Here is a 1,153,433-nt window from a genome sequence, read left to right on the forward strand (position 1 = left end):
CCGAATCCTCTGCAGAGAACACGCCGCTGGATCGCGAATGGACCGGGTAAGTAAATCTGCCCCAATATGTGCCTTGCCAAGGTTGCTAAGGATGCGACAATGTCCATTTGTGTTTATTTTTACCTTGACCTTATCGCGTTTTGCCGATAGGTTATCCGAAAATTTCCGTTTTATGTGTGAACAGGAGGCCAGGTTCTCTATGTAAGTCTGGGAAACTCACATTGAGAATCACATTGACTTACTGTCCACACATAAGATACCATGCCAATTGGAACATTTGATTCATGGTCACATGACACAGTTAAGGCCCAGAAGTAAGTAAGTAGCTCACCTACAAAACTACTGGTAAAAGATAACCTTCACTAAAAATTCCTCAAGTACAGAATAACATTTTTGTGAAAGTATTAACATCAGCAGTCTGATCACATGCTTATACCTATTTGTTTAGACCTGTCAATGGACAATTGACATAAGATTAAAATAACACTAAGTTCGGGGACCAGTCTTTAACTGCACCTTCTTTTAGCTTCTTTAATTTACACTATAAAGATATGCTGCATGTTTTAGCAAAAGTGTCTAAGAAACAATGTAAAACCCTTGATAAAAGTGGCACAAGGCATATAAGACAGGTTTTGGGTGATTTCCTTAATAAACACGCTCATTTCCCATTGTTTTTAACATTAGATGATGTTGTTAATGATGACTTTAATTCATAACTTTAATTATTTTGATTCTTTGAGACTTTATACAGACTTAAATGTATAAATATATCTTCTGATATTTTTAAGCTTATTTGAATGCCTCCTCTTAAATGTAATTTATGTGTCTAAAGTATGAGGACATCAATGAAGTAAAGGAAAATTCTATACATATTTATCTTACTATTGATTATTCATCAGGGGTGAGAATAATAAAGCATTCTCACCTTCAATGTAAGGTGGAACAGAAGCAAAAACTCTCTGAAGACTTATTACCATATCTCAAATTCATAAATGTAATAGGGGTTTCAGTGTTATAAAGAATCATAGGTTAAAATCATTTCACAAAAATCTTCCAGATATTCCTATGAACATTCAGTAGAAAACATAAATACTGTATACACAAAAAGTACAAAGTTTATAAGCAATGAGTTGTTAAGTGCTTAATGTATTGAACACTGTAATGTAATAATAAGAAGGTGAATAAAGTTGTTATTAATCCATCTTAAATCCATTGCAAAAACAAACAAACTTTAGGTTATACAGCTGGTATTTTAAAGACCAATGAGCAGTAGTGTGGACCGAACCAGATTATAAAGTTCAGCAAAGTTCCCAAGGCCCCGACCTCAAAATTCATTAGAAGTTCTAAAATTGTAAAACACTGGTTCACATTTATCAAAAACTGTGCAAACTGCACTAAGTGCAGTTTGCCTGTGTGGTGTGCAAACTGTTGGACACTGCATGATAAATGTGGTGCACGGTCCGACTGCTTACTGGAACGCCCATTTCAGTGCAGATGTTTGTGTCGCAGATACTTTGTAATACATGTGCAAGCAGTTTGCCCGGAAAAGAATGTGAAAAGTCAGCCAGAAAACTGGTTCGGTGGCTGTAATAAATCTGGGCAACTGTTCTTACAAAAATTCCATCACATGTTGATGGCATTATATCTGAAAAGATCAACTGTACATATATTGTTCTCTAATTTTGATCTCCAGTGTATATACCGTATATTCCGGCGTATAAGACGATCTGGTGTATAAGATGACCCCCCTACTTTCCTGTTAAAATATAGAGTTTAAGATATATTCGCCATATAAGACTACCCCTTTTCCAACGCATACAAAACACCGGTAAAAATAAAAAAAAAACAGATTTGAATTTAACATGGTCCTTTTTTTAATTTAAATTCTTATGACATGCAGGTATATAGCAGGAAAACTGTCGCTCATAAACATAAGGCATACAACAACAACATTACCATTGTGCATTTTACTCTAATTATTACCATACTGTACCTTAAATTTTTATTTTATTAAATATTCCATGCCATGTACTCATAAGCGGGAAAAAAATTCCAAATGCAATGAAAATGGTGAAAAAACGCATTTGCGCCATTTTCTTGTGGGCTTGGATATTACGTATTTCACTGAGCGCCCCAAATGACATGTCTACTTTATTCTATGAGTCGGTACGATTAAGGGGATACCAAATTTGTATAGGTTTTATAATGTTTTCATACATTTACAAAAATGAAAACCTCCTGTACAAAAATTATTTTTTTGATTTTGCCAACTTCTGGCGCTAATAACTTTTTTATACTTTGGTGTACAGAGTGTGGGTGGTGTCATTTTTTGCGAAATTTAATAATATTTTCAATGATATCATTTTTAGGACTGTACAACCTTTTGATCACTTTTTATAGATTTTTTTTATAGTTTTCAAAATGGCAAAAAAGTGCCATTTACGACTTTGGGCGCTATTTTCCGTTACGGGATTAAACGCAGTGAAAAACCATTATCATATTTTGATCGGGCATTTTCGGACGCGTCAATACCTGATGTGTTTATGATTTTTACTGTTTATTTATATTTATGTCAGTTCTAGGGAAAGGGGGGTGATTTGAAATTTTAGGTTTTTTTTATTATAATTTTTTTTTTTAACTTTTTAAAATTTTTATTTATACTATTTTTCAGACTCCCTAGGGTACTTTAACTACAGTATGGCAGTATATGGGGATTTTCCTCCTCATTCATTACAATGTGCTATCCCCTAAAACACACAATATTCACAGGGAATGATTTTTAGCCCAAATAAAACAGGGCAAGAATTTCAAGAAATTTTTGCGACTTTTGGAGTATTTTGACCTCCCACATGGGCTGTTTTACAGGTTTTGTCAAAGGATGCATGTCTAAGAGAAATGGACATTGGATACTGCTGTGGATGTCAAGACTCATCAATTAGTGTTGGAGGATGCAGCATCGGAGGTAGAAAGTAAGGTGGTTATATACTAAATTCATCAATAGTTGCTAAACCCCTTTCTTCAAAAACACTTATGGACATAAAAGTCAGGGGATTATGGTTTTGGAGGGGTTCCCACACTGTCTCCTTCTTCTATACTTTCTATGCACGATATATAATACTCTCAAAGCAATTCATAAAATTGGTATTCAACTGGACTCTTTTTTGCTTACCCATGTTTGCTCTCCTATTTTATATATTTATCTTATTTTATATATTTACCTTACCTTAAATTATTAATAAAAATTATCTGATTTAAAAAAATTAACCCTAGCCTTCAAAATATTTTTCATGTAGTATCACAGTAGATAAGGTTGGAAAAATACATAGGTCCATCAAGTCCAAGAGTTTCATAGCTCTTATAGAAAAGAATCCCTGTCTATGGGGATGGTAGAACCACCTCACCTCTCCTGCCCCCTTGTCTTACCCTTTGGTCTAGGTATTAATAGATCTTTGGAGAGATCTGTGTACTGTCCACTCAGGTATTTGTAAATTGTACTGAGGCCTCCCGTTAGTCGTCTTTATGTTTGTTTAATCTAGTCACCCTATTCCCTTAATAAGCTTTATTGCTCCCCTATGTACCCGTTCCAGTTTGAATATGTCATTTTTATACAATGGTGCCGAAAACTGTACTTCTCATGAGCATTTATGCCTCTCTTGATACATCCCATAATTTATCTTTATTAGCAGCTGCCTAGATCAGATTACTAAAATTGAGTTTACCATCCATCCAATACCCCTAAGTCTTTATTTGCTGCAGTTTTACCAAGTAATTTTTTTAATTAAAGACATAATTGTCTTTTCCATAGCCCAAGTACATAACCTTACATTTATCTGCATTAAACCTCTTTAGTCAGCTCAGACCATTTGTCAGCCCAGGCCTCCAGTATCCACAAATCCCTCTGCAATATTATAGTATCCTCCTCTGTATTAATCTATTTACAGAGTTTAGTATCATCTGCAAATATTGCAAATATTACTTTACTTTGTAAACCCTCTATGAGATCATTTATAAAAAAAATAAATACCCGCCAGGACTCCTTACTAGTGACTTAAACCCAATCGGAGAATGTACCATTAATGACAACCCTCACTAAGCCAATTGCCAACCCAAATACACAGATTTGCCCCTAATCAGATTAATCAAACAGGACCAGTCCCTCATAAACCCATGCTGATGATGTGCCATAAGGTTAAGTGCATTGAGATACTCCAGGATAGCATCATTACTCAAGAAACCCCCTAAAATATTTTCCTCACAATCAAAGTTTAATCCACAATCCACTGGTCTGTACAGTTTCACATCGGATGTGACTGTAACTGGGCCCACAATGAGAGGGGGACCCCCGGCTGTCACAATCCTACGTATTCTGTAGTATGTCAGTATATTATAGGATCGATCAGACAACCTAGGGTTAAAGTACCCTATGGAGTCTTAAAAATCGTAAAAATAAAAAAAGTAAAAAAAAATTATAATAAAAAAACCTAAAAATTCAAATCACCCCCCTTTCCCTAGAACTGATAGAAAAATTTTAAAAACAGTAAAAATCATAAACACATTAGCTATCGCCATGTTTGAAAATGCCCGATCGATCAAAATATAATAACGTTTTTTCACTGCATTTGACTCCGTAACGGAAAATAGCGCCAAAGGTCGAAAATGGCATAATAAAAAGTGATCAAACGGTCGTACAGTCTTTAAAATGATATATATGTAAACGTCATCAAAAGTCGCTAGAAGGTGGCAAAATAATTTTTTTTTTCTACAAAAGGCTTTCATTTTTGCAAATGTATAAAAACATTATAAAACCTATACAAATTTGGTATCCCTACTGTAAAACAATGAGGAACACTACCGCCATACAGTGAGGAACACTACCGCCACACAGTGAGGAATACAGCCATACAGTGTGGGACACTACTCCCATACAGTGAGAAATACTGCCGCCATACAGTGAGGGACACTACCGCCATACAGTGAGGAACACTACTGCCCTACAGTGAGGGACACTACCGCCATACAGTGAGGAACACTACCGCCACACAGTGAGGAATACAGCCATACAGTGAGGAACACTACTCCTATACAGTGAGGAACACTACCGCCATACAGTGAGGGACACTACCACCATACAGTGAGGGACACTACCGCCACATAGTGAGGGACACTACCGCCATGCAGTGTGGAAAACTACGGCCATACAGCGAGGGACACTACCAACACACAGGGACACTACTGCCAAACAGTGAGGAACACTACAGTATAGAATACAGATATACAGTGAGGAACACTACCGCCATACAGTGAGGGACAGTACCACCACACAGTTAGGGACACTTCAGCAATACAGTGAGGAACACTACCTCCATACAGTGAATAATACAGCCATATAGTGAGGAACACTACCGCCATACAGTGAGGAGCACGACCTCCATACAGTGAGGAATACTGCCGCCATACAGTGAGGGACACTACCGCCATACAGTGAGGGACACTACCGCCATACAGTGAGGAACACTACTGCCATACAGTGAGGAACATTACCGCTATACAGTGAAGAATACAGCCATACAGTGAGGAACACTACCACCATACAGTGAGGAACACTACCGCCATACAGTGAGGAACACTACCGCCATACAGTGAGGAACACTACCGCCACGTAGTGAGGGACACTACCGCCATGCAGTATGGAAAACTACGGCCATACAGCGAGGGACACTACCACCACACAGGGACACTACTGCCAAACAGTGAGGAACACTACAGTATAGAATACAGACATACAGTGAGGAACACTACCGCCATACAGTGAGGGACAGTACCACCACACAGTGAGGGACACTTCAGCAATACAGTGAGGAACACTACCTCCATACAGTGAATAATACAGCCATATAGTGAGGAACACTACCGCCATACAGTGAGGAGCAAGACCTCCATACAGTGAGGAACACTACCGCCATACAGTGAGGAATCCTGCCGCCATACAGTGAGGGACACTACTGCCATACAGTGAGGAACATTACCGCTATACAGTGAAGAATACAGCCATACAGTGAGGAACACTACCACCATACAGTGAGGAACACTACCGCCATACAGTGAGGAACACTACCCCCATACAGTGAGGAACACTACCCCCATGCAGTGAGGAACACTACCACCATAGAGTGAAGCACACTACCGCCATACACTGAGGGACACTGTGCCCATACAGTGAGTAATACTACCCCCATACAGTGAGGAACACTACCTCCATACAGTGAAGAATACAGCAATACAGTGAGAGACACAACCCCCATACAGTGATGAACACTATCCCCATACAGTGAAGAATAAAGCCATATAGTGAGGAACACTACCCCCATACAGTGAGGAACACTACCCCTATACAGTGAGGAACACTAACGCCATACAGTGAGGAACACTACCGCCATACAGTGAAGAACACTACCGACATACAGTGAGGAACACTACCATCATACAGTGAGGAACATTAACGCTATACAGTGAAGAATACAGCCATACAGTGAGGAACACTACCACCATACAGTGAGGAACACTACCGCCATACAGTGAGGAACACTACCGCCATACAGTGAGGAACACTACCGCCATACAGTGAGGAACACTACCGCCATACAGTGAAGAACACTACCGCCATACAGTGAGGAACACTACGCCCATACAGTGAGAAATACTACCCCCATACAGTGAGGAACACTACCTCCATACAGTGGAGAACATTACCCCCATACAGGTAGAAACACTGCAGCCATACAGTGTGGGACACTACCGCCACATAGTGAGGGACACTACTGCCACACAGTGAGAAATACAGCCGCACCATAACTCTATCTTCTTGACACATACCGGACTACCTTCACAAAGTAATTGGTGAACCTGCCGCGCGACGAGTCTCCACTTGACAACAAAGTTCACTGTCAGGAAATTCTTAAGGATTTTGTTCTTCCAATTTACTGGACAATGTGAACTCAGTTCAATACTTACCCCGACTGAGAAAATGATGCCTCCTGTTGAATATTCAATCAAACACTGGATGTGACGTACAGGCATAGGGGCGGGTGCTAACTCGCCGGCGGGGCTTTTAAATGTTTGCATGTTTTGTATTTCATATTATATTTGTCATGACTAAGGGTGGGTGTACCACTTGAAACGCGTTGACTACAAAGAATTGTTTAATGGAGTGGTTATGATGTAACCAAATAAAAGTTCTATGCTGTCAGGAACCTGGCTGGACCTTGATTATATTTCCACATTGTTATATGCCCTAGCAGGAGGGTGGCCCGTGCTGGATCCGACACTGGAGGCAACCTATGGAGTGGTGAGCTGGCATCTACATTCTCTATTCGTTTATCTCTTTTTCCGTGCACACTTTCCCCATTGCGAACTGAAAAATATACTCCAACTTGATCAGGTCGTAATTTGACCAGAAACATCATCCAGGATTCTGGAACAGACTTACTGTTTTATCAACTAACGCAAAAAACCTGAAAATGAACAGAGAAGCTAGAGCCGCAATGGTTTTTTCGCAAACGTTTGCACTAGTCTCAACCAACACCCAGGTGGATGTGTATAAAAATCTGGAGGCTTTAATGGAGCAAAAGACACGCATTTGGTGGGATCACACCACCTTGAAAGCATACCTGGACAAAGGATTAATACCACACGGTCTCAGAATTAAGAAGATCCCTTCAAATGTTACAGGGTCTTAAATAACGTCATTACAACAAAAGTTACGACTACAACAACACATCAATTGTATAGAAGAAAAAATTGCAGAAACTAAGAGAACCAAATGGCAACGGGATGAATATGATTATGTGAATCAACAAGTTTACGAATGGGGGAGGTGGGAAAAACCTCCTCATACACCAAGATCTATATTAAGAAGATCACGTTATAAGAAATCTCAGCATTATAAAGCACCTAAAGTGAACTTCCTTTCTTCATACCAAGAATCATCAGACTGTCTGACACAGGATTCTGAGAATGAACACATTCAAAGTACTCCGAAGAATCCATCCTATTATAAAAAGAAAAGAAACCCTAAAGCAGCAAAAGACGGAGAGGGGGCGCAAGCACCGGAAAAGCAGACGGTATCCCCTCATGGACATTGAGGAGCAACAACAAGAAACAATAGGTAATCTAGATGTAGTTAATTTGTAGTCAAACTGCGGCACGTGGGCCACTTGAGGCCCGGAGACCGTTTCTATCCAGCCCCCGTGCCATCCAGCGCTTGGAGCGCCAATAGAGTCAATGATAAGGTCATCCTAATCATTGATCCTAATCATCGGCCGCAGCCTTTGGCAGTCGGCAGGGCGTTCCGTCCGTCCAGACAGGAAGCTCCTGCCCGTCACTGAATAGTGCTCGATGCGCACTATTATTGCCAGTGGAGTGATATGGCTGGAAGACAACCACGGCACATACAGTGAGTAATACTACCCCCATACAGTGAGGAACACTACCTCCATACAGTGAAGAATACAGCAATACAGTGAGAGACACAACCCCCATACAGTGATGAACACTATCCCCATACAGTGAAGAATTAATGGTGGGGGGCAGCATAGGAAATAATTAATGGTGGGGGGCAGCATAGGAAATAATTAATTATGAGGGGCAGTCTAGTAATTAATGGGGGGGAGGGCAGCATATTTAATAATTAATTGAACAAATAGTTCACAAAGGGGTGCAGTATATTAAATAATTAATTGAGGGGGGCCCATTGTATTACGGATGGGGTCACATGTACCGCTAGTGTTTTCACAGGAATTTCTTATATTTTTTTATTTTTAAACTTCAGTCTGGCCCTCCAACGGTCTGTGAGGGACAGTGAATGGCCCCCTATGTAAAAAGTTTGGGGACCCCTGGTCTAGATGGAACGCTAGTGCTGTTAGTGCAATGTGATGTGGGATCAACGGATAGAGGGAAACCACGTCACACGTTAGCCAGAGAAAGTCCGGTCTCCAGATCATATTTTCCATTGAGACCAGAACGTCTCTGGAATCTTGGAGGTACCCGGGGGTTCGTTTGGCTAGAGGCTGGAGGATTTGATCCAACCAGCTACATAAATGTTCATTAAAGGATCCTATACCTGACACAATGGGTCTCATGGGGGGGAGGTAGGATTCCTTTGTAGGTTTTAAGAAGGGCGTGCATTATGGGTGTGATAGGGTTATCCACTAAGATTTGTTCCGCTTGTGTCTTAGTTATGACACCCAATGACACTCCCTCCGTTAAAACCCGTGACAATTCCACTTTGAAATAAGGGGTGGGATTCTCATCAAGCTTACGATAGGTGTCAGTGTAGTTGAGAATGGACAAGATCTGATCCCGATATAAATCCTTATTCATAACAACAACTGAACCTCCTTTGTCCGACATGCGTATGACAACATCATCCCAAGCTATCTTTTAGTGATTCTCTAAGGTAATTGGAGAGATTGTGATGTGCCTTAGTTTGTTGTTGTTGTAGGGATTTAAGATCCTTCTCAACCCTGTTTTGAAAGGTGTCCATACAGTCAACCCTAGAAGGAGATGTTGTCATTCTGCATTTTGGTAGAAGGGTGTTCCATATCTGTAGAAAAAATGTTCATCAAAGTGACTTGATCTGCAAATAACAAATAGTTAAATAGATTTGTGGTCTTATTTTCTATACATCTCATATCATCAGGGATTTTTTTTATCTCATTAAAGAAATGCCTTCTAACCATTAAGTCTCTAACAAACTTATTTATATCACAGATTGTGGAATATCAAAGTCCTTTGTGGGGACAAAATTAAGACCTAATGAAATCAGTTCTTCCTGAGAAGCAGTTAACTCATGTGACTACAAATTAACTACATCTAGATTACCTATTGTTTCTTGTTGTTGCTCCTCAGTGTCCATGAGGGGATACCGTCTGCTTTTCCGGTGCTTGTGCCCCCTCTCCATCCGCGCTGGATGGCACGGGGGCCGGATAGAAACGGTCTCCGGGCCGCAAGTGGCCCGCGTGCCGCAGTTTGAGGACCCCTGATCTAGACCATTACTCAAATTTCACAGCAGATTTCAAAGAATATGTCATGGAGGTGTGTTTTTATCTCCTCACACATAACTACTTCATGTTCGATAATGCTTTCTACTTACAACTCAAAGGGGTCAGTATGGGGGCTAAATTTTCCCCATCACTGTCCAATTTAACTATGGCATGGTGGGAGGAACAGACTATTTATAACCAGAATAACCCATTTGTGGACAGCATTCATTGGTATGGCAGGTAAATAGATGACATGCTCATTATTTGGAGGGGGTCATTACCTGCCATACCAATGTTTGTGGATTATGTTAATAATCCATATGCTAATAAATTACCACCCAAAGCAGTTTTACAATACAGTCTCCAGTTCATGAAACCCCTAGTTCCCGAAACATATTCCTCTTTTAAAAACAGATCCCACCTTAGAGAATATCTTGTCATCTGGATGTAGAGTAGTGTCCTGAAGGGGACAGACCTGGGAAATTTGCTATCCCCATCATTGTTTAATTATAACAAACCCAAAAAAAGATCTTGGCTGTCTACACAAGGTTTCTTTAAATACGGGTGAAAAAATGTATAACATGCAAATATGCCGTCAATAACAAAAAATCTTTTTTTGGTAGTATGGGCAACAAGAGAATACCCAATGCGGGGTTTTGTTAATTGTAACTCCCATAATATGGTCTATGTTATCACGTGCACAATATGCAACCTTATATATATAGGCCAGACAACAAGGAAATTCAAAACCCGATTTTTAGAACATCTCTATGATATTCCACATCTGGAGGGACGCAAAACACTTCCTGATAGAGGACAGAGCTAACACTCATTGCTTAAAAACATTTATTATTGAACAAATATCAAAACCGATTAGAGATGGCAATACAACAGATACATTAAATAATTGAGAGGCGTTCTGGATTTTTAATCTAGATACATGTCACCCACAGGGATTGAATATGAAAAAGGAAATCATGTATTATTATAAGAACAGATAAACTGTAGTGGTTATGTGGGGAAGAAGTATTCATGAGATTAACCTGGTTTGCCAACATTTTTGTATCAATTTGATGGATGTGTTTATCAATTTCTTCTTCAATATTTTCTCTGCAAGATAATATTTCCTATCATTGTTTTTAACAGCTTCTCATATCTTTGTTTTTAGAGATTGTCGAGAGAGGAGATCGCCCCGCGGCACGGGATTTTGCCGCACCGTAACTCTGTCTTTTTGACACACAGACAAAGTTTTCACGTCTGCATACCGGACTACCTTCACAAAGTAATTGGTGCCCCGGCCGTGTGACGAGTCTCCACTTGACAACGAAGATCCTTGTCAGGAGAGTCTTAAGGATTTTGTTCTTCCAATTTACTGGACAATGTGAACTCAGTTCAATACTTACCCCGACCGAGAAAATGACACCTCCTGTTGAATATTCAATCAAACACCGGATGTGATGTACAGGCTTAGGGGCGGGTGCTAACTCGCCGGCGGGGCTTTTAAATGTTTGTATGTTTTGCATTTCATATTATATTTGTCATGAGTAAGGACAGGCGTACCGCTCGAAACGCGTTGACTACAAAGAATTGTTCCATGGAGTGGTTATGGTGTAACCAAATAAAAGTTCTATGCTGTCGGGAACCTGGCTGGACCGTGATTATATTTCCGCATTGCTACATGCCCTAGCAGGAGGGTGGCCTCTGCTGGATCCGACACTGGAGGCTACCTACGGGGTGGTGAGCTGGCATCTACATTCTCTATTCAGAAATACAGCCATACAGTAAGGGACACTACCATCATACAGTGAGAAACACTACTGGCATACAGTGAGGAACACTACTTCCATACTGAAGGACACTATCGCCATACAGTGAGGAACACTATCGCCATACAGTGAGGAACACTACTGCCATACAGTGAGGAACACTACCCCATACAGTGACTGACACTACCCCCATACAGTGAGGGATACTACCTCCATACAGTGAGGAACACTACCGCCATACAGTGAGGAACATTCCCGCCATGAAGTGAGGAACACTACCCCCATACAGTGACTGACACTACCCCTATACAGTGAGGAACACTACTGCCATACAGTGAGGAACACTACCGCCATACAGTGAGGAACACTACCCCATACAGTGACTGACACTACCCCTATACAGTGAGGCACACTACTGCCATACAGTGAGGAACACTACCGCCATACAGTGAGGAACACTACCCCATACAGTGACTGACACTACCCCTATACAGTGAGGAACACTACCCCCATACAGTGAGGAACATTGCCGCCATGAAGTGAGGAACACTACCCCCATACAGTGAGGAACACCACCGCCATACAGTAAGGAACACTTCCGCCATACAGTGAGGGACACTACCGGCATACAGTGAGGGACACTACTTCCATACTGAAGGACACTATCGCCATACAGTGAGGAACACTATCGCCATACAGTGAGGAACAGTACCGCCATACAGTGAGGAGCACTACCGCCATACAGTGAGGAACACTACCCCATACAGTGACTGACACTACCCCTATACAGTGAGGAACACTACCCCCATACAGTGAGGAACACTATCGCCATACAGTGAGGATCATTCCCGCCATGAAGTGAGGAACACTACCCCCATACAGTGAGGAACACCACTGCCATACAGTGAGGAACATTACTCCCACACAGTGAAAAAAACAGCCATACAGTGAGGAACACTACCCACATATATTGAGGAACACAACCGCCACACAGTGAGGAACATTCCCACCATACAGTGAGGGACACTACCGCCATAGAGTGAGGAACATTATCCCTATACAGTGAAGAATACAGCCATACAGTGAGGAACACTACCCCATACAGTGAGGAACACTACCGCCATACAGTGAGGAACACTACCCCCATACAGTGAGGAACACTACCCCCATACAGTGAGGAACAATACCAAGTTCCTTTCTTCTTCCCAGAGTTCTCTGCCTCATGTAACACGTTGTGCTTGTGCCCATTTTGCTAATAATGGGGGGGGGGGGTTTCAAAATTTGTTCCCACGAATCACTGTATACTTTCGGATTCCTGATGAACTAAAGTTTTCCTGAAATTCTAAATGAATTTAGAATCGTTAGAATAGATTCGCCCATCTCTATGGATTACACATCAGCTTTAACTTTTTTTAACAATATATGTTTCCAAAAGTCTAAAATGAAAAAAGTCCCTATACTACAGTATGGCTGTAGAACTAAAATCACATAACTCATCCAATAGTGTTAGCTTTAATATTAGAACTGTGTGTCAAACTGTGTGACAACAGGATTTTATTATACATTTGAATTTAAAAGGAAACGATTACTTTTAAAGAATTTACAACAAAGTTGTCAGTCAAGAGATTAAGTATTTAAAAAAAAACTATAGCCTGGGAAAGCTTGTCCTTTTATTCTTTTTGAATGTTGCTGACTGATTTTAGCCAAGCTAACCTTAACAAAAATATATCCCAAGGCTGTGTCATAATTGTCACTTTGGATATGTTATTGTAAACAAGTTTCTTTTTTCCCAGGAACTGAATATTTCAAGTGTTGTGGATTTAGCTGCTTTCAGTATTTCTAAAGAGAACTGGAAACATGTGTCGCCAGAAACAAAGAAAAGGCGTTTAAAGTAGATAAATATTACACAAAACACTGAACATCAGTTATAGCCTCAGTTGCCACATTTCAGTGGCTGAACGGGAGTTATTATTAACTAAGCAGCTACCTAAATAATACAAGGCTGAGTAGTGGATAGAATGACAAAAAGCAAAAGCACAAAAAAAGAAGTAAATACACTGGTCTTTATCAATGTATTTTGCTCTTTATCTCTTAGCCTTAGCGTAGTTTCACATTGGTGTGTGTATTACGCATCCGTTGCATTTTGTCTCTGTGTTGCATCCAGTTTGTCTCCGTGTCTGCAACAATAAACTGAAGGTTTGACATTGGTTAGAAAACATAACATCTGTCCAGTCATCAGTTTTTTTGTGGACCCATAGACTTCTATTGCTTTACTTGATCCACAACACTGAAAAACAACGGACAGATTTCAAATTTTACCCACGGACAATGGATCACCCATAAAAAACCATGGCTCAGTAAGATGTCCATGAAAATCACAGAACCACAGATGTGAAAAACATTGGCAGTGTGAAAGAGCCCTTAGGCTACCTGCAGAAGGAAATGAGGACATGCACTAGCCATATTTTCTACAGCTAGTACACGTCCTCATTCGCTTTCATGGGTTCATGCACGTGGCCATGGGTTTTACACCCCCGTGCACAACGGTAGGTTCTATTCCTGCTTGTTTTTACATCTCTGACAGTTATTTTCAACAGTTATTGGCTCATGAGCGGAGCTAGGTCATGGATGACTAATGTGATTCAAACAAAGTGCACAGGAGCCTTGTCTGCATACCCCAATAATCGCAGATGTTGTGTATAGGAAGCCTAACTGCACACACAGAAGTCTGTGCATGGGTTCTTGCTGCAGGTGCTCTGAGCTTGTAAACCACATCCATGGCTTTTCTGCTTGAGGCTGTGATTGACAACTTGCTCAACAGAGCTGGGCTGAGCTGGGTGTATGTTCTAGGGAAAGCTGGGTGGTTTCAGGTGTGGTTTAAATTATGGCCGAATCTATTAGCGGCTGAGGCAATATCCAGGTACTTCACATATAAATGCTCCTTGCCTGACTCAGGTGCTGGTTATCTTTTCTTACTACATGCTTTATCGTGCTATTGCTTGTATTTGAATCCTTGCTTCATTTTTTGACTACTATTTGCCTCACAATTCTATACCTCAATTCTAACCATATTGTCCAGAAATCTGTAATCTTTATTCATCCCTTCACGTGATACTTTTCTTGTTTAGTATAGAGAAAGCATCGACTCATGTGACACATTATATACAATATTTTAAAAATAAGATATCAGTCTGCTTAGCTCCTCCTGCTCTACAACATCCTGCCTTCAGATCATGCTTCACTGTGACAGGTTAATTTTCATATATTTTAGAAAGTTATGGTTTTGACAAGTAAATGCTAAGATTGCATAATCAATTATTTTATAGAGTTATTCAGTTATATGGCACTAACTGTAGCACGAAAGAGTTAAATGACAAAATCCATCTCTTCTACATCAGTGTATTTCTAATTTATATATTTGACTTCCATGAGACTGTAATACTGAAACTCTCAATTTCTTTGTGGATTGACAGCTAGAACATCATCATTACTACTAAAATGGATCTTCAGCAGTCAGCAAGGAGTAGAGAAAGAGCGCAAACTAAACATCAGTAACAAAAATCAGGAGAGGATTCAAGCCCGCATTGAACTTTCGGTTGTCTTTTGGTGCACTGTGGGGCACATGTATCATGGTATTTCTGCTACCTTTATTCAAAGTTGTCTGGTGTCGGGACACTTGTGTGTTTTTATGTATCTCAGTCTAAAATACATAAGAACACGTGTTTTTTTTTGTGCATACACATTTTTCTTTTTGTGAGTTTTAGGCAGATATATCGTATATACTCGTGTATAAGCCGGGTTTTTCAGCACAAAAAATGTGCTGAAAAACGTCCCCTCGGCTTATACACGAGTCAATACTTGCAAAAAATAATTAAAAATGGACTAAAAAAAAATAAACTTATATACTCACCCTCCGGTGGCCCCGATGCGCAGCGCTGCTCCCCCGATGTCATTGCGGCTCCTCTTCTGGCTTCCCGGCTCCAGTCCTGAGCAAGTATAGGCAGGAGGTTGCTTCAACATACAGAGATGAAGGTAAGTATTACTAGCACCTCAGTTTATTTTCCACCACCTTCAGTCGACAGCAACTGAAGCCAGCGACTTTTCACATGTAAAAGTCACTGGGGCTCATTAACTAATGGTCCGCAGACTGCACTATCGTCGGAATAACGGTTGATTTCCGATGTGCGCCGCATTTAGAAGGGCTTTTTGTCACAGACGAACGCATTTTGGCGCATCGGCGCCGGCTTTCACGTGACACAAATCAGGGGGGGGGGGGGCGGCTGTCGGACGATCCAACGGATTCGGACAACTCGCAGGATTTAACATTCAAAATTGTGTAGCAAGCCAAGCACTTACATGCACCGGGAAGAAGAAGGTGAACTCCAGCGGACCTCAGCGGGGAAGCGACACATGCAGGAAATTGGATGCACATTCTTAGTGAATCGTGGCAGCTCCGAATCCTCGTCGGACAACGCACCTCGAGGATCGTGACAGGACGGGTAACTAAATGTGCCCCACTATATTCACTTGTTTTGCATTGCTTACATGGAAATACTGTTTGCTGGTTACCGATCTCGGATGCGATGGGGCCAAGCCCCAGGTGCTTACATTGCTTTTTTAAACACACTTTTGCAAAATTTGTGTAAATTCTTATCTCCCAAACATGGAACTAAATTATTAAAGTCCAAACTGAATGAACTATTACACAGAATTAAAGACTATTCTGATGATCTAGATCTAGAAGAATAAACACTAATTCACGCCTAAAAAATCAGAAGCAAAACAACCTGCTATTAAATATTACAAGTACCATCTGGCCTCTTAGTTATGCTCTGCTGCTACAGATGAGGGAGACAGGGGACTGAAACATTCAAACATTACTGCATTTTGAAGTGACGAACACTATTTATGTGAAAAGCAAGCAAATCAGCCTAGAGTTTGCCATCAATCTCACATTTGCAAACACCTCTGTAAAACCCAGTGGGGACTTAACCAGCATTTTCATGCAGAGAGGAGAGAAAAAGCAGAGAGATGATAATCCCACCCTTGCCTGCTGATTCTGAATCACAGACGGCTATGGATTCGCCAGGCTGCACTCTCAAACACTTCCTGCAGACAGCTATTTTTGGAACTTTCACATGAATATTTTGGTAGCTGATTCAAAGGATATCAGTGCTTGGGAAGAAGCTAATGAACCCAAACAACCCTAGAGCAACATCTAGTGAGACAGAACAGCATTGATTGCGCACATGGGAACAAAATGAAATCTGTCTTCATGTCTCCTTGGATGTTAATCCAAAAGTGTTTCTCTGCTGTATCAAGTTACATTCTCAGGCTGTGGCTTTCAACATATCTCAGTTACAAAGACTCATATTGTCCTGACAGTATACAAACCAGGAACTTACTTCCAGCAAAGAGCTGCCAGTGAGATCCATCATTGCCAGCTGAGACTTCTTTTTCACACCTGCGTAGGTTTTACCTCAAACACAAATGTACGTCAAGCTAGTCATTGAGATGCTGCTGGTTAATACATAAAAACATTTTATGTTTAATTTGTAGTCTTCTAGATGTAACACATTTCAGCTACTCCATGGAACTAGCTAGGTAAAATATAGCTCTGTTGGCATGAGAAACCGCTTTAGTCAATAGTATGATAAACTATATAATAAACTCCAAAATCACAGATTATGCAGCGCTGCACAGAGCTTTCCAAATCAGTCCCTGTCCCCATGGGGCTCTCAATACGAGCCATTTCAGGAAGTTTGAAGGTCCTCCAAAGGTCCTGAAACCACAGAATGAAAGGAGAAAGAAGGGACATATCCTCCTTTCCCTAAGGTATTCTAGTACCATATGTAGGAAGTGAATTCCAGACGTGTAAGGGCTATAATAGTCATACAGCCCAGGTTCCACAGCAGTGTAAAACCATGCGTTTTTGACACATTTGGACAGGCGCTCCTGTTCATGTTCCATTTAAATGTATGTGGTTGTGGCCTCCTTTCTTTACGTTGCGTTTTTGTCTTTGAATTGCGTTTTTAAAAATCAACTTCGCATTGCGTTATGTTGTATTGCGTTTTTGCTTTTGCGTTTTGCTCGGAAGCAGTTTCAACTTTTATGCGTTTTTCAAGGGTGTAGAAGGCAATTGATTTCGTCTGATTAGGATTATAAAACGCATTTGCAAACTGGTCTTTTGCTTTGTAAAAAACGCAACGCATCGTGTGAACGCGCCCTTAATCTTCCCCTTTATGTCTGTTTGCTTGAGGTGTCATGCACATGCAGCATTTGTATTGCACTCGCAATGCAATCTGGCTGGTGCCATGTAAAGGCGGAATAAGTGACACCAAAGAATTTTGATACAGCAGTCATTAACCCCTTGTTGTTATGTATTTGGTATATCCTCTGTTATTATTTTGGGGCCCACCCTTAACCCCATAATGACCAGGACCGTTTTTGTTTTTGTGTTTTCATTTTTCACTACCCATCATCAAAAATTATTTTTTTTATTCTTTGGGTTGGTAAAATCACAGGGATAACAAATTTATACCGTTTTTATAGTATTTTAATACTATAATACGATCTTCGTCAGCTAGAGATTGATGTCCAGCAGTCTTCTATTATACGGTCCGCCCCTCCCCCTTATAATATACTGTCCAGAAGCCCGCCCCCCCCCCCCCTATCAAATGCTGTCCAGGAGCCACCCTCCTTATAATAAACTGTCCTGGAAGCCCCCATATAATATACTGTCCAGGAGCCCCCAACCTTACTATAATGTACTGTCTAGGAGCTAATATTTACTTTCCCCTCATAATATACTGCCCAAGAGTCATCCCCCCTCCTTTTAACATACTTCCCAGGCACAATTTTTCTTTCCGCCTTGTAATATACTGGTAAAGAAAAAAACCTCTATACTTACCTCCTGTGCACAGTGGGGCACATTTACTTACCTGGTCCTTACGCGCTCCTCCCGATTTGTGTCACGTGAATGCCGGAGTAGATGCGCCAAAATCCGATCACGTGCGCCAAAAACCCTTTCTAAATGTGGCGCACATCGGAAATCACCGGGTATTCCGATGATAGTACGGAATGCGGACCCTTAGTAAATGAGCTCCAGTGTGTATAATGCGGCATACAGGGCACACAGTTAGAGCACAGGGATGTGTCTCTGCTCGATCACTCTGATAATCAATTCTATGTGTGTCTCAATGATCTAGATCGATCTAGAATTAAACATCCAAATGATAATGATTCTTTTTGGTTTCACTCTGCATAGATTGCATGACCACAGCATCTATTTGTATATTGTGTTTCATAGTAAAAATATATAAGAACAGTATTTCCTTGTAAGATTATATTTCACTTCTCAATAGTCTTTTAACAGACGCCAAAATCAACACTGCATATGACTAAGGTGTGCGGAGGTTTGTGTTTTCTGTTCTTAAGTTTTCACTTATAACAGCCTGGAGTAATTTCCCACCATTGTAAATTCCTGCTTTCACAATATTGCTTTTCTGTAGCCAAACTTTGGTTGTGTGTCAAGATTCCCAAAGTAAGATGTGGATATGGATTTTAATTGATATCATATTGGTACACTAGGATTGGTGATAATAACTTTCATTTTATGTTCTGGTTTTGTAAGCAGCTGCATTTTGTATTGTTTGTTTAAATATCAGAAAGTTCTTTGAAGTTTTCTGTTGCAACTTTGTATGTCCTTTATTTCTCTGCCAAATCTTATCTCAATTTCTCCATTAACCATTTTGTTGCCAAGAATGGAAAACACATCTGGCAATGACTTCAGTAGCTACCACAAAGTTTACATCAAACACTTGCACTGTCTACGTATACAAGCACCAGTAAGGTTCACATTTTACCCTTTTCCTTTACTGTCTATAGCAGATCTATAGCATAAACTATCCTTACTGCAGCTGTTACATATTGAAATTAAAAAAACGTAATTATCAATAGAAATTAATTGCTAATAAATTTCTAGATAATAGAAGATTCTTATCAACCAAAAAAGACTTTTCTGCTCACTGTCTCTATAAATGACAGGCCAACATCATCTTCAGCAGTACTCAAAGTATTTATTCTACAGTCTGATTAGTTTGAAAGAGCTTTGATCACATTTAATCATCTTCCCACTGGGACTTGTCCACTGACATGAGGTAATGGTTTCCACAGTTTGCTCTCCCCATTTGCCATGGACCACTGCATCAGGTGAGAACCACTGGGATCATAGATGACAGGAGAAACCAACCTGTTTCTGTTTTGTTCTGCATCTTAAAAGAAACCCTTTTTATTCTTATGCTAAACCTCATGTTCCTCTAGTTTGTGGCAAGGTAAATCTATTTTTCAGATTTTTGTTAGACTTGACCTCAAATTGGTGGGTATTAGAAACAATTTGCCTCTCCTCTTCTGTCAAGATACATTTTCAACTCAGAGTTGAATGCTTAGGGCTTGGGCCTTCTCAACAAATTCCTCACAAAGGACACCATTGAGCACTTGACCCATCATGTTCTTCTACTCCAACATATTTTTCAATTTTTCAGTAAATAAGAAAATGGATGATTCCACAGTAAGAATCTAAAAGAGCTTAACAAAATAATTTAAAGAAATCTTGATGCTTTGAGATAAGTAACAGTGACTGTTTGGCCCGAAAATTTCATGGCCAAGCGAGATCTATAAGATGGATACCCACAGATTACCAAAAGCCAAAATCACAGCAGGTTTCTAATAGTCCCCATCAGAAACAGTTATATCTGTCACCTTTGGTTCTGAATGCTGTATTTTGGGATTTTCATTACCCATTTGTACATTAATCAAATTATATTTCTGGCTACTATAGACAATTTGTTCAACAAAGCTATCAACAGCCTGACTCTTCTTTAACACATTGAGATCATTATCCAGATACGGATACAATATTAGTTTTATTGTTGGAAAATGGTATGAAAGTAGCCTTTCAAACAGTATTGAGTAAAACTAATTGAGATCTGTATTATACTAATACTGTATACAAAAAGTTAAAATAATCCCATTTCCAGAATACATAAAAACTAAAGAGAAGGTAATTTTACAATCCTCTAGCATGCTGTAGCAATACTCAAAATGTATATATAAAGATTACAGTATAAAGTATCTATAAATAACAAATGTCCCATCCCCAAAGACATGTAAATTAAGTAAATGTCCAGGTAATCCTAAAAAATGATAATAGTAATAGAAAAAAAAAGAATGCCAACCCACTTACATGTCTAGACAAATACCTAGGCATATAAATACCTTAGGCATGGAGACATATATTTAATAATATCAAATACACACAACATACCTTAGTGAGGATGACCCAGTAATACTGTCCAGTACCCTAACATGGAATTTGCCCCCAAAACTCTCCACCCCCCTAATATATATGAATAATTGGCTTGGCCAAATTAGCATTTATTATGAATGTAGATGGCAGAAGCATATCTCATCAGGAGACATTACCTTGGGTAGTTGGTGGAGAATCGGGAGACCTCACACACATCACATGGTCAGTAAAACCAGAAAACCAGTCAGTGTTTGGAAGAAGCTACTCTCTGGCCTGGAGAATAGTGAGGATGGTAAAATGGAAAAAAATGAACAATACCCAAAATTATCAGAATGCAATTTATAAACTGATATACAGCATGTCAATCCTGAACATATATATGCAGAAACTTCCTCTAATTTATTTAAAAGTGTTTTTCATTACATAAAAATTATATCAAAGGGCATTTATCACTCCATGTTCTCCTGCCACTCCAAGAAAAAGAATACATAAAATACTCTCTCGTCAGAATGGTTACCCACCTTAGGTGCAGAATGTCCCTTTAAAAGTGTTAGTGCTCTCTTAGAGTTCCCTTTTAAATATATTTTTATTCATTAGAAATCTTGTTTAAGGTAAATCAACAATGGATCTAGCAGAAGAGAGGATGAGGGTAATGATATTTAACAACTTTTCATACATATCCATTCAAATATGAAAATAAAAAATAACCCTCAATATTGCATGTGGCAAAATGTAACAATGTGTCTAATTTTTTTTTGTTTCTCATATTATGATTTTCTTTTTTTTAATCATTTCTGTACTTTTTAGAGCTTAAAATAGAATTCTTATCTTCCTCTAGCAGCTTCTGTAAAGGTATAATTTCCCTGATTTTAATTAAACACATAATACAGTTCCATGTTTCATCCTAAATTATGTTTAGAACCATATAAGCACAGATTTAATATTATTATTGTTAATGTTGATATTGTGTTTGTTTAAAGGAAACCTACCACTTAGTATGGCAGGGGTAAGCTGTAAGTACCGAGCACCAGCTCAGGGTGAGCTGGTGCCGGTACTTACTTTCGTTAGTGTTAAAACCGCGGTATCGCGGTTTTAACACTTTTTAAACTTTAGGGCAGAAGGGGCTTCGGCGCTGCGCGCGACCGTGCGCGCGCAACATCTCCGCTATTTCCTATGGAGGCGCGCGCACGATCGTGCGCACGCAGCGCCGAAGTGTCTTCTGCCCTAAAGTTTAAAAAGTGTTAAAACCGCGATACCGCGGTTTTAACACTAACGAAAGTAAGTACCGGCACCAGCTCACCCTGAGCTGGTGCTCGGTACTTACAGCTTACCCCTGCCATACTAAGTGGTAGGTTTCCTTTAAAAAAAAAATGTTCTTCTGGGTACAATTACCATACCCATTTTTGTCTATATTTTAATCTTATCTATATTTTTATTAATAGTTGGGGACACTTAAATTTTTGTTCCTGAAAAATAAACACTTGATGCTTGATAAATTTGCCCAGAGGAAATAAAAGTTTACCTGCCAACAAATTGTGGCTTTTATCATGATTGTAACTATCAGGGTACCAAACATAGTGGAAACTACAAAGTCCGAAAATGAAAGGGAATCAACATACACAGTTGTGGTAAACCTATATTAAGTATTGCAAATGGAGGATGATAGGGGGCAAGCAGAAATTGACTATAGTTCACATGTAGATCAAGGACCAGAAAAACACTAAAACTCCTAAGGGAGTTGCCGACGTGCGGAGACATCTACCAGGAAATCTACTATTTGCTTTTATGCATTATGAACCAAACATACCTTGAGGATGTTGTAGCTACACTGATGCAGAAACATATCTTGTTCAATCCCTGAACTGTGTAGTTTTGCTGAAAAAACAATTATAAAATTATGATAATGAGGCTCTGTCGCTCCTGTGGCTGCTCCAGCACTCTCCTCACCCTAATAATGCACTACTTTAGAGAACACTGTATTCACTGTGTTGTCCCTGGCAGGCATAAGTAATCAATCACTGCACCATCTCCCAGCTGCTGTGTATGAGTCATCCAGCTCAGGCTGATTAGTCCTGTTTGGACAGTTCAGGAAGCTCTGTGAAACACAGCAGCCAGTATGCAGCTTTCCCAAGTCTGGAATTTTATAATAGTATTTTCAGCAAAACCCCTCAGATCAGAGATTAAAAAGATATGTTTCTGCATCAGTGTAGCTACAGCATTCTCAAGGAATGTCTGGTTCATAATGCATAAAAACAAATGGCAGATATCCTTTAAAGATCATGCATGCTGCAATGAGTATCTGGAAAGGGGATACATTTTTAAGGTGGGGTGAGGAAAACTTTGCCTCAGTGCTACCTTGAAAAGTCAATGCATGATGTACAAGAAGTCTAAAGACATGATGAGGGTTAATAGCCAAACCAGTATGTATTTTCCAAAAGGAGCTCCAAAATACACTAAACTGTGGACTGGCCTACTTTATTGTTTTTGCATGTCATCAGCAGTGTATGGAAGTTGTTTGGCTAGATGAGATGTTGGTCAGGAAGAGACTATACTCCTAAAGACTGTGGAGCTTTTTCCCCCTACTGGCGACACGTAGGGGCAGGATGGGAGGGGGGAGGTCTTGTGATAAATATGTGTATGGTATATTACTCATCTAATGCACATAAAATATTGTAATACTTGGTTTTAATATAATATTGATGTTTTGTATTTTGAAAAATTTAACAAAGAAGAGTTTTGCCGTAGCAGGCCACCTCTGCAGACATACAGAGATGTGACACCCCTGCATGCTCTTCTGAGAATTCTGGTGAGGAAATATGCAAATACGTTTTCCAAGGTTTTCGTCTTGTTCATTGTCAATACAGCTGCAAAATGGGCATGTTGTCTAATCCTCAAAAAGGGTATTTGTCCACTACATACTTTTATGTTTCCCATAAATAAAAGTCTAAATAAGAAATCATAGGAGGCCCTTGTGAAGTCTATTAATATCATAGTGCCAAAGGTGCCCTTGCTTTAAGTTAAAAAATGAGTTCAGAAAATATCATGGAAATCCATAACAGGGCAGAAGCTCTAGAACAATGATTAGTGCCATTGCCTACAATGTGTAACACTGTATCAACAATACTGTGAGTCATTATGTAAGCCAGTTCCTGAGATGTTTATCTAGAAACATGCACAATGTGTCAATTATCTAATCTGGATAAACTGCTTTTTTATTTATAATCTGAATACAGTTTTAAGTTTCCCCTGACATTAAACTATATAATATATAAAATAATAAAAAAGTTTTATGAGCAACTAAACTGATATTTCATCCAAGATTTACACCACAGACATTTCATTTATTACTGCTGGGAGGGAGCAATGCTGGGCGCCTTTTAGAACAATCATGGTTTATAAGCTATCCAGAGAGCCAGGAACGCTTTAGGCAACAAGTAACACAATATCTTCTCTCGGCTTGCGTAGACTTTAATTTTAAGTATAGATTTACCATTTTCAAGACGCTGTTTTGGTTCTGCCGCTTCAAACATGATTACTTACACAAATGAAACATGACAACATAAATAAAATCATCATAATTTAGAACTGGCTCTGATACAGAATGCATTTTAATGAGTTGATATTGCTTTGAATTTCAATCTAAACCTTATAAAACAATTTTCTTTATCTTAAACACCATATACAGAAAAATCCCTATGCGTACAGCTACTCACTAAAATTCCAGGTTATGTGCATTAATTGGTTTTTAGCTGAAAATTGATGTGGAAACAAACCAAGTTATTCTATTATTATAATTATCATAATTATTAATAACACAGTTACTTGCCCAAGGTTAAGAACTGCTGGTGTTCAACCTGTGTAAAGCAAGAACTGAGAATGGCTCCTTACCCAAAAGACCATAACATGCACAGAGTAATAAAAAAGGCCAGCTGTTCATGTTCATTACTGCACAACAGTATTTTTTAGAGTTTGGGCCCAGAGGCACAACAGCAGGTAGAGTTTAAGAAATCTCTGCTTGAATACACCTTAATAATAGAAAGTTAAGAAATGTTACATATACTTCTAATTGTTTCCGGATATACTAAATCATGGCTTGTTGTAGAATTAAGACATATTACACTAAGATTTATAACAATACCATGTATAACAGCGTCAGCTGGTTTAACCCCTTAAGGATGCAGCCTTTTATTATTAACTTTTTACTTCTCATATTCAAAAATATATAACTTTTTAAAATGTTTCTGTGCACAGAGCTCTATGTGTGCTTATTTTTATCTTACAAATTGCACTGTGATGGTATTTATTTTTCCATGCCATGCACTGGAAAGTGGGAAAAAAATTCTAAATTTATTTGCTGACAGAATCAACTTTACAATCAAGGTATGATTGCTTATGATTTATGTTTTTTATGGAGCTGAATAGTGTATAGAGACTGGGTCTTCAATGCCTTTAAAATAATTTTTACAATTTAGTTATACTCAGCAACTTTTATGCATGATCCCCATGATGCAACTGTGAAAAAAGGGCACTAGTTAATGCAGTAAATGCTAATATTCCTAACTAGTCTTTCCAAATATTGCTGTATAATCCTCAATAATCAATAAGAATACCCCTGCACTATAGCAGCCCATGAATAGCCTAATGCAGATCTTTAGAGTGCCCTAAGATGGACAATTATTTCAGATTTCCACCTCTCCCTAATAACAGCAGCCTTCTCTATGCTCCTAAGTGCCCTGAAAAGGGCAATTACATGTTTTTCAGAAGGCCATGTGATGATAAGCAATCTCTCCCTAGCTGTCTCTTGTGTGTAATAGCGTATAAACAAATTACCCTGCTCTTATGGTACAGAGTCAAATGTCCAACCCAATCACAGGCATGCCTACAGAGGATATGCCTGTGGTCATGAAGGGGCTGTAAGTTGCTTCAGCATTCAATCAAGCAGCTAGGCACTTTTTCAGAAAAAAGACCTGGATCCCAAACAGATTTTCATTCTTTGGGTTCATGGGTGCCAGAGCCACCAAATATGGTATGGGCCCGAATTGTGCAGTTCAGGTTTGCTGAACACTAATTCTTAGTTTTACTATTACATTTTTATCTATCTTATTGTCTAGATTTTGCCCAATTTTGATATTTACAGTAAAGTAGTAGTGAGCCAGTCTGTTGCAATCAGTAGTGATTTTTCAGGAGTATTATTTTAAGGGGCACTCCCATTCATCTTCATTCTGAGAATGATGTCTGGGAGAATTTTTATTATTGTATTGGGCTGGAGACTCCAGTTTTCAGGCTTTCTTTGGTGGTCCCAGATGGAATAAGGGGTTACCACAGAGTAAAAAAGCTACCCACCTCTGAAAGCCGAGAGACCAATAATATACCTGGCAACTCAATTACAGAGTCTTAATAAAAAAAAAGTGAAGCAAATGGGGATGTATATGAAAATCAATATACCAAACATAAAGACCGTAGGTATCTTCCGGCTTCAAATGGTGTTTACAAACAAAGTATACTCACCCAAGAGCATTATAGGGGTTGGTCAGTGGGCAGTCCTGGAGGTGGGGGGGGCAATACATAAAACCCCCCTATAGCCCCCCTCCCCCTTAGGACTGCCCACTTTTGCTTCACTTTTTTTTTATTAAGACTCTGTAATTGAGTTGCCAGGTATATTGTTGGTCTCTGGGCTTTCAGAGGAGGGTGGCTTTTGTACTCTGCGGTAGCCCCTGATTCCATCTGGGTCCACTTGTTTTCCCCTTCTTTTTATTATTGCAACTGGATGTTATGTTGTTTACATTTTTGAATTGATACTTTAATAAAGCATACTTTATATATTTTTCATGTGTTCTGGCAGCTCTCTTTTGTTCTTTTTGCTGGTGGATTGTTTAAGGGCTGTATATGATATATTTGAGATTATAGGGGTTTTTGTGTTTGGTTGTGTTGTTTTCTTTGGTGGTCCTCTAATTTATGTACATATATATGCTGTGTTGGCAATCACCGTTAGTATTTCTTGAATAAGTTCCTTTATTTCATCCTTACAAAAAGAAAGGTGACAGCATAGGGGAGAGGGAATGCATTGCAGGAGCAAGCTTTGGAACAATTTATTTTGTGCTTAAAGTGCTTCTTCTTGCCATAATGTTGCAATCAGTAGTCTTGCAATATATAACTTTTGATGAATCGTTTTCTTTTGTTTGTTGGTAGATTTATATTATAATCATATACCTGGACTACAAGCTAGATTGCCATACATAGAAAGAAAGCCAATGGTAGACTGTATTTCTAATGATTGTTATGAACCTCTAATATTTGCAATCGTTTGCTGAAATGTTTTCATCAAACTGTTATCGCCGGTGCCCTTTTTTTTCGCAGTAGTGTCATAGGGATCATGGTTCAAAGTTTCTGAGTATAACAAAATGGTAAAAATAATTAAAAAGGCTGGGTCTATAGTTCAGCTAAAATTAGAAAACTGGGATGAGAATGTTCAGAAGAGGATGAGAAAAGTTTAATAAAATTGTAAGTAACAAAAATCATCCCTTACATGAGATAATCACAAAACACAACAATGTGTTCAGCAATAGGTATATACAGTTATAATATAAAACAGACAGACTCAGGCAATCCTTTTTTCCTTCTTCAGATATATAGTAGATATATAATAAATAAGTATAAGTATTATTATGTAATATAAAAAGTGTGATAGTAGAGTGAATGCATTCCTGTATTTTCTCTAGTGGGAATATTTAATAAAACTGAAGTTTTAGACTGATGTTTGCGTTCAGTATTGTTTTGTTTTGTATATACATTTCAATTGCTATTGTTATGTAATTTGGCACATTTTCCTGCGGTTGTGTGCTAATAATAATTATTTTGTTGGATATTTGGTTACCCATTCTCTTTTGTCTAATCACTTCCCTATTTTCTATTTATTGCTAGGTTGTGAGGGCCATATGCTCATTATTAAAAGTAGTGCTGGCCCTTTTTCTTTTAATTTTTTTTTTATGTTCAGTGAAGTATGTTAAATCTACTTCAAAATCATATTTGGGCGTTTTCCCCCAAAGTACTAGATGAGGTGTGTATGGTTATCATATATTGAGGCCCTACCTGGAGAGCTGAAAGCGAGATTGCATTCTCACAGCAAAGAAGTTTATTTCACTTGAAAAAGGGGATCTTTATTCCCCGAAACGCGTTGTGATGTTTTGTGACCCTTTTTATATCTTCTAATAAACCCGTTTTGGAGAAATCCCACATCCGGTCCGTTTGTGCGCCATTCGCTTCTATCTTCCCCAACCTGGTTATCATATTATACATAGTAATATTCATCCCCAATATCCTATATATGATCTTATAGCCTAACTGTAAAGCTATAGTGATTCCCCCTTTTAAAAAAAAAAAACAGTGCCTTCTTTGTGCTGCTCGTCCTTTTCTTTCCAAAGGTATGGCATTTTCTGTTCTGAAAGTGTTTGAGAAAAATCTTTCTCACTTGAGGTGAAGTGGGTGGAGACTAATATCTGTCAGTTTATGCCCTCAAGCTGAGGCCAGTTAAAAAGGCTGGGTTTATAGTTCAGCTAAAATTAGAAAACTGGGATAAGAATGTTCAGAAGAGGATGAGAAAAGTTTAATAAAATTGTAAGTAACAAAAATCATCCCTTACATGAGATAATCACAAAACACAACAATGTGTTCAGCAATAGGTATTGCCCTCAGATCCCATTATGCCTTGTGTTCTTTCTCAAAGAAATGTAGCATTAAATCCATTTAGTTTCCCACAAGTAAATCCACTGAACACAGCACAGTGCACATGTAGGATGTATATGACAAAAAAGAGAGAAGGCCACAGCATCCAATATGATGAAAAAAGGTTAAACCTTTATTCACACAGGCATAGAAAAAAGTGCAATGTTTTTTGTCAAACAAATGCTTGACAAAGATTCATTGTGAATCAAAACATTGCACTTTTTTCTATGCCTGTGTGAATAAAGGTTTAACCTTTTTTCATCATATTGGATGCTGTGGCCTTCTCTCCTCTTTTTGTCTTGGACTATGGATCCTGCACACTAGGACCCTGGGCTGCGTGCATCAAACAAACAGCGTTTGGTAAATACATTGGTTGCTGTATTTTTTCTTTTTTTGTAGGATGTATATGGTGACCAGCCTTGCAGCTTCTACCACATGGGGCAGCAGGGAGCATGTACAGTGCACATACAGAATATATATGGTGACAGCCTGGCAGCTCTCATCACATGGAGGAGCAGTGAACATGTACAAAGTGGCAGAAATCATTAGTAACCTAGTTACATGCAGTCTATAGCCTGTGCTGTGTGAGCACTAAGGGTTAATAGCTTATCTGGGCAGAGATGATGCTGCTGATGACAAGGTGGGGGTAGAATCACAGCCTGGGATGGAGGGACTAATAGGGAATGGGGAGATCTTGTACCTCACTATTCTGTGCAGGATACATCTGCATACACATCCATCTCTGCTGCATTCACTGATGACCTCTTCCCCTATGAGCAAGGAGCAGCAACTGGAAACAAAGTGTAAACAGCATATTAATTCATAAGGCTTACCAGCACATGGAGAGGAGGCAGCCATTGCAGCAATACGGTAATCTGAGGGCTATAGCAAAGAAACTATTGAATATAGGTAATAAAGATTATAGGCAGAACTCTGATGGGTTTGTTGTACTTGTTTTTGTGCCTAAAAAGTTGCATGTCAGTAAGCATGTCACAAGTTTCTGCACCAGAAATGCCACAATAATGGATATACACCATTTTGGCAGAGAAAATTGCGCAATTATCGACATGCAACATTTTAGGTGCAAAAACAAACACAGCAAACCTGTCAGTGTTGTGAAAAATACTCCTCAAGGTCTACAAAAGCCCCAAAGAGATAATTGTGTGTCTCTTCTTCCAGGAGGGTGTTAAAAATGTAGAGGTTAAGCCATCTTCATAAAAAGAAAAATGAAAAAGAAAATAATATTATGGTTTCCATAGTCTGTGTCATTGTTGATCCAATGCGTGTTAGAATGTAAAACCCCTGAATCTGCCCACCTAACCAACTATGGAAACAATTTTTGCCTGTACATCCCTAGCCACTTGACTCTCTGTAAACATTTAAAGGGAACCTGTCACCAGGAGACTAATTTTTAGCACTCCCCCAGTCCCCACGGAGCATAGTACATATGCTGCCAAAGTGTTTTTGTATAAAAAATAGGTTTTACAGAAAAAATGTTATATTGTACCTTTCATTAGCATCTGCTGTGTGACTAGGCAGTTGCCTAATGGGAGGGGCTGGAAAGGAGCAGTTCCCCCCCACCCTTGGGAAACATGTGACCTTTTCAAATATATGAATAACTCCCCTCACTCGGGATTGGCTGTAGAGGAGCAGGGGGAGTTGCTAAGCCAAGTAATCGGTGTTTTCATATATTTGAAAAGGTCACATGGAGTAGCTGTTCCCCAAGGTTGGGGGTGAACTGCTCCTTTCTAGACCCTCCCGTTTGGCAACTGCCTAGTCACACAGCACATGCTAATGAAAGGTACAATATAACATATCTTTTTTTCTGTAAAACCAATTTTTAATACAAAAACACTTTGGCAGTGTATGTACTATGCTCTGTGGGAACTGGGGGAGTGCTAAAAATGGGTCTCCTGGTGACAGGTTCCCTTTAAGTGACAGTGGGCACCTCTATATATTGGGTGAAATCCTAAATGTGTTCTCTGCCAGAGAATAGGCAGGTGGTTGATGGAAAAGGAGTAAACATGTGGCTCACCACATTTTCCGGCAGAGGCTATAGCAAAAAAACTCCTCCAGATCTACAGATTGGAAATGGCAAAGTTTCTCAGTGAACCATTTAGTGAATGCAGTCTTCGGACTACAAGAGGGGGGAATTTTAAGACTGGCATTTGAAATGCCTGTCATAATGAATTCCCCCTACTATGTCTACATCTGAGAATTCTGAAATACACCATAGATAAAGATATATGTGTTAATAACATCTAGTTTCTATTTTTCTGGTTTCCTAGATGCCGTGTGAATACTGATACAATACAAAACACATTTTTGTGTTATAATTTGCTTGTTGTAGCATATTATGCATAAATCTAGTGTATGGTCTATTTTTACTTCACATGCAGAATAAATAGCTTCTGAATATTTCTAGCTCTCCCAAATAATGAGATATAAAGATAAATGAGCCATAAACATTCTAGCCTTTCTTCTGAAAAGCTATCAGCATTTTCTTTGCCTGATCACGGCAACATAAAGCAATTTCAACAAGATCAAATAAGGCCTGTAAGTTATAGGGATTAAATATAGACTAGAAATATAACTGGGAAGTGTAAATAATTTAGCGGCACTATTAATCTAACGGTGCTTGAGAAGTTTAGCTTTAAATTGAGGTCATGGTGGGGTCTAATTGGGAGAAAATAGGCAAGTGAACAGAATGAGTGGATAATCGTGACACCTTAATTATAATACAGATAGAAAATGTCAGAGTAATCACTTATCTTGTATTAATCAACACTGCCTTAGAAGACGGGCTTCATTTGCAAACAATGAGTACAAAGATTTATATTACAGCACCAAGACCTGTCAATTCAAAGAATAATGTGCCATGATTGGAAGGTGGTCTCATATCTTTCAGATTATTACGTTGGTAAGTGGTTTCCACTCAACTCAGGGTTAATCTTGGAAGGAATATACTGTACAACGTATTGATGATTGCATTAGATATAACTTTTATATTGTACTACAAAAGTAGTAGCCTTAGCATAAAGAATACTAGGATGCTAGGGTTCTGTTAAGGTATCCTGATTCCTGCTGACTCTTTGACTCCTGTTTATCTGAAACTGGGTTGTTCTATCACTTGCTCTGAAACCCATTGCTGACCTGTTGCTTTTCAATGATGACCCCCAGCTCCTATTTATTAAACTGCGCTGCCTGCCCTGACCTTTGGTCTATCATTACCTATTATTGAGCTCCATCCACCCTTGAAAACTATTTTCATGACCCCTGAGGCATACTAGAGAATTATAGGGGCTTTGGAGATGTCAATACCCCTGCAACTACTTAACTTGACTCATCTCATGTGAAAATAATATTTGCCTGATATTGTGGGAGATTTTTTATAGGTAAACGGGTGAGATTTCACATGAAAGAGAGAACTCTAGAAAAGACATTTCATACCCTGCCTGAATGGGGAATAGTAATTTAGTGGGGTAAAACTTGGTTACAGGTTTGTTGTAAGCCATACTGGTTAGTTGGCACACTGGGTTCTCAGTGGGTGCTACAGTATGTACAATAGTTGGCATCTCTAACTTTTTAGTTTCCAGTAAAGTGACATGCACACATTGGAAAAATCAAATTTTTTTCATGGCATTTCTGCCTCAGTTTGTAGTTCTGAGCTTCCACCAGTCCACACTCTGATTATACCCTTTAAAAATAAGGTTTATTCATATCACCTAAAATAATGGTGGCCAGTGAAAATGCTTTCAGCATCGTTCATGGCAAAAAAGGTTTTGCTGCTTCCAATTTCCCAGAGGCAGAAATACAGTTGTGAATCCAAAAGTATCTGGAATTATAAAGGATAAACAAATATTTCTTCAACCTGCTGAATACAGTCCACAGCGGCAAAGGTATATATTATATAACCCCGTGTGGGGAGAATTTCCCCTAAATGAACATCAGAAGGATCATAAAATGTCCCTCCCATGCTATGAGTTTTAACATGATAGATCCTAACAATGAGAACAACTTCTTATTAATGAAAAAGAATGGAGAGGATTGGAGCAAAGAAAAGAACACATTTTTTTAATGGAAGGCCGTTTTATCACTCTTTTAAAACTCAAATGATCCCTTTAAATGCAGAACTTTAGAGAATATTTTTTATTACTGCTACCATGGCTTGAGGGAAATATTTAAGTATGCTAATGTTTTTACTTTCTGCAAAATGTCTAAAGATGTCTGCTGTGTCTTTGTGTATATCATGTCATACTTACATACATTAACCCCTTAACGCTCTGCGCCGTAGCTCTACGGCGCAGAGGTATAAGGGATGTATGAAGAGGGCTCACGGGCTGAGTCCTCTTCATACAAAGGTGGGGGTTTTTGCATTTTGCACAAAACCCCCACCGCTAATAACCGCGGTCGGTGCTTGCACCGATCGCGGCTATTAACCTCTCAACGCCTCCGGCAAAGTCGCCGGCGGTGTTTAAAAGACGGCGGCGTGCGGGCGCCACCATCTTTTTTCTGATCGCCGCGCCCCCGAACGTCATCGGGGGGTGGCGATCGGTTACCATGGTAGCCTCGGGTCTTCTTTTGACACGAGGCTACATAACTTATGCAGGCTCGTTACAATGAGCCAGTGGCTCATTGTAATGTATGACCTGCAAAAATGCCATATATTGCAATACAGAAGTATTGCAGTATATGGTAGGAGCGATCTGACCATCTAGGGTTAATGTACCCTAGATGGTCTAAAAAATAGTGAAAAAAAAAAAGAAAAAAAAAAGTTTAAAAATAAAAAAAATTAATAAAATATTAAAAGTTCAAATCACCCCCCTTTCCCTAGAACGGATGCAAAACATAATAAACAGTAAAAATCACAAACATATTAGGTATCGCCGTGTCCCAAAATGCGACTTTTACACCTTTTTACATAACATAAAAAATTAAATAAAAAATGATCAAAATGTTGCACAGACCTCAAAATGGTAGCAATGAAAACATCGCCTCATTTCGCAAAAAATGACCCCTCACACATCTCCGTGCGCCAAAGTATGAAAAAGTTATTAGCATCAGAAGATGGCAAACAATTTTTTTTCTTTTTTGTACACATTCGTTTAATTTTTGAAAATGTATTAAAACACAATAAAACCTATATAAATTTGGTATCACCGCGATCGCACCGAACCAAAGAATAAAGTAGGTGTGTTATTTGGAGCGAAGAGGGAAAGTCGTAAAAACTGAGCCCACAAGAACGTGCGGTTTTTTTTCAATTTTTCCACATTTGGAATTTTTTTTCAGCTTCGCAGTACATGGCATGTTAAAATAAATAACATCACAGGAAAGTAAAATTTGTTACGCACAAAATAAGCCCTCACACAGGTCTGTAGACGTAAAAATGAAAAAGTTATGGATTTTTGAAGTTGGAGAGCGAGAAATGAGCCGAAAAACCCTGCGTCCTTAAGGGGTTAAAGGCGTATTCCCATTGCAGCCAATAATTGATAATGTAATGAAAAGTTATACAAATTTCCAATATACTTTTTGTATCAATTCCTCACTGTTTCCTAGATCTCTGCCAGTGGCGTAACTACCACCGTAGCAGCCGTAGCAGCTGCTACGGGGCCCTTGAGGTTCAGGGGCCCGGGGATGCACGGACCCTGTGTGCAGTGCTTTGCCAAGTGGTCCGTGAATACACTGCTGGGTGCCTGGCAGATGTGTCCCCGGGCCCCTCCTCTCGGTCCCGCCTTCGGCCCACCTGTCTCCTGGCCCACCAACCTCTCATGGATCGCTCAGTACCTTAAACTCCCATTTGCCACCTCCCTGACCCGCCCGCCTGCGGCCCACCAGCCGCCTCCCACCTCCCTTACCCGTCCGCCGGCACACGTGACTGCGGCCCGCCTACCCCCTGCATAGCGGCACAGCTGGTCGATTACACACGGCACAATTGACAACCACCCGACCACGCCCCCCATCCTCCCGCCCGGGAAACGAACCCCCCTCTATCGCCCCCCCCCCCCCCCCCCCGGCCCGAGCGCAAACCCCCCCCCTCCTGCCCGAACACCCGCCCGCACAACCACCGGAACACCCACCTGACGCCACAGCCGGGTGATCACCCAAACATCCTAAAAGGTAAGTATACACGTATGTATTTATCTGTGTATATGTATATATTGTATATATTGTGTATATATGTATATACTGTGTATATTGTGTATATATGTATATACTGTGTATATATGTATATATGTGTATACTGTGTATATATGTATATACTGTGTATATATGTATATACTGTGTATATTGTGTATATATGTATATTGTGTATATATGTATATACTGTGTATACTGTGTATATATGTATATACTGTGTATATTGTGTATATATGTGTATACTGTGTATATATGTATATACTGTGTATATTGTGTATATATGTATATACTGTGTATATATGTATATATGTATATACTGTGTATATTGTGTATATATGTATATACTGTGTATATATGTAAATACTGTGTATATATGTATATACTGTGTATATATGTATATATGTGTATATTGTGTATATATGTACCGTATATACTGTGTATATATGTATATACTGTGTATATTGTGCATATATGTATATACTGTGTATATATGTATATATGTATATACTGTGTATATTGTGTATATATGTATATTGTGTATATATGTATATACTGTGTATATATGTATATTGTGTATATATGTATATACTGTGTATATTGTGTATATATGTATATACTGTGTATATTGTGTATATATGTATATAATGTGTATATATGTATATACTGTGTATATATGTATATATGTGTATACTGTGTATATATGTGTATACTGTGTATATATGTATATACTGTGTATATTGTGTATATATGTATATATGTATATACTGTGTATATTGGGTATATATGTATATACTGTGTATATATGTATATACTGTGTATATTGTGTATATACTGTGTATACTGTGTATATATGTGTATACTGTGTATATATGTATATACTGTGTATATTGTGTATATATGTATATACTGTGTATATATGTATATACTGTGTATATTGTGTATATATGTATATGTGTATATTGTGTATATATGTATATACTGTGTATATATGTATATATGTGTATATTGTGTATATATGTATATATGTGTATATATGTATATACTGTGTATATATGTATATATGTGTATACTGTGTATATATGTATATACTGTGTATATTGTGTATATTGTGTATATATGTATATGCTGTGTATATATGTATATACTGTGTATATTGTGTATATATGTATATACTGTGTATATTGTGTATATATATATACTATGTGTTTGTTTTTGTATACGCTGTGCTTATAGTATGTATGTATATGCTCTATATACTGAATATAGTATACGAGTGTAGAACTTTATGTGTATATAAGTATATAAAGGTGTGTATATATCAGTGTATAAATTTGTGTAATTGTATAAACATGTCTGTATTAGGGTACATTCACAAGAACATATGGGGGACGTATATCTGACTGCAAATTTGCTGCCGGATATACTTCCACCATAGGCATCTATACGCCGGGGCTCGGTACGGTGAGCACAACGAGTACTCACTGTTTCGAGCCGTGGCCGCAAAAGAGAGAGAGCGTGCTCTATCTATGGCCATAAGAACGACCATGCAGCTCTATTCTCTATGGAGAGGGGAGGGGTGAGCTGCGCTCACCTCTCCTCCTCTCCAGCGCGCCAGACTTGTGCCTGCCAGGCTATAGCCGTGCGGGCACACGTTTATGTGAATGCAGCCTACATATGTATATTTTTTTAAGGGGAAGGGGGGCCCCATGCAGAAATCTGCTATGGGGCCCAGCCTCTCCTAGTTACGCCACTGATCTCTGCTCTGATTACTCCTCGTTACTTTATATGATACAAACGAGTTGTGCACCTGTGTGACCATGGTCAGATTTCTGTCCAATTGTAGTAAACAATTAAGCGTTCTATAAAATAACAGCAAGCAGAGATGGGTCCTTTCTACCTGCTTTCAATCTGTGGTTTGAGGACCTTCAAAAATCCTGAATTGGCTCTAGTGTACATGTGTATTGAGAGCAGGAATAAAATTTGGTAGGGGGTTCAGGTGGCTATGAGCTAAATGGGAAAGCTTGGGCATCAGGGTACCGCCTAAACCACCTATATTATAATCCATAAACAGCGGATGTTGGCTGTGTAATATAGCTGACAGCCGTCTGTTACTGCCATGGTTGGTGCTGGCACCGATTAAGGCAGTCAACCTGTTAAGTGCCCTAACTAACCATTTCATGGGTGCTGCCATCTTGGATGGCCGATGGCCGAACCGTAAATTGGAGTCTCATTGAGACTTATAGGTGTGCCATGTGTAATGATCTCTCTAAAATTCATCAGTAAAATTGCTGTATACTGCAATACAGTAGTATTACAGTATTACAGTATACAGTATATATATTACAGTATATATATTACAGTATATAGTGTGAGCAATCAGACCCTGCAGGATTAAAGTACCTGGAGGGTCTGAAGTAATGGTAAAAAAAAAATTACATTTTTTTTTTAAATTCATTCCATCAAATGGTCATCCCAAATTGATATAAATTAATATGCCAGAATGTACCACAAAAAATAACACCTTACATAGGTCTGTGCACCGAAGTGTGAAAAAGCTATTGGCCTCAGAATTTGGCAAAATGGCAAATATTTTTTATGTACCAAAGATATTATTTTTTAAAAGAATCTATTGAAACGTAATAAAACTTATATAAAAGTGTCATTTGGAGCGCAGAATAAAATCAAGGCCCACTAGAAAACAGCACAAATGTAATTTTTTGTCAATTTCACAGCACTTTTTTCCAGCTTTCCAGTACATTGTATTGAATAATAAATTGTACCACTAAAAAGTACAATTTGTCCTGCAGATAACAAGCCCTCACACATCTCTTTAAACTTAAAAATAAAAAAGTTATTGATTTTTTAATGATGGGAGTAAAAAACAGAAGAGCAAAAATGAAAAAGGGCTGTAAGGGTTAATATAAAAACTCAACATAATGTCCATAGTATTAGACATCTTAACATGGCTGGATTGGTATTTTCTGTGTAACCCCTATATCAAAGCAACATGCAATTTTATTGTCAGTATTGTACTTCTTGGGGCAGAGCTGACATTAGGGGCTGGCAAAGAGGAGAAATCTCTTCTTTCAAATGAATCTGAAATTGCATTTCTAGATGTCAGGAAACCGGAGATATTCCCATTTAAAGTGAGAATATCAGGTGACATTTTTATATATAAAAGTCAATCCCAATGGCACTTTAACAGTTAATATGTCCGTTTTCCTAACACCTAGAAACACAAATTAAGGCTACATTCACACTACAGTATGGGGGACGTTTATACGGCCGACGTATATGCGGCCGATATACGTCCCCCATACACTCCTATGGGCTCACGGCCCTGTACGGGAGCGGTACGGTGCAGCACACGTGCGGCACCGTACCGCTCCGTAGCCCGGGGAAAGATAGGACCTGTCCTATCTTTCCCCGTATTACGGCGCCATGCGCCATTAGTTTCTATGGAGAGGGGCGGGGGTGAGCTGCGCTCACCTCCTCCTCCTCTCCCCGCGCTGCCGTGAGCCCGCCGTACTACGGTGCGGCGGGCTCACGGCAGTGTGAATTTAGCCTTAGATTCATATAAAAGAGGAGACTCTCCTCTATCATAGGAAAAAAGAAGTGGTATCACGGAGCCAAAGATATAGCCCCCTGAGGTGTACCCCCCCCCCTCCAGATTCTTAGCCAACAGGCTGCAGAGAGAATTTGGAAGAGGATGCATGCAGGAGCTGCCTGCACCTCACAGATAATGGAAAAATTTACTTTACATGTTACTAGATTTTTATATGGGATAATATCAACTAATGTTCATGTTTTTGACCCTCTCCTATCCAGAACAATTTAAGAACACACTTGCTTTCTGAGCGCCCTTTATTTCATGTCCATAAAGTTATTTGTAAAATCAAAAACACACGCACATGTTCATGAATGAAGTTTTTATCTTTTTATCTCATTGGCTTTTTTTGCATATATAGATATTTATTTGGGGGACCATTGTGTAAGGGAGCATACAATGATAGATCTGTGTGACGCTCAGGGCAATTGTCTGCAAAATAAAGGTTTGGTGCCCCCTGTGGATTTAACGTTCCCTTTGCTGCATATTTTGGGGAATATACACATGTATATACACTCACCGGCCACTTTATTAGGTACACCTGTCCAACTGCTCGTTAACACTTAATTTCTAATAAGCCAATCACATGGCGGCAATTCAGTGCATTTAGGAATGTAGACATGGTCAAGACAATCTCCTGCAATTCAAACCGAGCATCAGTATGGGGAAGAAAGGTGATTTGAGTGCCTTTGAACGTGGCATGGTTGTTGGTGCCAGAAGGGCTGGTCTGAGTATTTCAGAAACTGCTGATCTACTGGGATTTTCACGCACAACCATCTATAGGGTTTACAGAGAATGGTCCGAAAAAGAAAAAAACATCAAGTGAGCGGCAGTTCTGTGGGCGGAAATGCCTTGTTGATGCCAGAGGTCAGAGGAGAATGGGCAGACTGGTTCGAGCTGATAGAAAGGCAACAGTGACTCAAATCGCCACCCATTACAACCAAGGTAGGCAGAAGAGCATCTCTGAACGCACAGTACGTCGAACTTTGAGGCAGATGGGCTACAGCAGCAGAAGACCACAACGGGTGCCACTCCTTTCAGCTAAGAACAGGAAACTGAGGCTACAATTTGCACAAGCTCATCGAAATTGGACAGTAGAAGATTGGAAAAACGTTGCCTGGTCTGATGAGTCTCGATTTCTGCTGCGACATTCGGATGGTAGGGTCAGAATTTGGCGTCAACAAGATGAAAGCATGGATCCATCCTGCCTTGTATCTTGTATCAGCGGTTCAGGCTGGTGGTGGTGGTGTCATGGTGTGGGGAATATTTTCTTGGCACTCTTTGGGCCCCTTGGTACCAATTGAGCATCGTTGCAACGCCACAGCCTACCTGAGTAATGTTGCTGACCATGTCCATCCCTTTATAACCACAATGTACCCTACATCTGATGGCTACTTTCAGCAGGATAATGCGCCATGTCATAAAGCTGGAATCATCTCAGACTGGTTTCTTGAACATGACTATGAGTTCACTATACTCAAATGGCCTCCACAGTCACCAGATCTCAATCCAATAGAGCATCTTTGGGATGTGGTGGAACGGGAGATTCGCATCATGGATGTGCAGCCGACAAATCTGTGGCAACTGTGTGATGCCATCATGTCAATATGGACCAAAATCTCTGAGGAATGCTTCCAGCACCTTGTTGAATCTATGCCATGAAGAATTGAGGCAGTTCTGAAGGCAAAAGGGGGTCCAACCCATTACTAGCATGGTGTACCTAATAAAGTGGCCGGTGAGTGTATATATATATATATATATATATATATATATATATATATATATATATATAGAACAGCAAAAAAAGGCAGCACTCCGAGATTTGTGGAAATCAGAAAAACATACTCATTTATTCACACATGTGTCAAGGCTACGTTTCGGCTCCTTGCATCTGGAGCCTTTCTCAAGCTCCTGATGCAAGGAGCCGAAACGTAGCCTTGACACATGTGTGAATAAATGAGTATGTTTTTCTGATTTCCACAAATCTCGGAGTGCTGCCTTTTTTTGCTGTTCTATGGTTTGATGGACCTTGGTTTTCCCGAGTGCTGCCTCACCTCTTTGTATATCTATATATATATATATATATATATATACACATATGTATGAACATGTGTCACTAGGTGCTCCCGCGATCCCTGTCACCCGTGCGTCCCCGGGGTCTGGTGGCCGATATCTCTTACCTTCCCCGGCTCCCGCGACATCCTCTGCTGCTCCCGTGGCTCGGCGCGCGCATCCCCGTCTCCTAGGGCTCGCACGTGTCGGCTCGCTAAGATTTAAAGGGCCAGTGCGCCATTAATTGGCACTGGCAATTTAGCTAATTCTATATAAGCCTGCCTCTTCCTGTAAGCTCTTGCCGGATCTTTGTGCCTTACAGCCTGAGAAAAAGCTATTCTGTGATTTGCCTGCGATTCCTGCGTTCCTGTGTCTCCTGTGTACCTGACCTCCTCTGTGTTCCAGTGTTACCTGACCTCCTCCGTGTTCCAGTGTTACCTGACCTCCTCCATGTTCCAGTGTTACCTGACCTCCTCCGTGTTCCCGTGTACCAGTGTTCCTCCGTGCTGCTGTCATGTGTGCTGTGTTCCCGTACCCTCCTGCTTGGACCTCCTGTTGCTGACTCTGGACCCGACTCTGACGTTGCACCTCTGCCGCTGCTCTGACCTTGTGCCTGGACTTCGACCACGAGATTGTCTGCTGTCTCTGTACTTCTACCTTGGCCGCCACTGCAAACAAGTCACGCCTGAAGAACGACCTGGTGGTACCACGCCGCAGCATGTCTAACCCGCCTTGCGGCGGGCTCTGGTGAAAACCGGGTACCACTTAGACTCCGGTCCCAGGTAGTGGCTTACGTCATCGTCTGCAGTGGTCCAGAGGATCCACACCTGCAAGCCTGACAACATGTATGTATGTATCACATCTCACATCTTACATCTTACTATTTTAGGAAAGTATATTTTCTTTATGCAATTTTTGCATTTTTTTTACTGTTTGCTGTAAAGTGGCATGAAGGTGGTAGTGTGTATGAATTAAAAAGTAATTCTTGTTTACATGGTGATTTCTGGAAAATGGCATGGTTTTTGTTTTAGCATTTTTAGGAGTGTAAATTCTTGATGTTGTGTATTGTGGTATATATAAATCTGCTCACTTTGTGTTATTATTTTTAAATCCCTATTTGTGTGTACCTGCCAAAGTGTGTACCTGTCACAAAGTTACATGAGGGTGGTACAGATGGTCAACTGTTAATCAAGGCAAAAATCATCTGCTTGTCTTCTTTCAACAATATATAGGGTTTACGGGTGCCTTTACTTTTTTAATGTTTTATTCCTATGTCTTGCAGGTTGTGTGTCTTGAAATTTCTAGCTGAAAAGCATGTATTTGGTTATTTCAGTTTCAGTTATATTATGATGATTTATGATTCATTTATGATTTATAATTTTAATTTATAATTATTATGATTGATTCATGTGAACATATCACTATGACGTATCTGTGAACTCTACATATGTCCATCTATTACATTTGGGAGATGTGAAGGTAAATATTTTCGGTAAATATATTCAGAGCACAAAATTGCATAAAGGTGCCTATGTTTATAAACTCTTTAATGCAATTTTGAAAATGGGGCAAGTGTCTGCTTTCAGAAAATATATGGTTTGTTGGGGTTTACTATAATGTTTTTAGCTGTAATTACTGTTTTATTTGTAAACAGCAAATTGTATGTCACGGGTGGTCCCGCGACTCATATCGCGGGTCGCGGGCTCACCCGTGCTCCCCGGGGCTCGCTGGCGCAGCGCCGGCGCAGCTCACCTCTCCCCGTTCCTGTGTCTCCGTCTGGCTCCGTGCGCGCGCCCCCGTCTCCTAGGGCGCGCGCGCGGCACCTTCAGAAGATTTAAAGGGCCAGCGCACCGGTGCACCGGCGCAGCGGTGCGCTGGCTGAACACTTCACCTTTAAAAGGCAAGTACCTCCCTTATTACCTTGCCGGATCTTTGTGCCTCACAGCCTTAGAGAAAGCTCTGTTGCGATTTGCCTGCGTTCCAGTGTCTTCTGCGTTCCTGTGTTTTCCGCGTGCCTGACTCCTTCCGTGTTCCTGTGTTACCTGACTACCTTCGTGTTCCCGTGTACCAGTGTCCCCCCGTATTGCTGTCGTGAATTCTGTGTTCCCGTACCCTTCTGCTTGGACCTCCTGTTGCTGACCCCGGTTTGGACCCTGACGTTGCATCTCTGCCGCCTGCCCTGACCCTGTGCCTGGACTGTGACCTCGAGCTTGACTGCTGTTTCTGTACCTCAACCTTGGCCGCCACTGCAGACAAGTCACGCCTGAGGAACGACCTGGTGGTACCACGCCGCAGCTTGTCTAACCCGCTTTGCGGCGGGCTCTGGTGAAAACCGGGTACCACTTAGACTCCGGTCCCAGGTAGTGGCTTGAGCCATCGTCTGCAGTGGTCCAGCGGATCCACATCCCGCAAGCCTGACAGTAAGATCCGGCCATGGATCCCGCCGAGGTTTCGCCTCCCAGCAAGCCAGACCTTGCCACTATTGTAATCCACCAATCCCGGCAGATTGCTGCACAGCGTGATCAATTGGAGCAAGTCCCCGCCATGCTGCAACAACTGCTAGCTAACCAGCAACAGGTTCCTGAGGCTGCTATTGTGACTCCTTCTGCACCGACTGCTCTACCTGCTGTTGAACCCAGAATGCAGCTGTCCATGCCCACCAAGTATGATGGCGATTCCAAGATGTGCAGGAGCTTTATAACTCAGTGCTCTCTGCACATAGAACTTATGCCAAGCCAATTTATCACGGAGCGTGCCAAGGTGGCGTTTATAATCAGCCTTCTCTCTGGGAAAGCCCTGGCCTGGGCTACTCCCCTTTGGGACCGGAACGACCCAGTCACGGCTTCCCTTGCGGCCTTTCTGTTTGAATTCCGGTCTGTATTCGAGGAACCGGCTCGGGCCTCCTCCGCTGAGTCTGCCTTGCTGAATTTACGTCAGGGGACTTCCTCCATCGGAGAGTACGCCGTTCAGTTCCGCACCTTGGCGTCAGAACTCTCCTGGAACGACGTGGCTTTGTCGGCAGCTTTTAAGAAGGGTCTATCTTCTCAGGTTAAGGACGCACTGGCCGCTCGTGATCTGCCATCCTCTCTGAGTGACCTCATCTCTCTGGCCACCCGAATTGATGTGCGGTTCAGAGAGCGTGCTGAAGAGTCACGTTTTGAACAACTTCCACTCCGTCCACGACGCCCCCCTCGCCTAGCTCCTACCTTCCAAAGACCATTCCAGCCTCCGGTCACACTACCTGCAGAGGAGTCTATGGAAGTGGACAGAGCCAAATTGTCACCGCAGGAGCGTACCAGAAGACGCCAAGGAAACCTCTGCCTCTGCTGCGCTAGTCCTGAGCATTTCCTTGGGTCTTGTCCCATTCGACCCCAATGTCCGGGAAATGCCAGCACCTAGGGTTCTTGGGAGAAGCGTAACTATGCAGTGCTTCTCCACGCTTGTTGATTCCGGTGCTTCTCAGTGTTGGTACCGGCAACCAGACCCAAGTTTCTGCCTTCCTGGACTCCGGCTCCGCGGGGAACTTCATGGATGCCGCACTGGTTTCCCGGTATCACTTTCCAGTGGTCCTACTTGACAAGCCACTGGTTATTTCCTCAGTTAGCGGACAAGTCCTCTCTGATCCGGTGCGATATCGCACTAAGCCTTTAACTATGCAAGTCGGTGCTCTACACAAGGAAAAGTTGTCCTTCCTGGTGCTACCTCGCTCTACTTCGTCTCTTCTGCTAGGTCTTCCATGGTTGCAGAGCAACCAGAGCAACGCACCAGTTCTTGATTGGAGGACGGGAGAAGTTCTTCGTTGGGGCCCGGATTGTCGGTCTCGTTGCTTAGAAGTTCCTCACCCTGTACCTGACTTGCCAACTACCTTGGGCGACAAGTCTCTGAAGAACCTTCCTGCGTGCTACCGAGACTATGCCGACGTTTTTTCTGAGAAGCAAGCGGAGGTTCTGCCTCCACACCGTGCCTATGACTGCCCCATCGACTTGCTACCGGGTACGTCTCCTCCTCGAGGACGAGTGTATCCGTTATCAGTGCCTGAGACTGAAGCCATGTCTGCCTACATAAAGGAAAATTTGGAGAAAGTCTTCTTCCCCCGCTGGAGCTGGTTTCTTCTTTGTATCCAAGAAGGATGGGTCCCTCCGTCCGTGCATTGATTACCGCGGCCTCAATAAAGTCACGATAAAAAAACGCTATCCCTTGCCTCTCATCACCGAACTCTTTGACCGCCTACGGGGTGCCAAGGTTTTCACCAAGCTGGATCTGCGAGGGGCATACAACCTCATTCGTATTCGGGAAGGCGACGAATGGAAGACAGCTTTCAATACCCGTGATGGCCATTTTGAATATTTGGTGATGCCCTTTGGACTCTGCAATGCTCCAGCGGTTTTTCAAGAATTTGTTAACGACATTTTCAGAGACTTGCTCTACTTTTGTGTCATAGTCTACTTGGATGACATTTTGGTGTTCTCCCCAGATCTTCAGTCTCATCAGACCCACGTCCGACAGGTTCTCCGACGCTTGAGGACCAACCGTTTATATGCCAAACTCGAGAAATGCCTATTTCACCAGAGTAGGCTTCCGTTTCTGGGATACATCATTTCGGATAAAGGACTTCAGATGGACCCTTCCAAGTTGGCAGCTGTACTTCAGTGGCCTCGCCCAGTCGGGTTACGTGCCACAGAAAGATTTCTGGGCTTCGCCAATTATTATCGACAATTCGTTCCTCACTTCTCCTCCCTGGTGGCTCCCATCGTGGCATTGACTAAGAAGGATGCCAACCCGAGACTATGGCCTCCTGCTGCTGAAGAGGCCTTCACTAGGTTGAAGTCTGCCTTTGCTTCTGCGCCAGTACTCACAAGGCCTGACACGGAGAGGTCTTTCCAATTAGAGGTTGACGCCTCATCCGTGGGTGCTGGGGCCGTCCTCACTCAGAAGGGGCCCAAGGGTCGTACCATCACCTGCGGTTTTTTCTCAAAGACTTTCACACCTGCCGAAAGAAATTATTCCATTGGTGATCGGGAACTCTTGGCCATAAAGTTAGCTTTGGAGGAATGGCGCTATCTACTGGAGGGAGCTCGTCATCCGGTTCATATTTATACCGACCACAAGAACCTCCTGTATCTCCAGACCGCTCAGCGTCTTAATCCTCGACAGGCTCGTTGGTCTCTCTTCTTCTCCCGATTTGATTATTTAATACATTTCCGTCCTGCAGAGAAGAACGTTAAAGCCGATGCCCTCTCTCGTGCTTCAGATGTGGTTGGAGAAGATCCCGTTCCTAGTCATATTGTTCCTCCGGAACGACTGGTTCAGGCTGCTCCAGTGGATCTCCGGCAGCTTCCACCAGGCAAGACGTATGTCCGACCTGCTCTTCGGAAGAGAATTTTAACTTGGGAACATTGCTCTCGTGTGGCTGGGCACCCTGGAGTGCAGCGTTCTATAGCCTTCATTTCCCGTTACTATTGGTGGCCAGACCTGGCCAAGGATGTGCGGGATTTTGTGGGTTCCTGCATTTCCTGTGCTCGTAATAAGCCCTCTCGCCTTAAGCCTGCTGGTCTCCTGATGCCGTTGCCGATACCCAGCCACCCGTGCACACACATAGCCATGGACTTCATCACAGACCTTCCTTTGTCCTCTGGGAATACTGTCATCTGGGTGGTAACTGACCGGTTCTCTAAAATGTTCCATTTTATCCCGTTGCCTGGACTGCCATCTGCACCACGCCTAGCCAGTTTATTCTTCAGTCACATCTTTCGACTGCATGGATTGCCATTACACATTGTTTCGGATCGAGGGGTTCAGTTTGTCTCCCGCTTCTGGAGATCTCTGTGTAGCCAATTACAGGTGAAACTGGACTTTTCCTCTGCATACCATCCACAGTCTAATGGACAAGTAGAGAGAGTCAACCAAACTCTAGGCTGCTATCTTCGCCATTTCGTTTCGGCCCGCCAGGACGACTGGTCCGCTTTATTGCCATGGGCGGAGTTCTCATACAATTCCTTGAACTCTGAGACTTCTGGTTCTTCTCCCTTCTTCATCGTGTATGGACAGCATCCACATCGTCATCTTCCTCTACCTGTGCCCACTGATGTTCCTGCTGCTGATGTGCTGATACGAGATCTGAAGACCATCTGGGAGCAGACTCGCCTTTCTTTGCTGCGGGCCTCTACTCGCACTAAACTCCAGGCCGACAAAAAACGCAGGCCTTCTCCAGTCTTTTCTCCTGGTGACAAGGTCTGGTTATCCGTTAGATACATCCGCTTGAAGATTCCTGGGTACAAGCTTGGTCCTCGATTCTTGGGTCCTTTTGTGGTTCTTTCCCACATAAATCCAGTCTCCTACAAACTGCGCCTTCCCTCCACCATGCGCATCCCAAACTCCTTCCATGTCTCCCTACTTAAGCCTGTCATCCTGAACCGCTTCTCCCGGCAGGTACCTCCTCCTGCTCCGGTGGCTGACTCCTCGGACGTCTATGAGGTGAAGGAGATCCTCGACATGAAGATGGTGAGAGGGAAGCGGTTCTTCTTGGTTGACTGGAAGGGGTTCGGGCCAGAAGAGAGATCCTGGGAGCCCGAAGACAACATCCTGGACCATGACCTCCTACAGAAGTTTCTACAGCCCAAGAGGAGGGGGAGGCCAAAGGGGGGGGGTACTGTCACGGGTGGTCCCGCGACTCATATCGCGGGTCGCGGGCTCACCCGTGCTCCCCGGGGCTCGCCGGTGCAGCTCACCTCTCCCCGTTCCTGTGTCTCTGTCTGGCTCTGTGCGCGCGCCCCCGTCTCCTAGGGCGCGCGCGCGGCACCTTCAGAAGATTTAAAGGGCCAGCGCACCGCTGATTGGTGCGCTGGCTGAACACTTCACCTTTAAAAGGCAAGTACCTCCCTTATTACCTTGCCGGATCTTTGTGCCTCACAGCCTTAGAGAAAGCTCTGTTGCGATTTGCCTGCGTTCCAGTGTCTTCTGCGTTCCTGTGTTTTCCGCGTGCCTGACTCCTTCCGTGTTCCTGTGTTACCTGACTACCTTCGTGTTCCCGTGTACCAGTGTCCCCCCGTATTGCTGTCGTGAATTCTGTGTTCCCGTACCCTTCTGCTTGGACCTCCTGTTGCTGACCCCGGTTTGGACCCTGACGTTGCATCTCTGCCGCCTGCCCTGACCCTGTGCCTGGACTGTGACCTCGAGCTTGACTGCTGTTTCTGTACCTCAACCTTGGCCGCCACTGCAGACAAGTCACGCCTGAGGAACGACCTGGTGGTACCACGCCGCAGCTTGTCTAACCCGCTTTGCGGCGGGCTCTGGTGAAAACCGGGTACCACTTAGACTCCGGTCCCAGGTAGTGGCTTGAGCCATCGTCTGCAGTGGTCCAGCGGATCCACATCCCGCAAGCCTGACATTGTAAAAATTGCTCTAGCCAATAACGAGATAAAATTGACATAAATATCTGGCAGTGAAAGGGTTAATACCCCTTGGTTGAATGTCCGGGTGAAGATCCTTATCATCTATCTCCTGTCCATATATCTATCATCTACCTGTCTAGTTATCTATCTCCTATAATCTGTCTATGTAGTTATCTATATATCTATCTCCTATCTTTTATCTATCCATCAATCAATCAATCAATCTTCTATCTGTCTTCTACTCTATATATCTATCTATCTGATATCATCTATCCAATGTATATATAATCTACTTTATAGTTCTGCATCTATAAATCATCATCTTTCATATTTATCTTCTATCATCAATCTACCTGTCATCTGCCTCTCCTATAAAATTCTCCTAATGCTTGTAAACTACAAAATGTTAGTATTGTGCAGGGCAAAAAAAGCCTCTTACTGACTGTGACTGTTCATAAAATAGTTTTATTTTGGGACCCCACTTTTAGTTTTGCCCAGGGCCCTACTTTGTCTAAAACCAGTCTTGTATTGGGGTTACACGTCATGTAGAGCTAGTGGTCACACCAAGGACTTGATGCCTAAGAAAGTTAGAGTATTTTATTTGAAGCAAAATAGAGTTAACATCTTCTTACTAATAACTACTATAAAAATACAAGCTGGCAAATTCTAATTTTCACAAATAGGTGGCAATGCAACATACCATGTAAAACCAACTCTTGTCCCATGGTCCCTTGACCTTCCTATATCTTCCAACATATCATCAGGTCTCCTTCTTTCCCACCCTGTTTTTGTCTGTGTGTCTACTAGTGCTGTCATCAGTATGCAAAAACACTGCATTTGCATGTCATTCACACTTGCCTTGTTCCATCTGTTCTATTGACTTTAACCAGTTAATACTGAGCTCAAGTGTTGAGCCTATACATTCTAGATGGTGGTTAGAAAGCAATATATTCACTCAAATTTAAATCTAAAGTGGTTTATGGATCTTCAAATTGGGGTTGCAGTAGTGAAAACAAACTTGCCAAAGTCTTCTCCTATACCCAATCCTACTCCATTACTCCATTACCTAATTACTTACCTTCAGCTCCTGCTTAATATTGCTTATAGATTGCTCATAGCTGCTCTTTCCCCAGTGCAATTATATTCTACAGGCAAGATGACTGTAGCCTCATTTTCTATGTGCTTCTGTGTACACTGGCTGCTTCTAACAATTGCTTATTGGATAATTCTATACTGCTTTGTTTCAATATTAGCTGGTTTTCCTATGCTAATATTTAAATGTAAGGCTGGTGCAATGCAGCAATTCTGGCACATTGTTACCTTATGACTCTGGAAGTAATATAAGTTAAAGAAAATAAAATGCTTTGGTTGGATATCAAGGTTCAAAGGTATTCTATACTTTTTGGGTTACTTATAAATTGTATAAACATTCCCCAATGTTTGTTTCAGAGTAAAGTTTAGCAAGAGTTTGAAGCAAACATTTTATACTATACACTTTCCACACATATCTTTAATGTGGATCACCTAGCGACTCCTAAATAATCAGTAAATTGATCGAATCCAGTGATATTTATCTTCCAGAGAAAGCCAGGGGGAAAATAATTCCCACTGAAAGTAATTGAGCAGGCAGTGTTTATCTCTAATAGAATGTCAGTGAGTAAATGTTATCACTGAAAGGGAGATAATTTTAGCAATCTATATTGCTTGCCATATTTACCGTCTGACAGTTTATGATGTTTAACACTGAATTTAATTGATATTTCCATACAGCTTATTTCATTTACTAAAATTCATAGTCATAGTGAAAATATTCAACAAATACAGTTGAAATTATTAAACGTCACTCAAACATTTTATCAAGCAATGGAATGTTAAGCATGCGTAATGTGTGATCCGTTTTCCTAGACTGTCACTGAAAGATAGCAGTATTGCTAGATAAAAAAGAAATTACACTGTGATGTGGGGCGGATAGATAACAGTTCTTGCAAATAGTTATAAGGTAGCAAGTAGGTAAATGTTAAAAATGACCAAGCAGGTTTAGTAAACCTTTGAGCTTATCCTAGAGGCGCTTTTAGTACTATTGATCTATAGTCTATGTCAGCATGTTCTGCTCATTCAGGTGCCTTCCTGGCTTATCTAGTAATAGTAATAAGTATGTGAGTCTGTGATCTAAGCACTTAGTTATCTGTTTGGTTCAGGATCTTAACTCAAGTGTCCATTCTGGGGTTTACATCAGGGTTGTATGGCTCTGGGGTATGAATTAATGTAGAGTTTTGTTCTGGGGTCTGAATGTATTTACATTGGCTGAATTGAGACCAAACCTTAAAAAAACACAGAATTTCTTGTCCATACACTCAGATATTCAAGGAAACATTCATGCTGACGTTTTACCTTTCAGAATTGTCTTCTACCATGAAAGACCAGTGCTCCAGTCTGCAAATATGGAATTAAATATAATTAGAAACTAAGATATTGTGTCATGTGTGAGATTTAAATTACCTTTATTATGAAAAGGGATTGTCCGTTAATAACAAACTTTTTATATATGTCTGGGGGGACTGTAAAAATAGTAAAGCACTTATACTCAACACTCTCTGTGGTCCTGTTCAGCTGCAGCGTTGCCCATTTCTGCTGAAACTCTGCAATGATACAATAACTCCTGCTGAAATCTAGTCTTATCAGACTAAAGTGCCTGAAATCTCTGCCTAATACTATCTTGCTAACAAGATTACATAGCAGTTCTATGAGGAAGATAGGAGGTGCTAGAAATTGTAGAACAAAAACTAGTTAATGCTAGTGTTAATGCTCATTTAACATACTATACTGTTATCACCAGGGGCATAACTACAGCGGTAGCAGCCGCTATGGGGCCTGCAGTGTCAGGGGGCCTGACACAATAAAGAATGGAGGATGTGCATCATTATATCTATATTGTACTGCACATTGTCCAGCATAATATGTATATAACGTATACTGTGATGTATATATGCAGTATCTGTGATGTGTATAAAGCAGGGATGGCAAACCTTTTAGAGATCGAGTGCCCAAAATGAGACCCGAAAAAAACTAGCTTTTCCCAAAGTGCCAACACAGCAATTTAGGCAGTAACAAAGTTATTGCTACCAGAATTTTTGAGCTGAAATCCGACCCCGTCCACACCTTTTCACTCTTGGGACAGGACCAAGCAGCACACTTTAAAATAGCAGGGCACTACTTGGACTGCTTGAGACTGCAGGAAGATGCCACGTCTGGTAAACTCTGTGCCTGGGAGACAGCCGTGTGCCCACAGAGAGGCCCCTGAGTGCCATCTCTGGCACCAGTGCCATAGGTTCGCCACCACTGGTATAAGGTGTCTGTATAAATTGTATGTGAGTATATTGCATATTGCACTGTATGTGTGTGTATATGCTGTGTGTGTATACTAAAAGTATAATAATATGTTTATTTTTAAGTGGGAAGGGGGGCCCCATGCAGTAGCCTGCTAGGGGGCCCTGTCTCTCCTAGTTATCATCAAAGTTTAGATTAGTGTGATTTAGGAGATTTGGCCTAGGTCATTGTCTATCAATGTTGTATCCTGGGGTCTAGATGAGTTTCAGATTGTAGTCTTCTGAAATAATATAAATAAATAAAAAGTCTTTTTCATGTTATGGATTAATTGTAGATTGCACAATAGCAGGAAATCTAGGCCATCTTTTCGAAGCCGTCGGGAGCTTTGCCGGTGGCAATGTGAGGGTTAGCTCTCACAATCGGTGATATGCAGCAAAGACTTACCGGCTATGGAGCCCTCCAAAATTCAGCCGTGGCCGACCCGTGACGGGTTGTGAAAGGGTTAAGAGTCTGGTCAGGGTATTTATTTATTTTAGAGTATAACACAGATTCTGAATCAGTTAATAAGTCTGGAATTCAAATTTATTCAGGGATTTGATCTGGTATCTAAAATAATTTAGAATAGAATAAAACTTTGTTAATCCCATTAGGGAATTGTTTTGTGCATCACTATTACTCAAGGATAGTCCTTAAACAGTATATTACATAACAAACAATGCAGAATAACATTACAACATTACTTTGAACGTGGGGAGTGTTTTTCTTAGTCCTTCGTTTTCGCCAATATTTGGTTATTCAGTTTACCGCAATTGCAAAAAATTTTCCTAAGTATCTGCTGTGCCAGACTTCTTCTAATGACATCTTCTTTAGCGCTTCCCCAATAGTGCTCTGGGCACTCCAGATGACATTGTTAAGTGGGTTTCTTTATTGTTTAAGTCACCTCCCCAACAGACGACCGCGAAGAACAGTATGCTCGCCATCATTGTTTCGTAAAAAAATTTTAATATTACTGTGGAGATTTGAAATTACTTTAGCAAATGCAGCCTGGTCATCACTTTGCTACACACCCAATTGTTGTTGGTCCTCCATTTCAGTCTGTCATTAACGTACACTCACGGGTACGTGTAGATGTTGACCCGTTCTATTGCACACCTATATATCCTAATTGATTCTGCGGCTGTTCTCTTCAGATCCATAACCATCTCCTTCTTTTTTCCCATGTTGATATCCCGGTTTTTACTTTCACTCTACCTAACAAAGTCACCAATGATATTTCTGTATTCCACGTCGTCACCCTCATTGCAACCCACAATTGCAGAGTCATCCAAAAAGTTTTGTAGGTGGCAGGAGTCTGAGTTGCATCTGAAGTCCGACATGTAGAGGGTGAAGAGAAAGGGGGATAACACAGTCACTTGTGGTGTTCCCTTGTTGCTGATGTAAACAGAACGAAAAAACAACAAGAGAGGACGGCGCCTCGTGTAATACTGTTGGGATCAATGGTTGGTGAGAGAAGAGAGTACTGCTCACCTGAAAGCACCTTGTTACAGTGCAGTTTGTAGCCCAACCTGGGGAAGGGTTCCGGATCGTATGGCTAGTTGAAGCCAATAGCAGGAGTAGATGGATGGTTTGTTCTAAGCAGCTCCCACAGCTCCAAAATACCCGGACCTCGAATAGAGGCCGGTGTAGACAGTGGAGTAAAAAAAGGAAAAAACAGGAGAAAGAAGCTATCATGGGGCGCTAGTAGGCCAAATCGTATCTACAACAGCGATAAATGGCTGGAAATAATCTGTATTGAAGATATTTTATATATATTTTATATTGAAAAAAAAATAAAAATAAAATCCTCCTCATATAAGGCAGAGGGCAGACAGCTGGCAGCCCATTCTTTCTATCTTCCAGGCAGCACACTACAGCCACCTAGCTGGACCGTGAGTATATCTCTACATTTGCCTAATCCTTGCCCCTTCTCTCTCCTAATACGTTGTGTATGAGTATATCTCTGTTTTTTGTTTTTTTCCCCCCTGTTTATCTCAACTCCTAGCCAGTTCCTTACTTCTAGATACATACTTCACTACAGATTATCTATATACTTCCTTTGTATCAGTTCCCATACTTAATCATATAGCGATCCATTCATTCCGTTTTGTGGCTTAGTTTTACTCCTTCATTACATTCCTATTTACCTAAGTCTACCTAGTTTATCTATTATTTATTTATTTATTTATTTATTTCATAATTTTTAATATTTTCAAAATGTATTATTTTGAGAGTTATAGAGTATTTGAGACAGTAATTTTATCATACACTAATTTTGTTTACATCTATATGTGATGCTACTCAATGTTTTTGCTTATTCCTTATATTGCATTATTCTTGCTTTCAAACTATTCATATAATGTAATTTCAGCTATTGTAAGTATCTATTTTTTATCTATCTACATACAGGTTATCTGCCGTTTGTATTATCTGTCTATTTTGGTCTGAAGAAGGTTTTTATAACCGAAACGCGTTACCTAGACTTTTATTTTTATCACTGTTTGTTGTTTTATATAATAAAATATCTTCAATACAGATTATTTCCAGCCATTTATCACTGTTGTAGATACGATTTGGCCTACTAGCGCCCCACGATAGCTTCTTTCTCCTGTTTTTTCCGTTTTTTACTCCCTTGTTGCTGATGACTGTGTTGGAGCGCATGTTCCCTATCAGGACATACTGCAGTTGGTTTCTCGAGTAGTCAAAGGTCCAGTCTATAGAATGTAAGCTCTTGCGAGCAGGACCCTCATATGGCTGTTTGTACTCTGAAAATCTACCTGTGCCTACCTTAAGCTTACATTGAAAAGTTCTTCCAGCACATTACACAGCTCCTCAGCTCATGCTTTGAGTAGGCGTGGACATATCTCATCAGGCCCGCTTGCTTTGTTCACTTTGAGGGCCATCAGCACGTTCAGTATCACCATCGTGCTCACCATTGGTACCTCGCCTTTGGGTTTACTTGAGGGAGGTTCTGTAGTAAATTTGCTTGTGGGGAGTCTTAGTTTGTCCTGGTGCCCTTCCAAAAACTGTGCTGTCTGCTTGCTTATGTCCGAGCACTGTTCTGTATTCTTACCAAGCCCCGTAGGAGTATGGTCTGAAGTACATTATTATTGTCTGGAATAAAATATTTGCTAATGTGGATTCTGTGTGGAATTTTTAGATATTCATTAAAAAAAGTTACTGCTATATAATAGTGTTAATAATAATAATTATGCATAAAATGTGTATGTAAATATCTATTTTTATATATGCCACAAATATTAAAGCGATGTTCCACTTTTAACTATGTTTTTAGAGTTGATCAGTGATTCATTGGTTGTCCTACAATCCCATGGGCTGCCCAATAATCCCATAATCCCTCACTAAATAAAGCCCTTCTGGGTCCTGCACACAAGTGCCTCGGTTTAAATTGAATAAGACACGGTTTACATCTGCCCTGGAGGCTCTGCTATGTGCCACCTTATTAAACACTAGATAAAAGAGTTCAGTTCTAGTCAAGGGGGTATTTAAGGTACCATAGGGTTTATGTGCATTGGGGTCGAAGATGTGATCATAGGCTAAGTAGTCTGAGGATTAAATTTAGTTTATTTTTTTATATATTTGTATATTTGTGCTACTATTGTGCTAGCATGCATTGATGATTTGTCAGGTAATGCCGGAAGTTTTACAGTTCAGCATAGGAAAGGACTTTTAGAGGTTTGTGTTGGGGCCCTGGTAATCTGGCAGCCAGTATTCAATCACTCTGCAGTGGATATTACATTTTATGCATTGCCAGTTGAAATCCATGGACTGTTAATGTAATAGATTCTACAAAGCTGTTAGTATCCAATCTTTGCTTATAAGAAAAAGATCAAATACACTTACTATTAACTCACTACACCTCCCCTTTAAGAGAAAACCAGCTGTTAGCTATAGTGACATTATCATGTAGACATTTGTTGGTAAGGTAGAAATCCTCCTTGTGCAACCTATAATCAAGTGGTAGACTGTAATTACTGCCTACAGGAACCACTGTGACTCATGGCAAAGCCTCGCTGATGCCTGATAATCTATTCTCTGTGTGCTTATAATTAGAATACTATACCTTAATATTAGCTTCAGAAGGAGGCATCCAACACGGTTTACAGTAAGCGTTTCCTAGAATCTAATCTATAAGCGATTCCATCATTTTAGAAACTGAGAGACTAGTAATTCCCCAGTGTATAGCTCAGATTGTGTAAAAAACAGCTTTAGATATCAAGTAAGCTCATCCAAAAGGAACCACATTTTTCTGAATATACCTATTTAAAGTTAACAATACACTTCTGCGCACAGTTATCCACATTTAGAAAGGATTTACTTTTAGATTTACAAGATTGCTAGACTGCTTCAAAAATGAAACAACTGAACTAAAAGCATTGATTGGAAATTTCTAATTAGTTTCTGTCTCCATCACCTGTATAACTATAGTTACTGACTACAAATAACCCTGTACTAAAACCCCTATTTTGTAAGACACTGGTGATCAAAAGTAGAGAACACACAATTTGCTTAATGTCAAGGTCATTGTGTAGTGCTATGTGAATATATCCTAACAAAGTAGGATATTAAGCTTGATTCATGACTTGTATATATTCTAAACCACAAAATAAAAATGTAAATTAGATAATTGTAAACGAAAACAAATACAAATTAGAGAACATCAGATAATTGCAAGTTATCGGTGTTAATCTGTCACCTGCTGCTAATTTCCTTAATTATCTAACAAACCTATTTAATGGACAGCTTAACTTTCCAGTTTTCAATGACTTTGCAAAAAAAATCGTGGGCTGTTCCATAGTGACTGAAAGCCTCCAGCAGCACGTTGTCCAGATTTAATGCTAAAGGGAAGACCCTCCTAGATTTAGATCCTAGCATCTAGAATCCTCATTCTAGCATCTTTACAAAAGCACAAACTTATTCAATTCCCCCAGGAAGGCTGGTTGCCCTTGAAGGACAAATGCAAGAGAGGACAGGATAATGTGGAAAATCTTCACTGGTAATTATTTCAACACTGCAGCTGGAATTGCTTGCTGAATAGGTTAAGGATCTGTCTCATCATAGTGTCACGACATTTAAAAGCATTTGGACTGAAAGCCCACTCTCATTAGCATAAATCATCAAAATTCTAGAATCACTTTTGCTGAGAAGCATGTTGTATGGATAGTGGAAAAGTGGTCCACAGTTCATTATAAGGAAGAAAACTATTTTAATTTATTTGGGTCTGACGGGAAACATTATGTCCATTGAAAAACTGGGGAAAGACTGAACCTAAAATTTGAAAAGAAGTTGGTGAAAGGAGGTTATGGAAGTGTCATAGTTTGGGTAATGTTTTCTGCAACAGGTGTTGGACCTTTCATACAGCTACATGCTGAGTGAACCATCTTCAACAACACCTGATTCCTTCCTTGCACTTTTAACTCAATCAACCAGCAGTTTTTATGCAGGATAATGCCCCCTATAACACACCAAAATGGGTAAAGAAGTTCCTGGAAACAGAGAACATTGAAATAATGAAATGGGTAGCCGAGAGTCCTGATTTAAACCCAGTAAAAAACCTTTGGAATATCCTTGGTGAAAAAATTATAGCAAAGAAACCTACAACAGTCATAGAACTATGGAAGAGACTGGAAGAAGAGTGGACCAAAATCAGACCAGAGAAGTGTCAGAGACTAGTGATCTCATGTGGCTGCAGATGTGCTGAAGTCATTCACAGCAAAGGCCTGTGCATTTCATCTGTGGTACAGTCATTGCTGATCTCTAAATTTGATCATCATGTTTTTTTTTTAAATATGGTTTTATGTGTATATTGTAATTTTGTAAAACAGTAGAACCTCTTACAAAATTCATTTTTCTCTTATTTTGATCTGCAGTGTAAATGCTGATACTATAGACCAGTGGTGGCGAACCTATGGCACTGGTGCCAGAGGCGGCACTCGGAGGCCTTTCTGTGGGCACCAAGGCCATCACCCCAGAATAAAGTTCACCAGACAGAACTCAAAGAATCTGCCTGCAGAATCTTCCTACAATGATAGATGAATTTGCCCTCCTCCTTTCAACTGCGTTGGTGTCCTTGGGAGGCTGAAGGATTGAAAGTTGTCAATGAACAAGGAGAAATACATTATTACTTAAATTGGTGTGCTGGCACTTTCCAATAAATAAGTGGCTTTTGGTTGAAGTTTGGGCACTCAGGCTCAAAAAGGTTCGCCATCACTGCTATAGACTGTCAGCTGCTGTAGAAATCAGCAAACTTGCTTCACTTTTAGAAGCCCTGGAGCCAAAAAATTGTTGAGATCGTGTTTATATCATCTTTATACTCTCATTTAAGATGCTTTTCAGCTCTTTCTACGCCCAGTAGATGTGTGGGACTTGCTTCCACAGAATACTATACTATTTCCAAGTCCATTTTAATTTCAGTTTAATTTCAATTTGAAACTTTTTGCAACACCAAAATTCATCTGAAGACATATCAGGCACAACAATGAAAATCTCAAGTCCAAGCGAATTTTGTTTGGCAGGTGGAAAAGTCACAAAAAGGCCCAAAACAAGCCACGCAAAATAAAGAAAAGAATATGATAAATCCCCCATTATTGTATTGTGTATTGTTGTGTTTACATGCAAGATCTCTTTTAAGTGAGATTTCCAATAACTCTGGGCAAGAGTTAGAAAAAGTGTGGACTTTCCCTACGGCAGCCCCTGGATTCAATTACACTTCTGCCACCCCTCACAAAAATTCCCCATTTTTTGCAATGACTTTCAGCAAAACTCTGTCCTTCATTTCAGTGGCATTTCTGCCCCATTTGTCCCAAGCCTGAAAATTAAAATATAAAATAATGAAAAATAACTACATTAATGCTACTAAAAATAAGGGTAATATTAGCAATGCTAAGTTTAACAGATATTTATGTCACGCATATTCAAGTAACATCTTAAACCAGTGAACAAAATAAAATTGCATGTCTTTGTGCGTCATTGTACAACTACATTTTTCAGAACTATGGACGAGATACAGATGAACTTTTAGCGCAGGTTCATTGCTGTCTCTTTTTGTAGATGTGCCGAGTATGTAAAGTGTTTTTTAGTACTGATTTACGACCCATCAAATGATATTTAAAGGATTCAGTGGCTCATTTAAAAGCCAAACATTCCTTTTAATTACTGAAGATTTTATCTCTTGGGGAAGGAGTTCTTGACTCACATAACAATGGAATGCCCTTGTATCTCTCAGCATTAGCATTGTTATCCTCAGAGGGCCTTGCACAATGATATGTCCTCTGCTTTTAGAATATGGGAGCTGCAACACTGCAGATAATCCTTGAGTTTAGCATATGATAAACCTTGACATATTTTTATTCTTTATACAGTATGTTAAGGTTTAATGCACTTTATTACTAAATTTAGAGTTCACTATATTGGATAAAGCTACTGATCAAAAAAATGAACAACAAATATAGAAAAGAATCCAAATAATTACACAAATGATCTTAATGAATGTGGTGCCTTACTATTATAATGATTCTAAAACAGATGGTAGAAAGAAGAAAAAACTTGTGGATTTATGTATACAGGGCATTTTTTATTGCAGGTAATAACAGTTTAATGAAAAGGATACATAGACTGAGACTGATTGAGATTACTGGAAATCCACTTTAAAAGTCAGTGCTGAATACTTGAAACTTAGGGGAAAACAGCTTTGCCATCTCTAGCAATCATCATTTTTCTATTTCCATGATATACATGTTCTGGCAACAAGGCGAGAGAGGCAATTCCATTAAGATTAACTTTCAATGTCTGCTGAGGCTATTATTTTGACATTTTGACAAAGCAAGACAATCCAGCTTCAATGACCCAATCAATATCAGCGTTCTCTGTCTTTAACAAGTGTCAGCTGTTCCAATTACCTGCCTGCACGTTAATGCATTTTCATCTTACTATACAATTAAAATCTGGTGAACGGACAATGCCATTTAGTCCGAGAGATTCAAAAACATGGGGGTCTATAATGTAATTCTGAGTACAAACAGATGTGTAAATAAACATTCACATAGGGGGATATTTATTACGAATGGAGTTTCATATACCATCTATAGACTTAAGTTAAAGTACCTGGTAGATCTAAATTCTGCCTGTATAATAGGACATTTAAAATCAATTTTTATTAAGGTATTTATTAAAAGTGCGGGCTACACGAGCTTATTGGACAAATGACTAAGCTCAGATACAGGCTGGGTATTGTTCACTCCAGGATGTATGGATATCAAGTGTAGATCGGGAAGGCAACGTTAGACTGTTTGATGTCCTGGCCTACCCCTTTAATTGCTGACACAAGATTCCAATGGAAATACTTTTAACTGGATGTGTAAATACCCAATAATTACTATAAACGGGCTTGCCGCTCTCGGTCCAAGTGTGAATTCAGGCCGAGAAGCAAGTGCCCTAGGTGTCACCACTTTGTCAGATATAACCTGACGCGATTCCCCGCTGGGGATTATGCCAGCGGTTTATCAAAGGTCCTGGATTGACAGTAGTAAGGTGTCAACACCACTAGGTACAGCGTGCTATGATGGCAAGCATGCCGACCACTTAGGGTGCCGACACTATTCCTGTTTAGTGGTAGAACAGAGCGTTGTATTGCTCACTAAGTTGGTGTTGCCTGTCATTTTCATCATAGCCAGCTAGCTGACTTCTAGTAAATGTCTACCCTGATATTCACAAGCAGACAGCTATCTCACTTAGCTCTAGAGTCCTTCTTTATTTACGCTAGCTGGCTAACTAAGCAGGCACACACACTCACATGGAGGCACATATCGGCATTTGTTTAGCCGCGTGTGCTCCAGATGTCTGAGATAATTTAAAGATTAAGCCCCTCCCCGGGGGTGGTGAACGGGGGCAGTCCTGCCAGGCGGTACGCGTCACTAGGCACTCCCCTCTGAGCTGAGAGATCCCTGATGTGTCATTACAACTGGGAGCCTATCACAACGAGGGGGCATGATCGCTGCGCCGCCCATGATTTCTAGGTCCATACCCCTGTTCATTCGCTAGTGTGGCAATATGATTATATTAAGGGCAACGTTCGCGGTTCTCAAGGGTAACACGCATTATCAATACTGTCTATATTATGGATGATGATGATTAAGGTATATACCTCAAGGGATCCATCCCTATATATTGTTCAGCTGAGTGCAGAAGTCCTCCTGCACTCTTCCCCAAACGGGGTATCGCGACATCCAACGGCAGATAGATGAAGGAAAAACATACCACGGTCCCACTAGGGTTAGTCTCACCTAGTCTATGGGCACAAAAGTCCATCCAGGAGAGGGGACCATGATGTATAAAGGATTATAGGAAACAGGAATACACTATATGTTCATTTAGTCCCTCTGGCTGTAATGTCCTCAAATCAAAAATCCATCTTGATTCTCATTGGGACAATTTTCTCTCATAGTCCCCTCCTCTAGGTGATGGTTCCACTACCTCGATTATTTGAAACCGTAGGGATCTATGGTCACCATGATGATGTTGCCAGACATGTCGGGACACCGATGTGTCATCCTTGTTCTTAATGTTGTTAATATGTTCCCTGAAGCATCTCCTGGCCTCTCTCGTTGTTTGTCCCACGTATTGGACCAAACAGGTACAGGTAAGTAGGTAAATTATTCCCGTGGTTTAGCAGTTCGCAAAGTTTTTAATATTAAAGACCCTCCCTGTGGTGGTGCTCTCAAAGGTCTTTCCAATGTTGATATAGGGACACGCTTTGCACCCCCCACATCTAAAGGTTCCTGTTGGTCTCTCCGGGAGCCAAGTACTTCGTCCAGTCTGTGGTTTCAAATGGCTGTGAACCAAATTATCACCTATATTTTGGCCTCTCCTGTACGTGATGGACGGGTATGTATCAATGGCATCCGCAATGTCTTTGTCCATTTTCAAGATGTTCAAGTTCTCCCTCAGGATTTTTTGTACCTCCAGATGGCCCCTATGAAAAGTCCCTATAACCCTTGTCTTATGTTCTTCTAACACAGAGTTCTTTTTAGGGACTAATAGTTCATATCTCCTCTGGTTCAGCGCATGTTGATATGCCCCCTTGAGGATCTCTGGTGGGTATCCTCTTTCCAGGAAACGACTCTGCTGGTCTTTGGATGCCTCGATGAAATCACCCATTGAGGAACAATTCCTCCGGACTCTCAGATATTGCCCCTTTGGGATGCCCCGCTTAAGGGGTTTGGGGTGCCAGCTTTGCCACCTCAAAAGGCTATTCGAGGCCGTCGGTTTCCTGAATAGCTGTGTCTCCAGATTCCCCACCTCTGTCAAGTGGATTTTAATATCCAAGAACGTTAGTTCTTTAGGATTTATCTCATGCGTAAAAAAGAGGCCCAGGTCGTTGGTATTTAAATGGGCTACAAATTTTACAAAAGAATCCGTAGACCCTGACCAGAGGATGAACACGTCATCTATGAACCTCAGCCATATTACTATGGCCGAGGTCCATTCTTCATATTGTTCCTGAAAAACGACTTCCCTCTCCCACCAGCCTAGGTAGAGAACATGGGAGCACAGGGGCTCCCCATCCCAACTCCCCTAAGGTGGTGGAAGAATTTTCCTTCAAAGAGGAAATAGTTTCTGGTTAGCACAAAATCCAGTAGATTCATAATGAATTCATTATGACCCCTACCAGGGGCGTTGCTAGGGTGGAAAAAGATCCAGGGCACGGGCCCCAATGCATGTGTATCAGACTTTTAGTAATGCCCCCCCTGTACATAACCCCCTCACATGTGGTTGTGCCAATAACAACCTGACAGTGTATACAGCTACAGAAACCACAGGAGAAACCCCTACTTTTTCCCTCCAGTGACTGCAGGTGACGCGTCCTCCATCTTCTCCATTAGACATCACCACATCTTATGTTCCCCATTGTCCCTACATCTTGGACAGTGTTATACTGCTGCTGCCCCCAACAATCTCCCCCAAATACTGTAAGGCTTGCATTTAAACACCAGGAGCTTGTTACCCATCACACTGGTCTCACTAGAAACGCAAATGAGATCAAACTGAGGCCTGTTCTAGTGCAACGTGTGAACACGCCCCAAGAAATGTCCCCCACACAGCCCCCCAGTAACGTGCCCCACACAGATACCCCCAGTATCATAGTATCATAGTATATAAGGCTGGAAGGAGACGCAAGTCCATCAAGTCCAACCTTCAAGAATTAAATAAATGTTTTATCCCCATAACCCGTGATATTTTTTCTCTCCAGAAAGGCATCCAGGCCTCTCTTGAACATGTACATAGAGTCCGCCATAACAACCTCATGCGGCAGAGAGTTCCACAGTCTCACTGCTCTTACAGTAAAGAACCTTTGTCTATGGTGATGGTAGAATCGCCTCTCCTCTAGGCGTAGAGGATGCCCCCTTGTCCTGGTCACAGGCCGAGGTATAAAAAGATCTTTGGAGAGATCCTTGTACTGTCTGTTCAGGTATTTGTACATTGTAATGAGGTCTCCCCTCAGTCGTCTTTTTTCTAAACTGAATAATCCCAAATTTTGTAATCTGTCATTGTATTCTAGTCCCCCCATTCCCCTAATAATCCTGGTTGCTCTCCTCTGCACCCGTTCCAGCTCTACTATATCCTTTTTATATACTGGTGCCCAAAACTGTCCACAATATTCCATGTGTGGTCTGACCAGGGATTTGTATAAGTAACGTGCTACACACAGCCCCCCAGTAACGTGCCCCACACAGATAACCCCAGTAACGTGCCCCACACAGATAACCCATACATCTACCACCAGTAATGTCCGCCATACAACCACCCCCAAAATGTCCCCCATACAAACCCCTGGAATTGTTCCCCACAGCCTCCCAGTAATGCCCCCACAGCCACCCCCAGTAGGTAATGTGCCCCCACACAGCTACCCTCAGTAGGTAATGTGCCCCCACACAGCTACCCTCAGTAGGTAATGTGCCCCCACACAGCTACCCTCAGTAGGTAATGTGCCCCCACACAGCTACCCTCAGTAGGTAATGTGCCCCCACACAGCTACTCTCAGTAGGTAATGTGCCCCCACACAGCTACCCTAAGTAGGTAATTTGCCCCCACACAGCTACCCTCAGTAGGTAATGTGCCCCCACACAGCTACCCCCAGTAGGTAATGTTCCCCACACAGCTACCCTCAGTAGGTAATGTTCCCCACACAGCTACCCTCAGTAGGTAATGTGCCCCCACACAGCTACCCTCAGTAGGTAATGTGCCCCCACACAGCTACCCTCAGTAGGTAATGTTCCCCACACAGCCCCCCCAGTAGGTAATGTTCCCCACACAACCCCCCCAGTAGGTAATGTTCCCCACACAGCCCCCCAGTAAGTTATGAGCCCACACACAGCCCCCCAGTAAGTAATGTCCCCCACAAAGCCCCCCAGTAAGTAATGTGCCCCCACACAGCCCCCCAGTAAGTAATGAGCCCACACACAGCCCCCCAGTAAGAAATGTGCCCCCACAAAGCCCCCCCAGTAAGTAATGTGCCCCCACACAGCCCCCCAGTAGCTAATGTGCCCCACACAGCCCCCCAGTAGGTAATGTCCCCCACACAGCCCCCCCAGTAGCTAATGTGCCCCAACACAGCCCCCCCAGTAGGTAATGTGCCCCAACACAGCCCCCCCAGTAGGTAATGTCCCCCACACAGCCCCCCCAGTAAGTAATGTGCCCACACACAGCCCCCCCCCCAGTAAGTAATGTCTCCCACACAGGACCCACAGTAGGTAATGTCCCCCACACTGCCCCCCCCAGTAAGTAATATCCCCCACACAGCCCCCCCCCCAGTAAGTAATGTCTCCCACACAGCCCCCACAGTAGCTAATGTGCCCCCACACAGCCCCCCCGGTAGGTAATGTCCCCCACACAGCCCCACTTACCTCAATGATGCAGGTCTATGTGTTCACTGTGTGAACATCATCACAGGTCCTTCAGAGTATTATTCCTCCAGAGGCTGCAGCCCCTGCTGGGGAAAGCAGTGACTGCCCTCCTTCTCATCACGATCTGGGGAGATCCGGGGCTCCAGCCAAAAGATCTCCATGCCCCGGATCTTTTGACCTAGCGACGCCCCTGACCCCTACAGTGTGTTCCTCTGGCCCTTAGAAAATCCCTTACAGCCTCACATCCTTTTTGATGAGGGATTGAGCTGTAAAGGGCCTCGACGTCCAGACTTGCCAATAGGGTACCTCCTCAATCTTTCTTAGGACATCCATGGTATCCCGCACGTATGACGGGAGGGACACTACGAAGGGACAAAGTATGGTGTCCAAGTAGACACTGGCATTCTGCGTCAAACTGTCGATGCCAGAGACGATTGGTCTCCCCTTCAACGGGGACGTCCCCTTATGGACCTTGGGTAGGGAGTAGAACGTGACCGTGCTGGACTGATGTGGACATATGAACTTGTATTCATTTTTAGAGATTAATCTATTCTCCAGTGCCCTATCAAGGATGTCGACCAACTCCTTCCTAAAGGTTTGAGTCGGGTTAGATGGTAATCTCCTGTAACAGTGTTGGTCATTTAAGGATTAAGTACCTGGTACATCTGCTTTAAAACATATGTTGGTAAAAATAATTCTTTATTTTATATAGCACTCACAGATTACCCCGCACTACACAGAGCTTGCCAAATCAGTCCATGTCCCCATGGGGCTCACAATCTAATCAACCTACAAATATGTTTTTGGAGTGTGTGAGGAAACCGGAGGACCCAGAGGAAAATTGATTTGCTAAACTTTTTGAGCTATATATTGTTTATATTGTGTTTAAATTATGAAAAAAAATCAGGTCTTTTATTTTGGTATCAAGTTTTATTTCGGATAAATTTGTTTGAACAGGTTCTTCATGCTGGTTTATATGACCGTCTTTAGGCGTAGTAGCCAAGAGGACAAGCATACAAACAGTGGTAATATTTAATATTTAATTAATTTAAATTTGGCATATATAAATATGATACATTTGATAGCTAAATGTCCATATTTTAAGTAATTCTATATCATTTAAATAGTAATAATAATAGGTTAATTCCAAAAATGACTTAAATCATGTCGCTTTCAATGTTTATTGAGTTCACAAAACAATTTTCTGCCTCCGGAGAATAATTCAAGCACCTCTAGCCAAGATGTTTAATTTTGTGCATCACTACATTCCAGTTTTTTAATCATCTCTTTTAGTACATTTCCCTCCTGTCTGTTATGTGCTTTGCAATTGGCAATGAGGTTGAAGGTTAGTCTAGTAGGCAGAGGAGCACTGTGAGAAGATAAGATGTCTCTTTTAATCATTATTTCTGAGGGCACTGAAGCCGGCCTGAAGAACTGTTAGATATGCCACTTACGAGCTATTTTGATTAGGAAGAAGGAAAACAGTTTAAAGTTGTTGTTTAATATTTAACAAAATCAATAGAACATATTAAACATGCTATATTTATGGGCATACAGACTGCAAAGTCTAGCTAACAGTATGCCTTATGGAACTTAGAGACCTTATCGTCCAATCCACTGCTGTTAACATTTTGCCAATATTAAATACTATAACATAATACATATAATAACATAATTTCTCTAGATTCCTAGTCCCTTACTTGCTGCTACGGTATGTATATTTGTCAATGAAGTATTAAATCTACTAAGAAAATATAGTTATCCAAAATGTAGTTTTATTCCTAGTTTAATGTTCACTGCTGTTCTATAACAGCCAGAGAAATAACAAATTTTTTTTTTTTAATTATTTTATTTTTTACACAATAAAATGAGAGGTTTTTTTTATCTTCATTTCAGTTTTTTACTGTCCCACTAGGGGACGTTTGCCAGAAATACCAGTAAGTGGCAACGTTTTAGCTCATCAATGGAGCTCCATAGACGAGCTGAAACGTTGCACCTTATTTGCCATGGGGGAATAAAAGGCCACATTGAATCAATTGGAGTGCTTCCTCATCACGTGTTTCTTGGATTTATGTTCAAGGTATTAATGGAAGCTATTTACGGTACTGACAGCAGCAACTTTATGCTATAAATATTACTGGACACTATTCATTGACAGCAGTACCTGTATGATCTAAGTATTACTGGACTCCATTCACTGACCAGAGAACCTTTACCATCAAGGTATTACTGCATGCTATTCACTGACAGCAGAAACTTTATGATCTAGATATTAGTGGTTGCTATTCATTGACCAGAGCAGCTTCATGATTTCGAAGCTTCAAGATCTTGTTGGATAATACCGTAAATGCTAATATTACTGTCTGGTCTTTCCAAGTATTGCTGTATAATCTTCTATAAGCAGTAACTCAATGCAGTTCTTGGGTGAGATACATAATTGAGAGATGCTTCACCTACTCTTTTTTTCACCCCACTCCTGTTTTAGACATCAAAAACATTAATTTGGGAATGCAGCATAAACTGAAGATGGATCTGAGCAACAGATTGAGAATTTGGGAACTGATAGCATAAGACAAAAGTATTTTCCTCTGGTAAAATATATTACAAAATGTCAAATATGAACCTGAAATACACAAAAAAGAATTTGAACAGCAATTTGTTAACCTCTTCACGCTCAGCGTCCGATATATCGGACGCTGAGCTCAATGACTTAGCGCTCAGCGTCCGATATATCGGACGCTGAGCCCATGCCGGTTCAGCTCAAGATCTGAGCTGAACCGGCATCGGGAAAGACGGGGTGCCGGCAGTGACTGATAGCCGGCACCCCAGTGTAACACCCGCGATCGGAGTTGTCTCCGATCGCGGGTGCTTAACCCGTTAAATGCCGCGGTCAGCGCGACCGCGGCATCTAACATGTATCTGGGGGGTCTTTCCCCCACGATCGCCCCCCCGAACCGTTTTCGGGGTGCGCCGATCGTTGCTATAGTAACTCTGGGGTCCGATCTGGACCCCAGAGTTACCTGCAAGAATTGCCAGTAAGATGGCGTCTGTGACGTCATCTTACTGGCACAGTGCCAGCCTATGCAACTGTATAGGCTGACACTGATAATACTCTGCAATACATGAGTATTGCAGAATATTATCATGAACAAGCAATGAGATGATTGCTTCTTCATGTCCCATGGTATAAAAGTGAAAAAGTAAAAAAAAAAGTTATTCAATAAAAAAATAACGTCATAAATCACTAAAAATGCCCCAAACCCCCAAAACATATAAAGAGACATATAACTCAAAAAAAAATCTAAATCATAAGACAAACCCCACATATATAGTATCACCGCGTCCGTAACAACCCGTAGAATAAAAGTAAATCATTATTGAACCCGCACGATAAATGCCGTAAAAAAAAACTGTTATAAACCCTCCTAAAATTATGATTTTTACCTTTTCAATCCCACAAAAAATGCTATAAAATGTGATCAAAAAACCATATGTACTGCGACATGATACTGGTGCAAAGTACAACATGTCCCGCAAAAAACAAGCCATCAACCAGATCCGTAGCCAAAAAAGTAACAATGTTATGCCACTTGGAAGACGGCAATACATAAATGATAGATTTTTCCCCACATTAGGGTTTTGTTTGACAAATTTAGTAAAACGTAAGAAAATATATTCATGTCTGGTATCCCCGTAATCGTATCGACCCATAGAATAAAGATAACAGGATTATTAGGCTATACGGTGAACACCAAAAAAAAAAAAGTAAAAAAACCAGTAGAGAATTGATGCTTTTCTACTCCTGTCCTCAAAAAAAGTTCCTAAATTTTCAACAATAGGTGATACAAACCCCAAAATGGTAACACTGGAAAAAGCATCTCATCCCGCAAAAAAAATGGCATCACATGGCCCCAATAACGAAAAAGCGAAAATTTTATAGCCTTCAAAAGGGGCCAATGAGGAAACTAAAATCCTGGCAGCTGCAGGGCCCTCCTTCCCTTCTGCGCCTCGCTGTGCCCCCATAACACAAGTCACAGCCACATGTGGGGGGTCTTTGTACTCGGGAGAAATTGTAGAACAAATTGTATGCTTGGTTTTCTCTTTTTATCTTTTGGAAATGTGTAAATTTTAGGGCTAAATGAACGTATAAGGGAACAATATGACCATTCTAAATTTCACCTCCATTTTGATTCAATTACTATGAAGATCTCAAGGGGTTAACAATCTTCGTAAAAGCTGTTTCTGATAGTTTGAGGGGTGCAGATTTGAAAATGGGTTGGTTATATAGGGGGTTTTGATGCTAAATATGTAAAATTTCATTCAAAACTGTATTTATCCCCAAAATAGTCAATTCTGAAAAGCGATATTCTATTTGCAAGCCGCGTGACATCAAAATAAATTATCCAAACATTTCAGAAATTATGGAAATGTAAAGTAGACAAATGGGAAATGTTATTCAGCAACTTATTTAGGTGGTAAATCGATCTGCCTGAAAACGCAATGATTTTGAATTTCGAAAATGGCAAATTTTTCCAAAAATTTATCATATTTTCTTTTTTTTTGTAAATAAACGCAAAACTTATCAGCCAAAATTTACCACTAAAATGAAGTACAACATGTGGGGAAAAAACAATCTCAGAATCGCTTTGATAAGTAACAGTTTTCAAAAGTTATAACCGTATAAAGAGACGCAAGTCAGAATCCACAAAATCGGGCTGAGCCTTAAGCTACAAAATGGCTGCGTCCTTAAGGGGTTAAGATGTGTTGATAAAATGTTTACAAACAAACAAAAGGAGAAGAGGTCATTTCTAAGATGGTCATATACCTTCTTTTAGAGTCCTGAGTGGAGATGAGTGGACCTGAAGTTTCCATGTGGGCTCAGAGTTCTAACACCTCTAGCAACCAGCCATGGCTGTCATTGGCCAAGGGTACACCCCTGGCCAATCACAGCCATGGCTAGTAGCTAGGGGCATTCATTTGCTGGATTGGCTGTTCAGCAGCCCATCGGGCAGTATGTCTGGGCTGTGCAGGGCGCACCCGAAATGGAAGTTTGGTTCCGCTCATCTCTAGTCATGAGCATGAAAATAGTGATATGGACTCTACAGATGTTAAAATGACAAAATCTAAATACCAGGAACTGCTGCTAACAGTTGTTACTTCTGTTGTAATGTTAAGTAGCTGCTAAACTAGGATTTATCTTTGTTTGCCCCTCTTTGTATAGTGTAATGCTAATGTATGAGGGGTAGCCAGAGGCGAAACGTCTGAAAACAGGGATATTTTGTGCCACATATCAGCAGAGCAGCAACTTATGCATGTTCTCTGCCTCTCTATATACTTCTATGAGACTGCTGGAAAATAGCCGAGTAGTTGCACATGGCTACTCCAGCAGCTCCAAAGAAATAAATGAATCAGCAAAATAAATGTGTTTTGAAGCCTCATTGAATAAGACACTTATTCCATCTCTTGTATTTAAGGGAAAAATATCTATAGTGGGACAACCCCTTTTATTATATTTACACCAGATTTTGCTGCAAATAGCTCATTTTAGAAAGAAATGTCAATTTTATTAAATACAGGTGTATATTATTCATAGTTAAACTAGTCTCTTTAAAAAGCAATGCTACCTGGCACACTTTATCTTCCAAAAACAGGCACCAATGCATCTCGGCTTTCTTTCTTGTGTATGCAAATATATCTGTTACCTGTACTAAAACACTAAAATTCCAAATGCTTTTCCCCTTAGTCTTAGTCACATAAATGAACTATTACTTTGAGAATAACATACTATGTTCAAGGTAGAAAAAGCAGCCAATGTATTTTAGTGAAGGACATAATAAATAATCCAGAGCTAGAGAAGACAGAGGTGAAGGCATATTATGTGGTCAGACTCTGTTGATAGCCTTGCACTGCTGATAATTCAGCTACAGTAATATATGCTATTTTTACCATAGTCAGAGAAGCCGCCTAACAATAAACTCCAGACTCTTGAGAGTGAGGTCAGGCCCAAGACTCCTAATATCTTCCGGCACTAGTCCTCCTGTGTGCTGCATTTGTCTTGTAGCCTCTTGAACTCGGAAAACTGTAGACAAAGTTCTGTGGCTCTAAAATCATCCATAAAATACCAGCGATAAGGAACCTGGGAGGTTGTTTGTACTACTCATTTCACCATTTGACAAAACCTACTCGATTCATTGCATAAGAGGGATTAAGTGTCATGTGTGATGCATAAATATGAACCTCAATACTCTTATATAAAACTGGAGGCTTCAACTTAACACAATATTGGTTTAGATGTAAAGTGTGAATTTTATTGTTTAACTTGTATTAGTCCTTGTAGTAGCCATTGTTTAGCTGCTTGTTGCCTATAATTGTCTGTATTAAGGGCCAGAAAAAAGTATTAATATACAATGGAATAATACACATGATTAATAATAATGTATAATATTATCCATATCAACAGATCAAAAGATTTACTTTGTCATTGTTACGGGTGCCCCTGTGCACCCATGTGCCTCCCTGTGCCCCTGCAGCTCAGCAGACTATCTTACCTTGTCGCGCTCTAGCGGCAGTCTCCTCGTTCACTGCATGCGTCCCCCTGTCTAAGATATATTGGTGCTGGCCTATCACCTTCCCACCTAAATTCCCAGCCTCTGCCTGTGCCCCCTGCCGGATCGCCGTGCCTTGTGCCTTAGAGACAGCTTGCTCCTGATGTGCCTTGTATTTATGGTAATTTCCCTTTGTAACCTCGGCTCCATTCCTGGCTTCACTCCTTTGCGGCCAGCCCTGACCTTCTGCTATGTACTCGACTCTGATCCCGTGCTGCCTGTCCTGACCTTCTGCCTGACCACGACTCTGTGTCTGTCTTCTGATTCTGTACTTCGCCTTGGCCACCACTGCTGACAAAGTCACGCCTGTGGAGTGACCTGGTGGTACCACAAGTCCTACCCACTTTGCGGCGGGCTCTAGTGAAAACCGGGTGCTACTTAGACTTCGCTCCCAGGTTTCGGCTTACGTCATCATCCGCGGTGGACTAGTGGTCCACTACCCCTGGTTCCTGAAAGTCATTACTTTAATTTGCTTTACTATTAATCCCATTTCAACAGCATTTAGCTTTAGGTTTTAGCTTTAGCTTTTAATTTTGTTTTTTGAGGGATAAGTGTAGGAAGCAAAAGTATTGAGACCCCTTAAACTTTTCAATAATTTCAAATGTCACAGTCACAAAACCAAATGTATCTTGCTGATATACTATGTGATAGAGTAACACAAAGTGTCAAGTATTTACAAATTGCACAAATCTACTATTCTAGACTGGAACAGTATAGCTTGAATACTCACTCACTTGTACTCTGGTATTCCTAAATAGCATCAATTATGTTCATTTGAGAAGTCACCTGATTAGTAAATAGAGAACATCCATTTGTAATTTATTCTAAATGAAGCTATTTTATGACAGCATAAGATGTAAGAGGACATTGATGAACAAATAGCATCATGAAAAACAAAGAACACACCATACAGCTCAGGGATAAAGTGAGCAAATTCATCACGCCAACTACCACCTGTAGCACACTACCTGCTCAGAAACAAGATGGAATCACCTGGCTTCCCACAGAACATACCCCCAACTCAGCCAAAGGAACTAAATCTGCAGAGCAAGCTGTCAAACAGAGCAGCCCTGGGTGTGTTTCACACTCCAGAAAGAACCCATTCAGAGTGTTCTGACAAGTTCACCCCAGATTGTCACTTTAAAGGGAAACTGTCACCAGGGACCTCATTTTCACTAAAGACAGGTTGCAGAAGCCCATTGCAGCTGCAGTGCAAATCTGCCTTTCTGCCTTTTCTAAGCATTTGCATTACAATATAATTGTGTGTTATAACTAACTTTTGCTCCATGACAAAATCCTGAGGTAGTCCCAGGGGCTGGATTTTGGTTTGGATGCATTTTAAAAAACAACATGTGCCTTGTCTGTGTTACTCACTCCTCAGAGCTTGGTCCCCACCTTTGTGCTCCTGTACAGCTCCACCTCCTGCTCCTTCTCAGAGGTCACAGCCTGGTCAGCCTGACATCAGTGGGGGTGGGACATGCTGTACAGGAGCACAAAGATGGAGACAGCCTGCAGCTTAGACAAGTCACATGGTGTTTTTTGAAATGCATCAGAACCAAAGTCCAACCCCTGTGACTCCCCCAGAATTTTGTCAGGGTGCAAGGGTAAGTTATAACACACAATTATATTGTAATGCAAATGCTTAGAAAAGGCAGAAAGGCATTTTTGCACTGCAGGTGTCATGGGCTTTTACAATCTATCTTTAGTGAAAATGAGGTCCCTGGTGACAGGTTCCCTTTAAGGTGACTGCACAGATAAATCTAACAGACTATTTTCTAAGCAGTGTATTTATTTTTCCCAAATGGAAACCAACTATTATCCAGAACTGTTTTCAATCTCTTCTGGCAAGGATATAGAAAGTACAGTATTTAGTGAGGAATCATTAAGAGCGTTCTTGAAAGACACTAGACAATAGTGAATACCTTGGATCATCAGAATTCAGGCCCCATGGTGTTTAATATAGTCCAATACTGAATTACACTTGTTATTTTATTCATATTTTTTCATCTTTTTGGAATATGGTAGTGTAATAAGCATTTGAAAGTTAATATACCATTCATTTACTTTCAATTCACCTTCTGTTAAAAAAGAGGAATTCTCTTAGACGTGTCATGGTATCTTTATTTCTCTTCCCTCTGTTTTACAGAAAGAACCCTGAAGTAGTTCATTGCAGGAAATGATCCAGAAAGTTCTTTTTTCCCCTGTAGCAATACTTCCTTGCGTTAAATAGAAAGTTTAAAAAGAAAAACATTTTACAGGGGTAGCGTTGATTTCTTCTGGTTAATCTCCCAGAAAACTGCCTGGCATTTTGTCTTCCAATCGCTATCAGTGTTCGACAGAGTAATCCAGCTGACTTTTGGTTTATAACTTGCTGGCTTTAAGTGTTCTCAGTTTGATTATTGGTGTGTGTAAATGCATTATTCTATTTCTTTATTCCTTTTATGCTGAGAAACATACAGTATTTTATCATTCACATAGCTTTTGGAAATACAGCATATCTTTATTGCCATAGTGATACCTGAAATTTACTTTTAGTAACTTATTGTGCAAAACTAAATTCTGTTTATTGGTTAATTCTGCAAAAAAGCTTTCTGTTATAAATATGTCCCTGTACAGTATATTGCAACAATAAATTTAACCTAGATTAACAGCAGTTCATAGGACTGTCGATTGTGTAATTGGGTACATATTTAGAAAAGGTCAATGATCTTCTGTACAGGGAACCTGTCAGCTGTTTTGGGACAAATACATTGCTAGTATGTACAGATCAGAGGATCCAAACTTTAATTTCGGTTGTCTCCAGAGAGACCCTGACATGTTGCTGGATTAGCAGCCGTGCAGCTAATCTGCCAAATTTACAACACTAGCTACTAGCCATAGCTGTGATTGGTCAAGGGTGCACAGCCATTGCAAGTAGCTAGGGGTGTCAATTTGTTGGGTTGGCGGCACTCCCGGCAACTGTAACCTGGATTATCTATAGTTTTTGCAAGGGTCAGCTGAAAAGCATGCTGTTGGTTAAAGTAGCCCAAGCCAGCGGAAAAGCACCCTTTAATGATGAAAGAAAACCCAGATCACCAACTTGACCCCTTAACTCCACATTAAAAGCAAAAATGTTAACTTTATAAAGACCAAAATGGAGAGGCACGTTCTTTCATAAGAGAAGAATTCATTATCCATTAGAAGCTGATTGTCAGGTGTCTCACTGCTGTGACACCAATTGATAAACTGTAATGTGTAGGAAATTCACTTGGCCACCACAAGGTGAAAGGGGAATCAAACGCTGACCATTTAAATTGAAATCAAAGCAAAGTTCATGTAATGAATGGATGTACCAGATCCTCCAGGGCATAACATAGACCCTACTCTCTGCCACAACCCTTGGTTAAGGATAAGGGAATTGTATTTCCGTAAATTATCATAGAACTGTATTTCAAATCATCTTAGGGAATCAGACAGCAGTTTCGACCCTGATAGCTATACGTATGTAACAGGACAGTGAAAATGAAGTCCAAGGTAGTACCTTTTAATTCTTTTAACTACTTTGAATTGAAGCTGAATGTTTGCCCTAGGAGTGAATGCTATGTGTATTCTATTCTGTCATCATTCTCAGCTTATCCTAACAATGTGTCCACTATATTGGGATGTCAGCTCTCACTGATGTGATGTCTCTGGAGTGCTGCTTATGTGAATTCTATTTCTATCATTTGACAGCGACAATGTTGACACTGATCTGTTCTCTCAAAATGCCTACCCTGTTACTGTTACTTCTTGCTGTTGGCAGTGTGGCTTGTAGATGTTATGTTCTTATGCTATTAAACATAACTTCAACTTTCAGACCTTATAAAGAAGCTTTCTCTATTCAGTGCAACTTAGAGAATGTATTAATGCATAGGACTGGCTATTTGTAGACCTTATGTACAGCATACGAGCCCTCAGTGTTTGTCTAAGTACAGAGTACACAGGGGTCAGAGGTGCCACTGGGCCTTACTGCAAAATCTGTAACAGTCCAGCTTTAATATACAGTTTATGGTAGTGGGTAAACCGTGACACCTGGCCCCTATGGCTCCTGAGGATGCACCCATGATTCAAGCAACGCCCCCTGGTAGGTGTCTGAATCCTTAGGTCTTGAATCTTCTGATAACAGATGGTAATGAGGTACAGTTTATCTAAGGGTGGGATATGCTGATATTTCTGTTCTTTTTATATACACATAGCAGAAGGGGTAGCTTTTGCTTCAGTCAGTGTTCATACAGTGTATTTCTACTATCTGCAAATCCAAAAAAGAAGGCAGTACTCCCAATAAAGGGAAAAAATGATGAGTGCTGCCTTTTTCAGATTACATTTAGTGCTTTCTCTGGGTAAGGCTTAAGGATTGCACCCTATCCCTTTGTTTTTTGATTGTGCTGCTGTTATTTATCTTTTTTTCTACTGTTCTCTTGGAAATATCATGGACAAAAAACTGCAGAGTTCATTAAAATGGTACAAAAAATTGCAAGGTAGTGCAAGTCAATGGCAAAATTCTTGAAGAGTTTAAGCATTGTAGCTTGTAACTTGTATCACATGGCCAAGAAATATTCAGCCTGTTGGGGTCTACAAGATGAAGCTTCCTATTCAGTGACAGTACAGTTTTTTATGGAAATCTACAATTAAAATCCATCATTATAAACCAGGGACACATACTAATAGATCCAGACACATTGACTGTGGTATTCTTCTTATATTTGTTATCCATGGCCTCCTTCCATCTAAAATCAACTTTTAAAATGATGCTAATGTGTCTGAAGTCTATGAGGCTACCCGTGCTGTAGCTTCACAGCTGTCTACACTGTTTCCCCCTGCCCCTTGCTCCCTCAGTACTTCAGCTCTCTCGCTTCCTGCTGTACTCTGACAGCAGCAGAGGAAATTTCAGCACAAAGTGGGGCACATTTACTTACCCGGTCCTGCCGCGATCCCCGATCCGGATGGTCCGACGAAGATGAAGTTCGGTGCAATTCATGTTGCTTGTGCACCCGAGATCCTGCATCTGTCGCTTCTCTGCTTAAGGTCCACCAGAGTTCACCTTATTGTTCCGGTGCACCTTATTGTTCCGGTGCAATGGCCTGAGACACCTGTAGTCCCTGGAATTATGACAGTTGCTGTGGCAGACAGACCCTGAGGTCTGGTTCTGTCTGCAGGCTGTAGCAAAAGACTGACTGACTGATTGCCCATGTGCTTCCGCCCAGCAATGGTTTATATACACCCCTGGTCAGGTGGGAGCACTTCTCCAATCACCTTCCAGCTTGTGCTACATAATTGGACAGTCACATATAACAATGTTAACTGTTGCCTTGTCAGGCAATAGCTACAGCTGCAATTATTCAGTTATCCAACACCTAGAAACTTGCTAGAGAGAAGATAAGTCCCCTAAGGCTGGTGGCAGTTTTTGGGCCTTTTTTAAGCAATCTGTTAAAAAAACACATGGGTTTTAAAAACGCATCCGTTTTTTTGAAAACGCATCCATTTTTTCTGTTTTTGTCTATTTTTACCAATCATCATAATTATCATAATTGGGGGAAAACAGACAAAAACAGAAAAAACTGCTGCGCTTTCCAAAAAACTGCTGCGTTTTCAAAAACGCGTGCTTTTTTAACGGACTGCTTAAAAACAGCCCAAAAACGGGTTTAAAACGCCATGAGTGTCACCACCCTAACAGCTCCTGACATTGAGAGGGCGCTATTCGCAACTACCACCTTGACATGCATTGGCAGGGGTGTTGCCTATGACTTTTCATTGTACAAAGAATAGAAATGAATGTTAAATGCATCCATTACTAAGAACTCTCAATTATTACTTCATACTAGAAAGGAAAGTGTTGACATAGCTGAAGAAGTTACATAGCTACATTAGCCCTATTTGTAGTACCTTCTGTATTACGATTCTGTAGTTCTAGAAAGGTATGCCTTATAGATTGGTTACTGATGCTATGAAGGTCTGTATCTTTTTCTGTATACAAAACTTTAAGACATTTATTCTATTCTCATTTCAATGTCTCATACAAGTATTTCTGTATGTTCAGGCAATCAAAGTGAGTAATTAACAGTAATGTTGTCTTTTTTGGAACAGTCTGCAGACGGAATTGGGGGGCGTGCCGTCGGAAGACGTGCACTTATATACACCGGGAAGAAGATAGTTCCCCTTCTTCTTCCGGATGTATGTGAGTGCATGTCTTGCGGCACAATTTGCGATCCCGCACATTGTCCGAATCCGTCGTATCGTCCAATGGCCCACCCCCCGATATGTGACGCATACGCCAAAAACCCCTGTTAAATATCTCTCTGTGGTCTTCTGCTGCTGTAGCCCATCTGCCTCAAAGTTCGACGTACTGTGCGTTCAGAGATGCTCTTCTGCCTACCTTGGTTGTAACGGGTGGCGATTTGAGTCACTGTTGCCTTTCTATCAGCTCAAACCAGTCTGCCCATTCTCCTCTGACCTCTGGCATCAACAAGGCATTTCCGCCCACAGAACTGACGCTCACTGGATGTTTTTTCTTTTTCGGACCATTCTCTATAAACTCTAAAGATGGTTGTGTATCCCAGTAGATCAGCAGTTTCTGAAATACTCAGACCAGCCCTTCTGGCACCAACAACCATGCCACGTTCAAAGGCACACAAATCACCTTTCTTCCCCATACTGATGCTCGGTTTGAACTGCAGGAGATTGTCTTGACCATGTCTACATGCCTAAATGCACTGAGTTGCCGCCATGTGATTGGCTGATTAGAAATTAAGTGTTAACGAGCAGTTGGACAGGTGTACCTAATAAAGTGGCCGGTGAGTGTACATATATATATGGAGAGATAGAGAGAGAGGGAGAGAGATTTGAGACACCTGTCATTGTAATCCTGTCAGTACTGATAATTAGGTGACTGCTGCAATGAACTCTTCTACTGTACAGAAAGTGTCACATTATTTTTAGACTTCGAGAGTATAAACTGTAGGTTTTTAAGATAATATATATAAATATATATATACAAATATACATATTTATATCAACCTCTGGCACACTTCCTTCTTACTTTAAATAAGCAACTATCATACCTGTCCTAAAACCATCTACTAACCCTTCCTGTCTGCTGAACCATCGCCCCATCGCATTAATAACATTTGCTTCAAAAATCATTGAACCACATGTACACCTTTCACCCTATTTCCCAATTTGCTCTTGGATAATCTAAAATCTTGTCTCCAATAACTCCATTGAGGCTGCTCTAAGCAAATTCTCTAATGACCTACTTTGCCAAGGTAAAAACAATACTACTGTCATTCTTCTACATCTGTCTTCTACTTTCTGCACTGTTGGCCAACCGCTATCATCCCTTGGCATCCATCACTGACCTGACTTTTTCCTGGAACACCTAATATATCTCACACCACATCCGATCCTTCATGAAATCTACTAAATTACCAGTCTATGCCCTCATCATCTCCAGTATGGGCAAGGTCCTCCTTTCACTTCAGTGTTCAGTTTATTTGCATTTGTTTTGTTTGAATGTACAGCACCATGGAATTAAAGGGGTTGGCCAACTCTCTATAAATATCTTCCGTTAGACATGTCTCTCCATCTATATGTACCTGTACTTATGCCTCCTGTTGCTCTATGCACATATACACAACTTCCTGTTTCTCAATCTTTCAGTCCGTCCTATTGCCAGCCTCCAGTGTGTTTTTTTTCTACCAGTCCATCTCAATGACACACACAGGGGAAAAGCAAAAGCACAATGAGTCATAATCTCCTGCTACAGGTCCCTCCTATTTATCAGATCTCAGACATGTAAACAAAGATCCTACAGAGTGCACAGAGAATCTGCACACAGCACTAAAGGAAACATCAAGAATGATGAATCAATTGGTGAACATTCAGGGAATATTATTAAGGCAGTAAAAGCACATTGGCTCCATAAATTAATAATAGGAAAGTCAATAATTACGGTCTTCTGTCATCTCTCCTTGACTTTCTTTTATGGCCCTTTTATCTACTATTATACCCACTGGCCAGCCATGCTGCCCCCTGAAAAAAGCTAATCAGAGAGATAAGATAAAGTGGCATACACCATTTCTTGTACCACTGTTACTTCACTTTACCAATTAGCAGTAATACGAGGCATATAATAAGTGCTACCTGCTCACAACAATTTCTTTCCTATCAGACTTTTTTCTTATTATAGGACTCACTATCACATTTTTTCTGTTTCATACTTCAATGCCATGACAATAATATTTCAATTTCTTTTTACATTTTTAAAATTATAATAAACTTGCTAATATAATGTTGTGCATGTGATTTCAGGTTTTCATTTGCAGTTTAAGCACGGGTTTGACTGCTTGTTATGTGGTTGCTTTTGGTGCAGCTGTGCCCTCTGGCACATGCATTGCGGAAGACTATTTTAAGTTAAGTGGGTTCTTATCTTTTTTCCATTACTTGGGCACATGCTGACAACATCTATTCCTGGAATTTGATTTCAAGTTCTATGTTTAAGATAACAGAATTATGACAGTATCCAGAAAAATAAGTCTGATTAAGAAGTACACTGAAACACACTTTTAAGGTTCCGAATGAACATGATGAACATGATACTTCCCTAATTTCTTACAATACTTTAATATGGTTGCATATCCCAGAGGTAATCCAGTAGCAATAAGGAATATTCCAACATATGCATAACTAAACCATTATGTAACTAAATATATGTGTAACTAAAACCAATGAAAAAAAATAAAAAAAAATCTATATGAGGACAGAAAAAGTCTGTTAAAATAGTTAATAAATAGTTTGCACTACTATTATTGTTGTACTACTACCGATACTATTTATACCTACTCTCTATATATAGTCTGGACACTGCTGATGACATCCAGCCAACAGGGAGCTCAATGATATCTAAAATAATAGCAACAAAAGAATGAGTTTCTATTTTTTGAGATGATGTTTATCCCAGAGCTATGACATCTATATAAAGCACTCTACAATTGGGGTCAATCTCCAATAGGCCTATTAATAGAAATTAACTGTTAAATAGCAAGGTCATATTTTGGCCAGAGTCATCTTGCAGAGTCTGAATAAACAGGTCAAAGTTATGAGAGGTCTGGTTATGAGAGTGGTTCCCATCTAAATATAAATGGGGATGGCATGCTGTAAAATACATTCCATAGTGGGGTGGTTCTTTCTCAACAGTACCAAAGGCAAATACTTGCCAGAAATTTTAGAAGAGCAGTTATGCAATGAGCTCATTCTGTCATGAGAGTATCAACAGATCTCTCAAAACACAGGCGTTTTGCCAGCCATGAGACATGTGACTTATGATGCACAGAGTTCCAAACTGGTAGATGTCAGTGTTAAGAAATTCACCAGCCGCCTGATGACATTCACGAACTTTCACTAAATAGAGTCATTTATACTTGATGTTGATAAATGTTTGATACGTTCAATGATTTATATCATATAATGATAAAATAGACTATTTACATGCATTACTTGCAGAACTCCAACATGTTTTTACAATATCTAAGCATTCAGGTTGTGACAATATGCACATGTGAATAACCTTGCCACAATTTGGTCCATATAAATATCTTTTCTAAACTGTTAGAAGAAGTAGATGCAGTCATTTTTTATTTTAAAACCAAAGAAGAGATTGGTTCATAGATTTGTTTCATTTTGACAGGGGCCGGTGTATTCTAACCACTAGATATGTTTTAAGGCAGACACATTGGGGGTTCTTTAGCATGTCCTGATGCTCAGTGCAGGGTCTTGCGCAGCATTTATCTGTACGCCAGGGCCTGAGAATTTGTATGGATAAGCACTGCCCCACTACCCGCTGCCCCTTTCCCCACAGCCAGCCATGTCACTCCTTCACGTCACCCCTGGCATGAAGGTGACAGATAGGGGAAGTGCTAGCTATAAGCTCTGATATATATCCACCATTTAATCTATGTAAAGCAAACGGTATGTTTGCCATGTTTCCCAGACAGAACACTATATAGGGACTAGTGATGAGCAGGTTGGTCGAACGTGGATCATCTTGTCTTCACCATTAGTTCCAGCAACAAAGTGTGCTTGTACTCCCTCAGTTTAGTCTCTTCATTCTAGTATTGGAATGAAGGATGCTAATCTATCCCTGTAGTGTGGATTGTGCAGAAAGGCCATCCAGTATTCGGCACTGTTGAGTATCCAGAATGTCGGGTCTCAGTGCACTTGCTCTAGAGCATACAGTGTCTCATGTGTGCCAGGCTTTCCAGAGGCAAGGATGCTGGAAGTGTCTCCTACCCCTCCTCTGTATCTAACCAGCCACACTCTGGTGATGCCCGTGAGCTGCTCTGGGTTTAACCCAACTTCTCCTCCTCATCATCCTCCCTGGCTGGACAGTGCAGTAGCAGACCACTGGTCTGGGAACCCACCCTGCAAGCCTTGTGTGGACTGGCCTGGCACCTGTTCATCCTCTTTTTCCCCTCCTGCCACCATTTCAACCTCTATCATAGCCTGAAGAGCTTTTTCAAGCAGGCAAAAGATAAGGATGGTAGGGCTGATGATGGCCTAATTGGCACTGATCATATGGGTGGAATATTGGAAGCAGTACAGCACTGAACAAATGTCCCTCATGGAGGCCTAGTCATTGGTGCTGAAGTACTGCTGGTCACAACGTTGACTCAACTTGGCATTTTGGTACTTGAATTCCACAATTGCCTGTGACTGCTGACACACCCTTTCCAAATATGTGAATTGAAATTAAAGTGAAAGTTAGTACACAAATGAGGCGATGGGTGGTCAGGCCAAAGTTCCTCTGCAGTTCAGATAGGCGTGTGAAAGCATGTCTGTATTGTTGGCCAGGTACCACCAAGTTGATGCATATGCTCAATATATGAGACATGAGTCAACTTGGCTTGGCCAACAGCTGCTACTAGGTCCCAGCATATGACCTTGCTGGGCAAATATCATATCTAAACTGTTAGAAGAAGTAGATGCAGTAGTTGTTTAATTTTTTTTTAATTTTAAACCTGAAGAAGAGATTAGTTCATAGATTGGTTTAATTTTGACAGGTGCATTCTAACCACTAGATATGTTTTAGGCCTGACATATTGGGGGATATTTATCATACGCCGGCTCTCTATCATAGTCCGCTACTCTTGTCAGTGATTACTCCAGAAGTGGTGTTGAACACGCACTCTGACAGCACACTAGCCGCAGGGCATATTGGCAACTGCAAGGCATGGAGGGAAAGCACTTGGCTACAAAGTCCCAGCATATCAGCTTGCTGGGCAACCACTCAACTGTCTGTTTCTGGATCCCAGTCCACAGTTGCCAGACAGTGTCCGGTCTTTTGCCCAGACAAATGAGTTTCAACACAGCCTGTTTCATCATGGCTTTGATAAACCTGTGGTGGAGACCCTTCACTGACTGTTTGAAGAAGCAGGAGCAGAGGAAGCGGATAAGGAGGCATTTGGAAGCAAGGAGTAATGTCCAGCAATCCTGGCACGGGACCAGCTGCCGCTACTTTAACCCTGTGGGCAGTTAAGGGGTTGTAACAACCCTGCTGTACTTACTGGCGCACGTGACAGTTGTGAAGGACACCTCTGGACTAATATCTTTGCGCACATTTGATTTTGTCCTAAACCTGCTAGTGCCTGTCTGGAAACTGGCTGGGAACGTCATACTGTGGGACAGCCACCTCCATCATATCTTTAAAGCTGTCAGTCTCCACCAGCTTTAATGGGAGAATTTCAAGGGCCAACGATTTGAAAATGCTCCTACTTCTGTAGTCTGCAGTGCTCTCTGCCTCCTGCCCCTCCCAACTCGTATCACAAGACCAGCTCAGACACAGGCACTTCCTGAGAATGCAGAGCTGGCAGAGCTAAGAATGCCATTGTGTTTTATATCCATCTCATGGATTTCATCATCCGTCATCTCTGATTTCTCAGTGATAGCAGCTAAAACAGCAATAAAGAAAAATTATAAATGGGTTAAAAATTATCTTTATCATGTAAACATCACTAGGGGATTAAAATTCGATAACTTTCTTTCATGGGCAAACCCATTTAAAGACCAGAGCTTGTGCATGCTATGGGCCAATCCTACACTTTCTCTCCATGATTTGGGTGCTGCTTGCGGTGGTAGTTGTGTTTACATCACATCCTCCATTTGTGGTGAGATAGCTGGCCTTGTGATTAGGAAAGTGGTGTACCAAGCTGGGCAAACTGAAGCAGCATTGGGGGCCTTATATGTTTCCAGGCTTTGTTGGTGTGTCAGACACTGCAGCTCATATTTACTCTGCTGGTGCCTGGTCATACATGAACTGGCCATACTTTATTGACTGGTGGTACAGCATGCAAATGACCCATGTTCTGTCTTCTGCAAGTAAAAGTGGATTGCTGCAGATGCCCTGTGGGATGGCCTTTGTTTTCTGGATCCTTGGGGGCGGGCAGTAGAAGGCAACAACATGGCTAAGAGCTAATTGCTGCGCCTTGGGCCATTTTCACATACTCTGCCAGCTGCCTGGGTCTTCCTGACCACCACCTCTATACCTGGAGTATCACTGCCTTCCATCTAATTTTGGGCTAGGACCTCATCATCATCCCTTGCTTTTTCTACCACCAACCCCTCACTACTGTCCTCCTTCTTTGTCTGCGCATTGAAGAAAACCACAGCCATTGGCAGTTGTATTCATCATCCATTGTCCACACCTTCATCCTCCATTAAAATTTTTTAAGGGAAATCTACCACCAGGATGAAGGGTTGTAAACCAAGCACGCTGACATACTGGTGTGTGCCCCCTCTGCCAGGATTTGCTCTTAGTTTAACTGCTTATGCCCTGGTTTTTACTAAAAAAGGCTTTTAAAATTATGCAAATGAGTCAGAGGGGCTCTAGGTTCCATATATGTTAAAATCAAGGGCATATGAATCTTAAAGAAGAGCAGATCCTGCAAGAGGGAACACATACCAGTATGTCAGTGTTCTAGGTTTATAATCCTTCATCCTGGTGGTAGATTTCCTTTAAGGAATCTTGCAACTCTATTGGGCACATTTACTTACCCGTCCCTTGCGCAATCCCTGCTGTGCATTTACCGTCGATTATGGACTCCAGCGCAATCACTTAGATCGTGCGCCCGATTTCCTGCATGTGTCGCTCCCTGCTCAGGTCCGCCGGAGTTCACCATCTTCTGCCCGGTGCATGTAAGTGCATGGCTTGCAACACAAATTCAAATGTTAAATCCCGCGCTCAGTCCGAATCTGTCAAATCGTCTGACGGCCCGCCCCCCTGATTTGTGTCGCATGAAAGCCGGCGCCAAAATCTGATCGCGGGAGCCACTGTCCCCTTTTAAATGCGGCACAAAACGGTAATCGTCGGTATATTCAACATTTGTGCGGTCCTCAGACCCTTAGTAAATGAGCCCATATGTCTGCTACTGGGGAAGATGGATGTCATATAGCATGACTGACTGCTCCATGACTTATGGCTGAAACTGCTTTTCTACTTTGAAGGGGGAGTGAGGTAAAGGCACTTTCAACTGTGGATGCACTTGGAGGAGGAGCTGTCTGCCATCTAATTGACAAATTCCCCCAACTAGGCAGATCCCTCTACTCAGCTTATTTTTTAACAGGGTATTTAACAGAAATACCCAAGAATACCACCTGGGTTATAATACTATTTGATTATCATCTATGTTGGATGGATTAAGTGAGATTTGATTTGGTCATCTCCAGGTTTGTGTATTAGCTGCTATATGTAAGTTATTATTAATAAATGTGCATGCTTTTATACTATGATTTAGAGCTAGCATTAGTTTGAAACATGTATATTCATTTGTCTTTAAATTAATTTGAAAATGAGGGAATAAAGCTCAAAATTTTATCTGGCAATCAATGTGCTGGGAATCCTTCCTTTTTTTGTTTTTTATTTTAACAGAACCCAAGATTTCCAGACTTGTCCAGATCTGCAGACCCAAGACCAAGTACAAGTGCCATCAAAATGCTACTGTTTATGGAGAGGGCTAAGCATCTTACACCCTCCCCATAATAGCAGATCCTGTGTAGGAAGTTAAAGTATGGCAATAGTTGTAGGTGCAGAAAGGTCTTCCTTTAAAACCAGTCAATTTTCACCAACAGAACAGTTGTTTTTTGGATTATTGCTATTTCCATTGACAGAACACATTAATGGTGTTTGTATCAATGATTCCAGGCGGAAAGTACAACAGGATATGAACTACTTGCTGCTGCTGCTACCGCTCTGCACTATTACCCAAATGATTCCAATTAAGGAAGCAATTCAGATAATAGAAAGATATCTGATGGTATTTATCATCTTAGTGCATTCTTATGTAGAATTAAAGGAAAATAAATGGAAGATTTTAAGGATTGGGGGTCTTAAATGTATTTTCTGTCTGTTTCGTTTATTACTAAGTCAAACTTATGATAAAAATGTTTAATAATCTTCCCCACTGAAACGTCTACCACTAACATGGTTTAAGGATTGCATTGATATGTGGGAGGAAATGGAAATGATTTCAGCTATTGATATGCTGCTTTTCTGTCTTCACACTTCATTTACAAGCCTCAGTTGATTTTCCTAGCTCACTTCTCTTGTAAAAACCTTTTTAGCACTTCTACTATGCTCTGTTAAAATATTGATAGATATAAATGCACCGTGTAGGAGATCAAGGATTTGTCTTCAATTATTTCCAGAAAGCCTTTAAACTTTTTATTTTTTTACTAATGGAAACAAAGTTTAGTTCAGAAGAAATCACACTTTCAACTTAGATTTAACAAAAAAAAAGAACAATAACATATTAATATAAGAAAGGTTGTAGAGACTCATATATCCTATTTAATGCATTTGAGATGAAGCCTTTTACCACAGTGGGTGAGATATATTTAGACTGCTGTTAGGTCTAGATCCAGCACAGCCTAAACAGTGACAGATATCACTGCAACTGTGCCCCTTTTCACCTGTAACTGGTGCTGCAGAGCAATCCCAGTGACAGTGGAGAAGATAAATGTAAAAATAAAAAATTAAAGGAAATATAAAGTCTATTCTGTTATTGAGGGACATACAGTAAAAGTTAAAAAAAAATCATAAATACAAAAAAACACATTCAAAAATATAAAATATATACAGGCAGTCCCCGGGTTACGTACAAGATAGGGTCCGGAGTAGAGATGAGCGAACATACTCGTCCGAGCTTGATGCTCGTTCGAGCATTAGCGTACTCGTAACTGCTCGTTGCTCGGACGAGTATTTCGCCCGCTCGAGAAAATGGCATCTCCCGCCGTTTTGCCTTTTGGCGGCCAGAAACAGAGCCAATCACAAGCCAGGAGACTCTGCACTACACCCAGTATGACGTGGTACCCTTACACGTCGATAGCAGTGGTTGGCTGGCCAGATCAGGTGACCCTTGGATATACTAGCCCCTGCCCGCGCTGCTCGGATCATTCTCTGTGTGGATGCCGTTAGGGAGAGAGTTGCTGCTGCTGCTGCAGGGATAGCGTTAGGGTGTTCTATTAGCTTACTGTTAGGCAGGAGTGAGTCTACAAGAACCCAACAGCCCTTCTTAGGGCTACAATAGCGTTATATATTTCATTTTTTTTTTTTGCTTGTGGCTGGGCTTGCTGCCACTAGTAGTGCAGATAGTACCATATTGTGACGAATTTGCAGGGAGACTTGTGTTTAGCTCTTAGTGACACACATATCCACCTGAAACACCAAATTGGGACAATTTATTAGGGGTTTGATTTCAATTAGGCAGAGTCTGGCAGTTTCTGTTTATTTCAAGTTTATTTTTTGATAACTCAGCGTCATCTCATCTGCATTAGCAGTGTACTTGCATACTTGGCTATATAATAGCCATAGGAGAATCCAAACGGATTACTTAGGCCAACAATAGCGTGATATATTTTATTTCTGGTTGATTTGCTGGTGGCTGGCCTTGCTGTAGTGCATCTACTACCATATTGCGAGGAATTTGCAGTGAGACTTGCGGCCGTTGTGTTTAGCGCTTAATGACGCACATATCCACCTGAAACACCAAATTGGGACAATTTATTAGGGGTTTGATTTCAATTAGGCAGAGTCTGGCAGTTTCTGTTTATTTCAAGTTTATTTTTTGATAACTCAGCGTCATCTCATCTGCAATAGCAGTGTACTTGCATACTTGGCTATATAATAGCCATAGGAGAATCCAAACGGATTACTTAGGCCAACAATAGCGTGATATATTTTATTTCTGGTTGATTTGCTGGTGGCTGGCCTTGCTGTAGTGCATCTACTACCATATTGCGAGGAATTTGCAGTGAGACTTGCGGCCGTTGTGTTTAGCGCTTAGTGACGCACATATCCACCTGAAACACCAAATTGGGACAATTTATTAGGGGTTTGATTTCAATTAGGCAGAGTCTGGCAGTTTCTGTTTATTTCAAGTTTATTTTTTGATAACTCAGCGTCATCTCATCTGCAATAGCAGTGTACTTGCATACTTGGCTAGAGAATAGCCATAGCAATAGGATAGCATCGTTTGGTTTTAAAAACTAAAAAACACAAAAAAAACACAAAAAAAACCACAAATAAAAAGTAAAAAAAAAATAAAGTTATAACTTTCATTTTCAAAATGTTTAACCCGAGGGCTAGGGGTAGAGGACTAGGGCGGGGACGTGGGCGTCCAACTACTGCAGGGGTCAGAGGCCGTGGTCCTAGGCGGGGTGAGACACCACCTGCTGATGAGGGAGCAGGGGAACACCGCAGAGCTACACTCCCTAGGTTCATCATGTCTCAAGTTACTGGGACTCGTGGTAGAGCACTGTTGAGGCCAGAACAGTGTGAAGAGGTGATGTCGTGGATTGCCGACAATGCTTCGAGCAATTTGTCCACCAGTCAGTCTTCCACGCAGTCCACCCATGTCACCGAAATCGGCACTCCTCCAGCTCCTGCACCTCAGCCTCCTCCCCCCCAGTCTGCCCCCTCCCAGGAAAATTTGGCATTTGAACCGGCATACTCTGAGGAACTGTTTTCTGGACCCTTCCCAGAGTCACAAACCACTTGTCCGGTTGCTGCTGAGCTCTTGTCCGATGCCCAGGTTTTACACCGGTTGCAGTCTGTGGGTGATGATGACCTTCCTGACGTAGTGGAAGAAGTGTGTAAAGAGGTGTCGGACGATGAGGAGACACGGTTGTCAGACAGTGGTGAAGTTGTTGTCAGGGCAGGAAGTCCGAGGGGGGAGCAGACTGAGGGATCGGAGGATGATGAGGTGACAGACCCAAGCTGGGTTGAGAGGCCGGGTGAACACAGTGCTTCTGAGACGGAGGAGAGTCCTCGACCAGAACAGGTTGGAAGAGGCAGTGGTGGGGCCAGACGGAGAGGCAGGGCCAGAGCTGGTGCATCAGCGCCAAATGTGGCACGTAGTGAAGCTCCCGTGGCGAGGGCTCCTGCGGCGAGGGCTAGATTTTCAGAAGTCTGGAGGTTCTTTAAGGAAACAGCGGATGACCGACGGACTGTGGTGTGCAGCCTTTGCCAAACCAGGATCAGCAGGGGTTCCACCACTACTAGCTTAACTACCACCAGTATGCGCAGGCATATGAATGCTAAACACCCCACTCAGTGGCAACAAGCCCGTTCACCTCCGGCCGTGCACACCACTGCTCCTTCCCCTGTGTCAGCTGATAGTCAGCCCCCTGCCCAGGACCCTGGCCCAAAAACCCCATCGTCGCCTCCACGATCCTCCACAGCATCCACCAGCGTTCAGCTCTCCATACCCCAGACGCTGGAGCGGAAACGCAAATATAGTGCAACCCACCCACACGCCCAAGCCCTCAATGTCCACATCTCCAGATTGCTGAGCCTGGAGATGCTGCCCTATAGGCTGGTAGAGACCGAGGCCTTTCGCAACCTCATGGCGGCGGCCGCCCCTCGGTATTCGGTCCCCAGCCGCCACTACTTTTCCCGATGTGCCGTCCCAGCCCTGCACCAGCACGTGTCAGACAACATCATCCGTGCCCTGACCAACGCCGTTTCTGACAAGGTCCACCTGACCACGGACACGTGGACGAGTGCTGCCGGGCAGGGCCACTATATATCGCTGACGGCACATTGGGTTAACTTGGTGGGGGCTGGGACCGAGTCTGACCCTGCGGCTGGGCATATACTGCCGACGCCGAGGATTGCGGGGCCTACCTCGGTCCAGGTCTCAAAGGCCTACTATGCCTCCTCCTCCTCCCACCCCTCCTCCACCTCCTCCTCCTCCGAACTACCATCCGTGGGCATGGCGCCATCAGTCGCTAGCTCTAGGCACAGCAGCAGTGCCGTCGCAATCGACAGCAGGCGGTGCTCAAACTGCTGAGCCTAGGTGATAAAAGGCACACCGCCCAAGAACTATTACAGGGCATCACGGCGCAGACTGATCTGTGGCTGGCACCGCTGAACCTGAAGCCAGGCATGGTTGTGTGTGACAACGGCCGTAACCTGGTGGCGGCTCTGCAACTCGGCAGACTGACACATGTGCCATGCCTGGCCCATGTGTTAAATCTGATCGTTCAGCGGTTCCTCAAGACATACCCCAATCTGTCTGATTTGCTCACGAAGGTGCGCCGCATCTGTGCGCATTTCAGGAAGTCCAGCACAGATGCTGCCACTCTCAGGGCAGCGCAGCGCCGCCTCCAACTGCCTGCTCACCGACTGTTGTGCGACGTGCCCACGAGGTGGAATTCAACATTAACCATGTTATCCAGAGTTTACCAGCAGCGCAGAGCGATTGTAGACTGCCAGATGTCAACTTCCACCAGAACTGGTAGTCAGGTCAGTCAGCTTCCTCAAGTCTACAATGAAGAGTGGACATGGATGTCTGATATCTGTCAGGTGCTGAGTAACTTTGAGGAGTCAACACAGATGGTCAGTGGCGATGCCGCCATCATCAGCCTCACCATCCCGCTGCTTGGCCTGTTGAAAAACTCTCTGGTCAGCATGAAGTCGGAAGCTTTGCGCTCGTCACAAGAGATGGGGGAAGAAGATTCCCTTGTTGATAGCCAAAGCACCTTCAGGTCTGTTTCTCAGCGCATATCGGAGGAGGTGGAGGAGGATGAGGAGGAGAATGTTGGCGAGACAGAAGAGGGGACCATTGTTCAGTCCTTCACTGTTCAGCGTGTATGGGCAGAAGAAGAGGAGTTGGATGAGTTGGAGGAGTTGGAGGAGGAGGAAATGGGGAGTCAGGCCAGTGAGGGGAGTGAATTCTTGCGCGTTGGTACTCTGGCGCATATGGCAGATTTCATGCTAGGCTGCCTATCCCGTGACCCTCGCGTTCAAAGAATTTATTCCAGCACCGATTACTGGGTATTCACTCTCCTGGACCCACGGTACAAGCAAAATCTTTCCACTCTCATCCCTGGAGAGGAAAGGAGTGTGAGAATGCATGAATACCAGCAGGCCCTGGTGCACAAGCTGAAACAGTATTTCCCTTCCGACATCGCTAGCGGCAGAGTGCGTAGTTCTGCAGGACAAGTAGCGAGGGAGAGTAGGCGAGCAGGCAGATTGTCCAGCAGTGGCAAGGGTACGCTTTACCAGGCTTTTGCCAGCTTCATGTCACCCCAGCAAGACACTGTCACCTGTCCCCAGTCTCGGCAGAGTAGGGCTGATCTTTACAGAAAGATGGTGAGGGAGTACGTAGCTGACCATAGCATCGTCCTAAATGATCACACAGCTCCCTACAACTACTGGGTTTCAAAGCTGGACATGTGGCACGAACTGGCGCTGTACGCCTTGGAGGTTCTTGCCTGCCCTGCCGCTAGCGTGTTGTCCGAGCGGGTTTTCAGTGCAGCTGGTGGCATCATCACCGATAAGCGTACACGCCTGTCGACTGACAGCGCTGACAGGCTGACGCTTATTAAGATGAATAAAGCCTCGATTTCTCATAATTTCCAATCTCCACCAGGTGAAGGAAGCTCAACCTGAATAATTTATGCACTCCTCCTCCTCATTTTCCTCCTTCTCCTCCTCTTTGTACACTAAAGCAGAGGAAACTGGCTATTTTTTGACAGGGCCCACTGGCTCTAGCTATAGTACTCTATGCATTTAATTTTTCTGGAGGGCCACCTACCCGGTCCTCTGTTTTAAACAATTTTTGGGACTGCCACATACAGGCACTCAATCTATTCAATTTTTCTGGAGGGCCATCTACCTGCTCCTCTGGTTTGAAAACTTTTTTGGACTGCCACATACAGGCACTCAATCTATTTCATTTTTCTGGAGGGCCACCTACCTGCTCCTCTGGTTTGAAAACTTTTTTGGACTGCCACATACAGGCACTATCCAAATTAAATTGTCTCCATAGCAGCCTCCACATGTCGTCTTTTTAGCTGGCTCCACACGTTTTCTCCATTGCTACCTCCACACGTCATCGCCATAGCTGCCTCCATACATGGTCCCCTTATCAAACGAGGTGTGTCAGGCAGAATTTTGGGTTGTTTTCATGGCTTCCACATCAAACTTGTTAACTTTGTCGCCACCCTGCTGTGTAATCCACAAAATATACTGCCAAACTTTTACCATTTACCGCTATTATTTCAGCGCTTCTTGCGCATCTGTTGACATTCCCCTCACCCACCATATCCCAAACTTATAAGAACGCTACTGCACTTGATCTTAGACAAAAGGCTGTTAGAGGTGCTGTTTGGGGAGGAGCAGAGAGACAGGGGCTTGGACAGTCGAAAGCTGGCCTGGCAGCGGAGCGCCAGCTCCATCCCAAGATCCAACTAACATAGTTTTAACTGCAGCACCTTTAATCTACTACTAGTTCACTGCCTCCATACATGGTCCCCTTATCAAACGAGGCAGAATTTTCAGGTGTTTCACCAGATACATAGTGGAACTCGGCGCGTCTGTCGCCGCCATGCTGGAGACCTGAAGTTGCAATCATAGAAGCGCAATTAGGATGCCCCATACTGTCACTCTTAATCATGGAAGTCCTCTCCATGGCTGCCTCCAAATGTCGTCCCCTTATCAAACGAGCTGTGTCAGGCTCATTTTTCGGGTGTTTCACCAGATACGTTATGGAACTTGGTCACTATGTCGCCACCATGCTGTTTTATCGACTAAATATACCGTCAACCTTTTGTTGACAGAGGAAATCATTTCAGCGCTTCTTGCTCACCTCCTTTGGTTCCTCTCTGCCACCCATTGGTTTGAAGCCTGAGTCCATTTAGGGTATGTCGCCATGCCACTCTCTAGCCTGCCGCTGCTGCCGCTGCCTCTGCATGCCGTCCCCTATAGTGTCAGGGTCAATTATTGGATGTTTTAGATGCTATCTAGCTTCATTCTGTCACTCTGTCATGGCCATGCTGTTGCCCATAATTTTGGCATAATGGTGCGTTTAAGCAGCCTCAGAGGCATCCATGCATGCTGCCCCTGCTGTTTCCTGTCCATTTCCGTGGTGTTTCCATCCTTTTCTGAGGTTCCCAGGTGTTTGGCCAAGCTTCCCTGGGCAGAGCCTTGGTCCCCTTGAAAAATGCTCGAGTCTCCCATTGACTTCAATGGGGCTCGTTATTCGAGACGAGCACTCGAGCATCGGGAAAAGTTTGTCTCGAATAACGAGTACCCGAGCATTTTAGTGCTCGCTCATCTCTAGTCCGGAGGTTTGTTCTTAAGTTGAATTTGTATGTAAGTCGAAACTGTATATTTTATAATTGTAGATCCAGATCAAAAAATTTTGGCCCCAGTTACAATTGGAGTTTAAACATTTTTTGCCTAAGGGGACCAAGGATTATCAATAAAGCTTCTTTACAGACAGCTTACAGCTGATCATTGCAGCCTGGGACTATATTAAAGCATTCAGAAAGATTCACCAGAGGTCAGAGGGGTCTGTCTGTAACTATGGGTTGTCTGTAAGTCGGGTGTCCTTAAGTAGGGGACCGCCTGTACCCAAAAAATGTTTTTGCCTCTCTAGGTCACTAATATCACCCTGTACAACACCCAGTTATCCTTAAAACAGACATGTGCTTCATCAAATTTGTGGTATAACATTCCAAACAGTATTATAATGTCTGTTTTAGGGTAACACTGTATTACAGTCAGAAATAAAAGCTCCTCCTACTAGATACGGAAGGAATCTCCTCCAGGATGGAGCTGTTTAGACCAGATCTGATCTGGAAGAAATTTCAGCTGTAGTCTCTGCCAGTTTTATGTCGAAGACTATAGTAAATAATCAACTCCCACCCACACTCTGCCACCTCATACCCAAAGTGGTGTGCAAGGCAGAAAAGCACAAAAACTGGTAGAGAGGAGGCTGAATACATGCCTTTTCCTCCATTGTGTCTAGTCCTGTAGCCTCTAATTACCCTTGTCCTTAACTCGTTAAAAAAAAAACAGGTAGTTCAAAATGGAGGATGCTAAGATGCTATATAAACATATATTCACATATTTTGTTGATATAAGAGAACATAGAAATTTGCAATCTAGTCTAGATGCTGAGGCCACACGAATATGTACTCAGTCCTCCTGGGATAGAAAGGAAAACAGCAAGTACGGCATTGGTAAAAATCTAACCAACAACTAGTAAACCAAGACTCTTTGAACACTCTAAGCAACCCTCATAGCCCAACACTGGCATGATGACCTGCAGTGGGAAGTCAAAGGAAATCACTGACCAAAGGACCTTTTTTTAAACCATGCCTTTGCCATAAAATGGTATATTTTCATTTTTACACCTTTTTATGGATATTCAAGAATAACAGCTTTATGGTTAAATCTCAGAATAATAGTAATAGTCATAACCAAAAAGCATCATTAACAAGTTACAAATTCCTACATTTATTTGAAAAATACTTCTAAAATTAGAACTTTAGAATGTAAAAGTAAAAGCAGCAATTTCAACCAATAGCACCTCAAATACTTGATTTGTGAGTATAATTTTAACAAGCGCGTATAAAGACCATACAATACACACTTTAAGAAACAAAGTACCTAAACAATTTCAAAATCCTTACTTGTATTTTACAATCATGAATACCTTCATACAACCTTGTGAGCAAGCTCAGAATTGTGGTAAATGCAGATCAAAGCAGACTTACATACAAAATATACTCTCAAGGTAAGTGATCAGGACCTACAGGAGCTTTATAACATCATATTCTCAAGTCATAGGCATTAATAAGAAGTAGAGATGGGCGAATTTGTGAAAATTCAATTCGATCCGGTTCGCCGAATTTTCAAAGAAAATTTGAATCAAATTGAATCATAGCATGTGACGTAAATTATGTCACATGCCAGGTGCGGGTACATGGAGAGGGCTTGCCATCTGCCAGCGGATTTCAGAAAAATGGCGGTGCCGATGCGCATGGGCACCACCATCTTGCCGAGGATCATCGCCGTGACGGAGAGCGGCGTTCTGTCGCCATGACAGCCTCGGGTCTTCTGAAGACCCGAGGCTACCTCGGCTTAACCCCTTCATTACAATGTGCCATCAGCACATTGTAATGAATGAGGGAAATCCCCATATACTTCCATACTTATCCAGAAGAGGGCAGGTTTGCAATTTCCATTTTGTCAACCCAAAAACGTTTTCAATGCTGTTGATGTCAGTGTTCTTTTAGGATCAAGTTTCTTCATAACAGACTCAAACACACCTGTGGTGCATAAGTGTCACCATCATGTTATGATCTCTGCTCCAATGATGTCATTGTGGGGCCCCAATAAGTTACTTTGACAGCCAGGAGCCTCTGAGAGGCTCCTAGGTCTGTAAGACAACAATCAGTACAACAATCTGCCTCCAGCAAGTTGTTGTAGTGAGGTAGTGTATTAGTAACACATTGCAATACAACTGTATTGTAGCATATTGTATAAGCCCTTAAAACCCCTAGCATTCAGGTACCCTAGGGTGCCTTGATAAAAATAAAGAAAAAGGGTAAAAAAAAACTATACAATTTTTAATGTTTAATAAACAATATCATGTTAGGTTTCCCAGCATCCCAAAATGAGGGGTCTATTAGGGTAAAACATACAAATTATTGAATTGCTGCTTTTTTGCCATTTAACCACCCAGAAAAAAATCAATAGTAAGCAAACAAAGGTTGTATAAAAACTAATAACTTAACAAAATAACAAAAGTAAAAACATGTTTTAACCCTTACAGGACTCCCTTTTTTGTTTTTGTGTTTCTGTTTTTTACTCCCCTCATTCCAAAAGCAATAACTTTTTTATTTTTATGGTTACAGAGATGTGTGAGGGCTTGTTATCTGCAGAACAAATTGTACTTTTTAGTGGTGCTATTTAATATTCCTTGCAATGTAGAAAGCTGGAAAAAAATTGCAAAAAGTGCAATGAAATTTTCAGAAAACACATTTGTGGCGTTTGCTTGTGGATATTTGCTTGTTTTATTCTGCACTACAAATTACACTTTCTCTTTATTCTTTGGTTAGAACTATCACAGGGATACCACGTTTATATAGGTTTTATTAGGTTTTACTAGATTTAAAAAATGTATCTTTTGTGCATATAAAAAATATTTGCCACTGTGCCAAATTCTGAGGCCAATAACTTTTTCACACTTTGATTTGCGGACCTAAGTCAAATATTCATGGATGGAAAAATGGGGAAAAAGTGGCTATTCAGACATTTGGGCGCTATTTTACATTACGGTTTTCACGGCCAAGAATATTCTTCTTTATATTTTAATAGAACTGGCATTTTGGTGGTACCTATAATGTTTACCATTTTTAGTGTTTATTTATTTTTATATATGTTCTAGGGAAAGGGGGGTGATTTGAACTTTTATTTTCAATTTTGTTCATCTCTTATAGCCTGCCATCTGCTGGCTATTAGAGAACATTACAAAGAGACTGCAGGCTGCCATGAAAACCAATCAAAGCCCTCCAGTGAAGTCATGGGGGACAGTGATCGACCATCCAAGATGGCGGTGCCTATGGAAAGGTAAGTGAAGTGCCACGGTCGATGTTAGCACCGGCCGTGTAAATAACAGGCGGGTGTCAGCTGTATTATATAGAGAGAGCTGAGTCTGTGAGCTCTCTCCATACACCCCCTGCAGCACCAGGACGTTGTAGTATTGTCTGCTTTGAATGCAATGTTTGAATTCTGAAGTAGTGTTTGTTGCTGTATTGTGTTTATTATCTATTAATATTATAAGATTATATCTAATATTATATATTTGTGTAGTCAGGGTCAGTCCCTCATGACTCCACAGCCTGTGAGTTGGAGGAGGTTTCAGCATCGGGGTCCACACATCACTACTAGTAACCCATCATCAGCTACATGACAACATTGAGGATTTAGGTTAATAGCTACTCAAGCATTATAATAACTGCAATTAATGCCAATTTCTTGAAGGGAGAGGCGCTGAGACAGGCAGAAAGCAAAGAAATAGCAGACAAACCTCTGTAATAAGATAGTAAATGTATATTGTAAACATGTTAGTTTTCAGCTATTGCGGCTATAGAAAACATCAAACAATCAAAACATTTAAAACTTTAGAGTTATGCTATATTATTTGCTCTACTCTGAGAGACCAAGAACCTTATATGTGGCCATTAATGATTTCTTGTAGACTAGCCATTATGTTTTGAGTTTTTATTTAATTTATTTTTCTATTTTCATTTATGATCTCAAAGATGGTCAAAGACATTTTTAAGCAGAGTGACAAAAATATGTATAATGTCCATATGCTTCACTCCATAGAACAAAATGATTAGCTTTGCAACTGTTCACCATATGATTCTTATGTACAGCATATGAAGAATGTTTTTAATTAGGTCAAAATGTTGCTCCGACTATAGCTTTTTATTCTTTCTCTCATTGACTGTCTGCTAGAATATCCTAGCATCCTATAAATAAATGATGACAATAATAATCCACTAATAAAAATGCCATTGCACACAATAATATAGTTCTATTATATCCTACAGAGTAAAGTGATTTATCACTTTCCTTTGGATATTATCAGTTATTACACGTAGAAGCTACATATTCAATGAGGTCAAAGGCCAAGCTGAAAGATCTACTTTGCACGTGATTCTGCCAGAGTGTCGTATGTAAATTATTGTCAGTTACCGTTTTCTGCTTTCAGTAATTTAATTGTCTTTAATATATTTCATTACCATATTTTCCATGTAGCTGAAATGATATAAAAGAACCGGAGATATATAACTTATCTAGTAGAGAAGCAGTGCTTGGTGATTTGCATGTCATTTACACTGATATATGGTATGGCAAAGCCAAGTCTGAAGTCTAGCAGTGAATAGAGTAATCAATAAGTAATGGGAATAATAAAGAAATTTCTATTGGTTATTATTCTTTTCTAAAGAAGACTTTATTTACAGTTAACCATGGCTGCCATCAGGAATCTCAGGGCCCCATAAAGGCGAAAATTGTGGCCCCCTTCCATCTACAATGCACATTATAGTTTACCATCCTACATTATATCACATACATAATTGCTTTTTGACTATCAATCATGTTATTTTACATCACAAGATAAAACAGTACATTTCACTATTATGTATTATTAGACTACATGTATGGAAAACACAACACTTAAGTCTCATGCACATGGCCGTATTTGGGGGCTGACAGCTATATATACAAAAAGGTGGAGTTCTGCACCAAAAGTGATGTTATATTTAGGCCATAGACACTACAATAATACATATAGCGAGAAAGAAAGAGAGTGTCATACCAGCCCAGCAATTGTCAATAATAATAGCAATCTTTATTAGAACAAATACAACGACAGAAGACCTCAAAAACATAAAAACCCTTAAAAGGTGCAATAAAGCACACTGTACAAGACTCGGTGAGGTGAGTACAATATAGTCAACCTTACAAACCCCCTCTGGAAGTTAGAAATTTACATGGTGTTTATGTAAACAAATTTTGTAAACAAAAAAGACAACATGCAATACAAGAGTATAATAAACAAGTGAAGCAACCCTCACTGTATAGTCTGTCAAAAGCCTATGTCAAATTCTTATGTAAACAAACTTTGTAAACAAAAAAGTCAACATGCAATACAAGAGTATAATAAACAAGTGAAGCAACCCTCACTCTATAACCTGTCAAAAACCTATATTACAAGGTATGTAGGTCCAAGCACAGGCAGGGTGTAACAGGAGGGTAAGATACACCAAGTACAGCCAATGGGCCTAGGTAATCATGTCAGCTAGTCATACAAATTGAGGTCCTCGTTGCATGCGCCATTTTGCACCGTGAATGTGCTGGCATCCACGCACTGTTAGTGGACATCGGTGAAGTGAACAGCGCTTAATGGCTCTGGCACATGACCTATTGTTTTCAGCTCACCTGCTGTTCACAGTTGTGTGCATGAGGCCTCAAGATGCTGCAGAATAATAGACTGCTAGACTGCTGCTAAGTATACAGTGGCGGTGTAGGGGATCTGAATTTAATAAATCTAATCCAAAATTGCAGAAAAAAAATGGCAGCAGGCTTGAAATCCACACTACGAGAAAAACCCAGCTGGCTTATCTTGTGTGGCTTTGCCTTAAAGGGAACCTGTCACCAGGAGACCCATTTTTAGCACTCCCAGCAGTCCCCACAGAGCATAGTACATACACTGCGAAAGTGTTTTTGTATAAGAAATATGTGACCTTTTCAAATATATGAATAACTCCCCTCACTCAGGATTGACTGTAGAGGAGCAGGGGGCGTCGCTAAGCCAAGTGATGGGTGTTTTCATATATTTGAAAATGTCACATGGAGAAGCTGTTCCCCAAGGGTGGGGGGGGACTGCTCCTTTCCAGTCCCTCCCATTTGGCAACTGCCTAGTCACACAGCACATGCTAATGAAAGGTACAATATAACATATCTTTTTTTCTGTAAAACCTATTTCTTATACAAAAACACTTTGGCAGCGTATGTACTATGCTTTGTTGTGACTGGGGGAGTGCTAAAAATGGGTCTCCTGGTGACAGGTTCCCTTTAAACAGTCCCACAATAATGTTTCAGACATAGACATCACTTACTGTTTAACTCAAGTAATGTTGCTGCCTTTCTTTGTCTAGCAAATTCCTCACAAGTGACAATTCCTCTCCATCATCTATAGATCTTCATGATTCAGGCTCAAAGCCTCCTCATTTCAATAGTAATTGCAACATTAGATAATCCTTTCCAATTTTGTCCAATCCAATCTTACTTGATTTGGAACCTTTATTGGATTTGGAAGAACCGGACTAGAAAATATATCACTGTGCACTTCAAAATTTATCAGCAGCTTCTGTTTTCAGTCACATCATCAATAAAGTTTAGTGACCCAGTGCCATTGGGAGCCAAGTATGTCCATGCCCTCACACTGCCTCCACCGTGTGTTCTTTGTATTATGAACCATTCCAATCCTTCTGTATACTTTCTACTTGTCAATATCTGGTACGGGTTTCTCTTAGTTTCATTGATCTAAAGATTGTAGTTCCAGAACTGGCTTTGCTTCTTTGAATGTTGTAACAAAGTCTTACCTTTTCTTTTTTTAGACCACATTTACATGTACCTATGCCTGCCGGGCGATAGCCTCGTGGGCATATGTCTGTTGCGATGCAGAGGTGGAGGGGTGACCCCTCCACTCTCCATAGAGATGCATGGCCATGCATATGGGGAAAGATAGGACATGGCCTATCTTTTCCCCTTGTACGGACCAGTGTGGAATCATATTGTTCCATGCAGCCATTTGACATCTATGGGGGATGTATGTACATCTCCCATATGGTTGTGTGCATGCAGCCTTAGGTTGCTTAAAAGTTTGCCCCATGTGGCGAACCCTCTGTATTTGATCTCACAAAGTGTTCTCTTTATGGATCACTTAGATATGGATACAAAAGGATGGGAAATAAAATCCAATTAGAGTCTACATGAATGCACAAGCTGACCTGCTGATCATCAGGAATAAGCAAAATTGAACAAGGAAAAGTCTGGCATCCATAAATTGCTAAATAAACATGCTTTATTTCTTAATCCATCTTCATATAAAATACAAAAAGGCCATGTAGCACAGAGCGATATTAAGTGTTACATTTTATCCACAATCATTTGGGATTATGGCCTTTATGTATTTTTTATGAAGATGAATTAACAAATAACCATGAAGTTTTATAGATGCTGGATTTCTCCTTGTTCAGTTTTAAATACATATACACCTACGTCCTGAGTGTGAGTGTTATTCACTTAATTTGAAGTTGTGAAGGGGTTTCTCTTCACCATGGAAAGATTCTTTGATCATCTACCTTTGTTGTCTGCCCAAAATTTACCAAACTGTTGATTTGGCCACTCCTGACATTTCCACATTTTAGAGAATGGCTTTCTGTTTTTATTCAATCTGTTTCACATCCATTTAGATGTCCTTTAACTACATAATGTGGGATCCAAATGCAAATGCTAAACATATGCTGTATATACTCGAGTATAAGCTGATCCGAGTATAAGCCGAGACCAAGAAAACCTATTGACTCGAAAATAAGCCTAGTATATAGCATGACAACTGATACCACCAGTATATAGCCAGAATCCCCTTGATCCCAGTATATAGACAGCCAGCTCATACCCCCAGTATACAGCCAGATTTTTGCCCCCAGTATATAGCCTGCAGCCAGGGTCTAAAAAATAAAAGTTTAAAAAATAATTAAAAAATACAATAAAGCTAAAAATTCAAATCACCCCCTTTGCCCTTGAACTGATATAAAACATAATAAACAGTAAAATCACAAACATGTTAGGTATCACCACATCTCAAAATGCCTGATTTATCAAAATATTTGATATTTATATATTTGATATTTTGATATTTGATATTATGGTGAACCCCATAACGGAAAATAGCACCCAAATGCTCAAAACGCTACTTTTAAACTTTTTACATCACATAAAAATGTAATAGAAATCGATAAAAAGGTTTTACAGTCCCCAAAATAGTAGCAAAGAAATTGTCAGCTCATTTCACAAAAAAGTGACACCTCACACAGCTCCATAAACCATGGTATGAAAAAGTTATTAGCGTCAGAAAATGGCACAATGTTTTTTTTTTATTTACACATTCATTTAATTTTTGAAAATGTATAAAAAAAACTATTGAACCGATATTAATTTGGTATCACTGTGATCGTACCAAACCAAAGAATAAAGCAGAGGTGGTATTTGGAGCACACAAAGAAAGTCATAAAAACTGAGCCCACAAGAAAGTGCCGCAAATGCACTTTTTTGACAATTTCACCAAATTTGGAATATTTTTCCAGCTTCCCATGGAATGGAACATTACATAACATAACTGAGAAGTAAAATTTGTCATGCAGAAAAAAAACCCATAGACAGCTCTGTACGCAAAAAAGGAAAAAGTAATAGATTTTTGAAGGTGTAAAGCGAAAAATGAACGAAAAAAAACCTTGCATCCATGAGGGATGAAAACTAGTAGTGTGAGGTAACACTGATGCAAATAAGTTAAAATAGAAGTCGTAATCCCAACACTGATTGATGATGCAACTGTAAACTATAATGGGACAGCACCTTTCAGATTTTGATTGAATGGCAAAATATATTGGTTTTTGAGAAATCTTTGCTCTTTCTTTAATGGCATCTGGACATGTGACGCTGCTCTTATGCAGCAGAGTCACATGTCCCTCCTGGTCAATCACAGAAATGCCAACAGAGGACATGGCTGTGGTTGATAAGGGCATGCCAACTGGTTAATTTGCTGTGCAGCAGTCAATAAACCAGCTTGCTGCATTTTCCCTCAACACAAACCCAAAGCACAAACAGCAGCTGCTGTTCAGCTTCGAAGGATATGGGTGCAGAATCCACCAAATTTGGTCCGGACCCAAATTTCACTGTCCGGACATTATTATTGCTAATAACACCCACTCAATAAAGTGCACAAATAATACAAGCCCTCATATATTTATATCACTTTGTGTGGTCCACAAAGAGAATATATGCAGATTTTATAATATAACGTTTAGTTAAAAATCTGTCCCACTGATGAATTGTGCAATACATTCTTGGGAAATTAGTTTTCTCATTTAACATTTCAACAATTCTAGAGTATTTGCAATGTTGGTTGAGATAGCTGGGGCTTTGCAGAGCTCCTATTGTATATTTTATTACAGTAGGAGACAGCTCACTTTGAAAGTGCAAAACAATGGCAAACAAGTTTCTTATATAAGCATGACATCTTTCTGAAGTGGCACAGTAAGAAAATCATGGATGAAAACAAATAGCGTATAAAAGTGGGTGTTCAATATGTATATAACCTTGGTAGTGACTGGAGAGCTGGCAGGCATGATCTTGCACTGTAGTTCAAGGCTGTTTTTAAGCTTGGATGATTACACTATTCAGATGCTGAATTCATATGCAGATAAAAGACTACTGGAATTTCTTTAACATTTTTCTTAAATAGTTTTACAGTCAAAGCTCTTCTCTCATGGGAATTTTTGATTCCCAAAAGTTCTTTGCTAATATGCAAAAGCAAAGCATTACATGTCCGCGAAATAGGTGTTTTTGACCACAGAAGGTGATCATGCATTACAACTTTGAAAATTTCTTCAAATACACAGATACTGGCAAGAGGTGCTAGAACTTATTAATGCTGTATATTGAATTCATGTAGCTTGTTTAGGAATAATATGTATCCTTGGATATGTTTGTGTGGTGGAGAACCACAAATTGTTGATTTTGTGACTTTTATATCATGCTTGAAAATTGATAGCTTTTCATTGGAAAGATCACTTGCCTCCCACTATTCAAAAATTCAAGGACACTTGTCTTTACGACTGGAAAATGTATATACCAAAAAGTAATACTACTCCATTGGAGGCCATATGGGGTCCTTAATTGAACCACCCAGGTCTAGCCCTGTTGACGTTGGTGCACGGCAGAATTATCCCCAACCTTTTAGGATGAAGCTCATAGTGTTACATAATGCTTACATTTCTGGCCCCTCCAATAGCCTCACTCTGGCTCTTATGCTTTGATTGAGGGTTATTATATGTGGTTTTACTTGGAGTTTACTGTCCTTTGGACTAATACGGGATGATATAATCAACTACGCTGGCTGGCCGAGCTGTGATATTATCCCGATTTCTATGATGCTATCTGAGGTTATGGAATTTTTGCTCTTCAGGGGAAAGGGATGATTGTGTGTGTGGGGGGGGGGGGGGGAGGTTCGGCTGTATAAATTTATACAGGTATTATTTTTAAAAAACAGGAGTGGGCCAGCGCGACTGTCCCTCGCAGGCGCACTCGCTGCTGCCGGCGACTTTTCATATGTGAAAGTCTTTTGATGTATGCCGCTGCGAAAAAGTAGCGGAGGGGCATTTATTGCATTATTTGTGGGCATCACAAGCACACTAATGGTTTATATGAGATTTATTATTGTGCTTCTTGATCATGCATGCACCACACTTGTGTTTTTTTCCGTATGCACATGTGTCTATTTTACTACGCCGCTACTGTTGGTTCATCTTTTTTGAGACCTGGAATATGTTTTGCTGCTGTGCATGCCTCGTGTAGTATAGATCTGTGCTGACTTGCTAGTTGAACAGTGACACTGGAAGATATTAGGCTCACGCATGCGCAGCACCGTAGTATTGGCGCAGGGCGCAGCCATTTTTACATCACAGCATGATACAGCTGAGCCCGCTTATCTCGTCAGCAACAGGTATTTATATCAGGCATTTATTTATACCAGTCACCCCTGAGTAAGCCACATGAGGTGGCTATACGTGTGTCGCTCCATCAGCCCTTCCCGCACTGTCCCCTACATATGGTAATTATAGTAGTTAGCATAGTTATGATCATACTATTTAATCTATTGTTGGGCTTTAGCCTTTTTGGATGTCATGTAGTGGCTATTTGAGCTGATTATTGTATACATATATTGTTGGTTGTAGGCATCTGGATTGGTGGTTTTATCTTTGGCACCATATTATTATATTATCATTCTGTACATTGGGCACTTTGTTTGCCTTTGTTCTTTTCAGCCTGTGTTTCAGCGGTTTGTTTTTCCAAGTATACATTTTCCATGGTCGGACAGTGTTAGGGATAGGGCTGTGTGGGAGGGTTGCATGGTGGGCTTCACCCTATGCCTAAATCCTTCTACGGGTTATTTTTGAGGATTTTTTCCTTTAATTGTTTTTATCTCTGTCTTGTCTGGTGTATTTAAACATGTTTTTATGTGTATTGTTTCAATAAAGATTGTTCAGTTTTTGCTACATGACACATGGTTTCTCTCATTTTGCATATGCTCTTTTCATGTGTTTAGCACATTATACAACTTTGAATTGTATGTGATGTTCCTCTTTGACTATTGTGGTCTTTATTGTTCTTGTCACTTCTAAAAGCATGTAAGCTTGCAGCATAACCTTATTCCTTCATATGCATGAAGGGCACACACACAATAATTAAAATCATAATATACATAAACATATGTTAAGGTGTGGTACTATGTGGCACTCCTGGGTCAAAGAAGCATGATGCTTTCTTACATTAAATTATATTAATTGCAGAAGTTATAGAGTTATAGTACACAATTTATAGTAGTAAGCCATATGTCAGCAAATAGTTTCAAGAATGCAGCTTCTCCAGCTGTACACTGTCCTCACACTACTGTGCAGTAAGATCTCAACACTGATATTACTCTATATTACTGATAGTGAAAACTATTTCAGGCTTCTGGTTTGATACTACAGCATTTATTCTTATCAGAGAATAGCTGTGAAGCAGCTTTATGCAGAAAGCTAAGTTTAAAGCAGTTTGAGGGCTTTCACACTTCTTTTGCTTTCACTGCCCTAGCCACCATCGAGGTTGCCAGAATTTCTGGAAAACCCAGTTAAGATCTAAAATGATCTTAGCATTATGCTGGTCAGACTCCATGACACATCATTTGTAGTTGGTAGTTTTATGTTTCTACCACTGTGGGAGGTGTTTTTTTGACTACTGACGTCTGTCTAATTTAAGTTAATTAACATACAGATGTGATACCATTACTGTCTTTTGAGTAACGAAGTAACAGGAAAAATGGTAATCGAGTTATTTGTATAATACTGATATAATATATATATATTAAAACATATGTTTGAAAAATGATTATGCAATGGGTGCAAAACAAGTCAAGTATTAGAGTGAAAGATACCATCTCATTTCATGTGCTTACATCAGCCAAAAAATAAAATGTAGATTATTTATAAACAAGAAGCTACAATTTTCAGCCTATTTTTCTCATTTACTATAAAAAGAAAAAAAAACATCATGAATTATGCATGAATCCACATTCGCAGAGGTTACTTTCTCTATTAGTTTATTGGTTAACACAGCGGTAGAGCTGACAGCTTGCAGCGGGAATGCAGACACTCTTAAAGTTCATTTTCTTAATGTTCTCCCCATAGGGAAGGACAGCTTCATAAATTGACTATGCAGTAATTTCCCTCTCACATCTTAGCCAAACGGGTAGTCAATTGCACATATTAACAGATATCCAATCAATGTTTGAGCTGCTGAAGGATCTGCAATGTCAGCAGTAAAACTGTCTGATTGTCATCTTTCTGGGTACATAGGCTGAATTTTATTTATCGCCTGCTGCCATCTTTTTTTTTTTTTTGTTCTTTAGTGCTGAATGCACAATTGAATCCTCAGAAGAGAAATTATCAGAGAACAGTATTTGCAAGGTTAAACTCCTGCCTGTAAAAAAATAACATCCATCTTATACTGGCTAAATGAATTACACAATGTAGCTACAACCTAGCTGGCTTCCTCACAACTGTCATAGCTTTATGACAGACTATTTTATATGTTGTTCCACTTCCCTTGAAGGTAAAAATGACCTTGGCTATTGAAACTAAGTGATATATTTCAGAGGTTAGAATCAACCCTTCCATTTAGCCAGCATGAAAATGACATGATGGAGAAATACATATTGCATTTATTTAGCCATATATAGAATTATTTGAACTTTTATGGTAGCCACCCAGGAAATCTCCCCTTCTTTAATATAATCATATTGGTGCCATGTTAACACAATTGCCTTGACATTACTGAATTTGACTTAGTGAATCCCTACCGGCTTTAGAAATGAGGAATCTGTATGCCCTATTAGTGCAGTTCAAGAGATCGTAATCTTCTGAAACTGCTGCTGCATTCAGCGTTCTGATAAGCAATAACTGAATATTTCAAATTACAAATTATAATACAAAATGCTACATATTCATAGCACCATCTGCTCTTTATTGGTATGCAAGTGAAAAAAAATATATCATAGCAATTTACAAGCTCTCAGAGAAAGAAAAAATGCTGTGTGGTTTAAACTAGGCCATCCTAAATTGCTACCAATTAGCATATCCGCATCAACTGGAAATACCTAGCCTGGCACAGATTCTCACACGGATGTAAAGTATAACATCATTTTCTCCCATTTTGTAAAGGTAGAACATGTTCTATGATAGTGCTTTATTTGAAATAAAATACATCTCTAGCTTTAGAAATAAAACATCTTTGAGACCCGGCAGGATGATTCATAGCCAATTTATGCTAACCAACATGTCGTACAAAATTGCATAAGTACTCATAAAAATTATGCTTAGTTTGGAGTATGTGAAATGAGCCATAAAGTTGAAATTAATGTTTTTGGTCTGCAATGTAACAATGTTAGTATGAATATGGATATATAATAGTATAACTTTTATGTGAAACAAGTTAGGAAGGAAACGACAGACTCACTTAGACAATGTGATGTTTCTAAGGAATTTTAAAGGGAATTTATGCAAATAAGAATTTATACCTATTAAATTGGTTCTAGGTGAGTTTTTTACAATGCTGCATATATTGATGTTTTTGCTAGTAACATTAGACAGGACCCTTCCCTTTACTATTATTGTAGGTAAAGCTGTAATTAGGGGGTGCCCATGGGCCTCTCTGACACATAAGAGAAAAAAAAGTGTTAAAATCATGGCTGCTTTAAAAACAAGAAAAAAATTGTGTCTGTACTGCAGCTCATCTCATTTAAAGCTAATACCATATACACTGCTAACCAGAAGTTAGGGAAATTTGGATTGTCGGTAAAATTTCAAAAGGTGCCTAAACTGCATTCTAACCTTTAAAGGTAAACTTAATCTTAAACTTTGCATGCACGTATCCAACTGCTCAGTGTTTCATTACTTTTAACAACATGCTGTTCTCTAACAAGGAGCTTAAGAACAACTTTTAAAGGTGCTTGATTCATGAATCACTCAATAAAGAGAGACCAAGAGACTAAGAGACCAGAGAGACTGGAAGAGTTCCAGAAAGACATGAGCCAGGGACCATCAATGTTGGACAAGGAATCAGCAGCCTCCTTAGCTGTGCACCAATGAAAGTCTACTTATGCTGAACAGAAATGATGGCCTCCAAAGATCATAGAGCCCTATGCATCAGCCACTGTTGTCACAAGATTTTGATGGTGGTGTTGTTACAATGTGGAAATGAGTGTCTGATCAATAAAGAACTTCCTTATACTTTGTGAATGATACAGTTACAAACCCATACTTTTTGATTACCATCATCCTTCCAGTCATTGTGCCACTGCATTAACAACCTAGTTTCATCTTCATGAGTGACATAATGTATCAAGGTTGAATCAATCAGAGGTTGAGTACCAAATAAAAAAGGTAAAACATTTTTAGCCATCATCAGCTCCATATACATAAACATTGAATTATGCCCTTTGGAAGATGGGAAGTTACAATAATTGATTTGTTTCCCCCATATTGGGTTTTATTCAACAACATTTGTAAAACATAAGAATCTATTTGGCATACACCATGTACATGACAATATATTTACTTTTCATCTTTTTTGTTTTTGAAGCAATGATAGCAACACCTTTGAGTCAAATTGCTGTTAACACTCATTGGTTAATTTCTTGAGAGGTGTGGTTTACAAAGTGGGAGAACTTTTTGAGCATTGTCTTTCACTGACACCTCATAAGTCGTCCAAAAGTGTCATCAAAAAATGAAATTGTCTAAATCCTTGCTCCAAAATACAAATAGGGCGCCTTCCCTACTTTGCCCAGTTATGTGTGTAAATATAAATATTTGACAAAAACAGACTTAGGCCTCATTCAGTCAGCCGTCTGTGGGGATGTATTTGCGGCCACAGATTTGCGGCCGCATATATGTCCCCATAAACGTCAATGGCGGCAATGGCAGCAGTATGGTGCCACGCATGTGTGGCACCGATCCGCGCCGTACGCTGGGAAAAGATACAGCATCTTTCCCCGTGTCTGCGGCATACCGCCGTGTGAATGCACCCTTAACACCAAATATATCTCACACAAAAGGAAATAAACACTATTTGGCCTTTGAATTGTATTTTTATTTATAGATAAAAGATTCTGATGTGTTTAGACAAATATTATGCATTTATTTTAAAAGGCACCAGTGGGTTAAAATGCTCATTTCATTAAAGGAGTATTCCAGGAATAAGCATAGTTAATATTCAAATGCGTTATTAAAATATAAGCTAAAATGTAGTTATTGTTATTTAAAATTTTGCTCTTCTTAGGAGAAAAATGTTGTGGACATCACTATAATGGAGAATTAAAATAGTACTGGCCCTTTAATCAGTCCATTGATTTTATCCCAGTGGAGTGGACACAGGACTAACAATGTCTGCTGGTCATATGAACACATCACATGTCCTGTACCTGCCTGGACAGGTCATGTGATCATCACTATGTTTGGCTGTAGTCGGTTGCTCAGAGTGGGTTTGATGGGGGCAGCCATCATTAATGAGCAGAGAAGCCTCAGATACCTGTGCTGAGGGGTTAGTGCAGGTGGGTGAGGTAGGACAGGACTGGATATGCAGGGGAAATGTACAATAGTGATGTCATTTTTTGGGACTGAAGCACCAAGAGGGGTGTATTTACATGCGACAAGAGGGCTACATGTTAGGGGCTAGGGGGATGTGGTTACATGGGTCTGCAGTTAGAAAGCTGGAAGCACAGGAGGGATGTATTTATATGGGACTGCATGTAAGGAGGCTGGAGGACAGGAGAGATACATTTACACGGGGCTGCATGTTAGGAGAATGGTGGGGACAGGAGGGGTGCATTTACATGGGACTGTGTGTTAGGAGGCTGGGGGGCAGAAGGAAAGCATTTACATGGGACTGAATCTTAGGAGCCTGTGGGGACAGGATTGGAATACCTTAAATGCAGCATTGTATGTTGGGCAAGTAATTTTTTTTACTTTGTTTGTTGGAAAATTTAAAGGGGTTTGTCTCAGATTTAAACAAAATGTCTGCTTCCTTCCATAAGCAGGTAATGCATGTTATTGCAGCTCAGCTATATTAAATTTTAAAAAGGACAAACTGTAGCCAGATGTGACACTGTTTGTGGAAGAAATCAGTCAATTCAAATGTCAGACAGAACCTTAAAGGGAGTGTGTTACTTTGAGATGGTTTTTGCATGGAGGGGGCTGGATAATGATGTATAGTACATAGAGGCAATCAGCACATGACAGGTCAAATTTATATGAAGGGGGATTTATCACATGCTGGCAATAACTCACATCTCATTACTATGGTAACAGAGTAAGAGAGTCTGTTAGTTCATTACTGGGAGCAGAGCATGAGAGGGAGGAGCTGTTACTAAAAACTAAGGAATCATGGTAGTTGTAGTATCCTTTGTCAACCATGATGGAGATAACTGCCTACTTTAGAAAGCCAATAACATTTTATGAATCATGAAAACAAACTACTTAAGCTCTATTTTGTTATTAATGGCATTGAGTTATGTTGTATTCATTGATTTATAGCATCATGGGTTTTCGTATCAGACGTTCATGCTATGACTAAAAACTCTTCAGTCAGAAAGCATAAGAATTATGTTTTAGTATTAACGCTCCTTGTCTTTTTTAATATTCTTTCAATAAATATGGAAATTTTAACAGAACAAATTTGCCTGGATGCTTGACTTAACTTTTTCGATAGACAGTACTGGCCCCCACACAATTATAAATGTACCAAACCATAAACCAGAAGTCAAAGGTGAGCTGACATTACCTCTCTCTTTTTTGTGTAGTAGTGAAATCTGCAAGGGAAAGTCCTGCCGGGAAGAAGACATTGTACACTTCTGTACCTGGAACAGAGATGTCACTGTAAGTTGCTATATGCCACTTCTACCTTTGTCTGATCAGTACTGTAGTAACCGATTAACCTTTCAGTTTTCAAGACAGTGGGGGAATAAGCCATTTTAGTTACATCAATTTTCTAAGTACAAATGTCTCACAGTTGTCTCAACTGTTGATTTGCGCAAAAACATGTGACTTTTTTCAACATTTTCCATCCTTCTCCACTTTCACTTTAGACTACTTAAGGCATGTTTCAGGTGCAGTGAAGTGTGCTCATGTCTCTTATAACCTGTCACTATGAAATCACAGCCTGATGAAGAGGGAGAAGGTACAGGAAACATGCTCCAAACAGTGTTGCACTGCCTATAAAAAGGAAAATAAGTATAAGACCTACTTCACCTATAGGTATATAACATCCTATAAATGTGAGTATTCATTTATGCACTAATAAGAAAATAATTTTTCACCTGAAGACTGGTGAGTGCTGTCCATTCCTTATACTTTTTACCTCTATGGTCTGAACAGTGTGTTTTAGGAGTCCCAGCAGAGGGACATGCAGTAAAACAATGTGGAGAAAATGGTGAGCAGTGTGGAAGGGCGCTTCCTCCTCCTTGCAGCTATCCGTGCTCGTTTAGGAACAGAAGAAAAGATCTTGGTCAGTTTTCTGTTACTCCCTGGTTCTTATAGCAGTATGCATTTGCAGATCAGTTCTCATTATAGTTCTTTAGGAAAGTGCCTGGAATGACTTGTCATGTGCCTTTAACCAATTTAGAAATAATTAAATCTTGAATATTTTATTCCTGCTCATCTAAATACATTCCTCCTACTCCATATATCTCAATATAGAAATGACATAAGTGACTAATAGGTCAATACACATTTATAACAATCATTTACTGCTCTGCTTGGGAAGCAGGGAAGATAACAAGGTGAGAAGCCAGTTTCATTAACAAATTACATTTGCTTCCTTTCAACGGTGCATATGAAAATGCACTGAAAAATAACGTGCCTGGCATCAAAGTGTGCTTATTGAGGTTAATTATGTCCTATGAGGGAGCCATGGTGTCTATTGCACTTCAACAAATACTTATGGATGGACTGATAACAGGATGAATTCTACATGTCCCTATTGTTTTTGCAGTGATAAAGAAACTTCAATATTAAAGAATTCAGAGCCCTGTGCCAATGTTGATTAGCCCTCTAACCTAGTCTGAACAGTATAAGCTAAATTTCCTCATCATATTCTAGGTCTTATAACTATACAGTGCAATTTTTTTTAATTAAAGCTCTTTTATAATAAAAGATTTGCTAAGAATGGGCATATCCGCTTATGCAAATGTAGAATTAGTACAATTCATACTTGACAGCTGATGTTTCAGATTAATATACTTTTATTGTTTAGTTAGGAATACCACTTATTTGACCACAGATATATGTAAGGTTGAATACAAATAACTGCTACCAAAAGTCTGATTTATTTAAGTAGTTTGACTCCTGGACTGATCAGGCCTGATCTGTTAAGATCCCTTGGTAAAAAGTAACATGTTTCTTACGGGTGTTTAATCATTATTTGTACACACAAGGGAGAACATAGAGGAAAAGGACGGAACCTGGAGCATGTGGGTTCTGTTCCAGGGCTCCTCTGCATACAGGGATGTTTTGGCCGGTTAATTAATTTTGCTTAGCCTATGACCGACCTCCTCCTCTATATGTTTTTGCTCATTTTTTACTCCTCCTTTCCCTTCTATGTCTCAGATTACTACCTTATATGCAATTGCTTTACCGGATCTAGCTTCCTAATGCTTGCTAATGGTCCATCAACCTTTATTGTTTAATGATAAGTGATTTGGCGCTGTGTGCTGTTTCTATTGTCTTATGTTTGATGTTTAACAAACACACCATAAGTAAGAGTATTGCTGGGTCTGCCAAAAACCAAACATTTTATGTATTCTTTTTCGGAGGTTAAAAGGGATGTCATCACTTTTTAATATATCATTGAATATATTAAAACTTAATATACTGTAAATATACCTGTTATAACTACAAAGTTTAAGATTGTTTGGGGAGAGAGAGAGATAGAAGAGCAGAAGTTATTAACATTTTCTATGTTAGGATAATCCCCCAACCTCTTATCACAGTACAACCCCCGCTGACATCATTGTAGTACCTCGTCTTAACCTGTTAACACTAATGTAATCCAGTCATACTTGAAAATTGAACAATTTGTTTGCTTACACACTCAAAATCCAATTAAATAATCACATCAGAAATTATTTGCTTTTTTTCTAGTCGTTAAGCAAGCATTCCTACTATTCTAAAAGCAATGTAAAAAACAAAGTTTAATATTTTCCAAAAATGTAATTACAAAAGTTTTTGTGTTTGATGTATCATACAGCTCTGAGAGAATAAGAAAATTGATGTTAGGTGTCAGAAGACTCACAAAGTGCTGCATAAATCAATCTCGTGTTCCTTACAGCCAAGTAGTACGTTGACACTCTGACAAATTGACCTCCTGTGCAGTAGTTTCTGGAGTTAGGAACTACTGTAAATAACTCTGATGGAATTTTCTACAATGTTCAAACTTTAATACAGCCTTATTGATGAATCTAGTATCTTTACAATAGTTTTGAAAGACCGTTCCTCTTTGTGGTTATGCATATATACACTTGATGTTTGGAAATGCTGTAACTAAGTAAATAAATAATGTGAGAAAAGTCTACAAAAAGTCTACAATCTCTAGAAAACTTGCATAGAACTATGATAAATGTATAAAAAAAACAGGAAATAGAAAGGAAAATGCAAGAAAACCTAGCTCAAAACGCTGAAGAGAACACATCAGGATAATTGATAAATTTGCCTAAGTAAAAACTTAGATCCCCCATAAAATCAGAGTTAATGCACATATTTTCTCAGAACAAGAATATATAATTCCTTTGTTATTTCCCCTATAAATGTACAAATAAGTTGGATATTACAATAATAACTGCTTATAAAATGAACCTCTACAAACACTCAAACTGTTGTGTTAATAGAGAGTGAAGTGGCACACCCTATTGACAAAGGGAGTGGTAACATACAGTTTCGGAAAGAAACAAATCACATGGATTATCATTTAACCTTAGATGCAATCACTTACATTAAGGTAAAATTTTGCATTAATATATATGGACAATTTTATACTGAGCAAGCCTATTAGTTGATTCGTAGATTCAAACTTCAAATTCTAATATTTTTGATTTGTTTTGGCTGAATCTTGTATATATGATGTCTTTTATCCATGGATCTCTTAAAACGTTCACTGATTTTAATGGACCTTTGATGGTTCCCATTATTGGGAAAAAGCATCTTGAAAAACTCATGGACCTTTTTATAAGAAACACACAAACTGTGGTGTATACAGGCAACTCACACAAACACATGAATTGATATGCAGCACTTGATCAGGTAAATTTTTGATTGCATTCTTCTAAAAAGGTGCATTCAACAATGGGGTACATACGACACGCTTGTGCTTCAGTTTCATGACTTCCACATGGTCCCTCATGGAAATATGTATTTTCTAGTGGGCTATATACAAATTTTTAGGACATTTAACTCAAAATCATTTCAGAATAAATAGATTCAGATGCATATTGAATGTATGGGCACTTCAATAGCTATTTTTTGTATGGTTGAAATGCTCCATTAACCATCTGACCATCAACTTTTTATGTTAGTCAATTAGAAGATTGCAGGACATGGAGACCTTCTGGTGCAACCTGGAATCTATCATAGTATCATAGTTTATATGGTTAAAAAAAGACACTTGTCCATCAAGTTCAACCAATGTAGGGAAGGGATTGCATGAGGAAGGGATTTAGGGGAAACAATTCTATATAACATAACCATCACTGTTATTTAGGTGTAAAAAGGCATCTAGACCCTTCTTGAAGCTCTCTGCTGTCCCTGCTGTGACCAGCGCCTGAGGTAGGCTATTCCACAGATTGACAGTTCTAATAGTAAAAAAAAGCCCTGTCGCCTCTGGTGATTAAACCTTGATTTCTCCAAACTGAGACAGTTTTTTATTTGATTTAATCTGAAACAACTTACCACCATATTTTTTGTATGGACCTATTATATAGTTATATAAATTAATCATGTCACCTCATAGTCGTCTCTTTTCCAGACTAAATAAATCAAGTTATTTTAATCTTTCCTCATAACTAAGACCCTCCATGCCCCTTCTCATTTTTGTGGCTCTACGTTGAAACCCCTCCAGCTCCTGGGCATCCATTTTATGGACCGGTGCCCAGAAGTTGACAGCATATTCCAGGGAGGCCAAACCAATGCCTTGTACAGTGGTAATATTACATCCCTATCACGACAGTCCATACCACTTTTGTTACATGACAAGATCCTACTGGCTTAAGAGGCAGCTGACATTGCATGCTGTTATTCAATTTATGATCTACTAGTACCCCCAGGTCCTTCTCAACAAGGGACTCTCCCAGATTTACTCCCCCAAGGATATATTTTGCCTGTGGATTATTAGCCCCCAGGTGCATAACCTTACATTCATCCAAGTGGATGACCAAACACTCAGTTTGTCCAAGTCCCCCTGCAGCCTATGAACATCCTCCATAGAGTGTACACTACGCAGCTTGGTGTCATAAGCAAAAATAGACATAGTGCTATTAATTCCTACCTCTATATAATTAATAAATATATTAAATAGTAGTGGGCCAAGCACAGAACCCTGGGGTACACCACTCATTACTGGTGACCATTCCAAGTAGGAATCATTGACCACAACTCTCTGGATATGATCCTTCAGCCAGTTCTCAATCCAATTGAAAATGATTTCTGCCAAACCAATAGCCCTAATTTTACCCATCAGGCATCTATGTGGGACAGTGTCAAATGCCTTTTCAAAGTCCAAAAACACAATATCCACAGCAGCTCCTCCATTTAGGCATCTGCTCACCTCTTCAGAGGCAGATAAGGTAAGTTTGACAACTTCTATTCTTAGTAAACCTTAGTAAACCTAAACCTTTCCAATATTTTCTCCACAATGGAAGTTATGCTAAAGAACTGAGTTCTTTAAGAACTCTTGGGTGTAACCCATCTGGTCCAGGAGCTTTGTACACATTCATCTTATTGAGCTTAGATTGGATCATGTCTACATTCAGCCAGTCTAATATATTACAGGATGCATGACCTGCACTGGCAGAAGTTCTTTCTTTTATCGAGATAAACGGAGATAAAAAATCTATTAAGTATCTCCGCCTTCTCTTGGTCCTCAGTCACCAATGCCCCATTTTCAGAATAAAGGGGTCCAACCTGTTCTGACCCTTTTTCTTTTTTGCATTGATATACTTAAAAAATTTCTTGGGATTTGTTTTGCTATCTTTAGCTACCTATCTTTCATTTTGTATTTAAAATCATTTAGAATCTGATTAGGGAACACCTGGGAATAGATGCCTGTTAGGAGAGATATAATGCACTGCACTAGTGCACTACTACTATCTAATTTAAGTTTCCCCCTGTGGGACAAAGTGATATAAAAAAGTAAAAAATAGAAATGTTAGTTTTAATAAAGAATAAAGTCTTAAAAAAAAACCCTCAAAAATCACAAAAATAAAAGTAAAAACAAACAAATTTTGTACCTAAACACCCATACCAATGCAGACTACAAAACTATGGTAGTATTTAAGATATTAAAATATACACTCACCGCCCACTTTATTGGCTACACCATGCTAGTAAGGGGTTGGACCCCCTTTTGCCTTCAGAACTGCCTCAATTCTTCATGGCATAGATTCAACGAGGTGCTGGAAGCATTCCTCAGAGATTTTGGTCCATATTGACATGATGGCATCATACAGTTGCCGCAGATTTGTCAGCTGCACATCCATGATGCGAATCTCCCGTTCCACCACATCCCAAAGATGCTCTATTGGATTGAGATCTGGTGACTGTGGAGGCCATTTGAGTACAGTGAACTCATTGTCATGTTCACGAAACCAGTCTGAGATGATTCCAGCTTTATGACATGGTGCATTATCCTGCTGAAAGTAGCCATCAGATGTTGGGTACATTGTGGTCATAAAGGGATGGACATGGTCAGCAACAATACTCAGGTAGGCTGTGGCGTTGCAACGATGCTCAATTGGTACCAAGGAGCCCAAAGAGTGCCAAGAAAATATTCCCCACACCATGACACCACCACCACCAGCCTGAACCGTTGATACAAGGCAGGATGGATCCATGCTTTCATGTTGTTGACGCCAAATTCTGACCCTACCATCCGAATGTCACAGCAGGAATCGAGACTCATCAGACCAGGCAACGTTTTTCCAATCTTCTACTGTCCAATTTCGATGAGCTTGTGCAAATTGTAGCCTCAGTTTCCTGTTCTTAGCTGAAAGGAGTGGCTGTAGTGCTGTAGCCCATCTGCCTCAAAGTTCGACATACTGTGCGTTCAGAGATGTTCTTCTGCCTACCTTGGTTGTAACGGGTGGTGATTTGAGTCACTGTTGCCTTTCTATCAGCTCGAACCAGTCTGCCCATTCTCCTCTGACCTCTGGCATCAACAAGGCATTTCCGCCCACAGAACTGCCGCTCACTGGATGTTTTTTCTTTTACGGACCATTCTCTGTAAACCCTAGAGATGGTTGTGCGTGAAAATCCCAGTAGATCAGCAGTTTCTGAAATACTCAGACCAGCCCTTCTGACACCAACAAACATGCCACATTCAAAGGCACTCAAGTCACCTTTCTTCCCCATACTGATGCTCGGTTTGAACTGCAGGAGATTGTCTTGACCATGTCTACATTCCTAAATGCACTGAGTTGCCGCCATGTGATTGGCTGATTAGAAATTAAGTGTTAACGAGCAGTTGGACAGGTGTACCTAATAAAGTGGCCGGTGAGTGTATATGATATTTTATCATTTTTTTCATTTTTTATCATCCATCACACAAAAAAATGTATTAATTGCAATCAAAAAACTTTATGTATACAAAAAAATCACAGGTCTTTTCAAAAAACATAAGCTCTGACACAGATACTTGATTCTTGACAGATTGTTGACAAAAGAATTCAAAAGTTATGGTACTAGGAAGGTGGAAATGAAAACATTTTCCCCAAAAAGTATTACATTATACATAGGAAGGTCATAAAATAAACTATAAAATTGGTATTGCTGCATACGTATTGACCCAAAGAAAATTTTTTATTAGATAAAACAATGTCATATTTGAGTTCTTTTTTAAATATAATGCACAGAAAGGGTTAATATATGTTCACCAGTATGGCGCATGTAACCCATAATTGTGTCATTAAAAACTACATTTCACCCCCCAAAAAATCAAGACCCCATACAGATATAAGTTATAGCTTGCCAAAAGAATTGATGAAGAATTGACGAATTAATAAAAGTTATAGCTTGCCAAAAGAATTGATGAAAAAAAACTAAAAACATGTCCTGGGCATTGACATGGAAAACAGGTGCAGAGATAGGAGGTTAGGAAATCATCACACATACATATCTATCAAGAAACTGCAGTTAACAATATATGTTTTTAACTTTTATGCAAGCTCAAAGTGTCATAATTCATAAAGGCCAGATGTTCATCTATATCACATCTAAATAGTGTATACAAAGCAGGTTTAGGCATCAATAAAAAAAATCACTGCAGTTTTTGCAATGCATGTTTCTTAATGTGAATAAAATCCTTGTAAAATATCTAGACATCAGTGGCCTGGATAAGTGCCACTGGTTCTTGGCACATACTCCTAGTAGTAAATTACTTACAACAAAATGTCTTCTTGTTCTGCAAATGTCTCTGGTTTAAAAATGCCAGAAATGCAATACAAGGAATAAGTGGGAACACTGACTTTCTTTAACAGAGATAATGAGCCCTTTGAGTCATTTAGTCTGTCTACTCCTTGTATAACATATATCCAAACCTTTCTGCTAAATTGTGTTCCTATGTAGTTAGGGATAGTAAAACAAATGACCTGAGAAATGCTCAGAGGACAAGTCACTTGTTACAAAGCACAGCAGCTACTTCAATAAATATCTGAAGGTCCCAAGACCCTTCTCTTAAATTACAGGATAAATAGATCTTACTTCATGTGAAGTCAGCAAGTCTTGTAGTGCAGAATATTAAAATGACTTTTCCATTCTTCTAATGTTAATGAGTCTAGCCTTAAACATATAGCAAGCCAAAGAGCAAAGAATATCCTTGAAGTTTACAGATTGATGGCTATATTGCTATAGCAATGTATTTTATACAATATGCTCAGTGTTATTCAATGTAATGTACCGGTACTTTACTGACTGTTATAGTGTCGGAAAGGACACAAAAAAAGATTCACAATTTTAAAATGAAATTTCTTTACTGTGAAATTTGCCACAATAATATTCAGTTATATACTGAAAAGATAAGAAAGAAAGATTAGTCCTCTGTATCTTGATGAGGAGTGGCCATAACAGAGCATAAGACTGGGGCATCTGTCCCATACAGTGTCATCTTATCAAAAATGTTATAACAAAATAGAGCTACAAAACTGGTAATTATCTGTAACATGACAGCCACATGTTATTTTGTTTTGCATGAATCCTCAAACCAAAAAAAGAGTATGCCTCATAAGCCACCATATTGGAGGCTCTTCTAGTGGGATCCTAACAAAACAGGCCACCGATGTTTCAGTAGATCCTTTTTATGTGTGGCTTAGAATCTAGGGTCTTGTGAACATTATTATGCTGCGTATTTGGTAACTTAATGCGAACCTGTCATCAGGTTTTTACATTTTCACCTAATGACAAACTCCCTTAGCCTATTTAATAATAATTCCCAATCTGATTTTGTAATTAACATTACTGCTTCCGCTCCATTTTTATAGCTGATCCAATTTTACCTGGCTCCCTGCCAGCAAACCAGATTGAGTCACAGAGTCATCATCATTATCTGCAAACTGTTCTCACAAATTCTACTTCATCCTTCCTTCTTCCTTCATCCAGAAGTGAGCCGACATGGATTTGCTTGCAGTTGAGGGTCAGCTCTAGTTTGCATGAGGGAGGGCGGAGCTCGAAGTAGAATTGTAAGAGCAGTGTGCAGATAATGATGTTGATTGCAGATTTAGTTTGCTAGTGTAGAGAGCCATAGAGAGGATTTATCAACTTTTAACATACTATGGAACATATATTCCCTTTAATTCTTTAATACAGTCAGTATATAAATCAACTATGTCAAGTTCAAGGTGAAGTTAACAAAACTTCAACAATAAATTGAAATTTCATATTTCCTGAAAGATAGATTTACATTTGTTAAAATCCAAGAAGTTTTTATGCAAGCAATTTGTCAATAGCTGTCTGACTACTGAAAAAATAATGGCTTAAAAATTCTTGGATTTGGCCAAGAACTACAGAGCAACAAAATCAGAAAGAGTGTACAGTCCCATCGACAATAGCTAAGCTGCAATGACCCAGAGAGGGCATTACTAAATTGTTATAATTAATGTGATGCAGTGTGTGGATATGTAATGCAATAGTCAAGACAAATGTTTACCCCTAGTGGTTTTTAGCTATTACTACAGCCTGATGAGATCTGGGTGTATGGGTACCAACAGTGGCGGATTAAGTGTCCCATTTGCCCCGGGCTGTTAACACAACCAGGGCCCCCCACCAGCATCCAAACCAACATGTGTCCCATCAGGGCATTTACATTTAATTAAATTCATTTGCCATATTTTAACATTTCTTCAATATGTTGTTAATAAAAAAAATGTTCCTGTGTGAAGATAATTTCTCATAAATGTAGCCATGTTGTCCCTTAGAAACCAGATAGCTTCCTCGGATACAACCAAGTCACACTCTGGACTGATGAGGGACCTGCAGTAACTTCCGGACATTTCATATACAAAAACTTTTTGTTTTTTTGTGCACTCAATCCAGCAGAGGTGGCTGTATCTGAGGAAGCTATCTCGTTTCTAAGGGACAACATGGCTACATTTATGAGAAATTATCTTCACACAGGAACATTTTTTTTAATAACAATTGAAGAAATGTTTATTCATGGCAGATTAACCCCTTAACGCTGAAGCCACTTTTCACCTTCCTGACACGGCCCATTTTTTCAAATCTGCCCTGTGTCACTATAAGCGGTCATAACTTCGGAACGCTTTAACATATCCATGTGATTTTGAAATTGTTTTCTCGTGACACATTGTACTTCATGTTAGTTAAAAAATTTTGGTGGTATGTTGTGCATTTATTTATGAGAAAATCAGATATTTGGTGAAAATTTGGAAAAATTCGCAATTTTCGAAATTCAAAATGTTCTACTTTTTCCACACATAAGTCATAACCCCAAAAAACATAATAACTAACATTCACCGAATGTCTATTTTATGCCTCAGTGGTTTTTTATGCATACTCTTATTTTTGTAGGATGTTATGGGGCTTTGAACGTTAGGTGCGATTTTTCATATTTTCATTAAAAAAACTAAATCCTGCTATTGAGGGACCTTCTCAGGTTTGAAGTCACTTTGAGAGGCCTAAATAAAAGTAAAACCCCATAAATTACTCCATTATAGAAACTACACCCCTCAACGTACGTAAAACAACTTTTATGAAGTTTGTTAACCCTTTAGATGGTTTACAGGGGTCAAAACAAAATCGGATGCAATTTTGAAATTAAGTTTTTTTTGGGCTAAATGAATGTGTTTTTCATAAAATGTACAAATTCTCAGTGGATAAAATACCAAAATGCTCCACAAAATTTGATACCCAATCTCTCCCGTGTATAACAATCCCCCATATGTGGTGGTAACCTGCTGTATGGGCACACGCCAGAGCATCGAGGGGGGAGCTGCGCCATTCACAGCAGATTATGCATTGTCACTTTATAATGGCTATACAATCTTTATTTTTTTGGCAATTTGGACATATAAGGGCTTATTTTTTGCGACATGAGATGCACTTTACAAATACTTCATTTTAGTGGGTCTGTAGCTTTTTGATGAGGTTTTAATAACTCTTTAATGTATGGAGGAAAACAAAATTGTCAATTTTGGGTTTCTTTTTTTTTTGTATATTTTGGGGGGTGTACACCATACACTAAAAATACTATAATATTTTTATTCTATAGATCATTACGATTATGGTGATACCTCATTTATATAGTTTTTTTTATATATTTTACAATTTTACAGGAAAAAACGAATATAAAGAAAATCTCATTTGTTTTTGCATCGCCTTCATTTTCGGAGACGTAACTTTAATATTTTTGGGTTGACAAAGCTGGTTTATGGCTTATTTTTTACGTGTTGAGTTGTCCTTTTCAGTGGTACTATTTTGGTGCACATAACTTTTTTTGATCACTTTTTGGAACATTTTTGTTTAGGGATTTTATGAAAATTTACATTTTTGGCGAGTTTTTCAGGATTTGTTTTTACGGCGTTCACCGTACGGGTCCAATAATGTTTCTGACTTATTGTAAAGATTGTTACGGATGCGGCGATACCAAATATGTGGGGAGTTTTGGTGATTTCCTGGTTTTTTTTACTTTATTAGATGTGTATAGGGAATGTTTGTGTTTAGGGGACTTTAACTGTATTTAATTAATTATTTTTATTAAAAGGTGTGTTTATTTTGTGTTTTTAACTTTTTCTCTTTACTTTTACAGGTTAGCTTGCTGCGCATGCTCCCCGGAAGGAGATCGCGCAGCCCCGGGCACTGGCAGTCCCGGGGCTGCGATCGGAAACACTTACACCCCCCGGTAAGCGCCGCGGGGGGGGGGGGGTCCGATTACAGTCAAAAGCCCCTGACACGCCGCAGTCAGCGCGACTGCGGCGTGTTAAGGGTTAACACCTGCGATCGGAGAAATCTCCGATCGAGGGTGTTAGAGGCGGGTGTCGGCTACAATATATAGCCGACACCCGCAGCTTCTGGCGCAGGCTCCGTTCTGGAGCCGGCGCCAGAAGCATGACGTACTATTACTGCATTTTGCGGGAACACACCTCCCGCCATGCAGTAATAGTACGTCAAATGTCGGGAAGGGGTTAATGAAACTGAATGTGAGTGCCCAGACGAGAATACCCCTTTAAGTACTACTCTATATCCTTAATCTTGTACTGTTTATAAAAGTAATTTAATGATGATCTACAATCGTGCTCTTGTGAGGGTCAAGATAATGATCATATATGCTTCTAATGATTATATGCTTTATGATTGTATACATGTGCCCTTTGCCCTATATTTTGTACTTTGTCTGTTGAGAAATACAGAGCTTTTCCCTTACATCAGTTTTAACCAGACATGCAACTGTCAGCGGAACTTAAGTCTTGTGATGGAAAGCAGAAGATGGAAGAGCAGATGTTGCTCCAAAGATAGTACCAGGTTTTTGGAATAAAGGTTAACTTCCTAATCTTCAGGCTACAGAAGATGACGCCTGCATGGCAACCATAATCTAAGTTGGAAGACCAATCAGCAAGAGCCGGGGGGCCAGACATATATGCTTAGCTATAACCAATTATAATGATTTTAATGTATGTAACCACACCTTTTTCTATGGGTATAAGAAGCTATGTAATCAGGAAATAAACACAGTTCATTTCTCTTTTCAGTTCGGCAAGTTAAGAGCATGAACCTAAGATAAAACAGAACTTCAGTCTTCTGTCTTTTCTTATCCAAACGTGCACGCATGCTCAAATAATTTGGAGTGTCTGGGAGAAGAGTGTAAGGCGGGATTGACCCGACCCCATCAACTGGCGCCCAACGTGGGGCCATCCCCGCTGATACCGTGCACCCGAGGACCCGAGCCAGAGGACGGGGGACGAACGCTTGTCCACACCAATAGAGGACCGCGCGGCCTCACTGAGTCACGGTAAGTTGATGCATATTATATATGTGTTAGACTTCCCTGTGATCATTGGTGTGGAATAAGTTAGTAGCTTCTGATACTCTTCGGGTCTAAGGGCTAATTGTCTGAGTGGTGAGACTCATTTTCTTTACGGTGATCGCTGGGATGGTTCAGAACTGATACATAGTGACACTTCCCTATGGTGTGTCACTGAATCACCACGCCTCATTCTCTCAGACACTGAGTCAGACCTTTGGGTGGAAAGTGAAAGTAAAGGGCTTCATTGTGACATATAGAGTCTCTGCCCCCCTTCTGTAGAAGCTGGGGAGGAAGTTTGCGGACTGAGAATAGTACAGATTGACATCCTCTGTTCTGGGGATATTGGGCACTGGTTACGTGTCCGGATTGTTTTTATTGTTTTTATTATTTTATACGGGGGGAGGGAATTAAGGTGGTCTAGGGTTAGAGACCGGAAAGATAGCATTGGCTCACTAGGAGACCGGCTGATTAAGGTACCGAGGGAAGCACGGTTTATGAGCTCTAATAGCTCTAACGGGTGTGTGATCAGAGGTTTGGTAGGTTAGGGACTTTGTTATTTTGCTGACACACGACGGTGAGCCGGGGCCCCTGCGTTGAGTGAGTAGCTACACTAACGTGTACCTTGTTAGAACATGATGTTAGGTGTGTTCAAGAAAGTGCATACCCTCCCCGAGGGGGCAGAGACTGCAGTCAGGCTTGTTGAAAAAAGGGAAGGAAAAAAGTATGTTAATAATTGTGCGAGGTTGTACAAGTATGTTGATATGCCCTCAAAGGGAAGGCTACAGCCTTCAGTGTGGAAGCAAATTCTAACCACAAGTAGAGGTGTGTTAGAAGATAAGGGCATACTGGAAGCTGCTCAGGCTCACTACAGAGTGGCCAGGGCATTGCAAGTTGAAGGATGGTCAGAAGTGCAGGGAGATGGTGGTTCAACAAAAGCAGAAGTGCTATATGGATATGTGAAGCTTTTAGAAAGAGATGTGAAATGCGGAACCAAAATGGCGACAGTGCCATGTGCCCAGCCACAGCCCTATAATGGCGGCCAACCCGGTCCGGAAGGGTGGACCTGTAGAGTGTGTGGTTTACAAAACCTGGAATGGGCGGAGTCATGAGAAGAATTAGAATTAAAAGAACGTTCTCCTGGAGGGAGCCACTAGTGCAGATAAGGGAGAGATGTAAGTAGACAGAAGGTTGTTGAGTTAAGTAGGACTGATGGAAAAGTGCAAGTCGATATGATGGAACAGAAGGGCTGGTAGCATTGGTTTGAAAGTTTTGGGATGTGTTAAAGGATCCAATGAATGTACAAGTAAGAAAAAAAAAAACAAAAGAGAGCCTCTGACTTTGACAGACGGACACCAGGACAGAGTGACAGGAATCCTTCAGAGTACCCGTTGAGAAAGAGACAGGTGATAAGGGACATTTCAGAGATTTTGATGTGTACAGAATTTGAGAAAAAGAGATTTTATTCCTTGACGGCTAAATTTCTTCATAGCTGTTTGTAATTGGTGTCTGACAACTGGCCTTGAAGCGATCAATGTTTCACAGACCACACCAAAGTATGACTGACAAAAGTTTCGATTCCGGACGAGCCCAGTTCAAGGGGGCGTGCTTCCACTTGCTGGGAGGAGACTGAAGTGACTAAAGTGAGTGGCTATATTCTAATATAGGTAACTAACGAGGACGTCAGCAAGAACATCCCCCCAGACAGCTTCTCTTATTGTCAAACCCTCCCCTGCTAGCCCAGTGATGATTTTAACCCATTCACAGTCAAGAAAAAGACCCAGAAAGAACAACATACATGTAGGATGGTCCATGATCTCCAAGCTGCTAATGAGTGTCCCACACTGGCAGCAGTCCCCGAGAGTGACACATTATTCACTGTTATTGATTTGGCAAATGTTCTCCTCTCTGTGCCCCTGCATGAAAATTGCCAGTATCTATTTGCCTTTACCAGTTCAGTATTCCAGAACACCTGATGTAGACTCCCACAAGGGGGGTAAAACTCACCCAGCCAATACCCCACGGCCCTACAGGGAGTAGACTGGCAGACTAGCCCCTTACTGGATGTTCTCCTTATCAGTATGCGGAGGACCTACTGTTTTTGTTTCCCAGGATGCATTTATTGACCTTATGTGTTTTTTGTTCCAGAAGGGTTGTAAAGTTTCCGGAGACAAACTCCAGTACTGCCAGGAGAAGGTGGTCTTCCTAAGCCACTGCTTCTCAGCCACAGGCAAATACCTGACAGAGGAAAGAAAGCTGGTGGTCCAGAATGTGCCCCTGCCCTGAGGCCCTAAGCCTCTTCACATGACTCTAGGACTGACCAGCTCCTGCAGCCTGGGATAAGGTCTGCTGCCTCCAGCCTGATGTTGCCCCTTGATAAACTGAATTGCCTCTTCCCCATTTGCCCTTAGTCAGGAGGCAATTGATGCATTCCATAGCCCTAAGCTGGTAAATCCTGTCTGCCCCGGCCCTAGGCACATCCCACTGAACTAGATATTTTATTTTATTTCGCTTTGAGTATTCAGTCCATGCCATAGATGTTTTAGCCCAGGAATATGGTGGCCTCCCCAGTGGCCCACTATTAGGCCCGGTTAGACTCCGTTGTGAGGGGAGCCCCTCATGTGTCAGTAGCTGCAGCCAGCAATCTGCTCAGCAAGACCAGTGAGTTGATCCTAGACCCTAGACCACTCAGTTTCAGTGCAAACCCCACTTACCGTGCACAGTGTCCTCACCCAAGTACAGCCCAAACATCTGAGCAAAGGCCAGACAGCTCAGACTCCAGTGTGCACTCCTGATGCCCCAGGATACACTGATAAGGTGCACAGCTCTGAATCCTTCATTCTGTCGCCAGTCTTCCAGGATTCAGAGAGGGGGGGAGAAGGGTGATTAACCCAGATGTTGAGTTTTTTTCTCATAGATGGCTCCAGGTCTGCAGGAGAAGACAGACGGTTCTACACTGGATATACAGTGGTCAGTGGCGCACTTGAGGTAGTATAAGCAGAACCACTCCCTCCACACAGGTCAGCGCAGGAGGGGAAGTGATGGCACTCAGGGAAGCGCTACAGCTGGTGGAAGGTAAAAGGGCAAATATCTATACTCAAGGTATAGTTCTGGGGTCTAAACACGACTATGAACCCATATGGAAGGCTAGAGATTTCCTCACCTCTGCAGGGACCCCCTTTAAGCATGGCACACTGATTAAAGAGCTTATGGATGCTCTCTTACTTCCAAAAGAGGTGAGGATAGTAAAAGCAAAAGCACACACAATTTGGTAACTCTACAAGCCAAGGGCAAGGATGTGGCTGACGGGATGGCGAAGGCATCTGCACAGATGGAGCCCGGAGTCCGTCCTGAAGTCTCAGCGGTGAGTTCTGAGCTAAAAGTTTGATCCACAGGTGTTCCAGTCCCTGGTGGCCCGAGTGTCATCAGAAGTGAAGGAAGTGTGGAGGAAAGCTGGAGCCCAGATGACGATGGGACCAGGATGCTGGGAGAGAGGGTGTGCCTGCCCGGAGCCCTGCACCCGACAGTAAGTCAAGTAGCCCACGGAAACACACACATATACAAAATGGCCATGCTAGTGCTCATAAACCATAAGTGGTTTGCCCGGGCGTTACTACCCGTCACTAGACTAGTGAAAGCCTTTATAGTCTGTGCCCGCCACAACCCGGGTAAGGTGGTAAAGACCCCACAGAAGGTGACACCCAAGCTGCTGTATCCCTTCCAAAGACTGCAGATGGATTTTATCCAGCTACCAAAAAGTGGTACGTAGGAATACGTGCCTGTGTGCATTGATCTCTTTCCAGGGTGGCCAGAAGCTTCTGCCATGACCAAGGCTATTGCTGGAGCCGCAGCCAAGAAGTTGGTGAGTGAGATTTTTCTGCAGGTTTGGACTTCCAGAGACCATAGAGTCCGGTGGCAGAACCCACTTCACTGGACAGGTAAAGACTGAAGCCTTGTCCCTCCTGGGTGTAGAACAGGCGAGTGCTTTCTTGCTGCCCACCATTCAGTTAGGACCACCTCCAACAGAAAGATGGGATTGTCCCCCTTTGAAGTATTCTTTGGCTGTGCCCCTACTTCCCACAGACCCTATAGCTGATGGCAAGAAACAAGGTGGAATATGCCACACAGCTGAGCCAGGCCTTGGAAAAGGTCCGCAAAAGTGTTTCTGATTCCTTTTTCAGATCCAGACAGAGACCTCAGGATGCATACTCTGAAGCCTGGAGACTACGTGGTGGTAAAGAGACACTAGAGAGAGAGTCTGGAGCTTTGTTACGACGGTCCTTTCCAAGTCCTGCTGACCAATGCCACGTCTGTGAAGCAGGAGGGAAGCCAGCATGCTGCCACGTTTTTTATTGCAAACTTACTTATTCTTCCTGCTAGCTGGTCTCTTCTGACTGACTGTATGCTCAGGGACACCCCAACCATGACTATCACTGTAACAAGAATGCCCCCAGGGTAGGAGACTTTACCTACGATTGGTGCAACAAGACAATGACCTTTTTTAACATTGACAGCACAGGTAACCCTGTATTGGCAGTGTCTGATGTGTATTGGATTTGTGGGGATAGGAGAGTCAGGTCAGGCCTAGAGGCTGGGAAGGTGAGTGCACGGTGATAAAACTTGTGCATTCCTTCCTCGTGATCCCCAGGGATAAGGTTGATCAGACACATAAGAAAAGGTAGAGAATCCCAAAGGATTCTGAAGGTCTAAGAGAAGCACCTAGATGACAACGTTTATATAGATACACCAAGGGAGCCACACATCGGGGAAAGAACCAAGCCTATGCCTGCATCCAGAGAATCTATTACGCCCCAGGAATCACACCTGCCATTGCCGCATACAATCAGGCCTGTACCGTATGCACCACTTGCAATCCCGCCCCTACGACAAAGGTACCCCAGCAACACTTTGCCAAACCAGAATACCCATTTCAAAGGATCCAAGTGGACCACATCCAGCTACCCAAGGAGGGAAAACACGAATATGTACTCGTAGTAGTAGACATGTTCTCCGGATGGCCAGAGGCGTACCCGGTAGCTAACATGACATCAAAAACTACAGCAAAGAAACTGATCATTGAGACAGTTTGCAGATTTGGGGTGCCGCAAGTCATAGAGTCAGATCAGGGCCCTGCTTTTTCTTCTCAGATATTCAGAGAATTATGGAATATGTTGGGAGTAGATTTGGGCCTACACACACCATACCACCCACAGAGCTCAGGAAAGGTAGAGAGGATGAATGGTACCCTAAAGAACAAGTTACTCAAAATGTCCCAGGACAGTCCCCTCCCCTGGCCAGAATTACTCCCCATTGCTCTGTATCATGTCCGACATACTGCCCAGGCCAAGCATGGTCTCACCCCCTATGAGATTTTGTTTGGCAAACCACCAGTTTTTCCCGTGATAAGTAAACAGGAATTGTCTGAAAGTCATGATAAGACTGTACAATATGTAATTGAATTGTCCAAGGAATTAACTAATCTGCATGCTGCAGTTGTTGCTTCTCTTCCAGAGTCATCAGGTGACGTAGTTCACAACTTCCAACCAGGTGATCAAGTATATGTGAAGAAGCATATTAGGAAAGATTGCTTTCAACCCAGATTCGAGGGACCTTACACAGTGGTCCTGGTAACGCCTACAGCGGTGAAACTTGAAGGGAAACCCACCTGGATGCACGCGTCACACTGCAAAGGGAAGACAAAATGAAGCTCTATATCCTTTTCTGTTTAAGTTGTTTAATAATCACAGATAATTGCCAAATCACAACCTTTTGGGTACATACCACGGCCCCGTATGAAGAGTATTTCTTTGATTTTTGTGATATCGTAGATTGTCGAGGGACAGAGGACATTAGATGGGATCCATCATACCAGTACAAGGGCGAAGCACATTTTTATATTTGCGTAACCCGTCCCGGAAATGAGAACTGCAATTCATGGTCAGATGTAGGGTGGAACACAGGGAAAAAGTGGGGATATCAACCCAAAGAAGGGTTAGAAAGGAAAGACAAACATGGTAAATCCCTTCTTGATCGGATGACTCTGTATCTAGGGGGGTTCCCAACTAGATCATGTAAATACCCAGGCAACTGTCTTCTTTTGTTCATAAGAATTACAATGCCTTCCCCAGGAGATTTAGGGAAATATGTGTTAGGATGCCATAGGGGGACACTAAATGGGAAGCTCGGGATGTTTGAATTGGGGGACGCTAAATTGAGACCCACAAGTGCCCCAGTGAACTACATAGCAGGAGCAGATCAAGAACTACAGAAAGAAGTAAGCGAGGTAATACCAGTTCCCGGGTTAAAATGGGAAGAGGTTTTCTCTATGGAAACTCAAGTTGTCCCAAGAAAGAACTTATGGTTAGAATGGGTAAGGTATACTGTAAAGGCACACAACATATCAGTCGGATGCATAGCTTGTGCAGGGGCAAATCCTCATCTAACCACCCAACCCTATGTGATCCCACATATAGATAAACTGACCTGTTTGATGAAACTTTTAAAGGGCCAGAATACCTCTGATTGTTTGGAATATCTACCTTTAGTTCATGTTAAGTCTAAGGTAAGACCCCCAGGTGAAATCTGGGTTGAGCAGGGGAACTATACCTGTGTATCCTCTGACATCACTGATGCCAAAACTCCCCTGGGGGTGTTTGAAAAAGGTTTTTGCCAAGAGATTGTCACCATAGACTCAGGTTTGTGTCACTAAGTAACACTGATTACGGACAAGACCCTGATGTTTACGTAGATAGTATTGGTGTCCCAAGGGGGGTCCCAGACCGATACAAGGCTCAGGATCAGATTGCAGCCGGATTTGCTTCCATAATTCCCCAAGTGCAAATCAACAAAAATGTGGACTGGATAAATTACGTTTACTATAATGAACAGAGGTTTGTAAATTATAGTAGGGATGCTTTCACTAGAATTGTGGAAGAACTGGGCCCCAATACTAGAATGACTTTACAAAATAGAATGACCCTAGATATGATACTCGCAGAAAAAGGTGGAGTGTGTGGAATGATAGGAGAAGACTGTTGCACTTACATCCCTCAGAATTCAGGTGCTGGTGGTAAAACTCTGATAGCAATAAAGAAAATTACAGCATTGGCAACTGAGATGAAGGAAAATGCAGGGGTAGATACCTCCTGGGCAGCATGGTTTACTAGCTGGGCAGGGGGGTGGAAGGCCCTTTTCCAACAGATAGGATTGGTACTACTCGGGATGTTCATCCTGGCTCTATTTCTCTTATGTTGTTGTATACCATTATACAAGAGGTTGGCCAAGAAAATTGCGAATAACAAGGCTAAAGGAGTTTTTCCGAATATTGATAAACAGTCTGTTTGTTATATGTCCATGAGGAATAGAAATCTGCCCGATTTGCCTGAGATCTCAGTTCTGTCAGAACAGCCTGATGTTTCAGTTCTGGAACACCCAAATTCTTCCCCGATAGATGACCTACCTACCATTGTGATCTCGGAATACTTAGCCCCCTCCCCAATAGTGGAAGCTTTAGTGTAAGGGAAAGAAGGAGGACTCCATGTGTTAGTAAGGTTAGTGCTGGGAAATTGATCCAGGTGTCACAAGGGCACGTTGGGTCAATGACTCAGTGAAGCAATCCACTCCCCTCTCCCACCACATGGACAGCCTATAGGAAAAAACGAATCGCAGCGAAGTGTAGGGAAAAGCTCAGTATTTAGGGGGGAATTGTGAGGGTCAAGATAATGATTATATATGCTTCTAATGATTATATGCTTTATGATTGTATACATGTGCCCTTTGCCCTATATTTTGTACTTTGTCTGTTGAGAAATACAGAGCTTTTCCCTTACATCAGTTTTAACCAGACATGCAACTGTCAGCGGAACTTAAGTCTTGTGATGGAAAGCAGAAGATGGAAGAGCAGATGTTGCTCCAAAGATAGTACCAGGTTTTAGGAATAAAGGTTAACTTCCTAATCTTCAGGCTACAGAAGATGACGCCTGCATGGCAACCATAATCTAAGTTGGAAGACCAATCAGCAAGAGCCGGGGGGCCAGACATATATGCTTAGCTATAACCAATTATAATGATTTTAATGTATGTAACCACACCTTTTTCTATGGGTATAAGAAGCTATGTAATCAGGAAATAAACACAGTTCATTTCTCTTTTCAGTTCGGCAAGTTAAGAGCATGAACCTAAGATAAAACAGAACTTCAGTCTTCTGTCTTTTCTTATCCAAACGTGCACGCATGCTCAAATAATTTGGAGTGTCTGGGAGAAGAGTGTAAGGCGGGATTGACCCGACCCCATCACTCTTATAACCCATCTATTTAAAAAAGCTGAACATTCCCGAATGCATGAAGCCTCCACCCCGCCAGATCTTCCATACAGTGTCGGAGATGTGGATGCTACCCCCGGCTGCCTGCCTCTGTGCATCCTGCAGCTAAACTCCCCCTCATACTCTAAATACTCACGTATAACCCGAGGCTCCTAAACTGCCCCCCCCCCCCACAACATACTGGGAAAAGTTATTGACTGGAGGACAACCCCTAGCGTAGGAAATGCAGCCACTACTCATTAATAAAATGTCATTCAGCAGAATCCCCCTTTACTGAAATGTCCGCAATAGAGCCTGCTTTACTGAAATGTCCACAGAAGAGTCCCCATTTACTGAACTGTCGACCCCAGATGCCCCCAAGTAATGAAATGTCTGCTCCAGACCAGATCTTCCAGACAGATGTTCATATGCCAGGTTCATATGCCAGGACACGTTATGTCCATAGCCAGGCTCTCTTAAAAAAAAAATCAAAAAAGCTGTACTCACCTTCCGGCTTCTTCTCCCCCACCCTACAGCTTTGTCTTCTCCTCGCCCAGTGGCTCCGTCTTCTCCATCTTCTCCATCTTCTGGCCAGGGTGCATCACTATGACGCGCCACGCAGCCGCGACACTGCTGCTTCATAGTGATGCACCCAGGCCGCAAGACCTTCAAATAGGGCCTGGGTCCCAAGCCAAAGGCCCCGCGTGCCCGCCTATACCATCTATTTGAAGATCCGCCATTGGGTACCACATTCTTATTGGTTTGGTTCAGAAAGTGGGAGAAGTTTCCCATCCCTAAAACCAACTGTTAGATATAGTGGTAATGCAGTCTTATGTTGAGTTTGGAGTTAATAAGGAGTTTGGAGTGAGGTGAGGAGCAGTAGCGGGGTTATTGAGGGTTATTGTGTGAGGGCACTGCATAAGAAGACCTCATGGTTATTTCTGTTAGTAGTTATTGGGTTCGGCCCCTCTTCTGATACAAAAAGAGAGTAACCACAAGAGTTACTTATCTGCAGCTAGGGTGGCATTTAGTACGAGTATGTGTGTGGGCACCCAATGGTTGTGTTGTGCAATGCAGATGTGTACTGATTTTACTAGCATAGTTTAAAGGAATTCATCAATACTATATACCTGCTGAACTAATTATCTTTACCACAGAAGGAATAGCTGGAAAAGAAAAACAATGGTTAACTTTACAAACATACAAATGAGGCAGAATCTGGCTCTATAGCAATAATAATGCTACCCGCTACACTGTCACCGCCTTGAACCTTCTCTCATCCTGCATGTCACTCCTGCATTTCTGGTCCCTCCTGGAGACCTACATAACGTTGCAAATAGTTTGGGTTGGTAAATCATGGGGACGGATTCCTTTAAAATAGTTTTTATGAGACATAAAGATTTTTACATTTCATATAAAACTGAGAATACTTCTAAAAGAGGGAAACTGTAATGTAATCCATCCACAGTTTACAATGATAAGGTTGTATCTGTTTCCAGCATTGTAATTGGCTACAAAAGGGTTAATCTCATCCAAAATCGAACAAGTAGTGTATACTGCTTACGTGTAAAACAACTTTTAAAATCAAAGCTGTCTCATTTTACAGCACATTACTGTTCAGATACCAATGAAAAGCATGCAGCAGTTGGCATTGTAACAATCCAATCTAATTGCAAATACAATGAATGCTGCTTCAAGACATTAAAGTTATGTTCAGCCTTTCATTGTTACCCTTTTAACGATTGATTTTACTATAAAACTCGCCCTCGCTTGCTGATGCTGACCGCAACAACAGTACACAGGCCAAAATCTTGTACTGGAATTTAAGAAAAGCTGCTCTCAAACAATGATGGATGACCTTTTTCTCCACTTTGCTGGCATCTGTTTGCCAACCGAATTGTATGTTGTCACATTTTCCTTGTTATGAAGGAACTTTCATTAGACTAGGCACCACGCTTTTTTCTCCAATCTTTTTCCATTTCTGCTACATGTTGCTGCAGTTCTTGCTGTAATGATTTTCGCTACAAGGATGAAGAATAACAACACCCTATGGTTTCTACCGCCTATCACTAATAAGAAGCCATGCATGCCATGAGTAAACAGCATTAGATTTTATGGAAAATAAATTTACAATCGCATTCTTCATTTTACTGTCTATGAGTCTTTCAATTATTATTCTCCACTGTACAATAGGAGACATTTATTAGTGGCAATACAGCAGAAGCATGGCAGATTCATTGGCACGGACACTTTATGTGCCTTGTCCAACAAGAAAGTGGCTTTACCCTTATGCTGGGAACACGTGTAGCAAAAGCATCATGGAATCTCCGTAGGGACATTCCACAGCAGGATCTGCCACCAAAAAAACAGACAATTTTGAATATTCTCTCTGATTACATCCTTTGCAAAAAGAATCCTCAAAATCTGTACTATGAATTGAAATGCTGCGTTTTTACATAGCATATGGATGGGATATGCTTCAATCTGGCAACTGTAAACTAACGAGACAACGAGACCCTAGATCAAGTCACCTAAACAAATAAAGAAGGCAGACCAACCCTCTACATCCCAAAGAAAAACTGTTCTAGTTCTAAACAAATTAATTCTGGCCCCAGACTAAATATACTATATACTTATAACAGACCTCTACAAAAACTTAACTTAGACTTACCTCTCTTAATCCACCATTACCCTTCACTTCCCTGCATCAATATCAGACATCCTGATGCCTAAAAAGTAGGAAATAGAACTTCTTTTTATTTTTCTATGTAATGACCTGTATGAGAACTGATGACTTTTGGGACTATATGACCATTGGATGACTTTTAATTCAAAACGAAAATGTGTCGATTTGGCCATTTGGGCTCTATTTCTGTTACGGCTTCACCACCAGAAATTATCATTTTTATATTTTGATAGACTGGGTATTTTTCGACCTAACTTTTTAATGCTTTTATTTGATTTTACATATGAACGCTAAGGAAAGGGGGATGATTTTAGGGGATTGAGGTTGGTCTGATTGCTCTTACTATATACTGCAATACAGCTCTGGATTGGTCTGAAAGGGGAATATCGTTACAGATCTTACTGACAGGCCGTAGAGTCTCACAGAAACTCCAGGTCAGTGTTACAAATCTTCACAAAGATGTCAGTGGATATGAAGACAGCTCAGCCTATAAGCCCTCTCCACACACCTCTTACAGGTGCAGGAGGGGCTAACTCACACAAATGCATGCTCAGCCTGGCCGGGCATGCAGATATTTTGAGTGGGAAAAGGCTAGTAAGTTGCTGCAAGATAACTCTGGTGGTGGCTTATATCATCTCAAGAAAAATGATCCAGCCCTGAAACTCTAAATTTCTGACATTTACAGCAACATCCTCTATGATTAGAGTAGAGGCGGTACGTCCACAGAATAGACAGGATTTTGAAATTTGTAAATAGTTGAATAGTTGATCCAGGCAGTTATTTTGACCGTCATATTGGCATTAGCCCTTTAGAGGTTTTTTGCCATCGTACGGATTTATACGTTGGACTTGAAGGACTGATGTCTTTTGTCCATCTTATATTCTATGATACTATGATGATCTTGTGGGGGAGAATCGGCCAGCCAATGAAAATTAGTGGTGTAACAAATTTTAGATATAATGGGTAATAAAGGATAAAGGGGTAATTAGGTTAGCTAGGACTAATCTAATAGGCCACACACAAAGTCTCTATATGAAATGATGTGCTAGTGTTAAAGCAATTTCTAATATTCTTATACTGAATCCATCTGACTTTGGTCACAGAATGGGGTCTGCTCTGCTTTGTGTTTCTGCTTTCTAATCACATTCTAGGCATTTGTATATTAGTATTCTAGCGGCAGCACTGAATGCATGCTCAGCATGACTGTACACTTGCACATGAGTATTTAATTGCTTCTTCTGGAAAACTAGCTGATTCTGGCCATAGGCCCAGATAGTTGTGCCCGTATTCAAATAAAATACAATCAGAAGTAAATACAATACAATACTATGAGGCTCTTCTTGTTATCCCTATTCCAGTATACACATTTTCAGCAAATAGTATTCCCATAAAACATTGTCATTTTTCATACAAACACTTCTGCCGCATTTCTGGCTTCATTAAAGCTTTAAGCAATTGAATAAACATTGTTGGCCCTGAAATCTTATTTACACAGTTAGTTAGTTATGACAGCCAAAAGAAACATTTAGCTGTTTTTTGACACTATGTAAACTATGTCATGTAAACTGTAATAGTTAAGATAGACTGTCGAAAATGGAAGATAGACCACTGAGGGAATTGTATGTAGTCATAGAAATAAAAAATTATCTAGATGTTTCCAAGTGTCAGTTGATAGTAATGAGCCTTTGCCAAGTTTGTCCAAATACTAGGAAAAATTTCGGTTTGGGACCCAGACTTCAGCACAAACTTGAACATGACCCCCATTGACATAAATGGGAACCCCAATTTTAATACCTTAAAATGGTTGTAAAATGAGCGTAGTTGGGGTTAGAGGGCTGAAAAATGGTGCGAAGTGCAGGGCAGATGCAGTGACAAAAATGGGCTAGGTAAAGTTCTTAATATAATAACATAACATAAAAAATATATATACACAAAGAAATGATTAAAAACAGAATTTAAAAAATGCTGTTAATGTCATCTTACCAGATGACCAATACCAGGCATTGGTAAATTACATAGCAAACATTGCCTCAAGTTCCATCATCTTGTTTGTAAATCACTCCACCTCTTTTGTGCAAAGCCCTTAACCTCACTCATATTCAAAACTGCAAAGATGTCTCAGCCACAGGTCATGGAGCAGTGTGTTTCCTCTTTCCAAAAACATTTCCTTTTCTGTGAAACACAAGTGCGGTGCATGGGGAATAAAATGAATAAAAGTGGACCTACTGGAGACGTACACTTGCTGCCAAACGTGTTTCGGAGGTTCTTTCTCCTTCCTCAATGCCCATTTCTATGCCTGGTAAATATGATGGTGATCCCAAACTTTGCAAAGGTTTCATTCCACAGTGCTTGCTTCATATAGAACTAATGCCATCTCAGTTTGTCACCGAGCGCTCTAAGATGGCATTCATCCTCAGCCTCTTGTCTGGCAAGGCCTGGTCTGGGCTACTTCTCTGTGGGACAGGAACGATCCAGTTACGGCCACCCATACCACTTTCCTGTCTGAATTCCGGTCGTCGTTTGAGGAACCCACACAAGTTAGTGTCCAAACTCTCCTAAAATGACGCAACCTTATCTGCGACCTTTAAAAAAGGACTGTCCACTCGGGTCAAAGATGCACTGGCTGCCCATGATCTGCAGGCTACTCTGAGTGGTCTCATCACCCTGGCCACTAGGATAGATGTGCGGTTCTTGGAACGAGCTGAGAAGTTGCAGTGACCTCTAGTCCGGCTTCCACGTCTGTCTCAGTTGGCTACAGTTTTTCAAAAGCCACTCCAGCCTCCAGTCACACAGTCTGCAGTAGAAACTATGCAGATTGACAAATCCCAACTCACGCCTGGGGAACGTTCCAGACGTTCAAGAAAACCTCTGTCTGTACTGTGCCAGTTCCAAGAACCTCATCGGAACTTGTCCAGTCTGTCCCCAACGTCCGGGAAATGCCAGCACCTAGGGTTTCTGGGAGAAGAGTCCTTAGGTTTGAATTCAGCTTCTCCAAGCCTGATCGTTCCAGTGCTCCTCAGTGTCGGTACCGATGCTCCTGTGCAAGTCTCAGCATTCCTGGACCGGAACTTTGTGGGTGCCGCTCTGGTCTCCTGGCATAACTTTCCGGTGGTTCCCCTCAAGTCACCCCTAGTTCTTTCCTCAGTAAGTGGACAGTCTTAAAGTTGGAGTCCTACACCAAGAAAGCCTGGCCTTCTATGTCCTACCAACATGGGGAGAGAATTGCATGGCGTCCGCCACTTCTGTGGTGCGGTGCAGGTGGGAGCCCGGGGCCCGGAGCCATGGGGGCTATGCCTGCCAGTATGGGTGCTGGGGGGCAACCGGGTGGTGGACGCCAAGTGATGCCGCACATAATAGCGTAGGGACCCACCATAAAGAGGTCACCGTGAAGTGGTTGGTGGGCTTATACAATTTGATCAAAATGTAACTAAGAACCTCGAGTTCGTTATATAATGTAGCCTAGTGGCAGTAGATCATTGTGTGATGTGTGGATGTGCGATCCAGTTCTTTTTTTCTCTCCCCATGTTGGTTCCTTCTATGTCCTTCCTCGCTCCACATCAGCTCTTCTTCTTGGTCTTCCTTGGCTTCAACTCCATGCTCAGGTCCTCAATTGGAAGACTGGTGAGATCCTGCGTTGGGGCCCTGAATGCCAATGCATGGTAGCACCACTACTGGTCCTGACCTCTTCTGTGTCTTCCAAGTCTCTGACCCAATTCCCAAGAAGTGGACGATGCACCATTACCTGACAAGACTAGAGGTGACTGTCAGCCTCACCATCTCCCCTCCCCCACTAAATTAACTCCTAAAATAAAGAGGAAACCTCTAGTCGTGATAGTTCACCACCATATAGCTGAACCTATCAATATAAGACCTGACAGTACAGAAAGAAAGAAGATCAAGTATATAGTTATGTATCAACATATGTCAAAACCCTCCGAAGAGGCTGCTGGAGAACGCTCAGATGGGGATCCAGACCCCCGCAGGTGCCTCTTCTTCTGGCGCACCGGTTGCCAACCCGGGGATAGCGATGGAGACGGGAGTTCTACTTCCCAATCAGCTAGTTGGGGTAGATCTTTGAAGAATCACAGAATTGCTGAGGTCCCATCCTTCCTAACAGTCAGGGCAAATGGGTACCCCCATCTGTATGGTAAATGTGCTTCACAAAGGACTGCTAGGAGGGGGTGCAGGTGTCTCCTCTTCTGCAGTGTGATCCATGATAAGTCCTGGTATAATTGCACATGAGTTCCCTCAAACTCAAAATTTTTAGCCATCCTTGCTTTGGCCATTATTGCCTCTTTCAATGCAAAGTCATATATACAACATATGACATCGCTTGGTTGAGAGGAAAGTCCCTTAGGACGGAGTGCCCTGTTTGCTCGGTCCAGTTTAATTTTTTTTCGTCGCTGGAGTGCCCAGTAGTTTGTTGAAGATGTGCTCTAGAGCCTGCGGGACCTCTGGATCTAACACGGATTCGGGCAGGCCCCTGACTTGCACGTTATTACGCCTCCCTCGGTTGTCTAAATCCTCCAGGTGTCGCTCCATACTCCTCATAACCTCGGTTACTGTAGTTTGTATTTGGGATACATACTGTCTAGTAATATCATGGTCTCCTTCCAGAGTTTCGATTCTGGCACCAATGTGATATAAATCTTGTCGGACCTCAGATATCTCAGCGCGGCACGTTTCCACCACCTCCGAAATTAGTTGTTGAAAGTCCTTCTTTGTTGGAAGAGTATGCATAAACTGTATAATAGAAGCAATGAACTGATTGGCATTGTCAGCGGGTAGCACTAGTGGAGTTAATGCGGTGCCCCCCGTGTCTAAAATAAAATGTGCGAACTGGGACATAGATGGTGTTGCCCCTAGGTCTTCCTCTGAGTCCTCTTCCCCCCCATATCTTTGAGGGGCTCTGGGTATTGGGTGGGGGTTGTTCGCCCCTTGCCCGGGGGTGGTCCTGCACTTGCTCTGGCCCTCTGCATGTAGTGAGGCCCTGGGGAGACTTATCTGTGGCTACTGCGCCAATAGCTGCAGAGGCCCTCTCACCTGGCTTTCCCAGTTGCCGCTGGGGAAGGGGAGCTGAGGGGGCTGGGAGCGGCGGCCAATCTGCATCACGGTCTGTTAGGCCTTCCAGGGCCTTTGGCTCGGCAGCCGTTTTCTCCACCGGCCGGGTGTCCCGGGTCTGCGGGGGTGTATGTGCCTCCGTCGGCAGCAGCGGAGATTGCCGCTGTGCTGCTGGTGAGGATCAGGAGCGTACCTCTTCTCCCGTTGAGGATTCCAGCCTACCGCGGCTTGTCACGGGGAGTTGGAGGTCTGTGACACGTGGCGGGGAAGATGGCGCCGGCCCGCGCGCTGACTGCATGGCACGGGTCAGGAACTGCTCCTTGTTGCCTCCCGACACTGGTACTGGAGCTGCGGAGGGGGTGTTCTGCTGTTTTTTAGGTCTCTTCTGACCCATCAGGTAGTGGATGGTGGTGGTAGTCCGCAATGTGAGGGTAGGAAACGGAGCTGCAGGCTCACACGTCCACTCCCATCAGTGTCCAGGCCACGCCCCCCCCTATGTGATTGTTTTTATGATTAACCCTTATTAGTTTGTTATATGCTACAGTAGTTACTTTGCCCAGGATGGCATATTGGGGTTTCATCCTCGTTGTATTATGCTTTGACTCTTATCCCCAAATGAGCATATGATCTTTGTTGTTTCTGACCCTGCGTGGTCAGCTTTATTCTGCCATCACCTGTTTGTACTGCTTCTTGTTATGTTTTCCCCAATAAATGTTGATTATACATAAGTAATAGTCAAGCTTTTGACTTCCTGTTAAATTCTTAGTTTATCAGCTGCTGAGTAAAACAAGTTAGTGGGTCTAATATGATATGGAAGTCCTATCCTTACAATAGGTTATCAAAATTTTTAAACTGTTAAACCGATAAGAATGGCTAAAATTGTAACCTGGATGTAAAGGGAAGTGTCTGTTCATGTACATAGGTATTTGTACTAGTTATTCGTAGACACTTCATATCTCTATGTCTGGATAGGAATCCAGGTTCTTTTGTTACTCGCACCTGAGGCAGGCTGAATAGGTGACACATCCTGTATTGGATATGCAGGACAGAAAGGGTTAAACATTTGTTGCCCACCATTTTGGAGGAAAGGAACAAAGGAGAGACTTATAAGGGCATGGGTGTGGAGCATAGGGCAGAGAAGGAATCCCCCCTCTATACTAGGAGGATCACCACAGTGAAGACTCGATACCACCTTCCCGGAGTTGGCTGAGTACCTGTATGCCTTCCCATTTCCCTGTTAATCTATTCCCCTGTTAACCTATCTCTGTTCCTCTATTCTCCTTTTTACCTATCTCTGTTCCCCTGTTAATCTCCCTGTTCCCCTCCATTCTATGTAATAATAGGGATAGTTAGGTTTAAGGATTATATGTGTGTCGGTGTGTGTTTGCATGTATCGTTTTGGGGTGGATTCTGTGGGTTTTGTGGGTACTGTGTTTTAACATTGTATACTTTTAGTGTGTTAATAAATATGTTTAGTATTAACCCTGAGTGTGGTAAATTATAGTGTACAACACAGAGACTAGAAACACCTTCATATTGAATTTTTGTAAATATGCCCATTAAATTACAATAAAGTTGTCACTCCCCCCAGTCCCAGGTGATAAACCCACTAACCCACTCTCTTCTTCTGGTCCCGATCCTTTCCCCAGCTTCTCAATGTGTCCCTGACTGGGCGGGAATACCGGGTGCCATCTTCTTCAGTAGTGGTAGCTTGCCTCTGCTCACTGAACACAGGTGCAGAGGATGAACAATTAAAGCAGAGGATGAGCCGCAACGCGGGAATGTGCACAGGATGGGGGGAAGATCATGTGTTACTTCACTGAGTGAGCCAGAAATTATGTCCTGCTAGCATGAGAAGACAGGACAATTGGGAAAGTAAGGGAGAATTCCTTATGAAGGTAAGTAACGTAAGTGTTTGTTAACCTGACCAAAAGCCCAACCAAAAAACAGATTAAAGCACCCAAGCCCTTTAAGTTTCTGATATTCAGTTGTACTGCGGATTTATACAATGTTTGAAGGTGAAGGGCCCTAGTGCAAAGTCTGTGCCCCCCGACTATAATGTATGTTTTATAGTACTAGTCTTCTCATATTGAAAACGGGCACCTTATGGGCCTCTAAGCCTCCTGGGCCCGGTTGTGATCGCACTCTCTGCATCCCCTCAAGTTACGCCTCTGGTGACCATTTAAGTAAGCCAATAAAATTACTTGTTCTAAATCAGCAAAAGAGCTATAATTGTCCCCCCATAGGACGATAGGCATCATATATGTCACATTGCCCCTCAATATCCCAGTAGTCATTTCTAAAGATTTTGTAATTAAAACAAGCTTTCTCTGTGCATTTACAAATGACTTAATAAAAACTAGTAAACATTTCTCAAAGTAAATTAAAAATGCAGGAAAGCATTTTCAAACAGCTAAATGAGAACATGGAAACCTTGTTTGTACGTCTATGTAAATTAGACAAATCTCCATGCAATTTGCTGCAGGTAGGGGTTCGTGGTGATATCGCAGTTTGAAAAAGGAATATATGCATATGATAGAACTAACAAATTCTGCTGTGTCTTAATGGGTGTGGAAACACATCATTACACACTTAAGGCAGTGGGCCGTTTTCACTGCGCTGCTCACATTCATGCTGTAATGGTGCTATTTAATTCCTATCATGCCTTTTAATTGTGAATTTATGGGTGTAATTAAAATATGAACATATTGTCCCTGCCAGTTATGGGAATATGAAGCACTGATCAATCTGTATTTGTCAGCGTTGCAGAGCTCTGTAAGCCCAGCCAATTTTATTATGTGTTTGTAATGTCAGTAGATTAACTAGATGAGCTAGAAATCTACATCTATTTGTGTAAAATTTACAGCTATGTGAAGCATTCATATATGCAACATCAATATTGAGTAAAAACAAGGATACATTGTTACATCTCAGGAGGATCAACATGATTTATGATTTGGCATGTCATGCACATTAATCTAATACTATATTTTTTTACTTTTTAACTATACCTTACATTTATTACAATGTGCCACTCTTTCTTCCCAAAGTATAATTTCAGCAGACGTTAGGCATAGTCAGTGGTACCATGTCATCCATGAGGTACCATGTCACTTAAACTGAGTTTCTGGACAGCATCTTAAGCTCTCCCTTGCCTGAGGACAAATCACTTTACCCCCTCTTATCTGATAATATATTTGTATAAAAAAAACTACATAGAAAAAAACAATAAGGAATTGGGTTCAATTTGTTGATAGCTGTAATTTGTGACAAAACAGCTTCTTCTGAGTGACTGAGATGGTGTCTTCTGGATGACTGTATAGGAACTTGTAGATGATGTCAGATGGGAGTCCTGAGAGAGAGTCGCCCGAGTAAAATATTACAAAGTGAATTGGTTAGTTGGTTAGTGAAGTGTTAGTTGTAAAGTCATCTTTATCATGCATTGTTTAGGGAGAACCTGTCAGGGCGATTTGCGGCACTAAACAGGTCATTAGAGGCCAGTGGTTTATAGCCCTAAATCTCCCTGTATGAGGTTTCTACGTGGGCGCAATAAAAAAAAATAAAAATTAATAATAATAATAATAATATAAATTATACTCCCCTTCCCTCCAACGTGTCCTGCAGCAGCTCTCTGCTACAAGTACACCCAGGTCACACTGTGCATGCACCATAGGTACCTTGGGGATGCTACGGTCTTCACACTGCATCACTCAAATTGGAATGATAGGTTCTCTTTAGGGTACATGTCAAAGTCTTATATTGTGCCTTCAGCTACAGTGCTTGAGCTAGATTGTACAGCAGTATCATTGTATATTTGAAATTGCAAATAGCAAATTGTACACTCTGGAGCATTGCGGTCTTCCAACTAATTCAGAAGAAGTGCCAACTGCCTCAAATGTAGGTGCACAATTATAGCTCTGGAATAGAGATGAGCGAGTATACTCGTCCGAGCTTGATGCTCGTTCGAGTATTAAGGTACTCGAAACGGCTCGTTGCTCGGACGAGTATTTCCCCTGCTCGAGATCGAGCATTTAATTAAAAAAACACAGTGAAGAACAATGAAGAATAGAATAAAAACAGTGAACACAGTGAACACAGGATCATTTAAGTTAAAAACACAGTGAAGAACACAGTGAAGAATAGATTACAGATGTTCGGCACATCTGCTTACCTGTCGGAAGATATGCGCGGAACGGCAGCAGGGAGACAGACATCGGGCAGCACCACGGGGGACACAGACATCGGGCAGCACCACGGGGGACACAGACATCGGGCAGCACCACGGGGGACACAGACATCGGGCAGCACCACGGGGGACACAGACATCGGGCAGCACCACGGGGGACACAGACATCGGGCAGCACCACGGGGGACACAGACATCGGGCAGCACCACGGGGGACACAGACATCGGGCAGCACCACGGGGGACACAGACATCGGGCAGCACCAAGGGGGACACAGACATCGGGCAAGAAAATGCCAGGAAAGTAAAAGCTTGTATTTCATTGCCATTAGTATTCATTTTTGTAACCCCACCCCCCCCCACTAAAACATATGAAGACTTATGGTGAAGAAAGGGTTAAAATTCAGAACAGCATAAGAGAAAAAAAAATCAGACATCGGGCAGCCCGGGGGACACAGACATCGGGCAGCCCGGGGGACACAGACATCGGGCAGCCCGGGGGACACAGACATCGGGCAGCCCGGGGGACACAGACATCGGGCAGCCCGGGGGACACAGACATCGGGCAGCCCGGGGGACACAGACATCGGGCAGCCCGGGGGACACAGACATCGGGCAGCCCGGGGGACACAGACATCGGGCAGCCCGGGGGACACAGACATCGGGCAGCCCGGGGGACACAGACATCGGGCAGCCCGGGGGAGACTTCAGTGGAAGAAGAGGAGCGGATCCCGGGACAGCGTATCACCCCGACAAGTAAGCAGATGTGCAGAACATCTGTAATCTATTCTTCACTGCGTTTTTCACTTAAATGATCCTGTGTTCACTGTTTTTATTCTATTCTTCACTGTTCTTCACATCTGTTAACTTGTCGGGAGATAATATACGCGCGGAACAGTGAAGAATAGATTGCAGATGTTTGCATACATCTGCTAACTTATCAGAAGACATTCTTTCAGTTAATTAACACATTTTATTCCCGAACCATGGTCCCTTTGAAAAATGCTCGGGTCTCCCATTGACTTCAATGGGGCTCGTTATTCGAGACGAGCACTCGAGCATCTGGAAAAGTTCGTCTCGAATAACGAGCACCCGAGCATTTTAGTGCTCGCTCATCTCTACTCTGGAAGCATCTTTCACTTTGAAACCCAGTATCTTGCTTGGTGGGTAACTTAGAGATGTTGGACCATCAGTAAGGCTATATGGGTAAAAGGAGGCTGGTGCAAAAACCTTTGATATCTGTGAATGGGAGCTATAGCCATGACTAACAGAGTTCAAAGGGTGTTGTAGTGCAAGAGTAATCCAACAACAGAGAAGCAGCACTCCAAATTGAATAGTGATTGCTGCTTCCCTGTTGTTGGATTCCTGAACGAAAGGGTTTTTTTTGAGACAGATTCCCTGAAGCCTGCACCCACACGGATCTTATCACTGTGCCACTCTTTCAATTTCTATTTCTTTAGTGCAAGAGTAATGATATAGTCCACATCCATTTGGCTGCTAGGGGCTTGTGTCTGTGGTTTAAGTGCTAGGACATCAATGTATCTTTCAAAAGTTTCTTAGGTGTGCAACACCATGATGGGTGCTCTCCTCTCCTACAGTGAATGGAGAATGTATGCAATGGAGAATGCTGGTTCAGTGAAGTGGGTGCTAATACACCTACTTTAGAGTGTTTCTATCTCTAAATTCTTGCAGATATATGAAGATACCTGCTACAAACAGTATATCTACTCTGATTAATAATGGAATCTATATATGAGATAGTGTCAGGTGGAACCATATAATATCTTATGATTTTCAAGTTGAGTCAATGGGACAAAATAATTAGTGTGGTGCCTGTGCTAGTCATTGAGCACCCTGTAATGAATAAAATATTTTACATAACCTACACAGGTACCATTAGCAGATTCATAGGTGTATGAGCTACCTGACTTCTTTGTTTATATTATAATCCAAATGCATGTATATTTCATAATATGGAGCATTGTATAATTTGTTATGTAATTATCAGCACAGTATTTATAGTTTTACGGAAAATGTTTTTTTCTCCTGGGGATTTAGGCTAGATTAATTAGAAAATGTTAATGGTACAACATAACAGAAGTAGTCTGTGCCTCTTTTTTCTTTAAAGAAACCGTTCCAAGAAAACTGTTACTGTGAACTCCTGATAAAGTAGCAGTATGTATTGAGAAAAGTATGTAATGGTACAAAATCACACAAATATATGCTGTAATTGTATCATTGACCCCCATACTACCATTGTCCTTTTCTGTTTTTATAACTTTGTGTTACTTTACTCAAGAAAATAAAATAGCTTTGTTAGTAGATATTTAAATAAATCAATAGTCTTGAACTTGATTTTCAAATTTACAATTACAAAACGATACATGTCTGCCATAAAGAACTGCATAATTGACATGACTTAATTCTGTATGCAAATAGATAAAAGAAATAATTAGTGGTTCAGTTATGAGTCCAGATTTGTTAGTGTATGTGTGTGTGTATTGCAAACAATGGAATATGGAAACAAATTAGTCATGCATATATGAAGTTAACAGTTGGATAAGTGCCTCACTGCATACATCCCCAAAGAGTTCCTTAACACAGCAGCAGGCAGACAATCTGTCAGATTACCCAGCTCTAATAAACACCAGCAACTTCCATTTGTGGATTTTTTTCCAGCTGACTCCTACTTCACTCCCTCAGTTTCCTTTTGTTTTCTTAATAACATGTTCACTTCCTGCTGCAGGCATCTCGCTGAACATTACATACACAGCTTGGGTCAGCCAGGCCAAGACAGAAGCAAGATACAAAAAATCAGCGAGAATCTGCAGTGTAGCTGACAGCAAATTTAAAGAATGTTCTATTTTAGGAAGTGTCCCTGCAAGGTGCATTTTATACCAGATGTCGAGAAAGGCTTCAGGATGAAGTGATGTAATTCCAATCATTTGTTTCTGAAGGCGTTTTTGTTACACATGTACATGATATTTCAGTACTTGTCTACAGATGAATTTTAAAATAGTTTGTTCTCCAAGGACTGTGTACATTTAAAATGTTTAACATTTACAATAAAACAGAGACAAGCATTTTACCAAACTGAAAAATTATTGTTCACAAAGCATTGTTTCTTTATTCCAATTACTCTCTATATATGGAATTGTTGTTTTTATAGATTACTATATATCTTATCGGTGTAATAACAAAAACAATGGATAATGGGGAACTGCCATCTGTATCGTACAGACAAAAGTCTTTTTGAGATCCTTGAAATGCTATGCATGCCAACCACTGGACAAACCTTCAATACAATTAAAATACTTACCTTATGCACCAATCAACTTTATGTGTACTATAGCTTAACTGCTATTCAAATGAACTGCAGTTCTCTAGCTAATGGCTATGTCCGATGTGTAGTAGCAGGGATTGTCTGATGTGTGTGACCCATGTTAATCAGATATTTATGACCTGTCCAAGAAGTTTGTCATGAATATCAAAGTACTGAAAGCCTTCCTAAAATGTAACTCCAATTTCATAATGAGTCTTACCAAATTGTCATTGAAATTCCGCTTTTCAAGACAAACAAAATGATGCCCAGACTGCTGCTTGTTCTTTCTTTCCTTGTTAATTTCATGTTAGTTAAGGCATTTTCTGTTCTGAAGCTACTTGTTAAAAATCTTCCTCAACAGCAGTGAAATGGGTGGAGCCTAAACTCTTCCTGTCTTTGCCCTAAAGCTGTTTCTCATGAAGTAACTCCAGTAAATCTGACATAATTGAAGTAACTCTGTAAATCCAGTGAGATTTTTACAAGTAAATTCACTGAGCACTGCCCAGTGTGCACATAAACGGCTATATAGTGACTAGCCTGGCAGCCTCTATCATATAGAGTAAGTAGTTGAGTCAAGCAGTGAAATAGTTACATGATGTTTAAATTCATTGCTATGTGCTCACTAAGGGTTAACAGCTACCCTGGAGTGCATAGAACAGAAGGTGTAGGGGAGTCTATGATACAGGTTGAGGTGTAAAGAAAGAGAGAATTCTGCAGATTCACAAAGTAGGATTAATGAAATGATAGGGAACAGGGTAGATCTTGACCCTCAATATTCTCTGCAACAGGTTTTTGGACAAATAGATCTGCACAGATACTTCTCTCCTGCTATATACACAAAGAGAACATCACATGAGAGACAGCTACTATAGCAACAGGCAAATCTTAGGGAAACTAGTTGTCCTATATCCCAAGAGCTACTGATTTGTGAAAAAATGTATCAAAGTTGTGCTTTAAACTTAACCACAAATTTCAATAATGTAGAAACCAAACTTTTTGCTGGCCTTACAAAACAGCATGTGAAAAATATGCATTATATATAATAATAAATAATAATAATTCTTTATTTATATAGCGCATACAGGTTCAACAGTGCCGCACAAAGCATGTCAAATTGGTCCCTGTCCCTATGGGGATTACAATCTAAACAACCTACCAGTATGTTTTGGAGTGTGGGAGGAAACCAGAGTACCTGGAGGAAACCCAAGCAAACACAGAGAGAACATTTGCAGATGTTGACCTGGGTTGAATTCGAACCCAGGACCCCAGCGCTGCAAGGTAGAAGTGCTACTGTGCCGCCCTATATACCTTAAAATATTACTACATAAATACAATAGGGCATATTTATCAGGGTCTCTGCTTATTGCTAGCACTTGCAATTATTTTTCCCTCTCCGCCACCTTCACGCCAGTGGAGCATGAAGGGACGTGAAGGTGAGGCACGGCCACGCGGGGCGTTACTGTCCCTGCACCTGCACACTCGCTGCTGCCAGCATCTGTTCACATATGGAAAGTCGTTGGCTGTGTTTATTTCTACTCCAGGCAGTGCCTGGTGTAGAATAAGCGCTGTGCAGCACCCTGCTGGAGCCTCTTCATGTATCGTGCTGCAAAAATGCAGCGTGAACACCGGCATATGATAAATATCCCCCAATGAGTATGTATACCAACAAGAAATAGATGACAAGGCAGTCAATAAAAAATATAACAAAGTGAATAGATGTAGTCAAAAAAGCTGTTTCGATAACTTTTTATTCAAATATTCATGGTTGGAAAAATGGCAAAAAAGTGGCGATTAGGGCATTTGGACGCTATTTTCTTTTATGGTGTTCCTGGTTGGGATTTATCTTTTTATATTTTGATTGAACTGGCATTTTGGGAGGTGATCATACCTAACCTGTGTATGATTTATACTGTTTATTTTTATTTGTGATCTAGGGAAAGGGGTCATTTAAACGCTTACATTTTTTTAATTTTTTGAATATTTTTTTAGATTTTTTTTAGCTATTATTTCAGACCCCCATAGGGGATTATAACCCTACAGGGTCTAATTGCTCATACTATGTACTGCAATACTGTACTGTATTGCAGTATATAGTAAGTTTGATAATATCTAATAGCCTGCCATCTGCACAGGCTGCCATGGTAACGGATCACCCCCTTCCCAAAATAATGTCACAGGGGAGGCAGCAATCGGTCATCCAAGATGGTAGAGCCCATAGGAAGGCAAGTTAGGTGCCGCAGTTGGGTTCGACCGGTACCAGCACTGACCAAAGCAGTAACAGGCGGGTGTCAGCTGTAATATACAACTGACACCAGCCATGTCTGGAGAGAGCTCAGTCTGTGAGCTCTCTCTAAACATACCCGCAGCATGGTTTTGGCTTCAAAGACTGCATCAGAAAACCTGAACACGAGAACGTGTGACCACTGGGTCTATAGAGCCTGTGCAGTGCTGCTTTTCCTCCTCTCTGCATCTCAATGCTTCAGCGCGATGCTGTAAGGATCAGGGAAGGAAGGTGTAGTAATAAACCAGTGGGTGGTCAGTGGTGGTCATGGACAGGTTAAGGGCACAGCTCATTTATCACTTGGCAAACAGCATTATTTTCAAATCTACCGTGTGCATTATTACTTTACAACGCTTATAAGTGAAATGATTTGCAGACATGTTGTTTGTGACACGTTGTACTTAATGTATATTTTGGTTGAAATGTTTCACAATTCTTTATTTTAAAAAAAATTATAATTTGGGGGAAAAAAATTCATTTTTAAAAGTCAAAAAATTTGTCTAAGCACCCAAATTGGTTACTAATTAAAATTTACGATTTGTCTTCCTTAGATTGGCATAGTTTTTTATGTTATTTTATTAGGATGTTAAAATGCTTACAAATTGAACTGTGATTTTCCAAATATTGAAAGAAATGTCATATTCAATTATTTTTTAGGGCTACTGATTTTTATAGAGTTTTAAAAGTTCTAGATATTAGAAACTCCCGCAAATCACCCCTTTTTGAAACATGCACCCCTCAAACTATTAAGTTTGTTAAACCTTTAAGCATCTCATTTTTACAATAAAATGCTTATTTAACCCTAAAATGATAAAGGAGAAAAGGAGAAAAATCAACAAACAAATAAGTTAGGTACCAGTCTCATAAAGTAAAAAAAAATAAATATGAAAGAGAAAGAACTCTGGGTGCTACATACATTACAAAAAGAGCAAGCACCAAACAGATAAACAGAGCAATGTTTAAATTGTGCATATAAAACATACCAACAAAACCAAGCAGGGTGTACAAATGTAGAAAGCTTTATTGATAAATAACATACGCATACAATAGATGAGTATACTATTTGAAAAAGAAAAGACAAAGGAAAAAAAATGCAAAGGAAAAAATGAAAACCTTTAAATATCTGGTTGGCTTGTATGAGTGAAAGCAAACGTGGCTTGTATGAGTGAATTTTTTTTTTTAACAAAAAAATTGCTTTGGCCCCAACATTGTTACCTTTAAAAGGGGTTAAACAGCTCAAGGAATAAACTCTATTTTTGCAGGACGGGAGGCATATATTCTGTTTTGCCGTTTTGCATAGGTAACATGTTATTTATGTTCTATGGGTCAGTAGGATTATGGCAATATCCCATTAATATAGCTTTTTCACGCCGAGTGAGTTTTTTTGAAGAATAAAATACTAATTTAGAGTGTAAAATCACTTGTTTTTGCATTGTCGTCTTTTAGTGGCCCTAAAGCTAGCCACAGTTTACTAGACATTTACCTTGGTACCCTAGTCAGCATCACTCAACCCCGTGGCAGTTCTCCAAGTGTTAGCTCCTACATTATCCATGCCAAACACAACCATTTTGGAAACCAGGTTGTTTTGAGGTAAACTAAACCTTACATGCAAAAAAAACCTTTGTTCTCCAGTGTCTTATAAAAAGGGAACTATAGGAACAAAGATCTAATGATTCCCTAAACACAGCTACTGCATGACCTCAAGTAATTACAGTGCTTTACATGAGGGAATAACATAGTGCAATGCAGGACAGCCATGAATTTAGAAGCAGAGTTGAAAAACGTTTTAGTTTTTATTACCAAGAAAACACATTTGATTCAAGCATCTGCCTAAAGAGGAGCAGGACTATTATAAACAGTCTGAAGAGCCTAAGAAAATTATAATCTATCATTTTCAGGAGTTTGATGTGATGTTGGTGCTTTATATTACTAGACCTAAAATTGTTTACTGCCTCCTTGGAGAATAATAAGCTGCATTTACTTTTAATGTCTTATTAATAATTACCAAAAATTGCTGCTTAATAATGTTTCTCACTAATGATACCATTTATATTTAACTTTGTATATGCTCCCTGCTCTTGTATTCTAATAACCTCATTACGGTACAGCTTGAAAGTTTGACTTTATAGTTGTTAACATGCTACTTCTCTGCACAATAACCTGAGGGTAATTCCCTACAAAAATACAGACAATGTGGGCAGACGTAGACAGAAGAAAACATGAGAGAGATTGTTAGGACATCGTGAGGAACAATGTAGGACACTGCTCATATGCTCATTTGGATTAGTTAGTATAACTTAGACATTTGTTTTCAGAAATATACTATTTACACTGAATTTATCTATTTTTTCCATAATAAATTATATTAAATACAGCTACATACTTAGATAGAACATACTATTGAGCTCGGATGATTTTGACCTTGAGCGTTCTGTGTGCAAGTGGGACCAATTTACAATTTCTAAAACAGCGAATGCATGTTTAAGCACATAAGAATTCCTTTTGTGTTTTTAGATACCAGGAGTCACAATATTTTTAAAAATATTATAAAAAGGTTGAGGTGAGTTATTTTACTATTCAGGAGAATAGCAGCTGGTTCTTATTGAAATTAATGAGCAAATTTACACTTATGTAAATTCATAAAATGCAAGCTGCAGATAGAAGTTATTTTTCTCACTAAAATATAGTTTGAAAAAATCCCATTTAATATTTAAAATCAGGACCAAATTATGGGTAGGGATTCAGAGGCATGCCCCCCGGTGCCCCAACCACTTTACTCATAAGGTGCCACCAACTGCAATGTCCAACTGTCAGCTCAGAGCTGTGAGCTGACTTTCTTTAAGGCTATATTCACACTGCTGTTGCCCGCCCGTACCGTACCGTAGCGGGCAACGGCAGTGTACGGGGAGAGGAGCAACCTATGGCGCACGGCGCCGTATTACGGGAAAAGATAGGACAGGTCCTATCTTTTTCCCGGGTACGGAACGGTATACGGCCATATATACGGCCGATATACGTCCCCCATACACTTCTATGGGCGCACGGCACCCTACAGGAGCGGTACGGTGCAGCACACGTGCGGCACCGTACCGCTCCCGTAGGGTGCCGTGCGCCCATAGAAGTGTATGGGGGACGTATATCGGCCGTATATACGTCGGTCGTATATACGTCCCCCATACGTTAGTGTGAATGTAGCCTAAGAGCGACACACAGAGGCAATGCCACCGTGATGCATGTGTGCTTGTCTCCACGCTGTGGCAGTGACTCACTGGCGCAAACCACCTATACTCAATCTCATTCTGCGTGCAGCATGTTTCAGGAGCTAACCTTCATGCAAAATGAAACCTACCTCTCCCCCCTTAGTATCTAGCACTGGTTGGCTAAACTGGTTTCCAGCCAAGTCCTAATAAATACATGTTAGGTTTACTTTTTCACAGATCACTTGGCCCACCTTCCCGTGATTTGTGAGAGGAGAGAGAAGTCTCACAGAAGCAGTGACGCATGGAACTGGTGTGGCGACTGGAACTAGTAGTCAGTACTACTGCCACAGCCAGTGTGCCGGCTAGGCCAGCAGCTAGGCTTACACTACTGCCACTACACCAGCTGGGCAAGCAGCTAGGCTAACATGTACATCGGAAAAAGTTTAGTATATTCATGATAATTTAAAATAGTAATATGTACCAGTGTCTGGGCTACTTTCAGTTGTCCTCCCCCCCCCAGGGGCCTCCACCAACCTTATTTTGGCCCTGTTTAAGATTGATAGTAAAACCCCAACATTCTTGATGAAAAATTAAGATTTGTAGTGGACCTATCGGTCCAAAGCTGTTGAATATTGTGTAACGTTGATCGAAATCATGTTACCTGATGTGAGCGGGTTGAGGCCAGTACTTTAAAGGATTTGGTGTTGGACTGCCATTAATTTGATATTGATTGAATATCTTATGGATAGATAATCAATATTATAATCTTAGAAACTCATCAATATAGACAAACATTGTGCTATCGCACAAATACCTGCCTCAGTGAATAAAAAATTCTAAATCTATATTATTTGGTATTACTGCAATGGTATAGTGTATTACTAATTTAAGCTCAATACAGGGTTTAAGTTCCTGGGAAAATGTATTAAGAAGTAAAGCCTTATTGGTAATTTTAAAATAAATCTTTATTCAAGACCCCTCCCCCTTCCATAGAGAAAAGCGGCGCACACACAGGGACAGATACAGTATGCTCTGTCTTTTCTCCCATGTATGGCGCGGAACGGTGCCAGACATGCGTGGCACCGTATCGCCGCTGTACCGCCATTGCCGTCTAGGGGGACGTATATGCGGATGTATATACACCACCACCACCCCCCACCCCCGACGGCCGTCTGAATGTACCCTAAGAGATTGCACAATGAACAAGGTGGGTATCAAATCTGTGACCGGTGAGATTGTTCACCTATTGGAGCCCACTCCGACCACGGGTGTTACACTGGGGTGTTGGCTCTTAGTTATAGCCGACACCCCGTGTTTCCCGATGCCGGTTCGGCTCAGATTTGAGCTGAACTGGCATCGGCTCTGCGTCCGATATATCGGACTCTGAGCGCTAAGTCACTGCGCTCAGCGTCCGATTTATCAGACGCAGAGCGCAAAGTGGTTAAATGCACTGAAAACGCATGCATCTTTGTTCTCAGCTTCTTACACTTTCAGATTCAGACCAGCCAAAAGCATGGTAAACATGCATAAACGACTGCAAATCCAAGAACTGTCCACTGCACTGTGTGACAGCACCCTTAGAAGTTTCAGTTTCTTATCATTTGCCATCCTGTTTTCAACTCTGCTCAGACTGTCCGCTGACTTTAGACATCAGTGGGCGCAGGTCTGGAGTCTGCAGCGACGTCTTTAGACGTTTTCTACTGCTCCCACGCTAGCCGGGTACTCTGACACCTGGAGACCCTAGGGAGAAGGGAGATGCGGTTCGTTACCACTTCTCCCTTCTCTGCTCCTCACAGCATCGCGCTGTGATGCATAGAGGAGTGGAGCCAGTGCAGCTGCTAGCTCCATAGACTCAGCAGTCACATGACCGCCGAGTCTAAAGGGGTTAGACAGAGCTGCTGAGTCTAAATAGACCCAGTACAGCTCTGTTTAGAATCTCGGTCACATGTGAGGGTCCTATAGGTAATAAATAGAGTAAAATGAAAAAAAAAATGAAAATGTCTTTTATCCTCATGGGGGATATGTAAAGTAAAAACACACACACACACACACTAAATATTAATATATATATTCATAAAATACAATGACATTTCCCCATATAATAAAAAAAAATCCCCTGGTACTCTGCACTGCCCCATTTGCCTGAGATTATACATATTATATATCAAAACAACCAAAACAAAACATCAAAAATGTAAACGTATACGTTTTAGGCTTCTTGGGGAATGGAGAAGGCATCATTTTTGTCTGCTTTCAATCTGAAGCAGGACAAAGCCCTTCTTCAGGTTCTCCTTTACATAGGCCAATATGTCCGCAGTTTTGAGAAAAGATAGGTGGTACACCCCGTGGAGGAGATGCGCCCGGCATCAAGTCTATTGGACAGTCATAGGGTCGGTGTGGCGGCAGAGTCTCTGCTTGCTTCTCTGAAAAAACATCAGCAAAGTCAGCATATGGAGCAGGGAGACCCACCAGAGGCTTGGAGAACCTCAGAAGTGAAACTGCTGAGACGGGAAAAGGCAGTTCCAGACAACGTGACTGGCATTCTGGTCCCCAGCAGGGAACTTCATCAGTCTTCCAGTCGAACACTGGTGCATGGCGCTGCAACCACAGAAGGCCCAGAAGAACTGAAGATGGGTTAGCACGTAAAAGGAAAGTCTCTCCCTGTGCTAGACCCCCACTTGTAAGCATCGGACACCGGATCGGGTCTTGGAAAATTTGCCCACTGACTGACGAGATGACCAGCGGCTTCTCGAGACAGACCACAGGAAGACAGTACTGAGAGACCAAAGCAGCATCCATGAAGTTTCCTGCCGAACCGGAATCCAGGAAGGCAGAAGCTGCAAACGGATTACCCATCCCGAAGCTGAGTAAGAAAGGTATGTTCAGACATGGAGAAGCTTTGTTCTCACCTAGGGAGGCTTCTTCCAAGAAGCCTAGGTGTGTGGAGGGAGTGGACAGGTCTGAAGGAAGTGTTCCAGGCTGGCACAATACAGAGAGAGGTTCTCCTGAAATCGCCTGAAACGTTCCTGGGAAGACAACCGAGTTCTGTCCACCTACATTGGCTCCTCTACAGCTCTCAGGGTAGATGGCTGAAGCGGTCTTTGGAAGGCAGAAGCCAAGTGAGGCAAACGTTGGACTTGGACTTGTGCTTGTTGGAGACGTTGCTCCTGGGAGCGCTTCATAAACTGGATATCAACCCGAGTGGCCAGAGAGATGAGATCACTCAAAGTAGACGGCAGGTAACGTGCAGATGGCGCGTCTTTAAGTTGTCCCGAAAGTCCATTTTTAAAGGTCGCAATCAGGGCTGAATCGTTCCAGGCTAGCTCAGAGGCCAAAGTACGGAACAGAACGGCATAGTCAGCAACAGATGAGTCCCCTTAATGCAGGTTCAGCAGTGCAGTCTCAGCTGAAGACGTCTGTGCAGGTTCCTCAAAATTGGACCGGAACTCAGCAAAGAAGGAGGTGATGTCAGCTGTAACCGTGTCTTTTGTGTCCCAGAGGGGAGTAGCTCATGCCAGGGTCTTCCCGGAGAGGAGTCTGATGATGAATGCCACCTTAGACCGTTCCCTGATGAACTGTGTTGGCATAAGCTCAATGTACAGGAAGCACCAGGTGATAAAGTCCCTGCACAACTTGGGGTCTTCATCATACTTTGATGGCATGGAAAGTTTATTTAAAGGACATCTACCATCAGGTAACCTGATGTTTATACTTACCTCCTCCTCCCAACCCAAACAGCAATAAGGTTCTTTTAAGAATGACCTGGTTTCCTAGTAATATAGATTTATTAACTAAAGACCATGGCTTCACGATAATTAATGTATGCACCCCTCCCCCGAATGCTATGATCGGGAGAGCGCCTCAGGCTCATTTGCATAGTTTCTAGGAAACCGGTTCATTCTAAAACATGAAAAAAAGGTTATTACTGTATGAGATGGGATGGGGAGGTGAGTATGAACATCCACCATCAGGTTACCTGATACTAGATCTCATTTAATGTATGTAAAATATATTCTCGGTTGAGTTTACTCTATACTTTATTTACTTGCAGGACCTAAATCCTCCCCAATGACAAATCCCAGAAATAGTAATTCAGCACAGCATGTCAGTTTTGTACTTGCCAAGCATGCAATGCAACAAAAGAGTTCAATAGCGGTTATGACTTATCACAGACACGTGAGTCTTATTATAGAGATAAGTGGAAAATGTGTTTGTTTTGCTGCAGTAAAAAACACAAACAGTAACTGGTCTGCAGAACATACAATCTTTCTGGCATGTATTACTGTACTATCACCTCTTTGAACAGGCAGGGGAGCCTCCACACTTAGCCTGATGCTCACGAGTTATGCAGCTGGGAACTATTACGGAAATTTAACACAGCTGTTCTATAAACTGTAAAATGTAGTTTATTTAATGCATATTGTTCTCATTTCTACTAAGCCAAAGCCCTGTGTGACTCATATTTGTTATTTTCGAGTTTCCTACTGTACTGTACTATTAGTTAAAGGGAACCTGTCACCAGGGACCTAATCTTCACTTAAGACAGGTTGGAAAAGCCCATCACAACTGCATTGCAAATATGCCTTTCTGCTTTCACTAAGCATTTGCATTACAATATAATTGTGTGTTTTAACTTACCTGGCTTCTTGGCAAAAACCTCTGATCAGAGGTTTGCTTTGCATGCATTTCACAACACGTGACTTGTCTGTGCTGTTCACTCCTCAGCTCTCAGCCCCCATCTTTGTGCTTCTTCACAAGAACAGAGGTCACAGCCTGGTGAGTTGACATCAGTAGGGGAGAGAGGACCTGTACAGCAGCACAAAGGTGGTGGCTGAAAGCTGATGTGTTTGCAGCAGGGACAAGTCATGTGCTGATTTTTGAAATGCATGCAAACTATAGCCCAACCCCTAGGACTACACAGAGGATTTTGTTAGGAGGCCAGCTAAGTTAAAACACACAATTATATTGTAATGAAATGCTTAGTGAAGGAATAAAGGCATATTTTCAATGCAGGTGTGATGGGCTTCTGCAAACTGTGAAAATGAGGTCCCTTTTGACAGGTTCCCTAAAAGGAATGACCTCAACATTGATATTACCTAATGTTGAAAGGTTGCACTGGTATAAAATTTACTATGATAGAGTAGAAAGATACAGTAAACCATAACTTTTAAGGCTCTGCACAATCCTCTTGTGTTTTTTATGATTTAAGCAAATTTACATTCATAAAACAAATATTAAATTTTGCAAATATAATGTAGTAAATCTACCTATATAAAGTTCCTTTATGCAAACCATGTGTATACTGCTTTGCTGTAATGTGTAAAGCTGTCCTTTTACAATACTTGCCCCAACCACGTAAAAACAGAGAATAATCACATATTTTATACCTATTCGTAATGTAAAATATATGAAGTGACAAGCGTAGGTGTTGGTTGTGTGTGCATATTAGGGAAGGACACGGCCCAAAAGACTCCCTAAAATTTACACCAACAAGTGGCATACATTTTAGTTAGATCTCAAACACGGAAGGAGTACATTATATATTTTTTGACACACTAACAAAAATGATATTCCAGTTTCAACAATTATATTATTATATAATGTACAATTAAACAATTTTTTATCATACGGGGAGCGGCGATCGGTTGCAACGACAGCCTCAGATCTTTGCAAGACCCTTGCTGTATGGAATCTGCAGATTTGTTACAATGTGCCAGTGGCACATTGTATGGAATGCTGTGTAAAAATGCCATATACTGCAATACAGTACTATTGCAGTATATGGTAAGAACAATCAGACCATCTAGGGTTAAAGTATCCTAGAGGGTCTAAAAAAAAATTAAAAGTAAAGCTAAAAAAAAAATCAAATCACCCCCTTTCCCTAGAACTGATATAAAGCTAAATAAATAGTAAAAATCACAAACATGTTAGGTGTGAACCCAATAATGAAAAAAACGTTCCAAATGTCCAAAACACCAATTTTACAGCATTTTACATCACATAAAAAAATTGAGCAAAAAGTGATCAAAAGCTTGCAGAGTCCACAGAAGATGTCAAAATGAAAATATTTTTTTTCATACACATTGTTTTCATTTTTGAAAATGTATTAAAACGTAAAACGTATACAAATTTGGTATCAACGTGATCGTACCGAACCAAAGAATAAAGTAGACACGAAAAATGAAAAAGTTATAGATTTTTGAACGTGTGGAGCAAAAAATGAGCTAAAAAAAACTGCAACATGAAAGGGGTTAATTCATTAGGTACATCTTCTCTCCAGCAGAGATAAGTTTATGGCCAGCACAGTGCCGCGGCCTTGGTGAGCTGTCTCTATTGTTTTCCTCTGTGTGGCATACACCACTGCCATAGGGACAGAGGATTAGGTAAGTAGAAATCTAGTATATATGTTCAAAAATAGTCCAAATAAGAAAGAGTATACGTGGCACATCCCATAAAACTTCAAAACTTTATTCTTCTTACATTAAAAAGTGCAGAAAAAGTGGCATGTAGGCATGTAGGTAATCCACCTCCCACACCATGACTAAGGCTTGAGAGCAAGCTGAAACGCATAGGTGGATTACCTACATGCCACTTTTTCTAAAAAAAATAAAGTTTTGCAGTTTTATGGGATATGCCACGTATACTCTTTCTTACTTGGACTATTTTTGGACAAACAAGCCAGCAACACGTGGGCACTCCAAACAAGCCTCCGTTGTCCTCAAAGCAAGTTTCTGGATATAAGGGTACGTGAGATATTTTTTCCTATTTTTCTCTTCATCTAGTATATTTGTATTCTTGTTTCCCTTAGTGGCAAACTCCCTGACAAAGCCAAGGAGAAATCTAGGTTTGTATGGTTAGCTAAAGCCAAAATGACACCATATAATGATAATAATTCCTTTATTTATATAGTTCACACAGATCCGGCAGCACTGCACAGAGCTTGCCAATGCAGTCCCTGTCCCCAATGGGGCTCACAATCTAATCAACCTACCAGTATGTTTTTGGAATGTGGGAGGAAACCAGAGGACCCGGAGGAAACCCACGCAAACACCTGAATGGGACTTGAACCACTGTGCTGCATTTTCTCACACTCTAATGGAAGTGTTTCAAAACTAGTATCTCTAAATTTCTTTTAAAGGTAATGAGCTATGATAAATGCTGTTCTGGGTATATAAGCCCCAAGTAAAACACATGTCACATTTAAACTGATTATTTTGATCTTTCTACTCTCAAAATATCTGATTATGAGTGAAATAATCTCTACTAAGCTTTAGATTGCTTATGTGAACAAGGCAGATCTAAGGAATATAATGACTATAATGGCTATATTTTGGCATTAAACTAATGTGCTGTTTATGAAAGTGTCCCAAAAAAGATTCAGTGTAAAATCATCATGCAATTGGTAAACAGCATTGAGAGCTGTGTAATTGTACTGGTGGAATTGAAATAAAAGCCTACTAGATTTCATGCTAATCATGATAAAGAAAGCATTCATAGTATCATAGCATATAAGACTGGTAAAAGATGCAAGTCCATCAAGTCCAACCATTAAGAATTAAATAAATGTTTTTCCCCATAACCTGTGATAATTTTTCTCTCCAAAAAGGCATCCAGGCCTCTCTTGAACATGTACATAGAGTCCGCCATAACAACCTCCTGCGGCAAAGAGTTCCATAGTCTCACTGCTCTTACAGTAAAGAACCTTTGTCTATTTTGATGGTAGAACTTCCTCTCCTCTAGGCGTAGAGGATACCTCCTTGTTCTGGTCACAGGCCTAGGTATAAAAAGATCTTTGGATAGATCCTTGTACTATCCTTTCAGGTATTTGTACATTGTAATGAGGTCTCCCCTCAGTCGTCTTTTTTCAAAACTGAATAATCCCAAATTTTGTAATCTGTCATTGTATTCTAGTCCCCCCATTCCCCTAATAATCTTGGTTGCTCTCCTCTGCACCTGTTCCAGTTCTGCTATTTCATGTGTGACCAGGACAGACCAGTTTGTATAGGGCCTGCCTGGCTCTGGTCACTAAAATCTTTTTTAGCTCCAGTTTTACCAAGTTGTTGACTGTTTAGAACATAATTATACTTTTTGTTTCCATGGCCCAAGCCAATCAGATTAGTCTGGCAGGACCGATCTCTCATAAACCGATGCTGATACTGGGTTATAAGGTTGTAATAATTTAAAATGAGATATTCCAGGATAGCATCTCTAACAAACCCCTCAAATATATTCCCCACAACAGAAGTTAGGCTCACAGGTCTGTAGTTTCCAGAATCGCTTTTTGATCCTTTTTTGTATATTGGTATCACATTTCATATGCGCCAGTCCTGTGGAACATAACCAGTCCTCAGGGAATCTTCAAATATTAAAAATAACGGTCTCACATAAACAACATAGACTAGTTCAAAAGCTTTTAATGCAGCCCAGAGATAGAGGAGGCCTAGCAGTACCAGACCTGCTTAAATACTATTGGGTGGCACATTTACGCAGAATCCCAGCATGGCCAACGCTCCCAGCCTACTCCAGGTGGATGGAGATTGTGAAGCTTTGGAGCGCCCCAATACACCCCAATGCCTTTCTGTGGGCAACATCCCACGAATCACCTCCCTTCTCCTCTACTTGGCCCTACGTGGCATACAAGATCAATCTGGCTATGATGTGCTAAAAAGTTCCCACGGAGTTCAGAGCGCTCGCCGATGACATCCTTCTTATATAACCAGCCCTGCCCTCTAGTCTCATTGGACAAATGACAAGACCCTGGCACGCATTGAGCCTATTTAGATTTGCAGACGACTATATGCTAAAATGGGAATTCTTCTTAGCCAGAAAACTTCCACCCAGGGACTGTAAAACAATATGGGCTAGAGCAGCTAAGATATCACAATGCGTACCATATAAAGAAAACCAGTATAAACTGCTGATGTAGTGGTATCATAGCCCGGCCCTATTGCATAGAATCAACCCCGCCACAAGGGATGCATGCTGGCGCTGTGATTCCCACAAAGCCAATATACCCCACATTATTTGGACTTGCCCCCGCATCTGCAGTTACTGGAAAAAGGTGGGGTCAGTAATAGAAACCACGGTGGGTCAAGCGGTAGCTACAGACCCCAGCATTTATCTTTTGAATAATTCTCCCTGATAACTTAGGCAAGCACGCAGCTAGGCTACTATTGCACCTCTTTATGGCCGCAAAATGCCTAATTTCAACAAAATGAAAACAAGCAACCATCCCCCGTCTCGAATGGATTACTGCACTAGGATACATGACGTTCGCACAATGGAGCATCTGACAGCCTTATTAAATTAAAAATGGAGAATTTTAATTTAATGTGGGCCACTTGGGATGATTTGTGGAGAAGTAGGGAGGATCACTAACGCACTGATGCTCTATCATTGGTTAATGAACTTCTGGGCATACTGTATCAGGGATACCTGTCCTTGTCCCCACCACCTCCTTGTCCCCACCACCCCCTGTGTGTCATATCCTTTTCCTGCGTCAATATACTGTTTAGATAAAAATGTTCTTTTTCTTGGAAAGTAACTGTCTGGAGAAAATTGCCCTGACTGCGCTCAGGGTTGTTCTTATCACTATATTATACCATACTGATGTACTTGACATGTTTATGTTTTTTTTTTTAACCAATAAAAATACAGTTAAATAAAAAAAAAAAATAATGGTCTGTCTATCACAGGACATAGTTCATGCAGAACCCGGGGGTGTATGCAATCTGGCCCCGGTGATTTAGCTATCTTAGTGGTTGCGAGGCGGCGCAGTACTTCTTCCTGGGTTAAACTGTTGAAATTCCAAAGAGAATTTACTTCATTCCTCATCATGTCTTCCACCAGGGAATTTTCCTGAGTAAAGACAGTCGAAAAGACGACATTCAGTAGATTGGCCCTCATCTCCTTCCACCATGACCCCCATGTTATTCATCAGAGGGCCCTCACTGTTCATTTTTAGTTTCTTATCATTTATATGCAGTATTTTTCGGACTATAAGACCCTTCTTACTACAATAATTTGGGATTATCTACAATTACTCTACAATCCTGTAACGCCTCATCGCTACCTTCATGTTTTAGCACCTTAAACGCCTTATCATTCTTACTTATTGCTCTCCTTAGAAGACTAGTTAGCCACATGGGCTTTTTCTTGTTCCTCTTATGCTTTTCCCATATGCTATGTGTTTCTCACAGGACTTTTTTAGAATATTTTTGAAAAAGTCCCATTTTGGGGGGGCTTTTGTCTTTGAGATCATTGTACCAGTTCATGTGTATAAGGTCTTCCCTTAGTTGCTGAAAATTTGCCCTCCTGAAGTTTAGTGTTCGTTGCCCCTCCTCTAATGCTCTTTGTAAAGCATAATACAAAATCAATGATATTATGATAACTATTATCCCCCCAACCTGTAATTTTGATACCCAGTCAGGTCTGTTGATTAGGATAAGGTCCAGCAGCCCCTACCCCCCCCCCCCCCCCCCACCACCACCACCACCTCTTGTTGGCTCCAGGACTAGTTGCAACAGGTAATCGTCTTTTGTTGTAAAAAAAACCTGCTACCTTTGAAGGACCTGCATGTTTCGGCCCCCAGTCAATATCTGGGTAATTTATGTCCCCCTATGATAAGTACTTTACCATGCTTTAAAGCCGCATCCATTTGACTTATCAGCATTTCCTCTGCTGCCTCCATTATGTTTGGAGCCTTTTCACAAACCCCTAGAAATATTCTATTATTCTTTTTCCCTCCCCTTATATCCACCCATAGGGACTCCACATTTTCATTTGTATCACCGCAGGACAGGCTTGAGAAAAGATTTCACATATAAACAAACCCCTCCCCTTTTTTATTTATACGATCATTTCTAAAAAGACTATAACCATCTATAGTAACACCCAGTCATAGCTATTGTCCAGCCATGTCTCGCTGATACCCACTATATCATATTTGCGCTCCAACATCAAGAGTTCTAGTTCCTCCATTTTGTTTGTGAGGCTTCTGGCATTTGGGTAGATGCGCTTTATATGGTGTTTCCTATCCCTATTCCTTTTGTTCTTATTCCCCAATATTATTCCAGCCCCCCCCCCTTCCTCCCCATGGACTATGACTCTTCCCAGTTCCCTATCTACACTGTATGTTTCCCCTTCACAAGTGCAGTTGCCCTCCCCCCAAGTCTCTAGTTAAAACACTCCTCCAACCTTCTAGCTATTTTTCCCCCAAAACAGCTGCACCCTCCCCATTGAGGTGCAACCCATCCCTACTGTAGAGTCTGTAGCCGACAGCAAAGGCAGCCCAGTTCTCCATGAACCCAAAGCCCTCCATGATCCATTATTAACCTCCATGATCTCCCGCTGCCTTTCTGGTGTGGCACGTGGCACAGGTGGTATTTCGGAGAAAACAACCTTCGAGGTCCTTGCCCTGAGCTTATGGCCTAAATCCATGAAATCATTTTTAAGGACCTTCCTCCTACCTCTTACTTTGTCATTGCCAATTTGGACCATGACCACTGGTTCCTCACTAGCCCATCCCAGTAATCTGTCAACCTGAACCGTAACATGCCGAACCCGAGCATCTGGCAAACAACACAATGGGGCTAATTTTCGACAGACATCTCGATGATTTCCATTTTGCGCCACTGGGACAGGGATTTAAAAGGTTTTTTTTCGTACAAACCGCGGGATATAACTTCCAAATTGTGTCACAAGCCGAGCACTTACATGCACCGGGAAGAAGAAGGTGAACTCTGGCGGACCAGATTGGGGAATCGACACATGCAGGATATTGGGCACACGCTCTTCATGAATCGTGGCAGAGTTCATGCTCGTCAGACAGTCCAAATCGGGGATCGCGCAGGGAAGTAAATGTGCCCCACTGTTTGGTATGTATGGTCTTTGTGACAGACTTCCCTGTCTGTTCCCCTAATAATAGAATCTCCCACTACCAGCACCCGTCTGACCTTGCCTGTGCTCCCATTACCCTTCTTACTGGAGCAGACAGTTCCCTGGTTCCTAGAGGCCATGTCTTGCTGCAGCATTGCTGCCCCAGAGCTGATATCCCCCTCATCCGCCAGCCTGGCAAACTTTTTGTGGTGCAGCAGATCAGGACTAGACTCCCTGCAACTCTTCCCTCTATCCCACCTTCTGCATGTTACCCAACTAGTTGCCCCCTCACTCTACACCTCCATACTTCCATCCCCACACCCATCTTCCCAAGAATGTTTGTGCTCCAGGAGCAGCAAACGTCACTCCATATTGTCAATTGCCCGCAGCCTTGAAACTTGGTCATTTAGATCCAGAATCCGGGCTTCCACATGAGCAATTTTCATACATCGCACACAGCAGTATCCCCCTCAAATGGTTGTTCATCGTGCTAATGGGGAATACAAGAGAAATACAGAAGAAAAGAAGAATTCACAGTAAAAGTAACACAAAAACACAGCAGTTACCTCCTAAGGTCCCGCAAACTTAAGTCCCTTAATCCTAAATCCCACTTTGGACACTTCACACACTTAGGATCAATACACACTCGCCAAAAAGCTTGCACACTCGCTTTTCTGATTGCTCTTAAATAGGTTATGTGCCACACTAAGCCGCTGTGTTCACTGCAACAAGATCTGGCTACATTAAATGAACTTCTCAACTAGACGGAAGAATGAATTGAGACAAATTTTATTTTGTATATAATTTATCAATTGGGTCATATTGTTAAATGGGTTTGTGCAAAAATTGGCTGCATTCTAGGTGCCTGTGCCTGTCTCCTCTCCGCTCCTGCGGCTCCCTCACCCCTCTCTATTTCCTGTCAAGTTCATTGAAGCACGTTCATTAACCCCCAAATATACAATGTTACACATCATAGGGTTTACATTTTTACAATGTGTGTGATACAGTTACAGCAGCATTGTTAACCCTGTATGGTGAGCCGTAGATGGTAGATACGGATAGGTATACTGGTAGATGTCTGCAATGCACTGATCGTGGGTGTCAACATTTTAAAGTGCTACACCAACCCCCTCCCTCATCTCAGGGAAGGCAGTAAATTGTTGCCATAGCAGTGTGGGCCTCTTTAAGGGTCACGGGCCTGTGTTATAAGGTTCCCCGATGCAGGGTGTAAGAGGGTACCAGCTGAATTACAGTATGCTGAAATTATATTATGCTGAAGTACATCAGAAATTTGCATAATTTGTATAACATTTCATCATACTATCAGTTATATTTATTGGCTTAAACTGGACAAACCCTTTTAATATAGGTTAGTTGCAATAGTTTTGTGCACCCAGTAATTTTCTGTTTTTCCCCTGTTTTACAGAAACAAAAAGAAGATATCATTTTCTTGACTCAAATGTTTCCTGGCCAGGAAATGTGTTGGGGTGACAGCTCTTCTAGCAGCTGCTCTGCCGTACCTGCATACAGAAATAATCCTCCATTATATAATGTATAATAATGATAATACATTGGAACAGCATGATGCCATTGTGGCTGCATAATGGAGCCACTATATATGTGTCTTCCTCATGCTAATTGCCGTCTCCAAGACAGAGCTTTACCCAGAATGGGAGAATTGTTCAATGTCAGTAGGATGATAGAATGAAACCTAGATGGAAAGGAAGGGATTTATACCTGGTCACTTTACATTTTACAAGTTCTGTCATCATTGCCGTGCCGACCAGAGTTTAATTAGTTGATGACTGTAATATTTCTCCAAACCTATAGCCATATGATTGCATCAAACCATACATTTATAAGATAAGTTCCTAGGGAATATGCAAACATTAATTAATACTGGTAATTTTCACAGTATTCATTTAAAGGAAATCTACCACCAGGATGAAGGATTGTAAACCCAGCACACTGGCATACTGGTGTGTGTCCACTCTGGTAGAATCTGCTCTTCCCTGTTGCTAAGGGAAGAAGGCTTTAAAAATTATGCAAATGATCCCATGGGGCTCCAGGCTCAGGCTCATTTGGCATACTTTTAAAATACTTCTTTTGTAAAAACAAGGGCATAAGAAGCTAAAAGAAGAGCAGATTCCCTACCAGAAGGGACACACCTGCATGTTAGTGTGCTTAGCCTGACTGTATTTAACAAGCAGAAAATTAAACTTCATGAAAACTGCTTTGAGAAATGTGCTGTAGTACAGTTTGCCTCGGTAATGTGCACTTTGTGGCACAATACAGACAGTCCCCGGGTTACATACAAAATAGGTTCTGAAGGTTTGTTGCTAAGTCGAATTTGTATGTAAGTCGGAAATGTTTATTTTATAATTGTAACTCCAGCCCTAATTTTTTTTGGTCTCTGTGACATTGGATTTTAAAAGATTTGGGTTGTCATAGGAACCAGGATTAAAAATAAATCTTAATTGCAGACACCTATAATAATTCTTACAGCTGAAGGTTTTAGCCTGGGACTAAAGTACAGAAAATTACCAACATCCAGAGGGCTGTTTGTAATGAGGGGTCGTCTGTATGTCGGGTGCTCTTAAGTCGGGGACTACCTGTATTCAATAGTGACGAATGCTCTTAGTAAATGTGGTCTGATTTCAGGATGTGATACAGTTGCACAGGTGCTCTTTGCTTCATGCTGTCGTTGAATTCTGTACAATAGCAGTAAAAAATGTGCCGCAAACTAGAAACACACACTACCACATCCCCTGAGGTGCACAAAAGTTGCACAAACACTTAATAACTACAAGTGCAAGCACCAAATACACTTTTTTCATGCAAATGTAGACACAATGTAGACACAATAATATATCTAAGCCATTTTGTTTCTAAATAGGAAAAGCTAATACTTGGGACATATTTAACATAGGCAGTGAGGAAAATTTAATAGAGTTTTCAAGAAATTCTGGAAATCCTCAGGGGGGCTGGGGAAGTTGTAAGCAACATACCCTACACCAGCTGCTGGCCTAAACATTGCTTCTGATCTTCACTGGCTCACCTGGCCCACTGCAGGCATTCAGTGACCTCAGCAGAAAATGGTGACATATGTCTTTTTCTAACTATTGCCCCAGCTCTAAGAGTTTTTCCAGAATTTCTGATAAACCCCATTAAAATACTTGCTATGGGCTTAAAATAATTTTTGTTTACTCAGCTTTGGGTTCTAATCTCAGTCCAAAGAAACTGCATCTATGATAAATATCATTTCAGAAAGTCCTGAGTTCCAGCTTTCGTGACCCTTCACACTTATAACTACTTCCACTTTATATCCACAAAAAACAATAGTTAATACTGACAGTCAACCTTTAACACTGTTAATATTTATAGAAAAAAATCTACACAAAGTGTGGCATAACTTTATATTGTGCCATTTATCTTGTGTAAATAAGAATTTACAATCTATGTAAAGTACCCAACCTACAAAGAACTAATAAGGGTAGTGAAACTTAGCCATATGACATAAATATAATATAATATATAAAATATATATCTTTATTGAATTCATTTACAATCCAGAACTATTACACATTACAATCATTTAAAAATGTATAAAGGGATCAATCCACAATATTCAAACTGATCAGTAGCAGACCATAAATAATATCAATATAGGGTAAGGTGATATATGGTACAAGGTATATAATTATAAGGTGTAGAGCAAAAAACGGCTATGAGAAGGTTCACATACAAGTATACAGGCGGTCCCCTACTTAAGGACACCCGACTTACAGACAACCCATAGTTACAGACAGACCCCTCTGCCCACTGTGACCTCTGGTGAAGCTCTCTGGATGCTTTAAAATAGTCCCAGACTGCAATAATCAGCTTAAAATTGTCTGCAATGAAGCTTTATTGATAATTCTTGGTCCCATTACAGCAAAAAAATTTGAAACTCCAATTGTCACTGGGGCAAAAAAAAAATTGTCGGGAACTACAATGATAAAATATACAGTTTCGACTTACATACAAATTCAACTTAAGAACAAACCTACAGTCCCTATCTTGTATGTAACCCGGGGACTGCCTGTATACACAATGGTGATACAATGGGATGACCTTTCTGTACACGCCAATGACAATCAAAGTGTCTTAAATATTATCTAATGCTGTATAGTGCAAGTGCCACAATCACTTTACAAGTTGATAAAGTGCCATTTGCCAAAAACAAAGCTCAACACCTACCTATGATAAGCTAAGAGATCAATTGCACTCTGACGCATGTTTTAGCGTTTGAGTCTTTCTCATTCCCTTTGAAAAAGGCATAAAAGCTTAAATGCGCGCCAGGGAGGGACTTGTTTTTTTTTCATACAGTATATATTAAAATTTTCAGTGTACCCCACTCTCTTAATGTATCTGACATATTCTTATTCTCAAATTGAAGTGAATTTGCTCAAAAGTCAGTATAAGCATGCATTTTATAGGAGAATTAGGAGACATTTAGGGCTCATGCTCATTATTTTGAGTTCTTATGTGCCAACAGCCCCTGGGAATAGATACCAATATCCACTGAAGAATCTTCTGGTACTGTGATGCCCCTGGGTGGCACAATCCAGCTCTGTGTATTCATCCCTTGCCCCTGAAGTGTTCAATACTCCTGCATTTGAATTCAAACTACACAAGATTTTACAGTGTCTAAATGTAAGATAAGACTACACTTATACTTCTGCAACAGATTTATTAATGTGTCTGATACTGAATGAGAAATCTGACAGTTTAATACTGTAACAACAAAAGTGGAACAAATTCCTCTGATGGGGATGCATTTATACATCACATTGCTACTGCTGAAAAAATACTCCCACCATTTTTACGGACCTATTTTTACACTGGGTACCGTAAACTCAATCTACAAAGAAAAAAAGGGAAAACTACCAGTTTTGTCCAAGATAAATAATCAATAATCTTTAATAATAATTAAATAAATACACAGACATCACATCATATAGAAAGGTGGGAATGAGTACCGTATATACGCGAGTATAAGCCGACCCGAGTATAAGCCGAGACCCCTAATTTTACCATCAAAAACTGGGAAAACCTATTGACTCGAGTATAAGCCGAGGGTGGGAAATGCATTAGTCACAGACCCCCCCTGTATGTATACAGCCTGCCCCCAGTAGTATACAGCCTGCCCCCAGTAGTATACAGCACTGCCCCCAGTAGTATACAGCAGCCCCCAGTAATATACAGCCTGCCCCCAGTAATATACAGCCTGCCCCAGTAGTATACAGCCTGCCCCCAGTAGTATACAGTTTGACCCCAGTAGTATACAGCCTGCCCCCAGTAGTATACAGCACTGCCCCCAGTAGTATACAGCACTGCCCCCAGTAGTATACAGCATTGCCCCCAGTAGTATACAGCACTGCCCCCAGTAATATACAGCACTGCCCCCAGTAATATACAGCCAGCCCATCATTAAAAGAAAATAATAAACTTATATACTCACCCTCCGGTGGCCCTGACCTGCAACGCTGCTCCCCCGATGTCCGCGCGGGTCCTCTTCTGGCTTCGGCGCCCGTATTCTGTCTTCACTAACTTCGTTTCGGGCGCCGCCATTGCTTTCCCCTGGACGGCGCCTAGTATGACGCGCCGCTGCTGACGTCATACTAGGCGCCGCCTGGAGGAAAAACACGGCGGCGCCCGGCACGAAGTTAGTGAAGACAGATGACGGGTGCTGAAGCCAGAAGAGGACCCGCGCGGACATCGGGGGAGCAGCGCTGCAGGTCGGGGCCACAGGAGGGTGAGTATATAAGTTTATTATTTTTTAATGACTCGTGTATAAGCCGAGGGGACGTTTTTCAGCACATTTTTGTGCTGAAAAACTCGGCTTATACACGAGTGTATACAGTACTTTACATTGGGGGATCACAAACAAGATACCGTGGAGACACAGGTATATCAAGGGAGGCTATATATCAAATATACATATTAATCATCTTTTCTGAACCTGAGAGAACAAATCAGTGCATGCTCATCCAACCATTACATAAAGAGCCACAAATTATGTGATGCTATACACATAAAGTAGGTACCAAGTAGGTGGTTACTGGTGGTTGGAAATAGCAGTATAAAAATAATAAAACTTATCTATGAAATGGAGGTCAGGTGTTTACCCAGATGACACGCACCTCGATACGTATTTCGGCATGCTGCCTTCGTCACGGGCTAGGCTACAGGCATAGATTACACCAGTGGAGTTGCTAGGGTCATAAAAGATCCAGGTCGCAGGCCCTAATGCATTTTTATTGAATGATTAGTAGTGTCCATTTGTGTACACTCAAATGAGGTTCCAAAACCAACTGAAAACCCCGGAGAATCCCTACCTATTCCATCCAGTAGCTGTAGGTGACATGTCTTTGGACTATAGTTGTTTTCTATCTTCTCCATTAGGTCCTGTATCACCATGTCTCCACGGACACGTGTTATCGCTGTGGAGTTCCCCACACAGACATCTTATCTTCTTCATTATTCCTACATCGTGGTCCCCCAACACTGTCCACCAAATACTGTAATATGACTACACAAAAAATCCCTGAATGTTCCCTAAACATGGCCTAATATATAATAATGCACTTAATACCCGTGGCCTCTTCTAGTGCCCCTTCAATGTGACCCTACACTGTATAATGCCCACTTTAACGCCCCTACAGTTAATGACTCAAAATTGTGGTCCCTTTCTAATCATGTTCAGTGAAAGGACCCACCTAAATTCCAACACTAAATAATACCCCCTCCACTGACTAATTCTCCTATTTAAAACTTGTTTGGTTTTAATCCCGCATCATGTCATGTAGGTCATGCTTGATGTCAAGGGAGCTGCCTTGCAAGTTAGCTAAAAGAGGTTTTCCATATCCCATCCTGCAAAACTGCATATTTGCCCAGAATCCCCCTTGTGAAGAATCCATGGCTATAAGACTCCACATGCCTACATGGTGGTCTTAATTGGAGAATTCTTACTTCCTGACCCTAGTCTCAAGCCTCTCACTCAGCCAAACCAGTTCCCTACACTGTACAGAGGAGACCCAATACGATCAAAACAGTGCTGTCTACAGTTGGGAGTCTGTTCCTTCAGGAATAGGTAACTGGTTTAGATTTAATCCATGTCATTTGTAGGTCCTGCTTGATGTCATGGGAGCTGCCTTACAAGGTAACTTAAAGAGGCGTGGTTTTCCTTATCCCATCCTGGAAAACTTTGCATATATTCCCTAAACTAAATAAGCCTCATCAGTAAGTGATGTCCCCACAGACCCCAGTATATCATGTCCTCTCCAGCCTCCAGTATAAATGTCCCCCACGGCCCCCAGTATATTATGTCGCCACAGCCTCCAGTACAAAATGTACCCCACAGTCCCCAGTATATAAAGTCCCCCACAAACTACACTAATGTCCCCCTGGTCCCCTGTATATAATGTTCCCCACAGCCCCCAGTATATAATGTCCCCCACAGATCCCAGTATATAATGTCTCCCACAGACCTCAGTTAAAGGACATCTACCTACCACCAGTCTCACTGGTGGTAGATGTGTAGCACTTACATGCACGTTTATTTATGCAGTAAATGGAACCTTTTTAGTGCATAAAGAAATGGCACACTTACACTGAAAAAAAACGTTTAAAAAAATGTACATTAGCCGGAGGTGCTCAGACTTGAGTGCCTCTCGGCCGTTTTTAAAAATGTATTCTGTACTTCTTGCTCCTGTCCTAGGAGTTGGGAAAGAGTACACACTTTGTTTAATGCTCCACATAGCAATTAATGCAAAGCAAAACTGATATCCCCCAGAGGCCCTAAACAGAGAATTAAAATTAAAAAAAAATACTAGTTACCTGCTTTCCTTCCTGCATCTCCTCTTCTTGTTGCGACAAGACACGGTGACATCATTATACCGCGTCTCCGGCTCCCAGCACTATAGTCACCTCATCTCCTGCTCACTATAAATGGGACTTTTTCTCATATATTCTGAAAAAGTCCTGTGAGAAACACATACCTTATGGGAAAAAGCATAAAAGGAACAAGAAAAAGCCTATGTGGCTAACTAGTCTTGTAAGGAAAGCAATAAGCGAGAAAGATAAAGCGTTTAAGGTGCTAAAACGTGAAGGTAGCGATGAGGCATTACAAGATTATAGAGAGAAAAATAAATCCTGTAAAAAGCAGATAAAGGCCGCAAAAATAGAGACTGAGAGAAATATTGCCAGGGAGAGCAAAAATAATCCCAAATTATTTTTCAAGTATATAAATGATAAGAAATTAAAAACAGAGAGTGTGGGTCCCCTTAGAAATAACATGGGGGTCATGGTGGAAGGAGATGAGGAAAGGGCCAATCTACTGAATGTCGCCTTCTCAACTGTCTTTACCCAGGAAAATCCCCTGGTGGAAGACACAATGAGGAATAATGTAAATTCTTTTTATAATGTCAACAGTTTAACCCAGGAAGAGGTACGGCGCCGCCTCGCAACCACTAAGATAGATAAATCACCTGGGCCAGATGGCATACACCCCCGGGTTCTGCATGAATTATGTACGGTGATAGACAGACCGTTATTTTTAATATTTGAAGTATCACTGAGGACTGGTTATGTTCCACAGGAATGGCGCATAGCAAATGTGGTACCAATATACAAAAAAGGATCAAATAGCGATCCTGGAAACTACAGACCCGTAAGTCTAACTTCTGTGGTGGGGAAAATATTTGAGGGGTTTATTAGAGATGCTATCCTGGAGTATCTCACTGTGCACAACCTTATAACCCAGCGTCAGCATGGGTTTATGAGAGATCGGTCCTGTCAGACTAATCTGATTGGTTTCTACGAGGAGGTAAGTTCAAGACTGGATCTGGGGGACGCTGTGGATGTTGTATATCTGGACTTTTCAAAGGCATTTGACACCGTGCCACATAAAAGGTTGGTATATAAAATGAGACTGCTGGGAATAGGAGAAAATCTGTGTATCTGGGTAAGTAATTGGCTTAGTGATAGAAAACAGAGGGTAGTCATTAATGGCACATTCTCAGATTGGGTTGATGTTACCAGTGGAGTGCCACAGGGGTCAGTATTGGGGCCACTTCTTTTTAATATTTTTATTAATGACCTTGTAGTGGGTTTACACAGTCAAGTTTCAATATTTGCAGATGATACTAAGCTGTGTAAAGTAATAAATACTGAGGTCGATAGTTTAGCATTACAGAGGGATTTGTGGAAGCTTGAGGGATGGGCAGAGAAATGGTTGATGAGGTTTAATGTAGATAAATGTAAAGTTATGCACTTGGGCCATGGAAACAAAAAGTATAATTATGTTCTAACCGGTCAATTACTTAGTAAAACTGAAGCTGAAAAGGACTTCGGCGTATTGGTGGATGGTAAACTTAATTTTAGTGACCAGAGCCAGGCGGCTGCTGCTAAAGCAAATAAAATAATGGGATGTATCAAGAGAGGAATAGATTCTCATGATAAAGACATAGTTCTGCCCTTATACAAATCCCTGGTCAGACCACACATGGAATATTGTGTACAGTTTTGGGCACCAGTGTATAAAAAGGATATAGTAGAGCTGGAACGGGTGCAGAGGAGAGCAACCAGGATTATTAGGGGAATGGGGGGACTAGAATACAATGACAGATTACAAAATTTGGGATTATTCAGTTTAGAAAAAAGACGACTGAGGGGAGACCTCATTACAATGTACAAATACCTGAACGGACAGTACAAGGATCTCTCCAAAGATCTTTTTATACCTAGGCCTGTGACCAGGACAAGGGGGCATCCTCTACGCCTAGAGGAGAGGCGATTCTACCATCACCATAGACAAAGGTTCTTTACTGTAAGAGCAGTGAGACTATGGAACTCTCTGCCGCAGGAGGTTGTTATGGCCGACTCTATGTACATGTTCAAGAGAGGCCTGGATGACTTTCTGGAGAGAAAAAATATCACGGGTTATGGGGATAAAACATTTATTTAATTCTTGAAGGTTGGACTTGATGGACTTGAGTCTCCTTCCAGCCTTATATACTATGATACTATGATAGTGAAAGACGGAGCTGTCGGCTTCGTTCTCCACTATAGTACTCACCTGGATCTGTGTCTGGAGATCGGAGGTGATGTCCAGACAGTGGGATAAGTGTCCTGCTGATCCAGGGCATAGGCCAAAAGGCCTGTGCCCCAGATCTTTTGGCCTAGCAACGCCCCTGGGTTACACTGTCTAGCCTGACCATACACCTATTAGTTGGCTTAGTTTCTGCCAGAATAATGTATATCCCAATGTCAGAACAACCGTCACTTTCCTGTAGCTCCTTCTCATTAGATCACACACCTCTGATTACTTAGCAGGAAGCAGGAATGAGAATAAGACAAAGCTCCTTACACTGTAATATGGGAATTAAAGCATATATAAGGATATGCAATAAGAAATATTTGGCATTTGTGTATGGTTCATGACAAAAAGAATGATAGCTTATATATATATTTATTCGGTTACATGACTTTGTGCAGAGGAAAGCTGTATATGGTGAAAAAATTAGTGTGGTTTACATTGAGACACACGTACAGCTGATTACTGGACATAGGCTGTGTGATGTTACAAATGCCTGCACCCAGTGTGTGAGCCAGGAAGCACCATTGACTAAGCAGTGACATTGTCAGTGCTGACTGTGTCATACGGAGGATGCCGGGGGCAGTATCATCACACTGCCAATAGGCATGTGATGAGATAAATAAATATTGGGGGGATGTTTTGGCCTACTCATATACTGTGGCCATGTGCTGGCTTACATATATACAGGAGGCATATGATGAGATACATAAATATTGGAGGCATGTGTTGGTCTGTGCAGGGCCCAATAGTAACAGTGCCTCCAGTAGCCACTGCACAGGCGGCAATCTCTCCATGTCACAGGTTGGGGACTTACCGAGGCCAGTGAGATGAGAAAGCCACTGGCTCCTACGTTCTGTCAACACTGTGAAGGGGACCCCTACCCCAGGTGCACATGACGACACATGACATCATAGCATTGCATGTTGATCACTTGTATATTATGGTACACTTGGGGGGAAATACTGTGACTCTGGGAAGCAGGACCACCTTTTTGTCCAGGGCATTGACTGGAGTCCCAGTATTCCCTATCTGAGGATTTCCCTGATTCTTGCAAGAGACTTAACTACAGCTAAAACAACATGACTATGTACATGATGCCTTCACAGGATGCTTATTTTAATAAACATGATATCACTGCTCCAAAATGGGATTGTGTTTATAAAGTTAATTGATCCAGCTTTTACTCACATAAAAATAGAATATCCTACTACATCCAACTCCGTAGACAACTTCCATGGGGATTTGTACTTCCTCTGAATAACAATATGAAATAAATACAGTTTGAGAGACATTTTAAATATTTACATGAATAAGAGATCACTGCTTACACTAGTGGTGGCTAACCTGAGGCACAGGTGCCAGAGGTGGCACTCAGAGCCCTCACCGTTAGCACCTAGTCACCCTAGCACAGAGGTCGCCAAACAGGTCTGAAGACCAACTCCTGCAGTCTGAGGAAGGATTACTGGAGGAGCGGGAAAATGTGGACAGAGCTGGTTTACCATTGGAGCTTTCCCCCTAGACACAATACTTGCGGTTCAGGGGAGCCTAGAGGAGAGGTACAATGATACACCAAATTTCTCTACTTTTTTCCCACTGTTCTCAAGACGCCAATATGATTAAAAGCTATGGCAGAGCAGGAACCAATAAGTTCTACTTTAATTACCATGTTGGCACTTTGCAATAAATAAGTGGGGTTCAGTTGTAGTTTGGGCACTCAGTCTCTAAAAGGTTTGCCATAACTGGTTTAGACTATGGAGGTCTGATACCTAGAATAAAGAGGAAGCACAGTGGCAGCTAGCAACCTGCTGCTGGTTCCAAATTTAAAATACAAGGTGGCTCCTTTTCAGTCATGACCCTGTGATTAACGTTCTGTGCCCCTTCAGTCGTAGACAGTTTATAGCTTTAGGCTAAGCCCCATTTTATGTACCGTATATACTCGAGTATAAGCCGACCCAAGTATAAGCCGAGGCCCCTAATTTTACCACCTAAAACTGGGAAAACATATTGACTCGAGTATAAGCCGAGGGTGGGAAATGCATTGGTCACAGACCCCACCAGTATATAGCCAGCCAGCCCCCTATAGTATACAGCCTGCCCCCAGTAGTATAAAGCCAGCCCAGCCTGCCCCCAGTAGTATACAGCCATCCCAGCTTGCCCCCAGTAGTATACAGCCAGCCCAGCCTGCCCCCAGTAGTACACAGCCAGCCCAGCTTGCCCCCAGTAGTATACAGCCAGCCCAGCTTGCCCCCAGTAGTATACAGCCAGCCCAGCTTGCCCCCAGTAGTATACAGCCAGCCCATCTTGCCCCCAGTAGTAAACAGCCAGCCCATCTTGCCCCCAGTAGTATACAGCCAGCCCATCTTGCCCCCAGTAGTACACAGCCTGCCCCCAGTAGTACACAGCCTGCCCCCAGTAGTATACAGCCTGCTCCCAGTAGTATACAGCCTGCCCCCAGTAGTATATAGCCACCTCAGCCTGCCCCCAGTAGTATACAGCTTGCCCCCAGTAGTACACAGCCTGCCCCCAGTAGTATACAGCCAGCCTGCCCCCATGTAGTATACAGCCAGCCTAGCCCCATGTAGTATACAGCCAGACCTCAGTAGTATACAGCTTGCCCCCAGTAGTATACAGCTTGCCCCCAGTAGTATACAGCCAGTCCCCAGTAGTATACAGCCACCTCAGCCTGCCCCCAGTAGTATACAGCTTGCCCCCAGTAGTATATAGCCTGCCCCCAGTAGTATACAGCACCCCAGCCTGCCCCATGTAGTATACAGCCCAGCCTGCCCCCAGTAGTATACAGCCTGCCCCGTGTAGTATACAGCCACCCCAGCATTAAAAAAAAAAAACTTATATACTCACCCTCCGGTGGCCCCGATGTGCAGCGCTGCTCCCCCGATGTCCGCGCGGCTCGTCTTCAGGCTTCCGCGCCCGTCTTCTTTCTTCTGCCAGGCGCCGCCATTGCTCTCTCCCGGCCGGCGCCTAGTATGGCACGCCGTTGCTGACGTCATGCTAGAAAACAATGGGAGAAAAACAATGGCGGCGCCGAGCAGAAGAAAGAAGACGGGCACAGAAGCCTGAAGGCGAGCCGCGCAGACATCGGGGGAGCAGCGCTGTGCATCGGGGCCACCGGAGGGTGAGTATATAAGTTTATTTTTTTTAAAGTAATTTTTACTGACTGACTGAATGTATTGACTCGTGTATAAGCCGAGGGGACGTTTTCCAGCACATTTTTTTTTTCAGCACGTGTATATACGGTATATAAAAATGGAGTTGAAATTTAGATTTTGGATGTAATATGTTCATTTAGCCATGCAAGGGCTTATCTTTTGTGGGATGAGGTGCATTTTTAGTGGTACTATTTTTTGGGTGGTTATGCCCTATTGCTGAAAAAAAAAATTTTCTCACGGGAGGATTGTAGAAAAAACCTCAATGCTGTAACTTTGACTTTTTTTGTGTTCACCATATTTCCTAAGTAGTATGTTAATTTTATTCAACGGGTCAGTACGATTACCACAACACCTAATTTCTATATTTTTGCTTAGGTTTTACTAATAGCTGGATTATAGCTTGTTTTTTGAGGGACATGTTGTACTTTACAGTACTACAATTTTTGTATTGATACGATTTTTTGATCACTTTTTATTGCATTTTATATTGGACAAAATGGTAAAATCATAATTTTTGGTAGGCTTTTAAAAAAATGTTTTTTGGTGTTCATCGTGCTATTATATTTATGATTTTGTTTTATTGTACGGGTCATTGCGGACCTGGTGACAATGCTGCACTGATGAGTCACATGATGCTGTTGAAATATGTAGACAGGTTACAACTATGAGAAAAAGTTGTTCTTGGAGCTCAAATTGAACCTGGCCGCCAAAAATCAAAACGGCGGGAGATGCCATTTTCTCAAACTGGCGAAATATTCGTCCGAGCAACAAGCAGTTGCGAGTATGCTCGTATCTCTAATAATAAGGGATTGTCGTGCCGGGTAGGGAAACTAGACAAGCTCTATCAGTACTAAAAACAGGTGCTTGTCTGTAGGCTATATTCAACATCAACATCACAGGAGAGCTCCCTCAGCACACGATCAGCGGAGGCTCGAGGGATGCATTAAAAAATACAAATCTGAAATATTTTACAAATGTTTAGTCTGAATCCGAGCCTATTGGAGTTCTAGCTTAATCTATAACCTTAGGTGAGTCACTTATGACTAGTAAAAATTGGCATGGTGACGTTACAACTGTTGTCTTAAAGAACATGCTTCTAGATTAAAATCAGACATAGATCCAGTGCACAGAAACATGTTTTGACATGTGTGCTATCCATTGTATGGATGGATTACACACGGTATCATGTATTTCTATGGGCTCTTACATGCGTTTCAGAGGCCCCAACGGCCCTGTGAGTGAGCCGACTACCTGAGCCCCAAAACAAAGCTGATCCTATTCTTGCCCTTGTTTGCTGCTCTTTTCAGTACTGCATTATGGGACCTCACATGCCGATGACACAAAGGTCACAAACAGTGGACCACTGGTTCATTGTTTGTGGCCTGAGAATGTGCAAAGTTGTGTGCAGGTAGGTTTACAGGCTCTGTGAAGCAAAAGGTGAGATTTCTCTAGATTTTCTGACTGCAGTTGCAATATTTCATTGCTAAAGATTTTTGGTCTTTATACAGCATTCACTTCTTTAGATCTCAAGTGGATGTGTTATATTAAAAGCCGGCATCATCTTCATTTGCTTTCAGATTCTATGAGAGGTCCATCATATCACTTTCCAAGAACAGGGATGTAGCAACTGTTGAAGAAAAGAAGCAATCCTTCAATGAAATCTGTGGAACTTTATTATCAGTATGATTTATGTATTCAATCTCCAAGGGTCAGTAGTGATTACTATTGTAATACACACTCTAAAAATAGGTACCGTGATCATTTATCTTCGTTTCATTTAAATCTTATCTATTCTTTTTTAACTGGGAAATCCATCTGTATAAAAGCAGCAAAATAAATCATAAGCTGCATTCAGCTTAACTGAGAAATCCAGGTATGTGTAAAGGAGATTTTAGCTGTGAAGGAACTATTCATGTTTTCATTGACAGATAATGTGGCTATTTCAGTGCACAAACAAAATAAAAACATAAAACATAAAAACATTTCCAAGGGACCATATGACTACATTTATGAGAAATTATCTTCACACGGGTAAATTTTGAATTTGAAGAAATGAAATTGAAGAAATGTTTATATATGGCAGATTCATTAAACTGAATGTGAATGCCCAAACAAGAATACCCCTTTAATTCTATTTTATACTTTGTGCCATTTTAAATAAGTCCACAGCAAAAAAAAGGCTCAGTTTTAACAAATGCACTACATTTCAATCCATTCTTCATGAAGTCTTACAGTGAACACACTTCTTGTCAGTTATTGTTACATTTCCCTATTTACTCCTCACACAAGGAAAAGTGTAATTATACTTTAATTCTGCCAAACTGGAGAGCAAAGCAGTCCTTTCAATTAATTCCACCTTATTCCATAAACAAGTCTGTACATTCTCCTAAGGTGCATGTTTTATGTGTGTCTGATGAGATCTAGAGCTTCTGAGAATCTGTCTAATGCTATTGTAAAACCTCATCAAGCCATTGATTCTCAGATCCTCCTTTTTAAGTGTTTTGCTTGTTTGTTGTCGTCTGGGTTTTTCAACAGGCTTCTTTCATTATAATAGTGTGATGGGAGCAATATTCCACAAGACAAAGGAAACAAGAAGCTGGAAAATAGTTTTACATCTAATTCCTTCAAAAACAGAAACTAGTGGTATTAAACCTGCTTAGAAATAATGCTTTTATTGAAGATGAAACAGCCTTTATTTGTGGAGATTTTATTGTTGTTCTTTATTTGTGAAAATAACTACGAAATATAAAATTACAAGTCTGATATCAATGTATTTGAGTAGATGTATCTAATGTTGTTATTCTCTCTGGTCTACATGTGAATGTCAATATATGAGAATGGTCCATTTTATCTTCACCCTTTTGTCAATTTCACATATGTGTACATGTTTTCATGTTGAGAAATGAATTTAAAAACAAATACAACAGTACATTGAACTACAAAGAAATACAGAGAATAAAATAACCAGTTCATACATTAAATGAAATGAAAAATCAAATGAAATTAAAGGCAGGATGCATAGGTCCGCTAAAATGATAACAAGCACACAAATGTCAGGTGTAATCAGAAAGTATGGTAATCACATAACTGGAATCTTAAAACCACAAGAGGTTTAGGGACACAAACACCTGAGTTGTTCCGCTAGAAAATAATAATCATAATTGGATATGGACATGTATACCTTATCCACAGAATGACGATAATTTTCTGATGGATGGAAACTTCAGCCACCATGAGAATGTAGACTGGTAAGGACCCCCACATGCAGGGGTGCCGATGTACAGTTAGCCTTCTATCTACCTCTATAACGATGCTGCAAAAAGCTATACTGGCTATCCCATAGCTGTAAAAGGAAATCTCCAATGAAAGTATGAATAGCATGGATGAACCAGGGACACTTACTGACAGATCCAGGCACAGTGACTGTGGTAATCTTCCGATATTTGTAACCCATAGCCTCCTTCCTTATAAAATAGAATTTTAAAATGATGCCATGGTGCCTGAAGGGCTGTTGAAGGTGTTACCAGTGCCCCACCCCTCGTGCTGCAGATTCACAGGCTGGTACATAGCGGTACAAGGAATACTTCCCCCTTCCCAACATTTGCTGAAACTACCCTCTTGCTGCAGTGAGATTACATCACAAGGCCAGGTGCTTGCCCTGACCAGATCCCGGGCAAGCACAGGGCTGGGAGGAGGAGAGGGAAGCGCTCTTCACCCGCTCACCGGACGGTCACCGGGAGACACAGAAGTCTATGGGGGCCATGGTCTGGTCTCAAGTCATGTGACCAGATCACAGCAGTCTGAATAAGGTCTTATTGTCTTTGGTATATCCATGCTTGATTTTAACAGGAGATCTTTATTGTAGCAGGGGCACACCATTTCCATGGGGAACTAGAAAATTGTGGATATCTTGCATTAATAAATGTATTCTCCTTTAGAATATATATTCATTGGCAAAAAACATATTCAACTTCTTTTGTTAACCCCTTCGCGCACCAGAACTATTACATCCTGGTGCTGTGGGGGGGTGTATGGAGAGAGCTCACAGGCTGAGCTCTCTCCATACACAGCAGGTACTGCAGGGGGTGTATTTTTAAAAAATCTTTTATAAAATCTATATGAATTTGGTATCGCTGTGATTGTTTTGACCCAAAGAATAAAGAGGAGGCATCATTTGAAGCCTACTCCAAAGAAAAACGAGGCGGCACTCACTGATGTGAAGAACTTTCTTTATTCGGACAAGGTGCAGTACAAGGGAAGAGCGGGGCCAGGCGACGGGCCGTTTCGTGCTTACTCAAGCCGTTGACTCATTTGAAGCGTAGACTGAAAGCCTTAAAAATAGAGCCCACGAGAAAACCTAGCACTTGGAATTTTTTTTCCAGCTTTCTAGTATATTGCATGGAATATTAAATGGTGCCACTAAAAAGTCCAATTTGTTCCACAGGTAACAAGCCCTCCTACACCTTTGTAAACATAAAAGTATAAAAGTTATCACTTCTGCAGTGAGGGGAGTAAAAAACTGAAACGCAAAATTAGAAAAGGACTGAGTCCTGAAGGGGTTAATGTCTCCATTAAAACTTATATCAGTTTTTTTTATTTCCCTTGCTGTGCTTATTGCACCTTATTTATGAAGTTTCAACACCACAATATTGGTGCTTTTCGGACACTCACAATTTTTCTTTTTTTGAGCACATAAATTGGGCGCAGCTTGGGAATCCAACACTTTTCCCAATGCTGTTTTTGGCGCAATACTTGGTGGACACTTAAAGCTGCACAAAGCTGGTCGGTGGAGTTCTATTTCACCTTCATGAATGTGGAGACAGTTCTAACACTTCAAGCTCCTGTGACAATTCAATAACCCCTTGTGCTATATTCTAACATCCCAGTGAAAATTTTAGCACGATTTGTGCACCAATAACAAAGACCCTGATCCAAAATTGATAAATGAGACCAATAATGAGTCACCTCTTATGGTTGATAAGAGCACCATTAGAGACAATGCCATTTAAAAATCATGTTCAACAGTGAAACATTTCTTTACTTTATTTCTTCAACCATAATAAAGCAACTAATGACCTTAAACTGACCAGAAAATCAGAAAACACAAGGTTTGTTTTGGGCTGTTGTCATGGAGACAAAAAGGTCTACTAAAGTCCTAGAGACATTTTAGTAAAAGTCTTGAAATATTCTTCTAACCATTACCCCTAATGAAGTTGGTCTGACCTTATGATGTTGCTTGATGCAAGACAGAGTGGTAACATTTTAGTTCATATATCCCTTGTACTAGAGATAGATATAGATATTTCCTACCTAATCAGTTCCATTCCATTACTTTACTTTATGCTTCACAGCACAGTTTCATTTGATCTAGATTTTGATCATCTAAACACATTCAATTTAGATTGTATCATTCAATAATTTTTTTTACCCAGTTATTCTGTTTTTTTTTTTTTGGGGTCTTTTAACCCTTTGTGTCCATTTAATAGTTACCTTTTCCATGTTTCATTGTTGCATTTGATGGTGTTATTGTGTATGTACTAAGGACATTGCCTTCTAAAAAAAAGTAAGGAGTTACTCCCTTCAATTAATATTCAGAAGGTTCAGATGAACAACACACTCCACAAGGAAACTCTTCTGAGCAACTTATCACCCAGATTTCCACTTCTTTATCTACCTTGGTTATGGACTTTGCTCAATAGAACAATAGCATAGCATCATGGGAAAAAATAATTTAACAAAATCTATAAATTATATTAAACTATTATATTTCAAATAATTTTTACCATTATCTCTTTTTCTGCAAAAATTGTACCAACTAAAAACACTTTCAACAATGGTAGAGATATTAAATATCTTCTGTGCATTTACCTTTTTTAGCTGATGTCTCCACAGCCCTGAACTGTGTAGCTTATTCACCAATTTTAAGTAAGATTTAGAGAAGCAATCTTTTCTCTAATAAAACCATTGCCTTTCAGTTACATGGATTTATGTAAACCGATTTGCACAGTCATGGCTAGCACTATAATTGAAGTTATCATGGCTTTAGATCCTGATGGAAGACCTCACTGTACTGGGTCATGGGTTGTACTGAAGGATATTTGGAAAGAAAGTGTTGTGGAATGGAAATAATCAATACTATATATGGGGAATTAGGTAAGCAATATTGCATCCCTTCAAATGATGATTTATTCTTGTAAATTATATAGAGGGAAAATTGTACTTCTTGTAGCCTCCAATATACCCACAGGGCATGTGGATTGAACTCTCTTTGAAGCAGTCTTTGTCAAACACGCTAAGCACATTAGTGCTGGCTACTGAGAAAATATGTGTCTTCCAAAGTGCCTAAAAATAGCTAAATTCAGGCTAACATAAATATGAATGCAAGATATATGTGTGTGTATATATATATATATATATATATATATATATATATATATATATATTACACGTATACATCATATAATGTACTATAAACATTTTTATATGTTATGTGCCTCATACCTTTTAAATCTCAATATATCTAAGAATAATGGAAAAAGAGAGAGAGAGAGAGAGAGATGGAAACTAAACATCTAAAAACATTCTGTCATTGTTGACAATGTAACCTTGTTTTAAGAAAAAGAAAATATAGTTAAAAAGCAAGCGATGAATGAAAACTGTTTCTTATCTACATTATCACATTTGACAAAGCTCAGACTCCCCATCAATTGTAATTCATGGTTAGTAGATCCCGCATACACAGCACAGTATATACAGTACAGACCAAAAGTTTGGACACACCTTCTCATTTTAAAGATTTTTCTGTATTTTCATGACTATAAAAATTGTAGATTCACACTAAAGGTATCAAAACTATAAATTAACACATGTGGAATTATATACTTCACAAAAAGTGTGAAACAACTGTAAATATGTCTCATATTCTAGGTTCTTCAAAGTAGCCACCTTTTGCTTTGATTACTGCTTTGCATACTCTTGGCATTCTTTTGATGAGTTTCAAGGGGTAGTCACCAGAAAAGGCTTTCACATCACAGGTGTGCCCGGTCAGGTTTAATAAGTGGGATTTCTTATCTTATAGTTGTGTTGTGCAGAAGTCAGGTGGATACACAGCTGTTAGTCCTACTGTTAGAATTTGTATTATGGCTAGAAAAATGCAGCTAAATAAAGAAAACCGAGTGACCATCATTACTTTAAGAAATGAATGTCAGTCAGTCTGAAAATTTGGGACATTTTGGAGTGCAGTTGCACAAACCATCAAGCGCAACAAAGAAACTGTCTCACATGAGGACTGCCCCAGGAAAGAAAGACCAAGAGTCACCTCTGCTGCGGAGCATAAGTTTATCTGAGTCACCAGCCTCAGAAATTGTTTCTAAAGAACAAAAGGAATGGTCATTTAACCAGTGGAAATCTGTGCTTTGGTTTGATGAGTTTGAAATCTTTGGCTCCAACCACCGTGTCTTTGTGTGACACAGAAAAGGTAAAGGAATGGACTAACTCTACATGCCTGCTTTCTCTGTGAGGTATGGAGGAGGTGTGATGGTGTGGGGGTGCTTTGCTAGTGACACTGCTGGGGATTTATTTAAAATTGAAGGTATACTGAACCATGAAACTTTGGATTAAAAAAAAAACATCTATTATGGAGGGGGTCCTCTTACACACATATAAGTATATAGCGCACACAGATTACACAGAGCTTGCCAAATCAGTCTCTGTCCCTGTCTATACTCATACTGCGATGTTGCCATGTGTTTAGCCTTGTATTCCTATGTTGGTGTTTTGATCTGTTTTTGGACATGCTTTAATATATATTTTTCTTTCTAGTGTAGTAGATTGCTATATGATCATTTATTACTAATGATGCTGATATCTAGTGCTCTGTGCTTTCGGCTCTGTGTCTTACCTAGTTTGTTCTTCACTTGATCTCTGTACACGAAGTAAAGCTTATTCTGTGTCCTGATTGGCTGGGCTGCCTGTGCACGTTCATGTGAAAGTCCTCAATGTTCTGGCTTTACAGATAGGGCTGATAGATATTTCAAACATTTGTTTGAAATGTTGTCGAAGGCTCCCTCCAGCTGTGCTAAAAAAAATTTTGTCAAGTAAGTATACAATAACTCTTTAAGCTGTACTGTTATCCGCTATCCTTTACTGTTACTTTGATTGGTTAGAACAGCACTTCTTTTCACATGATTAATGTGGGCCCAAATGGTCAGAGATTTGAGCATTGTGCTCAGCAATTTCAGACATTAAATGGAGAGGCAAGAGGAATGCTTCACGTGCCATTCCATCAATTAGTGCGAACAAGACCACCACCGATCAGAATGATATCCACTTCCCCTTAATTCAACAGAAGCTACAGATGTGTATAAAAAAATTGAGAAATACTTTCTTAGATTGCTCCATCAAAAATATTTAACCAATCGAAACTTTTACAAAATCAAGTTTACCACATTTTAGCAGACAAATAGACAGTACGGAGTTGCTGCTTACTGTTAAAGCAACTTCACAAAAGGTGGACATACTACTTTACTGTAAAATTATGATAAAATCATAAAGTCACCCAAATTCATCCAAAATAGATTTTGGCGAGTCAATGCCTTATTTGGCTAAAGAGAAAGTATCACAGTTACATCTGTTTCAGTATCATCTGCTGTCCATAGAATGCGGCTTAGGAATGCGGCTTATGACCTTGCCTCTGTATTTTTGTGTGACATTTCTTAGTGTAAACTGTGTTTTAGGTTTCTCACTGCGTTTAGATTATTGCACCAAACTCAGTCCCTCTGCAGCTCTACTCTGGTCCAGCAGTAGTTAACTGCTGTGATTGACAGAGCCCTGCCCCAGTCATCTGCAGCTAAGTCTTTTTTAGTGCCTATATGTATTTTGCTCACAGCTAGTACTAAGCTGGTTATATATCTAGTATACTATTTACTATTGACTTGATATTCTTCTGATATTTCTGGTTTTCTGATTTTGGCTTTTGTATTTTTGCTCATTGTGACCCAGACCTTTGACCTCGCTTTTGTGTTGTTTGTTTCTGAGTCTTGTTTTATGTCTACACAGTAACCTAGCGAGGGATTGTCTTTATGGTTGTTCCGTATTACTTAGGATACACAACGGCAAGCAGACAGATGACAGTTTGAGGGGCTCAGTTTAGGGCTCACTGTCCTGTCTGTCTTCCAAGAGTCCCAGGCCCCATTACAGTCATATACATTGGATGCTGGGCAGGCAGGTTTCCTCATCACTTAGACTATAAGCTCTTGTGCAGTGGAACCTCATTCCTGTTTCATCTGACAATGTTATTGCTCGCTCATGTCCTATTTTATGTGTATATGTACCCTATGAACAGTGCTGCAGAATATGATGGTGCTATTGAAGTAAGCTTCTTTCTATTTACCTATATCCATATACGATGTTGTTGTTTTAACATTACTAAACTGTTTTTATGTTATCAGCTAGCCTGGTTTTGGATAAGATTTTCAAGCACCCCCTGTCATTATTTCCCCCTCACTTTTAAATAGCATAACTTTTACATTTTTCAGTCATCATAGCTCTATAAAGGCTTGATTTTTAATTCAATGGTTTCATTTTTAATAGCACCATGGGCTACTAAAATTATTGATGATGATTTTATTAAACCATAATAGTTTTTTTAATCATTTTAATGTATGGTGTTCCCTATGCATTATAAATAATAATTACAATATTCTCCAGGTCAGTACAATTCTGGAGACTCTAAATTTTTATAATTTTTTTTAATGTTTTTGACCTTTGCATGATGTAACAGACATGCCCAATATGTTTATGTTATATATATATTGTGATGAAACCCCCACTCTCAGGACCTGAGTCACTGGGTTCACTTGAAGTAGAGAGCCTCACAATTTAGTACATAAAACTCTCTACACCTACGCCTACAAGATGGTCTATTTATGCTAAATTCTACTCTCCTAGCACCCAGTACCCAAACCATTAGCTGCTACCACCTATACTTTATTTATTAACTTATAATAAGAAGGGAAATAGGTACATGTCTACTTAAATCCCTCAACAATTGGAAACCCAAAATAGAGATAACCTAATAAACTATGAGATAACTTAGCAATAAAACCAGAAGCAGTAGTAGAGACTTATTAATTTTTGAAAGATATAATACACAGATGTGAAGGGCATACATAAAAAATACAACTGTCCAAAAAAAATAAAGATGGTTATAAAGAAATATACATACACTTCAAATGCAAACAGTCATAAAATAAAAAGGAAAAAACCCTTAATACTAAGACAGAAGACTGTGAGGGAAGGCAGAGAAGATTTGGACAGCCTGTCCTGTTTATATGGATCCTCCAAAGACTGACTCTGATCATTTGCATAGCCTGATAATTTATGCTCCAATCAATTGGCTACCCCAAACATGGGGTGGTTACACCAAAAATTGGGTTTATGTTATCTAGTGGGGTTTTCAGAAGGATACAGACCCGAAATTCACAAGGAATGTGGGGTTTATAACTATGGGTTATACCCATGTTATTAGGAAATATACAATTTTCCTTTGTTTGACTCCTACCATCTTTATTCTACTTTTTGCAGGGAAGGACAGTGCCAAATCCCCATTTGCAGACCTGGATGAATGCCTTTGAATTCTGTGCCTTCCTGGGGTCACTAGGAACCATGAGGAGATTTCAAGACAGGTCTATTCATCTCTGCCCTGTCTCCTGTAATCAGGATTTGTAAATTTGGATAGGAGACAAATTACAAACAATAAAACAATGGGCATATTTTCGTACTGTTACTATATATCACTGAAAGTCTCATATATGATATATATCATAAATGCAATATTCTCTGACAACACTGTTCTGAAGCATGTTTGAATATGATAATACGATTTATGATTTTTCTGTGGCTGAATACAATACAGAGACAGGACCTTCAAGATCTTACTGGATGATGCAGTGAATTCTGATAATCAGGTAAAGTGTTTGCAAGTATTACTGTATAGTCCATAAGAATATCCCTGCACTCAATTCAATTCATCATAGTGCCCTTATAAGGGCAATTATTTCAGATTTCCACCTGTCCCTCATAATATGAGCCAGTCACATGTCCAGCCCACCCAATCACAGGCATGCCAATATAGGATATTCTAAGGGGCTGGAAGCTGCTTGACTTGCTGCTTCAACACTCAAGCAAGCAGCTTCTTTTTTTACCCCCGGGTCCGTGGGTGTTGAACCCATGAAATTTGGTATTAACCGGAACTATGCTCAACATCACTTGTGACATTGTTAAGCAGTACATCATAACTTGCAACAAACACCCAGCAGCAACAGGGCAGACAAAAACACGGAGAAACATGGGCACTGCCTTGTTGGCTTTGATTGCTGCTCCCAATGATGTCATCAGGGAGAGGCAATCAGATGCCATGATAGCCAGGAGTTTTTATAAGACACCAAAACCTGTTATTACAACATATCTATAACAGTATGGCAGTGGCACACTTTTACTGATCAATAGTGAATTCTCCATATACTGTAGTATTGCAGTATATAGTAGGAGCAATCAGACTTCCTACAGTTAAAGTACCCCAGGAGGGTCTAAAAATTGTAAAATAAAAAAACATTTAAAAAACCTAAAACAAATTAAATCATAAACATCACCGTGTTTCAAATGTCTTCAAATGGTAGCAATTAAAGCATCAGCTTTTGCAAAAAATTACACTAGTGTCACTAGTTACTATAGTCAGAAGATGATAAAATGAAGACATTTTTTTCATACAGAAGGTTTACATTTTTAAAATAGTCATACACACCCAAAATTTTTTGCCTGGAGCTACAATTATAAAGTTATACAATTATTTGTATACTTACATACAAATTCAACTTAAGAACAAACCTGCAGAACCTATTTTGTACGTAACCATCACTACAAAGTACAAGCAGAAAACAAGCCCTCACACAGATCTTTAGGTAGACGTTTCAAAAAATTATATATTTTTAAGGTGAGGAGGGAAAAATGGAAACACAAAAACAAAAAGGGCCAAGTCGTTAAGGTTAAGAAAGTAACTTGTGCTGTGACTACTGTTACTCCCCATTTCCCTGCTGATATGGTGCCATTTGATCCTGATTACTTATTTAAGTCTGCTTTTGTTTCAGTTTTACTTCTTTGTGCTTCTGTCTTCTTACTTATCCTATTGTCCTAACAAATATACAAAACATAATCTATTCTTTGTTTCTGTACTTGGAATCCATGATCCTTGCACCTATAACTACCGATTGTCTGTTCCCGATGCCCATGCTCCTGCTTCCTGCTACTTATACTTTCTTCTTGTCCATGTATCTGATCCATTGTTGACCTCTGCTTTACATGTTTCCTTGTTTGGCCCTGTTTCTGTTCTGTAATTACTGCTGTATTCAGCTGCCTACCTGTTATTCTTTCAGTTACTTCCCCACAGAAAAGGACGTATTTTAAGTATTCATTTTCAGGGTGTGCTGCCACACTATGAATAATCGTAGGTCCTTTCAAAATCTCACTGCAATTAAAGTGGCTAGAATTGTAATCCACGCACTCCTTTTAGATGCAAAACTTGTTTTATTAATATTAACACTGCACAATTAATGAATAAGTGAAAATTTTGTGACATTTCGTCCCAGTCCAGTCCTTTGTTAAACACAGGGCATCAATGTTTGGACATTGCATTTGAGTACAATTAAGAAAGAAAAAATCTTTGGTTAATCACATCTAAAAGTAAGATTAACCAAAGATTATTCTGTTAATTTGTCTAACCATTTTGGTAATAATGACATCAGAGATTTTGGGACCATTGAAGAGTTAAAAAAAACTACCATCAAAATCAAGAATTAGAAGGGACACTTACTCATAGATCCAGGTACTCTGAGTGTGGTAATCTTCTTGTATTTATTATCCATGGCTTCATTTTAAAACCATCTTTTTATGTTCAAAAGTTCAGGAGATCTGAAATACTGTAAGGGACATGTGTAGGTCAATATAGAAAAGGTAGATACCATCGGAGATGAGATTAATACTCTTCAACTTTATAGAGGACAATGAAACATCAACTACAGCTAGCACATACATGCCACTTCTGTTTCATGTGAAAATAGGGTGCCCCCCTGCAGTATGTAATTGGCTGTGTCAAAGCACTAATGCATCTGGAAAGGATAGAAACAGAAAGAAGTAAAAGGTTAAAAGCTAAGGGCTTTTTTTAAGAAGTGGAGGCAGTGGATAGTAAATACTCTATGAACCCCCAAGAGATATCACAGCTAGTGGGCCCATTTACATTAACAGTGTGGTATCTAACTGAAAATCTTCAAGGTAGTCTAGGTCCACTTGGCCTACCATAGTGAGTTAGGGTATGCAGATACAACATGTAGCCACCTATAGCACAGTAAAAGAGATAGATGGAAGCCAAGCATGAGATGGCTGCCACGTATTTGCCACCACAGACGGACGGATCTCTCAGAAAGCTGTCATCCAGGGCAGAAGGCGAACACTCTTCTAGTATTGTAATTTCTTTTTTCTTCTGGATGGGTAAATATATTTGTGGCAATGTATAGAGATGGGTCTCCGTACCCTCGTCCATGTTGCGGGATTTTTGAAGGAAGGAAGCCATTGATAACAAATATAAGAAGATTACACATAACCACAGTGCCTGGATCTGTGAGTAAGTGTCCCTGGTTTATCATGATGGATTTTGATAACAACAGTCTTTTGTTGTTAGACCTTTAAGACTGTATTCATATATTATTATTATACCATCATGTATGCCTGTATGACATCTAAAGCACCTATTGAATTTTAGTCCATTGACATTATAAAAAATAAAATAACACAGGTAAACCATAAAATGTAAAAACACAGATTATTTTAACTACAACTAGAGATGAGCGAGCACTAAAATGCTCGGGTACTCGTTATTCGAGACAAACTTTTCCCGATGCTCGAGTGCTCGTCTCGAATAACGAGCCCCATTGAAGTCAATGGAGACTCGAGCATTTTTCAAGGGGACCAAGGCTCTGCACAGGGAAGCTTGGCCAAACACCTGGGAACCTCAGAAAAGGATGGAAACACCACGGAAATGGACAGGAAACAGCAGGGGCAGCATGCATGGATGCCTCTGAGGCTGCTTAATCGCACCATTATGCCAAAATTATGGGCAACAGCATGGCCATGACAGAGTGACCGAATGAGGCTAGATAGCATCTAAAACATCCAATAATTGACCCTGACACTATAGGGGACGGCATGCAGAGACAGCGGCAGCAGTGGCAGGCTAGAGAGTCTCATGGCGACATACCCTAAATGGACTCAGGTTTCACCAAAGGAGGTGAAATGATTTCCTATGTGAACAAAAGGTTGACGGTATATTTAGTCGATAACACAGCATGGTGGCGACATAGTGACCAAGTTCCATAACATATCTGGTGAAACACCCGAAAAATGAGCCTGACACAGCTCTTTTGATAAGGGGACGACATGTGGAGGCAGCCATGGAGACGACTTCCATGATTAAGAGCGACAGTATGGGGCATTCATATTGCGCTGCTATGATTGCAACTTCAGGTCTCCAGCATGGCGGCGACAGATGGGCCGAGTTCCACTATGTATCTGGTGAAACACCTGAAAATTCTGCCTGACACAGCCCGTTTGATAAGGGGATGATGTGCTGCAAATCCTGCTCCAGCGTCTGGGGTATAGAGAGTTGAAATGAGACATTGGTGGACGCTGTGGAGGATCGTGGAGGCAAAATGGACAGGAAACAGCAGGGGCAGCATGCATGGATGCCTCTGAGGCTGCCTAATCTTGGGATGGAGCTGGCGGTCCACTGCCAGGCGAGCTTTCGCCTGTCCAAGCCCCTGTCTCTCGGCTCCTCCCCACCCAAAATGGGCCTGGGGGCCAGAAGCGAGCGTTTACTTTGAAAAAATTATAATTTTCAAATCAGGCCGGGTCGTTTGAATATTTCACCTAGGAATAATGGAATAGCATAGTGGTTCTATTTTTAATTGTTTTTACGGAAATGGTTCCATGATTAAGAGCGACAGTATGGGGCATCCATATTGCGCTGCTATGATTGCAACTTCAGGTCTCCAGCATGGCGGCGACAGATGGCCCGAGTTCCACTATGTATCTGGTGAAACACCTGAAAATTCTGCCTGACACAGCTCGTTTGATAAGGGGACGATGTATGGAGGCAGTGAACTAGTAGTAGATTAAAGGTGCTGCAGTTAAAACTATGTTAGTTGGATCTTGAGATGGAGCTGGCACTCCGCTGCCAGGCGAGCTTTCGCCAATCCAAGCCCCTGTCTCTAGGCTACTCCCCAAACAGCACTTCTAAGAACCTTTTGTATAAGATCAAGTGTAGTAGCGTTCTTATAAGTTTGGGATATGGCGGGTGAGGGGAATGTAAACAGATGCGCAAGAAGCGCTGAAATAAAATCGGTAAATGATAAAAGTTTGCCAGTATATTTTGTGGATTACACAGCAGGGTGGCGACAAAGTTAACAAGTTTGATGTGGAATCCATGAAAACAACCCAAAATTCTGCCTGACACAGTTCGTTTGATAAGGAGACAATGTATGGAGGCAGCTATATGGACGACTTTTGGAGGCAGCTATGGCGATGACGTGTGGAGGTAGCAATGGAGACAACGTGTGGAGCCAGCTAAAGAGACGACATGTGGAGGCTGCTATGGAGACAATTTAATTTGGATAGTGCCTGTATGTGGCAGTCCAAAAAAGTTTTCAAACCAGAGGAGCAGGTAGGTGGTCCTCCAGAAAAATTAAATAAATTGAGTGCCTGTATGTGGCAGTCCAAAAAAGTTTTCAAACAAGAGGAGCAGGTAGGTGGTCCTCCAGAAAAATTAAATAGATTGAGTGCCTGTATGTGGCACTCCCAAAAATTGCTTAAAACAGAGGACCGGGTAGGTGGCCCTCCAGAAAAATTAAATACATAGAGTACTATAGCTAGAGCCAGTTGGCCCTGGCAAAAAATAGCCAGTTTCCTATACTGTAGTGTACAAAGAGGAGGAGAAGGAGGACAATGAGGAGGAGGAGTGCATACATTATTCAGGTTGAGCTTCTTTCACCTGGTGGAGAATAAAAATCTGGAGAAATCCAGGCTTTATTCATCTTGATAAGCGTCAGCCTGTCAGCGCTGTCAGTCGACAGGCGTGTACGCTTATCGGTGATGATGCCACCAGCTGCACTGAAAACCCGCTCGGACAACACGCTAGCGGCAGGGCAGGCAAGAACCTCCAAGGCGTACAGCGCCAGATCGTGCCACATGTCCAGCTTTGAAACCCAGTAGTTTTAGGGAGCTGTGTGATCATTTAGGACGATGGTATGGTCAGCTACGTACTCCCTCACCATCTTTCTGTAAAGATCAGCCCTACTCTGCCGAGAGTGGGGACAGGTGACAGTGTCTTGCTGGGGTGACATAAAACTGGCAAAGGCCTTGTAAAGCGTACCCCTGCCAGTGCTGGAAAAGCTGCCTGCTCACCTACTCTCCCTCACTACTTGTCCCGCAGAAGTACGCCCTCTGCCGCTAGCGCTGTCAGAAGGGAAATACTGTTTCAGCTTGTGCACCAGGGCCTGCTGGTATTCATGTATTCTCACACTCCTTTCCTCTCCAGGGATGAGAGTGGAAAGATTTTGCTTGTACCGTGGGTCCAGGAGAGTGAATACCCAGTAATCGGTGCTGGAATAAATTCTTTGAACGCGAGGGTCACGGGATAGGCAGCCTAGCATGAAATCTGCCATATGTGCCAGAGTCCCAACGCGCAAGAATTCACTCCCCTCACTGGCCTGACCCATTTCCTCCTCCTCCAACTCCTCTTCTTCTGCCCATACACGCTGAACAGTGAAGGACTGAACAATGGTCCCCTCTTCTGTCTCGCCAACATTCTCCTCCTCTTCCTCCTCATCCTCCTCCACCTCCTCCGATATGCGCTGAGAAACAGACCTAAGCGTGCTTTGGCTATCAACAAGGGAATCTTCTTCCCCCGTCTCTTGTGACGAGCGCAAAGCTTCCGATTTCATGCTGACCAGAGAGTTTTTCAACAGGCCAAGCAGCGGGATGGTGAGGCTGATGATGGCCGCATCGCCACTGACCATCTGTGTTGACTCCTCAAAGTTACTCAGCACCTGACAGATATCAGACATCCACGTCCACTCCTCATTGTAGACTTGAGGAAGCTGACTGACCTGACTACCAGTTCTGGTGGAAGTTGACATCTGGCAGTCTACAATCGCTCTGCGCTGCTGGTAAACTCTGGATAACATGGTTAATGTTGAATTCCACCTCGTGGGCACGTCGCACAACAGTCGGTGAGCGGGCAGTTGGAGGCGGCGCTGCGCTGCCCTGAGAGTGGCAGCATCTGTGCTGGACTTCCTGAAATGCGCACAGATGCGGCGCACCTTCGTGAGCAAATCAGACAGATTGGGGTATGTCTTGAGGAAACGCTGAACTATGAGATTTAACACATGGGCCAGGCATGGCACATGTGTCAGTCTGCCGAGTTGCAGAGCCGCCACCAGGTTAGGGCCGTTGTCACACACAACCATGCCTGGCTTCAGGTTCAGCGGTGCCAGCCACAGATCAGTCTGCGCCGTGATGCCCTGTAATAGCTCTTGGGCGGTGTGCCTTTTATCGCCTAGGCTCAGCAGTTTGAGCACCGCCTGCTGTCGCTTAGCGATGGCACTGCTGCTGTGCCTAGAGCTACCGACTGATGGCGCCATGCCCACCGATGGTAATTCGGAGGAGGAGGAGGTGGAGGAGGGGTGGGAGGAGGAGGAGGCATAGTAGGCCTTTGAGACCTGGACCGAGGTAGGCCCCGCAATCCTCGGCGTCGGCAGTATATGAGCAGCCCCAGGGTCAGACTCGGTCCCAGCCTCCACCAAGTTAACCCAATGTGCCGTCAGCGATATATAGTGGCCCTGCCCGGCAGCACTCGTCCACATGTCCGTGGTCAGGTGGACCTTGTCAGAAATGGCGTTGGTCAGGGCACGGATGATGTTCTCTGACACGTGCTTGTGCAGGGCTGGGACAGCACATCGGGAAAAGTAGTGGCGGCTGGGGACCGAATACTGAGGGGCGGCCGCCGCCATGAGGTTTCGAAAGGCCTCGGTCTCTACCAGCCTATAGGGCAGCATCTCCAGGCTAAGCAACTTGGAGATGTGGACGTTGAGGGCTTGGGCATGTGGGTGGGTTGCGCTATACTTCCTTTTGCGCTCCGGCGTCTGGGGTATGGAGAGCTGAACGCTGGTGGATGCTGTGGAGGATCGTGGAGACGAAGATGGGGTTTTCGCACGGGAGGTGTTTGGGCCGTGGTCCTGGGCAGGGGGCTGACTAGCAGATGACACCGGGGAAGGAGCAGTGGTGTGCCCGGCCGGAGGTGAACGGGCTTGGTGCCATTGAGTGGGGTGTTTAGCATTCATATGCCTGCGCATACTGGTGGTAGTTAAGCTAGTAGTGGTGGAACCCCTGCTGATCCTGGTTTGGCAAAGGTTGCACACCACAGTCCGTCGGTCATCCGGTGTTTCTTTAAAGAACCTCCAGACTTCTGAAAATCTAGCCCTCGCCACGGGAGCTTGACTACGGGCAACATTTGGCGCTGATGCACCAGCTCTGGCCCTGCCTCTCCGTCTGGCCCCACCACTGCCTCTTCCAACCTGTTCTGCTATAGGACTCGCCTCTGTCTCAGAAGCACTGTGTTCACCCGGCCTATCAACCCAGCTTGGGTCTGTCACCTCATCATCCTCCGATCCCTCAGTCTGCTCCCCCCTCGGACTTCCTGCCCTGACAACAACTTCAAAACTGTCTGACAACCGTGTCTCCTCATCGTCCGACACCTATTTACACACTTCTTCCACTACGTCAATAATGTCATTATCACCCATAGACTGCGACTGGTGGAAAACCTGGGCATCGGAAAATTGCTCAGCAGCAACCGGACAAGTGGTTTGTGACTGTGGGAGGGGTCCAGAAAACAGCTCCTCAGAGTATGCCGGTTCAAATGCCAAATTTTGCTGGGAGGGGCCAGACTGGGGGGAAGGAGGCTGAGGTGGAGGAGCTGGAGGAGTGCTGATTTCGGTGACATGGGTGGACTGCGTGGAAGACTGACTGGTGGACAAATGGTTAGAAGCATTGTCCGCAATCCACGACATCACTTCTTCGCACTGTTCTGGCCTCAACAGTGCTCTACCACGAGTCCCAGTAACTTGAGACATGATGAACCTAGGGAGTGTAGCTCTGCGGCGTTCCCCTGCTCCCTCATCAGCAGGTGGTGTCTCACCCCGCCCAGGACCACGGCCTCTGACCCCTGCAGTAGTTGGACGCCCATGTCCACGCCCTCGTCCTCTACCCCTAGCCCTCGGGTTAAATATTTTCCAAATTAAAGTGTAAACTTAAATTTTTATTTTTTTTTGTGTTTATTTATTTTTTTTTTTTATTTTTTTTTTAACAAAACCATGCTATCCTATTGCTATGGCTAGTTTCTAACCTACACTGACAGCACACAACTGGATTTTGTGCTGTGCCTGATGACTTTGAGCTATAAAATGAAATAAAGGTAAAAAAAAAATAAATCAGCAGACTCTGCCTAATTCTAATCAAACCCCTAATAAATTGTCCCACTTCGGTGTTTGAGGTGGATATGCGTGTCACTAAGAGCTAAACACAACGGTCGCAGGTCTCCCAGCAAATTCCTCACAGTATGGTACTAGCTGCATTACTAATGCCAGCAAGCCCAGCCATAAGCAAACAAAAAAAAGGAAAATATAACGCTATTGTAGGCCTATGTAAGCCGTTGGGGTTCTCCTATGGCTATTTTGTAGCCTACACTGAAAGCACACTGCTTTGCAAGATGAGTTTGAGCTATAAAATGAAATAAAGGTAAAAAAAAAAATAAATCAGCAGACTCTGCCTAATTCTAATCAAACCCCTAATAAATTGTCCCACTTTGGTGTTTGAGGTGGATATGTGTGTCACTAAGAGCTAAACACAACGGTAGCAAGTCCCCCTGCAAATTCCTCACAATATTGTACTAGCTGCACTACTAGTGCCAGCAAGCCCAGCCACAAGCAAATTTAAAAAAAATGTATAACGTTATTGTAGCCCTAAGAAGGGCTGTTGGGTTCTTGTAGAATCACTCCTGCCTAACACTATTCTAATAGAACACCCTAACGCTTTCCCTGACCAGCAGCAGCTCTCTCCCTAGCGGCATCCAGAGACAGAATGATCCGAGCAGCGCGGGCAGGGGCTAGTCTATTCTAGGGTCACCTGATCTGGCCAGCCAACCACTGCTATCGACGTGTAAGGGTACCACGTCATGCTGGGTGGAGTGCAGAGTCTCTTGGCTTGTGATTGGCTCTGTTTCTGGCCGCCAAAAAGCAAAACGGCGGGAGATGCCATTTTCTCGAGCGGGCGAAGTATTCGTCCGAGCAACGAGCAGTTTCGAGTACGCTAATGCTCGAACGAGCATCAAGCTCGGACGCGTATGTTCGCTCATCTCTAACTACAACTCATTTTACAGCAATGGGAAGTTTCTATGTTTTTTCCACTGCAAAATTGCTATTTATTTCAATTTTTAATTGTAAAACCAGATTTTGTTTTCACGTAACAACAGGGCAAGAGGTATGAATGAAGCCAGATGAAGTTTTAGAGATCACTGTAAATGGAGGATCAACACTATAAGGGGTTGTCCATGTGAAGCAAATAATTTATATTGTTGGTGAAAGGAGAAGTTATACATTTTCCCATATACTTTTTGTATCAATTCTTCATGGTTTACTTGATCTCTGCTTGCTGTCAACAGGAAGCTTCATTGATTACTTCCAGTGTATTAAAATGGTCAATGGTGATGTGATGTCACACAGCAAACAAATATCTATAATACAGAAATTATATTGGAAAATTATATAACTTTTCCTTACACAATCCATATAAATTATTTGCTGAAAATGGAAAACCCTTAAAAAACAGATTATATTTTAATTATTCTCCCGTAAAACTTTACATTTGCTATTAAGTTGGTATTCATTGCCAGGCAAATTCTGGCACCTCTAATTATCTGACACCAAATTACCCCAAAGTCCCCAAATAACTGTTTTACATAATATTTCTTCTGTATTGGATTTTTCACGGCAGCAGCTTTCATTGCTTTTGTTAGCGAGTGGTGGTTTATAGAGGTTTATTTTTTACATTTAGGACAACTTGCAAACTCCAATCAGAAAACATAAACAGAACAAAATATCAAACAAAAAAGCGGATCACAGAGTTCTACACTAAACCGGGACATGTAAAATGACTTCTTTTGATAAATGGTGTGCCAGGGAAGTTGACATCTATTGATATTTTGTGATGAGTGGAACAATAAAATTACGTGACCAGGATAAAAACAATACAGGAGAGTGAGACTATGAAACTACACTGGAAGAAAGACTATAGACACATTCTTCTCAGTAGATTTCATTTCAGCTCCTGCACTTTTACTTAACTACTTTCTGAATTACGGCCTGTGGATTACATCCTAAAGGTCCAAAGACAAGTGATAAAATATCATAAAGCATGCCTATCGCTGCTTTGTTTGCTTAGCTTGTAATATAATAAAATTTTTGCTAATTACTACGCCTCTCATCCCATATATCATAACCTTTTTTAATATTGTTGTTTACAGACATGAATGAGGGCATGTTTTCACTGAGACAAATTGGGGCTTATTTACTAAGGGTCACACATTATTCAAGTATGTGCGCTGGGATTGTGGCACAGCTACCTAGCTTCCATGTGCCGTCAGACGGTCCGATTGATTCGGACTGAGTGCGCTATTTAATTTTCAAATTGTATCGCAAGCCCTAGCATAAAAGATGGTGAACTTTGTCGGACCTGAGTGGGCAAGCCACACATTCATCATATCAGGTGCACGATCTTAGTGAATCGCGGCATGTTGCATTGTAGTCGGACAATGCACTTTATATAAACTCCGGTGACCGGATAAGTTAATGTGCCTCATTGTGCATCCTGTAATGGGCATTCAGTATGCCATTTACTGGGATGCTAGAAAAAAATCCATGTGGTGAAATTGACAAAGAAATATAGTTGTACCATTTTCTTACAGCTCTGTTTTTATGACTTTCATTGTGCGGTCCAAAGGGAAAATGCCCTTTATTTTTTGGTCATTACGATGGATATTGGCATTTTTCTTTAGATTAGTTTGTGTTTTAATTACTTTGAAAGAATTTAACTATTTGGGGAAAAGTTTTGGTGTACGTATACTTTGGTGTACAGAGTGTCATGCTGTAATTGATACCAGTTTGGGACATGTTTAACATTTTGCTCCCTTTTTATTCAATATTTTATATATATATATATTTTTTATTGTTAACTATTTTCTTTTGTTATGTGGTTCACTGTTTGGTATGGTCATTTTTATTTATAATTAGAGATGAGCGAGCACTAAAATGCTCGAGTGCTCGTTATTCGAGACAAACTTTTCCTGATGCTCGAGTGCTCGTCTCGAATATCGAGCCCCATTGAAGTCAATGGGAGACTCGAGCATTTTTCAAAGGGACCATGGTTCGGGAATAAAATGTGTTATTTAATTGAAAAAAAATGTCTTCTCATCGTGTCTGCCCCGATGTCTCCGTGTTGCCCCGATGTCTCCGTGCTGCCCCGGTGTCTCCATTCTGCCACTGCCCCAGTGTCTCTGTGCTGCCCCGGTGTCTCCGTGCTGCCCCGGTGTCTCCATGCTGCCCCGATGTCTCCGTACTGCCCCGATGTCTCCGTGCTGCCCCGATGTCTCTGTGCTGCCCCGATGTCTCCGTGCTGTCCTGATGTCTCCGTGCTGCCCCAGTGTCTCCGTGCTGCCCCAATGTCTCCGTGCTGCCCCTGCCCCGATGTCTCCGTGCTGCCCCGATGTCTCTGTGCTGCTGTTCCCCCGATGTCTCCGTGCTGCTGTTCCCCCGATGTCTCCGTGCTGCTGCTCCCCGATGTCTCCGTGCTGCTGCTCCCCGGTGTCTCCGTGCTGCTGCTCCCCGGTGTCTCCGTGCTGCTGCTCCCCGGTGTCTCCGTGTTGCTGCTCCCCGGTGTCTCCGTGCTGCTGTTCCCCCGATGTCTCTGTGCTGCTGTTCCCCCGATGTCTCTGTGCTGCTCCCCGGTGTCTCCGTCCTGCTCACCGTGTTCTTCAATGTGTTCTTCACACATATATATTGTTCTTCACATACTATTTTGTTCGCACGGTTCCGCGCGTATCTCCCGACAAGTAAGCAGATGTGCCGAACATCTGTAATCTATTCTTCACTGTGTTTTTCACTGTGTTTTTCACTTAAATGATCCTGTGTTCACTGTGTTCACTGTTTTTATTCTATTCTTCATTGTTCTTCACTGTGTTTTTTTAATTAAATGCTCGATCTCAAGCAGGGGAAATACTCGTCCGAGCAACGAGCCGTTTCGAGTACCTTAATACTCGAATGAGCATCAAGCTCGGATGAGTATACTCGCTCATCTCTATTTATAATGTATATTATATTTTTGTAAGGTTATCTCACATAGAACCAGCAACAATAGATAAGTGTTAAGTGTCCATTGTAAAACACATGTATCAACTGGGGTAAAAAGAGGGAGTATATTAAAAGAAAATTACAGCTGATCTCTAGATATTCTAAAACATGCTGCATTGTTAAATAAAATACTGTAAAGAGATTAGTTGCATAAATAAAAATATTATTATATGTTTATAATATGTGTAAAAGCTAAATCTTAAGGCTCTATATAGGAATATTAATTTGGTTGTTTCTTTTGATAATTTTTATCTTTCTCACTGTTATATGTACTACCACCTGATGTGCCAATACTTAAAGGGATTTTCCCACAAACTAAAGTTAGGCCCTATCCCCAACATAGGGCTTAAGTTGCTGATCAGTAGGGGTCTTAGTGAGACTAATGGAGCAGATGGCCGCGCATGACCATTCTGCTCCATTAATCTCTATGGAGTTGACGGAGATCGGTGAGCGAGGCGCTCGGCAATTTCTGTCAGCTCAATATAGTTTCATGGAGCAGAACAGTCATGCACAGCCCTCTGCTCCATAAGTCTGACGGAGCAGCGAGGGGCCCGACGAACCCCTCCCTTTTCGCAAAATGTCTCAGCACTGAGACCCCCACTGATGAGCAACTTGTGGGAAAACCCCTTTAAGATGGTGCTACATACATAGATACAGGGCCGCTTCTGCCATGAGGCGAGGTGAAATCCCCGCCTCAGGCGGCAGATAGCGGACCGCATTTAAGAGCGGCATTTTGCCGCTGGTAGCACGGACTTGCCAATGGCTGGCAGGTCCGTGCCACCTGTAAAATAAATTAAATCGCCGCCTTTAAGGCGGCGACGTAATTTATAGGCAGAGCGGTGCAGCACATCCCGCCTGTGCGCACCGCTCTGCAGGACACAGGTCGGCGTGATGACGTCACCACGTGCCGACCTGTGTCCCTTCACAGAGCGGCTGCTGACTGGAGAAGACGAGGCAGCTGCGTGGGAGCACTGAATGGTGAGTGCAGTAGGGAGATCACTAGAACATCCTCTCATCATGTGTATCCTCAGGACACACATCGTGATGAGACCATGTGTAGTCACTGCTTTCCCCAGCAGTAGCTTCACCCTCCTGGAGTATAAGTCCCCCGACGGGCTGAAGGCTGAAGGACCTTTGGTGATGTCATGGTCACATGACCTGCTGGGGAAAGCAGTGACCACACAGCGAGAGCTGCATCTGTGAGGTGAGGGGGGAGACATGACAGGGGAGGGGGAAAACATGTGGGACTGTGTGTGGGCACATTACTTGCTGAGGGGCTGTGTGTGGGCACATTACTTACTGGGGGGCTGTGTGTGAGGCACATTACTTAGTGGGGGGCTGTGTGTGAGGCACATTACTTAGTGGGGGGCTGTGTGTGAGGCACATTACTTAGTGGGGGGCTGTGTGTGAGGCACATTACTTAGTGGGGGGGCTGTGTGTGAGGCACATTACTTAGTGGGGGCTGTGTGAGACACATTACTTAGTGGGGGGCTGTGTGAGTCACATTACTTAGTGGGGGGCTGTGTGAGGCACATTTCTTACTGGGGGGCTGTGTGTGAGGCACATTACTTAGTGGGGGGCTGTGTGAGGCACATTACTTAGTGGGGGGCTGTGTGAGGCACATTACTTAGTGGGGGGCTGTGTGAGTCACATTACTTAGTGGGGGGGCTGTGTGAGGCACATTACTTAGTGGGGGGGCTGTGTGTGAGGCACATTACTTAGTAGGGGGCTGTGTGAGCACATTACTTGCTGAGGGGCTGTGTGTGGGCACATTACTTAGTGGGGGGCTGTGTGTGAGGCACATTACTTAATGGGGGGGCTGAGTGTGAGGCACATTACTTAGTGGGGGGCTGTGTGTGAGGCACATTACTTACTGGGGGGCTGTGTGAGGCACATTACTTACTGGGGGCTGTGTGAGGCACATTACTTAGTGGGGGGCTGTGTGTGAGGCACATTACTTAGTGGGGATGGGGCTGGGGACGAGGCACATTACTTAGTGGGGGGCTGTGTGTGAGGCACATTACTTAGTGGGGGGGCTGTGTGAGGCACATTACTTAGTGGGGGGGCTGTGTGAGGCACATTACTTAGTGGGGGGCTGTGTGAGGCACATTACTTAGTGGGGGGCTGTGTGTGAGGCACATTACTTAGTGGGGGGCTGTGTGTGAGGCACATTACTTAGTGGGGGGGCTGTGTGTGAGGCACATTACTTAGTGGGGGGCTGTGAGAGGCACATTACTTAGTGGGGGGCTGTGAGAGGCACATTACTTAGTGGGGGGCTGTGTGAGGCACATTACTTAGTGGGGGGCTGTGAGAGGCACATTACTTAGTGGGGGGGCTGTGTGTGAGGCACATTACTTACTGGGGGGCTGTGTGAGGCACATTACTTAGTGGGGGGGCTGTGTGTGAGGCACATTACTTACTGGGGGGCTGTGTGTGAGGCACATTACTTAGTGGGGGGGGGCTGTGTGTGGGGCACATTACTAAGTGGGGGGCTGTGTGTGAGGCACATTACTTAGTGGGGGGCTGTGTGTGAGGCACATTACTTAGTGGGGGGCTGTGTGTGAGGCACATTACTTAGTGGGGGACTGTGTGTGAGGCACATTACTTAGTGGGGGGCTGTGTGTGAGGCACATTACTTAGTGGGGGGCTGTGTGTGAGGCACATTACTTAGTGGGGGGGCTGTGTGTGAGGCACATTACTTAGTGGGGGGGCTGTGTGTGAGGCACATTACTTAGTGGGGGGGCTGTGTGTGAGGCACATTACTTAGTGGGGGGGCTGTGTGTGAGGCACATTACTTAGTGGGGGGGCTGTGTGTGAGGCACATTACTTAGTGGGGGGGCTGTGTGTGAGGCACATTACTTAGTGGGGGGGCTGTGTGTGAGGCACATTACTTAGTGGGGGGGCTGTGTGTGAGGCACATTACTTAGTGGGGGGGGCTGGGGACGAGGCTGTGTATACAGGGGGGTGGCTGCTCAATATAGGGGGAGGCTAAATTAGGGCACCTAATTGAATTACTATATATGCTCTAATTTGGGTGACTAAAGGATGTTTTATGTTGGGAATAGTTTGTTCAGTCATGTTGTGAGGATAATATATATTGGAATCACAATCCATTGTACTGTAAGTGACTGTGGTATTTTTAGGGGCGCCATGGTGAGTTGTGCTGCATGGAGTTGAAGACATTTCTTTGTGAATTCAGAGGAAAACCAAGGCCAGAAGAAAGCGTAAAGAAATACCCTTCCGGATGGAGTAGATGGTCACCTGTAAGGTACTAGAGGTCACTAATATCTGTGTCTAATGACTACTAGTGTGTAAGGTAGCATCACCAGGGGCACGCACGTGCGCGCGTGCGGAGGGAGGGGGGGGGGCAGCATTTTCAAATTTCGCCTCAGGCAGCAAAAAGGCTAGAATCGGCCCTGCATAGATACATGCACAATAAGCTGCGGTGCTGCCTCTATGTGTAGTATGGACGTAATAATATATGTCACTTCTGTTGTTTCCATTTTTGGCTGCATATGCACGATATGCAACTCTAGTTATCAGAAACTACTGTATGTATCCTATTAGATTGGTGTGACTTCTAGAGTATTTAATTGTCTTTAAATTCTCGAAAGACGGCATACCATCGAGGAAGTGTGACAACACAAAGAATACATTTCGGGATCGGCTCCTTGTGGTCTGTATTATTGCTTTACTCTACACATTCCCTTCTGCTATGTTTGTATACACTATGGGGGACATGAATCACTCTTATTGCTTTCTTTTTATTTTTTTGTGCAACTTTTTGTGCAATTTTTTGCAGTTTGAGGCTTTTTAGGCGCAGAATCAAGCAGCGTACCAAAGTTAGCTGTCTCAAGGATTTAGTGCAGTGTGCCATATTTATCTTTGTAGCCCAGATGTTTGTTCAACTTGTAAGACTTTTGGACTCTGAAATAGTCCCATTGTCGCGCCTTATAATTATAATAATTCTTTATTTATGTAGCGCACACAGATTATGCAACGTTGCACACAAAATTGCCAGATCCGTAATAAGTTTCAAAACAGAGCATGCTAGACCCAGACTTACTTTTGCAGCTACTATTGGGACTAAAAAGTCACACACCACAAAAAGTCGCAATAGGGAGACTAAACAGGCAACATGTGATACATGTGCCCCTATGTCTTCCATATAACTTGAATAATGGTTGGTATATATCAATGCATCTGCTGTATATGGGTACAATATGGGTACAATACGGTACAGTGTTAACAACAGCAATATAAATGGATGGGTGTATTGTCCATTGAAATGAATGTGACCATATATAACCCATAAAAAAAATGGTACGGTACGGGTAGCATACAGCCATTTTCATACGGTCGTGTGAATGCAGCCTTAGGCTGCATTCACACGATCTTTTAAATTTTCACGTTCTGTATATTTCTGGCGTATTGTGCCGTATATACGTGCCGTTTTTACCCGTATGCGCACGTATTGCACCGTATCCGTACCGTGTCCGTACAAAATACGGTGGGCCAGCAAATAATGAGAAATGATGACAAAAGCTTGCCCAGCCCCAAATTTGGTCACCTGACCGGCCCAGACTCCATTTTGACTTTTGTGAGAGCAAGGTTTAGTCTCCATTGCTGCTTCTGGTTCTGGTTTCTGGCACTTCTTATCTTTTGCGATGGCGTACAATCCCACAGACGATCTGCTCCTGGACTGGGTTGTTCTGCGCTTTCTCCGAAGGTGTTCTGCAATGCGTGAGGAGGAGCGGCGCTCGACTAGGCGATTTTGGGTTCATCCCATTGTTGCCGAGCGGCCTAGGAGGGGTCACTTCATGAACTTGTACGCTGACCTGCGCCAGCATCCGGACAAGTTTCACAACTACGTTCGGATGACTGTGACTTCATTTGATCGTCTTTTGGCGGACCTGCGATCGGGGCTCCGGTTTCAGGATACCAACATGAGGCGGTCTGTGACACCAGAGGAACGGCTCATCGTGACACTGCGGTAAGTTTTCTCAAGTATATACATTTCATTATTTCAAGTTGGACAGTCTGTTTAAATATTAAATGTATTTTTTTTTTTTAGGTTTCTTGCCACTGGGAACTCGTTTGCTTCGCTGCATTATGAGTTCCTGCTGGGCGTTTCCACCATTTCAATGATCGTGAGATTGACCTGCGAAGTGATATGGAAGCGACTAAGACCTGCGGTCATGCCTGTGCCAACTGCTGAAGACTGGATCCGGATTTCTGATGGTTTCCTGGACTCAGCACAGTTTCCAAATTGCATCGGGGCGCTGGATGGGAAACACATACGTGTGAAGAAGCCAGCTCACTCAGGGTCCCAATTCTTCAATTATAAACAATATTTTTCTGTGGTTTTGTTGGCTTTGGCTGACAGTGACTACAAGTTTATAATTGTTGATATTGGGGCCTATGGAAGCTCTGCGGATGCAGCGGTCTTCAGGGCTTCCAGAATGGGTGAACGACTTCGCTCCAACCAGCTGACCCTGCCCGAGCCGAGATGTCTACCTGGATCTACTGGACCTCCTGCACCATTTGTTATCGTTGCTGATGAAGGCTTTGGACTTTCCCGTCATGTGCTGCGGCCATTCCCGCGGCGTGGTTTGGATGAACGGAGGCGCATTTTCAACTATCGGCTCACCCGAGCAAGACGGTATGTGGAGTGTGCCTTCGGGATTCTTTGCAGCAAGTGGCGGGTTCTACATAGCTCTATTCAGATGGACCCGGACAACGTTAAGAAGGTAGTGCAAGCCTGCGTTATTCTTCACAACTTCGTTCGGATCCACGATGGTGCTTCAGATGGTGACGTGGAGGGACAACATCCAACAGCATCTATCCCCCTGGACAACACTCTCCAAGGACGACCCGGAGTGGCTGGACTGTTTGTTCGTGAGCAGTTTGCCTCCTACTTTGTTTCTGCGGAGGGTGTCGTTCCCTGGCAGATGGATGCTATTAGTGGACGTTGAGGCTCTGGACTTTTAGATTAGTGGTTTTTTTTTATTTTGAACCTTTTTTGTTTTGGTAGTTTAGTGTAGGGACTCGCAAGTGATGGGGCCCCTTGACGTGGGTTGTGAGCTTACTACTTCTTTGACCCATATTCGAATAGTTGCTTTTTGGCTGACATTGGAAAATGAGTCAAAGGAGTAAACTAAGACCTCATCCAATCTTTTTTTTTTTTAATAAAATTATATACACAATACCTTGTCATGTGTTTTTTTTTCTAAGACATTAGCAATGTGGATGGATGGTTATGTGTGCATTTGAATTTGGATGTAATAATCTTCAAAAATTGTTTAAAAAATGTGGCCGTATCTGCTCTTCTTTTAGCTTCTTTGTTCCTAATATTTAGGATATAATTCAAATGTACATGTGGAGCTCCAGGTATCATAGTCGTTAATGGAGCTTGGAGTTCCTCAAGCACATTTGCAAATTTTAACAAAGGGGTAAGTAAAGGAGGTGTGAGTGAGATGGAGGTATTATAACAAATATAAGATTACCACATTCAAGGTGCTCGTATCTATGAGCAAGTGTACCTGGTTTATCCATGCTTGATTTGATGGTGATTTAAAAGTACGTCTGTAAGAAGAAGAGACAGAGGAGTGCAAGGCTACTTTGCTGTTTGATCCATGCACCCATCTGTCTCTTTTGCATGCATATACAGGATGTTAGTGGATGGAGTAAAGAATAATGAAAGAAGAAATTTTTTTTTAACGAATTTATAAACAAATATTAACAATATATACAATACAAAATGCTGTATTTAGAGTTCATACAGCTCTCTTGTGTATGGACCAGATGTTGCTTGGCCATGAGAAGCCATGGCTGAAGAGCCTTCGTAGGGCCCATGGAACACAGGGGCCATGGCAGGGTATCTGGTGGATGGAGGTGGGCTTGGAGGTAGCAGTCCACCCACATGCTGCCGCCGTCTTTCCAAAAAAAGAGCCACCTCGGACTTGTCCTTCGGTGTGCCCTTTTGAAAAATCTGCAGGACAGCCATCATGGCTACCCTGCAGTTCATTCTGTCATCCTCATGAACTCCTTGCAGGTCTTGCACCATGGAGCGCATGCAGATGTCCTCCGCCGATTCATCGCGCCTCCTCCTCAACTGATCCAAGACCTCCCTCTCAGCAGCAATACTGAGACTTGACACTCCCAGCTGCCTCCTTCTACGCGAACGCATCGGCGGTGGTGGTGGTGGTGGTGTAGATGGAGGTTGAGGTGTGGATAGATCCTCTGCCTGCTCCTCAAAGGACTCCTCCAACACATCTTCCCCAGTCTGCATAGAGGCAGATTCCTCTAAATTATCCGCAGTTCTAGAGAAAAATAAATAAATAAAATTTGTGCACATATTCTATAGTGCATTGATGCAACGACAATTCTGAGGACACAAGAACTTACAATTCTTTTATTAATAATGCTTTAAAGTAAAAATATGTTTTGATAACTTACTCTCCAACGTCCATCACCGGATCCAAAAACCGCATGAAACTTGTGTAAAGGTACGGTTTCTTGTGCAGTTTTCCACTGCCACTTCGCCCTTTCTCCGACTTTTCCCTCTTATATTGGTCTCTTGCTGAGACCCATCGTGTGGAGACCTTTTTTACTATAAAAAAAAAAAAATTTAATTAATTTGCGGTTTCAAGCAATATTACAGAAAAGTATTAAGAAGGTACAGGCCACATGGCTGCAGGGGTGATACAGGGCACATGGCTGCAGGGGTGACACAGGGCACATGGCTGCAGGGGTGATACAGGACACATGGCTGCAGGGGTGATACAGGGCACATGGCTGCAGGGGTGATACAGGGCACATGGCTGCAGGGGTGACACAGGGCACATGGCTGCAGGGGTGATACAGGGCACATGGCTGCAGGGGTGATACAGGGCACATGGCTGCAGGGGTGACACAGGGCACATGGCTGCAGGGGTGATACAGGACACATGGCTGCAGGGGTGATACAGGGCACATGGCTGCAGGGGTGATACAGGGCACATGGCTGCAGGGGTGATACAGGGCACATGGCTGCAGGGGTGATACAGGGCACATGGCTGCAGGGCTGATACAGGCCACATGGCTGCAGGGGTGATACAGGGCACATGGCTGCAGGGGTGATACAGGGCACATGGCTGCAGGGCTGATACAGGCCACATGGCTGCAGGGGTGACACAGGGCGCATGGCTGCAGGGATCCGCAGGGGTGGGGCATGCACATGGCTGCAGGGCAGGGTAATTAGCTTACCAAGAGATGCACGTTCCCGGGTACTGCTACTAGCCCATTCGTCCGGCAACAGTATTGCAGTTATCTCCTCCCACTTTTTGTGCTTGAGGGCACGGTTGTGGAAGTCTTCCAAACGCTTATCCCATAGGATAGGGTGCGCTTGCACCAGAGCCAGGAGCCTCTCCATCTGCACATAAGCCATGTTGCTTCTGACTCCCAGGAAAGTCCTCCCCTCCCCTCCCCTAGTTCCTGGTATTCCTAGATACAGAACGTATATACGGCAGCATACGGTGGCCACAACGTATGTCACCCGTATTTTATACGTTCCCATAGACTTCAATGGGGCATACGGCCGCAAGAACGTGAAAAAATAGGACATGCTCTATCTTTTTATACGGCTCACATACGGTACGGTACGGTACGGTGACAAATAGGGCAATTCTTTGTATCACCGTATCTCCCATAGGAATGAATGGTAGCGTATTCTGGACGAATATACGCCCGTATATACGGCCGTTTTTCAACGGTCGTGTGAATGCAGCCTTACTGTGACCTGTTTTGGGATGCTTTGTTTGTCCTTTATGTATGTCACTCCTCTCATTTTTAACCAGTTCCTTTCTGCTGTACGACTATGTACATCATACACCATTAAGGGCTATATGAAGGGGGTGTGTGTGCGGGCCCTTTCTATATGTGGTGGCTTTCAGTTGTATTACACAAGTGTTTCTGGATGGTACCTCACTATGAGTGTTTTTTCAATGTTTTAAAAAGCTATGTGAAATTATGAACAATTGAGACACACCACTAAATATGTCTCAGAAGCAAAAGACACCCTTTTATTGAAAGCTATTCTAGAGTGATTGAAAATAACTTTATTTAATCCTCATTCTAACAAAGATATCATTGATCATTTCCTGTTTTTTAATAAACCTCAATGTATAGAAGAAAAAGAGTTGCCAGCTCACCTCCCCGTCAGTATCGAGTCCGGCACGGGCCCCCCCTGCTGCTGGGGTACATCAAATAGCGAAAAAAAGGGAAATGCGGTCCAGCCAGGCTCCAGATACAAATCGATTCTTTATTCAGTGCAGAGTAAAATATGACAATCCACTCCTGGTAGGCGTATAGCCTACGCGTTTCGGACGCTTATCACGTCCTTAATCATGGCTATAGGGTACTAACACAGTAAGACTTATATAGCTTGGTACAAACAAGGGCACCTCCCCTCTCACGCCCTCATGAACATTTCCGTTTCCGCCCATCTCCGGTCCATTAAAACCTCTGAACTATTACAATTTCTGTATGTGAAAAATAGCAACATTCATCATTGACAAAAATAAGTATGATTCCTGTAAACAGCACATTGATCAGACCAATAATACGAGACCCAAGCAATATATATACAATAGTCCGTGCAAGATCGTATTACGTCACGTGACTTGGATCACGTGGTTGGTCACGTGATCCATCTGGGTCACATGGGTGTATAATGTGATTCATTGCCCGTTGCTTGGTAACCCGACAACAGGAGGAGGGATATAGACAGGGTAATGGAAATTCGTCAACGAAGAGAAAACCAGGGGTGAAGAAGAGTCCCGACGGCACCGCAGCGGGGACCCCCGACGGGAACCACAGAAACGACAGATCCGGGCATCGGCGAGGATCCTCGCGGCGCCACCGAACAAGGCTCTCCCCAACGACACGGTAGGTGCAACTTTGTCTAAATCCAAGGAAAGAGATATTAGACCAAAAAATGCGCTATAATACATTAAAAACAACAATGGATCAATTCTGTGAATATAGTACAGTAATTTGAATATTAAAAATAGGAAGGAAAGAAAGCGAAGTGGCAAAAATAAGCATGTATCAAATGATATAGTGGCATTAGTCATATATCAGATAGTGAAAAGGAAACTCGGATGGCACGCATGGTAAGGCTAATAATGGTACATAATTTCTCTTCTCATATTGAGACCTTGTGGGAGACGAGTACCCAAAGAAAAAATCCAATAAGCCTCCCTGCTAGCCAAACGAGCTGCCATATTGCCACCTCTAACATTCACATGGACTTTTTCTATAGCAAAGGTAGTCAAGTATTGTACATCTCCATTATGACATGTAACAAAGTGTTGTGATGCACCTGAAAGATTGCGACCCGTAGGGTTGGAAATATCCCGTAAGTGTTCTAGGAACCGTATCTTGAATCTGCGGGAAGTGTGCCCAACATACATAAGGTTACAAATGGTACATTGGATAATATACACTACATTATCCGTATTACAGTTTAAAAAATTTTTGATGACAAATCGTTTCATGCCATCACTTGACATAAAGTCCTTCTTTTTATTGGCTACAAATTTACAAGTTTGGCACCGGGTTGCTCCACACTTAAAAAAGCCCTGAGTAGAAAGCCACGTAGATTTAGATTGTGTAGAGAAAAGGGAAGGAGAAAGCAAGTTCCCTAAACTCTGGCCTCGTCTGGAAACTATACGGCATCCATTGCCAAGGATGTTTTCCAATATAGGATCTGTTTTTAGGAGGGGGACATGGCGATTTACGATGTCAGAAATGGCTTTAAACTGTGGGCTGTACTGGAGGACCAGAGTGGGGATTTTGGGGTGGTTTTTGGAAGCTTTAGATTGTTGCGGATATAGTAAATCTTGTCTGTTTTTGTTGGAGGCTCTGTTATAAGCTTTCTCCAGTATCCAATTCGGGTAACCTCTACTTCTAAGCCTACCGCAGACCTTAGATGCTTCTTCGTAAAAATCAGAAATGTTGGAACAGTTCCGCCTAGTTCTTATTAATTCCCCTACGGGGATAGCCTGGATCGTGTGACGTGGGTGTTGAGATTGAGCATGCATGATCGTATTACCTGCCGTTGGCTTACGGTAAGTTCTGGCATTAATATTCTCACCAGTGGCACCATGAAGAGATAAGTCGAGGAACGAAATATCGTGTGGATCAGCAATAAAAGTGAATTTGAGATTGAACAAATTATTATTCAGGTAATCAATAAAGAGTGGTATGGCAGGCACATCCCCCCGCCAGACGATCAAAATATCGTCTATGTACCTGCCATACCACTCAATGTCGCTCAAAAAAGGGTTGTCGGGGGAGTAAATAGTAAGTTCCTCCCACCAAGACATGGTGAGGTTGGCCAGGGATGGGGAGAACTTGGCCCCCATACTTACTCCTTTTGTCTGTAAATAAAAAATATTGTCAAACATAAAAAAATTATGTGTAATGAGAAAGTGACATGTCATGATTACAAACTCTTTGAACTCAGGTAAATAGTTGGTATACTTATCGAGATGAAATTGGAGTGCTTTAAGTGCAATATCATGGGGGATGGATGTATAAAGTGATACAATGTCACAGCTCAACCATGAAAAATTACTCTCCCAACAGATTTTATCAAGGGACCGGAGGACATCCCGTGAGTCCTGGAGAAAGCCCGGAACACGCCTCACGAGGGGCTGCAAGATCCAGTCCAGCCAACTACACAGATTCTCGCTCAAAGAACCAATGCCCGAAACTATTGGACGCATAGGGGGTGGTATAATTCCCTTATGGGTCTTCGGGAGACCATGGATTAAAGGTATCACCGGGTCTTCAACGAAAATCTGATCAACTTGGTTCTGGGTAAGTACACCTAGGCTTAGTCCCTCTCCCAATAGTTTTTTTTAAAGCCAGATTAAAGCATGCTGTAGGGTTTTCATCCAGTTTCCTGTATGTATTGGAATCATTTAGCAATGCTAAAATTTGGTCACTATACATTGACTTATCCATTAGGACAACTGAACCCCCCTTATCCGACATTTTTATTATGACATCCTGCCATCCCATAATATCCTTAAGAGCCTGCTTCAGGGGAGGGGAAAGATTCGCAACCCTGCGCTTATCAAAGGGTACAGTGTCTTTTAACAATTTGAGGTCGCGCTCCATCCTCTCCTGGAACAGGTCCATGCAGTCTGCACGGGAATTAACAGGATAAAATCTCGGATTCCCCACCCTGAAATCACCAGTATGTTTGTCACAGTCATAAGTCACATCATTATCAGAAAGGGATATCAAATTGTGCAATGTCAATTGGTCCCTAAAATTAAGAGGTACAAATGGGTTCTCACTTACTTGATTGACCATAGAATCAGTGCTATCACCTTCATTCAAGTTATAAAAGTGACGTTTCACAGTTAAGTCTCTCACAAACTTGTTGATGTCACATATTGTAGAGTAGACATCAAAATCCCTGTCAGGGACAAAATTGAGTCCTAGTGATAGAATCTCGACCTGGTCGGGGGAGAGGGTATGACTGGACAAATTGACTATATCCAGACTGTCTATTTGGGTTTCTTGCTTCTCAGTGTCCAAGAAGGGATGCCATTTGTTTCGGTGTTTACGCCCCCCTCTGCGTTTTTTGAGGGCCTCCGATTCCTCTTTTTCTTGTAATAGGGTGCAGGTCGCGAGATGTTGCTACTTTGCTCCGATTCAGACTCTTGGGTTAGATATTCCGAGGATTCTTGGTCAGATGATAAAAATCCCACTTTTTGCGTTTTGTCTTGGGGTTGTCGTCTATTGGATTTTTTAAGGATAGAACGAGGAGTATACGGTGGCCTCTCCCAACGTCCCCATTCATATACCTGTTGATTTTCGTAGTCAAATTCGTCCCTTTGGAACTTTGTTCTTTTAGTTGCAGCAATTTTTTCTTCCATGCCGTTTATATGTTGGGTCAGCTTCTGAATTTGTGCATCAAACCCCTGTTCGGTAAGGTTCTGCTTGAGACTGGTTTTAACTTTCTCAATATCGGCCTGTAGCTCTTTCAATTTAGCTTCTTCATTATCAATGATAAGTTTCATCAGTTTCAACGAACATTCTGATAAAATGTCATTCCAGTTCGTAGTGAATTCGTCTGAATAAATGATTGAAGGAATCTTCTTGAGTCGAAGGCCTCTAGGGATAAATTTTCTGTCAACATAGGCTTTGAGGGTGGTTTGATCCCACCAAACTCTGGTTTCATGTTCCATTAATTTCTCCAGTACTTTATAATTGTCATCAGGTCCACTCTGTGGGTCGCGTATAGCGCTCTGACTTGAAAACACCTCTGCCGCACGTTCGGCTCTATTCATATTCATGATGTGTATATAAAGGTCCAATGTCCTTCCATAAAGATTTAAAAATTAAAAACAACGCCGTCTACCAGTCAGCGTGGATAAGAGGAGGTGTGCACGGCTGCAGAAACATCAATGTATAGAAGAAAAAGAGTTGCCAGCTCACCTCCCCGTCAGTATCGAGTCCGGCACGGGCCCCCCCTGCTGCTGGGGTACATCAAATAGCGAAAAAAAGGGAAATGCGGTCCAGCCAGGCTCCAGATACGTGATAAGCGTCCGAAACGCGTAGGCTATACGCCTACCAGGAGTGGATTGTCATATTTTACTCTGCACTGAATAAAGAATCGATTTGTATCTGGAGCCTGGCTGGACCGCATTTCCCTTTTTTTCGCTATTTGATGTACCCCAGCAGCAGGGGGGGCCCGTGCCGGACTCGATACTGACGGGGAGGTGAGCTGGCAACTCTTTTTCTTCTATACATTGATGTTTCTGCAGCCGTGCACACCTCCTCTTATCCACGCTGACTGGTAGACGGCGTTGTTTTTAATTTTTAAATCTTTATGGAAGGACATTGGACCTTTATATACACATCATGAATATGAATAGAGCCGAACGTGCGGCAGAGGTGTTTTCAAGTCAGAGCGCTATACGCGACCCACAGAGTGGACCTGATGACAATTATAAAGTACTGGAGAAATTAATGGAACATGAAACCAGAGTTTGGTGGGATCAAACCACCCTCAAAGCCTATGTTGACAGAAAATTTATCCCTAGAGGCCTTCGACTCAAGAAGATTCCTTCAATCATTTATTCAGACGAATTCACTACGAACTGGAATGACATTTTATCAGAATGTTCGTTGAAACTGATGAAACTTATCATTGATAATGAAGAAGCTAAATTGAAAGAGCTACAGGCCGATATTGAGAAAGTTAAAACCAGTCTCAAGCAGAACCTTACCGAACAGGGGTTTGATGCACAAATTCAGAAGCTGACCCAACATATAAACGGCATGGAAGAAAAAATTGCTGCAACTAAAAGAACAAAGTTCCAAAGGGACGAATTTGACTACGAAAATCAACAGGTATATGAATGGGGACGTTGGGAGAAGCCACCGTATACTCCTCGTTCTATCCTTAAAAAAACCAATAGACGACAACCCCAAGACAAAACGCAAAAAGTGGGATTTTTATCATCTGACCAAGAATCCTCGGAATATCTAACCCAAGAGTCTGAATCGGAGCAAAGTAGCAACATCTCGCGACCTGCACCCTATTACAAGAAAAAGAGGAATCGGAGGCCCTCAAAAAACGCAGAGGGGGGCGTAAACACCGAAACAAATGGCATCCCTTCTTGGACACTGAGAAGCAAGAAACCCAAATAGACAGTCTGGATATAGTCAATTTGTCCAGTCATACCCTCTCCCCCGACCAGGTCGAGATTCTATCACTAGGACTCAATTTTGTCCCTGACAGGGATTTTGATGTCTACTCTACAATATGTGACATCAACAAGTTTGTGAGAGACTTAACTGTGAAACGTCACTTTTATAACTTGAATGAAGGTGATAGCACTGATTCTATGGTCAATCAAGTAAGTGAGAACCCATTTGTACCTCTTAATTTTAGGGACCAATTGACATTGCACAATTTGATATCCCTTTCTGATAATGATGTGACTTATGACTGTGACAAACATACTGGTGATTTCAGGGTGGGGAATCCGAGATTTTATCCTGTTAATTCCCGTGCAGACTGCATGGACCTGTTCCAGGAGAGGATGGAGCGCGACCTCAAATTGTTAAAAGACACTGTACCCTTTGATAAGCGCAGGGTTGCGAATCTTTCCCCTCCCCTGAAGCAGGCTCTTAAGGATATTATGGGATGGCAGGATGTCATAATAAAAATGTCGGATAAGGGGGGTTCAGTTGTCCTAATGGATAAGTCAATGTATAGTGACCAAATTTTAGCATTGCTAAATGATTCCAATACATACAGGAAACTGGATGAAAACCCTACAGCATGCTTTAATCTGGCTTTAAAAAAAACTATTGGGAGAGGGACTAAGCCTAGGTGTACTTACCCAGAACCAAGTTGATCAGATTTTCGTTGAAGACCCGGTGATACCTTTAATCCATGGTCTCCCGAAGACCCATAAGGGAATTATACCACCCCCTATGCGTCCAATAGTTTCGGGCATTGGTTCTTTGAGCGAGAATCTGTGTAGTTGGCTGGACTGGATCTTGCAGCCCCTCGTGAGGCGTGTTCCGGGCTTTCTCCAGGACTCACGGGATGTCCTCCGGTCCCTTGATAAAATCTGTTGGGAGAGTAATTTTTCATGGTTGAGCTGTGACATTGTATCACTTTATACATCCATCCCCCATGATATTGCACTTAAAGCACTCCAATTTCATCTCGATAAGTATACCAACTATTTACCTGAGTTCAAAGAGTTTGTAATCATGACATGTCACTTTCTCATTACACATAATTTTTTTATGTTTGACAATATTTTTTATTTACAGACAAAAGGAGTAAGTATGGGGGCCAAGTTCTCCCCATCCCTGGCCAACCTCACCATGTCTTGGTGGGAGGAACTTACTATTTACTCCCCCGACAACCCTTTTTTGAGCGACATTGAGTGGTATGGCAGGTACATAGACGATATTTTGATCGTCTGGCGGGGGGATGTGCCTGCCATACCACTCTTTATTGATTACCTGAATAATAATTTGTTCAATCTCAAATTCACTTTTATTGCTGATCCACACGATATTTCGTTCCTCGACTTATCTCTTCATGGTGCCACTGGTGAGAATATTAATGCCAGAACTTACCGTAAGCCAACGGCAGGTAATACGATCATGCATGCTCAATCTCAACACCCACGTCACACGATCCAGGCTATCCCCGTAGGGGAATTAATAAGAACTAGGCGGAACTGTTCCAACATTTCTGATTTTTACGAAGAAGCATCTAAGGTCTGCGGTAGGCTTAGAAGTAGAGGTTACCCGAATTGGATACTGGAGAAAGCTTATAACAGAGCCTCCAACAAAAACAGACAAGATTTACTATATCCGCAACAATCTAAAGCTTCCAAAAACCACCCCAAAATCCCCACTCTGGTCCTCCAGTACAGCCCACAGTTTAAAGCCATTTCTGACATCGTAAATCGCCATGTCCCCCTCCTAAAAACAGATCCTATATTGGAAAACATCCTTGGCAATGGATGCCGTATAGTTTCCAGACGAGGCCAGAGTTTAGGGAACTTGCTTTCTCCTTCCCTTTTCTCTACACAATCTAAATCTACGTGGCTTTCTACTCAGGGCTTTTTTAAGTGTGGAGCAACCCGGTGCCAAACTTGTAAATTTGTAGCCAATAAAAAGAAGGACTTTATGTCAAGTGATGGCATGAAACGATTTGTCATCAAAAAATTTTTAAACTGTAATACGGATAATGTAGTGTATATTATCCAATGTACCATTTGTAACCTTATGTATGTTGGGCACACTTCCCGCAGATTCAAGATACGGTTCCTAGAACACTTACGGGATATTTCCAACCCTACGGGTCGCAATCTTTCAGGTGCATCACAACACTTTGTTACATGTCATAATGGAGATGTACAATACTTGACTACCTTTGCTATAGAAAAAGTCCATGTGAATGTTAGAGGTGGCAATATGGCAGCTCGTTTGGCTAGCAGGGAGGCTTATTGGATTTTTTCTTTGGGTACTCGTCTCCCACAAGGTCTCAATATGAGAAGAGAAATTATGTACCATTATTAGCCTTACCATGCGTGCCATCCGAGTTTCCTTTTCACTATCTGATATATGACTAATGCCACTATATCATTTGATACATGCTTATTTTTGCCACTTCGCTTTCTTTCCTTCCTATTTTTAATATTCAAATTACTGTACTATATTCACAGAATTGATCCATTGTTGTTTTTAATGTATTATAGCGCATTTTTTGGTCTAATATCTCTTTCCTTGGATTTAGACAAAGTTGCACCTACCGTGTCGTTGGGGAGAGCCTTGTTCGGTGGCGCCGCGAGGATCCTCGCCGATGCCCGGATCTGTCGTTTCTGTGGTTCCCGTCGGGGGTCCCCGCTGCGGTGCCGTCGGGACTCTTCTTCACCCCTGGTTTTCTCTTCGTTGACGAATTTCCATTACCCTGTCTATATCCCTCCTCCTGTTGTCGGGTTACCAAGCAACGGGCAATGAATCACATTATACACCCATGTGACCCAGATGGATCACGTGACCAACCACGTGATCCAAGTCACGTGACGTAATACGATCTTGCACGGACTATTGTATATATATTGCTTGGGTCTCGTATTATTGGTCTGATCAATGTGCTGTTTACAGGAATCATACTTATTTTTGTCAATGATGAATGTTGCTATTTTTCACATACAGAAATTGTAATAGTTCAGAGGTTTTAATGGACCGGAGATGGGCGGAAACGGAAATGTTCATGAGGGCGTGAGAGGGGAGGTGCCCTTGTTTGTACCAAGCTATATAAGTCTTACTGTGTTAGTACCCTATAGCCATGATTAAGGACGTGATAAGCGTCCGAAACGCGTAGGCTATACGCCTACCAGGAGTGGATTGTCATATTTTACTCTGCACTGAATAAAGAATCGATTTGTATCTGGAGCCTGGCTGGACCGCATTTCCCTTTTTTTCGCTTTTTAATAAACCCCCTCATTCCTATGCTGTCCCTGTTTCCTATTCATGCCATTTTTTGTTCATTCTATGATTTAAGTTTTTATTTTATTGATTTATAATGATTTGTGTCATAGGATTGTTCAAAGGTTATCACTGTAGTTTATACACTGCAAATGTCAATGTATTGTTATGAACAGCAACTGTTGTTCTGCAATTAAAAAAAAGAGTTAAAAATGAGGAAGCTAGTGATAAGGGAATTAGTAGGAAAAGTCCAAAGCTGGAGGAAGGAGTGTGGCAGTAGTGGCATGTCTGGTCTGTCCACTGTGGGCAGGCTGTATACACATGGCAGCCCTGGATAAGGTCTATACCATACTAGATTATACTATGCTATGAAAACTGGTGTTGCAGATGTTTCTGCTTGGAGACAATCTGCTGAAATATATCCAAATAACCTTCATTATATACTCATTTTCTCACTGGTCCTCATAACCAGCACCACAGATCCAGGCCAGAGTCGTTGACCTGTGGGAATGAAAAGGTAAGTTTTGTCTGTCTTTTTGGTCTTGGTGGCTAAAGAGGACATACAGTACCAGATGCACTGTGTAAGGAGGGAACACAAAATAGCAGGTGCTTCATGTGGTGAGAGAGAAAATAAAAATGTTAGATGATAGAACTGTGAGGCCTTGTTCACACCACAATGTGACATGTCCTATATGGAGCACACAAAACCATATTTTTCTCAGAATCTAGGACATGCTGCTTCTCAACAACCAGTAAATGCAATTTACAGAGGGAAAGAAAGAAAATCTATATCAACATCTGTTGTGTGACAATAAGGGAGCAGTAGGCAACAAAATCACACGGTAACTAGGATTCTGAATGTGAGGGAAGGACAAAGAGACTAAGGGGGCAGTTGGGGGACTTAATTAGCAGGTGGCAGGAGCTCTCTGGGGTACAGCAGGGGAGACAGTAGGTGGCCTGGACTGAGGCGAGAAGTCAGAAGAAGAAGCAGGTCTGGAGAGTACTGTGTGGTATCACCTGTAAGTGTGTAGAGGTTATAATATAGTGGCTGAACAGGATATAAGGTTAAAGTTATTTCATTTAAGATGCTATCTATGTGATATGTACTTATCCAGGCAGCAGCTACACAGCTACCTGACCCTTTTCTCCCATATAGTGAGCAGACTCCTTATAAAACCTAAATCTTGCCTGCTTCTGCTCACATTTCTTTAGCCTGTTGTTGTTGTACTGTGGGAATAAACTTTTCCTCCTCTTCTATGCAGTGTGAGGAGGATGGGGGGTACAGGTGGTGTGCTTCCCGTGGCTAGAGAAGTATGTAACAGCTTCTATCATCCGCCAGTACAAGCTGCTGTGCTCTGGTTCCCTTACAATGCTGGGTTATCATATGGGCACTTTTGAGCAGCTTTGGGCCCCTAAAGGCCTATTACCCTGGGAGACCATCTAAAACGCCCATATGATTATCCACCATAGACCTCAAATAGTCTATAAAGCATCAAAAGGCTGAAGGCTGCTCTTGGAAAAAGAGTTTCCAGGGCATTAAATACCTGCACAAATAGGTACTGTTAGAGAGGAAACAGTATTTCCTCAGCAAGTAGAAATCTTGCCACTCTCTCAGATTTCATAGGTTACAGGAATGAATGTAACTTTTAAAGCAGCATTGACATGCATGGCACATTCGATGTTCATGTTCTTCCATGGTTTCAAATGGGGCCTTGAATAGACTCTGATAAAACAGCTATTTCAGGGTAATACAATGAAATAACTTTATTGCAAACATTATTTAACCCCATAACGACCTGGCCCTTTTTTTGTTTCATTTCCATTTTTCACTCCCCACCTTCAAAAATCTATACCTTTTTTATTTTTACACATAAAGAGCTCTGTGATGGCTTGTTTTCTGCATAACAAATTGCTCTTCATAGTGATGGTATTTAATATTCCATACCGTTTACTGAGAAGCGCAAAAAAAAAATTCCAAATGCAGTGAAAATGGTGAAAAAAAACGCATTTGCAGCGTTTTCTTGTTGGATTTTACTACTTTACTGTGTACCCCAAATGACATGTCTTGTTTATTCTTTGGGTCGGTACAATCACGGGGATACCAAATTTGTATAGGTTTTATAATGTTTTCATACATTTACAAAAATGAAAACTTCCTGTACAACAACCTCCTGTACAACCTCCTGATTGCACATTGTAATGAAAGGGTTAAAACGAGACAGCCTCGAGTCTTCTAAAGACCTGAGGCTATCATGGTGATGGATCGCTGCTCCCCGATGATGTCACAGGGAGCGACAATCCTCGACAAGATGGCTGGCATAAGCCGCCACCAGCTTTGCTGGCGATGATCATCGGGATAACAACCGCGATCGGTGCTAGCTATCCAACCAGTAAGTCTTTGTTGCACTATTATGGTGTGCGTCGGTAAGTGGTTAAATCACATGGTTTTAACATGTTTGTGCTTCCTGACGTACTTTTACAACATAGAGTGCAGCAGATCGCACTCCTTGGCGTTATAGTACTTCAAGGACCCCATGCTACTGCAGCTTTCCCCTCACCCGGGTTGAACCGCCATTGGGAAACATGGGGTGTCAGTGGTAATTTACCACTGACATCCCTGTGTAACACCCATGGTGGGAGCAAGATGTGTGGAACGTGGAATTTAAATGCCTGCAGGGAGATTCCCTACTCGATCAGCAAAGTATTTTAGGGTGCTATGGCAACCTTTGGGTCTGATCTAAGATCCCAGGGCTGTCCATAGGAAATGCCTGCAAGGTCCTATTACAGACAGGCCCTTAGAAGCAGTGAGTCAGCCTATGGATCAGCATAGGCTGACAATTCTAATACCCTGCAATACATCAGTATTGCAGTAAATTTAGTATCACTGTAATAACACTGACCCATAGAATAATGATAACATGTTACCTAGGGTATATGGTGAACACCTAAAAAAAAAGTAAAAAATCAATTATAGAATAAGTGTTTTTTTCTACAAACCCACCGCAAAAAAAAATGTATACATTTTTGGCAATAGGGCATAGCCACCACAAAAAAAGTATTGCTGAAAAATGTCTCTAATCCTACAATTAATAAGCCCTCAGATGGCAACATTAATGGGAAAACATATATTTCATAGTTCACAAACGTGCGCACAAGAATGAACTAAAAACCACTTAATTCTATGAAGCAAAAATGGCTAATGCATGGCCCTCCTTCCCTTCTGCGCTTTGCTGTGTCCATACAACATGTAACATCCACATGTGGGGTGTCTCCAAAAATTGCATAACAAATTTTAAGATGAGTTTTCACCTTTTATCTTTTGTGAATTTCACCTCCAGTATTAATTACTATAAAGATCTTAAAGGGTTAACAATCTTCCTAAAAGCCTTTTTTGATGGTTTGAGGGTTGCAGATCTGAAAATGGAGGGATTTATAGAGGATTTTTAATATTATTTCTTTCAAACCTAATTAAAACTTTAATGATCTCAAAAAAGTCAATTCTGAAATGTCCATGGAAATATGTTCGATTTGACATCAAGATAAAATATCCAGACATTTTAAAAATGATGAAAGCATAAACTAGATATTTAGAAAATTTCTCTACAGACACCATCTTGTTCACCCAGATGCCATCTTGTGCACTGTCACCCATTTCAAGATTCAGCCACCATCTTCTGTAATCTGTCTACTTGTCCTTGACTTCTGCTATAGAGTCTCAGCATCTCATCTTGTTTTGACGACTAGAGAACCTTCACAGTATATTTAAGGATAACACTTTGTTCCCTTGAGAATAGGCTTGTTACAAGAAACGATACTTGGAGATCATCAACATTGATTTGGGAAAAGTAGCCTAAGGGGAGGTGCTGAAAGTATATTCAAGCTAGCCTATAGTATTTCAGTATTCTATCAACTTTCCACACTCTTTGCTTAGAATTTCTGTTTTCTCTATACACGGCTGCACACCTTGAATAAAGTGCAATTTTGAGTACAGTTATGACTGGGGTGGAGTTGTGTCTGTTATACTCTGTCATCCCTGTACCAGTGGCCATCTTATCCTCTTTCTGTAACAATTAATTTGGAGATCAGCTTACAACTTAGAAGGGTTGTTCGAGCCCTGGATAAGCCCTCACATCTCGTACAGTCTCTCTCCCGAGTGGTCACTACTCATGTCACTAAAATCTTCAACCTCTCTCTCTCTCTTCTGGTGTCTATCTATCTGCTGTTGTCACCCCATTACTAAACAAAGCTTCCCTGGAGCCATCCAGTGCCGCTATCTACCTATATTTCCCTTTCATCTCCAAACTCCTGGAACGTCTGGTCTATTTTCGATTAATCTCTCAGCTTACTCCCTTCTTGATCCCCTACAATCTGTTTTCCACTCTACGCATTCCACTGAAACTCCTCTTTCTAAAGTCTCCAATGAGTTACTCACTACTAAATCTAAAGGTGACTATTCTTTCCTCGTTCCTCTGGATCTCTAGGCAGCATTTGTTACTGTGGAGCACCAGCTCCTCCTCAGGATGTTCCACTCCATTGGCTCCACTCTCTTTTCTTCCTATATCTCTGACCACACCTTCAGTGTCTCCTTCTCTGGATCTCTCTTCTTCTCTTCCTCTCATGTAAGCCCTTTTCTCTTTTCCCTCTATACTGTACCAATTGGACAAATTAGGTTAAAATGGCTTACACAGGTATTTAAGAAGTGTCTGCGCCACAATAACCTCTTCTGTCACCCCCTCATCCTCATAGTCTGTAAGCAGTGCCCTCACTCCTATTGTTCCATATAAACTGTTGTTACTCTGCAATGTAATATTATATTTGTATATGTCCACTATGTTTTGTAAAGCGCTATGGCATTTGATGGCATATATATAAATAAGGATTATTATTATTATGTAACAGAAGCATAAAATACAAGTACCAGTACCAAGGAAAAAAATTGTACGAAGGAAAAATTAAGACATAATATAGATAGAATTTTCTGTTTTTGCTGCCCAAAAATATTATCAGAAAAGGCTAGATGCCAAGGACATGCAGCAAAACACCTGTCCTCTCACTTTGTGTTTAAGTGTTTTTTTGCATTAGTATAAATGGACTCTAACAGTGTCAAAAGACACAGCGCAATGCTTCTTCATGGATCATTAACTATTAAAAAACAGGGCAGCCTTTGCAATCAATGAAATTTTCTTACTAGTACGATTCTCTCATATACTACAGGTGAAGTGACAAGTGACAATATATGCATAAGCAGTATGTCACCATAAAACCACACTCTCCAACAAACCATAATTATAATGATTATTTTAAAAAATAAAGATTTATTTCCATTAAATAGAATACTGTGGCTAAAACAATATGGGGCAAATGTAGCAATCTGTTTAAAAAAGGAAAATGTCTTAATTTGTACGTATAAAAAGTATAAACTATCTTGCAAAGCACGCATCACAAGTTATCCAAATGAATCAGAATTTTGGCACATTTTTCAGGAGAAATCTAAGTCCACTAATAGGCTAGACAGTTCTTCTGACCTATCTTTCAATTAGATTTATCATCCAACATAAGACATTTCCATAAATCTGTTCGTCCAACTTTGCACTAAATTTTAAACACTATTGATAAACTTGCAGCTACATTTTGAATCCATCAAACTTCCTTCCATTTACCTTTATTCAGATAGGTTTTTGTTTTATATTTGATGTTAATGTGGTTTTGTACAGTATATTAAATCGCAGATCAGTGTTAATAATACAGGGACAGATCTAAAGTCAGAGTAAAGCAAGGGAAATTCACTTATGTGAGGTTTAATACAATTTTGCAGGTGGACATTGCAGTTCTAGTGGATGGCTAGAACTTCAGGGTCTCCTGTCAACACTTGCAAGACAGCTTTGCTCATATTGTCACAGTTCAGTAGTTTTAATGCCAGTAAAACTTATGCCACAACAAAGGCAATCGGGCAAAATGTAATATTTTCTTCTCAAATTGTTTTTAGAAAATGTATTTTCATGAAAAATAAAAATACCTAAAAAGATCAAAGAGAAGCAAAATAAGGCAATATTAAAAACATGCCAATACTAAACAAAATAACAAGTTTAATGTTTTCAGAAACCTCAGAAATAAGTGGATTTATATAAGCATTTCTGCTCTGGAAAACAGAAAGAAATATATGCCAGATAGGTCTGGAAAAGAACATTTTTTTTCCATAGCTTTTCATAGGATGTAATCATGTTTTTAATTCAAATTTACTCTCCTGACAGTATAACAGGGGACTCCCGGAAGTTCTTAATATTCATAAATCACTAATATTTTGAAACCATTATTTAACCCCTTAAGGACGCAGGGTTTTTCTGCTCATTTCTCACTCTCCAACTTCAAAAATCCATAACTTTTTCATTTTTACGTGTACAGACCTGTGTGAGAGCTTATTTTGTGCGTAACAAATTTTACTTTCCCGTAATGTTATTTATTTTAACATGCCGTGTACTGCGAAGCTGAAAAAAAATTCCAAATGTGGAAAAACTGAAAAAAAACCGCGTCACGTTCTTGTGGGTTCAGTTTTTTCGACTTTGACTGTGCACTCAAAATAACACCTCAGCTTTATTCTTTGGTTCGGTGCGATCGCGGTGATACCAAATTTATACAGGTTTTATTGTGTTTTAATACATTTTCAAAAATTAAACGAATGTGTACAAAAAAGAAAAAAAAAATTTTGCCCATCTTCTGACGCTAATAACTTTTTCATACTTTAGTGCACGGAGATGTGTGAGGTGTCATTTTTTGCGAAATGAGGCGACGTTTTCATTGCTACCATTTTGAGGTCTGTGCGACATTTTGATCATTTTTTATTTCATTTTTTATGTGATGTAAAAAGGTGTAAAAGTCGCATTTTGGACATTTGGGCGCCATTTCCCGCCTCGGAGGTCACCGCCGTCCGTAACCGTTTTTATATTTTGATAGATCGGGCATTTTGAGACGCGGCGATACCTAAAATGTTTGTGATTTTTACTGTTTATTATGTTTTATATCCGTTCTAGGGAAAGGGGGATGATTTGAATTTTTAATATTTTATAAATGTATTTTTTTAATTTTTTTTTTCTTTTTTTTTCTTTTTTTTTCACTTTTTTTCACTTTTTAGACCATCTAGGGTACATTAACCCTAGATGGTCAGATCGCTCCTACCATATATTGCAATACTTCTGTATTGCAATATATGGCATTTTTGCAGCACATTCATTACAATGAGCCACTGGCTCATTGTAACGAATCTGCAGATGCCAGATAGTCTCGGGTCAAACGAAGACCCGAGGCTACCATGGCAACCGATCACCGCTCCCCGATGACGTTCGGGGGCGCGGCGGTCGTAATAAAGATGCGCTGCCGTCTTTAAAACGCAGTCGGTGACTTTGCCGGCAGCATTGAAAGGGTTAATAGCCGCGATCGGTGCAAGCACCGACCGCGGTTATTAGTGGTGGGGGTTTGCTGCAATATGCAACAACCCCCACCTCTGTATGAAGAGGACTCAGCCCGTGAGCCCTCTTCATACACTCCTTATACCTCTGCGCTGTAGAGCTACGGCGCAGAGCGTTAAGGGGTTAAAGTGTTACTATGACATTAACATCCATGTAAACAGGAGGGTGGAACAAATCTGTCTTGCCCTCAAGGAAATTCCAGGACAAAGCGCTCTGTGGAATGGCAAGATGCTGGTCAACACAGGACACACTATTTCTTCTGCTGAATGTTGGTTGCAAGTGGATTGTACCCTTTTCTCTCCTGTCATTCTACTGCCTGATGCAAGCAGTATGACTACACTCCCTGTAAGAAGGTCTCAAAGATTATATTTCTTAAGCATTGACCATACAAACCTGAGACAAAAGCATGAAAGAGCTATATGTATTTGTATAAATACACTGACATTTTTAAAGGGATGTCCTAAACAGTGATGGTGAAGCTTTTAGAGACCAAGAACCCAAACTTAAACAAAAACCCACCAATTTTCAAAATGCCAACACAGCAATTTAAGAAGTGACTTATTGCTCCCTGCCCTCTCACGGTTTTTAATCATATCAGCGTCCTGAAGACACCAATACAATACAAAGAAGGAGGAGACATTTGGAATATTATCGTAGCTTCCCTCTAAGGTCCCCTGAACAGGAAGAATTGCAAGATCCAGAGCAGGAGCTCCAATGAACATCCGACTCTGGCCGCACCTTCTTACTCCTCCTGTTTCTTAGACTCCTCCTGTTTCTTAGGACTCCTGTTTCTTAGGATTCTTAGGACTCTAAGAAGCCAAGGATATGTCACTTTAAAATAGCATTGAGCATGGCACGTCCTGGACTACCTCCGACTGCAGAAGGTGGCCTTGCATCCTATTTGATTAACTCTGTGCTGGGCTCATGGCCTGAGTGCCACCTCTGGCACCTATGCAATAGCTTCAACACTGCTGTCCTAAAGTATAAAATTTACTTCTATAATAACAGGTTTTGCACCTCAGCATTGTCCTTTTGTCATTACAAATATGTGGATCATGACACATACTAAAAATGATTGGTTTCCCCATATTTTGTATTTATAAATATCAACAGTATCTGTAATAAATACATGATAGGTATGTGTTGTATCTGTGCGTTCATGATCCTTTGTTTGTAAGGTACAGTTCAGGATGAGCTCATATGTGTGAGTTTGTTTCATGTCTTTTGTTTGTCTGAACACTGGAGTATTTCCTTTCCGAGGAGCCTTGATTTCCACCACACCCATCTGTCTTGTGCATACCAGGTTCATCAATAGTTAATCCACTGTCATAAACAGAATCTCTCCCCACTCTCATTGTTGGCCTGTATGATGTCAGATAAAGTCACCTTCCAAACCGGGTTTTGGCACAAGCTTTTGTTGACTGGTGCTCTTTATCTGCCATTTTCTTGTACTTCACTAGCTGTCTTTATTCTGCCTTCTGCATTCTGGGATATTTGATCCTTTTGCCTAATTCTTTGACTATCAATTTTCCATGATTGATCCATAATGATTTTGTACTGCATTGGCCTCTTGGTTTTGACCTGTCTTTTGTGATTATCCTTCTCTGTTTGTATTGTCTTGTCTTTGTCTCCATGTTTGCACTTTGGCACATGAAGGGAATGTTGAGCAGTTGTCTCCTACCATTAAAGGTAAGTAGAGAAATTAGTCAGGGACAGCTAGGTAGGGGGTTTAGTCTCAGGGCCTGACCTCTATGCTGTGACCAAAAGAACCAAAATGCTTTAATCTGCAGAGATTGCAATGTAAGTTACCCTGAAATAGGAGCTATTTCCAATGTGTGTGAGCTAAATGAAACTATATTTATGCTAAGTTAATATAGTTGTATATTTGTAATAGTTGCAATGAAGAGATCAAGGTTAGATTCCATTCAGAATTTTTTTTTTATTGTGGAACAAATAAGTGGCTTTTTCACCAGCAGGGTATTTATCAAACGCCCACTCCATGAAAAATAGAGAGTAACTATATAAATAATATATATAATATATATATAATATATTACAAAATTTATTACAAAAATAATTTTAAGTGCAAAATAAAATGTTTCAGTATAAATTTTATCTTTAGTTTTGGCATATTCTTATAACATCTACACTTAATAGAAATTGTTGGTGTATATTAATTCCACAGGTCTACCCTTTGTAAAAATTACTGTGAACAATATCTGCCAGCATAAGTTATTTTATAGTGTTTAATAATACAGCTAATTATGTTGAACCACTGAGATTTAATTGGTTTGTAACAAGTCTTCCAAGAAAAGCCAATTATCTTCCTGGCATAGAAAAAGGTGAGGAAAAAATGTAAAAAATAAGCAGGAAAGTCATTGTTTGCCACAGGAAAAACAATGTCTGCTGTGACAAAAGAAAAGGATATGAGATTAGTATAAAATGAATATACATTTAAGAAATATTATTGATTTTTTTTTTACCTGAATAAGCTAAATTGGTATAAAGTAAAAACGTTGGATTAACTAAATTGGAATTTCTTACAATTTTTATTTTATTCATAAATAATAAATATACACCCCTTATTACAGTAATACATCATCAAATAAAGAATCATGATGAAACAATTATAAAGCAAAAGCATTGCTCCCAACCAATCTTCCACAATTTGTCAACTTCCCCAGTAGAATATAAATAAATAAAAAATAACATAATTTTTTTTAAAAAGAGAGAGGGTGAAAAAATAATAAAAAGAAAACAAATGCAAGATCGTAACTTTTCATGTTTATATAACTAACCATTTTCACATATAAATTTCATATGATGTATTAGTTTGTATTTGTTACTAGATTTGCCCCAAATGTTTTTATTAGGGATTCTAGGAGACATATATATATTTTGGATTAAATTCCTTATCACAAACAACTTGAAAATTGCTATAATATTGGGTATAATAGTGCCCTTCACAGAGGATATCAAATTCTTACCAAACATATGTGTAATATATTGTAATATTTAAGACAAATACCATATATACCATGTATAAGCCAAGGCCCCTAATTTTACCACAAAAAACTGAAAAACTTATTGACTCGAGTATAAGCCATTACTTGGTCACCGACTCCCCAAGTAATGAAATGGCCAGCAGCCTTTCCTCAAGATTAAATGCCCACAGCCTCCCCCAGTAATGTAATATGCAGCAGCCGCCAGCAATGAAATGCCCAACAGCCTCCCCAGCAATGCAATGCCCAGCAGCCTCCCCCCAGTAATGAAATGTCCATTGAAGCCCTACCCCAGTAAAAAAATGCCCCATGCAGCTCCCCAAATACTGAAATTCCTCTAGCCCCCTGGATAATGAAATTCCTGCAGCCTCCACAAATAATGAAATGCCCTGCAGTCCCTCAAATAAAGAAATTTCCTGCTGCCCCCTAATGTAATGTAATGTAATGTAATGCACTGCAGCCTTCCTAATAATGTAATGCACTGCAGCCCCTCATTTTATAAAAAAAAATGTAATTACATACTCACCTTCCGATGCTCCCTGATGGTCAGGGCAGCTCATCTTGCTTCTCTTCTTCACTGGTAACAGAGTGTGCAGAGATGCATCCATGCGCTCTGCCCGCTGGCACACACTATGATGCGGTTGTGTTTCTGCTGACGTCATAGTATGCGAGGGCAGGCAGCGTGCATGGATGTGCGGAACATGAGAGAGCATCGAAAGGTGAGTATGTATGTTTATTTTTTATACACTCATGTATAAACTTGGTAAATATATCATTTGGGATAATGATGGGCCATACATATCCAATCTCCTAAATCCTATAAGCAGGCCCTTGAAAATTTCTACCTATACCTAAATGTTTATACCTGCATCCTTTTTGGGTTACGTGTTTAGACCTACTAGGCCTATTTGGATCTGTAGCTACATAATTATTCTTATCCCTGTTGTATTTAAAAAAAAAAAAAAAAGAAAAGTATTTTCAGCTCACCAGCCAATGTTCACACGATGCCGACTTAAATGTGCAACCGGTGCATGGACATGCTGTGCGGGGAACAGTCAGAAATTCCACAGTACCAAAGAAGTAGGGGTCCAGCATCCAGGCAAAAGTATAAAAATCCACTTTTATTCAAAAATTGGTTAAAAACTTATAGAGACGTCCGATAACATGAAAAACTGACGCGTTTCGGACCGTTCACGGTCCTTAGTCATAGCCTACAACTAAGGACCATGAACCGTCCGAAACGCGTCAGTTTTTCATGTTATAGGACGTCTCTATATGTTTTTAACCAATTCTCCAATAAAAAACTGTTCAATAAATCCCTGACATTTTTGGGAGGGTAATCACTCCTGACAGCATCACCAAGGAGAGGAGAACCTCCCATTTGCCAGCTTTGACGTGAAAAATTGTGCAATTACACACACACATGTCAGACCTTTAACAGTTATAATAATCCTCCCCCAAAGATGTTTTAGTATGTCCTCTGTTTTTCCTGTCTCAAGATATGTAACTTTTGTTAGTTTTTGAGCCAAATGCAGGCATATATTTAACAGAGAGGATGGACATAATGGTGCTCATTTACGAAGGGTCCGCGTTGCGAGCAAACACGGCAGTCTTTACATCGGACATCGGGTATTCCTAGCTACAATCTTCCTTGCCATCTGGGTCCATTTGACGTGTTGAAGCGCATCAATCCCGTGTCCTATAAGCTTCACCTTCCTCCCACCATGCGCATCGCAAATTCGTTCCACGTCTCCCTTCGGAAACCTGTCATCATGAACCGCTTCTCCCAGCAAGTACCACCTCCAGCTCCTGAGACAGATTCCACTATATAGGTAAAAGAGGTCCTGGGTATGAAGTTGGTCAGAGGGAAGAAGTTCTTTCTTGTTGAATGGAAAGGGTTTGAGCCAGAGGAGAGGTCTTGGGTCCCAGAAGACAACATTCTGGATCGTGGTGTTCTTCAGAGGTTCCTTCAGGCCAAGAAGAGGGGGAGGCCAAAGGGGTGGTACTGTCACAGGTGCCCCTGCGAACCATCTCTCTGGTCGCAGGCACACCCGTGTGCCACTGTGTGCCCCGCTGCGCCTGCTGCCTCACTCACCTCACCGGGTTCCAGCGGCGTCTCCCGCAGCTCGGTGCGCGCGTCCCCGTCACCAGTTAAATAGCCAGCGTCTTCCTATGACCTGTCGGATCTTTATGCCTTGTACCTTTGAGAAAGCTTTGTTCCTGATGTCCTGTGCTCATGTTCTGAATTCCCGTTGTGACCCCGGTTTCATACCTGACAACGCTCCTTTGCTGCCGGCCCTGACCTTCGGCTTCATCCCTGACTCTGATCCTGTGCTGCCGGTCCTGACCTCTAGCCTATTCCCGACTACAATTCTGCTCAACGTCACTTTACCTTGCCTTGGCAACCACCGCAGACAAAGTTGCGCCTGTGAAACAACCTGGTGGTACCACACCGCAACAAGTCCAACCTGCTTTGGGGTACCACTTACACTCAGGTCTCAGGTGTCGGCTTACGTCATCGTCCGCGGTTGTCCAGTGGGTCCACTACCCCTGGTTCCTGACACTATGTTCCTGTTCCTTCTATAAAAATTACAGACCTCTCCATTCTTTGTAGATGGGAAAACTTGCAAAATTGGCAGTGTATCAAATATGTTTTCTGACTGTATATGTTAATCTGCAGGCCGGCATAGGCTAATGTCTCTACCATTAAAATTTTTATGTGATCTTCTTTTCTTCTCTCAATTTTATTATTATTCTACAAGACTTCATCTGTCTTCTGTATGTGTTTTGGCAATGAAGAAAGAAGGTTTAAAAAGAGTTGGGTCACTATTGCTTTTATTTTAGAATATATACATTACTACCATTGAAAACTTTGTCAAGCAGCGACCTTTGTTCTTATATGTAAGCAACCTCCACTGTTTATGTAATGGTCTTCTCAATAATTCAATACTCAATGTTATCCATCCTGAAGAATAAGAGAAAAATACTGTTAAGCAGCAGCTTCCAGTTCTTTTTCTTCCTGAATTGCCTGATTCAGCAGCAGTAAAAGCAGTAAACACTAAATAAATAATGATAGCTTTTGATTGCATTGTATTAGGTGAAAAGCATCAATGAAGTTTGGTCAACCATAGGATATTCCAGCTCAAAATTATGGCCTCTGGGTCAAACATCATGTCAGTTATGATGCCAGTAATCAGAATTATGGGATTAGGTAGGCTTAATCAAGTAGTATATCATTTTCAAAGCTGTGACTAAATTGATGTGCTCTGTTATTTTTATTAACATTGGTCATCTTTGATTGCCCATTTTTTGTAGACCAAGTTGTATATTATTACAAACTGCAATGTTGAAATCCCCCTGGTTGGTTTATAGAACCTGCAAAAGTTTTAAACCTTGTGCTTTCAGTTTGGCGCTGCTGTTCTGCAGGGAAGCAGGCACTCTATTTATATGTCACTATTATGCAAGAAGTCTTCCTCTATACAATATGATCAATTTGGGAAACAGGACACTAAAAGGCCTGTGATTCACAGAACAACCAAGGTCATGTGAAGTAGCCCAAAATACTGCAGAAAAGTATCTTGTCCTACTAGCGGCTGTAGCAAAACTCACCAAAAACACTATGGGAGAAATTTATCAGAAGTATCTGAGAGTAGAACTGTTCTAGTTGACAAGAGGAATTAGATGGGATACATGAACTCCCATGTGATTGAACGACTTTGCAGATATGCTTGAATCTTTGTACCAGAAGCTCATATTAGGTTGGCACACCCCATCTAATATCACATTAGTCCCCGCTTCATCTTGATGCAGAGTTGAGTTGCAGATTTTCTCTCTCCCATAGACTACAATGTAAAGGAAAAGGTGCAAATTTCTGCAAGGAATTACATAGCAGGTGAGAATTGATAGACTAACTGTGAACTGTTAAAGGGGTTTTTTCACATTTCACTCCGCTAGTGATATTAACACAATAAAGATCATTTTAACCCCTTAATTTACAATGTTACTCAATATTATTGCTGTTTTAGCTCCTAACACTCTCTAGGCTGCTCAGTACAAAATCCCAGGGATGTGTCTCTCTTAGCAGACACATTATAATCCATCTAGTTCTGTAGGGTGACAGTGTGGTTACATTATCAGGGTACAAGGGTACAAGAAGCCACTTTACTTTGGCTTCTGACATTGTACGAACACACTGACACATCGAAAGTGAGATGAGACAGATTAGAAATGCATGATATGCATCAGATTACACAGGCTGACAGACTTTTACACTGTTACACTGTGAGATCTGCTACATCTCACAGATATGTGTCTGCTTCCCTCCTCCCCCGGATCACTTATCTACTTGTAGCTTGCAGTTTGCAGCTTCTCTCTCTACTTACGATCTCCTCGCCGGAAGTGATCAGTGAGTGTCTCTGAGCTCTATGCAGGGGGCAGGGCTACACGCACAGAGTAAAGAGAGACAGAAATCTCATCTGCATGATCTCACACAGAAATTCAAGATGGTGGCCCAACCCTAAGTCAGAAGTTACAGGGCCGTGTCTAGGGAACTGAAATTGTGTACACCAGTCCTTAAAAAGTTCCAACGGCACCACCTGGTGTTGAGTGTACCGCATACAATTCCTTGAGGTCAGCAGGCCATATGTGCGTAGGGACCAGTTCTGAGTCAGGTGGTGCTCAAGTCCTTAGGAAATAGTGCAAGCAATGAATAGAACAATAAGAAGTGGAAAAAAATGGACGTCACTCACCAATCTTCAATGCTGTTTAACTAATCTTCCATAATTAGCGATAAAGACTTGGACATACTCACAACAATAGACATACAAGGGAGGGAGGTGAAGCAGGAAGCCCAAAAGAGGCGACAGCCATTTCACGCCACATGGCGTTTCTTCTGGCCTCTGTGTAGTGTGACTAAAAACTGAACTCTTATATACCTATAGATACAGTGCAAAACACATGTAACGCCAATTAAGCCTTTACAGCTGTCGTCACACGTCGTCGCTCCACCTGTGAAACCAGGGACCACCTCCTAACGTGGGCGGGGCCATGCAAGCACAGCGCCGCTCCGCCTGGAAGTGGGGCTGCTGCAGCGCTTCCGCCCTCAGCCCCCACGTGGGGTAGGTCACATGAGCGGGTCCCCGTTCACTCCTCCCCAAGTGAATTAGAGAATGTGTCATTTTGTTATCATGGGTACATTCAAGAAACTTGTCTTCTTATTCCAATTGAATGTGTTTCAAATGGTGAAAAAGTGTAATTTAGGACATTTGGACATTATTTTACTTTATTGGGTTTATTGCCGGGAATATTGCCCTATATATATTTTGATAGGTCAGACATTTTGGGACATGTGGATACTTAACATTTTAATGTTTATTTATTTATGTTTAAGTTAATTTTTTTTATAGATCCTGCTGTATCATAGGCCTGGCTTTCAAAGCAACTGGTCAGTGTTGATGACCAGGGCTGGCGCCAACACTAGGCATACCTGGGCAAGTGCTGGGGCCCAGAGCAGCCTGGGGGGGGGGGGGGTCCACAAAAGGCTGAACATGCGAAATCTATGAGGGTGAGGGGGGCTGTATCTAATGAATCCATAAAGAGTGAGGGGGACTTTATATCAAATAACTACTTATCTTGTTGTTCTTGTTTTTTCTCCTTTGTTGTTAAACCTTTCTTCAATTTAACATCTATGCAATGTTGGAGGAGACTGTGGGTAACCATCTTCTTTCATTAATAACATGTGCTATTGTTAAATTGCTAAAACTCAATTAAAACATTTTTAAAAAATATTTTTTCTGCCTTTGTTTTTGCATCAACTAGTTGCTTCATTTTTAAAAGGTAATTAATTAATTGAGTTTGGAAAACCTATATAACCCACCTATTGCTCTAGATCAACAAGAATATACAGGTAGTCCCCGGGTTACGTACAAGATTGGTTCCTTCTTGGGTTTGTACTTAAGTTGAATTTGTATGTAAGTCGGAACTGTATATTTTATAATTGTAGCTCCAGACAAAAAATATTTCGGTCCCAATGACAATTTTTTTGCTGTAATGGGACCAGGGATTATCAATAAAACTTCATTACAGACACATAACAGCTGATCATTGCAGCCTGGGACTAAAGTAAACAATCCAGAGAGATTCATCAGAGGTCACAGAGGGGTCCATCTATAACTAGGGGTCATCTGTAAGTAGCTGTAAGAAAGCACCATCATGCCAATTATATGTTAATTATTATGGTTCTACATCAGGTCCTGTGCTACAACTGGCTCCCGAACCTGCCACTTTTCCTTCCCTACCCAAGTTAGGGGGATTAGTTGCAAATCTGTGCCAGGATATGCATCTAAGTCATCTGAGTATTCAGGTGTACAAACCTTGATAAATCCCCCCAAGAACTTTGTCATATATATTGTCAGGAAAACAAACATTAAAGGGGTATTCTCGTCTTGGCATTCACATTCAGTTTCATTAATCTGCCATATATAAATATTTCTTCAATTAGATGTTAAAAAAATGTTCCTGTGTGAAGAGAATTTCTCATAAATGTAGGTCATATGGTCCCTTAGAAACAAGAATGCATCCTTGGATACGACCACCTCAGCTGGAGGGAATGCACAAAGAAACAAAAGGTTTTTGTATAAGAAAATGTCCGGGAGTTACTGCATGTCCCACAGCTGTCCTGTGGTAATGATTGCTGAATCCAGGAGGTCAGACAGGACTCAAAAGCGCATGTCTGGCCACCGCTGCCAGAGTACGGGGTGGTTGTATCCGAGGAAGCCATCTCGTTTATGAGGGACCATATCACTACATTTATGAGAAATTATCTTCACACAGGAACATTTTTTTTTAATAACATTGAATTGAAGAAATGTTTGTATATGGCAGATTAATGAAACTGAATGTGAATGCCAAGATGAGAATACCCCTTTAATCTTTTCACTGTCCTAGACCACCAATGTTGTAGACAATACCTCACTCGAGCAGACCATTAACTCACTGCTTTTTAGCTATAAGGGCACGGTAAATTATTCTTTATTTGATACAATTCTTTACAGCCTGGTTTGGAGAGGTCCATACCTCCCCTGCCCAATTTAAAAATTGGGTAAAAATTCTCAATGCGACTTTCGACAAAAAGGCCAGAAGTGTATTTGTTCAATTAAATCCTTTTGTTACAATTTGTATATTGTTTATAAATATTACTATTTTGTTATGAATGAAATTAGCACCCATCTTTGTAATGGTTACTTCTGTTTGCTTAGTGTTCCTAAATGCATTTTCTATCATGATGAATGATTATTACCATTGAGGTGATTAAAATGGCTTAAATGCAATACATCCATTAGCTGCACTATCTTTCTGGGCTTTATTAGAGCTATAGAATAGCTTATTATGAAGTTAATTACAACCAACTGCTTTATGGTTTAGGTGTTTTAGCTGCTGACTGCCCTTCCGATGCAAACATTTGCAAACACTGTATAGTAACAAGGTAGGTGGGAGAAAAATTATCACTGTGCTCAAAATAAGAAGGGAAGAGGGTGAGAGCAAAGATGGAGGAGGATGAAAGAAAGAAAAACACATACACTTTACCTTACCTCAGCAAATGTTATCAGAAGGCCGAGGCAATATTTTCCCATGAGGAAATCCCAATCTGCTACTAACATTAGTTAGTAGGGAGAGATGCTATGAAACATTGTGATATACAAGTGTTACACAAGATAGTAAACCTGCATCATTAATTTAAAATGCAAATACTTGCTAATTATTAAGCTACATACCAGTAGATGTAAAGAATATTTCTACAGTATAGGTACTGTAATTAGGTCCACTAATTATAGGTCAAGCTCTGGTAAGGTATGCTTATATAAAAGCATTTTCATTATCTTCCTGTATTAAGCAGAATTTATAAGATTTAAAGGGAACCTGTCACCACATTATCACATATACAGCCAGTGACAGATTTCTATAAAGCCCTAATTACTGACTTCTAGCTAAAAATTGTTTCCCTCACATCACCATAAATCCCTTTTATCTTATATTCCCTGGCATTAGAGGGGGCATGTCCTTCTTGGCTGGCCCCGCCCATCTACTCCTCCCCATTATGCCTCCTTACTATTCAGCAGCTCATGTCATGTGACTAGGGTGACATCATCTCAGGTCATTTTGCCTCTAACCAATAGCAAACTGTACCCATACTGTACTGTATGTGATAACATGAAGTCACAGCAGCCTCCATGGACTTCTTCTCCTCTCCATCCTCCATGGAAGCTGCTTTGATTTCATGTGATCACATACATGGTGTATAATTTGCTATTGTAAGTATGCTAAAGGATCTGCGACTCTGGTGACATGTCATGAATGTAACATAAGGCACGGTGTCAAAAAAATTGACAAAATGTTTACCATATGTAAATAGAGTTGTATATGTCTTAAGTTGAATATTAGAAGATGTACAAGGAGTACAAGGAGGCAGAGAAGTGATTTGAAGAGACACAGAACTGTCAGTCAAAATAATGGGGTGTGGTACACTGGATAGAAAAAAGTGAAAACCAGAAGACATGAGTCAGAAAAGCAAATTCACAGAAAAAAAGGCTGTAATTAAGGTACAGTAGCTCACTGGCAGCTAATCTTAGGTGATATGGGTAGGACTTGTAACCCTTTATCAGCAGGCATTGTTAGGGTGATAAAATTCTGGTGACAAGTTGTTAAGTTTTGGTGCAGATTTTACTGCCGTTTTTTCGAGTGTAAGCCAGGTGTGTCAACCTTTTAAAGTACAACTGTAAAGTATAAAAACGTTTGCCTAGCTCTGCATTAAACCAAGATGAGCAATTCTGTAATTTACACTCATTAGCACTTTTAGCCATTTGTCAGCTTGTGGGTGGATGATTTTGGGTGGGGCAGAAGCATATGCAGGCTCATGATCAGTGCAAGAGAATATGTCCGGGAAGCATGAATAAAAGCTCCAGGACCTGCAGTGATGTCATAAGAATGTGACTAATCACATGCTTCAGGTCATCCAATTACATACCATGAATGGTATGTAGCAGATCCGTTTGTGTTTGAAAGTTTGAATACAGTAGAATTGTGTATATGTGAAAGTTTGAATGCCCAAATAAAGAGAGAGCTCGGGCTCCCCATCAGTTCTTATGAATGGCACCAGATCCTGCACACACAGCACAGTATATATACAGTGCAACATCTTTGAGCAGATCTCTTTTCACAGGAAAGTGGTGGCCTGCAGGTAGGGAGCAGCTTCAATAGAGTATAATGGCAATAAAATTAAAAAATGAGTGATTGAATTAAAAAAAACAGTCGTTTAGGGAGGTGGCCCTTTGGAGAGGTTACATTGTGTAATATTCATACCTCCCAACCGTCCCGATTTCAGCGTGACAGTCCCGGTTTTTAACCCCTGTCCCGCTGGAACGGGCGGCTAAAATAAAGTCCCGATTAGTCCCTCCCTTTCCGGCACTACCTGTGGTTGTCCCGGCTCCGTGTCCCGCCCCCAGTGCCGCCTCCGTCTTCCTGCTGTGTTCAGGTCCGTGCTATGTCCTGCACAGCCCGGCACCTCCCCCATCAAAGGCCACCAGCCCAGGGACCAATCAGAGCCCAGTCTCCTCCTCCCCCAGGGCTGTTCTATGCTCTCCATGCCGAGAGCTGCACTGTCTTTCTCCCAGGCAGCAGCCTCGGAGGATCCTCCTATCTAGCAGCAGCAGGTCCCTGCCCTCTCCCCCCCCCCCCTCTCCTCTCACAGCCCGGGAGGACAGATGATGAAGCAGAGCCGGGAGTGTGCTGGAGCAGCAGGTCCCTGCCCCCTCCTCCCCCCTCTCACAGCCCGGGAAGACAGCACATGAGCAGGGCCGGGAGTGTGCAGCAGCAGCAGCCATGATGTCAGGTATTTTGTAAAAATGGGGGAAACAGTCTGGGAGCCCCCTTTTAAGGGGGGACCCCACGCATATTTTTGCCAAAAATTGGAGGAAAAAACATCGCGGGGTGCACCCTATTTTTCAAATCAGCCATGTCCCCCATCCCCCCCCCCCATGGCTGCGTGCCCTTTTTTGTGTTGGGAGGTATGAATATTGCCCATAGGAAGTCCCACCCACTTCAGGAAAAGCTGAAGCATGACACATGACACAGCATGAAGGTATTGTTGGAATTATTGTCCAGCTGTGATAACTATTTTTTGTCAAGTAACTTTACAGTTACGCTTTAACCTCTTAACGCCGAAGCCACTTTTTACCTTCCTGACACGGCCCATTTTTTCAAATCTGCCCTGTGTCTCTTTAAATGGTTATAACTTTGAAACGCTTTAACATATCCAAGTGATTTTAAAATAGTTTTCTCGTGAAAATTTGTACTTCTAGTTAGTCGAAAAATTATGGTGGTATGTTTTCCATTTATTTATGAGAAAATCAGATATTTGGTGAAAATTTGGAAAAATTCTTGATTTTCAAAAATGTTCTACTTTTTCCTTTTAGTGATAACCGCAAAAATACTTAATAACTAAAATTCACTAAATGTCTTCTTTATGTGGACATGGTTTTTTATGCATAACTCATTTTTGTAGGATGTTATGGGGCTTTGAACGTTAGGTGTGATTTTTCACATTTTACAAAATACTGCTATTGAGGGTTTCAAATCACTTTGAGAGGCCTAAATAAAAGTAAAACCCCATAAATTACCCCATTATATAAACTATACCTCAACATACGTAAAACAACTTTTATGAAGTTTGTTAACCCTTTAATTGTTTTACAGGACTAGAAACAAAATCGGATGCAATTTTGAAAGTAAAATTTTTTTGGCTAAATTAATGTGTTTTTCAAAAAATGCACAAATCCCCAGTGGATAAAATACCAAAAAGCTCCACAAAATGTGATACCCAATCCCTCCTGCGTATAACAATACCCCATATGTGGTGGTAACCTGCTGTATGGGCACACACCAGGGCATTGAGGGGGGAGCTGCGCCGTTCAGAGCAGATTATGCATTGTCACTTTTTATTGGCTATGCAATCTTTATTTTTTTGGCAATTTGGACATATAAGGGCTTATTTTTTGCGACATGAGATGCACTTTACATATACTTCATTTTAGTGGGTCATTAGCTTATTGATGATATTTTATTAACTCTTGAATATATGGGTGAAAAGAAAATTGTCAATTTTGGTTTACTTTCATTTCATATTCTTTGTGGGTCGTACACCGTACACTAAAAATACTATATTATCTTTATTCTATAGGTCACTAAGGTTACGGCGATACCTCATTTATATAGTTTTTCATTTATTTTTACGGCATTCACCGAGCGGGTCCAATAATGTTTCAGAGTTATTGTATGGATTGTTAAGGACGCGGCGATACCAAATATGTGGGGGGTTTTGGCGATTTTGTGGTTTTTTTCACTTTATTGCATGTGTGTAGGGAATATGTGTTTAGGGGACTTTAACTTTATTTAATTAATTCTTTTTATCAAAAAATGTTTTTATTCAATGTTTTTAACTTTTTTAGTTTACTTTTACAGGTTAGCTTGAACAAGCGATCCACTGTTCAAGCTATTCTTCACCTTACACAGTGTAATACAGCCGGGTCCTGCCAGAAGATTTGCCAGTGACTTACAATTGAATGCATGTACAAATAAACACAAAGATGTTATGTATGCCCGTATTCCAAAGTGCACATGAATACATAAAAATTATCCCATACGTAAAAAGGGATAACTTTAGCTTGTAACACAAAAAATGACACCTTGCACAGCAAAGTACGAGAAAATATGAAAAAGCTACTTTTGTCAGAATTTTTTTTTTTTTTAAATCACATGTAAAAGTGTCACCATTGTGTTTTGCAATTGGAATTTTTTCCAAATTCCCTGCACATTTCATGTAATATTAAATTGTGCCACTAAAAGGTACAATGTGTTAAACAGAATACAAGGCTCATCTATGTAACCCAAAAAAGTAAACAGTTATGACTTTTGCAAGGTTGGGAGTACAAAATGGATATATAGGTAAATATTAAAACTTGACTTTTGCTTATTACTAGCTGTAGCTCCTGGCGTTGCCCGAGATAGTAAATAACTACTCTTAGCTTTAACAAAATAGAATGGGTTGACAAAATATATTTTATATGTATCTATAGACTGTCTCAGACTGTCTCTGACCGTCTCTGTCACAGACCCTCTCTGTCACTGAACATCCCATTTTTATAAACTTTTTTGAACTTCTCTGTCACTAACCGTCTCTGTCACTGACCGTCCCATTTTTATAAACACTCTTTCAGTGACTGTCCGTATCTGGCAGTCTCTTTCAGTGACTCCAAAAAATAGAGAAAATAAATGATTCACTCTAGCCGGAGCTCCCAGTTGTTATGCTGTTGCGTTTTCTCCAATGTATGGCATATACATAAGCAGATCCTTCTGATAAAAATATGTCTTTGTTCAGACTAATAACACCACCATTCACCACACTTCCTCTATCATCCTTATAGGAGAATATATCTGGAAGGAATATACAGACACATGGTGTAGTATGTTAGAAATTCTTTAAAAATGTATTGTGTTCATCGTACTCACAAAGATTCTTTAAAAATGTGCATATCTCAAACCGTTGTGGGAAGCTAGCTCACAGGTTCGCCCGACCCAGGGTTTCGCCGTTCAGGCTTGCAACACCCTGGAAGAAGCCTGTTACCCCCTGAAGACGCCATCTCATGGCGAAACATGTCGGGGGGGCTGTTTGAATGTGTGCCAATTTTAGATTGAATGGTGTTCAATTAAATGGATTAGATAGCTAGTAATGCCAGAAAACCGAGGCATTGAATAGTAGCAAGATTAGCAGCAATAGGAGTGTGAGTGAATTTGTGAGTGAATGAGCAATTGAAAAACATCCAAGGGAGTGAACTCTATGTGTGTCTGCAAATAGAAAGCCAGTACTTAGCGCTGACCCATTCTGCGGTCACCGCAGACCATTACGCATGGCTAAGACAATATCACTAACACTATACACACCCAGCAAGTGACTGCAGCCTAGTGAATTATATGGTCTAAACACCCCGAAGTGTGAGGGGGTAGCCTTTGAGTGTGGACATACACTCCTAACAGTCCATATTCACCCTAATGTTAATGTGGTCAAGACTTGCTATAAAATCCAACATTGTGTAGCCCCTAACTACCCTAAAAGGGTGTAATTAGCACAGTGAACCTTTCAATACCCACCTGTGTGCAACACAGAGAACTCTCCAATACCTACCTGTGGGTTCACAACTCCCTAACTCATACACATTCCTCTCCTTGCTCAAAAGAAAAAATCAACATCTTCTCCCACCATTCCTATTTTTAATAAAAAATTTTTTGTTTGTCTCTACACACTGGGAAAATATTCCCCATGGTTTAAATGAACGATTAATAAAAGTTATATTTTAACAAAATCATTACCAATATTGGTCGAACGACCTCCTTGTTTGCAGAAATGCAAAATTTGTAAATAAATAGTAATACTATAGGTCCAGACCACACACGTGGCCCTAAGTATATCTAATCCCTTTGTTTGTAGTCTGAACAAAGACATATTTTTGGCGTCAACAACATGAAAGCAGCTCTGGAAGAAATTCAAAGCAGCTCTGGAAGTGGTTTTCAAGCTCTAATACTGACACTTCAAACATGGTGACACTTAGGCTAAATTCACACTGCCGTGAGCCCGCCGCGGCGTAGTACGGCGGGCACATGGCAGCGCGGGGAGAGGAGGAGGAGGTGAGTGCAGCTCACCCCCGCCCCTCTCCATAGAAAGTAATGGCGCACAGCGCCGTAATACGGGGAAAGATAGGACATGTCCTATCTTTCCCCGGGCTACGGAGCGGTACGGTGCCGCACGTTTATTAGAATACCATCACAGTCCAAGAAGGCCTACATTCACTACTTAGAGAATTCCTAAAAAGGATCAGAATCCAATAAAACTATCATTGGAGTATTTTCAATCTACCCTTTACTTTATTTTCCAAATTAATGAAGTAGGAATTAAAATGTGTGAAATTGATGCATCTCTGCAATCATAAACTAAAAATATGCAAAGAAATCATCTTAGACAAGAATGTATCTTCTCTTCAAAAGAGATTTTCTTATGTTTAAGCCTGGATTGTGAAGTGGCAAATCAGGTTTCTTGAACATAAAAAAAGTTAGTAAGAATATTCATGTAAAGTATATACTTAATGGGATTTTGTTGGATAAACCCATGATGGAGAAGGATGGAGAAGGATTTTGGACTTATCGTAGAGACCACTAACTGTGTAATAAGAAAAAATGTCAATCAATGACAGCCAAAGCCATCATGCCGTTTTATGCCATAAAATTTACCTAAAAAAACAAACTATATTGACATGTCTATAATAGTCCTTAGTATGGCTTCATGCACACTTCTACAGTTAAACATTTTAAAACTTAAAACCTCATAAGAAATATAAGAGAAAAGTAAGTACTGTAACCATGTTATCCGGCACAATGGAAAGAATAGCACAAAATATATGCATATTGTACATAATAATCTCCTTCTTTATGACAAGGTGTAGGTATATCAGATGTATAGAGCTGTTGAAGCTGGTTTCATAAGCGATAAACAATAATGGATCAACTTGGATTGCAGGAGCATCTCAGGTCCCACTAAAGACAACGACATGTTTTTTATCTGTTTGTCACATGTCTGTTAAAAAGCATTATGCAGTTAATACCAACGCCTGACATCTGTGATCAGTGCCATCAAACGTGTCATCAAACGTAATGGTGCCACCATCTTCAATCCGACCAGAGCCACTACTGACATTATCGTGGGCATCGGCTGGTTGCTATGACAGTCAGGACCCTAATGTAGGGATCCATAGCAGGATCTGTAAAGGAGCCTGTTGTCAGCAGGCTCTTGTACAGATTGAGTGAATATACTACAATACTGTAGCATTGCAGTATACTGTATAAGTGATCAGACCCCTTAAGGTAAAAGTACCCTTATAAGGTCTAGAAATACAGTAAAACCTATATGAAGTTGTAGTAATCTCCATGATCATAGTGACCCAAAGAATAGCGGTGTCATTTGGATTGTACAGTGATAGTGGTAAAAAAAAAAGTCCACAAGAAAATGGCGCTCTTTTTTGTCAATTTTGAATTTTTCCAGGTTTCTGTTGCATAGCAAGGAATAAAATGGAACCACAAGGAAATACATTTTTTTATACAAAAAATAAACTCCCATACAGCTCTATATATGGAAAATAAAAAAATTGTATAGGATAGTGGGTAGTGAAAAACAGAAATGCAAAACAGAAGAAGACCATCGTTTGGAAGGGGTTAAGCTGATGGTATGATCACTGTCCGGCACAAATCAAATAAAAACCTGAACTTTACATATGAATGTACTGCTAGTACTGATTTGACTATGTCTAAGACACACCCCATTGACAATTAATAGGAATATGTACAGTTGTCATTTTATTTATACATTTCTAGAGGAGGGCAAATACCTGCTTCCCTCATAAAATAAGACATGATGGGAAAGCTGCCAGGCCATATTTAAGTTATTTTAGAATACCGTATATCGCTTTCAAAAAGAATTGGAATGTTAGTTTCTTTTCATCACCTCCAAGACCGCATTATAATGAATGTTTTTTATTTTATTGAAAGAAAATTCCCTCATTAAATAACCCAGAACAAAGCAAATTGCTACCCATTATATCCAATGAATGTGTTAAAAATGAGCCCGTTATGATCTTAGACCCCTGTCTGCCAGCTAGTTTTGGGTGACCTCCCTACTTTGTGAGTCACATATTAAAAGCTCAATTGCTGCAACAAAAAACAGACAAGTTCAGCTGGAGGAAAAACAAGATACATGGAGAAATAAGAAACAGTCTTTTAGAGTAAGTTAACTATGCCAGCCAGAAGAACATGTCTAATGAATTGAGAGATAATGATTTAATTGTATGTGGACATTTTATTCAGTTACCATAGAAACTGCCAGAATGCCCTAAGTACCAGAATGAGTTCGCCACACTAGACAGAAAATAGATGGAACCCATGTATTATATGCACAATTAGGCAAATATGTTTCATCATCTACACTTTTCCCTGTACATATATCAATATAGTATTTTATGCATTTAAACTGTATTTATAACCTATGGTGGTGAATTGACACAGGTTTTATGCTGAAATGGTTCTGATAAATAAATGGCAACTTCTGTTGTATTATTCTCAATTAGATTTGATAGTCTATTCTTATAAAGTTAATAGGTATATTGGGGAGGATTTAACACAATGTTTTCTCTTTTTTTTTACTTTTTACAACTTTTTTTAGGTGCATTCGTGGATTGGAGTTTCTCTTGCAATTTTTTTTCACCCGCCCTGCAAAGTTTGCCACAACATAGTTTTCCATTACCTTTCCCTTATCTTTTAGTTTGGCTTATTCATGCTTATTCAGACAATGCTCCTTCAATGTTGGTCAGAGACTTTGCTTTGAGGCCAGAGCATCAGTGACTATATATTTTTTAGTGGTCATACAGCTCTCTTGTGATGCCTGCCTCATGAAACTAACTACTATCAAATCTAACTATCTAACTATCGAACCTGTCTCATACTAGAGCAGGATGTTCCTCCTGCAAGTCTTCCCTAGACTGTGTTTTTTGTTTCAAAGAGGAGTGAAATTGATCCAGCACTCATATTAAGGATTTAATAACTTCATATTCTTTATTTTAATCCATGGTAATAAAAAAACTGCAAAAAAAGGAAAAATTTTTTCCAAATATATCACATGTAAGGAGCTAACATGCTCACTGTTAAAAAGTGTGTGCAGCAGACCTACGCGTTTCGTACATAATTTGGCATGTTGTCCTTAGTCATGGAATAAGGACATTTTGCCAGATAGGTGAGCGGAAGAATTACTTTATACCTCTGTCTCTTTTCTGTGTTTTTTGTTGTTGTGGCCAGTAAGTTGTATAACCCTCATTGATCTTATACACTTGGCTCACCGCTAAGGTCACTTTTCTACTGCTGCTATGACAAAAAGGAGACTGCAAGAATCTGAACCTCACATTTTGTAACCCATTGTCAGCTGACAAAAACCTACTGTTATTCCCAACATGGCAGACAACGTCATGTTTCAGCTACTGTTTTTCAGTAGGGGGTAGGTCGGAGGTACTGGTAGAGTTTGTACTGTTTGAATTCAAAAGTTTGATATCTTAAGTTTTTTTCACAATTATGTTCCCAGATTAAAAAAAAAACTCTATGCTTACCAAAGTATATGTTAAACCTATAGCTATACCTGCCCCAATTGTTTCCCCGGAATACGATTGGTCAATGTGCCGAAGAGATACTTCTTTTTGCGAAATTTGCCTTATGGGAACAAGTCATTTTATTCAATCTTCTTTGCTAAAGAGTATCAGCAGAAGATGTGTTTTCAATTTCATTTATCTACTTCATCATAATTAACTACTTGATAATAATTAAGAGAACGCCAAGGGTTATTTAATACATTACTGTCATGAGAGCATATCCCAGCTTCAAACATGAGGCAGAACAAGACATTTACACTAACACATCTAACATTATTGTTACTCCCACCATCAATTTACAATAGAGGATTCAACATAGGGCTCATATAGATATTAAATTTGGAGAGATGCCCCTCCAGTCTTACAGTTATTCAGCAACAATGTTGTGTAAAATAACACTGTCTCACATCTAATGTCTTTGGTTGTATACTAGTTCTTGATTTACATATTGTTATTATAGGTAGATTATATCTCAATGGATCAATTATTATCTTTCTTACAGTTATTCAGCTCTGGAGGGACCCTCCTGCAGTCACTGGTGTTAATAACAGGCTCAAGAGGCACAGTAAATGTTGACCCACATTGAGGCCAAATTACATCTCCTGACATACGTTATGTTGATTAACCTTGATGTAACATGTATAAAAACACAGAAAGGCAATGACATATAGAAGTTAAACGACTACCTGCATATATAAGTTTGCAGCGACCACTTCTATAAATGTATAGAGAAGACATTGTGAATATGACGTTATATGTATATTTGAAAGAAGGATGATGCTCTGTGGATCTCATTATACAAAGTATGCAATATTCATGTTTTGCCTACTTTCATACAAAGGAAGGAACATTGAATAATTTGTTCATATACTTAGTTAGTTGTAGCAAAATGTATATACAAGCAAAGTTATGAATGTTTATGACATGATCATCGGGGTTAAAAATACCACCATAAAATAATTAGAGTGCATGAAAATCTACAATTATCATTCTAAACAAATATGTTGCATATTATTCTGCTACTTGCCACTGGCTGTTTGACAACAGAGTGTACTACATACTACAGTCTTGGCTCTAATTTTAGATACAGGAGCCTGGAAAACAGAGCAGGAATTCTTGGAAACACTTTCTAAATTCTGCATGTATACCCAGAAATATTTTCTTAGGATAGCCAAATGAGATTTCCGGTAACGCCCCAGAACAAGCCTTTGTGAGGCGAAACCCTAGGTTGGGCATACTGTATATACTCGTGTATAAGCCCAGTTTTTCAGCACAAAAAATGTGCTGAAAAACCTCACCTCGGCTTATACATGAGTCAATATACTACAGGGGGTGGACTGGCTGTATACTACAAGGGGCAGGCTGGGCTCGCTGTATACTACAGGGGGCAGGCTGTGCTGGCTGTATACTACTGGGGGCAGGCTGAGTGTATACTGCTGGGAGCAGGCTGGCTGTATACTGCTGGGGGCAGAACTGCTTCAATTCTTCGTGGCATAGATTCAACAAGGTGCTGGAAGCATTCCTCAGAGATTTTGGTCCATATTGACATGATGGCATCACACAGTTGCCGCAGATTTGTCGGCTGCACATCCATGATGCGAATCTCCCGTCCCACCACATCCCAAAGATGCTCTATTGGATTGAGATCTGGTGACTGTGGAGGCCATTTGAGTACAGTGAACTCATTGCCATGTTCAAGAAACCAGTCTGAGATGATTCCAGCTTTATGACATGGCGCATTATCCTGCTGAAAGTAGCCATCAGATGTTGGGTACATTGTGGTCATAAAGGGATGGACATGGTCAGCAACAATACTCAGGTAGGCGGTGGCGTTGCAACGATGCTCAATTGGTACCAAGGGGCCCAAAGAGTGCCAAGAAAATATTCCCCACACCATTACACCACCACCACCAGCCTGAACCGTTGATACAAGGCAGGATGGATCCATGCTTTCATGTTGTTGATGTCAAATTCTGACCCTACCATTCGAATGTCGCAGCAGAAATCGAGACTCATCAGACCAGGCAACGTTTATCCAATCTTCTACCGTCCAATTTTGATGAGCTTGTGCAGATTGTAGCCTCAGTTTCCTGTTCTTAGCTGAAAGGAGTGGCACCCGGTGTGGTCTTCTGCTGCTGTAGCCCATCTGCCTCAAAGTTCGATGTACTGTGCGTTCAGAGGTACTCTTCTGCCTACCTTGGTTGTAACGGGTGGCGATTTGAGTCACTGTTGCCTTACTATCAGCTCGAACCAGTCTGCCCATTCTCCTCTGACCTCTGGCATCAACAAGGCATTTCCGCCCACAGAACTGCCGCTCACTGGATGTTTTTTCTTTTTCGGACCATTCTCTGTAAACCCTAGAGATGGTTGTGCATGAAAATCCCAGTAGATCAGCAGTTTCTGAAGTACTCAGACCAGCCCTTCTGGCACCAACAACCATGCCACGTTCAAAGGCACTCAAATCACTTTTCTTCCCCATACTGAGGCTCGGTTTGAACTGCAGGAGATTGTCTTGACAATGTCTACATGCCTAAATGCACTGAGTTGCCGCCATGTGATTGGCTGATAAGAAATTAAGTGTTAACGAGCAGTTGGACAGGTGTACCTAATAAAGTGGCCGGTGAGTGTATAATTAAAATGTTCACTACATCCCCCCACACCCAATGTAAAAAAAAATCATTCAAAAAATGAAGTTTACACTTTAAATAAACAGACAACTTTTAATTAAACAGACTGCACTGTGTTGTATATCATCTCTCTTAGAACAAGCCTTGTGAGGTGGAAAAACTTTGTGGAGCTGGTTCTGCTGTGGAGGTGGAAAAGGAAACATGCATAGTTGTTGCCTAGTCTGAATGGTGACTTAACTTCCTGTGAATAACCTGGAGACCAGAGAGAAATACAGGTAGAGCCACAGGATGATTATTCTATAGGTAGTGAGGACTGGTTCACATGGACCATCACTACAGAGACTGGTGCTTTATACAATATTTTTTTTTTCTCATTTTGTTAGGATAGTTATACAAAGAGCCAGTAACTGTCAGAATCGGTGGTGGTGAATCCACTGAACCGCCACAAGCGATGAAGTAAGCTGACACCTGGGAGTGAATTCTAAGTGGCGCCCGATATTCCAAAGAGCCCACCGTAAAGTGGGTTAGACTTGCTGATGCAGGGTACCACCAGGTTGCTCCACAGCTGAGGTACAGAGACGGCAAACAGAGTCAGAGTCGAAGTCAGGCAGGAGGTCGGGACCGGTGGCATAGAATCTGAGTGGGAATGTAGCAGAAGGTCAAGGGAGGCAGCAGAGAATAAAGGTCAGGAAACGAAGCAAAGGTCACAACGGATATATCACAAGAGTATCAATAATAACGCTTTCTCTAAGGCAACTGTGCACGAAGATCAGGCAGGAGACATAGGAAGGGGCAGGCTATATAACAGGACAGCGGCCATCCAGCACCAATTAGCTGCACGCTGGCCATTTACATTTCACAGAGCCGACTTGCGCACCGGACCACAGGTGCCGTTGCTGGAGCGTGGATGGGTGAATAAACCCGAGACATGGGTCACTGGAGCACCCGTGACAGTAACATATGTCTAAAGATATTCCTGATCTTGATTAAACCTAAAGATTTTTCTGATATTACCCATGACTAAGGTAATTTTCCTATCAACACAAAAGCAACCATAAACACAACAAAATCCAAAAATATTGTTTTAATCCGGTTATTCTGCCAGGTATGCAGTAGAGCAAAAAGTCTAGACAGTTATTTCCAGCCCCTTAGATAAGCCCTACCTTTGGTCTTCAGCAGAAGCACTGTCATCTGCAGCATTATGTTACATTTTTACTTCAAATTAAAAAACTGCAGTGAAGTGTCGTTTCCACTGAAATGTGTGTATGAGATTGTCATCAATCCCATACACTACAATGCTACTATATTATGCCGTGGATTAGCTGAGTGGAAATGTATTAAATCTACATGAAAAACGTAATGCGTGCATATATTCGAAAACTTTTATTCTCTTCAAGAATACTTGTGTCAAGATCATGGAAAATGGTGCAGATCAACATTTTTTCACAATGACTCGCTTGCTTATGTCATGTATTTCTAGGCTTAGTTTTTTCTTTAAAAAAACACTTAAATATTAACATTGTCATTGCAGTCCTTTTCCATTTTTGTTTTTCCATTTTTGGCTCCCCTGCTCCCAATGGGCAACCCCTTTTGTTTATCCATTTATTCCATCCAAAAAAAAAATCCAAATGTGTTTAAATTGATGAAAAAAATGCACCATTTTCTTCCAAGCTTTGTTTTTACAGATTTTATTGAATGGTTTAAATTACACATTCCATTTACTCATAGGGTCAGTATGATCATAAAGATACCAAATTTATATAGATTTTGTTATGTTTAATTTCTTTTTTACATAATTTTGGCCTTTTTTGCGAGATGAGCTGACTTTTTAATTCAGGGGATTGTGCAACTTTTTTATCATTTTTCACTTTATTTGGTCTTTTTTTCTGCTACGGCTTTCACTGCATGGCATAATAATTTTATATTTTGCTACTTAGGGGCATTTTGTGATGTGGTGATACCTAGCATGTTTATGAATATGTTTTTTTATTTATACAGGGGATTTTAACTTTTATATTTTTGTATTTTTTTAACCCCTTCTAATTTTTTTGTTCCTATTTTTTCTGTCCCCCTAGGGTGATTAACCTCTTGGTGGTCTGGTAAATTTATTGCAGTACATTATGAGTATACTACATCTGAATTAGGCCATTCTATTCTTCGATATTGTTTTATGCCAGTCATGGAAAACTCGGAGAGGCTACCAGCTGTCATGGCATTGGATCGCCACCCCGCAAGACACAAGGTTTCAGTCAATCCCAGTCCGAGGCAGTTAGCAGATATATAATATAATAGAACAGACACCTGTCCTGTATAAAAAGAGAGCCTAACCCATGAGCTCTCTCGATACATCCTTAATGACTATGGGTCATAATAGTGTTAATGAGATATTATCCTTAGGATAGGCTAGAAATGCTTTTACAAAGTACATCTTTATCTACATAATCATAAAAGCTTTTGGTAATCTGCCATTTGTGAATATTTTTGTCTATTATGTCTACCTTACAATGATTTGATTGGTCATTCTCCATGCACCATAGAATCCCCATGTGGTAACCGAGTTTTATCCTATATATACGATTTATCCTTTATTATGATCAATAATATCATAAGAAATATATTATGATCAATTGTGAAACAGATAACAGTCATTCTTCTAATGGTTGGGTAAGGAGATAATCCTTATACTGTTTATCTCTTTCAATTAAAAATAAAAAGTGCAAGAACTAAAGACAGAAAAAAAAGAATCAAAATGTGAACATGTGAAAACAATGAAAGTGGTCATCTATAACATGCTACAGGTATCTTTAAATACTCAATGTCCTATCCAGACAAATGGGTCCAAGTTTATAAAATTTCCTATCAATAAAGCTCCATTCACAGGTCTGTATATGGCGGCTAGCTCATGGCTACCATAGAGGTGCAGTATGCAAGAGCATGGTGCGGTGAGAAAACTGTGTCTCACCAGGGATTTGCAGCATGGCCGCTCCAAATGCTGTGACCTTCAGGCTCGCTGTAACATAGAAATGTTTGAAATGTTTGAAATCTTTACATTAGTATAAATCAACATTATACCATGTAGGTATAATGGTAACTTTATTTTTGTAATAAGACAGAAGCACAAGATCTAAGAGTCAAGGGATAACAGAAGTCTGCACTCACCAATGAAGAAATGCTGAAGGCTGATATACTCTTATTTCCTATAAATTCCTATTTAAGTTGCCCACACTTTCATACCCCAGCACTGCCATTTTTTGTGTCTACTCTACCTTCTTTCACCATACATCTGTTGTTTATAGATGCATATTCTTTCACATAAAATGTCTATAGATGCATTTTCTTTTACATTTTATTCATATGTGTGTTATTATCATATGTGAAAGAATATGCAGCTATAGAAATTTTACTGTATTCATATTTATTTTATTGTATGTAAAAGAATATGCATCTATAGGCATTTTATTCATATTTATGTTATTATCATTAGTTTGTATGTAGCTTATATATTCAGTGTATGCTAATGACGATTCATCAGTTTACCTTTCCAAATTTTTTACTTTTTTTTTCTCTTGCAGATGTATATGAATTTTAAAAGTTCTGAAATGCAGTTACAAAAAACAAGCTTTGGAATTTGACATGTGTTATGTTATGTGTATTTGTTTAGTGGAAAGCATTCTGTTTTATTGGACTATGTACACAATATCATAGGCTGTGTTCAATATTTTATATATACCTTTGTTACCTTATAATACACATCAGTAATTGATGTGTAAGACTCCATATGACACTGTCTTCATGCCATTGTATTAATTCATTGCATTTCTGTGTGCGTGTGTATATGTCAATACGTATATATATATTTTTTTTCAAAAGTAGATAATCCTTTTTATTCTTTTTGGCTTCTAAACAGCAGCAAGTATGGCAGGTGGAAATATGCTGCCCTATTGGTAATTAAACAAATGGTGTGGGGGTGACGAGGGGACTAAAAATGGTGCGATACTTGCAAACAATACATCAAGCAAAGATGGCGTGTGCAGAACTTGTGGAAGCAAAAAAAAAAACCATGAACAGCACAGTCTGTGGGGGTGTGAACATCCAATTTGGTGGAGGGAGGGGGAGCGAGATGGCGAAAATCATGCGTCTTTTCCAGCAAAATAATAAGGTAAATCGAAAAAAGGGCATACAAAGACTAGATTTTCTCATTGTCTGTAAAATATAAACAGAGATGAATTCTGTCTTCGGTTGGTTCATGCTTTTCACTCTGCACAGCGGGGACTCCCTTAAGAAGTTGCTCTGTGAGAAATTTCTCTAAATAGAAACCATGGACCTCTCATGATGTGATTATAATCACACCCTGCACACTCTTTTTCCTTTAAATATGCCTCACATAACACCGGATGTAACATTAGCTGAGAAAAACTGAAATATCTATCTATAGGCTGCATTAAATTACTGCTGTCCATCGGTTGTAAATTACCTAAAATGTATTTTAATCTATGAAAGTTTCTAATTTTTGGTAACGCACAAGTGTCATGTTAAATACGAACATTTAAAATGAGAAAACCAAGCCAGCTGCCTGCAGTCACTGCAATAGCTCACCATGTTGCCGGCAAACCAGATAACAAAAATATCGATTTCATGGCAATGCAGAGTGCTTAAGCCTCTCGAAAGACTCCTTTAACATTCACTCCATTAATTACCGGAATTTCAGAGGCATTTACCATATTTTCTGCTTCATGTATTAGTCACACTAATCATTTACAAGAATTTCATTGTTTTGATTTTTCTGCTTTTTAATGACAACAGCATAACAATTATTATTTTCTTCTCCGTTTGGATGACTTTTAGATATTTGCCGCAGTGTGCATCTGCAGTCCCACAATCCTCTGCTGTGATAATCCGTACTGTGAGGGAGCACGCCCCTAACCTGCTTGTGAATAACAAATGAGGAGCCATTTTGAAATATGTATAGACTTGTATGTCTACAAAGAGGAATGCAGGGTTCTGCTAGGGAAGAGAAGAAAACAGGATGTCATTCATGTCAATATAATAATTGTATAGCAATAATTCAGAAATGATTTATTTCCATTACGTGTAAATCCTATTTTTATTCAGTAACCAAAATACAATACCTAAATACAATACCTATATGAACATATTAGGACAAGACCCACCATTGCTGTCATTTACGTTCCTGCATGTTTATCATTTACTTTATTTACAGTGCTGAAAAGTTGGCACTGCAATGTAATGGGCTCCTTTGGAGGAACAAAGAATATAAAATAATAGATTATTTGATGACTGTATACTTGGTTTGCTATGTTGTATGGGGAGTCACAAGGAACAGCTGTCATTTAGGCAACAGTTGCTTAAGGTCTATTGCTAGCTTTAGTATCCAACATTGGATTTTGAATTAAAAAAAGTATATATATATAATTTTATAAAATAAATGTGTGCTTAATTAATTTATCCACCATACATGTTATTGTAGGTAACTGTATTATCACCAATGTAAACTCATAATGCTATGGTTGAGTTACTCCTGGAGGTAATACCTGTAGGTATTACCAGTGGAGGTAATATACCTGCTATACTACAGAAGGAGACATCTGGTTTTGGCCCTGTCTCCAAGGTAGCCATGTTAAAGGTGCCACTGCATCTCAATACTCACACCAAAGCTTCCACACACAATTATGCATGTGTTTGTAGGAAGGCTGGCACTGCGCATTCCTATAGGGTAATTAAGTGACACCTCTCGTGTATATCTAAACTCCCCTCTCCTAATGTGACTGCTTAGTAGGTATCTTTTGCATCCAAGTCAATTCTTATAATATAACCATAGTCATGTAAAACATGTAAGGGAAAATGCACTATAGGGTCATATAGGGCTACTTCTGCTAGAATGAGTTGTGGAACTATTTCCATGGATAGGGTGAGCACCTAGGGACCACTAGGGTTACCTTCTGCTGATGAAACATCCCCTCTGAAGTCTCCAATTAACCCTCTTATTTCCACTGTGCTAAGAAACAGGCTCTACTTACAAATAAAAGCATAAACTAGGAAGACTGCTCAGTTTTTTTTCCGTACATTGGTCAATAGCATTTGCTTTATGAGATCACTAATCTTATGTCAAGATGACTTTTCGATTGGACTGTTAAAAGTTAAGTTATATTTTAATAAATAACCCTTTGAAAGTTAACAACAGAAGTAAAGTAGAGTAAGACAAAAAAGTCCAAAATTGAGATGCACAAGATGCAAATATAAGGAAAAAGTGCATATCAAATAATAATACTGGAACTGTAGCCAAATATAAGGGGGGGGAAAGTTAGCAGGAACCAGCCTCCATAGATGAAGACTAGCAAGAGATAAAGAAAGACACAAAGGAGAGAAAGAGAGAGAAAAGGCAATATAATGGCAAGTTAATATTATCCCACAAAACTGGAATGGTCCCAAGAAAAAAGGGATAATAGTAAAATAACAAAGTAGATGGATCAGCTCTGGATCAGCAATTGTTAATACACTGTGATTGATGGAACTCTGATACAATCACCTGGGTCAATGTTATAGCTATCTATAAAGATTCTGTGTCCAGGTTCCTCTATGCCGATTAAATTTTTTTCCAGCTCTACTGTTGTGAATTCTACTCTGTTATCTGTACTTCTGGTTATTCGATTTTGACACTCGTTGTGTGACTATGCCTTTGTAGCTATGATTTTGTGCCTTATATGCTATCAGGGGCGTAACTAGGAGAGGCAGGGTCCCATTGCAGACTTCTGAATCGGCCCCCTACCCCCTCACAATATAGACATATCTGTATGTGTTATGTATTTCTGCACTATTCATACATTTATACACCTACACAGATCTGTCCCAGTAGCTGCTGATCACTTGGGGGAAGTAGAGATGAGAAATGTACACTGTTATTTACTATACATATTATGCTGCAAGATATGCAGAATAATATGTAGCCTCTATTTTTCACTGTGTCATGTCAGATGCCATTGCTTCCAGACACTGAGGGGCCCCATAGCAGCTGCTATGTCTGCTACTGCATTATTATTATTATTATTATTATTATTATTAGTTACGCCCATGTCTGCTATCTCTGCTTTAACCTGGACCACTACTGGCAGTCCCCTGGTTACATACAAGATAGGGTCTGTAGGTTTGTTCTTAAGTTGAGTTTGTATGTAAGTCGGCTCTATATAATTTATCATTGTAATCCCAGCCAGAACTTTTTTGGTCTCTGTGACAATTGGATTCTAAAAATGTTGGGTTGTCATAAGAACCAGGATTAACAATAAAGCTTAATTACAGACACCTGTGATAACTGTTACAGCTGTTTATTGTAGCCTAGGACTAAAGTACAAGAAATTACCAATATCGAGAGGTCCGCTTGTAACTAGGGGTCGTATGTAAGTCGGGTGTTCTTAAGTAGGGGACCGCCTGTAATTATTCTTTCCGTTTATTTGTCTGTTTGTCCTGTGTTACCTCTTTGGTGCAGGGAAAGAACAATACCCAGTTAGTGGCCACTAGTAAGGATGGACGCAGTAATAATTCAAGGACAGTTTTGGGGGGGCTCAGATTTAGGGCTCCTTGTCTTTGTCTGCCCAGCACTTTAGAAGGAAATAGAAGAGAATGGAGAGTAGAAAGAAAAAGACTGAGGAGGACAATAACTGAGACCACAGAAGACACAAAAAGCACACAGGATATAATATAAAAAATGGGTGCCTGGGGTCTATTTACATGTTGGATCCAAAGATCCAACATGGAGTTGAAGAGGGACATTTTATCATTCAAGATGCCCGAAAGTTTATAATTTACCATCATCATGTCAACTTAGCTTTTAAGGACTCAAAGTTGATTTGTAAGATTTCCAATGGTAAGCAATCGTTAAAGGTTAAGTTAATAGTTAATATCACTATTTGTTGCTACACCCTCACCAGTGTATTCAGCTAATCAGCAGAGGTAATGGGTGTTGAATTCCCACTGATCAATTACTTGGATAGGTCAATAATAGTTATAATCTGGAAAAGCCCATAGACCCCTTAAGACAGAAACCGTTTTCTGTTATTGAACTTTCATTTTACTCATATCCTCTCAAATGTCAAAATGTTTTTATTTTTGCATTTACAGAGCCATATGAGGGAATGTTTTCTCTGGGGACAAATTGTACTTCCTAGTGGTGCCATTTAATAACCCATGCTATGTGCTGGGAAGCTCAAAGAAAGTTTTAAATGTGGTCAAAAAAAGGCATCTATATAATTTTTCTTATGGGATCACTGTGTGTACGGTTTTCACTGTGTGGTCCAAATGACAAATCTTCATTATTATTTGGGTCAGTGCCATCATGTAGATACAAAATTTGTATATTCCAGCACTGCTACTTTTAATACTTTACTACTTAAATTAGAAATTTTGATTATAAATTTTGTGAGAGTTTTTTCCATTACAGCTTTAACTGTATGGGTTAATCACTTTTATGGTTTGATCATTTAGGATACAGGTATACCTGTTTATTATTATGTTTGTTTACTTCTATTTGTGCTCTAGGGAAAAGGGGGGCTATTTTTACTTTATTGGAGGTTTCTTGGATTTCTTTTGAACTTTTTTGTTCTTTTTTTTAGACTTCCCAGGATATTTATATTATAGAAACAGATCAATGAGGTCATGAGTAGAGATGAGCCAACGTTTGTGTTCAGGTTAACGGTTCGGTCATGCAACCTGGACATATTGCAGGGTTGGTGACCGAACAGGCAATCTGGCAAACTGACGCCTCTAGTTAGCTAACCCAAGCCCAAATCTGAACACAAACATTGGGGCAGATTTACTTACCCGGTCCATTCGCGATCCAGCGGCGCGTTCTCTATGGTGGATTCGGGTCTTCTGGCGATACACTAAGGCAGTTCCGACGTCCACAAGGTGTCGCTGCTGCGCCGAGGTCCGCCGAAGTTCACGATCCTATTCCGAGTGCAGGTAAGCGCGTGTCGAGCAACACTTTTATTTTTTTTAAATGCAGCGGTTTCTCCGACTCCGTCAGGTTTTTGTTCGGGCACCCCCCATTTCCGTCCTGTGCACGCTGGCGCCGATGCGCCACAATCCGATCGGGTGTCCCAAAAACCCGGGGAAAAATCGGAGCAAATCGGAAATATTCGGGTAACAAGTCGGGAAAACGCAAATCGGGCCCTTAGTAAATGACCCCCATTGTGTCCGCTCATTTCTAGTCATGTGGGGTGACCACCTCATCCAGTATGAGGAAACGCATGTCATCAACCTGAGTCCACGAGTCCCTAGTACAGCTCTTGTCCATCATGGTATGGAATAAAAATGAGTGATCAAGGACTTCCTTCTCAAACAAATCTATTAGAAATGTTTTGTATTCATAGAAAATGCTGCTGCATAGTTCGGAAAAATGTTCCACAATGAACCAATACTTTCAACTGCAAACCTCTGGAAGGGAGAGCTCACAAGTGCTCTGCTTAGACATCATTAACCACTTATAAGCAGCATGTGGGGTCCTAAATGTATCTCTGTATTCCTTCAATACACAGCGATACAAAGTTGTTCTGTAATTCTGCATTTCTTCTTTTTATATAATAAATATCCACTATCTGCAGCATCTATAGTTGCTGCAGTCCCTTTAGCACCAAAAAATTTTTTTTGGTGCCATATAATTCTCTGGTTAGAACATCCACAAAACAAAACAAGATCATTTTACAGTGAAAATTGTATTTTATATATGGTTTGATGGCAAGGAGGAGTGTAGGACATTATACTGAAATACAATTAGAATAAAACATCCTTTCCTGTTGAGATAACCCTAATTTCACCCTAAGAAGAATGGATCAGAAACTAATTTAAATATGTAATAACATAAAATGTTATTTTACATACACTTTTTATCTTTTCTGATTGCACTCATCACACTAGGAATATAGTTAATAGACATTGGTCAACTGCGAGTGGTCCTCCAGGGCCTGGGATTGGCCGCAGTCTGTGCATCATTAAAGGAAACCTGTCATCACTTAACTCAACAATAAACCCTAAACTGTACCATAAAGATGAATGTAACCGTTGCATAATTATGTCAGTGGGGCTCCTCTGCATTGATGCTTTGGCACGAAAATGACTTTTGTTCCCCAGCAGTATCTTCTCAGAGCCAGTCAAGGAGGAGCGTGGAGCTCCTGGACCCAGTCAAGCTCCCATTGCATTGTAAACACGCCCCTCTGCAGACCCCTTGTCACAGTCCCCAACTTCGAATCACCATAACTTAATTTGAATATTTCACGTATGTGCAGTGTGCCTGACATTTTACCTGGTTTCAGGGGCGCACATGCGCTGAATTTTCATATCATAATATAGTGGACCTGGGGGCTACGACAGGGTACATGCACATGGGCAGGTTTACAATGCACAATGGTTGTGAGTAGGTGAGGGGTGCTTGAGCTCTCCCACTGAGAAGAAACTGATGGGGAATAAAATTATTTTTCGAAGACCATGAGGGACAGGTTAAGGTTTATTTGGGGGATTTGTGGTGACAGGTTCCTTTTAAAGCTGGAATCCCTTCAAACTGAATCCACACTCCAATTTATTTCTCTACATACATATCTCCCTATACCAACATTATGTGCCGGTAATGAATATTGCTTTTACACTAAGTAAATCCACAATCTACAGGCTCACTAGAATATCAAAAGTCATGAGTTCACCTGAAATATATTTTAAAAATTACCATAATATTTATAGGCATTTTAAGAGTAGGGTGAGTTCTGATTGGAGAGGAGCTTCCTGTCAAAGTCATGGAAAATTAAAAAATTTCCATTAATAACACATGAGAAAAGTGTTAATTATTATCTACAAAAAATATTTTTTTCAAAAGACATGGGGGCAAAGTATGATTGGACACTCTCAAACTACACCAGAATCCTACAGCAGCAGACTTGTCTCGTCAAACACTTTTGATAAATCTGCCCCATAGGTTTTAAAACACTTTTCCAGATATATCACCAGATTAGGGGCTGAGCTAAAAAAAAACAGAAACATTGGGGCTTATTACTAAGGGTCGCGCACTACCGTCGGACTTTGAGCCGTTTTTGGGTTTTGCATTGCTTTGATAGGTACTTATCAGGCAACAAGCTGGGATAGTGTCACACGTGATTGGATTGTGCCGCGCTGGCTTTCATGCGGCAGAAATCGCGGGGCACAGGATTTAACATTCAAATTGTGTCACAAGCTCAAGCACTTACATACACCAGGAAGAAGAAGGTGAACTCCGGCAGACCTGAGCGGGAAAGTGACACATCCACGATATCAGGCGCACAATCATAGTGAATCGCGGCACAATGTATTATAGTCGTAACATGCACTTTCGGGGAACTCGCTGGACCAAGTAAGTAAATGTGCCCCACAGTGTTGCTTTTTCAATTTAAAAAAATCTGACTTTTTTCCTAATGTCAGATAAGCGAAATAAATTCAGGTTCATGCTAAAAACCAGCGAATCTGCTGTTGCAGAAATCAGGCAGAAAAGACACCCTTATTCACAGAAAGAAAAAAGAAGAAATGGAAATTAAAGTAATTCTTTCGATATGGATTATAATTAACAAAAAAAACATAAATAAATGCACAAATAAATAAATAAAATGAAGATTGAAGAGAAACAATATCATAAGCATAGGATACAAAACAGTGTATCCTATGAGTTAAATTTCTTTAAATGCCAAGGGCAACTTCTATTCATGTATTTCTTGTCCACTGGAAGTCAGGAGTTCACTGGTATGATTTCAGTTTTATGGGCTGTCATTAAGCTGTCAAAGAATTGCTTATTGATCGTTCCTTTAGCTTAGACAAATACTTCTAATACAGCCAAGCAATACATCCACAAACCAGTACATTCCAACACAGCAATCATATACATCATTAAAAAAAAACCCATACATTTCCAAGAAAAGATTTAACAAACTACGGTTGTAACTACAGTCAATAGATACTGATCTACTCCATTACTAAAGAAGAACTTAAAGATGTATTTAATTACTTTTCTTAGCCCAAGCACTACTTACAGAGTCTGGTATTTGGGCGACATGATGCATGTACAATCCAAGTGAGTCATACTAAAAAAAAGTATCAATAAACAATGCTGTGGATTTTGGATCATGTTCTTCTGACTTGGCAGGCCATTTCCAAAAGAAAGACTATATTGTCCAGAAGGAAATATGGGCAAGAAAGCATTCCACTTGTGGAAATTGTGTGCAAAGAAATGTTGAATTTACTAGTCTCTCATAAAGACTCATTTATTATTTCCTCAAGAGCAGTAAATACATAAAACATGCAATAGCCTTGCTGTAGACTATCACCTTGGGTGGCATTTTTCTCATATAAGCAAATGTTATGTAGGAAAAAACATTAGCTTACCTTCATACTGTTTATATGTAGTTATTTTGTACATATGATTGGTACATTTCATTGTGGAGCCTTATCAAATGTACACAAGGGTCTATATTTGCTTAACATGTCAATTGGTCTCATTTAGTACAGATGAAAAGAGCAAGATGACAGATTTCCACCATAAGGTTTGCATATTGTCCTATATTCCTAAAACCAAGATATGTGTCAGAACAATGATTTTTATGCTTTTCCCACCAACCCCCAAAGTCATCTGTAGTCAAAGCAGATTTTTTAAATCTGTCCTAGGTTTGTCTCTGAGTCCAGATTTCTTGAAAAGTGTTCTGCTGTGTAACTAAGTTTGAGATTTATTCACCAGTTGCTGCCAGCAGAGGGCGACAGTTCACCTGTACAATGGAGGACATATTTGTTGCAACAAAGAAACAAGAAACTACTGATGGCTTCTCTGTAAAGAGAACATTTAAAAGAAGACGTGGAAATGAAAGGGATTATTTCAATATAGATTACAATTGGGGAAAATTTACAAAGATTAATTTTGGTGGAGTATGATTGACCAAATGTCTTAAAAGGCACAGGGCATAGGTAAATGTGATGCATCTTATGGCTGGAGTTGCACCAGAAAGAGCACCTTTATAAATATACCAAAATTTACAGCTATTTGGGTTGCAAGTTATGGAAAAATGAGATCACTAGAAATCCCGGTTCTCATTCAAAATATCGCAACCCCATATTTTTCCATTTTTGAAAACTAGTGGTAAGTGCAGAAAGCAGCACATTTTATGAAGAAATGTAGCTAGAGCAATGATTTCCAACTTATTTACACCAGAAAACTGTTTAAGATACAAAATGTGTTATATATGGACAAAGCAAACCTCAACATGAGTACTTAATGTATAAACTATATTGTACTATATACTGGACTATATAGTCTTTTGGCTAATGGTAAACTGGTACTGAAAGAGTTCATTTAAACACAGAGCTTTTTATTTCGGATCTGCAAAGGAATATTTGCAACAATTGTAAATATAGGAAGGACAGGGGTTGCCAATTTAGATTTTTTTCAACATTTGGTAGATATGATGTCTTTGGTGCATGTTAAATGTTCGGACAGATATTTAGGAGATGATCACTGTGCAAATGACTTAACTTTACAAACATCTGCCTTTAAAGCTGTTAAAATACATTGATTAGAAATCTGTAAAGTAACTGCAGACACAAGAGCAGGTACAGACACATTCAACCTTCAGATAACATCTGAGAGTCTTCCTAGAAGCCCACTTAGTGAACAATTGGCTGAGTCACAAGGAAAACATTACTATGTGTACAAAGTTACTAGATATATTCAGGAAACACTCAGATACCTCCCTTTAAACTTATCAGATGAAAAGTCACTCCATGTATCCTTAGTGCAACATACATAAATCCTGTACCCATCTGATTGTGATTCACAAAATTTCAGCAGAACATCTGTTGGCAGCAAAAATCCAAGTTTACAACTATATATGAGTAACTAGTTGATACTTGGCCTGGGTTTAGTAGTGAATTATAATATAGGCAGTTTGGGTGGTAGCCAGGGCCCAAACCACCCACCAAATTTTAAACTCAGAAGAACCTTCACCCACGAAATGCTCATGCATCTGTTCCTGCTCTCAATACAGATGTACTCAAGAGCCATTTCAGGACCTTTGAAGGTCTTCCAAAGGTCCTGAAATTTAAATCAGGCAGAAGGAATACCTTCTTCATTCCCCAAAAAGCTTGATTTAAGAACCAACTGTACGAAGTCAACTTCAGACTTGTAGGGGCTACAATATTCATACAGCCCAGGTAGTCTTAATCTTCCCCTGTCTGGGTTAACACTGAGACAGAATTCTAGTTAATAAATCATCTTTTGTCATGAGAAGTTCTACATTTATATATTTTACTAGGATAGAAAAATAAAAATATACTTCTATTCTGGTAAATATAATGCAAATTCTGTAATTCAAATTTTCTCCCCATAACTACTGAAGGGTACCTTTTGCAAGGGGATAAATCCTGCAGCCATTACACTTTGGCAGAATGTACCCTAATTGTGATCAGTAGAATCTAAAAATGTATGTTCGTATTACTACAATTTAACTCTAAAGTTAAAAAAGTTAAATAGTGAAAATAAAATTAGTAAGTGGCCCTCAAAAACAAATCTTTAAACAGGGGCATAACTAGGAGAGCTTGGGTCCCATAGCGGATTTCTGCATGGGGCCCCCCTTAAAAAAATATATACATATTTGTACAGACATGATTATAAAATCACATGCATTTAGGCACTTATATATATGCACATTTATATATTATACACACACATAGGGGCACATTTACTAAGAACAGTGCAGTCTGTACTACTGTATGTCCAGTTGCCTGTGTAGTGTTCAGGGGGCGCCACTCCGACAGAGTGCACCACTTTTTTTGGTGCACCTTTAACATGGGGCGTGCAACACAATTCTTTCAGACTCTGCATGTTAAATCAGGCGCACAGTCCAGCGGAGCACCGGAACGCTCACTTCAGTGCAAAAATTTGTGTTGCAAGATGGTGCAGCCGCAACACGAAAGGGTTGTGTGTGACATATATTTGGTGCAGACACTTATTACATACCTGTGCAAGCAGTGTGCACCTAAAAGAACGTGCAAAGTCAGCCCTTGGTACATGTGCACCATAAAGTTCTACTTTCACTTTTATATACTCGTACACACACATACATGTATACACCTATACGCACACATTTATGTGTATACACATACATGCAGAATAAATACACCATATACACATACATATAGAAAATACACACATACATACAGTATATACAACATACAGATCAGATATATGTATAAATATATATATATATATACAGGCGGTCCCCTACTTAAGGACACCCTACTTACAGACAACCCATAGTTACAGACAGACCCCTCTGACCTCTGGTGAAGCTTTCTGAATGCTTTACTATAGTCCCAGACTGCAATAATCAGCTGTAAGGAGTCTGTAATGCAGCTTTATTGATAATCTTTGGTCCCACTACAGCAAAAAATGTTTAAACTCCAATTGTCACTGGGGCCAAATTTTTTGTTGTCTGGATCTACAATTATAAAATATACAGTTTCGACTTACATACAAATTCAACTTAAGAACAAACCTCCAGACCCTATCTTGTACGTAACCCGGGGACTGCCTGTATATATATATATATGCATATACAAAGATATACAAAAAGTTACTTGCTGTTTTGATTGCCTGGGCAAGGGATGATGCCATCGGGCAGCTGTGTTGGAGTAGTGGGGTATTCGGGTGGTTCTTTCATCAGGCAGGTGGGAGGGCGTTCCGCGGACGCTTGGGATTGGCGAAGGGCGCCGGGTGTGCCGTCAGCCGCAAGGGAGGGAAAGTTTCTGTTACAGAGGTGGAACTAGTCTGGGGGTGGGCGGCGGCCCGTACAGGAGGGCGGACTTGCTCAGCACAGCAGACAGGGGCCCTGTTACATCACAGGCAGCGGTGCCCCTGTTACAGCTGTGTTGTATCAGTCAGCAGGGAGAGAGGGTCCGGGATAACAGCACTGACTGATGAATTCTCCGCCGTCCATCCCGAGGCCATGAGACAGCGGTTGTTACGCCACTGTAATTAATATGTATCTATAATAGAAGGAGTTTTCCAGTGGGAAGCCGGCATAGAACCAAGAAAAATAAGTGTCTTTCTCTTTCTGTGCACAGCCTTTCGATGCCTCCGCTGGGCTAGAAGTGTGGGCGGTCAATGAATTGCTAAGACCAATCACTGGCCTCCATGATCACAGGAGGGAGAAAAGGAGGTCACTGCTGAAAATTAATTTGGCATTTACACCTGCAGATAAAGGCTAGGATTAGTGCAGAAAGACTGTAAGAATGGAACTCGGTTACGTTGGTATTTTTAAACAGGAAACAATTACCAGGCAGGGCGAGAATTTGGTATATTTTAAATCATGTTAAAGATGCAATAGGCTTGTAAAACAGCAAAATTAGACATGGAAATTATCGGCCACATGAAGATCACAGATCACTTTGCACCTCAAATCTCACAGGGTCCTTGAAAAGTTACTTTAGTTTTTGCCAGCTGTACACTTAACAGCTAAATGTAAAACAACCATCTCATTAATAATTTCTTACTACAACGTTCTTACAAATTATATCATAGTATCATAGTATATAAGGCTGGAAGGAGACGCAAGTCCATCAAGTCCAACCTTCAAGAATTAAATAAATGTTTTATCCCCATAACCCGTGATATTTTTCCTCTCCAGAAAGGCATCCAGGCCTCTCTTGAACATGTACATAGAGTCCGCCATAACAACCTCATGCGGCAGAGAGTTCCACAGTCTCACTGCTCTTACAGTAAAGAACCTTTGTCTATGGTGATGGTAGAATCGCCTCTCCTCTAGGCGTAGAGGACTGGTGCTTGTGTTAATATGGGATTTCTTACATGCCCTCTATTTTACTTGTCATACTTGTCATTTGTTTATATGTCATACTTTATGTTGTAGGGCAAAATTAATAGTTTACTTTCTTTTACAAAGTTACAATTGAAAGTGTTAATGCACAGGGTATGCAATAAATGCCTGATGGTCTTTGGGTTATTTGGGGTCTGGGACCCATAACCTATTTGTATGAAACGCAGCTTTTACATCTGCCTCATATATGAGTGGGGGCTTACCTATCTATGACAGCTTAATCCTCATATCTTCCAGATGTTGTCATCGGGTGTAGGTGTAGAGGCTCCATACACACCAGATAGTTGGCCAACATTAATCTATTGAATCACTCCAGCATTAAAGGGATTTATTGTCAGTAGCTTACATTGGTAGAGAAGCTGAAACCATCAATGATCACATCAAGGATAATTGCTATAATCATCAATGTGCTATAAAATGCTATTTACTCACACATGGATAACACACCTCTATGAAAAAAAAAAGAAATTGCTGACAGCAAATGAAGGAGCACAAAGCTCAACTCAGCATTTCTGCTGTAAATTCCTTAAACCGTTTAAGAAATTTGCCAATTTTTGTTTGTGTGTATTTTTTTAAAATCCTTTTAATTCCTGCCTCCCCAAACCCACAACTATACTAATTTTCAGTTTACGCAGTCACATGAGGGAACAAATTGTACTTCCTGGTGGAAATATTTAATATTTTGTGCAATGGAAAGCCAAAATAAAATTTCAAATGCAGTGGATTTGACTAAATATATTTTATACAGGCTTTGTTCATAAACTTTTTAATATGAAATCAAAACAATATATCCCCTTTATTCTTTGAGTCAGTATGACATTGAAAATTCAAAATGTATAAAGTTCTTGTTAGTTAAAAAAAATGTATGTTTGAGGGGGAAAAAATATAGACAGTGTACAGGCAGTCCCTGGGCTGCGTAGAAGATGGGTTCTGTAAGTTTGTTCTTAAGTTGAATTTGTATGTAAGTCGGAACTGTATATTTTATAATTGTCCAGACAATTTGTTTTTGTGACAATTGGATTTTAAAAATGTTGGATTGTCATAAGAACCAGAATTAATAGCAGTGGGCCCCTGGGCGATAGAGCCTCAGTGGGCCCCTTAACAGTGAACTTATGTAGTGACATTAAAAAACAGACATATATACAGATATACGCACAGATATACAGCATATATACACATGCATCCAGTATATACAACACATACACACAGATATACAGCATATATACACACATATCCAGTATATACAGCACATACGCACAGATATACAGCATATATACACACCCATCCAGTATATACATCATACACACAGATATACAACATATATACACACGCATCCAGTATATACAACACATACACACAGATATACAGCATATATACACACACATCCAGTATATACAGCACATACGCACAGATATACAACATATATACACACATATACAGTATATACAACACATACGCACAGACATACAGCATATATACACACACATCCAGTATATACAACACGTACGCACAGATATATAGCATTTCCTGGTCGTCCTACGGCAGCACTGAATGGGTTAAGTCTCACATCCTCCTATTGGACAGAAGATAACAATTAATTAGCAATAGAGATTGGCAGGCTGACTCCCTATAAAATACCCCTGAGCCAATGAACACACGTGTTTTTTTCTTCTGTGGAAGTGGATAACAAGAAGTTTGGTTGAACGTTGGCTCCCTGTCCCACGGTTTGAGTGTTCCATTCCCTCGGGACCGCTGCCCGATGGCAGCTTGTTGCATAACCCGAGTGTGTTACAGGGTCACTGCACAGCACAGGATGTCTGGCTTGCTGTATGCTGATATCAGCTGTTATCACCTCAGGCAAGTATCCCTGTGTTCCCCGCTGTATTCTGTTTCCCCTGCCTTACCACGCCTGCCAGGGGTGGAGTTGGGCTTGCCGGGTGTCATGGCGCTTGTTGCGTTGCCTCGGCGTCACGCAGGGCGGTCTGCGCGTGCGCGAGGGTGCGACAGAAATTCTGTCACGCCACTTTCTGGCACACGCGCGATCTGTTGCTCGGGCGCCGCGGCCATTGCGCATGCGTGGGTAGGAGGTCCGGTCTCGCGAGACTTTCTATTTAAACAGATATGGCGCGGTACGTGGGTAGCGCTCGCCAGGCAGCAGAGCCTACCCACGGGAATCGTAAGTTCTCACCTCCGGTGCCCTGCTGGTTCTGCTTTATGACAGTGTATTAGTGTTCCTAATGTTGTGTGTCTTCCAGATGCCCTCAGGAAGAAAAAGTGCCAGAAAGAGCAGGCATAGATGTTGTACTACCTGTCACCAGCCCTTACCAGAGGATTGGGAACCAGACCTGTGTGAAGGATGCACTCCACACCAGGAGGAGATGAGCTTACAGGCAGATTCCACCAGGTTTTTTTCTTGGCTTAAAACTACTATCGCTCAGGCGGTAGCTGAAACCTCTCTCTCCCAATGTACAAATAGGAAAAGATCATATCCTGTACCATCAGACTCCCCAGGGCCCTCTAGTCATGAGGAGTATAGGTCTGAGGGGGAGGTCAGCTCAGAGGAGGAGGCAGAAGCCTCTCCAGATGATTTCTATCTGTTTAATAAAGAAGGTGTTTCCAGGCTTATAAAAGCCGTGAAAGAAGCAGTGGAGTCAGATAAAGACACTGAAGATCTCTCTAAGAGAGAAGCTCTTTATTATTTCCCTAAGAAGAAAGCCAAATATTTGCTCAGCCATCCAGGTTTGAAGAATCTGATGGAGGCTGCTTGTAAAAAACCTGATAGAAACCCCAACCCTGGGGTTAGATTTAAGTCTGTGTACAGATTGGATCCTGCTTTATCCGCTGAATGGGAGTCTCTCCCTAAAGTGGATATGTGTCTGTCTAAGTTAGCGCTTAACTCCATCTTTCCAGCTGAGGAGGCGACCCTCCTGAAAGATCCTATTGATAGGAAGATGGACTTGTTCAAAAGGCGGGCTTATACCCATTCTGCAAATATATGTAAAACCTCTCTGGCTTCTGTTGCGGTGGCGAGGGCGTTGAGGATCTGGCTAAGCCAGCTTACCAATGATGTCAGAGATGGCGTATCAAGGAAGGATATTGTAGAGGATATTTCTCTTCTCAAATCAGCGGCAGAGTTTCTTTGCGACTCTCATGTGGATACAATCAAGCTGACATCAGCCAGCCTGGCCGCCATAAATTCTATAAGGCGTGCGCTCTGGATAAAGCTCTGGCCGGGAGATGTCCCCGCTAAAACCCATTTTTGTAATCTTCCATTTCAGCCGTCGAGTCTGTTTGGTCCACAGCTGGAAGAGATCCTGAAGGCCATTAATGATGACAAGGGCACTTCTTTCCCCAAGCCTAAGAAAAGAACAGCTTTTAAGTCCTTTCGTTCTAGGCAAAGATCTCCACAAGACAGAAGACAGTTTAGAAGAGATGACAAAAGGGGTTTCAGGAATCGGTTTGTCCAGAATAAAAAGCCTCATTCGGAGCCCTCCAAGAGGTCTGAATTATGACGCCAGGCCTGTCAAAGTCGGAGCAAGGCTTTCCCAGTTTTCCCACAAAACTTCTTCAGACCAGACGCATGGGTCAATTCTCTTGTGAGAAGAGGTTATTCTCTGGAACTAACCAGCTTTCCTCCAGACAGGTTCTTCATCAACCAACCTGGCGATCTGATTGTTCCTCGTCTTCTTCAGGAATTCATACAAAAGGGTGCTTTGGAGCCTGTCCCCTATCCCCAGAGAGGTTCAGGCGTGTATTCCAGAGTATTTCCGGTCCCAAAGCAAGGAGGATCTTGGAGGCTGGTGATAGATCTTACTTACCTCAACCAGTTTATTCTGAAGAAGAGATTCAGGATGGAATCAATCAGGACAACCATACCCTTAATCTCCAGGAACTGCTTCATGACGACAGTGGATCTGAAAGATGCGTATCTGCATATTCCAGTACTCCAGAGTCACAGGAAGTTTCTCCGGGTTGCTATACTACAGGACAAAACAGTACTGCATTACCAGTTCACGTGTCTACCCTTCGGTCTGAGTTCAGCGCCCAGAGTTTTTATGAAGGTCGCAGTGGTGTTATCAGCAGCCCTCAGGTTACAAGGCATCCAGGTGATACCCTATCTAGACGACTGGCTTCTGATAGCTCAAACGGAGCAATTGATGTACCACGATCTAGCAGTAGTCCTGAAGACTCTGGAGGTTCATGGGTTTGTGGTCAACAAAAAGAAGTCGTCTCTGGTTCCTGCAACATCTCAGAAATTTCTAGGGTTTATAGTAAACTCTTCCAACATGACGCTCTCTTTGTCATCAGCCAGAATTACCGCTCTGAAGAAAGCAATCAAGCATCTGATTCTGCACCCCAGGACAACAATCAGGAAAGCCATGGCAGTCCTAGGACGAATAACCTCGGCTATAGAAGCAGTCCCGTGGGCAAAAACCCATATGAGGGGTCTCCAGGCGTCCATTCTCTCCCAGTGGTCAAGGAGTCTGCGGTCCTTGGACAAACCAACGACGATCTCAGTCCAAGCTATCAAGGACTTAATCTGGTGGTTCCGAAACCCACTATTAGGCAGATCCATCCAATTCCTTCAGCCAGTGGTCCTTACGTCAGACGCATCCAATTGGGGCTGGGGCGCCCTTCTGGAAGGCCAGTGGGTTCAAAAAAGGTGGACACGGTCCGAGTCCAAATTGCCTTCGAACCTCAAAGAAATGAGAGCTGTACGTCTGGCACTTCTTCACTTCTCCAGTCTCCTACTCGGGCAAGAAGTTTTGGTCCGATCGGACAACCTGGCAGTTGTCTTCTATATCAACAAGCAGGGGGGCACGAAGAGCCGGTCCCTTGCCAGAGAGTGTTCCCTCCTGATGACCTGGGCCGAGCAGACGGTTCACAACATCTCAGCGATTCATATCAGGGGAGTATTGAATGTGGAGGCGGATTGGCTGAGCCGCAATCCAGTCAAACCTTCGGAGTGGTCTCTGAACAAACAAGTGTTCCAACAAATTGTCCGGAAAATGGGTCTTCCTCAGATAGACCTGATGGCGTCGAGGTCAAACTCTCAGCTTCCCCAGTTTTGCTCCCTGTACAAGCAGGAGAACCCAGTAGTGGTGGATGCACTCTCATTCGACTGGACAGACCAATTTCTTTACATATTCCCACCGTTCCCTCTCATTCTGAGAGTGTTACAGAAGATCAGGAGAGAGAAAACGACAGTTATAGCCGCGATTCCGTTTTGGCCGAGAAGGGCCTGGTTCCCTCTTCTCCTGTCATTGTCAAAAGGGGAATTCTGGTTTCTCCCTCCCCGGAAGGACTTGCTACTCCAGAACGGGTTCCTTCACCCCAACCCAGCACCTCTCCATCTGGTGGCCTGGAAGCTGAAAGGGGGTATCTAAGAAGGTCGGGGTTTTCGGATGAAGTTATTGACACATTGGCGGCCTCTAGGAAGCCGAAGACATTAAAAGTCTACAAACGTGTCTGGGGAATCTATAAGCAATGGTGCTTATCAAGAAGAGCTTCTTCTACTCATGTTCCTTCCCTCCTTCAATTTCTGCAGGACGGCTTAAAGAAGGGCCTGAAGTTTAATACACTGAAAGTCCATTTTACCGCCATTAATTCTTCCTTAGGCGGAATCTTCTCTGAGAACCTGTTGGTCAGGAGATTCTTCAGGGGTCTGAAGAAGTTAAAACCTACAGTTATGTCAACTCTACCGTCTTGGGATCTTTCCATTGTTTTAAAGCATTTATGTCAAGAACCATTTGAACTAATCTCAGATATCCCTCTGCATCTTCTCTCCTGGAAGACTGTCTTCCTGGTGGCCATTTGTTCTGCAAGGAGGATTAGTGAAATCCAAGCCTTCTCCTGTAAGGAACCGTATCTGAGAGTTATGGAAGACTGCATAATTCTTCGTACAATGCCGGGTTTTCTGCCGAAAATACCTTCTCAATCAGCTTTAAATCTAGAGATCTTCAGAGGGCAGAAGTTTTTAGGGAATCTGAAGCCCTGTTCTTACAGTTCAGAGGTCCTAATAAGGGAAAACGGGCTAGTAAGTCTACCCTAGCCAGATGGATTAAAGATACAATTTCCATGTGTTATGATCTAGAAGGCCTTCCATCTCCTCTTAATTTGAAAGCACATTCAACTAGGTCAATGGCTGCATCCTGGGCGGAAATATCCCATATATCATTGGACCAGATATGCAAGGCGGCAGTATGGTCTGGTCCTTCAACCTTCATCAGGCACTATAGGCTCAATGTGGGCCCCGGGGTAGGCTCGACCTTCGGCAAGAGTGTAATTTGTTCGGCTGCCTCGAAGTAACCCGCCCCTTATGTTCTACTGCTTTTCAAGTCCCATTCAGTGCTGCCGTAGGACGACCAGGAATATCGAAATTTGCTCACCGAAATTTTGGTTTCCTGTAGTCCGTAGGCAGCACAAAGATCCCCCCCAATAAAAAGTACTTATTGCTGCATAAAAAAACACGTGTGTTCATTGCCTCAGGGGTATTTTATAGGGAGTCAGCCTGCCAATCTCTATTGCTAATTAATTGTTATCTTCTGTCCAATAGGAGGATGTGAGACTTAACCCATTCAGTGCTGCCTACGGACTACAGGAAACCAAAATTTCGGTGAGCAAATTTCGATAATATACATACACATCCAGTATATACAACACATACGCACAGATATACAGAATATATACACACACATCCAGTATATACAACATGTACGCACAGATATACAGCATATATATACACACACATCCAGTATATACAACATGAACGCACAGATATACAGCATATATACACACACATCCAGTATATACAACACCTATGCAGATATACAACATATATACAACACATACGCACAGATATACAGCATATACACACACACATCCAGTATATACAGCATACATACACACACACACATATACATGCATTGACATATGTACAATCATACTCACCCCAGCTGGATGTCACTCGATCATGGTGGCAGGTGAAGTGGACCGCATAGGAGAGGGCGGTCGGGCTGGACATTCGGCCCGCAGGCCGGGCTGGATATTTGGTGTGCAGGCCGGGTCAGACGCGAGGCGCTCGGCCGGCTCAGACGGAAGGCGCGCGGGCGGGCCGGGGGAAATGGGTGGGCCAGGGAGTGGAGGGCTGGGCAACAACATGTGAGGTGGGTAGGGCAGGGCGGGGCTGCTACGGTCCTTTAGCAGCAGTCAGGGATGGGCCGGGAGTGGGATGCCGAATTATACTTTGCCCCCGAGCCCGTCCCACTACCTCTCCACCCATCTCCTTTGTGGCCTGCAATCAGCGGCAAACCTGGGCCCTGTAATACGGTGCTACATCGTCGTGCCACATCGCCCTTTGGAGCTCTGGGGCCCCGGCACTTGCCCAGGTCAGCCGGGTGCTGACGCTGGGCATGATTAGCAGTAAAGCTTAATTGCAGACACCTTTAGTAACTGTTATAACTGTTTATTGCAATCTAGGGCTAAAGTGCAGTAAATAACCAATTACCAGAGGTCCGTTTATAACTAGGGGTCGTCTTTAAGTCGGGTGTTCTTAAGTAGGGGATGTATAGTCTCACACACCTTTTTTATACTTCCATGGAAGGAGCTGTATAAGGGGTGTTCTAACGGTAATTTTTATTTATAACATTTTGGCTTTTGATAATCTACCATCAAAATCAAGCAAGCTATACCAGGACAGTTAGTCATAGATACAGGCATTATGACTGTGGTTATTTTTCTTATATTTGTCATTCATGGCCTCTTTTCTTCTAAATGGGGCAGAAGGGGGCGTTACCAGATCCCTTCCGTGCTGTTATTTCACAGATTGCTCACTATTTTCTATATGTGAAACTCAACATAAGGTTTCATACTCTGAATAGATCATGGTGTTTGAAAGAGTAATGGTCCATAATTGGAGTTGTTCTGGATCACGGACTTAAGCACAGGTTTCTTAAATGTCAGACCGTTGAATACCTGAAGCGCTCCAATGATAAAAGGTTTAAGTGTACACTGGCTTTCACTAAATGGTTAAGCGATTGATGGAGCTATTGGACATATATGTGTATTGTAAGTGGAAACTGGCTATTTTAGTTTATATATACATTTTCTTTAAAACTGTTAACTGTGCCCTTATGCCTACCAATGAGGCTTAGGCCAGTGTCACACGTAATTTATTTTTGCCAGTATTTTACATTAGTATGTTAACCCCTTTTTAGTTTTTTTCACTTCCATTTTTCACTCCCCACCTTCAAAAATCTATAACTTTTTTATTTTTCCATGTAAAGAGCTGTGTGATGGCTTGTTCTCTGCATAACAAATTGCACTTCATAGTGATGGTATTTATTTTTCCATTTCATGTACAGGCGGTCCCCTACTAAAGGACACCCGACTTACAGACAACCCATAGTTACAGACTGCAATAATTGCAATAATCAGCTGTAAGGCGTCTGTAATGAAGCTTTATTGATAATCCTTGGTCCCATTACAGCAAAAAATGTTTAGACTCCAATTGTCACTGGAGCCAAAATTTTTTTTGTCTGGATCTACAATTATAAAATATACAGTTTCGACTTACATACAAATTCAACTTAAGAACAAACCTCCGGACCCTATCTTGTACGTAACCCGGGGACTGCCTGTCCTGGGAAGCGGGAAAAATATTCCAAATACACTGAAAATGGTGGAAAAACGCATTTGCACCGTTTTCTTGTGGGCTTGGAATTTACGGCTTTCGCTGTGCGCCCAAAATGACATGTCTACTTTATTCTTTGGGTCAGTGCCATCACGGGGATATTAAACTTGTATAGGTTTTATAATGTTTTCATACATTTACAACCTCCTGTACAATTTTTTTTTATTTTGCCATGTTCTGGTGCTAATAACTTTTTCATACTTCGGTGTATGGAGCTGGTGTCATTTTTTGTGACTTTTGATGACGTTTTCATTTTTGACGTTTTTTGTTGATTTTTTTTTAATATTTTTCAAAATGGCACAAAATTGCCATTTTTTAATTTGGGTGCTATTTTCCGTTACGGGGTTAAACGCAGTGAAAACCGTTATTATATTTTGATAGAACGGGCATTTTCGGATGCGGTGATACCTAATGTGTTTATGATTTTTATTGTTTTTTAATATTTATATTAGTTCTAGGGAAAGGGGGTGATTTGAATTTTAGGGTTTTTTTATTATAGTTTTTTTTTATTTTTACTATTTTTCAGACTCCTTAGGGCAGTGATGGCGAAACCTTTTAGTGGCCGAGTGCCCAAACTGCAACCCAAAACCCTCCTTATTTATTGTGAGGTGCCAACCAAAAATAAAAGCAGTAACTTATTGCTCCTTGTTCTTCAACATCTTTTGATCATATTGGCCTCCTAAAGACAAGGTGGAAAATTTGCATCATTTAAGCTTCTTTCCAGTGTTCCTCTGTACACAGAGAATTGTAGGGCCAGCTGAAGGTCCTCCAAAGATAATTCCGCCCTGTCTACTCCTTCTCCCTCTTCCTAAAGTCCCAAGAAGCGAAGTAAGTATCGCTTTAATATATGACTGAAAGCAGCATCTTTTAATTTGCTTGAGTCCTGTGTCCTGTCTGAGTCCGGTCTGGTGTGCTGGGGCGATGGCCTGGGTGCCCACAGAAAGGGCTCTAGCACATAGCTGATAGCACATTGTAATGATAGGGTTAATATGAGTCAGCCTCGGGACTTCGGAAGCCTTGAGGCTGTCATGGCGGGGATTACCGCTCCCCCATGACGTCGGCAAGTTGGCGCCGGCAGCATTGGTAGCGGCGATTGGTGGGAAAACACCCGCGATTGGTGCTAGCACCGATCGCGGGTGTTACCGGTAAGTCTTTGCTGCAATATGCAGCAAATACTTAGCGGCTAGGGAGAGGGCTCAGCCCGGCGGCGCGTCAGTAAGGGGTTTAAGGATCCTAAACACAGAAGATGTACAAATCTTTCCATAACACTTGTTCTTTGTATGATCCATTATTGGTTTTAACTTTCAAATACTGAAGCCAAATACTGACCAAAATACTGCTGTGTGAAACGGACAGATTTAATACAGTGTTAACATGAAATATTTTAAAAAGTCATTTATCTTAACAATTAACATACCTCTCTCTGGTAAATCAACATCTTCATGTGGGAGAGGATGAACAAAATAAAAGAACATTAAATAGATAATGCTTCAGATTTCTCCACTAAAATCCAGCATCTGGATGATTGACCTGCATTCAATAATTGTGCTGACATTATAAAATTAAACATCTGTCTTCGTAATTCTATATAAAAAGTGAAATTAAGAAAAATAAAGCAATGTTTAGTTATTTATTTAAAGTAACACTTAATGGTATCAGCATATAATTATATTGATTATGTAAGCAGCCATGCAAATGGGAAGTAATAAGGTTACAGATGATAACTTTTTAATTATGCTAACTAAAATATTAGCATAATAATTAGTGAAAAGCCTGCCTGTTCAGAGCTCAGAATGCAGAGAACATATTTTGAAGGACAGCATTAAGTATAACATGACTATGTGAATGGCAAGCAGCAGAATTCCTGTGGGATTCCAGACCCCCTAGAACTGGCTGTTTAGACATAGTTAACACTGAAACATTTTTTTTAATCTAATAGCGAAATTGCAGCTTATCTCATTCCTCTAAGAGCTCATTCACACAAACGTGTGCAGCCCATGCATTGGACTGGAGTCCCTGCATTATGTAGAAACTGTAATATTTAAAGAGTAACTTTAAAGGATTTTTTTCCATAAATCAAAGCTCTTGGGATGTAAAACAACATTGCCTATTATCTTTGTTACCTATATGCAGTATTTTATTTGCTATCCTTCTCAGATTACCTCAGAGCTGCAATAGCTGATTCCTCTCCATGTGCTGACAAGCCATGTGAATCTGTACTTTGTTTATATTTTGTTTCTCAGATGGTTTCATGGAAGGGGAGGGGTTGCTGCTCCCTGCTCATAGAGGAGGAGGTCATGTGACAGTGTATATAGCAGGCTGGATGTGTTCAAGAATACAGTACAGAATAGTGAGGTACAAGTTCTCCCCTGTTCCCTATCAGACCCTCTATCCCAGTCTGTGATTATACAGAACTTTCTCTCTTTCTCTGCACCTCATGCTGCTCCCTTTCCCCACCTTGTCATCCACAGTATCAGCTTTGTGCAGATACACTATTAACCATTAGTGCTCACACAGCACAGGTATAGACTTCATGTACTAATGATTTCACTTATTACATGTTCCTGCTCCACTATTTGATGGAAGCTGACAGGCTAGTCACCATATACATCCTGTATGTGGACTATACAGTGTTCACTGGATTTAATTCAATAAAAATATATGGCATCATGGTATCTATGGGCAAGCTAACGTGCCTTAGCTTGAGGGCACAGACAGACATTAATCTCTTCCAACTTCACCTCTGGTGATAAAGATTGTCAAACACTTTAAAAACAGAAAATGCCATAACTTTGGAAAGAAAAGGGCGATCAGCACAAAGCAGGCATTGTTCTATTTGTTTTCAAAGGGGGAATCAAATAAAATTATTTGGTAAAATCACTATAACTCTACAGTTACGCTTTAATACAGATCCGATGTTCGGCCGGTAGAGCAGGACAACCTTGCTGTTTTGAGTCGCAGGCGCACCCGTGTGCCTCTGTGTGCCCCCTCCCACCCGCGCTGGCAGTCTCACTCACCTCCAGCGACAGACTTCTCGCTTCAGTGCGCTCGTCTCCGCATCCTAGGGCGCGTGCTGGCCATCTGAGATTTAAAGGGCTTGCGCACCGCTAATGGGCGTGGGCCATCTGACTACCTATAAATGTCCTACCTCTTCCTGTGACCCCTGCCGGATCTTTGAGCTTCCATGCCTAAGAGAAAGCTGTATTCCAAGTCCTCTGCGATTATCCTGACTTCCCGTTGTGACCTTGATTCCATTCCTGACTCCGATACAGTGCTACCTGTCCTGACCTATTGCTACATCCCCGACTCTGATTCTGTGCTGACTGTCCTGACCTCCTGCCCTGACTCCCTGACCACGAGTTTGCCTCACGATTCTGTACTACGCCTTGGCCACCACCGCGTCTGTGGAACGACCTGATGGTACCACAAGGCAACAAGTCCAACCTGCTTTGTGGCGGGCTCTGGTGAAAACCGGGTAACACTTAGACTCTGGTCCCAGGTGTCAGCTTACATCATCGTCCGCAGTTGTCCAGGGGATCCACTACCTCAGACTTTGACACTTGTCTTATATTTGTTTATAATGCAGGGACGCCCGTACACTGCAGTATGTGTAATCCATGAAATCGGGCCACCAAATGGCCCATTTCCACAGGCTGCACATATTTGTGTGCATGAGCCCTAAGAGTCAATAAAAGTTTTAAAGTGAATCAATGCCTTACGTGACCCCCAATATGAGGCATTTAAAACTACATCCTGACCCACAAAAAATAAGCCAAATTCAACCGTAACATAAAAAGTATGTCCGCACAGGAAAGGTGCACTGCTGATTTTCCTAATTTTTATCGATTGATAACATATTTAGAGGTTAACATTGAACAACTTTTTATATTGACAATAACCACTGACATGCATTCTAGGAATCAGTGGGGCTAAGAGGAATTGAACTGCAACCTAAAATATATCAACGGTAGATCCTATTGTCTCCCTTTAATATTCGTTGTTTGGAATATCCATGTAAACATATTCAAAATGCTTAAGATTTAGGATTTTAAATATCCGCTCTCTTCGATTTGCCAATGATATTGTGGTTTGCAGCCAGATCCTGTTGCAGTGAGCTCTGCAGATTTTTGTGGCAGATAACCTTTAAAAGAAGCATCACAAAAGCGAGTGTGTAAGCTTGGCGGCGAGTGTGCATTGATCTGAAGTGTGTGCACTTTAAGTGTGACTTAGGTTTAAGGGAAGGAGTACTTTTTGGATCCAGCAACAAATAGATAAGTGCATCTACATTTTTATTTCCTGATATTCATTGTATGATTTTTATTGCAACCAAGTAGATTTTTCTTGCATAATCTGTATATTGTGTGGGGGGTGTAGGGAGGCATTCACCTTGCTTATCTAGACAGTATAGTCACAGGTGCTGCCTGATTAATAGTGGGGTGTGGCTATCTAATTAGCAGCCTTTATATACTTCTGTGGTCAGTTTGTTTGGTGGTTTGCAGCCAGATCCTGTTGCAGTGAGCTCTGCAGATTTTTGTGGCAGATAACCTTTAAAAGAAGCATCAGAAAAGCGAGTGTGTGAGCTTGGCGGCGAGTGTGCATTGATCCCAAGTGTGTGCACTGTCTTAAGTGTGACTTAGGTTTAAGGGACTTAAATTTGAGGGGCTTTAACAGGTAACTGCTGTGTTTTGTGTTACTCTGACTGTAGATTCTTCTTTCTGTGCATATTTCTATTGTAATCCCCATTAGAATAATGGACTCCATAAGTGGCATTGCTACAAGGTGTACATCCTGTGCCATGTATGCTTTCCTTGAACAGCCGTTCGAGGGGGAATACTGCTGTGTGGGGTGTGTGAAAATTGCTCATCTGGAAGCCCAAATTCTGGATCTAAATGAGCAAGTTTCAAGTCTGCGGGCAATTGATAATATGGAACGAAGTTTGCTGCTCCTGGAGCACAAACTCTCTGGGGAAGATGGGTGTGGGGAGGGAAGTATGGAGGTGCAGAGTGAGGGGGCAGCCAGTTGGGTAACATGTAGAAGGCGGGGTAGAGGGAAGAGTTGTAGGGAGTCTAGTCCTGATCTGGTGCACCCCAATAAGTTTGCCAGGCTGGCGGATGAGGGGGATATCAGCTCTGGGGTAGCAATGCTGCAGAAAGACGTGGCCGCTAGCAACCAGGGGAATGTCTGCTCCGGTAAGAAGGGTAATGGAAGCACAGGCAAGGTCAGACAGGTGCTGGTAGTGGGAGATTCGATTATTAGGGGAACACACAGGGCAATCTGTCACAAAGACCGTGCATACCGAACAGTGTGTTGTTTGCCGGGTGCTCGGGTTCGGCATGTTGCGGATCGGGTTGACGGATTACTGGGAGGGGCTGGTGAGGAACCAGCGGTCATGGTCCACATTGGCACTAATGACAAAGTAACAGGTAGGTGGAAGGTCCTTAAAAATGATTTCAGAGATTTAGGCCATAAGCTCAGGGCAAGGACCTCAAAGGTAATTTTCTCCGAAATACTGCCTGTACCACGTGCCACACCAGAAAGGCAGCGGGAGATCAAGGAGGTAAATAAGTGGCTCAAAAGTTGGTGTAGGAAGGAGGGTTTTGGGTTCATGGAGAACTGGACTGACTTTTCTGTCGGCTACAGGCTCTACAGTAGGGATGGGCTGCACCTCAATGGGGAGGGGGCCGCTGTTTTAGGGGAAAAAATGGCTAGAAGGTTGGAGGAGTGTTTAAACTAGAGACCTGGGGGGAGGGCAACTACACTTGTGCAGGGCAAATAGACAGTGTACATAGAGAGCTGGGAAGAGTCATAGTCCATGGGGGAGGAAGGGGGGCTGGAATGAGATTGGGGAATAAGAACAAAAGGAATACGGACAGGGAAAACCATATAAAGTGCATGTACACAAATGCCAGAAGCCTCACAAACAAAATGGAGGAACTGGAACTCTTGATGTTGGAGCGGAAATATGATATAGTGGGTATCAGCGAGACATGGCTGGACAGTAGCTATGACTGGGCTGTTGCTATAGATGGTTATAGTCTTTTTAGAAAGGATCGTATAAATAAAAAAGGGGGAGGGGTTTGTTTATATGTGAATTCTTGCCTCAAGCCCGTCCTGCGAGATGACATCAGTAACGCAAATGTGGAGTCCCTATGGGTGGAGATAAGGGGAGGGAAAAAAAATAATAAAATATTACTAGGGGTTTGTTATAAGGCTCCAAATATAATGGAGGCAGCAGAGGAAATGCTGATAAGTGAAATGGATGCGGCTTCAAAGCATGGTGAAGTACTTATCATGGGGGACTTCAATTACCCAGATATTGACTGGGGGGCAGAAACATGCAGGTCCTTCAAAGGCAGCAGGTTCTTGTCAACAACAAAAGACAATTACCTGTCGCAACTAGTCCGGGAGCCAACAAGAGGGGGGGCACTGCTGGACCTTATCCTTACCAACAGACCTGATAGGGTATCAAAACTACAGGTTGGGGGGAACCTGGGGAATAGTGATCATAATATTATTGATTTTGTATTATTCTTTACTAAGAGCGTTAGTGAAGGGGCAACCAACACTCTAAACTTCAGGAGGGCAAATTTTCAGCAACTAAGGGAAGACCTTAAAGGCATAGACTGGGATAATGTTCTCAAAGACAAAAGTACACCCCAAAAATGGGACTTTTTCTTATATATTCTGAAAAAGTCCTGTGAGAAACACATACCTTATGGGAAAAAGCATAAAAGGAACAAGAAAAACCCTATGTGGCTAACTAGTCTTGTAAGGAAAGCAATAAGCGAGAAAGATAAAGCGTTTAAGGTGCTAAAACGTGAAGGTAGCGATGAGGCATTACAGGATTATAGAGAGAAAAATAAATCCTGTAAAAAGCAGATAAAGGCCGCAAAAATAGAGACTGAGAGAAATATTGCCAGGGAGAGCAAAAATAATCCCAAATTATTTTTCAAGTATATAAATGATAAGAAACTAAAAACAGAGAGTGTGGGTCCCCTTAGAAATAACATGGGGGTCATGGTGGAAGGAGATGAGGAAAGGGCCAATCTACTGAATGTCGCCTTCTCAACTGTCTTTACCCAGGAAAATCCCCTGGTGGAAGACACAATGAGGAATAATGTTAATTCTTTTTATAATGTCAACAGTTTAACCCAGGAAGAGGTACGGCGCCGCCTCGCAACCACTAAGATAGATAAATCACCTGGGCCAGATGGCATACACCCCCGGGTTCTGCATGAATTATGTACGGTGATAGACAAACCGTTATTTTTAATATTTGAAGATTCACTGAGGACTGGTTATGTTCCACAGGACTGGCGCATAGCAAATGTGGTACCAATATACAAAAAAGGATCAAATAGCGATCCTGGAAACTACAGACCCGTGAGTCTAACTGCTGTGGTGGGGAAAATATTTGAGGGGTTTATTAGAGATGCTATCCTGGAGTATCTCACTGTGCACAACCTTATAACCCAGCGTCAGCATGGGTTTATGAGAGATCGCTCCTGTCAGACTAATCTGATTGGTTTCTACGAGGAGGTAAGTTCAAGACTGGATCTGGGGGACGCTGTGGATGTTGTATATCTGGACTTTTCAAAGGCATTTGACACCGTGCCACATAAAAGGTTGGTATATAAAATGAGACTGCTGGGAATAGGAGAAAATCTGTGTATTTGGGTAAGTAATTGGCTTAGTGATAGAAAACAGAGGGTGGTCATTAATGGCACATTCTCAGATTGGGTTGATGTTACCAGTGGAGTGCCACAGGGGTCAGTATTGGGGCCACTTCTTTTTAATATTTTTATTAATGACCTTGTAGTGGGTTTACACAGTCAAGTTTCAATATTTGCAGATGATACTAAGCTGTGTAAAGTAATTAATACTGAGGTCGATAGTTTAGCATTACAGAGGGATTTGTGGAAGCTTGAGGGATGGGCAGAGAAATGGTTGATGAGGTTTAATGTAGATAAATGTAAAGTTATGCACTTGGGCCATGGAAACAAAAAGTATAATTATGTTCTAAACGGTCAATTACTTAGTAAAACTGAAGCTGAAAAGGACTTGGGGGTATTGGTGGATGGTAAACTTAATTTTAGTGACCAGAGCCAGGCGGCTGCTGCTAAAGCAAATAAAATAATGGGATGTATCAAGAGAGGAATAGATTCTCATGATAAAGACATAGTTTTGCCCTTATACAAATCCCTGGTCAGGCCACACATGGAATATTGTGTACAGTTTTGGGCACCAGTGTATAAAAAGGATATAGTAGAGCTGGAACGGGTGCAGAGGAGAGCAACCAGGATTATTAGGGGAATGGGGGAACTAGAATACACTGACAGATTAAAAAATTTGGGATTATTCAGTTTAGAAAAAAGACGACTGAGGGGAGACCTCATTACAATGTACAAATACCTGAACGGACAGTACAAGGATCTCTCCAAAGATCTTTTTATACCTCGGCCTGTGACCAGGACAAGGGGGCATCCTCTACGCTTAGAGGAGAGGCGATTTTACCATCAACATAGACAAAGGTTCTTTACTGTAAGAGCAGTGAGACTGTGGAACTCTCTGCCGCAGGAGGTTGTAATGGCGGACTCTATGTACATGTTCAAGAGAGGCCTGGATACCTTTCTGGAGAGAAAAAATATCACGGGTTACGGGGATAAAACATTTATTTAATTCTTAAAGGTTGGACTTGATGGACTTGCGTCTCCTTCCAGCCTTATATACTATGATACTATGATACTATGATATTACATTGATCTGTACCTTAATTGCAAACTCTCACTCACGTCTCCAGGACATCTCCCAAGCTGCACCAATTCTCTGGAATGCCCTTCCCTAGACGATCAGACTAATACCCAACCTCCAAAGTTTCAAATTTGCTCTTAAAACCCATCTTTTTAGGCAAGCCTATCACACTCGCTATCTGCATGAAATGTCAACTCTTTACAATACTTTATCGGTTTTATGGGAAAATCCTGTGTCCTCCTCCCGTCTCTTATCCGGCAAACACCTGATATATACTAAGCTCCAAGGTTCTCTGCAGTCACTTTCACCTAGGACTTTGTATATGAGATGGCGGCTGATGGCTGGTTCACCAGAAATTTTATTTATTAAATTATTTTAACCTGTTGTCTTGTGTCAACCCCTTCATCCTCTTAGACTGTAAGCTCCAGGGCCCTCACTCCTATTGTTCCATATGACTGCTTGTACTCTGTAATAAAATATTATATTTGTATATGTCCCCTATTATTTGTAAAGCGCTACAGAATTTGATGCCACTATATAAAGATTATTATTATTTCCAACTTTTTTTGGTTCTATGAGTAACATTTTGTGTTGTAACCTATTTCACTGGTGCTGTATTTATGTACAGTCTGGAATTCCTCCAATTTCCAAACCTGACATAAAGGTGAAAGAATTCCCACCTAACCATCCAGAGTGTAATAAATCTCTACTATGATACTCACCACTTGAACACTCATGTTTGTCTTTCAGATGACAAAAACGGGCGGTCCCATCTGTTCCCTTAAAAAAATGCAGCTTGTTACTGAGTCATACGGCCTGAGGAAACTTAACTAAATAGTGAAATGCTATGGCAGTTTCGAAATGTATGTTGTGAGTCATTGTCCTTAGAAAACTCACTGATATAATCAAGAGGTAGAGGGGAGTCACAGTTATTTACTAAAAGGCCTCCAGGATTGTAGCCCGGCCATAACAATGCATAAAATATTTTTCAACTATAATCACATGTCTAAAGTGACAGTCTATTACTAGACAGTTTCCTTTGAGGAAAAAAAGGGTTCAGGGGAGTTTAATTTTAAATAGGTTTTCCACTTTTTTCCAAAAAAATCTAGAACTACTTATCAAATCTAATTTGCTTTCACATGAACAGATCCAAATAGAAAAAAAATCTTCTGATCGCTCCCATCTCTTTCTATCCATTGCTAAATGTGTGACCATGTACTGTATGTATGTGACTTCCTAAAATTGTTTGGGGAAATGGAGTAAGGTATTGCACCGACATTTTATGAATGTGCATTTTTTCAATAAAGGAAATAAAACAATGTTAAATCAATACCACTGGCCTCAGGGTATCTTACTATTTACCCCTTCTTCGGGCTCTTTTATACATTCAATATATCTCCAGTATGTATGTGTGTGTAAAAGTTTGTGACTTGGCATCTTCGGGCCTCACATAGAACATAACAAAATAAAAAACTATTTACTGTACCTTCCCCAATAGTTGTTACAGTATCAGCATGGTGACTGGTGGAATGAATACAGGCACAACGTGAGAACCTCCTTCCACCCATGTTGCCAGTGACCATGCTGACACAAATGGTTCTCACAGCTGATAATTTTCCCATTGTGCTCTGTCACGCAGCTAGTAATTGTAACCAATAAAAACGGGTAGCATCAGGCATATTTTCTACTAGTAGGAGATATGGGATCTTTGTCTGCTCTCATGACATTAGGCACCCTGAGATGAAGTTCTCACCTAGTCACATGGAAACAATGGCCCTGGATGAAAGCAACAATATATTGAAGAAATCGTAGAGAGGTTTAAAGCAATGGAAAGGAAAACAAAAGAAACAATTTGTGTGATTCATTTTCTATTGCATTAGAAAAAAAATATTTGATATCAATATAAGTAATGGCAATGAACAAAAATAACCTCTTACTATTTTATTTGGCAGTAATCTGTCAATCAAGTTTTAGCTGATATTAGAATATACAGACATCTACTGACCATAAGGCCATGCGTTACAGAAACAACCTGTTCTAGATGTTTCCTATAAAACCGATAGAGGTTAATAGGTGTTTAAATAAACAATGTAGCATCATGAGCTTCATAGTTTTCATAACTTAGGCTACATGTACAGAAACGTATGGGGGACATATGTACGGCTGACATATATACGGCGTATATACGTACCCCATCGCAATGGCCTCACGGTTCCGTACGGGAACATGTCCTATCTTGTTATGGGGATAAAAAGAAAGCATGTTATGCAGATGAGGCTGAAGAGCACTAAGGAATATTGATGGAAAGAAGATGATGAAGGTAAAGGGGAAAGTAAATTAATATATATCCATTGGAGGTTAATTGGGTATTTTAGGAGCCCCAGCACAGTCGGAGTGTTGTTATGCTTCCTTGTACACTGGGAAAGACGGAGAAAGGTGGGTTGTCCTCCAGCAGTCTTTTACAGTTTCCTGAAGTAGCCGTATTTTTTAACAGTAAGTCCAGGAAAACCTGCATCCTCCAACTTATCTCAACCATCATGCTACACATCCGCGATGGAGGAGCACATTCTGAAATGTCTAGTTGATACACCTACTAACTCCAACTACACAGTCACAATTCTCAGCAATGCCATCATTTCTATCTAAGCAAACACCAAACTACTGATCCCTTTTATGATATATTTGTGATTTATAATAAAATTTATTTGAGAAATGTTAGGTTTATATTATGTATGGTGTTATATACTAGCTGCTTTTAGGTGAGCCCTTTGTTGACCTACAAATTTGACACAAAAGCAGGTTATAGGTTGCATAAAATGCCTTTTTTGTTATATAAGCTAAATTGGTAAAGAAAAAATATATATATTCAGTAACTGCAAACAACAACAGAGCTGCTTATAAGAATAAGAATCCCTTCTGATTGCTACCTGTCTTCTTTTGTGAAACCTGCATAAGGATTTATGGTGGTAGCATGGGAAGTAACAATTTCAAAAGAGAGTCATTGTTATTTGAACTTTTAGACTGTTGATACCAGGTGTCACAATGTTTTTCAAACATTCCTCTTAAAGGTGACAAAAACATGTCCAAAATTCACTGCTGTCTCAAGTTTACAATATTCATGCCAAATGCTAAACTGTATTTTTATACCTACCGCACAAAAGGAACTACAAAGAAGCTTAAAAGCCACATTTAAACTATTTTACAAATGTTTGTAAAATTCACTGCATAGTGTATGTGCAACAAAGCATCATGGTATATCTGTCATAAATTTATTTTGTCTTTATATTCCTCCCAAAATGCCCTTAAAAAGCCGAGTGTGTGACAATAGATGGTGTTGCTTTCTTAAATTAAGCTTGTTTATAGGTTATCCTTTAAAAGACTCCTAGAGTCTAAAACTTTTTGTGGATATAATTATCTTGATGGAATGATGCTTCTAGATATTTGGTGGAACCTTACAAACTAACCTACTACTTGTAATGCAATGCTTATGATTTCCAGATGCACTTTTTTGCGTATGTGTTTAATGGCCTGCGTGCCAGTCAACTGTTTGCATGTTTAACTAAATCAAAATCAAAATAAAATAATTATAAAAAAAAAAGCCAAGTGTACATTAGATTTCAACAGGTAGAGTTGAGTAGGCTGCATGTTCACGGTTTATCTATTTTGAGGACATAGAATGTTGGCATCAAACATTCCCAGCTCTTTTCTCTCTGATATCCACCTTCTGGGAAGACCTGGGACCTGATAGATGGCCATTTGGTCCCACTGAAATTTGTAGGTTTGGCAATTTTTAAAGCGAATGTTCAACAAATCAATTATTTAAATCAAGTTGTTCTCCTAAACATCTTTTCCTTTTTTTCTATGTCTTAACCATACTAACCATTAAAGAGGTCACCCACATTACATCAAGCTTTCTGTAATGTGTGGGGGGCTGGATATTAGGTAATTTACCAATATACAGTACATCTATTAATAGTAAAGTAAAGGCCTCTGGTTCAGAAATGTCTTTTACCTCATCAGCTGCCATTCCTATCCATAAAATGGACATGTTCAAGAGTGTGGTGCAGAACTTTAAAGGACATCTACCATCAGTTTACTGTTGTACCCTATTAAGAAGGTCACATTGTTCCTCAGAACTTCTTTTATTGTAATTCTCTTTACCGTGATTGTGGAAAAATAGAGTTATAAAAGTTACAAATTACCCTGGGGTGCTCAGGCTACATCACTGAGCACCTCAGGGAGCCTGGTATTTTAATTTATGCACTCCCCCATAGCGCTAGTGAGGGTTAAAATGTCATGCTCCAGGTTGTATGGTCAAAATTCTAGTTACCTACACATTAAAAAGGTGTCCATCTCGCTAAACATATCAATTCTATTCCTAAAAGAGACTAAGTTAACTAGTGGCCGGTCCATAGAGATCTTTACTTTCTGACAATGTAATTATAGATTATAATATGTAACAATTCCTGGAAATTACAAAGAGTTAATTATAGTATGGAATTTTATTGCAGGAGACATTAAAATTCCTGGACCCTCCAGGGTAAACAGTAGACCAATAATAATGTACCACTACCAACTATTTATTGCAGACCCCAATGAAATGAAGCATTAGTTATGGATTGTGGTTTAAAGATCTATGCATAAAATTGTATTTCAGTGCGTTCAATTGTATGAAATCAGAATTAGTTTTCTTTACACTCATGGCGTATTGTTTTAAAGCAAAAAGCTAAACGAAAAAAATGCATGTTGTAAACACACTTTTTTTCTGAAAAACCCTCTTTTATGTTGCACCAACATACAGTCATGAGAAAAAGGAAAAAAAAACTCTTTGATTTCTATGCCTTCAAATATTATGTACCATAATAATAATTGTAAGAAAGCTTTTATAAATCTGATATGTATGTCATTTTACTGATCCAAAGAATATAGGAGATATGTCATTTGGCCCTCAAAGTGAAAGCCATAAAAACAGCCCTTTGGAAAATAGAGCAATTGCATTTTGTCAATTACATTTAATTATTGCATTTTGAGTTTTTTCCAGGTCCCAGTGGGGGTCTCATCACTGAGACCCCCACTTATCGGCAAGTTAGCCCCTATCCTGTGGATAGGGTCTAACTTATGTTCATGGGAAACCCCTTCAACACCACAGAGCATGTATGGGGTATTGTCAAGAGGTAGATGAGAGACACCAGACCCAACAATGCAGATGAGCTAAAGGATACTTATCACGCAACCTGGGCTGCCATAACACCTCTGCAGCGCCCTCAGCTGATCAAAGGTGTACCAAAAAAAAAAGTTGCAGTGCAGGGAGTGCTAGATTCATGCAGAACGGGCGCCACAATTCTACACACTTCCCTGTTTTTGCCAAAAGTGACCAAATGACTGAAAAAACACTTGAAAAAGTTCACTCTGTTGGTGATGACTCTAACACACAAGTTTCACTTCTATGAATTGCTGATATTCTAATTCGTGAGCAATACTTATATATATATACAAAGAAGTTTGCAGAAGCATATTAGAAAATAATTTAGATTCTCATGAAGTAACTTCTTTAGTTTTTCTAGCATATTTGGGGCAGTGTGCAGACACCTCAGTTTCACTCCTTTCCACATTGCAGCTGCACAGACCAAGGCAGACGGCAGCTGGGAGAGCCCTGACATTCCTACAGCATAAAACACAGTTCAAACAAAGTCGTAGCCCACAGGCTGAAACCAGTAAATAGGATGTGTGTGTCTGCACAGTGGGCTCAGTGTGGCGTGCATCCCCCTCCTGAGAGGGCGGCCAGTCAGGGCGTGGTCACATGACTCACACGGCGCCCTTCCGTTCACTTCATGCTGCTGGCTGGGACTTCCAGTCAGGTCAACATGGTGTGTGACGTCACGGTTTCTCCAGAGAAGGGGGGAAGGGGCTCGAGTTCCAGTGACTTGTGACTTCGTCATTGTTACAGTCAGAGCTGTTATCTCCCCCTGACTAAATGCGGTCTGTCTGTAACAATTAGTAGAGTAGGTCAGGCTTAACCTCCATTTTATGAGGCTGGACTCCTGTGCAGCAGTTTGAAAGGACTTCATTTCTCATGTACTGCAGTGAATGGAGTGTGAGTTTACCCGGTGGGGGGTGGAACAGTAGTGACAGGGGTGTAGTAGTAGGAGTTTCTCGGACACACCTTAAATTATCTGCAGTCTATTGTGTTGCTGGGGTTTGTTTGTATTAAAACCTTCATTGTTAACTCTTTACCAGATGTGGAGACTGAACTCTAAATTACAAGTGCAATTGAAGTTAATGCACTTTGTTATCCAGATCTCCAGAACACCACTACCTTCACTAATGCTTAAAATTTTCTCATGAAATAACAACTTCCATCACTGTTTCTCATTGAAACAGAGAAGTAAAAGGTGCTGATGGTTAGGGTCTCATCACATGCCCCTCTATAGGTGGCTATAAGTGATTCCAACTTAAAAACATTTAGGCTGCATTCAAATGCTGCGCTTCAACTGCATGAAACACAATTGCAAACAAAATGTATCGCAACGTGAAAAAGTTTTTCCAATCACATATACGATTACACCAAAACACTTATGATCAGAAACAAGCAACACATGTTTTACATTGTTTCCAAAAAGTTATCCTAAACCATGATTTAAATTTGGGTTCATGGTGGGTGAGAATTTATCATGAGAAAGTTGCAATTTCCTGGCCAATATTTCCCCCCACCACCTACCTCCTGTCTCTCTTTTTGAAAAGTGGGTTTGTTAAGTGGGGATAAATTATCTATGGAATACTTGCACTGGTTATAGCTAAAATCTATTCCAGAGAGTACTTGGCATAGATTTCATTTTGGCGCATGGATTTATTAAGAGACCAGAACTTCTTAGTAATATTGACATAATATCGCAAGTATGATGCGTCTGTCCCCTCATTGAGGGAGATTTATCTTCCCTAATGTCTTTTAATTGCGTTTATTAACATTACTTGCCAGATAAGTCTGGACAATAGTTTTGGGGTTGGGTTGGATCGGTAGAAATGTTTTCTTTTCTAAAAGTATATGACACAGCATCCTTGTGGCAGTGTTTTGCTGAAGTCTTGCTGCAGTGACAAGTATCTCAGCAACTAGAGGAACTATTAATAGAGGAATTAAACACTGCCTCTTCCTCTATTACATTAAGTCACATTGATGATGTTATAAGATGGAAAGGAAAAAGCAGAAACAGTTAAAACAAGCAAACATTGTATACCTATTCTAAAGAGTGGCTGCCTCTGACCTGAGTCACTATTATCATCCCCTGTTTCACAAGAACATAGTGGTATGCTTCTGTAAAACAGTTCTGCATAGTATTCTACAATGAGTCATAGGTATTCTATCGGTATTGCATTTGTATTAGCAGTCAATAATGCTGTTGAACTTTTCTCTTTAGAGTAACATATTCACATAAAATATTTTTAGTCTTATTCCATTGTGAAAAACACATCATCATCAGCGGCAGAGTATAGCTGCAGAACCTGCATCCTTCAGGAGCCCACTCCCAAGTGCTCTCCTGCTGCTGAATCAGGATGTATGCCCTAGCATCAGGAACCAGCGGCGCCCAGAACATCAGAGCAAAGTGAGTACTTGTCAGTTGTCCGAAGTTGCGAGTCGTCTTATGCTGAGACCGCTCTGCTTTGGTACCCGCATCATTGAACTTCAAGTGTGATGCAAGGAGCATAAAAGGAGCAATGGGAGGTGAGTATTTAAAAAAAAAAATTGTCCACTTTGGTTTCCATTATTTTCTGCTCTGGATGGGTTTCCTGCTCCAGTATCTATGATTGGTTTGGACATTGTATTTATTGTCTGGTCTCTTCCACATGATCCAATTATTATTGCCTTATGATAAACGAGATAATAGTGAGAAAATATTAGTGCAGTAATCATCAACGTCCAAAGGCTTCGGTGACTGTTTACTAGTAGTAGTGCATGTTCTTGTCACACTTGAGGAGGGAAAGTGTGTAAAAGTCTCTTGGAAGAGTCTGTGGACCCTCTGGACCACCGCGGGAGGTGGTATGAGACCCGCGGTGGCAGCCAAGGTAGTACAGCAGGAAACAGTCCAAACCTGAGATGACAGCAGGAAACACGGAGGAATACTGGTAACGCTGGCACACAGAGGAACACTGGTGATGTTGGCACCGACAGTAGATTCCACTGGACTGGAACCCAGGAAAGCACAGCAGGACAGGAACCCTGGAAGGCACAGCAGGTCACAGCAATGGTAGCAACACAGAGGATCGCTGGTAACGCTGGAACACAGTGGAACACAGGAAACTCAGGAGGGCTTTCACTTAGCAGGAATGAAGCTGAAGATCCGGCAGGGAGTGAAGGGAGGTGCCGGATTATAAGGGCGAGCCGGATTAGCATGAGCCAATCAGGAGGACGCTGGCCAAGCAGGAGTACAGCCAGGAGCGTGGAAAGGTGAGTCCAGGCCGGAGAGTGGGACAGCGGCAGCGGGGACCGCGACACATAGAGGGGCACGGGTGTGCCCGCGATCCACAGAAAGGATCGCGGGTGCATCTGTGACAGTTCCCCCCCCTTTAAGGCCCCTCTTCTTCTTTGACCTCCTCTTCTTCTTCTTATCAGTCCCAGGACATCTCCGGAGGGAACTAAGAAGCTGTAAATTTGTCAGGCCAGGAGGTGGTGAAGCCAAGCAGTGAGAATGACAGTCTGGTCCCCAACTCAGGATCTCACCAGTCTTCCAGTTGAGGACCGGAGCATGGAGTTGTAGCCATGGAAGACCTAGAAGAAGAGATGATGTGGATTGTGGCAGAACATAGAAAACCAGAGTCTCTTTGTGATGAGCTCCAACCTGGAGAGAAATTGGCTCAGTGCAGTACCGGACCGGTTCGGACAGGACTTGACCATCCACGGAAGACAGGGATAGCGGATTCTTGAGTGGAACCACCGGAATGTGATGCCGGGAGATCAGGGTGGCATCCACAAAATTCCCATAGAACCAGAGTCCAGGAATGCTGGGATTCGCACAGGAGAGCGAGCACCGACATCTAGGAGCACAGGAACCGACAGACGTGGAGACACAGCATTGACACCTAGGGAAGTACCTCCCAGAAGTTCAGGGTGTTGGGGTTTGCTGGACGTGGAAGAACGGACAGGACAAGCCCCAATAGGGTGTTTGGGGCTAGCGCAGTACAGGCAAAGTTTCTCCTGGAGACGCCTGGAACGTTCCTGGACGGTGAGACGAACTCTGTCAACTTGCATTGGCTCCTGTTCAGACTGGAATACTGGTAATGCTGGCACACAGAGGAACACTGGTGATGTTGGCACCAACAGTAGATTCCACTGGACTGGAACCCAGGAAAGCACAGCAGGACAGGAACCCTGGAAGGCACAGCAGGTCACAGCAATGGTAGCAACACAGAGGATCGCTGGTAACGCTGGAACACAGTGGAACACAGGAAACTCAGGAGGGCTTTCACTTAGCAGGAATGATCCGGCAGGGAGTGAAGGGAGGTGCCGGATTATAAGGGCGAGCCGGATTAGCATGAGCCAATCAGGAGGACGCTGGCCCTTTAAGGAGTACAGCCAGGAGCGTGGAAAGGTGAGTCCAGGCCGGAGAGTGGGACAGCAGCAGCGGGGACCGCGACACATAGAGGGGCACGGGTGTGCCCGCGATCCACAGAAAGGATCGCGGGTGCATCTGTGACAGTTCTTTTATTCAATAAAGTAAACTGACTTATTATAAATAAGTTCTACTATGGATGAATATAACACTTGGGGGACGGGGGGCGGGATACTCTCTTATGTCTTGCTTATGTCTTTATGAAGCTGCTTGGGTGTGGGTTGTTAGTCACAGTATTTAGGAGACATTTATGACTGTCTATGGACAGAATTATGTTATACCTGATGTGCACCTCAGGTCTTTTTACACCAGTCTATTCACATTAGGCCAGCTTCACACACTAGTGTTTGGGTCAGATAAATGCAATGACAGGTAAATCTCCTGTGTTTAGGATCCATTTATGATATTTACTGAGCAAAATACTGCTTTGTGAAACTGTGAGCGTGGGCTCACACTGTATATACAGTGGTGTGGATCTTACTTCTGAGGTTCCATGTAGTGTAAGCTTTAAAGCAGAGCCATTGAAGTGGTAGGGTTTAAGGGTGCGTTCACATGTTGCGTTTTTCATATGCAGTTTTTTAAGACAAAAGCAAGTGTAGATGATAATGGGTTGAGACAAATAATTAAAAAGTGCTACTCCTCTTACTACTTTTACTCCATTCCTGGTTTGGGCATCAAAAACTGCATCTGAAAAACTGAACGTGTGGTCGCACCCTCAAGGTCACCATACCACCATACCACCCACCACAGACAGAGCTGATGTCCAGTACGACAATCTAGTTATTCTAATGCTAGGTACTTTTAACAGTTTCTGAGCCCCTCGAGTATCAAGAGAATGGCACTTTTTGCCAATTTCCCTGCCGATACAGGTTGTCATCAGATCATCTCAAGCAGCCTAATCATTTATCTATCCAGTTGAGGTTTAAGGCTGGGGTAACACCTTAATTTTTTTAATCCATTGTAAGGATACATTGCAAGGATTCCCCACGTACCCTTACAATGGGGGTCAAGAACATATCCCAATGAGTTTAGGAGTAAAGCAGGCGGAGTGAACATTTCCAACAACAAGTGATTGGCTGCTGACGGTCTTCAGAGTGTTTATCCAGTATTGTCACTGTCCTTATATTAGTAAAATCACTGGGGACCTTACTCCAGTTGCACTACGTATACACTCAGCAAAGGCCAGGGGAGGAATGCAATACCTTTATCTGTCCCCCATTCCCTCTTATGAATACTTCGCTCAGCAGGAGGGAGTAGGATAGAAATATGTAGCTTGCTGTGTCTTTCCATCCTGCGTTTTGCCCAGTATACAATATATACTGAGCAGACAGAGGCAAAAAATATACCAACGTTTGCCAGTATTCTTGTCAGGAACTCCACACCCCTCCCCGCCCATTTGGTGTGGAGGTGGCCTAAGGAATTGTGTCAGGAATTGCGACTTCTTAAGTTCCCCATTGTGCATTTGTGACTTATGTAAATGAAAAAGTATCCATACTATTCTACTTCTTGAATCTTGAATTACTTTAACCATGACCAATTGTGGCATCTACCTGCAGGAAGCAACTCCATTGGCTGCGTTCACAAGTGGCACTTATATTGCATTTGAAACACAATACAGCATCTGCGCAGAGATTTGCCTAATTATACTGTGTTAACATTTGAATTTACCAAACGCAATGTTAACACATAGGGGCACATTTACTTACCTGTCTTGTGCGATCCCTGAAAGTCAATTGTACGACCAGAATGCACATCTGCCGCAATTCAATAAGATTGTGCGCCCGCTATCCTGCATGTGTGGCTTCCCCCGCTCAGGTAAACAAAATATTAGCAGCATGTTAATGCAAATGTAAACCAATTAAATTACAAAAGTCTCCTCTCCGCAGCTGGTGTATTGTATTTCAAAACGTAACGTAAATGCCTCATGTGAATGCATCCAAAGACCATCACGCTTACTGGGGCTGTGCCTAAAAAATGCACAAGCGGTTCGTATATGCAACTTCATTTACTTTTCTCCTGTTTCTCATGTTTTTAACATTATTACCATATGCGCTCTCTCACCTTTTTTGCCTTTCTACATAGTTCAAGTCGAGTTCTTTGGGAGATCATTCACTGCCATATATGAATATATGTATTTCAAGGTTTAGACTGTACACGCATCTGTAACAGATGTGTATAAAAATGAATTTAGGTCACCAGGTGACTAAAGCAGAACTGTTGGAAATTGGGCAAGTGGTGCTTTTTTTTTAGCAGCTACCATTAGTCTCATGGAGACTGGAAAATTGGTAAAATTGACAGACAATCCCTATGGATTAATGAGACATCTTTATAAATGTTAAATTTCCTGCAGTGCATATATTCAGAAAACTCTGGATAAAAGTAGTATACAGGCAAACACCCTACTATTGGACTCTGTGATAAACTAGGTTCCCCAGATCCTACAAGACTTCCATGGTCGTGTACAGCTGTGTTGTCCGCTTGTTATGTCTATGAAGGTGTTGTTGAGTGTGATGTTCTGAGTCTTCATCTGCATCATCTGCATTTGAATGTCCTCCATGTGCAGAGATTGATCTGAATCCTGGACTCTGAAGACGTGCTAATGACACCTTTGTTTTCCAGCACACAACAGCTAAAGGGGGAAGGATATGGTTGTGTTTATTTAAACAACAAGCCTGTTGGGAATTTTACTATAAAAACTACTACATTTTTGATGATCCATCTGTCTGGTGGTACTCTTGAGGTAACATTTTTCAGGGATGACAAATCACGGATAATTCTGAATGAAAATAAATGTGAATATTTATCACTGCACATCCCCCCAAATGGTCTTTGAAGAGAAGTAAGGAGCATGTGTACAGCCCAATGTTGTCTGATTGCGTATCACTTCTATGGTAGGGAAGGAGAATAGTTTTTTTCTGGTAGGAGCTCTATTATATGCCAAACTATTCCATAAAACTTTAGCAATTCAGGCCCAAATTGATGCCTAGTGGAGGTCTTACAGGGCATTACATATGGTGCCCCACTCCACAGTGACCCGTTTAGACTACTCTTTGCAAATTGTGATGCCGTAGTGTGTGGCATCCATCCTTGTTGATAAAAATTTTTACTGGACCTACAGGAGAAGGCAGCGTCAGGGTGGACACAGAATCGACATTATCACCTCTGGTTTGTCCAAGAGCAAGGTTTGTGTCCAAAATTACTGCAAAACACTGGAGAGCCTGTAGGATGCTTTCACACAAGGCATTTTACATTGTGTTTTCTGAGTAGAGGAGGTTTGCCTCATTACATTGTGTTAACAAAACACTGTGTTAACACTATGTTAATTTAATTACATTATGCTAAAATTCTTTTAATACCATATTTTACATTTTACAGCAAAAACTGACATAATAAATATGATACATCTCCCCCACATGTATAGGGTTGGCTGAAATGCTAGAATTTTAGATGAAAACAGAGGGGACTGGGAAATGGAAACTCAGTGGTACAATGACTTAAGTTTATGTTAATGTTTAACTCTTCTTTTATCCCTAAGAGACCCCCATGCCCTTTTGCCAGGCAGAGCAGTTGCTTGGCTGTTTTGTGATAGCCAGATACCCCATCTTACAGTTTGCATCGAAGGGAGATCCAACCTGTAGCATGTGAGTAAAGCCTTTAAGACAATTTGCCATCTGAAAGATTTCTAAAATAATTTGGCATATGGTTACATATCAAACTACTCCTTCCTTCTATATATATTGTATATAGGAAGTCCTAGATCTATATTAAACATAATTTTTTATACATTCATTGTAGGTAATCTATTATTTTGCATTTGAGAAATGTGAATGCCAAAAGAGGAATTTCCAACCACTTGCTCCACCAAAGTGACTATGGGATGACCACTGTTTAACAAATAGCAAAATCGTGTGAGTTATTTTGACTGTAGCTGATGTACACTCACCGGCCACTTTATTAGGTACACCTGTCCAACTGCTCTTTAACACTTAATTTCTAATCAGCCAATCACATGGCGACAACTCAGTGCATTTAGGCATGTAGATATGGTCAAGACAATCTCCTGCAGTTCAAACCGAGCATCAGTATGGGAAAGAAAGGTGATTTGAGTGCCTTTGAACGTGGCATGGTTTTTGGTGCCAGAAGGGCTGGTCTGAGTACAACCATCTCTAGGGTTTACAGAGAATGGTCCGAAAAAGAAAAAACATCCAGTGAGTGGCAGTTCTGTGGGCGGAAATGCCTTGTTGATACCAGAGGTCAGAGGAGAATGGGAAGACTGGTTCGAGCTGATAGAAAGGCAACAGTGACTCAAATCGCCACCCGTTACAACCAAGGTAGACAGAAGAACATCTCTGAACGCACAGTACGTCGAACTTTGAGGCAGATGGGCTACAGCAGCAGAAAACCACACTGAGGCTACAATTTGCACAAGCTCATCGAAATTGGACAGTAGAAGATTGGAAAAACGTTGCCTGGTCTGACGAGTCTCGATTTCTGCTGCGACATTCGGATGGTAGGGTCAGAATTTGGCATCAACAACATGAAAGCATGGATCCATCCTGCCTTGTATCAACGGTTCAGGCTGGTGGTGGTGGTGTCATGGTGTGGGGAATATTTTCTTGGCACTCTTTGGGCCCCTTGGTACCAATTGAGCATCGTTGCAACGCCACAGCCTACCTGAGTATTGTTGCTGACCATGTCCATCCCTTTATGACCACAATGTACCCAACAACTGATGGCTACTTTCAGCAGGATAATGCGCCATGTCATAAAGCTGGAATCATCTCAGACTGGTTTCCTGAACATGACAATGAGTTCACTGTACTCAAATGGCCTCCACAGTCACCAGATCTCAATCCAATAGAGCATCTTTGGGATGTGGTGGAACGGGAGATTCGCATCATGGATGTGCAGCCGACAAATCTGCGGCAACTGTGTGATGCCATCATGTCAATATGGACCAAAATCTCTGAGGAATGCTTCCAGCACCTTGTTTAATCTATGCCACGAAGAATTGAGGCAGTTCTGAAGGCAAAAGGAGGTCCACCCCTTACTAGCATGGTGTACCTAATAAAGTGGCCGGTGAGTGTATAGCCTTGATGTGTTTCAGATGCAATGACCAGCTCTCACTGGTTTCGCCATCCATTGTGGAAGTCACCTTTGTAGAGCACTAAATCCATAGAATGTTCCAACTTTTCCCACCTGGTTCCCGCTCCAATTCACTAGAGCTGCAAAACAGGGACCAGGAGGTGGGCTCAGCTTGCTGCCTGCACCCATCTCTACTATGCTCTATTGCAGAGATGAGTGGAGGCAGCTTCTCCCCTGGAGATTCCGCCTTCCTCCTCAGTCATCTCATCTCATTTCCGGGGAGAGGAGGAAGCAGGACTACAGGGGAACTAGGAAAGGTGAGTAGCAAAGTTTATTTTTTCTTGTTTAATACCCAGGAACAGGGGAGGCCAGGGGTCTTCAATATAAGGGGAGATGGAAGACAAGAGGCCTCTATATGAAGAAAGATTGAGGAGGACAGGAAGCCACAAAAAAAGGAGGATAAAATTAAAGAAGGGTATTATATGTGGCTGAGTTGCACTAGGAGGTATTATATGGCTCCTTGGGGAGGGGGTTTGACCACAGGAAGGGGACATTATTGTTTTCTCTTGACACATTGTATTTCAATTTAGTTTTAAATTTTTTATGGCATCTTTTGTGTTAAGTTCTGAAAAAAATGGAAATTTGGCAAATATTTTGAAAACTTCTTCATTTTCAATGTTCTAATCTTTTGAACCAGAAAGTCATAGCACCGAAATTAATTCATAAATTACATTGCCCAAAATTCTGCTTTATGTTTTCATGTTTTTTTAAGATTCTAGGTATTTTAACCCCTTAGAATGTTATGAGGCTCAGAATTTTGGTGCCATCTTTAACATTTTTAGGAAAATGAGAAAAACACGTATTTAGAGGCACCTGCTCAACTTTTAATTGACTGTAAGAGGCCTAAATAATAGCAAGACTCTTCTGATTGTGGAAACTAGACCCCTCAATAACAATAACATTCATTTAGGGCGGAAAATTAGACATTCGCAATTGATTAAATGAAAAAAGCCTCCACAAAGTTTGATACCCAATTTCTCCCAAGCATGCCAATATCCCATATGTGCACTAGGAATTTTGGGTCCCCTGACTGGAGGATTTTTAAGGGCCCCCAACGGTGTCCATTCCCACACATTCCCATTGATACATAACATTATACACAATTATTTTTTTTTACCAAAACATTTTTGAGCCATTACAAGATAGACAGGACACTACTGTGCCCACTTAGTATATAGAGAGCCCCTGCACGTCCCCACTCAGTATATAGATAGCCTCTGCATGTGGCCTAACAGTATATAGATAGCCCCCGCATGTGCCTACTCAGTATATAGATAGCCCCTGCACTCAGCCCATTCAGCATATAGATAGCCCCACCAGTCCACAATAAACCACCCCAGTTCACAGCAGATGCCCTACTCTAATGAAATGTCCACATCCCATAATAGCACATCCCGTTTCTGGAAATATTTTCCAGGGGCGGGAATGGGTTAAGTCCATTATTCTACAGTAATCAAGAATACTTACATGTTTCATTCATGACAGTTGACAATCTCCGCAATGCTTCCCAATAAGCTACATCTTATAATGTATGGACACAAAATTATTTGAAAAATCAAGGAATCAAGGTGCTCCTCTTGCAAGACCTTAGACATAACAAAACGTATCACTCTTCTCTAATGTGTTTCCTATACTGTTTGTTGTCCTGGATTCTGGGGTTACCATCTTGCCTGATCTCTAGTAACAGCATTTACTGATATCCTTCACAGCAACCACTTGGCCGAAGGCAGTAATATTCTCACGATGTTTATGGAGAGTTTCTATAATAATAATCCATTTATTTATATAGTGCATTTCTAGGCATGATACAGGCAGATAAGTTGATATAAATAGGCTATGAATTCATGACAATGGAGACAATGATGGTTTTTTCTATATAGGTGTTATCTTCTATTGTAAACCTTTCTGTGATGCAAATGATGTAGTTAACTGCTGTAGTTAAAACTCCTCCAGAATTAGCAAATGTCACTAATATTAAAAGGACCTGTTATCAGAAATTGGCCTGATAAACCACTACCAGTATGTTGTCTAGAAGCCTTACTCCTTCCAGATCATGTTTCTTTCATGGCCAAGTGTGGTTCCATCATCTGAAAAATCAACTTAAAAGTGAAATGTAGATTGGTTGTACAAAATCAAGGAGGCAGAAAGTTTATCACTAAATCCAATCTCTCCTGGCCTCTGAATGCCTCCTTTGTTGTAACTGGCATTATGCACCAGACTTATGGAGATCAGGTTAGCGATGTCTCTGGGCGCAGGACCATCAATTACAGTGAAGGGGTGTTCTGAGGCAAGTAGAGCTTTTTTTTTAAACTTTTTAACTTTTTATTCAAACACTGTACATTACAAAATAATTGACATGTGTACATACAATAGCACATTCCATACAACAACTTTATACACAATAGACAATTAATTAACTCTATACAAAATATTTTCACCCACTCCCCCCACTTTCACCCCTACCCAACCCTTCTGGCGACCGGTGACCAATAACCAGTCCATACATATGAATACATTTGGAAGAGGAAGGATGATAACAAGAAACCGTATTATGAGAAGGAGGATTCCATAACCCTGCACCTAAGTCTACTTGGGCTATTATTCATTAAGTCTGTTAAGCCAATTGTCCCTTTCCTCCCAGGCCTTAACCCTAGGCGCATCCTTATCCTTCCAGTGTCTTAAAATTGCTAATCTAGCCATACAGAGTCCTTTTAATACACTCGAGATACAACGTGATGAACCAACAATACCTATTTTCGTGCCCAGGATGCAAATCTGAATATTTAAAGGAATAACACACTAGACCATGAAACACAATCTGTAGGGTGTTCAGCTGATTGATAAAATACTGCTAGTGGTTTATTAGGTCAATTTCTTCTGACAGGTTCCCTTAAAGCCTAATTGTCAAAGTAAAAATTGTAGGATACAGTACTATTTATTAAAAAAAATGTATTTTCTTTTCTATGACTATATGACACAGAATCTTTTCGAACCTCCCCATAAACAGTCAGGACACCCTCATACATGTCAGATTAAAGGTCTTTAAAGGAGTTGTGTCATAAATAATATTTATCCACCATCCACAGAATAAGGGTGTTGGTTGTTGAACCCCCATGCTAAGACTCAGGATTTCTAGGTTTTGGTCTTCTTGTTAGCCAATCTGGAAATCTTGTAAAGGTCAATAAGCAGAGATAACGAATGAGGCAGAAAAGTGCATGTAGCGAAGCATTTTTGACTACTGGTTCCAAAGATGACTTTTGCTCACCTGTCTGGGTTGTGAGGTTGTCACAATAATAGTATCAGCATTAAATCAAAGTCGGAAGCTGTCTGTGGAATACGGGTTTTTGTAGATGGTCCAGTTTATAAAATTCTGTTAGTCCCTAACTGGGGAGAATGGAAAAAATCCACTTGATGGCACTATACTGAACCGAAAAAAAGTTTTTTTTTATTTTTTTAAATAACAAAGCTACAAAAATAAAATAAATCTTTAAAATTACTCATCTTTAGGTTATCCCTAAGGATTTAACAAACCTTCCAACTATTAAACCCCTGGGGGGGGGGCGTGTTTCAAGGTCATGCAGAGCTTGTCATCAGCTATTCCATATTCTGTGGATAGGGGATAAATATTAGTAATGACATGACTCCTTCGTACTTCTTTTAAAATCCATAATAATTTTGACCATATACAGCTTACCTCATGATCTGCTTATATCAGCCATCTATGTGTACTGTACCATCTATGTGTACTGTAAATAGAATTGGCTTTTTTAGCTTCTTTTGTTACTATTGTGAATTATCTGTTTTAAATATTCTGAAACAATGAGGTATGTGATGTATTATGGAAGAGTCCAATGCAGAGAATCAGCACTCTGTGATCAAAAAGTGATATTTATTTCACCAGTGGTACATACAACGTTTCGGCTATCTCCATGTAGCCATTCTCAAGCATGGAGCATCTACATGGAGATAGCCGAAAAATTGTATGTACCACTGGTGAAATAACTTTCACTTTTTGATCACGGATTGCGCCTTCTCTGCATTGGATTTTGGAGTTATGGGACCTTGAGTCAGATCCCTTGAAGCTGTTGAATTTAATCCTGATTCCACAGTGCTGCTCCACAACTTTGGTTTTTCTCTGTATTATGAAAATCAGATTACTTTGGATCTGAAATCTAGAACTCCCACAGGTCTGTTTTACTCAGCAGCAGATAAAGAGAATGGAACAAGATGCAGACAGCTCCTTTGTCAGTGTAGTGGTCAGATCAGATTACTGCAGCACAGCTCCCAATCATTTCAATGTGAACAAAACTGCAGTCACTCTTTAGCCACCAATGAAAAACTGAGCTGTCTTCCTTTTCTAATTTTTGTGCATCAGCTGCTGAAAAACATCATTGTTTCTCTTCTGTTAATCATGGTTATCTCTAAAGAAACATGTGCAGTCATCATTGCACTGCACAAAACTGGCCTAACAGGGAAGAGTATCGCAGCTGGAAAGATTTAACCTCAGTCAACAATCTATCGCATCATCGAGGAATTCAAGAAGAGAGGTTCCATTGTTGCCAATAAGGCTCCAGGGCGCCCAAGAAGAACCAGCAAGCGCCAGGACCATCTCTTAAAAGTGTTTCAGCTTCGGGATCGGGCTCCTAGCAGTGCAGAGCTTGCTCAGGAATGGCAGCAGGCAGGTGTGAGTGCATCTGCACGAACTGTGAGGTACAGACTCTTGGAGCAAGGCCTGGTGTCAAGGAGGGCAGCAAAGAAGCCACTTCTCTCCAGAAAAAACATCAGGGACAGACTGATATTCTGCAAAAGGTACAGGGAGTGGACTGCTGAGGACTGGGGTAAAGTCATTTTCTCAGATGGATCCCCTTTCCGATTGTTTGGAACATCTGGAAAACAACTTGTTCGGAGAAGACAAGGTGAGCGATACCACCAGTCATGCCTCATGCCAACTGTAAAGCATCCTGCAACCATTCGTGTGTGGGGTTGCTTCTCAGCCAAGGGAATCGGCTCTCTCACAGTCTTGCCCAAAAACACATCCATAAATAAAGAATGGTACCAGAATGTCCTCCAAGAGCAACTTCTCCCAACCGTCCAAGAGCAGTTTGGTGATCAACAGTGCCTTTTCCAGCATGATGGAGCACCTTGGCATAAAGAAAAGGTGATAACTAAATGGCTCAGGGATTAAAACATAGAGATTTTGGGTCCATGGCCTGGAAACTCCCCAGATCTTAATCCCATTGAGAACTTGTGGTCAATCATCAAGAGACGGGTGGACAAACAAAAACCAAAAAATTGCAAAAATGCAAGCATTGATTGTGCAAGAATGGACGGCTATCAGTCAGGATTTGGTCCAGAAGTTGATTGAGAGCTTTACAGATGTCCTGAAGAAGGGTCAACACTGCAAATATGGACTTGCTGCATTAACCCCTTCTAACTGTGAATAAAAGCTTTTGTTACTCATAATATGATTACACTTGTAGTTCTGTACATGATACAAACATGTGACAAACACACATAAAACCAGAGGGCAACAGATCGTGTGAAAATATAATATTTGTGTCATTCTCAAAACTTTTAGCCATGACTGTAGACTCCAACCAATCTTAGTCTATTGGTATGTTATTAATATTTCTATCATGCAGAATAGTTGCCATAATAAAAAATATTGGCATGAATTATTGGGTTCTGCTTCTCATCAGTGTCCTTTCCATGTGTCCATGATCTGTCATTCATTTACCATCCATTAAAAAATGAAAGGAGGTGTAACCCATTGAAAAAGGTCACATGTATTCTTATAGCGTCTCTGAGCAGCGGTCTATGAAAATCAACATCACTGATTTCCATGCTCATATTTGTCAATATGATGGGCAAAAATAGATAATGCTTCCTTTTTCCACATAAAAAACAGTGCATGAAAAAAAATACTGACAGCACATAGATAAATATTACTGACACAATGGGGGGGATTTATTAATTCTGTCCCAACCAAAACGAGAACATACCCCTGACATAAGGACAAGCATGTAAATCTGTAGGGGGTTCCATGCCAAGAAGAAGGTATCTCTATGTGATGAGTTTAGGGTGTGGAGGGGTTTATTTAATAATAATAGGAGCTGATTTTGTTATCACTTGTGGCTATCTGATACATCTGTGTAGTTTTGAGAAGATAGCTAGCCTTCCTATATGAGATAGAGGGTCTTTATACCACTAGATATCTATATACTATGTATACTACCTTTTTATTTTAAATAGAGACTATCTTCATTCTGGAAGTGCAGTTGTGTTTCTATGCCGCTTCCATCAATGAACACAATTACACAGATTCTGCATGGTTGAACATGCACATAAAGATGTGTGTTTCTTTAAACTAATCCTGGAATCAGCTACCGTAGAGTAAGAAGTTGGCAGTTCTGGCAAGGATCACTGTCTTCCATTAATATGTGAAACAGAGAGCAAAACAAGTCTCTTCTTCTTCCTGTACAATAATATAGCAGGAAGTGGCTGCAGCCAGATGTCCTCAGTAAAACAGTGCTGGCATACAGGAATATAGGGATTTTGGGCATGTTGAAAACATATGTACAAACAGAGCTGTGTCCTTAAAATGTATTTTTTGTCCTATTATTGAAACCATAGTGACTGCTGCCATACAATCTTAGAAATGAGTACCTTCATACATCTAGCTATTGTACTGTATATGTATACATACCCACTTGTAAAACTTCTGGAGGGTCTTAAAATAAAAGGGGGCTGCCTCCAGGAAGAAATCTCCAAAGCTGACGGAATGATCCTGCATTTGCCAATATGGTTAAGCTACAAACCCATATAATCATGATAAATGTAAAATATACTACTTTTTTCCCCAAATAGGTACAAAACACACACAGTGCACAGCACTTATGCCATTTTGTTTAAAACAATTTGAGGCAAGATTAAGGTGCATTATGTTTAGTAAATTTCTCCTTTTTTCAATTCCATCTATGCATTATGCAGGAATTGGTCCGTACTTCTTCATCCCTCACAGCACAGGAAATGGCGCTCAGTCAATCACTGAGGCAAGTTACCAGTATCAAGAGAGGAATAGAGACCAGCATGAGGCCACTGAAGCTTTAGAATGGGAGAGATGGGGGGATCACTTTATTATTTTACAATGTAGTCAGCTGGATATTAGATGGATAACAAAAATGTTGCCCCGTGTAGATTGTTATCAATCTGACTGCTTATGAAAAGAGGGGGGCCTCTTCCACCTAATTCATTGGAACAGCAGGTTGAACCTGCATTTATTGTCTATGAGAGCACATTGCTTGGCTATCTCCAGGACTAAAGATAGCCGAGCGCTGTCAGCTAATTTGGCTGTTTCTGACACTCACATAGACAATGCATGGAGGGAGGTGCGCATGCTCGACTTTCCTTTCCATCACTTAGAGGGAGTATCGGTGTAGGTCCAAGTAGTTGAACCCCCACCAATCTCATATGCTTATTAGTTAGAATTTCATAATAATACATTGGAGCAAACCCTTCAGACAAAGCATTGCTTTGTGCTGCTATGTTTTATCAGGGTTGCTGAGACTGGATATATGGTAACACTCAACTGTCTCTGGATGGAAACAAGAAGGTTTTCATTCTCTCCCAGCATACAACAATTTTGGAAATGAAGAGGATTGAAACACATACTTTTCTTCCAAAATCATTCAGAATGATCTGTCATGAAATTCCCCTAGCTGATGAAAAACTGAGGACACTTTGGTCCCTATTTTTGGTTAAGAGGGGCGTTTAGTCTGTTTTGTTTTTAGTCAGGGGTATTTCGTTTTTTTTACAAATACAAAGTTAAATGCTATAATAATAGTTTTCTTGTAAAGTTTATAGGCAGTAGTCATCCTCCTGTGTCTGGATCAAGGAAACGTGCCAGTACATGTTTAGACTCAGCATGTGCAAACCTGGAGTGTCATGTAAACGGAGAGTAGACATTAGATTATTCTCATTGGAAACCTTATGCCCCCTCTCATTATTATTTCGCATTCATAATTCCCCCTCTCATTATTCTCCCATTTGTAATGCCACCTCTCATTATAGCTCAATATATAATGTCACCTCCATTTTGCTCCCTTTTTGCTCCCTCAAATAGGTCCCCTTTTATAATGCTCCTCTCATTGTGCGCCCTTTCACAATAATCCCTCCATTATGCCCCCCTTTATAATGCCCCCTTTTATAATGATCCCTCCATTATGCCCCACATTTCTATAGTCCCCCATCTCTTTATGCTCCCTCCATTATGCCCCCTTTTTTACACCCCATTCCATCCTTCCTTTTTATTGCAGTACAGGTTTTACTTTAAAAAAACACAATATTCACATTTCTTCTGATCTCTCCAGTCTTCTTTCTTGTAGTAAGGTGTCCAGTACCGGCGATGCAGTAAGGTCATTGTGCTGCCATTGCTGGGTGTAGTGCTGTGCATAGTGGAAGAACAGGGAGTGTTTTATTCCCTACTTTCCCGCTGCATGTGCAGTCAGCTGCTGCGCTCCCTGGTCTGCCAGCATGCCAGCTAAGTATCATTGACTGGCCAATGTGACCGCCTGTCACAATCTCGGTTGCGGAAGTTAAAAATTGCGATCTGGAGGGCGGTTACTCAGGCCGGTCAAAAATACTAAGCAGTCTCTGGATTAGACAATCTACAAGTATTTGAGACTACACAATCTTCTGTTACTGTATATACCAAAACAAGAAGGAATATATTTATTGGGGTAGCATTACACATTAAACCTCAAAGTAGGTTTATGACTGGTAGAACATACAAAAGGGAAAACATGTGACTGCCACAAAATATATAGGTGTTGGTGTACACACGGTATTCCCCACATAACATATGTTGAAAGAAAGGGCTCATAATAGAGGCACCTATCAAAGGGAACCGTCAAATATTCCACAGTACTAACAAGGTAGAGGTCCAGCATCCAGGCAAAATAGAAGTTTAAAAGTCCACTTTTTAGTCAAAAATACATTAAAAACGTCCCATAACAAAAAACAAAAAACTGAAGCGTTTTGGACCGTTTACGGTCCTCAGTTGTAGCTACGACTAAGGACCGCAAACGCGTCAGTTTTTTTTTGTTATGGGACATCTCTAAACGTTTTTAGAGACGAAAAAACGTTTTAGAGCTGAAAAAACTTTTCTTTTTTCTTTATCAAAGGGAACCACCAATGCCCACCCATGAACTCCACTAATATCACCCACCTAGTTGTAAGCTAAGAAGGAGAGGGAGCAAAAATACAAAAGTAAAGAGTATACAATGTAATAAATACCAACTATGGGCAGTACAACCTGCCAAATTTATTGTTTTAAGATATTGAATATTAAATAAATATGATGTGATTTATTTTTTCATAAAATGTGTGGATTCACTCTTTATTTGGTTTACAATCTTCTGCTAGTTAAAAGTTTTTAGAAAAAGACCAATAATGGTGTAAAAGTAATTCCAACCCCAATGATTACCATCACATCTGTTCTCCTGGATCTGTTGCTACCCATCATTTGAAGTATCCAGTGCTTCTATTTTAAGTTGTTCTTATCCTATAGGAGAGCAGAACAATAGAAAAGGCTTCTCCAAAGGTAAACCTAGCCTAGTTCATGTAATTCACATATATTATGTAATTAATAAGTTATCTGTCCATGGAGTCCCATCGAGAACGTCTATAAAAACAAAATTCTCTAAGATGTTATGTTGATCACTTATTTTGCTCTAAATATAGTAATACCAACCCCCTTCATGATGACAAGCAGCCTATTGTAGTTTAAATACTGAACCAGGCAGATATTTATGATGCAATGAAAGATGTCAAACTAGATAAGTTCCTACCCTGCATGTAATAAATGGCACACATAGCCCATCGGAATTGTATGGGACTCGCTGCTCCTGCCAGCCTGGAATGTTACTGCTGGAAATCTATTTCTGGCATTTTGGTCTGACAAATGTGCAGAAAAGAAAAACACAGATTGTGAAACTGTAAACCACAATGTGAGAGCCTGAATAAGCGAACATCACTAAGCTGCAGAACCAGTCACCAGCTTTTGTTTTAGAAGAATAGCACATTATATAAGATGCTACATCTCCGTGGTTTACATTTCATAAGATGGTCTCACATGTAAATATTCACAATTTCTTTGTCTGGATGTTTTACAGAGACATGTGAGCAGAGACCATTAGTGGAATTAAGTGACCTATAGCCTGTTCATTTTAAAGCCTGTTGCCTACAAGTTTGGTGTGATCACTCCGGTAAATCCAACACTGAGTGAGTTTGTTGACCATACTCACTTTGGGGCGATGGGCTTTAAAGCCAGGATTTATGGATCGGACATTCTAATGGACTCCTGCAAGATGGGCTCCACACACTTAGTATATGGGGCACACCATCGTGCGTCTGGATGAATTCTACGCCAGGTCCTACCCGCTGTTGAGTTCTGCTATAAACTGCGCCAGAAACCTTGTGTAGGCTTCAGGAAATGCACCGCGCCAGAGGCCCCCGGCCCGACCCATGCCGTACCTTGTACACCAGAAAGTGTAATAAAATGACCCAGTGAGTTGAGCACTATTTTTCAGAAAAGAAAATGAAAATCTTGTGAACTTAAAATTGAGGGCCACACGGTTGTGTGTATGAGCCCATATGAATTAATTAATCTCAATGGACAAAATTAATGTTCATGTACAGGAAGTTTGACGCTAAACGCGATGGGAACGCAATGTTACCTCAACATGTGATCACAGGAGAAGCCTTTGCCTTGTGTCTCAAAACACAGCGTGTGAACGCACCTTACTGACAGACCTAGAGACTGAAAGACTTAAATACACTTATTTGTTTGAGTCCACAAAAAGTAAAAAATAAACTATTTGTAGACTCAAAACAAATGTGTGTATGTGTGAATGTACATCACCTCCGCCATGACAGAAGAGCTGGATCTAGGACATCCATGGCAGACAGTATAGACTAGACTGTGGTGCATCCTTTTGCTGAGCAGCCTTGGCAGACCCCAGCACATGTGTGTTTATATACATTATGAGCTTTGTTATTACTGAGCTCTGGGCTCTATAGGTGCAGTGTAAGCTATAGCGACTGCACTGAACGGTCAGCTATGCCGCATAATTGCATTATCATTAGACTCCCCCCTCATTTGGGTAAAAGAAATAACTTTATTGTAAGTGTGAGCCGCATCTTGAGGAAAGTTGGAGCTGAGGGAAGGGTTAATGCTCCCCACCCCCTCCCCCTTTGTTTCTGGCTCTGCCTTCCTCCAGCTCCACATTCCAACCCCGGGGAAAAGGTGCGTGGGCCCCATCACCGGTCTAGTATCCCTCCGCCAGCCAGCTCTCCAATCCACACAATGAGCAGCAGCGGAGTAATCCTTCCCCGCCCTCCACCTGGGAGCGAAGCGCAGGGAAGCAGCGCCTTATAGGCTATTAGGTGTCCCCTATATGCTGGGTGTGAATAACATCCTAATCTGCTAATAAGGAGACGTATATAGCATTTGTTAAGGGGTAATGTCAATATTAGGACACGGGTAATATTTCCTCCTGAAGCTGTAACAGCCTTCGCGTCGGGTTATACAGTGGTATCCGTGTCTATAGCAATGCGTGTGGTGAAGTTTCTGGCTAGTGTACACGCCACACTATCTGCTCATGTGACCACCATAGCTCGCAGCTCCTACACCTCTCATAACACCAGCACAAACCGCGAGTAGGGGGAACTATTTTTCATATCACTCCGCCCCTTCTCCTCGCTCCCTCCTGCTGCGCGCCGAGTAGGCGGAAGGATACAGTAAGAGCCGGCGTAGCTCCCTAGTATAAAACTAGAGTGTGCGGCGCCATTTTAAGCCTCTGTGTCGCGTTGTGAGGAGGTTGGGATCGGATAGGTGGCAGCCGGGAAGCCACGGGAAATTTATTATAACGGGGACTCGTAAAAACATTACCTTGTGACCTACGTACCAGCCCGGTACAGAAGCATATGTAATCTTATTACTGAAGGGGGACGAGGAACCCGGGGCTGGTGGCGGAGGAGGAGGCCAACACCGGACGACATTGTTGTAAGTGCAGGCCCCTGGTCTGAGAGACTGAGCGGTATGTATGCGGTTATCGGCACGTGTGAATGCAGGTCTAGGTGCGGGTGTCGGGGCTGTGTTGTGTATGGGGCTGTAGGGCGGGGAGTGCCCTGTGATGGCAGAGCACTTCACCTCATAGGCCTGATGTGTGGTAGGTGCGGAGCTCGTACATGCACTGCATGTCCCCTGCAGGCTTCCTTACTCTAGTGTTGATGTGTAGTTGTGTCCTTGCTGTGGTGTCCAGGAAGGTGCAGTGTTTACCTCTGCAGCACTGGGCTACTGATCCCTATCTCTATACACTGCTCTTTGTCTCTGGGATTGTTTACTTTTGTCTGAGGTTTAGCTGTAACGTGAGATCCTCTCTAAACTGGAGTTTTCTTTTAAAATGTCTTTGTGTAGGGCGGAGGTGCAGAGCAGCCCATGCCTCCCCCTCCCCTGCCCTTATACAGAGTTCCTGCCTGCAGCCCATCTCCCCTGCCCCTAGTCTGGCTCCCACCTTATTTCCAGCAGCTTTATAATGGGAAATCTGCAGCTTCTGCACTAGATTAGTCCTGTGGATTGTGGATCCCTGGTTTCTTGGTATGTGGTTATGTATTTGGGCACTGTCCCTTTAACATGGTAGGGCTGGTCTTTCTCCCGATAGCTTCTCTCCTCCCAGTAACTGGGTAAGATGGTGTAGGAGTATTGTCCTCCCAGGAAATGGCTTTGGCTTTGAGGAAGCATAAGTCATGTGTCTATTATGCTTGTCTAGTAACAGTGTTCTGGTTATAGTGAGAGATTTTATGTAATGGGAGATCCTCCACCGTCTAATCTGGTGCGGTAGTGATCCTGTTTGCTTACTAAAAACTTCAGCAATGCTCACTAATGGCGGTTTTGGCTTTTGGGCTTCTTGAACACTCTTGGAATCTGATTTGCCAAATAGGATGCACTTGGAAAACAAAGCTGTTACTTCCTGATGCAGCAGCTCTGGGCTCTATACATTCACCCCATTGCATAGACCCAAACCTCATATGAATTTTTATGGTGCTGGATTTGGCAAACTGAATCGGTTGGCACTCTTGTATCTGTGCTGCTGCCCTTGCAAATCTGAAGGCATTTCTAAATTGTTGTCCTGGATCTTGAAAGCAGTGTTTAGTTTCTCCTCTGGCTATGTCTTGGATACACTTGTAGGTGTTGAAGGTCCTCTTCAGGGTGTCTGATGGCATGACTACTCTAGGTCTTCTCCTCTGCGTGGCATTAGTATGTTGCTCACATATGAAGTCTCCAGACAAGTGCATTTACTTCCAATAAAAATAACTCCCAGATGTCTAAAATGGGGTTATTTATTAATGTGAAGCACGGCTATGACTGTCTCTGCAAGATGCTATATGTTTGCACTTTATGAGCAACAGGAGGAGATACATTAAGAAATGTTTATTTTATAAAGCGGCATGATTAGGTTTTACACCTTGCTTGGCTTGTACATTGTCTAGCCATATTTTTCAATAGGTACTGTCTGATGTCCTTAAATCTGCAGTTTGTATTGGCTATACCCTATGGGGTGCTGACTTCTGTCACACATTATGAAGTAACCTAGTAAGCTTAGGAAGAGGCTACTTGTAAGGATGCAAGTTCTGTTTGACTACCTTGCTATCAGATTTGTGCTGGGCAGAGGTGGACAGTCTGCAGTTGAAGTAAATACCTTCACTAGAATAGTGACCATGGAAAAATAACTTCTATAAACTAATTCTGGCAGCAGAATTCTCTTAAACAAAGTATTTGCTGCATGAAAAACAAAATATAAATGCTGTCTGAATCTTTTTCTTTTGATGGATTATGTTCCACTGCTGTGTAATGGGCACTGCTTATGTCTGATCTTGAGTTGGTGTACAAGGCAGAGATGTTGGTTGCTTAGTAACTTCTCAGCATGGTAAGGAATGGCATCTTTGCAGCATTGCTAAAGAATGGTGTACACATGTAATTGACTCCTAATGTAAAGTAGTCTTAGCGGCATAGAGTAAGTTGGTGATGGAGCAGCCCCCAGCAACCGTAACTATCACAACTCTTAGGCAAGCTGTCTGAGCCCGTGCAATAATGCTTCCGGTCAGTGGCCTTTTTGTCTCGAGACTGGACACTTATGATGGAGTATCATTTAGTTTGTCTGGAAGCCAGGTAAAATGTAGATTTATCTGCTATAAGGTCATGCATTGGCCCACATTGATCAAAACCAATTAGACTATGTGGAGTGTCAGATTAATTGTGGCGCACTGTTTCCCTGAATCTGGCGCCCCTTGCAGTGCTCAGATGGTGCTGTGTACTGGATGAAGAAAAATAAAAGGAATTGTCCAATGTTCAAACATTTTAAGCAGCACAAACTAAAATGCCAAGTATGACATTGTGTAGCCAACACTTGCATAACCTACATTTATATTGACCCAGTGCTACCCCCACACCTCTGGAACAGCCTCATGTGGCAAGCTACATGGTAAAAGCAGCCACTTTATCAGTACCTGCACATAAACTGCAATATTGTAGGTCAGGTGACTTCTCTAAAATGCCCTTCATGGACCTCCCGTTTCCCCTAAACGCTGATATCTAGTTCTCAATGGTGCATGTGAAACTAGGCAATATGGCTTTCATGACAAGTGCTGGCTTGTAGGCGCTTTTTTTTTTTAACCAGGAAATAGTAAAATTTTGCACTTCAAAGATATTGCATCTGTTATAACCGTATTTCTACCATGGATGTGATTGAATTGGCCGTTCCCCCATAACGGGTAACCTGAGATGTGGTCTATAGCTGAACCACTTAACAATGTCTCTTCTGTGGTAATGATCTGAGCTATAATCTCATATTTATGGCGTGTCTTTAATCTTACACCAAATCTTGATGGCTTGTCCCCATTGGACTAGATTGAGTCTTTTCTCTGCCCCTTAAAATGTGTGAACCGGTTCAGCCTTGCTCTTTGGTCAGTAGCCCAGACGGCATTGAGTAACATTGATGTTAAGTGGGGTTTAAGCTAATTTTGCCATCAAACTGTAGTTTCTATCCAGAGTTAACACCTGTCTTTTTCACACTGATACTTTTATATGAAATACAAATTAAAATGGCTGCTTTTTGCTTTATAATGTATAGGTATTTGTAGTCTTGCTTCACCCTCCCTTATGTAATTCTCAAACTGGTTACCAGATTAAAACTTGAGCAACCCCATAGTAGTTATGTCTGCTCTTCAGTTACCATGGGTTCTAAATTCTATAGCAGTGGTGACGGACCTATGGCACGGGTGCCAGAGGTGGCACTTGGAACCTTTTGTTTGGGCACCCAAGCCATCAACATAGTACTAGATGAGCATTTCTTGCAGCCCACAACTGCAGGATGATTTGTGTGATTTTAAAGCAACACATTCTTGATTGCTTGGGACTGCAGGAAAAGGTAGAACAGGGCAGATTATCGTTAGAGCTCCTGCTGACTCCACATTTCTTCCTGTACAGGAGGACCGTGGCGAGATGCTACAATGATGGTCCAAATTTGCCCTTCTTTCAAATGTTTTGTTGTCTTTCAGAGGCCCATATTGAAAGTTGTGGTAGAACTAAATTACTATAATTGTTGGCACTTTGCAATAAGTGGGTTTTGGTTGTAGTTTGGGCACTCGGTCTCTAAAAGGTTTGCAATCACTGGTCTACAGGAAAAATGCAAGTTCATGGGCACCAATTTAAAAAAAAAAAAAAAAAAAAAAACTTTGTAATAGTGCAGAAAACCTAATCAATATCTATCCATCTATTATGTGTACTAGATTATTAATCTAAAGGGTTTTATTGGTTTTGCTTGCACCAGGTGCACCCACTGTTATAGCTTTGGTAGTGATTTGTGAGGATGGGCTGCCTGTATGGACATCCTGGTGTTGGCTCCTTATATAGAACTAGATGCTGATCTTTCTGGACAATGTGCCTTTCATTCCTCGGTCTGAATGTCTTGTGTTGTATAGAACCTCCTACTAAAAGGGTTCCTGCTCTGTGCACTTACTACCTAGTCACATTTTGTCCTTGTCTGAGGTAGTCTAGGTACATATCAGATTGTACTATATAGTACATAGTAAATCTTTGTCAAAACATGTCCTTTTTGTACAGGTTATTTTGGTTATTTTTATAAATAAATCTCCAAACCTGCACCACAATCTTATATTTTTTTTTTTCCCTGGAGAGTTGTGGATATGTGGTGTAATATCATTAGTAGTTTAACAAAATCTGTTACATGATGCTGAAACTGACATAACTAGGGGTAAAGCAATATTTTTGAGCAGTCCAGGTCTTTACTGCTTAATGTCTTGTGTCCATATCTGTTTGTAATGTGGGAGGGGGTTCTTTCACTAGAACCTGCATCATGCTTCCCATGCTACTGTCTGCTGAAACTAAGTGCTATGGGGCTAGGACTACCACAGACCTTAGAGCTTCCATTCAGCTTTTCTCAGCAGTTTCTGCAGCTTGCTAGTATGTTGTCCGACTAGTGAGCTGCTACTTGTAGTTCACAGGCCTCACCTCACATTTTGCTACACACCTTGTAACATTGGCTTGTGGGTAGTCAGGTGGATTCTGTTGGAAATCTATCATGAGACAGTTTTTCCTCCCGTTTAGGTGGAGGCATAATGATCTGATATTGAGTTCTGCTATGCAATGCTTGATATTTTTCTACCATTGAATGAGAGAATAACTCTGTTGTGGTTTTTTTTCTATGTAGTAAAAACTGTATGTTCTCTCTTTAGGCTACTACGGCACAGAAGACTTCTTGGACTGAAACATGGCAACTCAAGGTGACTACTGGTTTTGTTACCCTTTATTCCCTATATAACTTGTCTTGATGTTTGGATGCGTCAGGATAAGTATTGGTCAGTGATTTTTGATTTTTTTTGTGGGATATTTGTTCTAATTTTAGCTGACCTAATGGAGCTAGACATGGCGATGGAGCCCGATCGGAAAGCAGCAGTCAGTCACTGGCAGCAGCAGTCGTATCTGGATTCTGGAATTCATTCTGGAGCTACTACAACTGCCCCATCTCTCAGTGGGAAGGGAAATCCAGATGAGGAAGATGTTGATACATCCCAAGTACTGTATGAATGGGAACAGGGCTTCTCCCAGCCATTCACTCAAGATCAAGTGGCAGGTAGGCAAATCAACTTCTAACTTTTATTTACTGTTTATTTTGTGCAGTTCTAGGTTTTCTAATATTTTCTCTTCCCTTTCTGAAGATATTGATGGGCAATTTGCAATGACCCGAGCCCAGAGAGTGCGAGCTGCCATGTTTCCCGAAACACTAGACGAAGGCATGCAGATTCCCTCAACACAATTCGACTCTGCTCATCCTACAAATGTGCAGCGCTTGGCCGAACCTTCCCAGATGCTGAAACATGCTGTGGTCAACTTGATAAACTACCAAGATGATGCTGAATTGGCTACTCGTGCTATTCCTGAGCTGACAAAACTGCTTAATGATGAGGACCAGGTAAGCTCATCCTGTATAGTGGAACACTTAAGTACTATAAATAATTGTTGTTTTCCAAGCACGATAAGGCTGAGTAAGCTTTTATTTAACTTTTATTTTGCAGGTTGTGGTGAACAAAGCTGCAGTTATGGTTCATCAGTTGTCAAAGAAGGAGGCTTCTCGCCACGCCATAATGCGTTCTCCACAGATGGTTTCTGCAATTGTTCGTACCATGCAGAACACAAATGATGTTGAAACTGCACGCTGTACTGCTGGTACCCTTCACAACCTTTCTCACCATCGTGAAGGCTTGCTGGCCATCTTCAAATCTGGAGGCATTCCTGCTTTGGTCAAAATGCTAGGGTATGTGCCTAAATTAATGGCTTTGGGTAAAATTGAAACAAACAATAGCCAGAAATAGAACGCAACAAAACCGCTTTAGTTATTCTCAACACATTTTATATACCTTTTTCCTCAGGTCACCTGTGGACTCTGTGCTCTTCTACGCCATCACAACACTGCACAATCTTCTCTTGCATCAAGAAGGAGCAAAAATGGCTGTTAGGTTAGCTGGTGGATTACAGAAAATGGTTGCTTTACTGAATAAAACAAATGTCAAGTTCTTGGCCATCACTACAGATTGTCTTCAAATATTGGCCTATGGGAACCAGGAGAGCAAGGTATGACATGATTGTAATATGCTTATGCCACATATTGATCTCAAAATAAGTTGATGGCATTCTAATGTTCAATTACATCCCCACTCTCCCCTGTTTTCCCCCTTAGTTAATAATTCTTGCAAGTGGTGGACCTCAGGCGTTGGTCACAATAATGAGGACTTACAGTTATGAGAAACTTCTGTGGACCACAAGTCGTGTGCTGAAGGTGTTATCCGTTTGCTCCAGTAACAAGCCGGCTATTGTTGAAGCAGGTAAGATCAATAGATTTATTTGGTCACAATATGGTTGGTTGCCCACTTCTCATTGTACACTTGGGTTTTTCGGTCTTTAAATTACTGTGACCAATGTAGCCTGAGGACAAGTCTTGCGTCTGTTTAGGCTATGCCACATAAAATGGTCCTTTTTCCTTATAGGTGGCATGCAAGCTTTGGGACTGCACCTCACTGACCCAAGCCAGCGTCTGGTGCAGAATTGTCTCTGGACTCTAAGAAATCTCTCAGATGCTGCAACCAAACAGGTAAATTTTTATTAATCTTTCCTTTGTCTGTTTCTTGGCTTAGATTTTATGCTCTAATTCTTGGCTCTACTCATTATTTTACAGGAGGGAATGGAAGGTCTTCTAGGAACTCTTGTTCAACTACTTGGATCAGATGATATTAATGTTGTAACTTGTGCCGCTGGTATACTCTCCAATCTTACATGCAACAACTACAAGAACAAGATGATGGTCTGCCAAGTTGGAGGAATTGAGGCTCTAGTGCGTACAGTTCTCCGTGCTGGAGATAGAGAAGACATCACAGAACCTGCTATATGTGCCCTCCGTCATCTTACCAGCAGACACCAGGAAGCCGAGATGGCTCAAAATGCAGTCCGTCTCCACTATGGTCTCCCAGTAGTGGTGAAATTATTGCACCCACCTTCCCATTGGCCCCTCATCAAGGTACCTATGTGGGAATGGTCTGTAACGTTTGAAGTGGCTTCTCCTAAACTAATGAATAATCCTGAAATAAATGATGCCATAGGAGCAAGATTATGCCACCATGTACAACTGCAGTATTTGAAATGGTTTAGAATGTATATCGATAATTATGATTTTTATATTGGACCAAAGCAGTTGTTGGGGTGTTCTTTTTTTTTTTTTTTTTTTCCTCTTCAGTAAGCCCCCCTTTCTAAATGATCAGTTAATGATTAAGTGTCCTTATTTATTTTGTAGGCAACTGTTGGCTTGATCCGTAATCTTGCTTTGTGCCCTGCTAACCATGCACCATTACGTGAACAAGGTGCTATTCCAAGGCTGGTTCAGCTTCTGGTTCGTGCACACCAGGACACCCAACGTCGTACATCCATGGGAGGAACACAGCAGCAGTTTGTGGTACGTTAATGGAAAGGTTTTATAGTTGCCAAATAACAAGCGGTGTCTAAATTCGAATTGGGGGCAAAAAGTCTACTCTGTAGCCCATGTTGCATTTTTGCTTTTTAATGGATCGTAAGATGCATTGAATGTGCTCTTCATGGAGGTCAAATGGCTAGGATTTTGAGGCTTGTAAGCATCTACAAGGCCAGAACACACTAGGGTTTTCACCAGTGATCCTGTATGGCAGAATTTCACATATTCAGCTTAGTGGATCGGTTTTTAAATGTATACCCTCCGCATGCTGCATAAAGAACCCTAAAAGCAAGATGACATTGCCCTGGTGGTAGGGGTCAATAGCTGTTTTGAGTCTGTAATGCAAAGTTTGTAGTTATATGCAACTTTTTCTTTTATTGCAGTAAGGTCTCATTCACACTGCCATCTGTGGGCCGTACATGCGGCTGCAAATTTGCAACCACATGTACGTACCCATAGACGGCAATAGCGGCACGGCGGGCATACGGTGCCCGCAAATGGATAGAGCATGCTTTTTTGGTGAGTGTGGCTGTGTGCTGCTGTTTTCTATGGAGGGAGGAGGGGCCACCTCCTACTCCAGCACACGGCGGTATGGTCTCATGGTAGGCATACCGCGTGTGTATGTACCCGAAGTGTGTTTTTGTGGTTCTCAGCTTTGACACAACTGAATCAGACTGTATCATATCAGTTTTAGCTTTTCTTTGATTTCTATATTCATAACTTAAAACCAATTTTGCCTGTTTTTAGGAAGGTGTACGCATGGAAGAAATTGTTGAAGGGTGCACAGGGGCTCTTCATATTCTTGCTCGTGATGTGCACAACAGAATTGTTATCAGGGGCCTAAATACCATTCCACTTTTTGTACAGGTGAGTGTTGTGTATACAATCGTATTACAGCTTCCAGCTAAGGGTTAAAGCAAAATGGCCTTGGCACGTTTTATGTAAAATATAGAATTGTAGCAGCAAATGTGTTTGGAAATCTACAACATTTAAATTTTTTTTTTTTTTTTTAAATGTAGCTGTTATACTCTCCCATTGAAAACATCCAAAGGGTAGCAGCTGGTGTACTCTGCGAACTGGCTCAAGACAAAGAGGCAGCTGAAGCAATTGAGGCTGAAGGTGCTACTGCCCCCCTGACAGAACTGCTACATTCAAGGAATGAAGGAGTTGGTAAGTAATGTAATCCTTGTATAACATGCAGGTCCAGTTTGAGTTGCAATTCTACTGGGTTATATTCTGCACTGTGCAGAATAGTATTTTCTTAATTGCTTATATCATGTCAGTGTGCTGTAATTAATGCATGCTCACCAGCTATTTAAGCAGAATAAAAGTAGAAAGTTTCGTCTTTCTAGCCTGCTAAAGCCCTGTGTTTTTTTTTTTTTCCCCTTGCAACTTGACAGCAACATACGCAGCCGCTGTTCTATTCCGTATGTCTGAAGACAAGCCTCAGGACTACAAGAAGCGTTTGTCAGTTGAACTTACAAGCTCTCTGTTCAGAACTGAGCCAATGCCCTGGAATGAGGTAAAATTGCCAGACCTTAAACTTCAGCTGACATGTTCTTTCTTAAAGGGCTTGTAAACTTGGTGCTTCTGTCAAGAGCCAAACACAAGAACTGGTTTTAAGGCAACTTTGTGTTGCACACCTTTTTATATTTGGGAGAAATGGACAAAGTGTAAGATTCATTGAGGTTTTTAAGGCCTTCATTTCAGAGCCGTAGGGAGTTCTGAAATAAGCCAATGTTTCTGTTAAGAGTTCATGCTGCCCTAGTAAAGTGATCAGTTGTAGGTGTCAATGTTTGTTCATAACCCATTTATAAATGATTGGCATAACCAAATTTTTAATGCAACATTGCTGACTATTTCCCTATTTTCTCAGGCTGGAGACCTTGGTGTTGACATCTGTGCCCAGGGAGAACCACTTGCATATAGACAGGAAGGTGAGTTGCAATGTTCTATATTTTATTACTCAATGTCAAACTGTGCTGAATATGCCTGCACCTAACTCTGTTAAGCTGTCATAATTTTGGATACAAAATTTACAATAAATACAATTTCTGATTTTGAATCTGCACTAGCAAAACCAGCGCTTTGGCAGGAACATTCTGGCTTTGTTGTAGATAAATGGTTAGCACTTAATATTGGGTGTGCTACAGTCTCAGGATCCAACCCTTCAAACTTCTGTGAAAATAATCTGCATTTGAAAACAAGTTGTGCAGTCTAAGTTTTTATTGTAATAGTGTGGATGTTTCGGACCCCTGGGCCTTTGTCCTTCAGCCATCTTGTCTGACGTTGTATGTGTGGTGCAGTTTCACACTGGAATGTGTCACATAGTTTTGAACTAAAACCTGTTGTCCAGAATCTGACTTGTAAAGTGTTTCCTCAAATGCAGTCAAATTGATACTCTGCCTCATTAACTTGATTAAGATGGCGCTCCACAGATTTACATCGTATCCATGCTTTGGTTGTCAGATACTGGCTAATCTCAAATTTTATCCAGAGCCAGGCACTGTGATTGTGGTCATATTTTTGTTATCCATGGTCTCCCTTCTAAAATCAGCTTTTATTTATCTTGATAAGCCTTAAAGGCAGAGGGTGATGTTACCAGAGCCCCTCAGTGAGGTTTTTTTCTTTTTTCTGGTGGTTAAAATGAGCAGAAAATGTCTTCCCCTCTCCCTGCCTGTTTAATCTAGTAGCAGGAGTAGGGAGAGTTTTTGCTCTTTTCTGAATGTGATTTATAAAATGTGAAATCTGAAGAAATGGAAATTAACTTTAAACTTGCTTTGCAGATCCCAGCTACCGATCTTATCATCCCGGTGGATACGGGCAAGATGCAATGGGAATGGACCCAATGATGGACCATGAGATGGGAGGACATCATCCTGGTGCAGAATATCCAGTCGATGGCTTGCCAGACTTAGGCCACGCTCAGGATCTTATGGATGGCCTTCCCCCAGGTGACAGCAATCAGTTGGCCTGGTTTGACACTGATCTGTAAATATATCTATTTTTGGTAAGTAAAGCCACAAATCAATCACTGCTGAGTTTTGGCTTTGGGCTATCCTTGTAGATTAATATTTATTTATTTTTTTTTCCCCTCCAGTTATTGTCAGAATGAATTTGCATTGTGATTGGCCTGTAGAGTTGCTGAGAGGGCTCGAGGGGTGGACTGGTTATCTCAGAAAGTGCCTGACACACTAACCAAGCTGAGTTTCCTATGGGAACAATGGAAGCTAACTTTATGTTCTGGTCCTTTTTTTGGTCGGAGGAACAATACCAATGGATTTTGGAAGTGACTCGTACATCAAGAATGCACAAGAATTGTTCGCAAGCTGGAACTTCTCAAACACTAGCCTTGCTTGTTTAATAACTTTTTTTATTTTTATTTTTTTTATCTCTGTAATGGTACTGACCTAGCTTGCTTTTCTTAGTATTTAGATTTCTTTTCTTTTCTGCGGTAACATTTTAAGTCTCTGTAGTGTTCAGTTAGTGCATATTGCTAAAGCGGTTTCTAATTTTTAAGGATCAAGTAAGTGTAGAACACTAATTCATAATCACTCTAATTGTATCCTGAATAAAGTGGAACATTGTGTAGCCTTTTTGTATAAAACATAGACAAATAGAAATGGTCCAAATAGTTTACTTTTAATATGCTTAAAATAAGCAGGTGGATCGATTTTTGATCAAAGCTTTTATCTGGGATATGTCTGGGTAGGGGCCAGTAAGAGCTTATTTGGAACCTGTAATGGACAGTTTACCAGTTGCCTTTTATCCCAAAGTTATGTACTGAGGCCACAGATACTTAATGCCAACAGATCATGAAATGGCTCAGAAGAATTAAAGTGGACTTTTAATGCATTCTACTGTGTCAAGTTATTTTAAAGCAAGTCCATGTGAAATGGGTTTCTGTGGTCTTAAGGAACGAACCTATATGTTTGTAAATGGAATGAACAAAGTAAAGTTATTTTTAAATTCAGATGTGTCTAGCGTGAGCAGAAGTATTATTATTATTCTGAACAATGCTGTACATGTGGGGTCCCCATCCCCCCTTGGTCAATATGGATTACGCCTTTTTATGGCGTAAAAAGGTGGTAACCCCTTTGGTAGGATTTGAAAATAAAAAATAAAAAAATTCCCAAATTTAAGCAAATCAAACAAACCAGCCTGACGTGAGGATTTTTATTGGTAAAGATTTTTAAACTGGCACACATGACTTCTACCATTTCATCCACATTGTCACTTCAGTTTTCCCCTTTTCTCCGATGTGATAACACAAGTTCTCTACTTTTCAAAGCTCATTATGTTAATTGTCTATTTCTAGTGATACAATACAGCCACCAAGATGGTTGGATTCAACTTGTAGGAAAAGATAATGCCTTAATCTCCTTGAGATGGGGGTGTCTGAGGTGAATATGACATTTATCTCAAGTGGGAATTCCCAAAAATATTGCATGACCTACCTAAAGGTGCTGTTTAGTGGTGGCAAGCTGCCTCTTAGGAAACATGGTGCATGGTGGCCTCTCTTGAACATGTACATAGAGTCGGCCATAACAACCTCCTGCGGCACAGAGTTCCATAGTCTCACTGCTCTTACAGTAAAGAACCTTTGTCTATGGTGATGGTAGAATCGCCTCTCCTCTAGGCGTAGAGGATGCCCCCTTGTCCTGGTCATAGGCCTAGGTATAAAAAGATCTTTGGAGAGATCCTTGTACTGTCCGTTCAGGTATTTGTACATTGTAATGAGGTCTCCCCTCAGTCGTTTTTTTTTTTTTTTTTTCTAAACTGAATAATCCCAAATTTTGTAATCTGTCAGTGTATTCTAATCCCCCTCATTCCCCTAATAATCTTGCTATTCTCTGCTCCTATTCCAGTTCTAGGTTTTTTTTATATACACTGGTGCCCAAAACTGTACACAATATTCCATGTGTGGTCTGACCAGGGATTTGCTTTAGCAGCAGCCGCCTGGCTCTGGTCACTAAAATGAAGTTTACCATCCACCAATACCCCTTTCACCTCCAGTTCACATCTGGCCACGAACAATTTTTGAAGCTTATCTTTAGCAGCAAGGAGTCCATAGTCCTGGTGCCTGGGTTTAGAAATCTCCCTTATGTCTTATCATGCTTGGTGGTAGATTTTCTTGGCATTACTCTGTAGAGCTCTTATTTTATTTCATGCCCGCAGCCAGGGCATCTACGGAGCAGACTGCGTGTGCTGCAAATCCTAGAGCAGGACTTCCTGCCAGTCTCTGCGGTCCAGGCAGTCTATTCCTGCTAGGCTACATTCACACTGACATATGGAGGACGTATATACGTCCTCCATAGACGTCAATGGGCACACAGCACCCTACGGGAGCGGTACTGCTCCGTACCTGGAAAAAGATAGGACAGGTCCTATCTTTCTCCATAGTATGGCACCGTGCGCCATTAATTCCTATGGAGAGGGGCAGGGGTGAGCTGCCCTCACCTCCTCCTCTCCCCGTACACTGCCGTTGCCTGGTACGATGCAGGCAACGGCAGTGTGAATATAGCCTTATCAGTGGTGCTGATGCTGACAATAGGCTGCAAACATGGACCAAGTTCTCATGTTTGTAGTCTGCAAAGTGCACACATTCACATGTGTATAGTCTATCTGTGGTGGTGGAATAAGTGAATAGTAGAGAATGTGATGACTACAGAAAACTGATTCCTGTACCATTCTTTAATCATTCTCAGCAGTAGATGTGCTGCTTGGTTGTTATACCCCTAAACCCCCCCCCCCCCCAATGGTCTGATACTGAAGAATATTCAATGTTTAATATTCAATTATATTATCCAGGAAAGCCACTTGTCTTAATGTTTCTACTAATGGCCTGTGGGCCATACGATGCCCAGCACTCAACATCTGGCCCTCCATCTCTGACTGGCCTGCACGACAATGAGAAATTTGAGCTCTCCTTCAATAATGATGCAATTGGTTCCATATTTTCATTGCATTTTTGTAATGTTTTTTCTTTTTGTGTAAGGATAGTATGTATACTGAGTACAGTATGTGGCTATTGGGTAGAACTGAGTTAATATTCTGCCCCTCATAAAATCATTACAATTTTTATGTAGCCCTGTGGGGAAATTGTCCACCCCTGGAATAGATGATTTATTTGAGATCAAACTTCCTTTAATCTAGCACTCTAGGTGGCTCCAGTCCAATCCTGTACTGCATGGGTGTCCTGCGGCTTCATACCCTCTATGCTGTGTGCTAGGAGAGCAGCATAGAGAAGCTGCGTCATACAGCTCCACATCCATCACTGCAGGAAATCTTATTAAAATCTTCCTTCATGCAATCCATATACATATTATAGAAGTTCAGCTTAGACTGTTCTGGGAGCTGCAAAACCCAGTAATCATGAGGGAGCTTACCCTAAAAGGGCAGTTGTAAAGGTAATAGATAAATGGAACTACTAAACTGCTTGCCCAAACTCTAATGGAGTAACTAGTTATAGAGTAATAACATTACATTTGGCCATTCTGAGGGAACCATTAGGCTCATATGGCACCTGGTGAGTAGGACTGTTCTACTGTGTAACCCAACCACATTCTCTTGAAAGGGTATAGATGGCTGATTCTGTATATTCCCCTTAAGCAAAAAATAGTTCTGAGAGCTACAGAATTGGTGATACAGGCCGTGTCTCTGGTTCTGTAGCTCACAGAAACAGTTATGTATTTAAAGATGTTATTTTCATCTCAAAGTATACCACAAGCATTGCTCTGAGTACTCCAGCCTCTGTGTCACTCTCCAGCTCATGTGCATATGACTGAAGGTTATTTTATAGGTTTTAATGTTTTAACAAAGAATTATTTAAAGGGCATTTCATACTGTTGCCAAGGGTACTGCTAGCTTGGTGGTGTAAAAGCTGCTGACTTACAGATTCCCTATAAGCTATAGGCTGAAATCGTGGATGAGCATATACAAATTTCCTTTAAAGGAAATCTGCCACCATGATCAAGGATTGTTAGGCAAGAACACTTATGATTTGTAAAGTGCTATGGAATACAATGATGCTATATAAAGATTATTAAATGCTGATGTGTGTGTGGCCTCTGGCAGGATCTGCTTCTTGTGTCCTTTTTTATATTAATGGTTTAAAATATATGCATATGAGTCTGAGGGGCTCTGGGTGACATAGCTGTTAATTGAGCCTGAAGCTCCTCATTCACATAAGCATCCTTCATCCTGGTGGTAGATGTCCTTTTAACTATTCCTAGGATTATCCTTCATGGACATTGGCCTAATGTTGTGTGATGAGTAGACAAAGCTGCTTGACAAGTGAAGGTAAATTTGTATTTGCTGATACTGAGAAAATATGCAGTTAAGTTTTCCAAGATGGGATAAGGAAAACCACGCCTCTTTAAGCTACCTTGTAAGGCAGCTCCCTTGACATCAAGCATGACCTGCAGGAAGCCTAATGACATGATGCAGGATTAAAGCCAAACCAATATATCTATTCCAGAAGGAACTGATTCCCAACAGTATACAGCACTGTTTTATTGTGGTTGTGTCTCTTCAGTACAGTTTAGGGAACTGGTTTGGCTGAATGAGAGGCTTTTGTCTAGGTGAGGGTAGTAAGCGTTCTTACAGCAGTGTCTGTCAGGAGAGCTCTGGGCAAAAGCCTCTCAATCTTCATGTCACAAGTCTTCCTGATGATTATGCATGATGTCAAGGGAGCTGCCTTACAAGCTAAATTGGGCAATGTTTTTCTAATCACACCCTGGAAAACCTGTGTGCGTATTTTCTAGGAATCCCCTAGTGGAGCGTCAATGGCTATAAGTCACACCTACAATGCAGTCTATGTAAGGAGAACTCTAACTTCTTGACCCTATTTGATGATACAGACTTATAAAACCTTGGAACTAGACTTTGCAGCAACAGAGCAGTGATAATTTCTGTGGGGAATTTCTATATTTGTTACACTATATCCTTGAGTTTTCATTGACTACAAAACATAACAGACTTTCTTTGCAGCAGTCACCTGATTTGCATCTGACAAGAAAGCACAGAGAATGCCTAGAAAACGCTCCATGGAGGTCAATGAGTCTGTTTCTGGGTAATGCTACCTATGGCCATGAGGCTGATGGAAAACATATCATTAAAATGCTGTAGGCTCGATGGAATTCAACTGAGGCTTCTGTCATATTCTCATAGAGCCGTGCGCTGGAGAGTCTGCATAGCAAGTCATGGCATCTGGAAAAGATGGAGCATGCACGGTACAGTGGCACGTGTGTACGGTGAGTGGCCACAATACAAGGACGTATATCCAACCGGTATGTCCCCACAACAGTTGTGTGAGGAACATTGTGAGAAGAGACTGTAGGATGTATTAAAACCAAAATACACCAAATATTGTCCAATGAGACGAGGGTAACATCCCGATGTTTTAGTTATAACAAACATGTAGCTAATGGGAACATGTCAGCAGAAATTGACATTTACAAAAGAAAAACTACAAGTTTGTTGTCAAATAGGTTAACACCTTCTAGTTCATGTGTCTAATATGATGGCATTATCCAGACACTGAAGTGATATGTCACAACAATTACAGTGCTGGGGTCTTCTGAGGTGGAGGAGAGCTTGACTTCAGCGATAAACTCTCCACCTCCATGACGTTACATAACCAATATCCATCTCACTTCAAAGCTGATTTTCTGGATAATGCCACCACACTGGGCCTTATAAGAAACATGATTTGGAAGGTGTTCAGTGGCTTGACTTTCAGTTGACAGGTTCCCATTAACACCTATATACCAAATTACACCAAACTTTTACAAAAATAAGAATAAGCCAATAAACATACAGAAAAATAAAGCAGCAAATAAGCCAAGCCAAATGGCTATATCAAGGGTAAGTGAATCAGGGACAGATTAATGCTACCATTGCCTCTGGGCTGGCGAACCTTTAAGATACGAGTGCCCAAACTATACCCAAAATTCACTTGATTACGGCAAAGTACCAACATTGCATTTTAAGCAGTAACTTATTGCTGCCTGCTCTTCAACATCTATCAATTGTATCGGTCCCTTGAGGCCACTAATACAGTTGAAGGAAGGAGGGCAAATTCAGACTCTCATAGTAGCTTCTCACCAGGGTCTCTGTACAGTAAGAATGTAGGGTCCAGAAGGATGACCTACAAAGATACTGCAGTTCTATCAACACTTTCTCACTTTTACAGTAGTTCCCAACATCCAATGAAGTGTTTTAAAATAGTGCTGATTATAGCATCTCTTAAATTGCCTGGTTCTGCAGGAAGATCTGGTGGATTTGGTCTTGTTTGGTGAGCTCTGTCTTGGGATCAATGGCCTGAGTGTCCACAGAAAGGGCTCTGAGTGCCACCTCTGGTTTCAGGGCCTTTGGAGGACCTTGAAAGGTCCTTAAAGGACACCTGTCATCAGGTCTGTGTCACTTGCCCTGTAACTACTACCTGTTGGAGCAGCTCACAAGGATCCATCCCAGCCTTTATCTAGTTATTTCATACATTATTCATTGTAAAATCACATATTTTTATCATGTAAATGAGGCTGGTCACATGGTCAGAGGCAGTGATGTCACTCCTGTTACCCCTCCCCTCTCCTCCCCCTGCTCATGTCTGTGTAATGTAGTGTAATGTATAGTAAAGCATTGCTAGTGTGTGTGCTGCATCTGCTGACATGCTGCATCCTCCTAATATACAGGTGAGAGACACAGACATCAGCTACACATGAATATGACATGTTCTGCTGTAACATAGCTGCCTGGAGCTGCTGTATCTCTCCTAAACACACACACATGCACACACAGGCTGCAGGGGGCGTGGCCACCAGCACCAGGAAGCACATCATTATACAGCCTCGCATCATTATACAGGCTGTCAGTCATACACTGGGGGTGTGGCTGTGCCTCCCACTCATGAATAAGGTGGACAGCTTGAATATGCTAATGCTTCATTGGACATTTCACAGGTCATTTGCATACATATATATAAATAAAATAAATATATTTAGTTTAGGGGGGTTATTTTGCATGACGGTTCTCTTTAAATGGCTCTTGTGTACAAGTGTATTGAGAGCTGAAACTTATGTACAAGGTTTTCATGGGTGATGGTCCTTCTCAGTATAAAATTGGTAAGTGGTGTGGGTGGACCCCCTAGAAGGCTTGGGCCCTGGGCTACTGCCCAAACTGCCTATGTTATACACCACTACTGATGTAAATATATATGTAAGTGACCTGCAACCCAATGCTATGCAACTTCCAAAGTTTAGAGCAAAGAACTGAGAAGAAATCTAAGATGCAGCTTAGCTGCTTTATCCTCAACTCTGGGATGACATCTCCCAGCTCTCCAGCCAAAATGAGCATTGGGATCTGTCATCACAGGGTCCGCCCTACATAACCTTACAGCGAGATGTGAATGTAGCCTTATTCAGTGCCTTTGTACACAATGGGAAATGTTTGCTCTGTAAACTTGTAACCATATTTAGAAAAATATACTGGGAATATCCTTGAAAGTCTCATTCATTCTATTAAATTAAGAAAATATCTTTACTCGACCACATGTAAATTTCGTTCATTCCACTCCAGCAGGATCATTAATTATTCCCTATACTGCCCCTCCATCATTAATTATTCCCTATACTGCCCCTCCATCATTAATTATTCCCTATACTGCCCCTCCATCATTAATTATTCCCTATACTGCTCCTCCACAGTTAATTATTCCCTATACTGCTCCTCCATCATTAATTATTCCCTATACTGCTCCTCCATCATTAATTATTCCCTATACTGCCCCTCCACCATTAATTATTTCTTATGCTGCCCCTCCACCATTAATTATTTCCTATACTGCCCCTCCACCATTAATTATTCCCTATACTGCTCCTCCATCATTAATTATTCCCTATACTGCTCCTCCATCATTAATTATTCCCTATACTGCCCCTCCATCATTAATTATTCCCTATACTGCCCCCCCCCACCATTAATTATTCCCTATACTGCTCCTCCACCATTAATGATTTTATTTAATGCCCGCATAATTAATTATTTTTTTATATTAGGGCCCCCCGAGCGGCCGCGTCGAGCAATATTCAGTGACGGGCAGGAGCTTCCTGTCCGGACGGATGGAGGCTCCTGCCACAACCTGCCAGGGGCCTCAGCAGGAGCCGCTGGCGCTCCAAGCACTGGATGCGGCGGGGGCCGGATAAAAACGGTTTGGGGTCCACTACTTTTAAGGATGCAGCTCATTTGTGCCATTAGGACAGGATCCCATTTTTCAAATCTGACATGTGTTTCTTTATGTGGAAACCTGGAGAATGTTTTTTCATGGCACATTGTAGTTCATTTGAAGGTTTTGCATTTATTTATGAAACAGCTAATAGTAGGTTACAAATCTCCTGAGCTGCCATGGACACAATAAGAAAATGGTGGTTTTTTTCTTTGTAAATTCTATCAGTTGTAAGTTTATCTACAATCTCTTTGACCATACAAAGCTGCAGCCGGTGTTGGATATTGGCAATGGAGATGTGTGTAACCATACCCCCGTGTGGGTTGTTGGTAGCAGCTAGACTCTGAAAAATGCTAAAAAATTCTATTCCAGGACTTTAGCAGGGCTGGGATCACTCTAGTGCTCTGGTGTGTGAGGTCTCTTCCCTGACCACAGCACAGCCTGTTATGGGTCACTGGCGCAGCAGCTTCTGCTTGACTACACCAGCAGTTACGCAGGAATGGGGCTGTGATGCACTGGTGTGAGATCTCTTCACTGAACACAGCAGAGAGTCCAGCTACAATCCTGGATTGTTAATGCATTTTTCACAGTTACTAACAAGGCTGAGTTCACATCACGTAACGTGCCATAGATTGTAAGGACATGTCAGGGGATTTGGATGTTCATATAGAGAACATGGCACACACCAAAATTAATTTTTCATTATTTTATTTCAGTGAGTATATCACATAGCAAAGCCTTCACCGTACTGTATGAATACAAGAACAATATTTTACAACATTTTGGTCATCTTGACCTTTGTCAAGTGAGATCTGGCTTGAATAGCATGTCATGTGGATGAATGGTGAAGCAGGGGATTCGGATGTGTCCTTACAGCATATGGCACAGATGTATCCCACTGAATGCTTATAAAGTGGGATACGTCGCCCGGGGACTCCTCTGAATGCAGGAGGAAGAGTATACATCACTGGCTCCCCCTCCTTCCTGCTGAGCATCGTATCCACTCAGCAAGCCTGGAGGAGGGATGCAATAGGCTGCACCCACTCCCCATAGGCTCCTATTGCCTCTGCTGAGCACATATGTCGCTCAGCAGCATGGAAAAATGTCGTTTGCTGCGTCTTTCCATCCTGCCTTTTTCGCCAAATGGGACATATAGTGGTCAGATGGAGGCAAAAACCATCCCTCCGTTTGCCACTATATGTCAAAGTATCCGTCGGGAGCTTTCTCAACGTATACACTGAGCGTATACATAAGACGTGATGTGAACCCAGCCTCACACACATATAAGGTATGGTTACACAGATCTCCAGGGATACTACCCAACACTCTTTGCAGCTTTCTATGGTCAAAACTGATGTAAAATTCCCTTTTAGGTAACTAAACCTCTGGTGGCACACGTGGTTGGTAACATAAAATAGTGACAGCAGATGGTTAGGCCCCTGCACAAAGCGCTAGTAATGATTTATTCCCTATAAATGCTGCCAATACTCATGAGAATCTCCCAGATTCTTCCACCTTCCACAGTGTTTCACAGAATTTCCTTTGGGATTATGTAATTATACAACATGACCAAAATATTTATCAGGTGTTGCCTTACACCTGGAAAGTATGGAGGAAAATGGACGATTACTTTCTTGTCACAGTGCGACTGATTAACACCATGAAAACCATAAACTCTTGATGACATCATCTTCAATATTTATGAGAGATCAGAATTCTTTTTATTGCTTGACATTTGTATTCAGAAAGCTCAGCATATCTCTTCGCTCCGGTTACCTCCTCTTCCCTCTTCATGTCACTGAATGGCGTCTTTATGCTGACATTCTGTCACCGAAAATCATGTGTTAATTTAAGTAATGAAGATCCCGGAAAACTAAGAGCCTCTCAACATACATTTCATGAATATATGTATGTGTATAAATTAGATCCTAAACAAAGTCATCAATATTCAAGCATTATGGGAAAACTCGGTTTATTGAAATTTACTTAAAAAAAAAACATGAAAAAAGCAACTTATAAGAAAATAGAAAAATCGATGGTCCCAGAGCTCTCCTGCAGGGCAGGTCCACAGACCCTACCTGGTACATGTACACGAACACTAACTAATACTAAGGCAAAAGTTTTCAGTTTTCATCTTTTAACATCTGGATGGATTCTTGCGCCTCCGGAAGCTCTGACTATATAGAGAATATTCTCCGGGTGTTTATTGTCGTCCTACTGTGCTGAGGATCTCGGACGCCAGGGAAGTAACAGCAATATCCTTATTCAAGCTGAAATATAAAATCACACTATTTTAGACAGCAAATCAGGGCAGCATGTCATGCAGTCAGCAGATGTCACAGCCTCCATTCCCCATGCTCTGCAGAGGGCTGCATGGTCTATATATAATCTGTAGCACAATGTCATTTCTTTATACATTTTTCATGTGATTTTTTCATCGGATGCATACAGTAGGGCCCTATAGAGGTCTATGCCTGGTGAAGGGGTTTAGGATTGACAGATATGCGTAAACGTTAATATTCCTGGTAGTGCTACAAGTCTAGGGTAAGAAAAGTATTAATGATAACCGGATTGGTGATTTAGGAAGGTGCCTATTTCTTGTGGTAAAAATTATGCAAAGTATGAATGCTTCATGCTTGGGGTTCAGTAATAAACACTAGGCTGTGTAGCATTGTGGGATGGCTACTGTAGGCTGTGTAGCATTGTGGGATGGCTACTGTAGGCTGTGTAGCATTGTGAGATGGCTACTGTAGGCTGTGTAGCATTGTGGGATGGCTACTGTAGGCTGTGTAGCATTGTGGGATGGCTATGTAGGCTGTGTATCATAATGGGATGGCTACTGTAGGATGTGTATCATAATGGGATGGCTACTGTAGGCTGTGTATCATCATGGGATGGCTACTGTAGGCTGTGTATCATCATGGGATGGCTACTGTAGGCTGTGTATCATCATGGGATGGCTACTGTAGGCTGTGTAGCATTGTGGGATGACTTCTGTAGGCTGTGTATCATCATGGGATGGCTACTGTAGGCTGTGTAGCATTGTGGGAGGGCTACTGTAGGCTGTGTAGCATTGTGGGAGGGCTACTGTAGGCTGTGTAGCATTGTGGGATGGCTACTGTAGGCTGTGTAGCATTGTGGGATGGCTACTGTAGGCTGTGTAGCATTGTGGGAGGGCTACTGTAGGGTGTGTAGCATTGTGGGATGGCTACTGTAGGCTGTGTAGCATTGTGGGATGGCTACTGTAGGCTGTGTAGCATTGTGGGATGGCTACTGTAGGCTGTGTAGCATTGTGGGATGGCTACTGCATAGCTCCCAACCGTCCCGATTTTGCCGGGAAAGTCCCGTTTTTCTTACCTCTGCCCAGCGTCACGGGCAGCTATGAGATTGTCACGGATTTTCCCCCCAGGTCCCGGCGCTGTATCCGCATAGTAAATACTTTGAAAGCCAGAACTGATAGTACAGAATGGCTTCTACAGACATCGGGCAGGGAATCCTTTTCAGAGAAGTGTCGGCTTAGCGGAGAGAGCAGGGCCCACGTAATCAGGTCAGATCAGCATCTGTCCATATATGGTCTCCAGGGCTTCCCCAGACACAAGCTCTTAAATTACATAACGTTTTGCCCAGGCTGAGATTCAAACCTGGGACCCTCTGCACTGCAGACAGGAGCTTAGCTCTGTATCACTGGGCTTATAGCTCAGTAAGTTGAGATTTCTGGTAACTAAGAAGTGTTATCTGCCACTGTTACATTGTGACACAGACTAATGCACTGATATATAGAAAGGGATCTTCTCAGGGGTTATTATTGTAATTATTGAGACTATTATTATTATAAATTTTATTATTTTTATTATTATGGAGATGATTATTAATAATAGTAAAAATAATGATAATCTCAATAATAATAATAATCTCCATAATAATAATAATAGTCTCAATAATTACAATAATCTCTGAGAAGATCCCTCTCTATAACCCAAGGCATTAGATCTGTGTCACAGTGTAACAGTAGTTATAGTTCTTAGTTACCAAAATTCTAATCCTTGATAATCATAGAGGTTATAGCTCAGTTGGTTGAGGCGCTGTGTCATTATTGTACATGGACACTGCAGGTTCTGGGTTCAAATCCCATAGAGGATAATTATTATTTTTTTTTTTATTGAGATGATTTTTATTATTATAATATGGCTAAAATTTGGGGCTTTGCCAGGGAGTGATTGGGGGTGTGGCTTAGGGGGATCGCCTGGATGTTGGGAGGTATGCTACTGTAGGCTGTGTAGCATTGTGGGATGGCTACTGTAGGCTGTGAAGCATAGTGGGATGGCTACTGTAGACTGTATCATCATGGGATGGCTACTGTAGGATGTGTAACATTGTGGGATGGCTACTGTAGGATGTGTAACATTGTGGGATGGCTACTTTAGGCTGTGTAGCATAGTGGGATGGCTACTGTAGGCTGTGTAGCATTGTGGGATGGCTACTGTAGGATGTGTAGCATTGTGGGATGGCTACTGTAGGCTGTGTAGCACAGTGGGATGGCTACTGTAGGCTGTGTAGCATTGTGGGATGGCTACTATAGGCTGTTTAGCATAGTAGGATGGCTACTGTAGACTGTGTATCATCATGGGATGGCTACTGTAGGATGTGTAACATCGTGGGATGGCTACTGTAGGATGTGGGGCATTGTGGGATGGCTACTTTAGGCTGTGTAGCATAGTGGGATGGCTACTGTAGGCTGTGTAGCATTGTGGGATGGCTACTGTAGGCTGTGTAGCATTGTGGGATGGCTACTGTAGGCTGTGTAGCACAGTGGGATGGCTACTGTAGGCTGTGTAGCATTGTGGGATGGCTACTATAGGCTGTTTAGCATAGTAAGATGGCTACTGTAGGCTGTGTAGCATAGTTGAATGTCTACTGTAGGCTGTGTAGCATAGTTGAATGTCTACTGTAGGCTGTGTAGCATAGTTGAATGTCTACTGTAGGCTGTGTAGCATAGTTGAATGTCTACTGTAGGCTGTGTAGCATAGTTGAATGTCTACTGTAGACTGTGTATCATCATGGGATGGCTACTGTAGGACACCATTGCTGGGCACTGTACAGTATTGGAGAAAAAAATGGAACGCTCCTGGCCCAGGACTAAAAAAATATTCAATGCTTTATACAATTACATTAAAAAAAGTGACATTCTATGATTAAGGGCGTTTTTATCGCCCATAACAGGTCAGCTTTTTGTCTGTATGTAATCACTTTTTTTTAATGTAATTGAATAAAGCATTGAATATTTTTATTCCATGTTTTCCTCCAGTGTTTGCTTCATTGGCGTCCAGACAACCCATTCCGCTGCACGGACCTGAAATAAGATTGGCTCCATCTTAACAAGGATTCCCAGAGGTAGCTGTATTGAGTTTTCTTCAAACATTTGTTACTGTACAGTATTATTTTATCTTATTCAGACAAAAGAAAAACATGCAGGGGGAGAGGACTTTCCAACGTCCCTCCAGATATTTGGTGTAGCAAAGAAGGCTCTTAAAGGGAACCTGTGAAAAGAAATGGACCTAAAAAGAGTTTGTTGTAACAGTTTGTGTAAACTTTTTGGGCCTAGTCATACATGCCCTGCATGGGGTATTTACTCGATATGTAATTTCTATACTTTTAGGCACTTAGCGTGATCTTTGTACACATGGGATGATGTTTTGATCTGCTCGTTAGCTTAATGTTGGTACAGCTGCTTAATTTACTACGAGAAAAAAGTGAGGAAGTCGGGCAGCATGTTCCATTCCTGTGTGTAGTGAGGGTCAGGATGTGCTGGCATCCGGAAGCTTCCTCCTCATGTAATGGTCACACCCTGCAGCAAACCTGCTAATATTCCCAAATGTGAAAGTGAGTTTCTGCATAGGCTATGAATGTCATAAATAATACATCCAGTCAATGGCTAGTGTAAGGAATATAATATATGCTTTAATATACTTTGCTTATTTTTTTAAAAAATGGCCAGAGCCGAGTACTGTATATTAAAAACCCAGTGTAATAGTAATAATTTATTTATCGTTTTCCTATTTGCAGCATAGCTGCCTAGATTTCTGCTGACCACATGGTTTCTGCAACACAAAGAGGAAGATTTTTTTTACTGGCATTTGGAATATTTACCAATTCCCCATGCTCACAAGTCTTCACAAATCAATAGCACCGCACATAAGCCAAAGAAGCTGAAACTCCGAGCTCCTTCTGCTTTTCTAGCCATTCGCTGCTTCCTTGATGTAAATGTCTATGTGCTTGGTATATGGTGCTCAGGGTAGGCATAGTGCCTACCCATATATATTAGTATTCTACTAGTCAATAAAAATAGCCTTGTGCACACAGACATATTCTTACTGTTACAAATAATACAACCTATGTAGCAGACTCCATCAACTATTCATTGTTGCTTTGTACATTTGTGTGGCAGAGTATGGAGTCTATGTACTAGAACTGTATGGGGGGTAACTATGTGTGGGCCTTCCGTCATGATTCTTCACAACATAGTACAAAAAAGCACAAGGGAAACGCACAATGAATTCTATAATTTTGCGTCATTATTACAGCTAAACCAGTGCTTTTTCACCATGCTTTCTGCTAAGGAGCAGTATGCACTCAGTGGAGGCTAACTGAGGTATGGCATCCATCCCCAGCCTCCACTGTTTCATCATCATGTCACTAGGAACACACCCGGAACTGGCAACAGTATACCACTGGCTTCTGCCGATGTTCACCCCAACTGATTTAAGGGGGGAGGAGCCAAAATAGAGGAAGTATCCCATTGCAGGACCATACAGTGTTATATGCTGCTGCCCTCTGTTGTAAGGACAGGCCAGGAATCTTCCCAACATTATACTTAAAATGGACGGCAAAACCAAGGTTTAAGATGGTGTGCAACATAATCAAGAGGTTTATAAACCATGGAACAGTAGTTTATCTTCCTGGACATGGATGGAATAGAAACATTGATGAGGTTGCCACATAGATAGTGGATAAGCAGCTCCAATCATGTTCCAAAGAAATATAAGCTGTCCTGTAGGCTCAGGGTGCATCAGTCTCAAGGTAAACTATCTGCCGACATTTGAAACAAATAAAGCACTGTGGCAGGAGACCCAGGAGAACAACAGACAAAAGGCAGACACCAAGACACAAAAAAGAAGGACTGCTGTTTGCCGTAATGTATGTGGCTAAGCCAAAAATTGAAGTCCTGTATAGAAAATAGAGTACTTACATTAAAATATGGTGAAGGTGCTAAGATGTTTTGGGGTTGTATTGCTGCCTCTGTCACTGGGTGCTTTGACTGTGTGCAAACCATCACAAAATCTTATGGCACAGCATCAGAAAGAAGGGTTTGGGTCCTAGATTGTGGGTATAATGACCCCAAACATATTGCCTGAATCACCCAGAAATATATGGGAACAAAATGCTGGAGACTTTGGAAGTCTGCTGCGATGAGTCCAGATCTAAATCCGATAGAACACTATCTATATAGACTATATTATAGAGATCTACAAATTGCTGTTGGTAGAAAGCCACCCTTTAAATATGAGAGACCTGGGGAAGTTTCCCAGAAAAGTGATCCAAAATTTCATTTGAGAGGTGTAAGGAGCTTGATGGTGAGAGTTTTTCTAAAGGGTGTGCAACCAAATATCACATTTGTCCAATTCACATTATACAGCTGCCATACACTTGCCCTTGGGTGGTGCCCTGTACAAAAACTTAGGGACAACTCAGTCCCTTATCATATGTGTAAAAGTAAGTATGGAAGTAGCAGTAACCAGGTCTGTTACATTACGATATTACAGAAGAATAGAAATGATAGATATATTTCTTTACTGCAGCTTTACATTGATTTGGACAACCACTTTAGGGATTACAGTCATACCTTTAGCACTTTTGCCATACTTCCCGGCAGAGCTGTTGTATTTTATTGTCACCATATTGTTTTAGACTCCAAAATATGTCACTATGTAAATTTATCTATGCAGCATTAATGCTGAATATGAGAATAGAACCAAGAAATCTTAGACTGTTTATAACAAGGAGTAGTGCCGGCTCCTATGTCCTGCCATTCTGCCCTCTGACCTCCCAAGTAAAGTCCATCACCGCTGGGAGAAATGTCAAACTTTTTACCCTATATTCACATTGCACCTCCAGACTCAGCAGTGGTGCCTGTCGCTAGCACATGTGCCGTGTAATTGGCGGCCAGGATTGTGCTAAATATTAAAGCGTATCAGGCACAAACAGCAATGGATTCCGGTCTCCATGAAAGGATGAGAAATGTGAAAGCTTGCACTTCTGCTAACAGCGAGGACAATTAGCACATTTTCAGTTTTTTCCAAACATAATTGAAACATGCTGATTTTAGCAAATTGGAAACATGCTATTCTCTTTCTATTTTTACCTGCACTTCTCTGTCTCTGCTTCTATTTTTACCAGCATGCATTGCCCCAAATCCTTGTCCTTCCTGTGGTTTATTTCTGTTGCAACCTATACATTTTCTCTTCAGTCAGTGCTTTGACGCTTTCCTTTCACTGAGTAAGCAGTCAGTTTTCCCTCTGGTCTTATCTCACTCATGAGGTCTTTCAGCTACAACAACATCTTCAACCCATTTATTTGTGTCTTTTAAATTGACTGTAAAGCAACCCTGGCTGTTCTGTGTGCTGTTCTCAGACCACAAACAATGGATACGTGGTGCGTTTTTGTGGTCTGTATGTCATAAGTGAGTATGGGTTTCTGAGCCAATCCATGTGTCATTCGTTTGGCATCTGCCGCATAAGCCGAGGTACCTAATTTTACCTTAAAAAACTGTGAAAACCTATTGACTTGAGTATAAGCTTAGGGTGGGAAATGCATTGGTCACAATCTCTACCCACCTATATAGCTAGCAATCCCCCTGGCCACCATTATATAGCCAGCCCATGCCCCAGTATATAGCATGCCAGCCCATGCCAGTCTAAAGCCTGGTAGCCCACAGTATATAGCCTGCCAGTCTCCAGTGTACCGCCTGCCAGCCCATGCTATACAGTCCCCCAGCCCAAAGTATATATTGTGGGGAATTGCTCTGGTAGTTGACTGGTAGCAGTGCAGGAAGCAGTGACACACGCAGGTTTAAGTCCAACTTAAGTGTTTTATTCACACTTGCAAAACAGAACACAAATTCAGCCTTGGCTTAGGCACATGCAAAAACGCTACAAAAGTAATTCCTGGCCGGCTAGGCGCTGTCTAATACATTTGATGAACCCTAGCTATCCGGATACCAGGCTGCCTGGCACCCGCTCTTGGCCAGCAGTAGTACAGGAGACCCTCAGTTACCTTTGCTGTGAGAATGCAATCTCGCTTTCAGCTCTCCAGGTAGGGCCTCTCCTACTGCTTCTGGCCTGCAGACTAAATCAGGCCCTAACGAGGTCTGTGACCCGCACCTGTGGGCAATTCACAAACCCAGGACCGAAGCCCGGGTGGAGTAGGAGTCCCACTACCAGCCTAGCCCTACTCCATAATAAGCAGGCCCAGTACGGACATTACAAATGTGTCTGTGTTAGCTAGGCCAACACAGAAAAAACAGACTATTCCTGCTTATCATGTCTGCATTAACCCTTGGGTTACTGCAGACAAACCCAGGGCTTTTACCACATGCATTTCATCTGCCGGTAGGACAGATAGTGGTTTTCCCACACAATACCTCTTACTTTCTCACATACCCTCCCCCTCAGTTCAGACCCACCGGGGCGAACTCCTGACATTAAGCAATGTGTTCGGGACAAGGCATCCGCATTGCCCTGTAGTTTCCCGGCTCTGTGCTCCACCGTAAAGCCGAAATTTTGGAGGGACAAGAACCACCTAGTGACCCTGGCATTCTTCTCCTTGGTTTTACTCATCCACGTGAGAGGAGAGTGGTCAGTTATTAGACGGAACTGTCGTCCCAGCAAGTAGTACCGTAGGGACTCCAATGCCCACTTTATCGCCTGACATTCCTTCTCTACTATACTGTAATTTTTCTCTGCTGGCGTGAGCTTCCTGCTCAGGTAGGTAATGGGGTGTTCTCCATTCACCTCCTGAGACAGGACAGCTCCCAGCCCTACATCTGACGCATCCGTCTGCACAATAAACTCTCTCTTGAAGTTTGGCGTAATGAGGACGGGAGATCCACACAACGCAGACTTCAAGGCCTGAAAAGCACCTTCTGCTTGTTTATTCCATTGCACCATGACAGGCCTTTTACCCTTCAGCAGGTCTGTTAAGGGAGCGGACACGGTGGCAAAGTTCTGTATAAACTGTCTGTAGTACCCGACAATGCCCATGAATGCTCTGACTTGCTTTGTGGTCACTGGTTGAGGCCAACCCTGTATAGCGTCAATCTTGTTGACCTGAGGTTTAATTATACCTCGACCGATCACATACCCGAAATAGTGTGTCTCCTCCATTCCTAGCGCACACTTCTTGGGGTTTGCGGTCAGGCCTGCTACCCTTAGCGAGTTCACTACGGCCTGTACCTTGGCCAAGTGACTCTCCCAGTCTTGGCTGTAGATGATAATATCATCTAGATAGGCGGAGGCGTATCTCCTATGTGGCTTTAACACTATGTCCATTAACCGTTGAAAGGTAGCAGGGGCCCTATGAAGCCCAAACGGTAACACAACATAGTGAAAATGGCCCTCAGGGGTAACAAAGGCTGTCTTTTCTTTAGCCCTATCTGTCAGGGGTACCTGCCAATATCCTTTAGTTAGATCCAGGGTGGTGAAGTACCGAGCACCCCCTAGTCTCTCAATAAGCTCATCCACCCGGGGCATGGGATAGGCATCAAACTTAGACACCTCATTCAATTTTCTAAAATCGTTGCAAAATCGCAACGTCCCATCCTGTTTGGGAATTAGCACAATTGGACTGGCCCACTCACTTTTGGACTCCTCAATAACCCCTAGCTTCAGCATCTTCTGAACTTCTTCTGATATGGCTTGTCTACGAGCTTCAGGGACTCGGTACGGCCTTAATCTTACCTTTACCCCTGGCTCAGTGACAATGTCATGTTTAATTACAGATGTGTAGCCTGGCAACTCTGAGAACACATCTGTATTTCTTGCTACAAACTCTCGAGCCTCTCGCTGTTGCTCTTTGGTAAGGCTATCGGCTATTCGCACTTCTGCCTTCGGCACAGGCTTATCTGCAGCCTGTGAGGGTATCGCAGGAGGTGGACTAGCCAGAACCATCTCTGTATGCAGACTCTCTCCGTCTTTCCAGGCCTTTAACAGATTTACATGATAAGTCTGCTCGGGTTTTCTCCGTCCGGGCTGACGTATCCTGTAGTTCACCTCTCCTATTTTCTCTATAACCTCATACGGTCCTTGCCATTTAGCGAGAAACTTACTTTCTACAGTGGGGACTAGCACCAACACACGATCACCGGGATTAAAGGTCCTTACTTTTGCTGACCTGTTATAAACCCGGCTTTGAGTTCTTTGTGCCTCCTCCATATGCTCCTTGACAATGGGCATGACGGCTGCCACCCTGTCCTGCATATCTGAGATATGGTCTATTACACTTTTGTGGGGGGTGGGCTCTTGTTCCCATGTCTCCTTGGCTATGTCCAGGAGACCCCTGGGATGTCTGCCATACACTAACTCAAACGGCGAGAACCCAGTAGAGGCTTGTGGGACTTCTCGGATGACGAACATTAAATATGGCAACAGTACATCCCAGTCCTTCCCATCCTTGTTTACCACCTTTTTTAGCATACTCTTTAAAGTTTTGTTGAACCGTTCTACCAATCCATCCGTCTGAGAATGGTACACAGAGGTGCGTAACTGTTTAATATTAAAGAGCCGACATAGCTCCTTGGTGACTTTTGACATAAAAGGAGTCCCCTGGTCTGTGAGGATCTCCTTGGGAAGTCCCACCCGGCAGAACATGGCAAACAACTCTTTAGCAATTAGTTTCGCCGAGGTGTGCCGTAGTGGGATGGCCTCAGGATATCGGGTAGCATAGTCCATGACTACCAGGATATCCTGATGCCCCCGAGCAGATTTAACCAAAGGACCGACCAAATCCATGGCGACCCTTTCAAAGGGTACCTCAATAATGGGCAAAGGTACCAACGGACTTCGAAAGTGTACCATGGGAGCATGCAATTGACAATCAGGGCAAGTTTCACAATACCTTTTTACCCTATCGTACACTCCGGGCAAATAAAAACACTGCAAGATGCGTTCCAGAGTTTTTGTGGTACCTAGGTGCCCTCCCATCACATGCTTATGTGCAAGGTCTAACACCATCTGACGATATGGCTGAGGTACCATTAACTGCTCCCGGGTTTCACCGTGGACCTTATCAATGCGATACAATAACTCCTGATTTACCACCACTCGAGGGAACAACTTATCCGCACCTGGGTGCTGAGGTACACCATTAATCTCTGCCACATTTTCTCTGGCACGGACCAGAGTGGGGTCCTGGAGTTGTGCAGTACCAAAGTTGTCACGGGATACCTCCAAATCCGACAACTGTGGTCCTGTCACTACCTCCTCAGTTTCGCCTGCCATAACATCTAGGGGAAACATTACACTTCCATCTTCTGTGGCGGTCACCCCTACGGCAGGAACTCCAGAGTCTGGGTCATCAGGCTCGGGTTCAGAGATCTGACCACACAACACAGGAGAACAAACCCCCAACTCTTGGTTTCCCCGCCATAGAGTCCAGAACATGGGGAAGTCCCGTCCCAAAATAAGATCATGGGGCAAGTTCATGACAACCGCTGCCTCATGTAGAGTCTCTCCACAAGAGGTCTGGAAGTTAATAACTGTGGTGGAGTAGTCCTTTACGTCCCCATGGATGCACAGGACTCCAATTGTGCGCCCTGTGACTGTCTTGGGGTCTATGAGGGACCCATTAATCAAGGTCACCCGACTGCCTGAGTCCAGCAGGGCCAACGCTGGATGCCCTGCCACAGTCACCCGGCACAGGTGGAGCTCATCAGCAGAGTCGGGGCTAGTAGCTGTGTAGACAGGGGCAGCATAGAGAGAAACCCTTCTAGCGGAACTGCAGTCCATGGGCTCTGAGGAATTGGGGTAATGGGCTGCAATATGACCTGGCTCATGGCAGGTCCAACAGGTGAGAGCCTCCCCCCTCCTCCTCCCCTGGGGTACATCCCAGACATTGGGAGTTGTCTTGCCCCGGGAAAATGTGGGTGACACGACCTTCCGTGCCTTAGGGCCCGCCTGGGTATAAGGGGCTTTCTTTGTCAGGGCCTGAGTGGCAAAAAACCTCTCCACCAACCCCACCAGCGCCTCGGCATCAGACAGGTCCCCGTGTCCCACCCATTGTTGGATCTCACCCGGCAAGGCCCTCAGGAAGCGGTCCAAAACCGCTGGAGCAGCAATCTGTTTGTCTATTGCTGCTGCACATTGGACTGGACAAGCTGCTTGATTAACTCCTCCATGGCTGTGGCTTGCAGCTTCAGTGCTGTCGACTTCCAGGACATGCACTAGTGTATACTTCGCTGCACTTTGCCCGCTCCAATCCACCATGTGTGGGGAATTGCTCTGGTAGTTGACTGGTAGCAGTGCAGGAAGCAGTGACACACGCAGGTTTAAGTCCAACTTAAGTGTTTTATTCACATTTGCAAAACAGAACACAAATTCAGCCTTGGCTTAGGCACATGCAAAAATGCTACAAAAGTAATTCCTGCCCGGCTAGGCGCTGTCTAATACATTTGATGAACCCTAGCTATCCGGGTACCAGGCTGCCTGGCACCCGCTCTTGGCCAGCAGTAGTACAGGAGACCCTCAGTTACCTTTGCTGTGAGAATGCAATCTCGCTTTCAGCTCTCCAGGTAGGACCTCTCCTACTGCTTCTGGCCTGCAGACTAAATCAGGCCCTAACGAGGTCTGTGACCCGCACCTGTGGGCAATTCACAAACCCAGGACCGAAGCCCGGGTGGAGTAGGAGTCCCACTACCAGCCTACCCCTACTCCATGATAAACAGGCCCAGTATGGACATTACCAATGTGTCCATGTTAGCTAGGCCAACACAGAAAAAACAGACTATTCCTGCTTATCATGTCTGCATTAACCCTTGGGTTACTGCAGACAAACCCAGGGCTTTTACCAGCAGCAGGTCCGTGTGGGCTGGCGGCACACAGGCTATGATGTCAGCAGGCAGCCTGTGGTGCACATTTTGCAGTAAAAAGGCACATGGCGCCATAATAGGTGAAGGTGCGTTTTAATAGTAGTTACAACAGCATTACAGATAATTACTTCTCTACACCTAAAGGGCTATTTCACATTGGCGTAGTTTTTGGTGCAATGATTTCTATGGGTGTTCTCACATTGGCTTGTATTTTCACTGATCCATTGTCTGTGGAAAAAATTATGAAACCTCTCCTATTTTTTTCACTGATGTGGATCACGGAAGGCAAAAGAAGTCTATGGGTCTGCAAAAAAACTGATGAAACATCCATTTTTTTTACTGATGAGGCTGAAAAACCAGGTGTGATCTTTTCAAAGCAATGCTAAACCTTCACTTTCTTTGCAAACACAGAGACAAAACTGATGCATCAGGGAGACAAAGCAGAGACGCAACGGAGAGAAAACGCAATCGGTACGCAACTGAAGCTGAACACCAACGCCAATGTGAAAGAGCCCAAAGTCTATGATCAGTGGTTGGGCTCTTGTGCAGTACCAGCCTCTGGTTCAGTAATTGGTGGAGAGATGGTTTTGGGTACAGCTTTGTCACCTTGGTCAGTTCCCCTTATACAGAATCCAGCTTGGTCGTTGAATTAACCTGCCTTCCTGCCATCTTTGTTTCTGTAGATTATCATACAGACAAGGCGCGCAGTGTGAGGTTAAAGAAACGTGTGGCAGTACATGTCTCATATTGTGAAAATGATTTGATTATTGAGCTGAGCTTATACTCTATAACTTAATTTAAAAATGCAAATAACTCTTGATAGAATAATTCAGTGTAATATTGGCCCTTTTCTCATTAAATGCACAGGCTACTTAAGACATGGAAAAGCAATTATAAGTAAGTCAAGGAAATGAAAAAAAAAACCTTGAGAAAAGAATAGCAAATGTGAGTAGACTGAACTCATAATGAGATTCAGGGATGCATCTTGTTCTACAAAAACTTATTTTTTTCTGACAATACTCAGCAGAACTTAGTGATTAACCCAGCCAGTGCTGGAGGGCTGCTCAGAGCCACGTGTGTTACCAGCCTATATCTCCGTACTGGATGGCCATTTCCTAATACATAATGAACAATGTATATTTTACAATTCTGGTAGGAGATGTAAAATGTTCTTAGTCTCTTGACCTCTACAGGATTTAAATATAAGGTACAATTTCATTAAAAAAAAAGGATTATTATATAAAAATAGCTAGAGCTCTCTGTGTGTATACAGGTATATATGTCTGTATGTATGCTAATGTGTAGTCATGGTAGAATAACACAGAAGATATATATATCCTAGTATTAAGATGCTCATACACAGATGATGATTCTCTAAACAGGGGGAGGGGGGAAGGACTCGGAGAGGCAGGGCTCCATAGCAGGATTCTGAATAGGGCCCCATTCACGCTTATAAAATATACATATTTGTATACACTCATTTATACACACATACAGCGCTATATACAGATGCACATTATATACAAACACATACATAACATTCACCAAATACATGTATAGCATATACACATCACAGATACACACACATAAACAGCATATATACATAACATGTATGTTATACACATATTATACTGTGCAATACAGCATAATATCCTCCATTCTTTAGTGTGTTAGGTTGGATGATGGGGTCCCTGAGCAGCTGCTATAGCTGCTACCCCTGTAGTCACGCCTCTGTCTCTAAACTGTACATTCTTTTAGGAGTGCCGCCTTTTTTATTTTTTGTATTGTTTAATCCTTTGCTATGCACCCACCTTTCGACCTGGTGCAGCTGAATTATTTATGGGATATAAACTGTGGATATGTACAGCGCATTTATAGCTGTTGGGGGTAAACCAGGATCGGGCAAACGTGGGCTGCCACACCCTTCAATTCTGTGGGTCTGCTGGAGATAGATTACACAAAAAGGCCCTTTTAGGACTGCCAAGGCAAAGAGCTAATCTATTTACAAATCTGTCCTGAGACAGGATAGAGCCTTATCGGTCAGGCCTAAAACCTAACTTTTATTAAGTCTATAGAAATAAAAAGTAGTAGGTAATTGCTCACACTATATTTTAAAATCCGCAGGTATGAGGCTACTATTTACCCTAGTGTCATTAGCAGTGCTGAGTATTCGCTCAGCCTATACATGTCTGAGCGGGTCTCTGCAGTGACCCTCCGCTATAGTGGCCTCAAACAAGTCAAATTTAAAAACCAGACAGTAGCCCCCCCGACATGTTTCGCTGGAAAACCAGCGTCATCAGGGGATCGGGGCTAATGAGGTAGGTTTGAATGTAGCTTGAATTTGGATGTAAGTCAGAACTGTATATTTTATTATTGTAACCCCGGCCAAACTTTTTTTGGTCTCTGTGACGATTGTATTTTAAAAATGTTGGATTCTCATAAGAACCAGTATTAGCAATAAATCTAGCGGTTATAACTGTTTATTAGAACCTAAGGCTAAAGTACAGAAAGTTACCAACATGCAAAGGTCCGTTTGTAACTACGGGTTGACTGTAAGTCGGGTGTTTTTAAGTAGAGGACCGCCTGTACTCCTTTAATGATCTAAAAAAAAATACAGTTTACAACGTGGTCTAAATGCATAACTTCAAGGTGCATGGATTTTTTTTGTAATAGCACAGAATAGAAAGAAAGAAGCCTCTCTATAATATAGTTAGACCTCTAGCCCTTTTACATCTTTACAGTAGTCCTCAAAATTGTCCTCAAGATTATTTTAGTGGATATACAAGCAGTTTTGTTTCTCCCTCTGTATCTGTGTATTATATATAGTGTATGTTTTATTAGCCTTATATAGTTAAACATTTAGTTACAGTCATAACGGTGAATGGTGATAAAATACCAACTGAGTTCATGGAAAGTCATCCTGAGGAATTCTATTACTACAGAGATAAATGAGGTGGTAGAAGGCTGCTACACATTCTAGGGATGATAAATTGTCTAAGGAGACACAACCTGCTACAGTTTCACTGAGGTCTTTTGTCTTACAGTGAAAAATAACTAGAAGCTAGTAGCGGGTCAGATGGGAGCTCTGGTAGATTATAATTAGGTCAGATGTGGCGGCAGCCTTAGGCCTATCCAAATTGCTGTAATCTGCTACAAACTTCTACAAGATAAATCAACAAGGCTTAAACGACAAGAACTTTAAGCAGACATTGTAACCAGCCAAGTCCCACATGTACACTGACCATACACAACTAAACTAACTAAACAGTCACATACCAAGTACAGCAGCCATCTATAGGAGATATGTTTATACCTCTACTATTTACAGCAATGTGGCTTTGGAGCGGTAAGTCCTGCACTGGTTCTTGTGTATATAGGATCAGCCAGGCTTGGGCCCCTTAGCATTAGCATAGGTTACCACTATGCTATCTATAACCTTGTGCAGTATCCAGTCCTACTGATGGCAGGACCTGTGTTAGATAGGGATTTCCACTATTCATGATGATTGCATCTCACAGGCAGCACAAAGTGGTATGAAGAAAGTTATGTGTCTCACAGTCTTATCTGCAAGATAACAAAGGTAATCCTGTTCCATAAAGAACAGAACAGATGAGAGACTGGTACATGGAATAGCATATTGGAGCTTATGGGAAATCTTAGTTTTGGTTTGAATTCCCCCTTCAATATACAAAAGGTCAGTACAGACCTGGCTTCCATGATCATTGTATTTGTAGCCAAAATGGTAACTATATATAACATGGGGGCATCCTTTATAACAGAAAGAAACCTAGACATTGATTCTTTACTATAAAAACAGTGAGACAATGGAAGCTGTCAGGGTGAAATGGTTGAAACTAGGCCTGGATGCCTTTCATAAGAGTAATAATACTACACTATTACATGGGGGAAATTGGCCTCTTCCTAATATAGAATTCTGCCTTCCCCTCGATCAACACAATGTAATGGTTAAGCCTTTTAGAGTTGTTTTAAAGGACACCTGTCATCAGGTCTGTGTCACTTGTCCTGTCACCTCTACCTGTTGGAGCAGCTCACAAGGATCCCATCCCAGCCTTTATCTAGTTATTTCATACATTATTCATTGTAAAATCATCTATTCTTTATTATGTAAATGAGGCTGGTCACATGGTCAGAGGCAGTGATGTCACCCCTGTTCCCCCTCCCCTCTCCTCCCCCTGCTCATGTCTGTGTGTCATGTATAATAAAGCATTGCTAGTGTGTGTGCTGCATCTGCTGACATGCTGCATCCTCCTAATATAAGGGTGAGAGACACAGACATCAGCTACACATGAATCTGACATGTTCTGCTGTAACATGGCTGCCTGGAGCTGCTGTATCCCTCCTAAACACACACACATACACACACAGGCTGCAGGGGGCATGGCCACCAGCACCAGGAAGCACATCATTATACAGCCTCACATCATTATACAGGCTGTCAGTCATGCACTGGGGGTGTGGCCACCAGCACTAGGAAGCACATCATTATACAGCCTCACACCATTATACAGGCTGTCAGTCATGCACTGGGGGTGTGGCTGTACCTCCCACTCATGAATAGAGTGGACAGCTTGAATATGCTAATGCTTCATTGGACATTTCACAGGTCATTTGCATACAGCTTTAGGACCTCATTGCTTAGGTTTACAGGCATGTAGGGGGACAATAAAGGGATAGAGGCAATGCTCTCTAATGGCAGTTTATGAAAATATATTTAGTTTAGGGGGGTTATTTTGCATGACGGGTTCTCTTTAACATATTAAATGCCTTTTATTCAAATGGAAAAAAAAAAACATCATGTGGAGCAATGTAATAATCCCGGATGTTTTTAAGTGGATTTCAATATGTAAAATTTATTTTGCCATCAAAGCACCTAAGTAGTGGTAAAAATACCCAAATCACTCTCATGTAGATGGGATATTGATTACACAAAGCTTTAAAGGGCAGAAAGTCAATTCCACATTGAACCCTACATATTACAGGCCAGTAGTATAGTGTACAAGGCACTCACTTAATAAGTAGGATGGCCGTCGTCCTGACTGCTACATTGTGAAATCCCATAGGTCAACCTTCCCTGCTGCAAACTTTTATACATCTGATGTACCGTAATCAGATTTAGCATAGTGCATATTGCTTTCCTTGAACAGCTGTTGGAGGGAGAATACTGCTGTGTGGGATGTGTGAAAATTGCTCATCTGGAAGCCCAGGTTCTGGATCTAAATGAGCAAGTTTCAAGGCTGCGGGCAATTGACAATATGGAGCGAAGTTTGCTGCTCCTGGAGCACAAACTCTCTGGCGAAGATGGGTGTGGGGAGGGAAGTATGGAGGTGCAGAGTGAGGGGGCAGCTAGTTGGGTAACATGTAGAAGGCGGGGTAGAGGGAAGAGTTGTAGGGAGTCTAGTCCTGATCTGGTGCACCCCAATAAGTTTGCCAGGCTGGCGGATGAGGGGGATATCAGCTCTGGGGTAGCAATGCTGCAGCAAGACATGGCCTCTAGCAACCAGGGGACTGTCTGCTCCAGTAAGAAGGGTAATGGGAGCACAGGCAAGGTCAGACAGGTGCTAGTAGTGGGAGATTCGATTATTAGGGGAACACACAGGGTAATCTGTCACAAAGACCGTGCATACCGAACAGTGTGTTGGTTGCCGGTTGCTCGGGTTCGGCATGTTGCGGATCGGGTTGACAGATTACTGGGAGGGGCTGGTGAGGAACCAGCAGTCATGGTCCACATTGGCACTAATGACAAAGTAAGAGGTAGGTGGAAGGTCCTTAAAAATGATTTCAGGGATTTAGGCCATAAGCTTAGGGCAAGGACCTCAAAGGTAGTTTTCTCCGAAATACTACCTGTACCACGTGCCACAACAGAAAGGCAGCGGAAGATCAGGGAGGTAAATAAGTGGCTCAAAAGTTGGTGTAGGAAGGGGGGTTTTGGGTTCATGGAGAACTGGGCTGACTTTTCTGTCGGCTACAGGCTCTACAGTAGGGATGGGCTGCACCTCAATGGGGAGGGTGCAGCTGTTTTGGGGGAAAAATGGCTAGAAGGTTGGAGGAGTGTTTAAACTAGAGACCTGGGGGGAGGGCAACTACACTTGTGCAGGGCATAAAGACAGTGTAGATAGAGAGCTGGGAAGAGTCATAGTCCATGGGGGAGGAAGGGGGGCTGGAATAAGATTGGGGAATAAGAACAAAATAAATAGGGATAGGGAAAACCATATAAAGTGTATGTACACAAATGCCAGAAGCCTCACAAACAAAATGGAGAAACTGGAACTCTTGATGTTGGAGAGGAAATGATATAGTGGGTATCAGCGAGACATGGCTGGACAGTAGCTATGACTGGGCTGTTACTATAGATGGTTATAGTCTTTTTAGAAAGGATCGTATAAATAAAAAAAAGGGGGAGGGGTTTGTATATATGTGAATTCTTGCCTCAAGCGAGATGACATCAGTAAGGCAAATACAAATGTGGAGTCCCTATGGGTGGAGATAAGAGGAGGGAAAAATAAAATATTACTAGGGGTTTGTTATAAGGCTCCAAATATAATGGAGGCAGCAGAGGAAATGCTGATAAGTGAAATGGATGCGGCTTAAGCATGGTGAAGTACTTACCATGGGGGACTTCAATTACCCAGATATTGACTGGGGGGCAGAAACCTGCAGGTTCTTGTCAACAACAAAAGACAATTACCTGTCGCAACTAGTCCTGGAGCCAACAAGAGGGGGGGGCACTGCTGGACCTTATCCTTACCAACAGACCTGATAGGATATCAAAACTACAGGTTGGGGGGAACCTGGGGAATAGTGATCATAATATCATTGATTTTGTATTACGCTTTACTAAGAGCATTAGGGAAGGGGCAACCAACACTCTAAACTTCAGGAGGGCAAATTTTCAGCAACTAAGGGAAGACCTTGAAGGCATAGACTGGGATAATGTTCTCAAAGACAAAAGCCCCCCCAAAAATTGGACTTTTTCTCATATATTCTGAAAAAGTTCTGCGAGAAACACATACACAAACACATACAACTAGTCTTGTAAGGAAAGCAATAAGCGAGAAAGATAAGTCGTTTAAGGTGCTAAAACGTGAAGGTAGTGATGAGGCATTACAGGATTATAGAGAGAAAAATAAATCCTGTAAAAAGCAGATAAAGGCCGTAAAAATAGAGACTGAGAGAAATATTGCCAAGGAGAGCAAAAATAATCCCAAATTATTTTTCAAGTATATAAATGATAAGAAACTAAAAACAGAGAGTGTAGGTCCCCTTAGAAATAACATGGGGGTCATGGTGGAAGGAGATGAGGAAAGGGCCAATCTACTGAATGTCGCCTTCTCAACTGTCTTTACCCAGGAAAATCCCCTGGTGGAAGACACAATGAGGAATAATGTAAATTCTTTTTAGAATGACAACAGTTTAACCCAGGAAGAGGTACGGCGCCCCCTCACAACCACTAAGATAGATAAATCACCGGGGCCAGATGGCATGCACCCCCGGGTTCTGCATGAACTATGTACCGTGATAGACAGATCGTTATTTTTAATATTTGAAGATTCACTGAGGACTGGTTATGTTCCACAGGACTGGCGCATAGAAAATGTGGTACCAATATACAAAAAAGGATCAAAAAGCGATCCTGGAAACTACAGACCCGTGAGTCTAACTTCTGTGGTGGGGAAAATATTTGAGGGGTTTGTTAGAGATGCTATCCTGGAGTATCTCACTGTGTACAACCTTATAACCCAGCGTCAGCATGGGTTTATGAGAGATCGGTCCTGTCAGACTAATCTGATTGGTTTCTACGAGGAGGTAAGTTCAAATTGGACCTGGGGGACACTGTGGATGTTGTATATCTGGACTTTTCAAAGGCATTTGACACCATGCCACATAAAAGGTTGGTATATAAAATGAGACTGCTGGGAATAGGAGAAAATCTGTGTATATGGGTAAGTAATTGGCTTAATGATAGAAAACAGAGGGTCGTCATTAATGGCACATTCTCAGATTGGGTTGACGTTACCAGTGGAGTGCCACAGGGGTCAGTATTGGGGACACTTCTTTTTAATGTTTTTATTAATGACCTTGTAGTGGGTTTACACAGTCAAGTTTCAATATTTACAGATGATACTAAGCTGTGTAAAGTAATAAATACTGAGGTAGATAGTTTAGCATTACAGAGGGATTTGTGGAAGCTTGAGGAGTGGGCAGAGAAATGGTTGATGAGGTTTAATGTAGATAAATGTAAAGTTATGCACTTGGGTCAGGGAAACAAAAAGTATAATTATGTTCTAAACAGTCAATTACTTGGTAAAACTGGAGCTGAAAAGGACTTGGGGGTATTGGTGGATGGTAAACTTAATTTTAGTGACCAGAGCCAGGCGGCTGCTGCTAAAGCAAATAAAATTATGGGATGTATCAAGAGAGGAATAGATTCTCATGATAAAGACATAGTTTTGCTCTTATACAAATCCCTGATCAGACCACACATGGAATATTGTGTACAGTTTTGGGCACCAATGTATAAAAAGGATATAGTACAGCTGGAACGGGTGCAGAGGAGAGCAACCAGGATTATTAGGGGAATGGGGGGATTAGAATACACTGACAGATTACAAAATTTGGGATTATTCAGTTTAGAAAAAAAAACGACTAAGGTGAGACCTCATTACAATGTACAAATACCTGAATGGACAGTACAAGGATCTCTCGAAAGATCTCTTTATACCTAGGCCTGTGACCAGGACAAGGAGGCATCCTCTGCGCTTAGAGGAGAGGTGAATTTACCATCACCATAGCCAGGGATTCTTTACTGTAAGAGCAGTGAGACTATGGAACTCTCTGCTGCAGGAGGTTGTTATGGTGGACTCTATGTACATGTAAGAGAGGCCTGGATGCCTTTCTGGAGAGAAAAAATATCACGGGTTAAGGGGATAAAACATTTATTTAATTCTTAAAGGTTGGACTTGATGGACTTGTGTCTTTTTCCAGCCTTATATACTATGATAGTAGCTCTTTTCTAACAATTTTTTTTACAAAGAAATACCGTAATCAAAATTTTGAGTAGAAGCTCTTTCATTTTTTATAAGCAAAGTGTAGTTTTTCAGACACAAACAATACTTTGCATTATTACTACTAGAAATTTTAGAAGAAGTTTGGATAATGACCAAGATGTAACTGGAGTCAAGTCAATAAATTCAGGTACCAGGAGGTTCCGTTCTAAATGCCTCAAAGGAGTTGGACCAGATAAAAACAATATGGCTTCATTTTTCCAAATACTGTCTACATTGCAAGTGCTATATTGTAGCTAACCCTTATTTACTGATAAAACCCATGTCCTGTTAATTCTGATAAAACATTCTGTATACCATTATGTATAGGAGGAGATTTATGGATGCTTCTTCTCTACTTTTTTGGCATAGAAGCTGTGAAATAATTGCTGACGGAGCACACTTTCTAAAAACCAGTGAACATTGGATGATACACTACAATAGGTCAGACCTGGGGTAGTTTTGTCTAAGCCTCATGATGTATCTGCCATGGCTGCCGGAGGCAAGGTTTTATCATTTACCAGCGCATGGCGTGCCAGCGTATTGTAAACCTCCCCCATAGTACATCAGGATGTGGACAGTCAGGCACATAATATGCCACTTACCTGAAAAGAAAAAAGATGGCACCGAGAAGCTGGCGGATGCAGTGTGATACTCTGGGCAATGTTGAGCTTGGAATCCTTTTATAGTGCATGTTATGATGATAAATACCATATACCTAAAGACAGCTGCAGTTACGGTACACCCCTTCATGATACCAGTCTTCTATAATGGCAGTCACCACTTCAAAGAGTAATTATACCCCACTGAAATGTGAGGGGTCAGAGGATCTGAATATTGAGCATTATAAAACCTAAACAATCCCTGTTTCCTTAAAAGCACATTATGAGCCAAGGTTCAGACAACTTTATTCTACTGTGTGCGGCAAGATTTCTGGAATCCTAAACACAGACAATATACAAAAAAGTATTCCTTCCTCACATTTTATGATTGTTTTACAGTCATATAAAAATTCTACCCCTCTGCTCTATCTGATGTAAGGCAAAAAGATCATAAATCAAGATTCTGGCTATAGAGACGATCAGCAGAATTTTAACTGAGCTCTTTTCTGTAGGTTTTTTTTTAGAACACTGTTGCTTTAGGATTATACATAACAGGCTGCAGACTGCTAACTATTGTAGGAAACAATAGTTCTTGTTTGCTTAAGATTCAATTATTTTAGAGATCTTTTAGGTCTATTTTGAGTTTATGGGACAGGAATGGAAGCCAAAGTCAGAGCTTACAGATAATAGTAACTACTATATTTGGGATATGAACAGTTATGTCCTACTACTTACACTCTTCAACATACGGTGCAAGCAGTAATGTTATCTGCCACTTTTACCTGTAGGCTCTATTGTGCAAGGCTATCAAAATAGTTTTCTTTTGATAGCTCCTTGTCCTTTACTGCACAGTTTCACATTGATTTTCTACTTTAAGTGAAGCATCTGTTAAAACTGCACACAAGTTGTCTTGGTCTTCTTTAAACACTGACTTGCTTAAATGATAACTTTAAGTGATTTGGGTCGACAAACTGGGGAAAGACTGAACCCAAAGTGAGTAAAGAAGTCAGTGAAAAGTGATGGAAGAAGTGTTATGGTTTGGGGAATGTTTTCTGCAGAAGGAGTTGGACCTCTCATACAGCTACAGGACAACTGTGTGTAATTGTGAGTAAATGCAAGTGTGTAACATAACCTTCTTCGATAACACGTGGTTCCTTTTCTGCATTCATTATTCAATCAGCAAGAAATTTTCATGCTGTCAAAATAGGTAAAGCAGTTCCTTGAAACAGAAAACATTGAAAAAAAAATAAACGGCCAGCCAGTCCTAATCTAAAGTCAATAGAAAACCTCCGAAAACCCAAAACTGTGGAAGAGACTGGAAAAAGACTGGACAAAAATCACACCAGAGCACTGTGGGAGACTTGAGATGTCCTGTGGCCACACATTTACTGAAGTCATTCAAAGCAAACACCTGTACACTTCCTACTGCTTGGTGACTGTTTTTTATTATTTTTTTTATTTTTGCAAAAGAAAGGTTTTATGTTCATGTACTTTGTTTTTTTTTCTGTAAATCCCTGTGCTAGTGGTATGGACTACCTTTTATTTCTGAAAAAATCAAGAGATCATACATTGTTATCTAATTTCGATCTCTGGTGTATAAAGATCTATAAAATATATGTTTTTTGGAAAGTGTAAAAAAAAACGGTGAAGTAATAGGTGTTGACCATCAGAGTAGAAGCAGGAGATTTAACACTTGAATAATGACTTTTTTTTTCTAACATGAAAATTCCATAATTTTATGCTTATTCTGAAAATCCTTTCCTACTGCCAATGCCCATCTATTTTGTACTTCCATTTTTCACTCTTCAATCCATTATTTTTTTTGTGTATAGAGCTGTATAATGGCTGCTTTTCCGTGCAACAAAGTGTACACCCTAGTGGGAAAAAAACACCTTCTGGTGCTCCTCGTGGCTCCTCTAAGTATTTTTCTTCACTGGAGCAGTGTGCCCCTGGGGCCGTCGCCCGACCCGCTCGGTGGAAGAATAAGGCCTGGATATGGCAAGTTGCTTTATATCATGTCTCCAATACATAATAAAAAATTACATAAAGTGGCCAACCCCAAAATTCCCCCTGCCAAGTCCTTTTTGGAATAGAATTTAGCTATAACCTGTGACAAGCTTTATAATTCTTGTGCAGGTTATATTAAATTTGGCAAGCCGAGGCCACCATTATTTTTGTTTTTTGTATTTTTATTTGTAAAAGGTGTAGATACGTTTTACCTAGTGTCTGCCAAATACTCATATGACTCAGAAGAAAAAGATTTCTAAATCAATCTTCTAATTTTAGCTCTCTGATGTCATTTGAGAAAAATGTACTACTAAACCTTGCAGGACCATTTTGTCTGTACACCTAGCTTCCTTTATTGGCTTCTGCATTACACCACAATACATAAAGTATTCAGACCACTTTACATTTTTCACAGTTTCATTGCAGCCAATTGGTAAGATTAATAACGTTTTTTCTTTTTTGCTCTTTTATGTACAATCTGCACCCCATCTTAACAGACAAAAAACAAAAATGTAGATATTTTTGCTAATAATAATAACAATCTTTATTTCTATAGCATTATCATATTCTGTAGCGCTCATAGAGGACAAATAAAATTAAACAGTACACAGTAAAAACAGTCATATGGAACAATAGGAGTGAGGGCCCTGCTCGCAAGAGCTTGGATTCTATGAGGAGGAAGGGGGTGACACATAAAGTATAAGAACTTGTATGGTGTCCAGCCATTCTTTATAAGGTAACATAGTAAAAATTATTTATTTATTTATTTATTTATTTATTAAATAAAGATACTACTGCTTGAACAAGAAAAATGTAAATTCTTAGGGTGGCCAGTTCTGGAAGAGTTGTGGTCATTGCAAACTTATTCCATTTAAGGATTATGGAGGCTACTGAGCTCTGATGAGCCTTCATAGCTGCAGAAATTGTAACCTTCTCCAGATCTGTGCCAAAATTCTGAGCTCCTTAGGCAGTTCCTTAGACCTTGTGATTCTCATGTGCTCTAAGATGCAGTGTGAGCTGTGAGGTCTTAAATAGACAAGTTCCTTTCCTAATCAAGTCCAATCAGATTAATTAAACACAGCTTGACTATAACGAAGGAGAAACATCTCAAGAAGGATAAGAAGGAAATGGATAACATGCAAGTTAAAAATAAGCGCCACAGCAAGGGTCTGAATACATATGACCATGTGATATTTCAGTTTTTATTGTTTAATAAATTAACAAATATATCTACATTTCTTGTTTTTTCAAGATGGGGTGCAGAGTGTACATAAATGAGTAAAAAAATTACTTTTTTATCTTACCAATTGGCTGCAATGAAACAAAGAGTTAAAAATGTAAAGGGACCTGAATACTTTCCATAACCACTGTATTTATTGACCCCACTGAACTTGTTGAAAAGTAGAAATAAATATGTACTAATCAGAGTTCTTGGCATTGTAAATATGTTAAATCACTCCTATCTGTACCAAAATGGATACACTATTTTCTATACAGAACCATGAACTTATGGGCTAGCAGTGAACAAAAGGCCACTATGTGAGTCAAAGCATAGAGAAAATAAATAAGTTGTGTAATTCTGCAGCCTCCCACACCACAGTAAGGATCAAAGCAAAGCGGCAAGGTGGGGGAAGGGGGAAGCAGAGCCATCCAGGAAAAGGGTGGATAGAGGAGGAGGGGAGGCAATATGAGAAGCTTGTAGTGTGGATTGGACATTGATACACAAATCAAAAGGGAAGACAAAGAGATTATTTGAACTTGTAATAAGAGTTGTGAGGACTTATGGCTGGTATACCATATGTCACAGGCCATGCTGGCTGGATTATATTCAGTAATGGCTGTAAGATCTCAGGACTGCATATTTCGCTGTGCACAATACAGGGCTAGGATCAGACATGCTGCTTGTATTGCAGTTTTGCAGCTGCTGTATTTGCAGCACTAGGCAGTTGTGAAATGTTTTGTGAATGGGAATATTAAGAATTCCTCTTTGCTATGTTCTCCTGTGCAGTCAGTCTAAAGTAATTCAGTATTTTTAAGGTGTACCCATAAGGACCTCACTGCTGAATTTTCTACACAATAAGGGTCAGATTTTGCAACCAGAAGGAGCTTTACACAGGTTGCACATAAGCGAGTCTGAACCAACACATTCACTGGGCCGCATTTATTGAAGAGTTTTCTGTATAACGCTGCACTAGAAAAAACGTACTAAGTGCTTGTACATGTATTTAGAAAGTATCCCCGAAAGTAGGTCGCAGCTCCACTATACGGCACATTTGTTACCACAAATTGACAGAAGTGTGTCGCACGGTCTATATTAAAGGTGCACCCCCAAAAAGTTGGTGTATTCTGTCGGGACAGTGCAGGGGGCACCAGATTCATGAAGAACGTGCACATAGCGCAGTTTGCATTGTTTTTGATAAATGTGGGCCAGTGTGTGTTTGTCAATGGAGAGCTGAACTGACATACAGGGGCACATTTACTTACCCAGCCGCTGGAGTTCACTGAAAGTGCATTGTCCGACGATAATGCAGTGTGCTGCGATTCACTAAGATCGTGGGCCCGATATCCTTCCCCGCTCAGGTCCAAAAGACAGAGTTCACCATCTTTTAAGTAGTGCATGTAAGTGCTTGGGCTTGCGACACAAATTGAAAGTAAAATCCCACGTCCAGTCCGAATCAGTCCGGATCGTCTGACGGCACGCTCCCCAATTCGTGTCGCATGGAAGCCAGCGCAGCTGCACCAAAAAATTATCACGTGTGCCAAAATCCCAGCGCAGACACCTGTTAAATACCTGTACAAGTCGTGCAATCCCCGAAAAAGGTGCACAGTTCTACAAAAGTGAGCAGCGTGACCCTAAGTAAATGAGCCCAACTGAGTTCACTAGTGTTTTCCCCAGATAATCTGGAAGTCAAACACAGCAAATTTGTTGGATCAAACCTATGTGCAACCTGCCTGGATTTTTTTTAGATTCTGTCTCTCACAGTTGAAGTTTACCTACAATAAAAATTACAGACCTCTCCATTCTTTGTAGGTAGGGAAAACTTGTAAAATCGGCATGGGATCACTTATTTTCCCAACTGTATTTTAAGGACAATTAATGTCTATTAACCTCTTAATAACATATACCTGTGCATAAGAGCAGGTGTCTGCTGTGGTATACTGCAAATGCAAGCACTTAAAGTGGTTTTCCAGGAAGATGAACGTCTGACACAAAAACCCATAGTGCTATAAATAAATATTTATGGCTGTTTTAAAGTAGACACTGTTATCTCCAAGATGGCTGACACAGGACACTACAATTCCCATGAGAACTCAGTTCTCAATAACAGTTTCTCCCTCTCATGCACTGCTCCCACTGTTCTACCAGACTGTCCTATATCAGTATACCTGCCATGATCTGATTGCTTCCATGAACATCATATTCCAGTCCCCTCCATGTAAAAACCATCTCTCCCCTTCAACATACAGTCTGCTTTCTTCCACTAACAGTGTCATACCTGGCTACCTGTACACAACTTTATGTAGCTAAGCAGAAATACCATGCATTACCTGTTTATGGAAGAAAGCAGAAATGTTTTTCAAATGCAAGACAACCGCTTTAAATCCACAACCAAGCAAAGTAAGAAAAAAAATCACCTGCCAACATACACACCTTCACTTTTCTGACCTATCAGGACATATATCTGAGGCTTCTCAGCTCCTGACAATGGCTCAGCCCACTAATTGTGATAGGCCCTGCCCCCTCAGTGACATAAAACCCGCTGCAAGTAACCAAAGTCAGCCAAATATAGTGATAATCACATGACCTGCCTAGGCAGATGCAGGAAAGGTGTTGTGGACATGTGACAAGCAGCCATCTTCAGACATGTGTCTGTTCCAATGGGAGAAAATCAATGGACTGAGGGGAGCAACATTTTAAATAACAACAACTAGTTACATATTATCTTATATTTTAATGACCCATTTGAATATTAATTATGCTTATACCTGGAATACCATTCAACTACCAATTCCGATTATGGCACAGTTATCCTGGCACCTAAAGAGTCATGCTGTAAAAGATAAGCAGTATATGCACAATATACTGTAATACAATTGTATTGTATGCCTGTAGTAAAGCAAAAATACAATAAAAAAGTTCTAATTTCCCACTTTTCCCAGAACACATATATAAACAAATAAAATCATACATTTTAGGTATTTTAGGTTTCCATAATGGTATTAATAGTAATATCAGCAGAAATTATAACTTACACAGCTCCACATGCCAAAGTATAAAAAGTTATGGGTGTTAGAATATTTTATAAGATTTTTTTGAGCTACTATTTTTCAGTTACTAAGATGCAACACCCCTGCCAACATATAAGGAAGGGAGTAGTTGCGAATAAGACCCTCTACCTGTCAGGATCCATCTGGTGAGTTTGATCAACTCACCTAAGGGATAATGCAGGGAGATCTGAGGTAATTACCAGCTGTAGCCTCTGCCTTGACAGGTAATAGTTAAGTGGGTGTAAGTTATTAACCAATAATATGGCTGTATTGTAAACTGGAATGTGATTGGAGAGGTGCTACCAGGGAGATAAAACCCCTAGCCATCAAGAGCACAGGCCTCTTGAGCCTCATGCTCCTTCTCAGGAGCCTGCTCTTTAGAATCTACCAGCAGTCCAGACCACTTGGTCTGAGTGAAGAGAGAGACAGTGTTTAGGACACCTTCAGTACTGACACTTAACCTAATCCCAGGACCGGAGTCAGGAGACTGTAATCCAGAGCTGTAGCTTTCACAGTTTGGACACAGCTCCATCGAAAATTCTCCCAGCCTGCATCTACTACCAGGCTGGTGCACTATTCCTGAGGACCACTCTTCACGACCACTCCAGTACCAGAATCTACTGTGAACCGTTTAGGCCCATTGCCTGCGACTTGTTGTTCAATTAAGAACCGTGAGTTGATTTGCACAATATTGCCTTCGTCTGATCCCTTGATACAGCTGCTTACCATCACAGGCTTCCCCATCCATTATCCAGGGACCTATCTTAGCTAGCTGTAGGTCAGCCCCCCCCCCCGGTCCCACCAGCGTGCCCTAGGGCGCAATTGCCAGCCACTCTGGTATTCTGGGCCCGGCTCTCTCCAGGCCCCAAGAAAAGGCTGGGGACCAGTGGGGGATGTTGCAAAGGCATAGCAAAACTATATTTATTTGGTATCTTTGTAATTGCTGGGGGTTTTTTTTGTCATTTCTACCACACTATTTGATTTTTTTTCAGTACACTGAATTTTGTATTAAATGGTGCCACTAGTCGGAGCATCTTCTGTGTAGTGCATCAATGCAAGGCACAGAACACAGGTGATACAGAGGAGACTGTACAGTTTTCAGATCTTATCTGGTTGCTATGGATCAGTACAGGTACATTTAAGGCTGTTTTCACTTTGAGTTCTGTGAACACATTCAAAGTGTATGCCATGAAAGATCCTCCTGTACACACTGAAAGTGTCCATAGACATATAGTGGCAGGCGGAGGTTTCCTTATTTCTTCTGTCTGCTTGGTACACGTTACATCCAGCAGAAAAACTCAGTGGAAGCCATTAGCAGCTATGGGGGAGGGTGACACAGTATGGCATCCATCCTCGGCCTCTGCTCGGGGTAGACTGTCGATGTAGTGAAACCCTAAACAACTGCATTCAAAAGGTAGGAGCTTAATTTGAGGATATCTCCAACTTTATAAGCATGCAATGGGATACCCTGCCGCCCTCTGATCGCACTGACTCCTTACAATGGAAGGACAAAACGGGAAATGAATGTAGCCTAACGCTGCAGACAAACCTGTGTATGAGACACTTTATCAGCCATGACAGATATCTTGCTACCACCAAATCATGATGTCCTGCTCACTGTTTCTCATACGGACTGTAGTCTGTGTGCAATGACTTCCTAGATGAAGCTTTCTGTGGTGGCCAACAGTGGAAAATATTAAAAATGATACTATCATTATTAATATTTCCTAAAATGTGTAAAGCAACAATTTGCAACAAAAGTCAGCAAATTATTAAAACAATTCATAACAGCTCTGTTAATTAATTTAAGGATTTAAGTTTTTTTTTTCTTTTGTTCTGAAAAACTGTATCCTACAGTTTTGCCTTTACGCTTTTATGTCTACATCCTACAAATGCCAATACATTTGGTGGGTTAGCAAGAAGGAAACAAATGTCAATGTGAGGAAGTAGAACTGAAGGATCGTGTTACATACCATCTGTTGGTAGTCTGCAGCCATTAGAACTCATAGATGCAAACATTATTATTCTACAAAGTTTTTTTTGTCATTTGTATAAGGTGATTAGGAACAGTCAAAAATAGGATTCAAAGGTGGGTGTAAAAGGTGCTATACAGTTAAACTGGAGTCTATGAGCAATCTCATTATCGCATCTTCCCTTTCCTTAGATTACACATAAAAGTGAAAAAAAGTAAATGCATTAGATATTAACTGTTAAAATCTAAAAATAATCATGCCATATGTTAAAATGTATAGATTACACAGCTTTTATTAAAAAAATATCAATACTTATAGTGTCAAGATATAACAAAAAAAGTTTACTTTTTTAAATCACTTTCTTAACGTTAAAGCATTATAAAACTATCTCCATAATTGTACTAACTGGCAAAGAAAGGTAATTTTGACTGCACAAAGAACCCCAAAAAAGAACGTAATAAAAAACACCAGTTCTATTTTGTTTAAGAACATTTCGTATTCATTGCTTGAAATATTTAAAGGCACCAATAGGAAGTTCCCAAAAGTTATGACTTTTGGAAGGCACAAAGTAATAAATAATGAAGTTTTAACCCTCTATCCCTACACCAAATGTTCCAATAAGTGATCAGAAAAAGTTATGCGTGCCAAAATGGTACCACTGAAAAGGACAACTCAACATGTAAAAAATAAGTCCCAAAACAGCTCTGTCAACCAAAAAATATAAAAGTTGTGTCTCTGAAAAGATGGCGATTCGAAAAAAAAATTAGGTTTTCTCTATGTTAGTTTTTCTTCAGTAAAATTGTAAAAATATATAAAAAAATATATAAATTAGGTATCCCCGTAATCGTAGTGATCCATAAAATAAAGTTAACATAGTAATTTTAGTGTACCGTGGCAATGCATAATCTGCTCTGAATGGCTCAGCTTCCCTTCCATGCCCTGGCATGTGCCCATACAGCAGGTTACCACCACATATGGGGTATTGTTATACTCAGGAGAGATTGGGTATCAAACTTTGTGGAGCGTTTTAGTATTTTATCGACTTACAATGTGTAAATAGTTTGAAAAACACATTCATTTAACAAAAAAATGTTAAATTTCAAATTGCACACGTTTGCGATTTAGTTTCAACTCCTGTAAAACAATTAAAGTGTTAACAAACTTCATAAAAGTTCATACATTGAGGGGTGTAGTTTGTATATGGGGTTTTACTTTTATTTAGGCCTCTCAAAGTGACTTGAAACCTGAGCAGGTCCCTCAATAGCAGGATTTTGCGGTTTTTATGAAAATGTGCAAAATCGCAACTAACGTTCAAAGCCCCATAACATCCTACAAAAACAAGGCGATGCCTAAAAAAACATGTCAACATAAAGTAGACATTTGGTTAATGTTAGTTATCAAATATTTTTGCTGTTATGAGTCTGTGTTGAAAAAGTAGAACATTTTGAATTTCAAAAATTGTGAATTTTTTTCATAAATAAACGCAAAACATACCAGCAACATTTTTCAGCTAACATGAAGAACAAAGTGTCACGAAAAAACAATTTTAAAATCACTTTGATATGTTGAAGCGTTCCGAAGTTATAATCACTTATAGTGACACAGGGCAGATATGAAAAAATGGGCTGTATCAGGAAGGTGGAAAGTGGCTTCGGCGGTCAGGGGTTAAAGGTTTTAGTACTACACATAACCTAACAATAGGATAGACCAGATATCAAGCTTCTTTCTTTTTAGCTAAAATATATCTAGAAATGGCTAAAGACCATGTTAGAGAAGAGGACAACTCAAGGTCTTGCATATCCTGGTGATATTGTGATATCAGATTTCGCCTTCTGCTGCTATCTAGCAAATCTCTCCTAAATATCAATCAAAGATGAAAAGTAATAAAGTCCTTTCAATCATGGAAAACGTTCCGTTTCAAAGCAAGTTGCCTACATATGGTCTGTGAAGTCTAATACTGTTACAATGAAACCAATTACAAACCGAATTAATGTCTAAAATGGAGCAGTTTAAGACATGGAAACTCCTGTTTGCCTCAGGGAACTCACCTGGGATCCTGAGTGAGCCTCTCAAGGGTGCGGAGAAGGAGCTCCCCGTCATTCTTCATACTGTCTAAATGCTTCTCGTTTGATGTTACCTGGGATGGAATGAAACCAATATCAATGCACAAGATTTTGTGAAAACGGGCACAGCATATGATAGTTAATATCTGGAGGGATATTTAGGTTATACAGTAGCCGCCCTCCATAGTGTAAGGTCTTTTATTCATGAAATAGATAGAAAATAAAACACTTTCTAATAAAGTGAAACCTCCCCAAATGACCACAATTTACCGATGTAAAAATATCACTATAAATATGTAATAAACTTGGGGGCATTGTAGATGCATGTATATATAAATATTAATTAGGCAGAACTATATATTAATTAGTTGAATAGGGCACACTAGAGATTAATAATTTATAAATGGACATTCATTTGAAGAATTTATAAAGTGGATGAATAACATCATTTATCAAAGCACTGTGTAAAAATACATTTTTATTGGGGGCAATGTATAAAAAATGAATCTTTAGTGGGGGCACTGTAAAAAAATAGTTAATGATAAGGGCACTATATACAGTATAATTTTAATAGAGACACAATTATAGGGATATGAAATGTAATCTAAAGTATGGTGGGTACAGTATGTTTTATTTTCAGGGGGTATACCGTATATATTCTAGTATAAGCCGACCCGAGTATAAGCCGAGACCCCCAATTTTACCACCTGAAACTGGGAAAACCTATTGACTCAAGTATAAGCCGAGGGTGTTAATGCATTGATCACAACAGCCCCCCCCCCCGGTATATAGCCAGGAAGCCTCCAGTAGTATATAGCCAGCAAGTCCCCAGTAGTATACAGCCAGCCCAGCCTGCCCCCAGTAGTATACAGCCAGCCCAGCCTGCCCCCAGTAGTTTACAGGCAGCCCAGCCTGCCCCCAGTAGTATACAGCCAGCCCAGCCTGCCCCCTGTAGTATACAGCCAGCCCAGCCTGCCCCCAGTAGTATACAGCCAGCCCAGCCTGCCCCCTGTAGTATACAGCCAGCCCAGCCTGCCCCCTGTAGTATACAGCCAGCCCAGCCTGCCCCCTGTAGTATACAGCCAGCCCAGCCTACCCCCAGTAGTATACAGCCAGCCCAGCCTACCCCCAGTAGTATACAGCCAGCCCAGCCTGCCCCCTGGAGTATACAGCCAGCCCAGCCTGCCCCCTGGAGTATACAGCCAGCCCAGCCTGCCCCCTGGAGTATACAGCCAGCCCAGCCTGCCCCCTGTAGTATACAGCCAGCCCAGCCTGCCCCCAGTAGTATACAGCCAGCCCAGCCTGCCCCCAGTAGTATACAGCCAGCCCAGCCTGCCCCCAGTAGTATAAAGCCAGCCCAGCCTGCCCCCTGTAGTATACAGCCAGCCCAGCCTGCCCCCAGTAGTATACAGCACAGCCCAGCCTGCCCCGATGCGCAGCGCTGCTCCCCCGATGTCAGCGCAGGTCCTCTTTTGGATTCTGCGCCCGTCTTCTGTCTTCGTTAAGATCCTGCTGGGCACCGCTATGCCCTTTCCGGCCGGCAGGCACATAGTATGACGCGGCCACTGCTGACATCATACTATGCGCCCGCCGGGAGAAAAACATGGCGGCGCCCAGCAGGATGTTAACGAAGAAAGAAGACAGAAAAGGAGCCGCAATGACATCAGGGACACCGGAGGGTGAGTATATGTTTTTTTTTTAAGCATTGACTCATGTATATTGACTCATGTATAAGCCGAGTTGAGGATTTTCAGCACATTTTTTTGTGCTGAAAAACTCGGCTTATACATGAATATATACGGTAGCTTATGTATTGATATGTATTGATGGGTTTACAGTGTATAATTGAATTATGTGGAGGTCAGCTGTGCTGTTAGGGGTATTTCTAATATATGCAGGGGCATAGTTGTTTCAGACGACACTATAATTTAAGTCACTGTGTTATTTATTAGGTGGGGCAGTGTGGACATCTGCTGCAAGACATCTAGATTCTGCAGCTTTGGAAATCTGCATCAAAATCAATCATGATAAACAAGGGACACTTACTTATAGATCTACGCCCTGTGACAGTGGTAATTTACCTATATTTGTTATCTATGGCCTTCACCCTTCTAAAATCAACTTTTAGAATCATGTTTATGAGCCTAAAGGGTTTTTCTAGAGCCCCTCAGTGCTGCCACTTCACAGGTTGTTACAATGAGTAGGGGAGGTCTCCCCTTCCCCTGCAGTTCCTGCTGCTGTTAAATTACACAGGCAGAGGGAGAAAGCATGGTTTTGGGTGAGACATGCTCTGCATAATTTTAAAAGTTGTTTTATAAGGAAGGACGCCATGAATAATAAATATAAGGAAATTACCACAGTCACGGTGCCTGAAGCTATGAGTAAGTGGTATATCATGCTTGATTTTGATGGTAGATTTCCTTTAGTCAGGGCCAGAAGTATTCATGCGGTTCTGAACCCGCTGGAGATGAATCATCACCTGTGAGGTGTTAGATGACACTTTTGACTGTTTCTGAAGAGTCAGTTAGTCACTAACCATCTTCTAGAGAACTTTCAGCATGTAGTGTCATTCACCGAATGTCCGTAGTAGGGCAGCCCCCTGAGTGGTGATGGGGTTGTCATTTGTTATAATTTATGTTGTCAACATTTCTTGATCAGAGTGTATGTTCTTGTTAGACATTTGCCTGGTTGGTTTAGTGGTCATGATATAGCAGGAGGGAGGTAACTACTTCCATCCACGCCACTGAAATTTTAGCTACACAATGGGGTATACCGCTTCAGGAATCAAATATACACCCCTTGAATCTTTTTGACCTTTCGGTTGCAATTGTTTTCTTAAATAATGGATCCTATTTTAACTATTAGAGCAGGGGTGTCAAACTCCTTTTACCGGGGTGCACACAACAGCCTTGTTGTTGCCCTAAAGGGCTGATTATCATTTCATTACTGTATAAATGTATCTACTCAAGTTAAGTAGTTATGTTTATACAGTAGCCACAGAAAAGAGGGCAATATAATAACCCCTTTTTCTGGCTCCCTTACATATAATGATCCCATGTGTAGAATCTTCTGCCCCCAATGTATGTGCTGATGTACAGTATATGGGGAACACATTTACTCACTTTTCCCACTTCCCCAAAGCAGCAGAAGTCTTCTTTTCTTCTCCCATCATTACATGGCATCTACTGACTTCAGAGCCATGTACAGCAGCCACAGAGAGGAGTAGAAGAATGCTGCTGCTTCAGGGGATTGGGGAAAGGTGAGTATTCTAGACCCTATGTTGCTTTCTTGACTAGCACAGCACAGGGGCAGGGAGACTGGCCAGATAACACAATACATTAGAGATTAACCCCTTTGTACTCTTCAGAATGTCTACAAGATTGCTATATAAAAGGCCTTAGATACTAACAAATTCATTTATGTGCTCCTTTTCTTTTTTCAGATTTCTTTTAGTCTATACATGTTTATTATTTTTAGACTTTTTTTTTACGCTACATGTATATTTTTGTAGGACCATGTATATTCATGAAAAAACTGCCGCAGTAATGGCCCAGTCGCGGTTTGGTAGTTAAAAACGATATTCCATGTAAGGCACAGCACAATATTACAGACAGACAAATGGCTTATTCTAGAAATTTACTGCTGTTTATGAGGAGCAAACTGACCTCTGCAATCAAAGTTATCAATAGAATCTATTTAGCACTTATCTTAAGTCACTGTCACCTAGTTTTACCAAGATATTGGGCACTTAAAAGATTTTGTTCCTCACAGAAACACTTCTGAAAAGCTGGTGGAATATCAATGTTAACGGATATGTATACTCCAGCAGAGAAAAACCATTAAATGATAAATGCAGATTGGCACCAGTAATCCTTTGGATTCACCGCTGCCTGGTGTGGACACTAGACCAAAGTACAGTAGAGTTAGGAATTGCAAGCTGTGTTTATACCCGCCCTGAGCTTTGTCTGCTCTCCATTTATGACTGAGCTCTGCCCACCCTGCCCTGGCCTTTTTTCTGACTAGGTCTCTGCATGTTCCTTCTGTGTTATGCAAGGATATGTTTGGAACTGTCTGGGTCAGCATTAAACGAAGACCACTCTGGAGATATAAACCTGAGGGTTCCCTGAAACAATTGTATGCAAAAGTCCTGTGAAAGGAACAGATATGGCAGATGTGCTCCCCTGTTCTTTTTTTAGCCCCCCATATCCCAGTCTGCACCTTCCTCTTCTATGCTGTGCATTTCTCTGCAAGTATGTCCCAGTCCATTGAAAAAAAAAAAACTATTATAAAATTATGACAATGAGGCTCTGTCGCTCCTGTGGTTGCTCCAGCATTTCTCACCTTACTCTAATTATGCACTGCTTCAGATAACACTGAATTCACTGTGTTGTCCCTGACAGGCAGAAGTAATCAATTGCTGCACCATCCCCAGCTGCTGTGTATGAGTCATGTAGCTTAGGTTTATTAGCCCTGTCTGGATAGGTTAGGAAGCTCTATGTGTTAATGTAAGGCAGGCAGTCTGGGACCCTTCAAGATGAATAGTTGCTAGCTCACAGCGCAAATCTATGCAAGGCAGGGCCTAGTGTAGATTTGTACACTGTGCAGCCAGCCTGCAGATATATCAGGAGGCTAGATGTCCCCCAATGTATAATAATTAGGTACCCTACTATAGAGAATCCTTATGCTGGTTCTCCTTAGTTCTCCTCATCCCAAGGACTTTAGTGTAACAGTATAGTATACCAAGTGCATAGTTGGGGAGGTATGCAAAGAAAACAATATAAACAAATTAACAACAAGCAAGTCATCCATTTATTCTATAGTGCTGTAAAGATGTCAAGTGAGCCATTCTGGCATTCTTAAATGCAATAATAAATCCTGGCTGGTACTTTTCGCACACAGTATGCATAATATCTTGGCAATATCTTCCAGCAGTATGGGAAATCCATGGGCCATCTAGCTAAAGGTTGCACAGGAGAGATATGAGGGAAACATTGACAGAAAGTGGATTCTCTTTGCTCTGAGGGACTTGCTGGCCTTTGTTTGGATGGAAATGATGCACTGATGGCTGATTAATGCTGTGCCTGATACAGGATCATACAGTGAATCATCAGGTTTATTCAGAGGTAAATGCCAAATGGCACATTTCATCTTCCTTAATGTCTATTACTGCCACCCGACCTTTAACGAAAGATAGGAGAAGCTTTTCTCAGGTTGCAGTAAGGGTAGGCAATTTCACAATATTGATTTTTTTTTTTTGCAATAATCATTGTATTCCCCACATTTACTGTATGTTATTGATTACTTTGCTGACAACCCATTGCCATTATGAGGAGAAGCTGTATCTAACACCCAACATACAGTGTAAAGAAAAGAAACAATTACAAAATGTGACTGATTATAAAAAGGCAAATAGGCAGAGAGCCACTGATCAGCCACAGGAGTCCTGTGATTATCTGTCTGGCAAAAACTAGTCTCAGCAGTATTGACACTGAGGCCAGTGATTGTCAATGGCAGTCATGTGCCATTTACAGATAATCTACCACATGATACGCTTACGGACCAAATAGATCGATAGGGCATAGAAGAAGAATATCCCTAAAAAAAGGTTTTGAACAGCCAACAGGAGCCCATACTAAGGTTATTATAAGACTTCACTTTTAATAGTACATTATCTAAAAAAAGTGATATTTGTACCTAGCAGATTAAAAATACAGTGTTGTAAATTGATTGTGCAAAAAACTGTTGCCCTAATGAATAACTAGTGAATAACTTCACACTAATCCTGCATTGACAATGTACATTAAATATATCTAGTTGCCACCGTGAGTCACAGATAGGGAGACTCAAGAGTCAGTTTTAATAAGAAAAGAAGAGGAGGGGAATATAACAATAAATATGAATATAGTATCAGGATCCAGTGACGCTAAGCATCTAATGTGCCAGAATGATACATTATTTGGTTTGACACGAAGCAGAAGGAGACAGGCAGCCACAGTTATTGATGCTGCAGAAGACTCCTCTATTGTCCCAGTAAGTTTTGAATGCAGTGATCAGTAACAGGTATCACTCTGCAGAAATAGAGGGAGTGATTATATACCCAAAGTACTGCTTGTATCCTTTATTTTTTTGTGATCAATAAGAATAGCACATCCCCAAAAACGATATTCAGCTGCCGTCTGTTCGACTCCCTACATGGTCTCACTTCTTAACCCATTATCTAATTGTCTGTCTCTATCACAATAATATTGGTTACTGACTGACCACTGGATAGTATAGGTTGCATAGCTGTTAGTCTGCAGATTAAAACACACGATTCAGCCCCACAACATGTTTCACCGGGTAAACCGACTTTATCAGGGGGCTGGGCTGTACATTAGCTGAAGACGGACCAGAAGAAGCTTCTGTGACATAGACAGGAGCCCATGAGGCTCATTTGCATAATCTTAAACTAATGCTCAGTGACCAAGTGTAATAGACTCTTATGGGGAGCGTGATCAGGAGTCTGAAATACACAATCTGCTCAACTCCTAAGCCGCTGCATTCATAATGGAGTAACAGTATAGTAGATTACACAAAGTACCACCCCTGAAGGAATACTACAAAAATGACAAAACTCTGGGCTAAGATTGACGGGAAGCTGATCTATTGTTTGACACTACCTTTCCAAATACAGAAACTGACAAGTAATGAAAAAATTCAACTTTCCTGTGGTCAGCATCTGTCAAGCATGTTCATGTTACAAGATAAAAATGGACGGAACATAAAATAATTCAACTTTTTTCAGTTTATGATAAGGGCGTAACTACAGTGGGAGCAGTCATAGCAGCTGCTATGGGGCCCTGGCATCTGGGATATTTGGTGTGAATATGCTGTATGTGTGTATTTTTGAAGTGAATATGCTCTAAATGTGAATGCGTATGTGATGTGTATATGCTGTATGTCTGTGTATATGATGTGCATACACTATATTTTTTACGAGGTATGTGGGCCCCATTCAGAAGGTCACTATGGGGTCCTACTTCTCATAGTTACGACACTCTGTATGATGTTTGTTACGTCCACTATAGTTGTGACAGCTATTGCAGTATGTTTACAGGGATACTTTATGTAGATGAAATGTAGAGGCCTATTCCTTCTGAGGATACCTACTAAATCATGATGTGTCATTTATAGTAATAGTTTCCACAGTTGATACAAGGGCAAACTAAAGAGCCAGTTAGAAGAAAAACTTTGCACCTCTGGATAAATATCTCTGAACATTTTGATTTTCATCCTAAGAAAAAAAGTATAAGAACACGAAGAAGCAGGAGGAATGAAAGCAACATTAACATATTTTGAGAAGCTGTGAATATATAAACCAGGGCTAGCAGGTTGCTTTATCTGGCCAGTTGTAGAATGAGTTATCACATTTTGCCATCCTATCATCTGACCCTGGGTATAGAAGATAATGTGCGGATGTGCTTAATAGTGACTAAAATGGGTGTCAGATGAAAGTCATCAGTTCCTTGGGGTATAATAGTTACATTAACATGATTGCTGGATAAGCTACAAGATGATGATCTTAACTGTGTGCAGCCAGGCTCACTTCAGATACTTCCTGTGGATGGATTGAATCATGTGGAAACTGCAGAGGCCTCTTAGGCTCCATTTTACCATCATGTCACTCTAGGAACAGCTGCTTATATGTCTTCTAGGTCTCTCCTAGCTTTTATGTTAAGAGGAAAAGAATGAAAGTACATAATGGGTAAATGAAGAAGTTATATAATACATAAATAATCCATCATAATCAAAATAAAAAAATGTATTGTTTTGGTGTCAATCCCAATTGATGAATTTGTTGAATGGGTGGGCCTCCAAATGATTGAGTTCTGCTGAAACCATTATTGTCAAACCCGGCCCCTAGCAGGTCTTCAAAATACAAATCCTAGAACAAAACCACATGACAAATTATTCTGTGTCTGTTATGGGCAAAGCGCCCAGGCACAGGCACTGTTCCGGAGGGTGATGTCGGCCCATCACCAATATGTACAGAAAGCATTTACAGGTAGGCCTATAGTTATATTAGTTTGGGTCCAAATAACCAAATATAGCTCATGTTGGGTGTGAGGGTTCAAAATATGAGGACACAATCTGCCTAAAAGTCTTGCTCGACAATCAGTCCTAGAGACAATGATACAGGTCTGCATGGGGTGGGGCTCCTAAAGCAAGAGGAATAATAATAATAATAATAATCTTTATTTATATAGCGCCATCAAATTCCGTAGCGCTTTACAAATCATAGGGGACATATACAACTATATTACATTACAAAGAACAAACAGTCATATGGAACAATAGGAGTGATGGCCCTGCTCACAAGAGCTTACAGACTATGAGGATGAGGGGGTGACACAAGAGCTTACAGTCTATGAGGATGAGGGGGTGACACAAGAGGTTGTAAAATGGTCCAACCATTCTTTATAAGGGAACAATATAAAATAATTTAATAAATAATTTACTAAACAACGATGTTGCTGCTTGAACCAGCCATCAGCCGCCATCTTATTTACAGGGTCCAAGGTGAAAAAGACTGCAGAGAAGCCTGGAGCTTGGTATATATCAGTTGTTTGCCAGATAACAGATGGGAGATAGGATGGATTAGTAAAGGGAGAGTTGACATTTCATGCAGTTAGCGAGAGTGATAGGCTTGCCTAAAGAGATGGGTTTTAAGAATTAAAGAAAACTAGTTTATATCTATTAAAGGGAAGTCAATCCAATGAGGGAAGTGATTAATATTTAAAGGAAACCTACCACTTGTAGTGGCAGGTTTCCGATGGCAATACCGGGCACCAGCTCAGGGTGAGCTGGTGCCGGAGCTTATTTTAGTTAGTGTTTTAAACCGCGGTATCGCGGTTTAAAACACTTTTTAAACTTTATAGCCGGCGCAGGCAGGTACGCGCTCGGCGCTTACCGTGCGCGCGGCTACATAGGAAGTGAATGAGAGCCGCGTGCATGGTAAGCGCCGAGCGCGATACCGCGGTTTAAAACACTAACTAAAATAAGCTCCGGCACCAGCTCACCCTGAGCTGGTGCTCGGTATTGCCATCGGAAACCTGCCACTACAAGTGGTAGGTCTCCTTTAAGCACATTTTTCTTCGAGAAAAGCAGGATCTTAAGGGCTTGGTCTAGGGCAGTGATGGCGAACCTTTTAGCGACCGAGTGCCCAAACTGCAACCCAAACCCCCCTTATTTATTGCAAGGTGCCAACCAAAAATTAAAGTAGTAAGTTATTGCTCCCTGTTCTTCAACAACTTTCAATCAGATTGGCCTCCTGAGGACAGCAACACAGTAGAAAATTTGCATCAGTTTAGCTTCTTTCCAGTGTCCCACTGTACACAGAGAATCCTCCAAAGATAATTCGGCCCTGTCTACTCATTCTCCCTCTTCCTACAGTTTGAAGCAGAGAAGCAAGTATTAAAATATATCTTAAAACAGCATCTTTTAAGTGGCTTGCAACTGCAGGAAGATTCTTTGAGTTCTGTCTGGTGTGCTGGGGTGATGGCCCGGGTGCCCACAGAAAGGGCTCTGAGTGCCGCCTCTGGCACCCATGCCATAGGTTCGCCACCACTGGTCTAGGGTATTCAAAGGCATAGTGTGTGAATGGTTAGGAATGGCCTGCTGCCAACTCTTAAGTGATCTAACTGTGTTAGTGTAGTAATGGGAATGGAGAGTCTTGTATCTGAATGTTGGGGAAGAAAAGGAGTTTCAGGGTGAGTGTTGTTTACTGTGTCTGGATTTGTGCCATGTTTTACAAGAATTCATAAGTAAAGAGTTGTCCCTAGCCTCTAATAAAATAGCTGTCTATCTGGGGGTCAGTAGTGAAAAGAGCAATGAACCCAATCACACTTCACCCAAAGTTTAAATTAATATTTAAAGAGGACATGGGGTGAATTTTAGGTTTTATTTTTATCAGGGACAGCATATTAGGGGGCAATTCTATAAGTCATTGTTCTATATCACAGAAAAGCATTGTGGTTTTTACATAAAAGTTAATAAAATCTACAGTGAATTTATAGTTGAGTCAGTTGTTTTTATGAGACTCATCCGCCCAAGTTCCCCCTTTCCTTTTCCCATGTATAAAAGCAGATACATTAAGCCATGTCAATCATTGTGGTGATACAATGGCTTATGAATACAGCTCACTAACATTGAGTATTTTTCTTTTTTGATTTTATCAAAATGCTTTTGTTTGATATAATAAGGCTTCCCTTAAAGCAGTGGTCCCCAGTGGCTGTCATGGGTGGTTCCGGACCCATATCGCGGGCTCACCCGTGCCCCTCTGCCCCCACTAGCGCATCGCCCACGCGTCTCACCTCTCCCGGCTCCTGTTCCAACTCCCTCCGCTGTGCACACGCGTTCCCGACCCCTAGGGAACCGTGCGCGCACGTGACGGTTTCACTAAATTTAAAAGCCCAGCGCGCCATTATTTGACGCTGGCCATTTTCAGAAAATATATAAGCCTGCCTCTTCCGGACAGATCTTTGGGCCTACGCCATTGAGAAAGCTCCCCTGTGATATTCCTGAGTATTTCTGCATTCCTGCTCCTGAGTTCCCGTGTTCTTGTGTGTTCCTGCGTTCCGTTTCTCATGCTCCTGTGTGTTCCTTCGTTCCTGTTCCCGTGTTCCTACGTTCCTGCTTCCGTGCTCCTGTGTGTTCCTGTTCCCGTGCTCTTGTGTGGTCCAGTCCGTTCTTGTGCTCCCGTTCCCTTCTGCTTGGACCTCCCGTTGCTGAACCTGGATTGGACTTGACCTTACCGCCTGCCGTGACCCTGTGCCTGAATCTTACCATGAGACTGTCTTCTGCAAAAGTACCTCGACCATGGCTGCCATCTTGGGCTAGAGCATACCGCTTCGCGGCGGGCTCTGGTGAAGACCAGGTGCCACTTAGGTTCCGGTCCCAGGTGTCAGCTAGTACCACCTTCCGTGGTGGTCCAGAGAATCCACCGATCCCGCATCCTGACAATGGCCAGGCTGCAGGACTAAAGCCTTGGATAAAGGGAGTCTACGCTGCCACCGAACTGCGTCACATACAGCTGCAGTTCTTGTTCTGGTGTATTGTTGTCCTTGAAAACAGTCAGCAGTACATGGCAATATAACTGCTACCTGTGTGTGGAGAACTTTAAATGCTTATTGTCCTGCCCCCTCTTCCATCTGCATGGGTATAGGTTTCAGTCTAGTTGTTATAATACAAGGAGGTGGATTATAGGGCCGCAAGTCAGAATATTAGAGTGTGTAGCACAGAACTAACCCCATAAAAATATTTTAGCTGCAGTATGTTATCTAGATGCCCAACAATAACCGTGAGTCAGTCACATATGACCATTCTGCTCCATACATCTCAATGGAGCTGACGGAAATTGCCGTGGAGAAAGGATCCTGAATAGGATCTGAAATGTTGCACTTGGGTAAATTAAGCACCCACTTGTTTTTTACACTAATTTTTGGAATGAAGTTTCATTTTTCTGAGACATGCACCCACAATAATTTTTGCTATTTCTATGGTGCTGCTGGACTTGTGCCGATATGTCTTGACAGGGAGGGATAGATAGGTAGACAGACAGATTTCAGATAGATAGACAGATATATTTGAAAGAAGGATAGATCTACAGATATAGAAGCTATAGATCGATATCTTGAAAGTGAAAGTAAAGTTCAGTTGTATTACTATTCATTATCTTTTTGTAACGGAGGTAACTAAACAGATAATCTGACGGTAGTGTGAACTAAGCCTTGTACTATTTTGTATCATGTTTTGTTATATGTACCCTACCAGCGTGCTTCCCAAAAAGTGTTTACTTTCATCAATGTACCATTACAGCTGTAGTTTTTAAAACTACTTTCACTTTTTTTAAATGTCAGGTACATTTCTAAGTCTTGGCACATAGCCTCAATAACAATAAACAACAAAGCAGAAGCCTTGTATGCCCAGGTAATTATGTTTGTGGCATAGGCATTATCATCAAATTGAATGTCCCTAGCATTATCATTGCAACTGCTCTAATCAAGAAAATAATTGTGAAGAAAGCCTAAATCCTAAGTGTTGAACTACAGATTGCATCTCAATGACACCACTTACACGGCTCTTTCATTCTCAGCCATTGGTTGTCAAAGAAACTGTCTCCACTAAACAGATCTACAGATATTTCAGTGATAACCATCACTAGTAGAATTTAATAGAGTGCTTTAATACATATCTACATAAAACGTACGCAGGCCTATTAAAATCTAATGAGAAATATATACAATTAACAGGTATGCAGATATTTGATATGTGGATAGTACTTGAAGGGGCTGTGGTCCTGGTTATAAGTCTTATGGGATGTGTGGTGCTTCCTCTAAAGAGTCTTAAATGGGGAAAACTGCAAGTGAAATGTATTAATTATATTGAGGGGGATACATAAATCTCCAGATCAGATGATGAGTATAGATGAACAATTAATGAAGGGTGGTGTCTCCAGGAGCACCAGTGTGGTCACATTCATTCATCACCCGGCTGGTGTCTCTTCACTGAACTGATCATAGTCACAATTTTAAAGGGGACCTGTCACCAAGGACCTCATTTTCACTAAAGACAGGTTTCAAAATCTCATTACAGCTGCATTGCAAATATGCCTTTCTGCATTTTCTATACATTTGCAATACAAGAAAATTGTGTGTTATAACTTACCTTGCACCATGACAGAATCTTCTATTTACTCCCAGGAGTTAGCTTTGGTTTGCAGGCATTTCAAAAAACAACGCATGGCTTGTGTTGCTGCTCCTTCCTCAGCTCTTGGCCCCCACTTTTTGTGCTCCTGTACAGCTCACCCCTCCTGCTCCTTCACAGAGCACACAGCTTGGTGAGCTGACATCAGTGGGGAAGGAAGGAGTTGTACAGGAGCACAAAGGTGGGGGGCTGAAAGCTGAGGAGTGAGCATGTGTTGTTTTTTGAAATGCATCCAAACCAAAGCCAACCCCTGGAACTAAACAGAGGATTCTGTCAGGGTGCAAGGAAAGTTATATCACACAATTATATTGAAATAGAAATGTACAGAGAAGGCATATTTGCAAACAGCTGTAAATGGCTCCTTCAATTTGTCTTTAGTGAAAATGAGGTTCCTGGTGACAGGTTCCCTTTAAGATTATTGCCCACTTTTAGAAAACTTTGTGTACAAAAAGATTTTATAATACATTTCGTTAAAAAGTAACAGTTATCTATGAGCTTCCTGTCCTAGACATAATGGCGCCGACCTCTCTAGCAATATGAGCAGCGACAACTACAGTCGTGACTTCAGTCCGTTTGGCTTGGTTCGATGCTAAATTAGTAATTTAGTAAATGTGTGTTGGTTATCTGTTTAAAAGAAAAGAAAACTTGTAAAATTAAGTAGCTGTGCTTCTAATCTCCAGCAACACGTTTTATGGGAATGTATAGTGGTTGCCTTTGTTAAAACATACAATTATATCTCAGCTTAATTGCTAGTTTGTTGCTTTTTAATAGGAATTACTTGTCTTTATGTAGCTAATAAAGAACTAGGCATCTTCCTTTTATACCATCCTAATAGAAAAGATGAGACATAAAGAATAGTATAATTGATATGTAAATGCAGTTAATTTCCAAAATACAAAATATCTGCCCAGGTAATAAAGATGCATTAAATGTCCTCATTGTGTAGGAGAGAAATTAAAGGTGTCTGAATGGAAGTGGATGCTAAATAGAGAAAGGGAAACATAAAATCTAAAGAGGTTAGAATCTGCATATAGTGAGTGGGGACATACAGGATGCAATTAAAATGCAACAAATGGTTCATTATTGTCAAAAGACAAAATTTCCATTTTGTTAATGAATCACCTTGTAAACTGCTTGGGAGCACAAACTCCATTTTTCCTCCCTACCAAAGAAACTTGAGAGTAGGTTTGATTCTTTTCAGGAAATGATAATGAAATGCATCACTTTGCTTTTACATTTTTGTACTGATACAGTAACAACATGGCTTCAGTCTTCACTTTTTCAATGTTGCCTTCTTAAAGCCATCCATTTGGGATGAGTTATATTTTATTACCATCCTTTTTAGGGTTCATATAACTTGTGTGGATATGATTATAGAAAATTAATATAAAAGTACTTGTACTAGATTTTTTTAAGTTTAACAACTAAAAAACATAGGTTTCTGTGCCTCATGAGTCATACTTTGTTTTCCTTGTTTTTCATTTGTTGGGGGGGGGGGGGGGTTGAGAAAAGCCTAAGCCAGCAAAACTCTGTGATGAGCTTTTGATTTTGTACCCTGTGTTTGTTCTTAAATTGGATTTGTATGTAAGTTGGAACAGGTATATTTACAATAAAAAACAATACAATAAAGCTTTATTGATCCCTAAGGAAATGTACATAGCTCTCGATAAAACATGGGGGTTATTAAGTTTATTTGGCTGCTCCTTTATAACATTTATTGTACAGATCGATGGCTTTTGGTATAAAGGAGTTCTGAAACCTTGTTGTGGGGTAGCAGATCTGTCTATACCGGTCACTTCTTGTGCTAGTTGTTGGAGTAGTACGTGGTGCAATGGGTCTAATGCATTTTCTGCAATGGAAATCAACTTGCTGCGACTAATAACCTGCCAAATGCTGGTGATTGGGCTCAGGCTGTCGCCTACAATGATTTGAGACCTTTTGGTCATTTTGGCCAACCTGTAATATTCCTCTTTTTTTATTGAACCGCCCCAGCAGACAATGGTGCAGCATATAATGCCTGTGATGGTAGATTTGTAGAACATTTTTTAGATTTTGTTACAGGTGTTGATCGGCTTACGTGTCATCAGGATGTACATTCTGGAGGAAGATTTTTTGAGGGCTAATTCACTGTTTTCCATCCATTCTAGCTTATCATGGATCACAACACCAAGATACTTTTAGGTATGGTCCTGCTCGACGGCCCTACCTTTGATTAAGATAGGATAGTGGGTTTTTTTTTCTCCGTACGACTTTCATAAAGGTTTTTTCGTCACTCTCCCAGATGTTGCCAACAATGATTAAAACATCCAAAAATTTCTGAAGGTGACAGATATCAGCATATTTAGTAAGTGTAAATCCAGTCACATTCATTTTTGGTCCCTATAACAATTGGATTTTAAAAATTTTGGATTGACAAGGGAACAAGGATTAACAATAAATCTTCATTACAGTCTTCACTACAGTACAATAAATTACAGTACTTCACCAGAGGTCACAGTAGGCACAAAGGCCGTTTGTAACTAGGGGTTGTCTATAGGTCGGGTGTTCTACCTGTATATTTTTTTTTGTAAGTATATTGCAATAAATAAATATTTTATTCACAATGTATAAAGGGTTCATACTAAGTGTATTCCTTTGATCCTCTGATTTGATCTTGGATAGCAAGTGTCATGGATAAAGTTCTGGAGCTAATAAGGAAGTCCACAAATCAGTGGCAACATTCAGCAGACTTTAGGTTGGTAAGGAAAACACTTTTTCACTCTCAGCATTTACAATATGCTACATACTTGATGGTGTAGCCTGAGAGGGATTTGTCCGTTAATGAGATATAGTAATATAAAATTATGGGTATAATTAGGACTGGTTTCCTGTAGGGGTAAAAGAGGTACAAATGAATGATGGTGTTTTTATTTGATTTGTACAAAAACAGCAAAATTGTCACAGCATCTACCTAATAATTTAACGTAATCATGTAAAATTGGCGGAGAAGGCTTAATAAATCTCCCCCATCAAATGCAAGACTTTCACTTGAACAGAGGCAGCCACATCACTGGTACACCAAAATGCACACTTGCATATTATTAAAAATGATGGACGATTGCTTCTGAGGGAAGGGCACTTCACCTTCGAAGCTTTATACCTGTATATACTTGAGTATAAGTCGACCCGAGTATAAGCTGAGGTACCTAATTTTAACACAAAAAACGGACAAAAAATTATTGACTTGAATATAAGACGAGGGTAGGAAATGCATTGGTCCTAGCCTGCGCCCAGTACACAGCCAGCCAGTGCATGCCCCCCAGTATACAGCCTGCCAGTCCCTCTCCCCCAGTAAATAGCCTGTCAGCCCCTGCCCCCCAGAATACAGCCTGACAGCCACTGTCTCCCAGTATACAGCCTGCCAGCCCCTGTCCCCCGGTATACAGCCTGCCAGGCCCTGTCCCCCAGCATACAGTCTGCCAGCCCCTCTCCCCCAGTATACAGGCTGCCCGCCCCTGTCGCCCAGTATACAGCCTACCAGCCCATCCCCCAGTATACAGCCTGCCATCCCCTGCCCCACAGTGTACAGGCCGTGACCAGTCCATGTCCCCCAATATACAGGCCCTGCCCAGCACCTGTCCCACAGTATATAGCCCCTGCCCAGCTTATAAGAAAAAAAAACCCAGTCTACTCACTGCCTGACCCCCCCTCCCCTCCCACAGCAGTGCACGGATAGAGGGAGCCGGAACATAATTGGACAGAAGAGGACCTCCCGGGGTGGCGTCGGAAGGTGAGTACATTTTTTTTAAAATATATAGACTCGAGTATATGCCGAGTTACTGTTTTTCAACTTGGCTTGTACTCGAGTATATACGGTATTTAGTTTATGTATGACAAAGGAAATGACTCCATTTAACAGTAAAATAACTATATAAAAATAACAGGATAATAAGAGAGTTTCTATGGATAAGATATGCTGCATTTGGTAATGAGATCTAATGGTTTGTACAGCCCTTCAGAATATGACGGTGCAATATGAAAACAGATTTATTATTACTATTATTAATTAGGATAAGAAATATATAAATGATAAACTGTAGCTATGGAATACCTAAAGAATACATAAGAGAAAAAAAGATATAGTGACAGAAATGCATCCTTGAAATAGGTACCTTTTTAGTATTATTTTTATTTAACAAATATACAAACCATACATATAAATACAACCTCATCAAGTAAAACTCCCTCCCAATTTTTGATACCCACCAACAGAGAAAGAGAAACAAAATTAAAAACACACTACTCTATGGTACCTATATGGTATTTACTCGACTTCCATTTCCTTTTGAATCCCTTAACCCCTTAAGGACGGAGGGTTTTTCGGCTAATTTCTCGCTCTCCAACTTCAAAAATCCATAACTTTTTCATTTTTCCGTGTACAGACCTGTGTGAGGGCTTATTTTGTGCGTAACAAATTTTACTTTCCCATAATGTTATTTATTTTAACATGCCGTGTACTGCGAAGCTGAAAAAAAATTCGAAATGTGGAAAAATTGAAAAAAAACCGCACGTGCGTCACGTTCTTGTGGGCTCAGTTTTTACGACTTTCACTCTTCGCTTCAAATAACATGCCTAATTTATTCTTTGGTTCGGTGCGATCGCGGTGATACCAAATTTATATAGGTTTTATTGTGTTTTAATACATTTTCAAAAATTAAACGAATGTGTACAAAAACGAAAAAAAAATTTTTGCCATCTTCTGACGCTAATAACTTTTTCATACTTTGGCGCACGGAGATGTGTGAGAGGTCATTTTTTGCGAAATGAGGCGACGTTTTCATTGCTACCATTTTGAGGTCTGTGCGACATTTTGATCATTTTTTATTTCATTTTTTATGTTATGTAAAAAGGTGTAAAAGTCGCATTTCGGACATTTGGGCGCCATTTCCCGTTTCGGAGGTCACCGCCGCCTGTAACCGTTTTTATATTTTGATAGATCGGGCATTTTGGGACGCGGCGATACCTAATATGTTTGTGATTTTTACTGTTTATTATGTTTTATATCCGTTCTAGGGAAAGGGGGGTGATTTGAACTTTTAATATTTTATTAATTTTTTTTATTTTTTAAACTTTTTTTTTTCTTTTTTTTTTCACTATCTTTTAGCCCATCTAGGGTACATTAACCCTAGATGGTCAGATCGCTGCTACCATATACTGCAATACTTCTGTATTGCAATATATGGCATTTTTGCAGCACATTCATTACAATGAGCCACTGGCTCATTGTAACGAATCTGCAGCTGCCAGATAGCCTCGTGTCAAAAGAAGACACGAGGCTACCATGGCAACCGATCGCCGCCCCCCGATGATGTTCGGGGGCGTGGCGATCGAAAAAAAGATGGCGGCGCCCGCGCGCCGCCGTCTTTTAAATGCCGCCGGCGACTTTGCCGGAGGCAACGGGGGGGGGGGTTAATAGCCGCGATCGGTGCTAGCACCGACCGCGGTTATTAGCCGTGGGGGTTTTATGCATTATGCAAAAACCCCCACCTCTGTATGAAGAGGACTCAGCCCGTGAGCCCTCCTCATACATCCCTTATACCTCTGCGCCGTAGAGCTACGGCGCAGAGCGTTAAGGGGTTAAAGAGAACCTGCCATGCAAATTAACTCACCAAAATAAATACTTCATTAAAATCTATGATTAAAAAGCATTGCCCATATCCCTAAATGGTTTCCATGGCTGCAATGTTAAAAATCAGTTTGTAAACTTATATGCAACTCACCTGAGGTAAGTCCAATAAGTACAGAACTGCCATATAGAACTAGTACTTAGGGACCGTCTGCCTATGTTCAGCTACAGACATATACAGTTCCTTTTACTTTGACCTTCAGGGGCTGTAGGAAGTGGAACACAATCCCGTGCTGGAACATTGAGACACACAGATGGGGGGCTGTGATTCACCACTGCTACATCATAAACCACTCCCTCGGAAAGGTGGGGACTGAGAGACACCTGGTTGTGCAAAGAGAAATAAACTCACACTGCCCTAAGTAATTTGTGTTTAGAGAGTTATATGTCTCTCTCATTCATGAGGGGGGTCAGGTTATCAGTGTCACTGAAGAGGTGTGGTATACAGACTGTATACTGCAGCTCCCTGCCTCCTTGACTGGAACAGGACATCAATAAAAGCCATATTTAGAAGATTGGTGGCTCTAATCCCATGGATAGAGGCATCAGTGGAACATGCATTAAGGCATCTAGAACATACAATGTGTGGTTTGTGAGGTCTATTTAAAGGAAATCTACCATTTAAATCCTGCATGATAAACCAGGGGCACTTACTCATAGATACAAGAACTGTGATTGTGGAAATCTTCTTATATTTGTTGTACATGTCCTTATTCCTTCTCAAATCAAACTTTTAAACTTATACTAATGATCCAGTAGGGCTCTGGGGGGGCGTTAACAGATTGCTTACAATGGATCTCAAGGGATTTAATATTAATGCAGCTTTCTGTTTTCCCAAAAAGTCTATCTGCATCCCAAATTAGGAGGTTACTAATTACTCATTACTAATAATTTATAAATAAATGCATTCAGTATTTGTTATGGTTATTGCTAAAAAATGTACCGCCATGAAAAATAGGTCGCTGATTCAATTTAGGATTACTGAGCGAATATATCAGCTAATCCTGGGCTTGCGTGTGTGCGATAGGACAAAAACAATCCTTAGCTGGTTCCTGTGAACAGGCCCAGACAGAGCCAGCAGACTGTGAAAACCAGCTCAAAGCCACAATAGTCTGAGTCCCAGGTGTTTCTTGGCACATTTCCTTATGCACAGTGACTTTATCATCAAGGATTAGATACGCTTAGTGATGCTAAGATCTCATAAACACATGTATGAACAAGCAGATATCTATGGCAACTAATGTACTTCAAAGTTTGCAATCAGACTGTTTGTTATGTTATGTTACCACCTTCCATTACTGCATTGTTGACTCCCATAAGTCAGTGTTCCAGTGGGCTTTACTTGAAGCTTTTGAGAAGCAGTAACCATAACAATGGGTTTAATACAGCTAACAAAACCCTGCCAATGTAGCAAAAAAGATCAGAAGGTTGTACTGTGAAAACATTAAGACGCAGGCCACTCTCTTATTCACCAAAAAGAAAACTACTATAATAGTCAAACAAAGAGGAATATATAACACACAGGACATCTAGATACAGCACCAGTCATTTCTAGAGATTCACACAGTATTGCTATGCAAATGTAAGAAAACATAAGAAATTGTGGCCTTACTGTATTTCTAAATGTGACTTAAATATAAATCTAACCTAAAAAGGCACAAACAGCTGCACATCACTTGGGACTGACTTCCTAACACAATGCACCACAGCATCAAGAGGATGACACTGGTGACCAATCTGTTTATTTTTGGACAAAACGCTGTTGCGCCACACCTTTTCTATTAAGCTACTGTTCATAATTGTGAAGCATTTTCAATAGCAACTCTGCTCCATTGAGTTCAATTCCACACTGCAGGGAGAAAAACCTTGAACACAATAATCTGTAGATTTCAGTTTACTAGAAATCTCCTTCACCAAACAGTGATCTGTGGGCAGAGCTGGCGTTCCTCTGCAATCATGAAAATGTAACTGTACCTCCATTTGCAGACGTTTGAAAACTGTCACCAGCTTATCTTTATAATGACATCAGAACCATGGTTCTATCTGCTATAAAGCCCAAGATAGGGACTTCTGTAGAGATGTCCCCCTCAAGCCTCTAAAAGTCACCCCATACAGACAAAAAACGACTCTTTTCAGGTCACTTTTTATATGATGTTGGAGGCCTTTTTAGGGTGCTGGTTGTGTTAGGAGGTGGAGGGAGACATAGGTGCTGGCTGTATATGGTGGTGGATACCCTGCAACCCCCTCAAATAATGCAATGTCCTGCAACCTCTAAGTATGTAAAAAAATAAACTTACATACTCACCTTCTGATGCTCTGTGCGGCTCCTCTTCCTTCTTCATCGTGTGAACCAGAGTGGGCAGCACCCTGCCTGCCGGCCTGCTTCGAGTTACAATGTGCGGCATTGGGCAGAGCACATGGACGCGTATCTGCCCACTCTGTTACACATGTAGAGAAGGAAGAGGAGGAGCCGTGCAGAGCATCGGGAGGTGAGTATGCAAGTTTATTTTTTTATACACTTGTGTATAAGCCGATTTGGGGTTTTTCAGCACATATTCTGTAAATGGACAGTACATGACGGTTATGTTTTTAAGAGAAATAATCTGCAAACAACTATTTTTTAGACAGCTGTGAAACTTATCTTTATTGACTTGGAAGGACACAGTTATTACTGGAAGGTGAAATATATTTTCAATGTTGTTACACGGTTTACATTATCTTTGCCAGCTCTTAGGCAGATTATTTTTTTCACTTGATTCTTAATAATTAATGAGTGTACACTGCTGTGGGGATATTAGCACATGATTCTTATAAAAGTCATGGCGGGGGAGGGGGAGAGGGGGCTTACCTCTATACAGACAGTGGTTTGCAGTAAAGCTGCTAAGTACTTTTGAAATAATATTGTTGGTCGGATGATGAATGGAAATTTATCATCTTTTTAACTCCCCTTTTTTCTGGTTTTCTGGATCCCAGCAATTAAACTCTTATCTTTTTGATGTAAACTAAGCCAACTAATATGAGGTGCAAAGTTAAACGAGACAAGATTTACCCATTTCTGACTAAGCCTTAAAAGGCTTTGCTGAAAGGAGCGCTTCTAACGAATTTCATATTTCATAAGGGCCATAACTTTATTAGTGAAAAGTAGGGTGTCAGAACTTGCAAATTGTTCTAATGGGATCAGGTTTCAGGCTTCTGTGCCTGAAAACCACACCCAGAGCTGCATGCGATTGACAGCTTCTATTTCTGATCTTTGGGAAAGCTGGGTGTGTGTTAGAACTCTTTTAGTCTGCAGCTGCGGTTTGAGTGATGGACGGCTGAACCAGTCAGTGCTGGAGGTAGTGTCCATTACTTCCTTATATTCTGCCCAGCCCCTTGGTTCCCAGTCTCCTGCCCAGTCTCCTGTGTTCCCTAGGGCTCTTGCTATTGTGTTGTTTGCTATTTTGTGTATTGACTTCTGCTTTGCCTACTGACCATTTGCTATATAATTCTGTACCTTTGCCTCCATCTTGGTTTTGACCCAGTTTGTTCAACTCCGCTTGTTTGTCTGTTGTTTGTCCCTCAGTATCGTTTACCTCCTAGTGTTATCCCGCTTTCCCTGTCTGTCTTGTGTCGGTTTCTGTTACCAGTGTGAACACTGGTCTATCTCAGTATTCCGGTTACCTGTCCGCTCCACCATCCAGCAGCTGCCAGACTAAGTCAGTCTTCCTGGCACCTTGTAGGTAACTCAGGGACCCTTAGATTCCTGGCAGTGCCTTAGCCCGCAGGGATGTCGCAGGGTAAGTTCGCCACCACTTACCTACTCTTACAGCTAGTGCCAAGCCTGGTGGTACGGTTGCTGGACGGGTTCTGACATAGGGACAGTTAAAAATGTAAAAAAAAGTTAAGAGACCTTTCTTCATTTTTAGTTTTTGTAATGTATAGTACATATTTTTTCAGTTCAGTTTTCAAATGTACTCAAAATGACCTTTATATATTAATTCCCTAGTGTGTGCCTGTCGTTTTAATATATAATGGGCAGATTTATCAAGTGTCTGAAATTCAGAATATTTCCAATTGCAACCAATCACAACTCAGCTTTCATTTTACCAATGCTCATGAATATTTTAAAGGGGAGCTGTGATTGGTTGCCATGGGCAACTGGAAATATTCTGACTTTCAGACACTTGATAAATCTACCCCAATATGTATAGTCTGGGGCAAACGCAGTGGCTATGGAGATGTTTTTATAGTGTAGGTGTTTTTTTTTATTTAGTCAGGGAATATTAATGTGTATTTTTGAATATTTATTAATATGTAACGTGTTTTTTAACTTTAGATGTCCCTCATGAGGTCATAAAAGACCCCTGGGTGACATTTCCACATTTTTCTTTCTTTTTTAAATATTTTTTACATTTTTTGTTTTACTTCTGGTTTTCACCTGTAACTTGGTCATAAGAGCCCCAGATAGGCCTCTTTCACACTTGTGTTGCAGATCAAGTCAGAGTCTGATCAGGGTGTGCTCAGGGTTTGGTCAGTGAAAAACTGACATTTCATCAGAGTTCAATCAGTTTTCAGTCAGTTTGTTCAGTGTCTCAGTTTTTCACGCATGTTTTTTTTTGGTGTTTTCAATGCATTTTTAATAAACTCGGGACTGAGCTTTATCTTTTCTATGTCAATTGATCAGTGAAAAACGCATTGCACTTGCATGTGTTTTTGATGCATCTCCATAGACTTGTATGGTGCGTTTTTCACACGCATCACTTGCAAAAGTAGAGTATGCTGAGATTTAAACAAGCATTTCATGCACGTGTGCATGAAAAATATAGCAAGACTAAAAAACAAACATTGATTACAATGGGTCAGAGTGCAGTGCAAGTTTTTTGCATCAAAAGCACGTGCAGAACATGCACGTGTGAGACGCGAGTGTGAAAGGGGCCTTACAGGGGAAACGACCCCTGTGGGGGGCAGATGTTTTATCAGATCAGTACTGAGCAGCTCAGATTAACCCCTACAGACCCGGTGGACTGTAAAGCAAGCGGCAATGCCAACTAGTGGAAATGCCTCCAGAAAAGCAAATGAGGCTCAGTAGTGTATGTGGCCTCTATAGTCTCCCTACAATGCCTGGGCATGCCCCTGATGAGGTGGCTGAATTTCTCCTGAGGGATCTCCTTTCAGACCTTGATTATAGAAAAACAGTCAACTCCTGGACAGTCTGTGGTGCAATGTGGCATTTGTGGATGGTAGAGCTTCTTCTGGTTGGTTGTCACACTTTCTGGTGTACTGACTTCTCTCCTGGTATCTGCTCCATATTCTGGAAACTGTGGTGACTGACACAGCAAACCTTCTAGCCACAGGTCACATTGATGTGCCCTCCCAGATGAGCTGCACTACCTGAGCAATTTCTGCGAGCTGTAGACACCGGATGAGGACAGGGAAATGTTCTATGGTCACCACCTACAGAACCGCTCCTTTAAAGTGGTAGTCTTGTTAATTACATATCATTTCTATTCCATTTGCACAACAGCAAGAGAAACTATTCACAATCAGGGCTGATTCATGACTAGGCAGGTCCATTTCACAGAAGTGTGATTGACATGGAATCCCATTGTATATATAAACTACACACATACATACATTATGAACAAACTTACACAGGCTCATGAATCTTTAGGCCATATATATATGCATCAAGTCTTCATACGGATGCAGTCATGCACAAGTGATTTTGGTCGCTTAGCTTTCACACCCCAGGGTTGGTTTCCCATCATATATTTCTGTATATATGAACATAAATTTACAACACATTGCACTACTGTAAACATGAACCTTTCTGCACATAGCTGGTTAAGGCTGCGGTGCTGAAAGGGTTAACTCAGTTGTATTCAATATATATGAGTGTCAGGAAAATATCATCCCTGCTGTATATGTACAATCATACAGTAAATTTCATTAAACAACTCCAGTTCCAGAAATAAATCTCACCTTGACTATCCAGCAGGAGCATACAGCTGGTGAATTCTCACAGCTAGCTACCTCTGGATTCATTTCTACTATAGCTTGTATAAAGAGAAAATTCAGCTTGCCCCCGGGCCAAACATGTCAATCTACCCCCTGTGAGAACAATATATTGTGCCCTTGTGCTCTGCAAGACTAACACTGAATATGAAACATAATATTTAATAAATACTAAATAAAACCAACAGTAACATAAAGTATAGCAATGGGTCTGTTTCCAAAATGGCCAAAGATGTACCAGAATAGTAAACAGGATAGGGTTACTAAGTAGAGGTGCCAACCCTGCCCCCTAATTTTATCACTGCCCACCCTTAATGCTGGTAAATGTTTTATTTGTAAATTACTTTACCCCTAATTACACTGCAGCTTTTCTGAATCCAAGATTGAGTCTGGTGCAGTTTTACATGGAGGTGGGACTTTTACATGGAGACTGGCTCACTGGGGACTGGGGAGTATTGGGGACTTCAAATGGACAATCTCTGGCTCTTCACATTGTCCCCCTGTAATGCACACAGCACAGAACTTTATACCCCCGGAGGGGCTGACTTGTGACACATGAGTTGCCCGAGGGCTACAGAGAAAAACTGTATTGTACAGTAAGAGAATGATCTGCCCCTCTACCAACATGCCAATCACTCCATGAAAATCCATGGCTGAAAACAGGAATTACCAACATCTTGCTGGATGAGATGTATTCTTCCTGAAGCCTAGTATAGATAAAACAGAAATATTGGGAAAATATAGATATCCTCACATATGTCACATATATATATTTACATTGGAAATCAAAATTAGAGGCCACGTTCTAAAGTGTTGCTCTTCTGGTCTTTGGTACTAGATTTTTTATGGACTCCCTTTCATTTATCTAAGATTCATATACAGGCGGTCCCCTACTTAAGAACACCTGACTTACATACGACCCCTTGTTACAAACGGACCTCTGGATATTGGTAATTTATTGTACTTTAGTCCTAGGCTACAATGATCAGCTGTAACAGTTATCAAATGTGTCTGTAATGAAGCTTTAGTGTTAATATTGATTCTTATGACAACCCAACATTTTTAAAATCCAATTGTCACAGAGACCAAAAAAGTTCTGGCTGGGATTATAATGATAAAATATACAGTTCCGACTTACATACAAACTCAACTTAAGAACAAACCTACAGACCCTATCTTGTATGTAACAAGACTGCCTGTATATTCATTTATCTTCTACATATCTGCCCTTTATGTGCTCGGAAAATAGTTATTATGACATGGAAAAATACTGAGGTTCCCGCCTGTCCAGATGGATACAACTGATGAACAAATATGCCCCCAGTTCAGATCCTATACTTACACCACAAATTCCTAAATAAGTTTGAAAACATTTGTATGCATTATTTGGGGGAGGTTAGTGACGGTGACTGTGTGTATGTGACTGATGATGTCACTTTTTTTTCTCTGTGACGCATTATTGGATTTTTCAATCTATATGATTGATATTTTGTAAGTTTCTGTGCATATCACTGCCATTATTGATTGAAGTAATTGTGTAGTTTTTGTAATGCATAGTGTTACCTAGCATGTAAGTGCATGGCTTGCGTCACAATTTTAAAGTTAAAATTTCTGTTGCATGAAAGTCGGCGCCGATGCACCAAAATCCGATCGCATTCGACACAATCCTCTTCTAAGTCTGTGTCGTGGGAACCTGTCATCAGGTGAAAATGTGTGTCCTGGTGACAAGTTCCTTTTTTATCTTTACTTTTAATAAAACTGAATGAATCAGAAGTGCAGATAAAAATGGTAAGTCGTGTAATCTTTTGCAGGACTTAAAGACATTTACGTTGACATTTAAGGGACTATACAACCTTTTGATCCCCCTTGAATCTAAGACTTAATGAGATGTGTAGGATTGTGTAGACGAGATATGCGCTCTTAGAGATTAGGAAAACTATACCTAGGAGAAATTTGAAGTTTTAAGGAATACAGAAAGAAATTAGGAGAACTTTCCGGGGAAAATGGGCGGGTTTTAAGTGTAAACAGAGGAAGAGGGGGATGAGACCATGGGGGTCATTTACTAAGGGCCTGAATCGCGTTTTTACGGCGGGTTACCTGAATTTTTCCGTTTTGCACCGATTTTCCCTGAATTGCCATGGGTTTTTGGCGCACGTGATCGGATTGTGCCGCATCGGAGGAACTGCCTTAGTGAATCGCCGGAAGACCCGAATCCACTGTAGAGAACGCACAGCTGGATCGCGAATGGACCAGGTAAGTAAATCTGTCCCCATGTGTCCCTTCTGTGTTAACTGGGAATGTTAGATCTTTAAATAATAAAATGGATGAATTGCACTCCATGGTCATGGATGATAATGAAATATTGTGGTGCTGTATTATGTGCTTAATGGAGTCATGGCTACATCATAATTTATACGGTTGAAAAAAGACACTTGTCCATCAAGTTCAACCAAGGAAGGGATGGGATTGCATGAGGAAGGGATTTAGGGTAAACAATTCTATATAACATAACCATCAATGTTATTTAGGTATAAAAAGGCATCTAGACCCTTCTTAAAGCTCTCTGCTGTCCCTGCTGTGACCTGCGCCTGAAGCAGGCTATTCCACAGATTGACAGTTCTCATAGTAAAAAAGCCCTTGTGCCTCTGGTGGTTAAACCTTGATTTCTCCAGATGGAGACAGTGCCCCCTCGTCTTTTGATTTGATTTAATCTGAAACAACTTACCACCATATTTTTTGTATGGACCATTCATATATTTATATAAATTAATCATGTCCCCTCGTAGTCGTCTCTTTTCCAGACTAAATAAATCTAGTTGTTTTAATCTTTCCTCATAACTAAGACCCTCCATACCCCTTATCATTTTCGTGGCTCTACGTTGAACCCTGACATGATATGATCCCGGATAGTTTGATTAGTGTACCGTGCTTTTCCCTAGTTAGAGGCGACAGGGAGTGTGGTAGTAATGGAAAGAAAAAAGGAGAAGGGATTATTATTTATGTTAATCAGTGGTGGTGTTTAGCCGAACATATTACTGTGAGAATTAAGCACTGCTGTGGAAATATTGAGATTTTGGCTTTGGTGATGAGGCGTTTTACTTCCTGGGGGAGTTCTCAGCAGTAATTCTGGTTGGAATATATCCCCCCCCCCCCCCCCCATCAGCTAACTATGAGGCGGCAATTGAAGTGCTTCAAAAGGAGTTTGTTACTAGGCCGACTAGGGGTGACCATATACTTGATCTGTTTTATGCTAAAATTGCTGATGCCTATAAATCCATGATATTACCCCCCCCCCCCCCTGACAAACTCGGACCACAATCTGATTTTCCTCAAACCAAAGTATCGCCCAGTTTTTCCAGCAAAAGTGATAGTGGTACGTAAATGGTCTGAGGCAGTTGGAGAGGAATTACAATGCTGCTTTGCAACAACAGACTGGGAAGTGTTATATGAGGAAGCTCAGGGTGATGTAAATTTAAGTGTGAACCTGACTACATCAGGTTTTGTGTAGACAGCATAGTGCCGGTGGAAAGGGTCAAGATATCTGCGAATAACAAACCATGGATGACTGGAGAATCGAAGAGGTTGTTGTGTATGAAGAGACAGGCTTTTCAGGCTGGGGACAAGGATTCCTATAGAAGCATATTGAAGGAAGTTAAACAAAAAGTAAGAAAATGTAAGGAGGCATATAAGATTAGACAAGATGGAAAATGTTGGAACATAAACCAAATAAGGTTATAGCAAAGTGGAGGGAGCAAATATGAATGATGTAGTGCAATTTTACTATGGGGGAAACTATGGAAGTTGAGGATGTGGTTTTAGAATGGAAAAAGTTGAAATTTAAAAAAGCTTAGGACCTGGATGGGTCCTAAATTTTTGCAGTAATGAGCTTGGTGGGGTTTTTGCGAGATTATTCAATATGAGTCTAAGCTGTGGGATAGTGCCAACATTGTGGAAATCATCGGTTATAATCCCAGCTAAAAAGGTTTCACGACCAAAACTATTAAATGACTAAAGGCCAATATCAAAATGGTGGTATTTAAAGGGGTTATCCAAGTCTAGGAAAAATTTTGGGCCAGGCTGGGACAGGCTATTTAAAAATAATAAACGTATACTTACCTCCATGGCCAGGTTGTGGGTGCTTAGTCTGTAGAGGCTCAAGATCTGATGGTCTCTAAGGTCCGGTAGTTCCTCCAGGTACAGGGCCAGTCTGTAGTCTCTCTGTAGACTCTATCTCATAATATCTTTCTTAGTATCTATCTATCCATCTACGTCATCATATGTATTGCTCACAGCTATATAATTCATATATGTCTAATATAAATCTACATGCCTATCTATCTCTAACCACACTCCCAATGTTGTGCCACACAACTAATAAAATGTTGCTTAGCAAAAGATATTTAGCATTTAGAAAATATGATATTTTACTCTACAAGACACAATGTACCTGAAAAATGAAGTGTTTCTACAGCAACAGAGCTGGATGACATTTCAAAGCGCACATAACTCCAGCTCTCAGACTATCATGTTGTACCAAAACTGACCTCAATACTAAAAGCATTTTATAATTTACAGAAAATTATAAGTTTCTTTGTATGGAGGTCATGTAACACAGCAGCTCTTCTTAGTCCGTCTACATCAATCTAGCAGTGGATGTCATTGCAGCTTTCTTCTGCTCTGCAGTCAGTAATCTATTTGATACATGTTTAGTTTAGTTATATTGTTCTCTATATTTGTCATAGTCCTCTTTACATTAACTCTTTAAACTCACCAAATAACAGGGCACAGAGAGCGCTTAATAAGTAGGTGAAGAAACTACTTCTATGGGGACAACTGTTTATAGTGCCAGATCTTTTGTCAGCAGTTGAGCTCAGGTCACTCCATGTTTAGGCATGCCTTTTGTCACGTATATATGGCAGGATCCACAGCACATGTGCTAAAACATCATCTATCCTTTTCAACACATTTGAACCAATAAAAAAAGTAACGTAAATGCAATCCTTTTACCTTTGTTAATCCCTCCCTGTAAACCAAGATCTCCATCCAAGGTAAAACAAGGGACTACATTGCTCTAGCACACATTGTTTATCTCCCTCTTCAATTGGCTTCTCCCTTAAGCTGGCTATACAATTAGTATGTCTGAGGAAGAGTGCCAGACTGACATTTTAGTGGAACATAATTGGCCACATTGAAATTCAACGTGTCTGACCCTTCCTTTTTTACAAGACACATAGTCGGTGGAGTGTCAGGACCCAACCTAAAACTTAAGAGGGCCATTAATGGTAAATTATCCTAATTCATATTATAGGTGTGGTCAGGTTAAAAAGAAGCTGTCAGAAGTAATTATACCAATAACCATTTTAGGAACATATTCAATAACTTTTCAGATCATGTTCCTTTTACGGCCAGGGACATTACTACATCACTAGTTTCTTACCGAGATGTCAGAAAGAGTCAAGGGGTTTTCTAAAAGCTTTGGAGCCATGGACCACAGAGTTCTCCATCTCCATTATTAAAAACAGATCATTTGCATATTACTCTAAATGATGCTAACACCCTGGGGCATGAAAGAACACAATCTGGCACTGATTATTCTGTTTATTTCTGTTGACATGTGCAAGAATTCTTCCAGTAAGGCTGACCACTTATTACAATATTTTATTTTTTATTGCATTAAAATTTTATGTGAAGAAACTGAAATTTCAAAATGGAGACAAAGATACATAATGTTTGGGCTAGTAATAAGCCAGATAATATGTTCATGTTTATGAGTTGTGCTAGTACAGATAAAATTGAAAGAGCAAAACATATCCCTACTGGCCACAAAGTGTTCATTGATATTCCAGAGCCTACAGGAGGATAGGGGGGGGGGGGCGGCAAGCATCTCTATTGCCTATATTACTGTATACATTTTTTAAAAAATTTTTCAACCAAAGTAATTAATCAGTATTAACCTATTAGGCACTGGAAGTAAATAACATATATTGCGCTAGTTCAAACCTCAGTTTTTTGCTAATTATCTTTATTTGAGCTATGGACTGGCCCTTACTTATGTACTTGCCCTTTCTCTCACGTCAAAATATTATTTTAAGCCAAAAATAAGTTTTTCTCGGCTGCACACCCTTTTTAATTATCACAAAGAGTGAGGCAGATTCAGTATACATTTTTTTTTTTTAATACAACATATAAGAATTGAATGATAAGGGCGGTAGATGCTTTCCTTTCCACTTCCGGTAAAAAAGGGACATGCCATACCTTGCTGTTGTTTTAAAGTAGTGGAAGTCAACCTTTACTTTTACATTTTATTGATTGGATTTAGTGATGGACTTAAAATCCAGTGCAAAAATAACATAAAACCTAGCATAGCACTGCTTCAAAGAACAGATAAGCGGTTTAAATCCACCATGTAAAATATGGTTTCTTCCAATAGTCAATAGGGAGGTCATAATACATATTAGATTCACATCAGCAACACCAATTATCTACTGGCAATTTCCAAAGTTTCAGTAGGTTTTTACACTTTCTATAAGCTTTGTTCGATTGTCTGCAGGATAACCTAAAAATATCCTCTATGACTAAGTATACAGTAGATAGCTATTGCAGCACTGATTATGAACAGAAGTTTATGTTGTAATCAAAAAGTAATATCAGTTCAGCAGTTACATTTTACGAAAGAATCTGACTGGCCTCTTAGATACAGAGAAAATATGTTAATTACTCTGAATTTTCATATGAGTAATAGCGACATTAGGTTACAAATTAAGGAAACTAGCATTATTAGACAACAGAGCACATAGAAGAAAAATGAAGTATTTATTGGACATCAATATATTATTTTCCCTTCTGGAGGAAATGGAGCAATCATGCCTGATTTAAGTGAGAAAATGACCTCCATTTTATAAATGTCAGCTCTCACACACCAGAAAACCACTGCATCCGAAATAATGAGACAGCCAGTGAACTGAAACTGTAAGGAATCACTACAAAGATAAAAAGTCCTACGGTTCTGTACCAATAAATTACTCATATTTAGGTTAGCATTGTGAAGTCATTCAGAGGGTACATGCACAATTATGACAACAATTATGTTATTAGGGAATCTCTCCCCAATGATGGTGTTAGTATTAAAGGATCATTCTAGTAAGATGTCCACATGTGATTGTAAGTATTTCCTTGCTCCATTAAACACCTTAACGACACGTGACTGACCTATATGCCACAGTGTAATTAAGGGTGTATTAAGAAGTCTCGGGGTCTCTTCCTGCCTAGGGGGTGTTTGCTGCATTATGCCGCAAACACCTGCAATCGGTACCAGGCGTGTAACTACAAGGGTAGCAGCCATTACAGCTGCTACGAGGCCTGCAGTGTCAGAGGGGCACAGCATCTGGGCAATTGTGTATGTATATGCTGGATGTCCGTATATGGTGATGTATACAAGCTCTATATTTGTGTGCATGTGTGATGTATATATGCTGTATACGTGTGTTTGGTACTGTTCGTATGTATGTATATGCTATATATATATATGTCTATATATATGGTGGGTATATACTCTATGTATTTGTATGTTCATATGTATTTCTGTATGTGTGGTGTGTATATGTTGTATGTATATAAGTATATAAATGTGTGATTATAACTCATGTGTAAGTAGACAAATATATACAGTACAGACCAAAAGTTTGGACACACCTTTACACAGTTTTCTGCATTTTTATGACTATATAAAAATTGTAGATTCACACTGGAGGCATGAAACTATGAATTAACACATGTAGAATTATATACTTAACAAATAAGTAAGAAACAACTGAAAAATATGTTCTATATTCTAGGGTCTTCAAAGTAGCCACCTATTGCTTTGATAACTGCTTTGCACACTCTTGGCACTCTCTTGATGAGCTTCAAGAGGGAGTCACCAGAAAAGGTTCTCACATCACAGGTGTGCCCTGTCAGGTTTAATAAGTGGGATTTCATCCATCAGTTGTGTTGTGCAGAAGTCAGGTAGATATACAGCTGATAGTCCTTGTGAATAGACTGTTAGAATTTTTATTGTGGCTAGAAAAAAGCAGCTAAGTAAAGAAAAATGAGCGGCCATCGTTACTTTAAGAAATGAATGTCCCTCAGTCCGAAAAATTGGGAAAACTTTGAAAGTGTCCCCAAGTGCAGTTGCAAAAACCATCAAACACTACAAAGAAACTGGCTCACAAGACGTCCTCCCCAGCAAAGGAAGACCAAGAGTCAACTTTGCTGCGGGGGATAAGTTCGTCCGAGTCCCCAGCCTCAGAAATCGTAGGTTAACAGCAGCTCAGATTAGAGACCAGGTCAATGCCACACAGAGTTCTAGCAGCAGACACATCTCTACAACAACTGTTAAGAGGAGACTTCATGGTAAAATAGCTGCTAGGAAACCACTGCTAAGGACAGGGCAATAAGCAGAAGAGACTGGTTTGTGCTAAAGATCACAAGGAATGGACATTAGACCAGTAGAAATCTCTGCTTTGGTCTGGTGAGTTCAAATTTGAGATCCAACCACCGTGGTTTTGTTCCAACCACTGTGTCTTTATGTGACGCAGAAAAGGTGAACGAATGGGCTCTACCTGCCTGGTTCCCACAGTGAAGCATGGAGGAGGAGGTGTGATGCGGTGGGGTGCTTTTCTGGTGACACTGTTGGAGATTTATTCAAAATTGAAGGTGTACTGAACTAGCATGGTTACCATCCGGTTTAGAATTAGTTGGACCATCATTTATTTTTCAACAGGACAATGACCCCAAAATACACCTACAGGCTGACCAGGCTTAAACCCAGTCGAGTTAGCTGGACCGCATAGTGAAGGCAAAAGGGCCAACAAGTGCTGAGCATCTCTGGGAACTCCTTCAAGACTGTTGGAAGACCATTTCAGATGACTACCTCTTGAAGCTCATCAAGAGAATGCCAAGAGTGTGCAAAGCAGTAATCAATGCATAAGGTGGCTACTTTGAAGAACCGAGAATATAAGGCATATTTTCAGTTGTTTCACACTTTTTTGTATATTACATATATAATTCTACAATTTTTAGAATCATGAAAATACAGAAAACTCTTTGAATGAGAAAAAACCTTTGGTATTTACTGTATATATATTTTTTAAGGGTAAAGGAGGAAACTATTCAGAAGTCGGCTCTGAGGCCCTGCCTCTCCTAGTTACACCCCTGATTAGTACTTGCACCATTCACAGGTGTAAATCATTCAAATGCCAAGCGCAAAGCAGCCATCACATTAGCCTGACTCCCAGGCATCATTCAGGTGCATTTGTTACAGGGAACGACCCTATTGATATCTTCAGAAGAAGGGGATGACACAAAAACTCTTTTAAGGGAAGTGGTCATGAAAATAACAATAACTTGATTTTACAGTCTATAATATTATAAAAAAAATAATAAAAAGCTTAATTAAAGGATTATTCCGGGAATAAGCATAATGCATATTCAATTGGGTCATTAGCATAGAAATTAATATGTTAGTAGTTAGTTACTAGTAGCAAAAAAATGTTGTGGACATACACTATAATGGAGAATTAAAATGCTAATGGCCCTTTAATTAGTCCACTGATTTTGTCCCAGTGTAACAGACACATGACAGAAGATGGTCGCTGGTCACATGTCCACATCACATGTCCTGCTCCTGCCTGGAGAGGTCATGTGATCATCACTATGTTTGGCTATAGTCAGTTTTTTTTACAGTGCATCCAGTATGACCAGTCATCATCTCAGTGGGACAATGTGCAGTGATGGCAGTTACACGCAACATTACTATGATAACAGAGCAGGACAATCTGTTAGATCATCACTGGAATCAGAGAATAAGAGGGAGCAGCTATTACTGAGAATTAAGGGATCATGGGAGTTGTAGTTGTAGATGGTGGCCATTTGGGACATAACTCCGGCTACTTTAGAAAGCACATTAAATTTTATGAATTATAAAAGCAAACTATTTAAAATCCATTTTGTGATTAATGACTTTGAGTTTTGTTGTACTCATTTATTTATTGCATTATGGGTTTTTATATCAGAGGTTCATGTACCTCTAATACCCCTTTAACCTTGTGCCTTCAAAGATCTTTTTCCATTTTGCATTTCAGTTTTTTGCTCCCCTCCTTTGAAAAATGCATTTTATGCCATTGTGGGTTTATTTTCATGGCTTTTACTGTGTGCTCCAAAGTACACCTCACATTTATTCTTTGGGTCGGTACAAGCACGGAGATGCCAAATTTATGCTGTTTTCAGTGTTTTATTATGTTTTAACACATTTTAAAAACCTTTAGTACAATAATCAATTTCCGACACCAATAACGGTTTCATACTTTGGTTTATGGCTCTTTTGATTTTCAGATCATGGTGTACTTTTGATCCATATTTTTATGTGTTGCTTAAAACGTGTCGATTCGGACATTCAGACACACCAGAAATAATTGTTTTGGTAGGTGGGGCATTTGTTGTTTATTTTTATTTCAATTCTAGAGAAAGGGGAGTGATTTTAACTTTTTTTGAACTTTTTTTTAGGCCTCCTTTACTTGAACCCGATGGGGTCTGATCACTCATACTATATACTGTAGTACTACTGTATTGCAGAATATTGTAAATTTACAGCTCACCTGTTACAAACATGTAATGTCATAGACTGACCAAAATAAGAAAGCTCTAACATTAACATTGTTTTGCCTTTGAGAACAGTTAAATTTACAAGCTTTGCAGTAAAGTCTGTATTCTGTGAAATGAGACACTGCAGTGGATGATATTAGTATTAGTATAACAGTATACTAGCTGCTGTAGAGGCTTCTATTGCGCTTTAGGCCGGTAAAAGAAGCAAATACAATAATAACCACCTGAAGTATTGCAGAAAGCAATTCCCTGGTTTATTTAATGTTTTTTAAAAACGATTTCCAGTTTGGATCACAGTCAGCAAGTGGTTTATTGTGTCTTTTTGGTCGCTTGAGTATCTAATGCTTTAGCTTTTAACTATCCACTCATGGTCGTGTTCAAAATCCCATTAATAACCAGAAGCCAACTTGTACGCTGGGCTCTGCTCCACTAACAATATAGGGGGCACTAGTTCTAATTTGGTTGAAGCCAGCAGCTATGCATTGGTATAAATTGCAATGCTATCATTAACCCCTTAATGACACAGCTTATTTTCACCCTTAAGACACAGCCTGATTTTCAAATCGACCTGTGTCACGATATGCAATTATAACTTTGGAACACTTTATATCTTACGGAGTTTATTTTTAGAATGGTTTTTCAAGACATGTTGTACTTCACATTAATGCTATATTTTAGTTGAAATTTTTCGCACTTATTTATTTTTAAAAAAAATGGAAATCTGGTGGAAATCTAGTGATTTTCTGATTTCTAAATGCTATGCTTAACATACAGTTAGTCTAGCCGCCCAAATGTGGGCCATACACCTTATGTCTTCTTTATGATGTCTTAATTTTTTGTATGTTATTTTATTTTATTAGGACATTAGGAGGCTTACAGTTTGAACAGCGAATTTCCATAATTTTAAGTAAATTTCAGAATCAATTTCATTTTCAATTTTCAATTTCAGGACAATTCATTTTCATAGGGGTTTTCAAAGTTCTATTAATTAGAAACTCCTAGAAATCGCTTCCAATTTTAAAACTACACCCCTCAAAATATTCAAAACAGACAGAAAATACATCTCATATTTGTACAATGTAAACTACTTTAGGGGGCCACAACAGAGCGCAGAATGGAAGGAGCCAATGAGTTTTTAGAGGGGAGATTTTGATGATGTTGCTTTTAGGTGCTATTATGTATTTAAAAAGTTACTGAGTAACCAAAACAGTGAACTTCCCCCAGAGAATTTATCAAGGGGAATATTCTGTTTTTTACCACCTCAGATGTTTTATAGAAAGTATTTACATTAGCTCGAATAAGTGAAAATCTTTTTCCAAAAACATTGCTTTGGCCCCTAAATTTTTATTTTTAGAAGGAGTTAAAGATGATAACACACCCCATAGTTTGTTACCCAGTTTCTCATGAACGCAGTAATATCCCTCACGTGATCACAAACTGCTGTATGGGAGCAAAATGGGTCTAGCAAGGAAAGGAGCTTGGGTTATGGAGGGTGGATAGATTTCAGGTGCTGGGCTCCTAAGATAGCAGGGCAGTAAAAACCTCCAAAGAGTGGACCCATTAAAAAAACTAGACCCCTCAAGAAATGCAGTAACACTATATTTGGGGGTGCAGTACCATGTTGCTCAACCTTTATGAGATTTTTTTTTGGCACTCTGACAAGGCAGCCCTGAAGTCCTTCATTGGATCCCAGAGTTGTTGTGGAGATGATTGCCACCCCCATACACCCCCTGATCGGTGGGTGACCCCTTAAGGTGTTTAAAGGGTTAAACAGCCGTCATTGCAACTAGAGGATCAGCTGACAGGGGAATGGAAAGTGCTGAGGGAGCAGGGGGAAGGAGGAGACAGCACGTGAAGCTGCAGCACAGATGGGCCCTGCTAACACTCCCTGAATGGAAAGTGCTGAGGGAGCAGGGGGAAGGAGGAGACAGCACATGAAGCTGCAGTACAGAGGAGTCCTGCTAACACTCCCTGAGCCCATCTGGCTCCTTAGCATAATTATAAAAGTTGACTTTAGAAGTAAGGAGGCCATGGATAACAAATATAAGAAGATTACCACACTGGGCACATGTACTAAGAGAAGTGGACACTGCACTATATTTAGTTTGCATGTGTAGTGTGCAGGGTGCGGCAGATTCCGGAGTTCTTAATGAATCTCCCTACTCTGCTCCAACAAAATGCACCACTTTATTTTGGTGCACCTTTAACATAGGGCGTGTGACATATTTCTGTCGGACTTGGCATAATGAATCTTGAATGACCCTTCAGTGCAGAAATTTGAGTAGTGTGAAGGATAGTGCAGCTGCGCCCCAAAATGGTTGCGTGCGACACAAACGTGGTGCACGAACTTCTTAAATACCTGTGCATGCAGTTTGTACTCAAAAGAACGTGCAAAGTCGGACAGAAAACCGGCATTAGCAACTTGTTAATGTGCCCCTTTGTGTCTGGATTTATGAGTAAGTTGTTGGATTTTTATGGTAGATTTCCTTTAACAATAGTAAGTAAAGAGATAAATCCAGACACTGAATTTTTGAGGCAAAACCTGAAACAGATTTTATTGTAGCTACAAACAACATGTGTTTTAACTATAGCACTACTCCACAGCAGAGACATGCATGCTGCTTGTTGTGCTGTGAACATCTAGCTGACATTCTTACTATTCTTATTACTCTGACCAGAAGCCATTGTGTATGAAAAAGACAGCACGTGCTGACAGAACATCACATGTTGTTTGTAGCTGGCATAAAATCTGCTTTACGTTTTGCATAAAAAAATTGAGTGCCTGGATTCATCTCTTTACTACTATTTAGGTAGGATCCAGTCCAAGAGTACCCACCCATTTCAGAGGTGTGAAATAAGAACCTTACACCGATAACAATAGGAAGTGTTGGTGAGGCTTTTTTAACCCCTTAACGCTGAAGCCACTTTTCACCTTCCTGACACGGCCCATTTTTTAAAATCTGACATGTGTCTATTTAAGTGGTTATAACTTTGGAACGCTTTAACATATCCAGTTGATTTTGAGATTGTTTTTTCGTGACACATTGTACTTCATGTTGGTCGAGAAATTTAATCAATATGTTTAGTATTTATTTATGAAATAAATGGAAATTTGCCCAAAATTTTGAAAAAAACAATGTTTTCAAAATTCTAAATTTTCTACTTTTTGGAAAGTTAGTCATATCACTAAAATAACTTGATAACTAACATTTTCCATATGTCTGCTTTAACTTGGCATCATTTTTCAAACATCTTTTCCTTTTTTTAGGATGCTAGGAGGCTTATAACTTTAGGTGCAATTTTTCAGATTTTCACGAAAATCATCAAAACCTACTTTTGGAGGGTCAGTTTAGTTAGAAGTGACTTTATAAGGCCTACATGATAGAAAACCCCCACAAATGACACCATTTTAGAAACTACACCCCTCAAAATATTCATAACAACCTTTGGGAATTTTGTTAACCCTTTGAGCGTTTCATGAGGGTGAAAGATAAATGAAAGTGAAATTACAGAAATGTAATTTTATCTTACAATAGATTCATTGAACACTAAAATTTGCACCTTCACAATGGGTTAAAAAGGAAAATGCATTTTACAATGTTTAGGGCAATTCCTCCTGAGCATGCCAATGCCCATTTTGTCACTGTACCCTGCTGTACGGGCACAGGGGGGCACTTGGAATGGAAAGAGCGTTGTTTCGTTTTTGCAGGGCAAATATGGCTGAAAAAGTTTTCATGTGTCAGGATGAATTTGGAGAGCCATAATGGTACCAAAACAGAGGAAAGCCCCAACAAGAGACACCATTCTGGAAAGTACACCCCTTGGAGAGTTTAGCAACGTGTAATTTGTGTATTTGCCCAAACAGGTGTTTGATTCAATTAGGCCCCAAAAGGGAAAAAAGGTGAAAATATTCTCAAAAAAGTCACTTTTACCCCAAATTTTTGTAAGCCACAAGGGATAAAAGATGAAACAACTCCCATAAATGTGTAAAACTATTTCTCCTAAGCACAGAACTGCACCACTTTTGCATATAAAGTGTTGTATGGGTACACAGTAGGGCTCAGAAGGGAAGGAGGGGCTTTGGCCTTTTAGAAGCCAGATTTGACAATCATCCATTACATGTGTCAGGATGCATTTGGAGAGCCCTAGTGGTACCAAAAATGAGGGGAACCCCAACAAATGTCACCATTTTGGAAAGTGCACCCTTTGGAGAATTTAGCAAGGTGTAATATGTGTATTTTCCCCCACAGGTGTTTGCTTCAATTAGGTCCCTAAAAGGAAAAAGATGAACATTTTCCCAAAAAAGTCACTTTTACGGCTAATTTTTGTATCCCATAAGGCATTAAAGATAAAATAACCCCAAAAAATGTGTACTAGCATTTCTCCCGAGTATAAAATTGCCCCACACATGCAAATAAAATGTTGTATGGGTACGCAGTGAAGCTCAGAAGGGAAAGAGGGGCGTTGGCCTTTTAGAAGCCAAATTTGACAAACATCCTTTACATGTGTCAAGATGCATTTAGAGAGCCGTAGTGGTACCAAAACAGAGGGGAACCCCAACAAGTGTCACCATTTTGGAAAGCACACCCCTTAGAGAATTTAGTAAGGTGTAATATGAGTATTTGTCCATATAGGTGTTTGATTTAATTAGGGCTTAAATAGGACAAAGGTGAACATTTTCTTATAAAGGTCATTGTACCCCTAATTTTTTATAGCCACAAGGGATAAAAAAAATGTAATAACCCCTTAAAATGTGTAAACCTATTTCTCTCGAGTGTAGAAGTACCTCACATGTGTATATAAAATGTTGTATGGGCGCACAGTAAAAGGGAAGGGGAATGTTTGCCTTTTAGAAGCCAAATTTGACAGAAATGTTTGACATGCATTTGGAGAACCCTAGTGGTATAAATCAGATAAGAATCCGAAAAGTGACCCTAATTTTTGAACACACACCCCTCAGAGAATTTTGCAATGTGTAATATATGTATTTGACCCTACAGGTGAATGATCCAATTAGGCCCTAAACTTTAAAAAGGTGAAAATTTTCCTTTAAATGTCACTTTACTCCTAATTTTTGTAAGCCACAAGGGATAATATATTAACCCCTTATCACCGACACTAGTTTTCAGCTCAATGACCAGACTCGATTTTTCAAATCTGACATGTCTCACGATAATTGGTTATAACTTCGGAACGCTTTAACATATCCTGGTGATTTTGAGAATGTTTTCTCGTGACACATTATACTTCATGTTAGTTATAAAATTTAAGTGATAAGTTTTGCGTTTCGTTCTGAAAAAAAGTGAAAATTTGGCAAAAGTTTGTAAAAATTCTTCATTTTCCAAGTTTGAAATGTTCTGGTTTCCAGACAGGAAGTAAAACTACCCAAAAAGTTTGATAATTAACATTTACAGAATATCTGCTTTATGTTGGGATGATATTTTATGCTTCCGGTCATTTTTCTAGGATGTTATGAGGTGCAGAACTTTAGGTGCGATTTTTCTTATTTTCATGAAAATTGCCATAACTCACATTTTGAGGGACAACTCAGCTTTCAAGTGACTTTGAGAGGCCTAAATAATAGTAAAACCTCATAAATTACCCCACTATAAAAACGTGACCCCTCAACGTATGTAAAACAACTTCTATTAAGTCCATTAACCCTTTAAGTGTTTCACATGGGTTAAAAAATATGGACCTGCGATTTAGAAACTATAGAATTTTTTGGGAAATACATTCATTTAGGCCAAAACTGACATTTTCAGAATAAATTAAATGATGAAACGCACTGCAACGCTTGATGCCCAATTCCTCCCGAGTGTACTGATACCCCATATGTGGTGGTAAACTGCTGTACGGGCGCACGGCCGAGCATAGAATGAATGGAGGCGCCGTCCACAGCAGATTTGTATTGTCACATTGTACGACCTATAAATTTTTATTTTTTTTGGTAATGCGATCATATGAGGGCTTATTTTTTATGGGATGAGATACAATGTATAAATAATTTATTTTGGGAGTCTAAAGCTTATTAATGAGATTTTATTAACTATTTCAAGGGGGACACAAACAAAATCATCAATTTTTATTTTGGATTGTGAGCATTCACCCCCGCCCCCCCCCCCGCTCACCGTAACGTAAAAATAATATTTTATCTTTATTCTCTGGTTCACTACGATTGCGGTGATACCTCATTTATATAGTTTTTCTTATTTTGCTCAATTTTCCTGAGCAAAACCAATATTGGAGAAAATCGCATTGTTTTTACTATTGACAACTTTTCAGGGCCATAACTTCTGTATTTTTCTGTTGTCAGATCTGGTTGAGGGCTTATTTTTTGCGAAAACAGTTGTTCTTTTCAGTCGTATCATATTAGGTACCGTAACTTTTTTTGATCACTTTTTAGAACATTTTTTGTGATGGTGTTTGATGAAAAATTGTATATTATGGGAAGTTTTTCGAGTTTTTTTTTTTACGTAGTTCACCGAGCGGGTTCAATATTGATTTAGATTTATTGTACAGATTAATACGGACGCGGTGATACCTCATTTATATAGTTTTTCTTATTTTGCTCAATTTTCCTGAGCAAAACCAATATTGGAGAAAATCGCATTGTTTTTACTATTGACAACTTTTCAGGGCCATAAATTCTGTATTTTTCTGTTGTCAGATCTGGTTGAGGGCTTATTTTTTGCGAAAACAGTTGTTCTTTTCAGTCGTATCATATTAGGTACCGTAACTTTCTTTGATCACTTTTTAGAACATTTTTTGTGATGGTGTTTGATGAAAAATTGTATATTATGGGAAGTTTTTCGAGTTTTTTTTTTAGGTAGTTCACCGAGCGGGTTCAATATTGATTTAGATTTATTGTACAGATTAATACGGACGCGGTGATACCAAATATGTACGTGTTTTGTGTTTTATATACTTTATTTGCATTTTATGTGTTACTGGGGAGATTATGGGACTTTTATTTTATTTATTTATTTAATTATATTATAAAAAGATTTAATTTTTTTTTTTTTACTTTTTTACATTTTCTACTTCTTGGCTTGAATAAGCGATCATCCGATCACTTATTCAAGCCTTTACACTGCAATACACTTGTATTGCAGTGTATAGTGAAAGTAACTGAGCATGCTGCGCATGCTCAGTTACTTACAGCCGGGTCCTGCCAGGAAGGCAGGACCCGGTGAGAAGAGGAGCCGACAGCCCCGGGTCACTCGTCGGAACCCGGGGCAGCGGCAGGAGGGATCGGATCCCCCGGTAAGCACACCGGGGGGGTCCGATCCACGGGGGACACACTTGCACGCCGCGGTCATGCTTGACCGCGGCGTTCAAGGGGTTAAACACCCGGGATCTGAGTTTTTCCGATCCCGGGTGTTAGTGCCGGGTCTGGGCTGTGATATCACAGCCCGACACCGGCACCAGCGAGACCCGGTGTCCCGAAATCTTCTTCTGATGCGCCGCCGTAGAAAGGCGTCGCATCAGAAGAAGTACCCTTAATGACCGCCGTAGAATCCCGATAGGGCGGTCATTAAGGGGTTAAATAACCCCGAAAAAGGTGTAAAACTATTTCTCCTGAGTGTAGAAGTACCCCACATGTGCATATAAAATGCTTTATGGGCGCACAGTAGAGGAAAAGAGGGATGTTTGTCTTTTAGAGGCCAAATTTGCAAGAAATCCTTCACATGTGTCAGGATACATTTGGAGAGCCGTAGTGGTACCAAAACAGAGGAAAACCCGAAAAGTGACCCTAATTGTTGAATGTACACCCCTTGGGGAATTTAGCAAGGTGTAATATGTGGTGTAGTGTAATACACGTCGTGAAATGAGCATTTGAACATACAGGTGGTTTCCAAATACGATGTGCGATGGAGTCCAAGATGGAAATTGCAATTATTTCTGGAACGTTCAGTGCCAGTTATGTGGCGCCCCTTATGAAATAATGGAGGGGTATAGGGAGCAACGTGACCTACCAGTTGTTAAATTATTCATTTTACTGAATTCACAACAGGTTGGGCGTGAATTGTGAATGTGTTGCGTATAAGGAGGTAGAATAGACCAGGGGACCATCTAAACTTTTGTCACACTTGGAGTTGTCGCAGGTCTCTTAGTAGTATATAGTGTCCATCCTTAGTATATAGTGTCCATCCTTAGTATATAGTGTCCATCCTAACTCCTCTTTTGGAACAAACTCTTTTCTGAGTCCTTCCTTTAGAAGCAGCAGAATTTACCGTGAAAATGCTGCCCTGACAAAATACAGGAACATCTAAACCAGAGGTACAGGGGCCCCGTCCTTCTTGTCCCAATATTAGTTTCCTAATATCTTCCTCTTGAAAACGGAGAAATGATACGGCAGGGCGTGCACATTGGAACAGCACATAAGAGTTGTACAGCGTAATCTGTACAATGTGCACGGCCAGCGCTTTTGTACCATATCTTCGTTTTTCGTAGGGAAATTATCGCCAAGTGTTGCTCTTATTCACCCTAACAATGCCCATTGTGACGAATACTGCTGCTTTTAGCTGGACCAAATCGACCAGCCAATAGCGGCAAACATGGACAGAGGGGGGCAACAAAACCCCTCTGAACCACAAGGTAAAATTGGTGGCTGTCAGGAACAGCCACCACCCTGCCCCGATCACCGTGTCTACAGACATGGTGATCGGTATTACTGACGTCATAAGTAAATTCGCTGCTATTGGCTCGTCTGAATTGATGAGCCAATAGCAGCGATAATAAACTGGGGGTGTGTGGGGGGGACGTAACCCTTCTGGTCCATGGGGCAGGATGGATGGCTGTCAGGAACAGCCGCAGTCTTACCCCGATCACTGTGTCTGACCGGTGTTGGCAAGTCACTACCCGCCGCACCGTTCTATTACAACGCGCGTTGGGAATAGGCTATACAATCTTTATTTTTTAAGCAATTTAGACAAATAAGGGCTTATTTTTTGCGAGACGCGATGCACTGTAAAAAAAAACTTTATTTTAGAGGGTGTTTAGCTTATCAAAGCAATTTTATTAACTTTTTTCGTGTGGAGGAAAATAAAATCATCAATTCTTATTTTGGATTTTTAGCATTTTTTGGGGGGGTGTTCGCTGTAGCATAACAATAATATATTATCTTTATTCTACGGATCACTACGATTACGGTGATACCTCATTTATATAGTTTTATTTTTATTTGTCCAATTTTATTGAAGGAAAACTAGAATAGAAAAAATTGCATTTGTTTTAGTATTGCCATCTTTATAGTGGCATAACTATAGTATTTTTTGGTTGACGGAGCTGGTTGTGAGCTTATTTTTTGCGTGACAAGTTGTTCTTTTCAGTGGTATCATTTTGGCGCTTGTAACTTTTTCGGATCACTTTTTAGAACATTTTTTGTAAAGCAATTTGATAAAAAGTTTTAATTTTTGGCAAGTTTTTGGGGTTTTTTTTTTACCACGTTCACCTAGAGGGTCCAATTATGATTAGGATTTATTGTACAGATTGTTACGGACGCGGCGATACAAAATAAGTGGTTTTTTTTTGTGATTTAGTGTTTTTTATACTTTATTACTTGTGTAAAGGGAAATGTGGTGTTTGGGGGGACTTTCACTTTCTTTTATTATTTATTTTTATTTTAAAAAACCTTTATTTATTGTTTTAACTTTTTTTTACAGTTAATGACATCTAAGCTTGAACAAGTGATCTTCTGATCACTTGTTCAAGCTTTTTTACAGGTTACACAGTGCAATACAGATGTATTGCACTGTGTAATGTAAGACACTGAGCATGCTGCGCATGCTCAGTGTCTTACAGCCGGGTCCTGCCAGAAGGCAGGACCCGGCTTCCGGATGAAGATCTCGCAGCCCCGGGCACCGGCAGTCCCGAGGCTGCGATCGGAGCAGCGGACCCCCCCGGTAAGTGCCGCGGGGGGGTCCGATTCCCCTCACATTACATTTAAATGCCTCTGACACGCCGCGGTCAGCGCGACCGCGGCGTGTTAGGGGTTAACACCCGCGATAATATATAGCCGACACCCGCAGCTTCTGGCGCCGGCTCCGTTCAGGAGCCGGCGCCAGAAGCTTGACGTAATAATACTGCATTTTGCGGGAACGCACCTCCCGCCATGCAGTACTATTACGTCAAATGTCGGGAAGGGGTTAAACTCTGTGGCAAATATGTGGCAGCATTTTTTAGACATGTGTGGAAATGTGGCCAACACATGTGAATTGAATAGAATGATTTTAAAGCTGAAGTTTGGTGGTGGAGCACTTCTTCTTAAAGGAGTTCAACATCTTTAAAGGGAGCCTGTCACCAGAAATTGCTCTAATAAACCACTACCAGTATGTTGTCAAGCAGCCAAATACCAAGTCATGTTTATTTCATGACCTAGTGTGATGGAATAATTGAGAAAGTCTACTTTGAGGTAAGATGTAAATTATTTGTGTAAAGTCAAGGAGGCAGAGACTTTAACAATCGAGTCAAGCTCTCTCTATCACTCAGAAAACCCCCTTCAGTTTAATTGATGGTCCTGCCTCCACTAAACATCACTAAACAAATCTCCCAAAGTCTGATGCATGATTTCAGTCACAGAGGAGGAGGCTTTCAGTGCTCCCTAACCTCGTCTACAGTCCTCCTTGACTTTACACAACCAATTAACAGCTCACTTCAAAGTTGTTTTTATGGATGATGCTACCACACCGGACCATGAAAAAAAAAAAACTAGATGATAGTTACGCTGCTTGACAATATTCTGTTATGGGTTTATTAGGTCAATTGCTGATGACAGGTTCCCATTAAAGCCTGTTGTCCATGAGCAAGTTTGGTCTGACACACCTGCCTTATGCGCTCATGGCATTGGCTGGACCTTGAATTACTTACCTGTACTCACAGTACAGTGGATCAAGGTTCGGAATGGTAAGCCTACAAGTGCAAGGAACGAGTTTGTGCTCAAGTAAGAAACAAACCAATTCAGTTAATGACTCAACTTTTGTTGACCACTAGGTTGTGACAGACTTTATTTTGAGAGAATGCTACATCCTATTAATGTCCATATATAATCAACATTAAAAAAGGTCTGTGCTATGTATAGGGGATAAGTATTTATAGTTTGGATATACACCTTAGCTTTTCATACCCTAGGACTGAGATGGTTGTCAGAATATATTGGCATTAACGGAAAACAGATTCTGCCATAGGCATATAATGTTCATTATTTACATTTGTAAAGGTATTCAATAATTTCTTGAGAGAAATGGAGTGTTTGTGCTTGAGTATGATTATAATAATATATGATAAGGTTGGTTGATCCCAGGAATTCATATAATGAATCTATTAAACGCAAGTATTAATTTTACCTTGCCCTGTAGTGTTATTTTCTTCCCTTATTGTGGATTAATGCCAATTAATGCACAAAAATTGCAGAATGCTGAAAATCTGTGTTCCCTCGATTAACTATTAAAGGGGTGTTCCCATTTTAGCAAATAAATTTTGTTTGTATAATGAAAAGTTGTCCAATTTTCCAAAAAACTTTCTGAATCAATTCCTCATGGTTTTCTAGATCTCTGCTTGCTGCCTTTCTATAGAAAGATTCCATGTCACTTCCAATGGACAGAAATCTTTGGAATCTGATTATTCTCTGTGACACTACCGAGCCGTGTAACCATGGCCAGCTTCAGATATAGAAGCTTTGTGATAACAAGCAGAGATCTAGAAAACCATGAAGAAATTATACTGAAAATTTAGAGGAAAATTGTATAATTTTTCATCATACACACAATAATGTTAATTTGCCAAAATGAGAACAACCCTTTAAATCATGGTTACAGTTTGTTGCTTCTACAAAGAATGCAAAATTTCCAATTTAAAAATGTTTTCTCAACCATGGAAGAATTAGACCTCCTGACTGCAAATTTGGCATTATAAAGATTTTTTTTCTAAGATTTAGAATGGAGTTTAGTAAAATGGTAGTTAATGTAGAATCTCAAAAATAGGTGAATGTTCAATTAATACACAGAGGCAACTTAACTAGTTAATGGGAAGATCATTGAAAAGAGGCAACAAATATGATCACACTGTTGAGACCTTTATAAAATGATCACCAATATCTGGGTAAGTAAAACACAACTTTTTAGCTACTGGTAAATTGTGTGGCTTAGAGGTTATCGGATATCAGTGAAAATGAAGACAGCAACACTACAAACACCCCCCAAAAAACCTCCAATCGCCAGGAAATCCAAAGCAGCTGCAAGATTCAGCATCTTTACTGCACACATTTCGGAAAACAATGGCATCTTCGGGTTGGTATTGAAAAGCAATCCTACACAATGTAGTCAAGTCATAAAATATATGTAAGACAGAACATAGGTTCCTCAAACCAACCTATTATAAAACAAAATCCAATAATGGACAATACAGTGTAAATTCCTTGTACTAAGACCCCTGGTTTTCACACTAAACTACATCACGTCGGACCTGGTGTAGTTTTGCCCGAAGGTCTAAGCCTCTTGATGTCTCGGTGTGGCTGCAATCATACGCCGACATATGATAAATCTCCCTCACAGTGTGTAATTATATATCTAAACACACATTATTCCAAAACCATACCAGAAAAGGACAGTTTATTATTAAGGTTCAAATCATTCCAAAAATATGAAATTTGGGCAAAATCCAATAGTGAAAAGTGGTTAAAAAGAAAAAGCCTACTTTTAGCCTACACCAAATACATGTACATGTATAGGGGGTGCTCTCCGCGGAGGAGTAATACTAGTACTCTGATCTTGCATCATATGAATAAATATTCCCACTTTCTACAAGGGAAATAAAAGCACATCCCAAAATATTTCCCTCTGTTATTTCTATTTTCTGTCACTGTTTTTATTGTTCCACAGCTATTGCAAGAATTCATCTCAAAGCACAGACAAGGTCCATGAAGTCAAGGCTACTGAGTAACGCACAAGGCTTTTAGCAGGGTCTATTGTTTTGCTATGACGTAGATTCCACATTGTACTTATCTTTCTCAGGTCTGCTATTAAATGCCAGATGGACTTTTCCTGTAGCTATCATTCTAGTTATAGACTATAATGGCAATTTACAGAATGATCTTTCACTCTATTCTTTTTTATAAACACGTTTCAGTATGCTACTATTCAATGTGTAGATATAATGATCTAGGGCAAGTAAAAGGCTAGTTTTAGCTCCTACAATTATATCTGTGTTAGCCAAGAATAATATTGCAGTAAGACATTGGGGTGTTTTTTTGTATTATCTTACAACCTTTATTTGCACTTAACCTAAGTTTCGTGAAACAAACTTGTTGCTATGTATGGTTCAGCCAAACCAAAGTAAAGAGATGTAGTATTAAGACATGATAATGGCAACCTTGATAGCAAATGAATTTGGTGACAAAACTACATTGCTCCCTAAATCCTAAAAATTACTTACGGTAGTTTTGCTATCCACTCCTACTCCCCTAAGGATCAAAGTGGTGGTTTTATTCAATGACTGCCAAACGTAAGTCTCCTAGTACCACTACAAAAATATTTAATAGCGTATTTTTTGAACTATAAGACCCTCTTTTTGCAAGAAAAAATATTGCTAAAAAGTGCCTGCGCCTTATAGTCCGAAGGTCAGGATCCAGCACTGCCAGACCCTCCTGACCACTGTAAAGGAGATCGGGTGATAGCACTTCACATGATTTCCTAGAAAGCAGAGCCTGCTCTATCCTTCTCCTAGTGTCCTGACTGTAATAGGACCTGGAGTGATGTCAGAAGCATGTTACTGATTACATGCTTACTACATCACTCAAGGTGCTCATTATGCCAGTAATGGGGCAGAGAACTTAGAGGTCAAGGCCTGGGACAGAGTAAAAAGATGAGGTGTGTGCCCCTCTGTGTATTGCAGAGCCCAGTCAGTGATCCTATGCATGTGTGTATAGCAGTACCCAGTGTATATAGCAGTGCCCCGTGTGCATAGCATTGCCCATTATGTCCCTATGTGTGTATAGCAGTGCCAAGTGTGTTTCTATTTCTGTTTGTGTATAGCAGTGCTTTGTGTTTGTGTATATAGCAGAGCTGTGTGTGATGTGCATGCCATAGCTCGTGTGAGCACACGTCTGTCCGCTGCAGAGGAGGAGGGATGAGTGCTGCTTGCCCCTCCCCTCTGTATAAGAGACTGCACTCCATGGCTGATCTTATGGCCAAAGATAGAGCCCAAGTACCAAAGCTGTCTAAGGAGCTGTATATCGATATACGTGTCCCCGACAGTCGTGTGAATGTACCCTTACCCTTATCAGAAATAAATTCAATAAATATATGCAATAGATAAAACATACAAATGTTAAAAAACTGGAAGGGTAGACTACATTTCCTGAAATGCTATAACAGTTGTAACAGTTGTATGGAGCCAGGAAAAGCCAACTTTAGAGAGCAAATCAACATCGGAATGAAAAAAATACAAAGCCCAAGATACAACTATAGAAAGCACATCACCTCATAAAAGTAAGGGGCTACAAACAGAGAGCTACAATCAATACAGAATATGCTCAGGTAACATTTAGATAATTAGTTCATTAACTTTATTAAGGTCACAGGGGTTACCAACTTATAAATTTAAAAACATCTCCCAATGGCAGAGTTTTTGGAACCTATTAGGTCTAGCCACATCAATCTGATTACTCGGGGTAACACACAGTTGGTTTGACATGTCATATTTTATTTGGAAAGACTGATTTTACTTAAATTAAAATCTCATGCTCCAAGGTTAATGAGCTTACAACACAACAGCGTTTGTGGTAACATTTTTGGATCACATTTCCTTTGGCCAATTTATTCATGAATTTGGACTTAATTTGGTGCTATTTAAGAATTCCCAGTGCCAGAATATTATTTAGATTGAGCGTCCTAATAAAAGTTACCACAGCATGTTTAGTTCCAGTTCTTCCCAAAAGGGGTATGTCATTTCTTCATGTTCATTATTGAAGGTTTTTAGTTTGATTAAAAGCTCTGGAGATAAAGGAAATACCCCAATAATTAGAGTTTAGATGTTGAATAGAAAAAAAGTAAGGTATGAAAATGGAATCTATATTAGATATCTAGATATATACAGGAATTAAATGGATTTTAACCTGAATGTATATCCTTTCAAATAAATTCATAAAAAAGATTTCACCCAATGGGTGACTCGCATTCCCGTTGCAGTTCGGTGTTGCTGAAAAAAAGTTTTCCAAAGCTAAGATCAAACAATCTAAAAGAAGGAGTATTTTCCAAGACAGGTCAGAATTTTTGTGTCCTTCAAGTAACTTGGTAGTTGGACAATGTAGTCTTGAAGGATAAGGTCTAGGCAATAAGAACCTGTGCCAGACATTACAGACCTGCCCGGAGGATATCTGGGTAAAAAGTAAAAAAAAAGTCATGGAAGTGAGAGGACTATAAAGAAAAGATTCTTCCTCTTTCATAATAAATTGTTCTTTATTTGCCTGGTCTGCTATATACTTTTTTTCTGTGTATTGTGTTGATGGGATCTTCAGAAATAATAGTAAAATTTAGTAGATTCTTATTGTTCCTGAATTACAATTTTCATAGATAAAAATAAACATGCCTCCTCTCCTTTATCTGCTGAGAGAAATATTATTAAATAGATACCAATAAAGCAACTTGATTTTACTGCTAATACTTTACATCTACCACCAGGATTAAGGATTGCAAACCAAGCACACTGACATACTGGTGTGTGCCCCCTCTGGAAAGATCCGCTTTCCACTTTCCTTGTTTTTCAGAGTAAAAGGCATTAAAATGATGCCTGAGGGTTGCATTAAAACCTATGGGGCTAGGAGCCCTCAGGCTTATTTGCATAATTGTATAATCCTTTTTTAATAAAAAAAAAACTAAAAGAAGAGCAGATTCTGCCCAAGGGGCCACACACCAGTATGTTAGTGTGATTGGTTTACAATTCTTCATCCTAGTGGTAGATTTCCTTTACGAGTGTTGGATGTAATTGTTTGGACAACAATTTTGAGAGCCCCTTTGAGTGAGGAAGGGTTATGGGGATGAAGTTAGTTTAACATCAAAATATCACATTGTCATTACAAAATTTTCATATTAGGCTTATTATTAAAACCCTTAAGATCAGAGCAAGCAAGAAACATGTAAGCAATTTGTCGAGGATGAGCAATTGACTGCACCACAATCTTTCTCTTTTTTAATAAGCAGCTTTAAGAAACTGTATTTAGACTTGATTCTATATGAAACAATGATTTATAATTTTTGGATGTTTTCTTCCTTGTCGCATTTTTACTACCATTGTTTTTTAGGTGAAAACAAAAATAATATAACTTGTGGATTATAAACAAACTTTTAATATCAAGTGCACTGCTACACTAGAGTGTAATTTAGCAGCTGTTGTAATATACCGCAGTGGCTATAACCACATGAAGCCGGTTGTGTGAAGTGACAATGACAACATGTACTGTATAAATACATCTAGCATTCACTAGTGGTTGAAATGCATAGAGTTTTAATTAGCGGTACACAAGCACATAGAGTGATCACGTCCACTGAGGAGCTTGTTGATCTTGCCATTAATTAAAACCCAGAGCTCCTCAGAGAGGTGCACGGGTAGCTGGTCAAGTCATCCTCTGGAGCACACTGTTCAGCTAAGTCACTTAACGCGCTTCAGTACGGTGACAAGTGAAAGGCGTCTCTATATTTAAATTCTCATTAGCACAATTCACCTTCACAGAGAATATCAATTAAATGTACAGGAGTCAACAAATTACCTTAGTCAGATCCTATTCTATCAGAATACCAAAGAACTAGCATACAATTCATTTCACATATATCTTTTTCACAAGGAGACTTGGTGTATAATTGAATTTGAATTCCATAAGGAGTCTTAATCTGTTTATAATCATAAAGCAGCCTTATTTTGCTTCGGAATCTGAACAGAATTGAAGGAAATAGCCTAAAATCCTCCTTTCCTCTTCCTATCCTGAAGAACATTGTAATTGTCACTCTGCCCTGTTCGTTTACTTAAGATCCTGCCATGTCGACTGCATGAATTATTCATTGTGTCCCAGTCCTCTCCAGTGACTTTGAGAAGAATATGGTTGGCTACTGGAGGATTTCAGATATGCAACACTTTTGACAAGTACAAACAGACAAGCACTCCTTATCTGTAATGTAAAGGTTCCTAGAATAATGAATTAAAATTAAACAAATAAATTGAATTAAAATCAAATAGTGTTGTCTTTTCCAAAGGCTCTAAACGCATATTGAATTTTATATATCCTTATATATATTTTCTGAAACATTAGACCACCTGTATTTCTGACAAGTGTCTCAATTTCTATGGAAAAGAAACAAACACTGAATCCATAATAAAATATAGGTCTGTAAACGGTCCAGTCCATATAAGTATTCACTTAAAGTCTCTTAAGTATTCTGATCAAAACTATTACAGGCAGTCCCCGGGTTACGTACAAGATAGGTTCCATAGGTTTGTTCTTAAGTTGAATTTGTATGCAAGTCGAAACTGTATATTTTATAATTGTAGTTCTAGACTAATTTTTTTTTTTAGCCCCAGTGACAGTTTCAAATTTTTTTTCTGTAATGGGACCAAGGATTATCAATAAAGCTTCATTACACACACCTTACAGCTGATTATTGCAATCTAGGACTATAGCAAAGCATTCAGAGAGCTTTACCAGAGGTCATAGGAGGCAGAGGAGTTCATCTTTATCTATGGGTCATCTGTAAGTCAGGTGTCCTTAAGTAGGGGAGTGTGGGAGGAAACCGGAGGACCCAAAGGAAACCCTAGCAAACATGGAGAGAACGCACAAACTCTTTACAGATGTTGACATGGGTGGAAGTTGGACTCAGGACCCCAGCGGACTTGATACATACTTTAACCATAGTATAAAAACATGAAAGGGAGTTAAAAAGAAAATATTTCACCTGAACTTTTATGGAGATTTCATGGGGCTAGGGAGAAAAAATTGGATCACAGAGACAACACAGAAGACAGAGGCAAAGCAGAGTATGTGTATAGAATTAGAAACATGTGGTAATTCACCGAGAAGGTGGAGGTCAGGCAATACTGCTGTCCAAACCGCTGTTCCACGAAACTTATGATCCTTAGCTGATACAGCTGTGGTTTTTGCGGCTTGCTCACGGCTAAATGTATGTCTATGGGCTAATACAAACATCTGTTCTTTCCTTCTGACCCTAGTACCACTGAGAAAGAACTTAGAGCAGGTCCTATTCTTGGCCATGTTTGCATCTCTGCCAGTCCCATAGGAGTCAAAAAACATGTTCAACACATGGTTGTAATATATATGCAGCCTGTATTTGCATATCAGTTGTTGCAACACAATCATGTGACTCTCCAAAGGGTTAGGACAAATCAGTGACATAATTTGCCAGCCTCCTTTTTTTTGGTCTTTTTTGGAGGATCATAAAAAACAAGTGGCATATGGGTGACATGTAGTACGTTTTTGTGGCCATGCAGCACAGGATACTGTTGACACAAAGGTAGAATAAAATGGCAAAAAACCCTGCAGTTTGCAACAATAGGTTTGTTAGTAGGAGGCCTTAGTTTATATAGCTAGTAACATACAGATGTGGTCATATAGGTTTTAACATGGCAGGGGGACTGTTGGTTTGACAAGTTGGAGGGGAGCTTGACAAATGGAAAAGTAAGAATATAGTCTATGTTTCTTGTACACTAGAAGCATTGGGCAAAATGTGCATTTGAAGGTTACTTGTCAGCTGAAATTGAACTAATAAACCAGAAGCAGACAAGCAGATTAACATCTTCCAGATCATGTGTCTTTTCATGGTTCAGTGTGGTAGCATCACCTAGAAAATTGACTTTAAAATGAGATGTAAATTGGTTGTATAAAGTCATGGAGGAGTAGATTTCAGCACTGAAGTCAAGCTCTTACCACCTCAGAATATTCCCTCTGCTGTAATTGAGATTATGGCCCGTATTTCAGGACTGCCAGTTTTCATGTTCCTGGACACAGGATTGCAAATTATTGTGAAGGATGCATTCTGAGGTGGGGAGAGCTTGACTTCAGTGCTAAACTGTAAGCATCTGTAGCTTTATCCAATTAACACTTTACTTCAAAGTTTCTTGATAATGCCAGCACTCTGTGAAAGAAACATGGAAGGTGTTAAACTGCTAACGACATACTGGCAGTGGTATATTAGGTCAATTTATGCTGATATGCTGGTTCCCTACTTTTAATATTAGTCTTCCATAAAAAATCTTGACTTATTTTGCTGCTTTGGGTATGGCAGGATATGATGACAATTAACCCAAGAAAAACATGGACCATACTATATTCTGCATCCACAGTACATGGTTTTAAATGTCTCTTCAGACAAATTATTTGAAGACTATGACATATGACAAAACTCCTTTGACAACATTTTGCAATATTGTATGCCTCAGGCAAACTTGATCAACAAACTGTCTAGGACGAATGTTGAAGAATGCATGGAAACTGACAAGGACACGTCTATTATTGTTTGGAATGTAGTAAATTCTGAGATATCACTAGAAGCAGTATTAGAAGAAGACAAGTAAGAGAAAACCTAATAATTCTTATATCGAATCACGGTTCACAGATCCTTACCAAGACTGCGGTGTTACTGGATACCAATAGCTATTACATTTTAACGAAGCCATATCCTACATCCTAAAATAATGCAATCAGAATATTGCCTTTTGCAAGAGATTGTATTATGTACATATTCTTTTTACTCATAAGGCTACATAAATTTAGTTTCACAACTTCCCATTGTGGTGCTTTGCTTACATGTTGCAAACAGTGACAGTGTATTTGGTCACCTAATGATCCGCATATTGTTGTAACATTAAAGATAAAGAAATCCAGAAATTCTCAAATTTGGTTGACACTACCAGTGGATTGCCACAGGAGTAAGTATTGTGTCCCCTTCTTTTTAATATTTTTTATTAATGACCTTTTAGTGGGTTTACACAGTCAAATTTCAATATTTGCAGATGACACTAACCTATGTAAAATAATAAATACTGAGGATAAAAGAATATAATAAAGGAATTTGTGGAGGTGAGGGCAGAAAAAAATGGTTGATTAGGTTTAACCCCTTAATGACCACCCTATCGGCCTTTTACGGGGGTCATTAAGGGTACTTCTTCTGACGCGTACGCCTTTCTACGGCGCCGCCTCAGAAGAAGTTTTCGGGACACCGGGTTATTATAGTGCCGGTGTCGGGCTGTGATATCACAGCCCAGACCCGGCACTAACACCCGGGATCGGAAAAACTCCGATCCCGGGTATTTAACCCCATGACCGCGGCGTGCAAGTTTGTCCCCTGTGGATCGGACCCCCCCGGTGTGCTTACCGGGGGATCCGATCCCTCCTGCCGCTGCCCCGGGTTCCGACGAGTGACCCGGGGCTGTCGGCTCCTCTCTGTGCCGGGTTCCGCCTCCTGGCAGGACCCGGCTGTGTGTAACTGAGCATGCTCAGCATGCTCAGCATGCTCAGTTACTTACAGTATACACTGCAATACAAGTGTATTGCAGTGTAAAGGCTTGAATAAGCGATCGGATGATCGCTTATTCAAGCCAAGAAGTAGAAAGTGTAAAAAAAAGTTTAAAAAAAAAATTAAATCTTTTTATAATATAATTAAATAAATAAATAAAATAAAAGTCCCATAATCTCCCCAGTATCACATAAAATGCAAATAAAGTAAATAAAACACAAAAACACGTACATATTTGGTAACACCGCGTCCGTATTAATCTGTACAATAAATCTAAATCAATATTGAACCTGCTCGGTGAACTACGTAAAAAAAAAACTCGAAAAACTTCCCATAATATACAATTTTTCATCAAACACTATCACAAAAAATGTTCTAAAAAGTGATCAAAAAAAGTTACGTTCCCTAATATGATACGACTGAAAAGAACAACTGTTTTCGCAAAAAATAAGCCCTCAACCAGATCTGACAACAGAAAACTACAGAAGTTATGGCCCTGAAAAGTTGTCAATAGTAAAAACAATGCGATTTTCTCCAATATTGGTTTTGCTCAGGAAAATTGAGCAAAAATAAGAAAAACTATATAAATGAGGTATCACCGCAATCGTAGTGAACCAGAAAATAAAGATAAAATATTATTTTTACGTTACGGTGAGCGGGGGGAAAAAAATGCTAACAATCCAAAATAAAAATTGATGATTTTGTTTGTGTCCCCCTTGAAATAGTTAATAAAATCTCATGAATTAGCTTTAGACTCCCAAAATAAATTATCTATACATTGTATCTCATCCCGTACATAATCAGCCCTCATATGTTCGCATCACCAAAAAGAAAAAAATGTATAGGTCGCACAATGTGACAATACAAATCTGCTGTACATGGCGCCTCCATTCATTCTATACTTGGCCGTGCGCCCGTACAGCAGTTTACCACCACATATGGGGTATCAGTAAACTCGGGAGGAATTGGGCATCAAGCGTTGCAGTGCGTTTCATCATTTAATTTATTCTGAAAAGTCAGTTTTGGCCTAAATGAATGTATTTTCCAAAAAAAATTCTACAGTTTCTAAATCGCAGGTCCATATTTTTTAACCCATGTGAAACACTTAAAGGGTTAATGGACTTAATAGAAGTTGTTTTACATATGTTGAGGGGTGAAGTTTCTATAGTGGGGTAATTTATGGGGTTTTACTATTATTAAGGCCTCTCAAAGTCACCTGAAAGCTGAGTTTTCCCTCAAAATGTGAGTTTTGGCAATTTTCATGAAAATAAGAAAAATCGCACCTAAAGTTCTGCGCCTCATAACATCCTAGAAAAATGACTGGAAGCATAAAATATCATCCCAACATAAAGCAGATATTCTGTAAATGTTAATTATCAAACTTTTTGGGTAGTTTTACATCTTGTCTGGAAACCAGAACATTTCAAACTTGGAAAAAGAAGAATTTTTACAAACTTTTGCCAAATTTTCACTTTTTTTCAGAACGAAACGCAAAACGTATCACTTAAATTTTATAACTAACATGAAGTACAATGTGTCACGAGAAAACATTCTCAAAATCACCCGGATATGTTAAAGCGTTCCAAAGTTATAACCAATTATCGTGAGACATGTCAGATTTGAAAAATCGAGTCTGGTCATTGAGCTGAAAACTAGTGTCGGTGATAAGGGGTTAATGTAGATAGATGTAAGGTTTTGCACTTGGGGCCATGGAAATAAAAAGTATAATTATGTTCTAAAGAGTCAATTATTTGGTAAAACTGCAGCTGAAAAGGACTTATTGGTGGATGGTAAACTTAATTTTATAGTGACAAGAGCCAGGCAGCTGCTGCAAAAGCAAATAAAATCATGGGATGTATCAAGAGAGGAATAGATTCTCATGATAAAGACATAGTTTTGCCTTTATTTAAATCCCTGGACAGACCACTCATGGAATATTGTGTACAGTTTTGGGCACCAGTGTAAAAAAAAAGGACATAGTAGAACTGGAATGGGTGCAGAGGAGAGCAACCAGGATTATTAGGGGAATGGTGGGATTAGAATACACTGACAGATTACAAAATTTGGGATTATTCAGTTTAGAAAAAAGACAACTGAGGGGAGACCTCATTACAATGTACAAATACCTGAACGGACATTACAAGGATTTCTCCAAAGATCTTTTTATACCTAGGCCTGTGACCAGGACAAGGTGGAATCCTCGATACCTAGAGGAGAGGAGGTTCTACTGTTGCCATAGACAGGGATTCTTTACTGTAAGAGCAGTGAGACTATGGAATCCGCTACCGCAGGAGGTTGTTATGGCGGACTCTATGTACATGTTCAAGAGAGGCCTGGATGCCTTTCTGGAGAGAAAAAATATCACAGGTTGTGGGGAAAAAACATTTGTTTATTTCTTAAATAAACTTGGACTTGATGGACGCCTTTTTCTAGTCTCATATACTATGATATACTATATCATAACTGAGAGATGCTTACTGAGCATTTCTTTATCTGCAGACATGGCCTCAAGCCCACAACCAAATTTTTTACATGCAAAATAAACCACCACAATTTTTTTTTTGTGTCAGAAAAACGTCCCCATTGACTTTTATGGTCTCTCTATAGTCTATGGGGGATATTTATTGTGCTCCTGTGTATGATAGCCCCACCAATTCATTTTCACAGTGCGATACATCAGGAGGCTTCGACCTCTTGATGTATCGGGCAGGGTGCTGCGCCGAGTTTATTCTATGTCAGGCAGGCAGATATAAACGCAGCCGGCGACTTATCACATGTGAAAAGTCACCGGCTGCAGCAAGTGCACAGGCAATATTGGAGGTTGCCCACATACACTTAAACATGTCATGTAAAACTGCGTTTATAGTCTACGTTCTTTTTTGACCATGCAGCAGGTTCTGTATAGGCAAAACCATTACAAAACTTTGCATTAGATTAGAAGTTGTTTCCGTTCCCCCCAATGGAGGAGACAGACATAAGACCCTGTTAAGGCGAGAAGCCTCCTGGATAATCAAAACAAATGTGTTAGGCCCTTTAGGTCTGAACGACAAAAATGGAATGGGGGCCTTTTTGTAATACTGTCCAAATGGTATATATTGTCCTTCTCTCCTTGCTTTTTGTTATTCCTATTTCATTTTTACTATCGCTTCCTCTTTGTGGTCCTTCTGCTCTTCTTCCTCATTGTTCCGATCCTCATTTCTTATTTTCCCCTCTCCTTTTATCTAATTTTTTCTTTTCATCCCATCCTCCTTATTTTGATATTGTCTTATTGCTCAAATCATATGTTCTATGGTGTACCAGTATTTTTGGTTTCAGCTTCGCTATGCCTCGCATTGTTTACTATACTGTACTTGGGCTTAGGACACCTTGTATTGTCTAAACTGTAAAATTATCATTTTTGTACTTACCTCTGATGTTTAACATGCTAGTAAGCTTCTTCTGCTGGGCCCTCTGGTGCACCCGATATGTCATAGCATTAGGACTTCCTACTTTCAATAGTGAGCCAGTCACAGGTTTTGTTGACTTGGTTGCTTAGTTACTAGGTCCCGTGTCCGCAATCAAAGTACAGGTGAGGACGCCAGCTAGTCAGGCAGGATTAAGCGCATGTGAAGCGCAAAACAGACAACCGCCATCTGTGGGCTCCTGCTGTCTTTTTCCCTTCTTGCAACGTCTGTTTTTACACAAGTATGGAATAAAGATTTGACTTTTAACCCCTTAAGGACACAGACATTTTGTAGCTTAAGCCCCATTTTTTGGATTCTGACTTGTGTCGCGTCGCTTTATATGGTTATAACTTTTGAACACTGTTACTTATCAAAGTGATTCTGAGACAGTTTTTTCCCCACATGTTGTACTTAAGTTTTACGTTTATTTAAAAAAAAAAAATCATGAGTTTTTTTTAAAAAAATTGCCATTTTTGAAATTCGAAATCATTGCATTTTCAGGCAGATAGATTTACCACCTAAATATGTTGCTGAATAACATTTGCAATATGTCTACTTTATGCATTACATTTCATATTATGTCAGGGTTAATGCACATCATCTCCAGTGAATCAGCACCCAATGAAACTAAATGAGCACTACTGGTCAAGAAAAAAGAAAACACTTTTCATGAGTGCACAACACTCCCTTTGAAAGGTTTTTCATATGTGTTTCCTGTGATGAGACAAGTCATAGCATCTTGACGGATTGTTCTTGTTGCCCATGAAAGGCCCTGATTTTCTTTTCAAAGCACCACTGCTAAAACATACTTTCCCATATTCACAGTCCAGAGCTGAGGAGGAGGTGGTTTCCTGGGTCATTCTTTGGTAAGACTGGATCAAAGAGCCTTGACACTGTTATATGCTATGAAACAATGTTCCTTTAGATGTTACTGAGGTCATGGTTCATGGCTTTGTAGACCTGACATAACTTTTGCCTAGAATTGGCACAAATCCCAACCTTGAGAAACCCCTTGCTTTTTCAATAAAGCCATAATTAAATGTTTTGAAAATTATGTGTTTTGCTTTCAAATGTATTACATCAGCAATATCACTTCTGTTTAGACCACCAAAATGAAGAGGCACAGTCCTGCTCCCTCACATGCAATTGACACAAGTAGCAGATTTTAACATGTGAAAGACATGTGCAAAAATGAAACAATCTTTGATAGTAGTGAATTAAAAACAAGAATGTGTACAAAAACAAACCCGAGCAGATACAGATAACGAAGATAGAGCACATAAAGCATGTGTGCAGATGGGTTATATAAAACATGTAGGCAGCAGGGATACAGAGGCAGTAAACAATATATACTGTATGTAACACAAATTGTGATGAACACCTCGGGCATCTTGGCAATGATACATAACTTATGATACAGAAATACTATGAATATAGGGTGTATACTCCTAAGCAGATAATATGGAAGTGTAATACTAAATCATGCCCTATAGAGGTAACGGCTGAGAAGGAAATAAGTAGCAGATTTTTAATGATGGTTTTCTAGTGGTTGCTGTCTATCTGCCAGATCTGCACAGTCATAAGAAGCCACTGAAAAAAGCAAACAAGAAATATCAAAGAATTCTGGCACACAAAAGAGGTGTAAGCCTTCAACAGTTGCTAGAAACTGTAAATAAGCAGACCCATTCAGTTGGCCTCCAGTTGGCTTGTGGTGTCAGAAGGACGTAGGTCCATTCAGAATCGCCAAATAAGAAATGAGAAGAAACATCCCAATAGATGGGGTGTAGTCGTCTCTAACAGCAAGTTTCCCATTCGTGATAACCAAACTTCCCTTCATTGATAGCCACAAACCACATATGGTGTCCCTCAATCTGCTTAAAGAACAATTAAATGCCCCAAACTCTGCCTTTTCTCCTGCAGGGAATGACATGCAGTGCAGTATAGTGGCCTTTCAGTTAGCTGCCATTGTTTTTCATCCCAATTGAAAGCTACAACTGTGGGTCTTTCTGTCCTTCCATGTAGCTGTATAGATATGTATTTAGTAAACTTATTACAGCCATAATTGTATCACCTTAGGGAATCTGTCATTAGCTTCCACACCATTAATCGTATTACAAGCATCCGATAGTAGTGTGAAACAATTGCAAAGATACCTATATAAAAGGAGAGTGATCTAATAAATAATATGCAAAAGAGTATGTAAGTGAGCAGGAGGTGGTCCCAATCAAGGTAAGTGCTCATTCTATCCTCTGTACACCTTGCCACATTGATATCTCTCCAATATAGTCTAAGGTGGAGATGAGTGACTCTCATCTGTACTAAAGATGGTTGGAGATTTTAACACTTCCATGAAAGTGTGTGTGCAGAGATGAATGATAATGAACAATGCTGAAGATGTTTAACAAGGGGTTGGTACAGGGTAGGTTATACAGAGGATTTCTGGAACTTTTGCCATGTCCAACCATTGGGCACTTGCGAATTAGTTTGCACAAAGGTTGAAGTTCATATATTTGGTAATTCTACTTCAAGTTTATAAAGTTTGCAAATGTGTTTCAGACCACTACATGGCTCTAGAATAAGTTCAATGGTGAGAAATGCACAGATAGACCTTACCTTTTATGGCTCTTTGAAGGGCATAATATTTTGTTAATGTTATTACCGGCACTATTCTAGCAATACTTTATCAACAATTTGTATTGAAAACTACATTGCAACCAATGCATATAGTCGTAGGGGCATATTTATCGTGTGCCGGCGTATTATTGAACCTGCCGCAGCATTTTCGCTTCCTCTTGATGTATAGGATACACAATGAGAAAAAAAGAGAGAGAGCCGGGTGGGTGCGCTTGTAACCAAAAAAGAGAGTGAGTAAAATGAAATCTTCAAGGGTAGCAAAATTCACAATATTTATTGATAGCAAAAGATCCAATGGTTTACCATTGGATCTTTTGCTATCAATAAATATTGTGAATTTTGCTAGGGAGGATGGGGGGCAAGTGATAAATATGCCCCATAGAATAAATTTTTCCAGTGATATATACATAAAGCTCAATAGTCAACCAAGGAACTTTATAATAAGAAAATAAAAACATTTACATGGCTTGCAAAGTCTGCAAAATAATTCTTAAAAAAGGAGTAGAATGCTATAAGTACTATTTCTGTGCAACAATTTATACCATTTTATGGAAAACAAAGTCTAAGTTGTGTGAAGACAATGCTTAGCTTATGATTCACAAAAGTAGATTTCTCATCACGAACAAAAGTACAAATTTTAATCAGAAAATGAAATGTGTTGTCTACTTGATAATTAATGTGATAATAGGAATGAGATGCTGTCTGATTAATCAGTGGGCCATAAATTAGCATATGATGTCATCCAACTGAAATAATAGCTGCTTTGTTTTTATAGAAGACAATAAATTGTCTATTTCGAGCATCTGTTCTTTAATGACTGAGGCCTTGGAATATTTATGGACTTTCAATACCCCAAGGAGTTCTGAAGACACAAGTGGAGGTGTTAATTAAGTGCTAAATGGCATCTTTAAGAGTTTCAAAAAAGAAGTCATGCAATCAAGAATGGCCAACATTATGACAAATACATTTAACAATTTAATAGGAAAAAAACATTTCTGAAGGTATTCAACACTCCCATGATGGTAATGATGTGACTATATGCATTGCTTGTTATGTAGTTTTCAATATGAATTGTTGATAAAGTATAAAATATTGCTAGAATAGTGCCCCTAATAACATTATATACATACATTAACATTACACATACATACATTAATATTATAACATACATTCATATGTTATAGCATAATAACACACTCTAACCTGATATATAAAGTTTCTATAAAGTGCGAGTGCCTTATAAGTATACAGTATAGTTTGTATACAGGTGCGTACAGGGAGCGCTTACAACGCTAAGAGATAGGGACGGGTGGGAGGAGCCAGCCACATCGCGGACCGGAAGCTCCGTGTGCGCAGCTTCTGTGCCCCTGTAAACAAACAGGGGCACGGATCGAAGGGACCGCGACGCAGGACATTGGCAGCTCCGGAGGAGGTAAGTACTTGTTTATTATGTTTAACTAGCCCACCAAAGCCCGGCCCTAAGTAATTTTTAAAACCCGGATAACCCCTTTAAATAAATAGCACAAATCAGCAGTGAAATAGTTGCATGATGTTTATAGTCTGCACTGTGTAAGCACTTAGGTTTGATAACTTCTTGGTTGTGCAGAATGTGTCCTTAGAGCTGAAGGTAAAGGAAGGCGCTACATTGCAGAGAAGTGCATGACACGGCTTGAGGTGCAGAGAGCCAGAGACAGTCTATAGCAGCGGTGGCGAACCTATGGCACGCGTGCCAGAGAGGGCACGCAAAGCCGTCACTGCTGGCACGCCCCCCATCCTCCCAACCACTGCCAGGTGCGGACAACCACTGTCCACACCTGGTTGTCATGGCTGTTAGCAGTATTGGAGCTGAGCTCCGATACTGCTAACAGCCATGACAGAGCAGGGCGCTGACACTGCCTGCTGTCACTCTGATCACTGCAGCGCACAGGGCGGTAAGCATCCCCGCGCTGGCAGCGTAATGATGTCATTACGCTGCCAGCGCTGGGCAACCTTACTCCGTGTGCGCTGCAGTGATCAGCCAGAGGAACGAGTCTGAGGTGAGTGTATTTATTTATTTTTTTAATTCAGCGCATCCATCCTGCCCGCTCCCGCACCTCACATAAAACTCCACCCGCAATCGGGCCAAAACTCACGGCACAAACTGCGCCCGCTACCACATGACCCCCCCCCCCCTCCCGCGCGCGCCCGAACCCCAGCCTGTTATGCCCGCTACCGCAACCCGCCGCCCCCCCCCCCGCAAGAACTCCGGCCGCTCTCACTCCCCCCCGCTCAACTCCGGTCACTGCCCCCCATCACCCCCTCCCCTGGAACTCATGCCTCATAACCACACTGAACCGAACTCCAGATGCTGCACCCACCCCCCCCCCCTGGAACAACAGACACCTGAGCAAGAGTAAGTAACATATGTATTTTTATTTATGTATATGCATATTATATTATATATTTATATGTGCATTTATGTATTTATACCTGTGTGAGGGCTTATTATTTGCGTAACATATTTTACTTCTCATTTATTATTCCATGTCGTGTACTGGGAAGCTGGATTTTAATACTTTCGCTGTGTGCGCTCCAAATTATTTGTCTCCTTTATTCTTTGGTTCGGTCCTATCGCATTGATACCAGATTTGTAGATTTTATTGTGTTTTAATGCTTTTTCTATAATTAAAACAGTGTACGAAAAAGAAAATAGTTTCGCCATCTTGTGACGCTAATAACTTTAGTGCACGGAGCTGAGGAGGTGTGATTTTTTTGCTTAATGAGCTTAATTTGAGGACTGTGTGACCTTTTGATAACTTTTTATTACTCTTTTATGTGATGTAAAATGGTGTAAAAGTGGCATTTCAGTGTGTATAGGACTGCTGGAATCCGAGCTCAGACAGTCCTGTGATTGATTCTAAACTAAACCGTCAGTTTTCTGGTTAAATTGCCGTACTGGCACTTTGCGATAAGTAATTAGGTTTTGGGTTGCAGTTTGGGCACTCGGTCTCTAAAAGGTTCGCCATCACTGGTCTATAGAATCAATAGGCCCCGCAAACTTCCCTGTACCATGCACCGATAATAAAGGACTATTGCACGTTATGGTGAGTGCCGCTTCTCTTTTCTTCACTACAAGTTTTCATGGACTGTCTTACTGATACCTGAGCACCACCACGCTGTCCGATTACTGGGGCACTTTACCTCAGGACGCACCATTGGAAGGCAGATGACTACCAGTATTCCATAAGAACTGGATAGTGCCCAGCAACCTCCTCAGTTGTATTATGTCTATAGAATCAAAGAGTGGGGCGGAGGAATCAATAGGGAACAGTGTAAGAGACTTCTGCATCCACAAAACTGCATACACTCAGCAACACACAGAGAACAACATCACCTGACCTCATCTTATTCATCTGACCTCATCCTTCACAGTGAGAATGGAGCAGCAGCTACTCCCCTTTGTGAAAATGGTTTCCCAAGACTTGACAGCCCATCCAATTTTATCTGAGTTGCACTTTAAAGGGTAAAAAGCTACTCCTACCAGATTTTCTTAGTATTTCACAGCTTACATGTCAAATATATACAGGTTGAAAGTCAAAATAAAACAAAAAACTAACAGCACGCCTGGTCGCTGAAGCTGTAGCCAACACTTCTGCATCCCTCTTCGGTTTACAAACAACACAGTGGAAACCTGTATCCTCAGTTTGCTCACTTGTCAGAGTAAGGCTACATTCACCGTAGTACGGCGGGCCAATGGCAGCTCTGAAAAAAGGAGGAAGAGGTGAGCGCTGCTCATCCCCGCCCCTCTCCATAAAGGAATATGGCGCACGGCGCTGTATGCCAAGAAAAGCTAGGACTTGTCCTATTTTTTCACGGGGTACGGAGCGGTATGGTGCCGCACCGTACCCCCCTTGTAGGGCGCCGTGCACACATTGACGTCTATGGGGGACATATATAGGCCGTATATATACGTCCCCCGTATGGCTGTGTGAATGCAGTCTAAGGCCAAATTCACACGAACGTATGGCTACCCATTTACGGCTCGGCAGGCATATGTCAAGCGTTGGAGACGAGGAGGGGTGACCCTTTCCCTCTCCACAGAGATGCACACCATACGGCCGTGTACACAGGGAAGAAGATCGGAAATGTCCTATCTTTTCCCAGTGTACGGTGACACACGTGGCCATTGCTTACTATGGGGGACGTATGTACGGCCGCTAGCTTGCAGCCGCATATATGCCCTGAATGGGTAGCTGCTACTCTGGTATAAAGATAGTACATTTTGTAGGAATTTCATTTACATTTTATTATAAATATTTTGTAGCCTTATCAAAATATAAACAGTTACAATGTGTTCTAATCTCCATGTATTTAAAAGAAATCAGCTGAAAACTGACAATATTTAAGAAGCTGAAAAGAAATGTGCACCCTACAGAGGCATTCCTCAGGAACTTTATCACCGGCAATAGCAGACAAACAGCTTAATAGGCATTCAGTCAAATAACCTGCATTGAGATATAAAAGTGATCCATCTGTACTGTACATTCTAATAACATGATGATGAGATCACTAGTAACATGGCAATTTGGAATTTAAAGGTAACATTCAGAAAATCAGTAGCATTATAATGTATCGTATACTTTTATAATATTATTTTACATCAACAAGAAATATTACTTTTTACGCTCAGACCCCTGCTGATTGCCAGAAATGATCGATCTTAAGTTCTCCATACACTACATGGACATGTTGGCATTAAAGCAGAAGGCACGGTGGACTTGGCCTCTTTCGAAACTGTATATTTTATAATTGTAGCTCCAGAAAAAACTTTTTTTTGCCCCAGTGACAATTCGAGTTTCTAATTTTTTTGCTGTAATGGGACCAAAGATTATCAATAAAGCTTCATTAAAGACACCTTACAGCTGATCATTGCTAAAACATCCAGAATGTTTCACCAGAGGTCACAGTGGGCAGAGGGGTCTGTCTTTAACTAGGGGTCGTCTGTAAGTCGTGTGTCCTTAAGTAGGGGGCCGCCTTTATATAGAGAGAGGCAAAGGAAGTCATTTGTGTAAATTTGTTTGGTTAAGAAAGTAATATAAGTAACTATAACCGCATTTCTTCACACTAAAGACACAGAACTAGCAATCTACATAACCGGAATCGTTACACCATTCACATTCCTCCCATATATTCAAATTAGGTGTGTCAATATGTTTGCTAGACTCACAATATAAAAAACCAACATTTGGCTGTCAATCACACATTATATACACTAATTCTTCTTGTAATTATAGGGTGATTTCAGATGATTACATCTGCACAAATTTTTTCAGGGATTTCCTAATATAGTCTTAGATTGTCAAGATTAAACTGGGCAATTAAACTAAACTGTGCATTTCCAGTTATTAAACTGTCTTATTTGACATTTAAAGAGGACCTGTCACCCTAAAAAAAAAAAAGCTCTAGGAGCTAAAGTAAGCAGCTCCTAGCGCTACCACGGTGGGCTGAGAACGGCAGGTGAAGCTTACAGCGGTCTGGCATATTCATGAGGGGGCAGTGCGAGGAGGCCGTGACTGCCGCATGAAGCCTGGCAGTCACCACCAACCTATGGAGTGGGAGGGGTGGTCCGGGGAAGAAGCAGCGCCTTGGATCACCCCTCACTAATACGCTGGACCACTGTAAGCTTGGTCTAGCGGTCTCAGGGTAGGGCAGTGCAGTGTTCGCTAGCTTTTAGGGTGACAGGTTCTCTTTAAAGGGAACCTGTCACTCGCTTTTACACCACTAAACAGGTAAGATATGAAATATATTATATGAAAATTGCCTCCAAGTGTCACATTCATTAGATTGTTATTGTTCAATCTTTGTCAGGATCATGGTTCTGTAAAGAACTTTATCTGCAGTTTGCATTCCCAACTATAGAAATAAATACATAAATCTTTATATCTATAGCACCATCATATAGAAGCCCCATTCCCCATCAAGCCGGAAAAATCAGGACCTCCTTATTTACCCCAGGCACTGCCAAAGATGAACGTTTGCAGGCCAGAGTAAATGTGCAGCTCTGCAACAGCACACTCTGCTACAGGTGGTCCCCTACTTAAGAACACCCAACTTACGGACAACCCCTAGTTACTTCTGGTTATTTGTAATTTACTGTACTTTAGTCCTAGGCTAGTCCTAGGCAGAAATTAAGCTTTCTTGTTAATCCTGGATCTTATAACAACCCAACATTTTTAAAATCCAACTGTCACCAAAAAAAATTTGGCTGGGGTTACAATTATAAAGTATACAGTTCCGACTTACATACAAATTCAACTTAGGGACAAACCTACAGAACCTTTCTTGTACGTAACCCAGGGACTGTCTGTATTTAGATAGATATTTAGATAATTAATATAGAGCAGTAAATATCCTATTCTAGGATAGAGCCCGAACATCACAGAATCACCACAATGGTGGCAACTCTTGGTGCCAATAAGTTTACATTTCCACCACCATTCTTGAATGGCTTCAGTGTTAGAAAACAATGCATCTGGTGGATAAAATGATAAGGCTGGAGAAAAGCAGTTTTTTGACTACCGTACATACTTGAGTATAAGCCGACCCAAGTATAAGCCGAGACCCCTAATTTTAGCACCAAAAACTGGGAAAACATATTGACTTGAGTATAAGCCGAGGGTGGGAAATGCATTGGTCACAGTCTCCCAATAGTATACAGCCAGCCCCAGTAGTATACAGCGAGCCAGCCCCATGTAGTATATAGCCAGCCAGCCCCATGTAATATACTGCCAGCCAGCCCCATGTAATATACTGCCAGCCAGCCCCAAGTAGTGTACAGCTAGCCAGCCAGCCCCAAGTAGTATGTAGACAGCCCCACCCGCCGGCGCCCCAATGCTCGTCGCGCCTCCCGATCCTCGGCCTTCCTTCTACTGTTTTAGCTGGCATAGACGGCTTCCACGTCATCTGCCCGCTGGCTCACACTATGACGTCATGGGCGGCATCATACTGTGCGGCAGCCGGCAGATCACATGGAAGCGTCTCTGCGGGCTAATACAGCTAAAGGAAGACAGAAGAGGAGCATCGGGGGCCGCGACAAGCATCGGGACATCGGAGGGCGAGTATGTAAGTTTAATTTTTTAATTGACTCGTGTATAAGCTGAGGTGAGGTTTTTCAGCACATTTTTTGTGCTGAAAAACTTGGCTTATACACAAGTATACATGGTAATTTGGCAGAAAATTAAATGTAGCAGAAAGAATGGAATGCAAACAATTTCTACACATTATTTACCTTCCCACTCCGCAACCTATTTGGTTATCATTTCTACAAAGGCGAGTAATAGAAAATGTAGCTGCTGTAGAAAACTACTTTTATGTATTGCAGCATATCATGACAGGCTCTGACAGACTCCAGCATCACATTGTGAAATGCTAGGGCTCACTCCAGAGTTTCCTGAAAGCATCTTTATTTTCCTGTGACACTAAAAACCTCAAGTGCATTATGGAGAGAGTGGGAAGATTATATTAGTGTATTCTATTGGCAGAGCAGTATAACAGACTATCGGCAACTGGAAAATAAACAAGTGAGAAGGCTGGAAAATAAAACCTACAGCTCCCGTATTGTTTACTTTTATTCCTGGATACCTATGTTTATAGCGGAGATGTCATCAGGTCCCTGGCTACATTTATTTGCTTTACTATAGTGTACATTATGCACTGGGTAAAACGTAAGAATGTGTTTCAAGGGAGCATTTCAACCACTATTCTGCTCTCCCCAGGCAGGCAGCTGCTTCACGATTCACAGATAATGTCAGGAGGTCCTCTATTTTAGGAGGTAGGTGGGCATTCATTACATGTATAATAGGGATATGGAGAAAAATTGCTCTATCCTATGTAACAGTGTTCTGGTCAGTATCAGTAGTTATAAGCCAAAATACTTTTTATGTAGTATGCACTCTTGGTTTTTAGCTTCCGAATACTGATGCAAAATATTGACCAAAATAATGCAGTGTGAAACTGGCAACCATTATACTGTATATGAATACTAGTTCACAAACATACGTGAATGATGCTTGCATGGTGCTTCTATAAGCAGCTAATAGCATCAGCAACAGTTTTCTGGCGGAGAAGGAACATACAGTAAATCTCCCTTTCTTCACCTGCAAGGCACTTTGGGCGTGTAGAGGCAGGGCAGGCAGGAGTGTGAATAGAAATCCGGCGGAGACTTTAGCAAAATTCTCTCCAACATCAGACCTGGTCTTTGGTCCGACCTCCCGAGATTGATCCCGTATCCACGAAGAGCGCCGGCGGGGGGATTTTAAAACACGACTCTTAATGAATTTCCCCCCACTTAGTCTGGACACGGTTTTATTAAGGGCCCATTCATAATCTACCATTATCATTATTTGCAGGAAGGTCTTCAGGATAATTTAGGGAGTATTATATGTCAGCCATCTTAACAAATAGAGTGAAGGGGAATCTGACAGGTACGAGATGTTTCTGTCCTGTAAAGCTTTCAGGGAAGGCCTGAGGAGAGATCGCAGTAACAGAGTTCTCCTAGAAAGGCAATAGAGGCACCGTCAAAGTCAAATTCTGTTTTCACTTTGGCCTTTTGCATAATCTACTCTTTCAGAGTATAGAAATAAACCAGACAGATGATGTCACTGGGCCTGGCATGATTGGCATTGTGAGGTCGGAGAGTGCGGCGGCCCTATACATTTTAATTGGTTTCTCTACTGGGTGATTCTGAAGTGTGTTCAATATACCTGTGAGGGTAGCTAGGAGATCAGGAGTATATGTAGCATCAGGCAAGCTTCTCACCCTAGTGTTGTTTCACCTGTTCCGATTCTCCAGATCATCCATCTGGGAGGCCAACTGTCTCTAATGCATCTCAGATTAAGATTAAAGGTCTGCGAGAGACGTGGTGACCTCCATTATCCAAATGGTAAACCTGGTGAAGTATACTGAAGACATCCACCCACACCAGTGACAGATCTTGACGCCATTCTTGTTTAAAGAGAACCCGTCATGCAAAATAACCCCCTAAACTAAATATATTTTCATAAACTGCCATTCGAGAGCATTGTCTCTATCTCTTCATTGTCCCTCTACATGCCTGTAAACTTAAGCAATGAGGCCCTAAAGCTGTATGCAAATGACCTGTGAAATGTCCAATGAGTCATTAGCATATTCAAGCTGTCCAGCTTATTCATGAGTGGAAGGTACAGCCACACCCCCAGTGCTTGACTGACAGCTGCTCTATGTAATGGCTGCTCCATGTGCTTGCTGGTGGCCACGCCCCCTGAAGACTGTGTGTATGTGAAAGATACAACAGCTCCAGGCAGCCATGTTATAGCAGAACATGTCAGGTACTTGTGTAGCTGATGTCTGTGTCTCTGTGTATTAGGAGGATGCAGCATGTCAGCAGGTAAAGTACAGACAGTAACTATGCTTTACTATACATTACACACAGAAATGAGCAGGGGGAGGAGAGGGGAGGGGTAACAGGGGTGACACTGTTTCTGACCATGTGACCAGCCTCATTTACATAATAAAAAATAGATGATTTTATAATGATTAATGTATAAATTGACTAGAAAGAGGCTGTGATGGGATCCTTGTGAGCTGCTCCAACAGGTAGAGGTGACAGAACTAGTGACAGAGACCTGATGACAGGTGTCCTTTAAGGTCAGCAGCCAGGTGGTACATATCTGCTAGGAAATAGCACTAGCAACACCTGTAATTCTGGGTGCCCTTTAAGAATTACAGGACTGTGTGGCATCTAGCACCCCTGACATTTTGTTGTCATGGGTCCTCGGGTAGTAAAGAAGGGGGACGCCTCCACACTTGTGTCGTGACCACAGATGTATCTTAGTAGGCCGAGTTAGTCACAAGGGAAGCCTGGCTTATGGTGGACAAAGTGCACAGCTGCTTTTTTGGGGTGGCTTATGGCCTCTGGCTGGTCCAGGGTGGATGGATGGAGACAAGCACCCCGTAAAAGGGCAGGTGACTACTGGCTATCAGTTGGCATTGTAGGGTTAGGGCTCTGCATCAGCCAAGATTGCGGGAGAGGGGTAGCAGGAGGCTGTGCCCATGTTTGCAAGACAGGTGGGGGGGGAGAACACAGAGTTCTTTACAAGCGCAGGGCTAGGTCCAGCAGCAGCACTCAAGACAAGAGGGATCGGGCCATGTGCTCACCTGCCATATGTACTCCACTCTGCCTCAACTGATGCGCAGGAAGCTCCAACTCCCGGGATGCTATTGTCACCAAAAGCAGGGCTGCACAGGATGGGTAGTCACATGTTCTGCCATGTCTGAGGCACGATGAGTGCCCGATTAGGGCCTACAGATGATGGCGATTGGTGGTGCCGAGGCAGCATTGTCTTGTATTCAACGGGAGGCACGTTGCTGGCGCGTTTTTCCAATAGAAGGTGAGCGATATGGTCACCGATGCTGAGGCAACCAAATGAGCTTCCCCTAAGTTTGTCTCACCGCCATCTTGGCCAAGCCATACCCCATAAAGTATAATACTAGACTATGACCCCCACCACTTCAGTAGAATTGCCATTTGTGTTCCCAGCCCTCTATACTTATTTTATGCCTTTTACAATGACACCCCTGTGCCCACCAATAGACATTAACCACTCTGTCCACACAATAGATCAAGACTCCCCTATGTTCTTATACATTATAACATCCCTCTGCCACCCGAAGACTCTAAGGACTTATTGGACCAATTCTATAGTTTATAATAAACGTAGCAGTAATCTGGCCAAGTATAAAATAAATAAACAGAAAAATCATGCTTCTGAAGACACCCCGCCTTAACTGATCACCCTAGGCACAGGCCATTAAAGCCAAATGGCAAATACAGCCCTGATCCAACATTACAGTTTGATATCCCAGATTGTCCTGTATTACTATGTGAATTCATGAGCTTAACTATTCGTTGTTCATGGACAGACAGGTGCAGCACAGTTATTTTTATTATATGCAATAATGGAAATGCTACCATATGTTGCACCTTGTAACCTTGTAGAATAAACATACATAGGTTGCTATTGGAGATCCTCATAGCATCGAAAATTATTTAGAACAAAATATTTGCAAAATATCACAGACCTTAACACCTTATATGCCACATTTATCAAGCAGTCAAAGCTGCTATGATAAATTTGCACAGGAGCTCCTTAATCAGTCAAAAAAACAACATACGAATCCAGCTTAAAGGGAAATCTACCTTCAAAATAAAGCATGATAAACCTTGACTGTGGTAATCTTGTTATGCGCTAATGAGCCAGAGTGAGGGGGCAAGTGATGAGGGAGCAGGAGGAGGGGAGCCAGTATGACGGTAGGGGCCCTGTTATTGCCCCATCATAATTCTAAATGTTTATTTTCGTAGGAAGGAGACCATGGATAAAAACATATAAGAAGGACAGGGCCGGATTATAGGCGGGGCTCCCGGGGCTCGAGCCCCGGGGCCCCCACCATGTTGCCCCCCCTTGGGGCCCCCACCAGATCGCACCCCCTGCGCGCCCGCGTCCCCCCTCCTTCCTCCTGAGATGCCCGTTGCATCGCGCTGCATGGAGGAGCTGCCCGCCCCCATTGGCACAAGTGACAGTAACTCCGCCTCAACGCCCCCCTCACAGTTGACACCGCCTCCCTGCCCGCCCTGGCACAGGTGACACTGCGCTCGCCTCTCCGCCCGCCCTCCCAGCACAGGTGACCGCCTCCCGGCCCGCCCGTCCCCCCGCATGCAGCATGGCCGAGCTACCAACCCCCGCCCAAACAAGCAACCCCGCTCAACACCCACCTCCCCCCACCCCTTGCTAGAACAAGCACCCGCCGCGCCCCCCCCCCTCTGCTCCCGGCTAGAAAAAGCACCTGCCGCCCCCTTCCCCTCCCCCTCCCGACAAGCGACCCCCCCCCCTCCGCCCCGCGCTCGAACAAGAACCCCCCGACCGACCCCCTCCCCGGCCGAACAATCAACCGAAAGACCCACCCCCCGCACGAACAAGCACCCGTCTGAAGCCACGGCCGGTCACCTTAAAAGGTAAGTATATACATATCAATTTATCTGTGTGTATATATGGATATACAGTATATATGTGTATATACAGTGTATATGTGTATATACTGGGTATTTATACTGTTTTAGTGTATAAATGTATATGAGTGTATAAATGTGTGTGTATAAGTGTATACTTGTGTGTATATATGGGTGCAAGTATACGAGTGTAGAACTTTATTTGTGTGTATATAAGTATATAAAGGTGTGTATATATCAGTGTGTAATTGTATAAACATGTCAGTATAAGAACATGTATGGGGGGCGTATATCTGGCCGCAAATTTGCTACCGGATATACTTCCCTCATAGGCGTCTTTAGTGCTTCGGTACGGTGAGTACAACGAGTACTCACTGTTTCGTGCTGTGGCCGCAAAAGAAATAGAGCGTGTTCTATGTATGGCCGTAAGAACGACCATGCAGCTCTATTCTCTATGGAGAGGGGAGAGGTGAGCCGCGATCACCTCTCCTCCTCTCCAGCGCGCCAGATGTGTGTATGTAGCTGTGTTACTAGGGATGAGGCGGCTGTATGTAGTTGTGTTACTGGGGGGAAGCGAGGCTGTATGTAGCTGTGTTACTGGGGGCAAGGCGGCTGTATGTTGATGTGTTACTGGGGGTGAGGCGGCTGTATGTAGCAGTGTTACTGAGGGAGAGGTGGCTGTATGTAGCTGTGTTACTAGGAATGAGGCGGCTGTATGTAGATGTGTTACTGGGGGCGAAGCGGCTGTATGTAGCTGTGTTACTAGGGATGAGGCGGCTGTATGTAGTTGTGTTACTGGGGGGAAGCGAGGCTGTATGTAGCTGTGTTACTGGGGGCGAGACGGCTGTATGTTGATGTGTTACTGGTGGCGAGACGGCTGTATGTAGCTGTGTTACTGGGGGCAAGGCGGCTGTATGTAGCTGTGTTACTAGGGATGAGGCGGCTGTATGTAGTTGTGTTACTGGGGGGAAGCGAGGCTATATGTAGCTGTGTTACTGGGGGCGAGGCGGCTGTATGTAGCTGTGTTACTGGTGGCGAGACGGCTGTATGTAGCGGTGTTACTGGGGGCAAGGCGGCTGTATGTAGCTGTGTTACTGGGGGCGAGGTAGCTGTATGTAGCGGTGTTACTGGGGATGAGGCGGCTGTATGTAGCTGTGTTACTGGGGGCGAGGTAGCTGTATGTAGCTGTGTTACTGGGGGCGAGGTGGCTGTATGTAGCTGTGTTACTGGGGATGAGGCAGCTGTATGTAGCTGTGTTACTGGGGATGAGGCGGCTGTTTGTAGCTGTGTTACTGCGGATGAGGCGGCTGTATGTAGCTGTGTTACTGGGGTGAGGCGGCTGTATGTAGCTGTGTTACTGGGGATGAGGCGGCTGTGTGTAGCTGTGTTACTGCGGATGAGGCAGCTGTATGTAGCTGTGTTACTGGGGGCGAGGCGGCTGTATGTAGCTGTGTTACTGGGGGTGAGGCGGCTGTATGTAGCTGTGTTACTGGGGGGTGAGGCGGCTGTATGTAGCTGTGTTACTGGGGGCGAGACGGCTGTATGTAGCTGTGTTACTGGGGGCGAGACGGCTGTATGTAGCTGTGTTACTGGGGGCGAGACGGCTGTATGTAGCTGTGTTACTGGGGATGAGGCGGCTGTATGTAGCTGTGTTACTGGGGGCGAGACGGCTGTATGTAGCTGTGTTACTGGGGATGAGGCGGCTGTATGTAGCTGTGTTACTGGGGGCAAGACGGCTGTATGTAGCTGTGTTACTGGGGGCGAGACGGCTGTATGTAGCTGTGTTACTGCTAGCATATTGGAAAGGAAGCAGGAAGACGTTTGTACGCTACACTCAGTGGGGGCCTCCACCAGATTTTGCGCCCAGGGGCCCCCACCAACCTTAATCCGGCCCTGAAGAAGGATAACATGGATAGTCAGCAACAGTGCCTGGATCTACAGTAAGTGTCAATGGTTTATTATGCTTGATTTTAATGGTAGATTTCCTTTAATAATAACTACCCCCCTTCATTTGGACTGACACCAGTACCATATGTATAGCTTCCAAATCACAATCTGTGACAGCTCCTCTATAACTAGACTTTCAGTTTTATTCCTGGACCCCTTCTGTTTAACATGTTTTGGTCAGTAGATACTGAGAAGTCTCAGAATAACAGAACCTTAATTACTTTTCAGAGTACATTGATTGAGAGACACTAAACTCAATCATGTGAGAGACATTCATCTGTTTGACTGTACATAAATGCCCATGTGCCCTGAACCTCCACCCAGTGCCAACCAATTACCTGTATACAATCCAAGACAAAATACAGAGAAAAAAAAAAAAACATTATCTGCAGCCAGTAACATACTGTTACATTTATACACCAGGATATATGAGGTTTAGTTACATGAGAGATTAGGATTTAGACAGGAATTTTGTTCCCAAAGAAGTTTGTTAGAATCTCAATTTTCTTATTTTATACAACAATACATTAGTTTTAATCATTAAACCATGGCTAAATATCACATTATAAATCCCTTGTATGAATAAAATGCAACTTCTGACAATATTCTACATACCAATCATCTACTGTATTGTATGACAATGGACTTCCTAGCTTGTTTTTTTTAATTTCTTAATCAACATGTTTCCTATGGAGAAACTAATAAAATAAAAACAAAACTTGCATAGTGTAGTCATGACTGATACATAGATTTCTCACACAATTGCAAAGCGAAAGTTAAAAACATATAAAATATAACCTTGAGGCATCTGCACGAAGCATCACCACCCATACAGTACATCCAATAATCTCGTACCTGCTGGGTCCCTATAAGGCTGGCTTATTCTGTGGCTACATATATACCATATTTTTCAGTCTAGAAGACGCTTCTTACTATAGGACGCACCCCAGATTTGGGCTTCCAAAAAAAGGAAAAATATATTTTACACCAATTAAAATATACCTGTTGGTCGGACTAAAGCACAGCACACACAGATTTGCTACATCCATACATTTACACAGACAGCTCTGCTACATCCATACATTTTCACACACAGATAAGCTGTACACATATAAGGAACACTCTGGGAACTACTCTACACATGAATACATACAGAGCTCTACTATACACAAATAAGGAATACACTGGGAACTACTATAGACATGAATACACACACAGCTCTACTCTACACACACAGAACCCCTCCCCTTCCCTCTTCTACTAACCCTTTCCCAGCGCAGCATATCCCCATTCTCGGCAGTATGTGGTAATGTAAGAAGCATGTGATCAGTCACATGATTCTGACATCACCACAGGTCCTGGGAGAGAGCAGTGCGGAGGCTCTTCTCTCTGGGAGATCGGATGAAGTGCTATGTCAGGGCATCACCCGATCTCCATTACAGCGGTGAGGAAGGTCTGGCAGTGTTGGATCCTCCTGACCTTCGGTCTATAAGACGCAGGCACTTTTTATCAAGATTTTTTCTTGCTAAAAAGTACATCTAAAAAGTCCAAACAATATGGTATATCTATATATAATATGATAAAAAGCCATCTCCATCCCCACCTCCCAAAAAAGCACATTATGTTAAAATTATTATATAATACTTTATCATCAATGTGATTTTTTTTTTATTGATTTGGGACATCAAATTTTACATATGCTTAACCCATTTCAAATCCCAATTCCTACATCTTCTTCAGGCTACAGGACGTCACTTCTGTTTTCCAGGATACTTTACTTCCTATGTTGTCCCCAGGCTCAGCAAGACTACTCAATAGATGAAGCAAGCCCATAATCCCCTTGCACCCAAATAAAGAAAGTACCGAAGCAACACAGGAATTGGAACCAGTATTTATATGGGTTTTTTCTTACCTTGGCCTTATCCCCTAGTGCTTTTACATATTTCTGGAAACCACTTTAAGAATAAAAAACTATGCAATGTGCTCCATAGTTACATAAATTCAAGCAGTGACTAGCCTTTAATGATGGAGAAACGCACTGGTCAAGTATAACAATCATAACACATAACATCTAACTCTGTTGCTCCTGTTCCAACACTTCTGAGGTGTCCTGCTGGCCATTTACCGACCACTGTGGTAGTCTGCCTTAGTAGCATTTCTTGTGTGTCCAAAACAACCGGGAAACAGAAACCAATGAGGAACACAGATTCCAACCCCTTTAATATAATCAAGCTGAATACTGACCAATGGTGACCATGTAAAAGTAGTCAAAATTTTTATTTAACTTACTTACTTGATTTTGGGGGTCCGTGAGCTTGAGTGAAAATACATATGATTCATGACACAATCCAGTTAAGGCCAAATTTACTCTTTTTGAGTCTGTTTGCCCACAGCAGAGATGGTCACAGACTATTGTCTCTAGGACGTTATTGTCTGTAATGCAGAGCACTTTTTGAGGCTGTGGGGCCATGTGCAATGCAGCAGACACTACCATGCTTTTATAATAATCCTTTCTGTATTTGTCAAGTCAAAGGTAAGTGAATGTCTTTGCCAAGTGACACGGCCTGCCTATAGAAAATCTCACACACAGCAGTCTATTCCAAAATACCCCATGCTTCAAATCTGCACACCTGGCCGTATTTGAGCTCAGTAAATGTCACATTTCCCTCATCGTTCCACAGGTACAGGCTTCCATTTCCATTTTGTCACATAATTCTTTTGATGAGGATATCAATTTCACCTTGCTGTCTGGAAGATAGAGAGATGCCATCCTCTCCAGGAAATTGGATATTTCATGAAGGATTTATGTGAGCTAGAACACTGCAGGGCTTGTAGGTTACCATTATTATCTTGTGGAACGCTTGACCTCAAGAGGTTGCTGCACAAGCTCCTGTTTTTTTGTCTTTAGGCAGAACAGCAGAGGCTGGGGACGGACAGGCCCTCCAAACATATTCCTTTGTGAAGACCATACAGGGATTTAAAAATAAATCATATCCGTACTTTGTTTTCTGAGACACAAAGGAGCACTGCTTGTCCAAAAATAAATTCAGAACATGACCACTCACTCTTGTTTTCATGGCAGAAATCTCCACAATGAAGTGCAGGATCATCAGGTGCAAAAGCATGCAGTGCCAGGCTTTAATGAGGCTTTATTTGTGAAAAAGCTTTCAGATGGCACTCAAGTCCCCCTTAGTAGATTAAGATGTGGGGACATACGGAGACACTGAAACATCTATCTCATCTTCAGACTTCCATTGTATATACACTCCCATTATACAATACCACAGACTAATATTGAAATTGAAAGTAAAAACACAATAAGCTGTTTGTATACTAAAAAAAAAGGGGTTGTCTGACTTATATAAATTTACCTGACAAGCAGAGGGCTTTTTAAAAAAGAAAACTGTGTACTCACGGGGGCACATTTACTTACCCGGTCCTGTCGCGGTCCAGCGGCGTGTCGAGGACTCGGGTCTTCCGGCGATTCACTAAGGTAGTGCGCCCAATGTCCACCAGGTGTCGCTGCTGCGCTGAAGTCCGTCGGAGTTCACTATGCTGGGTGCAGGTAAGCTCGTGCCAAGCGACACTTTTTTTTTAAAAAAAAATACAGTGGTTTTTCCTAATCCATCGGGTTTTCCGACGGCCACGCCCCCCCTGATTTCCGTTGCGTGCAGGCTGGCGCTGATGTGGCACAATCCGATCGCGCGCGCCAAAAACCCGGGGCAATTCAGGGAAAAACTACGCAAATCGGAAAATAGGGGAAACCGGACAAAAAAAACATTCGGGCCCTTAGTAAATGACCCCCATGGTGTCCTGCGTTGTCCGTCAGAGCCATGCTGTGGTTTGTTTACAGGAACACGGAAGCTCCGCTCAAACAACTTCTGGGGCGGTCTGGCACACCCACTACTGTACCAGCGCTGTAGCAGATGCTGGTACATGAGACGGTGGGCCTGCCAGGTCGCCCGGAAGTTGTCAGACAGGAGCTTCCGTTCCCCTGTAAACAAACAGCAGCACAGCTCCAACAGACCGCAACACAGGACACCGGGTGGAGGAGGTGATTACTCATTTATTTTTTTAAAAATCCCTCCCAGCACGGCAGGTAAATTTTTATAGCATTAGGACAACCTCTTTAAAGGGAACCTACCACCACGAATCTACCTATAAAGGTAGATCGGGTGGTAGGTGGATGTAAGGGACGTGAGGATAGCTCTTTTTAGAGCTAATCCTCACGTCCCCGCTAACTTTTGGTACACTTTATTGAGCTAATATGTAAATTTCGTTATGCGGCTACTGGGGCGTGGAGTAGCCGAGCACGAGGCTACACAGCGTGGCTACTCCACGCCCCAGTAGCCACATTACTCCTCCTACCCTGTTGCGTGCGGCGCGCAGCTCCTCTTAGCTGCGCGCCCTCGTCCATCATGATGGCGTTCTGCGCATGCGCAGAACGCAGGCCGGCGGCTAAGCAGCCCCAGCTCCGAGGCCGGAGCTACTGCGCATGGGGCAGGGTACAGGGTAGGAGGAGTAATGTGGCTACTGGGGCGTGGAGTAGCCGCGCTGTGTAGCCTCGTGCTCGGATACTCCACTCCCCAGTAGCCGCATAACAAAATTTACATATTAGTTCAATAAAGTGTACCAAAAGTTAGCGGGGACGTGAGGATTAGCTCTAAAAAGAGCTATCCTCATGTCCCTTACATCCACCTTCCACCCGATCTACCTTTATAGGTAGAATCGTGGTGGTAGGTTCTCTTTAAAGGAAAAATCTATTCATATACAATAATTTACATTAAACAATCAAGAAATCTGCCAAATATTGTTTATACAATTGGTTCTAGTCTAATATTATAATTCCATGTCATTCTACCAGCTCAGAGGGTACATACAAAGGCACAGATCTGTTATATACAAAGATACAGCTGGTAGGTCTGACTGATAGTTGCAACAGCTTAAAGTAGTTTTACTTAAAGTTCCATAAGCCTAAGAATACAAAGAGCGGAAAAACAGCAAAAATGTGTTTTTTTTTAATCTACACATGTCATTAGTCTATGCATAAAATTTGAATTTTATTTAAAAGGGAAAGGTTTTGTCAACATAGTGATAAGAGTTTGTTTTTTCATAATCAGAGACACAAATGTCCATGGCCTTGTAAGGAAACACAACTCAGATCAAACCAAGCACTTGAGCTTCCATACTAGATACATCCAAACCTAGATACATCCAGACCAGTGATTGTTGTCACATGGCACATTGGCCAGTGCCGCATCTACCATGAGGCCAGCTGAGCTACTGGCCTCAGGCAGCAATGTGAGATAAAACAAGGAAGGGCGGCATTAACATGGTCCTGCTTATTTAGGTCTCCTGTACTTTTTAGTTTTTGTAACTTAGGCTGCCTTATATCTCTGTTCCTTTCACAGTATCCCCCTCCTACATGCCTCCCCTCATAATAGGAAGCTTTCAGACTGTGCTTGACTTAGCAGAGTTTAATACTGCTGTGGAACAGGTTCGGACCAGCTCTATGGCAGGGGTCCAAGTTCCCACAGTAGGTCCCGGACAGTGATAGTTCGAGGACAGAGAAAAGTTGAGTGGCACTATTCAATGGATTATCATCCGAATTTATATGTGAATTTTATGTCTTATGATGTCCAGTACGGTAATTCTTAGTGGTGAGTACCCCTGTTTTGGGATATTGGATTCTTCCCAATAACAGTGGTTCACTATTCCCCTGATGAACCAGAGATGAGGGAGAAACACACACACTAGGTAGTGGGGTCATTCAAAACTATACGCGCACACATTTTGGATTATTGTGATTAATAAGATGGTGGGCTCCAAACACAAGTTTAGCGATTGTGATGCCACAGGATCTCTATTGTTGTATATAAATGTCGTATAATCATGTTTTTCTTTAAGTAACTAGTAAAGGCTACGTTTTAAATGTCATGTTTTTCAATTATTTATTTCTATGGGACTGTAAGAGATGATCAACGCTCTGCTGCGTTATCTCCTGCGGTGCTCCTGCGTGACAGAGGTAGAAGAGGCCCTCATTCTCATGTTCGACATGTTGCATTTGTGCCTAATTCTTAAATTGTATGGACCTTGAGAAATACAAAACAAACCACAAATCCCTAAATGCTGGGCCCCCTTCATTTATTCCTTATAGGCCATTTTTTATAAAAGGTATATTAAGGTGCTTTATTCCTTTTGGATCCTGGAAACAAACTTATACTCATTCTATTCTAATTATTTAGTACCAGAGCTACGTGAATGCAAACATTACGTTAGGGAAGTAGAATAAACAGATAATTGGGAGTATAAAATGACGGCAATAACCTTTATCCTCTATGGAATAACTGGTTTATATATATTACGTAGTGCGTGTCATAAAAAAGGAACTTTGTCTTGTGCATTCTGCCTTCTAGAAGGTGCACAGTGATCACAAAGTTATGGAGATGCTTTTTACATTTAGATCCTAGGGACATACATTACTGCATTTCTGCTATCATCAGTGTTCATGTAGATGACAGGATTGTATAGAGCAATGGTCCTCAATGTGGATGATTTTTATGACTAGTAATGGACAAACACTGTTCTTCCTGTTTAGTGAATATGGAATTTCTGGACTAATAAAGATTGAGGTTCCCATTATGGGGCGCAAAACATAAAATTCCATTCATAATGATGGGGGTTATCAGATTTAAGGAACCCAGAGTTCAGTTATATTTTCCCTCTTGTATGAGAGTGAATCTGCCATGTTAACATCTACCACGGGCTGTAGAACTGAACATTAACACACTGATTACATTTGTTATAAACTTATGATGTAGTTTACTGGACCCATTACAATGTAATAGCTTCTTTTAACACCATTATAAAAATGTAATATACAGATGGCTCGCTAGCTGAGTTTTTGTTCTTCCGAGAACTCCAAGGTGGCTTAAAATCTTTCTTATTACAGTTGACTGTCTGCTGTGAGATTTAAGTCAGCTATGCGGCACACAATAATACATATTTGCAAAGCATTTTAAGATACCTACTTTCACTAGCTACCTTATCATGAGGACATTCCAAAAAAAAACCTATAAAATAACTCATTGCTATAAAATGTACAGCGGAACAATATTGGGCTTAGGAAACACTAGAACATTGGCCCACATTTACTAAGGGCAGTTTTCTGTCAGACTTTGCCGGGTATTTAAGAAGTGTCGGAGACACATTTCTGGCACATTCGACCCTTTTGTGGCGCAACTGCCCTAGGCATCATGCGACACAAATTAGGGGGCGTTCTGGAGCTCATTCTGACCATGCGCCAGATTTATCATGCAAATACAGACATAAGTATGTCGCAAGCCCTATTATAAAGGTGCACCACAAAGCAATTGGTGAACTACAGTATGTCACGTCAGTGCAGGGAAGCGCCACATTCCTTATTTCTGGTGCACATTCTTCATGAATATGGCGTGCCCTGCATTATACACAGGCAAACACACTTTTAGTGCAGTTTGCACTACTCTTAGTAAATGAGCCCCATTAACTATTAGTGAAGATTTTGCAATGTCTCATAATGTCATATATTACAAGCTACAAACCTGAGGACACTGGTACAAGGACAAGTTTGCGGTACTTACTTTTTCATGACAGGTCTTATTTTTGCCTGTTTTATATACACTTCTCAGATGAAACATATCAACAATTTTACAACTTGACATTCACTTTGCCAAAGAGGCGTGTTCTTGATGACAGTGTCAGACAGCTCACGGGCTCATGAATACTAACAGTATTACAGCATTGTGAATAAACTAAACCAGAAAATAATAGAGATCATCCTGGCAGTTCTGTCTGACAGGCTCCCAATCTGGCGGGGATAATACACTGACAATGTATAGGTAAAGTGGTTAGGTTCAGAGGCAGCACTTAACTGGTTAACAGCCAAGATTGGTGCCAGCACCCACAAAGGGTATTGACATAGGGTGTCTTTATGAGAAAGAAAATGCTCTGTATGAAAAGGGGTCAGTTCATAAGTCCAGTTCAGAGCTTTTAAGACTGTAATTCCCATTGTTAGCCACTAGAGGTAGCTTTAACTGTGTCAATGCACACATAACTAAGTCCATAGGGCAGTGATGGCAAACCTTTTAGATGCTGAGTGCCCAAACAACAACGCAAAGTGCCGATGCAACAATTTAAGCAGTAACTTATTACTCCCTCCTCTGTCACAGGTTTAAATTGTATAGGCATCTGGGGACACCAATACAGTAGAAAGAAGGAGAAGAAGTTTGGATTATCATTGTAGCTTCCTTCTAGGGTCCTGGGCTGCCTGGGACTGCAAGAGGCCATGAGTCCTGTCTGGTGAACTCTGCGCACGGGTGATGGTGCAGGTGCCCATAGAGAGGGCTCTGAGTGCCACCTCTGGCACCCGTGCCATAGGTTCGCCACCACCGCCATAGGGCAACAATAACAAGACAAAATAATATGACTGGGTAGGGGCAGTGTCCAGACTGATGCAGTGGCCCTCATCAATTCTGTCTGAGAACAGTAGTAGTTTCTAATGGCAACCAATCAATTTTATTTTCTAAACTGATTTGGAAAAGTGGGGTTGACAGGATGTTCAAATTATGAGATTAAAATATAACTTTTAATAATTACCTATAAAACATGTTCATAAGGAACCTAAAGTGCAATATCGAACATCTAGTCAGCAAGGGTGGAAAACAGATACTATAGATCACTGAGGTCCTAGACCCACAGGCAGTTCCCACTTCCGCAGCACCATCTACGGTCTCGCAGCAGCTATCACTCTACGGTAGTGAAATTATCACAATACATACATATAACCCCAGACATTAAATAACAAATGGGGGACAGAAAGGAATTTAACAGGTGGATCTCACCAGTCTTTAACATGCAGGTTCTTGATCCAGAGGATATCGATCCAAGTGCATAGGACCTATTGTTCCCTACGATAAGCTGTTGACCTGACCCCACATGTGCTCCCGCCCTGACAACGATGGTCCCGATACTGTCCCTCACTGTCACTGTTATTCCCTACTACTTGGAAAAGTGAAAGCTGAGCTCAGATTGGTTGTCATGAGTAACAATAATAGTCTTCCTTTCAGGCACCTTTGATACATTTACCCCAGTGTTTCATACACATCTTGCAAGTAATGTACTATTGCAAGTAACTGTACTGATCAGCAGCAAGCAGATCAAACTCCCATGTACAGCCTCCCCTGTTTCCTGTTTTCTCCACCTTTCAGGACAACAAGAGCAGGACATTACATTTATAGTATTTTTGGCAAAAAAGAATCTCTAAAGGAGAAAAATATACAAGAGGGAAGTGCTTATTCTCCTTAGAAAGGATGAAGGGCTTTCTGATATTTCTGTACTGCAGAAGGAACAATTTTTGTCTGTCCAAAAGTCTATTAAATGTTTTTTTACCCACGAAAGAAAATTCTCACATCTCCATACCCTAGAGATGGTAATACAATAAAGATCATTTTAACCCCTTACTTTACAATTATACTCAGTTGTATTGCTGTTTTAGCTCCTATCACTCCTGATCAGTGTAAAATACCAGGGTGTGGACGGGACCTCTCTCATTATGATCCCTCTAGTTCTGTGGGATGACAATGTGGTTACATTATTGGGGTACAGGTGTATATACACTTTCATGTGGCTTCTGACATTGTCCTAACAAAGTGACACATAGAAAGAGAGCTGAGACAGATCAGAGATGCATAAGATTACACAGAGGCTGACAGACTTTTACACTGCTACACTGTGAGCTCTTCTACATGTCACACATATATGTGTCTGGCTTCCCCTTCCCACGGATCACTTAGCTCCTTGTAGTTTGCAGCCTCTCTCTCTCTCTCCTCCTGGCAGGATGTGAGTGTCTATGAGCTCCGTGCAGGGGGCGTGGCTACAGGCTCACAGGTGAGAGAGACAGAAATCTCATCTCCACGCTGTCACACAGGAATCCAAGATTCACCCGACCCAATGTCAGAAGTTACAGGGTCGTGCCTAGGGGCAACTTAAATTGCGTACAGCAGGACAGATAGAGACAGATTGGACTTATATCTGTGAAACGCTGAATTATTGTTAATAACAGTGAATTAGAGAATGTGATATTTTATTATCCTGAGTGCATATAAGAAACTTGTCTTCATGGGAATACCCCTTTAATGACTAGCTCTAGTGGTCATACATTAGCTTTAAAGCAAGGAAAACTGTATCAATGTAATCAAATATAATGATTTTACAGACTCTGAAATTAAAGAAAACCTATGTTTGTTTCCTATTGCAGTTACAGCATACCTTTACCTTATTGTTAGTGCACTAAATAAAGATGTGCCCAGGCACCCTGCGGGGCTCAGAGCCGCTGCTGTAGGCATTTAGGAGGCTCTCCATAGAGCAAAGCATGCTTTTTTCACCAAGTGCTGCCCCCCTGAAGTTTTTTTTTCAGGAGCAAGGAAAATCTGCCTTTAACATTCTTAGGAAACTTAGCCTTTTCATTTTTACATTTTACCTTGTTGAATCCCAAAAGCAATAAGATTTTTATATCTTTTTGAATGTAGACATATTCTGGCTGTTTTTGTCTGTGAAGAGTTATGCAGTGAAAGAGGGAATGCTAGAATGGATAAACAGCAGGTACGGAAAATATTCAGACCCCTTTAAATGTTTCATTCTTTGTTTCATTGCAGCCAATTGGTAAGATCAAATAAGTTCTTTATTTTGCTCATCAATGCACACTCTGCAACGCAGAAATGTAGATATTTTTGCTAATTTATTAAAGAAGAAAAACGGAAACATCACATGGTCATAGGCATTCAGACCCTTTACTTTGGCACTCACATGCTGTCCATTTCCTCCTGATCCTCATTGAGATGGTTCTATTCCTTCATTGGAGTCCAGCTATGTTTAATTTAACTATTGGCTTAAAAAACGCACATGTCTTTAGAGCACATGAGAATTATAAGGTCTAAGGAACGGCTCAGAGACAGCATTGTGGCAAGGCAAACATCTGGCCAAGGTTACAAAACCAAAAGATTGAACTTTTTGGTGTTAATTCTCAGTGGTATGTGTGGAAAAAACAGGCACAGCTCATCACTTACCAAATACAATCCCAACAGTGAAACATGGGGGTGTTTCTCAGCTGTCGGGACAGGACGACTGGTTGCAATTGAAGGAAGGATGAATGCGGCCAAGTACAGAGATATCCTTGATGAACACCTCTTCCAGAGTCCTCTGGTCCTTAGACTGGGCTGAAGGTTCCCCTTCCAACAAGACAATTTGTCAGGATTTGACCGGCATCCTTTGGCCTTTCTGGTTGGTTCTCTACCACTGTGCTATGTGGCCTGATTATTTAATACCTGTCTCTTTGTTATTGGTGTGACTTCATTACCTGCTGGAGTTTTTTGGTGTTAATTTGTATTATCCTATCAGGAGTGGCCGGACTCCATTTAAGGCCGGTTTTGGCATTCAGTATTTGCTAGGTAGTTTTTCTATCTGCAGCGTATCCCTGGCTCTGTTCTGTTGGAACATCTATACTTGTTACTTTGTTTGTGTTGAGAGGTTCTGAAGTTTGTCTGTTCTATTGTATTCACTCACCAGTTTCCTGTCTCCTCCCCTTTGTCTGTGTTCATGTAATTGTACGTGCCTTGTGGACCTGCTATGTTTGTTACCCGTTATTCCTGTCCTCCCTATTGTTTTCCTTCCGGTATTCAGTGCGGTTGTGTGTTTGTGTGCAAGCTCTGTGAAGAGCTGCGGAATCTGTGTGCTATATAAATAAAATGTTAGGCTATAGGAGGAGAAAAAACTTAGGAGCTCTAGCGGGGTGCTAATACCGAATTATAGGAATAAGTCAAGAAAATTTATTATGTTTAAAATGGAAAATATTTATTAACAACAGTCATAGATGACACGTTTCGGGTCAATCAGACCTTTTCTCAAATATTGGACAGTTAAAATAGATCATTCACAGTTTTGGAGTGCTGGACAGCCAGCACACACTCCAAATTAGCTCGGTATTAGCGCCCCACTAGAGCTCCTAAGTTTTTTCTCCTTCTATACCCTAACACTATTCTCTACCAGCCCGAAACGGGTGTTTGGTGTCTTTGAGCCTAGGAGCTGCATGAATTCCGTGATATGGCACTATAGCCAAGAAAAGAGATTTCCTCCACCCACTTTAATCATTCGTGGTGACAAGCATTAAACAAAGAAGTCTCCAGGTGAGCACCCTCTAATCGTTTGCTCAAAAAAAAAATGTCTTACGTTATCACCCGAGGTGCCGCCCTCTGTTTGTTTTTTCTTTTTCTACTATCTTTTCCTACTTTCTACTATAAATAAAGGAATTATTATCATTATTTTTATTATTATTATTATGCAGGGATTGCTAGTTCACCAATTTAGTTGCAGCAATCCTTTTGTTAGAGGGGCCCAAATTTAGTACTCCAGACCCTAGTATGCTTTAGTCCTTTTCCCTACGTTCTGGATCGGCCTCTTTTTCAGAGAGAGAGAAGTTGTTGGGTCTGGAGCTAGTCCGGGGAAGCTGACCATCAACCGCAGGCAGGGACTAGCTTAGCCACAGAGTAAGGGACAGTTTTCCATATCCCTGTTCCCCTAGTTCCAGGGGACACAATCACCATAAGCACACAGCTAAAATAACACATCAGTGGCTTCCGATTAACTCTCGCTCAGTTTTGGCTTGTGATTCTAAGTGGCTAGTGAACTTAAGTGAGTTGAAAAAAGCGGAGTTTTGTGTGTGTTAAGAGTGAATCTGTTGTTTGGGTGATTGTGGACTGAGTATATAGGTAATAGCAAGGCACTTTTCTTAGTGTCACAATTTAAATAGATTTTTTTTTTTCCCCTTTCTTTGCCTGGTCTGCTAATTGGGAGGAGGGATTAATGTTCACACCTGATAAATTAAGGTCTAGCAACTCACTTTTGAGCTCGCTCAGTTTTGGCTTGTGATTTCAAGTGGCTAGTGAACTTAAGTGAGTTGAAAAAAAGCGGAGTTTTGTGTGTGTTAAGAGTGAATCTGTTGTTTGGGTGATTGTGGACTGAGTATATAGGTAATAGCAAGGCACTTTTCTTAGTGTCACAATTTAAATAGATTTTTTTTTTTTTTTCCCTTTCTTTGCCTGGTCTGCTAATTGGGAGGAGGGATTAGTGTTCACACCTGATAAATTAAGGTCTAGCAACTCACTTTTGAGCTCGCTCAGTTTTGGCTTGTGATTTCAAGTGGCTAGTGAACTTAAGTGAGTTGAAAAAAGCGGAGTTTTGTGTGTGTTAAGAGTGAATCTGTTGTTTGGGTGATTGTGGACTGAGTATATAGGTAATAGCAAGGCACTTTTCTTAGTGTCACAATTTAAATAGATTTTTTTTTTTTTTCCTTTCTTTGCCTGGTCTGCTAATTGGGAGGAGGGATTAGTGTTCACACCTGATAAATTAAGGTCTAGCAACTCACTTTTGAGCTCGCTCAGTTTTGGCTTGTGATTTCAAGTGGCTAGTGAACTTAAGTGAGTTGAAAAAAGCGGAGTTTTGTGTGTGTTAAGAGTGAATCTGTTGTTTGGGTGATTGTGGACTGAGTATATAGGTAATAGCAAGGCACTTTTCTTAGTGTCACAATTTAAATAGATTTTTTTTTTTTTTCCTTTCTTTGCCTGGTCTGCTAATTGGGAGGAGGGATTAGTGTTCACACCTGATAAATTAAGGTCTAGCAACTCACTTTTGAGCTCGCTCAGTTTTGGCTTGTGATTTCAAGTGGCTAGTGAACTTAAGTGAGTTGAAAAAAGCGGAGTTTTGTGTGTGTTAAGAGTGAATCTGTTGTTTGGGTGATTGTGGACTGAGTATATAGGTAATAGCAAGGCACTTTTCTTAGTGTCACAATTTAAATAGATTTTTTTTTTTTTTTCCCTTTCTTTGCCTGGTCTGCTAATTGGGAGGAGGGATTAGTGTTCACACCTGATAAATTAAGGTCTAGCAACTCACTTTTGAGCTCGCTCAGTTTTGGCTTGTGATTTCAAGTGGCTAGTGAACTTAAGTGAGTTGAAAAAAGCGGAGTTTTGTGTGTGTTAAGAGTGAATCTGTTGTTTGGGTGATTGTGGACTGAGTATATAGGTAATAGCAAGGCACTTTTCTTAGTGTCACAATTTAAATAGATTTTTTTTTTTTTTTTCCTTTCTTTGCCTGGTCTGCTAATTGGGAGGAGGGATTAGTGTTCACACCTGATAAATTAAGGTCTAGCAACTCACTTTTGAGCTCGCTCAGTTTTGGCTTGTGATTTCAAGTGGCTAGTGAACTTAAGTGAGTTGAAAAAAGCGGAGTTTTGTGTGTGTTAAGAGTGAATCTGTTGTTTGGGTGATTGTGGACTGAGTATATAGGTAATAGCAAGGCACTTTTCTTAGTGTCACAATTTAAATAGATTTTTTTTTTTTTTTCCTTTCTTTGCCTGGTCTGCTAATTGGGAGGAGGGATTAGTGTTCACACCTGATAAATTAAGGTCTAGCAACTCACTTTTGAGCTCGCTCAGTTTTGGCTTGTGATTTCAAGTGGCTAGTGAACTTAAGTGAGTTGAAAAAAGCGGAGTTTTGTGTGTGTTAAGAGTGAATCTGTTGTTTGGGTGATTGTGGACTGAGTATATAGGTAATAGCAAGGCACTTTTCTTAGTGTCACAATTTAAATAGATTTTTTTTTTTTTTTCCTTTCTTTGCCTGGTCTGCTAATTGGGAGGAGGGATTAGTGTTCACACCTGATAAATTAAGGTCTAGCAACTCACTTTTGAGCTCGCTCAGTTTTGGCTTGTGATTTCAAGTGGCTAGTGAACTTAAGTGAGTTGAAAAAAGCGGAGTTTTGTGTGTGTTAAGAGTGAATCTGTTGTTTGGGTGATTGTGGACTGAGTATATAGGTAATAGCAAGGCACTTTTCTTAGTGTCACAATTTAAATAGATTTTTTTTTTTTTTTCCTTTCTTTGCCTGGTCTGCTAATTGGGAGGAGGGATTAGTGTTCACACCTGATAAATTAAGGTCTAGCAACTCACTTTTGAGCTCGCTCAGTTTTGGCTTGTGATTTCAAGTGGCTAGTGAACTTAAGTGAGTTGAAAAAAGCGGAGTTTTGTGTGTGTTAAGAGTGAATCTGTTGTTTGGGTGATTGTGGACTGAGTATATAGGTAATAGCAAGGCACTTTTCTTAGTGTCACAATTTAAATAGATTTTTTTTTTTTTTTCCTTTCTTTGCCTGGTCTGCTAATTGGGAGGAGGGATTAGTGTTCACACCTGATAAATTAAGGTCTAGCAACTCACTTTTGAGCTCGCTCAGTTTTGGCTTGTGATTTCAAGTGGCTAGTGAACTTAAGTGAGTTGAAAAAAGCGGAGTTTTGTGTGTGTTAAGAGTGAATCTGTTGTTTGGGTGATTGTGGACTGAGTATATAGGTAATAGCAAGGCACTTTTCTTAGTGTCACAATTTAAATAGATTTTTTTTTTTTTTCCCTTTCTTTGCCTGGTCTGCTAATTGGGAGGAGGGATTAGTGTTCACACCTGATAAATTAAGGTCTAGCAACTCACTTTTGAGCTCGCTCAGTTTTGGCTTGTGATTTCAAGTGGCTAGTGAACTTAAGTGAGTTGAAAAAAGCGGAGTTTTGTGTGTGTTAAGAGTGAATCTGTTGTTTGGGTGATTGTGGACTGAGTATATAGGTAATAGCAAGGCACTTTTCTTAGTGTCACAATTTAAATAGATTTTTTTTTTTTTTTCCTTTCTTTGCCTGGTCTGCTAATTGGGAGGAGGGATTAGTGTTCACACCTGATAAATTAAGGTCTAGCAACTCACTTTTGAGCTCGCTCAGTTTTGGCTTGTGATTTCAAGTGGCTAGTGAACTTAAGTGAGTTGAAAAAAGCGGAGTTTTGTGTGTGTTAAGAGTGAATCTGTTGTTTGGGTGATTGTGGACTGAGTATATAGGTAATAGCAAGGCACTTTTCTTAGTGTCACAATTTAAATAGATTTTTTTTTTTTTTTCCTTTCTTTGCCTGGTCTGCTAATTGGGAGGAGGGATTAGTGTTCACACCTGATAAATTAAGGTCTAGCAACTCACTTTTGAGCTCGCTCAGTTTTGGCTTGTGATTTCAAGTGGCTAGTGAACTTAAGTGAGTTGAAAAAAGCGGAGTTTTGTGTGTGTTAAGAGTGAATCTGTTGTTTGAGTGATTGTGGACTGAGTATATAGGTAATAGCAAGGCACTTTTCTTAGTGTCACAATTTAAATAGATTTTTTTTTTTTTTTCCTTTCTTTGCCTGGTCTGCTAATTGGGAGGAGGGATTAGTGTTCACACCTGATAAATTAAGGTCTAGCAACTCACTTTTGAGCTCGCTCAGTTTTGGCTTGTGATTTCAAGTGGCTAGTGAACTTAAGTGAGTTGAAAAAAGCGGAGTTTTGTGTGTGTTAAGAGTGAATCTGTTGTTTGGGTGATTGTGGACTGAGTATATAGGTAATAGCAAGGCACTTTTCTTAGTGTCACAATTTAAATAGATTTTTTTTTTTTTTTTCCTTTCTTTGCCTGGTCTGCTAATTGGGAGGAGGGATTAGTGTTCACACCTGATAAATTAAGGTCTAGCAACTCACTTTTGAGCTCGCTCAGTTTTGGCTTGTGATTTCAAGTGGCTAGTGAACTTAAGTGAGTTGAAAAAAGCGGAGTTTTGTGTGTGTTAAGAGTGAATCTGTTGTTTGGGTGATTGTGGACTGAGTATATAGGTAATAGCAAGGCACTTTTCTTAGTGTCACAATTTAAATAGATTTTTTTTTTTTTTTTCCTTTCTTTGCCTGGTCTGCTAATTGGGAGGAGGGATTAGTGTTCACACCTGATAAATTAAGGTCTAGCAACTCACTTTTGAGCTCGCTCAGTTTTGGCTTGTGATTTCAAGTGGCTAGTGAACTTAAGTGAGTTGAAAAAAGCGGAGTTTTGTGTGTGTTAAGAGTGAATCTGTTGTTTGGGTGATTGTGGACTGAGTATATAGGTAATAGCAAGGCACTTTTCTTAGTGTCACAATTTAAATAGATTTTTTTTTTTTTTTCCTTTCTTTGCCTGGTCTGCTAATTGGGAGGAGGGATTAGTGTTCACACCTGATAAATTAAGGTCTAGCAACTCACTTTTGAGCTCGCTCAGTTTTGGCTTGTGATTTCAAGTGGCTAGTGAACTTAAGTGAGTTGAAAAAAGCGGAGTTTGAAAAAGAGAAGTCCACAGAACTGTAAGTAACCTACATTTTATATCTCTTGATTTATATACTCATCACAGTTTTGTTACTAGGATATGGCTAGCAAGATTGGTGGTATGCTCCAGTGCACACTCTGCCGCATGTATACACTGCTGGAGCAGGAGTTCGAGGGCGAATACCGCTGTGACAGATGTGCCCATATTTTTCTACTGGAAGCTCGTGTTAGAGATCTGGAGGAAGATATTGCACGGCTGCGAGCAATTGACAATCTTGAGAGGAGTATGCTGCTCACTGAGCAAGCAATAAGCGGGGTAGAAGTGGAGGGTGGAGAGGAAAGCCAGCAGGACCAGGTGGGTAGCTGGGTTACTGTAACTAGAGGGGGTAGGAAGGGGTCAAAGAAAAGGAAGGCCAACTCTGACTCTGAACATCCAAGCAAAATTGCAAAATTGTGCAGTGATGTAAGGACGTCAGTGTCAGAAATGGCAGCCCTAGCGGATCCTGCTCTCCCTCACAGCCGGGGGAGCAGACCAGCTAGTAGTAGGGTGGATGGGAGTGCAGGCAAGCCAAGGCAGCTAGTGGTTGTAGGGGACTCTATAATCAGGAAGACGGATAGAATAATTTGTCGCCAAGACCGCCTCAACCGAATGGTTTGCTGTCTCCCTGGTGCCAGGGTTCGGCATGTGGTGGAAAGGGTGGATAAATTACTGGGAGGGGCTGGGGATGACCCAGCTGTCGTGGTCCATGTTGGTACCAATGACAGAATAGATGGTAGGTGGAGGAGCCTGAAGAATAATTTTAAAGAACTAGGTTCAAAGCTTAAGGAAAGGACCTCCAAGGTAGTATTCTCCGGAATCCTACCTGTGCCATGCGCTACACAGAGCAGACAGCGGGAGCTCAGGGAGTTAAATGCATGGCTCAGATCCTGGTGTACAGCAGAGGGATTTGGGTTCCTAGAGCATTGGGCTGACTTTTCACTGGGGTACAAGCTGTTTTCTGCAGATAACTTGCACCTAAGTGGAAGGGGGGCTGCTGTGCTGGGGGAGAAGATCCTGGCAGGGGTGGCGGAGTATTTAAACTAGGTTCGGGGGAGGAGGAAAAGGAAGACACTGAAGGGGTAGACAGGTCAGAGAGGGGGCAGGTTATGTTGGTGGGTGGTGAGGTGGGCGGTGTATGGGGGCCTAAGGCAGTGGATAAGGAGATCCACAAGTTACAGAACAGTGGTGAGGATATATGTGCCAGTAAAATTACTTTAAATCAGATAAATAACTGTGGAAAATTAAAGTGTATGTTCACAAATGCCAGAAGTATCACAGGCAAAATGGGCGAGCTTGAGGCTCTGATATTAGAGGAACAGTTAGATGTTGTTGGTGTAGTAGAGACATGGCTTGATGCATCGCATGATTGGGTTGTTAATATTCAAGGTTTTACACTCTTTCGGAAAGACAGGGCAAATAGGAGGGGAGGTGGTGTATGTCTGTATGTCAGAAGAGACTTAAAAGCGATTGTGAATGAGTCAGTGGTCTCAGAGTGTGAGGAGGCTGAAACTTTGTGGGTTGAAATTCAAAGCCAAGAGAGCTTTGAAAAAATTATTTTTGGTGTAATTTATAGACCCCCTAACATCTCTGAGGAAATAGAGGGTCACCTACATAAACAGATGGAGCGGGCTGCACAGGAGGGGACCGTAGTGATAATGGGAGACTTTAACTTTCCAAATATAAATTGGGGTCAGGGCTCGTCTTCATCTATGAAGGGGAGACATTTTATGAACATTCTTCAGGATAATTTTATGGTGCAGATTGTAGAAGATCCCACAAGAGGTGACGCATTGTTGGACCTTGTGATTTCTAACAATGAGGAGATTGTCCAAAATGTCAGTATCCGGGAACCCCTTGGGAACAGCGATCATAATATAATTATTTTCCTCTTAAACTTTAAAAAGCAGAAACAGGTAGGAAAATCGAAAACTTTGAATTTTAAGAGGGCTAATTTCCAAGAATTCAGGGCTGCAATACAGGATATAGACTGGGATCAGATACTGTCACATGGTGATACTAATGTTAAATGGGAGAAATTCAAATCTATCCTGGGTTTTTATACTTCTAAATTCATTCCAATAGGCAACAAGTATAGACGGGCTAGATTATACCCCTTGTGGCTTACAGCTACAGTTAAAAGGGCAATTAATGAGAAAAAGAGGGCATTTAAAAAATACAAATCTGACGGGTCACCAGAGGCTTTCAATACTTACAAAAAACTTACCAAAATCTGTAAGAAGGAAATCAAATCAGCCAAAATACAAAATGAAAGACAGGTGGCTAAAGATAGCAAAACAAATCCCAAGAAATTTTTTAGGTATATCAATGCAAAAAAAATTGGGTCAGAACAGGTTGGACCCCTTTATTCTGAAAATGGGGCATCGGTGACTGGAGACCAAGAGAAGGCGGAGTTACTTAATAGGTTTTTTAGCTCCGTTTATACAATAGAAGAGAGCACTTCTGACTTGGGTGGTGCCAGTGCGGGTCATGCACCCTGTGATATACTAGACTGGCTAAATGTAGACATTATCCAATCTAAGCTCAATAAAATCAATATGTACAAAGCTCCTGGACCAGATGGGTTACACCCCAGAGTTCTTAAAGAACTCAGTTCTGTTATTGCTGTACCACTGTCTAACATCTTCAGGGATTCCGTAATGTCTGGTGTGGTGCCAAGTGACTGGCGCAAGGCAAATGTGGTGCCAATATATAAAAAGGGCTCTAGAACTTCGCCAGGCAATTACAGGCCTGTAAGCTTAACTTCCATTGTGGGGAAAGTATTGGAAGGGTTAGTAAAAGACTACATACTGGAGTATGTGACATCAAATAGAATAATAAGTGATAGCCAGCATGGGTTTACTAAGAATAGAAGTTGTCAAACTAACCTTATCTGCTTTTATGAAGAGGTGAGCAGATGTCTGGATGGAGGAGCAGCTGTGGATATTGTGTTCTTGGACTTTGCAAAGGCATTTGACACTGTCCCTCATAGACGCCTGATGGGTAAAATTAGGGCTATTGGTTTGGCAGAAATCATTTGCAATTGGATTGAAAACTGGCTGAAGGATCGTATCCAGAGAGTTGTGGTCAATGATTCATACTCGGAATGGTCACCAGTTATGAGTGGTGTACCTCAGGGTTCTGTGCTTGGTCCACTACTTTTTAATATACAGGCAGTCCCCGGGTTACATACAAGATAGGGACTGTAGGTTTGTTCTTAAGTTGAATTTGTATGTAAGTCGAAACTGTATATTTTATCATTGTAGTTCCCGACAATTTTTTTTTTTGCCCCAGTGACAATTGGAGTTTCAAATTTTTTTGCTGTAATAGGACCAATAATTATCAATAAAGCTTCATTGCAGACAATTTTAAGCTGATTATTGCAGTCTGGGACTATTTTAAAGCATCCAGAGAGCTTCACCAGAGGTCACAGTGGGCAGAGGGGTCTGTCTGTAACTATGGGTTGTCTGTAAGTCGGGTGTCCTTAAGTAGGGGACCGCCTGTATTTATTAATGATATAGAGGTAGGAATTAATAGCACCGTGTCTATTTTTGCAGATGACACCAAACTGTGTAGTGTAATACAGTCTATGGAGGATGCTCATAGGCTGCAGGGTGACTTGGACAGACTGAATGTTTGGTCATCCACTTGGCAAATGAGGTTTAATGTGGATAAATGTAAGGTTATGCACCTGGGGGCCAATAATCCAAAGGCAAAATATGTCCTTGGGGGAGTAAATCTGGGAGAGTCCCTTGTTGAGAGGGACCTGGGGGTACTAGTAGATCATAAATTGAATAACAGCATGCAATGTCAATCAGCTGCCTCTAAAGCTAGTAGGATCTTGTCATGTATCAAAAGTGGAATGGACTCTCGTGATAGGGATGTAATATTACCACTATACAAAGCATTGGTTCGGCCACACCTGGAATATGCTGTTCAGTTCTGGGCACCGGTCCATAAAAAGGATGCCCTGGAGCTCGAGAGGGTTCAACGTAGAGCCACAAAAATGATAAGGGGTATGGAGGGTCTTAGTTATGAGGAAAGATTAAAACAACTAGATTTATTTAGTCTGGAAAAGAGACGACTACGAGGGGACATGATTAATTTATTTAAATATATGAATGGTCCATACAAAAAATATGGTGGTAAGTTGTTTCAGATTAGATCAAATCAAAAGACGAGGGGGCACTGTCTCCGTTTGGAGAAAACAAGGTTTAATCACCAGAAGCGACAGGGCTTTTTTACTATGAGAACTGTCAATCTGTGGAATAGCCTGCCTCAGGCGCTGGCCACAGCAGGGACAGCAGAGAGCTTCAAGAAGGGTCTAGATGCCTTTTTACACCTAAATAACATTGATGGTTATGTTATATAGGATTGTTTCCCCTAAATCCCTTCCTCATCCAATCCCTTCCCTTCCTTGGTTGAACTTGATGGACAAGTGTCTTTTTTCAACCGTATAAACTATGAAACTATGAAACTCTGTCACCATTCTTGACAGGTCCAGCCAGAGTCCTGACCTAAACCCAATTGACAATCTCTGGAGAGACTTGAAAATGGCTTCCACCAGCGTTCATCATTCAACCTGAGAGAACTGGAGAGGATCTGCAAGGAAGAACGGCAGAGGATCCCCAAATCCCCAAGTGAAAAACTTGTTTCATCATTCCCAAGAAGACTCATGATGCTTCTACTCAATATCGAGCAAAGGGTCTGAAGACCATGTAATATTTCAGTTTTTCTTTTTTTAATAAATTAGCAAAATATTGGCAGCACTGAAACAAAGAGTAAAAATGTAAAGGGGGTTGGACACTTTCAGTAACAATTGTATCATTCCTTACCTCAGGGGGTGGTAGTTTAGTGGCATAAAAGTCCATTTAATTTATATAAGCCATTGACACAAGGTGCATGCGTCTATCTACTAACATTAAAAAGTCTCCTTTAAGATATCTTACAGTTTCTGCTAGTCCAGATGTTGCTAGGATCTATAGGGAAGATGTAAGAATAGACAGTTTATGGCCATTTAGCTTTTTGCTCAAGTTTTTGGTGACAAAAGAGATCATTAGAATTAATTATTCTGTTTCTATATATTCAAGGAATTCCTGTTTGTAAACCTTTAGATGCTGGAGTAAGTGAAAGTTATCATTTGTTTTCTACTATTTTCTCTAAAATATTTCTGTATTTCTATGAAGACAAGATATAAATCTTCTTTACATGTGTTTCTAGAATATGCTGTGCAAAGTAATACAAAGCCCTCTGAAAGGAACTGAATGTGCCTGGTATTGAATATTCTGTGTTACTGTGGACAAGTTTTCAAAGGTGTTATCATGGGTGACAATACCTGCTTTTCATGCAGAAGAAGCCGGTAGATAGTACATAGATGTTCCATTGACTCACCAGTCTCTTTATTACTCTCAGAAGGAGTTTCTGCTGTTTTGGTTCTCTCCGGGACACCAGAACTTGAGCAAAGCTTTCCATGTTATCTGGGGTCATGCTATCTTGGTTCTCTCCACCATAGAGTTGGACCATCAGTGACAGACATTGTGACGAGTTTTCATAGATTTCTGGATCTTCTGATGGCAGCTGAAATTTTAAAAAACCCAATTATTCTCTACAAGGAGGTGAAAGGTCTGTAATTTTAGGGTTAGTCTTGTAACCTATGAAAATGAGGTTGCCATGCATCTACATGGGGCTGGCTGAGGCCATATTATAGCAGAATTATAGGTATTCTTCCATTGTCTCTTATCACATATACGCATCCTGCATGGGAATATCATGCCTTGTACACAATGTGCCAACTCATGGTAAAATTCCCTAATGTGAGTGGTAGGTACAAGCAGGATTCTCACATATGGATATATTAATCATATGTATATATTAATGAGTTCCTCTCTTTCTCAAATTAGATTTTTGTACTAGGGGTATGCAAGTGCTAATTGGTGCTCTAGTTTTATTCTCTCTACAATCCCCTGCAATATCCCTTTATGCACTAACTTACCCCCCCCCCTCCCCCATGGAAAGAAGGAATGCAAAAAATGGGAATGCAGGCAGGCATGGCTTGGGCACCCATAGGCTCATCTGAGGCATATCTAGAATTCTTATAAAATGCCCTATACAGTCCTGTTTTTACTTGTAGCCATGTGCCATTCCATGCCCACTACAGCCTTCCGACATCCTTCAACTCTATACTATCTCACTTCCCCAATAAAAAACAAGTAAAGGTGGAATGTCATAAAACTACATGATTAATAAATGTATGAAAGGAACATTGTTCTACAACATTGTGCGGCACATGGGGGCTGCATATATAAAATGAGGCAATATATTGTACTGGATGATATCTGCAGGATCATACTGCATACACCTGAGAGAGTAAAGCTAGTAATTCTGCGGCGGCAGACTAGTGTATGACTGATGGCTGCACTTTCTAGAGCTGTCAATTTGTCATCTCTCACAAGCTATAATTCCACACTGAAGAAACAAGAGAAAAAATAGAAAAAATGCAATCTATTTCCAGAATGACTGCATCAAGCAGCTACTCTAAGCAACATGAAATAGCTTTTCTTTTCTGTGGATGTGAAAGCTAGGCTTTCACCCCACAAATCATAGCACGTAAGTAAATTGCATTGATTTACTTCCTCCACAAGGAACCTTTCTCTCTGAGGTATTCACTTAGGTAGAAACAACCTTGAAATACCAATCAGAAGATGCTAATAAAAAACAGATTTATGAGGTGTTTAGGGGCAACACACAAATTATAGAGCACAGCAGCCAAAGTACCCAGGACAGGACACACAAATCTACGTAATCCGGGAGACTGCCCACAAGGTGACTGAGCAGCTTTCAACAGACTCGAGAGAAGCAGAAAATGCAGGAAAAAAAGATAAAGGTGAAAATAGTTAGTAATAAAATCATTAAAATCAGAGCCTTTTTATTAAGGCATAGAAAATCAAAGCCTTACATTTTCCATTTTTGAACAAAGAAACATACACGAGTTGACATCTCCTCAATGACGGAGAGTCCAGCAACCTACAAATACTCTCCAGACGCAACCAAGTAATAGAACACATTGATCCCCTAGATGGAAAACCTTGCCCATGGTCCCTGCATTATTCATGTACAAGTGAAATCCACTACTTGTCACCATTTCATAATATGGCAAGGGAACCTATTGTATCTTTAGGACTTTACGCATATCACATGAAGGAGAAATATTCTCTGCAAAAAGCTACTATATAGTGGGTAACTATTCGAATGGTCGAAACAGTGCTGTCTACAGTTGCGAGTCTGTTCTTTCTGGAATAGATATAAAAGTTTGGCTCAATCCCACATCATGTTTTTAGACTTCTTTTAGGTCTTACTTGGTGTTAAGGTGTTACCTTGGACACCTTGGAAAAGATATTTGCATTCTTCCCGAACCTGGTAAGGGACCATCTTCAGGCTAAATTTGAGAGGACTCTGTTCAGATTGCAAATGTTCTATGGTAGGAAGGTTATTTTGCTGAATTGGAAGTCTCCCATGCTCCCCACTTCGGCCAAATGGATCTTGCTGATTTATGCGGTACTTTGAGTTTATAAACTAACTCAAACTACTAGAGGTACTCCGGACCTCCCCACTCGAAGCAGTCAGGGCTGCTTTAAGTGGGGAGGAGCAATATCTCCACTTGTATGTTGTCTGAATGGTTGTGTGAGCGTCTAAGGGAAGGGATGCCCTTTACTTGGACGAATTTCTCTCTGTTTTTGCATAACTGGCTAATGTAATTATCCAATTTTCATATTTTTGTGCTGATTGTCCATATTCTATGAGTGTACCGTGTACTTCCCTAAGGTGGATGTATTGCCTTTTTGTACAGTTATGTTCTTGAAAACTGAAAATAAAGTATTTTTAAAAAAATATGGCAGAGCATTGAAATCCATAAGAATTGACAGAAGTACAACAAAGAGGGGTGTTGTATACTATGGTCTGTAAAGTCACTTCACCTAAAATATGGATTTCACATCTTCTTGTATGCATTACCCTTTTCTGGTTGTATATGGGATTGATTTAGCTCTGTCCATTACAACTATTAGATCCCCCCACAGTAGTGGTGCTCAATGCCAGAGTTTAATCATCCGGCTGCAACAATGAAACACGTTGCCAACAAGCAACAGCTGTAGCCAGTCACAAGGAATGGGGCATTCAACTATTACTGATTCCTTTTTAATTTGGTGCAGTCTTTACTGTTGCAATTTTTTTTTTCCAAAATAAAACTCCTTTGAGCTGTTAAAGAGGTTGTCTGCATCTCCTTTGGCTGACTTGGCACCAGAGATTCAGAATTATTTTCTATGTCCTGGCATTCTGTAAGTAGAGGCTGAAAAACCTCCAATTTACAGGATTCAGCATAAGGCACGGCACAATATTGTCAGAATAATGCAATCAATATCATTTGTGAAAATGAAACTGTCAGATTGAGGGTAAAAGCAATGAGAAGTGTTATTTAATATGTGACCATTCATAATGCATGTATTTCGATAATTACTCCCATAGAAAGTTATATGTCCAGATGTTGGAGCTTCCAGAAACGTCTAATAGAACACTAGTGAGGAACTTATGAACACATCTTTCATGTTTTGGGTCCATTTTTCAACTCTCTTACTATCAAGTTGGATTGATTGAGGCTAATAGTAGGTGTAGACATTACATCATTTTCCATTCTCGCTCAGTGCTAACATTTCCACAGATTAATGAATAGAAAATGAATATATTTAGGGTATAATGAGCTCATCTGCATTTCATTAATACTAACTGCAGATACAATAAAGGCCACCATTTTTCATGAGTTAATGCAATGAAAGAAATCACTACAATTTCTTTGTTGCATAATGTATTGTGATTGGTGTCAGATATTCTAAATTAACCAGGGACTTTGCATTCATTCTTGCTCCCTTGTGTGATGAGATGTTATAGAGCATGCACAAGGTGGTTAGTAATAATGAGAATCTGCTTCCACGGACTAAAGCTGTTGTATTATATGAAGGCAACAGAGGATGAGGCCCTTATCAGTCGTTGGTTTATTGTACAACTATGTATAGCAGAACAAAATCTGGTTAAATCTCTTAGGGCTGTAAAAAATAGGCAACTCGACTTTTTAGAACTTAAAAATTACATAACATTTCTACATTGTGACATTCATTTAAGATGTATTTCCCCCTAAAATTAAAAATATGTACTCTGTGGAGTGTGTAGCCGCTGATACACTGCTGCTTCCACATCATCATATGAAAATCTTCCCTTCCCCATTCCTCCAAAGCTTCTTTGGGATGTCCAAAAGGATGGAATCTGATAAAATTTTGTTGCAATTTATAGTTTTCACAGCCACTTTTACTGCAGAGACACAACTATAAGGCTACTTTCACACTAATTGTAACTGCTCACCCCTCCCCTCTGTATAGCTATTCACTGCACCCGTCCTTAAACAAAGGGAAAGATAGATTATTCTCTATCTTTTCCCTATGCACGGTACGTTGCCATACATGAGCCGCCAGGCACTATAGGCGTCTATAGGGATGTATATCCAGCTACATCCCCAGAAAGCCCGTGTGAAAAAGGCCTACTGCAAGGTCAGTTGGGTTGCAAGACAGGGTAGTCACATGACACTCTCCTCCTGCCTTCACTCACTATAGTAGCGTAACCAAAATAAAATAAAGATATGTGATAAGTCCTGCTACTCCATCATCACTGCTCTAGTGACCTCTACCAATGATATCATTACTCTCATTAAGGGTCTTTTTCACATTGGCATTGTTTTTCACATCTGTGGTTCAGCAATTTCCACGGATGCCTCACAAAACCGTTGATTTCCATGGGTGTTCTCACATTGGCTTGTATTTTCACTGATCTGTTACCGTCGAAAAAATTATGAAACATGACTTTTTTTTCACTGATGCAGATCACAGAAGGCAATAGGAGTCTATGGGGGACATTTACTTACCCGTCCCGTCGCGATCCCCAAGGTGCATTGTCCGACGAGGATTCAGAGCTGCCACGATTCACTAAGATCGGGCGTCCAATTTCCTGCATGTGTTGCTTCCTCGCTCAGGTCCGCCGGAGTTCACCATCTTCTTCCTGGTGTATGTGAGTGCATGTCTTGCGACACAATTTGAATTTTAAATTCCGCGGTTTGTCCGAATCAGTCGGGTTGTCCGACGGCCATGGCACCCAATTTGTGTCACATGAAAGCTGATGCGCCAAAATCCGATTGCGTGTGCCAAAAACCTGTGTGCAATTCAGTATACATAGTACTTGACCGCTAAAGCAATGGTAATTTGAATACAGGACGCAAAGTATGTTATCACCACTAGGGATTATACTGGTGGGTATAAGTTATTCTTTGTTCAAACAATTTTTCCACGTATAGCTAAATATATAAAAATCTCTGTACCCTGAATGAATTAAACAGCCAATGTACAGTACGATGTTATGTGCAGTATTGTGGACACACTTAGACAAATCTTTCCTCTAGCTGAAAAAATAATTTGGAGACAGTGCCCCTTTTAATTCAGACATTGCATATCCACTAGATGGAAAATTAGTCCAAATATTATGGGCTGATCAGCAATATAAATATCATAGGAAAACATTGTCCCGATAATTAACCCATGTTCCCTATCCTTATCTCTTTTGTAGCAAATTGCCCTGTGTAATTGGACTTTTGGGGGGATTGTTATCCTCCTTGTAACTTGAATCGGCTGGAACAACTAGTGCTGTGTCTTATGGTCAACTGGTGCTAATCTGACCCCAACGTTGGGTCGTGTAACTGAGTGCTTATCCCTTTAATGACCACAATCATAGATCTTAGAGCAATGAATGAACGTAGGATTGGTTTCATTCCAAGGATCCTGGTCATAATTCTGCAGTAAATACTAGATGTAAAGTAACCAAAGAGAGGATGTAAACAGGGTAGAAATAAAAGGTTCCATGTGAGCAGGTGTTTCTATTTAGAGGAAGCTCGGATCATGTAACAGATCAAACCCAGAAGACATGAAGTATATTCCACAGATTAGGTGAACAAAACAATCCCTTCAGAACCAACAGAGTCAGTGTTCATGTAATAGAATCCAGTGCTAGAGCTGGATGTGATCTTTGAAGCAGAAGTGACATTTTTATCCCGCTGTAGTTTTTAGGGCATTCTAATTTTAGCACAACAATGAAGCTGTCTGAAATTATCCCCAGGGCACACTTGCTTCAGCACATTAATGAGGCTATATAAAAGCACATTTAATAGAAAATGACATCTTTGTTGGGGAGGTCTGCAACACTCTTGTATAGTTACAAGGGACAGAATTAGGTCTGAAACTATTTTGATGGAGTAGGAAGTTGTGATATAGGCACTTATTTTTATTTATGTGTTCGCTATAGCAAGCAGTGAGGGAAATGTCATGCCCAAGACAGTGGGGATGATCTAAAAAGTTCAAGAAGGCAGATTGCTTGTCATGCCACAGTAGCAGGGAGAATTAGATGCCAAGTAACTGTGGGCACATCACAACCGCTGTCATCAATGTTACAGCTTGTACCACTATTTCCTGCCGAAAACATGGATGACATCTAAACAGTTTGAAAGCAATTTCTATGGCATTTATTGTGGAATAATCATTTACACAAAATGGAAATCTCTAGATACAAACAATTAAAAATCAACAAAACAGCATAAATAAACATGCATTTCTTCATTATTTAAGCAGACAGTGGGAGGCTCTGGAAATACCTCAGGAGCCTTTTAGACTCATAAGCATAATTAAAAGTTGATTTTAGAAAGAAGGAGGTCATGGGTAACAAATATATAAGAAGATAACCACAGTCAGTGTCCCTGGTTTATCAAGTTGATTTTGATGGTAGATTTCTGTGAACACTAGGGCAGATTTTTCTGTGCGCCCAAATATTGCATTGAATTCGCTATGCAACTTTTCGGAGTAAAAGCAGTAACTTGTGTCTCACAAATTGCCCAAATCCAAATTTGCACAATTTTTGCTGACTATTTTTGCTGACTGCAGTAACTACACTGATTGGCTTTTAACACAGACAATATTCTTAGCTGCACTGCAAGCAGATACTGAGCCTGAATGGCTACCCTAGTCTCTTTGTGATCAGGCTTTACAGGCTGTCAGATAGCTGAGGAGGGGGTTAGAGGGATGAGACTGTAAAACCAGATCACAGAGAGGCTAGGGTTGCCAATCGGATTCATTAGCATAATTTTGATTTTAAAAGGAAGGTGGCCATGCATAACAAATATAAGAAGATTATCACAGTCATATATATATATCACTAGATAAAAATGTGAGAGGGCTCACAGAGAAAGCCTTCTTCTCAGAGACACGGGTTTGCTTCATATTGCAGCAAACACCCTCTGCTAGCACCAATCGCGGGTGTTAACCTTTTTTTAATCCACCATCTTTGTTTTCATTGGGGTGCGACAATCTGTATATGGTAGGATTATTCAGACAACCTAGGGTTAAAGTTAACAAATGAAATAAAAAAGTTTTAATAAAATGAATAAAACGAAAAAGTTCAAATCATCCCCTTTCCCTACAACTGATATAAAGATAAATAAACAAGTAAAATCACAAGCATGTTGGGTGTCACTGCGTCATAAAATGGCCAATCCTTCAAAAGTAATGAAAAGGTCCTACAGTCCTCAAAATCGTAGCAATGAAACATCATGTTGCTGTTCTTGCAAAAAATGACACCTAACACAACTCTGTACACCAAAGTATAAAAAGTTATTGGGGGAGATTTATCAGAAATGTCTGAGGTAGAACTGTTCTAGCTGCCAATGAAAACCAATCAGAGCTCAGCTTTAGTTTTATAAACAGCTGTGGGAAAATTCTGAGTTCTGATTGATTTCCATGGGCAACTAGAGCAGTTTTGCTCTCAAACACTTCTGATATATCTCACCCACTGTATTTACAATGTGGGTACTGTAGTGAAGCATGGAGCTGTAAGCACCGTGCCCCACTTCAGAGAGCTGAGAGAACATAACTGTGGGGGGCTGGGAGGACAAAACTGGGGGACTGTGGGGGGCTGGGAGGACATAAATGAGGAACTGTGGGGGAGGTAAGGAGACTAAGTGGGGCTGTGAGAACATAACTGGGGGATTGTGGGGGGCTGTGAGGACATAATTGGGGGACTGTTAGTACATAACTGGGGACTGTGGGGGAGGTGAAGAGAATATGTGGGGCTGTGAGTACATAACTGATGGATTGTGGGGGCTTTCAAGGAGAATGTTGGGGGGGGGGGCTGTGAGGACATAACTGGGGTTTTGGGGGGGGGGCTGTGAGGAGACTAAGGGTGGCTGTGCAGTATGAGGTTATAGTTTAGTGGTGAGGGCATTATTTAGTGTGGTGGCTCCTTTCAGTGGGCTTAGAAAGGGGCCACTATCAGGGCGCATTATTCAGTGCAGGTCACATTGAGGGGGAATTAGTAGAGGTCACAGGTGTTAAGTTTAGGTTGATTTATTACATTTGAGGCCACATTTGGGGAACATTATTGTGCCTGTGTTTTCTGTACCTAAAAAATAAGTACAGTTGTTTTTGGTGCAAGAACATGTGAGGGGGGTTATGTACAGGTTTCAAAATTTGGTACATATTCACTAAAACAAAAATATTAGAAGTGGTGTCAGGTCTTGCCTCATAGGTTCTTAATAGAGCTCAACTGCTACAAGACATAGCCCATGGACAAGGAATAACTATGTCAGGAACAGAACATGCCAGTAAACCAGGTGACTCCAGCTGTAGGTCCTGCCTGTGGTCCTTTTCTTACTACTTAATGCTACTGTGTTCCCGTCACTCACCCCTACATCTCATGGTTTGTATGTCCTTTGTTTGCTAACATTTCCCAGCACTATGTGTGAAAAGCAGTAATGAACACTTGCTGGATGCAGTAATGTATCAATTTCAAAGCTACTGAATGTAAGTGGATATCTGAAATGTGTAGATCAAAGTATGGCACTTCACAATGTATTGCAATTCATCTGATTTAACAGCAACTGTTCTGTGTATGGTTCTTCTCTAGCCTACACTTCCATCAAATACTACACAAATTTTGTACAAGGCGATCATATGTCTATGACAATAGATACATTTTGAAGAGTCAATATATTATCAGCTTTAATAATAAAATATATTGTGTGTCTGACCTGATTATAACTCGTTTCTCATAGCTTTCATTGAAAGTTGGGTTTAGAAATTTGGCTAAAAATGAAGCATGAGGTATAATAAGATTGTAAATTTTTATTAATCTCCTCCAAAGTTTGACCTATTACAGGAGTTATGTAGTGCCATTGATTACTGTCCTGTGAGGACTCAATGCACTTCTGGTTGTCTTTCTAAACTATGCACCGAGGAGGTAATGGAAACTATTTTCTTCTATGCTAAGTGTACATTTTAAATTTGTATTCCTACACAAAGCAAGGTTAAGGAATTTTTTTTAGAATGTACTCATATCCAGCAAACTTGTGCTACTTTCTGGGAAGTACATATCAGAGAAGTGCACTGCTCTATAGCCTTTATGACCAAAGTGGTAGCCATGGAGAGGGAAAAACAATACTGGAAACCTGTCACTATGGAGACCTGTCACCCCCAAAAGCCCCCTAGGAGCTGCTTACTAAAGTATGCTTTAACTTTACTTACTAAAGTAAGCAGCTCCCTAGCCCTAACACAGTATTAGCAGTATTACACCACTACCTTTATTGGAACATACCGATAAAACAAGCAAATAGAGCGGACCAGCATATTCATGAAGAGGCGGTCCAGGCTTCACGTGGCAGTTACCGCCTCGTCGGACCACCCCCTCATGAATACCCCAGACCGCTGTAAGCTTGGTCTGGCGTTTTGAGGGCTATGGCAGTGCAGTGTTTGCTATCTTTATCGGTATGTTCTAATTAAGCTAGCGTTGTAACACTGCAATTACTGGGATAGGGCTAGGGAGCTGCTTACTTTAGCTCCTAGGGGGATTTTGCAGATGACAGGTCCTCTTCAAAGGGAACCTGTTAGCGTGATTTGTGACATTAAACAACCCACAGGTCCTTATGGACCATTGTTTTTTTTTTCATCCTGGCCCACAAAAACAAAAAAAATGTGTGTGTGTGTGTGTGTGTATATATATATACTACATTCCAGAGCTTGTAGCACCTGCACAGTGATACAATGAAGCCACTGTAGTACACCACAGCTTCTCCGCACATGTGCTGTAGGTACAGTGTTTGCGCAGTGAAAACAGAGTGTGCTATTCCGGCTTCATTGAATCACTGCAGAGGCGCAGGGAGCTTCAGAGATGAGTCCGAAGTGCCTTATCTGACTCATCTCTAGTCACGTATAAAGGTTTTTTTTTTATAGCAGCTACAGAGAGAGCTGAAACTGTGCTGAGCTGTAACTGTGAAATATGCAAATGTTTTCCACAATGTTCCTCAGTGCTACTTTGGAAGGTAGCTACCTATACATAAATGTCTGACTGTGAGATAATGTAAGATAGCCAATAGTATGATTTTTCCCATAAAGGAACATAATGTCTCTAGGTCTCTCAAAAGTCATGCTTGAGGTGCCACTAATTTCTTCTACAGGCTTCTCCACTGGCCAAACCAGTCCCCTACAACGTTATGATGAGATCCAAAAACATTGAAACGAAGTTGGGAGTGTGTAACTTATGGAATAGATACAGTTGTTTGCTTATTATTCCTAAACATGTCACTAGGTGTCTTGAAAGTAAAGAGGCAAACTTTTCCTTATGCCACCTTGGATAACATATTTGCTTGTATCCCTCCTATATTCCACTATTGGTCCAAACCTGATATATGTCATTATACTATCCCCTATGATGTCTCTACAACATCACATAGTGTAATGAGGAGTCATGGAGAGGATATATACTATTGTTTTTATTTTTTTCATATATACAAGCAACATTTCCATCATAAAAGCTGAGAAACACTTTATGCAGTAAGTCCGATAAAAAATGCCTTCCAGACATAAGTACATGATGTGCAGAAGAAACTGCCATCGGGAGCGCTTCTATAAACTAATTAATGGCCGCACAGTCTAAAGCAGAAATCAATTCAAAGACAAATGAGGCAATCTTAAATATTAAATATCCTTGATGAGGCACCAAAACCCTATACTAATATGATTAAGCCAGTCTTCCCTATAACAAAAGGAATAGAAAAGTAGGCCTTGTCCAGTTAAATGGTAAAGCCCCCACACTCATTAAACTTTGTCCAGACTTTAAACTGAAAATGTAAGCTTCAACATGGAAAGCTTTTATGTGACTTTAGTGCTAATAATACAAGTCAGATGAAAGAGATCAGTGCTAATAGCTTTCATTAACAAATAACACTAAAAGTTCAGAGCTGTCAAGTCTCATGGTCTAATGAGTGAGACTTCAAGCCAATGTTGGAGCTCTATTTTCTTCTGCTAAGTATAAAAACTAGTGTTTTAATTATTGATAAATGACTTGAGGAAAACTATCAACAACTGGATAACTACCAGGTGGGGTGCGCCAAATGTTCCTGCTTTTCTCTGAAGATTTTGTGTACACAACCTATTTAACTTCACTGATCAAATTTTGGGATTTAAAGAAAACCTGTTTTATGACTCATTCCAGATAGAAATGGTTTTATACTATACTATGAAATGGCATGTGCCTAGTATCCCATCAATCTTCAGCGCAAAACTAGAGCAAAACTAGCATCCGCAGCATACACACTGGGGCAGATTTATGAAAAGTGTCATAATGTAAAACAGGGCACAGTTAGACTCAGGGCCGATGCCAGCACTGGGCATACTCAGGCAAGTGCCGGGGCCCAGGGCTGCTAAGAGGGCCCACATAAGGCTATACAAAAGGAAACCATGTATTAGTTTATGAATTTTTAATGCCACCACGTGAGTTCACTGCAAAGGGGCTCATTGATGCTCTGTTGCCCAGGGGCCTACTGAAACCTGGAGCTGGTTAGACTAGATGGTCTTATACTGCACAAGATTCATATAAGAGTCTGATGCTGGATGCTAAATCTGGTGCAGTATCTGACGGTCTAGTTGTACTTTGCACTTCCTAATAGTTAGCTTATTTTATGCTAGAAAAGTGACTTTTTGCTTCAAAGCTAGCCCCCTTTTCATAGACCACACCCTTTTGTCATATTAGTCATAGAAGTGCCAGAAAACTTTTTAAAAACTTGTGCATGCAGTTTTTTTAAATGTAAATCACAAAAGAAGTCGGTCATAGACAGATTAATAAATTCCATGCTACCCGTGGCTCCCTCTAGACCATAACCCCTCCCTCTGTCTGCTGTAATCTTATGACAGCAGAGGAAATTTCAGCATACAGTGGGATGGGGGAAATGCTCCTTCACAAAAGCTACAGTTCCCCCAGAGCCCTTCTGACTCATTGGCAAAATTCTGGCTTAAAATTATGTATTTATGGAGCCCCTTAGTGATGTCTTTTTCACAGGCTCTTTAGCCTGACTATTTAGCATAATTTAAAAAGTTTATTTTAAATAGAAGGAGGACATGGATTATAAATTTAAGAAGATTACCACAGTCACGGTGCCTGGATTTATGAGTTAGTGTCCCTGCTTTATCATTATCGATTTTGATGGCACATTTTCTTTAAGGTTCAGTTCACATCACAATTCAGCTGGAAGTGTCATGGAAGGCAACCTTCTGTACACTGAAGTCAAGGAGGATGGGGAAAGTGAATGGGAGACTTTGCGTTTACCATCCCTTTTTAGTTTCTTTTATACTCTCCTAAAACAGACAACCCTAATACAGGTGTGAACTTAGCCTTACTGTAAAATGCATCTTGTTTCACCTTGTAAAGGGACAGCTGTGTCCAACCAGCAAATTTTTTATGCCGTTGCCAGACAAAACTGATAACAAGCTGGTTCTCAAGGTGTCCTTAGGCAAAAAATAATCACCAATAAAAACACACATGCAGCATTTTTCTATCTGTAGAAAAGTAACATCCAATATGTTACTTCAATATGTTCTGTAGCACTTTACAAATCATATACAAATAAAATAAGACATTACTGTAAACACGTAGTCATATGAAGGCGCATGGGTGTTGCCATCTTGGTTGTGATTGTCGCTCCCCATGATGTTTTTGGGGAGAAACGATCCGTTGCCATAACATTTATAAAGATTTTTTACAATCTACCAGTGGCATGTTCATGAGCAAAATCCTGATGTACTACTATACAGTATCATACAAGATTCATTAGACAACATAGGGTTAAAATACCCAAGGGGGGTCCAAAAGTAGTAAAAACGTTTAAATCAAACCCTTTCGATAGAACTGATATAACAATAAACATTATAAACATGTGCTGAAAGTCCCAATTTATCAATATTTAAAAACTGTTATTCCTGTCGGTGAACCCTGTAACGGAAAATAGCGCCCAAATATCCTAAGTGCCACATTTGTGCCATTTTGCAAGACAACAAAATTTTAATTAAAAGCGATAAAGACGCATATGTGCTTTTTTGTCAATTTAACTGCATTTGGAATTTGTACAGCTTTGCATGCAGAAAAATATAAAAAGTTTTGCAATTTTGAAAGTGGGGAGTAAAAAATTAAAATGCAAAAATGGTTGTGTCCTTAAGGAGTTAAAGAAATATGTGGCATCATTCATATGTCGGCCACCGGCTTTTCCCTACCAACTCCATCCAGGTCTCTAAGGTTACTGTATCAAATACAACTGAATGCCACCCCAGCAGAAAGGAGAACTTAAATAATTCCCAAATTATTATGACAGTTTGCATCATGTTTAGTATGTACCGTATATACTCGAGTATAAGCCGACCCGAGTATAAGCCGAGGCCCCTAATTTTACCACAAAATACCGGGAAAACCTATTGACTCGAGTATAAGCCGAGGGTGGGAAATGCATTGGTCACAGCCTCCTCAGTATATAGCCAGCCAGGATCTGCCCCAGTGTATATAGCCAGCCAGCCCCTGCCCCAGTGTATATAGCCTGCCAGACCCTGCACCAGTGTATATAGCCTGCCAGACCCTGCCCCAGTGTATATAGCCTGCCAGACCCTGCCCCAGTGTATATAGCCTGCCAGACCCTGCCCCCCGGACAGATCGCACAGAAGATATACAGGGGTCATCGGAAAGGTGAGTTTAGATATATTTATTTTTTTGACTCGAGTATAAGCCGAGTTTGGGTTTTTCAGCACATTTTTTGTGCTGAAAAACTAGGCTTATACTCGAGTATATAAGGTATGTGTGTAGGACATTATGAGAGAAAAGGGGTAAAAGGCCAAGTTTGTAAAATGTCTGCATGTCAAGATATCTTCATAAATATATTTTGAGGCATAAAGGTCAAAACTCTCTGCTGCTGTAACGCTGTAAATTTCCCCACTGTGGGACTAATAAAGGATTATCTTATCTTATCTTATCTTATCTTAAAACCAGCCAAGTGTCGCTTTATCCGGTTAAAACTTTTGAGTTGGTTTTTTCCGTTACATTTTGTACTTCAAGGGAAATTTTGGTTGATATATTTAACATTTATTTATGAAAAAAGGTGAATTTGGTAAACATTTTGAAAAATAATTGCTATTTTCCAACTTCAAAATGTTCTGCTTTTCAAACTGACAGTTTTGCTACCCAAATTAGTTACTAACTAACATTTACCATATCTCAGCTTTGTGCTGCGTCATTTTAGAAGTGTCCTTTTGTTTTATTATGACGCTAAAAAACTGCATTCTCTCAAATTTTTAAGAAAATGTTACAATAAATTATTTTAGGGACCATTTCATTTCTATAGGGGTTTTGGATGTTTTGTTAATAGACACCCCCCACATATCACCGTGTTCTATTAACTCCACCCCTCAAACTATTCGTGTTCTATTAACTCCACCCCTCAAACTATTCAAAACAGGAGGTAGGAAGCTTGTTAATCCTTTATGTATTTTACAGAAATGCAAACAAAATGAAGGTTTAATTTGGAATTCACTAATATTTATCATTAAAGGGGTATTCCGGGAATCAGCATATTTCATATACAAATGGGTACTCAAAATATAAGCTAATGTGTAATTAGTTGTAATTTAAAAATGTGCCCCCCTTAGCAGAAAATGCTGGTGACATAGACTGTAATGAAGAATAAAAATGCTAATGGCCCTTTAATCAGTCCGTTAATTTCCCCCGCGCGGTCTGTTGCAGAGCAGACACAGGACAGAAGATGGCCGCTAGTCACATGTCCACATCACATGTCCTCCTCCTGCCTGGGCAGGTCATGTGATCACCACTATGTTTGGCTGTGCTCGGTTGGTTGAAGTGCAGCCAGTATGGCCAGTGTTGTGGTGATGGCAGTTACACATCATTACTATGGTAACAGAGCAAGAAAACCTGTTACATCATCACTGGGAGCAGAGCATAAGAGGGAGGAGTTACTGAGAACTAAAGGATCTTAGTTTCCAGTGGGGGCCATCTTGGTGATAACTCCACCTACTTTAGAGAAGCCATAAATATTCTAAATCATAAAATCAAACTATTTAAGTTCCATTTTGTGACTAATGACATTGAGTATTGTTGTACTCATTTATTTATAGCATCATGGGTTTTTGTGTCAGATGTTCATATTCCTGGAATACCCCTTTAATACATTAATTTAGTCACAAAATTTACCCACATATGTATAAAAGTAGAAAATGCATCTAGGAATGCATTGGGCAGTTTTTTCCAAGTAAGAGGTCACCCCATATGTGGATGTAAGCTACTGTGGCGGTGTGGAAGGAAAGGAGCCATTGAGCTTTTGTAGGGCAGGATAGTTTTCAGGTACCAGGACGTATTTGTAGAGGCTCTGGGGCTGTGTTCACATGTGGCATTTTGCTTGCGTTTGGAAACATAAAACAAAAAGGCTCCACCTGCAATCGCACATTGAGGTAAGATTGCATTTACTTCGCGATTAGTTAACGTGTTGGAAACACAACGGGGCTTATTTACTAAGGGTAACTTGTTAGGGTTATGTACGACTATAAGGGGTATTTAACAGGGGATTGTGTCACACGCGATGGGATTGTGGCGCAGCTGCGCCGGCTTTCATGCAACGGAAATTGACGTGAGGGGGTGGGGGGCGTAATGTTGCACGATCCGACGGATTCGGACTGAGCGCGGGATTTAACTTTCAAATTGTGTCACAAGATCATGCACTTACATGCACCAGGAAGAAGAAGGTGAACTGCGGAAGATCTGAGCGGGGAAGAGACACATGCAGGATATTGGGCGCACGATCTTAGAGAATCGCGGCACAGTGTATTATTGTCGGACAATGCACTTTCTGTGAACTCCTCCGGACCGGGTACGTAAATGTGCCTCAATGTTACCAACACGTGTGATCACGAGTGGAGCCTTTGGATTGTGTTTACAAACGTAACCAAAATGCCCCGCTTGAATGTGGCCTCAGGTACCACAAACCTTTATCCCAGAGAATTTGTAAACTTTTTATCATGTGGTATCGGGGCATATTAACCCCTTGCCACTGAGGTCATTTTCCATTTTACTTTCTGTTTATAGCTTCCTACTTTCAAAAATCAATATCTTTGTTGTGCGGGCTTATTTTCTGCGTAACAGTGACAGTATTTTATATTCCATGCCATGTACTGGGAAGTGGAAATACAATTCAAAATGCGGTAAAATTGACAAAAAAAAACACATTTGTGCCATTTTCTTCTGGGTTCTGTTTTAATGTCTTTCACTGTACATTCCAAATAGCATCTCTAATATATTAATTTTCATTTAAGGTGTCATTTTTTCTGGGATGAGCTGATGTTTTCATTGCTACCATTTTTGGGACTGTGCAACCTTTAGATCACTTTTTATTGTGCTTTTTATGTGTTGCGAAACAGCAAAAAAGTATAGATTCGGACATTTGAGCACATTTTTTCGCTACAAGTTTCACCGCCGGAAATAACCGTTTTTATATCTATAGATTGGACATTTTGGGACACGGTGATACCTAACATGTTGTGTTTTTTCTTACTTTTTTCCCACTTTTTTTCATTATTTATTGTTTTATATGTGTTATGTGTTTTTGGGACATTTTTTAGATTTTTTTCTTTTTTGTGTTTTTTTTAAACTTATTTTCACGTTACTAGTATATGAACTAGTAATCATGTATCACTAGTTCATACTAATGCACTGCAATAACCATGTATTGTAGTGCATTACAAGTGTCAACCTAGGCAGATGCCGCTGGCAGACCCGGGGATCTTCATTAGGTCCCTAGCTGCGCGGCTAAGAAGACGGCACCCTGCAATTGCATTGCGGGGTGCCGGGAGGAGAGGGAGCCCCCTCCCTCTACAGATATATTGATTCAACGGTCAAAGCATTGATCGCGGGATCCAACGGATTAACAGCCGTTCTCATCCGGACTGTTAGAGCAGGGTCCCAGCTGTCATATGACAGCCGGGACACTGCTCCTCCCTGCACGGGGGACCTGTGAAGTCCTTAGGTTGGGCCGATGGAGAAACCCCTCAGCCTAGCCTAAGGCCCCTTAGTGACCGACGGAGAAATCCGTATGGGCGGTCACTAAGGGGTTAAGTATTGAGTGTAATATTGTATTTAGACATAGTCTAATGCAAGGCTTTTGTGTGCCTTATATGACAAGTGGTGGCAACTAAAATCACTTTTGGATGGCTAAGAGCTTTCAGAAGACTGTCCATTGTGACCCGGCAGGCTCCCTTCCAGAAACTAAGCCTGTGATCCTGACGTTTGCCATAATAGTTCTTCTATTCAATAAACTTAAAGGGGTATTCCAAGAATCAGCATAATTCAGATACAAATGAGTCCTTAAAGTATAAAAATAAAAAATTAAATATAAAATATGTAATTAGTTGTTATTTAAAATTTAGCTCCCCAGAAAAATCAGAAAAGTGCTGTGGACATACATTATAACGAAGAATTAATATGCTACTGGCCCTTTAATCAGTCTGTTGATTTCCTCCGCGCGGAGCAGACACAGAACAGAAGATGGCCGCTGGTCACATGTTCACATCACATTTCCTGCACCTGCCTGGGCAGATGATGTGATCACCACTACATTTGGTTGTAGTCGGTTGGTTGAAGTCGGCCATCTTGGTGATAACTCCCCATACTTAAGAGAGGCAATAAAATCAAACTATTTTGTGACTAATGACACTAAGTATTGTTGCACTCATTTATTTATAGCATCATGGGTTTTCGTATCAGACGTTCATATTCCCAGATTATCCCTTTAAATACAAAAGAAATATACCAGTGTTTGCACATGAAGATTACAATAGTTTCAAGGTATTTTAAGACTTTAAGCCTGCATTTACACTACCATATGGGGGACGTATGTACGGCCGCAAGCTTGCGACCGTACATACGTCCACCTTAGATGGCAATGGCCACACAGAGAATGCAGTACCTCTTCGTACACGGGAAAAAGAAAGGACATGTCCTATATCTGCCTGTGTTATGGCCCATGCGAAGTGCATTACTATGGAGAGGGGAGGAGTCACCCCTCCTCCTCTCCATGGCGCTGAACGTATGTCCTCCTGGCTACGGTCCAGTGGGCATACTTTTGTATGAATGCAGCCTAAATCTTCATCTTTATGTAAGCTTCTGTCTTTAATCTGCAGTTGTCTTAGAGCTGCTGGGAGAGTCTCTCCTCTCCCTTGCCTATGCAGAACTTACAGGACTTAAAGGAACTGCTGGAAATATATTGTTGGCAAATAGCACAAGACGGCTACAGTTGTTTAGTGCAGTCTGTACTTTAATAGGTTAGAGTACGAGTTATATTTCCTTTAGTGGCAGTACTTCCATTTCATTTGCTTGCATTTTGAAAGCCTAGGCATTATGTATCACCTCAAATCTTCCCACTATCTCATCCATTTGTCATTTTGCTGGACCTTTGATTAATATAAACTAGAGATGGGAAGAGCTAAAGGTTTACAAATCCCTTGAGTTCTGATCTATTGTTACAGCTCTGTCTGCACTAGTACTGTGCCAAGTGATGATTTGTCTGATAAACAAGACTTCTGACCATAAATTACATATATCCAGTGATGTCAGGTTTTCCTGCCTTATCTATCCTTGATACAAGAAGTAAATCTAGGTCATCCACACAACAATCCTTCAGAAGAAAGTTACAGACAAACCCATTGTACATATAATGATGACATAATATGGGATGTATAGTTTAAACATAGAAGAATTAAGTTAAAATTTTACTAGTTCCATATTATTTGTAATTGATTCTGCTTTTCCGTTCCCCAAAATGTCAGATCCATCACCATAGACTATTACAGTGACTGATGGATTCCACTGATTTAGAATGTTTTCTGTTGGATTTTGTAATGGTGTCCAACATGTTTTCTAATCACAGTTTCTATTGCAGGTATACTCTCCCAATGAGTATAATAAATTAATCGTGTAACCGTAGGCAGCTCAATGACTGCCTACGTTTTATTAACGGGAATAAAAAACTGATGGTTAAATACTACAAACTTGCAGCCAGATCCTTGTCAGAAAAGACTTAAACAAGATGAAATGCGGTACTTTAAAAGCAAGCAATTAAGAATATGTTTATAATGCAAAATATACAGTTTTATCAATTCTTTTTTTCAAAATAAAAAGAAAAGTGGCAGAATATGATGCAAACAGGTGAAACTTTGAACTAATACTGTGAGGTAGAGGGTATAATATGCACTACATAAATACCATAGTCGATAGGCATTATTGCCTTTTTTACTCCAGTTTTATATTCAGACTGAAAAAGGTGAGAACCCCCAACTCAAAACTATCAACATTACCTAACCCAACTATAGATATAAACACAATTGCAGCATGAGGTCTTATTTATTGTATACACACTTACTGTACATACATCATGTACTATACAGAATGAAGACAGCTCACATATACAGTCTATGTATATATTTTTTTATTTAGACTGTCAACTCTGATAGCCGACATCATCCAGTCACACACTAGCGATCTGCCAGATGAGAGGAGAGTCGGACAGTGAGTCATCAGAGGTCACTGTGTGTCACAGTCAGAGGGAGACTTCAAATTTACTATGACATTTTATAGTAATTCTGTAATTTCCCTGTGACAAACAGTGATATCTGATGACTCACTGTTCGGCTCTCCTCTCTATCAGCAGATTGTTAGTGTGAAAAGAGAAGATGTCAGCTATCAGACCTGACAGTCTAAATAAACAAAGACAAATATTCTACTAATTGCAATGAAACTATTAGCTGTAGACGTTTACAGAGCAGGGCAGGGGAATCTTTCAAGGTAGATTTTAAATAAAAGCTCACAAAATCTCACAAGACACTATGTAAGAAAAATGTTTTAAAGCACAATCCATAAACATATAAGAAAAATAAGAGAATTGAGGGAAACTCTTTAAATGCTGTGCCATTTATATCAACACTTTGGCCACATAAAGAAATTAGAAAAAAAGGGAAGGGAAATGGGCAAACACTGTTACCTTAAACTCCTGAGTACCCATTTTTAACCCCTAAACATTTTCATGTCATGCAACAAGAATTCCAATATTAAAATATAATTGAGACAACAGATACCTGCCATTCCTTATGCCAAATTAAGAAGACAGTGTTACGTTGACTCTAATCAAGGAGGCCAAGGGGGTGGTGTATTAAGAGTGGATTCTTGTCCTCATAGATGGGTCTAGTCCTACATGCTATTGGAGCTGCAAACATAATGGGTCAGCTGACTTTATTGACAGCCTTCTCCTCGTCTGTGCACAGAATTTATGTGGGGGTTCCCCTTACTTTGGGCATAGTGTCTGGCATTTTGTGGTGCTATATCAGGCCTCATAAGCTAGAACAAAACTAACTTGGTCTTTAGAGACATAGAAGAGGGGGTGCTAGCTAGGAACCTAGAACCTTGGCAAACAATAACAGGTGCACATCTAATAATTAACCCTTACGGGACTCAGCCTCTTTTGGCCTTAAGGACGCGGCCCCATTCTTCAAATCTGACCTGTGTCACTATAAGTAGTTATAGCTTTGGAATGCTATGAGATATCCAGGGGATTTTGAGATTGTTTTCTCGTGACACATTGTACTTCAAATCAGTTTAAAAATTTGGATGAAATCTTTTGCGTTTAGTTATGAAAAAAAACAAAATTTGGCGAAAATTTGGAAAAATTATTTATTTTCAACGTTCTAAATTCTCTACTTTTGATGCAGATAGTCATAGCTCCCAAATAAATTCATAACTTACATTTCCCAAATGTCTGCTTTATGTTGGCATGGTTTTTTAAGATTCCACATATTTTACTAGAATGTTATGATGCTCATAATTTAGGTATCATTTTTCACATTTTTTGTAAAATCACCAAAACCTGTATTTAGATGGACCTGCTCAACTTCTAATTGACACTGAGAGGCCTAAATAATAGTGAGACTCGTAAATTACTCCATTGTGGAAACTACACACCTCAACGTATGAAAAACCACTTTTAAGAAGTTTGTTAACCCTTTACATGTTTTATAGGGGTTAAAACAAAATGGCGGTGCAGTCTGCAAATTGTAATATTTTTTCACAATATACTCATTTTGGGTGGAAAATTAAACATTTACAATGGAATAAATGAATAAAGGCTCCACAAAGTTTGTTACCCAATCTCTCCCGAGTACACGGATACTCTATATGTGGTGGTAACCTGCTGTATGGGCGCACGGCCGGGCATAGAAGGGAGGGAGGCGCCATCCAGATCAGATTTGCTATGTCACATTGTACAGGCTATAATTTTTTTTTCTTTTTTTTATTGAGGACCAGATGCACTTTTCTGGTACGTAATTTGGGGGAATCTATAGGCTAATTGGTGAGATTTTATTAACTCTTTGTTGGTGGAGGAAATGAAAATCATCACTTTTCAGAAAGATTTTTATGGGGTTTTTTTGGGCCGTTTACCATACCATAAAAATAGTATATTATTTTTATTCTATGGGTCGCCACGATTACAAAAAGACCTCATTTATATAGATTTTTTAATTTTTCCCATTTTTACTGAATAAAAAGTAATTTGGCAAAAATGTTGTTAATTTTATCATCACCGTCTTTCATATGCATAACTTTTTTATTTTTCGCCTCACAAATCTGTTTAATGGTTTATTTTTTGCTAGAAGGATTGTTCTTTTTAGTGGTCTTATTTTAGAGTGCATAACATTTTTTAAATCCCTTTTTAGAGCATTTTTTATAGGGTATTAATTGAAAATGATCTTTTTTCTGGAGCTTTTTTTTGTTTTTTTTACGGGGTTCACTTTGCGGATCTAATAACGATTCTGTTTTATTATGCAGATTGTTACGGACGCAGGGATACCAAATATGTGGGGGATTTGTGTATTTTATTCAATTGTACTGTGAGGGAATATAATCCATTTTTATATTCTGTTCTTTTATCATGTATCTATACAAAGATCTTTGGCTCTATTGATAGAAAAGACCCCTAAGCACCATCCCCCGCGTGTACACAGATCATCTTTCAGTTACATCCTCTTGAGGGCTATTGGAATGTGGGTATGGTCAGTAGGCTCCTTTGTCTCAAGAACCTATAAAGACTGTCTGCAACCTAAATAAATCGGGAATTCTCTCAAACATGTGAAGGTCTGAGTGATTCACCGAGCAGCTCGTACTATACAATGATTTGGAACCACATATCACATCGAGATAAAGGGATATTTCCCTGACAAAACATGGCGCCCGAACAGGGACATGGGTTTGCATGACGCCTACCGCAGAATTTAGGGATCATCCTTTCAGGACAGACAGACCATGCAGCTGCACAAAAAGGTAAGAAGCTTTTTCTTACAAAATTGCTCTGTCTCTCCTTGATTAGATTGTTCCACGTCCGGTGAGTTGCATGCCTATATTGCCCAGTCCAAAGAATCTTGTTAGTTTATTTGAAAACTCCATGTGATGTGTGGTAGTGTATATGGGTAATGTGTGAGTTTGAACATGTGTGTTTGATAGCGCTATTGTGATAATGTACTGTACTGGTTTTAAGAACGTTACATCCAGGAATCGCCCCTACCTAAAGAGTCTCCTAGACTAGCTGCTTTTTGGAACGTAATTCACTTGAGACAAAGTAGACTGAGTTTGGACAGTCGGACTTTATAAATTTATTTTGTGTGGTAGGTTCCAGAGCTGCTTCAAGGAAGGGGACTGCAGTCATTTCTTGACGGGCAAACGGTTTAAAAAAAAAAAAAAAAAAAGAAGAGTGGAAGAGTGAGTGACTGCGAGTGTGTGCCGGCACTAGAGATATATATAGAAAATTATGGGAAAAATTTGCTAGGTAGGATGAGAGGCAATTCAGAGGGAAAACCAGACGTACGGATCTTGAATGATAAAAAAAAGAGGCTGTAAAAGTATGTCAGAGAATGTTGGAAAAGGACAAGTATATCAAAAAGATGGTTGTTTGTATGTTGGCAAATGGAAAGGTTCTTAAAAGAACAAAGGCTGGTTGCATAATGATGATATGATGGAAATTGCAAGTGGATAGAAGAAAGTTGCAGAGGAAGTGACCAGAGGAGGTTATAAAGAAACAGCCATAGGAAATTGTGTGTTGTATGAGTGTTATGACGATGACGGACAAAAACGTTGGACAGACATAGACAACATTCAGGAAAAAGTTCTGCCTCCACCCTAAAATGGTGGATGAATTGATGTATGGAAACAAAGAAACAGACTGGTGGAGACATGTGAATGCAATGTGGCACCTAGACCCAACCCCCACACTGGAATATATCCGGTCAAGACTAGATTTGAAAAAGTGCGGGCTCTGCACAGAACAAAGACGTAGTGTTCAGATGTTTCTCCTGTAGGGGGCAGTAGACCAGTGGTATGGGGAATAATGCATTGCCTGAAGATCTTTGGATTTGCACCCACAGTCCGCTCAGCTGTATTGTTGTAACTTTAGAAGACAACTAAGATATAGTACCCAGGGAATTAATGTAGGAGACTGTGCCTGTTTATCTAAGAGTCACCTCTCAGAACTTCAAAGTCCAAAAACCCGGGTTGTAACGGATGCAGTCCCAATTGGATTCCCTGAGCTGACCCTTGCCAGATACTGTAGATGTTCTATGAGTTTATTCCATTATACAGTCCTGCAGATTATGGCAAAGATATAAATATGTGTTTTGCCTATATGACGTGTAGTGCTAATGGTATTAGAGTTACCAGATGTGAGGAAAGTCCAGCACACAATTGTGGACATTGTTCATTGCAGGCTTGCACCTGAGAAATCTTGTGATTTATGTTTAAAAACATCAGACATGTAGTGTAAAACTTTATAATACACCTTAAAGTTTTATGGTTGTGGTCAAAAGTTTTTGCAATTTGTGTAGGATGATACAGTGATCTTAGATGTTACAATGGTGTGTTAAGATTCTTTCTTTGTTCTCTTGGTATGCTGGGACACGTAGTACTACAGACACCACAGGGAGAAGGAGGGGGCTGCCTCCCCCCTTGTCTCAGTGAACACAGGGGGGGGGGAGCACATGTTGGAATGTTAAGAGAAGGAAGGAACAATGAGAATGTGTGTTCATGATAACCCTCATGGCCCATGGCAGATTTTGGGATTGATTCAGTGCAACATCTGTAATTTTAATGTTTTAACCAGGAGTAAAACCTCCCTATGATCCCTACACTATTAGTCCTATTCAGCAGCTATGACTGAGATTATTATTAGGAGCTTTTTAGGCAGAAGTTATAACATCCCTAGAAGCCTCCTACATCACTGGCTCTAGTGATGCTTCTGCTCAGTAACGCTGTCCCCCAGTATGTGCCCCCAGTATGTGCCCCCAGTATGTGCCACCAGTATATGTCCAAAGTATGTGCCACCAGTATATGTCCCAAGTATGTGCCACCAGTATGACTGTATAGGTTTATAATAAGATCTAAGGTATTTGTATGCTGTGTGTCTCCTATTATACAGCATTGATACATCGGCATTGGTCCCAATACTGTGTTTTTCTGGAATATATTGCTCATTTTCTATTGTTCTCATTTAAGTTTAAGCCAAGCACCTCAGAGGAGAGGACACAGGCCGGAAGCTGCTGATCGTGTGTCACATGACAACCTGGACCCTTCTTGGTTTTGTATCCTATTGCTGCCTACGTATAAAAAGCTTCTGCAGTAGTTTTGGACTATCCTGATAGTATTTCACCTCTTCATGACTAGAAACCTTGGTTATAATGTGCCCTCTTTATGATGTATTATATTGAATCCAGCTCCACTATTTTCGCTAGATTCAAAGGGGGGAGACATGAGGTAGACGGGTTGTATGGTTGTATTTAAAATTTTCTATATTAATGAACCAGTTACCTTTTTGTAATGTCTAACCTGAATATATCATTAATCTGCATTTTGAGTTTTTTGTAGATGGCTTTAGAAACCAGGAATGAGGTTAATTCTACATCAGATGTGCAGCGGTCACACAACATGAGGTAACAACACCCACTCCTGACCTACCTTCTGTACAGGAGGCGGAGGTGAAGGCACTGATGGAGGGGTGTAAAGTGGCAGAGGGGAAGAATGTGAGTCTTTTGGGATTCCTTATGATTCCTAACCTCATATAGTAAGTTTATCAACAACTATGAGACTTTGAAATAGCTGATAGAGGCCTTAGTGTTACATAAAGGTCCATCCTAGAAGGTAAAACCTCTAAAGCTCTAATACAGGAAGTGACCATACTGGTTACTATAAAGCCTAGGGGAAAGGAGCCTGGATCAGAACAGTCCGTGACCCTCGCTGGCCCAGTAGGGTTATCTATACTCCTGTCTTTATAGAAACCGGCTTCACAGGTGAGGAAGCAAGATTGGAGTAACACTGGGACCCCATGGATGGAGGGTGGACTATGACAAAAAGGTGACAAGCAATGTCTGCCAAGGGCCCTTTACCCTATGATGGTTCAGTGCACCCACAGGGTGAGACACCACTCTAAGACTCTATATGCTCCGTGGTGGATAAGTATGGAGTATCACTTAGATTCACTTTTGCTATTGTCCATTTACACAAGTTTATATATACTTAGTACAATGTAGGGAGAGTAGTGAAGACCCTCATATATACACTCCGAAGCCGCATTACCCCTTCCAGAGGCTGCAGATTGGCTAAGTACAGCTACCAAAGGTAAGTAGCTATGAACATGTGCTTGTGTGTGTGGACCTCTTTTCTGGGTAATCTAAACCCTATCCTGTAACTAAAGCTACTGTAAAGACCACAGCCAGGGATCGAGGAATATGTTAGTCCGCTTATTCTAGGGACTAAAGTAAAAATCCCTATTGGGGCAGTAATATAGTTGATGACAGCTCTAGGGATTAAAAAGTCTTTTCACCTACTGAGGTTGTTTCTAGAATTGCCCCATGGATGAACATATACTTCCCTAAGGTTGTCCAGAGGGGTCATAGAGAATTGGTGGGATGTCCAAAACCTGCAGATACATTTTATCTTAGGTGCATAACCAAGTATCTGTTTCAGTTCCAGAACCTAAAGTAGCTAGAGCAGAGGACCTGCACCCAGGTGATAAGATGGTCCTGATGTGACACCTGAGAGTCTTTTGAAGGGTCATCCCAAATACCTGTGACATATCCACGTGTAGAAACTACAACGAGACTGTGACAGCTGAAGAAGAATGGTGCAGGACCCAGAGACTACAGAATATGAATCTGTGTAGCTCGATGCTGCTATGGACATTATCACTCCTACCACTCCTACTACAGTGTGTGCGCAGTATACCATGTCTAATAGTACTCAGGGGTTGATAGGCTGACATGTATAAGGATATACACCAATAGGATGTAGAGATTCTACCCTTTACAATGGATTTACATGAATTGCGTTGTGATATAATGTTCAGGATGCTCAGGAGGGAAGCAGGTGAAGAGGTCAGATAAGTCCTGGATGTGTGACTAGCATATGTCAATGTACCACCTGAGCAGTACCTGAAATTATTCACAAAAGGGAGGAATTGTGAGGGAATATAATCCATTTTTATATTCTGTTCTTCTATCATGTATCTATACAAAGATCTTTGGCTCTATTGATAGAAAAGACCCCTAAGCACCATCCCCCGCGTGTACACAGATCATCTTTCAGTTTCATCCTGTTGGCTATTGGAATGTGGGCATGGTCAGTAGGCTCCTTTGTCTCAAGAACCTATAAAGACTGTCTGCAACCTAAATAAATCGGGAATTCTCTCAAACATGTGAAGGTCTGAGTGATTCACCGAGCAGCTCATACTATACAATGATTTGGAACCACATATCACATCGAGATAAAGGGATATTTCCCTGACAGTACTGAATAAAAACCAATTTGGAGAAAATCTTGTTCATTTTAGCATCACCATCTTTTCATGTGCATAACTTTTTTATTTTTCGGCTGACAAATCTGGTTAGGGGCTTATTTTTTGCGAGAAGAGTTGTTCTTTTTAGTGGGCTTATTTTGGAGTGCATAACATTTTTTAAATTACTTTTTAGAGCATTTATTTATAGGGTATTAATTAAATTTTTTGGAACGTTTTTGCGTTTTTTTTTTCTACGGCGTGTACCGTGCGGGTCCAGTAACGATTCTGTTTTATTATACAGATTGTTACGGATGCGGCAATACCAAATATGCGGGGTTTTTTGTGTTTTTTATACTTTATTAAGTGTTTTTATAGGAAAGTGACATTTTAGGGGCTTATATTTGAATGTATTTATTTTTTATTTATTCTAATGTATTAACTTTAGTGTTTTTGACTTTTTTTTAATTATACATACTTGAACTTGAACCAGTGATGCTCTGATCACTGGTTCAAGTTCAATACACTGCTCTACAATACTATTTTATTGTAGAGCAGTGTAATCTGTCTGGCATGCTAGCGCATGCTCAGACAGTTTGCAGTCAGACCCGGAAGGGGTCTGACTGCCAGGGAGACCGGGCAGCTCCGGGGCACATGCCAGTCCTCGGAGCTGCCCAGAAGTGGATCGGATCCCCCGGGAAGCGGCACGGGGGATCCGATCCACAGCACAAACACCCCTGTAAGGGGTTAACACCTGCGATCGGAGCCGGCTCCGATTGCGGGTGTTAGCGCAGGCTGTCAGCTGTACTAGACAGCTGACAGCCGCTGCTTCTGGTACCGGCTCCGTTCGTGAGCCGGTGCCAGAAGCAGGACGTTATAGAACGTCCCCGTACGCTAAGTATCTAGCCCCGGGGATGTACTATAACGTCCTGGTGCGCCTAGGGGTTAAATAGGGCAATAACTTGCACAAGAGAAGGGATTTTTACCCTCTGTGTAAATTAAACAATGTAGGGTGTATTCCTTGGCAACTGTGCTGCAGGCCTAAGTGAGGTGCTGGTAGGCCATTTGGTCCAAACACCGTGCTGGGTGGCTGAGACAAACAAGCCCTTTGTTCCCTCAACATTCTCACCAGTTTCTAAATACATTTACTCCTGTATTTTGCTGTGCAGCAGGATTTTGTCCACATGTTTAATTTAGGGGTTTACTAGTTTCTACCAGGGCAAAGAAAGTGGAGACGGCAAGAGTTTATCAAGTTCTTTTTCAGTCAAGCCCCATGTTTATAAAGGAACCTCATATATCTTTGGTCCACTATACCATCTACGTAGCAATCAAATACACAAATGGAGCAGCACAGCAGTGATTGTCGGTCTGTAGCCGAAGGAGAGGGTGCCAGCCTCAGTTCACTTGACTCACAGGTAAAATATAGGGAACCCCAAAACAAAATGATTGAGGCAGCACATCTGTATGAAAAAAGTTGTTTATTCACCCAAGCTACAGGTGAAACGTCGCACCTGCATCTTGGGTGAATAGACAACAATGATATTATTGCTAATAAATAAATTACAACTTGCTCTGGGAACAAAAATGCAAGAACTATTTAAGAAACAATTTGAGTTTTGAAATGCAGCTTTGTATAATAATGCAAAATTAGAATGAGGCTGACCAAAATTGAGGTTGAGATACTTTTTACATGTTTTTCTGCCAGATGTCTGGCATTAGTTGCTTAAAGGGGTTGGCCACTTTCAATAAATAATTGATATTATTTGTGTAATGAAATGTTATACAATTTTACAATGTACTTTCAGTATCAATTCCTCATGGTTTTCTAGATCTCTGCTTGCTGTGCTTCTATAGAAAGCTTCTTTATTTACTTCCAGTGGATAGAATCTGTCCATGGTGATGTGATACGCATGCAGGTGCACGAGCCGTTATTATCACTGGGAGTAGTAGGAGGTGTGTGATAATATCACATCACCATGGACATATTACACTCACCGGCCACTTTATTAGGTACACCTGTCCAACTGCTTGTTAACACTTAATTTCTAATCAGCCAATCACGTGGCGGCAACTCAAGACATGGTCAAGACAATCTCCTGCAGTTCAAACCGAGCATCAGTATGGGGAAGAAAGGTAATTTGAGTGCCTTTGAACGTGGCATGGTTGTTGGTGCCAGAAGGGCTGGTCTGAGTATTTCAGAAACTGCTGATCTACTGGGATTTTCACACACAACCATCTCTAGGGTTTACAGAGAATGGTCCGAAAAAGAAAAAACATCCAGTGAGTGGCAGTTCTGTGGGCGGAAATGCCTTGTTGATGCTAGAGGTCATAGGAGAATGGGCAGACTGGTTCGAGGTGATAGAAAGGCAACAGTGACTCAAATCGCCACCCGTTACAACCAAGGTAGGCAGAAGAGCATCTCTGAACGCACAGTACATCGAACTTTGAGGCAGATGGGCTACAGCAGCAGAAGACCACACCAGGTGCCACTCCTTTCAGCTAAGAACAGGAAACTGAGGCTACAATTTGCACAAGCTCATGGAAATTGGACAGTAGAAGATTGGAAAAACGTTGCCTGGTCTGATGAGTCTCGATGTCTGCTGCCACATTCGGATGGTAGGGTCAGAATTTAGCGTCAACAACATGAAAGCATGGATCCATCCTGCCTTGTATCAACGGTTCAGGCTGGTGGTGGTGGTGTCATGATGTGGGGAATATTTTCTTGGCACTCTTTGGGCCCCTTGGTACCAATTGAGCATCGTTACAACGCCACAGCCTACCTTAGTATTGTTGCTGACCATGTCCATCCCTTTATGACCACAATGTACCCAACATCTGATGGCTACTTTCAGCAGGATAATGTGCCATGTCATAAAGCTGGAATCATCTCAGACTGGTTTCTTGAACATGACAATGAGTTCACTGTACTCAAATGGCCTCCACAGTCACCAGATCTCAATCCAATAGAGCATCTTTGGGATGTGGTGGAACGGGAGATTCGCATCATGGATGTGCAGCCGACAAATCTGCGGCAACTGTGTGATGCCATCATGTCAATATTTACCAAAATCTCTGAGGAATGCTTCCAGCACCTTGTTGAATGTATGCCACGAAGAATTGAGGCAGTTCTGAAGGCAAAAGGGGGTCCAACCCGTTACTAGCATGGTGTACCTAATAAAGTGGCCGGTGAGTGTATATCAACCGGAAGTAAACTTAGAAGCTTTCTATAGAAGCACAGCAAGCAGAGAACTAGGTGAACAATGGTGAGGAATTGATACAGAAAGTACATTGAAAAATTGTATAACTTTTACTTACCCAAACAATTTCAATTATTTGCTGAGAGTAGACAGCCCCTTTAAGGTAAAACTAAGCTATTCTAAAATGTTTAATAAAATATATTAACTATTAAAGTAATGTTCACATAGCAAAACAGAGGCTGAAACTTGGAAATCACCTTTGTCCCAATCTGGGTTACAGTAGATTAAGCTGAAAGTCTATTTATGTCATCTCAAGTGGATGAAAAGCACTGAAATACAGCTACATCGCCCAAATCACAACAAAGCAAGGTGATTAAGAGTGACATTTTTAAAAGGTCACCTACACTGCATTTAAACCATCTATTTTCAAAAACTGTTAAATAAAAATAAGAAAATGAATATTTTAATGAGAGGTGACTTGACATGTGGGAAAAATGAGTAATACACATAATTAACTAAGGAGAGTTATGTATAATCACTTTGTTTTGGGAAACATTGAACAGGCTGCATCGAAAAAAGAAATTCTAATGAAAGCAGACATTTCATCAAAATGTGGTAAATGCATATTAGCAAAAAAAAAAGGAATCTAAAAATGTTTTTGAAACAAAAGGACTTAAAGGGAACCTGTCACCACATTTGCATATATACAGCCAGTGACATGTTCCTTATAGAGCCCTAATAACCAACTGACCCCTTCTTTTGGCTAAAAATTGTTTCGCTTACATCCAATCACCTTTTATCTTATATAGTGTATCCTGCTTGGCCGGCCCCTCCCATCTAATTCTCCCCATGCCTTATGCATCCTTACTGGTCACAGTTCATGGCATGTGACCTCTCAGGTACTTTAGCCCCTTAATAATAGCAAACAGCTAGATTTCATGCAATCACATACATGGTGTAATTTTAGGTGATATGGGGAGAACCCTTATCAGCAGGCATTGTTAGTCAGGGTGGTCAAAATATGGTGACAGGTCCTCTTTAAATCTGGTTAAATACCATCTCATATGAACAACATTATAACTGATTCTACTGGACGAGTCATTATTTATCAATTTTAAAAAAATGAAGCCAAAATGGAAAATTCATGTGTGAAAAACTAAATATACTCCATAAATCAATAGATAGTAGAACCAGTCTTATGCCACTTTCACACAAACACATATATGGTGGCCATATGCATGTACCCGGCATACAGTTCCGTGTCCTTGACGGAAAAAAAAAAAAAAGAAAGAGCTCCATCTTTTTTCATGTGTATGGCCTGGCAGCACAGGTTCCCGTGGACAGGGGAGGGTCGTGGAACGCTCTCCCCTCCACCTCTCCAGTCGAACAGGTGCTACATCCAGGTCCCAGGCATATGTGTGTTTGAAAGCAGCCTTACTGTAATAAATTGAAATAATCATTTGCTGTGTGACTTCACCATCCTTTCACCTGGTTCTAGAGTTAATCAAGATTTATATTAAGTGCAAAGTCCATTAGTTCTTTTAAGGGTTTAGACTAACGGCCTATCCACAGGGCTGTAGATCTGACACTCAGTTGTCAAACTAATCAGCTGTTCTCCAAGTGTACATACAGAACACTGAGCCAGAAAACGTTGGCTACACACTGTATTGGCCAGAAGACAGCTGCAGTTCCCTAAAAGAAAATGTGAACCAGCAGTTTCCTCTTTTTGGAGGTCTGAACAAGCTCCACACTGATCAGACATTGATGTGCTGACCATAGAGAAGCAAGTTTACATTTTATAAATCTTTATTACAAAGATGCATAAAATGTAATATTAACTACATTTAATTACATTTTAATTAGAAAATACTAGATTCAAGACATTTAGAGAATGGTATACAGTGGCAATAAGTGAATGTGGTGCCTTGTAAACTTTAATCCTGATGAAAACTTATAGATTATGTGACCAATTTCTGTTCAACCAGATGAATTTCAAGTTGCAAATTTGGTCAATAAATGCGACAAAAACTGATCTGCTCTGTCTAAAAATCTGTCCACCAATCACAATCTTTGTAGGGAGTAAATAGTGTCTGACCGTTAAACTGAAATACAATTCCATTATAAGATTAGAAACGGTTTGTGCAACTCCATTCACATGGTCCCCTGTTCACATGGTTACTGGGGGTGCGGTTATTCTATATTCTTTGGTATACAGTGTGTGTGTATACAATATACTATGTGGGCATTTATCATGCCTTGTACACCAGTTGTCTGTGTTATAAGGCCAGGCATGTATATCGCCTTTCTGTTGCCTAAGGCGAAAAATAAAATGGCACCACCCCTTAAAAAATAAGTAGGAAGTTTTACAATCCCCCCCTGCTATAAAGGCTTCTGTTTATGTGGTTGTCCAGGTTTTTAAAACATTTTATATAATGCTTGAGGGAAGGCAACAAAAACTATAAAAAAAAAAAAAAAAAAAAGATGTTATACTGTTTTCAGAGGCTGGCATTTCCGTCCTGACCACTGCCGCGCTCCTGCTACAGTATCAGTTTTAATGTGTAGCAGGTGCATGGCAGTGGTCGGGATGGGAGCACCAGCCTCCTTACACGAACTGGTTTTTTTTTCCGTGAGCTAGCCAAACTGCGGCCAGCTCATGGTCTCCATAGACTTAAACTGTGCACAGGCACAGTGCATTGTCACCGCATGCTCCTATTCCCGTCACCATTGAGGCATAGACGCTCACTTCCTATGCCCCCCACTGATATCCCCCGGCGGAAACTGGCCTCAAACAAGGCTTGTTTGTGGCCCCTTTAACACATACATGCTTGAGGCCTTACTGTTGGTTTTAAAAATTACAATAATACTTAATACTACGCCTTAAGGCCTTAAAGCTCAGAAATTTGTTTAGGGAAAAAAATTAAAAAGAGATGATGTAGGCTCAATGGGGTTGTCAACTTTCAGCAAATAATTAATATTGTTTGTGTACTGTAACAATTCCTCATGGTTACTTTTAGGTTTACTTCAAGTGGATAGAGATTTCTTTATGGTCATGTGATGGACATGCAGATGCATGAGCTGTTATTATCACAGGGCTCTGATTACTGTGTGATATAACGAGCTGTGCACCTGTGTGACATCACATGACCATGGACAGATTTTTATCCACTGGAAGTAAACATAGGAGCTTTCTATAGCAGGACAGCAAGCAGAGATCTAGAAAACCATGAGGAATTGATACAGAAAGTATATTATAAAATTGTATAACTTTTCTTTACACAAACCATATCAATTATATGCTGAAAGTAGATAACCTCTTTAATGAAACTCATAAATTAGACATAAATTAAAAAAATCTCCACTTCAAAGTGAGATATCGGCAGTTAAATCAGTTTGGTTCTTATATAATAAGATTAGCTGTATACATACCTAGCAGTATATAGCAGTTCTTATAAGCTTGCAACAATAGGGGTTCAGCTGCTGAATATATCACTATGAAATAATTCCGTAAAGGAGCCGATTCACAGATTACAGTAGATTCTGAAATTAAAACAACTTACCAGTTGCACAAGTAAGCTAATGAGATCTGTCAGAGGTTTATTCACAATCAGAAGTTCCTCGGCTTTGTGAGTGTCTGAGCCTTGCCCAGTCTTCTGAGCCTGGAATGTAAAGTGTATTTCTGAAATTACTGTTACATTTTCAGAATCCTGTGAACATTCGCACTGAATATTTAGAAAAGTGTAAGGCAAAATGTGTCATAAGTAATTTTCACCTGTATAGCAAAAATAATGAAAATAGGACAGCACATAAAGTAGGACTTTGACAAATTAAAAGAGTAAACTGAAACTATACATTAGTTTAATCCTAATTTATAACCATAATGGGCAAAGAATAATCTCTGATTTTACAAAAGTTAACCATGAAGATGACCCTGTGCATATTAGGACAGAACTATGTTGTGATCAATTCCTTTAGGTAATATGCATACAACAAAAGTTTCTGTGTACTTTAGAAAAGAATTGCAACAAAAGGAGATAATTAATCTTTCTTAAACATCCCATATAAAAATGTTATACCAAAGGGAGATTACTATATGTGAGGTCAATGTATTTCACTATGCAGTAATCTCCTAAACTCCCTTCTGTGGTGGCTGTAGGCAAAAGGGCATCTTTTAAATTCTTTGTCCGTAAATTGAAAAAATAAGACAATAAGATAACAACAAAAGTCCATACTTTAACCCCTTAACGCCGAAGCCACTTTTCACCTTCCTGACACGGTCCATTTTTTTCAATCTGCCCTGTATCACTACAAGTGATTATAACTTCAGAACGCTTTAACATATCCAAGTGATTTTGAAAATGTTTTCTTGTGACACTTTGTTCTTCATGTTAGTTTAAAAATTTTGGTGGTGTTATGTGTTGCGTTTATTTATAAAAAAAACCCTGATATTTGGTGAAAATTTGGAAAAAGTCTCGATTGAAAAAGTCCTACTTTTTCCATACGTAGTCATAACACCAAAAAAACTTGCTAACTAACATTAACCGAATGTCTGCTTTATGTATCAATGGGTTTTTATGCATTCTCTCATTTTTGTAAGATGTTATGGGGCTTTGAACTTTAGGTACGATTTAACTATTTTACAGGGGATAAAACAAGATCGGATGCAATTTTGACATTTTTCATTTTTTTGGCTAAATGAATGTGTTTTTCAAAAAATGTACAAATTCTGAGTGGATAAAATACCAAAACTGTCCACAAAGTTTGATACCCAATTTATCCTGAGTGTAACAATACCCCATATGTGGTGGTAACCTGCTTTATGGGCGCACTCCTGGACATTGAAGGGAAGCTGCGCCATTCAGAGCAGATTATGCCTTGTCCCATTTGATTGGCTATAAAATCTATATTTTGGGGGAAATTTGGGCAAATAAGGGCTTATTTTTTGCGACATTAGATACACTTTACAAATACTTAATTTAAGTGGGTCATTAGCGCATTGATGAGATTTTATTAACTCTTAAAGGTATGTAGGGAAAAAAATTTTTAATTTTGGTTTCCTTTCTTCTTGTATTATTTTGGGGTCATTCACTGTACCATAAAAATAACATATTGGGGCAGATTTACTTACCCGGTCCATTCGCGATCCAGGGGCACATTCTATGTGGAGGATTCGGGTTCTGCCAGGATTCACTAAGGTCGTTCCCCCGATGTCCACCAGGTGTCGCTGCTGCGCTGAATTCCATCGAAGTGCACTCAACTTCACCAAGCCAGGCCGGGTGCAGGTAAGCGCGTGTATGCGCCAAAATCTCAAGGCAATTCAGGGAAAAACAGCGCAAATCGGGAAAATTCGGGAAAATGCCGTAAAAACGCGATTCGGGCCATCTTTATGGAGATATAACGGTAATATTTTTGGTTGACAGAGCTGGTTTAGGGCTTATTTTTTGCGTGTTGAGTTGTTCTTTTCAGTGATACCATTTTGACGTACGCAACTTATTTTGATCACTTTTTAGAACAGTTTTGTGAAGCGATTTAATGAAAAATGTACATTTTTGGCGAGTTTTTCGGGTTTCGTTTTTACGGCCCTCACCAAGCGGGTCCAGTAATGTTACTGAGTTATTGTACAGATTGTTACGGACGCGGCAATACCAAATACGTGGGGTTTTTCTGGTGATTTTATGTTTTTTTTACTTTATTAGATATGTATAGGGAATCTTTGTGTTTAGGGGACTTTAACTTTATTTAATTGATTCTATTTATTAATAAATGTTTATATGAAGTGTTTTTAACATTTTTTTTACTTTAACAGGTTGGCTTGAACAAGCGATCCTCTGATCGCTTGTTCAAGCTCTTCTTCACCTAATACAGTGAAGCATGCTAAAGTACATATCTACTTTATATATATTACTAATGGTCTGTGTTGCACATGAATTATAAAGCTGGGTTGGATTCAGCCTGCACATATTACACAGAGCTTCCAGAATTGTCCACACAGGATTAATCCACCTGAGCTGGATGACTCATCCACAGCATTTGGGGGATGGTGCAGCGATTGATTACTTCTGCCTGTCAGGCACAACACACTGATTTACATCATTCTTTGAATAAGTGCAAGGGCAGAAGCCCCGAGTCCCAGCAGAGAAGCGACAGAGCCAAACCACTGAGCTCAGGAAGTAAACAAGATATGCTTCTGCATTAGTGTAGCTACAGCATTCTCAAGGTAGGTTAGGTTTATAAATGCATGAAATCAAATAATATACTTTCTTTAACTTTGCGATTTATTTCATAAACCCTTTGAGGACCAGTCCAAAAAATATTACACAGCTGACACCTTCTGGTAACGATCGCTGCAGTTAACCTGTTAGGTACCGCAGCTGAACCAGACCTCTCCTAATGCAGAGCTGTGTCCCGAGTCCCCATACCCTCGGGAAAGCACTCCGTCATCCATCAATTTCAATTTTTAAGAAACCTCCCATATCCCCCATATCTCCTCCCCCTCCCCATTGCTTCTCTCCTCAGGACATCATACATGTATGCCCCACTTCTTACTGGCCACGCCCATGGAACTAGGGACACTGCTCCCTTAACTAACTTATCTTTTTTAGGAAAATGCCAGTTTTACTATAAAAGCTTTTCAGCAATGTATACACTATTCTCTATCGGGACAAGGCGGAGCCAGAAAAAGGGCTCCTGGTGCCAGATTCCCTTTAACTCTATACATGCCTGGAGAATATTTTACCTTAATTCAGCTTTGTAAAGAGATAAGCTTTTCAAGTACCGTAATTGTCTAAAGGGAGTTAGGAGAAAGGAAGGTAAATTAAACTTCTTTTGAAGTCTTAGCAGGTCACCTTTATAGGAGTATAGTTTTAAAAGACTGTACATGCACCATTGAGAATTTTGGGCAATTCCATCCTTTTCCAGGAAGGAAATCTATGCCGCAGCTCCCTAAATGAGTCCAGCAGTTTGAGGTCTTTTCTTTATGGAAGAGACTTACTGATATTACCTAAATCTTGTCTCAAGGCTTTTTGAAAGTCAAACATTAATCTTCGGGGGCAGACTCTTTCCTTGCAAGAAGGGGAACATGGTGCATGCAGGACCCAGCACAACAAATAGTAATGAGGCGTGAGTTACCTGCCAAAAAATACCCCAAAAACAAAATGAAAATAACCTTTTGTGTGCATGAGGCCTAGAGGCGTACTTTTCCATTTCACATTCTGGTACACTTATAATTAAAGGGAACACATATTAAAAACTGAATGAGAAACAATGTAATATGAGTAACCTTTATTCATCTGAATTGTCACCATCCTACAGAATTCTAATTCAACCTACAGACTATTGGAACAGCAATTACATATTGTAAAAAACTAGGTACAGAATTGTATGTTTTTTCCCCATACCTGAATGACCACTCGTACTACACCAGATGTGTATTTCAGAATACAATGCAGGACATCAAGCAGAGACAGAAGCTGCGCATTGGCAGCTTTCAGCCGTATCTTGTCATCATCCAGATACAAAGCTGTGGTTTCCACAATCAAATTTGAGACATGATGGACCAACCCTAAAAATTTAAAAAATGTATATTTATTCAACAAATTTACAACCAAAAAAAGTTATAACGCAGTCATAATATAAAAACATAATTTAATATTATCAAACAATGGGACAGACTAATCCTAAACTAAGGAATCTAACTAATCAATCCTAAAATTTACACAGTGGATACACAACCAGAAATGCTCTAGAGTTCTAGATAATGTCATGAAATCTTAGACTGCCTAGTCCACATTCAAGTTTTGCAACAGATTTTTTTCTCCAATTTTGGTGTTTATCGTATATCAGCCACTTTAACCTATAGGGCATACCCTTAAACAAACCAAAAATCAAGGTTCATGTTTACAAATGTGAGTAGTATTGCAAGCAAAATGAGGGAACATAAAAAGTAGTGGATTTTAAAATGAGCAATTTGGCCACGTGTCTGGAGCCCATGGCTCCTGAGGGTCCCAATGCCACCCAAACCACTTATCACTTTGTTGTAGCGCTCTTATCCTGCATATATGTGCAATGAACAGAACCACGTGTATACTTCTATTTTTGTCCAACATTAGACCAATGGACACTGTACAGTACTACTACTCTTATCATGCGTTTATGGACAATGCACAGAACTACTAATTCTGTAAGCCTGTATATGTGGCGTAGCACAATACTTCTGTTCTTGTCCTACAGTATACCAATGGACTCAGTATTATGGTACTACTCTTATTATGCATTTATGGACGATGCACAGAACTACTACTACTGTAAACCTGCATATGAGACACAATACAGTTAGGTACCATAACTAGACAAAGAGTGCCAAACATTAGATGCCTTCTTACACCAATATAACACTGATGCTTTTGTAATTGTTGACAATTCTGTTAAATACCCTTTCAATTAGTATATTAGGTCTAACCTACGAATGAGGAAAAACCTGTTAGGGCCATAATATGAATATAAAATACAATCCAACTACTTAAAGGGGTTTTCCCACAAAAGAAAATTTTAATTCCCTAGTGATGTTTACACAATAAAGATCAGATTTTAACCCTTTACTTTACAATGATACTCAGTTTTATTGCTGTTTTAGCCCTTACACTCTCTAGGGCTGCTCAGTGTAAAATCCCAGGGTGTGGACGGGGCCTCTCTAAGCAGACACATTGGGGCAAATTTACTTACCCGGCCCATTCGCGATCCAGCGGCGCGTTCTCTGCTCTGGATTCGGGTCCGGCCGGGATTCATGAAGGCAGTTCCTCCGCCGTCCACCAGGTGGCGCTGCTGCGCTGAAAGTCATCTCCACGCGCCGGAATTCACCACCTCGGACCAAGTGAAGGTAAGCGGTCACCAAGCGACACTTTTTCGGGTTTTAAATGCGGCGGTTTTTCCGAATACGTTGGGTTTTCGTTCGGCCACGCCCCCCGATTTCCGTCGCGCGCATGCCGGCGCCGATGCGCCACAATCCGATCGCGTGCGACACAATCCCGGGGCAATTCAGGTACAATCGGCGCAAATCGGAAATATTCGGGTAACACGTCGGGAAAACGCGATTCGGGCCCTTAGTAAATGACCCCCATTATGATCCCTCTAGTTCTGTGGGGTGACAATGTGGTTATATTATCAGGGTACAAGGTGTATATACACTTTCATCTGGCTTCTAACATTGTACTTACACACTGACACATAGACAGAGAGAAGAGACGGATCAGAGATGATGAGATGTCTGTTGTACACACAGCCCTGCTACATCTCACAGAGCATGAGATCCATTAGATGTCTATTAGACACAGAGCTCTGCTACATCTCACTGACATGTGCCTGCCTCCCCCTTCCCCCGGATCACTTATATCTGTGTAGCTTGCAGTTTGCAGCTTCTCTCTCCTCACCATGCGATGACAGCATGTTATCAGTGAGTGTCTGTGAGATTCATGCAGAGGGCGTGGCTACAGAGCAGAGACAGACAGTAACACAGCCCCACGATCTCACACAGAAATCCAAGATGGCTTCCACCAGACTATAAGTGAGAAGTTACTGGGTCGTGTCTAGGGGAAACTGAAATTGTGTACAGCAGGATGGTTGGACTTATATCTGTGAAATGCTGTATTTTTGTTAATAACAGTGAATTAGAGAATGTGTTGTTTTATTATGCTAAGTACATATAAGAAACTTGTCTTCGTGGGAATACCCCTGTAACCACAGCTATCTGCAGTAAATAAGAGCACAGTAAGTGCAAACAGATAGTTACTGTGTGCCTATAACTAGGCCATCACAGCACTAAGGATTGTGAACACAACAAATTACTAGACACCAGACACTTAGAGGCAACAAAATGATGATAACCTGAGGCTGTAGGCACTGAACTATTAGATCATAAGTTACTGAGATCAACAAACCACTGTAAACCACCAGGAATATAATAAAAAAAATACGGATTAAAAAGTACTGGAATGATGCAGCCACCGGACTCTGAAGCCTCAAAGACTCTAGGATTATAAAGCGCTAGGTATACATAGAAAATCCAAGTTATGAACAGACCATAAAAGCAGCAGAATGCAATGTCTGTTGATAAAAAGTAGCTCAATGCTTGTTATTTCAACTTCAGAGAAGACATTTCTGACATAATAAAGACTTACATACACTGAGCGCCACCATGATGAAAACATGGTGGCAGAAAACGGTGCACAGGTATATGGATAGGAATGGATGACAAAACATAAGCTACTCAAATCTACATAGTTCATTCTCTGCATAATAAGCAATGTATTGTTAATAATTGATGGCAGCATAACTATAGTGCAGAGACATTTACATATAGTGTGGCTTGGTTGCAGCAAGTCGAGTGACTTTGGCAGTCTTGCACACAGGCAATTATTACATTTTATTTAGCAAAATGAGATACTTACACTACTGCTCGAAAGTTTGGGATCACCTAGACAGTTTTGTGTTTTCCATGAAAACTCATATTTTTTATTTTTCTAATGAGACTAGACATTTAACAAGGTTTGAAACAGTCATTTTCTCCTTCGAACTTTGCTTTCAAAGAATGATCCTTTTGTTACAATTCCAGCACTGCAGACCTTTGGCATTCTAGCTGTTAGTTTGCCACCCCATGCTTCTAGAAGCCTCTTCCACAAGTTGGATTGACTTGATGGGCACTTATTGCGTACCACAGGATCAAGCTGCTCCAACAACAGCTCAATGAGGTTGAGATGTGGTGACTGGGCAGCCACTCCATTACATATAGAATACCAGTCCTGCCATTATGGCGTTTCTGCCACTTCTGTGGGACTCTCTTCGCATGTTCTGCTTTCCAACCTACTTATTAGCTGGCGGCGAAAAATGAATTTTTCCACCTACCTAGACTCTGCTCTGAAAAGGGGCGTGGCTTTGGCAGAATGGAAACTCCGACACAATTAATATGTGTCGTAGTATTTTTTGGGTGCTGTGAACTGGAGGAAAGTAGACCAAAATAAAATCAGGAACACAAAACTGTACTACTGCACTCCTCTGCAATGGTTATCATAAATTTTCGATTGATTGTATGATGATCTATAAAATGTAGATGGCTGATGGGAAGCTGAAGGAAAAACACTCCCCAAATTAGGATGTGTGCTGCCTGTCCTTCTGGCGTCCAATTCCGACTGGACAAGCAGTTGGACGAGGTCAGCCACTTTAGCATCACTGCAGAGGCCATTGCACCACTCGAGGGCAGCACTCAGCTTCTTCTCCAAATGCTACACACATTTCTGGCACTCGGGAGAGATTTTGGTCCAAGGGACAAAAATTGGTCTTTGCGCCAGAAATATATCTGCACAGCACCACAATATTAAATATGTATCACCTTTCCGAATATGATATGCATATTTACATTGTGCTTAAACACAAATGTTTACTTGTTAACCTACATGTTAACATTAACTTTGGCTCACAATAACTGATGCAAATAACTGAAGACCTAACAGAGATGTATGTGAACTGGGCTTAAGCACGAAACTATCAGAATTCAAAAGTACTCATGTACTATGCACCATACACTGTAGATTTGATCATCAATCCCCTTGAAGCTTATTACTAAAGGTGAAATCATAAATATGTTGAGTTAATTTTTGGACATTTATTTTCATTTCATCTAATTAAGTCAAGGACGTTTCTTTACAGACATTTAGCTTTTTAGCCATTTAGTTAGATCTATTTAGTGAGATCTATAACAGTGTGCAAAAAATGATACTTAACACAGCTCCATGAAAAGTTATTAGCGTCAGAAAATGGCAAAATTAAGAATTTGTTTTGTTGTACAAAAGGTTTTAAATATATAAAATCTATTAAACAAAATAAAACCTATATAAATTTGCTATCCTGTGATCGAACTGACTCAAAAAAAAATTCATTTGCCACAAATTAAGCCACAGATCTGGCAGTTTTACTGGGTGTCGCTACCGAGCACATATCACAGAGAATGTATAGAAATCTCTCCTATAGATGTCCTTCTCCATATGGTCCAGCTGTAAAATTACCTTTAAATGCTGTTAAGAACAGTGTACTGAAATTATGTACAACAAATGACTAGAAATATCTATCAGAAAATAAAAGAAAATTAGAAAACAAATCGTTTTTACTATTTTGTTTAAATTAGTAAAAAAAGGGTTGAAAAATTCCCCCTGCACGCGAACGTGTTCAGTCCATTGAACTGATTCCGTGTGCTGGCTAGCTCCCACAGACATAGCAGAGTACTTGCATCATACAGAAATATGATGCAAGGAGTCCCTGCCTTCCAGCCAAACAGCAGCGCTGGCATTGCTAGAGCCAGTTCACATTTCTGTTAGGTCTTCAGTTATTTATTTCAGTTATTGTGAGAATAAAAACAGTAAGTGGTGGAACACACAGAACAGGTGAAAGCCCTTATAGAGGTAATATTTAATGGATAGATTTGCACCTCTTCTGTGTGTTCCACCACTCCTGGATTTGGTTCACAAAAAAATTAAGGAAAAAACTGAAGACCTAACGGAAATATGAGCAGGCCTTCACAGTTTTCTCTAAAAACATAAATTCTAAGGTTTCTTATTTTTGATACAACTTACTGGTTAAAGGAAACCCTTCACCATGAAAATGCAGTACAGTCTATTTTTAAAGCATGAGGAACTGAGCAGATTGATCAACTATAGTCTTTTATTGGCATCCTGGTATACTTTGTCACTTATTCACATCTCTTGTTATTTTGGACCAAGGAGTCAAGAGGGTGGTCTTATTCAGGAATGGACAACCTTCACTATATGAGTGCGATTACAACTACTGTCAAGTTTGAGCTTCACCCACCTAAGGCTACATTCACACGGACCTATGAAAACAGCCGTATCCGTACCGGTTTTTTACGGGTTACATATGGCCACATTCATTTCAATAGACAATACGTCTAACCATTTATATTGCCGTTTTTGACACTGTAGCGTACCGTACCGTCTACTAGCCGTATAAAAATATAGAGCACGTCCTATTTTCTCCCGTATTTCAGTGAAAAACGTCACGTATATACGGGCTCATAGGGCCCGTAAATACAGGACTAGAGAAATCATACGGTCGTGTGAATGTAGCCTAAATCTGAGAGATGTTAATTAATAATTGACAAGTTATACTGAATCTTATTTTATAACAAATCTCTTTTTATTAAACAGGGATAGGATAAGTTCTCATCTGGATACAGCCTTCAGTTTAGCGGTCTCTTTTTTTTAAAATAACGGATTGTAACTTAAACAGATGTAAAAACGAATACTAAATAAGCAAAGTATTACATTTTTAAATGAATACGTTTTAATAGGTTAGTTTAAAAAACAGATACTTTGCTTTCCGTTAGTATCAGTTAGCTTCCTTTTTTGGTTTTAAAGCCATATGTTATTTTTTAAAAATATATTACTTTCTGACCATAATCCTTCTAGCCAACCATTGCTTCAGTGCTGCAGTTCACTTCCAATAACAGAATTCTTAATGGAGTTGCAATATAAAGTAAAAAAAACTTTAAAAAAAATTAAAATTAGAGAAGCCTCCTTAGTTTAGGGTTACCTAGATGCAATACGTGCAATTTACTTTTGGCCACCAGATGGCACTGTGCTATGTTTGTGTTTTTATGGATAAAAGCTATTGAAGTGTTTAGTTTGTTTAGTAACCCAATGAACTGAGATATAATAGAGCTCAAGTGGCTTGTGATTATTTATTACTCCTGCACCATTTCAGATGATGCCATTCAAATCATATACAAAAAAAAAAACAACACAATCATGACAAAAACCCAACCACGTCACAAGAAACGGACAATATCACACAAACTTCACTGAAATGAAATACTGGTATACATCTCCATGGTGCATTAGTATGTAATTCCTAAGTGTACGTAATGTACAAGCATGGTTAATATTCATTTTGCACAAAAATAGAATTCATTATCTATCAGGGCAAAAGCCAGAATGAAAAAAAATGGCACCTTATAGATGGAGGTAGTGATTTTAATTTATCTATTTGCAGCATTCCCCTTACTGCTGTACATCTTTTCTGCAAGCAAGCAGCACACAGTGATAAAATGTAAGTCATAATGGAAAACACGTTCTAATTGAATCAAGTGAATGAAAATCGAATATTAATTTTGTACCAGGTCCGCGTGTCTGCTCTCATAATGTGATAGCACCATACTCCTTTCATTGCTCTATGACAGGTGTTGCCTCTGCTGCATTTTCCATCTGTAATGACTTTCAATGTCATTTCACCTCACTCGCTCTTAGTTGCCTCTTCAGAACTCCTCTTCTGTATCTGTCTGCTGATTGGATTTTCATTCTCTGCCCTCCAAACATATTGTTACAAGAAATTGCTGTCCTGCTATGTTCTAGCTTTTTCGAAAATAGTCCAATTCTAATGGTGTTTGTTTCCTATTAAGGCACAAGTGCACTTTCCACACTCTCTATACTTCCGCAACATTCATCTGAAATCCATCTATAATACAAAGTGTAAGCTCCACTTATTGTCTGTGTAGTCAAGATGAAGCTAATCCGGCACAGTTCTATTAAGTTACATATTCTCGTTTCGTTTTAAGGAAAATATTTTTGCTTTTCATTTTTGTATCTATTACCTGTTGTTAGCTATTATGATTGCCTTATATAAAAGTCTACATGAAATATTGAGGAACCCTATAAACAAATATCTTCTTTCTTCAGTTTTCTTCATTCATGACTAAAACTAAAAGAATCCCGCTGGTTTTCTGTAGTAGTAGCTCAGTAGACATTCAGCTCAGTCACAGAGCAAAACTTTTCGTAAAGATGCAATAAACTAATATCTTTTTCCAAAACCAATAATAGAATTTTGGAGATGAACAGAAATATGTTCAACCCCTTAAAGGGGTGTTCCAATTTCATCAAATTAATGTTGTTGTTTGTATTATAAAATGCTATACAATTTTCTAATATACTCTGTATTAAATCTTTATGGTTTTCTAGATCTCTGCTTGCTGTCCTTATATAAAAAAAAGCTTCTCTATTTAATTCCAGTGGATAGAAATCTGCCCATGGTCACAAAGTTGGAAAGCTTGTTAGTATAACAGAGAGTACCGTATATACTCGCGTATAAGCCGCAAAAAATGTGCTGAAAAAACTCACCTCGGCTTATACACGAGTCAAGTAAAAAATAAAAAACTTAATACTCACCCTCCGGTGTCCGGGCTGGCTGTATACTTCATGGGTGCTGGCTATATACTTCATGGGGCCTGGCTATATACTACATGGGGGCTGGCTGTATACTACATGGGGGCTGGCTGTATACTACAGGGGGCTGGCTGTATACTACAGGGGGCTGGCTGTATACTACATGGGGGCTGGCTGTATACTACAGGGGGCTGGCTGTATACCACAGGGGGCTGGCTGTATACTACATGAGGGCTGGATAGCTGTATACTACCCCCTCGGCTTATACTCGAGTCAATAGGTTTTCCCAGTTTTTGGTGGTAAAATTAGGGGTCCCGGCTTATATTCGGGTCGGCTTATACTTGAGTATATACGGTAATCAGAGCTGTGTGATATAAGGAGCCGCACCTGAGTGACCATGGACAGATTTCTGTCCACTGGAAGTAAACTTAAAAGCTTTCTATAGAGTGACAACAATCAGATCGAGAAAGCCGTGAGGAATCGATACAGAAAGTATATTGGAAAATTGTATAACTTTCCTTGTAAAAACATTAACTCTTATTTGCTGAAATGGGAATACCCTTTTAAGGAAGCAGAGTTTTTTTCGTTCATTTTTTGCTATCCGCCTTTTTCATAGAGTGTACAGTGCTGTATGAGGGCTTTTGCGTAACAAATTTTACTATTCATTGACGTTATCTATTGTTTCCCGCCGTGTACGGCAAAGCCGGAAAAAGAATTCCAAATCTGGTGAAATTGGCAAAAAAAAAAATCACATTTGTGTCAATTTCTTGTGGGCTCAGTTTTACGACTTTCACTGTACAGTCCAAATAACACCTCTGCTTTATTCTTTGGTCCGGAACAATCACAAGGATACCAAATTTATATAGTTTTTATTATGTTTTAATACATTTTCAAAAATTAAACGAATGTGTATGAAAAAAAACTTGCTTCACCAACTTCTGACACTAATAACTTTTTCATAGTTGGTGTATGGCTTTGTATGACTTCAATGCTACCATTTTGAGGACTGTACAACCTTTTGATCACTTTTTATTACATTTTTTCTGGGATGTAAAATAGTGTAAAAGCAGCATTTCTGACATTTGGGCACTATTTTCCATTATGGGATTCACTGCCAACAAACGTTTTTATAGTTTGACAGATCGGGCATTTTTATTATTTTTAAACTTTTTTTTTTACTATTTCTTAGACCCTCTAGGGTACTTCTCCTGCCATATACTGCAACACTAATGTATACTACTGCATTTTTACACCGGCTCGTTGTAAGGAAACTGTAAACAGAACTGCGAGACCCGAGGCTGTCAGGGCAACCACTCGACGCTCAAAAATGACGTCCCTGTCTTTTAATGGCCACCAGTGGCAACGGAAGGGTTAATACCTGCAATTGGTGCTAGCAATATGCAGAAAACTCCGCCTCTGTATGAATACATTAGCCCTATATAGGGAATAGGTGTCTCCTCAAGCAATGTGGAGGCATTGGGGCACATTTACTAAAGCTTTTAAATTGTGTCACAAGCCCTTACACATAGATGCACGACTAAAAAGATGACCTGAGCGGGGAAGCGCCAGAAATAGGAAATCGGGTGCACAATCTTAGTGAATCGCAGCACAATGGACTTTCTATGAACTCCGGTGACCGGGTAAGTAAATGTGCCCCACTGTTCCTAAATGTGAGCTGCTAGACAGTACTGAATTATTAAGTGCCTGCCATTATGGAGTAACACTGGTTTCTCCCCAATTCTCCTACAAAAAAATACAAAATAACAGTATAGAATGGTGTATGATTTGCTATTATACATTAGTACGTTATAAATCCCATGAGGGGCAAATTGTTTAGTACATAGTGTTCCGGCATTTGTTACAAACGGAGACAGACTTAATGATACATAAACTATGAGAGGCACGGTCTTGCATATCACTTGTTCCGTAGTTGCCAACAAACAGTTACAGGACAGTACAGGTTAACAAGAGCACATTACATTACATAAGGTGAAACAATTACAGTACAAAATACAATAGTGACAATAACAAATAGATACAAGCTAGACGGACATGCATAGGGGGTACTACAGATGGACTGACAGTGTGGAGCTAACAATGATTGGGGTGAAACAGTGGTGTTCTGCTATTGCTTTAGCAGAAGAGAAACTGCCCATAGCTCCAAGTACTGGAGTGGCAGTGCTCCTCCTGACTTGCGGTAAGACACTGGTTGTGATCATTAAAGGGGTATTCCCATTTCAGTAAATTAATGTTATTGTTTTTATTATAAAAAATTATACAAATTGCCAATATACTTTCTGTATCCATTCCTCATGGTTTTCTAGATCTCTGCTTGCTGTCATTCTAAAGAAAGTTTCTATGTTTACTTCCAGGGAACAGAAATCTGACCATGGTCACACAGGTGTACTGCTCGTTAGTATCACAGAGAGTAATCAGAGCTATGTGATATAACGAGCCATGCACCTGTGTGACCATGGTCAGATTTCTGTCCACTGGAAGTAAGCTTTCTATGGAACAACAGCAAGCAGAGATCTAGAAAACTGTGAGGAATTGATACAGAAAGTATATTGAAAAGTTGTATAACTTTTTATAAGACAAACAATATCATTAATTTGCTGAAATGGGAATACCCCTTTAACATTTGATGCCATAACTGGTGCTCTTGGCTGCCAGGTTATGAAAGCAGAAAAATCTTAGTGTATCATAATATTGATGCGGGAGGCTTATTTCCTCAAGCAGAGGCACCAAGATACATAATATCCACAGATTCTATGAAACATTTTGCCCTAGATTCTTGGAGAGAAAGTTATCATTTTAAGTAGGTCTTTGTTGGTCTGCTGGCCACCAGCTTTATCATTATGGCTTACTCACTTTAATAAATCTGGAAGCAGTGTTGTTCTTTTTTTTTTTTTTTTAAACTTTAATTTTTATTAAAATTTTATATTTTCAATCTTTACAACGAGGAATTCTTTTTTTTAATAATTTTGTTTTTATTGGTTACCGGAATAAAAGAAGAAAACAGGAACGATAATATGCATGAAACAAATAGAAAACAGTCAAACAGTAGGTGTACATGAATCATAAAAAGCAGTATTCTTCTATGAAGAGGATTTGCAACTTTTATGTAACTCTCTAAAAGTCAAATTTTTTTTTTTTTAAACGCATTGTGCTGGCTAGTGGTCGTTATGATAAACTGGCATAAAATGCCCCATGCAACTTGCTGGCGTGGAAAACTCTCAAAAACAGTGATGCTTTTTGACACCAAGGAGATGATGGAAAATGTATTGCAAATGTCCCCTTTTAAATATTTTAATCCCTTTATGATGTTTACACAATAAAGATAATTTTTTACCCCTTGATGCTGTTTTTGCTGCTATCACTCAGTGATGGTCACTGTAAGATTCAGCAGTGTGAGCTGGCATTAACTGAGCAGGCTCCACATGATTCCTCTGTGCTAGGAGCTGCCGTGTGCTTAGATTATCATGGTACAGGGTCTAGCTACACTTTCATTTAGCTTTGGAAGATTCTACTAATATCTGACAGATAGATAAGAGTCATGAGACAAACTGAGCTCTGCTACCTCACCTATAAATCACACAGTCAGCCTGCTATACCCCCTCCCCTCAAATGAAAGCTTAACTTTCATGTCATGTCTGTTTGTAGAGCTGGTGTCTTATAGAAGTGCCTTTGTAGCACACTTTGCCTGCTGCAGTACAAGAGATGCTATTTATGCCAGAGAAATCTTCCAGACCATAATGAGACAGGTTGGAATTATATCTGTGAAATGCCCCTTTAACTGGGTCATAACTTGGAGAATGCAGAGAATCCATTTGCACTTGGGCCCAGAAGCCATCCAGGGTTTACAAGGTCTATCTTCCCCATATGAAAGGTCTAGAACTATAAGTAAATTCATTATAGTTAGGAGTTTTGTAGATATTTCGCATAAGGACTTAGCAGCTTTATGTTCACTGAAATCACTCTGTTTACTGAAATCACTAGTTGTTTGAGTAGAGCTGTTCACACGGATTACATTTAATTGATATAGCATATTCATTAGCTCTGTACATAAAGTATATCAATCCTTGTCTTTTAACCTCTAACTTCAAGAAAAAGTAAGAATTCAGCAATAGGCCTGGCAAGTATAATTTATTTGATTGATGCTGTACTGGAGATCCTCCGTTATCCTCTATTAAGGTAGTTGTCTAAAGAAGACAATCCCTGCACAAAAGGCGGCAGCTGGGGAAGATTTCTGCTCTCCATGAATTATAAATCCATTCAGTTATTTATTTTTATGTCTGCCTGACCATAGCTTCTCCAGCTCCCAAATCAAACAAAAATAAAAAGACCATTGTTTAGGATACTATAAAAGCTTTCCAGACAAACCTTACCAATTTCGGGATCTTTCATTTTACAAATAAATGTTTTCTACAGTTTTCTACAAAGTGTGCATCTACTTTCTACGTCACCCAGCAAAATCCCTTTAAACAATGTCACAATGAATGACACCCAGAAAGTAAACAGAAATGTAGAAGAAAACAGGTGAAACAGCATATACAGTATATGAGGGGGGTGGAGGACAGTAGGCCAGAATATGAAGGGGATGTGATAGGAAGACAGAAAGCTAGGGCAATATAAGTGTGTGGTGCTATAGAAAGGTGGGATAAAATGAAGAGGGAGTATTATATGAGTACATGGGGGGGGGGGGGCATAAGAAGGGGCATTACACTATGTGGGGAGCCTTTAAGGTTAATTGTGCCGCAATTCACTAAGATCGTGCGCCCCATATCGTGGATGTCGCTTCCCCGCTCAGGTCCGCCGGAGTTCACCTCTTCTTCCTGGTGTATGTAAGTGCATTGTCTTACGACACAATTTGAAAGTTAATTCTTGTGCTCAGTCCGAATCAGTTGGATCGTCCAATGGCACGACCCCGATTTCTGTTGCATGAAAGCCAGCATAGCTGCACCAAAATCTGATCGCGTGCAACATAATCCCCTGTTAAATACCTGTCACAGCCGCGCAAAACTTTGGAAAGTTCGACGAAAGTGCATCCGCTGACCCCAAGTAAATAAGCCCCATTGTACCAAGAGGTGTGTGAGTGAATGGTTTTAGCAGAGCTGTGTGCCCTGTGCTTGCATGTGACAGGGACGTTTTTATTGGTGTAAAATATATTTTCTTGGATAACTAAATGTGGGGTCCAGCTTATAGTAAGATGCTTCTTAAAGTCTGAAAAGTATGGTATGCCTATTACATATATAGAAAGTTAGTTCGCCAACAAGAAGGGGGTTTTAAGAAACATCTATTGGGATTCAAGTATTTGATTTCGAGAGCATCAGGCATAGCTTACAAATCTAATCCGTGACCACCTTAGATCATGAGACTACTAAGTGGAACTGGAAACTGATGCATGTTAAGAATACTTTCTTAATTCCTGGATAACCCCGTTAAATGTTCAGTGTCCCGGATTTTACCCCATTAAAGTTATGTTTGCGTGGGTTTCCTCCGGGTCCACTGGTTTCCTCCCACACTTCAAAACATACTGGTAAATTGATTAGATTTTAAGCCCCATTGGGGACAAGGACAAATTTGGCAAGCTCTGTGTAACCTGAGTGCACTATATAAATAAAGAATTATTATTATTTACTAGCACCATGATTAATTGCTCAGGTTGGATTGCAATTTGAGTCCACAAACTTTGACTGTGAAATCTATATGTAATGCAATCATTTTCTATATAATACATACAGGCAGTCCCTGTACATACAAGGTAGTTTCTGTAGGATTGTTCTTAAGTTGAATTTGTATGTAAGTCAGAACTGTATATTTTATAATTGTAACCCAAGTCAAAATTATTTTTGCTCTCTGTGACAATTGTATTTTAAAAATGCTAGGTTGTCATAAGAACCAGGATTAACAATAAATCTTCATTACATACACCTTTTATAACTGTTAAAGGGATTGCTGTGGCCTAGGACTAATCTATAGTAAATCAGGTCTGTTTGTAACTAGGGGTCGTCTATAAGTTGGGTGTTCTTAAATAGGGGACCATCTGTATATGAAAACTGACAGAAAACCTTCTGAAAACTAAGACATTTCAAAAAGAACTCTCAAGAAATACAGTTTAGATACATAAGAAGCAGCTAGTGGAAAGTGGACAGAAAAATGTCCATACTTTTACAACATTTGACAATGGTTTATAAGCAAATAGGAAAAGTCGAGGTTTAACGCAGAGGTGATAGAAAAGTCCCATATCAAATCTTTAAGGGAATTTGTATGACGCATGGCAGGCTTCAGCTGCAGTTCTTTAGTTAGATAAGCTATATCTGCTAAGATGAAAAGCTTTAATGTAGGATTAAAATGTTGTAAATAAATGTTGATCTTAGATGTCCTAAACAAGCATGCAAACACAGCAGCAAAACAGCTAGTGAGCACAAAAATAGATGCTGTTTCAATATCGCCTCAGGGAACAGAATATATTAAATAACAATAATTTTCTAAAAAGCTGATGGAGTTAAAACAGCCCTGACAAACACATTGCTTCTAAAAGATTACTACAAATAAAATGATGATCCACTTATTTGTTAACCACTTGCTGAAAAAAAAAAATACAAAAAAACAACAACATTGCTCATTTGATATATATACATGACATGCATATGAAAATGCTCTGACCACCAAATTACCTTTACATCAGATGCAGTATATGGAATCTGATTTCAATAGCAATTTCATGCCAAATTCTAAAGCAAACCTGTAACCAGGAATGGCATTTTTAGCTGATCACAGGTTCCAATAGCCTGTGCTATGCTGATTTTAAAAAAGCATTTTTCAGCATTCTGAATCATTTCAAGTTTATGTGACATTACCTGGCTCACTACCAGCAGCGTGTCGAGAGTCCCAGGAGAGGGGCAGCTGCAGCCTGTGTCTACTCATGCATTCTTCCTCTACTCCATACAATCACACTCTGTCTCCTGCCTGCTCAATGCACATGACAGGGAGTGGAGAAGGAGCTCATAAGTGTGGAGAAGAGGAGACTCACACAGGCACACACAGGCTGCAGCTGCCCCCCTTTCTCCAGGGACTCACCACATGCTGCGAGGTAATATAAATTAAATTCATATAAACTGCTGAAATGATTTGGAATACTTTTTTTAAAATTAGATTGTATAGGCTATTGGAACTGGTAAGCAGCTAAAATAGTATGGTGATTACAAAGAAAGTAGGATTCAAAGACGCGCTTCTCAAACAGACAACTTCTTTATTTCAAAGGAGCGAGATAGGATAGGGTAACATCAACATCAGCAGCTAAAATGACATTCCTGGTGACACTTTGCTTTAACCCCTTACCGACATTGGATGTAGTACTACGTCACAGGCGGCAAGGACTTGCCTCATGTTGACGTAGTACTACGTCCAGCTTCTGGCACCATCTGCCATACGGCGCCGATGCCAGAAGCTGCGGGTGTCGGCTTTATATTATAGGCGGCACCCGCCGCTAACACCCATGATCGCAGTTTCCTCTGATCGCCGGCGTTAACCCCTTACAAGGAGTCTCTATGCTGCTTGATCAGTCCCCTCCCCCCCCCCACTGCGGCGCTTACCGGGGGGGGGGGGGGCTGATCAAGCCCTGGCTCCGTTTGCAGCCCCGGGGTCTGCCAGTGCACGATCCTTACCCGGGAGGCGGGTCCGTCTGTAACACACTGAACATGCGCAGTGAACACAGTAAAAACAAAACCTGAAAAACTTCCCAAAAATTTACATTTTTCATAAAATCCATTCACAACAATGATCCAAAAAGTGATTAAAAAAAGTTATGTCTCTGAAAACATGGCTATACGAAAAAAATTGAGATTTACTCTATAATAAGGTTTTCTTCAGTAAAATTATAAAAATATATAAAAAATCTATATAAATGAGCTATCAGCGTAATTGGATATAATATCGTAGATAATATGTTTTGTCCAAATTGCCAAAAAAATAGCCAACCGTACAGTAGTACACAACAGTTTACTACCACATACGGGGTATTGTTACACTCAAGAGAAATTGGATATCAAACTTTGTGGAGCGTTTTGGTATTTTATCCACTGAAAATTTGTACATTTTTTGAAAAACACATTCATTTAGCCAAAAAAATGTAAAATTGAAGACAACCCTGTAAAACAATTAAAGGGTTAACAAACCCTTGTGTTTTTTATGAAAATGTGAAAAATTTTACCTAAAGTTCAAAGCATTTTAATATCTTACTAAAATAAGAGTATGCAAAGAAAAAAAAAATGTCCACATTAACCAGACATTCGGTTAATAGTAGTTATCAAGTTTTTTTGCTGTTATGAATATTTGTGGAAAAAGTAGAACATTTTGAATTTCGAAAATCAAGAGTTTTTGTAAAAGGCCCACTGACTTCAATGTACGGAAGGTTACGTTCTATTACGCTTCTGCTGTTAAAAAAAAGCCAATAAAAGACGGAAGCACATTTTTTCTGCTATTGAATAACAGTAAGGGGAACAGAACCTGCTGAATGCAGATGTGAACTTAGATTTACAAAGTTGTGAAGTACAAGTCAAATGACTGCCAATTTGCTAAAAGTACATGATGACATATACAGAATTTGATAGTTTTGACTGGCATTTTGACATGGGAAATTAAGCATAACTCAATCAACACAGACATATGTCTATATGTGTTACAAATAAAATTTATATTTTATAGTTCACATGACTCAACATGTACAGCAGTGAGTGTAATGCCAGTTTGTGCACAATTGTTAACCTCAGCTGCATCACTGGTCCAAAAGTTATTTTTATTTTGACAGTGTATATAAGTCATGCTACATAGAGACAACTTTATTTCTTTTCTTGGCATGTTTTCAGAGGAAATTGTCCCTTTGTACACCTGGACAGGAATAGACCACACACATGCATATAAATCATTGTATATGACTAATAACATTAGCAATACTAGATAAAACAAAGAAAGATCAAACAATCAGTTTATCACTTCAAACAAACTATATACACTGCATCATCAATCCCCAGTCCACAAAACATTTTCTAAGCAGAGACTTTCATCTCTGTATTTACCTTTTAATGCCCATTGAATCTTTTGTAGTGAAGCCAAAGCGCGGAGAGTGGGTGTGGCTCGTTTAATTAGCGACACATAAAAAGTCAATGTACCTTCAACCAATTTGTTCAGAAGTCAAATAACCAAGTGTATTTTCAATACTGAATAAAACATTCCCATTATAGTAAAATGAAGACTATTAAAATATAATTGGCCTTTAAACCTGAGATTTCTGTTGTGCTATCTGCTCAATGTAAGGGAGTTTTATTTTCTTTTAATTCCTTGATTGATGTGCATTGCGCTGGCATCTATCCAAAGGAAAACACTTTTTGCATCTCCTGACCAAACCATATAGTAGATTGATGTTTATCAAATATGCAGATTTTGGTGAAAGCAGCCAACAATCTAGTGTGTAAAGGGGTATCTCTACTTTCCCCCAATATGAAGAATATGGCTGTTTTTAACTTTCATGATACTTTTGTCTGTTTTTATACTTTTGTGTCCGGCCATGCTTTAGCTCCCTTAGGGTGCGGGCGGCGCCTCTCACTCCTTCTGAAAGAACAGGGTGCTTCCCAGCTAGGCTGTCACTGTCTCTCAGTCTGCACCACCCATCATATAGTCCAGCATGCCCTACTCTCCGCGCAAAGGTTCCTAGCTTGCTAGTCCTGTTGCATGGTATTCTGTTTCTGTGTGCTACCGTGTGTGGCCCCTGGCTTCCAGATCTGATTTGACCTGCGCTCCCTGGTATACGACCCCGGCTTGTTTCTTGAACCTGTGCCGCCTGCCACGACCCTCTGCCTGTCCCTGGATTTTTATTGAACGCTGCCTGCCTTGACTACAGACTGTTACTGACTACCTGCCTTGGCTGACCCCTTGGTACCGCGTACCAGAGCCTCTGTGCCTGCTGGGCCAACTGCTATCTATACTGGGACCACCACAAGAAGTAGCGCCTTGTGATCTCTCCGCTGCAAAGTCCAGATGCCTGTATAAGTGTAAAAGGGTAAATACTGGAGAGGGCCAGGGATAACGCTCTTATAGTATTCCCTAAAGTGAAACCAGTTAGAAAGCACAGTGGGTTCACAACCTGCTGCTTGTTATAGTTTGCTCGGGCCATGGACCCTACTGGCCAAGCCAAGACACCTGTGCAAGCTTTTCTGGTGGACATGCATGAAATATTGTTACACACTTGGACTCTGCATCTACTCCTTTAGTACCACAGGTCCCAGCCAGCGTCTGTCAGTCCTGATGTCCAGCTTTCTCTCCCACCTAGTTATGATGGAAGTGCCAAAGCCTGTCATGGATTCCTGATCCAGTGTCTAATCCATTTTGAGCTGCATGCTCATCTGTTTCCTACTGTGCGTTCTAAGGTAGCATTCATTGTTTCTTTGCTTTCTAGAGAAGCTATATCCTGGGCTGCTCCTCTCTGGGAGCAAGGCAGTCCTGAAACAGCAAGGACAGTTTTTGAGGAACTAGGGAAATTTTCATCTGCACCGTGTGCCCTGCTTCGCCTTCACTAGGACAGACTGTTGGATAATAAGCCATTCAGTTCCGGATACTTGCTGCAGAAGTAACCTGGAATAATGATGTTGTTGTTGCTGCTTTCTGGGAAGGTCTTTCTTCACATATCAAAGATGATCTGGCAGGAAGAGATGTGTCAACCTTCTTGGCTGACCTTATTGCTTTGGCTACATGTATTGACATTTTAATTCACCACCATAGAAGACCATGCAACTTAAAAGGGCTAAACTTACTGAGCAGGAACGTCTACACAGACGCACCGAGAATTTGTGTCTGTACTGCGGAAAGAGTGCACACTATTCTGATTTATCACCTTAAAAAACAAGTATCCCTTGCCTCTTATCTCCTAACGCTAATAGGATCCATGGAGCTAAAGTCTTCTCTAAGTTGGATCTCCAAAGGCCCTACAACTTGATCTATATCTGTGAAGGTAAGGAGTGGAAGGCAGCAATCAACACCTGAAAGGGGCAATACGAGTTTGTGAACAACATCTCCCGAGACTTGTTGAATATCTGCGTGGTGGTGTATTTCGACGACATCCTAATCTACTCTCCTGATTTGATGATGCATCTGAGTTATGTTCCCCTAGTTGTGTCACAATAAATAATCTTTATGCCAAATTAGAGAAATGCCTGTTTGAGAAAACCTCACTGACATTTCTTGATTATATTGTGTCTGACAAGGGTCTTTTAATGGACTCAGAAAAAGTAAAAGCCGTTCTAGATTGGCCTGGTCCTATGGGTCTCTCTGCTATCCAAGGTTCTTTGGGATTTGAGAACTTCTATAGGCAATTTATCCCAAACCTCTACCTGCCCCTATTTCTGCTCTCACCAATGCAAGGTGAATGCAAAGAATTGGACTCCTGGAGCTGAGTCAGCATTTTCTGCGCTGTAAAGGTAATTTATCTCAACCTCTGTTCTTCATCATCCTGACGGGACACGCAAATGCTTCTTGGAGGTTGACGTCTCCTCCATCAGAGCTTGAGCTCTTCTGTACCAAAAGAATGCTAAGAGAAAATCCCTAACCTGTGGCTTCTTCTCCAAGCTCTTCTCCTCAGCACAAAAGAAACTATTCCATTGGAGATTGTGAACTTTTGACCACCAATTTGTCACTGGAAGAGTGGAGACATCTGTTGGCCCAATAATTATTTATACTGACCACAAAAATCTCATCTACTTACAGTCTGGACAGCGCTTGAATCTGCATCAAGCTAGATGGTCACTGTTTTTTGCCAGGTTTAATTTTGAGCTCCACATATGTCCTGCTGATAAAAACACCAAACCGGATGCGCTTTCTAGATCTTTTGAAACTAGTGACCCTCAGCATATCATCAATCATTGGGGACAGGGACTGATTTGGCAAGCTCTGTGTAATCTGTGTGCGCTATATAAAGGAATTATTGTTATTATTATTAATCCTTCTAGAATTGTCTTTGTAGCTCCTCTTCAGGTTAAAGAAATCCTATCTGGAAAGACTTATGTTCAGAAGAACCTTTCCTGGGGACATAATTCCAAGTTTCCTGGTCACTCTGGAATTCGTAATACTTTGGACTTCATTTCTCATCAGTAATAGTAGCCTACACTTCCGAAAGATGTGGGTGAAAATGTTTCTGCGTGTTCTACATGTGCCCACAACAAACCTGCTCATTCAAAACCCCAGTTCCCCCACCAGTTCCTGATAGGCCTTGGCAGCATATCTCCATGGATTTCATCACTGACCTGCCTTCTTCAGCTGGTTGTACTATTATCTGGATTGTTGTGGATCGCTTCTCCGAAATGGCACACTTTACTCTTCTGTCTGGCCTCCCCTCTGCTTCTTGGTTGGCAACTCTGTTCATTCAGCACATATTTCACCTGCACAGACTTCCCCTGACGTGCCATCCAGTTCACATCCAAATTCTGGAGAGCGCTGTGTAGACTTCTGGGAGTGAAATTAGATTTCTCCTCTGCACACCAACACCAATCCAACTTGAACGTGTCAATCAGATCCTTGACGGATATCTCCAACACTTTGTCTGTACTAGGAAACTCTGAAGTTCCTGTAGCTAGTGAGGCTTACGGTTCGTTCATACAGTTCTGACAGAAAACAAAGGTCATCTTAAAGGCGATTGCATAAATTGCATAAAGAAGTATGCTGACAGAAATCAAAGGCGACCGCTGTAACACTGGTGACAGGTTCATGCTAAATCCCTTCCCTTTCCACATTATAAAAGACCAGTGGGTTTAAGGGCAAGTTAATCTTCCAATGAGGATGGATGTGATTTCTGATCAAGTTCCAGAATGCTTGCAAGTGCTCACATTGGCAGAGGTAATGCCAGAGGTTAGTGCAAAGCATTTTGGGCATTCAATCGATCTGAGCATTTAGAGGGCGCCCTGGGAAGATTGAATCTGAAATAAGCGTAATGGAAAATCCTAAAATAAGTCTCCCTCCATTTTCCACTCAATACACATCTTCAGATTTTAGCCCACTCTTTCATAATTCTTCCTGTTTTGAAATTTACAGACCCAGAAACCCACTTTGACTGCAGTCCTTCAAGGAGTTGTGAAAGAGGTTTCAGTAGCCTCCCCAGTTATATCTCCTACTCTTATCCTAAGGAAGATATGCAATTGGCTGTATGTGAATGCAACCTGTCAGTGAATATTTATTTTGGAGCTCCTGCTCCATAAGCCACCTTGGTTAAAAATCAAACAAAAATCTGTAAAATTGGCAAAGATTAAAGTTCAGTAGGAGATGAGTGTGATAGGGATTTTTATGCAGGGCCCCAACAGCCCTCTTGACTTTTGTAAGGTGAGTCCTAATTAACCATTTCATGGTTGTCCTGGTACCAGGAACTTAACCCCTAGGCGCACCAGGACGTTATAGTACGTCCCCGGGGCTAGATGCTTAGCGCACGGGGACCTTCTATAACGTCCTGCTTCTGGCGCCGGCTCACGAACGGAGCCGGTACCAGAAGCAGCGGCTGTCAGCTGTCTAGTACAGCTGACAGCCTGCGCTAACACCCGCGATCGGAGCCGGCTCCGATCGCGGGTGTTAACCCCTTACACGCCGCGGTCAAACATGACCGCGGCGTGTAAGGGTGTTTGCGCTGTGGATCGGATCCCCCTTGCCGCTTACCGGGGGATCCGATCCACTTCTGGGCAGCTCCGAGGACTGGCATGTGCCCCGGAGCTGCCCGGTCTCCATGGCAGCCAGACCCCTTCCGGGTCTGACTGTAAACTGTCTGAGCATGCGCAAGCTTGCTCAGACAGTTTACACTGCTCTACAATAAAATAGTATTGTAGAGCAGTGTATTGAACTTAAACCAGTGATCAGAGCATCACTGGTTCAAGTTCAAGTATGTATAAGTAAAAATATGCAAAAACACTAAACACTACACATTATAATAAATAAAAAATAAATACATAAAAATATAAGCCCCTAAAATGTCACTTTCCCATAAAAACACTTAATAAAGTATAAAAAACACAAAAACACAAAAAACCCTGCATATTTGGTATTGCCACGTCCGTAACAATCTGTATAATAAAACAGAATCATTACTGGACCCGCACGGTACACGCCGTAGAAAAAAAAACGCAAAAACGTTCCAAAAAAAGATAATTTTTAATTAATATCCTATAAAAAAATGCTCTAAAAAGTCATTTAAAAAATGTTATGCACTCCAAAATAAGCCCACTAAAAAGAACAACTCTTCTCGCAAAAAATAAGCCCCTAACCAGATTTGTCAGCCGAAAAATAAAAAAGTTATGCATATGAAAAGATGGTGATGCTAAAATGAACAAGATATTCTCCAAATTGGTTTTTATTCAGTACAATTGAATAAAATACACAAAACCCCCACATATTTGGTATCCCTGCGTCCGTAACAATCTGTATAATAAAACAAAATCGTTATTAGATCCGCAAAGTGAACCCCGTAAAAAACAAAACAAAAAAAAGCTCCAGAAAAAAGATCATTTTCAATTAATACCCTATAAAAATGCTCTAAAAAGGGATTTAAAAAATGTTATGCACTCTAAAATAAGACCACTAAAAAGATCAATCCTTCTCGCAAAAAATAAGCCCTTAAACAGATTTGTGAGGCGAAAAATAAAAAAGTTATGCATATGAAAGACGGTGATGCTAAAATTAACAACATTTTTGCCAAATTACTTTTTATTCAGTAAAAATGGGAAAAAATAAAAAATCTATATAAATGAGGTCTTTTTGTAATCGTGGCGACCCATAGAATAAAAATAATATACTATTTTTATGGTATGGTAAACAGCCAAAAAAAAAAAACCCATAAAAATCTTCCTGAAAAGTGATGATTTTCATTTCCTCCACCAACAAAGAGTTAATAAAATCTCACCAATTAGCCTATAGATTCCCCCAAATTACGTACCAGAAAAGTGCATCTCATGTGGCAAAAGAAATAAGCCCCTATAGGTCCACAATAAAAAAAAGAAAAAAATTATAGCCTGTACAATGTGACATAGCAAATCTGATTTGGATGGCGCCTCCTTCCCTTCTATGCCCGGCCGTGCGCCCATACAGCAGGTTACCAGCACATATGGGGTATCCGTGTACTCGGGAGAGATTGGGTAACAAATTTTGTGGAGCCTTTATTCATTTAATCCATTGTAAATGTTTAATTTTCCACCCAAAATGGGTGTATTGTGAAAAAATATTACAATTTGGAGACTGCACCTCCATTTTGTTTTAACCCCTATAAAACACGTAAAGCGTTAACAAACTTCTTAAAAGTGGTTTTTCATACGTTGAGGTGTGTAGTTTCCACAATGGGGTAATTTACGAGTCTCACTATTATTTAGGCCTCTCAGTGTCAATTAGAAGTTGAGCAGGTCCATCTAAATACAGGTTTTGGTGATTTTACAAAAAATGTGAAAAATGATACCTAAATTCTGAGCCTCAGAGCATTCTAGTAAAATATGTGGAATCTTAAAAAACCATGCCAGCATAAAGCAGACACTTGGGAAATGTAAGTTATGAATTTATTTGGGAGCTATGACTATCTGCATCAAAAGTAGAGAATTTAGAACGTTGAAAATAAAGAATTTTTCCAAATTTTTTCCAAATTTTGTTTTTTTTCATAACTAAACACAAAAGATTTCATCCAAATTTTTAAACTAATTTGAAGTACAATGTGTCACGAGAAAACAATCTCAAAATCCCCTGGATATCTCATAGCGTTCCAAAACTATAACCACTTATAGTGACACAGGTCAGATTTGAAGAATGGGGCCGCGTCCTTAAGGCCAAAAGAGGCTGCGTCCCGTAGGGGTTAAACATAAAACCAAAACACGTCAGTCTCTTAGTGTATCTTCTCCCGTTTAATCTCAAATCAAATGCATAATATCACAGACAGAAGAGTAGGCATGAATAGTATACTGTAAAGTTATTGGTCATCAGCACATTCTGGGAAAAAAAATTAATTAATTGAGCTCAGTTCTCAGAGACCTTGTACACAGATATTGTTTATACTAATTTCCTGAAAAGAAGACGATAAGCGGACACCAGAATCATAATATAATGTAGCATCAAGGACAGACTGGCTTCTCATTAAATGTCAAAGGGTATTAGCTGACAGGCAAGCAAACAGGTTACATAAAATGAAGTTTGAATCATGACATTAACTTGACAATGGTCAGGGAACATGGCCGCTGTATCTAAGATGTCGGACAATAGTCAAGATGGCGTCCGAAACCAGTGCGAGCTCCTTAACAAGTGCAATCCGGGGGTGAATCAAGCACTGCCTTTTTACTTCCTTATAGGTTTGTGGCCACCTAAATAGCAAAAGGCAGTAGAGCCAGTTCCATTCACAAATTTATTGAAATTTAGCTGAGGCTCCAATTCATTGTGTAGATGTGGTCCACTCACCCCTCCTGCTGTTCCTAACGGTTTCAGTCATATAAAAAATATGTTTACAAAAATATATACTTTTAAAAAGGGCTCCATAGGAACAACAAAACCCCATTAAGTTCATAGAAAAACCCTCAGCATAAAACCGAATCCTAATGGGTCCGCTCATCACTAATCAGGACTATTTGAAGGATTCAGGGAAAACTTCCTGGGAACCAGGGCAATGGTTTGGGAAAATTAAAATTGCATACTTATTCCTGGTCCCAACCTGCCAATTCACTGACACTCTCAAGCTGGGCCCTTAATGGCCACAGCAAGTGTCTATGCTGTGAAACAGGTGTTGCCACTAGGCCCCACTCAAGGGCCACAGCTAGCCCCATAATTAGTGACACTGCCACCCCAACCAGGAGTATTGCCGAATAGAGTGGTATGATGCTGGCACCAGGAGCTAGAGCAAGGTGTCTATGGTATATTTTGTTTCTTACCCCTGCCTCAGCCCCAGGGAGTTGGTTTAGGTATGGGCAAAATAGGTCTTTAAGAGATTACGTAATCACTGACTAACGCAAGTGACATGTAACGTAGCTTCAACATGTTGTAGACAAGACAAGTCAAAGTATATGCAGGAAATGTTGGCTGCCCTCACACTGTGTCCCCATAAATTTCTAGAATAAAACCTTCAAAAGGATCCTTAGAATCCATCTAAATTCTGACACATTTCCAGCATGCGTAAGGCGAGAGTATCTGTTCCTGAATTGGCTATGTGAATCTATTAACTGTATTTTCTTTTTATCTATTCCTATCTATATATCCATACATCCGCATATCTATCAATCAATATCATAAATGGTATGAGTACTACTGAAAAAGCAAAATTTAAAGCAGAGTGTGAATTTATGGGAGCAAATGTTCCTCTTTATGAACCTACTGTGAATGGTTACAGTTGAGAAGTATTAAAAATGCAGTTTTACATCCCTATCATCATGTTTCAATTTCAAAGTCTACTGGGACATTAGGATTCTTACTGACATGGGAAAATACTATGTGCGTAGCCTGATAAGAACTGTCATTTTACATTTAAGTGAATGCAGTTTTTCCTTCCCAACATCTGAGTATTAATAAGTAGATTTGGTGTCCTGAGACACTACATTTATACAACAGGAATGCTAAAACTGGATTAATAGTAAAGAAGTACTATGCTCATAATTCAGTATTTTAAACCAAACAGTCAAAATTGCATGAAACAAAAGCTTACTTAATAAATTAAGTGGTACTGTTTTATATGGCTTTATTCTATGGAATAATGAAGAGCTGCCATGTTTTCCTATAAGTGTCAGAATTTACATTAGAAAAACAAAGCTATTTTCCTAACCGGGTCTATATCCTTAAACAAATTTTTGTTGAGCTTTCCAGAATACATTTCCAACGTTTAAACAAAACCAATTGATTGCATATAACCCATTAAGAAACCATTTGTATACTGATTTGAGGGGAAGAAGTGTTCGGGATCTTTTGGTCAGAGTATAGATGCCAAAGTTGTATTATTTTTGTTAGGTATTACTACAGAAAAAAACCCATCAAAGTCTTATACGGAAATTTTTTTTTCATATTTCCATTGTTAAAACCTTGACAATTGCTACCTATGAATAACACAGGAAAAAACAAAAATACAAGTTACAATTACAGCTCGCCAAGTAGTAGACTGCTTGTTGAAGGTGCACAGGAGAGGGAGAGGAAACCGGGTATCTTCCAGAGTGGCAAATCCAGAGAAAAAGGCATTTCTCCAGCACTCAAAAAATGAATAAAATCCAATAAACTTTTATACTCTATTAAAAGTACATGACAAACATGGGATACGTGTAAAAAGACCATTGCGTTTCAAACTACACAAATCTTAAGTTCTTCTCATCTGTCATGTGAAAAACCTGCCTTTAGGTAGGTGTCAGACTGGTGCAGGTCTACAATTTACCATCAACTGCTCTTTGGTCTTCACCATAGTGGAGTTTGCAGTGTGAGGGTGCGGTCAGACGTTGCAGTTAAAACTGCTTCGCAATTAGTTTTGAGGTGGTTTTGGTTGCAGTTTTGTCAATTTCACAGGTGAAAGACATGAACCTAATGGGTAAATTTAGTTTTGAAGGAGAAGACTAAATACTTAGTTTCCACCATAATTTGCAAATACATTTTTTAAAAATCAATTTGATTTTGTGGATTTGATTTTTACACATTAAAATGTGTGCAGTTTAGGGTGCAGCGGGCGACAGATTTATGAAATGTGTCGCATGGTCTTCATTAATCTGGCGCCCCCTGCACTGCTACGTGCACATTTTTTGGTGCACCTTTAACAAAGAGCGTCCAACACAATTATGATGGACACTGCATAAATGTGGCGCACAGAATTCAATGCAGAATTTTGTATTGCGCCGCGTATGGTGCAACCACAACAACAAATGTGTCTCAGACATTTCAGAAATACAAGTGCAAGCAGTTTGCTTAGAAAAGAACATGCAATGTCAGACAAAAAAAGGTGCAGGGGCTTTAATAAATGTGGATCTTTGTCTCTCACAGTTGAGGTCTACATATAATGTTAATTACAGCCCTCTCTCATCTTTTTAAGTTTGAGAGCTTGGCGGCTGACTAAATACATTTTACTCCCACTGTCACAAGCATGATCTAGGAAAAGGGTCCCATAGGACATACCTTCAAGTATCCACAGAAAAAAAATAAATTAAAAGTATTTGTTTACAGTTCTCCCAGAAAATGTCTACATTTCCAATAACTCATAAAACCATGTACACTGAAATGTATATGTACTTACCCTGCTGATATAGAAGCTTCATGTTTGTATCTTTTTGAGCAACCAAGTTGTATAATAAAGATATTGTGTTTTGAATGACATTTCCAAGCACGTTTTCTTGATGTGTCTGCAATACACAACGTGTACACAATGAGCAACCCACAACGTCTATGTCTTACTTCTTACTACGTCTACATTATATTAAATACTTCCCCACAACCATTATGAGATGTGGACCTGACTGTACAGAGTATAATCCCAGCAGCCACATATATCTGAAATCTGTCTCTTAATAAACAGCTACACTTTTCCAGATACGTTCTATACTTGAGGAAGATAAATGATTCTTTTACCGACTTCCACCAGTGGGTCTAATTATTTCTGAGACATGTAAGGAGAGAGATTTATTTACAAACACCAACGTGACAATATCCTTTATTCATGTCTGAGGACCACATAATAAGTAAAACAAAAAACGGTATTAACACCGGGCAACAGAAAAGGACAAATCTATCAAGACACACGCTATTACCTTGATAAATGATAGATGGCAATGTGTGCGCAAAGTGCCTTCAGACAGTGTCATTAATTTGTCACTCAAGACAAATGCATTGGCCAATTCATAAAGACGTTTATAACGTATATGCTAACGTGTAATTGTATTGTGCTAGCAGCCGGGCAGGGAATTCACATAATTGCAGCTTGTTTAAGCCAACATTCAACATCATACCCAGTAAAGTTTCCTTATTTCAGATATTTTTGGGTACCACTAAAGTTCCAAAGGTTTTTGTAAGTGTTGGATGTTTTTAATGTCCAAAATGCCAAATCCTTAAGAATCAAATCTGCAGGTGACATGCTACAGAGATGGAGGAGCAGAGAAGATTGATATCTAGTTCTCTACAGAAAAGGATTCAGTAGAACCAGATTCTGCTTATTCAGAGCTGTGGAGTCTAATGGGCAGTCACCAGTGATAGAAAGCGATCTCTGTATGCACAACAGTATACGAAAATCTAATCCTAAAAAACTAGCCACCAATCCGCTTTATAACATACTGGGGCACATTTACTTAGAAATTCGGAAAATGCACTAAAAGAGGTATTTTCCGAGTATAATGCTGAGTGTGCCGATTCACTAAGATCATGCGCCAGAAATCATAAGTGTGTCGCTTCCCCCGCACTGGTCTAATAGAGTTCACTATCTTTTTAGTGGTGCACCTTTAACATAAGGTGTGTGACGCAATTTGCAAGTTAAATACAGCGCTCAGTGCCATGACTGTCTGCTAGAGAAATTCTAGTAGAGAATTTCGAACTTTGAAAATAAAGAATTTTTCTTAATTTTTGCCAAATTTCCGTTTTTTCATAACTAAACACAAAAGATATCATCCAAATTTTTAAACTAATTTGAAGTACAATGTGTCACAAGAAAACAATCTCAAAACCCCCAGGATATCTTATAGCGTTCCAAAGCTATAACCACTTATAGTGACACAGGGCAGATTTGAAAAATGGGGCCGCGTACTAGAGGCCAAAAGAGTCCCAAAGGGGTTAAATGTAAAAATAAATATTTATACTTAAATAAGATGATTGCTAGAAATTAGGACGCTTTTACATGTAAATGTATGTGCCAAGGCTTTTAATTGACAGATACTGGATGGAAAACAAACCTCCTAAAATCACTGAATTAGAAAATTGGCAGAATCTAATTAAATTTATGCAACTATGGATTCCTTGAATAACTTATTAAAACAACTTTAATACATTTATGGACTTGAATATGTAAGAAACATGCAGCTTTGTGTTTTTATTCTTTCATTATTTGATCATATATTATTGTGAATCTTACAAATTCTCAGTAGATTATACGAGAAGGTTTTAATTATTCCTCAATGTAAAATAAATAATAGGAGGAAAATAACAAAAAGTGTAACAGAAAAATAGATAGCAGGAAACTGGTCTCACGAAAAGAGGTGACATTACAGGCAGTCCCCGGGTTACGTACAAGATAGGTTCCATGGGATTGTTCTTAAGTTGAATTTGTATGTAAGTTAAAACTGTATATTTTATAAATGTAGATAAAAAAAAAAAAAAAAATTCCCCAGTGACAATTGACAATTTGAGCTTTCACATTTTTTGCCTTAATGGGACCACGGATTATCAATAAAGCTTCATTACAGACATCTTATAGCCGATCATTTCAGTCCGGGACTTTAGTAAAGCATCTAGAGAGCTTTACCAGAGGTCACAGTGGGCAGAGGGGTCTGTCTTTAACTAGGGGTAGTCTGTAAGTCCTTAAGTAGGGGACCGCCTGTATATGGATTGTTAAATTACAGTTAATTATGCAGATTAAATTTAGGCTACTAAACAGTACTTAGAATTGTCGAAAGTTTCATCCAATAATTAGTGCTGCAGAGCATAAGAACTATTTTCTATGAGGGCAATGTTCTATACCACAGGTCACATAGCCTTGAGTCCTAGCCAGAGGTATTTATATTGAATTTTATAGAAATCACATGTGTGTACAAGAGCCCACGGAAGTCCATAGGGACGTGTGCTACCGATTGAAACAATGGCTAACAGACATCCACATTTCACAAGGCCTTATTGTGAGCCAAAACTAGTTTTGGAGACTACACATGCATAAGGGACTTGATCCCTTAAGGACGCAGGGTTTTTTCGCTCATTTCTCGCTCTCCACCTTCAAAAATCTATAACTTTTTCATTTTTTCCGTGTACAGAGCTGTGTGAGGGCTTATTTTGTGCGTAACAAATTTTACTTCTCAGCCACAAAAATTATTATGGAAATTTTTTTTTTTTAATACACGTTTGCGTCACGTTCTTGTGGGCTCGGTTTTTACGACTTTCACAGTGCGCTCCAAGTAACACCTCTGCTTTATTCTTTGGTTCGGTACGATCACAGTGATACCAAATTTATACAGGTTTTATTGTGTTTTAATACATTTTCAAAAATTAAACGAATGGGTACAAAAAAAGAGAAAAAAAAATTCGGAATCTTCTGACGCTAATAACTTTTTTCATACTTTGGTGGACGGAGCTGTGTGAGGTGTCATTTTTTGCAAAATGAGCCGAAGTTTTGAGGTCTGTGAGATATTTTGGTCACTTTTTATTTAATTTTTAATGTAATGTATGTTGTGTAAAAGCGTTCGGACACTTGGGCGCTATTTTCCATTATGTGGTTCACCGCCGGCAATAACTGCTGGTTTTGTTAGATCATTTTGGGACGCGGCGATGCCTATTGTGTCTGTGATTTTTACTGTTTATTACGTTTTATATCAGTTTTAGGGAAAGGGGGGTGATTTGAACTTCTAGGTTTTTTACTTTTATTATTATGTTTAAAGCTTTCTGGAAACTTTTCTTTACTACTTTTTAGACTAGGGTACATTAACCGTAGATGGTGGTCTGATCGTTCCTACCATATACTGCAATACAACTGTATTGCAGTATATGGCATTTTTGCACAGTATTCTTACAATGAGCCACTGGCTCATTGTAACAAATCTTCAGAAATATTCTGATGAAGACCCGTGGCTGTCATGGCAACCGATTGCCGCCCCCGATGACGTTCGCCCATGCACCGCCCTCTTTTAAATGGACGGGTTAATAGCTGTGTTTGGTGCGAGCACCAACAGCGATTATTAGTGGTGGTGGTTTGCTCCAATATACAACAAACTCCCCCCTGTGTATGAAGAGGGCTCAGCCCATGAGCCCTCTTCATACACCTTTGGCACCTCCACCGTACAGCTATATTATGTGCCCAATGATGTAAGCTCACTATAAACAGTGAGACCTGTCAATCAGGAACAAGGAGGGAGGGCAGTGGAAGTAAAATTTACTATGCAAGACCCATTTGTTATTGGAATCACATCAGGCGAGTTTACAGTTTACAAACTGATTTTTTTATTTGACATTTCAGACATGGAATGAAACCATTTAAAGATAAGAACAATGTTTTTAAACAGTTTTTAATTAAGAATTTATTTTGGGTGGCTAAATTTAAATGGCAGGTTCTCTTTAAGTCTTCCATCGCTATAGTTAACTTCTATAGTTCCCAAAGCATTAAAGTATATATAGATTTGTAAATTGTATAAGCTCCTTGAGATTGCCACAAACACACTTTGCTCACCACAAGGGGTCCAGCAGTGTGAGAACGTGTTATGACTTGTAAAATCGATTTGTCAAGATTAAGGAGGAAATATGTTCTTTCAATCCATCAGCAGAACAAGTTGATGTTATTTGTGGGAGAGATGCTGCAAATGTGGGCATTTAATGAACAGTACGTTTGACAGCTTTAATAAAACACAGCAATCGCCAACTGAGATAATTAGACTTGAAGCAGCAAAATTCTAGTGTTTGGCAACACAGATGAAACAACTTCATTAAAATGTGCAGCTTTTGCAAATGAAAGGCATGGAAGCACTGGACCCTGAAGAATCAGCCTTCTCAAAACTAATTGCTTCTGTGTTTAAGAAGGACAGCCATGAAACACCAAGGGCACTGCAAAGAAATATGAGGAAAGTAGCAAATCTGATTAGACGTAAAAATATACAACAGTTTATACGGTCATTCAGTCAACTCCGTTCACAAAGAGAGACAGACTAGGCCCTGTTTAAAGCCAAAGAAGAAAACAGTGGATTCTAAGAGTGTACAATTTAACTTTAGACTTGCCATACAAGTTTGGCTACTTTTATAGGTATTTTCATAATCTATCATAAATGTGATGTAAAGTTGAAATACACCATTCTGTAAAGTTAAGGGGTTCTGTGGTATAGGTGAATAGTCAGTTAATTGAAGACGGACATTCATAAGAATTTCATGTCCTAAGTTATAGTGGTTGTATAGGGACATAAAAAGTTGCTTGGAAGTTTTGCACCTAGAATATACCACAGATGAGACATAGTCACAGAATTCATAAAGGTCGTATTATTATTCCTGAAGTCTCCATTTTGGAATCCGTTGGTGTGGTGGCAAAGTAGCAAATCTGATTATACGTAAAAATCTTGTGTTTGTGGCTAGCTTCCGATGACAGAATATAAGCTCAAAGGATGTCCAAGTCCTTCAGTCTGGTTCTACTTGCCAAGTGTATCACAAAGTATCCAAACCAAAATGTACCAAACCAAAACTACAGTGGAGCAAAAATACTCCAGAAGATCCAAATAATGAAGTGCAAATGAACAGCTACCACACCCAACCCTCCCTCATAACCACTATATTCCATTCCCCATTGCTTTGCAACTAGCAACAGCATTAGCGCTCAATACACCCTTCCTGGCATTGGAACCAGCATATTTCCAAACCCTACCACACTGTCAGTAGCACACTCTCCAAATCATTCTCCTCCACTGGAAGCAGTGCTATCCATTGCCCTTATTCAAAGTCAACATGAAGTATCTAACTGTCAGGACTTGAACCAGCGGACTCCGCTGTCCCAAACTGCCGCTCTACCAACTGAGCTATGCAGTTCTCTGGACAGCTCCAGTGCTGATCTTTGGCCTAGATCTTCTTGACCTTCCAGTTCCTAGTTCCTGTTTCCTTGGCTTTGCTCCACCCCTTCCTTGATTGGACTTCCTATTTAAACCTAGCCTTGCTTACACCTCCTTGCAAGATTATTGTGCTTCTAGCCTGTAGTCTAGCTTGTTTCCTTCTTTCCTGAAACTGACTTCGCTATTGTGCAACGACCATCAGTTTCCTCCTGACTACAATACCTGCCTGCTTCCCCAAAACTGACACTGGGTTTCTGTGCTACTAACCCCGTCTTCCTCCTGACTACGCTACCTGCCTGCTCCTCTGTACTGCAAAGCTTCTCCAGTGTGCTAATCTCAGGCTTCACCGACTACAATTCCTGCCTGCAATACGCAAGTAAGTTGCAACACTTAAGACTCCAAAACCAGACCCAGATCATTAAACTAACTTTGCAAGCAACAGGAACAGCGCATCCTAGGATGTCAGCCCAATATCAAGGTTACTTTATTTGGCCTATCAAAAGCTTCAGGAATTTCTTTATCCGGCTAACATGGTACAAAACTTTTTTTTCTTGTGACGAAAAAACTGCACAGTAATGCCAAAGCATCCAAAGTATATTTTTATATATTTCTATATAAAAAGCTTCCATAAAGAAATGCTATAATAGACAATTGGTAAAGGATGCCACAATTTAGCATTTGTAAAAAATTCTTTTATATAATAGTTCTTTTATAAGATCTGTTAAAAAATGTAAGAATGTTGCACAAGGAATTAGAAGTAAAGGAGCAATAAAAGAAGAAAAAGACGAGAAAAAGGGAGGAAGGTGAAAGGGAATAATTCTTCCATAATGCAATGGTAAGATAACTCTTGTTCCTATTACAATGCAGGCTGCTGGTTTGTGCCCTAGAGAACTTATGGTGCTACCCACAGTTAAGCAAAAATGCAGCATTCCCTTCTTTTGGGCATGAATGGTGACAGGAGGATTTGAAAGGAGGGCATTTTTAGGGCTATTGTTTTTACAGTATATTGACTTAAAGGGAAGCGGTCATCCAGCACAGGCACTTAGTCCCCTTTGTTGAAAAGTGCAGTACATGCATCTCAGCTTAAATCTGCTTCTTGCCGGCAGTAAAATCACCCCCCCCCCCCCAGAAAAAAATTTCTGTCATTGTCTATGTTGCTTACTGCAGTGTGGCTCCAAAATTCACCATGCAGTGAGAGGAACAGCATTCTGAGGAGTAGGGAGAGGACTTCCTGTCTGCTCAGGCCAAGATTCGAAGAGTCACAGTGCTGGTGGGGTTTACTGGCAGCCTTGGAGAAAACTTGACTCTTCTCTTCATAAGTTGACTTATGTACTCATCTGCATATCAGAAAAATGGCTGCAATTAAAGTACACCATCTCTGTGACAAATAATTTTAGACGATATGGTGAGGACTTTTTAACCTTTTACTAGAAGGTGTAAGGGCTACAATTCTGCTGACAGGCCTTTTTAAAGTGTTAAAATACAAAGATTTTTACTTTTTTTTTTTTACTCAAAAGTATTTTTTTTTAATCTAAATCCTTTTATCAGAGTTTTAAGTTCTGCCAAAGGAAATGGAGGGACATCTGCAAGACTTGGACAATACAAAATATGTATAGGAGTTTCAGAAGAAACAATATTTTGAACTTTCCAAAAGCAGTTTTAATATATGCAAAGAAGTAGATATTAATTACCGGCATATAAGGGTAAGGCAAATGTCCAGATGGTCAAGGTATTCCAGTGACTTTTAAAAATAAAAAGCTAAATCGTAGCTGGCAGACCCAAAGATGTTTATTTTATTGCAATACCATCAAACATGGATCATAGTTGCCCTTTCTGTACTGCACCATCAGCAGGCATCAGGACCGTACGATTAATCACATGTATTGGACCTGGTGTCGCACCTTTAGTACTAAAATGTTCTTTCCCAAATGTAATAGCTAATTTCATGGGCTGTCCTTTAAAACTGCAGGTGAAAAATGAAGGCAATATCTTTTAATATAAAATATTGAAAAGCTTCATTGACTCGACTCACATGTGTCAGCATTAAAAACAACTTGAAAACTACACAATTTATGAGCCGATACTTATATCAAAGTGATGAGGTTAATCTAAAGTTTGATTTATCTAGAGGCTTTGTAATGGCATATCAAAAGAAGGAAGGACGGTGACAATGCCAAGATTAGTTATAGTAAAAGTGATGTGCGAGAGAAGAAAACGAGACAAGCTTATGTCACTAACGAAGGAAACTGTGGTTATCTTAAGTTCAAAAGACAAGGAACATAGGGCTCAAACTAATTTAGGTTTAATACATTAACTCAGAGGTGACCAAAAGACTTTGAAGAATTTTATTTTCCAAAAAAGGGCATAATTTTATGAACAAATTAAAGAAGATTTCATAAATTTTCAAACCATTGAGCTGCAAACTATCAATAAAAATTACTGTAGACATGGCCCAAATTACAGCATTCTTACTTTGCACTTGCACTGTTATCCTAACTACAATACATTAAAAGGATAAATTGAGCATAAAAACAAGAATATTTAATCTCTTCTTGACTGTCTATAGACTATATATGTATTGGGCGTCTAGACTTAATGGACATTTACCACTTGGGTAGCAAGCATTTTAACCAAACCCCTTACTGCTAGGTGCTGTTATACTGATAAGAGATCATAACTTGATTAGCTTCAAAAACTTTTACTTTTTCCAAATAAATATATATATTTAATTTTTTTTTAAAATCTTTTGAAAACAGGAGAGAAATTGTGAAAATGTACATTTTCTTTTTGCTTGATCTGCCATTTATGGGATGTTGGGACGCCTAATATGTTAAAGAGGACCTGTCATGGGTACCCCTGTGACCCATGTTCCCTGTGCCCTCGGAGCTTGGCAGCTTCTCTTACCTTGCCATGCTCCAGCAATGGTCTCCTCGCTCTAGCGTGCGTCACGGCTGTCTGAAATTTAAAGGGCCAGCGCACCAATGATTGGATTTTGTGCCTTGTGCCTCAGAGAAAGCTGTGTTCCCCACACCTAGTGCTAGTGTTGACAATTCCCGTTGTGACCCCGGTTTTGTCCCTGACTACGCTCCTTTGCTGCCTGCTCTGATCTCCTGCTCTGCCTATGACGTTGATCCTGTGCTGACTGTCTCGAACCTCCTGTCTGTCCCCGACCAGGGTTCTGCCTCACAACTCTGTATCTCACCTGTGGAGTGACCTGGTGGTACCACGCTGCAGCAAGTCCAACCTGCCTTGCGGTGGGCTCTAGTGAAAACCGGGTTCCACTTAGACTCCACTACCAGGTGTCAGCTTACGTCATTGTCCGTGGTGGTACAGTGGGTCCACTACCCCTGATCCTGACACAGGTCCTCTTTAATGATCATGTTTAATTATACAACTTTATTTCTGTATATTGTAAATATACTGCATTCCTACTACACCCTACCAGAGGCAGACAGGATCTGTTTACGGTTTTCAAAACATTTGACAAGAAAATCCCTGTACACAACAATATTTATGCTGCCAGAAATATAAGGAACTTGATTCCCACATTAAAGTCAAAAGGGTCACATCATGATTTGTCTGGATTTGTTTAGAAACAGAATCAATGTGATTGTCATGTCTCTGTAAAAACAGTAAGAACGCTATTATAGTAAGCATAATTATTTAAAAAATGGCAAATTCAACTGGCTGCAAATCTGAATAAGTCTTCAAATGTGAATCTAATCTAAATATATCAAACTGTTCTATTAAATGACACCTTAGCCATCAGCAAAATGCAATGTGTGTTATATATTAAATTGCATCATCGAAATGTGCACAGATCTATATCAAAGTACATGTTCATAGAGGACACAACATGAAATATGTGTTGTTATTCCATGTAGTTTCATTATTGTAATGTGCAGACTCCATTATATCTCTTCTACAGCTAAAGGCAACTTTGAAACCTCAGTGATGTTTAAAGCCACGGCCTAAATTAGTTTATCACTTTATCAACTGTACCCATGAGGCTGGCAATTTCTTATGGATGATGTTACAGTACCATGCCTTCAGGCAGATAATGTGGTGAGAAAATCAGCCGTGCATCGCTAGGATTCGCACGTCAGAAATGTAGAGGGATTGTGCAGCAAGGACAGAGGTCCCGGAGGATAGAGGGCATCTCTTTTGTGTGTTTGCCCACAGTCTAAGAAGACAAGCAATCTGTTTAGCGATGCTCTTATCTGTACTGCTAACCCAAAAATGACAACTCTGATTAAGGCAAACAATTTCTCAAAGACACAGCAAGTGAATACAAAATAAAATAGTGATGCTACCACAAGGGTATATAATAAGGTACTTTGGCATTTTCAAATATATATATTTACAACTGCACTTAAGACCGAGAACAGCATGTGGCCGCGTATCCTTAATCCATCTCACAGTGTACAAAAACATTAGGTCTCATAACCAGCAAAGCATTAACATCACTTAAGCCTGCACAACATTATGGTGGATAACCACCTTTCCTCAGCACTGAAACGTTGAGCATGGAATAAACTCATCACCTTTTTTTCGATTCAAAGGAATGGCATATGTGGTCTCAATTTTTCAATACATATCACTAGAACTCCCTGTCTGGAGTTTGAGACTTGCACCCCCCTACTTTTGAGACTTTTTAATATGGTGATGATGTGGACTATATATATATATATATATATATATATATATATATATATATATACAGCAGCACAGTCCTTAACAACAAGATATAGCGGGTGCTATCCTTCCACTCGCACCAGTCTGAGTGGGTTAGATATCCAAATAAGAAGAAAAAATGGCAGCACTCCAATGTTGTGAACAAACAAAAGTGTTTATTCCACCTCCAGCAACGATTGGAGTGCTGCCATTTTTTCTTCTTATTTGTATATATATATCTATATATACACATACACACAAACTATGGGGAATTGCTCTGGTAGATGCTTTGTAGCAGTGCAGGATGCAGGGACACATGCATAGTTAAAGTCCAAATCAAGTGTTTTATTCACACTTCTTTGTCAAAACACAAATTCAGCCTTGGCTTAGGCACATACAAACAAAATAAACCCTGCCGGGCTAGGCACTGCCTAATACAATAACAGCACCTAACTATACATGTACCTGGCTGCCTGGCACACGCTCTTGGCCAGCAGAATATCAGGAGGCACTCCTTTGCTGTGTGAACACGATCCAGCCTTCAGCTCTCCAGGTAGTGCCTCACCTACTGCTCTGGCCTGCAGTCTAAATCAGGCTCTAACGAAGTCTGTGACCCGCACATGTGGGCTATACAGAAACCCAGGACAAATCCAGGGCTTTTACCAAGTACTTTTTATCTGCCTGTAGGATAGATAGCGGTTCTCCCACACGACAACTCTCACTTTCTCACAACACACACACATATTAGTGAGTTTGTAACTTTATTACTGCCACATATGTGCCTAGATGATTGCATGACATGCTTAGGTATTTTTATATTTTGTATATGTATCCCAAAGACATGTGAGTCCTTTGGTTCCCACAACCTTTTACTCTGCCAACTTGTTGACCATGTCCTAAGTAACAAAGCGACAACTGGGCGATGGTCCCTACCTTGGTTAAGTGATCAGTACAGTGAGACAAACAGATAGACACAATTCAAGAAGGCAAAGTCAAACAATGGTACAAGAACCATGTCAGGTTCAAAACGCGACAGTTTATATGTACATGCTCATACCACTTATATTTTTTAATGAAATGGAATAAAGCAAAGTTTTAACTTATCCCTGCTTTTTGGCAGGCTGCTAATTTTTGAAATAAATTGTTTGCATTGCTATCGCGGCACAGAACTCCAAGCACTGGCCAGTGGTTGGCATGAATAAGCATGTGAGCTGAGACCAATACTCTTTTTTTATTTTTCAAAGTCAAATAAACAGTTTCAAAACACAGTGAGGTGGCAAGGTACAAAATCAGGGGTGAGCGCTCCTCAGCCTTACCTCTCCATAGGTAGTCGAGGCCACCCCGCTTGCTCATGGGGCAGTGTGTGACTAGGTGTGCTCACTGAACTGTGCCCATGCACCATAGGCAGGTTGCACACAGTTGTGTGCAGGATAACTAAGACTGTCTACTATAATTATACATTGCCTTACTTTGAAATACATTTTATAAACCTGCCCCTATATTTCTATGGGATATTTGCATTATCCTCATGGTGTCCATATTTGGGCAGCAATTGTTCTTTGTATGAATACTTGATTTAGTAATGTTTAGAAACAAAGGTCTAGAAAATAACTGAAATGAAAGTGGTGCTTTCACCACCTCTTATATACAGTGGGAACTTTTTTGATTTTACCAATTGCAGCCAATTGGTAAACTCAAAAAAGTTCTTTTTCTTGCTCATTAATTTACACTCTGCACCCCATCTTTACAGGAAAAAAAATGAAATGTAAATATTTTTGCTAATTTATTAAACAAGAAAAAACTAAAATTCCCCATGGTCATAAGTATTCAGATCCTTTGCTGCCCCTTTACCTCATGTGCTATCCATTTTACTCATCCTCCTTGAGATGGTTCTACTACTTCTCTGTAGTCCAGCTGTGTTTAACCCCGTAGCGCTCTGTGCCGTAGCTGTACTGCGCTGAGTCCCGCGAATAGGGGTCAGCGCAGTACAGATACTGCGCAGAGACGATGCCGCTTCAGCTCTGCACAGGAGCCGAACCGGCATCGGGGGTCGCAGGATGTCAGCACTAATCTACCGCTGACATCCCCGGCTAACACCCGCGGTCCGAGTGGGCTCCGATCGTGGGTGTTTAACCCGTTAAATGCCAAGGTCAACGCGACCATGGCATTTAAAATGCCTTCTGGGGGACTTTACCACACGATTGCCCCCCCCCCCCCCCCGGCGCCGTTTTCGGGGGCGCCGATCGCTGCTATGGCACCTCTGGGGTCCGATCGGCAGATGGCATCTGTGACATCATCTTAAAGGCAAAGTGTCAGCCTATGCATCTGCATAGGCTGACACTGCTAATACGCTGCCATACATCAGTATTGCAGAGTATTATCATGAACAAGCAATGAGATGATTGCTTGTCCATGTCCCATGGTGGATCAAGTAAAAAAAAAAAAAAAATGTTTTTCAATAAAAAATAACTTTATAAATCACTAAAAATGCCCATAAGCCCCAAAACATATAAAGAGACATATAATACTAAAAAAAGTTTAAATCATAACACAAACCCCACATATATAGTATCACCGCATCCGTAACAATCCATTGAATAAAACTAAATAACTATTGAACCCATATGATGAACACCGTAGAATGATACTGTTGCAAAGTACAACATGTCCGGCAAAAAACAAGCCATCAACCAGCTCTGTAGCCAAAAACTTAATGTTATGCCACTTGGAAGACGGCGATGCAAAAATGATAGATTTTTCCCCACATCAGGGTTTTATTTGGCAAATTTAGTAAAAAAAAATATTCATGTCTGGTATCCCCGTAATCGTATCGACCCAAAGAATAAAGATAACATGATGATTAGGCTATACGGTGAACACGAAAAAAAAAAGTTAAAAATCCAGTGTAGAATTGATGCTTTTCTACTCATGACCTCAAAAAAAGTTCCTAAATTTTCAACAATAGGTGATACCAACCCCAATATGGTAACACTGGAAAGAGCATTTCATCCCGCAAAAAAAATGCCGTCACATGGCCCCAATAACGGAAAAGCAAAAATTTTATAGCCTTCAAAAGGGGGCAACAAGAAAACTAAAATCCTGGCAGCTGCAGGGTGCTCCTTCCCTTCTGCGCCTCGCTGTGCCCCCATAACACAAGTAATGTCTACATGTGGGGGGTCACTGCACTCAGGAGAAATTGTAGAACAAATTTTATGGTGGGTTTTCTCTTTTTATCTTTTGGAAATGTGTAAATTTTAGGGCTATGTATATGAATGTATAACCGACAAAATTTTCTAAATTTCACCGCCATTTTGATTCAATTACTATGAAAATCTCAAGGGGTTAACAATCTTCGTAAATGCTGTTTCTGATAGCTTGAGGGGTGCAGATTTGAAAATGAGTGGGTTATATCGGGTGTTTTTAATGCTAAATATGTAAAATTTAATTTCAAACAGTATTTATCCCCAAAATAGTCAATTCTGAAAATACTGAAAATCGCTATTCGATTTGTAAGCCGCGTGACGTCAAAATAAATTATCCAAACATTTCAAAAATTATGAAAATGTAAAGTAGACATATGGGAGATGTTATTCGGCAAGTTATTTAGGTGGTAAATCTATCTGCCTGAAAACGCGGTGATTTCGAATTTCGAAAATGGCAAATTTTTCTAAAAATTCATCATTTTTTTTCTTTTTTTTGTAAATCAACGCAAAACTTTTAAGCCAAAATTTACCACCAAAATGAAGTACAACATGTGGGGAAAAAACAATCTCAGAATCGCTTTGATAAGTAAAAGTGTTCAAAAGTTATAACCATATAAAGAGATGCAGGTCAGAATCCAAAAAATGGGACTGAGTCTTAAAGCGGTATTCCGGGAATATGATCGTCTGACACAAAAACCCATGATGATATAAATAAATGAATACAACAATACTCAATGTCATTAGTCACAAAACGAAGCTTAAATAGTTTGATTTTATGATTTACAAAATGTATTGCCTCTCTAAAGTAGGTGGAGTTATCTCCAAGATGGCCACCACTGGAAACTACAAGTTCCATGATCCTTTAGTTCTCAGTAACTCCTCCCACCTCTTATGCTCTGCTCCCAGTGATGATGTAACAGGTTTTCTTGCACTGTTACTATAGTAATGATATGTAACTGCCATCACCAAAACACAGACCATACTGGATGCACTGCAACCAACCACCTACAGCCAAACGTAGTGGTGATCACAAGACCTGCCCAGGCAGGTGCAGGACATGTGATGTGGACATGTGACCAGCGGCCATCTTGTGTCCTGTGTATGCTCTGCAACGGACCGCGCGGAGGAAATTAACGGACTGATTAAAGGGCCAGTAGCATTTTAATTCTTCATTACAGTCTATGTCACCAGCATTTTCTGCTAAGGGGAGCAAAATTTTAAATAACTAATTACACATTAGCTTATATTTTGAGTACCCATTTGTATATGAATTATGCTGATTCCTGGAATAGCCCTTTAAGCTACAAAATGGCTGTGTCCTTAAGGGGTTAAATAAACTGATTTGACTTGATTAGGAAAGGCACACAATAGAGACTATAGACCTAATAGCTCACAGTGCTTGTCAGAGCACATGAGAATCATGAGGTCTAAGGAACTGTCCAAGGAGCTCAGAGAAACAATCGTGGCAAGGCACAGATCTTTACATGGTTGCTAAAGAATTTCTGCAGCATTCAAGGTTCACAAGAGCACAGTGGCCTCCATAATGCTTAAATGGAAGAAGTTTGGGATGACCACAACTCTTCCTTGATCTGGCCATCCAGCCAAACTAAGCAATCGTGGAAGAAGAGCCTTGATGAGAGAGGTAAAGAAGAACCCCAAGATCACTGTGGTTGCACTCAAGCGATGCAGTAGGGAGATGGGAAAAAATTCCACAAACTCTATTACTGTACCCCTCCACAAGTCCGGGCTTTAAGGCAGAACAGGCCGATGGAAGCCTCTCCTCAGTGCAAGACATATGAAAGCCCACATACAGTTTCCAAAAAACTACCAGACAATGAGAAATGAGATTCTCTGGTCTGATGAGACAAGGGTTAACCTTTCTGGTGTTCCGAGGGGTCTTCTACATATGCTAACTCCAATTGCAACGGAGCGAGTTCAGCCGTGGTCTCAGTGGCCAAACCAAAGTCTTAAAGGCATTCAGTAGTCCAGGATACAACCCTCCAGGCAGTGGTAGTTGAAGAATGAAGACCACTGCTCAAAGACGTATACAGGAGGGGGCAGGATAGTAAGCCAAAATGGGTTGGGACTCCAGGGAGGTTGGGGAGGATGTTTCCCCAGCGCTGCGTTACACACAACGGGGCATTGTCAGATATGGAATGGGAGAGATAAGAGGCCTCTCACTAATTAAGGGAAGATTTAGATAGTTAACAAGACACATATCTATGCCGCACACCAAATTATAAGATTAATTCCTCTGACATTCCAAGAGGCAATTGTTAGGTCTCTATTAGCCGTATCATATTAGTACAAAATGGTATATTGAGCAGTAGGGCCAAATAAGCACTTATGTTGTATTAGGCAAGCTTCAGTGGGGTAGGGGATTCCCACCCCCTGCTTAAAATAAACATCTAAAGGATACAGGCTGCCATGTGAAGCCATTAAAGGGCTACTGTGCAGTATGCAGCCAACCAGAACGGGATCAGTCTTCTTTGAGGGGAGTGCAGAGGGGAGCGGCCCCTGGTCCCAGCCACATTGAGACTTCTTCCGGGGTATCAAAGAACTGGGTTTGCTGCCCGTCCACAATACATATCCTAGCAGGGTAGAGTATGGCGTATTTCACTTTTTCTCATTTTTTATTGTGCACATACTGTGCCCACTTCTTCTGCACATCAAAAGAGTATCCTGGGAATACCATAACCTCTGCATTGTCCACTCTTAGATTACAATGGAGAATGGAATCTCGATCCCTATAGTTGAGGAGTTTAGCAATGAATGTGCATGGTGGAGCACTGGGTGGAGAAGGTTTAGGAAGAATGCGGTCCGCTAGTTCCACCACAAAGGAGGAGAAGAAGCTATCACGTCCGTAGGTACATATCAGCAGATTTTCCTGAAATGTGACTGGGTCTTGACCCTCTGAGCGCTCAGGCAGACCCACAAAACGGACGTTACATCTGCATAGGAGGTTTTCCTGTTCTTCGATGTGCTGAAGTATCCTCTCCAGTTGAGCAGTCGCCTCTTGCAGGGTATTCGCCAGTGGATTTGGTGGTCTTCAAAGTCTCCAACATGAGACTCCACATGAGTAACTCACTCCCTGGTACGTTGGGCATCCTGCAATGTCCACCTTAACCTCATCCTGCTCAATTACCAGGAGGACCTTTTGTGTTTCTATATTAGGAGCCAAGGTCTGTTTAAGCAATCCAAGCCGCCTGGAGGAGGAGGAGGCATATGCTTCACACCTTTTGAAGTGCTCCAGCTTCTCTGCAGCTTCAGATGTCCCCTCTGAAACAGTCTGTAAAGTTTAGAAATACAGCTTCAAAGCAATGTAAAACAAATAATGCAGGGCAGGGAGGGGAGGGGAGGGGAGAAGGGCTGGGCTAGGTGACCTGGGGTACCCGGAGCTGCAGATCTAGCAGCAGTTTCACAATGGGGATTGGGGGGTAGCAGCAGTTGCGTAATGCAGAATAGTCCCCAGATAGCGGAGCAGAGAGGGGTGCTGTCTGTGGGTCAGCACTCACCAGAACCACTTGGCAGTCAATGGAAAACTTCTGAGGATCAGTTGCAGGTAGCAGGGGTGACAGGAGGCGGTATGTGTGGAGAAAACCAGGCACAGCTCATCACTTGCCAAATATAATCCGTGAAACATGAAACAGTGAAACATGGTGGTGGCAGCATCATGCTATGCAGTGTTTTTCAGGGGCAGGAACAGGGTGACTGGTTGAAAAGAAGATGAATGCGGCCAAGTACGAGATATCTTGGATGAAAACCACTGCTCTAGACCTCAGACTGGGCTTCCAACTTCCAACAAGACAGTGACACTAAGCACACAGCTAAAATATCACAGCAGTGCCTTTAGAACAATTCTGTGACCATTCCCGACTGGCCTAGCCAGAGACCAGACCTAAGATGGCTGTTCACCAATGTTCACCATCCAACCGGAGGGAACTGGAGAGGATGCCCAAATCCAGGTATAAAGAACTTGTTTTATCATTCCCAAGAAGACTCATGTCTGCACTAGCTGAAAAGGTGATTCTACTCAATACTGAGCAAAGGGTCTGAATAATTATGAACATGTTATATTTCAGACATATTTACATTCCTATTTTTTTTGTCAAGATGAGGTGTAGAGTGTACATTATTGAGCAAAAAAAAAAACATTTTGATCCAACCAATTGGCTGCAATTAAACAAATTTTAAGGGGTCTGAATACATTCCATACCCACAGTAAGTCATAAGTGGAGTACAAGGTGTAACCTGATCTTCATTCATAGAATGGTAGCTAGAATTCCAGAGTATTTTTTCCCTCCAAACTGACAGGCAACATCTTTGAGAACATTAACTTAAGGCACAAGTAGTTGCTCCACTGTATACAATAAACATTCAATATTACACATTATCTATATTTTCAGAGCGTTCTATTAGTTGTCAGTTACACAATCTGTCTGCTTCTCTAGTCATTTTTATGTGGGTTTACAGAAAAGGTACATTTTTATTATTAGGTATCTAATGGACAATAAATAGAGCTTTATAGCAATTATTTAACATTTCGATCTGCAAAGTTGAGAACAAATAAATGGGACACGAAAGTTGGCAAAAATTATTAAGCGTTAGTATAATTTTGACTAAACATGAACTGTAATGACAGACTATTAATGCTTCAATGCATCTTCCAGGGAAGTGAGCTAACAAAACTCATTGGCAGAAGGCTTAAATTAGGTATCAGTGAGGATAATGCAGCCATAATGACTGAAATAGCCAGAAAATTAAATATAATCATGTGCCATTAAGCACACTCTGGCTCCATTTTCCTACATTATTTCCTATAATTTGCCTTATGTCTATTGAAGCAACCTACCGAAGCAATTTTACTCGCAATAATAAACAAGTCTAATTTTTCCACAATGAAATCCCGTGAGATTAATGGGTGGCCACAGGTCACTATCATCTAGCCAATCCCACAGTGACCTAGGTAATAATTTAAAAATGATGAAAACGCGGCTTCTGAGATTGTCACCAAGATCTTTAAGACATAATTAGAATTTCACTCACTGGAAACCAGGTGTCTGATATGGAGATGCTGTTCGTCCAGTAAGCATCCAGAGCACTAGGGGTCTTAATAAGAAGGGCAGCAGGTCTAATCTCGAGTCCATTCCCTAGAGAGCTTTGCATTAAATGGACTGCATTAGGCTCCCATTTTGTGCATCATTTTATTTGTGCTGTTGAAAGAAAGAGAATCTTATTCAGGCCTCCAGTGTTTTTCCAGGCTCTGTTGTTATCGATCAAAACTGCAAGCCTTTTTGCTTTTAGCATTATGCTGCTGCTATGCCATCCAGATGCGAGCAGCCAGGACAGCGTGTACTGAATTTAAAGGATAGCAACTAAATAAATAAATATAAAGAGGAATAAGAAACTGTCAAGAACAGGAAAGTAACAAGTGACTACCTTGCTCCAAAATTCTACCTTTTCTGCTATAAATGGAGCCATATTATTACAGAGTCACTGAATAAACATAATCTATTAGTATGCAGAATATATATTAGTGTCAAAGGCTAAACCCTACAAGAGTGATTAGCCAATCTAGACAGCATCCCTATAGTTTATAGATACATGAGTATAAAAAAACAGGATACATAAACATGGCATATACACCCATGGAAAAATGATACGAGGCACCCAAATGGAAATGACATCAGGTCTTGTTACAAAAGGGAGTAAAAAGGTTCTCAGAGGATGTTGCTTGCTAGTGTCTCTTGGTAAGAGATCATTGACTGCGAGAAGTGTATCTATCTGTGTGTGGGCAGGGGTGCATCATTACCATTAAGAGAAGCAGGTTAGTGGTTTTCATGAATTGCTCATTCTCGAGACTATTCTGACCTAGCTGGTGGAATAGGTATATACATAAGTGCATGAGCACAGTGCATACAGGTTTTCTACGACCCAGACACAAATAGTAGAGACGAAAGTTTGATCCAGTGACACAAACAGCTCCTAATTTTTCTTTTGTTCATGATCCAGACACAGTTGACACCACAATACACACAGACATCTCTGTTTGGACCATTTCCAAGCACTTAGCACAAAAAAGGAAGTGAGGGCACCCATACCATGTTATGCCACTGACAACCAGTTAATATTGCTACATCTTCACTACATTGCTACATCATCACTCTGATGGCAGGATAATATTTGCTCACAACACTCATTGGCCGGTATAGTCAGCAAATTTATTGGCACTCCACCATTTATGGGACCAACTCATAGAATGTAGAATTTGGTAATTTATAAGTGTATAGTACCAAAGCTTTAGGGGCAGCTGCAACATATGTCCTTCAGGGAACTAGATATGTCTCCATACTCAACCATAACTCATCATGTACCCAAGGCACAACCGGATATTAGAGCCTCCTTTCAATTGTACAGTTTTTCCCAATATATTTTTCCTTTCACTCCAATATTGTGGAAATATATAATATCTACATTGAGACAGAAACTTTTCATTTGATTCCAACAATCCCTTCTTAGTGTGTTATTTTCACGGAGAATTTTATCCTATTAGTTGAATGAATTAATATGACTGGTAAGATGTCTTAAGAAAGGTTTCCTTATAGGATATGTATATCTTAAACAACAGGACCATAAGCAGTACTAAATATTGTCAAATGACTAGCTTTTCACTGCATCTAGCAAATATGTCACCCTCATCTCTTCTGCTCCCAATGATATTACTGATTACCATAAATACGGATTGCCTAATTATATCCAGCCATGCTGGGACTTCTTGATTCACAACACCATCTGTCAGTATCAGGAGAATTTCTAGCAATCAGCATCATGGTCTAAGTTGAAGGATATGTCTTTCAACTTCTTGCTGCTTTTTATAGTTTAACTTTAAGGTCCTTTACATTGTTACTGGTACTATGTACCCACTTGACTTTATGCAACCAATTTATATCTCACTTCCAAGGTAATTTTCTGGATGTTGCTTCTGAGCTGGAAACATGATCAGGGTGGTGTTAAGCTACCTGACAAAATTATGGTAAAGGTTTATTTGGTCAGTTTAGGCTGACACTTTTCTTTTAAGGCAGCAGGCACAATACAGGCGGTCCCCTACTTAAGAACACCTGACTTACAGAGGACCCCTAGTTACAAACAGACCTCTGGATATGGGTAATTTACTATACTTTAGCCCTAGACTACAATGAGCAGCTGTTATAAAGATTTATTGTTAATCTTGGTTCTTATGACAACCCAATATTTTTAAAATCCAATTCCCACAGAGACCAAAAAAATTTTGACCGGAGTTACAATAATAAAGTATACAGTTCAACTTCAACTTAAGAACAAACTTACAGAACCTATCTTGTATGTAACCCGGGGACTGCATGTAGTGATACAACTGGATAAGAAAAATCTGGTGACCATGGATTGATATCAGTTAGATGGAAAAGAGAGTCAGTCAATGACTACCATTGCAGATTATGATACCTGCCAGTCACGGCAATTCTTTAAAAGGCTGTTACTCTGGCTATATCTGAACAGTATTTTCAGGCTAGTTACAGTAGGTGTTTTTTTGGGTTATTGTATGGGAGCTTTGTTCAGTCATTATATGACAGTATTATTTGGCCATGGTATGTAATAAACTATGTTAGGCTACATTCACACGATGTATGCCCGCAGTACCGTAGCACCGTACACTGGCGCTGCAGAGAGGAGCAGGGGATGAGTGCTGCTCACCCCCGCCCCCCTCCATAGGAAGATACAGCGCACGGCGCCGTATCACGGGAAAAGATAGGACATGTCCTCTCTTTTCCCGGGCTACGGAGCGGTATGGTGCCGCACGTGTGCTGCACCGTACTGCTCCCGTACAGGGCTGTGAGCCTATAGAAGTGTATGGGGGACGTATATCGGCCGTAGATATGTCCCCCATACATGTGTGTGAATGTAGCCTTAAAGTATAGCATGATCTTTGGTCACTTTCTGACTGAATTTGGGGCAATTGTCAGATGTCAATCCTACTAAGCAGGTAAATATTCATTATTTGGGCTGTACTGGTTCTAGATAGCCCCAGTAGTAGCATGTCATTATTGATACCACAACAATAACTTGTTCAGTCACGTGATTGCCAGAATCCAAAGAGGCTGCAGGCCTGATCAAATGATATATATTAGAAAAGAGGAATAATGATACAGCAAGTACCGCTTCTTTCTAATTTTTTACGCAGAAAATAAGCCATAACACAGCTCTGTACATGGAAAAATAAAAATGTGATTTTTGAAGGTGGGGAGTGAAAAATGAAAACGCAAAAACAAAAAAGGGCATCGGCGGGAAGGGGTTAAATTCCACGCACAGTCCGAATCAGTCGGATCATCGATCCGACGGCCCATCCCCCCATTTCTATTGCATGAAAGCCGGAGCCGCTGCGCCAAAATCCCCTTCTTAATATCTGTCACAGCCGCACAAATCCCGAGTACCAAAAGACCGACGGAAATGCGATCCGCGGACCCTTAGTAAATAAGCCCCCATATGTCACTGAGGCAAAAAAAATTTTGTTTGGAGTTACAATTATAAAATATACAGTTTCGACTTACATACAAATTCAAGTACAAACCTATGGAACCTATCTTGTACGTAACCTGGGGACTGCTTGTATTTACAATATTTCATTGATTAATAATTTTGTGTTCAATAAACTTTTATTGAAAATAGCAAATAACAACGTTCAAAGTAGATTTATTGGAACAGAAGCAAACTACATCAATATGCATATCTTAGTATATAAAGCAAATGTCATACATCCGGATGTACAACTAAGAAGAATATGAATAGCTGCTTCATGAAGCATAATATTATTACTGTAATAAAGGCCACCTCTATATTAAGATGTAGAGAAAGAAGTCGTAAAGGACCATAACTTGATTAACAGAACTAGAAGATTAACAACACTAAACACATAACGCGAACACATATCGGGAACCACATTAGGAGTGAGGGAAGGGAAAGAGGGAGGGAGCACAATAGGGGAAGAAAGAAAGAGAAAAGAAAAGGGGGGAGGGGGGGTAGGTAAGGGATGCGAGGAATCATCCACCTGGTCCTATAATATCTCCTATCCAAACTATATCCCCTCTATCCAAGAAGCAAATTCCGTTGAACTGCGGAAATCTATCCAAGGGGACCAAACCTTAGTATATTTATCGAACTGTGAGTCCGTCAGTCCCTCTATAGCTCTCATTTCTTCCATCCTCATTATATTATTCAGGGCCTCTGCCCACTGGGCTCTCGATGGGCACACACTGGACTTCCAGAGCCTGGGAATTATTTGACGAGTGGCAGCAATGCAGTGTCTCAGAAAGCCTTTCTTCGCCGCTGAAATTGAGCCAGGGATCATAGACAACAGCCCAAGCTCTGGAAGTGGTGTAATAGTATCTAACCATAGCTTGTTGTATAAAGTGAAAACCCCCTTCCACAGATCCTGGACCCCTGTAGAGATCAAATGCCTAGGAGCGGTTTTGTTTGTGAAAATACGCTCTATAAATGTCATTTCCCGCATAAGCGATTGTGTAGGTCCTAGTGACTGGATAAAACTACTCAACTGTTTAGCCATAAACCACCTACTACCCCTCATGTCTGTGGGGAACCATCCGTCCAGGGAGTGCACATCCCTATCTACCAAGGCATGTCTTATTTGCACCACCGTGTTTGGAGGGAGTCCAAACAATTCCGGGGTCATGTCCCTCAAGGGGCATCTAGGGTCTAAGAATATTGGTGACATAGCGCCAGGTATGGACGTCAAATAGTGACGTTTCCTCATTATATCCCAGATACCAATGAGCGTTTTATATAGGGGTGTGCGGATCAGGGGTGCACCACGATCTGTGGCAGGGAGCCATAAGGACACTCCCAGAGGTGTCGAATTCAAGGAGGCTTCTAACATCGCCCACAACTTAGAGGGTGAACTTAACACTGCGTCCACTACGCACGCTAGTATAGAGGCTTCATAGTATAAGCCCATGTCGGGCAAGCCTGCTCCACCAAGTTCTTTGGGTCTGGTGAGAATATTATGTGACATTCGAGGCCTGGAGGAGTCCCATACATTGATTAATAATTTTAAAGTATTACTTTAGTATTCCAATTTTCTAACAATTTCCACACATTGTTAATATTAGATAATACCGTACTTTGTTATCATAAAGGGCTAACACAGGGGCGTTACAGGTGTAGCAAAGAAGCTGCAACAGGGCCTGCAGTGTCATGGGGCCCAGCGACCAGACCACAGACATTAACACCTTCCCGACATTTGACGTAATAGTACTGCGGGAGGTGCGTTCCTGCATTTTGCAGTGCTATCACGTCAAGTTTCTGGCTCCTGAACGGAGCCAGTGCCAGAAGCTGTGGGGGTCGGCAGTATATTATAGCCGGCATCCGCCTCCAACACCCGCGATCGGAGATTCCTCCAATCGCAGGTGTTAACCCCTTACATGCCGCGGTCACACATGACCACGGCGTGTGCGGGATATTTAATGGGAATCGGATCCCCCTTACTGGGGGGGGGGGGTCCACTGCTCCGATCTCCTGCTAGGAGGCATGACCCGGCACCGAGAGACAGATCGCGCAGCCCCAGGGCACAGGCAGACTCCGGGGCTGCGCGATCTGTCTCTCGGTGCCGGGTCATGCCTCCTAGCAGGACCTGGCTGTAACACACTGAGAATGCGCAGCATGTATTACACTGTGTTATATGAACGAAGGCTTGAACAAGCGATCAGAGCATCGCTTGTTCAAGCCAATCTGTTAAAAGTAAAAAATAAAAGTTAAAAACACTTAATTATGTTTTTCTAATAAAAATAATTAATTAAAAAAAGTAAAAGTCCCCTGAACACAAACATTCCCAATACACGTCTAATAAAGTAAAAAAAAAAATTACATCACCAGAAAGCCCCACATATTTGGTATTGCCACGTCCGTAAAAATCCGTACTATAACTCAAAAACAAAACATTATTGGACCTGCTCAGTGAACGCCGTAAAAACAAAACCCGAAAAACCCGCCAAAAATGTTAATTATTCATAAAATCCCTTCACAAAAATGTTCCAAAAAGTGATTTAAAAAAATTATGTGCGCCAAAAGGGTACCACTGAAAAGGACAACTCAACACGTAAAAAATAAGACCTAAACCAGCTCTGTCAACCAAAAAATATCCAGTAAAATAGTAAAAATATATTTTAAAAACTATATAAATGAGATAATTTGGTATTTTTAGTGTATGGTGTGCGACCCCAAAAATATACAAAAAAAAGAAACCAAAATTGACAATTTTCTTTTCCTCTATACATTCAAGAGTTAATAAAATATCATCAATAAGCTAATGAACCACTAAAATGAAGTATTTGTAAAGTGCATCTCATGTCGCAAAAAATAAACCGTTATTTGTCCAAATTACAAAAAAAATTTAGATTGTATAGCCAATAAAAAGTGACAATGCATAATCTGCTCTGAATGGCGCAGCTTCCCTTCAGTGCCCTGGCGTGTGCCCATACAACAGGTTACCACCATATATGGGTTATTGTTATACTAAGGAGAGATTGGGGATCAAACTTTGTGGACCATTTTGATATTTTTTCCACTGAGAATTTGTACATTTTATGATAAACACATTCATTTAGCCAAAAAATGTTAATTTCAAAATTGCATCCGATTTTGTTTTAACCCCTGTAAAACAATTAAAAGGTTAACAAACTTCATAAAAAATTTTTTTACACAAGGTGAGGGGTGTAGTTTCTGTAATGGGATAATTTATGGGGTTTAACTTTTTTTTGGGCCTCTTAAAGTGACTGAGCAGGTCCCGCTATAGAAGGATTAGCGTTTTTTTTATAAAAATGTGAAAAATCGCACCCAACGTTCAAAGCCCCATAACATCTTACAAAAATGAGAGGATGCATAAAAAAACAAGTCCACATAGAGTAGTCATTCTGTGAATGTTAGTTTTTAAGTTTTTTTGTTGTTATGATTATGTAAGGAAAAAGTAGAACATTTAGAATTTTCGAAAATTGAGAATTTTTCAACATTTCTACCAAATATCAGTTTTTTTCATAAATAAACACAAAACATACCCCCAACTTTTTTCAATTAACATGAAGTACAAAGTGTCCCGAGAAAACAATTTCAAAACCACTTGGATATATTAAAGCTTTCCGAAGTAATAACCACTTATACATGTCATATTTGAAAAAATGGGACGTGTCAGGAAGGTGAAAAGTGGCTTCGGCGTTAAGGGGTTAAAGAATGGAGGAGGTGCAACATTATATACATATTATGCTGAACATTGTACAGAATAATATGTATACATCAGTGTACAGGCAGTCCCTGGGTTATATACAAAATAGGGTCTGTAGGTTTGTTCTTAAGTTGAATTTATATTCAATTTGAAACTGTATATTTTATCGTTGCAATCCCAGCCAGAACGTTTTTGGTCTCTGTGACAATTGGATTTTAAAAATGTTGGGTTGTCATAAGAATCAGGATTAACACTAAAGCTTTGTTACAGACACATTTGATAACTGTTCCTGCTCATCATTGTAGCCTAGGACTAAAGCACAATAAATTACCAATATCCAGTGGTCCGTTTGTAACTAGGGGTTGTATGTAAGTCGAGTGTTCTTAAGTAGGGGACCGCCTGTACTTATCTTCACAAAGCTGAGCCAGCAGCACAGACAACAAATGGAGGGGGAGAGGACAACTCTCATCTCTACTTCCTGCTGTCTACTTCCCCCATGTGTGGTCTACAGCTACTGGGCTGCATATATATGTGCATGTGTAAATGTATATTTGTGTATATGCTGTATGCATGTTATAGTCTGTATTTGCTAGAAATGTGTGTATATGCTGTGTGTATTTGCTGTATGTATGTGTGTATACGCTGAATGATGTTTTTTTAACCCCTTAGCGCTCCGCGCCGTAGCTGTACTGCGCAGCTTCCCACTATTGGCGCTCAGCGCAGTACAGCTACTGCGCGAGCGCATACTATTTTAGAATTGTCACCACGTCGCGAGACGTGGTGACATCGGGCTGAGATTTGGGTGACAGAGGCAGGAGGAGTTCCTGTCTCCGTCACCCGACCAATCAAATCGGTCCCGCCCGCCGATCGCCGTGATTGGCCAGTCAAACCTGACTGGCCAATTACAGCGATTTTAGGCTAAAAAACGTGCTTTTAGCACTTTCCTCTTCCTCCAGCGGCATCATTTTGGTTTGGTATCGCTGGAGAGAGGAAAGAGCGTTACTGTGTGCACCAAAATACACTTTTACACTATAAATAGTGTTCTGATCCTTATCTGATCCCTATTGTTCCCTACAAATTCCCATCCCTATCTGTTTTTTCCTGTGTCCTGTGTGTTCCCTGTGTGATCGCCTTGTGTGATCCCACGTGTCTTCCGTTTTTCCCTGTCTGTCCCTTCTGAACCCAAACGCACTTTTCAGTGCGCTGTGTTAGCGTTGTTCTGCACTGGACGCACTTTTCAGTGCGCCGTGTGAATAGCGCTGCACAGAATCTTTAGCAATCTTAGCGGTAGTTAGTTTGTCTTAGGGCAAGCTAGGTGCATTTGTAGCGCCTTTTTGCGCGGTGCACATAGGTTTTTTTTCGGTGCCTGGTAATATATTTTTCCAGAACGCCGTAGGTGTACCCGTACTTAGCTATTTTTTGTGTGTGCCATCTGTGCGGCTGGTCCGTGTGGCTTGGTGTGCATTATCTTTTTTTTTTGTGTGCTATCTGTGCGGCTTGTCCGTGTAGTTTAGTGCGCATTATTTTTTTTGTGTGCTATCTGTGCGGCTTGTCCGTGTAGTTTAGTGCGCATTATTTTTTGTGTGTGCCATCTGTGCGGCTTGTCCGTGTAGTTTGGTGTGCATTACCTTTTTTTTTGTGTGCTATCTGTGCGGCTTGTCCGTGTAGTTTAGTGCGCATTATTTTTTTTGTGTGCTATCTGTGCGGCTTGTCCGTGTAGTTTAGTGCGCATTATTTTTTGTGTGCCATCTGTGCGGCTGGTCCGTGTGGCTTGGTGTGCATTATCTTTTTTTTTTGTGTGCTATCTGTGCGGCTTGTCCGTGTAGGTTAGTGCACATTATTTTTTGTGTGTGCCATCTGTGCGGCTTGTCCGTGTAGTTTGGTGCGCATTATCTTTTTTTTTTTGTGTGCTATCTGTGCGGCTTGTCCGTGTAGTTTAGTGCACATTATTTTTTGTGTGTGCCATCTGTGCGGCTTGTCCGTGTAGTTTGGTGCGCATTATCTTTTTTTTTTTGTGTGCTATCTGTGCGGCTTGTCCGTGTAGTTTAGTGCACATTATTTTTTGTGTGTGCCATCTGTGCGGCTTGTCCGTGTAGTTTGGTGTGCATTATTTTTTTTTTTTGTGTGCCTGCTAGACGGTTTATCCGTGTAGTTTGGTGCACATTATCTAATTTTTCTTGTTCTCTATTTTTTTTTGTGTGCAATGTCTCAGAAGACGTACACCGTGTTGGAGGCATATAACATGCTTGCCTCTGACACCGAGTCAGCTAGTGGGGATGATGGTCCCTTTTACCTATCATCATCCTCCTGCTCATCTTCCAGTGACCTGGAAGGACCCCCAAGAAGGCGCCGTAGGGTTCCAGGGACTTCTGCAATTGAAGTGCCTGGGACTTCTGCAGGAGAAGTGCCTGGGACTTCTGCAGGAGAAGTGCCTGGGACTTCTGCAGGAGAAGTGCCTGGGACTTCTGCAGGAGAAGTGCCTGGGACTTCTGCAGGAGAAGTTTCTGGGACTTCTGCAGGAGAAGCGTCTGGGGCTTCCACTGACCCCACATGGGTAGCCCCAGATAATTATACCCCTCAGGTCCCTGACTTTTTGGGCCATCCTGGCATTAACTTTGACACGACAGGGCTCAGAGCTGTAGACTTTTTTAAGTTTTTTTTTGATGAGGAGCTGCTAAATATTATTATATTTCAGACAAATCTCTACGCTGCACAACATATTGCCCAAAACCCCACGTCCTTTTATGCACAACCCTACAGGTGGACCCCTGTCACTGCAGCAGAGATGCACAAGTATTGGGGCATAATACTCCTTATGGGGATAGTAAAGAAGCCTTCAATCAGGGACTACTGGAGCACAGACATACTGTACCACACCCCCATGTTCCGCATGGCAATGAGCAGGATGCGCTTTGAAGCCATCCATAAGTTTTTGCACTACACTGACAACACACAGTGCCCACCCAGAGGTGACCCCAGTTATGATCGGTTATTTAAGGTCAGGCCCATATTAGATCATTTTAGTGCCAAGTTTGCCCAGGCATATACTCCCGCCAAACATGTGAGCATAGACGAGTCCCTGGTACAATTCAAAGGGAGACTTCAATTCCGCCAGTACCTGCCCAATAAGAGGGCAAGATATGGTGTGAAAATGTATAAGCTGTGCGAAAGTTCATCAGGGTACACATACAAGTTCAGGGTATATGAAGGGAAGGACTCCACTATAGTGCCCCCAGAATGCCCCCCCTTCCTGGGTGTTACAGGGAAGATAGTGTGGGATTTAGTGCACCCACTGCTGGACCAGGGCTACCACCTCTACCTGGACAATTTCTACACCAGCACCACCCTGTTCAAGTGCCTCACTTCCAGAAATACTGCGGCATGCGGCACTGTACGCAGAAATCAGAGAGGTCTCCCTAAGTCGCTGCTTGGGCAAAAACTTAAAAGGCACGAAAGCAGGGCACTATGCAGCGACTCTGTATTGTGTGTTAAGTACAAGGACAAGAGAGAGGTCCTTGTATTAACCACAATACATGAGCACACCACCACCCCTGTCCCAGTACGAGGTGCCAGTACAGAAACCCCCAAGCCAGACTGTATTTTAGATTATAACAAATACATGGGAGGGGTGGACTTGTCTGACCAGGTGCTTCAGCCGTACAATGCCATGCGGAAGTCGAGGGTGTGGTACAAGAAGCTGGCCGTGCACATCATGCAGATGGCATTGTATAATGCTTATGTGCTGCATCGATATGCCGGCCAGAGGGGAACTTTCCTGGAATTTCAAGAGATGGTAATAAAGTACTTTCTTTTTGGAGACCAGGAAGGGGGGAGTGCTAGCACATCTGGAAGTGAGGCCACATCACGTATTGTACCAGGGCAGCACTTTCCAGGAGTAGTTCCCCAAACAGCCAGCAAGGGAAGGTCACAAAAGAGGTGCAGGGTGTGCTCCAAAAATGGCATTCGGAAGGACACCATTCATCACTGTGAGACATGCCCAGAAAAACCAGGGTTATGTATGAAAGATTGCTTCCGAATTTATCATACATCCCTGGATTTTTAGAGTACCCTGTTGTTACCCTGACGCACAGCTTATACATCATGCCGCACCTTCCCTTCTAAGCCCTGCCATGTGCCCAGCCTGTAGATTACTGTCCCGTATGCTTTACCCGGGAAAACATGCATCATGATTTTTAGGGTGTTTGTCTCCCATGGCAGCAGCTGGGCACAAAATGACATAATAGATATTTTTTACTATGCACTATCCATTTTGCACTTTTTCAGGGGTCCACCTGTGGGGTTAAAATGCTAACTATACCCCTAGATTAATTCATGGAGGGGTGTAGTTTCCAAAATAGGGTCAGTTCTTAGGGGTTTCTACTGTACTGGCCCCTATTGGCATCTACAAATCTTTCATGATGCCAAAAAGAAAAAAAAAAAGTACAATGTCTGTGCTCCAACAAGTTATTCCCTTTTGAGCCCTGCCGTGTCACCATCCTACAGATTATTGCCTCCTATGGGGTATTGCCCTAACCGGGGTAACCCGCAGAATGATTTTTGATGTGTTTTTCCCCAGTGGCATGAGTTGGGCAAAATACTTTTGTCACTTCAATGGCATATTTGATAAATTGCAATACAACTGTTTCTCTGCACTACTCACTTTGTATAACATTTGAGCCAGCACCTTAGGGGTTAAAATACTCATACAAGCCTACATACATTCTTTGAGGGGTGCCCTTTCCAAAATGGGTTCACTACTTGGCTTTCTATTGTACTGGTACCTCGGGGGTACCCCCCATTACCAATCTAGTGAAAACGAAGCTTGAAAACCTAAATTGTGCTTCTTTCTTCCTGACCCCTGCCGTGTGCCCAGCCTGTAAATTATTGGCACATGTGTGGTATTGCCGTACTCAGGACAACCCCCAGAATGATTTTTGGGGTGTTTGTCTAAAGTGGCATGGGTTGTGCACAGTATATGAGGCACAAAAATGACTTTTTTGAGATAAAAACACAATTTTTACTCTGCACCATTTACTTTGCATTCAATTTTGACCAGCGTGTTGGGGGTTAAAATGATCATACAAGCCTACATACATTCTTTGAGGGGTGCCCTTTCCAAAATGGGTTCACTACTTGGGAGTTTCTATTGTACTGGTACCTCGGGGGTACCCCCCATTACCAATCTAGTGAAAACAAAGCTTGAAAACCTAAATTGTGCTTCTTTCTTCCTGACCCCTGCCGTGTGCCCAGCCTGTAAATTATTGGCACATGTGTGGTATTGCCGTACTCAGGACAACCCCCAGAATGATTTTTGGGGTGTTTGTCTAAAGTGGCATGGGTTGGGCACAGTATATGAGGCACTAAAATGACATTTTTTAGATAAAAACGCAATTTTTACTCTGCACCATTTACTTTGCATTCAATTTTGACCAGCGTGTCGGGGGTTAAAATGCTCACCACAACCACCGATAAATTCTTTGAGGGGTCTAGTTTCCGTAATGGTATCATTTATTGGGGGTTTCTATTGCACTGGCACCTCACGGGCCCTGCCAACATGACATGGCACTCCAAATCCAAACGTGTGAAAACGGAGCTGGAAAATCAAAATTTCACTCCTTCCATTCTCATCCCTTCTGTGTGCCCAGCCTGTAAATTATTGGCACATGTGTGGTATTGCCGTACTCGGGACAACCCGCAGAATGATTTTTGGGGTGTTTGTCTGAAGTGGCATGGGTTGGGCACAGTATATGAGGCACTAAAATGGCATTTTTGAGATAAAAACGCAATTTTTACTCTGCACCATTTACTTTGCATTCAATTTTGACCAGCGTGTCGGGGGTTAAAATGCTCACCACAACCACCGATAAATTCTTTGAGGGGTCTAGTTTCCGTAATGGTATCATTTATTGGGGGTTTCTATTGCACTGGCACCTCACGGGCCCTGCCAACATGACATGGCACTCCAAATCCAAACGTGTGAAAGCGGAGCTGGAAAATCAAAATTTCACTCCTTCTGTTCTCATCCCTTCTGTGTGCCCAGTCTGTAAAGTATTGGCACATGTGTGGTATTGCTGTACTCAGGACAACCCGCAGAATGATTTTTGGGGTGTTTGTCTGAAGTGGCATGGGTTGGGCACAGTATATGAGGCACTAAAATGACATTTTTGAGATAAAAACGCAATTTTTACTCTGCACCATTTACTTTGCATTCAATTTTGACCAGCGTGTCGGGGGTTAAAATGCTCACCACAACCACCGATAAATTCTTTGAGGGGTCTAGTTTCCGTAATGGTATCATTTATTGGGGGTTTCTATTGCACTGGCACCTCACGGGCCCTGCCAACATGACATGGCACTCCAAATCCAAACGTGTGAAAACGGAGCTGGAAAATCAAAATTTCACTCCTTCCATTCTCATCCCTTCTGTGTGCCCAGCCTGTAAATTATTGGCACATGTGTGGTATTGCCGTACTCGGGACAACCCGCAGAATGATTTTTGGGGTGTTTGTCTGAAGTGGCATGGGTTGGGCACAGTATATGAGGCACTAAAATGACATTTTTGAGATAAAAACGCAATTTTTACTCTGCACCATTTACTTTGCATTCAATTTTGACCAGCGTGTCGGGGGTTAAAATGCTCACCACAACCACCGATAAATTCTTTGAGGGGTCAAGTTTCCGTAATGGTATCATTTATTGGGGGTTTCTATTGCACTGGCACCTCACGGGCCCTGCCAACATGACATGGCACTCCAAATCCAAACTTGTGAAAACGGAGATGGAAAATCAAAATTTCACTCCTTCTGTTCTCATCCCTTCTGTGTGCCCAGTCTGTAAAGTATTGGCACATGTGTGGTATTGCTGTACTCGGGACAACCCGCAGAATGATTTTTGGGGTGTTTGTCTAAAGTGGCATGGGTTGGGCACAGTATATGAGGCACTAAAATGACATTTTTGAGATAAAAACGCAATTTTTACTCTGCACCATTTACTTTGCATAAAATTTTGACCAGCGTGTCGGGGGTTAAAATGCTCACCACAACCACCGATAAATTCTTTGAGGGGTCTAGTTTCCGAAATGGTGACATTTTGGGGGGGGTTTCTATTGTACTTTTACTTCAGGGGCTCTTCAATTACACTGTGGCACCACAAAATATTTGCAGCCAAATTGGCTTTCCAAATTCCCAGTATCGCTAACTCTGTTCTGGACATCGCTGTGCGGGGAAACAGCAGCTGACATCCACATGTCTGGTATCGCCGTACTCGGAAGAAGCAGGGCAAGAAATTAGGAATATATATTTACCTCAAATTCCTTCTGAATGTATCCATTTTAGGGCTAAATTGGAAAGATTGAAATCCAAAATTGAAATTTCAAAATTTCCACTCCATTTTCATATGCTTCCGGAAAAATAATTAAAGGGTTAACAGACTTCTTAAATGCTGATTTGAATAGGTTGAGATGTTAGGTTCATAAAATGGTGTTACTTGTGGGGGTATATAGTACATAAGCCTTTATAGAGCACTTCCAAACTGAATTGATCACCAAAAAGTTCGCATTTTTCAAATTTCAAGAAAATCTGAGAAGTTGCTACTAAAACTTCAAACCTTCTCACATCCATAAAAAAAATGGAAACTTAAAACAAATAATGGATATAAAAAGAAGACCAATGGCAAAATGTTTCCATCAAAAAAAATTTGTGGTATCACTTTTTGTCTAAAAAGTATAACATTTGAAACTTTGAAAATAGTCATTTTTTTCAAATTTTTCCTAAATTTTTGAATTTTTACCCCCCAAAAAAGGAACGGATCACCGAAATGACACTACTAACATAAACTACAATGTCTCACGAGAAAACAATCTCAAAATAACAGAGATATCTTAAAGCGTTGAAAAGTTATTACCACAGGAAGAGACACTGGTCAAATTTCAAAAAAAAGTTGCGAGCCTTAACCTGCAAACAGGCTGCGTCCTTAAGGGGTTAATAGTGTATATGTGTGAATATGTCTGTCTACATACTTTATGTATGTGTGTATGTATTATATATGTATATATATGCAACATGTGTGTATGTGGTGTCTATACTGTATGTATGTGAATATACTCCATGTCTAAGAATATGATGTATATACACTATATGTGCGTATTTATAATGTTTATACACTATACCAGTGATGGTGAACCTTTTAGAGACCGAGTGCCCAAACTACAACCAAGACCCACTTATTTATCACAAAGTGCCAGCACAGAAATTTAATTTATGGTTTATACTCCCTGCTCTGTCATAGCTTTCATTCATTTCAGTACCCTGAGGAAACCAGGAAAGCAGAAAATAGAAGAAATTTGGATGATCATTGTAGCTTCCCTTTGGGTCCCATAAACAGGAAGAATTGTGAGAGCCAGAGCAGGAGCTACAATGATAATCCAGATCTGTCCACACCTTCCCACTCCTCCAGTAGACACAGGTAGAGCTGTCACTTTAAAATAGCGCTGTGCACAGCAAGTCCTGGGCTGTCTGGGACTGCAGGAAGATACCTGGAGTCATCTCTGGTGAAGGCCTGGGTGCCCACAGAAAGGGCTCTGAGTGCCAAAGCTGGCACCCGTGCCATAGGTTAGCCATCACTGCACTATACAGTAAAGCATGTGTGCATATCTAATGTATATATACAGAATGTATGTATAAATGTATGTGACCATACTGGCCCACATTTACTAAGGTGCTTGCGCCAGTTTTCTGTCAGACTTTAGTATTTATTTCTACAAGTATCACAAAACATTCCCAATTAGCACACTTAACTTTCGCAAAGTAGCACATGTATAAGCAATAATAAATACCAATATGCGTTGGCATTTTCCCCCTACCTGACTTCACAAGATGTTTAGCTCTTCACCCCAGGTTGTTTGAGACTATGCGGCCAAAAGGGAACACTAGTCAACACTTTGTGGGCCTGTCACAAAATCAAACCACTATGGCCAGCAGCATAGGGTCTGATCAACAGCTTGGGCATAACAAATGTGACGTTTTCAGCCACAAAAGCCTTACTGTTAAGGGACCTTAAAAATTCCTACCAAAAAAACATACCATATTTTAATGTCCACAAAACTGGTCATCACAAGATACTGGAAGGATGCCTGTTGCCTGAATATTAGAGAGGTAATCACCCAAATAAATACCACATATGCATATGAAAAAGCTATTGCCCTACAAAACAATAAATATGACTCCTTCAAGGCAAAATGGGACATATGGTTACAAAGTACCTAGTACGTGGAATAAGTTCCTGATACATAGTCAGCTCTAGGTCTTTTTATTGTTTTATTGTATTTTATTCATTTACTTTCTTTTATTATTAATATCCATTTCTACTCCCAAAATATTATTTGCTATTTAAGTGTTGTTCCTATCAGAGGACCTGATGTGGTATCCTCATGGCCTTTAGGCTTCTGATGGGTCCATACTCAAATATACAGAGCAGAAAGTGCATGGACATTGTTGTGATACGGGAAATGCTACGGATAATATCGACACTCTGTCATTTGACTAGATTTGTGAGGGTAATGGGTGCCTATGGCACAATATGTATGCCTGTTTCATTTATGTATTGTTAAAATAATAAAAACCGTTAAAAAAAACACCAAACATTCCCAATGAATAGTTTTGGTCCAAAGGTTAAGATCACAACAGCACAAAGGATGGTAAATATTCAACCTCTGGCTAGTAGTAATTATATAGAAGCACCACCGAGGTTATTATTTAGCTCCTTAAAAATACAACATTGCTTCTAGGGGCTCTCTTTCAATATTTGCTGTGGATAATATTTCATCATTTCTGTTTCCAGCTCCATATAAAAATCGATACTGACGCCCTGCTACAAGGACTTGACTATTAACCGCGGAGACATTTTAAGCTGTTATTTATACCAATGGTGCACTGTATGTATTTTTAACAATAAATTGATGCATACCTCAGGTACCAAATCCAACTAGGTAGGAATACTCTGTTCTTATGAGAGTCCTAAGCCACCGGCATGTTCATACAGACCAGCACTTCTTACCACCAAGGAAAAAAGTTGTCAAAAACAAAATGCTAAGTTCCTATAACATCTCAAGATTTTTTATGAAAGTTTTATTATTTATACCCATAGCCAATGCATGCAATGCATATAATTCACCAACATGCATGCAAAACAAACCAAATAATAAAGGTTTTCTCCTGCAAAAATAAGTATCCTGCTAATGATAGGTTTGGAGGAAAAAAAATGAACAGTGGAGGAAAAAAAAGTGCATAATGGAACTGAATAGACCTACATAAAGGAAGACGTTGAAAGGAGAAAGAGGATCACAGTGGTTGTCTTATTTTGCACAATTCAACATAACACATGATTTCATGTTAGTTTCTAGGCAATTCGTCCAACAGGGCAGGTTTCAAAAAGGTGCCCCCCCCACATACATATTGATAACGATAGCTACAAAACTTGCTGTAGAACATCCTAATAGACACCTTGGTTGCTGCTATGGAACAGTTCAAAGGTTGAGATCTACCACCCCTATGACAGCAAATACCCATCAGCCATTCTACATTATGTGCAGTTTACCTAATACTTCTTACTTCTACTTTTTAAAGAGAACCTGTCACCATGAGACCCATTTTAGCAATACCCACACATTTTTAGCAGTTACCACAGTGTACATACACTGCCAAAGAGTTTTTGTATAAAAACTTGTCACCTCTGAGTGGCTATAGTGGAACAGTTTCCCTCCCAGCCTTGGGAGTATGATGGGAGTTTTTCATATATTTGAAAAGGACACATGGAGGAGCAGTTTCCCAAGGGTGGGGGGAAACTGCTCCTCTATAGCCACTCCCAGGTGACAAGTGCCTAGTCACACAGCACATGGTATTGAAAGGTACTATATAACGTAACTTTTATTTTCTGTAAAACCTATTTTTTTTTTATACAAAAACTTTTTGGCAGTGTATGTACTATGCTCTGTGGGGACTGGGGGATTACAAAAAATGACAGGTTCCCTTTAAAGTGAGTCTTCTGCTGCCCTTTTCCTGTGTATGTGTGTACATATGTGTATATATGTGAATACACGACTGCTCAATCTAAACATATTCTCCTACTGACTTGTGTACAAACAACCACACTAACAATGATACTGCATATACAGTCATTTATCTCCGGTGGAGAAGTTTCATCAGCAAATCAAAAATCCAAGGTGCAATGAGCAGACGGTCTTGAGGCAGAAAAGCCTCGTGCAAACAAAGAAGAGGTGGCGGCTGGGCTCAGCTGAGACAGTTTCGTCATCCTGCTCTGTGTGATCCTTGCAGACTTCAGAGATGTGAGCCCCCTTCCTCACTGACCCGACTACTGCAGAAGAGGAAGAGAACAAGCTCTACCAGCATGTGTCTCTGTCCTGCGTCTCCCCCTGCTCCACCCAGTTGGAGAAACGGCCATACCAATGGACAGGTAAGCAATAAATTGGAAAACAGACGACTGGATCGAAATCAGAAGTAATGGAGTGAGTAGTAATACAGTTAGTAGGAAACCTGTCATTTGTACATGGTGACAGGTCCCAATAGCCTCTGGCATGTTGATTTAAAAAATGCCTTTGTCGTGTATCTGAAAAATTCCACTGCCTTTTAACAGTTTCTTCAACACTATCTGGCTCCCTACCAGCAGTGTGTGGTGAGTCTCAGGGGGAGGGGCTGTTCAAATGAGAACTGCTTGCGGCAATGAGCGGATATAAGCAAGAGGGGGGTGAGGAGAAAGCGGGAGGGAGGGCAATGAGTGAGGATGATCATTTGTGCCATATCAACTGCTCATCCTCCGCCTCCTTCCCCTGGACACACTGCTGGCAGAGAGGCAGTTAATGTTAAAGAAACAAAGTGCACTTAAATTATTCAGATGCACAACAAAAGCATATTTGAAATCAATATGGCAGAGGCTATTGAAACCCACCATAATGTAAATATTACCTTCCAGGTGACAGGTTCCCTTTAAAAAGACTCATTCTTTCCTATAAGCAAAATAACCACATCTGTGCTTCTATTACTGATTATTCGGTGTGCTATAGGAAAACAAAAAATAAAATAAAAGCACTGCCAGATCCATCATATGAGAATGCCAACAGTGTCCGATTGGCTCCGCTGACTATAATTCTGCCAATAGCCATTTTTTGGGAATTTGGCATTTTTACCTAAAATATGGAGCACTACATGTCTTTGCTCTTTGTTCCGCTCTCTGCAGCATGGCAGCAGGATCTCCTCACAACAGCAACAATATTTAGTCCTAACCTTATTACCTTTCCAACATACTGAAAAATTCATAATTTAGGGAACAATAGGATATAAAATCTGTCTTTAGGTGGATATCTAATAAAATGTGATTTATGTGTATATCACGCTATAAAAAATTACTTTTTTTAGTGTATGCTGCGTATTTGCCATATGCTTCGAGGGACATCAAAATATTCATGTGACAAAGTTTGAATAGAGTTTGAGGCTAAAGCAACACATGCAGGAAGATGTATAAAAAGTGTTGGTGAATAGACCAGTGCAGAATCAGACTCCACAGTCAAAGGCTACATTCAAATTAAAGTGTGCTCACCTACACATAGCCCGGAGGAGCACGCTGGAGAGGAGGAGGGATGAGCATTGCACAATCCTCCCCCCTCTCTATAGAAAAAAAGCGTGGCACGGCCACAAACACAGGGAAGGATAGAGCATGCTCTATCTTATCCCGGTGTATGGTATGGTGCCACATGTGTGTTGCACTGTACTGCTGGCGAGTCACCATTGGTGTTTATGGGGACGTATATTAGCCCTTATACGTCCCGACTAGGGCTGCACAAATACCAGAATTGAGTGCGATACCATACCTGGAAAATTATCACAATACTCACTACTCATACTTTAAAGAAAAGAAAAAAGTATTATCTGAATGTTTAGGGTGTTGTCACGTGACAAGTTTACATTGCATCTAGAAATGCAATGCAAACATCTGAGAGTCGAGGCTCAGCTCGTTTCCATTAAAACACAGGCAATCAGTAACGGTCAGACAGGGATTTGTCAGGAGAAGCTTTAGTGCTTTAGTGTATTATATGCATTGTAAAGGTTGTTCTGGTAATGGTAATATAAAATGTATAATTTAGGGCTCATTTAGACAGGCGTTTTTGATGACAGTATGCTATCCCTTTTTTTGCGGATGGCAAACAGACCCACTGTTTCCTATGGTTCTGTTTACCGATTAAATTTTTTAACGGATGTGTAGAGAGTGAGAAAAAAATTGCAGCATGCATTATTTTCTCACATGGGCACCATGTACATCCACAGAAGTCAATGGATCCGCAAAACAATGGACGTATGACATCCGTATGCACTGTTTTTTTCTCAAATGTTGCTAGGAAACAAGCTGGGCAGGGCAAGATATATATTAGACTTTTTGCATATGTGAAAAATATACGGACATGAAAAAAATGCATACAATATGGTCTGATCACAGACATCCGCTATTTTGTGCAGTTGACACTCCAGTCTGAATGAACCCTTATTTTTTTTCTTTAAGCATATACTGTATATACTTGTGTATAAGCCGAGATTTTCAGCACAAAAAATGTGCTGAAAAACCTCACCTTGGCTTATACACGAGTCAACTAAGAAAAAAAAAAAATAATACTCACCCTCCGGTGTCCGGATCCTCGGCGGCAGCTCACGATTCTCGGCAGCGGCTCCGCTCCTCTCTTCTTTCTTCACTGGCGGCTCCCAGGCTCTTTGCTTACTTCGCTAGCCAGCAGTCGCGTCCATGCGATCTGCCGACGGGCGCACACTAAGATGTGGCGCTGTCGCCGCTGATGACGTCATCGGCGGCGACACTGCCGCATCATAGTGTGCGCCAGCCCGCAGATCGCATGGACGCGACTGCCGGCTAGCGAAGTAAGCAAAGAGCCCGGGAGCCCCAAGTGAAGAAAGAAGAGAGGAGCTGCCACCGAGGTTCCGGAAGCCGCCGCCAGGACCAGGAGCCACCGCCGAGCATCAAAGGTGAGTATCGTCGGAGGGTGAGTATTAAGTTTGGTTTTTTTATTCACTTGGCATACTGGGGGCAGGCTGTATACTACTATTGGGGCAGGCTGTATACTACTATTGGGGCAGGCTGTATACTACTATTGGGGCAGGCTGTATACTACTATTGGGGCAGGCTGTATACTACTATTGGGGCAGGCTGTATACTACTATTGGGGCAGGCTGTATACTACTTGGGGGCAGGCTGTATACTACTTGGGGGGCAGGCTGTATACTACAGGGGGCAGGCTGGCTGTATACTACAGGGGGCAGGCTGGCTGTATACTACAGGGGGCAGGCTGGCTGTATACTACAGGGGGCAGGCTGGCTGTATACTACACCCTCGGCTTATACTCGAGTCAATAGGTTTTTCCAGTTTTTGGTGGTAAAATTAGGGGTCTCGGCTTATACTCGGGTCGGCTTATACTCGAGTATATACGGTAATACAGTTATTATTTATTAATAATAATAATTATAATAATGTGATGTTATAAAAAGAGAGAGAAGAAGGTCCAACCAGTAAGCCCATAGTCTAGTGAATAGTTGCTCTGTCCTGTATCTCTATGGCAAGTGGAGTAGAAGTTGTGAGTTCAAGTCCTGGGCTGGGCAAAAAATTATTCAATTGAATAAAATTGAGGCCTTGTGTCTTGGGAAGCCTTGGGAGTTGTAGAAATACCATATATGGACAGATGGTGATATTTCCCTGATGATGAGTTCCCTGCTCTGCTGCTAACCCGACACATCTACACAAATGATTCCCTGCCCGATGGGGAATCCATTGCAGACAGATACAGGGGGTATGTAGAACAGGAGAAGTCATTCAGTACCGCAAGTAACAGAAACTCAGTATTTAACGGTTCTGGCTTTGAAATTATTGCAACCCTGGTCCCGAAACGGCCCATGTGAATGGTGCCTTATTCAGCACCAGATAAATCATGCGGAGAGATTTATCTGGAGTCTGTCTGTAGAGTTTAACTTTATACCAGCTATTAGTTGGCCTACACTGAATTTTATTGTGCACGGACTGAATTTTTTGCCACCCAGGCTAGGCCAAGCCAAGCCAAGGCCATACTCCTTTTTAAAGTTGGAAAATTATCTAAAAATTGGTTTAAATGTGGCCCACAGCATTTCATGTGAAAATTACTCTTGAATTCACTTTTAAGTGTTGTCACTTTTAAGTGTTGTATTCAAGCTTTGATCAGAAAAACCTGAGAAAAGCTGTTTTAACAATGAACAAAATGCACCCCGATGCAGGCCTAAAAATATTATAGTACCCTTGTTAAATTGAAATAGTGCAACTGCTTTCCTTCATAAATTTCACTGTATTTAGAATTGCTTACCAGCTTCTCAATGCATTGCACAAAAGTGTAAAGGTTGCATCTAACAAAGATAATGGGGCAATTCTATCAAGTGTCTGAAAGTCAGAATATTTCTAGTTGCCCATGGCGACCAATCACAGTTCCCCTTTAGAAAATTCATGAGCATTGGTAAAATGAAAGCTGAGCTGTGATTGGTTGCCATGGGCAACTGGAAATATTCTGACTTTCAGACACTTGATAAATCTGCCCCAATTTGTCTCCCATGAAACAAGCCTTCATACAGTCCTGTAAATGTAAAAAATAAAAAGCTATGGGTTTCTAAAGGTGGGGAGTAATAAAAAATGTAAAAGCAAAAATGGAATTTATGTATTTGTAAAAAATTTGATTTCAATTGGTCTCAGCTTTGTGCCCCCACTGTTAAGTGAGGTTTTAGGGTTTACAAATTTAGAAGGGCTGATGACACAGGCAGTACCCAAACTCACTGAAGGGATATATCACACTGCATGGAAACTTCCTGTGCACAGTCATGTACTGGAAAGCGTGATGGTACTCTGCAAAAACCAGTAACTTCAAATAGAAGAAACGGGGTGGCACTAACCAATGAGATTCCCCGCCTTATTAAGTCAACAGGTGCAGAGTAAAGGACACCAACTTGTGGCTAGGTGACAGGCCGTTTCCTGCCAGAGAGTGCTTCCTCTAGCTGATATGGTTTAAGGGTTCGATCAGTTGTTGATTTTTTTGTTACAGTACAAGGTAAAAGTCCTACAAAGCCCAATGTAGGTGTTCCGGATTGAAACAGTTTATCAGAGCTTGATTCATGTTAATCAAATTTAAAACTTGGTTAAAAAAAAAAGCATAACGTTTACTAAAAATAAATTTAAAAAAATGCTGTATACCTGACTGGATTGAAAATGTAAAATGTGCTGGATACAATTTGTAGTCGAATAGTTTTAAAATTAAAGTTAACTCTGGAGACAACTGAACAATATAGTAATTTGTATTGTTTTATATATTAAGCAATTAAAGTAAAATTCAATTGACCGCTTGCAGAACAGGCAGGCACGGCACTGCATGGGGAATTTGGAATGAGTGCACAGAGATCAACCACTTCAGACCATAGAATTACTCTGGAGTGTGTTTGAATACTGAGCAACAGCTGGTTAAACAAAAGGAAATGAAATACTGTGGCAAACAGAAGAGTGCGTTTGCATAAAACTAAGGTAGACATTTTAAGTTTATTGGAAGGTTTTCTTTTCAAATATCTCATTGATTTTAAATGCATTTAATGCTCCAGAGACCTTGTAGCTACATGCACTTCAAGAGAAGCAGTAAAAATATTGAGAATGAATAAACGACTCAAGAAAAGACAAAAACATGATTATGTGCTGTTCCAAATGGATGTTTTTCATCTACTTTCATAGAGTAGCAATATTGAACAAAAATATAATGGAGATGAGCGGCTCATATATTAAAAAGACTACATATTTAATATGAGGTAGCAGAGAAAAGACTGCTATAATGAGACAGGGGAAGTTAGAAAGCATGAGATGTCTACAGCTATGAGCACTTCATTTATCACCACAATGTCCAAGGATATCTACAGCTATAAGCCCCCCAATTATGACCACATTGACCAAGGATATCTACAGCTATAAGCCCCCCATTTATGACCACACTGACCAAGGATATCTAAAGCTATAAGCCCCCCAATTATGACCACATTGACCAAGGATATCTACAGCTATAAGCACCACATTTATGACCACATTGAACATGGATATCTACAGCTATAAGCCCCCCAATTATGACCACATAGACCAAGGATATCTACAGCTAAAAGCACCCCATTTATGACCACATTGACCATGAATATCTACAGCTAAAAGTATGCCATTTACGACCACATTGAGCATGGATATCTACAGCTATAAGCACCCCATTTATGACCACAATGAAAAAGAATATCTACAGCTATAAGCCCCCCATTTACGACCAGACTGACCAAGGACATCCAAAGCTATAAGCCCCCCAATTATGCCCACATTGACCAAGGATATCTACAGCTATAAGCAGCCCATTTACTACCACATTGAGCATGAATATCTACAGTTATTAGCACTCCATTTATGACCTCATTGACAAAGGATATCTACACCTATAAGAACTCCATTTATGACCAGATTGACAAGTACAGGCAGTCCCCGGGTTACATACAAGATAGGATCTGCAGGTTTGTTCTTAAGTTGAGTTTGTATGTATATTTTATCATTGTAATCCCAGCCAGAACTTTTTTGGTCTGTGTGACAATTGGATTTTAAAAATGTTGGGTTGTCATAAGAATCAATATTAACACTAAAGCTTCATTACAGACACCTGTGATAACTGTTACAGCTGATCATTGTAGCCTAGGACTAAAGTACAAGAAATTACCAACATCCAGAGGTCCGTTTGTAACTATGGGTCGTATGTAAGTCGAGTGTTCTTAAGTAAGGGACCGCCTGTATATCTACAGCTATAAGAGGCCCATTAATGACCAGATTGGCCAAGGATGTCTACAGCTATAAAAGCTCGATTAAAGGTCACTGCTTTCGCCTTTAAAGTCATGCCATCAGTTATGACAACAGCTGGACCTACATGATTTAGCACATGAGCATAAGATACTGCACAAAGAAACATTGGCGAGAGCCAGATACTGACTTCATTAAACGTAGGTAAAATTTCCTAGTAACTACTGGTAACTGGTAAATCACAGTACAAAACATTTTGCTAAAGATAGTCATCCCCAACCCTAAATCCCCCAAACTGTCCTAGCTTACTAGATGGCCATGCTAAATGACTGCCTTCAACTTGGTGAGTTTTCCAACATTAGGCAAAGTGAAAGAGAAAAAAAGGGTTAGCAAGCCAAGGTTAACTGGGAAATTAAGTCAGATCTGGAAGGAATATATCTGGTCAGTAATCAGTTGGAAAAAAGTGCAATGCAGATCTCAGGATTTTAACCCCTGTCTGCCTCTCAGATGCATACTGCCAGCACAAGAAGTGACAATTCATTAAGAATGTGATTGTCCATCCAATCTCACTCTTAATGAATCAGCCTCTTTGAGTGCCATAAATTAGTGTCAATAGTAACTGAATGATGAGCCAGGAGAGACAGATGCCCTACTGTATTAGTAACAACCACCATAGCATAGCATATATGGAAATGGACACCATCGTGGTACCACGCTAGGTCAAGGTTAAAGAACCTTTCTGAAACACGTAGAACATGAGCTTTGGTTGTGCATTTTCTTTGTTTTGTATATCATGGATTTTTAAATGATTGAAATAAAGAAAACCGCTATGTTTTTCTGAAAACCATGGATTGTATTGTGAGCTCGATTGTTTCTGGTTTTTACTTATACCTGGACTTGGAACAATGGTTATTTGTGCTCCAATCTACCAGGATAAACTGCAAAGCCCTCAGGTGAGATGACTCTCCTTCCTATATTTATATTGCAGTATATTACAGAATTACATTTATGGGAGCCTTTAATAGGCTCCCAGTTGTCATATCGGAACCCTGCAGCATGCCTGTTAGGTGCCACAGTTGGGTTCGACCACGGCACTTGACCGTATAGCTGCAGCGATTGGTGCCAACACCAACCGCGGTAGTTCCCGTCAGTTGTCAGCTGCCGTATATGGAGAGGGATCCATCCGTGAACATTCTCCATAATCCCCCGCCCAACGTATATTTACGTGAAGGGGTTAATCAATTAAAACTGCTAGTTTTTAAAGACATTCACTGCAAAGGTGATATCCAGCACAAAAAGAAAAAACACAATTTTAATAAATTGGTAAAACTGCAATCACATTACTTTAGTATGGTTTCAAATAAGGCCAAGTTCACACCTTCATTAGGCCTGCAGTTATTTGGTTTGACCAATCGTAGTCAAACACACATAACGGGTCTTTCAAATGACTATACAGAGCTAGGGTATAGTGAAAATAACCATGTAAAAAAAAAAGCTCCAAAAGAAAAAACTCCCACAGCTCATCTACCAGTCTTTGCCTGCTGGGTTCTAATAAATGAACTTCCAATGCTCGGAGCTAATGCTGCCTGGATTGCAGCCGTTAAGACTTGTATGGGGGAAAAAATGGTTCCAGCAGGAACAAAAGTAAAAATAATGACTTATTAGTTACATCTTAGAATGAGTGACAAAGGGTACTGCCAGCCCAAGCTGCTGACCATGATTAGGGTAATACAATAAATTTTTTTTTGTCCGAAACGCGTCAGCAGGTTGGGGTGGCAGTACCCTTTGTCATTTTAAGATGGAACTAATAAAGGAAGTCATTATTTTTATTTTTTTTGGTGCTGGAATGAGTTTGAGTGCTTTTAGTTTGAATGTTTGCAGGCTCTACACTTAACCTGTAATCCTCCTGACCAACTGAAAATAGGGATGAGGGTGAAAAAGAGGGACTTAAAGGACATCTACCACCAGGATGAAAAACTGTATGCAAATGAGCCTGATTGACTCCTGGCTCCATTCCCATCTATGGAGCCTAGAGCCCCTTAGGCTTATTTGCATACAGTCCTTCATCCAAGGGGCTCTAGGCTCCATAGCTGGTAATGGAGCCAGGAGTCCCTCAGTCTCATTTGCATACAGTCTTTCATCCTGGTGGTAGATGTCCTTTAATTCTCTCCACCTCCCCATTCCTGGTCACGCTCCTCCAAAGCTTTGTTGACCCCTCTGTTTGGGTGACATGTGTGGACATAATTGCTGCCACCAATTTAATAGGGATAGAAGTGATGTAACCATTTTGCTTTCTGTGACCAACTCATGTACAGGTGGTCCCCTACTTAAGAACACCTGACTTACATACGACCCCTAGTTACAAACGGACCTCTGGATGTTGCTAATTTACTGTACTTTAGTTTTAGACTACAATAAACAGCTTTAACAGTCATCACTGGTGTCTACAATGAAGCTTTATTGTTAATCCTGGTTCTAATGACAATCCAACATTTTTAAAATCCAATTGTCACAGAGAACGAAAAAAAAATTGGCTGGGGTTACAATGATAAAGTATACAGTTCCGACTTACATACAAATTCAACTTAAGAACAAACCTACAGACCCTATCTTGTATGTAACCCGGGGAATGCCTGTACTTGTCAACAAGACACAGGAAGAGCACACCACAGCAATAAAAAAGCCAGGGAAGAAAGTACCGTATTTTCCGGGCCATTAGGCGCACCGGAATATAAGGCGCAACAGTCCGATGCGCCTTATATATGTAATAATTCCATATATAAGGCGCATCGGACTATAAGGCGCAGGGTCGGGGGCGTGGCGGAGGTCCGGGGGCGGAGTGGAGACCCGACGGGACGCGACGCCGAGAAGAGACGCGGCGACGCGGGGAAGGTGAGGGGGAGGTGGAGGAGGGCAGCGGACCATACTTACATAGGTCCCCGCTACCGGAGACAGCAGATCTCCAGCGGGAACTGCAGACCACGCGGCAGAAGTTGTTCGTGCCGCGTGGTCTGCAGTTCCCGCTGGAGATCTGCTGTCTCCGGTAGCGGGGACCTATGTAAGTAGGGTCCGCTGCCCTCATATAGGGCGCACCGGACTATAAGGCGCACTTTGGATTTCCAAGGAAATCCAAGGCTTTTAAGTGCGCCTTATAGTCCGGAAAATACGGTACCCTATTTTCCCCATCCTCCCTTCTAGGGCTTTGTCAAGTCAACTGGAAAACCCCTTTAAGATCGCCAGCCCTCTATATCCTCTTTCATCGTTTGTTCTGATTTTAATCCAGAAGGCCTGTAATTAAATGTACCACTACAGAAGGGGATGTTTGTTTTTTTGTGTTCAATTGCTTAGAAAACATTGGTCAGATGTCTCTGAAGGATAAGAGCCAGAGATGGGGAAACATAATTTTCATTCTAATCCATTAACTTGCCATGGAGAAAGAGAGATTAAATCAGCAATTGTTCTTTACCATGCTACACAAAAACCCTATCAACATGAAAACAATAGAATAATAATCTTGCATTACCTACTTTTAATGAAGAGCTGGAACATGAATTTTAATCTAATGAAACATCAAAGTAGAAGAGATATTTTTAAATGTACTGAAACTAAATTGGAGAAAGACAACCAGATTGCAGCCATTTGCCCATCACTTGCAATGCAAAATGTAATGGTACCAAATGCAGAAACTAAATGTGTTTTTCACTGCTGCTCGGGGGGATCTTTGATGATTCAGTATGAGAAAACTAATTAACGCCTTTCAGAGGAAATTTAGTTACAACGCAATTCTTTGCAATTTGGAAAGAACACACTCTCAACCTAGTTATTGGAATATAAAGACAGATGAGTAAAATATGGCATTAACAATTAGCTTAGAACAATGACTATATCTGATCTGAATATAGAGTACATTTAAAGGACACCTGTCATCAGGTCTCTGCCACTAGTCCTGTCACTACTACCTGCTGGAGCAGATCACAAGGATCCCATCCCAGCCTTTATCTAGTTATTTCATACATTATTCATTGTAAAATCATCTATTCTTTATCATGTAAATGAGGCTGGTCACATGGTCAGAGGCAGTGATGTCACCCCTGTTACCCCTCCCCTCTCCTCCCCCTGCTCATGTCTGTGTGTAATGTATAGTAAAGCATTGCTGGTGTGTCTGCTGCATCTGCTGACATGCTGCATCCTCCTAATATACAGGTGAGAGACACAGACATCAGCTACACATGAATCTGACATGTTCTGCTGTAACATGGCTGCAGCCTGGAGCTGCTGTATCTCTCCTAAACACACACACACGCACACACAGGCTGAAGGGGGCGCCAGCACCAGGAAGCACATCATTATACAGCCTCACATCATTATACAGGCTGTCAGTCAAGCACTGGGGGTGTGGCTGTGCCTCCCACTCATGAATAAGGTGGACAGCTTGAATATGCTAGTAACTCATTGGACATTTCACAGGTCATTTGCATACAGCTTTAGGACCTCATTGCTTAGGTTTACAGGCATGTAGAGGGACAATAAAGGGATAGAGGCAATGCTCTCTAATGGCAGTTTATGAAAATATATTTAGTTTAGGGGGGTTATTTTGCATGACGGGTTCTCTTTAACCCCTTCCCGACATTTGACGTAATAGTACTGCATTGCGGGAGGTGCGTTCCCGCAAAATGCAGTACTATTACGTCAAGCTTCTGGCCCCGGCTCCTAAACGGAGCCGGGGCCAGAAGCTGCGGGTGTCGGCTATATGTTATAGCTGACACCCGCCTCTAACACCCGCGATCGGAGATTTCTCCGATCGCGGGTGTTAACCCCTAACACGCCGCGGTCGCGCTGACCGCGGTGTGTTAGAGGCATTTAAAGTTACTTAAATGTGAATCGGACCCCCCCCGCGGCGCTTCCCGGGGGGGTCCGCTCCTCCGATCGCAGCCCCGGGACTGCCGGTGCCCGGGGCTGCGCGATCCTCCTCTCGGTGCCGGGTCCCTGCCTCCTGGCAGGACCCGGCTGTAAGACACTGGGCATGCGCAGCATGCTCAGTGTCTTATATTACACAGTGCAATACATCTGTATTGCACTGTGTAACCTGTAAAAAAGCTTGAACAAGTGATCAGAAGATCACTTGTTCAAGCTAAGATGTCAGTAAATGTAAAAACAGTAAAAATAAATAAAGGTTTTTTACAGTAAAAATAAATAATAAAAGAAAGTGAAAGTCCCCCCAAACACCACATTTCCCTTTACACAAGTAATAAAGTATAAAAAACACTAAATCACGAAAAAAAACCACTTATTTGGTATCGCCGCGTCTGTAACAATCTGTACAATAAATCCTAATCATAATTGGACCCGCTCGGTGAACGTGGTAAAAAAAAAAAAAAAAACTTGCCAAAAATTAAAACTTTTTATCAAATTGCTTTACAAAAAATGTTCTAAAAAGTGATCCGAAAAAGTTACAAGCACCAAAATGATACCAATAAAAAGAGCAACTTGTCACGCAAAAAATAAGCTTACAACCAGCTCCGTAAACCAAAAAATACTATAATTATGCTGCTATAAAAATGGCAATACTAAAACAAATGCAATTTTTTCTATTCTAGTTTTCCTTCAATAAAATTGGACAAATAAAAATAAAACTATATAAATGAGGTATCACCGTAATCGTAGTGATCCGTAGAATAAAGATAATATATTATTGTTATGCTACAGTGAACACCCCCCCAAAAAATGCTAAAAATCCAAAACAAGAATTGATGATTTTATTTCCTCCACACGTAAAAAGTTAATAAAATTTCTTCAATAAGCTAAAAACCCACTAAAATTAAGTTTTTTTTTACAGTGCATCTCGTCTCGCAAAAAATAAGCCCTTATTTGTCTAAATTGCTTAAAAAATAAATAAAGATTGTATAGCCTATTCCCAACGAGCGTTGTTATAGAACGGTGCGGCGGGTAGTGACTTTCCAAAACCGGTCAGGGTAAGACGGCGGTTGTTCACTGATCGGGGTAAGACGGTGGTTGTTCCTGACAGCCATCCATCCTGCCCCATGGACCAGAAGGGTTACATCCCCCCCACACACCCCCAGTTTATTATCGCTGCTACTGGCTCATCAATTCAGACGAGCCGATAGCAGCGAATTTACTTATGACGTCAGTAATACCGGTCACCATGTCTATAGACACGGTGATCGGGGCAGGGTGGCGGCTGTTCCTGACAGCCACCAATTTTGCCTTGCGGTCCAGAGGGGTTTTGTTGCCCCCCTCTGTCCATGTTTGCCGCTATTTGCTGGTCGATTTGGTCCAGCCAAAAGCAGCAATATTCGTCACAATGGGCATCGCTAGGGTGAATAAAAGCAACACTTGGTGATAATTTCCCTACTAAAACGAAGATTTGGTACAAAAGCGCTGGCCGTGCACACTGTACAGATTATGGTGTACAACTCTTACGAGCTGTTTCAATGTACAGGTCCTGCCGTATCATTTCTCCGTTTTCAAGAGGAAGATATTAGGAAACTAATATTGGGACAAGAAGGATGGGCCCCAGTACCTCTGGTTTAGATGTTCCTGTGTTTTGCCAGGACAGCATTTTCCCGGTGAATTCTGCTGCTTCTAATGGTAGGACTCAATAAAGAGTCTGTTCCAAAAGAGAAGTTAGGATGGACACTAAGTACTAAGAGACCTGCGACAACTCCAGAGTGACAAAAGTTTAGTTGGTCCCCTGGTATATTCTACCTCCTTATACACTAGACATTCACAATTCACGCCCAACCTATTGTGAATTAATTTCGGTAAAATGAATAATTGTAACAACTGTTATGTCCCGTTGCTCCCTATACCCCTCCATTATTTCATAAGGGGCGCCACATAACGGGCACTGAACTTTCCAGAAATAATTGCAATTTCCATCTTGGACTCCGTTGCACATCATATTTGGAAACCACCTATATGTTCAAAATGCTCATTTCACCACGTGTATTACACTACACCACATATTACACCTTGCTATATTCCCCAAGGGGTGTACATTCAACAATTAGAGTCACTTTTCGGGTTTTCCTCTGTTTTGGTACCACTACGGCTCTCCAAATGTATCCTGACACATGTGAAGGATTTCTTACAAATTTGGCCTCTAAAAGACAAACATCCCTCTTTTCCTCTACTGTGCGCCCATAAAGCATTTTATATGCACATGTGGGGTACTTCTACACTCGGGAGAAATAGTTTTACACCTTTTTTGGGGTTATTTAATATATTATCCCTTGTGGCTTACATAAATTAGGGGTAAAGTGACATTTATAGGAAAATTTTCACCTTTTTAATGATTCGGGCCTAATTGGATCATTCACCTGTAGGGGCAAATACATATATTACACATTGCAAAATTCTCTAAGGGGTGTGCATTCAAAGATTAGGGTCACTTTTCGGATTCTTATCTGTTTTATACCACTAGGGTTCTCCAAATGCATGTCAAACATTTCTGTCAAATTTGGCTTCTAAAAGGCAAACATTCCCCTTTCCTTTTACTGTGCGCCCATACAACATTTTATATACACATGTGGGGTACTTCTACACTCGAGAGAAATAGGTTTACACATTTTGAGGGGTTATTACATTTTTTTATCCCTTGTGGCTATATAAAATTAGGAGTAAAATGACCTTTATAAGAAAATGTTCACCTTTTATCTATTTAAGTCCTAATTAAATCAAACACCTTTACGGACAAATACACATATTACACCTTGCTAAATTGTCTAAGGGGTGTGCTTTCCAAAATGGTGATACTTGTTGGGGTTCCGCTCTGTTTTGGTACCACTACGGCTCTCTAAATGCATCCTGACACATGTAAAGGATGTCTGTCAAATTTGGCTTCTAAAAGGCCAACGCCCCTCTTTCCCTTCTGAGCTTCACTGCGTACCCATACAACATTTTATTTGCATGTGTGGGGCAATTTTATACTCGGGAGAAATGCTAGTACACATTTTTTGGGGTTGTTTCATCTTTAATACCTTATGGGATACAAAAATTAGCCATAAAAGTGACTTTTTTGGGAAAATGTTCACCTTTTTCCTTTTAGGGACCTAATTGAAGCAAACACCTGTAGGGGAAAATACACATATTACACCTTGCTAAATTCTCCAAAGGGTGCACTTTCCAAAATGGTGACACTTGTTGGGGTTCCCCTCTGTTTTGGTACCACTAGAGCTCTCCAAATGCATCCTGACACATGTAAAGGATGATTGTCAAATCTGGCTTCTAAAAGGCCAAAGCCCCACTTTCCCTTCTGAGCCCTACTGTGCACCCATACAACACTTTATATGCAAAAGTGGTGCAGTTCTGTGCTTAGGAGAAATAGTTTTACACATTTATGGGGTTGTTTCATCTTTTATCCCTTGTGGCTTACAAAAATTTGGGGTAAAAGTGACTTTTTTGAGAAAATTTTCACCTTTTTACCCTTTTGGGGCCTAATTGAATCAAACACCTATTGGGGAAAATACACAAATTACACGTTGCTAAACTCTCCAAGGAGGGTACTTTCCAAAATGGTGTCTCATGTTGGGGCTTTCCTCTGTTTTGGTACCACTATGGCTCTCCAAATGCATCCTGACACATGTAAACTTTTTCAGCCATATTTGCCCTGCAAAAACGAAACAACGCTCTTTCCATTCCAAGTGCCCCCCTGTGCCCGTACAGCAGGGTACAGTGACAAAATGGGTATTGGCATACTCAAGAGGAATTGCCCTCAACATTGTAAAATGCATTTTCCTTTTTAACCCATTGTGAAGGTGCAAATTTTAGTGTTAAATGAATCTATAGTAAGATAAAATTACATTTCTCTAATTTCACTTTCATTTATCTTTCACGCTCATGAAACGCTCAAAGGGTTAACAAAATTCCCAAAGGTTGTTTTGAATATTTTGAGGGGTGTAGTTTCTAAAATGGTGTCATTTGTGGGGGGTTTCTGTCATGTGGGCCTTATAAAGTCACTTCTAACTAAATTGACCCTCCAAAAGTAGGTTTTGATGATTTTTGTAAAAATCTGAAAAATTGCACCTAAAGTTATAAGCCTCCTAACATCCAAAATAAAGGAAAAGATGTTTGAAAAATGATGCCAAGTTAAAGCAGACATATGGAAAATGTTAGTTATCAAGTTATTTTAGTGCTATGACCAACTTTCCAAAAAGTAGAAAATTTTGAATTTGGAAAACATTGTTTTTTTCAAAATTTTTGCCAAATTTCCATTTATTTCATAAATAAATACTAAATATATTTATTAAATTTCTCAACCAGCATGAAGTACAATGTGTCATGAAAAAACAATCTCAAAATCAACTGGATATGTTAAAGCGTTCCAAAGTTATAACCACTTAAATAGACACATGTCAGATTTTAAAAAATGGTCCGTGTCAGGAAGGTGAAAAGTGGCTTCAGCGTTAAGGGGTTAAGAAGTCACATGTTTATTTTCCCCAATTGTGAAGTGGCAAACACTGATGTCATCAAAACTCAGTGAGCAGGATTTGGTTATAGTGATAAATAATTCACATTAATTTATTAACCCTTGCTCACAATAGACAATTTACATTTTGCAGCTTGAAACATGCTGGATATTATTCCCACCATAGAAAAAGAAATCAAATAAAATAAAAGGTATTCAAACATAACCTAACAATGGGCTTAGCACACATCATAGTCTCTACTAATAGTTCATTAATAGTCTCCAGCACAGTGGCTTATGGTGGGCAGCTCTAGGACTGTTGCCTTTCAGGTTTGGGGTCCTGTGTTTGAATCCAACCAAGGCAAGATCTGCATTATGTTTCTTTTCCCTGTGTTGTCATATGATCCCTGCCGGTCCACTGCTATTATGCCACAATTCGCGGATATACGCACAGGGAACATAGAGCCTTATTAGGGGTAGTAAGTAAAGATGGTGGGGCACATTTACTTACCCATCCCGTTGACGCTGCCGATCCGTAACGTCCGACGACAGCGTCCGAAGACATTGTTCGGAGCTGCCGCGATTCAATAAGATTGTGTGTCCAATTTCCTGCACGTGTCGCTTCCCCTGCTAAGGTCCACCGGAGTTCACTTTCTTATTCCCGATGCATGTAAGTGCTGATCTTGCGACACAATTTGCTTTTTAAATTCCGCAGTTTGTGCGACGTCCACGTCTCCCTCCCCCCCCCCCGATTTGTGTCGCATGCAAGCCGGAGCCGATGCGCCACACTCCGAACGCATGCCCCAATATGTTTATATTGTGGTAGCACTCCAGCACAAATATCCGAATTTATTCTGCAGATCTCAGTTAAAGCTTACATTTCAGCTAAAATTTGCATAAAGCAATGGTGCAGATGATAAAGTGTTTAACAAAATAAAATGTTCATGTGATCTTCTTTCCCCCCTGCCTTTCTGTGGGAATTTTACCATGGTGTCTAGATAAGCTTTCATTTCAGTAATACACTGACAGCTGATAAATAAAGATCCTGATAATGTTTCTAATGACTTTTAACCCTTCACAGAACGTTACTGGATAGACTTATTAGCCCCTTAAGGACGCAGCTTGTTTGTATGTTAAGGCCTTTTTTAAAATTTGACCAGTCTCTTTATGGGTAATAACTTTTAAACGCTTTAAGATATCCCTGTGATTTTGAGAATGTTTTCTCGTGAGACATTGTAGTTTATGTTAGTAGTGTCATGCGGGTAGTCAGTTTCTTTTTTGGGAAGCAACAATTCAATAATTTAGGTAAAATTCGAAAAAAATGACATATTTCAAAAAGCCATATTTTGGACAAAAAGGTAAACCACATTTTTTTTTTCTTAGAAACCTTTTGCCATTGGTCTTCTTTTTATTTCCATAATCTGTTTTACATTTCTATTTTTTTGTTTAAGGATGTGAGAAGGTTTCAAGTTTAAGTACAAACTTCTGCGGGTTTCCCCAGTTGGGTCAATACCACATAGGTGGCAATAATCTGCAGGATGGAGACATGGCACAGGAGGAAAAGAGGAAATTTAGGTTTTGCAGCTCCCTTTTCACTAGATTGGTGTTGGGGGTGGCCCCTGAGGTACCAGTACAATAGAAAGTCCCAAGTAGTGACCCCATTTTGGAAAGGACACCCCTCAAAGAATATATATAGGGTTGTATTAGCATTTTAAGATGCTGGCTCAAATGTAATACAAAGTTAGTAGTGCAGAGTAAAAATTTATCAAATATGCCACTGGAGAAAAACACATCAAAAATCATACTGCGGCTTACCCAGTTTAGGGCAATACCCCATTGGCGGCAATAATCTGCAGGCTGGAGACACGGCAGGGCTCAAAAGGGAATAATTTGCAATTGGATTACAGGCATTGTACATTATTTTTTCTTTTTGGCATCATGAAACATTTCTAGATGCCAATAAGGGCCAGTACAGTGGAAACCCCTAAGAACTGACCCTATTTTGTAAACTACACCCCTCCATTAATTAATCTAGGGTTATAGTTAGAATTTTAACCCCACAGGTGGACTCCCAAAAAATGCATAATGAATAGTGCATAGTAAAAAATATCCATTATGTCAACTTGCCATGGGAGACAAACACCCCAAAAATCATGATGCGTGTTTTCCCGGGTAGAGAAATACCCCATATGGGTCAGTAATCTACAGGTTGGGCACATGGCAGGGCTTAGAAGGGAAGGTGCGGCATGCGTCATGATGTATAATGCCGATCATTGCTTGTCTCTTTTTTGTCTTTTTATCCCCCTTTTCTTTTTGTTCATTTATCCCTAATATTATTGTTGTCATAGTTTGTACTTCACTCTCTGTACCCTCTCTGCTGCTGTAACGCTGTAAATTTCTCCACTGTGGGACTAATAAAGGATTATCTTATCTTATCAGGGTAAGAACATGGTAATCTAAAAATCAAGGGATGTATGATAAACTCAGAAGCAATCTTTCATTAGTCATGGTTTTTCTGGGCATGTCTGGACAATGATAAATAGTGTCCTTCCGAATGCCTTTTTTGGAGCACATCCTGCCACCTCTTCTGTGTCCTTCCCTTGCTAGCAGTCTGGGGAAATTCTCCTGGAAAGTGCTGCCCTGGTACAAAGCGTGATATGGCCTCGCTTCCAGAGGTGCTAGCACCCCCCCCCCCCCTTCCAATTCTCCAAAAAGAAAGTACTTTATTGCTACCTCTTGAAATTTCAGGAAAGTACATCTGTACATCTATGTAGCACATAAGCATTATATAGTGCTATCTGCATGATGTGCACGACCAGCTTCTTGTACCACACCATCGACTTCCACATTGCGTTGTATGGCTGAAGCACCTGGTCCAACAAGTCCACCCCTCCCATGTACTTGTTATAATCTAAAATACAGTGCGGTTTGGGGGTTTCTGTACTGGTACCTCGTACTGGGACAGGGGTGGTGGTGTGCCCATGTATTGTGGTTAATACAAAGACCTCTCTCTTGTCCTTGTACTTAACACAAAAAACAGAGTCGCTGCATAGTGCCCTGCAATCGTGTCTTTTAAGTCTTTGCTCTTTACTCTTTCTGCTCCATTGACAGGGGTCCACCTGTAGGGTTGTGCATAAAATGAAGAGGGGTTTTTGTCAATATGCTGTGCAGCGTAGAGATTGGTCTGGACTACAATTAAATTCAACAGCTCCTCATCAAAAAAAAAAAAAAAAACTTAAAGTAAAAAAAGCTCTGAGCACTGTCATGTCAAATTGAATTCCAGGTTGGCCCACAAAGTCAGGGACCTGAGGGGTACAATTATGTGGGGGTCAGTGGAAGACCTAGACACTTCAATAGCAGAAGGCCCAGGCACTTCAATAGCAGAAGCCCCAGGCACAGGAACCCTACAGCGCCTTCTCGGGGGTCCTTCCAGGTCACTGGAAGATGAGCAGGAGAATGATGATAGATAAAAGGGGACCTCACTTGCTGATTCAGTGTAAGAGGCAAGCATGTTGTATGCATCCAACATGGTGTACGTCTTCTGAGACATTGCACACACAAAAAAATTAGAATGTGCACCAGGAAAATTAGATGATATGCACCCAACTACCATCTAGTCGGCACACACAAGAAAAATGAAATAAAAAAAATGATAATGCACACCAAACTACATGGACAAACACAAGCACAGATGGCACGCAAAAAATAGAGAAGTATGGGTACACCTACAGCGCTCTGGAAAGAAATAATACCAGGCACCAAAAAAAAACCTATGTGTACTGCACAAGTGCACCTAGCTTGCCTTAAGACAACCTAACTACCGCTAAACCGCTAAAGATACTGTGCAGCGCTATTCACACGGCACACTAAAAAGTGCGGCCAGTGCAGAACAACCCTAAGACAGCGCACTGAAAAGTGTGTTTGGCTTCAGATGGGACAGACAGGAGATGGGGAAAAAACGGAAGATAGGTGTGATCACGCAAGGTGATTACAAAGGGAACACACAGGATGCAGGAGGGAACAGATAGGGATCAATAAGGATCAGACAGAAGAAAAGTGTTTTGATGCAAACAGTAACGCTCTGCTCCTCTCTCCAGCGATACCAAACCAAAATGGAGCCGCTGGAGGAAGGGGAGGGAGCTAAAAACAAGTTTTCAGCCTTTTAACACTGCAAATAGGCCAGTTAGGATTGACCGACCAATTGCAGCGATCAGTGGCGGGACTGATCCGATTTGTTGGGTGCCATCAGCAGGAGGTTCTCCTTCCTCTGTCACGTGCGTCCCACCGCGATGTTACCATGTCACGTGACGTGGTGGCACAGAAGAGCACTGAGCACTAATCTCAGGAGCCAGCGCCGTACTAGTATGGCACAGAGTGCTAAGGGGTTAATATGTTGTCTTTGTATGAAAGGAGTTAATATTTTCCCACTTGTTAATTAAAGGCTTTAAATACACTGCTCACTAAAGCAAAAAAATAACTGCATAATAAGGGCCTGGTAAGCTTTCCTTCCCCATTAAAAAGCTTAATATTGTCACCTGCATTATAAGTTTTTGCAGTAAAACACTATGGGGCTCATTCACTATGGGTCGCATTGCACACTTTTGTCAGGTTGTGCATCTTTTAGGGGCTAAAATTTGCAATAGGTATTTAAGAAGTGTGTGCGCTGGGATTGTGGCACACGTGACCCTTTTGTGGCGCAGCTGCTCTGGCTTCCATGTGACACAAATTAGGGGGCGTGCCGTTGGATGGTCCGACTGATTTGGACTGAGCGCAGTATTCTACTTTAAATTGTGTTGCACACCCTATGTTAAAGATGCACCACAAAAAAGATGGTGAACTCGGACCTGAGCTGGGAAGCAACACATTTATGAGTTCAGGCACACGATCTTAGTGAATCACAGCACAAAGCGTTATAGACGGACAATGCACTTTCAGTGAAATACAGTGACCGGGTAAGTAAATGTGCCCCAGTGCTTTAAGTGTCTGGCTATGCTTTAAGTTATACGATGTGGAAGAAATATCATTTTGCTGCTCTTTATATGTTTCAGAACAAACATTGACTTTGTTCACTAGAGAAAAAAAAGCCTACCAGCAACATGGTCTCCCAACCACTCATCATTAAAATTTAGCAAGGACTAAAATTCTTATAATTTAAAATAGCAAATATAGAAGCTTGGTATGGCGGTAGCAAAGAAATTCAATGTCAATACAATATTCTTTGAGGTATGAATGTGCACGATAGTGGATAGAATGTTAAAGGCCTAAACTGTCCACACAGGACTAATCAACCTGAGATGGATGACTCATACAGAGTAGCTGTGGGATGGTGCAGCGATTTATTACTTCTGCCTGTCAGGCACAACCAGGGCTGGGGCAAGGGGTAGACGGAGGAGGGCAACTGCTTAGGGCACTACCCTCGCCTCCCATCCTAGAGGCATTGTCCCGACCCTGAATGGCAATCAGCAGTGTGTGCATCTAAGATCATATACATATGCTGTACATTTGCATACTTAGGGTAAGAGAAGAGTGCTGGGGCAGCTACAGGAGAAACAGAGCCTCATTATTATAAAATTTTTTTTTCCAGCAAAACCACTCAGTTCAAGGATTAAACAAGATATATATCAGCATAGCTACAGCATTCTCAAGGTATGTTTGGTTTAGAAGGTATAAAAGTAAATGGAAGATTTCCTTTAGGGGACCCCCAAAGAAAATAAAGTTGAAAATTACTTCTATGAAGCCATCTATAAATGCCCAATTCCACTGCTTCCAATACTGGAAGAATAAAACACACACACAAAAAACATGTTGCTTTATCATGAGATGTTTTGCTTAGCTGTTAAAGAACAAGCAATAGTTAAGGTGATTTCATCGCTGTAGTTTTAGTAAATCTTGAAGTGCTTGATTGAAAACCAAAAGAGGCTACAAATCACAGATCCAATCTATTAAACAACAAATTACACTTTGAACATTCTTAAATATGCTCCAAGTTAGCAAGAAATACTACATTTAATCTTTATTGTTACGCAAGACCCTTTGAGGACTACCTCTGAATGAAATTGGCACTAGAAGAATTTTTGATGAAAAAAACAAGATCTTTATAAAAAAAAAAAAACTGAAACAGCTGATAGGTATTTTAGAAAGATCAAAAAGGAAGAATAAAATAATTTCTGAAAGATATCTTTAAAGGACTTAGATATCAAAGCAAAATTGTAGATATTGTATGAGCTTTGAAGTATCAGATTTCAAATATGCTTGATGATAAATGCAATTTAGAAGTGTTAAACAGAAAACATGCTATCTGTCAGAGTTTAATATGTGTACATTCATATTTAAACAAGTGTTTTAAAAGAAACAAATAGAAAAATCGGGGGAAATACAATCAATGAAGTGCCACCAATACAAAAAGTATCTCTGGACTCGTCTTTCTTCAGTATTTAATGACTATATTTGCTAAACTGATTACTTTTTCGATTAATAATAAAACATTTCAACAATTTTGCGTGCATCAATAACCTTACTTCTTGCCACAGTACAGAATTGTGATGTGGCAATACACCTTTCATAGCTTTAGGTGGGTTATCTCTTCTGGGAAAAAATGATCATGCATGTGATCTGAGCCTTTGACCAACTGAAGTATACTGTGTATTGCCACCATTAATCTCTTCACAGATTTTGATTTTGTTTGTGTGTGTTCTCAAACAATGATTTAATTGGTCACTATCTTTTCAACAATTTTTACAACATACTTTACTTTATTCTTCCTCCTCCTCCTATAATCTATATAGTATCTCTGCAGAACTCTGACTTGCTAGCAAGATGGAGAGATGCTCACTATGATGCTTAGACATAATGAAATTTGACATATTAGGCAACATAATGAAATTAGGCTCCATGGTTCTTACATCAGAAGATTTTTTGGCCATGGCAAGTGTTGATCTGCAGCCGTCGTTTTCTACATTTACATAGAACAATCAACATGATTGTAAGTGCACAATGGTTCTACAATCTTCCTCCCATTATATGGTTTCATTACTCACAATAACTAATACAATTATTTTAATGTCCACAAAAGATTAAATCAGCTGACAAAAAAACAATTGACAGCACACCTAGGAATATTCATTTGGCTGATTATCCATTGCTATTTAAGGTACTTTAAGCGAAACCTGTCACCAGGAATGTAATCTTTAGTTGGTGACAATAGCCTATGCCAGTCATGGCAAACTTTAAAGGCAGAGTGCCTAAATACAACAAAAACCTACTATTTATCACAAAGTGCCAACATAGCAATTTAAGAAGAAACTTATTGCTCCCTGCTCTGATACAGCTTTCAATGGTATCAGCATTCTGAGGACACAAATACAGTAAAGAAGAAATTCTTAATATTACTGTAGTTTTCCTGCAAGGTCCATGAACAGGAAGAATTTTCCGTGCCAGTTCAAGAGCTCCAATGATAATGCAGATCTTTTCACACCTTCCCACTACTCCTACAGTTAAAGGCAGGCAAAATAGCGCTAAAATAGCACAGAGCATGAGATGTCCTCGAGTACCTCAGACTGCAAGAGAAGGCCTCGAGTCCTATCTGGTGAACTATATGCTGGAGGGGTTGGCCTGGGTGCAAACAGAAAGTTCTTTACTATGCCAATTTCATAAACGTCTTAATCAGCATTCTGAATCATTTCAGTACTTTATAAAACTGTATCATATTAACTGGCTCCCTGCCAGCAGCTTGCGGTGAGTTCCACGGGAGGGGTAGCTGTAGCCTGTGTGCCTGTGTCCCCTATGTCCTCTTCCCTTAATCCACACCATCCACTTCCCTCCCCTGCCTGCTCGATGCACATGACAGGAAGTGGGGAGGGAGCAGGATGAGTGTGGAGGAGAGGAAATTGAGACACAGGCTGCCTGGTGTTTTTATTGTGAAATAAAGTTTTCTAAAGTACTGAATTTATTCAGAATTCAGGGATTTTTAAAATCAGCATAACACAGGCTATTGGAACCTATCAGCTAAGAATGACATTCCTGGTAACAGGTTTGCTTTAAACAAGAACAATGTCACAATAATCCCCAAATCATACAAGGCCATAGTAGATGACTTTCAACCAGAAATATAACTGTAAAGGGTTAGAGATTCATTCAGGAGGTTTATGGGCAGGGCTTAGTTCTCCTGCTCACACACAGCAGCTCAATTGTGTGTATGTGTCTCATTTTGCAGTAGCCTTATCCACTCTCCCCCACCAGAAATGTATACTGCTGCTCCAACTCCCAATTTTGCAGTGAGCAGCTGATGATATCATTATCCTTGGCTCTTCTCTACTTCATGTTGCTGGTCTTCTCAGTGTACAGTGAACAAGACTTCTCTAGCAAAAAAGAAGTAAACTACTTCTGTGCAACATTTACTGTTCAGGAGGTGATTTCTACTGTAGGCATGAAGCTATGGAAACTTAATATTCCAACATCCATGTCTGTCTCAATAACAGTGCAGCAGATGTAATCAAAATCAGGATCCATAAATTCACAGAAAGAGACAAGGCAGTGACCATGATCAGTATGTTAGTTTTTCATCTGTGCTCCCTGTAAAGCATCATCGGATGTCAGAGAAGGAAGTCTGAGCTCTGACATCATAACATAAGACGTCCACACCCACAAGCTATGAGGGAACTGCAGAAGTTTGAATAGTTTATTTTCCAAGAATACCTAATATGTACTCATACAATTAAAGAGGAATGAGGATGTGAATCCCCTGACACATTAAAAGTTCTTTTAATGGCAAGTTGATACATATTACTGAAAAGTGAAAATAACAGTTAAAGAACTTAATATATCAGAGAACAATAAAAATAAAAAGACACCAAAAAACTTCGGCAAATGTGCTGAAATCTATTAATAAAAGACAAAAAAATAGCTCATAAAAGTTTCACGACTCTGAGTACAGGCTACATGAAAAAATCTTTTGTTGGTTTACAATACACCATATACTAAAGATGACGAACCTTCACACAGGCAGTAAAAGTTTGTCTGTTAATCAATACTCTGTGAAGATTCACTGGACAACACTGCTAACATTTCTATCATGGGACTGAATCTTCACAGAATATTAAATATGGCCGGAGAACAAAACTACCACCAAGAGAAAAATGTAAAGTCTATCCTTTTGTTTGTACTCCAAATCAGGACTTAATTTGATCAGTGACCTTGTGTACCCCTTATAGGAGAGTCAGGAAACACTTTCCATGCTGAAATATTTTCATAATTGATTAACATACCCTTATTTACTGGCTAATTAGAACTTAACACTTAAGAATATTGGAAGATATTGGACCCGATACGAGTAACTCAATAAGTGGTTTAGACATTTTTTGACACTTTGGGGCAAATTTACTGACCTGGTCTATTCTCAATCCAGCGGCGCGTTCTGTGTGGAGGATTCGGGTCTTCCGGCGATTCACTAAGGTAGTTCCCCCAATGTCCACCAGGTGTCGCTGCTGCGCTGAATTCCGTCGGAGTTCGCTGAAGTTCACCAAGCCCGGCAGGTAAGTGCGTGTCAAGCAAAACTTTTTTTTTTTTTAAATACGGCGATTTCTCCGAATCCGACGGGTTTTCCGACGGCCACGCCCCCTGATTTCCGTCACGTGCATGGCGGCGCCGATGTGCCACAATCCGATCACGTGCGCCAAAATCCTGGGGCAATTCAAGGAAAATTGGCGCAAAACGTTAAAATTCGAGTAACCCGACGTAAAAACGAGATTCTGGCCCTTAGTAAATGACCCCCTTTGTGTCAAATATCAAAAATTAATTTAGATGTTAATGAGAGAACTTTGACCACTATAACGTTTCAATAATGTCATCGCCAAAAAAGAAAAGACAACCTAAGAGAAGGAATTTATTTTCTGGTTCGGTATGGATTAGATAGTCAGCTTCTCAATTTTGAGATCAATGATTTATCATTCTTCTGCTTAATTTACATGCGCTTTGGAAACTAAACTGAATTTTTATCAACTCACAACTAGATTAACCTAGTTACCTTCCTTTTGGGGTCTGGCTCACTACACATAGGGGCTCATTTACTTACCCGTCCACTGGAGTTCACTGAAAGTGCTTTGTGCTACAGAAATGCACTGAGCTGCGATTCACTAAGATCATGGCAATTACAGAGCTTGAGAGACAGACATGACAATGTTTGTTATGGATGGTCGGGACCTATATTTAGAAGAATTTTTTCATATTTCTTGCATCTCTGCAAGAAAAAAGGAGGTCCTTAGACCAGTATTTAAGACTTAACTTTTATTAATCTTATGATTAGAACTAAATAATACTTTTCGTATTTACAATTCAGAAATTGTGTGCTAGTTAAATGTGCAAGTGAGTTAAAATCGTAGCGTGGTGGATGTAGGTACTGTATTACAGTAGGGTTGGGAGGGTGGGTTTATGGTATTGACTGGAGTGGGTATATGTCACTACACTGTTATCGTGCGGTTTGTAAGATAGCCGCTCTTCAATTAGCCACTCAGCCAGCCAAAATTCCCTATGGTCTCCCTCCTAATTAGATGCCTAGCTACAGTGTGTCGCTGCAGATCGACACAGTGCTAAACTAGCTTAGTCCCACCTCGTGTCACCACTTCTAAAAATGTGAGTATAGACGCTCAGACAGCCCCCCCGACATGTTTCGCCATGATTATGGCGTCCTCAGGGGGTATCGGGGCTGAACTAACGCGCTCGGCGTGTTTCCACTCCTTTTAAAACCTTGTGATATGACATCATTAGTGGGATGGTACGGTCAAGAACCAGTCCGCAACAGGTAACTTTGAAAGTACACCAGCTGTTTCCCTATCTACCCACCCCCCCGTTCCTGGTTGGCTGTTCACTGTTACCTCATCATAAGGAGATTAGCATTATTCTAATTACATCGGCCGGTTGAGAAAATCTTGCGCATGTGTGCCGACTTGGATATTCGCATCGCAGATTCCTATTGCGCATGCGTGCCGACTTAGATATTTTCGGTGCGGGTTTCTCTGTATTCCGATTGCGCATGCGTGCCGACTTAGGTGTTTTTAGCACGGGTTCCTCGGTGTTGACCTCCTTGTATTGGAAGATTACAGAGTGCCTGCGCAAGCGTGCCGACTTAGAAATATACCACACGGGTAAGTATACTTGTAAGTCCTTGTTATAAGCATGGATGCTTATCTCATAGATCTTATGTACAGTTTTTGTCCTTTTTGAGCTGACGGTAATAGTCGTCTTTGTACAGAGAGAGGGGTATATTTTAGCCTCATAGTCAAACTTGCCAGTCCCTATTATTCATACAGATGAATCATTGTCTCTTAGAGTTTTTTTGTATGGTGGTATTATTATTGAATTGGCAATAATTATAATATTTGAGTGGGACACGGCAGTTTCGATCTTATGCTTTGTGTGTGTTATTACTTTTTATTAGTGGGGAAAATGCTTAGTGAGGAACAAGTGGGGGGGGGGGGCGGGGCTAAGGGATGTATTCTCGCCATAAGACTGCTGTTTGTTTATTAGTCTCTTCGGTCTATGTTGTTCTTTTGATCACAAGGCTCACCATAAGGTATAGTCAGTACCATTAGGAGAATATAGTGGTTACTAGCACCTGAATTGGTATTTACATATTCCAAAATGTGTAGATGATATATTTGATACAAAGAGTATTGCTCTATTCCTTGAACTGCATCTCCATTAGTATTAGTAGTGAAAGAGTTGTAAATGTGAAAAGTATTATTTAGTTCTAATCATAAGATTAATAAAAGTTAAGTCTTAAATACTGGTCTAAGGACCTCCTTCTCACTAAGATCATGCACCCAATATCCTGCATGTGTCGCTTCCCGCTCAGGTCCAACAGAGTTCACCATCTTTTTTGTGGTGCATGTAAGTGCATGGGCTTGTGATACAATTTGAATGTTAAATCCTGCACTCAGTCCGAATCAGTTGGATCGACCGACGGCACGCCCCACAATTTGTGTCGCCTGGAAGCCAGCACAGCTGCGCCAAAAATCAATTGCGTGCGCCAAAATCCTGACGAAGACACATGCTAAATACCTGTCCAAGCTGTCCAATCCCGAAAACAGTGCACAGTCCGACAAAAGTGCGCTCTTTCACCCTTAGAAAATTAGCCCCATAGAGCTAAGGTCATTGAAAACATATTTCAAAGACTATTTCCTAATAAATGCAGTTTCCCACTATAGAGGGGACATATGTTTTAATTTCTTTAAACAGATATAAAGGTCTACTTATCAAAACTACCTACAGATATTTAAGACATATAATATACTCTCTAATTACTACTCTACTCAGCACTGGTTTATTCGAAGGATCTTGACCCTCAAACCATACAGGATCCTCCTAAATCCAAGTTGATCTAAGATGGCAGATGAAAGTGAGCTTTCATCACATAGAGAATGCAAAAAGTAGTAGAAACCAGAAGAGAAACAGGATGGATCTCCAGGGCTTTTAACTAGCAATGTATGCAGTTTCTAGGGACAAAACCGATAGTACTTTACACTCCTTTGTAGAACTACAAGACAAATGACAGAAACTTGATGTGCACTAAGGTCTAACATACTTCACAATTTCTCTCTCAAGATAACTGCTGCAAAATAATCCGTTTTGGTAATGGTTGTCTCATAATATCTCAAGATAACTCAAATATTAAAAAAGGCAAATAAGGATAAATTCGTATTGACATTACTTTTCTAGAAATATATGTCAATGTAGTATTTTGAGGATCATTTAACCAATGAAGCTGCTTTAAAACTTGAGCCCAGGCCAAAGACATTTTCAACTATGCCAATGATTTGCATTCTTAGATTAAGGAATATGCAGGGGTGCTAATGATACAATACACACACACATAACTAGATATGCCCTCACATCTTCATTTTATAAAACACATCATTATGTCATTTTATAGTTTGTTGTAGAACCGCCATCTGACCTTCCATTTATATTTAGAACACACACGAGTATACTTTATAATGATCAGAACCTAAAGTTCCTTCCTCTAGTCACACATCTTAACATAAAACTAATCTTATAAATAAATGGATGGTTTTGGATGATTTTGCTCACTGGAAAAAAAAATGCCTTGTAGGTGCAATAAAAGTTTAGAGAAAAACATAATAAATCATTGTCCCGTTTCAGAAAACACATACATTAAAAACTAATAGCACAAAATTCAATATTATATATGCATTGAAATACAGTTTACAAATGATGCCTTAAAGAGCAGAAAAGTTCAGAGATGCTAATCATTAACTTCAGATTTTAGTAGTAAAAATCCATCATCTTTTATAGGACTTTTTATATATGCAATAACCTGGATTCAGCTACCTTGAAGGGCTCTCTTCAACAAACAAAACTTTTACGGGATGCATAAATTGTATTTTTCTGCCTGTCTCTTTTTCAGATCTAAATGATTCCAATAGAATATTACATTAGAGCTGCATTTCTACTTTGTTCTACAGAAAACTTGCATACCGATACATGTACAGGTTCAGAATCAGGACCATTGTATAGATAAGAATATATACACTATAAAGTTTTGGTTGATTAATTAATTAATGATATTTAATGACAGTCTTCATAGTAATTGTGATGAACAAGGGAGATCCACATGCCAGATATAGTCCTGTTCATCAAGCCATCAGTGAATACTCCACCCATATCCCTTACTTCCTCCAGCCTCAGCTTGATTAGCCTAACTGAGCTAGCTAGGGTGTTAACTATCACTCCAGGAGGGGTAGCTTCAAAGGATTTCCACAGCCGCATCGACTTGCTGGACCACTTCATGGATCTCCCTCCATTTCTTAAACAGAAGACAATGGGGGTCATTTACTAAGGGCCCGATTTACGTTTTCCCGACATGTTACCCGAATATTACCGATTTGCGTCGATTGTACCTGAATTGCCCCGGGATTTTGGCGCGCGTGATCGGATTGTGGCGCATCGGCGCCGGCATGCGCGCGACGGAAATCGGGGGGCGTGCCGAACGAAAACCCGATGTATTCGGAAAAACCGCCGCATTTAAAAACCAAAAATGTGACGCTTGGGAAGCGCTTACCTTCACCTGGTCCAGCTCGGTGTATTCCGGCGCGTTCAGATGATTTTCAGCGCACCAGCACCACCTGGTGGACGGCGGAGGAACTAGCTTCATAAATCTCGTCCGGACCCGAATCTTGTGCGGAGAACGCTGCTGGATCGCGAATGGGCCGGGTAAGTAAATGTGCCCCATTGAGTCATAAAACTTCTGGACCAATATGTTGGTTAGAGAGTTGCGGTCCATCTCAGCCTAAGGGGAACTACATTTTTGGATTTGTTATCGTCAGGGGATCAGAGTTCCCCAATTCCGAAGGCTCTAGCACCCTTGGGTCCAGATATATACATCTCTCGGTATGGGACCATAGCAAATGGGTCAGGTTTGGAATCATTGCGTTTCAGGGATACCAGAACCCTGACCCTACGACTTCCCCTTGAGAAGCTATGACTTCTCTAAGTCTGGTCTTAATACCAGGTAGGAGGGTTATATGAGCCCTCCTGGGGGTGGGCAGAGGTGTGTCTTCACCTAACATAATCAGAACACCTCTGATGCTTTTGTCTTTCACCTGGGGGGAATTTTATCACCAAGCACAGGAAAGATCTTAAAGTGTGGGCTATCCCCATTAGGCCCACACACAAGATAACTTACTGAACTGCTGATACTTGGGGTGGAGGAACTGTGACTGTACTGACCAGGGCCAGATTAAGGTTGGTGGGGGCCCCTGTGCGCAAAACATGGTGGGGGTCCCCATTGAATGTAGTCCATACAGGGAACAGCAATCGCTATATACCACTCCCCAGCAATAACTATATACAGCCCCAGACATCACTATATACAGCTCTCCCCCAGCAATCACTGTATACGCTCCCCCAGCAATCACTGTATACAGCCCATAGTAATAAATATATATGGCTCCCCAGCAATAACTCTATGCAGCTCCCAACAATATCTATATACAGTACCCCAGCATTAACTATATACAGACTCCCTATAATAACTATATACAGTACCCCTATAACTATAAACTGCCCCCTATAATAACTATATACTGCACCCTATAATAACTATATACTGCAACCCATAATAACTATATATACCCCCTATAATAACTATATACAGTCCACCTATAATAATTATATAAAGTCATACATAGAAAAAATAATAAAACTGTACTTGCCTTCCATCATTCCCTTGATGCGCGCCATCCTCATCTGGAACACCTTTTCTAACTAATGATTATAACTAATGATTATGTTGACTAAAGTATTGCTGTTACAGTATTGGCTACTGTAGGGGCACTGTGCCTAATTGTAGGAACACCATTAGTATATTGAGTACTGTGTGGGGCACTGTTAATATTTTGGCTACTGTTTATGAAGTATGGAACCCAAAATATTTTGTATTGCTAAATCTGCAAAAGCAAGTCCTGGCGACTTCAATATGTTAACATGGTGGACTAAATCATAAGCCATACATGGAGCTACATAGAAGGAAATATCCCGGCACTCACTTCTTGCTTCGTTGTGACAAAGGCTTTGTAAGCCGAAACGCATTCTATCTGTACATATGACTTCTGATCAATAAACTTATCACAACGAAGCAAGAAGTGAGTGCCAGGATATTTCCTTCTATGTACGTTTGGCGTGTATTCGCCTGTCCTCGTGCAGCACAACTACGCGGAGTGCCGTCCTTACCTGTGATTCCTGGATTATACATGGAGCTACAGCAGCAGTACAGAGCCATATATGGAGCTACAGCAGCAGTACACAGAAATACTTGGAGCTACAATCACAGTACACAACCATACAGGGTCCTACAGTCACAGTACACAGACTTACAATAGGATGTGTTCCCAGTGTGTATGTAGCTCAACCCAGTGACAGGAGAAATTGTAACACCCAACAGAATAACACAAACACAACTGATAATTGTAACTATACTGGCTACTTGGGAGGCTGAGACTATACTTGCTTGTGGATTATAATTGTTATTTCATAGAAAGGACAAGTATTTACTGTATACAGTATTTATCTGTGTTGCTCCAACTAAGCTTGTTCCTGACAATGTATTTATGTTGTATAGTGTTTGTATGAAGCTTATTTTGGTGCTGTATTTCTGTACTCGGCTTGTCCGGGCTACTACAGTTACGTACAGAGCTTGGCAGTGTAATTTCTATACACTTTTGCAAGGTATAACAAAAGGGACTTTGCCTCAGTTGTGTCAAAGTGTCCCATAATCTGGCATATTTTCTGGCATGATCTAAACCCCCCCAAAAGGAAGTACAAAGTACAATTAGACACTTTTTATACACCAGATTTATCATCCAGCATCAGACACTGTAATGAATCTGGTGTATCACTGACTAATGTTAAAGGCTTCTAATAAATTTGCTCAAACCAGTTTAATACCGTACAAGCTCATTTACATGTTTTACACTTCAATTAGGAGTACTCTGGTATTCCTTCTCTTAACATGAACAATGGGCCCCCCAAAAATTTTCTCTGGTGGGCCCAATGTACTCCAGTCCAACACTAAACCTATATAATCCCATTATGGACCGGGCTTATATTAAAGGAGAACTGGTGGCATCTTTATTGGGTTGATAAGGTTCTGTTTCACTAAGGATAGTGAAAGGGTTCTTATAGCCATTCAGGGTTGTGATTTATTGTTGTGCCATATATGGAAGCTGTGTGGACAATTTTAAATCATTTCCTGTGCCTCTCAGAACCTATTCTGGGAGTGTCTAAAAAGGATAACCAAGTGACATTGCATACCCTTCACGGGTCCAACACGTCACAGTTTCCTTCACAGTAATATTAGCATTTTTTGTTGTGTTGTGGTAGAAACACAGTAACACATAATGCAATCATTGAAGTCGTGGTACAGTAAATGGGTATGGTTGTAAATTCAAAAAGTTAGGTTAAGTAGAAAGTAATTGGATGATATCAACATAGAGGCAACAATAAAACATTTAAGCACAGAGCACGATAATGTTGCTGTCAGCATCCGGAAATCCCTTGGCATGGAGGAAGGGAGGCCCCACTTGCGAAAGAAGTACAGGGGTGAACTCCAAAAGTACATGGGCCACATATAGGAATCATTTATTCCCATGCAGATAATTTATTTTTTTTATTTTTAAATCCGGTAATTTTAAATAAGCTTAACCCCTTAACGCCGCAACCCTTTTTCGTTTTTTGCGTTTTCATTTTTCACTCCCCACCTTCAAAAATCTATAACTTTTTCATTTTTTTCAAGTATAGAGCTGTGTGATGGCTTATTTTCTGCGTAATTACAAGTTACACTTTAATTACAAATTACACTTTAAAATGGTGGTATTAAATATTCCATGCCATGTACTGGGAAGCGGGAAAAAAATTCCATATGCAGTGAAATTGGTTAAAAAAAGCATTTTCCGTATTCTTGTGGGCTTGGATATTACGGATTTTACTGTATGCCCCAAATTACATGTCTACTTTATTCTTTGGGTTGGTACGATTACGGTGATACCAAATTTGTACAGGTTTTATAATGTTTTCATACATTTAAAAAAATTAAAACCTCCTGTACAAATTTTTTTGGGGGATTTTGCCATCTTCTGGCGCTAATAACTTTTTTATACTTTGGTGTACGGAGCTTTAGGAGGTGTAGTTTTTTTTGGAGATTTTGATGACGTATACAATGTTATAATTTTTAGGACTGTACGACCTTTTAATCACTTTTTTTTATTTTTTTCTTTAAATGGCAAAAAAGTGCCATTTTCGACTTTGGGCACGATTTTCCGTTACAGGGTTAAAAGCTGTGAAAAAACGTTATTATATTTTTATAGAATGGCCCTTTTCAGATGTGTCGATACCTAATGTGTATGATTTTTACTGTTTATTTATATCAGTTCTAGGAAAAGGGGGGTGATTTAAGTTTTTAGGTTTTTTTTAACTTTTTTTTTTATTTTTACTATTTTTCAGACTCCCTAGGGTTTAACCCTAGGTTGTCTGTACGATCCTATCATATACTGCTATACTACAGTATGGCAGTATATGTGTATTTTACTCCTCATTCATTACAATGTGCTGATAGCACATTGTATTGAATAGGTTAACCTGAAGTAGCCTCAGGTCTTCTGAAGACCCGAGGCTACCATGGCGACGGATCGCCGCTCCCCGATGACATCACGGGGAGCGACGATCCTCAGAAAGATGGTGGCGCCCAGGCACCAGCACCGATCGCGGGTGTTACCGGTAAGCATTTGCTGCAACATGCAGCAAAGACTTACTGACTATGAAGAGGGCTCAGCCCGTGAGCCCTCTCCATGCACCTGCAACCGGCACGTGACGTAGTATTACATCACATGTCGGTAGCGGGTTAAAGGGGTATTCCAATCTGGGCATTTAAATTTTATTTACTTAATTTGCCATATGTAAACATTTCATCAATTTGATGTTATAAAAAATAATATTTCTATGTGAAGATAATTTCTCATAAATGTAGTCATGTTGTCCCTTAGAAACGAGATAGCTTCCTCAGATACGACCACCCCACACACTCGAAGCGTAGCCAGACATGCACTATTGAGCTCTGCTTGACCACCTGGCTTCAGCGTTCAGTACCATAGGACGGCTGTGGAACATGCAGTAACTCCCGGACTTTTCATATACAAAAACCTTTTGTGTCCTTGTGCAATCATTCCAGCAGAGGTGGCCTTATCCGTGGAGCCAGTCTTGTTTCTAAATTTACTATATTTTACTAATTTTACTATAATTTTACTATAATTTACTAATATTACTATATTTATGAGAAATTATTTTCATCTTCACATTTATTTAAAATAACATCTAATTGAAGAAATGTTTATATATGGCAGATTAATGAATCTGGATGTGAAAGCCCTGACGAGAATATCCCTTCAACTAGTTTTATAAAAGATTAGTAACTCATTAAATTAAAGCGTAACTGTAAAGTTATAATGATTTTACAAATTATTATCACCGATAGCCCCTTTAAAAAAAAAAAAAAAAAAGATTGATGCCCATATTGTGCTGCTCGCCCCATCTTTCCAAAGGTATGGCATTTTTTGTACGGAAAGTGTTTGACAAAAATCTTTCTCACCATAGGAGAAGTGGGCGGAGACTAATGTCTGTCAGTCTATTCCCTCAGGTGGAGGCCAGCTAGCTTTCCCACAGATCCCATGAAGCCTTGTGTTCTCTCTCAATTTAGCATTAAATCCATTTAACTTTCCACAAGCAAATCCACTGAATACTGCACATACAGAAAAAAGTTGGTGTGGTAAGCCAAACCACATACCCCATGTCATGTCATATGGGACGGACAGTGAAAGCCGTAAAATCCAAGACAACAAGAATACGTATACATATGTTTGTTCAACATTTTCACTGCATTTGATTTTTTTTTCCTGCTTTCCAGTACCTGGCATAGAATATTAAATACTGTCACTATGATGTGCAATTTGTTACGCAGAAAACAAGCCCTCATACAACTCTTTACGTGGAAAAATAAAAAAGTTCTAGGTTTTTGAAGGTGGGGATTAAAAAGTGGAAATGCAAAAACGAAAATGGGCCGTGGGGGTTAAAAAAGTGCTTCCATTTTTTACTAATTCTCTATTATTGGGAAAGGATCTCTAACGGTGAGCATCCGCAATTGTTGAAGTGCAGCCGTGTAACTACACAGTCATGCAGATTGTAGTTATACATGTAATACATTTTCCCTAACATTTAGACAGTACAAGTGCTTCTCAATAAATTAGAATATTTGTAAAATGTTATTTGTTTTTCACTATTATTGTATTATGTGTATTATGTAGAGTCATTACAAACATTGTTAACTTTTTCAAGTGTTTATGTTCTTGTTAAAGGGCTTTTCCCACGAAGCAATGTTAGGCCCTAACCACAGAATAGGGTCAAACTTGCTGATCAGTGGGGGTCTCAGTCCTTTAACGGTACAGTTGGCGACAGAATTATGGGCAAGTCTGCTGACTTGACAGAGGTCCAGAAGACAGTCATTGACACAACAAGGAGAGTAAGCCACAAAATGTCATTGGTAAATATGGGGGCGTTAACTGAGTGTGGTATCAAAGCATATTAATGTAAAGTTGAGTGAAAGGAAGTATTATAGAAAATGGTGCACAAGCAAGTGGGATAACCACATCCTTGATAGGATTGTTAAGGAAAGGCCACACAAAAATCTGGGGGAGATTCACAGCTGAGTGGACTGTTGCTGGAGTCAGTGTTTCAAGAGCCACCACATGCAGACATATCCAGGACATGGGCTACAAGTGTCACATTCTGACAATAGACAACGCCATAAGCCCCCGACATGGGCCAAGGACTGAAATATTACTCAGTGGTCCAGAGTTTTGTTTTAAGATGAAAGTAAATTTTTGATGTCTAGTGTGAAGTTTCCACTATCAGTGATGGTTTGGGGAGCCATGTCATCTGCTGGTGTAGGTAGGCTGAATTTTATCAAGACCAAAGTGAGTGCAGCCGTCTACCAGGAATTTTTAGAGCACTTCTTACTTTGCTCTGCATTTTGGAGATGGAATTTTCCTTTTTCAGCAGGACTCGGCACCTGTCCACACTGCCAAAAGTACCAATATCTGGTATAATAACCACAGTATGACTGTGCTTGACTAGACAGAAAACCTTCCTTAATCTATGGGGTATTGTCAAGAGTAAGATGAGAGACACCAGACCCAACAATGCAGAAGAGCTGAAGGCTACTATCAAAGCAACTTCGGCTTCCATAACACCTCTGAAGCGCCATCAGCTGATCGCCTCCATGCCACGTTGCATTGATGCAGTCGTTCATGCAAAAGGACCCCAACCAAGTATCTAATGCATTTATTGAACATAAAAAAAAATTTTCAGTTCGTCTAATATAATAATCTAATTTTTTAAGATAATGACTTTTGGGTTTTCCAGGGCAATGAGGCTTACTCATCAACATTAGCAGAAATAAACACTTAAACACAAAGGATACATATCTGGCCTGTAAGTTTTATAAGGTGTTCCATTTCCAAGAAATACATGGAAAGATTTTTATTGGAGGGGAAAAAATATCTATAAACACTAAAAAATTAAACAGTCCACAGAAAAGGCAGAGTTTCTAGCAGTGAAATGTTAAAAAATGAAAGCTTAGCCTTAATTCGCAGACTGCTTCATTCTACCTAACTATTCGTCATCGCTTACATTTCAAGCATTTATATCACAAAATTGAGGTAATACATTCTGGAGTAATGCATATTTCTTAAAATAAAGGTAGCAAGCAGTACTATATAAATTTGGGGTTTAGGGAGTTATAAATAAATCTTCCATTTACACATTTTTCTTATTTTATGTATAAGTAAAGAATGTCACTTTATCAGTACTAGCATCTGAATCTTCGCCCGTACTGTGGGCAGGCTTTCGCTCATAAATTAAATTCCTCCTATAACAACACAAACTACACAGATGTTTTACTGTACAGGTTATTTAACATTCGGGCAGAGCGCACAGCATTATCTCCATGTTATGCTTGAATACCTACAGTAATTACAGTATTAAAGCTGCTACAGGTATAATCCTGCTTTAAGAAAAGCTCTTTCCCAAAACCACATCTGAATCTCTAATGTCACATCCCAAGGGCAGAGAACTGTTAAATTTGGCGGCAAAGTTACTTTGATGTGCAATGATTTACAGCTTTATGTAATGGGACCGGTAAAAAATTACTTTATCAGTACTGTTAAGGTGAAAGTTTCATATTTCATAATACTTTTACACATGGAATGGTCTTTTTTTTTTTGTTTTCAAAATCACAAACAAACCCATTCCGGATACTGAGCCAAAAAATGTTCTGTCAACATAGCCGCTTAGGCACTAGTTTTTTGCAGAGTGAGTTCCATTTTTTTTAGTGACACCTTTACCAAACATTGTTTCTACATAGGCAGTCCAATTCAGTATGTAAAAGGGTTTATTATTTTTAAAACGATGCAATACTACATATATGTATCACATCACAGTCTCTTGCATATGTGTGCAGGGCCTGTGAGATAGCTGCATAAACTATGGGGCCATGAGCTAGAAGCCATGTTTGTAGTGGGGTGAACGCACAGTGGGGGTGCCAGTCTACTTTAATTGACATGGCAATGGTGAACGCCACTCACCCCGCCCATGTGAGACAGACAGTAATAACAGCACAGGGCCCGTTGTTTGTGGCCCACATGCATGCACTGTAGTGTGTAACAGGTCTAATTGAGGACAGTTTCAGGATCTCCACTGAGTCAATGGATGGGAACCGTCATAACAGATTTTTAGATAATGAAATGATACATCTCCATAAAAACTGCTGTTTTTGTTATTGTGTAAATACAGAAAACGAAACCACTGTAGTTACAGGTAGATGCTACCACAACATTGCATGTAACATGACGACCATCTGGAGCTCTCAGTCAGAAAAATGTGCTCATGAATAGTTTCAATCTACAAATGTATTCTTACCAAAATCACTTGGAAAAGAACAGGAACAAGGTTGCTCTCTTCAATGTCCCTTTCAGAAACGCAAAAAAAAAAACGGAAATTACTTCATTATATTGTGCAGGTATAATCACAGATTTTCAGTTCAGGTAAGGCCAGGCAATTTCTATTCACACTCCATAAGAAAAAATCTACTAAAACAATTAATCACTGAGCAGAACATTTATATTTGGCATCTTGAACTTCTGCAGGTCAACGGTTTTTCAGTACAGGAGAAGTAAACTTTAATTTGCTATAAAGCTCATTATAGATTTTTTTTCTTTGTATTTACTAGCATTGCAAGAACATAGTAACATAACGAATCTGCAAGCAGATGAACTAACTACTTTATAGACAAAAACAAACATACATTTAGGCTACATTCACATCTCGTTTTTTGTATACGCTTGGCATATTCTCCAGGAAAGCTCCCAACATATACAGATTTATATTGTCACACAGAAGAATCCTCCAACAACACAGTGCATCACATACTGTGGGAAACTCAGAATGGAAAGACACTTTTTTCCATCCCGCTCTCTCCTACAGAATGACATATATGAGTCCATTGGAGGAAATAGGAGGCGGATGCAATGCATTGCATACCTCCCCTGGCCTCTGCTCAATGTACACTCAAGGAGGTCCCCAGTGATGTAACTGTCTATATAAGGACAGTTGTGTGCATCTATAGAACCCTAGATTATAATGAGCAAATTAATGAGCTGTTTTTAGGAATAAAGGAAGGCTGAAACAAATTACATTCTGTTTCACATCCCTGTTTTTACCAGTTGTCTTCAGAGGATTTTCAAAGAACCAAGTCTCCTCTATGGATAATAGATACCATTATTTAAATTGAAAAGTGCTTTTATGAACCCTTTCTTAGATTCACCATTTGTTTTTTTATTTTTCTACATCAACACTTACCTGATGAATAATGGACTGTACTCTGTCAAAGCCACCAACAACTTTAAACCATAAACTGGTACCGGGTCAGGTTCCAGAAGGATCCTGTCATACCTACAATAATAGAAACCATTAGCATATTTCTTTTTATATTAGTGCACAAACAATAAAAAAAATATGTTATCTTTGATGTTATGTTTTTTTTTACATGTATGAAGTTAGGAAAGACACAATTTTTAAACCTTTTTATAACACAACTATAAAGATTACTGAATAGCATAGATTTAAAGGAAACACTTGCAATTTTTCTTTTTATGTTATAATCCACAACAATCGTTAGCACAAAGGATACCAATGGCATATTGATTCTTAAAAGGGCTTATCGGCTTCTGCAATGGCGACCGTGCATACAGATCCTCTTACTGATATGATCACTACTCCATGCCCTGAATAGCCAGGAGCAGGAGCTCCCTGTAGCCCGCAACCCTGGCTGAAGACACTGCTCTTGCCCGGTCCATGTCGCCATATTCACAGTTAGCATGGACGTGCCCAAAGGATTCAAATTATTTGGCTTAAAGGGGTTTTCTTGGTTAAAATTTTAATAACAGGTCCATTGAATAGCAACTCAATATTAGTTTGGTATGGTCCAACACCCAGCACCTATACAGATGCATTGACTCGCCTTCTCCACTAAAGAGAGAAAAATTACTGTTTGCTTCTTCTTTTTATCCACTAAACTGATCTATGAAGGTGCTAAAGTAAGATATTGAGGACATATGTTTTGTATTATTAATATTTTTTAGCTTTATAAACCTCTTTAAAGGTTACCTCAGTTCTGTCTATAAGAGTAGCTACTATGAGAATATATGCACTTCCCTAGCTGAACCTATACGTAAAAGTGATTCATGAAAGTTGAAGGAATAGTAAACTTGTGACATAAGTTGGCAGGTTTATACTTTCCAGGTTGAGCACTAGTAATCAAAAAGGCAGTAACGTTTTCAGCCTCAAAGGAGCCTTTGCCTTCATTATTAAATAATAATGGTATTAAATATCCATGAGTGGCTACTCATTATAATGGTGTATAGAGAATTACTCCACAGCTCTGGTATGTACAAACCTCTTTCTGCAGAAACCTCCATTTTGTTTTAATACAGAAAGCGAACAAAAAGTCTACTAAAAGTAATGTAAAATGTTGTAATTCAATTTTTCATTTTCAAACCGATTTGCCAAGACTTTCTATGCTGCTCCTCATCTCCTTTGTTAATTATCTTATTGTAATTTTGCTGCAAGGTCAGAGACTGAAAAATGTGGTTGAAATAAAAATAAACCATTGTGCTTAAGCACAAAGTTCTGTGCATACTGAAGATATTTATGAAAAGAACAAATATATGGGTTCTGTTATGCATGAGTAAACAAGCAGCGGGTTACAGTAATTCAAAGCAAAAGCAATTTCTATAGACTTCACAAGAAAGTACAATTTATTAAAATGGTGTACCCATAATATGGAGATTAGTAAATATTTTACATGAAGTTAAAAATGCTGAAACAAGGAACAAAGAAACAAAAAGCTATCCTTGTGTCTCTGAAAGAGCTTGTTTCTATCTGATAGCTTTAACTGGTACATGTGGCTGTGGATAGCTCAGAGTAAAAATATCACATTGAGAAGAAAAGAAAACTACTCTTCGATACTATGAGGAACTGTAAAATGTATTATTTTCAATGAATATTGAGTTTATGATAATGCATGATAACATAGAAAGCATTTTTCATCATGCAAAGCCTGCTTAACTTAGGTAAAAAAAAAACGAAACTATAGAGACACTAGGAGGGGAATATGGTCAGCCCTAAATAGAGACGAGCGGGATTCCTTTTTTAAGTGCAGCCAAACCAGCAAATTGATGCCCCTAGCTTCTAGCCATGGCTGTGGATGACATTTTTATAGTCTGGTCTAGCACTGAAATTGATTTTAGGAATTTTGTAAAATATCTCCTTGATGTGAATACCATGAACATGTCCTTCATGTCTGTATTTGGTGGAAAAGGACTAGAATTTGTTGACGTTATACTTAAAGTACTAGTGGGAACTCTAAGAACATCAGCATTTAGAAAGAACACAGCTACAAACTCATTGCTACATCCCGCACACAAAAAAGAACTCAGTCAATTTTTTCACGGAAAAAGACTCAACAATGACGATGTTGTATTTAGAAGACAGGCTGAAGAACTCAAGATAAGATTCAAAGATCGAGGCTACCCTGTAAGGGTTATTGATGTGGCCTTTAACCCCATAGCGCAATAAGACGTACCTGTACGTTTTATTGCGCATGGGGTAGTATGAAGAGGGTTCACGGGCTGAGCCCTCTTCATACACGCCGGGTGCTTGCTTCACAATGAAGCAAGCACCCGTCGCTAACACCCGCGATCGGTGCTTGTACCGATCGCGGGTGTTAACCCTTTCATTGCCGCCGGCAAAGCTGCCGGCGGCATTAACGAGCCGGCGGCGTGTGGGCGCCGCCATCTTGGCTCCGATCGCCGCTCCCCGTGACGTCATCGGGGAGCGGCGATCCGTTGCCATGACAGCCTCGGATCACACAGTGATCCGAGGCTATCATGTTTTAGGCCATCTATTACAATGTGCGATCTGCACATTGTAATAGATGGTGTGCAAAATCTCCATATACTGCCATACTGTAGTATGGCAGTATATGGTAGGATCAATCAGACAACCTAGGGTTAAAGTACCCTAGGGAGTCTGAAAAATAGTAAAAAATTTTAATTAAAAAAAATAAAAAATAAAAAATTATATTAAAAAACCCTAAAAATTCAAATCACCCCCCTTTCCCTAGAACTGATATAAATATAAATAAACAGTAAAAATCTTAAACACATTAGGTATCACCGTGTCCGAAAATGCCCGATCTATCAAAATATAAGAATGTTTTTTTACTGCGTTTAACCCCGTAACGGAAAATAGTGCCCAAAGTCGCAAATGGCATTTTTTTGCCATTTTGAAAAATATAAAAAAATCAATAAAAAGTGATCAAAAGGTCTTACAATTCTAAAAATAAAAGCATTGAAAAGGTCATCAAAAGTCGCAAAAAATGACACCACCCACAGCTCCATACACCAAAGTATGAAAAAGTTATTAGCGCAAGAAGATGGCAAAATGAAGAATTTTTTTTTTGTACAGGAGGTTTTAATTTTTGTAAATGTATGAAAACATTATACAACCTATACAAATTTGGTATCCATGTGATCGTATTGACCCAATGAATAAATTAGACATGTCATTGTGAGTGCACAGTGAAAGACGTAAAATCCACGCCCACAAGAAAACAGTGCGAATGCGTTTTTTCACCATTTTCACTGCATTCAGAATTTTTCCCGCTTCCCAGTATATGGCATAGACAACTAAATGCCATCACTATGAAGTGCAATTTGTTACGCAGAAAACAAGCCATCACACAGCTCTATACATGGAAAAATAAAAAAGTTATAGATTTTTGAAGATGGGGTGTGAAAAATAAAGACGCAAAAACGAAAAAGGGCCTGGTCCTTAAGGGGTTAATAAGTCATTAGAGACCCCCCGCCATGAACACTAAGAAAAATACCCTAAGAGTCAATAAAAAGAGAGAGGTTTGATCGTCTTTTCTATTGCCTATATCCCTTACGGAAAAAAATTTCGATCAGCAATCCATAGAAATTGCAGAAGGACACACAACTGGAGGATCTCAGCCTGAACACATCTTTGTTATCAATCAGATGCAGTACCCCTAGGGAACACTGGCTAAAAGATTAGCCCCACTAGGTAACCAAGGGTGTGGACATTGTGTGTAACTGTAAAGTATAAGGCCCCTTTCACACTTGTGTTTTTTGACGCTTTTTTCACTCACCAATTGCCTTAGAAAAGATAGACCACCCTGAGTCCTTTTCACGTGCATTATCTGCACTTGAAAAAACGCATTGAAAACACAAAAAAACATGCATGAAAAACTGAGACACTGAACAAACTCTGACTGAACTCTGATGTAAAATGTCAGTTTTTCACTAACCAAACCCTGATTTCACCCAGACTCTGATGTGATCTGCAACGCAATTGTGAAAGAGGCCTCACTCTCTGGCAACATTGGTCCAGTCTGGTGGTATCTCCCAGAGGGTCAGGTCTTTTATTACATGTAGCACCACTTTCGTGGTCTACATCATTACCTGCTCCTGTGAAAGGTTCTACATTGGGAAGACTATCAGAAATTTGTTTAATCGACTTAGAGAACACTTTAACTCCATCTCATTGGGCAATGGATGCCCTAGATTAATTGCCCATGTAAGAGAGGTGCATAATGGGAAGACAGATGCACTCTGTTTTGCATGCTTGGAAAGAATTGAACCCCATCTTTCTGGGGGAGATCGTTCCTGTACCCTATTGAGACAGGAGGCTAGGTACATCATAAAATATAATGCCATGGGCCAAATAGGTCTTAATGATCGGAACAACCTAAGTGTCTTCTTATAGAATACTCTGTTGTTCTTTTTCTCCTTACTTTTTTATAAAAAATACCCCCCTGAACTACATTTGATTGTTGGCTAATTCCTAAGAGCATATATATATCTCGCAACAATATCGATAGAAATATTAGTGCATGACATGTGCGGATGAGAGTTTAAGAATAGGGCAATATTAGAGAGAGGTCACTCTAGGAATACACCTAAGGTTAATATATGATTTTTACTTTGTGCTGAATTTGTGTTTCGATGTTATGTCTTTTCATGATAATGGTTACCTGTATGTTGCACATGCATATAATTAAGATGGTGGACGCCGGCACATTGTTTACAAAGATCATCTCCACGATGACACTCCCTGCAATGCGGGTATTTACACCTCACTGTTGCAGACAAGCAACAGCATTGGTTTGAGGAATAACGCGAAACAGACTGTGACCTGTGCCATGTTTGGCGTCCCCACACACCTCTGCTGCTATGAAATAAAGATTATGGGTGACTTTGTTACTTTTAAATTATAATCTGGTTCCTCTTCGAATGCAAAAATATTTTGCCTTACTTTATAGAGCAAAGTAAGGTTCTATACCATCCAAAGTAATGGAGCATGGTATGGATGGGAAAATAGAAAGTGATCATATATCTCTATCTCTGTTCATAATAATAATTCTCATTTCTGTTTGCTAGCAAACTTGATGAATCAAAAATGTATATAAGAATAGTCGTATGTACAGCTAAAATTGAACTTATGTGGGCTGTATTAAAACTACCATATGGGGGATGTATGTACGGCCGCAAGATTGCAGCCATACATATGTCCCCCATAGAAGGCAATAGCCGCATGAAGCAATATGGTGCCGACTACAGCTCCGTAAACAGGAAAAAGAAAGGACATGTCCCATCTTTTCCTGTGTTACGGCCAATACGCAGTGCATTTCAATGGAGGTGGGGGGTCACCCCTCCACCGCGACAGACTTAAATTCATATTTTATCTCTCCCTTCAATATTACAATGGTCATGGAATCATTTTGCACCCATTGGGAGAGATTTATTAATCTGTCTACGATAGAATTCTGCCGTAGTTTGCACTAAAAAACACCACATTTATAAACTATTTTAGACAGTTTTCTGGCCTGTGAAAATACTGCTGACCCGACAGGATTTTGTCCCACTTTTCTGGCATAAAGTAAGCCAACTTATAGGAGGCGCAGAGTACGAATAGACAGTCTTATACTAGGACAGCTTTATCACCCAGCACTGGACACTTGAATCTGGTGAGAATAAGACTGTCTAGTCTAACCTTAGGACAGTTTTTATAAATCTGCTCCATTATGTTCTCCGTATTAAACCATGCTACCAACGTCCTAGAAAAAGCGGTCTCATAATTTAAACACTGCAGATCTCCAAGTCAGAAATGTCAATTGATTGGCCAAGTGAGGTTGTGAATATTAAATAGTTTTTTAATCAAGCAGATTTTTCCTGTAGTTTCTAACAATATACAGTGCTCTTCTTAACAAAGTATCATTTAGCTCTCCTTTCAGATTCCTAGAAGTGATTCAGGTCACTGAATGTGAAGTCACCATAGGCAATAGATCTCTGCAAGCACTTGGAGAGGTTGTGACAGCTGTCAAGAGATGTACCTGCCCAAGCAAGCTGAATGAATTACTATTTAATGTGAAGCTGCAATTTGCAGTGAGTATATATTAATATTTGCAATGTTATTTTTAATAATCCAACTACCTGTGATGCAGCATATCAGTATCAATCTAATTATAAGTCTATAACATCTGCAGGCTAGAAGTGAAATCATATGGCTGAGCTCCTTCTATGCACCATAGTAATAATTAATAAGGTTAATTAAACCTGCAGCCTTCTGTTGCAGTTGCCACAGTAATCAGAGTGAAACTAATGGTGTAAACGAGTTTATTGTGAAAAACTTAACTAGTAATAATACCTTGTGGACCTGATTATTTAAATAACATGAATATAGGTAATTTTAGATAGGAATATTAGACAATATATAAATAGAAGGGTATAACGACTGCAGCTACATGACACTCCACAGCCAATTTAAAGCAAGCACTAATCTTCAGAGACTTTCACTGTCGCTGTGACATTTCATAGCGGAATTGATTTTAGTGGATAAATGTCAGAAACTTAGGTTGATTAGTTGACACCTAAAATTTTATTGGCCTTAAAGAGGACCTGTCACCCTAAAAAAATGCTCTAGGTGCTGCTTACTAAAGTAAGCAGCTCCTAGTTCTACTCCAGTATTATCAGTGTTAAACTGATAGTTTTATGTGAACCTTCCGATACAGCTAGCGAACACTGCACTGCCATACCCTGAGAATGCCGGACTGCTCCCGCACCGGAGGCCGGCAGTGACTGCCAGGCTTAATGCGGCTGTCACAACCTCCTCGCACCGCGCCCTCACGAATACAGCGGTCCGGCGTTCTGAGGCTATGCAAGTGCAGTATTCGTTAGCTTTATCAGAAGGTTCCAATAAAGCTAGCAGTTTAACATGGCTATTACTGGGGTAGGGCTAGGAGCTGCAGTTCTACAATAGGGAATCATTATATAGGTAGTTTGGACGGTAGCCCTGAGCCTCCCATGGTGCCCATGGCCACCCACAATGTTTTAGGCAAAGAAGAACCTTCACCCATGAAATCCTTTTACATCTCAATACACATATACAAAAGAGCCATTTCAGGACCTTTGAAGGTCCTCCAGAGGTCCTGAAACCGCAGATTGAAAGCAGACTGAAGGGACATATCCTCCATTTTCCAAGAAACTTGATTCTAGTACCATATGTAGGAAGTGAATTCCAGACTTGTAGGGGCTATAATATTCATACAGCCCAGGGCAGTAAATCCTGCAAAAATAGTCAGATTTTTACATAAACTTGGTATAACTGTAGTTGAACATACTTGTAGATGAAAGCTAGACTTTGTTCATATCTCATTTCTACTCTCTGTTGTAAGGATTTGCCAGAAAAATTCCTAAAATATCCTTACAACGGAGGGCAACAAAATATCCCCTTGTATGATTCTGCAGTGGGAAATCTGTCACTCCCTGAAAGCAGAGTAGGAGTTAACTTCAGCAGCAGACAGTAATTTGCTGCTGCCAACGTTCAGGTTGTCTACATATACGGACAATTACATCACTGAGGGAAGACATGTGGTGTACCGTCAGCGGAATCTTGGGGTGGATGTCATACAGTGGCGTCTGTTCGCCATAGCCTCTAATGGCCTCTTCCGGAACTATACTTTTCCCAGCAGGAACTGCTGATTTTCCTAACTTATCCCAACTAAGGTACGCGGTGATCGAACACATCCCAGGACCAAGGAGAGGTGGCAATCATGTGAAACTACTCAAGAAGAGAGAATCCTTCTGGATCCATGCTTTACAGAGCATGGAACCACATGAACTTAACCGTGAATACGTTACGGCGAGTTTCCTCTAACTACAACATACTGATCGCATAATTTACAGTTTTCAATATGTTCAATATGTTCGACTGTTATTATTTAGTACTTGATTGTCTATTGTACTAGTCTAAAACCTAATTCTTTCTATTTCAGATCCGCTAAAATTAAGCAACCTAGTCCTCGGTGGGTGGAATGATAAACATACACCCTGCCGTCTCCTCTCTCCCTTCCTAATTACCAATATGCCATTTATTCTTCATTGTACATTCAATCATTTCCCCTCTTCTCTCCCTTCTACATCTCATCCAAACAATCTATTCCACTCGTCCCTCTTATTCTTATTCTTTTATTCTATCAGTGTCACTGTGGCTCCCCTGCTCCTCGATAGTTACATAGCCCTCCTGTGCAAGCGCAGCTACTTAGCGCCCTTAGCAACCTTTTCGCCTTGCCATACACCCCAAGTGAAGCCTTACTATCCTACACCCAAAAAGTGGAAGTGATAATGATACAACTTCCAGTCCTTTGCGTCACACGCTTGCAGCAGCGATATCTCTTAAATAGCAGTCAGCATTCCTAGGAGTACAGCAGTACTATTCCCAGGTGCTTCCCAGCTGCATCGTCCCCTCTTATCTAACTGGTCTATGGTAAGATGTCTCATGCTATTTTACTTCCTTTTATCAGGTTCTCCATTAGACTACCCACCCCACCTGAGGACTACCTATGGACGTCTGTCATTATGTACTAATATGTTATGCTATATACTATGTGTCTAGGTCCTTTCCACATTGATCTGTTATCTATGTAATTTGGCCTATACACCTTTATAGACGTATTTATACTCACTCGGCCTGTTTGCTATGTATAAACTACATGCTATGCATAAACTACACACTATGTACGCTTGTGTCCTTACATATGTCTTTCCTATAGAGATTTGTATCTAGTCTGCCTATTTACCATGTACAAAATATATACTATGTATGCTTATTTACCTCATAATACCATTCCTATAGAGATCTTACATTGTATATGCATATTGAATCCATTTGCAGTTTGCAACAAAGAATACGAGTACGTCATTACTATTACTGATGATATATTTTGTGTTCAGGCTGAACGTTTTGGCATGAAAGTTTTGGCCATATGTTCTAATAAAATCTGTTTCTGTATATTGGAGTGTATAGTATAGTTTGATTTTATGACCCACAAAATTTTATTGCCTCTCTAAAGTATGCAGTTATCACCAAGATGGCCACCACTTGAAACTACAAGTCCCAAGATCCTTTAATTCTCAGTAACTCCTCCTCCCTCTTGTGCTCTGCTCCCAGTGATGATGTGACAGACTTTCTTGCGCTGTTACCATAGTAATGATGTGTAACTGCCATCACCAAAACGCTAGTCACACTGGACATGTGATGTGCACATGTGACATGTCCTGTATTTGTTCCGCACGGAGGAAATCAACGGACTGATTAAAGGGCCAGTAGTATTTTAATTCTTCATTACAGTCTATGCCATCAGCATTTTTCTGCTTAGAGGAGCAAACGTTTAAATAACAACTAATTATATATTAGCTTACATTTTATGGACCCATTTGTATATGAATGCTGATTCCTGGAATAATCCTTTAAGCTCTATGCACACCAGGCTTGTTTTTGTCTGTGTACTAATTGTAAATTCAGAGTTCTCCCTGTATTTCTATTGGCATATGCACATGGCTGTGGTTTCCTTAGCCCAAGTGTAAGCCAACTGCCTGAGCAACAAAACCCCTTTTTTTGAGGGGTAGTCTTCCCTACTATTAACTCCTTAACGCTCTGCGCCGTAGCTCTACGGCGCAGAGGTATAAGGGAAGTATGAAGAGGGCTCACGGGCTGAGTCCTCTTCATACAGAGGTGGGGGTTTTTGCATTTTGCACAAAACCCCCACCGCTAATAACCGCGGTCGGTGCTTGCACCGATCGCGGCTATTAACCCTCTAAACGGCGCCCGCAAAGTCGCGGGCGGCGTTTAAAAGACGGCGGCGCGCGGGCGCCGCCATCTTTTTTTCGATCGCCACGCCCCCGAACGTCATCGGGGGGCGGCGATCGGTTACCATGGTAGCCTCGGGTCTTCTCTTGACACGAGGCTACATGGTTTATGCAGGTTCGTTACAATGAGCCAGTGGCTCATTGTAATGTAAGACCTGCAAAAACGCCATATATTGCAATACTGTAGTATTGCAGTATATGGTAGGAGCGATCTGATCATCTAGGGTTATTGTACCCTAGATGGTCTAAAAAATAGTGAAAAAAAAAAGAAAAAAAAAAGTTTAAAAAATAAAAAAAATTAATAAAATATTAAAAGTTCAAATCACCCCCCTTTCCCTAGAACGGATATAAAACATAACAAACAGTAAAAATCACAGACATATTAGGTATCGCCGCGTCCCAAAATGCCCGATCTATCAAAATATAAAAACGGTTACGGCCGGCGGTGACCTCCGAGGCGGGAAATGGCGCCCAAATGTCCGAAATGCGACTTTTACACCTTTTTACATAACATAAAAAATGAAATAAAAAATGATCAAAATGTCGCACAGACCTCAAAATGGTAGCAATGAAAACGTCGCCTCATTTCGCAAAAAATGACCCCTCACACATTTCCGTGCGCCAAAGTATGAAAAAGTTATTAGCGTCAGAAGATGGCAAAAAATTTTTTTTCTTTTTTGTACACATTCGTTTAATTTTTGAAAATGTATTAAAACACAATAAAACCTATATAAATTTGGTATCACCGCGATCGCACCGAACCAAAGAATAAAGTAGGCGTGTTATTTGGAGCGAAGAGTGAAAGTCGTAAAAACTGAGCCCACAAGAACGTGACGCACGTGCGGTTTTTTTTCAATTTTTCCACATTTGGAATTTTTTTTCAGCTTCGCAGTACACGGCATGTTAAAATAAATAACATTACGGGAAAGTAAAATTTGTTACGCACAAAATAAGCCCTCACACAGGTCTGTACACGGAAAAATGAAAAAGTTATGGATTTTTGAAGTTGGAGAGCGAGAAATGAGCCGGAAAACCCTCCGTCCTTAAGGGGTTATAGGCATGCGAGCTGATCACACACATCAGTGATACCCCTGGGTGTTTGTTGCCCGATATAGCACACTTTCTTGTGTCGGGGGGTTAATCTAAAGTCCCATCTGTGCAATTGGCCATGAAAGACAATAAAGTACAGTTTGTGGACCCCAAGCTTTGTCAAGTCACTGATAATATAATCTTAAAAGGTTACAGTCACTGTATAGTGAGGATTTATGTATGTGGAGTGATGTGCTTCTTTAGTAATGGATGAGGATGGACAGAAATTTACAATTTCAATAAATAAACTACAAAGTTCATCGCTGAGCAAAAATGACCACAAACAGACTTGCTGGAGGGCAAAATGTCAAAGCCCTACTTATGGCTGGTACCAGAACACATACCAATCATTTACATTTGTGCCCAGTGTGTTGGGTCACGTGGGCGTGCAGCACTGACCACAATGAAATGTATTGCACGCTAATGACATACACTTATACTGCCCATGAGGAAAATAAATGATAGACTGGGTAAAGAATCGCATTAACCCCATCACTCCAGTTACTTACTGTGGAAGTAATGACTTTCTGACCAAAGACAGAAATGTGGCGTTGGATTGAAGGCCCTCGCTTCTTCCCTCAGCTACAGCTTCATGACTTACAAGCAGTGATGTGGTTTCTGCAAGTAGCCGCAAGCTGAAAAGCCTCCACTCCACTAGAAGACATAAAGTGCCAAGAATGTTACCATTTAGCAATGTAATTGAAACAAAATGTTGAATTTGCACAAAGGCCTACTTGATGTGGCCTGACTTACCATTCTGGCTGCAAACCAGGGAGACTAAAGGTGGGAGGATAGCATCCATAACCTAAAACAGAGAAAAAAGGGGTCTGGACTGAATTACTGTCACTGCAAAAATAGAAATCAGATTCTCCACAAACTGAGGGGTTTTGCAGACAAACTATAATTAAAATGATCATCTGGAATTGTGGTGATGCAGTGATTTACTACTGAGACTCAAGTCCTTCTGTAACCTCAGTTTCCAAGTCCACTGTTTAGTGAAAACTTAGTTCTAATATTGTGAACACCATTGATAAAAGGAATCTGAATGCATCAAAGTTACGACTTCACCCAATTTACACAACATTCAACACTGGAAATTTGAAAAAAATCATATCCATCGGAGGGCCCAGGCACTGAAAATTTATGATAGGCCCTTAAATATCCAGCATAAGGCAAACCCATTGGGAAGGGAATAGAGAAATCAATTATGGTCTATTTCCTATGGGATGATTCAAAAATATTATGGATTACCAGATCTTATTGATGAAGCATTCAACATTGTGTTTTTATGGCTAGAGGGTGGGCCCTCAAGATCACCCCCTCTGACAGCCAATCATACCAGAGTCAGAGACTGGTTAAGCCCCCCTTTCCCCCATCTCCTCTATTCAGAGACCTTGAAGCAAATGCCAATATAAATACAGGGAAAAACAGACATAACAGAAACCCAGCAGTTTCCAACATATTACAGATTCACGTTTTTATCCTTTATTGAGGAAGCACAATGGAATTACCAATAACAAATGTCAACACAAACCTGTATGTTTCAACAATCTGTGGTATTTAACATGAAAGCATTGTGTGATTTTTTAGTTATAGAGCAGTCTTAAGTCCTGTTAAATAACCATGACATGGCAAATCTTGACCCATGAAGGATAGATCAAGTATGAAAAATGTAATATGTAGAGTAAATACAGCAAACAAAGGAGCTTAAGGTTAAATAAGACTAACCAAATAACCTAGTCTAAGCTTTAATTAAACCCACTAATAGACAGTAGTGAAGGTCACATATCAAATGGCAATACTTGACAATAAAAACAGAAGTCAGTATAAAAGGGTATACAAAGACTTTTCAGGTTCCAACTAAGAACTTGCTCTAACAATTAATCTTACTCCTATTAATGCCACACTTATTATTCAATCTAATTAAAGGTTAGCTGCTAAGTAAAACATTATAGGGTATTAGATTTCTAATTAGAAGTAGAATAGAGAATCACAGATATTGGTGATAACATATAATCTAATTGATCAACGGTTTCCTTTTTTTTGTCACCAAAAACTGTAAATCACCAATAATCTTGAAAATTAACACCATGCATCTATTTATTTTTTGCTACCAATCTCATATGGACTTTTTAGGATTTTTACTGTTTTGATTTAAATAATGGTGTTTTAGGGTGGAAATTCAATTTTAAAAATACATTATTTTTCTAAGTTTACAGTTAAAAAAAAACATCTGAAAATAATAATTTAAATGTACACAAGAAACATCATATGACAACAAAAATGAGTCTAATTGATTTCTCAGCAACTATATAAATAAACACTCCAAATATTAAGAATCACTGAACTGCTGTATATATCATCACTTAGGTTGGGTCATTGCTGGGGGGAAGGTAGTGGCTGCTGTGTGCTTAGGCTACCTATTTACTGGTGGAGAGGGCTGCATTGTGCTGTGGCTACCTTTATAGTGGGGGGGGGGGGGACTGCAGTGTGCTGGGGCTACAAGTATACTGGAGCTACCAGTATAGTAGGGGGCGGTTGGTTGCAGTTATATCAAATATGGGTTAAGATGGAGAAGACATGCATGGGTCAGTAAATCTTAAAGGGGGCACCTAAGTTTAAAATTCCTCTGCACACAAGTGTTGTTTTAGGAAGTGATCTAGCCATTTTTTTCCCTATTACCTTTCTGGTGGTCACAGTTAGGGGGAGTGGGCTCCATTAGGATTTTAGTCCCAGAGCCCAGGGAACGCTAATTATGCCACTGATGCAAATAATATTAATATAGCGCACACAGGACAGTTTTATGAGTATCACAGGGTGTGGGGCGAGCAAGACAATTGAGACTCCATTGAGTAAATCAATGTGGGGTAGGATTTTCTATATAAACTGGGAGCATGTAACATCCAGTACTAAGTGTATTTGAAAGGTAAAATGTTCAATTCATCAACAATAAAAATTTAGTAAACTACTGGAAACCTTTACCATTAAGAGAACTTTTCATCAGAAATTGACATAAGAAACTAATTAGGTAAAACAGATCGGAAGGCCTCTCCGATCATGTGACGGGTGGTTTCCGCCTTTGGGGGGAGGTCCGTCCACACACGGTTACTATTAAAAGTTTGTCCGCTCACATTTTATATAGACCTTGATAAAGACACTGCCGTGTCGAAACGCGTCGGTCTGTGACGCAAGCTGTACATTTCCACATGTGATTTTACCCTTGGATCAATAAAGCAAGCTGAAGAAAAATGATTTCCTCTCCACTGTGTGCTGGATTTGAAGCCTATCGCTTCACCAAGTCTACAAACTAATTAGGTAGGTTAAGTAGATTATCATGTCCCAGTTCATATTCCGTGTCCCAGCGTGGGAGGATCATTCAGAGGATCAACTTTGAATTTAGGTGTCAACTGTATAAAATCATGGAGGCGGAGAGCTCAGCGTTGAAGTCAAGCTATCCCTGCCTAAGAACATAACCTCCCCTCTGATAGACACCATGCACTAGATTTCAGGAGAGCTGGTTAATCATGTATCGGAATGCAGAAAATTCAATTACAGCAAAGTGGGTTTTCTAAGGAGATAGAGCTTGAGTTTTGAGTCCTATTTGACTTTATACAACCAATTTACACCTCACATAAAAGTTGATTTTGTGGATGATGCCACCGCATTGGATCATGAAAGAAACGTGACTTGGAAGGTGTTAATCTAATTAACAACATAACAGTAGTAGTTTATGAAGTCAATTTCTGCTGACAGGTTCCCTTTGAAGGAAATCTACCTTCAAATTAAGGAATGATAAACCCAGGGTACTATTCATAGATACAGACATTGTGAAGGTTGTAATCTTATTACATTTCTAATCCGTGGCCTCCTTCCTTCTAAAATCAACTTTTAAAAACATGTTTCACAGGCAGTTACACTTTCGAACACCCCCCTCCCCCGCCACTCCCTTGGCATCCCCCCCCCCCACCAATCTCACAGGAGTACAGTTAGTTTATTACAGGCAAAAAGTGATCAAGCACAGTGTAACAGTCTGTGATGATGCAGTTAGGAGAGGCTCTGGTAACACCCACAGACTTTATTTGTGCTCATAAGCATAATTTTAAATGTTGATTTTAGAGGCAGGAGGAAATGGATAAGAAATCTAAGAAGATTATCACAGTCAGGGTTTCTGCATCTATGAGCAAGTGTCCCCGGTTTATCATGCTTGATTTATTAGTAGATAGACTTTGCAGGACCATCAGGACCTTTGTAATGCTACAATTTACTGAAAGTAGTTAAGAAACAGAATTAACCTCCTGATTTAAAGCTACACTCAAAAGAATATTAAAATACACTCAAAAGTTAAGGATGTTACATGGATGACATTAAAAAATGAATCCAAGAATGTACACCCACAATAAAAAGGCAATATATTTTATAGTTCATTACATTACATGAGGGGTTATCTGATGTAGAAATGAAAGGTTGCTGAACAAATGTGAATAAATTGTTGATATATCAGTTGTAATAGAAGAACAATGTAAAAGTAAAACTTATCACATAGGCTTCTCGCTGCTTGCTCAAATTGTAATGGCCCATAACATGAGCAGAAGCATTGCTCACTAAGAATATTAAAACTTAAATAAAACATGACTTTTACTTGCAAAATGTCTTCTGGACTGTATCCTTATATCAATAGTATTTGTACAGTTCATCAGAATAGTAACAATGATAATAAGGATGATGATAATTTTCCCTCAATGGATTTCTCTTACTTTCCTTCTAATTATTACCCAAGTGATGTTTACAGTTTCTATAAAGAAATTCATTTCCCCTAACAGCAACAGATTTCATGTGTCATCTGTAATGTCTAGCAACACACCGCAGCGTTTCACTGCTTACTAGTCCATAAAATACCAGTGATGTTGATTACAGTGTAGTAAAATCTGTCCACCCATGAAAATCCCTGCAAGGTCATCACTCCACACACCTGCTCTAACAGAGATCGGTGACAGTCTCTGCTACCCAGCATCCACGTTTATAGGTGTCCATTCAAAAAGCTTATAGGGGGTCATACCAGCTCCAAAAGCACTCCACAAGTAAAGGCATTGTAGAAGCTCTCCATTCATACCTTTTCTGCTAGAAGGGAGCAATGCCTGCAGTGTATTTTATTTTATTTTCTATGCTGCCCAAGAGTACAGGGAATTGCCCCTATACAAAATGATTGACATTTTGTGCATAAAAAGTGTATAAAGAAGACATTGGGGCACATTTACTTACCCGGTCCAGTCGCGATCCAGCGGCGGGTTCTCCGACGCTGATTCGGGTTCTGCTGGGATTCACTAAGGTCCGTGCACCGATATTCACCAGGTGTCGCTGCTGCGCCGAGGTCCGCTGGAGTTCACCTGCTTTTTTCTGGTGTATGTGAGTGCTTGATCTTGCGACACAAATGGCTTTTTAAATTCTGCGGTTTTTCCGAATCCTTCGGGTTGTCCGGTGGCCACGCCCCCCGATTTCTGTCGCACGAAAGCCGGCGCGATTGCGCCAAAAATCGATCGCGTGCGCCACAATTCCGTGAAATACAGCGCAAAGAGGAAATATTCGGGAAAAACCCGACGGATTCGCGGCTGCGGACCCTTAGTAAATGTGCCCCATTGTGCACTGACTGCCATGGGTGCACTAAGAAGTCCGCTGTACATTGCATAGTTGCTATGCCTAGCACTGGAGGTCAGTCTGTGATATAACCACAAAGAAACTATATCTTTACTGTAATATATTACCATTATTTGTAAGGGGGTACTTCCTGTTCTCCAATGTGCCTTTTTCATTTTTCTACTACCCGCATATCAAAAGTTATTACTTAGTGGAAACATTTAGAACTGATTGTCTGGGAATATAAATTTTACCTGGTTGGGAGGGGGGTTTAAAAATAAAAAAAAGTTTTATTTATATTTACCTCTTCTTCTTGTAGTAGAAGTGGTGCAGCTGTAGAGGAGAGTCAGCGTTGGGCGCTAAATACAAACAGGAGCTGTAGACGCGTCACTGCCAGGTTCTGTATACAAACAGAAACTGTAGACAGGCATCACAATCAACTGTATACAAACCGGCAGTGAAGGATGGTCCTTTGGGAGAACGGAGTGGTGTGAGAAGTAAGTACAAGTTTTAAAGCCTCCCCAGCCATTGTACTGTACAATATAATGATAAGCTGGGGGGTAGCCCCAGGGCTCAAGTCTTGTAAAAGAGGCCATGGCCACCCAAATCACCCACCACATTTTATACTCTGAAGGACCCTCACCCAAGAAATCCTTGTACATCTGTTCCTGCTCTTAAAACACATATACAAAAGAGCCATTTCAGGACTTTTGACCGTCCTCCAAAGGCCCAAAAACTGCAGATTTAAGGCAGAATAGATGCATCCTTCATAATCCAAGAAGCTTGCATCTAGTATCATATGTAGGAAGAGAATTCCAGACTGAAAAATAGTAAATTTTGGCGAAAAAAAAACATTACCATTTTACCATATTCTGACACATTTTTCAATACTTCCGTTCATAGAGTGGTGAAAGGGTTCATTTTCGAGCATTCACTTTCATTTATTCATTCACTTTTATACCAATTTTATGAATAGCAAATTCTCATTGGAGGGACAGTTAGGAGTAATAATGTTTGTGCCATGAGAGGACCCAGCTTTAAACAAAAACGTATAAAAGAAGTGACAAAATAAAAATGTATAAAAACTTTTAAAACTCCTTTTCTTTAAAACCTATAAATTAATCTTCTTTTATGAAGGTATTGTAGTTCATTAAAGCGTAACTGTAAAGTTAATTCAATTATCTTTTGTGATTCCCCCTTGAAAAACAAACCCTGGACCCACCGTAATCTAAGCACCTTGTAAGCATACAGCATCTCATAGCGCAGAGGAATCATGAAGTGTCTGCCTAGAGAGTCAAATTGTGAAGTAAGGGGGTTAAAATGATCTTTATTGTGTAAACATCAGTAGGAGATTAAAATTTGAGAACTTTCTTTCACGGGCAAACCCCTTCAATCATAGATCTAGGCACTGTGAACGTGGTGATCTTCTTATATTTGTTATCCATGGTCTCCTTCCACTTAACCCTTTCACGACCCGTGACGTAATAGCACGTCACGGGTCGGCCGCGGGTGCATGGAGAGGGCTCACGCGCTGAGCCCTCTCCATAGCCGGTAAGTCTTTGCTGCATATTGCAGCAAAGGCTTACCGGTAACACCCGCGATCGGTGCTAGCACCGATCGCGGGTGTTTTCACCTCGATCGCCGCCGGCAATGCTGCCGGCGGCTTCAAAAGCATGGCGGCGCGTGGGCGCCGCCATCTTTTCGAGGATCGCCGCTCCCCGTGACGTCATCGGGGAGCGGCGATCCGTCGCCATGGTAACCTCGGGTCTCGCGAAGACCCGAGGCTACTTTTGGTTAACCCATGCATTACAATGTGCTATCAGCACATTGTAATGTATGAGGAGTAAAATCCCCATATACTGCCATACTGTAGTATGGCAGTATATGATAGGATCGTGCAGACCCCCTAGGGTTAAAGTACCCTAGGGAGTATGAAAAGTACTAAAAGTAAAAATAAAAAAAAGTTAAAAAAAAAAAAATTATAATAAAAAACCCTAAAAACTCAAATCACCCCCCTTTCCCTAGAACTGATATAAATATAAATAAACAGTCAAAATCATAAACACATTAGGTATCGCCGCGTCCGAAAATGTCCGATCTATCAAAATATGATAACGGTTTTTCACTGCGTTTAATCCCGTAACGGAAAATCGCGCCCAAATTCGAAAATGGCACTTTTTTTGTCATTTAAAAAAATTAAAAATTCTATAAAAAGTGATCACAAGGTCGTACAGTCCTAAAATTGATAACATTGTAAACGTCATCAAAATCCGCAAAAAATGACACCTCCCACAGCTCAGTACACCAAAGTATAAAAAAGTTATTAGCGCCAGAAGATGGCAAAATCCCCAAAAAGATTTTTGTACAGGAGGTTTTAATTTTTTTAAATGTATGAAAACATTATAAAACCTATACAAATTTGGTATCACTGTAATCGTACCGACCCAAAGAATAAAGTAGACATGTCATTTGGGGCGCACAGTGAAATCCGTAAGATCCAAACCCACAAGAAGGCGGCACAAATGCGTTTTTTTACCAATTTCACTGCATTTGGATTTTTTTTCCCGCTTCCTAGTACACGGCATGGAATATTCAATACCATCTCTATGAAGTGCAATTTGTTACGCAGAAAATAAGCCGTCACACAGCTCTGTACATGGAAAAATAAAAAAGTTATGGATTTTTGATCATGGGGAGTAAAAAATGAAAATGAAAAAACAAAAAAGGGCCAGGTCCTGAAAGGGTTAAAATTAACTTTTAAAGTGTAACTGTAAAGTTATAATGATTGTACCAAATTATCTTAAGTGATTCCCCATTTTTAAAAAAACAGAACGATGCTTACTTTGTGCTGCGCACCCTTTTCTTTCCAAATCTATGGCATTCTCGGTTCTGGAAGTGTTTGACAAAGATTTTTCTCACCAGAGGTGAAGTAGGCGGAGACTAATGTTTGCCTGTATATACCCTCAAGCTAAGTCCAGTTAGCTTGCCCACAGATCCCATGATGCCTTGTGTTTTTCTCTCAAAGTAATTTAGCATTCAATTCATTTAGTTTCCCACAAGTAAATCTACTAGTGCACATACAGGATGTATAAGGTGACTAGCCTGGCAGCTTCCATCACATGGAGGTGCAGGGACCATAAAAAAAGTGAAAGCAAAGTAAACTAGTTACATGAAGTGTATAGCCTGTGCTGTGTGAGCATAGAGCTGTTACTGACCAGTACACGGTGGGGGAGGGGAGCAGCGTGAGGTGCAGAAAGAGATAGAGAAAGTTCTGTAAAATCACAGACTGGAATGGAGGGACTGAAAGGGAACAGGGGAGATTTTGTACCTTACTATTCTGTGCAAGACACATCTGTGTCCACAGACATTCAACTCTTCTACATACACAGAAAGCTCTGTCACATGACCTACTCCCTTGTGAGCAGTAAGCAGTAGTCCCTGCCCTCCCATGAAACTGAAAGACAAACAAACTATGGACTCAGCACAGGCTTATCAGCACAGGAAGATGAAGTAGTTATGTTGTAATCTGAGGAGTATAGCAAAGAAACTACTGGATATAGGTAACAAAGATAATATTGATTTGTGGGGAAAAAATTACAGTTACAGGCGGTCCCCTACTTAAGGACACCCGACTTACAGACAACCCATAGTTACAGACAGACCCCTCTGACCTCTGGTGAAGCTTTCTGAATGCTTTACTACAGACCCAGATTGCAATAATCAGCTGTAAGGTGTCTGTAATGAAGCTTTATTGATAATCCTCGGTCCCATTACAGCAAAAAATGTTTAAACTCCAATTGTCACTGGGGCCAAAAGTTTTTTTGTCTGGATCTATAATTATAAAATATACAGTTTCGACTTACATACAAATTCAACTTAAGAACAAACCTCCAGACCCTATCTTGTACGTAACCCGGGGACTGCCTGTACTCTTTAAACAGCAACTAAAAGTACAAGTACAATTGTATTCTAAGAAATCAATTTGTATTATGAATTCGAGTAGGAAAAGTCATACTTTGACTTAATTTCTCATAAGAATGCAAGGAGCTATGTCAAATTCTCCTAGGAAATACTAATAATTGCTCACCTCTCAATATATCCTAGCCTCTGGGGTCTGGCACAAATTAGGGCTTTAGGCCAGGAAGAAGATTTTCCTATTAACATTTCAGTATCTGTATTGATCAGCCACATTAAGAATTACCTCCTAACCTGCTCATAGGGCATTGTTATATATTCAATATTAGTCATCTCTATTCATAAATGCACAATTCTACTTTAAAATTAAAATGTGTTCCTAGTAACTGAATCCTTAAAGTACAACTGTCGCATTTCTATTTTGCACACAGAAAATGTATGTTTACAGTGTTTTCTCTAGTTTCTCATACTGATTAATTGCAACGAGGATCAGAGATCAAAATTGAAAAATCTTCTAACCCTTTGTTTTTAAGCACTTTTTTATATTTTTTTTACCTTCCGCCTTAAAAAAAACTTAACTTTTAAAAATTTTTCTGTTTACTGAGTTGAATAAAGACATATTTTTGCATGAACAAATTTGTACTCTCTTAAAAAAACCATTTGATATGACATGAAATACACTGGGAAGCTAGAATAAAGCAACTTGAGACTTTTTTTTTCCAACTGTATTTTTATTAGATTTTTCAAATACATCAGCACAAGAAAAACATAAACAATCTTTAAACAAGGTTTTTTACAATCTCATTATGTCTCATGTAGGCGGACAGAAAAGAGGGCGCTAATATTGGATCGTATACCGCCTCAGACACTGTGCCCTTCCTATGAGGGAAGGATACATTCATCCCGTTTAAAGATAAAACATAGTTGAGGTAACAAATAACAGAAAGCTTGAAAAGCTAGGCATGTTTTCAAAGAATATAAAACTGACAACAACAAGACAAGGTGAAGGACAGTAGGAAAGATAGGGAGGCTGTGAACCTATTCCTTGTAGTGCAGGGTAGGGGAGCGGATGCGCCAATGATAGGCAATTTCACATCTGGGCTGTAGTGGACCAGTACGTATCCCAGAGAGCCCATACTAGGTCACAATTTTCAACACTAAGTGCCGTCAATTGTTCCATTGTTCTTACTTCTTTTACACGGGCAATTAAGTCAAGTCTTGGCAGAAGGGAAGCTTGTTTCCATATAGTGGCAATAAGGCCGTTAAAAGATGTAGTAGGAGTTTGACATTTTGTTTCTGCAAACCTGTTGTAAAAACATTAAGTAGATACGCAGCTGGGTCCATGCTTTGCCTAGTACAGTTTCAAGCACTTGTTCCTCTGTACGCCAAAAGGTATAATAAATGCGGAGGTACAAAAAATATGGTGTACGTCCGCTCCCCCCTCCCCACACCTTCAACAGATATCTGGTGGAGTAATGCAGGGGTATGATACCACAACAGGACACCAAAAGATGACAAAGAGGGGCACTGCACTCATTCAAGGCTTGGAGACTTGGAACAATAAAGCAGAGGTGCTCTACCTTCTTAATAGAGCTCATACGAGGTAGGTGTGTAGAAGAAAGAAATTAGCTGGCACTCACCGATGATGTTAAAACATAAGCTTTTATTCTATTTCGCTAAAAAAAAAAAAAAAACTGCGGGAGAGAAGGACATTGCAGGAGCCCACTAAAGACGACGGTCCGCTTCACGCTTACGAGCGCTTAATCCTGCCTTTTGCACTAAAAATGTAAGGCCGGCACTGCTAAGAGTATCCAAGGTCATGCATCAAAATGACCGTACCAAATTTTGAAGAGAAGAAGCGATGCATCAAATGACCAGTATCAAAAATACAAAATTTGGTATAATCCTGCCTTTTGAAGGCAAAAAGTAAATTCCCTAGAACATCTGTTGAGTGCCAGAGACTCGATACATAGCACAAACAAAACGGGGGGACAATGGGCAGCCCTGGCAGGTGCCATTTTTAATTCTGAACCTGGAGGAGTGGGCATGGGGTAATTTTTATAGAGGCGGGCGGGTTTGGGTAGAGTCCTCTGACTGCATTCAAAAAGGGGCCTTGGAACCCAAATGTTTCCAAGGTACGAAATAGGAAAGGCCATCCCAAGCGGTTGAATGCTTTTTCAGCGTCTAAATTCAGCAGTAAGGCTTCTCCCTTACTTTGGTTGATTGCGCCCACTAAGTTTATGGTGTGTCTGGTGTTGTCCCCCCCTTGCCTGCTAGGGAAAAAAAAAACACTGATATTTATTAATTGGGGAATCCATTGTTGTAGCCTATTGGCTAGGATTTTGGTTAAGAGCTTATAATCCATATTAAACAATGCTATAGGTCTGCAATTGGAGCAGTCAAGTGGGTTTTTCCCTGGTTTAGGAATGAAGGTAATTAGGGAATTGGTCATATGTGGGATGGGGTTTTCTTCAAGAAATCCATTGTACAGGGGTGTCAAATATGGGAACAACATAGTCTAATAGGTCTGGTAGTAAAGTTACGTAAGGCTGTCCGGTCCCGGGGCCTTCCCCGAAGGGAGCTCCTTCAGGGTGTTTGACAACTCCTCCGCCATAATTGGGGCGTTAAGGGCGGTCAGAGCCTCTGAAGGAAGGCGGGGCAACTGTCATGTAGTTACAAATTCATCAAGTTTAGCATTTCTTTGTGCAGGATCACAGGGAAGGGTGGATGGCAAATTATATAGCTGAGAATAATATGTATGGAACAATTCTTATCTTTCCCTGGGGCCATGGGTTAAAGATCCATCGGATCTTTGGAGGGCTTGTGCCACGGATCTGACAAAGCCCTCTCTCTGCTGCCAAGCTAGTAGAGTATGGGCTTTGTTGCTTCTTTTGTAATATTTTTGTTTGGCATATAGTAAACGTTTCTATGTGGAACATTGCCAGTTCTTTTATTTTAGCACTGAGGTCTACCACTTTTTTGAGAAGCCCTTTAGAAGGACAGGATGCTAAAAGAGCCTCTATACGGTTCAGGTCAGCTTTCCATAGGGTTTCCTGTTGAGCCCTCTCTGTTAGAGGAATGTTGCTAGAGAAATACATTGTCCTTTATCTGCCATTTGATGTGATTCCCACAAATCTGGAAGGGATACTAGCTTTTTGTTTGTTTGAAAATTCTGCAATGGTCATGGCTACGGCATCCCTCTCTATTGGCTTTTTTAAAAAAAGTAAGAAAGTCTTCCTTAGGGTAAGGGTGAAAGGGGCATGGTCTGACCCATTATGGAGCCCAGCTCAGCGTGCAGCATTGTGTGTAAAATTCGGATCTAACCTAAAAATAGGTCTACTCTAGTGTGGAACACAGTAAAATTGATTGATCGATTAATTTATAAGTAGGATTGTCAATGCGCCACAGGTCATATAGGCCAAATTGTCGTATTAATGCTTGGAAGTCCTGAGTCAGTATGCGTAGGCTAAGAAGGGCATATTAAAGTCTGCATCAATCAGGATAGATGCTTTAGATAAATTTGTCAGTTTTTTTAAAAACCCACCTTAAAACTTATCTGGCCTGAGTTTGGAGCATAGACACTACAGAGAAACCCTGGGGTTCCCTGTAGGGTGACGTGGAGGACAATGTATCTACAGTTAGGGTTTAATGAAACCATGGAGGTCTGGAATGTACAGGAAGCGGCTAATAAAACAGCTACCACAAAACTTCTCCTTTAGCCTATTGCTTGGTATGCCTTAGGACATCTCCCCTTGGCAAAGTCTAGGGAACCTGTTGAGTCTAGATGAGTTTCTTGCAGAAAAACATTTTCCTCACCTTGTGATCACATTTCTGATAGGGCCAGTCGTCTTTTGCATGGAGAGTTAAGACCTTTTATGTTTAAAGTCCGGATTTTAACAATCATACCGGTGGGGAATCAATAATCAGCCATAAGGGTTATTGGGATCATGGCAAAAGCCCATCGTGGTAGCAACTTCCCAGCGTGCAATTGTAGGCCCTCAGAGCCTAGGTCACAACCTGCTAGGGTACAAAAGGATAAGGGGAAGGAAGGAGGGGGCACACATAGACAGCATAACACACTTGTCGGTTTTCCCCAAACCCTTTTGAATAAAGGGCATCCCCATTGCCCTAAATTTACACCTGAAGTATTTTAGATTCAAGGGCATACCTCGGTGAATGGGGTGGGTATAAAGAAATACAATATTCTGTAGAAAGTCTCCACCTCCCCTTTATTGAATAACTCCTCCAGGAGCCCTTTAACATCTTCCGGACCTTAAGGTTCTGGCACCTCGGATTGTTTCTTCGACCCCGTCTAGGTCTTCAAGTTGGCGGTGTTTTTTCAGATTCAAGGGTGCCCCTTCAGCTGGGTTATGCTGAGTGTCATTAGGTAGGGTTGTTGGGGCAGCGCTCTCTGCCTCCATTTCCCCCTGTACTCCCCTGGTGTCGGAGAGTGGGGGTTCTTCACCTTCCCTCCCTGATTGCTGTGTAGAAGGGGAAGCGAGGAGGAAGCGAGAAGAGTCTTCTGGTACTGCGTGTGGGGACTGTGTGTACTTGCTTGTACTGACAGGTCTCCAGGAGGCTGGAAGCTATTGTGCCGGTGAGAACTGTTGTGTGGATTCTCACGTCTCTGCACTTTGCTGCAGTGGTGGGAACTCGTTCCTCCTGCTGCATCCCAGATGGCGACCGCTGTCCTGCGCTGAGACCAAGGGACTGCTGCCGTTGGTGCCGGGCACCTGGGGTCTCTGCCATTACCGAAGCTTTCGGTAGGTGCAGGTGGGTTGTGGAGGGTGGTGAGTCTTGTCCCTTTCTGGTCCAGGTAGCCTGAGTGTTCTGTATGCTTATGGAGCAAATGATAGGTGTAGGCAGCAGGAGCTCAGAGGAATGTGTCCTACTCCATGCAGTGCTGGGCCACACACCCCCTTGAGACTTGTTTTTACTAAGGTTTAGTTTTTAAGGCATTTACCTGCTGTAATTTCAAATTCCCTTAAAGGGGTTGACAAGATATTAAGTGTGGGGGGCAAGATATTTGGTAATTTACCAATATACATCTATTACAAGTTCTGCACAACTTTATTAATATGTAAAGTAAAGCTTCCTGCCTTTTATCTCACCATTAAGACATTCTGGTCCATAAAATGGCTGCTAGGGTCATGTGATCCTAACGTTCCATGAACAATCAACCTGCCAGGACCTTAATCTTAGATTTATTAAAACTATCAGAAAGTCCTGGCAGGGCGTTTGTTGTTTAACAGAAAGAGATCACATGACCCTCCATCTTTGGCCATTTTATGGTCATGAATGTCTGGCTGATGAGGTACAAAACAAGAGGCTTCACTTTACATATCAAGAAAGCAGAGCAGAACTTTTAATAGCAAAATGAATAATATCCAGCCCACTACACTTACACACAGATTACAAAAAAAAAGAGGTATAGTGGTCAACTCCTTTAATACTATGGGTTTACAATCTAAAAAGAGAAATTTTTTCCCAAATAAAATTTAAGGGTATTTTTCCCTCTTATTCCATCCACGACTCAACATGTATGCCAGGATGAAATCAAGTCATAAGCTTCCCGCTGTTTTCCATAGGAGGCTGAAACAAATCCTTCTTTTTCAACTTACTAAAAAGTCATCCAGTACCTTGCTCTACCAGCGCGTGGATCCATGTCAGTTACAAAAGGCACAGTCCTAGCCATCAGCTGCAAGTCTGAAGTACCAAGATTTGGGTTTTTTTTCCAGGCAGAAAATAATGAGAGACAGACTGAGATAACATAGGTACATTGGTCCTTTAAATTACAGAAAGATAGACCCAGGGAAACTTTATATGGGAAAAGCCCTCTTTAGGGCTTGCAGCTCTTGCTGACCTTGCTTTAGGGCTTGCTGCTAATGCTGACCTTGCTGCTCAGCAACTGCTAAAATAAATGTTTATCTAAAGCTAACCTATACAATTACTGGATATACAAGAGATGAGCCTCTCAATCTATATGTTTACATTGCTCTCATAGAATCTACATCTTTACAGGAAATGTAGCAGATGATAAGCACTACAGAGTAAGAGGGGCTCCATGAACTCATAACAGTATTGTGTGCAAGCATGTCAACCACAACCATAGATCTAATACTACGCAGCCATTCACTCGCTTGTCTCTAAAGCAGGATGCAGTTTACTAAAATGGATTGCGCAATGGAGGACATCCAACCACCATATACTTGAGTGAACAGTAGAATTAAAGGGTTGGCCACTAATAAAAAAGTTTATCAGGGTAAGTACAAGAACATATCACCTTGCATTGTGTAGTGGCAGACACTGTCACTTATGAGATCTAGTAGATCTAAAGCTAAGGAACACACAGCATGCTACCCAGAACCTGGTTCAACTGGAATATGATGAAAATGACTAGATGTAAGGATCTACTGGTAATTTATGGCATAAAACATGGTCAACAGGTTCATCGGTTTCTTTTAACTTTGTTTTCTCTAAAAATTTTAGTTCCTTCTGTTCAACATAAATAAAATAATAATGTGCTTTGATTTCAGCTCCATCATATATAGTGATCATATGTGAATCACATGACAATGTAATAAAGGGCAATAAAAGAATTCCAGATAAGATATGTAAGCTGGTAATGCTTCACTACCTAAATTGTTTTAGGCATGACCCTAAAAGCTAGTGATTGTTTGGAAGGATATTGGGAATTAGTCCAACTTGTAGGAAAATATTGTTTCAAGTACTGCCAAGACTTACTGGGGAGTGGTGAAGTGTCAACAAGACGGGATGCTGTGTCACAGCTTCAAACGCTGATAGAGCTGTCCTGATCAGTTCATCTGATGCAGCCTGACCTGGTCACAAAAAAAATGGCATTGTTGTGTTGTAGGACTCTCGGAGACTCAATTAACCTTTGTTCTAGTCATTCTTTCATGTTGTGGATTGGCCTGAGATGCACTTACCAACTGCTCCTTCCAAATTAGTCTCACCAGTGTCCACAGATTTAATTTGGTTCTGGAAAAACAAAAAAACAAAAACACTATTGTGAAGCAGTTGATTTTTTAGGCCTTTAACACTGTTATTAACATAAATAAATAAAAATATTACAAAATACGTCTGTAATGTAATAATTTCACATACAGAAAGCATGGAAATCTTTCCTTTCTGATTTGTCCATAGATAAAAGGGAAGATATTGTGATAAACATCTCTTTTATCTGTATATCAGTATAACACGGAGGAGGGGGTAAAATCTCCTGGCATTATCTATTCACATAGTATCTATGCAGAGGGATTGTAGGGAGGAGCAGAGAACAGATGGGATGTATGGGAACAGATCACACATGGAAATAGTTCCCAAAATTTAATTTATCTTTTAGCCCCATTGTTTAACTACACCATATGATCCTCTGATCGTAGATACAGTATAAAATATAAAAGTGCTTTAGTTTATTTCTGTAAAAATAATCCTGTTCTGACAACACATTTTCGCCCTTTGATCCCAGGTCCAGCAAATGCAGGTACAGTCATCTGTGTGAACCCCTTAAATGCCATGGTCAGTAATGACATGGTACACTATTCAAGCCAAGTAAGGTCAAATTGACCTTTATGTGCCTTGTGATTCCTTAGGTCATTTGCATGCAGCGTTCAAAGTTCTTTTTTGGTGTTATCATCAAAAATGTGAATCTTTCTTGATTCTTGCTTTGACATCTTGTGGGCCTAAATCTTTAGTACAGGTTCCCTTAAATTATGTAATAATCCAAAACACCCAGTAGTAAAATAACTTCTTATCCCCCTTCTTATATGCCCCACTATCTCACATGAAATAAGTAATCTGGAAAATGATCTCTGGTCAGTAAATATAAATTGTATAGGAAATAGGAATAAGAATTTTCTAGAAAACCAAAGAAAGGTAGCTTGGTAAGTAGAAGGGTAATTAATTGTCTGGACATTTGTTGTAGGGTCAATTCAGATTACCAAAAGAAGACCAGGAAATAGGGTTAATCTACAAGGTCATCTAAATCAGTCCTAATTTCAATAGGTTGTTTAGCTGCAAATAACTTATAAAAATGAAACAGCCACATGTGAAATAAATCTGTCAAGAGTGAATTCACTACTTTAGTTATTTAGATGAACTGTATTTATGAATGTGCTCAGTATCATTAGACAATACGAAGAATGAAAAGTAAATCATTGACAGAGCAAATATAGTAGGACTTGAGAGCACGTTTTACCTTCTCGGTCTTCAACCACCAAAGATATCCTTAAGATTACACTTTTTGCTTTTCCCAATAAAAAGAAGCTGTGTTTTTAACAAATTACCTTTTTGTGATATGTCTCTCTTGGTTATCTTTAGAAATTCGAAAATCTGTCAGCGTTACCAACAGGGACCTGTGAAACCTGTCATCTTTCTCCCTAATTTACACTAGACTCTCTATAATTAATGTACATTCTCCAGCACATTCAGGAGCCTGACAACAGATATTCTGTGATTTCAAATAAAGCTGTTATTCGTGACACGAGACTCCAGAGCACAGGGAGATACAACGTTCATCCCTAAGAGTCTGCTGCATTCATTTGTTTGTATCATTTGTATTGCAGCAAGTTATTTCTGCAGATTTTCCTGGCTGTACAGATCATGGTGTCCAATAATTGCCTTAAGAATGGGAATTAAACATAGGATACAGACTAACAGAGAGCAGAATTAAATAGAACACACTGGTATGCTGTTCTTCAAATCAAGAGCTCTGACTGTAGAAAATACTAGATTCTGTATCCGGAGATAGAAATGGAGAAGTTTTAACAATCTCATAAGAGCAACTGTGCCCAATGAAGATCCCCAGAGTAGGGCTGAAAAAGGGATTTCTGATTATATTATCTTCCACTCCAATCTCTAATAACTTCCCATCGGGATTTGGAGACAAGCTAGATTTCACTTAAAAAGAGTTCTGTTAATGGTCTCTGGCAAGTAATTACTATTTAAAACATGTTTGGTGTCCCATGGTTCATATTGTTCTTCTGACTTGAATAACTCAACTCCTGTGAGATTGGTTTGAGATAACCCACAGGATATGATTTATATAATACAACCAGGAACTGGGAGAAAATCGCTACTTTCATATAGGAGACTAATAGATTTATCTAGCTTGAGGACTGAAGATTCTGGTTTTCTTATACAGGCAGAAAAAGTATTGTCAAATATTAAATTGCTTGAAGCAGCGTAACTCTCCAGCTCCATAAAGAACTTACAGTGATAAGTCTGCAGCTACTTACAAATTCCAGTACAAAAACAAAGACAGATATGAACATTTGTGACGATGCAATAGACATAAAATTGAGCTTATTATGTTTCAATCATACATTTAGGTAGAAATATTACATTTGAAAAACTCTCTTGTAATCCATAGGGATTTGTCAATATTGTTCGAAGTTTTCTACAAGATATTATGTTGGCCTAACATAGCACTATATGCTAAAACTATGACCCATTCAACAGCAGAACCAAGGGATATTCATTGGTTAGAATCGTAGAATCGGAGAAGACGTCTAGAAGAGAAGGTTTCACCTGAAAGTTGCCTATTTTTGAACCCAGTTTATGTTAAACATATTTTTCTTTGGATTTTTATTTTATGATCTTTAAAAAAAAATCATGTTGCTGTCTTTATTTTTTTTTTAAGTTCTATACCATGCAATTTTTACCTAGTTCCTAATCCTGTAATCAATACCTAGTCCCCAATACTGAAATCAATAGTTTTCATCTCAGACACAAAAACAATAGAAGATAGCAGCTCTATGGATAACATCATCATTTCATTAAATGGTACTTAAAAATAAAAAAAAGGAGACAACAAGAGGACCGTGCCTTGGGTAATATTATAAGGGCAAATAAAGAAAAACAAACAGGGGGTAAAAACGGGGTTGGTAACACTCCCCATAAAGAAACATTAACACCTCAAAAGGCTTTATTAGAAGCGTACAGCAAATATAAGGAGATGGTGGCCACCGTTCAGCTTTCCGTTGTCGTCTTCGTAATAGAATCAGACATCGGTGGATATAGTTTTGGGCGCAGTTAAAAAACCTAATAAATTAAATAATTAAAGCACTCTTCTTTAGCCCACGGAGTGATGTCCTAGCAGCACCAGACCAGCTGTTTTTAAGGTTTTTAAACCACACCGACAACTATTTCATTAAATGAGGTACAGTTACAGTTACCAGTGTATAATGAGGTCCCTGCTATGGCCTCCGGATGTATCCAGATACAAGTTGGCATTTTTATGAAGTTTATAAATGGCTTTAGTTCAAGGAAGGGTTACTTTAATCGTTTTAAGACAGATCAATGTAAAAATATGTTGACAAGTATGTTAAAGGTGCATAGAGAGGGCTCAGGGACTAAGCCCATACAGAGCAGGTGTCTTCTGCATTATACAACAGACACCTGCCATTTACTGCTGTGATCAGTGCTTTGATTTTTTAGGTGTTATGCACATGTTACAGTGCTCAGGAATCTGTGTCGTCATAAAATTGACGATCAGCGCCCCTTTGATATTATAGGTGAGCATCAATTGGTTTCCACTACAGCTGGGAGACTCATAAAGCCTCTCAAACCTCTGACTCAGTCATTACTTTTACAGTCTCCTTCTGGCAGTCTATACTAGTAAAGAAAAACAATCAAAACATAATGAAAAACAATTCTATTGAAATATATTGTATAAACACCCTAGGGGGGGTATGGAAAAATGTAAACAAAATTATTTAAGGGCTAAAATAACAATAATTATTTCATACAGTAAATACTATCACTATTTTTTTTACCATTTTGCCACGAATAATCTCATACAGTTTCCAAAATGGTATAAATGAAAACATCAACTCAAACAGTAAAAAGTGACCTCTTACATAGCTCTGTACAATAAAGTATAAAAAAATTATTGGTATTAAAAAACCCTTACAAATTTGTTATTAATATGATCAAACTGTCGTCAAAACAGAGCCTCAGAACATACAAAAATTTTAACCCCTTATCACCGACACTAGTTTTCAGCTCAATGACCAGACTCGATTTTTCAAATCTGACATGTCTCACGATAATTGGTTATAACTTCGGAACGCTTTAACATATCTCGGTGATTTTGAGAATGTTTCTCGTGACACATTGTACTTCATGTTAATTATAAAATTTAAGTGATAAGTTTTGCGTTTCGTTCTGAAAAAAAGTGAAAATTTGGCAAAAGTTTGTAAAAATTCTTCATTTTCCAAGTTTGAAATGTTCTGGTTTCCAGACAGGAAGTAAAACTACCCAAAAAGTTTGATAATTAACATTTACAGAATATCTGCTTTATGTTGGGATGATATTTTATGCTTCCGGTCATTTTTCTAGGATGTTATGAGGCGCAGAACTTTAGGTGCGATTTTTCTTATTTTCATGAAAATTGCCATACCTCACATTTTGAGGGACAACTCAGCTTTCAAGTGACTTTGAGAGGCCTAAATAATAGTAAAACCCCATAAATTACCCCACTATAGAAAATTCACCCCTCAACATATGTAAAACAACTTCTATTAAGTCCATTAACCCTTTAAGTGTTTCACATGGGTTAAAAAATATGGACCTGCGATTTAGAAACTAGAATTTTTTTGGAAATACATTCATTTAGGCCAAAACTGAAATTTTCTGAATAAATAAAATGATGAAACGCACTTCAACGCTTGATGCCCAATTCCTCCCGAGTGTACTGATACCCCATATGTGGTGGTAAACTGCTGTACGGGCGCACGGCCGACTATAGAATGAATGGAGGCGCCATTCACAGCAGATTTGTATTGTCACATTGTACGACCTATAAATTTTTATTTTTTTTGGTAATGCGAACATATGAGGGCTTATTTTTTATGGGATGAGATACAATGTATAAATAATTTATTTTGGGAGTCTAAAGCTTATTCATGAGGTTTTATTAACTATTTCAAGGGGGACACAAACAAAATCATCAATTTTTATTTTGGATTGTTAGCATTTTTTTCCCCCCGCTCACCGTAACGTAAAAATAATATTTTATCTTTATTCTCTGGTTCACTACGATTGCGGTGATACCTCATTTATATAGTTTTTCTTATTTTTGCTCAATTTTCCTGAGCAAAACCAATATTGGAGAAAATCGCATTGTTTTTACTATTGACAACTTTTCAGGGCCATAACTTCTGTATTTTTCTGTTGCCAGAACTGGTTGAGGGCTTATTTTTTGCGAAAACAGTTGTTCTTTTCAGTCGTATCATATTAGGTACCGTAACTTTTTTTGATCACTTTTTAGAACATTTTTTGTGATGGTGTTTGATGAAAAATTGTATATTATGGGAAGTTTTTCGAGTTTTTTTTTTTACGTAGTTCACCGAGCGGGTTCAATATTGACTTAGATTTATTGTACAGATTAATACGGACGCAATGATACCAAATATGTACGTGTTTTTGTGTTTTATTTACTTTATTTGCATTTTATGTGTTACTGGGGAGATTATGGGACTTTTATTTTATTTATTTATTTAATTATATTATAAAAAGATTTAATTTTTTTTTTTTTTTACTTTTTTACATTTTCTACTTCTTGGCTTGAATAAGCGATCATCCGATCGCTTATTCAAGCCTTTACACTGCAATACACTTGTATTGCAGTGTATAGTGAAAGTAACTGAGCATGCTGCGCATGCTCAGTTACTTACAGCCGGGTCCTGCCAGGAAGGCAGGACCCGGTGAGAAGAGGAGCCGACAGCCCCGGGTCACTCGTCGGAACCCGGGGCAGCGGAAGGAGGGATCGGATCCCCCGGTAAGCACACCGGGGGGGTCCGATCCACGGGGGACACACTTGCACGCCGCGGTCATGCTTGACCGCGGCGTGCAAGGGGTTAAACACCCGGGATCGGAGTTTTTCCGATCCCGGGTGTTAGTGCCGGGTCTGGGCTGTGATATCACAGCCCGACACCGGCACCAGCGAGACCCGGTGTCCCGAAAACTTCTTCTGATGCGCCGCCGTAGAAAGGCGTCGCATCAGAAGAAGTACCCTTAATGACCGCCGTAAAAACCTGATAGGGCGGTCATTAAGGGGCTAAAGAAAAACCAGGTCCTGAAAAGGTTAACCCCTTCCTATTACGCACGCCATAATAGTACGGCGCACATCGGGAATGGTCCGACCGACAGGGCCCACAGGCTGAGCCCTCTCTGTACAAGGTAGCACCAGTAACATCCACATGTAAATGTGTCCGGCAAAGCTGCCGGAGGCATCTAAATCCGGCGGCACACACGCTGCCATATTGGATTATATCGCTGCCCCTGTGATGTCCCCGGGGGGTGGCGATAGGATACAATGACAGCCAGGAGTCTATACTAGACTCCCAGGCCTGTAATTCAGCCTGATTCAGCTGAAAGCAGACGCTCAGAGATCACTAGCAAAGCCGCAATGTACTGCAGTATTGCTGTATATATGGTAGATTCGATCAGGCACCCATGGGTTAAATTACCATTGGAGGACTAAAAATAGTAGATAAGTAAAATGGTAAAAAAATATAAAAACCTAAAAGGTGAAATCACCCCCCCCCCCCTTTCCCTAGAACTGAAATAAAAATAGACAAAAAAAATCAAGTTAGCTAACCCAAATGTGCCCAAATGTCCGAATCAACACTTTTGCAACTAATAAAAATTTTAAGAAAAAGGGATCAAAAAGTCTTACACTCTGAAAATAAGTAGCAATGAAAATATCATCAAATCCTGCAAAATATAAAACCGTACAGATATCTGTATGCTGTAGTATGAAAAGGTTATAAATGCCAGAAGATGGCAACTTTAAGACTTTTTTTTAGACTAAAGGTTTTAATTTAAAAAAAAATCTATTAAAATCTATTAAAAACAATATAAATTTGGCATCTCCATGATCGTACCAACCCAAGGAATAAAGTGGAAGTGTCAATTGGAAGGAAAAGTGACAGACATAAATACAGGGTCTACAAGAAAGTGGTACAATCGTGTTTTTTTGCCAATTTCCCCCCATTTGGAACTGGAAAGTACCATTTGTTACACAGAAAACAAGCCCACGCAAAGCTCTGCACATGGAATAATAAAGAATTTATGGATTTTTGAAGGTGGGGAGTAAAAAACAGAAACGCAAAAACGAGTTGTTAAGGGGTTAAGCATTACTAACTGGAGCAGCAGAACAGCATCACATATGGGACATGGGAACTGTTCAAGTTGAGGTTCTTTAGGTTAGGGAAGTATGGCCAGTTTAAAAAAAGAGGAGTAAGGACAAAAAACTATTCATCACAGCACCTAGTCCACCTCCAACCACAACTTAGGGCACGTCACTTGCAAAAGTCTGTGGAAAAAGTAATTTTTTGACTCTTTAGCCCATCCTCCACCTACTGCTTTCAGATACTTTCTAAACAGCAAATAAGTTTCAACCCTTACTGCTCACATAAACTATGAACTTGATTTAACTATTTCACTGCTGGTTTCTACTATTTATTACATTCTCTGTGTTCCCCCATGTGTTTAAAGCTGTAAGGCTAGTCACTATATAAACTCCTATATGTACGCTTTGCAGTGATCAGCGGATTTACTTGTAGCACTGGATTTCTACTGGATTTCTCACTGGATTTACTATTAAATTGCTTAACTGTGGGCAACCTAAATTAGACCTCATCTACATGGCAGATAAGAAAGGGATTATTCTCTGCCTATTTCTCTGATGCTCAGAAAAATGTTTAACAAGCAGCTACAAAACAGAAAAAAACATAACTCTGGAATGAAAAGGGAAAGCATCACAATATGGACATCCATGGCTTTCTTCCTTCTAAAATTAACTTTAATTAATGAGCCAGGAGGGCTACCCTATACTATTATACAATATTAACATATACTATATTATACAAGCTATTAGTGTGAAGGAGCACTTACCCCCTCCCACTCTGTGGTCACTGCAGCGGAGATTAAAAATGTGCAGGGGGGTGAGACCGAGATGTGCTGCTGCACAGCATAACAACAGTTTGTAAGGCCAGGGCACAGACTGGATAGGGCAGCCTTTCGGTCTCAGCATAATTAAGAAGTAAGTTGATTTTAGAAGGAAGGCCATGGATAAAAAATATAAGGAGATTACCACAGTCACAGTGCCTGGATCTATGAGTAAGAGTCACTGGTTTAATCATGCTTGATTTCAATGGTAGATTTCCTTTTAGGCCTTAAATTTCATAAATATCTTATTGGTACTTTTATTTGTCTGGGTTAACAAATTTTATTATCTTTTATGAACATACTGTACTGTGAAAGAACCTGTTAATAGATAATCTGCAATAGAATTCTAAACTCACTACTTTTGGGAAAACTGCAAGCACAATATTCATTCAACAAAAATCTTCATAAAAATCATACAAGCTCAGCATCTAATATAAATGAAAATAGCAGGAATTATATTTCCATTTGGTAATGTATTCTCTGAAGCTATATGGAATACTGCTGAATAGATTTGAAATTCATATTGCAATAGCATGTTGTTTTTCTAGCATGGGCAATGAATCCTAAAGCTGTAAAACAGAGACAAAAACATCATCACCTTATAATATATTAACAGTCTAATTAGATCAAATCAAGATATTTTAGGGCTTTACATTTTTTATTATCGCCTCATTATATGCTTTATGAAACAAATATTCCAGACTTTCACATTTTGCTGCCAATTCTACACTTGAGGCTACTAAATTGTAAATGAAACTAATCAGTTTTCTTGGAATCAATACCCCGTGGAAAGTGCATGCATAGAAATTAAATCAACACGAGTCACTTTATTTTCTTGTACGCTGCATATAACAGACCTTACTGAACAATTTCCATCTTCTAATTATCAACAGCAGGCATACTGTACATAACAATAGTCCCATATGAAATCTCTGGTATTCCCACATTAATATAAATATGATAAGAATTGAAGGGTAGTAGAGATTGATATCAGGAACAAAACAGAAATAGACATTTCGTCTACACAGATATGTACAGGTTTATGCAAAGGTTTGGGCTGACCTTGTCAGATTCCAAGCTTGGTTGATTTATATGGAAACATAAGGTCGCTGTAGGCTTAAACTAAGCCTCTGTATACACCTACAGAGAGACCTGGGAAGATTGTCCTACTGGATTGTTTTTATGGCCTACACCAGGAGCATGCAAATACCCTATTCACCCGGTCTGCAGAGTTTGTTTTGAAGGTAAAATGAAAGGAGAGTTATACCCTGCACGCCACTTTGGGCGTGACGAGAGTGGGGCAGTTGAGAGAGAGAACTCCTTGCTCTGCCATATTTACTATAGTCTCAGTCATAAAATTGGCAGTGCTCACATCCGTATATAGAAGTAGGTCTACTACTTAGTAGCCTCTTAGTATATCTACACAGGCAGAGGTTCAACAGTCTTAAAATATTTCCCCAAGAATCTCTCAAGAAGGGTCAACCTTTAACAGTTTATGAAAATTTCCATGATTACCTACTGTAATAATTTAGTGATGCCTATTTACTATAGGCAAACACATGAATGCGGTACCATGTTTTAGAGAAATGAAGCGTTAGTAATGGTAGATCACAGTGTAGCTGATAAAAAGAGCTGATAAGCAGAGCTGACATCAGAAAAACACAGGTAGCAGGGTCTTGTCAACCTCCCCCGCCCTCCATACACATACACAATGGCTTTCAATGTTTGCTTTTTGAAGGTTAAATTTGTAGCTAGAATTGATATAGGCCGAAAGCGTACATTGCCACCAAATGTGCAGCAGCTATAATGCTCTAATTTTGTCCCGATGTGTCACTATGTTTATTTGGAGGGTTCGGATAAAGCTAGCAGTTTATCCCTGCTAAAAATTGGGCAGCACATTTTTAACAGGTAGCACTAGCACTTTATGATCAATTTTGGTCATGTAAATATGTCTCCCACCACTATATCCCCTTTGGGCTTCCTATTCTAGTTTTGATTTTTATAAAATTTTAAACATTGTTCAATATTGAAGTATAATAAAGATGAATTGCTACTTTTTGATGGATTGTTCTTTTTTGTTGATGGATTATTGAGTTGTATCTTAGAAATTCCATTTTGTAAACTATGATATACAGGCAATGACCTTGGTTCTGTATAAAAATAATAAGGGGGGGCATCATATAGATATTATGCATCTAATTGGAGGACACACCATATAATTAGGGGTACAGAATTCATTATAATATATATTGTAATACATTGGTGTGTCGCAATGTAATTGTGGGATAAAGTTGTTATCCAGGTAATATTAAATGGCAAATGGTATTTTTAGTTGCACAGTGCAGAAATGTACTGCTGGAAGCTGAAGATATCTGGCGGAAAATTCTGCAGCTATAAGTAGTAGCACGTGTGGTCCCTAAGGAGAAGACACGTCATCTGTGAGATACTAGATCCCACTTCTGCCCGTATCGGATCAGAACCGTAGTAACGGACTAACCTACTACTGTGTGACAGCTCTTAGCCCGGGTAGTGTTGCTTCCATTCTGTCAGTGACACAAATATGCCATCTGGAAGTGATGTGGCGACCCCAGGGTGGGGACTGGTTATGTTATAATCAATGTTATCAGTATTTTTATTGCAGCATTGCAGCTGAGTGCTGAAACTTTCATCCCCAACCAGTTGGAGGCCCAGGAAACCAGGGGTATTTCTTATAACATCCCCATAATTAATGCCCTGACATAACATTGCCCTTGCAGAGCTTACAAAGCAAGAAATGTGCACTAAAAGAGAGAGAAGGAGAAAGGGATTACTTTATTCACTATTATTTCACTGCTTCCCCTGCCGGTGAACAAGAAATTCCAAGAAACAGGACTCCTGCTATATACACAATATTTCTATGTAGAAGCATGGTGGGAAGCCAAAATCAATTCCACTGGTGTGCCATAAATACCCCAGTCTCACACTGAAAAACATGCATGCAATAGTTTACCGCTTGTCCTAAGCTACAGATGCAGCATGCAAGACAGCTAAATCAGGAATTGCAAAATATGGCTCTCTGCTCAGAGCCATCTATGTGGGCAACAAGGCTGTCACCCTGCACAGAGCTTGCAAGACAGGTTGAGAGACTTAAAGGGGACCTGTCAGGCGAAATAAACCCAGATGGAGCACTTACTAAAGTTAGCAACACCCCAGCCCTACCCCAGTGTTAAAGGGAACCTGTCACCAGGGACCTCATTTTCACTAAAGGTGGGTTGTAAAAGCCCATGACACCTGCAATGCAAATATGCCTCTCTGCCTTTTATAAGTATTTGCATCAAAATAAAATTGTGTGTTATGAGTTACATTGCACCCTGACAAAATCCTCTGTGAAGTCACAGGATGGGCTTTGGGTTGGATGCATTTTGAAAAGCAACACGTAACTTGTCTGTACTGCAGGCTGCCCCCCCCCCATCTTTGTGCTACTGTAGAGCTCCTCCTCCCCCCACTGATCACCAGGATATGATCTCTGTGAAAGAGCAGGAGGGAGGAGCTGTAAAGTAGCACAAAGATGGGAGCAAAGCTCTGAGAAGTCACATGTTTTTTTAAATGCATCCAAAGAAAAGCCCAACCCCTGTGACTACCCAAGGACTTTTTCAGGGTGCAAGTAAGTTATAACACACAATTATATTGTAATGCAAATGCTTATAAAAGGCAGAAAGGCAGATTTGCACTGCAGCTGTAATGGGCTTCTGCAACCTGTCTTTAGTGAAAATGAGGTCCCTGGTGACAGGTTCCCTTTAAATCTCTAGCTTTATTGGAAAATAACAATAAGCTAAGAAACACTGCAGGACAGTTTTTATTGTATTGTACGGTTTGTTAGGGACATGGTGATACCCAAATGTTGTGGGGTTTTTTGGCGATTTTAAATTTTTGATGTTGTATTTGATTCTTATATGAGACAAGATTTTTAAAATATTTTTTAATTGCACTTTTTTAAACTTTTTTTTTATTTTGTCCCAGGGTAGAACATGTTATATCTTTTCCCTTTTTACAGAGCGGTACAGTGCCACATGTGTTGTAAGTGTGGATGAAATCCGGCCTTCCAGGGGTATTCTGATTAAGACTGCAGTATGATACATCAAAATAACATTTGTTTTTACATTAGAGAGCCCAAAATGAATGCAATTTAGCCACAAATCTAAAATTACAGTTAACTTACTAGTAATGTGCCATAATTGTAGATAAATTCATCAGTGATGACCTGAGTACGAAATACCTGATTAAAAAACAATAATTAACAGAATAAGTTGTAATAAATTATATAAAGTATATAGAAATATACAAAAACAAAGAAAATGGCTATGAGTATACTGTAAGTACACAGTGCTGAAATCACAAACAATAAACTTTTCAAATGTTTGCAAAGATAAGAAAACAAATAGTTTCTAAAATATATTTGCTCCAATGGTTTGGAAATTTTTAGGGAAAAACAAACCGTCTATCTGCATATTTTAAATAAAAGTATTTTAGAGAAATTTAAAACATAGAGCATAAGATAGGAAGCACAACACAAAGTGTTTAGAAAAGATATTTCCCATTTTTTAGAAACTGCACCATAACTTGCTGGAGAATGTCAAGATTCCAGCATAAATAATTTACTTGTTTAAAGGGAACCTGTCACCGGGGACCTCATTTTCACTAAAGACAGATCGCAGGAGGCCATAACACCTGCAGTGCAGATATGCCTCTCTGCCTTCCCTAAGCATTTACATTACAATATAATTGTGCATTATGACTTACCTTGCACCCTAACAAAATCCGCTGTGTAATCCTAGGGGTTGGGCTTTGATTTGGATGCATTTCAAAAAACAACACATGACTTGTTTGTACTGCAGACTACTCAGCTCTCTGCCCCCACCTTTGTGCTACTGTACAGCTCCTCTGTCGGGAGGGAGGAGCTGTACAGGAGCACAATGGTGGTGGCCAAGAGCTAAGCAGTATGCAGCACAAACAAGTCATGTGTTGTTTTTTGAAATGCATCCAAACCAAAGCCCAACCCCTAGGATTACACAGATGATTTTGTCAGGGTGTTAGGTAAGTAATAATACACAATTATTTTGTAATGCAAATGCTTAGAGAAGGCATAAAGGCAAATTCTTAATGCAGATCTAGTAAAAATGGTCCCTAGTGACAGATTCCCTTAAAGACTTTTTTGGACTAAAATATTGCTGATAAGACACATTACCAATATTAGAATGGTGGTGCCCTAGCAAATGGCTTCTGGTAGTGCAACCCAAAATCCATGAAAACAAGGCCAATAAACATTACAAATAAAGGAAATAAAAGAGCCACATAATAATTTATATAAATATTGCATGGATTTTCAATCAGGTGGTCTGGTTTTAATACCTATTATTTTAACATATTTGTAGAAAAGATGGCTATTAGAAGCTAAAATCAATTTCACAGTTTTGCTCTGAACCACGGATGGACAGGACCAAAACCTGCCCATTTTCACAGGTTGAGCTTTGTAAAGCCAAACTTCTCTGATCAATGCCCTTTTCACCTGTCCTGCTGACATGTAGTGAAATACTTTCTGGAACAAAAAAATACTTTTAGTTCTTTTTTTATACATATAAGAGGATAAATAAATAATACTCAACCTGAGATGTTACTAGATGGAGTATTATGGCCATATTAGGAAGGCACATTTTTAGCTGTTTAGCCTGAACAGTTGAGGGATGTTTACGTCCAGACACATTTGATAGACAGTTGAGAATGTCACCTGGAAGAAAAATTGTGAAGATTAAATCATTCAGTAGGGGGTCAGTTATCTAAGCAGTTTCTTTTTTTCTCTCTTATATTTGCAACTTTTTTTGGTGCATTTGCATATTTGCACCTAAATTGCCAAACAAAGTTAGCTGCAACAGAGTTTTTTATAGAGCTTTTTAGTGTTGCGCCTGATATATCTTTAGAATCCATATGTGGAAAATTCACAATTTTGGCACACATCACACAGAAGGCTAGTGATTTACAAGCTGACAAGTATTTCAGACATGTAATCATGGGTATAAGCAGGGGGATCCATGATGAAACTTAGCTAAACAGTGATGTCACAGTATACAGTAGGTGTAGCACAGTGATGCCATGGTACAGGGATAAAACACATAGTGATGTTATATTGTCAGAATAATACACACAGTGACTTCACAGAACAGAGATAATATACACAGTGATGGCACAGGAGAGGGATTATAACCACAGTGATGTCATAGCCCTGGAATAATTCATATGATGATGTCACAGAATGGGGGATAATATACACTGTGATTTCACAGTAAAAATATAATTCTCACAATGATCTCAGTGCTGGTATATCACAATAAACCAGTAAATTTCACAGTACAATCTACCCAGTAATGTTACAGTACACGGATTATACTGCCAAACACACCAAATGTCACACCAATCGGAAAATCTAAACGCAAAAAGAATACCAAAAAAAAACTTTAACAAATTCTCATTGGCCTCAATGGTTGAGGTGTTCCACAACCGCCTGCTAGTAATGCTCATGATCTCAGTCTATTATGGAAAGATTAGGACCTAGGATCGCACTTTTGTAACTTTCACTATGTTAGTGAATCACGGCTGGGTGCATTATCATCGGACAATGCACTTTCGGTGAAATCCAACGGGTGGCTAAGTAAATGTGCCACACAGTGTGCTCACAATAGTCCTTTATAAAGTCGTGTGCACAAGATATTGCACTGTAAACTAATAAGTCAGATGTGGCAGAATTCTGGGGTAAATGATACAAAAAAATTGCCATAAAACTTTTGGGGCCGCAATCAGGGCCGGCTCCAGCACCTGGCATACCTGGACAAGTGCTGGGGCCCAGAGAGCTGCCGGGGGCCCACACACGCTGTACACATTCACTATGTACTTCCTGGGTGGACTGAGGAAGAGTTGTGACCTGCACTGTTCCTCCCCCACTTGGAGAAGGCACAGGACAGGCAGAGGCTACTGAGCTGCCTGTGTGATGCAGCACATCACAGGTGCAGCAGCAGAGTGGTGTATTATGAGGTTCAGCAGCAACCTCATAAGTTTGTCTGTTCTCTTGTATTCACTCACCACTTTCCTGTCTGTTCCCGTTTGTCTGTGTTTATTTAATAGTGAGTGTTACCCATTATTCTTGTTCTCCCTATTGCCATCCTTCCTGTATTCAGCCTTGGTTGTGTGTGTGTGTGTGTGTTTGTATGCATGCTGGGACTGCTAGTTGGCCAAGTTTTTCTTGCAGCAATTGTTTTGTTAGGGGAGCCCAAATTTAGTACACCAGACCTTAGTATTCTGTAGTCCTTTTCCCTACTATCTCAAAAGGTTTCCATGTTTAGAGAGAAGTTGTCGGGTCCGGAACTAGCCTGGGTACGCTGACCATCACCCGCAGGCAGGGACTAGCTTAGCCTTAGTAAGGGACAGTTTTCCTTTCCCTGTTTCCCTAGTTCTTGCTGCTCTCTTTATATGGTTTGCTGCTTTTACCCTTAACGACCTGGCCCTTTTTTGTTTTTTTTATTTCCATTTTTCACTCCCCATCTATAATTTTTTATTTTTACATGTAAATAGTTCCATGACAGCTTGTTTTCTGCATAACAAATTGCACTTCATAGTGATGGTATTTAATATTCCATGTCGTGTACTGGGAAGCGGGAAAAAATTCCAAATGCCGTGAAAATGGTGAAAAACCGCATTTGCACCATTTTCTTGTGGGCTTGGATTTTGGAGTCTGCTTTATTCTTTGGGTCGGTGCGATCACGGGGATACCAAATTTGTATAGGTTTTATAATGTTTTCGTACATTTACAAAAATTAAATCCTCCTGTACAAATTTTTTTTTTTTATTTTATCTGCTGGCGCTAACTTTTTCATACTTTGGTGTACGGAGCTGTGGGGGGTGTCACTGTCTGCGACTTTTGATGATGTTTTCAATGCTACCATTTTAAGGACTGTAGGTTCTTTTCAATTTTTATTGAATTTTTTTATTTTTTTCAAAATTTATATTTTGATAGATCAGGAAGTTTCAGACGTCGCAATACCTAACACGTTTAGGATTCTTACTGTTTATTTGTATCAGTCCTAGGGAAAGGGAGGTGATTTGAATTTTTAGTTTTTTTCATTATTATTATTTATTTTTTTTACTTTTTTACATTTTTACTATTTTTCAGACCCCCTAGGGTACTTTAACCCTAGGTTGTCTGATCGATCCTACCATATACTGCCATTTTCCACCGCATTCATTAAAAGGTGCAAATCGCACAGTATAATGAATGGGTTAAAAAGAGACTTTTGAAGACCCTAGGCTGTCATGGCGAGCAATCGCTGCTCCCTGATGACGTCACGGGGGAACAACGATTGTCACCAAGATGGCGGCGCCCAAGCCGCCGGCAATCGACGGGTTACACCCGTGATCAGTGCTAGCACTGATCGCTGGTGTTACCAGTAAGTCTTTGCTGCAGTATGCTAATAGATTTTTTTAAATAAACTGAGCAGCTACAGGGAGAGGAGCTGGACTGTCTTTAGGAACATGAGAGTAGAGTGTAGGCAGAGCAGATGAGTTACGAAGCAGAGACCTGAAGCAGTTCATTGCTTTTGTTCCTTCCCTTCACCTACCTCTGACTCCTTTGTCCGTACAGTGCATCTCCTGTTCCCTCCTTTTTCAGTCTATTGATTGTTCTTAGCAGCCTCTTAGCAACCAGAATGCCAGTTGAGACAGGACACAGGTTTTAGTAGGCCCCTGGGCGACAGAGCTTCAGTGGGCCCCTTTACAGTGAACTCAAATGCCAGCATTAAAAATTAAAACAGTCTCCTGTTCCCAGTAATATTCCCCAGTTTATCATCCCAAACAGCCGTGTCATGGTCAGGGCAGTTTTCAGGTCATTTAACCAACAGGGCGAACCTAAAAATGTGTGACCCTACCCTCTGTCAAGTAATAAAACTGAAACTTCAACTCAGCTGCTGCAGAACCTCATAATATACACCTCAGCTTCTGCAGAACCTCATAATACACACCTCAACTGCTGCAGAACCTCATAATACACACTTTAGCTGCTGCGGAACCTCATAATACACACCTAAGCTGCTGCAGAACCTCATAATACACACCTCAGCTGCTGCAGAACCTCATAATACACATCACTGCTGCTGCTGAAAATCATAATACACATCATTGCTGCTGAACCTCATAATACACACCTCAGCTGCTGCTGAAAATCATAATACACATCATTTCTGCGGAACCTCATAATACACACCTCAGCTGCTGCAGAACCTCATAATACACACCTCAGCTGCTGCAGAACCTCATAACACACAGCTGCTGCGGAACTACATAATACACATCATAATACACATAATCATAATACACATAATTTCTGCGGAACCTCATAATACACACCTCAGCTGCTGAGGAACCTCATAATACACACCTCACCTACTGCGGAACCTCATAATACACATCACTGCTACTGCTGAAAATCATAATACACATCATTGCTGCTGAACCTCATAATACACCACTCTGCTGCTGCACCTGTGATGTGCTGCATCACACAGGCAGCTCAGTAGCCTCTGCCTGTCCTGTGCCTTTTCCAAGTGGGGGAGGAACAGTGCAGGACACAACTCTTCCTCAGTCCACCCAGGAAGTACATAGTGAATGTGTACCGGCAGCAAAATGTAAATTTTGAAAAAAATAAAAAATTCAATAAAAATGGAAAAGAACCTACAGTCCTTAAAATTGTAGCATTGAAAACATCATCAAAAGTCGCAGACAGTGACACCCCCCACAGCTCCGTACACCAAAGTATGAAAAAGTTAGCGCCAGCAGATAAAATAAAAAAAAAAATTTGTACAGGAGGATTTAATTTTTGTAAATGTATGAAAACATTATAAAACCTATACAAATTTGGTATCCCCGTGATCGCACCGACCCAAAGAATAAAGCAGACTTGTCATTTGGAACGCCGTAAAATCCAAGCCCACAAGAAAATAGTGCAAATGCGGTTTTTCACTATTTTCACTGCATTTGGAATTTTTTCCCGCTTCCCAGTACACGACATGGAATATTAAATACCATCACTATGAAGTGCAATTTGTTATGCAGAAAACAAGCTGTCATGGAACTATTTACATGTAAAAATAAAAAATTATAGATGGGGAGTGAAAAATGGAAATAAAAAAAACAAAAAAGGGCCAGGTCGTTAAGGGTAAAAGCAGCAAACCATATAAAGAGAGCAGCAAGAACTAGGGAAACAGGGAAAGGAAAACTGTCCCTTACTAAGGCTAAGCTAGTCCCTGCCTGCGGGTGATGGTCAGCTTACCCAGGCTAGTTCCAGACCCGACAACTTCTCTCTAAACACGGAGACCTTTCGAGATAGTAGGGAAAAGGACTACAGAATACTAAGGTCTGGTGTACTAAATTTGGGCTCCCCTAACAAAACGATTGCTGCAAGAAAAACTTGGCCAACTAGCAGTCCCAGCATGCATACAAACACACACACAACCAAGGCTGAATACAGGAAGGATGGCAATAGGGAGAACAAGAATAATGGGTAACACTCACTATTAAATAAACACAGACAGGAAAGTGGTGAGTGAATACAAGAGAACAGACAAACTTCACAGAATCTCTCATCATGGTCAAAGAAAGAAGCTACTAGAAAGTATAGATGGTCCTACAGAACAGAGACAGGAATAAGCATATACTACAATATCAAGCAAATACTGAATGACAAAACCAGCCTTAAATGTAGCTCGCACACTCCTGACAGGATAATGCAAATTGACACAGCTGAGAACTAAAAACAGCAGCAAGTAATGCGGAAACAACAGCAACAAGAAGACAGGTATAATAGACAATCCGGCTACATAGCACAGTGGTAGAGAATGGCTAGTAAGGAGGAAGGATGCCAGTTCAAATCCTCACATGAATATGATTTTATAAGCAAAGCTGATAGATATACCAGGAAGTGTGTCAGGCTAGGAAGAAACCAGCAGCATGATAAAGGTATCGTAGGGTTGTTATCAAAGGCTCTAGCTGTGCCAAAACTATTTCTGTCCAGGTAGCTTCGGAATTAAGCTTTAAATAAAATCTGTCAGTGCCCTACAACAAATGCGCCAAGTGCTATCTCGATTTCACCACCCGCACCTCCAACTCAGTCTTGATTGACAATACCCTGCTTTCCTTTCAGTTCAATTGCAGTGTTGCACCAAAAAGCTCATATGGACATAGCAAATATGAAATTGTTCTCAACAATGTCTCAAGAAAGTACAATGCACATCACTTATAAAAAACAATTATTTAGTTTATGTATACGATACAACATTACGTACAATAAGAGAAGCATGTTGGCATGTCTTACATGTTGCTTAAGCTGCCTGGTGCGGTCTACCAATGGAGGACAAAGGTAATGGTGTGGCTTTTCAGATAACATTTTGAAAGTGTGACATTAGTGATTATATGTAAATAATATACAATTAATATGTAAATAGTGTAGAATAAATGTCATGAAATCAAATTGTATTTTATAATAAAATGACCAAATACAACAATGAGAATGAGAAATACAACATGATCTTTTTTATATCCGATTATATTACCCAGAATTCCTGGCAGCTCATGTACTATGTGATGGATGAGGAGGTCCAGACATACTGACAGGTATTCGTTGACGCTTTGCTGCTCTTTTCCTGGTGTGGTTTTTCTGCTGTCTCTTTCGATGTACATCACAAGTCTGAAAACAAGTCAATGCAAAAGATTAGCCTCTCTGACAATATAAAATAATATATCATTTTTCCAATGTCACCAAAGTCAACCTGAAGAAACTTGAAATGGAATGACATGTCGAGCTGCAAAAGAATGATTTATCATTACTTTAGATGCTCTGTAATACTCTACATTGTATGGAATTAAGACAGACACACTTTCTATGTTTCTAACACTATACATTCATTACCATTACCTGGCGTGTAATATATAATGTAGCTATACCAAATAGAAAACACTATATCACAGTACACAGACTGTAAGCATATTCAATCCCACCGGTCTAAACCCATTTGCTTGATGAACAGACCCATTAGATACCCATTGACCAATGTGTTCTAAAAATGTTGCTAGTCATCATTAACTTCAAAGCAATCCTATTTAGTTTGAATCAAAAGTTATACTATTAAAGGAAAAAAAGTTCCTGAAAGTCAGCTAATAAAATGCTGAAATGCACAGAAATCACATTTTTCTTAAAGTGATATAAATCGAGATATTTATGCCCACAATTTAAAAATTGGTAATGAAATGTCAAAATTGTCCAGGATAGAGAAAATAAAGTACAGGCAGGTCCCCTACTTAAGAACACCCGACTTACAGACAACCCATAGTTCTGGATTTTGGTAATTTACTGTGCTTCAGTCACAGGCTACAATAAACAGCTATAACAATTATCAAAGGTGTTTGCAATTAAGATTTGTTCTTAATCCTGGGTGTTATGACAATCCAACATTTTTAAAACCCAATAGTCATAGAGACTAAATAAAATGTTGCCTGGGGTTATAATTAAAAAGTATACAGTTCCGACTTACACACAAATTCAACTTACAACAAACATGCAGAACCTATCTTGTACGTAACCCGGGGACTGCCTGTACAGATGTGCATACTGGTGTGTGCCCCCTCTGGTAGGATCCACTCTTTTTTTAGGCTTCCTATACCCTTGTTTTAAGAAAATAAGGCTTTACAAACTATGCACCTGTTGGACTCTTGGCTCCATTAAGATCTATGGAACCTGGAGCACCTCACGCTCATTTGCATTTTTTTTGTTTAAAGATAAGGGCATAAGAACCTAAAAGAAGAGTGGATCCCGCCAGAGAAGACACATATCAGCATGTAAGTGGGTTTGGTTTGCATGTCATAACTTCCTCATCTACAAATTCAGTAAAACTGCATATTACAAGGTTTTCTGGCCCTTGATCAATGATTAATATGGATGGCCTATCCACTGGACGATCAGCTGTGTCATCAATATACAAATCAATCAAAGGCCAGATTAACTCATTAATATTATTTTCATGAAAATAGCAAACTAATTTATCAAATTGTACTGGTAATGGAGGGATTGCTCGCACTGCACTGCATGTTCTACTACTTCATGTTCTGTAACTCCAATGGCAAACAATAACATAACTGAGGCTTTATCAGGTCACTCTAGTAACATTCTTTCTTATACTAATTTATTAATAACTTGACAGTAGGCTACCATTTTCATTGGCAAATGGGTGTGCCTTACATTGGCAGCAGTGATTAAACAATATATGGCAATAAATCAAGAGGAAGAGTGCAGCGCCTTGTTTTTTAACCTATGGAAAAATAGGGCTTACATGGAGTTTACCATGTGCCTGCAGCCAGAGGGAACAGGATCCTTATGCCTTCACTGATAAGATGCAGCAAAAGTATAATTGAAACACAAAGAGGGCAGGTTTGGTATTAGTGTTTCATGGATTATGTTAATTTATTCCTATACTTATTACGGAGTAACAACAAAACCAACATATTTTCTAAACAGTTGTTCTAAGTCAACATCCACCTTGTAAGCCCCCTCTTATGAGTTCAATTCATTTAGTTCCCCCAAAAAGGTGGGGACCAGGGGTCTGAAGCTATGGCAGCAATGCCTGCCAGTATGGGTGCTGGGAGGCAACTGGGTCTTGGTCCATGCTGGTGCTGTGCTGCAGCGGCGGTGGATGCCATTTGATGCCGCACCTAGCGGCAAAGATCATTGTATGATGTGCGGTCCAGTTCTTTTTTCTCTCCCAATGTTGGTTAAGAACTAATTGAAGAAAAGTGCTAAACATGAGAGATTGGGGCAAATGAATCCAAGTTGAGTTGAAGTTGAGTTGCAAGAAATTCAGCATGAAATTTAGAGTTTGTAGAGTTATAAGGATGTTAAAGAAGTTGTTGACACAGGATTTGTAAATGCACAATAGATTTTACATGGAAATACGGTCTTATTTTTTTGGGAGAAAAAATGTAAAATTATATACATGCACACAAAACACTATACACATATACTGAAAATGATTTTTGTTTTGCAATCAACATAGAATACATTCTATCACATTCATATGCATATCAATCTCTATTTTAAAACAGAAGATAACATAATCAGTTTAAAAAACAATTGTTCTACCTGTAGAGCTGAGGGCTCTCACACTAGGACATCCATTCACACCATGTCAATACGTATTATCACTGAGCATTCACTCAAACATTCATGACAGTTTTCAGAAACAGTATATTTATCACCAAGGTGTGTTACAAAGAAAACCTAAATGGTTGTAGCATAAGTGTGAAACAACTGCTGCTTCAAGACAAGCTGCTCAAAAAGCTTTCTCCACCATGAGATTTTCATTCTGCTAACAATAGAATTTTTTACAGGAAATATTTAACAGAATTTAAATTTGGAGTTACATGCTTTCATTCTATTTGTTTTATGCTGTAAACATATTATCTAACGTTTTCCAGGATATCAATAAACATTAAAGAATCTGTCAGGCAAATGAACCCTCAAAACTAAATATATTTACAAACACTGCCATTAGAGAGCATTGCCTCTATCCCTACATTGTCCCTATACATGCCTGTAAACTTAAACAATCAGGTCCTAAAGCTCTATGCTAATGACCTTAGATGGGTACAGTGAGTCATTAGCATATTCAGCTTTCCAGCTTATTCATGAGTGTGAGGCACAACCATTCCCCCAGTGCTTGACTGATAGCCTGTATAATGATGTGACACTCCTGGTGCTGGCTCTTCTATGTGCTTCCTGGTTCTGGCACCCCCTGCAGCCTGTGTGTGTATGAGATACTCCTATACACATGACTGAGTCTGTATAATGATGTGACACTCCTGGTGCTTCCTAGTTCTGGCTGCCAAGCCCCCTGCATCCTGTGTGTGTGAGAGATTAAATTGCTACAGAATGCTGTTATGTGTATGGAATGAGAGAGCATGTCAGGTACTTGTGTAGCTGATTTCTGTGTCTATTACATGTGCATGGGAGGAGAGAGCATGTCAGGTACTTGTGTAGCCGATGTCTGTGTCTCTCCCATGTGTATAGGATAACAGAGCATGTCAGGTACTTGACACCAGATAATGCACAAAAACTAGCAATGGGTTACTACACATTACACACAGATATGAGCAGGGGGAGGATAGGGGAGGGGTAAAATCAGACATCACTTTCTCCTTTTGCCCAACCTCATTTACATAATAAAGAGAAGATGATTTTAAAATGATTAATGTTTTGTCATGGGTGCTCCTGTGACCCATCATCTGGGTCGCAGGCGCATCCGTGTGCCTCCTCACGCCAACAGCAGCCTCATTTACCTGGCCACACTCCAGCGACGGTTTCCTCGCTGCAGCACGCGCGTCCCCGTCTCCTAGGACCCGCTCTTGCCGGCTGTCTAAAATTTAAAGGGCCTGCGTACTGCTACCTGACAACCTATAAATGGTTCAGCTCTTCCTGTGATCCATGCCGGATCTTGTGCTTCTATGCCTAAGAGAACGCTTTGTTCCTGGCCATTTGCGATTATCCTGATATCCCGTTGTGACCTCAATTAGAAGCAGGAGAAGCAGAATTCCCACTGTTTCACAAATTTTTGTATGTCTATATGTTTTGCAACCTGTTTCATGGGACATTCCAGCAATAAATATTATACTTGGGAGGTATGGTACATGGCTGAGAATTCATTATCTACAACACCTCTATTCCTAAAATGGCTTTTCCCACCATTAAAAAAAAAGTCTGCCAGAATATTTCGCATTAATTTGTAAATGACTCCCATAGTATCCTTCACCATGTTTATTTCTGATTCCACTAGCCAACTTCTCTAGGTGTCTAGAATCAGGCAGGACAAGTAGGTGACTAATTCCATTTATACTGATATCTTTGTATCATGGAACTTTCCTGGTGCGGTTTAGGGGGAATAAAAAATTAAATGTATAAATAAAAAAGTTCTACATGGTGTAAAAACTCCCTTTAAGTAGGGATTCATTTCGTCCTCTTCAGGTAATCGGTAAAATTTGTTAAAATGTGATTGTATGAAACTTTATAAACAAGGAACAAGTTTTTTGTTAAACACCCATGTTTTCATTATTGATTGACTGGAAGTATTGATTCTTTAAAGAAGACCTGTCACCAGAATTTCACTCCTCACACCAATCATACCTGCTCTGACGGAGTTAAAATTCTTCCCCATATCACCTAAAATGATCCACCACTGAGGGACTTTTGTGGGACCTCATTACAGCCATTTTTCTAATATGCAAATGAGTAGAGAAAAGCCAAAAGTTTTCTCCCGAGCTGCCAGTGAATGAATCCTTCTTTTGACTGGCAGGCTGCTCTGTGTCTCTTCAAATCTCAGCATGAGTAGACAGGAAGTCCTCTTCCCGTCCTTACCAAAATACTGTCGCTTTCACTGTATGGTGTATTGAGCAGTGAACACTGTGTGGGAAACTACAGATCTCGTCACCATTTCACACAAACCACAATGGGTAGGGCCAATTGGTGGTGGGTGGAGGCCACACCTCGGTGGGTGGAGCCAACATAGACAAAGGTTGAAAACGTTTAGGGAACGATTTTAATGGTGGAAGAAGGCAGATTTAAACTGGGATGCCTGAATGTTCACCCTTAATGCTGCTGAGTAGCTAACAGGAGGACGAATACAGCTATACGTTTATTAGGAGCCATGTCTTGTAGTTTGGTTAAGAATTAACTTTAATATTTATGTAAATGAATTGAAAGGGCTCTGTGGGGCGTCAACAGAGCTCTTCTGGTCAGCAAAGCTCTGGCTCTACTCCCCCTGCTTGCTCTACACTGTCCCCCTTCTTCTGCCAGCTGTAATCTCACCGGCAGCACAAAGCACATAATCTGTTCTGCTGTGAGATTAGGGATGGGAGGGGGAGAAAGCATAGGGAGCAGGAAGGAATGGGATTAAAGCCAGGGCCCTGGATACTGGAGGGGCTCTAGTGAGCCAAAATGATTACAGTATGATACTGACCAAGATTATGTCACCTTACTGTTAGGGCCCAGGGCATCCAAATAAAGGTGGCCCCCTACTTAAGGACACCAGACTTACAGATGACCCCTAGTTAAAGATGGACCCCTCTGGCCACGGTGACCTCTGCTGAAGCTCTCAGGATGCTTTACTATAGTCTCAGGCTACAATGATAAGCTGTAAAGTGTCTCTACAGCAATACATTTTGAAACTCCAATTGTCACTGGGGCAAAAACATTTTTTGTCTGGAACTACAAATATAAAATATACAATTTTGACTTGCATACAAATTCAACTTAAGAACAAACCTATGGAACCTATCTTGTATGTAACCCGGGGACTGCCTGTAGACCCCTTCCATAATACATAAACCTGTGATTGCACCCATTTGTTTTTAATTGTTTATAAGAAAAGTCAGTAAATACCAAGAAAAAAATTATAGAAAACATAATTCATAAACATGAGTATAGACCTACACCATAACACCATTTCATTTGAATTTGAAACACAATTTCCATCTGTGTCCTGAGAAATGGTGTACCAGGTCTATACTCACGTTTATATTTTATCTCTCTTTTCCCTGGGATACGAAGGGCAGACCCTTTTCCAACCATTATACTGAGGCGTGGCAACACACACAAAAACATAATTTGGAAAATTTAGGGAGAAACATTATTGACCAGTAGAGGAGGCATAAAATCCATTCAATCGTTACAATATGACATATTGCTACCTAGGCAAGAATGGTAGAGAAAGCCGATTTAAACAAAAAGCAGGACAATAAGGCAAGAGAGCAAAGGACACTTTTCTTTAGCACCTTAAGGACAGGGCCTACAATGGCCTTCAAGACATTCAGAACACCAAATTTTTTTTATGTTTTTCCCTGCAACTATACAGAATAAATGAGTTGTTTTGCCATTTGTTGTACAGGAATGGATGCTGGTGAGGTAAAAGGCATTTCTGAACCATGAGTCTTGACTTGACATTTCAATAAAGCGTTAAATAACTTTTAATATCCTTCATCCAAACAATGTTTTTATGCAATTTAAAAGGGTATTCCCATGAAGACAAGTTTCTTAAATGTACTCAGGATAACAAAATAACACATTCTCTCATTCACTGTTATTAATAAAAATACATTTAACAGACATAAGTCCTAGCTGTCTCTATCAGTCCTGCTGTACACAATTTTGGTTGTCACTAGACATGACCCTATAACTTCTGACTTTAGGGTCGGCAGCCGTCTTGCCTGACGCCTCACTGAGCTTCTTTCTCCCACTGCTCCCTGCTTTCCAGGACCAGCACAACAGATGGGGATTTATATACACACACTGACACAGACACTGACTTCCTGCACGCAGCAGTGTGAGAAGTGTAAAGCTACAATCAGATAAGTAGTGCTGGCAGTATGTAATGGATGTGATAATGTCATGTGTAATATGCATCTCATGGATCTCACCATCTCTCATCTCTGGTCTGTCTCATCTCTCTTTCCAAGTGTCAGATACTAGTACAATGTTCAGAAACTAAATGAAACTGTATATAAACCTGGACTCTGATAATCTACCCACATTGTCAGCTGATAGAACTAGATGTATCATAATGTGTCTGCTTAGAGAGTCCCCGCCCACACTCTGGAAGCTTACACTGACCATCACTGAGTGATAGGAGCTAAAACAGCAATAAAACTGAGTAAAATGATCTTTATTATGTAACATCACTAGGGGATTGAAATTTGAGAATTTTCTTTCATAGGCGAACCCCTTTAAGGACTTGCATATTATTGCATTACTTCAAGTTAGGCAAAGCAGGGTATGGTAGCTGGATGTTCCTGAGATATCAATTCAGCCATTTAAAATCTTTTAATTCGAAATTATTTTTCTGAAATGAAATAATTTAACTTCCAAGTTAAAGGAAGTCTACCACCTGGATAAAGGATTGTAAACCAAGCACACTGACACACTGGAGTGTGCCCTGTTTATCAGGATAAACTGTTCTTTAACCTTGCCAAGCCCTTGTTATTAAGAAAAAAAAACAACTCAAAATTCCCAATCTATAAACATATAAAAACAGTTATTTATGGAGGTGAACCCTGTAACAAAAAATGCACCCAAATGTCTGAATTTCCACTTTTTTGCAGTTTTGCAGAATTTTGCTGCTCACTGATTGGATCTGACTTAGGTTCAGGAAGGGAGCCTGTCGGGTCTCTCTGCACCATGCTCTGACAGCTCTATGCCCTCCAAGAACCTGAGCAAGTTTAGCTGCCACCAATCGTCATACAGTATATAGGCTGACGAAACACCTAGGATATATTAGGCACCAATTTAATATTACAGCCACAAATTAAGCAATCAATGAAGGTAATGTCTCCCCAGAGTTATGGAATCGTTGGAACGAAGGAAGGTTTTTATAAAATGGAATTTTAATATCAAAAGGACAGTGCTTACATTTAAAAAGGGTTTTTATACAAAAAGGGTGACACATTAGACAGACATAAACATACACTGCAAAACATTACAGTTTGGTAAAATAAAAAAGGATACAAAAAACAGAACTTAATACATTACGTGATGTTTAAAGTCTGGCACCTAAAGAAGAAGAAAGGCCTGATCAAACTGTCCACCTGGGACCCCCAAAGAATGACCATTTTTTAGCTGGAGACTAAATTTCATCTAAATAGATTCTAAGATTCCATGAGCAGCCCCCCTGCTTCTGATGACACCAGGAGGCCGGGCAATTTATTAGTAGGAGGTATAAACAAACCTTGTATGTCTCAGAATCTTTCTTGGATCATATCTTTTCCTGCCGGCATCCTATACACTTTGTTTTAATTCCAGCTTTTCCCTCATAAGTCCTACACAGATACATACTAGGCACAATAATTTTAGTAGTAATAGTTTAGGAATTAGGCAATTGCTTCCTTTTGTAGTGAAAGCGCCTATTAACCGTTGAAATAGTTACTGCAAAAGCCTGTCTGTAATTATTAGGGATATTTGTGAAATGGAAATATGCATTATGCCTAGAATTTCTCTCTCATAATTAAGATCTTTTCACAACACATAAAAAACTTTAATAAAAAGTGACACAATCCCCAAAGTGGTAGCAATGAAAACATCAGTGTCAGTCTCCAGGGGTAGCGGACGTAAGCAGACACCTGGGACGGGAATCTAAGTGGTACCCGGTTTTCACCAGAGCCTGCAGCAAAGTGGGTTGGACTTGCTGCAGCGTCGTTCTACAGGTGTTACTTGGTCCACAGTGGCAGCCAAGGCGAGTTACAAAGACGTTGAGTAGAATTGGAGTCGCGGACAGGCAATTCAATTCTAAAGACAATAATCAATTCTAAAATATTTTCTTGAAAATTTTAAAGAATGCTGTTCGATTTGTGATCTTTCTAGCATTGTAATAAAATGTAAGATCACTTATAAAATGATGCCAACAAAAAGCTGAGATATGGTAAATGTAAGTTTGACAAACAGGACATTTGTCATTATATATCCGATTTACAAATTTATACTTCAACACTAGAAAAATACAGAAAAAAATTGACTCCAATTAGATTTACCTGCTTTGGCAGCAGAGAAGTAACATCTCTTTGTTGTTAATTAAAACTTGCAAAATGACCAGAAAAGCTTTTGCTCTTATTGCAGTTGAAGGGCTTTCCAGAAGACGAACTATCTTTGTTACAAAGTCCTAAAAAGGATGAAAAAAATTGATGAGCATAAGACCACACAGTAAATCACAAAGTGAAAGAAACATTTGATCAATGAGAAAAGTAAAAAAAAAAAAATATCAATAAAAAAAAAAAAAGATATAAATATTCACTGTGCTTTCTTTCCATTATACAGATAAACTTCTTTAAGAAGACCACCTAAAAGTACAATTAAAAAAACCTTCTTTGAATGTAGGAGAATCTATCATTTGTCTGGTTAATAGGCAGTACTCTAAGGAGATAGTCATGTGAAGTGGTTCCACTGCAGTTTTTTTTAAAAAACAAATTAAAAAAAAGATGTAAATAGTCTCTTAAAAGTTGACTCAAACTTTTTAATTATTTTGGCTAGCTGATTTATGCAACACTTTTTTGGGTGAAAAATAGGATTCATATTTTATTTAATGTTTTGGTCTGAATTTTTACTTTCAATCTAAATTTTAAACAAATTTTAAATTAAAAAAGTTTTTTTTTAATTTTAACTTTTTCTTCTCTATAACATAGTGAAAATGTTGATATATATAACATGCCTGTTTTAAGACCACTGTGTGTTTTATAGGGGGACATTAATGACTGCAGGAGAAAACATAGTTTGAGGATTTTTTTTCCAAAAGGTTAGAATAGACCTTTGTGTACTATATTTTTTCATTTATTATTTTTACATTCTACTTTTTCACTGTAACTGGATTTGCTGTACAGCTCCCATTACAGGTGAAAAGGGACATCCTAACAGTGACAATTATTACTGTTTAGGCTGTGCTTGTTCTAGACAGACCCAGCAGCAGCATCCAGCGATCATATGTTGAATCAAGTGCTTTGTATGAGAAAGGGAGAAAACAAAGGCAGAAAGTATTAAGTTGCTCACCCACTCAGCAGCATCCTAAAGCTCTCGCCATAGTACATTGGGAACGGAGAGTATTCAGAACTAGAGATGAGCGAGTATACTCGTCCGAGCTTGATGCTCGTTCGAGTATTAAGGTACTCGAAAAGGCTCGTTGCTCGGACGAGTATTTCCCCTGCTCGAGATCGAGCGTTTAATTAAAAAAACAGTGAAGAACAATGAAGAATAGAATGAAAACAGTGAACACAGGATAATTTAAGTGAAAAACACAGTGAAGAACACAGTGAAGAATAGATTACAGATGTTCGGCACATCTGCTTACTTGTCGGAAGATACGCGCGGAACGGTGCGAACAAAATACTATGTGAAGAACAATATATATGTGTGAAGAACACATTGAAGAACACGGTGAGCAGCACAGAGACACCGGGGAGCAGCACAGAGACACCGGGGAGCAGCACAGAGACACCGGGGAGCAGCAGCACGGAGACATCTTGGCAGCACGGAGGCATCTTGGCAGCACGGAGGCATCTTGGCAGCACGGAGGCATCTTGGCAGCACGGAGGCATCTGGGCAGCACGGAGGCATCTTGGCAGCACGGAGGCATCTGGGCAGCACGGAGGCATCTGGGCAGCACGGAGGCATCGGGGAAGCACGGAGGCATCGGGGTAGCACGGAGACATCGGGGCAGCACGGAGACATCGGGGCAGCACGGAGACATCGGGGCAGCACGGAGACATCGGGGCAGCACGGAGACATCGGGGCAGCACGGAGACACTGGGGCAGCACGGAGACACCAGGGAGCAGCAGCACGGAGACACCGGGGAGCAGCAGCACGGATCCCGGGACAGCGTATCTCCCGACAAGTAAGCAGATGTGCCGAACATCTGCAATCTATTCTTCACTGTTTTTCACTGCGTTTTTCACTTAAATGATTCTGTGTTCACTGTTTTTATTCTATTCTTCACTATTCTTCACATCTGCTAACTTGTCGGGAGATAATATATGCACGGAACAGTGAAGAATAGATTGCAGATGTTTGCATACATCTGCTTACTTATCAGAAGACATTCTTTTTCAATTAAATAACACATTTTATTCCCGAACCATGGTCCCTTTGAAAAATGCTCGAGTCTCCCATTGACTTCAATGGGGCTCGTTATTCGAGACGAGCACTCAAGCATCAGGAAAAGTTTGTCTCGAATAACGAGCACTCGAGCATTTTAGTGCTCGCTCATCTCTATTCAGAACCCTTTTAATTTTTTCACTCTTTGTGGCCAATTGGTAAGATCAAAAAAAATTAAGTTTTTTGCTCATTAACCACTTAAGGACGTGGCCCTTTTTCATTTTTGTGTTTTCATTTTTCACTCCATATTCTCAAAAATCTATAACTTTTTTATTTTTCCATTTAAAGATCTGTGTTTGGGCTTGTTTTCTGCGTGACAAATTGCAATTCATAGTGACAGTATTTATTATTCCATGCTGTGTACTAGGAAGCGGGAAAAACATTATGAATGCAATGATGAAAAAAAGCATTTGTGCCATATTTTTGTGGGCTTGGCTTTTACAGCTTTCACTGAACGCCCCAAATGTCATGTCTACTTTATTCTTTGGGTCGGTACAAACACGGGATACCACATTTGTATAGGTTTTACAATGTTTTCATACATTTAGAAAAATTAAAACCTTCAGTACAAAAAAAAAAAATCTTCATTTTGCCATGTCAGTGTACGGAGCTGTGGGTGGTGTCATTTTTTGCAACTTTTGATGACATTTTTAATGCTATCATTTAGAGGACTGTACGGCCTTCACTTTTTAGAGAATTTTTTATATTTTTCAAAATGGCAAAAAAGTGGCACTTTCGACTAATGAAAAATAGTTATTATATTTTGATAGATCAGACATTTGGGGACGCGATACCAAACATGTTTATGATTCTTACTGTTTATTTGCTTTTATATGTGATCTAGGGAAAGGGGAGTGATTTAAACTTTTTCTTTTTTTTACTTAAATTTTTTTTAAAACCATTATTTCAGACCCTACAGGGTAATTTAACTCTGCAGGGTCCAATTGCTAATACTATATACTGCAATACTACTGTATTGCAGTATATAGCAATATTACAAAAATTTGTAATAGCCTGCTATCTGCCAGCACCGACCCCGGAATTAACAGGCGGGCGTTAGCTGTGTAATACAGCCGACACCCGCTGGAGCTCTCTCCACACATTATTCGCAGCACGAGGACGATATAGTTCATCCCTGGTCGCAAAGGTGTTAATGTACACTTTTACCCCGTCTTGAGGAAAGGGTAACCTTCAGCATACTCTACCATAAAGCCCGGACTGGTGGAGGGCTTCCATGATAGTTGACTTTGTGGGATTTTCTCCCTACTACATCTCTGGAGATAAGCCAAAGGGATCTCGGGGTTCTTCTTATACCCTCTCACCAAGGCTCATCTCCCCCAATTGCTTAGATTGGCTGGATGGCCAGGTCGAGGAAGAGTTGTGGTCGTTCCATTTTTGTAAGGATTATGGAGGCCACTGTGCTCTTGGGAGCCTTGAGTGCTGCAGAAATTCTTAACTTGACAAGATCTGTGCCTTGCTACAAGTCTGTCTCTGTGGCCTTAGGGTAGTTCCTTAGACCTTATGATTCTCAATAACTCTGACATGCAATGTGAGCTGTGAGGTCTTATATAGACAGCCATGTGCCTTACCTAATCAAGTCCAATAAGTTTAATTCACAGCTGGACTCCAATGATGGAGTAGAACCATCTCAAGGAGGAACAGAAGGAGATGGAGAGAGTGAGCTAAATAGGAGTTTCACAGCAAAGGGTCTAAATGCTTATGCCCATGTGATATATATTTTTTCTGTCAAGATGGGGTCTAGAGTGTACATAAAAGAACAAAAAATAACTTGTTTGATCTTACTAATTGGCTGCAATGAAACAAAGAGTGAAAAATTTAAAGGAGTCTGAATACTTTCCGTACCCACTGCATGTCATTTTTATGTTATGTGCACCAGGCCGGAAGTTATGTAAAATAATAAGTTTGTTTTGGTGATTCAATTAAAAGAGCAAGCTTGTCTATCTATATTCATTTACAGCTTTGGCCTGTTATTTTGAGGATGGTATCAAGGCCAGTAATAACACTGTCTTAGATAACAAAGAAATGGAATGATTACTCTGAGAATATCTACTGTGGCCAGAATTCACATTGATTTGACAATTTTTTTCTCTTTAGAGAGGTATGTCTCCAAAGAAGCTAAGCTGGACTCTCCAACCCTCCTTTGCAGTATGATTGATGTAAGAATTACTGCCAATTTAGCTACAAATGTACCTAATCATTTATGGAAGTTGGTGTGTTGAAAAATGATTGCATAGATAATAATAATAAAAAGATGTAAGAATGCCAGAACGGTGCCGCTAAAGGAACTACTATCTGGTAATATAACCAATAAAAAGGTTTTCATTACTAATAGCAAATATAAAAAGTCAGTACATAACTAGTTTATAGTCGAGTCTTTTCTGAAATCAAGCAGATGTCTAACATTTGTGATGATGCAGGATCAACCAAAACAGCAAATTGCTGTGTCATTGCAACTATAAGTGATACAACTCCAGTATCAGTGGAACAATTCATGTTTGTCTTTAACCTCTTGCCCCACTATGACATTCCCCAGCAGGTGTATGAGGAGGGATATGCCAACTTCATAAACAGAGTGTTTACAGCATTATGCAGCAAACACCCACTGCTAACATCCGATATTGGTGCCGCTGTTGGCGGCAATTAACATGATTGTTGCTCCCCATGATGTCATTGGAGAGTGACAATCAGTTGCCATGACAGCCTGAAGTCTTTACAAGTTCAGTGCAACAATGTAACAGAAGTACAATGAAGTATAAAAAAAGTTTTTGGTCACAGACTACAGGCAAAATGAAGAATATTTTTTGTACAAAAGATAATAATTTTTAAATCTACTGAAATACAATAAAACCTAAATAAATGTAGTATCTCCATGGTTACACCAAATCAAAGAATAAGGGAAAATGTAATTTAGAGCACACTGTGAAAGCAGGAAAAACAGGGACCAAAAGAAAATGGTGCAAGTTTTGTTATTTTGCCAATTTCACAGGATTTGGAATTTCTTCCCAGCTTCCCAGTACATGGTGTGGAATATTTAATAACATCACTAGGAAGTACAATTTGTTACACAGAAAACAGGCCTATATACAGCTCTGTATGCAGAAAATTTCTGAAATTGGGGAGTGAAAAATGTAAACAAAAAAAAAACAAAAAGGGGTTAATATTAAAACCGGTAATTACTCACCGGTAATTGTGTTTCCTTGAACCACGACAGCACCCAACCAGAGAGAGGGATCCGCCTCCAGGGACAGGAAACCCAGACTTCAAATTGTGCGGTACGCCCCATCTCCTTCAGTGGATTACAGAGACTGTATGGGACTTAATGTTCTTGATTAATTCTGACCACCGTATCATTCAGTATCACTTTCAATGAGAGAATCTCACACCTTTGTGACACACACCAAACGCTAACACCCAAGTGTGAAAAGAAATTACAAGGGAGGGAATAACCAGGGTGCTGTCGTGGTTCAAGGAAACACAATTACCGGTGAGTAATTACCGGTTTCCCCCTCTCACCACGACAGCACCCAACCAGAGAGAATAACATAGATGAAATCCTTAGGGAGGGATAACCGAAGAAAGAACTCTTCGCCCAAAGGAAAGTTCCTGTGCACCTGCTACATTTAGCCTATAGTGCCTGTAGAAAGTGTGCGGAGAAGACCAGGTGGCAGCCTGACAAATCTGATTAACTGACACCTCTCTAAATTCTGCCCAAGAGGAGGAGACTGCTCTAGTGGAATGGGCTTTTAGACCTTCTGGTATCGGCTGACCGGCTGCTACATAAGCGGAGCTAATAGCTTGCCTGATCCATCTAGCTATAACTACCGCTGAGGCCTTCTGCCCCCTATTCTTGCCACCAAAAAGAACAAAAAGACTATCAGATTTTCTCCAATCTCTAGTCCTATCCAAATAAAGCTCAATGGCCCTTTTAACATCTAATTTGTTAAACTCCCTTTCCCTATCTGTAGAAGGGTTACTACAGAAGGATGGGAGCCTGATCTCCTGGGATCTATGGAATCTAGAGACTACCTTTGGTAAAAAGGCCGGGTCTGTCATCAGAACTACCCTGTCATCCAAGATCTTGAGAAAAGGCGCTCTACAGGATAGAGATGATATCTCTCCAACCCTACGGGCTGAAGTGATTGCTACCAAAAATACGACTTTAATGGTCAACCATTTTAGTGAACAAGACTCCAGGGGGCTCAAAGGGGTCTTTTATCAAATAATTCAATACCAGAGTGAGGTCCCAGGGGGGCACCGTACATCTCCTAAATGGGGTCATACGAGATGCCGCTTTTATGAACCGAGATATCCAGGGATGAGAGGCTAAAGGGGACTCAAACAGGGAGCTAAGGGCAGAAATCTGAACTTTAAGGGTGGCAGGTTTTAGGCCCTTATCTAATCCTGCTTGCAGGAAATCTAATATCTTAGCTATATTTGGATGAGCTAAGTCTATTTTATCTGGAGAACAAAAATCTGAGAATACTCTCCAGACCCTGAAATAGATTTTAGAGGTAACTACCTTTCTACTCCTCTGCAGGGTTGTAATTACCTTGTCCGAGAGGCCTTTTTCCCTCAAGATGCGCCTCTCAAATTCCAGGCCGTCAGATGGAGGTTCGCAATCTGCGGGTGGAATACTGGGCCCTGGGAGAGGAGATCGTGACTCTCTGGGAGGATCCAAGGGTCTGATATCGATAGCTCTCTCAGTACTGAGAACCATGCCCTTCTGGGCCAGAAGGGGGCTATAAGGATAACTCTGGCCTGGTCTTGTCGTATCTTCTTCAGAACCCTCGGTAGAATAGACAGGGGTGGAAATGCATAGGCTAGGCCGAAGTTCCACTTGATTGAGAAGGCATCCAGACTTAAAGATCGGTCTCTCGGGTCTAGGGAGCAGAAGAGCCTGACCTGTCTGTTCTTTCTTGTGGCGAATAAATCTACCTCTGGTTGACCCCAGAGTCTGGTTATCTTGGAGAACACCCTCCGATTCAGGGACCACTCTCCCTGACGTAAGAGATGACGGCTTAGGAAGTCTGCCTGCAGATTGTCCTTGCCCCTTATATGTACCGCCGATATTGATCTTAGGTTGGCTTCCGCTAACTCCAGAATCTGATGCGAGAGGCTCATTAAGGACCCGCTTCGGGTACCTCCCTGGCAATCTTCAGGTCTGTCCCCCGAATCATCGGCAGAGCTTGTCTGATTGCCTGCAGGATGGCTTCTAGTTCTCTGTAATTTGAGGACTTTTCCCTGGATTCCTCGTTCCATGACCCCTGGAATAAGAGGCCCCTGACCTGGGCTCCCCAACCCGTAGAGCTCGCATCCGTAATCATGGATAGGGGGTTCTCCTCTCTCCAAGGCCTGCCTGCCTGGAGGTTCTCTTCTCTTAGCCACCATCTCAGGGAATCCAGGATCTGTAGGGGAAGTGTAATCCTCTGGTCCAAGGAGGACTGGTCTCCTCCCCAGTTCTCCAACATGAAGAGCTGTAAGGGCCTTGCGTGATACATCGCCCAAGGCACCGCTGGAATTGCCGCTGTAAAGAGACCCAGAGTCCTCATAATGTCCCTTATGGTAGGGGATGGCTGTCTGTACAGCTTCTCCACCGAGGCTACCATCTTCACCACCTTGTCCTGAGGAAGGAAAGATTTCTGCTGAGTGGAATCTAATGTGATGCCGAGGAATATCTTTGATCTGGCCGGAGTAAGGGAGGACTTCTTCAGATTTACCATCCAGCCCAAGCGATGTAGAATCCTCATTACCACCCTTATCAAAATCTGTAACTTCTCTGCCGAACCTGCGATCAGCAGGAAGTCGTCTAGATATGGCACAAAGGTGCCCTGATATTTTCGTATGTAGGCTCCTACTTCCGATATTAGTTTTGTGAAAACTCTCGGTGCTATCGCCACTCCAAAGGGTAGAGCTCTGAATTGGAGGTGCTCTATCTTGCCGTCCATCATCACTGCCACTCTCAGGAATCTCTGACTGTCCGGATGAATAGGGACGTGATAATATGCATCCGCTAAGTCTATGGAGGCCATAAAACAATCCTGAAAGAGGAGGTTTACTGTTGACCTTATCGATTCCATCTTGAATTTCTCCACTTGTAGGTAGCAGTTTAGTGGTTTTAAATTTATAATGGTCCGGAATGTGCCGTCCGGTTTCTTTATAAGGAACAGGGTTGAATAAAATCCTGTCCCTCGATCTTGCAGTGGCACCCGCCGAAGCACCTGCTTTCCCAGTAAGGATCTTACTTCGGTCTCCAGAGCCTGTTTTTCTGCTCTTCCGGCCACTGAGGTTATCTTGAAACGCTGTGGGGGAGGGGATAGAAAAGGTAATTTTAGGCCATCTTGTATGATCCCCAAAATCCACTTGCTCCCTGTAATCTTGCTCCACTCCTCCTTGAATAGGGAGAGCCTTCCCCCCACAGGACCCCTGGCGTCATTGCTGACCGGGACGTTTACTGGAATCCTGAGGCCGGGAAAACATGAATCCCTTAGACCTCCTGGAGGATCGCCACCCCTCTTTCTTGTCTCCGGATCTCTGAGGAGATCTAAATCGCCTTGAGGGGCGAAAAAACTTCCTCTCTTGAGGCCTTGTACTAGGAAAACCTCTCTTCCTGTCTGCTGCCTTCTCCAAGATGTTGTCTAGTGCAGACCCAAATAAGAACTCCCCCTCACAGGGAATACTACACAGATGACTCTTAGATGGAAGGTCCCCTGTCCAGTTCTTCAGCCATAAGGCCCTTCTGGCAGAATTAGATAAGGCCACCGATCTAGCTGATAACCTTAAGGCGTCCACCGAAGCATCGGCTAAGAAAGCAGAGGCTTTCTGTGCAGTGGTAACTTCAGAAACAAGATGTGACCTGGACGCCCCAGTCTTAATCTTTTCCTCCAGTTGGGAAAGCCAAACAAAAAGAGACCTAGACACGCATGTAGCCGCGACATTGGGCTTGAATGCGCCTGCTGCTGCTTCCCAGGAGCGCCTCAGGAAACCATCTGCTTTTTTATCCATAGGATCTTTAAGCACACCTGAATCCTCCACTGGAAGCGCACTCTTCCTAGAGACTTTAGAAACGGCAACATCTACCTTAGGTGCCTTGTCCCAAATCTCTGTCTCCTTCTCTGGAAAGGGATACTTCCTCTTCATTGCTTTAGGAATGAAAACCTTTCTGTCCGACTTGCGCCATTCTGCCTGGATAAGGGAGGAAATATTGTCATGGATAGGAAAAACCTTTCTCTTCCTTTCTCCTAGACCCTGGAACATAACATCTGTTACAGAGCGTTCCTCCTTTTCATCCTCCAATTCCATAGTTGATCTTACTAATTTAACCAGGTGATCAATATCTTCTATAGGAAACAGGGGTCTGCCTGACTTGTCTTCCTCCTCTGACTCCGAAGACTCCCCCGAACTAGGGCTAGAATCTTCAAATTGCCTGGAAGTGCCCGGGGAATTTTCTGACCTGAGAGATCGCCTTATTTCCTGCACAGAATTACGCACCTCCTGCTGGATTAGCATACGCATGGATTCAAACAAGGTCGACTGATCTTGTACTAACAGGCGCTGAACACACTGGTCACAGTTAGGTTTTAAATAAGAGTCAGGCAGATTATCTCCACAGATTCTACATGCACGATGCTTAGACTTTATAGTGGCTTTCCCCTTACGAGATTCTTCCCTCTAAAACAAGAATCACATAAGACATCATCAGAACCAGTTTAAAGGCATGGTAAGGCCACACTCACCAATCAGCGGACTATCCCCCTACTCAAACTTTACCGTAGCGGTGTCCACCGACTCTCTACCACCTTCATTAGAACTCATCTTATCAGTGGTGAGGGTATAGCTCCGTTCCATCCACGACTGGAGCAACTCCTGTGGCTGGCTGTGGGTGCTAGAAACAACACACAGGACTCCTGTGTGGGAACTCCTTTTAAAATTCCCGCCTCTGACGTCACACTCCACGTGGACGCTGAGCGGCGCGCCATTTTTTAGAAGACCACTGCGGTGGGAAGGACCTGCGCTCAGCCACCTTCCTACACACGCCTCCCTCCAGGATCGGAGGCGCGCCGGAGCCCGTCTGCACCCACAGACTGCGCTGCACCTCGCAGCATTCACATGCGCACCCCGCCGAGTAACCACCCTCCGGTAAGTCTCGGCGGGGGATCTTGTGCAGCCACCTGGGGGTACCTGGGACTCCCATTCCCCCCTTACCGCGACTCCTTGAGCCTCACCGAGACTCACTGGATCCCCCGTCAGGGACAGGAAACCACTGAAGGAGATGGGGCGTACCGCACAATTTGAAGTCTGGGTTTCCTGTCCCTGGAGGCGGATCCCTCTCTCTGGTTGGGTGCTGTCGTGGTGAGAGGGGGAAATTTTTTTACCAAGGAAACTTTACATGTATCCTTTAAGTTCTCGTGTTACCTCTCCATCATAAGGATATTTGGTGAGTATTCCCAATGTATCCTTGCAGCGAAGGGCTAGAAAGTATCCCACTGCATGCTAATTCCCCATCCCTGATAAATGGGAGGTAAACATTGAAAAAAGAAATTGACTGGTCGCTGCCGATGTTCAGGGTGTTACATATAACAGAACCTACTAAAAAAAAAACAGACTTATTGCTGTTAAGCATGAGAAAAACTTTATTGAGTGTATAAAAAATTCATGCATGGGATAAAATACACAGAATAGACATTTGCACATTGGGAGGAAGCTAGTTAGAGCTGGAAAGGGGGTCTAAAAACAACAAGGAGGCATAGACAATAACAAGGTATTTCATAGGTAGAGAAGGTCAGTCTAAAGTGTCAGAAAAAACAGTAGTAAAGTAAAAGTAATAGTGGATGGTAGAATCCTGTATATTAATTACCTAGGCACCAGAGGTATGTAGCCTCCAAGGTAGATGAACACCCCGACGCGCGTTTCAGCACGCTGCCTTGACGAAGGCGTAAAAGTAGCCTAATTTAGCACATTAGAACTACAAATATAAGACTTTATAAGGTCTTATGGAGTTAATTCCTGCAGTTACTTCCAAAGCAAAGACACCTACACAAAATTAAGCAGAGGTCTGGGGTACATTGGTGATAAGGATTTACAAGTAATATGTAAATCCATGGAAATCTCACATTTCCTCTCTAGACTTTCAGTTCAGATGAAAAAAAACTAATTTCATACAGCGTTAAAGATTGTGCATATTTGCTAGAAATAGTAATGACCTTTTTGACAAATGTATTGGTTAAAAGCCTTGTGTGTCATAAAGTCTTTAAAGGGTAAGCCATTATGTCCGACGTTATTTTATTTCCAAGCAGTATTTTTGATGTCTGGCATGACCGGAAGGTACAATTTTCAGCAAGTTCAAGAAAACCACTCTAATCTATTTGCTGGAAACAATACAAATACAATTTATGGCCTCCTTTTCTATTAGTGTTTCCTAAGCCATCTAGCAGAACAATGCATTAGAGCCGTTTGAATGGAAGAGTTATGGTTTAGGTGCACATTGAAGTGACAGGTTTGTGACCAAACAGTTTAATCCAGATTATTGCCTTACTTACAAGAGAGGTAGTATCTGACTAATACATTTTTTCTTCACAAACAAAAAAGAAAAAATGTAAAATAAATCACTTTAAATGATACACAGTGGAGCTCTATAAGAAGGCTCATATTTTACAGCTATTGGCCATCTCCTTTGTTTGAGAAACATCTGTGGATTCACTTCATATCTTCTATATTCTGCATGCATAATAAAACATACTGACTAAAAAAGAAAGAGGATGATGACAAGCCATGAGAGAGACATTAAATATTTTGCACTAATTCACAGCAAGACCTTGCTTTGATAAGACTAATATAAGGTAGATTTTATGTCACTTTTTAAAATATTTGTGACATTAAATCTAATGAGAATTTTATTTGAAATATATACAGGCAGTCCCCTACTTAAGGACACCCGACTTACAGACGACACATAGTTACAGACGAACCTCTCTGCCCCCTGTGACCTCTGGTGAAGCTCTCTGAATGCTTTAGTCCCAGGCTGCAAAGATCAGATGTAAGGTGTCTGTAATGAAGCTTTATTGATAATCCTTGGTCCCAATACAGCAAAAAAAAATGTTAAACTCCAATTGTCACTGGGGCAAAAATATTTTTGGTCTGGATCTACAATTATAAAATTTACAGTTTCGACTTGCATACAAATTCAACTTAAGAATAAACCTCCGGAAACCTATTTTGTACGTAACCCGGGGACTGCCTGTATATATATATATTTAAGGATACAAGGCACAAAATGTAAGGTTGGGATTAATTGCATTATAAAATAGCTAAATTATGTATATTATTTAAAAAGAAGACCAAACTTATGAAGCCCCATCCCAACCACTTTCCGGGTTTTTCCACTCCACACGCAACTTTGGGTTTGACAGGTACACAGGCGTGAACGCCCCATCTCAGCGTATTTGCCAAAGTCTTGGTCAAAAAACCTGGCAGAGACTATAGCTAAAACCTCTACCAGGTCAGACCTGGTCTAATCAAGTATGGCCTGGTCTAATCAAGTATGGCCTGGTCTAAATAGGTCTGACCTGGTCTAATCAAGACTTGTCTGGTTTAATCAAAACTGACCAGGTCTAAACAAGCCTGACCTATTGTAGATGGCTTCCAGATGTACTAAGAGGCCGGAGCCTAGACAGAGCGTATACAGTATTGTTCTGTCTATACTGTTTAATTTGTGAAAGTGAAAAAAAAAAAGAACTTATGCCCTTTCCTCAAGACAAGTCCTTTATTGGTACAAATGTGCAGCATTGTGAAGTAACGTTCACAATAAGTACCCATGATTAAAGGGAACCAACTTTTACACAAATACAGCTAGTGGCAAGTTCCCATAGAGCCCAAGTAACTAACTGACACCCTTCTTTTAGCTAAAAATTGTTCCCCACCGATTCCCATATATTCAATTTCATAACTTTACCTGGTATCCGAGGATGCCTATAGCATTTCGATGTGGGTGTAACCTCCTCTGGCTGAATCCAGCAACTCCTCCCCCATGCTTTCACTGCATGCAGCAGTAATATCATGTGACCAGGGTGACATCATCACAGGTCTTTTAGCCTCTTAACATTAGCAAACTGTACACCAAGAATGTAGTTAATGAAATCACAACATAACATATGAGATGGAATCAAAGCAGCCTGCATGGAGAGAAGACCATGCAGGCATTACGTGATCTTGCATGTGGGCAAATATGTGGGGTACAGTTTGCTATTGTTAAGAGGCTAAAGGACCTGTGAGGAGGTTACCCTGATCACATGACATTAGAACCCCCCCCCCCCCCAAAAAGCTTATAAATCTGATTGTGAGGGGAACAATTTTTAGCTAAAAGAAGGGTGTCAGATAGTCACAAGGTCTCTATAGGGACCTGTCACAAGCTGTATTTGTGACAAATTTGGTGACAGGTTTCCGTTAAAATTAATACAGGGTGCAGCGACAAGATGAAAAGGGCAAATGATTTGATTTGTTTTTTGCTTCATTTTACACCACATAAAGCCACCAATATAGAGTCTCTTGATCATTTAATGTGAACAGAGTCACATACATAATGTAATTTGCAGTACTTACAGGGTTAGGTAGAAAACACCTTTAAACAACCCAAAGGTGTTATGTCTGGTTGAAGCAGTAGTTGAATATCCCACCTACTGCACCTACATCTCATCCCAGCCTTAGTATCAGTTTAATATGACTTGTCCTTTTAAGCTGAAATTAGGATTTTTTCAGGTAAAGTGGAGAAAGTCCATTAACCCCTTAACGCTCTGCGCCGTAGCTCTACGGCGCAGAGGTAAAGGGAATGTATGAAGTGGGCTCACGGGCTGAGTCCTCTTCATACAAAGGTGGGGGTTGTTGCTTATTGCAGCAAACCCCCAACGCTAATAACGGCTATTAACCCTTTAATTTACCGCCGGCAAAATCACCGGCGACATTTAAAAGACGGTGGCGTGCGGGTGCCGCCATTTTTATTACGATCGCCGCGCCCCCGAACGTCATCGGGGGGCGGCGATCGGTTGCCATGGTAGCCTCGGGTCTTCGTTTGACCCGAGGCTTAATGGCTTCTGAAGATTCGTTATAATGAGCCAGTGGCTCATTGTAATGAATGAGCAGCAAAAATGCCATATATTGCAATACAGAAGTATTGCAGTATATGGTTGGAACGATCTGACCATCTAGGGTTAATGTACCCTAGATGGTCTAAGAATTAGTGGGAAAAATTTTTTTAAAAAAAGTTTAAAAAATAAAAAAAAATTAATAAACTATAAAAAATTCAAATCACCCCCCTTTCGCTAGAACTGATATAAAACATAATAAACAGTAAAAATCAGAGACACATTAGGTATCGCCGCATCCCAAAATGCCCGATCTATCAAAATATAAAAACTGTTACGGCCGGCGGAGACCTCAGAGACCAGAAATAGCGCCCAAATGTCCGAAATGCGACTTTTACACCTTTTTACATCACATAAAAAATGGAATAAAAAATGATCAAAATGTCACACAGACCTCAAAATGGTAGCAATGAAAACGTCGCCTCATTTCACAAAAAATTACACCTCACACAGCTCCGTGCGCCAAAGTATGAAAAAGTTATTAGCTTCAGAAAATGGCAAAAATGTTTTTTTCTTTTTTGTACACATTCGTTTAATTTTTGAAAATGTATTAAAACACAATAAAACCTATATAAATTTGGTATCACTGCGATCGCACTGAACCAAAGAATAAAGTAGGCATGTTATTTGGAGCGAAGAGTGAAAGTCGTAAAAACTGAGCCCACAAGCACGTGAAAATAGTTTTTTTCAATTTTTTCACATTTGGAATTTTTTTTCAGCTTCGCAGTATACGGCATGTTAAAATAAATAACATTACGGGAATGTAAAATTTGTTACGCACAAGATAAGCCCTCACACAGGTCTGTACACGTAAAAATGAATTATGGAATTTTGAAGGTGGAGAGCGAGAAATGAGCGAAAAACCCTGCGTCCTTAAGGGGTTAATGTCTGTATATGTAAATTTCCTTCACCATCGCCTTAGAATGCATGTCACACACTCTTCCTCACTAAAGAAGCAACGGCATGAACTGAAGCAGCTACTTTAACATTCACACAGTGTCCTGTGCCAAGTTAGATTTGGAGAAACTGTCAGTCGACATTATAAAGTGTTCCTTACCTTTTCTTGTGTGAGTCTTTGGAGATGAATTCCAGCTGACAACATTGTAGCAAACATGGTCAGCATGTACTGTTGCACTTTGGCTATTCCTGTCACTAATGTGCTTATCACCGACACAAGTCCCACTTTTTCAATGACACTCTGGAAGGCTGAGGGAGCATGATGAGTGATCCTGCATAAGGCCTAAAACAGACAATAAATTGTTCAGTTATACAGCTCTCTAAAACTGTCTTCCATCACTTATGTCATGCTTCAAGGCTGCTCTCTCATGTTCTCATTAATAAAAACCAAGTCTCGTTGAGGCTTTTTTTCCGTTTTCAGGTATTTTAATCATTCCCAGTAGCTATTATTTTGTTTTATGATAAAGGATCACAGAAGGGAACATAGATTTATGAATTTCCAGTAATTTAATCGCTTGTTAAAAAATTATAGAACAAAAGTGTAAGAAAAAGAATAGATTTTTCCTAGTTTTACAGAACACCTCACAAAACATTAGTAATAATCATTAAATATGGTACACAATAAAAGCCACTTAACATAAGCTGGGATATTACAGCAAGCAACTCCCATCAGGACTGGGTGTCTCTTATTGTAAAGGCAAGCATGGAGACAAAAAGCAGAAACAATCGATTACGAGTTACCTATGAATGTACCATATCTAAGATACATGCAGTTCACTGACCTCACAACTATCTGTGTTCTTCAGTAGAAGCCCAGGCAGAAAACCACAATACTAGCCATCATGCACACCGACATATTTTTCATGTGTGCTAGGCTTTGTTTTTGGGGCCAAGTTGAGTTCTCATGTATTTCTTTGGCCTCATACACACAGATGTGTTTCCTTAGCCCCATGAATAAGCCAAGTGCCCTTAAGAAAAAAACTCAGAGCAGGTCTTATTCTTGGTTGTGTTTGCGACTCTGCCCTCCTACGGAAGTCTATGAAAATGTGTAAATATGGATGTAGTAGGGGTGTTATCCATGTGCCATCCAGATTTGCACATCAGTAACTAGGTAACACAATTATGCAACACTTTATGAGGTTCACACAAGCGAATAAAATCATTTACCAGGCTTCCGTTTTATCACATCCATCATGTTTTTTTGCCGACATGTGGCTCATAAAATAGGTCAAGCACCTAGGTGGTCTTTGATTTATTTCTCATAATAGTGAGAATAACAAAAGTGCAATAACAGCATGACCAACGTGTTTCAACCATTAAGTCTTACTAACAGTGTCAATACCAAATTCACACTGACCGCGAAAAAACGGCCATAGGGAAAAACATCTTTGTGCATTATATTTCATACTACTATAATTTTGTGCAATATATCTATTCCCAGAATATATTTATGTATAGTCATTGCTGGTATATCTCTGTGTGTGTGGCACAGTTATTGCAGGTAACTAAGTGTGCAGTATATTGAATGCAAGAAGGACCATATGGTTTTAGCTTTATAAAGCTAAGGACACCATAGCAGAAGTGGCATCTACAATTAGGCAATCTACAATCAGGCAATCAGACAGAATATAGTGTACAGTATTTATACAAAATTCACTGCATAGATATGAGCCAAATATTTGTAGCCCACTACATTTCATAGCTGTCAATAAGCCACCCATGCCATGTTTTTGCTTGTTTTAAAAGTGTATTTAAATTGCATCTGTTTCCATAGCAAGACTGTACTTGAGATATGAACATATACACACTACAGACCAAAAGTCATGACTACAAAATTGTAGATTCACACTGAAGGCATCAAAACTATGAATGTGGAACTAACAACAGACACGTCTCTACAACAACTGTTAAAAGGAGACTGTGTGCAGCAGCCCTCACGGTAAAATAGCTGCTAGGAAACCACTGCTAAGGATAGGCAACAAGCACAAGAGACTAAAAAACACAAGGAATAGACATTAGACCAGTGTAAATCTGTGCTTTGGTTTGATGAGTCCAAATTTGAGATCTTTGGTTCCAACCACCTTGTCTTTGGTTGATGCAGAAAAGGTGAATTAATGGGCTCTACATGCCTGGTTCCCACCTTGAAGCATTGGGGAAGTGTGATGGTGTGGGGGTGCTTTGCTGCTGACACTGTTGGGGATTTATTCAAAATTGAAGGTATACTGAACCAGCATGGTTACCACAGCATCTTGCAGCGGCATGCTATTCCATCTGGTTTGTATTCAATTGGACCAGCATTTCTTTTTCAACAGGACAATGACCCCAAACACTCCACCAGGTTGGGAAAGGGCTATTTGACCAAGTAGGAGAGTGATGGGGTGCTAAGCCAGATGACCTGGCCTCCACAGTCACCAGACCTGAACCCACGGTGCCGGTGTGTTCTCATCACGTGCGCCGCACACGGTGCCAATATCCGGAGATCACTCTCCGATTGGCTTACCCAAGTGGGCGGCACCCTACCTGCACAGTCTGACATCACGGCGCGTGCTCTTTAAAAAGCCGCGGCACCAGGGATCCCACTAGAGAACCCACTGGTCTCCCTAGGCTCTTACTGAGAGGTTATACACCTCACCAGCCATCCACCGCCTGGCTACCACGCACCTGCCCCTACGAGGGACAAGGTAAGATCACTTACTAAACATGTACTGATTCTATATTGTACACACAGGTTATGATGGTCTTACACTACATGTATTCCTTATTGCTTGTTTTCAGGCTGTCTCTTCTGCATGAACCCAACAATCCCATAGGGTGAAACAAGTCTTGTCGGGACATGGGATTCAGATTTCAGCCAAGACATGCTTTTCATAGTCATAGGGGGTCAGAATACATACTATATTGACACCCCTCTGACGTTACACCTGACGTTACCTGCTATAATAGGCCAATAACAGGGCCAGCTATTGCAGGGTCAGGTTCCAGTCGGGACTGCGGTTAAATAGGACCCCAGTTCTGAGGCTAGGCCTTCAGGGTGTGATAGACTTATAGTCCATATCAGGGATTTGTATAGGGCAACATTGCACGACCACTGAGTCTTATATACCCTAAACCCAACTGGACATTATCTCTTCACTACTTTATTTTCTCTCTGCGCATTTCTATGTGTACTCCCTACGGGTTCTTCTTGTACCCTATTATGTCCACAAATTGATCTCCGTTTCACACTGGAGCACCAGCGTTTTGGACACCATCTCCAAAGGAGTTACACAAATGCCCCTATTGGGAGATCTGAGCTGTATTCTACTCCTGAGGTGAGCCCTCTTTAATTTTCATTAAGCTATTCACACAGCCGAGGACACCCCAGGCCTACTCTCATACTCCCTATTATCTCCTTCACTTGTAGATTGGTCATCCCTGCCGTGGAACTCTACACCCTGACAGCAAAGATTCAATTTGACGTGTCTTTATCAACTTTTAGAAATAAACGCACATTTAAATAGTTTCACTAAACGTTTGTGCAGCAAAAACTTTCATTTGTGCTGCTATGGTTTTTAAGGTATGTTAAGGTGTTCACCTAAGTTAAGGTGTTTAGGATAAACTGCTAAAAAAAAAAACCTAGTGACACCTCTCTCGTATGTTCAGCGTTCACCAGAAAGAGCTCACAAACACATTGGGACTTATTTACTAAGGGTTGTGGGCTGCACTGTTGTCGGACTTCGAGTTTTGCACGGCTTTGACAGGTATTTAACATGGAATTGTGTTGCACGTAATCGGATTTTGGCACAGCTGTGCTGGCTTTCATCCGTCAGATGATCCGACAATCATAGCAAGACCAAACACTTACATGCACCAAGAAGAATGTGGTGCGGTGGACCTGAGCGGGGAAGCGACATATGCATGATAACGGGCGCACAATCTTAGTGAATCGCAACAGAGTGCATTATCGACGGACAATGCACTTTCTGTGAACTCGCTGGACCGGGTAAGTTAATGTGCCCCATTGTACTTTGTAAGGAATGAATCTCTGGACTTTTGGAAAAAATGATCAATACAGTAAAAATGAAAGTGGCACAAACGTAAACTTTTGAAGGTGGGGAGTCAAAAATGAAAACGCAAAAACAAAAAAGGGCTGTGGCAGGCAGGAATTAAGGTACAGTGCCCCACTGGCACTATCAGCAGGCATTGTTAGTCAGGGGGATCAAAATCTGGTGACAGGTCTTCTTTAAATTATTGTTAGGTTGCAAATGTTATCAGTGCAGGAGGAATAAGGATTAAAATACTGTTTCTCCTTATACAATGCGATTTTGCTAATAAACTGTTGATTGCCTATAATCAGGCGCAGCAAAATACAGGGGGTCCTGCTTTTCTATGGATTGAGTTTTACAAGAGCTGTTTCTATTATGCAATAACTTAATATTTGAAATAGCTTCAAACCCGAGTTTTACTTTAACCATTTTACCCTTTTCTTACCAAATTAATTATCCAAATCCACTACCAACTAATTCAAAGATTTTTCATGCAGCTGACCCTGAAAATGACACGGTCTTTATTTTATAAGTTAATGTTTCTTTGTTACTTTTAATGCTATTGTAAAAAGGTAATTAGCTTTTTAGGAAGACTTTTCCTCTAGAGTCTTTCAATATTTTCATGGGTAAAAATTCTTCTATGAATAGGGAAATTATGAAACCATTATCTATAATTCTGATGCATTATGAAACATTAAGGAGAAGCTGCCACTTTATAGTTCCTATATTTAATTACATCAGTACTAAATAATTTCTAAATTGTCAGGCTTGCTGCACTGGGGTGCCTTCATTGTCTAATTTAAGGACATGTGAAAAGACTCCATGCCATGTTGGATAAATAAGAACCTAGTAATTTCTCCACCTAGATGAATGTGCGCAGAAAAAGCTTGAATAGAAAGCAGATTCATAAAGAAAGACGATTAAAGTACAATTCAATTCGTACCCCATTTTAATAACTTATTTATCTGTTGGAATTTGGATATTTGAGTTTTTAGGCTTGTAGTCATAATACCTCAATAGTGCAAGCTAAGGTTATAAGTCTACAAATTTAACCCCTTATCGAATAATTGGTTATAACTTCGGAACGCTTTAACATATCTGGTGATTTTGAGATTGTTTTCTCGAGACACATTGTACTTCATGATAGTGGTAAAATTTAAGTGATAAGTTTTGCGTTTCATTCTGCAATAAAAATGGAAATTTGCCATTTTTTGAAAAAAAATCTTCATTTTCAAAGTTTGAAATGTTCTGCATTCCAGACAGTGGGTAAAACTACCCCAAAAGCTAGATAACTAAGATTTCTGGAAAGTCTGCTTCATGTTAGAATTATATTATATCCGCCCTCTCCTTTTTCTAGGATGTTATGAGGCGCAGAACATTTGCAGAGTTTCTTAAAAATTTTAAAAATCGCACCTAAATTTACATTTAGAGGGACAAGTCAGCTTTAAACTGATTTCAAAAAGCCAAAATAATACTAAAACCCCTTAAATTACCCCACTATAAAAACTACACCTCTCAACGGATGTAAAACAACTTCTATTAAGTCGATTAACCCTTTAAGTTTGCTCAGTTACATACATGCTCACTTACATAAAGCCAGGCCCTGCAGGAGGTGGAACCCAGCACAGAGAGGAGCCAGCAGCCTCTGGGCACTCGCTGGACCGGCAGGAGGGGTAAGCACACCGGGCGCTCCAATCCACGGTGTACACACTTACACGCCGTGGTCATGCTTGACCATGTCGTGTAAGGGGTTAAACACCCAGGATTAGAGATTTTCCAATCTAGTGCCATCATAGCCTGAGACTGGCACCAGACTGACCCGATGTCCCAAAACCCTTTTCTGATGCACTGCCATAGAAAGGCGTCGCATCAGAAGAAGTACCCTTAATGACTGACGTAGAGTCCCGATAGTGCGGTCATTAAGGGGTTAAAGAATACTTCACCTTTCAAAAAACTAAGCATAAACTGGTAATCCAGGGTGTGTAAATGAGAAAAAAAACATTACTTCTATTGTCATTGTGTGATAATCAACAATCATCAAGGGCCAATAAGGAGAAAGAAGCACTATGCATCAATATATTAAGTTTCTTGAATTCATTTGTACTATTGACCATTCTAGTTGTCATATTTCAAGAAAAGGGCGTTTTTTAATTTTGGGCGCACACCAAATAAGGATACGGATTACACAATATCACATTTCTTTGTTCTATGAAACTCTCAAAATGGCCAGACAAAAAGAACTTTCATGTGAAACTTGACAGTCTATTCTTGTTCTTAGAAATAAAGGCCACTCCATGCAACAAATTGCCAAGAAACTGAAGAATCCCTACAACTTTGTGTGCTACTCCCTTCAGAAGAGAGCACAAGCAGGCTCTAACCAGCGTAGAAAGAACACAGACATTGGACAGAGGAAGATTGGGAAAAAGTGTTATGGACAGACAAATCTAAGTTAGAGGTGTTTGGAACACACAGAAAAGCATTTGTGAGACACAGAACAACTGAAAAGATACTAGAAGAGTGTCTGATGCCATCTGTCAAACATGGTGGAGGTAATGTGATGGTCTGGGGGTGCTTTGGGATGTTGGGTCAAAGGGATTTTTAATAAGGAAGGCTATTGTTCCATTTTCCAATGCCATGCCATACCCTGTTGGAAGTGCTTGATTGCAGACAATTTCATCTTACAACAGGACAATGGCCCAAAGCAAACCTCTAAATTATGCATGAACTATTAAGGGAAGAAGCAGGCAGCTGGTATTCTATGTGTAATGGAGTGGTTGCCCAGTCACAGCATCTCAAAACCTGAGCTGTTGTGGGTACAGCTTGACCGTATGGTACACAAAAAGTGCCCATCAAGCCAATCCAACTTGTGGGAGGGGCTTCTTTTAGCATGGGGAGAAATTTCTCCAGATTACCATAGCAAATTAACAGCTAGACTGCCAAAGGTCTGCAATGCTGTAATTGAAGCATTTTTTGACAGTAAAGTTAGAAGGAGAAAATTATTATTCCAAATTAAAAAAAAATGTCTGGAGTATATTTTCTATTCATTTTGCAACTCATTTGAAAAATATTTGCTCTTTCTGTTAATTAAATGTTTTTTTATTTTTGCATAAGCTCTAATTCTGTAGAGGATTTCTGTGCAGCAGTCAGTTACACAGCATTCCAAAAGAAGAGAACTCCTCTAAAGAAAACACCATTACCTACACCTACATTTTGCAAAAAACAGAAAACTCTCTATTTACTACAACATTTTAGCTTTAGACATTTTCTGCTTTTGTCCATGAAGTTGCTGTAAAGTATATTGCTAAAATGCTCTTACTAAATCTCAGACAAGATGGCAGTCCCTATAGTGATGGACAAAAAAATGTAAGAAAGAAATTCTACATATTGAAAAAAAAAGGCCAAAATAAAATAATACATTTTGTTATCTGATAAAGAGTTACCATGAAAATATTCCCTTTAAGTAAATATGACCAAAAATGCAAAATGAAAATCCACTCAGGGCCATGCAGCTGTGCTAGCATTGCAGAATCGCAAGAAACTTTCACAAATAAATCAGGGCAAACCCATTAATCGCAATAACTCTTTCACAGGACTACAGTAGGCAAGGAGATAATATAATTCTGCAAGACTTCACTAGTCAGAATAATAGGGCTATAATATTGGACTATACAACTTGACATAAGTATAGGATGAGCTTATTTATAAAAGTTTGCGCTTTTATGGCTTCAAAAACACCAAATAGCGAGACATAACAATAGACAAGTAAGAAAGGCATAAAAGACACGTATTATATGCTTGCTCTAGAAAACTAGAAAAAAGGGTAACAATTTGAACCACATATTTTAGAGCACAACACATTTCCAACAGAAACTTATGACACATCATTCATTTTGAAAGGACCACAAAACTGGCAATGTGTGTACAAACAGCCAGTGACTGATACATACTAGAAAATAAAAGGAAAAGAATAGCAAACTAAACGACTTTTCTTTCATTCACAATATAGACTTCTTTCAAAATAGTGATATGGCTCAATTAGACTCCACAATTAAGAATAAATATAAAATTAGAATAATTAAAATGACAAGGCTTACCCTTCCGAGCCGTAGTCGTAAATCGCAAAAAGATAGAGCATGCTCTATCTTTGGCCTTATCTACGGCTGTGCGGCTAGTATTTTGTACGGATGGGCAGAGGCCTCTCTGTGGGCTCACAGGTCCTCAGCATTGAGTTCATAACACAAAAGACATGGCCTCCTCCTGCAGTCCCAGGCCACACAGGACATTGGGCACTTTTTTAAAGCAACACATCCTTTGCTGCTTGGGACTGCAGTAGGAGTGAGAAGATGTGGACAGAGCTGGATTATAATTTTAACTCCTGCCACAAGCCCCGCATTGAGCCCCATGGAGACAGGGACCAATTTGAAATGCTTTGTGTAGCGCTGCGTAACCTGTGTGTGCTATATAAATAAAGAATTATTATTATTACAATCTATATGGGGGGATAGATACATGAGGTGAGGGAGCAGTCCAGTTAATTTGTTTTCAGGTTATGTTTGAAGGTTTGGAAAGTGGGGGACCTTCATCCATCTCCTCAATTTACATGACCCACACCTCTTCATGTTTACCATGATGCCCTACCACCTCTTATTCTGTTTACTTGCTTTCCAAGACTCCACTCCAGTCCATCCCTGAAAAGGTTCCACTCCTCTCACTTTAAACTCCTCCCATGCTCTCCTACCCCTCGATTTACATCCCCCCCAGTTGCACCTACGCGCTATGCTCTGGTTTACATGCCCCCCATCCCTCTAGGTGTGTCTCTACACTCACCGGCCACTTTATTAGGTACACCATGCTAGTAACGGGTTGGACCCCCTTTTGCCTTCAGAACTGCCTCAATTCTTCGTGGCATAGATTCAACAAGGTGCTGGAAGCATTCCTCAGAGATTTTGGTCCATATTGACATGATGGCATCACACAGTTGCCGCAGATTTGTTGGCTGCACATCCATGATGCGAATCTCCCGTTCCACCACATCCCAAAGATGCTCTATTGGATTGAGATCTGGTGACTGTGGAGGCCATTTGAGTACAGCAAATACCAGCAGTTTACCACAGTCATATACCTCCTGTGACTTGGCAGTGTCTTCTAGTCCTGAGCAAAGACCTACCCTGTCATGTGATGTTCTGATGGCTACCTGCTTTTTTATTGTATTTAACTATTTCTGCATGCTGAGGACTTCAAAGATTTGATCTTAGGAATCAGAACATACCTCCCACTGCCAAGGAGATCAGATGAAATTTAGGAATTTTTAATCCAGAAATCCAGGTTTGGAATTTTTTTTATACTGGTGTATATGGTTGGCCTTGGGTTCTACGTAAAACTTAAAAATGTAAAGTTTAATGGCCTTGAATTTGCAACTATGTGTGAATAAAACTGGTATGAAACAGTTTATAATATCTACATTCTACATTAGCAAGACGAAAAAAAAAAAGATTAAAATAACATCAGTATTAGTAAGATACATACCGATATAGCAGTTATCCGAAGAGAATCAACAGTTGAGTGTGTGAACAAATACCAAAGGGCAGGTCCAATCTCAGCATTGATGAACCCTTGGACATGTGAAGTTACGGTTGTGCAGACATTTTCAATAATTTTTGCAGTCATATGATGTATTATGGGTTCTTCCTAAATTAAAAAAAAAAGATGCTTGTCCATGATATTATATAAGTTCCACACATATGTTTTTAATTACTCCAAAACGTGAAATTAGCGTAAAAGAGGTAACATTCTGGCAAACTGTGTAGAAAAATGTTAGGTAAATGACTCCAATATATTCCTAGCTATATAGCATAAGCGACTATTGGGTACAATGGAAATGACAATATTTTGCTTTGACTGTTATATAATAATCATTGAATTCTCATAAAAAGGAATCACAAATGCTACAATTAACGTAATATTGAAGAAAGGTGTACAGCATATAAATCGCTTAAAGGGAACATATAATTATACATAATAATTAGAATAGTAATAAATATTGATATGTCACTGTCTTGTTATGCAGCACTTTATAGATTATAGGGTTCATATACAAACAAAATAAGAGTAGTAAAATGGTCAAATAAAAAAAATAGGGTTAATGACAGACAGACCTACTCAACAATCATCAGCTTTCCCTGTATGGCATGTACACATAATGGTCAGTTACTGATTAGGACTTCTACACTCAGAATAAGCAGGGAAACAGGAAATAATATCATTTTCCTCTCCCCATTATCTAAAAGCCATAGGGGCACATTTACTTACCCGGCCCATTCGCGATCCAGCGGCGCGTTCTCTGCACAGGATTCGGGTCCGGCTGGGATTTAAGATGATAGTTCCTCCGCCGTCCACCAGGTGGCGCTGCAGCGCCAAAAATAATCTTAACGCCCCGGAATGCACCATCCCATAGAAGGTGAAGGTGAGCGCTTCCCATGCGACACATTTTCGGTTTTTAAATGCGGCGGTTTTTCCGAATACGTCGGGTTTTCGTTCGGCCACGCCCCCCCCGATTTCTGTCGCGCGCATGCCGGCCCCGATGCGCCACAATCCGATCGCGTGCGCCAAAAACCCGGGGCAATTCATGTACAAGCGGCGCAAATCGGAAATATTCGGGTAACACGTCGGGAAAACGCGATTCGGGCCCTTAGTAAATGACCCCCATAGTCTTTTAAATCTAAGTATTAATAGTGTCATATCCAAGCCCATAAAAAAACGGTGCAAATGTGTTTTTTCACCAATTTCACTGCATTTGTCCTGCAGGAAATTTCAATATATGGGGGGCTGCAGAGCATTCTATGAATGAGGGCTGCAGGGCATTTCATTACGGGGGCTGCAGACCAATTCATTAATAGGGGTCTGCAGAGCATTTCATTACTGGGAGCTGCAGGGCATTTCATTACTAGGGCTGCAGGAAATTTTATTTTTTGGGGGACTGCAGAGCATCCCATTAATGGGACCTGCAGGACTTTTCATTAGGAGTGCAGCAGAGCATATCATAAATCGGGGACTGCAGGGTATTTCATTACTTGGGGGAATGCAGAGAATTTCATTAACAAGGGGCTGCAGGGCATTTCATTATTTGGGGAACTGCAGAGCATTTCATTAATGGGGGCTGCAGGGCATTTCATTACAAGGGCTGCAGGGCATTTTATTAGGGGACTGCAGAGCATTTCATTAATAAGGGGCTGCAGGGCATTTCATTACAAGGGCTGCAGGGCATTTTATTAGGGGACTGCAGAGCATTTCATTAATAAGGGGCTGCAGGGCATTGCATTACAAGGGCTGCAGGGCATTTTATTAGGGGACTGCAGAGCATGTCATTAATAGGAAGACTGCAGGGCATTTCATTGTTCAGGGGGCTGCAGGGCATTTCATTATTTGGGGGGCTGCAGGGCATTTCATTATTTGGTGGGCTGCATCAGGCATTACATTACTAGGGGCGGCTTCTGCAGGGCATTTTTATAATGGGGGTGCATGTTGCATTTCATTACTCGGGGGAGGCTGTGACCAATGCATTTCTCATCCGAGGCTTAAACTCAAGTCAATAAGCTTTCCCAGTTATACTCGGCTTATATTCGAGTATATACGGTATACAGTAGATGTGGACTCTACAAAATATAATAATCTTCATTCATATAGCTCTATCATATTCCGTAGCGCTTTACAAATCATAAATTCTTCTGAATATAAAATAATAATATTGCTCAGAGCAAGATTTCTAATCTTGGGAGTTGCACAGTACTGACCTAAACCATTTGCATAAAAATCCTATTTTAAAAACTAATCAATAAAATAATACCCTTAAAATGTGAGAAAAGAATAATGTAATTTTAAGCATTTATTTAAAGCTCTCACACATCAAAGAACCCTGCTTTAATATCCTCTACCTCTCCCTTGGATTACAATAACAGTGTGTAGATGCAGTAACAACTCCTACTTATCCCCCTGAATTATTTACAGAATCAGAGGATGTGCGGTTGCTTCATTTATTCATCTATTGATTAGTTGGCATAATTGGCACTACAATTAAATAAAATGGAGGAAATGCACAGTTTAATTGTATGATTCAGTCGAGCCAATGTAAACAGTGGAAGGAAAGAAGACTCTGCAGATTAATTAGGCTAGTACAACAAGGCTATTACCATAAGTCAAAGTAAAGGAAAAAACTTCACAAAACCAATATTAGGCAAATTAAAACCTGAAAATTTTAGCATTTATATTATGATTATATGTAGTTCATTATGAAGATGGAGATAATAGCAGAATAGGAACTAATTATTGTAACAATGGAGATGGCAAAATTATTCATGTTCATTTTTATTAAATCTGATACTGACAAGAGATTGAATGAGCATTATTTTAAAAGAACTTCACTAGCCAATTATTTCACTAGAAACTATAACACAAAATAAAGGCACAAGACAGTAATTTTATACTTTTGGATGTAAAGAAAACATCTCTATAACTTAAAGGGGTTTGCCTATGAAAGAAAGTTCTCGAATGTTGACATCTTACCGCATTTGGATATTCCTCAATGTCCTGGAGTGGAAGGGGGAGTATGAAGAAGGCTCACGGGCTGAGCCCTCTTCATACTCACCGGGTGTTTGCTGCACAATGCTGCAAACACCCATGGCTAACACCTGCAATCACTGCTAGCACCAATCGCAGGTGTCAACCCATTGATCATCACTGGCCAGGTGGCACGTGGGCCCCACCCTCTTGGCTTGGATCGTCGCTCCTTGTGATGTCATCGTGGAGCAGCAAAGACCCAAGGCTGTCATGTTTTAGGCTATCTTTGACAATGTGCGGTTTGAACATTGTAATAGATGATGTGCAAAATCCCAATATACTGCCAGACTGTAGTATGACAATATATGGCAGGATCCAAAAGACAACCTAGGGTTAAAAGTACCCTAGGGGTCTGAAAAATAGGAAAAAAAGGAAAACAAATAAATAATCAAAAAAATTTCAAATCACCCCCTTTCCCTAGAACTGATATAAATATAAATAAACAGTACAAATCATAAACACGTTGTTTCAACATCCAAAAATGTCCAATCTATCAAAATAAAATAACAGTTATTCCCAGCGTTTAACCCTGTAACAGAAAAAAGCACCAAAGTAGTTTTTTTTTTGCAATTTTGCAAAATATAAGAATGTCCCACCAGCTCTGTACACTGAAGTATGAAAAAATTATTACTGCCAAAAGATTGCAAAATGAAGAATTTTTCTTTTTAACAGGAGGTTTTAATTGTTGTAAATGTATGTAAACATTATAAAACGTATACAAATATGATATCCCCGTGACGATCCAAAGAATAAATTAGACATGCAATTTATGGTACACAGTGAAAGCCACGAAAATCCAAGCCCACAAGAAAACATTCAGAAGGGGCCGGCTGGCTGTATACTAAAGGGGGCCGGCTGGCTGTATACTAAAGGGGGCCGGCTGGCTGTATACTAAAGGGGGCCGGCTGGCTGTATACTAAAGGGGGCCGGCTGGCTGTATACTAAAGGGGGCCGGCTGGCTGTATACTAAAGGGGGCCGGCTGGCTGTATACTAAAGGGGGCCGGCTGGCTGTATACTAAAGGGGGCCGGCTGGCTGTATACTAAAGGGGGCCGGCTGGCTGTATACTAAAGGGGGCCGGCTGGCTGTATACTAAAGGGGGCCGGCTGGCTGTATACTAAAGGGGGCCGGCTGGCTGTATACTAAAGGGGGCCGGCTGGCTGTATACTAAAGGAGGCCGGCTGGCTGTATACTAAAGGGGGCCGGCTGGCTGTATACTAAAGGGGGCCGGCTGGCTGTATACTAAAGGGGGCCGGCTGGCTGTATACTAAAGGGGACCAGCTGTATACTAAAGGGCACCGGTTGGCTGTATACTAAAGGGCACCGGTTGGCTGTATGTTACAGGGGGCTGGCTATATACTACAGGGGGCTGGCTATATACTACTGGAGGCTGTCTGGCTATATACTACTGGGGGATGGCGGGCTATATACTGCTGGGGGATGGCGGGATATATACTACTGGGGGATGGCAGGCTATATACTACTGGGGGATGGCGGGCTATATACTACTGGGGGATGGCGGGCTATATACTACTGGGGGATGGCGGGCTATATACTACTGGGGGATGGCGGGCTATATACTACTGGGGGATGGCGGGCTATATACTACTGGGAGATGGCTGGCTATATACTACTGGGGGCTGGCTAGCTATATACTACTGGGGGCTGGCTGGCTATATACTACTGGGGGCTGGCTGGCTATATACTACTGGGGGCTGGCTGGCTATATACTACTGGGGGCTGGCTGGCTATATACTAATGGGGTCAGGCTGGCTATATACCACTGGGGGCTGGCTATATACTACTGGGGGCTGGCTATATACTACTGGGGGCTGGCTGGCTATATACTGGGAGGCTGTAAAATTAGGGGCCTCAGCTTATATTTGGGTCGGCTTATGCTCGAGTATATATGGTATATAAATTTTAAAATTCTGTCCATAGTGGACATAAATGAATACAATACTATAGTACAGAGTATAAACAGTCATATAGAAGAAAAGGAGTTAGGACCCTTCTCACAAGAGCTTACAGTCTATGCGGAAATGTACCACATTTACTGAAGAATTTAGATCATTTTTAGCTGTTCTCCAAAACCTGAAAACCTGAAAAAGGGGAGGCTTATACTGCACCAGATTAATCATCTAAAATCAGACACAATGATTAATCTGTTGCAGCAGAGAACTGTCTAGTTCTACTCTGCACTACTCTAAACAATGAAACATTCACACATCTCCCACCAGGGCCGTAACTAGGCAAGGCTGGGCCCCATAGCAGATTTCTGAATGGGGCCCCCTTCTCCTAAAGGGATTTGTTAAAATTCATGCCTTTTTATGATGCTATGCAGTTTCCAGCTTTCAAAGCGTTTTAAATAATTGCTGAGGTGTAAGCAGCTGTGTCCGAATGCGAAAACAGCTGATTACACCTCCAGCAATTAAGAAAAATGCTTTCAAAGCTCGAAAACGCATAGTAACGCATGCGTCAATGCACCCTTAAAAAATATAAGCACGTTTATACAATCACACACATTTATATACACCATAAAGTTATAAATTCATACACACACTTTTATATACTCTTACACATGCACATACAGCATACAGGTATAAACTCATATGCACACATACATGTACTTAGATATATATTTATACACTAATACATACAGTATATACAGTAAATACACATATACACACCCTATGCACTCATACAGCATTTACATAAACAAATATACAGTACATAAACAGTATATACACACCATATGCAGTCATACATAAATACACATACAGTATATACACACATACATACAGAATTTAATATATATGCAAATAAAGATAGATACATGTATCACATCTAAACATATATATCTAAACTTATCTATATATTTTCTTATATAATTCTTTTAATGATATTTTGAATAAAGATATTAAAGACTTTTAAACATTCTAATGTTTAATTAGATAATTTTTGTGACAACAGCAGGACGGGAACATTGTATTGATAATACTTTTAGCCTCCTATATATATCCCAGGATGGGATGTGTCGCTGGGGACCTGTGGACGAAGTGCCTCAGCGAATAACTCTAGTTTGCTTTTGTATTGACCCTTTTCTGCCCCAACTGATTTAATGTCCATCTATTTCCCTCAATGAGTTTGTTCTTCTCTGTTTAGAACTTGATCTTTATGTGTTATGACCAGGGGTGAACCAAGCCTGTCTGCTGCCTGAGGCGAGCCATAAAAAGACACCCCCACCCATATATGTAATATATCAGATACAGCGTAGAAAATAGACAGTGTGCCGCCATGTAGTATAAAATGCATATAGATGCCGCCATGTAGTATAAAATAGATACAGCATGCTGCCATGTAGTATAATAAGCAGACAGCGAACCGCTATGTAGTATAAAAAGCATACAGCATACCGCCATGTAGTATACAATGCATACAGCGTACCGCCATGTAGTATAAAAAGCATACAGCGAACCACCATGTAGTATGAAAAGCATACAGAGTACCGCCATGTAGTATACAGCGTACCGCCATGTAGTATAAAATGCATACAGAGTAAAATTTGCAATTATTTCAGGGCTTCTACGCCACTTACATGGTGTAGAAACCCTGATAAATATCACCAATACTGCATAAACATACAGCATATATATATATATATATATATATATATATATATATATATATATATATATATATATATACACACACACACACACATACTGAGTATACATACAGCAAATACATATACAAACTGCATAAACAGCATATACACATACTGCACATACATACAGCAAATATACACACACACCATATTCAGAATATACATATATACATACATATATGTATCTATATTACATACACATCTATACATGTGTATATACATAATGATATACATACTCACTTATACATACATGTACACATATACATCTATACATACTTATATATACATATACATAAAAGTTACCTTACTTTTTTCTGTTTCTATTGTCCTGGCATTGTCCTCCGGCACGGGTGGGCGGTTGGTGGGGCGGGCGACCGGAGCCGTGGGGACCAGAGCCTGGACTGGAGCCGGGGACCGGAGCCTGGATCGGAGCGGGGGGACCAGAGCCTAAACCGAGCTGGGTGGGTTGGGGGGGGGGTTTTTTGCAGCCGGAGCCGGGAGCAGAGGGGAGTGCGCGAGAGTGGAGAGGGAGGACAGGTGGGGCTGCGGTTATGGGGTTGTGCAGGGCAGTTGGGCAGATACATGTGCCGATCGGCGGGAGGGTGATGTCACGGGAATGTGCCGGGCAGCGGGCGGAGGATGTGCTGGGAGGCAGGACGTCACAGAGAAGTGCTGGCCTGCAGGTACAGGTGCCATAGGCGGGTGGAGAATGTGCTGGGAGGCAGGATGTCACAGAGAAGTTCCGGCCAGCAGGTACATGTGCCGGGGTGATGGGCGGGACATTATGGGGAAGTACCGGCCGGTAATGTGCTGGGGGTCGAGCGGAGTATGTGCCGGAAGGCGGGATGTTATGGGGAAGTGCCGGCCGGCGAGCAGGTACATGTGCCGGGGGGTGGGCGGGGGATGTGCCGGCAGGCGGAGGATGTGCAGCCCAGTGGGACCCAACAGGGAAGTGCCGGCAAAGAGGTACATGTGCCGGGGGGTGGGCGGGGAATGGACCGGCCGTCGGGCAGGGAGATGAGCGGGTTGGAGCATGTGCCGGGCGTGAGCCCGAAGCCGCCCCTTAATCCAGTAGGAGACGCGCCGCCTGAGCGAGATTCTCAACTCGTCTGATGGCAGGTGCGCCCCTGGTTAAGACTCCTAGATTAATTGTTATATGAGCTAAATGACGGCCTGGTCTTTTGTCTTCTCTCAGAATAAATTTAGAGGTAATATAGGATTCTGCTTAGTATAATATTCTAAGTATGCTGCAGTTATGCACTGCAGTCAGACAAGGCAAAAGACCGGTAATAAGGATGGAGACAAACTTTTTAGTTTTCTCTCTGTTTGCTATGTTTGTTTTTCTTTTCCACCAGTACCAACTATCAACATGAATGCCTCGCTTCTTCACTCACTTTTATACACCACCCACACTTTATGTAACCATACTAACTTATCACAGTGTTATGTTGGGAATCATGAATATGAATCTTTTGTCTCTTCTTTTTCTCCTTCTGCCTGCTCTACTAACCCAGGCACACCTTTTGCTTATTTTCACACTTCACACAAAAACCCTGCTAACCTTATGAAGATTCAGTGTATCACCTTTTCTCCTCCTCCACCTGTAACCCTTTTTAAATGTGCTCTATGAAATGCCCGCTCTGTGTGCAATAAACTAGAATCTGTTCATAAACTCTTTCTTTCTAAATCTATATTCAATCTATATTCAAATGAGCCTGTAAACCTAGGATCATTTGAATAATGTTTAAAGACTTTTTTGGGTAAAAATAAGGACATAAGAAGCTAAAAGAAGAGCAGATCCTGCCAGAGGGGGCACTCGCAAGTATGTAAGTGTGCTTGGTTTACAATCCTTGATCCTGGTAGTAGATTTCCTTTAAATACAGAAACTTGCAATATGTTGTAAAATATACAGAATGTAGGTCAGGAAGTCTAATGTTCAATTCAAGGCTGAGCTAGTGACTCACTAAATGTATTAAACATAGAGAGGAAAGTAGGAAGGAAACACAAAGTCCCCAGATTCATAATAAAACAGCACGTACTGTAAATAGGATTTATTTTACCCATTAACTCACACCTAAAGGCCCATTATATGTAAATACTGAGAATAGTTCCAGTATCTTGGGATTTTACTTAAAATACCTTAACTGAAGGTCAGAAATTGAGAAATTATTAACATGGTAGGATGCACTGCACAAACACGGTTTAGTAGTCATTTAGAATAGCCTTGCTATATCCAACAAAAGCTAAAAATGCATCTTTTAACAGGGGGTTCTTTTCTGGTCACCTCTTTACATGATCTTTATGTGCATGATTTTTATTTATTTTGTCAGAATATAAGACAAAATGCTTTCCTAGATAAGAAAGGTTTATTTTTAAACATTTAAAGGGACTCTCACCTGATTTAACCCCATAAAACTACTAGAATTCTCAATTTCTACAATTTCCTATTCTATGTTAAATCTTACCTGTTTACCTGTAAAAAATTATTTTCAATTTCAAGTCAAAATGAGCAGAGAAGTGTCATATTTTGTCAGAGAAGAGTCACCATTGGCTGAAGAGGCTGAAAGGGGAGTGTTACTCCTGGTGCCCCTATATTTGGTTCTATAGTATCTAAAACATGCTTTTGGTGTCATATTAACCCCTTCCCGCCGCAGGCCTTTTTCATTTTTGCGTTTTCATTTTTCACTCCCCACATTCAAAAATCTGTAACTTTTTTATTTTTCCATGTACAGAGCTGTGTGATGGCTTATTTTCTGCGTAACAAATTACACTTCAAAATGGTGGTATTTAATATTCCATGACGTATACTGGGAAGCGGGAAAAAAATTCCAAATGCAGTGAAATTGGTAAAAAAACGCATTTGTGCCGTATTCTTGAGAGCTTGGATCTTACAGATTTCACTGTGCGCCCCAAATGACATGTCTACGTTATTCTTTGGGTCGGTGCGATTACGGGGATACCAAATTTATATAGGTTTTATAATGTTTTCATACATTAAAAAAAATGAAAACCTCCTGTACAAAAATTTTATGGGGGATTTTGCCATCTTCTGGCGCTAATAACTTTTTCATACTTTGGTGTACGGAGCTGTGGGTGGTGCCATTTTTTGTGGATTTTGATGACGTTTACAATGTTATCATTTTTAGGACTGTACGACCTTTTGATCGCTTTTCATAGAATTTTTTATAAAAAAAGTGCCATTTTCGACTTTGGGCGCGATTTTCCGTTACGGGGTTAAACGCAGTGAAAAACCGTTATATTTTAATAGATGGGGCACTTTCGGAAGCGTCGATACCTAATGTGTTTATGATTTTTACTGTTTATTTATATTTATATCAGTTCTAGGGAAAGGGGGGGGTGATTTGAATTTTTAGATTTTTGTATTATAATTTTTTTTTTTAACTTTTTTTTATTTTTCGTATTTTTCAGACTCCCTAGGGTACTTTAACCCTAGGGTGTCTGTATGATCCTATCATATACTGCCATACTACAGGATGGCAATATATGGGGATTTTACTACTCATACATTACAATGTGCTGATAGCACATTGTAATGAATGGGTTAACAGGAAGTAGCTTCGGGTCTTCGTGAGATCCTACCATGGCGACGGATCACCGCGCCGCCACCTTTTTGAAGCCGCCAACACCTTTGCCGGCGGCGATCAGCAGTAAAACACCTGCGATCGGTTCCGGCAACGATTGCAATATGCAGCAAAGACTTACCGGCTATGGAGAGGGCTCGGCATGTGACGTACTATTACATCACATGTCGGTAAGGGGTTAAAGATAAGATCACATCAGACTGTTAAAGAAATTGTCTGGAATTGGATCTTTATCTGCTGCTCTCATTTTAAACTACAGGCAGTCCCCAGGTTACATAGAGGATAGGTCCTTTGGTTTGTTCTTAGAGAGAACCTGCCATGCAAATGAACCCACCCAAAAAACTACTTCATTAAAAAATATGATTAAAACATTGCCATTCCTTTTTTATGGCTGCAATGTTAGGCTGCATTCACACAACCAATATACATCCCCAAAGACGGCTAAAATGCCTGAATCGGTACAGTGACCACGCTATGTGCTCCCCGTTCTGTGCCCGCAAAAAATATAGAGCGTGCTCTATCTTTGGCTGTAACACTATTTCCTATGGAAAGGGAAGGGGTGAGCAGCTCTAATCCCTCCTCCTCTCCAGTGCACCTCCCTTATGCTCGCCTGGATAGGGCCGGATGAGAAATTCTCAGTATAAATGTAGCCTATTAAAATGGCCATATATACGGGTAGCATAGGACAACATTAATTTCAATAGGCAATGCAGCCATCCATTTACACGGTATAAACATGTTCGGTCACTCTGCATCCCAAAATATCCTTTCTATCAAAATATAATAACGGTTATTCCCGGCATTTCACCCAATAAGGGCCATTAATTTCTCAAAATGACAGCATTGAAAATGTAAAAAAAAAAATTACAATAACACCACACACTGCTCCGTACACTGAAGTATGAAAAAGTCATTAGCGCCAGACAAGGTTTTAAGTTTTGTAAATGTAAATTTGGCATCTCTGTGATGGTACTGACCCAAATAATAAAGGAGACATGACATCAAAAAATGCTACAAATACATTTTCTTCAAAATTTCACAGTATTTGGAATTGTTCTCCCGCTTCCCAGTATATGGCATGGAATATTAACCCCTTAACGCTGAAGCCACTTTTCACCTTCCTGACACAGCCCATTTTTTCAAATCTGCCCTGTGTCACTATAAATGGTTATAACTTCGGAACGCTTTAACATATACAAGTGATTTTAAAATTGTTTTCTCGTGACGCTTTGTACTTCATGTTAGTTGAAAAATTTTGGTGTTATGTTTTGCATTTATTTATGAGAAAATCAGATGTTTGGTGAAAATTTGGAAAAATTCTTGATTTTCGAACTTCAAAATGTTCTACTTTTTCCATACATAGTCATAACCGCAAAAAAATGTAATAACTAACATTCACTAAATGTCTAATTTATGTGGACATGGTTTTTTAGGCATCCTCTTATTTTTGTAGGATGTTATAGGCCTTTGAACGTTAGGTGCGATTTTTCACATTTTCATAAAAAACGCAAAATCTGCTATTGAGGGACCTGCTCAGGTTTTAAATCACTTTGAGAGGCCTAAATAAAATTAAAACCCCATAAATTACCCCATTATAGAAACTACACCCCTCAACGTACGTAAAACAACTTTTATGAAGTTTATTAACCCTTTAATTGTTTTACAGGGGTTAAAACAAAATCGGATACAATTTTGAAAGTAAACTTTTTTGGCTAAATGAATGTGTTTTTCAAAAAATTTACAAATTCTCAGTGGATAAAATACCAAAACGCTCCACAAAATTTGATACCCAATCCCTCCCGCGTATAACAATACCCCATATGCGGTGGTAACCTGCTGTATGGGCACACGCCAGGGCATCGAAGGGAAGCTGCGCCATTCAGAGCAGATTATGCATTGTCACTTTTTATTGGCTATACAATCTTTATTTTTTTGGCAATTTGGACATATAAGGGCTTATTTTTTGCGACATGAGATGCACTTTACAAATAATTTATTTTCGTGGGTCATTAGCTTATTGGTGAGTTTTTTATTAACTCTTGAATGTATGGGTGAAAAGAAAATTGTCAATTTTGGTTTACTTTTTTTTCATATTTTTTGGGGGTCGTACACCGTACACTAAAAATACTATATTATCTTTATTCTATAGGTGATTACGATTATGGTGATACCTCATTTATACAGTTTTTCATTTATTTTAAAAATTTTACTGGATAAAAACTAATATAGAGGAAATCTCATTTGTTTTTGCCATCTTTTCGGAGACGTAACCTTAATATTTTTTGGTTGACAGAGCTAGTTTTGGGCTTATTTTTTACGAGTTGAGTTGTTCTTTTCAGTGGTACCATTTTGGCGCACATAACTTTTTTTGATCACTTTTTAGAACATTTTTGTGTAGAGATTTTATGAAAAATGTACATTTTTGGCGTGTTTTACGGGTTTTGTTTTTACGGCGTTCACCGAGCGGTTCCAATAATGTTTCTGAGTTATTGTACGGATTGTTACGGACGCGGCGATACCAAATATGTGGGGTTTTTTGGCGATTTTGTGTTTTTTTCACTTTATTGCATGTGTATAGGGAATATTTGTGTTTAGGGGACGTTAACTTTATTTAATTAATTCTTTTTATTAAAAAATTATTTTATGTAGTGTTTTTAACATTTTTTATTAACTTTTACAGGTTAGCTTGAACAAGTGATCCACTGATCACTTGTTCAAGCTCTTCTTGTGTTACAGCCGGGTCCTGCCAGAAGGCACGGACCCGGCTCACAGAAGAGGATCGCGCAGCCCCGGGCACCGGCAGTCCCGGGGCTGCGATCGGAGCAGCGGACCCCCCCGGTAAGCGCCGCGGGGGGTCCGATTCTTCTCAAATGCCCCTAGCACGCCGCGGTCAGCGCGACCGCGGCATGTCAGGGGTTAACACCCGCGATCGGAGAAATCTCCGATCGCGGGTGTTAGAGGCGGGTGTCGGCTATAATATATAGCCGACACCCGCAGCTTCTGGCGCGGGCTCCGTTCTGGAGCCGGCGCCAGAAGCATGACGTACTATTACCGCATTTTGCGGGAACGCACCTCCCGCCATGCAGTAATAGTACGTCAAATGTCGGGAAGGGGTTAAATAATGCCACTACAAAATGCTAATTTTTTATGCAGAAAACGAGCCCTCAAACAGCTCAAAAAAGTTATAGATTTTGAAGGTGGGTAGTGAAAAATTAAAAAGAGCCTTGTAATTAAAAAGTCCAACAGTTGATCATTGCTGCCTGGGATTAGATACGCTTAATAAGTTGCCAGCATTTAGAGGTCTGTATGTACAAGGAGTTATCTGTAAATAGGGTGTCCTCATGTCGGGGACCACCTCTAAGTATTAAAACACCATACTGATAGAACTGTAAAATCTCTGATGTTCAATACCATAATAAATGCCTAAACAGTACAGGGTTGGCGGAGACCCAGGTTTTAGAAAACAGTAGCTTTGAGGAATAAAATGAAATAAATTTTTAATTCTTTTTAATGTATCATTTTGGTGTGTGGCCATTTGTTTTATATTGTATACAATTGCCATTAAGTGCAATGCCCCAGTTTAAGACACCAATGTGCACTTTATTTCCTAGCTTTAGAACACATTTGCATAAATTATTATACGTTATAATATTTAAGTTATACTATACAGTGGTGCTGCTATACACTCACCGGCCACTTTATTAGGTACACCATGCTAGTAACGGGTTGGAACCCCTTTTGCCTTCAGAACTGCCTCAATTCTTCGTGGCATAGATTCAACAAGGTGCTGGAAGCATTCCTCAGAGATTTTGGTCCATATTGACATGATGGCATCACACAGTTGCCGCAGATTTGTCGGCTGCACATCCATGATGCGAATCTCCCATTCCACCACATCCCAAAGATGCTCTATTGGATTGAGATCTGGTGATTGTGGAGGCCATTTGAGTACAGTGAACTCATTGTCATGTTCAAGAAACCAGTCTGAGATGATTCCAGCTTTATGACATGGCGCATTATCCTGCTGAAAGTAGCCATCAGATGTTGGGTACATTGTGGTCATAAAGGGATGGACATGGTCAGCTACAATACTCAGGTAGGCTGTGGCGTTGCAACGATGCTCAATTGGTGCCAAGGGGCCCAAAGAGTGCCAAGAAAATATAACATGACACCACCACCACCAGCCTGAACCGTTGATACAAGGCAGGATGGATCCATGCTTTCATGTTGTTGACGCTAAATTCTGACCCTACCATCCGAATGTCGCAGCAGAAATCGAGACTCATCAGACCAGGCAACGTTTTTCCAATCTTCTACTGTCCAATTTCGATGAGATTGTGCAAATTGTAGCCTCAGTTTCCTGTTCTTAGCTGAAAGGAGTGGCAGCCGGTGTGGTCTTCTGCTGCTGTAGCCCAACTGCCTCAAAGTTCAACGTACTGTGCGTTCAGAGATGCTCTTCTACCTTGGTTGTAACGGGTGGCGATTTGAGTCACTGTTGCCTTTCTATCAGCTCGAACCAGTCTGCCCATTCTCCTCTGACCTCTGGCATCAACAAGGCATTTCCGCCCACAGTACTGCCGCTCACTGGATGTTTTTTCTTTTTCGGACCATTCTCTGTAAATCCTAGAGATGGTTATGCGTGAAAATCCCAGTAGATCAGCAGTTTCTGAAATACTCAGACCAGCCCTTCTGGCACCAACAACCATGCCACGTTCAAAGGCACTCAAATCACCTTTCTTCCCCATACTGATGCTCGGTTTGAACTGCAGGAGATTGTCTTGACCATGTCTACATGCCTAAATGCACTGAGTTGCCGCCATGTGATTGGCTGATTAGAAATTAAGTGTTAACGAGCAGTTGGACAGGTGTACCTAATAAAGTGGCCGGTGAGTGTATATAACTTTAGTCGTTAAATGTGTTCTCCCACTTACAAGCGGCCATTTATCGCCTAATAATATGTTTATGTAGAAATCTTCTTAATACACAAGTTATTATTTTATTATTTGTTTATGGGCTCTTGGAATGTTTCCCAGCTATATTTATTGAGAATGTTGCATGCTCAAAGCTCAACAGTCTCCAAATTATAACTGTAAGCTTATTATCATCAGACAGTGGTCTTTCCAGTGTAAGTCCAGTCCATTTCTAGAGCTCTTCAGCTCTGTAACACCTCTCCATTGACTACTTTGCTGCCATTGCCAAGACCTTTTTCCTGCCCATTTTCATTCATTACTAGGTACAGGAATATAGTTGTGCGGTACAAGAATCATACAGATTTTAGGTTAAAGCTAATGTGCTGTAACATCTACATTAGTAAAGTCATTTTCGCTTGAATTTCTCTACATAGTCAAAAATAATTATAATATACATTATATATGGCTTTATTTACATTATGGGGAAATGAAATCATTATTACATTCCTATAGAAATAAAAATCACATACCACACTTGTAAAGAAGAATACATATTTAAAAATATAGTTTCTGACTTCACAGTATAGAGTCATTGAAGTACACAAAGGGAAATAATTTCCATTTTCATATTCTAAGTTCTCCATCGCTTCTCCTTCCTCTTCCGTGACACATTGTGTGCTTTGTATAAAACTATTTTCAAAATTTATGATTGCACTTATTGCTAATCAATGCCAATTTACAGTACCTAATAAAGCTCAGGAAGTAAGCAGTAAATAATCTTTTTAGCTTGTCTGAGCAGAGCTGCCGAAACAGTACAAGCTACACTTCCCTACTGATCATATTTGATGTATCTTTATGTTTCCAATTTTTACTGACTTTTACAGTCCTTTGAGACATACTTACAATAGGATATCTCCTATGGCTGTCAAATACACAGCACTACATTAAGATCTTCGGAAATACAGCAAAACAGAATTAGACCTAATTTTCTTCAGACTAAGGCTACATTCACACTGCCGTTGCCCGCCCGTACCGTACCGTAGCGGGCAACGGCAGTGTACGGGGAGAGGAGGAGGAGGTGAGCGCAGCTCACCCCCGCCCCTCTCCATAGCAACCTATAGCGCACGGCCCCGTATTACGGGAAAAGATAGGACATGTCCTATCTTTTTCCCGGGTACGGAACGGTACGGTGCCGCACGTGTGCTGCACCGTACCGCTCCCGTAGGGTGCCGTGCGCTCATAGGAGTGTATGGGGGACGTATATCGGCCGTATATACGTCGGCCGTATATACGTCCCCCATACGTTCGTGTGAATGTAGCCTAAAACCAATGCAGCGGTAACAGCCTTTTTGAACATGGTACAAGGCGAATTTTGTAACCATTTAAAACACTATATAAATATACATGTAAAAGTATACAGTGGGTACGGAAAGTATTCACACCCCTCTACATGTTTCACTCTGGTTTCATTGTAGCCAATTGGTAAGATCAAAAAAGTTTTTGTTTTTTTTACACATGTACACTCTGCACCCCATCTTGACAGAAAAAAACTGATATGTAGATATTTTTGCAAATGTATTAAACAAGCAAAACAGAAATATCACATGGTCATAAGTATTCACCCCCTTTGCTCAAGACTGGGTAGAAGCACCAATTGAGCTAGTACAGCAATGAGTCTTCTTGGGAATGATGCAGCAAGTTTTTCACACCTGAATTTGGGGATCCTCTGCCATTCTTCCTTGCAGATCCTCTCCAGTTCCCTTAGGTTGGATGGTGAATGTTGGTGGAAGCCATTTTGAAGTTTCCCCAGAGATGCTCAATTGGGTTTAGATCAGGGCTGGGCCAGTCAAGAATGGTCACAGAATTGTTCTGAAGCCACTGCTGTGATATTTTAGCTGTGTGCTTAGTATCCTTGTCTTGTTGGAAGTTGAACCTTCGTTCCAGTCTGGGGTCCAGAGGTCTCAAAGAGGTTTTCATCCAGGATATCTTTATATTTGGCCACATTCATCTCTACTTAAATGTGCAACCAGTCGTCCTGTCCCAGCAGCTTTAAAACACCCCCATGGCATGGTGCTGCAACCACCATGTTTCACTGTTGTTGCATTCAGCAGGTGATGACCAGTGCCTGGTCTTCGCCACACATACAGCTTATCTCCATCTCCACTGATTGCATAGTGGACAGCCAGGGCGAGGAAGAGTTGTGGTATTCCCAAATGTCTTCCATTTAAGGATTACGGAGGCCACTGTTGTCATAGGAACCTTGAGTACTGCAAAATTTCTTTTGTGACTTGCCACAATTCTGTCTCTCAGCTCCTTGGGTAGTTCTTTTGACTTCATGATTCTCATGTGCTCTAACATGCAATGTGAGGTCTTATGTAGACAGGTGTTTGCCTTTCCTAATTAAGTTCTGTCAGTTTAATTAAACATGGCTCGACTCCACTGAAGGAGTAGAACCATCTCAAAGAGTATCACAAAACAATGGACTGCATGTGAATTAAATATGAATGTCACAGCAAAGGAAATGAATACTTATGACCATGTGATATTTCAGTTTTTCTCGTTTAATAAATTAGGCAAAAATATCTAGATTTCTGTTTCTGGTGCAGAGTAAATATTAATAAACAAAAAAAGATCTTTTCAATTGGCTGCAATGAAACAAAGAGTGAGAAATTTAAAGAGGTCTGAATACTTTCCATTCCCACTGTATATCTTACAATGTCAACAACAATGCCGTTCATTTAACCCAGGGGTCTCAAACTCGCGGCCCGCGGGACAACATTTTGCGGCCCCCACCTGGATGGAGAGGGCTCACGGGCTGAGCCCTCTCCATAGCCGGTAAGTCTTTGCTGCATATTGCAGCAAAGGCTTACTGGTAACACCCGCGATCGATGCTAGCACCGATCGCGGGTGTTTTTACAGCGTGGGCTGCCGGCAAAGCTGCCGGCAGCCTCAAACAGATAGCGGCGCATGGGCGCCGCCATCTTACCTGGGATCGCCGCTCCCCGTGACGTCATCGGGGGGCGGCGATCCGTCTCCATGGTAGCCTCAGGTCTTCCCGAGGCTATTTCGTTTTAACCCCTTCATTACAATGTGCTGATAGCACATTGTAATGAATGAGGAGGAAAATCCCCTTATACTGCCATACTGTAGTATGGCAGTATATGGTAGGATCGATCAGACAACCTAGGGAGTCTGAAAAATAGTATAAATAAAAAAAAAAAAAAGTTTTTAAAAAAAAAATTAGAATAAAAAAAAATTAAATTTCAAATCACCCCCCTTTCCCTAGAACTGACATAAATATAAATAAACAGTAAAAATCATAAACACATTAGGTATCGACGCGTCCGAAAATGCCCGATCTATCAAAATATAATAACGTTTTTTACAATGCGTTTTACCCCGTTACGGAAAATAGCGCCCAAAGTCGAAAATGGCACTTTTTTGCCATTTTGAAAAATATAAAAAAAATCTATAAAAAGTGATCAAAAGGTCGTACAGTCCTAAAAATGATATCATTGAACATATTATCAAATTTCGCACTGAGCCCCTGACTGGGCTCAGTGCGGTAGGAGCTTGGGACCCCTCGGTGCACAGGACGCGTTCATAGAGAAAACACGTCTCCCAGCTCGGGGCTTTCCTTGTGCTGGGAGACGCCGTGACATTTGAATCTGAATAATGATATTTTGTAAGCGCATTTTGTGTGAAAAACTTGATGCGGCCCAGCCTTACCCAGAATCTACCTCCAGCGGCCCCCAGGTAAATTGAGTTTGAGACCCCTGATTTAACCCCTTAACGCTCTGCGCCGTAGCTTTAAGGCGCAGAGGTATAAGGGATGTATGAAGAGGACTCACGGGCTGAGTCCTCTTCATACAAAGGTGGGGGTTTTTGCATTTTTCATAAAACCCCCACCGCTAATAACCGCGGTCGGTGCTTGCACCGATCGCGGCTACTAACCATGTGATTGCCGCCGGCAAAGCCGCCGGCAGCGTTTAAAAAACGGCGGCGGGTGGGCGCCGCCATCTTTATTGCGATCGCCGCGCCCCCGAACGTCATCAGGGGGCGGCATCTGCAGATTCGTTACAATGAGCCAGTGGCTCATTGTAATGAATGTGCTGCAAAAATGCCATATATTGCAATACAGAAGTATTGCAGTATATGGTAGGAGCTATCTGACCATCTAGGGTTAATGTACCCTAGATGGTCTAAAAAATAGTGAAAAAAAAAAAAGAAAAAAAAAAGTTTAAAAAATAAAAAAAATTAATAAAATATTAAAAATTTAAATCACCCCCCTTTCGCTAGAACGGATATAAAACAAAATAAACAGTAAAAATCACAAACATATTAGGTATCGCTGCGTCCAAAATGCCCGATCTATCAAAATATAAAAACGGTTACGGGCGGCGGTGACCTCCGAGGCGGGAAATGGCGCCCAAATGTCCGAAATGCGACTTTTACACCTTTTTACATAACATAAAAAATGAAATAAAAAATTATCAAAATGTCGCACAGACTTCAAAATGGTAGCAATGAAAACGTCGCCTCATTTAGCAAAAAATGACCCCTCACACATCTCCGTGCGCCAAAGTATGAAAAAGTTATTAGCGTCAGAAGATGGCAAAATTTTTTTTTCCTTTTTTGTACACATTCGTTTAATTTTTGAAAATGTATTAAAACACAATAAAACCTGTATAAATTTGGCATCACCGCGATCGCACCGAACCAAAGAATAAAGTAGGCGTGTTATTTGGAGCGAAGAGTGAAAGTCGTAAAAACTGAGCCCACAAGAACGTGACACACGTGCGTTTTTTTTTTCAATTTTTCCACATTTGGAATTTTTTTTCAGCTTCGCAGTACACGGCATGTTAAAATAAATAACATTATGGGAAAGTAAAATTTGTTACGCACAAAATAAGCCCTCACACAGGTCTGTACACGTAAAAATGAAAAAATTATGGATTTTTTAAGTTGGAGAGCGAGAAATGAGCCGAAAAACCCTGCGTCCTTAAGGGGTTAATGTATAATTTAGTTTGCATGACTGTCATGAGGCTCATCCCTAAAAATATACAATCTGAACTTTTTTCTGCAAAATACTCTTGTGTGCGGTAAAGAAATTATCTCAATTGTTTCATTCTGCTACTTTAGGTAGAGTTTTTTTAAGATTGCAGGATAAATGTGTTAAGTAAATGTTTCTCGTCTGGCAATCACCTATGGACATTGAGATTTTGCACCTATAACCATATCAAAACTAAGAATGCATTTCTTCTAATGCAGTTATGGTAGTAGCTTGAAATGTATCAGGTGATTGCATTCCCAGTAGGCAGGGACAGTACAAACCAGAAGCTTACATAAACTAAAAAGACTCACTATTTTCTCACTATTTGACATAAAATCACAATAAATCTTTCATGTTTTAGGTCAATTATGATTACCAAATTTATTTATATTTGCCAAATCCCAAAATAATGAAAGATATTTTTAAAGTATTTTTATGATTTTCTGTAAAGAGTTTACATATTCTAAGATTACAATGCCTTTAAACATTTTGGGACAACCCATATGATGATGTCATGTCTTCGGAAGCTTCAGATAATGTGATCTCTCTGTATTTCTAAGTAATTTCTCTATAACAACTTGAATAAATGTCAGGCAGAAGAGGGGAGTGTCTTAGCTTTGCTAGTAAAAACCAAGGAAGCATTTAACTGTACATTTGATTTCTTTTTTTATAGTTTGTATAGTAAAGTGCCTAGTTACCAACCAGTAGACAGAGGTCCTCAATGGTACACATGTGCTCTTCTATTAGCTTCTTATGCCCTGGTTTTTAGAAAAAAAAAAAAAAAAGACTTGGAGTCTGGAGCACCTCAGACTAATTCGCATAATTTTTAAAGCGCTTTTTTTCTTAAAATCAAGGGCATGAAAAACTAAAAGAAGATCCTGCCAGAGGGGGCACACACCAGTCTGTCAGTATTTTTGGTTTACAATCTGGTGATGGATGTCTATTAAGGCAGTGGTCCCCAACCTTTTTTGGCCCAGGGACCAGCTATTAACATTTAATTTTCTTCAGCGACAGGTGGGTGGGAGGATGCGGTCTGGTTTTGTAGTTTCATAGTCAAAAATGTATATTTGCATCCCCACCCTAACTCCCTGTGTGCATAGCTTATATTACCCCATTTCCTAAAAAAAGCTACCCCACACCCTCTGCTTCCAGTGTCCCCTTTTCCAGCTGAACTGAAAGATTTAATAATACTCACCTTTTTCATTCCCCTGCATTTGTCTTCTCTTCCTTCACCTCCTTTCTGCATTAACGCATGGTTCTATTGAGAGTAGACACGATGTGATGACATCATGATGCTCCCCCTCAATAGAGCAGTCCATTAGAGTGGAAAATTAGAATGAGGATTGCAGGGGAACAGGGAAGGTGAGGGTTTTTTTTTGTTTTTACAGAAATCGGCCACGTCCCGTTGGGTGGGGAACACTGCATTAAGGTGTAAATTTGTTGTGTTTTCTTCACATATGCCTCTATTTGCTATATACAAATGATCAGAAATAGCTTTCTGCATTCAACTGTAATTTCTCTTTTGTTTAGAACACAGAGCATAAAGGTATGTGCATTAGTTGTTCTGCAGCAAATACAAGATCACAAAGTGGAGGCCTGGCTGGGCAAAGAATGACTGAACATGCTCTTGTGTTGTATGCACGTACACATCTCAATAAGCTTCACAATGTACCATACTATGTAGATAAATTACATTACTCTTTACTAAACTTCTAAACAATCCAACAAGTATCTACGTTTATTAGGGATGGAGGAGACCATCAAGGGTATGATGAATTACAACTACTTTGACCATTGTGCGAGTCCATTTTTTAAACTTTAAATAAGTGCCATAAAGCTGTAAACCCTGTATAATAGAGGATCAAAGGGCCCTCTTCATAGAGTCTGCTGAATTAGAGAGTTATCAGGAATCAGCAATTCCCGAAATCTCATGCTGTATTATTACAATATAGTGCATAAGAAATCAGGGCCTTTGGTCCCTAAAGTATAACAATTCATATCACCTGCCTTTACCTTGCTGGCAGATTTAAATAAACAAACAAAATCATAATCACATGTTAAGTATACCCATGCCCCAATATTTAAAAGTGATGGTCCATAATGTGAACATTGTAATATGAATAAAAAAATATGTGAATGACTGATTTTTGACACCCCAATTAAAAGTACTGAAATGGTCAAACATTTCCCAAAGTCGAATCACTCAAAAAGTCAGCTAGTCCTTCCGAAAAATTTTTACAATTTACGCATCAAAGTATAAGAGTTACGGGAGTCAGAATATGGCAAAACAGATATAATTTTTTTATCTCCATAACTGCACTGACCCAAACAATGAAAGGGATGTGTCATTTGAACTGCACAGTGAAAGCTGAAAAAACTAAAAACCAATATAAAGAGAAATATCCTATACATCTTGCCCTATCCTTGTGTCTAGCAATTCCTCCACGAATGTCTATGTCCAGCAATACATCGGGAGGGAATTCTGACTGGACTGCAGGTACATGTACATAACTGAAGGAAGACGTAGTTGTCCAATCACTGTGATCAAAAGTTCATGTATGATAAAAATATCCATGACCAACATAGAAGGAAACCGCTGATGCGTTTTGGCCAAAAATTTGCACTTATTCTTAGCCTTAAGCTAAGAATATGGCCCCTTGCACAGATGTAGCACATGGAAGGGTGAAGGAGGAAGGGGGGATGTGCTCTCCACAGGTCGCATACTACACAGGGAGAACACCCGGAGCGATGAGACACAGTGTACTCACTGCAACGTGATTGGGTCCTGAAGACCTCTTGGGGGCGAGGGGGCAATAATATGGCTGCAAATTGTGTTGCTGTATCACAGGCTTGTATATAGTCATTTGCATGAGACCTAAGGGGGAGACTGTTTGCCTGAAATATATGAATTTTTGAACACAGTGACTGGATAACAACTTCTTTCTTCTGTAAAAACAAATCCTGTATGAAAATGGCAGTAGAAAAGTCGGGAGCAAAATAATTGAAAAATCACACAGAAAAGGGCTGAAAAGAATAGAAACTTTACCTACTCTTCTGTATAATGCAGGTCATGTGATACAAAAATCACTCACATTCCATGTGACAACTCAGAAATCAATGTGAGAAAATGACCATTACCCACATTCTCATAAGACCTGGCTCCTAATTTGCTTTTCAAGATAAAAGGCTCAATGGAGGCTTTGGTACAAATAGGAACAGATCACATACACTCACTGGCCACTTTATTAGGTACACCATGCTAGTAACGGGTTGGACCCCCTTTTGCCTTCAGAACTGCCTCAATTCTTCGTGGCATAGATTCAACAAGGTGCTGGAAGCATTCCTCAGAGATTTTGGTCCATATTGACATGATGGCATCACACAGTTGCCGCAGATTTGTCAGCTGCACATCCATGATGCGAATCTCCTGTTCCACCACATCCCAAAGATGCTCTATTGGATTGAGATCTGGTGACTGTGGGGGCCATTTGAGTACAGTGAACTCATTGTCATGTTCAAGAAACCAGTCTGAGATGATTCCAGCTTTATGACATGGCGCATTATCCTGCTGAAAGTAGCCATCAGATGTTGGGTACATTGTGGTCATAAAGGGATGGACATGGTAAGCAACAATACTCAGGTAGGCTGTGGCGTTGCAACGATGCTCAATTGGTACCAAGGGGCCCAAAGAGTGCCAAGAAAATATTCCCCACACCATGACACAAACACCACCAGCCTGAACCGTTGATACAAGGCAGGATGGATCCATGCTTTCATGTTGTTGACGCCAATTTTTGACCCTACCATCCGAATGTCTCAGCAGAAATCGAGACTCATCAGACCAGGCAAGGTTTTTCCAATCTTCTACTGTCCAATTTCGATGAGCTTGTGCAAATTGTAGCCTCAGTTTCCCTTTCTTAGCTGAAAGGAGTGGCACCTGGTGTGGTCTTCTGCTGCTGTAGCCCATCTGCCTCAAAGTTCGACGTACTGTGCGTTCAGAGATGCTCTTCTGCCTACCTTGGTTGTAACGGGTGGCGATTTGAGTCACTGTTGCCTTTCTATCACCTCGAACCAGTCTGCCCATTCTCCTCTGACCTCTGGCATCAACAAGGCATTTCCGCCGACAGATCTGCCGCTCACTGGATGTTTTTTCTTTTTCGGACCATTCTCTGTAAACCCTAGAGATGGTTGTGTGTGAAAATCCCAGTAGATCAGCAGTTTCTGAAATACTCAGACCAGCCCTTCTGGCACCAACAACCATGCCACGTTCAAAGGCACTCAAATCACCTTTCTTCCCCATACTGATGCTCGGTTTGAACTGCAGGAGATTGTCTTGACCATGTCTACATGCCTAAATGCACTGAGTTGCCGCCATGTGATTGGCTGATTAGAAATTAAGTGTTAACGAGCAGTTGGACAGGTGTAATAAAGTGGCCGGTGAGTGTATAAGAATGATAGGAGCAGAATAACCTGTACATTAAAAAAAAACCAACACAACAGTAATAGCAATAATGAAAATTACTAGCATTGTCTCTCTCAATATGGAATGAAACGTGAGATGTTAAATGTTAATGCATCCCCACTTCAACAGAAAAATGGTTTGAAGCATGTCAAGTATAATAAAGCTCATCTAGAAGGGAACATGGAAACATCTCTCAGTAAGTAGAAAAAATAGCAGGTACTCACAGTGTATCTTCATGATACACTACTCCATGATATGCATTTACGTTTATATACGTTGACAGGTTCTACATTTACATAGATGCAAACATCACAGGAAAATAATTCTTAAAGGAAAACCATCTCATGTCTGAGACAAGAATACCTGGCTTGTGTCTAGACTTAAAATGGAGATGATTTTTTGAAATCTTTATTTATATCTTATATTGTTTACAATTACTACAGACAAATATGTGGTTGACGTTTTGCCATACATGTTGCATGGATATTAATTTAGTCTCCAAATTAATACATGTCACTTCGTATTTTGACCGTTTCCCCATTCTTTGTTCTGGTCCGTCCATTTCTGACAATGTACAGTATACAGGTGTTCCCCTATTGGTAATTTATTGTACTTTAGCCCCAGGCTACAATGATCAGCTGAAACAGTTATTAAAGGTGTTTGCAATTAAGATTTATTTGTAATCCTGGTGCCTATGACAACCCAACATTTTTAAAATCCAATCGTCACAGAGACCAAAAACATTTTGCTTGGGGTTACAATTATAAAGTATACAGTTCCGGCTAACATCCAAATTCAACTTAAGAACAAACCTATAGACCCTATCTTGAACATAACCTGGGGACTGCCTGTACTATATTTTCCATGTGGCAGCTATAAAAAAAACTTACTGTTATCTGTAGGACTCCTGATTCCTTTTAATTGGATGATAAAACCTTGGTTACACTGGTTATATTAGACTTTGGGGCAGTGGAAGTATTTCTAGGAATCTCTAGGTAGTTTTTTTTACTATTTTAGCAGCACTCATAAGAAACATAATGTATTCCTGTATCATAAAGACAAATCTGATCTATTTACACTGCAAAACCTGGAACAGAGTCTTGTATTGCATCTATTAAGGCAATTTTACTTATTTGGCACAAGGTATAAGCTATTTACCTGTGAAGCTACTAGGCGTATATGTTTATATCGAGCCAGAAGCCAAGCATGTGCCATAGGGATAGTAATCATTTATTCCTTATTTATACAATTATTATGGATAAGCCCTAACACGTCAATATCTTATTAAATGACCAAGAGTAACCAGTGCCACTGTGAAAGAGGTAGACACATAACCACAGTATTTACTGCATACATCTATAAGCCTGACAGCTAACTACATGTTCATTACAGCCTCCTGGAAGGAGTCCAAGTATTCTAAAATCATTTCTGGTAGGTTTCGGTGGGGCTTAAAATGTTGTTTTTTTTTCCTCTTTTTTTTGGTTTTAAGCCTCAGCAATGTTCTCACACATACGGATCTGCAAGCTATAATCATGTCAAAAAGAACAATGTTTATCGGGAGAAATGTTTTTCGCCTTGGGCTTTGCCGAGAGTAGAAACAATGTCAAGTGGGCTTTTACAAACTACTAGAACAACCAATTTATATGGTGATTATATGTTATTCACCCTAATTGAGGCCGGGGCCGAAGGGATGTGCCTTTCATGTTAAAGCAAGTGGATGTTTGAGCCATCCTTCTTAACATGTGAGCAATTAAAAGGAATGGACATGTGGTTTTATTCTTTATGAGGCCACATAGGAGATATTAATCATAAAACAATCATCTTGAACATGTCACTTTAGAAATCTCTGGATTTCTTCATGGCTGTGGCTCACACACTTCCACTCATAATCAGCTGTATTATTGTGTCTCAGAAGAACACTTAGTTCTTACGTCTTGGTTTGGCGTTAATTAACAACGTGTTAATTTCAAGCTGCAGGGAAAAGTAAATTTATCTTTTTTTTCCCTGCGTATTGGTCCATTGCTGGGTTAGTGCTATTTAAATTCTGAAGCTATACTTGCTTGACAAGATCCTGCACTGCTGCAGGCTACAGTTCTCACATAATGCCTGAGGGGTTATTACAGTGGAGGATTTCTAGAGAGGACAATAAAGAAGCCTTACCCCTTCCCGAAGGCACCTCATTAGCAGAGTGTACGCAGCCAGGGGAATGGTCCAGATCTCTCTAGGGTGATCTTTTTTTTCTTCCTGTAATAAAACAGAAGTAGTAATAAATCAGGAAAAATAACTCTGCAACAAAGATGTGTTAAACATATTTAACAGTTTCCATGGATTACTTTTACATGTAATCAAGTGTAAAGTGAAAAAGTATGTCACATACAATATAGAGAACAAAGGAGATATTAGAAAATTTGTGCCGCAAATATTGTATAATTATAGGGGATGTCCAATCCCCCCCCCCCCAAAAAAAAAACATTTAAATGGCTCAGCAACGATGGAAAGGTTTTTAAAAAATTTAATTACTTAAAAGTAACCCTCATTTCAGACTACTGTATATATACTCGAGTATAAGCCGAGGTATCCAATTTTTCACGAAAAAACTGGGAAAAACGTATTGACTCAAGTATAAGCCTATGGTGGGAAATGCAGCCCCTACTCTCTAATAAAATGTCCAGCATTCTCCCCTCATAAATAAAATGTCCACAGCCGCCCCACACATTAATAAAATATCCAGCAGATTGCACTCCTTAAAATAATGTCCAGCATAGTTCCCCCATTAATATAATGTCCAGCAGATTGCACTCCTTAAAATAATGTCCAGTGGAGTGCCCCCATTAATGTAATGTCTCAAAGAGTGCCCCTTATTAATGTAATGTCCAGCAGAGTGCCGCCTTAATGTAATGTCCAGCAGAGTGCTCCCATTAATGGTATGCCCAGCAGAGTGCCCCCATTAATGTAATGTCCAGCAGAGTGCCCCCATTAATGTAATGTCCAGCAGAGTGCCCCCATTAATGTAATGTCCAGCAGAGTGCCCCCATTAATGTAAAGTCCAGCATAGTGCCCCCATTAATGTAATGTCAAGCAGAGTGCCCCCTATAAATGCAATGTCCAGCAGTGTCCCCCTTAATGTAATATCCAGCAGAGTGCCCCCTATTAATGTAATGTCCAGCAGCATACCCCTTTAATGTAATGTCCAGCAAAGTGCCCCCCTTAATATAATGTCCAGCAGAGTGGCCCATTAATGTAATGTCCAGCAGAGTGGCCCATTAATGTAATGTCCAGCAGCATGCCCCCTTAATGTAATGTCCACCAAAGTGCCCCCTCAACATAATGTCTAACAGGGTGCCCCTTTAATGTAATGTCCAGCAGAGTGTCCCCATTAATGTAATGTCCAACAGAGTGCCGCCTTAAAAATTACACATAGTACTCACCCTTCAGCAGCAACACTGCCGCGTCATAGTTTCTGTGTCTGCAGATTGCATAGACATGCATCGGAAGTTTGTTGGGGTTTGTTGGAATATAGGCATTGTGGGCTGTTTCAATTGTGCTGAAAATCTCTAATTATACTCAAGTTTGTACAGTATTTTTAATATTGTGTGGGGGGAAGTGTTGTGAAGGAGTGCTCACCATATCGTGCTGTGGCCCCAAAAAAGATAGAACATTCTCTATCTTCTGCTGCAACAACGGCCGTGAAGCATTACTTTCTATGGAAAGCCACGCTCACCCCTCCTCATCTGCGGCGTGGTTGACTTATGTGGGCATTTGTCCGTGTAAATGCACATATAGTATGTAAAAAAAACAGACTACTAAGTGCCCCTTAGTTACAATGTTACACACAGCATAAGGGGAGGAGAAAGAATCTGCTGCAGTGGAAAGGGAAGAGGTGAGAAACTGTGTTTATTATTTTTCACTGAAGGGAACCTGACATTAGGGAGGTCTTTTTTTAGCTGGAGACAGGTTCCAATAGCCTACAAATCATCTTCTCCTCAATTCCTCCTCCCTTCCTTCTCACTCATGGCCCTCCCTCTTGCTCCCTGAGTGAGGAGGAGGGGGATAAGGATTGAGAAGATGACTTGCCGTTTGAATTGTTCCCCCAGGACTCACCATACGCTGCTCAGGGAGCCTGATTATATAAAATAATCTATAAAAAGCACTTGAATTATTTTTATTGCTGACAAAGGCAGTTTGGAAATGAACATGCCATAGCTTATTGGAACTTGTCTTCAGGTAAACATGACCTCCCATATGACAAGTTCCCTTCAAGCAGCAACAAGGAAAGAAGGAGGGGAGGGGCCACAATATCAGGGGGAGCAGCTGGGGGGATATGATACAAAGGGAAACTACTGATTTGGGGTATAACATGAGGGGAAGCTTCAGGGGCGCATCATACTTAGAGGGGTAGCTGCTGTGAGGATCACAATCACTGGAGGAGCAGCTGATAGGGGCACAATATCAGGAGACTACATAATAAGGAGAATGGTGGAATCATACTGTGTGGGGTGGTGTAAAGGGTGGAGCAAAAGGCGTGACTTAGGGCAGAAAAATATTTTGTGGCACGCTGCTTTTATCCTTCTTTTGCTACTATGAAAATTGGGAGGCAAGGGTAACAGTAGTATTTACTACATACATCTATGAGTCTTATGGCTAACATTACACATAGTGTCCGCCCAGCATGGTCCCCTACATGTTCGCTTGGTGTGGAAGTGGTTTATGAGGAAAAATAATCACAATTCCTGGCAGTTTGCAAGAAATCTCCACCTATATCTTTAACAAATGTATAAATAAACAACTTTGCATTGCAACTACCTACCACCGTCTCCAGTTTCTTTAACCTATAAAAGAGCATCAGACAGGAGACAGACAGAACCTTGTTGTCTCGTATAAAGACCATCATGATTGTTGCCCTCCACTTTTAAGATTATTTAGTTATGTAGTTTTACATAAATAACAGCAAAATCTGTAGCCAGCAAAAGTATGACATAATGTAACTAAAATGATGTACTGGACCAAAGCCCCTCTGCCTGAGGGGGCCCAAAGACCTGTCTGCCACATAACGGGGCAGTAGAACTATAAATGGTGCATGATGGTTAGCAAAGTCCTTCAACACCTTTTGCATCTAGGCCCAAGAGCTTTAAGCTATGCCTCTGGGTCCTGCTGCCCCAATTTCTGTATATTTCTATATTACAATTCAGCAATGTTTCCTTTTCTGTCGACTAATCAAACTTTATTGAAGAAATGTATACCAGAACTACAGTGAAAAAAAAATAGGAAGGTAAATGAAGGTAAATGTGCCAATTCCAAAATCATTTGAATTTGTCACCATAGTAAACATACTGCTTGATGAGCAAACAATAAATTAAAAAGTGCAATAATGAGAAACAAACGACAAGGAGAAAATAGGAAAAATTATCTAAAAAGATGTCAGAAGTGAGTGTTGAAACTTTGGGAAATATCTCATGCTGGGGAGAACAAGACGACGTCCAATGATTTCACAGATACAAATGACAGGATCATTATCTTTGTAGAAATGCTTGCCAAACACTGACAGAAGTTAATGCTTTTCTGTTAAACTTGAGATGTATGTTGCCAGTTTAGGGTTACCTTATATTGAGCAGAATATTTCACTGAAACAGCAGGCAGTGCTATTCAATCCTTAATCGATCCCACTACCGCTATGCAAACCAAGTCAAACTTTGTACAAAGAAGCATAAAATGTAGCTCAATATTCCTTAACCCTATCCAAGTAACGAAAGATTTTACACAGTAAATTATCACAAATCATTGTATAATTTAGTAATCTCTCACATCGTGTAGGTAAACCACAATAACCTCTGCCCCATGGTATGCCCAGGCATAAACCAGCACATACAATGTATTCCTCCTGGAGTCATGATTATAGTCCCTTATATCATCCCGCACTGGCCCCCACCATTCCCTGCATCAGGGATTGGACGAGAAGACGATCTGAGGAGTCCAGGGACTTGGTTGTACAGTAAGTAAGTCCTGTTGTTGCTATGAAATACAAGGGGTTTATTGATTTGTATAACCTACAGCGAAGGAGCTTGTGTTTTATTATCTAGGAACTGGTAGCCAATATTAACTCTGTCTTTACCATTCTAATTATGTCTAAAATTAAACTTCAAAAAAAGTTTACTCACAGTTTTTAAGATAAAAGATTAAAAGGGGTTTTCCCAGGCAAAAAAGATCTCAAATTTTAATCCCATAGTAACGTGTACAGAATAAAGCAAATTTTTCAAGGGGTAATCCCACGAAGACAAGATTCTTAAAGGGGTATTCTGGGAATATGAACATCTGATACAGAAACTATAGTGTCACTAGTTACAAAATAGAGCTTAAATAGTTTGATTTTATGGTTCACGAACTGTTATGGGCTTTCTAAAGTAGGTGGAGTTGTCAAGATGGCCGCCACTGTAAACTACAAGTCCCATGATCCTTTAGTTCTCAGTAACCCCTCCTCCCTCTTATGCTCTCCTCCCAGTGATGATGTAACAGACTGCCCTGCTAGGTTACCATAGTAATGATGTGTAACTGCCATCACTGCATATGGCATCACTGAGATGATGTCTCACCACAACACTGGCCATACTGGATGCACTGCAACCAACCGACTACAGCCAAACATAGTGCTAAATAACATGACCTGCCCAGGCAGGTGCAGGACATGTGATGTGGACATGTGACCAGCAGCCATCTTCTGTCCTGTGTCTGCTTCGCACAGAGAAAATGAACGGACTGATGATTTTAATTGTGCATTACATTGTATTTCAGCAGCATTCTTCTAATAGGGTGGTCAACATTTTAAATAACTAATTGCATATTAGCTTATATTTTAAGGACTTATTTGTATATGACATTTCATTAGGTAGGCTCTGCTGTGGACATTTCATTGGGGAAGGCTCTGCTGTGGACATTCCACTGGGGAGGGCTCTGCTGTGGACATTCCACTGGGGAGGGCTCAGATGTGGACATTCCACTGAGGAGGGCTCTGCTGTGGAAATTCCATTGGGGAGCTCTGCTGCAGACATTTCATTGGTTACAGAGAATATGTGAGCTCAATGGGGAGCTATGATATCAACCCAAGGAAGCAAAAACTTGGTCCTATTTACGCGTTTCGGGTTCAGAGACCCTTTCTTAAAATTAGGACAAGAATAATTATTATTCTTGTCCTGATTTTGAGAAAGGCTCTCTGAACCCGAAACGCGTAAATAGGACAATTATTTATTATTTATTAAGTATGCTGTATGTATGTATGTATGTATGTATGTATATCTACACAATTTTATTGATTTTATTTGATTTTATCAATAAATTGCAACTTAGACACAATTTTTTGCTTCCTTGGGTTGTTATCATAGCGCCCAATTGAGCTCACTTTTTTCCTGTATATTCTCTGTACTTCTAAAAACACCCAGGAGGTTAGTGTCTTGCAACCAATTATCATTTGGACTATCGATTTTGGACTAACATCGACTCTAGACTAACATCGATTCTGGACTAACACTGGACCCCAGGTTGGGCATACCGTGCTTTAATATCAAGTGGCAACAAGGTGAGCATAACATCTGCTAATACTCTATCTGGAACTGTTGAAACGTTATCACCCGAGGCGCCATCCCCTGCGTGCCTTTTTCTTCTATTCTCTTCACATTTCATTGGGTAGGCTGATGTGGACATTTCATTAATGGGTGGAGGCTGCTGCAGACATTTAATTTTTAACATTTCAGAAGAAGGGGCACTAAAGAGTGGGGCTACAGAAAAGGGGGAAGCTGCAGGAAAGGGGGCATTTTAGACCAGAGCTGCAGTAAATGGAACGTTATATGGTTAGATATGGACTATTTGCAGGGCACACAAAAGAGTGCAGTTGATCCCCATATACGAAAAGTTTGGGGAGCAGCAACATCTTGGCTCCATACTATTATTCATCAGGCTGTGGGGAAAAGATAAAGAAGGAAGGTAAGGAATAGACTGACTCTCAGGTTAGAGATGTGCCACTGCATACACATAGATTTAATCTTGGGCTCCATGACAATATGTAATCACGTCACATAGCAATGAAATGCCACATTACTATTTTGTGTACAGACAATGATTAAGGTGATGTCCAAAAGGTATGACACACAAGATCCTGCAATCATGACTGTATCCACAGACATTAGGTGCAACAAGCAGTGTGACAATTGTGAAATAAAAACTGCATAACCCCTTTACCTCTATATCTACTGCACTTACTTGTATAGCAATAGTGTAGATTAGCTCTCCAAGAGATGGCAAGAGACATTGTTTTAACTTGCTGTTCCTGAAATTCTCTCTAATCAGCTCAGTCAGCAAGGTGATTGCCTGCAGAGACAGTAAAAGTATGCATACATTATAAAAAAAAATAGCATCATGAAATTAATCTGTACAGAGAACCACTACAGGCACAAATAAGCATTATATGATGGAAATGTTAACAAATTGTGTTAGAAAGAGATAAAGCATGTTTAATTAAAACTCATGTGAGCAAGCTGGTCAGGCTGGTTTGTAAAAAAAAACAAAACACAGAAATAAAACTAAAAAATGAAAAAATGATCCTTAAACTTTTTTTTTTCAGTTTTAGTACTGGGCGGCAAAAATTCTTTTACAGTACAGAAAAAATAAGTTATGGCCCTTTAGCTGCTACATACAAAAATTTGCTTAAAATTTTTTTAAAGACCCATTTGGGCTCAAGCTATCACTTTAACCAGGCTGATGTCTTCAGATGTTATTTCAGAACTGCCATATAGGGCTACATTAATCATAGTATTTGATGCCGCCCCCATCCCCCCATGGATCTATGAATAGGCTACAGCCTCCTGAATAATCCCAGCGGCTGGTAGCGGAGCACAGCAATGACCTGCTGTATAATTGTGCCATAGTCGCCATCAGATACAACCGGTGTAGGGGGTCGGAGAAGTTGCAATTTCCGAGGCAGAGCATACAAGCCATGATAAATACCCCCATAATGTTATTTCCTCATTATGTCACGTTTTTTTGTGAGGTGCAACAGTTCTTCCTGAAACAAAACAACCCCACAACATGATGCAAGCTTATTCCTCCAAACAAAACATTGGTCTTCATTCCCATCTGCATTTGCAAACATTAATCTGGATAATGACACATTTTTACCACCTTCAGCCATTATCTTTTGCTTTTGTTATTGGATTGCACATATGCACATTTAAGGTACACAGAACAAGTATGATAGCTGTACACTCACCGGCCACTTTATTAGGTACACCATGCTAGTAACGGGTTGGACCCCCTTTTGCCTTCAGAACTGCCTCAATTCTTCGTGGCATAGATTCAACATGGTGCTGGAAGCATTCCTCAGAGATTTTGGTCCATATTGAAATGATGGCATCACACAGTTGCTGCAGATTTGTTGGCTGCACATCCATGATGCGAATCTCCCGTTCCACCACATCCCAAAGATGATCTATTGGATTGAGATCTGGTGACTGTGGAGGCCATTTGAGTACAGTGAACTCATTGTCATGTTCAAGAAACCAGTCTGAGATGATTCCAGCTTTATGACATGGCGCATTATCCTGCTGAAAGTAGCCATCAGATGTTGGGTACATTGTGGTCATAAAGGCATGGACATGGTCAGCAACAATACTCAGGTAGGCTGTGGCGTTGCAACGATGCTCAATTGGTACCAAGGGGCCCAAAGAGTTCCAAGAAAATATTCCCCACACCATGACACCACCACCACGAGCCTGAACCGTTGATACAAGCCAGGATGGATCCATGCTTTCATGTTGTTGACGCCAAATTCTGACCCAACCATCCGAATGTCGCAGCAGAAATCGAGACTCATCAGACCAGGCAACGTTTTCCAATCTTCTACTGTCCAATTTCGATGAGCTTGTGCAAATTGTAGCCTCAGTTTCCTGTTCTTAGCTGAAAGGAGTGGCACCCGGTGTGGTCTTCTGCTGCTGTAGCCCATCTGCCTCAAAGTTCGACGGACTGTGCGTTCAGAGATGCTATTCTGCCTACCTTGGTTGTAACGGGTGGCGATTTCAGTCACTGTTGCCTTTCTATCAGCTCGAACCAGTCTGCCCATTCTCCTCTGACCTCTGTCATCAACAAGGCATTTCCGCCCACAGAACTTCCGCTCACTGGATGTTTTTTCTTTTTTGGACCATTCTCTGTAAACCCCAGAGATGGTTGTGCGTGAAAATCCCAGTAGATCAGCAGTTTCTAAAATACTCAGACCAGCCCTTCTGGCACCAACAACCATGCCACGTTCAAAGGCACTCAAATCACCTTTCTTCCCCATACTGATGCTCGGTTTGAACTGCAGGAGATTGTCTTGACCATGTCTACATGCCTAAATGCGCTGAGTTGTCGCCATGTGATTGGCTGATTAGAAATTAAGTGTTAACGAGCAGTTGGACAGGTGTACCTAATAAAGTGGCCGGTGAGTGTACATTCCCACCTTGTAGGTGCTTTCAAATAATTGTTTGTACAAACGAACAAGGCACCTTCAAGTTTCTGGAAATTGCACCCAAGGATGAACCACACTTGTGCAAGTCCACAATATTCTTCCCAATATCTTTGCAGATTTTTTTAGACTTTCCCATGATGTAACACAAAGAAGCAGTGCGTTGCAGTTGTGCCCTAAAAATGTGTCTCTAATTAACTCTGATGTTAGCAGCTTCCAAATATCTGACATCTTCATATAGGCTGTGCCAAATTGTTTAAAGACAAAGCAATCTTAGTGAATAAAACTTTTAGATTTTGGATAAAATGGCTTAAAAATTCTATTCCTCCCATTATTCTGTTATTTGACAATATAAATAATTTTGGTAATCCTAACTAACCTAAAACTGGAAAGGTTTATTCATATTTCATGTAAGATAGAGAGAAAAACATGCATATGTGTCTTTTAACCCCTTCCCAACGCGCGCTGTACTAGTACGGCGTGTGCCGGGTCTCGGTGCATGGAGAGGGCTTGCGGGCAGAGCCTTCTCCATAGCCGGTAAGTCTTTGCTGCATATTGAAGCTAGCACCGATCGCGGGTGTCTTCCCATGCGCCGCCATTTTGCCATGGATTGTCGGCTCCCAGTGACGTCATAGAGGAGCAGCGATCAGACGCCATGACAGCCTCTGGTCTATCAAAGACCCGAGGCCGTCTCGTTTCAATCCATTCATTACAATGTGCCAATTGCACATTGTAATGAATGAGGAGGAAACTCCCCATATACTGCCATACTGTAGTATGGCAGTATATGATAGGATCGATCAGACAACCTAGGGTTAAAGTACCCTAGGTCGTCTGAAAAATAGTAAAAGTAAAAATAAAAAAAGTTTTTTAAAAAAAAAGTTATAATAAAATAACTAAAACTTCAAATCACCCCCTTTCCCTCAGAACTGATATAAATATTAATAAACAGTAAAAATCATAAACACAGAATGTATCGCCAAAAGGTTGCATAGTCCTAAAAATGATAGTAATGAAAACGCCATCAAAAGCTGCAAAAAATGACACCACCCACAGCTCCGTACACCAAAGTATGAAAAAAGTTATTGGTGCCAGAAGATGACAAAATATATAAAAATACCGTACTGACCCAAAGAATAAGGTAGACATGTTATTTGGGGTGCACAGTGAAAGCTGTAAATCCAAGCCTACAAGAGAATGGCGCAGATGCGTGTTTTCACCATTATCACTGCATTTGGAATTTTTTTTCACGCTTCCCAGTACGCGGCATGGAATATTAAATAGTGTCACTTTTAAGTGCAATTTTTTACACAGAAAATAAGCTGTCACAGAGCTCTTTATGTCAAAAAATAAAAAAGTTATAGATTTTTGAAGGTGAGTGAAAAATGGAAGTGAAAAAACTAAAAAGGACCAGGTCGTTAAGGGGTTAGTATATGTTTGTTTTTTATGACTACCATGTTATCTCTGAGTTAGGCTGCACTGTTCAGCGACAGTCATAAGAGTTTGTGTCTCCTTTGTCTAGACCAGGGGTTGGCACGCAATTTTCCCATGGGGCCACATGAGAAATTAGAATGGTTTTAGAGGGCCAGAATAATAAACTGAACTCCATTCTACTCAATACCTATATTCTGTATTCAGTATACATACTATTCCTACACAAAAACGTATATAAAACATTACACTGATTTAATGAAAACTAAGGAGGACCTAATTGCATCATTATTCAATGACGGGGCGGGAAGCTAAAATTTTTCACAGAGCTCAAGCGGGCCGGTCAGAGAAACTTAGGCTTCATTCACACGCGGTATGCCCGTGGTGACTCCTCCTCCCTCCGTAGAAAAAAGCGGCGCACTGCCGCACACTCAGGAGAAGATAAGGCATGTTTTATCTTTTCCTGGTGTGCGGTGCGTTTCCCCGGTACCGCCGCCGGGCGGCCATTGTCGTCTATGGGGACGTATATGAGGCCGCAAATTTGCGGCCGCATGTATGTCCTCGCCAACGGCTGTGTAAATGAGCCCTAAGAGAGATGCATGTGGTTTGTGGGCCATACAATGCCCAGGTCTGATCTAGGGCCTCTGTGATGCAGTCCACGCAATTTTAAGATACAGAAAGCCTGTCCCCCGCCTTCCCCCCTTTGTATGAGAGAGAGGAAAGTCTTGGCAACTTTGGGGGTGGTTTCTTCACATTGAAGAAATAAAGAAAGAGAAATTACCGTATTTTTCAGACTATGAGGCACACCGGATTATAAGGCGCACCTAATTATAAGGATGAATGACCAGCAGGTGGCAGACCTGTGCACAGTTCAAGACAGCTGTTGTCTGTAAGTACAGTTCATATAGAAGGCGCAATGGACTATAAGGCGCACCTTTGATTTCTGAGAAAATCAAAGGATTTTTTGTGCGCCTTATAGTCCGAAAAATACGGTAATTGGAGAGAATATTTAATGCAAATATATTTGGTAATCTATAAAATACTAAACCATGCAACATGCCATACAAAAACTGTTTCATCCATAAAAATAAGTCCAACTTTTGCTCTCTACTGTATGCACATGCATGAAGAAGAGTAGACCTGTCAATTTTTTGCCATACCTCTACATTATCTGCCCGGCATACGCCATGGCTTTCTGTTCTGGAGGTATTTAAACAAACATATATAATTGTTTCTACAAATTCATCTGAATATTTATTGTTGTAAGATCAGCAGGCAGAAACACTCATGCAATATTCAGAGCTTTGGCATCTGAGTAAATATCACTAAATATTTAAAAAGCCTCCTGAGAAATGTTTTATAAGATTGTATCCATGTGCTGCAGAGCCATTGTTAAAATATTCAGTCAGTTGAGGTGGATTTGATGGATTTTATTGAATGCACAGAACAGCATACCTCTGTGGGTCCAGCAGGATTTGGGAGAATCCCAAAATGCCTGTGGCATACTTTATTCATACTGACTTGGAACACAACTAAAGGTATGAAGACAACATTGTAGCAGGCACAGTTGTATGTAATGAATATGCACCACATCTTCCATTCATTTTGTACTAACATTTCATGAAGAAATTGAAATATTTAATGTTTGCTGTTTGCTGAATGCACACCTGCAGATTATTGATATACTGTTGCTTCACTAGACGTTCCCAAGCAGAGCTTTATTCCGAACACAGCTATTTTATTCTCTACTACCGGCTTGTCAGTTCCATATTTAATTATTAAGAAAATCTCTCCCTTTACTAGGCCTAGAGATTCATTATTTAACTTATATTTATCCTAATGACTACTCTCTTAATCTCCATTCAGCAACACCCATGACCCACCTGTGCCTGGTTCACAAATTCTTGAATTTGTGTAATATTATCTACTTTATGTAAAGTGAACATATGCTTATACTTGTACATCTACATCTTTACTGTCTATTACTCCACTGCTCGGAGCTTTAAACAGCTTATCACATGATAAGTCCCAACCATTCAGAGCTATTCATATATTAAACAATGTAACAATTGTAACAACTCAGAACCAGAAAGTTACTGCATTTTAACCCCGCTTTATAAATATAAAAAAACTAATTAAAAATTGAAATCTTAGTGCTTCCTACCTCCCAAAAATATGTAATAGAAAGCTATCAAAAAGTTAGACATGCCCCATAATAGTACCAATCTAACCATTCCCTTTTCCCACAATAACCAAGGCCTAATAATCCTCTTTTGATTGAGGAAGAAAAACGTTATAGCTCTCAGAAGGAGACATATAGGCAAATGTGGTTTCCTAAAAAAAGTGTTTTATTTGCTAAAGTAGTAAAACATAAGAAAACCTGGACATGTTTGGTGTCTCCTTACTCATACTAACCAACCCGAATAATGTTATCATGTTTATAATACTGTACAGGAAAGTGCCTAAAAGTTTTAATTAAAACACAAGTGGCAAGGCACCTATTGTATACAGTTCTGCTGCAGGAAAGGGTTAATAAATTTGAATCATTAGACGATTTTCGACCATCGGCGCCCATACGCTGCCAGCTTTTTACCACCACCGGGAGTTTGAAGGGTCAACACCCGTGATTGGTGCTAGCAAAGCTGGCGGCAGTGGTAAAAATCTGGCGGACAGTCAAAAAACGTCAGATCATCTCACAGAAAACACTGAAGTATGAATTAGTTATTAGCGCCAGAAGATGGAAAAATGAATAGATGTATTAAAGCACAATACGTGAAAGCCGTAAAAACCAAACCCACAAGAAAATGTCCTAAATGCGTTTTTCCACCAATCTCACTGCATTTGGAATTCTTTTCCCAGTTCCCAGTACAGGCAGTCCCGAGGTTACGTACAAGATGGGTTTCCTGGGTTTGTACACATGTTGAATTTGTATGCAAGTTGGAACTGTATATTTTATAATTGTATCTCCAGAAAATAAAATGTTTGTCCCATTGACAATTGGATTTTCAATATTCTTTGCTGGAATGAGACCAAGGATTATAAATGAAACTTCATTACAGACACCTTACAACTGCTCATTGCAGTCTGGGACTATAGTAAAGCATTCAGAGAGCTTCACCAGAGGTCACAATGGGCAAAGATATCCATCTGTAACTAGGGGTCGTCTGTAATTTGGATCTTCGGGTAATTAGGGGACTGCCTGTACCTGGAATGGAATATCAAACACTGTCACTATGAAGCAGGGGTGGACTGGGAATTTAAAGTGGCCCTGGAAAAAACTGTTAAAGTGGCCCCATTCTGTGGGTGGTGTCAAAACAAGTAGGCGTGGCCATGTGATGTGGGTGGAGTTACAAACTGTTTATAGATGGTCTAAATAAACATGTACAGCACAGAGAAAGAAACTCGTACTACCTCCCTTATACAGGAATATAACTACTATAATACTGCCCCCTATGTACAAGAATATAACTACTATAATACTGCACCCTATGTACAAGAATATAACTACTATAATACTGCCCCCTATGCACAAGAATATAACTACTATAATACTGCCCCCTATGTACAAGAATATAACTACTATAATACTGCCCCCTATGTACAGGAATATTACTACTATAATACTGCCCCCTGTGTGCAGGAATATAACTACTATAATACTGCCCCCTATGTGCAGGAATATAACTACTATAATACTGCCCCCTATGTACACGAATATAACTACTATAATACTGCCCCCTATGTACATGAATATAACTACTATAATACTGCCCCCTATGTACAAGAATATAACTACTATAATACTGCCCCCTATGTACATGAATATAACTACTATAATACTGACCCCTATGTACAAGAATATAACTACTATAATACTGCCCCCTATGTACAAGAATATAACTACTATAATACTGCCCCCTATGTACAGGAATATTACTACTATAATACTGCCCCCTATGTACAAGAATATAACTACTATAATACTGCCCCCTATGTACAGGAATATTACTACTATAATACTGCCCCCTGTGTGCAGGAATATAACTACTATAATACTGCCCCCTATGTGCAGGAATATAACTACTATAATACTGCCCCCTATGTACAAGGATATAACTACTATAATACTGCCCCCTATGTACATGAATATAGCTACTATAATACTGCCCCCTATGTACATGAATATAACTACTATAATACTGCCCCCTATGTACAGGAATATTACTACTATAATACTGCCTCCTATGTACATGAATATAACTACTATAATACTGCCCCCTGTGTGCAGGAATATAACTACTATAATACTGCCCCCTATGTGCAGGAATATAACTACTATAATACTGCCCCCTATGTACAAGAATATAACTACTATAATACTGCCCCCTATGTACAAGAATATAACTACTATAATACTGCCCCCTATGTACATGAATATAACTACTATAATACTGCCCCCTATGTACAAGAATATAACTACTATAATACTGCCCCCTATGTACAAGAATATAACTACTATAATACTGCCCCCTATGCACAAGAATATAACTACTATAATACTGCCCCCTATGTACAAGAATATAACTACTATAATACTGCCCCCTATGTACAGGAATATTACTACTATAATACTGCCCCCTATGTACAAGAATATAACTACTATAATACTGCCCCCTATGTACAGGAATATAACTACTATAATACTGCCCCCTGTGTGCAGGAATATAACTACTATAATACTGCCCCCTATGTGCAGGAATATAACTACTATAATACTGCCCCCTATGTACAAGGATATAACTACTATAATACTGCCCCCTATGTACATGAATATAACTACTATAATACTGCCCCCTATGTACAGGAATATTACTACTATAATACTGCCCCCTGTGTGCAGGAATATAACTACTATAATACTGCCCCCTATGTGCAGGAATATAACTACTATAATACCGCCCCCTATGTGCAGGAATATAACTACTATAATACAGCCCCCTATGTACATGAATATAACTACTATAATACTGCCCCCTATGTACAAGAATATAACTACTATAATACTGCCCCCTATGTACAAGAATATAACTACTATAATACTGCCCCCTATGTACAAGAATATCACTATTATAAAGTACTATACAACACAGCTACATACAGCCGCCTCGCCCCAGTTTCCCATGTAACATACACCTCAGTCACACCAGCCATACGGTTCCACGTAGCATACACGCCAGCCATACGGTCCCACGTAGCATACACGCCAGCCATACGGTCCCACGTAGCATACACGCCAGCCATACGGTCCCACGTAGCATACACGCCAGCCATACGGTCCCACGTAGCATACACGCCAGCCAAACGGTCCCACGTAGCATACACGCCAGCCATACGGTCCCACGTAGCATACACGCCAGCCATACGGTCCCACGTAGCATACACGCCAGTCATACGGTCCCACGTAGCATACACACCGGCCATACGGTCCCACGTAGCATACACACCGGCCATACGGTCCCACGTAGCATACACACCGGCCATACGGTCCCACGTAGCATACACACCGGCCATACGGTCCCACGTAGCATACACACCGGCCATACGGTCCCACGTAGCATACACACCGGCCATACGGTCCCACGTAGCATACACACCAGCCATGCAGTCCCACGTAGCATTCACACCAGCCACACATTCCCACGTAGCATACACACCAGCCATACATTACCATGTATACAGTCACTTACCCTGTAAGTTCTCTTCTCATTGCCATCTTCACCCTGCATCCTTCTCCTTCTAGCGATTGAGGGAAAGGGGGGGGGGTCGATCGCGGGTGGTGCCTGCGACTGCTCACAGCAGGCTCGGGCCTTCAAATCTAGCAGGCCTGCGCGGGGGACGTCATGACGCGGGTCACGTGAAGACAATGGCATCGGACAACAGAAGCACAGCAGGGGGAAGTCCCTGCAGCGCTGAGCCGGCCTCCCATCGTCTTTTTTCTCCGGCCCCACAGATGTCGGAGCGGCCCTAAACGAGTCGGCCCACCGGGATTTCTCCTGGTGGGTCTTATGGCCAGTCCGCCCCTGCTATGAAGTGAAATTTGTTACACAAAAAACAAGCCCTCGGACAGCGCTTTACATGGAAGAATTTTAAAAAGTTACAGATTTTTGGGAGTGAAAAATACAGATTTTTGGGAGTGAAAAATAGAAACACAAATAACCAAAAAAGTGCCTGGTCCTTCAGAGGTTAATATCACACAGTTCTGATTCTAACAAGCCATTTTTATCCACAGGAAGAAGGCTTCCTGTTGAATGTCAGCAGGCAGAGGACTAAAAAACAGTGAGGAATTAATACAGATAAAAGCACAGATAAAAAGTGATAATATCTCAAGCACACTGAAGATGGAGCTGCTTTTCTCTGCCTGTTGAAAGGTCAGCTTCATTTATAAATGATGCATGACGGGCAAGAAAATATGCAATAAATGCTCCCGGTTACAGGGGACCTCCAGATTGCACATGTTTACATACGCCCGCTCCCTTCTGGCTGCCTCTATGTATAGATTTTTTCTATAAGCACTATGCCTAATGTTATAGACAATTTGGACACATGAATGGATAAAATTGAAAAAGTTTACATAGAGTCATTTATGAACTATGTTTTTGTCTCGTGTACATCATTCATAAATAAGTTGGGAATAGGTGATGAAAACAAAGTTTAACATCAAAATTAAGAATAAACCAGGGAAAGGACCAGTTCCAATCTGCATTTTGACTTCAGTTTTGCAGTTTCCCTTAAAAAATAATGAATTTTTTTTAAAGATCTAGCAAAGGTGTCCACTTTTTCTTCAATTAGACCTTCGATTATTTGATCGAATAGTAGGAATAAATTTTAAAAAACACAAAAAAAGGAAGGCTATGAAAAAACAGAAACTGACACTAACAGAGAGCAAGATATGAGTTTCTGATCCTTCAAAACTGACTGATGCTCAAAAAAACTGAAAACAGAAGCAAAAACGCAGATGGGAACTGGCCCTTACTCATTGATCCAGACATGCAACTGCAGTAATCTTCCCCCTCCCTTTAGCCTGCTGTCATCTCACAGCAGCAGAGGATGTTTCAGCACACAGTGGGAGGAAGGATCGAGGGGTAGTGCTCGTGCACAATGTAACATTCTATGTAGACGCTGCACGAGGTGGCTCTGGTTAGGCCCACCATAGAACTTCAGACTCATTAACATAATGTTAAAAGTTGATCTTATAAGGAAGGAGGCCATTGATAACAAATATAAGCAGATTATCACAGTCACGGCACCTGGATCTATAACTAAGTGTCAAGGGTTTAATACAGTATGCTCGATTTTTGATGGTAGAGTTCCTTTAAAATACTTAAAAATAAAAAGAATAAGCCAAAAAAAATGAAATATTTTATGCATTTATCCATACTAAATGCAAATTTTGAACATTCCTATGACATTGCATTGAACATGTAAGTCATATAATATGCGGCTTTTAGTCTAGTAAATTACATTATGTAAAAGTTAAAATAAAGCAGGATCTCCTAATCCTGCACACAGAAACCTTGCAGCAATGCATCACAGTATATTATTTGTTTAGCTCCACTTTACTCAAGCATTTCATTATTAAATGCTGTGCAGAGAGAAATCCATGCACGTGATTTGTGTCTATAAAACATGACCTTCTAAAATCAATGTTTCCCTCCCCTTCAATGTATTGAGCAGATAATCTACTGAAAGGTCAAAACTTCTAACAGAAATTAAGCCGTCCTTGAGCAATGCTCAGACAGTAGGTTAAGTGAACTGCGTTTCACATGACTGACATTGCAAATTACTCACATATAACGTGCATATGAAAATGTTTTATTGATCACTTTCACAAATTTACAGTCCATAAATAAAATCAACTGAACTTTATGCACAACTCTACATTCTGGCTGGATAGGTTTACCAAGTAGAACAGTTCATAACACAAACCAATGTGATACCGAGTACTGTATATAACCAATAGACCCCTCAGATACATCCCTAATTCACACATCATTTGTTATTTCTATCTACCTCTTATGACATGTTGGGGGATTGTGATTCCCTAGGAAGAGAACAATGTTCTCAAAAATAGTCTTATAGGTGATGTAAAAAGTATGTCGAGTCTGTCTATGTACGTATGTCTTTGCCTCATTGCCTGCACACATTACAAAAGTCAGATGCAGGGCTGCTCAATTACTTGAGGAGCATTTAGGGATTATTTACAAATTCGTAAAAAAAGAAAGGCAAACCCTTTAACTGATAGCACTGGGAATAGAGCTGAGCCTATAAAATTCATTCCTATAAAATAAACCCCAGAACCATTGACATATGTCTGTATACAGGCAGTCCCCTGGTTACGTACAAGATAGGTTCCGTAGGTTTGTTCTTAAGTTGAATTTGTATGCAAGTCAGAACCTGTATATTATTATGGATATATATCGTATAGCCGTATACAACAGCCTCAGGGCCCAAACTTCAACCAAAAGCCACTTATTTATTGCAAAGTGCCAGCGCAGCAATTTAAGAAGTAATGCATTTCTCCTTGTTCATTGACAACTTTCAATACTTCAGCCTCCCAAGGACACCAACGCAGTTGAAAGGAGGAGGGCAAATTCATCTATCATTGTAGGAAGATTCTGCAGGCGGATGCTTTGAGTTCTGTCTGGTGAACTTTATTCTGGGGTGATGTCCTGGGTGCCCACAGAAAGGGCTCAGAGTGCCGCCTCTGGCACCAGTGCCATAGATTCGCCCCCACTGCTCTAGTGCAATTTTTTCTGGGAAGCTGGTTTCTACACAGACTGATTGACCCCCCCAAAGATCATATGCTTTAAAAGCAAATAAAAGTTGACTGGTCAATTGGCTATTAACAGTATTACACATTTGATTCACAAGTGAAAGTATATTATCTTTTTGAGTGCAGGGGAAAGAATGAAAAATAAATGTTGTGGGTCAAGAAGTCTGGACAAAAGAAAAAAGGAAATTGAGTCACTGATACACATTAAGAAGCAGAAAAGGAGATAAGCACAAAGAGCTGCTCACTGTGTATGGGAAATCAGAAGATTGCAGCAGAAAGGTATATACTCGAGTATAAGCCTAGTATAAGCCTAGTTAAGCCTAGTTTTTCAGCACAAAAAATGTGCTGAAAAACCCAAACTCGGCTTATACTTGAGTCAAAAAAATAAATAAATCAAAACTCGCCTTTCTGGCGGCACCCGTATATCTTCTGTGCTATCCATCCGGTATTATTGTGCTGCACGACGGGGAAGGGGGGGGGCTATATACACTGGGGCAGGGACTGGCAGGCTATATACACTGGGGCAGGGACTGGCAGGCTATATACACTGGGGCAGGGACTGGCAGGCTATATACACTGGGGCAGGGACTGGCAGGCTATATACACTGGGGCAGGGGCTGGCAGGCTATATACACTGGGGCAGGGACTGGCAGGCTATATACACTGGGGCAGGGACTGGCAGGCTATATACACTGGGGCAGGGGCTGGCAGGCTATATACACTGGGGCAGGGGCTGGCAGGCTATATACACTGGGGCAGGGGCTGGCAGGCTATATACACTGGGGCAGGGGCTGGCAGGCTATATACACTGGGGCAGGGGCTGGCAGGTTACATACTGGAGAGGCTGTGACCAATGCATTTCCCACCCTCGGCTTATACTCGAGTCAATAGGTTTTCCCAGTTTTTTGTGGTAAAATTAGGAGCCTCGGCTTATACTCGGGTCGGCTTATACTCGAGTATATACGGTAACTAGATATTAGTCATTTAAGACAAACTAACACCACGGTTAGACTTATCATGACTGGAAGAGATTTGGGCTACAGTACGATTTCCCTTATTTTCTGGAAAATATTAAATGCCCACATTTGTAGAGACTTTCTCCTTTACTAGTTGTAAAAGCCTAGTCTAAAATGATCCGAAAATAAATGTGGTACATATACGACCTCACTCATAGGGTGATATTTATCTGGGCTCCTACACCAATTTTCTGGTTTACAAAATTGAAATAGTCGCAAAGGGGGCTCTATTGAGCTGCAGAGTAGGTTGGCACAGCACATATCTTCCCCAAACCAGTGCACTAGCTATAGCCTGCACCAATTCAAGCCTGAACAGGCACAAACTATGGCTTAATTCTACGCAATTCTAAAAACAGATGGGTCTGGGTTTTAACTTTTTTATTTTACACATTTATATATCAACAACATAATAAGAAGTGATTTATTGTTACAGTCCAGTTGCTTTTCCTCAACATTCTCCACACTGTACTCTTGCCCTCTTGCACCATGCTATCCACACCATGATCACCACCAGAGGTAGCACCTGTCACGGGTATATTACGGGTAACTCACCTTTCCCGGCTCCAGCGATGCCCGCTCACCGGCTCTGTAAAATTTAAAGAGCCAGCGCGCAGATAATTGCCGCTGGCCAGCCGACTGCCCTGATAAATTCCAGACCATTCCTGTGTCCCTTGCCGGATCTTTGTGCCTCATAGCCTAACAAAAAGCTTGTTCCTGATGCCCTGTGTGATTATTCCGATTTCCTGTTGTGACCTCAATTCTGTTCCTGACCTTCCGCTACATCCCTGACTCTGATTCTGTGCCACCGGTTGTGACCTCCTACCCGTCCCCAAACACAAACTTGCCTTACAATTCTGTACTTCGTCTTGGCCACCACCATGGACGAAGTCACGCCTGTGGAACAAGCTTGTGGTACCAAGCAGCAATAAGTCCAACCTGCTTTGCGGCGGGCTCTGGTGAAAACCCGGTACCACTTAGACTCCGGTCCCAGGTTTCGGCTTACGTCATTGGTGGTACAGAGGATCCACTACCACTGATCTTGACAGCAGCCTTCTGATCAGCCTTCAGCAAAGTACAGATCTCTGTATTGGGGTGAAACAGTGTATGCTGTAGAGGTCCAGGGATACTTTTTTTTTTTTTTTGTTAGGAACCCTAGAATGTTTTAACCCTAGAGGGTCTGATCACTTGTGTTTTGTATTACAGGTGGATCCCCTAGTTAAAGGGGGTTTCCCACAAACTAAAGTTAGGCCCTATCCATGGTCTCTCTATAGAGAAGTGATGCTACAATATCCAGTAAATATATTGTTTGCTTCATATGATCATAAGAATTAAGTGATAAGGATATAATTAGATGGTTTTATGAAATTAACAATAATAAAGCTTTACTGTTTTAATCATCCAAATCTGTGTGTTGGTGAGCGCTTCCTATGTTTGGGCATCGCCCGCACTTAGCTGACTCAGTGAACTGAGTTATAAAATATACAGTTTCAACTTACATACAAATTTAACTTAATAACACACCTATCTTGTACGTAACCCAGAGACTGCCTGTATAATATGTATATCCTTCTGTTTTATAACACCAAAGGCCAAAGCATTGCTGAAAAGTTTCCTTGATGTCATGGCAACTGAACACCACTTGCCAGGTGACCAGAAGGGGTAACTATTGCCAGTATGATGCAAACTATACAACACTATGATCAGGGTTAGCATGTAGGAGTGTTGCGGTTGTTGGTGGATACCCACCATGTACTAGGGTTACGTTTTTGAATTGAAAAATCTCCTATAAAATATCTATGTAAAAGAGCCCTTAGTTTCAAGTTACTTTTAAAATTGTTTTTTATTTCTGTGTATTTCTGCAATATTATCACCAATATCATGGGGATAAAAATGGTGAAATGTTTTACAATAAAAAATATTAACATGTAGGTTGAGCACAATAACAATAATAATCATATTAGAGTTTCTTGAAAATGGCTTAGATCAGTGCTTAACCCAAAAGATGCTGAGCTGGCCTAAAGTCCTGCTCTGGGGGTTCTTTTCGCCAACGTGCTTTCAATAATTTATAGTTCTTGGACTGCAGACCATGACAATTGATTTTTGCCAAGTTCAGCCAAGATCTGACAGAAAACCACTTGAAAAGACGCGCGCTCTGAGTATTATTTGGATATATGATTCAAACTCGCTGAAGCAAAAATTGTTTTCCATCTCTTCATTCAGCTCAGATACTGCACCATTTCGTAATGGAGAGGATTTACCCTCATGGGTATAGAACTGCCACAGGCTAGCAAAGTAGACAGAAGCAAAAAGGTAAAGAAAAGTTCATAGTAAAAAGGACATTCGTATTAATTATCACCAGACTGTCGAAGTAGAACATCTGTCATGCCAACATTTCTACCTCCTACCAACCCACTTATTCCCAGCGCTGTAATTAGCGCAGCTTATTGTCCCCTGGTGTCTAGTGGGTGCAGTTAAAATTTAACATAATAACTAGACATCTCCTACAAGCTGTCTACCTGCTCGCTAGGAATAACAGATATACGTACATTAGATGGCAGAATATGTACATTTTCCCATCTAAATAGGAAGTTATTAGCAGCAGCAGTATAATGTACCGAGCTTGTAATGAAAAGGCTATTTCTAGGGGTCTGACAAGTCAAATCCAAATGCTCAGTCACAGCAAGAACTTTTTCAGCTAACAGCGAATAATGATGCATACATTACAAAAAATGTATAACTAATGAGCTACAAATTCATTTTCCAATTTCTGTTCATTTTCAGCATTAAGTCAAGAAGTAGATTATTCCCAGTGGAAAGGGCAGGTGATAAGAATCTCGGAGTAAATATTAATATAGTGTCACAAGGTCTCAGTATATACGACTGGGAATAAAATAACATGGAATGAAATAAAAATGATGTTTTCTAAAGTTGCAGCCAGACAGATGATCTCCTTGGAAGGAAACATATGCTGGCAACATCAAAATAACAGGAGGAAACTGCATATCATCCAGGGAAAGTAACATAATCTATACAGCTAGCACAAAGCTGTCCTACTACTTGTTGTTCCAGTGGCATACACGTTTTACAAGAGCGTGGATAAGAGGGCACATGTCGATTGTTCACAAAGGAAACTGCCATATTTTGTGGTTGAACTAATACCCTTGAGGGCTTAAGGACCTCTTTCTGCCTCTCATGCATCAATAAACACATAAAAAATAGAATGGATGTGTTGTAAGAGAATTTTCTGGAAAATTAGGCAATTTTGGTAGGAAGAGCAAACTATCCATCCAGACACCAATCTCTAGGCAATACTGCTTTGAGGTTCCTGCGTTTAACCCCTTGACGACAAGCTTAATACTATTATGGTGGCTGTGTCATAAAGAGTGTATGGAGAGGGCTCAGCACATAGCTCTATATTTTACAGAAAACACCTTTGATTGGTCCTGGACCGATTGTCTGTTAACAGTTTAAGTGCAATCGAAGACAACAACGTGGGTGCCACCATCTTGGATCCAATTGTCAAGCATTCTCCCCCATATCATCGATTGGTTTCTATGAGGATCCCATAGATGTCAAAGTAGAATATGTAAAAGACGCTGCTGCAGGCAGGGTCTAATACAGATCCAATAAAGTGCCAATACCCTGCAATATAGTAGCATTTCAGTGAGTAATTTTACAGTTAAGTTTTAGATATTTTGTTTAAAGCTACAGCGATTGATAGAGCTAGAAATAACATTGTTATCTTATCTATACAGATTCTAAGCTCTAGAACACTCTTTACATTATTTCCCCATTGACATATAATGACCGGCAGAGTGTTACACTGCATTTGTTTTACTCATAATCAGAATCATTCGTGGTGTTATTTTACAATAACATATTTAAAATGTATATCTTGCATATGATCTGAATCATAAAGCAATCAAGAGAAAGTGTCTCTGTTAAATAGCGCATAGTTTATTACATTTAGTTGTATAGTGTGTAATGACTCAATGTGCGTTGAGCAATATAAGGCTTTAAAGGAAACCTACCACTTGTAGTGGCAGGTTTCCGATGGCAATATCGGGCACCAGCTCAGGGTGAGCTGGTGCCGGAGCTTATTTTAGTTAGTGTTTTAAACCGCGGTATCGCGGGTTAAAACACTTTTTAAACGCTATAGCCGGCGCAGGCAGGTACGCGCTCGGCGCTTACCGTGCGCACGGCTACATAGGAAGTGAATGAGAGCCGCATGCACGGTAAGCGCCGAGCGCGTACCTGCCTGCGCCGGCTATAGCGTTTAAAAAGTGTTTTAAACCGCGATACCGCGGTTTAAAACACTAACTAAAATAAGCTCCGGCACCAGCTCACCCTGAGCTGGTGCCCGGTATTGGCATCGGAAACCTGCCACTACAAGTGGTAGGTTTCCTTTAAGACTAGACTTACTGCCCGCTACAAATTCATGCTATGAGATATTTTTTTATATGGAGTCTACCAACAATTTTGATAAGACAATGACAATGTTAGCGACAGTGTTAGGGAAAAGTCCTGGAGATCTGTGTAATAATATGTTTGTGCATATAGTTAACAGCAGGCTTATGAAAAACAGCATTTTCATTCCTGGATTGCAGCAGCACTGGTGCACTGCTGTGGAAGATCTCTTCACTGCACTGCTGCAAAGCCGCTCCCTTATATCAGGGGTACAGCAGCTTCGTTTTTGTTTAAAGTGTGTTAAACATTTTAAAATGATATAAAAAGCTCCCTTGAGAAAAAAATATTTCATGAATATAAATTAAAATATAATAACATAATACTAATTGCTCTATCTATAAAAGTTTCCCAATTTACAGGAAATATATTTATTTATAATATATTTGTTTTTAAAATATAAAAAAATATTTTTACATATAAATGTTGTCAGATATCCCAGTATTATGTTTCTTCCTCTATCAATTGTAACAGCATCTATGGAGACTGATCTAAAACTTAGCAATTCTTTCTTTCATTTAAAATGTGTGCAACATCAAATTGCTGGGCAATAGGACTACACTCTGACTCCTAAATTATTTGGGAATTTGTATAAATGTGAGATTAGGTATGTAAAAGACTATGCTGCCATTAATAAATACTTCATGCTTAGATCTGTTTTTTTCCTAACATTATATTCTGTCCTACATGCTTTAAGCCCAATACCTCTAGAGCACTACCCTGACCTTACCTAATTATTACCCCAATTATTGCATGGATTCCTTCTGCCAACTCATTACCCAACAATTTTATTTTGTGGGATATCAGTTCTATGCACACTAGCTATCGTTCTGAACTGAAATTATAATTTCAGTAAAAATCCTGATGATTCACTGAAACTGTAGGATAAGGCTTAAAAAGGAAGGATTCAATGCAAAAACTAGAGAATTGTAGGCAAGGTCATAGGGTTTCTGATCTACTGTGGGTTGTTCTATTAAAGTCACAAACAGTAACAGTAAAGAAATGCATTTTGTACAGAATATAATGTTAGGAAAAAATAGATACCAAGCATCCAGAATACATTTAGAGGACACCTACCAAGGCGGAACCTACCGTTCAGAAATAGATCGGATGGTAGATGCCTCCTGCCTGCCTGCCTCTGCCCTAATCTGTAATTTTATCATCCTGGATCCTAACCAAACTTGTTAAAAACCTTAACTGCAGAAGCTACTGAGGCATGTCATAGCCTGGCCAGGCACTGGGAACTAAGGCTACTTCACAACCCAGAAGCCTCTGCATTAAATTTACATATAACTAATACAAAATTAGGTTAGGTTCCAGGATTATTAAATTACAGATTAGGGCATAGGCAGGCGGGAGGAATCTACCATCAGAGTTTCTTCTGATTGTAGATTCCTCATGTTAGGTTTCCTATAAGCGGTTAAAAGATAACACTAGAAAGTACAATTTTTCAACAGCCCTCTTTGATTTCTCAGGGTAGGTTTCCATTATGGTATTGTTGACCTCATAGCCTCAAACCAACCTAAGATCCCAAATTTAAAGCAAGTGAGACTGCAGTTCTGTTGACTAAAACATCGGCGATTTTATATATTTTAAATTAAATAATGTTTTAGATTACAGTACATTATAAAAAAAATGCTATATACATTTGGCATACTTGTATTGTTGTGCAACAAATCATCATATCCACATACTACTCTATAATACATACAAACAAACAATACAAACTAAGATGCCCGACGCAGTGAAAAACAACCCCTTAACGACCAGGCCCTTTTTCGTTTTTGGGTTTTCATTTTTCACACCCCACCTTCAAAAATCAGCTTTTTTATTTTTCCAAGTGAAGAGAGCTTTTCTGCGTAATAAATTGTCGATATTTAATGTTCCATGCCATGTACTGGAAAACAGGAAAAAAAAATCTGACGTCCGACGGAAATGCGATCCCCGGACCCTTAGTAAATAAGCCCCATTATGTAGCCTAAAAACAGACAGCCTAGGGTCTTTGTATGTCCCAAGGCTGGTAAAAGATCTCAGCTCCCAGATGTACCCCAGTCCACACGTCACTCCCGGAGATGACCGGAGAGGCTGGTTGCGCATGGTTGCGCATCGTTGCATGGCCCCATTCATCTCTATGGAGCAGACAGAGATTGACGAGCACCGTAATCATAAATTATTTATGTTGGCTAATTGTTTATTAGCACTGTTAGTCCTTTTCTTAGAAAATAAAGTGTACATATGCAAATGCTGCACACTTGCTTCATTCTAATATTGCAGTTGATGAAAGTTTTTATTTATATGATTTTTGAGTGGCATATAACACAAGAGTGTTCCTACTAGTAATATAGTCTCAAGCTTTACAGCATTTGTTTCAACATTTGTGGCAACCAGGATGGCCCAACTGGTTTTTTTTTCTTTGTTGTTAAATAAACAGAGAGAAACGGAAAGACAAATCTAATGCTGGGATGAAGAATCTCATATAAATCTGGATCCGGAAACATGACAGGCAGATGTTGAAATATTGCAGCGGCACAGAGCTGGTACTCACTGTGGACAGAAAGCAGATACTCAACAGACAGCAGGAGAAGGGGAACACTGAAGGAGCAGGGATTACAAGTGCTTCAGATGGCATGTAATAGCCTGAGAACCCAGAAGTTAGATGTTAGATTTCCTTTAAATGATTATATATTTTCATATATCTATTAACTAAACGGTTTTTCTTTATAAAATTAGCAAATGACTAAAAAGGTAAAAAACATTTAGATTGTTCCCATTAAACTTTTAAAAAAGTAAAAAAAAAATGAATAAAGCTTTATAAAATATGTTAAAAAATACGTATAAGTAAATCCACCACCCTTCCCAGGTTCAGCTACAGGGGCAGAGTACTGCAAACTGTGTAAGCTCTGTCTTCCTTCTCTATGCTGGCTTCAGCTAACACTTCAAATGGCTATATCTACTGTTCAGTTTTTACGACTTTCACTGTGCTCTCCAAAAAAAAACACCTCTGCTTTATTCTTTGGTGCGATCTCGGTGATACCAAATTTATATAGGTTTTATTTCTTTTTAATACATTTTCAAAAATTAAACGAATGTGTACAAAAAATGTTTTTTTGCCATCTTCCGACGCTAATAACTTTTTCATACTTTGGTGTAATTTTTTGCGAAAAGAGCTGACGTTTTCATTGCCATCATTTTGAGGTCTGTGCGAGATTTTCATCACATTTTATTCCATTTTTTATGTGATGTAAAATGGTGTAAAAGTCGCATTGTAACTTTTTTGTAACTTTATATTTACATTTTTTTTCAGTATTTCTTATACCATCTAGGGTACTTTAACCCTAGTTGGTCTGATCGTTCCTACCATATACTGCAATACTACTGTATTGCAGTATATGGCGTTTTTGCATAGGATTCATTACAATGACGAATCTTCAAAGAACCATGCAGCCTTGGGTTTGACAAAGAAAGATGGCGGCGCATGAAAAATGGCCGACTTTTAATGCCGCCAGCAAGCACTGATCGCGATTATTAGCAGAGGGGGTTTGCTGCAATATGTCACAAACCCCATCTGTGTATGAACAAGGCTCAGCCCGGCAATTTTAAGCCATTTTCCAATGGATTAGTTACCCGAATCTTGCTCCTTCCTCCTGTATTCTGCAGCCTTCCCTCTTGTGACTCCTCAGATAGCTGTTGCTAGGCACATCCCGTCTTCACTGAGCGGACTACTGAGGGAGAATGTACATGTGACACACCACCCTCTCCCTGCACTCAACTGTTTATCTCATGGCCCTGTACACCAGCACTCATGTAACCAAGCAACTTCTCTCATATCTTTCCCTCAGCTTTCCCTACACTTGTATATAAACAAATAAATCCACACAGACACAAGATGCAGATCGATCATAATTTTCCCCTTCACCTCTCCACAGCAGGAAATGGCAGGAGAGGAGAGACTGTCCTAGTCTTTAAGCTGTCCAATCATGTGTTGTCCTAAAGTTTTAAATAGATAGGTAAATACATAGATATGAGATAGATAGATAAATATGAGCTAGCTAGATAGATACAGTAGATATTAACCAGAAGATAAGCAGCACTCCAGATTTCAATTATGGTGAAAAAAATGTGGTCTCTTTTATTCCAAGTGCAGTAACAGCGATGTTTCGGCTCGCATTGAGCCTTCCTCAAGTCAACAATCAGTGTACAAAGCAGGTATATATACAAAATTTGGCAGTCATGTGTAAACCCCGCCCACCACATTCATATACATGGTATTAATGTGATATATATTTCACTGTTTCAACACAAACATGTAAAGTGCAGAGTCCATAACAATACAGTACATTTATAATACATGACATCTCAAAATTGTGCAAAGTATGGAGCAATATAGCATATAATCTGTTGATCCCAACATCAATAGAGTGTAAAGTGTGCAATAAAAACCACAATCTGTGGTTAGAGAACATACCTCAGTGTGTTCACAATCCTCAGATCTCATATTTTTCTGATAAATTGTGTGTAACGCCGACAGCATATCGGTGGAACGCATAGGTGAAGCGCAAAACGAGATAACTCGTCTGCGCATGCGTAAGACTGCCAGAAGTGTCAAGGCGCTATCATAGCAACATGTCGACAATTAGACCACAGCATTTAGCCGCTAGATCGTAACCTTAAAAAGTAAGTATACATAAAAAAGGGAACATTAAGCGTCAAAGGAGCTTCAATTTGGGCACACTAGTCCACTCTGCTGCGTTTAATACAGAAAATAACACACGTCGCTGTTACTGCACATGGAATAAAAGACCACATTTTTTTCACCATAATTAAATTAATTAACGTGCTGCCTGGACTTTCACTTTGTACAGTAGCTATTAGATAGATATTATTAGATAGATAGATAGATAGATAGATATGAGATTGATCTCATATCAACCAAGGGTAATCTCACACTAGGTAGCGCTATTTCTCTAAGTATTCCTCCCCTTCTTTTCCAAACTTCTAAAGTGACACCTCATAATAAGTATAGACATCATTATTAAATGTGATGTTCTCATTTCCCGGTTTAGGATTTCCCCATTTCCCTGTTTAGGATTTCCCTATTTTTTTATGTTTTTCATCAATAAGAGAGCAGAAAATATAAGTCTCAATTGGTATAGATAAAAAAAACACCAACATGCATATCTGGTATCAGCTAAAAACATATTACACCTGGCTGTCCAAAACATGAGAATGCATTATTTAAAGCAGAATGAAATATGATGTTGCTTTGTATATAAAGATTAGTATTATTATTATTTAACTTGATGCAATTTGGAATACAATACAAAGAAGCAATGAGGGTTGTACAGTACACACTACTGAGGGTAGAGGAGTAGGAGAAAACAGGAGGGTAAAAAAATGGCGAATGTTGAATCGCAACCAAATAGAACCACTTTTTTTGGAATTTGATGAACCCAAAGAGTGGCCCTAAGAGCCTCCATTAGCATCGCATCCATCATTTTACCATACCAGAGTGCCACGTTGGGGGTGCAAATAGGTGCCATTGGAATACAATGGCCCATCCAGCGCCGAGCCCTCGGATCCGGGTTTATTTGGGGCCCGTGGGCTGGCGCTCCAATAGAGTCAATGATTAGGCCGCGGCCTATGATTAGTTTGCAGCCTTTGGCAGTCGGACAGGGGCCTCCATCCGTCGGACAGGAAGCTCTTGCCAGTCACTGAACAGTGCTTGAGCACTATTGTTGCAGGTGGAGCGATGCGGCCGGAAGACAACCCCTTCCTGTCGAGCAGCAGCCAGAAAAAAGAAGACGCGGGAGCCAGAGGTAAGTACAGGTTTTTTTTTTTGTTTTTTTTTTAAACAGCAGTAGAAAGATTGTGGCGGCCTTAATATATGAAGTAATGAATTATGGGGCCATTACAGAAAATAATAATGGAGGGGCAGCATAGGGATTACCCTATATACTCGTGTATAAGCCGAGTTTTTCAGCACAAAAACTTATATACTCACGCTCCGGTGGCCCCGATGTGCAACGCTGCTGCCCCGATGTCCGCGCGGCTCGTCTTCAGGCTTCCACGTCCGTCTTCTTTCTTCTGCAGGGCGCCACCATTGTTCTTCCCCCGGCGGCGCCTAGTATGACGTCAGCAGCGGCGAAGAAGACGGAGCGGAAGCCTGAAGAGGAGCCGCGCGGACATCGGGGGAGCAGCGCTGCACACCGGGGCCACCGGAGGGTGAGTATATACGTTTTTTTTTTTTTTTTTAATGCTGGGGCAAGCTGTATACTACTGGGGGCAGGCGTACACTACCGGGGGAAGGCTGGGCTGGGCTGTATACTACTGGGGGCAGGCTGTATACTACACGGGGCAGGCTAGGGTTCTGTATACCACTGGAGGCAGGCTGTATACTACTGGGGGCAGTGCTGTATACTACTGTGGGCAGTGCTGTATACTACTGTGGGCAGTGCTGTATACTAACGGGGGCAGTGCTGTATACTAACGGGGGCAGTGCTGTATACTAACGGGGGCAGTGCTGTATACTAACGGGGGCAGGCTGTATACTACTGGGGGCAGTGCTGTATACTACTGGGGGCAGTGCTGTATACTACTGGGGGCAGTGCTGTATACTACTTGGGGCAGGCTGAGCTGGCTGTATACTATAGGGGGCTGGTTGGCTATATACTAGGGGGGGGGTCTGTGACCAATGCATTTCTCACCCTCGGCTTATACTCGAGTCAATATGTTTTTCCAGTTTTTGGTGGTAAAATGAGGGGTCGGCTTATACTCGAGTATATACGGTAATTATGAGGGGCAGCATAGGAAATAATTAATTAGGAGGGGCAGCATAGGGAATAATTAATTAGAATTAATTATTTCCTACGCTGCCCCTCATAATTATTTCCTACGCTACCCCTCATAATTATTTCCTATATAATTAATTATGAGGGGCAGTATAGGAAATAACTGTGAGAGGCAGCATAGGAAATAATTATTAGGGGCAGCAAAGGGAATAATTTATTATTTCCTATGCTGCCCCTCATAATTTATTAGAATATAATTAATTATGAGTGGCAGAATAGGATATAATTAATTATGAGTGGCAGCATAGGAAATAATTCTGAGGGGCAGCATAGGAAATAATTAATTCTGAGGGGCAGCATAGGAAATAATTAATTCTGAGGGGCAGCATAGGAAATAATTGATGGTGGGGGGGCAGCATAGGAAATAATTAATGGTGGGGGTCAGCATAGGAAATAATTAATGGTGGGGGTCAGCATAGGAAATAATTAATGGTGGGGGTCAGCATAGGAAATAATTAATGGTGGGGGTCAGGATAGGAAACAATTAATTATGAGGGGCAGCATGGGGACACCCCCCCCCCACTATATAGCCTGCCAGCTCATGCCCTCAGTATATAGCCTGCAGCCCCTGTTTACCCAGTATATAGCCTGCTTCCCCTGCCCCTAGTATATAGCCATCAGCCCCTGAGCTCCCCGTATTTAGCCTGCTGTACCTGCCCCTCCCGTATATAGCTTGCAGCCCCTGCCACCCAATATATAGCCTGCAGACCATGCCCACCCAGTAGACAGCCATCAGACCCTGCCCCCCAGTATATATCCTGCTTTCCCTGCCCCCATAGTATATAATCTGCTTCCCTTGCCCCTAATTTATAGCCATCAGCCCCTGCCCCCCCAGTATATAGCCTGTTTCCCGTCCCCAGTATATAGCCATCAGCCCCTGCCCCCCCCCCCCCAAGTATATAGTCTGTAGCCTCCTCCTCGAGGTATACCCAACCTATAAGGAAAAAAAGTGTACTGGCCTTCCGGCGCCCCTCCTGCAGGTCCTCTTTTATACATCAATGCTCCGGCATTGGCTCCGTGTCAGCCAATGGCAGCACACATTAGAATATCAGCGTGTAGAAGTCAGGATACTCGAGTATATACGGTATTATTATTATTATTAAAAATGTCCGACTTCAAAATGACCACCATGCAATCACCAACCATTCCCATTTTATTAAGGAGTATCCATATAAATGGACCACTCTGTATATTTAAAGTAAACTAAAATAAACTTGCTGGCTTGAAAATTCCATTAATATTTGTCTTCTGGTCAAATATTCAGTCTGCAGCTTTTAAAATACCCTAATTGATAGGATTACATCCATTTAAAGTCTACAGAATGTTTCACAGCACAGTGTAATGTAAGCACAGTGCTAAGCACAATGTAGTGAAATGATCTAAAATGTTACCTCAGAACATAGCTAGAAATTACTTGAATTTTGATTATTTAAAATATAAGAATTGCAACAATTTCTGTCCATTTTGTAGAAAATAATCTGTTCTTGTTTTCCTGTAGGGAACATAAATTCATTAATACCATGTCACAGTGACAGTGTTCCAGCAAACAAAAGCTATGCCATATTTGGCAAAGCATTGCGAGAGTAGCATAACAAAAGAAATGTTTTGCCAACACAAGCGAACAGCATGGGATGCCAATTTAAACCCATCATTTAAGCACATTTTACTTCATTCAAACATGTCCATGTTTTTTAAGATTTTTGCTAGTAATCAAAAGTTCAAGTAAACAATAACAAATAGAAATAGAGTTAGATGAAAAGAACAATAAAAAAGAGCTGTCTATAGCTAAAAGGAATCAGGCTTCCAGGTCTTCCATGGTCTAAGATAATAAACTGAGGTAACAGAAAATAGACATTTTTATTAACTTTGCAAAAAAAGAGGCACCAATAATCTGTGTGTCCATGAGTGGAAAAAAAAGGTAAGACACCTTAGAATATGTACATGACCACTGGTATAACTACAGGGGTAGCAGCCATAGCAGAGCTATGGGCACTGCAGTGTCATGGGGCCCTGGCATCTGGAGTGATGGGTGTGTGTATACTGTATGTGTGTATTAATGTGTGTATTTATGTGTGTGCATATGTGTATATATGCTTTATACATGTGTGCATATGTGTTGTGTATATGCTGTATGTCTGTGTGTATATGGTACTGTACGTATGTGTGTGAATACGTTGTATCTATGTATATATGGTGTGCATATGCTGTATGTACAAAAGTATATAAATGTACGTATATATGAGTGTATAAATCTGTGTGATGTGTATTTAAGGGCGAGGGGGACTCTCATAGTCAAGTCCCTGTACATGACGTAAAATATTAAAATATGCCATGGTGGCCAGCTTCTGAAGCAATATTTGTTGATGGTTGCTACCAAGTCTCAGTCCCTCGGGACGAAACCCGTTGGTATTGTTGTGTCCTTATCCATGAATTGATGTTACATGAATCTTTTTAAATAGAATCAATACACTGAAAGCAATTTTGCTAATCCCATGGACGTGCTGGATTATTCATCCTAATGTATGCTGAGTCCCTGAGAGATTGACGTGTCTCTCTGTGCACCTGTGGATTTGTCGCTGTGGCGGTGAGCTGGACTTTCTTTTCTTATAATATTTTTTGGTTGGGTCTATATTCTGGCCTCATGCTGCCACTCTGTTCATCCATTGAAATGTAGATCTTATTGTTTAGTTTAATTTTAAAAAAAGGTCTTATGAGTTCTTATTCTACCTGCCATACTGCTCAGATATGTACGATATGTACAAGTGATATGAGACTGCACCATAAACGTTTATGCAGGAAGGAGAAGGGGAATTGGCTGCTGCCAATATTCAGGGTGTTTCCTTCAATTAACTGTACAGCATGGGAAGTGACGTCACACGAGAGGCATGAATTCATACCTCTTGTGTGACGTCACCTCCCTTTCCTAAAGCGTGCATAATTAGCAGTCGACCATGTTTAAATAAAAAGAAAACATTATTGCACTATTCCTCTGAAAACCAGGACACAACTCAAAAAAGAATGCATGGCAATAGTATCCCTCAAAAAAAGGAAACCCAAGCCTTACATATTATGCTGTGCCCTATATGGCAAACTTTTGGCACGGATGCCAGAGATGGCACTCAAAACCCTCTCTGTCCAGGCCAGGCCATTGCCAGAAAGGACTTAAGATATCTTTCTGGGGCAGCCCTAATAGTGCTATTTTAAAGCAACAGCGCTGCCCTGGACTACACAAGGAGAGGGAAGGTGTGAACAGAGCTGGATTATTATTGTAGCTCCTGCCCAATTTCTCACAATTCTTTCTGTTCAGGGGACCCTGTAGGGAAGCTACAATAATAATCTAAATTTCTCCTCCTTTCTACTGTATTGGTGTCCTCAATTGTTGATACGTTTGAAAGCTATGAAAGAGCAGGGAGCATAAATTACTACTTAAATTGCCATATTGGCACTTTGTGATAAATAAGTGGGTTTTGGTTGTAGTTTGGGAACTCAGTGTCTAAAAGGTTCTCCAACACTGCCCAAAGAGCGGGAGGGTGAACAATAAATACAAGTAAAAATGAGAAAGCCAACAAATGTTGACCTAAGGACAGTACAAAAGGGACCTTTATAAACCAAATATTTCTGGGAGCAGTTTTATATACTATGCCAATGAAGAATAATTTAATAAGCACAAAGTAAACAAAAAAGCCCTTGAAATGTCAAAAGTGCAGGTAAAGACAATTTACAATAATACCCCTTTTCCAGGAAGCAGTCTTTATTAGCTGCGGAAAGAATATTTCACCCTATTCATGAATTTAATTTCATGGTTTGTGCACATGGCCAAATATTTTCCAACAAATACAGCCACTGCATTACATATTTCATAAAGACTACAAATTACTTTTGCTTGCAAACATATATCCTCTGCCTTCTGTCCTATGAATAATCACAGTCAAGACAAAAGGGACGAGGTAGTTACAATCAGCCAAGATTCGTGATTACAGAAAACTATACAGTGAAATTGTGCTGCCTGGTGCTGTTCCAGACATCAAATGCAGTCCTATCATTACAGACAATTAGATAGAATGCTTTTAAAGTGGCCTTTGATGTAAGATGTGTTATTTCCATATACAATAAAAAGAAAACGTTAAATACATCAGGGAGATTACATTTTCATTTGGAAGCATGGATGGGTGAGGAAGAATATAATTTTACACACCCATGTGTTCACTAACATTAAACTGTCAATTAAAGAAGCTAAATGATAGAAGCCAGAAACACTAATAAACAAAAATTGAGCTTTTTACAGTCAATCAGTTTTATGCCTTTTGATGTTAAAGTACATTTAAATCACTTTTCATAAAAATATAAATAATCAATTAACTAGAAACCAGTGACGTCATCAAAAGATAAATGGCCTCTTCAGAACGGCTGCTTCCAGTGGCACCCAGGTAACATATGAGTGGCAATGTTCTGTAACATCACTCCAGCAAGGTATTATAGCGGGAAAGTATGGAACTACATTATCCCTACAAAAGTGTGTGGGGGGGGGATACCAATATGCACCATGCACAGTGCAAAACAAGCTGTTATTTTGAATATAACTGGTTCCAAAATAGTTAATTTTAATTCCTCTTGAACTTAAAATGGTTAGCCACCAAATTTTAACAGGTTAAATGGGTTTTTTCATTCCAGCAAATATTATTCTTTGTAAAATGAGAAGTTATACAGTTTTTCAACATACTTTTCTGTATCAATGCCTCACAGTTGCTAGATCTCCGCTTGCTGTCATTCTATAGAAAACCTCTATGTGCTTCCAATAGATAGAAATTTGTCCAAGGTCTCACAGGTGCACAGCTCGTTATAACACACGGCTCTCGTTACTCTATGTGTTACTACCGACTTGTGCATCTGTGTGACATCACATGACCACGTTAGCAAACAGGTAGTCCTATAGAGGGTCAGCAAGCAGAGTTCTAGAAAACCATGAGAAATTGTTACAAAAAGTATAATGGAAACAAACAATAACATTGATTTGCTGAAATGGGAACACTTCTATATGTAGAAGAACCCATCAGGGTCAGCCATATTAAAATTACCCAATGAAAGTTGTTTTTTGAAATGCATCCAAACCAAAGTACAGCCCCTGTGACTACCCCAGGATTTTGTCAGGGTGCAAGGTAAGTTATAACACACAATTATATTGTAATGCAAATGCTAAGAAAAGGCAGAAAGGCATATGTGCAATGCAGGTGTTGCTTCTGCAACCTGTCTTTAGTTAAAATGAGGTCCCTGGTGACACGTTCCCTTTAAAGGTAAGTCTTTGTTGCAATATACAGTAAAGACTTACTGGCTATGGAGAGGGCTCAGCCCGTGAGCCCTCTCCATGCACCCGCAGCCGACTTGAGACGTGTTATTACGTCATGGATCGTTACAGGGTTAAATACATGTGCAAGCAGTTTGCATATTCTCTCTACCACAAAGTCTAAGAAAAAAAGATGAAAACTGGAGCTTAGGGCATTTTCCCACTACATCTGGGGACCACATTTTATGGGGGTACCTGAAAAGGCTACTGTCACTATTACATCCTCTCTGCTTCAGCAATTGTCGACTTCTAAGTTGTTTTGTCTATAAATAGACAGATTTATTATGCCTCTGGAGGGTTTGCTAAAAAGTGGGAGTAGGGGGATGGCACAGCATGGTCCAGGGTGGAAACATCTTGACCTGCCAAATTTACTGTAGCCCGTGTTGGGATACTGGTAAAATAAATAGCTAAATTGTAAGCAAAGTCTGGGGTGGAATCTTCGTAGATCCGGCGTGTCATACTCCAGCATGGCACAGTGCGTCAGTTTTAATAAACTCACACCACTTACTTGCTATCCGTTTGTCCCATGTATTGACCATGGCTTTGTTCCAGCCTCTAAGCGCTTTCTCGTTTTACAAGCATTGTTGCCTAGCCTGTTGCCTGTGTGCAGTACATGGGAAAGGGCCAGATATGCCCCGATTCCATGGTGTTCACATCTTCCTGTGCAGCACTGGTGGAGTCAGGTTTATTAACTGTAACCCGCATATGTGTGTGTGGGAAGGGTGCAAGGATAAATTTCTGCCACTGTGAAAATGAGAGGAAAGAGCGCTGTAGAGAGGGTTGGGTATAGAAGTATTTTTTTATTCTCTCGGGGTGCTGCAAGGGGCAGTTCATTATTGAGGAGAGGCTGCATGGGCCATTTCATTATTGAGGAGAGGCTGCATGGGCCATTTCATTATTGAGGAGAGGCTGCATGGGCCATTTCAATATTGAGGAGAGGCTGCATGGGCCATTTCATTATTGAGGAGAGGCTGCATGGGCCATTTCATTAGTGAGGGAAGGCTCTATGGGCCATCTCATTAATGGGGGAGGCTTCATAGGGCATGTAAAATTAAAATGCCTCTAGTATATATATGGTATCAAACTATGGCATCTAAGAGTTTGGTAGACTACATTGATGCTCATTCAACATAACTCAAGTTAACTTCTGTTTAAACCACACTTTATTTCAATATCAAAATTATGCAATAGCTAAATTCAAGTTGATAGCATATGTATAAAATTAGTGGATTAGATTAAAGAACGCAACTAATAAAATAATTAAATACTAAATAACTTCTGAAAATATTAAAGATTCTTTAAAAAAAACATGAGCATTTTCCTAGAACGAGAAATGTGAAAATTCATCCAGAACATTATGTAGCTTTCCCAGAGCAGAGAATGCTACTATTCTACACAATTCATCTAATGTCAGTTAAACTAATATTGGTTGATTTTATCACTCCCTCAGTTCATTTTTCTTTGCCAGTGTTTGAAAATAAATTTGATCTGTATAATGTGCAAAAAAAAAAAAAACAATGTTGCGGCTCTACATTCTGAAAGTACAGTGCTGAATGACAAAATGATCCCTATGTCTTGGAAACACTTGGAGCCCGCAGAATAGCACTGGTAGATAGAAATGGAGCCATTAAAAAACCATCAAAGAAGATAATTATTTGACATCTTTATGGGACACTTGAGCCAATATTACATTTACCAGATATAGCGATTAGGGAGGCAATGGCATAAGAGTGGTTGGAAACTGGTATTGCACAACATAGTCCATTATTTTGAGATAGGGGTGACACACAGCACTCCCACCAATCAACTGATGCCCACATTGCCTACACAAAGGACAAAACTAAAATCAAGCATCTTTATCCATTATGTAGAAGAAATTTAGAGTTACTATAGGCTCGAGTCAAGCCTGGTGTAAGCTTTCATCAAGCCATGTATCCAACAGTTAAAGAAGGGTGAAACTCATGCAACAGGAAAAGTGAAGACTACAGCCAAACCGAAACACTGTGGCAGGACCATATTGCAAAAGAGCTTTGCAGCCACAGATGCTCAAAAACTTCAAAGATCTATATAGAGTGAGCCATGAATTTGTCCACAACATAGAGAATGAACATCATACAGGAAATAACTACTTGAAATCATTGCTTCTACAGATGGTTCTACATGTATGATGCACATGGGGCGTTTAACACAAAGCTTTTCTGTTCCTGCTCCATTTCTGTTAAATTAATAATGTAATTGTGGTTTTTTGAGATGAGGGATTGCATTAACCTAATTTTAAGACCTTATAGAGAAATTATGCTTTTTACATTATATACAAAACTGAAGAATTTAAAAAGTTCCTGTACTTTCTTTTTCTCAAAATTGTATGTAATCAAGTTCAACCAAGGGATCGGAGAGGATACGGTTAAAAGGAAGGAAAATTGGTCAGCAATCTGACTTAAGAGTTCCCGTTTATGCAGAAAACCTTAGTTTAACAAACATTTGGGGAGAACCTGAATACAACGATATATTTATCCCTCCAGTGGGCATCCCTGGCTCCTGCGGCAACAGTCAGCTCCCCAGCACTTTCAATACCAATGACAGTCTGTGACGAAGTCCCGTTCTTTCCACACATGACATCTTGGCCAATCTCCATCAACAATATCACTGCTGAGGCCCAGGAGTGGCTCAGGCGTCACATGAACAATGAACTTGAGGACATCACAGACAGCCCATTGGGAGCGGAGCCAGTGAAACCCATCAGGAAGTGTAAATATTACCTTTTATTCACTTTATCCCCAAGTGCCAATTCTAAGTATTTTAGCAGATGTAGAAAACCTGTGAAATAAGAGACGGCAGGTATATCAGATATTATCATCTAATAATTCTGTGTTGTTATTAAAGATAGTTACGAGCTTTAAACCTAATGGATTACTAGTTGTGGCTGTGAAATAACCATTTAAGTACTCCTACATTTCTAGAGGGAATAATGAAGGAATAGTACGAAGATATAAAAAAGGGGAACCCAAAGTTTTTATTATATGATGTTCGAAATTATTTACTAGTTTAGACAAGTCTGGAGAGGAAGCAGATCCTCTTAAATGGAAGAACAAAAAAAAGTAGCAGCAGGGCAGGAACAAAAACATTTTGAACAAAACTATTGACATTATCAATTGGTATTTTAAAATAAACTATTTCACATACATAGTTATAATGCAAAACTGCAATCATAAGGAACAGGAAAGACCAATTGCTGTCATGAGCAAACATACTGTATGTATCACTGCGGTATTCTAAATAATACAATCCTAGGATTACCATTATAGAATACTGAAATAGTTAAGTACTGTTTGCCATTTGTGTATGCTAAACTGTGCCAGCTGGGCTGTGAAATGGATTATCTGCCATGGTTCATGACATAGCAGATCTCTATGGCAGAGCCCCACAGCACCATGTGGCAGACAAGACAGAATGCATCAAATCTGGTGTCTGTTACTTTAGGGTTTGCCAATTTAAACATTCTAACAAGAACTACTGGAATATTATAGAAACGCTACGTAACAATGTAAAAATTGTCAACTAAGATTATTTATGTTTTTTTTTTTTTAATTTTTAACTTTTATTGTTTAAACAAACACTCAAATTCATGTATACATGGAACATGTATGAGATGTAAATGATTTCACTGTTATATACTTATATGCTTAAGTTAGTCAATACCGAACATGTATGAGATGTAAATATATATATTTATAACAGTGAAATCATTTACACCTCATACACGTTTGGTATCCCAGAGTATAGACTAACTTAAAGGACACCTGTCATCAGGTCTCTGTCACTAGTCTTGTCACTACTACCTGTTGGAGCAGCTCACAAGGATCCCATCCGAGCCTTTATCTAGTTATTTCATACATTAATAATTATAAAATCATCTATTCTTTATTATGTAAATGAGGCTGGTCACATGGTCAGAGGCAGTGATGTCACCCCTGTTCCCCCTCCCCTCTACACCCCCTGCTCAAGTCTGTGTGTAATGTATAGTAAAGCATTGCTGGTGTGTGTGCTGCATCTGCTGACATGCAGCATCCTCCTAATACACATACGAGACACAGACATCAGCTACACAAGTACCTGACTTGCTATATCATGGCTGCAGCCTGGAGCTGTTGTATCTTTCACATACACACACAGGCTGCAGGGGGCGTGGCCACCAGCAAGCACATGGAGCAGCTATTACACTATAATACAGGCTATCAGTCAAGCACTGGGGGTGTGGCTGTGCCGCCCACTCATGAATAAGCTGGACAGCTTGAATATGCTAATGACTCATTGGACATTTCACAGGTCATTTGCATACAGCTTTAGGACCTCATTACTTAGGTTTACAGGCATGTAGAGGGACAATAAAGCGATAGATGCAAAGCTTTCGAAAGGAGGATTATGAAAATATATTTAGTTTAGGGGGGTTATTTTGCCTGACGGGTTCTCTTTAAGCATATTAGTCTAGATACAAATATACACAGTATATAACAGCACATATTCAAAACAACCATCAGTGCCATTGAATATGACGTCTTAACATGTATGCATACATATATCCCGTATATATCCACATACTAATACGTTCATAATAAATCCACCAACCAATCCAAATGGCGCAGGCTGCCAAAAAAAAAACCAGGATTTGGGGTAGGAGAACCATTTTTTATCAGGGAGACTCTGAAAATGAAAGCAGTTTATCACATGCATGTATCCTACTTCTTGTTATTCTAATTAAAGGTTTTAACACCTTAAAGGGAACCTGTCACCAGGAGAGCCATTTTTAGCACTCCCCCAGTCCCCACAGAGCATAGTACCTACACTGCCAAAGTGATTTTGTATTAAAAATAGGTTTTACAGAAAAAAAGATATGTTATATTGTACCTTTCATTAGCATCTGCTGTGTGACTAGGTACTCGTCACCTGGGAGGGTCTGGAAAGCAGCAGTCCCACCCCACCCTTGGGAAACATGTGACCTTTTCAAATATATGAATAACTCCCCTCACTCGGGATTGGCTGTAGAGGAGCAGGGGGCGTCGCTAAGCCGAGTGATGGGTGTTTTCATATATTTGAAAAGGTCACATGTTTCCTAAGGGTGGGGGGGGAACTGCTCCTTTTCAGCCACTCCCATTTGGCAACTGCCTAGTCACACAACACATGCTAATGAAAGTACAATATAACATATCTTTTTTTCTGTAAAACCTATTTTTAATACAAAAACACTTTGGCAGTGTATGTATATGCTCTGTGGGGACTGGGGGAGTACTAAAAATGGCTCTCCTGGTGACAGGTTCCCTTTAAGGACGTAGCCCTTTTTCATTTTTGCATTTTCATTTTTGACTCCCCACCTTCAAAAATCTGTAACTTTTTTATTTTTCCATGTACAGAGCTCTGTTTGGGCTTGTTTTCGGCGTAACAAATTGCACTTCATAGTGATGGTATTTATCATTCCATGCCGTGTACTGGGAAGCAGGAAAAAAATTCTGAATGCAGTGAAAATTATGAAAAAAACGCATTTGCGCCGTTTTCTTGTGGGCTTGGATTTTACGGCTTTCACTGAGCGCCACAAATCACATGTCTATTTTATTCTTTGGTACAATCACGAGGATAACAAATTTGTCAGATTTTATAATGTTTTCATACATTTAAAAAAATTAAAACCTTCTGTACAAAAAAAAAAAAAAATTCTTCATTTTGCCATGTTCTGGCACTAATAACTTTTTCATACTTCAGTGCACGGAGCTGTGGGTGGTGTAATTTTTTGCGACTTTTTAATGCTATCATTTTGAGGACTGTATGGGCTTTTGATCACTTTTTATAGAATTTTTTATGTTTTTCAAAATGGCAAAAAAGTGGTATTTTTGACTTTGGGTGCCAATTTCCGTTACGGGTTAAAAGCCGGGAAAATTTGCTAATATTTTTTGATAGATCGGACAGTCCTGAAACAATACAATTTCTCCAGTATATAAAATCCTCTCCCCTGTACCGATCCAGCGGTAACATAACCAGTATACTAACCAAAACTCCTAACAATCTCCACTATCCTTGGCACTGACTCAGGGGAATTTTGCAAATAAAACAAGACGATGTCTGCATAGACATAATTTATCTTCAACTCCTTGACTACCTCCTCCGCTCACCCTTGCATCAGACCTAATCTTAATGGGCAACGGTTCCATAAAAAGTGCAAAGAGGAGAGGGGAGAGAGAAAAGCCTTGTCTGGTACCTCTATTTAGACAAAAGGGCTCCGACTCTATACCATTTATAAAGACTCTTGCTTTTGGCGAGTCATACAAACACCTACTCCATCTCATAAAACAAGGCCCAAAACCAAATCTATACATAGCCTCCCACAGAAACCTCCACTCGACCCTGTCAAATGCCTTAAAAGGGAACCTACCACCCCGGAACCTGCGCGCCGAAGATTACCTGGTAGGCGGAGTAACGCGGCTACTGGGGCGTGGAGTAGCCGCGACTAGAAGCCTCACGTCCGGCTACTCCACGCCCCAGTAGCCGCATATCCCTCCAATAAAGTTTTCTAAAAGACACCCGGGACATGAGGATTAGCCCAAAAAAGGGCTCTCCTCACGTCCCATCCATCCACCTACCACCCCTTCTACCTTTATAGGTAGAATCGGGTGGTAGGTGCCCTTTAACCACATCTAATGACCGGACCGAGCGGAGGTCCCCCTCACCTCCCTCCAGAGAGGCAAATAACCTATAAAGGCCATCACTGACCATTCTTTCTGGGATGAATCCCCTTTGATCCTCATGTACAATACTAGTGATTACCTTCTGGAGCCTTTGGGCGAGTAGTTTCGCCAAGATTTTAGCATCAGTATTAATGAGGGAAATAGGTCTATACGACCCCATGTCAAGCGGGTCCTTCTCCTTTTTAGGGATTAATATTATACTTGCCTCCGACATTACAGCAAAAGAAAATAACGTCCCCTAATGGCTGTACCGGCTTTGTTACCACCATATGTATTTTGAATCATTTTAGCCAACAGTTTCCCTGGCTTCCCTTTTTCTGTAAAATTGGATTGTCCAGCAAAAAATATCTTATTCTAGGCTTTCTTAACCAGAAATTCATTATATTTCTCTTTTGATTCATTATATGTACTCTTATTTTCACCATCCCCAAACTCATCTAGATTTTAAGGGACTGCTCCAATGATATTTTAACGCCTCTTTTCCTCTGAATTCCTTTTTTGCCGAGTTAATAGCTTAGGATAAGGTGCTTCTTAGAAATAGTTTGATGGAGTCCCACACAACCAGATTACTTGTAGAATGCATATTTCTTTCCCAGTATACCTTAATTTTCTGCTCCATACCCAATCTGGGCTCTATTATGGTCAACCAATGAATATTAAGTTTAAAGATTTTCCTGCCACTTGGGGCACTACCAAGTGTAACTAATACTGGGGCATGATCCGAGGTAACAATCAGTTCATCATTGTAACATTCCCTAGCATGTCTTGACTAGCCAGACCGTGATAAATCCGAGACAATGTTTCACGTGTTTTACTATGACAAGAGTATCCCAATCTTGTGCCATATGTGGCCCTCCAAATATAGCCCATATAGCCCGACATCATTACAAAACTTACAAAGTTTAAGACACTCTTTACCCACTGATTTTTGTTCACTTGAGAGGTTCAATAAATCCAATTTTACATCGAAAACCATATTTAAATATCCCATAACCAAACTTTTTCTGCAATCCCTACTCTCAACAAATCTAACTCGTATAACACCCAAGGGAGGAAGGAGGAGGAACATACAGAAACACCAAGGACTATTTACGTTTATGTTCACAACTCCTATGGGAGCCACCATCGTTGGGTAAGTCGTGCATTTCCATTTTTTTGCTTTCGTTATTAGATATGTTTATCTATTTACATTGTTTCCGAATACCAGCCACAAAAACAGTCGCTTGTTTATTTTTTATCGACAATCACAGACCCCAAGAAATCACTTTTTCCCTATTGTAAAGTATTGAAACAGAATGTGGATGCCGTATCATCAGTGTGAATGGAGAAAAGGTTCAAGAACCTTTGCAGAAAACAGCTGTCCATTAATATATGTTTACCTGAGGAATAACTGCATTACTGGTCATTGACTATAATTTTTTAACAGTTTTCTACTTGTTCCTTTGGCGTGTAAAGTTACTGCTGTGTGAAGCCTGCTGGGAGGAAACAGCTGCTGCGAGTCACTGCTCCTCCTAACCCCAAGCATAGAGTCTGTAACCGGACCCTTCCGTGAGCTAACACCGGGCACAAAAAGCCTGTAATCTGAACAGTTGGGGGGGTTCAGCAGGACGGCTACCAAAAAGTAATTCTGTCCAGAGTATAAAGCAGATAAGAAGGAAAGGAGGGAAGATAATAAGATACAGAGTACAGAAGGCAGCAATGCTCCGAGATATGCTACAAAGCTTTCTATGAAAAGTTAGTGACCATTTAACAGAAGTTCAGCTGCAGTTCCCGGGCTTGGCCACTGCAAAGAGATCTGAGGCTTTTAAAACAAAATTGCTTTCTGAAAGCAGATTCATCTTTATTTTACATTAAAAATAGCAGTTTGGTGAACAAAGGGCATAGATGCAAGGTCTGTTGTCCCCTTTTTCCCCAGTTTGAGAGTGGGCAAGACAATATTTATCACAGTTGAAGGAAAATGGATGCACAGTTAAAATGGTCATAAAGGGTTGTACCTTGAGTCAGGCCCATGGTGTACATCTAAAAGCTAATTTTCATATAAAGGTAATTTCACACAAAGAATTCTCTGAATTAAGGACACATATTTTAATACATTTTGGGATATTATGTCCAACACACTTCAGGTGAAATATGGCAAAAGTCTCAATAATCCCCCCCCCCCCACCCCACCAAGGGTCATGGTATGTATGGAAATTCATAATGTTTTGTTACTTTATTCATATACAAAAAAAACTTGAGCCCAATGGTCCAATATATACAGATAGTTTTCAAATAAAGTTAATCTTGCCCTAGTAAAGTGACGGGTGCATACAAATAAAAATATGATGATTCAGCAGAATAGTGAACCTTGTCCTTTGCCATTTGTATTACAGTAGCTCTGATTTTGCGGGGAATGGTGCACTGCGTCAATGTAAACCTTTCCTGTATCTGGTTTTTATGTACTGTTACAGCTTATTGTGCTTTTTGTATGCAATGAAAATGGTCACAAAAGCAATTCAATATTCCAGGCATTGGCTAAATTAGATGTAGAAAATCACCTTAATGCTCGCACATAGCTTTGATTATTGCAATCCATATTTTTCATCCAGTTTCAAAGGTTGCTGTGTTTAATGAAGTGCGAACCATTTTTTAATAAAGCACCAGAACATGAGCTTTTTTCCCCAAGCACAAGAGTTTGTGTAAGCGGCTCTGCTAGGACACTCAATCCTAAGTGTTTCAAAGATAACAGCAAAACAAAGATATATTGTAGAATATACAAAATATACACACTTTAAATTCCAGTTACCTAGCAACTTAAAACACTATAAGTAAAATGACGTTTTTTCAAATGAAAACATCAAAAAAACATCAAAAAGTAAACACTAAGCTATACAAGTCAGTTAATTGTATACCGTAACAAAAACGGAGGGAGTAAAATTCTAACTTCTCAGGCTTAATTCACACTTGAAGGTTCAGTTACACATTTTATTAAAAATAATTAATAATAAGACCGAATCTGACCTGCCATTGGATATAATGGATATGTAACAGTAATTAAATGAACAAAAAGGGATTGTAGTCAGATCACCTCTGTCATATAGTAAAATTAGTCTGATAGACTCCCAAGCACGGACAACCTTAGCTTCAGGCATGTGCATCAAACTTTCAAAAAAAAGTCCAGCTAGAGGGTCAAATTGCAGTTAAAATCTTTTTATTCTAGCTTCTTCAATAAGATACACAAAAAATGTGAATATGGATCTCGGTTCTATGGAGTTTGATTCCTGGGTGGCAGGATAACAGCTTCTCCTTCACCTCTGTCTCATTGGTCATAACTACCGAGGAGCACGGTTCTATTTCCTCACTCCTTCCCCCCCCGTGTCCTTACAATTTGTGTTTATCCTCTCATCCCCTTAACATCCACTTGTGTTTTCCTTACGTTTTCCTCTTTTCTGATTGTCTATTGTGGTCCCTTGTTATTTTATCTTATGCTTCATAGTGGGCATAGATTCTGATTAGGGTTGTACAGGTACCAGAATTTTGTGTGTGATACGATACCCAGAAAAGTATCATGATACTCGAGCCCAATACGATACGTTCAAGAAAAGAAGTATTATCTGAATGTTGCGGTCACATGGGGAGTTTGCATTGCTTTGCTAAATGTAAGCGCCTGTGGGCGGGGTTCACATTTGCATTTACACTGAAAAAAATGCTATCAGTGACGGTCACCAGTGATTTGCCAGGAGAGGTTTAGTGCTTTATGACAGTGTAGTATATGTGTTGCAAACGTTGTCCTGGAAATGTTAATATTAAAGAGTATAATAAGTCAATGGATCTGCAAAAGAAATGGTCAGCACATGCATGACATCCGTATGTAGTGTTTTTTTCTCAAATGTTGCTAGGCAACCAACTGGGTGGGGCAAGAAGTAGATTAGAAATCCATAAATTTTTTTGCATATGTGAAAAAAAACGGATGGCATAAGGACGTAAAAAAAAACAAAGGTATAACGTCCACATTTTTTGAAGATGCGATGCAAACACGCCAGTGTTACCTGACCCGAGTAGCCAAGGTACCTAATTTTACCACCAAAAACTGGGAAAACCTATTTATTTGAGTACAGGAGGTCCCCTACTTAAGAAAAACTGACTTACAGATGACCCCTAGTTACAAATGGGCCTATGGATGTTGGTAATTTACTGTACTTTATCCCTAGGCTACAATAAATAGCTATAAAAGGTGTCTGCAATTAAGCTTTATTGTTAATCCTGGTATCAGTTTATGTTGTGGGACGCCGTTCTGCTGCTGCAACTCGACCAGATTGAACATGTGCGCCATGCAGGGCGCATGACAACCCAACATTTTAAAAATACAATTGTCAGAGACAAAAAATTTTTTTGCAGGGGTTACAATTATAAAATATACAGTTCCGACTTACATACAAATTCAACTTAAGAACAAACCTGCAGAACCTATCCTATATGTAATCCGGGGACTACCTGTATAAGAGAAGGGTGGGAAATGCATTGGTGACAGCCGCCCCAGTATATAACCAGCCACCGCCTTGTAGTATATAGCATGATAGCCCCCTGTAGTATATAGCCTGCCAGCCCCATAGTATATAGCAAGCATGCCCCCCTTGTAGTATATAGTCTGCCAGCCCCCTGTAGAGTATAGCCTGCTAGTGCGTACCCCCCTAGAATAGTAGCTGTCGAAAAACAGAGTTGAGTGTTTGAATAAGTACGTACACACTTGTCATCAGGTCTCTGCAACTATTTCTGTCACTACTACCTGTTGGAGCAGCTCACAGGATCCATCCCCGCCTTTATCTAGTCAATTCATACATTAATCACTGTAAAATCATCTGGCAGTGTAAAAAAATTAGTTTTGGGGGTTAATTTGCTCTTTAACAGCGAGCTTCTAACAATGGAAAAAAAGAATGAAGAAAAGCAGTCTGCAAAGAAAAGAAAGAAAATTTTCTGCAAAAGGAGTATGTTTACGAATATCAATATTTTTATGATTGTTATTGCAGAAAAACGATTGGAGAAAATAAAACACCATTTTAATGCTGGATACTAGGGCTGCCATCAGTTTTTAGACACCTCTTGTATGACCAGGAGTTCATACATTTCCAATTTTGTCATACTCCCATTTTTTTTTTATTTTTATTTTTTAAAAGCACCTGTATAAATGGCTGAACCAAGCCTCCATGTATATGAGAATCAAACAGTGGTCAAAAAACAGTTGGTCACCTACAATGGACCACAAGTGAAAAGATTCAAATATCTGGCCGCAGCTCTATTTATGCAATATAAGTTCTGTAAAAGCTGCACTTCTCAATGACAACAATTGAAACTTAAAGGGGTATTCTCGCCTGGGCATTCACATTCAGTTTCACTAATCTTCCATTTATAAACATTTCTTCAATTGGATGTTATTTAAAAAAATGTTCCTGTGTGAAGATAATTTCTCATAAATGTAGCCATTCTGTCCCTTAGAAACCAGATAGCTTCCTCGGTTACAACCACGTCACACTCTGGCAGCGGTGGCCAGACATGAGCTATTGAGTCTTGTCTGACCTCCTGGATTCAGAAATCATTACCACAGGACGGCTGTGGGACATGTAGTAAATCCCGGATATTTCATATACAAAAACAATTTGTTTCTTTGTGCAATCCCTCCAGCAGACGTGGCCGTATCCGAGGGAGCCATCTCGTTTCTAAGGGACAAAATGACTACATTTATGAGAAATTATCTTCACACAGGAATATTTTTTTTAATAACATCTAATTGAAGAAATGTTTATATATGGCAGATTTATCAAATCTGTTTATGCTGTGATCTGTGACCAAGCATTGATGAGATGTAGATCACCACAAAAGACTTATCATCCACAGCACCCTACAATGACTGAAAAAAGACAAAAATGATAGACCACATTTCTAGATATCTACAGGATTCATCAAAAGTATGGAGAATGGTGGCTGGGAACACTATGCAGTGTTACTCAGGGGGAAAGGGAAAAATACGTCCAACACCAGGGTCATTTTGAAAGCCCTCATCTTGGAATCAAGTTGATATTTTTATATTTTTTCAACTGGTAAGAGTGCATGTGACTTGCGTTTATATAATATATATATATATATACATACATATATATATATACATACATACACACACACATTATTTACACACACACACATTATTTACACACATATATATATATATATACACATACATACACACACATTATTTACATATATATATATTTATTTCCCTGAGAGCTGTAAGCAACATTTTACTGTAAGTTGTAATAAAATATTAAAAGCCTTTCAAGGTGACGACAACTAAAAGACCTACATTTACAGGTAATATTTTTACTTATAGAGAAATACAATTTCATGTTGAAAGTATGGTCATATTAAGATTAGAGTCGACTGCCACCACATTTTCAATAAATAGGATAAAATCACAACATTTATCTATTTTAGCACCATATAATTATCTTTCCATGGAGGAAAACATTTATTGACAAAAGCAAAACATAAATTAAATGAAAGGAAATCGGTAAGTGCTATCAAATGTACTGGAGGAAAAACACAAAACAAAAGAGCCAGTAATCAAAAGAGAGAAAACTTCAAGAGAAGGGATCTAAAAAAAACTATACAAAGTTTTGAATGAGAAATCGCTTTTCAGAGGGCTGGGGTTAATTGACCCGGGGCAGGTACATGAATTGCATGGAGAACAATTCATACCTATGCCACTTAAATATTATATTTGTTATCCATGGCATTTTTCCTTCTAAAATCAACTTGTAAAAATATGCTAATTAGACAGAAGGGCTCTGGGGGAGGTGTTTCTAGAGCCCCTCCATTCTGTAGCTTCAGAATAGTTATAATGTCTCACCATCCCTCTTGCTCCCTCAGAACTTACCCCCTCACACTGCCTGCTGTTAAATCATGGCAGCAGAAGAAGCTTCAGTACACAGCGGGAGGGGGAGGTGCTGTTTGCATACTTTAACAGCCTGTGAAGTTACAGCACGGAGGGGCTATGATGACAACACCCAGATTACTATTATTATTATTATTAAGAAAAACAATAAACCAAAAAGGTGAAGGAAAGGTGAGCTGCAGATTTAAATCCAGTTCCTGCCTATTTCTTTAGCTGCCTGTACCCCCGTTTCTGTATAAGCTAAGGAATAACAACCATCTCCACGCCTGTAAAGGTTCACAGTCCGTTCATATTACCAAAAGACCCCCAATTGCAGGCTTTCCATTGAGCCGAGTCCAGTAATTTCTTGTTCTTCCTGCTCAGCCGCACCTCCAGACCATTCCTCCCATCCTAAGGAATGAGGGAGATGCTGGCTGTGTGACTCGCTGATGACAATTTCTGAGGGAGTGGTAAATGAGGGGGTTGATAAAGCGCACTAAAGGGAATTCTTTAGGGAGATTATTTCTCTGCAGAAAGTGTCACACACAGAGATACTCTTACAGTATTCCTGAGTTAGGAATGATGTAGCGGACTGAGCTCACTTAACTGATCAGTAAGAAGGCTCCCAGCAGGAAGCTGGAGGAGCTAAAAACATGAATATGCATAGATGGTAAGTTAACTTTATTAAAGTACTGTGGAAATTTACAGGTATTGAGTAGAATAATATAGGGATAGTTGTACTGCTGTATATTAGCTATGTGATTATTTAGTTTCAGTCCGTTTTTCTGACAGGTTCCCTTCAACCCCTTGGCACAATAGGATGTACATTTATGTTGAGAAATGTAACAGCTACAATGCAGTAACAGCTGGAATAGCGATACTTGTGATCCCAGCCGTTTAACCTTATGGACATTGCGGTCATGTAGACCGCGGCGCCTATGGGGCTGTTCTGGGTACTCCCCTGGCCAGTCGGCATCCTCTGTGCAAAGATTTTGCCTCCTTCTGACCACTAAACGTAGTATCTGGCAAAAAGCCAGGGCAGAAGGATGCAGCAAACTACGTCTTTCCATCCTGCTCCCTTCTGCTGAGCAATGTATATGTTCAGTGGAGGCAATATAAGCCTATGGGGAGTGGACGTAGTGTACTGTATCTCTCCTCAAGGAGTGCCAAGCGCAAACATTGCTCACTGGGGGAAATCCAGTGATGACATCAGTAGCAGCCAATCTCCGGCTGTTGCCAATGTCCATTCATCCCTCCCCCATTCGGGGGGAGGCATGGTCCCCGGCCATGTCTCCCACTGTATAAACAGAGAGTGGAATAAGTCTCCTTACAACATATGACAAATAACGTAATGTGAACCCAGCCCAATACAGACTGAATGGGACATTTTTACAGCCTTATGTCGGACCTAGGTTATGTCATGGGGGATGACTGCTGCGCCTGTCTCCTCTTTGTTCATGTTATCAAATTAAATTCTTTTTCTTGCCTTTTTTGAGAGGCCTCTCCTTTAGTACTTTGTTTAATTTTTTTGTATTTTAATATATTTGATTTATTCATTGAATTAATTTACTGTGGATGTGCACTCTGTTTTTATGTTGTTTCTTTTATATTTATGCTAGTCTTACCCCTTCACACACCACGACGTACTATAATGTACTGCCAGCACCGACCTCGGCAGTTAACAGCAGCACCTAACAGAAGGAGCCGATCGGTTGCCATGACAGTCTACATTATCATAGAAACTCGCAGGCCTGCCATGGATAGCAGTAAAATTGCTATATACTGCAATACAGTTAGCCTCCACACTGCTCTCTCCCTATCCTGGCTGTCCCGACATGCTTATTACCTACAGGACCTGGAGTGAAGTCAGCAGCATGTGACTGATCACATGCTTTCTTTATCACTGCAAGGTCCTCTAACACTATCACTGTGGCCAGTTATACCTGGCCGCATTGGAGGGTTTCTACTGCTTGCTATAACAGCCAGGGCCCTAGCAGAGAGTTCCAGGCTGACATTGCAGGATCTGTAAAAGGAGCCTTCACTAAGAAGGCTCTTTTAAAATATCCAGTGATTTTACAATATACCTCAATACTACAGTATTGCAGTATATTGTATAAATGATCAGACCCCCTAGGGCAGTGGTGGCGAACCTATGGCACAGGTGCCAGAGGTGGCACTCAGAGCCCTCTCTATGGGCACCCTTGCCATCACCCCAGGGTAGAGTTTGCCAGACAGGACTCAAGGCCTCTTGCTGTCACAGGCAGCTCAGGGCCCTAGAAGGAAACTACACTGATAATCCAAACTTATTCTCCTTCTTTCTACTGTATTGTTGTCCTCAGGTGCCTATACAATTTAAACCTGTGATAGAGCAGGGAGTAATAAGTTACTGCTTAACTTGTCGCATCGGAACTTTGCCAAAAATATGTGGGTTTTGGTTGTAATTTGGGCACTTAGCATCTAAAAGGTTTGCCATCACTGCCCTAGGGGGCCTAGAAAGACAGTATATAAAAAACTGTATAGTTGAATGTTAGGTTTTAGCACTTCCCAAAAGTCCCAATCTATCAAAATATAAAAAGTTATTAAAGTGTTAAACCCACTTAGCGGGAAAATAGCGCTCAAATGTCCATAAAAAAAAGTCATAAAAAGTGAAAAGGTCATACATTCTAAACCCTTAGACAATACCATACAGAGAAGTATTAAACAGTTATTGGCGCAAGGATATGACAACATTTTTTTCATATTAAATGGTTTTGTTCTCATGTATAAAAATCTATAAAGTACACTTGTCATTGGGGAGGGGGGGGGCAGTGAAATTGTTTTGTCAAACTTTCAGTATACAGCATAGAAAAAAAAATATTGCCACAAGGGAGTACAGTTGGTTACATAGAAAACAAGCCCTCATACAGCTGTCTACATGGAAAAATAAAAGAATTTAGGGATTTTTGAAGTTAGGGGGTTAAGAATCCCTAATCTACCACACAATTGCAGCCATAGTGAAGGGCGGTCACATGTAAACTTTGTAAGCATTGAAGCATTCTTCTTCTGTTGTTATATGCAAGATATAAATATTAGGTTATGATCCTGCAAATGAAAGCCTATAATTAGGGCCACTTTTTTCGCAGTCTTCATACTCTTGTCTCTATAAATCACTTCCCTTAAGAAATATTATGATATTTTCATACAGAGCACTTGACAAGCCTTGTCATACCAGTTATGAGATAAAATGAAAATCTTGTCGCTGCTGTTTTACAGATGACCTTCAAAGCCGCTAGAGAGTTCTCCTTAGCACAGAATGCATAGCTGTTAAAACTTCACTCTAATTGAGTGATGGTAATGCCACACAAAAATGCTTTTGCCAGCACTGCAGATATGCCCGGTCAAGATCAAGTGTTTATACAATGATATAATCCACTCACCAGCCAACATTTTCTCAGCAGGTCAAACCTCCTTATAACAATGCATAAAATAGGATTTTGTAATCCAGGTAAACAGAGAAGCCTTAGGACCAATGACAAGTGTGTATTGAAGCCAAGGCACAAATACTGCATAGCACCTACCTCTAACCGGGCACCTTCCAGCATGGAATAACTAATGCATATGTCATATTTATGATGGGACAGAAGATGACTATCCAGTCCTATACTAATGGTCCAACATGGCTTTATATTAATTTTAAAAAATCATAATAAAAGAAAAGGTTTGCAAATGACCTTCCTATCACACAACTTAAGCAAACAGCAATCTCAGGCTGTTAATATGTTCATAGTTTTCCCATTTAGTGCACACTGCTAAATAATTAATTTTAATGTCCCTTCAGTAAATTAAATCAGCCTGGAATGTAAGAACTAACAAATTAACCGCAGCTGTGATTTTCTCAGAGATATCAAGCGTATTAACGTCCCCAGTCTTACTCCAAAATGCAGGTACATAAATGCATGAAAAACACAAAATGGAGACAGCTGAAGACATGTTCCATAATTAGGATTTCTTGAAATTAAATGCAAGCCAAGAAGTAGAATGTGGAGAGATGTCAGAGTGCCCTCCGCAGACGTGCTGTGGTATGACACGTCGGATATGCTGCTGCAGACATGTTTCCTATGCTACGCATGATCTGGAGTCTCATGAAGACATCTCATTACAAAAGATAAACAGGTGTTCAGAACAGCAAGTGGAAACATGAATAACATATGAGAGATGCATCAACTCTTTTCTTAACATCTAGTATTCTGGGAAGGTCTACACCCTCTTCATGTTGCTATGCTATTCAGTTTGAGTTGGTCTAAAGTTGCATGGTTCATTATCTGTGTTGATCGATATTAACACGACCTTGCATCCCACAATGAAGGGCAATATTAAGGAATAGAAATTAATTGATAACAAAATCCTATATTAAAAAAATTAAAATATAAAAACCCAGGGGAGAATTCTGGTCATGCCTAGTTCTGGACATTGCTCTTACATCCGTCCATATTTCTCCATTCCATTAAGAATCTAGGTTAGACAATGAAAAATAAAGGGTTGGCCACTTTTCCTTGTGCGTTTTGTTAGGCTAGGTTCACATCACGTTTTTTTTTTATACTGCTTAAGGACACATTTTTGCCCCCCCCAATTTTTTTTTATCTAAACGGGTGTCTATATACACATGTGTAAATACAAGACAGATGTTCAGTGTACGTTTCTGTCCTGTACATCTGTATCCATTTTTTAGAGGGGGTATATAAAAAAGTGGGCCGCTCCGTTTTTCATGTCCTTTTGGAAAAGGTCTGTAAAACTTATGCATTTTTCCAGCATTGGTGTCTATGGACAACGTACGCATAAAGTGTTACAGCGTATGCATCAATCCGTCACATCCGTTTTGCACAAATGGATATTGAATTCTCCATCTTGGTAAGGACATTTCGGGATGGCTTCAGAAGGTGCAGGAATCGGAAGTCGTGAAAAAAAAAAGGCATACTTTTTGAAAGTGTAAAAATCGATGACAAAGAATGCATCCATTTGTGTGTGTGTAAGTGTGGGGTGCAGGATATTAGGTGATTTACCAATATACACTGCTCAAAAAAATAAAGGGAACACTCAAATAACACATCCTAGATCTGAATGAATGAAATATTCTCATTGAATGCTTTATTCACTACAAAAGTTTCGACACAAATGTGCCGACAACTAAATCACAAAAAAAGTAATCAATGGAAATCAAATTTATTAACCAATTGATGCCTGGATTTGGAGTCACCCACAAAATTACAGGCTAATCCAACTTTGATGCAATGTCCATAAAACAATACAAAATGAGGCTCAGGATTGTGTGTGGCCTCCCTACAATGCCTCAGGAGCCCACACCAGTGGCTCAGGTACTGCAGCTGATCCAGGATGGCACATCCGTGTGAGCTGCGGCAAGAAGGTTCGCCGTGTGCGTCCACGTAATGTCCAGAGGCCGGAGGTGATACCCAGAGACAGGGCAATGTACCATGAAACGGTGGTGGTGGTGGGGGGGGGGGGGGGACAACACAGCAGCAGGACAGCTACTTCCGCCTTTGTGCAGGGAGGAACTGGAGGTGCACTGCCCGAGCCCTGCAAAATGACCTTCAGCGGCCTACAAATTTGATTACCATTAATGACTTTTTTGTGATTTTGTTGATAGCACATTCAACTTGGTACAGAACAAAAGTACTCAATGAGAATATTTAATTAATTCAGATATAGGATAAGTTATTGCAGTGTTCCCTTTATTTTTTTGAGCAGTGTAAATCTATTTAAAGTTCTGCATCACTTTGTTGATATGTAAAGTGAAGCCTCCTGTCTTTTACCTCATCAGCCAGACAAATGGCCACAGAGAGAGGGTCATGTGATCCAAGAGCTGTCCATGAGCAGTGTCCCTGCCAGGACCTTGAAGGGGTTGTCCACCTTCAAAAAATAATTGATATGGCTTAGTAAGGAAAAGTTACACAATTTTACTTGAACTTTCTGTACCCATTCCTAACATCTCTTCTTGCTGTCCTTCTATGGAAATCTCCTAGGTTTACTTCCAGTGAATAGAAATCTATCTGTGGTTATGTGATGGACACATAGGTGCACGATTCGTTATTATCACAGAAAGTAATCAGAGCTGTATGATAATAACGGATCGTGCACCTGTGTGTCCATTACTGTAAGTAAACATAGAAACTTTCTATAGAATCACAGAAAGTATATTTGAAAATTGTATAGATGTATAACATCTTCATGGGTATAGTTGTAAGCTTCACCTACATCCAATTATTGTACTGAAATTTTCACACCTATTTTAACTCTTTAGTGACGGGCCTGAATATGCTCTAGTGACCAGGCATTTTTAGTGAATTTTCGTAAGTGTCGATTTAAGGGCCATAACTTTTTTTTTTTTTTGCATGCTGCCTTAAATTTTCTTGCGGTGTTTATTTCGGGACACATGCAGCTAGTTAAAAAGGTAATAAAAGTTTAAACATTTATTTTCATTTTTATTTGGGGTTAAAAGTGGAAAAAGGCAATTTACAAATTAACGCAAAACATTATAAATGAATTCACTATTCTCAGGCAAACAGGGTGACTACGGCAATGCTTTTGTACTGTAGCGGGGGATTTTTTTTTTTCATTATATGGGGAAATGTCATTGTATTTTTATGAATATTTATTAATATTTTTTGTGTGTTTTTATTTTGTATGTCCCCCCCTTGAGGTCATAAAAGACCCCTGGGGGACATATGAAATATTTCATTTTTTTTTAAAATATTTTTTTCCCCCTGTAACGGAAGCATTTATAAGAGCCCCAGTTACAGTGGAAAACCACCACATGTGACTAGGGATTCTGATCAGAGCCAGCAGCTCTGTTTAACCCCTTCAGACCCTGCAGTCACGAGTCTATGGAGCCGGCGGCCTCGTTGGCTCTGCTCCTCCGTGCATTGTGCTCCTTCAGCGCGATGCTGTGAGGAGCAGAGAAGAGAGAAGCAGTAACGAACCGCATTTCCTTTCTCCCTAGGGTCTCCAGGTGTCTATGACACCCTGAGATCGGGATCTGCACCCGCTGACGTCTAAAGTCAGCAGGCGGTCAGCAGGGAGTTAAAAATTAAAAGATTGAAAAATTTAGCATTCACTTAAAGGCCATGTGCACCTTTGTTAACTTGCTATGCTGCCCAGAGCCCCTCAGGCTCATCTGCATAATCTTGAAAGCCTTGAAGGAGTTATCTGGGCTGGGGTGGGCTATTTAAAAATAATAAACGTGTACTTACCTCATCCCGCGCCGATGATGTCCCACGCCTCGGTCCGTCTGAGCCTTGTACCTGTTTGTTTACAGGAGCACAGGGAGCTTCTAGCTGGCGAGGTGGCCGGCTCCTCCCATCCGTCCCTATCTCTCAGCATTTTAAGCGTTGGGAAATGGTGTCGGACGGGAGTTTCCGGCTGGCCGGAAGCTCCCTGTGCACCCTTGTAAATAAACCGGCGCACAGATCAGAAGGACCGCGGCGCGGGACATCAGCAGTACTGGAAGAGGTAAGTACACGTTTATTATTTTTAAATAGCCCGACCCAGCCTGGCTCTAAATTATTCCTAGACTCGGATAACCCCTTTAAAAAAAAAACAGAGCATAAGAAGCCAAGAGAAGAGCAGATCCTGGCAGAGTTGGCACACAACAGTATGTAAGCGTGATTGGTTTACAATCCTTCATCCTGGTGGTAGAGGTCTTTTAAATTTACCATTAAACAGGATAGATTTCAAATTGTGGCTTTTATGGTGCAAAATATCCTTATATAGAGGTATTCATGTATGCCTCTTCATAGAATTCCTTTAGAAGTTACTATTGAATATACATTGCTGAATTCATACATGAAGATAATATGAAATATATTACAAGGATCTTAAAGTCCCTCATCAATTGGAAGGTTCATTATAAGACAGAGAGGCAAATAATATGCCTATTTAGAAAGATATTGATAGAGAATGACAAAATGTATATTCCTTAATGGATCTATAATATGAAGGGTTTAATAGGAAAAAAAAGAAGTGGACCTTTCCAGAGACGCCTGACCTTCATGATGACAATATTTCCTCATCCAGTGGAAGAAGCATCTGGCTAGTAGTTCCTATGGCAACAGATACTTTCAGCCAGAGATGTCCACTGCTAATTCACAAGGACCTGAGCAATATAGCATCCAGAAATATTCCTTCTAGGGCAACATAAGAGGTAACCAGCACATAAACTGCCTCCTGGGAATAGAACTAAGCTACATTTAATTATTATTACACAAGGAATCTGCATCAATTTGCTCATCTGAAACTGCATTAACCCTTCATCACATGGAGAAAATTTTTAGAGCTTAATTTTCCTTAAGGAAATTCATGTGTGTGCCTCAGAGTTACCAGATAGTAATAAGGTAATTTTATATTAAGGCGTCTCCTTTTCACAAGATAACTTGCTGACCAATTGCGCCTGAGCCGAGGCATACCCACAGATCAAAAACAGGGGCTATCAGAAAAAACTTGTTGTGACCGGACAACCCCTTTAAGAAAAAGATTTACAAGATCTTTACACCTTAAATCCCTGATTAGCAACTACATTACATTTGGATGCAAGCCTTTTCCATAAAAGTGGTCATGCATGTGGAAGATCATCCAGGCTTTTATACTATGGGTTTGTAAACGCATCTGATTTTTTGTTATCAGTATGTTACCTCTGATTTTCACAATTTATTTTCAATGGATCAGTGGGATACAAAATAAAAATGATCAGATTTTAAACTTTTGTAAATAAGCCATAAAAGGTGCAATTCCTGCAGCTTGGGGCCAGATGCAACCTGTTCTATACCATCTGGCCACACACATGGTAGTCAGTATAATGATCGCTCACATATCATTGTATTGTCAGAGAAAAGAGAAGTATTGAGTATTTTGGGAGCAGGATAGTAAATACAGATAAATGATAAAGCCTTGGGGTGCCATTTCCAGTCTCAGAGTTTCCTTTACTGTGGCCATTATGACTATGGTATTATGGCTCCATGGCCTTATGACATTATGGTAATATGATATTATTTAGATCAGAATAAAACTTTATTAATCCCGTAGGGAAATTAAATAGTGTTGTATAATTCTGTTACTGGGGGATTTCTATGGGCTATTAGGCCTCTTTGTGTGGTGTCCAGCTATATTTTAAGGACCATTGTATATCCTCGGTTAGCTTGTGTTGATGCCTGGGTGGCGCAGTTTAGCACATTAAAACACTTATTTTTATATGTTAGTACAATATTTTGGTACTAGAGATTAAGAGAAGTGTGATATTTAGGTTTGAGTGAATTTTTATTCCACCTAGGTCAATGGTGGCGAACCTGTGGCACAGGTGCCAGAGGTGGCACTCAGAGCCCTTTCTGTGGGCACTCAGGCCATCACTGCAGGACAGAGTTCACCAAACAGGACCAAATCCACCAAAATTTAAGGCACTGACAGAACTGCATTATCTTTGGAGGTCATCCTGCTAGACCCACCATTCGTCCTGTACAGAGACACCCTGGAGAGAAGCTATCTGTCCTCTTTCTTTCAACTGTAATGGTAGATTTAGGCGGCCGATACAATTGAAAGATGTGGAAGAACACGTAGGAATAAGTTACTGCTTAAAATGCCACATTGGCACTTCACAGTAAATAAGTGGATTTTGGTTGTAGTTTGGGCACTCGGCCTCTAAAAGGTTCACCATCATTGACCTAGGTTATGGGTTGCTGCTTATATCGATACCCCAGAATTAGAGATTTTTAGTTATTTTTTTCCCCTGTTTCATATGTCCCTCTACAGATCTGCTACATGTCCTTATTCAAATATAATCTAGTCTTATAACAAGTATGTTAAAACTACACCTGGGTTTTCAGATTAAGGTATTTACATAGTTCAGGTCCCCAATGTAGGTTTTAATGGATTTAGGTTTATTTAGATATACAGGCGGTCCCCTACTTAAGAACACTCGACTTACATACGACCCATAGTTACAAACGGACCTCTGGATATTGGTAATTTATTGTACTTTAGTCCTAGGCTACAATAATCAGCTATAACAGTTATCAAAGGTGTCTGTAATGAAGCTTTAGTGTTAATCCTGATTCTTATGACAACCCAACATTTTTAAAATCCAATTGTCACAGAGACCAAAAAAGTTCTGGCTGGGATTACAATGATAAAATATACAGTTCCGACTTACATACAAACTCAACTTAAGAACAAACCTACAGACCCTATCTTGTATGTAACCCGGGGACTGCCTGTACTCACAAAAGAGATGAAACCATCACACATGTAACAATTAAAATCCAGTCTTGGCGAGCATATGGGCGTGTAAATGAGGCCTTAGGCCCCTTTCACACAAACTGATGATTTCTCCAGTCCTTTATGTGTGTGTGTATGAATCTATACATATGTAACGTTTTTTTTACCTGTATGTGCACGCATGTCACTGTATCCGTACCGCATAAAATATGGTGGGCTGGAAAATGATGGCTGGCTGACATAATGTGTCTTCCACTGGTTCTGGTATATGACAGCATAATGTGCACAACTGTATGCAACACATATTTTTAAATGTTCCCGTAGACTTATAAGAGGAATACGGAATGGAAAAAATGGAGGTAATACCGGTAGGACATGCTCAATATTTTACATTTCACTTATGGTAAGGTGGGAAATTCGGCCCATTGAAATAAATTGGCCATATGCTACCCGTAAAAAAAGTACAGTATAGTAAAGGGACCTTACCCCATATGAAAAAAAAGTGATGGTTCCGATATGGATTTTCTTTTTTTTTCAGCAATTTTAAAACGTAATTTTTACGTCATCATTTAGTTGACAAAGTTCAATCCCTACATACAATTATAAAGTAGATGTAAAGGGGTATTCCCACCAAGACAAGTTTCTTATATGTACTCAGCATAACAAATTCACTCTAATTCACGGTTATTAACAAATACAGTGTTTCCCCGATTATAAAAGACACCCCGAAAGTAGGACGTAGCAGGGGGTGTAAGCGGGGACGTCTAATGTAAGACGTACCCCGAAAGTTAGACGTAGCGGTACCTGCAGTAACCCAGACCAGCAGATGCACCTCTCCCCGCAGCAGCTCCATCGGAGGATTACAGTCTTATGTGGATGATGATGGTGGTAGTGAACGTGTCGGCGGGGCCGGGAGCATTATGCAGGTTCCGGAAGTGGAGGGGTATTGGTGGCTGCTGGGGGCAGTCTGATATCGGCTGGCGTTGGCGCGATGCAGGTTCCAGGAGCGGACGGGGGATTGGTGGCTGCTGGCGGCAGTCTGATGTCGGCCAGCGGGGGCGGGAGCGCGATACAGGTTCCGGGAGTGGAGGGGTGGAAATCCGAGGTACGGTACTGTATGTGGGGGGGGGGGGGGGGGTTGGAGCCGGCCAAAGGGTCGGCGGAAGCTTGATGTCGGCATGTGCAGCGTGTGATTGGACCAGCGGCTGCTTCACAAGGAAGAAGCCTCTACCCAGCACCGCAGAAGAATTGATCCCATCGCCATGACGGTTCCAGGTACTGTAACCCTATGGGAGATGTGTGGAATACTGTATGGGGCTGTAACCCTATGGGAGATGTGTGGGATACTGTATGTGGCTGTAACCCTATGGGAGATGTGTGGGATACTGTATGGGGCTGTAACCCTATGGGAGATGTGTGGGATACTGTATGGGGCTGTAACCCTATGGGAGATGTATGGGATACTGTGGTTTTTATGGTTAAAACAAAAATCAACATTTTTTTTCCAATATAAGACATACCCCGAAAGTAAGAAATAGTGGGACTTTTAAGGGTAAAAAGAATGCAAGACACTGTCTTACTTTTGGGGAAACACGGTATGTAGCATTTCACAGATTTAAGTCCAATCTGTCTCTATCAGTCCGTTGTACACAATTTTAGTTTCCCCTAGACACAACCCACTAAGTTCTCACTTAGGGTCGGGCGCCATCTTGGATGAGATTGTGCTGCAGAGTTTCTGTCTGTCTCTGCTGTGTGGCTGGACCCTGCCTGGAGCTCAGAGACACTCACTGATAACATGCTGTCAGCACATGGTGAGCAGAGAGAGAGGCTGCAGACTACAAGCTACAAGGAGATAACCTGGGGAAGGGGGATGCAGGCACATGTCAGTGAGATGTAACAGAGCTGTGTGTGCATCACGCATTTCATCATCTCTGATCTGTCTCATTTCTATGGGGGAGATTTATCATTAGTCCTATGTAGCTTCTTGACATATAATTGTCGCAAATTTTAGCGCAAACATTGTTTTTCGCCTTTTTTTTTAGCAAGAGAAAAAAAACAACACTACTCTAAAGTCACGCAATGGCTGAAAAAACACCACAGAGTGTGCAACACCACATTTATCAACTAAGAATTTTGGGTCCATTGCTACTACAGGGGGAACTTTTTGCTCAATTTTATGTTTGAGTTACCTGGGAATTTCCTGTGCAAAAACATCGCAAAAAGGCAGAAATTGAGCAGATGATACACATACGTGCGACTGGTGCAGTCTATTCGCATAGAGCACACACAGCTGATCACATCAGAAGGCATTTAACACTAGACATACACCAGACTACAAATTTGACTGTTGGAAACCTGCCAGTCTTAGGCTACATTCACACTGCCGATGCCGCCGTACCGTAGGACGGCAGGCATCGGCAGCGTGCGGGAAGAGGAGGAGGTGAGCGCAGCTTACCCCCGCCACTCTCCATAGGGATGTATGGCGCACGGCGCCGTACTACGGAGAAAGATAGGAAAGCGGTACGGAGCTCCTGTAGGGCGCCGGGCGCCCATTGCCGTCTATGGGGGATGTATCTCGGCCATATATACGTCCCCCTTGCGGCAGTGTGAATGCAGCTTTACACATAGACAACTGCCCAAAATCCTGCCTAATGATAAATCTCCCCCTATGTGTCAGTGTGTTAGTACAGAAGCCACATGAAAGTGCAAACCCTGTTCCCTAATAATGTAACCACATTGTCACCCCACAGAACTAGATGGATAATACAGTAATGTGTCTGCTTAGAGAGGCCCCGCCCAGACCCTGGGATTATGCACTGAGCAGCCCTAGAGAGTGATAGGAGCTAAAATAGCAATAAGAGTACTGTAAAGTAAGGGGTTAAAATGATCTTTATTATGTTGAGATGTGAGAATTTTCTTTTGTGGGAAGACCCCTTTAATGCCTTTTATTATGAGTCCCATTACTTCCTTAGTAAATCTATCATTCCATATTGGAGTATACAATAAATACTTGTCTACCTCCAAACCCGTATTCATTCTATACAAGCAATACATTCATGTATCCATAAAGGTAACTCTCTATAGGGTGTTATTTTATCCCTTTTCCATTAGTTTTGTAAATGTTAAATCTTCATCTTGAAAGGGCTCTTTTCCCATAATACACTGGCTGATCTCCAATGGGGTTTCTTTTATCGCTGCCACTGTCTGAGAAGACAGATCGTGAAGCCTCCAATTAGGAAATGACAAAACGCCTCTTCCAGCTGGACACTGCAGATATCTCCTCCCTATTCTTCTTGCATACATGTCCCTCCAGTAAAATAAAATCTGTGCAGATTGAATCCATTACGTATTCTTACAGGACAATTTCTAAACACATTAAAAACTTTATTAAACTTAATCTTACAGCCACTGACAAAATTTACTTGCCACAGACAAAAGTAAATATTCCACCTTTTGCAGAACATATGCAAGATAGTTTCCCATATTCTTCAGTCATATTAACAACTTTCTTAAAGCATACAGATGCAATGCTGAGAAAAGCCATTCTTAAAAAGTCGACCTGTCATTTTTCGATGGCGACAGGTTTCAATAGCCTTTGCTGAGCCGATTTTAAAAATGCCTATTTCAGCATTGTGAACATTGCCACTACTTTATTTCACATCACCTGGCTCGCTGCCAGCAGCATGCAGTGAGTCCCTCGGGTTGGGGGGAAGGAAGGGGGGCATTGCAACAGCCTGTGTGCATGTGTCATTCTCCTCTCCTCCATACTCATCCAGCTCCCTCCACCCCACCATCAACAGACCCTTAGGGATATTACCAGTTCAGCAAATTACTATTTTTGTACAAAAATATTATCCAACCAATAGCTATAAATTTCATAGTTACCTCCTTAATCACAACAATCAATGGTACATGGTCTGAAAATCGACCCCAAAATAATCTCCTTGACTTACCTCTCCAATAGCCCATTATCAGTAGCCAAATCAATTCTACAAAAGTCCCATTTATTATGAAAAAAAAGGCAATCAGGATGTTAAGGCTCCAGATCTCCATCCAGCCAAGCTCCTGGCACCATTTGTTTAGATCTTATTGTCCTGATTTAATATGTTCATTATTAGATTAAACCAAATTATTTTTTACATTTTTCTAATAACTACAGAGTGGAAAATAGACTGTGGCCAAAATACACAGCACGTTCTGAATAGTACAATGCATCACCAGATATTATTCAGCTTCATCAGTCCATTAGTCATGACATATAAATTGACACATTTTTCTGAATAAGTTGAACACCTCCACATTACACAATGGGTGGGACCATGCATATCCTACTGCATATCCTACTGAGGAGATCATAGCCAGTTGTACACCACACTCATGTATCTGACACAGTGCAATGCGGCCTGATCCACTGGGATGCTGCAAATCTTACATCACCATGCAGCCCCTATGTCAATTTCAAGTGGTCGTCTTCTGGTCCACAAAGCTCAGTAGACTACAAGTCTACAAGTCCATGTGCATCATGGGGGCCACTTCCACATCCATCAGATTGTCAGCAGTGAGGGACAAGCAGCCAGCATGACCAGCATAGGGTCAGCAGCTTTAGCAGGAAGCCATGTTTGGTCATATCAGCAGTGGAACCGTATGGTGGGCATAGTTAGCTCAAAGTAAGCCCAAGCGGAAGGGGAAGTTGCATATGAAAACTAGTCTCCCTACTGCATCTAAAAGGCTAAAAAATCAAGCTGTGCCTTTCTTTCAGGTCAGTCTTATTTCCAGAGAAACACTGTATGAGCTGCTTCATATCATAAAGACATACCCAGTGGGTTCCTGTGCCCAAAAGCTACTGCACACTCTGCATCCCTGTTACACTCTTGAGAGAGGGAATTTTTTCCTGGATGAGATTCCTGTATATTGACTGGTTTAAAGATGAAACTATAATGGAACTTGTGTTTTTATCTAATTAAAGGGAACCTTTAACTTTTGCCCATGATGGTTTTAGATAAAAAAAATGCATTCTTCCTATCCCCATAAAATTAACTATGTAAGCCTACCAGACACACTGCCAAAAGGGGCAGTGAGCCACAAGGGGCGTGTATTATATATGCAGGTCACTGTGTGAATCATCCCAAGTCTCCGGCATTTTCCTTATTCCCCCCTCCCTTCGACACAGCAGAGTAGAGGATCACATCAGCTGAAGGGAGTAATGAAGGATATACCGGAGACTTGAGATGATTCACACAGTGACTTGTTTGAATAATATACACCCCTTGTGACTAACTCCTCCTTCTGGCAATGTGTCAGGTAGGTTTACAAAGTTAATTTTCTGGGGAGAGAAAGTAAACATTTTTTTAAATCTAAAAACAGTGTGGGAAATAGTTAGCATAGTGCTATAGGAACCTGTCATTAGATTTATTAGTGAAAATCTGGTGACAGGTTTCCTTTAAAGGGAAATGCATGTAGATGATTTAAAGGGGACCTACCACCACGATTCTACCTCTAAAGGTAGAACGGGTGGTAGGTGGATGAATGGGACGTAAGGCTAGCCCTTTTTTGGCTAATCCTTACGTCCCGGCTATCCTTTTGTAAACTTTAATCAGTTGATATGCTAATTTAATTAAGTGGCTACTGGGGCGTGGAGTAGCCGGACATGAGGCTACTAGTCGCACCTACTCCACGCCCCAGTAGCCTTGTTCCTCCGCCTACCGGGTAATCTTCGGCGCGCAGCTTCGTGCGAATATCCTGCGTTCTGCGCATGACGCAGGCCCACGGGTGCGCGGCCGTAGCTCCGAGGCCGGCGCTACTGCGCATGCGCAGACGCCGGATGCTCGGACGAGGGCGCGCAGCTACGAGGTGCTGCGCGCCGAAGATTACATGGTAGGCGGAGGAACAAGGCTACTGGGGCGTGGAGTAGCCGCGACTAGTAGCCTCATATCCGGCTACTCCACGCCCCAGTAGCCGCTTAATTAAATTAGCATATCAACCGATTAAAGTTTACAAAAGGATAGCCGGGACGTAAGGATTAGCCCAAAAAGGGCTATCATTACGTCCCATTTATCCACCTACCACCCGTTCTACCTTTCTAGGTAGATTCGTGGTGGTAGGTCCCCTTTAATGTGAGTGCAGAAAACTTGTGAAGTATATGGTTATAATAACATGAGAATATGCATGGGCTACAAATTTTAACAATGGAAAACATTGTCCCGGTAGGACCACAAATAAGTCAAATATCAAAGGTTTTCATGTGACATTACTGCAACTTGCAGAGACAAAGGAGAAAACTGGAGCTTTAGTTTCTAATTAGGAACTACTACTAATATTAATAAAAGTATTTTAAACAAAACCAATTCTACTCTATAGTTTTCTATTTAATAACTATGTTTGCTCAGTTTGGCATTTGTGGAAGACAGAACTTTTGGAAAAGGTCATAACTAAATAACAGTAATCTTTGTGAAGGAAATTTACCTCTATGACAGGAACATTTTCTTTAAGCTCAGATGTGTGTGCAGCCAATAAGCCAATGACCCTCACCACCTTCGCACGTCTGGAAGAATGAAGACAAATCAGCTTAATGGCAACAATTAATAAGGTCGGTGAGAAAAAGCTCCTCAGTGACAGAGTAACATACTGTGTTTAACTTTATGGTTAGAAATGATGCTATACACCAGGAAACAAGCTGGGGATAATAGGGAGCAAACTGTATTATGTAAAACTCTAATAATAATTCTTGTTAAGCAAGACAACTTTGTCTACCTATGCCCAGCAGTTTCTTTGCTATCCTCCTCAGTTTAGGATGCCCCTGCATTTGTTGTCTCCTGTACCTCCACTGTAAAAATATCCTTTGTGTACAAAAAAAAATTCTACTGGCTCTAACTACTGAAGGTAAGGGGCTGCTGGTCCTTGTTCGTGCAGATGCAGAAACCTCCTACAAAGAATAGTGAGGTAGCAGGGGTCTCCTGTTCCCTATAAATCCTTCCATCCCAGACTGTGATCTTGCAAATGATTCTCTGTGTCTGTTTGTATCTCAAATGTTATCATAGACTATTCAATCCTCTATTCACAGCAGGTAAGAAGTTAACACTTAGTCTTCACACAGAACAAACTGTAAACTTCACTGTTTCACTGCTGGTTTCTACTACTCATTTCATGCTGCATGTGATGAAATGTGCCAGGCTAGTCACTATATAGTTCTGCATGTACATACTATGAAGTGTTCAGTACATTTAGTTGTAAGATTTTCAACAGATCTGCTGCCAAGTTACTTCAAGAGAAAAACAAAGCCTCTCGGGAATTGAGGGAAGCCTATTACTGACGCAGTTTTACGGTAAAGACAGAGAGAGATGACTCTTCGTCCACTTGACTGCCACAAAAGAAGATTTGTGAGAGGAGCTTTAGAACAGAAAAATGCAATAAATTAGAAAGAAAAATGTGAGAAGCACAATAAGGCATTGTTTTGTTTGTTTTGTAAGGGGGATTCACATATGGCAATCATTAATGAAATTGGAGTTGTACTGTAAAGAATTTCTTTGCAGGACAGCTATGGCTAGCGTACAGAGTCTTTAAGGCCATGCAAGCTCCACTACAAATTCTGCGTAAGGAATGTACAAATAGGTCTCTCAGGGTGGGAAAACAATGGCTCTATTGCTTCCTTAAAGGAGTTGATGACTTTTCAATAAATCTGTTCCATTAGACATGACTTTGCATGTATAAGTACCTTCTCCTGCTTAAGCCCCTCCTATTCATCAGTGTTCAGACATGTAAACAAAATCCAAAGGGAGTTTGAAGACAGCACTAATGCAAGCAGCAGGAATGTGTGATCACTTGATGAACATTAATATATTATTATTAAGGCAGTAAAGGCACAAAGGGAACTTATATAAAAGGGTGGCCAACCACTTAAAAGAGGACTATTCCCTATAAATCAATGCTGACTTTCAGGAGGCCTTGTAACACTGGTATGCGAAATCTCTTCAATGTACTGCTGAAATGGCCCTCCCTGTGAGTAACTGTTGTAGTATTCAAAAAGAAGTCTGCAACAGCGGGGATAAGGGGTTGCACTGCAGTCCATTGAACATATCTTACACACCCAATTTCAGCTACAAACTGGAATATAAATACAGTGAAACCACTTTGAGCAGACTGCCCAATTTTGTACAGAAAACAGTCTTTTAAAGGGATGGTCTGCTCATAGGAGGGCAGCTTCCATAGAGTATTATGGGAAAAAAAATCACTGAAAAAAATATTTCTATACCGTATGTAGCTTTCTTATGCCAAAAACTGCTGAGAGATTCTTTTTTTTTTTGCATCTCTAGCCCTCCATGCACCAACATAGTAATTTTGCACTGGAAAAAGCATAATGTGAAACTTACATATCCCAATTTGGTGCTCCGCGTAACTGCTGTATAAGAGATTGGAACTGTAATATAGAAAAGACGTAAGACTAACTCTTAAAGTACAAAAAAAATCAGAGACATATTTACAAAATTATCACCATAAAATTTGCAATGTCACATTGTTGTGTTTTAAGAAAATAAATGAGAAATAACATTTATAAAGGAAAGCAAATATAAAGTGAACTTTAAAGGGGATGGCCACTTTATCTGATGGTTTTTGTAAATATGTGTGTAAGTGTGGGGGGCAGGATATTCGGTAATTTACCAATATACATCTATTAATAGTTCTGCTGAGCTTTCTTAATATGTAAAGTGAAGCCTCCTTTCTTTTACCTCATCAGCCAGACATTCCAGTCCATAAAATGGCCGCCGATGGAGGGTCATGTGATCTCTAACTGTCCACGAACAATCGGCAGAAATCAAGAAATCAGAGCAGAACGTTTAATAGATGTATATTAATAAATTACCGTATATACTCGAGTATAAGCCGACCCGAGTATAAGCCGAGACCCCTAATTTTACCACCAAAAACTGGAAAAACCTATTGACTCGAGTATAAGCCGAGGGTGTAGTATACAGCCAGCCTGCCCCCTGTAGTATACAGCCAGCCTGCCCCCTGTAGTATACAGCCAGCCTGCCCCCAAGTAGTATACAGCCTGCCCCCAAGTAGTATACAGCCTGCCCCCAAGTAGTATACAGCCTGCCCCAATAGTAGTATACAGCCTGCCCCAATAGTAGTATACAGCCTGCCCCAATAGTAGTATACAGCCTGCCCCAATAGTAGTATACAGCCTGCACTAATAGTAGTATACAGCCTGCCCCAATAGTAGTATACAGCCTGCTCCAATAGTAGTATACAGTCTGCCCCAATAGTAGTATACAGCCTGCCCCCAGTATGCCAAGTGAATAAAAAAAGCAAACTTAATACTCACCCTCCGACGATACTCACCTTTGATGCTCGGCACGGCGCCCGGTCCTCGGCGGTGGCTCCCGGTCCTGGAGGCGGCTTCCGAACCTCGGTGGCAGCTCCTCTCTTCTTTCTTCACTGGCGGCTCCCGGTCTCTTTGCTTACGGGCGCACACTATGATGCGGCAGTGTCGCCGCCGATGACGTCATCAGCGGCGTCAGCGCCGCATCTTAGTGTGCGACTGCCGGCTAGCGAAGTAAGTGAAGAGACCGGGAGCCGCCAGTGAAGAAAGAAGAGAGGAGCGGAGCCGCTGCCGAGAATCGGGAGCTGCCGCCGAGGATCCGGATACCGGAGGGTGAGCATTATTATTTATTTTTTTTACTCGGTTTTTTTTTTGTTGTTGACTCGTGTATAAGCCGAGGCGAGGTTTTTCAGCACATTTTTTGTGCTGAAAATCTCGGCTTATACACGAGTATATACGGTAACCAATATCCTGCCCTCCACACATTACTTAAAAAAATTTGTAATGTTGCCAACCCCTTTAATATTTACAGTATGGATATTTAAAGGCTACATTACTAATGAACAAACTTCTACATGAATGCTGTGTATTTGAAAACAAAATTTTACAGCAGCAGGAGAGCCTTTATAGTCAATATTGGCAGTTCATTGAAAAATGTAATAATACAGCCGTAAGCTAGGGGGGATTGTATCAGCCACAGACACTGATTTACATCGGAAATACAGGATTATTATGAGAAGTGTAAGAGTTGCTCACAATCTGGGAATTGATGAATCTTGTAGCCACTTCCTTATGTCCCGACACGGTGCACATGTAGCAGAGTAAATTAAGCTTTGCCCGGGGTGCCACCTTCTCAGCTGAATCCAGCAAGGAGCACAGCTGTGTAACAAAGTTGGTCCATTCAGGCTCCTTCAGGGAGGCAAGTTTTTCTCCTGTAAATAGCAGCACAGGAAAGAGCCCATTTAGATAAATAAATTAGTTTTTTCTACCAGCAGCACTTTTCATCAAAGGAATATTCCAGGAATATAAACATATGATACCCATAAATTCCATAAATAAATGAATACAAGAAACCTCAATGTCGTTAACCATAAAACGGAGCTTAAAGTGCATTTATGATTCACAAAATTTTATGAGCTTTCTAAAGTAGGTAGAGTTTTCCTTAAGATGGCCATCACAGGATAATACAACTGCCATGATTGCTCTGTTCTCAGTAACTCCTCCTCCCTCTTATGCTCTGCTCCCGGTGATGATATAACAGACTTTCTTGCTCTGTTACCATAGTAATGATGTGTAACTGCCATCACTGCACTTTACCACAATGATATGATGTCTCACCACAACACCGGCCATACTGGATGCACTGCAACCAACCGACTACAGCCAAACATAGAGGTGATCACATGACCTGCCCAGGTAGAGGAGATGTGATGTGGACATGTGACCAGTAGCCATCTTCTGTCCTTTGTCTCCTCCACAGGGACAAAATCAATGGACTTAGTATAAGTCCAGTAGCATATTAACTTTCCATTATAGTGTATGTCCACAACATAGACATGCTAAGGGGAGCAACATTTTAAATAACAACTAATTACACATTAGCTAATCATTTAAGAAACCAATTGAATATGTATTATGGTTATGAATCCTGGAATACTCCTATAACAATTCTTAAGAATTAAAGTATTAGAATTTGGTTACAGAGACACTCTTTGTGATCAGCTTACAATCACAGTAAACATGAATCATCTAGCATGGTAAATCAAATTAACCACTCCTCCCATGAGCATTAAGTGTCTGTCGTTGGTAGGTGGTGCCCATTAATATAAGGTGCCTCTGTGGTACTCAGCTGTACCTGCATTGAGTGCTAGCCACGAAGCTGCGTTTAAAAATTGCATTTGCATTTACCGTATTTTTCAGACTATAAAGGCGTACCGGACTATAAGGAGCACCATCAATAAATGCCTGCTAAAATGTCTATAGCAGGTTTATATATAAGGCGCACTGGATTATAAGGCGCACCTGATTATAAGGATGAATGACCAGCAGGTGGCAGACCTTTGCACAGTTCAAGGAAGTACAGTGTGCAAGTATGGTTCATATATAAGGCGCACCAGACTATAAGGCGCATCTTTGATTTCTGAGAAAATCAAAGGACTTATAAACCGAAAAATACGGCCCTTTATGTAAAGACAATTTACATGCAATACTAACGCAATGAAAATGCAAAGAAAATTTCCATCATCTTCTGTAAATGTTTTAAAAATCCAATGAATTTTCAATAACTTCCGAAAAGTGACTGTTTCTCTAAAATATAATATTAATTAAAGGAAACTTGTCATCAAAAACATGCACAATAAACCTTCCTCCCCATCCCCATCCCGGTGCCTTTTTAAATGTGCAGAGTGGCATCCTACCACCAGTAAAATCCTTCCCCGAGGTTTCCCACCTTTTTCTAACTTTGTCACCTTCCTGACAAATGGATTCTGCATCATTAGCAAACTATATGGGACGTATGGACATGCAGATAATAGGTTACCTTAATATGTGTAAATAAATAAAATTATGTGTACTACAAAACTATACAGATATAGATGTATAGTGTCTACTTCTACTTCATACTAAAAGCTATACAAAATAATACATTGAAAGTTTTAAACAAAGAATGATAAACAGTATAAAGCCATATTCAACAGATGCTCATATTGAGGGGGAAAAAAAAGAGGAAAAAAATGTGGTAAAATGACATCAAAGACAAAAAATAATGTACATATTACATAGAAAACTTCAAATTGTCTAATTTAAGGTACATTCTACTGCAAGTACAGAATTTCATCCCAGCATTTTTGCTTGTGCGGTACAATGCATTATGCTGTCATTTCAGGTGCATTATGCTATTGCTTTGTTCGTTCAATATTTGAATAATACACTGAGGCAGGTATCTTCTGTCATTTCTCTGTAATGTAGTTTCCAATATTAAAATAAAGTGATTTTTCTCTTATTTATAAAGTTGAAAGTTTCTGTGCTGAAAAACCCTAACTAACTGCTTGTACTCGTCTCCTCTTGAGGGCGTCCAGCTCCTCTTTGGGTCCCCTTGCAATGCTGGCGGTTTATAGGGAAGACACAAATGAAACACAGAGGAGACAAAGAATACCGAAGGACCCGAAGCAATAAGAGGGTCTACAGGGGGGCATCAGAATGGTGAATACAGTGTAAAATTTTTTTTTTACTACAGGGTGGGGCTGGCAGGCCGTACACTACAGGGTGGGGCTGGCAGGCCGTACACTACAGGGTGGGGCTGGCAGGCCGTACACTACAGGGTGGGGCTGGCAGGCCGTACACTACAGGGTGGGGCTGGCAGGCCGTACACTACAGGGTGGGGCTGGCAGGCCGTACACTACAGGGTGGGGCTGGCAGGCCGTACACTACAGGGTGGGGCTGGCAGGCCGTACACTACAGGGTGGGGCTGGCAGGCCGTACACTACAGGGCGGGGCTGGCAGGCCGTACACTACAGGGCGGGGCTGGCAGGCCGTACACTACAGGGCGGGGCTGGCAGGCCGTACACTACAGGGCGGGGCTGGCAGGCCGTATACTAGCGCGGCTGGCAGGCCGTATACTAGCGCGGCTGGCAGGCCGTATACTAGCGCGGCTGGCAGGCCGTGTACTAGCGCGGCTGGCAGGCCGTGTACTAGCGCGGCTGGCAGGCCGTGTACTAGCGCGGCTGGCAGGCCGTGTACTAGCGCGGCTGGCAGGCCGTATACTAGCGCGGCTGGCAGGCCGTGTACTAGCGCGGCTGGCAGGCCGTATACTAGCGCGGCTGGCAGGCCGTATACTAGCGCGGCTGGCAGGCCGTATACTAGCGCGGCTGGCAGGCCGTATACTAGCGCGGCTGGCAGGCCGTATACTAGCGCGGCTGGCAGGCCGTATACTAGCGCGGCTGGCAGGCCGTATACTAGCGCGGCTGGCAGGCCGTATACTAGCGCGGCTGGCAGGCCGTATACTAGCGCGGCTGGCAGGCCGTATACTAGCGCGGCTGGCAGGCCGTATACTAGCGCGGCTGGCAGGCCGTATACTAGCGCGGCTGGCAGGCCGTATACTAGCGCGGCTGGCAGGCCGTATACTAGCGCGGCTGGCAGGCCGTGTACTAGCGCGGCTGGCAGGCCGTGTACTAGCGCGGCTGGCAGGCCGTGTACTAGCGCGGCTGGCAGGCCGTGTACTAGCGCGGCTGGCAGGCCGTGTACTAGCGCGGCTGGCAGGCCGTGTACTAGCGCGGCTGGCAGGCCGTGTACTAGCGCGGCTGGCAGGCCGTGTACTAGCGCGGCTGGCAGGCCGTGTACTAGCGCGGCTGGCAGGCCGTGTACTAGCGCGGCTGGCAGGCCGTGTACTAGCGCGGCTGGCAGGCTGTATACTAGCGCGGCTGGCAGGCTGTGTACTAGCGCGGCTGGCAGGCTGTGTACTAGCGCGGCTGGCAGGCTATATACTAAAGTGGCTGTCAACACCTGCCTCCAACACCAGTCATCGGAGATTCCTTCAATCGAGGGTGTTAACCCCTTATGCGACACGGTCATGTAAGTGGCATGTAAGAGGCTTCTGCTGTAGTTCGGACCAGTAACCCAGTGATATTCTGCCCGAGCCGATTCCTGCCTCTTAGCAGGACCCGGCTGTAACATACTGAGCATGTTACACAACACATGTAATACATGGGTATTGCACTGTGTTATGTGAAGAAGAGCTGGAACAAGCAATCAGAGCATCACTCGTTCAAGTCAACCTGTAAAAATAAATATATTTTAAACGCTTAATAAATTCTTTTTAATCAAAATAATTAAATAAAATGAAAGTCCTCTAAACACCAACATTCCCTATACACGTTATAAAGTACAAAAAATACATACATTGGTATCGCCTTCTTAACAATCTGTACAATAAATCAGCAACATTATTTGACCCGCTCGGTGAACGCCATAAAAACAAAACCTGAAAAACTTGTAAAATGTAAATGTAAATTTTTCAGAAAATCCCTATACAAAAATGTTCCAAAAAGTGATAAAAAAAAAAGTTATGTGCAGCAAAGTGGCATCACTGAAAAGGACAACTCAACATGTAAAAGCCCATTAAAAAAATAATCCCTAAACCAGCTCTGTCAATCAAAATATTATTGTTATGCCTCTGAAAAGATGGTGATACGAAAATAAATTTGATTCTCTCTATATTAGTTTTTCTTCAGTAAAATTGTAAAAGAAAATATATGAAAAAAAACTGTATAAATGAGGCATCCCTGTAATTGTAGCGATCTATAGAATAAAGATAATACTCAAGTATAAGCTGAGGCACCTCATTTTAAACACAAAAAACTGGGAATACCTATTGACTCGAGTATAAGCAGAGGGTGGGAAATGCATTGGTCACAGCCTCCCCAGTATATAGCCAGCAGCCCCCAGTATATAGCCAGCCCCTGCCCCCTAGTGTATAGCCAGTAGTCCCCTGCCCCCAGTATATAGCCAGCAGCCCCCTAGTGTATAGCCAGCCCCCTGCCACCTAGTATATAGCCAGCAGCCCCCTATTATATAGCCAGCCCCCTGCCACCTAGTATATAGCCAGCAGTCCCCTTGTATATAGCCAGTGCCTGCCCCCCAGTATATAGCCAGTGCCTGCCCCCTCATATATAGCCAGTGCCTGCCCCCTCATATATAGCCAGTGCCTGCCCCCCCGGTATATAGCCAGTGCCTGTCCCATTGGTATATAGCCAGTGCCTCCCCCATTGGTATATAGCCAGTGCCTCCCCCATTGGTATATAGCCAGTGCCTCCCCCATTGGTATATAGCCAGTGCCTCCCCCATTGGTATATAGCCAGTGCCTCCCCCATTGGTATATAGCCAGTGCCTCCCCCATTGGTATATAGCCAGTGCCTCCCCCATTGGTATATAGCCAGTGCCTCCCCCATTGGTATATAGCCAGTGCCTCCCCCATTGGTATATAGCCAGTGCCTCCCCCATTGGTATATAGCCAGTGCCTCCCCCATTGGTATATAGCCAGTGCCTCCCCCATTGGTATATAGCCAGTGCCTCCCCCATTGGTATATAGCCAGTGCCTCCCCCATTGGTATATAGCCAGTGCCTGCCCCATTGGTATATAGCCAGTGCCTGCCCCATTGATATATAGCCAGTGCCTGCCCCATTGATATATAGCCAGTGCCTGCCCCATTGGTATATAGCCAGTGCCTGCCCCATTGGTATATAGCCAGTGCCTGCCCCATTGGTATATAGCCAGTGCCTGCTCCATTGGTATATTGCCAGCAGCCCAGTCTAAAAGAAAACAAAAAACTCCGTACTCGCCTTATGGACACCCCCCCCCCCCCGGTTCTCTTCTTTCTTCTGAAGCTCCGGCTCTGTTTTCGGCTCCCTGCACACTATGATGTCGGCAAGTGGCTGATATCATGTCACAGGAGCGTGGGGGAGCCGAAGACGAAGCTAAAGATAGAAGAGGACCTGCAGGGGTGTGGAGTATAGAGTTTTTTTCATAAACTTGAGTATAAGCCGAGTGAGGGTTTTTCAACACAGTATTTTTATGGTGCGGTGTACAGCCCTCAAAAAACACAAAAAGAAAGAAAACCGAAATTGACGATTTTCTTTTCCTCCATGCATTCTAGAGTTGATAAAATCTCATCAATAAGCTAATGATCCACAAAATGAAGTATTTGTAAATTGCATCTAATGTCGCAGAAAATAAGCCCTTATATGTCACAATAGCCAAAAAAAAAGTTAAAAATTGTATAGCCATTAAAAAGTGACAATGTATAAACTGCTCTGAATAATGCGCCTTCCCTTCCCTTCAATGCCTTGGCATGCGCCCATACAGCAGTTTACCACCACATACCACATATGTTATACCACATTTGTTATACTGGGGAGTCACTCAAAGTGACTTGAAATCCGAACAGGTCCCTCAGAGTTCACGTTTTTTATGCAAATGTAAAAAATAGCACCTAAAGCTCAAAGCCCCATTTTGTGAATTTTTCCAAACATCTTCTTTTTTTTGTTCATAAATAAACGCAAAGCATACCACCAAAATTTTTCAACTAACATGAATTACAAAGTGTCACGAGAAAACACTCACTTGGATATGTTAAAGCTTTCCAAAATTATACAGGCAGTCGGGTTACATACAAGATAGGGTCTATAGGTTTGTTCTTAAGTTGAATTTGTATGTAAGTCGGAACTGTATATTTTATCATTGTAACCCCAGCCAGAACTTTTTTGATGTCTGTGACAATTGGATTTTAAAAATGTTGGATTGTCATAACAATCAATATTAACACGAAGGCTATATTCACACTGACGCATGGGGGACGTATATACGGCCGCCGTATATACGACCGATATACGTCCCCCATAGGCAGCAATGGGCGCACGGCACCCTACGGGAGCGGTACGGTACCCGGAAAAAGATAGGACCTGTCCTATCTTTATCCGTAGTACGGCGCCGTGCGCCATTAATTCCTATGGAGAGGGGCGGGGGTGAGCTGCGCTCACCTCCTCCTCCTCTCCCCGTACACTGCCGTTGCCCGCTACGGTACGGTACGGGCGGGCAACGGCAGTGTGAATATAGCCTAAAGCTTCATTACAGACACTTGTGATAACTGTTACAGCTGATCATTGTAGCCTAGGACTGAAGTAGAATAAATTACCAATATCCAGTGGTCCGTTTGTAACTAGGGGTCGTATGTAAGTCGAGTGTTCTTAAGTAGGGGACCGTCTGTAATCACTTATAGTGACACACGAAAATGGGCCAAAAATGGGCTGTGTTGGGAAGGTGAAAAGTGGCTTTGGCGGTAAGGGGGTAAATTTTACCTTTGTGTAGTCTCCACTGCTGGTATTGGTTCACATGGAAAAACTCCATGTACTTACTCTAGCAAGAATGTTGAGGGCAAAGTTTTATATACCTCGGTGTAATACACACGTACAATTCATTACCAGAGACACGTCTATGCACTCTGCCTGTGGCACTGTATGATGTATTAAGGAGGTGCCACCACCGCATTATATGATGCACACAAGCAGAGGGCACAGATGTGTTCTGCTTCATTGCTGCGCTGGGAAAAGAGGAAGAAACCCTTTTTTTTTTTCTATAAACTGACGAGGAGACACTTAATTTATGGGGTTAATCTTTTTTATATAAGCACCATTACACCCATAAAAATATAGATTTAAAACACTAATTTACAAATTATACAAATTTTTATTTTTTACCTCAAAAGTAAGTATAAAACAACATCATGTTCAATGTTATGTAGGTTCTTACATTCCCCCAATGGTGTCTGTATTATAAAGAGGGTGAAAGTAAACTAATACATTAAATGCCATAAATTAACATTTTTTTTATTTGGAAAATTACCAAAAACAATAAGGTATAGAAAAAAACAAAATGCTCCTTACCTGAATGTGCTGGGAGTCCGAGTGTTTTCCCATCAAATCTTACAGGAGTTGGCTTAACAATCTTGAAGGAAAGAAAACCATAGAACAATCAAAAATTACAAATCTTGGTGACAGGTTCCCATTAAGGTTTGTTTGTGATTGGACACGATCACTAAACTTCACCTGTAAAGCCGATGGGACCAGTGGACAGCCACAGACAGGAGGACTTAGGACTTCCTGTGCTACGCCATGTCCTGGCTTCCAGCGGATGGAGGAGACAGTGCAGCCACTAGTGTTTCCATGTCCCCTCCGTAATACCCACTCCATAACTAGTCTGGGCACCTTTATACAATCTTTACCTGGGTACTATATGGGTTACACTATTAGAGTCTTGCAATTATTCGGTTTCTAATAGTGGCCAATCCCTTTAATGATATTCATGAGCTATCCAGAATAGAGATAGCTTTCTCTGTGTGGTTGCCGAGCTCAGCGTCTCCGATGGTATATTTTATACAAGACTAAATAAAGCTGGACGTTTTTAAAGCTATCCCAAAAGAGTGCTGGGCCACTTGCTTCATCTTCAATGTAATATTGATGAGCTATCCTATGGACAGGTAAAAAAATAAAAATAATATAGGCCGAGTTCCCATAAACGCACATATGCCTTAGGGTGATGTCAGACGTGCTGTCTTGGCTGCATTTGCAAACAAAGCCGCAACCACCGGGGGGGGGCCGCGGCTCGATCGCATCACCGTTACTATGGAAACGTCTGCGATTGGGAACGAGCCGCCGGTGTTTTGCATTAAATTAACGCAAAACACCGGCGGCTCCTCCCCGATCCCAGGCATTACCATAGAAACGCCGATCCGATCGGGTCGCGGGCCGTCCCTGTGGGTGCAGCTTGGTCTGTGTTTGCAAATGCAGCCAAGACAGCACGTCTGACATCACCCTTAGGCTACCTTCACACTGCTGTGTACTGAAGAGGAGGAAGGCTGCTCACCCCTCCCTTCTCCATATAGATGCATGTCACCTGGCCATAAACATGTGCACAGTATGGTTATACGTCCCCACACAGGCCTTAATGTGTGAATACACAGTACTAAACTATTTGATGTTGAACTTAGAAACATCATACTGGAGAAGCAGACTATTTGTAATTCCTTATTATCACTACTACCTAACAGCTGTTTTGACCATATAAAACTGCAGACAGTGTTAGGCTCATTCACACGGTCGTCTGGGGGGGGGCGTACATGTGGCCGCAAATTTGCCGCCGCATATAGGTCTCCAAAGACGGTCAATAAACAAAGAGAGCTGATGCAAACAGCTATGCATATAGATCTCCGTAGTGAGCTTCTCAAATGTCCATCACTTATGAGTAAAGATCATAGCAGGCTTCTGGTTGGATATTACAGCAGTCACTCAAAGCAGAGGGGAGGGGCTGCTTTGTGCAGATATCTCACGGCACAGTACTGTAAGGAGCTTCCCTTATTACTTCATGTCCAACTACAATCCTAGAATATATATTGCATTTTTCACAATCCTGCTGCTACTGAAAACACTTACATAAATGCTTACACAGATCACAAGACCTAACAATGTGTGCATCTTTATATGGTCAGAAATGCTGACAGATTTTCTTCAAAAATACAATAGTATAGGAATTATAGTTACAAGCCAAAAGACCAAATCACCTTTGGGTTATCAATGATAGGAGACACAATGAGATCGGAATCTGTAAATATTAGACTTTTTATGGTCTTTTCAAGATCCTCCCAATTTGTTGATGTATTCTTCACCTGAAATGGAAGAAAAATATATTTTACTGTACAGATAAAAGAAATGGCATGAAAACACATAAAAGTGGGTGTGATGTCCCTAAGGAAAGGGTAACAATGACAGCGGAGAGCAGATTATACTGATGGTTAACAGTGTAGAAAATGATAAATTATTCATTTTTCAACACACCTGCTGCACTCCTAGATAAAAACATGTTTGTTTGATTTTGTCTTTACATTTTTGCCTCCTCAATTACAATTATACTGGGGCCTTGGCGTAGTACATGGTGCATTCATGTGTATTTTGCATGATTTATCTATATCACATATTATATGCGATATGTATAATTAAAAGTTGGGAGATTTGTACTTTTAACCTTCAATGGGATATATGATGGAATTGTCCAGCCCTGGAGTCAATTTTAAAACGGTTTTCAAGAATTGTTTCCAGTTGATATATAGCGTATTTTGTGACTATAAGACGAATAACTTTACATTTTCTTCAAGAAATTTACACATTAACCCAATAAGCTATGAGAAATTTAAAATATTTTCAAAATTACCATAAGTTACACAATGCAATGCAACCAATAATAAATATACCACAGTTCCACATAACCAATATTAATTTCCAAGAAATGTGATTTAATTTAAAACACAAAGGCAGATTTTAGGGCTTAGGGTGTATTCACACTGCTGTTGTGAGGACGTATGGACAGCAATAGGCTTCCGGCGGTGGTACGGTACTGTACACGGAGAAAGATAGGACTTGCTCTATCTTTTGCAGTGTGCATGGCTGTGTGCTCTATGGAGAGGGAACGGGTGACCAGTGCTTACCCTTAACCCTTTTGTAAAACCAGCCTTCACTTCTCCTGCACAGCCTCCCCCCCCCCCCCATGTGTCATCAGCCTCCACTTCTCCTGCACAGCCTCCTTACCACCCCATGTGTCATCAGCCTCCACTTCTCCTGCACAGCCTCCTTACCCCCCCATGTGTCATCAGCCTCCACTTCTCCTGCACAGCCTCCTTACCCCCCCATGTGTCATCAGCCTCCACTTCTCCTGCACAGCCTCCTTACCCCCCCATGTGTCATCAGCCTCCACTTCTCCTGCACAGCCTCCTTACCCCCCCCCCATGTGTAATCAGCCACCACCTCTCCTGCACAGCCTCCTTACCCCCCCATGTGTAATCAGCCTCCACTTCTCCTGCACAGCCTCCTTACCCCCCCATGTGTAATCAGCCTCCACTTCTCCTGCACAGCCTCCTTACCCCCCCATGTGTAATCAGCCTCCACTTCTCCTGCACAGCCTCCTTACCCCCCCATGTGTAATCAGCCTCCACTTCTCCTGCACAGCCTCCTTACCCCCCATGTGTAATCAGCCTCCACGTCTCCTGCACAGCCTCCTTACCCCCCCATGTGTAATCAGCCTCCACTTCTCCTGCACAGCCTCCTTACCACCCATGTGTAATCAGCCTCCACGTCTCCTGCACAGCCTCCTTACCCCCCCCCATGTGTAATCAGCCTCCACGTCTCCTGCACAGCCTCCTTACCCCCCCATGTGTAATAAGCCTCCACTTCTCCTGCACAGCCTCCTTACCCCCCTATGTTTAATCAGCCTCCACTTCTCCTGCACAGCCTCCTTACCCCCCATGTGTAATCAGCCTCCACTTCTCCTGCACAGCCTCCTTACCCCCCATGTGTAATCAGCCTCCACTTCTCCTGCACAGCCTCTTTACTCCCCCCATGTGTAATCAGCCTCCACTTCTCCTGCACAGCCTCCTTACCCCCCATGTGTAATCAGCCTCCACTTCTCCTGCACAGCCTCCTTACCCCCCCATGTGTAATCAGCCTCCACTTCTCCTGCACAGCCTCCTTACCACCCATGTGTAATCAGCCTCCACGTCTCCTGCACAGCCTCCTTACCCCCCCATGTGTAATCAGCCTCCACTTCTCCTGCACAGCCTCCTTACCCCCCTATGTTTAATCAGCCTCCACTTCTCCTGCACAGCCTCCTTACCCCCCATGTGTAATCAGCCTCCACGTCTCCTGCACAGCCTCCTTACCCCCCCCATGTGTAATCAGCCTCCACTTCTCCTGCACAGCCTCCTTACCCCCCTATGTTTAATCAGCCTTTACTTCTCCTGCACAGCCTCCTTACCCCCCATGTGTAATCAGCCTCCACTTCTCCTGCACAGCCTCCTTACCCCCTATGTTTAATCAGCCTACACACATTCCTCCAGTTTTCCAGCGTGCCTGCAGCCCCACAGCTTCTCAATCTAGCAGCAGAGCCGGCTCTGCTTCACAGTTATGTGACCAAACAATGTCAATCAAAGCCCTACACAGGTTTATGTTGGGAGACTGGGAATGAGAGCGAGAAGTGCTGAGCCTCTGCTCCCTGAGATATCGGGTGATATGCTTTATAAGCATTCACTCAATTTCCAGGACAGTGGTCAAGAGGGTCTAAACACAGTAAGAGTTTCTCTTTCTAGAAAAGAGCATCTTATAGTCCAAAAAATGTGGTACTTTTGAGTGGGACTTTTGGACTCTATGCTGCATAATGATTTAACAGGAATTGTGTATTTAAAGGGAACTGTCTGCAGAAATTGATCCAAAAAACAGTACCTGTATATTGTGAGGCAGATTATATGTGTCTTTCAAGGCAGCGTTGTGGCATCATCCAGAAAATCAACTTTATCCAACCAACTTACATATCACTTTAAAGTCACATCAGATTTATTAAGCTTTGGCCCTTTATTAAAAGTTCTTATGCTCTATTGAAGCTCCCTTTTTTTTTTTTCAAAAAGTCACAAAATGCATAATAGGACCCGCACATGCGCCAGCAGGGGACTGGAGTCACTACGCAACTTTTTAAAATAAGTTTTGCACGGAATTGCACTTGCAGTAGTTCTATGTTTAGGCTAAAATAGTAAAGTGGCAGAAATAGTCCTATGTGACATTTTAGCAGTGAAAAGTCACAAAAGCCCTGAATGCCACTTTTATTTTGGTTTTTTTTAACGCAGATCGCACATTGTAATGAAAGGATAAAAAACCGTGTCATGGCGATGGATCGCCCCTTAGTGTCGCAGCCTGAAAAGGATCTAGTGATCGGGCATTTTTAACGAATTTTTATAAGCGCCGGTTTAAGAGCCATAACTTTTTTTTTGGCATGCTACTTTAAAAAATTTTTTCGGAGTTTTTTTTTTTCGGGACACATAAAGCTAGTTAAAAAGGTCATAAAAGTTTAAACATTTTTTTCCCATTTTTATTTGGGGTTAATAAAAAGGAATAAAAAGGTAAAAAGGCTTTTTTTGTAATTTATAGTACTTTTTTTAAAAAAATTTCAAATGAACATTAATGAATTCCCTACAGGCGGTCCCCTACTTAAGGACACCCGACTTACAGACAACCCGTAGTTACAGACAGACCCCTCTGACCTCTGGTGACACTCTCTGGATGCTTTACTATAGTCCCAGACTGCAATGATCAGCTGTAAGGTGTCTGTAATGAAGCTTTATTGATAATCCTTGGTCCCATTACAGCAAAAAATATTTAAACTCCAATTGTCACTGGGGCAAAAAAAATTTTTGTCAGGATCTACAATTATAAAATATACAGTTTCGACTTACATACAAACTCAACTTAAGAACAAACCTCCGGACCCTATCTTGTATGTAACCCGGGGACTGCCTGTATTTTGTTTCGGTCATTTTGATATATAATATGTATAGTCTCGGGGAAACGGGGCAACTATGGCAATGCTTTCTGTAGTGCAGCGGGGGATTTTTTTTTTTATTATGTGGGAAAATGTCATTGTATTTTTATTAATATTTTGTGTGTGAGTGTTTTTACTTTATATGTCCCCCATGAGGTCATAAAAGACCTGTGGGGACATTTTTCCTTTTTTTTTTTTTTTAATTTTACTTTATTTTTTTCTTTTACTAGTTTTTCCCTGTAACTGAGCTTGTTGGTTATAGCGCTCAAAAAAGGATATCTTGGAGTTCGGATCTTAAAATTAATCTTGTGCTTTATTTCATAAAAATGAATAAAAACTGAATAAAAATCCTGACGCGTTTCGGTTCTGCGGCTTCTTCAGGCAACACAATGTAAGATTTATGTTTTTTGCCTGAAGAAGGTTCTAGTACAGAACCAAAACGCGTCACGATTTTTATTCATGTTTTATTCATTTTTATGAAATAAAGCACAAGATTAATTTTAAGATCCAAACTCCGAGATATCCGAGAAGAAGGCGCATACATAGCTCTGTGCGAACCCACTCCTTTTCCCAGGTATACTCCAGCCCAGAGGTCGCACTAACATTTTTCCAGAAGGGTAAAAATACTCCTCTCACCATTTTTGAGGAGTATTTTTAACCGAGGAGGAGTATGAAAATTTCGGTAATACACATAGCACACACTCACCGCACACAACACACTCACAACACACCGCACACACCACACTCACAACACCGCACACACTACACAACACCGCACACACTACACAACACCGCACACACTACACACTCACCCGGCACTGCTCTTAGGTCCCGTCGATCACAAACGCAGGCAGGTAGAGATGGAGCAGGACGGGGAGCAGCAGCTTTGTGGCCCACATGCAGTGGCGTAACTAGAAGAGGCTGGGCCCCATGACAAACTTATGCATGGGGCCCCCCTTACGGCGCACGGGACAGGAGGAGAGGGTGAGCGCTGCATACCCCCTCATACATACAGCATGTACACACATACAGTATATACAGACACACTGCATACACAAAACAAATACGCATACGTACAGCATAAACACACACAGCATATTCACACTCACAGCGCAACCGCACACACCACACACAAACAGCACTCACACACACAGCATATTCATACACTCGCAGTGCGCACACACAGCATATTCATACACTCACAGCGCAACCGCACTCACTCACACAGCATATTCATACACTCGCAGTGCGCACACACAGCATATTCATACACTCGCAGTGCGCACACACAGCATATTCATACACTCGCAGTGCGCACACACAGCATATTCATACACTCGCAGTGCGCACACACAGCATATTCATACACTCGCAGTGCGCACACACCATACACTCACAGTGCAACTGCACATACCATACACAAACAGCCCATACTCGCACACACCACACAGCACATGCACACCACACAGCACAGCACATGCACACCACACAGCACATGCACACCACACAGCACATGCACACCACATAGCACATGCACAGAGGGACTTACAGGAGTAGAGGAACCGGAGAGCCGAGGAGCCGGGAAGCAGAGGAGTCGAGGGGAGCGCGGAGGAGCCGAGCAGCGGACGAGGGGGGAGAGCGGAGAGCTGGGGAAAGAGCAGCATTAGTGACAGCCCCGCCCCCCCTTCTGATGGGCCCGGTCTCAATGGCGACCGCGAACGGTACGCCACTGCCCATATGTCTCCCCTGGGGCGGGTGCTCTCACTCCGGCACGCCCCTAGTCACGTGTCCCGCTGAGCGGTACCGCTCAACCTGCGCGCTACAGGGAATAATTGCCAAGCGTAATGGCTCCTCATCACGCGTCTATGACGCGTGGTGAGGCGTTAATGCGACCTCTGCTCCAGCCCCTGTAACTGAGGCATTTATAAGAGCCCCAGTTACAGAGGACCGCTGCTATATGCATCGCGCTCATTCAGGTAACGAACCGCATCTCCCTTCTCCCTAGAGTCTCCGGGTGCCTATGATACCCGGAGACTGGAATCCTGCTAGCATGGGAGCAGTAGAAAACTGCAGCGACAGACTCCGGACCTGCGCCCACTGACATCTAAAGTCAGCGGGCGAGCAGAGAGGAGTTAAATTAGTTGTATAAAGTCATGGATGCGGAGAGCTCCGCATTGGAGTCAAGCTATCTGCACCTCAGAATGAAGGAGATCTGGATAGTGATGTCTGGATGCAGTACCATCAATTACAGTGAAGAGGGCAATCTGAAGTGAGGAAAGCCTTGGCTTTAGTGTTAAACTCTCTGCCTCCTTGACTTTATACAACCAAATTGTATAAAGTGATGGGTGATGGCTTATGAGTTCTGACAGGTTTCTTTTTACACTGAAATAAAGACAAAATGACAATAAAAAACAATAAACACCTATTTGCATACTATATATAACATATTTGAAAGAAAATTCTGTTGCTGTCCCTATTTCGCATTGCATAAGGCAACAAAGCTGATAGAAGGTACAACAGAGACACCTGCAGTACAAGTGAAAATACTGCTTTATACCCCACCCAGGTCCATCAAAAGCTATAGAAAAAACAGGGAATATTGGGCTGATTTAATATATATGCTTTGTGAAGGCATTTTTTCAATTATGTAATATTTTGTTGATCTATTGCCAAACTTTGTATGTAAATGTTACATGGCTCATTAATAATGTCACCCTATAGACTTTATAGCTTTTTACCTTGTACTGGAGCCGACTAAAATTGTGTAAAAATGTTGTATGAAATGTTGTTTATCGGTGCCGAAAAAGTAACTGTATGCAATCGCAGCTTGTAATGTAACAGTATGCCCCTAGTATTATGTGCCCATTTTTGATGTATCATCATGGCTGAGCTGCTGTATACAAACAGAAGCCAGCAGTGATGGGAGTTATCATTGTAAATCAGAGTGCAGGCGAACATTAAGTATAGAATTTTTTTTATTTTCACACCCCCTGGTGTCAGGTTGAATTTACAAAATTTACATATATGAAATTTGGAAAAAGCTATTAACCATACAATATGCAGATCAAAAATCTAAAATAAAACAAAATACAAAAAATGGAAACCATACTGTATCCTTTGGAGCCTCTGGCGTTGCTAACACAGACTGCTGTACTCCTTCCTTTTGCTGCATCAATTTGCCGGCTTTGGTTGGAGCGGTGCTTGCCCTTGGAGTGGAATAAGAGCTGCAAAATAACCGCAAATGATCTTCCAATCTACATAGGCAATCAAATCAAATCATAGCTTCACCTAAGTAAAGCCAAATAAGGCATAAATAAGAACCAGTTTACATCTGCATTTAGCCTTGAGATTAGCAGTTTACCTTTTGTAATGTTAACGGATGACTGACGGATGAGATTTTCTCCATCGATTATAATGGACTTGTAATGGTGTCCACTATTTTGTCCGTACGAAAGAACGGTGGCTAACAGAAGATTCTTTTCCGTCCTTAATTTTTTGTTTGTACCATCAGCTAAATCAGTTTTTCATACTGAGAATGCTCAGAAAATATATATATATATATATATAATATATATATATATATATATATTATATATGCGTTTTTTAACAACATTTTATCTTAAAATAATTACCTTAATAAAAATATTGACTCATTGGATTCTCCGTCCATGGCGCTTTTGGGTCTCAAATCTGCTGGATTTTCTAAATGGAGAAAAAAAAAAATTAATATTAGATTACAGGAATATACATACATTTAAATACAAGGCAATATGTAATTCGCCTTTATTTAACTGGTTCGCGACCGTCCGCCGTGTATTCACGGCGGCGGTCGGGTCGCGCCACATGGAGAGGGCTCACGGGCTGACACATGGAGGAGTTGTTTCCCAAGAGTGTAGAGAAACTGCTCCTTTCCAGCCACTCCCAGGGGACGAGTGCCTAGTCACAAAGAAGATGCTAATGAAGGGTACCATTTTTTCTGTAAAACCTATTTTTTATACAAAAACACTTTGGCTGTGTATGTACTGTGCTCTGTGGAGACTGGGGGAGTGCTAAAAATAAGTCTCTTGGTGACAAGTTCCCTTTAAGAGAATGACGTTGTGCAGTTGCACCAATGCATGATGCTGCAGCAGGAAAACTTCCTTGATCATAATTTCTTTTACTGAAATCCCATCAAAATAAACAAACTATAATACAAATGGTGTCCTTTACTCAAAGGGAACCTGTCACCAGGAACCTAATTTAAGAACAGGTTACAGAAGCCAATCACACCTGCATTGCAAATATGCCATTTCTCCTTTCTCCAAGCATTAGCTTAACAATATAATTGTAAAGCTCTCAGACCCCATCTTTGTGCTCCGGTACATCTCCTCCCTCCCCCACCAGTGTGAGCTCTGTGAAAGATCATAAAGCTGAGCAGTATGCAACACAGACAAGTCACATGTTGTTATTTGAAATGCATCTAAAGCCAACCCCTGAAACTAAACAGATGATTTTGTCAGGAACCCAGGTAAGTTAGAGGACATCTACCATCAGGATGAAGGATTGTAAACTAAGCACACTTACACACTCTGGCAGGATCTGATCTTCAGTTAGCTTTTTATGCCCTGGTTTCTAAAAGGCTTTAAAGTATGCAAATGAGCCCGAGGGGATCCAGGTCCATAGGTGTTAATAAAGCCTTGAGCCCCTCAGGCTCATTTGCATAGTTTTAAAAGCCCTTTTTTGTAAAATCCAGCACATAAAAAGCTAAAAGAGAGGATACTGCCTGAGGGGGCACACACCAGTACGTCAGTGTGCTTGGTTTACAATTCTTCATACTGGTGGTAGATGTCCTTTAACCCCATAGCGCAATAAGACGTACCCTTACGTCTTACTGCGCATGGGGGAGTATGAAGAGGGCTCACAGGCTGAGCCCTCTTCATACTCACCGGGCGTTAGCTTCATAATGAAGCAAACGCCCGTCGCTAACACCCGCGATCGGTGCTTGCACCGATCGCGGGTGTTAACCCTTTGATTGCCGCCGGCAAAGCTGCCGGCGGCATTAAAGAGCCGGCGGCGCATGGGCGCCTCCATCTTGGCTCCGATCGTCACTCCCCGTGACGTCACCGGGGAGCGGCGATCCGTTGCCATGACAGCCTGGGATCACACAAAGATCCCAGGCTGTCATGATCGAGGCTATCTATTATAATGTGCGATCTGCACATTATAATAGATGGTATGCAAAATCCCCATATACTGCCATACTGTAGTATGGCAGTATATGGTAGGATCAATCAGACAACCTAGGGTTAAAGTACCCTAGGGAGTCTGTAAAATAGTAAAAAAAATAAATAAAAAAAAAGTAAAAAAAAAAAATTATATTAAAAAAACATAAAAATTCAAATCACCCCCCTTTCCCTAGAACTGATATAAATATAAATAAACAGTAAAAATCATAAACACAATAGGTATCGCCGTGTCCGAAAATGCCCGATCTATCAAAATATAATAACCGGTTTTCACTGCGTTAAACCCCGTAGCGGAAAATAGCGCCCGAAGTCGCAAATGGCATTTTTTTGCCATTTTGAAAAATAGAAAAAATTCTATAAAAAGTGATCAAAATGTCGAACAGTCCTAAAAATAGAAGCATTGAAAACGTCATCAGAAGTCGCAAAAAATGATACCACCCACAGCTCCGTACACCAAAGTATGAAAAAGTTATTAGCGCAAGAACACGGCAAAATGAAGAATTTTTTTTCTGTACAGGAGGTTTTAATTTTTGTAAATGTATGAAAACATTATAAAACCTATACAAATTTGGTATTCCCGTGATCGTATTGACCCAATGAATGAAATAGACATGTCATTTGGGGTGCACAGTGAAAGCTGTAAAAACCAAGCCCACAAGAAATGGCGCAAATGTGTTTTTTCATCATTTTCACTGCATTTAGAATTTTTTTCCCGCTTCCCAGTACACGGCATGGAATATTTAATACCATCACTACGAAGTGCAATTTGTTACGCAGAAAATAAGCCATCACACAGCTCTGTACATGGAAAAATAAAAAAGTTATAGATTTTTGAAGGTGGGGAGTGAAAAATAAAAACGCAAAAACGAAAAAGGGCCTGGTCCTTAAGGGGTTAAAACATACATTCATATTGTAATGCAAATACTTAGAGAAGGCAGAAAGGCATATTTACAATGCAGATGTGATGGCTTTCTGCAATGTGTCTTTAGTGAAAATTAGGTCCCAGGTGACAGGTTCCCTTTGATAGAAGTAACATTTAGAGGTTAAAGAAAGAAATTGATACAAACCAATCTTAAATGACTTGTGCATTTGTGCCGGAGTTTCAGTTCTGTCCTTTGTACCAATCTCAGCAGTTTCTGCATTTATCCTGCCATAAACAAGAGTGACCCATTTTATTAGGAGCACGATTATAGTAATTTAATAATTCTTAGTAATTCCTGCAAGACAGAATTAAACGACATCTACCACCAGAATGTCCAGAAAAATACAGTAGCGACGTTTCGTCTTCATAGAGAGGGCGAAATGTGGCTATTTTAAACATGGTGGAATAAAGAAATACTTTTTTAAAGAGTGCTGCTTCGCTACTGTATTTTTCGGGTGAACTTTTGATGCGTCTGGATCAAAAGTCTGGATCGAAGATTGACCCGTGATTGACCTATACAAGTGCTGCTCCAATTTTCACTCTATTTTTTTTGCTAACACCAGGATGAAGGATTGTAAACCATCTGGAAGGATCTGTTTGTTTTAAGCTTCATATGCTCTTGCTAATCCAGGCTCCATTAACACCTATGTATAATTTTAGAAGCCTTGTTTTGTAAAAACCAGGGCATAAGAAGCTAAAAGAAGAGTAAATCCTTCCAGAGGGGGTACACATCAGTAAACCAGTGTGGTTAGTTTACAATCCTTGATCCTGGTGTTGGATATCCTTTAAATTAAAATAATATGCCTTTAAGGATATGCGAGAGCTCGGTTAGTGGCCTCTGTCACAAATTCTGTAAAAATTCCTTCGCAAGTCCAGCATGCGAAAGTTCTTCACATGGCACAATGACAATATGGAAGCCCGTGAGCCCGTGAACATTAGTTCAGGTAATCTCTTTCCAAAATGTATCTATAGATAAGGTCAATATTTAATTCACTGGAGAACTTTGAGAAGCTCCTCTGTGCACGCTACTTCTCTTTAATCCTGTTTGCTAGCTAAGTTGGAGAGGGGGCACAGTTCAGAGGGCTATGACTGTGGATCCATGGCATCCATAAATACTAATTATTTTTGTCTGAAAAAGAAGAATCTCCTTTTTCACATGAATCTAGGATTGTGTTTCTAGGTGCCAGGGAGCCGGAGGTATTAACTGTTAAAATCACAGTCAGGTGTAATATATATATATATCTGCACCCAAACAGTCACTTTGAATAGATTCATATGAATGAGGAGGATCCAAAGTTATGGCTCCTAGAATCCAGGATGTATGTCTACGGTCATAAAGATGTATAAGATATGTCCTTGGCAAAAAAAGAAAAAAATACTTTTTTAAAAGATCATATTATGCAAATGATTTGCTCAGAAGAGCTTCAAAACCAGCTAAGTGCTAAAAGAAATGGTACCAAATTCAGATGCTACAGGTTGGTTAACTCATCTAGGACCTGCTGCAGTTTCCTACTGCTCCCACGCTAACCACAGGAGCAGGACCCATTCCATCCGGAGACGCAAGGGAGATGCGGTTTGTTACCAGGTGACTGCTGGGTCTAATTAGACCCAGTCCAGCTCTGATCAGAATCGCCAGTCACGGGTGTTCATTTCCCCTGTAACTGTGGCTCTTATAGATGCCTCAGTTACAGGGGAAAGCGTATAAAAGAAAAAAATAAATAAACTAAAAAAAAAACAAAAAAACAAGTGAAATAGACCCATAGGGGACATGTAAAGTAAAAAAAACACACACACAAAATAATAAATAAAAATAAATCCCCCGCTAAACTACAAGAACCATTGCCATAGTTGCCCTGTTTGCCCAAGACTATATATATTGTATATCAAAATGATCTAAACTAAATGAACACTAATAATGAATTCCCTATTTTGAGTTAATTTGATCTGTTTTTTCTAAAGTACTATAAATTACAAAATTATTAAAATCTTAATTATAAATTACTTTTTTCCACTTTTACCCCCCCAAAAAATGAAAAAAAGTTTTAAACCCCTTTAACTTGCTCTATGTCTCCCGAAATAAAAAACACAGCAAAAAATTTTAATGTAGCATGCAAAAATAAAAAGTTATGGCCCTTAAACCGCCGCTTACGAAGAGCCTTTTCAGGCCGCATCACTAGGTGGTTTAATCTACCGTAGTTTATGTTTACATGCTTAATAGGAAATGGTAGAAATTTTAAGCTTTACATATTTATTTTCAAAATTTGTTAAAAAAACTTTTTTTTGTTATACTAGGGAACTCTACATGTGATTGCTTTGACAATTCCCTGCAACACTTATACTAATATCTTTTTCTAGTGCATTGTGCATATGTCGGCATATCCCTTACATAATGGAAGTCTGTTAATCTGCAAGAATCACGGTTATCTTTGATATTCCCCGTTGCAGGAGGATGACCACTGTATAACACAGACTTCATTCACTGCATATGCACCCTATTGTTCCTGCGCACTTGTCTGTTGCATGACTATATACAGCTATACTTAGGTATTACTCATTACTGTCCACTAGATGGTGGTAGAACCAAGAAAATATCATTCTACAAGTTTACTCTTCCCTAATGGCTCACACTACATCTCAGGAAGCATCTATCACAAATATACAATGCAAATACAGATGTGAGGAACTTTAGGTAGAAAGTAAAAAACACAAAATTGTAACAAATTGCTTTTTGGCTTGCAAAATTACACAATATTTTTATTCCATGTTGGTAACAAGTTGCAGATTATGTTACTAGAATCACCAGATGCCAAAATCAGCAGTGGAAAATCGACGGACACTATTGCAGAAAACTCTACCAGCCCACACCTAGTCTTGGGGTACATTCACATGGCCGTCTGGGGGGAATGTATATGCAGCCGCATATACGTCCCCATAGACGGCAATGGCACAGTTCTGCGCCGTTCTGCGGCGCTGTTCCCCATGGAGAGGAAGGGATGTCACCCACCTCCTCTCCAGCGCAGCCGGGTGGGGCATTGGGCTGTGTGAATGTAGCCTTAGGTAGATATGGGCACTGAAGCATCAGTGGGAGGAATTGTAAGACTGGCGTTTAAATCAGCAGTCTTAATAAATTAATAAATTGGATTATACAGTGATGCTATGAGAGTAATAGAAGAAACATGAAATACAATGATAAATTTACTGGCTGGAGGTCAGAACAAACCATCTATACACAACTTCTGATTCAGCCCCATGTGACATGGCAGTGACAGGCTGTGCAAGAGGGAAATGAGATAAATGTACAGATAGCTCAAAGGACGCTGTGGGAGTTAGTGCTCATGGGAGTGTATGGTCACATGACCCTCCATCTCCAGCCATCTTATAGATGGGAGGAGTTTCCAATTTCATTAAAATGGTGCAGAACTTTATCCTTATATATATATTACTAAGTTGTTTAATATCATGTCCCCAATATATAATAAAAAATTTACATAAAATACACCTTAGATAATATTAAAGGACATCCATCACCACTTTAGGGGTGTTAGACTGTCCTAGAACCCCTGCTCGTTACCTGTAGGAGATGATTCCACTTCTTTCAGCTAGATTCCAGGCGCTGTAATCACAGAGAAAACAACTTTATAAAACTTATGTAAATGAGGTGGTGGTGCTCAGGGTCCCATTGGCCGCATCTCTCCTGCCTCCCCTGACATCAGCCAACTTGTTAGAAATCTTGCGCAGACGAGAGAACTTGTCCCTTGCGCAGCCCAGTGTGGTCATCAGTATTCTCTCGCCTGCGCCAGATTTCTAACAAGCCGGCTGACGTCAGGGGAGGCAGGAGAGCTGCAGCCGAGGGGAGCATTGCATATCAATTAACCAGGAGGATTGCATAAATTAGTGAACGGAGGAGCTCATGTGACTCTACCCTGAGCGCCACCAGCTCATTTACATAAGTTTATAAAAGTTGCTTTCTCTGTGATTACGCCGCATGGAATCTAGCTGAAAGAAGTGGTATCATCCCCTACAGGTAAAGAGCAGGGGTTCTAGTACAGTCTAACACCCCTAAAGTTGTGATAGATGTCCTTTAAATAGACAACCCTCATCTTATCCTAGATCTTATGTTTCTGAAACCATGTAACTTTCCATACCTTAGGCTACCAACATCTGGGGCATCTTGGTCATCAGTTAAAAATGCATCTTTCCAGAAGGAATGGCTCAGCAACTCATTCCAGGACATTCTAAAAAGACATTAAGACACCTGCATTACTATATTACAATAAAAGGCTTAAGCACAAATAAAATTTGGAGTATTCTTTATTAAAGAGTGAGACAGTGTAACAGCCTGTGAAGCTTCCATGCCCCCACTCCCCTGTTCCTACTTTTAGTAATAACTGAAAATTATCTTTTCCTCTGGTTCTCACAGTGACAGCTGAGAAATTAAAAGAAGCTTAAACAGTAATTTAAAGGAAATCTACCATCAAAATCAAGCATGATGAACTAGGAGCTCTGGTTCTTGACTAGGAGCACTTCTAGATTTAGGCACCGTGACCGTGGTGATCTTCTAACATTTGTTATCCAGGGTCTCCTTCCTTCTAAAACCAACTTTTGAAATGATAACAGAGTCCCTCCGTGCTACAGCTTCACAGGCGACCACACTATGCAGGGGGACAGTTAGACAGTGTAACAGCCTTTAAAGCTGGAGAATGAAGGGTCTCTGGTAGCTGAAATTACAGCAGGAAGGACTCACAAGTGCAGAGGGAGCAGGGGAAAGGTTGCGACAGTGTTCCTCCTCCTTGGTCCGAGAGCTGGTGACATCACTCGGCTCTCGGCACTTCTCGCGAATGCTCGGGCACTGAATCTTGCGCAGCCAGCCATGACACATTGCAGCTGTGCGAGATTCACTGCCTGCACCTGCGCGAGAAGTGACAACACCGGCTCTCGGTCCAAGGAGATGGAACACAACAAAGATGGGGTATGTATAATTAAATATCGGAGGTGGGCGGAATTGCCAGTGTGATGTAAGTGAATGGTCGAAGCCACTTTTCTATAGATTATAGAATCCTAAACTATCGGTTTGTGTCCCTAAACAAAATATGTCCTGGGGTCAGTGGTAAAGAGCCGAGAGGGTGGTGGGAGGAGGTTATTTCGGCCGGGATCAAGTGGTAAGTTTCCTTTAAAGTTTCTCTGTCATCTGCACTATTCATATCTGAAATTTTTTTACAAGGGTTGAGTTATCCTTATCCTTTCACTAGGTTTTACCTCACTAAACTACTAGCACCCTCAGGTAGTGAATGAAATGTGTTTTCTGTAATTCCTTCTTCAATATAAAATCTCCCATTTACCTACAAAAAATATCCCCCATATGTATCGGAGGGTAAAACGTAGTGACAGGTTCTCATTAAGCACTTTGTCACAGACACTTTCTATTACAAATTACCTGACAGATGGGATTTTGCTATGCTGAGCAGATGATAACATTCTCAGTATTGGTTTTCAATAGAAAATGGAAGGTCATGCAGAAAATTTTCCAGTATTGTGTCCTAATAACAATCTCTACAGACACAAATATGAAACCAACAATGCTCCTCAGTCATACAGTTCCATAACAATGTAGATATCCCATGAATTGAGGTCCATGTAATTCTATTTTAGTTTAACCTATGCTTTAAATTACCGTTTCAGTGGATCCTTCTGGAGTAATCCTATAAGTAATGATTGGAACTCTGGAGATGGCTTGGCAGAGAATTGTCCTGGTTAGAAAAGAAAATCAATTAAAAAAAAAAAAAGTATTTTCACATTAAACAGGTTGGTGCAGGAAGGCACACATAATAAGGAAAGCCTTCATGGACTTACCTTGTAAGTAGCTCATTATGGGACACTAAGGGATAGACATAGACCCCTCCATAGGTTTCCTTAGAAATAGAGATCCCGGAGTGGACTCTGGATTGGCCATACAGGTGGGGGAGATGGGTTGTTACTGTATCTCTTTATTTTGGAACTATATCTTATGTAAATTTCCTCTGGTATGTTATGTATCAAGATTGTTAAGACTTAGGCCTAAGTCTGGCCGTATTTACGCATTCTAGCAATGCACATTCCAACAGTTAGAATGTATTGTGTGTTTATCTGAATAAAAAGTAAATAAATAGAGATCCCAGACCAGTAACTGCACCTTGGTTGTCCCACTAATGAATTACAGTAAAAGATTTATTAATACATAACTGCTAAGGGTGTCGGGTCAGACGCATGGCTTTATAAACTGGCCATTTAATGGTTATTTAATGCCATTTTACAGTTTAGTCCTTTCTGTTGTTGATTTTGGTTCGGTTCAAATGGCATCTGTGCACATTATTGATTATGAGGTGTCTTTTTAATCAGATTAAATAAAGTTTATTGTTTTAGTTACTACTACTTTTAGCTTGATACAGGGTATAATTCTGATTACATTAAAGGGATTATCCCATATTATTTACAGGCTGCCTAAAGGGTATCTATTGCCAATTTTCATTAAAACTAGATAACAAAATGTCTAATTATTTTTCTCATCGGCTTTTATTCTTCTATTTTCTGTCCTTGAGAAAAGCTGCTATCTAGTCGGAGTATTTATCAATATCCTTTACAGCAGCCTCCTGACCAGGGACAGTAATAGTCAGCTCAATAAGTTGTAAGCATGTTTTTTACAGATAAATGAAGTAAAAGATTTGACATCATCCATTGTTAGTAATGGATGTATTGAAAATGACATCCTCTTCAGCGATAAATGAACTAAGCAAAGATCTGCCACATGTATGTACAGGCTGCAGCGCAAGCTTTTCCTCAGTCACAGAACCATAGAAGAACAGAAGCCGCAGAAGATGGAACCCGAACAGCAGAAAAACAACATAAATTAGTTTTAATAAATGTAAATTTACTGATTTGGGGGCCATTTTTATATTACCATACACATTTGGGGTAAGTATTCATTATTAAGTAGTTCCTAAGGTTAGCCACCAGAGGGAGCTTCATTGCCACAAAACACAGACCCTGCCTAGGAGATGGCCAATGTAACCAGCACAGTGTCCTTGTAAAATTTTCACATTTTATTATGCGGCTTTCAGAAAAACAAATGCAGAACACTCACACGTCCCTCTAAATTACATCTTTGAATGTCCTTTATCTTGTAAAAATCATCTGTACAATATAATGTTCACTTTAGTGCCCAACAGTGGTTTCTATTAGGCCCCTGTCACACTTACGTTGCAGATCACGTCAGAGTCTGATCAGGGTGCGATCAGGGTTTGGTCAGTGAAAATCTGACATTTTTTCAGTTCAATCAGTTTTCAGTCAGAATTTGTTCAGTTCTCAGTTTTTCATGAGCATTTTCAATGCAATTTCAATGCAATTCCTATGCGTTTTTCACGCGCAGATAATTCACATGAAAAGGACTCAGGACTGAGCTCTATCTTTTCTATGGCAATTGATGCGTGAAAAACGCATTGCACTTGCAGGTGTCTCAGAGTGCAATGCGTTTTTGCTGCATCTCCATAGACTTGTATGGTGCATTTTCACGCGTGTGACTTGCAAAAGTAGAGCATGCTGAGATTTAAACACGCATTTAAAAAAACGTGCGTGTGTGCTTGAAAAATAATGCAAGTCTGAATAGACTCATTGATTACAATGGGTCAGAGTGCAATGCACGTTCTGCGTGTCAAAAGCACACGCAGAAAACATGCCTGAAAAACGCAAGTGTGAAAGGGGCCTTATTCTATTATATTTAAAGATAACCTGTCAGCAGGGACCCTCCCACACAGTGTCCCCTGACACAAAGCACTCTATCCATGGGATAAGAGCCAGCATTCTTCTAAAAAAGACATCTATTGATGCCCCAGTCCCAGTCACAGAGACAGGAGAGCTGCAGTATACAGTCCAGCTACAACCAGTGTCTCTCTTAACCTCCATCTTCCTGGAAGAGAGATTAACGATGTAGGAGAGCTTAGTTACACAAAGCCACCATCTCTCTCACTCCCCTCCCAGGAATTCTCTTCAGCAAGTCAGATGTCTCTCACAAGGTTCCAGCAAGGCACCACATAATATTTCCTACCCCTGAGAATAAGTTAACAGAACTGTACATGTCCGTATCTGAAAACAGTAGTTCACTATAGTCCCCGAGTACTAGTTCCTTACTGGAAGCATGGCGGTAGCAGTGACACCTGTCAACCAGGAACAGGGAAGCAGGCCAGTTTAGGCCACACAAAGATGCAGGACTCACTTAGTGATTGCATATAAGTATATAAAACTGATATTTTTAACTTTAAAGCCATTGAGAGGAATTATGCCCCAGGGGCATCTGCTTTTCCAGTGCCACACATTATCAGTAACTGGCACCAAGTGCTTGTTGCTGATCACATGTGTTTCCCTAGAAACATAGCTGTAATCAGGCTGGGCCATCTGCCGGCATCACAGCAACAGAGAAAGATGAGAAGAGGAGAGCTGCTGGGGAATGGGGACGGGTGAATATGTGGTGTTCATTTTTCTAAAATTCATTAAAAATAAATAAATAAAGGAAAATAGGGAGTGGGTGGGCTACAATATGGGGGGTATTAGAGGGGGCACACATTATGCAACAGATATGAGAGGGGGCACACATTATGGGAGGGATGTGAGAGGGTTCCCACATTATGGGAGGGATATGAGAGGGGGCCCACATTATGGGAGGGATATGAGAGGGGGCCCACATTATGGGAGGGATATGAGAGGGGGCCCACATTATGGGAGGGATATGAGAGGGGGCCCTCATTATGGGAGGGATATGAAAGGGGGCCCACATTGTGAGAGGGATATGAGAGGGGGCCCACATTATAAGATGGATATAAGAGGGGGCACACATTGTGCAACGGATTTGAGAGGGATATGAGAAAGGTCTACAATATTAAAGGAAGATGAGTGTCCACAATATGAGGGAGGGATAAGAGGAGCCCACAATATGAGGGGGAGATTAGAGGAGCCACAATAGGAATTGGCAGAGGGACTGATTGCTGTCAATAGTTCCTTCCGAATGCTGGACCTTAGACCCATGTCCACAAGATTGAATTACATTTTAAGCGCAACTGGAGAATCTCCTCCCCGACAGCTGAATGTAGACGTTCAAGGAAGCGTTTTCTCCAGATGCACCTAAAATGACTTTTAAAAATAAATTACATCACATCTTGTGCACATGGTCTTAAGCTGCGTTCACATTATGGGGGTCATTTACTAAGGGCCCGATTCGCGTTTTCCCGACGTGTTACCCAAATATTTCCGATTTGCGCCGATTTCCCCTGAATTGCCCCGGGATTTTGGCGCCCGCGATCGGATTGTGGCGCATTGGCGCTGGCATGCACGCGACGGAAATCTGGGGTGTGGCCGAACAAAAACCCGACGGATTCAGAAAAACTGCCGCATTTAAAACAAAAAATCTATTGCGGAGCTTGCACTTACCTTCACTCAGCCTGAGCCGATGAACTCCAGCGCGTTCCAATGCTTTTCAGCGCCACCTGGTGGACGGCGGAGGAACTACCTTAATAAATCCCGGCCGGACCCGAATCAAGTGCAGAGAACCCGCCGCTGGATAAGTAAATCTGCCCCTATATGTTTGCAGTGCGTTTTAAAATACTTTGCAAAACAACTCAAAATACATCCATGTTTTTATTATCATTAATACTGATGTGTTTTGGGAAACATTTTATCTGATGCATTTGCATTTTTAATGTGTTTCGATGTTTAGAATATACAGGTAATATTTCCATGCCGCAGTAGGAGGGCCCCCAGAATCAATTTCACTGGTGGGCCCTAAGCCCCCAGTACAACTGTTGCTGGCGCTGCTCTTCTCTAGGTCCTGATGCTAGTAGTATGCGCAAAAGTATTATTATTTTATGTTTATTCTAGGGATTTTGTCTAACCCGGAGTTTCCATTGCCATTTTTTAATTTGCACTGGGAGTCTTCACTATTAATTATTGTTTAGTCTGGGGTCTCCATCATAATTTTGTCCGAGGACTGTATTTTTATTACTTGTCTACTTTTGGGTCTTATTTTAAAGTTTTTGAAAATTTAAAAAAAAAAAATCATCTGATTAAAGTAATGTACCTGTCGGTGGAGTGTAATCCTCATTTACAATTTTCTCTATTAGTTCTGAGAAGCTTTCAGAGAAAAATGGAGGTCGCCCTGCAAGGTGAAAGAAGGATATAAAAAAAGGCAGAGTAATCAGTCATGCTTGTCAATAAGTAAACCAAAGACTGAAAAATACACAATCAAGGATCTCCACTAAAATCTGGCTTTGATCCACATCCTACATGATTTTTTATATCAAGAAAAAAACAAAATAAAATCTGTTGCTTCAGGGAAATTACAAAGGATCTGCTGCAGTTTTACCTCACAGAATTCAATTGTAAAATCTAGTTTAAAACCAATGAGATACTGGGAGGAGATTACCAATCTGTCTACACCAGAAAACTGGAGTAATTTGCACCTGAAATGCAGTGCGACACATTTACTGAAGGTTTTAGACCAATTTTACAGTCTACTTCTACACAGCACTGCTCTGGTCAAAAGACTGACACATTAGTATAACTCCCCCATTGTGTAAACACTTCAACACAGATTTCTGCGCCATTTTACATGCGTACTTAGAGTCTGCCCCTAACGTGTAACTACTATCAGTAAGGTTCTTTTTCTTTTTGTGCTCCAAATTTTAGGTCAAAAGAAAAAGAGTCCACCACTGGTCTGGCATAGGGTTACTTGATGAATCAACAAAATAGGAGTAGGAATAGGAATTAGCAAAAAACTAAACAAAAACATTATTTTTCAGAATAATTCCATAGAAGGGAGATCAAGTTCAAGAAACTCAAAAGCATAACTTACCAGTAAACATTTCATATAAAACACAACCCAATGACCACAGATCACTTGATATGGAGAAATCGGCTCCCGTGATTATTTCTGGGGCAGCATAAACTGGGGATCCTAGAAAAAAATATTTATTACATATTAATACAATTCTGTACAGGATACAGAGCACATCTACATGGATGTCAATTGTGTACCAAAGTGGCAGAAAACATTATAACTGTATTTGAAGGGGAACCTATCACCTGATTTTCACTAATAAGTTTCCATAGCACTACTAACGTGACTAAATGCATAGCAAGAGATTTTCCATACACCGATGCTCGTGCGCCGGTATGATGAAACCCTGGACATGTCAAGAGGCTTCTGCCTCATACATACATATCACCCACTGTTGTGTTTATGCAATATAATGAAAACGATTATGATTAATAACTAAACAGCGACTTATATTTATTACAATATTCTAAAGAGCAGAGTATGTTCAAAACAACAGACACCAACCTCTTCAAAAAGTGAAAAACAAATGCCTTTATTTCACCTTTAATGCGGTTCCTTAAGTTTCGCCGTGGTGTAGATTCTCCGTTGTCACCTGGATTTTCCTCTAATCCAATCATTGAAAAGAATTCTTCTAGGTTTTCGCCTTCTGCCTTTGAAAAGCTGAAATTTGTTAACTTTAGGGTGCCAGGTCCATCCAGTAGAATCTGTGAAAAGGTACAAAATTAATTACGAATGCAATAAAAATGCTAAACTACAAATTTATAATTTCATCCAAAACAAAATAATAGTCAGGTAATAATATAAGTTATTTTAGTTAATATAGGTGTTATATATACACTTTTTTTTATATATAGGCGATCCCCAAGTTAAGAAAAACCTGACTGACAAACGACCCCTAAATACAGAGGGACCTCTCTGCCCACTGTGACCTCTGGTGAAGCTCTCTGGATGCTTTACTTTAATCCAAGACTGCCATGATCAGCTGTAAGGTGTCTGTAATGAAGCTTTATTGATAATCCTGTTCCCATGACAGCAAAACATTTTGAAAATCCAATTGTCACTCTGTCTGGAGTTACAACTAAAAAATATACTTATTCCGACCTACATACGAATTAAACTTAAGAACAAACCTAAAAACCCATCTTGTACGGGGACTGCCTGTATAAATATATCACATACAAAGTACTCTTAATAAAAAAGGAATCCTGGCCATGGCTGCTGTACAGTAATGTCCGCCAGCTACTCTGCATTCACTTCTGATCTCAGCTGCATTACACTTTGTGGGTGTCATTGCTATTGCATGCCACGGAGGCAGGTCACCGTGCCAAGCAATGGCAGAATTGGCCTTTTCTTGTGTTTTCTCTAGCAGAGAGTGAACACCTAGAAAGTGTGGGAAAACAGAGTGTCAGGGAGGGGCAAGTAAAACAAATTATTTTGTAGAGCCTGTTTATATAAAAATGTAGGTCCGAGTTTATTTCAATCTTTTTCCTTAAAAACATAAAAACAAAACTAAGATGTAACAGATCATCTGATGTTCAAGAACGGACTTCACTGACTTATATTAGTATAAAACCCTAATAGGGTCACCCATATTGTAGCCTGATAAAGAGTAGAAGGTAAGTATAATATGGGTGACCCTATTAGGGTCATACTTACATTGGCTACACCCTTTAAGCCTGGCACTTTACAGAGAATTAAAAAAAAAAAGTAACTGTGTTGTGCTTTGTTTTTCTCACAGAAAATCAGTTAATGAGGCTCTAAACAGTTGTGAACCGAAGCCTAACCATTTCCAAATTATAAGAGAGAAACTAAAGAAGATTTTAGACACCATGTTTTCAGTGACTTTACAGAGATATAAACAGATCCTCTGGGATGATGTGGATGTCTTTTCCCAAGCACAGTGCCAGATTTGTTGAGTAATACACTCCAGCTGCTGTTCATTTGAATAAATGCTATCAAGTAACAAATAGTTTCATCTATTGAAAAGTGGGTTGTCCAGAATGAGAGATTTTTAAATATAGGGCTGGGGGATATTAAAATAACATATGCCTTATCTTCACCTCTCTTGGGTTGTATGATTTAGTGTGGCACACAAAGGTGCAGAGATGCAACAGTCACATACTTGCTAAAGCAGCAGTTGCAGGCTGTAGCAGGTGAGTGCCTTTTGATGTGCCATAACCACCAAGCCCCTGTATAATGGAGAGTCTACGCTTTTCTGAAGAGCCGTACATGGGTGAGAATTGGGTGCCTGTATCTGGAAGTTAGCTGTGCAGTTTTGGGGAGCAGAATTACCAAAAATTCATGCAAATGCGTTTTTTTTTAAAATAAATGACTAATTAAATAATAAAATATTCAAGACTATTAGAGTAAACTACTTTTGAGAACTTACCTTTCGAGGGGTCAGATCACAGAAAAGCATGCCAAGTTCATGGATATAGTGGAGTCCAGAAATTATGTCAACAGCAAATTCTCGAATTGTGTCTTCAGGCAAATGTTCATCCTGACCAATTACTGTTTCAAGGGACCCCCCTGAAATGCATTTCAATATAATACAGTATTCACCATATAAAAAAATTGAAAACTTGAGGAATCTCTAGAGTACTCATAATTATAATGCTGCATAAAAGGAATAGTGCACATTTGCTCTTTATCTTTCTATTCTTGAAGAAGGAGATGGAGAAGGGAAACCCTGTGTAGGTTCATGGTACCAATAGTATATGGAGAACAAGGTCAATATTTCCCATGGTTCAAATTAAAATTATTCAATTATTAAAATTATCTAATGGTAAGATTGTTCATCCAACTGGTCAATATGCTTTAATTTTTAAAGCTGCACCCAGTAGTCCTGTCCTAGGGTGCCCTAACTACTGCAGTTTTCTATGTGCATAACAGCCACCATGAACGCTTGTTTTGGTACATCAACAAGCACATGGCGGTAAAAGTACCGCAATCGAGAATGCACTTTTCCTAAGTCCAGGCACATTCTTGCTCCTTGCTCCTTTAATTAAAGAGACTTTTTTTTCACTTATATTGCAAAATTAAAGAGGTTTCCCAGGATAATTTTACTATTCAAAGGTTAGGTCATTAACAAGAGAGTGGTGTGGATCGCTCTACAGACCGCACTGATCAGCTGTTTGAGGCTGCCACCGGAGCTGGAATCAACACAAAGGTCAAAGCCAAAGGGACAGCTTTCATACAGGGATTCAAGTATGAAAATCTTTATAATGCATATAATATTATAGGATTATACCTTCATAATAATTTTATGGACCTACAGTAAATACTTAAACTAAAATTGATCAAGAGATTATGCTCTGACATCAGATCTGCCGGTCTCCAGACACTTAAAGGGGTATTCTCGTCTGGGCACTCACATTCAGTTTCACTAATCTTCCATATGTAAACATTTCTTCAATTGGATGTTATTTAAAAAAATGTTCCTGTGTGAAGATAATTTCTCATAAATGTAGTCATGTTGTCCCTTAGAAACCAGATGGCTTCCTCGGATACGACCACGTCACACTCTGGCAGCAGGGGCCAGACTTGTGCTATAGAGTCCTGCCTGACCTCCTGGATTCAGTGATCATTGCCACAGGGTGTCTGTGGGACTTGCAGTAACTCCTGGACAGTTCATATACAAAAACCTTTTTGTTTATTTGTGCAATCTCTCAGGCAGAGGTGGCCGTATCCGAGGAAGCAATCTCATATCTAAGGGACAAAATGACTACATTTATGAGAAATTATCTTCACACAGGAACATTTTGTTTAATAACATCTAATTGAAGAAATGTTTATATATGGCATATTTATCAAACTGAATGTGAGTGCCCAGATGAGAATACCCCTTTAAGTCTAACTCTGTCATTTCCCTATGAGTTCACATGAGTAGATTCTGGGAACAGCACCAAATGAGAGAAAAGAAATATGACAAAAGCAATAAATATTAATAGGCCAAACAATAACTATCAGAGATCAGCTACAAAAGAAATACACTGTAATGATCTTGTTGACGGATAGTAGATGACTGCAGGACAAAACTTGTTCTTACCTGTACAAAGCTCCACTACCAGCCAAAGATGGTTACTAGTCTCATACCACTCATGAAACGTAACCACGTTCTTGTGTTTAACATGATGGGTTAGCCGAACCTAAATTTAAAACAGATTTGATGACATTATATAAGGCAACGTATACAAATGGAGTGTGGAGTAGGTAGCGCTTGCAATCGTTGATCATTGCAGGCGACAGAGTATTCCTCTGAAATACAATTGTAACTCTGCTGAAAATCTGTGCTACAAGAAATTGCAATAAAGCAATAGCTTTAAAGGACATCTACCACCAGGATGAAAGACTGTATGCAAATGAGCCATTAACAGCTACGGAGCCTGGAGCCCCTCAGGCTCATTTGCATACAGTCCTTCACTCCATTAAACTACTATCTCCCGTGGGTGGGATATGAAATGTCCTTTCTAGAATTTTCTTTTTTATGTGAAAACCTGCCTTTTTACCTATAAAAAAAAATCCTCCAAAGTCATGTGCAAATGAGCAGAAAAGAATAATAACTGCCTATAGACATAATAGAACTGAAGCTAGGGGCCTTTATGGGGAAAAAGCGTAGCCTTTCATACTAGTCTCTTGGCATCAAGTTTTCCTTTTTTTTAATTTTCATTCTGCCCAAATTCAAGTTATCCAACCCAATCATTTTTGTAACTGCCAACTATATTGTCAGTCTGACTGCATAGTTAAGTAGACGGGGGAGACTAGGCATGACGGACATAGTTGATCCTTTGTGAGATACGTCTCCTAGCAGCTTAAGGACATCTACCATCAGTTTTACTGAAGTTAGACATGTCCTACCAAGATGTTAGTAGGTGTTCCTCGCGACTTCTCGCAATTGCGGCAACACAGGGTTGAAACATTTTTGCTAAGTAGTCCGGGACACTCTGGCTACGTCACTGGAGCACCTTACAGCACCTTGTCTTTTAAATTTATTCACTCCTCTCATTTTTCATACAAGTCCTGCCAGATCCCGTGTATAGAGTAAGTGGTACTTGTGTTGGAACAGAGAGCCACAGCAATATGGTAATGTCTAAAATCTCAAATTATTAAAATCCTTCTAATACTCGCAAGAGCAATGATAAACAACCCCCCTATTCACCAATGCATATAAACTCAAAAAAATGACACATACAAAACAAACACTTAATAAACTTGAGATTTTAGACATTACCATATTGCTGTGGCTCTCTGTAACCTTGGTGGTTATCATAATGTATATATATTAGTATTTTTTGCTGAGAATTATTCATCGTTATGTTTAGGGCATGGCCGGGTTTCTGAGCACGGGCATAGACAGACAACAGTGGTTGGTGGAGGTGAATGAGGTCTTTTCTGAGAAGACCTTTGTACAGAAGAGATATACTCCGATATATCAAACAGCTTTTAAGGAATTGACTCGCACCTATAAGGATCAATGCACCTCATGGTGGAAGGTGGTGGGAGGTGCAATCCCTAGAAAACTACTTGAGAAGTAATATTGTTCCACGAGGTCTACGCATCACCTTCATACCGTACATAATGGACAAGCAAATGTCATAAAGTTCATAGGGATCGAATTGGTACTCCCTCCGGTGAGGGGAGGGAACTGGGATCAGAAGGTATTACAGAGGGAGACAAGGTGGATCCACATGCTGAACACTGTGACACCGAGGGGTTTAAATCTACAATTGTCTTATGCATGTTTCATCTAATTCCCAATACATCGGATCTGTAGCATATAACCCGATGGGATGTTTTCCTCCTTTGGATGGCCCCTCTTCTCCCTGCACCTCCTCCTCTGTTTATCCATACCACGTGACTCTGATGACACGGGTCACGATCTGTGATGCTGCCCCTCACTTGCTAAGATTGTAAATACTTTAGTTTGAGTAGATCTGCTATATATACTATTTCACGCGAGTACTGACATACCTCTGTAAAGTTTGCACTGTACATACGTGGGTGCACCACCTGATGTTGTAAGTCTATTTGTCCGTGCTCGCGATTCTCGTTTCTGTGCTCAAAATAAACAGAGAAGTTGCGATGCGATACAACGTGCATGAGCAGCTTCCCTGGTTGCGTTGACAACCAGTCTGGCTAAACCTGCCCAGCCACCCGGAAGTGACGGGTAGTAGTTCCGGTTCGCGGGTCTTGCGGCACAGGCGCATACGGCGGTGGTGCAGTGGTCAGCGTTAACCAACTGCCCAATCACCAAGAGGTAAGTCACAGGGGAGGCGGGACGAGCAGTATATTTAAACCCTACTTGTATAGAGGTATGACGTCACACGCTGGTCAACATCCCATGTGAACACACGGCTGCCTCAGTGGGTGAAGGCACTCCTCCCCCACTGCCATCTCGCTTACTATGTGATGGGACACCTTATTTTAGGTAAGAAGACTGTACAGTCTGGACAGACTATTAGATTTTGCTTGACGGTTCAGACTGATCAGCATTTTTCTTTATATTTATCAACAGGGCTTTGTTGATACCTTGATCAATCTCCCTCTAATGAGACCTCTGTCGAAACGCGTCAGGAAGGTGCTTCTTTCTATAGACAAGGGACAGTATTGGGGACTGCCCTTGTCAGGGTGGGAGTCTTGTGGATGATAGGGTCAGTGGTTGAGGGCTCTATACAACCCCTGCAGCGCCAATCTGATGAGGCCTAAAGATTCCCTCCAAGCCCTTCATCAGCGATGGGTATTGTATATATTGGTATGGTAAGATACACATACACCATTGGATAAGAGGACTGCAGCAGTTACTCTTTGATGTACGTGTCCCCCCAGTCTTTCCTATACAGCCCAATCCATGCTGAAGTACTATAGTTGAGATACTGCCATTTTGTGTTTGTTTTGTATGTGTAATTTTTAAGTTTATATGCATTGGTGAATAGGGGTGTGTTTATCATTGCTCTTGCGAGTATTAGAAGGATTTTAATAATTACTTAGTAAACTTGAGATTTTAGACATTACCATATTGCTGTGGCTCTCTGTAACCTTGGTGGTAATCATATTGTATATATATTCATATTTTATGCTGAGAATTATTTGTGTTGGAATAGGCAGAATAAATAAAAGACTAGGGGCTACGGTGACGTAGCCAGGTAACTCCACACTAATTAAAATAATTTTTAACTCTTCATTGTTGCAACAGTGGCATATAGAGGTATAATAAAAGAAGAAAAATCATTCCTCAGGGACTTCTTAGTAGGACACATTTACCACCAGAAAAACAGATGATAGATGTCCTTAATTTCCCACAATTCTTCCAAATGAACATGTAATGGTTGTCTAACTGTGATCCAATGTGTATGCTCCTTGTAATCTGTGAATTTTACAGACAATAATACAAAATAAATAAATGTAATCACACCTAAGGTACTATCCACATCTGTGTCAAAGTTTCCACCATAACCGGATACAGTGTCACAACAGACAGAAATTATAATGTATTTGCTGACCATCATTACACACAAGTCCTTACCCAGTTAGTAATCTCTGCCCTTTTACTTTTGTCTATGCAGAGAATTGCCACAAAGTTGATGGTGCCCTTTCTTCTACCTTTATACACAACAGATTTGCTTCCCTTCCCAATTTCTTCATAAAGGATGTAATTTTCCATTCTTCGGGACTCAGAACCTAAAACAATTATAAGTGATTATCAAGTATTAGACCATTTTCTGAGAAGTGAACAAACTATTAAATGATATGATTATTACATATGATCACAGGATGTAAAAGTCCGGGCACTGACTTACACCTCTCCTTCTCCAATAAAAACACATGTGCGCCAAGTCAAATCCGGTGTATAATTATGGGGGCGCCTGGAAGAAAAGCGGTCAGCCAACAGCTGCTAATTTGGGTTTTTGGGACCTTTGAAATGGTTTTCCAGGTATGTAATACTGATGACCTTTGTTAAATGAAATCTACCATTAAAAGCAATCATAAGGAGCACTTACTCATAGATCCAGACACTGTGGTAATCTTCCAATATATGTTATCTATGGCCTCCTTCCTTCTAAAATCAACTTTTAAAACTAGGCCAATGAATCAGAAGTGTTCTGTATAACAGCTTCACAGGCTGTTACACAGTGCAGGAGCTTCCCCCCTTGCAACTATGTGAGACTATAGCAGGCAGAAGGAGGAGGGGGAGGACAAGGCCTGGATCTATGAGTAAGAGATGGCTCTGAATTGGATTGACGGTAGATTTTCGTTTACAGATAGGACATCAATACCAAACCTGCTCATTGACATATATTCGCAAACAATGGGTCATTACAAGTCAGTTCAGTCTATAGAACATTTTCAAATTATGTCCACTATCTGCTGCTATTATGTGACACAGCGGATAAGAAAATTACTTTGCTTTTACAAACTATGTTTGAGCCCATTGAATTTACTGTATAGCACAAAATAGACAAAAAAAAGGGGCAAATGTTAATAGAAATAATATATGGTAGTGTTCTTTTCTTTTTTTGGTGAGGAGCGGGGCGTCCCCTTGTTTGGGATCACCGTGATAGATGATTTGTGTCTGATCACAATAAAGAGGCCCAGGAGCCTCTTATGAATGTAGCAACAGGTCACATGTTTTTAGGCCATTGGCTATAATCCCTGGCAAAAATGTCACTGCAATCCCAACCCCTGTGACGCTGGCCTAATGTATTATTAGATGTCTCGGGCAGGGACAGCAACACATACAACTGACCTGCAGCTCCAGTCATTAGTTAGTGACCTGTGTCTCTAGTTAGATAAAGCCACTAATAGTTGACCTTTTTCTTATTTGAGTAGAAATAAACTTGACCACTTGTGTGACCAGTGATGCAGGGGGCAGCTCATCTATATACCCCAGTCTATGTAATCTACTACCGAGAAGACGCGGGGAGCCGCTCACCTGTGACACCGGGACGTCACCTGTCTACCAGCAGCGCCCACAGCCCATGCCTCCTCACCAGCAGCGGCTCACTGACCAACCGTCCAAAGACTGAACCATTACATCTGTACAGGGGGAGCTAGAGGAAAAGAACATGACCGCTCATATTATCTCCGTGACCATTTCTAGACAATAGAAGAGATTTCGTGACATTCTTTATCTGAAAAAGAATACCCCTCCCCTACACACAATACTGTTACAACCGGGGAATGCATTGGTTTCGTCTGTTACCTTGGTAACGGAAAGCCTGCACTTAAACGCTTGATGGATGTTATTTTCTAGAAGGTAAAGGACCTTTCCTGACGTCATCACCATGTGATCAGTGACGACCCTGGAGTGGGCTGTGCCATTAAATGCGAAGTGTAATTAGAGTACAGAACGTTATAGTCTGAGGTGTAATAAGAGTAAAAGCAGCTGCACAGCAATTGTAATGTAACCCAAGGGAAACTTTTTAATGAAACCTGCCCCGGGAATTTGGAACGGTAAACCCCCCACAAGTCCAATGTACAAAATAATCTCCCCCCCAGGGGATTAATAAAGTTGTATTGTATTGTATGATGGACCAACATTTCTACTTACCTTTGTACTGAGCACTCATAGTATTTACTATCCCAGCTTCACTTGCCGCAACACCAGAGGAGGCGTCAGCATTGGACTCTTAAGTATAAATGTTTGTTTTTTTAGGCCACGCAAATGGAATATACAGGTCAACTTTGGATCCTAAACCACAGGTCGATACAGACATGTAGGTGGTTTAGCGTCCAAAATTGACCTGACAGGTCCTATTTGGAGGGGTATTCTGGTCATCACTGTATTTTCCCTGACAGGCAGAAGTAATCAATCTCTGCACCATCTCCCAGCTGCTGTGTATGCGTCATCCAGCTCAGGCTGATTATTCCTGTCTGGACAGTTCAGGAAGCTCCGTGTGTAATGTGTTTATGTAGGCACCCAGCTTTCCCAAGACCATGAGTTTTATAATTTGTTTTTTCAGCAAAACCACTTGGTACAGGGATTTCTTCATCAGTGTAGCTACAGCATTCTTAAGGTATGTTTGGCTCACCATGCATAAAAACGAATGGTAGATTTGCTTTAAGGGGACATATATCTTTACTTCCCCAGCTATGGCGCATGTGTGGCATTGTACTGAGATAAGAATACCCCTTTAAGTGTAAAGTCTATGTAGAAGAGCTGTGGATAAAATGTGCATGTAATATTCCTGTGGATGTGATGTGCAGGTATCAAATCTGTTTAATCAAAAAGAAGCTGTGAAATGTAGCAGCAGCAGTAAATGCCTGGTTGACAATTTGTTTCTATGCGCTACACTGAGGCTCTTTGTAGTGCTACTGATTGGTTTTAACTATTGAATGAATGTGGCGGTCTACAAGATTCCACCAAACCCTATATAAGGCTGTATATCTATGCTGTAGCTTTATAGGTCCACTATTGCAGCTCCTTTCAGGCACTAGTTGTCTGCAGATACTGCAACACAGAAATACACACTAGGCAATACAGTACAGGTGTACAGTACACCCAGTGCCCCACAGAAGTCACAATGCCTCCACAAACTAGCAAGCCGTCACTGTGCCTCCATATAGTAACCAATAGTTACTATGCTCACACAGTAGCCACTGGTCACAGTACTCCCACAGTAGCCCATAGCCAAAGTTCCCCCACACAGTAGCCAATAGTCCCGGTGTCCCCACAGTACCCAGCAGTAACGAAAAATCCAAAGTAGTCATGGTGTCACTACATAGTAGAAAAGCCATAGTGCCGCCACTGTAGTTAATAGTCACAGTGCTTTCACATAGAATTCAATGGTAACAGTGAACCTACACGGTACCAAACAGTCAAAGTACCACAAGTGGCCAATTGTCACAGTGCCTTGACATTGCCCTCAGCAGTCACAGTGCCCCCACTGTAGTTAGCAGTCACAGATAGTAGGAATAGTCACAGTGAACCCACACAGCAGCAAACAGTCACAGCATCCCCAGTAACCAATAATAGCAATCCGTCCCGTAGCCAGTAGTCAAAGTGCTCCCACACAGTAGCCATTGGTCACACTGCCACCACACAGTAGCCAATTGTCCCATTGCCCCCATACTGTAGCCAACAGTCACAAAGACTCCACACAGTAGCCAAATCACAATGCCCCCATGGTAGCTAGCAGTCACAGTGCCTCCACACATTAGCCAACAGTTACTATGCCCCCACACAGTAGCTGGCAGTCATAGCACCATAGAAGTCCAAGTACTTGATGTTTTCTTCAGCGTGCTCCACCTGCCATGCCTATTGGAGCTACTCTGAATGTTTGGTATGCCCTGAAGAATTTTTATGGCTGTGAGTCAAAGAAAAAAGGACTATTTGTTCCTAACTACTACCTGATTACAAGGGTGATACTGTAATTTATCGCTAATCACAGTGTCCCACACAGTAGCCACTAGTCACAGTGTCCCCATTACAGTAGCCAATAGATATGGTGACCCCCTCAAAGTAGCCAGCAGTCACAGTGTTACCACACAGTAGTTACCAGTAACAGTGCCCCCACAAAGTAGCCAACAGTCGTAGTGTCTGAGTGCCCTCCCCTCACCAGAGGGCACAAAACGCTGCTGAAACGCGTCTAGCAGATGGCTCCCCTGCTCCCCGCCTGATGGCACAGTTGACTGGCCCCCTCCTGGCACAGCCGTCTGAACTGGTGCCAAATGAATTACTCCAAGCTGCTGGATTGCCTGCTCGCCAGAACACCTGCTTGACCGCTTGCCAGCTGAACACCTGCCTGCCGGGCCCGCATGCCTGGTCGCCTGCCTGCCCACCTGCCCGTCCCCCCACCCACCTGAGGGCCTGCCTGCCAGGCCACCTGAACACCCGCCTGCCAGCCCTGTCTGAACACCTGCCAAACACCTGCCTGTGGGTAGTGCTGCCGCCCTGGGCACTCAAGCAGGTAACATATGTATATATATATATAGATGCATATATTTATATGTGCACATGCTGTATGTATGTTTTTGTAAATGGTGTGTACTTGCATGCATGTATCTGTATTTGCTGTATGTGTATATACTATATATATTTTTATATTGTCATGGGTGCCCCTGCGATCCATGTCATGGCTCGCGGGCACACCCGTGCCCCTCTCTGTGGCGCTGCTCACCCCAATCTGCACTTACCTCTCCACGATCCTGTTGCCGTCCCGGTAAGGCCGCACACGTTCCCCCACCCTGGGGTGCGCGTACGCCGGCATTGAAAGATTTATAGGGCCAGCTCACCGCTGATTGCCACTGGTCACTTCCGGGTTTCTATTTAATGCGGCGGCTCCCATCACTCCCCGCTGGATCTTTGTGCTCACTAGCCTTAGAGAAAGCTTCCTTGCTGTTCCTGTGTTCCGTTCCCTTGCCTGTTCCTGTTCTTGCTTGAATTCCTCTTGTCGACCCTGGACCTGACCTCGGTCCACTGCATGTCTGCCGCCAGCCCTGACTAGGTACCTGTACCTGACCTCAATCCTGAACGCTGATTCTGTACCTCGACCCTGGCAGCCACCGTGGGCTAGTCGCTCCTGTGGAACGACCTGGTTGCACCCTGCCGCAGCAAGAACATCCCGCTTTGCGGCAGGCTCTGGTGAAGACCAAGTGCCACTTGGATTCCGGTCCCAGGTGTCGGCAAGTACCATCTCCCACGGTGGTCCAGGGGGTTCGCTAACTCCAAGTCCTGACATATATGCTGTATATATGTGTGTACCATATATATACTTGAGTATTAGCTGACAGGAATTTAAGCCGAGGCCCCTCATTTTTGCCACCAATAATTGTGAAAATCTATTGACTCGAGTATAACCTAGGGTGGGAAATGCATTGGTCACAGCCAGTATATAGCTAGTCAGTCCCCTTCCACCTAGTATATAGCCATCCAGCCCCTGCCCTCAGAATATAGCCAGCCACCTGCCCAACTTTATAGCCAGCCCCTTGTTCAAGTATATAACCAGCCCCCTTCCCCAGTAGTTAGCCAGCCCCCTATCCCAGTAGTTAGCCAGTCTCCTGCCCCTATAGACAGCCAGCATTCCCCCAATATAATAATTCCTCTGCCCCTGTAGTTAGCCAGCCCATTTGCCCATGTAGATAGCCAGCCCATTTGCCCCTTAGGGGAATGGGGGGATTAGAATACAATGACAGATTACAAAATTTGGGATTATTCAGTTTAGAAAAAAGACGACTATGTTGAAGGCTCTATTGCAGGATTGCTTTGTATAACCTCTGGGTCGTAGTCTGGTTGTGATAGTATGTGACTCTTGCAAAAATGTTTTATCCGTGGTACAGGCCCTCCTTGCCCTCACATATTCGCCTATGGGTAGATTTTTGATGGTGTGTGGGGCATGACAACTGGAGGAGTGTAACAGTGTATTACCAGATGTTTTTTTTACGGTAGAGTGTTGTATAAACCTTGCCGCTTGCAGCGTCCCCAGTTAGATTGATGTCAAGAAAAGCCTGCTAACACACCATGCATCCACTTTCATTTAAGTTTGGAGCGGGTTTCAGCAAAACTAGGTATGACTAAGGACTAACAAGCGAGAGTCTGAAACGCGTTACCGCTGTACTTTTTGGTCTGTCCGATGTATGTACCATCCATGTTGCTCTCACATTTTTGTATTATGGACTTTTTCCTTTTTTAACATGTGAAGAATACATTTTTGGATATGTTTTAACAGCCGTTTTTTCCTTTGGAGCTTTTTGTGTTGGATGCTGGATTCCCCATTGTTCCTTTTCTGCAGCTTCAAAAATATTTGACTCTGGATTTCCGGACCAGCGTCACTGGAATTATCCTTGCACCTGGCCTAGCAATACTACCATCAAGACCGTAGCCAACTGTGGGTGAGCCGTTACCGTAATCTTTTTTCTCGTGCTTTACTATGATGGGGAGTTGCAGCGGGGGGCACACTATGGTGGTGAGATGCTGGGAGGCAGACTATGATGGAAAGCTGCTGGGGGGCACAATATGGTGGGGAGATGCTAAGGGAACACTATGATGGGGAGCTGCTGGGGGGGCACACTAACATGGGGAGATGCTGGGGAGGCACACTATGATCGGCAGCTGCTGGGGGGCCACACTATGATGGGGAGCTTCTGGGGGGGACACTATGATGTAAAGCTGCTGGGGGGAAAAACTATGATGGGGAGCTGCTGGGGGGGCACACTATGATGGGAACTGCTGGGGGGAAACACTATGATGGGGAGTTGCTGCGGGGGGGCACACTATGATGGGGAGCTGCTTGGGGGACGCACTATGATGGGAGATGCTGGGAGGCAGACTATGATGGAAAGCTGCTGGGGGGCACAATACAGTGGGGAGATGCTAAGGGCACACTATGATGGGGAGCTGCTGGGGAGACACACTATGCTGGGGACCTGCTGGGGGGGCTCACTAACATGTGGAGATGCTGGGGGAGGCACACTATAAAGAGGAGCTGCTGGGAGGACACACTATGAGGGGGAGCTGCTGTGGAGGCACACTATGCTGGGGAGCTGCTGGGGGGGGGCACACTAACATGGGGAGATGCTGGGGGAGGCACACTAAGATGGAAAGCTTCTGGGAGGATCACTATGATGGGGAACTCCCGGGGGGACACACTATGATGGGGAGTTGCTGGGAGGAACACTGTGATGTGGAGCTGCTGTGTGGACACACTATGATGAAAAGCTGCTGGTTGGCACACTATGGTGGGGAGCTGCTGGGGGGCACACTATGATGGAGAGATCCTGCAAGGCAGACTATGATGGAAAGCTGCTGGGGGGGGGATTATGGGGAGATGCTAAGGGCACACTATGATGGAGGGGTGCAAACTATGAGGGGGACCTGCTGTGGGGGGGCACTATAATCGGGAGCTGCTGGGGGCCACACTATGATGGGGAGATGCTGGGAGGCGGACTATGATGGAAAGCTGCTGGGGGGCACAATATGGTGGGGAGATGCTAAGGGCACACTATGATGGGGAGCTTCTGGGGAGACACACTATGAAGGGGAGCTGCTGGGGGGGACACACTATGAGGGCGAACTGATGGGAGGACACACTATGAGGGGGAGCTGCCGGGGGGCACACTATGATGGGGAGCTGCTGGCTGACCACACTATGATGTAAAGCTGCTAGGGGGTACACTATGATGGGGAGCTTCTGGGACACACACACACACTATGATGGGGAGCTGCTGGGAGGACACACTATGATGGGGAGCTACTGGGGGGACACAGTATGATGGAAAGCTGCTGAGGGGCACACTATGATGGGCAGCTGCTGGTGACATACACTATGGTGGGGAGCTGCTGGGGGGACACAATATGATGGGCAGCTGCTTGGGGGGGACACAATATGATGTGGAACTGCTGTGGTGCACATTATGATGGAAAGCTGCTGTGGACACACTATGATGGGGAGCTTCTGGTGGGGCACACTATGATGGGGAGTGTCACGAACCCGACTCACCGGAGTTCACCCACTGGGATAACTACTCTATGGAGTCCCAGAATTTAGCCCTTAAGCTCCGCCCACTTCCACAAAATGGCGTCCTTACGCTAAATTTACTCCACAGAATCCGCACTGCCACCACCCACGAGTTACTTATGCAAAGAAGGCTGTAGGCACCTCAACCACACAGACAATGCACCCTGATGATAACTCAGCACATGCACTCACTACTTACACGATATTACAATTATAAACTCACACAGAACATGCAATCGCTTACTACATGGACTACGCTAATAATGACCTCTGGTAACGTGATTCCCTTTAGAGACTCAGATTCTTTAAGGCTACAAGCAGAGGCTTATTAAAAAGTTTTAATTTACATAAAAATGCAGTACACTCAAAGAATTAAATTGTCAGATAAAATGAAAAAAGGATTAAAAACAATACACATACAATACTTACAAACAGTTATGGAAGAAGAAACAAAAAATTCTTGCTAGTGGAATAGGAAGAAATTCTTTGGCCCGAGGACAGGGCATAAGCATCGATCCAGCCTTCTATTGTCATAGAGTCACTCAGTCTGAACACTACTATGTGGCTGCTTCATTAATTTAAGCCCAGGTGATTTTTTGACCCCCACCCCTGGCTGTGATGTCACTGTGAGGGGGATTTTTCTATCCCCCTCCCATCAGTGAGCTACTTTTTGGGTCTGGGTTTTTATCAGAACCCCATAACTTTTGATTGGGAGATGGCACAATTGTGCCATGGCTTCCAACCAAACGGGCATGTTATTCCCATTAACCCCATACCAAACTCGGGGTGTCTTAGCCTAATATCAGGGGTGTTCTGCTATTGGCTGCCTTCCATTGCAGCTAATGTTCTGATTTTCGGTCCAGAAGTGTGTCTAGACCCCATAACTGTCCTCTGTAACTTGGGACCTATAATTATGAATTATGAGAAGACCAAGCTTCTCTGATCAAACATAGACTCCCTGGGGTTTTATAACCACCCTGCCAGGCTCATCTTCTGGCTTGTCTTAAACAAATGGAGCCTAATGATTTATAACAGGCAGAATGAAACACAAAGAAAGAAAAAATATATATATATATAACAAACAAACTGTGGAGGAGTAATATTATTATCACAGGGAGCTTCTGGGGGGGGGCACACTATGATCGGGAGCTGCTGGGGGGGCACACTATGATCGGGAGCTGCTGGGGGGACACACTATGAAGAGGAGCTACTGGGAGAACACACTATGAGGGGGAGCTGCTGGGGAGGCACACTATGATGGGGAGCTGCTGGGGGGCACACTAACATGGGGAGGTGCTGGGGGGACACGCTATGAAGAGGAGCTGCTGGGAGGACATACCATGAAGGGGAGCTGATGGGGAGGCACACTATGCTGGGGGGCACACTAACATAGGGAGATGCTGGGGGCACACTATGATGGGGAGATGCTGGGGGGGACACCATATGATGGGGAGATGCTGTGGTGCAGATTATGATGGAAAGCTGCTGTGGGCACACTATGATGGGGAGCTTCTGGTGGGGCACACTATGATGAGGAGCTGCTGGGAGGGCACACTATGATCGGAGCTGCTGGGGGGACACACTATGAAGAGCTGCTGGGAGGACATACCATGAAGGGGAGCTGCTGGGGAGGCACACTATGCTGGGGAGCTGCTGGGGGCACACTAACATAGGGAGATGCTGGGGGCACACTATGATGGGGAGATGCTGGGGGGCACATGATGGGGAGATGCTGGGGGGCACATTATGATGGGGAGATGCTGGGGGGCACATTATGATGGGAAGATGCTGAGAGCACACTATGATGGGGAGCTGCTGGGGCGGACACACTATGAGGGGGAGCTGCTGGGGGGACACACTATGAGGGGGAGCTGCCGGGGGGCACACTATGATGGGGAGCTGCTGGCTGACCACACTATAATGTAAAGCTGCTAGGGGGCACACTATGATGAGAAGCTGCTGGGGGACACACACTATGATGGGGAGCTGCTGGGGGGACACACTTTGATGGGCAGCTACTGGGGGGGCACACTATGATGAGGAGCTGCTGGGGGGTTTACTATTATGTGGAGCTGCTGGAGAGGCACACTATGATGGGGAGCTGCTGGCTGACCACACTATGATGGGGGCACACTATGATGGGGAGCTGCTGGGGGGGCACACTAACATGTGGAGATGCTGGGGGGCACACTATTATCGGGAGCTGCTGGGGAGGGCACACTATGAAGAGGAGCTACTAGGAGGACACACTATGAGGGGGAGCTGCTGGGGAGGCACACTATGATGGGGAGCTGCTGGGGGGCACACTAACATGGGGAGGTGCTGGGGGGACACACTATGAAGAGGAGCTGCTGGGAGGGCATACTATGTGGGGGAGCTGCTGGGGAGGCACACTATGCTGGGGAGCTGCTGGGGGGCACACTAACATAGGGAGATGCTGGGGGCACACTATGATGGGGAGATGCTGGGGGGGCACATTATGATGGGGAGATGCTGGGAGGCACATTATGATGGGGAGATGCTGGGGGGCACATTATGATGGGGATCTGCTGGGGGGGCACACTATGAGGGGGAGCTGCTGGGAGCTACACTGATGGGGAGATGCTTAGGGCACACTATGAGGGGGAGCTGCTGGGAGGACACACTATGAGGGGGAGCTGCTGTGGAGGCACACTATGCTGGGGAGCTGCTGGGGGGGGCACACTAACATGGGGAGATGCTGGGGGAGGCACACTAAGATGGAAAGCTTCTGGGAGGATCACTATGATGGGGAACTCCCGGGGGGACACACTATGATGGGGAGTTGCTGGGAGGAACACTGTGATGTGGAGCTGCTGTGTGGACACACTATGATGAAAAGCTGCTGGTTGGCACACTATGGTGGGGAGCTGCTGGGGGGCACACTATGATGGAGAGATCCTGCAAGGCAGACTATGATGGAAAGCTGCTGGGGGGGGGATTATGGGGAGATGCTAAGGGCACACTATGATGGAGGGGTGCAAACTATGAGGGGGACCTGCTGTGGGGGGGCACTATAATCGGGAGCTGCTGGGGGCCACACTATGATGGGGAGATGCTGGGAGGCGGACTATGATGGAAAGCTGCTGGGGGGCACAATATGGTGGGGAGATGCTAAGGGCACACTATGATGGGGAGCTTCTGGGGAGACACACTATGAAGGGGAGCTGCTGGGGGGGACACACTATGAGGGCGAACTGATGGGAGGACACACTATGAGGGGGAGCTGCCGGGGGGCACACTATGATGGGGAGCTGCTGGCTGACCACACTATGATGTAAAGCTGCTAGGGGGTACACTATGATGGGGAGCTTCTGGGACACACACACACACTATGATGGGGAGCTGCTGGGAGGACACACTATGATGGGGAGCTACTGGGGGGACACAGTATGATGGAAAGCTGCTGAGGGGCACACTATGATGGGCAGCTGCTGGTGACATACACTATGGTGGGGAGCTGCTGGGGGGACACAATATGATGGGCAGCTGCTTGGGGGGGACACAATATGATGTGGAACTGCTGTGGTGCACATTATGATGGAAAGCTGCTGTGGACACACTATGATGGGGAGCTTCTGGTGGGGCACACTATGATGGGGAGTGTCACGAACCCGACTCACCGGAGTTCACCCACTGGGATAACTACTCTATGGAGTCCCAGAATTTAGCCCTTAAGCTCCGCCCACTTCCACAAAATGGCGTCCTTACGCTAAATTTACTCCACAGAATCCGCACTGCCACCACCCACGAGTTACTTATGCAAAGAAGGCTGTAGGCACCTCAACCACACAGACAATGCACCCTGATGATAACTCAGCACATGCACTCACTACTTACACGATATTACAATTATAAACTCACACAGAACATGCAATCGCTTACTACATGGACTACGCTAATAATGACCTCTGGTAACGTGATTCCCTTTAGAGACTCAGATTCTTTAAGGCTACAAGCAGAGGCTTATTAAAAAGTTTTAATTTACATAAAAATGCAGTACACTCAAAGAATTAAATTGTCAGATAAAATGAAAAAAGGATTAAAAACAATACACATACAATACTTACAAACAGTTATGGAAGAAGAAACAAAAAATTCTTGCTAGTGGAATAGGAAGAAATTCTTTGGCCCGAGGACAGGGCATAAGCATCGATCCAGCCTTCTATTGTCATAGAGTCACTCAGTCTGAACACTACTATGTGGCTGCTTCATTAATTTAAGCCCAGGTGATTTTTTGACCCCCACCCCTGGCTGTGATGTCACTGTGAGGGGGATTTTTCTATCCCCCTCCCATCAGTGAGCTACTTTTTGGGTCTGGGTTTTTATCAGAACCCCATAACTTTTGATTGGGAGATGGCACAATTGTGCCATGGCTTCCAACCAAACGGGCATGTTATTCCCATTAACCCCATACCAAACTCGGGGTGTCTTAGCCTAATATCAGGGTGTTCTGCTATTGGCTGCCTTCCATTGCAGCTAATGTTCTGATTTTCGGTCCAGAAGTGTGTCTAGACCCCATAACTGTCCTCTGTAACTTGGGACCTATAATTATGAATTATGAGAAGACCAAGCTTCTCTGATCAAACATAGACTCCCTGGGGTTTTATAACCACCCTGCCAGGCTCATCTTCTGGCTTGTCTTAAACAAATGGAGCCTAATGATTTATAACAGGCAGAATGAAACACAAAGAAAGAAAAAATATATATATATATAACAAACAAACTGTGGAGGAGTAATATTATTATCACAGGGAGCTTCTGGGGGGGGGCACACTATGATCGGGAGCTGCTGGGGGGGCACACTATGATCGGGAGCTGCTGGGGGGACACACTATGAAGAGGAGCTACTGGGAGAACACACTATGAGGGGGAGCTGCTGGGGAGGCACACTATGATGGGGAGCTGCTGGGGGGCACACTAACATGGGGAGGTGCTGGGGGGACACGCTATGAAGAGGAGCTGCTGGGAGGACATACCATGAAGGGGAGCTGATGGGGAGGCACACTATGCTGGGGGGCACACTAACATAGGGAGATGCTGGGGGCACACTATGATGGGGAGATGCTGGGGGGGACACCATATGATGGGGAGATGCTGTGGTGCAGATTATGATGGAAAGCTGCTGTGGGCACACTATGATGGGGAGCTTCTGGTGGGGCACACTATGATGAGGAGCTGCTGGGAGGGCACACTATGATCGGAGCTGCTGGGGGGACACACTATGAAGAGCTGCTGGGAGGACATACCATGAAGGGGAGCTGCTGGGGAGGCACACTATGCTGGGGAGCTGCTGGGGGCACACTAACATAGGGAGATGCTGGGGGCACACTATGATGGGGAGATGCTGGGGGGCACATGATGGGGAGATGCTGGGGGGCACATTATGATGGGGAGATGCTGGGGGGCACATTATGATGGGAAGATGCTGAGAGCACACTATGATGGGGAGCTGCTGGGGCGGACACACTATGAGGGGGAGCTGCTGGGGGGACACACTATGAGGGGGAGCTGCCGGGGGGCACACTATGATGGGGAGCTGCTGGCTGACCACACTATAATGTAAAGCTGCTAGGGGGCACACTATGATGAGAAGCTGCTGGGGGACACACACTATGATGGGGAGCTGCTGGGGGGAGACACTATGATGGGGAGCTGCTGGGGGGACACACTTTGATGGGCAGCTACTGGGGGGGCACACTATGATGAGGAGCTGCTGGGGGGTTTACTATTATGTGGAGCTGCTGGAGAGGCACACTATGATGGGGAGCTGCTGGCTGACCACACTATGATGGGGGCACACTATGATGGGGAGCTGCTGGGGGGGCACACTAACATGTGGAGATGCTGGGGGGCACACTATTATCGGGAGCTGCTGGGGAGGGCACACTATGAAGAGGAGCTACTAGGAGGACACACTATGAGGGGGAGCTGCTGGGGAGGCACACTATGATGGGGAGCTGCTGGGGGGCACACTAACATGGGGAGGTGCTGGGGGGACACACTATGAAGAGGAGCTGCTGGGAGGGCATACTATGTGGGGGAGCTGCTGGGGAGGCACACTATGCTGGGGAGCTGCTGGGGGGCACACTAACATAGGGAGATGCTGGGGGCACACTATGATGGGGAGATGCTGGGGGGGCACATTATGATGGGGAGATGCTGGGAGGCACATTATGATGGGGAGATGCTGGGGGGCACATTATGATGGGGATCTGCTGGGGGGGCACACTATGAGGGGGAGCTGCTGGGAGCTACACTGATGGGGAGATGCTTAGGGCACACTATGAGGGGGAGCTGCTGGGGGGAACACTGTGATGAGGAGCTGCTGGGGGGAACACTAAGATGGGGAGCTGCTGGGGGGCACACTATGATGGGGAGCTGCTGGGGGGCACACTATGAGGGGGAGCTGCTGGGGGGGCACACTATGAGGGGGAGCTGCTGGGGAGGCACACTATGAGGGGGAGCTGCTGGGGGTTACACTATGATGTGGAGATGCTTAGGGCACAATATGAGGGGGAGCTGCTGGGGGGAACACTGTGATGGGGAGATGCTGGGGAGGCACATTATGATGGGGAGCTGCTAGGGGGACACTATGATGGGGAGCTGCTGGGGGCCACACTATTAGGGGGAGCTGCTGGGGGGGGGGGCGTCGCAACTTCCTTCCTAAAAATTGGGAGGTGTGCAATACCATGCCTGATGGAGTGATTTGAGTAGTTTCCAGAGCTTTTTGGTTATCCAATAAAGGGTATCACTAAGGAGTCTCATGTGTAATGTGTGAGGGGAGGATAGTAACAGATTGTGAGGTAACGCCACTACTACTCTGCCACTGGTTGCCGGGCTACAAATGGGCGTGTTTTCGATTCCCCTTCTCATCATGGCTCCGCCCACCTGCCCCCTTGACAGAACGGTTGAAGGGGTGACGTCACCTCCCTGCAGCATGTCACAGGTCTGAGGCATGGAGACAGCGGCATCCGCTCTCACATAGGACGGGAGTTCTGCTAGTGCCTGATTCATGCGGAGGGGAACCTCTGCGCCCTCCCTCTCCACAGCAGCGCAGGGTGTGAGATCACTGGCCGCGAGAAGCCCCACGCCCCTTTTCTCCGGCATCCTGTTACTGGCAGAGCACTGAGCAAGGGGCGGGAGGGCTGCTAGCCAAATCTACTGACTCGCCGGCCGGCAGAGACCTCCAGCCCGAGCTCTGATCACATGTGACCCCGGGATCCTGAGCACAGGCTGCCGCTGACCGGGTGAGTCCTCCATGCTGCCTGCTCTGTGACTTGTGCGGATCACTGATGGCTTCTCCCATCACTTCTCCTCCTGCATGGTGCAGTCTCAGATCAAAGTCACAACACATCCTACAGATCAATGGAAGATGCGAAATGTCACAGCAGGAAATGCTTGTGTGAGGTCATTGATTGTGTATATATAATGACGTCACACTGGGGGCTTGTGCTGTGTGATGTTTATATCTTTTATGGAGGACAGGAGGAATTGTGATGCAATGTTTCCAGATGGGGAGGAGGAGATCCAGCTATAACCTGAGATCTGGATATCATGTATATGGGATGTGCACTGTGTATATCACCTCTATTCCCTGCCCTATCATGTGTATATGGCATGTGCACTGTGTATATCACCTCTATTCCCTGCCCTATCATGTGTATATGGCATGTGCACTGTGTATATCACCTCTATTCCCTGCCCTATCATGTGTATATGGCATGTGCACTGTGTATATCGCCTCTATTCCCTGCCCTATCATGTGTATATGGCATGTGCACTGTGTATATCACCTCTATTCCCTGCCCTATCATGCGTATATGGCATGTGCACTGTGTATATCTCCTCTATTCCCTGCCCTATCATGTGTATATCACCTCTATTCCCTGCCCTATCATGTGTATATGGCATGTGCACTGTGTATATCACCTCTATTCCCTGCCCTATCATGTGTATATCACCTCTATTCCCTGCCCTATCATGTGTATATGGCATGTGCACTGTGTATATCACCTCTATTCCCTGCCCTATCATGTGTATATGGGATGTGCACTGTGTATATCGCCTCTATTCCCTGCCCTATCCTGTGTATATAGGATGTGCACTGTGTATATCACCTCTATTCCTGCCCCTATCATGTGTATATGGCATGTGCACTGTGTATATCACCTCTATTCCTGCCCCTATCATGTGTATATGGCATGTGCACTGTGTATATCACCTCTATTCCTGCCCTATCATGTGTATATGGCATGTGCACTGTGTATATCACCTCTATTCCCTGCCCTAGCATGTGTATATGGCATGTGCACTGTGTATATCACCTTTATTCCCTGCCCTATCATGTGTATATGGGATGTGCACTGTGTATATCACCTCTATTCCCTGCCCTAACATGTGTATATTGGATGTGCACTGTGTATATCGCCTCTATTCCCTGCCCTATCATGTGTATATTGGATGTGCACTGTGTATATCACCTCTATTCCTGCCCTAGCATGTGTATATGGCATGTGCACTGTGTATATCACCTCTATTCCCTGCCCTAGCATGTGTATATGGCATGTGCACTGTGTATATCACCTTTATTCCCTGCCCTATCATGTGTATATGGCATGTGCACTGTGTATATCACCTCTATTCCCTGCCCTATCATGTGTATATGGGATGTGCACTGTGTATATCACCTCTGTTTCCTTCCTTTCCTCAAGGTTATTGTATGTTGACAAGGGTATATAGATGGGAAGGGGAAGTGGCCTGTGTTGTCCTATGGAAGCAAAACAAGCTGTTACAATGTAGCAGTGAGGGAATACAATCCCTGCCTTTGGGTTATACCACCATGATCCTCAGATAATATTTACAGTAGGTTATTAGGAAGCCCAGGAGCTGAATTATGTCTGGGTGACTATGTTCCCACTGCATGTAGATTGGATTCACATAAACTGATAATGTTGTAGTTATTATGTTTCAAATGGATTCTGATAAATGAGAGAAGAAAGTGAAGAACTGACCAGTTGTTATTTTTTGTTCTTGCTGGACCACTGCATAAGATATGAGAAGTCAGGCTGCCCCTCTCTGACTGCAGTGGAACAATATTTCGGTAGATAATGTAAACATACACTGTCTCAACTGTTTGAGAAGTGCAACATTTTATATTTATTCCTCAGACAGATTAAAGGGGTATTCTCGTCTGGCCATTCACATCCAGATTCATTAATCTGCCATATATAAACATTTCTTCAATTAGATGTCATTAAAAAAAATTTACCTGTGTGAAGATAATTTCTCATAAATGTAGACATATGGTCCCTTAGAAACACGACTGACTCCTCGGATACGACCACCTCTGCCGGAGGGATTGTACAAAGGAACAAAAATGTTTTTGTATATGAAATGTCCGGAAGTTATTGTATGTCCCTCAGCCTTCCTGTGCTAATGATTGCTGAATCCAGGCGGTCGGGCAGGGCTCTATAGCACATGTCTGGCCAACACTGCTAGAATGTGAGGTGGTCGTATCCGAGGAAGTTATCTCGTTTCTAAGGGACAACATGACTACATTTATGAGAGATTATTTTCACACAGGAACATTTTTTTAACAACATCCAATTGAAGAAATGTTTACATATGGCAAATGAATTTAATTAAATTTAAACGTGCAGATGGGATTGCCCCTTTAAATATTAAGAACATTCCAGAATAAACTGACTATAGATAATAATGAAGCCTTATGGTGGTGGATATTTACGTGTTGCCTGTTTTTTTTTTTTTTTTTTTTTTTTTACCTGGTGCTTAGAGTGTATCTAAAATACAAAATAATGTAACCGCTCAATCCTCCAGCACTCCCATGTGTGATGGCACGGACACATAACCATTCCTTACAGTGATGATCTCAGTAGTGTCCCCTGCTATAGTCACATATCTGTGATAGAACATTCTCATTGGAGACCAATGCAAAGCCCGGGAAGAGGTGCCATGATGGCATCAGGGTATTGGTGATGGCAGAACCTGGAAAGAAGTGCCATGGGAGCATCAGGGGATCAGAGACTAAAAGGGCAGAGCCTGGCAAGAGGCACCATTGAGACTGGTCACTGATGGTGCTTAGCATGGAAGCAAGTGCCATGGGAGCATCAGTGATCAGTCTGTGGCGGTGCAGAGCCTGGAAAGAGGTACCCTTGGTGCATCAGGTTTGTTACCTTATGGCGCTGTAACTTTTGTCCGTTAACTTGTCTGGACGACCCCTATAACATGGAGCCAAAAGGTCTTCTCCACAGGGAATTTACACTAAAATTTGTAGTCCTGCCATGGTCAGGATGGAGACGAGAAACAATAGAACATCTATAATTTCGTACACCACAATTTTATGTGGTGGTTTTCAGAGACCGAAGCTTGGTTTCTGGATAATGTAAAGTGGATGGGTTAGCTCTGTCTGTCAGATGTTGGTTTAGATCCCTAAAGACCACACTGCACCAATGAGAGACATTTAGGACATGTACTTGCAGGCGCTACAGATTAAAACACTGGTGCAACTGTTCCTAAAATAACTTTCCTTCTCTATTATTCCCCATAGAAATGTAGGGAGAATTTTCTGCAGTACTGACCAGGGGAATGGTAAAGCTTTGTCATTTTTTCGTAAAGTGTAAAGGGGGCCTTAGCAGGGGCTCAGTGATTTGAAACATCTCTTAAAAATGCATATTTTTCTCTAATATAGACTTATCAGAAGAGTTAAATAAAATCTACCATGGATTCAAACTTTATTAACAATATGTACACCCGTATGTTATCAGACATATATGTTACACTGCAGTATGAATACGGTCATATCTTTATAAGGATTGTTCCTCCAGAACTTAACAAATTTACTTAGATTTTTATTTATATGAAACACAAGTGCTTTGCTGAGCGTCAACAATATGACATGCCCCCCAAAGCACTTGTAAAGGCCTTTCTGCTCCCTCAACGCTCCTGTCTCCCCCAATAACGAAATGCCCAACCATGTCCAACAACCAAGTGAATATGGTACTGATTTTGAAAAACGGGATTAAGAGGGAACAGAATTTCCTGTTGCCCTGTATCAGGAACCACATGTGATTGGCTGCACAAGTTACCTCATGAATTTAATGGTTTGTGTTGTGGTCACTTCTGAGGCTAGTGATTGGCTGTCATTTTCCCACAGCAAACTCACTAGTATGATTTTAAAAGTTGATTTTAGAAAGGAGACAATGGATAATAAATATAAAATTGATTACCACAGTCACAGTGCCTGGATCTGTGATTAAGTACCTCTGTTTTATCATGCTTGATTTTGATGGTGATAACATTAAAAATAAGTATGCGCTTTGCTTACTACATTTACATCTATGACAGTGACTTACCATATATACTCTAGTATAAGCCTAGTTTTTCAGCACAAAAAATGTGCTGAAAACCCAAACTTAGCTTATAGTCGAGTAAAAAAAAAATATTTTTTTACCAGGTTTTTGTGGTAAAATTAGGGGCCTCGGCTTATACTTGGGTCGGTTTATACTCAAGTATATATGGTAAACTGTGTAGGGTGCGCTGGGCGCCTGGTCTCTCCCTGTTTTTATAATGTAAATCATTATTTTCAATTACATGAGTACACTGTGAGGCATCATTTCATAGATCCTTTTTACCTACTGATCTAATGACCACAGTAAATGGCAAATTGCGTTAAAGGAAACCTGTCACCACATTTTCACAGGCGCAGCTAGTAACAACAGAGCCTTATTAATTGACATCCTCATTTTAGCTAAAATTGTTTCCCTCACATCCCCATAAATAAATCCCCCCAACTTTATATTACCTGGCATCAGAGGGGCAAAAGGTATGTGCATGTTTAAAGCCAACTGCCCCATTCTGCCACTGGGGGAAAGATGGTGGGATTGGAAGTATCAGCCAGGATCTGTTGTATGATAAAATGGAAATCACTTCAAAGTAGATAAAGAGTTCTATGTTCCTCGGGACGGAAATAGGCTCAGTTGTGTGAATAGAGTCTTATAAAGGAAGTCCCCGTTATGCATGAAGATAGGTTTGTTCTAAAAGGAAATCTATCACTATGATTAAGAATTGTAAACCTTACATTCTGCTTACAAATCTCACATGCAGCTGTGTGCCCCCTCTTGCAGGATATATTCTACTTCTAGCTTCTTATACCCTTGATTAAAAAAAGGTTATAAAAATTAAGCAAATGAGCGTGAGGGGCTCCAGGCTCAATGAACAGCTGTTCATTGAGCCTGGAGCCCCTCACGCTCATTTGCTTAATTTTTAAAACCTTATTTTTGGGCATTATAAGAAGCTAAAATAACAGTGGATCCCATCAGGATCCTGGTGGAAAATCCCATTTAACAAGATTTTCTCCTAATTAGTTTTTATTCAGTAAAATTGGGGGGAAAGTTAAAAAATCCACATAAATGAGGTATTTTCGTAATCGGGGCTACCCATAGAAGAAAAGTAACATATTATTTCCAAGGCATGGTTAGCGGCAAAAAAAGAAAATTAACAAAAATTGATGATTTTCATTTCCTCCACCAGTAAAAAAAAATCTAAACAATAGATGCCCCAAAATTATGTACGAGAAGAGTGCATCTAATCTTGTAAAAAAAAAAAAGCCTAAATAACTTATAGCCTGTACAATTTGACAATGCAAACCTTGTCTGAATTAATAATAATAGTCTGTATTTATATAGTGTCATCAAATTCCGTATTGCGCTCCATCCATTCTCAGTTTACCGCAAACTTGGGAGAAATTGGGTTTAAAACTTTATGGAGCCTTTTGTCATTTAATCCATTGTGAATGTATAATTTTCTTCCAAAAGTTGTCCAAAATATATAGATTCGTAGACTACACCTCCATTTTGTTTTAACCCCTATAAAACCCAGGGTTAACAAACTTCTTAAAGGGAACCTACCACCACAAATCTAACTATAAAGGTAGATCGGGTGGTAGGTGGATAAATGGGACGTGAGGATAGCCCTTTTAAGGACAATTTTTTGGTAACTTTTATGAAACGTTTATGCTAGTTTTATTATGCAGCTACTGGGGCGTGGAGTAGCCGCATCTGAGGTTACACGAGGCGGCTATTCCACGCCCCGGTAGCCTCTTTTCTCCTCCTACTTACCATCTTCGGCGCGCAGCTGCTCGTAGCTGCGCGCCCTCGTCCGACGATCCTGCAGTCTGCGCATGCGCAGAACAGCAGGCCCGCGCCTGTGCAGCCCCGGCTTCGGAGCAGTGACCGCGCAGGTGGTCGTTGGACGAGCAGCTGCGCGCCGAAGATGGTGAGTAGGAGGGGTAAAGTGGCTACTGGGGCGTGGAGTAGCCACCTCGTGGAACCTCAGATGCGGCTACTCTACGCCCCAGTAGCCGCATAATAAAATTAGCATAAGCGTTTCATAAAAGTTACCAAAAAATTGCGGGGACGTGAGGATTAGCCCTTAAAAGGGCTATCCTCACGTCCCATTTATCCACCTACCACCCGATCTACCTTTATAGGTAGATTTGTGGTGGTAGGTGCCCTTTTAAAAGTGCATTTTCATACATTGAAGGGTGTAGTTTCCATAAAGGGATAATTTAGAAAGTCTTGCAATTATTTAGGCCTCTCACAGGTCAATTGAAAATTGAGCAGGTCCCTCTAAATACAGGGTTTGCCGTTTTTTATTTTCTCTCCAAAAAAAATGTGAAATATGGAACCCAAATTCTAAGCTTCTTAACATTCTAGTAAAATATGTGGATTCTTAAAAAAACATGCCAACATAAAGCAGACATTTGGGTTAGTTATGAACTCATTTAGGTGCTATAACTATATGCATCAAAAGTAGAGAATTTAGAACTTTGAAAATGGAGAATCTTTTGACATTTTTGCAAAATTCCTGTTCTTTTTTTTTTTTTCAGAACTAAATACAAAATAAAGGTGGTCGTGACATTGGTTTTGACAATTTTGGTATCATGCAACACCTGGGTGGGTAATATAATTGTTTACAGCCGAAATTGGGTATCCTGTGATCATTGACACTTGTGCATTTGGTAATGCCTGTTATGCAGGTAAAGATTAGTGACCATCGCCACACTCTTGTTCTTGTGGATTTTATTAGATGTTTTTAATTGTTTATTTTTTAATGGCCATATTTATGTTAATAACGTTTGTTTTAATGATCTCATTAAAGTAAGTAGTAATGAGTATGATTTATTGATCAGGAATATTTCGGTCCTATACACCTCTATTGGTATTTGATGTTTTTTGATTGGTAATAGGAGCAGTTTACCTAGTATTGGGTTTTCTTTTTTTGGTATTTATTATAAATACAAAATTACAAGTACAATGTGTCAGGAGGAAACAGTTCTGAAACTAAACATTGCATCCTTCATAGCAATGCCTAACATGTATTCAGTATCTTCTTTTCCTGACTGTAGTGATGGTGTTAGAAGTGATTGGGGAATCTTAATAATGCTGGAGAAGTTGGTAATAACACTGAAACGTTGCTATTCGGAAAAGATGGTCACTGCAGTATGGTAGTAATTCACTGTAAATAGCAGAGACTTATAGGGAAATCTATTTCAGACTCTTGTGCAATCACATAACCAAAATTCCTTTCACGCTGGATTTCGAAGATGTGGAGTAAATATTTGCAGTGTGTATTCTGATCTGGCTCTATAGAACATACTGCCTCTGTGCAAATGAAGGAAACTTTTGTTATACCAATAACACCTCCTGTTTTATGTTTTTATTATATCCTGGCATTTACCTTGGCTTGGAAAGAATAGTGATTTATGATGTACAGTATTATTGCTCACCAAGATGCTGTGAGATCTGAGCTGCGTTCAGTACGGGAAATGCATCTGACGCACGGTCCGTATTTCTTGGCATGAAAAGAGTTATCAGCAGGATCACATAGAATATCACAGAGAAGTACTGGCCAGTATTTATGTGAGAAAGAGTCTTACTGAGGGTACATTTACACAACCGCTGTGCGCTGTAGAGGAGGAGGAGGTGACCCCTCCATAGAGAAAAGCGCTGCACATGGGTAAGATGGAGCATGCTCTATCATTTCCCTGTGTACAGCGCGGAGCATGTGTGGCACCGTCTCGCTGCTGGACCACCATTGCCGGCTATGGGGATGTATATGCGGCTGCATATACATTCCCACAGACAGCAGTCTGAACGTACCCCGAGGGACATATGTCGGAGCATCTTGTGTTGTTGTATTGTATAATTTCCCACCATTGCAACTCTGCACATAACAGCGCAAGATTTGCTGAACGGTCACAGGCTTCTCTGCTACAGTCTGTACCCCCTTCACGCCCCTCCATGCCCACTTAGCATGGAGGGGTGTAAAGGAGAAAATAATAGCCATTCCTGGTGGTTCACACTAGTTTCTGGAGTTTAAACACCAGAAAACTGACCTTCAAGCCCCGATTAATATCTCCCATTATGCCCATGTCTCTCCTCCCTCTCAAGGAATGCAGGCTGCTTCCCCCTTCCCTCTTACTAGGCTTCTACCTTTTTAACCACTGTGAGTAGAGTCAGTCTTGCTGTAGCAAAATAGATTTAATTAGAGATTGGCAGATGAGGAAGAAGGAAGTAAAGGAAGAGTATTTTTTTTTTTTTCTCTGATAAGATATATTACGAAGTTTCTTAAATCCACTATTGACCGTTCTGGCAAGCTCTGTGCAGCACTGTGTAATCTATGTGTGCTATACACTCACCGGCCACTTTATTAGGTACACCTGTCCAACTGCTCGTTAACACTTAATTTCTAATCAGCCAATCACATGGGGGCAACTCAGTGCATTTAGGCATGTAGACATGGTCAAGACAATCTCCTGCAGTTCAAACCGAGGAAAAGTATGGGGAAGAAAGGTGATTTGAGTGCCTTTGAACATGGCATGGTTGTTCGTGCCAGAAGGGCTGGTTTGAGTATTTCAGAAACTGCTGATCTACTGGGATTTTCACACACAACCATCTCTAGGTTTTCAGAGAATGGTCCAAAAAAGAAAAAACATCCAGTGAGTGGCAGTTCTGTGGGCGGAAATGCCTTGTTGATGCCAGAGGTCAGAGGAGAATGGGCAGACTGGTTCGAGCTGATAGAAAGGCAACAATGACTCAAATCACCACCCTTTACAACCAAGGTAGGCAGAAGAGCATCTCTGAACGCACAGTACGTCGAACTTTGAGGCAGATGGGCTACAGCAGCAGAAGACCACACCGGGTGCCACTCCTTTCAGCTACGAACAGGAAACTGAGGCTACAATTTGCACAAACTAATCAAAATTGGACAGTAGAAGATTGGAAAAACGTTGCCTGGTCTGATGAGTCTCGATTTCTGCTGCGACATTCGGATGGTGGGGTCAGAATTTGGCGTCAACAACATGAAAGCATGGATCCATCCTGCCTTGTATCAACAGTTCAGGCTGGTGGTGGTGGTGTCATGGTGTGGGGAATATTTTCTTGGCACTCTTTGGGCCCCTTGGTACCAATTGAGCATTGTTGCAACGCCACAGCCTACCTGAGTATTGTTGCTGACCATGTCCATCCCTTTATGACCACAATGTACCCAACATCTGATGGCTACTTTCAGCAGGATAATGCGCCATGTCATAAAGCTGGAATCATCTCAGACTGGTTTCTTGAACATGACAATGAGTTCACTGTACTCCAATGGCCTCCACAGTCACCAGATCTCAATCCAATAGAGCATCTTTGGGATGTGGTGGAACGGGAGATTCGCATCATGGATGTGCAGCCGACAAATCTGCGGCAACTGTGTGATGCCATCATGTCAATATGGACCAAAATCTCTGAGGAATGCTTCCAGCACCTTGTTGAATCTATGCCACGAAGAATTGAGGCAGTTCTGAAGGCAAAAGGGGGTCCAACCCGTTACTAGCATGGTGTACCTAATAAAGTGGCCGGTGAGTGTATAAATAAAGAAATTATTATTATTGTTGTTGACTATTAAAGTTTTTTGCTGGTTAACAAATGTGATAAATCATGCTTTAATCTTTAAAGAATAAAACAATTTTACAGCTATAAAGTATTTCCTTATGAGACCATTGTTATACATAGTATAAGCCTGCTGTATGGTCCGAAATGTAACTTCCTGTTTGGGTAATTTTAACCTACAGTGTTAATGACTCATTTCTTTCAATATGAATCCAGAGGCGTGGTTGCAGCTTAAATTTCTAGGCTTGTGACTCTCTTCCTAACTGGCAGTGTGTATGTGCCAGAAATGTTAAATCTTGTTGTAATGATTAGGAAAAAATAGTTGTGAACGCAGTGTAGTCATGTAATATGCAATGTAGTCATTTAAGGAGCTGAGGTATTAGGTCTGTGTTTTGATCAAAGAATCTGATGGCCCTTTTATTCAAGGCATATAAGAAGCCTCATCCCCCCACCTGTTTTAAAGGGGTTGGCTACTTTGCCACATGGTTTTTGTAGTATGTGTGTAAGGCTACATTCACACTACCGTATGCTTGTCTGGCCGGAGCTGGCTGAGTATAGAGCAGGTGCGCGGGAGAGAAGGACTCCATAGAGAAGACCCCCTCCTCCTCCACAGCGCGGCTTGCGTATGTCTGCCCCATTCGTGTAGCGTTATCTAGTAAAAGACCTGAGCCCATTAGATCCAGGAAGCCATGTACGGTGGGGGGGGTCATTTTAAGAGTGACGTTCAAAATCACAGTCTTTATGTTCCCTTTAAAGGTTTTTTTACTAAAATTCAGAAAATGTCACCTCGCATGTAGTTGGTCAATGTACTATGCAGCCACGTTTGTATGCTGAAAGGTAATAATTCTAGGGCTTCTTTCTCTTGGACTTTATGTGGTAGACATGTCATAGCATAGCCCTCCCTTTCCCCTTCCTGAGAGCCAGTGATGTCAGCTTTCTGGAAGGGAAAAGGGCGGTCGGGCAATGCTATGACATGCACGCTAGAGGCATGAATAATTAGGATACTACTAGAGCGCTAGAGCCGCCTGTGTGACAACATGAGGAGCTCCCGAGCATCATTTGCATAATCTTTGTTTTTTTTTTTGGGGGGGGGGAGGGGGCAAAAACCTGATTGATAGTACAAGATAAGATCAGTTCCTGCATCAGCATAAGAAATGTCATCTAATGGTATGTTTGGTTAAAAAAGCACCTTAGAAAATTGTATATTTCCTCTAACAATAAAATGATGCTGTACATTAGGAATCTGCAGTATGATAATAATCGCTACGGAATTAATGCACCCGACAGCTGAGCAAATTGCAGTGGACAATCGCCATATAATCCGGCATGTGTCCCCTGGCTTTCACCAAACTATATCCATCCTATGTATTAGGCTACTTTCACAAGACAGTGTGCCTGCCGTACCATCGGCGCCCAAGAGAGGAGGAAGGGGTGAGCGCTGCTCACCTCCGCCATTCTCCATAGCGAAGGCACAAGGCACTGCATTACGGGAAAAGATAGGACATTTAGTGGAATTGCCCTTACCTGCTTATCCAGAACTTTCTAGTTTATCACGACTCCTGGTGCATATCTTTTTTCTATAGTACTTTTATGGAAAACTAAGAAAAATAAGTACAAAATTATGACTCTGTTATTGGGACCAGAGGAAGGGCCTACAGACTGGCCGGTCTACAAAGGTTGGTGTGTGCAAGAATAATGGAGGGATAGGCTGATGAAAGAGGTTTCTGCCTGGGGCAACCCCTGAGGTGTATATAAAGATCCCTTTGTGATGGAGGATGGGGAACCATTGATGGTGAAGCTGCCTGATCTAGGGATCACACGGAGGCACGTTGTGCAAATCTACTCACAGTTCTTTATTTGAACGTCAACAGCAGGAAACTGCCTAACATCAGCAGCATGTTCAGCGGGCTCGAAAGCCAGAAGGAGGTAGCTGGTCTGCAGGAAAGGTTTCTCACAGCCTGGTAGTTCAGGCTGGGCTGGTAAGGGTAGCCAAGTCCGGATAGTGGACCCCTTCTCTGGGGCTTAGTCTCCTGACTTGCCCAAGGTGTCAGGCAGTGGTCTGAGACACCTCTGCTTCCTGGTAGTGTGACACTGGCTTCTGCAGCACAGACGGTCTCCTCTGCTTCAACTTAGACTTAACCTGACAAGGACTACTCTGGGTCTGACCATGTGCCCCCGCTCACTAGGGGTTTTTATACTCCCCTAGTGAGGTGGCAGCACTCTAACAATCAGCTTCCAGCTTGCTTTACAATATGAACACAGCATATCACTGCTTATAGACAATATATTAGTTAACTTTTGCCCTCCAAGGCAGTGGTTCCAGCTGCAATTACAAAGTTCCTCACTTTTGGAGACCTCCTAACGAGGTGACCAATTTCCCTAAGCAGCTCCTAACATAGAGAGGATGCTATTCGCAACAACTACCTACCCTATGCATCGGGAGGGTTGTTGCATATATGTTCCCCTTGTTGCACCAACAGCAAATAATCTCATTTGTATTAACCTCAAAATATTTTTTTCTCTGAAATGAAACTCGTGTCCTGTGTTTTATTGATATTCCCTATCCACAGGATGGAAATATGGGGGCATGTTTCTTCAGATGCTGTTATACAAAGGTTATTATCTTCTACGTATACACTCTGTACATATGACACCTGATGGAGCCTGTATCTGTATCTTTCTGTTATATTATGTTTTCCAAGGTTGACACTATTTACTATTCACTACTTGCATTGAGCAAAAACTATATGCTTCCAATGTTTGGGATAAAGTCAGGACAAGGCACTTTGCATAAAGAGAGGACCTTTAGAGAAAGTTTTGAGTTTTTGGTACCTCCAGTGGCAGATACGAGTCAGACTTTCTCATTCAACATCAGTGTCTGACCTCCCAAACACTCCTTTCCTGATAGGAATTTGAGGCGTGTTTCTTTCCAGTGGAAAACCTACCAGTAAGAGCTGAGGCTATTCAACCCACACAATTATTAACCTCTTTATATGAACACCCATTGTTTTGGAATTTCACCAAAAGCTTAAAGGGAACTTGTTACTGGCCTATACATGACTGAACTAACAGCATCTTTAAATAGGATGTGAAACAAGCTTTTGAATAATCCATCTTTTATGTTAAAACTCTTTATTAAAATTAAAAAAAAAGTGTATGTAACTGAAAAGTAACTTGTTGCCTGACATAAGAGGTCAACAGAAAGGGTCACTCCAACTGCCCAAATCTTGGGCTATATAGCCGCCAGAACCACGCTTGGAAATGAAGATGTGAAGAATCTAACTAAGAATCTCACTTCTAACTATGCTCAATTCACAAACCACATTAAAACACTGTAGGGAATTCAAAATTTGAAGATTTCCAAACTCCCCCTCTCTACTCCAAAAAGTGATGTTTTTTTTTTTTTTTTTGTTTTTTTTGTCTATGTCTTCGTATACAGGATTGTGAGTTGATTTAGGTTGTAGAAGTGCTTTTCTTTCCTTGGTTTATAACCAATACGGTAGTATACTGTAAAGATTCTTATGGTGTGACAACAAATGCTGAGTGTAGAAGGGACTGTTTCCCTGATACAAGCACTGTGGGTATGGTTAAATATTTCTCTTGTACTGCAGTCGTTCTGGCTATGCTTACACTGTACATTCCAGGAACAGTCATCTACTCTGAGTCGCTGTACTCCACATGATGCACTATTGTTCAGTGTATCTCCGTTATAAGATGTTACTGGTTCTTGTGCTGTGGGTGATTTGAGGAGTAGGGTAATAAAATTTTGATGTCTATTTAGATGTGTTGAATTAGACAGATCCTTCAAATTGTCTGCCGCTTAGTGATAACTCGGTCTCCATTTAAAACCCATTGCCCTAAAAAAATAATAATAATAAAAAAAAAAAGTTGAATAAGTTTGGTTCAACAAGCGCATTCTATGTGTGTGTAGAAGACTTTGCGGGCCGAACTAAACTCGGTCGAAGTAATTTTTCAAGGCTATAAAGAGTGTAACCCACTTCTCAAAATAACGGGGGAGGGCACAATTCCTAGCCATGTACCAGGATTTTTAATGCCCTGTACACCAGAGTACTGACATACAAGGCTTGATAAATGCCCCAAAGATTGCATCACAAAACGCAAATGTGTTTTGACCTCAACCACAGACACAAATTTTCATCTTTTGGAGGTTTAGGCCTCACTATCAAGAATTCTATACACAGTAGTACATTACAAGCTTCCAGGATCCTGTGGTCATTTACTCTGTTGCTTGATCCTTTGGCTGGCATTTCTTAAGAAGTCAAGAGGTTTATACTCCTGTAATTAAGGGGCTTACTGATCTAAAGCAGATTTACGTGTTAATTCCCTTGCACAATTTTTTTTAAATTTATTATCTCTATAACCTTGTGTGAAAAACTTTATAGATTTACTTAAGAGTTTTCCTTTCTGATTTTCTCATGCTAAACAACTGAGGTTACCGGCACATGTCCGGTTCTTGGCCTCAAATAAAGAACGGATCTGTGATGACACATGGATTACAAAATCAAACCAGTGTGTAATCTGTTGTTTAGCTGTACGTCTGCAAAAATGGTCCGTGTTTCATCGGTTTTTGCATATCCACAAAATATGGAAGACTGCAAATGATGTTGCTGTCTTTATCTGACCCGCTTAAGGGCCACATGAGTGTGTAACTTACCAAGAGATCTGCGGATGGCACATGAATGACTCCTGTGTGGCATCTGTATTTTCATATTTGTGTAGACTTCTAAGGGAAGGCCCAAGATTCAAATGGGATAGGAGCTGCTCTGAGTTTCTATAGCCTTCACACAGATCCACGAAAAACATGTGTGTGGTCCACTGAAATGAATGGATTTTGCTAGCCACCAAAAAACGAATACTGCACAAAAAATTATGCAACATGTAGGCCCCATAGGAGTAAGTTAAAGCATATGATGCCCCCTCCTCCCCCAGGTCTATGAGGCGCTGCTGTCATCCATGTGCCAGCTGGGGAGCACAGATATACAGCAGCTGCTGCCTGTAGCCATTCCAGCAGCTGGCACCATGAAGCCATCGGCTTCAGGTTTAGGATCAGTTTTCTGAATGACTGTGGGTGCCACTCCTAGAGACGTCTGTCCTGACATCAGCAAGAAAGGAAAAATGGCCTCATGTCTGTGTGGTGAGATCATTAGTCAGGGATCTCCAGCTGTACGCTGTGGATTAACCCTTAGTGCTCTGCAGCATTTCCTGGATCAGCCCTGCAGTGATGGGATAGGATTTGTGGGCTAGGTTGTCTCTGGGTTCTGCAACCCAGAGCCCCCCCCCCCCCCGTGCTACAGATTTATAGGCTGTTACACTGTGCAGAGTACTAAACAACAACTCCCCCACCCCCTCTGAAATTTTCTCTGCTGCAGTGAGATTATATCAAGCAGAGGACAGAGTGAGATGGTCGTACAGTCTGTGATTTTGCAGTAGCCTTTCAGGATCCTTTGCATAATTTTTAAAGTTCATTTTAGAAGGAAGGAGGCCATGGCTGAATCAATGAGTAAGTGTCCCTGATACAATGGGCAAAATGTATAGATAAAGTTTTTGTTTCCTATAGTGTATGTCAAATAAAGTGTATAAAAAAACCTGCTAGTAACCTCCTGCTTACTAGCAAATTACAGTGAAATGGATGACATTTTAAGTTCTATACACATTCTTACCAAACGGTAGCTCAGTGGTTAGCATTACAGCCTTGCAGTGCTGGGTTCAAGTCCCATCCAGGTCAACATCTGCAAGGTCCTTAGGTAGAATGTTACTACAGTATGTATTACTTGCAGTAATACTGAATTACTGTTTGTTTTTGCTTTAATGTTACTCAGTGTCTGTCATCCTTTTCAAACGGTTCTTGTAGCCCTGCGTGGCGATTTGATTGTATGCAACGTCACTGCTATGTGTACCACAGTCTGTTTGTAACCTTGGCTGGGGAAGGGGATTGTTTTGTATGTTTATCTATAATACCGAAAATAATAAAGAAATATCAGATTTTTTTGAGGGTCTAGTATTATATTTGCATTGTCTATTAGACAGCATTAGTTAATCTGCCCACTGTGTAGAAGCTTGCTCTGAGATTTGTCCAGACCTCTACCTATATTATCATGAGATTATGACATTAACATATGGCCTGTTTTACTGTTCACATGCTTTTATATGAATTGTTTTTGTTATTTTCAACAGGGAAGGACTATTTTTGGATAGTGAATTGTTGTGTTATATGTAACATATGGAGTATTTATATTATGTTGTTGTTCCTCAGAAGCATTGTCTTGTCTATAACAATACTGTTTTTGGCAGTGCCTGTTGGGCTTTTCTTTGTTATCTTCCCTGCACTGTTTGCTGCTCACACAGTGTCTCTTGCTGTCTGGTCCTGGGTCACAGCTTGAAACCACCATACACAATGCAGTCTTCCTGGCTGCCTTCAATGGTGTATTCATAGACACTGCTGCTTTCTTAACTTGATCAACTGCTACAATTTAACTTGCATAAAAAGCCACCATGTAATGACTAGAATATCGTACCTAGGCTTAGATTAATTGGTAAGTTTCTTCTTGGCTCCTATTCAGATGGCCCGTTTTATTATCCCTTAACTTGGCGATGACCTCTACACTGAGAATGGCGCTGTCCGCTTCCTGTTCAATTCTCTGTTAATCAGTTGCTGAGAAGAGCTGATCTGTGGGGTTGCTATCTGCCTGACCCCCACATATCTAATATAATGGACCTAATCTGTTTTTATATTATAAATATTTTAAGCCTGGAAAATAGGACTTTAATAGAGACCATTCATAATTTAGTAATTGTTTTACTAAACACATAGACCTGAATACATTTCTTTTTTATATATGTCATAAATTATGGGTTATGAGTTCCCTTCTTATGATAGGAGAGTCACCTTTGCCCTATAAGATAACGTAATTAAGGACATGTACCATAGGGCAACAGATCCTACCCCCCTCTGTGATTCCCTTTTGTTCTCTTTCCCCCCCTTATCAAAAGAATTGGTAACTAGTTTCCTCTGTCCCTTAGAGGTCTTAATTGGTTTCCTGTGAAATGGTAGACTTGGTGTCTCCAAGGGCCTCATGGTTTTTCATGTTCTTAAGATGAAATTTGTCACGAACCCGAGTCGCCGGGTTCGCTTACGCCAGGAGACCACGCAAATTAGCCCTAAGCTCCGCCCACTCACACAAAATGGCGTCCTTACGCTAATTCTTACTCCCCTAGCACACGGCAAACCCACTGTCTGAATTCTCATGTCAGGGAAACCAAACGCATCCGGATCCCAGACACTACACACGCACAGCCCAGGGGGCGCACAACCACACTATGTACCCCCCTACCACTTACGTGCCTATGGAACGCTACTACACAGGGCCACTCAGCACCCCGAAAGTCACCCGTTCCATACAACTCACTTTTCACGGCTGCCACCACTCGTAATTACGGCTTACGAGAAGCCCACACCAGGACCGCACACATACACCCAGATACACACTCTTCTAGATGCAGTACAGTTCACCTGGACCCACACGGTCTATAACTACTACTAGCACAAAGATATTCACACGGTAACACGGCTTAGCGATAATTCCCCTCTCCAGAGGTATGGGAACGTATAGAGCACAAGGAAAAACTTATTAAAGGACTATTTAATATTCAAAATAGGCACAATGCTTAATGGTTACAAAAAGGGTAAAATAACAGACATACATAACAGCAAACAGTAAAATAAAAAGGGATAAAATAAAAGAAAAGACAGACCTCTTACTAATTAGATTGGCATAAAGATCCGCGGTGGGGAAAACCGATGAAAATTTTGGAAGTCCTGCCAGCTGAATGCATTCCCCGTGGACAACAAGGATTCAATGCTGGCATGTTACTTTTAACTACATAATCGATCCGCCCCCTCGGTCATGTGAGAGGGGTGTGGCTACACCTTAATCAAGATGGAAAATCAGGGAATTTTTCCAAAATAGGTTATATCTTTTCCAAAGAGTCCCCTGATAAGAAGACATGCCCACCACAGTTACCAGCATGAATTAACAAATCTAACAATACCAAACACCATTATTAAATGTTGGCCCAATTGTCTAATAGGCGTTTTCTAGGCTTCCTTCCTCTCAAATCCTTTGGGCTTGACACCCCAGGACTATAAGGGGATACTGATCCAGATCCGTTGACCAGAAATTAAAATATTTGCTTTATGATTAAGTTTTCTTTGAAGTATAATTTTTCATGTTCTTAAGGAGTCATTTTAAGACACATGAAAAACCATGAGGCCCTTGGAGACACCCAGTCTACCATTTCACAGGAAACCAATTAACACCTCTAAGGGACAGAGGAAACTAGTTACCAATTCTTTTGATAAGGGGGGGAGAGAGAACAAAAGGGAATCACAGAGGGGGGTAGGATCTGTTGCCCTATGGTACATGTCCTTAATTACGTTATCTTATAGGGCAAAGGTGACTCTCCTATCATAAGAAGGGAACTCATAACCCATAATTTATGACAATATATATATATATTTTCTCTGGATGATATATATATTGTTTCTAGTGACATTGTGAAGGAAAAACCTCTGTGTAAATAGGGCTTAGGATTTGAGGGCACAATGCCACAAATAGCTGGTCACTACTGAGTTGACCTCTGACATTTGCTGGGCTTCAAATGACCTTCTTGTATTGTTTATGTGTGGACTCTATAATAAAAAGAAATCCTACAATCCACCGTATTTTTAGCACTATTTTCTGTTGTTCAGGTGTCCCAAGTGTTAACAATCTGTCTTTTATCCTTCCTTGTCAAGAAATGACCTCCTTTTATGTAATAATCTAGTTATTTACTTGATTGATTTACTTGTTGATTTTATTTTGTACTGTATTTTGTATCACTTTCTATTTGCTTTGGTAATCCTTTTTTTGGTAATGATTTTGGTGGGTTAATTTCTGACAGAATTTCTCTATATATTGTGGATTCTTTTTACATATCAATGATATTACATACCAATCACAGCAATGTCCAGGTAAGATAGGAGCCCACATAATAGATCACATAAACTGTGAGCCCTCCCACTTGTTTCAGATCTTTTTCATATTTGTGCTTGTCTTTATGTAATGTAAGTAAATCCCTTATTGATAGTGCAGCATTATGGAATTATCAGTGCTCGGAAAAATAAATTCTAATAATAATAATCAGAAAAATATATAATTAAAAGCAATATCCAGTGTTCTTCTTGTGTGAAAACATCATTTTTTTTTTTTTTTTTTTTTTTACCAGATTTAATCATCTTATTCAGGTTTTGGCATCAATTGTATGCTAAACATTGCAAATTTTAGCACATGTCGGGCACATGCTTAGAAGTAGGATGGAAGTAGTCCTAAGTGGTGTTACAGATGCTCCTCATTCAGCTTAAAAGTGACTCCTCTGAGACAAAAAGTTGCATTTCTTGCTTTATTTACATATGACTGATTTAATAGGTAAATGAGAAAGATTTCAGATAAGGGGAACTTTTAGAAAGGACATTTCATACCATATCCGGCTGGAAATTTAGTGAGGTATAAGTTGTTGACAGGTTTCCTTTAACGTTGTCAATTTCACCTTCCTCTGGTGCCAGTGCTTTATAACATGCAAGCAAATGCTAACCTTTTGTTGGTTGTTAGAGCTCATTCATTAGCCTGACCTTGAACAAGCGTTGGCATAGGCTGCTAGAGGTGGAATAGTTCTCTTCTACATCTAAATGCTTGCCAATGATCTTGAAGTTTGAGAACAAGAGTAATAGTTACCTACTGGTTTTGTTGAAAAAGAAGGGTTTCTATGGATAATACAAGCAGTTTATTCATAAGTGAAAATCCTCTAAAAAGCCTTATCCCTTGTAATATTGATATATTTGTCTTATTGCTCTTTGAAAAGATTTGAGAACCTAAATACTAATCATTGATCCTTATATTTCAATGTTATTTTTACTAGCCCTATTCTCTCAATTTCTTGTGCAGTTGCCTCTTTACTTTCTGCAAGGCTATTTTTATACTAATATTGTACTTTTTTAATATATATAATATATACAGGCAGTACCCGGGTTACATACAAGATAGGGTCTGTAGGTTTGTTCTTAAGTTGAATTTGTATGTAAGTCGGAACTGTATATTTTCATTGCAACCCCAGCCAGAACTTTTTTGGTCTCTGTGACAATTGGATTTTAAAAATGTTGGATTGTCATAAGAACCAGGATTAACAATAAAGCTTCATTACAGACACATTTGATAACTATTATAGCTGTTTATTATAGCCTAGGACTAAAGTACAGTAAATTACCCCTGTTTGTAACTAGGGGTCGTATGTAAGTCGAGTGTTCTTAAGTAGGGGACTGCCTGTATATCGTTATAGTGGTAGAAATTTTTTTTAAAAATGGGACAGACTCCAAACAACCCCCAAATGACCCCATTAACTATAATGGGACCCATTCGGCTTCTGTTAATGTCTGTTACTTTACCAGAAGAGAGTCCTTCATGTAGGACTTTTATGTGAATTTCCTTAATGAAATATGTAACCAAGGCTTCTAATAGAGCCTCCCAATCCAGATGCCAAAATTTTTTTATATTACAGAAATAATGGAAATCCTCAGTGAACATGGCCTCTGTCTCTCATAAAGTACAAATACTTTCTCCACGTCATATGTCAAGTTTTTCTTTTCTCTGCTTACAGTATTTTAAGCACCGCTAAAATAAAAAGGTCTATCACCAAAAATAAGCAGATCATGCTAGACTCGCTGTCACCAAGCAGGGCTAGGAGCTCTGTTAATATCTTAATCTTCTAATAGTGTCCTATGATGTAAACGTAGGACAAGCTCTGTTATATATAATGTTGTTACAACATTTAAGTACCGTAGCTATCCTCCTTATGGAGGTTTGGTTGTATCAGAGCAATGATAGAAAATCTGTATTGGATTGTGTTATAATATTGTGTGAACTTCTATTGAACATACTTCTGGTAGCAACGTATCAACAGTTCTGTCACTACATGCTTTTTATGGGCCACATGCAGTTGGCCCTGATCCGGTGATTGTGTCCCGTTGCAGTGCCCAGGTTGGGGATGACCACGTGTTGTTCCTCTCTAGAAGGGATGCTAAGGCATGGTGCACCCCAATGGGAAATAAGTTCAGAGAGTCAGGGTCTGCAGTGAACAGTTACCTACTATACTGAATTAATTCGGGCAATACAAGCAAAGCATAGCACTGACTTCTCCAATCTCCTCCCTGACTTAACAAGTGTTCTACGCTGAGGAAAGGTCTGTGGTAGCTGTCCCTCTCTTTCTCAGAAGGCTGGTATCCAAGCTAGGAGCCCCGGTTGACAAAGTATGTCCATCTCGGCTTCCTCTTCTGGTTGTTCAGGTACACCGGCAGTCTTCTCTTCCAAGCTCTGCTCCCTAACTGCAAGACACTAGGGACTGGGACTATTTTCTTTATATATCTTCTATTTCAGCCCAAACAATGACAATTCTCCCATAGACTTTCATCTAGTCTAGTCATTATAGTCTGTGGTCTAAAAGTTCTAAACTGGTAAACAACTTTACAGACTGCACACGTTACTAACCCCTTAAGGACCTGGCCCTGGCAATCAAATTTTAATTTGTTTTTTTTTTCAGATTTTGCCATCTTCTGGCGCTAATAACTTTTTCATACTTCGGTGTACAGAGCTGTGGGTGGTGTCATTTTTTTTCGACTTCTGATTAAGTTTTCAGTGCTAGCATTTTTAGGTCTGTACAACAGTCTGATCACTTTTTTATAGAATTTTTAATATTTTTCATTAACCCTTGCAGGTCTAAACAGATACTGTTCTAATAAACAGAATGTGTATTACAAAACGCTGTAGATTAATGTAAGTTAACCCTTGATGTAAAATAAAGTAAGAAGTGCTGACTTCATAAAGGGAAAATATTCAAATGTCCAAGTTTCAATGCTCCTCTGATCCAGGGCACTACACCATCTGACATCACTGCTCACCCTGCTGACGGCGCAAACACTGTACATTGCATCAAATGCAAAATCTAAGTCCACAAGCCTTTTAGAGCTGTGACCTCTTATTTTTAGAACATGACTGGCATTGACAGATCCTAAACATAGTACCACAGCTCCTGATCCACTGAATGAATACACTGGATTATTGACTGATTGACCCTGGTTGATCTGCTACAAGGAGGTACTTATAGGTCGCAAAAAAGGAGGCGCACACCTGAACCTGCTCGCTCTGGTCAGTACTCTCTGCTTATATAATACTTTTTGCTCTTGAGCCAGTTGAATAGGGCAGTATTGTGATCATTAGGTCGCATTCACATGACGGTCATGGGGACGTTTGCGGGCAGATACACATCCCTCTAGACAGCAATAGGTGCCCGACGGCGGTATGGTGTCGTGCATGGGGAAAAACGGCATGCTCTATCTTTTCCCATGTTTATGGCCAGGCGCAATGCATTGCTATGGAGAGGGGAGGGGTGAGCAGCGCTCTTGCCCGGTCTACGGTTGAGCAAGGACACATTTGTGTGAATCCACCCTTCATCCGAACTGGTTTGTGTAATCCAAAACTTGTATACCATTTCTTTAATATGTTCTTAAATTTCTATACTAAAACGAGCATGATTTCTATGTTGACAGGACCTCTGGATAGATGCTATGTGATTGGTTGCTATGGGTTACTGCACATGTCTGTCTCTCGATATATTGGGGTTATTGTCTTATTATTTTTTCTTGATATTTAAACTTTATTCTGCACTGCTTTGTCAGCTTACCACAAGGCTTCTTTTGTTTCAGGAAAAATAATCTAATCTAGTGACATTTTGACTGTTTCTTAGACTGCTCTCTTGCAAATTGAAGTTTTTAACCTAGTTGTCCCTTGTATTGCTGTAATATGAAGGCTCCTCCATTATTTTAGTTGTTTGTCACATCTTAAAGGAATATTCCCGCTTAAAAAAAAAAACATTTCCTGGCATGTGTCCCACACTCTCACTTGTTCTGTTCTTTTACTTGAACTTTCTGTCTCTTGGATGGTTGCTTGGCCACTTTTTTAAAATTTGTCTCTGAGAGCGGAGCAGAATCTCTTATCCCAGTTGCACATAGTGGTGGCACAAGCGGCACTTGTAAGGTGTTGAGAAATGCAATGCATATGGGCTCATTGTAAACCATGCACAACACTAGGTACCCCATATATAGTGTCTCCTCACTTTTGCCTCCTTTTATAATGCCCCCTCCATATGCTCTTTCCATTATGTCTCCTCTCCTTATGCCCTTTGCAAAAAAAAAAAAAAGAAAAAATACTTGCCAGTCTGGTGGCAGCTCTCTATGTTGCTGTAAGTAAGGAACGGTGACTTTATTATATTGCCAAAGCTTGGAGCCGTGCTGCCCCTAGTGGCAGAACAGGGAGTGTATTAGTTCTTGCTCTACTACAGCACAAACAGCAGTCAGCCGTTCCCACTATCCCCGCGTGACGGCCCGCCACGATTGCAGGGGATGTGACCGCATTCGTTGCGGGTGGTCATCCGGGCCTCTCCAAAATACTCAGGGGGCAGGATGTGTCCTAAGGGCCGGACATTGCCCAGCCCTGGTCTACACTGTGTTCCAAATTATTATGCTAAAAGTGTTTAGGAGTGACAAGGTAAGAATACTAGGGGACTGTATATTGTACACTGGGGATTGTATACTGTATACAACTCCCAGTGTAAAATATACAACCCCTGTAATGAATAACAAGCTCCCAATAAAATGATAAATCCTTACTCCACTTCTCCCATTACCCTTATGAACGGCGACCTCTTCCTCCTCTTTCGGGATGTTGTCGTATTGGCGCTGGTGGCGCAAACTATGTGCTGATATCCTGTGCTCACAAGTGTACTGGCTACCACTTGGTTATCTGGACCGGATGGTTAGCCGAACTTCTAGTCGAAGCTCTAGCAGACATAGACTGTCCGAATCTCCCTTGCTTGGTGGGGGCCCCGCACACCACCCTATAATCCACCTTGTCTGGGGGTTATACACTGTATACAACCTCCAGTGTACAATATACAGCCTAGTAACTAGTATACAGTATTTTAGTTATTAGGGGACTGTATATTGTACACTCTGGGTTGTATAAAGTATGTTACTGGGGGGTTATATATTTCTTACTGGAGGCTGTACATTTATCAATTACTTGAGGGCTGTATATTTATTAATTACTGGGGGCTTTATATTTATTACTGGGGTCTGTACATTTATTAATTACTGAGGGGGCTGTATATTAATAACTGGTGGCTGTATATTAATTACTGGGGCAATGTAGACCATTATGAGGACCGTGATCCTTGAAATTGTGTAGCCAGATCATGGTCCCCCTTATGTTTTAGTGCTTAAGGTCTAAAGGGGAAACCTGCCTATTACATGGGTGCTAAATGAGTACCTTGTCTGGGGTACATTCTGCGGGGGCCTCCACCATGTTTTGCGCCCAGGGGCCCCCACAAATCTTAATCCGGCTCTGGATGGCATGGAAGTTGTGCTTCCATTTAAAGGGGTTGTTACATTTCCCTTTCAAAGTAACTTTATGTAGTCATTGTGGACATACATATTGTCCTGCAAATATTTATGCAAGTGGACAAGCATTGACTAGGGCAAATACTGGGAGTACATATTTACTGTATGAACATACTGTACACTTCTAGACGTGCAGAGATAAATACCGTAATTGATGTTATATATTGGGAGCTAGTGGACATTTTACCTGCTTTATTTTGAAAGCACTTCTGTTCCATTAAGTGTAATATATCCTTGTATTACTTTTAGTCTTTTTCATTTCCATTCCTATTTACATGCCCTTTCAATCTGTAAGGGGTCATTTAAATTAATATGCTGTCATTAAAGGTACATAGCTATTACTCATTTGCTGCTTTAAATACCACTAATTTTTGTATGGTTTTTATAATACAGTAGTGATAATTATTGTTTTACACTTCTAAGACTTGACAATTGACCCCTTGAAGTAGCTGGTGGTGAAATGTGCTGGGAGGAGTCTCTTTACTTTTGATCTGATTAGTATGAAATGTTGCCATTTTCTTGTGTATATCTTTACTTTATTTTGGGTTCTTTGTTTTGGGGAGGGGACGGTAGTTCTGAAGGGTGAGTCTGGTTATACTTACATTTTTATTGAACATTTTTTATGATACAAAATGTCTGAAAAAAAAGAAGCTGTTACATATGGCCGTTCCAGGTACATGGAGGCCGCCCGTGTCTGGTACGTTGTTCAGCTGTACTACATACAAAGTACATGTTCCACATTCACGTTCTCTGTGCATAAGCAATGGGCAGTTTTAAGCATTAGAAGTAGTAATACATAAACTTGCCAAAATATATTTTTAAAAATATAATTTTACACACCACCATTGTCTTTGCTCTTAATATTATTGAATGTTATCATGTTGCCTCTGCTGGACTTGGCAGCGGTGCAATTATCTGATCCCATCCTGCATTGGGTCTCTCTCCATGGGCATGAATGACCTTCGCATTTATGGCAAGTCAGCTATAATCTCTAAATCATGGAAAGTATATCACGATAATTCCCAAACATAGTCGTTGGCTTTTTAAATTAGTTTAATTATGCAGTACGATAGAAGATATAATTTTCATTTGCGTCTGTTGTGACTCCCTCCACCCCTTACCGCAGCCTCTAAACTTGATTTACTTTAGGAAAAATATGATTTTCATCAGCTCATTTTCATATGACTTTGGAGGAGATTTTTTTTACAGGTAAACTCTGCTCACTCCCAATTAAATTAACCCATAGAGCTGCAGTAACCAGGTATAAGAAAATGTACAATCCATATGAATGGAAAAATATAAAAATAATTGGGGCTCTATTCGTAGGAGTTAAAGCAGGGAGATCCTTGCAAATTCCAGTACAGGAAGAGCACTTCATATGTTTTAATTTTTTCATTTTTATGGGAGCTGAAGTTGCTGGAGTGCTATCCTTTGTTAGTAACCAGGTATGTACACTGGTCAGTATTTGGTTCTGGTTTTCGGCTTACCTGGAGAAGAGCCATGGCATACCTCCCAATTTTTAGGCTAACGAAAGGGGTACAAAAAGTCCCTCCTTTTTTCCCTAAGCTACGCCCATTGTTCCCAACCCTTGCCCCACCCCCAAACATTATATGTTTGTTAATGGCCACCCACATAGTATAAAGCCCCTTTCGTATGACCAATCCTCCTATGGACCCAGATAATACTCCAAAGCGCAACCCGCCAAAATATAATGCACCCTCTTTAATTTTATCCTCCCTTTACTTTTATCCCACTACTTTAATTGTGGTCTCCTGTCCTCCATTCCCCACATACTGTGCCACCCCTGTTTTGGGTATTAAACAAATAACCTTGTTATTTACCCTCCCTCATTCCTCTGCAATCCTACTCCACCCTCTCCCAGGTTTTTAGATGACTCAGAAGAGGGGGAGAGTGCAGACAGGGGAGGAGCTAAAGTGAGATGTGTGGATGCAGCAAAAGCTGATCCTGCCCCCTTCACCCAAAGCCTTTCTAGTGTGTCGGGACCCGGAACTGGAGGCGAGAAAACCTAGTAGACGCTTGAACATTCTCCCAACCACCTGGGGCAGCAGAACAGATCCAAAAATCTGGGGCTGTACCACCGAATCCGGGACGACAGGGTGCACTATAGAAATAAGTCAAGACGACAGGTGTTAAGTGGCAGTGATTATTTTGATATGTTTCATTGTTCTAATTTTAAATGTTAATACGTTTTAATAAGGAACATGGGACCTGGAAGCAGCACAACCGTTCACAGAATCCAGTAGTAAAGATCATTCACATTGCAGACCTTTTAGATGATGAAGTGATGAAGCACACCATCCTGATGTTCACATCTTTGTGCTTCAAGCATGCTGCCTTTATCTTCTATCTTTCTAAATGATGATGGTTTATGTTATGAAGCTGATGTGCCTTATACACGGGCCTCCATGGCTGCTTGCTCTGTTCAGCATCGTTCTGTCCCTCTCACTTTACACAAGGAGGCTCTATTTATAGCTCCTCGGAGAGGGCTGTCGAAGGAGTCCCAATGAGTATAGCCGCACTCTGAGAAACATGCAGAGAGCTACTCCCACACAAGTCTGACATTCAAGGTCACATGCAAGGGTGGTCTGGCCCTGCCTTCTCATTGGAAGCATTCTGCTCGGACAACAGGGGCTAAAGGAGGCTTACTCAGTTGAGACTTTGCATTTGTCCTGGTGAGCAATAAGATTATGAATGTTGCTTTTGAGAGTGCTGCTCATCTTACTTTATCATATTACTAATACCCCTAATACACTGTGTCTTTGGCTTCCTGCTCTTTTTACGTTTTTTAAAAAATAACATATTGTGGGTTACTACGTGAATAATATCTGTACTAGGATTTCTCATTAGAGAACACTCTATAGTTGTCTGTGCCTTGCTGGTATAATGTAAGATAGATTTAGTGCGGTCACCCTGACGCCATTCTCATGCACACCTTCTAATATCAGACATGCACCGAAATATCCTTGAGGAAGCAATGGAAAAATAAATAAACAAAAGACAGATTCTTTTGGTTTGTCTACTGTAGACAACTTCAACTTGGTGTTGGCATTGGATTTGAGATTTTTTGGGGGTGAAAAGTTCCATAAAGGTCCGACTACAAAGTATTTCCTATGGATTGTGCCCAGATTTGGGACTTTTTGAAAAGTAGCCCCTTTATAAATATGTCCAAATCTGATAAATCTGGCATAAGTCGGCTAAAGCAAAAAGTGGAGTAGGTTGTAATATATGGTAATAAAGTTGCAAATTTGGCATAAAATGGCAGTTGAGATGATTGTGAGATGTTTGTACACTAAGAGAATTGGACTCCTTACAATTCCCCCATTATTTTAGATTGTACTCCTGATCATCACGTGTCCCTTTGTTATATTAAGAACTAATCCGTCTCTTTACCAGTTCCTTTGGGTACTGAAATACATCTTCTGGCTCATCACATTATTGGTCTGCTTCTCTGACTTTTTCTCTTCATACTGAATCTCTGATTTGCTATTCATTAATAGGAACCTGTCACTTCATATAACCCTATCAAGGGCATCAACATTTAGTGACTGGTCCAATATTCATTGTTGGCTATGACTTCAATGGGAGTGCTGCTTACCCTGTCCTCACAGGATAATGAAAAGATCCTTCTCTGTACAAGAGAAAACATTCAAACTACCTGTGTGGAGTAGCAGATGGGACTCTTGGGTCCATTTTTAAACCTGCGTTTGCTAAAATATCTGTGTGATATATACTTTTCAATCTTCATTTATATCAGCAGACTTTTAACGGTATTCTTTTGTGTTCATTTGCACCACTTCCTTTAGTGCTTCCATTGTTTGAGCTGAAACTTGGATGGGAGTTGCAGCACAATTTTTCCATATTAATTTATTGAAGCCTAAGGCAAATCAATCAACATTTCAAGAGATCCATTAGATTTCCGTTTTGACAGTTTTAGGCTGCTTTTTTATGGTTCAACATTAAGCTTTATTGGTTGTTGCTTGTGGGTAGTACAGGAATGAAAAATGCATTATAGAATATGCAACAATTAAGCATGAGTACACTCTTGAAAGAATTAAGTAGGCATTCTTATAGCATGGTATACATTTTCATGTAAAACAATAGGTTAACTGTCAACAATAATAAATCAACATTTCAACTATGGGAAACCCGAAGGGGGATTCACATATAAAAGACAAGACAATATACAATAGGGTAACAAGGTTAGGAAGGGGGGGGGGGGGGGTAAGGTAGGGAATTATGGGAAATGGGGAATGGACCGTATGCGACTTATCCCATGTCTGCTCTAGGCTGCTTTTTTAGGCTGCTTTCACATGAACGCATGCTACACCCGGACCAGGACCTTGTCTTTCCATAGGGATAGAGCATGTTCAGGGCCGGTGTTGGAGGGGGCGGGGCGGAAAACTGGGCATTTTCCCAGGGCCCACTGTCCCTGAAGGGACCCCTGCATGTGGACTTTAGTGGACAGGGGATAAATTGCTCCTCCGGGCATTCAACCAAGGGGTATTCGTTATTTTACTCCTATAATTTGTAAAACATCTAAACATTTATCCTTCTAGCTTTTTGTCCATGTATTTATCTATATATCTTCTATCTATACATCTGCTTGTCTAGCTCTCATATTTATCTATTTTCTATCATCTATCTAGCAATCGATATAATCTACTTTATATTTTTGCATCTATAAATCTATCATCTTTCATTTTATCTTCTATCATCAATCTACCTATAAACTGTCTCTCTCCTATAAAATTCTGTGAGTGTTCATAAAATAGTTTTATTTTGGGGCTCCACTTGCTCTGAGCATGCGCTATCTTTTGTATCAAATTGTGCGGCATAAAATATATGTCCCCACAACGTTTGTTTGAAAGCGGCCTTAGGCTGAGGACGCACGTGGCGTTTTGAACCCGGTTTTGGCCCGTTTTTAAGCAGTCCATGCATTTTTGACCAGTTTTCATGAAGATAATTGAAAAAACTGGACAAAAACGGATGCTTTTTTTTTTTTTCTTTAACGGAATGCTTAAGAATGGGCCTAAAACGGGTTTAAAACGCCACGTGTGACTGCACCCTTAGTGGTGCACTTTATATTGTATCATAGGAACTGTATAAACATAAATCCCTTTCCTGGCTTGCTTCAACGTCAAGCAATGACCTTTTATAAGGTGTAGCTCACTAAGCTTTCTATTGCTAAAAAGTTCTGGCATATAAAAAATTACTTTAACTAGTTACAGGGCTGGTAACCGCATGTTTGGGTATTGGCCTGGAGATCTGTGTAACCATACCTTTGTGTGTGGTGTTAGTAACAGCAGGGCTATGGAAAATGCATTTATCTTCCAGGATTGTAGCTGCATTTGGAGCACTCTGGTGTGAGATCTCTTCAATGTACTGCTACATAACCCCAGGAGGAGCTGTACCATGTTCAGTCAGGAGGTTCACACACCAGTGCACCAAATAAAGCTACAAATCTGGAATACAAATGCATTTTTCACATACCTGCCGCTACTAAAAACACACATTTATGATTACACAGATCTCAAAGGCTGCTACCTATCACGGTCTGAAGCAATTAAGAACATGACTACTGAAAAATTTCCTTGAAGCCTCATTGATCAATGTGAACATTTAAATAAAAAAATTTATTTTGTCGATACTACATATATTTTTAGTAGATCTTTTTCACATCACCTATGTTTGAGATTATATTTGCATTGAGAACCTAATTTACCTTCACTAGACACTGTAACGTAAGAGGTGTACCGTTAGTTTGTGTTATGGCTTTAATTATTTATTTGGTCTCCACAATGTGATGTTATTTTGAATATTTTTTAGCCTGTATTTCCTTTGTTGTGCAAGTATTTGGTTAATTTTCCGGCTAGACCAGTTCTTGCAGAGAAGCTTGTCTACTGAAAAGATCATTGTTAATGTTTTCAATGTAGCCTTCAGTTTACTAGGTGCTTTTATAGCGGTGCACTGAATTGTGTAAAATACGGTTAAGACGAATGCTGGGCTTGCCTAAAGGGGCATTCAGTCTTTTTTTATACTTGTCGTAAACTCATTTATCCTCTACATGTGCTGAAAAAGATCGCTTAACGGACCACAATAATACATCACATACAGATTTTTTCATGAGATTGTAGAAAACTAAATTTTTTTTGTGTTTGAAATGCGGCCTCCATATGGTCAGTGTTTCATTCACTAAATGCCCTAAATGGGTTAAAGGTTATTGCCATCTTGGGTATTTGTGACATATCTACAGGATATGCTGTAAATCCAGAATAGATGAGTACGCACCTATCTCAAGAGGGAGGTTCTCTTATTCCCATATCTCAGCACCAATGAATTGAATACCGGTAACTGTTAGGAATTTTAAAGCGAGATGAATAAACGAGGAAAAAACTATTTTTTGGCCTTTTTATTATTATGGGTCAACTTTAACGTGACTATTAACATGGCTACAATGGTGCTTGTCAATCTAATGCCAAGTTCTGAGAACTCATCTATGTATAAGTAGACCTACACGTTATTCCAGTAGAGGTAGAAATTATCCATAAAATGACATTAAAATTGTCCACTAATAACAAACTTTACCAGGGTACGTATAACACCCATATTGTTCATGTCCCATTAAAGTTTGTCTGTAGTATTGGGACCTGCGCAGAAGGACTTAGGATTTTCTGTGATGTCTCTTGCTGACTTCCGGTGTATAAAGGGGGCTGTGGACTTGTTAGCAGTGGTTGAAGGGGCATGCCAAATACATCCTGTGTCCCTCCAACCACTGATATGGGAGCAGTTATTATTGAGAGGGTGTGCATACAGTAATGACTGTCGCCCTTCATCAGTCAGTAGCTGGCAGGACATGGGACATCACATGAAGTCTTGAGTCCAGCCGTTTATGTGGCTTTAGACACATTTTATTGAGGATAGTACACTATGGGGGACCCTATTCTGATCTTGTACTTTACCCTAGTATAATTTCATATTTGTGACCAACCCCTTTGTTCCTGCATTTTGCATTGGCTCTAAATTTTTTTATTTTTATTCTTCTGCTGTGCAGTAAATTTAAAAGGCTGACAAATCTATTTCAGTTTATGTTCAATTTTAATATCTGTTTAATTGGCTTTAATAAAAGTAAAAAAAATTAAATGAATCCTGAAATTTTACATTGGGTCAGTGAGGGATCATGGCCGGACTGCTCCATGCATCTTTCACTGGATTTTTTGGAAGGATTGGAGGACCTACTGTAGGGCAAGTGCTTCATAGATTGCTCCTTTCCTAACAATTTCTTTACTACTAAGCGTGTTGCCATTATTTTAGCCTTTAGATCTCACGCTGGGAAAGACTTTTTTTATTTTTCAGATTCTGACCAAATCATTCTGTTCAGTAAACAATGAAGCCAAATATAGCCAGGACATATTGTGACCGCGTATGCGGATGCTCACAGTCTCTCTTTGGCTCCTAACCAACAAGATATGGTTTGCAAACACTGTATTTAAAAAGATGTATACATAAAGATTACATCTGAATGTGGTATACTGTGTGAACGCTTATTTGCTGTTTAACAAAAGGAGTCTGCTTTGTGAAGGCACAAAATTCAGTGAGCCACTATTTTCAGTGAATTCCTATTAAATGAAAGGACTGTTTCTGAAGTGTTGGTGTTGTCATTGAGTTATAATCATGCCTTGAAGTTTATTTGGCTTTTATTATACCTTTTCTATGCTCTTCATCTTTCTACTGAGGTACAAGTAAATCTTAGGCGTATAGCACACAGTTGGGTGTTAAATATAAGGGCATATTTGGATGATTCGGTGATTGTACTCATTCTCCTTTATATTTCTTATTGCCATAAATCCATATATTTTTAATTTCGTTGTGTACTTTAATAATTGAACTGCGTCCCTAATTACATGCATTCCTACAATCTGAGTTCAATTGCATTTTGAAACACAATTCATTTGGAAAAGGGGGGGGGGGGGCTTGTCCCAATCACATATGTGTTGCAACTGCAATTGGTAATGAGTCCCGGGTTTTGCTTGTTAGTTTTCAGTTAAAATGCATATGCGATCAGGACAAGCTGTTTCAAAATGCAATACAACTGGAACGTGTGAACGCAGTCTTAAAGAAGACCTGTCACCAAAATTTTACCACCCATGCCTACTGATAAAGGGTCACCCATATCACCTAAAATTAGCTGCCATGGTGACACTGTACCTCAATTACAGCCATTTTGTCTGATATGCAAAACCACACCCCCTTATTATGACCGACAGCTCTGTGTCTCTTCAAATCACTGCCCTGCCTCCTTGTACTTCGAGACTGTACACCATGGGGGAGATTTATTATAAATCTCTTAGAGCAGAACTGTTCTAGTTGCCCATGGCAACCAATAATAATTCGGCTTTCATTTTCTCACAGCCGTTTATAAAACTAAAGCTGAGCTCTCATTGGTTTCCATGGGCAATTACAACAGTTTTACCTCAGAAACTTGATGATAAATCTCCCCCCATGTATGTAATCACATGAAATCACAGCAGCCTCCATGAAGAATGAGGAGAAGTGGAAGTCCATGGAGGCTGCTGTGACTTGTGGTCTGACATGTGATCAGATATATGCATGGGGTACAGTTTGCTATTATTAGGAGGCTAAAGGACCGGAGATAATGTCACCCTGGTCACATGACCTGCTAAATAGTAAGGAGACATAAAGTATGGGTATGATGGTAGGGGTTGGTTGATCAGGACACACCTCTGTGATGCCAGGTAATATAAGATAAAAGGTGATTTATGTGGATGTAAGCGAAACTATTTTTAGCTAAAAGAAAGGGTGTCAGTCAGTTAATAGGGCTCTATATGTCACTGGCTGTATATGTGAAAATGTGGTGACAAATTCTCTTTAAGATGGGTCTGTATATTTGATACTCCTGCCATTATTTTTTGCAGTGGCAAAAAGAGGATAGGAAAATACTATTCGGTACACTTACCGACAATGTACTATTAATTTATGCAGTGCTGTTGAACAGTGAGTTACACTTCTCTTTCCATTTACGTGTTTAATTTGGAGAGAGATTCATGTTATTGAGACTGGCCATTCTGCAAGATACACTGGTATGGCTCATTATTCTTCACGCTGTGTGGTTATTTCAATATTGACTTTAGTAGAGTTGATGTTAAAAAGCTGAATTCTGAAGCTGACTTGTGGATGCTTTGCTGAGAGCAATGAATCTGCAGTGAATAGCCTCATATCCTGTGCCAAATACAATGTGACCCATTACCCCTGGCTTCCTCCCAGCTCTGTATAGCTGTATTCTGTACACATATCTCCCAAATGATGTCAAGTTCTTATATTAACCACTTAATTGTAAACTGATAAGGGACTGAAGAACCAAGATTGGACCGGAATGCATGGTATCAGGAATTGTTATGATGTTCAGTTCGTGGCTGATCCAACGGACTGCGTTTCCTGGGCTGCTCATGGTTCACTTTGCCTTAAAAAGGTTGTTACTTTTGTACATGTGGCTCCAAGTGGTCCAAAAATAAGAAAAAAAATATTCGTTCTCCTTTTAAAGCAAGCCAAAGTTTTTTGTTTTTTTTTTATTATTACAATCCCGGATCCCTTAAGGTAATTGAATATTAATTCCAAGCAAATGTTTGTACATAAAGGGGCAGATTTACTGTCTTGATGGCAGAATATTGCCTAAAATGTATTTACACTTGTCACTGTCTGATATTGCAGAATACATTTGCCACATTTTAGACTGTCTAGATAATTGTATGTTTGAAAAAAATTTGCCAAAATTTTTACTTTGTGACATTAACCGCACCCTTTATACTGTCTTTGGAAAGGACTTTACAGCTAAAAACGTGTCAGTGAAGGGCCACAAACTAGTTAAAGGGAACCTGTCATCAAGAACAGGCACAATAGACCTTACTTGCTCCCACACTGTGCGAGTAAGGATTTGTTTGCTCTGCCAACTGCTGCTTGCAACTAGTGAAAAGATCTGCAGTTTCCCACACAATGCATTCTTCTAAATGCACCATGCAGTAAGAGGGACAGGAAGTGGTCAGGGAGAGGACTTCCTGCTCAGGCTGAGATTTGAAGAGGCACTGAACTGTAAGTCAAGAGGGAGGCGTGGTTCACTGGCAGCCTGTAGAAAACATGACTCTTCTCTTCCGAAATGGACTCATATATTCTCATTGGCATATCAGAAAAATGGCTGTAATTAAGGTACAATGACAGATGATTATATGACATGGGAGATGTTGCCCAAGAGAGCAGACGTCAGCACGCTGAATAGGAGAAGGCATGAGCCTTGCTTACCTCTCCCCTCTCCATAGGAAACGGTGCAGCACGGCCGTTCTCTTCTTAGCGGCGACGGTACAGTGTGGTGAGTTTTGTACTTGCTGTACCCGCCCAGACACCATATTCTTCTATTGTGATATAGTTGGATATATGCCCCCACAACGGTTGTCTGAATGTGGCCTTAGTCTTGGTGTCCTGTATGTATAGGTTTAGCAAGGTGCATGTGCTATCCATAAAGTTAGTGTATTTATATCAGTGGGCAAACATTTGTAGGCAATTAGCTGGCAGCCACTGAAGACGACTTAAGGAAAAATGGCACAGCTGTTTTAAGTACGATCATGTTTCTTTTACTTGTTGGTCGCCTGCCCATTTTTAATAGTGAAACGCCAAATAAATAAATATAATTTTTTTTTTTTATGAATTAATAAATACATCATTGTTTTGGATATTTCTATACATGGAAAGATCTGTCATTAGTTTTTATCTTCAGTCAGTAGTGTTGCTTGAAGACCTGACTTCTTTTTGTTAGCGCCTTTTTATCCTCCTTAAAAATCAGTCTGTAACTGAGAGATTCTTTACTGTGCATTTACCTCCTGCTGGCTGTGATTGGCTGCAGTTTTTGGTGATGTGTATACACTGTGTAGACTTCTCGCACATCGGGAAGGGTTTGTACAGTTAAAAATTTAGGTGATGATGGGTAAATATTATTATATTATTATTCAAACACCCTTGTTAATCTTTCTATTTAATGGGGATACAACTGTCATGATAAAATCTAAAGCATTATAATTTAGCATTAAACTTTGCTTCATGTGAACAATGAAAATTTTGCTACTTTTATTTCGCCTACAGCTATCCGACTGACTACAACACTATCAATCACACACTGGGAAAGCTTATGGACTACTAGACCAAGGCCAAAGCACTGCTTCAATCGATGGCAGTTTGCACATTTCCGTGAAACCTGCCAAGCTGGACCCCACAGCTGTGCAACACGACAACTCGGCCGTCATCGTGCCCACTCCCCTGGTCGACAATGCAGTCCTAGCCTGTGCCACAGGCATTCATGAAGAGCACTATGTAAGCGAAGCTGTGGCACCTGAAGATGCGTTGGGTCAGAGAGAATACAAAGATGCCGGCACCATTACAGGTATGAAATGAGTCTTCAGGATTCGGACTGATTCTAGAATTTAGATGTAAATGTACAAAAAAATGTTAATGCCTTTCTTAAATTTTATTCAGTATAGAGCTTAGAAGATTTATACGTTTGTGGGAAAAGATTGCGTACAATTAGTAATTTATTAAAAACATTTCCATTTCTTGGCTTATGGTCGGTCCCTTTTTATAATTGATAGCCTTCTATGTATATGTATGATCACTGATTGAATAACTTCATCCAAATCTCTTTCTACTACCCTTATATATCAATCTGTTTAGAGTCTCTTGATTAATAAAATATGGGCAGCAGTTTGCGCTATATTTTTAATGTAATGGGTTCCATGTAAATTCCCATCTCATTGATAGGATTTGCCATCATGAAAAGTCAAATCTGATCTTTGAGAATTTTCTCAAAGAAAATTGGATCAGTATCTTATCTAGAAATTTGGATCGCAGATCTTGTTGGAACAAAACATCAGTTTTTTTATTACCAAAATGTGTCATTTTCAGGTGTAATCAGCCTTAGGCTTTAATTACTAAAGGTGGAATCTGTTTTTTACTGCTCCTATTAGACTTAAGTCTTTAATTCATGAAAAATGGATCAAACTTAAACATGATCTGTTTTCTTAAGATGGAATAAACAGACTAGTATTTATTTTAAAGTAGCCATTTGCTGTATATCTGTATATAAAAAAATTGCCATTCACATTTGTGTCAATAGCCACGATGTCCATGTCAGAATTCCTATGTTATGAATGCACTGTTGCTTGGGTGCATCCAGGTGAAGCTGTACTGATTTTACTGCCCTTCTCAAGCCCATTAAAAGAGTAATGCTTGTTGGCTGCACTTATTAAAACATTGGGGCAGATTTACTTACCCGGTTCAATAGCGATCCAGCGGCGCGTTCTCTGCGGTGGATTCAGGTCCGGACGGGATTCACTAAGGTAGTTCCTCCGACGTCCACCAGGTGGCGCTGCTGCGCTGAAGTTCCTCGAGCCCCGCTGGAATGCCCTGAAGTACACCGGCCTATTCCTGGTGAAAGTAAGTGCAAGTTCCGCAACACTGTTTTTTTTTTTTTTTTAAATGCGGCGGTTTCTCCGAATCCGCCGGGTTTTCGTTCGGCCACGCCCCCCAATTTCCTTCGCGTGCATGCCAGCGCTGATGCGCCACAATCTGATCGCGTGAGCCAAAATCCCGGGGCAATACAGGGAAAATCAGCGCAAATCGGAAATATTCGGGTAACATGTCGGGAAAACGCGAATCGGGCCCTTAGTAAATGACCCCCATTGTGTTGAAGACTGGGTCAGTGCATCCAGAACATGCAAATCCAGCCATGGCAAATTCATTGCTATTGGTGTCGGCCTTAGGCAACTCCAATGGAAACGTAAATGTCAGTTGTTACCATACATTACTTTCTTTGACCTATGGACAAAATAATTCGAAATTATGATGTTTGCTGTAAATGTATATTTGGACAACCCTTTTATACCCTTTTTATTCCATTAATGCGCTTGCGTCACAGTCTACATCCTCGAAAGCTGGCTTTCAAGTGACAACCCTACCGTGTGACCGTGCAAGCTTTGACCTTTGACAAGCAACGAAAGTGTGAAATGTTAAGTAATAATTCTAGTCACTGGGCAGCGCTTTGCACTTAGGTAACAGCTGTCCTTTCTGCTGACAGGGCATCGCTATAATTTACAGTACTATTACATCAAGTGGAACAGATCTGGTCATAGTACAAGTGATATTTGCCTGTAATTTTAAGGTGCGATTATCTGTTCTGGATGTCGTTTCCAAATTTGGTTAGACAAAGGATCAACAATGCAATAACATAGCAAGATCCTGGGTTACAGGATTTATTGTGATTACAGATCCAGGTAGAACTTATTCAACATAAATATCATTCTAATCCATCCAGAGGTGTAAGCCAAACCTCCAGCGCCACCAAAATGGTCACTGACTCCGACTTCACAGTCCTGTTTTCCTGGTCACTCTAGCAGTGCTGAGATAAATGTGGGTATTACTTCCTAGTGCCTTATTCCTCTAATCTATAGTAGAGGAGTTTCACTCCTGAGCATGTACATAAAGTGCAGCCATATTCATCTTAACTAAAAGTGGAATTAGTGGTGCACAAGCCGTGCCAACAGGCCACATGCAGACATGAGTTGTGGTCCCCATCCTGTTGACTGTCAGAGTCCATTGAGCACTTGCATAACTTATAACTGATGGAAATGTTCATTGGTGCAGGAGGCCGGGTAGTGGTAATTGCAGCTGAGAAGTTCTTACTACTCCTGGATCCTCTCCTGCCGCTCTGTCTTGATACTAGTTGTATGTGTCGAGGTCAGGACCCAGAGCAAAGCGCTCGCAGGAGATTACCCAGGAATGGTAATTACTTGTCAGCTGTACTGTACTGCTTCCTGGTCCTCTTTTGCTCCTGGCAGAGTTCGGCTCTGGGTCCTGATGCTAACACATACAACCAACGCAGGACACCAAGCAGAGCGACACATAGAGAAGAGAAGAAGCTGAAGTGTGATTGAGGGAGGAGAAGAAGAGCCAGAAAAGGAGAGGATTAATTTATATTTTTTGTCTGCTCTTTTCAGTTTCCAGTACTATTAGTTTTGTGCTCTAGGGGGTCTCCAGTATAATTGTCTACTATGGGGTCTCCTATATTTATTTGCACTGGGGGTCTTTAGTATTATTCATTTTATGCTCTAGGGATCTCCAGTATTTGTTTGCTCTGTGGTTGCTCGGTACCTCGAGGGGGTGGATTGCAACGTTTTTCACTATCTTTTCTCTATTACAGAGAAATTAAGTTTAGAAAAATATGTGACTTGACCTATGTGCTTCATTGGTCTGTCGTGTCCTAAAATATTCATGCCCCCCCCCTTCTACTTTATATTCACCCTGGTCCCTCCTGTTTAATGCAGACAACCGGTGACGTCGTACGGCTGTCTGCAAAACTCGCATGCGAGAGATGTCTTTTCTTGAACACTCACACTAGTAAACTAGTGGTATCTATGTGGGGACAGATAAAAGGAAGATATCCTTTAGAGGTGAGCAGTATGACAATATGAAAAAAAATTTGAGTTGCAGTATCCGGAAAAAGGGAGGCAAATACTGGAGGAGCTACTAACTTGGCAAAACTCCCAAATTAGCCAGAAAAACACACATAAAAAAAACAATGTTAGTGCTCTAACTCCACAATAAAATGTTAAAATTGAGAGTTCCACAGAACGGTCTCACCCAGTTCCTTATAGATCGGAGATTGAAGAAATTTCCTCAGTAATTCCTCCTGTCACAACGTTCACTTCTCTATAATGGATCCTGTGGGAGACCACGCTACACTGTTGTGCAGGCGATCACAGCACCGGTCCTGTATCAGGAAGAATGTGGACAGATGGTGCAGATCACTAAGGATAAGAGTAAAAACAATTTTATTCTAGCATACTCACAAACAATATTAAAAGCGCGCATATCACAATGGTTAAAAAACGCCAGAGGAACTCATTCCCGACCTAGGTTTCGCCATTTCAGCTTCATCTGCCCTGCTAATAATTTTTATAAATTATAACCATCCTTCTCAATGATTTTATTTTGGTCAGTAAAATGCTAAACTGTACTGCCTATATCATAAATGTAAGGAAATAAAATTGGAATTGGGCAGAAGTTGAAGGGTTCAGACCAATTTAGTAAGCAGCTAGTAATGCCTTAACTAAGAATCTTCTACAATAGCTATTGACTGCCATCTAGTGGTAGTCTTGGTTAGTCATGTTGTGTTTTTCTCTATAAAACCATTAATCATATAAATGGAGCTTAAAAAAAAACTTTTAGTATTTCCGCCTTCTCTTGGTCTCCAGTCACCAAAGCCCAATTCTAATTTTATTTCATTACATTTATGATATGGACAGTACAGTTTAGCATTTTACTAACCAAAATAACATCATTGAGAAGGAAGAAAGACCATCTGGAGTGGGTAGTGCCAGTGCGGGTGATGCATCCTGTAATATACTAGACTGGCTGAATGTAGACATGATCCAATCTAAGCTCGATAAAATAAATGTGTACAAAGCTCCTGGACCAGAAGTTCTTGAAGAGCTCAGTTCTGTTATTGCTGTGCCGCTGTCTAAAATCTTCAGAGATTCCCTAATGTCTGGTATGGTGCCAAGTGACGGGCGCAAGGTGAATGTGGTGCCAATATTTAAAAAAGGCTTTAGAACTTCGCCAGGCAATTACAGGCTTGTAAGCTTAACTTCCATTGTGGGGGAAATATTGGAAGGGTTACTAAAAAAAATTGCATACAGAAGTATGTGACATCAAATAGTATAATAAGTGACAGCCAGCATGGGTTTACTAAGGATAGAAGTTGTAAGACTAACCTGATCTGCTTCTATGAAAAGGTGAGCATATATATTATATACTGGGGGGGGGGGGCAGGGGGATGGCTGGCTCTATACTGGGGGGGGGGCAGGGGGATGGCTGGCTCTATACTGGGGGGGGCAGGGGGATGGCTGGCTCTATACTGGGGGGGGCAGGGGGATGGCTGGCTCTATACTGGGGGGGGGGGCAGGGGGATGGCTGGCTCTATACTGGGGGGGGGGGCAGGGGGATGGCCGGCTCTATACTGGGGGGGGGGGCAGGGGGATGGCCGGCTCTATACTGGGGGGGGGGCAGGGGGATGGCCGGCTCTATACTGGGGGGGGCATGGGGATGGCTGGCTCTATACTGGGGGGGGGGCAGGGGGATGGCTGGCTCTATACTGGGGGGGCAGGAGGGCTGGCTATATACTGGGGGGGCAGAGGGATAGCTGGCTATATACTGGGGGGTAGGGGGTGGCTGGCTATATACTGGGGGGCAGGGGGCAAGCTGACTGGCTATATACTAGGGGGTAGGCTGACTGGCTATATACTAGGGGGTAGGCTGACTGGCTATATACTAGGGGCCAGGAGGCTGGCTGGCTATACACTGGGGGTCAGGGGGCTGGCTGACTATATACTGGGGCGGCAGGGGGCTGGCTGGCTTTATACTGTGTAGATGCCATGACCAATGCATTTCCCATCCTAGGCTTATATTGAGTCAATTTCTCCAGTTTTTTTTGTGGTAAGCCTTTGCTTATATCGGCTTATACAGTAAGCAGCAATAAAATGTAAATGTGTGCAAAAGAGCACAAAAAGTTGCAGAACCCTATTTTGTGACATTACTGGATACATCCCACCTATCTTATCTATTTGAACATCCTGCCAATAAAAACTTAAATTATAGGCTTTTGGCCAATTTTAAGTGAGGGTCAGGGTCAGCATAATATTTTTACTGGTAGCAAAATTTGCACAGTGTCTTCGTGACCTGACTATGTGGAGGTCACAGTTACCCAATGCTGATCTTTGCTCCCTGTGTAGTTTGATATTACAGGAAGCACGCTTGTACAATGTGCCTAAAGCAGTATTGACTCCCAGGTATGTATGTCTGCCCTGTTCCCGTGTGAATGGACATTAATATAAACCAGTCTTTCATGGTACATGCCCTCTTTAAGGCTTGAATCTGCTCATGCTTTGCAAGCTATAGTCTGTCTCATTGTTTTGTGTAAATTGATACGTATATATGTTTACATATATGTATATTGCTGTATTTGTTTATCTATTTTTATGTATTGTGGGCCCAGGAATAATAGGTGTGTAACCATTATTGTTTATTTTTATTTACTTGTTTACTTATGTTTTTAAATAATTTTTTGGATACCATATTTTATAACATATTATACTCTCTTTAAATTGTAAGAAAATGCCATCACTTCTGATGGATAGAAGGTTACCTGCTTTAACCTCCATCATTCAGCAGATAACTAGCATTCAATTATCAGAAGATTATCCCCTTAACTCTATATAGTCTCTTTCGGTTTCTAGTTTTTCCTCCTCTCCTTCCAAAGTCAGAAATGTTTCCGTTTACAGAGACATACAAGATCTTGTTTTCTGCAGGCACACACTGTCCCAATTTAAGTGCCAAGGTTCGGTTCGACTAACCCCTTGCTGCAAACTGATGTAATAGTACGTCGGGAGTATGGAGAGGGCTCAGTCCAGGTGTTTGCTACATATTGGAGAAAACACTCATTGCTAACACTTCGGGGAGCGCTGATGTTCACCTATTAAATACTGATATGCCAGAGGCATTTGAATCTGGACGGTGCCTATTTTGATTAGATTGTCACCCTCCATGATGTCATTGCTGGGAGGGGAAGATACACACCTGCTGGTTTGACAGACTGAAGTCTTTGTGGGCCCGTAATTTGCAGAGACGTATGTACAAAATTACTGCAGTACTGTAGCATTGGACTATATGGCAGGAGTGATCAGACACCCTTGGCTACTTTAAAAGACCCAAGCAGTTCAAATCTGTACACCCTTCCCCAAAACTGATATAAAAATGAATGTAAAGATATAAAGTCCCACTAAAAATTAAAAAAAAAAACAATTATTCCACCTATGAGCCTTGTCGAGAAAATTGAGATTTGGACATTTGGGTGCTTTTTTTCTGTAACATGTTGCAACTTATGAAAAAAATGATAAACCGTGTTTTATAGGTCCTATAGTTCTCAAAATGCTAACAATGAAAATGTCGGCTTGTCTGACAAAAAATTACACCTTAAACAGTTTCATACATTGAGGTATGAAAAATTTATTGGCGTCAAAATATGGCAAAACTACTGAATGATAAAAAAAAAAAAATGGCAAAACTAAGATTTGCCTTTTTTGTAGAAAAGGTTTTAATTGTTATAACTCTATTAAACATAATTAAACCCAAATAAATTTGTTATCTCCGTGATTGAACTGACAAAAAAAGGGGGAGGTGTGATATGGAACGCATAGTGAAAGGCATAAAAACCGAGCCCGCAAATATTTGGAATATTTTTTTCCGCTTTCCAGTACATGGCATGGAATATTCAATACTGTCACTAGGGAGTACAATTTGTTACTCAGAAAACAAGCCCTCACACAGCTCTGTACACAGAAAAATAAAAAGGTTATGGAATCTTTATCCTGTTGGCGCTCAGCAGAGTATTATCATGAACAAGTAATCAGATGATTGCTTGTTCATGTCCCATGGTGGAAATAGTCAAAAAGTAAAAAAAAAATGTTATTCAATAAAAAATAAAGTAATTAATTAATAAAAATTCCCCTAATCCCCATAACATATAAAGAGACTTATAACGCTAATAAAAGTGTAAATCTTAAAGGGGTTATCCGGGTTTAAAAAATGTCTTATGGCCGGGCTGGGGAGGGCTATTTAAACACAATAAACATGTACTTACCTCCTCTGGTGCTGCCGATGTCCCGCGCCGCGGCCGGTCTTCTCTGTGTGCCGGTTTCCTTACACCGGCACACAGGGAGCTTCCGGCCGTATGCTCCCATGCGCACCATCTCCCAGCGCTTACAACGCTGAGAGATAGGGACGGATGGGAGGAGCCGTCCACATCGCGGACCAGAAGCTCCCTGTGCGCGGCTTCCGTGCCCCTGTAAACAAACAGGGGCACGGATCGAAGGGACCGCGGCGCGGGACATCAGCGGCGCCGGAGGAGGTAAGTCCATATTTATTATGTTTAACTAGCCCTCCCCAGCCCGGCCATAAAAATTTTTTTAAACCCGGATAACCCCATTAACACAAACCCCACATATGTAGTATCACTGCGCCCGTAACAACCCGTAGAATAAAAGTAAATAATTGAACCCGCATGATGAATGCCGTAAAAAAACAAACCTGTTAATAACCCGCCAAAAATTATGATTTTTACCTACTGAGTCCCATAAAAAGTGATCAAAAAACATATGTACTCCAGAATGATAGTTACAAATTACAACATGTCCCGCAAGAAACCAGCCTTGAACCAGCTCTGTAGCCAAAAAAGTAAAAAATGTTATGCCACTTGGAAAACGGCAATGCAAAAATGATAGATTTTTTCCCCACATACAAATTGTAAGATGAGTTTTCTCTTTTTATCTTTTGGAAATGTGTAAATTTTAGGGCTAAATGAATTATAAATTATATAAATAATTTGACCATTCTAAATTTCACCTCCATTTTGATGTAATTACTATGAAGATCTCAAGGGTTTAACAATCTTCCTAAAAGCTGTTTCTGATAGTTTGAGGGGTGCAAATTTGAAAATGGGTTGTTTATATAGGGGGGTTTGATTTTAAATATGTAAAATTTCATTCAAAACTGTATTTATCTCCACAATGGTCAATTCTGAAAATAAGGAAAACAGATATTCGATTTGTAAGCCACGTGAAATCAAAATAAATTATCCAGTCAGCAACTTATTTAGGTGGTAAATTTATCTGCCTAAAAATCGCAATGATTTTGAGTTTCGAAAAATGGCAAATTTTTAAAAAATTTCATTTTTTGCTTTTTTTTTTGTAAATAAACGCAAAACTCATCAGCCAAAATTTACCACTAAAATGAAGTACAAAATGTGGGGAAAAAACAATCTCAGAATGGCTTTGATAAGTAACAGTGTTTAAAAGTTTTAACCATATAAAGCGACGCAAGTCAGAGTCCAAAAAATGGGACTGAGCCTTAAGCTATAAAATGGCTGCGTCCTTAAGGAGTTAAAGGATCAGAGCAAAATATGGAAATGCAAAAACGAAAAAGGGCATAGTCGCCCTACGATTAGTGGCAGTGCTGATTTAAAATGTTAGTAGAGGTTGTGTGCTGTAGGGAAAGGACTCGGGTCATGAGCTGTCACTGTACAGCATTAAAGAGGTATTCCCATGTAGGCAAGATTCTTAAATATACTCAGGATAGCAAAATAACACATTCTCTCATTCACTGTTATTAACAAAAATACAGCATTTTTACAGATATAATTCCAACCTGTCTCTATCAGTCTTGGTATTTTGGTCGCCCCTGGATCTGACCGTAAATTTCAAATTTCTCATTTCGAATTCTTCTCATGAATAGCTTTTCTTATCTGCACGCTGCAGCGCTCTCTGCCTTTTGCCCCTCCCCCTGTATCACAATACCAGCTCAGACACAAGCACTTCCTGCCAGGAAACAGTGTGCAGAGTGTCTCATCTCTGATCTGTCTCATCTCTCTTCTTTCTATGTGTCATATGCTAGTAAACGTTCAGAAGCTAAATGAAAGTATTTATAAACCTGTAACCTGATAATCTAACCACATTGTCGGCACACTGTATTTCATAGCACAGAGGAATCATGAAGTATATGCTTAGAGAGTCCCTGCCCACGCTCTGGAATTTTACATTGACCATCAGTGATTGGAGCAATAAAACTGCAGTAAAATTTTAAAGATGAAACATTATCAGGGGATTAATATTTGACAACTTTGTTTCATGTGCAAACCCCTTTTAAGGGCACTAGTTGTTAAGGTGTTACAGCGTTTTTCCAGCCATAATGATGGCGATAATGCCCTGATCTAGTTAGTCCAGGGAACATTGCTGTTAATGTGCACTACAACACACACTTCACCACAAGGTGGCGTATAAGGTGTTAAACTGAGATGTTTCTTCCATCAAATATAGACTTCCCCTCTTCCTCTGCCAGCTGTAATCTCATGGCAGAAGAGGAAGTTTCATCACACAGTGGGAGGGGGGAGGGGGAGTGCTTCTGCACAGTTTAACAAAATGTGAAGCTGCAGCACAGAGGGGCTCTGGTAACATTCTCGCAGGGCACTTATGGCTCATTAGCTTAATTTTAAAAGTTGATTTCAGAAAAAAAGAGGGCATGAATAACAAATATAAGAAGATTGCAAGTGCCCCTGCTTTATCATGCTTGATTTTGACGGTAGTTTTCCTTTAAAATGTCACATAAAAGATGATGGCAAATGAGCAACTTCCGTCAAATACACCAAGAAGGTGTAAAATTTCCTCTTTTCAACATGTTGTGAATTTTCCTGAAAGTATGGAAACTCTTATTAAGTCTGCACTCTTTTACCCTTTATAGGTAAATGGATGTACTTAATATTGGGGGTGAGTTCAGTCTGTCCCGGCTGTCTATCAGCGACGGCAGTTGCTGCAGTGAAAGTCATGTTTGCTATTGTTACTGCTGGTGACTTAGCTGTGACCAGCGACAAGCCGGTTCCTCTTTGTGCCGCCTCTGTCACATGCCGCTTTGGCATTGTGCTGGCGTTTGCTGTGTAAGATGATCAGAGGCGCACAGTAGAAGGTTACGCTGTTATTCTTGGAATCCCATCTATCTCTATCTATGTAGCCAGGTGCATGTATACAGGAGATGCTGCTAATTGAGTTCATGGCTCACGTCCAACAATGGATTGAGTTGTGCACAATACTGCGCAGTTCCTGTTTGTTCTCGAAGGTGTCTAATCACAGCTTCTTCACATATGGCTTTATGTGGTCCAGTATTGTGATGAACCTAGGGCTGGGGCAAGTGGTCCAATACAGATGGAAGGAAGCATAGTTTCTTTCCAGGAGGAGACTAGTGCCTTGTTCACTGCTGTTTTTACATCCAAGGGGAAACCAGTCTCAAGTGACGGCAGTTTTATATATATTGCTAGGATGATCACATTTTTATTTTCAGTGGAGGGTCTTGCATTTGGGACTGCATTGATACTGCCACACAGCTTCATTAAACGGAATGGGACCAGTTGCACCCCAGAAGTCAGACAATCGTACTTCGTATGAGGATATGCAGAATGCCCTTCCTTTATTAACTGGAATAATTGTTAGTGTTATTTAGATATTCATATGTAGTAACCTTGCTAGACACTAGAAGATGCGTTTTTAGTTTTTTTTTCTTTTCTTGCATGCAGGATGTGTTTGTGTCTGAGATGGTTCTGTAATGAGGGGGGAGAGGCAGGAAGCAGAGAGCACTGCAGTGTGTAGACAGGAGAAGCTATTCATGAGAAGAACCCAACCATAGTCAGAAGATTTATGGTCATATGCAGCAGCAACCCAAATTCTCCAGTACTGATAGAGACAGGTTGGAATTATATCTGTGAAATGCTGTATTTTTGTTAATAACAGTGAATTGGAGAATGTGTTATTTGTTGAGTAAATTTAAGAAACTTGTCTTTGTGGCAATACCTCTAGCTACTGCCCCTTCCTCCCCAAAAGAAAACTGATGTGAAGTTTGAGTGACCAGCATGTTATTCTCCAATTGGCCCGTGTCTAGTGATAATACTCTGTGTACCCAGATGTGGCCTCCCTCAGTGTAAGCTGGTAGGCTAGCTAACTTTTTCTGGACAATATGCCTGCTCTGCCATGTAAAATTTTAAAGTGCTATAAGAAAAAATGCAATATGTGGAGTAACAGCGCCGCTAATATCTACAGGTTGTGACTGGAATTGCAACTGATTCTTTTGTTTTTACCCATTGTTAAGAGAAATCATAGTGTCAGTTTGCATATCCTTTCTGATGCTGGCCACTCAGAGCATAGGTACATAACTGGCCAGCACTATCTATGTAACCTTGCTCTCTATGGTAAAATAATGCTCGCTTAAATATGACAATAATAAATGAGTATTTATGCCAGAAACACAATCAAATAACTGAAAAATGAATGGCACAGAGAAATCAGTTGGCAAGATGGCCATCTACTTCTCCATTATATACTTATGGTAATTACTCTGTTAGTGACTGGATACCAAGACATTACAAGCAACCATCTGTCAGACTGAATCCTGTGAGGCCGCGTCATGACATCTCTGTGGGCTTCTGTTATGGAAAAGCAATGCTCAGCCCTTGTGATTTCCTGGATATGCATTGCTCAGGCTGCTGGTATATTGCTTTATGGCATTCATTGACTCACAAGGCTGAAGATGTGTGTCTTGGTATAGAACGTAATTATTGGTAAATAGGATGCTGTTGTTGCATTTTTGGACGTTAAGCACCAAAACTGTGCCTAATTGTTCACAGATATTATTGTACAAGTGACAGGGACATGTAGGAGACCTTATTTAACCTCATACGTATTTAAGCTGTGCTTGGGCAGCGTTGCCAATGGCTTGGCCTAGTCGGGCGATGGCTGTAATAGAGAGTGAGTTATGTTGTTGCCTAGCAATGTTACAGAGAGAGCAGGCAATGTTGCAGCTGAAATGGAAAAAAAAGACTGATCGGCCATGATAATGCGAGTATGAAGCTGCAGAGAATATGAGCGATAATGGGGTTTAAAAACATAGAAGAAGCATCACAATGTCTCGAGTCTTAAAGGGATAATCCAATGATTCACATAGATTTCAACATGAATTATTGAATTATGATTCTTATTGCCTATAAAATTTGTATGTTGTGCTTCTGTCACCAAATCTCCTCCTGACTGCTACTTTTTTGTAGTTGTTGGTGTGCGGGAATATTCCCATTGCCTCACAAGTTTGGAGCACACAAACCTGTCCATTATGTTAATTTTGCCTGAGAGAGTTGCCAGTCTGACTGAAAAAATGGTATAGAATAGAAACTACAATACACAACATATTATTAACCTACAGGTTCCTGCTGGAAAGACGGTCATTGCTATTAAACATACACATTCTTTTTCTATACTATAATTTTCAATGTAAATGTTAAGTAGATGCCATAAACAATTTAGCAATGCAGTTAACCCTGAACATAGGAAATGTGCACCTTATGAACAACAACATCGGGGCAGATTTTATAAAAAGTGTCCTAAGGTTATACAGTGCAGAGTGAGATTAGACAGTCTTATTCTGCACCAGATTTATAAAAGTGTCTAACGCTGGATGATATATCTCTCCTAGTATAAGACTGCCTAATCGTACTCAGCACCTCCCAGGGGCGTTGCTAGGGTGGAAAAAGATCCGGGGCACGGGCCCCAATGCATTTGTATCAGACTTTCAGTAATGCCCCCTCCTGTACATAACCCCCTCACATGTGGTTGTACCAATAACAACTTTATGAGGGGGCTACACAGCTACAGAATCACAGGAGAAATCCTGACTTACATCCAGTGACTGCAGGTGACATGTCCACTTCACTATTAGGGTGGTGGAACTCGTGATGTTTTGAACCGGTTGTTAGTCCATTTTTAGTCAGGCGTTTTCAGTCCGTTAAAAACCGCATCTGTTTTTGGCCGTTTTTTCTGGATGCGTTTTCTAAAACCAGGTTCAAAACGCCACATATGCAAACACCCTTGGACTCGGCATCACCACGTCTCCTTTCTGTGGAGTTCACCACACAGACATCTTATGTTCTTCATTATACCAAAATCTTGGTTCTCCGAAGTTGCATTCACAATCAGTTCTGAGGTGGTTTTAGGTGCATTTTTGTTATTTTAACAAGTGAAGAACATTTTTGGAACAGGTTTCACCTTCAAACTCAAATTCACCAGTTCATGTCTTTCACCTGTTAAATCGACAAAACTGCACCTAAAACCACCTCAAAGCTGATTGTGTTGCAGTTGTAACTGCAACGTGTGACTGCACCCTTACAGTGTTGTCCTGCTGCTGCCCCTAACACTCTCCCAAAATACTGTAAGGGTGATGTCACACGTGGCGTTTTGAACACGTTTTGGCCGTTTTTAAGCAGTCCGTCAAAAATGTAATGTGGGGGATGTAATGTCCCCCACACATCCATCCTGTAATGTCCCCCTTGTAATCTCCCCCTGTCATGTGCCCCATACACAGATCCCCCTGTCATGTGCCCCATACACAGATCCCCCTGTCATGTGCCCCATACACAGATCCCCCTGTCATGTGCCCCATGCACAGATCCCCCTGTCATGTGCCCCATGCACAGATCCCCCTGTCATGTGCCCCATGCACAGATCCCCCTGTCATGTGCCCCATGCACAGATCCCCCTGTCATGTGCCCCATGCACAGATCCCCCTGTCATGTGCCCCATGCACAGATCCCCCTGTCATGTGCCCCATGCACAGATCCCCCTGTCATGTGCCCCATGCACAGATCCCCCTGTCATGTGCCCCATGCACAGATCCCCCTGTCATGTGCCCCATGCACAGATCCCCCTGTCATGTGCCCCATGCACAGATCCCCCTGTCATGTGCCCCATGCACAGATCCCCCTGTCATGTGCCCCATGCACAGATCCCCCTGTCATGTGCCCCATGCACAGATCCCCCTGTCATGTGCCCCATGCACAGATCCCCCTGTCATGTGCCCCATGCACAGATCCCCCTGTCATGTGCCCCATGCACAGATCCCCCTGTCATGTGCCCCATGCACAGATCCCCCTGTCATGTGCCCCATGCACAGATCCCCCTGTCATGTGCCCCATGCACAGATCCCCCTGTCATGTGCCCCATGCACAGATCCCCCTGTCATGTGCCCCATGCACAGATCCCCCTGTCATGTGCCCCATGCACAGATCCCCCTGTCATGTGCCCCATGCACAGATCCCCCTGTCATGTGCCCCATGCACAGATCCCCCTGTCATGTGCCCCATGCACAGATCCCCCTGTCATGTGCCCCATGCACAGATCCCCCTGTCATGTGCCCCATGCACAGATCCCCCTGTCATGTGCCCCATGCACAGATCCCCCTGTCATGTGCCCCATGCACAGATCCCCCTGTCATGTGCCCCATGCACAGATCCCCCTGTCATGTGCCCCATGCACAGATCCCCCTGTCATGTGCCCCATGCACAGATCCCCCTGTCATGTGCCCCATGCACAGATCCCCCTGTCATGTGCCCCATGCACAGATCCCCCTGTCATGTGCCCCATGCACAGATCCCCCTGTCATGTGCCCCATGCACAGATCCCCCTGTCATGTGCCCCATGCACAGATCCCCCTGTCATGTGCCCCATGCACAGATCCCCCTGTCATGTGCCCCATGCACAGATCCCCCTGTCATGTGCCCCATGCACAGATCCCCCTGTCATGTGCCCCATGCACAGATCCCCCTGTCATGTGCCCCATGCACAGATCCCCCTGTCATGTGCCCCATGCACAGATCCCCCTGTCATGTGCCCCATGCACAGATCCCCCTGTCATGTGCCCCATGCACAGATCCCCCTGTCATGTGCCCCATGCACAGATCCCCCTGTCATGTGCCCCATGCACAGATCCCCCTGTCATGTGCCCCATGCACAGATCCCCCTGTCATGTGCCCCATGCACAGATCCCCCTGTCATGTGCCCCATGCACAGATCCCCCTGTCATGTGCCCCATGCACAGATCCCCCTGTCATGTGCCCCATGCACAGATCCCCCTGTCATGTGCCCCATGCACAGATCCCCCTGTCATGTGCCCCATGCACAGATCCCCCTGTCATGTGCCCCATGCACAGATCCCCCTGTCATGTGCCCCATGCACAGATCCCCCTGTCATGTGCCCCATGCACAGATCCCCCTGTCATGTGCCCCATGCACAGATCCCCCTGTCATGTGCCCCATGCACAGATCCCCCTGTCATGTGCCCCATGCACAGATCCCCCTGTCATGTGCCCCATGCACAGATCCCCCTGTCATGTGCCCCATGCACAGATCCCCCTGTCATGTGCCCCATGCACAGATCCCCCTGTCATGTGCCCCATGCACAGATCCCCCTGTCATGTGCCCCATGCACAGATCCCCCTGTCATGTGCCCCATGCACAGATCCCCCTGTCATGTGCCCCATGCACAGATCCCCCTGTCATGTGCCCCATGCACAGATCCCCCTGTCATGTGCCCCATGCACAGATCCCCCTGTCATGTGCCCCATGCACAGATCCCCCTGTCATGTGCCCCATGCACAGATCCCCCTGTCATGTGCCCCATGCACAGATCCCCCTGTCATGTGCCCCATGCACAGATCCCCCTGTCATGTGCCCCATGCACAGATCCCCCTGTCATGTGCCCCATGCACAGATCCCCCTGTCATGTGCCCCATGCACAGATCCCCCTGTCATGTGCCCCATGCACAGATCCCCCTGTCATGTGCCCCATGCACAGATCCCCCTGTCATGTGCCCCATGCACAGATCCCCCTGTCATGTGCCCCATGCACAGATCCCCCTGTCATGTGCCCCATGCACAGATCCCCCTGTCATGTGCCCCATGCACAGATCCCCCTGTCATGTGCCCCATGCACAGATCCCCCTGTCATGTGCCCCATGCACAGATCCCCCTGTCATGTGCCCCATGCACAGATCCCCCTGTCATGTGCCCCATGCACAGATCCCCCTGTCATGTGCCCCATGCACAGATCCCCCTGTCATGTGCCCCATGCACAGATCCCCCTGTCATGTGCCCCATGCACAGATCCCCCTGTCATGTGCCCCATGCACAGATCCCCCTGTCATGTGCCCCATGCACAGATCCCCCTGTCATGTGCCCCATGCACAGATCCCCCTGTCATGTGCCCCATGCACAGATCCCCCTGTCATGTGCCCCATGCACAGATCCCCCTGTCATGTGCCCCATGCACAGATCCCCCTGTCATGTGCCCCATGCACAGATCCCCCTGTCATGTGCCCCATGCACAGATCCCCCTGTCATGTGCCCCATGCACAGATCCCCCTGTCATGTGCCCCATGCACAGATCCCCCTGTCATGTGCCCCATGCACAGATCCCCCTGTCATGTGCCCCATGCACAGATCCCCCTGTCATGTGCCCCATGCACAGATCCCCCTGTCATGTGCCCCATGCACAGATCCCCCTGTCATGTGCCCCATGCACAGATCCCCCTGTCATGTGCCCCATGCACAGATCCCCCTGTCATGTGCCCCATGCACAGATCCCCCTGTCATGTGCCCCATGCACAGATCCCCCTGTCATGTGCCCCATGCACAGATCCCCCTGTCATGTGCCCCATGCACAGATCCCCCTGTCATGTGCCCCATGCACAGATCCCCCTGTCATGTGCCCCATGCACAGATCCCCCTGTCATGTGCCCCATGCACAGATCCCCCTGTCATGTGCCCCATGCACAGATCCCCCTGTCATGTGCCCCATGCACAGATCCCCCTGTCATGTGCCCCATGCACAGATCCCCCTGTCATGTGCCCCATGCACAGATCCCCCTGTCATGTGCCCCATGCACAGATCCCCCTGTCATGTGCCCCATGCACAGATCCCCCTGTCATGTGCCCCATGCACAGATCCCCCTGTCATGTGCCCCATGCACAGATCCCCCTGTCATGTGCCCCATGCACAGATCCCCCTGTCATGTGCCCCATGCACAGATCCCCCTGTCATGTGCCCCATGCACAGATCCCCCTGTCATGTGCCCCATGCACAGATCCCCCTGTCATGTGCCCCATGCACAGATCCCCCTGTCATGTGCCCCATGCACAGATCCCCCTGTCATGTGCCCCATGCACAGATCCCCCTGTCATGTGCCCCATGCACAGATCCCCCTGTCATGTGCCCCATGCACAGATCCCCCTGTCATGTGCCCCATGCACAGATCCCCCTGTCATGTGCCCCATGCACAGATCCCCCTGTCATGTGCCCCATGCACAGATCCCCCTGTCATGTGCCCCATGCACAGATCCCCCTGTCATGTGCCCCATGCACAGATCCCCCTGTCATGTGCCCCATGCACAGATCCCCCTGTCATGTGCCCCATGCACAGATCCCCCTGTCATGTGCCCCATGCACAGATCCCCCTGTCATGTGCCCCATGCACAGATCCCCCTGTCATGTGCCCCATGCACAGATCCCCCTGTCATGTGCCCCATGCACAGATCCCCCTGTCATGTGCCCCATGCACAGATCCCCCTGTCATGTGCCCCATGCACAGATCCCCCTGTCATGTGCCCCATGCACAGATCCCCCTGTCATGTGCCCCATGCACAGATCCCCCTGTCATGTGCCCCATGCACAGATCCCCCTGTCATGTGCCCCATGCACAGATCCCCCTGTCATGTGCCCCATGCACAGATCCCCCTGTCATGTGCCCCATGCACAGATCCCCCTGTCATGTGCCCCATGCACAGATCCCCCTGTCATGTGCCCCATGCACAGATCCCCCTGTCATGTGCCCCATGCACAGATCCCCCTGTCATGTGCCCCATGCACAGATCCCCCTGTCATGTGCCCCATGCACAGATCCCCCTGTCATGTGCCCCATGCACAGATCCCCCTGTCATGTGCCCCATGCACAGATCCCCCTGTCATGTGCCCCATGCACAGATCCCCCTGTCATGTGCCCCATGCACAGATCCCCCTGTCATGTGCCCCATGCACAGATCCCCCTGTCATGTGCCCCATGCACAGATCCCCCTGTCATGTGCCCCATGCACAGATCCCCCTGTCATGTGCCCCATGCACAGATCCCCCTGTCATGTGCCCCATGCACAGATCCCCCTGTCATGTGCCCCATGCACAGATCCCCCTGTCATGTGCCCCATGCACAGATCCCCCTGTCATGTGCCCCATGCACAGATCCCCCTGTCATGTGCCCCATGCACAGATCCCCCTGTCATGTGCCCCATGCACAGATCCCCCTGTCATGTGCCCCATGCACAGATCCCCCTGTCATGTGCCCCATGCACAGATCCCCCTGTCATGTGCCCCATGCACAGATCCCCCTGTCATGTGCCCCATGCACAGATCCCCCTGTCATGTGCCCCATGCACAGATCCCCCTGTCATGTGCCCCATGCACAGATCCCCCTGTCATGTGCCCCATGCACAGATCCCCCTGTCATGTGCCCCATGCACAGATCCCCCTGTCATGTGCCCCATGCACAGATCCCCCTGTCATGTGCCCCATGCACAGATCCCCCTGTCATGTGCCCCATGCACAGATCCCCCTGTCATGTGCCCCATGCACAGATCCCCCTGTCATGTGCCCCATGCACAGATCCCCCTGTCATGTGCCCCATGCACAGATCCCCCTGTCATGTGCCCCATGCACAGATCCCCCTGTCATGTGCCCCATGCACAGATCCCCCTGTCATGTGCCCCATGCACAGATCCCCCTGTCATGTGCCCCATGCACAGATCCCCCTGTCATGTGCCCCATGCACAGATCCCCCTGTCATGTGCCCCATGCACAGATCCCCCTGTCATGTGCCCCATGCACAGATCCCCCTGTCATGTGCCCCATGCACAGATCCCCCTGTCATGTGCCCCATGCACAGATCCCCCTGTCATGTGCCCCATGCACAGATCCCCCTGTCATGTGCCCCATGCACAGATCCCCCTGTCATGTGCCCCATGCACAGATCCCCCTGTCATGTGCCCCATGCACAGATCCCCCTGTCATGTGCCCCATGCACAGATCCCCCTGTCATGTGCCCCATGCACAGATCCCCCTGTCATGTGCCCCATGCACAGATCCCCCTGTCATGTGCCCCATGCACAGATCCCCCTGTCATGTGCCCCATGCACAGATCCCCCTGTCATGTGCCCCATGCACAGATCCCCCTGTCATGTGCCCCATGCACAGATCCCCCTGTCATGTGCCCCATGCACAGATCCCCCTGTCATGTGCCCCATGCACAGATCCCCCTGTCATGTGCCCCATGCACAGATCCCCCTGTCATGTGCCCCATGCACAGATCCCCCTGTCATGTGCCCCATGCACAGATCCCCCTGTCATGTGCCCCATGCACAGATCCCCCTGTCATGTGCCCCATGCACAGATCCCCCTGTCATGTGCCCCATGCACAGATCCCCCTGTCATGTGCCCCATGCACAGATCCCCCTGTCATGTGCCCCATGCACAGATCCCCCTGTCATGTGCCCCATGCACAGATCCCCCTGTCATGTGCCCCATGCACAGATCCCCCTGTCATGTGCCCCATGCACAGATCCCCCTGTCATGTGCCCCATGCACAGATCCCCCTGTCATGTGCCCCATGCACAGATCCCCCTGTCATGTGCCCCATGCACAGATCCCCCTGTCATGTGCCCCATGCACAGATCCCCCTGTCATGTGCCCCATGCACAGATCCCCCTGTCATGTGCCCCATGCACAGATCCCCCTGTCATGTGCCCCATGCACAGATCCCCCTGTCATGTGCCCCATGCACAGATCCCCCTGTCATGTGCCCCATGCACAGATCCCCCTGTCATGTGCCCCATGCACAGATCCCCCTGTCATGTGCCCCATGCACAGATCCCCCTGTCATGTGCCCCATGCACAGATCCCCCTGTCATGTGCCCCATGCACAGATCCCCCTGTCATGTGCCCCATGCACAGATCCCCCTGTCATGTGCCCCATGCACAGATCCCCCTGTCATGTGCCCCATGCACAGATCCCCCTGTCATGTGCCCCATGCACAGATCCCCCTGTCATGTGCCCCATGCACAGATCCCCCTGTCATGTGCCCCATGCACAGATCCCCCTGTCATGTGCCCCATGCACAGATCCCCCTGTCATGTGCCCCATGCACAGATCCCCCTGTCATGTGCCCCATGCACAGATCCCCCTGTCATGTGCCCCATGCACAGATCCCCCTGTCATGTGCCCCATGCACAGATCCCCCTGTCATGTGCCCCATGCACAGATCCCCCTGTCATGTGCCCCATGCACAGATCCCCCTGTCATGTGCCCCATGCACAGATCCCCCTGTCATGTGCCCCATGCACAGATCCCCCTGTCATGTGCCCCATGCACAGATCCCCCTGTCATGTGCCCCATGCACAGATCCCCCTGTCATGTGCCCCATGCACAGATCCCCCTGTCATGTGCCCCATGCACAGATCCCCCTGTCATGTGCCCCATGCACAGATCCCCCTGTCATGTGCCCCATGCACAGATCCCCCTGTCATGTGCCCCATGCACAGATCCCCCTGTCATGTGCCCCATGCACAGATCCCCCTGTCATGTGCCCCATGCACAGATCCCCCTGTCATGTGCCCCATGCACAGATCCCCCTGTCATGTGCCCCATGCACAGATCCCCCTGTCATGTGCCCCATGCACAGATCCCCCTGTCATGTGCCCCATGCACAGATCCCCCTGTCATGTGCCCCATGCACAGATCCCCCTGTCATGTGCCCCATGCACAGATCCCCCTGTCATGTGCCCCATGCACAGATCCCCCTGTCATGTGCCCCATGCACAGATCCCCCTGTCATGTGCCCCATGCACAGATCCCCCTGTCATGTGCCCCATGCACAGATCCCCCTGTCATGTGCCCCATGCACAGATCCCCCTGTCATGTGCCCCATGCACAGATCCCCCTGTCATGTGCCCCATGCACAGATCCCCCTGTCATGTGCCCCATGCACAGATCCCCCTGTCATGTGCCCCATGCACAGATCCCCCTGTCATGTGCCCCATGCACAGATCCCCCTGTCATGTGCCCCATGCACAGATCCCCCTGTCATGTGCCCCATGCACAGATCCCCCTGTCATGTGCCCCATGCACAGATCCCCCTGTCATGTGCCCCATGCACAGATCCCCCTGTCATGTGCCCCATGCACAGATCCCCCTGTCATGTGCCCCATGCACAGATCCCCCTGTCATGTGCCCCATGCACAGATCCCCCTGTCATGTGCCCCATGCACAGATCCCCCTGTCATGTGCCCCATGCACAGATCCCCCTGTCATGTGCCCCATGCACAGATCCCCCTGTCATGTGCCCCATGCACAGATCCCCCTGTCATGTGCCCCATGCACAGATCCCCCTGTCATGTGCCCCATGCACAGATCCCCCTGTCATGTGCCCCATGCACAGATCCCCCTGTCATGTGCCCCATGCACAGATCCCCCTGTCATGTGCCCCATGCACAGATCCCCCTGTCATGTGCCCCATGCACAGATCCCCCTGTCATGTGCCCCATGCACAGATCCCCCTGTCATGTGCCCCATGCACAGATCCCCCTGTCATGTGCCCCATGCACAGATCCCCCTGTCATGTGCCCCATGCACAGATCCCCCTGTCATGTGCCCCATGCACAGATCCCCCTGTCATGTGCCCCATGCACAGATCCCCCTGTCATGTGCCCCATGCACAGATCCCCCTGTCATGTGCCCCATGCACAGATCCCCCTGTCATGTGCCCCATGCACAGATCCCCCTGTCATGTGCCCCATGCACAGATCCCCCTGTCATGTGCCCCATGCACAGATCCCCCTGTCATGTGCCCCATGCACAGATCCCCCTGTCATGTGCCCCATGCACAGATCCCCCTGTCATGTGCCCCATGCACAGATCCCCCTGTCATGTGCCCCATGCACAGATCCCCCTGTCATGTGCCCCATGCACAGATCCCCCTGTCATGTGCCCCATGCACAGATCCCCCTGTCATGTGCCCCATGCACAGATCCCCCTGTCATGTGCCCCATGCACAGATCCCCCTGTCATGTGCCCCATGCACAGATCCCCCTGTCATGTGCCCCATGCACAGATCCCCCTGTCATGTGCCCCATGCACAGATCCCCCTGTCATGTGCCCCATGCACAGATCCCCCTGTCATGTGCCCCATGCACAGATCCCCCTGTCATGTGCCCCATGCACAGATCCCCCTGTCATGTGCCCCATGCACAGATCCCCCTGTCATGTGCCCCATGCACAGATCCCCCTGTCATGTGCCCCATGCACAGATCCCCCTGTCATGTGCCCCATGCACAGATCCCCCTGTCATGTGCCCCATGCACAGATCCCCCTGTCATGTGCCCCATGCACAGATCCCCCTGTCATGTGCCCCATGCACAGATCCCCCTGTCATGTGCCCCATGCACAGATCCCCCTGTCATGTGCCCCATGCACAGATCCCCCTGTCATGTGCCCCATGCACAGATCCCCCTGTCATGTGCCCCATGCACAGATCCCCCTGTCATGTGCCCCATGCACAGATCCCCCTGTCATGTGCCCCATGCACAGATCCCCCTGTCATGTGCCCCATGCACAGATCCCCCTGTCATGTGCCCCATGCACAGATCCCCCTGTCATGTGCCCCATGCACAGATCCCCCTGTCATGTGCCCCATGCACAGATCCCCCTGTCATGTGCCCCATGCACAGATCCCCCTGTCATGTGCCCCATGCACAGATCCCCCTGTCATGTGCCCCATGCACAGATCCCCCTGTCATGTGCCCCATGCACAGATCCCCCTGTCATGTGCCCCATGCACAGATCCCCCTGTCATGTGCCCCATGCACAGATCCCCCTGTCATGTGCCCCATGCACAGATCCCCCTGTCATGTGCCCCATGCACAGATCCCCCTGTCATGTGCCCCATGCACAGATCCCCCTGTCATGTGCCCCATGCACAGATCCCCCTGTCATGTGCCCCATGCACAGATCCCCCTGTCATGTGCCCCATGCACAGATCCCCCTGTCATGTGCCCCATGCACAGATCCCCCTGTCATGTGCCCCATGCACAGATCCCCCTGTCATGTGCCCCATGCACAGATCCCCCTGTCATGTGCCCCATGCACAGATCCCCCTGTCATGTGCCCCATGCACAGATCCCCCTGTCATGTGCCCCATGCACAGATCCCCCTGTCATGTGCCCCATGCACAGATCCCCCTGTCATGTGCCCCATGCACAGATCCCCCTGTCATGTGCCCCATGCACAGATCCCCCTGTCATGTGCCCCATGCACAGATCCCCCTGTCATGTGCCCCATGCACAGATCCCCCTGTCATGTGCCCCATGCACAGATCCCCCTGTCATGTGCCCCATGCACAGATCCCCCTGTCATGTGCCCCATGCACAGATCCCCCTGTCATGTGCCCCATGCACAGATCCCCCTGTCATGTGCCCCATGCACAGATCCCCCTGTCATGTGCCCCATGCACAGATCCCCCTGTCATGTGCCCCATGCACAGATCCCCCTGTCATGTGCCCCATGCACAGATCCCCCTGTCATGTGCCCCATGCACAGATCCCCCTGTCATGTGCCCCATGCACAGATCCCCCTGTCATGTGCCCCATGCACAGATCCCCCTGTCATGTGCCCCATGCACAGATCCCCCTGTCATGTGCCCCATGCACAGATCCCCCTGTCATGTGCCCCATGCACAGATCCCCCTGTCATGTGCCCCATGCACAGATCCCCCTGTCATGTGCCCCATGCACAGATCCCCCTGTCATGTGCCCCATGCACAGATCCCCCTGTCATGTGCCCCATGCACAGATCCCCCTGTCATGTGCCCCATGCACAGATCCCCCTGTCATGTGCCCCATGCACAGATCCCCCTGTCATGTGCCCCATGCACAGATCCCCCTGTCATGTGCCCCATGCACAGATCCCCCTGTCATGTGCCCCATGCACAGATCCCCCTGTCATGTGCCCCATGCACAGATCCCCCTGTCATGTGCCCCATGCACAGATCCCCCTGTCATGTGCCCCATGCACAGATCCCCCTGTCATGTGCCCCATGCACAGATCCCCCTGTCATGTGCCCCATGCACAGATCCCCCTGTCATGTGCCCCATGCACAGATCCCCCTGTCATGTGCCCCATGCACAGATCCCCCTGTCATGTGCCCCATGCACAGATCCCCCTGTCATGTGCCCCATGCACAGATCCCCCTGTCATGTGCCCCATGCACAGATCCCCCTGTCATGTGCCCCATGCACAGATCCCCCTGTCATGTGCCCCATGCACAGATCCCCCTGTCATGTGCCCCATGCACAGATCCCCCTGTCATGTGCCCCATGCACAGATCCCCCTGTCATGTGCCCCATGCACAGATCCCCCTGTCATGTGCCCCATGCACAGATCCCCCTGTCATGTGCCCCATGCACAGATCCCCCTGTCATGTGCCCCATGCACAGATCCCCCTGTCATGTGCCCCATGCACAGATCCCCCTGTCATGTGCCCCATGCACAGATCCCCCTGTCATGTGCCCCATGCACAGATCCCCCTGTCATGTGCCCCATGCACAGATCCCCCTGTCATGTGCCCCATGCACAGATCCCCCTGTCATGTGCCCCATGCACAGATCCCCCTGTCATGTGCCCCATGCACAGATCCCCCTGTCATGTGCCCCATGCACAGATCCCCCTGTCATGTGCCCCATGCACAGATCCCCCTGTCATGTGCCCCATGCACAGATCCCCCTGTCATGTGCCCCATGCACAGATCCCCCTGTCATGTGCCCCATGCACAGATCCCCCTGTCATGTGCCCCATGCACAGATCCCCCTGTCATGTGCCCCATGCACAGATCCCCCTGTCATGTGCCCCATGCACAGATCCCCCTGTCATGTGCCCCATGCACAGATCCCCCTGTCATGTGCCCCATGCACAGATCCCCCTGTCATGTGCCCCATGCACAGATCCCCCTGTCATGTGCCCCATGCACAGATCCCCCTGTCATGTGCCCCATGCACAGATCCCCCTGTCATGTGCCCCATGCACAGATCCCCCTGTCATGTGCCCCATGCACAGATCCCCCTGTCATGTGCCCCATGCACAGATCCCCCTGTCATGTGCCCCATGCACAGATCCCCCTGTCATGTGCCCCATGCACAGATCCCCCTGTCATGTGCCCCATGCACAGATCCCCCTGTCATGTGCCCCATGCACAGATCCCCCTGTCATGTGCCCCATGCACAGATCCCCCTGTCATGTGCCCCATGCACAGATCCCCCTGTCATGTGCCCCATGCACAGATCCCCCTGTCATGTGCCCCATGCACAGATCCCCCTGTCATGTGCCCCATGCACAGATCCCCCTGTCATGTGCCCCATGCACAGATCCCCCTGTCATGTGCCCCATGCACAGATCCCCCTGTCATGTGCCCCATGCACAGATCCCCCTGTCATGTGCCCCATGCACAGATCCCCCTGTCATGTGCCCCATGCACAGATCCCCCTGTCATGTGCCCCATGCACAGATCCCCCTGTCATGTGCCCCATGCACAGATCCCCCTGTCATGTGCCCCATGCACAGATCCCCCTGTCATGTGCCCCATGCACAGATCCCCCTGTCATGTGCCCCATGCACAGATCCCCCTGTCATGTGCCCCATGCACAGATCCCCCTGTCATGTGCCCCATGCACAGATCCCCCTGTCATGTGCCCCATGCACAGATCCCCCTGTCATGTGCCCCATGCACAGATCCCCCTGTCATGTGCCCCATGCACAGATCCCCCTGTCATGTGCCCCATGCACAGATCCCCCTGTCATGTGCCCCATGCACAGATCCCCCTGTCATGTGCCCCATGCACAGATCCCCCTGTCATGTGCCCCATGCACAGATCCCCCTGTCATGTGCCCCATGCACAGATCCCCCTGTCATGTGCCCCATGCACAGATCCCCCTGTCATGTGCCCCATGCACAGATCCCCCTGTCATGTGCCCCATGCACAGATCCCCCTGTCATGTGCCCCATGCACAGATCCCCCTGTCATGTGCCCCATGCACAGATCCCCCTGTCATGTGCCCCATGCACAGATCCCCCTGTCATGTGCCCCATGCACAGATCCCCCTGTCATGTGCCCCATGCACAGATCCCCCTGTCATGTGCCCCATGCACAGATCCCCCTGTCATGTGCCCCATGCACAGATCCCCCTGTCATGTGCCCCATGCACAGATCCCCCTGTCATGTGCCCCATGCACAGATCCCCCTGTCATGTGCCCCATGCACAGATCCCCCTGTCATGTGCCCCATGCACAGATCCCCCTGTCATGTGCCCCATGCACAGATCCCCCTGTCATGTGCCCCATGCACAGATCCCCCTGTCATGTGCCCCATGCACAGATCCCCCTGTCATGTGCCCCATGCACAGATCCCCCTGTCATGTGCCCCATGCACAGATCCCCCTGTCATGTGCCCCATGCACAGATCCCCCTGTCATGTGCCCCATGCACAGATCCCCCTGTCATGTGCCCCATGCACAGATCCCCCTGTCATGTGCCCCATGCACAGATCCCCCTGTCATGTGCCCCATGCACAGATCCCCCTGTCATGTGCCCCATGCACAGATCCCCCTGTCATGTGCCCCATGCACAGATCCCCCTGTCATGTGCCCCATGCACAGATCCCCCTGTCATGTGCCCCATGCACAGATCCCCCTGTCATGTGCCCCATGCACAGATCCCCCTGTCATGTGCCCCATGCACAGATCCCCCTGTCATGTGCCCCATGCACAGATCCCCCTGTCATGTGCCCCATGCACAGATCCCCCTGTCATGTGCCCCATGCACAGATCCCCCTGTCATGTGCCCCATGCACAGATCCCCCTGTCATGTGCCCCATGCACAGATCCCCCTGTCATGTGCCCCATGCACAGATCCCCCTGTCATGTGCCCCATGCACAGATCCCCCTGTCATGTGCCCCATGCACAGATCCCCCTGTCATGTGCCCCATGCACAGATCCCCCTGTCATGTGCCCCATGCACAGATCCCCCTGTCATGTGCCCCATGCACAGATCCCCCTGTCATGTGCCCCATGCACAGATCCCCCTGTCATGTGCCCCATGCACAGATCCCCCTGTCATGTGCCCCATGCACAGATCCCCCTGTCATGTGCCCCATGCACAGATCCCCCTGTCATGTGCCCCATGCACAGATCCCCCTGTCATGTGCCCCATGCACAGATCCCCCTGTCATGTGCCCCATGCACAGATCCCCCTGTCATGTGCCCCATGCACAGATCCCCCTGTCATGTGCCCCATGCACAGATCCCCCTGTCATGTGCCCCATGCACAGATCCCCCTGTCATGTGCCCCATGCACAGATCCCCCTGTCATGTGCCCCATGCACAGATCCCCCTGTCATGTGCCCCATGCACAGATCCCCCTGTCATGTGCCCCATGCACAGATCCCCCTGTCATGTGCCCCATGCACAGATCCCCCTGTCATGTGCCCCATGCACAGATCCCCCTGTCATGTGCCCCATGCACAGATCCCCCTGTCATGTGCCCCATGCACAGATCCCCCTGTCATGTGCCCCATGCACAGATCCCCCTGTCATGTGCCCCATGCACAGATCCCCCTGTCATGTGCCCCATGCACAGATCCCCCTGTCATGTGCCCCATGCACAGATCCCCCTGTCATGTGCCCCATGCACAGATCCCCCTGTCATGTGCCCCATGCACAGATCCCCCTGTCATGTGCCCCATGCACAGATCCCCCTGTCATGTGCCCCATGCACAGATCCCCCTGTCATGTGCCCCATGCACAGATCCCCCTGTCATGTGCCCCATGCACAGATCCCCCTGTCATGTGCCCCATGCACAGATCCCCCTGTCATGTGCCCCATGCACAGATCCCCCTGTCATGTGCCCCATGCACAGATCCCCCTGTCATGTGCCCCATGCACAGATCCCCCTGTCATGTGCCCCATGCACAGATCCCCCTGTCATGTGCCCCATGCACAGATCCCCCTGTCATGTGCCCCATGCACAGATCCCCCTGTCATGTGCCCCATGCACAGATCCCCCTGTCATGTGCCCCATGCACAGATCCCCCTGTCATGTGCCCCATGCACAGATCCCCCTGTCATGTGCCCCATGCACAGATCCCCCTGTCATGTGCCCCATGCACAGATCCCCCTGTCATGTGCCCCATGCACAGATCCCCCTGTCATGTGCCCCATGCACAGATCCCCCTGTCATGTGCCCCATGCACAGATCCCCCTGTCATGTGCCCCATGCACAGATCCCCCTGTCATGTGCCCCATGCACAGATCCCCCTGTCATGTGCCCCATGCACAGATCCCCCTGTCATGTGCCCCATGCACAGATCCCCCTGTCATGTGCCCCATGCACAGATCCCCCTGTCATGTGCCCCATGCACAGATCCCCCTGTCATGTGCCCCATGCACAGATCCCCCTGTCATGTGCCCCATGCACAGATCCCCCTGTCATGTGCCCCATGCACAGATCCCCCTGTCATGTGCCCCATGCACAGATCCCCCTGTCATGTGCCCCATGCACAGATCCCCCTGTCATGTGCCCCATGCACAGATCCCCCTGTCATGTGCCCCATGCACAGATCCCCCTGTCATGTGCCCCATGCACAGATCCCCCTGTCATGTGCCCCATGCACAGATCCCCCTGTCATGTGCCCCATGCACAGATCCCCCTGTCATGTGCCCCATGCACAGATCCCCCTGTCATGTGCCCCATGCACAGATCCCCCTGTCATGTGCCCCATGCACAGATCCCCCTGTCATGTGCCCCATGCACAGATCCCCCTGTCATGTGCCCCATGCACAGATCCCCCTGTCATGTGCCCCATGCACAGATCCCCCTGTCATGTGCCCCATGCACAGATCCCCCTGTCATGTGCCCCATGCACAGATCCCCCTGTCATGTGCCCCATGCACAGATCCCCCTGTCATGTGCCCCATGCACAGATCCCCCTGTCATGTGCCCCATGCAGGTCATGTGATCGTGACATCATCACAGGTCCTGCAGGGAAAGCAGTGTACACTGATCGTGAAGAGAGAGAGGAGGATGCCGGGCAGCGGGGCTAGTTTCCTCTGGACCCAGGGAGATCCGGGGCACCTAGCGACGCTCCTGGCACCTCCTATTAGTTGTCTTAATTAACACCAGAAAATTAGGACACAGTTCTGAAGGGTCTGGCACAAGAACCTTTTAGGAGCGAGGTCACGCCCCATTTTCATAGGCCACACCCCTTTCGTCAAGGTAGTCGTTGGTGAGCTGTCTAAAACGATTTATAAATGTGGTGCAGACAACTATGACAGAGTTTTGTCATGGACGGATTAATAAATCTCCCCCGTTGTTTCATGTGGTAAACACTGGTAATCAGTGTTCGCTTTCACTGACTATTTTTACACTATTCTGTAACCATTATGGGCTAATACAATTTTTTTTTTCATTGCTTGGTTTGCAAACTTGCTGATGAGTCACATTTTGTCTGAGATGAGACTGTTTTAGAGGCTGCAGAGGGGTGTTACTTCAGATGCTCATATCGTGGGTTCTGCAGTACCTGGAAACATGCTTTTTAGTTTATTGAAGATGCTAATGACAATTGTTCTGTGAGCTATAAAACCAGAGATGCAGGCAGACAAAGAATGTGAACTGTAGACAAATATCCAATTCTTGCTTATTTTCTTCAACTGTTTATATCCCCAGTATCTCCCAAAACCACAATTCTGATGTGATCTGAAAGATGAGATTTGTATCTGTAATATGACAGACGCCCACCCTTCAGCCTCTTGGTGTGACTTATCTCAGGCTCTCTTCTCACCCCATTTGCATATGCCTTTGGAGGTTATTATATAGTTAAACTGATAAGATTTCACATAAAAGAAACAATGCTTCTTCTTAAAGGGGGTGGTAGTTTAATGGGGTAAAAGCTGGTGATAATACCCCTGTAAGGTGTATTTTTGTGGCTCATTAATGGTTGCCTTTTTACTTTCTAGTACTGTAGATTTCCATCAGTCAGGGTAAATTTCTGTACAGGAAAGCAGACTGGCTGCTCGCATGCGACAGTCTTGCAGAAATGGAGGATTGGCAGAGACTAAAAGGGCAGACATTTTTAGTCTGTGTGAACTGGTGGCTCAGCAGGGCCTCGTCAGTGAGCTGGCTTTGTTTTGGCTATGTTTAGTCAGTAAATTCGTAACCTCATGTGACAGGCGGTCTGCGTATCGACAGCAGATCTTGCATGTGTTGTGTTTAGGCAGCCAGTAGACAAGACAGCTGGAGGGAAAATGTGACCCGAAGGGCGGCAGAGAGGAGGCTTCCTTCACACACAAAATGAGTAAGTAAAACTTTACTAAACCCAATATAAATAGTGGGCGATGAACTAATAAAGCAAACACATCTAAGAATAAGAAGTCGGCTGCTGTATAGGGTTTGTAGTAGATTTTTTTTTTCTTGTTACCAATAATTACCATGTTTAGCCAAGCCTTTTATTTTAACTTTATGAAACATGGTATTGTACAAAGTTAATAGTCATGGGTGATGGGTGTATCCAGAGAACAGAAGCAGCGTGTGTACTCACTCTGGTGTCATATGATGGTAGTATATCTATTTCCCCCTCGTCTCTGCACAACACTGTTATGTCTTATGAGAACATTGCACTTCAAACCGTCTAAAAATGTATTGTGTTACACAATTCCCTGCTGTGTCTGTCCCAAATCATTGCCAAGAATGATTTCCCAAATTCTCAACAATGTAACCCTACTCTTATTATCACAACTATAAAGGCTAGTGTTTCAACTTGACATGGTCAGTATGATTTTTCATGATATTTTCTACCCCAGATAATTTTTTTTCTAAGATTTTCAATACCCAAACTGCTTGAAGATTTGAGTTAAAGGGCTATTCCCATCTGGGCATTTACATTTAATTTAATCCATTTGCCATGTGTAAACATTTCTTTAATTGGATGTTATTAAAAAAATGTTGCTGTGTGAAGATAATTTCTCATAAATGTGGCCATGCAGTCCCTTAGAAACGAGATAGCTTCCTAAGATGCGACCACCTCACATTTTGGCAGCGGAGGCCAGACATGCGCTATTGAGTCCTGCCTGACCACCTGGATTCAGCAATCATTTCCACAGGAAGGCTGTGGGACATACATGAACTCCTGGACATTTCATAAACAAAAACTTTTTGTTTCTTTGTGGAATCCCTCCAGCAGAGGTGGCCGTATCCGAGGAGTCAGTCTCGTTTCTAAGGGACCATATGTCTACATTTCTGAGAAATTAGCTTCACACCGGTAACATTTTTTTAATAACATCTAATTGGAGAAATGTTTATGTATGGCAGATTAATGAAACTGGATGTGAATGCCCAGACAAGAATACCTCTTTAAGTATGTGGAAGTTATTCTCCAATTGATTAAAGATTTTTGTTAATGTTTTTTATACTAATAGTCACCCCACACCTATACACGTAATCCAGAAGAGGAAGGCTCTGTACAGTGTATAGAAATGGTGTCAGAGATCTGTATCTCAGCCTCTACTCATTGAGGACAATCTTGCCCCATCTTGTATAGTTTCCAGTGCCCATAGGAGGTTGTGACGTATGACTTCTGTATGGTCCAGATGTCAGATTTTCACCAATCTGATGCTAATGACCTGTAAAGCCAACAATATCAGAAAGCATAAGTTGAAATGCATTGCAACCACATAGCACATTCCTAAAAACTGCAAAGCAACAAGGTTTTTTCCTAATGAAAGTTTAGTATATACCCAGAGGAACTATTGTAATGTAAATGCCATGTGTGATCACACCCTGAGGGTGGGTCTACACGTTCAGTTTTTCGGAGGTAGTTTTTGGAGCCAAAAGCAGGTGTAGATCAAATAATTGAAAGGTTCTAATCCTTCTGCTACATCAAAAACTGCATCTGAAAAACTCAACGTGTGGTCGCACCCTAAAAGTAAAGGTGCCTTTTAGGATCTTACATGGCAACTTTTTTTTTTTTTTTTTTTTTTTAATTTAGACCTAATTGTTTTTATTTTTCCTCAGATGTGTGCAATAGTACTGACCTTCCGGAAGTTGAAATCATCAGTCTGCTGGAAGAGCAGCTTCCTCATTACAAGCTAAGAGCTGACACCATCTATGGGTATGATCACGACGACTGGCTCCAAACACCACTCATCTCTCCTGATGCCAACATTGACCTGACTACTGAACAAATTGAAGAGACCTTGAAATACTTTCGTGAGTTACTAGAGAATATATTTTTGGAGAATTTACTTTTTAAAACTGTTTATTCACATTTCTGTTTAAATTATTGTTTTTTTCTGGGATTTACAATTATTAGCCTATCATTTATATAGAGATTGGTGGGATTCCAACACCTGGGTCCCACACCGCTCAACTAAGTACATGGTAGCACATGGCTCTCATCAAGGGATCCCACACACTAGGCGTGATTTGTTTGACAGACCGGATAATGCTGCTGTGGATGGGATCCCTTGCATCATATCCATATACAGGCAGTCCCCGGGTTACATACAAGATAGGGTCTGGAGGTTTGTTCTTAAGTTGAATTTGTATGTAAGTCGAAACTGTATATTTTATAATGGAAGTTCTAGAGAATTTTTTTTCTTTTGCCCCAGTGACAATTGGAGTTTCAAAATTTTTGGTGTAATTGGACCAAGAATTATCAACAAAGCTTCATTACAGACATCTTACAGCTGATCATTGCAGTCTGGGACTATAGTAAAGCATCCAGAGAGCTTCACCAGAGGTCACAGTGGGCAGAGGGGTCCGTCTGTAACTATGGGTTGTCTGTAAGTCGGGTGTCCTTAAGTAGGGGACCGCCTGTATATGATGAAAGGAGTCCCTGCTAGAAGGTAGTGCCAACACTGTAATAATCCATGGGAGTGGATTATCTGTGCCAAAACACTGACAATGTAACCATTTGCTTCAAATTAAGTTTTGGGTCAATCCTTTTCGCAAAGTGCAGTTTATGATCTGAAGTTTATTCAGGCCCCTAGAGATGAGGGCAACTTTTGAAGTCAATTATATTAAAGGGCTTGTTGGAAATATAAAGTATAAATATATATTTTAAATGCCCCTGTGGTCAACCAGCAACATAACTTACCTAATTTCTCCACCAGCAATCCAGCCCAGTCTGTTAGTGGTGACATTCCAGACCCGCCAGTATGTTCAGCATGTCACTGCTCAGCCGCTGAACACCCTGGCTGTTTTACTATAAAAACTTTTTCTCAGTTTGTACACTTTTCTCTATAGGGACATGGGGGAGCCAAAAGAGCTCATGCCAATTGTAGAGGCCTGCAGTAATCTGGCAGGGCCTCTATCCTTAGAAAGGACATGGGCTTTTGGCCCCATTCTGTGTTTTACTGCTGGAACTGGAAACTTCTGTATATGATACTGTTTATCATAGTATCCTAGTTTATACGGTTGAAAAAAGACACTTGTCCATCAAGTTCAACCAAGGAAGGGAAGGGATTGGATGAGAAATGGATTTAGGGGAAACCTTTCTATATAACATAACCATCAATGTTATTTAGGTGTAAAAAGGCATCTAGACCCTTCTTGAAGCTCTCTGCTGTCCCTGCTGCCTGAGGCAGGCTATTCCACAGATTGACCGTTCTCATAGTAAAAAATCCCTGTCGCCTCTGGTGATTAAACCTTGATTTCTCCAGATGGAGACAGTGCCCCTCGTCTTTTGATTTGATTTAATCTGAAACAACTTATAACCATATTTTTTGTATGGACCATTCATATATTTATATAGATTAATCATGTCCCCTCGTAATCGTCTCTTTTCCAGACTAAATAAATCTAGTTGTTTTAATCTTTCCCCATAACGAAGAACCTCCATACCCTTCTTTTTAATTTGACTCCAGTTTACAGCCAAAGTCAAGTGTGAACATAGTGTTAAATAAATGAATGCACTTAAGATTGTGAATTGCTTCCAGAGTCCCTTTATTATTACCAAAACTGAATATGATTACTGTACACAAAGCCTGTGCTTCTGAAAGTGTCCCAAGTCTATCTGGGGTTGTTTCAACAGACGTCAAGTTCAGTTTTAATCTCTGGAATTATGTTATCTGCCTTTTTCTGTTTTTCTTGGTGATTGGAGAGAACTGCAGACTTTGCCCTGTCTCCAGTGAGTAAATTGTATATATGTGTAGTTTATTTCAGTTGTACCTAAAATTGGATGCATTACTTCGTGTCTGAGTGCGCCTCTTAAACAAATGTACAGATGTGCATTACATTTTCAGGCCTTTGGTGCTTTATCCTGTTTGACATAGTTGATTATTTCATCTCCATTCACATAAAAAGTTTCAAAATGCAGTGTTTTGTGACCTGGAAGTGTTATATAATGGGCTAGTACATGATATAATGTTATATCTTTGTGTTGTCATCCTTGTTCTGTATGTGTTAAGCGATGATTTCTGGCCGTGCTGATTACATTAGTGTGAATAAATGTTAAGTCACAGGATAAATATAATTTGTTCCAGCTCATATCTATCGTATCTAGATGACTCCTTCCAGGCAGTAAATCCACCCATGCAGCCTGCAATGCGTACAGTATTATGTCCCTATAACCTTGAGACTGTTAAGGTTCAGATGACGCTGAAGAAATTGTGACACTCTTCACCTAGATTCTCGACTAAGCCTAATAATTTATTTCGGCGTTTATCATACCTTACACGTGTCAGCTAAACTATTGGGTTCTATCAAAGCAACTTGAGACATTTTTTTTTAACACAAAGCTAATGATGATTTTTTTTTCCTTTTATATCGTGATATGTATTGCACATATTCATTATTGGCCAATGATTACTGACGTTCAACAACCCTAACCCTGATCAGCTGTAACAGAGCTCTTCACGGCAGGACCAGCTCCCCTTTACTTCATTGGGTATCTAGCCTGCAGTAAGCCTGTATGGAAGATACCTTAAGGACAGGGCAGAACGCAGGTTATGTCTACTAAGCAGTAGGTGTTGCCTGTGGCTTAGCTCTGATATTGGCTCATTGGAATATTATGGATAGGCTTTTAAGGGGTTCAGCAAGGTTTGCAAGTCCTGTGGGTAGAAGAATAACAAATTGGTCAGGGTCCACCTGCTGGGACCTCAAGTGATCACAAGAACTAGACTCCCAGCGATCCAGAGAATGAGGGACCAATTTTAACTAATTGATGGATGGAGTAGTTGTAACAAGTTGGAGTGTTCAAGCAATTGGTGAGCATCTGCTTCAAGGGAACCCACCAATCTCGAGAACCACCTAGCAATAGGGGTCCAATTTTCACTATTGGTGTGGATCGACAGATCAAGGACGTGTCCTGATGCTCTATTTAATGGTATGGATGTGTCGAAATTTCTCAGCCACTCCCATTGACTACTATGTGAGTTCCTAAGATAGCTGAGCGCTGTGCACCGCAATTTTTGATTCTCCTATAATATTGAATGGAGCAGGAGAACACATTCTCAACCACATGCTACACCCAATTGCTTGATAACATGCACACCTTGGCAAAACTCCTTATGTGCCCCACATTAGTTTGAAATCTGTTTTTATTGAAGCACATACACAATGTTCATTATACACATATAATCACATATCATTTTTAGGGAAAAATGCAATAAACAATAATATCTTGTACAGATTCTTGCTTCTATTTGATTCCCCTGTGCTGTTAATGCACAGTGCCCAGGAGATTTCCATTCCACTATTTGAACATGAGTCATATAAATCTTGGTCAAAATCCACGAAAAGTTAACAGAGGGAGTTGCACGTCGGGTGGGGGGGGATAGGGTAAGGCCTTTAGTGGGGACAGTAGGGATGACAGAGATAGGCAAGTAGAGGATAGGGTTAGAAGGCAAGACCATTAAAGAGTCATAAGAGGTACCCGTATATTATCTAATTTCTGATATATCTTCCAGTGTGTCCATATATAAAGAAATTTGGCCCATGTGCCAACACCTCAAACCTATAGATTTCGTTGATTTTTCTTTTTCCACCCATTGGGTCAACGTAGGGAGTGAGTCTTTTTTTTCAGTAAAGAAATTATAAGTTTAGCTGCCTCTAGTAAGTGTGAGGGAAGTGATGCTTTCTCCAGGAAAAAGTAGAGCTTGATGCATGAAGTAGGTTAACACTAGTACCTTGGATTGGGATATTGTGTTAATTATGTGCAGACCAAAATAGGGCTTTCCCACCATATGTGCAACATATCTCCAGGAGATGTCCCACTTCTCCAACATAAATTGGATACATCTGGGTTAATCATGTGTAACCAAATGGGGTTTTCTACAAGCAAGTGATAATTTTATATGCTTTTTCCTGAATGTGCACGCATCTTGAGAACCCCCTTAAGTTTTTACGTGCTTCACATTGGGCATACCGTATATACTCGTGTATAAGCCGAGTTTTTCAGCACAAAAAAATGTGCTGAAAAACGTCCCCTCGGCTTATACACCAGTCAGTAAAAATTACTTTAAAAAAAAAACATATTTACTCACCCTCCGGTGGCCCCGATGCGCAGCGCTGCTCCCCCGATGTCCGCGCGGCTCGTCTTCAGGCATCCGCGACTGTCTTCTGTCTTCTGCAGGGCGCCGCAATTGTTTTTCCCCCGGGCAGCGCCTAGCATGGCATCAGCAGCGGCGCGTCATACTAGGTGCTGGCCCGGGAGAGAGCAATGGCGGCGCCCAGCAGAAGAAGGAAGACGGGCGCAGAAGCCTGAAGACAAGCGGCGCGGACATCGGGGGAGCAGCACTGCACATCGAGGCCACCGGAGAGGGGGGGTATATAAGTTTATTTATTTACAGGCTGGCTGTATACTACATGGGGGCAAGATGGGCTGGCTGTATACTACATGGGGGCAAGATGGGCTGGCTGTATACTACATGGGGGCAAGATGGGCTGGCTGTATACTACATGGGGGCAAGATGGGCTGGCTGTATACTACATGGGGGCAAGATGGGCTGGCTGTATACTACATGGGGGCAAGATGGGCTGGCTGTATACTACATGGGGACAAGATGGGCTGGCTGTATACTACATGGGGGCAAGATGGGCTGGCTGTATACTACATGGGGACAAGATGGGCTGGCTGTATACTACATGGGGGCAAGATGGGCTGGCTGTATACTACATGGGGGCAAGATGAGCTGGCTGTATACTACATGGGAGCAAGATGGGCTGGCTGTATACTACTGGGGGCTGGTTGGCTGTATACTGGGGGGGGGGTCTGTGACCAATGCATTTCCCACCCTCGGCTTATACTCGAGTCAATATGTTTTCCCAGTTTTTGGTGGAAAAATTAGGGGCCTCGGCTTATACTCGAGTATATACAGTAAGTTTTGGTTAAAAAAAATTAGCTCCATTATAAGTCGGCCACAAAGTCATCTGATATGCCTTCCAAGTTGTAACAATACTAACGTTTGTGCAGCATAATTTAGTGTCCCCTGATATCTGGGGATTAGAAACTTTGTTATAGATAAAGACAATAGAAAATTATATTGCTGTATTAGACCATGTACCATACAATAAAGCAAGTAACCTTTAAACATTTTTAATGAAAATGGAATTCTACGATTAAAGGGGTATTCCAGGAACCAACATAATTCATATACAAATGGGTCCTTCATATATAAGCTAATATGTAATTAGTAATTTAAAGTTTCCCTCCCCTTAGCAGAAAAATGTTGTGGACATACACTATGATGGAGACTTAAAATGCAACTGGCCCTTTAATCAGTCCGTCGATTTCCTCCACACAGAAAAGACACAGGACAGTCACATAGTCACATGTCCGGCAGGCTATATAATGGGGAGGCTGTTTTCCCAGGTTTTTGTGGTAAAATGAGGGGCCTCGGCTTATACTCGGGTTGGCTTATACTAGAGTATATACGGTCATAAATTATGTTCCCAAATCCAAAAAAATACATGAATATAACAAAAGAAAAAAGCAGATGTGATGACAGAACAAATCAATTTTATTAGTTACAAAGAGATTTAAAAACAATTAAAAAGCCCCCAAACAACCGAGGGGATGAGCACGATTGGTCTCCCATCACACAAATTGCAATAAGTATCCAAAACGCATAAAAACGTGTCACTTCCCCGGTTGCAAAGGGCTACACACAAATACTGTAATAGTGGTGTAACCATACATCAGTAATGGCAAAAAAAATGTAAAATTTTGTGAATATATAAATAAAATCATTGTCAGCGGGGATCTGTAAGAGAAGCCGCCAGCATCGGCGAACTGACAGCGGGTGCGGGGACCTGTAAGAGAAGCGGGAACCTTTTAAGAGAAGCTAGCAGCATTGCACATATTGCATATACAGGCAGTCCCCGGGTTACATACAAGATAGGGTCTGTAGGTTTGTTCTTAAGTTGAGTTTGTATGTAAGTCGGAACTGTATATTTTATCATTGTAATCCCAGACAGAACTTTTTTGGTCTCTGTGACAATTGGATTTTAAAAATGTTGGGCTGTCATAAGAATCAATATTATCACTAAAGCTTCATTGCAGACGCCTGTGATAACTGTCACAGCTGTTTATTGTAGCCTAGGACTAAAGTAAAATAAATTACCAATATCCAGAGCTCCGTTTGTAACTATGGGTCGTATGTAAGTCGAGTGTTCTTAAGTAGGGGACCGCCTGTATATATATATCTCCCTTTAATCGTAGAATTCCATTTTCATTATATACTGTATATATATTAATGAAAATGGAATTCTACGATTAAAGGGGTATTCCGGGAATCGGCATAATTCATATACAAATGGGTCCTTCGGCCGGCGCTATCAATAAGCACGGTGCAGCCGCTGTCAGTTCGGCAAAGCACCGTGGGTGCTGGCAGCAATATCGTAATCCTGTTGCGGCCGTGGCGAACTAACATCGCCGGCCGAATATTATACATTCACATAAAAGTTCCCCTGCTGAGAGCGCAAGAGAAGTGAAACAGAAGGGCGTGGTGGACAAGTGTCGAGGGAGTGTCGGCCAGATCATACGGAGGAGTACCGGCCTCATGAGTAAACCCAACTGCTAGCGCAGGAGATGCGTGGATCTTACCTCTTATTTGGTAAGAGGTCAGATCTTTTAGGAACATTTAGTAAAACTTTCCCAGCATACATTAAAATAAATTTAGAATATATAGAAAGGGGCTGGGGAGAGGATTATGGGGGGCATGTTTAGTGGGGGTCTTTTTGTAGGGGAGGGGGGACGGGTCCTCTTTAAGCTCCATTTTGTGACGAATGACACTGAGTTTTGTTATATTCATTTATTCATAGCATCATGGGTTTTTGTATTAGACGTTCATATTCCTGGAATACCCCTTAAAGGTAAATGCCAGAATAATAAGTCACAGTAATAGCTTGATCTCATACTAGACATAAGTTCCTGCAGTTATGGAAACAGAGATCAGGCCATTAAGTATATCTGTTACTTCTCAATTCACTGAGCTGCGTAGATTATTTCTATGAAATATGCATAAGTATACCTAAAATGTCTGTGACTGAAAGTAGAGAAGAAATTAATGGTCACAGAGTCTTGTATCATGTAATTAGATAAAAATATACAAAGCTGCCATGCTGACCATATTAGCCATGACAGTATTGGCATTATGAGCTTAATATGAGCAGAACTGTAAGTGGGGATCACAAGCCAAGAAGAAAAACATCTACAGAACAGAATATAGATTGTCGGCGAGCCGTTGAAAATACAGATCCAACATGGTGTAGGGTGGACACTTAAAGGGAACCTGTCATCAGAAATTGGCCTAATAAATCACTAGCAGTGTGTTGTTGAGCAGCTTCTTGATGATATTTCTTTCATGGCCCATGGTGGTGGCATTATCCAGAAAATCAACTTTGAGTTGATGTTAAAAGTCAGCTTTTCCTGCCTTAGAAAGTCCCATTCACTGTAATTGATGGTTCTGCATCCAGGGACATCATTCATCCGAACTACTGAAGTCTGGCGGATCATGTCAATCACATGGTAGCAGGCATTCAGAGGCAGGGAGAGCTTGACTTCAATGTTTAACTCTCGGTCTCCCTGACTTTATACGTCTAACTACAAAGTTGATTTTCTGGATGATGCCATTATGCTAGGTCATGAAAGAAACACAATCTACAAGCTGTTCAACTGCTTGACAGCATACTGGTAGTGGTTTATTAGGCTAATTTCTGATGACAGGTTCCATATTATATAGTGATGCTTTGGAGATAATAGACATTGGTTGGATGAGGTTAGAAGCTCCAGCAATTAAAGCAAATTCAGATAAAATTCATATATACAACGTCATCTTGTACTAAGTTACCTGAAATCCACTAATACTGGCTGCAATATGAGTAGGCTGAATGCTACAGCTCAGTGGATGCTTGGCCCACCCAGAGGCTTCTTTTAAACTGCTCACTGCCTTGCTTAAAAGGGTTTGACCATTCATTTACTCAAGTTGCCCATATTCCTTGACTGCCTTGTATATAATCCTTGATTGTTGTCATTCGACACCTGGGAATTACATTTGTAATATGTGCGGAGCCTGCATCCTTCTTTATTTACATGCCTGAGCTCTGCTGAATGGGTGCAGTCGGAATAATAATTCTTTATTTATATAGCGCACAAAGCATGTCAAATTGGTCCCTGTCCCCATGGGACTCACAATCTAAACAACCTAACAGTACGTTTTGGAGTGTGGGGGGAAACCTGAGGACCCGGAGGAAACCCACGCAAACACAGAGAGAACATACAAACTCTTTGCAGATGTTGACCTGGGTGAGATTCGAACCCAGGACCCCAGTGCTGCAAGGCTGAAGTGCTACTCACTCAGCCACTGTGCCACCCTTACAATACTCCATCCCTCTTTCCCTTCACATCATGACTCCTCCCCTCCCTGATCCAGTCAATGTGCAGCTTCCAGGAAGTAGATGCAGGGGCTGCAGTGGATCGGATGTCTGAGTGAGGTCACATGAATGTACAGCATTGACTTTACAGCAAAGACAAGGGTACAGCATATACGTGCTGAGGCATGTAATAGATTTAGTGAATAGTGGCAAACCCCTTTTAATACTACCACAGTGCAGTGTTAGTTTTTGTATACTAGGTTATATTCATGTTACGGTCTACTGGTTACCTTCATTTTTGTGTTGACATTGAGTCAGAATTTACCCTTTATCGTCCTTGATACCACAGTGTAAATATCTCCCTATTCTTGGTGGTTAGATTGGATGTGCGACCACAAGGTGAGCCTGACTTTGACAAAGAGACTGGAGTGCTGCTGGCACAGTGCCTGTGTGTATTGCTGTGGACTAGCTGGCACCAGTCAGAGGATCAAGGAGAATCACATGAGAATTGAACCCCACATGGATGAGGGTCAAATGGTGACAGGTATTTTCCCTTTCATTCTTTTTGTAGCCTTTGCAGATTTGGATAGATGTGTGTAATTTCTATGGAGATGCTACAACTGCAGTATAATAGTTTTACTAAGTATGATGGCATAGCCATAATAAGTTTTACTAAGTATGATGGCATAGCCATAATAATCACCAAAGAGAGGGAATCTTATTCTAAGGAGATGGAAGATGGAGATGATTACAAGATCGGCTGAATCAATATTTCTCAACTCCAAAGTTGCCAGACATTATTGTGTGCTGAGTCCATTGATTTTGAAGTGACCAGCCTGCCATCTAATGTGTTAAGGGGTTGTCCCAACTTTCCTCCCAGGACCGCTGTCTAGGAAAAGAAGGGTTGTATATGTTGTACACCATGTGGAGCGGTCTTCAGAAAATATGTGCACACAATCTCAAGCTTTCAAAATGACTCGCCTGAAAAAAAAAGATTTTTGTGACTTTTATTTTGCTTGTAAAAAAACATTATGATCCTCATACATTTTTTATCAGCATTTTAAGGTTGTCATTTCATTTATTGACACATTGTTTGCATGTCGTTTTATACTTTTTTAGAGTAGCCCATGAAAAACATGTCCTCTGTCCATGGAAATAGATTTGTGTTCTGTTCAGATCCCACAGACTGTGCACAGTGTATGGATGGGAGTCCTTGCATCATAGAGAACTATGAGCAGTGCTTATAGTAATGCTGCTTGAATGCCAATGATATATCACTTGAAATATCGGTGGACAAATCTTTTAGGTTCCATACAGTTGTCAGGCAAAACTACTTCAATTGGATTATACCTTGTTGACCCTGTTCACATTTCATTGCAACTGTATTTGGTGCAATTTTATTATTTTTACAGTTGAAACATGTAAAATGAATGTGTTTCACCAGCTAAAATAAGAATCTGCATAAAAACCCTAACCTGGATGCATCTCTGTACTATACATCTGCGAGGTTGATTTTAAGGCACGTTGTGATTGTGATCCTGCTTTTTCTTGTGGTTATGTCAAAAGTGTAAAATTGGCCTACAATTCCAAATTCTTCTCTGCTTTTCAGAAAAAGTTAAACCATGCATCTGGTTTCAATTTTAAGCCTTTGGTTCTGCTAAATTACCATTCCAGTCCAAGGCTGCGTGTAGTAACCGGAATGGCAAGGGACTTGGCTCGATGGCAGATGTGTCTTTACTGAAATGCAATTGGGCAAATGATCTTTAGAAACGCAAGTCATCCGCAATGTGTGAACACAGAAGGCAGGTTACACTAGCGATTTTTATCCAATAAAGTAACTGGTGCAGATTTATCAAAAGTGTCGTATGGAAAGACTTTGCAGCGTTAGGCTCGATGGTGAGCCTGGCTTATTGTGTCTGATGCTGGATAAATCTTGTGTAGTGCAGAACCATCCTAGTTATGCTTTGTACCTCCTATTAGTTTTGTAGAGAAGCCGCACCCCTCTTGATAGACCACACCTCATTTGTCATAAAAACTAAAACTCTTGTTAAATGTGGCACAGACAGTGGGGGACATTTACATAAAGTGTCGGTGTCTGCATTGGCTTTGTTACCGACCTGCTCTGGGAAAGAAGACACACATTTAATATTGTGGAGCTGTGCAGAGACATTTCTGGCGCCGAGACCATTTTCTGTCCCTGGGACCAAAATCTGCCCCGAGCACCAGAAATGTGTCCAACAGTCCCTGCTAGACCAGTTTTCTTTTGGTCTACTTTCCGCCAGTTTTCAGCGCCCAAAAAGGGCTGCGACACATATTAATTGTGTCTGAGTTTCCACTCCGCCAAAGCCACGCCCCTTTTCGGAGAAGAGTCTGAGCAGGCGGAAAAAGGCATTTTTTCTGGCGCCGCCAACTAATAATTAGGTCTGAGAGCAGAACATGTGGTGAGAGCGCCACAAAACTGGCGGAAACGCCATAGTAAATGTCCCCCAGTGTGTTTTTTGTCTGCAAATTACAACAGGATTCTGTCAGATACAGATTGATAATCTGTGTGCCAGCTGAATTTACCAGCATAAATGCAGATTGGCTGACTTGAATGGACATACTGGGGGGGTATCTACTGGTATGTAGTATTTGTCTTGTGTTAACAGGTGGAATGGTATTGATATATTTTGCCCTAAATCTTTGTGCACTTCAGATGAAAAGGTGCAGATGCACTTCTTCATCATTAACCCCCAATTTAAACCCAAAATAAACAATGCACTGTATGTAGAAATACCTAATAGGTGATGAATGTGAGTAATATGGCTGATCTAAACTGCTTTTGAGTAGTCTTGATATTTTTATATCCTTCTATAATGTATTGTATTGTATTTTATATTATTTTAGGTATGTAATACAGGCGGTCACCTACTTAAGAACACTTGACTTGCATACAACCCCTAGTTACAAACGGACCTCTGGATATTGGTAATTTATTGTACTTTAGTCCTAGGTTACAATGATCAGCTATAACAGTTATCACAAGTGTCTGTAATGAAGCTTTAGTATTAATATTGATTCTTATGACAACCCAACATTTTTAAAATCCAATTGTCACAGAGACCAAAAAAGTTCTGGCTGGGATTGCAATGATAAAATATACAGTTCCGACTTGCATACAAATTCAACTTAAGAACAAACCTATAGACCCTATCTTGTATGTAACCCGGGGACTACCTGTACAGAAAACTGAATTAAGACCTTCTCTTTTCCTTTTTTATTGGGATTCTTGGGGATGAGTTTCCATTAATTTTATTAACAATAAGCTTCCTCTGATCTCTCTCATTCCCTATGTACTTGGCATCATTTCGCTGCCTTACAGTCTCTATGGAAACTACTAAGCTAAATGATGTTCAGGACCCAGGCGGAAGGAAGGCAGTACAGCAGGCAAGTGGTGGTGTGTGCCCCTGACGTCACCGCATCTGTCTATTGATAGGACAACTGTGTCAACTCCCATCCAGGATGCTTCTACATTGCTTCTTTATTACAGCATGCTGCCACTGACATCTACCGCAGGCTTCTGAAGCCATCATTTCCATATCCCATTCCCTGTAATCTGTCGCCTCTCCCTGCTTCCTATGAAGATGCTTGTTGTGGTGTCACCGTCTCCTATGTCTCTCTGTACGACATGTGAGGATCACAGCAGAGAGGCCTGGCTAAGGTTCACCTGACCTCAGGAAGGCAGTGGACAGTCGATACCCCGATGCAGTAAGGAACACTGACTATGCAGAAATTTATAGAAGAGGATTATTATCAGCTGGACTGGTGGTACGAGGATTGCGCTGATGGTAATGAGGCTTTTCTGCTGCTGCTGAGGAATGTGATGCATGGCGTGTAAGAATTATCAATGGATTCCACATTTTCACTTCTTCAGTAATAAAGGCAGTCTCAATGAAGGGGTGAAACAATTGATCTCCACGTGGTGACTAGCGAATGTATTTACGATCTTTGGGGTCATTAGTAAGGGGTGTGATGTAGGATTGGGCGCAATGTATTTGTATTTATCACTGTATAGAGACTGCTTGTGGTGGTCTATACTGCAGCCAGCCTCCTCCTTCCACCATGCCTTTATTGCCTGATGTAATATCTTTGTAAGTTTAAGGAATTATGGGGGAGGGACATGAAATTCAAGGCATAAGACTCAGTCAAATGCTTAGTATGCATGTATCTGCATTGCTTTCCATGAACTCTGATTGAATGAGTGGGCACAGACAATGCCAGTCTAGTGCCATGCTCCTGCTGCTAAACATAATGACACTTTTTTGTTCTTGTGGTTTCCAAGATACGGAAGTCAGTAAGGAATCTACATTACGTTTAATTTAACGTTATTTGATGCTAAATATTGGGGGTTTATGTAGTTGTGCATTAATCAGGACATGTGTCAATTGAATCTTACCCTATTTACCTACAAAATAATCCTCTCGTTATATAACATGCTCTGCAACTGTTACTTTAGGGTGATGCCACACATGGCGTTTTGAACCCGTTTTTGGTCCGTTTTTAAGCAGTCCGTTTTTTGAAAACTCATCCGTTTTTGACAGGTTTTAACAATTGTCTTAATTAAAAATGGTTAAAAAAGGATGTGTTTTTTAACGGACTGCTTAAAAACGAACCAAAAACGGGTTCAAAGCGCCATGTGTGGCATCACGCTTATTGTACTATGTGCTAAATACTTTCTATTAGGATATTTACCACTTAATATTAAAGTCTTCTAGTGACAACTGTAGACACCGAAGCATCAAGGCAATAGTGTAATGTTATCTTGTCAGTGTTTCTGTTCATGAATCCATGTTAGTCTCTGCATGTGTGCCATTTTCAGTCATAAACTACTAGCAAGGAGTTCTGGATTCTTCAGAACTCATAATGGTCTCCGCAAGGAGTACAGAATTCTTTATGGTATCATAGACTTAAAGGTAATGACCACATATAAGAAAGTTTACCAAAATAAGTGCAATACTCTAATACAGTCACCTACAATGAACTTACCCTAGTAAAATTTCTCTTTTTCTAGAGGCGTGACCCGCCAAGACTTACTGTGATGTCCCACAGAGCAGGGAGTTGGGTAAAATATGTTCTGCTCGTTGTAACAGCATCTTCCACACTGAGGGTTCTGGTAACTCTCTGAGAGCTCCTGAGGCTCATTAGCATAAACTGATTTTGGAAGGGACGAGACCATGGATGACAAATCTTAGAAAATTACAGTCACGGTGCCTGGATCAATTCCATTCCTAAACATAGTGGGCAGCTGACCAGGTGCAAGCCATGTTGCAACATTCCACCTAGGTCACTGCTTCTGTACCTCTATTCAGCACAGCACTTTTTTTCTACTTTGTGTGGTTAAAGTGTTGTTGTATAACACTTTACACACTCCTGTTTTGCCATGTAAGAAGTGATAAGTTTTCGCAGGCACATTTGTATCTTACTATTCCTTGGCTATATAGATGATGATAGAGCGCATCTACCAGGACAGAAATGCAATTTCCACAGACATCAGAAATGTTTTCCAGAATTGGGTACATGTGAAGATGACCATGAAGTACAAACTTTAGTGTTTATTTGCCTTTATATGACTGATCGAAGGCTTATTAGGGCTCTTTCACACAAATTGATTTTGTATTTTTGTGCTGTCCGTGAAACAATAAGGATCTATTATAGACTTTCTTTCATGAGAAAATAATTGTAGCAAGCAGGAGTGCACCAGCCGTGAAGCGAGTTTAGGGTGATGCCACCTGTCGCGTTAATGTTTTTGAATGTTAACCATGTGTTTGGCTGCTTCTAACCTGTTTACCTCAATTTCTAGAGGTGTAGGCAGCTGTAAAACAGATTAAAACCAGCCAAACACATGTTTTTAAATGGACTGAAAGGGCTTGCTTTAAAATGTTCCAAAAAGTGATGTGGGACATCACCCTCATCCTCTCACCTGAGACAGCACCACCTGCAGCAAGGGGTGGGGGCAGCCTCAGGAGTGTAGTCACCTGCTACAAAGCAGGCCCTGACACTTAAAATGTATTTTTTTTATTGCATGTGGTGGAGTGGGCTGCCATTCTATAGCTATAGGCAACAGAGAGTTTAGGTTCACCCCTTGTAGGAAACCCTTTTTTCCCCATCTGTGCCCTATTTTCTCCTATGCAAATCTGCCAACATGTGTTTTTTCATGATTCTAATAATAATTGGCAAATAAAGGGAACAACATACCATATTTTATATAGGGAGGTTTTGGACAATTTACCGGATGTCCACATCTATCAATGTGTTTTCAATGCTTATGTAATGCCTTCCTGGTTATATCAGTGTTTGTTACATTCTTATTTCGGTCACCAATATATATGCAGTGTCAAATCCTGTAACTATGGAAACACAGAAGTAGTTCAGTCTGTTTGATGTGAGCAGTTTTCAGAATACATGGGGGCAAAACATTAAGGAAAATACACCTAATGCAATAATAATGCTTGTAATATATTTACTGATTTTATTTATTTATTTTTTTTAGTCGTCATATCTTTTTCATTCAAGATCAGCTCAACCAAAAAAAAAAATGTAGGAGTAGAGAGAGGATTATTATACAGTCTCTAGCATACTCAAGCAAAGAGTAAGAGATTTACCTGGCTGATCTTATAATCCCATCAAGTACTGTACATTCATAAACTGAATAAGCAGGACATGGTACAGAAGTCCTGAGTCTGCTGGCGGACCCGCAACTACCAGAGACTACACAGAAAGTTAACCAGAGTTAATATATGACTTATACCACTTACCTACCTTGGTAAACTTTTGCATTGGTGACCAATCCTTTAAGGCTTTCTGAGACTTAGTCCTAAGGAAATATCAACAAAGAAAAATATATTCTAGTGTCTATATTATTATTTTACATTAGACACTTTCTGTACTTTCTTTAGAGAATCACTGTGAGCAACTTGGACCATACAAAGCTGAAGAATGTATTAGGTATTGGCCACGGAAATCTGTGTAATCATTCAGTACCTTTTGGATTGTTGGTAGCAGCATCATTTTGATAAGTATAGTCATAAGGCCATGGTCATGTCACCCTGTAGACCTCCATTGGAAGGATATGTCGGGCAGATTCCCAATGTGTCCTCCCAATGGACAGTTAGGACTTTTGCCACTGTATGAAAGCAGGAGGAGCAGCATCTGGCTGTTGCCGATGTTCAGGGTGTTTCCTCAGAGATATAACCATACATGCACCCCCATTGCAGCAGATACGTTAAGAGGTTTAGACCTCCTGATGTATCCAATGGGTGGCCCAGCAGTCAATGTTCACAGGCTTAATCGCAAAAGTAATCACAATTTCTTGCAAAGTTTAAGAAATTGCAATTATTTCCAGTAGGCGTAGAAGCAGTTATAAATCTCCGCCTATGTGTCCATGGATATCTGTGTGAAGCTTTGATGGCCAAGATGAGGCTCTATTCACCCTTAATGTGATGTGAATGCAACCTTATCCAGGTCTGCTGATCCCATAAGTTCTCTATTCTTTCAGCCTGAAGAGATTTTTGCTCTTCTCGCTAATAAGCTGCACATGTCTGGAGCAGGATTTTGATTGGATATTAAAAGGTTACTCAGAAGAGAGGGGAGAGGCTGTGAGCAGCATAAACCTACCGTAAGTTTCTCAGGCTGCAGGACCTGACAACCTGACTACAAAGTTCTGTTTCACAGTCCTGCTGCTAGTTACAACATATCCAAAGGTATTATTACATAGATGTTTGGAGCTGCTACCTCACACTGTCTGCAGATATGTATGGTCAAAACTGCTGACAGATTCCATTTAAATTGAACCTGTCTCCAGGAATGTCCTTTTTTAGCGGGTTCCAAAATATCTATGCTGTGTTAATTTTAATAATGCCTTTGTTGGCATTCTGAATCATTTCAGTACTTTATAAAACTTTTTCACATTACATGGCTCCCTGCCACCTGCACTAGCCTTTGTCTCAGTCTCCATAATCCATTCTTTTTCTCTTCCACACTCATCCAGTATCCGTTCACTCTTACCCGCTCACCACTTAAAGCTCTCTCATCCTGTCAGTAGGCAAGGAGGGGCCACATCAGCCTCTTGGATCCCTTAAAATGGCCAAATGTAATTTTATTACTGTATAAATGTATCTAATCATTAACGGTTAGTAGTTGCATTTATACAGTATTACATTTACAATTGGCTCTTTGAAGGCAAACACAGAGCTCACACTATATTGTTAAATAACTTGAGATGCTGAAATTATTATGTTTGCCAGTAGTGAGTGACAGTGCCCTGACACAGTAGCCAGTAGCCGCCCCGCTGTAGCCAGCGGTCACAGGGGCCTGCCCCGCTGTAGCCAGCGGTCCTCATTATCCTTTGTGTGGCTGCTATTGTGGCGCTGAAGTTGGCAATGCGATAATGCCTTCACATTGCATCTGCCGTGGACATCTTCTGCACAGAGATGAGGAGTACTGCTGCTGTTTCAGGGGAGCGGGGAATGGCGAGTATGAAGGTACCTGACTAGCACTGCATAGTGGCAAAGAGGGGGCCTTTTGTTTGACACTTGTGTCCGATAGAAAGGCTTATGCATAGACCGGAAAACCTATTTGACCGATAGATGTGTGTAGGTTTTTAAGTGATTTCTACATCAGGGTTTTATTTTAAAATCCAAAAAGCATGTAACCTTAATACAATATCACAGCCTGTCTGAATGCAATACATGAATACATTGTGCTGCATTTCTTAGCCGCTCAGGTTTGTGTGTTATTGTCAGCAGGTCTTGCTAGTGACCCCTATGCTATGAATAGCGCAGTCCAGACAATTCTGCACTGGAATGTAATTGTTTTCCTGTGACTTGTGGGGTTAATGAATCATTGACAAGGTAACCTGTGTCCCACCCTCTGTGAGGTGTAGTATCTGCCAGCACTTCCTTGCTACAGTTGCTATGAAACTTACCGGGAGCATACCATTTACAGTACAGCAGGGGAGGCCTGAAATCTTTATTCCATACATAATTCTCTGTACTTTTTTGGATTCCTAATTGTTTTTTTTTATTTAACAGTATAGAAAATATTGCTCTATAGTCTAGACTTCCCCTCAGCTTTATTCCTGTCACTTACCTACATTCAGGTATTACAGGTGCTGCGGTGCTTTGGGTGGATCCCAGTCCCTGCTGGATACACTTATGTGTCAGCAGTGAGAGTCCTGGGCTCTAATCACACAGCCCATTGCTATAAGTATGTAAGACATCAGGGATGCTGCCCCATAAATGGGGCTCCCACTGTCCTGGAACCATACCACACATGTGGCCCCTAAGGGGCCACTAGACCTCTGCCTTTAACTATCAAGCTACCTGGATAGTCCTCCAATTCTTGGATTTACCTACTTCTAATAATGTCCTTTATTGAGCCCCTGATTGAAGAGGAAAGTTATGAGTGTGACTGTGAAAATGACCAGGAAGAACTATACGATGACTCCGCCGATCAGCTGGAGTTTGTGGAGGAAGGTAAATGATACTGCAGGTTGTATCAATTTCCCCGGCTTAGCGGATACCTGGAATATATTGTCCACGCACACACCAATTGTGATTGTATTGTAGAAAGCAGCTATTGTTGTAGATCTTTAATCACACCATTATCCTTAGAGTTTTCTTTTATGTATTTCATTGTCTCAACATTTTATATTTTATTATTATTATTATTATTATTATTGCAGATTTGTGATCACTTATAACCACATGTCATATACAGATGACAAAGTTGCTCGATCCTTATGCAAAATCTTTACCAGCCCCCCCACACTTATAATATATTGTTTATAGCACTGGTTCTCCGCTCTTGCGCCCAGCACCCACTATCTGCCCTCTTACTCTCCTTATAATTGGTAATTTAACTTCTGTTCTAACATCATTACAATAGATCAGCCTGATGCACCGTATCGAGTCCAAAAAGGTCATAACAGATCATCCATAACTTAAATGGATAATATAATGCCATTATCCAGAGACTGAGCAGCTATTCTGTTGTAGAAATGTATCTGAATGTGTCCCGTTTATCAGAATCCAAGTAAATGTTGTAATATTCTAGTTACTGAAAGAAGTTTGCCGTGGTGAATTTACCTCTATAATATACTTGACCTTTTCAGTGACACTTTGTGGATTAGCATAATTGTACACAAGAAATGCAGGTTTTATTTTGTTGGATTTGTGTAAATTCTGCAAATGTAAATGGCACAAGAAGTGGAATGGTTGTGGAATTCACCCTTTAAAAAAAGTGCCAGAAAACTGTCGATTTCTGCGTTTTATGCCACAATTTTGCTGCGACATGGAATGGAGCTCATCCTTTGCAGGTTTATTTAAGACATCCGCAACACACAAACAAATGACGTGCCCAGGATCATTAATATTTTCTGCAATGTGTGTGTGGGATTTTCATAAATCCCATGCTACTGTCTTACGCTGCAGATTTTCCAAAGGTGTCATTCTTATGTATTTGTCGAGTCAGGTTAGTCAAGTTCCTCAAGTCTTTAGGAGGTCATCTAGTTTATTTAGATATGAGAGCTAAATAGAAGATGTAACCCTTCTAAATAGCTCGTCACCACAGCGGGTGTTATTTCATTGGCGCAGGATCTTTAGGTTACCTACAGCTTCAGTTTCAGGAGTTGCATTACAGTTCATCAATAAAGTCATTTTTATCATTCTCTCTATCGCTGCCAGTTTTACTTTAACTAAATTTATGTGAGAAATAAATCTATAATATAAAGTTGTGTTGTGGCATGAAAAGACAGTATACCACATTGTCATACTTTTAAAAGATGGGATACCTTCTTCTTTAATTCAAATTGTAGAAGATTACACTCAGGCATCCTCAGACGCGATGTGCCGATAAGGGACTGTGAAAAAGTGAAAATTTGCTTTAATATGCAAAGTCTAAAAATGGTGAAAAATTATTCTGAGTAGAACATTCTCTATTTTTGATTGGATCTATGGTCTGGTAAAATGCCAGCCGTGGGCACAGATTTATTAAAGTATATTGCATTTAATGCAGCCAAGTTTCAACGACTTGTTTGCTTAAAAGGACACAGTTGATGGTATCCATAAGCGTGTCACTGTTTGCTGCATGTCTTGGATTTTTGCGCTGTGTTTATCATCATAATGTCTCTTTTATGGTTAGTTGTAACCAATAAAGTTATATTTTAAAGTATAACGTGTGTAATAAACTTTTTTTCCCCCTATTTATGGCATACTCTAGCCACAATATGCTTGGAAATAAGTGGCTATTATTATCACATACCATAAATTTAATGATAATGATATTGCTTTTTGCAGTATATGTAACACAAACTCAGGGACTGAGGAGCTTCCATCTCATTAAAGGGAACACATCCCTCTAGAGCAGTGGTGGCGAACCTATGGCACGGGTGCCAGAGGCGGCACTCAGAGCTCTTTCTGTGGGCACCCGGGCCATTGCCCCAGCACATCAGATAGAACTCAAAGAATTTTCCTGCAGTTCCAAGCAACTTAAAAGATGCTGCTTTCCGTCATATTTTGATACTTATTTCGCTACTTGGGACTGTAGGAAGAGGGAGAATGAATAGACAGGGCCGAATTATCTTTGGAGGACCTCCTGCTGGCCCCACGATTCTCTTAGTACAGAGGGAAACTGGAAAGAAGTTACAATGTTGAAACTTTTCCATCTTTCTACTGTGTTGCTGTCCTCAGGAGGCAAATACGATTGAAAGTTGTTGAAGGACAGGGAGCAATAAGTTACTGCTTTAATTTTTGGTTGGCACCTCACAATAAATAAGGGGGGTTTTGGGTTGCAGTTTGGCACTTGGCCGCTAAAAGGTTCGCCATCACTGCTCTAGAGGGATCACTAAAATAGACTCCTTATGGTTTTATAAGGCCAGCTTCTAGGAAACACCCTTGTCTTATGGGAGGAATGAACCCTGCTCTGCGTACAGTTATGAAATGCACAGTTATTTTATCATCCATCAGGAAAATCTTATCAAATTAAATTAAATTTTAACTTTAAAGCACATTATACTATTCAATCTTCACTCCTAAAATTATGCTAATCAGCCTAAAGGGCTCCTGGTGATGTTACCGGAAGCCCTGTGTCCCCATGTGTGAACGCACCCAGAGTGTGGTTGTGACTGCATATAATTCTGTGAAATCTATATTTATCCAGCTATATTAGGAATACCACACTATCGTTGCCCTTGTCCTTTCCATTTTTTCCTGCATTCTTTTCTGGAATCTGTGAAGTATCAATTCTTTTACAAAGTATGATACCTCAAGCTGGCAAAGTATGGTGACACAGTTGCGCAGCTTCACCAATGATGCCCATAGCGAGGCCATCAAGGGGTTGCACATGCGGTGGATTTTGTATGATATTTGAGCGCTCTGCCAAGTGATGCAGCATATCAAGCTATCCAAGTGTGGATCTAAAAGATAATACATTACTGCACAACATTGAGAATTTAGTGTGCAGCATGACCAAATATATTTAACTATGTGTGTCCAGTTTAACAACTGCATATTGTCAGAGCTGTGATTTCTATCTGCTACTGTACTGATCTCCCCATCACTGACCAAAGATGTGATTTCTATCTTCTAGTGTACAGATCTCACCATTACTGACCAGAGATGTGATTTCTGTCTTCTAGTGTACAGATCTCACCATCACTGACCCCACAGCTGTGGTTTCTATCTACTAGTGTACTGATCTCCCCATTACTGACCAGAGGTGTGATTTCTATCTTCTAGTGTACAGATCTCACCATCACTGACCAGAGGTGTGATTTCTATCTTCTACTGCACTGATCTCACCATTACTAACCCCACAGCTGTGGTTTCTATCTACTAGTGCGCTGATCTCACCATTAGTGGGCACATAGATGTGTACAATCCTTGCCATATATCCCCTGAGTATACTGATCACTTCATCACCGGGTACAATAGGATTGCTATCTGCTAGGAAATTAGCTGGTCACATCTTATATGCTGTTCATACTATAGCATTCCGGTATTTGTCATTGAAGCAGTAACAATAATTATTGTGGTACTGTAGCTCCTGCCGCACTGTGTAACATGCAGGTACAGAATTTTTTCTCTTCACCATAGAGCAGTCACATAGTGCACGTCTGCTGATGATGAAACTTTTATTTGATAGTGAAGGTTTGGCGGTCTGGTATTTATTACTCACTTGTGTATTTCCTCTGCACATGTACCTTTCTTAGCGCAGTCATTTGTTGCTATGGTAACATGGTTATTACTCCTTGGTATCTCATTTGTCAAAGACTTGTTATAAAGAAATTGTTTCTATGGAAACAAAAAGATTTTTTTGAAGTGCTGGTTTTGCTACTGTAGCTGAAACTAAACATATTTGTTTGTGTATGAGCATGGAAACCTTATATTACCATATTTTTATCTTGGTAATACATATTGCCCAGTCTCTTTTTAACCTTTTAAAATGTTTAAAAGCTTATGTTTACCCTGTGACACAAACCTAATTCTCGACTGCAGTTTTATCTTGAAGGGGTTATGTGACACCCCCTCCATCAGGTAGTTGAAGTATTTAAAGGAAACCTACCATCAGGAATATATTAACGTAGATCCGAGTATCTGCAGAGACTACTGGGGGCCGGAGTAGCCTGTCCGGGCTGTTGTGCTTGTGCACAAGCTATTGCTGTTTTCCCTGGACCTATGGACATGCACAGTAGCTCCTGCTCAAGTGCTGTTGGCAGTGACCATACATGTATTCACATTTTCTTTTTATATTGCACATTACAAGCTTAATATTTCTGCAGAAAAATGGGGAATTACTGTATTGACCTAGGGTGAATCACAACAATACCTCAATCATAGGATGTAGTGTTCAGGAATAAGATTAAAAACTGGATCACAGAGAAGGCAGTCAAATAAAATCTGAGACCAGCCTAAAAAAAAATGTCCCAACTGCACCCTATTTGGTAGATGACACCATCTATGAGAAGTTGTCAGTCACTAATAGGAGCTCCCAGTGTTTTCCCTAACCTACAGTTTAAAATAAAAAGTTGAATCTTTTCCCACCTTACTGTATATATAACTATGAAGCTCCTTCCACTATTAAACGTGTAGCTTCCAGATCAGGATACACGTTCTTCATTAAGAAATATTCTGGTGTTAAAAGTTTGATCAAATATCCTCAGATGTCTAATTCAATTATTTCAGGTTCACCCTAGAAATTCCATAGGCAGGCCTTAATCTATTGAATTTGTATGAGCTGCAATACCAAGCACAGCCACTATACAAGGTCCTGCATTGCCCTTGGTTGGAAATCTTGAGACTACAGCAATCAACTGAGCACTGCGGTCAGAATAGTCAGATCCTAGTCATCCCCTTCAGCGTTAATGTCCATTTTTATATGCATACTGACCTTCTGTGTCCAAAGTAATTTATTTATTCAAAATCCCATTTCCTGTTGTTTTTTTTTTGTTTGTTTTTAATTTCAACATGGGAATATACACCATTATCAGATTATTCTGCCACATCTGATCTTGACCATGCCCTAATTTTTCTTAGCCTAAGCAGCCCTTTTTTCCATCAATATAATTGGATAAATTTACAGACACAATCCATTTTTTCCATTTACACTGATGGTTCTGTAGTACAGCAATTGATGTCCTTTTAAAATATATTAATCTGATTTGAGCCTTAAGTGGAACCTGTCACCACATTTTTTTACTAATACAGCTAGTGACAAGTTCCCATAGAGCCCTTTTAACTGGCTCCCTTAATTTAGCTAAAAATTGTTTTCCCCATATGATAAAGTTTATAATTTTACTTTATAATTAGCAAACTGTACACCATGCATATATCTGATCACATGAAATCACAGCATGCCTCCATGAACTTTTACTCCTCTCCATGCAGCCATGCTGGGATTTCATGTGGTCAGATATATGCATGGTGTACAGCTTGCTAATGTTGGGAGGCAAAAGGACCGGAAATGAGGTCACCTTTGTCAACATGACATGACTGCTGAATGATGATAAAGCATGGGAATTGCTGAAGTTACTGGAATCAGCCCAAGGAGGCCATGCCCCATTTTGACTGGCTATAGATATTACTGGATTGCAGGTAAAATGATAAATTTGATTATATGGGGATTTAAGGGAAACAATTTTTAGCTAAAAAAAAGGGGTGTCCATTAGTTAATAGGGCTTTATGGGAACCTGCCATTAGTTGTATTTGTGAAAAATGTAGTAACAGGTTCCCTTTAAATCCATAGCTGGAACTTTAACTTGATCAATAACTATACTGAAGATGGTATCTTATTAATAACCCCTTAGGATCTCTGACGCATTGTACAAAGTCTCTTGTAACCTTTGTTTTATAAACACTTGTTATAAGAGCCATAAACTCTTTCTGCCTTTGCCATTGCTTGTTGTATGAACCATTTTCCAGACTCAGAATGATCCCAAAGCCCTATACAACCGCTCAGTACAAACATTGGGATGGGATGAAGTATTATGTAGTTCTTTGCTTGTTTGCTTTAGCATGAGCACATTGTGTAGTTCACATAGTAACCGCAGTCTGGACGTTGGAGAAACCGCAGCGCTACACCATTTTGACTTTGTTATTGAACGCAATATTATAGGGACACAGATTTCATTACATTCAGGAAATGAGCAGAGACCCCAAATTAGCAAAGCAAATGTCATACATTACCATTATTTGGATATTACAGCATTCATCTGCCTGGAAATCAGCATTAAATGGTACTTGACCTAGGCATAGGGTTATCATCATGTGCACTTTCCTATTTCTTACAATCCAGGTTACTTTTTTTTTTTTAAATTTTCTGACAATTTTGGTCGAACACAGAAAAATAGGCCAGTGATCTCAGCACATTTATGAAGGACTGTGTGTCAGTTTTCTGCACGTTCTTTCTAGTGCAAACTGCTTACACAGGTATGTAAGAAGTGTCTGCACCACGTTTGTGTTGCCCGTGGCCCTTTTGTGGCGCAGCTTCACTAGGCATCATGCAACATAAATTAGGGGGCTTTCCGGTGCTCAGTCTGACCATGCCCCAGATATAACATGCAAAGTCTGTCACAATTGTGTTGCACACCCTGTGTTAAAGGTGCACTAAAAAAAAAAAAGTGGTAAACTCCTTTCAAGTCAGTGCGGAGGGCGCCAGATTCATGCAGAACAGAAATCCTGAACTCTGCACTCTGGGGGATTTATCCAGTGCTGTAAATTCTTCTCTTCCCGCTATGCCGCATATATCTAGATGCTCCGTCCTCCTTATATATCCGGCATGAAGCGGAGCAGTTATACATCTTGTCCTGTCTGGCATATAAGTGTGCCAGGAATTGTGACTATTTATGGGCTTGTACGCTGGTATAAGAGCTTCGCTAAAGCTGCCCCATTATGCTCTAGTGCTTGTATACCTTTTGGTTGCATTATGTGCATGTAATCCTATAAAATCCCATTTACTAAATACTTCTGGAACTATTATAAATTATACTTCAGTTACCTGTGAACATACCTTATGGGTGTGAAACAAGTTGTATTCATGATAATGTTGGTTGGGCAGATCCGTCCGTCTATTTATAAGCCTTTATCTCAAACTATTAATCATCTTAAACAGAAATAGGCCGCACTGCACATACACCTTTAAGAAAAACATTCTGCTATACTTAATAAAGAACTAAATACTCAACCACTATGTAATCTTGACGCAGGTTAGCTGCTGTTTTGGAAACAAAAGCTGCTCAGCAGAACTTAAATAGAGGGAAAGTTGAAGAATCAGTGGAACATACCACTGTCTTTTATAGAATTTTTGGTAAGGTAAATATAGTGAAATCTTTTTTCTGTAGAATTCAAAACGCATAAAAAAATATGTGCCTGGAATTACATTTTACATATGACCCCATTGAGTTGGGTGAAGCCAATAGTTGGCTGCAGCAGTGACGTGTTAAAGGAACAGCCCAATGTATAAGCACGTCTGGGTCCCTTAGACCTCTATGGGTGTTTTAATTTGCGGCTGGATCACAGGACCCGATGCGTTTGTGTGAATGAGGCCTCAAACATAGGATACTACCAAAGACTTTATTTGATCTATTACGGCTTCAGAATAGGAAATAATTGTAATTCATATAAAACAACCCTGCGGGAGCATCTTTTCTCGTAAAGTAATGTAAACCATTCCTGATTAGTTTAGTGTAGGCTGCTCAGCTCTGTGATATCAAATGTATCCTTGCATTGTCCAAATGTTGTTACAACTATCGCAATCTCTTTAAGCAGAAGTCATTGAACATAGGTGTGGTCCAGTACTGCCTAGAAGTCGTATTTCCATTGGTTAATGATTTTCATATAATTATTAAACCATTTGAATTCAAGCCTGTGACAATTTTCTTTTGTTTAAATCTCTAGGTGTGTGGAAAGTCCCAAGTCTGTAATATCAATAGATTTCTGTCTGTGGGCGAGTCATTGATTATCCCAATTCTCAGTTGGTGGCATGGAGTCTAAGTACAAAAAGACTGCATGTACCAACACTTCAGTCCAATTTCGGCATGCCCATGCCCATGAGGGACCTAAATATTGCACTAGTCTTGAATTCCTCTGAAAAAGAACCTGTCACCAGATCTTACCCCATTAAACTGCTACTACTTTATCGTCTCCTTTTTGTATAAAAATACTTTTTAACCCCTTTGCACACCACAACGTACTATAACATCATGATACTATGGGGAATGTGTGAATAGAGCTCAAATGTCCACCACTTTCTTGCCATTTTTCCATCCATAAATATTTGGATATGGTCACATAGGTCACAAATTAATATAAATTCAATTGTCGGCACGTACCTCAAAAAAATTACCCCTTACACAGGTCCGTACACCAAAGTATGAAAAAAGTTATTGGCCTTAGAATTAAAATGTTCTTTTTTGTTTTGTACAAAATATTTTTATTTTCTTAAAAAAACCTAACACCACCTATATAAATCTGGTATTCCGGTGCCCAAAGAATAAGGGGCAGTTTTAATTTGGAGCACATAAAGAAATCCGTAAAACCAGAGCCTGCAAGAAAAGTGTGTGTTTCTGAATTTCACTGCACTTGAAATTTTTTCTAGTGCATTGCATGGAATATTAAATTGTGCCACTAAAAAGCCCTATGTAATCTAAGTAAACGGAAAAATAAAAAAGTTTTAACTTTTGGAATGAGGGGAGTAAAAAAACAGATGCAAAAATGAAAAGGGGCCTGATGGTTAAAATATGCAAATTAGCTTCAAGTGCTATGGGAGGCATCACTGTAGCCCTTCTTGTCTCCTGCTTCACTCCCAATTACCCACCCCTGTTTGCACTTTTTTTCACGCCCCCCTGTAGCGTCATCACTGGCTGGCTTGTTCCATTTTGTGCACACCTGTGCATCCTTCGGCTTCAGGGATATGCATTGCCTGCACAGTAGCGATTCCTCTCTGCCTGTGCAGAACATCTCTGAAGCCGAGGAATGCACAGGCCATTATTTGATTTAAATTGAGTTTTATCCGTTTTTCCATTTGCAGGCTCAGTTTCTAACTCTCTATTGTCTTTAAGTTAGTGGGTGGATTCCTTACTTTGTTTTTTCCCCTAAACTCACACGAGAAAACATACTATTCTCTGCAGCAGCATCATTTCTTGTATATCTTCTTTCTATGGAGCTAATGGGGCATTGGTGACTGGAGACCAAGAGAAGGCGGAGATACTAAATGTTTTTTTTTTAGCTCCATTTATACAACAGAAGACAGAACTTCTGACGTGGGTGGTGCCATTGGCGGTCGTGCATCCTGTAATATATTAGACTGGCTGAATGTAGACATGATCCAATCTAAGCTCAATAAAATCAATGTGTACAAGGCTCCTGGACCAGATGGGTTACACCCCAGAGTTCTTAAAGAACTCAGTTCTGTTATTGCTGTACCGCTGTCTAACATCTTCAGGGATTCCGTAATGTCTGGTGTGGTGCCAAGTGACTGGCGCAAGGCTAGGGGATGTAATATTACCACTGTACAAGGCATTGGTTCGGCCTTACCTGGAATATGCTTTCCAGTTCTGGGCCCCGGAAAGAGCCATAAAAATGATAAGGGGTATGGAGGGTCTCAGTTATGAGGAAAGATTAAAACAACTAGATTTATTTAGATTAGAAAGGAGACGACTACGAGGGGACATGATCAATTTAAATAAATATATGAATGGTCCACACAAATAATATGGTGGTAAATTGCTCCACATTAAATCAAATCAAAAGACGAGGGGGCACTGTCTCCGTCTGGAAAAAAACTAGGTTTAATAACCAGAGGCGACAGGGCTTTTTTACTATGAGAACTGTCAATCTGTGGAATAGCCTGCCTCAGGCGCTGGTCACAGCAGGGACAGCAGAGAGCTTCAAGAAGGGTCTAGATGCCTTTTTACACCTAAATAACATTGATGGTTATGTTTCCCCTAAATCTCTTCCTCATCCAATCCCTTCCCTTCCTTGGTTGATATTGGACATGTGTCTTTTTTCAACCGTATAAACTATGACACTATGATACTATAGACACATGTAGTTTTATGCTTCAAAGCATTGCCAGACCATCTTGGGAGATGAAGGCAAGTCCAGAGTTGATGTACATTTTGGATAAAGGGAGGATAAAAAGACACCATTTTTTTTCTTATAAGATGCATTAAATTTCTTCTTTTTTGTTGTACTCTAGATTTCTTCAATGTATGATGAACATTTTTGTGACTTTTAGCTGTTTTATATCAGAATATGTCAAGATATGTATTTTACAGTGGGTAAAAAAAAAGTATTTAGTCAGCCACCAATTGTGCAAATTCTCCTACTTGACATCATAGGTAGACCTCAACTATGAGAGACAAAATGTGAAAACAAATCCAGAATATCGAATTGTCGGATTATTTAAAGAATTTATATGCAAATTATGGTGTAAAATAAGTATTTGGTCAATAACAAAAGCTCATCTTAATACTGTGTAGGCAATGACAGAGGTCAAACATTCTCTGTAAGTCTTCACAAGGTTGGGACACACTGTTGTCTCTCATAGTTGAGGTCTACCTATGATGTCAATTACAGGCCTCTCTCATGTTCTTAAGTGGGAGAACTTGCCCCATTGGTGGCCAACTGAATACTTTTTCCCCACTGTAGTCTGCTTACCACATTGAGAATTACATAATTTTAGTTTGGGCTTTTAGTGATGTTGGCATAACATGGAGAACATATGAATTGTTGTAAGAAATAGCTAATTTTTTGGTTAATGTTCTGACATTTATAAATGTTTCTTTTTACAGTTCTATGTGCAGAACGAGTGGGCCAGATGACTAAAACATACAATGACATAGATGCTGTTACACGTCTTTTAGAAGAGGTAAGTGATAAAACGTCCTCAAATATGGAACAGATCCAAAAGCTTTATGTCATAATGTCCAATCCTTCATTTTCCTAAAATTTCACTGAATTTAATGCGTCCTGTCTTGTTCTGTGCTCATCTAATGTGTATGGGCAGTATCGCAGTGTGATGTAACCCTTCACCCTCCTCCCTAGCCATAGGGCTCTGCTTATAATGATATAATTATTAGCCTAATTTGCTTAGCTCCAAGTATATCTTTTTTTATACAGCTGTATCATGATCTTATTAGAAATTCAGAATATAGCAGTTTCTTGGTTACTGAATCTTCCTTGATAGGATTTGCAGTAAAGCTGAGGGTTTCATTTGCAAGGCTTGCCCAGCAGCTGTTTTGCAATACATTATGCGGTACAGTATGTGTTGTTTATAAGGGGAGAATAGGATACAATGCCCTGCTGTGAAGGTGTACTATAGACCTCACAGACTCCTAGATTGTAGAACCACTCATGGATTTGCATAGATTTTCATGTACTTTTTGTTCTTGGAAAATATAAGGCTTATATTATATTGATTTGGCATTTTATTTTATAACATGATGCTGCAACTACATAAAGGGGATCTCCGAGCATTGCAATTAATAGATCATTATTTTGGGATCAACACAATGGCCCTGTGTACAGAGCTAGACGCACTGGTGATTTAATTTCAGTGCAAATCAGCATAGAGTTTTTACAGTCCCAAAATTTTGACATCCAATAATACCAAAATGTGCCGGCCTTCCCCCTTGAAAAAAACAAACAAACTTGGTAATCAATATTCTTAGTTATATTATTAGGCCTCACAGACACAAATGTATTTAGGGGATGCAGGCTAGGTTTTGATATTGAACAGGTTGGAGTTTGAGATGTTTAATGACACAATACTTTGCCCTTGTGATATAAAGGATATTAATAAGGGTTTGCCTAGGTATTTTGTATCAGCAGAGAGCAACAAAGTACACATCTCCTTTATCCAAATCATTCTCTGAAAGTGCAGTGCATTGGTACCATGGTGTCAGGAGTCATTCGTGCCAGATCCTATTGCCATAACAGATATCTGTAAAACACTCGGAAGGTAGTGTTGTGGAAAAACTGTTACTGATAGCAACTTACTGAGTCATATTTTTACTTGCCAAAGGAAAACATTGTATCTTTATGCGGTATGATACATAATAATATATTTACAGGGCCTGCTCCAGGTTTTCAGTAAACTCCCTTTCCCCCAGTAACCACACTAATCCCTCCCCCCCCAGTAACCACACTAATCCCTCCCCCCAGTAACCACACTAATCCCTCCCCCCCAGTAACCACACTAATCCCTCCCCCCCAGTAACCACACTAATCCCTCCCCCCCAGTAACCACACTAATCCCTCCCCCCCAGTAACCACACTAATCCCTCCCCCCCAGTAACCACACTAATCCCTCCCCCCAGTAACCACACTAATCCCTCCCCCCCAGTAACCACACTAATCCCTCCCCCCCAGTAAACACACTAATCCCTCCCCCCAGTAACCACACTAATCCCTCCCCCCAGTAACCACACTAATCCCTCCCCCCAGTAACCACACTAATCCCTCCCCCCAGTAGCCACACTAATCCCCCCAGTAACCACACTAATCCCTCCCCCCAGTAACCACACTAATCCCTCCCCCCCCAGTAACCACACTAATCCCTCCCCCCCGTAACCACACTAATCCCCCCCCTAGTAACCACACTAATCCCTCCCCCCCAGTAACCACACTAATCCCTCCCCCCCAGTAACCACACTAATCCCTCCCCCCCAGTAACCACACTAATCCCTCCCCCCCAGTAACCACACTAATCCCTCCCCCCAGTAACCACACTAATCCCTCCCCCCAGTAACCACACTAATCCCTCCCCCCAGTAACCACACTAATCCCTCCCCCCAGTAACCACACTAATCCCTCCCCCCAGTAACCACACTAATCCCTCCCCCCAGTAACCACACTAATCCCTCCCCCCCAGTAACCACACTAATCCCTCCTCTCAGTAGCCTCTCTACCCCCCCATCCCAGTAGCCACACTGCCTTAAAGCAACTCTGGTTCAATTGATCCAGGGGCCTAATTTTCTTTAACGCGGTTGGGACTTGCCCGGGTTGGCTGGGTGCTGGCGCCGGGCCTGTACATTTACTTTGTTAGCAATTAAGTTGCTATAGATTTTTTGTTTGTTCTGCACTTAAATTGGAATATATAATGTCAGTGAACCTGCTTTTGACAATGTAAATTAATGCTGTCCTAATATTTAGGTTCCTACTGCCCATCAATGACATAACTGTAATTTCTATGGATAACTGCACCAACACCATTTGGGACGGGTAGACCTTCTAAGCGAATGTAAAGCTTGTTTATTCTGTGTGTGAGAAGATCTTAGAACTTAGTACCAGGGCCGATTCTAGCCTTTCTGCTGCCTGAGGCGAAAATGGAAATGGCGCCCCCCTCCCATGCAACGGACCCCTGATCCCTGCTACATTCCGGTTACCAAATTTATTGACACGGATCAGTGGCATCTAGTACCTTTATAGGATATGATCTATTCCATCATAAAGAGGAATTCATTACAATTTCTCCCTCCTATGGTTTATCACTGCTGTGTTAATCAACAGTTGTGTTTAGCTCCGTGCAGCACATTTACGCACTGTGCATCCAAATATACCACAGTCAATTACATTATAATGTCACCTGGATAATATATACCCCAAACAACAAAACTGACAACACAAATAAAATGTCCTATATATCACCTAATTAAAAAAATAGATAGTATATACAGCCATACCCCCTCACAGATATGTATATACATGCAGGACCACTCCCCAATTATAGTATATGCAGGCAGGCGCCCCTCCTAGATAGTATATACAGACAGGCGCCCCTCATAGATAGTATATACAGACAAGACCCCCATAGATAGTATATGCAGACAGGCGCCCCTCATAGATAGTATATACAGGCAGGCGCCCCTCATAGATAGTATATGCAGGCAGGCGCCCCTCATAGATAGTATATGCAGGCAGGCGCCCCTCATAGATAGTATATGCAGGCAGGCGCCCCTCATAGAGAGTATATGCAGGCAGGCGCCCCTCATAGAGAGTATATGCAGGCAGGCGCCCCTCATAGAGAGTATATGCAGGCAGGCGCCCCTCATAGAGAGTATATGCAGGCAGGCGCCCCTCATAGAGAGTATATGCAGGCAGGCGCCCCTCATAGAGAGTATATGCAGGCAGGCGCCCCTCATAGAGAGTATATGCAGGCAGGCGCCCCTCATAGAGAGTATATGCAGGCAGGCGCCCCTCATAGAGAGTATATGCAGGCAGGCGCCCCTCATAGAGAGTATATGCAGGCAGGCGCCCCTCATAGAGAGTATATGCAGGCAGGCGCCCCTCATAGAGAGTATATGCAGGCAGGCGCCCCTCATAGAGAGTATATGCAGGCAGGCGCCCCTCATAGAGAGTATATGCAGGCAGGCGCCCCTCATAGAGAGTATACATAGGCAGGATCACCACCACATATAGTATATACAGGCAGGCGTCTCTCACAGATAGTATGTACAGGTAAGTTCCCCAAAGATAGTATTCACATGCAGGACCACTCCCCAATTATAGTATATACAGGCGGTCCCCTACTTAAGGACACCCGACTTACAGACAACCCATAGTTACAGACGGACCCCTCTGCCCACTGTGACCTCTGGTGAAGCTCTCTGGATGCTTTACTATAGTCCCAGACTGCAATGATCAGCTGTAAGATGTCTGTAATGAAGCTTTATTGATAATTCTTGGTCCAATTACACCAAAAATTTTGAAACTCCAAATGTCACTGGGGCAAAAGAAAAAAAATTGTCTAGAACTTCCATTATAAAATATACAGTTTCGACTTACATACAAATTCAACTTAAGAACAAACCTCCAGACCCTATCTTGTATGTAACCCGGGGACTGCCTGTACAGGCAAGACCCCCATAGATAGTAAAAACAGGCAGGATCTGCACCATAGACAGTAAATACAGGTAAGATCCCCATAGATAGTATTTACATGAAGGACACACCCTATATACAAACATATATATATGTGTACATTATAAACATATATACATAGAAATAAAGTATATACACACCCTATGTACAAACATACATACAGTATAAACATTACAATATAAACACTGCATATACAAAAAATAGAATATACACACATAAGTACAGTATATAGAGATCATACATACATTATATAATGTACATGCACATACAGAACATACTCACATATATACAGTATATAGACATCATACACAAATATATATAGTATACACACATATAGCATATACACAACATACACACACATATATACAGAATATATACTTACCACATTTGTAGTCTTCGTCTGCACCATGCTCCACTGGTAGATGTTGGCCGGCGGGTCAGGTCATGTGACCAGACGGCGGGCAAACGAGGTGGGCAGAGGTCCGGGCGGGAACGGAGGGGGAACATCACTGGAGGCCTGGGCAGGGACAGACTATGCTCCCTCCTCCTCTCTGAAAGGGGGGGGGACGGGTTGTGGGAGTGAGCGGGTGCCCGGGCAGCCTAAGAGGAATAAACCTCTTCCTCTCCGACAGCGGATGCCGGGGGCGGGACCGGAGGCGTGGGCGGTGGTTGTGGAGGGGTTTGATGCTCGGCCGGGCTGGGCAGGAACGTGATGATGGATGGGCCTTGTGGGTGGAGACTCCTATTCTCTACTGCCAGCTTGCCGCGGCCGCCGGCGACGCTGTTAGGGACCGAGCGGCTGTGGTGTTCATGACCATTAGGTGAGCGGCGATTAAAGGGCTCAGCAATCTGCCGCCTGAGGCGGGATTTTCATCCCGCCTCATGGCAGATGAGGCCCTGCTTAGTACATATAGGAAACAGGGGCTTTACAATAACCCAACGACAGATTTCAAGAGAACCTGCTACCAGATTTTACACATTTAAACTGCCAGCCCTCACATAGGGTATAAAATGTCCTTTCTTGAAATTCCCACGTTTATGTGAAATCTTTACCCAATTATCTATTAAAAAAAAATTTCCCAAAGTTGGGCAAATATGACTCTTCTCACTTTGTTTTCACATAAGCTCAGTCAAGTCTAGTAGTTGCATGGGTGGTGTCACTTCGGAAGCCCCTATCTTCTGTTCTATAGTAGGTAGAACATGCTACTGGTGTCATATTAAAGACAAGGATCTCATCTTTAGCTTATGGTTGGTGATCTACAGAACCATAGATACAGGCCGCTAAATACATAGTTGGGATTGTAAGCTATAAACCATTTTTGCCTAGTTTTTAACAGCTTGCATGTCCAGTTCTGTTGCTCACAGAACCCTAAGCTTAAAGAGTATGCCCATGAAAAATGTTTTAATCCCATAGTGATGTTTACACAATAAAGATTTTTTAACCCATTACTTTACATTTTTTAAAATTCAGTTTTCTAGCTGTTTTACCTCCCATCACTCCCTAGGCTGGTTACTGTAAAATTCCAGAGTGTGGACAGGGACTCTCTAACTAGAGACTTCATGATTCCTCTGTTCTGTGTGCTGTCATTGTGCTTAGATTATCAGAGTCCAGGTTTATATACACTTTAATTTAGCATCTAAACATTCTACTACTATCTGACACATAGAAAGAGAGATGAGACAGATCAGCGATGAGAGATGATGAGATCCATGAGATGCATAATACACATGACATTCTTAGCTTTGCTATCACAGCCATTACATACTGTCATAATTGCATGCTATATGCCTCCCTCCCCCAGTTAAAGATCTTATCTGTCTGTAGCTTTACTGTCCTCACAGTGCGCCAGCAGGAAGTCTCTGTGTTAGCTCGCCCTGGAATGTAAAGGGGGTTAGAGGCAGAGAGAAGCTCAGCTCATTGCAGTGTCGGACAGGAGAACAATATGTTTGCCAACCCTAAAGTGAGATGACCCAGGTCTAGGGGCAACTAAAATTGAATTTCACAGATATAAGTCCAACCTGTCTCTATCAGTCCTCGTGTACCCAGTGTTTTCGTTAATAACATTGAATTAGTGTTTTTTTTTTTTTTGTTATCCTGAGTACATTTAAGAATCTTGTCTTTGTGGGAATACCCCTTTAAGCAAACTGAAAAATTAGATTCTTATCTTTAAGACTGCAGCATGTTTCTTGGTCCTATGGAACAGAAGATAGGGGCTTCTGAACTGACTCTCCTCCTGCAACCACTAAACTTGACTTATGTAAAAATTAAGTGAGAAGAGTGATAGTTGCTTGACTTTTGAGGAGTTTTTTTTTTATAGGTGAACAGCTGAGATTTCACGTAAAAGAGAGAATTGCAGAAAGGACTTTTCATCCGCTATCTGAGGGGGATAGGGTAAAATCTTGTGATAGGTTCCATTTAAACATTGCATCCAGATGTGTAATGATTTCTGTCCAGAGAGACTATTACCAGTAATCTCTCACCATTGTACCTCCAATGTAAGTACTAGTGCCACATTCTCTGATATGATATATGTCTTTAGGTCCAAGAAAATCTGCTATACTATAGGCAATCATATTATTCAATATTGATGGGAAAAAATGTGCATAAAGCTATTGTTACCAATCAGTGAATGAAATCTTTGAGTATAGAGGAAAGTCCTGTTCTACCACAATCTCTTCAGTAGGCTCTTCCTCAGGTTACTTAGACCAGGCGTGTATTCTTGTACAGTATGTATTATCCATAAATGCTTCATTTCTTCAGAGATCTACTTTCATTAAAATTTCTCTCCATTTTGCAGAAAGAGCGGGACCTAGAATTAGCTGCTCGTATTGGCCAGTCATTGTTGAAGAAGAATAAGACACTTACAGAAAGGAACGAGTATTTAGAAGAACAAGTAGAACATATCAGAGAAGAGGTACATTTCTGGATATCTTAGAAGTCTATACCTATGGCTGGAATTGTATATTGTTATTTTATTTGCATTTCCTCATCAGAATGCAGTTAAAGTTTAATTGTAAAAAAGTACATTACTATATGATTTAACAGTTTAAAAACCTCTTATGTGTGAATGGCATCACTGTGTGGAATATTGGCAAGTGCATTCATAAGTGAGAAATTGAAGTATGGTGTATTGTGGGGATGCAGAACTATTCACCATTTTATGGGATAGATACGGTGGGGAAAAAGTATTTAGTTGGCCACCAATTGTGCAAGTTCTCTTACTTACAAACGTAAGCAGCTCCTAGTGCTTAAACAAACGCCGCAGTGTTATAACAATAGCGTTATCGGAAACCTTCAATAATGCTATCTAACACTGCAACGGAGTACAATGTAAACGCCGGACCAGTCTCCAAGGGAGCGAGTTTAGGGGTGGTGACTGCCGCATGACATGTGGCAGTCACCGCCGGCCTATGGAGCATGCGGCCGGTCCTGGGAAGAGGCAGCGCCTCGGACCGCCCCCTCATAAATATGTCGGACCGCTTTGCGAGCGGTTTACATTGTACTCCGCCGCAGTGTTGGATAGCGGAGGTTTCTGATAACGCTATCATTCTAACGGCTTTTGTTTGTTTAAAGGGAACCTGTCACCAGGAGACCCATTTTTAGCAGTCCCCCAGTCCCCACAGAGCATAGTACATACACTGCCAAAGTGTTTTTGTATAAAAAATTTACAGAAAAAAGATATGTTATATTGTACCTTTCATTAGCATCTGTTGTGTGACTAGGCAGTTGCCAAATGGGAGGGTCTGGAAAGGAGCAGTCCCCCCCCCCCACCCTTGGGAAACATGTGACCTTTTCAAATAAATGAATAACTCCCCACACTCGGGATTGGATATAGAGGAGCAGGGGGCGTCGCTAAGCCCAGTGATGGGTGTTTTCATATATTTGAAAAGGTCACATGGAGTAGCTGAATCCCAAGGGTGGGGGGGGGAACTGCTCCTTTCCAGCTCCTCCCAAAAGGCAACTGCCTAGTCACACAGCAGATGCTAATGAAAGGTACAATATAACATATCTTTTTTTCTGTAAAACCAATTTTTTATACAAAACACTTTGGCAGTGTATGTACTATGCTCTGTGGGGAATGGGGGAGTGCTAAAAATGGGTCTCCTGGTGACAGGTTCCCTTTAAAGGGAACCTACCACCACGATTCTACCCAGTAGCCGTTTAAAAAAATTTACATATGCCAGGATTAAAGTTTTCTAAAAGATAGCAGGGACGTGAGGATTAGACCAAAAAAGGGCTATCCTCGCGTCCCATTCATCCACCTACCACCCGATCTACCTTTATAGGTAGAATCGTGGTGGTAGGTTCCCTTTAAGCACTAGGAGCTGCTTACTTTAGTAAGCAGCTCCTAGTGCTGAATTTATGGGTGACAGGTCATCTTTAAAAAGATGAGACCTGTAATTGACATCATAGGTAGACCTCCACTATGAGAGACGAAATGTGAAAAACAGAATTTATTTGCAAATTATGGTGGAAAATACTTATTTGGTCACCTTCAAACAAGCAAGATTTCTGGCTCTCACAGACCTGTAACTTCTTGTTTAAGAGGCTCCTCTGTCCTCCACACATTACCTGTAGTAATGGCTCCTGTTAGAGCTTGTTATCAGTATAAAAGACACCTGTCCACAACCTCCAACAGTCACACTGCAAACTCCACTATGGTGAAGACCACAGAGCTGTTGAAACAAAATTGTAGACCTGCAACAGGCTGGGAAGACTGATTTAGCAAAAGGCTGGCAGTTTGGTGTGAAGAAATCAACTGTGGGAACAATAATTAGAAAATGGAAGACATACAAGACCACTGATACTCTCCCTCAATCAGAGGCACAAAATCCCAGAACCACATGCGGAGACCTAGTGAATGACCTGCAGAAATCTGGGGCCAACGTAACAAAGGCTACCATCAGTAACCCACTATGTCACCAGGGAATCAGATCCTGAAGTGCCTGATGTGTCCCTCTGCTTAGCGCTGGTCTGCGGTCACAGTGCTGGGTACCACAGAGGTCTCGTCCACAGCCTGGCAGGTCTCTGGCAGGTGGATGTGCAAGAAATGGAGGGAGAGGCTGAACTTGCAGAATGTTTCTCCCTGGGGCAACCCTGATGTAGAGGTAGGGATCCCTGGTGGTGGTGAATGAGGCGCCCTTGGTGGTAACAACATGACATAGGGAATATAAGGCCTTCAACTTACAGCTTGTTTATTTTGAACTTGTTACTGCTGTTGTGGCCATTGCCATCAATTGGCTTGAGATGGCTGGTTGGATATAGTTCCACAGGAGGTGCTAACAGCTTCGTAAAGGTAGCTGGAGAGGATTGTTGGCAGCTTGAGGCAGACTCCTAAAGGTAGATGTCTGCTTGCTGCCTTGTCTCCAGACAGGACAAGTGTGGTAGGGTAGAATGCCGATGACACTTTTGCTTCTTATTCCATCCTGGGGAGTAAGAACTAAGAGAGCACAGAACCTTCCACCCCCAAGGTTTATATCACCTTTGGGAGTGTCCAGTTCAGGTGGAACATCCAACCAGCACTTCTGTAAAAGACAACAACAACAACGGTGCATGCGATTAGTCATCATTACTAACATTCCTTCTTGGGCAGATATTTAAGCAGTTGCTTTACTGATTATAGACACCAGAGAGCTCACAAAGGTGATAAATCTTAATGGCCTACCTATATCTACTGGAGGCATTATTTCGGAACATGCTGCGTTGGCAGGTGTGTTACATATACGTATCATTTAAACCTTCGTCTCCCACCCATCACTCAATTGTCTTTTTCTACTCATGTCCTGATTGGGCTTTTCAGCAAAAGAGGGTATGTGCCAGAAGTTATGCAAAAATGCCACAATCTTCTTTCACAAGCCCCAACCCCCCCCCCCCCCTACCCGCTATTATCATACACAAGTCATCAAACTGTCCAAAACATAGGACAAGTGTGGATAGATGTGCTCTATAGTCTGCTTTTCAAAACCCCTATTTGTTTAGTGTCCTCTGTCTCCCGACAAAAGAGGTGCTGTGGTGCTGGGATCGCCAGTGATCAGACGTAAACAGCCAGGAACTTACACATTTAGTTCATAGTTCCCCATCTACACCATTATTGGTATACTGAGTCTTCACATAGTGTCCAATGAAATGCCTAAGACCAGCACAGGGACACATTCATTTCCATGGGCTCATACGCATAGCATAGTTTCCGTGGATCTGCGGGCAAGCCACCAGCGCCAGCTGCAAAACTCAGAGCGGTCCTATTCATACCCAATTTTTACTACTTGGACGGTTTTTGTTTGTTTTCTGCACTGTGAGCGGACCTCACACGCTGATGACACAAAAGCTGCAAACAAAAGAACACAAATGTCTTTATATACGGTGGCTGAGTGGGTAGCACTTATACCTTGCAGCGCTGGGGTCCTCGGTTAGAATCCCACCCAAAGATTTTGTATGTTCTCTCCGTTGTTGCGTGGGTTTCCTCTGGGTGGTCCGGTTTCCTCCCACACTCCAAAACATACTGGTAGGTTGATTAGATTATGAGCCCCATGGGGACAGGGACCAATTTGCCATGCTTTGTGCAGCACTGCCTAATCTGTGTGCGCTATATAAATAAAGAATTATTATTAATTATTATTATATAATTGAGGTTATAATGGTCAATATGGTATTCTCTCTGCTACCAATAACAGATTCTAACAGAAATCACAATGTAGATGTTGACACGTCTAATGTAAACTCTATTAACGCTAAGATACAAAAATGTTTTTGTTATTGTTTTGCCCATAGGTATCACAGTTGCGCCATGAATTATCCATGAAAGATGAGTTACTTCAGTTTTACACCAGTGCAGCTGAAGAGAGCGAGCCTGAGTCTATCTGCTCCACTCCGTAAGTCCCTGACTTCCCCAGAACAAGTGTTGTGACATTATCTGAACAAAGTGCATGTCACCTCCCTGGAGTTTCACCTTTCTATAAGACAAATTCCTCCGTGATAAATGTTTATTTGTGTAAGGAGGAGGCAGACAAAGATAATCTTAGAAAGGGCTGCTAAACGAGGCTAGGTAATGAGTACACGCAATAATCCTTTCTGCTGCTTGTATTGTACGTATTTGTATGTGATCACCAAATGGGAAGCGGATATAAACACTACAGTCCAGCTGGTCCTGAAGTCAAAATTCTATGCAAATCAGTACCTGTAGATGATGCAGAACTACTATTTACTTCCCCCAGGTTTTGCTACTTGGTTTTGTTCCATGAACCATGAGCACAGCTTAGCTAAAGCGTCTGTAAAAAGTCTGTGTAGGAAAAAACTACTATCTCATTTCTTCAGGTGGCTGCTGTTATTATCACCTCTTTAGATTTGGTTGCTGTATTTAAATCCAGGTTTACTGGAGGTCACTGAAGTTATTATATGTAGAGCAGACTTCACTTTGGAAATGTCAGAATGATTATTAAAGGGAACCTGTCATCAGTAATTGGCCTGGTGTAGTGGCCTCATCCAGAAAATCAACTTTGAAATGAGGTGTAAATTGGTTTTATGAAGTCATGGAGGAGAGTTTAACCCCTTACCGACGCACGCCATACTAGTATGGCGCATCGGGTCCCGGTGCATGGAGAGGGCTCGCGGGGTGTTTTCCCATCGATTACTGCCGCCATCTTGCATGGGTGACGTCATCCGGGAGTGGTGATCCGTCGCTATGACAGCCTCGGCTCTTCTGAAGACTCGAGGCTGTCTTGTTTTACCCCTTCATTACAATGTGCTATCACAAAAAAAAGCCTTAGTAATAGTAATAAATCTTTATTTTTATAGTGCCATTTTAATCTGCAGCACTTTACAGATCATGGGGTAAATAGACACAAACAAAATAGGATCTTGCAGAGCATTAAAATAGTCATATAAAAATTATAGGAGTAAGGGCCTTGCTCGCAAGAGCTTACAATCTACAAGTGCATTTCTGATTGGCTAGCAAATGTAACAGAAATAGTAGACCGCATACCCAAGGTCAAAGAAAAACTGATAGTTGTGGAGGGTGCCAGCAGTCTGTCAGCCTCAGTCAGAGGTTCCTCATGGATCCAATAATAGCAAAGAAGACCACAGTACTGGAACGGATGAACTCATAAAGAGTACTTTATTCCAACCAAATGCAATGGTTGGATCACATTGTGATCTTTGACAAGAATGTGACAAACACTTGCTTGACAAAGATTGCAATGTGATCGAAACGTTGCGTTTGTTTGGAATGAAGCACTCTTTTTGAGTTTGTCCATCCCTGTGCTGTGCTGCGGTCTTCTTTGCTATTGACTAGCAAAGGTAAGTTGATGAAGGTTTGCTTTGTATGCAGGAGGTAGGAAAGTGCTATCAGGGGGAACTATAGACCACACCCCCTGTCCCGGGCCAATCAATCCAGAGGCTTAGGGCTCTTGATGTAACCATTGAGCGACCATGCTGCCTGGCATAAACGGCGTAGTTTTGCCCACAAACCTTTGAACAAATGTTTGCAGGTTTTTAGAAAGTACGCAGGTGCAGGGCATGAACACTCCGTACCAGCCCATTCAGCTGCTGGCCACGCCCACATAGTGTGAAGGTGGTATAGGCACAAAAATTATCACAATTTCTTGCAGTTCACAATAAATTGTGATTATATCAGTGCTTGTACGACAGAAAACTGGCATATAAGCACTAATAAATCTCTCCCTATGAATCTGCTTTTATTCACTGCTCATCTAAGTCTTTTAATGCCATTTTAGCTACTAGTAGTAGAGACCTAGTACACATGCTTTACAGCTTAGTCAGATCCACTTTGTGATTTGATGTTCTTACTATAATGTTTCTCAGAGGTCTGTCTGGTTTTAGGTCTAAATCCAATTTCCCCACCATATTTCTTTTAAGGATTGCACGATTTTTAAAGCAGTGTGTAGACTACTGGTTAGACATTTAATAATATAATTCATGAGCTGTAGAATAGAATTATGCTGACGTTTTGAGTTATTTTTGAGGAAGAATGAGTAATCCTGACATAATCCCATCTGGTATGAGGACATAAAGGAAGCTGTTGGCAAACAATTAAACATCACATTATAAAACTCTGTTTTCATTCCATCAATTTAGGTCTCCTTTTATTTTTCATTCCATACCTGTCAAGGGCATTCTTGAGCAAAGTACAGCTCTATTGCCCCTTGTACACACTGTAAAGCAATGAAGCATGTGCAGAGATCATGCCTCTTCTACCCAGCATTGCTTTCTAGGGGCAGTAAATTGAACTTCTGTTTGTGTACAGAGGTAACTGGTCCATACCCTTTGGTCTACAAGTCTGTTGTAGTTTTCCTGCTGCTTCCATATTGACCCATTTTTCTTCTATGTTATTACAATCTAGTAACCAATCTAGTAACTGCACTATTGTGTACATCAGGGGAAAATGTTGGGCAAATGGGGACATATTCCACTGTATGTGCTCTGTGATTTTCTGGTGCATACACTGTTTATTTGAAAAGTTTAACAATGATCTATTTTACTTTTCTTAAAGCTTAAAGAGGAATGAATCTTCATCTTCCGTCCAAAACTATTTCCATTTTGACTCCCTACAGCAGAAACTAAAAGACCTTGAGGATGAGAACATTGTCCTGCGTTCTGAGGTGAGGTCTTGTGCGGTTTCTTTCTTCCCCACTGTTATGTGGGTACAATAGAAAAGGCAAGAAAAAAATGTGGTTTCTCAGTTGGCAATTCTAAAGGTCATGTTTATAGCTGCACATTTTCTGCTCAAAGTGGCCTGTTACTGACACCTAGTGACTAAATGCATGCACTGCATCCATTCTTGAAAGGAGATGCTTCTGATTGATTCCATAATGACTCTTTTCTTAATAGAAAGTTGGAATTGTTGCTTACCTTTAATAGGATGACTTTTAAGATGTAAGGATTCACATCACCTGCACTTCTGCACTTCTGCACTGGTGTATAATTTTATTTTTATGGAATACCACCCTTTAAATCGGAATAATTGAACATATCAGATTAGTTTGCTTGAAGATTCTTAACTTATCAAAACTATAAAATTAAATATTCAGTGAGATATTGATATTCAAATATTGAATTTATTTTCTGGAGCTGGATTCTGTGTGTTCCAACCCTCTCTAACTCCAACTAAACCCAATCTGAGCCCAATATCATAACGGTAATTCACATTGGGAGTGAGTCCTACCTTGCAGGCAGATACAGTGCTTTGTCAGTATAGCCTTTTCTAATATTGATTTGAATTAATGTATGAGGCACCTTAATAATATAATTATTTTTGCAGGCATGTCACTTGCAAACTGAGACAATTACATACGAGGAGAAGGAACAGCAACTTGTCAATGACTGTGTAAAAGAACTAAGTAGGTCATCTTTTAAAAGTACATTATACACCATGCATTTATTATAATATTTAATGTCCATGGGGACACTAGAAAGATCTCATTTTAGTAGTATAAAGACATGAAAAGTTGTACCTAACGTGATGTTTTAATGGCCTGTTTGTCTTTTCTAGGGGATGCTAACATTCAAATTGCAAATATATCAGAGGATTTAGCAAAGAAAACTGAGGATGCAGCTCGACAGCAAGAAGAGATCACTCACCTGTTATCTCAAATTGTTGATATTCAGAAAAAGGCTAAAGCTGTAAGTATTGTGCAATAAATCCTGAATGGATTTGGGAAATTGAATATATATATTAGTGTGGCTAATGCAAATATGACCAAAATGTATGCTCCTAACTTACTGCACACCATACTGCACACCATTTACATACTAAAGCAAAATGCATTACTCCTCCATAAAGTTTTCAGTATTTTGGTCCAACAAACGAGTTCTGCATTACTCCATTGCATAGGTAATTTCAGTTATGTTCATTTGGTATATAACTTGCTGTTCACCGAGGCCATTCATTATCCTACAAAGTGGATCCAGAGAAGCACACATTCCCTATGAGATGAGAGGCAATAACCCATACTGGGAGAAAATTTCACCCCCACTCTAATTATGGTTGAAAATTGTGATTTTTTTTTTTTTTTTTTTGATTTTTTTTCTCCTTTCTAGTATGCAGTAGAAAATGAGGAGCTTGTGCAACATCTGGGGGCTGCAAAAGATGCCCAGCGCCAACTTACAGCAGAGGTAAGAGTGTGAATTCAAAAAACAAGGATGTTAGAGGCGATATGTCAGAGGTCTTTCAGTATTTCTGCCACTCAAGTTTTGGCTATTTTCACAAGAAAACAAAGTATCATAAGGATATGATTGTGTGTAGTGAGTAAAAACTCTTGACAGCCCAAGATGCTCCTTAATTATTATCATTAGCCATTGTGTGTCAGGAATTACTGTATGTAACTTTCAGTCATTCTCTTCCACTATCTGCAATCATTACATTGAACAGCAAAGCAACATAAGAAGCTATTATTCTTTATGTAAATCCTCTCCCATCCATTCCTCCATCTTCTTTTCTCCAGCTCCAACACTTCCTTGTTAGAGCTACTAAAGTGTCACCTATCTCTAGCCTGGTGTATGATGGTCCAGGGTGTCGCCTCCCTTTCACCTTTCTTTCCCCTTCCCTAACCACCTCAAAAGAAGAGACTGCCAGGCACGGTGTAGCCTTATCTACCCGTTATAGCACTGGCTGCAGGGGAGGTAGATGTAAATAGAGCTGTATACGTCAGCAGTGAAATATTGGCAGATGGTTCCTTAGTACTAGTTCCATACACAAGACGCGCCCGTGGTAGTAGCAGTGACACCTGTCAATCGGGAACAGGAGGCAGGCAGTGCAGGGAAACCAGGAATATTCAGGACTCACTTTCTGTGATTGGACTCGCCTCAGGGGAGTTGTATAGAAGTATACAAACATTACACACACAGAGTGGAACCATTTAAGGATAAGGGCAATTATTTTTAATCATTTTTGGATGGGGTAATTTGAATGGCAGGTTCCCTTTCATCTTTTGATTATCAAACTTGGCCAAAGGGAGATCGTTGTGACCCGCTTACCAAACCATAGCCTGTTGTAATATTAAGTGTATCTTCATCTCATGCCTCTGCATATTATACCCTTGACCTGCCCAGCAACACTTTATTGCATCTTATTTTTACATTTTGAAGCTATTATTGTCTCTGTAAAAACAGAGCTGAATGTTTAATATTGGGCCAAGCAGGTGTGTTTGCATTAGAGGTGATGTTTTAGTGTGGGTCTTGCTTAGACTTTGGGCTTAAAAATGTCCTGTATAATAAGGAGTTTCTTAAAAACACAAACCTACTGTGTAATATAGTACACAAGGGAATGAATAACCATTGTCTATTTTTGGTATAGCTGCGGGAGCTGGAGGACAAGTATGCAGAGTGCATGGAAATGCTTCATGAGGCACAGGAAGAGCTAAAGAACCTTAGAAATAAAACCATGCCAAATGTCATTTCCCGGCGCTACCACACTCTGGGTGCTTTCCCCATGGTAAGTAGGAACTGATCATTGAGTTCTACCCACTAAATAAAGAAAAAACACAACCGGACAATTCCTTTTTGTAGAAATATATATATTCTTTAAATCTGCTTTTACAGCTCTACCAAGTTTCCTCGATGAAGCGATAATGTATTCTAATTTGACTACAAAATTCCACTTTGCTTGTGTCTTGCCAGAATCATTTTCTGAGTCTTTTTCTGTGGTTTGGATGCATTTAACAAAACAAACAAACATGTGACTTGTCTGTTCTGCAATACTTTATTGTAACTCCAGGCAATTATTTTTGGTTCTGTGACCATTGAATTTTCAATACACCTGGACCAGGTCCAGGACCTTGCCATAGCATACCACCGGCTGGAGACAGGGAGAGTTTGCTCTCCTCACCCCTCCCATCTCTATAGGGAGCCATGGATCCGCGTCTTGTTTATGGTGGAAGATAAAACATACTCCTATCCCATGTATATATAATTTTTTTTTTTTTATACAGGACTCCTTAGCGGCAGAGATAGAGGGATCTATGAGGAAAGAGCTGCAGATTGATGAAGCGGATTCTCCTGAGATGAAGTAAGTTAATTTGTTTACTGTGCTTTAGATAGTTTTAAGAATCTCTCCGGCATTCTTTTACAATTCCCAATTTTTCTGAATGCCTAAAATAGCTGATAAATGGTCAATGTAGTCATGAACAAAGTTCTTAAGAGACTTTATAACATTTCTAACTTCATGAATTATACAGTATATTTCTTTTTCTTCTAGTGGTAATCATCAAAAACGTGTGTTTGAAACTGTGCGGAATGTGAACCAAGTAGTGAAGCAGAGGTCATTGGCGCCTTCTCCAATGAACATCCCAGGTTCTAACCAGTCCTCGGCAATGAACTCTTTAATATCTAGCTGTGTCAGTACGCCACGCTCCAGTCTTTATGGAGGAGATATTTCTAATATTGTTATAGATAATAAAACCAATAGCATTATTCTGGAAACTGAGTCACCTGATAACAGGTTAGTGCCACTGCTCAAGTCAGTTACTGGTTGGCCTCTAATATACAGCATGCTTCTACGTGGTATATATTTAGAGTTTGTTACAAAACATATCTAGCAAAGCTTTATATGGCTAGTAAAGTATTTGAAATGTTTTTATACTATGCCTCACTTACATCATCATATGCAGTGTGTGAAAAATACAAGATGAAGGTGTCCTCGATAAGATTTTACACTTTATTTTGTAACATCTTTTAATGACCTTCATAAATTGTGTACATTTTGGTGTTAGAATTTAATAGTGATGATTAACACTCCATTTGATCATCTGTGCTCTTAGGTGTTGCTTCCACTAAATTATATTCTGATGTTGTGTAATTTAACATACATCTATACGAGGGCGGTTCAATAAGTAGCCGTGTTTGACGACAGAGGGCGTTCCTGAGGGCTGCCATCTATCAAACAACAGCAAAACAAATTGCAGAATGATTGATAGGTTAGTTTGGATTTGGAAGCCATTTGAATAAGACGTGTTTCGTGATTTTCGCTAAGATGGAAAAAGCAGTATCGAAAAAATGGAGGAGATAAAAGCAAAGTTGGATGCTGTTTATGGGGACACTTCGCCTTATATAACCACAGTTAGATATTGGTTCAACGAATTGAAAAATGGGTGAACATCGGAGCGACCAGGAAGCCCAGCAGACGTGGTTACCGAGGAAATCATTCAAGAAGTCCACAACATGATGCTTGCTGATCAACGAACAAAGTGCGCGAAGTAGCAGAGACTGTAGGTGTATCAATTAATATTTTTTGTTGTTGATGAAAAAATTGTAGGCCGATAGGTGATGCGATTGCTCACGGCGGACAACAAGCGGATGCGGCTGTTAACTTCGAAGCAGTGTTTGGAGCAGTTTAAGCGAGATTCGCAGGAGTTTTTGCATCGAGATGTCACCGTTGATGAAACCTGGATTCATCATTACACACCAGAAACTAAGCAACATTCAAAACAATGGATTTCTTCCCGTCAATTTGCTCCAAAGAAGGCGAAGACCGTCCAATGGCGACGATTTTTTGGGATGCAAATGGCGTCATCCTCATGGATTTTTTTAGAAAAATGAGCGGTCACTGGACAAAATTACAGTGAGTTATTGGACAGCTTCGACAAAAAAATGAAGGAGACACGGCCGCATTTGGCGAAAAATGTGCTGTTTCACCACGATAATGCACCAGCACATTCATCCGGAGTTGTCGCCGCCAAACTGCATGAATTGCGTCATGAATTGCTGCCACAACCCCCTTATTCATCTGATCTGACTCCCTGCGACTTTTTCTTGTTCCCTAACATAAAGAAATGGCTAGCGGGAAAAAATTTTCGCTCAAACGAGGGAGTCCTCGCCAAGACAGAGGCATATTTTGAAGAGTTCGACAAATCCTATTTTTTGGAGGGGTTAAAAATGGCAGCAAAGTTGGGAGACGTGTATCTTTCTAAAAGGGGACTATGTTGAAAAATAAATTTATATATATTTTTTTAAATAATGGTGTCTTCATTTCTAACACGGGTAGTTATTGAACCGCCCTTGTATATGCATGTTCAGTTAATTATATAGACTTGTACATATACAAATGCAGACATCAGATTAGGTACAACTCCCATAAAATTTGTTGTGTCTTAGTATGTTTAAAGGACATATACTACAAGGATCAAGCATTGTAAACCAAGCACACTGACATACTGGTGTGTGTCCCCTCTGGCAGGATCTTATCTTCTTTAAACTTCTTATTCCCTGGTTTTTACAAGAAAAGACTTTAAGAATTATGCAAATGAAACCGAGGGGCTCCAGGCACCATAGATTTGAATGGAGCCTGGAGCCCCTCGGGCTCATTTGCATAATTCTTAAAGCCTTTTTTTCTTAATAACAAGGGCATAAGAAGCTTAAAGAAGAGCAGATCCTGACATAGGGGCCACACACCATTATGTAATTTTGCTTGATCCTGGTGGTAGATGTCTTTTAAAACACAAGCTGTCCATTTATATATTTAGTACCCAAATTGATAGAATTACAAATTATTTGGCATAAAAGTGGTTGTCACATGAACAACGATTATCCTCTGTCCACAGAATCGATAATTGTATAATCATTTGGAATCCAACCCTTGGATTCCCTGCTGATCACAAGAACAAGTTCCCATATTTAAATGGCTCTGTTTATGCACATGTGTGCTGCCACTGCACTCCATTCAATTATATATTATATAATTATATATTTGGCAGTCAGAGATCAAAAAAGGTTGCAGGTATGTGGGACCTACATTTTTTTTTATTGGTGTCCCAGTAGTTTCATCCTGATTAATTAAACTCTAAATACCTATTCTGCTTGATTCCTTATGCAACCCTTTTAAGACTAACAAACGTTAAACATGTACAACCTAATTTCTAAATTTAAAAAACTCAGAAAATAATTGAAGCAAGATGCTGTCTACTATATTTTCTTATCAATTTCTTTCTGTCTTGTCTTTAGTGATGGAGATAAGAACAAGAAGCCTGGCACTCCAGGAACCCCAGGCTCTAATGACTTAGAGACAGCCTTGCGGCGACTGTCCCTTCGACGTGAGAACTACATTCTGGAACGCAAATTCTTTGAAGATGATCAGGAGCGGAAGTTGCGCACTCTAGCTGAGAAAGGAGAACTTCACAGTGGATCTCTAACGCCAACAGAGAGCATCATGTCCTTGGGTACCCACTCCTCCAGGCTATCCGAGTTCACTGGCATCTCAGGAATGTCCTTCAGCAGCCGATCTTACCTGCCAGAGAAACTTCAGATCGTGAAGCCCCTAGAAGGTGACAAGGGGCCCCGGCCCTTCTATGTTTTGCTTAGTGACTCGCTGTGGTCTCTTATACATCACCAGAAAGCAGGCACTTTACATAATACACACTCTTTCTACTTTAGGGATAGCAATCCTCGATGTTGGTTTGAGATATTTTAGTTTTCATACGGTATAGTGAAAAAATAATAGTTATGTATTTATGTAATGATTTCTACATACTCTACACAAGTTAAATGTTAACCAATGAGTAATATATAATGTAGTGATAATATTTAAGTTGCTAATACTTGCTAAGCTATTTTATATGTACCCTGAGGCACTTTATTGAAAAAAAAAAAATGTTCACTATTAAAAGGGTTGTCTGTGGAGGAAATAAAATGTCTGCAGATTATAGCTTTCTGCCATATAAAAACTTTTCTCGTATAATATAATAACAAAAATAATGACCTATTCAAGGAGATTTTCAGGCTCATCATTGTCAAGAAGTTTGTCTCTGAGGCAGCAGGATCTTCTCCCCCTTCCTTCTGATATGTGGGCCTGTCTCCTCTCGGCACTCCCCACTCTTGAGGTGCTTATGACTTTTTCAAGGCTCTTTTTGTATATCTGGAGGTGTTAAAAAACAGGACCCATGGTGTAAGAGGCTGCAACATAGTGTGGTTTGCCATAAGGTCACCTGTTATCAGAGGTGTCTGTGGGAAGTGACTGCCCAGGCCACAAAGACGAGCAGGAATAGGACCTGCTCCTTGAATGTGCCCCGTAGAAGGCAATGGGGCTGTGGGCTTACTGTTGTGTGCATGAGGACTAAAGCCTTAATATTCTTCATTGCAGGCACAAAGATACTGGTATTTGGATGGATATACCGTATATACTCGAGTATAAGCCGACCCGAGTATAAGTCGAGACCCCTAATTTCAACACAAAAACTAGGAAAACCTATTGACTCGAGTATAAGCCGAGGGTGGGAAATGCATTGGTTACAGCCTCCCAGTATATAGTCTGCCAGCCCCTGTAGCATACAGCCTGCCCAGCCCCTGTAGCATACAGCCTGCCCAGCCCCTGTAGTAGGAAAAAAAATAACACTGTACTCATCTTTCCGACGTCCCCCATAGGTCCTCTTCTGTCTCAGACAGAAGAGGACCTACAGGTGACGTCAGAAAGGTTGACTCGAGTATAAGCCGAGTTAGGGTTTTTGAGCACAAATTTTGTGCTGAAAAACTAGGCTTATACTCGAGTATATAAGGTATATATATATATATCTCCCACTATGCTACTACTAATACCATGGGTCCCGACTACAAATTCCATCCAAGAATCATTGCCTGTAATTTCCATAAGCACCTGAGTAACATTTTGAGTGCTGCCCCAAGTCAGAAGAGACTGGAAGTATTTACTGCTGTCAGAGAGAAGCTTCCTGTCAGGAGAGGCTGAAACATTTTATATAACATTTATATTGACATTTGTAATTAGTTATATGTGAAAGTGTTTATACGGCAGCAGACTTATATTTTGCAGGGCATTAAAGGTATTTTCCAGGAACAGAAAATTGTTCTTAATCCATAAATGCTTTTTTGTATGCTTTTTTTTGTTCCTAAATAATGTTTAGATCAGTCACTCAATATTTTAGCACATTATTTGGCTTTTACATAACTATAAAGGGGTTGTCCGACTGTAATAAAAACATACGTGTCAGGCTGGGGAGGGCTTTTTTTAAAAAAAATAATAATAATAATAATTGTGCACTCACCTGCTCCTGCGACCCGTCCTTGGGTTTCCAGGGATACGGAAGCTGCACTCTGACAGCTTCTAACAGCTTGGCATCACCATGTCGCAGCACCTGATGAGACATAAGGGGCAGGTGGGCCCCCCTGGAAGTCGTAAGAGCGGAGTTTATATGCCTCTGTAAACAAACAGGGGCTTGGTTCACCTGCTTCTTGTGGAAGGGCCAGAGCAGGTGATTACATGTTTATTTTTTTACAAAGCCCTCCCCAGCCTGGCATGTAAATTTTTATTAGGCGGTCAACCATTTTAATTTAGGAACTTTAGTAAATTTTGTGTGCCTGGAAAACCTTTATAAACTTTTTCATGAATTTTGTAGTCTATTTCTCACAGTAAACTGAGATATTACTTTGAAATCAGACTAGAAATAATTTTCTCAAGAAATGAAGGCAACCATTGCACTGTGACATCTGTCATCTGTTACTGATACACAGTGCAACAAAAAAGGAGGAATTCACTGCTGAAGAATGATCATTCACAATTCAGACGATCAATGTCCATCACATGTGTGTAATAGTAAGGCCACTCTTCTACCCATGTACTTTATTTATACTTGCTGCTGTTCAGACGAAGTACCTGGTGCATCCTAGCGATTGTTGGAAATCTCATGTAGTTTTCTTGTTTAGGCACTTGTGTAGCGTAACATACCTTTTAATAGACTAGGCATAAATCGGTAGTATAGTGTGCGTGTACATGAAGACTAACATTGTTTCCGGCCATATATTATATTATTTCTAATCACTATATTTGCATTCCTCATTGAGCTTACGGGAGACCTAGTTGTTGTGATTCCTGCTCACTCCCTCTCCATAGAACTGACATCTCTGATACCTTCCATCTATCCTGCTATCAAAACTAAATCCAGCACAAAGTAATTTTATTAAACAAAATTAGTTTATCAGAGTTGGAGGGAGTGTGGAAAAAGCCTTATATATGGACAAAAGAAGCCCATAACTCTCATGAGACAAATTGTAAAATATATTATTTTCACTGTGATTTATGCCAAGTTTGTTGAAAAGATTTAACAATTTAAACAGTTTTCATTATTCTGAATTAATATTTTGAAAGAACGGTTCTCTTGAAGCTGCTAAGATATTGGAGAATTATTTAGACAAATTTTGCTTAGGGTTACTCACGTAAAATGTTCGCCAGTCAGTGTGTGGAAACTATACCTGTCCCAAAGCTCCCTACAAAGTGCATATCTCCAAGTCATATTGACTAATAGAGCAAATTTCACAAGTGAAAACCAGCAGTGGATAGGAATAAAGATATGGACTAACTGTATTATAGATTCTCTCCTTTTATGATCCATGCCTTGTTTTTGATTCCTAAACTGAATTTAAATAACTGAATGAGCAAATGCAACCCATAAATTGTCCATAATGGTTGGTAATATTTACGCACACATCTAGTCCTCACCTTTCTCGTACTACATCTCTGGTAATGACAGCCTGTGCTACAATAGTGACCACTACCTCTATTCAACGTGACCACAGCTCGATGGTCAAGTGAGATATATGTATAGGTCATTAATGCAGTTCTAGAAATCAGCAGCAGAGAGTCAGGAGTTCATGGAGTCAGGGGGCACTGACAAGTAAGTTTTTTTTTTTCTTCTGTTTTTTCAGTACTCTTTGTCTTTATCATCTCAAAAAGATCTTCTATGGCTGTGTTACAAAAGAGTGGAACTGATAAGACATTGTCCTTCCTGTGCATTGTGTTCAAAATAATGCAGTGGAGAGGTAGTACACTTTCCTAGGGACTTATCAAGCACTAGAATGTAATTGACAGCCGTAACCACCTCCTCCCATGCAAAATTTGTCATAAATCTGAACAATTTACTCTTTATTATGTAGTTCTAAAATACAACATTGTCACCATAGAATGTCCAGTGACTAGGCTTGTGTCCCTTAGGACAGCTTTATTATCATAAGTTATCTTTGACACCTGCCCTCCAGATTCGTGATGATGTATCTGGAGTACGGGACAAGATTTAGAAAATGCATAATATAGAAAAGTTACCAAAAAACCTGTTGCCATTCTTTTTAATCTTTTCTCATTGGTCACTAATGGGCTACTCTTTGTACTCTTTGTACTCTTTTCTTTGGACCTCCAAAGACATCTCTCCCTGCTCTTTGCTGGTCACTCCATGAGCATAGGGTGTCTCTTAAGGGAAGTATGAGATACTGGCACCCTTTTTACAGAAACAAATAAGATATTGCGGCAGATTTACTTACCCGGTCCATTCGTGATCCAGCGGCGCGTTCTCTGCAGTGGATTCGGGTCTTCCGGCGACTCACTAAGGTAGTTCCTCCGCCGTCCACCAGATGTCGCTGCTGCGCTGAAGTTCCCCGATGCCCGCTGGAATGCCCTGTAATTCACCGGCCTATACCTGGTGAAGGTAAGAGCAAGTTTCGTAACACATTTTTTTTTTTTTTTTTTTAAATGTGGCGGTTTTTCCGAATCCGCCGGGTTTTCGTTAGGCCACGTTCCCCTGATTTCCGTTGCGTGCATGCCGTTGCATGCACGCGATCGGATTTTGGTGCATCGGCGCCGGCATGCACGCAACGGGGCAATACAGGGAAAATCGGTGCAAATCGGAAATATTCGGGCAACACGTCGGGGAAACCGCGAATCGGGCCCTTAGTAAATGACCCCCATAGTGTATCAAGGAAAAGATACCAGGATGCTCCTCAGATGATAACCACACTATGTGATATGCATTTAGCAAGCCAAGGCAGAAATGTGTTGAGCATTTTTTTTTTTAATTCTCCCTTGTTTAGATGATTTATGGTCAATTTAAAGATGTACTTGAAGACATTTAGAAATGCAGATTGTGTGGGACAAAACACATTCTAAAACTTTAGGAGGAAAATTTTCACAAAATTTCATAAATATTAAATTTAAATGTGCTCAATGATTGAGAAACTATAATTCGGTCATAATTACCGTATGAGAAAAGGTGTATCTTGCAATTTTTGAGCCGTTGTTGCAGACACTCTGTAACTTATACCATTTATGTTGTCATGTTTTCTTTCACTACTCCTTTTGAGTTATTCCTCTTGTACTTTTTGTTGTATCTATTTCATTCTTTCAATAAAATCTCTGTTCTATTCAATCATTTTGGTTTCTATCTTTTTCCTATACTTTGTTTTTTTCCTTCTCATCATCCAGTCATATACATTTCTTTGTGACTTAAGAGTCTCAGTAACATAGAGAGTTAAGAGAACATGCTCTACTTCTATTGGATATCATGTGATCATGTTGCACAAAGCATTTCTCTTATTGAACATAAATATATCTCTCACTTTCTATATACTCCTGAGTATATACATAGCCGATGAATCTGTATTATACTGTATATTTTGTGCACATTATATGATTTACTCCTTTACTTTTCGTGGACTTTTCATCCTTTTTTTATTCACTTCATGTCTGTTTTTTCTGTTCCTTTTGCTTTCAGTTTGACCAAACTCATAGGTCAGACATAAAAATGAAGGGTTTGTTATATAACCGGTGGGTATATAAACTATCAATTATTTGCATTAGCATTGAAATCTCCCATTCAACCCTTTGAGTAGTGGACTGTAGATAGATGTAATGTGAATCTGACAACTATGACAACCCTTGTGATCCCTGTGTACTCAGTTTACCCATACAAGCAGCTGTAATGGCTGAAAGTACAATCCAAAGGTTTCAGTCATTCAATGATTTTATTTTGTTCACCATCTTCTGACATTGCTATTTAAATGAGATTCACTTTATTTATATTGTAAGCACATTGGACTTTTTTGTTACTAAAGGAAATCTACCATCAAAATGAAGCATGATAAACCGGTCACCATAGCGTCCTTCCTTCTAAAATCAACTGTGCAAATGAGTGCTAATTAGCAGGAAGCTCATAGTCTCTCTGCATGCGACCAAAAATAGCCCTTAGACCACCCGGGCACACAATAATGAAATTGAACTTTTATCAGAAATTCATTTAAGAACAACAGAACTGAAATGTGTTAAAATTCACAATGGGCAATGGGAAGTCGTATGCAGCAGGATTGGGATGCTCAGTTGGCATTTAGGGCAGTCAGCCCTAAACCCCTGATGACGCCAGTTTCTGCGAAACATGTCTGGTTGAGCAATACATTTTAACTAGCAATGGGCAGTGTAGAGGGAAAATGCTAAGATCGGAGGTCACATATAGGTCAATCTATAAGCTTTAGGGCACATTCACATGGCCGTCTGCGGGGACGTACATGCGGCCGCAAATTTGCGGCCCCATGTACGTCCCCATAGACGGCAATAGCGGCGCGGCGCAGATGTGGTGCCACACGTGTGGCACCGATCCGGCCCGCACACCGCAAAAAGATAGAGCATGCTCTATCTTTTGGCGTGTGTGCTGCCGTGCGCCGCTATTCTCTATGGAGGGAGGAGGGGCTGCCTCCTCCTCCTCTCCAGCACACGGCGGGCATACCGCTGTGTGAATGTACCCTTAGCGATAGAGGATTGGAGAAGTGTTGAATATAGCAGGAAGTGCTGGGATGACTTTGAGAATAATTCTCATCCACTTATAGATGCTCATTATAGCGTCGGCTGCTATAAGAGAGGGAACTGATCAATCCCTCTAGCATTAGTTCTCTTTGAACGCCAACTGAGATCCAATCCTGCTGCATCCAACTTCCCAGTCACTGCCCATTGTGCATTTTAACACATTTCAGTTCTGTTGTTCTTAAATGAATTTCTAATAAAAGTTAAATTTTATTATTGTGTGGCCAGGTGGCCTAAGGGCTATTTTTGGTCGCATGCCGAGCGACTATGAGTTTTCTCTAATACCTTAATTGATACCCCAGTCACCTTAGGCCTTAACAATATATTTGGGTCCAAATTGTGTCATTCCCTCCCCTTCAGCTTGAATGGGAGGTTGACTTTTTGTTTTTTCTAATTAGCAGGAAGAGCACAGGAAGGGGTTGCCAGAGCCCCTCCGTTCAGTAGCTTCCAAGGCTGTTACACTGTCTCACCATCTTCTTGCCCCCTCAGTACTTTACCACTTCTTCTGCCTGATGCAGTTTCTCTGAGCAGAAGAAGTTTGAGCACACAATGGGAGGGAGGACCCACTGTAACAGTAACCTTGCAGCACCGATGGGCTCTGTTAAGCCACCTCCCCCTGAGCCCTTCTGACTCATTAGCATAATCTTAAATTGTTTATCATACTTTATTTTGATTATAGATTTCCTTTCATGCAAATATTTAACATGTAACTAAACCTTTGTAACAAATTTTAATAGCAAAAATTAATAGAGAAGGTGATAATAGTAATATACTAAAAGGGTTGTCAAGTGTTTGAAAATTTGGGTGCTTTCTTCCTAAAACCGCTCCACACCTGACCCTGGGTAGTGCAGGGTATTGCAACAGCTGAGCTGTAGTACTGGATCATAGCATGGTAATGCTCGTTTTGGAAGAAAACAGCCATATTTTTTTGAAATCCTTTAAGGGAAATCTACCACTTTAAAATTACACTTATAAGCTACAAATACCTTGCAACAGCTCAGGGTGAGCTGATGCCGGAGCATATCTTCACTATTTGCAGAAACCGCTGTATTCCATGTAAAACTGTTATATTCAAACCCCCTTCGGCACACCACCATATCGCTGTGCGCACCATGCACGCGACCATCCGAACCCGGCCACGATTAAAATGTGATGTTGCGCAGGTGCAAGTGTTCCTGAGAGCCCGGTGACGTAACCGGCTCTCCGGCACCTCATAATAATGCGCACGAACTGTCATGCGCATGGTGCGCACAGCGCTATGGTGGTGCGCCGAAGGGGGGGGGGTTTGAATATAACGAATAAAACAGTTTTACACGGAATACAGCGGTTTCTGCAAATAGTCAAGATATTCTCCGGCATCATCTCACCCTGAGCTGTTGCAAGGTATTTGTGGGTTATAAGTGTCATTTTAAAGTGGTAGGTTTCTTTAAATAAAAACATTTTATCTTGGTCTCTTTTCTGATCTTTCTTTCTTCTGTAGTGATTACATGTTTCCATACCTAGAGAATATTTTTTTTTTTCATTCTTTTTTTTTTTTTTTTTTAAAGCTTTATTTGGTCTACCGTAAAGAACAAACATGCATACATTTTAGTCTCAGTTACAGTAATGTCAGTATTAATACAAGGCATTGATTTCTTGCGTTTTTCGACCTTTGTTCTAATTCACAGTTAGATCTCAACTTTGTAACATAAATTAGGCGCAACTAGCGCCCTTACGGCTTATGGTCTGTCTTGATCATTGCACAACAGTGTTTCCATTGAGCGAGTAAAATCAGACATAGTAACAATTACATAGGTTGTATAACTTTTATACCTATACCTTGAGAATATTGTACTTGATAATTCAGCTCTCTGGGCAGTTTAGACTGTTGAGGGACTGTAAAGAGTTACCACACTATCAGGTGCCTTTTATCTCTCGGCCCTGGAGGATACAGATCAGAAAGCAGATTCACACAAACTGCTTAAATAAGGAAGAAAGGCAGGGAAAAGTGATACAAACATTTTCATTTAATCTTATGGTTATCTGGATTATTGATTTCTAACATTTAAAAGTTTAGTTATGCTTTAAGTGTGCCCTTACACTAGTGTGCTATATGAGATGTGAGTCTAGACTTCTATTTGTTATCCATGGCTTCCTTCCCTCTAAAATCAACTTTTAAAATGATGCTAATGAGCCTGAGGGTTTATGATCTGGCTTTACAGACTGTTACCCTGTCTCACCATTCCCCTGTTTCCTCAGCAACTATGAAGTGAGCATAAAGACTTGAGAAGTGCTCATTGCACATGGGCTTAGGAAGCAGAGGGAAGGGTGAGACAGTGTCACAGCCTGTAAAGCCAGATCACTGATCCAACTTATTAGCATAATTTTAAAAGTTGAATTTAAAAGGAATTTAAAAGGAAGGAGACCATGGATAGAAAATAAAAGTAGGTTACCTCAGTCACTGTGGTTTCAGTAAGGGACACTTAATCATAGATCGATCCACTTATCCTTCTGAACCCTGCAACTGTTAGGAAACTTTTAGGGCTCATTCACATGGCCGTATTAAGGGCCGTCATCTGGTTGCATGATTTGAGAGCAGATCAAAGGCCCCCATAGACCTCTGTGGCTCCTGGGCATGGCACAGTGAGAACACGATACATTATTGTGATCCGTATTGTGACAGAGTCGGCTGTTTGTCTGCCTGTGAAGGGAGAAGGGGTGAAGTGCGCCCACTCCTCCTTCTTCTGACCCTGTTCTAGCCAAGAATCAGGTGCGGGCGAACACACGGCCATGTGAATGAGCCCTTAATTTGAATTTCAAAAAAATTATTAATGGAGGAAGTAGCTTTATTGGCTGCGTGAGTTTTTACTCAGCTGCCAAAATTATTTTGTTTCTTATGACTTATTACTGCATTTTCTTATGCCGCCAGAGGGCAATAATGTCCCAGTTATTAGAGAACATTTTCCTTTACATGTGTATCCTTATACTCATTACTCATACCTAACAGACCTCATGCTGGCTCAAATACAGGACCTTTATGTCCCATAACTGATCCACTCATGTTGAGGCAAGATTTTCACAGACAGACCTGAACTGGAGCGGTCGACTTTGCCAGATTTGAAAATTTGGGGCAATTGCTCTTATGTCTTCCACAAAATGTATGACTTAAGCAGTTAAAGATGATCTAGTAATTCGGTCATATGACTGATTTTCTAACTTGAGCATTAGTATTTCCAAATGTATTTTGAAACAGGCTTTTTACCTTTTACTACTACTCTTCAACTCGTTAGTATTAATAGAATACGGACCTTTATTGGTATTACTTCATATCCATTTGTTTTGTCTGTTCCAGGTTCAGCAACTTTACATCATTGGCAGCAGTTGGCACAGCCACACCTAGGAGGAATCCTGGACCCTAGGCCTGGAGTGGTTACCAAGGGCTTCCGAACCTTAGATCTTGACCAGGAGGACGTGTACTGCTTCACAGACTTTGAAGAAGACGAGACAGGTGACATTCCTTTCAAGAACTTAACTACCTCAAGTCCCGTCCATCATTCAGAGACCTCAGGTGAGAGGTCTCAAGTACAAGTGACTGTATCTGACAGCAAGAATTGTCCAAGCCATTCTCAGGCTGCCCCAGAGGACTTGCAAGAGCCCGCGACAGACGATGATGAGGGGTCTGGTGAGGGATCCTCCTTACGTCCTGTAAAATGGACATCTTTACAGGATATTGAGTATTGGGCCATTTTCACCTCTACACCACAGCACATTCGCACATGTTTTACTTCATACAATAACAAATAATCTCTTGTTTAGCAGGTCTACTTGTTCACATTTTTTCCAGATTTTACTTGGCAAAAGCCATGCTTTATATATAAAGGCTGCTAAAAGAAACAGGCTTGTAACAGGTTGAATGTACTGTACTGTATGTAGCTTTGTCTCTAAGGCTACACTTTGACTCGGAATGGGCAATAGTAGAGTGCATTTTAATTGACATGACATCCATACAAATTTATAGTAGATACTTAAAGGGATTGTCCAGGATTTTTTGTTGTGAGCGGTTTGTCCTGGGCGGTTTAAATATAAGAGAACCAATACTGTTCTTACCTTTGTCCTAGCCTCCGATTCAGCATGTTGTCAATGCACCTGTGCAAGGCTGTATACAGGAGGTCACTGCTGAGGCTCTGTATACCAGAGAGACTGGTGGTGACCGGAGGTGCCATGCTGAGACAGAGGGAAGAACTAGATGCACATACGGTATTGTTTTTTTCTTACAAGTTACAAAGCCCTTGACATTGAATCTGTTAAGTAATTTATGAAGAGTTGTGTATGAGGCGAAGAAACTGAGCTCTGTGATATGTAGCTTTATGTTATTTATTGCAGCAGTTCTGAGTGAAAGGAACAGAATATCCTTGTGATGGGTCCTGGTTATACAGTACTCCCCATACACAGTGACTGACTGCTTTCCCTTTATTATAGGGTGTATAAAGAAGGCTATGTGGGCAGGATCTGCAGGAGGCTCCGAGGAGCCCACTCAGCTTTTTAGGATTCACATGGAATTTTTTGAACACATTTACACCAGGGAAGCTACCTGGGTACACTTGTAATAATAAATGGAGGCATCCTTATTGCCTCCGTCTGTTCAGTATCCATTGCATAAAGCAGCAAACACTATCATCCTGCTTCTTCCTTGAGAACACCGTACATGCACAGTGGACACCTTTAGAGACTATGGGTAACGGATGCAACTGGATTGCATTTATCCTCAGCCTTTGTTGAGCGTATAGCCTGGGTGCTTCCCTTGTGATGTAACTGTCCAAATATGGAAGGTTATGTTAATTGGAAGACACCCGTAATATTGGCAGCAACAAATCGCTGGCTTCTTCTAGTGTTCACTCCTCCCACTTTCAAGGGCGACTGGCTGAACCAGAGAATTTAACCCAAAGTATGAGCACAGTGGGAATACATTATGACCCTCCGTTGTAAATATACATTTGAAAATCTCTTGACGCATCCTCTCAACGGAGGGGACGAGACGAGATGTGTATCTAGCATTAAAGCAAATCTACCATCAAATTCCATTATGATGATACGGGTACACTTACTCATAGATCCAGGCACCGTGAATGTGGCAATCTTTTTATATTTGTTATCCATGGCCTCCTTCCTTCTAAAATAACTTATGAAGCGCGGAGATAAGACAGTGTTACAGTCCAAATAGCCAGATCACAGAGAGGTGTGGGTAGCCCCTCAGGCTCATTAGCATTCTTTTAACATTTTATTTTATAAGGAAGAAGGCCATGAATAACAATGACCATAGTCACAGTTGTAAGTTCCCCTGGCTTATCATGCTTGATTCTGATGTTAGATTTCCTGTAAGCTGCACCAGTCATGCATCAATTGCACAATAAAGAAATCCAAATGAACTACTGCTACTACTACAGTGGTGCTGCCTCCCATTACTTAGAAGAACAGGAATTGCACTGTGCTGTGTAAACTAGACTTTACCATACAAATGGCAGAATACCTTGCTTTCAGAAATTTTTTTTTGCTTGGAAACTGAGAAGTTGGATGTCTATATTTTTGGTGGAATCTCCCCACAACTTAATTTTTGGGGGTTATATAAATACATTTTTGGGTAAATTCATGCATTTTGCTTTGCATCATGTAATTGCACATATTTGATGTGCACTACTTACCTGCCACTGTTTCTTAACATTTGTATATGTTATTTTATACAAAAGACTTGTAAATATGTGTAAGTGACAAATGATCCATCAGGGATGTTATTTTGCACTGCTAAATAATTATTTTGCACTAATGAAAGATACTGTATTTGTACAGATTTGCTGAAGATCTTGTGTGAGATTTTGCAAGGCTAAATCTGAATATGTGGATTAAAGGGTTTTTGAAATACTGAACACTTTTTATTATTTTTTAATTTTCTTCTAAACAGTAGTTGCCGTAATTTGGCATAATGTTTTTTATTATTGCTTTTGTTTACAGGTAATGTAATAAAAGCTTTTTATAGTATTCTTTCCACGGTTTACCATATTTAGGGATTGATACTTTTTTTATCTTAATTTTTTTTTTTAAGTGGTTATAAATCTTAGGCTTGCATGGTAGGATTCTGAACAGAAAGACATTGGGGTAAATTTGATAAAGTGTTAGTGAATAGACCAGTGCAGTTAGACTACAAAACCGTATTCTGCGCCAGGTAAATCATGCTGGATGCCTCCTTTAAACCAGCTATTAGTTGGCCTAGTTTACATCCACTATTAGTTGGCCTAGCCAGGTCTCCTTTCCGGACCAGTTGGAAACTGCCCAAAAATTGTCTAAAAACCAATTAGTTGTGGGAAATTTCTAACAGGTGACTGGCTGAGCGAGGATTCAGATAATCAAAACCAGGGGGGAATAATAGTACAATATGGGCTGGACAAGGTGTATACCACCCGGCCTGTGGAATTTACTTTGGCTACAGCAGAATAGTACGCCAGTCCAGAGCCTCTTGGCATCACTGGCACATTGCACGATGTGGCGGGGAGGGGGGGGGTGGTGGTAGGTTTTCAAGACTCCTTTCCCCTAATGCTTTCATCTCCCTCAGCTGGTAGAGACATAAATGATGTGACTTCCCATTCATTCCACTTACCTCTCAGAAAATTGGGGAAGGTGGTTGGAATGAAATATGAGAAATGCTTGATAAGTGTAGAAAAAAAATCGTCATTGTAATTTTCTCCACAAGCGTGTGATCACATGTTTCCAAGCGCAGCGGGCAATGCTTTGGCCCTATCTCATTAGCGTTTCCCCACAAACGTATGCGTTTGGCCTGAGGCATGCCCCCATCACGCTAGCACTGCTCTTGTAAACGCGGCCTTAGCACAGCATATGACTATACACTCCTCCTAAGTCGTCTTGTCTTCTCAGCATAGAATGAACAGGTATATTAATGAATGCAAAACCTGTTTTATTAAATTTCACAAATCTATATAGGAATCCTCTCAGATCCTTCAGCTCTGTTACATACTTTATGCAGATCAGACTACATTTTCAGACTAGATATGACTGGTTCCCTTTAAACAAATTTGAGCCTTGAGTTACAGATGTGATAAGGCAATCCAGACACCCTGGTTCTCTGGATTGCTGGGGTCACGATCGGTCAGGTTCCCAGCAATCTGACCCTAACTAATCTCTTATTGTGGAGATTACTAAAATAGTTAATACAACCCTTTAACCAAACTCAATTTTCACTGAAATTATAGGTCGAAGGTTGAAGCTGGGGTGTCCCTTATTTAGGTACTAATCTCTCCTTATGACGAGCCAAACATATCCGCACATTTTATAGCTAACCTTTAGTGCATTATATGTCTGAGGTTCATACTGCAGTATAAACAGCTGATGGATGGAGGTCCAAGCAGTGGATGCCTTTTCCTTAAAAGGAAAAGATGGTGTCTAAAGTGTTGTCACTGCTTTGGATGGAGCCTACAGCTGCGGAGGATAGAAACACTACATAACATGACTTTTCTTTATTCTTTTGTCTTTTGATATGTATGCAAATTACACTCTCAGCAGCCCTAAAGACAGATGAGATGCAATCCCTGCCCTACTTATCATGCATGGAATACTAGCCAATTGCATGACAAGTTTTATGGAGAGAGATACTTCTCAAATGTCTTTTATGCCATTTGTGACAAGTAGGACCAAGAGACTCCTGTTCTTGGAACTCCTGGGTCATTTGCATACATGACACCAAAGTTCTCAAGCTCTGACTGCTTTGTAGAAAAAAAGCACAGAATTATAATATTTCTATTTTTGTTACTTTATTTTCCTTTTGAATGCCCTCTTTATTAAATGAAAAGGGACTTGACAGGTTGCAAAAAAAAAATCTGACTCCATAATTTTATTGCTTGGTTTCTTATCACAAAGCATTTTTTTTTTCCTGTAAGTTCTTTTGGTTTTGTTTTTGTTCCTTTTGATATGTTAACTGATGAATGAGTCGACGCAGTCTCCAACCCCCATTGTAAAAAGGGCTCATACCTGAATAGGTCTGACATTTACACAGTCCTAGTGGACAGGACAGAGCGGCTTTACAGCAAAAGAGACTTTCCCCATCTTCCAAGATCATGTGATTTTCTGATCACCGTCAAGAGGATCAAGGAGTCAATCTTCAGGTAGAGTCTAAAGCAGAAGTAAGGAAATTCCAGGCTCTAAAGTGATGAAGCATATGGCTTCAGCTTCTGTTTCTACTCTGCAGTGTCTAAATCTGCTTTCCCTGATATTTTTACTGCTGAGGTGATTTGGGAGATTCCAATTAATACTGATTAAACAATTCAGTTTTTTTTAATTCGTACATTCTTTCAGGAATAATATTTAACAGTTTAAGTCATGTAACACAGTCTACTACGGCCCTGAAAATCTGGATATAAAGGTGTGGTATACAAGCAGTTTTCAATCTGCTTTCTTTACTGTCGCTTTTCTGCTTCCCAGGATCCAGGGAATATAGTATTAGCTTCTGTTTTCTTGTGCTCAGAACTTTGCTTGACTCTTCTTTTAGCAGCCTCTATATGTAATCAATGATTTACAGTGATCTGCAAAATCTTGAGATTCACTGGGCAACATAACAAATTTCTGTCCAGAGTTATATGCAACATACTGTATGATGAAAAATATAGTAGACAGATTCTATATCATTGCTCATAGTTTGAGTACAAATAACTCTGGAAATAATATTTCCAATCTGTGGTGTTCCTCATTCCTTACTAATTTTACTGTTGGCTTCTTTTAAGAAATAGTTTCCATAGTGGACCTATATAGAATAATCTCTACTTTATAACATTGTCTATGAAAAATTTGGTACAGCTTTGATACCCCTTGATCTTTCCCCTTATATATATGTATATATTCACTTTGGGAACATATTTTATTACTCTAGTAAATCTGAAATTTAATATCATTCAACTTTGTAAGTAGTCTCAAGGCATAGTATCTCTGGTCTACAGTTCTATGTAGACCTTTGTGATTCCATGGTAACACACTACATGTGAACCCCAAGAATTATGATCCTGCACTGAACCCCAATCTGTTCTCTACTTCTTGATCACATAAATTTGTCATGTTAGCAAAAAGTAGAGGACAGGTGGAAAGGAGAATTAAAAAGTTGTTCCTAAATTTTTCAAACTTTTATGTTTTGTATCATTTGTTTTGTGCCAATTGTTGCCCCATAGTTTGATGGGAGTTCTTCATGATTATTCATGATTTTTTTTTTTGTTCACGTACACAGTGCACCATCCTGGAAAGTGTTTGTCTCAGACCAATTCCACCTTTACGTTCACCACATGTCGGATTCTGCACCCATCTGATGAACTGACACGAGTCACTCCAAGGTCAGATATTTATTATTATACTGTTTTCTGATGTTCTTCAACCATTCACTTTGAAGCCTCTTGTCGCTCTATTGCCCTTAACACACTTGCTTATCCTCAGGGGGTGGTGTATTCTAAACATATAGCCTTTTATATACTCATCTGATGGAGTTTACCACTGTAAGCTGTTCGTACATATGTGGACCTCATGTATTAGTGCTCATATTTTCAAGCAGTATAATCCTTAGCTCTACAGACATAGGTTACACCACTGAATTGTATGGAGACCTTTGTACTGAGGGGTTCCTTTTGGCTTTCTGGTGTATTTGATGGCAATTATAGTGGTACAGATACATTCAGTACAGTCCTGGAATGGTAAAATTTAAAGGGGAAGTATCACCACTTTATTCTGCTATACATTGTGGATACATCCTTTGAGTTTAGTGCACAGATTGTGGATCTGTGTCTGGGTGCTATGTGGAAAGTTGAGAATTACCAGAATGATGTTGAATTTTTTTTTTAATTGCTGAAAGAGTCACTCAATTAAACATGGTTCTTCACAGGTCTTTTAATGAAGAAGAAGAAGAAAAAAGGATTATATACCACGTTCTGCTGAGAGGAGCTATAGGGCAGGCTCTGTGACAAGCATGGCAGGGGGTGAGCAGTAGTGCAAGTGCAGTCCCCTGCTGACTGGGTGGCTGTAGTTAAGACATGTATGTGCCCCCAGCTAACATAAATACTGACAGAATCATCATCTTAACAACAATAAGAGCGGTTATGATGGGTTGTGCCATTCTAATGGATTATGACATATTGTCTTGTGTAATTGCTAAATACTTACCTATAACCAGTTATGTTTCCCACAGGCATGTATAGTTTTTACACAAGTAACATTTGATAAAAAATTAAGTTGTTTTGTGTATTTCATGCTTTTATGCATGTTTATGTGTAATGTTTCTGGAAAGGTTTTTTGTCTTGATTTAGTATTTTTACAGTTTAAAGGATATTAATAATAATAATCTTATATAGCCCCATCAAATTCCATAGCGCTTTACAAATCATGCATAGAATGAGACACTAGTAATGAATGCAATTTAGTAGAAGTAAAAAGATCACTAGCCCTTCAGCCACCAGCGCTAACCAGGGAAAGAGGAGATAAATACAATAAAGACAGTATTGACACTTAATATTATATAGATACTGCCCCTTTAAATTTTACGTGGGAGCATATTTGAATGGGGACATTTAAAGTTAAGCAGGTATTTCAGGCCTTTACTGTAAGAGATATGGAGGCAAACTTCTAGCTTTTATGTTATGTTTTATCTTTTATGCCCTGTTTATGACACACTGACAAAGCACATGTTATTGTAAATTCATTTAGTAGACCAAGTGGTAAGAACGGAAAAGTAAACTTTTATATTGATAACATTTAAATATTGATAGTAGCTTGGTAAGGGAGTATGAACACATAAGGCGTCCATAAGGAAAGGCACCATGTCTTCTTTGACTTGGGCTGTGAAGCAGGGTCAGAGGGAGACACTTTGGCACCCTCGGCAGGTTAAGCACCCATCCCCCTAAAATTATGTATATACTGTGTGTTTGTAATAAATATTAGTCATATACACACATATAATACAGACATACTGTATTATGAATATGTAGAGAGAGACACTCATTTGCGCCGCACAGACCAGTGTAGAGGTTACGCCCTAAGGGATTGCCTATAGCCATCTTCCCCTCGTCCCAGCTCTCTATATTTATATATTTTAGATAGAATTGGTAGAAATCATTTAAAATTCAACCTAAAACAGACACATCTTTGACAACTCCTTGACTTAACATCCCTGGCTGTGATGTATTAGCTTTGTAACTGATGGACACCAGGATGTTAGAATATTGCTCTGATATACTTCTCCTTACACCAGAAAGCCTAATAGAAGCTCTATTTAAAGAAACTATTTGTGTTTTTTGTCTGAAAGCAAATGTGGTTTTATTTTTTTTTTCTTTAGAAGTGAAGTGGAGATTACATAGGTGACAGCTAGCTTGTTTCACAAAAACTAATAATAGTTTGTTTCAGTTCGCATGTAGCCTGCAAGCATTTACAGTATCTTCTAAAATGTTTAATAACTATTACTATTTTGTGTGATTTTCTTTATTGAATTCTGATTTGTTTATGTTCTTTATATCCTGCAGCCTTAACCCAACACCTACTCCTGCTTCTGGCATTTTCAGCAATCTAAAATCAACGCCAGCAAGCACCCCATGCACACCTAGACGTCTCAGCTTGGCAGAGTCTTTTACTAATCTTAGAGAATCAACCACCACTATGAGCACATCTCTTGGATTAGTAAGGCTCCTGAAGGAACGGGGTATTTCCGCAGCTGTGTACAACCCACAGAGCTGGGACAGGGCTGGGCAGACTTATATCACAAATCAGTCGCTTCCAAAAATGTCTGTCATACCTTCTACTCCTCCAAATTCACCTATGCAGACACCTAGCTTCTCTCCACCTTCTCTAGATTTTAAATGCACCAGCCCACCATATGACAACTTCCTGGCTTCTAAACCCGCCAGCTCCATACTAAAGGAGGTAAGAGAGAAGAAGAACATACGAAGCAGTGAATGCCAAACCGATGTTTCGGTCTCCAACCTAAATTTAGTAGACAAGGTAAAGAAATTTGGAATTGCCAAAGTCTCAGGACCAGCACAAGCATCTTCGGCATGTGAAAGTCCCATGCTTTGTGGTGCCCAGGGACCAGTACGGGCCTTTGTTCCTGGAGCTCTTATACAGGAGGGTCTGCCTTTAAGTTACCCTTCTGTAACTAGTCAGCTAAACACAGGAATTCGAAGGAACCGTAGCTTTCCAGCTATGGTAGGATCGAGCATGCAAATGAAAGCACCATCAACATTGACACCAGGTATTATGATGGGGGCAAAGTTACCCAAACAGACAAGCTTACGGTGAAGAACATCCAGCTACCGATGACTGTTTCACTCAGAGTCAAAGGCTGGTTGCTTTATCCCTGCACATTATCTATTGATCCGGCCATACCTTGTGCTCACCTACAAAGCCAAGACTTTTTTCGGGTCTCCTCCCCCTATCCTTCTTGTACTGACAATTCATCATTGTGCCTAGATAAGAAGTGGAGCGTGTACGATCTATAAATATGTAAATAAATATACTGTAACTAAAATTATTTTACTGGTTGTAAACGGTAACTCACTGAGTTTGCTGAAAAATTGTAGATATAATAATGATTATGATGTACATTAATTTAATTGGAATGCACTGAACCCAAAGGACTGTTGGGACGCTAGAATGCAAATATAGTTTTAGTATTAAAATTACCAACCAAGGTTTTTATTTCAATTGCAAGGAAGCTCTTGCCTGGTCAGGTGTGAAGTATCCTAAAAGTGCATCTACCACCAGGATAAAAGACTAATCAAATGAGTCTGAGGGGTTCCAGGTACCTATGGAGCCTGGAGCCCCTCAGGGTAATTTGCATACAATTCTTCATCCTGGTGGAAGATGCCCTTTAACCCACGAATATGTGGTCACTGTGCTGTTCAATGCAATACATGGAAATACTTTTACATGTCGTATAAGCAATGTAGTATTACGAAGACGGAAGATCACAATCATAATGACACAAATTTTATAGAGAATAATGTATGCACTAATTTTAGTTCACTTCATGTATTTTAACTTTTGCCAAAAAAAATGATCCAATATGTGGAGGTGGCTAAAGCATTGGCTATAGCACTGAACAGCGCGCCTAAAGATACATTAAAGATTTTGTCAAACTCTTAAATACTTGTAAAAGGCTTTTACTACTGTTGGGGTGTTTCAGGGATCCCCACTGGTCTCTGCTTCCTGTTACCTCTTGACACACTGGAAAAACACTCACCAAAAGCTACAGCAGTGGCACGTGTGAGCTAGTGATTGGCTGAGCAGGACTCCCTGCGTAGAGAGAGGGACCAGAACTTCTAGGAAACATGGGAAGTCTTGAAAGTTATAATTAGAATATCCTTCTTTGGCTAATAAAAAATATCTAGCAAAAACAGAGAACTCCTTAAAAAGTCATCAATATAGAATATTCTGTTCACACTGCAGAAATGGCATAAGGTCGGTAATGGAAGCCATGGCACTGTGATTGACCCATTAATGGACACATTTCAACATCAGTTGATGAACCTTATTGGTCTACATTGGAAAGTAGCTGTCCTAGCGCAGAAGTGAGCAGAATATTTGTCTGTATTGCCTCGTAGTTTGACAAATATTGTATATACTGTATACACTTTTTAAATCCATATTTAATCTTATTTTGCAGTCACCTTAACCTGATTGTTTTGTACGTTGAATTTCATTTTGTATTTGTTGTTTTCCTCTACACACTGGGCCTGTTTCAGAGAAAGGGATAGTAAGCTCACACCGTGAACACAGGATATAACCATGCTTGTTAACAGGACTTAAAGCCACGGGAAGGTATTTAATGTTATTGTGGGTCAATGATTGAGCTAGTGTTTTATATGATTATTATAGGAAGGTCATAGAACTGTTAGAGCACTATTAGACAATTTTTGTTTTTGCTTTGATGATCTAGGTTTTAAAGTGTTTTATGAACAGAGGTCAATGTAGGCCATGCTATGTTCAACCACACCAGGCCAAACATTTCACCTAGAGTCGAGTGCTACTTTATTATTTTATTCTGTTCTAATTTATAATATTTTTTTTTACTTGAATTTGACATTGCACCCGATATGTTGTTATTGTTTATCACGTTTCTTATCAGTCTGATTTAATTTGTCTTTCTTTCATTATTATTTTTTATTTGCACACTATCTTTTGGTCCTGAGGTTTCTAATTATGGAAATATAAGTCTTTAATACAGATAAATGCCATCATACCGAAAAATTTAGATATGTCAATGCACACAATATAAAAACAAGGGACACGGCTGTATACAATGCTGCCTTTAGTTCATATATTTAATATGTTACTGATGAACCCACACCTACAGGTGCTCTTCTTCTATGTGATATCCGAGATCCTTGCATTGCTGATGCTAAGACAATTTTGTTTGATATCCATTTTCTCAATCATGATACTGTACCTGATAATCACATGTAACCACTTGGCCTACAGCATGAGATATATAGGTGTAATCAATCTATATAACATGTCCCTCAAGGTGGAGGCCAGGTCACGTATGTGAAGTTTTCACTCTAGCAGTTGGTTGGTTCATCTCTTGGAAATCCTACAGATTTGCGCCCTCTGCTATGTAACGTGTTGGCTTATGGGGTCTTCCTTCTTGTTTTGTTGTAATATGATTCCTCCGATTTTGTTAATGTGTGCCTATTGTGAAGCAAATATTCATAGCTATATTTTTATCAGAATGTATCATTAGAGAGTAGCTAAGCCAATGAAAACTTGACTGTATCAATCATTATCATGAAGCCTTTGTTGTGCTCCCTGATATATTGGATGTAACCAATAAACATGTTATCATTTTGCTTCTCAAATAATAAACTTTGCAATCTATATTAAATTGGATTCTGTTTTGTTGTGGATAATACTGAAATTTCCATAAACTACAGTATTTTGGTGTTCAGTTTAGTTGTACAGTGACAGTCACCTGAAAATAGGGGAATGAATAAAATACTGGTTGCCTCATCCTAGCCCCACCTTCCATAAAAGTTCCCTTTTCTTATCCTAAGTGCCTACACTTGGTAGCACCTACATAAAGAGGTTGGGGAAAGTGGCATTTTGGGCACTTCTCCCAGGTTAGTAATGTAAAGGTGTGGATGGAAATGCAGGATACCTGCCTATCCCTTCTGCTTCTTCTCAACTGCATAACAACATGACACCTCCAAGACCGCTACTGCCTTGCTAAAGAAACTGGGGGAAAGGGTACTGGAATGGCATTTCTCCAGACTTAACCCTTTTGAGCATCAAATGGAAGGTGGAGGATTGCAAGGTCTGTAACTTCCACCAGCTCCTTATTGTGGAGGAATGAGAGAGGATTCCAATGGCAACTTGTGAATCTCTAGTGAACTCCATGCCCAAGATAATTATAATTCTTTATTTATATAGTGCACACACATTACGCAGCGCGACACAGAGTTTTGCCAAATTATTTCTTGTCCCCAAAGGGGCTCACAATCTAATCAACCTACTTGTATGTTTTGGAGTGTGGGAGGAAACCGGAGGACCCACGCAAAGATATTTTGGCCCCAAGTGTTGCACAGTTTCATCAGTTCTGAGTTTGTCTTTGGCAATGTATCAGTGAATAATGCATTGTACCTGCATGTATCTCAGAGTGCAATGTGTTTTTGATGAGTCCCCAAAGAAACACACACCGAACGTGCACATGAAAAACACTTGTTTATAAGGGGCTTTAATACAGTGATGGACACCACAGAAAAGATTCAGAAAAATAACACTATATATTTAAGAAGGAGAATTAAGGGGAGAAATTTATATGTCATGTACAAAGTCTTTTTATTGTAGCCAATAACACGAACACTCCAAGACAGACATATAAAAACACAATTAAAATCATAAAGACAGGAAAAAGTCAAGAGTAATAACTTGGACCCAGAAAACGCCCCCTACCATTCATGGATCAAACAGGGGAAGCATCGATCAATGTCAAATAAATCAAGATATCCAAAAACTTATGGTACAATAAACTGTAATGATATGCCAAAATTTGTTACATGATACCATTTTGTGTCCAAGCAACCCCATCTGGGTACCCTAGAAAACCAAAGTTTTTATTGTGGAATTGCTCTGTTAATCACTCCTGGCACCCCAATGTTTACAACCCCTCCTATTGAGCAAAAAAACAGTATAGCTTGCTATGTTGTATCTTTTTTATGGGTTTTGTACAACATTTGAGTAAGAATTGGTGGATTGCTGATGATTTATCACAGTGGGAACCCATCTACTAAGACTCAGTTCACACTGCTGCTTTAAAAAGCAAAAACAGTGCAAGTTAGAAATCCCATTGCCATTAATGCAATTTCTAGGGTAGACAGGCTTCCTCAGGAGGTCATTTATTTCTTATGTATTGTACATTTAACCTTTGCAACGTCTCTGCTCCCCTATAAACAATCTGTACTCTGGCAGGACTATTACAAGTAACAAAACTTCCTTCCTGGAGCAATATGTTACATTTTTTGTAGTTGATAGACATAAATTGTACTCTGAGTATGGGGTTTTTTTCTTTAATCAAATCCAGCCTTGCTGTTTTTTTTTTGTTTTTTTTTTTTAAGTGTCATGGATTTATGTAATTAAACTATTCGTGTCCAATTTGCACATCAACCTCTTTCTTTGTGTTTGGTACACAGTGAAAAAATGTTATTATATTTTGATACCTAATGGGGCAGATTTACTTACCCGGTCCATTCACGATCCAGCGGCACGTTCTCTGCGGTGGATTTGGATCTTCCGGCGATTCACTAAGGCAGTTCAACTAAGCGCTTGTCCAGCGACACTTTTTTTTTTTAAAATGCGGCGGCTTCTTGGAATCCGTTGGGTTTTCGTTCAGCCATGCCCCCGATTTCCATTGCGTGCACGCCGATGCGCCACAATCCAATCGCATGCGCCAAAAACCCGGGACAATTCAGGGAAAATCGGCGCAAATCGGAAATATTTGGGTAACACGTCGGGAAACCGCGAATCGGCCCCTTAGTAAATGACCCCCAATGTGTTTGCTTTTTACTGTTTATTTATGTTTATTTGACTTCTAGGGAAAGGGGGTGATTACAATTTTTAGGGGTTTTTTTCTATAATTTTTTTTTTTTTACTATTTTTCAGACCTCCTAGGTTACTTTAACCCTAGGTTGTCTGATTGATCCTACCATAGACTGCCATACTACAGTATGGCAGTATATGGGGATTTTCCTCCTCAAGCATTAAAATGTGCAAATAGCACATTGTAATGAATAGGTTAAAACGAGGCAGCTTCAAGTCTTCGGAAGACCCGAAGCTGTCACGACAACCGATCGCTACCCTCCGATTAATGTCATGGGGAGCATTGATCTTAACCTGCGCGTGGGCGCTGCCATTTTTTTGAGGCTGCATAAGGCTGTAGATCTGGCGAGTCTGTCATCCAATTAGGCTACATTCACACGAACGTACGGCGTATATATACGTCCCCCATACACTTCTATGGCCTCACGGTGCTGTGCGCCATATATTCCTATGGATAGGGGCAGGGTGGGGCGGCTCTCTCCACCTCATCCTCTCCCCGCCACTGCCGTGTGCTCGCCGTGCTACGGTACGGCAGGCAACGGCAGTGTGAAGGTAGCCTTACTGGTATATGTCTTCTTAGTTAAACTATGGTTCTTTTAATGTGGTTGTGTCTATTTTTTATGATCTTTGTGGATAATTTCGATAGGAGTTTGTCAGTTACCCAATCATTTTCCCAAATGTTTGTCTAAGACCACCTAAAAATGCTGCTTAGTCACCCAACATATTGCAGAACTGGAAAAGGGTTGTTGTGATCATTTATCTTCTTTACCTGCTGACATTCCCTGTAATACAAGTAAGCGGTGATTTCCTGCCTTCATTGGGGCGGGTTTTGCTCGTCTCTATAGAGATGTGTCTACCTGTCTTACCCACCACACAGCACATGCACACTAATTCACAACATTCACAGCAAGTCAGCATCAGATGCTGCTTTGGAGTGAATATCCAATTCGGTACAAGTAAGGGTGGGATTGTGACATAAATATGTGGAAGTAGTCAACCTGTCAAACCAGTCAGCAAATCCACCACATGGATGGACTCGCAGCTGTCATTACGGGGCTGCAGCTTACAGTGTTCCCCTTTATACCCAGTTTAATCTACCAAACAGAACCACACTTTGTTTTTTTTTTTTGGCCTCAAACACATGTATCCCTCTGATGAACCACATGGAAGAGGAAATACGTCAGGGAAATCTGTGTATGCGTTGGGGGGAATTTTTTGTTAATAGGGCATGTCAATGGACTGCCTTTCAATAGCGGGAGCTATTGGGGATCATTAGGGATAGAGTATTACCCTGATGCCCATTCTTCCCACCAACATCATCCGTCACACGTCTGAACCACGGTAAGGGATATCTTTTGATATTGCTGAGTGCTCAATGAGCAGGTAGCTATGATGATAACTGTACTACGAAAAATGCGGCTTTATTAAATAACATCAGGATATGCCGGCAGCTTTATAACACCTCATTACATATAATTTTTGTGCTATTTTATGTAGTTTGAATAAAAGTTATGTTTTAGGCACATATATAACTCTAGAGAAGTTATTACTGCTATTGGTTTTAATTACATAAAGTGTAAAATCAAATACATACAAAGATAAACCTAAAGCTCCATGCAATACAATAAGGGCTCTATTATAGTAGCTTAATTAGGTCGGGTGCTTCTAAAACGGCAAACAATTTATTTTTAATTTGTAGCATATAAAAATATACTATATATTTAACAATCTGTGCTTAGTTATCATCTAAGATGAGCAATATTTTAAGTACCTTATAATTGTACTCAGTGTTTAAGGATCTTAATAATATTCTTTATTGCTGCAATTATACTTGTTAGAATTTGTTCCTATTGATAATAAAGAATACATTTAATTGTTGACTAGATAATCTTTCTAGGCTGTTCAAAATGTAGGTGGGAAATAATTGCTTTGAATATAGATGAAGTCTGTTTCATGACAATTATCACAGTCAAAGATTCCTGCTTTTCATTAAATTGGAAAGTGGTACCTTCTCAAAAAAATCTGATTTGATTTTTGGACTCCTTAAACTGGGTCTAGCAGATTATGCCCAATAAAGCAATTTGAGCAACCGTTTTTGAGGTTTTAAGAGCTGTACAAACATAATGTTGGGGCCTTTATTCTAATGAGCTGGATGTCTCAAGCATGGAAAGTGCTCTGGCCTTTCTCACTAAACCCTCCACGACATTTCTCTTGTTGTCTATTGACAAAATTCTGTTCTGCACACATGACTGGATTCATCAATCAACACCAAAGGTTAAATGTTGGGAAGAGTTCAATGAGGGGCACCAGGACCACCACTAGAAAGTTTGAGGCAAATTTTGTGTGTCCCTCCCTCCCCCACAGGATGATACTCCAGCCCTGTGTACACAGTGAGTTCCCTGCACCTAGGAAGGGAAGATGGTTTTATGTGACCCTGGGCCCCTTCTCCTTCTCGGCGCCCCCTGAACACAGTCGCACTAAACCCCCCCCAATGGCAGCAATGAGGGGCACCATATCATTTGTCTTGCTTGGGACCACAAAGTCTTCCACCTGGCTCTGTATTTTCATTATTATGCATTATTCTTCTGGCAAACTCCCAGTAAAGGAAAAATAAAACTCTTTCCCCTTTAACACCTTAACAACTTGTGATGTACTAGTATATGAGACTATGAGTATAGAGTATGAGCTTGTGAGCATGATTGCTGCTGGTGCAAGTGCCACCTTTTGGGCTTTGATCGTCGATGAGTGATGGAGCGGTGATTAGTTGCCATAACAACCTGGAGTCTTTATAGTACTTTAAACAAGTATTTATTAGACTCCAGGCCCTGTCATTGCTGCATACCTGTGGCACACTTTGACAGATCTATAGCATGTTCTCCATAAACTGAAATACTGTACTATTGCAGTATATGGTAGGAGCAACTCCCTATGGTTAATAATAGTAAAAAATAAATAAAACACTGTGAAAGATTAAATCATCCCCCGTTCCCTAGATATAATATGATATAAATAAATGTTTATAAATAAATTAACGTTATTTATTAACGTATTAAAACCCACAAAAAACCTAGATAAATTCTGTACCCCCGTGATTTTACTGACCCAAAGAATAAAATAGAGGTTTCATTTGGAGTGCACAGTGAAAGCTGTAAGAACTCAACCCACAAAATTAGTTTTTTCACCAATTTCACTGAATTTAGTTTTTTTTTCCCCTCTTCCTGGTGGGAATATTAAATTCCGCCATTACAATTTGTTATGCAGAAAACAAGCCATCAAACAGCTCTGTACATGGAAAAATAAACAGTTACATTTCTTGATGGAAGCGCAAAAACAAAAACAGACCAGGTCATCAAGGGGTTAAAAAGAACTGACCAAGGATAGGGAAATAGAGAGGAAGGTTGAGGGTGTAAATAAAACTTAACCTTTATTAAATGTATGTATAAACACTATCTGTGTGGATTACAGCTTGAATGAATCTGTAATAAAATTATTTTCAGTGCTGTCAGCACTGTGTATCCTAATTCTCAGAGTGCCTCACGCTATGGAGCTCTTTAGTTATATAGGGGTATGTCCCCTCTATATAAGCATAGTCTAAAACCAAACAATATCACCAGCTCTCCACCTGTTGCTTGTCGGCAGCCCGCGACCCAGGTGCAATCCAGCAAAAGAAACAACGTCCAGCACTTGCCATAGTAATAAAAGATTTGTCCTTCTTGACTTTATTTTAACTTGTTTAGAAAACCATCAGACAGGCTAACAATATCTCTTGGCTAAAAGCATTAAATGGAACAAGATCTTTGCGTTTCAGCCTAGAGACATGGTCCCCTAGCAGGCTACTGGATTGGGCCCCCCTTCCCACTTAAAAAATATACATATTAGTATACTCATACATGCGAGTTACATTCTCATATAAATGCTCATCTCCATATACACATGCATACAGTGCTCACATACAGTGTATTCAGATACCATATACACAACACGGATACTGCATATATACATCATAGTATATGTTATATACATATTATGCTGGATACGTGCAGTACAATATAGATATAATGGTGCACATCCTCCATTCTTTATTGTGTGTGGTCGGATGACGGGGCCCCCTGACACTTCGGGCCGCTACTATGGCTGCTATGGCTGCTACCGTTGTAGTTACGCCCTGATTGCATTGGTGACGTGTCCACTGTACAGAAAGGTGTCTCGTCAGCTGATCGGTGAGATGGGCATAAGCTGGCCTTGTGTATCTACAGTGAGAGCGGTGATGCCGCTGGGTAGGTATAATCGCGGCTAGGTAGGTAGGTATATCTGCACTCCACACTGACCTACAAGGGTATAAGGGTACAACTGTCTAACAATCTCTGCAATGAGCTATGGCTGGACTAAATAATGGGGTCCTTAATCAGAACAGGGGCACATTTATTCAACACTGTAATTTGGAGGCAAGGTTAAAAAGCCTATAGTACACTAAAGGATGGCAGCCTGCGAATCAAGGCTTCTAGAGGGCTCGTCGCTATTGAAGCCATCCATTAAGTATGATACCTTCCTGTAGATATCACATAATGTGGGACCTCTAGTCCTTAAATCCTCATTCATGTGTGCCAGCTCACAACACATATGTATAGTAGAGCCCTTCTAGGACTGTCCTTCAAAGATCCATAAACTGCAGAACTGAAAGCGGACAAAAAGACCTCCCTCCTTTCCCAATAAGCTTGATTTTGCTTACATTTTAAGCAGTCAATGTCAATCCATTTAAAAAAAAATTAGACCTGCCACAATTTTTATTCAGCCCAGGTTCCCAGGCAGTCATAACCTGCCCCTGATCCCTCCAAAGACCCCTATCCCCGAATGTTGGTGCCAGGAACATTTCTGTACATTGTGTAGTGGCAGTGGCTGGTGTAGCGGTCATTTACCTGAATGGCACAGAGCTACAGAGTGACTACAGGGAGTTGGTGTGTCATAGGAAGTTGGAGCTGGATGGATACTCAGAGAGATATTGTTGGCATAAGTATTGGTCTTTAATTAAAGTCTCAGAAAACACCTCTAAGTTTCTCCTATGTTTCTGAAAATTAGCTGTGAGCACAGTATACGTTTCACCGGGGCGATTGTTTTACTGACATCAATTATGTAATATATAGAACATATCTAAAGATCATTTTTGCAGTGATTTAACATTTTGCACCTTTTTTGGATTGTAGTAGAAATCTCAATATACAAGTCTTTTCAGGCTAGGTAAGGAGCTGTTGCTTAGCAATAGGAAGTTAACGTTTGTGCTTTCAATCTCTACTTTAAAACTAATGGGAGTCATTTGATGAATATTGTAGGGGCTTTGTCTGGATAGGGAGGTAAGGTATAACACTTTAAAAACAATTAATCCTTTAGAATGCAAATGCTGACCTATATCACTGGATGCTGAAACAGTTTTGCATCTTTTTTAGGTCTAGTCCTTCCCTTTAACATACAATTATGGCACTGTATAGCAAACATATGCTGTGATTTAAAGGGGTTGTCAGCAAATAACTGATGTGGTTTGTGTACCGATAAATTATCTAGTTTTCCAATATACTTTCTGTATCAATTCTAGATCTCAATTCTAGATCTTCTATTGTTTACTTCCAATGGATAGAAATCTGTCAATGATCCTGTGATGGACACCGCGGGTGCACAAGCCATTATTATCAAATTATTATCAGCAATGAAATAATTGAAAATTTCTGTTCACCACGCAAAAATGACACCGTACACAGCTCTGTACTTGCTGAAGTATGAAAAAAAATTGGTGTCAGATGGGTGATACAAAGACAAATTTGTTGTGCAAGGCACAGAAAAAATTAATATATCTGTGATTTACAGACCCAAAGAACTAAGGGGATGTGTCATTTGGAACACACATTTAGAAAATAGTGCAACTGCAATTTTTTATTTTGTTAAGTCCACTTCATTTGCCTTTTTATCTCTCAAGGTTTTGCCATTCATTTTCAAATATCTACAAACATATTTGCTTCTGTTTACTACTAATAAGTACATTGAGATTCATAAGATTCTGTACGTACGTGTAGTTTTATAGTAATATTTATTGGCATTTGTTGTACACTGATTTGATATTATTGTAGCACCCCTAAATCTGTCACTTCTGTAAGCACATTGATTACCCTTATATACTTGAGTATAAGCCAAGTTTTTCAGCACAAAAATTGCTCCAGTGCCTCTTCGGGTCCTTGGGGTCCTCTTCGGCTCTCCTCGCAATTCTGGCGGCTCACAAAAAATGAAGTTAGCAAGTGGCTGACGTTATTGTGTCTGCCGGCTGTGTGTGGGGACCCGAAGAGAAGCCTAATGACTCCGAGGACCCAAAGAAAGAAGGAGGAGGGCGTCGGAAAGGTGAGTACAGTGTTAATTTGTATTTATTAAAGGCTTGGCATACTCAGAGGAGGGACTGGCCGACTATATACTGGGGGGCATGGGCTGGCTATATACTGCAGGGGCTGGCCACCCATATACTGGGGAGGGGGGCTGGCTATATACTGTAGGGGCTGGCAGGTTATGTACTAGGGGGCAGGGTCTGGCAGGCTATACACTGGGGGGCTGGCTATATACTGCAGGGGCTAGTAGACTATATACTAGGGGGTAGGGGCTAGAAGGCTACACACTGGCGGGACTTGCTAGCTAAATACTACAGGGGCTGGCAGGCTTTATACTGGGGGATATGGGCTGGTCAGCTTTATACTGACTGGAGGCTGTGACCAATGCATTTCCCACTGTAGGCTTATACTCGAGTCAATAGGTTTTCCCAGTTTTTTGTGTTAAAATTAGGTACCTCGGCTTATACTCTGTTATATATACACGGTAATTTTCACATTGAATGTTGTGTGTCATATATGTGTGTGATACGGATTCTTCTGAAAAAATAAATTGCATTGGGTGTAAATGAAGGATCTTCTGTTAGGTGAACACATTTCCAGATCTCCAGTTGTACTAACCTGTGGCATTCTGACCTTTTCACTAGTTCTATATTGAGGCTGGCGAATTCTCTGTCCAATGAGATATTTGCTGAATTTAGGAGCATTACATAATAATTAGTCCCAAAGACCATAGGCTGCAATACAGAACATGTATGAGGAAAAAGTGATAGAGAAGCAAAACCTGCAGCAGGAATCCGAGGAAAACAACTAAAACAACCAAAGAATGTATTGAGATGGGAATAATGAGAAATAGAAGACAATTATTTTTTTTATGTTGTTATGGAAACAAACAAAAAACAAACACAATTATTGTTATAAATTAAACTAAAAGTGTGAAAGCTAAATTAAAATCTAAATTGGTAGATGCAACTGCAAATTAAAATGATGTTATCACCTTGTGAAATGGAATGAAGTAGTCTATATATACTCTGTATCTATTGCAATTTTACGCTGGCAATTAGAGTAATTGAAAAACATTTGACACCCTTAAGGATAGCAGGAAAGTTACATGACATTGATTATACAATACATTATTTCTAATCCTAGAAATTGATTAGAGCCATGGAAGGTCCAACAATGGACAACTCCCATCCTGAGAAGCTTTGTGAAGAGATCAGAGGCTACCAGGCTCAGAACTGTGCTATAGCAGCTGTCCTTCGCATTGCAGTTTAGCCCCTTTCACTTGAATAGGACTGAACTACAAACAGGCCCTTATGACTGATGGATGTGAAGTTAGAAGCCTTTGAAGTTGAATCAGAAAATCAGGAGTGCCTTACAGAGGGCTGGTTTTAGACACCGTGTTGCCCTGGGCAAAATTAGTGATAGAGACCCTTAATCTCTTCCCAATGTGCAGTAATAAAAAGTGATTTAGATATGCTCTTGGGATCTGGACTAGATCTGTCATCAGTCTATCCGATCCCATTGAAGTTCCCCAAGAAGGCTGGTTGTCCTCCAAAGACAAATAGTTCAACAATGCAGCTGGAATTGCTTGACAATAGGGTATGCTTGGGTAAAGAGAAAAGTTTGTAAAGAAGCCAGTGAAAAGTGGTGGAGGAAGTGTCATGGTTTGAGGAATGTTTTCTGCAGCAAAAGTTGGACCTCTCATCAGGGCCATTTCTAGCCTATTTGTTGCCTGAGGCAAAAACTGAAATGCTGACCCCCCTACAAAAAAGCTAACCCCCACAGGGTGTTCCATAGAGCCTTCCCCTGTCTTGATGTTGCTGTCCTAGACAACTGACCAATGTCTCTGTAGTGCCTGTCAATGTCAGCCTTCCGTAGTCTGTGATGTGGCTGTTTACAACAGCCTTCCCCAGTCAGTGAAGCTGTCAAAATAGCCTTCTCTAGTCTCTGTAGTGGTTGACCCAGGCAGCCTTTCACAGTCTCTGGCATTGCTATCCCAGGCAACTTTCCTCTGTCTCTGTAGTGGCTGTCCATGTCATCCTTCTGCAGTCTGTGTCATGGCTGTCTAAGACAGCCTTCCCTAGTCTTTGAATTTGCTGTCCAAGACAGCCTTCCCTACTTTACCCTATTTTACCTGTCCAAGATGTCTCCATTCTGTCTATGTAGTGGCTGTCCACTAGTCTCTGTTGCAGTTGATCAAACCAACCCTTTTTAGTCTCTATTTTTGTTGTCCAAGATAAATCTCTCCAGTTTCTGTAATAGCTGCCCCCAGATTTTATAGTAACTGTTCAAGAGACAACCCCCCACCCCCCCAAAAAAACTCTCTGTAGTTGCTGTCCAAGACTTGCCATAACGTGTTTTGGCTTTCTATGTCTGGTTTGTAACCTCATCTGCGTTCTGCATCTTTCCTGGAACCTTATTGTCCCTTCAATACACCCTTTCCACTATTATCTGTAACGGAAATGTAGATAATTGTAGTCAAAATAGTTTTTATGTTGTAAACAAAATTCCAGTAATTTTCTTTCCCTGAACCTTGATAGCACCACCTGAGAGATTGGTCTGTCCCCAGGGACAGAAAAGCCAGCCTTTAAAAGTTCATACCTCCTTCTCCTCCGCAGTATTTTTCCAGAGAGCTGTTGAGACTCCCAATATCAGGTTCATTAAATCAGGGAATTACCGTCACCAAAATATAACTTTACTACACCAATGTGTAACAAACAAAAGGGAGGGAACTAAGTGGTGCTGTTGTGGTTCAGTGAAAGAAAATTACTGGTAAGTAATTACCGATTACTCACTCACCATGACAGCACCATCGGAGAGATTAAAATATAAAAGCACCGCTTTATAGAGGGACAACAGAGGAAAGGACTCTGCGTCTGAAGGAGAGCTCCTGAGCTCTAGCCACATCTAAGCGGTAATGCCTAAAGAAGGTATGAGGGGAGGACCATGTGGCCGCACAGCAAATTTAGTCTATGGAAACTTCCCTAAACTCAGCCCAGGATTTAGCAACTGCTAGCTAAGGAAATTGCTAGCTTGATCCACCTAGCAATCATGTTAGGGGATGCCTTTCTCCCTTATTTTTGCCCACATACAGGACAAAAAGACTGTCTGATTTTCTGCAGGAGGAAGTCTTTTCTAAATATTCTAAAAGAGCTCTTCTAACATCCAAGCAGTGGAACTCTTTTTTCCTATTAGATAAAGGATTTGCGCAGAAGGAGGGTACGATCACCTCCTGTGACCTATGGAAATTGGATGAAACTTTCGGTAGAAAAGGTTACAGCTTTCCTGCTTCAAGAGCCAGGCTGTCAGGTAAGTCTGTTGTTCTGTGGATGACAGACTGGGCCCTGCTCCAGAAGGTTCAGTATATTCGGTAGAATCCAAGGATCTGTGAGTGGTAACTCCCGCAGGACCGAGAACCAAACTCTCTTTGGCCAAAAGAATTACCCTTGCCTGATTCTGTCTGATATTTTTCAAGACCCATGAAAGTAGGACCAGTGAAGAAAAGGCATAAGCAAGTCTGAATTCCCATCTCACCAAAAGAGCGTTGTCTCACCATGTGAGATCACACTAGCCGACACCTGGGACCGGAATCTAAGTGGCACCTGGTATTCACCAGAGCCCCCACAAAGCGAGATGGTCTTGCTGCGGCATGGTGCCACCAGGTCGTTCAACAGGCGCGACTAGCCCGCGGTCGAAGTACTAATGCAGCGGGCAATCTCATGGTCAGGAGCAGGCAGAAGTTCAGGGCAGGCGGCATAGGTGTAGAGTCAGAAGCGGAGCAGAAGGTCAATGTTGGCAGAACAGGAGCAATGTCAGGGTCAGATCCGGGAACAAAACAGGATATAAATGCAGGAGAATAGGGAACACAGGGAACACGCATAGGAAGCCTTCTCTAAGTCTGGTAGCTCAAAGATCCGGCGGGAGTTGATGGGAACTTTATGAAAAACTTGTAAGTGGCCAGCGCACTGGCCCTTTAAATATGTGCTTTAGGGAGTCGGGACGCGTGCGTGGCCTAGCTGGAACAGGAGCATGGAGAGGTAAGTGAGGGTTGGGAGAGGGGCACAGGTGTGCCTGCGTTCCAAGAATTGGCTTTGGGCTAATCATCTCTATGCCAAGCTTGAAAAATGTCAGTTTCACCAACAGTGCCTCCCTTTCCTGGGCTACATTATCTCTGATAAAGGTCTCCAGATGGACCCTTATAAACTGTCAGCAGTTCTACAGTGGCCGCGCCCAGAAGGACTACGAGCTATACAGAGGTTCCTGGGTTTTACGAACTATTACCGGCAGTTTATCCCGCATTTCTCCACTCTGGTGTCTCCCATCATGGCATTCACCAAAAAGGGCGTCTTGGCGGCTGAAGAGGCCTTCTCACGCTTGAATCCACCATTGCCTCGGCTCCTGTTCTCGCTATGCCTGACACAGAGAGAACCTTGAGGTGGATGCATCCTCCGTAGGTGCCGGATAGGTGCTCACCCAGAAAGGGCCTAAGGGTCGAACTCTCACATGCGGTTTCTTTTCCAAGACTTTTTCTCCTGCAGAGAGAAATTATTCTATTGGAGATAGAGAGCTGTTAGCCATAAAAGTTGCCCTGGAGGAATAGTGATATTTACTGGAGGGTGCTCTTCAACCGTTTCACGTGTATATGGATCACAGGAACCTCCTGTATCTTCAGATGGCTCAGCTCCTTAATCCCAGGCAAGCCCGTTGGTCACTCTTTTCATGCTTCAACCTGCTGATCCATTTCCGTCCTGCGGAAAAGAATGTAAAAGCAGATGCCTTATCCCATGCTTCGGATGTCATTGGAAAAAAGCCGGGCCCTTGGCACATCATCTCTCTTGAACAACTTGTAGTTGCAGCTCCAGTGGATCTTCGGCAGCTATCTCCCGGCAATACGTATGTGTGACCTGCACTCCGGAAGAGGATTCTGTCTTGAGGACATTCTTCGTGGTTGGCTGGGCACCCAGGGGTGCAACATTCCGTGGCCCTCATCTCCCGGTACTACTGGTGGGCAGACCTGGTCAAAGATGTTTGGGATTTTGTGGGATCCTGCTTATCCTGTGCCCGTAGCAAGCCTACTCGCCTCAAACCGGCTGGACTGTTACTTCCGTTGCTGATACCGTGGTCTCATGTGGCTATGGACTTTGTCAATGATCTTCCTCTCTCTTCTGGCAATACAGTCATCTTGGTGGCGACGGACCGATTTTCTAAGATGTCCCATTTTGTTCCCCTTCCATGTCTTCCATCTGCCCCATGTCTTGTCAGTTCTTCCAGCATATCTTACGGCTGCATGGACATTCGCAACACATCGTGATCGACATCGTGTCCAGTTTGTATCCAAGTTCTGGTGTTCCTTGTGTAACCAGCTGCAAGTAAATCTGGGCGTTTCTTCTGCTTACCACCCACAGTCAAATGGTCAAGTAGAAAGGGTGACTCAGACTTTGGGCTGTTACCTCCGCCACTTCGTCTCAGCCCGTCAAGATAACTGGTTCGATCTGTTACCATGTCTGGTGGACAGCCCCTTTATTTATCATCTAAGGACTAATCCCTCGTCCTCCTCTCCCGCTGTCCACTGCCTCCGATGTCCCTGCGGTAGAGGAACTGGTGCAGGACCTCAAATCCATTTGGGAACAGACACCAAGACTCGGACTGATAAGAAGCGTAGGACTCCTCCTGTCTTCTCTCCAGACAACAAGATGTGGTTATAGGTATGAAGATACCTAGCTACAAGCTAGGCCCCCACTTCATTGGTCCTTTTGAGTTAATCAAGTGCATTAATCCAGTGGCCTACAAACACCGCCTTCCTCCATCGATGCGCATCCCGAACTCCTTCCATGTCTCCCCCTAAAGGCTGTCATCTTGAACCAGGAGGCCGAAGGTAGGGGGTACTGTCACAGGTATCCCTGTGATCCATGTCTCGGTTCGCAGGCACATCCATGCCCCTCTCGGTGGCGCTGCCTATCCCGGCCCTCACTTACCTCTCCATGCTCCTGCTCCCGTCCTAGCTAGGCCATCCATGCGTCCCTTCTCCCTAGGGTGTGTGCGCGCCGGCACTCGCAGATTTAAAGGGCTAGCGCGCCGCTGATTGGCTCTGGTCACTTCTGGGTTTTCCATAAAGGACGGATGCCCGCATCAACCCCTGCTGGATCTTTGAGCTACCAGCCTTAGAGAAAGCTTCCTATGCATGTTCTCTGTGTTCCCTACTCTCCTGCGTTGATCTCCCGTTGTGACCCCGGATCTGACCCTGACGTTGCTTGTGTTCTGACAGCCTTGACCTTCTGCTCCGTTCCTGATTTTGCACCTCTGCTGTCTGCCCTGAACTTCTGCCTGCTCCTGACCATGAGATTGCTTGCTGAATTGGTATTTGACCTTTGCTGCCACTGCGGGCTAGTTGCAGATGTGGACCAACCTGGTGGTACCACGCTGTAGCAAGACCATACCACTTTGTGGTGGGCTCTGGTGAAGATCGGGTACCAATTAGATTCCAGTCCCAGGTGTTGGCTAGTATAATCTCCCGCGGTGGTCCAGGGGGCTCACTGACCCTGAGCGCTGACAGTCTTAGCCTATATTCAGCAGCAGAGAGACAAGCCGGAGTAACAGGAGAAGTTGCAGGAATAGTCGCAGGAACCTGGAGTAATCAGCAATTGTTGCAACATGGCTGTGACTTCTTTTAGCTTTTCTCCTAGTGAAGCAATCTTCTGGGACTGCTGGACCACAATGGTGGTAAGGTCAGCCAGTTTCGGAAGTGGCACCTCGGCGGGGTCCATGACTGAATCTTACTGTCAGAAGATCTTACATAAGAAGCCCAATTAAAAAAAACTGTTGTAAAGTCTGGGAAAGGCTGTTATAACTGCCACTATGAATCACCATGTATCTCATACTGTATGTCCATCACCAGATACTGTTGTATTTCTCTTATTCACCTCTTCTGAACTCATCATGCAGGAGTATGAAATAAATCATCGAAACGGTAACACCAAACACAACCGGGGTGCGGTCCAATACATATCAGACATATCAGCACACTAACATACACTCACCGGCCACTTTATTAGGTACACCATGCTAGTAACGGGTTGGACCCCCTTTTGCCTTCAGAACTGCCTCAATTCTTCGTGGCATAGATTCAACAAGGTGCTGGAAGCATTCCTCAGAGATTTTGATCCATATTGACATAATGGCATCACAAAGTTGCCGCAGATTTGTCGGCTGCACATCCATAATGCGAATCTCCCATTCCACCACATCCCAAAGATGCTCTATTGGATTGAGATCTGGAGACTGTGGAGGCCATCTGAGTACAGTGAACTCATTGTCATGTTCAAGAAACCAGTCTGAGATGATTCCAGCACATGGCGCATTATCCTGCTAAAAGTAGCCATCAGATGTTGGCTACATTGTGGTCATGAAGGGATGGACATGGTCAGCAACAATACTCAGGTAGGCTGTGGCGTTGCAACGATGCTCAATTGGTACCAAGGGGCCCAAAGAGTGCCAAGAAAATTCCCCACACCATGACACCACCACCACCAGCCTGAACCGTTGATACAAGGCAGGATGGATCCATGTTTTCATGTTGTTGACGCCAAATTCTGACCCTACCATCCGAATGTCGCAGCAGAGACTCATCAGACCAGGCAACGTTTTTCCAATCTTTTACTGTCCAATTTCGATGAGCTTGTGCAAATTGTAGCCTCAGTTTCTTGTTCTTAGCTGAAAGGAGTGGCATCCTGTGTGGTCTTCTGCTGCTGTAGCCCATCTGCCTCAAAGTTCGACGTACTGTGCGTTCAGAGATGCTCTTCTGCCTACCTTGGTTGTAACGGGTGGCGATTTGAGTCACTGTTGCCTTTCTATCAGCTCGAACCAGTCTGCCCATTCTCCTCTGACCTCTGGCATCAACAAGGCATTTCCGCCCACAGAACTGCCCCTCACTGGATGTTTTTTCTTTTTCGGACCATTCTCTGTAAACCCTAGAGATGGGTGTGCATGAAAATCCTAGTAGATCAGCAGTTTCTGAAATACTCAGACCAGCCCTTCTGGCACCAACAACCATGCCACGTTCAAAGGCACTCAAATCACCTTTCTTCCCCATACTGATGCTCGGTTTGAACTGCAGGAGAATGTCTTGACCATGTCTACATGCCTAAATGCACGGAGTTGCCGCCATGTGATTGGCTGATTAGAAATTAAGTGTTAACGAGCAGTTGGACAGGTGTACCTAATAAAGTGGCTGGTGAGTGTATATGTGCATATGAGTGTACACTGGGTTATAATCAGCACAAGTATACATATAAAAAGGATACATACATGTTGAGACATCAGGAGTAGAAATATAATCCTGAGGTTGGCCGGGAACGCGGACAGCACACAAACCTGTGTGCTAGGAACTTTGTAAAATTTCCCTCCCCATGGCCCTGGTCATGTGGCATGCCGCGAGGCCGCCCCACTTCCGGTTTCCACTGGAAGTGGGGGATCGAAGTGGCCACTGGCTCCCTACAGCGTCTCACTCATAAAAGCATAGAGGCAGAGCGCAGCGCTGCCAGAAGACGTTATCCCCAGCTCCCAGCCCAGCACACAACTTGTGGCCATACGGCCTCCTGCTCCACTATGGCGCCCAACCTGGTAATCACTTTGGAGGAGGGTGCTCACAATCTGGATAGAGGACCAGGAACTTCAGGTCCCCCCGAGCTGCGTATAACCCATCGGAGGTACTTCAGGAGGAGGAGAAGGAGGTACAAACTTTTAAAGGTTGGTTTTCCTGTCTCTGTGGGTGGACCCCTCTATCTGATGGTGCTTTCATGGTGAGGAGGGAAAAGACCTTTTCTGTACCTTATCTATATTGCAACCTACCTATAAGAAAAAGACAAGTCTCTACTACAGCAATATACCATAAAAAGTACAAATTTTTATTTCCCAATATAAAATACAATATTACATTGTCACATTACATATATTTAAAAAGAATGCAGCGGAGCACAGGAGTCAGCCTGGAGGCTACCACAGGCAAAGAGAGAATGAACTACCAAGTATTAACAACATCAAAATATTAATATTAACTAGGACACGGTCACCAAAGCAACAACGATCCGCCTGCTCCATGTGGCATTACTATTGTATGTAATATGTAGTATATATGCAGTGTTCTCAGTATATTATTGTACTTGAAATTGCTGTTGTTTTGGTGACCCTGTCCTTATTAACCTCTTCCCAAAGATGGATTCTTTTCCATTTCTGTTTTTCTCTCACCACCTTCAAAAACATTTTTTTTATTTTTAGTTTACAAAGATGTATGAAGGCTTGTTATGTGTGGGAAGTACTTTTTAGTGGCAATATTTGATATTTCATGTAATGTACTGGAAAGATGGCATAAAATTCCAGGTGCGCTGCAATGATAAAAAAAAACACATTTGCAGCGTTTTCTTGTGGACTATGTTTATACGGCTTTCACTGTGCATTCTAAACTACCCCTCTCCTTTATTCTTTGGGTCACTACAATCAGAGGGATACCAAATTTATATAGGTTTTAGTAGATTTTTGAACAATTTCATTTTTTTGTACATTTTGACATGCTGAGGATTTATCAGTTTGGGACTTATATGACCATTGGATGAAATTATGGATGGAAAAATAGCAAAAAAGTGTTTTCTGTTACAGTGTTCACAGCTGGGAATATTTTTTATTATTTTATTATATTTTAATAGAACTGGCATTTTGGGATGATAGATGTTTTTATTATTTATTTTTATATGTGTTATTTAGAAAGGGGGGGTGATTTAACTTTAAAATTCTTTTGGTTTTTTAATTATTTTTTTCCCTTCTATTTCAGGCTTCCTAAGATAATATTATGTTGATCTCTAATAGCCTGCCATTGGGAGGCTATTAGAGATCTGTATACATGACAGGTCTACCAGCCTCTATGACACTGTAGACTGTCATGGCAACCCATTGGTGCTCTCCGATGACATCATGGGGGGTTGGCATGGCCCAAGATGGCACCTCCCTCCAGCAGGACAGTAAGGTGCAGTTAGGTTAACTTGCCGCAATCAGTTCCAGCACTGACCACGACAGTTAAAGGCAGGAGTAAACTGTCTTATACAGCTGATACCCACTGTGTATGGAGGGAGTTCGACCCATTAGCTCTCCACATACATCCCCTGCAGCACCACAACATTATAGTAGATCATGCTGTGCAAAGGGATTAAGTTTCAGATTTTTTCATCAATCCATCCTGTATACAATATGTTATCAGGAGCCGCGTCTGCTACAGCGTAATATGGGACCTTGGACATTTTAATCACAAGCCCTATGTATGTGATTATTAATAATCGGATGTACATTTAGGTTTTACTATATTGCTAAACGAATCCAATTGTAAATGTATACGGTTGTATGTGAAAAGATCTATAGTCACATTATATTATTGTATTATGGTGTTATTTGACATTACATATATTATCAATTGTAGATACTAAACCGGATGGTATTCAGGCCTTATTACGTTTTTAACCAAATAAAACCATATACCATATAAAACTGACCAGAATATAAGCTGTGGCCCCTAATTTTGCCACAAAAAACTGGAAAAACCTATTGACTCGAGTATAAGTCTAGGGTGGGAAATGCATTGGTCATAGCCAGTATATAGCTAGTCAGTCGCCTTTTCCCCCTAGTATATAGCCATCCAACCCCTGCCCTCAATATATAGCCACCCCCTGCCCCTGTAGTTATCCATCCCCCTGCCCCAGTAATTATCCATTCAGTAGTTATCCATCCCCCAGCCCCTGTTTCCCCAATTCCCCCCAAAAAATAATGTCAAAATTCACCTTTCCAGCATCCCCTGCAGGTCTTCTCTTCTTAGGTCCAGACCTGCCGCAGCCAGACCGAAAAAGTGAAGACCTGCAGGGGGCGCTGGAAAGGTGAGTTTTGACTTTTTTTTTTTTCTTGTCTGCAGTATAAGCCAAGTTTGAGTTTTCAGCACATTTTTTGTGCTGAAAAAATCTGCTTATACTTGAGTATATGTGGTAATGTATTTTTTAATAAAACAAACTTTTACAAACTTTATCATCTTTCCCTCATTCTGCTCATAAATTTCATTGACAGGAAAGAAAATGTTAAATATAATGTCAGCATTTCAATTATCACTGCTTAAGCTCGTGAACTTTTGAGCGGTGTTATCTAGCAGGGCATCATTTAACGTAGTCACAAAGTTATGTCTACATCGTCCCCGAGGTAGTTAAGATTGGAAACAGTGAATTAAGTATGCCATCCTTTTGAATGTTAATTCTGCACAATGTAGAATCTGCTTCTGAGATTTCAAAGCCTGTGGTTGTCAAGGGATGTGGTAATGCGTTGTATGTGGGATGCTAGTTAAGGGATTTAAATGCGGAAATGTTGGATAAAAAAAACACTGTTTTTGTTGCATAAATATTCAGCACTGTACGAGGACAGTTCTTTTAAGTGTCATGCACTAGCTAATGAAGCTCTTGGGGTTATCTCAGTATACAAGGAAGATTATGTGGAACAAACTAGTGGCCATTAGCTTGGAGCTATTCCATACACAAGTAACAGCCCCATGAAGACACAATATTGTATTCATACATCATTTCAGCTACATAGAATATTTGTTTGTTGAACATATAGAATACTTATCATACAATAAGACCAGTCTGCTATCAATGTGTTCAGATCATGTTACATAAAGGGGATTTTGATGTGAGCGATCCCACTGAGCTATATATTTTTCATTATCAAGCTTTGTAGTTTCGAATTCTGCGGTCTCAAGACTGTAAATTTTGCATGACATTTCTTTTAGTTAGATCAGTGGAATGAAAGCTGAATTGTTCTGCTCCCTTAAAACAGCTTTAAATAATGTAAACAGATTGAAAACACCGACAGGAGACTAAACCGTGATACCCTTCTCCCTTATCTGCACATAGAAGTGAATGCTTGTACAACCGCACAAGAAGTCAATGCTATTACATTGGTTGTATTACTATACCTATCCCCTGTACGATATACTGTAACATTTTGGAAACGTACGTTTTTTTCAGAATTTATATTTAAAGGGTTTAATTTGCTTAAAACCTTTAGGACCAATCCCAAGAATCAACATCAGATTTGTGGGATCCAGTGGCTGGTAAACGGATCCTAATTTTTGACAAAAATTACATAGTATTTATGGTTCAATCAAGTTTATTGAGCAAAACAAAGTTGAAAATGTAACAACAGTACATCAGAACAAGTACATATAAATACAGTTTCCAATCTGTAGCATTTATTACAAAGAACAACGAGCTCCATCTTGAGCCACATAGTTTAGGACTAGGATTCAAGGTGTTGGTATAATAGAAGCGCCAGGAAAGGTTAGACTAGTGCATTAGGCATAAAGATCTATCTCAAAACGGGTCACAGCCTTAGCAGAACAAAATACCCAGGTGCAAGTCCCCACGTGGCTGAGAAGGATAGTAATGACTATGATCCTATTGCAGGACACCAAAAATACTGCATGGTGCCTGGATGAGTACAGCTAGTAAAAGGACATGGGATTTTATTAAAAAGTCTGCTTCATACCTTCATTAAATTAACTGACCAAAAGTAGATGATATGTAGTATAATGTGAGACATTGGCAGGGCACTGTTAGTGAATAGTGTTGGCCATTTTTAGTTAGTTTTTTTTTTTTATTAAACTCGATGCACAGTTTCATTTTTGTTATTCAGAACTTTGACTCTGTTCTACGGAACAAAAGTTTTTTAAAAATATAAATTGCATGTAATTCTTTTTTTTTCTGTACACGCATTTCGAAGCCTACAAAAGTCTCTCTTCAATCTCCCTTGAGGTTTAAAGAAACCTGTCTAAGAAAATTGCTGAATTTCCCTGTGGCAATACAACTAATATTCTTCAAGTATCCTCTAAATGACATGGAAAAAGAGCATAATTCTATCCCCATATCTCAAATTACTCATTACTTCTCTTTATTGATGTAGAAGTGCATGCAAGACTAAAGTATTCCGAAAATGTGAACTATTTTTACATCATGTGGTATAGATTGTTTCAGTCTATTTAGATATTCTTAAGGTTTTTTTTTCATAATTTTTGTTCACTAAGCTATAAGGGCATTTCTGTTTGATTTTTTATACTTAAAAATAGAATATGACTGAAGCAGATGTGCTCTTCATGGCATTTTCTTTTTATCATGGAATATATTTTACATATTGTATACAGTAGTGCAGGCAATAAGGGCTACATGGTGCATATGGAGACAATATTAAAGAAGAACTTTTTTCATTGTTATAATTATTAAATAAACAAGCTGACATTCTAAGAGTTATAGAACAGTTATGCTGTAGTAGATTACAGTAAATTGTTACAGTAATAAAACAGAGCAACAGAATTCACTGGCATTGAACATCAGAATGTCGGAATACAACTTAGGTCCCATACACTCGACCGCCAGGGACACGTATATCTGGCCCCTAGACGACTATGGCACCCGGGCTTGAGCTCTAACTTTGACCGTAATAATGGCTTAGCAGTGCGACCTACTATGCAGTGGGGAGGGGTGAGCATAGTTCACCCCTGCTCCTCTGCAGCGCACCGATGTGTGCTCTCCTGGGCTCCGGCTGGGCGAGCTCACGTTCATGTGAATGCACCCTTAGGGTGAGGTCACCCTTGTCATTTGTATTGCATTTAGAAATGCAATGCGTATGACCGGCAGAGGGGCTAAAACTGATCGCTTATGTGTTTCCAGTGAAGTTCCTGCGATTGGTAATCAGCACCGGATGTTTATGTGCAAGACTTATCTCATTCTTTTAACTAGAAACTAATATGCGATCAGGGTAAGCTGCACCCCTTGGTGTTTGCATTATGATTCTAAACACAATGCAAATGGCACATGGGACCGCACCCAATGAGCTAGCCAAGTGTAATGCAGTAGCTCCAGTTATACTATATAAAAATCCATCTCCATAGCATGTTCACTACTACTGCAATCCCAGCCCCTGATGTAGCAGGCAAATTTCTATTCAACAGTCTTGAGCAACTTTTGGAATAGGCATGTTCAATGTCCATGCAAAGACCATTTTAATTTGTAGATACAGTCCTGTTGTGTTTATGTTGTATTTTTACCTTCTACTATTCCAGTTTCCTGCTGTATGTGATAAAATAAAACTAAATATAGAATATTTATATACTGTATTGTATAACATGTATTACTTATATGGCTTGTAGGCACAGCCCTGTAGTGTTTATTTCATATTTTTACCACTTTATAGTATTCCAGTTTATTTTACAGGAAATCTATCACAAAATCGCACTGTTTTGGCAAAAAAGCGGAATAACAGAACTTAGATTCCAAAGACCTGTTGACAAAGTGTATCCACCAACTACAGATTTGTGTCCAACAACTGAAACCTCCACCAATCAGCTAATGTAGATGCTGGATCTGCATAGTTTATGGAACTGAAAGCGGATAGCTCTGTACTTCCTCTTCCTTGTGCTTTCTATTTTAAATATTTGCCCTAAATGGACCATGGTAATGCAGCGTAAATACCTTGGGTCTTGTTGCTGTGATGCGTCTTGCAATTGTATGTGACCTGTAAAACCTCACTGTAACCTCACATATGTAGCAGGTATTTGCCTATTCCTCACCCAGTTTTAACTCTCATACACAGCATATTCTGTCCTAATGAATATAAATATGAATATTGTTATTACTAGTGTGGTATAATGACTTTGTGAAAGTGTATCTATAAGAATAATTGCCTTCTTGGAGCCAAAGGGTTGATACGCCAATTTTCGATTTGATTTAGATTTAAAGGACATCTACTAACAGATTACCTGATGGTAGATGACTGTTACTTACCTCCCCATCCCGTCCCCGTGTGTATCAAACTTAATTTCTTATATCTTTGCATGGCCTTGTTTCTGTAAAAAAAAAATTAGTTTTTAAGAAATGCAAATTAGCCATGATACACATGGGGACTGGACTAGCAGGTAAGAAAAAGCCATCTACCATCAGGTAATCTGATGGTAGATGTCCTTTAACCTTTCTTCATTCAACTCACATGTTTAATTGATGTAAAATATTATTACTTCTATTTGAATGCACTTTGCTAGGGCACATTGTCATATGTATTTGTATGTTTGTGTTAATAGATGATTTTTATGTAGCCTTGTTTGGAATAGCACAACCACAAACTTTATCTCAAAAGCCCCTTTCCCTGCTGTAAATCCCACTATTATCTGTAAAGCCCTGAGACTGTAATAGACTTTTGCAATCTGGCTTTGTTGCCCTAGCTTTTCCAATGTAAGTGGTGAAATCCAAGTGAAAACAAGCCTATCTTGGATAAACTTTATATGAAATCTAAAAAATTTGCAATCAAAGGTAAATTGGCCCTCATCTAGTAAAGTATTGTTTTCAGCCAAGATATAATGGAAATACAATGTTCTGCAAGACATATTTGCCATTTAATGTGAGTATCCCTAGTCATACAGGGATCTTCTCACAGTATTTGGAATGTCTTCTCCTGTGTATTTTTCTGATTGTGAGTGAACACTCACAAACTCTTGTTTACTAGGACATTTTTTTTTATGATTTTGACGTTAATAAAGGAAGAATTTATGGGTGGACTTATACAATAAATGGGATGTTTGCAATGATATTGTGATGGTCCCTTGCTCTCTTATAGAAGTAAGGTAGTAAAGCTGTTAGCTGCATTGTACTGCAGGCAGAAGGGGGATGTATTCTTATTCTGGAACCCCTATTTTTGTATGTGTTGTCATATTCCCTCCAAATAAGAATAAAAGTAAGGTCTCAATGAAAGTATATAACTACTTCCATTTATTTCCCTTCGTTTCAGTTATCCAATGAATTCACATGAATTAAACATTGGTGCACAACGTTAAAGGAACACAGACAATGTTCACACTAAGGTTGCTTGGGCCCAATTAGCTTCCTTATCTTGGATTATCCTAGAAGTTCTGTCAGTAACCTGCTGACTTGTATTTGCCTTTAACTTGGGTTGTCTTAGCTATGTGACCCAGGAATACGTGGCCATAAAGTAGCAGTAAGGCAGTGGAAGGATGTGCACTGTTGACAGCAATGAAATAAGGCAAATCTCCTCTTCTCAGCTGTAAATGCAATGTTGACAGCAATGTGATCAGGTAAATCTCCTCTACTCAGCTGTTGTAATGCGTTTCAAAACGCATTCATTAAAGGGGTTGTCCAAGACTTTACAGAAAAACAAAGGTGGCCGGGAGGGGACTGGTTACTGGACATGGGCTGGCTGGCTATGTACTGATTGTAGGCTATGGCCAATGCATTTCCCACCCTCTGCTTATACTTGAGTCAATTTGTTTTCTCAATTTTTCTTTGTGTTAAAATTAGGTACCTCGGCTTTTATTGGGTCTCACTGACACTGTCACATGTCCTCTCAGCAGGGTTCCTGATGCCAGTCCCCACCTTCAGATCTGGAATTCTTCCACAGTCTATGATCTAGTTCTCCTTGTAGTGCCTTTGTCCCTTAGAACACTCAGTCAACCATCCTTAGTCTGCACCACACCCTCAAGATGGCTGCCACACAGGTGCATTCACAAAATGGAGGCTGTTTCACCATCTAAAACATATACACATCACATATACATACCACCCAACTTTTGCAGAGGAGAAAAAGGGACAAAATGGCGGAGCGCGCCGCAGCGATTTTTTTACCCACAGAAGCCAGATACAAAAAAGCAGCAGCAGCCTGCCATTACTGAGCTGGGATAGCCCACTATTCCAGCGCAACAATAACAGCCTGCAGCCGCCCCACTACCTGACCATCTATAGACGGTAAGGTACTGGTTTGTACCCGTCTCTTCCCGGCACCCCTGGTGGCGGTGGGTACCGGGGTAATGGTATGGGCGTTAGTGTGAATTTGCCAAAAAAAGTAAGACAAACACTAAGGCCAGCCCTTAGTAAAGAGCACCGTCATCTAACCGGCACCACTACTATGGCAAACTATGAAGAGTGTCGCAAAAAAACAAATATAAATTAACAAATATAAATTTAATTGAACAAAGAACGCAGACACACCCTCGTTGACCATTTTATTTGTTAGAAATGTCGGTCATCGACATTATCCTTCGAATCCGAAGTAGTCCACAGCATGCACGGTCCTGGAAGACACAAATAACACACACTGTGACAGATGCACTGAATTATTGTGACATGCACCCGCTCAATAAGATGTCCCCAAAATGGTATTAATGTAAGTGTCATCACATACCGCAAAAATGACACCTTAAAGAGGACCTGTCACCCAGAAATTTGGCACTAGATGTTACTAAAGTAATCAGCTCCTAGTGCTAAACCAAACGCAGCGGTGTTTCACTGAAACCTCTGATAACGCTAACTAACACTGCCGCGCTGTACACTACAAACGCCAGACCGCTCTCAAAGTGGCCAACTCATGAGGGGGTGGGATTGTGGGCGGTGACTGCTACATGACACGCGGCAGTCACCGCCCGCCTATGGAACGAGCGGGGCAGTCAGGGGAAGAGGGACCGCCCCCTCATAAATACGTCGGACCCCTTTGACAGTGGTCTGGCGTTTCTAGGGTACAGCGCAGCGGTGTTTGTTAGTGTTATCAGAGGTTTCCGGTAACGCTATCAGTATAGCACCGCTGCGTCTGTCTTAGCACTAGGAGCTGCTTACTTTAGTTCACACGGTCCATTTTGCCTGCGTTTTCATTGCGTTTGAAATGCATTACAACAGCTGAGAGGCGATTTGCCTAATTACATTACTGTTTACGCTTGTTAACGCATGCGTTGACATTGCGTTTAGAGTGCGTTCTGTAAATGGAAACGTTAACAGTAATGTAATTAGGCAAATCGCCTCTCCTCAGCTGATGTAATGCGTTTCAAACGCAATGAAAAGGCAGGACATAACGCACCGTGTGAACGCGCCCTCCTAGTGCTGTTTTTCAGGGTGACAGGTCCTCTTTACACAGCTCCGCACACCGAAGTATAGAAAAGTTATTGGCCTCAAAGTATGGCAAAATTAAGAATTTTTTTTTCTACAAAAGATTTAAATTTTTTTTAAAAATCTAAAACACAATAATTCTTCTATAAATGTGGTGTCTCTGTGATTGTACCGACCAAAGAATAAAGCAGAGGTGTCATGTGGGGTGCAGTGAAACAGGGCACAAAAGAAAATGGCGCAAATGTGTTTTTTCACCAATATCGCTGCATTTGGATTTTTTCCCACTTCCCTGTACATGGCGCGGAATATATAATACCGTTACTAGAGAGGACACTGGGTTACACAGAAAACAAGCCGCACACAGCTCTGCACGTGGAAAAATAACAAGTTATGGAAGATTGAAAGTGGGGAATGAAAAACGGAAACGCAAAAATAAATAAGGGCCTGGTGGTTAAGGGGTTAAGTCACATCTAGTAAAATAAAAGCAGAATAGCAGGCACTGGGGGGGGGGGTCCTATTTGGCAGGGGGTCTATGAGAGTTAAAGTATTTAACACTTCAGCTGCCTATGCAGACAGCAGTGACAGATACCTGACATCATGGCTGCTGCTGCTGCTGCTGCTGCTCCAGCACACTCCCGGCTCTACTATATCATCTGTCTCCCGGGCTGTGAGAGGGGGGAGGGGGCAGGGAGCTGATATACACTTACAGATAAGACGATCCTCCGAGGCTGCTGCTGGGAGACGTTCAGTGCAGCCTGTGCTCCATTCATAGAACAGCCCTGGGGGAGGACACTGGGCTCTGATTGGTCCCTGGGCTGGGGGCTTTGATGGGGGAGGTGCCGGGCTGTGCAGGAGATTCCACGGGCCTGAACACAGCAGGAAGACGGAGGAGGCGCTGGGGGCGGGACACGGAGAACGGACAACCACAGGTAGTGAGGGGGAGGGAGGGACTAATCGGATTTTATCTTAGCTGCCCGTTCCAGCGGGACAGGGGTTAAAAACCGGGACTGTCATGCTGCAATCGGGACGGTTGGGAGGTATGCATATACACAAACATTTATACACTCATACACATATATGTTTATGCTCACTGTCAGGCAATCTTATAATGAAGGGGGGAGGGGGGGGGGGGGTGACCACAGATCTAACTCAGTGCTAACTACTTGGGAAAAGTAGACAGCAGGAAGTAGAGATGAAAGGTAAACTTTCATCTAACTTTTTATCAGAAAAAGCCTCTATGCAGTGGCGTAACTAGATGAGGCAGGGCCCCATAGCAGATTTCTGCATGGGGCCCCCATCCCCCTTAAAAAATATTCATACATATACACACGTTTATACAATCAAACACATTTATATACTTAAATACATACACATAACATTCTACACTCACTTTTATACACTCGTACACACATACATACGTATACCTATATACTCATACACACATTTAGGTACTATTATATACATTTATACACTAATACATACAGTATATACAAACTCCTACTGTCTATACATACAATATATATGCATCAAAGTTGCATATATAGTGTTTATATACATGCATAGAGCATACATCATATTATTTTACATATGGTATACACCAACTGTGTATACACATACATGCAGTATAAAAACACCATATACACATACTGAATCTATATACAGTATACACAAACATACACACAGTACATACAGCAGATACACACATACACCATATGCATATACATAAAGCGTATAACCACACATACAGTATATACAGACTGGGAAGTAGGCGGGGCCAGCCGCAGATGAATTGTACAGGCCATGCTGTTGCAGCCGTTGGGGCGGGCTGAGTGGCCGCAAATGAAGAGGCTGAGTCTGGCGGCCACAGATGGGACAGGGACAGAAGGCGGTCCCATCGCCCCAGTACAAATTTTGCCTCGGCTGTTCATCCCAGGCCCCTGTGCTGCTCGGGCCCCGTAGCAACCGCTACGGCTGCTACGGCTGTTGTTACGCCACTGCCTCTATGGGGACATGTGGGAGCCAAAAAAAGGGCTACTGATGGCAGGTTCCCTCTAAATTACAATGGCTACCAATGAAGTAAAACCCAACACTGCCTATCTTGCTTTGTAACCTAGCGTACATGTGTCATCTCATCAGCAGGTTTATTTGCCTCTGCTCTAGCTTTTTTCTATATATAGATTGTCTTATGTTTTAATGATCTGCTATTCCTTATTGTTGTCAAGGCAGAAGATCTTGTAGAATAAAGAAGCTTAAGACCAGCACTACTTAAAGTAAATGAGAAAACCTATGACATGCTACATAAGACCACATGCAACAACAAACAAATAATCATGCCATTTAAAAGATATTCTCTATATTCAATATCAATACAAAAAGAAAGCATAATATAAATAAAATCAATTAAAAAGGTGAAAACTGACCAAAATGACATCTCTTGGTAAAGAACAGCAGGTTATATTGTGTGCAGACCCAGCAGTCCAGCATCCCCACCTGAACAATTAACTGATACAGCAAATAGTCTGTCCAAGTTGGGGAGCTGGGGCAGAAACCCCACGCGTATCGCTACCTGCAGTGGCTTCTTCCGTGGGGTTTATGCCCCAATTCCCCCACTTGGACAGACTATTTGCTGTATTAGGTAATTGTACTGTTTGGATTGTACTGGATTGAGTATTAATGATATGTTGCGCTTTCTTGAGCACCTGCACTATGTCAATAGTTTAATACTCCATGAATGCTGGGACCATATACACACAATTTTTTATTTATCTACTGTTTCTATGGTCATTGTCCAGGGGGGGAAGTTGGACTGCTGCGTCTGCACACACTAACACATGCTATGCTTTCCCTGGAGATGTAATTTTGGTGAGTTTTCACTTTTTTCATTGATTTAATTTATCATAGTTTGTATGGTTGAAAAAAGACACTTGTCCATCAAGTTCAACCAAGGAAGGGAAGGGATTGCATGAGGAAAGGATTTAGTGGAAACAATTCTATTTAACATAACCATCAATGTTATTTAGGTGTATAAAGGCATCTAGACCCTTCTTGAAGCTCTCTGCTGTCCCTGCGGTGACCTGCGCCTGAGGCAGGCTATTCCACAGATTGACAGTTCTCATAGTAAAGAAGCCTTGTCACCTCTGGTGGTTAAACCTTGATTTCTCCAGACGGAGATAATGCCCCCTCTTCTTTTGATTTGATTTAATCTGAAACAACTTACCACCATATTTTTTTATGGACCACTCATATATTTATATAAAGTAATCATGTCCCCTTGTAGCCTAAATAAATCTAGTTGTTTTAATCTTTCCTCATAACTAAGACCCTCCATACCCCTTATCATTTTTGTGGCTCTACATTGAACCCTCTCAAGCTCCAGGGCATCCTTTTTATGGACCGACGCCCAGAACTGGAAAGCATATTATCTTGTGCTGTCTTTTTGAATTGATATTGAATAAATAGAATATGTATTAAATTACATGTTTCTTTGTTTGTTGTTGCATGGTGATATTTGCTCTTGTTCTACTTTTAGTGTCTTCTCTCCCCGTTACTTCCTTAGATAAAGCATGATGGTGGAGAATCATTCCATCCACAGCCATAATTTATCTGGGTCATGCATTTTGGCCCCCCTAACCATGCATGTTATTTCAGTGTGTATAACATATCTTTATATGCATATACATGTTTGTGTAATTTTTTGACATAGAGAATTAGAAGCATCTCAGAGTAAGACTCATTGGCTGTCAGACTACAGTCCTTCAATTACTTATTCCCCTGACCACCGATTTTCAGCTGCCCCTTCTGGTCAATGACAACTTTTCTGCCTAAATGCAAACTAATACCTTGTGCCTTTTTTCCAACTTTGTACTGTAAGCAAACTGTATATTAATACAGTAAGTAATAATTGTGCGGAATTCATTTATTTTAGCCTAATCCAATCAGAAGCAATTTTCCTACTTTAGAAAGATAAGAACACACTTAAGGGAGCAATGTCATCATTTTATTATCTCTTTGTTATGTGTTGATTTTCATTTGTTCCTTGTCTCACCACTGCCATTAATGCAATTTAGATGTATGCCAGTTTATTAGTTTGCACATTCATACGCTGTCTGTCAGTTTTATTGACACCTATTTTGCCATTGTCATACTAAATGAATCCCAGCAAAGAGCCACAAAGGCATTTTCAGGGAATTGACAGTGGATAAATCAGACTGGATGAATTGGACTTGCACTGTGATAGACATGTGTGATTCTGTTGATAGCAGCTCTACAGTTCCCATATATTTATATTTTAACCCATTCATATCACTGACATATATCTTACATTGTGTATGCCTGTGCATTCTTTGTGATATGGTTGTAAGGGGGAGGGAAACGAAGTGTTAGCATAGGAGAAGTGGCAAAGGTTGGTTCCCTGGTAAGTGTTATTTTTGTTTCCTTTGTCTATATTTTAGAATTTATGGCAGGCATTGATTTCTCATTGGTGTTTGCTTTCTTCTCTCTCACTTCTTTTAGGTGGCTGTGACTGAGCTTGTCTTGTAATGGGGGAGGGGCAAGAGGCACAGAGCACTCCAGTGTGCAGACAAGAGAAGCTATTCATGAGAAGAATCTGACCATAGTCATAAGATTTACAGTCGGATCCAGGGACAACCATAAATATAAACACCAGGACTGTCATAGACAGGTTGGAATTATATCTGTGAAATGCTGTATTTTTGTTAAAAACACTGAATTAGAGAATGTGTTATTTTGTTATCTTGAATATATTTAATAATATTGCCACCCCTTTAATGGTGATATACTGTGCAGCACTGTGCTGGTGTTCTGCTGTAGGAGGTTTAATTTAAAAGTAGTCACAGATAAGTGATACTAATGTTCAAAGTATAAAGAGCCAGAGTCTGGCTTCAGCCTTCCTTTAGGAGGCACTTCATCAGGTATAAACAAAAACCAGCGATGCATCCACATCCACAGTACATCCCTAAGGATTGCTCTGTGAAGGAGGGTAGCTTTCTGAGGCTGTAGCTATTTGCTAATTTATAGAGAAGTACAATGTTGGAAGTTTATTATTAGTGAAATAATAACCTCTGCTGTCTACTTCTAACTAAATTAGTGAAAAAGTTTCTTAAAGTTTTTATAGCTGTTTTTGTAGCACTTGTCATAAAAGGTGACAGGGATCTACATTGGTGACATATATTGTTGATAGCATGGAAAGCTCAACACAACAGTACTTTGTTACATGTGTAAACTATTTTCCTATCTGAATTGAAGGGGCAGTGGATACAAAGTATGACTGTTATCTGTTGCATTAGTATTAGTGCTTCATTTTGAAACTGAGAGCAGTGAGTCTCAAAAAAAATATATAATTGGCAATATAGTCATTCAAGGCCAATTTCTCAATAATTCGTTCCTATGTTCCAGGTATACTTACATTTGGTATTTCCAACACTATTATTGCTGGTTATAAGTGAGCTTTATACTGTATCTTTACAGCACAGGTATTATAAAGCAAGCTGCTACTACTAGTCTTTCAGTCCTCCCTATTATCTGTGCACTCTGAGTTTCACACTGTACTTTAATAAATCTATTTTAAAGTAAAGTTATGATGGGTTTTTATCAGAACACTAAAATAACTACAATGCTTCACTGAAAAACAAAAAAGCACAGCAAAGGTAATTAACATCTATTACGAACATGCTAGAATTTACATTACGCTTATACATATCCTCAATTATAGTGTACCTAGAAATTACTACCTTCATTTGAATTTTACTGAGGACTGTACTGGGAAGTTGAGTGATCTTTGACCTCTTATGCCTATAAAAGATGATATGTACAAGTAAAAATCTCTTCTATATAAAGACAAAGGGTTAATTATCTCCACTACAGCCCTCTTATATTTACTGCGATCATACTATGGTACTATCAATATACATGCTAAGGCCTAATGTTATTTAGAGGATGTAAACTTAACCTTAAAGGAAAATTTACCACCAGGATGAAGGATTCTAAACCAAGCACACTGACATACTGGTGGGTGTCCCCTCTGCCAGGATCCACTTTTCTTTTAGCTTCTTATGCCCTTGTTTTTATGAAAATTAAGGCTTATAATTATGCAAATGAGGGACTCCAGACTCCATAGCTGTTAATTGAGCCAAGAGCCCCATTTGCATAATTGTGAAAGCCTTTCTTTGTAAAAATAAGTGCATAAGTTTTTTGAAGGAAACAAAAATGTTCAATAGGGACACATGAAACTGAAAATGGATTTAAAAGTATTGCCAAAGGCCGAGTGTACATCATTGTGTTAAATTGAACACAAATGCATCTTTCTTTATGTGCCTGCTGTAAGTAAAAAACAAGAATTTTACTTCTAAAAGGACACCACAAACAAAGCTTCTGGTCCCTTAAAAATCAATGGGTCATCTTGAGTTTGCCTAGAACCACCTGAAGTTCTATTATGCTAAGCATAACTATATCTCAAATGTGAAGAATGGTAGATGGAGCATCATGGTTTGGTGTTACTTTAAGACACGAAAAAATTCAAGCTTAGCGCAAACCATGAATTCAGTAACTTCTCACTTCAAGCTAAACACACGTTTTGCAATGCAACAGGACAATGACCCAAAACAGACAAGAAAAATAACAAAAATGGTTTAAAAAGAAGGTTTTAGTTATGAAATAATCACATCAGACACCTGAACTATACACTATTGAGATGAAGAAAGCTGAGCATCTGAGTAATAGTGATGATCTGTAATACATGAATTGTGCAAAGTAAAAAGTAAATGTCAGCTCACCAAAGTCTTGTTGTATTCAATGCCACACTTCATAAATGGACATGGCATGCACGGACGGGAGGAGAGGGGTGTAGAAGGGGAATACCGTGTCGGCTGCTGTGTTTTAGACTGTGGTAGTTGAACAAGGTTTTCGTCCAGCATGCAAACAAAAATATAAACTTCTTTTATTACTACATATTAAAATAGGGATGTATGTCCAAAATGACAGGACAAAAAACTTGGGAAGACCAGGGAGGGGTGACTGCAACGGATGGATGCAATCATTCAGGAAAGGTGTCCACACTTCATAAATATTGATATAAATCTTGGTTTATTGATGATGCATTTTGGAGATGCACCGTCTCCTTCTTCAGATTATTGTGTGTAGCAAGTATACCTCTCCCTGGTCTCTCCAAGTACTAACCACCAACTGCAGTCCATACACGGTTTTTGACTGTTGGGCAGCTCCTCCTGGATATATAATGAAAGGTTTGAACCAAGCTTTTTATAAGGAAAACCCCCACGCTAATAGGAATAAATAGGGGTCTCCACCGTTTGATTGTGTTTTATCTACCTAAGAGTAGTGCCATCTCGCTTTTGTATCTCCTAATAGTAGGACAAAAGATACACATTTCAAGGTTTACACATTGAGCTCTTAGTCATGTTCCATGGGCTTTTTGGATATGCATCTCTATTTTTACTTCTAGTCATAAAGGAAGTATCTATTTTTAACTATTTTTTTTTGCGTGCTAGAGGAAAACCTTGTTCAACTTACCATTAACTATATTTGCAATCACTAGAAATAGTTGGTAAATGTGACAGAGAACAGAGATTCTACTTGTTTTAGAATTCAAGGGTTCACTTCTCTCTGCTCTGTTGATGTTTATTTAGTGTACTTAAAAAAAGACAAGACTGGTACACGTGTTTGTGTGTTGTTAGTTTTGTTGGTTATGTCTTTCTATAAATGTGATTTATACGACAATTGAACATGCTGAATTAGTAATTGGTAATGGAATCTAGGTTCCAGTTTTTTTTAGTGCAAATTGCTCGGAGATTAAATCAAAAGAACACCAGAGCCACCACATCAACATGTAAAAGAATTTTTTTTTTTTTTAAAAAAAAGTCTTTTCATATGTCGACACTTTTAATCACAATAGGTGCTCATCATGATGCATCTGTTTTTGAAGGACGGCACATGACTGCAGTAAGTGCAATACTTAAGGCTGTTATTTTAACTGATCACACAACTGATCTGTTAAAAAGTAGGACATGTCCTAGTCAGAACCATTCACAGATCACTCATAGCCTGTAAATTCATAATCCGATGCAGGGAAAATGGAAGAATACATTTCACAGACAGGATTGGCATGTTCATGTGCAGTAATCTTTGAGCAATATTATACATAATATTATTCAGCAGATAACAGTGGAACAGAAATAGGGATAAGGACATTTTTCTTTCTTAAAATGAAAAAAAGTTCTATTTCCATAGGGGAGGTGATTAACTGATCATGACAAAAATATGCCTACTTTGATGTTTGCATGATGTTTTTATATAATCCACTGACTGAAGCACAGTGAAAGTTAAAAGTTGCCACTTTCTGTTACCATAAAAGCTGCTTATGCAGAGAGTACTATTTTGGCATTTTTACATCCTTTTGTATTTATATTTGCATTTTTATTGGGTTGACATTTGCAGTTTTTTCTCTTGAATTGTGTTATACCAGGAGACTTGTAGTGACAAGAGCTGGTAAACTAAATAACAAGCACAGGATATAAAACTAAATAAGACAAAATAAAGAAGGAAAGAAATGTTTCTGTAAAATTCTGCATATGTGTATTGCATTGTAAATTTACAACAAGTACATAATAAATATATGTTTAAAACACTGATTTGTAAAGACAACAAATTAATTTATTTTGTCTGTACATAATCTGAAGTATGTTTCTATGGTATGTTTGGGCATTTTACGAAGAGTATTCATATTCTTCAGCACTGCGGCGACCGAAATCCATCCAACCCAAGTAATCTCTGTCAATTATCCGATGAGTTGGGTCATTGATGGCTCTGCCTGGCAAAACTGCATATCGTCCGGAAGAAGGTCCTGCTAAAATATAAAAATAATAAAGTATACAAATGAACATAGCCCTATATAATCCTATAGGAGTTGTAACCACTCAGTGTTTAAGATGTAATGTTATTCCATCAATATAAAGCATTCAAAGATCTGTTTCTGCATAAAGCTTAATCTCTCAGAATATAGGAGGACATCATTGTGATCCTGACACTGTCCTGGATAACAGGTTGGTGGCAGTTTGCAGGTCTAAATATTCATATTAGGTCACATCGGTAACATATTCAAGTTTGAGAATCTGATGATTTTCATTCCTCATTTTAGTATCGGCTTTTTCATCAGCCCATAAAACCTTTTATTTTGTTCCCTTTCAACTTCTTCTCAATTTTCCTTTTGTCTTTGTACGTACCATTACTTAAGATTTCTTTATTTAACGTAATTTGTTTACAGAATTATACAGTACAGGGAGTTGATATTCCTGGTGATCCCCTGGAGTAACGGGATTGCACTGGTGCAAATAACAATGCAGTAACACAAATCTCAAGTGGAAGGGGAGGGACAGGAAGAGGGGAGGGATGGGAATGGGATGGATAGGAGAAGAGTGTGTATATCAGAGGAGGGGGGGGGGGGGTAACGGTAGCAATAACCACAATATTAACAGTTAACCATAACAGTAACTTGTTCTCTGTATACTTCCACCCATTAGCTATGTCGCTGTTGAATGAATCCACATGCACAAGTATCAGCTTATCTATGTTTTGATATTATTTCCTTGTCTTTCACAATTATAACTCTTATGACAATCATTATATTTATTACTTTATCATCTAAAGCCGAAAATGTCATAATTTGAAGCATTTTCATTTTTCATGTACAGTGTTTACTGATTTTAAAAATGTTCTAAAAGAAAGTCATTAATAATTTGTATTAGTGTATGCCTATGTAGTTAAGTCTCTTCAGTTGTTTTAGGTAGGTCAATATTAACGAATTTCTAATTACATCTTCACCATAAAAATGAATGGGTCATGCTAGTAATAAGTAAATTAACCTTTAATGTAGGATCTGTTTCAGGGTCTGTCAGAGGCAGTTAACGTATTGGTTTTAAAGGATAAGGTGAATGTAGGTGGATGTAGGTGAAAAAGAGAGCTTGAAGACCAATTGCTCTGTTTTATTAAATGGGTCCAGACCACGTATTCATCTCCAACAGCACCGATTGGTAATAACAGGGGATATTCTGAACGCTAGGGGTCCTCGACAGGGATGTCTCCACTCCCTCTTCTCGGTATTCATTGAGCCTCTGGCTTTATAAGTCAGTGCTTGGTGGGTTTGTGGTTGGAGGAGTAGGGGGGAGAGGGACAAGATATCCCTGTATGCGGATGATGTTTTACTCACTGTTCAAAGTCCAGGGGAGGCAGTCCCAAATATTGTTCAGCTGATTGAAAAAATTGGGTTCTTTTTTCCAGGATGAAACATTTTAAACATTTGGGCTTAATTTTTTCTGGGCTTACTTGTATAATTAGAATTTTCCTGATTTTTTTTGACTCAATCAAATATACATGTTTAAAGAATCTAATGGTTCTCATTATCTCATCTCTGATCTGTATCATCTCTCTTTCTATGTGTCAGATACTAGTACAATGTTCAGAAAGTGTATATAAGCCTGTACCCTGATAATCTAACCACACTGTCAGCACACAGCATCTTGTAGTGTTACAAGCTAAAATAGTAATAAAATTTAGTAAAATTGTGAAGTAAACAATTAAAAATTATCATTACTGCATTGACATCACTAGGGGATTGAAATTTGAGAATTTTCTTTCATGGGAAATGCTTCTTATACCAGCTAGTCGAGTGAGATAACTAAAGTTCTTAACTTTTTAATGGGAAACCCCTTTTATTTAATCTATACTGAAAAACAAAACAAAAACAGCCCCTCATTAGCCTACTCTGCTATGTGCACGAAATTGTGATTATTTCAGCGTTTCTATACCAGTTTTCTGGCCTAGAAGCACAGATAAATCTCCCCCATAGTTTTATTAATGTTTTTACTAAAATTCTCTGATTCTGACAACAAGTTCAATCTTAATCTTCAAACTAGTTATATAATTAAAATATAATGTCAGAGCTACTAGTAGCTGACAAGATAGATGACATACCGTATAAAGTCCTGTACAAGCCAAGGTTTTCAGTCCAAAAAATGTGATGAAAATCCCCAACTCTGCTTATACATACTCACCTTCGGAGCTCCCTGTGGATCCCCGATGTTCAGCGTGGTTCCTCTTTCTCTTTGAATGTAACAGCAGGCAAAGGCGCATCCATGCGTTCTGCCCTCCAGCTCACACTAGGTTGCAGCAGTGTTGCCTCATAATGGGAGGCGGCGGGAAAAGCACATGATCCGCTTTTGCCTGATGTTACACGCAAAAAGATGAAAGAGGAGCCGTGTTGAACATCAGGGAGCCGTGGGTAGCATAGGAGAGTGCCAGAAGTTGAGTATGTAAGTTTATGTTTTTACAAGCCGAGGGGCAATTTCATCAGTGGGGAGCTGGCAGCATGTGGCATTTCATCATCAGTAGGGGGGTTGGCAGCATGGGGCATTTCATCATCAGTAAGGGGGATTTGGCTGCATGAGGCATATCATTGTCAGTCCGGGGGGGGGGGGGGGGGTGTCTGGCTGCATGGGGCATTTCATCAGTAGGGTGGTCTGGCTTCATGGTGCAGGATTTACTCTAATTTATCACCTTTACTGATTTACTGATACCAAACTTCCCTGGCAATTATCTTTTAAAAGCGACCGCAGCATTCAGACAAGCACTGTGGCCTATTCACAGTATACCAAGCACAAGGGTATACATCGTATAGCGGCTGTGCTTTGTGTTGCAGCTTAGTCCTGTTGATTGAATGGAACTGCAATCATTGGACATGACATCACAGACATGTTTAACAAATGCAGAACTTTCTGAAGTGTTGCAACTAAACAAACAGCAAATCGTGAGGTGTGCAGGTCTCAGATTTCTGCTGTCATGATTTTTATGACCTTTGCTAAGGACAGCTGATACATTTTAAATGTCAATGAAGGGAGGACAGAGACAAAAAATGCAGTAGAGACCCATTGGTAAAATATGTTGTCTTTTATATCTTCACAGTGTTTAGAGTTACTTCCCCTTAATGTTACTCACCCCTTTCTTTTTCCCTGAAATTTATTAATAAATTGACAACTGCATCTTACCATTGTTCTTGTCTAGGGGATGATCCCCTTGAGCAGACTGACATTTTAATTAGTGTTTGGACAGTCTCACATTGTGGAAGAACACAACCAGTTTTCAATTTATTAATGAATTTTTATAATCAAAATCTGAAGAATGGGGCAGTGCAAAATGTAACTCCTGAATTGTAAACTTTTGAATAAAGTTTTACTAAAATAAACATGTCCATAATGCTCTTTAATACAAATATGAAAACTTTCCAAAGTCTATGTTATTTTTTTTTTAACTTTACATTTAGCCTCCAAAATCCCTTATAAAGATTACTACTTTTAGCTCAAAAATGGAATTGATTCTTGCAAGGGTTTTTCATTTTGTTTAATTTCACAAACCCTTCATCTAAAAAAATTTAATTTAAAAGATTTTATTGGTATCCGAAAATTATCTCATCATGGATCCATGGATGACCACTTTCATTCACCCACTTTTCATTATGTTGGCACCTATTACCAACTTATGTCCTAATTTGCAATAAAATTGGCATACCTACTGAATTTACTGTGTATCACATATGCCAGCTGTTATGTTAGCATCTGTCATCTGTATTAGCTTCTGAATGAAATCAATCTAGCATCTGTTCATAGAATTCCCCAATTCATTATATGGTTCTGCTTCCAATTTTTCATTATGATTTCATGAGGATCTACCTCTGACTATTGAAGTGTAAGCCGACAGATTACCTATTACAGTACATGTTCAAACCTACACAAACTGTCTCTCATGTTGCTCTGTGAATTGTGTTATGTCATAGTGAATTAGTGGGGGTATTTACATGATGAACGTAGCACTACAATTTAATGATATGTAGACATGAACACAATTTGGGTAAAATGTAATCGGTAAAGTATGCATGTCAAAAGTTTAGATATCAGTAGAGCTAACCTATTTCTGCTTCAATACCCAACTGCCAGGTGTTAGATACAGTACAATATTATTAACATTAACATGCACACCTGAGACCCATTCCTGCTAAAACTATCTCCAGCAGGTTAAAGACTAGTAATCTTAAGGGCTTGGTGTTAACTCTCCTGCACCTACTTGCTGGTGTATCTGTTCCATCAAGAGGAAGTTCACTGACATAAACTCTGTGCTAAGCAATATTACTAAAAGGTCCAAAGAGAAATAAAAAAAGTGATTGTTTGCAGTACTTTGTTGGTTAAATCTATTGAGCTTGTGCCTCATATACCTTGGTGGTAATAAAACAAATATGGCCAACTTCCTTTGGGACAATATTTAGAAAATCAATTAAAGTTATACTAATTCTAGTTTGTACTTTTCCAATTTGGTACATTGCTCTTTACACTTCATTACTTTACTCATGGGATTTTAAGATACTTTCTGCTTCTCTAATGCCTTGATTTGTTCTTCATTACGTTCCTCTTGGTCAGACTTGTCCAGGTATATATGTATGTATCTATCTCACACGATGAAAAGCTTTTTTAAAAAAATGGGGGAAAATTTATCAGGCTGTATGTGCCAGAATTGTCAAAAATATATTCTACCCCATTCATCAATGATTTTAGCCTTTTTAGATTTTTGCATCTTTTCTGACTTGTACGACAGTATAAGGAGTATTGGATGGGTAAGGGTACAGCACTCAGATTTTTAGGGCATGCTTTAATTGAGTTCTCAGTCCCAGATATCAAGAGTAGAAAACATAGCACACACATGGAGCATGCAGTGTGGTAACCCTCTCTCAGCTCCACCATGCTGATACTTCAGTCTATACCTAATACAGATCTAGCTTGACAAAGGTCGGGATGACTGAAATGTTGCAAAGTACAATGTGATCTACACTTTTGACTATATTCATTATACGGTGGAGATCTTTAGTTACAAAGCATTTGAATTAAAACATTAAAAAAATTCAACAGACTATAAACTGGTGTGTCCTATATTTTCCACTCTTAGTACGATAAAAGGAGAGTGGCCTAGGAAACGAGGGAAAAGCTTCACAGGAAAAAGTCTGTGTGGAAACTATTATTCAGTTGGGCCAAATTTTCGCATAGTTTTCTGGAGTAAACTCCACCAACTGATAGATGCTCTAGGTTAAAGGGGTATTCCATGATTGTTTCCTTAAAGGGGTATTCTTGTCTGGACATTCACATTTAGTTTCATTAATCTGTCATACATAAACATTTCTTCAATTAGATGTTATTAAAAAAAATTTTCCTATGTACAGATAATTTCTCATAAATGTAGTCATATGGTCCCTTAGAAACAAGACTGTGTCCTTGGATATGGCCACCACTGCAGGAGAGAGTGCGCAAAGAAACAAAAGGTTTTTGTATATAAAATATCCTGGAGTTACTACATGTCCCACAGCCATCCTGTGGTAATGATCACTGAATCCAGGTGGTCAGGCAGGACACAATAGCGCCTGTCTGGCCACCACTGCCAAAATGTGAGGTGGTTGTATTTTTTTAATAGCATCCAATTAAATAAATGTTTATATATGGCATATGCATTAAATTAAATGTGAATGCCCAGATGGGAATACCCCTTTAAGGTAGGTAATCGATCTCATAACAGAAAGATTTTAATGTGTGGCACTCTCACTGATCTGCTCTTTGAAGCAGTATTAGCTCTCCTTTGAAATCTGCTTTATGGACTGTGATGTCATGTCCATTGGTCACATGGCTTGTTTGCAGGCCAGTGTCTTTCAAGGGGTTGGCTTGACTAGAATATTGCAAATTGCACATGCCACCATCTCTTCAAATTGTTTATTGGTGAGATTATACTAGGCTTACTAAGAAAAGAGGTCTGGACAGAGGAACCATTGTTTATCAGATCATTTATCATAAAAGGCACAAAAAATATTTATTACAGTTTGAGGAAAGAACAAGATCTATAGTATGTGGTTTGTTGGGATCCCATGACCCACCACCAACAATACCACCATGAACTAAAATGAGCATATGGACTTAACTGAATTGACTATAAGGAAACCTGTCACCACATTTGCACATATACAGACAGTGACAGGATCCTGAGCTCTATTAACTGACTAACACCCTTCTTTTAGCTAAAGATTGTTTGGCTTACATCCACAAAAATAACCTTTTTTCTTATATTCCCTGGCATCAGAGGGGGTCATGTCCTGCTCATCTAGCCCCTCCCATCTAATCCTCCCCATTTCTTATGCCTGCTTACTGGTCACAGTTCATGTCTTGTGGTCAGAGTGACATCATGTCAGGTCCTTTAGCCTCTTAATAATAGCAAACTGTACCCCATGCATGTATCTGACTACATGAAGTCAGAGCAGCCTCCATGGACTTCTCCTCCTCCCCGTACTCCATGGAGGCTGCTGTGATTTCATGTAATCACATACACGGTGTACAGTTTGCTATGATGTTACTGGTCACATGTCATGAATGTAACACAAGGCACCTTGTAAAAATTACAAAATATTTCCCACATGTACATAGAGCTTTATATGTCTGTAGTTGAATATTAGCATATGGTCCCTAAGTACAAGGAGGCAGAGCAGGGATTTGAAGAGACACAGAGTTGTTGGTCAGAATAATGGGGCGTGGTTCACTGTTATCTCTGACTCTTCTCAGGCTGCCAGAGATGAGTCAGAAAAGCTAATTTGCATATCAGAAAAATGTATGTAATTAAGGTACAGTACCCCAGTGGCAGCTCATTGATGTATGGAGGACTTGTAACCCTTTATCAGCAGGCATTGTTAGTCAGTGGGGTCAAAATCGGGTGACAAGTCCTATAATGTAGATGAATTTACTTAAATAAATGGACAATTTAACTGATTCGGCTGAAGTTATGGTGTGGGCTACCGCTTCAATATAATATGGGTATAAATCCTGTAACTGAATTTTAGTTTCATCATGTACTATGTACTGTATACTGCCATTTTCTTTGTAGAAGAGGAGCACTGCTAAATTTGGATGCATTTTAGGCGGTCATCTCATGGAGGTCTTTTTATCTATAGAATGGATTTGTATTTTGTCTTCAAACCATCATTTCTTCTTTGAAATCAGCAATGCAGGACAACGTCTTCATAGAATTTCATGTAACCTTTTTTTTTTGTAGTTGTTCTTTTCTCCTGTTTTTTTCTAATTATTATTTACTTCTTTATTACTATAGACCCTAACCTGTTCATGTTCAAGTCAATATATGGCAATAGTAGGATAAACAATTAAGGGGCTTAATACAAAATTAGAGTTTACCTTTCCTGGTCTGGAGATACTTGGCAAGTATTGCTCCAAGGTTAGCTTTCTGTTCTCCATTTCCATCAATACGTTTTAACTGGCCAGATGAGGCACGGGTAAGTCTTGGGTAATGTATCATACTCTTCTCTTCTATTTCACGGGGTCCTAGGTCTTCATTCATAGTGCTCATACTCTGCTGTCCTGTTGTGCTTGCAGAAAGCACCGCCAGTAATACACAGATGCATATTCCTCTGTACATAGCTAGAGGAAAGTTTAAAACCAGAATAAATTGATAAAATATAACAAGGTCTACAGACAAGTACATGCATCACTATAAGTTAACCGATTTTACATAACTAAACCCACTGTTAACATCTTAATAAAATGAAAAATGACTTTTTCTAGAGACTTAAACTTTGGACCACATTCTAGAGCTGTGGAATCTTTATACATATATACTCATTATGCTCATATAACAACATACAGCCCATTCATATTTAATGACATTCATGCAATACAGCTGAATAGAGGGAATATAAATAAATCATACAAAATACTGTATTATAGAATAACAAAAAAACTACCTATGTTTTTTTCTGTGGGCAGTAACAGGCAATGATTATTACACAGAGTGAATCTTCATTCTGTATGCCCTAATATAATTAAATAACACACATCACTACATGGATACCTGTTGTGCTGCACATTTTACAGGATTGCCTGCAATGATTGTTCTGATTTCAGGTAAGACTAAACTGTACATTGTATTGGGGAATGTCTATACTAGTTATGAATTGACTGAGATCTATGCATGATACAATCATGTTTTAATCAGCTATAAATATAATCCTTTAGGTATTATTTGCAGAAAATACCCAAGGGGCTTATTCTTTTTTTATTTATGTAGTTTCTGACAATTGTCAAATGACAATTGTCTACACAAAGGAAAAATTGGTCATCACTCCAGACCCTTGGTCATCTAATACTTAACTCTGCTGCATACTGACCTCAATCTGTAATATTGAGCTATTTTGTCATATTCATCCTGAAGCTGCATGTATCTTTTTTAAGAATTATATTTTTGCCTAGTACCTGTCATAATGCACAACATTACATGCCAGCATTATTAAATAACTATACCTGGCATATTTCTGAGAGTGCATACTAAAATAACATCATATAGATGAGATGACATGTAGCTTTGCATTCAAGTAATAGTCAGATCAATTATTATAATAATTACAGAGTTCTTTTCAATGTAAATGTATTCTACAACTAGGTAATTTTACAAAGATGTGAGCAATTCATTAAAAATAAAATACGGCAAATATCACGGATACCTGAAACCAGGGGCAGTTAAAAGTCCAGTTCTCCACCCCCACCACACAAATATTTAGCAGGTTTAAAAAAATGTCGCCTTTTCTGAAGACATGGAAAATCTGTATTATGTGCTTATATATTTACTCTATGGAGTTTTTCCTAGGACACAGCTAAGAAATTTGTCCTGAAAATATTCTTGCAATTTTTACACAAGTTTTTGTGGATTATATAAACGGGCACATTTTTTTTATCAGCATGACCTTATATTGCAGCATATAATATTGTACATGCCATAAAATTAAGAAACCAATCCTGATAAAAGTATTTTTATATCATACTGTGAAAACAATTGTACTTGACCTGCTTAGTTCATAACAAAAAAGATAACAGATCAGTTGTTGTAACTTCACAGCAACTTCCCTATATAGGAGAATGCTGCAATGTTGGCTACAGATTCCTATACTTGAATGTCATTTCTGTAGAGAAATAGAAACGTCCTTCTCTTTCTAGAATTGATGTACATATTAAAATGAAAAGTACTCACCTTTCAGAAAAGATCTGCTTTTCCTAAAGAGGAGCAGGAGAGGGCAGTGCTCAGTGTGCAGGAATAGTTACTGTGCTCTAAGCTGCTGTGCTGAAGCTTATATACTCCCCCCTCACTGTCATCTGTTTGCACAAGCTGATGCAAACAAGGGATCACCACATGCTCAACTGGATGCCATCAGGTCATAACATATTCATGTCACTCCAGGCGAATCTGCAGTTAGACCTCCTAAAATTACCAACATCCCCCTTCGTGATACCTTTTTCCAGTCATTATACACATAATCCCTGCAGTATATATATATGGTGGGTCTAAATGTTATCAGAGGTACAGAGGGCCAATGCTCCACTGTTCCTCAGATCAGCATATAACAGAAATCTGGCACACTTATCATAGAGGGGGTTAAGTTTCATCTAAACCACAACATGTCATGGTATTCTGAGGTGGTGGTTAGATGGTTAGAATGTGACATGTTGTGGTAGAGAACAATGGAATAGGGAATATTAGTGTTTATATATGATACATAGGGTTAAAATTAGGGTGAAAATTCAGTATAATTCATAAATTATTGATTGAAATTTCTGCACCTTGTATGCTTAAGTTTAGACCTAAAAAAGAGCAAGGATTCAATGAATAAATTAAAACTTATACAGAGTGTTTGCCCACAAAATGATGTGGTTGAAATCTCCTGCCTCTTCTGGACTAAGAGCAGAAAAGGAAGTTTCTTTGCCTGTTACCCCTCCCTTGTGAGGATGCTCAGGATGCTAACACAGTTAAAAGCAATGGTAGAGAAAAAGGCCATAGACTCCCTACACCATTCCACGGATCATATGTCATACGGAGCATCCTGACACAGGTGGTAAAATGACGATAAAATGAGGACTTGAATTGTCTGACCTAGACATATTGCTGGATTAGCATCTTGGCCAGGGGGACACAAATTTGCCAGGGGTGTCTATTGCTAAATGAGGAAGGCCTATGAAATATATTTCTTAGAGATGCTATTACAATAGGCCATTATTAATTTGTGAAAGGGGAACTATAAATTTGCTATAAAGTTGGGCAAGTGGTAAAGCAACTAACACAGAAATGTGGAAAGTGGCTGTTTATGTGTTTTTGTAGGTTGTTCAGAGATAGACAGGATGCTGGAAAGCTAAGGGGCCAACGTTGTCTACCAATTCTGCTTAAGAGACCAGTTTTGGCTGGAAGAAGCTATCATTGTGGTCTAGGCCCAAAGGAAATATAAACAAGAAACTTCAAGTTAACGTTATTGGATTTAATTATACTGTAATCAGTTATATGACCTGCAGAACTTTTTTTTTCCAATAACAACACGGTGTTAATATTTGATGTAAATGTATTGTTAATAGTAAGATCTGCTTTTTTTGGTGGGGGGAGGGGGAGGGGATCTTTTCCTCCTGCTACAGCATTATTATTGGTAACATTTGTCCTTGTATAGTTAATTTTGTTTAGTAACCGATGCAAAAAACTGAGATGTGAACTTTACCTAAAGTAATAAAATGAGGTCTTCCTAGAATTTTACATCAGGTACATAATTTATTTTGCATGATACAATGTTGTGTGGTAAAGATTTTCATTCCTACCCTTGCACACAACTATATGTCAATGGCTGTCACACAGGAATCCAAAATGGCGGCCGACCCTAAGTCAGAAGTTACAGGGTCGTGTCTAGGGGCAACTGAAATTGTATACAGCAGGACAGATGTAGACAGGTTTGACTTGCATCTGTGAAATGCTGTATTTTTGCTAATAACCGTGAATAAGAGAATGTGTTATTTTGTTATCATGAGTACATATGAGAAACTTGCCTTCGTGGGAATACCCCTTTAAATATGTGATTATCATAAGATTAAGATATTATATATTTATAAGATCTTGAGTATAAAGAAAAGTAAAACACTGTATATTGATGAATTATGCTTGCAAAAAGCTGTTCAAAGGCTGCTTAAGTGAAAAATGTGACAATTATTCAGAATCGCAGCTAACACACAGGTGACAATAGCGCTTAGGCTTTATTTACAGTTTCCCATAATGCCTTTATGTATTTGAGTGCTATATTTTGCTTAGAAATAGCATGAGATCAGATTATGTCGAAACAGAAAGGTTCTCCTGCTTGTATTTGGTGCTTAATATATGACATTCACACAGAGCTATAGTAATTCATATGATTAAACCTGCACTGTTGTATGAAAGAGAAATGCAAATGACGATTGATATTGATGATAGTTCCCTTTCCTTGTTATATAGTGGAGCAGATTGATATGATGATGGATTTCCTTCTCTGTCTCCCACTGGAAATAATTAGTAAACTCGCCAACATCTTTCCTCCGGTGATGTGAAGATGATGTGCAGGACGAGTAAGGTGTCCATGTCATGTATTACCTTATCCTACAACAACATTCTGAGTAATAAGACTTGCAAACGCTTCTCTTCCCAACTGATGGTGACCTACCAATACCATCTATTGCATTAGGGAGGAAATAAATCTGTGTGTAATATGTGTGTATGAAGAAAGATAGATATAGTATATACTTTAACACCAGATTCACAAGTAAAAAAAAAGCCTTGGATAATGGTCGTCTTTCCAACATTTTCTCCTTAGATTGACATTCTCGTTCTTTTTAATTACTTTTAGTTACTTCTTTTTTGTAACAAGAACATGAAACTGCTATGTTGTTAATGTTATTAAAATAACTACAGTCTGTAATTACGTTATTTGGAAACTATAGCATGCCACCCACAGGACTATAACATAAAGAGAGTTAAGAATGTCTGATAACCAATGAGATTATATATATATATATATATATATATATATATATATATATATATATGTGTGTGTTCCAAACCTTATGATTGGGGCTAGTATGAATTCAGTAGTGCCTCTGCAAAGGATGCTCTGGAACACACACACACACACACATATATATATACATATACATATATATATATATATATATATATATATGTATTTATTTTTTCTTTATGTAAACAGACAAATCATTCTTAATGCCTCAGTGGTTGTCATACATTCTTAACTCTCTTTATGTTATAGTCTTGTGGTTGGCAGGTTATAGTTTTAAATAAACTCTTGCCCAAGATACTTTAACTATAATGTCACTATAGACAAAGGGGATGCAGACATTAGACTCACCCACAACCCCTGACACCTACCTAGCAAGCCTCTCAAACCCAATTGGTTATGGGGCTTCTGGTCGACAATCCCTACACTAAGTGCACAGGAAAGGTGATAGAACCAGCTGCGAAGGTACAGAATCGAATCCCTAGAGAGTGGTCGAGTAAACACAGCAGAGGTTGGATACACAGAATAGCAAAGCAACAACAATCAACAATAGTGAAAGGAAAAGGGGGACTAGTAGAACCAGCAAGGAGTAATGGATCTGGGCAGGTATATAAAGCAGTTCCTGGACACTGGCTCCAGAACCTGAATGGATCAGCCGTCCATCATTCTAGTAACCCTTGCTGCAGAGAGCTGAGTGTGGTTCAATCAATCACAACACTGCAGCAACCTAAGCCACAGTTCACACACAAAATAAAAAGGAAAATTAACACCATCTAAGCCGCACTCTGCGGACAGAAGATGTCTGTATGATTTCCATGTATTTACTGCCGCAGACATGTGACACTCTCCATTTGATTGGATATTTTACACACTATTATCTCTCTTAACGTTTTATTTCTTGCTACAACCTTGTTGTTTGGCCTATTCATTTATAGCATTTTATGGCACTTCTAATATGGAGGAAAAGTTATGAAGCACATATGTTGGCTTTAAATAGATCAGTTATTTGTTCAATCCAGCCAAATACAGGAATACTGTAATCTAAATATGTGAGTCACGGTTTCTGCGTAAAAGATTGTTTTTTTAGGATCTTGCCATTACAAATGTGTTTGAAAGCAGCGTCATTTCAATTGATGAAGCCTGAATAGATTTCACTGTATCTATAAACACAACTAAAATTACAAGTATTATTATACCTGGTATTGGTTTTTCATGCCCTTTGAGCATCACACACGTGTATCCTCACTTACTCTTGCGGCATCATATCATTTCCAGCACAGTGAAAATGCCTGTCTGGATTAAGCACCTGAAAATCTATACAGCGCTGCTTCATTTTAATCACTGTCCAGCAGGATCACACAGCAATAAGCATCATCATTGTGAGCTCTTACATTCTCTTGAGGGACAGATTAAATCCCTTCTCCAAACATGACATTATCATTTACTGTGCTCTGTAAGATCTATAATGTTGACACAGCAAGCGGCCTCCTTCCTGATGTGTAATCCATTTAAACGCTCTTCATATCCCTAAACCAACCCGATGCTTCTCACTCATGTACATATCTAAGCATCGATCAGGAGGAACACGGTCATTAACAGGTGTCTTTTACAAGATCATTATGGTTATGTCATCAGGCCATTAACATTCAATGGAGACAAGCGAATCAAACCATCCTTCTTAATTCTGTATATTTACTGTATACTGCACTATTTGCTTGATAGCAAATGTCTTATTGGAGACAGAGCTTCAGCAACTATTACAGATGGTAGTCTGGCACTTGACACTTTATGCAGAAGGTGTATGATTCTATTATTTTGTCTGCAGTGTTTGCCCTGTTCATGTAATGACACGATGCTGCATGTAAAAATACACTGTATCCAGTCCTGTAAATAGTAACAGTAAACACTATCATAATTGAATGTTTTAGGTATGAATCCCCATGTATACATGTGTAGGGGTATCTCCATGTAGTGAGGCAGTCATCATTTTTCAGGTCAAGAACAGAAAGAACAATTTGTTTGCAGTTTAGACATTAGGCTAGGGGGTGTCAGATCAGGGGGGGGGGAGGCATTTCCACAACAATGGCTTGACCACCTCAGAAGACACCCCCCTGATACCAGGTACAGGATAAACATTCATACATAGGAAAATCAAAACTCAAATACATAATAAATCTGGTTTACAAATATACTATAAAAATCTGTTCAGTATGACCAATTTTCTTATTGACTCCAGATTTTAAAATATCACATTTTTTTCAAATCTGCTTTAATTTTCTTCTATATTCTGTCTGTGATTAGTGGTTTTAGTAACAGTATTTAGTGATATGCTTTACATAGGTATAAGGAGTCTCTCAAACTGACTCATTAAAGTCTGTGAAGAATTTTCTAGGCAAGCTCAGTGCATGTAGAAGGTGTTAGATGTGCTGTGATTTCATCTTTTGTCTTTATAGTGTTTGCTATAGAGCTTGTATCTATTAGATTGTATTTTTATATTGTAATCCTTGCTGAGATGTAAAGGAGTTAATTGCTATATAGAATACGGATTTAGCAAGTGTCAGTCTTGTATTAGTCCTAGTGCAGTGATGGGCAACCTCTTGAGCTTGGTGTGTCAAAATTCGCCAAAAAACCGAGCATAACTCGGGTGGTGTGTCACCATGACAAAAAAACATAATTTTGTGATATTTATAGTTTAAATAATAAATCTGTATACTATTTAACTTCTAGGGTACTTTAACTGTAGGTTGTCTGATTGATCCTACCATGTACTGCCATTCAATGTGCAAATCACACATTGTAATAGATCGGTTACAATCAGACAAATGTCGAAATGCTTAGTAACCTGTGAACTTTCAGTCATGAAACTTCACAGGTTATAGCGAGGGCGCAGGCGCCACTGTCTGCATCTCCCTTATGCCTTCTTGGCATGGAGAAGGTGTGAGGAGCAAAATAATTGCAATGTCTGGCGATTTGCAAGGCGTTGTGATTATTTCAGGGCTTGTACATCACAAAACTGACACACAAGCCCTGATGACTGTCTTCTATCATACAGTGCACTGACCTTACTTACTATATGATGAGAGTGGTTGTCCTCCCTTGCCCCTGCTGTGGAGATGGTCAGTGTAAAGGTGGCAGCTGCTGGGACATCACACAAGGCAGCAGCGATGTGACCTCTGACTTGCTGCCATCCTCCCACCACCACAAATATCAGGAGCTGCAGAGGAGCCTCCTGGGTGTATGGCCGGGTCACCTCTCCTGCTGTGCCCCATGCTGATACCTGTGCTGACTGGAGACACTAGGCACAGCTCACACATGGGGAGAGGTCGGCCCGGGAAGGAGGAGGAGGGGGGTGCTGGAAGCTCAGTGCAATCTCTCAGCCTCCTGGCTACTGCACCTGGTCATGTAGGATGAAACTTAACTCTCAGGCTGCCGCGTGTCAGTGAAAATGGCTACGTGTGTCAGCACTGACACGCGTGTCATAGGTTAGCCATCACTGTCCTAGTGGCTAGTGATAATTGCAAAATATGAGTGAAATATTCAAAGCCTCCTGAAATAATGTTCAACATAATTTAATGTTAATGTTTAAAGAAAATAGTTGTTTTCTGGCAACATATTCCCTAAAAATATTAATCACTTCAATGCAGCTAGTACAGACGGTCCCCTACTTAAGAACACTCGACTTGCATACGACCCCTTGTTAAAACGGACCTCTGGATATTGGTAATTTATTGTACTTTAGTCCTAGGCTACAATAAACAGCTGTAACAGTTATCACTGGTGTCTACAATGACACTTTATTGTTAATCCTGGTTCTTATGACAACCCAACATTTTTAAAATCCAATTGTCACAGAGACCAAAAAAGTTCTGGCTGGGATTACAATGATAAAATATACAGTTTCGACTTACATACAAATTCAACTTAAGAACAAACCTACAGACCCTATCTTGTATGTAACCCGGGAACTGCCTGTACAGAGTTTTAAGAAATCAAAATTTGAGCTGCTGCAAGAACATTCTGTGTACAGTGAGTAACAGGGACAATGGCATGACATCTGTTGGATCAAATAATACAATGTTTAATACCCCTGGAGCTCTGATCTTAATTGTGGCAAGCCCTGGGCTGAGTGTCATCCTTCCAAATAACAGCTCTAGATGACTTCTCTTTGTTGGATAGAGCAGTCACTCAAAAGCAGAGCTAAAAGACTGGGAAGCATTTAGTAAAGAAGAAACCAGTACTCTGAACATACATACTCTGGCCACTCTGGCCACATCTGGGCCTCCAAGTATCTTTGACCAGCCCACAGGACTGCGGGCGGCCGGTCAAAGATACTTAGCCGACACTCCAGCAGAGCGTGGCCTGTGGAAGCGTACAAGCCAGATGCAGGAGTCATGCTCCCGGCTTGTATGCTGCTGCTGCTGACTGCTCATGCAGGGGTAGAGCAGGGAGTAATACACTCCTTGTTCTGCCACTATGCACAGCATGAAGACCCAAGAGACCAGACCAGGAAAAGGTGAGTATTGTCTTTTTTTTCAACTTGAACTGCCATTAGAAGGTTAGGATGGAATAGGGGGCATAGTGAGAGGGGGCCACTAAAAAGTGGACATAATGGAAGGGGGCACTATAAAGTGGGCATAATGCGAAGGGGAAAAATATTCCCACCATTAGGGATGCAGGCACTGAGATGCCTAAGACTATGTGCTTCATTAACTCAACGGTGTGTAGATAAAGTGCAGGTAATTTACAATGTCAACAGAGTACCCTGCCTCCAAATTTTTATCACTTCTGGATAGAGACAGGAATGTCACAGGCACAATTCCTCGTGGTTAAGCAGCCCCCAAAACTTTGCTCTGGGGCTTCATCTGCCATAGGGGGAAATGAGCCTCTTGTCTTGGTCAGCAGCAACTACAAGATGCTCATGGCTGATTGACAGCTGCTATAAATCAGACATTTAAAAGTTTGCAATATGATGTCAGCATTGGTAATTAACGCTGCAAACATAACTGCAAATGCAACACCCCTGCCAACGCAGGGTTAAATGGAGTGTTGCAAAATAAAAATCCTTCTCCTTTCAATAGGGTTTTCTCTATGGCCGGATGAATCAGATGTACTGTTATTGTTCCAATGCAAAGAGAGTGCTGCTTGGATAACAGGCTTGCCACCTCACAAGGGGAGTTTATAAAACCCCTTGTGACTGAATAGTTCCAGAGAGTCCTCCCTAAGATAGAGGAAGAGACGGTCTTCTTTTACTCAGCTTCCTGAAAGCTCATGTGTATGTGGTACGCTGCTCTAACACACTTGGCCTGTCTGGAGACCAGGCCCAAGCAGACATCCACCTTCTGCAGTCCCTGCTGCTGAAGCAGCCAACTTTTCTCTCCAGTACCTTTATCAGGCTCCTGTGAAATTATATCAAACCAGCCTTCTCAACCCAGTTAAATTTATTGCTCTTGTGTCCAGTGTCAAGTTTCCATAAACGAACTGTAAGTTGAGTGCTTTACTGTGGCTCTGAGTGATCCCTGTGCAAAGCTGTTACCACAACGAGCAGCCCATTCATCACCATCAGGGATCCCACATCTACATCGGGGTTGCCTGAGGGAGAAACCTACACCTTCAAGCTCTCCCTCCATTTCTTCTACCTTCCACCTGCTAGAGATCTGCCAGGCTGTGGACAAGGACTATCAAGGACTCTGTTCCTTGTTACCCAGCACTTGTTTCCTCAGCCAGCCACTCAGGTACCCAGGGCTCCAGCTTCCCCATGCCATGATAAAGGCTAGGCCCTGGTGGGGGATGTTGCACAAACATAAAAAAATAACATTGTTGTAGTAGGATTTTATAAAAATTACCTTCACCTCTTTGGTTCTGTTATGTTCATACATTTACCTATCTACATATGCACATCTGATAAATATGGATATGTACATTAAATATTTACAGTTTATCCACTTGCTTTTTCATGTGTTACTAAATGAAACAATGGATTTCTAGCAGTCCCTTGCAATGCATATTACCTAATAAGCTGGTCGTCTCTTGATCGACAGTGACATAAAAAAAAACCACGAAATCATAGAACAAAAAAAGGTAAAATTATTGTCTACATAGACAAAAGGAAACTCACATATACTGTAACATTTTCATTCATAATGAATTAAATACATTTCTTACTTAATAACTCGACAACTCTGTCAGATAAATTATTTGCAGCCTCTTATTACAATCTCTATAACATGGGGTATTTATAATTATATTACTTCATACTTGGAGGAAGAGTGACGTGGGAGCTAAAAAATCCCATAAACTTTAAAGGAAGGAATACGTCATTAACTCTTCTAAATACAAAGGTTGTTGCAGTGTTATTTCTATGATAAAAGAGTGATCTGTTTGTAGTGCAGCACTCATTAGGAAATGAAAGGCCCATGTGACTTGAGGCACTTGAAATTATGAATGTTCTCAATTTTCTACCATCATTATTGATAAGTGTTTCAAACACTAGTTTCCAGGATAAATAAAAGTGAATGCTGGTAAGATGGTAAAAATTTCCTAATGAAGTTGTGCTACAATGTAATTAACTTGCTGTCAGAAGGGTGGAAAAGGGTCGCAGGAGTACAGACAGGACAGTGAGCCCTAAACTGAGTTCCCCAAACTGTCACCGACCTACATACCGGCCCCACTCTAAGTGGTGGGTATTAACTGGGCGTTGTTCCCTCCCTAGGTCACATTGCAGACACAAAACTAAACACAGAAAGCAAGGCCAGAGGTCCGGGTCACAACAAGATAGCAAGTATAGTACAGAATCAGAATAAATAGGGATAGTCAAAGGTACAATAGCCAAGGTCAAAACCAGAATAAACGATATAGCAACAATTCGAAAGGCACACACAGAGAAAAAGAATTGAGGAAAACCTATGACCAGCAAAAACTTATGGAACTGAGCAAGAATGTAAAGGAACTCCCAGACACAACTCCCACAGCAGAGTGGAGGCACTGTCCTTCACACCTCCCACAGCAGAGTGGATTCGCTGTCCCTCACACCTCCCACAGCAGAGTGGAGGAGTGGTCTGACACACCAGTAACCTTTTGCTGGACAGGACTAAGCTAGAGGGAGTTGGGTGTGGCTGAACAAACAAAAAGGCTAAACCGCAGTTCACACATGGGAGACACCAACTTACATCAACGTCTTCTTAGCCACAATCTGCGGACAGAGGACGATGCCAGCATGGACAATACACCTGCCTTGAAACTTCGTTACATAACATACAACCCCAACAGGACATATGAGGAAACAGGAATGGAGTAGAAAAAATATCTTTATTACTTAATTTAAATACAACATGATAAAACCATTTTAAAAATCAAGGGTGTCCGGAGAGGTAAAAGTTTATACACACCAGGACATGCGGTATTCAGGAATTCAATACTTTAACATCTAGGGCAAAACAGTACCATGTATAATAGACATATGTTATATGCGCCCATCCAGTACACAGACATACTAACCAAAGAAAACGCAAATGATATCTATAGTAGTTTACATAAGGTGCAAAATAATACACAACTATGCACTGGATACCTGTTACCAGGTAACCGTGCATACAGGTATCCAGTGCATAGTTGTGTATCATTTAGCACCTTATGTATACTACTATAGATATCATTTGCGTTTTCTTTGGTTAGTATGTCTGTGTACTGGATGGGCGCATATAACATATGTCTATTATACATGGTACTGTTTTGCCCTAGATGTTAAAGTATTGAATTCCTGTATACCGCATGTCCTGTGGTAAATAATTCTGAAATACCGCCAGTCTCAAATCACAGGGCACACCTACGCTAGGGAGCCTCACAATTTACTACATAAACTCCACCCACCTATCCAAATGGAATATGAAAGCTACATTTTACTCTTCCAGCGCCTTTTCAAGCCTTTGCAAACTACCTATACTTTACTTACTAGGAAGGTAATAGGAGCCTATCTACATAAATTCCTCAACAAAATGTAATAACCCAGAATACAGATACACCAATTAGCTGTAAGGTTCCCTAAAATAAATAGTACTAGTATTATCCCTTCGGAAACATAAATTCTTTAAGGCTACATGAACAGACTTAATTATTAAGCTTTAAATATTTAATACACAGATGTGCAGTACAAACATAAAAATAATTGTCAGATAAAAAAAAGACACTACCCTGTTAATGGATGCTCATAATTATGGATTATATTCATGGTATTTAGATAGATATGATTTTCCTTTGTTTGAGTTTCCCTACAAAAATATAGGACATAACCCCACTTGCATACTAAATCACCTGCTTTTTTCATTCTGTGTCAAGATTCGCTGCCTGTGTCAAAAAATTGTTCTTACTATATAAACGGACTTCTTTTGGATTCCATGATTTTCTGATTCACCACTGGGCTAAGAGTTTTATGGTAAACCACAGCAATAACAGATGATAATACTTCTGTGCTGTTACCACAGTCATCAATTATGAATCATTCACATGATTGCTGTAAAACTGTACTTAAATTAATTGGTCAAATAAATGAATAAAATTGATACATTCATATACATAGGGAGAAATACACTGGCACAGACTAAAACATGCAACACTTAATCACACAGGGAGCTTGTAGTGAAGAGGATCTGGTTATGGGGACTAGGGAGAAGATACCGGAGGTACCTCAGCGCTCCATAGCGGTAAATTTGCCTGTAAGAAGAAAGAGCGTGGCACTCAACAGTGTGTCACATAAAAGCTGGCACATAAAAGCTGGAGGATGCCAGCATGAATTCAGGGACATATGAGCACAGGGCATGAGTCTGTGGAGAATGTTCTGCTGCCTGCAACATGCTCATGTCATGTCTAACATCATGTCTGACGAAGAGAACTAGTATTCCCAAAAGCTCACCATCAAATATACTCTGTTAGCCTCAAAAAGGTATCGTCTGATTTCTTCACTCTTCTTCTGCAATATGCTAAGGAATACACATGGAAAACACATGGAAAACACATGAGATCACACCAAGGCCTGTCCTATTGTCCAAAACACCCCCCCAGTAAGTAATGTGCCCATACAGTCCCCCAGTAATGTGCCCACACAGCCCCCCAGTAATGTGCCCCACACAGACCCCCAGAAAGTAATGTGCCCACACAGCCCACCAGTAATTTCCCCCACACAGACCCCCAGAAATTAAGGTGCCCACACTGCACCCTCTGTAAGTAATGTGCCCACATAGACCCTCAGTAAATAATGTGCCCACACAGCCCCCCAGTAAGTATTGTACCCACACAGCAGCCCTAGTAAGTAATGTGATCACAAAGTTAAACCCAAGTTCTCCTCCTTCCCTTAGCTGCTATTATGTTTCCGATCTTGTGTTACCGATCACGTGTTTCACTGGAAAACATATGAGATCAAACTGAGGCCTGTCGCAGTGTCACGTGTGTTAAGAAATGTGCCCCAAACAGCTACCCCCAGTAATATCCCCAAAACAGCCCCCCCAGTAATGTCCCCACACAACCCCCCAGTAAGTAATGTGCCCACACAGCCCCCCAGTAAGTAATGTGCCCACACAGTTAAGCCCATGTTCTTCCCCTTTCCTTAGTTGCTATCATGTTTCCTCCTCAACTCACAGATGCAGCTTCGCAATCTCCCCTAAATACTGTAAGGCTGTGTTCACACCTTTTTCTTGCACTTAAACAAAACCAGGTGCTTGTTACTGATCACATGTGTTTCACTGGAAAACATATGAGATCAAACCAAGGCCTTTCCAAGTGTCACGTGTGACATAAATGTGCCCCACACAGCTACCCCCAGTAACGTCACCCATACATCCCCCCAGTATTGTCCCCAAATGTTCACCATACTCCCCCCAGTAATGTTCACCACACAGCACCCCCGATAATGTCCCCACACAGACCCAAGTAAGTAATGTGCCCACACAGCCCCCCAGTAATGTACCCCACACAGACCCCCAGAAAGTAATGTGCCCACACAGCCCCCCAGTAATTTCCCCCACACAGACCCCCAGAAAGTAATGTGCCCACACAACCCCCCAGTAATGTTCCCACACAGACCCCCCAGTAAGTAATGTGCCCACACAGTTACCCCCAGTAATGTCACCGATACATCCCCCCCAGTAATGTTCACCACCCCCCACTAATAATGTCCCCACACAGCCCCAAGTAAGTAATGTGCCCACAAAGCCCTCCAGTAATTTACCCCACACAGACCCCTAGAAAGTAATATTCCCACACAGCCCCCCATTAATTTCCACCACACAGAGCCCCCGAAAGTAATGTGCCAACACAGTCCCCCAGTAAGTAATGTGCCTACACAGCCCCCCAGTAAGTAATGTGCCCACACAGCCCCCCAGTAATGTATCCCACACAGCACCCCAGTAAGTAATGTGCCCACACAGCCCCCCAGTATTGTCCCCCACACAGTTCCCCAGTAAGTAATCTGCCCATAAAGTTAAGCCATGTTATCCCCTTTCACTAGGTTGCTATTATGTTTCCTCCCCAGCTCACAGATGCAGCTTTGTGCATTACTTTCCCAGGCCGGTCATGTGATCATGACATCATCACAGGTCCTTCAGCCTCTGGGAGTCTTATTTTCCTGTAGGCTAGGATCTACAGGGGAAAGTATTGCACTCGTTCTTAACACAATCTGTGTCCTGAAGACACAGATCCGGATGAGAGAGGGGAGGAGCACATGTCCTACTAACTCTGGGCTCCAGCCAAAAGATCCGGGGCACAAGCACCCAATCTTTTAACCTAGCGACGCCCCTGTGCTCAGGCGTCTATTTGGAGGGCTGCACAGCTCTACAAGTGCTATTCAGAGGTACCCGGACTGCCATTAGGTTTTGGAAAGAAATTCTCAGACTCATTTCAGATCATATGCAGTGGGCCATAGCTTCATTCTGATGCTTGACAATGCTAAGCCTTATGTGGATGTATTGTGTCCGCAATTCCTGTATGATGAAGGGATTGATGCTATAGACTGGCCTTACCCTTCCTTAATCCAATCAGGCACATCTTGGACATCATGCCTTGTTCCATTCACCAATGTCACGTTGCACCACAGACTCTCCAGGAGTTGACTGATGCTTTAATCCAGTTTTGGGAAAAGATCTGCCACCTCATCAGAGGCATGAGCCTCATTTCTTTGTCTTAGAGGAGTGTTTCGGAATATGAATGTGTGATACAAAAACCCATAATGCTATAAATAAATGAATACAACAAAACTTAATACAAGGTTGTGGTTCTGAGCTCCAGACCGGAGTGGCTCGAAGATCAGCTCAAGGGAATCAAGTCCGTAAAGAATTTAAAAGTTCTTTTTATTAGTTGCTACGCGTTTCGGTTCAGGACTTGAACCTTTGTCAGGCATAAATTGCAATAATTAATATGGCACTTATATACAAAACATTGGAATGAAACCGAGGTGCCCGCAGCGAGTTCCGGTCATGTGTTCACTGGACTCTGCCGTGACACCGGGTTTCTGCTTTATAAATAAACAATTAGCACTATTCAATGTACAATTCCATTAAGACATTTTTTTCAAAGAAAGAATAAATAAATAAAACAGTTTCTATACAAAACTATTTAAAATTTACGGTAGCGTCACAAATAACAGGCTGCAACGTAGGACGCCAGGTGTACTACGGAAAGCTGCAAAGAGTAAAAAGCATAAGCCCATCATAATGCCGGCTCCGATGTAGAATGCCAGGCTCGTTGCCAAGCAATACAATGTATTACGGAAGCCGTAAAGGGTAAAAAACATAAACTAATTGCAATTGACAAGCTCCGATCTAGGACGCCAGGCTTGTTGCCAAGCGATAGAATGTGTTGCGGAAGTCACGGAAGGTAAGCAGGTCTTGACCTCATTTCTTTTTGGATATGACTCTATTTATAAAAGCCACTATAATGTGTACCTTATAATGGAATACCATTGTTAAGTTCATTATTTGCCTCACGATAGATAGTATGTTAGTTTGCCTTATATGACCATTTCAATGGATTTTCGTCTCAATTAAGTGGGTTATATATTGAGGAAGTTTGCAGATGGAGGAAAATTCATACTGATTCTATAACTTCATTTAGGCCGTATGGATGCAGGGAATTCAACCTAAATATCTAATAGTACTCCTTCCCTCCATTTTTATTCTATTCTTGCACTCTTTTGAAATTTGTTCGATTGGAGTAACTTTCTCTCATGTGTTAAATGATAGTGTTTCGACAAGTTCTGTTTTAGGAAGCCAATTTTGGCTTTATGTCTATAGCAATTCATGCGTTCTCTTAACATCTGGACGGTGCGGCCCAGGTACTGTAATCCGCTGGCACAGTCCACTAGGTATATAACAGTCCGATGCACAGGAGAGGACCTGTTTTATTTTAAATTCCTCGCCTGTGCTTTTTGACCTGAATGATGTTGCTTTATGTACTATCATTTCACAACAAAGGCATTTGGTGTGCCCACATTTTTTTACTCCAGATGTTAATGGCTTCATTCTCTTTTACTTCTCAATTTACTGGGTGCAAATATATTTTTAATAGATGTCTCTTTTCTAAAGGTAATTTTCGCTTGTTCTGGATCCTTTAGGAATGGATCTATGCATAAAATGCCACAGTGTTTGTTTAGAATACTTCTAATCTCTCTGTTTCCTCTATCATAAGTTGTTAAAAAGTTCATAGAGAAAGCAGATCTAGCGTCTGTTGGATTATTTTTGTCTTTTGGTTTTAGGCAATCTTTCTGGGATCTATTTCTGTTTATATTGAAGGCTTGATTTATTATAGGTATTGGATTTTTTTTCTGTTTAAATTTCTCTTTCATCCCTTCTGCTTGGTCCCTATAGTCAGATATATTGGTACAGTCTTTCCTCAGTCTATGAAACTGACTAACGGGCACATTTTTAAGCCATTTTGGATGCTGTTCACTCGTATAGTCCAGAAAACTATTGCTATCCACTTTTTTCAAGTGGGTCTTTGTGTAAATACAGTTTTTTTCATGTGTAAGTTCGAGATCTAAAAATACAATAGTCTCCCTTTCTAAATTCATGGTAAAGGATAGACCCCATGTGTTGGAGTTTAGGGTTTCTACAAACTCCATTGCTTCCTTTTCTGTGCCCTGCCAGATAAAAAACAAATTGTCAATGTATCTTTTATAATATATTATATTTCTTAACCACTGTGGGCTTTGATATATGTATAGGTCTTCGAACCGCCCCATAAACAAATTAGCATAGCTGGGGGCGGCTTGACTGCCCATGGCCGTTCCACACTTTTGCAAGTATAGTTGCAAAAACTTAATGTCATGAATCACAAAATGGAGCTTAAATAGTTTGCTTTTATGATTCACAAAATGTTATGAGCTTTCTATAAATGACAGAGTTATCTACAAGATGGCCAGCATTTACAACTACATCTCCCATTATCTCTCAGTTTTCAGTAACTGCTATTTTGGTATATGCACATGACATTTTAATGTATTTGCACTTATATTGTATAGGCGATAGAGACTAGATGGAAATAGATGTGGAGTGAGAATAGATATATAGGCTTGAAAAAGGTGTCCAACACCCAAACGTTGCCACTTGCCTCAATAAAAATCACCAACTTCTGAATTCTACTTTTGGAGTGTTGGTGGCTTCTTCTAATTTGTACCTACGGACCAGGCCAGGACCTTCGCGGGCTCTGAACCCCCCCCCCCCTCTACTATTTATATATTTTTTTTCAAATTTCATATGCATATTTAGTTGTAATCCTATACACTTTACATTTCCGGACAGTAGCCTATAAGCTTACCTTAATTAGTGAATGTGTGGCACCCCTTCAACTTAGGCCGATTTTCTCTCCAAGCAGGGGCACCAGGGGCCTTCACATACCATGCTCACTAAAAAGGGGGGAAAGGAATTGTAGGGGATAGTTTGACGGGATAATCGCTAACTTGGGCCCCTAGGACAGTGATGGCGAACCTATGGCACTGGTGCCAGAGGTGGCACTCAGAGCCCTTTCTGTGGGCACTCAGGCCATCACCAGAGATGACTCCATGTATCTTCCTGCAGTCCCAGACAGCCCAGGACTTGCTGTGCACAGAGCTATTTTAAAGTGACAACGCTACCTGGGACTATTTTCTGCTTTATTGGTGTCCTCAGGGTGCTGGTATCAATGAAAACTGTGACAGAGAAGGGAGTATAAATCACAAATAGAATTTCTGTGTTGGCACTTTGTGATAAATAAGCGGGTCTTTGTTGTAGTTTGGGCACTCAGTCTCTAAAAGGTTCGCCATCACTGCCCTAGGAGATAGGTGTTGTAGGTCAGCATGATGTTTAACCCTTCCTGATAGGGCTGGCTCCCGAGAGATGAATGTGGGAGGAGGTCACTTGCCTTGTGGTGACGGCAGCGCCAAAAAAACAACACACTTGTACTTGAACGTTAACTGTGGGGATACCGGCCACCTTGGTGAGCTTTCCTCATGTTCTCCTCACATGCACTGCACTTTGCTAGCAATGCTAACTCACTCAGCCTCCGCTTCGGCCTGGATCCTCAGAGCCCCAGGCTCTCCTGCCTGTCTCCATATAACAATTAAAGGTATATACACAGTACATTGTCATTGCTGTAGGAAGCACCATTTTACACAAAGTGGAGGGTGCTACAAATACATGCAGTGTATTGCTTATGTCCCTCTGATGTTTTTGTGCCCCTCCATTTGTATTTTCAAATGTCTGTTCTAATTTTAATGCATTAATATTGAATAAAATTAATATATTTTCTGTAAGAGTACAGTGTGGAAATCTGGCTTCTTTGTATAGGTCAGTGGTGGCGTACCTATGGCATGGGTGCCAGAGGTGGCACTCGGAGCCATTTCTGTGGGCACTCAGACCATAGCCCCAGGACAGAGTTACCAAATAGGACCAAATCCACCAAGTCCCAGGAAACTTAAGAGATGCTGCTCTCAGCGCTATTTTTAAGGGACAATTCATTGGCTGTTTGGAACTGCTGGAAAAGTGAGAAGGTTTTGACAGAACTGCAATATCTTTTTTCTGTACAGTGAGACCCTGGGGAGAAGCTACAACGAGTGTCTGAGTCTGAATTTGCCCTCCTTATTTCTACTGTATTGGTTGCCTCAGGGGGGTGATACAATTGAAAGATGTGGAATAACAGGTAGCAATATGTTACTGCTTAAAATGCCATGTTGGCAGTTCACGGTAAATAAGTGGATTTTGGTTGTAGTTTGGGCACTCTGTCTCCAAAAGGTTCGCCATCACTGGTATAGGTTGTTGTTCTATTATGCCAGTTATATAAAAATTAGTCGAAAATGGAGGAGTTATATATATTTTCTTTGATATATGATTTTCAGAACATTGAAATAAAGTACAGTTTAAGGGAAATAATAGGTAACTGGTTCTTGTCCCAGGGATCCTCAGTATATTCAGGTTAATAGAGATGTGGTAGAAACATTGTGAAGAATACCAAACAGTCCATTATCAGTATCTTATCTGGACAAATAAATGCGATAAAAGTTAATATAGGCACAGCTACTGCTTTTATGAGTTCTCTGTGAAATAATTCAAGCAGAATAAAAGTGGTACTGTAATTAAAACGTCATCCTGGACCAGATGGGTTACCATCCAGAGTTCTTAAAGAACTCAGTTCTGTTATTGCTGTACCATTGTCTAAAATCTTCAGAGATTCCCTAATAACTAGTACAGTGCCAAGTGACTAGCGCAAGGTGAATGTGGTGCCAATATTTAAGAAGGCTCTAGAACCTTGCCAGGCAATTACAGGGCTGTAAGCTTCACTTCAATTGTGGGGAAAATATTGGAAGGGTTAATAAAAAGACTACATATAAGAGTATGTGACATCAAATAGTACAATAAGTGACAGCCAGCATGGGTTTACTAAGGATAGAAGTTGCCAGACCAACCTGATCTGCTTCTATGAAGAGCTGCTGTAGATATTGTGTTCTTGGACTTTGCAAAGGCATTTGACACTGTCCCACATAGATGCCTGATGGGTAAAATAATATCTAGATCAATGGAAGGAATCATTTGTAATTGGATTGAAAACTGGCTGGATTGTGTCACCAGTTATAAGTGGTGTACCCCAGGGTTCTTTGCTTGGCCCACTAATATTTAATTTAGAGGTAGGAATTAATACCACTGTGTTTGCAAATGACACCAAGCTGTGTAGTGTAATACAGCCCATGGAGGATGTCCATAGGCTGCAGGGTGACTTGGACAAACTGAGTGTTTTGTCATCCACTTGGCAAATGAGGTTCAATGTGGATAAATGTAAGGTTATGCACCTGGGGGCTAATAATCCACACTCAACATATGTCTTTGGGGGAGTAAATCTGTGAGAGTCCCATGCTGAGAAGGACCTAGGTGTAATAGTGGATCCTATATTAAATAAAATAATGCAATGTCAATCATCTGCCTCTAAAGCCAGCAAGATCTTGGCATGTATGAAAAGTGGTATGGACTCTCGAGATGTAATATTAACACTCTACAAGGCATTGGTTTGGCCTCACCTGAAATATGCCATGCAGTTCTGGCACCAGTCCATACAAAGGATGCCCTGGAGCTGGAGAGGGTACAGCGAAGAGCCACAAAAATGATAAGGGGTATGGAGGGTCTCAGTTATGAGGTAAGATTAAAACAACTAAATTTATTCAGTATGGAAAAAAGATGACTAAGAGGGGACATGATTAATTTATATAAATATATAAATAGTCCAGACAAAAGATATGGAGGAAAGTTGTTCCAGATAAATAAAATCAAAACACAAGGGGGCACTGTCTCGATCTGGAGAAAACAAGGTTTAATCATCAGAAGCGACGGGGCTTTATGCCATGAGAACTGTGAATCTGTGGAATAGCCTGCCTCAGGCTCTGGTTACAGTAGGGACAGCAGAGAGCTTCAAAATGTCTAAATGCCTTTTTACATCTAAACAACAGATATGTTTTATGAATTGCCATTGCCGTCTATGGCCGCAAGCTCGCGTCCCCCATACGGTCGTGTGAATGTGGCCTAAAATGTTTGCCATCAACGTTATAGAGTGTTTATGTTTCAGGTGAATTTCTTTTGTACCCCATTTATTCTGCATGAATTACATTGTACAGTATATACTAAAAGTGAGATTAGCCAGGATGTGTATGAACTAGCATTCTGAGTTTCTTTTGTCACCTCTAAGCCCCTAAAGTAAATAATAGCTGCACAGGTATTAATAGACTTTACTGTTTGGTACGGTGGGTATTACAAATGCAAAGAAAGCATTGCATCAACAAGTGGCGAGTGTGATCCATAGATTACATAGAAGACCAATAATTGAATGAGACCATGTAATCCTGTAGCTCCCCTAAAAGCCAATGTAGGAGAAATTATCAGCAGATTGCATTGTCCCCTATCAAAGTATGGTACATACAAGGAATCTAGAAGAACTACATAATTTTCTCTTGTTAAAAGGATTGTTAATGTGCAAAACATCAAAACATTATCGAGACATAAAGGCACACATACATTTTTGGATTTGCTGAGGATAATCGCTACCTAATAGTAACTCAATTAAAGGTTTAATAATTCATGTAACGCTTCTCACAAGGTTTTGCAGGCTGATATGAAACATTTCTGATTATAGGTTTTAGAAACTTTGATTTATCATAATTTTGTCAGTAGTTGAACAAATAATAGTCTAAATTACTTCTGATCAAGTTATCTGACATATTCAAGAACAAAAGATATTGTTAACATAAAAAATGTTATCTGTCAAGTGTATACGGCTGATCCACGTGTAAGTGATAGAAATCTGGCATTACATGATTTCATTAGTATACACTATTTGTACTCTGTGTAAATGATGATAATATCTTATTAACTTTGTGTAGGAGTAGAGGTGAGTCAGGAAGCACTTGAACTTTCAATATAATTTTATAGCACATCTATTTATCTATACATAATGGATCACTTACAATGGGTGAAATAAGTATTGTACATGTCACCAATCTAAATTTATTTCTAATGGTGCTATTGATTAAATAGTCTAAATGTTGTTGATCAAACTTTAAACATGCTTGAAAGTGTTTTTCTGTTCAGGAATGAAGTCCAGCATTCAGCGTCATACAGGTTGTGAAGGTTGAGTGCTTTACTTATTGTTTTATTATAAACCATTTAACCTATTAATTTCAGGTCTTTCTGTAGGGATCAAAAGGAACATGGTATCAATGAAAACATCATCTCATTCCGCAAACATTGACACCGAACACATCTCCGTACACTTAAGTATAGAAAAAGTTACGGGTGTCAGAATAAGACGATGCAAGGCATTTTTTTTTCCTTACTGCAAGTTTTTTGAATTTCGTTAAAGTTATTAAGCTATAACCAAACTGTATAAAATTAAAGCCTATCACAATATGGCACAACTGTGTTTTTTTGCCAATGCTACCACCTTTGAAAATGTTTCCAGCTTCCCAGTACATGGCACAAAATATTACCGGTAATTGGTGCTAATAGAAAATACAGTTTATCTCACAGATAACACACCTTCATAAAGCTTTGTAAAAAAAATATCTACTGCTCTGGAAGTGTGCACCATTTTTTTGGCTGCACTTTGTGCATGCTGCAGAATTGTGGTGCATGTCAATAATAAGTGTGCCTCAAAATCTGACAAAGCACTAACACGCCCCTTCACATTTTCTTGAACACAGTGTAGCTGCAACACAAAACTGGTGCAGACACTTTATAAATACATGTGGACTTAGTTTGTATGTCCTTTAAGTGCAAAGTCAGACAGAAAACAAGCAAAAATGCTTTAATAAAAGTGGGCCATAGTCTTAATTCTGATGTTTACAAAGTGGTATTGCAGTATTTTTTCATTGACCAACTACCCTATGCAATCGTCGATTGGCATTCAACTACATCAAATGGAATGTTTTTTTTAAAAAAAGGTGGTGAAAATGTAAATTTCCGCTTCGTCCCCCATGACGGCCCAACCTGGAGGATGCCCCTTGACCTCTGCAGGGACAGGAAGAAGAGAGGTTAAATGCTCCCCCCCTTGCATCCTCCCGCCAGTGTTCTTCCTGTCCCTGCCGAGGCAGGACAAGAGAGGTGCCCTCTCTCCTCCAGGGGGGGGGGGGACGAAGTAAACTTACGGGTAGTCCTGGCTGGCTAAATCCCGGCGGGCTGGGGCGTTCGGTCGGCCTTGTGTCCTCCCTTTCGCCGCCCTTCCAGTCCGTTCGTCCTGGCCGCCGCTCCGCGATCCGCGTGTGAGCGCGCGGCGGCCGAAAAAACTACAATTCCCGGCGTCCTCGAGGTCCGATGACGACTTCCGGTCGCGACCGGAAGTGGCGGCTCACAGGACCGCAATGCATCCCTGGGAACGGGAGCGCGGCGCAGAGAACTCTACAGGGGGATGGGCTCCCCATTAAGGTATTTAAGGTCACCTGGAGCAGGTAGTCACGCTGATCTCAGGTCTAAGATCTGTGTGTGACGCTGCGGTGCTGGTTTCCTGTGCTGTGTATTTCTGAAATTTTCCTGTGCGCTTCCACGGCTTTTATGATGGCTGACGAGGCAGACCCTACCTTCCTGCATCCTCCGGTTTCTGTAAGTGGGATTTTTGTGCAGGTTTGGGTTTTTTACTGTGTGTAAAATAGTGGGTCATTTATTATCCTCCGCTTGCCCTTTCAGGAGAAAGACCAAGGGTCTAAAACGAAAGGCAAGGAGGATAAAGGGGATAAGACGAGCAGGTCTGAAAAACCCGAGAAAAGCCGGCTTAGAAAGTGCAACATGTGTGCCCACTCTATGTCCGACTCATACAAAAAGCCGATTTGCAAGTCTTGCATCGACAATTTTATGAGAGAGGAGAAGACATCCTTCTTAGACGAATTAAAGGGGTTTATCGAGGAGAAAATAAGCTCTTCAGTGGCCGCTGCTACGTCCAGGCCTCCACCGTGTAAGAAACCTAGAGTGGAGCCGGATTCTTCTATATCTGAGGGGGGGGATGACTCCGAAGCTCCCTCATGCTCATACGTAGAAGATGAGGATCCTACGGATTCACAAAAAACAGAAGATTCACGTCATCTGTTTCAGTTTGAGGAACTCGATGGTCTCTTAAAAGCAATTAGACAGACCTTGGAAATCGAGGAGATTCTTCCCCCTAGATCTAAGGAGGAGGAACTATTTGGGGGATTGAAGGCAAAACGCCAGAGGGTGTTTCCCCTGAATGACACGTTAAAGGAGCTGGTTTCTGAGGAGTGGCAAGAGCCAGAAAAAAGGGTTATCGTGTCCAAAAACTTTAAAAAGAGACTTGTTTTTGAGCCCGAGGAGTCTAAAGTATGGGACACTTGTCCAAAGATGGATGTGCAAGTTACCAAAATAGTAAAGAAGACTGACCTTCCTTTTGAGGACGCGGCCCAATTAAAGGACCCTATGGACAGGAAGTCTGACTCCCTGTTGAGAAAGGCCTGGGAGACCTCCATGCTCAGTCTGAAAACTAACTTGGCTTCCACCTCAGTCGCAAGGAACTTGCTGTACTGGCTGAATGAGTTGGAATCCCACATCAAGGAAGGGACTCCGAGATCAACAATCTTGGAGAACTTTCCTTTGCTGAAATCTGCAACAGCCTTCCTCGCAGATTCTGCTGCTGAGGGAATCCGTTTCGCTTCAAAGGAGGGAGCACTTACTAACTCTACCCGACGGGCGCTGTGGCTAAAACAGTGGAACGGGGACATCAGATCCAAGGCAAAACTGTGCAGTCTTCCCTTCTCAGGGGAATTTGTGTTTGGCCCAGAGTTGGATGCTATACTTGAGAGAGCATCAGATAAGAAAAAGGGCTTTCCTGAGAGATCGATACCTAAGAAACAGCCCTTTCGAGACTTCAAAAAGGATTCCTACAAGGATAAAGGGAAAAGGGGACGCTGGAGCTACCCGAAAGGAGGTAAAGGGAGAGGGTTTCTGTTCTCCACCCCAACAGACCCTAATAGAAACAAAAAACAATGATGCCATAGTAGGGGGAAGGTTGCTAGGATTCAGAGGAGAATGGACAAAGGTCACTTCAAATCCCTGGGTCTTAGATATATTACTGCATGGTTACAACATCGAATTCCTCAGACTTCCCCCTACGAAATATATGCCACCTTCACCTTCCATGTCACTTACATCCCACAGTTTAATATGGCAAGAAGTAACTTCTCTTTTGTCTTCTGGAGTGATTATACCTGTTCCACAGGATCAAGAGAAAACCGGTTTTTACTCTTCTCTTTTTTTGGTAAAGAAACCGAACGGCACAAACCGACTAATCATCAACCTGAGAGGTCTCAACGAGTTTATCGTCTACCGAAAATTCAGGATGGAGTCGGTAAGATCAGCCACACACATTATTCACCAAGATGCATTAATGTGCACTATAGACTTAAAGGATGCATATTATCACATCCCTATACACCATTTCTCACAAAGGTTTTTAAGGTTTTCTGTCTTGTCTCCAGAGGGTGCTACACTACACTTTCAATTCTGTGCACTCCCTTTTGGAATATCATCTGCACCAAGGACCTTTACAAAGGTGATGGCAGAGGTGGTGGCGTCTCTCAGACTACAGGACGTACTGATCGTCCCGTACCTAGACGACCTGCTTATTGTTGGCCAAGACAGGGGGAGCTTACTCTTCTCCAGAGATCTCACCCTAGAAACCTTAAAAAGACTGGGATGGATAGTAAACTGCCAGAAGTCAGAACTTTCCCCAGCTACTGTGAGGAAATTCCTGGGTGTAAACCTGAACTCAGTTTACCAAATGTCGTTCCTTCCACAGGACAAGGGAGACCACATCAAGGATCTGATAACAAGATTCAGGAGAAAATCAGTGATCTCTATCAGAGAAGCTATGAAGATTCTGGGCTCTCTAACAGCCTGCATCTCCTCGGTAGCCTGGTGTCAGGCCCATTCCAGAATACTCCAGGGATGGATCTTAAGATCCTGGAACAGGAAACAGGAGGATCTGGACAGGAAAATCCCAATCCCACCTGCCGTCAAGGAGGACCTGCTATGGTGGTTGGAAGACGGAAATCTGAGGAAAGGGATCTTCTGGTCAAACAGCCCTTACATCCCAATCCAGACAGACGCGAGCCAGAGGGGCTGGGGGGCAGTGATGCCTCAGCAATTTTCCCAGGGTACCTGGACAGAGGAGATAACAAGAAGGTCCTCAAATTTCCGAGAGTTGCAAGCAGTATGGGAAGCACTCAGCGCGAACACGCCTCTTCTTGCCCACCAACACCTCCTAATTCTATCAGACAATACAACTACGGTCTCCTACATAAAAAGACAAGGAGGAACCAGGTCTCCTCTCCTGAGTACCCTAGCTCGGAAAATATTTTTGTGGGCAGAACAACACACTCTGTCAATATCTGCCACTCATCTAAAGGGCACGGAGAATTCAAGGGCGGACTTTCTAAGCAGAAGAAGGATCCTACCAAACGAGTGGAGCCTCAAGGAGGAGATCTTCCAGCGGCTAACATCTTTGTGGGGTTATCCTCTAGTGGACTTGTTCGCAACAAGGGAGAATACCAAGTGCCTGCATTATTTTTCTCTGGAAAAAGGGGAGAACAGGGAACGGCTGGACGCCTTCTCTCACTCCTGGGACATTCCACTAGTCTACGCCTTCCCCCCAATTCCCCTGATCGCCAGGGTCCTGAGGAAAATATCTCAGGAAAATACCAGAGCCATCTTCATCTGCCCGAACTGGCCGAAGAAAAGCTGGTACCCACTCTTGAAGAAGATGTCACCAGAGAATCCAGTCATTCTTCCGCCATCGGAGGACCTACTACATCAGGGTCCAATCCATCATCCAAACCCAGGGAAATTACAGCTGTCTGCCTGGATCCTGAATCCAGCTTCTTAAGCTCTCAGGGACTCTCATCTGAAGTCATCAAGACCCTGAAGGCAAGTAGAAAACCAGTCACCTTTGCCATCTATCATAAGATATGGAAGAGGTTCTGTTCCTTCTGTAAGGACAGCCCACCTTCCCAAGCTAACCTTAATATTTTGCAGGTGCTTGAATTTCTTCAAAAGGGTTTGGAGTTGGGTTTGTCTACCAGCACCCTGAAGGTCCAGGTGTCGGCGCTTAGTGCCTTCTTCGACCAGCCTCTCATCGAGCACAGGTGGGTCAAAAGATTTATTAAAGCTGCCTCTAGGTTAAAGCCTCAGACTGTTAAAAAATCATCAGCGTGGGACTTAACTCTAGTTTTGAATGCCTTAATGAAGGAACCATTTGAACCTATTGATTCCTCCAGTGTTAAAAACCTGACACTTAAGACAGTTTTCCTGATAGCCATCACTTCTGCTAGAAGGTTAGGTGAACTTCAGGCTATATCAATTAGGGAACCCTACATGAAAATTCTAGATGATAGAATTGTGTTGATGTTGGATCCAAATTTTGTTCCCAAGGTGGTTTCCGATTTTCATAGGAATCAGGAGATTATCCTACCCTCCTTCTGTGAGAACCCTTCTTCGGCAAGAGAACGCGAATGGAGTTCTTTGGATGTAAGACGTTCTGTCCTAAAATACCTACAAATTACAGAGGCCTGGCGTATTGACTCTAACCTTTTCATCCAATTTCAGGGGAAAAGTAAGGGGAGGAAGGCGTCGAAGGCGACCATTGCAAGATGGCTGAGACTGGCAATTGCCTCATGTTACGACCTACAGAAAAGCCCGATACCAGCAGGAATCCGAGCTCACTCGACCAGGGCTATGTCCACATCTTGGGCGGAAAGAAGAGGAGCGTCACTAGATCAGATTTGCAGAGCCGCAACATGGTCTTCATCCACTACATTCTCCAAGCATTATAGGCTGGACTTGCACTTGTCAAAAGACCTATCTTTTGGACGCAAGGTGTTACAGGCTGTAATCCCTCCCTAGAAAAGCTTACTAATTTTGTAAGTCTCCAGGTTGGGCCGTCATGGGGGACGAAGCGGAAATTGTGAATTAGATTACTCACCGGTAATTCTATTTCCGTTAGTCCACCATGACGGCCTATATATTTTCCCTCCCAGCTGGATTTCTTCCTTTCTTTGTATTATTATTTCCAGATAATTTTCCTTTGTATGTGGAGCAAACATACTAAATAAATCTGGTTGTATCTTCCTCAGCATGGTTATTTTGTAATCACTGGCGGGAGGATGCAAGGGGGGGAGCATTTAACCTCTCTTCTTCCTGTCCCTGCAGAGGTCAAGGGGCATCCTCCAGGTTGGGCCGTCATGGTGGACTAACGGAAATAGAATTACCGGTGAGTAATCTAATTCACAATTTTCAAATCTATTCTTTTCTTAGCATAGTTTTTTTTATTTAATGAATATTGTATAATCATATTTAATTTTTATTTTTGGATTAATTACTACTCTATTTTGTGTCTATTGGTTTTACAGCTACCATATGGATAAGCATCAACATACAGATTGATTTCCAAGAAAGAGTTATGTGTCCATTCCCTGTGACCTGGAACAGAATAGAAAGGAGGTGATTAGACCATCATGAACAGCAACGGAACCAATAACTCTAGCTGGGGAAGGGAGGGTGGAGGCGAGCAGTAAGCCTGAAAGGAGGTGTGTATAATTAACAGCCAATGGAGACACCCCGTTTGCATAATTGTAAAAGATTATATATATATATATATATATATATATATATTTATTCAGAGCTTATTCCTGGTGCCGCAATTGGCCATGGGATTGGTTGTAAGTCTCAGAAAGTTTTGGTCTCCAAATATTTGTTTTAGTGTGGATTATTCTGACCTCTAGTACGTTGCCAGAGGTAGCACTCAGAGCCCTTTTTGTGTGCACATGACCCGTCGTCCCAGCACAGAGTTCACTGGACAGGAATCAATATGCAGCTCCTCCTGCAGTCCCGGATAGCCCAGGCCTTGCCTTGCACAGTGCTTTTTAAAAGAGACACATCCAGGGCTGTCTGGGACTGCAGGAAGAGTGAAATGATGTGGACATGGTTAGAGAGATCCTGCTCTGGGCCCCCACTTCTTCCAGTTCAGCGGGCCCTGGAGGGAAGCTACAATGATTTCCTCTTTCTTTCTATGGCATATGTACTCAGGACAGAATCGAGGGCTATGACACAGAAGGGAGCAATAAGCTATTAATGTTGGAACTTTGCATTACATAGGCGGCTTTTGAGTTGCAATTTGGTCTCAGTGATACATGAACCAGAATCTTAAAATATTCTTATGAGGAGGCCACCCCAGAGGTGCGTTCTTTACTCAGGAGGGAAGTATTTATCTACTTATGTCATTATACTCTTGTGAAGGTTAATACTGGCTACACCCAAAAGGCTTAGCCTTTATTCAGTAATCAAGCCAATTTCATCTTATTAAATATGAAATTTATGTGGAATAGGTTTTATTAATGTATTTAAACTCTTTCATTGGCGGTGTCCAAATGAAGAGGTTATCTGATTTCTAAACAGCTATATATATATTTAAGTGCTAAGATCATGTGTGTTTTTTCCTGGTTTTAGAGAACTCTGCACCACCATAACCACTTATGGTTAAGTTTTAATCCTACACCCAGAACCGCAAAATCTGGGTTGGGACTGAATTTGTCAGGTTCGGCACCCACAACCACCGCGGCACGAAAAGCAGCATCTGTGTTCATTCGTGTTTGGGAAAAAAATGCCAAGACGGTTGATTAACTGCTGAGCAGCTTATCAACCCGCTTGCAGCCCCTAACCAACCCACAGGCTTGAACTCTGTGGGCATGGCAGTGATTGGCCAGGTGGGACATGTGACATGTATAACAGCAGGGTCACATGTTCAGATGTCATTACACACAGGAGACAGATCTAGAGAGAGGTTACTGCCCTTCATGTGGTCAGTCAGATAGGCATGGACTGCTGAAATACCAATAATTGCTCTTTTCAGAAATTTAGTTAGGGACAAGAGCCGGCTGAGATAAAGGACAGGTGAAAATATTTTAAGGTCACTGTGAAAAATTGGCTACTGCTATAGTGCAGGAACATAATTATTATTTTCATCATTTACAGCATCATGCAGCAATATCTTAATGGCACAATCTCTGTATAGATTTGCTTTGCATCAAAATCTTAAAGGTGATGTTGCAGTATAGTTTAAAGTTGCATCAAAATCTGAAAGGTGCTGTCACATAATAGTTTGCGGTTGCATCAAAATCTAAAAGGTGCTGTCACTATATGCAGCCCCAAGTCATCACTATATACAGCTCCCCAGTAATCACTATATACAACCCGCCAGTAATCACTATATACAGCCCCCCAGCAATCACTATATACAGCTTCCCCAGCAATCACTATATACAGCCCCCCAGCAACCACTATATACAGCCCCCCAGCAACCACTATATACAGCCCCCAGCAACCACTATATAAAGCCTCCCAGCAATAACTATATATAGCTCCCTAACAATCACCATATAACCCCCAATCTCAAAGATTCTGTCATATTTAGATTTGCTTTCCATCAAAATCATTATAGGCACTGTTACATTAAAGTTTGCCATTCCATCAAAATCTTAAAAGTGCTGTTGCATTATAGCTTGTTGCAGGGCCAGATAAGGTTGGTGGGGGCCCCCGGGTGCAGAATCTGGTGGGGGCCCCCATTGAATGCCCCCATTGAATGCCCCCATTGAGTGCGCCCCTGAGGCCCATCCAAACATGGCTCGCAGGGTGGTTTGCTGGACCAGTGATCAGGTACTACACTTTCCAGCCAGGGGGCACTTTTGGAGGAGGAGGAGTTTTCCTCAGAGCAGGGTGAAAGCGAAGCAGCCCACATGTGTCAATGGAGTGTAGCTGGGGAAAATCAGAGAAGGAGGAAACACCTTTCACCTAGGACAGCTTCTCCTTGCCTTTAGGCAGCCTGGCCATGAGCGACTATATTCCCCAGTGCCTGCGCAATGGCACTTGAGATGCGCAGATAATTAACTGTTCCAATGACTGGGTGGCCAACCTGCAGGATCCACGCTGCAAGCAAAGTGTAACTTTCTTTATTCCAAAAATGAGCAAAGCAAAACTGAGGGAGTGCAAGCACAAACTGGTGGAGGCGCGCTACTGGTGGAGTTCCCATCCCACACCAAGAGCTTAGTGGCAGTTCGGGGAGGAGGATGAGAGAGTTGCTAATGCAACAGGAACACCAGCACCCTCTCGGGAGGAGAGTGAGCATGGCCACAATGTGGAATGCTATTCTCTTCAACCCCCACCACCATTAGATATTCCAAGTAGTACCAGGAGGCAGAGACTTGTATGGTGGAAGATTATTTGCCTACACATCTCCTAGTACTGATGGATTGCTTCACCTCGTTCAATTTCTGCCCGGGCAAACACTGCACAGGCACTGATGATGCAGAGAGTGACTGCTCCCTGTATCATTATATCCTTGGGACACACCTCCCCCGCCTCCAGTGGGCCCTGCCAGCACAAGTAGGCCCCGGCACTTGCCCGGGTTTGCTGACGACAGCCCTGCCCCAGAATATAACTTCAGCTCAGCAGCAGTAATGTTAAAACAAAACAGAACTGTTCCAGTTATTCATCATTGATAAGCTTTCTAAGCTCCCAATCGCCAACATTTCCCAAGTTCCTTTATTACAAGCTCACATACATTTCTCGCCAAAAGGTCTCTGTATATCAAATCCCTTCTTGTTTCTAGGTTTATGCTTCAGGCTTAAACCTTTGAAGCTGAAATGCATTTATCAGAATTGTTGCTGGACCTCTAATGAGAACAGGGGGAGATCAGAAAAGACTCAGATCTATCTCCCTAAGTGTGTGTATAAGAATAGAACTGAGCAGTTTATTAGTAATTGACATGTACAGATGTGTATTTTTCTAAAGTTTCATTCTCATCAGCAACTAGAGCTGAAACGGATGAGTAGAAAATGTGAGAATGAATGCTAAAAAGAAATCTCTGTATGTGGCCAACAATCTTTGGATTTTAACATTTTTCTTTCATTTGTTTATTAAAGCTTTATACAATGAGCACTTATATTTTATATATTTAATTTGAATATTATCATATTGTATAACACAAAACATATCTACAATTAAAAATATGAATTACAAATCGTATACAGACCTTTGTGACACTATGGTGTCTAGTCACATAGCAAAATGTGGGGAAAAATGTAAGGGATCAAAATGTACTGAGCCTCAGAAGACTTATACAGTACAGACTGCTGCTGTGATTAAGTATGATAAGGATACATTCACACCGTGCTTTTTGCTGAATATGTCCATACAAATATACTGGGAGTTACGGGCATCTTTTTTGTCTCAGCATGCATTTGTCCAGCAGGAAGCATTGAATAAAAAACAGCTTTTTTTCATTTTGGTTCCTGCTAAAAAGAGCAGAATATGCTAAGTGGAAACCATTAGAGGTTTTGGGGGTAAATGCCACTGTATGGCATTGATCCCTGGCTTCTGCTGAGCGTTGATAAGGGAGATATCAGTACATGGGTAGCAATGCTAAAGCAAGACAAGACATCTTCTCCAGTAAGAAGGGAAATTGGAGGCAAAAAAGGTCAGGCAGGTGCTTGTAGTGGGAGATTCCATTGTTAGGGGAACAGACAGGGCAATCTGCCACAACGACATACTAAACAGTGTGTTTTTGCCAGGTGCTCTGGTTTGGCATGTTGCTGATTATGATGACCGATTACTGGAATGGGCTGATAAGGATCCAGCCGTCATTGCCCAGAATGGCACGAATGACAAAGTAAAAGAAAGGTTGAAAGTATTTCAGGGCAAGGACTTCAAAGTAGTTTTCTCTGAAATACTACCTGTACCCCGTGCCACACCAAAAAGGCAGCGGGGGATTAGGGAGGTAAGCAAATAGTCCTAAAGTTCATGTAGGAAGGAGGGGTTTGGGTTCATGGAGAACAGGGCTGAATTTGTAGTCGGCTGCAGGCTCTACAACAGGAATGGGCTGCATCTCAATGGGGAGGGTGCAGCTGTTTTGGGGGGAAAATGGCTAGAAGGTTGGCAGAGTGTTCAAACTAGAGGCCTGCAGGGAGCGTAACTACACTTGTACAGAACAAGACAGTGTAAATCGGAAACAGGGAAAAATTATGATACAATATGCAATGTAATATTCCAGAGAAACATGGCTGGACAAGAGCTATGACTGGGTTATTAATATAGATAGTTAAAGTCTGGTTAGAAATTATTGCATAATTAAAAATGGGCGAGAGGTTTAAGAAATCTTGCTTCAAGCTTATCCTGCAAAATGACAGTGGTGCAGAAAATAAAAATATGCAGTTCCTATGGGTGGAGATGAGGCAGAAAAAAAAGAATAATAAAATATTACTAAGGGTTTGTTACAAAAGCTTCAAAAACACAAAACACGGAAATGTACTTATGGAGGAATTCAATTACCCTGATATAGACGGGGAGGCAGATGCAATAAGCATTGTGTTGAGACTACAGATCTTTATAGCAGGGAAATGAGGTGTAGCAGGGATGATGGTTTGTGTTATAGCTGAGATATAGCAGAGCTGGAGTGTGTCATTGTGTTTTATATCCATGCCAGGGATCTCATCATCTCTAAGCTGTCTCATCTCTTTTTTATATGTGTCAGATACTAGCGAATGGTCAGAAGCCAATTAATGTGAAGATAAACCTGTACCCTGATAATCTAACCACAATGTCAGACCACAGCATCACTAGAAGGATCATGTTCTATTCAAGTTTCTGCTTCCACACTCTGGAATTTTACACTGACCATCACTGAGTTATAAGAGATAAAACATCAATTAAACTGAGTAAAATTGTAAAGTAAGGTGGTTAAAAATTATTGTGTGTACACATCACTAGGGGATTTAAAATTTGAGAACTTTCTTTTATGGGCAAACCCCCTTAACTAAGATGGTAAGTAGAGGGGCAATGAAAATTTCAGGAGGGCAAATTTTCTAAAAAAAACAAAAGCATTCAACATGTGACGTTATAGTGCTAGTATTAGTAGGGATAGGAGATAAGAGTCTACTCAATATTGCCTTCTCAATTGTCTTTTCTCATGTCTTCACCCAGGAAAATCCCATGATATGGAATAAAGTTAAACCCTCCACTAAATGTCAGCTGCAACGCTGCCTCTACTGGTATAACGCACAGATGGTATATGCAACACCCCTGCCAACGCAGTGCAAACATAATGTTGCAAAATCAACATCCATTTCAATTCAGTTCTTTTACTAAAACTTTAAAAGTGAACACACGTATACATACGTTCTGTGAAGCATCCACACAATCCATATATTAAAGGAAGATTCTCCTTAGCTTTTAATATGATGCTAGAATAGTGTTTCCAGGATTTAGGGAGATACAGCCATTTGAAGTTGGTCACTATCATGAAGTTTATCAACGTCCTTTCTGCAAGGGGCATGTGCAAAAAGGATGTATATAGCTGTATGGCAGTCGTAAAGTGGTTAAAGAGATGCAGAATAACAGATACTGGCACTCTGGGGCTTGGGCCCCCATTTCTGGTTGTGTCCATGACTGAAATCCAAGTATTGGAAAACCCTGCAGCCCTCCATTGATATGTTGGGAATCCCCCTGACATATCCTTACAAGGGGTAGCAAAAAAACTAGACCTAAATGCAGCCAAACAAGAGCATTGGCAATGGAAAATTTAAAGCCAAGGTGAAGTATGAACAGGCGTTAAGAAGATGCACTAGACACTAGTGCACTGTGCATAAAGCCTTGTATGTGGCAAAAAATGAAAGATGGGGGAAAGGGGTTGGTTGAATTTTTTTTTTTTTTTTTTTTTTTTTATGCAATGTGCCTTTTGCAGGAGCAGAATTTTCTCTACTGCCTGTGCACAGCTAACAATGGAGCATTAGAGATAAAGCCATTTTTATCTGTTCACATGTTTTGCAATTGTGTTATTCTAAATGATTACTAAACTGTTTAACTGAGTTACCACTTGGGCTACTTGAAACTAAGCATCTTCCTCTATGCAAGCCTTGAAATTTGTCTTATACCAAGAATATAGGTAAACAAAAACACCATGGGTCTTTAGGGTTTACATCTTCAACTGAGTTTGACTCCAAGTATAAAATTATTTTTTATGGGTTTTTTTTTTAATAAAAACCTAATTGTGTTGTAGTTGATTCAGGCATCAGGTGGCATCCTGACAAGGAATACATTCCAGTAATTATCTTTGCTCTGTATTTCATGATTGAGAATAGCCAGGGCATGGAGACATCTGCCCTAAGCTGGGTCATTGTGTACATGGTGGACTTTCATTGCATACTTACTCCTAATTGCTTTCTTTGTCTGATTTCCATTGACAATGTAATACAATAATATCTGCATGTTTTAACAGCTTAAAAGGTCTCCATAACCAAAAGAAGCATTGCAGTATGTAGTATACTGTACCATGTATACTATTATCTACTGTTTACTTACTCAGAACCTGTACTTATCTTCATTTTGAAAAGCAATTCAAGTAGTTGAACAATATTTTAAAACAAGACTAAATTGACCGCATAGTTGTGCCATTTTTAGTCTAGAACTTTATTTTAGCTTAAAGTGAGAGATAATAGGTAATGACAGGACACAAACATAGACAGTGAGCCCTAGCAAATGAGCCCCCAATCTGTCACCTGCCTACTTATTGGGTCCACCTTAAATGGTGACCAATAACTGGGCTATGTTCCCAGTTATTGATGAACCTGTAACAAGACAGACAGAACATGTAACAAGACAGACAGAGAAATAAACAATAAGCCATAGTGGACAAACCGAGAGAGCAACAGAGGGAGCAAACTATGATAGAATCGCAATCCAAAAGGAGCAGTAAGAAAATAGATCAACATCAAATATCAGAAACAAAATTGGACAAGGCAATAGGACAGTGATGGGCAACCTTTTGAGCTTGGTGTGTCAAAATAACGAGCATAACTCGGGTGGTGTGTCACCATGACAAAAAAACATAATTTTGTGATATTTATAGTTTAAATAATAAATCTGTATACTATTTAACTTCTAGGGTACTTTAACCCTAGGTTGTCTGATTGATCCTACCATGTACTGCCATTCTACAGTCTGGCAGTATATGGGGATTTTCCCAATCATCTATTACTCATCATCAAATCACACATTGTAATAGATCGGTTACAATCAGACAAGTGTGGAAATGCTTAGTAACCTGTGAACTTTCAGTCATGAAACTTCACAGGTTATAGCGAGGGCGCAGGCGCCGCTGTCTGCATCTCTCTCATGCCCTCTTGGCATGGAGAAGGTGTGAGGAGCAAAATAATTGCAATGTCTGGCGATTTGCAAGGCGTTGTAATTATTTCAGGGCTTGTACATCACAAAACTGACACACAAGCCCTGATGACTGTCTTCTATCATACAGTGCACTGACCTTACTTACTATATGATGAGAGTGGTTGTCCTCCCTTGCCCCTGCTGTGGAGATGGTCAGTGTAGAGGTGGCAGCTGCTGGGACATCACACAAGGCAGCAGCAATGTGGCCTCTGACTGTGTTGCCATCCTCCCCCCCACCACAATTATCAGGATCTGCAGAGGAGCCTCCTGGGTGTATGGCCGGGTCACCTCTCCTGCTGTGCCCCATGCTGATACCTGTGCTGACTGGAGACACTAGGCACAGCTCACACATGGGGAGGGGCCGGCCCGGGGGAGGAGGAGGAGGGGGGTGCTGGAAGCTCAGTGAAATCTCTCAGCCTCCCGGCTACTGCACCTGGTCATGTAGGATGAAACTTAACTCTCAGGCAGCCGCGTGTCAGTGAAAATGGCTACGTGTGTCAGCACTGACATAGGTCATAGGTTAGCCATCACTGCAATAGGAACTGGCTTGACAGAAGTTTGACCAGCAAGGGTTATAGCATGTGCAGAATACTTACAGGGAGTCTAGGCCCTGTGGCAGGTAGTAATAGCAAGAGATCACAGGCAAACAAAGTTAACTCTTTCAAGACAATTGCAGATTGAAGGATGTGGCAGCTATCAGACCAGTCAGCCACTAGAGCCCAGTTCAGACTGCAGGATAAGACGAAACTCAGCGTCTCCTAAACTTACTAGCCCAGATAGAATAGGATACTGGCACAATGTAACATAATACAAATTAGTTTTAGCCAACTATTATTGTCCCCTTCGCTTATTACATCGACATACAGAACAAAAACCAAAAGTTGGGAATTTGGTATCTCTGCAGACCCAAGGTGTCTTAAAAATATTTAACATCAGAGTTAAATATGGAAAAAATTTAAGTGTAGCTAAGTGTAACTGAACCCCATGTTATGGTGTAAGGTATATGCTGTATAAATAAGGTACCTTATATACTCGAGTATAAGCCTAGTTTTTCAGCACAAAAAAATGTGCTGAAAACCCACACTCGGCTTATACTTGAGTAAAAAAAATATAGGTTTTACCAGTTTTTTGTGGTAAAATTAGGGGCCTCGGCTTATATTTGGGTCGGCTTATATTCGAGTATATACGGTATATGCTGTATAAAGAGATGAATGTAACAAATGCTAGTCGAGTCTAACACAACAAGCCCTTTTAATCACATTTCCAAGTTTAATTAAACATAACTTATAAATACAAAACTAACCTGCATATTTCATAAATTGTATGAAGACAAGTATATGCATAATACAGTATGCTTGCCATAAATGAATCTCTCTATGAGTGCGGTTTTACTATAGTAAAATCTATATTGCAGCAAAGTAATTCATCATTTTAATGCTCATTTAAAGGGACTCATTCAGTGTCTTAATCACCAAAGAACAAAGATGATAAATGAAAGACAATCACAAAAAAACCCTACAGAGATGTAAGAAATGCAAACAGGAAAGCAGGAGGTCCATTTTTGGTTATTGTCTAGTACTTTTCTCATGTTTCAGTTCCATTCAGAATCACACACATGGCTGACAGTACCTTGAGAAAAAATTGAAGATAAATCCTTGTGATTCACAGATACAAAGGGGGACATTTATCATATTCATGATTGCCCCGCCGCTGCATAGTTGCAGCGACATACATCAAGAGGCGAAGACCGCACCGTGTACAAATAAACACGGCCGCACTTCCCCCTCACGCCTCATGCATAGGTCCTGGTAAATATGCCCCAAAGTCTTTATCATTTTGAACTTGGGTATGAATTTCTTAAAAATGTTTGATAAAGATTTCATTAAGGTATACTGTATTTACTGCTGGAACAAAGTAAAATGATTTAGCAGCAGCATTTTATTTTACGAATAAAAAAATAAAATAAATGAAATACACAAAGAATAAGGATTCTACTATCTGTAACTTAGCATCTAATGCCTCATGAATGTCACGGGTACTCTCCGTGGCACTGGCCCTGCTGCCCCGGACTTACTAGGACTTACTTACAAGGCCCCGTGCGCGTCCCGTGCACTCTGAGATTTAAAGTGCCAGCACACAGGTGATTGGAGCTGGCCACTTCCGGGTCTGCATTTAATCTTCAAGCCATTCCTGTGAAGAGAAAGCCCTCCTGTGTCTCCAGCGTTCCTGTGTCTCCAGCGTTCCTGTGTGTTTCCGTGTATCCTGAGTTCCAGTTCCTCCTCCTGTGTTCCAGTTGATTCTGCTCCTGCGTTCCTGTTCCGTGTGCCTGCTCCTATGTTCCTGACATGAGTCCTAGTGTTGATTCCTGCGCTTTTCTCCCGCTGTCACCACGGGTTCGGACTGTCTCCTGCATTGCTACCTGGGCTGCCACCGCAGGCTAGTCGCACCTGTGGAACGACCTGGTGGTACCCCACCGCAGCGAGACCATCCCGCTTTGCAGTGGGCTCTGGTGAGGACCAGGTGCCACTTAGACTCCGGTCCCAGGTGTGGACCAGTATTATCTCCCACTGTGGTCCAGAGGGTCCACAGACTGACAATGAACACAGAAAACAGCCTCATTTGCTGACAATTTGTTGTTAATAACCTCCAACCCCCTAGAATACCAGACTAGAATCACACAACTATTCACAGATTATGGGGTATTATGAAATTATAAAATGAACACACCAAAATCAGAAGTAGTAAATATAAAGTTCTCACCTACATATATACAATTGCTCAGACACTTCTCCCCATATGATTTCTTTGGCAAACATTAAATATTTAAGGATTTAACTAGCAGCTGACCTGAGCAAGCCGTTTTAAATAAATTATGCCCCATTGCTGAAATGCATCCAAACTCAGACTTATGTACTACATGTGTGGAATATTTATCTAGTCTCACCACCTCTTGCACACCAACCTGGTTAAAAACTCTTAGTTCCTCAGAACATTGGAAAGGCATTTATAAATCTCTACAAACCGCTACACGGATGCCTCTAGTCAGTGCCAGTCACTGCACTGGTTGCCAGTCTCTTTCTAAATACAGTTTAAAATAATCGCCCTCATGCACAAAGCTCATAATGCTGCACCTCCCTATCTCTCATCTCGGTCTATCGGCCAGCCTGTGCTCTTCGTTCTGCCAGTGATATTAGATTAATCTCCACCTTAATTTGAACCTCTCACTTACATCTCCAGGACTTCTCTCGAGCTGTACCTATTCTCTGGAGGAAGTGGAAAAAATCAGCAAATTCTGTTCATCCAATGACGAGCCTTTCTTCTCTTGAAGGAAACAATCACTTCATTCGCACTGTTGGCAGCGAAGATTCTCAATCCCCTACTCTGACCCCATGGGAAGATACAAATTGATGAAATATATAGGTTGAAAGAACTAGCACACTTGAAATACAGGACTAGGGCCAAATGCCTCCATATCTGGAGCCCATGGAAGCTTTATCGTACACAACAATGCCCTTCTTGAAAATCCTGTCTAACCCCCTCACACGCCCACGCTCATAAGGGTACATCCCTTACTTACTGCCTGCCTCTTTCACATTCATTTTCATTAACGTGTTGTTTGAACATTGCCTTATTCTGTACTGCTTCATGTGTGCACATTCTTCTTTTGATGTAAACAGATTCTCCAAAGTACTGTGCCATAATAGCACAGGAGTCTTATGACGGATGCTATAATAATTTTCAAGCTGAGTTTGTTGTTTGTTATTTTGTCCCAAACTAAATTGTAGATGGAATGCAACTTTAAGATGTATCGTGTTTAATGTACTTCAATAAAAACAGATTTCAAACAATAATGCCTCATGAACATTGTAAATAATCAGGTATAAGAAATTTTATAGTTGCAAACTGTCCTGTTTGGTCAAGGACTGTTTTTATCATATGGTGCTCCATTGGGTGCTATATACTGGAGATATTCTCCTCGAGAACTTCTAGTGGTTTATTATGTCATGTGATGGAGAACGCTACAGTTTTTTGCTGTCAGATATGAATGGTAAAGAACAATTTAGAACCTCTTTGTGCCTATCTATGAAATTGTACTTCGGTATTTGAATTACTTATATTACTTAATTAGAAAATTTCTAAAATTCACTAATATAAGTCATTAGGCAATATTGTCTCTATACAGCATTAAAAAAAGATATAAAATAAATATGCAAAGAGAGAGAAAGAGAGAGCTAAAAACTAGGGGCCATTAAGGATACAATGTTCCCCACATCCAAATAAATATTTATGATTTTTTTGTCTTTATTTGAATGGTTATTTTAGGTTAGAGACATGGATATGGTTTTAGCAGGGAGCAAAATAATTTTTTTCTCTATATTTTTTTCATTACTTTTGAATTAATTTCTGGCTTTGGCTCTGAAAACTGCAACAAGATCTGCACCAAAATCTATGGGTAACTGGCGTCAGAGAGTCAGAGCTAATGGGTTTTTCTCAACCCCAATACATATTGACAATGGCACCCGTGAAGAGCACCCCCTTTCCCCCCTCCTCTACGTGATTGCAGTGGAACACCTGGAACAATCAAAACATGCATTGTTTTCAGGTAGGCCAGCGTCAATATAAAGCAGCATTGTTTGCGGATCTCTTGCTCTATATTTCCCAACCATGGATCTCGCTCCCATCTCTGATTAAAGAATTTGATACCTATAGTCAACTGAGCAATTTTTAAAATTACCTTCAGCAAATCCGAGACATTGAATATCTCCCTCTTGGCGGAGGACATCCGGCTTATTAAAGATCACCTCCCATTTCGCTGGCGCTCCACATCAATTAAATACTTGGGAATCCAAGTCCCCTCGGGCTTTTCAGAAATGTACTCTCTTAACTACTTGCAACTATTAGAATGCACCCTACAAGACTTAACCACGTACAACAGGAAACAATTAACTTGGTTCGGCCGAATTAACATGATAAAAATGTTTCTCTATCTTTTTCAGGGTGCCCCAATATCCCCACCATCCTCGTTCTTTAAATTCCTTCGTTCAGCAATGTCACGCTTCGTATGGGGATCCTTTCGCCCTCGTAATGGATGGCGGATACTGATTAAACCAAAATCAATGGGAGTGGTGGGCTTCCCCGATTTTAAATCATTTCATTCAAAAATTATTCTTTCCACAAGTATTTTCTCTGGGTCACTCTGGAAAGATTATTGTCCTAAGACTGCATCCAAAAATAGCACCAACAAATGGTCACCAGGTTTAAGACCCGACAGTTTATGGTTATTATTTGAAAATACATTTCTGCATATACTTTAAGTTGTAAGTCAAAAGAGTTTATTTATTGGAAAAACATTACAAAAAGGGGGAGAAAAGAGAGGCTTTACACACAATGTACCATAATTAAAAATAAATGTGGGCTGCCGGAATCGGGTATGAGAAATATATGTTTAGCCTAAAATTAGAGGTCTAGCTTCTATTTCCCTATATTCCTTTGCACTTCCCCTACTGTATCATCCATATGATTATTGCTCTATCCCAAATGATAAGCTAGGGCTTAGTCAATGGACATTTTGTGTTTCATATGAATTAAAATTGTATGATTAGCTGGTCAGACGGCACAGTGGAGTAGGGGGACTTTGGCAGTGAGAGTACGGCGCCTAGGGGAGTCACCCTGCCTGATTTTAAAACCTATCATAAGGTTTCAGTCTTAGTGCGGTTACAAACTTAGGATAGAAGCCACCTGCAGAGGTACTGGACCGCCCCCTTTAACTGTTGTGCCAACCAGCATTCAACAATACCTCCTCTGATGTATACACACCCAATACTGTGGCTCTAAATGCAAACACATATAACCTATTATGTCCCCAAAAGCCAAAGTATAGACCAAACAGAAGTTACAATGTAGCAGAAACTTTATTAAATATTCATAAAATCCAATGTAAACACTAAAACAATGTCCGGTAGCAGATGACGGTACACAGAAAAGGGAGTAATCCCACTCTGTCACTGTAGAACCATGATGATATTGTAATATACAAAAATACCATATTTCATTAGTATAGCTTTGATTGCCCTTGGCCTATAATAAGTATAATAACAGATGTCTTCTACCATATAGAAAGGGGTATTCTTACTCATGTGGTGAATAATGGTGGTTCCGGTGACCAGGGTGACGCCTGCCCCGACGCGTGCTTCGGCTTACCAATCCTTTGTCACCTATCATACCTCTCTGTTTCCTTGCTTGTAGACCAACATTTCATTTTTTTTTTAAAAGAATATACTTTTAGCTTATTTATATACTTCAGCCTTATTTGTCAATTTTCAACCTCAGGTTATGGCCTCTTGTTCCATCTCTATATTGGTTACCATGTAGTAAAAATCAAAAGCCCAAATCTTGTAAATATTTTATTAATGTTACATTATGTCTAAATAATACATTTGGCATTCAGAAAATAATTCTCTAAGGTTTATTCAGGTGCTTGTAGACATAGATGTAAAAGAACACTAGAAAGGTCAGAGATCTCATAGGGTATTCTCATTTCTAACCTGAAAGTGCATGATATATAAAAGGATGCTCCAGCAAGTCCAGAGAAATCCAGGTAAAAAATTGTAATTTATTTCATAGATGTAAAAAATTCAGGCATCACAACACAATCAAGGACATGACATAAAAACTGACGCGTTTTGTCCTATCGGACTTGAGTCATGTGCAACATCTCCCACTGGGGCCTAGCCTTTTCTTGGGGCCTGGAGACAGCTGGGGCCTAGAATACCTGAGTGGCTGGCGGTTGCAGCCTAGGCACGCTAGTGTCACGGTGTTTGGTATGGGGACCGGAGGGCTGTCCTACAGCCTGGCAGGTCTCCAGCAGGGTGGTGTTGGCAAGAAATGATGAGGGAGAGGCTGCTAGATTAGTTCTCCCTGGGGCAACCCTTTGGGGTCTGAAGTATGAGTATGGATAGGGTGCCCGTGATGGCGACAGCCGTAGTAGCAGGGACCAGACGGAGGCAGACGTTGAACAAAAATAACTTACAGTTCTTTATTGGAACCGACAGGAACAGTAGCAACGTGCCTTGACAAATAGTAGAATGCTGGAGATGCAGTTGGAGGGAGCCACAGGAATAGATCTCCGGCCTGGATGCAAGGGCAGGATGGGAGGTAGCTGTGTCTTAGTAGGATGCTTCAGCTTGTCCTGGGTTGCTTCAGATATCACCCTTGAAGGTAGGATGATACCCCTTTCTCTAACTGACTAACTCTTCACTCCACTCAGGCAGGGAGCTGAGCTCTCCTGCTCTCTGACTAACTGGTCAGATCTGGTCTGGTGTGCTAGCTGCACGGGCTGCACTGTACTGAGAACTCTCTGACAGACTCCTGTCAGACTAACTGTTCTCTTCCTCTGCCCTTCTGATCTCTAGAACTTTCCTGACCAGGGGTTTTGTTACTCCTACTGGTCAGGTGGTGGCTACTCCTACAATTGCATCCCAGCTTACAGATACAAGGTATAACACATGTGATTGGTTGCTGGAATTGCATCACATAAAACAATTAACTCCTGCCTTATCAGACAGACTCTACCGCTGCAGTGCTCCCCTGTGTTATGTAGTGACATGCTGTGGGGCTGATCAGACCCTACACAAGCTGCAAGCTACATGGTAGGACGTATTCGCAACAACCCCTCTGCCTTGCATCGGCAGGGGTGTTGCACATGGTTTACACTTTAGGATCGGAGGAGGAAATAGACCGATGCATCGGATTTATTAACCATCTATAAGTCAGAGAAAAGGTCACTTAGCGTTCTATCCTAACCACAAAACCATAATGAAATGTAGTATAGTTATTAATAAAAACATTAGTATAAAAAGAAAAAACATTTGTTTGAAAAGAAAAACATTTTTTCATGTATATGGGCATGAAGGCATAATTTGAAAATCCTGATTACATTCACATTTACATATACAGAGAGGTCGTGTTCCTACTATTTTTCCTGCATGCATCTCAGAAAACACGCTTCCATAATATCCAAAATTAATAACATAAGATCAGATCCCTCCTAAGGTTAAGACCCATTGGATATCTGTGCTGTAAGAGAAACATCCGATATGTCTCCCTATTTAACAACTTCTTATGTAGAACGCCCCCCTGGGTGGGTGGCTTCTGAACCTTTTCTATGCCCTTCCACACAAATGTGGAAACATCTTTATTATGAATATCGCGAAAATGTTTAGACGCGGCTGACACATTAACAGTGGGACTAAACACATCAGATTAGTGTCGTTCTATTCTGTTTTTATACAGGGCATGTTGTACAACCCATGTATTGTATGCTGCACTTACTGCAGGCTATAAGATAAATTACGTTTGAGGTATTACAGTTAATGTATGTTTTTATATAATTGATGTTAGTTACAAATGATGAAAAACTATTCCCTGTTTCTAAGTAAGAACATGTTTTACAAACGGAATGGCCACACTTATGGCTACCAGGGAAATGAAGCCAAGAATAATTAGTTTCCATGCGGTCCTTGACACTACAATACAGGCTTAGCGATACTCTAGACCAGTGATGGCGAACCTTTTGGAGACAGAGTGCCCAAGCTGCAACCAAAACTCACTTATATGTCGCAAAGTGCCAACATCACAATTAAAGCAGTAACTGATTGATCCCTGCTGTATCATAGGTTTTAATCGTATTGGCGTCCTGAGTTCACCAATACAATAGAAAGATGATAGAGAAATTTGGATTGTAGCTTCCCACCAGGGTCCCTGATGAGAAAGGTTCAGGGGACCCAGAGCAGGAGGTACAATAACAATCCATCTCTATCCACACCTTCTTGCTTCTCCTTTAGTCCTGGCAGCCAAATAGAGCTGAGCATGGCATGTCCTGGGCTGTATTGGATCACAGGAGAAAGCCTTTAGTCCTTGCTGACAAACTCTGTGTTGAGGTGAAGGCCTGGGTGCCCACAGAAAGGGCTCCGAGTGCCACCTCTGGCACCCGTGCCATAGGTTCGCCACCACTGCTCTAGACCCTATTGTGGGGGCTCATCTTGCACTCAACCTAACTCCAGTCTGTAAACATATAGCTGTGTCATCACCCTGTTCTAGGATATGTAAATGCCTCTTTATAATATTTTATATATATATATATATATATATATATATATATATATATATATATATATATATTTTTTTTAACATACCTTTATTCAATATTTCACATAATACAACAGCGTGCTACGTCCAAGGTTAATTATTAAACCATTAATTATACAGAAATATTCTTCACCAGAACAGTTCTTACATATTACATAACTATACCTTGCACATATTACAAATCAAGTAACTTACATCTACAAAGTCCCCTGAAGTATTAGCAGCAGAGGACATTGTACAACAAATAACCACCTAACCCCCCCTTTTCCACCCCATCCCCCAGCAGCAGAAAAGGAAAAAAAAACAAAACACCACTCTAATTCTTAATGCCATGTGGACCATATATTTTCCCATTTGGTTGTCTGCCTTTCTGCCTTACAACGTATTTTTTCATATTGTGCCACTCTTAGTGTTAAATTATACCAGAGTTACTTTGAAGGAGGTTCTTTGGCTCCCCACTTACGAGCTACACAAACTAATGCAAAATTCATCACCTTGCTATTAAATCCTTTTCAGCCTTAGCTACCCCCTCATAATCAACTAGCCCGAGAATAGCAGTTCTCACTGATGGAGTACATTCCCAGCCCAAGTTTCCAGATGTATATTCAAAAACCTTTGGCCAAAATTCCCTCATCGCGGAGCATTCACAAGCTACATGCAAGAAGCTAGCATCCATCTTATTACACTTGTAGCAACTTGAATCCTCGCAAACTTTCATTTGGTATAATAGCACCGTGGTGTAATAAATTCTATGAACCATACTAAACTGCCTAAACAACCCTTCATATTCCGATATATCTTCCCCCATTCACTACTATCAAGTGCCCCAATCTCCTCCTGAGTATTTGAATACTCCTTCACAACGTGCTTATAAATCTTAGATATTATTTTAGTAGTGCTTGTAGCTGTATTGACCAACTCCAAATACTCGTGAGATTCTCTCTTTAATTTAATTGCGTGTTTACTAGAGATGAGCGAGCACTAAAATGCTCGGGTACTCGTTATTCGAGACGAACTTTTCCCGATGCTCGAGTGCTCGTCTCGAATAACGAGCCCCATTGAAGTCAATGGGAGACTCGAGCATTTTTCAAGGGGACCAAGGCTCTGCACAGGGAAGCTTGGCCAAACACCTGGGAACCTCAGAAAAGGATGGAAACACCACGGAAATGGACAGGAAACAGCAGGGGCAGCATGCATGGATGCCTCTGAGGCTGCTTAATCGCACCATTATGCCAAAATTATGGGCAACAGCATGGCCATGACAGAGTGACAGAATGAAGATAGCATCTAAAACATCCAATAATTGACCCTGACACTATAGGGGACGGCATGCAGAGGCAGCGGCAGCAGGCTAGAGAGTGTCATGGCAACATACCCTAAATGGACTCAGGCTTCAAACCAATGGGTGGCAGAGAGGAACCAAAGGAGGTGAGCAAGAAGCGCTCAAACAATATCGGTACATGATAAAAGTTTGCCAGTATATTTTGTGGATTACACAGCAGGGTGGCGACAAAGTTAACATGGAAGCCATGAAAACAACCCAAAATTCTGCCTGACACAGCTCGTTTGATAAGGGGACCATGTATGGAGGCAGTGAACTAGTAGTAGATTAAAGGTGCTGCAGTTAAAACTATGTTAGTTGGATCTTGGCATGGAGCTGGCGCTCCGCTGCCAGGCGAGCTTTCGCCAATCCAAGCCCCTGTCTCTAGGCTACTCCCCAAACAGCACTTCTAAGAACCTTTTGTATAAGATCAAGTGTAGAAGCGTTCTTATAAGTTTGGGATACGGCGGGTGAGGGGAATGTAAACAGATGCGCAAGAAGCGCTGAAATAATATCGGTTAATCATAAAAGTTTGCCAGTATATTTTGTGGATAACACAGCAGGGTGGCGACAAAGTTAACAACTTTGATGTGGAATGCCCTGTAATAGCTCTTGGGCGGTGTGCCTTTTATCGCCTAGGCTCAGCAGTTTGAGCACCGCCTGCTGTCGCTTAGCGACGGCACTGCTGCTGTGCCTAGAGCTACCGACTGATGGCGCCATGCCCACGGATGGTAATTCGGAGGAGGAGGAGGTGGAGGAGGGGTGGGAGGAGGAGGAGGTATAGTAGGCCTTTGAGACCTGGACCGAGGTAGGCCCCGCAATCCTCGGCGTCGGCAGTATATGACCAGCCCCAGGGTCAGACTCGGTCCCAGCCTCCACCAAGTTAAGTGTAGTAGCGTTCTTATAAGTTTGGGATATGGCGGGTGAGGGGAATGTAAACAGATGCGCAAGAAGCGCTGAAATAATATCGGTTAATCATAAAAGTTTGCCAGTGTATTTTGTGGATAACACAGCAGGGTGGCGACAAAGTTAACAACTTTGATGTGGAATCCATGAAAACAACCCAAATTTCTGCCTGACACACCTCGTTTGATAAGGGGACGATGTATGGAGGCAGCTATATGGACGACTTTTGGAGGTAGCAATGGAGACAACGTGTGGAGGCTGCTATGGAGACAATTTAATTTGGATAGTGCCTGTATGTGGCAGTCCAAAAAAGTTTTCAAACCAGAGGAGCAGGTAGGTGGCCCTCCAGAAAAATGAAATAGATTGAGTGCCTGTATGTGGCAGTCCAAAAAAGTTTTCAAACCAGAGGAGCAGGTAGGTGGCCCTCCAGAAAAATTGAATAGATTGAGTGCCTGTATGTGGCACTCCCAAAAATTGTTTAAAACAGAGGACCGGGTAGGTGGCCCTCCAGAAAAATTAAATGCATAAAGTACTATAGCTAGAGCCAGTGGGCCCTGTCAAAAAATAGCCAGTTTCCTCTGCTTTAGTATACAAAGAGGAGGAGAAGGAGGAAAATGAGGAGGAGGAGGAGTGCATAAATTATTCAGGTTGAGCTTCCTTCACCTGGTGGAGATTGGAAATTATGAGAAATCCAGGCTTTATTCATCTTAATAAGCGTCAGCCTGTCAGCGCTGTCAGTCGACAGGCGTGTAAGCTTATCGGTGATGATGCCACCAGCTGCACTGAAAACCCGCTCGGACAAGACGCTAGCGGCAGGGCAGGCAAGAACCTCCAAGGCGTACAGCGCCAGTTCGTGCCACATGTCCAGCTTTGAAACCCAGTAGTTGTAGGGAGCTGTGTGATCATTTAGGACGATGGTATGGTCAGCTACGTACTCCCTCACCATCTTCCTGTAAAGATCAGCCCTACTCTGCCGAGACTGGGGACAGGTGACAGTGTCTTGCTGGGGTGACATAAAGCTGGCAAAAGCCTTGTAAAGCGTACCCTTGCCAGTGCTGGACAAGCTGCCTGCTCGCCTACTCTCCCTCGCTACTTGTCCCGCAGAACTACGCACTCTGCCGCTAGCGCTGTCAGAAGGGAAATACTGTTTCAGCTTGTGCACCAGGGCCTGCTGGTATTCATGCATGCTCACACTCCTTTCCTCTACAGGGATGAGAGTGGAAAGATTTTGCTTGTACCGTGGGTCCAGGAGAGTGAATACCCAGTAATCGGTGCTGGAATAAATTCTTTGAACGCGAGGGTCACGGGATAGGCAGCCTAGCATGAAATCTGCCATATGCGCCAGAGTCCCAACGCGCAAGAATTCACTCCCCTCACTGGCCTGACTGCCCATTTCCTCCTCCTCCAACTCCTCCAACTCCTCTTCTTCTGCCCATACACGCTGAACAGTGAAGGTCTGAGCAATGCTCCCCTTTTGTGTCTCGCCAACATTCTCCTCCTCTTCCTCCTCATCCTCCTCCACCTCCTCCGATATGCGCTGAGAAACAGACCTGAGGGTGCTTTGGCTATCAACAAGGGAATCTTCTTCCCCCGTCTCTTGTGACGAGTGCAAAGCTTCCGACTTCATGCTGATCAGAGAGTTTTTCAACAGGCCAAGCAGCAGGATGGTGAGGCTGATGATGGCGGCATCGCCACTGACCATCTGTGTTGACTCCTCAAAGTTACTCAGCACCTGACAGATATCAGACATCCACGTCCACTCCTCATTGTAGACTTGAGGAAGCTGACTGACCTGACTACCAGTTCTGGTGGAAGTTGACATCTGGCAGTCTACAATCGCTCTGCGCTGCTGGTAAACTCTGGATAACATGGTTATTTATGAATTCCACCTCGTGGGCACGTCGCACAACAGTCGGTGAGCGGGCAGTTGGAGGCGGCGCTGTGCTGCCCTGAGAGTGGCAGCATCTGTGCTGGACTTCCTGAAATGCGCACAGATGCGGCGCACCTTCGTGAGCAAATCTGACAGATTGGGGTATGTCTTGAGGAAACGCTGAACTATCAGATTTAACACATGGGCCAGGCATGGCACATGTGTCAGTCTGCCGAGTTGCAGAGCCGCCACCAGGTTACGGCCGTTGTCACACACAACCATGCCTGGCTTCAGGTTCAGCGGTGCCAGCCACAGATAAGTCTGCGCCGTGATGCCCTGTAATAGTTCTTGGGCGGTGTGCCTTTTATTGCCTAGGCTCAGCAGTTTGAGCACCGCCTGCTGTCGCTTAGCGACGGCACTGCTGCTGTGCCTAGAGCTAGCAACTGATGGCGCCATGCCCACGGATGGTAGTTCGGAGGAGGAGGTGGAGGAGGGGTGGGAGGAGGCATAGTAGGCCTTTGAGACCTGGACCGAGGTAGGCCCCGCAATCCTCGGCGTCGGCAGTATATGACCAGCCCCAGGGTCAGACTCGGTCCCAGCCTCCACCAAGTTAACCCAATGTGCCGTCAGCGATATATAGTGGCCCTGCCCGGCAGCACTCGTCCACGTGTCCGTGGTCAGGTGGACCTTGTCAGAAACGGCGTTGGTCAGGGCACGGATGATGTTGTCTGACACGTGCTGGTGCAGGGCTGGGACGGCACATCGGGAAAAGTAGTGGCGGCTGGGGACCGAATACCGAGGGGCGGCCGCCGCCATGAGGTTGCGAAAGGCCTCGGTCTCTACTAGCCTATAGGGCAGCATCTCCAGGCTAAGCAATCTGGAGATGTGGACATTAAGGGCTTGGGCGTGCGGGTGGGTTGCACTATATTTTCTTTTCCGCTCCAGCGTCTGGGGTATGGAGAGCTGAACGCTGGTGGATGCTGTGGAGGATCGTGGAGGTGACGATGGGGTTTTTGTGCCAGGGTCCTGGGCAGGGGGCTGACTATCAGCTGACACAGGGGAAGGAGCAGTGGTGTGCACGGCCGGAGGTGAACGGGCTTGGTGCCACTGATTCGGGTGTTTAGCATTCATATGCCTGCGCATACTGGTGGTAGTTAAGCTAGTAGTGGTGGAACCCCTGCTGATCCTGGTTTGGCAAAGGTTGCACACCACAGTCCGTCGGTCATCCGGTGTTTCCTTAAAGAACCTCCAGACTTCTGAAAATCTAGCCCTCGCCGCGGGAGCCCTCGCCACGGGAGCTTCACTACGTGACACATTTGGCGCTGATGCACCTGCTCTGGACCTGCCTCTCCGTCTGGCCCCACCACTGCCTCTTCCAACCTGTTCTGCTATAGGACTCTCCTCCGTCTCAGAAGCACTGTGTTCACCCGGCCTCTCAACCCAGCTTGGGTCTGTCACCTCATCATCCTCCGATCCCTCAGTCTGCTCCCCCCTCGGACTTCCTGCCCTGACAACAACTTCACCACTGTCTGACAACCGTGTCTCCTCATCGTCGGACACCTCTTTACACACTTCTTCCACTACGTCAAGAAGGTCATCATCACCCACAGACTGCGACTGGTGGAAAACCTGGGCATCGGAAAATTGCTCAGCAGCAACCGGACAAGTGGTTTGTGACTGTGGGAAGGGTCCAGAAAACAGTTCCTCAGAGTATGCCGGTTCAAATGCCAAATTTTCCTGGGAGGGGGCAGACTGGGGGGGAGGAGGCTGAGGTGCAGGAGCTGGAGGAGTGCCGATTTCGGTGACATGGGTGGACTGCATGGAAGACTGACTGGTGGACAAATTGCTCGAAGCATTGTCGGCAATCCACGACATCACCTGTTCGCACTGTTCTGGCCTCAACAGTGCTCTACCACGAGTCCCAGTAACTTCAGACATGATGAACCTAGGGAGTGTAGCTCTGCGGCGTTCCCCTGCTCCCTCATCAGCAGGTGGCGTCTCACCCCACCCAGGACCACGGCCTCTGACCCCTGCAGTAGATGGACGCCCACATCCCCGCCCTCGTCCTCGTCCTCTACCCCTAGCCCTCGGGTTAAACATTTTGAAAATGAAAGTTATATAACTTTAATTTTTTTTTAAACTTTTTTTTGTGTTTTTTTGTGTTTTTTAGTTTTTTTTTGTGTTTTTTAGTTTTTAAAACCAAACAATGCTATCCCATTGCTATGGCTATTTTCTAGCCAAGTATGAAAGCACACTGATGAGATGACGCTGAGTTATGAAAAAATAAACGTAAAATAAAAAGAAACTGGCAGACTGTGCCTAATTGAAATCCAACCCCTAATAAATTTTCCCACTTCGGTCTTTGCGATGGATATGTGCGTCACTAAGCGCTAAACACAGCGGTCGCAAGCAGGGGCGTAACTAGGAGAGGCAGGGCCCCATAGCAGACTTCTGCGTGGGGCCCCCCTTCCCCTTAATATATATATATATGGCAGGCACACGTCGGGCGCGCTGGAGAGGAGAGGTGAGTGTAGCTCACCCCTCCCCTCTCCATAGAGAATAGACCCGCATGGTCGTTTTTACGGCCATAGATAGAGCAGCTCTCTATCTCTTTTGCTCGAAACAGTGAGTACTCCTTGTGCTCACCGCCCCGAGCCCCGGCGTATAGAAGCCTATGGGGGAAGTATATCCAGCAGCAAATTTGTGGCCAGATATACGTCCCCCATATGTTCTTGGCAATGTACCCCTATACAGTCATGTTTATACAATTACACACATTTATACACTAATACACTAACACACCTTTATATATACACACACACTCGTATACTCGCACCCATATACATACAAGCAAACACTTATACACACACATTTATGCAATCATATACATTTATACACTAATACACAGAGTATATACAAACTCATACAGTATACACATTATATACATATAATACATTTACAATACACACACACATACAGTATACACTGACCATATACACACATACATGCAGGATAAAAACACCATATACACACATGCTGCATATACATACAGAATATACACACATACAGCAATTACACAAACATTCAGTATATACAGCATACATACTTATCATATACAAAAACACGCATACATCATATATATATATATATATATGCGCATATATTTAAATGTGCACATATATATGCTTATATAAATATATGCGTGTATAAATACAGTATTTGCTTCAATGCATTTATACACAGTATATACATACATATACATAGGATTTACACATATATATATATACAGAATATGCATATATAAACAGTATATATGTGTGTGTGTGTGTGTGTATGTATACAGTATATATACAATATATACACATATACACAATATATACACATATACACACAGTATTAACGCATATACACGTATTTACATATATATATATATATATATACACACAGAATATGCATATATAAACAGTATATATATATATATATATATATATATATATATATACACATGTATACACAGTATATACATATACACAATAGATGCATATACAGTATATACACAGTATTAACACATATACACAGTATTTACATATATATATATATACACACATGTATACACAGTATATATACAATATATACACATATACACAGTATTTACATATATATATATACACACATGTATACACAGTATATATACAATATATACACATATACACAGTATTTACATATATATATACACACAGAATATGCATATATAATCAGTGTGTATATATATATATATACACATGTATACACAGTATATACATATACACAGTAGATGCATATACAGTATATACACAGTATTAACACATATACACAGTATTTAAATATATATATACACACATGTATACACAGTATATATACAATATATACACATATACACAGTATTTACATATATATATATACACACAGAATATGCATATATAATCAGTGTGTGTATATATATATATATATATATATATATATATATATACATGTATATGCATATAAATACATACATACAGATAAATACATCTGTATATACTTACCTTTTAGGAAGTTTGGGGACTGTATGGGTCTTCAGGCAGGTGTTGAGGTGGGTGTCCGATGGCATTCAGACAGCAGGGGGGGTGCGAGCGGGGGGGGGGGGGGCGCGAGCGGAGGGGGGGGCGCGAACGGGGGGGGCGAGCGGGGAGGGGGGAGGGGCGGAGGGCAGAGTGTTGACTGTGCAGCCCTTCAGGGTGCTAAGCGGGTGGGTCAGCGAGGTGGCTGTTGGGCGGGTCAGGGAGATGAACGGGCAAGTAAGGGAGAATTGGGGGCGGGTCTTGGAGATGAGCGGGCGGGCGATCCTAGAAAGAGGTGGGTGGGCGAGGAGAGATGTGTAGCTGGACAGAGAGTGAGGGGCCCGGGGGCACGATCCGGCAAACACCCGGCAGTGCATCCCGAACCACTTACCGCAAGCCATGGCAAAGCACTGCAGTGAGCTTGCATCCCCGGGCCCCTGAACCTCACGGGCCCCGTAGCAACCGCTATGGCTGCTACGGCGGTAGTTACGCCACTGGTCGCAAGTCTCACTCCAAATTCCTCACAATTGGCTAGTATATGCACTGCAGAAAGGACAGCCACCAGCAGATCAACCAGAAATAAAATATATATAACGCTATTGTAGGCGTAAGTAAGCCGTTTGGATTCTCCTTTGGCTATTTTCTAGCCAAGTATGAAAGCACACTGATGAGATGACGCTGAGTTATGAAAAAATAAACGTAAAATAAAAAGAAACTGGCAGACTGTGCCTAATTGAAATCCAACCCCTAATAAATTTTCCCACTTCGGTCTTTGCGATGGATATGTGCGTCACTAAGCGCTAAACACAGCGGTCGCAAGTCTCACTCCAAATTCCTCACAATTGGCTAGTATATGCACTGCAGCAAGGACAGCCACCAGCAGATCAACCAGAAATAAAATATATATAACGCTATTGTAGGCGTAAGTAAGCCGTTTGGATTCTCCTTTGGCTATTTTCTAGCCAAGTATGAAAGCACACTGATGAGATGACGCTGAGTTATGAAAAAATAAACGTAAAATAAAAAGAAACTGGCAGACTGTGCCTAATTGAAATCCAACCCCTAATAAATTTTCCCACTTCGGTCTTTGCGATGGATATGTGCGTCACTAAGCGCTAAACACAGCGGTCGCAAGTCTCACTCCAAATTCCTCACAATTGGCAAGTATATGCACTGCAGCAAGGACAGCCACCAGCAGATCAACCAGAAATAAAATATATATAACGCTATTGTAGGCGTAAGTAAGCCGTTTGGATTCTCCTTTGGCTATTTTCTAGCCAAGTATGAAAGCACACTGATGAGATGACGCTGAGTTATGAAAAAATAAACGTAAAATAAAAAGAAACTGGCAGACTGTGCCTAATTGAAATCCAACCCCTAATAAATTTTCCCACTTCGGTCTTTGCGATGGATATGTGCGTCACTAAGCGCTAAACACAGCGGTCGCAAGTCTCACTCCAAATTCCTCACAATTGGCTAGTATATGCACTGCAGCAAGGACAGCCACCAGCAGATCAACCAGAAATAAAATATATATAACGCTATTGTAGGCGTAAGTAAGCCGTTTGGATTCTCCTTTGGCTATTTTCTAGCCAAGTATGAAAGCACACTGATGAGATGACGCTGAGTTATGAAAAAATAAACGTAAAATAAAAAGGAAATGGCAGACTGTGCCTAATTGAAATCCAACCCCTAATAAATTTTCCCACTTCGTTCTTTGCGATGGATATGTGCGTCACTAAGCGCTAAACACAGCGGTCGCAAGTCTCACTCCAAATTCCTCACAATTGGCTAGTATATGCACTGCAGCAAGGACAGCCACCAGCAGATCAACCAGAAATAAAATATATATAACGCTATTGTAGGCGTAAGTAAGCCGTTTGGATTCTCCTTTGGCTATTTTCTAGCCAAGTATGAAAGCACACTGATGAGATGACGCTGAGTTATGAAAAAATAAACGTAAAATAAAAAGAAACTGGCAGACTGTGCCTAATTGAAATCCAACCCCTAATAAATTTTCCCACTTCGGTCTTTGCGATGGATATGTGCGTCACTAAGCGCTAAACACAGCGGTCGCAAGTCTCACTCCAAATTCCTCACAATTGGCAAGTATATGCACTGCAGCAAGGACAGCCACCAGCAGATCAACCAGAAATAAAATATATATAACGCTATTGTAGGCGTAAGTAAGCCGTTTGGATTCTCCTTTGGCTATTTTCTAGCCAAGTATGAAAGCACACTGATGAGATGACGCTGAGTTATGAAAAAATAAACGTAAAATAAAAAGAAACTGGCAGACTGTGCCTAATTGAAATCCAACCCCTAATAAATTTTCCCACTTCGGTCTTTGCGATGGATATGTGCGTCACTAAGCGCTAAACACAGCGGTCGCAAGTCTCACTCCAAATTCCTCACAATTGGCTAGTATATGCACTGCAGCAAGGACAGCCACCAGCAGATCAACCAGAAATAAAATATATATAACGCTATTGTAGGCGTAAGTAAGCCGTTTGGATTCTCCTTTGGCTATTTTCTAGCCAAGTATGAAAGCACACTGATGAGATGACGCTGAGTTATGAAAAAATAAACGTAAAATAAAAAGAAACTGGCAGACTGTGCCTAATTGAAATCCAACCCCTAATAAATTTTCCCACTTCGGTCTTTGCGATGGATATGTGCGTCACTAAGCGCTAAACACAGCGGTCGCAAGTCTCACTCCAAATTCCTCACAATTGGCTAGTATATGCACTGCAGCAAGGACAGCCACCAGCAGATCAACCAGAAATAAAATATATATAACGCTATTGTAGGCGTAAGTAAGCCGTTTGGATTCTCCTTTGGCTATTTTCTAGCCAAGTATGAAAGCACACTGATGAGATGACGCTGAGTTATGAAAAAATAAACGTAAAATAAAAAGGAAATGGCAGACTGTGCCTAATTGAAATCCAACCCCTAATACATTTTCCCACTTCGGTCTTTGCGATGGATATGTGCGTCACTAAGCGCTAAACACAGCGGTCGCAAGTCTCACTCCAAATTCCTCACAATTGGCTAGTATATGCACTGCAGCAAGGACAGCCACCAGCAGATCAACCAGAAATAAAATATATATAACGCTATTGTAGGCGTAAGTAAGCCGTTTGGATTCTCCTTTGGCTATTTTCTAGCCAAGTATGAAAGCACACTGATGAGATGACGCTGAGTTATGAAAAAATAAACGTAAAATAAAAAGGAAATGGCAGACTGTGCCTAATTGAAATCCAACCCCTAATACATTTTCCCACTTCGGTCTTTGCGATGGATATGTGCGTCACTAAGCGCTAAACACAGCGGTCGCAAGTCTCACTCCAAATTCCTCACAATTGGCTAGTATATGCACTGCAGCAAGGACAGCCACCAGCAGATCAACCAGAAATAAAATATATATAACGCTATTGTAGGCGTAAGTAAGCCGTTTGGATTCTCCTTTGGCTATTTTCTAGCCAAGTATGAAAGCACACTGATGAGATGACGCTGAGTTATGAAAAAATAAACGTAAAATAAAAAGGAAATGGCAGACTGTGCCTAATTGAAATCCAACCCCTAATACATTTTCCCACTTCGGTCTTTGCGATGGATATGTGCGTCACTAAGCGCTAAACACAGCGGTCGCAAGTCTCACTCCAAATTCCTCACAATTGGCTAGTATATGCACTGCAGCAAGGACAGCCACCAGCAGATCAACCAGAAATAAAATATATATAACGCTATTGTAGGCGTAAGTAAGCCGTTTGGATTCTCCTTTGGCTATTTTCTAGCCAAGTATGAAAGCACACTGATGAGATGACGCTGAGTTATGAAAAAATAAACGTAAAATAAAAAGAAACTGGCAGACTGTGCCTAATTGAAATCCAACCCCTAATAAATTTTCCCACTTCGGTCTTTGCGATGGATATGTGCGTCACTAAGCGCTAAACACAGCGGTCGCAAGTCTCACTCCAAATTCCTCACAATTGGCTAGTATATGCACTGCAGCAAGGACAGCCACCAGCAGATCAACCAGAAATAAAATATATATAACGCTATTGTAGGCGTAAGTAAGCCGTTTGGATTCTCCTTTGGCTATTTTCTAGCCAAGTATGAAAGCACACTGATGAGATGACGCTGAGTTATGAAAAAATAAATGTAAAATAAAAAGAAACTGGCAGACTGTGCCTAATTGAAATCCAACCCCTAATAAATTTTCCCACTTCGGTCTTTGCGATGGATATGTGCGTCACTGTTAGGATCAGTGGATCCTCTGGACCACCGCGGGAGATGTAACTAGCCAACACCCGGAACCGGAGCCTAGCGGCACCTGGTTTTCACCAGAGCCCGCCGCAAAGCGGGTTGGACTTGCTGCGGCAGGAAACCACTAGGTCGTTCCCAGGTGTGACTAGCCCACGGTGGCAGCCGAGGTCGAGGTACCTTAACGGATGACAAACTCGTAGTCGGGTCCAGGCACAGGGTCAGGGCAGGCGGCAGAGATGCAACGTCAGGTTCAAGTCCGGGGTCAGCAACAGGAGGTCCAGGCAGGAGGGTACGGGAACACAGGCACACAGCAACAGGGAGGAACACAGGTAACACGGCAACACAGGACTCAGGAACGGGAACACACAGGAATACACTGGAACGCAGGAATACAGGGATACGCAGGAACACAGCAATACTCGCTAGAAAGCTTTCTCTAAGGCTAAGAGGCACAAAGATCCGGCAGGGAATGATGGGAAACAAAGGGTTATATACAAAACAGGAAATGACCAATACTAATCACCTGTGCGCTGGCCCTTTAAATCTTGAGGCAGTGCCGCGCGCGCGCCCTAGGGAGCGGGGCCGCGCGCGAGACCCAGTCCGGACGGGAGCGGGAGCCAGGAGAGGTGAGTGCACCGGAGCAGCAGTGGGGCAGCGGAGGGAGGCACGGGTGCATCCGCGATCCGCGATATGGATCGCGGGGGTGCCCGCAACGGAGGCACGGGTGCACCCGCGATCCGTGGTATGGATCGCGGGGGTGCCCGTGACAGTACCCCCCCCCCTTCGGCCTCCCCCTCTTCTTCTTGGTCCCAAGAAACCTCTGGAGGAGAGTCCGATCAAAAATATTCTCTTCAGGCTCCCAGGATCTCTCCTCAGGCCCGAACCCCTTCCAATCTACAAGGAAGAACCGCTTACCCCTTACGAACTTCATGTCCAGAACCTCCTTGACTTCATATACATCTGGAGAATCAGCCTCAGGAGCCGGAGGAGGGGATTGCTGGGAGAAGCGGTTCAAGACGACTGGCTTCAGGAGGGATACATGAAAGGAGTTCGGGATGCGCATAGATGGAGGAAGGCGGAGCTTGTATGCCACTTGATTAATGCGCTTGATTACCTCAAAGGGGCCAAGGAACCGGGGCCCAAGTTTATAGCTGGGTATCTTAAGCCGGACGTATCTGGAGGATAGCCATACTTTGTCACCAGGAGAGAAGACAGGAGGAGCTCGACGTCTTTTATCAGCCTGGGTCTTGGTACGGTCAGAAGCTCGTAGAAGGGACTGGCGGGTCTGGTCCCAAACAGCCTTGAGATCCTGCACCAGATCCTCCACCGCAGGGACAACAGAGGGAGTAGACAGCGGGAGAGGTGGGCGAGGAATACGTCCATAGACCACGAAGAACGGAGCCGAACCAGTAGATCCCGAGTCCAGAGAATTGTAAGAGAACTCAGCCCAAGGTAGAAGGTCAGTCCAATTGTCTTGACGGGCTGAGACGAAGTGGCGCAAGTAGCAGCCCAAAGTCTGGTTCACCCTCTCTACTTGACCATTCGACTGAGGGTGGTAAGCAGAAGAAAAGTCAAGGATGACCTGTAGTTGGTTACATAAAGAACGCCAGAATTTAGAGACAAACTGGACTCCTCGATCGGACACAATGTGAAGCGGAAGGCCATGCAGACGGAAGATATGTTTGAAGAACAAACTGGCAAGCTGTGGAGAAGACGGAAGACCTGGAAGGGGAACAAAATGGGACATTTTGGAAAACCGGTCCGTCACCACCCAGATGACAGTATTGCCCGAGGAGACAGGCAAATCAGTAACAAAGTCCATTGCCACGTGAGACCACGGGCGACTGGGTATCGGCAACGGGAGTAACAGTCCAGCCGGTTTGAGACGAGAGGCTTTATTGCGGGCACAGGAGGAGCAGGATCCCACAAACTCCCGAACATCTTTGACCAGGTCTGGCCACCAGTAATAGCGGGAGATGAGAGCCAAGGAGCGCTGCACCCCAGGGTGCCCAGCCAGACGAGAAGAATGTCCCCAAGACAGAATCCTCTTCCTGAGAGCAGGTCTAACATACGTCTTGCCAGGAGGCAGCTGCCGAAGGTCCACCGGAGCTGCAACAACAAGCTGGTCAGGAGAAATTATGTGCCGAGGAACTGGTTCATCTCCAACAACATCAGACGAACGGGACAGAGCATCAGCCTTGACATTCTTGTCTGCCGGACGAAAATGAATCAGCAAGTCAAAGCGGGAGAAGAACAAAGACCACCGGGCTTGCCTGGGATTCAGGCGCTGGGCTGTCTGGAGGTACAGAAGATTCTTGTGGTCAGTGTACACACAAACAGGATGGAGAGCTCCCTCCAGAAGATATCGCCATTCTTCAAGAGCAAGTTTGATGGCTAATAGTTCTCTGTCTCCAATGGAATAATTTCTCTCAGCTGGAGAAAAAGTCTTGGAAAAGAAACCGCAAGTCAAGGTTCGGCCCTTGGGCCCTTTCTGAGTGAGCACCGCTCCAGCTCCTATGGAGGATGCGTCCACCTCCAGAAGAAAGGGTTTGTCCGTATCTGGCCTAGAGAGTACGGGAGCCGAGGAGAAAGCAGACTTTAACTTGGAGAAGGCCATTTCAGCAGCTGGAGACCAGGCACGTGGATTGGCACCCTTCTTGGTGAGCGCCACGATGGGGGACACCAGAGTGGAGAAATGGGGAATAAACTGACGGTAATAGTTCGCAAACCCCAGGAACCTCTGTATGGCTCGGAGACCCTCTGGACGTGGCCACTGAAGAACTGCAGACAGCTTCGCGGGGTCCATCTGAAGGCCTCTGTTGGAAATTATGTAACCAAGGAAGGGAAGGCAGTGCTGGTGAAACAGGCATTTTTCTAACTTGGCATAGAGGTGATTGGCACGAAGTCGACCTAGAACTTGTCGTACGTGTGCCTGGTGGGACTCAAGGTCTGGAGAGTACACCAAGATGTCATCGAGGTAGACCACGACACAAGTATAAAGAAGGTCCCGAAAAATGTCGTTCACAAACTCCTGAAAAACAGCAGGGGCATTACACAGTCCAAAGGGCATCACTAGGTACTCAAAGTGCCCGTCACGGGTGTTAAACGCCGTCTTCCACTCATCACCTTTGCGGATCCGGATGAGATTGTAAGCACCACGGAGGTCCAGCTTGGAGAACACCTTGGAACCACGTAGGCGATCAAAGAGTTCTGTAATCAACGGCAGAGGGTAACGGTTTTTTACCGTGATCTTATTCAGCCCACGATAGTCTATACAGGGACGTAGGGAGCCGTCCTTCTTGGTAACGAAGAAAAACCCTGCGCCAGCTGGAGAGGAGGACTTGCGTATAAAACCCCTCTGCAGATTCTCCTTGATGTAGTCGGACATGGCCAGAGACTCAGGTACAGAAAGAGGGTAGACACGACCTCTGGGAGGAGTGGCGCCAGGAAGAAGATCCACAGGGCAATCATAGGGACGATGTGGTGGTAGAATCTCCGCCTGCTTCTTGGAGAAAACGTCCGAAAAGTCCCGATAACAAGCTGGCAGACCCTCCAGAGACTTGGGAGCCAGAGTCGAAGTCCTCACAGGTAGCGGACGGATAATCTGCATACAACGTGAAGCACAGTTCGGACCCCAACGGAGGATATGCCCGGAGGACCAGTCCAGTACAGGGGCATGAAGCTGCAACCAGGGGAGACCCAGCAGTAGAGCAGATGTGCTTTGGGGCAGCACAAAAAACGAAAGTCTCTCTTGATGTAGGACACCAACTTGCAGAAGCAGGGGCTCCGTGCGAAACCAGATGGGTACGGAGAGAATCTGACCATTGACCGAGGCAATAGACAATGGCTTCTCGAGACGAACCACCGGGAAGTGATGCCGAGAGACCAAGGCTGCATCCACGAAGTTCGCTGTAGAGCCCGAGTCCAGGAAGGCAGTAACCTGGATCTGGGTACCGGTGCCAACGCTGAGGAGCACGGGAAGAGTCAGACGTGGAGAAGCTGTATTTACACCTAGGGACGCTTCTCCCAAGAAGCCTAGGTGCTGGCGTTTCCCGGACGTTGAGGACGGACAGGACAGGAACCGATGAAATGCTCAGGGCTGGCACAGTACAGACATAGGTTCTCCTGTCGGCGTCTTGAACGCTCTCGTAGAGTGAGCCGGGTTCGGTCAACCTGCATGGGTTCCTCAGCAGAAGATTCAGGCGGACCCTGGAGCGGCCTTTGGAAGACTGGCGCCAGGCGAGGAATGCGTCTAACACGGCCTTGAGGATACTCGGAGCGTAGTTCCTCAGCTCGCTCCTTAAACCGAACATCAATTCGAGTGGCCAAGGTGATGAGGTCACTCAGAGTAGATGGAAGATCCCGAGCTGCCAGTGCGTCCTTGACCTGCGCAGAGAGCCCTTTCTTAAATGTAGCGGTGAGGGCTGCATCGTTCCACGCAAGTTCAGAAGCCAGGGTGCGGAATTGAACTGCGTACTCTCCCACCGATGAGTTGCCCTGACGCAAGTTCAACAATGCAGACTCCGCAGAGGAGGCTCGTGCTGGTTCCTCGAAGACAGACCGGAACTCAGACAGAAACGCAGTGAGGTTAGACACAACCGGGTCATCTCTGTCCCAAAGCGGAGTAGCCCAGGCCAGGGCTTTCCCGGAAAGAAGGCTGAGGACAAATGCCACCTTGGACCGCTCTGTGGCAAATTGCGACGGCATCAGTTCTATGTGCAAGGAGCACTGGGTTATGAAGCCCCTGCACATCTTTGGATCTCCATCATACTTGCCGGGCAAAGAGAGGCGTAGCCTGGGTTCAGCAGCAGGAAGATAAGCCGGGGCAGCAGGGGTCGCAGCGACCGCTTCAGGAGACTGTTGCTGATGTTGGGTAGCAAGTAGTTGTTGGAGCATGGCGGTGACTTGCTCTAGCTGATTCCGCTGTGCTGCAATCTGCCGGGACTGGTGGATCACGATGGTGGCGAGATCAGGCTGACTGGGAGAAGGAGCCTCGGCGGGATCCATGGCCGGATCTTACTGTTAGGATCAGTGGATCCTCTGGACCACCGCGGGAGATGTAACTAGCCAACACCCGGAACCGGAGCCTAGCGGCACCTGGTTTTCACCAGAGCCCGCCGCAAAGCGGGTTGGACTTGCTGCGGCAGGAAACCACTAGGTCGTTCCCAGGTGTGACTAGCCCACGGTGGCAGCCGAGGTCGAGGTACCTTAACGGATGACAAACTCGTAGTCGGGTCCAGGCACAGGGTCAGGGCAGGCGGCAGAGATGCAACGTCAGGTTCAAGTCCGGGGTCAGCAACAGGAGGTCCAGGCAGGAGGGTACGGGAACACAGGCACACAGCAACAGGGAGGAACACAGGTAACACGGCAACACAGGACTCAGGAACGGGAACACACAGGAATACACTGGAACGCAGGAATACAGGGATACGCAGGAACACAGCAATACTCGCTAGAAAGCTTTCTCTAAGGCTAAGAGGCACAAAGATCCGGCAGGGAATGATGGGAAACAAAGGGTTATATACAAAACAGGAAATGACCAATACTAATCACCTGTGCGCTGGCCCTTTAAATCTTGAGGCAGTGCCGCGCGCGCGCCCTAGGGAGCGGGGCCGCGCGCGAGACCCAGTCCGGACGGGAGCGGGAGCCAGGAGAGGTGAGTGCACCGGAGCAGCAGTGGGGCAGCGGAGGGAGGCACGGGTGCATCCGCGATCCGCGATATGGATCGCGGGGGTGCCCGCAACGGAGGCACGGGTGCACCCGCGATCCGTGGTATGGATCGCGGGGGTGCCCGTGACAGTCACTAATATCAAAAAAAGAAGAAAGGAAAAGCCAGCTCACCAGTAGTTCCTCTCTTGCAGACCTCCAAGGTGCACGGATAGACGTGTAAGCCCACACGTGTATAGAAAGTTCAAGTAAATGCAAGTTCCAGCACGATCACGGAGGACGCTTGTAGTAGTTCAACAGCTTTATTTCATGAGTAAAAAGTCACAAGACATGCAGCACATGGACATAAAAAATGACCTACGCGTTTCGTCTGGTTAAGACTTAATCATGGTCCACCACCAAAAGACACAGACTGAACATTTAAACCCTGTGTAACACACCTGTTGGACGGGGAATGGATCACGTGATACCACCTAGTGCGAGACAGCTAATTTTTGCTTAAGCCTTTTCGTGGCCTGAAATAAAAGGGGAGTGATCCATTCCTGGTCCAATTGATAAAAACAATGTTACAGACATATCTTGATTTAGGAACAATTGTTACATATAATAATGAGATGTTAACACTTGGCACGAGTTAGCGGTAAGGAAACTATTAACGTATTAAATATTGATCCATTCTACAATATGAAAATTCTGCACTTTTATATCTTTAACACTGCATACAGGAAGAGCACATCCTTTTAGATCGAAATCTATTACAAATAAACTTATGTGGGCAGAAAAAGCAGGGATATTCTGCTGTTTGTATACTCCTGCCTATCCGTCCCTAACATACCCATGTGAGCTTGATTAAAGGGATCTTGATGAATAACCTATATTGCAGGATACTTCATTCTTGAAGTGGTATGTGACATATTACATCTTTCTGTTCGAGCCAACTTTGTATACCTGTCTACATAGAATGCAAAAACGTCAATGACATCAACTAAAGTTATCAACTAAAGACATCAACTAAAGTTAAACACGTCAATGACATAAACTAAAGTAAATCCTGGTGAAACTTTGTGCTATAATCTAATTATTTAAAACATGTTTTTTGCTCGAACATTAAGGTGTAAATAAAGCAAGTTCCGTATATTCTTCCATAATTTGTAGTGCCCACTTCACTATATGATAATTCATAATATTTCCGGTTCCATATTTGTTGCTCAGTTATACCAGAGTATTAAATCTCTTCTGGAATTTAGCCCCAAGGGCACCCTGCTTTCCAGAGAGAATATCCAAAAAGCCTCTCGATTCAGGAGTTTTCTCCTATGGTCACCCCCCCTAGGTGGACGATGCACTTTCTCTATACCTTTCCAGGAGAAAGACGAGGTGTTCTTTCCATGGACATCTCGGAAGTGTTTCGACACCGCCGAGATGTTACATTGAGTACTGGAAACATCTGATAAGTGGCGCCTTATACTTATTTTTAAGGGGCCAGTGGTGCACCCTACGTATTGGAGTCTACATACATTACAGCAAATCACATAGACTACGTAGGGTGTATTACAATTGATATAGGTACCTATTTTATGTCTGGTGTTATTAGCATACGACGTGACAAAATTTGCTGTATCCAACAAGGGACAGACTTTGCAAACTTTATGGCCACATCTGTGGTTCCCTGGATAATGTAGCCATGTGAATCCCCCCTTGGATTTGTGGCTGTTGAACATACTGGGACTGACTTGATTGCCTATGGTAGGGGCCCGTTTAGTACTGAATCTGATACCTCCCTGCAAGCATTTTGCTGTTACCTCATCCTGTTCTAATATTGGTGTGTATCTTCTAATAATATTTTTAATTTTATGGAATTGGTTACTGTACGTAGTAACAAACGTAATGGGCCTCTGGGGTCCCTCCTCAACGTTAAGCATTTGGGTTTTAGGTTTTAACAAAGTTTGTCTCTGTATATTGTTTACTTTGTCCCTAGCCTTTTTTAACATTGCAGGATTATACTGTCTTTCTCTTAGTCGGTCACATACCTTATCTGCTTCTGAGTTGAATTTGCGTATATCAGAGCAATTTCGTTTTGTTCTTATTAATTCCCCTATAGGGATGTTATTAATGACATGACTAAGGTGGCATGATGTGGCTAGCAGTAAGGAGTTACCCGCTATATCCTTACAGTATGGTAGGGTCTCTATTTGGTTTCTGTTACCTCTCAACACAATATCTAGAAATGGTATTTCTAGATATATGTGCGTCACTAAGCGCTAAACACAGCGGTCACAAGTCTCACTCCAAATTCCTCACAATTGGCTAGTATATGCACTGCAGCAAGGACAGCCACCAGCAGATCAACCAGAAATAAAATATATATAACGCTATTGTAGGCGTAAGTAAGCCGTTTGGATTCTCCTTTGGCTATTTTCTAGCCAAGTATGAAAGCACACTGATGAGATGACGCTGAGTTATGAAAAAATAAAAGGAAAATAAAAAGGAAATGGCAGACTGTGCCTAATTGAAATCCAACCCCTAATAAATTTTCCCACTTTGGTGTTTGAGGTGGATATGTGTGTCACTAAGAGCTAAACACAACGGTAGCAAGTCCCCCTGCAAATTCCTCACAATATGGTACTAGCTGCACTACTAGTGCCAGCAAGCCCAGCCTCAAGCAAAAAAAAAAAAAAAAAGTATAACGTTATTGTAGCCCTAAGAAGGGCTGTTGGGTTCTTGTTGAATCACTCCTGCCTAACAGTAATCTACTAGCACCCTAACGCTGTCCCTGACCAGCAGCAGCTCTCTCCCTAGCGGCATCCAGACACAGAATGATCCGAGCAGCGCGGGCAGCGGCTAGTCTATCCCAGGGTCACCTGATCTGGCCAGCCAACCACTGCTATCGACGTGTAAGGGTACCACGTCATGCTGGGTGGACTGCAGAGTCTCCTGGCTTGTGATTGGCTCTGTTTCTGGCCGCCAAAAAGCAAAACGGCGGGAGCTGCCATTTTCTCGAGCGGGCGAAGTATTCGTCCGAGCAACGAGCAGTTTCGAGTACGCTAATGCTCGAACGAGCATCAAGCTCGGACGAGTATGTTCGCTCATCTCTAGTGTTTACCCCTCTTCAATGCGTGTGCCAATTACATATACCTAATCGAGTCATTCCCTTGCAACCCGTGTTTCATCTTTAATTCTTCAAACGAATTTACCTTATTTTCACACACTGCTTGTGATATATATTTCACACCTTTTTTAACCCAGAACCCACTATCCGGTAGCGATTTCAGGTCCGGAAAAGTATCATTGAGCCACAGCGGTGACTCTTCTAAAAAACCTTGAACACTTAATATGTTCTTCAGTTCTAACCACGACTTGTGAAAAGAATTACAAATATCCCATTTTGAAAACGGTACATCAAGTAACAAAGAGGATTCTAGTAACTCGAAAATGCTTCCAACTTTACCCTCTGTTAGTCCTACCAAGTTTACTAAAATTAAATTTGTCTCCCATTTAACAAAATTTCCTAACTGGGTTGACAAATAGTATCCTTTAAAGAACGGTAGGCCTAAACCCCCTTCTCCTATCGCTTTTTATTTTGTTTAATTGTTTGCTGTATTTAGTGACAAAAGTTAGGGCCGTTTGTTCTACATTGTGTTTTGGTATTATGGACACACGTGGTTTGAGTAAGTCTTCTCTTTGCATGTTATTAACCCTCTTCATTGGCGTGTCTAGAACCTTTTGTTTATAGCCTCTCTCTCTCTGTCAGTTGCATATCAATACAGACTCTTTCTTAAAGGTAATGTCATCTGAGCTGGATCTTTTTATTCTGGTCAACTCCCCTAGTGGTATGTTGTTGACCACATGTTGTGGGTGACATGACGTGGCCAAAAGAACTGAATTTCCTGCTACGGCCTTATGGAAGGGTGACACCTTAATCCTGGTCTGGTTTCCTTTCACAATAATGTCTAGAAATGGTGTCTCCTGACCTCCAAAATTAGGTGTAAATTGTAGGTTCATGTCTTTAGAATCTATGTAATGTAATGTATCAAATTGTTCCCTCCCAAACAAATATTAGATCAACTATAAATCTTCCGGCCCATTTAATGTGGTTCTTAAAGGGGTTGGCATTGGAGAAAAGAAATTTTTCCTTCCATTGCATCATATAAATATTTTCAAGTGAAGGGGAAAAAACGTGCCCTCATCGCCCCCCCCCCCCCTCCACTTGCAAATAAAACGTTTTGTCAAAAATAAAGAAGTTATGATGTAACAGAAATTCCATAACCATAATGAAATATTCCTTTAGCTCGTTTGAGTATGTGCAATATTTGTTTAAGTGATATGATAGATATATAATAACAAGATCGCGTGGGATTGAGAAATATAATGCCACCACATCACAAGTGACCCAATTGAATTTTTCCTGCCACTGTAATCTATTCACCACATTAAGAACATGTTTAGTATCTAGTAAATAGCACAGAGAGATCATAGTTAACGGTTGTAAGTAATGGTCAAGCCATTTTCCCAGTCTTTCCCCAAGGCTCCCAATGCTGGGCACTATGGGTCTGCATCGGAGGGGGAAGGAGTGGAAAACTCTATGAAACTTGGGGAAGGAGTGGAAAACTGGCATGATTGGACATTGGACATACAAATATTCTGTGATTTAGAACACCTATGTTCTAAGATTTTTTTTAAGGCTACATAGGCAATCTGATGTAGGATCTTTATGCAGTTTTTGATATGTGTCAATATCTGATAACATTTCTTTGTTTAATTTTTTATATAGCAAGGCATTTAATAAAACTATTGATTTTGTCCGCCATGCGCAATAACAAATCCCTATTTTTGGTTGTATTTTTTACATCTATGAAATAAATTACAATTTTTTACCTGCATTTTTCATGGACGTGCTGGATCATCCTTTTGTATTGCCTGCCGAGTCAATAGACTTCCAATATGATTTCTTCATGCACCTGGGATCCTAAAGGTTAATGGTGAGCTGGACACTTTTTTCCTTTATGAAAGTGCATGATGAATTGCAGAGTATATCAAATGTAATCATGTCTTAAAACATATGTTGTTTTACACAGCAGAAAGTATGCAGACATCTCTTCTAATGGGTAGTGGGTTCTTTCAATAGGTTTTATTCCTCTGTTAAAATAGACTTGACAAAATACATGTGTTGATTGGAAGGACACTTCTTACTTTAATATTTTTATTAATAACCTTGTAGTGGGTTTACACAGTCAAGTTTCAATATTTGCAGATGATACTAAGCTGTGTAAAGTAATAAATACTGAGGTCGATAGTTTAGCATTACAGAGGGATTTGTGGAAGCTCGAGAAATGGTTGATGAGGTTTAATGTAGATAAATGTAAAGTTATGCACTTGGGCCATGGAAACAAAAAGTATAATTATGTTCTAAACGGTCAATTACTTGGTAAAACTGGAGCTGAAAAGGACTTGGGGGTATTGGTGGATGGTAAACTTAATTTTAGTGACCAGAGCCAGGCGGCTGCTGCTAAAGCAAATAAAATTATGGGATGTATCAAGAGAGGAATAGATTCTCATGATAAAGACATAGTTTTGCCCTTATACAAATCCCTGGTCAGACCACACATGGAATATTGTGTACAGTTTTGGGCACCAGTTTAGAAAAAGGATATAGTAGAGCTGGAACGGGTGCAGAGGAGAGCAACCAGGATTATTAGGGGAATGGGGGGGATTAGAATACAATGACAGATTACAAAATTTGGGATTATTCAGTTTAGAAAAAAGACGACTGAGGGGAGACCTCATTACAATGTACAAATACCTGAGCGGACAGTACAAGGATCTCTCGAAAGATCTTTTTATACCTAGGCATCTGACCAGGACAAGGGGGCATCCTCTACGCCTACAGGAGAGGCGATTCTACCATAGCCATAGACAAAGGTTCTTTACTGTAAGAGCAGTGAGACTATGGAACTCTCTGCCGCAGGAGGTTGTTATGGCGGACTCTATGTACATGTTCAAGCGAGGCCTGGATGCCTTTCTGGAGAGAAAAAATATCACGGGTTATGGGGATAAAACATTTATTTAATTCTTAAAGGTTGGACTTGATGGACTTGCGTCTTTTTCCAGCCTTATATACTATGATACTATGTAAAGAGCACAGACCATATAAAATACCACTGTATGGAACACCATTGACTACATGGTCATTAACTGGCTGATAGAGCCTTATGGTTGTACTTATGGCACTACTGGATGTAGGTACATGGTATTATATAATCAATAGTAAATTAACTTGCAGGACTTGCTCTTAATCAGTGGTTTTCAACCTGTGGGTCACAACCTCTTTGGGGATTGAAAGATCTTTTTACAGAGGTTTCCTACTTGCAATTTACATATAAAAACTTTTATATGTCTCTTTAACCCCTTACTGACGTTCGTCGTAATAGTACGGCGCAAGTCGGGTCCGGGTGCATGGAGAGGGCTCATGGGCTGAGCCCTCTCCATAGCTGGTAAGTCTTTGCTGCATAGTGTTTTCTCATTGCCATCTTGCCAAAGATCGTCACTCCCTGTGATATCATTGGGGAGCGGCAATCCGTTGCTATGACAGCCTCGGGTCTTCCAAAGATCTGAGGCTGTCTCGTTTTAACCCATTCATTACATTGTGCTAACTTCACATTGTAATGTATGAGGATGGAAATCCCCATATACTGCCATACTGTAAAAATAGTAAAAAAAATATTATAATTAAAAAAATTCAAATCACCCCCCCCCCTTTCCCTAGAAGTCATAGAAAAGCAAATAAACAGTAAAAATCATAAACACATTAGATTTAGCCACGTCTGAAAATGCCCGATCTATCAAATTTTAACCCCTTATGGACGGAGGGTTTTTCTGCTCATTTCTCGCTCTCCAACTTCAAAAATCCATAACTTTTTCATTTTTCTGTGTACAGACCTGTGTGAGGGCTTATTTTGTGCGTAACAAATTTTACTTTCCCGTAATGTTATTTATTTTAACATGCCGTGTACTGCGAAGCTGAAAAAAAATTCCAAATGTGGAAAAATTGAAAAAAAACCGCACATGCGTCACGTTCTTGTGGGCTCAGTTTTTACGACTTTCACTCTTTGCTCCAAATAACACGCCTACTTTATTCTTTGGCTCGGTGCGATCGCGGTGATACCAAATTTATATAGGTTTTATTGTGTTTTAATACATTTTCAAAAATTAAACGAATGTGTACAAAAAAGAAAACATTTTTTTTGCCATCTTCTGACGCTAATAACTTTTTCATACTTTGGCGCACGGAAATGTGTGAGGGGTCGTTTTTTGCGAAATGAAGCGACGTTTTCTTTGCTACCATTTTGAGGTCTGTGCGACATTTTGATCATTTTTTATTTCATTTTTTATGTTATGTAAAAAGGTGTAAAAGTCGCATTTCGGACATTTGGGCGCCATTTCCCGCCTCGGAGGTCACCGCTGCCCGTAACCGTTTTTATATTTTGATAGGGCATTTTGGGACGCGGCGATACCTAATATGTTTGTGATTTTTACTGTTTATTATGTTTTATATCCGTTCTAGGGAAAGGGGGGTGATTTGAACTTTTAATATTTTATTAATTTTTTTTAGTTTTTAAACTTTTTTTTTTTCTTTTTTTTTTCACTATCTTTTAGACCATCTAGGGTACATTAACCCTAGATGGTCAGATCGCTGCTACCATATACTGCAATACTTCTGTATTGCAATATATGGCATTTTTGCAGCACATTCATTACAATGAGCCACTGGCAACGAAGAAGACACGAGGCTACCATGGCAACCGATCGCCGCCCCCCGATGACGTTCGGGGGCATGGCGATCGAAAAAAAGATGGCGGCGCCCGCGCGCTGCCGTCTTTTAAATGCCGCCGGCGGCAACGGGGGGTTAATAGCCGCGATCGGTGCAAGCACCGACCGCGGTTATTAGCGGTTGGGGTTTTATGCATTTTGCAAAAACCCCCACCTTTGTATGAAGAGGACTCAGCCCGTGAGCCCTCTTCATACATCCCTTATACCTCTGCGCCGTAGAGCTACGGCGCAGAGCGTTAAGGGGTTAATAAGGTTTTTTCACTGTGTTTAACCCCGTACAGAAAATAGCGCACAAGTTGAAAATGGCATTTTTTTGCCATTTAGAAAAATATATAAAATTCGATTAAAAGTGATCAAAAGGTCGTACAGTCCTAAAGATGGTAGCATTGAAAACACCATCAAAAGTCACAAAAAATGACACCACCCACATCTCCGTACACCAAAGTATGAAAAAGTTATAAACGCCAGAAGATGGCAAAATAAAAAAAAAAAAAATTTGTACAAGAGGTTTTAATTTTTGTAACTGTATGTAAACATTATAAAACTTATACAAATTTGTTATCCCCGTGATCGCACTGACACAAAAAATAAAGTAGACCTGTAATTTGGGGCGCACACTGAAAGCTGTAAAACCCAAGCCCACAAGAAAACGGTACAAATGCGGGTTTTCTGCATTTTTACTGCATTTGGAATTTTTTTCCTGCTTCCCAGTACATGACATGGAAAATTAAATACCATCACTATGAAGTACAATTTGTTATGCAGAAAACAAGCCGTCACAGAGCTCTTTAAGTGTAAAAAAAAAAAAAAAGTTATAGGGCCAGGTCCTTAAAGGGTTAAATGTCTTTTACAATTTCAATAACATCATGTGTTTGGGTAAATCCAAAAGTATAACATAATGAGTCCTATACAATTAAAAAATGTTTCTATTGACGCAACATCACAACTTCTATCTAGTATATTATTGATTAGAAACCAATGCATGACTTGTAGCTAAGGTGCAAAATGATAAAAGACAGTGTTTGTGAATAAAATATCAGTAGATGTATTTGCCTAGGAGCTGTTTACTACCACTGACTGAGTACATAAAAAGACAACTCTTCATCTTAGAGATGTTTCAAAGCAAAGAATGGAGGCCATAACATAACATGGGGTGACGATGAACATGATTGGAAAGGGGGAATCATATTTTTTCCTTCTTAAAGGGAACCTGTAAGGGCCGATTCTAGGGTATTTGCTGCCTGAGGCGAAAATTAAAAAAGCCCCCCCACCACCAACACCAGACCTCCCCTGCTTCCAGGATATGTTCGGCCCACTGAATTTCCAAATTTTTAAAAAGCATTTACAACCTGATAAAAAAAATTGCTGACAACAATACCTAAAATAAGTAACAGGCCCTCTGTGACACCACACGTGGTATTACTAGCCGGTCAGTGACACAGACAATAGTGGCATTTAGTACCTCACAGGTGACGATCCGCTCCATCAGAAAGACATCATTACATTTTCTCCCACCCAGGACTGTTGAATTTACTGGCAGATGTCTTCAGCTCCTGGCACCACATCTCCACACTGCACCAATAATATACCACAGTCACTTACAGTATAAAGTCACCGAAATAAAAGTGTTCCTAAATCATATACTTTACACCTCTCATGACACAACGGACCACTCTACCTCCCACCACCACACACACAGAGTGGATATAGAATCCACAATGTGGGCCTTCTTCATTAATTAAAAAATTTATAATAAAAGCTCCTCTTTCCCAATTAAATTATATACAGCTCCTATAGTTTAATTAAAATCTGCCCCCTATATCCAGATTCTCCCATGTTCAACTATATACAGATTTACCACCTCAAAATTTTATTTAAAACATGCCCCCGCTCACTCAAATTACATAGAGTACCCCAAATAAACAACCCTCCCTTTTAAATACAGCCCCCTCCTATATTTATATTAGATACAGCCCCCTCCCATATAATGCTTCACTCACAAGTTATATTATATACAGCCCACCTTGATTATATAATATGTAGTTAAATTATCGTTAAAAGCCACCCCCAGGTTACATAATGTCCAGCTCACCTCCCATATTACATAATATACAGCCCCCCTTAAATATTATGTAGCCCCCTTATTATATGATTTACAACCCCACTTATATTACATACAGGCACCATTATTATATTATACACAGCCCCATTATTATATTATATACAGCCTCCTTATGTTATAATATGCAGCCTCTTATTTTAATATATACAGCCCCCCTTTTCTATATATACAGCCCCCCGTTTTCTAGTATATACAGCCCCCCTGTTTTCTAGTATATACAGCCCTCCATTTTCAAGTATATACAGCCCCCCATTTTCTAGTATATACAGCCCCCCAATTTTCTAATATATACAGCACCCTGTTTTCTAGTATATAGAGCCTCCCTTTTATAAAAATAAAAAAGCAATGACTCACCTCGACTCCTGTCCCGCTTCCCCGCCGGTGCTCGCTTCCTCTTCCCGACTCTTCAGCTGCCTTGTGCTCGGTGAAGGGACGCAGGCAGTGTGACATCATCGCACACTGCCTGAGTCCTCCAGAGCAACAAAGCGCCACGGACAGATAGAACTCTGCGTGCACCGCTCTGTAAATCATGTGCTTCTGTCTCTTAAAGGCCATCTCAGGGATGCGGCATCTGATTTTCATCTCGCCTCATGGCAGATGCGGCCCTGGAACCTGTCATCAGAAATAGGCCTAATAAACCACTACCAGTATGTTGTTAAGCAGCTGAGCAGCTTCTGAAGTCGACTTTAACCCTTTCAGGACCTGGCCCTTTTTTGTTTTTTCATTTTCATTTTTTACTCCCCATGATCAAAAATCCATAACTTTTTTATTTTTCCATGTACAGAGCTGTGTGATGGCTTATTTTCTGCGTAACAAATTGCACTTCATAGAGATGGTATTGAATATTCCATGCCGTGTACTAGGAAGCAGGAAAAAAATTCCAAATGCAGTGAAATTGGTAAAAAAACGCATTTGTGCCGCCTTCTTGTGGGCTTGGATGTTACGGATTTCACTGTGCGCCCCAAATGACATGTCTACTTTATTCTTTGGGTCGGTACAATTACGGGGATACCAAATTTGTATAGGTTTTATAATGTTTTCATACATTTAAAAAAATTAAAACCTCCTGTACAAAAATTTTTTTTGGGATTTTGCCATCTTCTGGCGCTAATAACTTTTTTATACTTTGGTGTACTGAGCTGTGAGTGGTGTCTTTTTTTGCGGATTTTGATGACGTTTACAATGTTATCAATTTTAGGACTGTACGACCTTGTGATCACTTTTTATAGAATTTTTTAATTTTTTTAAATGACAAAAAAAGTGCCATTTTCGAATTTGGGCGCGATTTTCCGTTACGGGATTAAACACAGTGAAAAACCGTTATCATATTTTGATAGATCGGGCATTTTCGGACGCGGCGATACCTAATGTGTTTATGATTTTTACTGTTTATTTATATTTATATCAGTTCTAGGGAAAGGGGGGTGATTTGAGTTTTTAGGGTTTTTTATTATAATTTTTTTTCTTTTAACTTTTTTTTATTTTTATTTTTAGTACTTTTCAGACTCCCTAGGGTACTTTAACCCTAGGGGGTCTGCACGATCCTATCATATACTGCCATACTACAGTATGGCAGTATATGGGGATTTTACTCCTCATACATTACAATGTGCTGATAGCACATTGTAATGCATGGGTTAACCAGAAGTAGCCTCGGGTCTTCGCGAGACCCGAGGTTACCATGGCGACGGATCGCCGCTCCCCGATGACGTCACGGGGAGCGGCGATCCTCGAAAAGATGGCGGCGCCCACGCGCCGCCATGCTTTTGAAGCCGCCGGCAGCATTGCCGGCGGCGATCGAGGTGAAAACACCCGCGATCGGTGCTAGCACCGATCGCGGGTGTTACCGGTAAGCCTTTGCTGCAATATGCAGCAAAGACTTACCGGCTATGGAGAGGGCTCAGCGCGTGAGCCCTCTCCATGCACCCGCGGCCGACCCGTGACGTGCTATTACGTCACGGGTCGTGAAAGGGTTAAAGTGAGATGTAAATTGGCTTTATGAAGTCAAGGATGCAGAGAGTTTAATACTGAAGTCAAACCTTCACTGCCTTATTGTGAATGATGTCAGTTACAAGCGAAGAGGTATTGAAAGGCAGAGAGAGCTTGATTTAAGTGTTTAACTCTCCGCCTCCCTGACTTTATACATTTAACTTACATCTCACTTCAAAGTTGATTTTCTGGATGATGCCACCACACTGGAACATGAAAGAAGCATGATCTGTTCAACTGCTGGACAACATATTGGTAGTGGTTTATAAGGTCAATTTCGGATGACAGGTTCCCTTTTAACACTGTAGTGGATCTTATATAAGCCTTATACAAGTCCATCTTGTTATAGCTACGGTTCTGTAGTACTATTTGTCTAAACATGACAACATATGTTGTTCTGCTTTGATACGAGCAGAACTGAAAAAAACACAACTTTCATAGTCTGAAACCAGCTGTATTTATTGGCACTGTGCTAACACAGGCTCTCATTCTGAATGGTGATTACCAGTCATACACAGAAACCTGTCAATAACTGTCCTAATGGTTGAAGGTTACTGGATGAGCACCCTACTCATGTAGTTGGACTCAAACTAGGAGACAGATATATTATTTAATAATTGCTAATAGCAAAACTTCAAACAGCTTCTTGGTAAAAGTCATGGGATTATTGCTACATTTGAAAGTGGGAAGGAAATGTTCCTCAAATATGGGTTACTGGCATATCTACCTCATAGAGGGGTTTTGGCTTCCTTTAGAATAAAATTGTACAACTAATAAGGAAATGGGTGGATGAGAATGCAATGACAGATTAACAAACTGGGTTTTTCAGCTTAGAAAGAAGATGGCTAAGAGGCATTCTTACCACAGCCAAGGACAGGGATTATTTACTACAAGAACTATGGAAATCTTTGTCACAGGATGTTGTAATGTCTGATACATATATACAGTCATGGCCAAAAGTTTTGAGAATGACACAAATATTATATTTTCACGTGATCTGTTGCCCTCTGGTTTTTATGTGTGTTTGTCAGATGTTTTTATCACATACAGAAATACAAGCGCAATCATATTATGAGTAACAAAAGCTTTTATTGACAGTTAGAAGGAGTTACTGCAGCAAGTCAATATTTGCAGTGTTGACCCTTCTTCTTCAGGACCTCTGCAATTTTCCCTGGCATGCTCTCAATCAACTTCTGGACCAAATCCTGACTGATAGCCGTCCATTCTTGCACAATCAATGCTTGCATTTTGTCACAATTTGTTGGTTTTTGTTTATCCACCCGTCTCTTGATGATTGACCACAAGTTCTCAATGGTATTAAGATCTGGGGAGTTTCCAGTCCATGGACCCAAAATCTCTATGTTTTGTTCCCTGAGCCATTTAGTTATCACCTTTGCTTTATGGCAAGGTGCTCCATCATTGTTGATCACCAAACTGCTCTTGGACGGTTGGGAGAAGTTGCTCTTGGAGGACATTCTGGTACCATTCTTTATTCATGGATGCGTTTTTAGGCAAGACTGTGAGAGAGCTGATTCCCTTGGCTGAGAAGCAACCCCACACATGAATGGATGCAGGATGCTTTACAGTTGGCATGAGACAAGACTGGTGGTATCGCTCACCTTATCTTCTCCGAATAAGCTGTTTTCCAGATGTTCCAAACAATTGGAAAGGGGATTCAGCAGAGAAAATGACTTTACCCCAGTCCTCAGCAGTCCACTCCCTGTACTTTTTGCAGAATATCAGTCTGTCCCTGATGTTTTTTCTGGAGAGAAGGGACTTCTTTGATGCCCTCCTTGACACCAGGCCTTGCTCCAAGTGTCTCCGCCTCACAGTGCGTGCAGATGCTCTCACAACTGCCTGCTGCCATTCCTGAGCAAGCTCTGCACTGCTGGTAGCCCGATCTTGAAGCTGAAACACTTCTAAGAGACGGTCCTGGTGCTTGCTGGTCCTTCTTGGGTGCCCTGGAGCCTTTTGGCAATAATGGAACCTCTCTCCTTAAGTTCCTTGATGATGCGATAGATTTTTGACTGAGGTGTAATCTTTCTAGTTGCGATACTCTTCCCTGTTAGGCCAGTTTTTAGCAGTGCAATGATGACTGCATGTGTTTCTTTAGAGATAACCATGGTTAACAGAAGAGAAACAATGATGCCAAGCACCAGCCTCCTTTTAAAGTGTCCAGTGGTGTGATTCTTACTTAATCATGACAGATTCATCTCCAGCCCTGTCCTCATCAACAGCCACATCTGTGTTAATGGAGCAATCACTGAAACAATGTAAGCCACTCCTTTTAAGGCAGGCCTGCAATAAAGTTGAAATGTGTTTGGGGGAAAAAAGTTAATTTTCTAGGTAAATATTGACTTTGCAATTAATTGATGTGAAGCTGATCACTCTTTATAATATTCAAAACTTTTGGCCATTACTGTATGTATATATATATATATATATAAACGAAGAAAAGTCCACAGCAGCACAATGTAAAAAAAACCCTAAAAAAAGGGGGGGTGCAAAGGCTCTATAGTCCTGGTAAAAGACTTACTCATATAGAAATCCAAAAAACAGAGGCAGCACTCCAGATAGTAAGTGAAAATTTGGAAGGGTTTATTCCAAAACCGGCTTTTGGAATAAACCCTTCCAATTTTTCACTTACTATCTGGAGTGCTGCCTCTGTTTTTTGGATTTATATATATATATATATATATATATGCGGGATGGGGGTGTTGTGAACATTTTTCTAATATACAGGCAGTCCCCGGGTTACATACAAGATAGGGTCTGTAGGTTTATTCTTAAGTTGAATTTGTATGTACGTCGGAACTGTATACTTTATCATTGTAACCACAGCCAAATTTTTTTTTGGTCTCTGTGACCATTGGATTTTAAAAATGTTGGATTGTCATTAGAACAAGGATTAACAATAAAGCTTCATTGTAGACACCAGTGACAACTGTTATAGCTGTTTATTGTAGTCTAAGGCTAAAGTACAGTAAATTGCCAACATCCAGAGGTCCGTTTGTAACTAGGAGTTGTATGTAAGTCAGGTGTTCTTAAGTAGGGGACCGCCTGTACTTCATTAAGAAATTCTTCTTAGTTTGTAAACAATCTGCAAAGTGCCCCATAGTAACAGTTTTACTTCTCTGTTGCCAAGGTAGATCTGTATTTCAAGCAAACTACAGAAATGTCCCTTCTTTTCTGTGTTTGTTTACACAACTCTGAGCAGTTAGAGTAACCCTTTCTGCGCTCACCCTGCAGTCTGCTATGAGCATTGTTATAATATTAAGCTGAAAGGGTTAATTCTTTATGATTATATGTAAGCTCCATAGACTCATAATATATAACCTGGAATATGGATCTCTACTGGAGGGAGCACAGCCACCTGATCTTTTACAATCTAAGCAGAATTTATGAATAAAGTACAGTATATTATAAAAATGTCCACAACCCCCAACCCCAATATTAACCCCTTAATGACCGCCCTCAGGTTTTTACGGCGGTCATTAAGGGTACTTCTTCTGATGCGTACGCCTTTCTACAGCGAAGATTTCGGGACATCGGGTTATTATAGTGCCGGTGTCGGGCTGTGATATCACAGCCCAGACCCGGCACTAACACCCGGGATCGGAAAAACTCCGATCCCGGGTGTTTAACCCCTTACACGCCGCGGTCAACCATGACCGCGGCGTGCAAGTGTGTCCCCCGTGGATCGGACCCCCCCGGTGTGCTTACCGGGGGATCCGATCCCTCCTGCCGCTGCCCCGGGTCCCGATGAGTGACCCGAGGCTGTCGGCTTCTCTCCCCGCCGGGTTCTGCCTTCCTGGCAGGACCCGGCTGTAAGTAACTGAGCATGCGCGGCATGCTCAGTTACTTACACTATACACTGCAATACAAGTGTATTGCAGTGTAAAGGCTTGAATAAGCGATCGGATGATCGCTTATTCAAGCCAAGAAGTACAAAATGTAAAAAAGTTAAAAATAAAAAATTTAATCTTTTTAGAATATAATTAAATAAATAAATAAAATAAAAGTCCCATAATCTCCCCAGTAACACATAAAATGCAAATACAGTAAATAAAACACAAAAACAGACATATTTGGTATTACCGCGTCCGTATTAATCTGTACAATAAATCTAAATCAATATTGAACCCGCTCGGTGAACTATGTAAAAAAAAAACTCGGAAAACTTCCCATAATATACAATTTTTCATCAAACACCATCACAAAAAATGTTCTAAAAAGTGATCTAAAAAAAAGTTACGTTCCCTAATATGATACGACTGAAAAGAACAACTGTTTTCGCAAAAAATAAGCCCTCAACCAGATCTGACAACAGAAAAATACAGAAGTTATGGCCCTGAAAAGTTGTCAATATTAAAAACAATGCGATTTTCTCCAATATTGGTTTTGATCAGGAAAATTAAGCAAAAATAAGAAAAACTATATAAATGAGGTATCACCGCAATTGTAATGAAACAGAGAATAAAGATAAAATATTATTTTTACATTACGGTGAGCGGGGGAAAAAAAATGCTAACAATCCAAAATAAAAATTTATGATTTTGTTTGTGTCCCCCTTGAAATAGTTAATAAAATCTCAAGAATAAGCTTTAGACTCCCAAAATAAATTATCTATACATTGTATCTCATCCCATAAAAAATAAAAATGTATAGGTCGTACAATGTGACAATACAAATCTGCTGTGAATGCGGCCTCCATTCATTCTATACTCGGCCGTGCGCCCGTACAGAAGTTTACCACCACATATGGGGTATCAGTACACTTGGGAGGAATTGCGCATCAAGCGTTGCAGTGCGTTTCATCATTTAATTTATTCTGAAAATTTCAGTTTTGGCCTAAATGAATGTATTTTCCAAAAAAATTCTATAGTTTCTAAATCGCAAGTCCATATTTTTTAACCCATGTGAAACACTTAAAGGGTTAATAGACTTAATAGAAGTTGTTTTACATACGTTGAGGGGTGAAGTTTCTATAGTGGGGTAATTTATGGGGTTTTACTATTATTTAGGCCTCTCAAAGTCACCTGAAAGCTGAGTTGTCCCTCAAAATGTGAGTTTTGGCAATTTTCATGAAAATAAGAAAAATCGCACCTAAAGTTCTGCACCTCATAACATCCTAGAAAAATGACCGGAAGCATAAATTATCATCCCAACATAAAGCAGATATTCTGTAAATGTTAATTATCAAACTTTTTGGGTAGTTTTACATCTTGTCTGGAAACCAGAACATTTCAAACTTGGAAAATGAAGAATTTTTACAAACTTTTGCCAAATTTTCACTTTTTTTCAGAACGAAACGCAAAACTTATCACTTAAATTTTATAACTAACATGAGGTACAATGTGTCATGAGAAAACAAACATTCTCAAAATCACCTGGATATGTTAAAGCGTTCCGAAGTTATAACCAATTATCGTGAGACTTCTCCACTCAGGTCCGACAGACTTCACCATTTTTTTAGTGGTGCAAGTAAGTGCTTGGGCTTGCAACACAATTTGAAAGCTAAATCCCGCGCTCAGTCCGAATCAGTCAGATGGTCCAATGGCATGCCCCCCAATTTGTGTCACATGGAAGCCAGTGCAGCTGCGCCAGACAACGATCACGAAAGACACAATCCCAGTGCAGACACCTGTTAAATACCTGTCCAAGCCGTGCAATCTCCAAAAAAGACGAACAGTTCTACAAAAGTGCAATCAGCGATGAGCCCCGATGTGTGCCAAAATTCTAACTTTTTCATAGATCCACCTGGATTTTAAAGTCATATCAGATGCAAGTCCCGAAATTTTTTGCGCTTCTATAAGAGAAAAAAAGAGAACATCCTAAGATAAATCACCCACTATGTTTTTAAACCCCCAGATATGCATTAGTCTATTTTCATAAGATTCCTATTTGTTACTATGGATTTAAAAAAATATAATGTTTCATAATAAACTGTGTTATGCACAAGTATAGATGAAATATTTGAAGTTCATTGTATCTTTACATTCAGAAAAATAGAACATGCTCTGTTTTATACTTTTACAATTAAATGACAATAAGCTATTGAGACCTGTACATAAATATCATAGTATCATAGTATCATAGTATATAAGGCTGGAAGGAGACGCAAGTCCATCAAGTCCAACCTTCAAGAATTAAATAAATGTTTTATCCACATAACCTGTGATATTTTTTCTCTCCAGAAAGTCATCCAGGCCTCTCTTGAACATGTACATAGAGTCCGCCATAACAACCTCCTGCGGCAGAGAGTTCCATAGTCTCACTGCTCTTACAGTAAAGAACCTTTGTCTATGGTGATGGTAGAATCGCCTCTCCTCTAGGCGTAGAGGATGCCCCCTTGTTCTGGTCAGAGGCCTAGGTATAAAAAGATCTTTGGAGAGATCCTTGTACTGTCCGTTCAGGTATTTGTACATTGTAATGAGGTCTCCCCTCAGTCGTCTTTTTTCTAAACTGAATAATCCCAAATTTTGTAATCTGTCATTGTATTCTAGTCCCCCCATTCCCCTAATAATCCTGGTTGCTCTCCTCTGCACCCGTTCCAGCTCTACTATATCCTTTTTATATACTGGTGCCCAAAACTGTACACAATATTCCATGTGTGGTCTGACCAGGGATTTGTATAAGGGCAGAACTATGTCTTTATCATGAGAATCTATTCCTCTCTTGATACATCCCATTACTTTATTTGCTTTAGCAGCAGCCGCCTGGCTCTGGTCACTAAAATTAAGTTTACCATCCACCAATACGCCCAAGTCCTTTTCAGCTTCAGTTTTACTAAGTAATTGACCGTTTAGAACATAATTATACTTTTTGTTTCCATGGCCCAAGTGCATAACTTTACATTTATCTACATTAAACCTCATCAACCATTTCTCTGCCCATCCCTCAAGCTTCCACAAATCCCTCTGTAATGCTAAACTATCGACCTCAGTATTTATAACTTTACACAGCTTAGTATCATCTGCAAATATTGAAACTTGACTGTGTAAACCCACTACAAGGTCATTAATAAAAATATTAAAAAGAAGTGGCCCCAATACTGACCCCTGTGGCACTCCACTGGTAACATCAACCCAATCTGAGAATGTGCCATTAATGACCACCCTCTGTTTTCTATCACTAAGCCAATTACTTACCCAGATACACAGATTTTCTCCTACTCCCAGCAGTCTCATTTTATATACCAACCTTTTATGTGGCACGGTGTCAAATGCCTTTGAAAAGTCCAGATATACAACATCCACAGCGTCCCCCAGATCCAGTATTGAACTTACCTCCTCGTAGAAACCAATCAGATTAGTCTGACAGGACCGATCTCTCATAAACCCATGCTGACGCTGGGTTATAAGGTTGTGCACAGTGAGATACTCCAGGATAGCATCTCTAATAAACCCCTCAAATATTTTCCCCACCACAGCAGTTAGACTTACGGGTCTGTAGTTTCCAGGATCGCTATTTGATCCTTTTTTGTATATTGGTACCACATTTGCTATGCGCCATTCCTGTGGAACATAACCAGTCCCCAGTGAATCTTCAAATATTAAAAATAACGGTCTGTCTATCACCGTACATAATTCATGCAGAACCCGGGGGTGTATGCCATCTGGCCCAGGTGATTTATCTATCTTAGTGGATGCGAGGCGGCGCCGTACCTCTTCCTGGGTTAAACTGTTGACATTATAAAAAGAATTTACATTATTCCTCATTGTGTCTTCCACCAGGGGATTTTCCTGGGTAAAAACAGTTGAGAAGGCGACATTCAGTAGATTGGCCCTTTCCTCATCTCCTTCCACCATGACCCCCATGTTATTTCTAAGGGGACCCACACTCTCTGTTTTTAGTTTCTTATCATTTATATACTTGAAAAATAATTTGGGATTATTTTTGCTCTCCCTGGCAATATTTCTCTCAGTCTCTATTTTTGCGGCCTTTATCTGCTTTTTACAGGATTTATTTTTCTCTCTATAATCCTGTAATGCCTCATCGCTACCTTCACGTTTTAGCACCTTAAACGCTTTATCTTTCTCGCTTATTGCTTTCCTTACAAGACTAGTTAGCCACATAGGCTTTTTCTTGTTCCTTTTATGCTTTTTCCCATAAGGTATGTGTTTCTCACAGGACTTTTTCAGAATATATGAGAAAAAGTCCCATTTTTGGGGGGGGCTTTTGTCTTTGAGAGCATTATCCCAGTCTATGCCTTTAAGGTCTTCCCTTAGTTGATGAAAATTTGCCCTCCTGAAGTTTAGAGTGTTGGTTGCCCCTTCACTAACGTGCTTAGTAAAGCGTAATACAAAATCAATGATATTATGATCACTATTCCCCAGGTTCCCCCCAACCTGTAGTTTTGATACCCTATCAGGTCTGTTGGTAAGGATAAGGTCCAGCAGTGCCCCCCCTCTTGTTGGCTCCAGGACTAGTTGCGACAGGTAATTGTCTTTTGTTGTTGACAAGAACCTGCTACCTTTGAAGGACCTGCAGGTTTCTGCCCCCCAGTCGATATCTGGGTAATTGAAGTCTCCCATGATAAGTACTTCACCATGCTTTGAAGCCGCATCCATTTCACTTATCAGCATTTCCTCTGCTGCCTCCATTATATTTGGAGCCTTATAACAAACCCCTAGTAATATTTTATTATTCTTTTTCCCTCCTCTTATCTCCACCCATAGGGACTCCACATTTGCGTTACTGATGTCATCTCGCAGGACGGGCTTGAGGCAAGAATTCACATATAAACAAACCCCTCCCCCTTTTTTATTTATACGATCCTTTCTAAAAAGACTATAACCATCTATAGTAACAGCCCAGTCATAGCTACTGTCCAGCCATGTCTCGCTGATACCCACTATATCATATTTCCGTTCCAACATCAAGAGTTCCAGTTCCTCCATTTTGTTTGTGAGGCTTCTGGCATTTGTGTACATACACTTTATATGGTTTTCCCTGTCCGTATTCCTTTTGTCCTTATTCCCCAATCTCATTCCAGCCCCCCTTCCTCCCCCATGGACTATGGCTCTTCCCAGCTCTCTATGTACACCGTCTATTTGCCCTGCACAAGTGTAGTTGCCCTCCCCCCAGGTCTCTAGTTTAAACACTCCTCCAACCTTCTAGCCATTTTTTCCCCTAAAACAGCAGCCCCCTCCCCATTGAGGTGCAGCCCATCCCTACTGTAGAGCCTGTAGCCCACAGAAAAGTCAGCCCAGTTCTCCATGAACCCAAACCCCTCATTCCTACACCAACTTTTGAGCCACTTATTTACCTCCCTGATCTCCCGCTGCCTTTCTGGTGTGGCACGTGGTACAGGCAGTATCTCGGAGAAAATTACCTTTGAGGTCCTTGCCCTGAGCTTATGGCCTAAATCTCTGAAATCATTTTTAAGGACCTTCCACCTACCTGTTACTTTGTCATTAGTGCCAATGTGGACCATGACCGCTGGTTCCTCACCAGCCCCTCCCAGTAATCCATCAACCCGATCCGCAACATGCCGAACCCGAGCACCCGGCAAACAACACACTGTTCGGTATGCACGGTCTTTGTGACAGATTGCCCTGTGCGTTCCCCTAATAATCGAATCTCCCACTACCAGCATCTGTCTGACCTTGCCTCTGCTCCCATTACCCTTCTTACTGGAGCACACATTCCCCTGGTTGCTAGTGGCCACATCTTTCTGCAGCATTGCTACCCCAGAGCTGATATCCCCCTCATCCGCCAGCCTGGCAAACTTATTGGGGTGCACCAGATCAGGACTAGACTCTCTACAACTCTTCCCTCTACCCCGCCTTCTACATGTTACCCAACTAGCTGCCCCTTCACTCTGCACCTCCATACTTCCCTCCCCACAACCATCTTCCCCAGAGAGTTTGTGCTCCAGGAGCAGCAAACTTCGTTCCATATTATCAATTGCCCGCAGCCTTGAAACTTGCTCATTTAGATCCAGAATCTGGGCTTCCAGGTGAGCAATTTTCACACACCCCACACAGCAGTATTCCCCCTCGAACGGCTGTTCAAGGAAAGCATACATGGCACAGGATGTACACCGTGTAGCAATGCCACTTATGGAGTCCATTGTTCTAATGGGGATTACAATAGAATTATGCACAGAAAGAAGAATTTACAGTCAAAGTAACACAAAACACAGCAGTTACCTGCTAAAGCCCCTCAAACTTAAGTCCCTTAAACGTAAGTCACACTTAAGACACTGCACACACTTCAGATCAATGCACACTCGCCGCCAAGCTCATACACTCGCTTTGCTAATGCTTTTTTAAAAGTTATCTGCCACAAAAATCTGCAGAGCTCACTGCACAAGATCTGGCTGCAAATGTAATTCAAATGTAATTCAAGAGGATTATAGGCTCTTTACTTAAAAAAAATAAATAAGAGCCCTTGAGAGCTTTGCTTACCATCTGACTCAGATATACAGATAGAACAAAGAATGCCATTACTATTGTATGCATAGAGGGGAGATAATTTAAATGTTGTCATCAAGCAATATAGCCCCTGCAATAAATATATATATTAAAAGCTAATAAATTTCAAAAGCTGTGTGGATTATGAAAACATACTAATGGACTCTTTTGTACTTGTATGGTATCCATTCAGTAGTAGTTTCGGTATCAAGGATGTCACCCGCTATTGTGCAATTACTTATATATAATCATACATGAGTGAAATCATGATAATCAGGGGATAATATTTGTCAATGCTATAGGAGGGAAGAGGATGAGAGAAATACTTTAGTTTTTTGATGCTTATACCTCAAAGGGAACCAGTCAGCAAGGACAGGCACAACAAACCTTACTTACCTCCCTTTGCTGTGCCTTTGTTGAAAAGTGCAGCGTAGGCACCCAGCTTAAATCTTCCTTCTCCCGTGAGAAAATCGTTTCCTAAACTTGGATGTGTGAAATCTGCATCTTTCCACAATGCTCACTGCTAAATTCACCATGTAGTTAGAGGGACAGCATTCTGGTAAGGACAGGAAGTGGACAAGGAGAGGACTTTCTGTCTGCTCAGGCAGATATTTGAAGAGATATGGATATGGCTATCAGTTAAAAAAGGGAGGTGTGGTTCACTGGCAGCCTGGAGGAAACACGACTCTTCAATTCAGAATATGACTGTTCTATACTGATTTGCATATCATTGAAATGTCTGTAATTAAGAAACAGTGCCTCAGTAATTTTAGGTGATATGAAGAGGACTTTTTACACCTTTTTCAGCAGATATTACTAGTGTGATGGGTAAAATGCTGGTGCAGATTGTGATCCTCAGATTCTGAGCAAATTTGAATATACTACATTTTGTGTAATTTTGATAAAATACCAACAATTTTGAATCTTTAAATGTTGCACATAAAGTTTTACACATAAAATTCTTCTTTTAAAGGGATGGTCTACTCCAGTAGCGTAACAAGACACCAGTGGGCCCCGACGCAAACTTATTATCAAGGCCCCATGTTCCTAAACCCACGCTACCGACACGTATCCGTCATGGCTTACTGAAGAATACACATATAAATTTACAATATATATGCTACACAGACATATACGCATACATTATATATGCATTACACACATATACTAACACAAATACACCATATATAAGAAACACTCAAATACAGGTACATAACTAATATATATATATATATATATATATATATATATATATATATATATATATACACACTACCAATATACCTGTAAAATACTGAAAATATCATAGCAATGAATAAACCACACACATAAATATACAGTCTGGGAATATATTGCATGTTCCTATATAGCACCAAAAATGTACTAGACACCAGGGTTATCATAAGACAGGTATAGTTATCAGTTACTGTATAGATCAGGTCATAACTTTCATCTGCTACCTCTGTGCTGGACTGGTCTGTCCTGGTCTTTATCACGATATACCCCACAGGGATGACAAATGGGTGATCCTTTCAGCCATAGCAATAGAAGTTGGTCATTTCATGTCTGTGATTTCTAGAATATTGCATCTACAAACTCATTTAAGTCCCCCATGAAAGCTGATTGCCCAAAAAAGACAAATGCAAGAGAGGATAGGATAATGCAGAGAATCTTCATGGGTAATCGTTTCAACACTGCAGCTGGAATTGCTCGCCAGCAATGAACAGGGTAAGTATCATATCGTCATACAGTGCCTCAAGATTTAAGAGCATTTGGACTAAAAGCCAACTCTGCAGCTACCAAACCTCTCATTAGCAAAAAGACTTGTCTTGCTGAGGAGCATGTTGTGTGGATAGAGGAGCAGTGGTCCACAATTCATTTTAGTGAAGAAAGCAAGTTTAATTTATTTGAATAAGATGGGAAGCATTATGTTTGTCAACAAACTGGGGAAAGACTGATCTCAAAGTGTGTATAGAAGTTAGTGAAATGTGGTGGAGTATCTGTCACAGTTTGGGATTGCTTTGTGCAGCAGGAGTTGGACCTATCTTACAGCTACATCGCAGAGTAAATGCAAGTGTTTATCAGAAGCTGCTTCAATAACATGCGGTTCCTTCCTTGTGTCCATCACTCAATCAGTCAGTAAGTTTCATGCAGTGCAATGTCCTCTGTCACACAGCAAAATAACAGTGACACAATGGAATGGGCAGCCCAGAGTCCTGATCTGTACCAAATAGACCTCTGAAAAATCTTTGCGACAAAGTTATGGCCAAGAAACCCACAACAGTCACAGCACTGTGGAAGAGACAGGAAGAAGAGTGGACTGAAATCCCACCAGAGCAGTGTCTGGTATTAGGAAATACAAAATCTAAATAAAACACAATCAAACATTGGAGACCCCTATTTATCCCTATTAGGATGGGGGTTTACCTTATAAAAGGCTTGGTTCAAGCATTTCATTAAATATCTACTCGGTGGTTAGTACTTGGGGAGACCAGGGAGGGATAACTGAAACAGCACTAGCTGGATGGTAATCATTCAGGAAAGGTGTCCACACTTCATAAATATTGGTTTAATTGTTGCTTTACTGATGACGCGTTTCAGAGACTTCAGATCTACAATTAAAATATATATAATGAGAAACATGTATGATTCCTACAGATTATAAGGATGGAAAATTAATCCATATTATTATACATGTATATTAGCCCGTAACATAACTATGTGTAAAACCATGTATAATTCATACAAACTAAAAGGATGGAAAATTCATCTCTAAAGGTAAACTTTGGATGAAAGTAGTACAACATTAATAAAAATGCTTATGTTCCTTTCAAGTATATTTCTTAACAGTACAAGGTAATAAGAAAGTAAAATGCATGCTAAAATAAGGAAGTTAAATGCAAGTTAAATAATGAATATAAAAATAGGCTAGTTTTTTTTTTTCTGTCTGCTCCTTTGTTAATTTACTAATCCTTTTTCCTTGTGTTAAATGGGATTCTTTTTAGCAGATCTCTTTTTGAGACATTTGTTACTAATGTCGCAAAAATGTGGCACAAATGTCTTAAAGAGGACTTGTCACTAGATTTTGACCCCCCCTGACTAACAATGCCTGCTGATAAAGGGTTACAAGCCTCCCCTTATGACCTAAAATGAGCTGCCAGTGGGGAACTGTACCTTAAAGGGGTTGATAAAAAAAAAGGCGAGTTAAAAAAAAAAAAAATATCTATGTGGCCGGGAGCGGGCTGCCTAAAATAATAAAGCTGCACTTGCCTCCCGGTGCCCTCCCGTATCCAGCGCTGCTGTCGCTCCGGGCGCCATGTAAACAAACATGGCCGCCGGAGCAGCGCTGGATTCAGCTTCCGGCCGGCCGTGGCCGGGCACGCCTATCCGTCCCTATACACAACATGTATAATAATAATACCGGTAGGTTGTCGTGTCCGTCCGGAAGCTGAATACAGCGCTGCTCCGGCGGCCATGTTCGTTTACATGGCGCCCGGACCAGAGCGACAGCAGCGCTGGATACGGGAGGGCACCGGGAGGTAAGTGCTGCTTTAGTGTTTTAGGCAGCCCGCTCCCTGCCACATATATATTTTTTTCAAAACTCGGACAACTTCTTTAATTACAGACATTTTTCTGCTATGCAAATTAGCTTTTCTTACTCATCTGTGGCAGCCTGAGAGAGGAGAAGAGTCAGAGATACCAGTGAACTACGCCCCATTATCCTGCCTGACAGCTCTGTGTCTCTTCAAATCCCTGCTCTGCCTCCTTGTACTTAGGGACCGTCTGCTAATATTGTATTACAGACATATAAAGCTCTATGTACAGATGGCAAGGAGGCATAAGACATGGGGAGGATTAGATGGAAGCGGCTGGCCAAGCAGGACCCCCCCCCCCCCCCGCCTCTGATGCCAGGGAATATAAGATAAAAGGTAATTTATGTGGATGAAAGCACAACAATTCTTAGCTAAAAATAAGGGGGTTAGTCAGTTATAAGGGCTCTATAAGAACCTGTCACTGGCTGTATATGTGCAAATGTGGTGACAAGTTCCCTTTAAGTAATTTCTTTCCATTTTCTAAGTTTTCCTTCATCTGGAGTATTTTGCGCCAAAAAAATGTTGCAAATTTTAGACAATTTTTGTCAGGAATGGAAAATAATTGTGTCTTACCGATGACAAACAAATGTTCAGCGGACATTTCAAAATGTCCCCAAAAAGGCACAAAAATTACAATGCGCTAAAAAGCTCCAGAAAAAAACAGGAATAAGAATAAAGATAAATGAAAAACAATAAGACCTCAGGTGTAATTGCGTCTTAACTAGAGATGAGCGAACATGCTCGTCCGAGCTTGATGCTCGGTCGAGCATTAGGGTACTCGAAACTGCTCGTTGCTCGGACGAATACTTCGCCCGCTCGAGAAAATGGCAGCTCCCGCCGTTTTGCTTTTTGGCGGCCAGAAACAGAGCCAATCACAAGCCAGGAGACTCTGCACTCCACCCAGCATGACGTGGTACCCTTACACGTCGATAGCAGTGGTTGGCTGGCCAGATCAGGTGACCCTGGGATAGACTAGCCGCTGCCCGCGCTGCTCGGATCATTCTGTGTCTGGATGCCGCTAGGGAGAGAGCTGCTGCTGGTCAGGGAAAGCGTTAGGGTGTTCTATTAGCTTACTGTTAGGCAGGAGTGATTCTCAAAGAACCCAACAGCCCTTCTTAGGGCTACAATAACGTTCTACTTTTTTTATTTTAATTTGCATCTAGTACCATGTTGTGAGGAATTAGCAGGGGGACTTGCTACCGTTGTGTTTAGCTCTTAGTGGCACACATATCCATAGCAAAGACCGAAGTGGGAAAATTTAGTAGGGGTTGGATTTCAATTAGGCACTAACTCAGTGTCATCTCATCTGGCATAGTAGTGTGCTTTGATACTTGGCTAGAAAATAGCCATAGGAGAATACAAAGAGCTTACTTACGCCTACAGTAGCGTTCTATATATTTGATTTCTGGTTGATCTGCTGGTGGCTGTACTTTCTGCAGTGCATGTACTAGCCAATTCTGAGCAATTTGTAGTGAGACTTGCGACCGCTGTGTTCTGCGCTTAGTGACGCACATATCCATAGCAAAGACCGAAGTGGGAAAATTTAGTAGGGGTTGGATTTCAATTAGGCACTAACTCAGTGTCATCTCATCTGGCATAGTAGTGTGCTTTGATACTTGGCTAGAAAATAGCCATAGGAGAATACAAAGAGCTTACTTACGCCTACAGTAGCGTTCTATATATTTGATTTCTGGTTGATCTGCTGGTGGCTGTACTTTCTGCAGTGCATGTACTAGCCAATTCTGAGCAATTTGTAGTGAGACTTGTGACCGCTGTGTTCTGCGCTTAGTGACGCACATATCCATAGCAAAGACCGAAGTGGGAAAATTTAGTAGGGGTTGGATTTCAATTAGGCACTAACTCAGTGTCATCTCATCTGGCATAGTAGTGTGCTTTGATACTTGGCTAGAAAATAGCCATAGGAGAATACAAAGAGCTTACTTACGCCTACAGTAGCGTTCTATATATTTGATTTCTGGTTGATCTGCTGGTGGCTGTACTTTCTGCAGTGCATGTACTAGCCAATTCTGAGCAATTTGTAGTGAGACTTGCGACCGCTGTGTTCTGCGCTTAGTGACGCACATATCCATAGCAAAGACCGAAGTGGGAAAATTTAGTAGGGGTTGGATTTCAATTAGGCACTAACTCAGTGTCATCTCATCTGGCATAGTAGTGTGCTTTGATACTTGGCTAGAAAATAGCCATAGGAGAATACAAAGAGCTTACTTACGCCTACAGTAGCGTTCTATATATTTGATTTCTGGTTGATCTGCTGGTGGCTGTACTTTCTGCAGTGCATGTACTAGCCAATTCTGAGCAATTTGTAGTGAGACTTGCGACCGCTGTGTTCTGCGCTTAGTGACGCACATATCCATAGCAAAGACCGAAGTGGGAAAATTTAGTAGGGGTTGGATTTCAATTAGGCACTAACTCAGTGTCATCTCATCTGGCATAGTAGTGTGCTTTGATACTTGGCTAGAAAATAGCCATAGGAGAATACAAAGAGCTTACTTACGCCTACAGTAGCGTTCTATATATTTGATTTCTGGTTGATCTGCTGGTGGCTGTACTTTCTGCAGTGCATGTACTAGCCAATTCTGAGCAATTTGTAGTGAGACTTGCGACCGCTGTGTTCTGCGCTTAGTGACGCACATATCCATAGCAAAGACCGAAGTGGGAAAATTTAGTAGGGGTTGGATTTCAATTAGGCACTAACTCAGTGTCATCTCATCTGGCATAGTAGTGTGCTTTGATACTTGGCTAGAAAATAGCCATAGCAATAGGATAGCATTGCTCAAAAAAAAACAAAAAACACAAAAAAAAACAAAAAACACAAAAAAAAACAAAAAAAAGTTAAAAAAAAAATAAAGTTATAACTCTCATTTTAAAAATGTTTAACCCGAGGGCTAGGGGTAGAGGACGAGGGCGGGGACGTGGGCGTCCAACTACTGCAGGGGTCAGAGGCCGTGGTCCTGGGCGGGGTGAGACACCACCTGCTGATGAGGGAGCAGGGGAACGCCGCAGAGCTACACTCCCTAGGTTCATGTCTGAAGTTACTGGGACTCGTGGTAGAGCACTGTTGAGGCCAGAACAGTGCGAACAGGTGATGTCGTGGATTGCTGACAATGCTTCGAGCAATTTGTCCACCACCAGTCAGTCTTCCACGCAGTCCACCCATGTCACCGAAATCGCCACTCCTCCAGCTCCTGCACCTCAGCCTCCTCCCCCCCAGTCTGCCCCCTCCCAGGAAAATTTGGCATTTGAACCGGCATACTCTGAGGAACTGTTTTCTGGACCCTTCCCACAGTCACAAACCACTTGTCCGGTTGCTGCTGAGCAATTTTCCGATGCCCAGGTTTTCCACCAGTCACAGTCTGTGGGTGATGATGACCTTCTTGACGTAGTGGAAGTGTGTAAAGAGGTGTCCGACGATGAGGAGACACGGTTGTCAGACAGTGGGGAAGTTGTTGTCAGGGCAGGAAGTCCGAGGGGGGAGCAGACTGAGGGATCGGAGGATGATGAGGTGACAGACCCAAGCTGGGTTGAGAGGCCGGGTGAACACAGTGCTTCTGAGACGGAGGAGAGTCCTCGACCAGAACAGGTTGGAAGAGGCAGTGGTGGGGCCAGACGGAGAGGCAGGGCCAGAGCTGGTGCATCAGCGCCAAATGTGTCAACTAGTGAAGCTCCCGTGGCGAGAACTCTTGCGGCGAGGGCTAGATCTTCAGAAGTCTGGAGGTTCTTTAAGGAAACACCGGATGACCGACGGACTGTGGTGTGCAACATTTGCCAAACCAGGCTCAGCAGGGGTTCCACCACTACTAGCTTAACTACCACCAGTATGCGCAGGCATATGAATGCTAAACACCCCACTCAGTGGCAACAAGCCCGTTCACCTCCGGCCGTGCACACCACTGCTCCTTCCCCTGTGTCAGCTGCTAGTCAGCCCCCTGCCCAGGACCCTGCCACAAAAACCCCATCGTCGCCTCCACGATCCTCCACAGCATCCACCAGCGTTCAGCTCTCCATACCCCAGACGCTGGAGCGGAAACGCAAATATAGTGCAACCCACCCGCACGCCCAAGCCCTTAATGTGCACATCTCCAGATTGCTTAGCCTGGAGATGCTGCCCTATAGGCTAGTAGAGACCGAGGCCTTTCGCAACCTCATGGCGGCGGCCGCCCCTCGGTATTCGGTCCCCAGCCGCCACTACTTTTCCCGATGTGCCGTCCCAGCCCTGCACCAGCACGTGTCAGACAACATCATCCGTGCCCTGACCAACGCCGTTTCTGACAAGGTCCACCTGACCACGGACACGTGGACGAGTGCTGCCGGGCAGGGCCACTATATATCGCTGACGGCACATTGGGTTAACTTGGTGGAGGCTGGGACCGAGTCTGACCCTGGGGCTGCTCATATACTGCCGACGCCGAGGATTGCGGGGCCTACCTCGGTCCAGGTGTTTCAGGCCTACTATGCCTCCTCCTCCTCCCACCCCTCCTCCACCTCCTCCTCCGAACTACCATCCGTGGGCACGGCGCCATCAGTCGGTAGCTCTAGGCACAGCAGCAGTGCCGTCGCTAAGCGACAGCAGGCGGTGCTGAAACTGCTGAGCCTAGGCGATAAAAGGCACACCGCCCAAGAGCTATTACAGGGCATTCCACATCAAAGTTGTTAACTTTGTCGCCACCCTGCTGTGTAATCCACAAAATATACTTGCAAACTTTTACCATTTAGGGATATTATTTCAGCGCTTCTTGCGCATCTGTTTACATTCCCCTCACCCGCCATATCCTAAACTTATAAGAACGCTACTACACTTGATCTTATACAAAAGGTTCTTAGAAGTGCTGTTTGGGGAGTAGCCTAGAGACAGGGGCTTGGATTGGCGAAAGCTCGCCTGGCTGCAGAGCGCCAGCTCCATCCCAAGATCCAACTAACATAGTTGCAGCACCTTTAATCTACTACTAGTTCACTGCCTCCATAATAATAATAATAATAATCTTTATTTATATAGCGTCATCATATTCTGTAGCGCTTTACAAATCATAGGAAACAAATACAAATGTAATGTAACAGAGCACAACATTTGTATGGAACAACAGGAGTGAGGTCCCTGCTCGCCAGAGCTTACGGTTTATGAAGATGATGGGGTAACACGAGGTAAAAGAATATTTAATGGTCAAGCCATTCTTCTTAGGGAATAGAAAAAAATATAATAAATGGAATTGCTGTCGCTTGAACCACTCAGCCGTCATCTTATATACCAGGTCCAGGGTGAATGGGACTGCAGAGAAGTCTGGTGCCTGTTGGTTGCTGGATAACAGATGGGAGGACGACACAGGACGGGTTAGTAGAAGAGTTAAAACTTCATGCAGTTAATGAGTGTTATAGGCTTGCCTAAAGAAATGGGTTTTAAGAGCACGTTTGAAACTTTGGAGGTTAGGTATTAGTCTGATAGTCCGGGGCAGAGCATTCCATAGAATTGGTGCAGCTCTAGAGAAGTCTTGGAGACGCGAGTGGGAGGTCCGCACTAGGGTAGAGGTTAATCTAAGATCACTGGCGGATCTAAGAGCACGGGTTGGGCGATAGACTGAGATAAGAGAGGAGAGGTAGGGGGGTGCAGCATTATACAGAGCTTTATGGATGAGGGTTATTATTATTTTAAACTGTATTCGAAAGGAGACTGGCAGCCAGTGCAGCGACTGGCATGAACTGTAAGCATACATGGTCCCCTTATCAAACGAGCTGTGTCAGGCAGAATTTTGGGTTGTTTTCATGGCTTCCATGTTAACTTTGTCGCCACCCTGCTGTGTAATCCACAAAATATTCTGGCAAACTTTTATCATGTACCGATATTATTTGAGCGCTTCTTGCTCACCTCCTTTGGTTCCTCTCTGACACCCATTGGTTTGAAGCCTGAGTCCAATTAGGGTATGTCGCCATGCCACTCTCTAGCCTGCTGCCGCTGCCTCTGCATGCCGTCCCCTATAGTGTCAGGGTCAATTATTGGATGTTTTAGATGCTATCTAGCTTCATTCTGTCACTCTGTCATGGCCATGCTGTTGCCCATAATTTTGGCATAATGGTGCGATTAGGCAGCCTCAGAGGCATCCATGCATGCTGCCCCTGCTGTTTCCTGTCCATTTCCGTGGTGTTTCCATCCTTTTCTGAGGTTCCCAGGTGTTTGGCCAAGCTTCCCTGTGCAGAGCCTTGGTCCCCTTGAAAAATGCTCGAGTCTCCCATTGACTTCAATGGGGTTCGTTATTCGAGACGAGCACTCGAGCATCGGGAAAAGTTCGTCTCGAATAACGAGTACCCGAGCATTTTAGTGTTCGCTCATCTCTAGTCTTAACCTATTCAGGATAACATATAACATCGACCTTTGAGGTATCACAAACAGATATTTAAAATAGTTAGGCATGCATTTGGTGTGGAAACAAGTTATTAGGGAAAAAATGTGGAGAATTGAGTGGGCATCAGACAAATAAACTAACACAAACAGATTTTGGAATAGAACTCACCAATGCGTGTAGCAAGTATTGCAGGGAGGAGGACTAAGGCCCCTTCCACACTAGCGTTGCATTTCACGTCAGGGTGCAATGCGTGAAAAACTGACGTTTTTGCCTGCGTTTTTGTTCCATTTTTCCTTGGAGTAATTAGCGTTTTTGCGTTTTTCACGCGCGTGTTGTTAGCGTTTTTTTGCGTTTTCGACGCATTTTTCACGCGCGATTCAATGGGAGACTCGAGCATTTTTCAAAGGGACCATGGTTTGGGATTAAAATGTGTTATTTAATTGAAAAATAATGTCTTCTGATAAGTTGCAAACATCTGCGATCTATTCTTCACTGTTCCGCGCGTATATTATCTCCCGACAAGTTAGCAGATGTGAAGAACAGTGAAGAATAGAATAAAATCATTGAACACAGTGAACACAGTGAACACAGGATCATTTAAGAGAAAAACACAGTGCAGAACACAGTGCAGAATAGATTACAGATGTTCGGCACATCTGCTTACTTGTCGGGAGATACGCGCGGAACGGCGCGAACAAAATAGCATGTGAAGAACAATATATATGTGTGTGAAGAACACATTGCAGATGTTTAAATACATCTGCAATGTGTTCTTCACACATATATATTGTTCTTCACATGCTATTTTGGGCGCACCGTTCCGCGCGTATCTCCCGACAAGTAAGCAGATGTGCCGAACATCTGTAATCTATTCTGCACTGTGTTCTGCACTGTGTTTTTCACTTAAATGATTCTGTGTTCACTGTGTTAACTGTGTTCAATGATTTTATTCTATTCTTCACTGTTTTCATTGTGTTTTTTTAATTAAATGCTCGATCGCGAGCAGGGGAAATACTGTTATTCTGGTCACCTAGCAACCCTTACGTTTAAAACGCATTGCACTCGCATTGCACTTGCAATGATTGCGAGTGCAATGCGTTCTTGATGCATCTCCATAGACTTGAATGGGGCGTGAAAAACGCGCGTGACACGCAAAAGTAGAGCATGCTGCGATTTTGACGCGCGTGAAAACGAACAAACGCAAGCACGCGCGTTAAAACCAACGCTAATGAAGAAAGACCCATTGAATACAATGGGACAAAGTGCAATGCAAGTTCTGCGCGTCAAATGCACGCGCAGAACTCGCGCGTGAAAAACGCCAGTGTGGAAGGGGCTTAAGGGTGTCTGTTTGGTTCTACTGTGGTAATTATTGAAAAAAAAAGGAAAAAAAAATCTATGTATATATGAACAGGGAGCAGGGAGAAAAAAAAAAGCAGTGTGAGAGACTAATCGGCTTTTGACCGTATTTGCTGTCTGGCATGTGCTGACCCCCTCCAACTTCGGCCGTGGTCACAGCCACTGCGACTTTGATCAGGTTTTTTCAAAGGGATGATCTTTTGGAGAGGTTTCGCTGAATTTTAGAAAAAAACTGTAAATATTCTTCAACATTTATAGAATGTATACTCTGTTTGATCATATGTATTGCTAACCAGTCAAACATGTTTTCTAGGAACTTTTGAGGTTTAGTTGACTAAAGAAAATCCATTGCAATTGAATGTTTTTATGGAGCACCCTGCTGATGGAAGAATATACAGAAAACATTTCTTCATTTATGTGTCAGATATGACAAGTCAGGTCTGATAGCTGAAATCTTCTATAGAATTGCTGGATAACAAGCAAAACACCATAATGCCCATGAGATCAAGCAAAACAAAAACCTTATTTCCTTTCTCTAAGATGTTTATTTTAAATGATTAGACCAGAAATGAATATCATTATAAATTTCTCTAGTTTAAAGCAAAGCTCTGAGAATATTTTTATTATTGTTTTGTCAGTGTGGAATTTACATCTGGTAAATACATTACTGTTTGATTTTTTATTAAATGATCAGTTCAGTTCTGTTTCTCGGCTGTGCAGTGTACTTAAACTCTCCAAATATGACAGCCCTTCAATATGGAAATCAGATTTATCTATGAGATGGACATTGCAAATCCTATAAGAATGCCGAGAGAGATTGACTTCCGGCTCATACTGAAGACCCGGTAGAGGATCAGCATGTGGTCATGAACAATTGATGTACCAGAACCAAGGAGATTAGTCAAGAAGAAAACTAATAATATATCTATCTAGTAGATGTAATTGAAAACTTTCTGCAATGTTACTGTGAGTCTAGCACTCATCTTCTACAGCATTCTATAGTTATATACTACATAATTCTGTTTACTATTACTCAGAGCTACATTGACAATTCACATATGATTGAAAACATTCAAGTATGATGACTACAAAGCTAACAAAATAGGCATACAAAATATATGTTAACTCTTAAAACAACGACAAAGCAAAACAACAAAGTAATCAAATCATATATAATAATCAACATTATTAGTACATGTCAAATAACCTTTTTAACCCCTATGGGACTCAGCCTCTTTTGGCCTTAAGGACGCGGCCCCATTTTTCAAATCTGCCCTGTGTCACTATAAGTGGTTATAGCGTGGGAACGCTATGAGATATCCAGGGGATTTTGAGAATGTTTTCTCGTGACACATTGTACTTCAAATTAGTTTAAAAATGTGGATGAAATCTTTAGCGTTTAGTTATGAAAAAAACAAAATTTGGCAAAAATCTGGAAAAAATGTTTTTTCTAAATTCTCTAATTTTGATGCAGATAGTCATAGCACCCAAATAAATTCATAACTTACATTTCCCAAATGTCTGCAAAATGGAGGTGCAGTCTGCAAATTGGAATATTTTTTCGCAATAGACCCATTTTGGGTGGACAATTAAATATTTACAATGGATTAAATGAAAAAAGGCTCCACAAAGTTTGATACCCAATTTCTCCCGAGTACACTGATACCCCATATGTGGTGGTAACCTGCTGTATGGGCGCATGGCCGGGCATAGAATGGAAAGAGGCGCCATCCAGAGCAGATTTGCTATGTCACATTGTACAGGCTATAATTTTTTTCTTTTTTTAATGTGGACCTATAGGGGCTTATTTCTTTTGCCACATGAGATGCACTTTTCTGGTACGTAATTTTGGGGCATCTATAGCTAATTGGTGAGATTTTATTAACTCTTTGTTGGTGGAAGAAATGAAAATCATCAATTTTTAGGAACATCTTTATGTGTTTTTTTTTTGGCCCTTAACCATACCATAAAATAGTATATTATTTTTATTCTATGGGTCACCAAGATCACGAAAAGACCTCATTTATATAAATTTTTAGTTTTTTCCCATTTTTACTGAATAAAAAGTAACGTTGTTAATTTTAGCATCACCGTCTTTCATATGCATAACTTTTCTATTTTTCGCCACACAAATCTGTTTAAGGGCTTATTTTTTGCGAGAAGGATTGTTCTTTTTAGTGTTCTTATTTTAGATTGCATAACATTTTTTAAATCACTTTTTAGAGTATTTTTACAGGGTATTAATTAAAAATTATCTTTTTTTGGAGCTTTTTTGGTAGTTTTTTTTTATGGGGTTCACTTTGCGGATCTAATAATGATTCTGTTTTATTATGCAGATTGTTACAGACGCAGGGATATCAAATATGTGGGGGTTTTGTGTATTTTATTCAATTGTACTGAATAAAAACGAATTTGGAGAAAATCTTGTTCATTTTAGCATCACCATCTTTTCATATGCATAACTTTTTTATTTTTCAGCTGACAAATTTTGTTAGGGGCTTATTTTTTGCGAGAAAAGTTGTACTTTTTAGTGGGCTTATTTTAGAGTGCATAACATTTTTTAAATCACTTTTTAGAGCATTTTTTACAGGGTATTAATTAAAAATGATATGATAGGCAAGATGAAGCGCTGATGCGCGAAACGAGTCGTCCCTTCACAAGCGCTCCCGCGCTATCACGTTCCTCTCCCCGTTAATGTGTTATCTGTCTACGATGTAAGAAATAAAGAAGATGTATTTTACCACGTGGTGAGTGCCAAATTTTTCTCTTTCTTCCCTTTGAAGTTTAAATGCTCTGTCCTGTGTCAGTCAGAATTTTGAGCACCACCACTTGCATTCACCTATATGCGACACTTTCCAAAAGAAGAATTTGGCTGAAAGGGTCATATTCACCCCATTCATTACTGCTACAAGATAAAACCTAATAAGCTGTGCCCCTTATACTCTCTCTCTCTTTTCAAATTAATAAAAAATTCTTTTTTTAGAATGTTTTTGCGTTTTTTTTCCCCGGTGTTTACCGTGCTGGTCCAGTAATGATTCTGTTTTATTATACAGATTGTTAAGGATGCGGCAATACCAAATATGCAGGTTATTTTGTGTTTTTGTGTTTTTTATACTCTATTAAGGGTTTTTATGGAAAAGTGACATTTTAGGGGCTTATGTTTTTATGTTTTTTTTTTTAATTCTAATGTGTAGTGTTTAGTGTTTTTACAGGTTTTTACTTATACTTACTTGAACATGAACCAGCGATGCTCTGATCACTGATTCAAGTTCAATACACTGCTCTACAATACTATTTCATTGTAGAGCAGTGTAGACTGTCTGAGCATGCAGGCGCATGCTCAGACAGTTTACAGTCAGACCCGGAAGGGATCTGACTGCCAGGGACAGCGGGCAGCTCCGGGGCACATGGCAGTCCTCGGAGCTGCCCAGAAGTGGATTGGATCCCCCAGTAAGCGGCACGGGGGATCCGATCCATAGTGGAAACACCCTTACATGCTGCGGTCATGCTTGTTACAGCGCCGTGTCAGCTGTGATAGACAGCTGACAGCCGCTGCTTATGGTACCGGCTCCGTTTGAGTTTTTGACTGGAAAATTTTGGCTGATATATTTACCATTTATTTATGAAAAAAGATGAATTTGTTAAACATTTAGATAAAATTTGCCATTTTCAAAATTTTAAATGTTTTCAAACTGATAGAGCCAAAGCTTATTACTAAAATTGGTTACTAACATTTACATTTATCTCAACTTTGTGTTGGCGTCATTTTATAAATGTCCTTTTGTTTTCTCACAACACTAGAAAGATTAAAAATCAAACCGCATTCTCTCAAATTTTCAAGAAAATTTTAGAATCAATTATTATTTGGGCCATTTCATTTTTATATGGATTTTGGGAGTTCTGTTAATATAAAACCCCCACATATCTGTTTTATTAACTTCACCTCCAAACTATTCAAAGCTTGTTAAACCTTGAATTCACTAATAGTTATTATTAATATGTTGACTTTACCCTAAAATGTACCCATATAAACTGAATAAAAGTAGAAAATGCATCTACGATTATATTATGCAGTTACTTCTGAGTAAGAGAACACCCCCACGTGAATGTACATGTCTGGGACATGACGTGTTTGCAGAGCCCCTGAGGCCACATTCACAAGAGACATTTTGATTGTGTTTTGAAATGCTCCACCTGCGATCACATGTTGGGAAAAGGCTGCCATTAGTTAACATGTTAACAAAATATGTGATCTTGTGCCTTGTGTGAACGTGGCCTCAGGTAGCACAAACCCTTATCCCAGAGAATTTTTCAACTTTTTATCTATCTGGTATAGGAGGCTTTTCAACCGCTTGCCACTGATTTTTCTGGGCTTTTCCATTTTAATTTCTGCATATGGCTCCCCACTTTCAAAAAGCAATAACTTTTAAAAATGTTTCCGTGTCCAGAGCTGTATGAGGGCTTGTTTTCTGCGTAATAAATTGTTCTTCCTAGTGACAGTATTTTATATTCCATGTCAGTTACTGGGAAGTGAAAATAAAATTCAAACTTCAGTAAAATTGACAAGAAACCGCATTTGCACCATTTTCTTGTGGGCTCTGTTTTTATGTCTTTCACTGTGCGCTCCAAATGGCATCTCTCTCATTTTTGGTTCAGTACGATCACAGGGATATCAAATTTATATAGGTTTTATTAGATGTTAATAGATTTTTTTTAAAGATTTAAACCTTTTGTACGAAAAAAAATATTTATTTTACCATATTCTGACTCCAATAACTTTTTCCTACTTAGGAATACAGAGTGGGCTATTTATATACTGGGGGTCATGAGCTGGCCTGGGCTACCTATATACTCGGGACATGTGCTGGGCTACCTATATATTGGGACATGTGCTGGCTTGGGCTACCTATATACTAGAGACATGTGCTGGCCTGTGCTAACTACATACTGGGGACATGAGCTGGGCTAACTATATACTGGGGGCGTGTGTTGACCAGGGCTACCTATATACAGAAGGTATATGCTGAGCTACCTATATACTGGGGGCATGTGCTGGCCTGGGCTACCTATATACTTGGGACATGTCCTGGTCTGGTCAAGGATTTGCTGTACTGTAGTATATATTGTGATATATTCTCAGTGTATTATATGCATATGCAGGGGCACATAGCTGTTATCATGTATATATGTTTAGTTTTTTTTGCTGGAGAGACATATCTTTTTATTTGCACTATATTTACTGCTGGTAGATCTTATTGTAGATGATCCTATAGAATTAAGCCTCCTAGATTCTCAGGATTTTGAATGGAGGTGGTGGTGGTGAGGGGGGGGGGCTTTAATCTTTCCCCTCAAGACCACCCCTGATTGTGTTGCTTATTTTCCACAATTTTACAGATGTGGGGGATGCAATTTTTTTGCCTGCCTAGACATTTTAGTTGTTACTCCCTTGATAAACTGTGTAAAATAAAGGAATGTTCTTGTCCCTTCTCTATTTGGTAAACCGAATTGCAGATATATAAGCCAGTGAGAATTGTATTAAAAACGAAAAGTTATTTTCTTCATTTCTATTTTTATGAAATTTTGTTGCAGATATAGAGTCATTGATTTTCTAAATAAAAAACACTTGTTCATTTATTGATTACAACTATTTGTATACAATGTGGCCCTTGGATATTACTGAGGTTTATTGTCATCTGCTTCTGGTAATATCTACAGATTCAATGCAGCAAATTAGATAATTCATTAAAGGTTGTCCAGTCCCAGCAGATAAATGTTGTTGTTTCTATAATAAAAAGTTTAGCAGTTTTCCAATGTACTCTCTGGCGGACATTTAGCGCTAGGTAGGCATCTTGTAACTACTTAAAGCATGTCTTTGTTGCTCGATTGGCTGTCTTCATTGGCTGTCATCATTGTAACAGATCATATACACCATATACTGCTATACTGCCAAAAATGCAATATGCTGATATAAACAAATCGCCGTGTCCCAAAAGTTCTGATCTATCAATATATAAAATGATTATTTTGGGCAGTGAACCCCATAACTGATAAACATTTTGAAAATGTGCTAGTGGCACTTTATTTAGCAGTAAATAATTTTTTTTATAAAAAGCGTTCAAAATGTCATATGGTCCCCAAAAAGTAGCAGTGGAAATATCATCAAATCCTTCAAAAAAAAAGTCACCTTACACAGCTTCATACGCCAAAGTGTGAAAAATTATTAGTGTCAAAATATGGCAAAATGAAGCGATGTTCCTGTATAAAAGGTTTTTATTTTTTATAGCCTATTAAAACCCAATGAAACTTGTATGAATATCACTGGCCCAAGGAATAAAGAGGAGGTGTCATTTAGAGTGCACAGTGAAAGCCGTGAAAACAGAGCCCATAAGTTTACTGCATTTGGAATTTTCTTCCGAGTACATGGCATGGAAAATTAAATATCACCACTAGGAAGTACAAAAACAAGCCCTTATAAAGATTTGTACACAGAAAAATAAAAAGTTATGGATTTTTAAAGAATTGGACCAAAAACTGAAACACAGATATTATAAATCGGCGGGAAGGGGTTGTTCTGTACAGTTTTGAAAAAGACAGCTAGTTGGCTGTCACAGGTCATAAATCCCCCTTACAGTTTGGGGACTTTTTAGAGTGGAGTTTTTCGCATTAGCATGAGGGAGAGCTGGAGCGGCTTTGTGACTTTTTAACTTGATCCTGACTGCCCACTGACTTTAGACCTTGACTTTTCTTCTGCTCCCGCGCTAGTTGGGCGACTATTAAATATTAAGGATCTACAATATTTTAATTTGAGTCAGAATTTTGACTGAAGAGTTGACTGAAGGGCAACAAGAGTGCTACAACCTGGTCTATGAGCAAATGTGATACGAATGGAGAGTAAATGTGTAATACTAATCAGGACCATATATGGGCAGCACTTGTGTTGTGTGTAAATTCTTGACATATCTCAAAAGACAATGGAAGGAAACAACCCCCTACCACATCCAGATGGCAAAAAGTAAATTTTATCATATAATATCAAATTTCATCATATTCATATGTCATCATATTTTATCAAATTAATCATATATGGTTGTGAATAAGTTGAGAGCATGAATTTGGTTAACAATGCAACTCTATGGGAGTTCAGGTTTAAAAAATGGTCCTCTTTAAGGGGTGGGGGAGCATTTTCTTTGGAGATACCAAGCTCTCACACACACAAGAGGACACATATGGAGGAGTTATAAGGACACAAACAACAAGTACAAGTGGATGAAGACATGGAGGAAGAAAGACCAACAGAAAATTATGAAAACTCCTGACCTTCACCAGAACATAATCTCTACAAGGACTGACTGACTTAAACATATGACTGACTATCTATGCAAGTATTCTGTATTCTGCAATCTGGATGATAATAAAAATAACTTTTTATAATAATTAAATAATTTTAATAATTTTATAATAAAGATATTTTGGGAAGAATATATTAATGGACACTAAAAAGAATTATATAATTCCACAAAGATATTTAACCGAACCCTAGGGAGAAGGGAGATGCAGTTTACTACCAAATCGTCCTCCTCTGATCCTTAAAGCTTTGCGCTAAAGCAGTGTGATGCACAGTACAAGAGAGCCGGCACTCACCTGACTGTCAGGTTTGTAGGGGTTAATCAGAGCTGCTGGGTCTTATAAATGCTCCTGTTACAGGTGAAAAATAGAAGTAAAAAAAAGAAAAATGCGTAAAGGTTCCCCACACACACAAATGACATATTAATAAAATTAAAAATACTCATTTTACTCAATTTACTACTCATTAAACGACCTGTATGCTCCAGACTATGTACCGTATATACCGGCGTATAAGACGACTTTTGAAGACAGAAAAATCTTCTGTCTTCTCTGGGGTCGTCTTATACGCCGGTAATCGTCTTATAGGGCGGGTCCCGGTGCATGGAGAGGGCTTACGGGCTGAGCCCTCTCCATAGCCGGTAAGTCTTTGCTGCATATTGCACAGCGATGGCTGCCGGCAGCCTCAAAAAGACATCGGGGTGCATACTCACCCTCCATGGCCCCGATGTCCGCGCGGATCGTCTTCCGCGCAGTCTTCTTTCTTCTGCTGGGCGCCGCCATGCTTTTCCCCGGGGCGGCGCCTAGTATGACGTCAGCAGCGGCGCGTCATACTAGGCGCCGTCCAGGGGAGAACAATGGCGGCGCCCGGCACGAAGTCAGTGAAGACAGAAGACGGGCGCCGAAGCCAGAAGAGGACCCACGCGGACATCGGGGGAGCAGCGCTGCAGGTCGGGGCCACCGGAGGGTGAGTATGTAAGTTTATTATTTTCTATTAATGCTGGGCTGGCTGGATATTACTGGGGGCTGTGCTGTATACTACTGGGGGCTGTGCTGTATACTACTGGGGACTGTGCTGTATACTACTGGGGCAGTGCTGTATACTACTGGGGGCTGTGCTGTATACTACTGGGGGCTGTGCTGTATACTACAGGGGGCAGTGCTGTATACTACTGGGGGCTGTGCTGTATACTACTGGGGGCTGTGCTGTATACTACTGGGGGCTGTGCTGTAATGGTAATGTTGTTGTTGTATGCCTTATGTTTATGAGCGACAGTTTTCCTGCTATATACCTGCATGTCATAAGAATTTACATTAAAAAAAGGACCATGTTAAATTCAAATGTTTTTTTTTTAATTTTTACCGGTGTTTTGTATGCGTTGGAAAAGGGGTAGTCTTATACGGCGAATATATCTTAAACTCTATATTTTAAACAGGAAAGTAGGGGGGTTGTCTTATACACCAGGTCGTCTTATACGCCGGAATATACGGTATATCACATATCAAATTATACAGAGCCATTTTCGAGCCATACATTCGGAAATGGATCCATGGAGGGGCTGAAACATTGTATGTTTCTCACTGTTGGTGAATAAACCACTCATACATTTTTAGACTCTTCATTTGTGTGATATCACATGGTCATGGGCAAAGTTTTAGTGATAAACTCCTATGTAGTGACAGCAAGCAGAGACCTAGAAAAATGTAAAGAATTGATACACTAAGTATATTCTAAAATTGCATAACATTTGTTATATAAACAATAATATTTACTTGCTGAAACTGGACAAACCCTTTTAGGAGTTAGCTAATGCAGTCAACATAAAAAGAAAATACACCCTTTGAATTCTATTTTCTTTTGTATCAGAACATAATAATAAAAACATTTGTTTTTTAACAGGTCTTAACCCCTTCACGCTCTGCGACGAATATATCCACCGCAGAGTTATGAAGGGTGTATGAAGAGGGCTCAAGGGTTGAACTGCATATTGCAAGGGCTCAAGGGCTTTACTGCATATTGCAACGAAGACCCATCGCTATCCCCCGCAGTCCACGCTTGCACCGATCGCGTGTGTTAACCTCTTCTTTGCCGCCGGCAAAGTTGCCGATGGCACTGAAAGCATGGCGGCGCATGGGCGCCGCTATGTTACCTCTGATCGTCGCTCCCCCGAACGTCATCGCGGGGGCGTCAATCAGTTGCCATGACAGCCTCGGCCTTTGCCTGACCCGAGGCTGAATGGCTTCTGCATATTCATTACAATGAGCCAGTGGCTCATTGTAACGTATGGTGTGCAGAAATGCCATATACTGCAATACAGTATATGGTAGTAACGATCTGACCATCTAGGATTAATGTACCCTAGAGCAGTGATTTTCAACCTTTTTTGAGCCGCGGCACACTTTTTATACTTAGAAAATCCTGGGGCACACCACCAACCAAAATAGCACAAAATGACACTAAAACAGTCATAAAAGGCCTCCCTTTACTAATAAAAAGGCCCTAGCTGCCTCCCTTTACTAATAAAAAGCCCCTAGCTGCCTCCCTTTACTAATAAAAAGCCCCTAGATGCCTCCCTTTACTAATAAAAAGGCCCTAGATGCCTCCCTTTACTAATAAAAAGGCCCTGGCTGCCTCCCTTTACTAATAAAAAGCCCCTAGCTGCCTCCCTTTACTAATAAAAAGGCCCTAGCTGCCTCCCTTTACTAATAAAAAGGCCCTAGCTGCCTCCCTTTACTAATAAAAAGGCCCTAGCTGCCTCCCTTTACTAATAAAAAGGCCCTAGAGGCCTCCCTTTACTAATAAAAAGGCCCTAGCTGCCTCCCTTTAATAATAAAAAGGCCCTGGCTGCCTCCCTTTACTAATAAAAAGACCCTAGCGGTCTCCCTTTACTAATAAAAAGGCCCTAGAGGCCTCCCTTTACTAATAAAAAGGCCCTAGCTGCCTCCCTTTACTAATAAAAAGCCCCTGGCGGCCTCCCTTTACTAATAAAAAGCCCCTAGATGCCTCCCTTTACTAATAAAAAGCCCCTGGCGGCCTCCCTTTACTAATAAAAAGCCCCTGGCGGCCTCCCTTTACTAATAAAAAGGCCCTAGCTGCCTCCCTTTACTAATAAAAAGCCCCTGGCTGCCTCCCTTTACTAATAAAAAGCCCCTGGCGGCCTCCCTTTACTAATAAAAAGCCCCTAGATGCCTCCCTTTACTAATAAAAAGGCCCTAGCTGCCTCCCTTTACTAATAAAAAGGCCCTAGCTGCCTCCCTTTACTAATAAAAAGCCCCTAGATGCCTCCCTTTACTAATAAAAAGGCCCTAGCTGCCTCCCTTTACTAATAAAAAAGCCCCTGGCGGCCTCCCTTTACTAATAAAAAGCCCCTGGCGGCCTCCCTTTACTAATAAAAAGCCCATGGCTGCCTCCCTTTACTAATAAAAAGCCCCTGGCGGCCTCCCTTTACTAATAAAAAGCCCCTGGCGGCCTCCCTTTACTAATAAAAAGCCCCTGGCTGCCTCCCTTTACTAATAAAAAGGCCCTAGCTGCCTCCCTTTACTAATAAAAAGGCCCTAGCTGCCTCCCTTTACTAATAAAAAGCCCCTGGCGGCCTCCCTTTACTAATAAAAAGCCCCTAGCTGCCTCCCTTTACTAATAAAAAGGCCCTAGCAGCCTCACTTTACTAATAAAAAGCCCCTGGCGGCCTCCCTTTACTAATAAAAAGCCCCTGGCGGCCTCCCTTTACTAATAAAAAGCCCCTAGCTGCCTCCCTTTACTAATAAAAAGCCCCTAGCGGCCTCCCTTTACTAATAAAAAGGCCCTGGCGGCCTCACTTTACTAATAAAAAGTCCCTAGCGGCCTCCCTTTACTAATAAAAAGGCCCTGGCGGCCTCACTTTACTAATAAAAAGCCCCTAGCTGCCTCCCTTTACTAATAAAAAGGCCCTGGCGGCCTCACTTTACTAATAAAAAGCCCCTAGCGGCCTCCCTTTACTAATAAAAAGGCCCTAGCGGCCTCCCTTTACTAATAAAAAGGCCCTAGCTGCCTCCCTTTACTAATAAAAAGCCCCTGGCGGCCTCCCTTTACTAATAAAAAGCCCCTAGCGGCCTCCCTTTACTAATAAAAAGCCCCTAGCGGCCTCCCTTTACTAATAAAAAGCCTTTAGCTGCCTCCCTTTACTAATAAAAAGCCCCTAGCTGCCTCCCTTTACTAATAAAAAGCCCCTGGCGGCCTCCCTTTACTAATAAAAAGCCCCTAGCGGCCTCCCTTTACTAATAAAAAGCCCCCAGATGCCTCCCTTTACTAATAAAAAGGCCCTAGCTGCCTCCCTTTACTAATAAAAAGGCCCTAGCTGCCTCCCTTTACTAATAAAAAGCCCCTGGCGGCCTCCCTTTACTAATAAAAAGCCCCTGGCGGCCTCCCTTTACTAATAAAAAGCCCCTGGCGGCCTCCCTTTACTAATAAAAAGCCCCTGGCGGCCTCCCTTTACTAATAAAAAGCCCCTAGCGGCCTCCCTTTACTAATAAAAAGCCCCTAGCGGCCTCCCTTTACTAATAAAAAGCCCCTAGCGCCCTCCCTTTACTAATAAAAAGCCCCTGGCGGCCTCCCTTTACTAATAAAAAGCCCCTAGTGGCCTCCCTTTACTAATAAAAAGCCCCTAGCGGCCTCCCTTTACTAATAAAAAGCCCCCAGATGCCTCCCTTTACTAATAAAAAGGCCCTAGCTGCCTCCCTTTACTAATAAAAAGGCCCTAGCTGCCTCCCTTTACTAATAAAAAGCCCCTGGCGGCCTCCCTTTACTAATAAAAAGCCCCTGGCGGCCTCCCTTTACTAATAAAAAGCCCCTGGCGGCCTCCCTTTACTAATAAAAAGCCCCTGGCGGCCTCCCTTTACTAATAAAAAGCCCCTGGCGGCCTCCCTTTACTAATAAAAAGCCCCTAGCTGCCTCCCTTTACTAATAAAAAGCCCCTGGCGGCCTCCCTTTACTAATCAAGAGCCCCTAGCAGCCTCCCTTTACTAATAAAAAGGCCCTAGCGGTCTCCCATTACAAATTAAGAGCCCGTAGCGGCCTCCCTTTACAAATTAAGAGCCCGTAGCGGCCTCTCTTTACTAATTAATAGGCCCTAGAGGCCCCCCTTTACTATTTAAAAGGCCCTAGAGCCCCCCCTTTACTAATTAAAAGGCCCTAGAGCCCCCCCTTTACTAATTAAAAGGCCCTAGAGCCCCCCTTTACTAATTAAAAGGCCCTAGAGGCCCCCCTTTACTAATTAAAAGGCCCTAGAGGCCCCCCTTTACTAATTAAAAGGCCCTAGAGGCCCCCCTTTACTAATTAAAAGGCCCTAGAGGCCCCCCTTTACTAATTAAAAGGCCCTAGAGGCCCCCCTTTACTAATTAAAAGGCCCTAGAGGCCCCCCTTTACTAATTAAAAGGCCCTAGAGGCCCCCCTTTACTAATTAAAAGGCCCTAGAGGCCCCCCTTAACAAATAAAAAGCCCCAGCCTACCTTTACTAATAAAAAAAAAAAACCCTAGCTACCTTCCTTATACAAATAATAACCTTATATACTTACCCTTGATGTCTTCTTCCGCGTACCTTCACTCCTAATGGCGATCCGCTCACCTTCTGTAGCTCCTGCACCGCGCGCCTCTGGTCACGTGACTTACGCGACCTGACGTCAGGTCGCGTCAGTCACGTGACATGGGCCGCGCGGTACAGGAGCTACAGAAGACGGGCGGATCGCCGACGCGGGACTTGGAGGTAAGTATGGGGCAGAAACACGGGGGCGCGGCGGCAGCTCGACACCGGGGCAGCCTAGTTCGGGCAACTTTCCCCCGCGGCACACTCAACCTTGTGTCGCGGCACACAGGTTGAAAATCACTGCCCTAGAGGGTCTAAGAAATAGTGAAAAAAAAAAGGAAAAAAAGTTTAAAAAATTAATAAAATATTAAAAATTCTAATCACCCCCCTTTGCCTAGAACTGATATAAAATATAATTGGAGTAAAAAACGGAAAAAACAGGAGAAAGAAGCTATCGTGGGGCGCTAGTAGGCCAAATCGTATCTACAACAGCGATAAATGGCTGGAAATAATCTGTATTGAAGATATTTTATTATATAAAACAACAAACAGTGATAAAAATAAAAGTCTTTTACTTTTATTTTTATCACTGTTTGTTGTTTTATATAATAAAATATCTTCAATACAGATTATTTCCAGCCATTTATCGCTGTTGTAGATACGATTTGGCCTACTAGCGCCCCACGATAGCTTCTTTCTCCTGTTTTTTCCGTTTTTTACTCCACTGTCTACACCGGCCTCTATTCGAGGTCCGGGTATTTTGGAGCTGTGGGAGCTGCTTAGAACAAACCATCCATCTACTCCTGCTATTGGCTTCAACTAGCCATACGATCCGGAACCCTTCCCCAGGTTGGGCTACAAACTGCACTGTAACAAGGTGCTTTCAGGTGAGCAGTACTCTCTTCTCTCACCAACCATTGATCCCAACAGTATTACACGAGGCGCCGTCCTCTCTTGTTGTTTTTTCGTTCTGTTTACATAAAATATAATTAACAGTAAAAATCACAAACACATTGGGTATGCTCCGAGACAGGAAATGGCACCCAAATGTCCGAAATGCGACTTTTACACCTTTTTACATGACATAAAAAATTTAATGAAAAGTGATCAAAATGTCGCACAGTCCTCAAAATGGTAGCAATGAAAACATTGGCTCATTTCGCAAAAAAATGACACCTCACACAGCTCCTTGCACCGAAGTATGAAAAAGTTATTAGCGTCAGAAGATGGCAAAATGTTTTTTTCCTTTTTCGTACACATTCGTTTAATTTTTGAAAATGTATTAAAGCACAATAAAACCTGTATAAATTTGGTATCACCGCGATCATACCAAACCAAAGAATAAAGTAGAGGCATTATTTGGAGTGCAGAGTGAAAGTCGCAAAAACTTTGCCCACAAGAACGTGACGCACATGCGTTTTTTTTCAATTTTTCCACATTTGGAATTTTTTTCCTGCTTCCCAGTACATGGCATGTTATAATAAATGACATCACTGGAAAGTAAAATTTGTTACGCACAAAATAAGCCCTCACACAGATCTGTACACGGAAAAATGAAAAAGTTATGGATTTGGAAGTTAGAGAGCGAGAAATGAGCGAAAATACCCTGTGTGCTTAAGGGGGTAAAAGCAGTTTAGTATTAGCTCTGCTGAACATCAACACATGGCAAGCAGTAAATGTTAAAAGGTAAAATGTTCTCAGGAGAGATAAGTTGTGTGTATAATTACATAAATGACTATTGATAACAATTCACATGAATTACGCTTAATATCAGATTATGTTATTAAACTAGTCTTTATTCCTATTTCGCATGTAGTGTGTAATTTAGCAAGGTGTATGATTAAAAATCATCACTCAAAGATAATGAAACCAAGAGTGGAGACACAAAGCTCTACTGTAAGTGACATTTAGAACTCAATTGCTAAATTGGAAAATTATTTTGATTCGTTTATTCAAATAATGCAAATGTGAAATATTGCAAATGTGGCAGGGAATAAACTACATACAGGCAGTCCCCGGGTTACATACAAGATAGGGTCTGTAGGTTTGTTCTTAAGTTGAATTTGTATGTAAGTCGGAACTGTATATTTTATCATTGTACTCCCAGCCGGAACTTTTTTGGTGTCTGTGACAATTGGATTTGAAAAATGTTGAGTTGTCATAAGAATCAGGATTAACAGTAAAGCTTCATTACAGACACTTTTGATAACTGTTACAGGTGATCATTGTAACCTAGGACTAAAGGACAATATATTACCAATATCCAGAGGTCCGTTTGTAACTAGGGGTCGTATGTAAGTCGAGTGTTCTTAAGTAGGGGACCGCCTGTATAGTACAAATGCGAGAAGCAAACTGCATTTAACAAATGTATGAATTGAGAGAATATTACATTTGATTTTGTGACTCTATTGGATCAGTTTGTGTAAATTTCTCCCATTGTGTCCAGAAAGTGATGATGGATGTTAAATCTACTATCCCACCTTTATGTCTGGCAAGTGGGTTGTGTTACCATCTCACCACTGAAACATCAGGTGATCAACAGATTACTACCATTGTGTATTGCATCAATCTCAATATATTGCTTCTGTTTGTAGCATATATTGTACTCTATCCAAGGTTGCCAGGTCTAGATACATTTTCACAAATTACCCAAATCTGATTATCGTCCAAAACAGGCAAAAAAATCAGTTGGTTTGTCTGTAGCTCAAAAAGTTATTTGATAAAAGTCACCACTTATTCATGACATTACCCTTTTTTGTATTAATGTTTCTATTTTTATTTTTCAATTTTACCATATAGCCATATTCTATAGGCCCGAACTGGCGGAGTTTATGACAGTATTTAATATGAGGATATGGACATCGGATGGCCATCGGTGGAAACTTTAAGAATGTTTTTACTTTCGAATTTTCAGACTATAATTATAGTAGCTTTATTGATAATACAGTTATATGTGGTACATATAAAATATAATCTATCTGGATATAATTATTTGAAATTATAGGTATATCCCTCTTTCCTACCCACCGGCTTGAATATGTACTTAATATATGTAGGCCTAATGCTTTAATCCTTTCATCCTATTGGGTGATTTGGAATTTTCTAGAACCTTTCCAAGAGCAGTGTGATCTTTTTCATTTTTCATCTTGTGGGTATGGTTTAGAGTTCTAATGTAGGTTACAATGATTTATGATGTACGTAGGACCATTAAAACGTTGCATTAATTGTCAACATTTCACTCCTAAGTAGTGTAAAATGCTGTTACATCTATTCAGACTTAGGTCTTTTGCAAAACTCACTTCAAAAAGTTGCATGTTAAGAAAAGCCTTAATTTCTTAATTCATCTTACTCAACCTATTGAATTTAAATCAATGTACATGTATCTAACATATAATATGCAGACACAGCAACTGGTTGTCAGGTATATTTTAAGAACTTTGCCATGTCCAATTTTGACTCACTGCTGTGTGCTCGGTAGGCATATTCTTCTGCAAGCACATTGCATTTTTTATACCGCTCTTCCATAAATAATGTACTAGAAATTGACTGGGATGAAAGATCACACTTTCATGCTTCAATTACATTTTATGCTAATATGCAAACCTGTGAATAGAAATGTGTGTGGATTATTTGCAACTAATTCTGTTTGGACACTGGGCAAAAATATGCAGATTTTAATATGTAAAGATTTTATGGGATAATTCAAAGAAGGTAATTGAAACATTTCCAGACCATTGGGAGTGAGAAGTGGTGAAATATTTAGACGTCATTCAAAATCCCATGAGTTTAATGTTACTTGAAGTCAGAATAATCTATGAAGAGAGGAGAATTCTTAAGTTCAATAGTTGTTGCTTGTTTGCAAACATATTCAAAGCAATTTTACTTTTGGATTGCCTTACCTAACCCCTAAAGGACATGGCTAGTTTTTACATGTTGACTTCTAAAATCCATAAATATTTTATCAATCACTTTTTAAGGGATTGTTTTTAATGAGATTTATGGTGCCTAGAACTCTTTTTTTTAACACATTTAGCAGTGAGGGGGAAAACTTCACATATTTTTATTATGTTTTCATAATTTAATTTTGCACCATTTACTGTACAGCATATATAATATGTTAGCATTATTCTGTATTGGAGGACATAACTAGGATAGGGTAATTGTCTGGTAACTCTATAAATTTAGACAAAATGGAGGCCCTTTTATTAAGAGGCCCGACTAGGCCCCACTGTGAAAACCTCTTCCCTCACATATCTGGTAATACAGATTACAGAAACAATCTGCCAAGCTGTATACCACAAACATAGCTCCATACATACAAAACTTAGAACAGTTTTGTATGAACAAACTGTTGGCAACATAATTTTCTTTCTTTTATAGGCAGGGCCAATCTACTTAAAATGGTGGACATCCCGAAGGTGCTATATCTCCTGCATCCGCTACCCCGACCCTGACACAAAAAGACTATAAAATTAATAATTTATAGCGGTAATTCATGTGGTGGAAATGTCAACTGAGGATAGCATTTCACATACTCCAGCAACCTAAGCTTATCTTCTCTAACATCAGGGCATATAATTTGGCGGCTGCTTTAAGGGTAATCAGGGACTGGATACATAGCACCTCAATCTATACAGATGTGTTTATAGACCAATACTTTGTAGCAGGGACAGGCCTGACTGACCTGTTACATGCCACATATAACTGCTTGACCACACAGACGAGAACAAACCCCTCACAAATGTCCAAATGGCGTGCATGGTTAAGAGTGAAACAACACTTCAACCTTATTCCCGCATATTCAGTGCATTTGTCGTTTATCCACAATCCCGACTTTCAACATGGCCGCCCACGCTGTGCTTTTTATACGGCTGGAATCCGCATAGTAGCACAGCTAATACATGACACTGACACACGAGTCCTTATGATCACGGAACTACAGAAGAAATTCCTTGACCTCTAGATTGCATGATAAGTGAATGATAATGATTGGAACCCCAGCTGCCAAGTTTGGTTCGGCAGGGCTAATGGTTACTGTAAACAGATCTCACTAAACTACGCACTCCTTCACCCCCCATTGGACTATGTTACCTCGCCTGCCTCCTTGACTAAGTGGCAGCTAGATGACTCATCCATCACCCCATCAGACCTCCTGAAGGCCATGGCTATCTCATATACCGTATATACTCGAGTATAAGCCGACCTGAGTATAAGCTGAGGCCCCTAATTTTACCACCAAAAACTGGGAAAACCTATTGACTCGAGGGTGGGAAATGCATTGGTCACAGACCCCCCCAGCCTGCCCAGCCTGCCCCCAGTAGTACACAGCCAGCCCAGCTGGCCCCCAGTAGTATACAGCCTGCCCCCAGTAGTATACAGCCAGGCCAGCCTGCCCCCAGTAGTATACAGCCTGCCAGCCTGCCCCCAGTAGTATACAGCCACCTCCCAGTAGTATACAGCCACCCCCTAGTAGTATACAGCCACCCCAGCCTGTCCCCAGTAGTATACATCCACCCCAGCCTGCCCCCAGTAGTATACAGCCACCCCAGCCTGCCTCCAGTAGTATACAGCCACACCAGCCTGCCCCCAGTAGTATACAGCCACCCCAGCCTGCCCCAGTAGTATACAGCCACCCCAGCCGGCCCCAGTAGTATAGAGCCACCCCAGCCTGCCCTCAGTAGTATACAGCCACCCCAGCCTACCCCCAGTAGTATACAGCCACCCCAGCCTGCCCCCAGTAGTATATAGCCTGCCCCCAGTAGTATAGAGCCACCCCAGCCTGCCCCCAGTAGTATACAGCCAGCCCCCAGTAGTATACAGCCTGCCCCCAGTAGTATACAGCTTGCCCCCAGTAGTATAGAGCCACCCCAGCATAAAAAAAAAACAAAAAAAAAACTTATATACTCACACTCTGGTGGCCCGATGCGCAGCGCTGCTCCCCCGATGTCAGCGTGTCTCGTCTTCTGGCTTCCCAGCTCCTCTTCTTTCTTCTGTAACCTCCTGCAGGTTACAGGAGGACGCCGCTGATGTCATACTATGCGCTGCCTGGGGGTAAAAAAAAATCGCGACGCCCTGCAGGAGGTTACAGAAGAAAGAAGAGGAGCCCGAAAGCCAGAAGATGACCCGGGAAGCCAGAAGACGAGCCGCAATGACATCGGGGGAGCAGCGCTGCGCATCAGGGCCACCGTAGGGTGAGTATATAAGTTTTTTTTTTTAAAGTGCATTGACATATGTATTGACTCGTGTATAAGCCGAGGTGAGGATTTTCACCGTTCCTATATCACCCCTGTCAGAGGGTTTCACATGGGCATTTATGACATGACCGCATGCTGGCGTTGCCACAGTGAGGGAGCCAACCTCTATCACTGCATCTGGGCATGTCTGGTTATCCAGCTTATCTGGCACATAATAATAGCCTATACAAATAAATATCTCACAAATTAAGTCCCCAGTGACCCATTGTGACCGATCTTTGGGTTTGTTGATACCGAGGTCCAAAGTTGCACCAAAGGTTGCCTGAGACTACTAACAGCAGTGGCGGTTTGTATGCTGATTGTATGCTGAATGCTGATTGTAAAAGCATCCTCCAAACCTGGCTCAGCCCCACAGCGTCCCCTTTTAGATTGTTCTTGGATAAGCTTTAAGTTCATAGGGGGAGATTTATCATCAAGTTTCTGAGGTAAAACTGTTCTAGTTGCCCCTGGAAGCCAATCAGAGCTCAGCTTTAATTTTATAAACCGCTGTGGGAAAAAGAAAGCTGAGCTCGTGTTGGTTGCCATAGGAGCTCTAAGAGACTTATAATAAATCCCCCCCCATAATGTGTATAAACTCGATAGAATCCTCCCTGAGTAAGGAAAATCTCTTCTTTTAGCTTTTGGGAGCATTGTATTGCTGTGCTGTCACCAGAGATGAGGTGGGATATCAGAAATGGTGGTGCGACACAAATGGCCTGGAATTGAATCTATCAAAGACCAAGGAAATGGTAATCAGTTTCCGAAAAGAACGGGATACTGATGGTGAGCCTACAAAGATTAGGGGTGTCGCAGTGGAACGCGTCACAAACTATAAGTATTTGGGCGTCTATCTGGATGATAAGTTATTGTGGCATATTAATTCAGAGAAATTGTATAAAAAGGCGTCTGGGAGACTGTACTTTTTAAGATCGCTTAGGTCTTTTGATGTGGACCGTAGGATGTTGTTGTCCTTTTACCAGTCTGTAATTGGAAGTGTTTTATTTTATGCGGTGGTATGTTGGGGAAACAATGGAAGGTGAACTCAATTGTTGGCACTAAGACAGAGGATTGGGAGTCAGTCTTGTGTGCACGTATGCTCTCCAAATTTAAGTCCATTGTATGTAACGAGAAAAACCCATTACATAACATACTGATGGGTCAACGTAGTACATTTAGTGAACGGTTTCTGCATATTAAATGTAGAACGAATCGTTTTAAAAACTCCTTTATAGCTAGGGTAATTGCATTAGTTAACTTGGGCAAGTAATTAAATATCCTTAACTATGGTGCTTTTCTCTTTTTTACTGTTTTTTTAAATTTTTTATTACTTATTTGTATATGTGTGTTAGTATATGTATGTTAGTATCTTACTTGTTTGTATATGTATAATTGTGATCATGAATGGAGGTGTTGTTGTTGTCGTTGTGACGAAATCAATTTCCCCTATGGGGACAATAAAGCATTCTATTCTATTCTATTCTAAATAGTTCCATAACTACAGTATTGTATCAAGAACAGCAGCTTGTAGAACTTTACTAAAGCTATGTCAGAAATTATAGCATATATAGCTTAGAACTTAACTGTAGTGATATTTTTCTTTCTTTTCCTTACACCATACTTAGGTTGAGGTGGAGAGGCTTGACCTCCAGGGATGAGATGATGAGCAAGTGTCATGTTCTTTAGTTCAGTTTTGTATGGAATGTATTATGCCTCCCCCCCTTCTCCAACCCTCCCCTCCTTTCCCACCCATCCACCTCCTTTCTCTTGGAACTTGATAAAATTACTCCATAAGTATAACACTTTGTTGGCCAACTGTTCGTGGATTCGGATTCCTGGATTAAAAGAAGGAGTTAACTGTGGCTATACTACAAGACTAAATAAAACCCAGTGACTAACTTCCCTTCTCTTCCCCCTTTTCTACCCCCTCCCTACTCTTTTTACCTTCCCCTCTCCTCTGGGTCCACGACACAATGTTTGTGCTGTGGACCTTATGTTGTTGTTGTTGTCAAAATGCATTTGATAATAGTACAAAATGCAATAAACTGGGGCACATTTACTTACCCGGCCATTCGTGATCCCACGGCACATTGTCCGAAGCTGATTCGGGTCTGCCAGGATTCACTAAGGTCCCTGCGCCCGATATCCAGCAGGTGTCGCTGCTGCGCCGAGGTCCGCCGGAGTTCACCTTCTTCATCCCAGTGCATGTAAGTGCTGATCTTGCGACAAATTCTTTTTTAAATTCCGCGTTTTCCGAATATGTCGGGTTGTCTAAACGTTCTAAACGTTCTAAATTCTCTACTTTGATGCAGATAATCAAAGCACCCAAATAAATTTATAACTTCCCAAATGTCTGCTTTATGTTGGAAAGTTTTTTTAAGATTCCACATATTTTACTAGAATGTTATGAGGCTCAAAATTTAGGTATCATTTTTCACATTTTTTGTAAAATCACCAAAACTCATATTTAGATGGACCTGCTCAAATTCTAATTGACACTGAGAGGCCTAAATAATAGCTAGACTCATAAATTACCCCATTGTGGAAACTGCACCCCTCAACGTATGAAAAACCACTTTTAAGAAGTTTGTTAACCCTATATGTGTTTTATAGGGGTTAAAACAAAATGGAGGTGCAGTCTGCAAATTGTAATATTTTTTCACAATACACTCATTTTTGGTGGAAAATTAAACATTTACAATGGATTAAATGAAAAAAGGCTCCACAAAGTTTGATACCCAATTTCTCCCGAGTACACCGATACTCTATATGTGGCGGTGACTGCTGTATGGGCACACGGACGGGCATAGAAGGGAAGGAGGCAACATCCAGATCAGATTTGCTATGTCACATTGTACAGGCTATAATTTTTTGCTTTTTTTAATGTGGACCTATAGGGGCTTATTTCTTTTGCCACGTGAGATGCACTTTTCTGGTACATAATTTTGTGGCATCTATAGCTAATTGGTGAGATTTAATTAACTCTTTGTTGGTGGAGGAAATGAAAATCATCAATTTTTAGGAAAATTTTTATGTGTTTTTTTTAGCTGTTAACCATACCATAAAAATAGTATATTCTTTTTATTCTATGGGTTGCCACGATTACGAAAATACTTCATTTATATATATATTTTTCTTTTTTCCCATTTTTACTGAATAAAAAGTAATTTGGCAAAATATTTGTTAATTTTAGTATAACTTTTTTATTTTTCACCTCACAAATCTGTTTAAGGGCTTATTTTTTGCAAGAGTGATTGTTCTTTTTAGTGGTCTTATTTTAGATTGCGTAACTTTTTAAAATCACTTTTTAGAGCATTTTTTAAAGGCATTAATAAAAAATCATCTTTTTTATTAGAGTTTTTTGAAGTTGTTTTTTGCGGGGTTCACTTTGCGGATCTAATAACGATTCTGTTTTATTATGCAGATTGTTACGGAAGCAGGGATACCAAATATGTGGGGGTTTTGTGTATTTTATTCAATTGTACTGAATAAAAACTAATTTGGAGAAAATCTTATCCATTTTTTCATATGCATAACTTTTTTATTTTTTGGCTGACAAATCTGGTTAGGGGCTTATTTTTTGCGAGAACAGTTGTTCTTTTTAGTGGGCTTATTTTAGAGTGCATAAAATTTTTTAAATCACTTTTTAGAGCATTTTTTATAGGGTATTAATAAAAAATTATCTTTTTTCTGAACTTTTTTTGAGTTTTTTTCTCCAGCGTTTACTGTGCGGGTCCAGTAATGATTCTGTTTTATTATGCAAATTGTTACGGACGTGGAAATACCAAATATGCAGGTTTTTTTTGTGTCTTTATGTTTTTTATACATTATTAAGTGTTTTTATGGGAAAGTGACATTTTACGGGCTTATATTTTTGTGTATTTATTTTTTATTTATTATAATGTGTAGTGTTTAGTGTTTTTGCATGTTTTTACTTATACATACTTGAACTTAAACCAGCGATGCTCTGATCGCTGGTTCAAGTTCAATACACTGCTCTACAATACTATTTTATTGTAGAGCAGTGTAAACTGTCTGAGCATGCTTGAGCATGCTCAGACAGTTTACAGTCAGACCCGAAAGGGGTCTGACTGGCAGGGAGACCGGGCAGCTCCGGGGCACATGGCAGTCCTCGGAGCTGCCCAGAAGAGGATTGGATCCCCCGGTAAGCGGCATGGGGGATCCGATCCATAGGGGGAAGACCCTTACACGCAGCGTGTAAGGGGTTAACACCCGCGATCGGAGTCGGCTCCGATCGTGGGTGTTACACAGCGGTGTCAGCTGTACTAGACAGCTGACAGCCGCTGCTTCTGGTACCGGCTTCGTTCTTGAGCCGGTGCCAGAAGCAGGTGATTATAGTGCATCCTGGTGCGCTAAGTATCTAGCCACCGGGACGTACTATAACGTCCTGGTGCGCCTAGGGGTTAATGAATAGACACAACATCATATTACATCTTGCATAATTTTTTATGTGCTTTGTTTTTACTGCTTTCACGGTCCAAAATTATACATTCCCTGCTGAATTTTTCGTTGATACCATCATGGGACTGAATGATCTTTTTATCACTGTTTCACTGTTCACTGTATGGGATTATCATTTTTATATTTTGATGTATATTGCATTTTGGGGATGGGGATTTATGTTTTTTATGTGCTGATTTATGTATCAATTTTAGAGAAAGAGGGATGGATAAAAAGTTCATTTATTTTTAAGTATTTTTCAAAATTTTGAATTTTTAAAATTATTATTACAGGTCTGATTGCTACAGATTATATTTATGGGGTTTAAGGTTTAGTTCCTCCACTTTTTGAGTTGAATATTTGTGCTAATTTAATTTCAGTAGAGCTATTGTGTAAAAATAACCTCTCTTAAAACGAAATGAAAGAGAAAAGCTAACTTTCCTTTAAAATATTAAAAAATTAAAACATTTTCATTTTTGCCTCATTATTTTCTTGTGACAATTAAGTCAAAATGTATTTCTTTCAATGTGAATAAAAGGCACAAAATGTTAAATAGACAATTGGACTTAAATATTTAAAATATATTGCTGCCCAAGAAGATTGGATAATACAATTTGTTCCTATTTTGCAGGACCAGGGCTAATTTAAAAGAAAAGATATACTATGTTAATTTAAAAAAAGTAGAAACATATTTTCTGAAAAAATGCACCTGGCATCAAGTCTATTGGACAGTCATAGGGTCGGTGTGGCGGCAGAGTCTCAGCTTGCTTCTCTGAAAAGACATCAGCAAAGTCCAAATATGGAGCAGGGAGACCCACCAGAGGCTTGGAGGACTTCGGAAGTGAGACAGTGGAAACTGGACAAGGCAGTTCCATACAACGTGACTGGCATTCTGGTCCCCAGTGGAGAACTTCACCCATCTGCCAGTCGGTTCTTGGAGAATCTGCCCACTGACTGATGAGATGACCAGCGGCTACTCGAGAAAGACCACAGGAAGACGGTACTGAGAGACCAAAGCCGCATCCACGAAGTTTCCTGCCGGACCGGAATCCAGGAACGCAGAGGCAGGAAATGTTTCTGGGAAGATAGCCGAGCTCTGTCCACCTGCATTGGTTCCTATGAAACTATCACGGCAGGTGGCTGAAGCGGTCTTTGGAAAACTGGAGATAGACAGGGCAGATGACGGGTCCTGACTTGCGGTAGTTCCAGATGTTGCTCCTCAGAGCGCTCAGTAAACCGGATGTCTATCTGAGTAGCCAGAGAGATTAGATCACTCATTTTAGATGGAAGGTTCTGTGCAGACAGGGCATCTTTGCACATAACCGGAGCTCAGCAAAGAAACAGTTGATGTCACCTGTAACTGGGTCCTTTCTGTCCCAGAGGGAAGTAGCCACCTTAGCCCGTTCTGTGGCAAACTGTGAGCCATCAGCTGGATATGTAAGGAGTACTGAGTAATGAAGCCCCTGCATAACTTGGTCTCACCATTATATTTGCATGGATAGACGCAGCCTGGGCTCAGAAGCAAATGATGCAGCCGTAGAAACAGGAGTTACTGCAGGTACTGGATGCAGGTGCTGGGTAGCCAACAATTTCTGCAAAGTGGCGGTGAGTTGTGCAAGTTGCTGTCCTTGTGCGGCAATCTGTTGCGATTCCTGGACCACGATCGTGGTAAGGTCAGCCATTTCAGGTAGCGGAACCTCGGCAGGATCCATGGGCCGATCTTACTGTCAGGATCCGGGATCAGAGGATCCTCTGGACCACCACGGGAGGTGGTACTAGCCGACACCTGGGATCGGAATGTAAGTGCCACCTGGTCTTCACCAGAGCCCGCCTCAAAGCGGGATGGTCTTGCTGCAGCGGGGTACCACCAGGTCGTTCCGCAGGTGGGACTAGCAGGTGGGAACCTGTCACCAGGAAATTAATTTTTTTGCTAGTGACGGGTTCCAATAGCCTATGATATACTGATTTGTGCCTTTGTCAGAATTCTGAATCATTACAGTACTTCATATAAGTTTAATTCACATTACCTGGTTTCATGCCTGGTTCCAGATTCCAGCATGTGGTGAGTCCTAGGAGAAGGGCAGCTGCAGCCTATGTATGCCTGCATCTCCTCATGCATTATTCCTCTCATCCAGACCATCCCCTTCTCCTGCCTGCCTGCTGCCTGCCTGACAGTGCATTGAGTGGGGAGGAGAGAAATCTGACACAGGCACACACAGGCTGCAGCTGCCTTCCACCATGCTACTGGCAGGGAGCCAGGTAATGTGAACTAAACTTATAAAATACTGAAATTCTGAAAAAAGGCATTTTTAAAATCAGAACCTGTCACCAGCTAAAAAATCACATTCCTGGTGACAGGTTCGATTTCACAAACACAAATGTATAAAATAACAATATCATGGCTACTGAACCATGCAGGGTTTGTAGTCGATTGCAATGGAGACACATCCATATGTCTTCAAAGGAGCCATATGAAGATTATTTACAAATCTGCTCTGGTTTTTAATTTTAAACACACTAAAATAGTAAAATATAGATAGCATCAATTAAATGAGTGCAATGATGAGAGAAGAGACTGATAAAGAACGCAGTACAGCAGTGAGCTCTGGAAGCTTCATAGTGGCTACCTTCTTTGGTTCTATGCTTTGTTATTTGCGGCCTGTCCACTCACATGCTGATGACTGCAATAGAGACTTTCCGAGCCACAAATACAGGAAGGAATAGGACCTTCTCTGAGTTTTTACAGCATGAGCTTTTAAATATTAACTTTCCAAGACGTGCATTTTTTTTTACATGTGGTTGCAAATGCTGAATCAGATGTCATATATCATCGAATTTATGTGTGTGTATCATGGGCTATTATTAGAATGGCAGAACTGTGGATAATGATTATTCACCCCTTACCACACTTAGACATTACTGTACGTCCAGTAGAGTAGGGGGAGTATGAAGCGGGCTCACGGGATGAGCCCATTTTATACTCAACGGGTTTTTGCTGCACAATGGAGAAAACACCTGTCGCTAACACCCGCGATCGGGTGTTAAACCTTTGATCGCCATGTCTACGGGTGCAGACTAAGGGGTGCAACTGATATGAGGTGAATTGATCCTCTAACCTCAGGCAGCAGCACATTTTTCTTGCTGTGTCCCCTGCCATAATCTAAGTTTACATAAATAATTTGAGTTACTCTCCTGCTGATAGAAGCTAAAGTGACTATTCTTTACACAACATTCACAATTCTAACTGAATGGAAAAAATGGTTTTCTTAGCAATTGCATATGCTTCTTCACTCCTGATGTCAGCATGGGAGGAGACACTACATGGACATGGATATCTATCTATCTATCTATCTACAATATCCAAAAAATGAGGCAGCACTCCCAAGTGAAAGTGAAAAAAAGGAATTGTTTATTCCAAAACCAGCGACGTTTCGGTGTTTATCACCTTTTTCAAGCTTGAAAAAGGTGATAAACACCGAAACGTCGCTGGTTTTGGAATAAACAATTTCTTTTTTTCACTTTCACTTGGGAGTGCTGCCTCATTTTTTGGATATTGTATGCATGCAAGTCTTTTACCAGGACTGGTGAGTCTCTGCACCCCCCCCCTTCTTAGGGGTTCCTTTTTGACACTGTGCTGCTGTGGACTTTCTTTTTCTATCTATCTATCTATCTATCTATCTATCTTTATCAATTGGCTTCTCATGCTATAAGGACAATCTTTTTATAACCGATAGAATACATTTTCTAGTTAACTCTGCTTTTGGAGATGCCCAAAACCATCTACAGGAAAACTGTCAATTTAAAATTCCATTTTTTGCTATTCCATGAAAATCTGTCAACTGAAAAATATTGTTTCATTTTTTGTGTATTACATATAATAGGTCTTGACAGCTCATCCATTCTAAAATATTTATATTTGTCAGAATTCCCATGGGAGACAGATTCTCAATGAAGGTTATTTTGCTGTGCTCAGATTTCCTTCTAAAGTAGTGGCAAGTGATTGGCAGGAATCTCCCAAATCTATGCGACGTGTCAGCAGTATGGCATTGCACAGTAATATCATTTTGCTAACATCATGAGCCTCACTTATAATATGCTTTTGTTTTTTTCTAACGGTGTGCTATGCCAGTTTGACATTAACAATGTATTGACATGGTTTTTATTATTGTTATATTACCTGTTATGTCCAATAACTAGGGTGTTGCATCCAGCCTATATCTTTATCAGATTTCTGCGATTGCCTGCACATCTTTGGGATGTAGTTTATGTTCTGCCTTGCCACCTTAACCTTCGATTTACATGGTTGTGTAATCTGCTAAATAATTGACTGCCGCACTGTTAGGGCTGTTTCAGGTTACTCTGTGATCAGTCTATGATCACAGCTGTGAAGAGTGCCATGCCACAGACTAATCACTATACTATGGGTCGAACTCCGTGCATAGTATCAATATATGATGCATGGAGTTCTTATTTCTCCGATATGCAGGAGAGCCGACAGTCAGTTCTGCTGCATATCAGGGAAATAAGAACTCCATGCATCATATATTAATATAATCCCCAGCATAGTGATCAGTCCATGGCACGGCATTCATAATGGCTGTGATCACAGACTGATCTCAGAGTAATATGAAACAGCCCTTACATTGTTGTGTGTATACACAACAGGAAATAAGGACATTAGGGTCACTTCAGAAAAGATTTTTGAACAGGATGTCTATATATGTTAAAAAGTTATACATAAAGGTATAGGCAATGTACTGAATTGTGTCTAATAATAACCCTAATGCATGTCAGTATGCTGGATTTGTGGATCATCTGGACCACCGTCAGGTTCAGGCACAGGGTCAGGGAGACGGCAGAGGTAGAAGTTTAAGTTCAATCCAAGGTCAGCAGTGGGATGTCCAGGCAGAAGGGAAATAGGAAAACAGGAACGGATTGGAACACACAGGAGCATGGAACACGGGAACAGGAACGCAGGAATGCAGGAATGCAGGAACAGGAACCCAGGAACACACAGGAACGTAGGAACAGTAACAACCAGGAACACAGGAATACTCAGGGATATCAAAGGCAAGCTTTCTCTTTGGAAAAGATCCAGCAGGACAGGAAGGGATGTGCTGGATTATAAGGAGATGTTCAGCTAGCTCACCAATCAGCGGTGTGCTGGCCCGGTGGATGCACGGCAGTCCACTGGCAAGCAGGAGCCAGGACAGGTGAATGGCTGGAGCGGGGGTACACAGAGGGACACAGTTGTGCCCGCAATCCGAGACAGGGATGGTGGGAACACCAGTGACAATGCATAGCATTTATGCTACTAGATTTTGGATGATTGGTGCTAGAAAAAGATAATGTTTCAGGAATAATTCTGAGAAACAATTTGGGCTTCAAAAACCCATTTATATTCAGTAAAATAGGTGTGCTAGGTATATTGAACGGTCAGTTACATGTACATAGGGGTTCTCCCATACAAAGATTTAGTACATTTAGTATAGATTACTATTAATGGCAGTTTAATATGTATGAAATATTTAACAATAAAAATAATCAGCTCAGTGTAGTTTAATTCTTTTGCACAGGACATAATTAAACAATCCCCCATGGTGAACCCCTAGCAATGCCTCTATGCCTAACTATGTAATAGTGGAAAATGTGGAAAAGATAGGCCTCCCGCTATCCTGATCCACATGCTAATGTGTACCACATGATGTTGAGTTGACAAGAATCCAGAGATTTAAGAGAGTGTATTACAGTTTCATGGAGCATTTTTCTAGGCTACTCCTAGAGAGACTATTGGGTCATGTGGAAGACTTAGTTGACAGAACATCTAAAGCTATCTGGTTAAATGAATATAGATCAAGAAGGTAAATTGTTGGCTAGATATTGACAATTGCAAACCAACCCACAACATTTCTCTAACAACATTTTTTGTGCCACATCACTAAAATTGTCTGTTTTGGAATATATATCGGATCTATGTAAGCACTAGAGATGAGCGAGCACTAAAATGCTCGGGTACTCGTTATTCGAGACGAACTTTTCCCGATGCTCGAGTGCTCGTCTCGAATAACGAACCCCATTGAAGTCAATGGGAGACTCGAGCATTTTTCAAGGGGACCAAGGCTCTGCACAGGGAAGCTTGGCCAAACACCTGGGAACCTCAGAAAAGGATGGAAACACCACGGAAATGGACAGGAAACAGCAGGGGCAGCATGCATGGATGCCTCTGAGGCTGCTTAATCGCACCATTATGCCAAAATTATGGGCAACAGCATGGCCATGACAGAGTGACAGAATGAAGCTAGATAGCATCTAAAACATGCAATAATTGACCCTGACACTATAGGGGACGGCATGCAGAGGCAGCGGCAGCAGGCTAGAGAGTGGCATGGCGACATACCCTAAATGGACTCAGGCTTCAAACCAATGGGTGGCAGAGAGGAACCAAAGGAGGTGAGCAAGAAGCGCTCAAATAATATCGGTACATGATAAAAGTTTGCCAGTATATTTTGTGGATTACACAGCAGGGTGGCGACAAAGTTAACATGGAAGCCATGAAAACAACCCAAAATTCTGCCTGACACAGCTCGTTTGATAAGGGGACCATGTATGGAGGCAGTGAACTAGTAGTAGATTAAAGGTTCTGCAGTTAAAACTATGTTAGTTGGATCTTGGCATGGAGTTGGCGCTCCGCTGCCAGGCGAGCTTTCGCCAATCCAAGCCCCTGTCTCTAGGCTACTCCCCAAACAGCACTTCTAAGAACCTTTTGTATAAGATCAAGTGTAGTAGCGTTCTTATAAGTTTAGGCTATGGCGGGTGAGGGGAATGTAAACAGATGCGCAAGAAGCGCTGAAATAATATTGGTAAATGATAAAAGTTTATTAGTATATTTTGTGGATAACACAGCTGGGTGGCGACAAAGTTAACAACTTTGATGTGGAATCCATGAAAACAACCCAAATTTCTGCCTGACACACCTCGTTTGATAAAGGGACGATGTATGGAGGCAGCTATATGGACGACTTTTGGAGGTAGCAATGGAGACAACGTGTGGAGGCTGCTATGGAGACAATTTAATTTGGATAGTGCCTGTATGTGGCAGTCCCAAAAATTTTTCAAACCAGAGGAGCAGGTAGGTGGCCCTCCAGAAAAATTGAATAGATTGAGTGCCTGTATGTGGCAGTCCCAAAAAGTTTTCAAACCAGAGGAGCAGGTAGGTGGCCCTCCAGAAAAATTGAATAGATTGAGTGCCTGTATGTGGCAGTCCCAAAAAGTTTTCAAACCAGAGGAGCAGGTAGGTGGCCCTCCAGAAAAATTGAATAGATTGAGTGCCTGTATGTGGCAGTCCCAAAAAGTTTTCAAACCAGAGGAGCAGGTAGGTGGCCCTCCAGAAAAATTGAATAGATTGAGTGCCTGTATGTGGCAGTCCCAAAAAGTTTTCAAACCAGAGGAGCAGGTAGGTGGCCCTCCAGAAAAATAGAATAGATTGAGTGCCTGTATGTGGCACTCCCAAAAATTGTTTAAAACAGAGGAACGGGTCGGTGGCCCTCCAGAAAAATTGAATAGATTGAGTGCCTGTATGTGGCACTCCCAAAAATTGTTTAAAACAGAGGACCGGGTCGGTGGCCCTCCAGAAAAATTAAATGCATAAAGTACTATAGCAAGAGCCAGTGGGCCCTGTCAAAAAATAGCCAGTTTCCTCTGCTTTACTGTACAAAGAGGAGGAGAAGGAGGAAAATGAGGAGGAGGAGGAGTGGATCAATTATTCAGGTTGAGCTTCCTTCACCTGGTGGAGATTGGAAATTATGAGAAATCCAGGCTTTATTCATCTTAATAAGCGTCAGCCTGTCAGCGCTGTCAGTCGACAGGCGTGTACGCTTATCGGTGATGATGCCACCAGCTGCACTGAAAACCCGCTCGGACAAGACGCTAGCGGCAGGGCAGGCAAGAACCTCCAAGGCGTACAGCGCCAGTTCGTGCCACATGTCCAGCTTTGAAACCCAGTAGTTGTAGGGAGCTGTGTGATCATTTAGGACGATGGTATGGTCAGCTACGTACTCCCTCACCATCTTTCTGTAAAGATCAGCCCTACTCTGCCGAGACTGGGGACAGGTGACAGTGTCTTGCTGGGGTGACATAAAGCTGGCAAAAGCCTTGTAAAGCGTACCCTTGCCAGTGCTGGACAAGCTGCCTGCTCGCCTACTCTCCCTCGCTACTTGTCCCGCAGAACTACGCACTCTGCCGCTAGCGCTGTCAGAAGGGAAATACTGTTTCAGCTTGTGCACCAGGGCCTGCTGGTATTCATGCATTCTCACACTCCTTTCCTCTGCAGGGATGAGAGTGGAAAGATTTTGCTTGTACCGTGGGTCCAGGAGAGTGAACACCCAGTAATCGGTGCTGAAATAAATTCTTTGAACGTGAGGGTCACGGGATAGGCAGCCTAGCATGAAATCTGCCATATGCGCCAGAGTACCAACGCGTAAGAATTCACTCCCCTCACTGGCCTGACTGTCCATTTCCTCCTCCTCCAACTCCTCCAACTCCTCTTCTTCTACCCATACACGCTGAACAGTAAAGGACTCAACAATGGTCCCCTCTTGTGTCTCGCCAACATTCTCCTCCTCTTCCTCCTCATCCTCCTCCACCTCCACCTCCTCCGATATGCGCTGAGAAACAGACCTAAGGGTGCTTTGGCTATCAACAAGGGAATCTTCTTCCCCCGTCTCTTGTGACGAGCGCAAAGCTTCCGACTTCATGCTGATCAGAGAGTTTTTCAACAGGCCAAGCAGCGGGATGGTGAGGCTGATGATGGCGGCATCGCCACTGACCATCTGTGTTGACTCCTCAAAGTTACTCAGCACCTGACAGATATCAGACATCCACGTCCACTCCTCATTGTAGACTTGAGGAAGCTGACTGACCTGACTACCAGTTCTGGTGGAAGTTGACATCTGGCAGTCTACAATGGCTCGGCGCTGCTGGTAAACTCTGGATAACATGGTCAGTGTTGAATTCCACCTCGTGGGCACGTCGCACAACAGTCGGTGAGCGGGCAGTTGGAGGCGGCGCTGCGCTGCCCTGAGAGTGGCAGCATCTGTGCTGGACTTCCTGAAATGCGCACAGATGCGGCGCACCTTCGTGAGCAAATCAGACAGATTGGGGTATGTCTTGAGGAAACGCTGAACTATCAGATTTAACACATGGGCCAGGCATGGCACATGTGTCAGTCTGCCGAGTTGCAGAGCCGCCACCAGGTTACGGCCGTTGTCACACACAACCATGCCTGGCTTCAGGTTCAGCGGTGCCAGCCACAGATCAGTCTGCGCCGTGATGCCCTGTAATAGCTCTTGGGCGGTGTGCCTTTTATCGCCTAGGCTCAGCAGTTTGAGCACCGCCTGCTGTCGCTTAGCAACGGCACTGCTGCTGTGCCTAGAGCTACCGACTGATGGCGCCGTGCCCACGGATGGTAGTTCGGAGGAGGAGGTGGAGGAGGGGTGGGAGGAGGAGGAGGCATAGTAGGCCTGAAACACCTGGACCGAGGTAGGCCCCGCAATCCTCGGCGTCGGCAGTATATGACCAGCCCCAGGGTCAGACTCGGTCCCAGCCTCCACCAAGTTAACCCAATGTGCCGTCAGCGATATATAGTGGCCCTGCCCGGCAGCACTCGTCCACGTGTCCGTGGTCAGGTGGACCTTGTCAGAAACGGCGTTGGTCAGGGCACGGGTGATGTTGTCTGACACGTGCTGGTGCAGGGCTGGGACGGCACATCGGGAAAAGTAGTGGCGGCTGGGGACCGAATACCAAGGGGCGGCCGCCGCCATGAGGTTGCGAAAGGCCTCGGTCTCTACTAGCCTATAGGGCAGCATCTCCAGGCTAAGCAATCTGGAGATGTGCACATTAAGGGCTTGGGCGTGCGGGTGGGTTGCACTATATTTGCGTTTCCGCTCCAGCGTCTGGGGTATGGAGAGCTGAACGCTGGTGGATGCTGTGGAGGATCGTGGAGGCGACGATGGGGTTTTTGTGGCAGGGTCCTGGGCAGGGGGCTGACTATCAGCTGACACAGGGGAAGGAGCAGTGGTGTGCACGGCCGGAGGTGAACGGGCTTGTTGCCACTGAGTGGGGTGTTTAGCATTCATATGCCTGCGCATACTGGTGGTAGTTAAGCTAGTAGTGGTGGAACCCCTGCTGAGCCTGGTTTGGCAAATGTTGCACACCACAGTCCGTCGGTCATCCGGTGTTTCCTTAAAGAACCTCCAGACTTCTGAAGATCTAGCCCTCGCCGCAAGAGCCCTCGCCACGGGAGCTTCACTAGTTGACACATTTGGCGCTGATGCACCAGCTCTGGCCCTGCCTCTCCGTCTGGCCCCACCACTGCCTCTTCCAACCTGTTCTGGTCGAGGACTCTCCTCCGTCTCAGAAGCACTGTGTTCACCCGGCCTCTCAACCCAGCTTGGGTCTGTCACCTCATCATCCTCCGATCCCTCAGTCTGCTCCCCCCTCGGACTTCCTGCCCTGACAACAACTTCCCCACTGTCTGACAACCGTGTCTCCTCATCGTCGGACACCTCTTTACACACTTCCACTACGTCAAGAAGGTCATCATCACCCACAGACTGTGACTGGTGGAAAACCTGGGCATCGGAAAATTGCTCAGCAGCAACCGGACAAGTGGTTTGTGACTGTGGGAAGGGTCCAGAAAACAGTTCCTCAGAGTATGCCGGTTCAAATGCCAAATTTTCCTGGGAGGGGGCAGACTGGGGGGGAGAAGGCTGAGGTGCAGGAGCTGGAGGAGTGGCGATTTCGGTGACATGGGTGGACTGCGTGGAAGACTGACTGGTGGACAAATTGCTCGAAGCATTGTCAGCAATCCACGACATCACCTGTTCGCACTGTTCTGGCCTCAACAGTGCTCTACCACGAGTCCCAGTAACTTCAGACATGAACCTAGGGAGTGTAGCTCTGCGGCGTTCCCCTGCTCCCTCATAAGCAGGTGGTGTCTCACCCCGGCCAGGACCACGGCCTCTGACCCCTGCAGTAGTTGGACGCCCACGTCCCCGCCCTCGTCCTCTACCCCTAGCCCTCGGGTTAAACATTTTTAAAATGAGAGTTATAGCTTTAATTTTTTTTTAACTTTTTTTGTGTTTTTTTTTTTTTTTGTGTTTTTGAGTTTTTAAAACCAAACAATGCTATCCTATTGCTATGGCTATTTTCTAGCCAAGTATGAAAGCACACTACTATGCCAGATGAGATGACACCGAGTTATTAAACAAAATAAACGTAAAATAAAAAAGGACAAATGGCAGACTGTGCCTAATTGAAATCCAACCCCTACTAAATTTTCCCACTTCGGTCTTTGCAATGGATATGTGCGTCACTAAGCGCAAAACACAGCGGTCGCAAGTCTCACTACAAATTGCTGACAATTGGCTAGTAGATGCACTGCAGCAAGTACAGCCACCAGCAGATCAACCAGAAATCAAATATATAACGCTACTGTAGGCGTAAGCCGTTTGGATTCTCCTATGGCTATTTTCTAGCCAAGTATGAAAGCACACTACTATGCCAGATGAGATGACGCTGAGTTATTAAACAAAATAAACGTAAAATAAAAAAGGACAAATGGCAGACTGTGCCTAATTGAAATCCAACCCCTACTAAATTTTCCCACTTCGGTCTTTGCAATGGATATGTGCGTCACTAAGCGCAAAACACAGCGGTCGCAAGTCTCACTACAAATTGCTGACAATTGGCTAGTAGATGCACTGCAGCAAGTACAGCCACCAGCAGATCAACCAGAAATCAAATATATAACGCTACTGTAGGCGTAAGCCGTTTGGATTCTCCTATGGCTATTTTCTAGCCAAGTATGAAAGCACACTACTATGCCAGATGAGATGACGCTGAGTTATTAAACAAAATAAACGTAAAATAAAAAAGGACAAATGGCAGACTGTGCCTAATTGAAATCCAACCCCTACTAAATTTTCCCACTTCGGTCTTTGCAATGGATATGTGCGTCACTAAGCGCAAAACACAGCGGTCGCAAGTCTCACTACAAATTGCTGACAATTGGCTAGTAGATGCACTGCAGCAAGTACAGCCACCAGCAGATCAACCAGAAATCAAATATATAACGCTACTGTAGGCGTAAGCCGTTTGGATTCTCCTATGGCTATTTTCTAGCCAAGTATGAAAGCACACTACTATGCCAGATGAGATGACGCCGAGTTATTAAACAAAATAAACGTAAAATAAAAAAGGACAAATGGCAGACTGTGCCTAATTGAAATCCAACCCCTACTAAATTTTCCCACTTCGGTCTTTGCAATGGATATGTGCGTCACTAAGCGCAAAACACAGCGGTCGCAAGTCTCACTACAAATTGCTGACAATTGGCTAGTAGATGCACTGCAGCAAGTACAGCCACCAGCAGATCAACCAGAAATCAAATATATAACGCTACTGTAGGCGTAAGCCGTTTGGATTCTCCTATGGCTATTTTCTAGCCAAGTATGAAAGCACACTACTATGCCAGATGAGATGACGCTGAGTTATTAAACAAAATAAACGTAAAATAAAAAAGGACAAATGGCAGACTGTGCCTAATTGAAATCCAACCCCTACTAAATTTTCCCACTTCGGTCTTTGCAATGGATATGTGCGTCACTAAGCGCAAAACACAGCGGTCGCAAGTCTCACTACAAATTGCTGACAATTGGCTAGTAGATGCACTGCAGCAAGTACAGCCACCAGCAGATCAACCAGAAATCAAATATATAACGCTACTGTAGGCGTAAGCCGTTTGGATTCTCCTATGGCTATTTTCTAGCCAAGTATGAAAGCACACTACTATGCCAGATGAGATGACGCTGAGTTATTAAACAAAATAAACGTAAAATAAAAAAGGACAAATGGCAGACTGTGCCTAATTGAAATCCAACCCCTACTAAATTTTCCCACTTTGGTGTTTGAGGTGGATATGTGTGCCACTAAGAGCTAAACACAACGGTAGCAAGTCCCCCTGCTAATTCCTCACAAAATGGTACTAGATGCAAATAAAAAAAAAAAAAAGTAGAACGTTATTGTAGCCCTAAGAAGGGCTGTTGGGTTCTTGGAGAATCACTCCTGCCTAACAGTAAGCTAATAGAACACCCTAACGCTTTCCCTGACCAGCAGCAGCTCTCTCCCTAGCGGCATCCAGACACAGAATGATCCGAGCAGCGCGGGCAGCGGCTAGTCTATCCCAGGGTCACCTGATCTGGCCAGCCAACCACTGCTATCGACGTGTAAGGGTACCACGTCATGCTGGGTGGAGTGCAGAGTCTCCTGGCTTGTGATTGGCTCTGTTTCTGGCCGCCAAAAAGCAAAACGGCGGGAGCTGCCATTTTCTCGAGCGGGCGAATTATTCGTCCGAGCAACGAGCAGTTTCGAGTACGCTAATGCTCGAACGAGCATCAAGCTCGGACGAGCATGTTCGCTCATCTCTAGTAAGCACACATTTCATGATGGTATGTTATGAAACATCATTTTAAAAAAGGAAACTAATCACATTGATTAACAATAACAATTGAATGCAGTTGAACAAAAGTACATGAAAAAAAATTGAGGGTCAATGGCAGTATGGCTCCAGCTGCTTGGACTACCAGCTCCCAACATTATTTTGGATACTTCTATGGGGTTCTGAACTGAACATACTGGGGTGTGTAGATCTCCTGGTGGAGATTTTAGCTACAGTTTTTACTGGTTTACTGACAGAAACGGTAGCAAATACTGCGGACTGGGGCATTTACATATACACATGTGTTACACGTGAGTTAGAAAAAATTTACTGTATATAATTCTGGATTGAGTTATGTAACATGTTACATTTACACAGCCAAAATCATATACATCATTAAACTTACAGCCACGATAATATTTCTCATCAGAATTACATTATAGGCCTTGCTGGATGTGTTTGGGAAGAGAACAAATTATTCCCAAGTGTGCCAACATAGGCATCAGATGTAAGAATAAAATATATCCTGCAGCTTTTTATGTGATGATGCATCTAAAACAGAGTTTTCATTCTGGCTTTACACCAGAAAATCAATTGTTAAGTTGGCACGTTTTAACCAATTTTATACACATATGGGATAAATATGCAATTCATAATATGCTTTGTGTTATCCTGACACTAAAGGATAGCATTTAAGGGGTTGTCCACTTTACCTTGTGTTTTTTGTAATGTGTGTGTAGGTGTGGGGGAATGATATTAGGTAATTTACCAACATATTTTAAAAGTTCTGACATGTTTATTTTCTTGATTCATGAACATAAGATTAAAGGGGCATTCTCATCTAAGCATTGATATTCAGTTTCAGTAATCTGCCATATACATACATTTCTTCAATTAGATGTTATTAAAAAAAATTTACCTGTGTGAAGATAATTTCTCATAAATATAGTCATATGGTCCCTTAGAAACAAGCTTGCACAAAACAAAAGATTTTTGTATATAAAATGTCCGGGAGTTACTGCATGTCCCACAGCCTTCCTGTGGTAATAATCGCTAAAGCCAAGTGGTCGACAGGACCCAACACTGCCAAAATGTGAGGTGGTCGTATCCGAGGAAGATATCTTGTTTCTAAGTGACAACATAACTACATTTAGGAGAAAATATCTTCACACAGGAACATTTTACTTAATTATATCCAATTGAAGAAATGTTTACATATGGCAAATGAATTAAATTAAATGTAAATGCCCATATGGGATGCCCCTTTAAGGTCTTTGCAGGTCTAAGCTAATGAACAGTTGGAGATTGCATGACTCTTCATCTTTGGACATTTTATGTAAAGGAATGTCTGTCTGATGAGGTTAAGTGGTGGATTAAGGCTACCTTGGGCCCTGTACTATAAAGAGATTGTGGGCTCCCCCTGCATTGTTAAACTGGAGTATCTGGGGTCCACAAGAGAAAATGTTGTCTGGGCCCACCCTTCAAGTAACTAGAAAGAATACCAGACCCCTCTTAATTAATGTGTAAAACATGCAAATGATGTTGCATAATATTTAACTCAGCAGAAGTAAGTGTATTATGGGTTGCATCTTGAGCACTGGGTCTCTAAAAAGTTTGCTGTCACTGCTATAGTACATATGACCAAAATTTACCTTAGATCAGGGGTGCACAACTTTTATTGGATCGAAGGCCGCATTGTCAACTTTAGGGGACTGCAGTAGTAACCAGTACCCTAAATGTGCCAAAACCACAGAACAGCACAAATGCCATCCGAGAAACCAAATACTGCTAATGTACAATAACTACTGTAATAGACCACAGAGCAGACTATAATGCACAAAGCAGAAAATAAAAATGGAATTTGTCTGAAGCAAAAAATAAAACTGGAACCTGGCACTAATAATAATAGAGACCCCTGGACAGATGTTTTTAACAATGGAGACTGTGCAGTGTGCAATGGATTACAGTGCAGACTATAATGCTGGAGACCTTAAATCAGACTATATAGTACTGGATACCCCCCAGAGCAGACCTATAATACTGCAGACCCCCCAGAGCAGACATATAATTCTGGAGAACCAACAAGAGGTAACTATAATACAGGAGACCCATTACAGCTGACTTTCATACAGGAGTCTCCCCCAGAGCTGATTATAATACAGGAGACCTCCAGAGCTGACCTATAGTACTAGAGACTCCCAGAGATGACCTGTAATAGAAAAGACCCCCAAGAGCTGACCTACAATATCAGAGACTTCTAATACTGGAGACCCCCAGACCAGATCTATAATATCTGAGACTTCCAGGGCTGACCAATAATTTTGGAGATTTTAGCATATTTTCTCCATATATCATCATTTGACAATACGGTCAGCTGATCATGTGGCTAAGCCATTTCTCAAAAATGCTAGTAGAATCAGGAGCTGATTCTCTGCGCTAGGCACCATATATCTGGTATTGAGCTTTTGCAGAAAATAGGAAGTTCGTCTAAACAACAGTTAGTCATGAAATGGTGCTTAGAATATGAGATTAATTTCTCTAGCTCATCATGGCAGCCGATACACTGTAAATCCTAAAACCTAAACCCTAAAACCAACACCAGAGACCCAAGGAGCAGGCCTATAATACAGGAGACCCCAAGAGTTGACCTATAATACTAAACACACACTCAACAAATAAATAATTTTTATTATTCAATAATCAACAATACAAAAAGTAAAAAGCAGGGATATCATTTTCATTTTTATGTTCAAAGCTTATACTGAAAAAATGCAAAGTCAGAAAATCCCAATAACCAACCCCCTCCCCAAAACTACCTCCCCAGAGAGGGTTGAAAGAAAAGAAAAAAAAATTCAATAAATAATTCAATCCCAAATTCCTCTAAAAACATAATTTCTACCGAGTCTATGTTCATATGCTACCTCATAACTACCAATTTTTAGAACACAGTTCCTCCATTCAGTAATAGAAGGTTCAATTTTTAATCAGGACAAGTCTCGCCAAAAATAATAATTTTATCTCAACCTATTTTTAATGTCAGGGATGACCTTCTGCTCTGTTGTCTTACTTTGCACTTACTTTGTCTCATAGTTGCTGGATGGTGTAGCAGACAGGTTAGATGAAGCCACAGACAGAGCATCCTACACATAAAAATACAGAGGGACAAACAACAGATACTGACAAAAAAGCGGTGTTGGACAGAACTGGGTCAAAACCTAGTTGATGTCGAAGCAGAGAATCAAATTACCAGAGAGAGGTTGAGTAAACGTAGCAGAGGTTGGATACATAGAATAGCAAAATAATAACTAGCAGAAAATTGGAAAAGGTAGTAGGAGATCAGTAGCATCAGCCAGGTGTAATGGAACTGGGCAAGTATATAAAGGAGTTCCTGGATGCTGCCCCCAGCAGCTGACTGGATTAGCCATCCACCACTATAGTAACCCTTGCTGGACAGCAGAGGAGATGGTTGTATTCAATCAGTCCCAAAACAGCAGCAACCTAGACACAGTTCACACACACAAAACACCATCAACCTGCTTTTCACGAACAGAAGCCAATGCTGGCATGACTGTTACAATACAATGGTGTCTTAAACTATATAGGCTGGCTCATATGTTTTCCCTCACTTACTGAAGCCCTAACTTTCCCTCAATAATTGACCATGTCCTCTTCAATCTCTGTATACTTGTCTG

At 41.3% G+C, this 1,153,433-nt stretch overlaps 8 protein-coding genes across 26 annotated transcripts; 5 read left to right on the forward strand and 3 right to left on the reverse strand.

The window, feature by feature from the left end:
• The first annotated feature begins 205,354 nt into the window (after nt 1-205,354).
• Nucleotides 205,355-206,662, forward strand: LOC140134140 (uncharacterized). The gene is made up of 2 exons (XM_072154777.1): nt 205,355-205,680; nt 205,762-206,662. The coding sequence occupies exons 1-2, from the start codon at nt 205,355-205,357 to the stop codon at nt 206,660-206,662; spliced, it is 1,227 nt and encodes a 408-aa protein (XP_072010878.1).
• Nucleotides 206,663-207,456: 794 nt separating this feature from the next.
• Nucleotides 207,457-209,453, reverse strand: LOC140134141 (uncharacterized). Its single transcript, XM_072154778.1, has 3 exons — nt 208,935-209,453; nt 208,146-208,299; nt 207,457-208,009 (listed from the first exon to the last, which is right to left on the reverse strand). The coding sequence occupies exons 1-3, from the start codon at nt 209,290-209,292 to the stop codon at nt 207,457-207,459; spliced, it is 1,065 nt and encodes a 354-aa protein (XP_072010879.1). The 5' UTR covers nt 209,293-209,453.
• A 100,570-nt stretch (nt 209,454-310,023) lies between these two features.
• On the forward strand, nt 310,024-321,762 carry CTNNB1 (catenin beta 1). Of its 2 annotated transcripts, none has more exons than XM_072153423.1 (16): nt 310,024-310,289; nt 315,007-315,054; nt 315,177-315,404; nt 315,490-315,743; nt 315,847-316,085; nt 316,201-316,402; nt 316,509-316,653; nt 316,816-316,919; nt 317,004-317,342; nt 317,616-317,774; nt 318,537-318,656; nt 318,809-318,959; nt 319,190-319,311; nt 319,666-319,726; nt 320,576-320,799; nt 320,890-321,762. In XM_072153423.1, exons 2-15 carry the CDS (start codon nt 315,042-315,044, stop codon nt 320,782-320,784), a joined length of 2,346 nt encoding a protein of 781 aa, XP_072009524.1. In that variant the 5' UTR covers nt 310,024-310,289; nt 315,007-315,041; the 3' UTR covers nt 320,785-320,799; nt 320,890-321,762. The 2 variants fall into 2 exon arrangements, with proteins under 2 accessions (XP_072009524.1, XP_072009523.1); XM_072153422.1 differs by having other exon boundaries at nt 310,024-310,255.
• A 9,183-nt stretch (nt 321,763-330,945) lies between these two features.
• On the reverse strand, nt 330,946-819,902 carry ULK4 (unc-51 like kinase 4). Of its 5 annotated transcripts, XM_072153426.1 has the most exons (39): nt 819,809-819,884; nt 819,539-819,656; nt 818,132-818,286; nt 814,658-814,757; nt 812,999-813,138; nt 811,151-811,313; nt 810,625-810,726; nt 809,851-809,928; nt 805,423-805,498; nt 803,897-803,986; nt 799,897-799,976; nt 797,237-797,306; nt 796,714-796,828; nt 789,808-789,912; nt 788,135-788,195; nt 780,455-780,630; nt 778,746-778,792; nt 776,842-776,920; nt 716,316-716,423; nt 710,229-710,312; nt 683,289-683,450; nt 673,838-674,020; nt 658,515-658,642; nt 649,508-649,641; nt 643,523-643,644; nt 642,079-642,135; nt 629,852-629,903; nt 629,649-629,743; nt 614,112-614,163; nt 613,868-614,012; nt 602,341-602,433; nt 601,402-601,450; nt 525,935-526,040; nt 498,862-499,025; nt 495,025-495,123; nt 461,354-461,539; nt 460,912-460,941; nt 363,112-363,200; nt 330,947-331,283 (listed from the first exon to the last, which is right to left on the reverse strand). In XM_072153426.1, exons 3-39 carry the CDS (start codon nt 818,267-818,269, stop codon nt 331,217-331,219), a joined length of 3,825 nt encoding a protein of 1,274 aa, XP_072009527.1. In that variant the 5' UTR covers nt 818,270-818,286; nt 819,539-819,656; nt 819,809-819,884; the 3' UTR covers nt 330,947-331,216. The 5 variants fall into 5 exon arrangements, with proteins under 5 accessions (XP_072009528.1, XP_072009525.1, XP_072009527.1 ...); XM_072153427.1 differs by lacking the exon at nt 819,539-819,656 and having other exon boundaries at nt 330,946-331,283; nt 819,809-819,902; XM_072153424.1 differs by lacking the exons at nt 819,539-819,656; nt 819,809-819,884 and adding an exon at nt 819,353-819,492 and having other exon boundaries at nt 330,946-331,283.
• Nucleotides 819,903-868,779: 48,877 nt separating this feature from the next.
• Nucleotides 868,780-971,978, forward strand: TRAK1 (trafficking kinesin protein 1). 11 transcript variants are annotated; one of them, XM_072153437.1, is made up of 17 exons: nt 899,474-899,587; nt 901,303-901,497; nt 930,431-930,507; nt 937,319-937,435; nt 941,290-941,390; nt 944,027-944,135; nt 944,795-944,873; nt 945,026-945,156; nt 945,574-945,648; nt 946,829-946,966; nt 947,463-947,539; nt 947,729-947,971; nt 950,470-950,789; nt 960,423-960,752; nt 966,348-966,450; nt 966,993-967,086; nt 968,623-968,762. In XM_072153437.1, the coding sequence occupies exons 1-16, from the start codon at nt 899,584-899,586 to the stop codon at nt 967,069-967,071; spliced, it is 2,178 nt and encodes a 725-aa protein (XP_072009538.1). In that variant the 5' UTR covers nt 899,474-899,583; the 3' UTR covers nt 967,072-967,086; nt 968,623-968,762. The 11 variants fall into 11 exon arrangements, with proteins under 11 accessions (XP_072009537.1, XP_072009530.1, XP_072009532.1 ...); XM_072153438.1 differs by having other exon boundaries at nt 899,475-899,587; nt 960,423-960,638; XM_072153439.1 differs by having other exon boundaries at nt 899,475-899,587; nt 960,423-960,578.
• Nucleotides 971,979-1,006,394: 34,416 nt separating this feature from the next.
• Nucleotides 1,006,395-1,016,792, reverse strand: CCK (cholecystokinin). 2 transcript variants are annotated; one of them, XM_072153441.1, is made up of 3 exons: nt 1,016,646-1,016,792; nt 1,014,800-1,015,042; nt 1,006,395-1,007,382 (listed from the first exon to the last, which is right to left on the reverse strand). In XM_072153441.1, exons 2-3 carry the CDS (start codon nt 1,015,038-1,015,040, stop codon nt 1,007,246-1,007,248), a joined length of 378 nt encoding a protein of 125 aa, XP_072009542.1. In that variant the 5' UTR covers nt 1,015,041-1,015,042; nt 1,016,646-1,016,792; the 3' UTR covers nt 1,006,395-1,007,245. The 2 variants fall into 2 exon arrangements, with proteins under 2 accessions (XP_072009542.1, XP_072009541.1); XM_072153440.1 differs by having other exon boundaries at nt 1,006,395-1,007,385.
• A 21,630-nt stretch (nt 1,016,793-1,038,422) lies between these two features.
• LOC140133351 (uncharacterized) lies at nt 1,038,423-1,040,456 on the forward strand. Its single transcript, XM_072153445.1, has 2 exons — nt 1,038,423-1,039,061; nt 1,039,146-1,040,456. The coding sequence occupies exons 1-2, from the start codon at nt 1,039,014-1,039,016 to the stop codon at nt 1,040,454-1,040,456; spliced, it is 1,359 nt and encodes a 452-aa protein (XP_072009546.1). The 5' UTR covers nt 1,038,423-1,039,013.
• Nucleotides 1,040,457-1,040,495: 39 nt separating this feature from the next.
• LOC140133349 (uncharacterized) lies at nt 1,040,496-1,043,742 on the forward strand. 3 transcript variants are annotated; one of them, XM_072153444.1, is made up of 3 exons: nt 1,040,496-1,042,609; nt 1,042,896-1,042,991; nt 1,043,070-1,043,253. In XM_072153444.1, exons 1-3 carry the CDS (start codon nt 1,040,496-1,040,498, stop codon nt 1,043,119-1,043,121), a joined length of 2,262 nt encoding a protein of 753 aa, XP_072009545.1. In that variant the 3' UTR covers nt 1,043,122-1,043,253. The 3 variants fall into 3 exon arrangements, with proteins under 3 accessions (XP_072009545.1, XP_072009543.1, XP_072009544.1); XM_072153442.1 differs by having other exon boundaries at nt 1,040,496-1,042,991; nt 1,043,070-1,043,742; XM_072153443.1 differs by having other exon boundaries at nt 1,040,496-1,042,391; nt 1,042,500-1,043,742.
• Nucleotides 1,043,743-1,153,433: the final 109,691 nt, after the last annotated feature.

Source organism: Engystomops pustulosus, chromosome 5 (assembly GCF_040894005.1).
Source record: "Engystomops pustulosus chromosome 5, aEngPut4.maternal, whole genome shotgun sequence".
Classification (NCBI taxonomy): domain Eukaryota; kingdom Metazoa; phylum Chordata; class Amphibia; order Anura; family Leptodactylidae; genus Engystomops; species Engystomops pustulosus.

Excerpts from the sequence above, each read along its gene's own strand:
- LOC140134140 (XM_072154777.1), top strand. The coding sequence starts at position 205,355 with ATGGCGTACAATCCCACAGACGATCTGCTCCTGGACTGGGTTGTTCTG. Across the intron at positions 205,681-205,761 it reads CGGCTCATCGTGACACTGCG|GTTTCTTGCCACTGGGAACT; the intron begins GTAAGTTTTCTC and ends TTTTTTTTTTAG.
- LOC140134141 (XM_072154778.1), bottom strand. The coding sequence starts at position 209,292 with ATGTCCTATTTTTTCACGTTCTTGCGGCCGTATGCCCCATTGAAGTCT. Across the intron at positions 208,300-208,934 it reads CCGGGAACGTGCATCTCTTG|TAAAAAAGGTCTCCACACGA; the intron begins GTAAGCTAATTA and ends TTTTTTTTATAG. Across the intron at positions 208,010-208,145 it reads CCGGTGATGGACGTTGGAGA|AACTGCGGATAATTTAGAGG; the intron begins GTAAGTTATCAA and ends ATTTTTCTCTAG.
- CTNNB1 (XM_072153423.1), top strand. Across the intron at positions 317,343-317,615 it reads CCCATTGGCCCCTCATCAAG|GCAACTGTTGGCTTGATCCG; the intron begins GTACCTATGTGG and ends TTTATTTTGTAG. Across the intron at positions 318,960-319,189 it reads TTCAAGGAATGAAGGAGTTG|CAACATACGCAGCCGCTGTT; the intron begins GTAAGTAATGTA and ends GCAACTTGACAG.
- ULK4 (XM_072153424.1), bottom strand. Across the intron at positions 797,307-799,896 it reads GCACAAGTCATTTAAGATTG|AAAATCCAGCAGATTTGAGA; the intron begins GTTTGTATCAAT and ends TTCTCCATTTAG. Across the intron at positions 649,642-658,514 it reads CTTCTCTGCTGCCAAAGCAG|ACTTGTGATGTACATCGAAA; the intron begins GTAAATCTAATT and ends ACTTGTTTTCAG.
- TRAK1 (XM_072153429.1), top strand. Across the intron at positions 945,157-945,573 it reads TTCAGAAAAAGGCTAAAGCT|TATGCAGTAGAAAATGAGGA; the intron begins GTAAGTATTGTG and ends TCTCCTTTCTAG. Across the intron at positions 947,972-950,469 it reads ACTGAGTCACCTGATAACAG|TGATGGAGATAAGAACAAGA; the intron begins GTTAGTGCCACT and ends TCTTGTCTTTAG.
- CCK (XM_072153440.1), bottom strand. The coding sequence starts at position 1,015,040 with ATGTACAGAGGAATATGCATCTGTGTATTACTGGCGGTGCTTTCTGCA. Across the intron at positions 1,007,386-1,014,799 it reads GTATCTCCAGACCAGGAAAG|CAGGACCTTCTTCCGGACGA; the intron begins GTAAACTCTAAT and ends TTTATATTTTAG.
- LOC140133351 (XM_072153445.1), top strand. The coding sequence starts at position 1,039,014 with ATGATGGCTGACGAGGCAGACCCTACCTTCCTGCATCCTCCGGTTTCT. Across the intron at positions 1,039,062-1,039,145 it reads TCCTGCATCCTCCGGTTTCT|GAGAAAGACCAAGGGTCTAA; the intron begins GTAAGTGGGATT and ends TTGCCCTTTCAG.
- LOC140133349 (XM_072153442.1), top strand. The coding sequence starts at position 1,040,496 with ATGGACAAAGGTCACTTCAAATCCCTGGGTCTTAGATATATTACTGCA. Across the intron at positions 1,042,992-1,043,069 it reads GCGAATGGAGTTCTTTGGAT|GGGAAAAGTAAGGGGAGGAA; the intron begins GTAAGACGTTCT and ends ATCCAATTTCAG.